The following is a 1,153,433-nucleotide window of genomic DNA, read 5'->3' on the forward strand; positions in this document are numbered from 1 at the left end:
TGTATGCCAAAGATATAGTCATCAGAAACATTACTACTACAAGTCATCACCCCTTGCATAAGCTAGAAGATAACACCCTCTTTAGTAAGAACAATAACATCGACCCCTTTTGGTGGGGTTGTGACTAAGACTTACCTCTGATACTCTTCCCCCTCAAAGTCTCCTGCTAATCACCCATCTGTATGGCAGGGTTCTCTCTTTATGGCTGCCAGCAGACTCAGGCAAATGATGTCCTAGTCAACTCTACCTGCCTTGATCTCTCATTTAACGAGAGCACCTTTCCCACAGACCCACCTATTTGTTTTTATTTACTTACATTATTTGTGACATGTCTATCACATGATAAGGGTTGAGGATGAAGGTAAAGGTGAGAATGATGATGATAGAACAAGAGTATCTTAAGTCATCTATCATTTAGACAGTATGTCATGGTCTAGAATGTCCTTTCAATTGAACGTGTATATGTCACCAAAATGTAAAGAAACACTATATTCAATAACGTTATGTGATCCAAAATCATATCATGTACTTGTTGAGCACGTGCGTTCATGCATACAAAAGTGTATATAAGTCATTTGGAAACAGGAACTCAAACATATCAAGATGCCATTTTAAAGAAATCTACTTTCAGAAATAATTTAAGGGTCATGCAATCTTTGTAATTCAATTTTGATCTTCTCATCTAGAGTCTTTGAACCCTCAAAGTGATAAGTACAATATATCTAGGATCAAATTGTATTGAATGAAGGGCAATGCCTGACTTGTCTCTATAATGACAGAATAATAACTGCAATAATACTAATTTGCTCCATTTATAAAGAACTTTACAATTTTCAAAATGCTTTCAAAATATTGTCTCGTTTGGTCTTCATAACAACTTAAAACCTTGTGAAATACTGCAGAGATTATCATTCTTCTTTTATAGATTAATCAAGAAACTACTACATGCCAGGTACTAAGGATACAAAAACAAAAATGAAATAGTCCCTACCCTCAAGGAGCTTACATCCTGCAGGAGGGAAGTAACATATATAACATGTACATATTTAAGTATGTAGAAAAATAAGTGCATTTATGTATGCATATTTGTGCGGATCATAATATATAAGTATATATCAGCATATTTATAAATATAATATGACATAAATATATATAATTTTAATAGTGTGTAAGAAGTATATAAGAATAAGGAAAAAATCTATATACTAAATTGCATTTACTTTAATACTTTCATCTTATACATGTTGTTTTTTCCTTCTATAGAATATATACTCCTTGAGGACAGGGGCTGCTTTATTTTTCTATTGTATCCTTGGTGCCTAACCCAGTGCCTGGCACACAGTAGGTGCTTGATTGATTTATCTGTAAAAAAGAAATGATAGTCTCCGTACTACTTTCACAGGCCTGTTGGGTTGTTTTGAGGAGGAAATGAGACAACATTTGAGAATGTATTTTGAAAAGTGTAAAATCATACATATAGTTATATTTTGTCCTATATATTTGTATATGTGTATATATATACATATTTATATATACATTGTGGATAAATGTGTCTGTGTGTGTATGTGTGTGTGTGTGTGTGTGTGTGTGTGTGTGTGTATAATAGGTAATGGGAGGAGGTGGAAGGTCCTACCAGGACCAAGAAAATCAAGACAGTCCTTATGTAGGAAGCGGCATCTGAGCAAATAAGAAACCAGAGGATCTGAATCTTACTATGCCACTATCAGTCACATAGCTAATAATTATTAAAGCGGAATCCTCAAGTCTTTCTGATCCTTCATCTATGTCTCTTTCCATTATGCCATGCTCCAAAATGTATGATTTTTCTCCTTTTATTTTAATACATAAGTAGTTTGCCAATGTACATGATTTCAAAAGTGTGGCATAAACACATCCATCTCTATTTCACGTTTGTCTGGTAACACATTCCCGTCTTTGTGACACTGCCACATGTGAGAAGCAGCCCATGTGGAGAGAAGGACACTACTTCCCCCTCTTGGTCAACTTGCATTGGCTGCTCTAACCTCCCAGGCTTAGGAATTCGGAGACACACTGATAGGTACCGACAATAAGCCTATGGTATCCTTAGTAGGGCACCATTATGCATGTCTGGTCCCTCTCTGGCATACTGCCAAGCTAGCCATTTAGTTTAGCACAGCAACATTTGAGCAAATTATATTTATTATACAGTAGACTAACATAGCTCATAGCTCTTGTTAAAACAATTATCCTAAGAACATAGAGAGCTAGCAGAATCTAGTAGAAAGAATGCTGGAGTTGGAGAGAGAAGTCTAGTGAGTTCATAGATTCACAGGACCTTAGAGCTAGAGCTGGAAGCATTTACAAGTTCAGCCCAACCCCCCACATATTACAGACGAGGAAACTGAGGCTCAGAGAATCTGCCATGTCCAAGGTCATAGAGGTAGCAAGTAGCAGAGCTAGAAGTCTGGATCAAAGTCTTGTGACTCCAACTTCACCACTTATTAGTCATGTGACCTTGAGCAAATCATATCACCACTCAAGCCTTTATTTTCTCATCAGTAAGATGAAGTTGATAATAGAATCATATAAAGGAAAGGACCTCAGAGATCATGTAGTCCAACCCATACCAGAATAGTATCCATTTGCCACAGGACTAACAATTGGATGTCCAGACTTTACTCAGATACCCTGGTAAGAGCATGGAAAACACAAATTCCTTAAGAGCTGTAACCCTTCATCTTTTTATCCTTAGCACAGTGCTTAGCACATAATGGGTGCTTATGAATTGAATGATTGATTAACAGAGAACTCATTACCTTCTGAGACAGCCCATTTTAGATTGCTCCTTTGAAAGTTTTTTTCCCCCTTACATTCAACTTAAATCTGTTTCTTTGCTACTCCCCCATCCATTGCTCCTAGGGCAATGACCCCACTGGGGGCCAGGCAGAGCAAGTTTAATTTCTCTTCTACATGTCAGTCTTGTAAATATTAGAAAGACAGTCAACTGTTATTTTTCCTGTCTTTTCTTCTCCAGGCTGAACATGCCCAATTCCTTCAACCAATTGTTGCACAGAAGAGTTTTGAATCCCATACTATCCTGGTTGTTTCCAGTTCTTGCGTTGCTTAACTGGAATGAAATTAACATAGGTTAATTTTCTTTTGAAAAAAATAGGTGGTATCACTGAGAAGGCTATTTAGATAAGCAGCAGTAGTCAGGATAAGTTGCTGTGCAACAATGATCATTTCAATTGGGTTTGGGGAGAGGCAGCTCCATATTCAGAATTGTGATTTAGTTCAGCAACTAGTCTGTAATCCATACTTTTAGAAAGTTGAGTGAGTTGCCCATGGTCACACAGGTAGTATGTATCAAAGGCAGGACTTGAACGAAGTCAGAGTCAATACATATTTACTAAGCTGTTACTGTGTGCTAGTCATCAAGCGAAGCTCTAGGGATACAAAAAAAAAAGAGCATGAAAAAAAGTTGTCCTCAGGAAACTAACAAATAGGGAAGATAACAAAGGGGGTGGTCAAGCATGATAAATTCCTGCAGCCAAGGTGGGAAATAATCTGAGGACGTGTAAACTGCAGAGTTGATTCTATCTTGCAGAATTATGAGCTTCTGGAGATCATGAAATTCAGGAGATCAGCTAAGTGGGAAACGATAAGGTGAATTCCCTGAGTAATCTCCTTAAACGTTAGGTGATCAGGGAGGATGTCTCCAATGTCCAAATCGTCCTGATAGCTATCTGGACACTGGACCCAAATGGCTCTGGAGGAGAAAGTGAGGCTGATGACTTTGCACGATCCTCCCTCAATCAAATCAAATTCAATTGCAAGTTATGTCATCATCTTTATGATGTCATCATCTTTACAGATGAGGAAAGTGACACCTAGAGAAATGAAGAGACTTTACCAAGGTCACACTGCTATCTATTGACAAGAATCTGTTCTAGAACTCAGGTCTCATAACTCTCAGTTCACAACTCTAGGCTACCTTCATAATAAAAATTTTAAACTTGTTATATCTTAATGGTGATTAAATTGTACATAAAACACAAAAAGATCAAATCAAAATCTTTCCAGGAAAATAAAAAAAGATAGTACTCCAGGTTGGCCACTTTAAGGAGAGCATTGATCCTGGGTTGACAGACTAATGTACTTACTAAAATGCTTACATTGCTCTAGGGAGAAACTTGCACAACTAATGCAGTAAATTTGTTTGGGGGTAGATTTACAATTAAGTGCTCCCTCTTGAAAGGATACCCAACTGCCTTAAGGATAATGGTGGCAACAGTGTTCAGAGAGAAAGTGGGCACATGGAGCTTATGTACAACTATTTCTTGCTTTAAGCCAACTTAACACGTGAAAATCAGAATTTAGGCAATAGATACGGGGGGAGGGGGAGCAGTATTATAGCAGTGATTATTCATTTTATAAAGGTACTCACAGTTTGAGAGACAGCTTGGCTAGAAGGCCAGCCTAGGAGTGAAGAAGACCTAGTTTCAAATCTAGTGGCTGACAAATGCGATCTGTGTGACCTTGGTCAAATCACAACCTTTCAGTGCTCCAAGCTATACTCCATCTTTTAATTATAGACAAATTACTTGTTTGTTTTGATTGAGGGAGTTTAAATGCCATGAGCTCCCTACAGTGAAAAAAAAAATCACAGGACTAGACCAAGGTGAAAAGAAAAAACTCAAAATAGCCCTCCTGACCTCCCTTTGATGGATTCATGGAGCTACGGTACAGCGGGAAAAGTACTGAGTTTGGATTCACAAGACTTGGGTTCTATTTCTCATTCTATCTCTTATTAGATGATACTTTGTATAAGTCACTTAATCCCTCGGGGCCTTCCTTCTCTCAACCATAAAATGAGGATGCTAGACTAGATGACCTCTAAGGTCACTTCTACTTCTAAATATACGATCCTATATTCCTAAAATATAATTTTTTGTCATTTAAATACCAAGTTTATTGACATTGCTATTTAAATTACAAAAACTAGATTAATATATAAATATAATAAATGTATTATAGTGAGCGAAGTATACATATTCAATAATATTCTAGACTCTGCTCTGCTTTCAGGAGAATCATGAATGAGGTTAGAATTCTAAAAATGTCTTCTATAGTGTGCTACCCCCCTCACATGAGTCAAACAAACTTCCCCTAACTATGACCATGAGTCTGAGAATTAAGAACCATGGGTTCTATTCTTGGCATTACCATCAACTTGCTATATAGCCTTGGAATATGAACTTGAGCTCAAGGATCCTTATCTCACATATAAGAGAAATACATTACATTGCTTAATTCAACACAAACTTCTGCTATATAACAGGCATTGTGCAAAGCACTAGGGACACAAATATTTTTGTATTTGAATGTAAAACAGTTACTGCCTTCAAGGAGCATACATTCATCTGGGGGGAAAGGAATAACATGTAAACAATTAAATATAATAAAAAGAAAATTGAGGAGAGAGAACATGCCAGGAAGTAGAATACCAACCTTAATCCTTTATTGACTATGGTTCCAATTTCATTCAATTGGGAGAAGTATGGAGTGGTTAACAGTATCGTTGGTGGGAGAATTGGGAAAAACTTCCTGAAGGTACTGAATTCAGCCTTGAAGGAAAACAATGATTTATTAAACTGAGATGAAACAAAGGAGTATTCCAAGCATGATCAGGGTGTGGGGTAAGAGGTTAGGGCAAGAGTAGCACATGGGAATGCATGGAAGCAATAGGTAAACTTTGAGGAAAGTCTAGTGGCCCAGTTGGCAGAAATGGAGTTTGTGAAAGGTGGAAAGGTAGGTAAGAACAAGACTATGTAAGGCATTAAATGCTAATGCAAGGAGTTGTATTTTATCCATTAGACAATTTGAAACCACCAAATATTTTTGAGCAGAGGAGCAACATGGTCAGACCAGAGTCTTTAGAAATATCACTTCTGTAGCTAAGTGGAGGACGGCTTGGAGGGAAATAAATGGGAAGGGAGGAGGGGATGAAGACAATCTGGAAAGCTATTAGAGAAGTCTAGGTGAGAAATCATAAAGCTCTGAGCTATGAGGATGGTCATATGAGTGGAGAGAAGATGACAGATGCAGAAAGTGCTGTAGAAGTTAATCCGCAAGACTTAGCAACTAATGTAGGGAAACAGAGGGGGATAAGGAGGAAGGCAATGTTGAGGATAACTATGAGATTTCACAACTGGGTGACTGGAAGGATAATAATGTCTTTTACAGAAAACAGTCTGGAAGAGTAGAAGGTTTAGGGAGGGAGAGAATGAGTTAGTTCTATATGGAACATACTAAGTTTGAGACACCTGTGGAACATCCAGTGGGAGATATCCAACAATGTGAGACTGGTATTCTAAGGAGAGAGATTTGTGTTTGGATATATAAATTTAGGAGTCCTCTGCATCAAGATAATACTTAAACCCATAAAACAGATGAGAACACCAAGGAAGAGTATAAAGAGAAAAGAGGGCCCAGGCCAGAGCCCTGAAGTACACCAGGTTCAAAAACTTGGTGTTATCTTCAACTCCTCACTCTCACCATGATCCCTATATCCAATCAGTTGTTAAATCTTCTTGTATCTTTCTCCACCATACCTCCTGTCTACATCTTCCTCTCTCTACTCACACAACTACCGCCCTACTTCAGACTCTCATAATTTTTCATTGGGTTATTATTTCATGGATTAAACTCCTAATTGGTCTCCCTGCCTCAACCTTCTTCTCATTCCAAATGATCCTCCACATTACCACCAAAGTAATTTTCCTAAAACACAGTTCTGACTATGTTACTTTCAATAAACTCCCTACTACTTCAAGCCTCTATTATAAACTCCTCTGTTGAGTATTTAAAACTCTCCACAACCTGGCTCCTTTCTACCTCCTTGCATATTACTCACCTCCACATATACTTTAATCCCACCATACTGGCCTACTTTTTGCTCCTCCCACATACTATTCTCTCTCCTTTCTACATAACTTTATACTACTAGTCCCCTATGCCTAGGATGCTCTCTACTCACCTTTGCATCTTGGGGGATCTGGTTTCCTTCAAGACAACTCCAGCACCATTTTCTTTCAGGAGGCCTTTCTTGGCCTCTTCATCCCACTCCTTTCCCTAAGCTTCTAGTGCTTAACTATAGGACTAGGTGTGGCCATTTAAACTCTTTGCTCCTCATTTCCCCCATCTCTAAAATGAGGATGTTTAATTAAATAATCTCTGATGTCCATTTTCAACTCAAAAATTCAATATTCTAAATTCAAATTGCAGGCCCCTTAGACAGCATTTTACAGAGTAAAGATGATGATTTCTCATCAGTACCTTCTTCTAGATGCAGGGACTCACCTCACTTTCTAAGGAAACATTTCCTTTCATGGGACTTTAGTCACTGCAGGGGTTGCTTGGGTGACAGCTATTTGGAAACAACACAATCCTTTCTTTATGTCAAACTTTGAAACCTGTGAGTTTAATTATCAATAAACAGGTCATTGAAATTCAGTGTGATTAAAAGACATACTGCTTGGATTTATTTTAGAGCTACAACTCAATAGTGGTAGCTAGATATATGGAATTTGAAGCTAAAAAGAAAAATGATAGATTCATATCTTTAATATCTAAATACCAATAAATGTAAATTTCCCTGGAATTTATACTAGATTATTGGCTAATTTCGCTAGAAAATCAGCCAGTATATTAAGGGGATTTTTAATTGGTAAAAGTATTTGGAAATGGGGAGCTAGATGGTGAAGTGGATAAAGTGCCAGGTCTGGTGTCAGGAAGACTCATCTTCCTGAGTTAAAATCTAACTTAGACATTTACTAGCTCGTGACCCTTGGAAAGTCACTTAACCCTTTGCCTCAGTTTCCTCATCTGCAAAATGAGCCAGAGAAGAAAATGGTAAAACTACTCCAATATCTCTGTCAAGAAAACCCCAAATTAGAGTCACAAAGAATCAAACACAACTAAAACAACTGAACAACAAAATTTTGAAATGATCAAGCATGCTAAGAAAATCATTTCATTCTTTGAAAACTTTGCCCCTAGTTAATAAATAGTGTGTTTCCAACACTACACAAGGAACAGGTGCTTAATAAATAACAATAGCACAGAAAGAGCCTAGGGATCTTTCTGTGTACTGACTATAACTATCTTGGAATGTGGGAGAGAATAACTAAGAGTCTGAGTTAGAAAATCAACCAGAGGTCAATAAATCAGAGGTTTATAAATCAGGGGTTCTTAACTTGGGGTCTATGAACAACCCCAAATAGGTTTGTGAATAGATTTCAGGAGGTCTTTGAATTTGGATAAGAAAAAAATAAGATATCTGCTTTCACCAACTTCTAAATAAAATTTAACATTTCTTTCATTTATTTCATAATAACAGCAATAAGAGCTACCTTTTATAGAATGCTTTAATATTTGCAAAATACTTCACAAATATTAACTCACTTTATCTTTACAACAATTCTGAAAAGCAGCTGCTATTATTATCCTCATTTTTCAGATAAGGAAACTAAGACTGAAAGACATTAAGTGACTTGCCCAGAGTCACATAGCTAACAAATGTTTGAGGCAGGATTTGAACCCAAATCTCCCTGACCCCAGGTCCAGTGCTTTTATTCACTGAGTCACTGAGCTGCCCTAAAAGATTTATTAACTTAAAATTAATAAATTAATTAGCAATTCAAAATAGAGTTAAATGAAAAATTGGTTTAAAAATATTATTCTAAGGGGCAGGTAGGGATAGAGCGCTGGCCCTGGAGTCAGAAGGACCTGAGTTCAAATCTGACCTTAGACACATAGCACTCACTAGCTGTGTGACTCTGGGCAAGTCACTTAACCCCAATTGCCTCAGCAAATACATACACACACACACACACACACACACACACACACACACACACATGTATTTGTGTATATGTATATATGCATGTATATGTACATGTATACATATATAATTCTGAAGAGGCATCCTCAGGCTTCACCAGACTGCCAAAGGGGTCCATGACACAAAAAAACTCCTAAAACAATTAAACCATAAGTATCTAGAATAATGGCATAGGAGAAAAAAAATGATCCCTTAGCCCAAGGGCTGGAGTTCCTACAGGTTAGATTGTCACAGATCAGCCTATTCTATTACATTGTGTGACTTTGGACAAGTTTCTGTATCCATAAAACAAAGGAATTGGATTAGCTTTCCACTTAAGTCTTTTTGAGCTCTAAATCTATGATCCTGTGATTTCCACGAAGAAAACTGAGCAAACTCCTATATCTGGCTACAAAGCAAAGTTTCCTAGGAGTTTCTGCTAGAAGTTTCTGCTCCCTTTTGTTTGGGCCATGATTGGCTCAGAGTAAATATAAATAGCTATTGTTTCTATTTGGCCAGAAACCCTGACTGTCTTACCCTCTCAGATTGTTGTTTTATTTTTTTTATTAGAAGCCATCCTCTGCTTCATTTCTTACCTAGCCTTAATCACTCAATGGGCTTTGCCTCAGTCAAACTGAGACCTGTTAAAGTCCTTAGCTTAAAAAGGCCAAGGTCTCCCACTGCATCTAAGGCCATCTCCGCTCATCCTGATCCATATGTCTCCACTGGATCCAGATGGCTCCGAAGGAGAAAGTGAGTCTGGTGACTTTGCACAGCCCTCCTTCACTTAAATCCAATTCACTTGCGTGTCATGGCATTATCTCCCTGGTGTCATGGTCCTCTTTGACAACAAAGAACAAACAGCAGCAGCCCCTACAGCTACCAAGTCATTCCCAGTACTATGCTGAAAAGGCCTGCAGGAAATTGGCTCTGTCAGCCAGACTGGTAAGGAAATGATGAATATTTCAGGATGATGTTGCAGAAAAAGATCCAACCTCAATAATAGGAAAACTTATATTAAAATCCTGACTCTGCCATATACTGGCTGTGTAACCCAGGGCACATCACTTAACCTCTTGGTGTCCCCAGGCAACTCTCGATATTGGTAGCAGTTTTTTTCACCTGGGAGTTCCCACTGGTATCAATGAAATCACAAATCCACTACCTATCTCTATCTTATCCCTTAGATTTATTCCAAGATTCCTTTAATGAAGAAAATTGACTTACTGAAAGTACTGGGAATTATACAAGTGTTTGGAATAAACCTCTCCATTAAATTCCTCTTTTTGATTCCCCATTGTATCATGAAAATGACCAAACGTTATGGCAGTAGAATACTAGCTCTAACAGATTCTACCAAGTGAGAAAGGCATGGTGCCAGAAGATATGTTATGTCATCCAAAAACAAATTCTGATAGATTCATCATCAGGTTAGACATAAAATGATGAATTTTTCAGCTACCAAAACTCTCAAAAAAAAATCTACTAAGCTATAGAGAGATGAAAATCTGCAATGGCAGAGATAGTACCTACACTGGTGATATCAGATTCAAATAGAAATAGATTCCTAAAGCCCGCATATTGACTTTTAAAAAAAACACAAATTAACATTACCTATGTTTTAGTGTATTTTTATTTATTTTGTTACACATTTCCCAATTACATTTTAATCTGTTTCAGGCCACACTTGGGAGGGAAGCCACATGGGCCTCAACCTGCACTTACTAAAATTCCAGGTCCCTGAACCCCTGAAGGAATGAAGTTCAAATAAAATATAATATTCTGAGATAGTTATAAAATAAGCGTAAAAGGTAGTTGTATGATATCAGAGTTTTGTCACTAAGTCAGGTTATAAAGAAGTTGGCCATAGATTAATAAACCATATAGTGCCAACACCCTCATTTTTGAGGAAAAACTTCTGATGATTAGAACCCTCTAAAACAGAGTGCCTTGAGAATGGTATAGCGACCATTTAAATTGTTAAAGAGACAATTGGATCCTCACACCCCCCCCATTCAAGTCAACTCAAAATTTATTAAGCAAAGATATTAGTGATAGTTCAGATTTCTTTTGTTTTTGAAGTTTGAGTTAGGAAAAGCTAGCAAAGAGAATAAACTTCTTACCTCCATAATCAAATATAAAATCCTCTATTTGACTTTTAAAGCTCTTCATAATCTGGCCCATTCCTACCTGTCTAGTCTTCTTATATCTTACTCCCCTCTGAGATCCAGGGACACTGGTCTGTTTGTTGTTCCTCACACAGGACACTCTAATTATACATCTTTACTGACAGGTCTCTATACCTGGAATTTTCTCTCTCCTCACCTCTGCCTACTGCCTTCCCTAGCTTCTTTCAAGTCTCACCTAAGAGCCCACTTCTGCAATTGGTGTTTCCTGGATGTCATTAAAGTTTGTGCCTTCCCTCTGATTTTATCTCCATTTTATCCTGTGTATATCTTGTTTGTACATAGTAATTTGTATGTTGTGTTACCCATTAGATTTTTAGTTCCTTGAATGTGCAGGCACTGTTTTTCTCTTTCATCTTATCGTTTTTCTCTTTCATTATCGTGGTGCTTATCATATAGTAGGTACTTGATAAAAACTAATGTCTTGTAAGAAATTAGGAACAGGGTTAGATTCAGAAAGACCTGGGAAGAGTCGTATGAACCAATGCAAAGTGAAGTGAATAGAACCAGGAATAATTTACACAGTAATAGCATTATTATAAAGATATTAAACTGTAAAAGATTTTGTAACTCTGATCAACACACTGACCCACTTACAGGGAGAGGTTGAGGGAAATAAGAGAATCTGAAACTAAAAACAAAATAAAATTGAATTTTTTAAAATGCCTGTTGACTTGACATATTTTATTATATAAGGGATTCAATGAGTAGGGGATGAAGAGGAAAATTAAAAAATGAAAGTGATTTTTTTTAAAAAAAAAGATATCAATACATTTTTTAAATAACCAAAAAAATAGTTTCCAAATAGTCTCAAAATTATGTGATATTCCCCACTATTTTATCACTATCATGGCCATCTAAGACCGAAGACTAGTTTTTATTTTAATCAGTTTTTTGCTAGCTGTACCTATTCTTAAAATGATGAGACTCTTAATATCTGTTATTGGACAATAAACAGACATTCATTGCAAATATAAATAAAATCCCACCAGTCAGGTAGGACCTCATGCCTTTTCAATGCCTATCCTCCATACCTAGAATTCTCTCCCTCCTCATCTCTGCCTCCTTGCTTGCCTGGCTTCCTTCATTTCTCAGCTGAAACCCCGCCTTTTGCAAGAAGTCTTTCCTAATCACCATTAATATTAGTTTCTTCCCTCTAAGACTATCTCCAATTTACCCTGAATATATTGTGTACGTAGTTGTTTGCATGGGAGTTCCTTGAAAGCAGGGACTGTTTTTGCCCCTTTTTGCCTTTTATCCCTAGTATTTAGTACTCTGGTGTGTTAAATTCCACTTAACAAATGCTTGTTGAAGATTGAAGCATATTTTTTTTCACTTTATTTTTCTTGAATTTTTTTGCCTGTTTTCTTTCACAACATGATTATTATGGATATGTTTTGCATGACTACACATGTATAACCTATAAAAAATGTCTGTTGACTTGACTTGTGACTTAGGAATTATTGCTTCTATAACTCATATAAGGAGGCTGCAACCTGAGTTTACATTGAAAAATTGAAGAAAGCATGGAAAACTTGGTTGGAGCACACTTCTGAATTCATAATACAGAGAGTAGTGGCACCATTCAATGGGGAGAGACTCCAGGGCCAGTGAAGTAGAATCTAATAATACTGTGAATAGTTTGGGGAAAATTTGTTTCTCCTTTTCAAACTGCTTTGTCAATACCAATTCAGTGTAATCGCAAATAGCTTAGTTTCTGTTCTATTAACTCTTTATCTCAATAATGTCAACATGCCAGCTTTATTCCACTATTGAGCAATGTGTTCGATACCACTCTTCGATACCATCACACCACCCTGAATACTTTTGTGTAGTATACAAATTCACAACACACAGAGATTTTATATTCTTTGCTTTTTTAAAGTTGCTAAGCCACATATATATTATTGAAAAACCCACCCACTCAAAACTGATGGAATTATTTAAGTCATTCTTGACAAAAGAGAATATGAATCTTGGAAAGAGCATATAGATTTACAAAAGGAGAACGACTGGATAACAGTTTGCTGGGTTTTCAGCTTTTTAAAAAATAAGAATTCTTAACACTTCTCATGTCTGAAGCATCTGACCATTTAGTCAATCAATAAGAATATATTAAACACCTGCTATAAACCAATACCATACCGGGCACTGATGGATAGAAAGACAAATGAAATTATCCTTGCCCTCAAGAAGCCTAAGTCCTGATCAATGTATGAGCCACCTGACAGTGACACAGAAGGGAATCTCTAGACCTAGTGTGATATATTTGGAATCAATTCCATCATTCCCCAGATATTATTCATTTTGCATCTATCCTCTTTATCCCATGTAACATGCAGGATATCTTTTTAGTTGACAGTATTTGGCATCTTACCTTGATGGAAGACGTACAGAGACAAAATGGGTGTAGAATGAACATTACCCACAAGGCAGGATATCCATAAAAGGCTTATAGATTAAGAGATTGTGGGACGTGCACCTTGATTACTACCTCTGGCAATAAAATTTCATAAACTGAAAATGAACCAGAAGACACAAAGCTATCTGGATTAATTTCAGCTATATCCCACCAAAATATTGATTGATAAGGATGTGCTAGCATCGGATGAAGATAAAACCATTCAACTCACAGTGCTCCATGCAATGATCTGCACATTAGGATGATGATCCACAAAATGTGAAAAACAGAAGCTTACAACACTATATGTCCCTGTGTGCAACAAAAAAGAACAACATGTAAAACCTCTGTGTAAAGCCACATGACAAATAAAGAACTGTGCAAAAGCCCCATGACATCTATTGGATCTGAACAATTTTTTTTTTAAAAAAAGAAGACTATGGGTTGATAATGTAGTGTATATGATGGACAACCATGCCTCTAACATTTTATATCTTGAGGTAAGTCAGGAGGACCAAACTTAATGACATAAACCAATCATTTGCCCAAATGGAGGGAGATGGAAACCCTAAGTATGGGATTATCTATTATGATGCTGAGTGGATCTGTCTTTTCATCCTGCTCAGCAATGAGAGCTATGAATACAGAATATGTAAAAAGAAATGACAGGCACACTAGATGAGGTGGGGCTAAAAGACAGAAGGGGAGGATAAAATTGCAGCAGTTAGCAAGAATTTGCAATAACAATTCCAATACAAGCGCCTAAGTCAGAAACTGCCCTGTCCCACCTGGTCTGGCCCAGGAAGGGGGTCCCACACCATTAGGTATCCAGTTGTCCCATTCCAAAGGGGACAGAATGTCAGGCAGTGGGACAGAGGAACAAATGAGATCTGGGTTCAGATGATTTGTTCGTGGGTAGGAGTAAGGGGATTTGTCTGAATGTACTGAAGAAATCAGTAGTGGGTAGCAGAAATCAGGTCTGAGAGGGCAAAAAGCAAGACTGTGTCTACATGTATAGCAAGAGTGAAAACGGTTATCAGGACAATGAAATCAGAGAAGGCAAAGATGAAATGAAAATAGGAGGTCATAGCGATATGTCAGAGAAACAGAAAACAAGGAGCATCAAAGACAAGTGCTCCAAATAGCAGCAAGGAGCCTGAGGCAATTTGCTTCACTCTTTTGGGGTAGTGTATCTGCAGACTTTTAAATTGGATGTGTGGAGCTATATTCATCTACCCAGCCTACCTAATGGTCTTCAATTCAACTTTGGTAACAATTTAGTAAGTGCCTACTATGTTCCAGGCATTGTGCTAGTCATGGGGACCCAAAGACAAAAACAAAACAGCCTCTGCTTTCAAGGAGTCTCCATTCTATTGAAGAGATGCCATATGTAAACTCATGTAAATATTTTTTTAAAAATGCACAGCAAAAGGAAATAATTTCAAGAGGGAGAGAAAACTGCCACATGGTTATGCTCAGCTTGCTTCCTATTCCTTCTGAGGATGGCAGATAATGATGGCTTAGACGTATGTTCAGAAAATAACCCACATTTATATATGTTTACTCACATTTATATAGTATAACATATATAATGTATGTGTGTATATATTTATAAAGCACTTTCCTCACAACAATGCTATAATTTAGGAAAGTCAGTTTACACGTTTGGGCCTTTATTTCACCAAAATGGGAAGTTTGGACTAGACCAGGATGGGGAGCCTATGGTCTTGAGGCTGCATGTGGATATCAAGATCCTTAAGGGCAGCCTTTTGACCAAATCCAAATATTCAGTCAAAAGGCTGCTCTTGGGAGAGCAAAGAATAGTTATAGTTATCTGGTAGATATATCAAATTTATGGAGAACAGAAGAATTCATGACCAAACAGGAGATAGAGAATATTACAAAATGCAAAATGAATAACTCTAATTACATTAAATTGAAAAGTTTTTGCATGAACAAAACCAATGCAAACAAGATTAGAAGGAAAGTAGAAAATTGGGAAAGAATTTTTATAACCAGTGTCTCTGATAAGGGCCTCATTTCTAAAATATATAGAGAATTAGGTCAAATTTATAAGAATACAAGTCAATCCCCTATTGATAAATGGTCAAAGGATATGAAGAAATTAAAGCCATCTGTAGTCACATGAAAAAGTCCTCTAAATCACTATTGATTAGAGAAATGCAAATCAAAACAACTCTGAGGTACCACATCACATCTATTAGATTGGCCAACATGACAAAAGAGGAAAATGATAAATGTTGGAGAAGATGTGGGAAAATTGGAACACTAATACACTGTTGGTGGAGTTGTGAACTGACCCAATCATTTTGGAGAGCAATTTGGAACTGTGCCCAAAGGGCTATAAAAATATGCATACTCTTTTACCCAGCAATAGCAGTTCTAGGGCTGTATCCCAAAAAGATCATACAAATGTGAAAAGGAACCACATGTACAAAAATATTTATAGCAGCTCTTTTTGTGGTAGCCAAGAATTTGCAAGGATCTAAGACATTTAAAAAAGTTCTCATGATGGAAAATGCTATCCACATTCAAAGAAAGAAGTATGGAGTTTAAATGCAGATCGAAGCATACTATTTGCTCTTATTTTTTTCTTCTGTTGTTTTCTTCTGTTTCCTCTTTCTGGTGGTTCCTCCTATTGGTTCTAATTCTTCCTTGCAACATCACTAATGTGAAAATATGTTTAATAGGAATGTGTATGTATAGCCTATATCAGATTACATGCCATCTTGGGGAGGGAGGGAGAAAAATTTAAAACTCAAAAGCTTATGGATATCCAGCCCAGGATAACACTAGCTGTGTTACCCTGGGCAAGTCACTTAACCCTATTGCCTAGCCAAAAAAAAAAAAACTTTTGGAAGTGATTCTTGATAAATCAAAATCAATTAATAAAGTTTAAAAAAAAAGCCACTCTTAAGGAACTAGAAGTCCACATATGTGCCCAAGGCCACAGGTCCCCTACCCCTGGACTAGACCATCACCAAGACCTTTTCTAGTTTTAAATCTATAGTACTATAAAGTAGATAGTATAGGTAGGAGTTTACCCATTTTGCAAACAAGGAAACAGAAGCTGAGTGATTATAAAATATCTGAGGATGAATTCAAACCAGAGCTATAACAAAGATGGGGGCAACTAGGGCTTAACCTCACAGTAGAAAATTTGGAGATTGCTGACAATTTGGTATTGGGGACATGTTCTCTTCTTCTTCCCTTTATGGCTCTCCCATAGCATTTGTGGCAGCAGTCTCATCACGGGTAGGGGCACTTCTTCCCCCTCAGCATCATTCCAAATGAGCTTATATCACCATCCTCTACACATCACCACTTGCCCAAGATGCAGAAATTTCTAGTTACAGCTCTAACACAAAATGAAGACAGATGATTGCTGAACCAATGCTCTATTCAGTATACCAAACTGCCTTTTGAAAGAAGAGTGCCATGAACACAGAACCCATAGAGACTGAAGCCTGAAGATTCCATCCAGGTGGCACCAGATTTCAGGCAGTCCCTCTGTTTTCATTGAAGGGGTCAGAATGGCCTGGTGGATAAAGTGCAAAGCTTGAAGTCAAGAAGGCCTGCCTCAGACATATACCATCTGAGTGACCCTGGGCAAGTCACGAAATCTCTCTAAACTTCAGTGTGTTCATCTACAAAAAGAGGAAAATAAACACATCTACCTCCTAGGGCTATTGTAAGGATCAAATAAGATGAACGTAAAGCAGTTTGTGAACCTTGAAGTGGTAGATAAATGTGAATAGGTTTTTTGTTTTAAATTTATTTTGTTCAGACTCTTGCTTTTCATTAGAGAATGGGGCTCCCAAAGAGGAACATCTATCAGGGCAAACCAGCCTCTTCTTTTCAACTTCTCATTTTAGACAGCTGCCTAGAATACTGAGAGTTTAAGTGACTTGCCCAGGGTCACACAGCCAGTATGTGTTGGAGGTAGGACTTGAATCCACATCTTCCTGACTCTGAGTGTCTCTCCAACGTGAGTTATTACTATTATATCAGTGTAGACATGAAAATCCCATCTGAGGCATTCCAATTGATGGTGACATCTTGCCATCCTCTACCATACAACTTCTTTTATTTCTCCCTTCCTTTTTCTTCCTTTTATTCCTTCTTCCCTTCCTTCCTTTATTTCTTCCTTCCTTCTTTCTTTATTCCTTCTTTCCTTTCTTCCTTCTTTTATTTCTTCCTTTCTTTCTTCCTTACATCATTCCTTCCTTTTTTCTTTCTTTCCTCCCTTTCTCTTTTTCCCATTCTTCCCATTTTCCCACTTTTCTTCTTCTCTGATTACTTTTTTTTCCATCTTCCAAAAGAAGGCATTTGTCTGCTATGGTCTGTAACCACAAATTGTGCCAGTGTCAGAATAATATTTACCATGCATGTGCAAGGGCATTTAGAAGGAACAAAGGAAAAGGAAGGACCTTCTGCTGCAGTATTTCAACTGGTTATGGTGGTATCATGTCGCCACAGACCCAAAAAGAGAATGGAGCTAGAGCAGACATTAGGAAATAAAAATAGAAATATCTTGAAAACGAGAATCTCAAGGAAGATATGCTCTAAAATAACTATGAAAGAAATTAAGTTGCCAGACATCGACGCCATGAGGACTTGCCAGACTAAATTCTAAATTAAACTTTTCCCCTCTCTGAACTATTTTGTAAATTCAAAATATATGATGAACCACTTCAAAAATGTATGAGTATATACAAAATAATGAGTTTATTCTTAAGACAGAGCATTAGACCTGGAGTCATGAAGACCCCACCTATGACATTTACTGTTTAGTGACCACAGACAAGTCACTTAACCTTAGGACTTCAGGCAACTCTTGAAGAAGGATCTTTTCTCATCTGCACGATCAAATGACAAATAATCAGCTTACCAGCGTCAGGGAAGAGGTGTGCTGGCAAAAGAAACCATTACCAGAAAAAGTAGTTTTGAACTGTTTAACTGAGGGGGTGAGGGCTAGGGGAGGGGCTACAAGGGAAAGTGTAGGTGGTATTAAAACAATAACAACAAATCAATAAAAATATATTTTGAAAAAAAGAACATTAACTAGAAGAAGAGATCCTAAAAAGTACTGTCTTGACATTAGTTATGAGGTGCCCTCAAGAACGTCAACCAAGAAGCATTTATTAACTTATTGCTATTAAAATGATAATTTATTATTGCCATGTGAAACATAGAGAGAAGTGGGGGGGAATCTCTTCCTTCAAAGAGGGGGAGAAAATCTATATCTATATAGAAGAAAACACATTTAAATATATAAATACATACAAAATACATAAAACACAATTTTGGAGTAGAAGCAATAGAAGCTAAGGAGTGCAGAAAAGGCAATGGATGGAGAGAGAGAGAGAGAGAGAGAGAGAGAGAGAGAGAGAGAGAGAGAGAGAGAGAGAGAGAGAGAGAGAGAGAGAGAGAGAGGCAGTGCTTAAGGATAATTTTGAAGGAAACAAGATTGTAAGAGGTCAACAGAAGGAAGGGCATTCCAGCAAGGGGTCAGGTCACCCTGTGCAAGGACACACAGAAAGGGGATGGATAGAATGCTGGTCTGTCGTGTATAAGAAATATAAGAAGGCCAGTTTGGTTGGGACACAAAGTGTGTGACTGGGAGTAAGGTCTAAGTTTGTAAAGATAGGTAGAAAAGAAAAGGGCACAGAAATGACGGCGTGTAAAAGTTTTAAGCCATCTGAAACATTGAAGAATATATTTATAAATTATAAGTTAAGATACTATTGTCAAAAAGGTAGACAAGCTGAAGAATTAGCTCAAATATAATCCCATAAAATACAGTAATAACTGTGTGCACAGTACAGTGCTAGGCTCTGAGAAATATATCTTTTCCCTAATGGAGCAAAAGCCTAATAAAAGGATAAAATATCAAGAGAGATAGCTGATGCCCAAGATTATAAATCAATCAGAAACGATTTATTGTGTCCATTATATATGAGGCACTGGGCAAGGTGCTGGGGTACAATAAATAAAATCATTCTTACTGACAATGAACACATATTCTAATGGTAGAAGAAAATAAGGACATATATAAGTACACACGGAATAAATATAAAGTGAATACAAGATAGTTTGGGGAAAATAGCAGCGGGGGCGGGGCATCAGTGGGATGTTTGATTTGGATCTTGAAGGAAGGATTGCAGTACATTCCAAGCAAGAGGGAATGACCATTTCAAAGCACCAGACAAGATATGGAGTATAATGTGTGAGAAACTTAAGAAAAGGTCAACTTGGCTGGCTCACAGAATGTAGGAGGGAAAGTATTGTACAAGCAGTCTGTGATGTTAGATTGGGGCCAGGTTATGAAGGGATTTAAAACCTAAGTGGTGGAGCTTATGTTTTATCTATAAGGCATTAGAGAGCCACTGGAGATTATTGAATAGAAGAGTAAAATGACCAGTCCTACACTTAAAGACAATATCATATGATTGAGTGTATTCGAGTTACAGAAGTGAAATATGAGAGGGGAAGTTATTATTAATGAGGAAAATTAAGAAAAGTTTCATGATGGCGAAGACAGATGTTTATCTGGACTTTTAAGGATGGAGGGACATTTTACAAAGTTGGGGAAAGAAGGACATTTCTAGGCATAGGATGGAAAAGAATGGAGGCAGAAAGAAACTGTTGCCATAGACTAAATGGATGGGATTTAAGGGTTATAAAAGACTGGCTCAAATGGGAATAGAGAGAAATGAGTAGAACTGAGATGAGAGACATTGCAAAGATATGGGAACAGGACCTGGGGCACAAATAGATATGAAATAAGGAAAAAGGAAAGAAGCAAAGATAATCTACAAGCATAGGAAATAAGAGGAAACAAGGAGAACAGTGGTTCACAGCCAGAAACAATGAAATCAGAAATGCAAGCATGTTTAGGAAAGAAATAATGAATTCTGGTTTGTTATATTAAATTTGATGTAGTAGTGGATATCCAAGGGAAGATATCCTCCAGACAGGAGATACATTTCTGAAAAAAAGAACATAATCATAGTCATAGGTCATAAAAATTTGGGTATCATTTGTCAGAGATATTAGTTAAAGCCATGGGAACGAGTAAGACTGTCAAGAGTATAAAGAAGTAATACATGATGGCCAAAGTCAAGCCCAAAGAGAATATCCAAATTAAGAATTGAGAAGAAAATTAAAAGTCAGTGAAAAAATTGGAGAAGAAACAGTTTTTTAAAAAGTAGAAAGATCTACTCAAAATACATAAAATATAAAGGGGTGGAGGGTAGGGAGTTTTTTTGTTTTTGTTTTGCATAGCTGTTGCCAACCTCACTGATGCTACTTTTGGTGACTATGCCAGGGTAGGGTGTTGGGACTGTCACTGGAGAGATGGGCACCACAATACTAAGGCCCAAGTCTCCTCTAGTTTGGCTCTGTCTTGCCCCTGCTCACCTCAGCAACCCTGTCCTATGCTTTACATACCAGGTTGTGGCTCCCATGGTGTGTACTAGACTGGATCTTTAAAGGGGAGGGAAGGACATTTAACTAATTTGATACCTGAGGTATAAAAAGGTGCAACTAAATGAGGATTAGCACCAGAAGTTTTACTTGGACTCTTGCCACCCTCCAAGGAATATCTTTTGAATCTAGCTGACTCTTTACTACAGTGACTTTCAGGAGCCAGGGGGAGAGGAATAGGACTCTATTTTGACTTTCTATTCTTTTAAATTGATTATTTTAATGTATTATTAGTAGGATCATACATTTAGAGCTCTGAAAGGGACCCTAGAGGATCTTTTAGCCCAACATTATCATGTTACAGATAAGGAAATTGAAGCCAAGAATTGAAGTGACTTACCCAAGGTCACATAAGTAGTAACACAGAGAGGATTCAAACCCTCATGCTCTGACTCTAAATCCAGTGTTCCTTCTCTTATATTACACTATAGTTTTAATTGTATTTCATCACCCATGGTTGCCTTATTGTATTGTAACTCTCAAGCCTGAATTGTTGAACTAGACTAACTTGGGCCTGGTCTACAATATGATGTAAATCTGCTAAGATATATTGAAGACTACTCAGCATCCTCAATTTTGGCTGATATGTATCAACAAGGGATTGAGTGAAATGAAGCGCAAGTGGTAGGACTAACCTGCACAGTTATACTTATTGAATGTCTTGAGCATGACAGATTTCGTAAAACTTTCCTAGTATTCTATTCTGTCTACTCCCTTGAATCTCACTGACTCCTTCTTGCTGATCCATGGATATGTCTCTTGCCTCTGACACATTTCTTGGACTCTCTATTTGCTGACCTCTCACTTTTCTGGGTTTTTTTCCCCTTAATAGTATTTTTTTCAATTACATATAAAGCTAGTTTTCAACATTCATTTTTGCAAAATTTTGAGTTCCAAATTTTTCTCCCTCCCTCCCTTCCCTCCCTTTTCCCTTCCTCAAGACAACAAGCACTCTGATATAAGTTATACATGTACAATCATGTTAAACATATTTCCACATTAGTCATGTAAAAGAAGAATCAGAATAAAAGGGGAAAACCACGAGAATGAACAAACAAACCTACTAAGTATGTAATTGAGGGAAAATAGTTAATCCCTCTAAGATTTCATTTATTCATCTTCATTCATTAATTCATTCATCTTTACTTTCCACATGTCAAGAACAATAGAATGCATATAGTGGTTTTTCAATACATGTTTTTCAATCGATTATACCTATCATTTAAGACCTAATTCAGATCATATTTCTGCAGTAGGACTAGCCACCCACCAGATAGGGGGAAGGGGAGGGGCTAAGGGAAAGGAGGAGAGGAAAGAGATCTCTTGGCAAGACCCAAGGTATTTAAGTGGTCCCAGTCTCTACCTCTCTTTTACCTGACATCCCATTTCCAAAACGTGGGTTCAAACTGCACACTCATCTACCTTCACTCTAAATGCATATTATAGCATATATCAAAAAAAATACATTCACTGCAATCACTGTGTCTCCTGCTATTTACCCACTCTCTGTTGCTTGGTCAATCCTGAATAGTATGTATGTATGTATGTATGTATGTATGTATGTATGTATGTATGTGTGTATATGTATTTATGCATGTATTGTGTGCATATACATACATGTATATATTACATGTGTGTATATGTATAAATACACATATATGTCTATCTTGAGCTTCATATACACAGACACACATGTTTATATGTGTATATGTATCATCATATGCTTCACATTCATTTTTAGCACTACCTCTCTTTTTATGCTCTCCACTCTCCTCTAAACCATAAACCAGGTTACTTTCTGTTGCTCTTAAATACCACTTATATAATTGCAATCACTTGATTGACTCCATTAGAACACGAGTTCCTTGAGGGCAGAATTATTTTTTGCCTTTTTAAAAAATATTCATAACTCTTAACATAGAGCCTGGCTCACAGTAAGCATCTAATAAGTGCTTAAAACTGCCTCTCTAAAGAATCTTGCAGCAGTGAGGCATAGAGAGAAAATGTCTCCACAAGGGACATCACCAAAATCTGTCTCCCTCTAGGTCTCATAGTGTCCTGTGCTCTTGACATATTAATTTTGTACTACTTTCCCACTGGTCTTCTCTTTCAGTTGCTATTATATTGAGAGCAGCCACTTATGGTTCTAACACAATATTCTCCATAGTATTATGTAGAATTTTGAGCATATAGTATGCACTCAAGCATTTGTTGATTGAATGAGTGAGTGAATGTCACCAGCAACTTCTAGCTAAGATTTTGTATTTGGTCTTTCCCCATTTAAGTCTATTCCACTTACTGCTGCCAGACCAATCTTAATTTAACATTGTTTTTACTTCATCACTCATGTGTGAAAATCTATAATATTATCTATTATATCAAATCCAAATTCCTCTGTTTAATATTTGAACATAGCCTTTTATCATTCCCTCTTCCCCCAAACATTTCTCCAGCCTCATCTCATGTTACTTCCTAATGTTCAAGATATTCCATTATACCTTCATCATTCTAAATGCTATTCCCACATAAGATTTTCTCACCCCTAAATACATGCTTATGCTTATACTTTTCTCTTCCCTGAAAATGCCCTCTTCTTTCTTTTCTACCAATCTATGTCCCTCATCTCCTTCAACATGTGCCTCAAAATTCATTTCCTCCAATCAATTTTATGTGCAAAATTCTACCTCATGCCTTTAGGCTACATATCTCTAGCAATTATGCTTTCAATCTGTACTTTTAATTTTGTACTTGTTAATGGGTTGTTTTGTGGTCCATTTTATGCTATTTCGTGTGCTTACATTTTATCTCCCCAATTCAGTTATGAGCTCCTTGAAGCAATTTTTCTGTCTTTTGTATTGTCTTACAGTACCTTCTAAAGTGCAGGAGATTCTCAGAACATATTTAGTAACTAACAGCCAGACTAACTAGTAGAGGAGAGAAAAGAAGGAGCAGAATTGCTGATCTTAGCCTAAGAAGAAGAGTTGAGCCAGGAATCTTCCTCAGTATTCACTATCTCCATGAGACAGGGAAGGCAGTATGGGACAGTTGAATGAGTACTGTCCAGTGGTCTGCTTATAAATGTTTAATGGACTCTCTGAAATACAGGACATACTTTTAAGTTTAACTGTATTATTAACATTTTCTCTATCATTTTATTAAGTTTAGAAAATAAACAAAACAATAAATCAAACCTTGATTTGTAGCATGTACCAATTTCCAAGGTATAAATGCTCCCACTGAAAATTTAAGAGTTGGTTGAGCTGATAAGACCTGGATCCAGCAGACCCCTGACTGTCCCTGAAGTTAGAAAGTCTGAGTTCAAGTTCTCTCTCTGCTGTTTATTTCCTGTGCGACCCTGAGGAAGCCATTAAACATTCTTAGTTCACACTCTCCTCACCAGTAAAATGAGGGCTTTGGACCAAATGGCCTGTGTTCCTGCTCTGATTCCATAAAAATCACTCTTGTGAGATGTTAATATGTTTTCTCAATAATTTACTCCTAAGGCCAGTACCTCCCTACTTTCAATGAACACAAGGAAGTATGCACTTTTGCAGATAAAAAACTGGAAACTAAAGAGCTCCTCTGAACTCAGCAAAGGGACTTAATAAATCTAAGTCCTGCAAGTAGCTTAACATAATCTTGTAGATAGAACACACTTGGTACGGAAACTCCTTCCAGGAAATGGCAGGCACTCTGGGAAGTCGCATTGATCTTTCAGGTCCATTAAATCAGCTTATTAGTGTATTGAATGTATTAACACAATTTACAAAAGTGACTTTTGCTTGAGTTTCATTTTAGCCAATAACAATTTTTTGACATATCTACTATTTAGCCAGGGTCCTTGCTCTGTGCACTAGAAAAATTCATTCAGCTTCCAAATATTCCTCATATTCCCAGGAAGAATCTTGTACTCTGGAAGACACTAAATTATTATCGTTGTCAATTATAAGAGACAATGAGCAAATACTCATTAAGCTTTTGTCCTTCTTTGACCTTGCACATTTTAAACCTTAAGTTCTTACTGGGCTGCTCCTCAGCTTTAATTAATGCTACTGCTTTACATTTGTGTAGCACTCTACAGTTTCCAAAACGCTTTTAGGTCTATTACCTCATTTCATGGTTATGAATTTGCCTAGGATCTATGATTTTATTCTGCAAAGAGAAATTCTAGTGTTGGCATTCCCTCCACTGAGGCAAATTACAATCCGTATATAATTGACTAGGTTATTACCTGAGCCATATAAAGGTTAAAAGAATTGCCCAGGGTCGTACTGCTAGAAGAATTTGAGCTCAGGCCTTCCTGAATCCAAGACTGCTATTGTATCCACTATCTCATGTAGTTGATCATTTCTTAGAATCAAAGAACTTCAGAATTTATAGGGACCTCCAAGTTCATCTATTCAACCCATACCTGAAGCATTAATCCCTCTACAACATCCCTAATGAGCAGTCATTTAGCCTCCACTTGAACCTTAGCAGGTATTAGATATTCCCAGCCTCCTCCTCCTCACTTGAATATCGTGCTTTAAGGTTTACAAATAACTTTCATTACAATAAGTCTGTGAGCTCGCCAGTGCAAGTATTATCATCCACATTTTATACACGAGGAAACTGAGTTTGAGAGTTGTCCAATATCAAGTAGCTATTATTAGTACCAAGATTCAAATCTGGGTTTTCTATTACTAGGTCTTTCATTCTTTTCAATCCACTTCCACACTGTACATTTATGCACTGTTCTAATTTTTTAGGAAAAAATTTTACTGAGCTGAAAATAGCTTCCCTGCAACTTCTACATGATGATTCTAGTTTTACCCACTGAGATCGAGAAGAATAAGTATTAACCTTTCATACAGTTCAAAACAAAAATCTCTGAATGTTGTCTTCTTTAGGCTAAATAGCTCTGGTGTTCAAAGCCCTAGAGCTAAAAGAAACAGTCAAGCTAGGGAAAAGCAGAAAGTCTTCATGATAATTGTACCACCATTATTGGTTTATAGGAGAGATGTTTAGATGATATCTTTAAAGAAGACACTGACTATGTGACCCCAGACAAGTTATTTAATTGCTGCAGGGAACTAAGACGACAAGTTGCCAGGCAGCATTGGCAGAGGTAGCTCCTTATGTCAAAAATAAAAAATTTTTAAAAATTTATATTGATGCAGGCTAGTGACTACTCCTAGTGGATTATAACAAAATCCATTTAAAGGCAACAGTATTGTTATCTGTTAAGTGGAGACCAAAATCAGGCAAATCCCCAGAACTCAGGAAGCTCATGACTGTATCATGTATGTCTCCTGGGGAATTTTTCTTCTATGGGCAGATTTCTCAAGTGAACTAACCCATGGCTAAGCAAATGTTATACGTACTTTTTGACATCTTAGATAATCTAGCTATGCTTGTTTCTTTCCCATTTATGGACATCAGTTCACTAGAAAGAGTTAATCTATGATGGTAAGAATGTGGAGATACAGCCCAAGCTAAACTTAGGATAAGGTGATTACACTGGAACACTTCCTTGTCACCATAAGATTGGGCCTGAGAACCTGAGACAACTAATTTCTCCATCTGAGTGAATACATTGTTTTGTCTATTATTAATACCCAAATTAACTACAAAGGACATATGAAGAAAGTCACTATCTGCATCCAGAGAAAGAACTGATAAATAGAAGCACTTTTAGAAGAATTTTACATACATATACCTATTTGTGTCTAAGGATAGCCATCTTTAGGGTGGGGAAGGAGGAAGGAAGAAAAAAAGAAAAAAATTTACATGATAATTTTGTTGTATATTTGAAAGGAATAGCAAATTGTGCATACTAGATTTGCATTTTCATGTACAATCAATCATCTTTTTATTGTACTATGTTATAAAAGTGCTTGTTTTATTCTATAAATTAAAAATAAAATTTTAAAAAAGATTCTTCACCCAATTCTCATTAAAATAGTTTTAATTCTCCCCTTTTCTTCCCCTTACCACATTACCGCTGAAGACAACCCAGCTTGCCATAACATCCCTCTCAAAATATGGTAACCAGAACTGCACAAAATAATCCAGCTGTGGATGATGAAGGCAGGGAACAATGTGAATATCAGCTTCCTTGTCCTAGGCACTAAACTTCTATTAACAGAGTCTTAGCTTTTGTATTAGCTTTTGTAGCTGCTATGTCACACACTGTTTATTCCTATTGTGATTACAATCTATAAAAAACCCCTCAAGTCCTTTTCCTCTCCCAGCCCTGTCCCTGGCTTCCAGACTTCAAAACCATGCCCCAGGCACCATCCCATCCTGCAACTTCCCTCAGTCTCTGGGGCTGCCTTGACCTAGCCAGCACTTCTTAAAATGTGGGTCACAATCCCAAATGGGGTCATGAAAAATTCAGCAACAATAAAAGGTTTCTGAACATACAATGACCAAAAATTAATTAAAAATCAAATAGGTAATGAATCTGAGGTGTTTCTGGCAGAGCTTGCCCATGTTGCATTTGCAACTTTACTGCAGCCTTGGTTTCTGAACTTTGCACTTCACATGCCCTCAGGCCACACAACACCAGTGAACATGAAAAGGGGTCTCCAGTGGAAGAAATTTAGGAAGTCCTGACCCAGACTAACACTGAGACCTTCTCAACTTGGAATATTCCTTGTAACACCTGCCACCTTCTCTCATTGGTGAGTTTTTCCTGGAGCTCTCATTCAGTGGAGGGGCCCAGGTTATCCTTTATTCCCCTCTTGGCTCCCTTTCTGGTTTCCTACCTCCAAAACCATGCTCCCTTAACCCCTGCTTTTCAGTTCCCTTTTGCATGTTGTCTTCCACCATTAGACTGTAAACTCCTTAATGACAGGGACTGTCTTTTTGCTCATAGTTGTATCCTCAGCTCTTAGCATAGGGCTTGGCACATAGTAACCACTTTATAAATGCTTATTTCCTTCAGAAACTGTTGTCAAGCAATATTTTCCTTATTCTTTATGCATCTTCTTGATTTTTTTAAACTTAGCTATGTTTCATACTTAGTCTGATTAAATTTCATCTATTTTAAGTTTCATAACAATCTTATGAGGTAGATAAGGTAGGTATTATTATTGGAGTCTCAGAGACACTAAATGTTTTATTCAGTGTCATATAGCTAAGAAGTGAAATAATCTAGACTTAAACCCAAGTCTTCCTTTGCCTAATCCAGTGCTTTTATCACTATAGACTTGCCCTTCTCCACATTCCTTTGGTTCTATTTGTCCTAATATATGACCATATCAATATCCAACAGGGAATTTCATAATAAAAGTTTGGGATAGGAGGGGGAGGCTTGCCTGGAAAATATGGAAAGAGACTGCAATAAAATAGAAACAAAATGAAACAACAGAAATTAGCTTATTAGTATTGATCTCATTCTTTTTCTTCTCATGCTTTCTTACTTTGTAAAGAGGAAGCAAGGGAAAGAAGAGAGGAAAAAGTATACAAGGATGTAATGGCAAGAAGAGCACAAATAATCATAACTGTAAATGTGAATTGGATGAATTCACTCATAAAATAAAGAAGAGCAGAGCGTATTCTAAAGCAGAATCTAACAATATGTTGTTTTAAAAAACACTTGAAGCGCAAAGATGCACACAATTAAAATGGAAGAGGAGTTGGAGAAGGCAAATTCAAAAAAGTAGTGACAATCATGATCTTAAGGCAATAGAAAAAATAAATATGTTTAAAAGATATAAAGGGGTAAGTTGTATTATGTTTATAGGTATCATAGATAAAGAAATAATATAAAAATTCTATAGTAATACTCTAACTAGCCAAAGATATAAGAAAAGCTAATCAAGTCACAGGGAGAAATATATAATAAAAACTAAAATACTTGGGAGAAATTAAGGACTTGAACATAATTTTAGAAAAATTAGATATGATAGCTTTCTGGTAAATACTGGATGGAAATTGGAAGGAGCATTAAAAAAGCATTTCTCAGCTACACACAGCACATTCTTTTGACTTGTTTGTGTGATAGGTTTTTAATGAGGCTTTTTCTCTTTGTGTCTTGGTATTTTGGACTTCCCTGTCACTTACTCTTGCTTCACCAGTACTATAAACACTTAATACTGGGTTGAAAGATGACCTCAACCTCCTCAGATTGGGAATATAGAGTTTTCTGGTCTGGGTCACTACTTTTAGTAGTATCTTGGGTATTTAACTGGTACCACTTGGATTTCCAGTCATATTTTCCTCAGACCATTTGCAACCATCTGTGAAGGATATTAATGGTGATGATGACAATGATGATGATGATATGCTCAATTTCATTTTTTGTGATGTCATTAGGTATTCACGAGATCTGATGTTTTCTGATTCTCTTCTTTGAAAAATAAAGTATTAAACATAAAAGTTTAAGGACTTTGAGCAATCAACAAATCTTTGACCCCTTATATTTCTTAATCTTAAGCCATATTTTCATATATATATGTATATATATATAGAAATATATATTTTATCATTAGTTCAATTTGAATCCAATAAATATTACTTAGTGCCTGTTAGATTCAAGGCTCTGTGCTAGGTATTGGATCCACCTACCTTGTTATCAACTTTGATTTGGAGGTACTGCATATCAACATTTACTCTGTTTGGAGGATTTTATCAAGTTCCTCATTATAGGGATCAAATTGTTTTATCCTCTGTTGATACTAAAATGGAAATTATTTTCATGATGTTTGCTTTTGAAGTGTCTCTCCAAATGATGCTTCTTGTTGTCTTTCAATACAATTTGAAAACAACTTCACCAACTCTTTTATTCTTCTTCCTGAAAAGAATTTGGTAGCTATCCTTCCATTTAGCTGCAACATTTAGCTGAACTTATAACAAGAATATTAATATATTACAAAGTGTGAAATTTCTCCCAAATCATTTTTGAAATGTATAATGTATACATTTTTGAAATGTATAAATGTATTATACATTATAAAATGCATAATAGTAGATACACATTTACTCAAGCCCATCTTCCCACTTTAAGGAAGGTAAAGTTCAAAATTAAAGGGATATCCTGGCCTTAAATTTCCTAACAAACACTGAAATGCTAGCTCAATAAAAGGTGAAGGGAGAAGAGGAAGCTGTTCAATTAACTCTTTGCTTTAGCAAAACTCTGTGAATAAGAGAAATTAAATAAGGTCCTTTCATCATCTACTAGACTATTGGGTCCTACATCAACCTGATCTGTATTGAACATATACTGCTAATTCAAATATTTTTATTTCTTTGTATCCATTATGAAATCTAAACATGGGATCTCCTCCCAAGCTACTTTCTCAAACTTTTACACACTCTAGCAAGTCAGGTTCCCAGATGGGTAGGTGTTACTACAATATTATAGGAAAATCTTAAGGGCCTGGGGTTTCTAGTCCTGTCACTCACAGGTCCCCATTGGCATGCTGTCCATTAACAGTTAGCCATTAAATAACAATTAGCTACTTGGAAAAAATTTAACTGAGAAGACAGAGCAAAAACAGCACAAAACATTCCCCTAAACCAGAGATACATATAAGGTACTAGGGGAAAATAGTGGTAATGAGGAACATGTAGAGAACATATGTGGTCCAAAGGCCACAATCACAACTTTGGTTCCTGAAAGTCCTTTCTTGATTCTATAGTCAACATTTCTTCTCTGGTACAAGGGGTCAGTCCCCTTGAAGTTTCTTCCTCCCTTAGGTGGCAGTCTTTCTGTATATCTGTGAAACCATGTTTGTCCTTAATGTGTCTTCTAGATGGATTGTCTGCTACTGGTCTCTCAGATCACATGGTCAATGGGAGAGCAGGGTGGAGTGTAACACTCTATCTGCACTGACTCCCCACATATCCCTTGCTACCCTTTGGCACAGGTCTGCTTCTTCAAGGCACTCCCAAGCCTGTAGTCTTCTATCACTCAACTATGCTCCCCCCTTTAAACTAATTGCTATTTTTAAATATAAAGATAAGACGAAGTTAATCTTTTCAATCAAGCACAAAGTATTTCCTTTGTGGTATCATGTGCCTAACTCAATGGCCAAAAGTCCTGCGATCCTTTGATCACAAAATGATTAAGGAGCTCTCTGCAAATTGTGATGAAATTTTGAAACATTTTCATAATATCTTGCTTATGTTATTGATTTATTGGGGGAAGGGATGGAACTCCACACTTATGTAAGTTAAAAGTAAAAAGTTTTTCTAAAACCTGGAAAGACTTGTATGGACTGATGCTGAGTGAAGTGAGCAGAACCAGAAGAACATTGTACACAGTAACAGCCACATTGTGCGATGACTAACTTTGATAGACTTAGTCCTTCTCAGCAATTCAAGGATCTAAGACATCTCTAAAAGTCTCATGGCATAAAATGCTATCTACATCCAAAGAAAGAACTATGGAGTTAGAATGCAGATCAAAGCATACTATTTGCTCTTTTTTTTTCTTCTGTTTTGCTTTGTTTCCTCTTTCTTGTGGTTCCTCCTATCGGTTCTAATTCTTCCTTATAACATGACTAATGTGAAAATATGATTAATGGGAATGTATATGTATAGTCTATATCAAATTGTGTGCTGTCCTGGGGAAAGAGGTGGGGAGGGAGGGGGAGAAAAATATAAAACTCAAAAGCTTATGGAAGTGATTGTTGATAAATCAAAATAAATTAATAAAAAAAGAAAAAAGTTTCTCTAAATATTTGCAATTCTAGATAAATCACAGAATATTAGTCAAAACTAAAAATCAAATACCATTGGGGAAAAAATTGGCAAATTCATCAACATGGGTCTTTCTAAGTGTAAATTATTTATTTTGGGTCAACTACTCTGCCTTCTTTAAAGCCATTAAAGTCATACCTAAATCACAAAGTTTTTTAATTTCATTAATACTTTGGACAAATTTCTCACTACTAGCTATGTATGCCTTTATCTATAATCTATACAAATACTTAAGTATCTAGGATCTTAAGACCTTAACAGCTTAGTCCCAAGAAAACAATGTTTCTCTAAGTCGATAATGTAAAGCTGGGTAAGAAATGCTGAATAATTAATACTGCCTCAACTTCAATAAATTGATTAGGTCTCTATAGTCAAATCAAACTACAGTCACTTACTTTTACCTTTATACAACTGTTAAATTTAGATCTTAGAAGCCTTGAATGTTATTTATTTTTTACAACGTTTGCTTATCATACAATCTTTACAAGTGTTGTTCAATAAATGCTACACAGAAAGTAATTTCATTTTTCCTCTATGTATCTATTATTATAGATTATCGGAAACTATTTTGGTAAGCTAACCATATTACTTATTATTGCGGTATTATTTTTGGCCTTGAAAAAGTCTATTATGCCCACTTACAACAACAAGATTTGTCCCTCTTGTAACGTAACTTTTTATGTTCCAATTCCTCATTCTCCTTACTATCTAGGCATTCTAGGGCATCTATCTGAATGAGTCTTCTTATTTCCAGATTAAACCTGGTCAAAATTAATCCCAGTATACGGGCTTTTACTTAAGTCTGAAACTATGGCACTTGACGAGTCATAGCCCCAAATAAAAGTTCTCCTTGTCATTATACCTTTAGCCCCCTTAGTTATGTATTAAGTAGTAGGGAAAATGCAATAAATCTAAATTAATTGGTGTGGCACTCCCTCCTCTCTCAACAAAATGAAACAAAAAACAAAAGCAAAAACAAAAAACTTTGCATGTCATTTTTTACTGTCCCACTCCTATAGTATCCCTTCCAACCAAAGTATGCTAAAAAGTATTTGAAGTTTTAGAAGCTCTTGATACTTTGATTAGATGGTTTTGTATTGTTTTAAGTAACTTCTGGTTCTGAAAGATACTACCATAATTTGTGAGTTTGCTTTTAAAAGAACTTTCATTTCTGAAATTTATATTAGTGATATTTTCACTTTCTTCAGCCTATTCTTTATATCTCAAAATTTATCTTTGCTGATAGGCTTCCTAAGCCATAGCATTTCCACCCTCCCAAATAATCAAAGCCACAAAAGAAAGCTTTAGAAATTTGGTTCTGGTGCATAGCTAATAACTTTCTTAAAATACAAGTTTCAGAAGAATTTTAACACAGAATTAATTACAAATATAGAAATATAGATATGAACTTACATGTGTGTATATACATTCCCTTTAATTAAGAGACAAAAAGAGACCAAATTATTAACAATTCACATTTTGAAGTCATAATGATACCCTTAGTTAATTTCCTCATCTGTAAAAGTAGTGAGTTGGTCCCTTTGGTTTTAATATTCTATGAGCATATGTCAAATTGAATAGTATACCCTTAAAATAAAACTCCACATATACACACACAAACACATATATCTATGTATGTATCTAAGACTAATAAGTTTACTATAACCTTAAAAATAATGCAGTAATAGATGCATCCAAAGTTACATGCATCCCTAAATAATTGTTAATGGACTATAATAACCCATAAAAGTGATCATTTCTTAGCAATGGTAAAGTCATTTTAGTCCTTAAGAAATCTCTGGCAGCTACAAACTTCCAAGAGTACTTGGAACTTACTTTCTTCCCTAGGTTCACTTAATACTCCCTTTGATTTTCAAAACTTTCCTCAGCAGCAAGTGGAACAAAGCAGTGAGTGAGGCTTCATCTCCATTTGGGCTTGTAACCCTTCTCCAAACACAATTACAGCCAAACACTATTGTAACTTGATTTGCATTTTCACTAACGGAGTTACAAAGCATATTGAGAATGCCTGCTATGCATAATAGGGACTTGTTAGAAGACTCCATTGCTTAGACTCTGTGAACACTAATGAAACATTTTTATCTTTCCCCCTCTCATCCATTGAAATTGTGCAAAAGCTTTGCCTGCTGCAACTTTGTTCAAATACAGCCTTCCAACATGTGATCTGAGCTAGGCAACTATTTCAGGTGGCAGGATTCTGTATCCACAGTGGACAAGGCCCCAGGGACAAAGTTTCAGCCTTAACTTTGAGCCTCCTTTGCTTTTGTTGTGTCGTGTTACAACCTTAGCATTATCTCACCCTGGACTTTTTATCTGTGAATATCTAAGTCCTGTCTTGTGGAAAACTAATTACTGAACCACTGAGAGCTTCATAATGTCCTGCATTTAAGTTCTGAACATCATACATAATGCATAGGAAGCAGTCTCTGCACTCTGATTACAGAACACTGTCATTAAGTGAGCAAATTAAAGATGTGAATAATTCACTGGCTGAGCTTATTGTCAGTGCTGCATTGTGAAATTAGAATTTCTAATAAGTACTGCAATTTTTTTAACCCAATTAACACAGAGAACATCTTGAGACTGATTAGTACAATAAAAATTATTACCTTATTCTTTTGCTTCACAACAGCCAAATTAAATACTGTACTTAATTATGCAGCATTCATTCCTTCTCTGCTAAAGGAAAAGGGAAGAAAAAAACAACTATCTTTTTAATAAGAGTTCTAATAGCTGAACGTGGGCTAGAAATACATCCCATGCATCTATGGCTCACTGTCTTTTTGCAAAGTTTTTTTTCACCAGTGGTAGACTATCTTAGCACTAGTCTATTCTCAAACCAAATATCTTTTCCTAAAACAAAACCAAACACCATACAAATAACTAACAAAGTAACTAACCATTCCAGACTGAGTTGCATAGAGTCAGTCTTTGATTCTTCTTGTTTTCTTTAAAGGCAGCTTAAACACAGATTTGTCCCCACTATATCTCCTATTTGTGTTTGAGACTGAAAAGATGCATATTTTAAAATTTCATTCATTAGGAAAATCAAGAAACTGAAACAGTGTGCCTTACCTCAGGTTCTCATTTCGCTCACAAGAATGTGTCTCCATTCAGCCAGGCTAGTGGAAAAGTCCAGCTAATGCACAGCATATTGGTCCTTCTCATACAGGGTGTATGCTGCCATGTTAAATAAAGAAAATGATCATTTAAATCGGGGCTTTTGTCTCCCAATATTTCCTCCTGCTGCCCCTTTTGCATCAAAGACCAGAGCAGCCGGCACATCTGGTGGCAGTCATTGCCACTGGCTGCAGCTGCCCATGGGTTAGCTTTCCCTTTTCCTGCCCAGCTCCTTTGCATCTCCATTCTGGGCAACTTCAACTCCCCCCCCCCGGGGGAAAAGAAACGGTGACATTGCGTTCAGAATATCAGATTATTTTCTCCCAGTCTCTGCAGCCATCTCCTTCCTGTCTAGATATTTTATAGAGAGGGAGAGAGTGAAAATAGCGAAGGTGCTCTGGAAATCAGGCAGACACAATGCAATAGGGAGATAGAGAGGAAGGAAAGGGAGAATGAGAGCGAGAGAGTGAGAGGGAGAGGTGGGGGGGTAGCTGTCAGTGCAGATAAATCTGCATATGGAAATCAAGGTTATCCTGGGTACAGTTTTATTTAACTATGATCTACTGTTTTTTTAATTAGACTGGAATTTTAGAGAGGGAAAAGGAGAGTCTTACAACCTAGAGAGCAACTTCTTATTCACTATAGTCTTAGAATCTTATTGCAGCAGCAGAAGTTTCAGGAAGAGAGAGAAGAGAGATATTTTAGAAAATGAATGAGGGGAAAGAAAAAAGAAGGAAGGAAGGAAGGAAGGAAGGAAGGAAGGAAGGAAGGAAGGAAGGAAGGAAGGAAGGAAGGAAGGAAGGAAGGAAGGAAGGAAGGAAGGAAGGAAGGAAGGAAGGAAGGGAAAGGAAAGGAAAAGGAAGACAGGAGAGAGGGGGAGAGAAGGAGAAAGGGAGGAAGACAGGAATCAGAAGACCTTGTGTGACAGAAATGAAGTGCTCATTTAAAACTGAAGAAGAATCCCAGAATCGAAAAAAAGACTTCAGTGTCCATCTAATCCAATCTTGAACAAGAATCTTCTTAAAAGGGACCCAACAAGTGGTCATCCAACCTTTGCCTATTTGATGTCATGAACAGAACCCACTGCCTCCTTATGTTTTGTCATTATCCCATTGTTTCAGTCACATCTGACATTTCATGACCCTATTTGGGGTTTTCTTGTCGAGGATATTGGAGTGATTTGCCATTTCCTTCTCCAGCTCATTTACAGATGAGGAAACTGAGGCAATCAGGGTTAAGTGACTTGCCCAGAGTCACACAGCTAATAAGTGTTTGAGTTGGATTTGAATTCACAAAGATGAGCCTTCCTGACTCCAGGCTCAGCACTCTATCCACTGTGTTACCTAACTGCCCCAGGTAAGCTTTAAGAACCCTCCCAGCTCTAAATCTGTTGTTGTTCAGGGATTTTCTTGGCAAAGATACTAGAGTGGCTTGCCATTTCCTCCTCTAGCTGATTTTATAGCTGAGGAAACTGAGGCAAACAGTTAAGTGACTTGCCCAGAGTCACATAGCTATTAAGTGTCTGAGCCGGTTTTGAGTCCATTCCAATTTTGGACAGCTTTAATGGTCAGAATTTTGTTTTCTTTCATCAAGACAAATCTCCCTCTTCTTGCAACTTCTAACCAGTCCCTCCCTGTTCTTCCTTCTGGTGCCAAGCTCCAGTCTAATCCCTCTTCCATAACAGTTGAAAACATCTTAACATCCTTCCTAATTTTCTTTCCATATTCTTTATACTGAAGGACTATTCCACTTTGGTCAGCACAGTCCCTGACACATAATGGCTGATTAATTAACAATCATTCAATAGGCATTTATTAAGTGCCTACTACATGCTGGGGACTATGGTAAGCAACAAGATATAAAAAAAGGCAAAAGATAGTCCCCTGCTCTCAAGGAGCTTACAATCTAAGAGTAAGAGACAACAAATGATTTATATAAACAAGTTATATAAAGGATAAATAGGAAATAATTAACAGAAGAAAGTCACTAGAATTAAGAGAGATTGAGAAGGGTTTTCTGTAAAAGATGGGATTTGGTTGGAAAGTCAAGGAAGCCAATAGGCAGATATGAGAGAGAACTTTCCAGACATAGGGGACAGCCAGAGAGAGTTCCCTGGCCTAAGAGATGGAGTATAATGTTCATGGAATAGCAAGGAAGCCAGTGTCACTAGATCAAAGAGTACTGCAACAGAATAAGGTGTAAAAAGACTAGAAAGGTAGGAGAGGGTGGGTTATATCAACAAGAGCATTTTGTATTTGATCCTAGAGGCAATAGGGAACCATTTAAGTTTGGGGTCGGGGGAACAGTGTGGGGAGGAGGTTACTTGGTCAAACCTGAACTTTAGGAAAATCATTGTGTTGGGTGAATGGAGGATCGTTTGGAATGGGGAGGGACTTGAGGCAGGCAGACCTACCAGCAAGCTATAGGTCAAGTGTGAGGTAATTGAGAGCTGTACCAGAGTGGTGGCAGGGTCGGGGGAGAGAGAGGGTCATACATGAAAGATTCTGCAAAAGTGAAATCAATAGGCCTTGGCAATAGATTGGATATGGAGAGTGAGAGCTTGTGAAAAGTTGAGGACAACTTCTAGATTTTGAGCTTGTGGACTAGGAAGATGGTGTTGCCCTCCACAACAGTAGGGAAGGTGGGAGGGGAGAAGGGGTTAGAGAGATAGATACTGAGTTCTGTTATGGACATAATGAACTTAAGATGTCTAGAGGACATCCAATTCAATATGTCTGAAAGTTAGATGATGTGAGATTGGAAATCATCAGAGCAGAGAAGATGGAAAGGAAGGATAGATAGATTTGAAAATTATCAGCATAGAGATGATAATTAAATCCTACAAAGCTGATGAGATCACCAAGTAAGAAGTAGCATATTCAGCCTAATAGGAGTATCTAAAGGACCTCATCGTCTATAAGTAATTCCTTTTTGAGTTGGACTCTGATGAATCTCCTCCATGACCATGGCAAATACCTTTAGGGAGCATAAGTTGCCATGTTTTATGCCTTGTCTGATATTAATGATCAAAGAGTCAAACAATGTTATCTCTACTATTCTATCTTTCAAAGAATCTTTTATAATTCTGACATAAGTATGGGAGAAATTGTTCCAAGAGGATCTTTAAGGTTATTGCTCTACAACATCAAATACTATTTTTAACAAGCAACAAACAACAATCACAGTGGTATCTTGTATTCTGTATATATTTCTGGCAATTGTATGATGGCAAAGATGTAGTCCACCATGGAATATTGCACCCTTATCAAGAATGACCTTGTCAACGCATGGGTAGATTTTTGTCATAAAAAATTATATACACAGAAGAATAGGTACATGAATCAATAGATATTGACATTCTCTCTTTCGTTTTTTTGGGTTTGTGGATTTTGGAGGGATTAACAAAGCTAGAAGGTTTTTTTTTATTCTTCATGCCTTTTGCAATACACATTACAAAGGGATATACATACAAATACATATTACAAAAACAATAGCATCAGATGGTTACATTTTAATATTAGCTCATCTATAAAATTTGCAGTTTTTTTAAAAATCCCAAAGCATTTCTCCTTGTAAAAATTGGAATATAGCAAATAGTTACAAAATAAAATCAACTTGGATTCATAATTGACACAGGAAAAATATTTCTTACAAAGTAATTGGTACTTGAGTATTTCTGTGGATATGTAGTTTCATTCATGCCAGTATTTCCTCCAATTGTGTAGACTACTAGCAATTCATACCTTCTCATTTTCCATAGCCTCTGGTAAATCTTTCATAGAGAGTCAACCTCTCCATCTTTCACACCTTTCTCTAGATCTCTTAAATTTTTTTTAGATACCAGTTAAATATGTAGTCCATCTATTTGTTATCCACTGCTCTCCCCAAAGGCCAGATCACCTCTTTTTTCAGATAGTCATTTCACAGATGATATCCTTTAGGCCATTTATCACAGACAATTCTTCCTTGGTAATGTGTTATACCTTACCCATACTCATTATGCATCTCTCCATTGTTCTTTTAGTGACCTACAGCTTTGATTCTTTGGAGACCTTGATGTTCCATTACTTTCATACAATACTCTTGGTAGGCTAACTGGGTCCCATACAAATTTTAATAGATTTGCTATCCTACTCCTCGCAAAAGGTGCACAAAATATTCTTGTCTCTCCTCAAGTCTCCTATGGCATGCACTTTCTCCACACACTCAGCTAAGGACCTCACCTCATACTTCACACATACACACACACACACAGAGTTATTAGTCATTAATTCTCCTTGCATTCCTTTTCTTCATCTGACATCACTCAGACAACTTTCTCCACTATCTCCTCCTTCACTCTGGTCTCAGATAAAGAGGTGACTTTTTCCTTGTCAAGGCCATCTCTTCTACATGCACCCTTAATGCTACCCCCTAGTTGAGATAATCTGCTGTCATCCTCTTTCTTTTATCTTCAATATCTCCCTAACTACTGGATCCTTTTTTTATGAACTACAAGCACAACCATGTCTCCTCCATCCTTTAAAACTCCTCATTTAATCATATTATTCTACTAGTGACTATCCTCTATTCTCCTCCCCTGACAAGCAAAGTCTTGAGAAAGCCCTCTATTCTTGCTACCTATACTTCCTCTCCTCTTACCCTCTTCCAAACCCTCTGCAATCCAACTTCTGACCTCTTCAGTCAACTGAAACTGGTCTTTCCAATGTTATCAAATGATCTTTTAATTGCCAAATTTAATGGCTTTTTTTCCCTTCACCTCTTGGCTGCATTTAACACTATTAATTACTTTTTTCTCCTGAATGCTCTCTTCTCCCTCTCTCTGGATTTCTGTTACACTATTCTCTCTTGGTTCTCATATTTGTCTTTCCCCTCTCAGTTTCTTTTTTTGATCTTTTATCCATATCATGCCCACTAACTATAATTGTCTTCCAAGCTTCTGTGCTGGACCCTCTTCTCCTTTTACTACATTTTATCTCACTTGGTAATCTCTTTGGTTGCCAGGGATTGAAATATTATCTCTATGAATGTGATTCCCAGATCTATATATCAAGCCCTAGTCTCTCTCCTGAGCTAGAGAACTGCATTACCAGCTGCTTTTTGGATGTCTCAAACTGAATGTAATATAGGCATCTTGAATTCAACATGTTCAAAAGAGAACCCATTATGTTGCCCTCAAAACCCTGGCCTCTTCCAAATTTTCCTGTTACTCTAGGCTACCACCAACTTCCCACTCACCTGGATGTCATCCTCAACTCACCACTTTCACTCAACCCACATCTAATCTGAACTCTAATCTTATCATTTCTGTCTTTACAACATCTTATATGCATCCCCTTCTCTCCATTCACACAATCACCATTCCAGTTCAGGTCCTCACCACCTCTTGCCTAAACTATTGGAATAGCCTTCAAACTGGTCCTCCTTGCTTCAAGTCTGTCTCCATTGCAACCACTCTCCACTCAACTGCCAAAGTGATTTTTCTAACGCCCAAGTCTTAACCCAGGATAACTCAATAGACTCCATTGGTTCCTTATGATCTCAAGGATCAAATACAAAGTCTTCCTTTTGGTATTTAAAGTTCTTCCTAATTTGACCCTTCCTACTTTTCTATTATTATGTTTTACTTGCCTCCACAAATTCTTCAATCCATCAACACTTGCTTACTTACTGTTCCTTGCATGTGATATTCAATATGTTGTCTCCAGGTCTTTACTCTGGATATCCCTCCTACCTCCTTCTTGAAATATTCTCCTTCTTCATTTTTGCCTTCAAGGTTCTCTGGCTTACCTCAATATTCAATTTAAGTCTCATCTTCTGCGTGACACTTTTCCTGTTCTCCCCAGCTAGTAGTTTCTTCTCCTGTGAGACTTCACATTCCCCTTCAAACACTTACTAGTGTGTCTCACCCTAATCATGTCATTTAACTTCTCCCTGATAGCCTCAGTTTCCTCATCTGCAAAATGGGGATAGTAATAGCATCTACCTCTAAAAGTTGTTATGATAATAAAATTAGATAAAATTTGTAAAAGATTTAGCAAAACATAAAGTTCTGTATAAATGTAGCATGCCTCACTGGCCTCACTCTCCCAGACCTAGGCAGAGTATGTCTGCCCCTTTTGGTTCTAGGCTAGGGTTACCCTTCTACTGCTATTTAGTTGTGCTCCCCTCACTGATAGGTGCCAACATCTGATTACTCAGTTCCATTTAATCACTTAACATCAGTGACCTTTTACAAAGGAACATTTATTTTGAAGATATAGCAGTAACAAAAGTTCAGTGCAGCCCGCTTTCCCCTATCACATCTGTCTTCCGGGAGATGGGCTCACTCTTAGCTCATTTCCTACAAGAAATTTAGTTCCATAAAGTTCATGTCTGGAATCAACATGGTTGCTGGCTACATCCTTATCTCAGCTACCGCCAAGTTGCACCCAGAAGGCTACACTTGTAGGTCATTCCTTATTCCTCTTAGCAGATACTGAGAAGGCTGCAATGCCCACATGCTAGGATGTCAGGAGACCTTTCTCCCTTCACCTAAATTGGAAAAGAACAGATTCCAAGGCATGCAAAGAACCCAGACATGTATTCACAGGGTCATAGGGCCTTGGAAGGGAGAAAGCCAAAGGTTTATCCCTTTACAGTTGTCTCTCACCAGATATTGCCAGTGAACTAAAGTATCCTCTGGTTCATGTAGTAAAAGAAATATTAGCAAGGTCTCATGAATTGTGGTTTTAAGTGAATGTCGACCAAAAGTATACCTTGGACCTCGGGTAGCTTTCAAGTAGCCAACAGCTGAAAGGACCCTGGGTTACATTAATAATCAGATGGTCATCAGACAAAATTACCTGATGTTCAATTACTCATTCAACAACATTAAATTACTGTGTACAAGTACTGTGCTAAGTGCTGAGGATAAAAAGAAAAGCAAAAACAATACCCTCAAGAAGCTCATATTCTAATAGGGTAGACAATAACTGGGTACATACAAGATATAATAATGATAATAGCAATAATGATGGCTACTGTTTATATAATAGGGACCTGGAACAGCAGAGGTATGCAGAGAGGCACATAAAGCACCTCTGATAGAATCTTCCCATGTGGAGCAGTAAAGGACAGAGGCAGAATCTGAATACAGGTTTGATTCCAGAGCCAGCATCCTTCACACTGTATCATGCTACCTCCTAATCAGAAAATCCAAGTCAATGCTTTTTTCACTTTGTTCATTTTCTAATTGTCAGAGTCAACAGCTTATACAAATAAGTCAGGTTGGAATAATTGTAACTACTTAAAGTATCATATTTATATTTTCTTCTGATTTAGTATAACTAGCATATGTTATGACTATATACAAAGTCTATTCAGAAATGACTCCCACTTCAAGAACCAGTCATTTTTTCAGATAAGACATAGTAAATTCCATTTTTGTAATGGACAGTATACACCATTTCTAGTGCCTTTCTTTTAGAAGAAATTACTTGTGATAATAAGGCATGAGACTTCTGAGTAGGCTGAAAACCTTTTGCTTCTTTCATTTCTTAACATTGATTCAAATTTTTTTTCACTGCACTGCAATGCATTTATCTTCACCTTGAAGTCACCGACAATCAATCTATATATTGGCTTGATTTGGAGGATATTTTTATAATCTCCATTGTCAAATTTCTCTACTTCCTTATCCTCTACAAATATGTTGATGCACAAGCTGCTAGTAACTTCATGGGGATCTTTTTGTTTATGATCATCATTAATAATCAAAGATGAGATGACCAAGTATCTCATGAAATGGTATTTCTTGTTGATCTTTGGGTACATGATGAAACCAGCTTTGCCATTTCCTGTATTTGTCTCTACCAGGAAAACCTGTCAACCTTCCTTCCATTTAGCTACAACTTTCTTGAGATATGTGTAATCAAATGTCTTAAAACAATATATCCTAAAGATACAATCTTAAATTATTACATTCACTTGGTAAAACCCAACTTACATAGCCAAAATGAAAACATTTTTGAAATGTTGAGAGCTTGTTTGTGTAATTTCATTTTTCCTTAGAGTACAGTGAATTGTGTTTGTTTTGGCTCTTTCAGTTTTATGACCTTGGACAAATCACTTAAGCTCTTTGAGCCTTGTTTCCTTACTGTAAAATAAGAGGATAGACTGACTACTAAGGTCCTATCCAGGTTTAATACTGTATGAAACAATGAAATAATATTCTTTGTGCATCCCCCCACCCTGTCTTCCCCATCTTTCTCCTTGTCGTCAATGGTAGCTGAGTAGTGACTTTGGGATTTTTAGTAGTATATAATCCACCCATGAATTTCTCTTCTACTTCTCAGCCTTCATACCAAGAAAAAAGAGTGGAGATTCCCTTTCTTGCTTTCAAATACCTCTCAGGCTGTATATCACCCTTTTGAAACTCTTTTTACCCTGTAAGACTTCCCTTGATCATTCTGATGTGATTTCATATAGCTTATACATTTGGCATAGTGATTAATGAAAACAGACACAGGAGCATAACATAGAGTTAGAAGGTATCTTGAAGGCCATCTATTCAAACATCTACTTAGAATATGATTCTTAGCCATAAGGTTATTGAACTGGTTGAGCAGATCCAGTGAATTAGAACTACCTCCTTAATTAAATTCAACATTTACTAGACAGCTAGAGCACCATGTACAAGCATTGTGGTAGGTGTTTGGGATACAAAGTGAAAAACAAAACACCTCCTGTCCTCAATGTGCTTACATTCTACTGGGAAAATATGACAGGTACGCAGAAAATGCCAGGTAATTTGATGGGGGAGAAAGCAATAACAACTTGGGAAACAAGAAAACTTGGCAGGAGGTGGCAGGTAAGTTGCATTTTGAATAAAAATATAGATTCTATGAGGATTCTTTAGGGGAAGGGTACCTGTGGGGGAAAAAGAGAGTAGGAGATGGATTCATATGTAGTCTCCAAATGCCTCTTAGGCTTCTCAAACTTGCATGTCCTGTAGAGATCTTAAACTCAGCATGTCCAAAACTGAACTCAATCATCTTCCCTTCACCCCACCAATTATCTCCCTCTTCTTAATTATCTTATAACTGCAGAGGATGCCACCATCCCACCAGTCACCAAAGCTGGCAACCTAGGTGTCAACCTTAAGTGCTCACTCTCTCTCATTCCCTCCAATAAACAATTAGTTGACAAAACTATCAATTCTGTTTGTAACATCTCTCATGTACACCTATTCTCTCCTCTGACACTGTCACCACCCTGATTCATCACCTCCTACATGGACTATTGTAATAACCTTGCTACCACAAGTCTCTCCCCAAACCATTCCATCCTACACTAACCTGTCAAAGTGTTCTTCCTAAAGCATGCATCTGACCATGTCAGCCCTCTAGTTAAAAAATTACAGTGGCTCCATATCACCTCCAGGTTTTGACACGAAATCTTGTTTAGGAGTCACAGTTCTTCATAATCTAGCCCCTTCCTACCTTTCCAGTCTTCTTACACCTTATTCCTCACCACATATTCTGTGATCCAGTGACATTGGCCTCCTTGCTGTGCCTCAAACAAGACACTCTGTCTCCCGACTCGCATTTTCTCTAATTGTTCCCCATGCCTGGAATGCTGTCTCTTCTTGATTCTACCTCCTAGCTTCCCTTAGATACAATCTAAAATCCTACTTTCTGCAAGAAATGTTTTTTAATCCTCCCTAATGCTCATGCCTTCCCTCTGAAATTAGACTTCTATTTATCCTGTATATATCATTTTTGTGCACAATTGTTTGCATGTTGTCTTCTCCCATTAGGTTGTAAGCTCCTTGAAAGCAGGAACTGTTTTTTCCTTCCTTTGTATCCCCAGTGCCTAGAACAATTCCTGGCACATACCAAGCACTTAAATGCTTGTTGACTTGACTTGATTAATACACCACTGGTAGAGCTGCAAATTAGTGTGACTATTTTGGAATGCAATTTAGAACTCTGACTCAAATGTCTGTCACTAAATGATGCAAACCTAGCAATACCATTCCTTAACCTATAACTCCAAAGAGAAGAAAGAAAGAAGAAAATAATTCATATACATAAAATACAGTAATTCATTTTGTGGTGGTAAAGAACTGGAAACTAAGGGAGTACCTCATGAATTAAGAAATGGTTGCAATCAGACAATTATGGTATGTAAATGTATTATGCCTTAAGAAATGTTGAAAAGGAAGACTTGAGAACCAGGGGAAACTTGTATAAACTGATGCAGAGTAATGTGAGCAGAACCAGGAGAATAATTTATATAATAACTACATTGTAAAAATGTACAACTTTGAAAGGCTTAAGGACTCTGATAAATGCAATGACCAACTGTGATTCTAAAGAGCTAGCAATGATCCATGCTACCCACTTCCTAATAGAGAGGTGAGGGACTCAAGATGCAGAATGAGACATACATATTTAAATATGGCCAATGTGGGAGTTGTTTTGCATGATTATGCATACTTGTTACAAGGGGTTTTTTTCTTTAGCTTTTCTTTCTCAGTGGGGATGATGAAAGAAAGAGAAAATAAATGCTTGTTAATTAAAAAAATATATTTATTTTTTTAAAAATACTAAGCTGTCCATAATAGAGATTTGAAGCTTCATAAAATTCCTTTTTTGTTCATCTTTGCACATAAAAAAGTTCATGTTGTTTATTTTTGTCAAATTCAGAAGAGTAACATATTAAAACTAATATATTGGGGGAAAGGATAACAATAAGTGGAGAATCTTGGGCTAAGGTTTTGAGTGAGACTACTTTGAATCCAGGTTAGCCTTGTCTGGGAGACCCACTTTGTGAGATGGAGTGTACAAGGAGGCATTGGTGAATGCAGTAAACCCCCAGCTCTTGGGTATTTGCTATATTCCTTTATAAATTTTTACAAAATAACATATACTAGAATTTTACCAAATATTCTCCAGTCTGTAGTTCAAAGGCTCTGCCTTCTTCCGTTTTTTGACAGTCAGGGCATTTGGCTTTAATTTTCCCATGGCATATCATCATAATTTTATAGAGATCATTCACTAATAGTGGCTTAGCAATGACATTGACAAGATTTGTTGTGCTTTTGTTTTTCAGTACTATGGTAGAGAAGCAAGTATGGTCATCTGAAGAACATGACTTAAAGACCGAAGATCATCTTGTTAGAGCCAAGTCACATAGTTACACCAGCCAGATTTATTGACATCCATGCTTGGTCAAGAAGTATTCAGTAAATCCTTGTTTGAAATGATAGCTACCACTTATATAGTGCTTTAAGGTCTGCAATGTATCTTACAAATATTATTCATTTTATCTTCACAACAGCCCTGGAAGATACATGCTAATATTGTTATCCCCATTTTATGGATGAGAAAACAGAGGCAGCGATATCTCTGCATCCTGTACCTTCATCATAATAGATGTGACATGTTGTTTTAATTACAGCATGAATCATTTTACTTGACAAAAATGAGATGTGATTTATGCATGTTCCTGCCTGAGTCTCCAGAACGAAGAATGGATCCATTTGCCTAGAAATTATTGCATTGATCTAATAATAGAATATATGCATCCTGAGTTGAATGATCTTTGCAACAGACCAGTTAAGGGATCTGGAATAACTGATGCCACTCTTATGGGTACTTCATTCTTTATTGAAACAGTATTAGAAGTAAATAAGAAAGGGAAATTTGATCACCCAACTACTACTCGGAACACCCAACTGTAATTTCTGACTCAGATGATGCAGAGTCTTCTTAATTGAACAAAAATGGTATATGCCCCAGATCTGGGAGATCTGGGGATAACTACTTGGTTAAATGTCTTTAAATCCTTTATATCCTTTCCTTTTGTTATTAAATACATGCTGTTTCTGATGAGACTCTGTACCATCTGTTTTCCTTAAACTGTAACAGAACTTGATAAGACCAAAGCAAGTATGTTTTGACTTAGAATGATAAAAAATTTCTTAACAATTAGAGTGGTTCCAAAGTGGAATAGGCTCCCTCAAGCATTAGTAAGTCCTCCCCTTATTATGTATGTTTTAAAATGAGTACTAGATGATTACTTGTTAGAGATGTCATAGAGGGAAATTCAGGTTCACTATCTCTCAACTTCATGCTAGCTAGCTCCTGTGCCTGTAATGCTCTGCCCCCTCACCTCCATTTCTTGGTTTCTTTGGCATTGTTCAAGGCTCAGCTAAAGTTGTATTTTCTACAGGAGGCCTTTTCTGGTCTAAGGAGACCAGCTTTCAGGGTTTTCTTCTCAAATTGCCTTCTATTAGTTTAGTTCCTGCATTAAATCTAGTTTAGTTACATCTATGTTGTCTTCCCCATTAGAATGAAAGCTCCTTATGCAATGACCACTTTTACCTTTATTCCTATCCTCAACATATAGCACAGTGCATGTCACAGAGAAAGGCCTTAATAATTGTTTGTTGATTGACTAACTTGCTGCCTGATTGGGGGATGAGTTAGACTAACAGTTGACCTTCAATGTCCTTTCTGAAATTTTGTGGTGTTTTATAGGGGAAAAACAGAGAAAAGTAGGAATCAGTCAGTTAATAAGTATTTACTAAGTACCTACTACTGCCAAGTACTAAGCTCTGGGTGTACCACTTTTTTTGTTATTGATTATCACTATCCCAATCACCCTAAGCTGTAGATAAATCCCATCTTTTTCCTTCTTGCTCCCAACAAAATTTGAAAAAACCTTCTTGTGTTTTAACTTCAGTTTGTTCTACATTTTCTAAGTGTTTCCTAAATTCTCATTAATTCCAGGAAACAAGTTGTCTCATTGATTTTCCATGGCCATATCCTGGATGAGGCTGAACTGTACTCCAGATCAGCACTCTTCATTCTACCCTGATCTTTAACATTTATCATTTCCAGAACTCTCATGCTAGAGGAAGAGAAGGAAGCAAGCACTTATTAAAAGTACCCACTATGTGCCAGGTTCTGTGCTAAATGCTTTACAAATATTATCTCATTTGATTCTCACAACAATCCTGGGAGATAGATACTGTTATTATTCCCATTTTACAAGTGAGGAAAGTAAGGCAGACAGAGGTTAAGTGGCTTGCCCAGGGTCACACAACCAACTAGCAAGAGTCTGAAGCCAGATTTGACCTTAGGTCTTTCTGATTATACGGCCAGCCCTCTAGCCACTTTGCCATCTAACTATCTCTACACTTCTATTTCATTCATTCTCCTTTCAATCATTGTTCTTTTCTTCTGTCTCATGCCTAGGTTTCCCCCTTGATCTTTCATTATTGGCTCTCTTTCAGATTATCACTGTTATTCATTTCTTACTTACCCATCCATTAGCTATTGGCTCCTAAGGCTTAACTTTAGTCAATTAGCTAATTCAATCTTAGACTACATTAAGAGAGACAAAGTAAACCACAGACAAATAGTCATTTTGAACTTAACTAAGCATGTTTGCGCAAAAGGAGGCATCTTGACTTGACCTCTCTAAACTCTAGAGAAATCTCAGCCTTAAGACACATTTTTTTACTGAAGATTAAATTTAAAATTTTAAAGGGTTACACAGCTTTTGGCTTCACATGTATCCGTTAAAGAAATTCTTTTGCTTTTTTGGCCCTGGAGACTGCTAAGTCACACACAAAAAAGAACTTTCACTTACACATAAAGAAATAAAACTTCTTATAGACAAAATCACCAGCCAAGACAAATGGATGGGCCATGAGATATCACTGGTCTTCTTTCTAGGGGGTTCCAGTAACCAGGATTCAACAGAAGACAGCAAAATACTAATACGATGCTAGAGGACTGATTATATCCTACAGCCTTCCTTTCTTCCTCTCCTTTCCATAATTGGGAATTATAGAAGGTAGAGAATGGGAATGCCTAGTCTACATTTGTCTAGAAATATGCAGAAGGCCAAAATGGTCCTAACAGTTGCTGAAATTTTTAAGATACTAAGGCAGGATCCCTGAAGTAGAGTCATAGACAAAATTGGACTTTCATGAGAGTCCTCTGGATTTAGAACTTCTAGGGGAGTTCCAAAATAACAGTTTCTCTCAGAATTCCTATATACCAGATGAGCCTCAGAAAAACCCTGTAGTTACATTAAGTTCAGGTCTCCCAAGGCTTATACTGGTACAAATACACAGCCTGCCATGGAACTACAAGGGACACAGGCCAGAGGTAGCCATGGTATTGGTTTTGCAGAGACCATAAAATATGTGTTATTGCTACTCATAGTCCTCCTGGAGAGGAGGTACTCAATGATCAAACCACTGAAATAAGTTGTCTTTGCCAGAGCAATCTCAGTTTAAATTGAACAAAGTAGAAAGCAAAGTTTTTATCCCATATTGTAATCTGGTCCTTTAAACACCAGAAAGTTATAGTCCTATGTTCTGCAGCCTTAGGAGGTATGATAAACATAACTACAACTCTTCTCTTAGGCCAGGTTGCCCAAATGTCTCCATAACTAAATTTCAGCCTGAGAGAATTTTGGAGATTACTCAATTCAGTTTTCTCATCCTGAAGTTCCCTATACCAAATAAATTGTAAGTTTAGTCTCTATTCCTATTCCTTTCTCAGTTGAAGTAGAACTCAAAGGTATGAGCATGTTGCAGTGTGACTATATGTAAAGCATGATTAGAGGTAGGACAAAGCACTTCACGCACCAGGCAAGATTTGAAAATTGTATCCAATGTGGGCTGCTAACCACAGCAGGTTTAAGCCTTCACTAAACACTTGCAAGCTGGCATCACAAAATAAATATCTATCATGGAGGTGACTAAAATAATTTATTTAGTCTTAAACATGGATTTTTAAATAGTTTATAATATATCCATGCCCCTTGCCCTCCCCAGAGAGTCATACCTCACAGTAAAAAATGTAAAAAGAAACAAAAATCAGGAAAGCCAATAAACACATTGAAAAAATAATCTGATGTTATATACAATATTCCACACCTGTGGACCTCTGACTCTTTAAACTCCACAATTTAAACTGGATTTTTTAAAAAGTAAAGTTAGAAAAATATCCCTCACTGCGCTTCCTTACAGGTTACATTTAAGATAGTATCTATGCCCCCATTCTAGTTCTGAGTCATGGACCCTCTTAGGTTTCAAAGCAAGTGAGTTTGAGCTGGATTTAGCAGTTAGATAAGAAGAAAGTAAGAATGACCCATTGTCCACCCACTCTATCCAGCAGGACTGAATTGCCCTTCCCTACTTTCTCTGCTAATTTTCAACTTTTCCCATTTATAAAAGAGATCAAATAAGCTCACTTAGACTCTGAAAATTAACAAAATTATGTAAGACCAAAAGCCATTACTCAATAGGTAAGTACTTGAAAGATATGAACAAAAGCAAACTATTGACAATTATATAAAATAAATTTTTCAAATCATGAATAATAAAGAGAAATACAAATAAAAATAATCCTGAGGTCTCATATCACACCCAACAAACTGACAAAGATGACAAAAGACAATTACAGTCAGTGTTGTGGTAGGGTGTAAAAAACAGCCACATTAACATATTGCCAGTTGTATATTATACATATGTGTGTGTGTGTCAATATACACACATATATGTAGTGGAACTGTGAATTGGTAAAAACCATTCTGGGAAAGATTTGGAATTATGCAAATAAAGTGACTAAAAAGTACTTACTCTTTAATCCAGATATTCCATTGCTACATATATTACCCAAGAGGTCACTGATAAAAAGAAACCTCCATATACACCAAAATATTTATGAACTGGAAACAAAGTAGATACTCATCTATTGGGGAATGATAACACAAATTATGCTATATGAATACCATGGAATATTACTACGCTGCAAGAAACAACAAATATGATGAATAGGGAAAGGCATGAAAGGACTTGTACAATCTAATACATAGTAAAGGAAGCAGAGCCAGGAAAATTATATACACATTGACTACAACAATGTAAACAGAAAGAACCACCACAAAATAACTGCAAAATTATACAAGATAAACTTGGCTCCAAAGAAGATATATAAGAAGATGCTTCCTCCTGCTGCTTTGCAGAGTTAGAGGTCCAGGTATAGAATATTGCTGCATAACATTGGATTATTTTTTCAATGTGTTTATTGGTTTTCCTGATTTTTTTTCTTTTTTACATTTTTATTATAAGGTATGGCTCTCTGGGGAGGGCGAGGTGCATGGATAAAATATAGGCTATTTAAAAATAAAAAAATACCAATAAAATCTATTTTAAAAAATAAAAAGTGAGATATAGAAGGAATAATGATGATTCACTTATGTCAATTTAACATTTACATAGCCATTTTATAAGGAGCAGTGGAGAGTGTCAGGCCTGGAATCAGGAATACTCATCTTCCTGAGTTCAAATCTGGCTTCAGACACTCAGACTCTGGGCATTTAAGTCATTTAATCCTATTTGCCTCCATTTCTTTATTTGTAAAATGAGCTGGTGAAGGAAATGGCAAATCACTCCAGTATCTTTGCCAAGAAAACCCCAAATGGGATCACAAAGAGCTAGATACAACTGAAAATGACTCAACCTCAAAAAAACAACAGTGCCTCACTAGAAACTTATCAAGTAGGTCAATGCAAGTACTGTCACCTCCATTTTGCAGGTGAGAAAACCAAGACTCTGAGAAATTCAATGACTAGCTCTTGATCACACCACTATTAAGTATGGGACAGAACACTATCCATTTTGCCATAGTGTCTCTAAACCTAGAATTCTCAGAAAACAGAATTGTTGACATAGAAAACATTAGATTCATCATGACAACCATGCAAATTTTTTACCTAGATCTTAGAAAGAAATCATAAAACTGCTAAGCACATCATCATTATCATCACTATTACTATAAACCTAACAGTTTGTTATTCTTAGTATTAGGATTCATATAGCACCTTGAGTTTTGTAAAAGTGCTTTACAAATATTATATCGTTTTATTCTCATAGCAATTCTAGAAGTTAGGTGCTATTATTATCCCATTTTGCAGATGAGGAAACTGAGCCTGAGGGAATGACTTATCTTGGATCATCTAGCTAGTAAGGGTCTCAGGCTAGATTTGAACTCTGCTTTTCTTGACCCAAGTCCAATACTCTATATACTATGCCACTTGGCTGCTTCACAGTTCATAATTAAAGTAAAAAAAAAAAAGAAAAAAAAACTGGAACCTCCAAACCTCACTTGGCAGCAGATTACTTTTGTTCTGAACACAGTGTGCCCTCTTTTTCTTCTTAAAATCTTTTCTTTCTTCATCATTCTGGAAATTTTCATACTCCTCATTCAATATAGCTAAATACAGCAAAAATACAGCCTGCCCCTTACATTAGGCAATACTTAGTATCTCCCTGACGTTTTCAAAAACACTTTTGTATCATTTCATTTCTCAATAACAACACCTAATGGGATAGCTAATGAAGGTGTCCATTATTGTTCTCATGCAACAAGTAAGGAAACTGAGCATAAAGAAGTTGAGGGACTGAATCAGATTCAATAGCTAGTAAGTACAAGTTCAAGCATGAATGAGAGATCCAGCCTTCTGATTCCTAGTCTAGTACCACCCAAATAGTGTATTCTAGGAGAAACTGATTGCAATAAGGGAGCCAAGACTGCTGCTTTTAAATTTCCAGACTCTGGATTCTAGCCCATCATTTCAAATCAGTATCTCATTAGCATGAAGGATAGATTTGTAAATTGAAATACTTGATTATTATCAGGAACAGTATTGTCTTTTGTGCAGCTGTGATGATCCAGTTAGTGTATCCCATATGGAGAGAAAAATTGTTAGTAAAATAATGACTCTAATATAGAATCCAATGTATTTAGCACCAAATGATGGTTAAAGAAAAAAAACTTTGTTATTATTTAAATACTCAAAATATTCCTGTGAATCTGTAATCTAATCATTGTGGGAAACCCCTTGAACCATTCCAATTTCAACACAATCATCTCATCTCATACTAAACAATTTTTGTCTTATCTCCTTTCATTGGTAGAAAAGAGGGGGAAGTGACTAGTCTATCCTAGAATTTGTGATAGAGGGTAGGAGATATGTGCATAGTCTCAAATACAGCCCAGATTTGGGGAAAACAGATTTCAAAGAGTTGAAGAAAAACTATGCATAAAACATGAAGATGTACATTTGCTAAAGATTTTTGTCACATTTATGGAAGAGATCCAGTATAGAGTCCAAATTGAAGAGAATTCCCTATATTATTTGGTCTTCCAGATGCTTATGTCTGTGAATGACAATGCTTTGATTGCATAAAGCCTTGGAATGTTTTAGAGTCTTCTCCATGAAATCCATGAAGCCACACTAGCTCTTTGTAATTTCTTCTCCTCTTTTGAGATGTTTGCCAACCATCTCTTTAAGGATATATTCTTGAATTTTCCTGAGGATTAAAGTGAAGCTCACTTACTTATAGTTTGTAGACTCTATTCTCTTTCTTTATTCCTCTTTCTCCTCTCTTTCTCTTTCTCATCATAGGGTCATCAAAAATGGTTATCTCTGTTATATCTTCAAAGAATCTTGAATAATATAGACATATGAATGGCAGATACCTTGGAGGAGATCCTTTAAGGCAGCATTTTTCTTTATCAAATCTAGTGCTTTTTTAAATAGTTAACAATCAGCATGGTGGGACTGTGTATCTCCATATTTTTGATTCAGTTGGAGGATGGTGAAGATGTGACTTACTATGAATTAATGCTTGTTAAAGCCTTCTTGTTCTCCAATTTAAAAAAATGTTTATTGATACTTTTTGTTTTTACATCAATTTCATTTCTGAATGTATCACCACCCCAGCAAACCATCTCTTATATTTAAAAAAAGGGGGAGGGGAGGTGGGGAGGAAAACCAGCTCACTGAAACTAACCAACACAGTGTATGCAGTCTGACAGTATATGCAGGATTTTACACCCATAGTCCCCCACCTGTTTATACCAGTTCCCTTCTGTCATCAAAAATGCTCTCAATGTGTAAATAATTCGCATTAAAGTTTATGTAGACAGAAAAGTAGGTATATTAATTAGTAATTATTGATCTTCTTTTGGTTATCTTTTTTAAGCAGCAATAAGGGCTGAGATTTTTATATGCCTTTGATTTTCCTGAGTCTGATTTATTCACTATATCACATTGCCTCTAGGCAATTGCTGTCAACTAAACTTTTGAATGAATTTATAATAAAATGTTGTCGATGGCCCTTCCTCCATCTATTTCCTCCTTTTGTTCTAGCATCAATAGCTTGTTTAAGGTTGGAGTTGTTTTTAATTGCGCACCATGCAGTTTCACATTTTTATTCCTCCTTTAAACTTTGTTTTAATTTTGATCTTTACTCAAATAAGGTGGTAGCCTGGCTGTACACAAACATTAGAGACAACTCATTCAGGAATGACTCCAATATGGGTAATGAGTAAGTTCCTCTTCATTCAAATATAATCAGCTTCATTTTGGGCGACGTCATTATTTGATTCCCACTATATCCAATGCTTCCCAATTCTTTTGTTGAAGAATTTATGACACATATGCATCAGATTTATGGACAGACTTATCAGTGCTTTGGCTTTCTCATTCTTTACTCCATCATATTCTCTATTCTCATCTATGCCTACCTTTACATTGAAGTAACTGAATAGCAGAGTACATTTTGGTTTAATAGTAGTCTTACTAAAGTCATAATGGAATTGTTCTCTCTCATCAACCTTTAAAACCAATGTTGGTGCATAATGCTCAATTGTGCTTTTTTCCCCAAAACTTATTGAAAACATTGGCATATAAATTGAATGGAATCATTTTTCTTGTGGTTTTTGGATGCATGATAAAAACAATAATGTCTTTGGACACCTTTCTTTCTCCAAGGAGAGTCTATGAACTACTCCTCTTCTGCTTTACTACAACTTTCTTTTGTTTTCTGGTTTTGCAAATATCATAAATGTCAAAACTGAAATAAATTAGAAAAAATAGGAAGTCCAGCAGTCAGTCACCGGACAAGGATCTCACAGTTAAAAGTTCCAAAACTAATTTGATACTGTAGAACGTCTGAAAACTGTAATAGTTATCTTCCAGCCCTATTTCTACCACTCTGCCACCCACACCATAGAAGTAAAAAGGGACCACATAGGACTCAAGGTAATTTTCCATTTTCTTTTTTCCCATGGCCAAAAAACTTATCACCAAGTAGCCAGCCTACTGGTGATACCACTCTGGTCTTTTCTAGACATCCTCAGAAAACAGACTTAATCTTATTTTTAAAAATTGCTCGTACTTATTCTGGAAAAGGAGATTAGGAAACTAAGGTAAGGCCAGTGTAATTCCATTGTCCTTTAAAGAATCTTTAATTTTTAAAGGAATGAAAGCTCAATATGAGTCTAAAGTGTGATATGACAGCCAAAAACCTTAACTTCACCTTAAAATTTAATACTTCAAAGATCCATCATTTATTTCCTTGGGGTGGGTATTCTCTCCACAAACATATATCACACTCTCTGTGTGCCTTAGTAAAACAGTTGTAATGGCCCTACCAGCACCCATGCTACATAAATCAACTTCCTTTGCCTGGTTTGCATCCAGATATTTGTGGCAGACAAAGGGAGAAGAAATAATAAAGACACCAGGGGAGCAGAGGGACTTTTGAAGGTAAATTAAAGAGGAGCAAGGGGCATAGTGATCAGAACAGAGCCAGCAAGGCTCTTAACTCCAGTTGCTTACCTGTTCCAAGACTTTGCTTGTGAGGCATGTTGATTGGTTTTGATGATTTTCCCCCTTTTTTCATAAATGTTTTATTATAAGGGATGGCTTTCTGGAAATAATTGTGGGAAAGGACATAGTGGGAAATGGGAGTACCATACATGTAACCACTGGTAAGAAAGGAGGGACTTTTCTTTCCCTGTTCTTTTGCCCCAGATCTTTTTGTTAGTTTGTTTGTTTTCTACTATGTATCGTGTGTATCCTCCTCAATTTCGGATGTTGAGGGCAATCCTCACAGGAGAGTCTTGGCAATCTTGGGGTCCAGATTAAAGGCAGGGTGGTACAGTAGCTATTGGTCAGGAAAACCCCGAGAAGGCAAGAGTGCCTGGGGCTTAAACTGGAATGGGGTTTTGGATTTGGAACTGGGACTATGCCCTATGGGAACTGAGAAAAACTATAAACTTAACCTCTTTCTTCCCATCTCCCATTCTTCCCCCCAGATTGGAGAAGGAAAGTTGGGTGGAGTTATTTTGTATGTTTGTGATCATTCTTTTGTTTGTTCTTTTGAATCTTTCTTTGTAAAAAGCTCCACTATGTTACATAAAACAAAAAGTATCAATAAAACTTTATTTTAAAAAAAACAAAAAGTAGTGAAATGGCACTCTTTGGGCCACGATTCAGATCCAGGCATGGGTAATAAATGCAACAAATAAATGCAGCAAGATAAGCAGAGAAGTGAGCCATCTAGGAAGACACCAGGTACAGTAGAGGAAACCACAAAAGAACTGAAGAGAAATCAGAAGCTACAGTAAGCAGAGCTAAATCAGAAAAAAATATGACAAGGTGAAGGGATTCACAGACTGTATAGATGTTCTTCAGGGAGGGGATGAGAGGGTCTCATCCTTTAATGCTCTAGCTATATTCATACCCTCCCATCCTTGCTTGGATGGTTGCACAAAGCAGCCTGACTTGGGTTTGGAGAATTATTAATACATCAGTTTTCCACTGCTCCTACCTATCTGATTAAATATTTGTTCTAACTACACATGGGGGTTTAAGAAAATTGGGAAGCCACAGGGACAGGATGAAGAAGAGAAATATGGGGCTAGTAGGATGGGAGTTATGAACTATTGATTTGATTGGATAATAGATTATAAGATCGCATAGTATAATTATGGTACATATGTTTGTGTGTGTGTGTGTGTGTGTGTGTATTAATCCAAGGGTGGGGAGCCTGAGACCTCAAGGCCACATATGCCCCTCTAATCCTCAAGTACAACTCTTTGACTGAACCCAAACTTCACAGAAAAAATCCAAACTACAGGTTCTCCACCCCTGTCCTAAACTAATCAGAGAAGAGTGACACTACACACAAAGGAATAGCAAAAGGTGAGAAGTCAGGTCTCAGAAAAAGAGAGGTGCAGGTTGCATCACGGTTACCTTTAGAAAAGCATCTGGTGTGGGTGATACCCATAACAGATGGGTCTGAGCCTTTAATTAAAAGTAAAAACCCTGATGCTGTCTACTGAAGAGAACTAGATATTAGTCGCACTGCTCTCCACATTCTGTCACATCTTCTTCATGAGTGCCTATAAAAGAAAAAAAATCATCTGTGGCCAAACTGGTCATGAGACCTTTTGAACTCAGCTAGGTTGGTTAACTAGGGTAGACATACAATACATTACCTGTCTGACTTGCAAAGTCTTTCTTGTTTGGCAAGATCAGCCAGAGCTTGTGCCCTTCTGCAGCTTCCTTTGAAAACTTTGAAGTTTTAAGTTTAGCCTCTATTAGCAGTGGTAGTACCAAAATTTGCAAAAATAAACTATTCTATTCTCTCATTATGGTGCAGCAGTGGTGACTCCCAAAGTTCCTAAAGGCTATGTATGTTATTTGAAACATAATCCCTAGAAAGTTCTACCAGGCCACCAGGACTTTGTTTACATTTACATTGAAAGACTGTTACAGTAAAAGACTCTGTCTACTATTCAAAAACATGAATAAGTGTGTATATATCACAAATGTCAAAATAAGATGTCATTACTTTAAGGATGGACACAGCTATGGAAAAAAATAAATAAAAATTACCAGTCCTAGATTGCCATGATAGTGATAAAAATAGTTGGGGGGGAAAATTACAGTTTCAAGACTATCTGGAAACTTTCTTTTTTGTGATTTAAAGAATAATTGGTATCGCATTTTTATATCACTTTCATTTTTAAAATTTTCTCCCTCCCCTGCTCAGTGAGTCATATGTTATAGAAAAATATAAGTAAAGTCAGCAAGCATTAATTAAGCACCTACCAGGTGGGCACTGTGCTAAGTTCTGGGGCTAAAAAGAAAGACAAAAATAGTCCTTGCACTCGAGGAATTCTGGTTTATAATGGGAATCCATTATAATCATTATGTATAAAATGGGATTATATATCATAGTACATTATAATATATCATATGTGTTATATATCATATAATGGATTATATATAATAACATGGATTATAGTAGGGAAGAAAATATGTAAACAATTATGTAAATATTATATATCTGTTAGTTTGGAGATAGAATGTCTTCTATGAAGAACATCAAGGAGATCAGAATCACTACATCAGGGGAAGATAATAACGTGCAAGAAGACAGGAAAGGTAAGAAGGGGACACATTACATAGGGATTTAAAAACCAAACAGAGGATTTTATTACATTTGAGTCTAGGGGTGATAGGGAACCACTGGAGTTTATTGAATGGGGGGTGAGATGGTCAGACCTGCTTGATTTTCACAGATGAAAGAAAAAAAAAGCTGGAAAAGCAACTAACCCATTAACCAAGTCTAATAGTATATGCAATATTCCACATTCATAGTCACTTTCCCTGCTCTATACCTCCCTTTCCCCTCCCCCTTTAAATAGAAGGGGAAGATGTACACCTTCTTAATTCCTCTTTGGGGCTTAGCTTGAATATATAGTAACATAGTTTTCAATTTCAATTTGTTCTTCTTTCTATTTATATTGTTTCCATGTCTATATTATTTTCATGTTTTGTTTGCTTTGCTTCAGTTCATATTAGCCCATGATTCTATTGTTTTCTTCATATCTATCTTTTCTTATGTTGCAATAATATTCCATCACATTCATTTATTATAATTTATTTAGGTATTCCCCACTCAGTGGACATCTATTGTATTTCCAGTTCTTTGCTACAATGAAAAGCGCTACTGTAAATATAAATATATATGGCCTTTCTATCTTTGACCTCTTTGAGGTCAAAGTGGGATCTTAGGATCATGGGGTATGGATATTTTAGTCACCTTCTGGAACCATTCATGTTGCTATTAGTGTATTTAACCAGAGATCTCTAAACAGCAACAAACATGTTGTTATACTCTTGGAAAAACAACTAGAATTCATATTCATATTCTTGCTACAAATAAAATGAGAAGACACAAAATAAAGGTAAAGAAGGTTGTCCTTAATAAAGGTAAATTAAAAAAAGACTGTTACAGGTGGTGTCTTTGTGGACTCAAAGGCATTTTGCCTAAATGAGACCATAAAGAATGTGAACAAGCATCACTGGATAGATAGGATTATACAACCGTATATATGTTTCACATACCCATATATACTACAATGGATGAAGCAAAGAAATTACAAAGAAATTATTTAGAACAATCAATTAACATTCATTTAAGTGTCTGCAATGGACCAGGCCCTGTGCCAAGTACTGGAGAAACACACTAAAAGGCAACAGCCCTTACTCCTCAAGGAACTTACATTCCAGTGGGCCATTCATTCCTTTAGCAGGGAACATTGTTAACCAAAATGGATGAAGTAGGTGGATGATTTCAAATAACTCTAAAGCCACTTTAAAGTACTTGCAGAATATTTGCTGCTTGTTAGAGGTCCCTAAGAAAAGGGGTTAGGGAAATAGAGACAGATGGTTGGGTACAGTATACGCCTTGAGGAAAAAGAATAGGAAGGGGGAGGGGGCTGTAAGAATCTTTGGGATGGCCAATATGATTCTGACATGACCTGAGCCATGTTAAAAAAAAAAAAAAGACTCCAAGTAAGTAGACACTGCCTTGAGACAAGTTGTTACCAGTTCTCACCTGATTCATAGTATTGAAGACATTTGCTCCTAAGACAATAATCACCAGCTGCAGCTCATATTAGTGGCACAAAATGCAACACAAGGTGGGGACAGCATCTTGTTGGGAGGAGACAGAGAGATGATTTTTGGGGAAGACCTGAAAGAGGACACAAGAGGGGTATCATCTGATTGCTTACTATTCTTTTATTTCATTCTAGCTAACTAAGGACTAAGTTCTATTGTTGCTGCATGGCTAAAGCACTGGAAATGCTATGAGCCCCTTTGAAATTTGATGCCCTGGAGCAATGGCTCAGTTGCCCTGCTAAATAAGATCCTTGTAGAAAAGTATCTCTTGATAAAAATAATAACTAGCATTTATATAGTGCTTTAAGGCTTACACAAACACTTTACATCTAGTATCTCATTTGATTCTCATAACAACCTTAGAAGATAGATACTATTAGTATCTCCATTTTACAAGTGAGGAAAATGAGGCTCAGAGAGGTTAATAGATGTGGGCAGAATCACACAGCTATTAAGTGTCTGAGGCAGGATTTGGACTCAGGATTTCCTGATTCCGAATCTAGCACTCTAATAACTATACGTTCTAGCTGCCTCTATGATAGACATCCAAAGCAAAGGTATAACACCCTGTCCTTTTTGCAAAGGAAGGGAAGGCTAAATCAATACTAACAACTATACATCAGAGCTATTTCCCTTCACAAATGAAGGAAGGTAGAGGGCGTATCTGGGACCAATCCAATTTTTCATTTATGTCGTGACAAATTAATGGTGCCACTAGGAACCTGAACACCAGTGTGAAGATTTATATTTGCTATACCAGAAAGATCTTCCATATGAACTATAAACCTCCAATATTTTTTGAATCTGATCTAGGTCACAATAACTGTTCCCTGGAGTAGCACTCAGGAGGATATACAGTTCATCATCTGTCTCAGAAAATTAGCACAGCAGGATGAGTCCATATAAAGCTGATAAAGACAGGTTGTGCACCCAACTTCAACCAGAAGCCAATAGAGCTAACCTAATATGATCAACGGCACACTCCTAAAAGCCATAACTGAATTTAGATACCTTAGGAATGCCTTCCTTGATGAAACACAATTAGATAACAAGATAATATGCATTGCATTCAAGGATGGACAGAACCTTTACTAAAAGGCTTTATCCATTTCTGAGCCTCAGAATTTGAAAGAGGGAAATCTTGAAAGAAGCTTAGAAAAGTACAAAAATTACTAAAGATCAGGCTATAAAAATGTGCATACCCTTTGACCCGGCAATAGCACTTCTAGGGCTATATCCCAAAGAGATCATACAAATGGGAAAAGGACCCACATGTACAAAAATATTCATAGCAGCTCTTTTTGTGGTGGCAAAGAATTGGAAATTGAGAGGATGCCATCAATTGGGGAATGGCTGAGCAAGTTGCGGTATATGAATATAATGGAATACTATTGTGCTATAAGAAATGATGAACAGGCTGACTTCAGAAAAACCTGGAAAGATATATATGGTCTGATGCTGAGTGAAGTGAGCAGAACCAAGAGGACTTTATACATAATTACAGCCATGTTATGCGATGATTAATATTATTAAACTGAACCATTCTCAACGTTACAAGGATCTAAGACATCTCCAGAGGCCTCATGATGGACAATGCTATCCACATCCAAAGAAAGAACTATGGAAGTCGAATAGCTTTTTTTTCCCCCTTTTCGGTTGATTTTTGTTTCCTCCTTCTGACGGTTCCTCTATTGGCTTTAATGTTTACTTACAACATCACTAATGTGAAAATATGTTCAATAGGAATATAAACATATAGCCTATATCAGATTGTGTGCCATCTTGGGGAGGGTGGCGAGGAGGAAGGGGAGAAAAATTTTAAACTCAAAAGCATATGGAAGTTATTGTTGATAAATCAAAATAAATTAACAAAATAAAATTTTTAAAAAATTACTAAAGATGGGAAAACAAGAGGCACAAGTAAAATTTAGGGGGGAACTGGCATTAAATGTACAAAAAAGGTGTTCACCATAAAGAAGACCCCGAAGAACTAAAAAAAGAGCAGAAACTTCAGAAAGAAATTTGATCAACATAAATCATAGATCTAGAGTTGGAATCTACTCTAGTGTAACTCCATTTTTCTGATGGCAAAAACAAAGACCCAGAGAGGGTGAGTGACTTGCCTAGGTTCATAAAAGGAATAATCATTAAAGGCAGTATTCCCAAGTTAGTGTAATTTCCATGGTACTGTGTAGCCTCCTAACTTTCTGAAAGTTAAGACTATCAATCAGGATAGCTGATAATATTGGGAGAATTTGTGAGATTTATTTTCCTAGTGTTTTTTTAAAAATATAGTTAGCAACCTGAGGGGCATGTTTAGTTGTTTGAATCTGCCAGTCTGGGATGGGATATCCAAAGCATAGAAAGGATAATATAATGGCAATGACCAATAGCCTGCCACAACTCAACCCAATAGCATCGCTTCACTGTACAATATTAGTATGAAGGTACAGGACTTAAAATCAATTTATAAGATTTATCAAGTATCATATTATAGTTGTGTGTTTTACTAAGTTGCAAGCTCCATGAGGGTTGGGAGAATTTCTTAAATTTTGTCTCTCATCCAGTACACAGCATAGTATTGGACATACTTAACAAATATTTGTTGATTGAATTGACATGAATAAGCCAAGAATGTTTTATGAGATTCTTTATAGTGTTTTAGGTAACAGTATATAGGCAGTCTCCAACTTACTTACAAAGACACAGTTAGCCTAACCCTGAAAATTCCTATCCTCCTCCATCTCCAAACCACCCACAGTACTTACTGACATTGGGGTCACTATGAGAAAACCTGGACTATCTATGATAGACAAAAATGGAAGAGAGGCAGATGGACTTCCAGCAGAGAAGGCAATATGAAAGTTCCCAGTCAAGTCCAGCTTCCTGTGATCTCTCTCAGGAACAATGAGAAATAATGGTCAGATGAAGTAGAAGAATAACAAACAGAACTGAGTGAATAGAAATAGCAGTGAAGTAATCCCCAGGAAAAGCAAACAAAAAAATGACACAACAAAGGAGTGTGCTATTAGCTATGGACTAGATCCAGTGCCAAGGGGGATTCCATTTTCTTCTTACAGCACTGTCCAAAATTGGGGGTGGGATTGGAAAGAAGGACTCAAGAGACCAGGATGCCTACTTCAGCACCCTTGTCCTGGAAACAGAATCATAGAATTTTAGAGGTAGAATGAACCTGAAAGGCTAACTGATTCAAAACATACCCAAAAAAGAATGTTCCCTGTAACATACCAGACAAATGCTTATCCAGCTTCTGCTTGATGAGTCAGTGAGGAATGGGAATCCACCATCACGCAAGACAGCCCATTTGACATAGAAAATGCTCCAATTATTTAAAAAAAAAAAAGGTTTTCCTAACATTTGTCTCTTTGCACTTTCATTGAGCACATTGCTCCTGGTTTTTCCTACTGAGCTCAGCCAGAACTAGGCTCTTTTTCACATGACAATACTGTATAAATACCTGAAGATCATGTTTCTCCTGAGGCTTCTCTTCTTCAGTATAAAGAGCCATAGTTCCTTCATATGTTCCTTATAGAACATGAATTCTAGGTCCTTCACCATTATGGTTGCCCTACTCTGGACACTCTCTAGTTTATCAATATCCTTCTTAAACTGTGACGCCCAGGAGTGAACACAATGCTCTAGACATGGGCTGATAAAGCAGAGTGTGGTAGGATTGTCTTTTTTCCTGGAAAAGTTGCCTCTCTCAATGCATCCCAAGATCATGTTGGCCTTTTTGGATGTTACCTCAAATTACTGACCCATACTGAGATTACAATCCATGAAAAGTCCCAGACTTTTTCAGACAAACTGCCATCTAACTATGTCTTCTACATTTTGTATTGAGAAGCTGATTTCATGAGCATAATTGTAAGACTTTATATTTAACACTATTGAATTTTATCTAATTAGATTCGATGCTCTAACTTGTCAAGATAATCTTCCCAGTTGAATATAAACTTTTGATGTAGTATCCTACTTTTGTATTTGTATCCACAACAGCTAGTACTGGCCCAAAGTAAATCCTCAATAAATGCTCATGTATTAATTTATAACATATTTTCTGAGGCAACTGTATTAGCTTCCTTTAGCACTGACAAGTACTATTATATCCCCCTAGGGCTCCAAGAGTAGGTGTAAGTAAGGTGGATTTTTAGTGTGTGCAAGGTGAATTTTTGTTATTCTTTCTTAGAGTTTAGTTTCCAGGATCTATAGCCATAACAATCTCTAGTTTCCAGGTGCTAGATAACATTTCCCAGACTCATGACTTGTAAACATCTCCACCATGCTTGCACAGTGTTAATGATAAATAATATAAACATTTATGCTTAAATTGTAAATATCCACTGCGACTATGCAGTGAGATATAACAAGAAGGTAATGTAAAATTGTAAGGCTATTGTCAGCAATGTACCTTTTTTGTCTGTTGCCCTATAAATCAAGTGGGCACTGGTCAGTGAGTGGGGAACCCATTTTGGGATTTGGGTAATGCTTAGAGGAATGCATGTACCTGCCTCAACCGGCCCCCATTGAGGCTTGGGGGGATAGGGGAGTGCACAAGCTGAAATGCTGTGCATGCCTTGATCAGACCCATCAAGGCACAGGGGTTATTGTCCCCCTTTCTCCCCTGCCCCTGCGAGAAGGGTGATTGGGAATGCTGTAGGAGCTGGTGCTCCTATTATCAGCAACCTTTTTGAGAAGACTAGACTAGAATAAAGTAAACTTATTTAACCCCTCCAAAGCTGTCTTCCTGTCCTTCTGGCTGCCCAGATCAAGAGTGAACCTGTTAAAGGCTGGAGTCCAAAAAACTCCAGTGCCTCCTGTGTTGTTACCTGTCCTAACAGTAGGTTTGAGTGATTGGGAGATTGGTTTTTTTTTTTAATACCATAACTTATGAGCCCTCACCAGTGATTTTCATCTTGTGATTATCAGCTGGCATTATTTATTCAGCCAGATTCAAATGGCTTTTAGAAATGGGTAAGAATAGAAGAGTAAGAACAGTTAGTACAAAACATTTCCCCTAAAGTCTATAGCACACTCTGTTACCCATATATATAGAGAGAGAGTTCAGGGGAGAGTGGGCTCCCTGAGAGAAAGAGACCACATGATACGAAGTAGTAACTCACAGTTCCTGGAAGGCCTTTGGCTGGAGTCTTCACGATATTTTCCTCATGAGTGGTATAGGATTTATATTGGGATCTTTATAGAACCTTGAAAATCTGTCTAGTCTAAACATGTCACTGGATGCACTGCCATTAATTGTTCCAAGAAAGCTGCTAGGAAAATGACAGGAAGATGGGAAATCCAAAATCCTCTTCACCTTCAAAGTTCACAAGGTCCCTCCTCTGATCACAGCGTGGGAAGAACAGACAAAAATGAACACTGAGAGTGAGGCCCACAGCTCTGCTCTTCTCCTCAAGCAATTCCTCTCAGTGGTCCAGCTAGAACATTCTCTTTTCTGATGTAAGTCACTCAAATCTGAGACTCAAATTGGCTTTATGTTTTATGGATGTCCTGTTGATCAAGGATTTTTTTTCATACTTAGTCTAAAGCCTATGATTGATAGTTTCAATAAAGAAGTGTTTTCACCTGGTTAATTTATCAGGTTTTTAGCATCTGGACACTTACTTTAAATTGGGTGGGGTGATTTGATTGATTTACTCAATCAACCCCTACCCTTTCAGATTGATTGAAGAACTTTGTGGATCCTGACTCTATTATCCATGTTAGCCATCCTACTCAGCTTTGGGTAATCTATAAATTTGATAAACATGCTATTTATACTTTCATCCAAGTTACTGATAAAAATGTTAAATACCATATAGCTAAGCAAAGATCCCTAAGGCATTCTCCTGGAGACCTCCTGTCATGGGGAAATTGAACTACTAATAACTACTATTTGAATCAGGCCACCCAACTAATTTTGAATCCATATAATTTACTATAATATTGATGATAACAACAAAAACTATAATGATAATAGCTAGCATTTATATAGTGCTTTAAAGTTGCAAAAAAAAAAATAGAATGAGAGACAATTTAGGAATCATTGAGTACCCTGAAAAAAAAGTTGAAAACAAAATCCCAGACATCTGATCTCAAAAAAGTAAATAAATCTCAGACCAAACACTTGACACTTCCTAGCTGTGTGACCCTTGGCAAGTCACTTAATCCCAATTGCAAAAAAAAAAAAGCAAGTAAATAAATAAAACCAGCTTGTCTAGTGCCATTAAAACCAATTAATTAACCAACCAAAAAAGTATTAAATGTCTACTATGTACTAGGTGGGCTGCTAGGTGGCAAAGTGGATAGAGTGCCAGGCCTAGAGTCAAGAAGACTCATCTTCCTGAGTTCAAATCTGGCCTCAGACACTTAGTAGCTGTGTGACCCTGGGCAAACCCTGTTTGCCTCAGTTTCCTCCTCTGTAAAATGAGCTAGAGAAGGAAATGGCAAACCACTCCAGTATTTTTGCCAAGAAAACAGGGGTCAGACAGGACTGAAAAGAACTGAACCACCAACATGCTGCTAAGCATTACACTAGGCACTTTGGATGCAAGGACAAGAACGAAGCAGTACTTGTATGTAAGAATATAAGGGAAAACAACACATACAAATATAAGTATATATAAAATAGAAATAAGATCAACATAAGGTAATTACAGGGAGAATCACTAGCAGCTGGAGGGTCAATAAAGGCCCCATAGGAAAGCAGTTCTTGAGTTGAATAGGAATTCTTGGAGGCAGAGGTGAAATGGAGTACATTTCAGTTAGAATGGATGGAAGAGTGTATATAGGGGCACAATAAAGCTAGAAAGATGTATTGGAGTCATGTTGTGAAAGGCTTTAAATGCCAAACTAAGGCATCTGTATTTGATCTCAGAGACTACTAGGGAGCCACTGGAGTTTATTAAACATGAGAATGTCATGATTACGCCTGTGCTTTAAAAATACCACTTTGGCCTCTAATCTATGTAGAAGATTGGTTGTACTGGGGAGAAACTTGGACAAAGGAGACAAATTAGGAAGCATTGCCAGTTTCAATTGTGCATTAGCACTTCCAGCACCTAGTGCAGTTTCTGGAACATAGCAGACATTTAATAAATGTTCATTCATTTATTCATGCAATAAGCCTACAAAGGTAGGCTGAAGCCACATTGTGAATGACTGTAAAAGTCAAACACAGCAGTTCATATTTTCTCTTAGAATTGAGGCAAGAGGGAGCCATTGTTTTCTTGAGCTTGGTAATGATCTGGTCACACTTCTAATTTAGGAATACTTCAGAAGCTGTATGAGGAACAGTGTGAAGAAGGACCTATTGCTAGACCCTAGCTGACAGAAGTGACTCCATATCTGACCACCAATTCATATGCCTATGAACCAGGAAGTTCCTATGTACCCAGGATTGGTTTAGTCAACTTCACTTAAGCAAGGAATGCAAAGCTCTCTTGATTATAATCAGCTTATCAAACTTCATCTATTCCAGGCACAGCAATGTTAGCAAACTTTCCTAATTAAAATGACCTTGAAGAAGAAAAGGGGTGGGGAGGGGCTGTGTCAACTGACTACCTCTAAAATCCTCATCCCTCTAAGCCACTGTGAATTTGCCCTGCAAAATCAATCACGTATGAGGGCAAAGACCCAGATCTCTGGATTGTGGGCTATAGATTAGGATACACATCCTACTGCACACCTGAGCCACTGCTTATGAGCCTGTGAGCAATAAAATATCTGATTCACGATTCTTTGAGCACTTATTACCCTTCTCAGTACCTCATCCATGATTCCCTCACAGATAGATTGGCTCAGGGAGAAACAGAAGGCAGGGTGACCGATAAGAAGGATTTTCCAGTAGAAGAGAAGTGATGAAGACCTGAAACTAGAATGGATATTGTGTGAGTGGAGTTAAACTCAAGAGATGTTGCGGAAGGAGAATTGACAAGACTTGGCAACTGAGTGGATATGCGGGGTAGAGAGAGTAAGGAGAAGTTGAGGGAAAGTAACTAAATCTGAGCTAAAAAGTAACCAAATCAGTTCACAAAGGAGGAAGTTGTCAAGTTGGGTGAGCAGAACCAATTATTCCCATATGAACTGCTTCAGGTTCATTTGTGCCTAGTTTGGAAGGGATTAGATGGGAAATAGATGGGAATTTTCCATTGCTAGTGTGCCTCTTTCTTCCCTGAGTTAACAATCTAGGGGTGTGTTGGATTCAGGTCAAACCTTCAAGACTCAAATGTTAAATTTTCAATGTGTGAGGATTTACACCTCAGGAATTGGAAAATGTTATAAATCAGGGCTTGATTTATCGTTTTGTTGATTGTCTACACCTAGAGTAACCAAACTATGACCTGAGGGTCAAATGCATTTTTTCCTCTAGAGAGGTAGTTGTTAAACTTTATCAGTACACCCCTAGTTAACACCCTTACACCTTTGTTTTCTTCTTCTTTTGTGGGGCAAAGGGACTTTTCTCTGAAAGATTTACTGGTTCTTAGTAGCAGGTAACTGTTTTATTTATGATCAAGCCATTTCAGCTCTTCACTAGAAATAAAAAGAATTAGTGGACTAGAGATAGCACAAAAACAATTGTCTAGAAACAATTGGGCAGAGATAAAAGGATGTCTGGTCCTCTGTGAAGCAAGTTTGATGCTGCCACTGCTATGTAGAAAGGGAAAATAATTCATCGAAGAAATGTCTACTTAATGAGCAATCTACCTTTTCCACAGATTCTAAGGAATATGAAAATGACTTTGATTGAGGCCTCAGTGATGAACCTAACTCAGGATCTAGGAGGCCCCAGGCCAACGGCCCCTATAATTCGTGGTCACTATTATGTCTAATTAGTTCCCAGGGTCACTGGACTTCTATCAGAACTAGCTGTCCAAAATTCAGCTTGTAATAGAGGATGATGTGTAATTGCATCCGACTCTAATTGACCTGATACACAAGAGCTAATTGATAGTACTAAATCTAGGAATGTGGATTAAGAGAACTATGTTATAAAGAATGGTGTTCTACAAGGAAGCTGCTAATCCAGGTGTATTTATTTGACTAGAAGCCTATATTGAAACACCTGAGTTATCTGTGCATAATTAATTGTAAAAATCTTTGCCTTAAGGAAGTTATTGATGGAGAAGTGGATAAGAAGTAGATTTGCACCCGTTTTCATGCCTCTTCCAAACATTTCAGCTTTTACTGCTGTAGCAAGTTTCTCATCATTGCCTCCTATGAGAACATGAAGTAGCAGTCAGTGACAGGTACAGCCATGGAACTGGATTTCAGGAGATATCTGCCCTGGGTATAATACTCCCCAACACCAACTAGTCTGCTTCCAGTGGTTTCATTTTACCACATGTTACTCTTACATAAGAGTCCTACACAGGGAATAATCAGAGAAACTATTACTACCTTCAGTCTCCCAGGGCATCCTGGAAACCTTGTGATGAAGAGAGTTTGTACACTGATGTTTTGAAGACAGCTTTTTGAAATTATTATTAGTTTACCTTTTTTAATGAACAGAAATCCATTTTCTTTACATTTCACCTACCCCATACATACACTTAATTAAAAAAAATCCTTGTAAGATTTATGTATATTGGAGCAAAACAAATTCCCTGTCAGGAGGGAGATAGCATGCTTTTTCATCAGTCCTCTGGGATCAGAGATGGTCATTGCTTTGATCACAGTTCTTTCAAACTTGTTTGTCATTACAATGTTATTCTATAGATTATTCTCCTAGTTCTACTAATTTAATTCTTTGTTAGCAATTTTTATAATATTGATGCTATAGCATAAATCATTTTCTGGTTCTGCTTAACTCATTCAGCACCAGTTTAACTTTTTTAATGAACAGAAATCTGTTTTCTTTACATTTTACCCACAGCAAGAGTGTATGATAGATTAATAGAAGTGGTAGGTAAAGTTCACCTTTTGTGTGTGCATTTTTTTTAAGCCATAAGCTTTACATATATATATATGGAGAGAGAGAGAGAGAGAGAGAGAGCCAGATATATACATACGTGTGTATAAAATCCCATTTTAGCACATTTGAATTCACTGTTCTGAGACAATCTATGTGTATGTGGAACAAAGTTACATAAAGGGCTAGAGAAGAAGTTTGATATCCTATGTATGAGGAAGTAGGAGACCCAACAGGACCTACAGCTAGAAAAAGCTATCAGATCTAGCTGAGATGATTAGGGTCCACTCAGATCTCAAAAATGAGTTGGCTTTCTACTGAGCAGTGTCATTACTTAATGATCAGTGATGGGTTATTAAAGAGCATGCCTATGTGTGGTTTTCTTTTTTCCAGGGAGGGTATGGCAGGATAGTGGTAGACACAGGCATGAGTTAAGGGATATTCATTCCTGATCTTTTTCTCTAGAACAGAATAAAAGTGGCTTGAGCTTTTTACTATGAAAAGTTGAGTATTTTACTAATATTGTATGTAGTCTTTTTAACATTGGCATGTTGTAATTCCTAATATGTCACTTAGTCTATATGCTGAAGGGGGTGGGAGGTGAAGAAGCAAATGATCTGGACTTTTAATTGGTTTCATTTATCATAAACTTGCTTTGCAATTACTTATCTTTTGAATAAATGAATTTCAACATGAAAAATAAATGTAACACTAGTAGATGTTGCCAGGAAAGATAAAATTGACCAGTCAGTATTCAAACCTTTCTACTTCCTCCTTAATCCTCAGGCTTTTCCTCTCTCCTTCCCTGAATAGTGATTTAGGTTACATGTGATTCCCCTCTCTCCTATTTTATGGAGTTTATGTCAGATAAAAAGTTATTGATATAGCCATAATAGCTCAGACCTCTCCATCCCTCACCCCTTAGGAAAATTCCTAACATTTGGGCAAAAGTTTGGCTCTCTATCCTAATTTTATTTTGTATATTTCCAGCTAATCCATGGCATTCTCTAGTCTCATTTTCTCAGCATGGATTAATATACAATGCAAGCTTTCATGATTGACCCCCAGTTTCTCCATATATAAAGCAAAATCAGGATCCACGAATCACATAAAAAAATTTTTAAGTGTGAAGAGTATATAACATCTGACAAGCATGGGGAAGGGAAAGGAAATTGGGAAAAGAAAAGGAAGATTAGGGAAAGAGTAGAACTTCTGGAACATCTCTCAATCCTTGAAGAGCTAATTACAACCAGTAGCTTCATTCCAAGTACTTGCTTCCAGGATGCCTGCAGGGACTTATTGGTCAACTTTAATCACTCTTTTCTCTGCTTTAGCTCAGTGCTCTCTCTCTGTCCTTGTCTCTCTCTGTCTCTCCACTGCTCATGTGCTGCTGCTTCTTTCCAGCTCAGCTTGTCAAATCTTAATGCAGGGCTGAACACTCCCACTGCCTAACTGATGAAGTCCCAACTCCTTCTTTCTATCTATTCTCTTAAAGACTTTGTCTATCTTTTTTAATACTCTTAATTTAATTCAACCACTTCCTGGCTCAAACAGTCCAAATTGCTCTTGAGGCTGAGAGGAAATCTTTGGGCAACTGAAGTAAAAATACCAGTATGTCAGTAATTTCTCAAAAAGTCATTACATTCAAATCAATAACATCTCTTTCAGTCTAGTTACAAACCCTCATAATTTTGTGGAGAAAGATGTCCTAGCTTTAATCACGTTTATCAATCTCTCCTTCCAGGTACCTTGACACACAATTGCCTACCCTTCAGCTGCACTTAAACCCTAATTGTCCTATTGGACATACACACAGCTCATGAGTACAATGAGTGAACACATTAGTTTGGACAAACCAGTTTCATTCAAGGCTAACTGTATCCCCTCCCATCCCCAAGACTCTTGAAGAGCTCAGTGATCTCCCAAGGGAAGGCAATAGTAAAGGTGAAGAATTTGGATAGTATTAGTTTTGTTCTTAGCAACAGGGATAGCTACAGTCAAGTCTGTAATTGTTCCATTGCTCTGCCACCATTGCTTCTCAGTATTATTCCTCTAGCTGTTTTGCCTATGGTTAAAGTGGCAGCAGCAGTATTTGGTGATGCCTCTTTCCTCAACTTCTTCCACTTTATTATGGCATTGTCTCTCTTGAGATCTCTCTTCCCTTTCCTCCTTTCTTAGGAATGAAGAAAGCTTGTCTTCTCATCTCAGTTGATAAGCAATTGACACTGGTGTCCAGTATTCTACAAGGGAAGATTCTTTTTGAGAGGTAGAGACTGGGATGTGAGAGCATTATTTTTTTTTAGGAAAAGGGAATCAATTTTTCTTCTTCTTTCCTCCCTTTCTCTTCTTTCTTTTTTTCTTTATTTCTTCTTCTTTTTGTCAACAGAGGAATGGAATAGCAGCAATAGCTCAGGTGAAGTGATATAGGAAGGAATTCTCCCAGGCATAAGCATTCTGGACCCTTTCACAAAGAACCTTTGCTCCATATTAACTGGATTTTAAAATTTCACTTTGATATAATGCCTGGAATCCTTCCAATTACAGATTCATTTATATTAGGTAACAATCTCTTTAAAAATGCAAATGTCTCTGGGAAGTTTGAGGGGTTAACATTAATGTGAATTAGATTCCCTTCTCCTAATATTTACTTGAGATCAGCTACACTGAAAAATATGAGTTTTAATAGATCAGAGCTCAGAATGAAGGGTAGGGAAGCTTGGATCAAGTGCCACTGTGTAGGGTTAAAGGAACTAGGGGCTTGGAAAGAAGGGTTCAGCATGTTTTCTCACCTATATTTCCCAAGGAAATATTGTATACTATAGTGGAAAGAATGTTGGACTGGAAGTTAAGACTAGCTATGTGATTTTCAGTATATTCCATAGTCTCTCTGGTTCTCAGTTTCTCATCTGCAAATGTTTCCAAGGTCTCTTTTTTGCTCTAACATTCTTTGAATCTATGAGATTTCACTGTGGCCATTTATCTGCCCTCTTTTAGCTCACCTATACGTTATAACCTGGATACATAAACTGAAAAGTTAAGGGATTACAAATTGGAATATATTTGTTAAGGAAACTCAACTTACTACTTTTTGGGGTTAAAGCACAAATGTAGTTTATGAGAAATTTCTCTTTAAGCAGTCCCCGCATTTCTGGGGAAACCCCAAAGAAGACAGCTACATTCCACTGGATGTTTGTTTGCCATTTACAAAGAATAAACTTGACTTTTCTGAAATTTTTGGTATAGTGTGCAACATTTTATTAACACTCCTTTCCATTAAATATATTATTAATTATATCCTTACCTTATAATATTCATTTTAGGTTTAACAAATTGATTAATCGGAGCCTGAATTATGAGGGCACAACAGGAGGAAAAAATGGGCTGAATTACATTGTTTAACATCAGTATTCCTTAAGTAATGCCATATGGCTATGAATCATGGAATAGCACTATAACGTCTGAAGAATGAAAATTGTAGGTAAAGCAAGTAGTACTGGAGAGATGCATACCAATGTTAAACAGACTGCAATATGTTATCAAAGATGATTTACTTGCAAAAAGTGGCATGTTGGAAAGATTGCTTGATTTGGAGTCCAAGGACATATACTTGAATCCTGGCTCTGTTATTGTGTGTGTGTGTGTGTGTGTGTGTGTGTGTGTGTGTGTGTGTGTGTGTGAGAGAGAGAGAGAGAGAGAGAGAGAGAGAGAGAGAGAGAGAGAGAAGAGAGAGAGAGAGAGAGAGAGAGAGAGAGAAGAGAGAGAGAGAGAGAGAGAGAGAGAGAGAACGAGAGAGACAGAACGCTTCAGCAAGTTAGAATGTCTTCGGGGCCTTACTTTTCTCATGTGTAAAATGAAGGGTTGAACTAGATGATTTTTTAGGTCCCCTTCTGGCTATAAACTTGTCATTTAAAAATCTATGATCAAAAAACGAGGTAGATTTGTGATAGCAAAGGATAACAAATGGACATGTGTTGCCTTGATACTCATGAAATGTTGAGACCCACAAGATCATCTACAGAGGCTATAGGAACAATAGGACAAGAATCACAAGGTAAGAAGACTATTGTCAAATTCCATCTGAACTAATGGAAGAAGTACTAATGTTAATGAAATGGGTTCAAGGAAGCAGCATGAACCTGGGGAGAATAATGAACAGGATAGTTAAAGAAATCAGATAAAGAACTCAGTCATTTGGTTCTAAAGAACTTAGTTTTCATCAACTGTTTGGAGTTAGTAACTTTTGCAATAACCCTACTCAATTGTCCTCCCATCCCCAACAAAATAGAGGGTATTCATTCATTCATCTCCTTATTCACAGAATCAAGGGATTTACATTTCCCCCCTTTACAAGTGAGGAAAGGTTTGCTGGACAGATGGTACTGAACAGAAGAGAAAGCAGAAAATATATTGAATTGGAGCAGGATGGATTTAGAATAGTAAGGAAAAATTGCCTGGCTAAAGAGGAAGAGATACCGGATTGTGGTTGCTTCAAAAATTGAGACTGGAAAGTCTTTTAACAGATTCTTTTTAAGAACTTGTGTGTTATATGCCCCTCTCCCACTTTCCCCCTTTAAAATCAAGATCTCTGACTTCACCTTTGTAGGAAGCTCGGACCTGATGGCCCTAGCTCTTTAATAACAAATTTTCTTAACTTCCATCTCTTAGGTTCCTTGGTTTCCTTTAAAACTCTGCTAAAAAAAAACAAACAAAACAAAACAAAAAAACCTCTGCTCAAATTCCAATTTATACAGGAAGTCTTGCCACTCTCAATCTCCTCCTCTCTCAGCTTCAGGTGTTTTCTCTTCTGAGGTAACTTTCCATCTAGGCTGTATAAATTATGTATATATCTACTTATAGTTGCATGTTTGTCTCTTATTATAATACAAGCTCTTTTGAGGGAAAGGGCGGGGTTTTGCCTTTCTCTGTATCCTGTGCTACTAGCACAGTACCTAGTTCATAATTGTTTAATGAAGATGAACTGACCTTCCCCCCCCAAAAAAAAAACACCCTAGATTCAATTCCCAGGTGTACCATTCTACTATGTGATTTTGGTAAAGTAATTTCATCTCTCTGGGCCTCAGTTTCTTCATTTGTAAAAGCAGGGGGTTTGGATTAGATGATTTCTGAGATTCCTTCCTTGTGGCTGGGAGCCAGGAAGACTTTGAGTTCAAATCCCACCTTAGACACTTACTAGCTGTGTGATCCTGGGCAAGTCACTTGACCATGTTTGCCTCCATTTCCTCATCTGTAAAATGGGCTGGAGAAGAAAATGACAAAGCAATTCAGTATCTTTGCCAATAAAACCCAAATGGGCTCAAAATGAGTCGTACACGACTGAAATGACTGAACACTGAACAAGGTCCCTTCCAGGTCAAAATCTATGATCCTAAATTCCAAGGTCCCAATAGAAAAAAAGCCCTTGAATTTAGGGAGTGAACAACAGCAGTACGAGGACATGTTAAGCTAACTTCAGGTTCATTCAGGGGACTCTCCCAGAGAGCGGGATGAAAAGGGGGTGGTAGTATTAGTAAGTGCGCACGCGCAACTCATTCAATTTCCAGTCGCAGCTCCGCCCCCAGCCCACTGATTGTCGTCACTCTTGTTCAATGGGAAGGTCGGAAAGAACGCAGTCCCCGGGAGATCTGCTCTCGCGAGATCTTCCGGTCTTCCCTGCTGCCCGGCCGGGACGCCCAGGGTTTGCTAGCAGGGAGGAGCCTGAACTTGGGGCGGGACGGGCTGATCGCCCGGCTAAGCCCCGCCTCCTCCTGGGCGCGCGAGTGCGTGGTGGCGGGAATTTTACTTCTTCCGGCCCTGGCGCAAAGCGGTGGTGGCTGGGCTGAGCCCCTTGAGCTTGGGCCGAGCGACTGGAGTGGTGCCAGGTGGCCAGGTACTGATTCCCCGCTCCTCTCCTCATGCCAAGGGCAGCCAGGTCCTGCCTCCCCTCCCCTCCCCACCCCAACCCCTCCGCACTGTGCGGGACAGGCGCCCAGGGGAGCAGCGCCTAAGAGGTGGGGGTGTCCAGCCTGGAACCCTGCAAAGGCCCAAGCTGCCCGCCCCCTCTCCTTTCCCCCTCCCCTTGTTGCTTGTCTTCATCCCCGCCTGTCCTGCAAGCCTAGAACTGACCGAAGAGGGACGTCTGCTGCCATCTCACCACTCCCATTTTACAGAGAAGAAAACTGAGGTTGCTCTCTAGCTGAACTTGATCTTGTCGCCATCCTAGCCAGTTTGGAAAGTCTCCTTGGAAACCCTGCTATCGCTTTTCACCCTCCCAGTTGAAACCAGCCTGCTTGTGCCGATTTAAAACCACAGCAACCCGAAACTTATTTCAGGGAACCGTGTAAGCAATGGATGGCCACCCCGAGGCGTCTTCATTTCTTACTGAAAGTTTGGAGCTTGAGCTGGAGACGGAATGGTGTAGACCCCCTTGCTTTTCTTGTGCCTCTGATGGAAGGAAAAGTTTTTCTCCGGATTCCCACCTGGCAAGTGGATCTCTGAAGAGGTAAGAACTGGGAGCTTTGTTCTCCCTCGTTAGTTCATTAATGGCTTTGTTGTGAACGGCTAATTGATAGACTTTATAGGAATATTATATTGATTCGCGTCCACGTTTTGGTCCTGCTCTTGCCATGCTTAAGAAATACACTTGGCCTCATACACTTAAATCCTGCTCCTGGCTTCTTGCTGAGAACACCCCCAAGATGGTTCAGTAGAGTCAAGATCTGACATTAGGTGGACTCTTCTGAATGGTCTTAATTTGGTGGTGGAAAGTAGGAGATTTGAGACCCTTTTAGTTGTATATTAATATATAATAGCATTAGTAATTATATATTAATAATATATAACATTGCACAATTGTATTAATCATATATTATTAATATAGTAATTACATTATTAATCGAATGTTAATACATTACATATTAATTAAATATTAGCATATTACATTATATTAATATATTAATAATACTATATAATTAGTAATATATAGTTGTTAAACTGAAACTTTCTTAGAAGGGTACTATATTTTGGCATAGGTTTTTTTCCCCTCCTCTTTTTTCATTCATATATGTATATTATATATGCACACACATATAATCAATATATATGATATATATCATATCCTTCATATATTCATATTCAGGCTGTATATATGTGTGTGTATATGTAAATATGTATAAATATATGTATATGTAAATATGTGTGTGTATATGTCTGTTTCAGGCTATACTATATGTGTGTATGTGTAGAACCTGAAAATGAATGTGATTTTTAAAAAAAGCACATGTGAAATTTATACATTAACATGAGTTTTGAATTTTAAGGTAATACTTTCACAAAGCTATTTATGTTGCTTAACATTTTGGACCTCCTATTTTGAAATTGCTTTCAGTTTACTTAACTCAAAAATTTAACTTGTTACTTTATGGTAACACTTTTGTTATCTTTTTCTTTTGGACTTTTATTTTTATCTATTAACAAACATTTATTTTCTCTCTCTCCTATCAGCCTCCCCCCTCTTGAAAAACAAAACCCTTGTAAAAATATGCATTGACAAGCAAGACAAATTCCCACATTGGTCATGTCCAAAAATATACTTCTCATACTTCATCCTGAGTCAGTCACCTCTTTCAGGAGATAGGTAGCATGTTTCATCATCAGTCCTATGAAATGTGCTTGATCACTGTGTTGATCAGAGTTCTTAAGTCTTTCAGAAATTATTTGTCTTGACGATGTCCTATAAGTTGTTCTCCTGCTTCTGCTCACTTCACTCTTCATCATTTCATACAAGTCTTAGAAGGTTTTTCTGAACCCATCCCTGTCATCATTTCTTGTAGCACAATAGCATTCTATTATATTCATATACATAATTTGCTTGGCCATTTCTCAGTTGATAGGCACCCTCTTAGTTTCCAGTTCATCACTGTTACAAAGAGCTGCTATAAATTTTTTTTATATATAACCTTTCCCCTCTTTTAGATCTCTTTGAGGTATAGGCCTATTAGTGGTATCACTAGATCCAAGGGCATGCACAGGTTAGTGAATTTGGGGGCACAGTTCCAAATTGCCTTCCAGAATGATTAACAACAGTTCGTAGCTCCTCTAACAGTTTTCCTGCAACCCTGCCAACATTTGTCATTTTCTTTTTTTGTCATCTTTGCTGGAGGTGGAACGTTAGAGTTGCTCTTTATTTTTATTTTTCTATTAGTGATTTGGAGCATTTTTTTTCATTTGGCCATTGATAGCTTAGATTTCTACTCTTGACAACTTCTTGTTTATGTCCTTTGACCATTTATCACTTGGAAAATGGCTTTTACTTTTATGAATTTAAATCAGGTCTTTGTATATCTTGGAAATGAGTTCTTTAAAAAAGAAATTCGATTTCCTTTCTAATTTTAGTTGATTTGGTTTTGTTTTTGCAAGAACTTTTTAAATTTATGTAATCAAAATGATCTATTTTAGTCTGCATCCACAATTTTAAAAAGTATTTTTTCCTTGGGTCTCTATTTTATTTAGTATATGACCTTTTATAATTATGTCATGTATTTATTCCAGTATTTTCAATCACTTTATTCAACAGGCTTTGCTCAGAATGACTTTTAACTAGATTTCAAAGTCAAATGTACTTCCTAACAAGACCAAGATTTGCCATCATTAATCAAGAGAGTGTGTTGTAACCTAATTCTCTTTTTAAAAGATTACTTCATAGGGACATCTTGCAAATTGCTGTCTATGAGACATACGTTGACCTACAGCACACCAGGCTCTGTATTGTACCAGGGTACTTTTATTAGTTTTGTTATAAGTTTGTGAGGTGAATACTTCATTGCCTGATACTTTATAAGCTTGAGGGAAGGGGTCATGTTTTATTTACTTTTGTTTCTCAGAGCCTTGGATATGGAAGGTATACAATAGATGTTTTATTGTCTATCAGTCAATCAGCTAGTACTTATTAAGTGCCTACTATGTGTCAATTACTATGCTAAGTATTAGGGATATAAGGAAAGCAAAAAAAAAAGTCCCTTATCTCAAGGAGCTTACTGTGTAATGGGAGAGAAACACATATACAGCTCCATACAAACAAGATGTATATGGGACAAATTGGGGTAATCTCAGAGGGAAGACATTGATTAAGGAAGACTGGGAGAGGCTTCTTGCAAAATTTAAGACTTTAAATGAGACTTAAAGGAAGCAAGAAGGTAGAGAAGGGGAGGGCGAGCATTCCATGCATGGAGGATAACAGCGAAAATGAAGTTAAGAGATGGAGTGCTGTATTCGCAGAACAGAAAGGATGATATTATTGAGTGAACTAATGTTGTCATACCACAATTAAAAAATGTTTTGTCTTACAGCATGTAGCACAATAATTTCTTTGAAGTATATACCAAAAGGCTATGACTCAGTCTAAATGTTCATATTTCAGATTGATGCTTAGCTTGGACCCTTTACCAACCAACTTTGAAGATGATATAGTGGAACTCTTTGGCTTCCAGTGGGTGACTGAAATTGCATTAGTGAATTCTTCTAAAGATCTCTTTTCTTTATGCAGGTATTTTGTGTGTGTGTTTGTGTGTGTGTGTGTGTGTGTGTGTGTGTGTGTGTGTGTGTTTTGAGGGGGTTGGAAGGAGTAGCATTGGTGAGCAGGTAGTAATGAACCTAATTGCTTGAGAAGCCAGAAAGTTATAAAGCTTATTTTGAACATTTTAAACATTTTCATCTTCCAACAAAAGTAAATTTGACTGAATTATCTTTTTAGTGTGTTTCTTAATAAGCCTATTCTTTCTGGCACTTTATATTTGTTTACTATTTTACAACTGAAATGACGTTGTATAAATGACTTCATCAGTCCAGGTCTTGGGTTTTTTCATCTTCAAAATATGTGTTGCTTGTGACTTCCAAAGTCCCTCCCAGTAATCATATGACCCTAAATTATCTAAAAGGGGGGGGGGAATATTAAAAAAAGACATTTTGCTTATCTAAATGTTGAGCTCTTTTGATAACTTGTGGAGCTTAGACTTAAAATTTCAAAATCTCTTCCTGGTTGTGTTAAAAAACATGTCAAATCCACTTTGATAATTCTTTGAAGTTGTTGTTGAAGACAGTAGAAAGCTTAAGAGAGTGACATCACCCAAAAGCCCATAGTAAGAAAGTATTTTTGATGCATGTAAAAGGGAATTGAATAGTCCAGTTCTTTCCTGCATATGGGAGATTATTCTAGGAGACCCTGGTTAAGGTTGTTTCAATGGGGCAAAGATATGGAATGAGAGAATTTTATAGACAATGAATGTAGGGTGGCTGTTCCAGGAGTTATAAGGTAAATAGAATTAATATAAGGTAAATAGAAATAGAATTTGGCATCTTAAGTTAGTAGTGCCTTAAGCGGCAGCTTATACAGTAAATAGAATGCTGAATTCATTTAGAAATATCTGGGTGCAGATCCTGTCTTCCATACTTAATTGCTATGTAAATTTGGGCAAATCGAATAAATTCTCTGTGGTTACTTCTTCATCTACAAAGTGGGTATAATAATACCTATAGAGCCTCAGAGGGTGATTGTTGTGGATCTCAAAGGAGTTAGTGTATGAAGATTATTTGAAAACTTTAAAGAGCTATATTTATAGTAACAATTGTATCTATATGTAACAAACTATTATTATTTGCTTTAAAAAACACCATCCCTCTTGATATTTCCCTTTTTTGGGTTCTAATTGCACTATTATATATGCTGTCCTTTTTGATCTAGACCTCATTATCATAAGATGTGGAAACTTCTTCCAGGAATGCAAATCACATGTAACTGCTGGTCTGAGAGAGTTGGCTAGTGTACTGAGAAGTGAGGTGACTTAATTCATGGTCACATAACCAGTGTTTGGGAGAGGCAAGACTTGAACCTAGCTGGCTTTTTATCCTCTATACCTGGGTGCTTCTCCCTGTACATATGTTATGTAATTGTTTTATTGCTGTGTAAAAGTTTTGTAAGCACATTCAGAACAAACATAATCTTATACTGTTAAAGGGATTTGAACATTATAGTTAAGACCTACTCAACTCCTTTTTGGAAATAAAATGAAATGATGTTATGGTTTTTTGTATCTGGAATTTTTAATAGAATGTCTGAGAAAGCCAGAATGTGAGTTGAAAGAGAAATTCTCTATCTTACAGAAAAGCTTCATTACTTCATTATCTGAAATGACCCTTTGAGGATCATACACTGCTTGTGTTGCCTAAATACTCAGTAGGCACTATGAATTTATGAGATGTTCATTTAAAATGTTTCAAAAGGAAAAGTCTGATATAAACATAGGAGGAATTATATAGTCTGTAGTATTATATTTGGAAATGTTTGCAAGGTGGTCTTTTTTATCATATAAACTATCTGAACTGACTTCCCTTTTATTTAAAACAGGCAACAAATTTACAAATTGGAAACACTATTACAGACCACCTGTGATTTGGGTAAGTTTACAATGTGTTTTAAATATAGCAAAAGTCATTACTCTTCAGTAAAATGCAATTTCTAGGGTTTTTTTTTTCAAATTGAAATTTTGTTGCAATAGAGTAATGGAATTCCCATTCTCAGTTTGGAGAACCAGAAGATGAAATAGAACTGATATCTAGTTTCTCTCCTGTGAAAAAGCAAATAAAAAAAGTTTGTTTAACTTGGAAGAAAGCAGGGAAGGTGGGAGGGAGACATTTATTAAGCACCTACTATGGGCTAGGCACTGTGCTAAGTGCTTTACAAATAATTCAACAACCCTGAGAGATAGATGCTATTATTATTTAAATTTTAAAGATGAGGACACTGAGGCAGAGAGAGCTTAAGTGACTTGCATAGGGTCAGACAGCTGGCAAGTGTCTGAGGCTGGGTTTGAACTCAGGCCTTTCTTACTCTGTTCTGGTGCTCTATTCACTGCATTATCTATCTGCATCTAGATGTGGGAAATGTCATGCTCATATAGTCTTAAATCAATTTTCTTTTCTGATCGTCTCTGGATCTTTTATTTTGGTAGGAGATATAGTTCAATTTTGAGGAGCTAAAGTGGTTGGGATATTTGATGCAGGGAAGGAAGAATAGGGAATAGAAAGGCAAATTATCTAGCTGTTACACAAGGTAGTTCTCTTCTGCTGTCTCCTGTATAAGCAAATTTCTTTACGTATAGAATGGACCCTCTTCCTACAACCTTACCTCTGCCTCATTGTGGAATGTAGAAGGAATGTAAATTGTGTGAGACCAGACCCATGGGATGAAAGCTCTGGCAAGTCTTAGCACACTGGGAAGGTTCAGAGTTTAGGTTTTTTGAGCATGTTTCTTGTTTGGGGACTAGCCTAGTCAAATTCAAAGAGGCACATTCTCAATTTGGCCTCCTTGTGATTTGTTTTTGGTCACGTGACTCATGAGAGCTCTCCCTTAAGATGTAGCAGGGTTGTGATTTTCATCATTAGAAGGTGTGCCGCTGAAGAAAACATAAATCATTGAAATAGGGACTGTTTATTACTGTCTTTTGGTCTTTGTTTGTGTTTCTAGTGCTTAGAAGAATACCTGGCACAGAGTAGGTGCTTAATAAAATGCTTTTTGACTTGTCTTGAAATAGTAAAAAAAAAAAAAGTAAAAAATAATTTAAAAAGTCATTATTTTCATTATTTCGTAAGTTATTTGTTATTTCACTGGGGAGTTGGAGGTGGGGAGCAGTACAGCAAAATTTCTGTATTTAAACGTGAATGAATTGTCTGTGGTATAGATATGCCTACACTGGGTGGTAGGGATCTTTATATAATAATAATAGAAAGATTCTATAATCACTAAGCATATAGGTTATTTTCAATTTTTTGCTATTTTAAATCAAATAGCTATAAATCTTTTGTATAGAAGGGTCCTTTTTTCCTCTTTCTATGATATTTTAGGATAAGGTCCTTCTTAGCTATGGAATTTGAGTTAAGAGATTTGATCAGTTTAATTTTAATTTCCATTTAAGTCTCTTGTTGGTTCCCTTATTGAGTCCAGTGTTTATTTTGTTTCTGCTCCATAAAGGATATGTTTACTATTTTTGCCTGCTTAAAATTTACTTATGAGTACATTATCACATTTCATAAAGGTATGTTGAAATATGCTCCTTAATACCTGCCTTGATTATCTGTAGTAATCTGCATCTGTAGATAATCTGTAGTAACAAGTTGTTTCAACTTTCTTTTTAGATTAATAATTAGTTTTTTTCTTTTTAAGTATATGGTCAGCAGTCAGTATGTGTTTATTAAGTGCCTACTATGTGTCAGGGAATGTAACAAAGACACAGTGTCTGCATTCAAGGAAATAGCATTCATGGGGAAGAAAACATTCAAGTAATTATGTAAATACAAGAAATACACAGTGTCGATGGATTTACTTTCATAGGGAAGACACAAGGGGGCCTTCTGCAGAAGGTGGGAGTTGAACTGAGTCTTGAAGGAAGCCAAGGAAGCTTGGGTTGAAGGGAACAAGGGAGAAATGTTCCAGAAATGTGGAAATGAAAATCCACAGAGTGGGGAGGCAGAATGGCAAGAGGCCACTATTGTTGAATCGTAAAGCATGTGAAAGGGGGTGAAGTGTAAGGAGACTAGGTCGTGAAGGGCCTGAATAGCCAAACGGGATTTTATGGATGATCCTGGAGGAAGGTAATAAAAAGCCATGGAAGTTTATTAAGTGCGAGGGTAATGTGGTCAGACTGGTGCTTTAGGATTTTCAATTTTGCAGCATTGTAAAGGATGGTTTGGAGAGCTTCAAGGCAGGGAGATCTCCCAAAAGGTATTTCAGTTAGTTTTTCCTTTGAGTATTTAGATACTATGGTATTTTATGCATATACATTTAATGTTGAAATTACTTCCTTATCCATGAGAATAATGTAGGCTTCCTGGTCTGTCTCTTTTATTTTAATTTCATTTTTAAAAAATAATTTTAAGTAAAATGTTTTATGGATGCCATTTTTGCTCTTCCTTCACTGGGCTTCCCCCTCCCCCATATGAACTTCTCTTGTAACAAAGGAGTACAATTAAGCAAAAGGAAAGAGTACATTGGCCATGTCTGACAATGTGTTGTGCCTTATCCTTCACCTGCATTCCTTCATATTTTTGCTGAGAGGAAGTCTGTTTCAACCTCGTTTCTCTTGACAGCATGTATATGTGTGGCTGCTATAGAAATGCATACTTATGTTAATATGTGTGCCTGCATATATATGTATAATTTTTTTTTACTATGACCTTGTCTTGAAATCATTATTATAACCCTTGCTTTAACGTATTTAGCTGAAATGTTATAAATTCTACTGTAGTTTATCCTTTTAACTGTATATGAATCCTTGAAGTGTATTTCTTGTGTGCAACACATGGTTGGCTTTCATTTTCTAATCCATTCTGACCCTTTTCTGTTTTATGGATGAGTTTGGCTCCTTGACATTTAAAATTAGAGTTGTTAAGTTTTGTTTTTTTCCCTGCCTTCATTTCCCCGTCCTGTCGTATTATCTCACTTTTTAAACAGTCAGCACTAATTATCTGCAGTTTGCTTGAAAAATTATAATTCTAGTATCTTCCATCCTCCTAACTCACAGCCAAATCACTGCATCTATCTCCCCCACTTTTTTTTTTCCAATAGGCCTTAGGTAATTGTTTCTTGTTTGGCTTAAAGTAGTCTCCTCCCTACTTTACCTTTTAGTCAGATACCCCTTCCCCGCCTCCCTGCCATAGCCTTGTTTGTAACTAAAAAGTGTGGTTAAGAAAACAATACGCTGTCCAGTCTTGTAATGTATTCTTCTTCGTACTGCTTTATTTTCTCTCATTTTTCTGCTAAGCGTCTCTGTTTCTACTCTCACCTCTTTGTATGAGTGACTTTCATTTGAGACAGCCTGATTTCCAGATACACTGAGTTTCCCCTTCCTCTCACCTTGCCAAGAGCTTTTTTTCCTTGAATATCCAAAACTACAGTCTATTTCTTAGTTGCTTAAATGACCCATAGAAAGTTAACTGGAGGAAAACTGGTTGTCTCAGAATGACTTATTTTCTCCAAGTAGTAAGTACCTATTATACTCTGGAGGCAATTTGTTGTAGCAGACAGAGAGTTAGCCTCAGAGTCATTAAGACCTGCATTCTAGTCCTATCTCTAACACATCCCAGATGTGTGACCCTAGGTAAGTCACTTAAACTCTCATTAACTCCAATAACTCTCTAAGACTGAGATGCAGAGAGAATGCAGCTCTTCATTGGCGGAGAGAGTTTTTCCTGTGGGTGCTCCTTATACCAATGAAATCAAAGGTGCTGACCACCCTCCCTACCCCCCAAAAGAAGATTATACTTGCTTTTCATTATATCACATTTTAACCTTTCATTTCTCATTGATGAGTAAACTTTGATGATTTGGATTGGCGCTCTTTGCTATGTGACCCATGTCTTTCTGGCTGTAGGATTTGGAGTCAGAGGACCTTGATTCATAGTCAAGCCCTGCCCTCGGCTAACTGTGAAACCCTTAGCAAGTCATTTAAACTCCAAGGCCTCAGTTTCTTCCTCATATGTAAAATAAAGGCTTATCCTAAATGGCTGTAATAAGGCTCTAATTCTATGACTTGATTTTCTCCCCTTTGGTAAACACTAGACCTTCTATAGAGGCCTCATGTATTCTCCCAGTTTTTCTACCTTTTAGGTAGTTCTAATGTTTCTTGTTGCATCTCTGCATTTTTTAAATTACATCTGTTCCCTTTTTTTTGTATGATGTCTACTGTTTCATTAAAATTTTCCAGCTTCTGTTCTAAAATATTGATTTTCTTTTTGAGTTTAACTTCAGGTGATTCTTTTATGAGGTTTTTCCATCACTCTGGGGGCTCTTGTGGTTTTTCCATTGTTCTTCCTGGGTTTATAGGTGTAGTTATTGCAATATTATTTCATTCTTCTCCTGGATATTTTTTTCCTCTTAATTTTTTACTCCTTAGTATTTGTTCATTGTATTTTTTTTATTAATTTATTTTTAGTTTTCAGCAATCACTTCCATATGCTTTTGAGTTTAAATTTTTCTTCCCCTTCCTCCCCAAGACGATGTGCAATCTGATATAGGCTCTACATATACATTTCTAATAAACATATTTTCAGGTAAGTCATGTTGTAAGGAAGAATTAAAACCAATAGGACGAACCACGAGAAAGAGGAAATAAAACAGAAGGAAAAAAAAAGAGCAAACAGTATGCTTTGATCTACATTCAAACTCCATTTTTCTGAATGTGGATAACATTTTCCATCATGAGACTTTTGGAGATGTCTTAGATCCTGGCATTGTTGAGAAGGGTTAAGTCTATCAATACTAGTTATCACACAACATGGCTGTTACTGTGTACAATGTTCTCCTGGTTCTGCTCACTTCACTCAGCATCAGGCTATACAAGTCTTTCCAGGTTTTTCTGAAGTCTTCCTGCTCATCATTTCTTATAGCACAATAGTATTCCATTACATTCATATACCACAACTTGTTCAGCCATTCCCCAGTTGATGGGCATCCCCTCAATTTCCAGTTCTTTGCCACCATCTATAGAGCTGCTATAAATATTTTTGTACATGTGGGTCCTTTTCCCATTTTGTTATCTCTTTGGGATACAGCCCTAGAAGTGCTATAGCTGGGTCAAAGGCTATGCACATTTTTATAGACCTTTGGACATAGTTCCAAGTTGCTCTCCAAAATGGTTGAATCATTTCACAACTCCACCAACAATGGAATAGTGTTCCAATTTTCCCACATCTTCTCCAACATTTACCATTTTCCTTTTTTGTCATGTTGGCCAATCTGATGGGTGTAATATCGTACCTCAGAGTTGTTTTGTTTGCATTTCTCTAATCAATAGTGATTTAGAGCATTTTTTAAATATGGCCATAGATGGCTTTAATTTCTTCATCTGAAAATTGCCTGTTCATATCCTTTGACCATTTATCAATTGGGGAATGTCTTGTATTCTTATAAATTTGACTTAGTTTTCTATGTATTTTAGAAATGAAGCCCTTATCAGAGATACTGGTTATAAAAATTCTTTCCCACTTTTCTGCTTCGCTCCTAATCTTGGTTGCATTGGCTTTGTTTGTTCAAAAATTTTTCAATTTAATATAATCAAAATTGTCCATTTTGCATTTCATAATATTCTCTAACTCCTGTTTGGTCTTCTCCACAAATCTGACAGGTGTTGTTCATTGTATTTATAGCCTTTTAAAAACAATTTCTCACTCATTTCTTTGGTTGCTGCTGGCTTTCTGTGGGGATTTTCTTGTGAGAATGTCTTGCCTTTCCCCTCTTTTTTCCCCCCATGGTTTTTCTTTTAATTCGTTTGGTATATTTCTTGCTGTTTTGTCATGATAAAGGGGAGCTGGTTTTAGATCTGACCACTTACTCAGATGTTTTGTTGGAAATCTTTTGTGGATAATAACACTGGAGGAACTACAGCTGAGTCTTGATGAGTAGGAATAATGAATCCTCTGAAGTGGAGAATTATTTGAATTTCTCACTGCTTATTTCCATTGGGCTTGAGCTAGTTACCATAATTTACATGATCATGACTTCAAATAGTGCGAATTAGAATACATGTGACTACTTGTTACTGCTTCAGGGGATTCATTATTTGAACTCATCTAGATCTAGCTGTACCTCACAGGGTTATTGTAAGGGTGAAGTGAGATAATATACACGAAGCACTTGGAACATTATGTAAATGTCAGCGATTATTATGTGTTAGTTTTAATACTAGATGTGGAGTGTGACTGGAGTAGAACAGAGATTAAGACAATATGCTTCAGTAGCATTGGAGGAGATGGAGAGAACTTTCAACTTTGACTTGGAATGGGGTGGGGAGGGGGACCTTGGAAGCTCTATAGAAGAAATGCCACTAAATCAATCCTTGAAGGAAAAGGAAGATTTCAACAAGTAGAGATAAGAAAGGAATATTTCTAGGCATAGTTGACAGATGGGAAATATCAGGATAACTTTGGAAAATGGATTGTAGACTAATTTGCATGGAGTTGGGCCACTGCAGTGAATAGTGTCAAAGTTTTTCTTTAAGAGGTACCTACAGCTTGCTCAAACACTTAGAGAAATTCTCAGCTGATATCTTAGGGTTTTCTCATTACAAGTTGTACTTGCCTACAGAATGCAAGATAGGGTATTACATGAAGTAAGACCAGAAATATAGATTGAAATAGTTTAAAGAAAACTTTATATGTCTGATTGAGAAGTTTGAATTTTATCTTATTGGTAGCCATTGAAGGTTTATGGGGAGAGAAAGGAAGTGATGGTCGGTCAAACTTGTGTCTCAGTAGAATTGTGTTTGGTGTGATCTGAAGGATAGAAATGGGGATACTGGTGGGGACAGAAATTATACTAGTCTAAGTGAGAGGTGATGAGAGATTGAACTAGAATGGTTCTAAGTATGAATGGAGAAAAGGGGACAAATGTAATTCTTGGTGTAGAAATGGAATCAATAGGACTCGGGACCTAATTGCATGTAGGCCTGTGGGTGAGGGACAGAAAAGGAGTCCCCAAAATGACTCATTAGATTTATAGCTAGTTAGGGATCTTAGAGGTTAGCAAGTCTAATCTCTTCATTTTATAGATGAGGAAACAGATCCAGACAAGTTAAGTGGCTGAGGTCACATATGTAGTAGAACTAGAATTTGAATCCACCTTTCTGACTCCAAATTCAGCATTCTTTCCATTGTACCAAGTTGACCCTAAGGTTTTGAACTTCATTGACTAGGAGAAGGTAATACCATAAATAGAACTAAGACAGGTAGAGTGAAGGATAGGTTTATGGGGAAAATAAGTTATTTTGCTTTACCTAAAATTCAAGGGAAAGTGTTTTGTAATTGACTACCTTGACCATTAACAAATCCCACTATGACTATCTGAGTTTTGAATAGTCCTGTATCTTTATGTTTCTTGCCATGATGTGTTAGCTGCTAACAGATAATTCTTAAATTCAAGCAATTGTATCAACTGAGTCATTGGAATAAAATTACTTAGTGACACTGCCAAATGCAACAATTATTGTTTTGGTATAGATAATGCTAAGTTGTTTCTGACATTATTAATGAGTAGCTTCAGTAGATTTAGATAAAATATCATCTATATAGAGGAAGATGCTTGTCTTACCATTTGCTCTCTCTGGAGGCCTAGCATCCTATGTTAAGTTATTTAGGTTAAGAATGGAGTGGGAGAGGGGCAGCTAGGTGGCACAGTGGATAGAGCACCGGCCCTGAAGTCAGGAGGACCTGAGTTCAAATCCGGCCTCAGACCAGTCACTTGACACTTACTAGCTGTGTGACCCTGGGCAAGTCACTTGACCACAATTGCCTAAAAGCAAAAAAAAAAAAAAATAGAATGGAGTGGGAGGTCATAGCTCTGTTTTATAGTTCTTAGAATGAGAATTTCATCTGTCAGTGGCATTCTCTGATTTTGGCAGGAATGTTGTAAAGCAGGCTTTGAAAGAGTATTCATAGCCTAGGATCTATAATAAGATTATTCAGTTTGGTCCATAGATGGTTCTTGTCTGTGAAATCAAAGGCTGATGAGAAATCAGTCAGCACTGCTTAGGAGTCTTATGTCTTAATGTTTTGTTTTTTTGTTTGTTTGTTTTGTGAAATTAAACAGTTATCATTGTTGTTGGGAGTATGATGATTATACTCAAAAACCTGCTTATTTTATGTGAAAAATGTTAGATTAAGAGTCCAGTCCTTTTGACAAGAGAGATGGTGTGGAGTTTTGAGTGAACTATCTAGCAAGTTTATTTGTCACTATGTTTGGAGAGTTGTAGTGTTTTCCATTGTAAGAACTGGATAGATTATACTTTGAGTCTCTTCCATTGGAACTTGTTCCCAGAAGGAGGGGGAGGGGAACTGGAGGGGGAAAAGGAATAAACATTCCGTGCTTACTATTTGGTATGCTTCATGGTTACAGATATCTCATATGATCTTCACCACAACTCTGTTAGCTGCTGTTATTATCTCCATTTTAAAGTTGAGGAAATGGAGGTAAACAAAGGTTAAATGACTTGCCCAGGGTCACACAGCTAGTGAATATAAGTGTCTGAGGCAGGGTTTGAACTCATTTCTTCCTGACTCCAGGCCCAACACTCTGTCTCAAAGAGTTAGGCAAGAAGTACTTCGTTTTAATCTCTGTATCCCCAGTGTCTAACAAAATATTTGGTTTTTAGTATCTGCTTAACAAATACTGATTGATTGATTGATTGGAATAGCCTCAGTAGACTAGGGCCAACCCATCCTAAGTTAGGTAATCAAACTTTTTAGAAGTGGATTGGGTCTTGGAGAGTGAGAGTGACCAAATCCCAAATTATTGAGAGCTTAAGTAATGCACTTATTTTTTTCAAGAGACCCCCTTTTTTTTTTTAACCAATCCAAGAGGAAGAATCATCCTCAACTGAACAACTTTTGTAGGGAATAGGACTAACTCCTGGGCCTAGGTAGAATCTTAATCATTTCCGTGACAAAATCTGATTCCCTTCCTACCTGAGAAAACTAAATTAGAACCCCTAGCCTGTTAATTTATGTGAGGTTGCCAGTGGGTACTGAGGTCTTGCCCTTATGAGAGTTGTGTGGGAAAATCAGGGCTGAAGCTCTTCTGCAGGATTGTCCTGTCTTCACCATTCAGTTGTTTCAAAGAAGACCACCTAGTTAGACTCTGAGAAGGGAAATGCTAGTTTCCTAAAGTATGTAGGTTTTCCATAATGTGGCTACTTTGTTCAGCGTAATAGTTGTGTTTTCAGTAAGTCAACAAACATTTATTAACTACTTAGCATGTGCCAGGTATTGTTCTAAGTTGGGGAAACAACTAAAGGCAAAACAAACAAACCCAGAACTTACTACCTAAAGGAGGCGATTATGAAAATAACTGGGTACATATAAGACGTATACAGAGTGGAGGAAGGTAATCTAAAAGGAAAAAAAGGGGCAGCTAGGTGGCGCAGTGGATAGAGCACCGGCTCTGGACTCAGGAGGAGCTGAGTTCAAATCTGGCCTCAGACACATAACACTTACTAGTTGTGTGACGCTGGGCAAGTCATTTAACCCCATTGCCTAACCAAAAAAAAAAACCAAAACGAAAAAAAATAGGATTTGTGGAGACTACGACAGGCCTTCAGAAGAAGGTGGGATTTGAGCCTAGTCATGAAGGAGACCAGGGAAATGGAGGTGTGGAGACAGAAGATCACAGGCTTGGGAGGACAGTCGATACAGAGGCAGAGATGGGAGATGGAGTGTGATGTTTGAGGAACTTCAGGTAGGCCAGTATCACTGGATTGCAAAATAAGTATAGTGAAGTAAGTCATCAGAAATACAACATAGGAACAGACCAAGTTGTGAGAAATGTTAAATGCCAGGACCATATTGATCCTGAACTTATTTGAGTTTCACTGTGGGGCAAGGAGGGGATTGGAAGAGGCATGTGTGTGTGTGTGTGTGTGTGTGTGTGTGTGTGTGTGTGTGTGTGTGTGTGTAGTGCGGGGGGAGGAGTGGAAGAGACACTGTCACACCTGTTCTTTAGAGTAACTTTTGAAGTCAATAATGTCTACTTTATTTACAGGCCAGGCATCAGCTTTACACTCTGAAGCAAACAATATCAGGCATCAATGTGTTATGTTTCTTCATTATGTGAAAGTTTTCATCTTTAGGTAGGATGTCATTTATTTCTTAAAAATTTTGTGGCCCAACATGCATATATGATCGATGTGTAGTGAATAACAGTATCTTATGGGTTTCCAGGTACCTAAGAATACATGAGACAGAGAATGATGTTCCAGTTCACCCATATGAGGCTTTGGAGGCCCAGCTTCCCTCAATATTAGTTGAAGAACTTCATGGATTGATCTTATACACTGGCCGTCTGTCTGACCACCCCAGTGTTATCCCAGGAGCATTTGTAGTGCAAAACCAAATAAAGGTTCGCCTTATTTTGTTCATTGTTAAAATATAGTTTTCACTGAAATTTTTGAAAAATGAATTTTGCAAAATAATTATAGCAACATTATCTGGTCACTCTTCCCCAGTGGAAGAACATTAAGACAAACAGTCATTGAAATCAGCATCCTTTTTTGTGTATCAGTAAATAACAGTGGAAGCAGAGCAAGAAGTCTGTGGAAACAAAGTAAATTAAAAATACACACACATTTGTTTTTTAAAGTTTCTATTGCCTTCCTTTTAGGGAGCTTAGATGAAAGCTACGAGAACCCAAGGAACTTTCTCATTTCACTGTGGAGAAGCTTATAGAATTAGCAGAAAAAGTATTTGCATATGTACCACAGTCTCTCAACTATGATTTTTGTGGACCCTTTCTAAAGTGTGATTGAGATTTTTTTTTTCTAATGTGCTTTTAATCACTGTCTTCATTCCTATTGGGGAAAAAGAAAATAATACTTTTATCTTGTGTTTTTGTTTTGTTTTGTTTTTTTAATCAAACAGTAATATCATAGTGCCCTCCATGAGCTTGATGTATGAAAAACAGAATTTACACAAATGATAGATTTGAATAACATAGATTTTCCTGAATATATCTCATAGAAAGGGAAGTAGACATTACTGTAAAATGCTAGCACTGTTATGATTTTTTTTACTGCTTCTGACACCTTTAAGAAAATTAAAATAAAATTCCGCTAAATCCTAAGATGTTAGAAATCTTAACTCCAGAGGTCATATGGTCTGATCATTTACCTGTCTTCATGTAAAAGAAGGTATCAGTACGTCTAATAGCATTCAGAGTAATCTCATGAAGAAGTAAAATTCCACAAATGTTTACTGCAGATCTCTGCTTTGCCTGTCAGTTTGGAAGATAGAAAAGTAAGACTGACACCTGTTCTCATGGAGCTTATAATCAAGTAATTGTGATAAGATATATATATAAGTAAGAGTGACATAAATTAAACTGTAAGTACATGAGAAGGGTATTACGGACAAAAGAGGGAAAGATTACTTCTAAGTTGGGGGTCTCTATCTTTCCTGCTCTTCCCTATTCCTCTCTTTTCTTTCCTCGTCTTTTCCCCATTCCTGCCAGATTCCCATGGAATACTCTGAATTTGTCTTTTTTTTCCCCCACGTAAGAATTTATGTCAATTTAAAAAAAACAACAAAACCCAGGAGAATGTGCAATTTAAACTAGCAACAGGAAGAAAAAAATGGAAATAAGCATAAAGTCATGTAAATGATCATGAGGAAAGTGTGACCACCTGTTCCTGATTCTTTTGGAATAGGATGGTACTGACTTGTGATTGCATTGGTATTCGGAACTCCTTATGAGGAAACCTCAGTAGTCATCATCAGTGCAGACCAACAACTTCTTTGTAACTTTGTGTCAAGCTTTTAGGCTTGGAGTCAGGAAGATTTAAGTTCAAATCTGACCTCAGATACTTAGGAGCTGTGTGACCCTGGACAAGTCACTTAATCTCTGTTTGCCTCAGTTTCCTCAACTGTAAAATGGGGATTTTGCACTTTGTGTCATAAATTGCAGTTCCCTTACAAGGTTGTTGTGAGGACCAAATGTAAAATACTTAATACAGTGCCTGGATCCTAGTAGGTGCTTAATAATTACTTATTTCCTTCCCTCTTAAATGGTTGTCCTGAGCAGTAAGGGGTTGAGTGATTTTCTCAGGGTTACACATCTCAGGAGTGGAACTTGAACCCAGTTCTTCCTCACTCTGAAGCTACTCTCTATCCATTGTGCCACATGGACTCTTGATTGTATTATGTAGGCAAATTTAAGATAGTTTGACTTGAAAGTCAACAGAATAAAATTTTGCTAAGTATATTACTCCCTATTTTCTAACCAAACTGGCCTACTCCCTGTTCTCCATGTGTAATATTCTGTCTGTTGTCTCCATACCTCTTCACAGGCTGTCCCTCATGCCTAAAATGCTCACTCTCCTCATCTCTCCAGAGTTTTTTAGAATCCTTGGAATCCTTAGTTCCCTGTCATCCACAGGAAGTCTTTCCTGTTTTCTCCTGTTGGAACACTCTCCCATCACAGAAATTGATTTGTATATTTTCTGTATATGAATATACTAGTATATCAATGTCATTTCCCAACTCCACCCCCAAAAGTATGAGGGCAGGGCCTGTTTCATTTTTTTCTTAATATCCCTAGTGCTCAGCACAGTGTCAGTCACATATTGGTGTTTGATAAAAGCTTTTCAAATTGAATTGAACTTGAAAAAAAAGATGAATGTTAGAAAATATATATTTTTTTAAAGAGCAAAATGCCAATCCTAAAGACATGGCCTCACCACTTAAAGAACAAAGAACATTGTTTAAAGAAAAAATGCTAACACCCATAATATGCCTTTTGGGGGTATGATCACATAATCACATGAACCAGCAGAAAGTGCTAGTATTGTCAGTTAGATTTTTAAAAATAATGCATTGAGTAATGGAACTATTTTTATTGTGGCATTAACAACCCAAGTGTATATTTTGAATTTCACACTAATGAAAAATTCTGACAAGATGAGGATATCTTAATATCAAATTAATGCTTTCCTCATAAAAATAATGGCTCATAAAAGTGTTTGAAATCATAAAATGACACTTCAGAAACCTGATAACAATTTCCTTTCTTACTTCACTTAGAAAAATTCTAAAATAAGAACAATGAAAACTAATGTGATTTTGAAGTATTTGCTGATTTGCAACTTGAATGAAACCAGAAAGTTGGAAGTGACTTTAAGTAAACTCATCAGTTCTCTTCTAATGCTTTTAGTTAGGTCTGCCTTAAACCAATCTAGTGAGGTGAGAATATATCCTCGCTTCAAATCTTTACATAACTGTTCTAGTGATAAATGAGACAAAAAGTTTGTGTTTCAGAACTGTAGTCAGTTAATTGGGTCTTCACCCATGTGTACAAGGAAAAATATGGTTATTTGCTGTATAACACCTTTGAAAGTATTGGAGGGTCTCAATCATAGTTGATAATTCTGTCTCTGAATGTCTTTCACAGCTCTTTCCACCATCATGGCATTTAATACATCTTCGTTTGGACATCCATTGGCTAGTGCTGGAAATTCTTCACATTCTAGGTGAAAAAGCATCAAGTAAGTCCATGGAGTGCCAGTGTATGTCTTGCCTTTCCATTAATTTCTTTTTATTCCTTCTTCTGACTGTCTTGCTGAATTATGTACATTTGGTGAAAATTATTTTTGGTTCTTTGTAAGGGAAAACTAGAAATTCCCACTAATATGTTAGCATTAAATTAACATTTAATATTTAGTGTCTGCTTAATGCTTGATCCTGGTTATTACGATATTCAAAAATATTTGATTTTCTTGTGGGTGCTCCCACTGACAAATCAAAATGCTTCTAGGACTTGGTATTTGATATTTAAGTTGCTGTGCCTGAAAAAGTCATCATCCTACTGCCAATCTAGTGCCTTAATGAAATTGCTTCTTGGCTGATGGGTGCAAAGCCCACTGCTGTTAGGCCTGCCCTCAAAGAGAGCTTCTTTGCTTTGGGAGGACCTGCCAAAGCTGACCCCAGCTTTCATAGCCTTCAAGAACCCAAGTAGCCCTCCATACTGCCATGAGGCATCAGACTAAGAATTTAATCAACAAATTACCACAGTACTTTGAAAAGACATTTTTTTTTCTGTTACTCAAGAAGTCAGCCCATGTTTTTTTCTTCTACATGAAACGTAGGTCTCCAAAGAATTCCTTTTAGCTGTAGTGGGATTGGTTGAGTTTGAGAAGATGTACAAATTTTGGTGACCTCCACTCCCTCTCAAACTGTTTTGTCGTCATCCCTGCTTTTGTCTCGTTTTTCTGGCTTAAAAGAGACAGAGTGGTATAGTGGGTAGAAATCTAGAAGATCAAGATTCACTTCTCTTCTGAGACATTCGATAGTGCTGTGATCCTGGGCAAATCACTTTATCTCTATGAATCTCAGTTTCTTATCTGTGAAAGGGGAAAATAATAGTGCTTCATTCAGTGTTGTTAACGTTGAGATTAATTTTTGTAAAGTGCATTGCAAACCTTAAAGCATTGTAAGAATGTTAAATATTATTGGTATCTGTTGTTATTGTAGTTCAGTCATGTTTGACTCTTTGTGACCCTGTGGACCATAGCACACCAGACACATCTGTCCTCCACTATTTTCCAGAGTCTGTCCAAGCTCATGTTTGTTGCTTTCATAACACTATCTAGCCGTCTCCTCCTCAACACTACCTATCCATCTCCTCCTCTGCTGTCACCTTCTCCTTTTGCCTTCAGTCTTTCCCGACATCAGGATCTTTTCCAGTAAATCCTGTCTAATGGTTATGTGGCCAAAGTATTTCAGCTTCAGCTACAGTATTTGTCCTTCCACTGAATAGTCTGAATTAATTTCTTTAAGTATTAATTGATTTGATCTACTTGCTGTTCAAAGGACTCTCAAAAGTTTTCTCTAGCACCACAGTTAGCAAAATGTTGATCCTACAGTATTCAGCTGTCCTTATAGTCCAACTCTCACAGTCATATATTACTACTGGAGAAACCATAGCTTTGACTATACGTGTCTCTGCTTTTTAATATGCTATCCAGATTTGTCACAGATTTTCCTAGCAAGTATCTTTTAATATCATCACTGTAGTTGCCATCTGCAGTGATCTTTGAGCCCAAGAATATAAAATCTGACACTGTTTCAATTTTTTTCTCCCTTTATTTGCCAGGAAATGATGGGACCAGGTGCTGTGATCTTAGTTGTTTTTTTAATGTTAAACTTCACGCCAGCTTTTACTCTCTCTTCTTTTACCCTCATCAAGAAGCGTCTTAATTCTTCTTTTCTTTCTGCCACCAGAATGGTATTACCCACACATCTGAGTTTGTTAACATTTCTTGGCAACTTTAATTTTTGTGTTTTGATTTATCCAGCCTGGCATTTTGTGTATTATACTCCGCATGTAAGTTAAATGAATAAGGTGACGATAGAAAGCCTCGTTGTACTCCTTTCCAATCTTAAACCAGTCAGTTGTTCCATGTTTGGTTCTAACTGTTGTTTCTTGACGCTCATACAAGTTCCTCAAGAGACAAATAAGATCATCTGGTATTCCCTTCTCTTTGAAAACTTCCCACATTTTTATTGTGATCCACACAGTCATAGGCTTTAGTATGGTCAGTGAAGCAGAAGTAGATGTTTTTTTCTGAAACTCTCTTACTTTCTCAATAATCCAGTGAAGGTTGGCAATTTGGTCTCTAATTCCTCTGCCTCTTTGAAAATCATCCAGCTCTTCTAATAGTTCTCGTTTCACATATTGTTAAAGCCTAGCTTGCAGAATCTTAAGAATAACTTTGCTGGCATGTGAAATAGTGTAGTTGAACAGTATTGAACATTCTTTGGCATTGACCTTCTTTAGGATTGGGATGTAAAATGATCTTTTCAAATCCGGTGGCCACTGTTGAGTTTTCCATATTTACTGATGTATTGATTGAAACACTTTAACAGTGTCATCTTTTAGGATTTTAAATAGCTCCTCTGGACTTCTGTCACCTCCATTAGCCTTATTGTTAGCAATGCTTCCTAAGGTCTGCTTGACTTCATTCTCCAGGATGTCTGGCTCTAGATCAGTATCCACACCATTGTGGTTATAGGTGATGTTAAGATCTTTCTTGTATGGTTCTTATGCATATTCTTGCCACTTCTTCTTAATCTCTTTGATTTCTGTTAAATCCTTGCCAATTTTTTGGTCTTTTTAAAAAATTTATTTCTTTTTAGTTTTCAGCACTCACTTCCAAAAGATTTTGAGTTCCGGATTTCCTCCCCATCTCATACCTCCCCCCATCTTGTCCCTCTCCCCGCCCCAAGACAGCTTGCATTCTGAATACCCCTTCCCCTAATCTGCCCTCTCTTCTGTCTCCCCCACCCCCTTTTTCTTGTCCCCTTCTCCTTCTATTTTCCTGAAGGGCAGGATAGATTTCTGTACCCCATTTCCTGTATATCTCATTTCCCAGTTGCATGTGAAAACAATTTTTAGCATTTGTTTTTAAAACTTTGGGTTCCAAATTTTCTCCCTTCCTCCCTCTCCACCCACCCTCATTGAGAAGGCAAGCAACTTGATACAGGTTATACATGTGCAGTCATGCAAAACGCTTCCATAGTAGTCATGCTTTGGAAAACTAACTATATTTCCCTTCATCTTATCTGCCCCCCTTTTATTCTGTTCTCTCTTTTGACCCTGTCCCTCCTCAGAAGTGTTTGCTTCTGACCTCTTCATGCTTCTTTTGAATCTTGTATCTGAAAGTTGAATTTTTTATTCACCTTTGGTCTTTTCATCAAGAATGCTTGAAAGTCTTTTATTGCACTGAATGTCTATTTTTCTCCCTGAAGGCTTATACTCAGTTTTGCTGGGTAGGTGACTCTTGACTGTAATCCTCTCTCCTTTGACCTCCAGAATGTTCCAAGCCCTCTGGCTCCTTAATGTAGAAGCTGCTAAGTTTTGTGTTATCCTGATTGTATTCCCACAGTACTTGAACTGTTTCTTTCTGGCTGCTTGCAATATTTTCTCCTTGATCTGGGAACTCTGGAATTTGGCTACAATATTCCTAGGAGTTTTCCTTTTGGGGATCTTTTTTAGGAGGTGATTGGTGGATTCTTTCAATTTCTATTTTGCCCTTTGGTTCTAAAATATCAAGGCAGTTTTCCTTGATAATTTCTTGAAAGATGATGTCTAGGCTCTTTTTTTTTGATCATGGCTTTCAGATAGTCCAATAATTTTTAAATTCTCTCTCCTGGATCTATTTTCCAGGTCAGTTTTTTTTCCAGCGAGATATTTCATAGTCTCCTATTTTTTCATTCTTTTGGTTTTGTTTTACAGTGTCTTGATTTCTCATAAAGTCACTAGCTTCCATTTGCTCCATTCTAATTTTTAAGGAAGTATTTTTTTCAGTGAGCTTTTGGACTTCCTTTTCCATTTGTCCAATTCTGCTTTTTAAGGCATTCATCTCCTCATTGGCTTTTTGGACCTCTTTTGCCATTTGGGTTAGGCTATTTTTAAAGGTGTTATTTTCTTCAGTATTCTTTTGGGTCTCCTTTAGCAAGCTGTTGACTTGTTTTTCATGATTTTCTTGTATCACTCTCATTTCTCTTTCCAGTTTTTCCTGTGTTTCTCTTACTTGCTTCTCAGAATCCTTTTTGAGCTCTTCCATGGCCTGGTACCGATTCATATTTTTCATGGAGGCTTTGGATGTAGGAGCTTTGACTTTGTTGTCTTCTTCTGGTTGTGTATTTTGGTCTTTGATCTTTGTGGTTTTTTTTTTGTCTTTTATCATGCCCATTTTTGCATGAAATGTTTCCTTAATAGCTCTAATTTTCTTGAAGAGTTGTCTTGTCTTTCCCATTCTCTCGTTTTCTTCTATTTCTTTACATTGCTCATTTAAGAAACCCTTCTTATCTCTCCTTGCTATTCTCTAGAATTCTGATTCAGTTGGGTATATCTTTCCCTTTCTCCTTTTCTTTTTGCTTTCCTCCTTTCCTCAGCTATTTATAAAGCCTCATGAGACAGCCATTTTGCTTTGTCACTCTTCTTTTTCTTTGGGATAGTTTTTGTTGCTGCCTCTTGTACAATATTGTAAACCTCTGTTCGTAGTTCTTCAAACGCTCTATCTATTAGATCTAATCTCTTAAATCTGTTCATCGCCTCTATTTCATATCCATAAGGGATGTTATTTAAGTCATACTGATAAGTCTAATGGTTTTCCCTACTTTCTTCAGTTTAAATTTCTCAATAAGAAATTTATGATCTGTCTGGGCCACAGTCAACTCCAGGTCTTGTTTTAACTGTCCATATAGAGCTTCTCCGCCTTTGGTTGCAAAATGTATAATCAGTCTGATTTAGATATTGACCATCTTGGGATATCCCTGTATAGAGTTGCCATTTGGGTTGCTGAAAAAAAAAGAGTGTTTGCTATGACCAGTGAGTTGCTATGACCAGTGAGTTATCTTGACAAGAGTATTAGTCTCTGCCCTGCTTCATTCTGTATTCCAAAGCCAAACTTGCCTATTATTCCAATTATCTTTTCATTTCCACTTGAGCATTCCAATACTTATGATAAATGTGACATCTTTTTTTTTTTGGTGTTATTTCTATAAGATGTTGTAGCTCTTCATAGAATTGAACAACTTTAGTCTCTTTGGCATCAGTGGTTGGAGCATTGACTTGTATCACAGTGATGTTATTTGTTTCTACTTCTTTCCAATTTGCTTTTATTTCTGTGACTCAGCTTGTACATTTTTTAGAATGAAGTATAACTTAAAATGGATTTAACGTTCAGGGCTTTTCATATTCTGGCCCCATCTGCCTTTCCAGTCATCTTACACCTTACTTCTCCCATGTATGCAGTGACCAAGTGACATTGGCCTCCTTCCTATTCCTCATAGGTGACATTCCATTTCCCAGGTTGAGCATTTTCACTGGCTGTCATTCATGCCTGAAATTCTTTCTAATCTCCATGTTCCAGTTTCCCTGACGTCCTTCAAGTCCTAGCTAAAATTCTACCTTCATACTGTCTTTCCCCTCGTTGATTATCACCAATCTTAAAAAGAGAGGCAGCAAGATAGCACAGCAGATGGAGCACTTGGATCTGAAATCACTAAGACTTGAGTTCAAATCCAGCCTCACATACTTACCAGCTTTGTTATCTTGGGCAAATAACTTTCAGTTTCTTCTTCAGAAAAATTGGGATAATCATGTACTTACCTCCCAAGGTGGTTGTAAAGATGAAGATGCTATAATATTTGTAAAATACCTTGTAACTTTTGAAGCTTATATAAATGCTGGTTATGATGATTATTGTTTTTATTATTAATCCCATCTATATTTTGTTTGCACGTAGCTCTTGACATGTTGTCGTTCCCATTAGTCTACAAGCTTCTTGAGAATAGGGACTATCTTTTGTCTTTCTTTGTATCCCTAAAGCTTGGCACAGTATCTGAAATATATTAGACAATTAATAAATGCTTGTTGACTAACAGACTGGTTGAAGCCCTTTCAGTTATTATTAAATAATTTAGATAAATGTGTTAAAGACTGTGGGAAAAATATGTTAATTTGCAAACCAAACATGAGAGAACTTTTGGTAATGCTTCTCAGTAATGGTGGCAAAGAGTATGTATCTTTCTTTGTAAACCAACATATCTAGTATAGTACTTGTAAGGAGCAGTTAATGGGAGTGAATATAGCTGTGCTTTTCTGTTCGTGAAATTTTATAGGACCGAGGTATAGGATACATTTTGAAAAGATTTCATTTTTTTGATTTTCTAGAACAAGTCGTGTATAGTCATAAGTTAATGAATATGGTTGGTGAGAATTTGACCAGTGTCAGTCTGTTTAAAGAACATTGTGAAAATCTGCTTTGTGACCTGATATGTTTATCAGTCAGCAGGTATGCCAAGGTAATGATATATGAATTTTCTTTCATCCTTTTGACTGTCCAGGATTGTTTTTTGATTTAGTGTGTATGTATGGCTTCCATTTACAGAGAAGAACTTAGTCAAAAATATTTAATTTGTCAATATTGCAAATCCCATGATGTTTATTTAAGTACCTCCTGACAGCTGAATGGGGAAAAAAAAATATTAAAGACCAAGTGTACTAGCCTCAGAATGAAGTTTAATGCTACTAATTAAAACAAAAAGATCTTCCAGTTCCTAAAAAGCAAAACAGAATGCCTGTGGTCTTGTTAGGGAGTTAACTGGACAGTTATATGAAAGGTTAAAAGGTAATTTTCCATGTAGTACTTTAGAATAGTCCTTCATCAAGACAGCTCTTTTCATGAATGTTAAATGTTTTTATCTTGGCAGGTGGTAAGAATAGTAGATTGAAAAAAAAATCTCCCTTCCACTTACCTTCTCTTTTTTTTTCCTCCGCCTCCCTTAACTACCTTTCCCTTAACTACCTTTCCCTTAACTACCTTTCCCTTAACTACCTTTCCCTTAACTACTTCTCATTCAACTTTCTAGTTCTCTGGAGTCTATAAACTGCTGGCCAATAATGACCCTGAACAACAATAAAACCAACACGTTATTTAGTGGAAAACCTTAAAGTATCAAAACATCTATGGTTTTGTGATTGTCACTAATGTTGAAATAAGTGAGCGTAGCCCTGTAATGATGTGTTCCTACACTGCTATCTAGTGATGAGATAAGTGGGAAGCAGTTGAACAAAGATAGCTGGCCGGCTTTGAGAGCTTTGGCTTGATTTATAAAAAGTCTGGGGTCATAAGAGAGATCATACATTATACAGTATTACAGAATATTTTTTTATACAGTAAATCAGTAAAGTTTAATGGCCTTGATTGTTTTCATATTCTAGCTGGTGGTTAAAAAGAACTACATTTTATTGACATAATTTCAGGAGATGGAAAGGTCTTGGGTCTCAGATTTATAGATTGATATCACTTAATTTCAAAGACCACAGATGAGATCATCACAGACCCATTGAAGTATTGAAGGTGGCTTAATTTTTAATCTCAAACATACATTTAGATCTAAGCTTTGAACAGATCAAGAATTTATTGCTCCTTCTTACTTAGTTTATTTTTTTTTCATACTTAGGATCTTTTATGTCTGTGGTTAAGCTTTTACTCAAAAGCCTATAAGCATTACCCACATGTGTTCTTTTAAGGGTAATCCACACAAATACATTCATGCTTACAATTGAAATAATTCATGCTGTAATTAAATAGAGAAGAGTAATGTAAACCACACAATTAAAATACCTACTATCCATCATGTTAAAAGAACGTCTGCCTCCTATTGATTTACAGAAATACAGATTTATGAAACATTGGAAGTTTAATTATTCTTCCTACAAAAATATATGTGTTCATGCATACTTCTGTTCCACCAACAGCCATTAGAGATATTTTTATATTGCAAAAATATTGCATAATTTGGAATTCATTGTGTCTTTACAAACTGTATTTAATAAAAAAAATTTGTCTTTTACTATTAGATAATGAATTCGAGTCCTTCCCATCTATCCTATTCTTTTCATTAAAAGTCCTTTTTCATTCTGGTAGACTGAATAAATAACATTGGAGCAGATTTGATAAAAGCTTGACAGTAATGCACACTTGATCTTTTGGTTATGTAATTATTTTTTTGCTGTGTATTGGAGATTTCTTTTAGAAGTTATCAAATGATACATTTTGCTTAAAACTATTCTATAGTTGGTCACAAATTTTGAAAGTTATCAAAGGCAGCATGGTATAGTCAGGGAGCTGGCCTTGGAGACAGAATTCCCTGACTCCCTTTAGCACAGTACCTAGCACATACTAGGTACTTATTAAATGTTTATTAAATTCAGTTGAATTGATTCCAGGTCCTGCCTCTTACATATAATGGCTGTGATCCAGGCCAGGTCATTTAACCTCTCAATGCCTTAGGCAACTCAGTAAGACTATAAGTGACTGAGAAAGTGCAGAATTGCATTGTAGGAGTTTCTTCTTCCCATAGTTCCTTATATCTGTGAAACCACTATTCTAGTCCCTATTCCTATCAAAGCAAATTGGGAAGTGGAGAGCATATAATTTCTTTAAAAACAACAGGAGAAGGTAAATCCTATTTCTGTGTTATTGATTGCTTTTTTTATATTTCCTTTCTCAGGTTAGACCATCTGAAGCTTTAACAAGTCACCACTGTTCCTGCTTGTGCATCAAAGAATTATGGGTCCTGCTTATTCAACTTCTTGACCATAGAAGCCAAGGATGTCACACAGAAGTAAGCTGCAGTTTATAAAAAAAAAATTGTATTTATTTATTTATATGAGTGCATCAAAGCTAATATAACTTTGTTGCAACAACCCTGTGAGAAAGGTAGTATGTTATTTATTAGCCCCATTTTATAAATGAGGAAATTGACCTCATAAAACTTAAATGACTTGGTCAGGTTGTCAGAAGCAAGACTCGAAGCCAGGTTTCCTAACTGTAAGTCTAGTGCTGTTTTTCACTACACTACACAATTATCTGCAACATCTTAGCAAATGGCCTTAGGATTGACAACTCTTGATTATTCAGCATTTTGCTGAACCAAATATTGTCTTTTAAATTCTCACTCCCACAATTTATTTGAATGTGTGAGTTAGGCAACTATTCATGGTGTTTATAGTACTGTAAGAATATAAGCAGGTCGAATAGAACATGCATTTACTAAGCGCTTACTATGTGCCAGTAGAATGTGAGCTTCCTAAGAGCAGGAATTTTTTTCTTCCCTCCCCCCATAGTCACAGTTCCCAACGTAGTAAGCACTTAATGTATGCTTGTCTAGTTGAAATGGAATTGAATTTTCTTCATAGCATGGATTTGTTATTTTGTTTGAAGTACTCTGAATTCTTAGAACAGCAGACACTTATATGCAAGTTAAAGCATGTAAAAACATTTAGTGTGATAAATATGCTTTATGGTAGGTATTCAGGAAATTTTGATTTACTGAATCTTGGTTGTTTTAATTTGTAGATATTATTGCCTAAATCCATTAACATGCATAATCAAGAGTAGATTAAATGAATTTAGAGGGAAAGGAGATTTTTGTTGTTGTTGATCTCAATTTTTATCTCAATTTTTAAAAAAAATTGACAATTTTATTTTTGTGGATTTGCTGGCTTTCATTTAAATTATATGCAGTTATTACATATGCACAAAATTAATATATATTTTAAGTACTTTACTTTAGATGTTAGCCTAATAAATATTAACCTCTGTAATTCCTGTGTTGCTTGTAGGCTTTTCTTCTGTGAAAGGTAGCATGGCATACTGGATAGGGAATTGCCCTCAAAAATCAGTAAGACCTGGGTTCAAATGCTGCCTCAGACACATACTGGCTGTGTGATCAAAGTTACTGTGTGAGCAAGTTACTTAACCTCTCAATTTGCCAGACAACCCTCTAAGGTTAGAAGTTACAGTCAGAGCCAGTCTGCATTGGCCAGAGGAGTTCACTCTATTAGTGAAATCATAGGTCCAATCCAATTTATTTTATATTAAAAGTAATAATCTGAGTTATAATTTTAACAGCATTTTATGTGAATTGTATATTTAATTGCATGTTGTCCTTTTGCAAAACATTTTGTAGGATGCTTAGGCACCTCACCTTATACTACTTACTCGTGGTGATCACAAGCAAGGGAAGCTGAATGAAGACAGTTGTTGCCTATAAGCAGTACCCTTTCTGTTAGAGGAAGAACTGGAGACATTTTACTAGGAATTTTGGTAGCATGTTCTTCCCTTATTTAACCATATATCTGGAAATACAGAGATTTCATTGTGATGATGGAGGATGATGAAAAATTTGTTGGAGACTGATTTGGGAAGAAGAAACAAAAAAGGTCAAAGTTTTTATATGACACCCAAATATGCTATGACCTTAAATCATTAATGCTTCTGTTAGGAAAACAATCAGAAGAAGCTGTACATGCCCTGAACAGCATCATAAAAGAAGCAATTGATAGAACAACATGTATAGGAGTTGTTCCAGCATCAGCTGCCTATGTATAGTCAGATCATCTACTGATTAGAACTGAAGTTAAATTTAAATACAAATAAGAAGAATAAATACAAGATGATGATATCACATGCAGTTATCTATGCTTGCAGTTATAACAGCTTTAGCCATTCTTATTTCATAAAAAGAAGCCGTTTTGAAAAAATGGGAAATGGATAAAAGCATACAAATTGACTCTGATGATTGCTGTTTCTTAGTGAAACTTAAATATAAAAATAATTTTCATAACTGGAGTCTTAGAAACCACCTGAGTTAATGAACACTTGATATGATGAAGAGAGAATGGTACTTGAGATACTTGACCAAATATACACAAAGGAAATCTGTGCTGGAGGTAACACAATTTTAAAGGTACTGAGGGATGCATTTTCATATTTGTAAGAGTATACAATTCCTAAAGAATGGAAAATATCTCAGAATGTATTATTACCAAAAACGTGACTAAGACTCACAGAATCTTAGAATCAGAAGAAACCTCAGAGGCTGCCTAATTAATCAGTCACTACTAACCCACATGACTACTTATCATCCCTATAAAATCTTTATGACAATAGCCTATGAAAATGTTGAGAGTCTCTGATGAAAATATGATAAGATAAACAGGCAGGCTCTTGTAGTTCTCTCTGTGAGAGAATCTGCATTGTCTTGCAGTAGTCTGAGAGGTGTAGAAATTATAAGATTTTGTTTTTATTTATTGCTTATTGATTACAAAAAATCATTCAACTTGATAGAGCAAAATGCAAAATCAACAACAAAATTTCTCCTGTGATTATGTTATAATAATGCAGAAGTCCTTAATAGAAGCAACCACAGAGATGTTTGTTTAGTCATACTTTTATTATCAGGTAAAACATAAGACAGGAAGACTGTGCTGACCACTCTTATGAAAGAGGTTCTGAAAGAGTCGAAAAGGAAAAGGAATTCCTTATATATAGTGGGTCACTTCACATGTCCCTTTTGATTGTTTTGAGACCAAGAATACTCTGGCATGCCCTCAGTAAAATCTGTAGCCACAGAAAAGAGACTGGCATAGGAGAAAAGCAAGTGGATAAAGAATACACGCAAATAAATGAAAGAAAGAAAAAGCATACCCTAAGCATCTATTTCATGCTGTATACTCTGCTTTATTCGATTATTCACATGCAATTGGATGAACAACCTACTTAATTAATTCATTAGTACATTTGCCTTGGAGAGGCACTGCAGATGAATGATGAACTGGGCTCAGAATTTAAGAAGAGAAATACAATGGGCTGTCCTCCACTTCTGAGAATGTGTGGCACCTTTAATGATCTCATTCATCCTCCTAATACCAGTATTCTCTTGATGATGTTATATGTTTGTGAATCATGGACTTTTGTGATCTCAGAAGATACATCATTGTAGATAACCCAAAGGACAATAGAAAGAAGCAAGACATTGCTAGTCAGTGCTATAAAATATATTACCAAAGGCATGTATGACAAGAATAAGAAGTATTGAGTGCAAGGGATAAGAGATGGGTAGGTAGCCAAAAGGTTGCACTGGAATCAGTGAAATTTTAAAAGGTTCAGAGTGAGGCCTCAAGCATTTTTGGCAGATATTATGTGAGAAAGGATATGTGCAAGAAGCCCACAAGAAGTCTGATTGGAGACTCTGAGCAATTAGGGTCATACAGGATAAGAAGAGATTGATAAGTTTCATTCTGCATTGGTGTAGATTAGTACCAAAATCTATGAATTAATGGGTCTACTGAGGTATTGATGCCTATTGATGCAAATTAATATTCTACTCTGTTGTAGTCTTAAAATAGGGACTTTTTTATGAGTAAATTTTAATTCTGTGTCATAATAATTCATGTTGACATTGCAAAGTGTCACAAGTAATCAGTGGTATGTGATGGAAAAAGCGCTGGTCTTTGGAGTCAGAAGATCTGAATTCAAGTCCTGGTTTCAACATTTATTCAGTATTTGGCCCTGAGTAAATTTTGTGTCTTCCTTAAGTTTCAGTTTTCTCACTTGTAGATTATGGATAATAGCATTTGTATTAACCTACATTGAGGACTGTTCTGAGAAAAGTTCTACAGAAATGGACAATAAATAAATGAATAATGATAATAATGATGACTTAACAATAATCTTTTTTTCTTTGTTTAGTGACCAGCATGCATTGAATTTTAATTACATGTTCACCTGTTTGCCATGTCTGTTTTTACAAAATATTTGTGTTTTGAACATATGTTTTATTTAAGAAACTCATACATGTGTATTTTAAACAGATTTGGGTTCATTGAATCAGTGGGCAAGTAAATTGTTATTTACAAATCGATTTCAGTATTTCGGTATCTTTAGATTAGGTAATAAGGCATAGTGTCTTCTTGTCCATCTTTCAAGCTGCAATTGTAGTGTCTTTTTTTAGATTTGATTTTAACATTCAGTTTTTCATTCTGTATTTTAGATGTGAGCAAAATGCAGCGTGTTAGCCTATGCAATTCCTGTGCTTGCAGCCTTTTCTTCTAGGGGGCTAGAATTTGCTTGCTTTTAAATAATGAAAACCTCTGATAATTTCAGGGCTTTTCAAAGCTACTGAATAATGAGTGATTTGATTCATATTTTTATGACAATTTTATTATAAAACTCAAAATACATGATCCTAGAAGAATGTTTTAATTTAATTGCATTTGAATCACTTCTGTTTCTATAGCCCTTTTGGAGATGGATGAATAAACTACTAAGGAATCTTTTTAAGAAGCCAAATGATACAGAACAGCCTTCTATTCCTGTTGTCCCCTCCAAGGATCCATTGGGCTTTAGTTGGTGGATTATTACTCACCTAGCATCATTTTATCAATTTGACCGTAATGGAGTGCTAGATAAAAAGGTAATATCTTAATTCCTCTTGCTTTTATCTTAAAATAGTGGGTTTTAACCATAAAATTGATATTCTTTTTTTTCCCACCCCCTTTCATTGTGATTGTGATTGAACGTTTTACTTGTTATTTTATGTTCATTTGTGGTAATCACATAAGACATAGGGCTGTGTTCATTTGTGGTATGCACATAGGGCTTAGGCTTCTCGAGAACAGGGATGAGTTCATTTTTTTGGTCTTTGTATATACAGTGCTTGACACATAGTGGGCACTTAAATGCTTACTGATTGATTCTAGAGGGCAAAGATATCCATAGGTTTGATGATTCTTCCTTTAGAACATAAAAAGTGCTCTAATTACAAATGTAAATATCTAAAGGTTAATGTTTATTAATACTGCTACTTGGTAAAATAATTAAAGCCAAGGATATGCCCTGAGTGCTGTGAAAGACATTTTACCTAATATAAGACTGTAAAGAGCTTTGGGCTGGAAGTTAAATAATTTACTGGGGACCTTTGTTCTAGGCTCACCAACCATCTTGCAGTGTGACTATAGGAAAATCAACTAATCTCTCTGGACTTTAGTCTTCTGATACGCAAAGTGAAGGAATCGGACTAGATAATCACTGAGGACTCTGCAGTCTTTAACATACTGTTTTGGTAGTGTCAGTACTACTGATATAGCCACTTACTAGTGTCGGTCACTTACATGGCCTTGAAAGCACTGACCACAGTTCTCTGGACCACAGGAAGAAAGGATTGTTTTAAGAATAACTTCGAGCGAATAAGTTATTTTGACTATTATAAATACCCAAATTAACCACATGGGACATATGAAGAAGACACTGTCTTCATTCAGAGAAAGAACTAATAAATAAAAGTATGTATAGAATAATTTTATACATATACATACATATATATATATTCACACACACACATATATTTATGTCTAATGGTGGCCATCTCTAGGGAGAAGGAAAAAAAAAGAGAAATTAACATGATAACTTTATTGTATTTTTTAAAAGAATAGCAAGTTGTACATAATAGATTTTCAGTTTCATGTGCAGTGATATTTTTTTTTATTATACTATGTTATGGAAAGGCTTATTTTATTTCATAGATTAAAATATAGAAATCTTAAAAAAATCTCCTGGCCCTGATAGCAGTTAGGGGTCCTAATCACAGCCTTGGTGAGTCCTCATGGTTCTGAAGGGGACAAGTGTTCCATATCACTGAGGCACGAGGTTGAGACCTCTGTCCCTTGCTTCCAGTCCTGAATCACAGTGTCATGCTCATCAGGATTTATTTTTTTTAGGGATCTTTTTTTTATATAAATTTATTTATTTTTAGTTTTCAACATTTACTTCCACAAGATTTTGAATTCCAAATTTTCACCCCATCTTGCCCCTCCCCCACCCCAAGATGGCATGCATTCTGAATACTCCTTCCCCTAGTCTGCCCTCCCTTCTACCTCTCCCCCCCCTTCTCTTATCCCCTTCCCCTTCTATTTTCCTGTAGGGCAGGATAGATTTCTGTACCTCATTTCCTGTATTTCTTATTTCCCAGTTGCATGTGGAAATATTTTTTTTAAACCTGTGCTTTTTAAAACTTTGGGTTCCAAATTTCCTCCCTTCCTCCTACCCCACCCAACCTCATGGAAAAGGCAGGCAAGTCAATACAGGTCATACATGTGCAGTTATGCAAAACACTTCCATAGTAGACATGTTGTGAAAAACTAACTCTATTTCCCTTAATCCTATCCTGCCCCCCCATTTATTCTATTCTTTCTTTTGACCCTGTCCCTCCTCAGAAGTACTTCCTTCTGATTACCCCTTTCCCAATCTGCCCTTCTCTCTATCATCCCCCTGCTCTCTTGTCCCCTTCCTCCCCTATTTTCCTGTAGGGTAAGACAGATTTCCATACGCAATTGAGTGTGTATGTTATTCCCTCCTTAAGCCAAATCCTATGAGAATAAGATTCCCTCATTTCCTCTCACCTTCCCCTGTTTCCCCTCCACTATAAGAACCTTTTCTTGTCTGTTTTGCGCGAGATAATGTACCCCATTCTACCTTTTGCTTTCTCCTTCTCCTAGTATAATCCTCTCTCACACCTTAATTTTATTCTCCAGATATCATCCCTTTATCTTCAACTCACCCTGTGCCCTCTATCTATCTATCTATCTATCTATCTATCTATCTATCTATCTATCTATCTATCTATCTATCTATCTATCTATCTATCTATCTATCATATATGTTTCCCCTCCCACTACCCTAATACTGACAAAGGTCTCCTGAGTTATAAATATCATCTTTCCATGCAGGAATGTAAACAGTTTAGTCTTAATAAGTCTTTTATGATTTCTCTTTCCTGTTTACCTGTTCATGTTCCATTTGAGTCTTGTATTTAAAAGTCAAATTTTTTATTCAGCTCTGGTCTTTTCATCAAGAATGCTTGGAAGTCTTCTATTTCACTGAATGACTGTTTTTTCCCCTGAAGGATTATACTCAGTTTTGCTGGGTAGGTGATTCTTAGGTTGTAATCCTATCTTCTTTGCCTTCTGGAATGTTATGTTCCATGCTCTGCGGTCCCCTAATGTAGAAGCTGCTAAATCTTGTGTTATCCTGAATTGTTTCTTTCTGGCTGCTTGCAATATTTTCTCCTTGACCTGGGAAGTCTGGAATTTGGTTACAATATTCCTAGGAGTTTTCCTTTTGGGGATCTCTTTCAGGGGAGATTGGTGATTCTTTCAATTTCTATTTTGCCCTCTGGTTCTAAAATATCAGGGCAGTTTTCCTTGATAATTTCTTGAAAGATGATGTCTAGGCTCTTTTTTTGATCATGGCTTTCAGATAGTCCAATAATTTTTAAATTCTCTCTCCTGGATCTATTTTCCAGGTCAGTTGTTTTTCCAATGAGATATTTCACATTGTTTTTTTTTTCATTCTTTTGGATTTGTTCTACTGTGTCTGATTTCTCATAAAGTCACTAGCCTCCAATTTCTCTGTTCTAATTTTTAAGGAAGTATTTTCTTCAGTAAGCTTTTGGACTTCCTTTTCTATTTGGCCAATCTTTCTTTTTAGGGCATTCTTCTCCTCATTGGCATTTGGACCTTTTTTGCCATTTGGGTTAGGCTATTTTTTAAGGTGTTATTTTCTTCAGTATTTTTTTGGGTCTCCTTTAGCAAGCTGTTGACTTGTCTTTCATGATTTTCTTGCATCACTTTCATTTCTCTTCCCAGTTTTTACTCTACTTCTCTTACTTGCTTCTCAAAATCCCTTTTGAGCTCTTCCAAGGCCAGGAATGGATTCATATTTTTCTTGGAGGCTTTGGATGTAGGAGCTTTGACTTTGTTGTCTTCTTCTGGTTGTATGTTTTGATCTTCTTTGTCACCAAAGTAAGATAATATAGTCTGACTCTTTTTGTGAGGTTTACTTATGATCCCAGCCAACTGCTTGAGTTTTAAACTCTTTGTTAAGGTAAAAGTTTGCTTCCAATGTGGAGAATGTACTGTCCCAACCTTCGGGGGTTTGTGTAGCTGTTTTCAGAGATACTTCTAGAGACCCGTAAATTTTCAGTTTTTCCAAGGTGGTATGATAAGGGTTGAGGTGTGTACTCTTTTCCTGGCCTGTGCTCTGGTCTTTGAGTGACTGGCCACAGGCAGTCTTTTCTCTCTTGGAACTGTGAGGAGGGTTTCCTCTGCACCGCCACTACGAGCGCCACCGCACCAGTGCTCCTCCTCACCCCAGGACTGTGACCCAGATCCAAGCACAGGCAAAGCAAGAGATTCCTGCCTCAGCACTGGCAAAGAGATCACTGCAGTCTGTTGTCTCTGATCAGCCGCTTGATTCCCCCTCAGTCAGTGGGCTGGAAGCTCAGGACACAGCCACCACCCTGGCCCGCGCACTGTACTCTGGAACTGGCTCTGACCTAGCTCTTCTCTCACCTCAAAAACAGACTTTTCCCACCGACCTTCTAAGTTGTCTTTGGCGTTCGTGGATTGAGGAGTCTGGAAACCGCCACAGCTGCCTGTGATTCAGTCCTCTGAGGCCTGCGTGCCCATGCCAAACTGAGCTTCTCTACCTGCCCAGCGTGATATGTCTTTCTGATCAACCATCTTGACTGTCTTGGGCTGGAAATTTGTTTTACCCTGTCTTTTTGTGGATTCTGCTGCTTTAGAGTTTAGAGCCATTTTTTTATGGGTGTTTGGAGGAGTTTGGGGGAGAGCTCAAGCAAGTCACTGCTTGCCCTCCACCATCTTGGCTCCGCCACCTCATCAGGATGTTGAGGTGGCTATCAAGGTCCTAATCCCAACCTTGGTTAGCAGTTTATGGATGTAGTGGGATGAAGAAGACCTTCCCATTGAACCTCAAGCTCACCAAGCCAAGCTCTTGCTTTGGGATAGTAATTTAGCTGCCTGGTTGATTGATCCCCATTGTTGTGAGCACTGGTCCATGAGCCAAAAGGAGGGGATACAGGGATCCCTACATGTAGTTCAGTGGCCTGATTCTTGCCTACTCCAAGATGGATGGGAAGTAGCACTGAGACTGCTTCTTCTTCCTTGTCCATGGAGGTACAACTGTCAGGCTACTTAGTTTTGGTCAGTGGCTAATGGACTAACGGAATGTACCTGTGACTCTGTCTTTGACTGTTGCCCACCTAACTGGTCTGTTTGGATCCTGGCAAAAAGGGATGACTTTTATTAATTTTTTTTTTTAGACAGTTGGGGTTAAGCAACTTGCCCAGGTCACACAGCTAGTAAGTGTCTGAGGTCAGATTTGAACTTGGGTCCTCCTGACTCCAGGGCTGATGCTCTGTCCACTGTGCCATCTAGCTGCCCCTCATCCATTCTTTAATAGAAAAACTGTAAATATATTGTAAATCTACAAATGGACTATTATCTTGAGATCACCTTAAAAATAGGAGGTAGGGAATTTTTAAGCAGTATTTTGATATCTTTTATGATTAAAAGATTCTAAGAAAAATGTTTTAGTTTGTTGACCAAGGCCTTTTGAGAGGATTTATGGAAAGATATGAACAAGAATCTCATAAGAAGGGGCAGCTAGGTGGTGCAATGGATAGAACACCAACCCTACGTTCAGGAGGACCTGAGTTCAAGTCTGACCTCATACACATAACACTTACTAGCTGTGTGACCCTGGGCAAGTCATTTAACCCCATTCCCTCACCAAAAAAAACCCCAAAAAACAAAAAAGAATCTTGTAAGATGAGAAGATGTGGATCAACTGTGTTCTGCAGCTAAGTGGTATAGTGGATAGAGCATTTGGAGTTAAGATGATGTAAATTCAAACCCTGCATTAGACACTCTAGCTGTCTGACCCTGAGCAAGTGACTTAACAAACGCTTATAGCCTCAATTTTCTCATCTCTAAAATGGGGATAAATAATAGAACATACCTACATACCTCAAGGGGTTGTTGGGATACTCAAATAAATTAAAAAGTTTTGCAAACCTTAAAGTTCTACATAAATGCATTATTGTTATTATTGTTGTTGTTATTACATCTACATCATTGAGACCACAGAACCTTTAAAGTAGATCAGTGTCTAATATTTTAAATTGAGTCATTTTCCACAAAAATATCTTAGTTTTAATGAACTATATAGTCACTTTTAATTTTGTCAGCCAGCTATGTACAAAGGTACATATAGTAAAATTCTATATCTGTGGTCATCCAGCTTGTGGCCCCTCCACTTATTTAGCTGTCTACAAATTCTGTAATGAAAACTGTTATTTCATATGTCCAACATCATCAAAGAGATAGATGTCAGGAATCCTGAAGCCAGGTACCTTCTACTTTTCAAAACCAGCTCTGACCCTTCTGGAACATTACTTGATAGCTTTGTTTAGTTCCATTAACAGACTATGCTTCCTCGTGAGTAGGTGAGCCAGTGGCAACAGGAGGGATTATCCTCTGACTGAGAGTCAGTTTATGATTTTTCATTCCTGTATTTCAGGGCTATATAAGCTAAAAGTGTCTTCAAGCTGGCATCACATTCTTCCTTTGTCACTAAATACTATTATTCTGACTTTAATTGCTTTGAAACAAATAGCCGTCCTGTTTTTCTTAAAGAACTCCTAGAAAATACCTCTTTACCTTTAATTCCTTTTTAATTCAACAGACATTTATTAAGTACTTAACTCTCTTTAAGGTACTATCCCAGTATAATGGTCTATTGTTTGGTGCCATCCTGTCAGAGTTAAAGGATACTTTTTTCCTTTCTGTTAGCAATTAAAAACCCATTTTTGGTGGCTACATCATAGGCAGGTTTTCTTCTGGTGCGTAGCAATGTATTGTGTTAAAGTGTAGCATCAAATTAAAAGGGAAAAAAAACAAATCAAAAGATTTTTAAAAGACACATTCCATCCCTTAAAGTACAGGTCTAGTAGCAGCCAGCTTCAGTGTCTAATACTTTTTGAATCCTGTAACAACCTTTCTTTATTAGAGTTCTTTGAAAGGTCACTAGCACCCCACATTCCAATTGGATAGTTGTTTAGTACTCTAGGATTTAGTTTTTCTAAGCCTGGTGACTTGAACTCAGCTAGACTGTAAGCTTCTTAAGGGCTTCCCTTTTAATTTTCTATTCCCAGCTCCTGGCATAGCTTATTAATTGAGTATTGGTTAATTGATTGAAAGCAATTAGATGTGGCCTAACTGTGATTTAACTTGTGCTGGATTTCCAACACCTTTATTTATTAAGTAGACAAAAACACAAGGAAAGAAAGTGAAATCCAATTATTTAATGACATTTCCTTTCAATTTGCCTCGAACCTTCTCTCTACTTCTCTGGCCACACTTGTGGGGCAAAGTTTGATTAATTTGGTGGTCCGAGACAGAGACACGAGATAAATCCAATTATTTAATGGTGTCTATCGATCTTACCTCACCCTTCCCCTCCTTGACACTGCTCTACAGCAACTTCCTTCTATTTACTTAGATGTTAAATTCCCTAGTAAGGCTTATTTTTCATATATCCATACTGGCCTGTTAGTCATTGCTTCTCTTCTTTTTAAGTGCTCACAGATCATCTCTAGAAATTTATTTCTAGAATGTTATCAGGAATTGATATCAAGCTCACTGAGCAGTATTTTATTCTTCTATCTATTTATCTCTCCATCTCTCTATTGTCTAGACCTGTCATTTCATTGGTGAAGGAATATGCTAGTGAGGAAACTCAAATCCTTCTACCCATTCAGATCAATATTTCTGCAATATATAGACTTAGAGAGTTGCCTGAGGTAAGTATATGACATAGTCAGAACTCGAATCCAGGTCCTTCTGGCTCTGAGTTGCTCTGTCATTATGATATGCTGCCTCTTAGCTTTTTTCCCTATATTCCCTCCGTATTTGGGAAAATCAGGGTACTTGTCCACTTCTCGGCTTGCACATTCACCAAGGCTTTTGAAAGATAACCAGTAGAGATTCAGGATTTGCTTCTCTAATTCTTTCAATATATTAGAATGTAGTTTGCCTGTGGTAATTGGCTTTAGGTGAGTAAGAACATTTTGGCAAATGAGATTACATATATGAAATACTTTATAAACCTTAAAGTATTATATAAATGTCAGCTATCAATATTATCCTCAGCTATTTAGTCAGTAAACATTTATTAAGCACTTATTATGTGTCAACCACATAAGTAAGTACTGAGGATATAAAGACAATTCCTGCCTTCAAGGAACTCACATTCTAATGGAGGAGCCAACATGTTAGGTACACATCAGATATATATATAGAGCAGAAGAAACTAATCAGAAAGAGGAAAGAAATACCCGCTAGAGGACCAAGAAGGACCTTCTGTGGAAGGTGGAATTTGAGAGGTGGAGGTGAGGGGGCAGAGCATTTCGGGTATGGCCACAGCCCACAGTTGAGGTGGAGTATCTTAAGCAAGTAATAGAAAGAAGGCTCATGGGGACAAGTTATCTCATATTTTGATTCCCAGGTAACCATTTTCTGTTCTATTTTTTTAGGCTGAAAATTATTCTCCTTGGTAGAAACTATAGAAGCAAGAGAGGGCTAAAGCAAATTTTACTTATCTCTATTATTGCTGGTAATTTTCCCATCAACTCCAATCCCCTTCTTCCCTTGATCTTCATTGCTTCCAGCATAAATGGGAAAAAAGACACTTTTTCTAATGACTTCTGGACTTACTAAAAACCTCAGCTCTTCTGGTCTTTAACTTTCTTTCCTACCTTGTTCTTATCTGATCATGGGATTTTAGAGCTGGAAGGACTTTTAAGACATCATTTAATTCAAGGGTTCTTAACCATTTTTATTTGTGATGGACCTTTTTGGCAGTCTGGTGAAGCCTGTAGACTCCTTAGAATAATATTTTTAAATGCATAAAATAAAATACATAGGATTACCGGAGGAAACCAGTCATAGTGAAATACTTTAATCTCTCTATCTGTCTGTCTGTCTGTCTTTTTAAAAATCAAGTTCACAGACTCCAGGTTAAGAACTCATGCTGTAATCCTTCCCTTATTTTACAGCTAAGTAAATTAAGTCTCAGGTAGATGAAGTGACTTGCCCAAAATCATACAGATAGTAAATGACAGTAAGTTACAGAACTAGGAGCTAAGCTCATGTCCTCCGGCTCCAAATGTTGTACTTCTTTCTGAACTTTCTCTTCTTTTGTGTATCTTCTGTGATCTATTTGCCTCCCATTTGATAGGAGGACAGCTGAGATTGCTCTGCAAGACTGTTTCTATATATATCTTCAGTGACCCCCTGAATAAACGGAGCAGTCAATTAACTAGAATTTAACAATTATAACAATAGCTAGAACTTATATAGCATTTTAAAGTTTGCAAAGTGCTTTACAAATATCTTGTTTGATCATCACGACAGCTTCCTTCAAGATAGGTGCTGTTATTATGCCTATTTTACAAATGAAGAAACTGAAGCAGACAGAGGTTAAGTGACTTGCCTAGTGTCTAAGGCTGAATTTAGAATCAGATCTTCCTGACTCCAGGCCTAGCATTCTATCTACTACACTACCACCCTGCTTCTAGTTGATTGTGTGCAATGTACGAAGCACTCTCATCGTGATGATGATGATGATGATGATGATGATGATAATGATAGTAGCTAGCATTAAATAGAGCTTTTAAGTTTGCAAAGTGCTTTAAAAATATTATCTCATTTGATCTTTACAACAACCCTGGGAGATAGATACTATTATTAATATTGCCATTTTACAGATGAGGAAACTTAGACACAGAGAGAGAGCGGTTAACTGACTTTCCCAGGATCACACAGCTAGTAAATGTGTGAGGCCTAATTTAAACTCAGGTGTTCTGCCTCTAGGTGCAGCACTTAATCCACTACACCTAGATTTCCCAAGACATAGAAGACGCAGTCTTCTGATGCAGTGTTTGAAGTAATAGTAACTTTTAAGTGTTGAGGGTACCAATTATTTAGTTAGCTGTTAAATAATGAGTAGTACCTCCAGATGTGGAGGATTTGGGGAGAATAATAGTTTTTTTTTTATCATTATTAATACTGTTAGTGTTATGACTAATTGAGTTTGATTCAACAGATGCTAGGCACTAATCTTTTATGGTCCTGAATTTGCTCTTTGTATTTTACAGGGAAACTTAGTGAGGATCCTTTTTCTTTTCTTTTCTTTTTTTTAAACAAACAATGATATTTTAGTATTTATCAAAGGATAAAGTCTATTTTCCTCAACTTAAAAAAAATCAGTTTTTTTATATCTTCATTTGAAAAATTCCTACCCTTGTTATGTGAAAAGTATTTGTGTCTTAAATTCATTGTTTTTTGAATTTATTTTTCTGTGGAATTATTTTCTTCTTTCCTACCTTATTTTTTTCTTTACCTTCTTCACCACGTTTTTCCCTTTTTGTGTCCAGAGTTCTGAAGTTCTGAATTAGTTCTAAAGATTCCCTGTTCTTTAGTTTCTTTAGTATCATTATTGTTATTGTTAAAATAATAATTATCATTAATATCTATTATTATTATTCTGCTTGTATTTGTTTATTAATTTCAACTTTTCCAAAATGTTTTCACATAAATTATGGCTTTTCCTCTCTTGGCAGTCCTTGGAAATAGAGCAGATTTTTTTTGTACCCATTTGACAGATAAATAAAATGAATCAGAGAAAAAGGAGGCAGTCTAATATCTTGGAAAGTACATGGGTTTTGAACTAGGGTCCAAATTCTCAGTATTTTCTCTGCCTCTAACTTCCTACAGAACTTTGGGAAAGTCATTTTTATTCATCTGTAAAATGAGGACAATTGGTCTCAATGACCTCTTAGGTATTTTCTTTTCCCAGCTCTAAATCTATGATCTTCTGATTCTTTGAAAAGTTAATGGAGAAAGATATTACTTAATGCTATTGAATCTAAATATTAGGTTAACAACATTAGAAGTCAGACAGAATTTGACAGAATTTTCTCTTTTGTATTTAGTAGAAGCAGACATATCTTAGTCCTTTCTTTCAAAGAGATTAGCTTGGTTCTTGGTGATAATTGGCTCATTTTGTTATCAGTGTCTTGAAAATTCTTCAAATTCTATTTTTTATGGATTTAACATGTCCAGGTATAAAAAGGAAATGATTATGCAGTAAACATTCTTTATTCTACTAAACAGTAATCTAGTGGAAGGAGGATGATATGAAGTAATAATGGTTATTCATATATTCTTCAGGGGGAAAAAATGCCTCTAGTCTTGTTTCATCCATGGAGGTGTTTCAATTTTTTAATGTGAACTGCTTTGCCCTAGAGGTTAATGTGAAATCTTTACATTCTAAATAGGTTCTCAGCTGTGGTTAGTTATTTTTTATTTTATAAGTTCCCATAACTGGGACATATCCTGTATATGGATTTAAACCAGAAAACTGTAGCCAATTTCTCAGTATAAGAATATAAGGAAACTTTGGTGTCTCATTTCTTATACTTCAGATTTTAGATTTATCGTACGTTTCTGTTTAATGCTTTTCTCCTCTCTTAACCCAGACCTAGAGCATGTTATCCTCTCAAAATCCTGCTCATCTATTTTAAAACCAAATGGAGTATAAAGAGGAAAATTCACCACTTTTGAACATTGCAGGGGTCAGTTTTAACGCTGCTTTCTCTGTCCAGACCACAGAGAGAATTATTCAGGGCCAGGTGATACTCTTCTTGGAAATGTCTGAAATGACTACTGGATAAAGGATGCAAAATGTAACCCCAAATAGAGAGTAGAGCTATTCTCCCATATAGACTAGAAATGGAGGGCAAGGGAAGATCCATTTTATTTTCCTGATAGAGATGCAGCTTATGCAAGACCTCAAGTGTGTTTCGCAGTTGTAATTTTTATAGCAGCCTTGGAAGTACAAAACATCGCTCCAAGTGGGTGGTTCCATAATAATTTTATACCACTTGGAGGCCAGTTAGTTATAATTTTACATGTAGAACAAATACTGTTGCTACAGAAAACTGAGTTAAAACTGCCCCCTAACTCCCAACCCTTAAAAAAGGGAATTTACAACTGATGTTGTTTCCGTCCTTTATACATACTGTGTTTTGCAATGACCCAGGTGCTAGTTCCTTGGGATTAAGATGGTGCTTAGCTGTTTTGAATTTTAGCTTCTATACATCATCTGTCTGTTTTTACTAGACAAGATGTTTGTATTGTATCTGCAGAGTTATAATTAGTGGAATAATGCAGCTTGGGGGAGGCATTAGAAATTTTATCGGTAAATACTGTACAAATGGAATACAAGCATTTAACTGAGGGTCAGTTCCTGGTCTACAAATTCTACTCAAATTAAACTATGAACTATATCATCCACATTGTTAGTTACCCTATGCAATTGCCATTTGTTTTTTTTTCCTTGTAAAAAATGTTGATTTAAAAAGAAAAACAGTTATCAGTGAAAGATATGTTGTTAAAATTTTTATTGTTTGATAACTTCTAGGACTTTTATTATTTCAGATGTACAAATGAATTTTCCAGAAATTAATATTTCTTCATTCTAAAATGAAGACTCAAATTTAGCCACAGAGTATTGCCTGCTAAAGGTTTATGTGAAATGTATAAAAAATGTAATAATTAACTTAAATCAGCCATCTAAATGAACATAGGCACTTCCATGTCCAGTGTATGATTTCTGCTCCTTCTTCTGTCACTGCAGAATATTGATTTCTGTGTAATATTTCTTTAGTTTGAGTTGGTCAGAGAAGTCCTACTTTGTCCTTCCGAAAAAGTGATATGGCAGTCTCAGCTTTCCAGAGTATAACTGAAAATGAAGAAGTAAGCATGCATAGTTAAAAAAAGAAAAAAAAAGAGCTATGAGCAGTTAAATATATTTCACAATGTTCATGCAGTGTAGCACACTTTACTGAGAGGAGAGTCCTTCATCTTCTTACTCAGAATATTTATTCTTATTTCAGGCACAGTTTTAATAATCTTGACTGTCTGGTTTCTCAGCCCACAGTAGACCAGTAGCAGCAGTTCAGAAGGCAGCAGAGCTTTGGAAGAAGCAACAAAAAGGCTTCTGACAGTAAGAGAGGAGAAAGAAAAACTATAGAAAGCATAGATGAACTCAAAAAGAACAATGGTCTGGCTTACCTCTATACACCCTGAGTGTATAGTGTAGTATGGTAATTCATGTTTATATCAGTAACCTTAAGTCATTAAGAAACAACTGAATTATATTATTGTAATATGTTTAAAAATACAAGAATGAATACAGTAGTATATTCATACAGATGTTTCATATTTCAGATCCTATCACAGACAGTCACATTAAAATGAAACAAATATTGCTCATAAAAGGACACCTTTGTCCAATTTATAGCCAGGTTGTTATGTGTAGTCTACCTAGTCTCTATCATAAGCAAATAATGGCTGAAATTATCATTGGTTCAATGCCTCATTGGATTTTGGTGTTTCAGTGAAAGCAAAGAACAAAATTGTTCCTTGCCTTCTTTGTCTTCTGTTTTAGTAAATTTCCATTCTTTTCACCTTGAAGAGGTGAAGATGGAGACATTAAATTTGTATATTACATCTTCATCATGGTTGTGTCCTAAGTCTGTCTCTTCCTTCTTTAATAACAGTCCATAACAACATTCAGTTTTAAATAATCAATATTAAAAGCCATCCTTTGTGAACTGAGGTGTCTTGAGGTGTGACATGTACTAGATGAAATAAACTTCTTTTGATTGTTTCACTGCAGTTTCTTGTAAGTATGTTTAGAATAGTGAACAATGCAACTCAATCATGAAGTTATTTTTGTTGTTGTTTTTATGCAAGTGTGAAAAGATCCAATTGTTTCTGGAAAAATGAAAATCATTTTGGGAGAACAATATTTCAGTCATGGTCTGTACAATGTAATTGTATAGTTAACTATTGGAAGTTTTATGTACACATTAGAATTTAACATTATCAAAGATCAAAATGTTTCCCCAAAATTCTGTGTTATTACGAAGGTTAAATAATAATAAATAAATAAATCCTTATTTGGTGAGGGTTATAATTTTGTTTTAGTGTAAAGACTGAAGTAGTTAATAATCTTTTTCCCCTCCAATTCAGTCATCCACAAATATAACATGATGGGGGAGAATAATCAGATACACATAACAATGTGTCTCCCATTGACATTGCATCAAGTTCTGTGGTGATAGAAATCTTTTAAAAAATAGTCATTTACTTTCCCTGTCCTAGTTTTTAAAATATGTGCTATTGGAAGTGGTGATTTCTTTGATTCAAAAATGTTTTTTTCTCCTTCTAGAAACAAATGAATTCAAACTGGAGCTTTGTAGAAGAATTACTGAAAAAGTCAACTAATGTCCAGGTGTGTATATTAAGTAGCAGTAAAAAATATTGGCATGTTAAATTTTTGGACATCACGTAGAATACCTGTAGAAGAAAACACAAAACAAAGCCAACCTTTGGTTACTGTAATTGAGGCATACAGATGTTCTTGGGGTTTTTTGTTTATTTGTTTGTTTGCCAAAGTGAAGCCAGTGCTTATGAGATTAGTAACTACCCTTTAAAGATTTTTTTTCTTGACACTAAGTTGTCAGATAAAGGATAAAGATAATTATCCCAGTTGGCTATTTTGACAAGATATATTCAAAATAAGGGCTAGATGCTTAGAAACTGTAAGCCATATATTGAATGTGTGGATATCAAGTCTAGGAGACATGATGGGCGAAGATAGTGGCATTGAAAATTCAGCTATATCCTCATCACAGCAGGAAGGTGACTTGCCTTGCTGAGCAATTTGTCTTACAGGCTTGAATCATACTCTTACTGATAAGGTTCTACTTTCTGAGCACTCATTTCATACCTTATCATTTTTCTTTCTGCAGAGCTGTTAATGCAGTGCTTCATGGCCCAGAGGTCAGACTTGACCTCCTTTTAAAGTGGTTTTAAATATGCTGTTCATCACATTTTTAAGCATGTTGCATTGTAGCTCTGTAAATTTGTTCTGAATTTTCATGGTATAAATTGCCTTTTGTGTAATACCTTTGAGAAAATTACGGAAACAATTGTTGGTTTTCATTTGGGAAAGAAATTATTTAGCCACTAAGAAATAAGACTTTAAAAATTTCCAAGAGAAATAAAGCAGAAGTGTGGTAGTTAATAGACTGTTTTCAACTAGTGTATTGAAAACCAAGTCTGTGAAACTCACTCAATTTAATAGCTTATTTCAAGACTTTTGAGACCCCTCTTGGATTGTATATGTAAATTCTTTTGAAAATTAATGTTTTTCCAGATGAATATATATGTATTTAGTTATAACACAGATCTATTAATTATGTAGGTGAAAGCTCATAATTTTTCCTTAGATGGAATGTCAAAGAACTTTCTACTTGGAATGAAAGTGATGTTACCTTTTTATAGTTTTCCTGAAAGTTTTGTCACTGGTTTGGGACAAGGGTTTTTGTTTTGTTTTGTTTTTAAAGTACTGCCCATATTTTATTATATGTATACTGTCATAGCCTCCCCCCCTCTCCTCCCCTGAAAAGTTCTTTTTTTTTGATTGATAACATCTTGATTCTGAACATTTAAAACTCTCCTTATCCTTATCCTAATCTAGTTTTAAGCTTTTGTTTTAAGACATTTGGGAATTATTGACATATGATCATTATGTCATTTATATAAACTGCTGAGCACATTTACCTGATATTGGCTCAAGGGATCTTCTTTTTGTGGTATTTTTTAGTTTAGTTTTTTTTTTTTAAATGGAAAGGCTTTCAGTTAAAACCAAAGAAAATATTTTTTTTTATTTAATTCTTTTCAGAAAGACTGGATTTTATCACTACTTTGTTGGGAGGTATAGGGACAGTAGATAAGGACTGCTTAGATTCTTTGTTTTGGTCCTTTAAGTACTATAGGAAGATGGATAGGTTTCTGAGTATTTCTGTAAAAATTTTGAAACAGATAAGTCATGGTGAGGAGCAAAAATCTAAATATATTATATGTGACAGCAGGAAAAACAGTACATAATCATCTCTGCCTTATAGCAATAGTATTATTTTTACTAAGATTGTAAATCACTTTCTATCAGTCTTTTAGTGATTTATTATTATTATTTTCCTTTAGGTTATGACTACCTAAGTGTTATTTCCCTTCTCCCCCCTCAAGGAAAGGGACTATATCGACCATGAAAAAAGATTTTCCTCAGTTGGAATGTCTAGTAATATAATAAAGCTTTTATTGACACTGCTGGATTTAACTTTTATAATACTATATTTTTTTATAAGGATGAGAGTTAGAGCTGGTTCTGTAGCACACTGTGTAATTTCTATATATGGACATAAGGATAAGTTAGATTTTTTTTTAGGATAGCCTGTACCGTAAATATTTCTTTATGAAACTAGAGCCAGCACAAAGCAAGATTTTTTACTCATTCAAACTGTGTAATTATCTTCCATTTCCTAATATTTAGGAAGATTAAGCCCCTCTCTCCAATACTATCTCAATTTCATCATGCCTTGCATTGTGTCAAATCATATTCCATAAGTTATATAGAACTACTTGCTGGTGTTCTTGAAGCCAATTTTGTGGGTTCAGTAGGTGGTCGTAAAGAATAAATAATATGTTTAGATAGAAGTATCATTTTGATTATATCTGTTTTTCTCCCCACTGAGATAAATTAAAATCTGACCGCCCTCATGTTCTGACTTGATCTCCAGCAGTGAAACAGTCCATTTATAGTCTTAAAAAATACCTCAAAATGTACAATAGTCTTAAGATAAAGTTGATAGAATCTTGAAAGCAGTATTAATTAAGCAAACAATATTTTTCAAATCATTCTTTTTCAAACCGAAGACAGAGGCACTAAGCTTTACTGACGATCACTGATATGCTGGGTATCGTTGGACTCTGCTGATCAAAGTAAAGATGAAAAAGATTTTTTCTTTTTCTTTTTAAACTTTGTGAAAAAATATCTTAAAACTAAACTGTCCTTTTAAATTAGCTGACTGTATTGAGAATGCTGCGAGGAAAAGAGAATTAGATTGTTTATTCAACCTTAAAATAGCATTATTTTTATTTTTTACAAGGAAGAATTTCAGAGTTTCTTTTATTTATTGTTTTGATTTTTCTTTTCTTTCCTTAAGTTTACTAAGACAAAATAACATATCTTATAGACAACCTGCAAGAACCTTCAGAAGGGGTCATCTACCCATCCTTTTGCCTGAAGAAAGGAACATGCCATGATGAATGAGTACTACTCCTATTTTTAATATTAGGGAGAAGTGTCCTTAAACCTTTTCAGTAAAAACAATAATAGCTAATATACACCAGTAATATGTGTCAGAAGAAGGATTGGAATTCAGGTTCTCTGACTCTAGAGAAAGTACTCTTTCTATGATACCAAGCTCTGGTGATACCTTTTAGAATCTGATCAGTTTGTGAGTGTAGAAGATATTGTGGAGGCAGTGAGTGGAAAGAATACTGAATTCATAACTGGAGGACTTTGGTTCCATTGCCAGCCTTGGTTCTGTATGGTTCTTGGTTAAGTTACTTAACCTCAGTTTCTTCCTTTGAAAGTAAGAAATTGGACTTACATGGCCTTCCAGTTCTAAATTTATTATTCTGAAACAGAATATGTCCAGTTCAGCATCCGTACATTTATGGAAACTTTTAACTTTATAATTAAACCACTAGAATTTGAGATGTAGGACCTCAAAGCTGGGTCCAGTGTCACTTATTTAAAATATGAGCCAATGCACAGAGATGGTAAATAGTGTATATGATACTGCTAACTGGCATTATATAGATGTTAAAGTTTGCAAAATGCTTTTCATGATTTCTCTCATTAGACTGTGAGTTTCTTGAGAGTTTACCTGTCATATCCCCAGCATTTATCAATAATGCCTCGCATAGAGTAGGAATTTAATTAAATACTCCTTGACTGAATGACTTGACTTTAGGAACTCCAGTTATCTTTGCTAAGAAAATTCCATTCCTAGTAATGTGTATAGCCAAGACCTAAAAGCCAGGTCCTCTGACTTCCAAGTCCAAAATTTCTTTCATCATGTCATATTTCCTCTTTGGATCAAGAGGCAGTGATAAGATTGGTCTCTTCTACCACTCAGATAGGAGTGAGATAGGAGCGAGAGGAATTTCCATCTCTTCTTACAGGTGAGGAGACTGAGGCTCTGAGAGAAAGGGACTGTTCCGCGGTTGTACAAATAGCAGGTATCAGAGACAGGATCTGAACCCAGGTGTGCCAGTTAAGCCTTCTCTATACTATGTCAATGCTGCCTTCGGGTACAAAGGATTAATATTCTGTAAAGGAGGGCTAAACAGATCTCAGATCAATATTTTTTTTAAATATGAGGTAGTTGGGGTTTAGTGACTTTCCCAGAGTCACACAGCTAGTGAGTGTTATGTGTCTATGTTCAGATTTGAACTCAGGTCCTCCTGACTCCAGGGCCAGTGCTCTATCCACTGCGCCACCTAGCCGCCCCTCAGATCAATCTTAAAATAGTGTAGAAAAGAATTCATCAGAACTAAAGAAGCTGTACAGAAATACCTTTCTTCCTCATTCTAATTATAACTGCAAAATAGGTTTGTAAGAACAGTAGGTAAGCAGATGCCCATGTGGAAATGCAGAAACCTTGTTTAGAGGGCATATATGTACATGAGAGATTTGTAGGTTAGGTATTTGTAATTTGGGCAATGCCTGTATTTAAAAATCTGTAAAAAATTTGTTGTGTGATCTTGCTGTATTTCTCAATTTATTGATGAATATGTTGGGCAAAACAATTAAACTCCTCTTAAATTCAAAAGAGCATATGTATATTGCTTCTTAACTTGTTGGCCATTCATTTAATTGCATAAGTAGATTGATGTGAAGGAACTTACCTTAAATAATGTATTGATCTTTATCTTCTGACCTCTTTGCTTTAAGATATTTCCGTGGAGTGATTTTTGATTTTGTGGGTTTTTTTCCCCTCTTAGACAATGGAGTGAAGTTTACATGCTAATTTTTTACCTCCCCTCCCTTTTTTTTTTCTTTTTGATGAGGCAGTTGGTGTTAAATGACTTGCCCAGGGTCACACAGCTAGTAAGTGTCATGTGTCTGAGGCCTGACTTGAATTTAGGTCCTCCTGACTCCAAGGCCAGAGTTCTATCTACTGTGCCACCTAGCTGCACATGCACCTTTACTTAGTTAAATATGGATAGCCAGTCCTTCATATCTGTGCACATCAACCACCCTTTTTGTTTTAAAAATTGAGTAGCTGTTGCCCTGCAATGAGTTTAGTAAATTCCTTAAGCTGATTATCAAATGAGATAATGTAGGTAGAGGCTTTGTGAACCTTAAAGTGCTATATAAGTCTATTATTATTAGTTGTTATTAAGCTTAATCAAGACCTGTGGATTTGAATATATCTAGGTTACACGTTACATCTTCTTTTATTCCACCTTGTTTCATTAAGTCAAGAGGCATTAAGTACTTCCGTGTGTTTTGTTGGTGTTCTTTCCTGTAGATAGACTAGTCTTGTTTCTTTATCTGTCACCACACATAGGCTCATTTAAAATACTTGAATGGAAATTCTAATTCTTCTATACTCCATATATTGGTGATTAGTTAATAGCTTCTGAACTAATATTTAGAAACATGCTTTGGCCTTATTGACACCGTATTGGCAGAAGATGAAATGAATATAATTAAGTTTCTTTGAGTCTGTTTTTTATATTTTCTTCAAGCATTTGTCTCTGGAGTTGCCGTGCATTGTCAAATGACAGTGTCTTTGTGGTCAGACCCTATTTCCTAGCTTGCCACTCCACCTTAGTGGCTTTTTGTTGATGAAAAGGAGATAACCAGTAATGAGGTTTATAGAGAAAATTATTCCATGGCATGGCAACCTTTGTACTTGAAGTGACAGTATATGTTAGTGTTCGAAAGCATGGCTTGCATGTAATTGAATGTTTCTGTTTTATTAGGATGGTATATTAGAAGAACAGGTGCGCATGTATCTTCACTGTTGCTTGACACTGTGTGGTTTCTGGAACCCCAATATTCAGGCTGTTACAATTCTGTGGGACTACTACAGCAAAAATCTTGTGAGTAAATAGTGCTAAGACTTTGGTCTTCCCAATTGAGGGATCTATGCATATTTTTTTGTGCGCTGAATAACTGTTGTAGAATATTAAAAATGTTAGTATTTGTTAAACATAGATGGAAGCTTTCTGGGAATAGTTTGCTAATCACAAAAACCATTTAAACTTTTTTTTTCCAAAAGGGAAAAAATTTATTCTTTTTATCAGTGGAATTAGGTCTAACCAAAGGAAGCACCTTTTCACCAGCATAAGATTCATACACGTTTTACATCTGCTACTAATACTTTTCAGTCCAGATAAATCTGATAGATATGGAGAAATGTTTTTCTCTCTAGCTTATAACCCTAAAAAGTTTGCTCTAGGCATTCTACTTGTTGGTGCTTTTGCTGTTATATTTTACTTCCAAGGTTATTTTATAAGGTATGCGTGGTCGTAGATCCTGTGGCCTTAGATGGGGAACAGAGGAGGCAGGAAGGTTATTTGGCATGGTCTAGAAGAGATTGAGATTTATTTCCCCTTGGTCTGAGCAAGTTTTTAACATGGTGACCACTATTTACATTGCATCTCTGAGTGTATTGGACATTTCATTATATTTTGTTATTGTTGAAACATGGGGTCAGTCTCTTATTCTTCATAAACCTTAGTGTGTTTTACAGTTTGAAGTTTTTATCAGGAGATATAATACTTTTTTTCCCCCTTCTAGAACAGTTCTTTTATTATTCCTTGGCTTGGTTTACAAGAGTTTGCAAATGTTTCTAAATCAACCTTGTCTATGCTTGAAATAGTGAAGACCTGTTGTTCTGATGAGCAGAGCCATGACCTCTATAAATCCAACAGTAGTTACAACATTTTTCTTTGTGTTTTGGCAAAAGTCATGAAAAAAGCTGTAGCAACTAATGAAACTCATCCTTGGAACCAAATCAAAGGAAGGTATGTACCCTTTTTCCTTCTGAAAAAAGAATGTCCAGAAAAATGTTCTTATGGAAATACTGCAACTTTAATATTTTTCAAGTTAACCTATCAACAAGGATTTTTTAAAATTTCCTATTAAGTGCTCTGTGCTCAATACTGGGGATGCAAACACAAAATTGAATCATTTCCTGCCTTCCTGGAGCTTAGAATCTGTGAGAGGAGACATAAAACCATATAAATACATACAAAGTAAGCAAAGTGATTTGGTAGAGGAGGCAGTGGAAGTTGGTGGGGATAAGAAAAAACATCATGTAGGAGGTAGAAAGCAGTTTATTTATATATTGTATACATTTTCTGATGTTTTCTAATTAAAAGTTTACTGAATTGATAAATCAGGGAACAAATTCAGCATATGTAATCTTCAGACTCACTGGTATGGAATTTCATAGCTTCTTCTTCTGTTGGTCCTGTTGGGACTAAAATTCCCAGGATTTCTGAAGAACTTTTATTAATTTCAGCATATTCTTCATGCAAGTAGTTAGATAAAATATGATTATGTACAAGTGTGTTAAACCAAAAAAAAAAGCATCCTTAAAATGTTGAAGTATTAGGTTGTGATTTTGTCCTTTGTTCTCGAAGAGGACCATGACATCAGGGAGATGATGAATTGACTTTGATTTGAGTGAGGGAGAGCTGTGCAAAATCACCAGCCTCACTTTCTCCTCCAGAGTCATATGAGTGCAGTGGCCAGATATCCATCAGGACAACTGGAGATGGACCAGGATGCAGTGGAAGACCTTGGCCCTTTTAAGCTAAGGTCTTTTTAGGTTCTCACTTTGAGCGAAGCAAGGCCCATTCAGTGAATAGGCTCTTTAAGAAGTGAGTCAAGGGATGCCCCCTTTAATAAAAAAAAAAAAATATCAAACTGGGAGGGGAAGACCCTCAAGTTTGCTGGTCAGAGCATTTGCTCTGAGCCAGTAGGGCCCAAAAAATAATCATTAATGGTGCTTGGGCAGGGCAGGGACCAATTGACCAGTCCATGAGATCCAGAGTGAATTGGGTTTAAGAGATAATTGGGTTTAATTGGTCTTTGAGAAAGAAATCTAGGCGGTAAACCCCAAGTTAACTAGTCAGCTTTCGGCCATCAAAATTTACCTTCCTTTGGGCAGAACACCCTCAGGTAAGGGAGAGGAGAGGAGGGGAGAGCTCTTTCTTCTTTCAAGTATTAGATAATGGATTAAATGAAAGAACCCCAATATTGTGAGAGACTAGAAATAATGCCTTGTCTTTTGACCCTGGCTGAACATGCCCTGCAGATCAGGATAGTTAGGTTATATCCCAGATTCTATTATTAACGTTCATATTTTGGGTGGAGACACGGACTGCTAGATAGATTTTACAACCCTAGTATTTGTGCTTCTCTGAGTGGTAGAAGAGGCCAATCTTATTGCCTCTTGATCCAAAGAGGAAATATGACATAATGAAAGAAATTTTGGACTTGAAGTCAGAGGACCTGGCCTTTAGGTCTTGGCTGTACACCTTACTAGGAATGGAATTTTCTCGGCAAAGATAACTGGAGTGGTTTGCCATTTCCTTCTCCAGTATTTGTGTATTAGTATGAATCATTCCTACCTAAAATAAAGCAGTTATACAGTTTACTAAGTGTTAATAGCCTGTAACTAGAATGCGAGGGTGAATTCTTTTTCAGCAGTAAACAAGACATTGATTCAAGGAGAACATATATATTTAGCTGTAGTAGTTGGCTATTAAATGACACTTCACTGGTTTTGCTGGTATTTTTGTTACCAGGCAAAAAATGAATTTCTTTCTTACAATTATTAGGTTTTACTGAACATACAAAGTAAGCCTAAGAGAATGTAAGAAAGAGGATAACCAAATGGATTATAAATTATTATTATTATAAATTATTTTAAGTTGTATGGTTCATATTGGAATGAACCTCATCAATTTATAATTGAGTGTATATTGGTCTTTTTTTTGCCAATAAAAATAGAAAAAAATAAGTAAATGTGATGGGTGACTATAGTAAAAGATTAAAAATTATAATCTATAGAGTGCACATTTGTATCATTTTTTAGGGGAAAATCTACCAAATCCTTTCATACAGTCACAGGTGATTTGCTGCATCACTTACAGGCTCTCTGCTAGGTTGGTAGGGTATTCTGTGACTTTGTCCTCTTAAGAAGTAGTGACCCTTCTTTCTGGCACTAAGAAAAACCTGGCAAGAAGGAAGATAGAAAACTCTTATTTGGAAATTCAGGTTTGAATTTTTCCCTATGGGTGATGACCTCCTCTAAGCTTGGTAGGTGGGAAAGTTGTAGAGAAATGTGTTTCCATGAATAAAACAATAAGCTCTATTATAATACTGTCTTTATTTTACAGAATATATTCCAAATTCCATCAAAAAAGAATGGAAGAGCTAACTGAAGTTGGTCTTCAGAATTTTTTTAAACTTTTTCTGGTATTGGCTACTGTTGCAAAGTTGGAAGATGTGGTCAGTCGTGTTCTGGATCTTTTGGACTTCCTCAGACCTGGGTCTATCACGCCTTCACAGAGGGCGCTTGTTTGGAAGGGCCAAATGGCTTTTCTCTTAATGTATGTTCAGAGAAACCTGGATGTTGGTGTTTTGGCCCAGACACTTTCTGGTGCTTTTAGTGAAAAAGCAAAGGAATTCTTAGTATCTAAGAATGAGTCGGGACAGAAACATGTGCTGTGGACACTTCTTTCTATCTATATGGATGGTGTTCAAGAAGTGTTTGAAATAAGCCGGAACTTGAAACTTTCTGAGGAAATATTGTTGAATGACGGATTCAGTATGCTTCTTCCAGCTTGTCGAGAAGCTCAGCTCAGGACTGTATTAAACTTTCTACAAGCTGTTCTGGCCAGAGTCAGGTATGTTTTTCAGTAAAATGCAAATATTGATATCTTGAGTTTTTTTTCTTTAGACTAGTGATTTTAGGGGACAGGGGGAGGTGAGCCAATCAGGGTTAAATGACTTGCCCAGGGTCACACAGCTAGTAAATGTCAAGTGTCTGAGGTTGGATTTGAATTCGGGTCCTCCTGATTTGAGGGCCAGTGCTCTATCCACTGTGCCACATAGCTGCTCCTAGACCAGTGATTTCTGTTGGTTTGGGTAGCAGATATCACCTTTCTCTTCAATTTGAAGTGCTACAAAATTGCCTACATCACAATATTGCCTAGACTTGTCCATGGCTATACAGCTAGTATGTGTCAGAGGCAGTTATGAACCTTGGTCTTCCTGACTCCAAGCCTGGCTTTGTATTCTCTATGCCATGTTGCCACTTGGAGATTTGTTTTTTGTCATAAAATGTACATGGGATTTTATCTCTTATATGGTAAGATGACCAAAACAGGAGATTACTCAAGGTTTTCCTAGTTAATATGCCATATTATCCAACATTTAGGGGGGAGAGTTATGTTCTAGGTGCATGGGATAGTCTAGATGAAGTAGTTATTCTCTAGAATCCCGTCTTTGCACTTAGGTAGTCAGCTAAGTATTTAAGGAAAGTAACAGTAATCATGTTGGGTCAGCCTCTAAACACTGCCATGAACACATGTTTAGAGGGGGGAACTATAAAAGGAGAGCATTGATTATCCCTTTCCATTTCCTCAGAAATTAAAAATGCTTTAAAAAGCCATTCCTAAAAACCATATGCTTTCAGAATTAGTTCTTTTTCCAAAGACATGTGGCTGGGGTGTCTTATAGCTTTCCTAACAGACAGAGGATGTCACATCTTCTAAACACAGTTAATCTTAGCAGTAATACAGTCATGGTAGAGGTTGAAAATAGCACTGAAGCTATTATGCTTACTTTAAAATGTTAAAGGAGGAGGATTTGGGGAAGGGAGGTGGGGAGTGAAAGGTATTTTAAAATACAGAAAAGACTTTACAGGAGGAAGCATGGTGCAATGGAAGAGGCCCTGGTCTAGAAGTCAAAAGGTTTGGTTCTGATCCAGAGCAGCCTAGCTGTGTGGTCTCAATAAGCTACTTTATCCTCTGAATCTTGGTTTCCTTTTCTGTAAAATTAGGAGGTTGGACCTGAGATCCCCAAGGTTTCTCTTAGCACTAAAATCCTATTATTTATGATCCTAAGAATATATTTGTAAAGGGCAAATGTGTGCCTACTGTGAACCAGACAACTCAGAATATAAATACAAAAATGAAACAGTATCTCCTTTCAAGGACATGACGTTTTATTGGGTGAAACAATATGCACAAATATAAGTATATAATATTAAAATATATAATAAAACATATAAATATGTAAATATATATTATATATGTAGTATAAAATATAAGATAGATATAGGGACTAGACCCATGATTTCTTTGATATAGCCAGGGAAATACAGGATTTGGTAACTGCCTCAATCAATGTGTGTACAAAATAAATTTAAAAAAAATTTTTTGGGGTGGGTAGCACTAGCATCTGGGGGAAGAAGTGGAGGTGTGAAACTAGCCTGAGAAACTTGTCCTTCTTTCCCAATTCTCCAATATATTTCTCTTCCTCTTCCTGGTTTCTTCTCAAGCCAGTAGAAATAAAAATATACTGATTGATTTTTGGCTACACCTAGTGGTATTCTTGCTTATTGTCTTCCTTTATGAATGATCACAGAATGATTAATGTATTTAGCAAAGAACCACTGAATTTTTTTTAAAAATTCTTTTTCCCAGGAGGTATTTAAATAATAAAGTTAGTAAAGTCTAGATTTTGGCAAGAAACTATTTGTAATGATATCTCTTTCTACCTATGTGCTTTCTCTTACCTTCTTTGTGCAATGTATAGATCCTTAAACTTTGAGATTTTGTTTGTCAGTTTTAACTTAGGGTCATCAGTTGATAGGTAAAAATGCATCACACAAAGAAGAATGGGTAGAGAAGAGTAAATTAAATTTTATTTGTAATAATCATTTTAGTTTTGATTTTTTATCATCATTTCTAACATCTAAATTGTACTTCTGCCAATAAACATAGCTGCTTGTTAATTCACTTTATGAAAAGACCTTTACCACTAAAGCTAGCACTACTTCAGGAAGGCTGGAAAAGTATCTTGATTTGTCAATCTGTTGCAAGTTTATGAGACTTATTGATCTGTGCCACTGTTCTGAGTAGGGTTGTAGCAATTGGTGGGGATGGGACAGTGAAGAATACTTGAAATACGTTTATATGTGTATTTAAGAGTCTCGTTTAACTGGAGGGCTTTGTTGCATATAGAGTGTGGAATTAATGTGCACTGCCCATCTAGACATTAAAAAATGAGTGTTTTGATATAATTTTATTAGCTTTTCCCCCTTTTTTTAATTGCTTCTTGCTTATGAGGGGGTGGGTGGAGATTTTACTTGAAAGGAACACCTGGCCATTTACATTTTCATTGCCAAAGTTGCTAGACAATTTTATCTTCAGTGGACGTAATGATGAATATAAAGTGTGAAAAAAAATGCAATGACACCGTGTTGATCTTCATAGCTTTATGTCTTACTGTTGGATTTTCCCTAAATCTTACCCATTATGTTTGGAATATTCAGTTCTTTAAAAGCTAGATTATTTACAGCAAACATGCTAGACAAGATGTGATTTGATCAACTTTGTTTTAAGCACTAGTGAGTAAAACAATACATTGTAGTAAAAAGAATGCTGAACCTGGATTCACAGTGATTGAATTCAGATTTAGACTCTGCCACTTAATACCTGTATGATCTTGGGCAAGTCTTAACCTCTCAGAGTGGATCTTGTTGTTTTCCTCATCAGTAATATGAATGGGCTGAATAAGATGACCTTTAAGTTGGGTTAGGTGAATTCCTTTCTAACTCCAGATTTAGGATGCTAAACCTTGTCTTCCCAAGAGCATTACTTAGCCATTGCAGTGACAGAGTACCAAGCATGGTGGTGCATATTGAAATCCTTGTTACTGGGGGTGGTTAAGGCTGGTGGATCACTCAAGCTCAGAAGTTCTGAGATGCATACAGTAGGCTAAGCCCATCAGGTGTCTGCACTGAGTATAGTACCAAAATGGTGAAGCCCTGATTAGCCAATGAACTTCTAGCCTGTGTGAGATAGGGACATTCAGTCTCAAAAAGGGGTTAAAAAAGAAAAATACTCTTCAGGAGTGATCCTGGAAACAGAGGACTGATTCTCTATTGTGATGATGATTAAAAAAAATTCCTCCAGTACTTGTTATATTTGAGATTAATGTTTAATTTTTTTGGCCTCAAACTCTGGGATCTTCCTGGAAACCTCGATTACCTAACATTCTAAGTTATTTCCTTTGAGTGTCCTTTATTATTGCTGTGTACAAGTTAAATACATTTTTGTTAGTTACTAAAATTTAAAGCAACTCCATTAAAAAAAAACTGTATTCAGATCAGGACCTAGTTTCTTTGAATTTTGGTATAAGCGGAGAAGATAGGCTTACGTAGATTGATGATATTTATTCCTGGCTGCATCCCTGACTAGGGAAAAGGATGAAATACATTACTATAGCAATCTCTCCTGTTTTAAAATCCAGGTGGGAATAAGGTAGCAGTCCTTGCATAAATGTGTTTTCCCCCCTTTTTCTGTATACTGTGCTGGGTAATAGTTTTATAACTGTATGACAGAGAATTTACAGGTAGGAAGAAAGTGAGATCACTGATTAAAGGGAGAAGCAGCTCCCCCTAGGCTGTTAAGAAATAATAACTTTATATGCCACTTTCTGCTAACCCAAGATGATGGCTCACAGGAGCATTCTTTATTGCTGATTAAGTAGCATTATGAAAATACTGACTTGGTTATGTTAACTAAATGCTTCAGTATTTAAAGCTTAGAATGTCAAATAGTTTTAGCAATCCTCTTTAACATATCACATTACCTTTCTGGAATCACATTTCTGGTTTTCCACTTGCTTTTATTTGAGGTTATTGTAGAAATAGCAATCTTTCATTTAAGGAGTTAGGTGCAGCCAAAAGCTGTTCTTTAATTATAGCCATTCATGCTGCTATAGTTAAGGGTCTGTCAGCATTTCCATTATAGGCCCTTATTTTCAGAGTTTTATAACACAGCTATGAAAATTAGCTCTGGGCTAAAACTTGCCATACGAGGTCTCATGAGATCACTTTTTTCTTTTTTACTGAAGTAAGGGTGAGTAGTTTGAAATGCCTTTTGGCATCTGAAAATATCATTTGGATTAAAAAATAGTTATAAAACAAAACAATAAACTCCCAGGGTCTGTACCTGTTTGTTCATCCACTTAAAGGAGGCTATGGACTTCTGAATTTACTACCAAATGGATATTGATCAACTGACAGCCTATTCACTTCTAAATAAAACAACATTTTTCGGAGAGTTTGCTTATTTGTTTGTTTGTTTGTTTATTTAGTTTTTTTTTAAGAGAAAAGTTTTAAGGCAATTGCAAACTGACCTAAAAATGTTGGGCAGTTCAAAGAGAAAATTCCTTTAAAAAATTATATGTTGTCACTAACAATCCTCAAGAGATTTTGGCTTTAAAGCAAAGTTTTCTATTTCATTTAGCCCAGTGACAATAGCAAACAGATAATCCCACTGTTACATTCTTTTTTACATGGACACAGTAGACGTTTTGAAAATCAGGATTGATTTGTAAAAAAATTCGTGTTTTAGGTGAAAGTTGAACTAGATAACCTTTGAGTTCCTTTCCAACTGTATAGGATTCTGTGGTTCCACTCTACCCGCCTCCTCCACCCCCAGCTTTATCAGAATTAGTAATTGTTAATTTTTTTACTCTTTTAGAATGAATCCTATTTTTAATTCTTAAACTTTTCTTCCTTGTTTATTTGAGAAGTTATCCATTTTTAGGAGGAAATCATATTGTTATATCAAAATTTGCTATTTACATTGCTTTTTCATATTTTAGATTTTATTTATGTGAACATAAGAGGATAATAAAATGGGGCACAAAATGAATAGAATGTAGTACACCTTTTTTCTGGTCACCTATGCCCACATTCTTGGAGTCAGATTTTGACTCTTATTCTCTTATCTCTCCTTATCCAATCAGTTGCCAAGTCTTACTTCCACAACATGCATTTCTCCCTTTTGTCCCTCATCCGGCAACCATCTTAGGCCTTTGTCGCTGCTTATCTGGATTATTTAAATAATGTTTTAATTCAATCTAGTCCATCCTTGGGGCAGCTAGGACAGCTCAGTGGATAGAGTGCTGGGCCTGGAGTCAGGAAGACTCATCTTCCTGAGATCAAATCTGGCCTCAGACACTTATTAGCTGTGTGACTCTGGACAAATCACTTAACCCTGTTTGCCTCAGTTTCTACATTTGTCAAATGAGCTGGAGAATGAAATACCACTCCAGTATTTTTGCCAAGAAAACACCAGATGGGGTCACAAAAAGAAGGACAATTGAAAAACCACTGAACAAAATCTATCCTTTACATTATTGTTTCTAAGCCATAAGTCTGACCATGTTACTCACTTTTATATTTCAGTTTAAGGTTTGCAAAAGTACTTTACATATGTTATCTCATTTAATTTGAGTAAACAACAACTGTCCAAAGCAACAAGAAGTCAAAAGTGTGCCATGTGCCACATCCTGTTTTTTGCTTCTCTGAATATTAGTGTCTAATTTGAGGAATTAAATTAGACCAATACATATAATCAGAGATACATTTTAACAAAAAGGTGTAGCATCATTAGAATATTGCTCTCAGTGATGCAAACATGATGCAATCTCATTGCTGAATTAGGAATGGGAGCCATGAAGAAGGAAAAGGAATGAAATAGACAAAGGAAGAAAAATAAAATGAGTGTGGCACGCATGGAAGAAAAAATACAAAAACTAAAAAAACAAAGTTGAACCAAGAAACAGTAATACCTAAGACAGGATTACTGTCTTGTTTTGTTCTTCCTTTTTGCCGTTATGTTCTGCTGCTTTGTTCCTTCAGTGTTTCTTCTCGACTTATATATCTCTTCCTCTCGCTGCCTTTACTTTCTCATTGGACAATTTGTTTCTTCTCGACTTATATATCTCTTCCTCTTGCTGCCTTTACTTTCTCGTTGTACAATTCCCAGTAATGCCTAAATAGACCAAGGCAACAAGATATCACCTTATGGATCCATTTTTAAGATGCTATGTGTAGGAACATAAATATTGCCAAACTTAAACTCTCCTGTATATGGAAAACAGAGCAGCAACACCTTAAGTTATCCAACACAGTCAGTTGTTATTATAGTAACAGAAACCTACTGCTTCCACCACTGATACCTAAATTTTAGCCATTTATGTTGGAAATCTTTCTAGGAAATTGTAATACACACCTGTTTCCCTAAATTGAAACTACCAGTAATAATTTAATTAATTTTTTTGGTGACTCAGGACCATGGGCCCTGTGAAATCAAAATCAGTAGATAGTTACTGAGAATCTATTATGTGTATACAAGGTATTTTGCTAGGTACTGAGAAGACACAGAGACCCGCAAGTCCTTCTTTCAAATTAGCATTCTTTGCTCATTTACCAATTCTGTCCTTTATTTTCCTCAATTATTAGTCTTTCCTTTTTCCTTTAGAGTACCATTATTTTCTCACTTTTTATATGTACAAAAGAACAGATTTTGAACTGGGAGGGACCTCAGGTTATCTCATTTTACAGATGAGGAAACTGAAGCCTAGGCTGGCTAAATGATTTGCCTAAGTTTACTACAACAGATAGTAAATAATAGAGGGAGGATTGGAACCCAGTCCCTCTGACTCTAAATCCTAGGTTTTTTCCATGTATTGCACTGCTAAGATTGTATCATTGGGGGCCAGGAGTGCTTCATTTTGGCCTTTTTATTACTGGCACCTGGTACTGTGCCTTGTACGTAGTGCCTCTTAAAAGATGTTTGATCATATGAATGGAAAGATAAATAAGAATTAATAAGATATATTGAAACATTACCATTGTACTGTTCTTTAATAGAATGATAACCTAAGGGGATATTTAAGTATTAAGGGTTTATATAATCAGTCACAATCTCAGTTTTGATTTAGTTGATTATTCTACTATCTACTCTCTTTATTGTATGTTCTTGAGAATTCTTGAGGAATTCACTTGCTTTCTCACTCAGTTCTTCTCATTTGGTATTTCTTTGGTCTCCACTATTGTAGATAACTCTGTTCACTATTGCCATGCTACACAGTGTGGCGTCCTTCTCAGCATTCAGTCCTCCTTGCCACCATCTCTTGTCTGCTTCTTCTATTGTTCTTGCCTCCCTGCTAGGAATAGGAGAGGTCGTGACTAGGCAATTCAGAAAATTGCCAAGAGAAACTAGGTAATTTCACTGCAATATTTGGTTAGGTAAAGAAAGGAGGAACTGCATCCATATATCCCTTAAATGTGTAAAGGACATTCCTTGTGGCTACTGTGTTAATGACATCTGATTCTGGTAAAATTTTTGCTTTTCAGTTTATAGTTGTTCCCAAAGATGTCATTGTATTTCTGAATGCCAGGAGAATTTATTTCCATCCCTTAAACTGGAAAAGAGAATAAGGGGTGGAGAAACCTTAGGAAACAAAATTCAGAAGAGAAACTTCCTTTAAGAAAAACTTTCAATCTTTAAGCATTGGTCATCTGAATTATTTAGAGAACAGAAGTGCCTATGATGTTGTGGTACATCCGGAATATAGAATATAGAAAATAATGATATATTAAAATATGTTGGGGGTAAGGTAAAAGCTACTTTTCTCAATCCCATTTGAGTCACGTTGGTTCCCTGTTTGAATCCCATGGCTTCCTGTAGTTATTTGGACCACCCTGATCTTCTGAAACTTGACATGAGATTTAGCAGTAAGTTCTATTCCATCTCACCACATGGTGCTGTGTTTCTCAAGCCACAGGAAAAAGTTTTGTGTTGTCATCATAAATATGTGGTAGGTTGATAAATCCCTGTAGTGGAAGGTTTACTAAACTTAACCTTTTGCGCCACTATTGATTGGATAGAAATGACTGAATTGCAGTATCCTTAATAAGACAAGGTAACTCTTTGGAAAAATATTACATAGCCAATTAATTAGTAAAAAAAAATATTAAGCCTTTATTATACTCTAGGCACTATGCTAAGTGCTGGGGATACAAAGACAATACAAAGAAACAAAAGATAATCCCTTCTTTCAAGACCAATGCAGTGAATTGTATTCTGGCTATGTGACCCTGGCTCACATTACTTTACCTCTCAGAGCTCTCACAGGTTTAGTACCTATCCCTATATCCTATGTTGACTCATCTTTAAATGTGTCGTATCCCTCTAGTTTACTGTAAACTCCTGGGGGGCATGGACTTTCACTTTTTTATTTGTGCGTACCACCTGGCACATTTTGTTGATTGAAGTTGCAGAGCAGCATTTAAAAACAGGTCCTGTGTCTCTACACATTCCATTATGCTGTTTTCTGATGTTTACATTTTAAAGCACAGATTAAAAATTTTGAGATAGTCATTCTTATAGCCTTCATGTGAGCTATGCAATGGATTTTCCATAGTAGACTTTAATTTCTATAAATATAATGTAAATATTAGCCTAATCAAAATATAATGAGGAAGGTACATTTAGTGAAGGGGGGAAGAAATCATTCCAAAGCTAATAGGTGACTTTCAGAAAATAGAACAAGAGTCACTGGTGTTCACATATTGTTAAAAGTAGAAGGCCTTCTAGCACATCGGACAGCTCCTGTGTGCTTTGTAGGATGGGAAAAAAGTAGACAAAAAACTTGCATGAGATATGAGGCTTGCAATGTTCATAATGTAAACTATGGATTCTCAAAATGTGGTCTGCTGGGGGTCCGCAATACCCTTTCAGGGGTAAGGTCAAAATTCTCTTTAGGTTTAAACTTTTCAAAATAATACTAAGGTGCTACTTACCTATTAAAACACTCTTCCCTGTGAGGCTAGATTTTTATCATATACTTCAACCAAAATAGTATATCGAAATAAATTGAATTCAGTAAAAACTGAGAACCTAGCTGTCTTCTGTTATACCAGACATTAAAGAGATTTTTTAAAAAAATGTAAAACAGTGCTGTTCTTTTCACTAATTTTTGTTGTTTTGGAAGTAATAGTTATTTTTCATTAAAAAAAAATTCATTTAACATAAATTTATTTAACATCAGCATAATATTTAATAATTCACTTAGCATAAATTTTATTTAACATGTAATAGATTAATATTATTTTAAATGAATAAATATTTTTAAAATTTATCTGCTTTAATTTTTAGTGTGGTAAATATATAGACATAATTTACATAAATAAAAGCTCTTTGGTGTCCTCAATTTTTAAGAACATAAAAGGATCTTGAGACCAAAAAGTTTAAGAACTATAGCTTTCCATCATTACAGGGAGTACCTACAATGAATAGATTGTGAACTAATTAAGATTTCGCTGATTTGAATTATCCTTAATCACTGTCTACATAAACTGAGACCAGGCAGTTATGAGAACAGTTCCACTTTAGCTTCTGGCCAAAACAATTGGTGCAGTTTGCCCATGACTTCAGTATTGTTAGAAGCAGAGAACTGGAAACATTGATGGTTTCCAGTGACTATTTACAGTAGGTGGCTTAGCAACAGGATTTTAGCAGTAGTTGGATGGTATATTTGTAGATAGTCTGAAACTTTAGAAAATTACCCTCAGGCATTTCTAGAAGAGTACTTGTGTTTATTCCCAGGTGAGAAGAACAGTTGGTGTTACCTTCTTTTTCAACCAGATTTTGCTTTCCAGAGAAGCTACAATTGCTCAAGTTGTGACAGGCCAAAATTTTAGACTGGAGCAAATGGACAGAAAGTTAATTATTTTGTGAATAGTACAGTCTAGTGTTGGACATGTATATCTGTTCTCTGATGATTAGCCCAGCTAAGTTTAGAGAGACTTATCAATAGGCTAGATTATAAAGTGATAACTTTTTCATTCATGGTAGAGGAGATACAGTCTGTCATGGAAAGAGTGACCACTCTTAACAAAATCACAGTTCCTTTCCGGAATTGAAACCTTGCTTAAGTAATTTATGCTTTCATTCTTGGGTATTTTTTTTTCTCCTACAGCATCTTTGTTCTAAGGAATGATGTGTTGACTTTGCCTTTAGCGTTATCATCTCTTAACACTCCCCCTTTCCTCTTCCTTATCCTTCCAGAAAGAACCCTTCCCTCTAACAGAGAAAAGCAGTCAAACCAAATGGACACACTTATCTTTGTCTAACACTAAATTAAAATTCCATATCCATACTCTGTCCTGGGGGGTGTAGTGGCTAGAGCACTGGACTTGGAGTCAGAAGACCCGAGTTCAAACTCTGCCTCAGACACTTCATAGTTTAGTGACCCTGGGCAAGTCACTTAACCTCTCTGTGGATTAGTTTCCTCATCAGCAAAATTAGGGGATTGGACTCTGTGGTTTCTTAGGTTCCTTTCAGCTGTATAACGATGATCCTATGATCTCTGTGTTCAGAAGTGGGAAGTATGTGTCATCATCAGTTCCCTAGAATCAAAATAGATTATTATTTTGGTACATTTTTGTGTTATTGTGATCATTTTGTGTATTATTTGCATGGTTCCACTTCCTTTACTTTGTATCAGATCATAAAAGTTTTCCTAAGTTTTTCTGTGTTCTTTATATCTCTCATTTCTTAAGATACAATGATATTCCATTATATTTACATGAACCAATTTTCCCAGCCTTTTTCCTAGTTAATTAATACTGTTCCTAGTTGTTGTTGCTGCTGGGCCCCCCAAACCACATGCTACAAATATTTGGGTATATGAAGGAACATTTCCTTTTGTCTTTGACTTCTTTGGGGTATATGCTAAACAGTGATATCACTGGTCAGAGGGTATGAACAACAGTTATTTTTCTAGTCTGGTTTCAAGTTATTTTCAAGAGCTGTTTTTCTAATCAATTCACAAATCATCCAGCAGTGTATTAGCCTGCCTGTCTCCCTCTATCATCTCCAACATTGGCTATTTTCAACTTTTGTCACATTTGCCAATTTTCTGAGTGTAAGGTAAAACCCCAAGAATTGTTTTAATTTTCATTTCTTTTATTATTAGTAATTTGAAACATTTTCCCCCAAATGATTATTGATCATTTGCATTCTTCTTTTGAAAATTGTTTATGGTTTGACCATTTATCTTTGGGAATGGAACTTGTCATTATATATTTGTGTCAATTCCCCATGTATCTTGGATACATATCTTTTATTAGAAATTATTAATACAGATGTTAGTTTTTCATCTTATTCAAGCTGAATTGACTTTATTCCAGAAGAAGCTTTATCTTGTATAATCAAAACTTTCTAATTTATGTCATCACCTCATGCAATTTCTGCTTAAGAAATGTCCCTCTAATCATTGTTGTCAAAAGCATTTTCTTCCATTATCTAATTTTTTTGTGATTTAGATTATTTACCCATTTGGAGCTTATTGTGGTATATGATAAATAAGATGTTGGTCTAAACTTATTTTTTTTTACAAAAGTTTCCAGTTTTCTCAATAGCTGTTGTCAAATTGGAAAGTACTAAGATTCCTTTTCCCATTTGTTTATATGCTTGGGTTTACTGAATACTGGGCTACTCCGTTTTATTACTTATATAATTCTTTCAACTAGGCTTTTTTTTTAACCAGTTCCAAATAATTTTGATGATAACTGTTAAGTGAGATAGTTTGAGATCTTATAGTGCCGGCCCCCTTTGTAAACAATGCATATCTGAAGCTATTTAGGGCTTTCTGAATTTCTTTCAAAACTGTTTCGTAGTTGTATATATGTATATGTGTGTACATGTGTGCTTATATATGTATGTATTTACACACACAAAATAGGTTAACATGGAATTTCTTTTTCTATCTTTTCCTGGGTTTTGTTAGTAATATATAGAAAGTTTACATTTGATCTTAATTTTATGTTCTCTCATAATCTTTTGAAATTTTTTCTTCTTTTATTTGTTACTCAAAACATGATAAACATCAACAAAGATTTCTGTGTACAAAAAAATAAAACAGGGTTAAATATAAAATCATGACTCTATTACATGTAGCTTGTATTTTTTAAAGTATATAATAAATTCAAAGTATCAAATGGAATTTTTTAGATTGTAAGAAACTAATTAACAACTCAAATTCCCTCTCCAAAGCCTAAAATTTCCACGTGATTTTGCTTTTTTAAATGATTAACCACATTAATCTTGAGTGACTACTACTCAGAAAATGTTGACTTCCAGGACTTGTCATTTGTGGTCAGATTTTTGGTTGATACATATAGAAGTATAGTAATACCTTACATTAATATGATTTCATAGGCTTCAGAAGACTTAATGCTGGAAGGAACCTGAGAGATGAGCCAGTTTAAACCTGTCATCTCTTGGCTTTTGTGCCTGTGAAATACTCCCTCCTCATCTTTTTCCTTTAGAACCTTCCTTAGAGGTTCATCTCAGTTCCCACTTCTCTGTAAAGTCTTCCTTGATCCCCAGTTTTTAATGTTTTGAAATTACCTTTTCTTTGTATTTCTATGTATATATTATGTCTTCCTAGTTAAGTGTAAGCTTCTTGAAGGTTAAGTGTAAGCTTCTTTTATTGGCTTTTGTTTCACCAGCCTAGCAATTACAGCCCATGTTTTCTGATTCCAAATCCTGTGCCACTTTCGCTATAGCATATTCTTTATTTCTTAAAATTTCCCAAAGCCTAGAATCTTCTTTTGGTCATGATTATGTTACTGTGAATTGACTCGGGAACATAATATTTTGGTAGAAATTTGGCTTGTGACAAAATCAATTTTTGAGTTTTAATTTCAAATAACTGAATAAAAGAATAGATAATTATATTTTTCATTAGTGGTATTTTTTTTTAATTTGCATTTTTGAATTTGTCCTCACAAAGATTAAGTCTGTAAAAGTGGGCCTATGGAATAATAATTCAAACTGCTATTCTGCATGTGTGTTGTATATAACTGTAAAGAGAATTTCTTTTGTTTTCCCTTTAGTTGTTTCATAGGCATTATTGAAAATGTTGATTGTAGTATCATTTTGTCAAATAACTAGATTCATATTACAGATCAGCCCGCTGAATTTAAACTGAGTTTGTTTTGTAAATTCCATTCTGGGAAGTTACATATTTTAAGAGTATGAAGAGAGCTGACTGCTTTAAAAGGAACTTTGTGGTAAATTATTCTGTAAAGCAAAGAATGATCCTTTATTTTGTAAATCAAGATTTTAAGATGTAATTTGCACTGAGTATGCTTGAATGTTTATTAAATACCTATTATGTGCTTAATAAATGAGGGAGCCCTGGGATTTCAAAGACAAAAAAATAGGATGCAACTTTAAAATAACATTAATAAAATAATAATGTATGCACAATTGCATTGATGATATAAATGACATTTATTTTTAAATTAGCTTAGATTATTTTATCTTGCTCATTTTAGGTTTCCATACATTATGCTATAACATTATGTGTGGTAGGAAGTAAATTAATCTTCCATGTGAATTGAGCACCTACTGATTATGAACCTGAAGTTTTTTTTTAAAATATGTTTTTTGAAGACCATCAGTGCACATTTTTATTTCACTGAAGCAATTTACTTTTGGAACCATATTTCCCAAAAGGAACTTTTTCTCACCTTCCTCCTTCTGCCTTGTGGAGAAGACTCAGTAATTGCTTTCATTCTGCTCTTATTTGTTTATTTGAACAAAATTGGGAACACATACCAAATGAAACTAGCATTTGAAGCTCTTAATTTCAATTGTTTCTTCTTTACCTTACAAGATATATATATTTTTCTCTCTTTAGGATATCTCTTGTCAGATTTAAGGCTTATTTAAAATGAAAAGAAAGCTGGAGCAATTTTCTTTATTCCATTTCAGTCTCCTAAGGCCTATTTCCCCCTGGTGAGCTCATAGCAACAGGGGGGTTTAAGGGAATTCAGCTTTCTGCAAATTAATGTCTCACATCATGAAAATTCAGGACTTTTTTTTTTATATCTTGAAAAGTAATACAGTGAGTGCGAGTATTATTTCTTGCCAGCGGGTGGAAGATGAATGATTTTGTCACAGTTTTACTGCTTGATGAGCAGTGTCCTGAGGGTCAGGCTTAAGTCTGTGTCACTATGCTGCTCATTACTCTTGAGCTAAATAAGGGCTGATTGGATCTAAATTGCCTAGCACATGGGCCACAGATGAGCTCAGTGAGCAGGGGCTGACCTGCTATTCAGTCTGGGAGTCACCCCGGTGTGCAAATGCTGCATTAGAACACCGTGGGAGAATGAGAGGCTACCGACGGCTGCCAGCAAAAGAAATCGAAATGTAAAAACTCTTTGATGCTGGGATGTTCGAATTTGAAATGTAGGAAGTGACAGGTTGATGGTACTTATCAGCTTTGGCTGGATTAGAGAACAATGTCATCTTGCTTATATAATGACAGAAGAATGAAGCTAGCTGCTAACTACTGTGCACCATAGAGGTGCTGCTGCTGCTGCTACTACTGCCACTGCCAGTCGCTGCTGCCTCCTGTAGGCAGTTTTCTTGGAGAATAGCTAAAGGGATTGGAAAAAAAAAAGCATCCCCCTTACCATGTTGGGGCTAGGCTAGCACCTCTTCCTTGCAGATCTTTGGAAGTTTTCAAGCCCTAGCCTATTGCAACTGTAGGTCAGGGTTCTTCACCTGGGATGAAGATAGATTGTTAGGGGAGTCTGTGAACTTTGAAGGGGGGGCAATAAAAAACAACTAAGTCTTTATTTTCATCAGTGTTTGGTTTCCTTTGTAATCCTATATATGTTATTTTATTCATTTAAAAAAAAAACATTGTTCTGAGAAGGGAAACATAGATTTCACCAGATGGCTTTAGGAGTCCATGGCACCAAACAGTTTATTAACCTGTCCTAGGTGCATTGAAGTTAAGAGCTCCTGGTGCCTAGGTGATGTTTAACAGGGATATTAATATATTTAAATTTAGTGAGCTTATTAATAACGACAGTGTCAACACCAGCATGGCAAAACCCTCCATGAATGTTTGAAAAGATGTGACTCTAACGTTGAATAATTGACTTAACATCAGTCTTATGTTTCCAGTAAAATTCTGCCTTCCCATTTGTCTGTTGACTTGAAATAATAGCTTAGGAGAATTGTAGTGCAGGTTAAAGACCACTTGCCTTGGAGTTAAAAGACCTTAGCTTAAGGCTCTGGTCCTTTCTCTTTGACCTTAGGCAAGTTGCTTAACCTTGCTGTGGTACAGTATCCTTATCTGTGAAACAAAGGGGCTAGCTTAGAAGATCTCCAAGGTTCCTTAATAATAATAGTACTTTAGGGCAACAAAATGCTCTCAACTATAATATTTAATTTGTTCCTTATGACAGCTCTGTGAAATAGTTAATGCAAGAATCATTATCCTGATTTTACTGTGGAGGAAGCTGAGAAGTTAAACTCATAAAGAGGATAAGTGGTAGAGGTGATATTGAACCTGAATTTTATGATTCGTAGGCCAGTGGTTTTTCCATGATGTACCATGTTAATCTCTTTCAAAAAGTGGATAGAAGGCATTTCAGATTCTGTCATTCAGGATCTTTAGCTTAACAGTTTTAAGATATGTATTCTGATTTAAGATAGCATATTTTAGTAGATAGAGTGCTAGACTTGCAGTCACACCCAGGTTCATATTTTTCCCTGACATTCACAGGTATGTAGATATGGGCAAATGAGTTGACCTTTTTGAGTCAGAAAATGCTCCCATAAATCTATATGGATGAAGTAATCCCACAATGGGATTTTTTTATGGATGAAAACACATGTTTTTGACATATTGACCAATTTTGAATTGACTGCCCCAGTGGCTTTCCATGATCTTAGCCGTCATCCATGTTGGACCTCAAGAGGTCTACCTAACTATCTGGCTGGAAAAGAAACAAATGATTGAAGAATGCTTATTATCTAGAGACTATGATATAGTTGGATGGAAAATCCATTGAGCTCATCCATCAATACATATAGATTAAGACATACACTGCAGGTGGGCAATGAGTTGGACTCAGAATTCAGCAGAAGGAGAAGTGGGAGCTTGGTTACCTTTTGGAAATAGCCTGGTTCTTTTGTTGAACTCAACTTCCTCTTGAAGCAAAGGCTCATATATAAATAATGTTCTAGTGGTGATAGGTGGGCAAGAATCATAACACATCCTAATCTCTGAAGAATGGAAGATGAGGACCAACCAAAAGGCAGACAAGAGGTGCAGAGTGGGTATAAAGAGGCACAGAATGGGTGTGAAGAGGCTGCCATTTATTATAAGCAGGAATTACAGAGGATAATTGGTATAAAGGGTGTCATCAAAGAAAAGCATTCTAACAACAACAAAAAAGATGAGCTGATCAGATAGTGAGAGCAAGAATTATAGCTAGACAACCCATGTGCTGTATCAATGTGTGTACAATGTCATGAGGACAAGAGGAAGATACTTCATCTTGTGATGTGTAAAAAGACATGGAGAAGAGTTAAACAGTATAGACAAGCATGGATAGGTTGGGATTCATGTAGTTGGAGGGCATACCCACAGTGACATCATAGATGCACCAGGAAGTTGGAGCATTTCCCCCTTATGCCCTGAGGGAACAGAAGGTTAAGATGTGGTGTCCTTATTACATAAAAGATTCCATTTTATCCAATGAAACATTCTGAAAAAAGCCTGCAAAAGTAAAAGAGTGTGTGTGTGTGTGTGTGTGTGTGTGTGTGTGTTGTGTGTTTTGAGACCAGGTAAGGCAAAATTAGAAAAATACATACTGGACACAGGTTTGGTATGTTTATTCTTCATAGAAGTCTAGTATTTACTGCAAAGTTAACATACAGGATCCCCAAAGAAGGAATGATGGATAGAAACAAAATGATTGCAACTGTCCCCTACTTGTAAAGTGATTCGACTAAGGGTGACTTTTTCTTAAGCGGTATTTGAATAATTTGTCCTAAAAGGAAGGTCTGAGTGACTCTAATGACTGAAGGACATCACAATAGGATATCCTTAGATCTCTTTATTATTTACTCAAGTATAACTTGATGTATCCTTGGTTGGTAGAAGAAATTCCATTTCTCAGAATGTTCCAAAACTTGCTGATTATCTTCTTGTAGCATCATTGATTCCTTTGCATATAGAGGGTGCACTATTCTTGGTGTAGAGCAGAAATGGGGAACCTGTAGCCTGGAGGCTACATGTGGCCCTTTAGGTCCTCAAGTGTGGCCCTTTGAATGAATCCAAACTTCACAGAACAAATCCCCTTAATAAAATGATTTGTTCTTCAAAACATGAACTTGGTCAAAAGGCTGTATCCAAGGAACCAGAAGGCCACATGTGGCCTCAAGGCCACAGGTTCCCCACTCCTGGTGTAGAGTCTAGTGAAAGCTGGAGATTTTGTTGAATAGGCCTGGTATATAAAGGTTTGACTGGAATGTCTTCTTAATTTTTGCTCTTTATGTAACTAAGGATTATTTGTTTTTTTAGAGAAAGATGCAAAACTCCTAATCTGAGAATATACAGATCCCACAGAAAGAAGCACATTAACAATTTTATAGAAATCATTCAGCAGACATTTATTAAGTTCATATTCTGTGTAAAGCCTTTTTAGGGGCTACCTATAGCACAGGCAAGCCAGCCTAAGTGAAGTGGCAAAGCACCCTGAGGGACACGTGCCAGGCAAGTCAAAACCACTACCGTCTCCCTTTACATACTAGTGGAAATAACCTAGGATCCTGAACCCAAGAGCCTTGTGAACATCAGTGCTTCCCCTCCCACTATCCTACCACCAGTTCTTCTAGCAATTATTGAGGGAACAGTCACTGTGGAGAAAGGGTCCACCTTGTTCACCACCACCAACTGTTGACCAACTGGTGCTGATGGGAGGGTAAACCTAAGAGCTCTGGGAGCAGCATTGATCATTTGTACCACTACTTCTAGCCCAGCACCCATAGTCATTCTGGGAAGAAATCTTTGTGGAGATAACTGCCAGTCAACTGTTTCTGCTCATGCTGCAGCTGTAGACACTGAAGACTCAGAAAAGCAAGTTCTTTCCCCCAAAGTTCTTGGCGCTGTCAAATAGAATGGTTCAACATCAGACACTGATGTGATTTTCATCAGTGGAAATGACATAAGAAAGATTTATTTTCCATTGGCTTTGTTGCTATCCTGAGGACCATTGGGCATTTCCATCTGACTTGCAGCTACAACCATCTATCTCTACATTTTCCCTGATATTACAATATGATCTCCATGAAAACAGGGAATCACTTACTTTTTAAAATTTGTATCTCTAGCACTTAGCATAGTGCTTTGCACATAGTATGCTCTTAACAAATACTTATTCCTTCCTTCCTTCCTTCCTTTTTGCCTTCCTTCATCAAATGATTATAATCCAGTGGAAAAGAGTTGTAAACTATATCCAGAACTTCAGCTCCTTTCTTCTGAGCACCTCCAGCATGGTTTACCCAGTGCCTGACAGTACTAATGTTAGCAGTCTAGCTACCATATATAACCTCAGTCATTTGTGAATGTCACTAGGCCTCCTCCAGCTGTCTGCAGTTAGGAACTCTTATCTCTGCACTCTACTTGGTACATCTGTCACATTCAGCTGCCATTCGACCCAGCTGCTCCAGTCCTTTCATCTGTCAGATGTTAGTGAAATTCCTGGGATAATAGCATTAGATTCTGGTGCTTCAAAATCATTTTTTTTGGCTTGGTTGCTGATTAATTCCTTCACATTTTTATTTTCTCATCCATCCTTTTCTATTGACCCTAGATTGTAAAAATGGCTGATGTCCATAAGAACACAAGTAATGCCATAAACAGGGCCAAACTGTGGGTCCATCCACATCACTGTTACCTTTTAAGGGAGACTTAGTAAGGGAGACTTTATGGTAGTTGTCTCACTGATGGTGTCCTCAAATCCTCCTAGGATTGAACCTTGAACTTCCTTTACTATTCAGTGGATAAGAACTTCAATTTTGCCTAATTTAGAGTCAGCAGTTTTTGCTAACAGTTTTAAAGTACTAGTGGTGGATTAATTACGTTAATAGTTGGCAACTTTAGAATCAGAAGATTAAAGAAAAATTGTGATCATAATTCCAGTATTAAGAGAACATCAATTCATAATATTCTGGCACTTACATATGGGAAAGAAAATGGGAGCAGTTGAACGATTTTTAGGTTGGTGAAGAGAAGCCTCACAGGGGAGAAAGAATGATCTGTCTTTAAATATTTGAAAGGTTGATTTAGAAGAGGGATTAGATTTATTGGCCGGGCTCAATAGATGGAAGCTACAGAGAAGCAAATTTGCCATTAACATAAGGAAGAATTTCTTAATAATTAGAACTCACAGAAAATGAAATGAGATACCTTGGGAGGGCTGCAAGCAGTGGATAAATGTTTGTTTTGCAGAGAGGACAAGGCCAGGTGACCTCTAAGGTGGGAATTCTTTGAATAAGGGTCTTAATATTTTGTTCCTCCTATTTCCTCAGCCAGATCCAATTAGTTAGGTCTTTTTTTTCTCTTTTGTTGCTACTTTTCATTGATCTTTAGGTAGTATCCCTGGGAAGGGAGAAATTTTATAACTGAATTAAATCCAGAAGTTTAGAATTAGACCTAAAAAATACTGAATATGTTTGATAAAAATGAAATAGAAATTATTCTCCTATTCCTTGGGATAGAATTTTCTTAGAGAACTCTTTGTTAGCTTAAGTCATAAGTTTTATCTAGTACTTTGTTGAAATGAGAGAAAATTGCACACAGACCTTTAAGTCTTGGACTTAAACTTTCATTTCTGTCTTCCCCTATTTGCCTCCATTTTGTATCTCAAGGGCAAATAGATTTTTAGAGTTTTAAATATTAAGGTCCAAAATGGAAAAAAAAAAAGGAAAACAATTGAAGTCAGTGTTACCATTCTCTTTTTTTGTAGTCACCTAAGTTGTGAGTCTTTTATTATATTTAGATATACTCTTGTAGAAAAGAACACATCATGTTAGAGATGAATTAAATTTAGAGGTAAGGACAAGATAAAATACTATTGTGCAAGGAGCCTGCTGCCACCAACTAGAGCTTTACAGCCTAGGTCAAATCACTTAACCTTTCCAGGCCTCGATTTCCTCATCTCAGAAGTGAGAGGGCTGGATTAGATGAACTCTTAAGGTTCTTTCCAGTTCTAAATCCTTTCTTCAATGTTTTACTTTTTTGGAAACATTTCCTTTTTGTTTTTCAAATTGTAATGTGAAGTAGATAAATAGTTCCATTGAGACTTACTCAATTTTTCCTTTGTAACATGTAAATAATGAAATTCATTACGTGAATTTTTTCTTCTCTAATAACTATATTTTATGTCCTTCAATTTGAAGCCCTTTCTTTACATATTATTTTAAATAAAGCATACAAAACTAGAATATAGAAAACTTTCTATAATCCACAAAGTGATAGGAGACTTTTCTAATCAAGAAAGGAATGACAGGAAATAGGAGTGTAATTGGCATATATCTGTGATTTGAGGTAGATAAAGTTGGTTTAATTTTTAAAATTTTCAGCACAAAACTGTCAGCAGATAGTGAGAGCCTGTTGTGTGTAAAGAACAAAAAGTCATAAGAATTATTCAACAAATAATTTATTTGCCTTACTTGTTGAAGGGAAGATAACATTTTTTCCTACCTAGCAAATAGAAGGAATTATTAAGGACAAGCTAGATCTGGATGATTTCATTAAAATGAAAAAATTTTTGCACAACTGACATTTGTTTTCATTATCATCACAGTCATTATTACAACACAAAGTAAAATTAAAAGAAAAAGAAAACACATTTGTGGGGAAAAGATTTGTGGCAAATATGATTTTAAAAAAAGATAAAAACATGACATTTAGCATAATAAAGAACTGTTAAAAATTCCTGGAATACGGTGGATAAATGACCAAATGTTAATGGACCATTTTAAAAGAATAAACATATATTGTTTATAACACTTGAATAAAATGTTCAATCTCATTAGTAATCAAAGAGGCATAAATATAAGTAACTTCAAGGTACCATCTCTTATTAAACTGGTAAAAAATAATAAAAGCAACAGTTTCAGAGAACAGGTGTACTTATTTCTTCTGGATGAAATTGTGGGCTTGTAGAATTTTATTTACTACTGGTCTGGCAATATACAATGAAAATTGAAAAAAATAATTATCCATTGCAAATATACTTCAGAAATGTTATCAGAAACAACAACAAAAGAATCGTCTGTTAAAAGATTTAAGAGCATTGACTTTGGAGTCAGGAACCTGGATCTGAGTCCAGGCTTTTCTACTTACTTAACACCTATGTGACTTTAAGCAAGTCTCAGCCTTTGGTAATCTTTCATCCCCAAGGTTCCTCCTTTATAAAATGAGGGCGTTGAACTATATGACCTATAAATGACCCTAGAAGACCTTTTCCAGCAAAATAGCTATGCTCTATAATAACATTATTTGTAGCCTGTATGCCCAATAGAAGAGATATTGTTAAATAAATTATTGTAACAGAATACTGTAATACAATTAGGACCAAAAACTTTAAGAAAGACAATGAAATCTACAAAGAACTTTGTGAAACAATGTAAGTTTGGGGGAAGGCAGGGTGGGAAGACCGGAACAGCGTATGAAATATAACTATATAAGATGGAAAGAGAATGATAGAAAATTTTGATGAAGACTTAAGGAGAATGACTAAAAACTTATGGCATTAAATGTGTTGCCTATTTTACTGTAAATAGTTAAAGAGCAAATTGAATCATAAAGATTTTAATAATTTTTAAAAAAGAATAATAGAGCAACTCAGCATTCAGAGTCAGCTGAGAAATATAAATTGAAAGAACTTACCTTTCATGGGGCAGCTAGATGGTGCGCTGGATAGAGTACCAGGCCTTTAGTCAGGAATGCTCATCCTCTGAGTTAAAATCTGGCCTGGGACACTTACGAGTTGTGTGACCCTAGGCAAGTTACTTAACCCTGTTTGCCTCAGTTTCCTTATCTGTAAAATGAGCTGTAGAAAGAAATGGCAAACCACATCTTTGCCAAGAAAACTCCAAATGGTGTTACAAAAAGTCAGACACAACTGAAACAACTAAACAACAACAACAATATAGCTCTCTCAGCATTGTACTTGGTGTCCTAAGGGATAAGAAAAAAGAGGAGAATGTAAATGACCCTGCACTCAGGAAACTTAAAATCGATTTGAAGCACACATGAAACAGTTATCAAACAAACAGTGTCTGGCACATAGTAAACACTTAAAAACTTGTTAGCTGCCTGTTTCCGATATATGTAGGTGTCATGCAATTTATCACTTAGTTATAGGCTAACTTTAAAATATATAGGAGTTCAGAAAAAGGAGCAATAATTAAAGTTCATAGGACAAATGAAATTATGTATGTGTATGTGTGTATGTGTAGATATGTAAAGCATATATAAATTGACATAAATGTGGTGATTTTGAAGGACATAAGCAAGACATCCAAAGGATTTATGATGATTGGTATGGTGTGAACAGATAAGAGAAGGAGAAAGCATTCCAAGTAAGGAGTCCAACTTGAGAAATAGGGACGTTAAGGAGCATATTGTGTTACTAGAAAAGCGACAGGCCCACCCAAGATGGCTACTATGGAGTACATGCTTTGGGGTCTAGAGGGAAATGAGCTGTCATGGAACATGCACAACCAGATTATGAAAGACCCTGAAAGGTGGGAGTAGAGCTCAGTACTCAGAAGGGAACACTTAAAGGTTTTGAACATAGGAATGACATGAAGAAACTGGAGTTTAAGGAACGTGGTCTGTCAGGGGAATGTAGGATGGATTGGAGGAGGGAGAAACTAGAGTAAGGAGAATGTTCTGTTAATTTAGGCATGAGATGATAAGAGCCTGAATAGGAAGATTGCAGTGGGAATGGGGAAAGAAGGATGAATCTTTTTTAAAAAGGAGGAATTTTGGTTTTAGGGTTAAATGAGGATCTGGGGTTCAGATCTTAGTCCAGCTTATTACCTGTGTGACATTGGACAAATCACTTGACTGCCATTTCCTAATCTCCAAAATAAATGATTAGACTACATGACCTCTAAGGTTCTTCCTAGCTCTTAATCAATCATGATCTTGTATTTTAAAAATAACTATTCTGTTGATTTTTTTAAAGCATTGTCATTTGCTAATGACCTCTCTCTTTTCCTTTCCCTGCTCCTTATTCCCCATGTGTAATAAAGATGAGTTAGAGAACACAATTGAATTTATTGGTCACATCTGACAAAATATGCCTTATTCTATATCCCCAATCCACCATCTCTTTGAGGAGAGTAGGGAAGTATTCTTCACTGCAAGTATGAGCCCAGATTTTTCAAACCAGAGACTCATGAGTTTAAATTGATTCCTCTCAAAATTCTAGGAAACTTTAAAAGCATAGTTTTCAACTATGTAAAAAAAAAAAGTAGTGGTGACTTAAAGCCGACATGAATTCATTTAGAACAAGTCATGCCAAATAACCTTATTTCCTTTTTTGACAATGTTACTAGACTGGTAGGTGATCAGAGAAATATCAGAATGTCAGATGTTTTATATCTAAATTTCAACAAGACATTTAACATAGTATCTCATGAGATTGTTGTGGGCAAGATGGAGAGAGCTAGTTTTTGAGCTGGTTGAATGACCCAGCACGATAACTGAGGTTTATAAGACAAATATCTATCTTATTCAAGAAGCCTTTGTCAATCCCCTTTGATACTATATATAGGTAGGTGTGTTAGTGACTAGAGTGCTATACCTATAGTCATAAAGACCTGAGTCTCAGCCTCAGACACTTACAGGCTATGTGACCCTGGGCAAGTTGTTTAACTTTTAAACTGCCTCTGTTTGCACATCTGTAAAATGGGGATAACAACTGAAAGATAAAGACATCACCCTCATGAACAAAGGATGAACAAAACAACAATTACAATATGATTACCTACCTCCCAAGATTGTTGTAAGGATAAAATGAGATGGTATTTGTAAAATGCTTTGCAAACCTTAAGGTGCTATATAAATGCTGGCTGCTATAATAATAATAATAATTATTATTAATGCCTTTCCTTTAAAATGATCTCCAATTATCTTTTATCTGTTTGCATGTTGTCTCTTCCATTAGATTGTGAGCTTCTTGAGAACAGGGACTTTTTTTTTTTGTCTTTCTTTGAGTCCCTAGCACTCAGCACAGTTCTGGCACACATAGGCACTGAACTGCTTGTTGACTAGTGTCACAGTAAAGGCTCTGGCCTTATTTTATTCTATTTTTTTTTGGTTTTGTTTTTTATCAGTAACTTGAATAAAAACATGGTTGACATGCTTATCAAGTTTGTATATACAATCTATTGCTGGGCCTGTACTCTAAGCCTAAAGTTTACCCCTCTACTGAAATAGCCTCCAAGAATCCAGGGTCACCTCCCCACCACAGTGAGGCATTGGAATAGGGCTTACGTGGAAAAGTAAAAAATAAACAGCTTACATTTCTGTAGCACATGTGTAGGAATCCATTTGTGTAGTGAATTGTGTACTGGGCTTGGAGTTAGGAATAACTGGGTTCAGATTCCTCTTCAGAAACACTTATCAATGTGACTCTTGGGAGGTCCCTTACCCTCTCTGGGCCTCAGTTTCCTTATCTGTAAAATGAGAGGGTTGGAATCAGTGGGCTCTAAGGTCTCTTCTAGCTCTAAATCTATGATTTTCTGATCAATGAAACCATCTCAATTTGTTAATAAGCATTAAGCACTACTACTACATGCCAGATACTGTGCTAAGTGCTAGGGAAATAGAGGGGGTAAAAAATGGTCCCTGCCCTCAAGGAGTGTACAATCTAATGAGAGAGACAACATACAGACAAATATAAGCAAAGCAAACTATGTACACAGGATAAATAGGAAATAATTAACAAAGGGAAGATGCTAGAATTAAGAGAGGTAGGGGAAGGCTTCCAGTAAAAGATGAGGTTGGAGTTGGGATTTAAAGGAAACCAGGGCGGTCAGTAGGTGGAACAGAGAAGGGAGAACATTCCACTTATGGAGGACAGCCAGTGAAAATATCAGGAGCTGAGACATGGAATATCTTCTGTGGAGAACATCCATCTTCATTCTCTTTTGCCTCCTTTTTTGAATTCCCACAACAGTTAAAGTTAGTGTAGCATTCTATGCTAGAGAAAAGTAGGGACGACTGGTAGAAGTTACAGAGAAGCAGAGTTTGGCTTTATATAAATTTTTTTTTAAAAAGCCTTGTAAGATTTTGACCTGTTCAAAATGGAATGTGTTTTCTCAGGAGATAGTGACTTCCTCCCTAATATCATTGGTCTCGCATGAGCACTATAGAGAGAGGGCTTTTGTAGAGTGGATTTGGAATACATGACCTGTGAGATTACTTGCAGCCCTGAGATTCTGTTTCTGTGACTGGATAAATGGGATGAAGGAGAGAACAGAACAAAACTGAGGTGATAATTTTAGTGACCAGGAAAATTTTGATGTCATTGACTAAGACAGGGAGTATCCACGTAAATGGTAATTCAGTACCAATGACCTAATTTGAATTTGTGTAACTGACAGTGAAAAAATCATGGAAATTGTAAATAGTCTACAATTTATGTATGGTGTTATATTTGAATGTATTTTTTAATTTGTATCCTGTTTTACTAATGGCCAGTTGAATAACAGTATGAATTTCACTTCTGGGAATTTCCTGCAGTGCTAGGAGCTCACCTGTCTCTGGTTCCTTCTTCCCACTTGATTCACTTTATCAGTTGGTCCTACAGAGGCAGGGTGGGTACAATGAGTCTGTGTGAGGAGGGAGAGCAGTAGAGTGAGGGAAAAATAGCCCTACCATTGCCATAGAAAGCCCCAAATTTCTATTACTTTGCTTCAGTTCAGGTGGCAAAAAAAGAATAACAGTTGGGAGGAAGGTAAGTCCAGGACTTCCTTGTTTTTTACTTGCAGAACTCCACCCCTGCTCTCATATCCTCTTCTCACACCTTCACCCCTCATGTGAGCATTCTACCTTTTTCTTAACCCCTCTTCAATTTTTTAGCCTTTTCTTCTCCCCCAGATAGGTTGTAGGATCCACTAAAACATAACATGAAAGGCAGCACAATGTAGCAGAGAGAAAACTGGCCTCAGAGCCAGAAAACCCTGGGGTCAAGTCCTGTGACAGTGACTCTGTAACCTTACCCAACTCACTTAAACCCTAGGCAACTCTCTAAGACTGATATCAGGTTGCCAGAAGGTATAAACCCTTATGCAAATGAAATTACAGGCCTAGTTCCTGTTCTGTTCACAGAGTATATGAGTTTGTCAAAATTATTTTTATATCAAAATCAGTATTAGAAAATGTAATTTTTAAAGAATATTTCTTCTTGCTGATAGTCTGGTGATTATTTCCACAAAATGTTATTTAGAAAGGATGAATTTTTCAGATTATGATAATATCTGGCATTTATATAGACCTATAAGGTTTGCAAAATGCTTTACATATATTATTTTTTGTTCCTCACAGCAAACTTCTGACATAAGTGCTATTATCACTTTCATTTTACAGATGAAGAAACTGAAGCAATAAACATTTATTAAGTGCCTACTAGGTGCCAGGCACAGTACTAAGAGCTTTACAGATATTATTTCATTTGATTCTCATAGCAGCCCTAATATTAAGATAGTAGGAGTCTGAGAATAGGTCATAAACTGTTTCTTCCTTACTCATTCACATGAGAAATCTACATTTCAAGTACTGGGTTTATGATATCTTGACTTCTTACCAGACTTAATCGTAAATTTAAAGAACAAGCGAACAACTTAGGTCTTTATTCCACATGTGCTAGGATGGTAGGTGTCAGTGAAGCAGAAGAAACTTGCACTGTACAAAAAATGATTGTGTCAGTCCTCATTGAGGTTTTTGAGTAGCTTATTTCATAGCTGCTCTGAATGGCAGTCATCAGCAAATATTTATTAAGTGTTTATTATGTGTCAGGCACTGCGCTAAGAACTTAGGGACATAAAGAAAGAGAGTCCCTGCCTTCAAGAAGCTCATATTCTAATGGGAGAGATGACATTTAAATAGCTAGAGATATTTAAATTTGAAGATGGGGAAAAAATATGAGAGGAAGACAGCATCTGGGAGGTTGGAGAAAGGCCTTTTTAGGATGATATTTGAGTAGAGTCTTAAAGGAAGCCAGGGTAATTAAGAGACTAAAGTGAGGTGGGAAAGGGTTCAAGCAAGCAAAGGCAAGAAAGAGACCAGTGTGGGTGTATTGTGTGTGAAGAAGAGCAGGTAGGCCAGTGTGGCTGGATCTTTGAGTTCATGGAGGTGAGAGAATGGTCCAGGATATGAACATCCTTTACATGCCTAACAAAAAGCTTCTTTATATATTTGAACCTGGAAGTAATAAGGAACCACTTGAATTTATTGAGTGGAGAGTGGGGAAGAGTGATTTGTCAGAACTTGAGAAAAAATTTACTTTGACAGTTCAATGGCAGATGGATTTGAATGAGAAGAGGAAAACCAATTAGAAGGCCATTGCAGTAGTACAAACAAAGGTGTAATACTTGAAGAGTTTTAGTCTAGTCAATAAGCATTTATTGAGCACTTACTATGTACCAGGCATCTGTTTTGTAATATTTTCATTGTGGGGGAAAAAAAGACTATTTTTTTCTAGATTATTAAGTGTCCAAGAGGACCTGAGTCTATTCCTGCCTCTGCCATTTGCTAAAATTCTGTGACCTTGGATAAGTCATATGATGACTCTGGGCCTCAATTTTCTTACCTGTAAAATAAGGTAGTTTTGCTTGATGGCTTTTAAGGTCCTTTCCAGCTTAAAATCTATAATGCTGTGAAACCATAGTCTTTTTCTTCTTAATTCTTTGTTTCCAATTTCCATTACAACGTTGTGTAAAGTGAAGAGGAAGTTATCTTCTTTACAACATTCTCACTTCACCCTGCTCTCAGATTGTCTGGTTTCTTCATGGCCATTGTTATATAGTTTTAGAGCTTGGTGGTATGAGGGACCTGTCTTTTGTTTTGTATTGTTCTCTTCCAGTATGCTGACTGTGTCAGCTACTCTCTTTTCCCTGAGAGAAGGTCCTGTTTATCTCTAATCAGGGTTAATTAAGCCTTAGGGCAGTGTTTAGAAAGGGGCAGTGTTTAGAAAGGGCCAATGTTGAGATTTTGCCAGTAACTGGAAGGTACAGACTTCATCAAACTAATGTTCCTAACGGAGGCAAGCCAAAAGATGGTGGTCTTCAAGTGAGTTTTGTTTTATTCTGTTTTGTTTTTAAATAGTGTCTGGGAGCTTTCAGTTTTAACTAGGACAAATAAATTTTGACATTCTTTTCATTTGATAATTTATGCTTTTCAGTGAAAAAAAGTTTTCTTTCCTTTTGTTTCTTTGTGAAATTATACCATTTCTAATTAAATAAGTTTTCAAGTGAGAAACTCACCCTAATCCCTATGATTCATGTTCATAAGCCAAAGCCTTCTAGTGCTATATCAGATATAGAAGCAAGTATTATAAACCTATCACTTAATTCATGCGGTTTTAGGGAAACCTGGATAGTAGAGGCAGGCTTTATAGTCATCTCTTCAGTGAATCACATCTGAAGAAAGTAGTATTTATAAAATTGCCTTTTCACAGTGGAGCCAAAGTGGCCTAATGGTGTTCCCTACAAACAATGTCTCATCTTCTCTCTGGATTGTGTCTTTTTGAAAGGTTGTCCCCATGACTAAAATGCTTTTCCTTCTCACCTCTGCCTCTTGGGAATCAGTTTTGGGCAGAGCTGAGCTCAAACATCATGTCCTCCATGAGACTTTTCTGGATCCAGTTAGCCACTAATGTCATTCTCCCCCCACCCCCCATTATTTTGTATGTATTTTGTTATCCCTATTGAGTGTAAGTTTTAAGAGCAGAGTTTGCTTGGTTTTCGTATTTGTGTCCCCATTACCCAGTGCAGTGCTAGTCAAGTCAACAAGCACTTAAATACCTACTGGGGGGAAAAGGGGGGACAAATCTAAGGTCTGGGGATACAAAGAAAGGCACATAATAGGAATGTAAACACTAAGCATTTTAGTCTACATTAGCTCATTTGAAGTTCACAGCAACCTTGATTTAGGTACATACTACAGGCATCTCACAGCTAAAACAGCTGAAGCTCAGAGAAGTTAAGGGACTTGGCCACTGTCATGTATATAAGAATATAAGATAAGTCATATGATGACTTATCTTGAATATAAGAGGCAGCATTTGAATGCAGGTCTTCTGGATTTTGGGTCCAGCACTACAGCTGGTTGCTTAGGGACTGGTGCACCAAACGCTTACCTTTTTATGGTTTCCGTAGTTGTTTTATACATGCACATATATACACACACTCACAACACATCCTCTTACAGCAATCATGGTAAAGTTGGGGGTTCTCATCTAACAGCTGACAAAATAACAATAGCATTTATGTAGCTCCTGCTGTGTACCAAGTATGGTGCTAAGTGCTCTACAGATATTGTCTCCTTTGATCCTCACAACAACTTTGAGAGGTAAGTGCTATTATTATCCTGATTTTACATTTGAGGAAACTGAGGTTAAATGATTTGCCCAGGGTTATACCACTAAGTCTGTGAGACTGGATTTGAACTCAGGTCTTTCTAACTCTAGGCCTAGTGCTCTATCCACTGTGCCACCTAGCTGACTTACTGTTCCTGGCCTAAATTCTTTGCTTTTTTCGCTGGTCTCTTAAAACAGCATTAGCAGTTTTTATTTTAACCATGTCTAGGGTTATAAGCCATAAACTTACCACCACAACAGCCCAGCTTTTACTTGCCAAATTTGGTCTTGGGGAGGAACTGTGTGGCACAGTGGTCAGACTGCTGGGTCTGAAGTCAGGAATTCAGCCTCAGACACTTCTTAGTTGTGTGACTCTGCAGAAGTTAGTTAACCCCTATTTGCTTCTGTTTCCTCATGCGTAAAATGAGGGTAATAATAGCACTTACCTCTCAGAGTTGTCCTAGGATCATATGAAATAATAATTATAAAGTGTTCAGCAAGTACCTGGCCACATAGTTAAGTGCTATTTAAATGTTACTATTATTTTTACTGTTAATTTGGGAGAGTATGAAAAGAAGTGTTCAAGGCAAAAACATTTATATCACTTGAAACTTTCTTCTCCAATTCTGCTGACTTTAAAAGGCATTTTAACACTATCTTATGTCACCAGTTATTTTCAAGACACTATCACCTGAAGCCAAAAAAGTGATATTGCTGTGAGCACAGGACACCTCCTTTTTGCATGTGATCAGTGGATGCTGATGGCTTTAGTAGCTATTTAAGTGACTTGAAAAATAGCCATATTTATGCCTTGCAAACTGTTCTTTGGATGACTTTTTCTCCCTTCCCCCCAAAAGGAAATCAGACATGGTATTTTTTTTTTTGAGGCACATCTAAAATGAGTGCTTTTTGCTCTTGGGTGATGTTTTGTTTTTTGGTTTTTGGTGTTTTTTTTTTCCCTCCAGACAAAATGGGCAGGTAGTATTTGTTCTTTTCTTTAAAAAAAAAAAACAAACCCAAACCCTTTGACATTTGTACATCCTGAATGTTATGACAGAAAAAGTAGTTGATGCAGTTCCCCTTGAAGTTCATTGTCTTCTGTAAGATTAGAATATAAGGACACAAAACAGTTCCGTTTCATTATAGTTCATTAGACAGTGGATTCCTCCAAAGAGGTGATTTTGAACCTCTGGAAATTCTAGCAATCTTTAAAGCCATCTTGGGAAGATCTGAAAATTACAGTAGCATTTTTGCTGTATTTTTCTGCAAGTTATCAGAGAGAGAAAGAGAGAGAGAGAGAGAGAGAGAGAGAGAGAGAGAGAGAGAGAGAGAGAGAGTGAGAGAGAGAGAGTGAGAAAGTCTGTAGCACTCTCTTTCTATTCAAATTAATACTGTAAATTGTGCTAGTGAGGTAGGAGGCAGTATGGTGGGCCGAAAGTAGAGGAATTAAAATCATTCCAATAAAATGGTTTAATTTATGCCTCTGCAGCTAAGCAGTGCTCCTGGTTAACAGAAATACCCTTCAGCTACACAGGATTTTGGAGGGTTGGAGGGCACTCATTTGCACATAAATAGCCATTAACTGATAAATTCCCAGAGGTCTCCTGTTGCATGTTAGTGGTTCTGACCTACTTAGCTAGCTTAAATTTGTTTTACAGAATTATTATAATTCCATCCCTGGTACTTAAACTTTGTGATTAATGCATGCCTCACAATACAATTAAAGCATAATTACACAGTTTTGCAGTTTGCTATCATGGTGTTATTATTATTATTACAAAGAGCTGGGTTTTGCAAATATTAGAAGAATTAGGGTTCTGATACTCATCACTTTTGCTGTTATTATGTGATTATGTTAAATGGGACCCCTTTATGTCTGAAGAATGGATTGGAGAGAGGTGAATCATTAAATAGCACAGATAGTTTGAAAAAGAATGAGCCACAGAAATGAGAAATGTGGTTATTTCTGAGAGATGTCTTGGTTGACAGGTTGAAATTCACTTGCTCACTGATCAGATGTCCCTGAAATACATTGGAACTTTGTACGATTCATTGCTTAAGTAGTGTTGGACTAAATTTTTGGAGGCAGCATGTGTTGTGCGATAGACATTGGATTTTAGAGCCTGGAGATCAAGATTTTTAACACTGTCTTTGTTATTGACTGCTTGTGGGCCTTAGTTTCCTTTTCTGTAAAGTTAAGGTGTTGGACTAGATCATCTCTAAGGCACTGTCTAGCTCTAAAATTCATTGATTCTTAATATAGTTGATTTGAAATGTACTTTTGTATGGAGTTTTATTTCTGATATGTTAGCTTTTGTAGGTTCCTTTATATTGGTTGAAATCAAGATTTGCCATTTATGTTTCTCCTTCCTTCCTTCCTTCCTTCCTTCCTTCCTTCCTTCCTTCCTTCCTTCCTTCCTTCCTTCCTCTTGCAAAGACCTTGAAATTATAACAATCATGGGGGAAATTCTCTGTAGAACATTATTATTGCTGACAATGGCTATTGAAAGTTAGGGAAACAAAATATTTAGCTTGTTTTCAGTTTTGAATTATTTAAAAAGTTGTAGTATGTACAGTTATTTAGGGGGGAAATCATTAAAAATTTCAGTTGCCAAGTTATCTGAACAGAAAGGCTTTTTTCATAGTTTTCTTAAGTGACTAGTTTTGGTTAATTTATCTTTCTTGTCTGATAGCAATAAAGGTTTGAAATAAACCACCAGTATGTCCCAGTATCTGGCAAACACTAGTTATTGTTATTAATTAATAAGTGGAATTAAATGACATCATCAGCTGTAGTTGGTAGAATTCAGCATTCCTATAGTCCTTCCTAGTAAATATATTTTTTGAACAGTAGTATGTTTAGAAGTTTTGTTTTATTTTGTTTCCATTCACTGACACTACAAAAGTGTAAGAGTTTTCCAGAAACAGGAAAACTGGTCAGCAATAGAAGCTGCTTTGTGAAGTTGGCTTACAACAGCCAGCCTTCTCTAAAGAGAAAACAGTTACCATGTAATAATCAAGACTGATGAATTCAGAAATCCATTGATTGTCCCAGCTCTGGGTAGATTAGGTGCAGACTTGCTTCAAGGAGTGGAATTTATGAAATGTTTGCTGCATCCAGCGAGCAGAGCTGCTATAATACAGCCGCCTCCTCAGTGGTTTGCTTTGATCCTGTGGAATGAAAGGACAGGAGGATCAGCTCAGGTCTAAATGAGATTACAGCTGGTTCTGCAGCTTATCTGGTCTATTGCCAACTAGTGTGGCTTTGCAGGTCCTAAGGGGTTTACAACAGAAACTGTTTATTGAGTATCATCGGTTTACTCAACACAAGCAGGCTAATCCTTCCCAGCCTCAGCAGGTTGTAGAATTGTGCAGGAGCCAAACCAAAAGCTGGTGTAGCAGGGCCTCTAGAGCCCTTTGTCTCGCTTCATATTGATTTTTACCTGAGTTAAAGACAGTCAAAATAAAACCGATAACCAGCCCTATTGTGAGCAAAAGGTTAATCTCACCTAAAAATCTTACAAAAAAGCATCTGTTAACCCTAGAAGGGACATCAGCCTTTCCTTGCCTTTCCACTCAAGAGGGATTTTCTAGTTTTGAATTTTGAAGAACAAGATAAGAAAAACAGCTTAAAAGATCTTGCCAGGCAACCCAAGTTAAATGCTTAAGTCTCGTTTAGCAGCGCTGTAACAAATGGCTTTGTATGTGAAATATGGGATAATTTTTTTAAAGAGTTGCAGTTTTTGCTTTGTATTCTTTCTGAAAACCCGTACAGTTTTACTTTAGTGTGGCAGAGAGAATTCATGAAATCAGAGGAGGCAGATATGAAGGCATCAGAAGCATCTCAGTTGCTCCTGTTATTTCTAGCTGAGCTAAAGTTTGTTGGCTGATGATTCCTTGATAAGTGGTACAGTTCTGGAATAGAAAAAGGCAGGTGATTAGACATAAGTAATTAGAAATGCAAAGCCCTGATAAATGCAACTGTGTGCATTTAATTATTCTGCTTACTGGAATGCTTTGTTGGACATAATGGTTTTTTTTTCAGTGTGGGGACTTTTCTCCAGTGAAGATCACAGACCCTCCATGCTTTCTTATCCTTTGTGATTCTCATCTTGTGTGTCTTTTCATAAAACCTCTGTACATCATCCACTGTGAACTAGAGGTCTTTTTTCTTTTGATTTTTAATTGTCATTTATTTATTTGCTCACTTGCTTACTTATGTATTTTTTTTTTATGTGTAGGGCTATGCCACTGTTGCTATGTGACTGTCTTACTTCCATTTCTGGTTGTTTCAAGTATGATATCTTTTATGCCACTTTTTTCTGTACAGGTCTCATCATTTGTAATATCCTTCAGCCTACCATAAGTAGGTGCCATTGCTTTTTAGCTTATGTATCATTTTATTTCTTCCAGGGCTGTGATGTTATGTGGTGTTTTTAGCCATGTAGCATCACTGAGAGAATATTAATTGGTGTTGAAGAGATGCTCTTTTGTGGAAGCAAGCAACTGGAGATCATTGGAAGTTTTCAGCAGCCAAATAAATTATTGGATTTCTTCTGCCTACTTGGCTTCAGGCCCAGCTCATTGTCTCTTTGTAGCACATAGTATGGACATGTAAACAACTGAAAGATCTGTAATTTTATCAAAATGGGTAATCTGTCCACCTATACACCTATCCTGAGTTCTTCTGTGATTTAGTTATAATCTTTTTCTTTTTAAGTAGCTAGTTTTTGACAGTTTCAGTGGCATGAAGTTATTGTAACCAACCTGGTGATGTAACTCTCTATCTTAGCTAGTCTGGTCTTTGGACAAAAGACATTCATTCCTTCAGTCACCAAACCTGTGCTCTAGGCTTCTCAATGTCTGTAGGACATGGCATTGCTTTAAATGACCCACAGTCATTCTATACCATAATGAAGTACTGGTGTAGGACTTTAACAGAGTGCCCATTGCATATGTCTTAAATTAGCCATCACAGATCTAGAGTTGGAAGAGATATCAGGGGCCTTAAAGTTCAAACTCATTTTTAAGATGAAGACTTAGCTCCAAGGAGTGGAGAAACTTGTCCAAGGTCACTTAGGTAATAAGTGTCACAGGCAGGATTGAACCTAGGTCCTCTGATCCAGTATTTTTTCTACTATGTCATACTCTTTAGCACCTGAATAGTAGAAAACTTCCTTAATGCGATCGATTGTCTGTCTGTCCACACTAGAGTTGGGAGTTGTTGAAGAATGGATGAAAAATGCATACTGCCCAAGTTGAATTGCAGCTTGATAGATTCGAGTTCATTTAAATTGATAAACTATGTTAAACGATATATAGGATGAGACCTTCAGCTTTTCTATAAACTCTGGTTATATATAAAATGTCTCATCTGACATAGCCTTTCATTTCCAAAAGTCTTAACCTAGCAGAATCTAAGTTCCTTGAGGCTGAGACTATTTTTATTTTATCTTTGTATTCCCAGTGTCCATAGTAGGATGATGTTGAATTGAATTGAACCTCCTTGAACCTTTTGGAGGTAACTGAATTGATTTTTCAGGTCTTTTCATTTGTGTGTTAGTCTTTCTAAGTAGGAATTCTTAAACATTTTTGTGGCGTAGATGTCTTTGACAACCTGGTGGGCTATGGACCCCTTTTCACAATAATGGTTTTAAAATTCTTGAAATAAAATACATAAGATTACAAAGGGAATAAATTATATTGAAATAAAGATGGAATTTTTTCCCCAAACAAGTTTATAGACCCCTTGAAATCTGTCACTGTGTCCATGAACCCCAAGTGAAGAATTCCTGGTCTAAAACCATGCTTCAATCCAAGAAGTGTTCAGTAAGAAAGCTTACTTTATAAAACATTACTTTACAATATAGTAATTCACAGTTTCCTCCTAATCAAATTAGAAAATGGTGTAATGATACCCCAAATTGATTAGCTTAGTCCAGACACTGGTGATTGGTAGAAATCTTATAATACAAGTAGTGGAAGAAAGGAGTGTTAAAATCCCTTTGGTTTTGTGTCTTTTATTATGATTGTTATGATAGTTATTATTTTGTTTCTTTTTATTATTATCTTTATATCACCTTCATTTTTAAATACATATACATGTACATAAATATGTGTATATGTAATATATATATCTCCCCCCAGCCTTCCTACCTCTTATATTAAAAAAGAGCAAATAATTCATCAGAACTAAATAACACGTTGGCCAAATACAATATTATAAGCAGTGTTCCATATCCACAGTCCTCCACCTCTGCCAAAAAGAAAGAGTAATGCATTCTCCTATCTCTTCTTTAGAGCTTTGCTTGGTTATTATCATTTCATAGTATTCTGTTTGGAGTTTTTTGTTTTTCTTTACATGTACATGGGTACATGTTGTAGCATATTCTTTTCCTGGTTAAGCTTACTTCATTTTATGTTAATTCATATAAAACCTGTGCTTTTCTGTAGTCTTCATATTCATCATTTCTTGTTGCACAGCAATATTACATTAAATTCATGTTAGCACAGTTTGTTTAGCTGCCCTTTTTCCAGTTTACTAGTACAAATAGTGTTGCTGTAAATACATGAGGTTTTTCTTTTTATCACTGACCCTCTTGGGCTATATAGCTAGCAGTATGATCTTTGGGTTAGAGTATTAACATTTTAATTCATTTCTAAGCATAATTCTAAATTGTTTTCCAGGATATCGCCATCAGCTTGAATGATACTTCTCTATGTTTCAAAAAAGTCACTTGTTTCTTCATTATCTGGAATAGGCAAATAGGGAAGGAGACCGTTGGTTCACAGATACCCTCTTGTTGGGCAACTGGTTAAACCTAATATCAACTGGAAAAGCTGTGAGGGAGATTAGGAAATATTGATCAAATTTGAGTTTAGGATTTTGAATAGTAAACTCATTATTTTCTCTTTTATCTTGCATAGTTTTAGTAATAACAATAATACTCATCATTATGTAGCACTTGAAAATTTAGAAAGCGTGTTCAAATTGAAGACAATGCTGAACAGTGCAAGTGAGGCCGCACCACTATGTTGCTTCTCACTTGAGTTATTCTTGATTGCCCTATAAACAGCATTAGAGATGGATGGTCCTACCAATTGCATTTAGTGCTAGGTAAAAGAAAAGGTGACAGCCACAGAGAGTTTCAGGAGACTTTGGCAGTACCTCCCAGTTTACTTCACCTAATTGGGAATGAACATGTATTCTCAGCTATAGGTAAGCAAAAAAATGTTCCTTTGGAAACATTTGGAGGCTTTCTAAATGGACTCTGTGATGGAATCAGTAAAAACCGATGTTTATCTTAAAACATAAAGCTTGTCCAATATTTAAACCTAATGGACAAGATGTGTACAAGTTGAAAATGTAATATTTATCCAATCATTTCTATTCTTTCAAACCTGGCTCTAAAGCAATAGGTTGTACTCATAGAGTAATAAATTTTTAGTGCATTTGGAGATAAAGGCTATTGGTGGTGATTGCTTAAACTCTTTTTGTTCAATCATCTGAATGGTGCAAATCAAAGCATTTTGTCAGACTGTAGAAGTTTCACCTAGATATTGCTTCCCACACACGCAGGTCACCATATAAATTACGTTCACGGTTTTACAGCATAGCTGATGCTGGAAGTTAAATTGATGCCCAGTGGTGGAACTCGTAAAACATTTTCCTGTTAACACAACCAGGCAGAGTTGACATTGTTGATAGTGGCTTCGATCTAATAAACCATCGGTTCTAACAGTGATTTTTACTGTGTTTCAGAGGTGATGATGATACAAGTTTAGCAAGCCTATGGCTCTTCCTGAATGACAGAAAATTAGCTCGACTGTCTATATTACCAAATGCTGGGAAGAGTCTGAGTAGGGGGTGATTGGAACCTGATGTAACCTCACTCTCTGAAAAGATGATGAATTACATGAACAAAATCCTTTAACTCTAGCTCAATAGACACCTTCCTTCTTAAAGAATAACATTGATTTTCTGAAAAGGATGTGCAATATTTCACCTGCTGGAAATTCGGAAACAACTTATTATCTGGTTATCATATATGTAAGTTGTCTCCCTTTCAACATCTCTCATGCAGATGGTATTAAGTGGCTCACTACTAAAGAGAGAAACATTTTGTTGCAAAAGGTTGCTGAAAATTGACCATCTCTTTTTTACTTGTTTTCTCAGAACGCTCCATGCGATTATTTTTTCTGGGGAACCTTCAAGCTTTTGAAAGCTTTTGAGTTTTGAATCTCCATAATGTTCAACCTGCAAACTTGTGCCGAAGAAAATACACTTCATATCCAGTCAGCCATCTGTAGAGTGGTGGTAAACAATGGGATTAGTCTAGTATGTGTTTTGGAAGATTTCTTTTTATTTATTAAGCATATGAAGTTCATCTTTTATTATGCAGAAAGTAAAGTAGGTGTAAATAGTTTCCCATTAAAACATGCTAGATGTAAAAGAAAAAAAAGCCTACTGCCTTATTTTCATAAAAAATATGTATCTTTCCAATATTGATATCTTGCTTTTCAAAAAACACTTTATCTGCTCCTTCAGCACCTTTGCACATGACTATTGGTGACCTTCCCATAAAATCAGTTCCATTTTGAGGGAAGTGGCATATCTTTTATTCACTGCTTTAACACTTCTCATCTCAGCATATGTGTGAATTTTTTATATCTGGAGATGGGCCTTTTTGATGTGCAGATAAATGTTATCAATGGTGCCATGCAGATGAGACTAGTCATGTACAAATAGCATGTATCAAGCCCCAAGCATGCAGAACCAGATAAATCGGCTCATTTGCTGAAGCCTTGCAGAAAGAAATTAGTGATATAACAAAAGCCTTTGAGGCTTTCGGCCCTAATAACAGAGCTGTATAATAATGCCTACAGCTCATTGACTCAGCGGATAATCTTTTAGGAAAACACTTTTCCTTTCTTTTTTCTCATTCTTCCTTTTAACTTGCTGCAGTAGTAGGTAAGTAGGACCTCTAGAGAGGTGTATTTATTACTTAGTAGGTGAAATAACTGGAATTTAAATTTAAAAAGTATTTTGCATGCTAAATACTGATTTGTTCTAAGAACATTTGTTTTAATTTTAATTTATTTCTTTTTACATATATACTTATATGTGTGTGCACATATGGCAACTTTAAAAAATTTGTATAGGTTGCTCCCAGTGTTAAACATTTAACTGCTACGGATCTGTCTGTGTCACTGAGAGGTGAAATGATTTCCTGGGGTCAGGCAGACAGTGTGTCTCAGAATCTTTCCAGTTCTTGATTCGGCTTTATAAATATCATGCCATACTGCTCTCTGTGTGTGTGTGTGTGTGTGTGTGTGTGTGTGTGTGTGTGTGTGATATCTATAGATCCATTTCTACCTATCTATATATTTCTAGATCTGTAGATCTTTCTATGTAGTTTCACTTTTCTCCTGCATGATCTCTAGCCTCCTCCAAGAAGAGGACTGGTGCCTTCCATTCAATGATGCACATACTCACACATAGTCATACCTTGCATAGCTCAGTGATTCTAAACCCCAAAAGATCATCGTCTAAACCCCACTGCCCATCCCCACCCCCCATTTTCTTATTCTCATCCTCTTCAACTCTCCACAGTCAAAGTCTTATCCAAATACTACCCATTCCTTCTACTGTGCATTCTTGAATGCTTGTTCTATAGGTAACAAATCAGGGTCCCTTTATGTCTCTCATTGTGCCCTGCCAAGCCTCAGCTTTGGATCATTCACACAATCCGCCACCTTCAGCCCCATGTACTTGCTGCTGAACACAAGTAGAGAAAACCGCACAACTGCTGAATAGGTCTACTACCAATTTGTGTTACACAGCCCCAACTTGGCTCTTACTGCTGCCAAGCAATACTTCTGTACTTCCCTTATCAACTCACTATCCTACCGTCCAGAGTGGCTCTTCCAAACCTTTTCATTCCTCTTCAAACCTCTCATGGCTCTCCTTCCCACCCTCTGTGGGAAGAATCTTGTCTCTTATTTTACAGGAAAAAAATTGAGACCATTTACCATGAGCTCCTTCTTCTCTCTTCCTTTTATTTCTTTTTATTCATTTCCTTTTATTCAAATGCCTTCTGTCACTATCTCCTTTTTTTATTGTTCAGTCATTTCATTCACGTGTGACTTAGTGACGCTGTTTGGGGTTTTCTTGCCATTTCCTTCTCCAGCTCATTTAACAGATGAGGAACTTAGGCAAACAGGGGTGGCTTGCCCAGGATAGCACGGCTAGTAAGTGTCCAAGACCAGATTTGAACAAAAAAGGATGCCTCTTCCTGACTTGAGGCCTGGCACTCTACCCACTATGCCAGCTAGCTGTTTTCTTTTAACTTTGTCTCATGATTAGGTGGCTTTATGCCTTACTGGAATAAACCTCTCCACCTACTCGAATGGCACACCTAAGTGGCATAGTGCATAGAGCACTGGGCTTGGAATCAGTTAGACTCATCCCCATGAGTTCACATCCAGCCTCAGGTACTTGCAGGCTGTATGACCTTGAGCAAGTCATTTAACCCTGTTTGCCTCAGTTCCTCATCTGTAAAATGAGTTGGAGAAGGAAATGGTAAACTGCTCCAGTATCTTTGTCAAGAAAATCCCAAAATGAGGAGTTGGACATGACTGAAACAACACAACAACAAAAACCTGCTCAAGTGATCCCATTCCATCCCATTTCCTCTAACAGATTACCACTTCTGTCATTCTGACTCGCTTATCTTCAGTCTCTCCCTGTCTACTAGCTCCTTCCCTACTGCCTACGAACATATCCATATCTCCCCCATCCTAAAAAAAAAAAACCTCACTCAGTCCTTCTGTCACTGCCAAGTATCATCCTATATTTTTTCAGTCTTTTATAACTAAATTCCTGAAAAAGTCAACAAAAGATGCCTCCACTTTCTCTCCTGTCACTCTCTTCTTAATCCCTTTCAGTCTGGCTTCCAGCCTCATCATTCCAGGGAAATTCCTCTCTCCAGAATTACCAATGATTTTCTCTTGATGCTCCCCCTCCCCATCTCTGCCTACTGGCTTGCCTGGCTTTCCTTAAGTCCCAACTAAATCCCATCTTCTGCGGGAAGCCTTTCTAAACCCCTCTTAATTCTAGTGCCTTCCCTCTGTTAATTTCCCCCTTATTTGTCCTTTATGTAATTTGTTTGTACTTAGCTGTTTGCTTCTTGTCTCCCCCTCTAGACTGTGAGCTGGGGACTAGGAACTAACTATCATTCTCATCTTTTTGTATCCACAGAGTTTAGCACAGGACCTGGTACGTAGTAGGCTCTTAATAAATGTTTACTATTATGATTGGCTAGATAGATATAGTTTATATACACACTAATTTTTTTCATCAGATCTATGATTTCAGTGGGTACAGGGAACTTTCTTGAGGAAACTACTCCCATTGTGTCTGCTGAGGTAACATTGCTGCCTGGGGACAAGAAGAAGCTAACTCATTTGGAAGTGTCGTTCAGACCATATATTTTGATCAGGACTTGAACTGAGGTTTTCCATTTGTACTGTGCTCTGCATGTATTTGTGTGTCTTTGTCTGTGTCTGTACAGAGTCTCTCCAAGAAAGGTGTGATCATTTAGGTGCATATATATTTTTATACTTCAGAGAAGTTAAGGAATATACCCAGAGTCACACAGCCGCAATTCGTCAGAGGTGGGACTTGAATCCAAGTCTTTCACATTTAGACTAAATTGCTATCAACTATGCCACATTATACAACCCAAAGTGCTTTTCTGTGTTATATTAATGGATACACAGTCTTACTTGGACTTGGGAAGACCTGGGTTCAAGTCCCATCTTTGACACATACTGACCTTGTCACCCTAGATGTGTCCTTTTAACTGCTCTGAAATATAAAAAAAATAGGTACAGGGTCAGCTAGGTGGTGCAGTGGATAGAGCACTGGTTCTGGAGTCAGAAGGACCTGAGTTTAAATCCAGCTTCAGACACTTACTAGCTGTGTGACCCTGGGCAAGTCACTGAACCCTAGTTGCCTCCAAAAAAAAAAAACCTCACAAAAAAGATATGCAGCTGATCACAGCCTTTCCTGTGTAAAATCTATATTTAAGTATTCTTTTAAGAGTACTTTTAAATCTCTATAATTTTAAAGAATGAGGGAGACTTTGACAGTAGTACATTATCTTGTGATAGTTAATAAACCGTTGCTAAACAAAGTTTTAGGAAGTAAGAATTTTAACTATTACAGTTATCATCATAGGACAAGGTTCTCCCCCATCTCGTTACTTTGAAGGAAATTTGAAGACTATCCCATGATACCCTTACAGAACCACTCAACAGATAGGGAAGGATAAGAGATCCCCCTCACTTAGTATAACACTGAATTTTAAATGCAGGAACTTGTCCCTGCTGAGGCTGATAGGAATTTTCTTTTAATCCATTTTCATAAGTGGCAAAGATCAGTTGTATCTAGCAATGTAATTTGCTGGATTTCCCGAGTGTGGGGAAAACACTGTGGACCAGAACATTTAAGAGGTTTCGAAAACATATTGATAAAAGAAGACCACTTTCCCCAGTGCATTAGATATTATAATTATGTATTGGTTACAAGCTGTTGACATAGAGTTAGGTTTGATTTAAAGGAGGAAAAAAAGGACTGTGGATATTTCTGCTATTTATTGATACACTGAGTCCATTAAGCTAAATTATAGAGCAAATTTCACCATGACAGCAACATTTGGGTTGCTCTAGTTAAGAATCTGTCAACATTACCATAAGACCTTTTCTTTTTTAAGAATTTATTACTGGCAATTTAAAAAAATATGCTTTCAGATGGAATTTAATCCTAGTCTACTCTTGCAGTGTTCATTTGTCCCTCAAAAAGTGTTGACGTGCTTGCATTTAGCAAAATTGTTCTTTATTACATGATTATACTGTGGGCCAAATCACGTCCCTGAAAAACATAACAACTAATTATACTAGAAACCTAAGACAACAGTCTGCGTTTTACCTAGTCCTGTGATTTCATGTTGTGTAGGAAACTGTATACTAATGAAGATTGGCAGATGCTTAACTATTTAGCAGTTTGTCTGGGGGCACTACAAATAAGTGAAGTGCCTAGGGTCATACATTCATTTTATGTCAAAAGTAGAACTTGAACCCAGGTCTTCCTTCTTTGAGGCCACCTTTTTGTCTATTGTGTCATCTTGTTTCTCAGCAGAATCTCTTACTATAATAAAGAGAGCCACCTTGGGCCAGTCTTAGTATCATCAGGAAGATGATCTGGGTTCAAATTCCATTTTTGACAGTTACTCTTTGTGTGTGTGTGTGGCAATTGGGGTTAAGATTTACCCAGAGTCACACAGCAAGTAAGTGTTATGTCTCTGAGGCCAGATTTGAACTCGGGTCTCCCTGACTGCAGGGCCGGTGCTCGAATCTATCCACTGCGCGACCTAGCTGCCCCTTGACAGTTACTCTTTAACTTTTAAACTCTTTGAGCTTCAGGCAACTCTGTAAGACCATAAACCTAGACAGGTTTTTGTCAGCACTACTCAGTCATGGTTCCTACACTGATGTAGTCACAAGTCTTTAACTATTGATATATGATAATAATAATTCAGCTTTATGTGGTACTTTCTCTACAGTGACCCCTGTGAGGTTGTATAAGTATTTTTGTGGATAATCTCTGTGTTCCTCGTTTACCTTAAGTAAGCTGTTCCTGGTGTCTTCATTAGTGAATGTTGGAGCTGCTCTTTGCATCCCTGCCCAAATTTCGTGCATATTAGTCCTGTGCCTCAATACTAGCATTATAAAAGCATCCAACCCCGTCTCTAATATGATGAATTAATTTTATCAGTATTCTTAACAATTGAATGACATGTATGCTTTCCCATTTTATTTTTGGTTAATATGCTTTTATAATAGAATAGATTTGATTTTAAATACTCTGTATTAAGAATTTTGAAATTAAGCTCACTTCATTTGAATGAGTGATGCCTTCGAAAATTCAGAATGTATAGATGAACAAGATTGGAAGGTGAACATTATTTCACCAAATATGCATTTCTCCACCTTTTTTAACCTCTTACTCACTCCCATTCCTACCCCCACCCCTAAAATGCCTAAGTCTTCTTGGTTTCTGAGGAGATAGAGTATGGAGCTGTAGGAATCTAGCTCTTAAATTACTGTCTAAGCTATAGCCTCAAACTCAGGTCCTCCATCTTCAAGGCCCCAGCCTGGTGTGCCAGCCCCAACACCTTCAGTTAAAAGCTCCTTTTGATCTTCTCAGGCTGGCATTCTGCCTGAGAACAATTCATTTACATACAGACTACCAAGGGACTTTGGATAAAATCCGAACTCTATCCCCTCACATTCAAGGCCCTCCAGCATTTGGCCCCACTCTTATCTCCCACTACCCCAGACTGAGCTTTCCCTCCCTCCTTCCCCTCTTCTTCCCTTTCTCCCTCTCTCCCTTCCTTCTTTCTTTCCTTCCTTACTCCCTTCCTCCTTCCTTCACTTCCTTCCTTTCTATGTTCCTATCTTTCTTTGCTAATGCTATTCATAGCTTGTGCTACCTGGAGGATCGTTATTTTCATTTGATCAGTTTCTGTTCTTTGAAAGCCCAGCTTTAATTCCTTTTTTTTTTCTGTGAAGTATATTCCTTGACTTGTGCCCCACCAGCCAAAAGTAATATCTCCCTCCTCTGCATGACCATAATATTTGGTGTTTCTCTCATTAATTCACATTTTGCTTTGTAGTAAAAATTTCTTGTGTTAAAGGTTTAGCACTTAGCACAGTGTCTTGGTAGTGGCAAATCCTTTATAAACAAATGTTAAGTGAATCACTGTAGGAATGAATGATAGATACTTTTCAATAATCATCCAGCCTGACTCAACAAGTAATACTCAAAATGGCAAAACATTTATCTACAAAATTGATGAGCAAAGGAGGAATTATTTTTGCTTATTCTCATCCTCCTTCATTAGTGGAGTATGGGTGGCCTAAAGTTTCATTCCTCCTTATGCTCCAGTAGAAGTAGAAGAAAATCATTTTAAATAATCTCTTCTTTTCTTGTTAATACTGACATTAGAAACTGTTTCATTAGGAAGGAAGGAAGGGAGGGAGGGAGGAAGAAACTAGCATTAATAGTAGTAACTAATACTTATATAGTACTTACTATGTGCTTATCTTATTTAATCTTCACAACAACCCTGCAAGGTAAGTGATATTATTATCATCTCCATTTTACAGTTAAGGAAATTGAGGCAAACAGAGGTTAAGTTATTTCCTCAGGGTCACCTAGCTAGTATGTTAGTGTCTGAGGCCAGATTTGAATACAGTTCTTCCTGACTCCAGGCTCTATCCACTGAGCCACCTCGCTGCTTCTAGGAGGCAGTGTGGTATAATGGAAAGTTCACGGGCTAGAAATCAGGAGAGCTGAATTCTAGTACTGCATGAGTCACTAGTTTTGTGATGTTAGACAAGTCACTTAACCTTGCTGAGCTCATTTTTCCTCATCTGCAAAATGAGACAGTATGTTTGATGATCCCTAAGGCTTCTTCCAGATTTAAAATTTTATGACCTATGTTCTTCACTCTAAAAATGGTAAGCAGTTTTAGGAAGATAAGGTTTATCGTGCGTCATGAATGTGGAACAACGGGTCTTGTACAGCAGAGGTGTCTCCCCTCACTGATGGGGAGGGAGGGAAGGGTGAAAGGAGGAATGAAGCCTGCAGAACTCCCTAGTGAGACCAGAACAGGATTTAACTTAATGATTAAATGTTTAACATAATAAATAAAAATGAAATACCACATCAAGGGTGGTAGTTTGATTTTCTAAGTCAATTAGCTTGCATGGATCCATTTTTATTTGAGTTTGGCATCTCTGTTGTATGGTGCCTTTCAAATAATAGATGCACAATAAGTAATTGTTTGATTGATTGAACTTCCTTTATTTGTTGAGAAGATTCAGAAGACATGCATGTAACCTTTCTCTATATACTGGAAAGACTAATATAACAGAAAGGAAAAAGGTTTGGGAGTGGTCAGATCACAAGCAGGTGTTGCAGAGGCTAGTTGGTGTTACCTGTGTGACAGATTGCCACTCCCTGGTCCAGAATGAAGCACCTTGAAGGTCTCTTTATGTCTCCTAGAAATTAGGACAATTATCATAATAGTTAGCATTTATATATACAGCTCTTTTAAGGTTTGCAGAGTGCTTTACCTGTGTTATTTCATTTGATCTTCAAAAGAGCCCTTTGAGGTAGGCACTATTTTTATCTCCATTTTACAGACATGGAAACTGAGGCTGAGAAGGATTAAGTGACTTGCCCGGAGTCACACAGCTAGTAAGTATATCTGAAGCAAGATTTGAACTCATATCTTCTAGACTAGTGCTCTATTCACTGTTGCCTAGAAAATGAGATCTAGATAATGAAAGCATTTTAAATGTCTGGTACTTAGAGTTTGTGTATCTAGCTTCCAGTTCCCCAGTTTTATTCTTAAACTTGTCTGACTTAGGAAGTCAGTGCTTTCATTTAATATCAAGAAAGAAAACAACTTGTACACGTGGCTTAAGATTTGGCCTCCATTCACTCTAGACCCAGTTTTATTCCTGTTTCTAGTTAGAGTCCAATTAATATTAAGGCAACTCATTTGAAACTAAGATTCAGAAAATCATTCAGATGAGAAAAGATATTTCATCAGAGACTTGCAAGATTATATGGCCTATTTGTTAATATTGCTTACAAAGGTGTTGAGCTGTTAAGTTCTAAATGTTCATTTACTAATAAATGTGTCCTCAGTTACTAAGATTGGCATCTCATTTTATTTGATACATTATGGTCATGTAAAAATAATGTCTCTTTGCAGCCTTTCCAAATCGCCAGTTTTTAATCTTGTGAGCTAGGCCACTGTCCATTCCTTTCTTTCACACATGAGTAAAGCGAGACAAATATAGGTTATATTTCTTAGATAATAATATTTACTCTTGGTCATAACTGAAAGGCTTAAGAAGTAGAAAGGCCTTATTTTGCTGTCAATAATGCCTACAATTTTTATTCACTTCTTTTATCTACAGAAGGGATCACACATATTCCTTTAGTTTGTATTAAGGTTTCAGAAAGAGCAGTATTGTCAATAACATACCAGAGTTCTCTTCTTATCTTGAATCTTTCCACATTTGTCAGTAGTTAAGTTCACACTTTATATTCCAGCAGAAATATTGTAACTATCAGGAGCAATTTATCTATGTGACATCTGATGGATATCTGTGTTGGCTCTCTCCTTTTCAGTCTCTAGCACTAGCCCTGACCTCTCTCTCCCTCTCAAGCTCTAGTAGTTTCACATATCCAAATGCTACCTGAAAATTTTTGCTCACATGTCTCTGGTCACCTTGAGTTCTACAAACATAAAACTAAACTCATCTATCCCACAAAACCACCTACCCCTTGCAGTGTCTCTAGTTCCATCTATGGTCCCATTGGGAGTACTGTGGAACTCCTTTTACCTTAGACTCGGCCTCTTTTTCCCTCACCCATGCCTTACTCATATCTACTTGACTACCAAGATTTTTTCATTCATCATATTTCTTATGTCTATATTTTCCTCTGTTCCCACTGCCAGGAATGAAAATGAAACACAGTTCCTTATCACTGAATGCCTAGAATATTACTGGAAACGCCTAACTACATTCTTTTCCCTAGTCTTTCCCACCTCTAGTCTCTCCCATGGGTTCAACAAGATTACTTTTCCTTAATGTACAGTCCTGATCATGTTGCTCTCCTATTAGGAAACCTTCAGTGATACAGTCTAAACTCCTCAACCAGGTATTTAAGGCCCTTTGCAATTTAGTCCCATCTTATAGTAATGACTTGCAACTGAGAACACTCTCATCCAGTCAGATTCATTCCCTATACTTAACTAGATCTTGTCTGTCCTTTAGTAGATAGTTCAAGTCCATTCTCCTTGAAGCTATCCAAGCTTCCATTCTTTCTGTACTAAATAAACCCTCTTTGCTGAATTTCTCTAGCAGTTTTGATCTATACTGTTCATGTGGCACATAACCATATGCATTCATGTACCAATGCTATGCTAATTATACTCTCCTAGATATTTGCCCTACATTGCAAAAAAAAAAAAGCAGTCCTAGATTCTAAGATCTGTGGTTATTTGAATTTATTTGCCTTCATTTTATCATTCTCCTATATCTATTCACAACTTTATTATCCCTTTGCCCCTTAGTATTTAATAAGCTGTTCATTATATGTGACCAGATTTGTAATACTAGTGTTGTGTCACATCTATAGTTCCTTTGCAGCCAGTGCTATCCCCTTTTTATCTGTTGGTGTCCTTTGATCAGACTCACATCGTGGTATGGTGGAAAAAGTGCTGGCCTTAGAAGCAGCACACCTGAGCTGTGGTTCTGCTTTTGCCCCTTACTAGATATGACCTTGGACAATTCAAACTCTGAGCTGTAATAACTGATCTCCTTTTGTTTAAACCTGGCCATGCCAAACTATGAGTTTAGCAAAAGGAAGCAAAGTGAATGAGCTTATGGCCTTCAAGGTTCTTGACTCTTTAGTAGTCTCTTGTATGGCACTTATAAAATCAAATGTTTGTCATAAAATATCACATTTTTCAAAGCACTTCTGATATTTAGGTCCTCAAACTTATTGGTAGTATGTTAATAATGCTTTAAGAATATGTTCTTCATAATGTCTAGCGCATGTGTAAACATTTGAGTTAGTTAATAATAACAACAATAATAATAATAATACCTTAAATTTACATAGCATTTATTATGTGCCAGACACTGTGTTAAGCACTTTACAATTATCTCATTCGATCCTCACAGTAATCCTAGGAGATAGATACTGTTATTATCCCCATTTTACAAATGAGGAAACTGAGACAGTTTTAAGTGACTTGTCCAAGGTCACATAGCTAGTAAGTGTTTGAAGCCAGATTTGAACTTCCAGACTCTAGGCACAGTGCTCTATCCACTGTACCACTGATAAATAAACAGACATAACCATATACACATGTGCATATGTATACACACATATGTGTTCCTCTGTTGTAGGACTCACTAATAATATAAAAAGCTACAAAAAAACAATGAGAAAACTGACTCTTAGTTCTGTTCTTACTTTTTACTCTACTCTCTAGATAACCAGTTGTATTTATATATTATGCTATTTTTTCTCCATGGTTGGCAGCCGACTGTTTTTCTTTTTTTGATGAACCAGAGATGTGTATGTGTGATGTGTGTGTGTGTGTGTGTGTGTGTGTGTGTGTATGTATACACACACACATATATACATATATATATATACATACACACACACACACACACACATATAAGTTCCCTAGCGATAGAATTGTAGGCAAGGTATGGTTAAGAACCACAAAACACATTTATTCCAAGTCAGAGACATAAAAGCACACCTGAATACCAGTGAGTAAGGTAAGAAATATGTCACAGACCAAGCATCTTGGTAGAAACTAGGAACATCCAAATGTTAAAGGATAGAAGGCATTGCAGGTGATCAGATGTCAAGATTTAGTAGCTTTATGTTAACTAATGGGGAAAGGGTGAAGTGGACAAGAAAGTGGACGTGTGACATTAGTGCCCGGCAATGTTTTCTGGCTTTAGCTGGAGACTTCTATGTCTCCTGCTAGAATAAGAACTAATTCTCAACGTGACTGGCCTAGGATATATAGATAGAATCAGGTAAACGACTGGGGACAGGTCAAATATTGATGAGGTCTGTAATATCTATTTGAGCCATTGATTCCATTACCATATCATAACATTGATTTACTTTCTGAGTGTACATGCCAGATTATAAATGTTTCTAAAATATATTTTAATTAAACATGAATATAAGTTCATATAGAGTGCTAGACTTGGGAGTCAGGAAGATCTGAGTTTGAATCTTGCCTCACACACTTACTAGCTTTTTGATCCTAAGCAAGTCACTTAACCTTTATGTACCTCAGTTTACTCACCCATAAATTTATCTCCTAGAGTAGTTGTGAGGATCAGATGAGATAACATATATGTAAGGTGCTTTACAAATCTTAAAAGTGCTAAATAAATGCTATTATTATTTTAATCATTACCTTCTGTTCAGTCAGTTCAGCAACCATTTATTAATCTACTTTGTTCAAGGCAGTTTATACACATAAATTTCTGTTATTTCTAGCATGAGCCTGCATCCATTATGCTATTATGTTGGGTTTTGCATATTTTTTATTTATTTTGTTAAATCCTTCCTAATCACATGTAAAAAATTTATATTTGTTTTTTAATAATTTGAGCTCCAAATTCTCTACCTTCTTCCCTCCACTCTCCTACCCAAACAATATGCTATCGATTATACATGTGAAGTCATAGAAAACATATTTTTATAGTAGCTATGGATGTTGGATTGTGTCGGTCATATTTCACTTTTTTCTTAAGGGCTACCAAAGAAATCTACTGTCTCATGTTTTCTCTTATATGTATCGAAGTATGTGGAGATAACAGTAGCTTTTAAAAATAGGAAGTAAAAACAGCTAGTCTAAAATTAAATGGCACCCTTTTTTTTTTTAAACCTTTTGTCTTCTATACCTTATGTCATGTTTTCTACTAAGGTATCAACCCTGACTCTCTTATATTTATAAATGTACTTGGAGGCTAGTATGCAATGGACACAGCAAATAAATTCTAATAATTCTTTTTCTTTTGGCCCTTACACATTTCTTCTGGTCTAGAAAAATATGGTGGTGGTGGTTAGTGGTAGTTTTTCAGGAGTTGAGGAAGGGAAAAGAAATTACTTGAAAATGATAGAACCAGAAAACTTATTCTGACCTTTCCCCATCAACTGCCAATGTGTTGTATTCCTTTGATGTGTCTTGCTTTTGTCTAATGTCTTTACTTTTGTGTTTGGATAAATTGTTACAAAGTCATTTTAAATGTTTTCTTTTTTTGTGGTCAGGATAGGGTTGTCTTAATATGATATATGTTAGTAGTTAAAACATTTCACTTAGGAAGTTTTCTGCATATTCCCTATGGTATGCAGCTTAGTTTTTAGTTAAAAATATTAGGTAGATAAAGAACAGTGCAAAAAACAAAAACAGACAAATTTTTGTTAAAAAAAAAATCACCATCTTACATTTAATTGGGATGTTCTATAATGTATGGTTTCTATGTAGGAGGATAGTCTAACAGGGATGGGGAACCCATGGCCCCAAGGCCACGTATGGTATTCCAGGTGATTGGTTGCAACATTTTCACTGAGTCCATGTTTTACAAAATAAAACCTTTTATTAAGGGGATTTTTCTGTAAAGTTTGGAATCAGGCAAAGGGCTGCACTTGAGCACCTAGAGGGCCACACAAGTACATACATATATATGTGTGTATGTATGTATACAATTTTTAAATTTCATCAAGTTTGCTGTTTTTTTTTCAGTGATCACTGGTCAGCATCTTACCATTTCTCGTTAGGTATGTCAGAAGGTATAAATTTGCTCAAGAATAATTTCTTTTTCCCCCAATATCAACCTCAAAGTCTTAATGGTTCCCCAGTGTCCCCTTTGGCATTCTTTGCCAACATGGAATACTAGCCATCATCTCTGCATAAAGCAAGGCAGCCTGTGGTTAATTTAGCCACTACTGCTGATCTTTTCTTAATCTCAAGGAGGAACAAAGTAAATTTTGTGAATGTTTGACTAACCTTTGATTATTAATATAAAGAAGGTGTTAAATGAAAACATCTCTGCCTTAACCTAATCCTTAATCTGTACATAATGAAAATACATTTCTGTCCGTCACCAATTATTTTAATATTCTTTATTTTACTGCCCTTTTTAAAAAATTAACTTTTTATTTTTATTTTCAGTTCCAAATTTGCTATTACTGCCCTCTTTTGCTATATATGTATGTGTGTGTGTATATGTATATATACCCTTTATTATCTTGAATTTGTAGAGTTTTAAGAAAGCAAGAGCCCAAATCTCTAGTTTTCTTAGTCTTGGTACAGTTTTAAGCTACTGAAACTATTTTGAGATACTAAGGCTTATATCTTCACTAAGACTTTGAGACAATCTATGTGTCACAAGTAATTAGGTGCTTAAGCTCTTTGTTATTATTGTAAGTTATGAATTATTTATGACCTAAAAAAACCCTAAAGGCTTAGAGAATATATTGCTGGACTTGTAACCTGGAAGACTTTGGGTCATATGCTTCTAACACTAACAACCCTGAACAAGCTGTTTAACTGCTATATGTTTTAGGTGTCTTGCTAGGATATACCTGCTAAATCAGAGACCACTGGAACCTCCACCCAGGTTCCAAAATGGTTCCTCAAGTGCTGGTCTGACTATATTATTATGCAACCCAATAAACTACTTTGGCTCCTAGATCAATCAGTAAACATTTGTTAATTGTCTTCTATGTGTCAGGCTCTGAGCTAATCACTAGGAATACAAAAAGAGGTAAAAGATAGTCCTTGCCCTCAAGGAGCTTACAATTTAATTTACACCTTTATCTCCTCAAACCACCTTCTCTCTTATTGTTGTGATTACCATACTCCAGTGTCTGGCAAGACTGTCTTCTTGCTGTTCTTCATTCATTTACATTCTCTGTGCCTTTGTACTTGCTGCGCCACCATGCCTGGAAATCACTCTTAGGTGCCCTTTAACTTTTAGAATACATTATTCTCTTCAGAACTTTGATCAAGCATCACCTTCTTTATGAAGTCTTTCTTGATCCCTGCCTCTGTTAGTGCCCACCATCTCAACTTATTTTGTATATTTTTATGGCCTCCAAGTTTCTTGAGGACAGAGACAGTTGTATTTTTGTGTTTTTTTATCCTCAGTGGCCAGCATACTGTCTGGCATGTAATAGGAACTTAATGATTGATTGATCTGCACAGTGGAGGAGGTTTCCACACCAGGAATTCCTTACCTTGATGAAGTCACAGATGTTTCAGGTACTTCACACAGGAAAACTAAGGAACTACGAAAATCTCTTATCAATTGATTTCAGTCCCTATGTAGGAACCTACCCATTTGAAGCTATGTGGACCCTATCTGCAAATGGTCAGGTTGCAGATTGTTCCATCCTAAAGGCCGAGAGTTAGGACAGGGGTATTTGAATGATTTTAGTTTTGCAAATGTTGGTCTCTCCAACTTGAACTAGTAGGTGGAACAAAACCACATGAAAAGATGCTTGGTGGAGACACTCATTTAGACTTTGGTGCATTGACTTTGAAAGAAAATGGAAGGCTGGTGTAATGGCACATCCTTATATTCCCTGCTACTTGGGAGGCTGAGGTTGATGGATCTCATGAGCTCAGGAGCTGTGATCTGCAGTGGGCTGAGCTGGTCCAGTATCTGCACTAAATCTTGCATTAATATGCTGAGTCCCCACTAAGGATTGGTGAAGCAGCCCAGGACAGAAACAGTTAAAGCTGTATAATCAAGCTATAAATAGCCACTACATTTCCAGCCATTGCCAGATAGGGAGACCGCCAGTCTTCTTTTGTTTTTTAAAGGTAGCCAAACTGGTTTCATAATTTTTGGAAACAGCCCATCTGGCCTAACTTCAGACTGGGATCAGTACTAGACCACTGATTTCATTGGTACTGAGAACTCTGAGTTGAGGAAATTCCCTCTACTTAGTTGACACCTTCTCTGCAATTTATATTCTTAGAGAGTTGCTTAGAGCAAGGAGCGATTAAGTAATTTGCCCCTGGTCGGTCATTATGTGTTAAAGGTGGAACTTAAACTTAAACCTGGATTTTAGTGGCTTCAAGGCCACTGCTCCATCTACTAGCTGGCGCTATATAGTATATAATATATAATCTACTTAACTTTTTGCTTACTTATTTGCAGTTATATGATGCATATAGTAAGACTTGGCCTTGCATCCAGTCTGTTCTTTATGTAAAATTACTTTATTACTTTATTACCCAGTGCACTTGTCCTAATGAGTCTCATGAGATGTTCATTTCTTTTAGAATGCCCACTTCCCCCAGGGAAACAATTAAAAAAACAACAACCCCAAAAGAATGGTGAGATGACTATAGTAAAACATTTTCTGTTATGACTACCAATAGTTTTTCTTAATGTTATAGTCTATACATATTAGTGCTATGGCAAGTCTCTCTTTTCAGCTCTATGCCATTATCTTATAAATATCTCGACTCTGACTTTACAATGCTGTTTATAGAATTTAATAAGGCAAATGTAATAATGCTGCCTGTGTTTTAATGTACAATCTCAATTGAGTTGACCACAAGATAAATACAAACAGAAACGATAACTTGTTCCCACATATTCTTTTTAATAAGCATGTTATTTAGTTGATCAGCTTCCTGCAATAATGCCTTCTATCCCAGTCTCCCAGACAAATTGGCTAATGCTTTCTCATGCTTTTACTCTGGGAGTATTGGTTCCCTGAAGATATCTCTGTATTAAACTTGTAGAAAAGCCTAACTTCTGTATTAGGTTAAGTAGAGAAATAGGACTATAAAGGACTTAAGAAAGGTGAAGTTATTATGGAATTCATGTTGCATTGTTTCAGAGAGGAACTTTTTTGTAATGAGCAACGGGAAGACCTTTGACATAACAAAAGTACAGTTTTGCATTTAATTTCTGGCATGTGCCTTTATGAAAAAAGAAATATGGTTTAATGTGAAATACCACTAATGAGTCAAATGTACATTTTTTGATACACTCATATGCTTAAGCCCACAAAATAAAACTATTTTTTTGGTGGGTTATTTTTTTTTAAGTTGTTCGTACCTCGATTGGAAGTAAAATCACTTGTCATGCCAGCTAGCAGTTGCAAAATGCAGACCTTCATTCTGTAACTGCCTATTTCTCATTTGGTTCTGACATATTAAAAAGCATATAATTAATGGTTGACATTAGTAATTAACATTAACTTTATGGTGCTTAATATGCCATCATTCATCCATCAAATAACCAAGGTGCATTAATGTCTTGGCATAAAGGTTTTAATTATATAAAACGGTCCTTCAGTTTTCATATGGAATATTTGAAAGAAGCCCAAAATGTATTAACAAAAAAAAAAGGGAAAAAAGATTTCTATAAGCATTTGTTGAGAGTGAGTGGTTATTTTTATTTCTCCTTAGGAGTGTGTACCAGCAGTCATGCAGGGAACTTCCAGGGGAGAATGCAGGCCTGAGTGTGCCAGCCTCATCGGTGGCTAAAGAGCACCACCTGGCTGCAATTGCCCGTGCACTCTGGAGAAATTTCTTTCCTTTCCTGAAGAGCCAGAGAATGTCACAGACGGTGCCTATCCCTCAGCTTGCAGATACAGCTGCAGGTCAGCATTTACCCTTTATTTAACTGTTGGGTATTTACTTTCCTCCTTACACACTGCTGTTGTTTTGTCAATGTATTCTTGTCTCCACTAAGTTTCTTACTGTTGTAGCCATTTGAATGTTAAAACATTTTGACAACCACAAAAATGGAGCTGCCTATTTTAATAGGATCCTTTTATTTTTATCCAGCTATAATTTAGTAGAGACAAGGCTTGTTTTTGCCTGAAATGAAAGGTATTATTAGTAGTATTGATAAAACTACTAGTGATGGCAACAATTCACATTTATGTAGGGTTTTAAAGGTTTATAAAACACCTTTCTCACAACATCCCAAAGCTGCTCTTCTGCATCTGAAGAAAATTTTTATATTTAAAACAACAGTTTGATTGGTATCTCATGTTGTTTTCAGAAAGTATCATCACTGTGAAAGCAAATGATTTTTACAGTTGAATTGCATAAATCTATACCCAGGCTTAAGCAGGTTATTTTGCATGAAAAGCTATTCTGCATGGAACATAGAGCAGTGGAAATAACATTGTTCACTACTTACATGATCTTGGGCAAGTCACTTAACCTCTATGGGCCAATAGTATCAATACCGTTAATACTTGTAAAATGAGGAGGTTGGACTAAATGATCTTGAAGTTACTTTCTGCTCTAAATTCATGATCCTATTCATGCAGCACCTGAAATAATTAACAAGAATACCAATCAAATTCTAAGAAGTTAGGAAGGTAGTGGTAGTAACAGTAATAGTAGTGGTGGTGGTAGTAATACTAGTAGTGATTTTGCACAACCTTCCCTCACTTAAGTCCAACTCACTGGCAAGTCATGGCATCACCTTCCTGATGTCATGGTCCTCTTTGATAATGAAGGACAAACAGTAACCTGTGAGTAGTAGGAGCTGCCCCACTGGCGACTCAACTGGCCAGTTCCATTTGTGCAGCACAGCTCCTTCCTTCCTTCCTTCCTTCCTTCCTTCCTTCCTTCCTTCCTTCCTTCCTTCCTTCCTTCCTTCCTTCCCCTTCCCCTCCCCCCTCCGCCCTGTCTCCCTGTCTCCCTCTTTTCCCTCTGTCCACATAGGGTATCATACCCTTACCTGCCAGTGCTCTGCCCAAATTTTTGATTGCTGAAACCTCGACAGATATCTTGGGGTTTAAGGGCTAGGTTTCCTTATTAAGGATCATGCCTTAAACCCAAATCACTCTGGCTCTCATTGACTGGCCAATGATAGGTCCCAGTCCAAGCTTCACTGGGTTACTGTTTAGTGCTGAGGCTCAGAGTGAGTATAAATAACAGTTGTTTCTGTTTTGGTCTTTCTGTCCCAGATTGTTTTTTTTTTAAACTAGGTAAAACAGGCCATTCTTTGCTTCATTTCTTACCTAGCCTTAATCACTGAATGGGTATTGCCTCACTCAAACTGAGACCTGGGAAAGACCTTTTTATTTTTTTTAAGGCAGTTGGGGTTAAGTGACTTGCCCAGGGTCACACAGCTAGTAAGTGTTAAGTGTTTGATCTGAGGCCGGAGTTGAGCGCAGGACTCTTGACTTCAGGGTTGGTGCTCTATCCACTGCGCCACATAGCTACCCCTAGAAAGATCTTTATTTAAAAAGGCCGAGGTCTCCCACTGCATCCGGGGCTGCCTCCAGGCACCCTAATCTGCATCTTGTTACTGGACTCAGATGGCTGCTGAGGGGAGTGAGGCTGCTGACTTTACCCAGCCCTCCCTTGCTTAAATTCAGTTCACTTGCAAGTTGTGGTATCACCTTCCTGATGTCATGGTCATCTTTGAGAATGAAGGACAAACAATAAGAAGTAGTAGTAGTGGTAGTAGTAATAGTAGTAGAAGAAGAAAGTGATGAATAAAAGTGTTGGCATGATAATCCTGTATTATATTTGTTATGATTTTATGACATAAAATTTAGATTTTCAAAACTGTGAGCACTTAACAAATAAAAGCAAGTAAATTATGGAATGTAAGTAAATTATTCTCAAATAAAGCATAAAAACTTGAGCTACTTACATTTTAACTAGAACAATGATAGATAGGATATAAATTTTTAAAACTAATTATTTTGTTCCTCCTTTTAAAGCCATCTATAACATTTTAAGAATTGTTATTTTATTTTTAATTTTATTTTCATTTAAACATATTTGTTGAGGGTTTCAGTTTCTTTTTCATTAGCCAGAGGCTTAAATGTTTTTGAAATGAAGCACATTTTGGAAAATGGTGGCTAAAATTTGTTTTTTTTACCCTGATATAACTAAGCAAAGATGAATTAAAAGCTCCTTAGATTGAAGAATGCAAAATTTGAGAGCTCTTGTGTTATTTTCCTAATAATATCTTTAGAATAGATTATATAAGGTAATGGTATCATGCTATGGAAGCACTTATAAAAATGAATATCACACTTAGTCCGGTAGAACTGTTTTACAAATCAGCCTTTACCAGCACTTTGAGTCTTTTCTCCTTAGTTGAACACCTCATTCCTTACTGTTCCAGGTACTTTACATGCATTCATCAATTTTTGCATTATACAAGACTATGCAAAAATACAGCCTAGGTTCTAGTGGATTGGCATACTGATCAATCCATCAATCCATAAGTATTTATTATATACCTACTATGTTCTAGGTACTGTGCAGAGTAATGGGGATGTAAATACAAGATTTAATGGAGAGTTGGAGAGAAAGAATACTTAAAAGTATTTAAAGGGAATACAGCATTAATTACAAATTAATATAATGCAAACTGGAGAAAACGGGAAAGGGGTATTCAGTTGGATAGGGCCAGTTACAAGAGAGTAATGCCTGAAGGAAATGAGTTAGAGGTTGGTGTTTTGTTTTTTTAAGAACGTATAATATAGGGGCAGCTAGGTGGTGCAGTGGATAGAGCACCGGCCCTGAAGTCAGGAGGACCTGAGTTCAAATCCAACCTCAGACCAAACACATGACACTTACTAGCTGTGTCACCCTGGGCAAGTCACTTAACCCCAATTGCCTATTAAAAAAAATTAAAAAAAAGAAAGTATAATATAGAGTATCCCAAGCAGTTTTAGAGGAGCCAGTGTTGTGAGTAGAGAGAAATGACATTTGTGAAAGAGAAAGGTCTGTTGCAAAAGGCTTGGCTGAGTAATTCAGATTTGAGGGAACCTCTGTCAGTTCCTGAGTAAGTTGATAAACACTATCTTTGAATGGTTTATTTTCTAGACATAACAGAAAAGATGTGACACTGTAGCAATCAACCAAAATAAGACAGTTGCCTATTGGATTAGAGCCACCAGAGGATAACAATGTTTTCTTCCATTGTGCTACATATTAAAAAAAAACTATTAAAAATTGCATTTACTTACCACCATCAGTGGTAACTTTGAGGAAGAGGAGGAAGTGAACATCAAAACTTTTTTTAATAGCACCAAGAATTTCTCTTTATTCTAAATCTAGGTTTTACTTGTTTGGCTTTGGACATGTCCAGAACGGCTCCCTCGGACCTTCAGCCACAGCCAGTAATGTCAATGATGCAGTTATTTGGGTGGGACGATATGATTTGGCCCCAGCTTGTATCTAGATATTTAAGTCATCTTATACAAAACAAGTAAGTACTTTTCACTTCTTATTCCAGTCATATACTATAATTGAATTCTATGGTAGAGGAGTTGGGATGGGAAAAAAATTATTGACATCTTTTGTTTTTACATCACCTTCATTTCCATGTAGATATATATATCCCTCACCCCTCTCTACCCAGAGGGATATCTCATATAACAAAGAAAAAGGAAGGATAATCAAGTAAAACTGGTTCAGTAAAACTAACCAAGTCTGGCTATAAATTTATTCATCCATAGTCCCCCACCTCTGCAAAGAAGGGAAAGAGATATATTTCCTTAGGTCTTCTTTTGGGCCAAATGCTCCTGAATACACAGCATCTTTTGGTGGTTCTTTCCTTCTACGTTGCTAAATTGTTGTAGTCTTTTTGTGAGTTCCCTTGATGGTTCTACAGAATTCACTTTGTCTCAATTCATGTAAGTCTCCTCTAGTTTGTCTATGTTCTTCATGTTCACAGTTTCTCATAGTGCAGTATGAGTCCATTATGTTTACATGCTATAATGTAGTTAGCAATTCCCCAGTCAGTGAGCATCTACTTTCCCCCACCCCTATCTTTGCTATTACCAAAAAAAATAAATAAATACTTTTCTCCATATTGAGGCTTTCCTTCTATCTCCATCCTTATTGGGTTATATGCCAAGTCAAGTGGCTCAAAGGATATGGTCATTTGAGTCATTTTCTTAGGATAATTCCAAACTGTTTTCCAGAGTAGTGGTATGAATTTGTAGCTCCACTAGCATAAAATGTGAATTTTAAAAGAATATCTTTCATTCCTGTAATCATCTAATTCTCAGATCTAGAGCTGGAAGGGACCTTAGAAGACATCTGGTTCAGCTTCCTGATTTTTCAGATGAGGAAACTGAGGTCAGAGAGATGAAGTAATCTGCTTGATAGTCACACAGATATTAGGTGGCAGAGCCAGGATTTGAACCCAGCATCTCCGATTCCAAAACTAGTTTGTTTCCTCCTGAAACATGCTGCCTTCTGCACTGAACTTTTTCAAACATTCTGTTCCTAGTCACATTATCACTATAGCATTAATACCTGGAGGAAAGATAGGAATATATTTTATAGCATGATGTTCCTAAAAATTACTTTTAAAATTTTCTCGGGCCTGCTTTTTTCTTCAGTTCAGATCCATCAGAGTGGGTTTGCTACACCCCCCCCAAAAAAATTGAACTGTTCTACACTGAGTTATTACACATATTTCACATGTCATATAGATGATTTTCACAAAAAAATGAAACCCAAAGAAGCTTAATACTGGGCTTGTGTGTTTTCAGATTTGGTACCAACTGTTACCAGCATGGAACAAAAAATTTAAGGACTATAAATAATCTCATACTCCTTTACTGTGTGATTTCTCTGTTTTGAACCTCAGTTTGCTCCGGCTACAAAGTGAGGAAGTTGTTTTATTTGTCCTCTAAGGTCTGTTCCACTCTAAAATTCTGTGATTTTTTTTTTCCTGATATTTAGGCTCTCTGTGCAGGGCATGAGCAGGTTCTCCAGATCTGTTGTTTCATTTACCTAGGGAGCTCCTGATTAAGAAAGAGAACTTCCCCCAACACAAATCAGCCACTGTTCTGCAACATATAGTTTTAGAGAATTTAGAGAATGCTCAATGAGCATTGAGAGGTTGTCAGTCAATGAGCATTTATTAAGCACTTTCTCTTCCAGTTAGTAGTCCAGTAGTGTGAGTTAGAGGTAGGGCTTGAATCCAGGACTTTCTGACTCTGTGAGTGGTGCCAATTCAGATTTTTCTTTGCCTCATCTATATGTTAACTCTGATTTTTAGAAATGTTTGGTTTTTTTTTTGTAAGTCAGAAAGAGTGTTATCCTCCTTACTTTACATAAAAGTATGAAATAAAGCTTTTTTACTAAAATTATTTGAAGAATCACAGTTATAAAGAAAACTGAATTTGTGTGCATAGAATTCTTGTTTATAATTTTAAACAGTTTAAAAGTCAACTTAGAAAATCATATCTAGAACTCTGGGGATCTGTATAAAGGAAACTAATGATTATAATTCAGTCTTATATATAAAAACTAATATAATAACTAATATAAACTGATTAATTCAGCTACCATGAAAAGAATTAGCACTTTGCTTTGCAGTTATCTAATGCATTGATCATTTAACGTAATGTACTTTAATTATCTTTGTGTTTTAGCTTCCTGTGAGACTATAAAAGCCATGAAGGCATGTACTTTGTCTTAGCTAAACTTTGTGTCTCCCCTAACACCTAGTGAAGTGTTATACTTTGTTTAGGAGTTTTGTATCAAATGTACCGTAATGGGTGGGTGAAGATACCTGCTTTCTGTTTGTCTAACATGTTTGTGGCATTTGATATTTTAACTTTGATTTACATGTTTGGAGGCCAGCAGCTTATGGCCTTGCCTTCTTCCATCTAATTCCCTATTCTCTTTGCTTCCCTTCTTATGAGTTCAGGAAGTGGGGCCCAGACCAGAACTGAAGAACTACAGAACCCAAGACTCCCTCATCCCTGCCCCCTTCATGGTTGCCCATTGATACCTGCATTAAGTGGCACTATCTGGTCCTTTGAGGGTTGGGTTTGTTTTTTGGTTTTTTTTTTTAGTTATTGTTGAAATGAAACATGAGTGTACTTTAATAAATAAGAGGAAGAACAAAGTATATACTTCTACAAATCAGGTAACATGAAGTACCCTAGTGAATTACTAAATGTCATGGTGACGTAGACTCAAGATGTATCAGATCCAGCCCCAAAGAACTCAATCACCCCAAGAAAAATTTCAATAAAACAATTGATTCCTAGGAAGTCTAATATCGTAATGATTTACAAACAGGGCTGGATTTTCTCCAAAAACAGCTCAAGCAGATCATAGTTTGCCAATCAGTGGATGGATGTCCTAGGTATAACAATTTATTGTTTGTTTCCCACTATTATGGCTGCCCATCCCCATATCCACTCATATAGTATAGGCTAGCTTACTGTACATTTGAGCTTTGGAGTAATTTGATATTCTTTGTGATTTAGTTTTATCAGAATAAACTGTACTGAAAAAAGGAAATTTTTGAGTATTAAATGATGCTGACTTTTTACTTTAATGTGTCTCTACACTCTCTTTACTTTTCTACCCACTTACATTAAGAGTCTTTATTCTCTTCTTTAATGGTATGGTAGGGTAAACTGGATTGGGAGTCAGAAGCTCTATGTTCAAGTCTTGTCATGCCTGTTATAAAGTTATATTGTGCATATGCACATCTTTGGGCAAATTCGTCTCTTACCCTCATTTTCTTCACTTGTTAAAAGGAAGAGGTCAGGCTAGATCATAGATTTTCTGTAAGACCCCTTCTGACTCACATCTCTCGCTATAATCTCATAGATCTTTCCTACTCACAATTTTCTTATTACAATGCATTCAATTTTATAAACCCCTCCCCTCATTTGTAATTCCATTTCTACTCTGTTCACACATGGATTGAGAAAGACCTTTCAAAAACTGCATGGCATTTTATGCAATAGGAGAATTTTTGTATTTTGGTAAAATGTCATTTTATAGATGTCTGTAAATGTTCATTCTCTAAATGCTGTTTTGTGATGTCTTTGTTCATGTGCCCTGCACATAGTAGGTGCTTAATAAGAGCTTATTGAAATGGAATATAAATTCTGTGAGTATAAATGACATAAAGTATAAATAACTTTTGCATCATTAATACATGTGTTTAATAAGTGTTTTCTTTGTTGTTATTTTATTGTTTGTGTATGTATTTTTAAAAATCATAACCTTTTTCATCAGGACTCTATCTGAGACAATTTCCCATTCAGGCTGTACATCGTTTCAAGCCTTAACTGTACGATCATGGATCCGCTGTGTTTTGCAAATGCACATGAAAGACCTCTCTGAGCCCAATGGCATTTTGGTTGGTATAGACCCTGAACAAACTGTTGGTAAGTGTTCTGGGGGACACTTTTGATTCTGTATTGTTGGATATGTTTAAAATCCTCAGCTAATTGCATCAACTAATATAAAAGGTATAGAGATTGATTTGTAATTAGGTATGAATATAAACAGAATTATATTCCCCTCTGCTGCCTGTTCTTTTTCTTGATGTTTTGCCTGCACCATACATGACAAATTTCTCTCATACAAAGATAAAAGAGCTTGTTTCCTTGGAAGCAAAGAACAAAAACTTGCTCCTGAGGAGACAAGCTTTTTTTTTTCTCCCTGAAGAAACTGATCAGAAAAAAAGTGAAAATCTGAAGTAAATAACTAGACATCACACTGTGAACTCCCTAAAAAGAAAAATACCCAATTATGAATAATTCTTTCCCGTTTTATATTAGATATTTTGCCTTTCTTCTACTTCTCCATTATTCACTGAGTGATACTTGCACTGTTTTTTATCTCTTACATACAGTCTAGTTGTCTATAGGACATATCTTCTCCTGAAGCTATTGTTTATGCCCATTTTGTAAATTGCAGGAAGGCCAGACTGAAAAAATTCTCCAAATTTACTTTGATAACTTATTACACTAGTTGGCTTTACGTGAATAAATTTTTGTGCTAGAATGTTTCACAAGTACATGACTTCTTTGAATAAAACCTTTGCTTAGCGAAAGAAACTTAATTCAGAGTCTTTGAATTTTGTGGAAATTTGAATTTAAAAAGAAAGACAGCTTCATGAATGAAGTATAGTACATTTCCTGTTATATTGTCTTTTTAAACAGAAAAAGAGTACATGGAACAGTTGGCTGAACTGACAAGGTTGCTATTTCAGCTTCCAGAAGTAAAGAATATTCTCTCAAAGGCTCAAGTTGAACATTTAGCCATCACACAAGATCCTCCAAAAGCACTTGTCCTATTCCTTGAGGTACTGTACATTTATCAGCATAATTATATATCTCACTTAAAGTGATATGCAAGAAAACATGACGTATTCTTGAAAAGTTGCATGTGAAGTAAGTTTCTGTAGATCTTGTCATGTGTTTTCCATTGATTTCTATTGCAGTATTGAAGATAAGTTCCCAGAAGAAAAAATTTGGACTAAAAATATAAAACAATTCCATACAAGAAGGCAGTAAACCCTTAAAAATAACATTAAATGGAAAATGTTGAAGTGATAACTCTGCACCTTAGCTTAACCTCAGAATCCATGTGGTGGGACTGTCTTGTAGATTAAACTTGCCTTAAAATAAGACTTTTTAGCCTGCTAGTGACTAAATTCATTTGCATGGGACCCAAGGCAGTTCCATCTTATAAGTTCATGCAATATGTTAATTATGGAGTTTGAGGATACTTAAAGTTAACCACAAAGTACAAATACTGCTATAACATGACATATTGTGCCCAAAATTAATTTCCTTTGGAAAGGGAGTTATGCCTGGCCTTTAGAATTCAGTCTATGGCTTTATCTCTTTTCTAAGATAAACATTTCCTTTCATGTTTTATACCATTAATTCTCTACTTATGCGCTATATGCATTCATAACAGCTTTTCATGCAAAGTAACCTTCTTGAGCCTATGTGTGGTCATTTGTAGATGTCATACCTAGTGATTTACAGCTAGCATCAAGCTAGGAGGTATAATTAACCTAAGACAGGCAAGATGCAAGAAAGTTCTCAATGCGATAGAATGTTGCACTGAGTATAAGTTTAAAAAACATTTTATTAAAAAAATAAATTTCAAGTTCAAGATGGAAGGGGTATGGCTAGATAGTTGTTGGTCTGAAAGAGACCTCAGGGTTTTAACAGACTATAGCCTTAAGATGAGTCAACGGTGTGACATGGAAGCAAAGAAGGTTAACACTAATCTAGGTTTCATTAAAAGATATACAGAATTAAGTAGTGATAGTACTGGTGCTTAGTTTGGGGTCCTGCATTTAGCAGCCAGGATGTGAAGGCTTGTAATCTTGCCTTCTGAAGATTGCTTATAGAGCAGGGGGTGATTAGCTTGGAGAAGGGGAACGAGTAGCTGTCTTCAAGTATTTGAAGAATTGTCATTTGGAAGAAGAATTAACTTTATTCTAGTCCTAGAGGACAAAATTGGAAGGAGGTTTAAAAATTTCAGAAGCAGATTATGGCTTAAAATAAGGAAATATTTCCTAATTATGAGAGGTATCCAAAAGTGAAATAAGTTGCTGTGGAAGAGGTAGTGCTACAGGGTTAAGTAAATGGAGATGGCGTTCAGCATTACTTTTTAAGCATGTTAACTAAAGCTTAGAAGAATCAACCATGTTTGTTTCTCCTTTATTTTGCAGGCTGTTGGTATAGCATACAGTAGCTTACAAACACTTCCTGAGAAGTCTGCCATGGTCACAAAAGCATTAGAATACCTTGGTGAAGTATTGAAATATGTTAAACCTTATTTGGGGAAAAAAAGTTCCAGTGCAGGTCTACAGCTGACATACAAAATAATGGGTATGTATTGACCAAAGGTTCTTAACATTCTATTGTTTGTGGCTCTAAATTTTGGTTTTGTAGGGTGGCCCCTTAATATAGTACCAAAGAATGAAGGAATAAATCTGCTGGTCAGCTCTCAATTATCTGTGCTAACATTAGATCAGTAGTAAAAATAATTCCTAAACAATGATATTCCAGATGGTCTGTGAACCTATTATGATAGGTACCCCTTCTGGTCATAACCATTATATTATATTCTTGTCCTGTGTGACCCCAGTCCATATCTTCTCATACCTGCTAATGCTGTCCCCTCAAAAAGAAAAATTACTTTGTATTTGTTTTGCATATACTTATTTATATACATGATTTATATACTTATTTATATGCAATGATAAGTCCCTTAAAGGCAAAGACTGTTTCATTTTTGTCTTTGTATATTTTGTGCCTGTTACATAGTAGGTACTTAACAAATGCTTGTGACTTAATTGATAAAGATTCTACCAAGTGTCCCAGAGGATTTTTTCTAGATAGTTTGACATTATATGGGGACCAGTGAAGAAGTCAGGTTCTAACTTGAATTGACAAACAGTTGTTTTTCAGGTTTGGAATGCTTTTTTTTTTAAGTTAATTTAAGGCTCAACTCAGTGATAACAGTGAATAAGGCACTAGATGTGGAGTCAAGAAGACCTGAGTTCAACTATAGCCTCATACACTTATAGTCATGTGACCCTGGACAAGTCACTTAACACGCTATTTCCTCAGTTTCCTCAGTTGTAAAATGGGGAGAATATAAGCACCATACTTGCAGGGTTGTTGTGAGAATCTAATGAGATATTTATTGAGTGTTTAGCACAGTGACTGGCACATAGTAAGTACTGTATAAAAGCTTGTTACCTTTCTTTTTCCTTATTGTATTTTACTTAGGCTAATGTAAGAAGGGAGGGAGGAAGGGAAGAAGTAAAGGAAGAGAAATAAAGAAATCCATCAATCAGTAAACATTTATTAAGTACCTTTTGTGTGCCCAGACACTGTGTTAAGCTCTAATGATACAAAAAGACAGCTCTGCCCTCAAGGAGCTTAAATCTGATGGGAGAGACAATATGCAAACAAATATACAAAGCAAACTCTATGCAAGATGCAAATAGGAAATAATAAAAGAGAGCAGAGAGCATTTATTAAGTGCTTATTATGTACAAAGCATTGTCTAAGTGCTGAGGATACAAATGGAAAAGTAATGCACAGCACAGTCCCTGCTCTCATGGAACTCTCATTCTAATCAAGGAATGGATAAATTTAAAACATTTCAGCTGCAGGTCAGATGGAAAGGTCCCGTGGTCCTTAGGGTACAGTGGCAAAGCAGACAGTAAACTATCTTTAAAGTCATTTACGCCAGAAAAAAGAAATGACATCTGTTTCTGATGCTGAAGCATTTCATTTGACAGTGCCAGGGACTTTGGGGATGAGAATATTCTTTGGATTTTTAGTAGTACAGGCTGCAGTCCTAGCACAAGCACTCCAGGTTGCATCTCTATGAGAGTTGCTTTGGGGATGATGGCTGGGAGGGCTTTGTCCGAAGCCGGATTGGTGGTCCAGGGCATCCTGCCACTCCCAGAGCTCTTGGACTTAACCTGAATGTTAGTGGCAGTTGTTTAGCAACTACACTTGCTGGTAGCAAGAAAGGTGGGTCCTTCTCTACCATGATGTCTCTTCTCAGTGTTATCTGTAGGGAGCCCAGGCTGGAAATAAAACTGTTAGACTTGGGGACACTTTTCTTTTTAAATTTTTTTTCAGTGAACAAAATTATTTTCTTTAACTCCCATCATCCCCTTATACACCATGAGAAACAAAACAAAACAAATTTTTTGTAACATATACATAGTCAAGCAAAACAGATTCCCTCATTGGCTATGTCCCCCCCCAAAAATGTCATTCTGCACCCTGAGTTTTTTACTTCTGTCAGGAGGCAGGTCACATGCTTCATCATTGGTCCTTTGGAATTGTGGTTGGACATTGGATTGATCAGACTTCTTAAACCTTTCATAGTTTTTACAATCCTTACAATGGTGTTGTTATTATATAAATTGTTCTTTTACATCAGTTCATACAAGTCTTCCCAGGTGTCAAAACGTCCTTTTCATCATTCATAGACTATAGTAGTATTCCATTACATTCCTATTCCATAATATGTTTAGCCATTCCCTAATTAATGGGCAAAAGGACTTGGTAGTGAGGGAGGAAGGGGACTTTGGGGACAGGATCCTAGGCTGTCTCCATTCTGGTCTGTTTATTTAATATTTAAACACCATTATAGGTAATCCTCTAAATACACATATAGCCCATATCCAGACAGTAAAGTTCTAATATATTCTTGATTGATTGTTTTTTAATATGTTTATTTTAAATTGCAAATGTCAGAAAACAGTGTGATGAGAGGTAGGTAGCTTCTTACAGTGAACAAAAAAATGCTGGATTTGGTGCCAGAGTACCTGAATTCACATCCACTTTCTCCACTTAACTACTTGTATTTCTTTGAGCAAATCATCTCCCCATCCCACCCCACCTCACCTCAGGTCATCTGTAAAGGATTGACAACTAGAGGGCCCTTTCAAATCCAAATTACTTTTCTTTCCATGTTCCTCATGAAGGGGATTGAGAGTGAATTTACTAGAACAGTGGGAATACTTATGCACCAAATCTTGTCATGTACAGTTCTGTTTTTTTTCTTTACAAAATTAATCTTATATTTATCAGTATTATTATTCTAGCCATCTTTAGGAAGAAAGTGAGTGAATTGGGTATTTTTGTTCACTAAAGCCATATTACTTGACCAGAAACAGACTGGATGTAGAAATTGAAAGGGATCATATCGTGAGACAGCATTTTTAAGTTTTTTACATTATCAGATCTTTAGTTCTTGTTCTCTAGCGCTATCTCTCTCTCTCTCTCTCTCTCTCTCTCTCTCTCTCTCTCTCTCTCTCTCTCTCCCTCTTTCCCCTTCATATATGTACATATATATACACACATATATATTTAGCATTTTTTGATTCTTTATATTGCCTTCATATTGCCTAATGCCTAACATAGTGTTGCATAATTGGTACTTAATATTTGCTGGTTGTGATGTAAAAATGAATAAACCTTATTTATGTATCCAGAAATTTAATCTTTGTTATTAAGAGATAAAGAGAAATGTGAGTACCTATGTTTGTACTCTTGTGTATCATAAGATGGTGCAGAGAAAGTGGTGGCAACTCAAGTATCTTTATTTTTTAGTGAAAGGCTGATGTTTTAGGAATATTAAGTGCATGTTTGGGTAATTACTGGGGACTAGAAGATGTTTCTGTTTGATTGTCTGTTCTATAAAGTTAACGTTAGAAATTAGCACACTTTCAACTGTTATGCTTCTTTGTTCTCTAGTTACTAGATTATGCTATAAGTGAATGTGTGATCCTAGGCTGTGCATATGTGTGTTCTTATATGTCTTTTGTTTTTACAAAATGTATGTTGGTATCATCAGGAGCTGTCAAAATAAATATTCATTAGAGATTTGAAGACCCAGACATTTTTGAGAGGAAGATTTTTTTTTCTTTTAAGACTTGTTCCAAGAAATTGAAAAGTTTCTGGCTTATGATTTATTTTAGCAATATGATGAATAAGATCTTCAGGGTAAGATTCTCATACCTTGCTACCTGGCCTTTTGCTTCTGAAAGATGGTTTCTAAAAACTATGTAATAGGAAGATTTCAATGAAAAGTCTCTGTAGTCTGAGATCATCCAGTGAGGAAGCAGCATATTAGAGTTCTCAGGGGCCAGAGCAAGATGCATGTCTGCCTGCAGGAAGCATTGTCATTTTCATAGGAAAAGAAAGAGCCTTATTTGCTTCGTAGTGACTTTTGATGCTTTTTTTCTTTTCAATATTTTATAATTTTCTCTCACTAGCACCGTCACTTCCCAATGATTCCCCGATGCCCACAGAACCTTCTGTTTTAACAAAGTTTAGGCAAAACAAGTCAACCTACTGCCCACATCAGACAACAAATATCTCATTCCATACCTATGGTCCACCTTTTGTGGAAGCTAGGTGATGCAGTGGATAAAGTGCCAGGCCTGGAGTCAGGAAGATCTGATTTCAAATCTAGCCTCAGATTGGCTGTGTGACCTTGGGTAAGTCACTTAACCTACTTCAGTTTCCTCATCTGTGAAATGGGAATAATAATAGTACCTACCTACAAGGGTTATTGTAAGGATCAACTGTGGCAATATTTGTAAAATGCTTACCCCATTACCTGGCACATAATGGTCATTGTTGTTGTTGTTCAGTCATGTCCAACTCTTTGTGACCTCAAATGGGGTTTTCTTGGCAGAGATACTGAAGTGGTTTGCCATTTCCTTTTCTAGTGCATTGAGGCAAATAGAGGTTAAGCAACTTGCCCAGTGCCCCATAGCTAAGTGAATGTCTGAGGCCAAATTTGAACTCAGGTATTCCAAACTCCATAACCAGTGCTCTGTCCACTGAGCCACCTAGCTTCACGTATTGGGCACTATATAAATCCTAGATACTATCATTATTGTTATTATTATTATTATTAATTATTACCATTGCTCCTACTAATTGTGTCACGAAGAAGTTATGTTCACGTAGTTTCCTCTGAAGTCAACATCAGTGCATTGGTCAGTGTTGTGATCTGACTGGTTTTCAAAAACCTGGCAGTGGTGGACACTGGCCCGGGAATCGCATCCATTTTTATTACATTAAAAAGTTAGAAAACAAGTATATTACCCCTACTTACTCAAAAGGTCCAGGCTAGAGAGGCCTAAAGACAAGTTTAAAGCTTTTGAAGCTGGAAGTAATTTCCTCCTAGCCCAGTAATCTCTGGAGATCTACAAAGGATCTAGAAGAAAATATCCTTGTTCGTTATCATTATCATCATCATCATCATCATCATCAGTATTATTTATCTGCATCCACTTTCTCAGGAGATTTAGAATCTCATATAGGTGGGTACTCCCTTCAGTGACATAATTCATAACTTGTCACTTCAGACTCTACAAGTCAGGGTTTGACCTCTGTTTTGTTTAGGGTCTGATCTTAAGAAAGTGATAGAGAACTGGTTAATAATAAAGATTAAACTCAAAAGTATGCTTTTTGTGCTTTTTTTTTTCTGGAGAGCCAGTTATTAAACATATACCAGCATGTACCATATGATACCATGTGATCTTTTTAATTAAATTAAGTTTTTAATTAAATTAAAACATAGTTCTGTCTCCTATTTCCATGCACTGGCACAGACTAGTCCCTCATGTGTGGAAGCAAAATCTTTCTGAATTTCACTTCTTGGAATCTTTAGCTTTCTTCAAAATTCAGTTTAGAGGCTACTTCCCCCATGAAACTCTTCCTTATCCTCTGTTCTACCTTCTGCCTCTTCATGTTATGTCTCATTGCCTTTTCTAGTTTAATAACCCCTAGTAGAATTTAAGACCTTTGAAGACAAGGATTGTGTTTTTGTCTTTGTTTTCCAGATGCCTTACACATACTGCATACTTAATACATGAATAAATGTTAACTTTGCCAAGCACCATGATTGTGTGAATAAACAAGTTAAAGACAATGTATGTTTATGCTCCTAAGTTAACGAAATAACTTCATCTATGAAGTTCTTAAAAGACAAGAAAAGCAATTGCATGTATTTACATTTGTAATGACCCTCTTCTCCAATTTCCATTTTTAAAAAAATCTCCAATGACTTCAGAATTCCTGGAAATTTTACCTCTCTACTATTTCAAAGAAATGTTTGCCTTTCAGTGAAACGTTAAAAAGTGTGGCAGTAAAATTGATGTATCTTTTCTGTGTCCTATGAACCTGTAAAACAGATGGTTCCCAATAAAGTACTTTAACCTTACAGCTGATGAAATTTCCAGTGTGGACGAAATATGTATGCATGTTAGTAGGTACCTATCCATCCCAAATGATCTAGGTGTGACAAATGAGAGTAGAATGAGTCATCGTGAATGTCGGGAATAATAGCAATACCCTTTTAAGAGTATATTAATAAGAGGTCTTATAAATGGTTTTTTCCAATAGGTAGAAAAAATGGGGAGTGAGGCAGCATTATTTAAAATATTGCTAAGTGAACACTGAGTTTCTTTATGATTGATCATTGTATTTTCTTTTACACCAGAAGATTAATGTTGTTTGTTGTTCATAAGGGTGATTATGGGTTGACTCTTTCACATCAATAACTTCTTCTGCAGGCCTATTTTGTGCCTTTTTTTTTTCCCGTTTCAGGACATAACTATATATGTACTTGTTATATGTGTATGTACGTATACACAAACATGCAAACACACAGAATGCGATATCTACATCATTCCCTCTGTTTTGGACCTAGCCCTTCCTTTTTTCCTTTTCTGTTTTCTAAGATGAGTAAATGATTAGCCCTTGTGCAGTAGGTTTTCACCTATGCTGTCTGATCCAGCCCTTGTTACAGTATGTTATGAGATGAGACATTTTTCAGGGAATTTGTATCTCAGCTACAATTTACTGGGAAATGTGACCCCTGTTATGAACTATCTTAAAGGCTTGGACTCTTAATAATTAGTTTTCTAAAGAAATTTCCTGGTTTTCTGTTAAAATCACATAGGATTTTTTAAAAATTGGTTTGGTGCTATTTTCTTTGAAACACATGAATTTAAATTAATTGCCCTTCTCCTTTCAAATACAGAGATTACAAATGAAAGAGTTTCTTAGCGCCATTGAAACTGTAATATATTTACAAAGGTATTTCAAGTAGGATGAGAACATAAAACTAAGGACAGATCCCTGGCATATTTCACTGGGATCTCTGATTTAGGTCTAGAGAACTCATCAAGCCAGTCCAATGCCCTCATTTTTACAGATGAGTGATCCGAGAGGTTTTGAGAGGTTAAGTGATGTGCCCAGGGTCACACAGCTAGTAGTGACAAAGGCAGGATTACAACCCAGATCCTCTGACTACACTGATGCTCTTTCCACTGTAATAATGAAATCTTAGTCATTTACCAAACATAATCCAAGGTTAAACAGCTGATGATTTTATGTATGACTAGTAAATGTGAAAATTAGAATCAAAATTTTATAGCTGAAAAAAGAATTCTGGGGTCATTTAGGCTGATTTCCCACATTTTATTCATTCATTGATTTTATTATTAAATAAGTTTTATTGATGCTTCTTGATTTTATTATAAATCTGTAACTACAGAAATACACTCCTTTCCCTCCATCTTCTTCCATGAAATTGAATCCTCTCTCCCAACAAATGAAAGTAGTTAAACCATTCCTACATCTTACAGTGCATGATGGCACTATTCTGTCCTAGTAGAGTCCTGCCCCTCTGCTGAAATGAAACCCTTATTTTCAAGTTGAGAACCCTTAAAATACATAGAATTCCAGTAATATCTCCAAGGATGTACAGCTAGGAAGTTACACAACTGAGTCTAGAACCAGGCTTAACTCACTGTCCATTGCTTTTTTTTTCCCCATACATTCTGTAATCAGACCTTGCACAGCTCAATTGAAATTGTTTAGCATTCACATTTCCTAATTTCCTTTTACTATTTTTTTCCCAATGCTGCTGCTGCAGGGGTCCTAGTAAAGTCATGGGCACTGATTCTTGCCACTTCTAAAGCACAGAAGCTCCTGTTCCGTATCATAGACTGCTTGCTTCTTCCACATGCTGTGCTGCAACAAGAGAAGGACCTGCCCACGGCTATGCTGACTGCTATTCGAAAGAGTCTTCCTCTCTATCTTCAGGTAAGTTGCATTTATGCTTAAGCTACCCGTAAGTAAATAAACTTTACATTCCATTCTGGAACATTTTGTATTAAACAAAGATGATAAAACTTATTTAAAAATCTTACATACGTTGAGTTTGAGGGAAGATAACTTTTTTTGTTCTTTTACTGACCACAAAAATTGAAGTTCTTTTTGAGGTATAATTTCAAAATCTCAAAAGAACCTTGAATGGCCTAACTAAAAAATAAGATTACAGGAGAACTTACCACACAGGGTTGTAACACAATACCCACTCCCCTGTAGAATTACTACCACAGAAAGAAGAGGAAGTTGAGATTTTGTATTGATTTATTTTTTTAATCTTGAAACTCACTGGAGGAATCAAAATGGGGTAGCTTGGTGGTGCAGTGAATATGAGGAAGATCTGGAAGTCAGTAAGACCTGGCCTAAGATAATTACTAGCTGAATGACCTTAGCAAGTCACTTAACCTCTGCTTGCTTCAGTTTCCACATCTATAAAATTAAGAAAATAATAGCACCTATCTCCCAGAGCTGTTGTAAGGATCAAATGAGATAAAATAATTGCAAAGTGCTTAGTACAGTCTCTGGCACATAGTAAGCTTTACATGAATGCTAGCATTTATATAAATGTTATCAATTATTAAAATAAGATTTTGGATCTGCCACTTTTTTTAAAGTCCTTAAAAATGCAATAAAAAGAGAAATGTTTTTATTGCTTTCATTTTGGGCAATGGAATTTGATTTGTCCGTTTGAGTAAAATCATTCATCATTACCAATCAGTGATTCCAAAGCGAAATCTAGGAAACAGTAATATTGCTAATTTTAAAAAATAGTATTTGAAGAATGAGAGGCTGTGTGGTAAAGTGGATAGAGATCTGACCTCAGACCCAGGATGTCCTGTGTTTAAGGACCACCTCTTCCACTTTTGGGCTGAGTAACTGAGCAAGGAAACCCTTCTGCCCTAGATAGCTCTCTAAGGCTATAATTTTCAAAGAAGGTGCTGATCTTCATTGGTTGAAGAAGTTTCCTCATTGAAAGTTCATTATACCAGTGAAATCACAGGTCCAGTTCCTGTACATTATTTTAATAAGATTATTTTCTGTTATATCGAGTGCTTACTATGTGTTAGACACTAGGCTACAAAGACCAAAGTGAGACAGCCCCTGCCTTGCAGGAGCCTACATTCAAGACAGAGAGAGAAAGTGTATATCCATAAAGATATGCATAATATAAACAAAATGAATGAATACCAGGTGGTTTGCAAAGGAGTACACCTGGGGAGGAGTGAGTCAAGAAAAGTTTCATGTAGGAGATGATGCTTAAGCTGAGTCTTGAAGGAAACTAGAGGTTTCAAAAGGTTACAGTGAAAAAGAATGCATTCTGGTATAGGGAATAACCAGTGCTGAGACATGGAGATTGGAGGTAGGGTATGTGTGTAGAACAGTAGTCCAGTATGATAATCATAAAATGCATGGAGGCATGCAGGAATATGCAAGAAGACTGGAAATGTAAGATGGGGCCAGATTGGGAGTAGATTTAAATGACACAGATGTTTATATTGATCTTAGAGGTAATAGGGAGCCACTGGAATTAACAAGTAGAGTGGAGACTGACATGATCAATCAATAAGCAATCTTTCATTAAGGACTTGCTATATGCCAGGCACTGATATAAGTGCTAGGAATACTAGAAAAAGCAAAACCAGTCTCTGGCTTCAAGGAACTTACATTTAATGAAGGAGACAAAATAGGCATATGCAAGAGGTAGAGAGAGTAGATACTTGATACCACAGGGGAGGGAACACTGTGGAGGCACTCGGAGAAACCTTTTGCAGAAGGTGGGGTTTGAGCTGAGTCTTAGTCAACTAAGCATTTTGTAAGTCCCCATTACATGCCTAGCACTGTATTAAGAACTGGAGATACAGCGAAAACAACAACAACAACAAAGCAAAAACCCAACTCCACAAACAAAACCCAGCCTCTGTTCTCAAGGAACTCAGGGGCTGATGGGAGAGAGAACATGCAAACGGCCATGTACATGAGATCTATACAGGATGAATTGGGAGTAATTTCAGAGGGAAGGCACTCAGATGAAGGAGGAGTGGGGGTGGCTTCTTGCAGAGAGTGGGATTGTAGCTGAGACTTGACGTTGACTGTGAAAGCTAGGAGAGGAAGAGCCTTCCAAGAATGGGGAACAAGCAGTGCAAGTGTGAGAGTCAGGAAATTGAATGTCTTGTGCGAATAACAAGAAAGAAAGACAGAGTCACTGATTCACAGAGTGTGGGGAGTGGAGTAAGGAGCCCAGGTATGAAGACTTTGAGTGCTAAACAGAGGGTCTTCTATTTGGTCCTGGAGGTAAGAGAGAACCACTGGAGTTTCTGGAATTGGAGAGGTGCCTTCCAGTATGGTGTAGTCTGACCTGCATTTAGGAAGTTCAATTCAACAGCCAAATGGAGGATGAATTGGGAGTAGAGAGAGAGTTGTGGCAGGGAGACCGACCAGCAGGCTATTGCCATTGTCCGGGCATGAGGTCATGAGAGTCTGCACCAGAGAAGAGAATGGGGTGTATATAAGAAATGTTATGAAGGTGGAAGCAATAGGATTTGACCACTGATTGGATGTGCTGGATGAGAGAGAGTGAGGAGTAGAGTATGAGACCTAGCTTGTAAGCCTGAGTAACTGGGAGGATGGTGGTACTCCTCAACAATAATAAGGAAGTTAGGGAAAGGGGAGTGTTTGGACGGAGAGATAATGAGTTCAGTTTTGGACAAGTTGAGTTTAAGATGTTTCCAAGACATCCAGTTTGAGGAAAAAAGGCAGTTGGAGCTATGAAGTTGGTGGTTGGGAAGAGAGGTTTTGCTGGACAGGTAGATCTGAGATTCCTCTGCAAAAGAGATAATAATTAAATCCAAGGGAGCCGATGGGATTGCCAAGTGAAATAAATAGTACAGAGGTAGAGGAGAAGGCCTAGGACGGAGTTGTGGGGAATCCCAACTGTTAGTGGGCATGGTGTGGATGAAGATCCACCAGAGAGACGGAGGAGTGGTCAGACAAGTAGAAGAAGAAGAATCAGAAGGGAGCAGTGTCAGAAAAAAACAAACAAACTAGAAAGAAGATAATATCACAGTGAAGAAGGGGGTGATTGACAGATTTAGAAACTTCACAAGAGTCAAGTAAGAAGAAGATTGAGAAAAGACCACTAGATTTGGTAATCAAGATATCATTAGTAACTTAGGAGAAATTTCAGTTGAATTATGACATCAGAAAGACACATTATAGAGAATTAAAAAGAAAGTGAAAGAAAAGGAAGTGGAGGTACCTATTGTAGATGGCACTCTCATGGAGTTTAGCCACAAAAGGGAGGGAAGATATGAGATCATAGCTATTGGGGATGGATGGATCAACTGAAGATTTTTTGAGTGTGGGAAGGACATGACATGTATTTGTTTGTAGACAGTAGGGAAGCAACCACTAGACAGGGAGTCAGGGATTAAAGAGAAACTGAGGATTTTAAGAGGCAGAGGCTAGAAGTAAAAGAATTCCAGACATGAAAGAAAGCCCATCCAAAGTCACTAAAGTAGGAGATGAAGCACTGAATATGAGGAATAGCATGTAGATCAGTGTGGCTGGACTCTATGAGGTTTATAATGTAATGTATAAGAAAACTGGGAAGTTAGGAAGTTGCCAGGTTTTAAGTGCAAGAGTTTTAAATGCCAGACAAGTTCATATTTGATCGAACCTGAACTTTAGAAAAATCATCTAAGTGGCATCGTTTGTAGAGAGGAAAGGTTTAAGTTAGACACATCAAGGAGAAGGCTATTATTGGGCTAGTCTAGGTGAAATGGGATGAGGTCCTATTAGAGTGGTGGCTGTCTAATTAGAGTGATGGGGAAAGATATGAGAGTATGAGAGGTATTGTGGGTATAGAAGTGTCAAGGTTGGGCATCTGATTGAGTATATGAGAGTTAGGAGTTAAAGATGACACTGAGGTTGCTAACCTGGAAGACTAGAATGATGGTATCCTCAAAGTAATAGGAAAGTTCAAGAAGTATGGAGGGAGCAGTTCTGGGGAAGGATAATGAATTCTACTTTGGACTTGATGAATTTAAGAAATTTATAAGGGGGCAGCTAGGTGGCGCAGTGGATAGAGCACTGGCCCTGGATTCAGGAGGACCTGAGTTCAAATGTGGCCTCTGACACATTACACTTACTAGCTGTGTGACCCTGAGCAAGTCACTTAACCCCATTGCCTAGCCAAAAAAAAAAGAAATTTATAGGCCATCCATTGTGAAGATAACTCCAGGGTCTTGAAGGGATTGCCAGCAATATATGAACTCTGGTGGGTCTAACCAAAGTGGAAAGGCTTCAGCCATAGTCTCAGTGACTGGACAGCATGTATACTACATGAGAACAAGCCTCCATAAATGCACAGAGGATAGTGACTAAAAGGTTGGCAACAGGATAGTAAATTTTTTTAGCCACAAGAAAACACAAAGATGACAGTTGAGTGATCGTTCTTCATATTTGTGGAGAAAGTACCTCCACTGATGAAATCATAGATCCTGGAATATTGATTAAACAAAAACATTTATGGGCTATCTTAGGATTCCATTCAACATTTATATCATTGTTCCTGTAGGAAAATATGAGTTCTGAATGGTTGACATGTAAATGAATTATAGGAAAACACTGCATTTTAAAGTTGGTGACTGTCTGTATTCAGTCTTTTGTAACTGAAGTGGTCAGTGACAGATAACTTTTGACTGTTTTTTTACTTGATTTTACGCATAACTACCTTTAGTCTTTGGTCCTATTTCCATTATATTATTTTTTATGTTTTTGCTTTATTGTTGTTATCCTTCAGAGTGTAATATTGACTTAAAAATACTCATTTCATGGTAGCGTGACTGACAGATACTTTGCTTGAGGAAAACTGTAATTCATTGATGTAAAACATAATGATATTCCCAAATGATGTTATTTCATCATTCCTGTGGTAAAAGAGACTGTGTGTGTGACATACATACATATATACATACATACTTTTTATGTGTGTGAGTGTATGCTAATTAAATATATGTGTGTATATATACTATACATATATATGGTACTCTTTTTTTAAAAATGTGTTATACATATGCTAAAATATTTTTACTTTTACAGCATGTTGTTTGGGGCTTACACTTCCTTGTGGAAATGCAAACAGATTCCCAGAATTTCCAGCTTCCACTGACTCAGCTCTAGAGAGTTTTTCACTTTAGAATTTATTCTAGAAATTCTCAGAAACACCCCAAAGGGTAGTCTGGCAGGTACCCCCCTTAGAGTCCCAAAGTTTAGCAGACAATGAAGTGGAAGATTTTGGACCTTGTCCTGACTTGCCACATTCTTGTTATTCAGATAGTGGTGATGGACCTACCTTAGGATGAGGTTAAGCGACTTCCTTTTGCATGTAGCACAAAACCACATGAGCTGGAACTAGAAATCATTTGATCCTATAAACCATGCCTCTATTGTTGTTTGGTTTTTTTATTTTTTTTTTACCAGAACAGAGTATTATAATACTGTGGTCACTATATCACTCAAGAAGTATGTATTAGACACTTACTCTGTGCCAAACACTCTGCTAGGTATTGGGAATACAGAGACAAAAATGGTACCATGTCATTATGTACCTTAACATTAACAAAAAACATTCCTTACTATGAAAACTTTCTACCATGAATTCATTCTCTCATATTCTTTTATTTTTTTAATGATCATCTGAAAGTGGAGTTAAAATATGTTTTGAAGCAGTCTGTTATGGATTATTCTTCTCCAATGACTGGGGAACATATGCAGTCTGAATATTGATATAGAGGGGAAAGTAAAGAGTCTACACAACCATGAGGTACCATATATTGCTTTCCCCATGTAAAAAATGATGCAAAAATATAGGATAGGGGTCATTATTTTGCTCCCAAGTATGCACCAGCCTCATACTATGGAATCTTCCAAGGACCATAGGAGCTCAGTCCTTGATCTTAGTAAATTATATACTCTGTATTATATGTTAATGATGGAATGTGTTTGTTAACTTAAAAACTCCAGCAAATGAAAACAAGTACAAATGGCAGTGTTAGTTATTTCATCTGACATATTCTTTACATTTCATCTCTCCTTTTATTTCTCCCTTAGGGCATGTGTGTTATCTGTTGTCATTCCCAAACGCAGAATGCCTATTTGAACCAACTACTGGGGAACATTGTTGAACAGTATATTGGGCGTTTCTTGCCTGCTTCCCCATCTCTTCAAGTCCTTGAACAACATCCTGTTCTCTTGGCATTGAGCAGATCAGCCACCACTCCCAAGACTGCATGTCTTCAGAAAATTGTTGTGCAAGTTATAAGGTAACAGGAAATATAGGAAAAAAGGTGATAATCTCAAGCTAAATTTTCCTGTAATGTTTTATTTTTTAAAGGTGATTAAAAATGGTTGACAGCTTTAAAATAATACTGTATTCTACAGTTTGTCTTAATGCTAAAAAAAAGTTGCTAACCATACCTACTACGAAGTATAATAAAGAGCTTTAAATGCCATAGCTTTAAACATTCATACCCTTTGACCCAATGCAGTTAAAGACATGAATAAATAATGAAATATTCAGAGAAACACTTCTTGTAGTACCAAAAAATTTGAAAACAAAGTGGGTGCCTATAAATTGGAGAGTTGCTGAACAAATTGTAGTATGTATATACAATGAAATACTATTATTTTGTTTTTTTAAAATGACCATAAAGAATTCAGAGAAACACGGAAGAATTTTAAGAATCGATTCAGACTGAAGTAAACAGATTCAGGAGAATATGACTACAATGATATAAATGAAAACAGTACTTAGGGGCAGCTGAGTGGCTCAGTGGATAGAGCATCGCCCCCAGAGTCAGGAGGATCAGAGTTCAAATCCAGCCTCAGACACTTGACATTTACTAGCTGTGTGACCCTGGGCAAGTCACTTAAACACATTGCCTAGCCAAAATAAGAAAAAAAGAAAGAAAAAGAAAACAGTATTAAAAACAACAACAACAACAGATTAATTGCAATGATCAGTGTCTATCCTGGAGAACAGGAAAAGGTAGGAAACTGTGAGGATGGGGTTAGAATGTTCCATATGCTATCAGATGAGATTGCTTTATTGACCATTTTTGCTTACGTGTTTTTCTTTGTTACAAGGAAGGGTTCATTTTGGAAGCAGGGGACATTACATTAACAACTTACTCTGATGTTAAAAAAGGGATGACAGAAACTTAAACTAAAATTTAAACAAACTAATTGTATGAATGTCTGTCTGAAGTGTTTCTGGACAGTTTAAGTGATTCTGCAAAAATCGGTTACAACTCCCAATTCTCCTAACACTTCTACTCATACATATTAGCATTCATTATTTCTAGATTTTCTACCTTGGAGAATCTTTGCATTCCACTATTTTTTAATTCTTGTATTTCTAATGAAAATAACCAAATGTCATTTTTCCAAAGTCATTTTCCTGGCATTTGTGTGTGTTTTTTACAAAAAGCTATCCTCACTTTCTTTACCTGCCTTAAGATTGTAGATAACTGACTTTTAGGACAGAACAAGATCCATCTTTAAAAAACAAAAACAAAAACTTACTCTTCTACTAAAGTGGCACCCTATGATAACCTTATGACTAATACTGTTATATCCTCTATTCAGCTAATGTTTTCACTTTGTTCTTGATGCTTTAGATAGATCTTTCATAATAAGTAGGTTTTGTAGAGTCTGGGGAGAGAGGAAATCACATCAATATAAGCTAAAAGGTGAAAGGTAATAATGAAATTTAAAGACTAAATCAGTTAGTCTTTTCTGTGTCAGTAACTCATTTCTTCCTGCGAACTAGGTAATAAATTAACACAAAATTCTTTAGACTTCTTTTCGACTTTGTTTGAGACTAGAGGTTTTGCTAGAGGTTGTGCTTAGGCATTGGAAAGAGTTAGGAATAAAATAATCTATTCAATTCCCCACTCCACTCCCTTAGTCTATATTCATGGAATGTCTTTTTTCTCTGTTTACTGTTTATTTAAACCCTCTGGTAGAGAATATTCTTGAGCCCTGCAATAAAATCAGGGCACTCTAGAATTTTAGAACTAGAATATGTATTTTGGGTCCTCTGGTCCAATTCCCTCACCTTACAAATGAGGTAACTCAGGATCAAACAGGTAAAGTGAGTAACTTGTACTTTTGATAGTACAGAGGCCCTAGTCATTCCAGAGATTTGGACATACTGCAATTCAAATCACCCTTGGTTAATGTAGAGTTCATTTCTTTCACCATCACGTAGAAAGTCTTTTGTCTTACATGTCCAGTTCTAACTTCTCTCTTGAATCCCAACCCTTTATCCAACTATCAGCTAAACATTTGCATTGAACTGTATATCAAGCTGATACCTGAAAGTAGTCTTGTCCAAAGCCAAGCATTTCTTCTCCAATATGACACCCACCCTGTTCTTTCCCCCACCCCTGCCAAAAAAAATTTCCCTTTTTACTTTTGCTTCTTTTTTTCTCTTCTACCTGTACTTGGATTCATTCTCTTATACCTTTAGGCTTGAAACTTGAGTCATCTTTGGCCTTACATTCCTTGTCTTTCATATCTAATTGGTTTCATTGATTCTTTTATTTCTTGAATTCATCCCTGCCTTTCCATTGCCACATGTGTTGTCATCTCATATTTAGAGCACTGCAGTAATAAGCTTCTGTCCCCAGCCCCTGTCCCCCTACTCATTCTTATACACCACTGTCGCATTAATCTTCCTTAACCAATCACTCTCGAAAGGTGATATGTGACTCAAAAATCTTTGAGTTCTCTACTGTTTGTAGGTCAGAATCCAAACTCATTAGCTCAGTCTTGCTACACCTAGCTTTCTATTTCTCTGTTTCCAGCAATTTTTTTTCTTTAAGATGCAAGCATAGGTATTACTTTCATGTTCTAGCTTTCAATAAAAAGAGATTACTATTCCTTGTTACAGAGCAGTGTGTCTCCACAGTGACCTGACACTCAAAGCATCATGGAGTTGGAGCTATCTTAGAGGCCACCTACTCCAATCCTTTTCATTTGACAGATGAGAAAACTGTACTTGTATAAGTATGCATATAATCGGTACAAAATAAATATGACCTAGTTTGGGGATAGAGTGTACCAGAAACTAGAGGGATCACAAAAGAAGACTTCCTTGTAGAAGGTAGTGCTTGAGCTGAGTCTTTAAGAAAACCAGGGATTCCAAGAGGCCCAGATAAGGAGAGAGTTACATTCCAGGCATTTAGGATGACAGCCAGTGCAAAAGCTTTGAAATGGGAGATGGAATGTTGTGTGTGCTAATTAGGAGATAGGCCAGTACGGCTAGATTATAGAGTAATGTGTGAAAAGAATGGATAGGTAGAAAGGAGCCAGAGTTTTTTGAGATTTAAATGCTAGAGTGCCTATTTGATCCTAGAGGTAATAGAGAGCTTTGAGTAGAGGAGATGACATGTGCAGACATGTTCTTAAAGAAAATCATTTAGGCAGCTGAGTAGAGAATGTATTGGAGTGTGGAGTCGTTTGATGTAGGAATACTATATAGGAGGCTAGCACAATAGTCCAGGTGGTGATGAGGGCCTGAATTAGCATAGTATCTGTATGAGTAGAGAAGACTTAAAAGTTTCTCTTATATTTGGACAGTGAGAATCTAGTAATTTCCATTATTAGAGATGGAAATTTAGGGGCTGCCTCTTTGAGTGTAATCATTATATCTAAACGGAAGATTCCCTTAGCATACATCTTAGTGTGTCTCTGAATATCAGATATAGCAGCTTGCAACTGGTTCACACATATCTGTAGACTAGTAGTTAAATTAGCTATAAGCGATGGTTCTGATTGTTCTATGTCTCTTGTGTTGTTCAGGAAGCCTGATTTCCTTTTATGAGCTGACTAAAATTTGTACTACTCTGAAGGAGAGTTCAAATTCAGGAGTTGTAGGAATTTGTTGTTCAGGTCAATTCCTTAACCTGCCAATTGAAGGATGGGGTACAGTGTGAGATGAGAATGTTAACCATATAGGGAAATCCTTTATTTATATGAACATGGGAGAATCTGTGCTTATGTCTTCCCCACCTCCACCTCTCTACTTTTTTCTTTCCAAAGAGGATCATGAGAATGGTTCTGTGTTACTTTGGAGAGTATGTTTTACTCTTTACAGCAGAAGCAAGAGAATGAGGCTTGTTGTGCTATGAAAAAATAATCAGTTCATATATAAAGCCCTTTAGGCAAAGTGTATGGCTTTATTTGTTCTTAATCACCAAATTAGGCCATTATAGAATGCATGGCTGTATAGGTTTGACTTTTCAATTATTATTAAGCCTAATAGGTTCCTAAATCCATAATGGTCCAGAAGAACAGAAACTGAAACATATCTTTCTTCTCTGTAGAGGGGTGGGAAATTTCTAGGACTGAATATGGCATCTATTGTCACACATGATCACTATTAGAGTTCATGTTTTTCCCCCCATAAATGTTTTTTTTTCCTCTTATAAAGGAGGATTCTGTTTAAAGCTATGTTTGTATGTGGGGCATGATAGTATTTCCAGTTATGGTGGTGATAGATAAACAAAAATCATTAGTAGACTTAATTTTTAAAAAATAGTTTCAAAAAAAAGGGGGGGAAAAAGAAAAAAATTTTTTTAAATTAAAAATAATTTCATCAATATATTCATGGAGTTTTCATAATGTCTATTAAGCACAAATGCTTAACAGAACACCAGAGGGACATTTAATTCTTCACTACATCACTGGATCTATGATCTCATTAATATGGGTATTCCCTCTGTTGGTACATCTTGCAGCTAATCCATACCTCATCATCCTTATAAATCTTGTCCATTTCTTTTGTAGTTCTTCTTTAGGGGAGCTACACTGAAGGCCAGTCTCTAGATCTCTTTCCATTTTGTGGATATCATTGCCTTCCTTGAATTATCTATTTGTCATCTCTAGCTCTCACCACAACAAGGGAGAAAGGGGAAGGGATAAGTAATTATTAAGTACCTACTATGTCGAAGGCACTCTGCTAAGAGCCTTACAGTATTATCTCATATGAGCCTACCTCCTGTTCCACTCATACTGTTTCCCTAGATAGAATTCCTTAGACCAGTTGTTGTGCATAGATCATCTCAGACCCTTCCCTTAATAGCTATGTGACTTTGACTTGCCCCTTTTTGGCCTCAGTTTCCTCATCTGTAAAATGAGAGGGTGGACTAACTGACGTCTTAAAATCCACATCAGCTCTAAATTTGTTCACTGGAGATGTTATTTCTTGTGTGTAAAGTCATCACTAGGAAATGCAGTAAAATATACTCCTAGACCTTCAAAAGAGAGTTAAATTTAACACTTAAAAACTGTACTTTATTCATGGTGATATCATCCTGAAATTCTGTTTTTTGATTCTGTCTTAACCAGAATGAAACATGGACATATTTCTTTTTTAGGAAATCCTACATTCAGTTTAAAGGATCTTCACCACCTCCTCGCTTAGCATCCATTCTGGCTTTCATTCTTGAACTTTTCAAAAAAACCAGCATGGACATTGGTGATATGGAACAGCTCTTACCTAGTGTGTTGAAGTGTTTGCTCTTGGTCAATGAACCGCAGGGTGAGTTTACTAATATATTTAGTATGTTTATCATTGTAGAATAATGACAGTGTTTATGCAGTGCTTTAAAAGTTTGCAAACCTCTTGCAAAGAGGTCACAATACATACATTGTATTGTCTCTTTTGCATACATTGCCTCTTTTGCTCATGATGTTTAGAGTAAAAAGTGACAATATAGGTCATTTTACTTTATTGTATTTTTGAGACTTGGTTTCCTATCCTATTCAGGCTGGAAGTGCAGCAGCCGCTCATGGGCCCAATTACACTACTGATGAGCTTGGAAACTGTCACCTGCTTCATTTTCCACCTGGGCTGGTTCACCCTTCCTTAGACAGCCTGGTCTTCCCCTTATCCCCTAGGGCCCTCCATATTGGTCCCTTATTGAGTATGGACTCTTGACCTTTAGCCCTACCATAGTTCAGAACTCCTAAGCTCAAGCAGTCTACCAGCCTTGGCCCTCTCTCTACCCCCTCACTCCCCACACACACCCCAGACTCTCCAGTAGCAGGGATTACAAGTATGAGCCACCAGGTGAAACTGAGATACAGAGAAGGGAAGTAACCTGCCCAGGGTTATATAAATGACAAATAATGGTACTGGTTTCTTATATTCAAGAGTACCCCTAAGCTGTTATTTCCCAATTGTACAAATGGTGGTATTGATGAAGAATGGCTGGTATTTATATGGTGCTTCAAGGTTTGCAAATTGTTTTATATACGTTATTTCATATGACCAAATAACTTAGATGCTTGTGACCATTTACTACTAAGTATGTTCTTTATGGTCTAAAATATTTTCTGAAGCTTTATAAATAAATCTCTTTTGATGTGTCTTTTGTTCTCAGTGTCATAACCACCTTCATCATTAATGTTCTCTTTAAATAGTCACTTATTTGGGATTTACGGTAGGTAAAGCCCGTAATAAACTTGGTAGTGACAACCCAGTATCCACAATAGTGGAATTTGCCATCTGAAGACTATAAGGCTTGACTGATTTTTGACTTGACTGTTGCAGTAGCCAGTTGGTGAGTCTGCCTGTGCCAATCAAGACTCTCCCTACTCCAATCCTTCCTAGCATTCAGCCACCAAACTAATTTTCCTAAAATGCAAGTCTGACTATGTCACACACACACACACACACACACACACACACACACACACCTCCCTCCCACCCCCACTCAATAAACTCAACTGTTGTCTGCAGGATGAAATACAGAATCCTGTTTGGCATACAAGGCCTTCATAACCTAGCCCCTTCCTACTTTTTCAGCCTTCTTGTAAGTTACTTCCTGCCATGTATATATTCTTTACTGGCCTCCTTGCTTTTCCTTGAGCAAGACACTGTCTCTCATCTCCAGGCATTTTCTCTGGCAGTCCTTCATGCCTGAAATGCTCTCCCTCTGCATTTCTGCCTACTGCCTTCCCTAACTTCCTTTTAGTCTCAACTAAAATTTCATCTTCTACAGGAAGCCTTTGCCAAACCTTTTAAATTCTAATGCCTTTCTTATTTTAATTATTTCCTATTCATCATATATATTATTTATCATATTTCCCTTGTTGTGTGCCCCATTAGATTGTGAGCTCCTCGAAGGCAGGGGCTGTCTTTTGACTCTTTTTATATCCTTAGCATTTAGCACCATGCACAGCACCTAGTAGTCCTTTAATAAATGTTTATTTACTGACAGTGAGTGTTTATTTACATATTTGTTTGTAAATATGTATCATTTAAAAAGGAAATATTATTAGCACTTATAAAAACAAAAAAGTGGTAATGGGAGTTATAATCTAGAGGCAGTTAGGTGGCAGGGTAGATAGAATGCTGGGACCAGAGTCAGGAAAACCCGAGTTCAAATGTGGCTTCAGACTAGCTATGTAATTTAATTTCTGTCTCAGTTTCCTAAACTGAATAATAGAGATAATAATAGTCCTCACCTCCCAAGATTGTTGTGATGATCAAATGAGATAATATTTATAAAGTGCTTAGCACAGTGGCTGGTACAGAGTAGATTCTTAATAAATATTTTCTTTGGCTTAACATAGTGTATTGCCCATACTAGCTGTTTAATAGGTGTTTCCTTTCTTCCTTATAAACTACAATTTCCTACTGAATGATGGAATGAGTAAAACAGAAACATGTAAACCAGTTTCCTCTCCCAGAACTTTTTCCTTCATGGAGAATCCATCTATCTTTTGAATTTTAGTAAAAGTGGTTTCTAGTGTACATTTCTAGATTTTAAGATAGTGAAATTATTTAAAAAGTACAAGATTATGGTCAGTATATTGTTCCAAAGAGTATAAAGTATTCGGTCATGAATGGGATCAGGATTCAGGGACTGAATTTTGCTGTTCATTTCTTGTGAGTAAATGGATTATGTCATCTAAATTGATAGTGCATAGGATTCTGTAGGGGTCCTCTCCTTTTCTTTTCTTTTGTTTTCTTTTTTTTTTTTGCCATCTGAAGGAGCACCATTAAGTACTGACTTGTGTCCTTGCCTAGAGAGAAAATTGTTGCTCCTTGAGGACTTAATGTGAAATGGGCCATTTGGAAGATCATAGAAAATGCTTGATTTCTCCCCAAGGATAGATGGGGAGGAGAACAGTGATTTTATATTAATTAAATGAAAATTTCAGTACACTACATGGGAATTTTTAGGAGTCTTGTTAAAGATAATTATTTTTTCCCCAAGCATAAATATTATTTGTCTGGATTGTGTTTTGGCAGCTTTGTATACTGTGATGTTAGTAAACCCACAGCTTTGTAGATGGCAATCTAATATGCTCTTTTCCTTATGTTTTTTTTTGCCTCATAAATCTTTATATGCCCTTTAAGAAACTAGACATTTTTTCCATAAAACGTTATCCCATTTTAGATACCACAGAAGCATCACTAGGTTGTGCTGATGAAATGGATCTCTTTATTCAGGCTTCTTCATCATATCCCACACATTTACAAAATAAAATACAACAACATAACTTCTAAATGAGCTTCAGATATTTAAAGTTCATTTACAGAAGGCAAATCAGAAGCCCTTAGAAATGCAAGGCTATTGTTTCACATAATATTTGATAAACAGCAGTTTTCAATATGTCTGTATCTAGGATCGAAGTAGGAATAGGAGTAGGAGTACATATTTTATTTTCCTTTTAATACAATAGAAAGTTTTCTACATAAATATATTATTTTATATAGCTCTTTGAGGTTTGCAAGTTTTTCAGAAACTTTGTCTTATTACATCCTCACAACAATCCTGTGTAGTAGATGTTGTGATTATCCCAGTTTTACAGATGAGGAATCTGAGGCTCAGATAATTTAAGTGACTTACTCAGGGTCATAAGCTAGTAGGTGTCTGAGGCAGTCTTCAAACCTGTCTTCCCAGTTCCTAAGTCTAGTGCTCTATATTCACTATACCATGCTGCCCCTCAGCAGGATGATGAAGTTTTGGCATATAATTCAAGGATCCATAATTTCATTCCTGTGAAATATTTCTTTTACTAATACAGGTTACAGCCCCACATGCTTTCAATGGATCTGTGATCTTGTCAATGTGGATAATCCTTTTCAGCAGCCCTGATACCAACTCAGTCAAGCCTTCTAGGCTGTATTTTCCTGTAAATTCTCTACAGGGACGGGGTTTATTCAAGATACCAGGGGCTTTGCCCAATGCCTTTGGACACGTGGGTACCTGTGTAGCATGTGGGCTGCCCATCCTTTAGCTCTCCCTACAGTCCATCCTACAGATGATTGATTCATCTGCTTTTCCGGTTATACTTCTCTTTTTTGATAACATTTTTTATGCTGATCATTCTATTACCCTTTGAATGATACACAATTTTTATTCCTTGGAGGTTGTGGTATTCTATGATTTGCCTCCATAGATCATCACCAGAAGTTTAATGGTGTTATTAAGATTTTTTGTTGCTGAAATTACTGTGTAATTTTGCAAATGTTACCAATATTGTTTGTTATTCCTATTCAGTTCCAGACCCAGCTCATTGTACATCTACCCCTTTAAGACAGAGGTATTTATAAACCTGTTAGTTTTATGGGCTAGCCATTCAACTGTATATCATTGTTTAAACAATATAAATTCTTATCCACTTGGCTTTTTGTCTTTAAAATGATTTTGGCTCACATTTGGGGGCTCTGCAAGGTTTCAGGGTTTGATGCAATCAGCACAATGTCGTATGCAAATAGAATTGCCTGGGGGACCTCACTATCTATAGGGAATCTCTCATTAATTTGGACCATTTTATTTTTTAAGAAATGTTATTGTGAACATAACAGTCATCAACAAATAACGTTTCAGAATATACAAAAGAACAAGAAAAGGTTATATAAAAAACTTCAGATATGAACAGTTTTTAAGTGTATGTATAGATGTGTATAAATGTATACATGTATGTATATATGTTCACATATATGTAATATACACAGAGTTTAGAAGTAAAAGTGAAATTTCTCTGTTGTGTCCCCTTCTGTACTTTTTTCTTTGCATTTAAAAAATGTTTTATTGATCTTTCGTATATCTTTATGTCACTGTCTATGCACTTAGCCACCCATCCCAGCCTTGGGAAACCTCTTTATCCTTGTAATATATGTATACAGTCTAGCAAAACATAAAAAATTAAAATGGACAGTTTTGACTAAATCACTGCTAAGATCCGTTCCAGCTCTAGATTTATGATGATGATGGAGAATCCACGTGAGACATCCTCTATAAAAAAGGCAAACACCTTTGGTGTTTCCCTAGTTATATCTCAATTGATTTTAATTATCAGAGGATCATCTGTCAGTCAAATATTTCTCAAATAACATTATATTTCTTGATGTGTCTATGAAGAAATTTTGTATCATCTTAACACATATGGGTAACATATTGTTAGATAGAGTTAGCCAACAACGGGAGAGAAGAGAAGGGAATAAACATGTACCAGGTAACGTGGTAAGCATTTTTCACAAATAGTATCTCATGTGTTCCTCGCAGCAGTCTTGGGCAGTAGGTGTGATTATTATCCACATTTTACAGTTGTGGAATCTGAAGCAAACAGAGGTTAAATAACTTGCTGGGGTCACATAGCTAGCCAGCATCTGAGACCAGATTTGAGCTCATGTCTTCCTAGCTCTAGGCCCAGTGTTCTGTCCATTGAACCACCAGCTGCCTCTAAACAAGAGTTTAAATCGAAGGTAATCTCAGGAGAAAGCACTAGGAGAGGGTGAGGGATGCCAGGAAGGGCCTGGGATAGAAGGGGACTTGAGCTAAGTCTTAAAGGAAGCCAGAGGATAGAGGTGAGGAGAGAGAGAGGATTCTAGGCATGGAAGACAGCCAGTGACAAGTCATGGATTCTAGAGACGGAGTCTCATTTGTGAGGAACAACCAAGAAGGGCTGTGTTGTTGAATTATAGATGACATGGTATTGGGTAAAGTGCAATAAGACCAAAAGTGTAGGAAGGGGACAGGTTGTGAAAGGCTTTAAAAGCCAAACAAATGGTGCTAGCTTTGATCCTGGAGATGATAAGGAGATACTAGAGTTTATTAAAGAGAGACTTTGTAGTGGAGAGTTTTTATGGCATCATAGCATATTGCATCCAGACAAAGAACTGATAAATAGAAGTATGTATATAATGATTTTACACGCGCGTGCACACACACACACACACACACACACACACACACACACACGTCTAATGGTAACCATCTTTGGTGTGGAGTGGGGGAGGGGGGAAAAAGAAAGTTACAAGATAATTTTATTATATATTTAAAAGGAATAGTAAGTTAATATGTAACAGATTTGCAGTTTCATGTGCAGCCTTTTTTTTCTTATTCTACTATGTTATTGAAATGCTTATTTTAATTCTTAAGTTCAGAATAAAGTAATTTTAAAAAATTAAAAGAATTTTAAAAAGAAAATCAATTTTATAAAACCTTCCAGAGCAACTACTTTATAGTCCCTGAATAATAAGCCTATGCTGTGGTCTGCTGTAAGCTGTTGTTACCTCTTCTGTGCCCTTTTCTCAATAGTGATAATGTCTGTAATTTTCAAATATAGGTAGGACTTGAAACCAGGTTTTTCCTGACTTCTAAGTACAGTGCCTTATTCACTATATCAGTATCTGGAGAATTACTCTCTTAATGTTCTCAAAATTTTGATCTCTCTTGTGTAGACCATTTCTGTCTCTACTGGGTCTAGTCTAACTGTGCTCCCTGTTTTCTTATCTCTATTGCTAGTTTAAATTCCCCATGAACTACACTAGGCACTGTGATATCAGAATCCAAATTTGGTGGCTCTAGTGTTACTGAAGGATAACAACAAATACAACATTGATGATGATGATAATGACATAGCTAGCACTTACTATAGTGCTTTAAGGTTTGGAGAGTGCTCTACATAAGTTGTCTCATTTTATCCTCACAACAGCCTGGGTGCTATCATTATTCCCATTTTACAGATGAGAAACCTAAGGCTGAAAGAATTTAAGTGACTAGCTCAACAGCTAGCAAATATCTGAAATGGGATTTGAACTCGTCTTCATGATTCCAAGGCCAGTGCTCTTATCCACCATACCACTTACCTGCTGTTAAAATTTACAATCATTTTTACATTTTACATTTACATTTTACAATCTTGTGTTTTTTGGTTGGATTTTGGGGGGGGGGGGTTTGTCCTCCTTCAAGTTGAAATCTTAAGTTTTCTTGGATATGATCTAATTTATTTACATCTCATGTTAAAGCTTCCAATTAACTAATTTTTCTCTTCACTTCTTTTCACTGGCTCAACATTGTTCACAGTTTCCCCCCCTTCTCCTCCATAAAGGTTTCACAGATATTCTAAGCTGGTGCTATCTTTAACTTTCATATCTCTTTGCTAAGCCAGTAGCCCCTGCTTGAAAGAGTTTCTAAGCAATTGCTTTCTATCAGTTAAATTTCCAAGGAAATGGTTATGGTCCCTATTGGCATCTGCTCCAATTTATTGATGTCAGTGACTCGTTTGAATTAGTCATGTTGAAACTCTTTTCATTGTATGCCATATCTTCTCATCTTTATTCTTCTAGTTTGGTATTGATTCCGATATTTGTTCTAATCAGTTCACATTTTGACAATACATCGACAACTCATTCATAAATTACTTCCACATTGGTATTCAGTTGTTCCCTACCTGTTAAGATAAATAGGCAGTTCCATTTTTTTGTGCTATTATTCAATGAACACCTCCTGAATATGTTCTTGAAGAAAGCATTTATGACATATGTGGGTATGAGGTTTCTGCCTAGTCTATAAACCTTAACCTCTTTTATTTCTTAATCCTAAGCCATGTTTTCCAGTACCGTTCATTATGTCTACCTATCCTTAGAAGTCACCGAGTATTAAAACATATGTTTGATTTAATTAGTTGGGGCTTAGTAAGTTCTTCCAAAATATCTCTACCATCTCGTCTTCTCAGTATTGGCACATAAACTGCAATTCTTGTGTGTGGGTATGTGTATCTGTGTGTCTGTGTGTATGTACATGTATACTTTATGGTTCCCATAAAATAAAATTTCTTTTTGCTTTTGGACACATAATAAAATTATTACTGTCTACTCATTTATTTGCCTCTGTAACAATAACCTGTTAGTCATCCTTTCGTGTGTAGCTATGAACTCCTTTTTATCTTCTGGTTCAATTGAGAATAAGAATATCAATGTAGATATGATTCAATTATGTTGGCTCTGTCATTGGATAAAGATCTCACATGTAGAGAACCAACAGTTAAATTCATAATTATAGACAGTCTAAAAATGATGGTTTCTTAGTGTACTCTATAGCCTTTTCTGCCTTTGTGCCACCATCACTGAACAAACAAAAGGAGTTTGAAATAGGGCTTTTTCTTTGTTCCATGAATTGCTATGGGTGAAGAATCCATCACTTTAGTGGCCAGCCTACTGGGCAGTACCTCAGTGCCTCAGTAGTGGATTATTTTCATAAAATGCACAGTTATAAATTGTTCATCATCTGTTGGCCACACCCTTTCATTGTTGCCTGTACGTATCATTCCATCACCCTTCTCCATGCTTTTAGCTAGATGGCACTCTCAGGTCTTGAATGCACTCCTCCTTCATCCTTATCTAACAGTCCTTAACATCCTCCAGGCGCCATCTTCTACTCCAAGGTTTTCCTAATTTCACCGGTTGTTAGTGTTTTCTCCCTCTTGAAAATATTTTGTATTTGTTTATCTCTGTTGCTTCTAACAGAGCTATCATGGGTCTATGGTTGAATACATTCACTTGTAGGTCACCCATTACCCTTCAACTTGCCCCACTGCCATATTCATTCTAATCCTCAGTTCTAGGGTAACTCCCCAGGGGTCAATTTGGATATTTTGTTAACAAAATTGGAATAGCCTCCTCAGTCAGTTAGCTTAGAGCCCCCATCTCAATTTGTAATCAATTATTTAATAAATTATAGAAATCTTTTTTCTTATAAGGAGCTGCTAATATCTCTATAACAAAACTCCTAATATCCTAGGAATAGCTCAGTATTAAAGTTACTGGCTATGTAATTTATTAATAATGTAATCAATAATAACTCAAAAATATAAACATTTACAATATTTTAGGTATCAGAAAGACCACAGGGTAACCTCTAGCCATCATCATATTACTTCTCCTTACTTTTGGAAACACAGTTCCACCATTCAGTCCATTCAAGGAACAAAGCAGAGTTTCTTATCACAAATTTTCATCATCCTCTTTATAAACTAAAAGTTAAAAACTTCCATCAGGAAAGAGGGTAACTTCATCTTTTCTTTCTCCTCCATCTTCTTTACACCTATGACAGGAAAAGATTCTTAAGTTTTTCTCAAGTTGTTACTCTTAATCTCTTTCCTAACCGTTCATAAAATTCTTCATAAAATAACAGTTGAGACCGTTCTCGCAAAAAAGTTTTTCCTCACCCTCTTTCTCTCTATCTCCTCTATAATTTCTTCCAAATGATCTCCATTGACTGTTCTCTTAGTTTCTTAAAAACTGTCATGACAAAACTTCCATAGAATGACAATTAAAACCTTTACTCTCAAGAAATCCAAGCTATTAATAGCCATATGAAAAAAATGCTCAAAATCAGTAATATTAACAGAAATGCAAATTAAAACAACTCTGAGGTACCACCTCACACCCATCAAATTGGCTAAGGTAACAAAAAACGGAAAATGATGAATGCTGGAGGGGCTTTAGGGAAACAGGTACGCTAATGCACTGTTGGTGGAGCTGTAAACCAGTCTAACCATTCAGGAAAGCAATTTGGAGCTATGCCCAAAGGGCTATAAAACTGTGTCTATACCCTTTGATCCAGCAATACTGCTGCTAAGTCTGTGTTCCAAGGAAATTAAAGGCGAAGGAAGAGAGCCTGTGTGTTCAAAAATATTTGTTTGTAGCAGCTCTTTTTGTGGTAGCAAAGAATTAGAAATTGAGGGGATGCCCATCATTTGAGGAATGGCTGAACAAGTTATGGTATTATAAATGTGATGGAATGTTACTGTGTTGTAATAAGTGATGAATAGGATGGTTTCAGAAAAACTTATGTGAAATGATACCAAGTGAAGTGAGGAGAACCAGAAGAATATTTTATATAATGACAGTAATACCATAAAGGTAATCAACTTTGAATTTGAGTGGATCAGCACAATGACCTACCACGGCTTCAAAAGACTCATGATGAAACATGCTGTCCACCTTCAAAAAAATTTGGTGGATTCAGGGTGCAAAATGAAATATATTTTTTTCTCCTTTTTTTGGTGGGGGAGAGATGAGAGGGCATGAATGTTATGGGAATTTTGTTTTTTGGGATTTATTTTGCACGACACATACTCATAATTTTTTCCCCTTGCTTTCTAATAGGTGAGGGAAGAGAAGTGAGAGAATTCAAAATTTGAAAATTAAAAAAAAAAAGAAAAGAAACTCTGGAGGAAAATAACTTATTTTACAAGCTTCCCTGACTCTTAAAAAAACAGCAATAGTAACTGTAGTCTCTTTGAAAAGCCTTTTGAAACAAGTTCTGTCCCTCTTGAAACTATTTTATATTTACTCAGTTTACATACTCAAATAGATCTGTGGTCTCATTATTTGGGACTTCTGTCCAGTTATTCAGAATGAAAATCCATCAATCCCTGCCCATCTTTTTTTTTCCCCACTCTTTTTTTTTTATTAATTTATTTTTAGTTTTCAACAATCACTCCCATATGCATTTGAGTTTTAAATTTTTCTCCCTCTTCCTCTCTGCCTCCCTCCCCAAGATGGCATGCAGTCTGTTACAGGCTCTACATATCCATTCCTATTAAATGTACTTCACATTAGTCATATGTAAGGAAGAATTAGAACCAACAGGAGGAACTACAAAAAAGAGGAAACAAAACAAAACAGAAGAAGGAAAAAAAAGAGCAAATAGTATGCTTCGATCTGCATTCAAACTCCATAGTTCTTTCTCTGGATATGGATAGCATTTTCCATCATGAGACTTTTGGAGATCCTTGCATTGCTAGGAAGGACTAAGTCTGTCAAAGTTTGTCATGACACAACATGGGTGTTACTATGTACCATGTTCTCCTGGTTCTGCTCACTTCACTCAGCATCAGTCCATACAAGTCTTTCCCAGTTTTTCTGAAGTCTGCCTGCTCATCATTTCTTGTAGCACAATGATATTCCATCGCATTCATATACCACAACTTGTTCAGCCAATCCCAATTGATGGGCATCCCCTCAATTTCCCCTTCTTTGCCACCACAAAAAGAGCTGCTATAAATATTTTTGTGCATGTGGGTCCTTTTCCCATTTGTATGATCTCTTTGGGATACAGCCCTGGAAGTCCTGCCCATCTTTTGCTACTCTGATCCACATCCTGTCATATGTTTGTCGCAGAGAGAGTCCACCCACTTTCTCCTGACATTGTAAAAGTACCAATAGAGCATTTTGATCATCCATCTGTCTTCCATTTCTCTCACCACATAAACAGCTTATCTTTTCTTTCTCTAATATAAGTCCTTGATAACATCCCTTACTCCTGTTGTGTTAAGGAGTTCTTTATTGGTTAAATTTTGTAGCCAGCTCAAACTTATGCTGTAGTCCTCTCCCCTGTCTTCTGTGTGATGGCCATCTTTAGTATTTTAAAAATTACACCTTTTGTTTTCTCCAACAGAATAAATTCTTAAGGATAAAGACTAGTTTTTGGTTGGGGGTGAGGAGGAGGAGTTGGTCTATGTCTCCTGTACCCACCACAGTGTCTTACACATAAATGCTTAAGAAATGGTTATTGAATTGAACCCTTTGAAATTTCATCCTAATTTTTTATATTATGCTTTGAATTACCAAGAAAGGAATGCAGCATTCCTCAGTTGCCACTGCACTCTTACCTCTCTTCACCTTCAAGTCATCTGGCTAAAGAAGTAATTTATTCTCCCCTTTAATTAAAATATCCCTTTTGATGCCCTTGGCTTTTTTCATTATCTGTCATAAAAATATCAGTGAACCAACACCCCAAAAAGTGTGCTCATTATCTCACTAGTTGGGTTATCAAGTTTACATTTCAGATTTTTAGTAGCTTTTTCATACTGTCACAAGAAGTTGTGTATTGTATAGTTTTTTTTAATAGAACATCTGCATTATAGTTATAGCTATATTTCATATATTATTAGCTTTTGTAGACTTTTTCAGAAAGTAGGATTTTTAACCCAAAATCTTTGGGCTGGCACTTTTAACAGAATAAACTTAAAAACGCACTATTAGATTCACAGGCTGTTCCAAAGCAACCTATTTTCAGTCAATCTTTAGTGTATTTGAATACAAATGTTGCTTTATGATTTCACTGCCATATGTTCTGAGGGAAGATGGGTTGGGGAGAGAGCAGTTCCATAAATGAGTCCTTGTGGGGGAAGAGAAGCTGAGCCACCTTGCAAATAGCTTTGTGCCCACATGCCTGAGGCCATTGACAGTTTAGGGTGGACCAGTAGCAAAGAATGTTCCTTTTATGGCGTTTATTACCTGCATAGGAAAGGTGGTAAGGGGGCAGGGCACAAGTTGGATTATGCATGTAAACATAAAAAACAAAACTATCAGCTTTTGCTTACTTGATCCTCAGCTTAAGAAAATCAAAAAAAGAAAGTATATACTTTAAGACAACAGCCTATTTATTTTTCTAAATCAAGAGAATAAAGTCTTCATAAAAACTGGTATCCAGATGGTCAATTCAGACATACTGTGTAATGCTATAATTTTTCCTTCTAGTTAAAAGGCTAGCCACTGAGAACCTGGACTCCATTGTAAAAGCCTGCCAAGCAGGGTCAGGAGGAGAGCCTACCACCCAGCTGACTTCTGTGTTTAGGTAACTGGAAAATATGCCAACTGGCAAGGAAACTATTGCAAGCCATTTGACAGCCAACATGTTTTTTAAATAACTAATTATCCCAAACATAATGTGTTACTATTTGTTTATAGTATTTCAATTGTTGTCTTCTTGGCAGTTTTATTACTCTGTATTTTTGTTTTAAAGTCATCTGGGAAAAGGTGCCTGAACTGACTTTAGATTACCTGTGGTTTTTGTAGAGAAGAGATGCTGACATGGGTTAGGAGGGAGCTGGGGGTGGGGGGTGCTGCATTCATGATGACAGGTGCACAGACTTTAGGAGCTTTGTAAATAGGACCCTCAGGATCAAAAATAGGAATCTCTGGAATTCTCTTTACCGTACCTACTTTAATGGGAGCACACAGCAAACTCCATTTTTCTTTCCTTCCCAATCTGTTGGACACAGGTTAAGATAATTTATACTTTTTTTAAAAGCTTGATGTTTTTTGTTTTTTGCATTGCTGTCATTTCCAAATATATACCTCTTCCCCTCTTTCTCCACCCCATTGAGCCTTCTCTTGTAACAAGGACAGTGAAGAAAAACAGCCAACCTTATCACCTGCATCTGACAGCATATGTAACATTTCACACCCAGGTGTAGGAGGGAGATACATTTTTTCATCTGGTTTGGTGATTAAGATTGGTGATTATAATTATCTGGGGTTCAGTTCTACCATACCTTTTGTATTTATGTTACTTTTCAGTTTACAAAATGCTGTCTTCTCAACAACCCTATAAGCTAGGCCATGCAAATATCATCTCCCTTGTACAGATGATGAAACTGAGGTAAAGGCAAGTTGCAGTTTATCTACTGTGCCATAGCTATTAACTGTCAGAATTAGCATTCAAACACCGATTTCTTCATCCCAAATCCAATACTTTTTTTTTCCCTTACTCTACCCCCTGAGTTCATATCTTTGTAATGAATTAAAATGAATTCAAGAGTATGATACTACTGCTTCACCACTTTCTTCTCAGATAGTTTCTCATTTCTTTTGCCCAGTGGTCTGCTCTGGATTTAACTTGATTACCGCTAGAACTGTAACAAACTAAAAATGTAGAATTTCTGGAAAATGTGAAGCAGGAGAAGGGGGAGTTAAAAAACAAACAAACAAACAAATGTATATTGCTTGTGTGCATGGTACCATGTTGGATAATTTGTTTTGTTTTGAGAAGAGAATGAAAATTGGGCGTGGGGATAGAATCATATATTTATTGTTGTTGGTGTTATTATTATTATTATGTTTTTGACATAGTCTTTAATCATAAACATGAAGGCCCAGGAGAAAAATTTCAAAGCTGATTTTTCCCCCTCCTCCCCATACCATTCATTTGGGGGAAAGGGAACAGGAAATAATAGGAATTTTTAAGGGTCAGTGGAAAATTTTTTCCCTTCTAATTCTCAACTATACTAGAATAAGGCATTTTTTTATTTTGCAGCTCCCATATATACAATTGCACTTCAATGAGGATAAAAATAATCTGTACTTCTCTTAAAGAGCTATATTTCTAGTAAAATTCTTAGAATCTCCATCTAGAAGTGATCTTCCTAATGTTCAGATTACAGTGCATTGGCAAGCAGAAACTGGACTGAAGAATAGCACCAGAGATAATCCTAAGTGTTCTGTTTTCTTTATAGACAGTTTGTCCAAGATTATGGTATGATATATGAGCAACAAGTCTATAACATCTTAGAAACTGTGGCAGAATTAGACCAACAGATTGTTACCAGTTTGATTCCCACACTCACTCAGTGCCTAAAGGACTCTGAGCTTAAACAAGGCCTTGGAAGAAATATTGCAAAAAGGTATGTTTTATAATTTTATTTTTGTCTTTGGGACAATGATAATAAAAGACACATTCATTTTGGAGGAAACAAGTTTCTAGAGTATAAATTTGTCCAGTAGTGCTTATAAATTGTTATGTTGAACAGAATCTTTTGAGTTATGAAAGTTTTATCAATTTAAGCATGCTTAAAGCAGTGAGCTTTATTTTTTTTTAACATAACTACCAAAAATTAGACTTCCAAATGAGTGTCATCTGTTTCAAAGTGAGTACATTTGGAAACTACACACTTATTATGTGATGCTACTGTTACTTAGAACATCTTTGGAAGTCCTTTTTTGGAATTACCTTTAGAGCCTATAGTGTTACATTCTTGTACAGTATCTAGCCACATCAATGGCAAATCAGTGTCCTTTGAGGTCAGATTTGAGTTTTACATAACCAGGTCATTTGACATGAAGTCCAGAGGGTCAGTGACTAAGTTGTCTCCTGGAAAAGGTGGAGTGCAGGAGTCAGCAATAAGATTAGCTTTCTTACTTACCTGCCTAGCTGCCTCTGAAGGTAGACTGTCAATGTTTTGAGTATTTGTTCACAGAGCATTAGCCATACATGGCTAGCTGCCTACATTGACTGCTTTGAAAAGCTTATCAGTGTCTTTGCATTAGAGTTGAAAGAAGGCTTAAAGGTCATCTATTCCAAACCTTCCCTCACATAAACCCACACAATTTTATCAATGAGGACACTAAGTCTGAGGGAGGTTAAGTGATTTGCCCATGGTCATACAAGTAGCAAGTTAAAGAGCTGAAATTAGAACCCAGGCCCTCTGACTCTGCACCTGGTGCACATATGTATTCATCCAAATGTTTGTTTTTAAAAAATGTCACCTTGTTGTAGTTATAGCAGCTGTGTTGTACACACATACAAGCATATCCGTAACAATTTTAACTCAAAATAACTTTGGCCTTTTGAACATCACCATTGAATTTGTTCTTAACAATGTTAAATAACAACAATATATTTAATTGGATCATGTTGCAATAGAAAAGGCAGTATATCCTAGAATCTAGTGAATTGGTTTGAAACCTTCACCTCCAATTGCTGGCTTCCCTGGCTTCCTTCAAGTCTCAGCTGAAATATACAATCACACCCTTCACTCCTACTAATAATGCCTTCCCTCTAAGATTGTGTTCCATTTACACTGTGTATAGGGCAGCTGTGTGGCACAGTGGATAAGAGCAGTGGGACTGAAGTCAGGAAGAGCTGAGCTCAAATCCAGCTTCAGATGCTTACTAGCTGTGTAACCCTGAGCAAGTCATTTAACCCTATTTGCCTCAGTTTCCTCATCTAATGAGCTAGAGAAAAAAATTGGCAAACAACTCCAGTCAGTATCTTTGCCAAGAAAACCCGAAATGTGATCACAAAGAGTTGGACATGACTGAAAAAACTGAACAATAATACACTGTGTCTATCTTGTATGTACTTAGCTATTTGCATGTTTATCTTCTTTATTAGAATATGAGTTCCTTGAGGTCAGAGACATTGTTTTTACCTTTCTTTGTATCTCCAGTGTCTGGCCCTTAAACTTTTTGTTGAGTCATTTTAGTTGTGTCTGACTCTTCATGACCCCGTTTTTGGGTTTTCTTGACAAAGATACTGGAATAGTTTGCCAATAAAGGTTTGTTACCTGCCTCTGCTACTTGGCTCTCAGTGTCCTTTTGGGCAAGCCATTTAAGTCATTTAACTGAAGTCATTAGGCCTCAATTTCCTTGTCTTTTAAATCTGTTAACTTAGGAGGTTGGACTAGGTGATTTCTAAGTACCCTTCCAACCCAAGATCTGTGATTCCATGATTCTAATTTTACATGCTAATTTGTAATTCAAACTTTATGAAGGAATTTTATAAGCCAAATGAAAAATCTGTTAAGTAGTTACTCTGTCTTTAATTGTTTAATTTTTTTTTAAGTAAAGTTAGAGGTGAAAGAAAGTATTGCTTATTTAAAAGCTTCTTTCAGGAGGAATTGCCCTATAATATAGCAGCAATAACTATGTGTTCACTGGAGCATTTGAAATAAATCTTATTCCTGGAATGATCTTTTAAAAACATTTATAAACTAGTGAAGTTTTCTTATCTAAGATAGTAGAGAAGAACATGAAGTGTATATATATTTAAAGACCATTATAAAAATCCTCCAGTTTATCCTCCCTTTACTATTTATGCTTGTTATATCAAAAATTTGTCATTTGATTTTCATACCTTTATTATCCACTTAATAAGAATTAAATAATGAATGCCATTACCTATTTAAATCCCCTGACTCTTCAATGCCATATTATTTAAGTAGATTAATGAAATTTTACAGGCCATTTTGTAACTCGGATTTCATTAAGGGCCACTCTTAGCCAAACCAAAGTGCCTTCTATAGTTCTACTGGCCTTAATTATAACAAAACAGTAAATACGGATTTGAAAGGAGTCATTGTTTTTTCTGTACCTGTTGCTTATACTTTATTTTTCATAGGGTCTCAGTTTGTAGGTACTCTTTAATTAGAATAGGAAGGTGCATAATATATTTTGTTCATTTTTGTTTTTAACAGGGAAGCCTATAGTCGACTTTTATCCTTCCTAGGACAACCAGGTCAAGAGGAGAGGCTGAAACTGGAAAATGAAAACACTTAGTTTGTTTTTTATGTGACCTGCACTTGTCTTTGGGGACTTCAACATATTGTTGCTACTTAAAGCCACAATATATCATTTGCACTTTCCAAACTCCTACTTTTATGAGCTGGATAATCTTCTAAATGATGTGTTAAAAATAAAAATCTGTTTTCTAGGATTTTTTTCATATAACTCTACATTTCCATAAAGCACATCACTGAGGATGTGGGAATTGGTTCACTAGGTAAAGCTTTCAGTAAGTTCTTTGAAGAGTTTTCAGGTAAGGGGAATGAAATAGAGCCATTTTCTAATAGAGACTATTTTGCACCCCTCATGAAATTACAGATACACTGCTACATCGAAGGCAATCAAGCAACAAGCATTTATTAAACTTGCCGTATGCCAGGGTAGGTGGGCAGGTGATCATTTTTGGTTCGCTATAGAACATGTCTCACAAAAATAATTCAAAGTTTGAGGGTGATTTTTGTTGGAATTGTTTTTTAACTTGTGTTTAGGTATGCTAATTATTGAGAAATTTCAGGCTACCTTGCCCTGCCTTTTAGTGCCAACAATAGAGGTCTTTTTTTTCTCCTGTCAAGGTTATCAAGTACAACTAATTTTCAGCTAGAAAGAGAAGATAGCTGTATAAAATTAAATGAATAGATAATCCTTATTTGTTAAGATAAAACCTTTTTGCCTTTCATTTCAGCCCTCATCCCTCTGAATTCCATAGCCAGTCCCTTTTTATTGGTCATGATCAACCAATCAACACACATTGATTAAGTGCCCAATGTGACCAAGAAACCAGGCAACAGCTTTGGAAGAGGGGGAGAAACTAGGACCAGGGCTCATCCATAATCTGCATACTCAGACCTGAATAATCAAGAATTGCAGATAGCAGGGCAGCTAGGTGGCGCAGTGGATAGAGCACCGGCCCTGGAGTCAGGAGGACCTGAGTTCAAATCCAGCCTCAGACACATAATACTTCCTAGCTGTGTGACTGGGCAAGTCACTTAACCCCAATTGCCTCACTAAAAAAAAAAAAAAAAAGAAAAGAAAAAGAAAGAAAGGAAAAAGAATTGCAGATAGCATGTTTGAGAAAATCTAGTTATTTTAAGATTAGCACACTGGAAGGGATTTGAGAAATTGTCTCTGGGGTCTTTATTCAGGTTCACACTAAAAGAGTCTCATACAAGTCTTCAGGGAGTATATTTGTTTCCTCAGCAACTAGTATTACTATATTCTCACAGTATTATCGAAATCTGTAATATCACCATTTGTCTTTTTATTTATGGAACTCCAGCTTATATAGCCACCCTGCCCCACGTGGAGACTTTGGTTATTGTTATTTTATTTAAGAAATGGAATAGAATCTTGATGGGGGCAGGGGAGGGGGATGACAGTCAACTGTCATGACTGAAGGAGAATGTGTTCTCACTTGAGAACTCACTGAGAGGATTAAGAGAAATTTTTTTTTTCCTGAGGAGACTCAGACAGTAACTATTATCTTCTGGGAGATGCAACTGAATGAATTAACTGCCTACTTTTAGAAGAGTCCATGAGAGAGATATTTAAACTGCCATCCTGACCAAACTGAATCATCGGACCAAGGAGTCAACAGTTGTGGCCAATAGTTGAGTCTGGTTTTGACCTTGCTTACATAAATTGCTGAAATATTCATTTATATTTTTGTATTATGGATTACTGTTAATAAATTATGTGGCTAGTAATTGATGTTTATCTATGGTTTATGAGACCAGGGTTCAAGGAAGGAGAGAATATTTATGGGAAAATAGGTTTTTCCAGTTTTTATATACCAGTGTGGGGGCTCAGAGCTACTTGATTAGTGAAATAGTTTCTATATCCATGGGAATTCATGAGGCAGAATCAGAATGTAACTTCTTTGTCTTTGAACTGGACATAAGAAATTAGTACAATAACAAATCAGATACTAGGCTGAGGGGTGGGTTTATGTTTTTCCCTGAGAGCTATTGAGAGGTGTTGCTCTTACAACATAAACCTTTTTCTGTGGGGTTGCTATAGGTTGGTCTAATAAAACTTATCACAAGAATGGTCTTATTCCTGTTACATCTGGGGTATAACATGAAGCCTGTCATATTTATTCAATCCTCATTGGAGATAAGGTAACATGCATTGTATACTAATAACAAGAATAATTATAGCTAGCATTCATATTATGCTATCTGACTTGATATTTAAATGGCCTGCTGAAATCAATGTTATTATCATCCACATTTTACTGATACAGAAACCAGGGTTGAGAGAAGTTAAGTGACTTGGTCATTGTCACATAGATAGTAAATGTCTGGGGAAGAATTTGAATTCAGGTCATCTTGCGTCCATATCCTGCATTCTGTCTACTACATTACATAACCATCTAATCAGCTATTGGTCTGGATTGAATGATCCCCATGAGTTTCCCTTTTTTTTTTTATTTTGTCATAGGTTTTATTTGGTAATTCCATAATAACTTGTTTTATCCCCAGAGTCTGTAATCTTATCATGGATCTAGTGCTTGACCAAGGAAAATACTTTATCTGTAAATTACAATTTGAGATTCTTGGACTAAAAATTCTGTATTAGTTATAGGACAACAAATCAGCCTATGGGCTTTTTTTTTTCTGTTTGGAAGGGGGGGAAGATCTAATATTTTAGAATATTAAGTGGGTGGTATTGTTTGAAATATTTCATGCCTAAGAAGAAACCCTAACAATAAAGTTTATCCAGAGCAGCAAGCTAGTAATACCCTGGACCTCTATACATATGTGTGTATATACACACACATACACTCTCACTCTCTCTCACTTTTATGGTTCACCAAGTCCAAAGAAGCATCTATACTGTTGTAAGCTGCTGTCATTACTTTAGCTAATGTAATTAAAGCATCTTTGTGCTCTTTAATAGGTTAGAGTGTGCAACTTTTTTTTTCCATTACAAAAGTGACTTATTGAACCTGGGTTGTACTGTAAGCTGAGTTTCAACACCTGAGAGGATTTCAGGTCATTTGAGGAGGTTTGTCCTTAAAAGGTTTACAGGAATGGCATCTTTGGTTTGAGGATCTTGCTGCGGAAAAAGTAACATTATGAATTTAAGGGATGTAAAAAGTTGTTATTGAATCTCTATTTTGTGTATTTTAGTCTGTTTCTTTTCTTTTACATGGATCTGTATGTGAATATATGTATATAGGTATTCCTGAAATATACCATTATTTTGATACTCTGATCTTTGAGTTTCTCTTTTTGAACCTATCCTCCACCACTGAAACTGCAGCCCCTCCCTGCCTTGGAGGATAGTCGTGAGTAGCTGTGGCAGCATAAATGTATGATCTGGTGGCTAACTTTCTGGCAATAAGCCCTCCTCATAAAGTTAGGCCAGTCTTCAGACAGGCAATACAGAATATCTAACCAGACCCACATTCAAAAAGACTTTTTATTTTGTAGGTGAGATCTACAAGAACTTGTGCCTCCACCTTATGTTTTGGGAACAAAAGGTTATGTAGCCACACTATGATGAAATATTAAAGTATCTCTTTATATTAAAACCATAGATGTCTGTGCATGTACATTGTAGCAAATGCTTGTAGCTAGGAAAATTGGTACCATATTGAATCAGTTCCACTATCTTTTCAAATATCACCAGGCTACCCCTACCCTTCTTGAAAAAAACTTGATTGTATCCTAGCTATATTTTATAGGATCATAGAATTTGAGAGTTGGCAGAGACCTAAACAGCCATCTAGTCCAGCCTTAGGTATATAACCTAAGGAATTTTCACTATAGCATACCCAATAAGCAATTACCCATCCTTTCCCGGAAGACCTCTTAGGAGTGGGGACCTACCACCTCACAAGGCAAGCCATTCAACTTTTGGATGGCTCTAGTTGTGGGAAAGTTTTTCTAGACATCAGCCTCATTGGCTTCAGCTTGCACCCATTTCCTGATTCTGATGCCAAACAGAACAAATCCAGTCCTTCTTCCAAATGACAACCCTTCAAACCCTTGATGACAGCTATTATATCCCCCAAATCTCTTCTCTCTTCCAGGACCAGTTCCTTCCACCAATTCTCAGTAAGTTGGTCAAAAAGTTCCTACTGTATGCCAGGCCTATGGGGGATAAGAAGGCAATAAGAAGCCTGGAACAGGCTTCTTTTAGTAGGTGGGACTTCAGTTGAGACTTGAAGGAAGCTAAGGAAGCTAGCAGGCGGAGAGGGAGAGAATTCCAGGCATGGAGGGAACAGCCAGTGAAAATGTACAGTGTCTAGAGATGAGTGTTGTGTGCAAGGATTAGCAAGGAGGCCAGGATCACTGAATTGCACGGTATGAGGTGATGGAGGTATAAAGTTTAGGAAAACTAAAAACGTGGGAAGGGGCCTATAAAGGGTTTTAGAAACCAAACAGAGGATTCTATATTTGATCTAGAAGCAATAGGGAACCACTGAAATTGACCAAATGGGGGGGACGAGGAGGGTGGTGACATAGTTGCATTTGGAATTAATTTAGAATAGGATAGACTAAAGGGGGAAGAGATTTGAGGTAGGAAGTCTAACCTATACCTGGCATGAGATAATTAGAGAAAGGGGCCTATTCAAGAAGTGTTACAAAAGTAGAAATGATAGGACTTGGCAAATACCACATTCCCCCCAACTAAATTATCTGCTCTTGGAGAACAGCATAGGATCTTGACATCTTAGATGTTGTCTAGTCCAGCTCCCTTACTTGACAGATGAAGAAACTGAGGCCCAGTTTTGTGACTTTAAACTCAGGACTTCTGTCTTCAAGTCCAATGTTCTCTTCCAATTGTACTTGTCTATTTTCCCCTCCACACCAAGCACAGCTCTATACCCTTAGAAGGCCTTCCACAGAAACTTTAATGGAAATCCAAACATAATCATTTCTTGACAGGCATTAATTAATGGACAAGAGCTGAATTAAAACAATGTCATATAAGATATTCACATTTTACTAGCTCAGGTCAGCCACCTCTGTCTTTATTTTCTTATGTTTATTATTTAATTACTTTGAATTTTTATTGATCTTGCCAGTTAATGCCATGTAGCAAAAATGGATTTTTTTTTTTGTGGGGCAGGAGGCTTTACAATAAAACCATAAGTAGTACCAGACTAATAAATTTGCTGGTAGTCCTTCTTTGCTATTTTCAGACATTGGACCAGATTCTTTAAGATTGAAGCTGTCTAATATATCTTAGCAGATAGTTATGAAATGTTTCCTCCTCAGAATTGAGGAAGGCATTGTTAAAAATACAAAGAAGTGGTTTGGCTATGTCACTAGCTTCCTCATCTCTAGGCAAGTTATCCTTTGATATGTTTATTCGTCTCTAAGAAAGAATCATAACTTTAGAGCTAGAGGAGACCATCCAATCCAACCCCTTTGTTTTAACAGATGAGAAGCCTGAGGCACAAAGGTTAAGCTTGACTAGGGTGACATAACTAGTGTCTGAGGAAGGATTTGAACCCAGTTCTTGTTGCCTCCAGTACAGTTTTTTTACCCACCGCCTCTCTAAAGAATGTTGGAATAGATGATCTCTAAGATACTTTTAGATATTCTGACATGATGCCTGATGTCAGAGCAATTGGATCAGGGCTATACTCTATTTGGAAGGTTCAACAGAAGCTATTCATCACTAATTCAACTCTACTAATTAATTTCAAGTAAATTTAACTGCTCAGTATTTAAAAACAAAAAATTACTTAAAATTCTTCCTTTCCAAATTCTGATTGTCCAGGGCCTTCCATTAAAGTGAACTCGAAGATATTCCTTTTTCAAATCTTCCAAATCTGTCAGCTGTTGCTACCATAACAATCTGAGCTATGGTGGTTGGAACGAATCCCCCATCATTAGAAATCAACCAACCAACCCTTCTTATGAAAATTAGGAAAAACAAATACATTTGAAATTACCTTTAAAAAATTCCTATATGGAATTAACTGGAAAAGGTCAAAATAATAAGAATAATAGAAATTAACTTTTACATAGCCTTCATTATGCTAAGGCACTGTGCTAAATGCTTTATAATTATCTTGTTTGATCTTCACAACAACCCTGGGATGTAAGGACTGTTATTATTCCCATTTTACAGATGAAGAAATTGAGGCACACAGGAGTTAAGTGACCTGCCCAGAGTTACACAGCTAGTAAGTGGCTGAGGCCAGTCTCCATAATTTCTTGACTCCATTCCTAGGTCTCTATCCACTGTGCCACTTACCTGCCCCACAGAGGACTAACTTTAGCTAGTAAATATGACCCATGAAGAAAAAGTAGGGGAAGAATCTTGGGATCAGACATTTAGAGTTGGAAGATACCATTAAATCAATCCTCTCATTTCACACCTGAGGATATTAAAGAGATTAATTCCCTCTGAAGGGCCAAGAGACATTACGTGTCTTGGCCAGGGCCAAAGGTTGTAAGTCTCTGCAGGAGGATTTAAACTTGGGTTTTCTTGACTCCAGATACAGTGCTTTATGTAGCTCCCTTTTAATTTTCTAGCAAAAGCCACTTTTTGAGTCTCCCTTTTTGTTTCTGCATATTAGATAAGGGTACATGGGAAACTATGAATGAATGAACTTATATATGAAGGCGTCTGTGAAAAAGCAGTACATATGAAATTTATCATGAGGACTATGAAAATCTTTCTATACCATCTCATGCCCTAACTCTTACCAGGTAGGAAATGAATTAGCTATAAAATTCTATTATTCGATGAAATGATATCTCTTGTACAGGATTATGAGTTAGAAAGAATTCAAGGACTATAGGATCTGATCTTATGGTGCTATGTATACATAAAAATAAGATATCTTTAGGTATTGATATATTCAGGTAAAAGTTTCAGCCACATAAGTTCTAATGATAATATAAATGGAGAGTATAAAACATGAGCCAAGCACATCGGTGTGATGAATGAATAGCAGAATTTTATTAGACATCCAGATTTATTTTATGGTTCAGGGTCTGTTAATTAGCATCTAATCAAGAAACTTCCATCAAAAAAAAACAAACAAGAAATTTGATAAAAGTTGTGGCAGCCTGTACCTCCTTGAAAAAAATCCTTTACTAAGACAGGATGGTCAACATTTAATCCGTTGTTTAGCTAAATTCCTTCTTGAACATTTGTTTTCTTGTGACACATCTTGTTTCTTTTGGGGTATTACTTTTTCTTCATGGGCAGGAAAGAATAGATGAATGGATTATATTAGAACAGAGGTTCCCCTTCTACATCATATTCCAATTTTGACCTATTCTTTAAGCTGTCCCTTGTAGCCCCAGCCAATCACAGCGCCTGGTGCACAGTAGGTGCTTAATAAATTCTTGTTAACTGTGCAAAAGTGCTTTGCTTCTTAACAATTGTGCATGTGTGCTTTCCCTTTCCTGCTCACATGTAGCATTTTTAGCAGATCACAATCGGCTAAATTCCACTAATTCCACTTCTCACTTTTTCTTTTGTGTTATTGCAATGGGAAGAACTTCATTTTCTTGGAAATATGATTTCCCCAAAATCTCTAGCCACAGACTCCATGTTTAAAGAGCAAATGTCCATAAGGCAAATGACAAATAGGAGTCACCCCCACCAAAAGGATATCCCTTTTCAGAACCATTCTGGGGAGAATGATAAATCTGAGAGTCAGAACCTAATAATCTAATTGGTAACATACAGATCAGATCCTGAATAAAAAGTCAAAAGTAGGAATGGTTTCTTTTTAATAAAAAGGTTTGTTATGACTACAGCTATTCCTAGTATTATCTTTATGAATTGTGCTTTGGCAGAAGATCCTGGACAACCAAACGTATACATTGCAAATGTATATATGTAAGAAAACTTTGTCTGCACAATGCCTGTTACTTTTAAGTTGTTTCCTAGTCTGCTTTCTGTGATAAATTTTTAACGCAATGATAAATGAAAGCTGGACTGGGCCTTAACTACAGTAACTTCAATCACCAACTCTTCATGTCATTTAAGTGAAGTTTAAGGCAAAGGTAGCTTGATAGTTGTCTAGTTATTGCAGTAGTTGAGAAATAACACAGTGAAGGAAGGAAACGGAGGGCAGAGGGAGGAATGAACAAATGTGCCAACAAACAAATGAACAAATGATGAAACAAAGGAAAGAACTTTTATTCTCAAGGCTGAACTTTGAAGAAAAAATTCAGAAATAAAGTGTGTCCAGGTGTCTGAGGTCTCTCAACCAGGTGCATGCTGCACTGATTACAATGACAGACTTTTCTGTCTCTTGATCTCCCAAACACGATGCTGGATGCTGACCCTATGCTGGCTTCATTTCAATTCAGATGTTAAGCAAAATATTGCAACACCACAGAATAATTTGAAATGGGAAGGAAGTTCATGTATAATGCATGAGAAGATATAGGCTTAATATTTACATAATTTAATCCCTAATATTTTGCAAATTTTATAATTTCCTTTTATTTTAATGCAAAAATGGAAGCTATGGAGATGAAAAAGTTTAAGATGAATAATGCCTTCCAATGGAAAATACACATCTGGTCCATTTCAGAGGAATCTGGTTTCAGAACAATGGTCACATAGCCCAAACTTGCTGTTTTAAAGGTTCCTTCCAAAGGGTTAATCTTTATTAATCATGTGGGGTGAAGCAACATTATGAATTTCATGGAATTTTTGGATTTAAATAGAAGAGTGTGATTGCACTTTGTCATCTTGTTTAGCCAGAAGTAAAACTTATAGCAGAAAAAAAAAACTATCAATAAGTATTTAAAGATCTTTAACATGAATCCAGTTTAAATACTTAAACTGACATACATAAACTAGCAAAATTTTTTTTGGTTTTGTTTTGGTGATATGTAAGGATTCTTGTCTGTCATTATTTGTAGTTGTCCATTATCCTAGTTTAGTTTCCTTTTGCTACACAAGCTTGTCTCCCCACCTTCTATAACCCTGTATCATTTGAAACAATGTCAGTAAATGCAAATTGATACTCCTGTTTTCTCTCAGGTAAATCTGCTGGGACTTGGGCCTGAGATGGGAGAGGAGTCACATGCTGCACTGTACTTAGAGGAAAGTCCCATTTCGCTAGAATTCTTGGGAACTGTGCTAATGTGATGTGTTGAATTTCTGGTTAATGAAGGCTAACTCCAAGCTCCTTTCTGTTTCTTGTCTCTTATTTTTGTTTTGTTTTCAACCTGGCTCAGATTTCCTCTGAAATGATATTTCACCTTCAGTAAGGTATCTCTGAATCTCTTTGATGACTAGGGATGATATAAATCACTCTCGTTGTCCAGAGCTCAAAGAGATGTTCTGGTAGTTTTTATCTTTAAAGAGCAACAGTAAAACTAAATCATCGCTCTCAAACTTGTTCTCTTATTAGACTAAGCCCCTTGAAAAAAAGGGACTTTTTTTTTTGGCCTATCTTTGTATGTTCAGTGCTTACCAGTATCTGGCACATAAGAGGCCCTTAATAAGTACTTTTGACATGATTTGTTCTTTTTTCTAAAATATAGCATCTCTCTTCCCCACCCCAACAACAACAAAATAAGATTCTAATTAGTGGATATTTTACTATATGATGTCTTTTAAAAGATTAATATCTAAGAGCTGACTTTTTATTTTAAAATTCTTTCAATGCTTTGGTGATTTTTGGGAAACAGCATTTAGTCATTGCTATTATTGAGGATTTGATTCATTAAATACATGACTCCTTTCAATTGAGTGTGCAGGAAATACTGGGATGAATAAAATGTCAGTGTCCTATTAAATGAGTCTTGGATCAGCGAGCAATTAAAATATATAGGGGACAAATGGGTCATAGTAAAATCTTAACTCAATAAAGGCAAATTAGCTCATAGTTAGATCAGACAAACTCTTTATACCTATTGGATTGATACATCAGATATGGTATTTGAATAGTAGGGTTTGTGGAGGTGGAAAGCAGTGTTTGTTTTATTTTTTACATAAAGAGGATACAAATGTGGTCTGAAAAGAGATTTCCAATTCATTATTAAGAGTATTAATAATAAAATATGGATGGAAAGGGTGGAGAAGAATCCCCTAAGTATTCAAGACTGACATAACCTTTAATAAAGTAAGAAAACTTTTAAATTCTTTAGAACTGCCTTTTCTAGGTTCAAATTTATGCCAAAGCACTTTATGGTATGTAATTAGCGCAAACTAATTTTTTTAAGCTTTTAAATGTCATCTTTCACTGAACAGAGTTTGAATGAGGGACGTTTCATAGCTATTACTTGAGGCAAGGATTTGTACAAGGTTAGAGATAGATGGAGTAAGTAAACTCTCTTCATCCTAATGACTATCTACTATTTGTATACATTTTCTTATATACTTCATACTTTTCAAGTTGGATCTGGTCATTTTTCAACATAAGAAGAATCTGTACTCCCTGTGCTCAGTGACATGATCGTGAAGACAGTAGTGATATCTTGTAATTTAGGAGTACATTTTTTTTCCTTAAGAAGTCAAAACACTTCACAGTGCTTGTCTTATCTTCAAAACATCCTTTTGGCATGGAAAGAGGAGATAATTACACTGCTTAAACAATACAGAAGCTTAAAATTTGAGAAAGGTTATGCTTTTTGCCCAGGGTCACAGAGTGAGTAAAATAGTGTAAGAATTCAGAATTTTCTGGCTTTTTTTCCCCAGCCTTTTTCCATTCTGTTATTCTTAGATTACCTGTATAAAATATGACATTTAAAAATTTATCATACTGTGATGCAGAGCCTCTACTCAATGGGGATAGGTAATAGTTTTTTGGTTGTTATTGTTTGTTTTTTTTAGCGGTGAAAAGTTTAATACTGAAAGATCCATTATTTTGTTCAATCAGTGATGTCATTAGCAAGAAATAAATTTGCACAGCTAACATAGTATTGTATAATCCTGGACAACACTAACTTGGAAGGACATGTGGGGAATGTATTTAAAGACACATGGGGCCACATAAAGGCAAGTAACAGGTTGTCACTGGGCCATACCACGATTAAAACAAAAATCATGTACCATATGGTATGTTGACATGTGATAAAGGAGAAAAAAATGACGGGAGTTTTTCAAGAATATATTTTAGAAAATGATTTTTTTTACTACCATGTATCTGAATTTAAGACAGATGTGTAAAACAAGAAGACAAGGAAGCACTGAGCACTGACTCCTTCCATTCTCAATGCCCACAGTCAATCGAATAGTCGAGCTTCAGTGACCTTCTTCTTTTCTTTCCTCCTGCTCTTGACTTGTGTGAAACAGCACATCTGGGATGCTCAGACATTACCAATCCTGTGATGAGGCACTTGCAGGGTTTGGAGGTTAGGACATGTGAAATATGGAGCTGGAAGGAAGCATGCTGCTATTCCATTGGAAGCAAAAGGAAGTGTAGGTCCATAGAACACCTCTTCTTTGCCTTCTCTACTAACATCCAAAACCTGCCGAGAGAAAAGCACTTGAATACTCAGAGAATAAATCCTACTTGCCAAAGCTGACAGATGGTAAGTGAATCTTGTTTAACACAACAAGAACCCAGTTCCTCCCTCAGGTGTCAGAATGTGATTTCTGATTCTCCAAGTTTTTGGCCGACCAGTACTTGCAGACACTGTATTGTACCTCATCCTTTGATGGTAAAATACACAAAGACATACTGAGAGGCAGGAGACTAGTGGAAAGAAAATTGGACAGATTTCAAAGACTACCTGTGCCTTAGCTCTACCCCTTCCTTATTAATGTATGAAACACTCTGATCTCTGTGCTTTTCTTTCCACAGTAATGACGATGAACTGATATTTATGTAGTGCTTCAAAGTTTCTAAGACACTTAATGAACCTTTTCTCCTCTGAGCTTCACTACAAACCTTTATGGTAAATGCTATAGGTATTATCCCCATTATACAGAGGAGGAAACTGAGGCTTGGGCAGGCAGGTTGAGTGACTTGCTTACCTAATAAGCATCAGATGTGGGATCCGAAGCCAAGGTTTCTTAATTCTAAGTCTAGCACTCCAACCTATAATACACTGATGATGCCATGCCCTCTGCCCTGTTTACCTCACAGGGCAGATAGCACATATGAAAGCATTACTATAAGTGACGAGGCAGTACTTCAGGGAATTGTATCACTACAGGCACGATAGATTACCTGTCTCTCCAACTTAATGTTTCTTAAAGAATTCCCTGCAGCTCAGAGGAGTCAATATTTTGCCCATGGGTCACAAAACTAGTAAGTGTCAAAAATGGTATTTGAACCCAGGTTTTCTAGACTCCAAATTCTATTGAATAGTTGTGTGTGTATATACATATACATATGTGTGTATGTATATACACACATATACACACACACAAATATACAGTGTTGAATATGTAGAAAAACTTACTGTATTGCCTGCCTCTAAGGTGGTAGTACCACACATATGCATGAAAACTAGTGACATATGTAGTATATTTTTATTCATGATAACATTGCAATAAATGATAGTGGATAAGGTTTTGGTCTTCTTACCTATCCCCCATAAAAAAAGTTATCTGCAGTTTAATTCAGCAAACACATAACAAATAAAGAGTACATCTTTCCACCATTCTCTTAATTGTAGTCCATAAGATATAAACCGACTCTCTCTTAGCCTCTGAAAAGTCTACAGGTAAATACAAATGAAACTTTTGGAGGGAGGAGAGACAAAACCAAGCTTGAAACTACAGATGGGTTAGGAATGTTCATTAATTGAAATCTACTATGATTGGGGCTGGACCAAGGGCATTTTAAGAACTCTTCTCTGACATAAATATGCATCAGAGAATCCCTCCAGAACTCATGTAAATGTGTTAATTTCTGCTACTTCTGCTGTTCGCTGAGAAACTAGAAATATATCAAAGAATGCAAACATCCAATTCCTAAATGACTTGTCACGGGACCAACATATTACATTCAGGGCAAGAGTTACTCAACAATAATGAGGCTCTACAGCCTAATCAAAACTACGGGTCACAAGTTGTGGATACCCCAGCTTGGCTTCCCTGCCCTACAGAGCTTCAAGGAGGGCACAGTGAACAAGGTGAAGAGAAGAAATACTAAGAGGTCCTTCAGCCCGATAACCTGAAGCATACAGACTTAGGGTTTGGTGTACGGTTTCAGGGGCTGATCACCAGAGTCTGCTTTTGATTTCACTTAAAGAAAATGCATCATCTCGGGCCAAACAACTCAAACTAATAGACAGGGCTGTCAACACAAGACTAGGCTACAGTAATGCTGCAGGGTCTACAGGCTAGGAATCGTTCAGCCACACACAAACAGGCCCAATCAACATCAAGAGTATCGTCTTTAAAATCTAAGGACAATATGCTTTGTCTATTGCTAAGCCCATCGTAGGACTTAAGTGTCAGCAAGTATCTGCATTATGGAATAAGCTGTACCAATAATAACTAGTCAAAGGACCACCAGCAAAGGGTATACTGAGGCTCCTTGTATTACTTATAGGATGGCGGAACTTGGAATTTTCTGACTTTATTTGATTTCATTGATGGAAGAAAGGTATTCCTTGAAGAGTAGAATTCTACCAGAAAAAAAAAATTGCATTTCAAATGAATTTCAAATAGGGTAAGAAACTAAGTGTTCATAATAGATTTAATAATACTTTGCAACATGCATTATCTTTCTTTAGCCAACTGAGTTCTAATATACACATGACTTATAGCTGTTCACATTTGTTTGACCCCTCTTCTCTTAATATATTACATTTGCAGAATTCCTTAGAACCCTGGGTGACAGAATGAAGTCAGTTACTTGATCACTCAATAAACCCTTCTAAGTACTTACTACGTGTCAGGCACTGTGCTAAGAACCAGGGATACAAAGATGCATAAAAGACAACCCCTGCGCTTCAGAAACTCACAATCTAATGGAGAACTACTGTCTAGCAAATGCTGCATACCACAGATGACACAATTAGGCTGATTCTCTTGCTTTGTCAAATGGTGAAATTCATACCTTCCCCAAAACCAATCTTTCACACTTGTAATCTCACTGTACCATGTTCTTGCCCAACTCACTTCTTGTCATCCTTGTTAAACAAACATGTATTGGTGACAAGTTGTGTACAGGGCACTGTGCCCTTGTCTTCCTTGTCTGCTAGTGCTCTGAAGCCAAAGGGTAGGCATTAAATTGGAAGAGATTTAAGTACATCTATTACCCTGTAAGAAAATAAGTAATTTTTACATATCTAAGTTTCCATGAAGACAAATATAGAAATACATTCTTCTCACACCGAGAAGATCTTTGTCGCACATCTGGAGCAAAATGAGCTCCTGTAAGTATGGAAGCAACAAGCAGGATATGGCATGCTTCAATTGGCATTTTTTTTCCTTCTTTAGAGATGAAACTACTATTAGTACCTTGGTGCTAGGCTTTACAAATGTAGGGAGACCTCTCTTCAATTTATTTACACAGTACCCTTGCTGGTGGTTGTCATTTACCTCTCCAGAATGCATCTCTAAGGGAGAGGAAGGATTTAAGGCCACTCAGGCAGAACTATGTCAGAATACACAGTTAAAAGAGAAGATACCATTTGAGTGAAGGTAATCAGCCAGAGACCCTTTGTCTGACTCTCTGGGCCAACAGAGACTGCATATGTTAAGCAGATGTAATGCATTTAATCTGTGAGCATAGCAAAGGAAGAGTTGGCATTTTTCCCCCCAAAAAAACCCTTCCCTTATTAGCTGGCAAAAAAAAAAGGCATCTGCATCAAGGTGTTGCCAATTTGGCAGAGCCTCCCTTAGCCAAAAGGAAATAATACTAAATAAAGAACAGTAGAGGTAAGCTGGAAATGCAAACTAATCACTTGCACACGTATGCAGCTGCTCCCCTCTACATTATTCTTCATACATGGCAAAGTAGATTAGAATCAATGCTTCATGCCAAATATTTGTTATACCCACATAAAAATAAACAATACCACTTCTACATCTGCCAGAAACCTTTATTTCACATATTTGTCCTGTGGTTTCATTAAAAATAGGCCCATGCCATAATCTTAACAGTTGACTATGTCAAGTGTGTTCTCTTTCACACCTGCCCTTGAGACAAAGAATGCCAAATGCAGCCTGTTACAGGTCAAGGATAAATAGAGAAATCACATAGCTCAGACTAGTGGAAGTACATGTTTTCTTGGACCAGATAATTTGGTTAGTCCATTGTTGGGTTATAGTGAAAGGCTGGGAGTAACCTGGTAAGAAGAAAGAATTAAGTATAATAGGATTAGAAATTTAGTTTTGGAAGGGACTTAACGGCTATCTAATCCAGCTCTCTCCATCTCTATGTAAGGAAATTAAGAACCAAGAGGCTAAATTATTGGCCTAGAGTCACAGAAGTGGTCACCTGACTACAAATCCAGCACTCTTTCTGCTCTCTTATGGACCTAAGATTTGGCTATATCTTTAGAATCTCCAAATTTACATGAAAATAATTTTTTGAAAGTAATTCAATCAATCACTAAATATTTACTAAGTGTTGACTATGTGCCAGGCAATGTGCTGATAGAGGCAGAAGACAGTCCCTGTCCCTGAGGAGCTTACAATCTAATGGAGGAGACAATATGCAAACAAACACACAAAGTGTGCTACAAAGAGGATAGATAGGAAATAATTAAAAGAGAGAAGACACAGGAACTAAAAGGAGTTAGGAAAGGCTTCCTGTAAAAGGAGGAATTTTAGTTAGGATTTAAAGGAAGCAGGGAAAGTCAGCAGTTGAAGTTTAAAAGGGAGAGCATTCTAAGTGTGAAGTCAGCCAGAGAAAATGCCTGGAAATGGAAGTGTCTTGTTCTTGGGGCAGCCAGGAGGCCTGTGTCAACAAACCAAAGCACATACATGTTGTGGAGTAAGGTGTAAGAAGTCTGAAAAGGTAGGAGGGGGCTAGGTTATGAAGGTGCTTTGTATTTGCTCCTGGAGGCAACAGTAAGCCACTGGAGGTAATCAAGTAAGGGTCAGACTTGCACTTTAGGAAAATCACTTTAGTGGCTGAATGGAGGATGGATTAGATTGGGCAAGAACTTGGGGCAAGCAGACCCACCAACAGCTACTGCAATAATCAAAAGGTGAAGGTAATCAGCCAGAGACCCTTTGTCTGACTCTGGGCCAACAGAGGCTGCTACCACTGGAGTGGTAGCACTGTCAGAGGAGAAAAGGGGGCATACTGGAAAGATGTTGCAAAGGGGGAACTGGCAGGCCCTGGCCACAGCTTGGATATGGAGGGTGAAGGACCCAGGATGACTCACAGGTTGAGAGCATAAGTACTCCTCAGCAACGTAAGACACAGGTTTTTCTGAACTCAGCTACAGAGAAGGAGTGGGAGATATGAACAGCCTGAACCTGAAAGAAGAGAGGTTACTGAATGATTGAGGAAGAGGGAGAACTTGGAAGTAGCAATGGGGAGCAAGGAGTATTCTAATATCCACACCTTGACCGAGAGCAAAGAGAGTGAGTAAAGATGCAGCCAGCATTGGAAAGGGTAGCCAGGGAGGCCTTGGAGTTAAGAGGTCAACAACATGCTTCTCCACTAGAGGGAATGTTTTGGGGTCTTTTGTTTGTTTGTTTGCTTGTTCTGCTTTTATAAAAGTAAAAATTTTAAAAGTTAAAAAAAACTTGCTTATAAAAAATTGTAACTTCAGAGGTACAGTGGTATTTCTCTTAATTAGTTCTCTACTATATGTCATTAATGATTTTCTTCAAGAACAGTCAGGGACTTTGGGTATATCCAAAACTCCAAACCACACGCACACACACACACAACACACACACACGCACACACACACACACACACACACACACACACACACACACACAGAGCTAACAGACAGGAACCAGTTATCTGCGTATGTCAAACAACGTCAAATTAGAATAAAAGTCAGATGTTTTGTAATTAAAACAGTTTTAATCTGACCCATTTGAACAAGCTACTGATGCCAATAAATTGGAAATGGATAAAAGGAATACACATTAATACTATTACTTCCTAAGGAAGTTTAACCAGGTAAAGCAATCCTCACAACAAAAAGGACCAAAGTGCCTGGAAACTATCTTAACCAGCACACACTTCATCTTGTTGCCAAGTGAAACACTTGTTTAGAATGTAAACCCATTTGTAAAGTCTTATGGAAGAAGATTATGATAAAAAAAATTATAGACTACATCAGTTTGAAAAATGGCAAGGAATGTACAGATGGGGGGTGAGATGATACAAGTCAGATCCTCCTCAGAGCACATAAGGATGAAAATTGAAGGACAACAAACAACTAAAAAATATAAATGATCTGAAAGGAGGCCTGGAAAAAATTGTTTTCTTCCTCTATTAGAGTGCAGCCACTCTATTTAGTCTCTAACATCATTGTTCCCTTTGGGCTACATAAGGAAGTGTAAGGGTGAGTAAATCATTGCCCCATCTCTCCTAAAGAAAGTGGGAGCTCAGATAGCCACTTCAGAGCATATGCTACAGAAGTTGAAATGGCACTAAAAAAAATAAAAATGGGAAGAAGAGCTTAATCAGACCAAGACTACACAGAAGAGGTCTATGATGGAGATAAAATAATTCATTAGTCAGTTTTCAAGATATCTGAAAAAACAGGAAGATACCAAATGACTAGGAATATATCATGAACATTAGTATTAAAAAAAATGTAGAGGATAGCAAGAATTTCCAACTCGTGTGTCATTGGAGATGTAAGAAAAAAAAAAGGAGTGGGCCAATGACATAACAAGTGAGAAGAACAAACACTGGTATCCACACAATGTCAAGAGATCTAATGGAAGACTTCCAACATTTGGGGTGAACCGTCTGTGGAGGATTTACACAACAACATGGACAGGAGTTGCACAGTCTAGGTGGTACCCACTCTGCTGAGGGCTCAGATCCATCAAAATAACAAGCAACATATCTACTTTCACATCTCTAAAATCTTTATGAGAATATTTTACACATACATCAATCAATCAATAGGAACTGCTAAGTGCCTGTTATATGCCCAGGCCCTATGCTAGGCACCAGAGATATAATGGCAACATGAAGCAGTTGCTACTCTCAAAGAACTTATACACTTTTGTGGAAGACAACTGTGTAGAGTATCCCCGAAAACTTTAAACTGCCCTATGATTTTCAGGATACCCTGTGTATATACATTATATGTATTCAAAATACAAACAAAATAAATGCAAGGTAATATTTAGGGAATCCTAGATGATAACATGAGAAGGAAACAGTCAACTTCTCATAAACTATTCTACAAGAGACTACCTTCTTACAGTCACGAAACTGAGAAAAAGGTATAAATAATACAAGATCTTGTAATACAAATACAGAATAATTGTTACTTATTAACTATAGAAAAATATTTTCACTCAATACTCCTGGTCTCTTAAACATAGCCTTAAAGACTGTCTTACAACAAGGTATCACTTGTATAAAACAAAATAATAAAAGATACCTAAAGATAGACAACAAAAGATAACCTTGTTCAACAGTCTTCAGGTTATTAATATCAAGAGAAAATTAAACATAGCCAAGTATGCTCACTAAAGGTGTCTGCCAATCTCAAAAAGGAGGTTGTATACAGAGCTTAAAATGAAAAGAGATGCCCCATATATACAGTATTTATCCCCCAGATGCTCATATTTACAGATAATACTGTGCTAACTGCATCAAGACCTGGAACACTGCAGAGCCTAACTACTCAAGATAATCACTCAAGAAACTTTGTCTACTTAGCTACACAGCAAAATCCAATTTTCCAATCTTATATTATACAGTTGGATGAACAGCCTATAGAATGGATTGTGGGTCCATGACTACATAAATGTTGGACAGACATTGCAAGTGGACAATGAATCAGCCCAAATCTGAATAAAAAGGAAAAAAAAAAGTTGGCTGGAAAATGTTTGGAAAATTGTGTGGCATTTTCAATAACCTCAGACTTTTATTACAAAAAAATCTCATCTCTTTAGCACCAATATTCTTCTAGGAATGATATATGGCTGTGAATTGTAAAATATATTCTCCATGGAATCATACTTGAATGATGACACCCAAAGACTAATGGAAATTGGTGTAAGCAGGCTGTAGTATATTGCCAGAAAGTTACATACATAAGCATAAACTAGATTAAATTCCACTCAACTAGCATGTTAAAGCACCTTCTATATACGAAGCATTATACTAGGCATGAGAGATACAAAGACAAAAATCAAACTGTCCCTGCTTTCAAGAAGATTACATTCTATGAGAGGAAATAATACGTGCACAGAAAATTAAATTCAAAATATTTCCAAAGTAATTTCTAGGAGTAGGCCAAATTTCTAATATGAAAGATAATTTGTTAACCATAGGATGTAAAATTAAAGGAATAAAGGTAGAGAGGGATAGGGAAATAGGAGGGAGGGGGGTTAAGTAAAGTAGCTATGAATAGTGGCCAGGGAAGAAAACTTTCCCATAGGCAACCTGTAATTCAGAATCACAAGGAATCTAAGTGAAGTTACAGGGTAATATATGTTTATGTATATGTGTGTGTGTGTATGTATGTATGTATGTGTGTGTGGTGTGTGTATAATTATAAATCCCTGAGTGAAAAGTAGAAAACAGGGGGTCTGGGGAAAGGTTGAACCATGTATAGCAGCTGGGCAAATAACCAGCTCCTAGGCTTACCTGCTGGCCAAGGCAGGGAATGACAGAATTCTGGGCCTTGACTCTTAATGAAGATAGAGGATGGTGGATGATATTACATCAGGCCAGTAGTCAGGTGGAAATTTGTAAACTGACTTAAAAATCACAGTTGGTTATAAAATGCCTCCTTGGTTTGCACATCTTTTTCCTCCCAACACTTTGCGAATACTTATAAATGTGAAATACTATCCCTCCTTTCTTCCCTTCCTCCCATCCCCAAGCAAAAGGTATATATCTTATACATACATAAATCTTAGAAGACTCGCCAAGGCCTTACTGGAATGAGAGCAGACTTATAACCTGCTCAGAAGAAAAAAAAAGGCTACAACTGTATCAAATATCACCTAAACATAACCAAGCACTTGTCTCCCATCAGCTGGATAAAAACTCCCAGGAAAGCTCATTTTGCAGCACCTCTAAACTCACCAACCATGTCCAGATGGCAATTCCTCATAGGCGTGGAAACCACAGACAACTGACACAGATTGCTTGCACTTAACAGAACGGCTAATTTGTGCAGGAAAGAATATAAATGCTCCAATCAGAGAGCTTCCCATCGGGCTGATCTCTTGTACTGTGGCAGATACCGGTTGACTCCAGCATAGTTTATATGCCTGGGAGAGCTGCATCTCTTCCCTTGTTCCCTGATGTCAAGTCAAGTCAACAAGTGCTGGGCATCCCTGCCACCACTGCTCCAATCAAACACTCTCCTTTCAACAGGGTATTTGAGTTTAGAGGGGGGAAAATGTCATGTAATCAGACAACATATAAACTAGAAATACAAAACTATGGCCAAAAACATTTTTAAAAAAACAGGTCCTGTCTAAGGAAATCCTTGGCATCTAGGACTATTTCCAAGGCATGCTGAGCACTGTGCTGGGCCTGAGTTGCTAACACTGGCTTGTGCCAACACTGCTTTGGGACTGGCTGGCCAATGACAAACCACCTGCTGCTCAGAACAGCTCTGAGAACCTTCTGCCAGAAAGTAAAGCAGGCTTTGTAGCCAACAACAATGGAAATGCACAAGCCTTAAAAAGAAGAATCCTATTTTTTCAGTTCTGATACTAAGAAAACAAAATGACACATACAAAGAAGGAAGGTGAATGTTTTTAACTGTTATAATAGCTTTCTTTTTTTGTAGTTTTAAAACAGGAGGGCCTCTCTCTTATTCATATGCATACATATATATATGTATGTATACATATACATAGAGATACATATACATGCATACACACATATATAAACACATATATACATATACACACACACACACACACACACACATTCCTGGCTCATTCCCTTTTTCTTTCAGGGGCACAATCTTTTAATAAATAAAACTTTCAACATGCAGTCAGAGCTCAGCTTAGTGGCTGAATGAGTAGCACACACACACACACACACACACACGCATACGCATACACACACACACACACACACACACACAGAGGCACAAAATATACTCTTAGCCTCTCTCTTTACTTGAATGCTTTTCATTTAGTAACAGCACTGCAAAAAAAGTAACCTTTCTGAACCACTTGAGGAGACTTCAAAAGGAACCTCAACTACCCACCTGGATACATGCCAGAGGCTCATTTGTCCAAATCGAATAGCCACCAACTAAATATATTCTTCCATTATGGACAGCAATTCCGGATTCATTTTGACCTAAAGCAAAAAGGAAGAAGGAGGGAGTAAAATACACCACCTGCCTGTTTTAATTAACCCTTTGGCAGTGAGAGTTGCAATTTCTTTATGCTGGTGGATTTAACAGAAACAGTGAGAGACAGGTGGTAACTGATCACTGCCTCTCAGAAGGTAGAGGGTAGAACCATTGTGGACATACTAAGCTGCAGAGAAGTAATCTGCGTGATGATAAAAGTGTGAAAAATGGGGCAAATAATTATTATAAACCATTAGTAAAATGATTTATTAAACATTAATTTAAGTAGGGGGCTTCCATCTAACTAAGAGCCTATATTATATGCTACCAGTTTATACTGGTAACAATCAAAGTTACGAAGGGAAAAGAACAGGGCTTGTTATCAGGGGACCTGAGTTTGAGCCCTGGCTCAGCCACTTATTAGCCCTGAGACCTCTTCTATAAAATCATGGTAATAATATTTTCACTAAGAAAAGCACTATACAAACTGTAAGGCACTTCATAAGTGTGAACAATTAATATTTTTATGTCACATCTTTGAGATGTGGAATGTCTCCTGAATGTGAGAATGGAAGAAAATGGTTTAATTTGGACATAAGTTCCTTGAAGGAAGAGATTTCTTCTTTTTTTGTTGTTTTTGTGTCCTCAGCACCTAACACAGTGCCTGATATGTAGCAGATACTTAATAAAATGCTTATTGCCTGACTGAAGTCTGAGTGAGTTATTCCTATGAATTGTAAAACATGTATATTTTGAATATTACCTATTAAACAAAAAATAAAAGGATTCTAATATAATATATGCGTATTGTGTGAATATGTGTGTGCGTGTGAGTGTGTGTGTGTGTGTGTACATATACACTCAACAGTTTTTAAACTGTTTTGAAAATAGTTGATCTGGAAAAAATTCGGGGAACCCTAAATGCTAACACATCAAAATAATTTAAGTCCTAGTTTAGTGCTGGTAGTGTTTTTTGTTTTGTTTTTAAACACAGAATAACTCAAGGATACATATTCTTCCGTAGAGGACATCAAAGAATGTGATAGTCTCATTTTATTGATGGGCTGACAAAGGATTGTCTGAAGCAATAAATAAACTATATCCTAAGCTAGTCAGAATCATAGATCCAGAGAACTGGATAGTCTAAGATCCAGTTGTGGTAACTTAAAAGAAAGCTGTACATGCATTTGTGGGACTCAGAAATCATTTTTTATAAAGTCCAAAAAGGACCTTATAAAGGACTTTATAAGGACTCAAACATGTAAATACTATTTCCGACTAATAGCGCTCTAAATGGAGAATACTAATACTATCACCACCACCAGGAATTGGGAGTGTTTTCCCACTGGGGTACCTGGTTTTCAATTCACCATTTTTAAAAGGCATCAAAAGGTAATACAATCTCCCAAGTCCTAGAACCTGATTTATAATTTTGTAAATGATTCAAAGGAAATGGACAAAAAGGCTGAGCTCACAGAAGTAGATGGAACCTTAGGGATCACTGAGTGCAAAGCCTTCATTTTGCAAATAAAGGAAATTAAAACCCAAAGAAGGGGAGAAAACTTGCTTAAGGTCACACAGCTAACTGGCAGCAAGACAAGATCTGATCCCAGGTCCTCTGAATCCAAAATTCCAAAATCCAGTTGTCTTTTCATTGCAAAACATTTACTGGCCACCTTTAAGTTTTAATAATGCAAAGACAGAAAAAAAAAACCTTTCAACTCCATATAAAGTTATGTTATTTTTGTGCCTCCCCTCTATGCCTTAATAAAGGATATATGAGAATGATTAGGATATTATACGTGGCTTTTCATTATGGTAATGCTTTATCCTTTGACAGAAATTTTAAAATGGGTCTATATAGCTACTATCCCCCAGAATACTGATACCTACAACACTGTATATTTCTTAAGAGCAAATGTAGTGTTGTCTGTACGTGTCACTAAATACAGAAGTGCAAAAGACAGAAACAACAAAAAACAAAGCAACAACCTCCTCCAGATCATTCTGTCGATTGAAGAGAGTTGGATTAAGTAGAAACAATAAATTTAGTGGAACTTTAACTGTTGTCAGGAATATAAGGTTCACTTTGGATGAAGGGGGGGAGGTGTTCATTAACTCTGACCTCTATCCCCATAGCTGCATCATTTACAAAACTTAAAGTAAGTATTTATTACAGCTAAGAAATGTATGAACATTTCTTAGCCACATAAAGAAGCAAGATGGATATGTCACATAAGGGAAAAAAGTATTGTACCAGAAGTCAGGAAACACCTGCATTGAAATCCTTTTTCCAGTACTTACTAGCTGTGTGACCTTGGGCACATCACATCATCCCTATGAGTTGTAGTTTCTTCATTTGTAAAATGAAGATAGCAATGCTTTATATAGTTATCCCATAAATCAAATTAGATTTAAAAATTTTTATTTAAAAACTTAGTAAATCTAAAAGTACTAAATAAGTGGCAGGTATTATTCTTGAGAGTATGAAATACTGAAAAGAAAGCCATTCTTAGAGTCAAGAGAATCTGGATTGATGTCCCACCTTTGACACATGCTAGCTGTGTGACCATCGGCACATTACTTATCTCAGTGCTATAGGCAACTCCTTAAGACTTAAAAATACAAATGAGATGTCAATCTAGATTAGTAAAGGAATTTCTACACTGTAAATTCTCTACTATTTTTATTTTTTTTTAAACTCCAAAAGTCATACAGGCCACTTACAGAAATTAACTAGCTTTAAGAGCTTTGATACTTAAATTAGTAGACCTCCCACTCCAAAAAAAAGTGAACAACATCTGTATTCTAGTTACTAGAATCAAACCCATTTATGTTTTTAAAAATGTATTTCAAAACAAAGCCAGCTTCTTGTCTCAAAAAGTTTTAGATTTTTCCAATTCACTAAATCAAAAGTACTTGCCAGTTAACAGGTTGAAATTGCAGCGCGTCCACTGGTCTGTATCTATGTTATAAGAATCTATATGTCTCACAAGGATGCGATCATTATTATAGTCCAGGTCATTGCCCCCAAGAACATACAGCTTCCTCTGGACAGCAGCCATGGAATGGTACACCCTTCTCTGTGGCATGGGGCTTCGACTGATCCACTGATTCTGCAAACGGGAGGAAAGCAGAACTATGCCTGTGATGGGGTATGAATGTTTCCATGGTGTAAACAGCAAAGCCAAGTGTTCTAGATCATAAAGCTTCTTGGAGGCAAGTACAATGCTATTTTCCATCCTGTTATACTCATCACTCAGCAGAAGTATCTTGCATGTAGCAGATGCCACAAAATATTTTTTTGAGTTGAATTTAAGACATTTCCCCTCTCCTCCTGTGTCACCCTCTTCCCTCATCCCCATGCCTCTTAAATGTATCACTCACACAGTTCAACATGAACCTCGGTAATAATGGCTGTGAAACTTAAGGACTCAGGCCAGTAAGAATAAACATGAAGAAAAGAACCAAAAACTTAAATGTCATTTATTTTAAAAGCTTTTTAAGAGAGAGAGTATTCTCCTATTTGTCTTTAATGAAATAACTTTGGAAATAATGTCCATTTGTGGCTATATCTAATATGATATGAGAAAACACAAGTTAATATGGTAGCTGCCTATCTCAACCCAGTGGTTACTCACTTAAGCAAATAACTTCAGTGCAAAAGCATTGTGTGGCTGGGGATTTTTGTTGCTCCTTGTGAATAGCGCCACTGAAGGACTCCCTAGATGGAGAAGGAAAAGGTGCTTTGTTGTTCTCCAAAATTAACATTTTGGGGCAAATGGAAGAGGAGCTAAGACTGATCTGGCAACAAACCTCTGATGCCATAGGATTTAAAAGTCCTGTTAATGTTGCTATGACATCATTTTGTGACAAACTAGAAAAAGGACATTTTAGGCACTCTATATTTTAAAAGAAAATGTCTGATACTGAGTATGATTTATCACTTATATTTAGTTCTGGGGGCACTTGAGTGAGAAAAAGAACTAAGGTAAACTTACCCTACATGGGTCTCTGGTCCAAAATTAGGAACTTGATGGCAAAAACCATCTCCAAAAAAATTAAATTTTAAATCACACTTCAGAGTTACAAATAGTTTGATAACTGCCCCAGAGAGGTAGACAGCCCTAAGATCTTCCTTTCTATATTAAACAAGAAGCATCTTTACTAAGAAAAACTGCAACTTGACCAGAAAAGTCCTATGTTTTGAATGGTACACTTTCAAAAATCTCCTCAGAGTATGTCATCTCCGGGGAGGGGAACTAAGTTAATCTACACAAATATTAGTTCATTCATGGCAGGCATTTCTATAGGCTCAGTTAAGTTTGCCTTTTCTTTTCAAAGATATTTTTGGACAGAAAATGTGTTTTCTGCCATTTGAAAGGCACACCACTTTTGTCTGCCACCTTTTTCTATGTGTAGATGTCATGCAAAGAGAACAACTGTTCAAGCTAATTTTCAAATCAAACACCCTTCCAGCCAAATACGTAACTTCCTTAATAAGAAAGTCAAGGCTTCCTTCAGGTATCTGGCCAAGAAATACCTTTAATTAAGCTACCAAGGCCTAAGTTCCAAATACGCTTTCTTCAGGTGCCTTCTATCAGACTCCATATTACAGTATTAGGAATTAATTTTTGCATTAGCAGTCCTGTCCCCTGCCACAGGACTATGGACGCCATCTGGTTTGCAAAGCCTGCCTGCATCCCCTGATTATATCTTTAGCTTCCTCTACTGCAGTGCCTTCCAGGTGAGCCGCCAACCGCTGCAAAGGCAAAGAAACAGAGGGGCCTGGCGGGGTCATTCCTAATAAGCTAGCGTGTGAATACTAATCAGTGGCGGGGAAGCAGAGGTCACCCCAGCCTGCCTGTTGGCAGGTAGCAATGTGCTCTGTGGCAGATGGCGGGCATTATCGACTCTCCACAAAGGCCTAGAAGAGAAACAAGCACCAAGGCTGAATGATAGAGTGATTGAGATTCTGTGCAAGATGTAAGCAGATGTGATGTTTGCCAGCACCCACCGTAAACAATATGCCAGTGGAATTTTTAAAAAGAGATTGTGTGTACAAACATGAAGCAGACCTCATTTGAGAAAAACACCCTTCCTTTCCACTTTAACTGTATCTATGCCAAGTTTGAGAGACTGCCAGTAATGACCCCGTCTGGGACAGCTGACTCCCTGATATCCCCAGTTAGAATCTCTGAAGTCTGTAAGCTCTAATAACTCCAGGAAACACATTGGGATGGGCAGGAATGATGGCCTCTTTAATTTTCAGAATCAAGCAATGGTTAAAAACACATTAAAAAAGACACAAAAAAGGAAAGCTGAGATGGTGCTACATACACATTTTTGGCCCATCCCTGTTTAGGTCACCAAAACCAAGCTGATATTTCATGTCGTTGATAAATATAAAAACCTAAATTAGACTATTTGAAATGTTCCTTTAATCATGAAAAAGATTAAACATGGCCACGAATGGACAAATGTAAAATTCAGTAGACATCTGGTAAATTTGTTGTTTAAACTGGAAGGAAGGGGGCTGATCTATAGCTCTAAGCCCAGGGAAAAAAAACACATTTAAAATATATGAGGAGTGGACAGAGGGAAGGCCAGACCTCATTAGAATGTTTACAATTCAAGCCCTGGCTGCTGGTGAGTCAACAGCATAGGCAAAATCTACAGGCATTTCTACCTCCAGGTTTGCCGACTACTGTGCTGCCCTGGAGAGATGGAAATTATACAATGTCCCTCCTAGAAAGACACTCCTAACCAAAGGGTAGGGCATCAGGTCTTATTTAAACATCTTAGTTAAGGTCTTCTAGATGAAAGAGGAGCATATGTATATAACAATAATAATAATACCAATCTACACCAAACAAATATTTTTTCCCACCTAATACAGACAGGAACGAACTGTGGAAAGATGGAAGAATTTAAACCACAGAATTTTCATTAGCTAAATTTCATTAGATAAAAGAAGGTTCATTTTCCTTACATAGATTATATATTCATATGCATATATACATACACAGATATGTAGAGAGGGGAAAGTAGAGATATCGCATATGTTGGTAATATAGTTTAAAAAATACATACATGTTACACCAAATGATAACTTGAATATATCTTAAAATCAGTTTTCAGTAGGGTATGGCCAGTCCTTACCTGGTTGGGTTCATACACCATTAGTCTGTTCTGATATTGTGCAGTATTAGTTACCCCACCTGTAATGGATTAACATGTGTTACATCTCTTCATGAATATGACACAGGCTGTTTCCCAAATAAGAATGAAATATTACTGGAGGTAAAATTAACTACGATTGAGGATTGGTTTGTGTGCCCTAATGATAAACCTATGATGTGATTAAGCTCATTTAAGTAGCTTCACTTTCAAGCTACATTTTGAAGATCATCTACTTAAGAGGAAGCAACAAGTGTGTTGCGATTACCACGAATGGATGCAGTCAGATTGTTATGAACTGGAGGAATGAAAGGAGGGGAAAATAGCCACAAATCACTTGGAGAAAAGCGGAAGAGAGAGATGGAAACTCAGTTGTAAGAAATTATTCTGTGTGGTTTGTCCCAAGGACACTGAATAACGGGGATAATTCTTAGCCAAACATTTAACTTTGTAAATTCCAACAGTTTGCATAATAGTACACAAACAGCTTCTGCCTATTTGGAGATGCTATTTCCCTAGACTAGAGTAACTTAGCATAAATTAAATAGTATAGCCTGGGGTCTACAGTTGTTCTGCTTTAAAAATACAAAAGTAAAAGTCACTATTCAACCTTTAAAACTCTTCAAAAATTACTGTCTTTGAAACTCTCTTGATTGCGGCATAGATCTAAGGAGGCTTGAGATCATCTACTTAACCAAAAACTCTTAAATATATTTTGTGCTCTTCCCAGTTTTCCCCTATTCTGACTTCTTTACAGGCCTATTGTATATATAGAGCAACACACAATGTAATAACCATTTGTTCAGCACGAATTTTTACAATCAAAATGAAAACCTCTAAAAATCAGCATGTAAAACGGCTTTGTGGAAGAAATGCGTTGGTGGACATCAAGAAAAGCCTCCCCCTCCAAAAAATATCCACAAACATAGAATCAAGTAATTTGTATTTTAGGTAGAAGAAATTTTTAACAATAATACTCGTGTATTATGTTCTAAATCCTGGCCCCAAATCAGTGGCTAAAGGCAAAACTGTTTAGGCTACTGACCTTGCTTATTTAACACCTTCAATATGGTAGGGCTGCAAAGAAATATATAATTCTATATTTTCTAGGTATGTACAGTACATACCTAAAGTTCTCTTCTTTGGCAAACTCATAGTCTAGTAGCACAGTTGGCATAACATACACATTCTATGCAAAGGCACCACTTTCAACATCATTTAATAAGAATAATTCAATTAAATTCTACAAGTCCATGAATACCCAGTATATTTGTTACTGTGCTAGCACAGTGGTGTCTAGTTAACAACGAAAGGATTGAATACAATGAGCTAATGATAAAAGATAAGTAAATAAGGCATGGAAAAAAAAACTGATCTAGGCCAAACATTATTCTCCCACTTCCCTCTAGTAAAGAACTTGAATCATTCACTTAATTTTCTAAGACCATTTTTAAGTAGAGGTTAAGTTTCACTTCCTCTAAGGCAAGGAACTCCTTTTAAGATCAATGGGAAACTTGCCTGTGGTATAAATCCATGAAGAATACACAAAAGAGGTTCTAGTATCTAAGTGAAAAAAACAACTTTGAATTTCTTTAAGAATGTCTCCTTTCCAATATAAATATCAAAGGAAAAAACTCTGTCACACTTAAGAAAAGCATGGCAACTGTATTCCCTCAAATATTTAAGATAAAGATACAATGAAATACATACCTTTTTTGCCAAATATATTAGCAGAATGTATTAATTTTTAGCATCTCTCTTCCTTTGTGAAACTTTCAATACCTAATTGTTCCTACCCGGCATAACAACAGAAGATGAATTACCAATCATCCACTGAGATTACATAAGTCTTTGGTGTTAAAATGATTAACCAACCCTTGCTCTGGGTACATCAATGAGGAATGCAAGTGTAATAGAGGGACGGCAGAGCCAAATTCCCTTTCACACAAGCTTCGATCATGGAGGCTGCTGAACTGGTTGCAGAAATACAAGACCCTGCTGATGTCAACTTCAGTAAAATTGTTGAAGACAGTACTCAAATGTTCATAGTACTATCCCTAACGGATTTTGTTTGTTAGAGATTAAATGTATAGCAATTGAATTAGAATGTCACTATTGTAGTAAATAACCTTGGCAGTTCATACCTTCTCCTACAAGATTCTCTAGCATTCTCATTATTATTTATCATTTTCCACAGAAGCAATCTTTTTTTCCCCCTAATCTGTACTCAGTAATTAGATTTCCTTAACATATGTATTTTCATTCATATAATAATATTTAGAAATGAGGAGTCAGATTACTAGTTGGGGGGAAAATTATAGTTATTTGGTTGATTAGCACCAGGGTGTGAAATGCCAAGAAGTTCACCAGCGAAGCAATGTTGTAACTTTTGCCAAGTCACTGTTGTGAAGGAAAACCCCAGACAGCGCTGCTGCTATTGCTCTCCATTAAAATAATTGACAAATAAGCACATAAATAAAGCCATTTCCCTTAGTACACATAAAAAAAAAAAAAGATGACGATCCCATCTCTCCCTGCTCACATTTCCTTGATACCTTTGCTCATTTGTGGAGTTTCTTCATTGCATTCCCTTCACACACCACTCTTCACTTTTAGATTAATCTGCTGAAATGAGATGCTAAGGATTTGCATACAGATTTGACTACACAAAAATAGATATGGAATTAATAACAGTCTCTATATGTTTTAATTTCTCCTAGACTGGAGTACCCTTGCCTGCAGCGGTATTCTTGGCTTTGAAAGTCATCAAGCTGATTTGTCTCCTCTTAGGTTAGGATGCCACATGCTGCTACACTGTCCCCCGCAATCAAAGCACTTGCATAGATAGATTCCATGCCTGCCCCTAACAAGTATATTTTATAGATTGGCAGTTTTGATCTCCCTCCCCAGGGGGATAATCTGCATCTTAACAGCTTTCTATAGATACATCTGTCATTAAATATGCCATCTTGTATCAGCATCAATTTTCAAAACCAAGTTTTCCCTAACTTTGAAGTGCCACAGTTGAACTTGAGAATTTTCAACCAAAATTCAAAATGAACAGCCTCATCATATGCTCCTGAACTGTGACTTCAAAAAGAAAAATACTGCTGGCTACGGAAAGTCACTGAGGTCTTAAAGAACTGCCGGGAGAAATGAAAAGTTAACACACTGCCTAGAAGTGGGAAATGATTCCTATCACAGGACAAGACAACAGCAAGACATTTTCTTAAATTTCCCTGGCCCTAGTCTGCAAGAAACTCAATGATGAATGGATGCAACCCACCATAGAGAAGATAACAGGATGGTTAAAAACACCAAACAAACTCTGTCTACACTTTGGGATGCCCTCTCAAGAAGCTTAAGGCTATGACAAAGACAACAGCTAGTAAATACTTGTGTTGTAAAGAGCAAGGGATAGGGAAAGGAGAAAAACAGCATTCTCTGTCCTTTGCTCTCAGCGGGTCAAGTCTGTGGCTAATTTTTTTTTATAAAGATAATACTTTTATACTTGATAAACACTACACATTTCTTATGGACAAAGGTATTTTTTTTGTAGCCCACTGTGGCCACAAACGCTGAACCTATTTCCACTGAAATCCCCCCAGCCAATATAACTAAGGAAGCAGCCCTTGTGGAGATGGGCCCTGACAATCGGGCCTGTCCCTTCAGCAGCCACAGCTACTAACACCCGGAAGATAAAGTTATCCCCACCAGAGTCAAGTGGCTCAACATGAGGAATGAATACCATTTTATCAATGAAAATTATATTACAGAAGATGCATCATCATTGCCTGCTTTGCTGTGACACCCTAGGGACCATGGGCCCTTCTATTGATTTGCCATTGAAAATTAGAGGTGTTTTCTCCTCCTATTAGAATAGCTCCTTGAGAATCTCGTTTTCTGTTTGTATTCCCAGTAGTTAGCACAGTGCTTAGAACACAGCACTGGCCAATGAGTAGAACACATTCAGTAAATATGCATTAGCTCAATACATAAGTAAAATAAAATAAATTTATCAATCATTATACATTATATATTAGCAATTCTTAGGCTTAACAGTGTCTCATCCACATCAAAGTGTAAAAGCCTTCAGAACCATTACCAAGGAAAGCCACCAGTGTATTTACTAGGTACTCAATAAATACTTGTTGAATAAAAGGGGAAAGGAAATAATAAGATTTAACTTGGCATATTTCTGCTCTTCACATACTGCCTTGCATAGAAAGGGTATCCCAAAAGTCTTACTGCAGTTTTAAGCTTTAATAGCTGTACACAATGTACATACATACCACATATTCATATACATATTTTCATCTTTGTGTATTTTTTTTTGTTCTTTGTATCCTTTGTTGTTCAGTTTGTTGTCTGACTCTTTGTGACCCAAGAACCATATTGTCCAGGGGGTTTTCTTGGCAAGGATACTGGAGTGGTTTGGCATTTCCTTCTCTACTGGATTAAGGTAAACAGAGGTTAAATGAGTTGCCCAGAATCACACAGCTAGTAAGTGTTCGAGGCTGGATATCAATTCAGGTCTTCCTGATTCTAGGCCCAGTACTCTACCCACTGAGCCACTTAGCTGCCTACGCCTACCAAATAGTAAGTACGTCATAAATACTTGTTAATAACACAAAACACAAATACATACACACATACACACACACAATCATTTAATCAATAAGCATCAGTAAGTAACAACTTATTTCTAGGTCTGTACTAGGCTTTGCGGAGAAAAAGACAAAAGCATCTGGCCTTAAGGAGGGATCATGTGTATACACGTATGCATCCATACACAGAGTCCAGATCTGTGATTTCACAGATATGGGGAACTGGTAAGGAACTGCCCTCTGCCCATGTGGATCAGCAACTATTCTCCCCATTACAACCTGAGTTGCCTGGATGCCACTGACTTGCCCCAGGACACACAACCATTAAAATAGCTGTATTCTCTACCCCACGCTACTTTTCATGCTCATGTGTAAATACACCTACCCACATATAGAGCCAGTACAAGAGCATATCCCCTGACACTTTGGTGTGACACCGGGCAAATCACTTAACCTCTCATTGCCCCAGGCAACTCTCTAAAACCACAGATTAGAAATCTGCATTGGCAGTGGGAGATTCCTCACTGGTATTCTCTACACCAAAGAAATCACAGGTTTACTATATATGTATATGTATGTAGGTATGCCTTTTTTTTTTTTGGTGGAGGTGGGTGGGAGAGGTTCATGTTATGCATATGTGTATATGTAAATCTAAGCTTTTCTTCCCTCAATCCTCCTATTTCCAAAATAACTCAAAATATTCATAGCTGAATCTTCTCTCTATGCCCTAAGCTAAGAAATGAATCTATTTGCATCAAGCAAAGAAATGAGAGCCAAGTGTATCTATTACTCACTTCAGTATCCTGCTAACGACAGAAATGGTTCCAGTGAATGCAGGCTGCACAGCATTAGAAATGGAGCCTACACATAGCATCTAAGAGTAGTAAACATCTCCAGTGGATTCTAACATGGTAGAAACAATTTGAATCAAGGATATTTTTGATAGAGCAATAACTATGCAAGAATCTTCCTCAATTCATGCATTAAATGAAGAATATTATTCCTTGTTTTAACTGTCACACATGAGGAAGCCACACAAATGGATGGGTAATTAATTCACTCAAATTCCCCAGAGAGAGTTTCACATCAACAGTATATCTATTTGTAAGGAAAAGATTTTTGCATTGGGATATTTATTTATCTTACCAATATAGAACATCTCATGTAAACAAACAGGTCACTGACCCAAAGAGTCTCACATGAATGTCTACAGCACTGAAGTAAATATGAACAATACAGGTTTTTCATGAACGAGAAATAATGTGCAAACAAGGTTAAAACCTCCCAGTTTTAGCCATCAACAAAGAAAATCAGATGTCCTTTAAAATCTTTTAGGAAAGTCATGCTCTGATCCTACTGTAGATTATTGCCTCATATGATTTAAGTCTGCTTTGTATTTTAGTAGCAATGTTTTTAATTGAGATTTTGAAATGGAAAAAATGTAAATACAGAATCAATGAACCAAAATAAGTCATATGATCCAGCCCCCACTGTCCCTTTGCACAGCCACTTAGTACTTAAAGCAATTATCTATATGTAGACACACATATTTGTGTGTGTGTGTGTGTGTGTGTGTGTGTGTGTGTGTGTGTGTGTACACCTGAATAGTCTTATAATTAGGATCAAGATTCATCCATTCAGGATGACTTGGGTGGTTAGCCTGCTACTAAGACTGCTAGTAAGTCATTTCAACATTAAACCCAATATATTTTAAATTCACTTCCCCTACTTGATCTCCAGTTAAAAGATAAAGAATAATCAGCATTCTCCTTTAAAAAAAACCACACAATAATAACAGTTCCTATTTATATAACACTAGGAAGTAATGCAAATACTATTATCTCCATCTTGCAGATCAGGAAACTTAAGGACATAAAGAAGAAGTGACTTGCCCAGGGTCACACAGCTAATAGATGTCAGAGCTGGGGCTCAAAGTCCAAATGCCCTTTTTGCTGTTTCACAGCGCCTCTCATAGTTCTCAAAGGTGATTATTAAATCATTTATGGCTTAGGGGTCCAGAACTATTTTTGGAGGGTGTGAATAAGGATGTAATTCAGTTGTTTTCTTTCCTCCAACGAGTGATTTGTTTGTAACAATTAGCTTAGGGGAATATAACCTCAGTACCAGGTGCAATGCTGTCTGGCCCATATCTCAGAACAAAAAAGGGCAAAGGCTGAAGTCAGAAAAGCTATAAAGATGGAGATTTAAAAATTTTTTCCAACTTAAGTAATATTGAGACCTATAAAGGAGATTTGAATCATTAACTCATATTATTACTGGATGTGAATTGTATCCCCCATAACTTGGAAATATCAGTTTAATACCTGTTCTCAAGTATTAAAATAAGAACTGAATACATAAGTAGTAACATTGTAAATAATTTTCCAGCAACCTTGGAACACCAGGCTTTACCTTACTCCTACTTTCTGCAAATCTCAGTTTGAGACACTACTCCAAGAGTATAAAGTGATGTGTAAGGTCTCAACTGGGCAAGTAAGTAGTGTAGTGGATAGAGTGCTGGGCCTGCAGTCAGGCAGACTCATCTTCCTGAGTTCAAATCTGGCCTTAGACACTTACCAGCTGTGTGACCCTGGGTGAGACCCCTTTTTGCTTCTGTTTCCTCAAATGAGCTGGAGAAGGAAATGGCAAAACATCCCAGTATCTTCAACAAGAAAACCTCAAATGTGGCCACACGACTGAAACAACTGAACAACAACCCATTCATTCAGCAAGAAAATAGAGCTATCCTTTCTTCATGATATGTGCAGCTTTGTGCTAGCTTCTCAGTTTATAGCTACAATCAGAAAAATTAACAGGTAAGTTGTTATACAGGATGTTCTAAAAGTCATAGTGTAGTTAAACCTTGTGTACAATGAGCCAATGATTTATTTTCACAAAGATATTTTTCAGGAGTTGATGTAATGTACCCCACAACAGAGATTACATTTTTTAAAATAGAAAAAGAAGTGCAATGCAAAAAATCTGAGTCATTTTGATCCATCCTACACTTATTTTACTTCAATATTTTCATTTAAATCTAAATGGTATGCAGCTCATTTGTGAATTGGGTCATGGTGTCAAATGCTGTTGGCACCAGTAAGATTTGACTACTAACATTTTAAATTATCTGCTAATGGCTATCTCCATAGAGCTTGGTACTTGGAGTTCCTCTGAGCTTTTCTCACTTTTAAAAAATATCGGCAGATTTTAAAAGTGTCTTGACCCCCAGTGGAGAAAGAAAAGACCGAAAATCCCGCTCAAGTCTTCAATAAAACCTTCGCTACCAAACAGAACACCAGAAACCCTGTGTGGGAACTGAGCCAGGTCCTCATATCTGCTGTGTTCCAATGTCTGCCAGATCTCAAAAGGATGCCAGTGTTCTAGTCCCTCATCAATTAGCTGAAACGCTTTAGTGAGTTGGTAGAGGATTAAGAATTGGTTTCAAAAACCTTTATCACCTTCCAGAAATGGGGATTTAATATTTAAGATGCGTGACATCCAGTGCAAATAATATGTCTTTTTTATTTTTTAAGGAGCTCACAGAAATATCTAGTTTATCTTACTACTGAGTAGTTCAATTTACAATTTATTTATTACATGTAAGGATGGGAGAAAACGGTAGAAGATTAAGGTATTGTAGGTGTCACTGTTGATCCCTCCCTTCTTTCCAATTGCAGGTCCACTGTTGCCCCAGAAAAAGTGGAAGTTTTCTTCTCAGGAACACAGCAGGGCAGAAGGAGACCTGAGAAAATTGTGATTGTCTTCATTAACAGTGATTAAAGTAGGCAGCCCATTTTAATGCAAGAAAAGAACAAAATAAACTTACTTTATGGAACAGCAAAGAGAAAAGAAAGATCAAACTTTGTACTGTCTTTTCTTTTCTCAAAAAAAGAAAATAGCAATGCCATGTTGCAACAGAGAAGGCCACTAATTTTTCTTGGAGTAGAAGTGTGCTTTCATTGGCATAAGGAGTTTCTTAGAAGGAATTTTAACCAATGCAAATCGACATTTTCTCTGCAACTTGAAGCCTCAGAGAATTGCTTGAGGTTTGGAAAAGTTAAATGGTTTGCCCATAGTCACAGCTAGTATGTCTTAGAGTTGGGCTTTGACCCAGGTCTTCTTAGCACCAAGGTCAGGTCTCTCTGTCCATTATACCAGAGAAAGTCAAACTCAATATAAACAGATCCCTCCTAGCTGCACACTAACTCGGAAAATCAGAAATTAATATTATCTCTATTCTATTCTATTTTTACTTATTTTGTTAAACATTTCCTAGTTACATTTTAATCTAGTCTGGGCAGCACTCCCACTTGTGGACCTCAAGTTTGACACTTATGCAAGTCATACCATACGACCATTCCAATTGCTTAGTTTTGCAGCTATACTGTCGGGAGCATAGAGTAGATTCTACGCTAGCATATTCCTTAAGAGATACCACTTGACTAACATGGAAATATGTTTTACAGGACTGCACATATATAACCTATATCAAATTGCTTACCATCGTAGAGAGGGGGGAGGGAAGGTAAGAAGAAAATTTGTAACTCAAAATTTTATAAAAAAATTAATATTAAAATTTTTCTTTACATGTAATTGGAAAAAATAAAATACTATTTTAAAAAAGATTTATACCACTTAAAGAAAGCGGTAAGGACTTAAACTGTTTATAACTTTGGGGTTGTTAAAGCATCTGATGGGAAAGAAATAAGAAGGAATATTTACTAAGCATTCCTGAAAAATCATAGCCAAACATAAGCAAGTTTAGTGTAATTTTCAAGAGGTTGACACAGTGATGACATCTGAAATTAAATGAACCCAAGAAAAAGATGAAATTTTGTAGAAAATGTAAATTATAGTAATTCAGTGGTTGCTTCGTCATTTCCATCACCTCCTGGCATGTAGAGCTTTATTCCCAACCTTATCTAATATTTATTTTCCTTTTTTTTAAACGTCTGTACAGAGATGCCATGACCCACTGTATGTACATGATATATCTCCTGAAACACTATCTCCAACATATATTTACATAGTAGACTACCATAGTTCATTCACTAGATGAAGCTTTTATTAAAACATACATATGTATTCATGCCCATTGGTATATGTAACTTCTAAGATGAGCAACTGACATTTCTGTCTCATTTATCTTCCTTTTCTTTTTTAGGTTGCTAATTAATCTTAACTTCATCTTTTAATTTATCTAACTCGTGGCTCTTCTGAATTGGCTCTCTTCAGTGACACCAAAGATAAAGCCAAGAACTGATACGATTATCTAGACATTGTAGTTCAAACTGCTACATTATCCAAAGAACTATATCTTCCTCAAGGATAAAATGACAAGAAATGTGCAAAGTGCTAGAGGGCCTGAAGAAGAATTTCATAACAGTGAATGGTGTTCTAAAATAAAGGAGTGGGGCTAAACTACTGAGTGAGGCTATGGAATCTCCTTCCCAAGAGGCCTTAAAAAAGGTTGTTTCAGTGATGAAAGAAAGGGGGAGAAAGTATGAAACCTCTGAAAGGAACTTCCATCCTTTTCAATCTATGCTTCTCCATTTGGCATTGCCCTGGAAGACTAGTTCAATCAGTTCATAAAACAGGCCTCATCCAACAATAAAAAGATTCAATTTTCCATAAATGGAGGCTGAACTAAGTATCTGAAGCTACATAATCCTTGAGAGTATCATTATTTCCTAAATTACAACCATCGGGAACTAAATGTCCCACTAGTATCCCAAAAGAGTTATTACTGTATTTCCCAAAGTAGGATAAAGGAAATAAAACCCAATAAATCAATTCCCTTCCTCTTTAGGGAATGGGTAATCCCAATCCACCCCTCTTAAAACAGTGACAGAGCTAGAGTTTTTAAGTGTCATCACAGAGTATGGCAAAAGTAGGCTTTCCTGGATGAAGCTTCCAGCCATAAAGGTATGGCAGTTCTGGGGCTTGGCCCCTAGGCTGTCCTCATGAATAACAAAGTAGACAAACTGGATTTCCCACAAAGTCAGAATGGTTGTGTCCACTCTCATGAAAGTCACATGTTCAAAGGCAAGCTAAAAGTAAATTCTATAGACCAGAGTAGCTGGTGTTTCACAGACCCCTTGAGCAGTCTCCTGAGGCCTGTGGATCCCTTTTTGGAAAATATTTTAAAAAATGTATACAAATAAAAAACCACAGGATTACGAAACAAATACAATTTTAAAAAAAAATTTTTAAGTTCACAGAGAGATGGGGAGAAAATGTGGAACTCAAAATTCTGGGGAAGTGAATGTTGAAAACTAAAAACAAATTATCTTAAAAATTTTTGTTTAAATTAAAAAAAAAGGTTATAGATTCCAGGTTACAAACATCTGCTATAGATCTTTCTGTCTATGACTTTCATACTAGCATCACTCTCTTTATCTGTTAAATCTGAAACTTGAAAGGAAGAGAAGTGGTCCAGAAATCCCCTTTTCGAATTCAGGGTCATTAGGTACAAATTCCCAACTGCCATCTTTTCCAGCACCATAACAGTGATGGCATTTCCTCCACATTCCTTTTCCAGTTTTAAGAGTGTCTAAGAGTACCAGGTTTCCTACCAATGCTTGAGAAATGCCTAAAATCACAGTATCTAAAGCCCCAAACCTACCAACAGGGATTGTAATTTGCATGAGGAAATATTTTGGGATTTAAGTATTTTCCTTAGGAAAAATGAAGACTACAAAATTTGGAAAATCACATGGTTTAAATTCAAACCAAATAAAGCCCTCGGACAAAAAGGGAAGGCTGATAACTGTATGTGAAGGCTTCTGTAGGAGGCAGCCAGGTAATCTGGTGGAAAGAGAACTGCTTTCAGAGTCCAAAAGACAGTTGGAATCTTGCCTCACACACTTATCAATGTGGTTCTGGACAAGTTCCTGCACATCTCAGCCTCATTTTCCTCATCTGCAAAATGGAGATCTACCTTACACAACTGTTGTGAGGGTCAAATAGAACAGTATACGTAAAATGCTTCCAAATTGTGAAGTGCTATGTAAGTATTTATTATTATTGTTGTTGTTGCATATGTATCACCTTGGATGTACAGAGCAAACAATTTTTTTTATTTAGTTGGCCTGAAAAATAAACACAAAAATTGCTAGTATAGTTCACTGAATTTCAAAGTTGGAAGGGTTTCATTGGTAATCGTCTCCAACCCATACCTGGAGAGCAGTCCCTTCTACGACATCCTATTGGTCATTCAGCCTTTATAGGAAGATGTCCAGTGATGGGAAACCCACTATCTTCTAAGGCACTCCACTTCAGTTGGGGGTAGGTAATACTAATTGTTAGGAAGTTTTTCATTTACATTTAGCTATAAATCTGCCATTCTTAAACCTAACTCTAGTGCTCCCAATTCCATCTTCTGGGACTAAGCAGGAAAAAAAATTAATCCTTATTCCCTGTGAAAGCCCTTCAAATAAACATATAGTATATGTTGGCAACAAGCTGAAAAATAGCTATCAAAAACACTTCTAGCGAAAAACAAATATTCATATATGATCCCTCAGTCTTCAATTATCTGCTGTGTATATGATACAACTCAATAGGATAGTAGATTCAGAGCCAGAAGGAACCTCAAGTACAGGTCTAACACAATTCATCCAATCCATTCATTCTACAGTGGAGAATGCTGAAGCCTTTTGCAGTTAAATGATCAGACCAGTAAAGTGGGATTTGAACCCAGGTCCTCTGACTCCAGAACCAGCGATTTTTCCCACTGTACTACACCTAAAGTGTAATAGGGTGTAAAATACCCCTTCTTGGTAAAAACACCCAAGGTTAGAAGGTTACCAGTTTTCATCAGATTATTTATTTCCACAAGGTTTTACCCCACTCATCACTGCTTCCCCTGTCCAAGAAACAGAAAAGCCCACTCCAATTTCCCTAAACTTTTCTTATCCCTTCCCCCTTTAATCTTCAATAAATATTCCACTAGGGAATTCATTTTTTCTTCCCTTTTCAGAAGTAAACACATTAGCCTTGGACTTATTGCTCAACATTCTTCTATATGTAACTTGTTACATCTGAGTGGAATGATGCGATCCTATTGCCTGCAGTGGTATCAGTATGGACAGCTAAGAAAGTACTAGACCTGGGGTCAGGCAAAAATGGATTTAAGTCCTACCATAGACAGCTAGCTGTCTGACTCTGGATGAGTAACCAGGATTGTTTTAAGGATAGAAAGAGATAATACATATGGGTTTGCTTTGCAAACCTTAGGGCACTATATAGAAATGTCAGCTACAATGATGATGATGATGATGATGACGGAGGGGACAAAGACAATGACAATGACAGGAAAACCGAGAGATATCCTAAAAGAAGGTTCTGTTCAATGGTGTCGCTCCAAAATGAAGACCCCTCTAACTCCAAAGGATTGACTGGACAGGAAATCTTACTAATGACCCTCTAAAGGAAATATCTGCCTCTTTCTCAATAACATGATCTGATCAGCAAACAGAAATCAAGGAGACACTTATTTATCATAGGACTGTTAAGAACTCACTAGTTCCAATAACAGAACTCCTAAGTTCTAGAATGACCCATGGCAGACATTTTGACCAAGAGGCACAGAGTTGGTTTGTTAACAGTTACTCAATAAAAATATGTTGACTTGAAGTGAAAGGCAGACAGCAGATTTGGAAGCACAGCCTGAGCCCTGGTACTAGCTTGCTATTCAATCCTAAATCAATTCCTTGATTTGACTTGCCTTAGTTTATCTAATTGGTGAAGTTAGAATACAGTCTCCTCACTTCTGCCCAAACTCCCATCCTTTGAATGCTTTTGCAATTAACATTGCATCACTTCCATTAAGGATAACAAAATAGGTCTCATCCAACATTTAGATTCAATTTTTCATGTTTGGGGCTTGAATTGTTTGAAGTGACACTGTCCCTAAGATTATCCTTACCTAAAGCAGGAACTAAAATGTCATCCTAGTTGAGTCACTAAACAAATATGATGTGAAAACAGATCCAACCTATCTCTCCATATTAATTACACATTTACCCCCCCCTCAACCTGGTTATACGTACTACATTCTATCCAAACTGGTCTCCCTGCTATATCCCATATGTGGAATTCTATTTCTCACCTCCTTGCCTTCGCAGATACTCACTCCTATGCCTGGAATTCTCTTGTCCTCACCTCTGCCTCTTGGAATTCCTTGCTACTTTTGAAAGTCAGTCCAAGTTTTACATTCAAGAGGCCTTTCCTAATTTCCCTAGTTGTTAAGGCCTGTGTATTTACTTTGCATATACGCCTTTCTTTCCCTACATGTGGTGCAGTGGACAGAGCAGTGGACAGAGCACCAGGGCCACTGCTCTGTCCACTGCACCACATGTAGGGAAAGAAAGGCGTATATGCAAAGTAAATACACAGGCCTTAACAACTAGGGAAAGGCCCTGGAGTCAGGAGGATCCAAGTTCAAATTCAGCCCCGAATAGTTAATGTGTGTCTGTGGGCAAGTCATTTAACCCTGTTTGCCTCAGTTCATCTATAAAATGAGTTGAAGAAGGAAATGGCCAACCACTCCAGGATCTTTGCCAAGAAAACCCTAAGTGGGGTCACAAAGAATTGGACATGACTGAAACAACTCAACAAAAACAACAAAAAAGTTTTATCCTCTCTCTCTCTTTCATATATATATATATATATATATATCCCCCCCCCGTACCTAATCAGTGCCTAACACGCCTGGCATATAGCAATACATGTTTGTTGATTGATGAAATTCATTGGCTGGCAAAGTATTACCAGTTCTTTCAAAGAAAATGCCAAACAAATTCAAATAATTACTATTACTCAGTGACAAGAGGAGGAAATAAAGTATGAGTAAAGCCTCTCAAATACACAAGTATTGGGCAGCATTGAGAAGTAAAAGAAACAAATAATCTGAAAACTTCAATGTCTTCTACTATATCTTACCACAGCTATGTATAACAAATTAGAGAGCTGAGACTTTTCTTTATCCTTCTTAGTCTATGGTGGTAGTTGATTCTAAGGAGCTAGGGGAGGGTCATCAAGTAGAGAGCCAGAGGGGAAAAGGGAAAAGGACCTGGACAAAGCTCAAACTGTCTTACAAACCCACAAAGAAGCAAGAGTTGAATGAAAAGCGAAAAAGGCTTAGAAAGAAAAAATAATGGACCTTTTAGGCACTCAATGCCAACTCATATACCTGTCTACACAGAAATTCTTAGAAACTGTAAATTAACATCATGTTCAGTGTTCTGATTGATCAGAAGATGAATCTTCAAAAAATACATATCAAAAATTAAATAAGCTTTGTGGCATGAAGTTTCCAATTAAGGGTATTAGACTGAATTTCACTTAATTTTGGTTGAGTGGTGTGTGTGTGTGTGTGTGTAGTAGATCTAATTATATGAACGGTCTACCTGATATCCAAAGAAGACCATCTGCCACATATCCTGCATGACATGAAAGGGACCGGTCAAAGGACTGTACAAAAGTCCATTTGTTCTTCTTGGGACAATATCGCTCAACTGTAGGCAGAACTTGACGAAGTTCATTGCGGCCTCCTACAGCATAGAGATATTCATCCATTGCTCCCAGCACAAAATGTTCCCGACAATTTTTCATGGGAGCGATCTCAGCCCAAGAGTTACTACGGGGATCATAGCGACAGGCAGTCCGTACAGCACATGTCCGGCCAGTAGCATGCTCTACTTCCCCCCCTGCTACAAAGAGGAAGTCCCCCATGACAGCAACACAGTGGTGGCTTCTGCCCACAGGCATCGGTTCCAGTTCACTCCAGTTTGCTATTGCTGCTATTAGGGCATTGTCTTGGTCGACTGGATTAAAATACCGGAGTTCTTTGACTTTACAGACCTCACGTTTTTTCCCACCAATGATATAGAGTGTGTCTGACTGGAAGCGAGGTCTGGTCCTTCGCGTCTGCCACACTGGCTGTGCATAGATGCTCTGGTGGTACTCCAAGGCCTCATTGACGAGGGCTGTTGCTGTCTCACTGGCTTGGACCAGAGGATGAGACAGTGCAACCGTATGAAGAGTGTCCACATCCATTAGACCAAAACGAATGTACTGGAGGAGCTCATCCATGTACTGGTAATGGCAGTTGTGTTCCAACCACCTCACTGCTAGCTGAAAAAGAGGGGGAAGGATTAAAAACAAAAAGAAACCAAAAGGAAGAAATGGCATATTGTCAAATTATACTGAATTCTTCAATATACTAATTACTGAAATGTCTCATCTAAACAATATAACACCTCAATCTTTGGAGATGGAGGGGTTTTTGCTTGTTTGTTTTAAACTATAACAGGAGGGGCACTGGAAAAAAAAGTTGATAAAGAGGCAGGAACATTTTGAGTTTATATTATATTATACAATATATGTATATGTATACAAATATATTCAATCATACATTCCCTCTCAAATCATTAGTGATTAAATAAAGGCATTTTCCATTTAGGGAGAGGGGCAAGGGTTTGTCCAGAATGAAAATACATTTTGCATTCTCAGGTGCTAAGCATGTGGGGAGTAGGGAGGAAGAGTGCATATATGCCACTACAGAAAACATCAGTGGTTAGTAGTGTCATTGTATTTCAAGTAATATATAGCAACCCATGAGTCAAAGTGCTCTATCAATAAAAAAAAAAAAAATTTAAACCCATAGAACAATATGCGATCATCCATGACCACAGGCTGCACTTGAGAGAAAATCAATATGACACTACTAGAATGATTTAGAAGGGGGAAAAAGGCTTTCTCCTCACCCTGTTCCTAGGTGTGCCAGACACAAAGAAAAAGAAAAAGCCTAAAATATATCAGTTTTGTGTTTGAGGAAGGGAGGGTCATGAATTTACTTTTTATCTTAAGATATATGTTGTTAGCACATGTAGAATCTTGGAAATCTATGTACAAGACCTTCACATAAATTCCTCACAAAAAACACTATCTTCTCATTTGGCTTAAATATCAACATGCAATTTTAGCCTCCTCTCACCATAGTCTAGTCTTTTTTTTTTTTACAAAAGGAATTCTAGAAAACAAAGGAAGGCCCATAATTGAATCTCAGAATCATCAAATCTTAGTGTTTGAAAGAGCCTGGGACATAAAAGGTCAGCAATCACAAAACAGGAGAGGGATGGGGGGGAAAACATGCATAATTTAAAAATGAAAAGTTCTATTTAAAATTATCTGAAGTACCTTAAATCTTTAAATACGATGCCTAAATTTGGCAGGTTGTATTAAACCAACAAACGCATTTCAACAGTAAATGCATTCTACCTCAAAGAAAAAAAAGACAATAAAATGTCACTGGTACATGGAGTTACTTATATCATTCTCAGCAACTGATATGCTAAACTGAAATAAAATTACATCAGAACAAAGGTATGGATCTGAAATTAATTAATGGGTCAAATTTTAGCAATGATAGAATAGCTAGACTGCTTTAACAGACGATAAAATAGAACCATGGACTGCTTTGCTACTTTCTAATACATAAACTTGAAGATGTGCATCCTCAGACAGCTCACTGGAACAATGTTACCAACTCTAGGAGAAAATTTCTGAACTCTCAGAAACAAGCCAGCTAACCACTCTCTTTGTTCACGTGCTTCTAAATTTAGGACTTATTTGGGACTTGTTTCTTCAGTTCCTTTTTGAAATACTAAGAGAAGAGAACAGAGATAGAACGTCATTCATATCCTCCCCAAATCTATGGACATACTAACAGGATCTTTGTTAGCTATATTTCAGTATCCAATAGTCTAAAATCTCTAAGAATCAAAAGGATTCAAATGAAACAAAACACTCAACTGAATAAAAAAACAATAATTTGCTTTAATGTAGCAATGCCTAAATTCATCACAGATACTACAGATGACAAAAGGAAGACCTAGTAGATGGTCAATCCCCTCTCTACCAGAATGGGATAGCTATCTACAACCAACTTCCTAAATCTCTGGCCACTCTAATTTTGTATGTTTCAAGTGACTTGTGTTCCAACCATATTCTGGGGAAGATATTTCTGTGGTTTATTTTTTATTTCAAACTGTATGGCTCATTTTTTACTCACAGACCTTCTAAAGTTTCTAGGGACGGCTTCATCATTGTCTTAAGTGCACCTCATACATCATAGGTATGATTTTTAACATTTTACCTACAGTATCTCTTATTTTATTTCCTGGATTTTATCTGATCATTCCTACTTTGTTCTAGTAATTAATTCCTCAATATTCTAAGAGGTTTTTTTTTCTCCTTTCACTTAGATGTTGCAGAGATGAGCAAAAGACAAGGAGCAGAGGACGAGTACCTCTCTAGACTTCTTTTTAAACCCAGTGATACACATCTAATTATTTTTTCTTTCTCCTCATTAATCACTTTTTCTGCTTCTTAATCAATCTCTTTGCCCATCTAAAAAGAAGTTTTATCTTATCTTTCTAGCAAACTATGATACTACATGAAAAGGACAGAAAACTTAACAATCCTCAGTTTCCTAAGGATATGTCTGTGGATAGATGAATCCCAAATCTATACATTTAAGACCTGACTTCTCTTTTTGACTGCAGACATGTATCTCCAGCTACCTACAGGGCATCTCTACCTTGATGCCCCACTGTAATCTGAAACTTAATATATACAAAAACAAACAAACTAGGTTTATAATCTTTTCCCAAAACCTGTTCCCTTTTCTGAGTTCACTATTTTTGACTGCTGGCACCCGATTTCTCATATTCAAAAACATACTATCTGTATTTAACACTTCTCTGTCCCATATCTCTCAATAATTCAGGACCTACTGATGATAACTTTATAACATCTTTCATATCTATTCTCTTCTCTCTATCCTCACCAGCACCACCCAAATACAAATCTTCATTACCACCAATGTGAGGTATTGCAATTGCCTCCTACCTGATATTAGCAGCTCCCCTACTTCCCCAGAGATCTATTTACATTCAACTCTACTCAAACTTCTTCCATGGCTCATTAATTGCCTCCCTTCTAAAATGCAAACTTCTTTACCTGGCATAGCAGGCCTTCCAATACCTGGAAGCATACTACTTCTCTGGACTTGCCTTACACTATATGCTATGATATACTCTCGATTCTATCCAAATCCAGACATACTTTCTCTCAAATATACCCAACACTTTCCTCCCTTCATGTTTTTGCTCATGCTGTTCCTTCTCCCTGAAATGTACTCCCTCCCTTCTTGGCCTATTTCAATTCCCATCAGTATTTTAAATCTCAATTCAAATGTCACTTTCTCCATGAATCTTTCCCACTCAAACTCACAAAGCACTTTGCTTGCTGCCTTACGCATCTACCATTTTATTACTGTATTGTACAATTATATGTATCTATAAACATATCTTTTCCAGTGCCTCAGCACAGTGCTCAAATACATACAGCAAACACTTAAATAACTCTTAACTGAAAAGTTAACAGTACTTAACTGTACTTAGCAGCACTTAACAAAAGTACTTAAAAAGTTTTAACGTAATATCATTCCTGTTCCATTTCTGGTTTGCTCTTTTACTGCCTCTAGAATACACCCATTACTGCTATTTTCATGTTCTTTTCCCCACAGAATAACTATTGCATATCACTTTTCACCTCACACATTAAGCCTGCATTTTCTCAGATGAATTTTACCTCATACTTTTCCAATATTTTTAACTTCTCTCTGACCTCACATAATTTTTAGCCTTTATCCTTTATTGATACCTTTAGGCCACCCAAATCATTCTCATTTGTTAAGCTCGTGTTTCCCCTTAAATTCAAGTGAAATGTTAATTAAAACTAACTACTCTAACATCTGCCTCAGACCCCTTCTCACCTAGATATACATTTATAGACTTTAGACAGCATTCCATTCAGGAGGCAGTGTTCATATTCCAGATAATGACCCAGGTTCTTCTGGTGGGATTCAATTAGGCACTTTGGGAAACTGCATTAACTCTTTCAAGTCACCAGGATAAATCCGGTCAATTACTACTTTAGTGGAGTAAATGGAACTTTTGGCAGCGTACATATTCAGAAGGTAAAAATCTCATAAAGGCTAAGTAGGATGTTTTAGTGACTTAGGACACCTGGCTAGATTTAGCTTCATGTACCACGGCAATGGTTTGGGGATTCTGACTCTACCCCTTGATCCATGATTGACTTGGGTACATTTAGTTAAGTTATTTAAAAGCTTTGCTTAATTTCATTTTTACAAAGGCAAAAAGCCTTTTTTGAAAAAGAGAGTGCTATACTTTGCCATAAAAACCTATGACAGAACTATAAAATTATAAGATTAGAGAAATAGTACCATAATTCTTGCTTCTCTGAATTTTATAAAGATGGACCCAATAACGTTGGACTTGAAAACAGGAAGAAGTGAGTTTGTATCCTGCCTCAGACACTTGCTAGCTGTGTGACACTCAGCAAGCCACTTAACCTCTATTAGCCTCAGTCTCTGCATCTGTAAAATGGGATACTAATAATGCTTTGGATAACTATGAGGACCAAACAAGATAACATATGTAAAAGAGCTTTGCAAACCTTGAAGTGTTATATAATGAGCTATTATTAGCATTGCTATTGTTATCATTATCATCATCGCCATTCAAAACAGTGATATCAAAATTATCTGTATGTTGGCACCCCACTGATAATATAAACCCCTGTGCAGAATTAAATAAAGAGGAGAAAATATTCTAGAATCTATCCAAAATGACAGAAGTGTAAAAAAAAAATCTAAGAACTCAAGGACACTAACTACTGGAGTAAAAACTCCCTATTAAATAAAAACTGCTGGGAAAACTGGAAAGCAGACTAGCAAAAATCAGATGAACATCACACATCATAAACTTTAATACATTCCAAATGGATACATTAACTTATATATGAGAGGTCATATTATAAACAAATTACAGGAGAAGAGAAGGAGATACCCTTCACAGCTATGTAGGGGAAGGGTCCTTGAACAAACAAGGAATAGAGAGGATCATAAAATAAATGGACAATTTTGATTATATACAATTATATTTTGACAGAAACAACATCAATACAGTTAGAAAGGCAATAATTAACAAGAGAAAATTTTATAGCAAATTTGTCTGATAAAGATATGGAATCTAGGGTATATATGGAATTGATATAAAAAACAAGAACAAAAACCAGTCTCCAATACAGATTGGAGGATATGAACAGGCAAGCAGTCCTCAAAAAAGAAACACACACTAGTAACAGCCAGATGAAAGTATGCTCCAAGTCTCTAATAATAAGACAGACACAAATTAAAACAACATTGAGTTTCTACCTTATTTTTATCAGATTGGCAGAGATGATAAACAAAAGAAAATTACAATTGTTGGTAGGGCTATGGGAGGTCACGCACACTAATGTCATATCTGTTGAGTTATGAGTTGTACCAAACATTATATAAAATAACTTGAAACTATACCACTATTCCTTCAAATGGCATGTCAAGCTATTGCCAAATTAAGTGACAGGGCATTGTCATAAGGCAATGAATGCCTTATGGTCTTACCACAGACCCCTCATTGGCTATAATTCCTCTTTCTGAATTGTCTTGCCTTACTGAAATACAAGCTTCTTGAGAATATGGACTGTCTTGCTTTTTGCATTTCTGTCCCCAGACTTAGCACAGTGTTTTAGCATATTATAAGCATTTAATACATTTTTCATTCTATGATACCATTTAAGCTAGCAATAGCACTACTGGACACACACTGCAGAGTTAAAAGATAAGACATATTAGAAAATATACGTAGAAACTCATTTATAACAGTATTTTTGTAGTAGTAAAGAATCAGAAATAAAATGGGTGCCCATCAATTACAGAATTGCTACACAAATTAGGACACATGAATGTAACAGGAAATTATTGTGCCATAAAAAGTGATGAAAGGGACATTCAGAGAACATGGGCTGAATTGCATGAACTGATACTGAATGAAATGAACAGAACTAGGGGAATCATTTATACAATGACTACAATAATGTAAAAGGAAACAACTTTGAAAGACGTTAAGAACTCTTAGTCACGCAATGACCAGTCATGACTTCAAAAGACTGAAAATGAAGCACACTACCGACTTTTTGGTATACAGGTAACAACATAAAGGTACAGAATGAGACATGCATTTTCAGATGAAGCTAATATGTGGCCTGGCTTTGCTCGACTATGTTTATTTATTACAACAGAGGGCTTCTCTTTGAGGTACAGGTTATATGCAGAAAGTTGGAGGGAAGCGATGTGAAAAAGAAGTGAAATAAAAGAGCACCAAGAAATATTGAAAATACACAGAAGAGAGCAGAAGCATACTTAGAAGGGAACAAAGACGGGCAGAGCAGTTGTGTTACTATTGTAACACTTTTGTTATAATAAACAACATCGATTTCATATTTCTTTGCTTTCTAGGGAGTAGAATGTAGTGGTAAGTCAATCTTTTCACTTAAAATACATTTTCAGTGATTGAGCCAGAATGAGGAAAGAGGATATCACTTAAGTAATCTAACTCGATTGCCTAAAGACATCTTATACTTGAGATGTCCAAAACAGATCTCAATGTCAATTCCTCCAAACCCAGCCCTCTTCCAAATGGCACCTACTCTCTACTGAGTAAGCTCATGTTCTATGACCCCATTTGGGGTTTTCTTGGCAAAGATACTGGAGTGGTTGGCATTTCTTTCTTCAGCTCATTTTACAGATGAGGAAACTGAGGCAAACAGGGTTAAATGGTTTGCCCAAGGTCACACAGCTAATGGCACCGCCATCATTCTATTCTTCCTGGTCTGTAACTTCAGGATTAGTCTCAACCTCTCATTCTCTCTCACTCCACATAAAGCAGTCAATTGCTAAATCTTGCCCTCTACAACATCTCTCACATCTTACTCCTTTCAAACACACAACCAACACCCTGGTTCAGGTCCTCATGTCATCTCACCTCAACCACTGCAAATGACCTCCTAAAGAGTCTCCCTGCCTCATCCCTCCAGATTCCATACCTCCATTAGCATCTAAACTGATTCTCCTTAGGCACATTTCTGAATCTCTTACTCAATAAACACCAATGGTTCCCTATTGTTTCTAGGATAAAAACATGTCCTTTGGCTTTTAAAAACCTTCACATCCTGGCCACAATCTATTTTTTTCAGCCTCATTATATGTAATTCCTCTTCCTCCAGTGGACAGTCCAAGTAAACTAGCTTCCTATCTCTTTCTTACCTGGCCTTCCATTTTCATACTTCATACTTTTACACTGACTGTCTCTCATGTCTGTAATATACTCCCTTCTCACCTGTACCTTTTTGAATTCTTCTCAAGATAAAGCTGAAGTACTACTACCTTCTACCTTGTCCTTATCTTTCCACTACTGGTGCCCTCCTAGCTACCTTCTACTGGTTTTGTACATATTTATTCTGTATATATTATGTGGGCAGCTAGATGGCACAATGGATAGAGCTCCAGGCCTGGAGTCAAAAAGACCTAAGTTCAAATTTGGCCTCAGACACTAGCTATGCGAGCTTGGGCAAGCCACGTAACCCTGTCTGCCTCAGTTTCCTCATCTGTAAAATGGGCTCAAGAAGGAAATGCCAAACCACTCTTTGCCAAGAAAACCCCAAATGGGGTCATAGAGCATAATCTCACTCGGTAGAGATTATTTAAATTTTTATTTATATTCCCAGTGCCTAGCAAATAGCACATGTTTAATAAATGCTTGCTGATTAAGTGACTGATCTAAGACAGATAAGACTCATCTTCAAAAACCTTCCCAAAAGGTCATTTCACTATCTCTGGCTAAAACACGTTATATTATTTTCATCTGGAAAATGATTCCTTCAATCTAGTCAAATTTAGAATACCAGAGTCCCCAAAGAACTAAAGTTGAGTGTCCTCCAAAAGGCAGTGAAGATATACATGGTGGGCCTGAGTGGACAGTAACATTACTATCAACTGGCAAGTCTTTATTAAGTACTATTATGTGCCAGGCACTGGGGATACTAGTACAAGGAATGAAACCATCTCTGTTCACAAGAAGCTTACATTCCAATAGGAGAGACACTACGCTTAAAATACATGTGGCATAAGTATAAAATGAATATATATATATGATATATATGTATATATGCACGTATGTATACACTCATCTCTATATGCAAACACAGAGTCGTTCAATACAAAGAAGTTTGGGAAGGAGGGCACTAGCAGCCAACGTCACGGAGAGACGTCAGTAGTCACACAGCAAAAGAAAGAGATAACTAATGGATAATTTGCATGTTCTGTTGGTATCCATCCAATGTTAAGCCAAAGCTCCCAGCTCCCCGCACATTGAGTATTCCTCAGTGGAGGATATGGACAAGAGTATCAGAATGAGAAAGCTTTCACGGGCACTGTTGGAAGGAATACAGAGGAATGTGTGGATTTAACTATGTATTCAATCAAAACACCTGCCCAAGCATATATCCGCACTAGATGGTTTCAGGACCTTTTGTGTATTCTGCACTAGTTACATTCGTCATTCCTTATCTTTCCTTGATCAATCAATCAACTAGCAATTTTTAAACACCTACTAAGTGTCAGACACTGTGCCAAGCAACTGGAATAGAGTACAAAGAAAGGGATCATTCCCTAGTCTTAACGAACTTGAATTCTATTTTCTCTAAAATAAATCACTGCAAGTCCTGTAGCATGTTACCATAAGCACTATTTTCCCCCATCCTTATAACCTTATCTTTGTGGCTCTCTTAAAAAGCCTTTCCAAACTGCCTTTCATTTTATCTATCTTCTCTGAAACTGTACAGACTATAGGAATCTGACTATGAAGTAGAAGAATGAATGGGAGGATTCTGTTTTAATTTTTATACAAAAACACAGTATTATCCCCTTCTATTCATCATTTCATTATCTGACATGATAGGGTGCTGGATTCTTTGGGAAATTTTAATGTGGATGACAGTGACATGAAAATAATAGTCTCTTAAGCTTGCAAGTGACCTGTTACCACAAATCTCAAAGGCTTGATTCAGACAAACATACTCAGGCTCAAACATGACTTCTATGTATAAAAGTATGTAAATAGCAATCACCTCCTAATTTAAAAAAGTAAAATTTGCTAATAAAAAAGGAAACTTTACATCAAAATAACCCAAGAGATAGCCTTCATTGTGCCTGATTTTTGGAATATTTCAGATTAAATAAACCACATATCTAGAGTCAATCAACTTGAAGTAGGGGTACAGATACAACCGATTTTTAAAAGAAAAATTTTCTTGATTTTTTTCACCATTTTCATTTTTTCTCTTGAAAATGCACTATAATTCTGAGTCATTCTAGATCAACAGGAGTTGGTTCACAAATATACAAGAGCTTTTTTCTTTTATTTGTTTTTTCCTCAATTCATATCAGCTGGGTCCTACTCCATGGTGACTCCTAAAACATATCATCCTGGGCATCAAATATGCTACTCAAGATCACACGGGAGCCTACAGGCTCAGAAGGAAATGGATTTTTCTTTTCACTGCATAGCTTTGTAATGTTTCATAAATGTAGCATGCCACTAGCAAAATTCAGAGTCAGAATACAAGTGTAACTCATTTCCAGTAAGCCCAATATATGAAAAATCCGGATTAAGGCAAAATATTAATAAGCAATTATTTATTCAAAAAAAGATTCCTCACTGAATTTTTCTAAAAGGCTAATTCCCTGGCATATTAAAATGTTATATCTGCCCACCCCCCAAAATGTAAATACAACTTGTGAGGAAAATAAATTATGTAAAAAGAACTATTACAACAAACACCTAACACATTATACTAATAACTTTAAATTTTGTTAACACAATATCTTTAATGATCATTTCTATAATGTATCCAGAATCTTGACCTTTTATGAAAACTCTAGAGCAAAACTGATTTTAAAACAAGCTATATGTGTGTGTGCAGTGCTTACATGTAGTTTCATACATATGTAGCATGTACGTGTACATATGTACTATACGTAGATGTGTATATGTATACATGCACGCATACATATGTGTATATGTAGGTAGGTAAGCATATGTGTATGTGCACATACATATACGTAAAACATATACTTTTGTGAAAATCTGTGAAGTATATATCCAATGGTGCACTGAAGCCAATTCAAATTGGCTTGTGAAAACCAATTGTTAAATTTTCTGTGTGAGCATTTACACGGAGGAAACAAGCAATCTCTACAAATGATGACTTTATTGTTTTATTGATTTATATGGACTTAAGAAAGTGATGAAGAAAATGTTAATAATGCAGATTAAACTTAAGTTTTTCATGCATACCAAACATTTACTGGGGATGTGGGGTGTGTGTGTGGGGTCTGTGTGTGTGTGTGTGTGTGTGTGTGTGTGTGTGTGTGTGTGTGTGTGTGAAGCAATGTCAAAGCTAAGTTTCTGTCAACTATGATTTAAGGAATTATTCCAAACTCATGAAAATGCAGTATTTCACTAGGCAATGAATTACACCTGGAGTTCAAATACTGTCTTTAACACTGATACTTGCCAAACCTTAGTTTATTCACCTACACAATGGGAGAAATTATATTCATTCTACCTAAATCACAGAAGTTATTTTAGGAAAGCTTCCTTTAAACCTTAAGTTGTATAGATGTGTATCATTTGTTATTTTTAACCATTCATTTCTGGAAATACACATTCAATTCCATCTGACAAGCATTTATTTAGTACTCACTAAGTCATAGGCATATAAACATATTTTTAAAAGCTTGTTTGCATCAGATGGCTTAATCAAACTTTCACCCTCAGCATAAAAGAACATAAAAACTTCACACTTGTAAGACTATCTTAATTGTTCCCCCTTGATCAACAACCATGATTTCTTGATAAAAGGTAACCTGCCATAGCTCTCACAACTGATGCTCAGGACTAAATGACATTTGTTTACCTAGAGGGCAAAACTTCTCTGTCTTCTTCACCCTCATATGCAGGGTAGATGAGCTGTCCCATAAAGGGATATTCCATTCTAATATGGAAGAAAGGGACAGAAAGAAAAGGCCGGATCAATCTCCACCATACTTTCCTCTACGCATATATACATACCAACTGTGTGACCATGGTGAAGTCATTTAATCTCATAGGGCTGAAGGAACTCAGTCTAAGTGCATAAACTACAGAGCAGGGGCTGATCTGCTTTGGGAGAGAACTGGGAGTCCCCCACATTGACGAAATCACAGATCTAGCCCAGAAAAGAAAAGAAAAAAGGACGCTTCATATATATAGATATTAACTCACTAGACTATTAAAGAATCAGATTGATTTTTCTCTTAGAAACAGCAAAGGAAATTTCAGTCCAACAGATAACATATATCCCTCAAATCAAAAAGTACCTGAAACTTAGAGATTTGGGATTACAACATTTTCTCAACCAGAACAATGAAACTGCTGCCATGGAGGTATATTGACAATTATAATAGTGCTCACGAGAGCGCTCTAATTAAAACTGTGTCAACATTTTGCTTGTAAAACAGATATTTTGGGGGAGTGTGTGTGGTGTGTGTGTGTGTGTGTGTGTGTGTGTGCGCACACATTAACCATTATAACTGACTGCAGGCATATGTATATATGACATGCATGCTACTTTTATATTCCTCCAGGAAATTTACTTTAAAAAAAATTGATGAAGCCCCAGGCTCATAAACTGTTAGAGCAAAACACCTGAAAGGATTTAAAAGAAACTTCAATCTGGCAAAGCTGATAATAATGTTGATGCATTTTCATGGCTCATTTAACCCTTTAAAAGTTGGAGGAGTGACCATTATTATCCTTATTTCCTAAAATAAGCTGCTAGTCTGGTTGACGTCTTTAAATGCACACTATTAAAACAGATGTCAAACATCTCTAAAAATAAGAAATCCTTTGGGCTCTAGAGCAGTAGTCTCTAACACAGTGGTGGTGGTGGTGGTGGTGCTGCTGCTGATGGGGAGTGTTGGCCTGACCCCTAATGGTCTGTGGCATGACCCGAGGGTTGTATGATCAACCAACCACAGTGTGGAAAGTTGAACAATCTCCCATCCTCCTTGTGGGAGGCAATCATGGTGCCCATCGCCAACACGATCACACTTGCCTCATCCTCCAATACTCTCCAGCTCCTCCCCACCTCTCTGCTATGGGAACTCCCAGCCACCCCTGTTCTGAGACAGGTGTCAATCCGTCAGGGGATTTATAACCTAACCAATACTTAGATACTCCTAGTAAGAGCTGTACAGGTACTATTGGAAAAATTCTCCCTGAACCCACCCATACACATTCAGTTCAACAGATCACAGCTGCAGCAGGAATAGGGCAGTGGCCAATGAATAACAATCCTGCCTCCTTTCCTTTCCTTTGTGTGGAGCAAAAAGGATGAGGAGACATAGATGAGTTGAGATTTGTATGGCAGACGTCTTTTCATTATCTTTCTCTCCAAACCCACACCTCTTCCAAACCTGTCTATTACTTTCCTGGTACGAGGTCACTGTCCTGATACCCAGGTGAGCAACTTGTGAGTCAATCTCTCCTCTTCCATTGCCCTTACCCCACAAATCCAATCAATTACCAGAATTTGCTTCTATCTCCACAATATCTCTTTGATACATCCTCTCCGTTTCACTCACACAGTTCAGAACCTAGCTCAGAACATCATTACCTCTCTCCTGGACTCTTGCAGTAGCCTCTAACTGGTCTCTCCCCTTTACAATCCATTCTCCCCACAGCCACCCAAGTGAATGTCCTGAAGTGTAAATATAATCATGTCACTGTCCCCACTCAATCAATTCTAGTGGCTTTCTAGTAAATCTAGGAACAAACATCATTTCAAATTTATCTCATCCTTTTCTCATTTCTTTTCTTTCTTTCTTTCTTTCTTTTTTTTTTAGGCAATTGGGGTTAAGTGACTTGCCCAGGGTCACACAGCTAGTAAGTGTCAAGTGTTTCATCTGAGGCCGGATTTGAACTCAGATCCTCCTGACTTCAGGGCCAGTGCACTCTCCATTGCACCACTTAGCTGCCCCTTCTCATTTCTAGTGTGTGTTTTAAAATACACATAATTATTCGTATAGTACAACATAAATAATATGTAAATAAGTAAATATGCACATGTAGATAGAAATGGTTTTACTGATGGATGGAGTGTATGCTCAAAAAAAATTTAGAGATCACCGATATAGGGCATCCAGTGTTACACAGAGAGGGATCACATACACACACTCTCTCTCTCTCTCGCAGGTGTTTTCCAACCTCCCCATATGTGTCTATGATGTCCAGGTATATAGAGTAATTTCAAAAAACTAAGTTCTGTTTTGGAGGAAGCTTACTAAGGAAACTGAAATATAACTCATTTTGAGTTCTTCAAATTATAATATATTCTAGATAATCTTTAAGGATTATTTTAAATCAGGAGTTTTTGACCTAGAGTCCATGAACTTTTAAAAAATATACATATTTTTATAACTATATTTCAATATAATTGGTTTCTTTGGTAATCCAATGTATTTTATTTTATGTATTTAAAAGCACTATTCTGAGAAGGGGCCCATAGGCTTCAACAGACTGCCAAAGGTGTCCATGAAGGTAAAGCAATATGCATTTATGTAATGTGCCAGGCACTGTGTGCTATGTGTTTTTTTTTTTAACAAATACTATCTAATGTGATCTTCACAACAATCCCAAGAGGTAAGAGCTACAGTTACCCCCATTTTACAGAGAAGGAAACTAAGGCAGACAGAGGTTAAGTGACTTGCACAGAATCAGTGTCTAAAGCTGAATCTGAACTCAAGTCTTCCTGACTTCAGACGTAGCCGCTTATCCAATGAGCCACCTAGCCACATCTTTTGTTCCATGACACAAAAAAGGTAAACATTTTCATGGAATAAAGGGCTAAGTCTTAGGATCAGGAAGATCAAGGATTCAAGCAAAACCTCTAATGTCTAAGTAAAAATGGGCAAATCATTTAAACACTCAGTGCACCCAGGCAACTCTCTAACTCCTAACTTCCAGAGAGATTGTCTGTTTATGTTCATATTCATGGAGCCAGTCAGTCAACAAGAAAATATTAAGCACTTACTATGTGTCAAGCACTGTTATGGGGAGAGAAAGAAAGTCAAAACCATGGTCCCTGCCCTCAAGAAGCTTACTTTTCTGATGATAATTTTGATGCCCCCTACTCAAATTAATCAGTATTTATTCTGTTTATTATGACTTGGTGGGCATTAGTGATTGTATTAGTGAATTAAACAGAACAGGATTCAGTTTAAGGTAGCTATATGTGTTAATGGAGTTAGGATAAGAGTTGTAAATGATTAATCCACCATGTATTGACAATTATATTACCTATATCTGTCAGCTACATTAGTATTGTTAGTTAGAAATGTAATAAGAATGTAATCACTGTACCACCTCCTCACCCCTAACTCCATCCCTCACTCTATAACATGCTGTAATAAGATTCATTTGCTGGTACAATACTCCTTATGTATCACTACCATCCACTCTCTTGTGACCTTTGCTTCAAACCTACAACTTTCTTAGACCCCTAGGATACTGTTGGTCAAACACTAGAGTCTCATGACTTGTGGAAGTCCCAGAAATGTTGTTGAGAGGGTCTTATGACCTTTAGAAAGTACCCTGCTGAGATAATTTGGAGTTGATGACCTGTGGAAGGTCTCATGACCTATGAAAGGCCTGTTGACAAAGTGATTATGAGTGATGGACATTTCCCTTAGCTAACCATAAGATTTTCCCCCCCTTCTGTAATTGACCAGTTAATGAATTGTAAAGCTCCTATTTTTAGTGCTCTCTCAAGTGTATAAAAATAGCTAGAGCCCAATGGGTAGGGTCCCTGATCATGAGGAAGGACTTGGACCCAATTAATTACAAACCACCGTTATCCTTAATAAAGTGAATATGCCTGGAGCTCTCTGTCTTAATGACTTTTGTTATAGATTGGAATTTTCCGGATTACCCAATATAATGGAGGAGATGATACAAAAATGATCCATACACAACATGTACAATATAAATGGAAAGTACTCTCACAGGGAAGACAGTTGCAAAGGAAGTACCCAGAAAAAGCCTCTTAAAGAAGCTAAAATTTAAACTGAGTCTTCACAGAAGCCAGGATGGCAGACACAAGGTAAGAAAGGAGAGGGTTCCAGGGATGAGTGCCAGACAGTAAAAAGGTATATTGGAGACGGAATTTTGGAAGCAAGGTATATCAAGAAGGTCAGTGTATTTGGAACACAGAGTTCATGGAGAAGGAGTAAGGTGGTAGAAGGCTAGAAATGTTAGGAAGTGGCTTAGCTGAGAAGGCATTTAAATGGCTATGCATTTTAGTTTTGCTTCTGGAAGTAAAAGGGAGTCAATAAAGTTTACTGAGTAGGAGAGTGGCAGAGTCAGATGTGCACCTTAAGAAAATCATTTTGGTAGCTGAATGGAAGACAGATGAGAATGGGGAGATGCTTGAGACAGGGAAACCAACCTGAGGTTATTGATAATCCAGGCCTGTGGCAAAGAGGACCCTTACCAATGTAGTGACTGTGAGTAGAAAGAAGAGGACATATATGAAAAATGTTGTAAAGATAGAAACCAGACTTAACAATACAATAGATAGGTGCGATGAGTTTGAGGGAGGACTTGAGGATGATACTGAGGCTATGAGTTTGATGAATAGGGGAATGACTGATCTCCTGGCAGTAACAGGAAAACCTGAAGAAAAAAACCAAGTTCTATTTTAAACATGTTGAGTTTGATAAGCCTACTAACACTCTGAGATTTCTAAAAGGTAACTGGTGATGAGGATCTGAAGCAGAGGAAAGAGATCAGGGCTAAATATAGAGACCTGAAATTTCTCTGCAGAGAGTCGGTAATTGACCCATCTAAGGAAACTAGTATAGAAAGGAGATGAACAGAGAATCCAGGAGAACCCTATGGTTAACAGGTGTGCCCTGGATCCAGCAAAGGAGATAGAAAATTAGTGGTCAAAGAGGTAGGGGAGAGCAATGTCAAAAAACAGAGAGAAGTAAGTATCCAAGACAAGAATGTGATCATCAGTATCTAATGCTACAGATGGGTCAAAAGGAATGAGGATAATAGAGGCACGCCTTAAGTTTCTCATACCAGTGCTATGATAAGGCTGGACTAAACAATTACTTGGAGCTACACCAAGGTGAATATTGTTTTGGCTGAAAGAACTTTCATTCCAAGTCTACAGTGAAGTCCCTGAAGGAGATTACTTGTGGTTCTACAAAAAAGTGATCCCTCCCGAGATACAATAAATTAGCCAGTCAGAATTTACTGTGTCTACTATGTGCTATGAGCTAGAGATACAAATAGAAAAGCAAAACAGTCTCTCCCTTCAAGGAGTTTATATTCTAATGGAAGAGAATATAGATAGATAGATAGATACATAGATACATACATACATACATACATACATACATACATACATACAATAAGCTGGGAAACAAGTAAAAGAAACTATTATAGGTATTTCTTAATTGGATTTCAGAAGTACTTTGAGGTTACCTTGGGAATTCTTTTGATCTTATTCTCTTGTGAGCCCTTTCTGTTTAGAGGCTGCTGATTTATTCTATATTCATTGGACAGCTGAAATTATATTTGACATCTGGTCATGAGGGTAAGAGTTACTAAGTTGTTGAGATTTTTTCCATCTATGAAATAATCATTACTTCAAATTTTTGTGTATTTCAGAAAATGCTTTATAGTGGATTATAGGGATTTTTTTTTCATCTAGAGAATAATCATTTTTGCTATTCAGTTGTTTTCAGTCATGTCTGACTCTTTGTGACCCCAAGGTAGTGACTGTGAGTAGAGAGAAGAGGACATATGGGGCAAAGATCCTGAAGTAGTTTTGCCATTTCCATCTCTATGTCATTTTACATATAAGGAAACTGAGGCAAACAGGTTTAAATGATTTGTCCAGTGCCACACAGCTAGTAAGTACCTGAGGCTGGATTTGAGCTCAGAGAGAGGAGTCTCCCTGACTCGCACTCTATCCACTGTGCCACCTTGCTGCCCCATTATAATCATTACTTTAGATTACTGTGTCTTTCAGCATATACTGCATAGGTATTTCACAATTCTTGGATAAATCTAAAGGGTTGCTTCAAAATAAACAAAACGACAAAAAAGCAATGAGAATACATCCCAAATCTCTGATAACACTGCCCTAAGATAGTTTTAGAATGTCAAACGGGCTCATATAAAAACACAAATATTTGACAAATTACATTGTGCATTATAATTTTCATCCTAGAAATTTTTAAAAGAAAAAAAAATTCCATTCCCAGGCCTAGTACATAAAGGTCTTTGTGCAGGTGAAGAGGAAAGAATAGAAAGATTTATGAATAGGAGACATGAAATACATTCTTCCCTCCTTACCCCCCAACCACATTCTACAGATAATGAAAATCATCTTTGGTCTTAGCACATTTGAGTAAAATATATGAATAATTCATCAGACATATACAACATACTCAAAATTCCTTCTCAATGATGCATACCAGTCCTCCCGATCTGACCATTTGGACACACAGCAGGACTACAGAGCAAAACATCCCCACCCCGAGTTAACTGAGTTTGGCTTCATCCTGGTAAGCCCTCCTTTAAAAGGCAAAGTAGTTCAAGAGGGATAGGAAGCTCTTAAAAATTAAATTCTTTCTCAAACGATCCCAACAAAGAAAGAAAGGGCAAAGCAGCTCAAGTGGCCAACGTGGCTGCCCAAGCAGTGCCCCGAGGTGCTCCTTTTTTTCATAAAAGGGACCCCAAAAGAGTCAAAGAGAGGCAGGTAGCCAAGGGTAGAAGCAGGCGAATGGCACTGATCTAGAAAAAGACTGTAAATGAGAGATAAAAGCCCAGAATGAAGAAAGAATCTCGTTTACAACCCCCTTCCATCATGTGCCACCTCACAGAATTTCAGAAATGTAAGGGACCCAGGAAGGCATCAAGTCCTAAACACACTAGAACAAGAATGCTCTCTATGATATACATCACCAATGGTCACTCACTGAGGTGATACCCACTACCTTTCCAGGCAACCATTCCTCTTTTGGATAGGTCTAATTATTAGCAATTTTTTCCCTTGCCTTAAGTCTAATTTTAGCTTTTTGCAACTTCTACCCATTATTTCTAGTTCTGCCCTCTGAGATTAAAGAGAAAAAGTAGTCAAATGCCCTTTTCAACATGACAGCCCTTCAAATATTTGTAGTCAAGACAAAATGTTCACCCTGTCTTCTCTTCTCCAAGTTAAATGTATCCAGTTCGTTCAATAAATCCTCACGTAGCATGATCTTGAGGCCTTTCACCATCAGGGTAATCCTCCTCTGAAGATACTCATGGTTATCAACATTCTTCTTAAAAGGTTGTGACCATATCTAAACATTATCCTGCAGGTGTGGTCTGACTCAAAAAGAGCACAGTAGAACTACTACCTCCCACTTCCTAGACGCTATTCCTCTCTCAGTACTACTTAGCTGTGGGGGCTTCTACATTACAATGCTGGTTCATCTTAAGCTTGTTTGTATCTACCAAAATGCATGCATATATTTTTCCAGAGGAACAGCTATTTACCTATATATCCTTCATTCATATTTGTGAGGTTGATTTTTTGAACCCAAGTGTAAGAACTCACATTTATCCCTATTAAATTTCACCTTATTAGATTTAGATCAAAATAATAGCCTGTCAAGATCTTTATGACACTATTTCTCCTCCTAGCTTTGTATCATCTGCACATTTCACAATTAATATTGCCTTTAGGTAAGTCATTTTTAGCTGCTCCTCCTAGTTTTGCATCATCTACAAATCTGATAATAAGGCCTTTAGGTAAGTTATTGATTTCTTTTTAAAAAGTGAAATAGTATAGGGCTAAGCAGAGATCCCTGGGGCATTCCATTAGACACGTCCCTCCAAGCTTATATTGCACCATTAATGACAGAGAGAAAGCTGAACTACTACTCTTTAATTTTTCTTCCCATTTCTCTATCAAGTAATCATCTTCAGACTGGGAAGGGTGGAATAAATATGGTTGACAGGCAGTCAAGAAAATAATACAGTAGCAGAAAAATATTTTAAAGGAGTTCAGGTTTCAAAATACAGAAAGAGTATGAGGATGTAATTATGGAATTGTGGTCAGTAATCTGAAGAATCATAGGGAATGGAGAGATGCTAGAAAACTAGAGATGAACAAATGATTTTTAAAAAAGAAGAAAAATACGGATTTTAGAAACTACATAAATATCAGTGAGCTTGACAACAATCCCTGGAAATAGTCTACAATAGATTATATAACAGGTTGTAAACATTTGGAAAAGGAAGTAGCAATCATTACGAAAAAATCAGAAGTTTACTCAGAACAAGTAGGAAGCAATATGGTGTAACACTGGCTCTGTGGTCAGAGGAGCAGGGTTCAAATCCCACTAATGATAATTAGTACCCGTGTGACCTTGGGCAAGTCACTTACATGTTCTGTGCCTCAGTTTCCTCATCTATAAAATGTTAGGGTTGAATTAGATGACTTTTGAGGTCTCAATTCTAGATGGATTATGCTATAAGTCATGAAAACCTAGCCTCATTTTCCTTTTCTTTCTTTTTATAAAGATTAGAATAGCTGCTGTCATAGGTAAAATATATCTGAATTTTAGACAACTGACAACACCCCTCATGATATCCTTGTGGACAAAATGAAAGAATGAGGTCTGCATGAGAGTGAAGTTAAGTGGAGTAGTCTTCAGCTGAATGAATGTTGATAAATGGATCAACATAAACCTGGAGGGATGTCTTTAATGGCATTGCTCTGTCCTTGGTCCCCTAGTCACCATTCTTTAAAGTCAGTGAACTTGAAAACAAAGATGGCATACTTATCAATTTTATGGACGGCATAAAGCGGGAAGGGATAGCTAGCTAAGAGACTGTATGACAGAATCAGAATTCAAGATCTTGACAGGTAGGAACAATGGACTAAAACAAACAGGGAAATGTAATAGGAATAGATAAATGTACCGGCCTACATATGGGTTCAAAAAATCTACTGCACAAGTACAGCATGGAGGAGACATGGCTAAAAAGCAGCATATATGGAAAGGATACATGAGCTTTTAATGACAAGTCAATAGCATTATGTGGTTGCCCAAAAAGTAAATTCAACCTTAGGCTGAATCAATGGAAACATAGTCTATAGAATTAATGCCATAGTATTTAGATCAAGATGGGAACGTAGAGATCATCTAGCCAAACTTTCTCATTTTACAGATGAGGAAGAACCAGAGGTAGCAAGTAGCTAAGCTGAGTTTCCAGTATAGATCAATTCCAAACAAAGGACTCTTTCCACTACTAAATGTTGGGCAGCGAAAATATAACTCACTCTGCACTGCATGTTACACTACATTGGATTCTGGGTCAATATAAAGTCTAAAATGGAGTTATCTTGAAAAGTAGTGAGATCTCCATCAACACATATGTTTAAATAGAGGTCGGATGACATCCTTAGCAGAAGTATTATTCCCCTATATGGATGCAATTACTGCATCATGGAGGTGTGGAGGGAGAGGAAGGATTAGAATTGATTACCTACCTATAAAAGACATTCGTGTACGGGTGGGTGTGCTGGTCAGTGTTTAACAGCTGGCTTCCAAAAAAACATATGCACAACACACTTTTAATTTAATCTGCATTACTGACATTTTCTGCATCACTTTCTTAAGTCTAGACAATCAACAAAACAATAAAGCGAGGCCTGATTTGTAACAGTTGCTGATTTCTGAGGTGTAAATGTTCACACTGGAAATTTCACAATCAGATCTAAAGAGGTAGTACAAGGCAGCTCCAGCATATCCTTAACCTCATGGCAGGCACATCAGTGAATAGTTCTTTCTGTACTACTAGAACAGAGCTGAAAGATGCTGTGTTAGCTATTGTGATTAGTGAGAACTATATAGATTACAGGACCTGTATGATCTCCTTGACTACTGCTTTAAAGTGGCTTAAGGAGGATGGTGAAAATCTTATGCTTCCTTATTAGCATGTGTGCTTGCCTTTTGCTAAGTGGCATGGTGGAAAGAGAAGCTAGATGGTACAGTGGATAAAGTGTTGGGCCTGGAGTCATGAAGACCTGAGTTCAAATCTGGCCTCAGATACTTACTAACTGTAAGATCCTGGGCAAGTCACTTAACTCAGTTTCCTCATCTGTAAAATGAGCTGGAGAAGGAAATAGCAAACCACTCCAGTATCGTTGCCAAAGAAAACCCAGATGGGGTTAACTAAAAGTTGGATACAATTGAAATGAATGAACAACATGGTGGATAGACTCGTAGGACTTCAGTCAGGGCACCTGAGTCCAAATTGGGCCTGAGACAATTAATAGCTACGTGTCCCTGGGCAAGTCACCAAACCTCTTTTTTCCTCAGTTTTTTTCATCTGTAAAATGGGGATGTTAATAGAAACTACCTTACAGAGTTGTAAGGATCATACGAGATAATAATTATAAAAAGTGCTTAGCATTGTGCCTAAAACACAGTAGGCACTTACTAAATGCTTGTTTGCTTCCCCTGTAGTGAAAGACTGAGTTGTTCTGGAACTTTCAGTTTTCTCCCCAACTCCACAGCCCCTGCTGACATACTATGGACCACATCTAGGTAGAACACATTTTGCACAATATTAAAGGAAGTTTGTTTGGTTGCAGCTATGGTTTCTATACAACTGCCTGTGGCACAATATTCAATATTTTATGTAAAATTCAACTACTACCCCTAAAGATTGGGCAAGTTAAGTATGGCACTGTACAAGAACATAAAACAACAACTGGAAGTAACTCTTTCTCCCTGAAATTATCCAAGAAGTGCCATGGACTTAAAACACAGTTATTCCTTGTATTTGATTCCTCCAGGACAGGCATTTGTTATGAAAGTACGCCCATATGGAGAGCAACTACAGCTTCTCTTGGCCTTGCAAGTGTCACTTTGCCCTTGGAAAATAACTGATACTCGATCCCAGGATGCAGAAACTCCTCTGAAAAGTAAATGCCACCACCTGGATTGAGCTGAGCATATCATCTATTGTGATCCATTTCCCAAAGGCTACATTCTAGCCACAAATATCCACAAGGGAGGGTTTTTTCAACTCTTAATATAAATCGGGATCACTATAAGATAAACTCTTAGTGATAACCACCATATTACCAAGAGGTGGGACATTCTTGTTAAACTAAGTAGGAAAGCTCTGACTGCTGAAAGCCTCCTAGAGACTGCTAACTGCTCGCTTTCTCCATCGTCCTTTTATAAAACCTACACCAACAAACCAACCAAGAGTATGCTCCACTGTGTCGGTCCAGAGGAATTCTTTGAACCTAGTACCAACATTGGTGTTGTTTGTCCTTCATTTTCTAAGGGGACCAATGACATCACAGGGTAATGTCTTGACTCATGAGTGAATTGGATTTAAGTGAGGCAGAGTTGCACAAAGTCATCTGCCTCACTCTCTCTTCCAGAGTCATCAAAGTCCAGCGGCAGGACATATGTCAGGATGACTGGCAATGCCCCCAGAGGGAGTCGATGATCTTGGCATCTTTGATATCTGGTTAAGCTCTAAGCGCTCCACAGAGCCTACTTCAGCCACCTTCATGGTCACTGGAACAAATTGTTCTCATTCGCCCATTCCACCAGGGGAAGTCTTCATATGCTTGGGGTAGACACCTCCCAATTCACCAACAGGTCTGAGGCCTGTCGGTTACCCTCAGCCTGGTTTAGTCCATCTTCCAAGACAGTTTAACTGAGATGTGGCCACTACACATGCTATGGCTTCTTGAAGCCAAAGGTGAGAGTTGCATGCTAGGTAGATACCAAAGATAGATGAGCAGCCCTGAAAAGGGCTCGACAAACCTCACAACAGGGGCACTAGTCCTCCCTGAACACCTCATACACCAGCATAATCTACTACTCTTGAACTTCACTTCAACCTGCCTTCAAAGAGATTCTGGACCAGAAATGTCAAGCAGGTGGTCCACAGACCACACGTGGCCCACAACACTCCTGAGTGTGGCCTGAACCAGATTAAAATACAACTGGGAACATTTAACAAAATAAATAAAAATACAGTAAAACATCGATAACGTTACATTTTAAAACAAAGTCAATATGAGGCCTCCAGGAATCCCTTATTTAATGGTCCCTGGTTCTATCTGAGTTTGACACCATTGGTCTAAACCAAAGGAGCTTAACCTTTTTTGCTTCATGGACTGCTTTGGCAGTATGAAGAAGCCTATGGACCTCCAACTCAGAATTACACTTTTAGTGCATAAAATAAAATACAAAAGATTACAAAGCAAAGCAACTATACCAAAATGCACTTACCAAAATATTTGTCTTAAAACAAGTTAATAGACCCTAGGTTAAGAGCGCCTAGTCTAAACATACATCTTTAAAAGTGTCTACACGATGCCAAAATAGCCTAGAATCATAGTTTTTGAGTTGGAAGGAACCTTGTCATCTTATCAAGTTCCCTCATCTTATAGATTAGGAAAGTAAGTCCCTAGAGAGGTTAAATGAATTGCCCAAGGTCAGACAGGTAGTAATAGAACAGTCATGAACCAAGGCTGGACCAAGCTAGTACTCTTTTCATTACCTTATACTGCTTATCATCTTAGGATTTAGTGCTAAGGGACCTTAGATATATCATCTAATCCAAACCTGCAGTTTAATAAGAGGAAGATGACTCCCAAAGGGATCAAATGACTTGCCCAATATGATACAGTCTATGAAAGAGACAGGACTTGAATCCAGGCCTCCTGGCTGCAAAAATCTTGTTGCAAAAATATTTCTACTACAGTTTGCTGCCTACTTCTCAGAATTATTTCAGCGAGAAAGAAAGGAATAGTGAAGCTGGTTGTTTGGCACCTCTAGACTACACAATTAGCTGACTGTGTTCTTTACTTTTCAATTTATCATTCTACAACTTATAGGCATAGCTTGAATGTTTAGTTAGAAAAGAATGGAATTAGATGACTGGATATAAAATAAAGACATTACAGTGCTTCATAAGCTTCCCAGTTTTACCTATTTCCATGTAAACATAATTCAAGAGTTTGATTATTTGTCTACAAATCTCTATAGTTCCTACAATATTCATTCACGGCATCTGGGACTGGGGAAAAAATTTCCCACATGGAAATACTGCATCTCTCAACCCGGGATTGAGAAAACCTATTTTGGTTTATATTTCAGGCATACAAAAGATGTACCTATGTAGACTGGCATTTTCCTACGAGTCTTTTAAATGTTACTGTTCCACTTATGAATTTTATGGTTTAAAAAAAAACTATTTAATTTCTAAACATGCCCTGGAGCATCCTGTGAGCATCACGCCTTTGTGTATTTCCTTATGAATTGATATAACAATAAAAAAATAAACAGTCTATTCATCTATAGACATATTCCTCATAAAGAAATAAGCTTTTGAAAAATTTTATTTGTGAACACTCTGACCATCCTAGAATGGACTAGATGATCAAATCAGAGAAATGGCACCTCAAATAAACAATTCTATGGTGAACTTCAAAGTCCATTGACGGCCTTATAGTGACCAAGCTAGATTCCAAAAAGCGAGGTTGTTTGAATTTCGTAAAGAAAGGCAGGACATAATCACTCTAAAAAGTCCTTTTGAAAGACTAAATGTTCATCAAATTTGTTAAAGCAGAATGATCTAAGGTAAGAAATTTGTCTGAAGCCCAAAGACAAATATGCTTTTATTAAGAAATGGAATGCACCTCAATGACACTCCTCTGCCAGAAACATCACAGAAGACAGAAATAACTTAAGCTGTGGGGATACTTTTTAGAACCAGAGGGTTTTTCAGATTCATATTAGAGGGTTATGGAAGAGGAAACATCATCCAGTAACAACCAAAGTAACATAGAATATGCTGGAAAACATAACAGTGCGTATCCTGGAATCCAGGCAGATAGGGGGAAGGCAAGACTGGAATAAAATTAGGAGAGATGGGGGAGAGAGTCTAACTTGTTTAGCCAGAAAAGGGGGGAAATGATAAACTTGAATAAAGAAAGCCTGCCAGAAGGACCTGTGCCAGAAAAAAGTAAAAACTATTTTCTGGAGTGAATGAATGAATGAATGAATGAATGAAAAATCATATATTAAAGCTTATTATGTGCCAATTACTCTGCCAAGAGCATGGATAGAAATAGAAAAATCAAGTCAGCTACTTTTCTTAAGAAGCTCATACTCTAATTGAGTGATACAATATATAAAAGAAAATTCAACCACAAAACAAACAAAAAAATCTCAAGTCCTAAGAGTGTAGCCAAGGGGAAAGTGATAAAGCCAGGAGGTTTTTAAGAGGTTAGATCAGTCGGTCAGATAGTGCCAAAGGTCCTCAGCATACAGCCTAGAGGACCTCAGGAGGCAATGGCAGGGCAGATAGCAAGCATCCACCATCTCACTGGAAAGAAGAGTTGGCAACTCCCATTGCATCTAAGCTATGTGAGCAGTCAGTCAGTATGAGTTCTTGATATTCCAGTTTGAGGAAGGGGACAAAAGGCAAGGCAAGGAGGGAGGGTGCCCTAGTGGTGGCAGGTGTCCCTACAGCTTCGCTACCTGAGCACTGTGGCTACTCAAGGCCAGGACAGAGGACAAAGGGGAAGGGCAAAAGGCCAAAGTGTATCCCCCATGGTAACTTGTTTTTAATAGGTTCAAAGACTATGCTAGGCCAGGTGAGGGGGGGAAAGGAGGAAAGACAGGAGTGGAAGAGTCCTCTGCAGTGAATGAAGTCTGTGGCAAAGGGCCACAGGTTCTTCCAGCCTGGGAATTCTCAGAAATAAGATTTCAACAGGTGCAGACAAGTAAGTATCTCACTCCTCTTCTCTAGCAGAATTACAGAATTCTCGTGGGGAAATTCTCCAAATACCCCAAATGGAAAGAGCACTGATTTTAGGGTCAGAAGACCACCTTCCAATCCCACTTCTTTTGCTAGGTCTCCAGTGTGACCTTGGGCAATTCCCTTAAATTCCCTGGGTCTGCATACATAAAATGAAGGGGCTGCACTAGATGGCTTCCAGGGTCCTTCCCACTCTAGACCTAGCATCCCACCATTCCTTCCAATGCCCTACTCTTTTTACCTCAAATGAATTAAATTAACAAATAATCTTATGAAGAGACCCACTATGATTTCAGACCCTCTATCCCTTCTCTACTTGCCTATCTTCTCATCTGCTGAGTGATGCCTTAAATGACTTTAACAGGAGATGCAGCCCTTCATTTCAAAGTCAGAGATATGTGATTAAGAAAATAGGTGGGCTATCCTGATACATGTTGAAGCACAATCATAAAACAAACATAAAATGTGAATATCAGAGTCTCTTATGCTTTGATAACAGAAAAAGTTAAAAAGATCAGAAAGGCATTGGGTTTCTGAAGTGGAAAAAGGGTATACCATCAAGAAAGAAAAAAATAGACAAAGGGGAGGCTAGGGACAGAAAAGATAAGCCCTGAAGACATTACAATTTTTTTCCCTTTAACTGGGCTCTCTTTGCCTTTACTTTCTTTTTTTTCTTAATAATATTTTTTTCCAATTACATGTAAAGAGTTTTCAACATTCATTTTTCTAAAATTTTGAGTTCCGAATTTTTCTCCCTCCCTCTCTTCTTCCCTCCCCATGGCAGCAAGCAATCTAACATAGGTTATACATGTACAATCATGTTAAACATATTTCCACATTAGTCATGTTGTAAAAAAGAATCAGAACAAAAGGGAGAAATTATGAGAAAGAAAAAACAAACGTGAAAATAGTAAGCTTCGATCTGCATTCAGATTCCATAATTCTTTCTTTGGATGTGATTAGCATTTTCCATCACAAGTCTGTTGGAATTGTCTTGGATCATTGGATAGCTGAGAAGAACTAACTCTATCAAAGTTGATCATCACACAATGTTGCTGTTGCTGTGTATAATGTTCTTCTGGTTCTGCTCACTTCACTCAGCATCAATTCATGTAAATCTTGCTGTTTTACCTTTACTTTCAATTGGCCAAGGGACACACACAATTTATGAACTTAAGTATTTTTGTCACTAGTCACCTGAAGTATCTAAACTCTCCTCTGCATGGGTCATAAAGATTTTGTCTAGGACTATTTTACTGACAAAAAACATGTTAAATGAAGCATAACTATAAAGCAATTTTTTTTTTATCTAGATGGAGATTAGGTGAATTGACTCTCAGCTAACTAGGAAAAAAAGTCAAAACAAACTAATTCCAAAACCACAGGAGGATATGGAGATAAAAATTAAATAAGAAATTAAAATTAATGACAACCATGATTTTCTTTTTTTAATAATATTTAATTTTTTCCCCAATTACATGTAAAAACAATTTTAACATCATGATTTTCTTTAACAGCCTCCCATTATAATTCAAACCATTAAAAATTAAGGGATGCAGTTTAAATGTAATTCTTGTTTCACAACATACCTAATGCAGAAATATGTTTAAACATGATTGTACATGTATAACCTATATCTACTTGTTGTCTTGGGGAGGGGGGAAGGAAGAAAGGAAGGGAGAAAAATTTGGAACTCAAAATTTTACAAAAATGAATGTTGAAAACTATCTTTACATGTAATGGAGAAAAAATGCTATTAAGGAGGGAAAAAAGGACAAAACAGTAAGAAGTAATTCTTTTGAGAAGACAAGAATATGCAGGATTTTTTCTTCTTATTAGTTTAAATTCACATTGTCCTCTGGAAACAACTAAAATACTTTTTAAGTTTACAAATTATAAAAACCTGTCCACACTCACCTTTCTAAAAAAGCTTCATCCAATTAAATTAATTAGAAAAGAAACAGTGTTAATTCAATTTAGCATTCGTCTCACAATACTTTTCCTACCTTAGAGTGGACACTGAATTTCAAGAGATAAAAATAGAGGCAGTTAGGTGGCTCAGTGAATAGCGCACTGGCCCTGAAGTCAGGGACCTGAGTTCAAATCCAGCCTCAGACCAAACACTTGACACTTAACTAGCTGTGTGACCTTAGGCAAGTCACTTTACCCCAAATGCCTAAAAAAATTAAACAAATAAACAAAAGATAAAAATAGTTGGTTTTTTTCTTCCACAAAAATCCAAATTTGATGCCTCACTATGGCATGATAATGACTTTCGGTTCTTTGGTTTAACCTGAGGTCCATGCCAGCAGAGTACAAGCTTTGACAAGTTCTATCACAGGACAAGGGTTTCAAAGGCAGTCCCTGAAATAAACTGCCACTCAGGACTAGCCTTGCTTTGTAAATGGACTGTCACCAAGTAGGCTGGACATTAGATGATGAATTATTTGGCCATGGCCATGTATGAAACAAACAGCCCTCAGAAATCCAAGCTATCAACAATGGTATGAAAAGTGTTCCAAATCACTAATAACTAGAGAAATGCAAATTAGAACAACTTTAAGGTTCTACCTCACACCCATCAAATCGGCAAAAGAAGAAAATGACAAATATTGGAGGGGATATGGGAAAGCAAGCACACTAATGCACTGTTTGCTGAGCTGTGAATCGTTCAGGGATTCTGGAAAACAATTTGGAACAACGCTCTAAAAGTCACTGAACTGTTCATATCCTTGGACCTAGTATACAATGAATCTATTGGCTCATTAGAACAAAGATAAAAATGCATACACAATCAGAAATGAGAATAAAAATGTCAAGATATGACTTGCAATTAATACATCTCCAGCCTGCCCTGTTTAAATAAAGTAGTAGTGCGGACGACTGGTAATGAATAAAAGAACACACAACAACACACAATAATGCCATTTTTGTGTTTAAACAACATAAAGCAATTAACACAACAAAGAGGCCAAAAGAGCTAAGAAACTTTCTTAGCTTGAAATTACTTGATTTGCTTGTTAAGTGGAGAGAAAAGGCATGAAGTCTAATACTATTTTAGAACGTAAACTCATCTGCAGTATCTTGGAGGTGAGTATAGTAGAAGATTATGAAAAGCACTATTCTACAAAACAGTGAAAAGGGTTAGATGGAAAAAATGATTTTGCAAAAAAGCTTGATATGAGACTCAATAAAGCCAGATCATCCCAAGAGCATTTAAGGGTGAAACTGTAAGGAACACAAATAGTTGAAAAATGGTAATGATCCGACAAAAATTTTATAATAAACCATTTTTTCAATGAAACACCATATTTAACATCCCTGTCCCTGATATATCACACAAAACAGTACAAATGGCACTAAAGTAAACAGAAAAAGGATGAGTAGTTAAACCATACAAAGTATTCACAGGGGACTTCCATGATGGGGATGATTCTGAGATCACTTAGGGATTGATTATCAGGATACCTAAAAGAGGGGAGATATTAAAGCAATAGGAAAAATAATAGAAGGTACTACTAATGAACAGGGAGACCAAGAGCATATTAGTAACTATTGCCCCATATGTCTACTTTCACATCCATATAAAGTTTATGGGGAAATGATCTACATTTCTATCAAGGGCACCTTGACAAGGGAATAATCAAGCTTCCATAAATAATTTTCCATAGAATACAACCTCTTTACAGTCACACAACAAACTAAAAGGTGCTGAGAATACAAGATTCCATTATGCACATCGTTTAAATATTTTAAAAATTATGTAACAGAATATGAGGCAGCTTTAAAGGCTCCTTTCCAGCAAGGTGTTTCCCATGCACATGTCAAACTCATATAAGACACCTTGACAGAAACAATAAGGGATACAGAAACTAGGGGGTGCAGTAGATAGATCACTGGATCTAGAGTGAGTAAGATCTGACTTCAAATCCAGCATATGATGCTTACTAGCTGGATAAGCTCGGGCAAGTCACTTAACCTGTTTGCCTCAGTTTCCTCAACTGTAAAATGGGAATAATAGTAGCACCTAACTCCTAGGGTTGTTATGAGGATCAAAGGAGATAATATTTGTAAAGTCTTTAGCAAAGTGCCTGGAACACAGTATAACACTAAACAAATGCTAGCTATTATTAGCACTCCTTATTATTATTATTATTATTATTATTATTATTAATACACATTTCTATAACAAGCTTTTGATTACTACTATCAAATGAGGCAAAAAACATAAAACCGTATGCCTTTCAAAAATGTATGCTCTGTCATGGAGGATGTCCAATGCAAAGGTCAAATGAAGAAGGGGATAACACATGGTTATATCACGAGGTCTTCTAGATGCTCCTATTTGTGAATGTCATTCAGGGACTGCATCAAGCCCTGGCACAATGCAGGCTTCTCAAATGGGATCTGTAATCATTCAAAGGAATTCAGCCTATGGTCACAAAGCTAGTACATGGCTGAGGCAAAATTCAAACTCAGGTTTTCCTGACTCTAAGTCCAGCACCCTGTCCACTGCATCATCAAGTCATATACACGTATTTGGGGGGGGGGGGAACCAGTAGCCTTGAGGCCACATGTGGTCCTCTAGGTCCTCAAGTGAGGCCCTTTGACTGATGATAAACTATACCAGGGTGGGGAACCTGCAGCCTTGGGGCTTTATCATCTTGAGCTACTACTTATCTATGTAATATATGTAATATATTATAACATATGTAACCTATATAACATATGATTCTGGTAGCAAAATCTACTGTTCATTGAATACTAACAACTAATCCTTGATACCTCAATGGTAAATATTCCTTTAAAATATTTTATCCTATCTCATCTCACGTTTCCTGCCCTATTCCTAGAAATAATTATCTACATTCAGTAAATCCACTTGCTGACACATACTCATCTCTTTTCAACCGCTTGCAAACCAGTATCTATTGCCCCTGCTTCAACACTACTGAAACTGTTGTCTCAAAGTTTACCAATTACCTCAACTGTTAAATCCAATAACCCTCTCTTAATTTTAATTCTTTTATACTTCTCTGCAGGTTCTGAGGCTGCTGACCATCCAATGTCTTTGGTTTTCATGACAGTATTTTCTCCTGATTCTTCTCCTACCTATCTGACCACTTCTTCTTGGTCACATTTGTTAGATCATCTATATCACGGCTGGGTTTTCTAAAATTAATTTATTTTTAGTCTTCAACATTAACTTCCACAAGATTTTGAGTTCCAAATGTTGTCCCCATCTCTCCCTTGCCCCCACCCCAAGATAGCATACATTCTGAATACCCCTTACCCCAAGCTGCCCTCCCTTCTAACACCCCCCTTCTCTTATCCCTTCCCTTTCCATTTTCCTGTAGGGCAGTATAGATTTCTATACCCCAAGATTTTGAGTTCCAAATGTTGTTTGGAACTATCTTATTTCTCAGTTGCATGTAAAAACAATTTTTAACATTTGTTTTTAAAACTTTGAGTTCCAAGTTTTCTCCCTTCTTCCCTCCCCACCCACCCTCATAAGAAGGAAAGCAACTCAATATAGGTTATATATGTGCAGTCATGTAAAATATTTCCATAACAGTCATGTTGTGAAATACTAACTATAATTCCTTCCATCCTATCCTGCTCTCCCATTCATTCTATTCTCTCCTTTGACCCTGTCCCTCCTCAAAAGTGTTTGCTTCTAATTATCCCCTCCCCCAATTGGCCTTCCCTTCAATCATTCCACCCTCTCTTATCCCCTTTCCCCCTATTTTCCTGTAGGGTAACATAGATTTCCATACCTATTTGAGTTTGTATGTTATTCCCTCCTTAAGCCAAATCCGATGAAAGTAAGATTCATTCATTCCCTCTCACCTTCCCCACCCCTTTCCCCTCCACGGTAAAAGCTTTTTCTTCCCTCTTTTATGTGAGATAATTTACCCCATTCTACCTCTCCCTTTCTCCTCCCAATGCAATCCTCTCTCACCCCTTAATTTTATTTTTTAGTTTATCAGGGGTTAGCCTGAGTTCTATGAACCCTCTTTTGAAAAAATTGGGTAATTGTATTTCAATATAATTGTAATCCTATATGTTTTCTTTTATGCATTTAAAAATATTGTTCTGAGAAGGGGTCCATAGGCTTCAATAGTTAGATAAAGGGGTCCATGATACAAAATAGTTCTTTAACTATTCTTGATTCTGGTATCTTTTTTTTAAAATTAAAAAAAATTATTAACTTATTTTGATTTATCAACAATCACTTCCATATGCTTTTGAGTTGAAAAATTTTCTCCCCCTTCCACCCCCCCCCAAGATGGCACACAATTTGATATAGGCTTTACATTTACATACCCATTAAACATATTTTCACATTAGTGAAGTTGTAAGTAAAAATTAAAACCAATAGGAGGAACCATCAGAAATAGGAAACAAAACTCAACAGAAGGTAAAAATAAATGATAGTGATTCGACTTTTCATAGTTCTTTCTTTGGATGTGGACAGCATTTTCCATCCCGAGGCCTCTGGAGATGTCTTAGATCCTCACAATGCTGAGAAGAGTTCAGTTTAACAATCTCAGTCATTGCATAATGTGGCTGTTATTGTGTACAAAGTCCTCTTGCTTCTGCTCACTTCACTCAGCATCAGATCATATAAGTCTTTCCAAGTTTTTCTGAAGTCAGCCTGTTCATCATTTCTTATAGCACAATAGTATTCCATTACATTCATGTACCACAACTTGCTCAGCCATTCCCCAATTGATGGGCATCCTCTCAATTTCCAATTCTTTGCCACCACAAAAAGAGTTTCTGTGAATATTTTTGTACATATGGGTACTTTTCCCATTTGTTTGATCTCTTTGGGATATAGCCCTAGAAGTGCTATTGCTGGATCAAAGGGTATGCACATTTTTGTAGCCCTTTGGGCACAGTTCGAAATTGTTCTCCAAAATGGTTGGATCATTTCACCACTCCACCAACAATGTATTAGTGTTCCAATTTTCCCACATCCTCTCCAACATTTATTATTTTCCTGTTTTGTCATGTTGGCCAATCTGATAGGTGTGATGTGGTACCTCAGAGTTGTTTTGATTTGCATTTCTCTAATCAATAACGATTTAGAGCATTTTTTCATATGACTATAGATGGCTTTAATTTCTTCATCTGAGAACTGTCTGTTCATATCCTTTGACCATTTATCAGTTGGGGAATGGCTTGTGTTCTTATAAATCTGTCTTAATTCTCTTCATATTTTAGAAATGAGGCCTTTATCAGAGAGACTGGTTGTAAAAATTCTTTCCCAATTTTCTACCTTCCTTCTAATCTTAGCTGCATTGGCTTTGTCTGTGCAAAAACTTTTCAATTTAATGTAATCAAAATGATCCATTTTGCATTTCATAATGTTCTCTATCTCCTGTTTGGTCATGAATTCTTCTGTTCTCCATAGATCTGATAGGTGGACTATTCCTTGTTCTCCCAGTTTACTTATGGTATCAGCCTTTATATCTAAGTCATGAACCCATTTTGACTTTATTTTGGTATATGGTGTGAGATTTGGGTCTATGCCTAGTTTCTGCCTTGATTCTGATGTCATGATTGTGATATCTTACCTCCAAACATAAGTGTCCCTAAAGTTCTCTTTTCACTGCTCTTCTCTTTATACAATCTTTGTTAATATCATCAGCTCCCAAGGATTCAATGACTGTCTCTATAGAGGTAATTCCTAATCATATATATATATATATATATATATATATATATATAAAATATGGATAAGCATATTTACATATATGTATATATACATACATATATTCTCTTGAACTCTAGTCCTCATCTCCAACAGGCTGATAGATCTTTCCACATGAATGTCCCATGATCATCTCCAATTCAACGTTTCCATAACAAAATTCATCATCTTTTCCCTTAAATGCAAGTTTCCCTATTTCTGCTTAGTGTAGTATCATCTTCCCAGTCACCCAGGATCATAATCCTCCTGGATTATTCCCTTCTTCCTCAACATCTAATCAGTTTCCAACTCCTGTCAATTTTACCTCCATTGTATCACTCACATTTTCCCCCTTATATATGGATATCACATGACCTCTCACCTAGACTATTAAAAAAGCTTCATTGTCCACAAAACTGTCAAAAGACTCTCCTTGAGTCTTGAGTCTTTTTAATCTCCTCCTCAAAAAGCTTCAATGGCTCCCTATGTCTTGGCATATATTACAAACTCCTTATCCTGGCTTAAATTTTAAGATTCTCTACAATGTGGCTACAAACAACATATCTAACACGATTTGACATTATTCTCCTTCACATACACTAAGTTCTTGCCAAACTATACTCTTAGTTTTTTCTCAAACCTAATATAGACTGACCCCCAGGCCTAGAACAGTCTCTCCTTTTTGCCTTTTAGACTCCTTAATCTTCCTTTTAAGGCTCAAATCACTTGCTTCTTCCTTCTTGAAGCATTCCCTCATAATTTTATTTATTGCTGCTCTCTCCCTCCTCAGATGACCTTGTATTTAATAACTGGTGTGTCTGTCATACACCCAGCCCAATAAGAATCTAAGCTTTTTCCAACGTACGTGTTATTTCATTTTTTGCCTTTGTATCTTCACTTCTTAACACAGAATAGGGACTTAGTGAATGTTTCTCATGTTGAATTACACATGGAATAGTCCCAATATTCAACAGCCACATCTCTTCTTGTGTCTACCCTCACAAAACACTATCAAAGCATTATGTAACACTCAGTTTTTATTAACACTACAGAGAAACAGATCACATATCAAGCAGCATAAACAATATATTCCACTATAATCATCTTTTTTATGAGTAAGCCTAAAACTTTCTAACTACATCAAAAGGAAACCCCAAACCTGACTATGTAGGAGCTTAACAAATGCTTTTGATGATGATCTGGGGGTGGGCTTAACATGTATAGGCCCTCCTTGGTAGGCAAGCATGTATAATAGTGCCTAGAGATTATTCCTCCACAGGTACACAACCTAGAACTAAAACATTCTTGAAAAAATTATTAAATCCTGGCTCACATAACAAGATGCATGTGTACTGAATAATCACTCGACATCTATCTGTAATACTAGAATAAGAATTCTACAATAACCTATGTTCCCAAATATATTCAATCTGATAAAATAATTACCATTTTGTATTTCTTGGTATGGGTAACTTGAATCTTTTAAAAAATAACAAAATGCATCTCCTTGAATATGGAAGATAAAGTGACTTGAAAATGTCCCACAGCAAGCTGGTAGCAGAATCTAATGTGTTTCATCTCAGATTGGAAGTTCTTTGAGGGCAGGAACCACGTCATTTTCATTTTTTGCAATTCCAGTGGCTAGCACTGTGCCTGGCATTCAGTGCATACTTAAACTGAACTGAACTAAATTATTTGAATCTCATGATTCATCAAATGCACATGGTCAGAGCACCTATATGACATCATTCATTGTCACAAGCACCACAGGTCTGTATTAAACTAAAAATAAAGTCACACCATTTTTCTAAAGACCCAAAATTCTTGACTGATCTATTTCTCCCCTAATTACTTTCCTACCTCCCATTGCCTACACAAAAACCAATACACAACAGAGTATTGACAATAATTCCAGGCACTCCTGAGGGCAATTTCATCTGAGTTTTCCATAGAGCTAAGCAAAAATAGACATTAGTGGTCTCATGGTATGCTATCAAATTTGCTTATGCACAGTAATATGCTTTTTTTTTTTGATCACACAAAGTTACAAAGGCTGTTATCCGGAGAAGGTCTGAATTAAAACAGCTGTTGCCTGAAATGACTAATTCATTTAAGGGGACTGCTGCAGGTGAAGGTGAAACATTACCTAATGGCTCTTAACTCTGAATGAGATTCAAAAATTATATGGGGAAAAACAACTAAGGATAGTATTTGGAAAAGAGAACAAAGAAATAAGCTGAAAAGAGCATCTTTAACGAAATATTATGTTCATGAGACTGCTGTCCCCCTATAACCCATCTTCTTAATTGTTTTACAAATGTCCCATAAGGCAAAATGGATAATGGATTGTAGAAACACGCTGCTAAACATTTCATTCTGAAAATTCAGGGAAAAATGCCTCTGACCCTCAAATAAGACCGATATGCTGGGTGGAGATAAAAAGAAATGCTTCTGCCCCCCTCCCCTGACTTTTCCCAGCAATTAAAAAAACGATATGCATAAAACAGGATTGTAATGAGCTGTACATTACAAAAATATTGCTAGGTACCTGCATCTCTTTTACTTCATGAATCAAATAGCTACAAAATTATGCACAGGATTTACATGACCTGAAATTTGTAAATATTAATAATGTCAATGAATCTGCAACCAAATAACTAGCTCCCTATGTCAACTCCCTCTCTCACACTTCACAAGAGAGCAGGAAAAGGAATAAGATAATGTACACTGAGTCAAGCTGGTGCAGACCTGACACAATTGGGAGAGAGGGAACAAGGAAAGCAATGTTCCATAAACCTCAGTCATGATTCAGATGTACCCATCTTGAGTTCGCTGACCTTGGTGGTCTGTTTCCTAACTAGTGCTAATCAGTGTGCCACTGAATGTGCAAAGTGGCCAAAGCATCCCTTTCACTGGTACACTATTACTGCAAAAAGCAAAGAAAAAAACATTGGCTTTTCTATTGGAAGGCAGTGATAAGGACAGATTTTTTTTAAAGTTTCCATTTTTAAGTGAAAATGAAAGAAAAATTCTCTCCTAGATGTGTTGTGCCTTTGAGCTCCATTTGAAAAAAAAAAAAGGCAGAGAAAGCTGCTGTGAAGGTCACCGAGTGAAAGAACTTCCTCGGGGCACAGAATAAATTAAATCCCAAGGAAAAAATAAAATGTGATTTCCAGAGTGTGAGGCACAAACTCCAAATGACAATGATTGACAGCCAAACTATATCCGTGCAATATCGAAGACTGCACGTTCTCATTTACCTCAGTGTAGCCAGCAAGCGCCCATTAAACATCCGTCTGATGCCCAAATTAACCTTCTTGGCAAACTGAAAGAGGCACAAACTATCATAATCAACCTTTCATTATCACAGCAGCCTCTAGTTAAAGGGTCAGAATAATTGTGCCATCAGAGCCCTGATTGTTTTCAATCAACAGCCGGCTGGAGTGACAGCTCTGTGATGGAGTAGTTTGATGAAACCGCACCAGGCCTAATCAGAGCAGATGAAAGGAAGGCATGATTGGTGCAAATGAACAGTCGTGCCTCTCCTTTTCATTTACAATCTGAAATTACTATTAAATTTGCGGGGGTTTTTTTCCTCCCTTATGAGTACCTCCGAAAGAATGTTTGACTTATTATGAGTTCTGACAGTGCAGAGTTATAAAACACAGGTAGGGTTAGCCGCTGAGGCTCCAAGGGGATATTCAGCATAATTTTAACAAATTCACTCTTGAAAAGCACAAAATGACTAAAAAGGGTACAAATGACCTAACCTTTCAGTGCTGTTTGATTAGTAGGCCCATTTATCACAGCTCACATTCTCCATGATGAGAGAAGATAAAATTGATGGGCAAAGATAGCTTGTAAATGTTTGGCCCTAACCACTATATTTATTTCTGCTGTTCGTTCCCTTGCGCCAAATTCTTAATGTTGTTAAGAATGTCACATTAAGGGCCCCTTTTACTCAGGCTGTCAGAGAGACAATCAAAATAGAGATTGTTTGTAGTTAATAAGCAAAAGCTGCACCACAAACTATAAGTAATAAGGAAGTATCAGGTTTCTGTCAGGTTACTTTGGCATGGAGATTGAGCTATAGAGGAAGAAGAAGAAAATTCTATAATCGTCTTTCCTCTAAAGCCCTTTTATGTTAGATTTACCAAATAGAAGCCCTTGACCCAACTGTGTTCAAGCAGCTTCCTCAAATTCCATGGCAGTGAATGCAGGCAGTGAATATCATTTTTTGGGGGGAAAATTCAAAGCAGGACAGAATATATGCTTGAAGCAGGAAAAATAAGATTCTTATTTTTGTTTTCCTTTCTAGTGTACTAAATCCCCAGACAATTACATGTCTCTACGGTATATTATCATTCAGGTCAGTGCAGCAAAACAAAGGGGAGCCTGACTGAGGTGATTAATATGTGTCTGTTGTATGTGTGCATGTGTTATTTGTGTGCCTGACTACACATGTGGAAGAGGCCAAGGGATGCCGACATAGGATTTTTGCTAGTTTTAAACCCCATGCTATAGAAAATTAAGTAAAACCTAGTTCTTTGTATCTGCTATATTGTTAGGTGGAATGAAGTGGCATATAAATAACTGAAAGGAAAGAAAAAAAAACTTGCTTAAAAACAGCCTGAAATTTTCCACATAGTGGCAAAATTTATTCCTTCTTAGGTAGCTCTCATTTTATGAGGGTCAGTGGCTCATTAAGAACTTGAGAGACATAATCTGGAAAAAAAAACAGTGTTCAGTAATCCTGAATATAGAAAAATGTAGCACATTAGTTTCTACATCTGAAACAGACTTTAAGCAAAATATACTTGTATTTATAGTATGGATTGTATAATATACCTAGAATCTATTCCCAAAGGAAGACACTTGCTGCCCTACAAGTCGAACAGATTGCCTATTTTCTTATTGTTTTCCAATTACATAATCACATGATCCCAGAGCCAGATGGGAGCTCAGAGTACGACCAAGGTATTACAACAGCCACCAGCAACTGGTCATCCAGGCTGGTGACTGGAGTCTTCTCCATTCCACTACATCCTATGAGGCAGCCCATTTCTCTTAAAAGATAATAAGGCAGAATCCAGGTATGCACAGCTTCCACTCATGGTTTCTAGTTGAGCTTTTTGAGGCCAAGCCAAATAAGACTAATCCCTTTTTCTCATGACAGTCCTCTTCAAATATTTAAAGATGGCTCTCATGGTCCCTGCTAAGCCTCCTCTTCTCCAGGATAGGTCACCCTAATTCCTTTAACTGACCCTCTTATGGTATGGTATCGAGACCCCTCACCGCCTTTAGTTGACTTTGCCTTCCTCTGTACACTTGTCAGTTTATCAGTTTGCATCCTAAAACGTGGTACCCAGAATGAAACAATTTTGAGGTGATCTGACAGAGCAGAGAACAACATTACTATCACTTTCATTTTTTGGACATTATGCATCTCCTAACGTAGCCTATGCTTCCGTTTCAGTCAATAAACATTTATTAAATGCCTACTGTGTGCGAGGCACTGCATTTTAGGTATCAAAGCTTGAATTTTCTTCAACTGCTTGGTTAACTTACTACTTGTGAACAGGAGACTCTTCAAAGCTTCATTCACTACACAAAGTGCTTCTACCTCTAGAAGGTGAGGGCATTTTATTAACTCTGAGAAGTCCTAGTTTCACAGCATAGGACTTCCTCCTTATCCAGGATAAGTTTTCCACGTTGGCCATCTTCACGCCAACCAGGGCTGAAAAAGAGGAGTATGTGCCCACGGGGGTAGAAAATGATCTTCAGCTGACCAACCAAAAAATAACCCCAGAGGGAAAAGCAATTAAGAATAAACAGGCCTGATTCTGTCCTAGTACCTTAGGGTATGGACATGAAATCTAGTAGACAGTGGTCTACAGGAAAGAAAAACAAAACAGAAGGCCAGGTTTTGAGTGCAAATTTGCTATTTACTAGATGTTTGGCAATGCACTTTGCAACTCTGGGTTTCAGTTTTCTCATTTTTCAAACGAGATGACTAGGTTTCTGAGTATGGCAATGTTGGATAGAGCACTGGACATAAGCTACCTACAAGTCACCTAAGTTTCTCAAGCCTTGGTTCCCTGAATCTATAAAAAAATAGCAACTATATCACATGAGTTGATCAAATTAAATAATGCTTTGCTAACCTTAAAGCACTTATTTAGTGTGAGTTCTCATGTCTATTATTATTATTATTATTCTTTCAAGCTAATATTCATCCCATGATTCTGAGTTTTACGTAAAATGACTAAAGCAAGAAGGTATTTCAGGATCCCCTAAGGTATCAGGCAAATCGATACCTTTATTTACATCATTATTTATCATTTTTTGAATTTATATAGACTTTACTTCAAAATCCCAGTAGTGTGTACAGAAATGGAACTTGCTAACAGATGATAACTTTCTTGGAAGACCCAATACCCTGCCCTCTCCAGAGATAGAGACATACCTAAGGTACTGTTGCCTGGCCTTAAATAAGCTTCTTCCTTTCTGAAGGAGGGCTTTCGCTTTACTTTCAGCTGTGAGTAATTTCCCATTGTGATTGGCTGACTTATAGTCAATTTAGTATAATTAATGCCAAATTACATTGTAATTCACATAGAATTACAAATTAAAAGCTATATTAAGAGCAAATGAATTAATCAAAATTAATGATATTATTCTCCCATGTTTTAAAGTGTTAATAAGATAGATCCTCCTAAAACATTTAAACTTTAGGGCACTATCCATCACTCACTGCATTAATTACCCGACTTCCTTGTGTGACCAGATGGGGGTACTTTCTGGGCAGTTCTGGACAATAAGAAGAAACCATAAGAAGATTATGAGCATTTAGTCTCCAGTCTGAAAGGCTTCTGCTTGTTTCTAAAGGGTCTATAGGTGGTACCTGTGAAAAAGTACTACATAGCCAATTCTTAATGATTCATGTTAAATTTGGTGAGCACTGGATGTGGAAAATCACAGTCAAAAGACAATCCCTAAGTCATTAATATTTGGCTTTGGAATGTATCAAAGACAATTTTCCCTGAAAATATCTTCCTTCCTAATTATATTTTCTTTAGTGTAATATTAAAAATTCCTTGTCATTATCTTCAGGAATCCACTGCTGCTGGCAGGGGGAGGCAGTATAAAAGTGTTGGTAGGAGAAGGATGGGAATAAGAAGTCATCATAGTCAATCCACAGGACAGATTACTGTGGATGATTTAGAACTAATGTACAACTATGCACATTATTTACTGACATGCAATCAAACTAGTATCTGGGTCTATAAGCCCCAAATTTATGAAACTCCAGCTGGTTGCCTTTCATGTGAAAAGATTTAGGGAGTTCAGTTGACTAAAAGCTCAGCGTAAGTCAATGGTATGATATGGCTACCAAAAAAGCAAATGCAATCGTTGGTTACATAAATAAAAGTATAAGGTCCTGAACACTGATGTTCCCAGTCCACTGTAACCTTGGTAGGCCCACATCTGATGTACTGTGATAAATGTTAAGGTGCCACAAGATAAAAAGGATAACTGCTTAATCACGAGATGGCGGCCCTCACACTGGGGGACGGGGAGATTGCCACACAATTGTGCCATACGAAGAACAAGTAAAGGAAGAGGGATTTACTGGGGAGCAGAAAAGACTTAAAGGAAATAGGTAAGGAGTCTTCAAATGCCATCATCTGAAAGAGAATTAAGACCGATTCTATGCAATTGTAGAAAGCAAACTAGGGCTAAGGAATGGAGAGGTACAGGGAGGGAGAATTTGCTTCAGTATAAGGAAGGACTTTCTAACACCTAGATATAAATGTTCAAAAAAGAAACAAGCTGTTTTATGAGGTAGCGAGCTCCCTATTAATGGTAATGTCCAAGGAAAGATTTCCGAGTTCAAATATTGCCCCAGACACTTAACTAGCAAATGTGAACCTCAGAAAGCCACTCTGATCTTCTCTGAACCTCTCAGACAGTCATCTACAAAACAGTTACAATAATAGCACCTATTTTACAGGGTTGCCATGAAGATCAAAAGAAAACATATATGTAGAGCACTTTGGAAGCCTTAAACAGCTATGTAAAATTAGCCATTATTAATTATTTTTCCGAAGAAAGTTGTTCTCTCGTTCTGGTTGTGCCTCTACCTGTCCCTTGTGGGGACACTACAGAAAACCCAGAAACTTGCCCAATATACTGTGCAATGTAGAATTTTACTAGATGCTTATCATGGCTCCCCAAGACTGGTATCAGGACACAGAACAAAATCCAGTCTCTCACTACATGATTAAAACTTGAATGAAGTTCTAGCACAACCACTGGGACCACAAGCTCCATCCTTAGCTCACGTGAATTCTCCTCCAGAAACTGTCAATCTTACCCCTTGTTAATACACTCCGCACACACACACACACTGACATAGGCACTGAATCCCAGCACTGATTATCCTATCAACAATCCTCATACTACTCTCCTTCCACAAAATCTGAGGGTTAGTTTACCCAAAATACCTAGCATCAGAATCAAGTCTGTATATCAATATCTTTTAAGTAACAGAGTGAAATCATGGATAGGTGTACCCCAGAATAACTTTATCCTTTAAATATGGGCATGGGTAGACTCTACCAGAGTGTATAGAGCATCAAAACAGAATGAGATATATTCATCAATTAAAAAATGGGAATAAGGAAAGGTAAAACTATGGGAATTACCGTGGAAAATTCTAAAAGTAAATACGGTTTTGCCCTTTGACCCAAAAATACCACTACCAGGTCTGTATCCTAGAGATAAAAACAGACTTACATGTACAAAAATATTTATAGCAACTCTTTTTGTGGTGGAAAAGAATTGTAAATTGAGGGGATGCCCATCAATTGGGGAACGGCTGAATAAATTGTGGTATAAGATGGTGATGGAATACTATGACAAGCAGAAATGACAAGCAGGATGCTTTCAGAAAAATCTGGGAAGGCTTACATGAACCAATGAAAAGTGAAATGAACAGAACCAGAAGAACACTGTACACAGGAAAAGTAATATTGTATGATGATCAACTGCGAAAGCCAGCTATTCTCAGCATCCAAAACAATGATCCAAAACAATTATGAATGACTTATAATGAAAAATGTTCTTCAACTTGAGAGAAAGAACCGATGGAGTCTGAAAACAGATTGAATCTTAATTCTTTTTTACTTTATTATTCTTGGGTTTTTAGGGGGTCTACATTTTCTTATGCAACATGAATATGGAAATGTTTTGCAAGACTGCACATATATAATCTATATCAAATTGCTTGCCTTCTCAGGGAGAGGGATGGGAGAGAGGCAGGAAGGGAGGGAATTTATAATTCAAAATTTTAAAAAACAAAACGTTAAAAAATTTTGTTCACATGTAATTGATGAAAAAATAAACATGAAAAAAGAAGTAAATGTAGTACATCAGACCAACTGATGAAAGCACCATGAAAGCACAAAGGACTATTTGCCACACTCTAAAACCTACAAGTATCACTTTTTATGACTGGCTTCAGAGTTTGTCCAAATCTAAGCAGTTTTACAACTTCCTTCTAGGTTCCTCCAAATTTGTGTAGTCTAGACCCTCTCCCCTCAAGAACCTTGTAGAAGTCATAGAGTCACAGTAAAATGTAGGGATCTTTTGCCAGGAATTCCCCATGCCCTGGCAATGTCAAATGGCTGGAATGCCTCATTGGCTCACCGAACACAGAAATCCATCATATGTCCAGACAATTTAGAACCCTATGGGAAACCTGATATTCAATAAAAATGATATTGCCAACAAGCCTAATACGGGATTTGGAAACAATAAAAGTTTTCTTTTGGAATGACACTTAGCAAAGTGATGTTCTTATCTACTCAGTCCTACAAATTCATATTTTCTCTCTCTCCCTTTCTCTCTTTTAAGGAGTACACCAAGTACATCACTAAATCCATGATATTTTCAATGCATCTGTATTATTATACATGCATCCATGATATTTTCCCAATCCAATATTTCTTCTTCATTCAACACTGGTCCCACAGCAGGCACTCCTGTACTTACTGACTGAACCAATCCCATGGCTTTATTGTTGAATTGTTTCAGCTGTGTCAGACTCTTCATGACACCATTTGTGATTTTCTTGGCAAAGATATTGGAGTAGTTTGCCATTTCCTTCTCCAGTTCATCTGACAGGTGAGAAAACTGAGGCAAACAGGTTTAAGTGACTTGCCCAAGGTCAAATAGCTAGTAAGTGTCTGAGGCCAGATTTGAATTCAAGAAGAAGAGTCTTCCTGACTTCAAGCCCATTAATCTATCCACCACACTACCTGCCCCATAGCTTCACTCCAGACCTGAATCTCTATACCCCTGATATGAGTGCAACAGCCTTTAGGCCAGTCAGCAGATCTCTTCTGTTGCAATCTATATTAATGCAGCAAAGACCATTTCCAATTTATATTTAGACATCATCTTTCCTATTAAGTTAATATTACTAATTAAGGGCTTTAATGTTCTTTAACAGTTGACCTCCCCATATACCTTCCTCTCTCACTACACTAATACCTGTGACATCTCTGCTTTACCAAGCATGCTTATTTATTTCACCATCTCTCATCATCTGGCTTCCCACCTTCCTTGGCTGCCTCCATCCACCTGCCTTTCCCTTCAACTCTCTTCTTTATCAAACTATCTGCTTCTTCCCTGCCTTCATCATGGATTGACAAGACCTGATCCTTCCACAAAGTTTTTCTTGCCTTTCCTCTGGTGCCTTTTCTTTCCTTAGAAACTCCCTACAGAAGCACATACAAGGCTATGAACACTAGAACTGCATGATAAACATAGTTAACCGAGTACTAATTCACCATTTGTTGCTAATTCACTAATTATGGGAAAGAATTATTGAGGTCATTTTTTTCTTAAGAAAGCCTGCATGTGTGTGGGTGTGTGTGTGTGTGTGCTTTCTAAGATAACTAAATGGATTTAAAGGGGACCCAGATTAAGCTCTAACTACTTTGGAATATGGAAGGGCTGCTGTGCCCAACCTCGGGGTGCCTACATCATATATACCTTCCAGTATAGTTTTTATTTTAAATCCATGATAAGCCAGGTGGGAGAAACATTACTGCAGGACACCAATACATAAGTAATATTCTCCAGTCCTTCTTTACTCCTCACAGCAGCACCAGCCACAGAAACAGCACATTCAGGAAACAACAGGAATCAAAATGAAAATTAGAAGCACAGAACATAAATATGTCATATCTCATAAATCACCTTGTTGTTTGTGTGTGCACTTTCTTAAAAAAAACACCAATAACAAAACTCCCCTAAAAATATCTCCTAACTCATGGGAACCACAGCTTGTAAATACAAGTTGGGGCTCCTATAATTTCTGATAATGACTGTCCCCTTGCAGTTGCTTGACAACACAGAGCAATGGGGTTGAGGATTACCCTCTGTAAAGTCCCCCTGAACTGAGTGCCAGGAGCAACATAAGGTTCTTAGTGACAAGCTGCATCCATAGGAAATCAACAGCAAAACCACCAGTCAAGCTATTCAAAGAATGAATCCTCATAGAGAAATCAGGAAAATGTAAATGGGGTAAGAGTAACTGCAAAATGCAAACACAAGCAGCTTAAAAACACATAGCCCTAAAATATCAAATCGTCAAAGTACAGTTAACAAGCACTTATTAAGTATTTACTGTGTGCCAAGCATTCCGCGAAGCACTAGAGATAGAGGAAAGCCAAAACAGCCTCTGCCCTCAAGGAGCTCATCTTCTAAAGAGGAGACAACATGCTGTACCTACTATACGTACATATATACTGTACAAACAAGGTATGTGTAATGTAAATGGGAGGTAATCTCAGAGGAAAGGCACTAGGGAACAGCTGTGGAACAGCATCACTGGATGAGGTATCCAGCTCCCGGCACACAGTGGGCGCTAAATGTTTATTAACTGACTGATCAAATGTATAAAAAGAAACGTATGAAACTAGGGAGAATAGCAGGTCCTTTGGAGAAGAAAATGGAACTATGACATAATCAATCAACAAACATTTATTAAGCGCCTACTAAGTGCTAGGAACTGTACTACATGCTGGGGATACAAAAAGAAGCAAAGGAAGTACTTGCCCTCAGAGGGCAAGATTTTGATTGAGTATAGAGCACTATTAAGTGAGAAAGGAAAATGGAATGTTATGAAGATGAATAGGAAGTACGCAGTAAGAGGAGAAAACGTCCAGTAGCGTAAAGAAATGACATGGTAGAGTGAAAAGAGCAATCATTCTGTAGCCAGAGAACTTGGTGTACTACCTAGAGGACTCTGGACAAGTAACAATCTCTGGGGGCCTCAGTTTCTTTATCTGTAAAATAAAGTGGTTAGAATATATAGACTCTCAGTTCACTTCCATCTTCAGATCTATGACCCTAAATGCTGGACAATTAATAGGGGAGGAAAATCAAAGATTTCTGTTATTTTTTGAAAGAAAGATTAGAGCAAAAGAGTTCCTATTCCAGAACATTTTAATTTCAGCCCATTCCCCACTTGTCATAGCCTCCATGGTATTACATCTGAATAGTTTTAAGGACTAACAGACCCAATATTCACTTAAATTATTAATTTCACACAGCCTGATGTCTTAAGGGATTGGCCTGACTTCTGTCATATCCACATCTATGGGTCAGGGCTAGTATGCCAACCTATTTTCAGAGCACAGGAAATTGAATGGGATTTTTTTTTTTAAATAAAATGCTACTGAAGAAGAGGCAAAGGCCACACTGGGCAGTGCGAAAACAGAAAGCACCAAACAAAAAGATTACATTCTCCAATTCACACTGTATAATAGGATGACACTTCAATGGGCATGAAATGAGCAAAGCAATTATCCAGTTTGGCACAGGGTAGTCCCCCTTTGGAGCACTGCCTCCAGCACTGCCCACCACGTTCAAAAGAAAGGGGAAACAATGGCTGCAGGGAAATGACGCAGAATTTGAAAGAAACACATGAAAATGCAGCTCTGCCAAATTTTCAACATAGCCAAGGAAAAGTATAAGGGAACTAAGCATGTTGACAGGAGCAGAGGAGGGGGAGCGAAAGCCTTCAGAATTAGAGACTATTTCCTTCCCTGAGGGAGGAAACAAGGGATCTTCTCTATTCTGGAGTACAGACTTGGCACGAGCAAGATGATACAAACACTGGAGGCAGATGGAGGTCTCCTTTCACAGTTAACAACTGCCTTAACTGATACGTGTTACAACTGGGAGCTGGAACTGGATGAGTAAATTGCTCCCAAGCTCTGAAAATTCTCTATATCTTGTAGCATATTCAGTACACATGAAATGCTAAATTGGAACCAAGTGTACCAGAAACTCTGAATGACTCATTCATTCAAAAAATATTTCCTGAGTACCTATATGGTGCATATTTTTTGTTTGACATAGTATTAATCCGCCTTTCCTGAAGCAATAGCATTTGTGTCAAATTTGTGCTGATGATGCCAAATAGCTATTTTTGCAGAACTCTCAACCCACCAATGTTCCTCTAGCTCTGTAGGTTTTCAATATCTCTTTGCAATCCTGCCTTTTCCAGGCCTTGGACCCTTTTGGAAGAGAAACTGTCAAATCAAGTTCAGCCATGCAGGTGGATTTTGGGATACGGATAACAGCTCATGAGGGACTAGTAGGAGGCAGCCAGATATGAGTTCAATGGCTACTCAAATCATCATCTAATCCATGTCTCCAGAGATGTGGAACAAATGTATTATTAATATTGTGTTTTATGGAAGTGAATCCCTAACCAAAAATTGGTAAAGAACATTTTCTCCAAAAGGCATAATTCATTTGCTTAAGAATTTGCCTACTGGGGGAAATATATGTATATTACAGAGAAGGGGGAGGAGGAGGGGAGGAAAGGAGAGGAGAGGAGAAATATGGAAGCACACAAAACCTCAAGAAGGAAAAAGTAAGGAATTGCTGTTTCCCATTCAATCCTTTTAAATATGAAAGGTCCACATTATTGTTTTTATTTATTATTTATCGGGTACAGTGAGACAACACTGTACAATACAAACATTAAAGACAATGTCTGTGCCTGGAGGAACTTATAATCTAAGTCAAATGGAGATAGAACCCCCTCCGGGAGACAAGGTACCCTCTTCATATCCTAGAATGGAACTTAAATAGGATAAGATTTCTTGGCTAGTGGGCAAGGAGTGATAAATCTATTTAGAGACCTGATTAAAAAGCACAGGAAAATGAACCCTGCACTACAGGCATGTGTTAGGCATGTGCAATAAATCAAAATGATACAGAAGTGTTGGGTTTGGCTCCTCACCTCAGTTCAATACATAAGAGGTAAAAGAGAATACTGTTTCAGACTCTGAAGTTGGAGAACTGAGAGAAGGAGGGCAAGTCCAACCCATTTGGGCTGGAGCAGAGAATTAACCAAAAGGCAATGTGGTGTAAGGGAAAAAATGCTGATCTTGAAGTCAGAAAACCTGAATTTGAGTCCAACTTGGACATTTAGCTCGGAGACGTTAAGTGACCCTGAGAAAAGTCAATAAACTACTCTGAGCCTCAGTTTCCTCATTTTAAAAAAATAAGAATAACATCTACCTATCTCACAAGGTTATTGTGCGGCAAGTACTTTAAAAACCTTACAATGATGTGTCCTATATGCAAATTATTGTTATTATTAGATAAAAGGATGTTAGGAGCACATAAAAGCAAATAAAAGAAAATCTGAGGAACAAAGGAGAGATAAAAGACCCATTTTCTAGTGTAAAGGAAGTCAGTATATTAGAAGCGTTTATGGATAACCAAAAAAAAACCCCAAAAAACATGGAAAAAATGAATTGAATTATTATTTTATTGGCCACTATATGACAGGAATATAGTTCTATGGACCTAATGCCATATAGTGAATCAGAACTTTTGTGTCCTAATCTACTGTTTTAGTCCAATGTGGCCTTAGAAAAAGGTTTCATCTTGTATTCCCAGCACCTACCATATTATGTTGCAAATAGCAGTACTTAAAAAATAGTTGCTAAAGTACTTCACATCTTTGTGGCTATTTCTTCATCTGAAAAGTGAAACCCCTTGTTATTGTGCCAATTAATTAATTAATTAACTATATTTATGGAGATAAAATTTGACCTATTCATAAAGCTGTCACAGTTCTTGAAGTAAGTATAACACAATAATATCCATTTTTTTGTTTTGTTTTTCACTCAAGACCTGGGGTTTCATTGGTATTAGTTTCCCAGAGGGAAACTTCCTCTACTAATACAAATCAGCAACTGTACTGTTCCCATAATATTTGACTGAAAAATAAAAGTTCTTTATTCTTGGAAGATATCAGTATTCATAGTTAATTATGAACCTCACCAACTCTATTTCTTCTAATTCCACATAACAAAATGGATAGCATTCCAGCCTCTCATTCAGTAGCTTTTTTTTTTTCACAAGAGACTTCAGCTCTTGGCCCTCAAAAAAAAACTGCAATCACTATTTCAAATAACACTCCCTGCTCTCCTGATAGATTGTAACCTTCTTGAGAACAGCTACTGCTTCACAGCATCTAGCACAGTGCTTGGCATATGGTAGGCACTTAATAAATGACTGTTAGTTGACTGATTACTAAGCCCAATCCCATTCTCTGTTGCATTATTCCCTTCCTCTAAGTATCCTCCTCACTTCTCCCTCTTTATCTGAATTCGAGTTCATTTGCAAAGTCTAGTTACATTCTCCCACATGGTCATGACTCATGGGACACCCTCCCTTCCTTTGAATTCCTATCACACTTTATTGTGTCATTCATGTGGCATCTAATATTTTTACTTCTCTTTTAGTGTCGTGTCTTCAATTAGACTGTAAGCGTTGGGAGTTTATATTTATATTTACTTCATATTTATTTATATGCTTCATAGGGAATACATAGCAACTAGTAGGTAACTATACAAACATAACTAATATGATTTGATTAAAATGAAAAGCATGTGAAGGCATCAAATGTTAGACCTACTGTTTTGGCACTACAAAGCCTGCTTTTCAATAAAACTAAATTACAGGAATCACTAAGGGGACTTCCATGTCATTATCCTTTTCCCAACCATGCCATCTCCCCTATATCCCCAATCATAAACTTTTATTCACCAAGAAACAAAATGACAGCCTATGAAAGCCCCAATTCGGGGGGGGGGTGTAAGGGGGAAATATCCTTAGCTGAATGCTCTCAAAGGACTTTAAGCTGTGAAGTTTCTACAACTGTTTCCCCCATCAGTCAAAAACAAACCAAAGCAAAGCAAAACAAACAAGCAACCCAAAAACCCTGATGCTGATGCTTTCCAAGGTGAGGCTTAACACAGCTTAAGATTTACTTGTTTCCATGCACAGTATTTTCTTTCCTACGGCTTTCCTCATCTCTATATTTTTCTTTTATTTAGAAAAAGATGTTATAATTATTGCTTCTAGACTGACTTTGGGTATCCTGAAAATTTCATTCTTTTGAGTTAGAGGATTTCATTCATTCATTAATATCATATTTCCCAAGTACTTCCTATCTATCTGTGTGTGTGTGTGTGTGTGTGTGTGTGTGTGTGTGTATGTGTGTATCCATACATTCTGAACACAGTGGAGTCAACTGATGGAATCAGTGTTTCATGGCCTGATGATAATGACAGACTTATCTAAGAAAAAGATTAGGACAAAAAAGTACCCTGGGGGAAGAAGATCAGGATAAAGTTTAGAAAGGGCAGATGGATAGCAGACCTGGCAGGGCTAATAAGGCACAATCTTTAGGGATTTTATCAAGGAAAGTGAGTTGGAAGCTCAAGGGGCAATGGTTAGGACAGCAAAAGAAAAAAAAGGAATATAAGAAAGTATATTCAATATGGATCATTTAGAGTTGTATACAACTCTTTTGAATCCCCATACCTTTTGATGTTGAGCCATTAATGAAAATTATACCTTTAACAACAAAATGACATGCCAAATTTTGTTTCTATCCTTAAACTGGCATGCCCAAGTAGGTCTCAAAACAACTACCTGTTCAAGTGTGTGTTTGTATCTGTGTGCATGCATATGTGTGTGTGTCTGTATGCATGCTTGGGGGATATGTGGAGGGTGGTATTTATTACTGGGAAGTCACATAGGTTACTGGTAGCACATATTAATCAACTAGCAGTATCCCTCATCAGCTTTTCTATTATTTGGCCCACTTTGTGCCAATTTCCTCTCTCTTCCCCAACACCTCTTGCTTCACTGTTCTTCTTTAAGACGTGGGATGGGGATTTGTCAAAGTCAATGAGCACTTTATTACAGTGAGAGTGCTCAGTAATGAACAATTCAGCAATTTAATGAGATTCTGGAGATCTGTCTCCAGCCTGTCCATCAAGTTTCACTTCTATAAAGCACCCTGACACTAATCCTCTGGCATACCCAATCTTCACCCTGGGCTGAATATTAGATTCTTCCATGGTATATTGCGTTAGTAGTATAACCTTAGCAAAAATGATGAACTTAACTACACTGGAGGCAATATAGCTGGTCTGATTTGATCTTTCTCTATTGGGTTGACTATGAGGGAATTACTTATTTACTAAGATAAAGCAAAAACAGCTTCTTATTGCCTGCTGAATGCCTAAATTGGTAAATATTTATGTGAGTCTTTTAATTCTTTCTGGAGGTCCAGGTACAAATATACATATATATACTGCCTGCAGCAGAAACCAGTTCTTAAAATTCTACATTACAGCATTAGTAACCTTTAGAGAGGCAATTATGATAACACTTAAGTGGATAGTATAGCATTTTTGTCACTCAAAAATCTGCACATTACCATCACAATCTCTGACAGTGCCTTTCAACAGGATCTGATCATTATACCACAAAAGGGGATAGATAGAAGCCATTTCAGGGTATTGACCCCTGATCTCATTTCAATTAGAAACAACCAATTGCAGAAATCATCCCCACTTTTCTTCCCTAGGGAAACATGAGTTCCTTTGGCTGCCACATCTGAGAACTGAGTTCTTCCCTGGCCAGTCAATTTCTGATTATATTAACAATGAAGTACGATAATATGGATAATTGAAATCCAAATATATTCAAAAAAATCTCATTCTGGCCAAGAGTCCCCATTTCCTCTCTAGTAAACCTTTTCTTTTAAACCAGATTTGTTAAAAAAAAATACTAAAAGCTGCCTGATTTGGGTTTTCTCTCTTTTTATTTCCCTTGGCGAAAATGCTAACAAACAGGAAAATGGCACAAAATGAGACAGCAAGTAAAAGGATGAGGACTTGAAGAAAGAGGCAGACAAATCAATAATCTGTATTTTGGTAAGGGCCAACCAACTTTACTACAAAGAGCAGTAGATCTGACATTAGAAGACTTGAGTTTGGTTCAATTCAATTCCACAACCATTTATTAAGTGACTAGTAGGCTCAAAGGCACTGTGCTAGAAGCAATTAAAAAAACAAAAACACAACAGCCCTTGCCTTCAAATAGTTTATAATCTCTGGTAGGGGACTGAGGAAGGGAGAAGAGAGTAGAAGAATACAACATATTCATAGATAAGTAAAAACAAAGTACATGCAAAGTAGTTTCCAGAGAGAGGACACTAAGGGTGCGGGTGGGATGGGTAGTCAGGAAGGGCTTCTCCCCGACTTGCTAACTTGGATCTGAACCCGCTGTCACTTACTACCCATCTGACCATGGACAAGTCACTTAATTTCTGAGTCTCAATTTCCTCAGCTATAAGACGAGTGAGGGAGGGGGTATCTAGCTGATAACCTAAAGTGCCTTCCAACTCTAAAATCCTATGGTCCCAGGTTAATTCCCATTATAAGACCAATTTTCCTTATCTATAAAATCTATAAAAGGTGAGTAACAATGAAATCTGAACCATCCACTTCACAGGATGGTTGAGAGGAAAGCAATTCATAAGCTTAAAATGCTATGTATGTATGAGATAAAAAGTTAATTCAGCAGTTACTCAGAACTCAGAAGTCATGCTCTGTCTTGTACTCTGTTTACTTTAAATGTTTTCAAACTCTTGGGAAAAACTGAAAATTCAGCATTCTTAAAGTAAACAAAATGGCAAAATGATGGTCAGTTGTAGGAGAGAAAAAGGAGAGAGGGAGAGCAGAGAGAGATGAGAACAAAGGGGAAAAGTGAAACAGAAAAGGGTCAGGTAACAGGGAAGGACCTTAGGCAATAATAAATAATAATAATAAAGTTGGAAGCTTTAGCTTCCACAATAATATAGAATATTCACTAAAGGGTCTTTCACATTGTAGTACAAATAGTTTTCCAATGGAAATCATTCTTTTGCAATGCATAAAAGAACATTTCGGAATTTTGTATTTGAGGTCACTTTTATAAAAGCCAAAGCAATCCACTTTTCTCACATTTAAACTATTTTCATCATGAAATAATTAATAATGTTACTACCTCCTAGCATTTGAAGTCAGATATATTTGGTTACAGGAAGGCCCCAAGGAAATCTCATCTGTGACTTTAAATGTGAGTTGAGAACCCAATACCTCAAGATCAAGTCCTTTCCAATCACCTGACAAGTCAAGAGAACACTCTGTCTAAAAATTCACCTAAGATAAAAGGGTTCACACACTTTCTGGACCCCTTAGCCTTTAATCATTTACTACCTCCACAATCCCAGAATTCAAGCAAAGGGAGCATGTCAAGGTTTTCTACCACACATTCTGCTGATGAGGAAGCTTCCTTACCTGCCAGATTTGTTCTTCACTTAAGGACGTCAGCTGGTCACTCTTCAGGACCTCTTGAAGAAGGCAATAAGGAAGTGTTAGAACTTCTTCAGGGTGACTCTTCAGGAGTTCAGAGAGGTGTTTCACTAAAAAATCGATCACTGCCTTCTCCAGCAAAGTGAGATTAAAGAGGTCAGCAAGTCTGTACAGATCCAAGTAATTAAAGCTATTTAATTCCTAAGTGAATAAAGAAAAAAAAAACCTTTCAGAAATAATGCAGAACCCAACTTGAAGGTCAAAGGATATTCAGATCAAATAAACAGAGACTGTGTGACATACACTACAAAAGTCCAACTGTATATCATTTTTTTTTTGGAAACTTTCTCAATTAGAATGCTTTAGGCTAGGGTCTATGTTCTTAGATGACAATTTCTGCCATTTTGCCTACCTTAAAAATAAGAACTTCAAACACTTAGTTAAGGAGATGGAAAGTAGTTTCTACTTTAGTGATCCAATTGAAATGCTATTTGCAATTTTCTAAAAATGCTTCTTAGTAAAAAGAAATAGTGATCTTTTTACACTCACTCCCATACCCCAAGGATCCAATTTTTCTCTTACGGCTAACATGAGGGATGCAGAATCAGAAGACACACACATCAGAAGACAGACTGACACTTAGAACTTTTTTTTTTCAAAATTCCACTGTGAATGAATATGAGCCATCAAGATTTGGTGAAATTAACACATTACCCTTAAAGAAGTACAGTGTCAGGCCTTTCTTGCAAGTTTCAGAGAACTACCAGTCATCTCTCTACTAAGTTTGTGCCTAATCCATTCAAAGCAGATGAAAGTGATTCTATTTTTCAAATGGCCCAGGAACAAGAGGTTTTTCAGTTTCACTCAGTAGCCTGCTGCAGTAGCTAATCACCCTTATGGTCTGGCAGGTTTTCTTCTTGTTCAATTAAACTCTCCTGAATGTACGTGTGTGTGTACGCACATGTGCACACATGTGTATGTATGTGTGGTGTATGTTTTATCTTCTGCATGGATGGGTGATTTGCACTATGATTCCCTTTATTGTATCTGATGACAAGGCTAGGCTATACTTCCCTCATTCAAAGGGAACATGTTACAATACACCATCATAGACCACTGCTTCCCCTCTAGGTATATAATGCAAATGAGGCAGACCTACCCTAGGCACCTAGGACCATGATGATGACTACTTAGATGCTGGAAATGAGCTTAGTTTTCCAGCACCTCTGCTGAGCATTGCTTCACCCTCACGTCCACACTGGTCTACCTGATGTTCCCTAGGTGATGACACCGACATTCCATCTCCCATATCCAAGCCTTTGTAAGGCTCATGCTCTTAGAATCCACAACTCCATTCAAGGCTGAGCTGAAGGGCCACCTCTTATAAGAAGCCTTTACTGATTCCCCAACTTGTTAGTGTACTCTCCTCAGCCTCCAACCCAGTTGAAGTTTTTATATGTTTTGCATTCACTTACATATGTCCCTGTTGTTTTCTCCCAGTAGAATGTAAGCCCCTTCAAGACAGGGGCTATATAATTTATATCTTTGTATCTCCAGGTCTTTAATAAATGCTTGTTGAAGAGTCATCCCCCAATAGATACATGGTCAAAAGATAGGAACAAATAGCTCTCAAAAAGAAGGGCATCCTCTTAGCTATATGGAAGACTGTTCTAAATCACTAATAAGAGAAATGCATATCAAGACAAAGAACCGGAAATTGTGGGGATGCCTGTCAATTGGGGAATGGCTGAACAAGTTGTAGTTGATCATGATGGAATACTACTGTGCGATAAGAAATGATGAGCTCACTGGTCTTAGAAAAACATGGATAAACTTTCACAAAATAATGAAGAGCAAAATGAATAAAAAATGAAGAGAAAGATGTATATAGTAACAGCAATATTGTTTCAAGAACAATTTTGAGCAGCTAACTCGTTTTGACTATTATAAATCCCAAATTAACTACAAAGCACATATGAAGGAAGATGTTATCTTCATCCACAGAAAGAATATATAAACAGATGTACAGAATGATTTTACACACACATACACACACACACACACACACAGAGATACACACACATATTTGTGTCTAATGGTAGCCATCTCTAGGGAGAAGGGAAGAAAAAAAAAAGAAATTTACATGATAACTTTATTATATATTTAAAAGTAACAGCAAGTTGTACTTAATAAATTTTCAGTTTCATGTGCAATTGTCTTTTTTATCATACCGTTTTATACTATAAATTAAAAATAAAATAAATAAAATAAAATAAAAACCTAAGGTTTCACTTCATGCCCTGCAAATTGGCAAAGATAATAATATGCAAATAGTCAATGTTGAAGAGACTGGGAAAACTTAGATACAGACTTTCTTTTGGTGGAGTTATGAACTAATTCAGCCATTCCAGAAAACAATTTTGAATTAGACTAAAAAAAAGTGACAAAAATGTCTATACCCTTTAACTTATAGATCCTACTGGTTTACCAAAGGAGGAAAAAGATGGGAAGAAAGGTCCCAGAATCATCAAAATAGTCTTTTTATGGTAGCAAAAATCTAGAAACAAAATAGATGCCATTTGTTAGGGAATGGCTAAACAAATTGTCATATATGAATATAATGGAATATTACTGTGTCATAATATGCAGAATTCAGAGAAATATGGTAAGATTTACATGAATTGATACAGAGTTAATTAAGCAAACCCAGACAAATATTATACAAAATGACTACAATAATATGAATGCAAAGAAAAACAAACAAACCTTAACACTGTAATTTTAATGACCAAGCTCCACCCCAAAGAAGAGATGAAAAACTATCCCTCCTTCTTTTCTTGATAGAAGTGGGAGACTACAGATATGAAACATTTCATATACTGTCAGATTCATTTGGTATGAGTTAATTTGCCAAACTGCTCTTTTATTCCTTATTACAAGAAGTAGCTCACTGAGTAGAGGAGGAGAATATATTCAGAAATGAAGTGCAGTAAAAATAAAAAATATACCAATAAATTAAAGATTAATAAAAATCTAAAATTAAAAAACTTTTAAAATTTGATTGGCATTCAGGCTTTCTTTAGACCTTTCCTTTAAGGTTCTGGAAGTTCATAAACCCCTATGATCAGACTAAAACCAGATTATAACAACAGATTTCATCCTGATGGGCACCAAATATACATTTACCTAAAAGACTATTTTATGGAGAACTTGTCTCGCAGAAGACAAGTGCTCATATGGAGGTCAGATGCAGTGGTACGGGGATACTCTTAAGGCCTCTTGATTGTGAGGTACAGGAGACGCTGGCATAGGACCACTCAGCATGGCATGCCCACTTCAAAGAAAGTACTGCACTCTACGAGCAAAGCAGAATTGAAGCAGTATAAAGGAAATGTGAGGTTCACAAATCTACAGACTCTCCATCCCAAATGTTCAAATGGACTGTTTGTGCCCAATCTGTGATACAGCCTTCCAAGTTCATATTGGACTGAATAGGCCACAATCAAACATACTTTACCGTTGGTCCTCTTTGAGTATGAAAGATCAACAACAATCATTTTTCAGTCTTATTTTTTCCCACGAGGCAATGTGGTGAAGTGACTTGCCCAGGGTCACATAGCTAGTAAGTATCAAGTGTCAGAGGTCACATTTGAACTCATGTCTTCCTGAATCCAGGGCCAGTGCTCTATCCACTCCACCATCTAGCTGTCCCCTATTTTTCAGTCTTTAGAGACAAAAAATATACAGTTTTTTTTAGGGATTTTCCCCCTTCTGCAAAATTTCTCAAAGCTAATATCTATAAGTTCTGTAATGTTAGTTCCACATTTCCTAAATGCCTGAGGATTCATGCATACAATAATTAGTCTAAGTGTAAAACACATTATTCCCCATTCTAGCTATCTAGAGATCTAGAACACTACTTAAGTAGCTCTTCCAAAATTTCTGTCCCCATTCTGGCTTTAAAGTTTGTTTGAATAATGCTTGAGATATACAAATACATGTCTATGAAATATATGACTGAGAAAAATTTAAGAGTAACTATCTCTCAATCCCATCATCAAGGTCTCTTTATTATGTGGTAGCTTAGGTCCTATTTTTCTTTTAGTGAGAGATGACGCTTCTTTAGAGGAGCCAAGACAGATGGCTTCAAGAATGAACTATAAGAACCTTCTGCAGAATGTTGCTAAAAATCCCTGTTTGCCCATGCTTTCAAGCAAAAATACAATTTGGGCTAGATCGCTAAGTTTCTTCCCCACTTAACAATTCAAAGATTCTCCTGTGGTCTTATTTTGTATCAATCTGTCCAAAGATTACGGCCTCCCATTTACAGCTTTTATCAAAGGTGTGTTGAAATTCTTATCATCAGGGGTCAGATCCTCAGAGAAATATCTTAAGTAGCCTCCCAAATATAATTTCTTGGGATATGAATAGTATGCTTAAAAAAATCAGGCAGGAGAACAGCAGTTCCCATTACTTGTAGTATATATGTGGCCGAATAAAGAACCAGATCCTCTGGGTTAGTAAGTTACTCCCTATATATAAGTTGCTGCAGAACTGCCTTAACTCTTTCAGGTCTCTAGAGTACCATTAAGTACACTGGATCCTTCATCTACCCCATGGAACCCCAGAGGCTTGAGAGTGTTAGTGCTTGTCAAATGTGCAAAGCTCATACTTAGAGAGCAGCTTACTTATCTGGTGGGTCTGGCTCAACATCACATAGAAAGATGATTAGCAATAGAAGTTTAAATAATTCTACCTGCAAAGGAAGCTGGAGCTAGGGTACAGTTAGAGTTTTTTCCTAACTATTCCTGTGCTTAAAAATCTACATAAAGCTACTACCATTTAGGGACTTAGTCTTTTATATCAAAAAGTAATTGTATTAATACATCCATTGTTCTATGCTGGATGCTGTAAATTACAACTCAAATGAGAGCCCTGCTTAATAAGGCCTTATAATTTAATGCAAAGAACACAGAGAGATACATTGTAAATGACTGATTTTTTATTTTATTCTACTAGAAGTTTATATCCTGTTTGGTAGATGTGCTTGAATATAATTATATAATGCCCTTCTTCAGTTCTCAGATTTTGTTTGCTTTTTAGCTTTCTGAGGATTCTCCCAAAGCATAATCTAAAAATGCATTCTCAACTTCTTTTAAGAGCAAAGTAAATGAAGAAAAGGTACTGCATTGTAGTAAAGAGTAATGAACCCTATATAGAGAGTTAGAGGACCAAGGTTTAAATCTTCATTCTGCCATTTATTACCTGTGTAACCTTGGGCAAATCTTCTCTGGGCCTCAGTTTCCTCATTTATGAAATGAGGGGGTTAAACTGCACAACCATTAAGGCTCCTTGCAGCTCTAAATTTGTTAGGCCTTGATAAAGTAGGAAATAAATGTATACATATTCTTATACATACACAAAATACTTGGATCCTGCTCTCTAACCAAGCCAAATTATTAAACTTAGTAATTTGTAATTTAGTAAACTTAATTTAGAAAATTACAAATCACTAAACCAAACACTTGTTGTGTAGGTATGGGGGGAGGGTGGGAGCTTGGGGGGAGGTGTGATTTTTTTCCCTCTGCAATCAGAATTGAACAAAATCCAGCAAGTTCTTCAGGTATGCCTTTGGTTTCTTTACACCTGGTTTTCATTACAATTACCACAAATGGGGAGGCAGTGTTATGTACCAGAAAGAACACTAAATTTAGAATCAGAAAACCTAGGCTTGAGTCTCTTAACACTGTGGGATCATGGACACATCCTCAAACCTCACTCTCATCTATGCAATGGGAATAATATGATCACACAATTGTAATGGACCGTAGAGGCCTCTCTACTTCAGATTCTCTCATTTGAGAAAAAAAGCCAAGCCCCAGGGGGATTATGTGATAGGCCAAGGTCACACAGGTAATAAATGTCAGAGGTGACTTTGGAACCTAGGTCCCATCTCCATGGAGAGTCAGTATCCCTATCACTGTACCACATCTCCTCCCTTATAGTTCTATTAACTACTGCATAGGGCCTTCGTGAGGAAAGTTGTTTGTAAACTCTCATACATTATATGCATATGAGTGATTATGATGATGTTTAACACTTAATTAAATTGTAAGAGAGGAGAATTAGGGAAGAAAGGAGATGGTTTTTTAATTCTTTCAGTGTTTTCATCATGACAAGATACATAATGTTTGCTACAGAGGGACGAATAAAATGCCTGCTTTTCAATTCAATTAAACCATTAAACATTTTACTTTTAATACCTATTACATACAAAATACTCTGCTAGGTATTGGGGATACGTAAATAAGCTTGGTCTCAATTAGTGTGAATAATGAATTCCCCCTTGAAATGGTCATATGTATTCAAATTTGCAATATTCAAAGTTGTAATTATATAAAATATGGTAACAAGCTCCAGGTCAATGGAAATGCGCAGTACAAATTCAAATAAATTGACCTCTTGGAGTCATTTTCGCACTAATCAGGACCTATCAGACTAACAAGGAAATATGTGACAGGGAGAAAGGCATGCTTAAGAAAGTGCTGTATGAAAATCTAAGTAGGAAGAAAAGAATCACTTTTAGCTTAGAGGATCAGATCATAGCATCATAGATTTAGAGTCATAGCATCATAGATTTAGAGTCAAGAGGGACCTAGTAGTTACACCTAGATTTTATCTAGTCATTTTCCTTATTTTACAGATATGGAAACTGGGGCCAAGACAGGTGCAATATCTTGTTCCAACTTAACACTGGTAGTAAGTAAATAGCAAAATCAAGATTCAACCTTGGATCTTTGTATTCTAAAGTAACTGCTCTTTCCAGGGCACCCCACTACCTCGGGGAAGGTTTAATGGAGAAGATGGCACCTAATCTCGGCTCTGAAGGGAACATTTTCACCAGGAATAGAGAAGGAGGAAGTCAAGCAGTATTATAACAACAAATGCTGCAGATGGTTACAGATGAGAGTCTTTGCCTAAAGAAACACTTAGGAGCAAGGTTGAAATGAATTTCAGTTTAGCATCCCCTTTGAAGGTCAAAAAGAAGTCTTTGTGACAAAGAAAGAAAAGGACTAATGCATTAAAACGCAGGGAATAGCAAACACTATCAACACTTAAGAGTAGGAATGCCAACTGAATGTGGTTATTAGCCTTTGGCTCCTAGAAACTAAGCTAAAAATGTGGAGATCAAGAAATGAAAGTGATGTAGGTGGTCTGTCTGGATGCAAGACACCTTTTAACTGCATTGCCTGCTATGCTTAACTCTCCACTCGGAATGGATAAGGCTAAGGGATGGATGGCCACGTCTAATATGACAGGATTCTGAACTATGCACTGTCTCTCTTGGCTTATCACTTACAAAACAGGATTTAAAAATCAAATCATAAGCCAGTGCTGCACTCAAAGCCATGGCCTGACAGTCTGTGATGACATTATCCAGGTAGGTCTATCTCACTCCTAAATATTATTATTCTCATTTTATAGAGAGGTTGGGTGACATGCCCATGATCACACAGTATGTGTCAAAGCAGAGACCCACATGAAAGAGCCCGTGTTCCAGAAAATGGCTTGACATGCTGGCCCAATATTAAAATGGGAATTTCTATACAATTGGTTGAAGATACTAGCAGAAACCCCAGAGTGCTACAGTTTTACTATCATAAAGGATGCATTACAGTCCACAGGGAGTCACTTTTTCAATCCACTAGGCAGTCATTTATTTCCTCCATCAACTGAGAACTTGGAGCTATATGGGTTTGATGATACCTTTTTTAAGGTGAATTTTGACCTAAATATGAGAGAGTCTCATATACTCCCCTTATGTTCTCAGCCTCCCAAACTCAGATAGTAGTTTCCAATGGAGATTACAGCTCAGCACTAAGAGCTGAGCCCTTTGAGTAAAAGTTAGAGAAAGATTTCCTAAAAGTTCTATTTCTATCATGTCTCCATTCAACTCACAACTTTCATTAATTTTTTTCAGAATTACTGTGCCCACTTCTTGTTACTCAGGAAATATTTAAAAAGCATATTTATTGTGCCTTTGGTTTTAGTGTTACTCAGCTTCATCCTTCTTCCTCTTCCACCCCCCCCAGAACACACCCCTCATTTGTTTGTATAGTGTGAATGACAAATTAAGTAGAAGAAACACAATAGGTGTCCTCCATGTTTCACTAAATAGACACACGTTTTTCATGTTCAAGAATTTTTAGTCCTACATACTCTTTTATCAGTTTCTCTTGTATTGGCTTTTCTTCCCTTCATAAAGTCACTAGAGGTATTGCCATTTTAAAGAAAGTACTGAGACCCTTAGAGAAAGTAAAGTAAACTGTAAACAGATGAGATTCAGTTCTAATTTTAAAAACTTTGCCAGATAGATTTTCTGATGGCTACTGGTCTGATGGCTACAGACTGTCAGGCCAAGGAATGACATCAGGAGAAATCAGGGAACAGGAACTGATTGGGATGGACTATTTTTCTCTTCACCTCCATAGCTGCCACAGTCAATCAATCAACAAGCAATACACATAAGCCCTACTATGTGCCAAGCACTGTGTTAAGTGCTAAGGAAATAAAAAAGAGGCAAAAGGCAGTCCCTGCCCTTGAGGACCTTAGAAACTAAGGAAGAGACCACACGCAAGCAAATGTATGCAGAGCAAGCTATGTAAACAGGAAATAATTGAAAGGAAGGGTTTCCACACTTCTACAACTGACGGAGGCAGAAAGAAGAAAAGTAATGCCCACAGACATTTCCCTGGAGAAATGCTTGGCTCATTCATTCTCCTGGGCTAACATTGTTAGGTAAGTCGCATTCAAGTTTAACAACCACCTAACAACAACCTTGCCCTGCAGAAGTATTGCCTATAACTTATCCTGAAAATCTGTCCAAAAGACATCTGGCTTTAATTCCACATCAGTGCTAAATTTTGACAAGAAATAAAACAGGTGAAAATGCTCAGGAAAACTATATAAACTGCCTTAATACTTATTTCTGATGCTTCTGAGTCCTAATCCTGAGGATTTTATTGACTCATGAAACAAAATCAAAACTTTGTTCTGAACATAGGCCCCATTTCCCTCAAAATTAAGTTTCTACGAAGCCCACAATCAGTACTATTTTCCAACATGTACCTATATGTTTTCCTTCCAAATTCAACAAAATTCAACAAACTTTTTTTAAAGTGCTTACTACGTGTAAAGCACTGTGGCAGAGTACTGGGGCTTCAAAGATGAAAAGCAGTATAGTTCCTACCTTTAAAGAGCTTACAATCCAAGTGGGGATAAAATATGTATACAAATGACACAAGTAGAAAGTGGCATGTGCACAGAACAGATCAGGACACAATGCTCTAAGAAAACACATCTTTCACTTGGGATAGGATGAAAGGGTGGGGAGTGATAGAAATCAGGAAAGGCTTCATGGAAGAGGTGGTACCTGAGCTGGGTCTTGAAGGAAGAGAAGGATTTCAATAGGCAGAGTTGAGAGTTCGCTCTAGATCTGTGCAAAAGCATGGAGTTGGCAGAGTGTAGGGCAAGATGGCACTCAGTACTCTCCAGTGGATCTGTGACTTCCTTGGCATGGATCGACATTATCTCCAGCTTAGCGGATGGCAACTCATCTAAATGACTGCCTGTCCTATACAGCTCTTGTCCATATCTTCCCATAAATTCACCACAGGATGTCCCAATGGGCTCAGGGCCTTCCTCATCTTCTCTTGGCACAGCAAAAATACCAGTGGAGCATGGGGGCTGTTTGACAGTTATCCTTGCACTGGCCATGGGACTTAGCTGATCATTTGTTTGATGACATCATTTATACTAGGTTTTTTAATTCTTTATTTGTAATGTAGATTGTCCATGTCCATGATCAATTAACCAATAAATCAAATATTTATTAAGCAGCTGCTAAGCCTTTGGCAGTGTGCTAGGTGCTGGGGATACAAAGACAAAAACTTGCCCTCAAGAAGCTTACATTCTAACAGGGAAGACAACATGTAGGTACATAGGAAATAAAAATAAAGGTAACCTTGCATGGGGAAGCACTAGCTGCTGGAGGAACAAGAAGACAGAGGAGCTGAGTCTTAAAAGAAGCTAGAGATTCTAAGAGGTGGAAGTGATAGAGGGGGCACATTCCACGCATGAGAGACAATTAATGCAAAGGCAGAGAGAAGGGAGACAGAGTATCACATACGAGGAACAGAAAGAAGGTCAATATGGCTGGACATATGGTGCATGAAGGGGAATAATATGTAAGAAGGCTGGGAAGATAGGATGGAGTCAGGTTGTGAAAAAGCAACACCACACAGAAGAAATATTCCAATCCTAGAGTAACAAGGAAGCACTAGAGTTTACTGAGGTGGGCAGAGTATGACCTGATTACAACCATACTTTGGGAAAAGGCATTTTGGTATCTGTGTGAAGGATGGATTGGTGGACAGAGAGAATCGAAGCAGATGGAACAATCAGGAGGGTAGTTCATTATTTCAGGGAAGATGACCATGTGTAGAAAGAACCTATGGAACCCAATGATGCCACCGAGTGAGAAAATAGAGAGAGAAAAGAGAAGAGGCTCTCCAGGGGTGGGGAACCTGATGCCTCGAGGCCACATGTGGCCTTCTAGGTCCTTGGGCGTGGCCTTTTGACCGAGTCCAAGTTTTACAGAACAAATTCTTTTACTAAGGGGATTTGTTCTATGAAGTTTGGATTCAGTCAAAGGGCCGCATGAGGACCTAGAGGTTCACATGTGGCCTTGAGGCCACAAGTTCCCCATCCTGAGAGTCCTATGAGACAGCCACAAGTAGAAGATATGACATGGATAATGATCTAACAAAGGAGACTGAGTGGTTATATAGGTAGAAAGACAACCAAGAGAGAGCAATGTCACAAAAACTCAGAGAGATGAGACTGTCCAAGGACTCTTTGGAGTTTGTAGTGTTCCTTTCATGACTTGTAGCCATACAATACCACCTGAAAAATATGGAAATTTTACATTTTTTCATTCAGGTAGAAGCTGGGTGGAAGGCAGGGCAGCGAGAGGAGTTATTAAAATAACTTTGAAATTTTCAAAGGCAAACCAGCTCAATGTCCTGTTTACTTATGGTCTGTCTCATCTCATTGTCTATTTGCAGTGTCATTCCAAGATAGATAGATGTTCGTATGCATTTTAGAATCAGGCAAGAAACAAATTCTGATTATATTTAGTGTCAGTTAAATTTTTCTTAGTTTCTTTAGTTAAATTAACTTACAAGGCGATAGGAATAGGAATAGAGATGAAATTATTTTTACCTCATCAGTAATTGGAAAGTCAGTTAGTTAGTTAAGAATCATGATAGGAGATATAATGCTTAAGACTTCCACAATAGATGAAGTCTTCATTTAGTTCAACTTACAAAATGTGTATATACAGATGTATATAAATATATACATACTTATACATAAACTAATGGCTTAAGTTTACCACCATAGCCTTCTTAGGCTAGCTAACACAAGGACAAAAACATTTCGATTTCCCTTTTTTCCCCCTACTAACTCTACAACTCAACACTGTGCCCAACATATAATTATTTAATAAATTTTCTTCCTTTTTAGCTAGCTAGCTACACTAGGATAGATTACATATTTTCCTGGGAGATAACTTACTTAGGTTCATTATTCTACTTATGATATAGCACCCATTATAATAATGGCTACCATTAATATAGTGCTTTCAGGTTTGCAAAACCTTTCATTTGATTTTCACAACACTGTGAATTAAGTGCTAGTATTATCTCAGTTTTACAAAGGGGTAAACAGGGGCAAAGAAAGGTTAAGTGACTTGCCCAGGATCACACATGTAGTAAGCATTTGAGGCTGACTCCAAGTCCAGCAACCTGTCCACTAGACTACCTAGTGCTTGATTATAAATTACTACCTTTTACACAAGGTCACTTAGAAAATGCCTTCACTGAGTCACCTCCCAAAATGCTAATATGAAATCAACCTTAAGTACTTGCTCCTGTGGCCACAAGCATATCCACTGTCATATACAAACTATGGTATAGTGCCCTATTAATCCTAATCCTGTCTCAGTGAAATATACTGGGTCACTAGACCATCACCTGCCAGGAACAATAACGTAGCCACTCCTTCAGGATACCTCCATTCCAGTAAGAACTAACAGGCATGTCCTCAAACTTCCATTGTTCATATTACAGAATCCTCAGATGTCTTGACATGAAACAAAATTTTTCTTAGGAAATTTCAGAATCAGGCAAAGAAACAAATTCTAATTATACTTAGTATTAATTTAAGTTTATTTAGTTACTTGGTTTAAGTTAAACCTATAACAGGATAGGAATAAGGACAGAAATAACAAAATGATTTTACCTAATCAGTAATTGGAAAGTCAAAGTAAGTTAGTTAAGGGGCATGCTAGCCGATACAATGCTTAAGACCTCCACAATGGAGGGAAGTCTTCATTTAGTTTCAACTTACAACAACAGGCCTCCAAGTCATGCTCGATTAATTCCTGGCTCCATTACCACTTTGTCACCCTCCACCTCCTAAACAGAAAGCAGCCTTGCTCCCACGAGCTGATCCTCCCCCACCCCTTCTGGCTCCCCTTCATGGGTGTTCTTTTCCTTCCTTTAGAAGGTAAGTTCCTTACGGGTAGGGACTGTGGTTTTTGGCTGCATTCATACCCTCAGCATTTTGCACAGGGCCTACTTTCTATTGAATAGGTCTGCAGACTCGATATTTGAAAGGATTAAAATGACAGTTTCTAAAAGGCTCCTCAGATTCCCCCAAAACTTCTTCATATATCTCTTTACATTGGTCCCCCATTTAGGATCTGTTTACATATCTCCTACTTCTACTCTTTGGATAAAAACATTTGTGTTCCATCTCCTTGACTAGACTGTAAGCTCATAAAGGTAAAAGATTCTTATCTTCTACTTAACCAGTGGCTTCCCACAGTGCCCATCTTAGAGCTCTGCAGGCAAGGGCACTTGGTAAATACTGTTTTCTTGGTCAGGGGAGAAAGAAAGAAAAAAGGACATTAAATGTTTGAAGCAAATTTCGTTTTTTCAACAAATATCAGCAGCTAAAAACAAAGTCAAACTAGTACTTAAAATCATTTGTTTCTATTGCATAATCCTTATTTGTGAACATGTCTTATCCTTCTGACTGGATTGCTCAAGGGCAGAAACGGTGTTATTTTCACTTTTGTGTGCCATGCATCTGGTAGAGTGCCTTACACATAGTGGGTACTTAGTAAATGTTGAATTCAATTGAATAAATGTTTAACTACCAAAAAAAAAGTATTCGTTCTATTAGTGCTTAAAAATACTTCACCAAAGGCAGGCAAGGACATAGGTAACAGACGGATATATTTTAAGAACTATGCATGCATTACTACTTACAGTGTACTCCCAGTTCCTATTCTCTGTATTATAAATAGCAGAAAAGGCACAATGAAAACTAAAGGGGGAAAACTGGCATTTCTTTATGACCTTATTTGAAAGATAAACTCCTTGGGGAAATACAATTTATTCAGATTATCAAGACCCTGCTGTGCAAATCTACAGTCTGGGAGCACACTACAGAGATCAAAAAATATTTACTTTATTCTGTTGGGTATAAAAGCTTTTAATGAATGCATAATTAAGACCAAAAAAAAAGTGTATACAGCTTTAGAAATTCCACTGCTGAGCCAAGCCATTAATATCCAAGGCATCATACCCAGTTGTGACTCCACCTGCTTCCTATTTGGATTACAACACAGTTATAAATCAAGGTATTATGTGACTACCCAACCAGGCTCCATAGAAAAGGATTGTGTGGAAAGACTTCCCTCTTGTCTCAGAAAAATTCAAAATAAAGAAGCTAAAAAAAGTGCAAGTAAATGATGATAAAGAGTTGGAATTCTGAAGTCCACTGAAACAAATGAAATTATCATCTCCTAAAAAGCCACAAATTATCTGTTAGACAAGAAGAGAAATCTGATAGATAATTTACTTCTTAGTTTAGCAGTCATAAAAGATATAATGGTTCAGCGCTAATATTACAAATACTGTGTGTAAATAATAGGAGAATAAGTGATATGCATATTTAAGTTGGCAAAAGAAGCCCTGTGATGTGCATGGCATACTGCACACAATTATGTACAACTGGACATTTTTTCATAGGTATACCTATATAACCATGTATGTAAGATATGACTGCATAAAACACCACACAATACTGTATATTAATACATTTATGTAAATATGTATATGGTACAACTTGATTAAACTAATATAAAATATTAGCAATGACTCCCAAAATCTACAATGAAAAATACAGCATGTTCTCATTCTTTGGAGCCTTTGAAGGCATTTAAATACATTTGTGTTTTATAAGAAAAGGTTTCCACAATTAGGTTACTGGTGCATTTTCATAATCAATTGTATGCATAATATCTGAGGATCATGAATAATTTTAAATATGTTTTGGTTGCAGGGTCTCCTGAAATCTATAAAATCCAATACGCAAAAGGGCACACATATAGCCCACCATCAACTAATACTATCAGTATGATACACTAGGCTCTATATAATACTAAATGCTGTTCAAAATTAGCTTTAAAATGATGCTTCACAGTAGACATTTACAATCAGATTGTGGAAAACAAATAAAAGATAGAAATGTATAGTTATTTTTTGAATTGAAAAATCATCTTTATGGTTTTAAGAATCCATTTAAAGAACTACAGAGTTCTTACAAAGTCATGGCAAATACAGACACTTTAAAACTACAAAAATAGTACAAAAATAGTAGGAGAATGTTGAAATAATCAGTATTACTGATTTCCTTATGTAGCTCTAATTCGCATATGACAAGAAGTGGATTTTTGAAAACATGCCTAACTTGGTCGTACTTTCATTAGTTTAGTTTCTACCCAGTCTTATAACATGTTCCTTGGTGTATGTGTAGCTACAGATATAAATATACACATACACATACATACAAATGTATATCATACGTAACTTTTATATAAGTAATCAAAAGGGCCCTGGATTAGAATCTTTGACCTACAAATTAACACCTGTGTTACACTGGACAAGTCACTTTAACTTCTCAGGATCTTAGTCTCTCCAATTGTAAAATGAAGGAGTTGGACTCCATGACCTCTAAGAAGTCTTCCCAGTCTAAACCTGTGATCATCCTTTGATCTACTAAATCTGTTCCTATCACTATCTAAACCAAGGGTGGAACTTTTTCCTCATATGGATTGTTTTTTTTTCTTTTTGAGATGTTTAAGTGTTATAAGAAATCAAATCAGAAAGCAATTTTAAGAATCTACCATGTGTCAGACACTGTGCTAAGTGTCAGGCACAGTGCTAAGTATTAGAGATGCAAAGAAAGACAAAATATAGTTCCTGCTCTTGCAGGGCTCCAAGTCTAATATGGAAGGCAACACACTAAACACACACACATGTGTATGTATGTACATAGGTATACATAAACATATATGTTGTTATTCAGTTGTTTAGTTATGTCCTACTCTTCTTAACCCCTAAACCATACTGTGCAAGGGGTTTTATCGGCAAAGATACTGGAGTGGTTTACCATTTTCTTCTCCAGTGGATTAAGACAGAAGTTAAGTGACTCGCCCAGAGTCACATAGCTAGTAAGTGTCAAAGACCATATTTGAACTTGGGTCTTCCTGATTTCAGGCCCAGTGCTTTATCCACTGAGCCACCTAGCTGCCTCCTAGGCAAGCCCACTGCTAGTAAGTGTCTGGGGCTATGTATGTATGTATGTATGTATGTATGTATTTTACTTATATATTATACATATATATACATATACATGTGCATTCCATATATATGCATTCTCTGTGTGTGTGTGTGTGTGTGTGTGTGTGTGTGTGTGTGTGTGTATGGAATGCAATAAACTGAAGATAATATGGGGGACAGATAAATGAAAATACACAGGCAGGAGGTAGAGTGTTATGTTTGAGGAACAGCAAGGAGCCCATTGCCACTGGATTTCAAAGTACATGGAGGGGAGTAAGGTGTAAGAAGACTGGAAAGGTTGGTGAAGGAAGGTTAAGAAGATAAAAGTCAAAAAGATTTTATATTTGATTCTAGAAGCAATAGGGAGCCACTGCAGTGTACTGAATTGGGAGATGACAGGTCAGATTTGTACTTTAGGCAGATCAATTTGACAGCTGTAAATGAAAAATATACAGATGTGCTATCTGACAAAAATACAGACTACCATAATCATTTAAATAAAATAAGTAGCAAGTAAAGAAAGGCAACTTTGTCTCTGTGTTATTTTATGTCAAAGTTTATGATTTTAACAAGCAGGTATTTGGGGAGGCAGGGTGATGTAGAGATAGCCACTCTTGTAACCTTCACTCAGTATGTATATTCTTACCGGAGGGTTAGTGGGTTATGCCAGTCTTTAAAGGGCCCATGGTCAGAGTATTTGGTCTCTTGAGCTAATGATGCACATAAATAGCCCTTCTTAACTCCTGTGGAATCTGCCACCTTGCTATCCAGGAAGAAAAGCAGAGTTCAGCTTTTCTACTAGAGGACGTTTTTTGTTCCAGTTCAGATTGGACTAAACGAGCTCTGAAATCCCCTCCAACCTAGAGATTCTGTGACTCCCTATCAAAGTTATGAGAAGTTTTTCTAACCCCTAGTGTATGGTCTACATAAAAGAACCATTTAAAGAATAATTGCTTTTACACAAATTTAAGCAAATCAATGTTGGGTTGGTTTTTTTCTTAACATAAGGACAACTTCTTAACTGAAACATCAGTCATAAATAATCTGATATAAGAAATGTCCTTTCTAGTTAGTGGCCAGTCCGGAAATCACAGGCTGCTCCAAAAAACTGAGAATTTGCTCTTAGTTTGGGTGAAAGGTCAAGGCCAAGAGTATGGGACACTTCTCCATTTTCAGAACTGGCTTTCTTTAAGTCAATCCTTACATACTTTTGCACATCAATTTGGAGGAGCCTTTCTTATAATACAAAGGAGAAATGAGTTTTAAAATTAGTATATTTGTTTCATTTACATATTTCTCCAAAAGTTATCCAGAAATCAAACTTACACAGAATTCAGCCAATTTTCAATATATGTTACTCTTCTGAGAAAAATATAAAAATGTCATGCAGTCTCAGAGCATCTCTAACGACCACGAATGATAAGAAGAATATTTCTTAGCACTGAGAAAAATACTGCTCCTAAGACCAGCAGTCAATCTCCATAATCTAGAAGTGAATAATTATCTTTGCTATATTCTTTTTGGCAGCCATTAATAGAAACAAGAATTTTATACAAACTTGCCACTTCTCCCTGGGGTAGAGGTGGAAAAATTTCATGTCAGGGTGAAGGCAGTCCTTACTTCCTAAGGTTAATCAGAAGTCAAGCACAATGTCATGATTTCTTCTATTTCTTCTTTTTGACTTAACAGCAATCCTGTCCTCAAAAGGGAAGAAGAATGCTCCATGAGATGGCACTCTTATTTTTTTCTAGGGGAAGAATAAAAGGAATAAATAACTTCCATTATTTACTCCCTCCTGTGCTTCAGTCTGCCAATCAATAAGCATTTATTAAATACCCCCATGTGCCATGCACTGTGCTAAGCTCTGGGGATACAAAGAAAAGTAAAGGACAGTCCCTGTTCTCACAAAGCTTACCCTCTACAATATACTAACAATTAGGTACAAACCAGGGCAGCTAGATGGCTCAACAGATAGAATGCCAGACCTGGAATTGGGAAGACTCATCTTCCTGAGTTCAAATCTGGCCTAAGACATTTACTAGCTGTGTGATCCTGAACAAGTCACTTACCCCTGTTTGCCTCTATTTCCTCATCTGTAAAATGAGCTGGAGAAGGAAATGTCAAACTATTTCAGTATCTTTGCCAAAAAAACCCCAAATGAGGTTATGAAGAGTCATACATGACTGAAAAACAACTGAACTGCTTGCACATACAAGATAAATACAGGCTAAATTGGAAATAATCCATATGGGGGAAGGTACTAGCATCAAAGGAAAGAGGGGAAGGCCTTCTGGAGAAGGTAGTTTTGTTTGCTTGTTGGCTTGCATTTGTCAGGACTTGAAGGAACTCAGGGAATGCAGAAGGCACAGGTGAGAAAGAAGAGCATTCTATACATGGGAGAGAGACAATAAAAATACACAGTTGAGAGATGGAATGTCACTGGATCACAGAGTATACACAAGTGAGTAAAATGTAAGAAGACTGGAAAAAATGTGGAGTGGGAGGAAGGAGGTCAAGAAAGGCTTCAAAAGCCAACCTGAGTATTTTGTATTAGATCCTAATAGTGATAGGTGCCAGTAGAATTGATTGCATAAAGAGGTGAGATAGTCAAACTTGTGTTTTAGGGAGGTCAATCTGACAACTGAGTGGAATATGGACTGGCATGGAGAGATACCTGAGACAGAGAGTCTAGAACATGATTCTATTAGTCCAGGTGTGAAGTGCTAAGGATCCAAACAGGTGGTGGTAGCCATATCAGAGGAGAGAGGTGGGGCAGATGCAAAAAATGTTTTTTAGGAAGAAGAAGCAATTGGGGTTAAGTGATTGCCCAGCTATTAAGTGCCTGAGGCTGGATTTGAACTCAGGTACTCCTGAGTTCTATCCAGTGATCTATCCACTGCACCACCTAGCTGCCCTAAGAGATGTTACAAAAGCAAAATTGACAAGCCTTCATAACAGATTGGATGTGGGGGGGATTGGGGTGAAAGACAATAACGAGTCCAGGATGACACCTAGGTTGCAAACCTTGGTGATGGGGAAGATCAGGCACCCTTGTCAGTAACAGGGAAGTTAGGGAGAGGGTAAGATTAGGGAGAAATACAATAAGTTTGGTTATGGACATATTGAGTTTCAAAGGTCTATGGGACATTGTGTTTAAGATATCTAATAAGCAGCTGGAGATGCAAGGCTAACGTTAAGGGGAGGTTCAGAACAGATAAGCAGACCTTTATATTATTAGCATATAGATGATAACTCAATCCATAGGAGCTTATGAGATTCCCAAGTGAAACAGTATAGTGAGAGAAGAGAAAGGGGCCCAAGCCTGAGACACGGGAAGCATCCACAGTTAGCTGACATAGCCTGGATGAAAATCTAGCAAAGGGGACTCAGTAGTGTTCAAATTGGGTAGGAGAAAAACTAGGAGAAGGGAGTGTGATGAAGACTTAGAGAAAATAGCATCAAGGAAAAGACAGTGATTGACTATGTAAAGAAAGTTCAAGAAGGATGAGAATCGAGAAAATACCACTAGCATTGGCAATCATAATTGGTAACTTCGGAGAAGGAAATTTCAGAAGTCAGACTGTAAAGTGTTAAAAAGAAAGCGAGAGAAAAGAAGTGGAGCCCACTACTGCATGTGGCCTTCTCAAGTTTAGTCACAAAAGGGAGGAGAGATGTGGACAATAGCCAGTAGGGATAGCTGGATCAAGTGAGGGGTTTTTGAAAATAAGGGCGACATGGGCATGTTTGTAAGAAGAAGGCAATCAATAGAGTGAGAGATTGAAGATAAGTGAGGGTGGAAATGAGAAATGGGACAATGTGCTGAAGAAGATGAGATGGAATGGGATCATCCCATGTAGAAGTGTTTACCTTGTCAAGGAAATGGACTAACTCTTCATGTGAGACTTTGAAGGCAGAGACACTGGCAGCCAACAACACGATAATGTGAGAAGAGGAAGGGGGAAAAGGGAGTTCTCATTAAATGACCTCATTTATTTTTTCAGTGAAATATGAAGCAAGATTCTCAGCAGGGACAGTGAGGGTAGAGGAGACAAGGGAAATCTGAGGAAGGATGAAAAAGTTTGGAAAAGCTACTCTGGTTGATTGGGATAGTAAGTCAATTCGGAAAGCATAAAAGGATTATCTTGCTGCAGTGGGGGCACAGTTGAGATTGTGTAACATAAATTTGAAGTGGACTCAGTCCATATGGTTATATCATTTTCTCTAGCTTCATTCAGTAGCAGGTAAATAAAAAAAAAAGGCAGCAGATGGTGAAAGTAATACAAGGCTGAGGCCTAGCAGGTCAAAATTGGTGATAAAGGGACAAGAGACTAGATTAAAGAACACAGTATAGAATTAAACTCAGTCACTAAGGGGTCAAGATGGAGAAGGGAGAAGAGTACAGCCAGTACAGGATTAATTAAGATTTCAAGGGTTTAGAGATCAGTGTGAGGATGAAGAACAGGATTCAGGATTGCAAGGCAGAGAAAGAGGCAAAATGACAACAAGCTATAATCAGATAAGGGAATTTCAGAGTTCCTGAACATGGAAGTGGTATATTGGCAGGTAATGACAAGATCGTGCGTATGACTTCCTTTTGTGTGGCTGAGGTAGGGTGAAGGAGGAGGTCACGTGAAATGAGCAAACTGAGGAACTATGAAGTTAGAGTCTTTGAGAGATCATCAATATGTATGGTGAATTCACCTTCAACAGTGTGAGGCAAGAGTTGGGAAGGAGAGAAAGATTATGATCTAGGAACTGAGCTTATTGAAGAAAGAAGGGGAGTGTCCTGGAGGTCAGTAGAGAACAGCTTCTAGAATTTTGATTGTGTGGTAAAGAAATCTGAATAAACCTCAAAGGAGGAGAGTTTAAGGAGCGATGGTGGTAGACAGTGAGGTAAAAAGTAGCCATGGGGGGCGGGGCAGCAAGGTAGTGCAGTGGACAGAGCTCCGGCCTTGGAGTCAGGAAGACCCAAGTTCAAAATCCAGCCTCAGATACTTGACACTGATAGCTGTGTGACCCTGGGCATGTCACTTGACCCCAAATGCTTCACCAAAAAAAAAACAAAAAAGTAGCAATGGGAAGAAAAGACTGTTCCAACTCCCCCACCTCAACCAGTGAGGTGGAAGAATTGAGTGAAAGTACAACCAGTGCTGGAGAGGGAGGCCAGTGAGGCTCTGTCATCAGAATGGAACCAGGTCTCAGTGAGATCCAGAAGATATAAGGAGTGGAAAAGATAACAATTTAAGATGGAATAAGTTTTGTTTTGGTTTGGTGGTGGTGGTGGTGGTAGTGGTTGTTTTACCTAAGGAGCAAACATTCTGGAGAGCACAGTGGAAAGGGTAGGTAGATATAGACTGGAATGTGGGGAAGAGGGGGTTGGGTTGAAGGGAACAGGAATAAGAGAGTGAGTTGTGGGAGATGGAGAAGAGTCTGAATAATGATAGACGGTAAGATTAAGAGGGTATGACCAGGTGGGAGTTTATTAATCATTAAAACCGAGTTAAGGTGGATTCTCAGCATCATTAGAGGTTCAACCTCAAGGTGAGGTGGTATGACCTCAAGTCATACTTACTATGACTGAAATGTTGTGATTGTTTGGTTGGCTGGTTGTTTTTTAATTCCCCCTACTCTCCAAATATTAGCAACGCAATTATGAAAGGTTTTGAGATGTATTTCCTTCAATTACTCATTCTGGTCACTAATACTAATTTTTTTTAATCTCTAGAAATTTAGGATTACTAGAACATTCGAAAAAAAGCAGAAATATTACATCAGGCAACTTGGGTCAGGGGTGCTGACATTAAATTCTCTTAAGATTATACATATGGGGGCAGCTAGGTGGTGCAGTGGATAGAGCACCGGCCCTGGAATCAGGAGAACCTGAGTTCAAACCTGAACTCAGACCAAACACTTGACACTTAATTCGCTGTGTGACTCTGGGCAAGTCACTTAACCCCAATTACCTTTAAAAAAAAAAAAAAGATTATGCCTCTGGAGCTGGAAGGAACAATTTCTTCAATCTGCAGTTGAGGAGCCTGAATTAGAGGAAAGGTTAAGTGATCTGCCAACTTGTGATTTGAAGCCAGGTCCTTGGATTTCAAAGCTAGTACTCATTCCATAATACCCTACTGCCTCTAACATGGTATTTTTCCCCTTTTTTCTCACAAGCTCACAAGGAATGAAAGAAAATATAGCATACTTCCCAATTATCCTCTTTTGGTCCTATCTGCAACAAAATCTAAAATTCCCAAATAATTTCCTTCTGCCACCAAGAAGCTTCTCATTGTATCAGTTGGTTTGTGCTTAGGGAACAAGAGCTAACATTAACATTAGTCTAAGAAAAAATTAATTAGGATAATAAAAGCTGCCAAAATATTATACAATGCATTTCAATGCCAACTATAAGTCATGTTTGGCAAATCTAGGTTTTTTTCTTATCATCCATGCCAGTCAGCTACCTAACACTGTTGATTAGTGCAAATAATCAGTCACTGACTATAATTAACTTCATCTGCAATGTTTCCAGGAGATTTTTTCCCCTTTCCCTTCCTTTTTCTGGACTTTTTTCACTGATCAAGGCAATTCTGTAAATGATTAAAACAGTAACTATATTTCCCTATATATTATGTCAGTAATTCATGAAGCTGACTTCATTCTGTGCTCTTTGGAGGATCTCCACCATCACCAATGGTACCACTTCCCCTTTAGCTCCCATGACATCTTAGGAGCATTTGTGCTGGCAACTATGGAATGGAACATATGTCATGTATTTTATTGTGGGTATATTAAATATACATGATGGTGTGATCATTTGTCTTCTCTTATGTGAAAGCATGAAATAGCTCAGTGTTAGATAAAACAAGAATGAGTTATAACTCTTCTCACCCTGAAGATAAATGATTCTGTTCAGAGTACCTAGTATGTATTATATATTTAGGATATACTGTTAAGTTAATAATTAAAAGAATAATAATACCTTATATAGAAAAGATAACCTCTTATAAGTGATTTCAGTATTACTTAGTTAAAAAGTAATGATAACCTATTATAACAGCATAAAATACATAACATATTCAGAAACCAATGCGCCCATCAAAGAAAGATTGAAAATTTTCAATCTGCCACTCTAAACTTATTCAACAGGAAATACTACTGGAACTAGGATATTAACATTTTTTCCTACTACAATCCAACATCATGATCCAAAACTTAGATCATTATAGAACTAACACTCAATAATCTTCAGCATCTACAATGCTTTTCAAAGATCCAGTGGCTCCCAACCCACAACCAGAATATTTGTTTTCTTTGAAAAGATATAGCTCAGTCTCTGCTATGCAAAGATAAAATATTTTTTAATCTAGAATTCTTCTTCCTAGAACCTCTAAGAGAGAATAACATCCTTTGAATCTTTCTTTGTATTTCATTGAAGACAGAAAAGATTAATTCCCACTTTAACCCATTTAGTGTAGAGCTAAATGAAAGACAAGGGATGACTAATGAGCATCAGTCACAGATTGAGACTTGAGTGATGGAATCTGGTTCAGCCTTCTTAGATCCCGCATTACCTTCACGTTTGTGGGCTTAGGAATTATTTACACTCAGGAAAGTTTGGCCTGGGCCTTGTGGCACTTTCAAATGTGTAATCCTAAAAAAATGTAGCTTCTTTACTCTGAAAGAATGACCTTTCATTCTTTCAAACACAGGAAACAAAATAAATGGGAGGAAAAAATCAAGCAAAGCTGCCCTTCTGTTTTCTTGAGAGTAATACAATGTCCATATACATCTAGCACTTGTATTCCTTTTCTCTCATATTACAGCCATAAGTCTCCTCTTTCAGGTCACGTCTTCCACATAAAAGTGCTAAACTAATGCCGCTTAATGACAAATTAATGTCCATGAATAAAAAATACACCTCTAATAGCATAGAGTAATTTGCCATTACAATATCATCATTGGACATGCCCCTGGTTTAATACGATGTATTTAATTCATAACCTAATGAGTGATATATAAAAAGAGGGAGATGAACCCTGCAATTACATTTATGTGAGTCTGTCACCTTATTTGTAAAACCTTAGAGTCATTTACATTCAAATTAGAACAAATGAGTGATTTCACAAAGTGCAGTGACAAATGACCACTGCAGTCCAAGACAGGACTGTATTTCCTGTGAAAACATTAACAGTTTCCTATTATTTGTTAAAAATTACAATACATATTGCCCAGCGTTGTGTGAATAATGACTTTTTTACTGATTAGGTCAGAAGACTAGTATGTAGAAAAATAAATAATTTTTCTTTGCATTTTTCCTGATTTTTGCTTGAATTCCTCTACTGACTTCTGATGGACTCACACTGCCACCTGCTGTCCATGAGCAGCTACTGACAATTCCTTCCTCAAAGAAAGTTCACTTCTCCACTTAAAGGGTCATCTTGACCTCTTCCCTATCAGAACACCCAGTCTGAATGCCAAAACACGACATTAGATAGTCTAAGCAAAACTCAATACAAAATACTGAACTACACTTTCACTGTGTGTGTGTAAGGGTGGATGAAGGGGAAGGGATGCTATATGTGTGAGCTAATGTGTGTCTGTAAAATAACACAGCTTCATAGCTCCCAGATTTGTCAGAAGCTAAAAAAGGAGGCCCATGCCACAACATGTGTTGTCTAATCAACTTGGACATCCATGAGGCACACAGATCTCAAATTCTATGCTTAGAAAACAGAACATCTGCCTTCAATTCCACATGAAACGAGGCCAGTCCTCAGTAAAACTATCAAGCACAGGGTGGTAAAGTTTCTCCCTGGACACTATACTTCCATTTTAGTACCATAGGTGCTGGTTGACCTCCAAATGCTTAGAGCAGTGGCATCAAACTCAAATAGAAATGGAGGCCACTAATAAGTGTTTCAGGATCCCTGTGGGTCTCATATTGACTTAAGTTTTAAAATGTAAACTTATCTGAGTTTTATTGTATTTTATTTGCTTTGCTAACTATTTCCCAATTATTTTTTAATCTGATTTGGACTGCACTCAAGACTACTGTGGGCTATATATGGTGTTTGATGCCTCTGGCCTAGAATATTCCACCACACGGTAGGCCTGGACTTTCCTTCCCTCATAATACCATGCTCTAATACTTTCCTATTGCTTTTCTCCATCAAAAATTTCCTCTTCCATGCCCCTGTCTTTCAGAAGTCTGCTAGGCAGGTGACTAATCAATCAAAAAAAAAACTAACTTACAGCAAAGAATTACACCTATTCTCTGATCCCTTCAGTTTTTAGTGAATACATTATTCCCTATGATTCGACGCCAATTCATTATGAAGTAGGGTTGGCCCTATGCCTAGGTAAAGTAGGTTACTATGTACAGAGTATGAAGGGCACTAAAAGGCCCTGTCTGTACCAACAACATCCTCCCCTGCTAACTGACTGGAAATTCCCTCTTGGTGTATTAATCCTTTGTGACAAGTAGCAAAGCCAGAGGAGAAATTGCCAGGTAAGTGATCATTGTCAAGCAGCACACGACCTATGTTACCTGGGAAGAGGTGAGAGACCTGGAGGTGTCTTCCAGCCTTCTCCTATTAGCACAGATTAGTTCAAGAGACAAAGATTCCAGCCCTGAAGATATAGGAGATGGCTATTCCTAGAAGTAAAGTGCCCTTAAGCGGGGACTCAAGGAAGCGGAGGAAGCATAAGGGACTTGGGACTGGAAGGGTAAGTCACAGATAACATGGTACCCTATAAAAGCACAGAGGTGTTAAAAGAGAATTACAGTGAAGAAACAGGAACAAAATATAAAGAGGAGGAAAGAATGTGAGCGTAGAATTTCTCCATTTTGGAATCGTATTTTAAGCTGCCTGTTGTACTTTCATAATACACTAATGTTTAGAAATAATACCAATTTATCTTGGGAATGCAACTAGGAGAGGGCTGCCCCCATTTCAACTTCACTTCTCCTTCAGACACTAAACTATGCAAAATATTCATTATCTTGATGCTAAATAGAAATGCAACGCAACACACACACACACACACACACGCCCAGTCTTTTTCTTAGACTTCCTGAAATTTTAAGAAACTCCATCAGTGGAGGTTATTAACTGATATATCACTGAGCTACGGGTCATGCTACCCCAAATGGGCAATAACTACCAGGCTAATACTTTTGTCTGGGCATAGGAGAAAAGTGTAGAGGGAAAGCCAAAGTGCCCTAACATCCCAGAAGCTTATTTTAGTAAGTGGCTTGGCATCATGGGAGTTTGTTCAGCTGGCTTCATGGAAGGACTCCAACTTTTGCTAAAACTCCATAAATCTGTCTAGTTGACCATGAGGTAAGGGACACAATCCATTTGTAAAATATAACAAGTTGTATGGCCAATAGTTGCTTGTGAGTGGTGTAATGGAGAGAGCACTGGAATCATAATCAAAATTGATCTAGGTTTGAGACTTGGCCCTAATATTCACTAATTCCAACAATTTACTGTGACTGAGTGAGTCTTTGAATCTCAGTCTTGTCATTATAAATTTTTTAAGTACTTTGTACATATAAACTATGATCATTGCTAATGGTGGTCTATACATGTAATTAGAGATTATTCACAGTCCAATTCATTTCAGTTCCATTGATACACACAACACAGTAACTTTGCCAATAATATCTTTTAATATGTTAAATAAACAAATAACATGGTGCTAAGAGAAGGATTTAACTGCTGGCCAAGAAAATGGCTTTCTTTTATTAAGGTCTTCATTATGCATGCCTCTCCTTTGCTCTAAGACAGGGGGACCATCACATCTCATCTCATTCCTTTCTATAGGGGAATGCGAATGATGACCGTGCTCTTCCCCTTCAAACCTCACACAGTATGTTGTTTAGCAATTCTCTAATATAATTATCAAATAATACCATGTGTCAAAGTGATTTATGTTGGCTTCTTTTCCACCCACTAGACTGTAAGCTCCATGAAGGCAGAGATCACATCTTATATAAACTTAATGATCCATCTACACTGATCTACTAGCTGCTTCCATTTCCCAACTCCGTTCCCTTGCCTGGAATGTTCTCCCTCCTCACCTCTACCTCCTGGCTTCCCTGAAGACTCAGCTCAAATCTCACTTTCTATAGAAGGCCTTTTCTCATCTCCCCTGCCCCTACTCCTCCCTGTTAGTGCCTCCTCTCTGATATTACCTTTCACGTGCATTTATCCGGTACAGGAATAGTGGTGATTAGCATTGTAGCATGTTGCTAAAATGTGAGGACCTTCAAACAATCAGCTAATAAACATTTATTAAGCCCCTAAAATGTGCCAGGCACCGTGCCAAATGCTGAAGATACAAATAAAAACAAAGTCTCTGCCGTCCAAAAACTTACAATCTAATAGGGAAAGGCAACATACAAACAAATGCCGAAAAAGGGGGCCTGGCTGGGTGTGGGCATGACAGAGCAGTCCAAAGAAGTCCAGAAGCAGGGTAGCTGGTCAGAAATAGGGAGAAAAACTGTTAAGCCTCCTCTTTAAATAGAGGCCCTGGAGACCATGGCCCTGCCCTCCAGTCAAAGGGTCCAATAAGAGGGGCAGAAAAGATTTTGTACCAGGAAGTACCAGGAAGATTCAATCTTGCTGCAATATGAGATTTCCCAATAATGAGTTTTCTGGGGAAGGAATGAAGAAATGGAGAGAAACACTCCCTATTCCTCTGCACTTAGCTTAACTATGCTTCTTGTATGCTATCTCCCCATTAGACTTTGAGCTCCTTATGGGTGGGGTCTATTTTTTGCCCTTCACAGGCAAAAGTATTTACTTAGTACATTGCCTAGCACACAGTGATTACTTAATAAATACTCATTGATTTGCTAACTATAATAGAAATGAAGACATGGGTAGTGGTCTATCAGGTATATTATATACAGATATGGAACATGTGGAGATTAAAGAAAATAAAAACAAAACCAGATCAGAACTCTGGTACATGCAGTGAACAATTTCAACCTCAGACACTGTCTCAGTCTCCATTTCTTCATCTATGAAATAAGGAGCCAATTAGAAAGTAAACATAAAGTACTCTGAAACTGTAAAGCACTCTATATTTCTATTCTTATTCTTATCCTATCCTGCTGGGAAAGAGACTGAGATACACAAAATATGGTAGTGCAGACTGCAAAAGATGGCCAATTGTTTTTAGACCATATCATATTAACGTATTCCAACTAAAAGGGTGCTAATAAACATGAGGAACATTGGGCAAAAAATAGCAGTGTGCAGTCGCAGTAGCATAATTTTCTTTAAGTACGCTTCTTTCTTACATGGGAGGGAATCACGGAGGAGGAAGGGTCACTGAGAAATTTAATACTGATGTACAAAAAGAATCAATAAACCATTTATTTCATTAAAACAAAATCTGTTACCTGTATTGACTAGAATCATTTCCTAAATTCTTATTTGAACCTTTTGCCAAATTGGGTTAGATCTTCAGATTATAATTTTGTGAAGGTGCTACTTCAAAACAAAACATAAGCTATGAAGATTTTCATCTCATAAATAAATTATTTTAATGTTTTTAGCCCCTAAATGCCCATAAAGATTTTGGCACACTGCCCCTTGTGAGTATTAAAACAAACATGTCAAACCAAATGTCATATAAATGATGTCAAAACATTATCTTTGTATCTGAAGGGCAGCACATGTTAGTAGCACCACACCTTCCAGTCCAGGGCTAATCTGTTTCTTTGTTGTTAAAGTGCTTATTTCCATATAGGTGTCTCTTACTATAGTTATAAAGGAATTCAGACACCATCATTTTCAAGATTAGGCTAGACAAAGAATCCAACCTTGAAAAAGAGACTCAGCAAGTCAGGACGTAGTGAAAACCTCTATTATCAAACCCCACAACTTCTAAATAATTGTAGCTGGAATATGCTGAATGTGAAAAGCATATGCAGATGCATGAATTCTAAAAAGCACACTAGGGGAAATATTGCGAGCTATTAATTTCATACATCTTGCTCAACTTCTAACATCAACTGACACATCTTGTATTTTTTTTAGAAGGTCAAATACAAACAGGGAGGTCCTTTGTGAAATACAGAAAGCAAAAAGGCAAAGTTATACTTAATTGGAGCTGAAGCTAGTACATTTCAGATACTTGATAAAGTTTGAAAGTTAGGTATCATAATAAACTATATGGAAAACAACCTCTAGTTCCTCATTAAATTATAGGTGACAGAAGATATATCCTTACCAATTTGTAACTGAAAAATAAATCCCCTAATCTGGTACTGAAGACCTTTTGAGGCTTCCAGTGTTATCCCTTTTGCTAGCTACAGCATCAGTACCCAATGCCTCTCCGGAATCTAACTGTTGCTGCCATGGAGCAAGAATGAAATATATCTCTGAGGTAGTAAAGATCTTCCAACCTTTGGTGTCCTACTCCTAACGAACTGAAGTATACTGGAAAGAACACTGACATCAATAGAGACCTGCATTCTACTCCTACCTCTCTGGGTGACTTGCCAATTATTTCTATGAACCTCAGTTTCCTCATCTGAAAATACGTATAATACCTACAGATCTTACTTCACAGAGTCATTAGATCGATTGAGGAAATATACACAAAGAACTTTGCAAACCTCAACACGCTATGTGATCCTCTATGAGGATGAAGATGACGTAGTACTCTCCAGAAATAAAAAAGAGAGCATGTCACTTCAATGGTATGAGTTCCCATCTCTTTGACTTCAGTAGCAATTAAGAAATATAGAGAGGAATCCCCTGGGCCACAGGGTAGGCAGACAGGGGAGCTACAGGTAGTTACCTCAAGGAAAGTATCCTTAGGCTACCACTATATCCCCCTCAACTCTGCTTCCTGGTTTCTCCAGCTTCCTTCAAGTCTCAGCTAAAAATGTACCTTCTTCAAGAAGCCTCTCCCAATACCCCTTAATACTAGAGCCTTCTCTCTGGGATTGGCTTCAAATCACCCTGTATATATCTTGCTTGTATGTGGTTATTTATATGTTGTCTCCCTATTACACCATGAATTCCTTACAAGCAGGGACTATTTTTCGCCTTCCAAACAAAGGCAGAAGTGCTTATTTAGCACAGTGCCTAACGCATAGTGAGTATTTAATAAATGCTAGTTGACTTAACCTAACTATAACAGAAATGCAGACATAAGTAGTGGTGTCTCAGGTATATTGTATGTAGCTCTGGAAAATGTGAAGATTACAGAACAAAACAAAATTATATCAGAACTCTGATACATATAGTGACCAGTTTTAACTTCAGAGAATTGGTGGTGAAGCATTTCTCTCTCCTCTAGACAGAGAAGGGCTGACCACAGTCAGGAACTGAAGTGTAATTTGTGAGGCATGGCTAACGTGTGTGTGTGGTGTGTGTGTGTGTGTGTGTGTGTGTGTGTGTATGTGTTTATTTTCCTTAACAATATGTATTTTTAACATGGGAGGCTCCTATGAAGAAAGAAAAATCACTGAGAAATGACACCGATATAAAAAAAAGAATCAATAAGATCTATTTCATTAAAATATTCACTTACCTGAGTGACTGCAATCATTTCTTAGTGGAATATTTTTACCAAATTGAATTAGATCTATATCCATTATAACTTTGGGAAGGCACTCTTCCAAACATAAGCTGGAAGCTTCTTATCTCATAAAATATACTATCTGAATGTGTTTACCACCACCCCCCCAAGCCCATAGGGATATAATATGTTAAAATAAGATGCATCTGAGCAATGAAATATTAATACATGATAAGCAGCTTAATAATACATATTAATACATGATAAACATTAACAGCTACATGATTCTCCCCAAATCAAGAGGCATACTGACCCCACCCAGAGGTATCTTACTCCAAAGATAAACAAGGCACAGCTACAGAGCATGGAGAAGATGAAGATCCCTAGTTCTGGAGAAGATATAATGGCCTTACAAGCTGTTATGCTATAGTCAAAGTACCCCTTTCCCACATCAAGAGTTCTGCCACAGTTTTCTTTTGTTATTGTCTAGTACAGCAAAGATACTAGAATGGTTTGCCATTTCCTTCCCCTGCTCATTTTAAAGATGAAGAAACTGAGGCAAACAGAGTTAAGTGACTTATCCACGGTCACACAGCTACTAAGTGTCTGAAGCTGGATTTGAAATCAGGTCCTCTTAACTCCAGGGCTGGCACTCTATCCACTGTGTCACCTAGCTGCCCCTCTGCTAAAATTAGAAAATACCAATGAACAAAACAAAGGAAGAACACAGTGGAAAAAGAAAAGCTTGCAAACAACACTGCAGAAACTCACATGAGGCGATGTGAGTTTCAAATGCTCAGAATGCCTCTTGCTTCCTGAATGACTACGACCATCCATGGAAATCCTAACTGTATTTGTTGTTGCTTTGCATCAGAAAACAAACCATGAGTGTAAAATGTCAAGATTCTATATTGACCTACAGCAAGTCACTTGATGTCTCAAATTTTTTATTGGGGAAAAAAAAAAAGCCCAAGCTATGAGCCCCCTGACTTCATCTGGAATTCTACAGAACTTACTTATCATGTTTCTTAATAATCAAAACACTGTTACCAGAATGTTGTCAACACATATCATTGTCTTTTAACTGCCTAGGGCTTCAAAGTTAGTCAGATAATACATAAAGCTCAGGCTGTAATGCACGCGTGATGCTAAAATGCCAAATACAAGTCAATTCAATTCTTTCATTAAAACACACCCCTTATAAGCGTTTGATCCTGGACAGAGTGCCAGGCTTGGAGTCAGGAAGACCTGAGTTCCAACCTGGCGTCAGACATATAATATCTATGTGAGCCTGGGCAAGTTACTTAACCTCTGCCTCAGTTCCCTCCTCTGTAAAATGGGGACAATAATAGCACCTACCTGCCAGGGTTGTTGTGAGGATCAATAAGATAATTGCAAAGTGCCTAGTACAGTGCCTGATACACGGTAAGTGCTATATACATGTTAGCTATTAGATACTGTTAACTATTATTAACCTCTTTGGGTCACAGTTTCCTAGTCTATAAAAGAAGGGGCTGGACTATAAGGCCTCTAAGATCCCTTCCAGCCCCAAGTCTATGATATTATGATACCTGAACTACCTACCTCATAGTTAAGGAAAGTGCTTTATAAATTTAGAGAACTATATACTAGAAATAATACTAGCTTTAGTCTCAAAGGACCTGAGTCCAAATCCCTACCCTGCGACTAGATACCTGTGTGATCTCGGGCAAGTTACTTAACCTCAGCTTCCTCTAATATAGTGGAACTTGACTTGATGACCTCCTAGATCCCTTCCAGCTGTAAATCTAGGATTCTAAGATATTGTCTGGGAGGCCCAGAGAGTTTAGTGAGACAGGGTTCCACTGTTTCAAAATCTCTGCCACAGAAAAAGGTTACAGAACTCTAGCCACTTATCCTTCACAGAGTTAACTGTGCAGAGGAATCCCTACAACAATGGGCCACTGGCCTCCCGAGTGAAATGTGATGTTATGATGCCTAAAAAAGAGCCAGGATGGCAAGGCTGCCACTCAAGACACAGGAGAAAAGAATATGAAAGGTGTATTGGTAAGGAAAGAATAAATACCTGGATGAGATAGTGGGAACACAAATTGAGGAGTTCCAGTAGCTGAAGATGACTTCCAGCTGCTAATACATCCTGGATCACTCCTGGCTCCAACAGAATCTGTTTTTTTGAAAAGAAAAAAAAATTAATCCTGCTAGAAAATAAATGATATATTGCATAATCTACACATAAAGAGGAAACAATGGTTTCTGTTTACATTTACATTAATAAATTGAGTTTTGACAGAACTGCCTCTCTACTACAATTAGTCCTAATCTCATTTGTACAAAGTGAAAATCTAAACTCATCACTAATCATTACTTTTTAATCAGATGTAAAAGTTATTTATGAACAACATAAACATTTATATGATTTATCACTATAGCACTCCTCCAAGTAGTATAGAGATGACCATGAGTTCTAGAAGAATATATCAGTGCTTCACAAGCTCTGATAGATTCTAGCATTTGAGCATGGACACAGTAACAGACTGAGTCTGCTGCCAATGGACCAGCCTAGCCAATAGTGGAAAAGCTTTTCATCAGGAGGATAGCTACTAGATGATCAAGTACTTGGCCAAAAAAAAAAAAAAAGAAAAAACACAAGACAGTCCTTTGCCTTGTGTTGCCCCTTCCATGCTGCAATGATAATGGGACAATGTTGGGAAAAGATACTCAAATGAAAAATTTTAGATCTATAAATACTAACCGCTAATACTCTAAATGTGGCATCCTAATCCAATAACCAACAAGGTGATATGACGCAGTGGAAGGAGCACTGAACTTGGAGCACTGAATTTGTCAAGAGTTCAGATCCTAAGTTTCCTACTTACTGTGTGGCACTTATTGTCTTTGGGCAAGTCACTAAATTAGGCTTCAGTTTTCTTACCTGTAAAATGCGAGGGTTGGTCTAGAGGCCCTATAAAATCCATTCCAGCTCTAAATCTATAATCCTAAAACGACATTCTCTGATTACTGATATCAAATCAGACATAAAATGCTTAGGGAGATCAGTGTTTTCCAAAGGTATTTGCCCCTATCATGGTGGATTTCCAGGGAAGAGTCCAAATCTAAGTGGGATTCCTCATAGAGAGTGAATTCCTCCGGGTATTCCTGTTTGTGGATGACATTATGTTTATTTTATCAAATACAGGAATGTCTCAGAATCTCTTAAATGATATCCATAATCATTCAAAAGAGTTTTAGTCATAATTCATACAGGAAAAAAACAAGTAGCTGAAGAATGCCTACTATCCAGACAACAATATTAAGTTTTATGGGCAGCACTTTGTGCTGGTCTCTCAGCATATTTATCTTGGAAAGATGCTGTACTAGACCAACAATTAAACAAGAGAAAGGAAGGAGGCAAGATTGCATTTGGGAAACTGCACAGCTCTTTCAACAACTCCAACGTCGTCTCTGAAATAAAAACCTATTCTAACATCATCACTGCCTTCTGGTAATCCAAGATGGCTGCAAATTATGGAAGAGCACTATATCTATAGAATAAAAATTAAGAGTCACCAAAGGAAAATATAGGTTGGGTGAAAAAAATGCCATATTAGGGTGAAGGGCCTACAAGAAGTGACATTAAAATATATCATTGAAGAGAGAGGTATGACTAGGAAAGGAGGATGATGCATCGTGTTGTGAAAACAAAGGATAACAGACTCAGAGCCTATATGCTACAATGGTACCCATATATTGAAGAGATATAGAAGTCTTCCAGCATGCCGGCCAGAACTCTCAGGGAGGACTTGCAGGAAGACATGGACAAGATTCACAGAGGTGCAGGGGATGGTTTGTGATCTGTACCACTGGAGGGAGTGCCTGCATCAGTATGATGACAGATCCATTCAAGAACTGAAGGACATCAATATCATCATCTGAGTTCTCATTTTCATAATGTATATAACATTCCCTCTGGGGTTTGGTTTTATGCCAAAAGAAACAAACTTTTATTTTTTAAAAACACATTTGGGAGTTTTTATGGAAACAAATTTTAGAGATAATATTATTGCTTTGCCCTGAAGAAGAGATGAAAAAAAATGCCATTTTTGCTTTTCTTTGCAGAGGTGGAAGATGAAGGTTAAGGAACACCCCATTAGATTCAGCTGATAGATTGGTTAGGTTTGCAAAAGTGCTTTCTTCTTTTTTAGTCTTTGTGATAGGGGATGTGTCTCTGGGTAGCAGATAAAGAAAGGACTATTTGTTACAAAAGTTGATGAAAAAATCAGTAAATTTTAAAAAAGAAATGTTATTAAATAAGCATTTTTAAAAGGAAGGGGCCTGATTTTTTTTGTGTAATACTGGATAGAAGAGGGACTTTACTCCTTTCTATATTGCTATAAATATAAAAGTCTTCTGGTAAAATCCTAAATATATTTCCCTTTTTTTTTAGGTGCATCTTATAGACTTTGAAATTGAATTCTCAGCCCCATCTTACCCACTTTTACATACGAAATCAATGACTTAAAATCACTATGTCCACCAAGTCAGAACAGCATGGAAAAAACAGGGTCCCCACAGAATCCTGCCTACATAAATTCTTCATTGTCTAAGGATGTAGTTTTACAAAGCAGGAAGAAAGTTAGACTCTTAGTTAATTTCAGTATTTGGCAAAAAGACAAGGCAACAAATATTATTAAGTACTAAGTGCCAGTCACTGTGCTTTTTTTAAAATTTATTTATTTTATTTTGAATTTATGAAATAAGACAAGTATTTCTATAACAGTAGAATTAAAAAAAGATTACACACTAAACTGCCATTATATATAACTTGCTATTCCTTTTAAATATATAAAAGTTATCACATAGCTTTCTTTTTTTTTCTTTGTCCAACCTGCCCTAGAAATGGCTATTAGACGCAAATATGTACATATAGGATATGTACCTATATGTACATACGTAAAATCATTCTATACGTCTATTTATCAGTTCTTTCTCTGGATACAAATAGCATCTTCCTCCATAGATCCTTTATTGTTAATTTGAGTATTTGTAATAGTCAAAATGACTTAGTCACTGTGCTTAAAGAAATAAACTCAATGGTATAACCATCTTCCTTCATGTGTTCCTTGTTATTAATTTGGGGTATTTATAATAGTCAAAACTACTTAGACACTGTGCTTGAAGGAATAAACTAAAAGTCTTATTATATAAGCAGAATTACTGGCTTAAAAAAAGTTTAAAAAAACTTTATTGCATATTTAAAAGGAATAGTAAATTGTACATAATAGATCAGCAGTTTAGCAGTTTTCATGTGCAATCATCTTTTTTATCATATGATATTATGGAAACACTTGTTTTATCCATAATTTTAAAATAAAATAAATAAAAATAGGAAAAAATGGGAAAATATACAAAGCATATACTGTTAACTCTATTGACACTGATCATAAGATCAGAGCATCACAGAGTTAGGACTGGAAGGCGACCCCTGAGGCTATATACTTTAACTCCCTCATTTTGCAGATGAGAAAAATTGAGGCCTCTGAAAGTTAAGTGATTTGTCCAAGGTCACACTGATAGAGCAGAGGTGGGATTTGAAGATAGTTTCTCTAATTCCAAAGCCAGCGTTCTTTGTATTCTGTCTCTTTTCTATCCAGTCATAAGTAAGAGCCCGGATTTTGCTAATACCTTAAGAAGGGAGGGTTTTGACTGATGCAGAAATGCAATGTAGTTTCCTAATCACAGGAGGTAGGAGGCTCTACATTCTTGCAGAGGAAGAATGGCCTAAGGCACAGGATAGGGAATAGATGGATTAGAAAGGTGAGTCTTACTCTTCAAATCCTGTCAGTTTTTTCATTTCACAAAAGTGGTAGTCATGATAATCTCCAAGGCTTGGTAATGCCAAACACAAAGACCAACATCACAGAAAGACAAAATGAGTATTACACAGTCTGTGTAATATGTCTAGCAGCCTCACTTTGAGGGTACATTCAATCTCTTCAGAAATAGCATATGAGGTTTTTTTTCCCCTTAAGATCTTTATTTATAAATCAGTTTCTTCAAAGGATATTTTAGTTAAGGACCATCTCGGTCATTTTCAATAAAAGTAGTGCTAAGTCTCTTTTAAAGATGAACCGGGGCCAAAGGATACAGCATCAGACTTGGTGTTAAGGAGACTTAAGTTAAAATCCTGCCCCTGACACTGTATGACACTGAACAACATATCTAACCCCTTTCAACTCAGTTTCTTTATCTGTAAAACAGGTTTAATAATAAGAGTACCTATACCACAGGGTTGTTGTGAAGATCAAATGAGATAACACGTCAAATGTTTTGTATAACTATTCTATTCCATTTTTTTTTAATTGTTGGATAGACAAATCTCTCTCCCTTGAGTAATATGAACATAGATAGGATGCCAATCACTCATCAGCACCAGTGTCATGTGCACTAAAGGGAAATCTCATTATTCTTAAATATTTTCCTGAGGATTTACACTGAGTGAGAATACAAACAGAAGGTCAAGTTTAGATAAGATTAACAAGAGGATGCTCTCCAATGGCTGCCTCATGGAATGGACAAAAAGGTAGGAGTGGGGGAATCCTATGTAGAAGAAAAGAATTCAAAATACAGGATTTAGTAAATGTATTTGGAGCAAGTGAAGGCAAAATGCAAGACAGCCTTTCAAAGGTAACCCACTAGTGAATGTGTAAACTGTGAAAAATCACCCACTTTGGATGGGATCCAATTTTCATTTCCTCATTTTTTGCAGCACAGGAGTATTCCCTCATATTCATGTACCATAATTTATTCAGCCTTTCTTTAATGGATGAGCATCCCTTTAGTTTCCAGGTTTGGGGCTGTTTGGGTTTTTGTTTGTTTGGTTTTTTTTTTTTGGCTGCCACAAAAAAGAGCTGCTATAAGTATTTTTGTACACATAAGGACCTTTTCCTTTTTTTTTTTTTGGTCTTTTCTGGGTGTGGAATCATCTAGAGATGTGTCAAGGACATGCACTATTTAATAACTTTTTATGTATAATTCCAAAATGCTTTCAAGAATGGCTGTTCTAATTTACAGGTCTACCAAAAGTGCATCAATACGATTTTTCTCGTAGCTCCTCCAACATTTGTCATTTTACTTTTTCTTGACAATTTTGCTAATCTGATAAATGATATATCGCAGAATTGCTTTAATTTGCATTCCACTAATTAATAGTGACATGGATCATTTCTTCATTTAAGAACTGCTTTTTCATATTTTTAGATCATTTACCAAATGAGAACTTATACATTTTAATCTATTCCTTATATATCTTACAAATTACATTGCTGCAATGATTTTTCCCAGTTTTTTATCTTTTAATCTTAGCTTTACTGGATTTGTTTGTACAAAGACTTTTAAATTTTATACAATCAAAATTATTTATTTTAACTTATGTAATCTTCTCTATTCCTTGCTTGGTCATGAATTTTTCTTCTAACCATAGATCTGAGAGGTAGGGGTAAGTTCCAATTAATGGAAATAATGAATCCCATGAAGTGGTAGCATTATTTGAATTCACAATATTCCAAGTTATAATTACATGTAAAATATGGCAATTGGTTCCAGCACGATGGAAATATGCAAGCAAAAATATTTTAAAATAAAATGTTACCCACTTAACTAAAGTGATATAACAGCCAAGGAAAAAAAAAAAAGGCTTTTCCCCTAATTCAAGTTAATTACAAAATAATAAGTCGTAGAAAACTATAGTAATTTTACAAAACTACAGAAAGTATAAAAAACAGAATGTCATACCTAAAAATAAGCCTACGCTGACGATACGACAAAAACAGTTATTGTCATTTAAAATATTTTAGCAGCATAAATTTCTAAAATCTTACCTTTCTTTGAATCTTCATACATATGTTGGTAAGTACAGAAAGCTTTATCCAGTGAATTTGAATGCTCATTTTCTTATACAATGAACCAACTATAATTGAATGACCTGGGGCATTATCTAAAATTAATAAATGTTTTAAATGGGATATTGTTGTCTTAGCAATAGTTTTCAATTACTGAGCTAAAATAACTTGAAAACCAGTCTTTGAAAACAACTTTAGTCACCCAGGCTTTCTTATTTAACTGCCAAAGAACTGGAAGAGATTGCTGATTATAGCCCCTCAGAACACAAGGATTTTGAGACCAATAAACAATGACTGGTTTTAGTTTAAAATCCCCTTCTCTATCACCTTATTTCTTCTTTGTTAGAAATGTAAGTTTTGGAAGGTATTCTTTTTGAGAATAAGTCTGTTTCATCCACAATAAAATTATATTGATCAGCATATCTACCTTCTTCTATCATTTTCCTCAAAACAGGATATTTGGAAGCCAAGTCCTATCTGCACTGGCCACCTCTCAGGTAATTTTAACATTATGCAACTGAACTCAATATTTAAAGTGATCAAACAACACATGCTTACAGTAAAAGTTTTCCCTATCCATTTCATTTCCCCTTTTTTTTTTTCACTGCCTGAAATAAACTTGAAATTTTGTCTAAATGGCTGCTCTAAGAGGAAGGAACTTTTCACAAAGATGCTTCATTTACGTCACTGTAACACTTCTATAGCTTGTAGTTGTTGCAAAATACAAAAATACTGATGCACCCCGCCCTTTTGTTTTATTTCACTTGCATAATTTACAATATTCTGTACCATAGATTAAGGCATTCTAACCTCTTATCCTATTTTTAGTTCTCACGACTACATTCATGTCATTCATTTATTCTTTTTTCCTAATGAAATAAAAAGCCTCTTCTTTTTCACAATGACAGTGCTGTCATCTTAAGTATTTGTTCCTTTTGTCCATTTTGTTAAAGGCTCGTTAAAAAAAATTAACACAATTTTTGTAATACTGTACTCAGCCACAAATCACAGCCATACACAGTGAAAGGTTAGTACAGACTGACTACTTAGCAACATCTCAAAACCTTCAACTAGCTTGCATGCACTGTATTAACTGAATTTTGGCTCATATGAAATGCAACCTGGTATCATTTTATACTTTTTACTAAGTTGACTTTTTTTTGTTGTTTGAGCTCATATTAATCACAGACTAGCTATAATTTTCCCATGTTTTTCTGATTTGTTTATGATGTGACCTTTTATATACGAGTCGCAAATCCATTTGGAGCTTATGTTGGTTTATGTTGTAAGGTGCTGTTCTAAATCTGATTTCTTCCATGCTACTGTCCAATTTTTCCCAGGAGTTTTTGTCAAATAGTAAGTTCCCGTCCCAGCGGCTGGGCTCTTGGTGCTTATCAAATACTCAGGTACCAGATTTATGTACTTCTATGTACTGTATAGCCAATCTCTTCTAAAGCTAGATCTCTATTTGTAGCATAGCTTAATATCTGGCAGTGCTGGACTTCCTTCATTACTACTTTTTCTCATTATTTTGCTGGAGAATCTTGGCATTTTTGCCTCCATATGACTTTTGTTACTTTTCCTAGTTCTATCATGCATTCTTTTGGAAGCTTGATTAGCACAATGAATAAGTACATTAATTTAGGTAGTATCATCATACTTACTATCTTATATTTACTCTATTGAATTGATCTACCCATAAGCAATCACTAATTTTTCCAATTATTTAGGTCTATATTTCTGTATATGAGCAGCTAGGCCGTCCAGGGGATAAAGCACTGGAGTCAAAAAGACTCATCCTCATGAGTTCAAATCCAAACTCAGACACTTACCAGCCATGTGACCCTGGGCAAGTCACTTAGCCCTGCTTGCCTTAGTTTCTTAACTGTCAAATGAGCTGGAGAAGCAAATGGCAAGCTATTCCAATATCTTTGCCAAGAAAACTTTTAAATGGAGTTACAAAGAATCGGACATGACAAACAACCAAATAACGTATTTCTATATATAGTGTATATTTCGTAATTATATTCACATGGTTCCTATATATATCTTGGTAAACACACTTTGAAGTACTTTATGTATGTATATTTAATATATTTAATACATTAAAATGTTATATATTTCTTATATCCTATCATAATTTTACATACTACAGATGTAATAGTTATTTTAAATGCAATTTTTATTTTCTATATCTTCCTAAGTTTTGTCGATATTATGTAGAAATGCTAATGATTTGTGTGGATTTATTTTATATCCTAAAAGTCTGCTGAATATGCTAATTCTTTCATTTCGTTTTTATTTGATTCTTTAGGATCACCATCACATCATATGCAAAAAGTGATAATTTTGCTTCTTCTTTACCTATATTTATTTTCTCAATTTCTTTCTCTTGTTTTATTGCTATACCCAACATTTCTAGTACTGTACTATGTCAAATAGAAATGGTAACAATGGGAATCCTTGTTTCACCTTGATTTTACTAGAAAGGATTATAGCTTATTCCTATTACATATAATTGTTACTACTGGTTTTAGACATATACTATTTAACATTTTAAGGAAAGGTTAATTTATTCCCATGTTTTCTAATGTTTTTTGCATCCTCTGATATATTCAATTTTTTATTTTGTTATTACCATGCTTAATTAAGTTTACGGTTTTCCTAATATTAAACCAATACCGAATTCCTAGTACGAATCCACCCTAGACACAGTATATAATCTTCAGGAGATATTGTTTTAACTTTTCTGTTAATTTTTTAACATCTTTGTTTTGGTGCTCACAGAGTTTCTGAATCACTAAGAAATACATTAAACAGTTTAGGACCAAGGAAACTATTTGAGGCTTTCCACTGGAGACTTTTCTGCAAGTCATCATGGATCCATTCATGACAACTACTGAGATATAGTCATTCAAGCTGTTCAGAATGCATCCAACTACATTCAAACAGAATGTAAGGCATTAACTTAATATCACGCCTTAAAGACTATCACAGTTTTAGATCTGTCAGTTGCCACGTATGGGACTTCTCTTGTCTCCTCAGGGCTTAGCACAGTTAGATGCTTGTTGACTGACAGTATGGCTGGTATGACCTTCATATAACAAGAATCTAAATTTTCAAAAGGGCAAACAAATGGGAAGCATTGTGGCAGAGTGGAATGAACTTTGGATTAAGAATTATAGGACCTGACTTGGACTCCAACTCTGCCTTTTATTACCGGAGTAACTTCCTGGAACTCAGTTTTGTCATCTATAAAATAAAGGGGGTAGAACTACATGTCCTCTATGGTCCTTTCTAGCTCTATATTTATGATTCTGTGAAAAGGTACAAGGATTATGGGGGGAAAAAACTTTATCCAAAAGTTCAAAAGAATTAGTAACAGCAATTGGACGAGGCTTTGATATAATCATTATGATAGGTTCATCTAACCTCAAAGTTGATTCTGTCTCCGCAAGATATTTTCATGAAAGCACTATAATTAATGAGAAAGTTCTTGTGCTTTGCATCACTTTGCAGGTGACACAAGTGATTAATTAAAGGATTATGTTTTGCTTGCCCTGAACCAATCAATAAGAGTGGTGACGTGTAATTAAATGAAAGTTACCCAAAGATATAAAAGATAGAGGTTTCCTTTCCCAGAAAATGGGGAATGATGCATGCGTGACACAGATGCACGACACGTGAATTAATAACCTGTCTGATACCCCTCCAGTTCAGGGGAGGGGAGTAGAAGATATGATAATTTTTTAATAGTCAAAGTTTTTAATATTTATTCAAGATAGTGGTGACAATGAAGCAATTTTGTGATTTTTAACAGAAGTAGGACACACACAAGACTTGTGAGATTGATGTCTGTTTTTTGAAAGAATGCCTATGATGTTTCAATCAGTATACATTCATTTTTAAAATTTTACTTTGGTGCTCTGGTAGGTATCTAACTTCAACCATATCAGTACTACCTCCATTTCTGAAACCATTAAGTGTTTACTGCATACAAAGCATTAAATTTGGTGCTGGAAATAGAAAAAATCAGAGTCTTTCCTCTCAATAAGCTTACATTTTTTTGAAGAAGACAACATACATACATATATACATGTGTGTGTGCAAATATATAATATGCATACATATATATACACACACAGACATAGATTATACATAGGACATTCAGAAACAATAGAGTCCAATAAACCTAATGTTTAATAAATTAGAAAACATAAATTACTTAGGAAAGAATTCTCTATTTGATAAAAACCGCTAGAAAAACTGAAAAGTAGTCTAAGTCTAATTTCTTCCAGACTAACATCTTACACCACATTCCACAACAAAGTGAAAATTGATACATGACCTGAATGTTAAAGATCATACCATCAAAAAATTAGAAGAAAAGCAGATTATATACCTTCCAAAGGCATGATATTTGTTCTTAAGTTAACCAGGAATTACAGAGGCAATTACAAAAGATAAAATGGTAAGTTCTTATTACATAAAGCTAAAAAGCTTCTCCATAAACAAAATTAACTTTTCTAAGTTAAGATGGGAAGGGACTGAACTGGAAGAAAACAATCTTTGTACAAAATTCATCAGTTAAGACTGTGGTATCTATTATATATAAACAAAATATATTTGCATATCTATATATCTTTAAATCTTTATAGCTACATCTGACACAAAATCTACTCCCCAACAGATAAGTGGAGAAAGAATGTGAACAGCTTTCAAAAGAATTGCAAGCTATTAGCTATTTGAAAGTGTGACAAATTACTACTAGTAACAGAAATGCAAATCAAAACAACCCTTAATTTTATCTCACAACCAGAAAATTTACAAACATGACAAAAGATGAGAATTGTCAATGTTGAAGGTATTGTGGGAACAGAGGCACACTAGTGAATTGTTGGTGGAGCTGTGAATCTGTACAACCACTTTGGAAAGCAATTTGGAATTATGCAAAGTGGCTATACCTTTTTATTCAGATATTACAATACTATGCTTATGCCTCAATGATCTCACTGATAAAAAAAATAAAAAGGATGTTCTGATATACACAAATTATTTATGGCAAGACTTTTCTTGTAGTGGCAAAGAAGTGGAAACAAAGTAGAATCCCATTGATTGGGAAATGGCTGAACAAGTTGTAGTACATGAATATAATAGGATGTTACTACACTGTAAGAAATGATTAATAAGATGAAGACAGAGAAACATGGAAACATTTACACAATCTGATATATAGGATGAAGCAAGCAGAGCCAAGAAAACAATATATATCATGGTTACAACAATGCAAATGAAAACACCAAACACAAAACAATCACAGAAAGGAGAAGACATCCCTAAACCACTCCACTGTAGAGCTGGAGGTACATGGGTGTGGTACTTTTTCAATGTATTGATTAGTTTTGCTTATCTTTTTCTCTGTTTTTATTGTTGGTTATATGGAATGGCTCTGTAGGAGGGGCAAGGGAAAGAAATTAAAGGAAAATACAATGTCGTTTAAGGAGGGAGGACACTAACATAGGGCAGAGGGGAGGTGGGAATGGATTCAGGAAATATTTCATGTAGAAAACAGTGCTTGAACTGAGTCTTAAAAAGAAGTAAGTCATTCTTTTAGGCAGAAGTGAGTGCATCCTGGTATGAGGGACAGTAAGTAAAAAGGCATGGAGATAGGCGATGGAGTGGCCTGTGTAAGGAATAGAAGGTCAATTTGGCTAAACCTTATGGTGTGGGAAGGGGAATGATATATAACAAAGCTAGAAAGGCAGGGTGTAACCAGATTGTAAAGGGTTTTTAAAACTAAACAGAAGAATACAAACCTATTTTGTTAGGAAGGGAAAGAGGAAAGGATGAAGGGAGGGAATTGAGCACTTTGTGGCAGGAACTATACTAACAGCTGGGTATACAAACACAAACAACAAGACAGTTTCTGTCCTCAAGGAGTTCACATTCCAATCAGGGAAGACAATACATTGTTGTTCATCCTTCGTTTTCCAAAGAAGGCCAATAACATCACTATATGTGTGTGTGTGTGTGTGTGTGTGTGTGTGTGTGTGTGTGTGTGTGTGTGTGTGTATACACATATATATGTGTATATATATATATACATATATATATATATATATATATATATATATATATACACACACAGACATAGATTATACATAGGACATTCAGAAACAATAGAGTCCAATAAACCTAGTGTTTAATAAATTAGAAAACATAAATTACTCAGGAAAGAATTCTCTATTTGATAAAAATGTCTTGACTCGCTTGTGAACTGTATTTAAGTGAGGCAGAGCTGCACAAAGTCATCAGCCTCACTCTCTCTTCCAGTGACAAGACAAGAGTCAGGATGACTGGCAATGGTCCAGACTGCAGTGGATGACCTTGGCATATTCTACGTCTGACCATGCTCTAAGAGCTTCACAGCACCTGCTTCAGCCCCCTTCATGGCCTTTGAAACAAACTGTTCTCGTCTGGCCATCCTGCCAGGAGAAGTCTTTGCATACTTAGAGTAGACATCCCTCTAACTCACCAATAGGTTTGAAACCTGTTGGCTACCTGCAACCTGGTTTATCTTAGCTAATTTACTGGAGTGTGGCCACTGCACATGCTACAGCTTCTTAGAGCCACAGGAGAGATGGGTGACAAGTGGACACCAAAGGTGGGTGAGCAGCCCTAAAAAGGGCTCAGAAAGCCCTCTCACCAGATGCTAGCACATAAAAGAAAGTTTAAAAGTAGGAGTGTTGAGGACATTGTTTTTAGAAGCCCAGAAAGTCTGGGGAAGAGTCAGGAAGCCCAAAGCATGGCAAGCCAAGGAGCCTCCACAAAATGGAATTTCTAGGAGGAATTCACCAACGGGAGAAGCCTGGAGGAGGTATATTCCAGGGTGAGAGAGTCTCAGGAGTGGTTAAAAGTTCCAGGGCAAGGAGGTTTCAGGTGCAGAGGGAAGTTCCAAGATAAGGAAGCAATAGAGACTTTGAAATCCAGAAAATCAGAAGGACCAGGAAGCAACAGGGAGCCATCTGGAGTTTAATCAGTAGGACAGCAAAAATGGTCAACCTTGAGCTGAAAGAAAATCACTTTGGCAGCTGTGTGGAGAACAGATTGCAGTGGGAATAGGCCTGAAGCAGGGCAGTCAATTAGTAGGCCACTGCAACAGTCCATTTCTTCCAAAACTTCTCATCACTGTCCATGCCTTTTCACTATTCCTCCATATCGGATCTAGCCAATACACTATAAATCATCTTTTTTGTTCCTTTAGTATGTCAGGGTAGCACTATACTATACTATACTACTATCCTCATTTTCACTATACGATAAGCCCACTGCTTTTTCTATTCATACATGATCTAGATACTATCTTTCATGTTCTTCTTATACACAATTATTATAGATAACTGAGATTATATACTCAGTGCTATAGATATTGAGTAAATTGCTATCTGTACCTTTCCTTTTGTTTGTCTGAGCCTGAGGATAAACACAGGAACCTCTCCTTGCTGGTCTCTTCAGATCCATTCACACTCTTCTATATAAATTGTCTTGATGTTTAACAGGGTTCAAGGAAGCACTAGCATACTTGTGATGGGGAAGGGTTCAAGTTTTGAAGCTTCAGTGGAGATTTCTGCCACCACAGCAAAACACTTGTACCTCTTACAAGTCTTTCATGTGGGATGCAAAGTAAACCCATAAAAGTCAACAGTTCTATTTAACAAAAACAAAATACAGAAAGGAATAACAGAAACAGAAGTTCTAATCAAAAAAACTACAGAGCGCATGAAAAGATCTGGAAGTTAATCTATCAATGCACACTCAATACCTGTATTGATATAATTACAAAATGTTATCTAAACAAATAAAGAACAACTTAGATAACTGGAGAGGTATTCAGTACTCATGGCTGGGTTATGTCAATATAATACAAATGATAATACTATCTAAATTAATTTAAAGATTTCATCCTATACCAATGAAACTACCAAGGTGAATATAGAGCTAGGCAATATAACTGAAAATTTATCTGAAGGAACAAAAAATAGAATAATAAGAGAGAAATAACTTTTAAAAAGGAATTAAAGGAGAATAGCACTTTCATTCATATTTTAAAGCTATAATCATCAAACTATTTGATATGAGTTTAAAAAATAGAAAAGCATATCAGTGGAACAAATTAAATAAGGAAGAAATGAAATAATTAAACTTAATAAGCCATCACAATTTAAGCATGAAGACATAAATTACCTAGGAATGAACTCCTTACTTAACATGAATTTCTAGAAAAACTGGAAAGCAGAAATTAGTTTTATATCAACATCTGATTCCATATAGCATAATAAATTCAAAATAGATATATGACCTGAACATTAATGCTAATATAAAAAAAATTCTGAAGAGAACCAGAGAAGGTACATTTTATTGCTATAGGAAGAAGGTGAATTCTTAGCCAAATAAGAGTTTACATCACATTTTCAAATGTGTTCATGTGTTGAGAGGTGGACTGCTAAAACAGCAAGGAGGCTCAAAAGTATGCCAAGTATTAAAATATTGAAGGAACCAGGAATGTTCATCCTGGAGAAAGACTTATAAGGAGGTATAGGGGGAAAAAATTATTAGAGGGACTGCTCATCACAAAGGAAAACTGCCCATCAACTAGAACTGTCAAAAAGTGGAATAAGCTACCTTGAGAATGAATTCCTCCTCACTGCAGGTCTATAATCAGCCTGAACGGTCGTTTGTCTATAGACAAGGGGTTCCTGTGCCCCTCCTGAGAGAATGCAGGTTGAACTAGATAAAATGAGATGATTAGACTACATGACCTCTAAGATCCCTTCTAATTCTCAGTCTATGACCCAATGACACTTGAAATTGAATTCAACAGTGACATTGTGATTTTCTTCTATCAACAGTTTGTGAGATAGGCTGGGTACACATTTTCATCTTCATTTTAGAACTAAGGAAGCCAAGGTTCTGCCCCAGCTCATAAAAAAGTGAATAGTGGAGCGGTTTTTAATTGAATCTTAGAAAAACAGAAGAAAAAGTTTCCATTTAATCCAACTCCCCTTCACTTTATAGATGAGGAAATAGGCTCAGAGAGGGGAAGTAATTTGGCTTATGTTAAGACTTGAACTCAAGTCTCTTGCCTCAGACTACAATGTTGTTTCCTATACGTCAAATGCTTAAATATTTTAAAATTAGATGTTCTAATTCCATGTCCAATGTTCTTTGTATCACTTCATGCTGACGTATTTATATGTACCTATATAACAAAAATAAGGAAAGGAAGAAGAGAAAGGTGCTAGAGACTAAAGTCATTTAAAAATTGGAATATTAATGAATTTTCTCTTGCCTTATACTTCACTTCCTTAAAAGACATGTAACCTATTTTCATAGTTTATATCAACACAAAACTATTTAGTTATTAGACTTTAAGTCCTTAATAACTTAAAATAAAAAAAACTTGCTACAAAAATTTCAAAAGTCCTGAAAATCTTATAATTATGAAATTCATCTAAGTTAGTTTTGACCCTTGACTATATTTCTACTGTTATTTTAATTCAGTTTATGATCCAAAATTTTTCCTTTGAGGGGATTTTCATAGATACAGAATGAGACAAGGAAACTAGTCACGAGAAACTGCCTTCAGTAAGGTTTTCTTTCAAAATTATGAAAACTAAGGAACATTTTATCCACAAGATGGCACCCAAGTTTAAACCTGGAAGATTTTTCTAAATTGCTTCCAACACCTGAGATATTAAGGAAATTGACAAGCCATCCTATCTTAGGCCATGTAAACCAACCAATAAGCATTTATTAAGCACTGATTGTGTGTCAGTGACTGTGCCTGGTGCTTGTGATACAAAGATAAAAATGAAACAGTTCCTTCCCTCATGGAGCTTATCAAAATACAGTTAACAGATAAGTTCTAGTTAATGAAGAATTTAGTCACATGGCAAGATGCTCATGAGCAGACAAAAATACTCTAGTTTAATAGAACAGATACAAATTAACAAAGTTTCTGATAAAGAAAACTTCTGTCAAGTAAATTCTATTTTAAAAGTGACTCACATCATAAAATTAGAACATGTATTTTCCTGGGGCGTAAAGGGATTGGGGGGGATGGGTTGGAGGGAGTTGGTAGGGGGTGGTTGTCTCTAAATGCAGAATATGACAAATACAATTTTTAAAATGTTTTGCCCTCCTGTGGTTAAGGAACTATAACAATTGTGATATTAAAGCTTTATTTTCAATAGTTAACGTTCAAATATGTAAAAGAAAAAAATACCATATGTTAAAACAGTTCCATAAACTCTGACAATAAGAATACTTGTACATTCTACCTCACACACTGGATTACTCTCTCCATAAAAGAGAGACTCCCTAAAACCTTAACTGTTTTTCAATAGTTTCATATTGTCATAAAATGAATAAGTTTAGGTCATAGATTTTAGAGGTAGAAGCAAACTTTGAAACCTTAAAGCAAACATCTCATTTTAGAGATGAGCAAATGAAGACCTAGAGAGGCTCAATGACAGAGTTGAGGTGTGAACCCAGATCCCTTATGATGTACAATTCATGGCTTGTTCTACCACACCAATGATTACACCCAAGCCAAATAATAAGCTTTTTCACACTTCTCCATCATTTAAAATCCATGTATTTCTTTCGGACTTGATAACAGCCATATAATGTCCTTGGAGAGAAAACAATATTAATTAGAAATTGAAACGTCCTGCTGTTATTTCATAATAAAAGGCTAATCAAAGCATGTTTCTAGTGAGCCAATACTGGATTTCTACCAGCAAATTCATAGGCAGCGTTTATGTCCACTATTTGTGAACCATCTAGTGCCTGGTGCCTTCATTAGAGATGTTTATACAATAAAACATGTTTGGTGTTCCAGTGAAGGGTTGGGCATTATTCGACATTATCCAAGCGGGAGTTAAAATGAAATATAAAAACCAAAGAAGTTAATCTGTTTTTGACACAGGAATCTCAAGGAAACACAAAACCCCCAATTTCAATTCAATTCAACAAGCATTTATTAAGTGCCTATTAGAAGCCAGGCGATTTGTTAGATGTTATAGATTCAGAAATAAAAAAGAAACAGTCCTTGCCTTCAAGGTGCTGACATTCTACCGAAAGCAAGCAACGTGTGCATGTTACGTACAAAGTAATTTCAGGGTTGGAATTGTGAGGAGGAAAGCACAGACAACTGGACACATCAGTAATAACTTCATGGAAGGTGACATTTGAGCGGAGCCTTGAAGAAAGATAGGCATTCCAAAAGGTGGAAGCTAGGAGAGAGGGCATTCCCAACTTGAGTGAGAGACTACGCAAAAGTTCTATCTTGCTAACATGACCAAAAAAGAAATTAACTTACTCAGAAAACATTTCCTCCTTTAGGATAGTTCTCTGGACCAAAAGTGAATATAGCTAACACTTCATGTAATTACTACCAAATTTACATTCAATTCATTTATCCAATTCAATTCAACCAAAATTTATCAACTGTCTACTTTCTGTCAGACGCTGTGCTAGGCAGAAGTTAGAACGCTGTATACAGAGAATGTCACATAGATCAGTTGGACTAGAACACAGCATGTGAAGGGAACAACATGAAATCAGCCTAGGAAGATAAGGCTGGAATCTAACTGGGAAGGGCTTTAAGTGCCAAACAAAGGAGTGTGTATTTTAACCTACAAGCATTGGGGAACCACTGAAGCTTCTTGAGCAAGACACTGATGTGGTCAGACTTATGCTTAAGGAATATCACTTTGGCATGTGGATGATGAATTAGAGTAAGGAAAGGTGGGAATTCAGAGACTACTGCAACGGTCAAAACAATAGGTGAGAGGGTCTGAATTACTGTGAGGTGGTAACCACATGACCAAAGAGAAGGGGATGAAAGTGAGAGATGTTGTAAAGACAGAATCAACAAAGAAACAACCGATGGGATATAGGGCCAAAGAATAAAAGAGTCAAGGATAATTATGAAGGTGCAAATCGGGGTGAAGAGGCAGGGGTCAGAGCTAACTTTTATGGCAAAGCTCTAGCAACTTACACATTTCTTAAGCTCTAAATTCTGTTAAATAATTTGAGTAAGCAATACCATACACTTTCCAAGGTTACAATATAAAAATATGGACAACGATGACCTTGTTTTCCTTTATAAAAAATAACATACCTCTACTTTGGAACACGTAAAAGAGAAGAAAGAATGTGAACTTCAAACTACCATAAAGAGACATTAAAAAACCACAAAAGTAAAACAACGATGAGAATAACAGAGAAATGAGGAAAACATAAGATCATTTCTAAAACCTGTCATTTTGCAAGAGAGTTTATGCATTTTAGTTGGGTTTTTTGAAAACTGTAAGGTCAAAGGCAGGTTGTAAATGCATAACCTTCACAAAGATGCTAAATTCTTGAAATATGCTTTCCCAGTGCCTTTCCTCTGTACTGCCCTTTCTTGCCCTTTATGAGTTAGAGAGAAAGGTTGTATATTATATAAATGTTGCCTCCAAAACTAGTTCCTTTATTCCCACTCTTGGACAGAGGTAATCATGATGAAATTCAGTCAATTCCAGGCTTTCATATTTTATGAGAGAAACTCTTTTTCCTTTGGGCCTTGCTGCTTTAATGTGCTGGTTCTTGGCATTTCAGGGCTGTGAATTTTTATTATCTGTCTCCTGGTCATTTTCAGTATACTCTTCTTCATTATGTTTAAATTAATAAAATACATTATTTAACAGAATGTAAGGATAAATTATGTTATTTCAAAAAACGAGGCCTAATTATATAAAAAAGCAATACAAATTTTTATTTTACACGGTTTCTAACCATGAGAGATAAGACATGGCCAGCAATTAAAATATAATGAAACATGAAGGTCATTACTGGGAATAAGAAAAACTTAATTAATTATTAAGACTCATTTTTATGGTCACTATTCTTTCAAGTATGTCAGAATAGGAATTTTCATTCCATAAAGAGCAAAACTAATTTCTCATTTTTGCTAACATTGACTAAAAAGGAAACAAATTTACTCAGAAAACATTTCCTCCTTTAGAAAAGCTCTTTGGACGAATGAATGAATACAGCTGATACTTCATGTAATTACTCCTAGGTTTATGTTCAATTCATTTTATTCAATTCAATTCAACCAACATTTTTCCAGTGTCTACTATTTGTAAGGCACTGTACTGGGCACCAGGAACAGAAAGATTCAAATGAAATAAATGGTTTCTGGTCTTTAGAAATTAGCATTCTACTTATGAATGTGGCTGTTAAGTATTTCCCCAATCTGACTTAATGAACATCACTAATGGCCACTTCCCTGTTTGGAGAATCTTTTTATAATTTGTCTGTAACCCTTGAGGGACAGGGATTGGTTCACTTGTATCTTTCTATCCCCAGCACCTAGCACAATGAAGGCACTTAAATAATGCTTGCTAGTTGATTAAGAATTATTTAATAAGCCAAAGGATAAATTACTTTTACAAAAGTATGACTTGGTCTCAAAACACAAATGGGCATGGTGGTGAAGAGAGCGTTCTGTAAACCTAAAAGCATTTTATAAATATGATTTGTTATTATCATTACTATTACTATTACCATTATTATTAAATATGCTTATTTAATTAAATAAATTAAAAATGCAGAAGTCATAACTACTCAGTCACCACAGAATAAATTATCATTTCTTTCCTAGCAAAGAATCCAAAGTCACCTTCCATTCTTCCATTTCTCATGTGACACTCTACAGAAAATGGAGTCATCTAATCTACTCTCTCTTATCTGTACCATTTTTTTTCTAACCTTTCATTTCTAGAACAATTCCAATTATTGCACTGTGATTAATTTTTTCCATATCTAAATAATTCTAGGATCTATGCCATTATAAGGATAAGGACTGGATATGTGATTTCATTGGCATAGGATAGTGGTTCCCAAACCTTTTGCTATCAGGAACTTTTTACATTCTTAATTTATTAAGGACCCTCCAAAGGGCTTTTGTTTACATGGGTTATATGAATATTTACTTTATTAGAAATTTAAACATAATAAATGTTTGTTGACTTGATTTAACTTCTGGGTAAAAAGACAGTCCATCCTATTCAGTACATATACAAAGATAAGGATAAGCTATTTGTTAGAACTGCTTGGAGAAAAATATTATGTTTTATTCAAGAACTATATAGGAGGATGAACACATTTCCAGTTAAGTAAACTGAGATTTTTAAAAATCCTTTTCCCCACATTAATTTAGCAAATATTTCTGTTCATTGTTATACTATGTATAACTTTGGATACTGAATTTACATCTAGTAAAAAATATTGTCTTTCAACTAATATTAAATTTTGTAATTTAGTAGTTTTATAATACCAACATATTAAGGCATATTTCATATGAAGTGTTGTTATTGTTTTGACCTCAGTGCCTCAGTATCTAGTTTCCTAAAATCAATAAAATGTCATGAGTATTAAAAAAATCACTAATGAATCTTTAGTACCAAATACTGATGTAGTTTTACTGAGCTAATATTGTTTTTATTGCAGGCATTGTATTTTCATTTTGTAACTATATCTTTAAAATGATCAGATTATATTTTTGTCAGTTCTACAGATTTATAAGGCAAGGTGGTAGTCTATACAGTAATTTAAAAAGTAGAGAAACAAGTCCATAGATTTTGGAGTGGAGTCCAGAGAAAAATGAACAAATGAATGAAGAAGAAAAGAAGAAAGAAAGAAAAGATGCATACAACATTTTTTTATAACAAAAAGCAATTTGACTGGAAAGTTATTTATTTTACTGAAACTTGCTCATCCAGAATGATTTAACTCAGAAAAGGTTTAAATAACATTGAGGTCTTTTTTCCTGATAATACAAGGAGATTAAAGGTATTCAAGGATTTATTCTATGGCTGGTACTTAGAACTAAGGGTTGAAATATTTGTATAATTATTCTATTTCACCCAATCACCAACTTCTCTCTATAACACCTTCCTTTCATTGATTATATGCAATTATTTTCCTAAAAATCTAGAATTTCAACATTATATAGATTTTCAATAAGAAGTTTTATCATTTTAAGTTATAAAATAGCTAGCACTATTTTCAAACTCCTACAAACTAAACAGATTGCATCATACAAATACCAAGAATTTCCAGCAGAGGTCTCAGAACTCCATTTTATATAGAAAGGAAGAAGCATTTATGGAATCAAATAATGGCTACTGAACTCAATAGAACAAATATATTCTCACTTTGTGCATTGGACTTTGTAAGGTGCATTCCTCGGGGAGGGGAATAACTTTGGAGACCACAAATTTGAGAAACTGTAAGCAAAGCCATAACTAGGAAATCTCTGAACCTGGGACCTGGGACAGGCAACATAAATTGGGTCAAGGAAAAGGGCACAAAAAGCACCCTTGGTTGTGGGGGAAGGTAAGTAGAAACCTAGGTATATATCACAAGGCCACTTCAGGGATGCTGGTTCCCACTCCTCCAAAGAAAACGGACTATTTAGTAGCTTTTTATTTTTACTAATTATTTTTTGATAACTAGGTCTAATTATTTAGCAGGAGGGAGGTCAATAGTAACCCTTACAACAAACATACTTTGTCGAAGGTGCATGGAAAAGGGCTTAGTACCAACTCCAACCCTCAAATTCTCAAAGTGAGAGCTGGAAGAGAATTTAGGAGGATCATTTAATTCAATGCTGTGCCCAGCATTTTGTGGTTCCCCAAACCCCTTTCACCAAAAACAAAAATAAACAATAAATATGTTGTGAAAAGCCAGGATAATTTAGATTGATTCATAAACTGCCTGCGGTAACTACAATGATGGTTTTTGTTAAAAAAAAAAAGTTCCAAATTAAAATTTACATTAAGTAATTGTGATCAAATATGAAATTTTATTCTATTTATAAATAAGAAAACTCTAGACATAAAATTATAAGACTAATTATGAAATAATTACAAATTTTTATGTAAGGTTATTCTGTAAGAATTACAGTCTAGCAGGATCTCATGTTTACTAATAACTGGAAGACCAAATAGTAAAGTTCTTTATTTCAGAAATTTTGTTGAATATAACATTTTAATGAAATGAGAAATAATTTGAAAGTTAAAAAAAGGTAGCATTTATGTAGCACTTTAAGGTCTGCACAGTACTTTATAATATTATTTCATTTGATCCTCACAACAACCAGGCACTGAGAGAGGTCCTATTATTATCCCCTGTTTATAAATGAGGAGATGGAGGCAAATAGAAGTCATACAGCTATGAAGTGCCTGAGGTCAAATTTGAACTCTGGGCTTCCTAACATTAGGCTCAGTATGTATGCGCGCACACACACACACATAAACTTAATTTCAATGTTGTATTTTTGTATTTGAACAAAAGTTTGCAAAATATCTGGCTCAACATCAGAAAGTCCTAAGTCTGTTTTTGCTTTGAGTTTATTTCTGTACTTTGAATTAAAACAAGAATAGAATGAAAATGTGGTAGAAATGGTAGGAGAAATTCAGTAGTTTTTTATGAAAAATTTTATGAAAAAATTCATGAAAAATTTTTTTTTTAATTTTAGCCACCTAACCAGCTAACATACATTATAAAATATTTACTTTCTACTATCTAATGAAAAGTGCTATATGGAATCATAAATGTTCAACTGCTTCATTTTTAACAATGTTTATATATAAACTAACCTTTGTAAGCAAAATATCTTCACATATGACTTTTTCTTCTACTAATGGCACACTTACTACCACCTCACAAAAACTTTACTTAACAACTCGTTTTCAAACAGTTCATTTGAAAATCCACCAGATTAAAAAAATAGTAATATAAATTGAAGATAAGTTTAAATCCCAAAACAGACTTAATGCTGCAATGAGAGGCAATAGAAGGGTTTTTATTCTGCATAAAGTGTGATGGTCCATGACAACTTCAACATAGCTCGCAATGTGCACGCTTCGTGATCACGATGTCAAGTCTGACAATTTTTGCTACAAGAACACAACTGGAACATCTTGCTCACCCATCTTGATGAGGCACAATTACAGAGTAACAGAGGGAAATAAGAGAGCTACCCTAGTGTAGTATACAGAATGCAAATGATAATATATGCATACATCTGACCATTCACTGGAAATCAGTTTATACTCAAATGTCAAACCCCTTAGGGGTTCATGAACCAATAAACTGGGAACCACTGATTGAATCCAATTCCTTTATTTTATATAATCTGAAAATAATGTGGAAGTGACTAGCCTAAGATCACAGAAGAAGGCTCATTCAACTTGCTGTGAAACTGAGGCTAAACTGAGGCTAAGCTGAGGTAGAGTCCAATAGATTCCTGGTTGTTTCTGAGCTGCCTGATAGCTTGGCTTCTCCTTTTCTCCTGTCAAACTCTAAAGGGCTACCCCTGTAAGCACTATGAGGATTCATTGCTTGACCCTGGGCCACAATTTCTTCCTACGTCTAGGCCAGTCCAGAGTCCACGTCCCTGCACCCAAGCCAGGGCTAGCTGGCCATTTTCACAAACTTTACTAATACCCTTTGAAGTCCTAATAACTTCCTGTCCAGGTTCCTACATCTATTTGTTCATTTAACAATTACTGCCAAATTAACAATGAAACATATTGCAAAATGTAATCAGTAATAATAATAAAACTAAATCTTTTCATTAAGATTTTTATGAGATTTCTAAACAAGTCCAAAAGACATTTTTAAAGATAATTCTTAAAATCCAAAGCTGTCTCACAGAAGACACTCACTCTAAGAGAGAACTAAAATGGACTTCTTTAGTCCTTGAAAGAGCGTAACAGTCACAGAATTGCCTTTGATTTCACCACTCAACTTACAAAGATCTAAGCCAACATTTAGGACATAAAAAGAGTATCTATCTCTCTCCTTTTACGTCTTAAGAAATCAAAAAGCAACAACAACAAACATAAGCACTATTAGATCCCTATTAGATGCGCCATGATGGTTTTGTCTCACATGTGCTACTTGAGCTCCTTATACCAAAAGACGACTTTGCCTGAGGACTCACATCTGTCATCAGCCAACCTAACAAAGGTAATTACTATTTTCTCCACATCTCAAAGATAGAGAAAGATCTATTTCCAAGACTGCCTCAATCATTTCTGACTTAGGACGTAAACCCCACAAGGGGAGATACATTCTCACTTTTGCATCTGAATGCCTGACATCAAAATGCCCGGCACACACCCGGCACTAAATAAATGCCTGGTGATTAACTGATTGCACTGTCTTGGATTTCTGTGCTATCTTGTAGACATTAAAGCTAATGCAATATTCCAGGAAATGTACAAAATCTATTAGGACTCAGTTTTTTTATTAAGTCATCTTTTATTTAAATCTATGAACCAACTTTAAAGAGGCTGTGTTTCTAATGAGGCATGAGGGATATACATGTATAAATCTAGTTATTATGAACAGCATTCATTCATGACTCCCATTCTGTACTGCCAACTTTCTTCCCTTATGACATGACTTGTATTTTATGTTTTCCTTACCACAACTAATGGAAACAAATAGCCAATTAACAATGAAGTAATGGTAAAAAAAATAATTAACATTGTCTCTACAACTCTACCAGATTTAAGTGTATGTAATGGCTAAAAGCAATGCTGGTTGATGTACACAGATATGAAAAACAAGTAGGAAAATTAAGAATGAAGTTTCCTAGGTTCACAGGGTCATAGATTTAATCCTGAAATGGATTTTAGAGGCTCAAAACCCTAATTTTATACCTAAGGAAACTGAGAGGTTAAATGACCTCAGAGGATCATAGGTTTAGATCCTGGAATGGAGCATGATAGTCATTTGGTCCAATACTCAAGTCTAAGCATGAGGAAACTGAGGCTCAAGAGATACGAAGTGACTTGTCTAAACACAGCAAAGCCATAAGCAGTAGACTAGGGATTTTAACTCAGGATTTTTGACTCCATTGGGAGTGTTCTTTCCCCACAATGTGCCATGTCTCAATGTACTTCCTCAGATCGTACTTCTTTCCTTAAGCTGTTGTTTGTTTTTTTAAACCATATTTAATCTGCCTTGATTAAAAAGCCTTATGATGAAGAAATGATGAGCAGTCACATTTAAGACAAACCTGGAAAGATTTGTATAAACTGATGCAAAGTAAAGTGTGCAGAACCAGGAGAACACTGTACACAGTAACAGCAACACTGTGTGATGATCAACGATGACTAATTTAGAACTTCTCAGCAATACAATGATCCAAGACAATTCCAAAAGACTCATGATGGAACATGCTATCGACATCCCGAGAAAAGAACTGACAGAGTCTGAATGCAGAGTGAAGCGTACTATTTTCACTCCATTTTGTTGCTGTTGTCTTTTCCCTTTGTTCTATTTCTTCTTTCACAACATCACTAACAAAGAAATATGTTTTACATGACTTGCACATACATAACCTATACTGAACTGCTTACCATTTTAGGGAGGAGGGAGGAAGAAATTTGAAACTCAAAATTTTATTTTAAAAAAGAATGTTCAAAATTTTCTTTATATATGATTGGAAAAATAAATCGCTATTTTTTAAAAAGTACCTCATGATAACAGCTATCTACACTTCACAATTTCACTCGAATACCATTTAGATTTATGTATAATGAGTAAACTCACTTCATAACAAGATCCTTTGAGTATTTCAGCAAATAAACTCCTTTGGATGAAACTCAAGAAGGATCTATGTTACACTGAGTTTTGTTTTTGATTTTTAATTTAAGCCAGGCTTGTGGTTTCACAGCTATAAGGAATTCCCCAAAATGAAACTTCCTATACTATTGCAAATCATTGTGATTCGTAGAAAGTTGTGCCTGGCGTACTAAGAGACTAAGTTATTTGCTCTGAGTCATACAGCTAAATAGGTGTTACAGGCAGGGCTTGAACTCGGGTCTTCCCGATTCTGAGACGTGAGGCTGCTCCTCTGTGTTCTATCCAATCCTTAAAGTTCTTTCCTCTGTCTTTTCTCTTTCCATCACAGGGGTCTCTTCACACCAGGGAGTTCTTGCTACTACTTTTAAGTCTCATGCTGAAGCAATTTATCGCCATCACCATCTTCCTTCTACTATTTCTCTTATTTCTTTGTCTCTTCTGTCATTTTCTGCCATGTCCCCAGGTTTCTCAGCGTTCCTATGAAAAGGCTGACCTTTTGGGGAAATCATCAGCCAAACACTGCTTCCCACTGTGAAAACATCAATCCCAATGGGACATGAGGTCAGGAATAATGGACAGGAATGAGCCGCAGGGGAAAGGAATGATCACTACCTTTGCAGTGATGATAGACCATTTCTAAGTGAACCCTGGTGACAAAAGTATGAATGACCTATCTCTGATGATCAAGGAGGACTTTGTACTGTGATATGAGAAGACACAGAGCACCCACCCGAGCTTGGCCAACACATCTAAGCAGAATAAGAGAGCTCCAACCAGGTGGGTTAGTTTCAACAAGGGCAATTTGTCTTGGCAACTCAGCTACCAGCATCCTCCTTCATATACACACTGGCAGTGAGGAAGACCTCACTCAGGAAAACCTGAGTTCAAATTTAGCCTAGAACCTGTTCAAGACCACAAAGCAGCCAGAAGCCTGACCACAAGTGGGGTGTTTCTTTTCCACCCTCCTTCAGGCCCTCTGTCCTCTGAATCTATCTGGGATGCTTGATGGTTCACAAGGCTTGGATGAGGTGGAAGTCACCAACTCCATTCCTTCCCATGAGCTAGAAGACTATCAGATCTTATTGTCTGCCATGCCACTGCTTCCTAAGATCCTTCAGGCCTTACCATGTGCCCTGATTCTATACCCTCCAGACACCTGGATGGCTCTGCCATCTGGCTTACTGAAGTGACCCAAGGAGCCCAGGACTTTGTCATCAGCTTCTCCAAAGAACACTTAGAACTTTCAAGCTTTTCCATCTGCCCTGAAGCTAAACTTTCTTTTCTCTGTTCTCTTCCCTTCACCCGTCCCTTCTCCTCCCTCCCATTAAAATGAAAGTTGCCTACAAGCAGGGATTGTCTCTCTTTTTCTATTTGTATCTCTAGAACTTAGCACAATGTTTAGCACACTACTGTTTGTCCTTCATTCTCAAAGAGGACCATGATATCAGGGAGGTGATACCATGACATGCAAGTGAATTGGATTTAAATGACGGAGAGCTGGGCAAAGTCATCAGTCTCACTTTCTCCTCAGGAGTCATCTGGGTCCAATGGCCAGATTCATATCAGGACAACTAGAGAGGACCCAGGATGAAGTATCGGACATTGGCTTTTTCAAGCTAAGGTCTTTAACAGGACTCAGTTTGTCAGCATCCATTCAGTGATTAAGGCTTAATAAAAAAAAAAATGAGGCAAAGAATGGCCTCTTCCAAAAAAAAAAAAAAAGATCTTTAAAAAAATAGCGATTGTTATTTACATTCATTAAGAGCCAATCAGGGCCAAACATTGACCAAGTAGGGCTTGGTCTGGGACAGAGTGATATGGGGTTAAGGCTGGTCTTTGAGAGAAAAAAATGAAAACAAGAAAAAAAGTTTCAGATAGCTAAGTGCCTGTCATTCATTCATCATCTAGTTCAATCTTATCACTTTACAGATGAGGATATGAAACTTAAGAAGGTTACACAGATGATTATGATGAGAGCATTTTAAAGTTTACAAAGTGCTTTACAAATATCATCTCATTTTATCTTCACAACAACCCTTGAAGGTAGGTGCTATTATTAAATCCATTTTATAGACAAGAAAACTGACCTAGGCAAGAGGTTAAGTGATTTGCCCAGCATCAAACTGGATTTGAACTTGGGTCTCCAGTATAGTACTCCAGGTCCAGTACTCTATCCACTGCACCTTCAGTTGCATCCAGAGTGGTAAGCTTGGGGTCTTAGAGAATTAACTGATATGCTGAGAGACATTTATAGCATACTAGTATGTTAATACCTAATTGTTAACTTGTGATCCATCTTTTCCCTTTTATTTCTAAAACTCAGCTCCTAGCCCCCAAGGTACATGCTCCTTTACTAGGTTGGGCAGGACCCCACCCAAATGAGAAACCTAATTTCTGCTTAGAGTATACACAGAAGCTAATTGAGATGAGCCCTTACTCTGGGGAAAGGAACTCCAGTCCTAGATCCTCTCCATTAGGGTGTAGGGTGATCCAACTCATAAAGAAAAGGCTATCCAAAGAGGACCCAATGGAAAGGGCTTCCCCTTCCCAGACTGCTGGAGGCTGTTGAATCTCATGATCAAGCCACATTCTCAGCAGGAGGAGCTGAAGACTTTTAACCCACCTCCTCATTAAATGTCCATCAATCAGGGCTGAGTTTCACTTGGCGGGTTGTCCAATATGAAGTAGAAAGACATACCTGTGCCTATCAGAAGGTACACACCTAATTTATGGTATTTCAGAGTCTCTCTTAGACAGGCAGCTAGGTGGCGCAGTAGAGTCCTGGCCTTGGAGTCAGGAGGACCTGGTTCAAATCCAGCCTCAGACACTTGACACTTACTAGCTGTGTGACCTGGGAAAGTCACTTTACCCTGATTGCCTTACAAACAACAACAACAACAACAACAAAAAATAACACAGAGTCTCTCTTGCCATCATTGGTTACTAAGAGAAACCACTGTCTATCAAATTATTGATTATAGACTAACCTAATTAATAAAATGATTATTAATTACCTGAAAACTTTGTCTCTTGGGGATTTTATTTGCAAAACCAAAAGATCTGGTCTTGACTTAAGTCCTGACTTGCCCAAGGTCACACAACCAATATGGGCAAAAGGCAAGACTTGAAACTCCACTTTCCTTTTTTTTGTTTTTTTTTTGAAATTGTTGTTGTTGTTGTTGGTTTTTGTTTGGGTTTTTTTGTGAGGCAATTAGGATTAAGTGACTTGCCCAGGGTCACACAGCTAGTAAGCATCAAGTGTCTGGTCTGAGACTGGATTTGAACTCAGGCCCTCCTGACTCCAAGGCCAGTGTTCTATCCACTGTGCCACCTAGCTGCCCTGAAACTCCACTTTCTTGACTCCAAGGTTGACCCTCTCTCCATTCCTCTATACCATGCTGCTTCTCTTCTGGAGTATATCATCTAGAAAATGTATAATTAGAAAAGGAGGCAAACTGGGTGATTGTGTAGCAGAAGAGAAAAATAGCAGATGAACTCCATGAGAGCTTTACCAAGCACAGAAACACCTAGAGGAAAGCCTGCAGAACCCTAGACAGATCCTTTACAGAGGACTGACAGGAGTAGCGAAAGAATCACACTAAACGAGAGTACACGGATGGATGGTAGCCTGCATCTAGGGAGGGAATAGCCTCAGTGACCCATTAAGTATGAAATCGCCAGTAGTGGACTATAGAAGGAATATAGCAGACAAAACCAGTAAAGGTGTTAATGAGCAGGGCTGATGTCCAGCTGTTTAAATCCAATTCTGCGATCTTATTATGGTATTTTAAGGAATTTAAAAAAAAAAACTAAAAAATCTTCCAGATTCAACATATCAATAGCAGCAATAAGAACAGAAGTGTTAAAATATTCCTTACAAAAATAATTTTTAAATTCTAAAAAAATATTCTCATAAAATTTGGTGGTGGTTTCCACTCACTGAGTTAAGATATTAGTTAATTGTTGGTGAACACAACTCAAAATATGCTTTTATTTCAAAAGCTACCTTCCGCAGGAAGTCTTTCCCAAGCCCCTGAACAGCTAGCATATTCCTCCTCTAGGGTTACCTACCATCCACTCCATACGTATCATATATCCCTGTTTATGTGTACGTTATGCCCCTTACTAGAAAGTATTCTCCTTGAGCACAAAAGGGACTCAGAGCTCAGCACAATGACTTTCACACAGTAAGTGCCTAATAAATGCTTGCTGATGAATTACTTTCCTCTTTCTCTAGGTCTAATGTAAGGCACACTAATTTTAACATAACTTTGAATAGCAAAAAGTGTTACCTAAGTAATAACAACAATAACTGCTAAATATAGAGTGCTTTAAGTTTGCAATGAGTTTCCCATACTATACAAGACCTCATTTGAAGCTTACAACTTTATGAGACAGGTACTATAGGTACTATTATTCCTATTTAAAGCAAGAGGAACCTGAGATACAGAGAAGCTAAGTCACTTGACAGAGATAATAAGCATCAGAGCAGGATGGAAACTCAGGTCTTCCTAGCCCCAGATCCAACTTGAAATGTACTATGCTACATTACCTTTCTAATTCGATCTCATATACTGGAGATTATTTGACTCAGGTTCAAGGCAATCTATTTTTCAAATTTCTCAATTCACATTTGATACAATACCTGTCCTGTGTATGCAAACTCCAGAGCTTGCTTTAAGCCAAGGCTAGTCACCCCATGTAAATTTACTTCATCAGCTCCACTTTCCACCATACATAGACTGAACATTGCCTGAGGGGAAAAAGAGAGAAGGCAATAGAGAGAGTTATAACATTCAAAATGGTGAGAAGGGAGGCAAAAGGAGACAATACACAGTGAAAATGGTACAAAAGTTAGAGGTACTGGATGCATTTCCAAAGGCAACAGAATGATAGGGATAGGCAAACTGGCAAAGTATCTTACGCAGACTTACAGGGCCAGGACTGAACACAAATCTTCAGACTCGAAATTTACCATTCTTTTGATTGTGTTATACTGTTTCTACAAGGACAGTATGCATTATTTGTACAGATTATAAGTATTTATTTAGGTATGTATACACATGAGGTGTCATGGTCTAATCAACAGACAGCTGTCTTCCAAGCCAGGAACATGTTCTGCCTTTGATACAAACTGGCTATGTGACCTTGGACAAGTCACTTAACTATGAATATAAAGCCCGAAGTTGAAGAGAGACCTGCCATTAGTAGAATGGATATTCTTACCAAGGGGTTTCTTATATCAGGGAAATCACTAAATCTAGTCTGTCTGTCTGTCTCTCTCTCTCTCTCTCGATCTCTCTCTCTCTCTCTCTCTCTCTCTCTCTCTCTCTCTCTCATTTTTAAGTTTGATTTTCTTTTTATAAATAATTTTGTTCTCATTGTTCACAGGCATAAATTGTAGTATGTATGAGGAGACAGATGGCCCCGAGAGGTTTTGTATTTCATAAACTATCTACACTAGGACTCCGCAGTTTTGGATGGTGAGTTAAAGGATTTCCCTGAAGGCTACTGAGTCAATTTAATTTTCTTTTTTTTTTTTGCTTTTTAGTGAGGCAGTCAGGGTTAAGTGACTTGCCCATGATCACACAGCTAGTAAGTGCAATTTAATTTTTATAAATGATTTCTTTTCTCTCTCAAGCAAAACCCTAATACTTGAACTTGGGGCTCAATTAGGATTTCCTAAGAAGAATGAAATGACGAGAGTGATGGTGCCTCTGGCAAAACTCTACCTCTTTACCGAAAGGGAGCCACAGACAGGAGTAGATGAGAAAATTCCCAGTAGGCAGGGTCTGTAAGGATTATGACCGAAACTTTTTCTAGTTGAGAAGGGAAAAGCAAAAGGGACAGAATCATTCTTTCTACTTCACAACCCCACTCCCCACTTTCCCCAACTTCAAAGTGATACCTAGTGTTATATAAATGTGTATGTGTGTATAACATTATAATATATAGTATACACACATATACATATATATTTACAATATAAAGTTGTAAATCCTTTCTAGTATTCTTTTTAAAATTTCTTAAAACTTCAAAATAGTTTGTTCTTACATGAATCACTAAAACATATCATCTTTTCAGAATTTCCTCTATCTGAAACTCAGTCAATCAACAAGCGTGCATTAAGCACCAACTACATAGTAGGTTTTGTGTTACCTTAGGCAGGCAAGGAGAGCTAGCATGTGTATGCTCAACACTGGGGAAACAGTAAAAGACAGCCCCTGCTCTAAGGGAACTTATAACCTAACAGGGAGAAACCTTGCAAACAACTACGTACAAACAAGTTCTGGACAAGGATTCGCCAGAAATCATCAACAGAGAGAAGGCACTAGAATTAAGGGTGATGGAGAAAGGCTTCCTCTTGGAGGTAGGACTTTAGCGGGTATCTGACAACCATGGAAACCAGAAGGTAGAGGTGAAAAGAGACAACATTCCAGGTATGAGGGAAAACCAGTAAAAATGCTTCGAGTTTCACCGAATTAAACAATTCATAATCCCTATTCTGGGCCTAGAGACCAAGAAGGTATAAAATACAAAGAAAAATCTAAAACATAAGAAAATGTTAATATTCCCTATTCCCTAAAATATCAATATTGCTTATTCTCAACATATAAGCCAAGAGGATATGAAACAGAAAATAGTCTATTCCTTAGGAAAATATCCATAGCAATACTCTTTGTGGAAGCAAAAAAATTCTGAACACAAAATGGGTGCCCAATGACTGGGAACAGATGATAACAGATTCTCCTGTCTTTTTGGTAGACAAGTAAGGTACCTTGTAGCATGTACTGTCATACCCAAAGATTATAGATTTAGAGCTGGAAGGGACTTTAAAGGATATCTAGTTCAATCCCCTCATTTGACATATGAAGACACTGAGGGATAGCGAAGGTAAGTGACTTGCTCAAAGTCATAGAGGATAAGCGCTATTATTTGAAGTTGGGTCCTTTGAAAGTTCCACATTCTTCCACTATGCCATATTGCTTCTTTGGCTGAGCTCTGCTTAAATGATCTTTCTTTCTAACAAGGGAAGCTTTAGTGGCAAAGCAAGAATATTAGGAAATGACTAGTATAAGGTAAAAAGAAGCATCAACAAAACTTTTTTTAAAATTTTCTCTGCTCATTTATAACAATTAAAGAGATATGGAATCATTATTTTAAGAAATATATTTTCATATTTGTTTTTTGTTGCTATTAACATGAACAAAACTAGCAACCTTCCTTTCTAAATGGTTCAACCTTGATGCTTCTTGAGAGACACAGTGCCATCTACTTTACCTACAGTGAAATCAGAACCCAGTAAAGCAACAGTGGATCATCTTTATTAAACAATTAACTATGCACTGGCTTTGAACACTGCCTTAGGTTTAATAAAATCAGTGACTTCAAATGATAGGTCCATACTCAAATCACAGAGGAAAAAATACACGTGCTAAAAAATAACCTAATAAACACAACACTTGTACTTCTGTCCTTACACAGAGAGACTATTACCAACCACTTATTAGTAGAAGAGGAACCCTGAAAGGTTTCCTCCCTCCTTCCTGACCCCCCTCTCCCAAGCTGATACATCAATTCACTCACACGGTCTTCCCTATGACCAAAGGCAAATGTTTGCAAAGTAACTACCTATAGTTTAGAAGGCAGACAGTAAACACTGAATAGAGGGTTGGGTTTGTTGCTCGCGTCCAGCTCAGTAGCTGTGAGAGTCTTAAACTCTCCCTCCCCAGGAATGCTAAGGCCAGCTTAGTTACTGATACCCTGAGCCGAGCAGTGAGAGGCAGGGAGACAAGATGGTGAAGCTCCATTTATTCAATGCACAGGACACCGTTTTATATCTTTTGACTCATGGGAACATACCCCAATGTAACAGCGGACAAAGCAACAAAGTTTACATATCTTTACCAATAGGCAACACCGAGAATTTTTCTCATGCGAATACCAATCAAAAGTATCAACAAGTACATTTCTTTGCAACATTATCCTGGCTGTGTCCTTCTCCCGTGCTGTTCCCATAGAAACACCATGTACTTCTTGTTCCCGGAATGTCCCAATACTTGATACACAAAATAGTAATACTTGATACATATTTGTGCTAGAGCTGACTGTGCTTGAGCTAGCAACATTGTTTTATAGTTTGAGCTCACCTAGCATCAGAGTTTTGCTGACTGGGAGGTGCAAGGTCTGTGGATGGAGAACCGAGCCAGGATATTCTGCTCATGTACTAATACCCGAGAGGGGACTTCGCCAATCAGTGAAGTCTTATGAACAGCCTGTGGTCCTCAACGTCCTACAGATCCCTAACATGGGTTGGGTTGGGTTTTCCTGTATAAATGCTAACTTTCCAAAAAAACACAAATAGAAGTTAAGCAAGGATTCCACTGTCACTGCTGCTATTTGATATAACACTAGAAGTTCTGGCTATAGTGATGAGAAAAAGAAATTCAGGTAGTAAGCACTGGCAAAGAAGAAACTAAATTACCTCTTTCTGAAATATGATGATCTACTTAGAGAACCCTAGAGAATTAACTAAAATTGATTAAAACAATCAATAATTTCAACATAGTTGTAGGACATAAAATAAATCCACATAAGTCATCTGCATTTCTATATATTACCAAAATGAGCCAGAAGGAAAAGACAGAAGGGGCAATTCTATTTAAAATTAACTACAGAATGCATAAAATACTTGGGAATCCACATGCCAAGATACAAATAAGAACTCTATGAATACTCTTTACAGAAATAAAGATGCACCTAAATAACTGGATAAATATTAATTGCTCATGGGTAGATTAAGTGAACATAATAAAAATAGCAATGCCACCAAAATTACTGCATTTATTCAATGCCATAACCAATCACACTACTGAAAGATTAGTTTCAAGTCTAGGAAAAACAGTAACAAAATCCATCCAGAGGAATAAAAAGTCAAGAAACTAAAGGGAAATAATGAAAAAATGGGAAAGAAGAGGGAGAGCAGTAACAGCTCTCAACTATACTACAAAGCAACAATCATCAAAACAATTTGGTACTAGGTACGAAAAGAGAAGCTGATCAGTGGAGAAGACTAGGTATATAATATGCAGAAGGAAAGGAATCTACTAGCCCTACTGCTGAGTAAAAAACTCAACTGAAAATGGAGTTTGGAAGAAACTAGGTACAGATGAACATTTCATGCCATTTCCTAAGATAAGCTCCAAATAGGTATAAGACTTAGGCATAAAGGGTAACATTGTAAGCAAGTTAGAGAAGGAAGAAAATATCTTTTTAATGGATATGGGAAAGATATGGCTATGGATCAGGGAAAAAGTTCATGATCAAACAAGGGGTAAGAAGACCATAGAAGATAAAACAGACAATTTCAATTACATAAATTTAAGTTTTTGCACAAACAAAACTAATACAGCTAAAATTAGGAGGAATATAGGCAAAAGTAACATCTTTGCAGCAAGTTTCTTCAATAAAGGTCCCATTTAGAAGATAAATAAGGAAATGATTCAAATTTATAAGAGTAAGAATATGAAAAGGAAAAAGAATATTAAAAGGAAGAAATCTAAGCTATCAAGAGCCATATTTTAATATGCTCCAAATCACTAATATTTAGAGAAATAGAAATAAAGCAACTCTGAGGTTCAACTCAACAGATTAGCAAATTGGAAGAAAATTAAAAAAGGAAAATGACAAATGTTGGAGGTGCAGCAGAAAAAAGGCAAACTGATACACAAGTGGTAGAGCTGGGAATTGGTACAAACATTTTGGAAATCAATGTGGAATTACAAAAATGTCCCCCAAATCATTTAACTGTGAACTGCTAAACGTATAGCTCAAAGAGTTCAAAGAAAGGGGAAAAGGATGCATTATGTACAAAAATATTTACAGCAGCTCTTTTCATTATAGTAAAGAATGAGAAACTAAGGGGGTGCCCATCAGCTGAGAAATAAGTGAACAAATTATAGAATACAAATGGAATGGAATACTATTATACCACAAGAAATGATGAAAGAGATGGTTTCAGTGAGATATGGGTAGATTTATATAAGCTGACAGAATGAAGTTAACAGAAGAAGAACAATTTATATCATAACAGCAATGTGGTAAAAAAAAAATTGAAAGATCTATATTATCAATGCAGTGATCAACCATGAGTGCAGAAGACTAATGATGAGTCATCCTGCCCAGCTCCAGACAGGGAGGTGATGGACTAAAAGGTACACAATTGAGACATACATTTTTAGACATGGTCAATGCAGGAGTTTGTTTTGCTTGACCATGCAAGTTTGTTATAAGGATTTTGTTTCTCTTTTTAAAAAAATGGGGAAAAGGGGAAATGAGAGGGAGAGAAAAAAAATCAAACTTAATTAAAAAAATTTAAATTTGAAAAGCTCACTGGCCCATACGGAGACTGAATTCTCATTAACAGTATCGTATTGCCATATGGACAACGCAGACCTTGTTGGCTCATCAAGGGCAGAAATCCCAAATTATCTGCATAGAACCACAGAATGTTAGAACTGGAAGGTTCTTGAGTTTATATTTTATGAACACTGATTAAAGGAGCTGGAGATGTATAACCTGAAGAAAAATAGACTAGACATGGGGCAGGCAGGAGGGAGGTGAGGATGGAAGAACATGATAGCAGTTCAAGTACCTAAAGGGCTCTCATGTGAAAAGAAGGAATAAACTCAATTTGACCCTAAAGGGCAGAGCTAAAAGTGATGTGTAAATGTTGTAAAGAAGTAAATTACAGATGGAGATGAAGAAACACTTTAACCATGAAAGCTACCTACTGGGAGAACAGACTGCCTCTAGAATTAGTGGTTTCTCTCCCACTATAAGTCTTAAATAAGAGTTGGATGACCACTCGTTGGATCTGTTGTAGACAGAATCCTCAATCAGGTCTGGATTGGACTAAGTCTCTAAGGACCCTTCACAGTCTGAGATTCAGTAATGCAGGGAAGAGACTTGCTCAATGGTACAGTTAGCAACAAGCAGAATTGGAACTAGAACTCCCATGTGCTAATCATTACATCTTACTATGCTTTTATTCTTTTCTCCTAATAGCACCTGAGACAAGATGAAGCAAACTGTACCTAATATATTCTTAATCTAAGTAATATAATAAAATTAATTTGTACCTGTGCTTTATGAGCAAAGCTACATTAATTGAGAGGTTCTAAATTAATAAAACACAAAGAATAATTATGAAAGGTTAGACAATCATTAAAATGAACCAAACATATTACCCAGTGTTAACAATCTAGAGCTTTTTGTATTGGTTGCCAATTCAAAAAATTAAGTCTTTTGTGTGAATGAGGAACTTGCTGGTAAGACTATGGGGGATTGTAACTTTAAATCCGTTAGGATTTAAATCCACTACTATTCTTTTTCCTTTTCTTTTCTTTTTTTTTTGTTGTTTTGTTGTTGTGAGCCTCTTCCAAACCATATTTAGAAAGGTAATGAATGAATCATCATGAGAGGTTAAATCCTATTATAACAAATCTAAAACAACAAAAATGCAATAAAAGCCATTCAAAGTCCTTGGTCTTCGTCATTCATTTCACAAATACTTGATGCAACAAAATGCCAATCCAACAACAACAAAAAGAAAGATGTCCAATGGAATAATCTATCTGCAGGTAGATTTTTAAGTCAAGTTTTTCAAATTCCTCTTTCCCAGAGCAATTAAAGGCAACTCAGTTGAACTCTCAACATCCCCCTCCCCACCAAAATTACTTTAAAATAACATCTCAAATCAAATTTTGAAGTGGCAGTCAACAAAAGATCAGGATGAGACATTGTTCCAGCCAAAGAAAACTGAGGTCAGCAGGAGAAATTATGATGTCGGAGGTGCAGGGGAAGCCTGTCCAGAGCCAGCACACATGGCAGCAATAGTGGCCATAGCAGCAGCAACTTTGGAAACCTTTGGCCCACAGACTATAAGGAGGCTGAGTGATTGGTCAGAAAGAGATTACAGGAGACCCTCTGCCGGCACTGGATACAGCTGGCACTGAGTGGCAACTCTACTGCCCATATGTACTTAAGTGTCAAAGTTCTAGGGCAAAGAGGAGCTGTCCCTAGGGGTAGGTCACAATGGAACAGGGGCCCTGGTTGCAGTTCCAAGGCAAAGAGGAGTGCTAACACTTGTGGCTGCGGGGGACCAGGAGCCCTTCTTAGGTAAAGACCAGAATGCAGACCAGGAGAGCAATGACCACACTTCTCCTTGCATCAAAACACCTTGGAGGCACCAAAAACTTACAGACCCCCATAACCAGCTCCGAAAACAGCAGCATGAAAAAGGCTAAAGCTTAGGACAATCGCTTCAAAAAATAAGCTGGAAGAATGAGCAAACAAACAAATAAAAAAGAATTTGACCATAAAAAGCTACTACAGTGGCAGGGAAGACCAAGACAAACTCAGAAGAAGACAACAAGGTGAAAATAGCTACAAATAACCTCCCCCCAAGAAAAGTGCTAATTGGACCCAAGCCCAACAAGAATTCCTAAAAGAGTTAAAGAAAGAAGAGTGGCAGGGGAAAAAATGGGAAAAGAAATGAGTATGTCAGAAAATTATGAAAAGAGAAGTAACAACTCAGTAAAAAGGGCATAAAAATATTGAAGAAAATAACATCTTAAAAAACAATTGGCCTAATGGTAAAAGAAGTGTAAAAAATCACTGAAGAAAAGAATTCCTTAAAAATTAGAATTGAGCAACTGGAAGCTAATGACTCCATAAGGCATCAAGAAAGAATAAAACAAAGTTAAAAGAAGGGGAAAAATGGAAGAAAATGTGAAATAACTCATTAGAAAAACAACCAACCTAGAAAGCAGATCAAGGAGAGATAATTTAAGAATTATGAACTTCCTGAAAGCCATGATATTTCAAGAAATGATATAGGAAAACCTCCCTAATATCTTAGATCCAGAGGGTAAAACAGAAATTGAAAGAATCCACTGATCATCTTCTAAAAGAGATCCCAAAACGAAAACTGCCAGGAATATTAAAACCAAATTCCAGAGTGCCCAGGTCAAAGAGAAAATACTTCAAGCATCCAGAAAGAAACAATTCAAATATCATAGAGTCACAGTCAGGATCACAGAAGATTTAGGGGCTTCTACATAAAGGAGCAGAAGGTTTGGAATATAATATTCTGAAAGGCAAGAAAGCTAGGATTACAACCAAGATTCACCTGACCAGCAAAACTGGGTATAACCTTTCTGTGGTAAAAATAGATATTTAATGAAATAGAGGATTTTCAAACGTTCCTGATAAAAAGACCAGAGCTGAATAGAAAATTTATATTCAAACAAAAGACTCAAGAGAAACATAAAAAGGTAGACATGAAAGAGTAACAGTCTCAATAAAGTTGAACTTTTTACATTTCTATACAGAAAGATGATATATGTTAACTCCTAAGAACTTTATCATTGTTAGGGAAGTTAAACGGAGTTTACATAGACAGACAGCACAGATATAAATCAATTATGTTGCAAGTATCTCCAAAAAAAATGAAGTGTGAGAAAGAGATGCACTGGGAGAAGGGGGGAAGGGAAAGACAAAATGGGTAAATTTTCTCCCATAAAAGAGGTATGCAAAGAAGAGCTTTTACAGGGCAGGTAGAAATGGGGGAGGGGCAGGCAATGCTTGAAACCTCACTGTCATGAGAACTGATTCAAAGAGGGAAGAGTATAAATACATACTCAGTTTGGTATAGAACTATAACATGCCCAATAAACTGATTCAAAGAGGGAAGAGTATAAATCCATACTCAGTTTGGTATAGAACTATAACATGCCCAATAGGGAAATAGTAAAGAAAGGGATAACAGAAAAGGGGGGATGATAAAAGGGAGGCCAGATTATGGGAGGCAGTGGTTAGAAGCAAAATGACTTTTGAAGATGGATAGAGTAAGGTGGAGGGGAGAGAGAGAGAGAGAGAGAGAGAGAGAGAGAGGAGAGAGAGAGAGAGAGAGAGAGAGAGAGAGAGAGAGAGAAGAAAACACGATTGAGGGGAAAACTGTAAGTAGTCATAACTGTGAATGTGAATGGGATGAGCTTACCCATAAAATGGAAGTGGACCGCAGAATGGATTAGAAACTAATACCTAACAATATGTTGTTTATAAGAAACACTTGAAAATAGAGAGACACACAACAGAGTTAAAATAAAGGGCTGGAGCAGAACCTAATATGCTTCAGCTAAACTTAAAAAAGGCAAAAAAAAAATCATGAACTCAGACAAAGCAAAAACAAAAACTGACCTACTTAAAAGGGATAATATTTAGACTAAGTTTCTCTGATAAAGGCCTCATTTCTCAATTTATACTGAATATAGATAGAACTGAGCCAAATTTGTAAAAATTACCATTCCCTAATTGGTAACTGATCAAAGGATATAAATAATCAACTTTCAGAAGAAGAAATCAAAGCTATCTACAGTCACACAGAAAAATGTTCTAAATCACTACTGATTAGAGAAAGGAAAATTAAAACAACTCTGAAGGACCACTTCACACCTATCTATGGGACAAATACTGGAGGGGGGAAAAGGAAAAGCAGAACTGTTGGTGCAGTAGTGACCTAGTCCAACCACTCTGGAACTAGATCCAACAATGTGGAACTAGGCCCAAAGAGCTATAAAACTGTGCATACCCTTTTACCCAGCAATACCACTAGCAGGTCTGTATCCCAAAGAGATCAAAGAAAAAGGGAAAGGACTTATATGTAACACATACATTTATAGCAGCTCTTTTTGTACAGGAGAAGAATTGGAGGGAATGCTCATCAATTGGGGAATGACTGAACAAGCTGTGGCATATGACTGTGAAGGAGTACTACTGTGCAGTGGGAAATGACAAGGGGGGATGGGTTCAGAAAAAACATAGCAAGACTTAAATGAACTGATGCAAAGTGAAGTGAGAAGAACCAGGAGATCATTACGCACAGTAACAACAGTGCTGTAATGATGATCAACTGTGAAAGATTTGGCTAATATGATCAATACAAATGACCCAAAACTATACCAAAGGACTCATAATGAAAACATACTATTCACCTCCAGAGATAGAACTGATGAGCTCTGAGTGCAAAGTCAAGTGTAATTTTCTCACTTTCTTTTTTTTTACTTAAAAAAATATGGCTAATATGGAAATATGTTTTACGGTTTCACATGTATAACTGATATATTGCTTGCCTTCTCAGTGGGTATGAGAGGGTGTGGGAGGGAGAGAATTTGGAACTCAAAATTTAGAAAGAAAAGAAGTAAATAATTTTTTTAAAAATTTAAATGCAAATCTAAAAAATTCTCTCTAGTGGAGAAATGGGAAGTATGAACAAAAGACTTATAAGTAATATCTCTATACCTGTGCTCTGCATTACAAGTGCAGCCACTAGAATCACTTAACCTGGGTCACATGTCTCATCACATCAGTTCATCTCTGACCACCTAAGCCCAAACGTCTTTCCTTGAACATTATTTTCTTACATGTGTTGTTTACTCCTATTACAAGTTAAACTCTTCAAGGTCAGGAACTGTTTCTCTTTTTTGTATTTGTATCCCCAGTACTTGGCCCAGAAGTACTGATTAGTAGGCACACTGACACCGAGTAGGATAATAATAAACAATTATTATTTATTCATTCATTAACCTAAGTCTCAACTTTTTCATCTGTAAAATGGGAATAATAATAATTGTATGCTCTGTGTACGTAATTAGGTTACTGGGAACAGGAGGTACTTTGTAAAGTATAATAATCTATATAAGTATGAGCATTTAAAATTATTTTTATTAGAGCCATCACCCTCCTTAGCTGGTTCCCACCCATAGTAAGCCTGCCTTGAGAGCACACAAACTCTGTAAAGTGTGAACCAGAGCAGATGGAGAGACACCAAGTGAGACATCCTCACAGTAAAGTACACCCAAACCACTAGCCAATGCTGAAGAATCCTGCAAAATATCAAAAAAGCAAATACAGAAGGGAGAAGAGAAAAAAAGATACCCTTATGGATGACCACATCACCAACAACCTCTTGTACAGGAGAAACAAAATGAAAGACAATTGAGGATCTTTGTGAATATGGGATGAACATATGCTAAGAATGGCAGACCCCTCAAAACACTACAAAAAAAGGAAAGAAATTCTATAGCACAGGGGATGTTCTTAGCCTGGAGGGCTTTAACTTGTGTATATGTATGTATATGTATATTTGGGTGTGTATATGTACACGTGTACATAACGGAATTTTGATGATTGGTTTCCTTTGTAGCTCAATGTATTTTACTTTAATTCATTTAAAAACATTCTGAGATTGGCTTCAACCAACTGCCAAAGAAGGGCCATCATGACACAAAAAAAGTCAAGAACTTCTGTAGTGACATAAGTAGGTATTTTATGGGTAATTTACAAGAGGAACACATGGGCATTAACCACAGAATGTGAGAAGGCATGGTGGCCAGAGGGAGTCCCAACACTGATAAAATCATAGATCCATAAACATACCAAGCATCAAGATCCATTCAAATCTACTGACTGGAAATACAAATTTGTCAAATTTCTTCACACAAAAGAGACTCCACTCTAAGAACATCAAACTCCAAATCATGCAAATTTGATTTCATGCCATCTGCACACTTTAAATCTGTTATGCCAGTATTCCAAAATTCATTGTCTTAATATTAGACTGAACAAGAACCCACTTCAATGTCATCCACGTGCAAATCTACCATGAACTCCTTAATATTCATGTCACGGCTTTCAGCATGTTTTATATCACTAGTTCATCTCATTACAAATAAATAGTCCAGGCCCCATAGGAAATGTACTAGTCACCTGTTTTATTTGGCATGTGCGGGAAGTGAGAGAATGAAAAAATTCTAGGTGAATCTCATTTTAAAGTTTAATGACTTCTGTTTATGTAAAAACCCGTTGTTGGAAGAAATATTTCAGTCATAGCTTACACTCTGATGAAGTGTAGTTTAAAAATTGAAAGGCCAAACTGAAAGAGTTACTTTCAGGTTGTATCATCCTGAGTTTGATAAGAGTCTTTTTGCTTGGTAATACTGGGAAGAAATGACAGTTATTTTCCATTTCCCCTTTATTATTACAGATGGTTAAGCTTGAAATAATACTTATTCACCCCAAACCACTTTTATCTTATGCTTGATCATGCGCCCAAGCCATAATTACATTTGGCACATTACAGAGAATGGTGACCAGCTGTTCTCCATTTCCCCTTACAAACAGAAGAAGAATGAATTGGGCTTAAACTGCACAAGAAATTATCTGGGTTGATTAAACAGAAGAACTTCCTGAGAGCAAAGGTTACTAAGAAATGGACAAGGTTACCAAGGGAGATGACTACGTCTGCTTTCCTGAAAGTCTTTCAGAAGCAAACAGTTTAAAATGGTCTAAGTCATTGGTCCCCAATCAATAAGAAGACTGAGATATATTGGTTGATCTTAAAACTTTATATGACATATCTCCAAGATATTGCTGATGTTATGGCCTTTCTCTGCCACTGTCCTCCACTCCAACCCCATTTTCTCCATCCTTATTCCTACCTCAGGAACTTGTGTCAGCACATATTTCCATGCCTTCCCAACCCTTTCTCATTCTTGGAGAGTCATCTCAGAGTTCTGAGGATAATGGAAACTACCTCCTCAGTAAAAAGCTGGAGACACCTGTTAAAGTGACACTTCCTTGAAATTAGGGGCAGGGATTAATCACTGTCTCTGATGGCAATATGTTTTCTACATTGTACATCACAAGGAAAAAAATCTGTTATAACTTTAGTGAGGAATACGCTACATTTCTGAAAGATCACATTCTGCTTTTCAAAAAGAAAGAAAGAAAGAAAAGAAATTAAAGGTCATTTACTTCACTTCCTGGGATTCATACATTTGGAAGCTTGCTCCAACAAGGAAGGACCTTGACCTCAGAAGATACCAAGCAGAGAAAGTAATTAGTGGAGTTTGTGTCACAGTCTGACACCAGAGGGCTGCCTGAGTTCATAAAGTTCAAGTTGAGCACTCATTCCAGTACCATAATGCTCCTTCTTAGTGAAATGTTATGGGCCTCTTGCAAACTATAAGAACTATTATAGAAAGAAAATGGAAGGAAGGAAGGAAGGAAGGAAGGAAGGAAGGAAGGAAGGAAGGAAGGAGGAGGAAGAAGGAAGAAGGAGAAGAAGGAAGGAAGGAAGGAGGGAGGAGAGGAGGAAGAAGGAGGAGGGAGGAGGGTGGAGAAGTGGAAGAGGGGAGAGGGAAGGTGGGAGAAGGGAAGGTGGAAGGAGGGGAGGGAGGAGGGGAGGAAGGGAGGAGGGGAGGGAGGGAAGTTCATTTGTAATTGTAAGGTATTTGTAACCACATAAATTATTTCTTTCCTATTTGAGGGCATTTCTGGACAAGTTTTAGGTAAGCGCTCAAGAAAAGGACTAAAGTTTGTTTTAATTATTTGAAAGTCTGGAAGAAGTAGCTGGTTATGGGAGCACACCGTTGAGGACTGACTGGCAACAGGTTATGATATCAGAGGGATTCACACTGGAACCAATATGTAATGTTATCTACCATGGTACTCAACCTTGCTCAGATGCTTAACATTAAAATAGATCCTGGAGCTTTATATATTAAAACAAGGAAAGTGTAAACTAGAAAAAAGTGACCAAAGGCACTATAAGTTTCCTGAAGCCATGAGCCATATATTTTAATCTTGCTCTCTCCTGAGCATAATATAATGCCCTCTTCTGTACTTATTCATTTTTACACAAAATCCTATCCTTTTCAAGACAGCATATAGTACTATTAGATAAATAATAGTGTAACAAAGACGAAAATATTGAGCCTAAAGCATGCAATCACTCTATTAAGAGTTGCATACTATGAACTCGTCTTTACACTGGAGAATTTAGTTTAAGTCTTCAAGCTTACAGTCTTGTTCCCCACCCCTGAAAGACTTCAAAATGTGCTACATACTATTACAAGCAAGAATCAATAATTTTGGGGGAAAAGTGAATCAAAGTACAAAATAAGAGCTAATCAACTACACAGAAGGTTAAAAGATATTTCACTCTAAGGTCAGCGAAATTTAGGGACTGTTGTATTTGGTCACAGTGTTAGATCTAAATTGTTGACTAATGACTTCAGTAAAGGATTAAGTTAAGAAAACCTATAGGAAAAGCCTAAATGGACAGACTTTTTATGTTTTAGCCCGGTAATCAAAAAAGGCTCTTTGAAATTCAATATTGTTATTTAAGCTGCTCTTCATTTCCACAAAGATTAGAAATTTCACCAAGTGAGACTTAGACTATGTAAAAGGAAGAATGTATTGATAGCTGGAAATTTTAGACAATGGGATAGAAACAGAAATTAAGATGAATTAATAAGAAACAGAATCTATTGTGGGCTAAATTGTTCAGGAAGACAGATGACATCAAAGTACAGTATGAATAAAGAAACGTGATGTATGGAGCTGCAGTGTTCTACAGAAGCATGTTTACAAACCAACATTGTTGGAGTATAGCTCCTAGCACATGGTTTTACCTACAGGACTGCCTTGACTTTGGTGAAATTTACAGTTGTTATGACTTGCCCTTGGCTGATGGTTACCTGCTGCCACCATAAATCTTTCTGATTGAAAACCCCTTTTGTGGGAATTAGATCCATTACAACGGCATGTTGTAGCCAAGGATATGGACTTATGGTGAGTTACCCCTCCTAAAGTTCACATAGAAATGGCACAGTTTGGGTCCTAAGAACACAGTGCACCGGTCCAAGTTCCTTGAATCAGGGTAACTGACATAATATCATAGAAAGGGCACAACCTAATGTGAGCTGACCTACCATGAAATAGATTGACGAGAGGAAGAGGGGAGCTAAGTACTGTTGTCTCCCTTCCCATAATAAAGGAGAAAAAAAAAGGGAAAAAACAAGGTCAATGAAGCTTTTTTTTCTTAAATATGCAGAAAAGAACAGAAGGAAACAGTTAAGAATAATTTGGAAAGTAACATGTTAAATGCAAGCTGTCATAATACAGATTCATAGATTCTCATATAATTCTCTTGTTTTATTTTGTATATGGAAATGTTCATGAGGAGGTGTTTGTTAAATTTAGAATAATTTTTTTCAAAGAAAATGACAGTGAAACTCTATTCCATCATGGAAAGCAAGTGAAATAGGGAGACAATAGGTATTTTAGCTTTATCAGATGGGACTGTTTAAATGTATTTTCTATTCAGAAACCATATGTAGCTGTGGAGTTAAGCTGGCCATAGATAAAATATACAATGAACCTCTACTTTTCTAGACTTCAAACCATCATCATCATCATAAGTTCACAGATTTAGAACAGAAAGGAACCTCAGAAGCCAAGGCCAACTCCCTTGTTTTCTAAGGGAAGAAAATGAGGTCCAGAGAGATGCACAGAATCACAGATTTAGAGCTGGAAGGGGCCTTAGAGACCACTTAGTCCAATCCCCTCATTTTACAGGTGAAGAAACTGAGGTGAAAGGATGTAATACATTAAGTGATGTGGCCAGGGTTATACAGCTAGTAAGCATGAGACAGGATTTTTGAACCCAGGTTTTCCTTATTCCAAGTCCAACACTCTCTCTACTATACCATGTTGCCTCTTTTACCGTCAAGACAGCCCAAGTTTTCCACTGCTCCCTTGTAATATAAGAGAGAAGAAGGCCTCCCAAAGGAAAATTATGAACAAGAGTCACCCAGGCTGAGTAGGCTAGGATCTGCATCGTTGGAAGGAACTTCCAAATTCATAAAATCACATATCCATTTGAGGGTGAATACACTTATTTTGTAGCAGTGTATTTCTGTCGCTTGGGCAAATCATCTATTTCTCAGTGCCTCAGGCAACTCTATAAAATTATAAGTTGCCGACAGCTGCTCCAAATTAATGGAAAGGAATTTCCCCACAAAGGACATCCCTGCACCATGGAAATCACAGGTCCAATCATCTGTACCTCCCCCCCCCAAAAAAAAAAAGGAAAAAAGAGGGAGAGAGAGAGAGAGAGAGAGAGAGAGAGAGAGAGAGATACATTTTACATAGAAAAGGCAGTGCAGACATTTGCTTTGCTGGAGAGTTACTGCAGAGAGGAGCTACTAGAAAACAATGGATGGGAGTAGAAAGGCTACTTGGGTAATACAGCCATGGCCATTAGAAAGAAACCTCTTCCTCCATTTCCTTGGGAAATGGCAGAAGAATAGTCTATCTATGTTTAAAACTGCCTAAAGAACTCTTGGTCTAAGGTTATCTATCCCCTTTTTGCCATACAGGCCAATTCATAGCCTCATTATTCTATATGCCCTTCTTTGGACATACTCCAGTTTTGTCACCTCTTCCTTGATATGGTGACCAGAATTGTACCTAATATTTCAGATACACCCACAGTTGGTGACTATTTCCTATTTCCCCCTGCCTTTAAAATCTTGCAAAAGCAAGAGGAAGTTTTTACCTATGGGTTCCTAGACTATGGAAGCTTCTATCATCCTTCATCCTGCTACTTGAGCTCCACTGTAGTGAGCTCATCCAATATATAAAAAAAAAAAAAATTTCCCTTGTTGGGGCCCAGAGTGTGAAAAGCACACTGTTACTCCAACATTCTCAATGGAATCTTGGGGCTACTATTTGGGGCCCTTTACACATCTTTTCATTAAACACACCTTGTTATCTTCTCTTTCCCTATGGCCATCATGATTCCACTCCCAAGTTATGTCTCAACTTTCTATACCCTTAATCCCTGACATCCAGATGAAGGATCAGAGGACCACAGATTTAGAGCCAGAAAGGATGTTGAAGGATATCTCTTCTCTCTCCTTTATTTTATAGAAGAAACCAAGAATCAGAGAGTTTAAATAATTTGCCTAGATAGTTAAGTGGCAGAGCATGGATTTGAATCCAGATTTGATTCTAAATCTGGTAGTATTTCTACCAGCCTCCAGGCTCTATCTTCTTCTATCTGCCACTTTCATTGTGCCTTTTGAAATCTCCATTCCAATGAAAGTAAACTCCCCTTCACTTTGAACATCTTTCTCTTAGGTACATTCCACCATGATTCATTTACTGAAAGCTGACTTTCCTCTGAGGGCTCCACATCTGTTGCTACTCTCTAATACCGGCCAATACTTTTTCCCCTATTGACCCCTACTCCTATATCACGGGGCCTGGAGGTGGAGTCATATTACTCCTCGCTCCACATTTTACTTCCAGGCGACTGCTCATCTACTAGCATCCAACAATTTCTCCTTTGAACTTCACACCATCCAAAAATACTACATGAGTCAAATGTTGTCAACCTAGACCTCTTCCTTCAAAGGGGAAAGAAGCAGAGAGACGGAAACAACCAGAGGAATTACAGCAACTTATTTAATTTTATGCATAACCTAGTCACGATTTAATCACGATTCCTGTAGTCTGAGGTGCCTAGGGTTTTCTCACCCTAAATAAACACAATTCTAAAACAAATCGGCTCCATTTGTTTGCTCCAGAATATAAAACAGTGTAAACTCCAGAAGCCATTCAGGGCATTCTATCATCCTAGCAGAGATGGCCAGCTCCTGGCTGGATGTTATCTGTGCTGAAGTATGCATTGAATTAGGACAAAAGGGATACAGGTGGCAATGTGTCAGTCTGGCACATGTTCTCATTCTATCCTTTGCTTCGATATCAATAAATTAAAAACAAGAAAATCCCTATGCTGTCTCTTCCCTCTTTCTTAAAACCAGAAGCAAACTAAACTGGTACACCAGCCTCTCCCACTCATCATCTCCAGGATGCTACTTCACCTTTCTTAACAACTTTGGAAACTGGCTCAGTCTTCTTCATCTCTTCTCCCACCATCATTGAGAGATTTCAATATGCCTACTGAAGACACTTTTGGCATCTTCTTGAATTTCCCAACTCCTATAAATGATAACTCTACTCCATTTTTACCATACAACAGTACAGGCATACTCAAGATCTTCAATTGCTCAAAACAGCTCTACATCCAAAACGCTGAACTTTGATATGCCCTTCTGTGAATCTCCTGTCCTCCTATCTCTCCCACTCACTTCATCCTATTCCTATACCTATTCCTTGAACTGAAGATCCCTTGTCCCCTGATTCTTTCCCGTACTTCCAGTCTATCAAGCCTGCTCTTGCTTCACTTTCCTTTCCTTACCTGGTCTTGATCCTATGATCAAGATAATTCTCTTTCCTTCACCTCTGCCACCTTGACTTTCCATCATTTGTTTGTTTGTTTGTTTTTTGCCATGCTAACCTTTAAATCTTGGTAACTCCTACTATATACCTTCTCTGCTTCTGTTCCCAGACTACAAGACTTTATGGGAGGAATATTTAAATTAAAAGTGATTAGGTCCACTACAAATGTATGATATGTAACCTCAGTTATGCCCTCACAGCGGCATGAGAATCTATTTACTATTCACTTATTGGCTTTCTACCACAACACCTACAATAGCTGGAGTAAGAAAACCTGGGTTGGAATTCTGGCTATGCTTACTTACTTAAGTGACCTCAGGTATAGTATTCAGTCTTTAATGACCCCCATGTCTTCATTTTTAAAATGAGGCCACTGTTTTTTCTCCTTAAATTCCCTGTCCCTTCCCTTGTCTCTTCCTTTACTGTGAATGTTGAAACAATCAGATTTGAGCTACTTCAAGTCTCCTGTTCTACATCTTTATGACTCTGAAGTTTAAAAAATTCTTTCTTTATAAGGGCTCAACAAATGCTTATTGACTGATTGTTGATTGATATTTCGTTGTCTTCATCTACCTCTCCTACTTCCTTCCAATCACTAAGGTAGAGAGAGGTACCTTATCCAGGCACATACCACAGCCAGGTCAAACCTACTTGGAGACACAGCTGTTAAATATTCAATGTAAATACTCGAACTTGGAAATCTGCAAACATTATAAATTAGGGCTTTATTTGTTTTATTGACTTCTAGACTTAAGAAAGTATAAATAATGAAGATTAAGCCTTAAAGTGTATGCAAAATGTGCACACAGGTATGTATTTATACACAAATAAATACATGCATACATATATAGAGAGAGACAGAGAAAGAAAGGAGAGCTGGTTGTTAAACATTTATGAACACATCCCTATATTCATACTCTCAATTCTCTCCTGTCTCCTATGTGACCTTGCTTCATCAATGATCTCCTCACCTTATGCATCTTTAATATTTCCCTCTATCTTTCCTTTAGTGGGAAGGGGGTGGGGAGAAAGGAATAGACCTTTCTATATGATCTATGTGCTAGGCTAAGCACTTTACAAATATTATTTCATTTGCCACTCACAACAAATTTGCAGGGTAGGTACTATCATAATCCCTATTTTGCAGCTGAGGAAACTGAGGCAAACAGAGATTAAGTGACTTGCCCAGGGTAAAAAAGCTAGAGAATGTCTTAAGTTCAGACAAAGAAATGCCTGAATTTCCCAAGGAGTAGTGCAAAAAGTAAATACCATATCCCACTGGGAACTACATTTCCCATGACACTTCAGGTCTTAAGAGTCAGGACTGATAACAAGCAGTCTAGAATTCCAGTTTTCTTAGGACGGAATACTGGAAGCAAGGAGATGTCATCACAGCAAAAACATAGCTAAGCGGAAGGAATAGAGGCCACAAAGCAGAGAAGACCTATACTCAGGGAGCGACCAGAACCAAAACTTATTAGGAGAGCAGACTGCTGGACAAGCTAAGAAAGCAGGTAATTGGACTGGAGTACAGGCTCCAGAATTGGATTGTTTTAGGAGTTCCCAGTTTCATACTGTTCTGGCAGCTTGAATCAAATGGCATACACTTGACAATAACAACAATAAACACTAAAGTACCCCCATGATCATGAACTAAAATGTGAGATTTGACCTAGATGATTTCTAAGGTCTCTTCTAGCTAGAAATCATATGATCTTAGGAACTTTATTTCTCCCAAAAGAAAGATACATAGGGATGGGGAAATATGGGTACCCAGGCCAGCTGAAGAGTTTGTCCTCAGTGCCTTTTCCATTCCATAAGCCAGATAATATATACTTGAGTCATTCACCCATCATGTCATACAAAAAGCTGTGGGCAAGTACCCAGACTAACAGACTGTTTCAGCTACCTCAATTAGTTGCTAAGCAACCATTTCACTGGAAACCTCCTCTCATCAAGACAAAACAGACTGGTTCAGATAAATGTATGCTAGCCCGAATGTTTCAATGGGCCAGTTCCACAAACACCAGGCTATTTCTCTGTACAGCAACTTTTTTAGGGGTTACTTTGTCTCTAAGAGTTATATGCAAAGTTTCTTGACTCTACAACACATAGAGAATTTTTTAAATTGAAGAGGATGAAAATAAACAACTGTTGTTCAAATAATAAGGAAACCAGTAAGTTTCTGGTCACGTGAAAGCTTACTGATGTTCTCTTGTCTTTCACTTTCTTGCAATAAGAAATGGATCTACCTTCAACTGTTATGAGAATGACTTATTCATGAAGAGTTTTGTTGCATAGGTAGGTTGTGCAAATATTTTTCATAGTGTTCAGCTGGTACAAAATGAAATTGAAAGGGGGAGGACAAAAAAAAACCCAAACAAAATATTTGAACCTACTTCTCCCATAACAATCTGCAAGCCCGACTGCAGTTAACTCTCGAAAGGACAAAACTATAATTGCCCCTACGGTTATTATCTACCAATCATATCAGAGTTGCAAATTAACCAAAATCCATGACAGTATCAGTATCAGGAAGAGCTGCACAAATGAGATATGAACATAATATAATAAGGCTGATTTCATAAGCCACACTCATGCGTGGATTATGAAAAAATCAGCTTCATTACTTCACAATCACATCTCTTTAATAGGAAAAAAATTAATATAATTCAGCCTTTCAATGCCATGTGGCCACACTAGGAATCAAATCAACACCAGATGGGTGAATGAAAAGCAACTATTCAATAAGCTTTTGAATAAGCCAAGAGTATGAACAATTCTTGGTGAATCAGTATCTTATAAACATGCTAAATAGAATCATGGCATATAGTCTAGATCCAAGGATTATTTAAAGTAAAGTATCCAACTTAATCATTAGATGCTGCTTTTATAATGACGCAGCTGCCTCCACCCCAACTCAAATTAATTTCCAACAGATTAAAAGTTCCATCAACCATCTTACTCTTCAGTCGAACCCATGGTTTGTTTTTTTTTCCCTCTCAGTTGAAAAAGAAAGTGATCCTACATCTATGATGCATTTTATATGTGTGTTGTTGGTTTTTCAAAATTTGCACATTAATTTTAAATGGCACAAAAATCTGTATTTCAAAGGCAAAAAAATAATGCAATGCAAAAGTGGTAAAATGATCTTGATATATACAAATATATGCATATATCTGTGCATTTATCATGTTTATACATATGTATAAGCACTTTACACATGTCTTCATTTTCACAGTATTTCAGTTAGGTAGGAGGGAATCTGATGAGGAAGCCAAAGTACTATGAGATCAACTAATCTACTGAAGTTTACACAGTTTACATACAGACTTAACTCTCAAGCCTTTGTTCTATTTATTGTTTTGAATCATTAAAGGATACCGGACAACATTTGCAAAATTATAAGACAGCATAATGTATAAGTATACAAAAAATAAATCAATATATTAAGGATCTGTGATTTTATCACTTTGATATTCCCTCCACTACCAAAAATCACAACTCCCCTATATCCTAACAGGCTTTTCAAGAGTTGCTCTGACTGAAAATTCATCATAGTGTGGCTACGCTGATAATGAGCCTCTCCAAATTTTAGCCATGCACTGCTTTGGTAAGTATTGCATAGATTTTCAGAGTAGGAAGGACTCACTGGGGCTAGATTCTAGTCCAACATACACATGAACAAGAATCCCTCCTACAATATGACCATGGTCAGAGAGCCTCTTGCTTGAAGACTTCAAAGGGGAGGGAGGGAAGGGAAGGGAACATACCAAAGCAACCAATTCCACTTTTGGATAGCACTAACTGGCAGGGAGTTTTTCTTTACATTTAGTATTAATATGCCTCTTTGCTTGGGGTCCCAGATCTAGCCTTTGGGGTCCAAGCAGAAGAAGCCTATCCCCTTCTGCCATGTGACAGCCTTGCAAATACTTGAAGGTAGCTAGTACATCCCTTCGAATCTGCAAGCCAATGGATCTTCCTGTGGAAAGGACTTGAAGACAAATAATCCTGGCTGCCCTCCACTGAATGCTCTCCAGCTCATTAATGTTTTTCCTAAATCATGACATCCAAATTTGAACACAACTTAACTAGTTGTGCAAAAATTAAAATGCAAAGTCTGTCCAGCTTGTTAGATCCTTCTGACACTTGAGTCACAGCTTCTAAAAACACAGAGTCACCTCTATGCTACAATGAAGAACTGGAGGAGGATGTTAGTAGAGGAGAGAATAAATACAAGATTTAAAAATGTATACGATAGTTTATGTAGCAAGGAGAATTTCTCTGGCAATAACAAGAATCATAGAACTGAAACTCAGTGAGGCCTGAGTTTTATGGCCTGAGAAGCTACTTTGTCCCCCATATCACTGCTACACTCCACAGACAAAACCTCCAGAGATTATGTCCTGGAAGACCTAAGTTAATCAGTTTTGAAACTACCATTACCATGGGCTTGTGCTATCCTGACTGGTAAGTGCAAATTCAGACTCTACTATATTCAGCCAGCTCTAGCGCCTCAGCCATACTTCACCCCAGGCATCTGGCTGCCTGGTCCTGCCACTGCTACCCTCCAATTTGACTTCTACAGACCAGGCCTTAATGGAGCTAAGCCATTCAATCTGGGAGCTCCCCCCTTGGGGCCACGCTATACTGATTGCTGAGTACAAACCTGCCTAGGCTGCTAAATGTGACTGGCACCAGACTCTCAACAATGCTTCACCCCAGCTACCTTCCAGTCAGGTTACTGAGTGCATACCCCCAACCTTTCCACTTCTTGCTCTGGGAATAGCAATCAAATCAACACTACCATTGCATCTGGAATGGGAATATATCAATCAATCCCCCTACAACTCTATTCACCATTTCTGTTACTTCACAGACCAAAACAACCTTCCTTAGCCTCACTCCTTTTAGAATGTAAACTCTTTGGAAGAAGGGACTCTCTCTCTTGTGTGTGTGTATATGCCCAAAATTTAACACATAATGAGCAAACAAATACTTTTTCATTCATTAAAAGGCAGTAACATAAGACCACCATTAACTGTTGCTTCATCTTACTAATTTGGGTCTTTAAAAAAATAAAACCTCAACTTTTGATAATAAGGTCACATTTAGAAAGGAAAAATATGTGACTGATCCATTTAAAAGTGAAAATCTCCAGGCTCTCATATGGGTAGGAATGCACAATACACATAAAATCAAGGTTCCTCTAGTACCCCCTTTGCCACTTATGCATAAGGCAAATGCACAACCATCTATTGTCAGTCATCTGGTGCCCACTGGCACTCTTCTAGGCTTCCCACCAAGTGTTAGCTTGAGTGCTTAATTTGGCTCTGCTGAATTTTTCAGGCTATCACTAATGAAGCTATTTTCTGGCTATATCTTAAAACTGCTTCTTGTAGCTTTCTACCAGCTAAATGCATAATTAATAGATAAAAGAATAAAGGATGCTAAAGTACCACTCAGGGACAGCTCCACTATAACTTAAGTGAAAAAATGACTTTCTATTCACCTCTAAGGCAGACATGTCAATCTAGAAGGATCTGCTTTAGGAAAGGAAAACATGTCCTCATACATGATTCCAGGCAATAGCTCACACGTTGCTTAAGGGAGTGAAAGCCCCATGAACTTCAAAGTATCAATGCAACTGATATTTGAATGAACACTGGCTTTGCTATTACTATTGTATAATCACTAATATTTGTACTCTTGGATGTGTAAGGCAGAATCTGTTTTACTCATCTGTATGTATCCCCCAGGGCACCACTGTGGTGTCTAACAGATTGGAAATGTTATATGAACAAACAGATGATTGCATCCTGGACACACTCAAAAGTCAGGGACTATGTCTGTTACTTGTTACATAGTACTCAGAATACCAAAGCCCATTTAGACTCATTACATGAAGCTGCTGATGAAGTAATTTTGAAAATGAATGTTCAAGGACTTCTGGGTCACACAACCAACAAGAAAAAAGACGATGGTTTCTCTGATCCCCAAGACCTCTGAAACCCTTCCAAAATGGAAATTATATGCCAAAGATAAAGCAACTTCAGCTGTCTCCATAATCTAGGATACCTGGAACATCAAAGAAGGTTTAAAAAAAATCTTGAATTTGCATTCACTCTGAGTTTATCAGCACTTCCTTCCCTATTGCCTGCCATGCTACTGGCTGTGAGGCTGCACCAAAAGACTTAAGGACCCAACCCATGGGCTTGCAACAAAACCCAAACCCACACTCCAGCCACAGCCCCCCTTTCTTGTGCCATGAAGATCCCAGAACAAGGCTGTGGAAATCTGCTGAGACCTCGAGGGCCAGTACTGCAGCAATGTTTTGTGCTGCAAAAGATCTCTTCAGGAGAGCAGAAGAATAAAGGATATAAGGCAGTTCATGTATCTCAGCTTGAAACAGAGCTCAACCTCACATATGACAACCCTTTCTCCATCCCAGAGTCTTTGGGATCCAAATTCCAAATGGTAGAAATTGGCTGCAATAGCACCAGTGTGGCAGTGCTCTGAACTGCCTGACCAGGAACTGAGGAATAGGAATGGGACAGGACATCACATGTGAAGAGGTTGTATAGCACTCCACCAAAATGAAGGAAAGACCACAGCATCCAGTTAGGGTCATTCTGTCCCCTCCAAAGTCACTTCAGAACAGACCAAGGTTAATGAACTGTGAATTGTCCAGCTTGAGAGGAGTCTGAGACGCTTTGAGATCCACCCTAAGGAAACCACCATCAGAGGGGAAGGAGTAGAAAAATGAGCAATAGGGGAAAGTAAGGTAGAACATGACTGAAATTACCAAAGATCTTGAGAAAAATTCAAAAACGTTGAACACATGCAGATAAAGCAACAGAAAAAAACATTAACAACAGAAGGAAATATGCCCTCAGGATCTAGTTAACTAGTTCAAGAATCTGAATAAATATTACAAAACAAAGGAAAATGTTCCACCACTTGATAAAACAGAGGACCCTGTGGAATTTGAAAAGAATACAGGACCACAACACACTGTTCAAGAGTGGTTTAAAAGAGATCTGAGAATTGTAAGAGCAGACTTTATGGCAGGAACAGCAAAAATAACAGGCAGAATAGAAAAACTAAAATCTGTGATGGCAAGTTTCACCAAAGAAACAAAACAGAGAACAACAGATATCCTGCCTTGTGGTGGCAGTTGAACTCCTAGGGATACTGGAGGAATGGGAGAGCCAGGGAAGACATTTTGAGGCAAATAAGAAAAGGAGGTACCTGGGGGAGGGTATAAATCAGTGTTGGGCTGCATAATTAAGGACATGGTGGGGAAATGGTCTACTATGGGGCAGTATCCCCTGTGTGATCTGCAGTATCGCCTGTGAACTATCATTCTTCTGGGAGTGAAGTACAATGGAAAAGGAGAAAATGTGTAGAGGGAAGATCTCAGAGTGGATACCTTGGAAGTTCTGATTCTATGAAGAATACAGAGAATAGGGAGAGACTAAATAATTACAGGAGTCATGAACCAGAGAATGAGGGTCTAAAGTAGACAGAAAGAGGACAGATCATACTCTCTTCTGTGGTGCAGACTACAATCATTCCACACCAATCCATTTTGTTTTCCTCTTGTTCAGGTCCACCTGCAAATTCACCGCAGGGGGATTAGCCAGATGTGCTGGGGTTATTCCCCAAGTCAATAACAAAAGAACTCTTCAAAATGATGTACTTTCTGCATCTGTGTCCTTCACTCAGCATGCCTTCTACTTCCCTCTATTTTTCCCTCTTGAAAAGATCACAAATTATAGTAATAATATTAATAATTATAATAATCTTCAATTCCTTATGTCAAAGTAAAAAAAATCCAAATCCCAAATTTATTTTTTTTCCTTATGTGGCCTTTGATTATTTTTTTTCTTATAAAACAGTAGCCCTTGATAGCAAAATGTTCCCCTATCTTTGCTCTACTAGCTATCTTCATGTTAATGGAACAGTGCAGCCAAGCCTAGTCCTATAAAATACTGAGTCTCATTATCTTCTTCTTGGTCCTAATGTTGTTGGTAAATTGAAGTATCATAATTCTCTCTCCAGAATAACTGGAGAATGGGGAGTTCTGGGTAATTAAACATTATGGTTCACTTAAATTTACCATACATTCTCTTCAAGAAAGTTTTATGCATTGCTATGAGTCAGTGTCATTTTTTTTAATTAAAAAGATTTTTTTTTACATTTTTTTATTGCCTTCATTTTCCTTTTCTCCCTGTATTTCTCCCCATTCCCTCTCTTACATTAAATAAAGAATTGTTTAAAAATGAAGGGAGAAGAGAAATTGGCAAAAATTGATCTACATATTGAAAAAATCTGAATTTATATGCAGTGTTTTAACAGACTGCATATAACAGACAGCTACCTCAGCATCTTGGCTTTATTCTGATGGGTGTTGAATACTCAACCCTCAAGATACATGCTCTTTCAGACTCTGTGTTCCATTTATTTGAATCAACAAGCATCATATTTATATAAAGGAACTGATTTTTCTTTCAAAAGGGGAAAGGGACTAAACCTGTGATTGCCTTGTTATAAAGAGCTTCTAATTGTAGAACTTCCTCTCTAATGTATGTGGTACCTTCTCTGCAATCTACTGCCCTAGAGAATACTGAGAGATTAGGTGATTTGCCCAGTGCTACACAACCAGTTAGATGTCAGAGGCAACATTTAAACCCAGGTCTTCCTGACTCTAAGGCCAACTCTATCCATTAAACCACACTGCCTCTAATAAAACAGTAACAATTCACATTTATAGTTACAAAATGTTTTGCATATGTTAACTAATTTAATCCACACAAAACCCTTGGGAGTTAGCATTAATGTTGTTGTCTCTATTTTGTTGATGGGAGGACTGAAAGATGATTTGACATACCCAGTCACATTGCTAGTTAGGGGTAAAGTCTAGGTGGTACAGTGGATAGAGTTCAGGTCTTGGAGTCAAGAAGACCCGAGATCAAATTTGACCTTAGGCACTTACTGTGTGACACTGGGCATGTCACTTAACCCTGTTTGCCTCAGTTTCATCATCTGTAAAATGAGATGGAGAAAGAATTTTGGCAAACCACTCGTATCTTTTCCAAGAAAACTCCAAATGGAGTCACAAAGAGTTGGACACAACTGAAAGTACTCAGCAACAAAAACAGGACTTGAATCCAGGTCTGCTAACTCAGCCAACTTGAAGTCAGAACAGCGGGGCCAAGTTTTACACTGACTCTTACTTGCTGTGTGACTGTGAATGTCACTTGACTTCTCTGCATTTCAGTTCTTTCATTTGTAAAATAAGGACCCAAATACTTATCCTTATCTAACTCACAGAATTATTGTAAACAAAAATTGTAGGTAAAATCTAATGAGCTAAAGAATGTGAGTTACTATTAATATCTATACTATGCTAACCTAGAGATAAGGTGAGGTATGCATTTTTTGTCTTCTGCCCACCATGCTGTCAAGAGCTTTTTGCTTATACATCATGGATAACAGTTATATGAGACAATGGTCCTATAATGTCTGTAACATGTGGCCTGTGTTTGGTCTTCAGCCATTACAGACGTTAATTCTGGTTCAGTAATGAAGTACCACTGGAGGGCACCATGGGGGAGGAGGAGGAGGGCTTCGTCATAAAACTTTATCAATGACTTGAATGAAAACATAGTCAGCATGCTTATTAAATCTGCAAATTAAACAAGCTGAGAAGGATATAAGAAATTAGAAGGCAGTTTCTTGGAGAAACTCATGAAACTGTTCGTAGAGGAACAAAAGAGATGTGGACTATCTTAGGGAAGGCAGTACTCACATTGATGAAATTTATTTTAAAAAAATACTGAAATAGTCTGAGGGCATTCAGAATTATCCTGTGTCCTACAGTAATAATAATAGATTATTTTCTCACTGTTGAGTGTTCCAGCAAAGCACTGGCCCACAGTCCTTCCTGAGCATGCATTCTTTCTTCAAAGGGAAACACCTTTTACCAGTAGCTGGAAGTGATGCATTTGTTAGTTTGGATAAATCCATGAAGGCTGGTGGTGAATGAAAGGATCAAAGAAGAGATGCTTTTAGCTCTAATGAGATCACTAAGGGTGAGACATGTTTATTTGTTTCTCCTGTAAAATTTTTATAGATGTGAGCTAAGGATGAGAATCTCTGCCTGAAATATTTGGAAAAAGTTTTCCATGAATTCTTCTCAAGACAAGAAAATCTGAAGCCAAACTAGCTACCAACTTAAGCTGTGATTTTCACTCATGAATCCCAAAAGAAGCAAAACTCTACATTTTACCAGCATAAGCTTTCATCACTTTCCCAAAGGAAAAAATCCATTCATTAATTTATTTTAGAAGCACAGAAGGCATAGTCCTTGTCCTTGAAGAGCAGAAGTTAAACTTTAATATCAGAATTTAATATGCATCACTTTCTAAGTGCCCTTAGAAGATATGTCTTCTGAGAGCTCTGATCAATATCTTTTAAAGCTTTTAATTTTTAAAAATCTTTAAAAATCTTTTAATCTTTTAAATCTTTTAAAATTTGAATCTTTTAAAAATTTGAGGCCAGTCTGTGAAATTCTGAGTATAGCATTCAATTCAATTCCACAAGCATTTTTAAAGCAACTAATGGATATCAGTTACTGTGCTAGGTGTCAGATACACAACAACAAAAATGAAATAATTCCTGCCCTAAGAAAATCTGTCAGTCTTTTACTAGTAAAGAGAAGTCCCTTGAAGGAGATACAGTTTCAAACCATGTCAGGAAGGAATGGGAAGGATATGGGCTTTGGAATAAAAGTTGTTGACCCTACCTGAAAATGTTAGGGACTTTCTTATAGGTAGAAGTCAGGGAAGATGGGGAGTGTGGTGGTTAGAGTGAGGAGTGGGGTCTTTTAGCTTCAAGGAGAAAGGGTGTGTTGGTCTGAACTTTCAAAATAAGTTGTTATTTTTCATAATTATCATCAACAATGAGTCAATCACATATTGGTACTTGCTATGCTAGATGACATCAAGGAAAAGACAAGGTGTGACCCATGGAATAAAAGGTTTCAACCCCACTCTTGAAAAACCCTTCATTTTAGCCATTGCCATAACAATCTTTGTATTCTCTTTTTTCCCTTTTTTGAGGGGTATATCTACCAAGTAGTTAAGAGAAAAAGATGCTACTTAAAGCCTAGCTTTTCTCACTATTGTTAATCTTTATTTTTCCCCCAAATGAACGATTCCAGAATTTTCCAATTTTGGTTGTATGTGCTACAGCTCAATTTATACATATTAATTTCCATAATAGCAATCTACAAAACACTAATTTATCCTATTGTTTCCCAATAGATAATTCTAAGTTTCTTTGAACATTCTGACAAATAGTATGAGTGGCAAAATTAAAAATGATTTACCTCAATAACTTATCATCACTATCACTGATAAGTCTATTCTCAGAGCATGCTATTTTCTTTGTCCTAGCAGGATATCTAACACTTCTTAGCCCCCAAAACATGTTTTAGTTATTATAATTCCAAATGAAAAGGCAAGTTATTAGACATGCTTTGAAGGAAAAATCAACAAAGCCTAATCATCTAAACTGAGATTAGTGCTTTCTTTAGAACATAGAATTTTGTAACTGAAAGGGGCCATACAGACCAATTCAGCCCACTGAGAACCTTAATTGAAATTAATTAGGTATCTGTCTTTAATTATCTATCTTTGATTGACTGTATATGCCCTTTAAGTGAGTATATACAGATGACCCTCTTCATCCTCAGGGTGTTTCCTTTGATTCATCCTTACAGCCTTCCTGACTTACTGGCTACTAGGCATCTCTAGCCCTTCTGTCCACTCACTGCATACCTTCTCTAATCTCCAGACCTAAAGCTAGAGCCCTGATCCTCCCCACTTGGCTCCAGCACATCCTCACTCATACATAATACTCTATGGATCACTGTTCTTCCTGAGCCCTCTATCTCATGTCCTTCAGTTGGCTCACCTGACTCACCAGGTTTTCTGAGCAGTGACCTATATGCACATTAAATTTGTTCTGCTTGATCCCACAAGATATAACTAGGTACAGATAGTGGATCTTGCAGAGGGGCTGATTTAGGCTTGTTTGAAAGGGTGTTTTCCTAATAATTAGAACTATCTAAAAGCAAATGTGCTACCTGAGTAAGTAGTGGGGTTTCCCCTCTATGGGGGAGGTTTCCCCTCTATGGCACAAGCTAGTGGAACAGGATAATGGTGCTATCTTAGTTGTTTAAATAGGAAGCACAATGGTAGAGGCTCAGGAGCTACAGTCATGAGTAGTAGGAGTATAACTCTACCATCTAAGACTCTGAAATTAAGTTTTAGCAAGTGTGGCACCCATTCTGGAAGATCTTCAAGCAAAAGCTAGATGACCACTTGTTGGGGATGTGAAATAAGAATCTTAAGATCATAGATTTTAGAGCTGAAAGAGACCAGAGACTTCATTCAGTCCTACCCCTTAATTTTATGGCTGAAGTTATAGATGCCCAGACAAGGATGTGCTGGAGCCAGCACATACCTGCTCACTAGACCTGACTCTTACATTTTCAATGTGGGCATTTACATCTTGGAAATGGGCAAGTGCTACAAATTGGATCTTGATATATTATTTTGCTGCTTGTTTAGACTTAAGAAAACGATGGAGAAAATGTTAATGATGCATATTAAACTTAAAAGTATGTCATACATTTTTTTTGAGAGCTTGCTGTTAAATATTTACCAGCACACCACACAAGTGAAGTGATTTACCCAAAGCCACATAAGTAGTAGATGACAAATCCTGGAGCCCAGACACTTTTTTTTAAAATTTAATTTCAAATTCTCTCTCTCCCCCTCCTCTTAACCCTCCCCCCCAGTAAGTCCAGGAAGGTCTTTTGAATCTAGATCCAGGACCCTTTCCACTGATTTATTCAAGTATAAGCTGAACTATATGGGCTCTGAAGGCCTAAGATATCTTGGTCATACAATATACAAAGAACTGGTAGAACAGCCTGCTGATGTGAAAATCACTGATTACATTACCATTAACAAAGACAAGAAGAGGGCTTTCACATAGAGAGTAGCAATTCAGACAGTAACTGGGAAAGGAATGGAAGAAACTAGGTGGCACAGTAGATAGAGTGCTGTATTTGAAGACAGGAAGATCTAAGTTCAAATACTCTTTCAGATACTTAATAGTTGTGTGAGTCTGGGTCACTTAACCTCTCAGCCTGTCTACAAAATGAATCAGTCTATCTATAAAATGAAAGGGTTTGACTCAGTGACCTCCAAGGTCCTTTCTAGTGCTAATTCTACGAGCCAGGGGACATTAACAGTAATAAAAGAACAGAAGTCAAAAAGGAATAGCTCAGTGCCAAAGAGGCAAAAGTGTAAGGTTTCTCCCCATTTCCTAGGCGATATTACTATGTATTACTATCAATTTTCCCTATCAATGATTCCCCATTGGCCTCTAGTCTACTATGTGACTATATCCCAAGGGCTTTGTGCTCATTCACTCCTTTGCAGAGACACTAAAACAACAACAAATGAAGTCCCAGTCAAAGCCCCTTTATCCATTTACTTAACTGAATTCAAAAGTAAGCTGCTGTAGTTTTCAATAACTGCTATCTAGAAATCAAGGGCTTCTGAATACTTCCATACATTCAAAGCAGCGCATGCTTAGCCTTCCTAACCAGCCCATTTGCAAGATGAATACTAAATGCTTATTGACTGCAGAAATTTGGCATAGTCTGCAGTAACTTTGCTACTATGAACTTTAAAATATCTAGACAAAGTATTAAATCTGTGTTTCTGAACAGACGTAAAAATAATAATAGAAGATTCCCTAAGGGGATGTAAGTTCCTTGAGGGAAGAGACTATCTCATCTTGTTTTCGCATCTCCAGCACCTAGCATGGTGCCTAACCTGCAGCAAACACTTAATAAATGCTTGGCAATTGATAAATAATGAGGAGGAAAATAAACGCTTCATCATCTGGAAGAATGTGGTTTCTCTTCCTATGTGATATGTCTTAACATTTTAAACTAACTGTGATTCTTTCCACAAAAATCATTCTTTTTTTTTTAACGTTGACTTAATACAAGACAAGAAATTGTCAGATATTTCTCTTTACTAAAGCAGTCTTTTTCATTTTCCTTTCACTAACCCACAAACAAAATAGGGACAAAGTTTTCATATAACATTGAATCATATATTGCTTTGATGAGATTTCATGCTAGTAACAACCTCTATTGATCTACAAGTTAATATTTATTCATTCTTCTATGAATCTGTGATTTCATTCCTGTCAATCATCAATGTAAATCACATCCCATCTATTCTTCTCCCATTGTTCCTCCCCAAAGGAGCTGGCCAATATTCTCTACTCATGTACCTGCCTGCTTTGGTTCTGGCAGTTTATGTTCACCCCCAATACTGTGCAGAGGGAAGACAGTGTGATTCTGGTTGATGGGTAGAACTAAATAATTTTTTATCTTGCTTTGGCTTCTTCTTAGTAAATGTTTCAGTCAATAAACATTTAACAAGCCCCTTTCATGTGCCAGGCACTACACTAAACACTGAGGATACAAAAAGAGGCAAAAGGTAGTCCCTGCCTTCAAGGAGCTAACTATCTAATGTTTTTGAGCATTAATCATAGTTGATTAAATAGGAAGCACAATGGTGGAGGCTCACGAGCTACAATTATGAGTAGTAAGAGTATAACTCTACCATCTACCATCTGAAATTAAGGTTTAGCAAGTATGGCCACCCCTTCTAGAAATTCCTAACCTGCCAACCTGAGCACAGGTTTAAAATGAATGAGCTAAATTAAAGATAAGGGAGACCAAGTGCCACGCCCATTCTATGCAGGCATCAATTCTACCCGATGTGGGCAAAGTGAGCATTTGTGTCATGGAAGCAATTTAGTAAAATGTCTTCTTTTCCTATTTTTTCCAAACAATTATGCAGTATTAGAATTAATTGTGCTGTAGAAGTTTGGAAGAATTCACTAATAAATTCACTTGGTTTTCAGGATTTTTCCCCTGGGAGTTCATGTATGGCTTATTAAATTTGTTTTTTCTAAGATGCCATTATTTAAGAATTCTATTTCCTGTTCTGTTTATCTGGGAAATTTATATTTTTGTAAAGATGTATCATTTAGGTTGTCAGTTTTATTGACATGTTATTAGACATTTAATAATTATTTTTATTTCATATTCATTGTAAATTCACCTTTTTCATTTCTGATACTGCTCATTTGGTTTTCTTCTTTTTTTATTAAATTAGCTAATGACATTTTTCTCAAAAATCTTAGCTCCTAATTTTATTTATTAGTATTTTGTTACTTTCTCTTTTGAGTTTCAGGATTTATATTTCAGTGTTTAGTTGAGGGTTTTTAATTTGGTGGTTTTCTACTTTATTTAATTTAAATATCCATTTAATTGATCTGCTCTTTCTCATTAATTGATGAAAGAGTTTAGAGACAAACTTTCCTTTAATTATTTTTTTGGCTGCATTCCACAAATACTGATAAGTTGCTTAATTGTTATTATATTTAATGAAATTACTAATTCTGTAATTTGTTCTTGATTTTGTTTCCAATTACTTTTTAAATCTTTGCTCCCAAAGTCTTTTGTTGAATGTAATTTTTATTGCATTATGATCAATAAAATATATAGTTAATATTTTTGCTTTTTTGCATTTCATTATGAGGTTCTCAAGCCCCAATAACAGGCAGTTTTTATGAAGGAGCCATGCATAGCTGAGAAATAGTTATACTGTTTTCTTCCCATTCAGATTCTCCAGAGGTCTAATGTATTTATCTTTGCTAAAATTCTATTCAGGTCCTTAACTTCTTTCTTAGCTTGTTTGTGGTTTGGTTTGGTTTTGCTGTTTTCTTTTTAACTTAACTAAGTCTGAGAGGAGCAAATTAAGGTTCTCCTCTATTATAGTTTAACTGTCTATTTCTTCTTGAAACTTGATTAACTTTTATTTTAAGAATTTAGACCCAATGCCATTTGTTGCATATAACTTTAGAGTGCTGACCTTTTGCAAATGTGCTTTGCCTGCTTGTATCTTTTAATTAGGTCTATTTTTGCTTTTGCTTTGAGACCTGACTGCTACTACTGCATTTTTTTTTAATTTCAGCTGAAGCATAATAGATTTTGCTCTAGTCTTTTCTTTAAACTACGTATATCTTTCTATTTTGTGTGTTTCTTGTAAACAATATATTATTGGATTCTGAGTCCTAGTCCATCCTGCTTTCCTCTTACATTTTATGGGTGAGTTCATCCCACTGACATTTACAATTACGAATGCTAACTGTATTTCCCTCCATCCTATTATCTTATTCTCATCCTTCTCTTTTTCCCCTGCTCCCTCTTTTAGACTCAGTTATGCTTCTGAATAATGCCTCCCTTAACTTACTCTCCCTATTTTCCCCTTTTCCCCTTTATTTTTTTCCTTTCTATTTGTCTGTTGCATGAGTTATATTTCTACACCCAACTATGTGTATGTTTATTCTTCCCTCCTTTTACTAAGATGGATAAGACTGAGGTTCAGGTGTCATCTGCTCCACCCACTGCCTTCTCCTTATTGTATAAACTCCTTTTTGCATACCACGTTTATATAAGATACTTTCCCCCCAACTCTTCCTCTCTCTTCCCCTCTCTCCCAGTACATTCTTTTTCCCTACCCATTCCTTTCTTTCTAAATCATCCAATAACAACAGAATCACACCCAGGCCTTCTGTCTAATTTGACTCTATCTATGACTTCTGGTGATGATAAAATTTTGAGGAGCTATACGTAGTATCTCCCCATATAAAAATGTAAACAGTTTAATCTTATTTAGTCCCTTATGATTTCTAACTCATATTTACCTTTTTATGTTTCTCTTGACTCCTTGTATGCTAGATTTTCTATTCAGGTCTAGCATTTTCTTCAAGAATGCTTGAAAGTCATTAAAGATCCTTTTCCCACCCTGCAGCATCATACTCAGTTTTGCTGAGAAGGTTATTGTTGGTTGTAAGCCTAGATCCTTTACCTCCTGGAATATCATATTCCAAGTTCTCTATTCCCTCAAAGTAGTGCCCCCTAATCTTCTGTGATCCTGACAGTGGCTCCTTTGTATTTGAATTATTTCTTTCTTTCTAGCTGCTTGCAGTATTTTTTCTTTCACTTGGATGCTCTGGATTTTGTCTATAACATTCCTGGCAGTTTTCATTTTAGAATTTCTTTCAGAATTGGCAAATTCTTTCAATTTCTGCTTTGTTTTCTCATTCTAAGATATCTGTTCAGGTGTATTTTTTTTCAATGATTTTTTTTTCAAATATGATGTCTAGGCTTTTTTATTCTCTTGTTCATGGCTTTCAGATTGTTTCATGATTCTTAAATTATCTCTCCTCAATGTGTTTCCCAGGTCAGTTGCTTTTTTCCCCCTATGAGATATTTAACATTTTCTTCTTTTTTTCCCAGTGTTTTGACTTTGTTTTATTATCTCTGATGTCTCACAGAGTCATTAGCTTCCATTTAACCAATTCCAATTTTCAAGGCATTATTTTCTTCATTAAGGTTTTGTACCTCCTTTCCCAAGCAGTTATTCTCTTTTCATGTCTTCCTTCCCTAGATATTACCTTTTTTCCCATTCTTTCATCTACTGCTGTTATATGATTTTTATAATCATTTTTATAATCCTTCTTTAATGCTCGTTTTAACTCTTTTTGCAATTCTTGTTAGATTCTTATCCAATTGCATTATCTTTGACGCTTTTGATTGTAATTTTTTTAAATCATTTTCTTCTTCTGTGTTTGTGTTTTGAACTTCCTTGTCATCATACTATTCTCTTTGGCCAGGGTTTTTTGTTTGTTTACTCATTCTTCTAGCCTACTTCTTGGGTTTGGACTTTATGTTAGTGATAGTCTCTGTGTATTTCAGGGAGCTGGCAGGGGGTGAGGAGACAGGCTCAGGAGCCTGAAATTTTGTCTTCCAATGTCCCTCTGGTGCTTTCACAGACTCAGCTGGGGATCTGCAAGGCTTTAGTGCTCCTAAAGTAGTGTGGCCTGCCTGTTATGAGTTTTGCAGGTTCCTTATCCAGGTTTGGGTCTATGGTTGGGAGTTACAGCAGACTGCTCCTTGATTCAGCCACTGCTGGCTCACTGGAAGGCTCTCCAGGTTAAGGACAATTGAACTGAACTGAACTGAACTCCCCTTTGAGCTGGAACGCTTTGCTCTGCTCCTAGGATCAGAACAACATGGCTACATTTGCTTCCAGTCCTTGTTTCATGCTCAGTACAGAGCAAGGGCCCAAGCTTGCATTCCTTGCTTTTCACCCACATCTGTGACCTAGTACTAGGTTATGGGTGACAGAGCTGCTAAATGGCACCCATTTCTGCACCAAGTGCTTGCTTAAGGATTCCCCTGGATCGCTTTCTAATGCCTTGTCTTGGCCCTCTCCTTAAGTTCCTGGGTGATAGAATGCTCCCCTCTGTACACACACACACACACACACACACACACACACAACACACCCCTAGACAGACTCCCTCCGCAGTGTCCAAAAGCCTCTCTGTCTACCTCTCTAAGCCACTCTAAGATGGAAAAATAACTCACCATGATTTCTTCTTGGATTTCTCGATCAGAATTCAGTCTCATGTATTCTCTAGGTCTTTGTTAAGAAGGTATGGAGAGAGGTAGGCTCTAATTCTTCCTCTTACTCTGCCATCTTTGTCCTCATAAAGGGATAACTTATGAGACTTTAGGAAGCAAAACAGTGATCACTATGGAACAGAATGTCTTCATCAACAATACACAAAATGAATCTAATTATCAGGAAAACTAACGCTGACTTTCTGGGATACAGTGAATGTCAAACTATGTAGTTATTGAGCAATTAATCATGTACTATTTTGACAGTTCTTGGATGGATATTTAACTCTTATTGTTATTTAATTCTTCATCTTTATCTTTATTTTTTAATCTCCCTAATAGAAGAGGTCATCCCATATTTCTTTGCAGAAGCAGCTATGGTTTAGACCTGGCTTTGAATTCTGACTCCTACACTTGCTAGTTGTGGACAAATTATACTGGCCTCAGTTTTCTTTTCCTGTAAAATGGGTACAAAAATAAATGCACTCCCTAATTCATGGGGTTGTTGTAAAGAAAGTCCTTTTCAAACCTCAAAACATCATATAAAATAATTAGTTAATTGTTCTAGGTTTTATTCCCTTATGAATCCTTTACTCTTTTGTATGGCTCCAAAGCTGTCTGTGACTAGAAAGACTAGCAAGAGAGAACAAAATCTATTTCCACTATTGAAAACAAAAAACTTGAATACAAAGACATAGCCAATGGTGAATAACATCTTAATGCATGAATACCAACATCATGGCTAAACTATGTGCATTATTCCTACCTGAGCAACCTAGAAGTAGTTCCTTAAATGTCCAATTTACTAATAAGAAGAGGCCTAAGCACAGGAGAAAATCTGACTGATTATGACTTCAATTAAGCACAGCCTGCCTATCACAGACCTTAACTGCATTCTGCTTTGTATCACAGGTATTTTTGTATGTATCTTATCTCCCATACTAGACTTAAGGTTCTTTAAAGTAAGGACTGTCTCTTATTCATGTCTGTGTCCCTGACAGCACCTAACAGAATTTCTACACGTAGTAGGTATTCAAATATTTGCTGAACAAATGAATGCATGAATCACACTTTTCTCTTCAAGCAGGGAAGGAAGCTATATTATTTATTAGTTAATTTCATCATTCTCTCAAAAATTCCATCCACTTCTGTAGTTTTTATAACACATTCAGCAACTCTGAGCCTAAGGTCATTTCAACACTGACTAAATAAAGGACCATTTACGTTCTCAAGTGACTGACTTACATGATCAAATCATTCTTGGTTACTCCATGGTTAAAATGTCAACCCTCAAAGGAACAAAATCATTACTCCCTTTACTGAAAAGAAATTGAAAAAAAAAAGTATTTTGAATTTTCTACATAAAGTGTGCAATATTTTTGGTGTATATTTTCAGTTGATTAAACTGGAAGGTGTTGTTATTATTATTTCATTTAACTACAGTGGTGATATAAAATGTTTCCAGGGTCACTAGGAAAAATACAGGTGGGTCTGAGTTGACGACCTTTCAAAATAGCATGATGGCAGCTGCTATAATTATTTAGTGACATACACAATCACTGAGCTATCTGCACACTCTGGGTAACTACGTGATTCACTCATTTTTGTCACTGTTAGGCATTAAGAAAACTATTACCAGGGTGTATTTGTTCTTGAAATTGTAATAGCTTCTCTACTGGATTTTTTTTAAATGGGAGAAATCTAGACTCAAATGTTAGTGAGAATGCTTAACAAGGAAATCTCACTGAGAGCAAATTGTTCCACAGAAGCACAAAACCAAATAGATTTATCATCAGAAGGAAAAAAAAAGGAATAAAAATGTCCTACTCAAATAACATTTGTACCTTTCTTATATTGCCACTGCCTAGAAATGTTCATCATTAAAATTCCATCAAAGTGCCACAAAAGACAACTAAATTCTAGATAAATGTTTCCTCTATTATTATAACTGTGGAAAAAAACAAAGAATAAATTATACAAATATTTTGAAGGTATACTTGTATATTCATCTTCCCTCAGTCTTGCTAAAACTTCCAAATTTTTCCAATGAAAGACCTTCATGCCACCTTGAAGACTAATTAATTCATTCTCAATTTATGATGTTTGATTCCTAATAGATATTAGGCTTCAAATAACTGACAGGTGATATAGCACAATAAAATTTTTAAACATGACACTCAAAAATTATTTGAGGCAAAAGTGAGCACATTAACAACTGACCATAATAGTCAACATGCTCCATTCAGGGATGGTATCTTGGTACTTTTTCCAAATTAAGAGATTAATTTGGTAAGATGTACTTTTTCCCTCTCTCTTGTAGACTATAGTCATCACTGGAAGGAGAGAATCCAGCATTAACATGCAATGACTGCAGTGGTGAAAGCTCCCTGTGATCACACTACACTCTTTTAGACAAAGAATCACAGGACTGAAGACTCAACAACATTAGACTCTGAATGTCACGGGCAAAGTCATTAAATACAGGCCAGACCATATGGACAGTTTTGATGGAAAGTAATGAATGTCGTGCTTTTTAACAGTGAAATTCACATACCAAGAAAGTAACCAAGGAATAGTATGCTATTATGCCATATAAAATGAAAGGAGATGTTTCCATACATACACAAACAAAAATAATAATTTTTACTGCACTCTTGAGGCTTTAATAGGGAAAAGGAAGATGTTGGAAGTGAGCATGCTTCCAAGATGATATTTAGTAAATGACTGCATAGCTTCCATCAAATTATGACAATTTTCATGAAGATCAACCACTAATTATGTGAACTGATAATTATCCTTTAAAAAAAACATAAGAGGGTTATCGTATGGACAAAGGGGTCATTCACACGGGAGCTGATTGAGTTTTGAGCTCTGCCTCTGCTCTGTTATGAAACTCTGGACAAATACTCACGTAGCAATTTCTGGGAAACAATTATCTGTTGTTCCTACCTGCTCCGTAAAAGCAGTGGAGAGACACTACTAGCCAATGAATCCCATTTACATTTCTTGTTATTGGCAATGTCGTTGTTCTCTGCGGTATTGTGGGAAAGGCACTAAACTTGAAGTTGAAAGAACTAGGTTAAATGCTGAGCTCTATCACTTAGGAGCTCTTTGACCTTGAGCCTTTCCTGGGTCTCAATTTTCTCATTTGTGTCATGGGGATAAAGTATTTTGAACTATTTACTCATGGGGTTATTGTGAGCTTTGAATGAGATACTGTGTGTAAACAGCTTTGTATCCTTTAAGTATTATGCAAAAGTGAATTTTTTTTTCATTTAAAAACAAATATTACTCCAATTTATGGTGTAAGGCAAGATGTTTTAAGAAGAAACATACATTTATGTATATGTGTCTATGTATATATCTATATATACATCCATATATCCACACATATACTTATGCATATATTTACAATGCATACATATATATACATATATGTGTGCATGTGTAAATACATATATATGTGTATATGTGTATATATATTATATATGTGAAATGAGAAGCCATTTAGCATTGATTGGGCTATACTTAGTAAAATATATAATAGCTAATAAGCAGCTGTTTGCAAATATCCCAATGAAGTTTGAATATTAGCCTCTTATCAGATCATATTCATTCTATAAATCATTGCTGCTTAGCATGCCCTTTTCTACCTGTGGAAATAAAAGTGCCTGTTCAATACTTGCCTACTCTCCTCCCCTTCTACCTCTACTCCCCGCTATGCTTAAGATACCCAAAGAAAAACTATTCCTGATGAAAGGGCAGATTCGAAATATGAGAGCCTAGTTCCTTAGTTAAGGAGAGAGGCAAACCTAGTGCAAACCCAGAGCAAACCTCAAGGGCACAGGGTGTGGCTTCAACACAGTGGTGCCTGGTTAGCTGCAGTGTTAAGCTAACACAAGAGAAAAAGCAAAAAGATAAGTGACTGACATCTAGGCTGTAGAGGGTGGTGGCATGACTCCCCAAACTGCAAGTGTTAGAACATACCTTTCCCCATGAAGGGAAGAGGGAATTAGTGATTATACACACACATCCCACATGCATTATATATTAGAAACTTCTCAAGGGCAAGGACCATCTATCTATCTTGTTTCACAATGCTTTGTACCAAACGAGTGTTCACAGTGATTTGATACACCAAGGAGTGAACCAGAATTCAAGAGTCTAAAAGGAGGATTTAATGCTACTGAAACCCACCCAAACCCAGCAGGAAATGACCAGTAGCCTCAAACTAGCCTTGTAATTAGAAATTTATTAAATGTAGTCATCTCTCTGTCATATTCATATAGATCATATTTCCATCAATGAAAGCAAGTCCTAGCCTAGACTATTCAAAAATCATTCTTAATTTGCCCTGGGGAAAAAGTTCTTAATCTTTTTTGTATATTCTAGAGCTCACTGTCAGTCTGGTGAAGCCCATGGACCCCTTATCAGAACAATGTTTTTAAATGCATAAAATAAAATATATAGAAATACAAAGGAAAACAATTATATTGAAATATAATTTTGTGTGTGTGTGTGTGTGCGCGCACGTATTTTAACAAATTCCTGGATCCCAGGTGAAATCTGAAATGTAATGCACATCCTTTTAAGATACAGGTGGGCCTAACCGCTCCGAGAAGCCACAATAGTTCAAAGAAAAAAACAGTCATTGTGAAAAGGTCTGAGTACTCCCCTTGCTCTTCTTGACTCTCTGTTCACCTCCTTTGGTTCACACTCTTTCTGGGAATGGCTTGTCTCAACCTTTCAGTCTAAAACATAGCTCAGGCTCTCACAACCAAATGTTCTGGGGTTGGGAAGTCATCATTTTGGCCTAGTTCCTACTACATTCCAATAAATAAAGACCTTATTTATATCAATAAGGAATTCAGTTAAAGGCAAGGCCAATGCCAATGGCAGTACCAGTAAGAATTTGATGGGAGCACTGACAAGTTTTCAGTTCTGATAATAGGCTCACAGGTAAAGGAAAGCTGCACTGAAAGCCAAGTCATAAATGCAAGAAATGGTCATAAATGCAAAATACAGTGTGTGAAGGGTTCATCTGAAGGAACTAGGAAATGTGACAAGTTAATTCTCAGCAAGTGTTTTGGTTTCTAGGTTTGCACAATTAGCAACATACTCATCTCTTACCTATCAGGTATAAGATGAGGGAAAAAAAGAGACATTTAACTCTATTAAGCTATTATGAAGGAACCCACGAATAGGGCCAAACACTGTTCAGTCTAATATACATGACAACACCAGTGGAAACAGGACTATACACACAAACACACACATACACACACTAGCAATTTCTAAAAGATACAGCTCCCAACTCAAGGCCTGATAGACTGAGCACTGAGAAGGTCATATAGCTTGACATGTATATCATAACTTAAGTAACATATAAAGGATCTTACTGACACATGAGCCTACTACCTTCACAACAATTCTCAATACATCCCCTTCTCTCTTCTGACACAGCCATCATGAGAGTGCAGGCCATCATCATCTCACACCTTGCCTACCACAAAAGCCTTCTGGTTGGTTTCCCTTGATACAGGTTTCTCCCCACTGCAGTCTATACTCCATTCAACTGCCAAAGTGATCTTTAAAGAACAGGTATGAATATGTCACTCCTCTACTCAATTAACTCCAATGGCTCCCTATTACCTCCAGGATCAAATATGAAATCCTCTGGCATGTAAAGCTTCTCACAACCTAGGCTCCTTGTACCTTTCCAGTCTTCTTACACTTTACTCTTCTCCACGTTCTCTATGTTATTTAACAACACGGCTTACATGGTGTTCCTTTTACACAACATTTCATCTCCCTTTTTTGAGTACTTTCACTGGCTATTCTCCAGTGTCTGGAATTCTCACTTTCCTCAACTCTGTCTGATGGTTTCCCTGGCTTCTTTTACGACACAGCTGAAATCCCATCTTCTGCAAGAGCCTTTCCCAAGCTGCCAGATACACTGTACTCTTGGCAAGTGTTAGTGCCTTCTCTCTCAGATTATCTCCTGTTTATGTGGGCAGATATCCTCTATATACAGAGTTATTTGCATGTTGTCTCTCCCACTACAATGTGAGTTTTTTGAGGGTAGGGACCATGTGTTTGTCTTTCTTTTTTTATCTCCAGAGCTCTGCACAGCTAGCTTAGCTTGTAGGATGTACTTAAAAATGCTTACTAAGTAAAGAGCCTATCTTTTATTAGAGAAGGAAGAAATGAAGGAAGGAAGGTTCATACATGAATAGCGGTATAGCATACACAAATCCCTCAACCTCTTGCTGTACCAACTAATTGTCTACGAATTCCAAGATACAGACGACTGGCCAGTCTGTAATACAGAAGATAGTTTCCTTACTGGGAATTCCCTACACTGACGAAAACAGAGATTCAGACCAAAAAAATAATCCTGAAAACCAAGTAAGTGTCATTCTTTTTTGTATTATACTACAAAAGCCATGTTTAATCATGATTTGAGGTGAAATACCAATGACCTGTGAGAAATAGTATTTTATCCCATCTTCAGCGATGAGATGAGATCTGTCCCAAACTGGAACAACTCCAGGTAAATTCTAGTGCAGCCTGGGATGGCTTTTAGAATGATCCCAGACTCTGGGCCTACCTTGAAAAGGTCCCATCACTTATGTGATCACAGAGGTCCCTGTGGGACTTGTCCTTCACTGGTTGATGACAACAAAACCATTAGAACATCCCTCTGCATTTCTAAATTCTTTCATCTACAACAAAAATGAAAAAATCAAACTCATTTCCACTTACTCGGAAATAATCACTGCACGCTGCTAGGACAGCCTTGTGGGCATGGAATTTCTGCTCTTCAGCTATGAGGGTGACATCACAGAGAACACCATCACTTCTCTGCTGATTCAAGGCTGCCAGGACAGCATCGTGGTGAGAATCGGACTGACAAAGCCTCCGGCCTGTCCGCATTTCTTGAATACTGCAAACAAAATAAAGCAAGTCAATGCAGCAATGATTACAAATCTTATTAAATCTTTCCTAAACTCCAATTCTGTTGGGGTAGGAAAGGGAGGGGCAATTCAGAGATATAGAGAGGAGCCTAGCCCCTGCCCTCCAGGAAATATAATCTACCAGGAGGAAAAAGACAAGAGCTTCAAAGGAGGGAGAAGAGTGGCTGGGGTGTGGGGCGGCTATTTGGTCAACTGATAGAGCACCGGCTCTGGAGTCAGGAGGACCCGAGTTCAAATCTAGCCTCAGACACCTGACACTTAACTCCACTGCCTAGCAAGAAAGAAAGAAAAAAGAAAAAAAAATAGAGTGCCTGGGGTGGGGGTGAGGGGAAATAAGGACCTTGAAGTTGACCTTGATGAATGAATCTGGAGTAGCAACATGATCTTATCACACTTTCAATTTCCTCATCTGTAAAATGGAGATAAAACTACTCACACTACCTACTTTAAATTTTTGCTGGAAATTAAGGTCTTTGTAAATCTTAAAGCTATGAGTTGTATATACCAGGGTATCCCAAAAGTTTTAGTGCTGTTTTAAGCTCTTAAAGCTTATAAATTTTTAGCTATTTAAGCTTGAGTTATCTAACTTAAATTATACTACTATTTATTTAAAATTATACTTTTTATTATTTAAATTATTTATTATTTAAAATTAAGACTTGGGACGTGTATATATGTTCAGTCATTTTTCAGTTGTGTCCAACTCTTCAGGACTCCATTTGGGTTTTCTTGGCAAAGATACTGGAGTGATTTGCCATTTTCTTCTCCAGCTCATCTTACAGATGAGAAAACTGGTTAAGTGACTTCCCCAGGATCACATAGCTATTACATGTCTGAGGCCAGATTTGAACTCAAAGAGATGAGTCTTCCCTGACTCCAGGCAACCAACAGTCATTTGGACTAAATCATCCCAGTCCTTATACCCCAACCTCTGACCAGTGTACTACTGAATTTGTTCTGAATTAGAGTAAAAATGTGAAACTGAGACAAACCTCTGAGGCCACGTAGCTTGTCACTTTATTTTCTAGTCAGTGGGGGCTCTGGGAACCAATACAATAAGACCTATTGGTTTAGGAATCACGTCTATCTGTATTTATAAGGCTTTACTTTCAGTAGTCCTAGCTACAGTGACGCTCTCATTTCCATTCTCCCCATGTGTATCAATCAGTCGTGTTTATTTATAATCCATCTCACAGAATACAGGTTTAACCAAATTACTGGCATAGTAGAAAAAATATAAACCTCATTTAGTCTCTCTCTCTCTCTTTCTCTCCCTCCCTCCTTCCCCTTCTCTCCCTATTCCTCCCGACCATCTCCCCCTCCTCTTTTCTCCTCTTTCTCCTCTCTTCTTCCATCCTAGCCCTAGCATGACAGAGGACAAAAGCCTGGATATGGGTACAACCCAGGCTCAGAACCTGATTTCTACCATGAATACTGACCATCAGAGCTCACTCTAGACAACAGAATCATTCTGCAAGATTTCTTCAAAATAACACTGCACCTAATGCCAATAATGAATTACAGAAAGCAAAACAAAAACTGGTTAAGGAAGAGTTTTCAAGCTGATATCATATAAAAGCAAACTGGATCAAAGCATCTTAAAATGAGGTCTTTGAAATTCAAGCTGCCTAAGGAGAACAACAAATGAAACCCAGCATGCTTTAATGGAGGTTTCTAAAGCTGAAATCAAACATGTTTAAAGTTGGGTACCTAAGTCTGCTTTTTATTGTGGATTTATGAATGGATTAAACGATTTTCTTTCTCTAAAACAGAAAAAAGGAGACATCCCTCAGCTTTCTCTCCACACTCACGAACATCCAAAGAACCTAGTCAACAACACTTACATAATACAGCATTTTTAAGCCTTAAATCTACAAATGAGTTCTTTAAGGGCTGAGTGTGTCTCAAGACCTATTTCACTGAAGTTAAGCTGTATCCCCAGCCATCCACCAGTCATCTTGACTTTTGTGTTGCCACTGGACCTCGATGACTCTTAGAGAGTAAGAATGACAACTTTGGCAACTCTGCCGCACATAAATCCAATTCATTCACAAGTCAAGATATCATTCCATAATTTTGTTTGTACTCTTCAAAAATGAAGAACCAACAATAATAACAATTTAGAGCTAGAAGGCCCCTTTAATGATTACCTATTACCACCCAGTTTTTATAGACAACTGAGCCCCAGAGTGGGGAAGTGACTTGCTCAAGGTCATATAACCAGCTATTAATGTAGAGACTAGAACCTACAACTTCTGACCTTCAGTTCTGTGTTCTTTCCACTATATCAGGGGACCTCTTTATTCTTTACAACTCTCCTCAGCCTTAGAATGTATATTTTGGTCCAAGTAATCAGGTTAATGCAAACTCTTCGTGGAGGTTCCAGCGTGGTAAAGCAAACAGTGCTTAGGGAAGAAGCCAAACTAAACCCAGCTCCTGACCACCCACTCCTGTGATGGATGAGGACCTACAAGGCTGAATCAGAGCTATTTCTCTATGACTAGTTCACACTCACAGCAACCAAATTTGCAACAATGTGATCACATTGAGATTAAAGGTTCTCATGAGGATTCCCACTGGCAAAGAATCAAATAAGGAGAACTGGTTACCACCACCACAAAATGGCCAGCCCTACCTTTCTGCCTCTGTAACGTGGAAAGGTTATGAAAAGTCCCACTCACCAACCTACTCTCCTCTATGGAGGAAAGCCATAGTTAAGAGAAATCCCCACTGTTTTACGTCACTATCTACACAGTCAAGTTACTGGTTCTAGAACACCCCATGTAAAATACAAATGTCACCCTGGTACAAACAACCATACATTAACCCATTAACGTGAAATTAACTTAAATTAGTAGAGCAAGGCCCAGAGAGAAAAGAACATCAAAGAAGAAAATTGTAAGGGGGTGGTGGTTTGGGTGATTTGGTGCAGAGGTGTCAAACAGCCCTCAACACTCCAGAGTGCGGCCCAAACCAAATTAAAATACAACTGGGAAATACTGAACAAAAATTAAATAAAATTACAATAAAACATAGATAATATTAATAGTGGTTTTCTAAGTCATTATGTGCCAACATGGATCTTTATGCACTGTGTAGTGACCCTTGTTTATAAATGAGTTTAACACCACTGATTTGGAGAACACATTGGTGAAGTGATGTGATGCTGCAAAGAAAGAGGCCATAGGAAGTGTCAATGATCTAGCCACGATGGCCTTCTTGTTGCTTGCTCCTCATAGCAGACATTCCCATCTCCTCCAGACCTAAACCACACTTCCATCTTCACCTCCATCTCCCAGGATGTCTAATTTCCTTCAAAGTTCAGCTCAAGCACTACCTCATCACGAAGCTTCTCCTAATCCCCTAGATGTTAGTGCCTTTCCTCCAAAAAAAACCCTTGTATTTACCTGTGTATTTTTTAGATATTCCATACACTGTTTTATAGAGAGGCAGTCTAGTACAGTGGATAGAAAGTTGGCCATAGAACTAGGAAAACTTGTGGTCAGGTCCTGATTCTGATACATACTGGCTCTGTGACTAAGTAATTTAATATCTCAGTGTCTCAAGTAACTGAGATTTTAAGTTGCAGAGAAGGTACAGACTTGCTTTGGAAGAAAGAGTTGCCTCATCAAAGAGCAATAATATTGTAAGTCCAATACCTATTGCTATACTTTTATATATATATATATATATTATGCCCCCAAATAGTATCTTTGTATCCCCAGAATTTAGTTCAATGTCTGGCATACAGAAATCACTTCATAAATGCCTGTTGATTGACTGATTGGAGCATTCTTCCATCAGCAATAGGAAAAAAGTAAGTAGCCATAAGAGATGACTCCAAAGGAGGGGATGGAGAAGGATATTTTGGGAAGTGAACATAAAATATAAATTTTTAAAATGAAAATAATAACTAAGCAGACATGCTCTAAAAGCCGTGTGTGTGTGTGTGTGTGTGTGTGTGTGTGTGTGTGTTTCATCGTTTCATCCATATCTAACTCTTCATGACTCCATTTTGGGATTTTTCTGGCAAAAATACTGGAGTGGTTTACCATTTCCTTCCCCACCTCATTTTAGAGATGAGGAGCTGAGCTAAACAAGGTTAAGCGATTTGCCCAGGGTCACATAGCTATTAAGTGTCTGAGGTGAGATTTGAACTCTGGAAGATGAGCCTTCCTGATTAGAAGCTCAATGCTCTATCCACTGTGCCACCTTGCTGCTCTGTTAAGGGGATCAGCAATGACAAAGCCAAGGAGAAGAGGGCAGACCATAACCCTCTGGAGAAGGAGACTGGTCACTTCTCTCTACCTGTTCAATGGGGACTTTGTAGATCTTTCCTCTACTCAGGCAAAATTCTATCAATCCAAACTCCCTAAATGACTCAGAAATATTCCAGCAACTCCATTTACAAGGCTGGCTCAAGCCATGATATTTTACCAAGACTGTGATACCATTCATTTGATAAACTGAGGTAAATACCCAGGTGTATTCTTCATGTCACTCACACATTCAGAATGAATGGGCCAGGATTCATGTGAAATGCAAGTGGACATCCAATTAATCTTATTAGGTCCTCTTGACTCAGGAAGATTGGGAATGTCAGCACAGTGACAAGGGAAAAAATATGACAAGAGGAGAAGATCAAGGAAGTGCTCGTGGGAAGGTGGGAGGATTATTTTCAATTGAAATGTGGCAGTTCATTTTGAAATGGTTACAGTTGACTGAATATGCACCCAGAGCATTCAGCAGAAGGCATATGGTTTTTAAGAAGTAAAAATACTCCTTGATTCAAAATTGTAAGGGGCCTAGCGGGAAATCAAGAGGTGCGTGGTAACCACAAAAAGATTTCAGCAATTTTTCAGAGCTGCCTCACATTAAAAAAGCGGTATAAGGGACAACACTGGGGATATGTATGATAGGAACAGGCACTGAACAAATGACATAGCAGAAGGGAAGAATATCAAATGGATACCCTAAATACTGGCTGCTTTGGTACTGCAGAAAAGTAAAAAGATATAGAGAAAGGGAGCCAGTGAACAAACATTTATTAAGTGTGTCCTATCTGCGTGGCACCATACTAAGCACCAAGTATACCAAGACAGGCAAAAACAGCCCATTGGGTAACTCCCCTTAGAGGACCTATGGGATATGGACAAGAATCCTATAGAAAGAGAAGGCATGGAAGGGCTGCATTCTATGCCAATGATGGGCATCGTTCTGCATCTACATCAGTGAAATCATGGATCTGCTGAATTTGTAAAGAAAGTCCCTGGAAGGAAGAAAATGTTTGGGTTGTTGTTGTTGCTGCTGTTATCTGTACAGTGCCAGGCTCAGTGTTTAATTTTTTTTTTCTCTGTGCCCTCAATATAAAAAAGTTACCAAAAACAAAAAAAAGAGCCACAGCAGAAAATTTATCTCTCAGTCAGTCTGTAAAGTTGGAAGAGACCTTAGGGATCATGTAGTGCAAACCACCTCATTTTTCAGATAAGTAAATTGAAAAAGACAGGTTAGTACCTTGTCCAAGGTCACAAAGGTAATCCAGTAGTAGTCAGGATTTGAACTCTGTTAACTCGAAGTCTAAATCTAATGCTTTTTCACATTTGCTAATTAAGTCTTTGTGACAGCCCTCTAATATCCTCTCAAAAAGGATGGAGTAAATATTGAACACATCAGCATTTACTATTCTCTCCTACACATAATCTCCTGTCATCTAATATTGAACTTGGAGTATGTGTTGGTTAATTTTGCTGGACTGCATTTTTCTTTCCTATATTATTCTTTGTCATAATCGAGGGTGGGAGGCGGCTCTCTGGAAAAGGTACGGTGAGATTTAATGGGAAATGTAGGCAAAGTAAGAACAAAATATGTTAATGAAATATATTTAAAAAGTATCAGATAAAAATAGTTGGCCATTTTTAGAAATACGTGTCACAAAGAATACAACAGTGTAATTCTCCTTTCTCTGATAAAATATATGCATACAGATATACAAAAGATATGTCTTTTTAACAAGATCTGGAACCTCCATGCTTAAGAAAAATAACAAACTTTTTATCAATATTTATTTTTGCAGTACATCCAATTTATAGTGACTACATACAATTATTTTCCCAAAATATAGAAAATATAATAAGAAGAAAATAAAAATAAAATTTGTACCACAAAATTATTTAGCTCCTTACTGGAGAATTCTGAGGGGAAGGTGGTTTTCTGATCATTGAACTTTAAAATTTTTAAATTTGGAAATTCCAAAATTTCTTTTGTCTCCTTTTATGTCATCTTAAATGTTAAGTGTATTTTGAAACTCGACTTGTAGAAGAGAGGATGAATGTATCACAATAATTACCTTCTAATGTTTCCTTTCCCATTTCCTTAATATAGCAGCACAATTTATATCCTTATTATTAAGGCTGAATCAGTATTTGCATTACAGAGTCCTACTGACAGGGTTTAAATCTTGCCAAGAAAAAGCAAACGTAAGTGGAAATTTGGCAAAGAATAAAGGGGTCAAGGCTGCAATAAATTTATTGTTACAAAATTTAACATGACCAGTTCAGCTCAATTTTTAAATATACACATTTTTTAAAATTACAACACTGTTGCTATTTAAGACATTTGGTATAAGATCACAAATATTTTGGAAGCAATATGCTACACGCTATTATAAATAGAGACAAATCTTCTGACACTTGGCAAGAAATAAAGGCCTAAAAATGATTATTATTGTATTCTGAGTGTGTTTTTTTCCACCACAGCATCCAGATTAAAATTTCCAAAGAATTTCACTGGGATAGCCCACATGTATACATGGCCATTTAACAAAGAAATGAAGCTCCATTTGATGTAAACAGTCATTAATAATAAACTGAGCCATATGTAAATAGAAAGTACAAGTAAGACCATTTTTCTAAATTAGGAGAGGTAGCCAAACTCCTGCTTACTGCCAAGAGATCCCTTAGAATCACAATCTGTCCCTGATGCTGTCATGGATCATGCTTTCATTGATGTGGCCTCTCTAGCAATGGAGATCACAAATGCTTAGGTAAATTTCCTAAAACTTACTCTTTCAGTATTCTTTCTTTCTAAAACTCTGAGGGTGAAGAAAAGGAAGTAAGAAGAAGAAAAGAAAAGAATCCTCCAGAGACTGTGCTGAAGTAGTGGAGTCTGGTCAGAGCTATAACTAGCAATTTTGGCAGTTAGGGCAAGAAAATCACAGGTGAGGCAAAGCAAAGAGTATGAGGGCTCAGATCAACCTTGAGATTCTTATTGGAACATAATACAAAAAGTAATTAAAACAAATTTTGTTGGGCGGCTGGAGGAATTCTTTACCTTCCATCCTGCCAGAGTCCATGTGTTAAAAATTTATGCTTTCTTAATTCTGGTATTCCAGGGGCAAAGCCCTGATCCCCTCACTTTAGTTATACAGTTACACCCTAGTTCGATAACTAAAAAGAGGCAGGATATCAATTTCCTGAGGAAAGCTCAAAAGCCTGCCCCCTCTATCCTCCAAGCAGGAGATCCACCACTGAACAAAGGTTGCAATGTTAAAATAGACATGCGGGTCCACTCCAGAAAGTGACCTTCCTTTGGTTAGGGGTGAGCCCTTCCAAATCAGCTTATTTTAGATCTTCAAGAGTCTCATGAGAACAGAAGCTACCTTTATCTTTTCCCCACCACAGCAATTTCAAAAGTCCCTACCCGGAAGATTTGGAACCATCAGTCCATCCAACAATACCACAATGCTCTACCCTCACTGCCTTAAGATTAGTGGCACACTAGAAGATCCCAAACTCCCTGTACAAGCAAGACTCATCACAGCAACATCTGATAAGTCCAGAGTTAACTAACCTTAGCCACAGGAAAATACATGGATCAGAGAAGGGTATAGATAATGTTCTGAAAGCGTTTCTATTACTGCAACCTCTGCTGGTTTGATTTTAATCAATGTAACAATTTTTATAAAGAAGACTTTTCCCTATGAGTTTTCTATAACACTCAAAGACTCATTTTCACAGAATAAATCTGGTGCATGCTCAGCTACTTTTTAAAGATGTAAATTTTTTAAACAGCTGCACATTTTCAAATATCTGCATACTCAACAGCATTTTATTTTAAAATTCATGTCAACTTCTATACCCATACTTACTTAGTATTTAAATATACAAAAACATACATGCAAAAATAGTCATTTTGTACAACTAGTTTTCAAATAAGAGGATCAATAGCTGGATGACATATTTGCATATTAAAAAAGACCGAGTACCATTAAAAATCCATACTTTTCTTAAACACTATGTTCTACATTTAAAAAAAAAAAAAGGAAAAATGGATAGTGTCAATATAGATTTCTTCAAATAGTTTCATCCAGCTTTTCAAGAATTCAATAGTAATAAAATTATTCATGATTATCTCAATTCTGCCTTCTGGTATAATAAACCAGAGGGCCCTTCTCCTTCCTCTACTTTTCTCAAGAGGTTTTCATACAAATGAAATGCATGAATGTTAAAAGAAATTTATTCATCTTAGTTGGCAGGTTGTTAAAAAGCTCTTATAATAGAATCAAACTTTATTTTCTGAGAGAATATTTCTCACAAACTACATCCCAAAATACCCATCAGAGTTAAATGCTACCTGGCAACAAAGAACAAAATATCAGATAAAGCAAATAGGAAGAACATACAACATACGTTTAATACATACCTAAGAAATTACACAGTGAAGTCTGAAGGCAGATAAAGAATCAGAAATACAACGTGTGACCCTAAAGAGGACTGATTTTTAAAAGCAACATATCACATATCATAGATCCAAATAGATGCTGTCCTTCTGAGACAGGCTATACATACATTCTGATGCTGCCCTTCATTGCTCAAAATATTTTGGGAATCACCTTCCAAACTAGTTGATGAAATGCAAAAGAAATTCACCTCCTTAGTTTATAGTTACACCTCATTTTTGACCCAATAAAGTATAACCCTTTGTTATTTCTCTCCTTATTTCTAGCCTTGACTGGTCATTCTTAGTTTATCCCACCCTCTAACTATCCATATACACCAAACTTCTATTCTGGGACCTCTTCTCTGCTCTATGCACATTCTCTCTCTTAGTGACCTCATCAATCCATGGGTTCATATTATCTCTATTTAGATGACCCTCAGATCTACCCTTCTACTATTACTTTCCACTCAGACAGACTACTGTCCTGACAAAATGGCCTTCTTCCTCTTCCTCATGCACAATATCCTATCTCTCGTTTCTATCCTTCTGCACTGGCTATCCCCCCAGGCTGGAATACAGTCCCTTCTAAAATCTCTGCCTCTCAGAAATCTGATTCCTTTAGTCAGTTTAAGCACCAGCTTCTACATGACTTCTTTGCTTGGTCCCTCTCCAACTGCTGAATGCCTCTTTCCCCCAAATTACTTGTATCTATTTTTTAAATTTGTGTGTGTGTGTGTGTGTGTGTGTGTGTGTGTGATTTATACATGTTTCTTCTGGACTAGTACCTTTGCTTCAAGATTAATTTCCATTTATTCTGTCTCTATCTTGCAAGTACATAGATATATAAATGCTATCTCCACGTTATCTCCAATGTCAGATCATGTGTGAGCAAAGACAGTAGTTTCCCTTTTCTTGATATCCTCAACACTTAAATGTTTGGTGATTGGTAGATTTAGTGATCTATATATCCAATCGTAACTTTTCTCCTGAAATCCTGCATCACTAACTTCTTATTTGACATCCATAAATGAATGTCTCATAGGCATCTCAAACTCAACATTCCACAACAGAATTCATTATCTTTCTCCACAAACACATTCCTCTTTATTTATGTCAAAGGCACCACCACCCTTCTAGTCACCCAGGCTTGCAACTGCAATGCTATCCTCAACTTCCCACTTCCCACAACCTGACATTTATAAATCATCCACAAAGTCCTGTTGATTCCTCCTGAGCAACATCTCTTACATCTGTCCCTTTCTCTCAATTTACATGACTACCCCATCATGAAGTTCAGGCCTTCATTATCTCTTGTTTACACCATTTCAATAGCCTCCTAACGGACCTTCCTACTGCAAGTCTTTCCCTTCCCCAGGCCATCCTCCACACAGCTGCTAATATGGTATTCCTAAATTACAAGTCTGACTAAATTACTCACCTGCTCAATAAATACCAGTGATTCCCTATTAGCTTAAGTAGCAAATACAAACTCCTCTGTTTCACATTTCAAACCCTTCACAGCCCAACTTAAACCTAATTTTCCAACTACACCTTCCTTCACAGCCTCTTCAGTTCAGCCAAACTAACCTTCTCCCCACACACAGCAGCCCATCTCCCATCTCTGTGCCTTTAAAGAGTTATCCACTATGCCTAGAATGCATCCCTTCTCTCCTCACACCTCTCATAATCCCTAGTATTCTTCAAAGTTTAACCCAAATGGTACCTACTATGTGAGACTATTTCATATTCCTCCAATAGCAGTTCCCACAAAAAAATTACCTCACATTTATTTGGTGTATATTTTGTGTGTGTGTGTGTATCTACATCCACATATTTATGTGGATATAGATAATTAGAGACATAGATACGTCTATAGATATAGACATATAGTGGCTGAGTGGATAAAGCACTCAACCTGGAGTCAGGTAAATGTGAGTTCAAATCTAGTCCTAGACACTTACTAGCTATGTGATCCTGAGCAAATCATTTAACCTCCATCTTAATTTCCTCATCTGTAAAATAAGGATAATAATAGTACCTACCCCCCAGGCTTATCGTGAGGATAATATGAGATACCATTTGCAAAGCTTTGCAAACCTCAAAATGCAATATTTATTTATTATACTGTATATATCACAGAAACACTCACACATGTATGTGTTGTTTTGCCAACAGAATAACAGTAATAATAATAATAATAGCATTTATATACTGTTTTAAGGTTTGAAAAGTACTTTCTATATGTTATCTCATTTGAACATAAGTTCACTGAGGGTAGGAATTTTCACTTTCACTTTTCTATCCCCAGCACATAGCCCATGGCCTGGCACACTGTAAGCAATTAATAAATTGCTTATTGATTGACTGATCACCAGACTCGGTGCTGAATGATGCTTGGCTGTCTCCCAAAATAAAATCCCTAAAGGACAAAGGCTTTTCATTATTGAGGAAATCCAAAAACACAATTTTAAAAATGTTTTGAGTATCAACAGCATTTTAAGAATAAATGCGGAGCCTTCTAAGGGAGCTTCAGAGAAATAATAAACACCCAGTTTACTCTATATTCTCTAGCATATGGTAAAATCCTCTGTTCTCTGGTGCCTCCTCCTAGTATTCAGGTGACAATGGGTTATTAAAGGTTTTTATCAATAATGTTTAAGCTCTGTTATGCCCTACCCTAAGTTGGAAAGACTCTGGCACAGGCCTAGAAGCCAAGTGTCATCCAAGAGCTGGCTTAGTTAAGGCTGGAGAAGCTGTCCACCAAGTGACTATGCCAAGAGAACATGAATTTCTTGAGGGAAGAGATTGTTCTGTTTCTGCCTCTATATGCCTCACACCCAACATGCACCTGACAAGACAGCTCACAAAGACAAGCTACTAAGAGGAAAGCCAGCTACAGTGGGAGCTTGGGAAGGGATTACCCATATCAATAAATTACAGATATCCTGAAGTCTGGAAGCATATGTTAAAACATCAGCCACATTATTTTCAGGTCACACCTGATATTGGCACTCTTAGACAGGAGAAAGGAAATGAAGGAAGAATGGTCTAAAAAAATACTCTGAAAAGAAGGGATGGCTATAAGCAACATAGAAAAGGCCAAAGCATTTAGTCTTCATGCTACATTAGATTAACAAAAGGTCTAATTAGTGAAGCTGGTTTATGTTTCAGTAAAGCTTCACATTAAGTTGGCATGACACCCTCAAAGAAAATTCAGCACTATACCTGAGGCACCTTTCAGACGGCATTCTGAAATTTTCTGCTCCTGTGTCTCTGCTTTAAAACCTTTTGAAGGAATAAGCAAGCATTCCAGCTGAACAAAAAAGGAGAAGGAAAAATGTATTAATCTAAAAACACGACTGCATTCTGAATCTTCATGAGTAATGGTAATCCTAAGAATCTCAAAGGGTTCACTAAGTATAATATACATCTGATAAGGCAAAGTTCCAACTATTAGGCTACCTTAATAAGCTAGATATGATTACAAGTGTTAAGGTTCTATGATTTTGCATATTCTTGGAACTTCTCAGAAATTTCCTCCTTTTCATTATGAAGTGGGTTGGCCTATATGACCCCAAATAGCTCTAACAACCGAGGAATCTATGTAAACATCTTGAACTTGAGTATCACACTGAGCTAAAAAGGGAGAGGTAAGGGACCAATAAAGCAAAGGAAAATAAAACTTAAGAGTTCCAAAAACATAAGGCTATAAAAGCTGATTATCAGTCTCTTACGTCCAAGAGTTTACTGAACATCTCTACCTGCTGCCTCCTTCTACCAGAATTAAGACTCCCACCCCTGGGACCCAGGCTTTGATTGGTGAACTTCCACCTTATCTTACCCTGTCCCAGGCCCATTCCCACTACCACTTCCAAGTCATCTCCAAGCCACTCTACCTCCCATGTACTCTTTATAGCTCTCTCCCCTCCTCTCAGTATTCTATACTGCTCACCTCTTTCTGCTGCCTTTCCTATCAGAACATAAGATCCTTGACGACAGGCACAATCTTGCTTACTACATTTGTATCCCCAGTGATTAGCACAATAGTATGTATGCGGCATAAAAATAAGTGTTTAATAAATGCTTTTTTATTAACTCATTCATCAAAACCTCAAGCAACATATCTACAAATAAGCTTAACTTCCCACAAAACAACCGACCCACCTCTATATCACTCTCCACATTTCTCCTGATAATGCCACCACAGATTCATAGCATAGGAGTCATCTTTAATATTTCCCTCTACTTTGCCATATGGAAATCACCTCCAGTTCTTTCACTTGCAAGCTGTATGACCCTAGGCAAGTCAATTCAGTGCTCCGGCTCTCACTTTCCTCATCTCATCTGTATAATAAGGCAGTTGGACTAAATTATCTCTCAGATCTCTTCCAGCTCTGACATTTGATGATTCAAACTTGCCAAGTCCTATTAATTTTATCACATCACAGTCTCTTGTATATCCATGTTCTCCTTTCCAGTCTCACCATAACCACCGTAGTTTAGGTCCTTATTATCCTGTCATCTAGAATAATGTCATAGACCCCTAATTGGTTGACACATTTCTGGTATCTTCCCTTTCTTCTTCACTCTCCCCTTATTCACTCTACTGCCCAAGTAATCTTAACATAATATTCTGGTCCCATGAACATTCTACTAAATAATAAAGAATAAATTAATCTTGGCACTTAAAATCCTCAACAATCTGCCTCCAACTTACATTTCCAGCCTAATAATGTACCCTATGTATTCCAATCACATCAAGGTATTCTCCATCCTCATTCTCATCTTTTTTTACCTCTGTCTTACCTTCACCAATATCATCCTCCACCGTTGGAAAGTACTTCATCCATTCTCCCATTTCCAGCTAGTAAAATCCTCCTCTTCCTTCAAAACCTGGTTTACGTGTCACCTCTTCCACCCAGTTTTCCCTGATGTCACCAAGAACATCTTTCTCAAATTTCTCATACCATTTTACCTAACTGTCTCAATTTGGTTTAATAAGATATATTAAGTGCCATGTGCACTGTGCTAAATATTGGAGATACAAAGACAAAAACAAAACTGTCCTTGCTCTCAAAGGGCTTACATTCTACCTGCCCTCTTTTGTACTTAATATAGTTTTACTTTGTGTTACCATTATTTGGATACATTTTCCTACCCCCATCCCCATTAGACTGTAGGCTCTTTAAGAGCAGGTCTATAGTTTACCTCTCTTTGTGTTCCCTAAATTTAGAATAGCACCTTACACAAAGCAGTCATTTAATAAATGTTAGTTTTTTTAAATAAAATAGAATAAACACTGGGATTATAGCAAGACAGAGGTCATTAAATCTAAACCTCTAATTTGCAAAGGCTAGTCATTCCTCTTTTACTATTTTATTACTTCCTTTTTAAATGTGGAAATGACTGAGCTGAATTTTAAAATTATCCTTTATCTTAGCTGAATTATTTCCATAATAAAGTGAAGTTGTGTACAGATAATATAATGCCAGGAATGAGCTAGCAAATACAAAGACTCACTCAACTACTGAAAAATTAAAATAGAAAATATCATATAACATACAGAAGACACAAAAGAGAAATGCATAACATGAAGAAGAGTTTACAAAATTGTCAGATATCAAATAACTGTATCTGTATGTTTTCACAGAAGTAAGTCTTTTTACCACCCACCCCACCTCATTTCATTGTTTAATTCTAAAAAAGATGGGCAGAAGTTATTCAAATCAATTGAGGCCTGGTCCAGCCAACTATCCTTGGAAACATGATTCATCTTTGAGATTTTCACCTTGATTTCCTAATGAATAGTGATATCCAAAGTGACATGAATAATAAGTGAAAAAGTTAATGGCATTCTAGATCTTCTAATCCTTCTACTTTACTTTGTCTCAGACAGGTTATGAAAAATATTAGTAAGTATAAAAGCTGTATGCAAGTAATTATAATAGAAACTCTGTGTGTACAGTGTCAGTCTGTGTAAATCTGCTTCACGGAGTCAGGAACATGCTACATAGCCTGCTAAGACTTGCCACATCTTCTTCCATTGCCCACTGACTTGTAAGAGATTTTAATTCTTCTGTCATTATTACGTTCCATGATTCACAGTCATGACATTATCATTGAGAGAGCACTGATGCTAAAGATGGGCTTTGGTAATGGCATATCACCAATCTGTGTAATTTTCTATTCCAATATCCTTTTTATTACTCAATTCTAGGCCCAACTCAATTTATCCATCTATAGAACTTGTCCATGATAAAAAAAATAAAAGTAGCAAGGATTACAAATATCCTTTTCCTTTATAACAGTGCATTCCCCAAAGACCTCACCTCTCCCTTCTAAAGATTTTTCAGGAGCAGCCCCAGAGAAATGTGAATAATATGGCCCAACTATCAAGAAAAAGACTAAGGAAGGAGAAAAAACTGAGGTGAGAGATAGAATGACCCCAAACTGAGACCTAGAAGCAAATGCTGGTGCAAGTGGGACAGTCCCCACCTGGACAAATGGTTCTAGTAAGCACCATGAGATTAAAGCTAATTTAAGAGAATAATTTAAAACAGCAAGAAGGGAATATTTCAATAACATCCTGAAAAATCTATATGTGAACACAAGGGCCATACAAAAGACGATGCACAAAAAAAAAAAAAATGAAGGCGCTCTGGCGCTGAAACTGGTTCTGAGGTATGTTTTTTAGCTATAAAGTCAAGCAAGGCAAGGATTGAACGGTGGTCACTCCATGATTGACAAAGGCTCGAGGGGCAGGAGTCTCCTGGAAGTAAAGGCTACAGATACCATCTGCTGGAGTCTCAGAACTGTGGCCATCAGCAAAACCTTCACTACAGAAGGGAGAATTACAGAGGACAGTTATGCTGGAGGCTAAACCACTGGAAGTAGAACTAGAGCTGGCAGGGTCTAAGATGACTGACAATCATCATCTATCAGGAGCTGAGTAGAATTATAGGGGGTAGAAAATGGAGAGCAACGGGGAGCAGCAACCCCCTGCACCATCTCTTACCCCTTTCTAAAGCATCATCTAGGACAAGACTGTAAGTCAGAGAGACTGTACAGATTAGAGGTATGATTACCCAGTGGGGCAGAGGAGTACTTGCTGCAGCCAAATATTTGTAAATAAAATTTAAAAAATAAAATTATTTTTTATGCTCTCAGACTTATAAGCCTCAGTGAAAAGTAAGGAGGAAAAGTCCAAAAGAAAGAAAATTAAGGTAAGTCCTGTAGGAGAAATCAGTACATATTACATTTGTCTATATGACTGATATAAATTTTTATAATCTGACAAGGAGATAAATATTTCTGAAATTCTCTTTATAAAAAATATATTCTCCTAAAAATTTCATTAAAATACTTTGTCAACTATGTGGCTATAGGTCTTTAAAATTTATAAACTTCATTCACTTCAAGGGGAGCTGGTGCCAAACCTTGCAAGAGTGCCAGATATTGAAATATCAAATAACAAGCCAGAAGTGGGAATCATTCCCAAATATACCTGGACCCTTTGTTTCAGGAAGCCTATGATAAAAGCATTGCATAACATTGTGCTAATTACTACTTTTAAAAATTACATGTCATAATTTAGGTCATGATTTTGTTTTCCATTCACTTTATTTTTCCATTGTAGACAGATAGAGCAATCTTTTCACTGAAGAGCCTCTATAGTGCTCTGGGGCAAAATGCAATTCGTGCAATGTCATTTGCAATGAGGAGCATTTGGAGAAGCTCAATATCAAAAGGAATGCCTTTCGTTTAGACCATTTTTTAGTTTGGCAGAAAATTATGTAATGAAAATAATTATTCTTGGTTTTCCTCCAAAACTAAAGAGTGGGAGGAAACCTATAAACAATAAACTCTGATAGAATCCTAACGCTTTTACTGACAAATACAGAATTTTCATTCTTTATATATTGTTGTATTTTAAAAGACGATCCAAAAAAAGAAAATAAATGAGCAAAAGACCATAAGACAAGAGGGCGTTATGTAGAGTTCACACTGGAATCACAGAACTTTACAGCTGAGAAATCTTGAACATTATGTGGTTCAACTCCCATATCCTACAGAATAAGCAAAGGGTATATGGGTAGTAACTGTTGTTGTTCGGTCATGGCAGTGAAGTCCAATTCTTTGTGACCCCATTTGTGGTTTTCTTGGCAAAGATACTAGAATGATTTGCTATTTTCTTCTCCAACAGATGAGGAAACTGAAGAAAATAGGGTTAAGTGAATTTCCCACGGTCTTACAGCTAACACATATGTCTGAGGCAGGATTTGAAATCAGATCTTCTAACTCCAGGCCCAGTGTTCACTCCACTGTGCCACCTTACTTCCTATAATATTACAACATAAATTCTAAAGAGAAAAATTCACAACAGTTCCTAAGCAGATATACTTACTTAGCACCTCCAGGACTTCTTCATTTGTAAAAATGAAGGGGTTAAACTAGATGATCCTTAAATTCCATTTCCAATCCTAAAATTTTAGGATTTTATTATGTTGATCATAAACACACAAATCTTTATAGTCTTATATTTTCTTATTTTATTTAAAAAAAGCATCGTGGAAAGAAAAAAAGTAACATAAGTCAGAGAGGGAAATCAGTACGTTACACTTGTCTAAACAATGAGATCAGCTTTTCAACACTATTTACTGATATAAAATAATGTACCTTGACAAGAAGATACATATTTTTGAAGTTCTCTACATAAAAAAATTCATTTTTCTAAAAACTTCATCAAAATGTTTTGTCAACTGTGTGACTACGGATCTTTAAATTTTACAAACTTCATTGTAAAAAACAAAATTATATCCTTTTTTTAAAAAAAGTAGATATTAATATCTTTTGTTTTTACATTATTGAGAAATTCCTCTCTATCCCTCCAAGAGATTTATCACTTATAACAAATAATTTTTAAAGGAAAAAGAAAAAGAGGAAGAGAATTTTAAAAAAATCAGTAAAACTGATCAATTCATTTTTTTTTAAATTCTGACATCAAAAGCATTATTCTCCACCTGCGCCCTTATCCTCCTCATACGTCCTCTTGGGCAAAGGCCTTCTCAGGTCTGTTCCTGACTCTGAGACTTCAAAACCACCCCTCTGTTTCTCTCTCCTCCTGGAATACTCCTCAGCACCTGGGACCTCTTCTCTCTAGAACATCTCACTACTCCTGCAGCCTTCTCAACCTGAGATATATCCCTTCATAATATCCACTTTCTTTTCCCTCTCGTGAATTCCTCCTGGCATTTTCCATTTTGTGGATGGCCCTGTGCCAGCTTCCATTCCCTCCCAGTCTTCCTTCTGACATCCAGACTTCCAAACCATTCCCCACCACTGAATGTCTTCATCCCTCCACCTCTCCCCAACCCTTTTGGTTCCCTCTTGTGTGTTGCTGTTGTCGTTGTTGTTGCTGTTCAGATGTTCGGTAGCATCTGACTGTTTGTGACACCACGGACCACAACATGCCAAGCCTTCTATCCTCTGTTATCTCCCAAAGTCTGTCCAAGCTCCTGCTCATCGCCTCCACAACACTGTATATTCATCTCATCATCTGCTCTCCCCTTCTCCTTTTGCCTTCATCTTTCCCCAACACCAGGGTCTTTTCCAAGGAGTCCTGTATTCTCATTATTTGACCAAAGTACTTAAGCTTCAGCTCCAGTATTTGTCCTTCCAATGAGACTGATTTGATCTCCTTGCTGTCCAAGGGATTCTTAAAAGTCTTCTCTAGCAACATAACTTGAAAGCGTTGATTCTGTAGCACTCAACTTTTCTTATAGCACAACTCACAAAGGCATACATTTACTACTGAAAAAAAAATCATAGCTTTGACTACACAAACCTTTGCAGGTATGGTGATGTCTCTGCTTTTTAGTATGCCGTCCAGATGTGCCATAGCTTCCCTTCCAAGGACTAAGCATCTTTTAGTTTCATGGCTGCACTTACTGTCTGCAGTGATCTTTGAACCCAAGAGCATAAAATCTGACACTGCTTCCATTTCTTCTCCCTCTATTGGCCAGAAAGTGTGGGGACCAGTTGTCAATATCTTAGTTTTTTTGATGTTAAGCTTTGAAACAGCTTTTACACTCTCCTCTCTTACCCTTATCAAGAGGCTCCTTAATTCTTCTTCATTTTCTGCCATCAAAGAGGTATCACCTGCATATCTGAGATTGTTGATATTCTCATGGCAACCTTAATTCCAGCTTTTGATTTGTCTAGCCTGGCATTTCACAAGATGTACTTTGCATATAAGTTAAATAAATAAGGTGATAATATACAGCCTTATTGTACTTCTTTTCCAGTTTGAAACCAATCAGTTGTTCCATATTTGATTCTGTTGTTTCTTGACCAGCATACAAATTCCTCAGGAGACAAAATGATACAGTACTCCTGTCTCTTTGAGGACTTGCCAGAATTTGTTGTGATCCACATGGTCAAAGGCTGTAATGTAGTCAATGAAGCAGAAGTAGATGTTCTCTGGAACTTCCTTGCTTTCTCCATAATCCAGTGAATGTTGGCAATTTGGTCGCTAGTGCCTCTGCCTCTTTGAAAACCAGCCTGTACTTCTGGTAATTCTCAGTTCATATACTGCTGAAGCCTCACTTACAGAATCTTAAGCATAAGCTTGCTGGCATGTGAAATTAGTACAATTGTTTGGTAATTTGAAAAGTCTTTGGTATTGCCCTTCTTTAGGACTGGGATGTAAACTGATCTTTTCTAATCCAGTGGTCACTGCTGAGTCTTCCAAATTTGTTGTCATGTTGAATTTAGCACTGTAGCTGCATCATCTTTTAGGATTTTAAATAGCTCAGCTGTAATTCCACCACCTTCACTAACCTCATTGTTAGCAATGCTTCCTAAGCCCATTTTGACTCCATTTTCTAAGTATGTCTAGTTCTAGATCAGGAACCGCACCATCATGGTTACAGGTAATATTCAGATCTTTATTGCATGGTTCTTTTGTATATTCTTGCCACTTCTTCTCACTCTCTTCTACTTCTATTAAGTCCCTACCATATCTGTCTTTTATCATGGCTATTTTTGCATGAAATATTTCCTTGATGTCTCCAATTTTCATGAAGAGATCTAGTGTCTTTCCCATTCTACTGTTTTTTTTTCTATTTCTTTGTATTGATTATTTTTTTAAAAAGCTGTCTCATCTCTCCTTGCCATTCTCTGGAATTCTGCATGCAATTGGGTGTATCGTTCCTTTCCTTTTCTCCTTTACCTTTTGCTTTCCTTCTTTCCTCAGCTACTTGTAGAGCCTCATCAGACAGCCATTTTGCTTTCTAGCTCTTCTTTTTCTTTGGAACGTTTTTTGTTGCTGCCTCCTGTACCATATTACAAACCTCTCTCCATAGCTCTTCAAGCATTCTCTGTACCAGATCTCTTTTTTTTGCCACCTGGATTTTTTTATTCTTTTTAAATACTGTACAGTGAAAAATAAATACACCTTCTCATTAGCCAGACAAGGTCTGTCCCCCCTACCCCACACCCCCAGAGACCCTTAATAGGTCCCTACCCCTACTTTAAACCCTCCTCCCCATGCCTCCCACCCAATGATACCACCCCCCTCTTCCACAGTGATGAGGCCCAGAAAGGGGGGGACAGGATGAGAGGAAGGTAAACCTATTCATCACCTCCACTTCATATTTATAAGGGAGGTTATTTAGGTCATACCTATATGGTTTGATGGTTTTCCCTACTTTTTTTCAATTTAAGTCTGAATTTTGCAATAAGAAGCTCATGATCTGAGTCACAGTCAGCTCCAGATCTTGTTTTAACTGACTATATAGAGCTTTTCCACCTCTGGCTTCAAAGCGTATAATCAATCTAATTGAAATATTGACCATCTGGTGATGTCCATGTATGGAGCTGCCTTTCGGGTTGTTGAAAAACAATGTTTGCTATGACCCGAGAGTTATCTTGACAAAACTCTATTAATCTCTGCTCTATTTCATTTCATACTCGAAGGCAAAACTTGCCTCTTATACTAAGTGTCTTTTGATTCCCTACTTTAGCATTCCAGTCCTCTATGCTGAATGAGACATCTTTTATTTTTTGGTGTCATTTCTAGATTATGTTATAGGTCTTCGTAGAACGGATCAACTTTGTCCTCTTTAGCATCAGTGGTTGGAGCACAGATTTATGTTACTGTGATGCTGAATGGTTTGCCTTGGATTCAAACAGCTATCATTCTCTCATTTTTGAGGTTACATCCAAGTACTGCTTTTCTCACCCTTTTATTGACTATGAGAACTACTCCATTTCTTCGAAGGGATTCTTGTCCATAGTGGTATATGTAACGATCATCTAAATTAAATTCACTCATTCTCATCTATTTAAGTTCACTGATGCCAAAGATGTTGATGTTTAAACTTTCCATCTCCTGTTTGCCAACATCCACCTTACCTTGGTTCACAGATCTAACATTCCAGGTTCCAGATAAATAATGATCTTTACAGTATCAGACTTTCCTTCTGTCACCAGATACATCTGCAGCTAAGCTTCCTTTCAGCTTTGACTCATCCTCTTCATTCTTTTTTGGAGCTACTTCCAGTTAGTTGTCCTCCACTCTTCCCCAATAACATGCTGGACACCTTCTGACTTGAGGGGACTCTTCTGTTGTCACATCTTTTATCATTTTAATACTATCCATGGGGTTTTCTTGGCAGATACTAAAGTGGTTTGCCATTTCCTTTTCCATTAGGCCACCTTTTGTCAGAACTCTCCACTATGACCTGTCCAACTTGGAAAACTCTGCAGGGCACACCTCAGAGTTTCATTGAGCTACACAAGCCCCTCCACCCTCATAAGGCAGTGAACCAGGAGGGGCTTTGGGGCTATGTCTTCCCCAGTTAGCTCCTTGAGGACAGTCATTTGCCATTTTTTTCACTAGTACTTAGCATAGTGCCTGGCACAGAGTAAGCACTTAACAGCTTCATTTATGTCTTCTTTCTGAACCTGTTCTTTATAATTTTACAACATTTATGATTGGTAATTGTTTTTGCATTTACACTGTTGTAGTCATGTATATTGTTTACTTGGCTCTGCTTATTTCATTTTGAATAAGCATACATGAGTCTTTCCAGGTTCCTCTGCATTTATCACATTTGTTGTTTCTTACAACAGAGAATATTCCATGATGCTTATAAACCACAATTTGTTTCCATTAAAATTTAAGTCCCTTCTTTTTCCTCTGGTGAGAAGGTACGATGTCTACTTTTATTCAGCAATTTTTTTCAAATCTGAATTTGTTAATAAAGGAAAGTTAATTTCACACTTATTTGTTGTTTTTTTTTCTTATAAACGAGCATTCATTATAGCAATAGAAAAACTCCAGCAAATATCACAGGGTAATTACTTTAGGAATCTGATTAGAAACATTCTTGTCAGAATCAGTATGATAAAAATGAGATAATAAAGCTACCTTGCTTTGTACCCTAACAAGCATGCTACCAAACACTGTGTTTGAACTTTAATCATACAAAGGATATTTATCCTTCTAGAAAAACTGCAGCCATCTTAATGCCACTAAATTGGGGTTCAGAAAAAAACTTTTTGAAATTTATGTTTTTGTAGGAGTCAGAAAATAAAATAGGCCAGAGTAGATGAGTTCTAAAGGCTAATCAGCTGCTAAACGATAACATTAAATGACTTCTTAGGGTTTTTTCCTTCAACATTTCAACTTTACTTATATTACATCCTTAGAAAATTCAATTTTCCCTTATAGTAATTTCATATCTGGAGACCAACTCAGGATTTTGGCTCTGCATAAAATTATTAAGTAGAGTTCACCTACTTCAACACTTAGTGAATGGACCCAGAATTAAAATGTAGGTCATTAAGAACAACTTAGGAATGAGTCAATCTAGAAATAATTTCCAATGATTAATTCTTACAAATGAATCATTAGTAAGCCCTACCCTTAGATTACACTTAAATCTTAATGACAAACTTTTTTTTAAAGAGACCCTTAAAGCTCTGTTTAATAACTGCATCATAAGTGATCTTCATCTGTTATTAGGAAGGAAACAAGCACATTCTTTTAAAAAATTTTAATTTCATTTTATTTTTCAATTAACAAGCAGTTATATTCTCTTCCTCCAACCCCAAACCCCAACTTAAAGGAAAAACAAAAATAAAACCCATATAATAAGTACACATAAAACAAATTCCTCTATCGTCCATGGTCAAAAATGTTAAGTCTGATTTTGCACCTTGAATCCATCACCCCTCTGTCAAGAGGAGAGTACTGTAGTTGATGATCAGTCCTCTGCCATTATGGTTGGTCACTGCATTACAAACAACATTCTACAGGTCAAAAATGCTGGAGATGAAGAGGATGAAGATGGAAGGCTTTGTCCTGCTAATAAGCTAATCTTTTTTGACATATCTATTACACACACTAGCTAAAGGTCTTCCTCACTAGGGATCCTTTCAGTTTCATCCCCTCCTCCCACCCCCATCTCTCCTTGCTGGACTGGTACTTGGTGTAAGTCAAACTATATCATCAGTTCTTGGTGCCACATTTTAGAAGGGGCATTGACAAACTGGAAAGCATCTAAAGTAAGGTAACCAATATGATGAGAGAGACTAAAATGGATGCTATTCCCAAAATCAACTGAAGGAATTAGGAATATTTATGAAAGAGAAGGCTGATAGGGGACATCGTTTGGTGTCCTCAAATACCTGGAAAGCTGCCATATGGAAAAAGGAACAAGGGTAGTGGTGATGAAGCTAATAGCAATGTGTCCATTTGAAGTTTAAAGAGATGAATTTATACAAACATATATCAGTCAGTCACTTACAGTGTTCAGGAGTAGGTTATAAAACTTTTGTATTACCTGCTTTTCTACATGAGTTTATTTTTATGTGAGTTAATAACAGATGTCTCTACCCAAGACTCTGTGGACAAGGATTAAGTGCAGAGTATGGGAGTACGAGATAATTTTAGTAAGTTGAGAAATCTTACTAAACCCTCAAACTGCTTAACTATTTCATTTGTTTTCTTTTTTTCCCAACAAGCAGAAAGATCTTCATACCTGGAAGAGAACAAAACAGATATGACAATAGAGTCCCTAGAGGCCCTCAATTTCAAGTCACCACACTCAAAATGTGACCATTCCAAATTACCAAAAGATGCTGCAGATGTGAATGGGCAGCTAGATTGCACAATAGTTAGAGTGTTCCTCTTCCTGAGTTCAAATCTGGCCTCAGACAATTATTAGCTGTGTGACCCTGTGCAAGTCGCTTCACCTTGTTTGCCTCAGTTTCTTCATCTGTCAAATGAGCTGGAGAAGGAAATGGAAAACCCTTAAGTATCTTCACAAGAAAACCCCAAATAGGGTCACAAAGAGTTGGACATGAATGAAAAAAGACTGAACAAGTTGCAGATGTGAATGCTGTGCCTCTAGCAGAAGATTATAGAGAATAGTAGAGGTGCTGCAGGGATGGAGACAGGTAAAGGTATGAAGTATGAAGAGGCACAAGAAGGTAGATCCTTCAAAATACAGGCTGGGAGCTTAACTGAAATATATAGCAAAATTTTAGAACATAATACCACAAGGATAGTTTATGAGCTTTTAGAAAGGCAAGTAATGACAATTATAAGCAACATGGATTCATCAAGAACAAGTCATACCAGCCTAACCTAATTTCTGGTTTATACATAGGTCGATGATTGCAATGTCACTAATGTAGTAACACCTAGATTCCCACTAAGTTATGATAAGCATCTCATGTTATCCTTATAGATGAGAAAGATGTGAAGAAGATAGTAAAGCAGGTGCATTTATAACTTTCATCAACTATATAGAAAAAGTGGTAATTAATGGATTAAAAAGATAACTTGTGAGGTAGTCTCCAATGTAGTGCTCCTAGGGATGTTGGTTGTTCAACATTTTATCACTAATTTAGATAAAAGCACAGATAGCATATTTATTAAATTTACTGATGACACAAATACACTTTTGAGGATCCACAAAAATTTTAATGATTTGGAATGACAAGGTCAAATCTATTAAGACAAAACCAAACAGGGACAAATATGAAGGCCTATATTTGGACACAAAAATCAGATGCCCAGATTGATGGTAGAGGATGTGGATAGATAACAGTTTCTTCAACTGATCGCCATGCATCATGGTCTCTAGCCTATCATCATGGTCATCTTCCTCTGGATACCTGTGAACTTGTCAAGGACCATCTTAAAATGTGACATACAAGTGGAACCAGCATACTGCAATGGAAAGAACATTGTATTTAAAATCACAGTACCTGGATTTGAATCCTGACTGTGTCACTTACTATCTGTGTGATCTTGGGCAAGTCACTTAGCCTCTCAAGGCCTCAGTTTCCCTCATTTGTAAAATAAGTCTGTTACACTGGATGACCTTCAAGGTTTTTTCTAGCTCTAAGTTTGTTATCTCAAGTAAAAAGAAAATGGAGATTTTAATAGATTGCAAATTCAACATTTGTTAGCAATAAGAGGGCAATTAAAATAGCTAGTTCCATTTTGGCCTTCAATACTAGAAAAATGGTATCCAAAGCAAAAGATGAGAACAAATCTCCTGCACTCTACTCTCATTAGATGAAATCTGGCTGCCAGATTTTTAGCACAGTCATTGACAAGCTGGAGCATATTCAAAGGAAGGTAACCAGATGTTGAAAGAACTAGAGATCATCCTATATGATAATAAATTTAAGGAACTGGAGACAGCCTAGAAAACAGCACATTTGAGGAATTGGGCCTAGTGTAGAGTGAGGAATGATAGCTATTTACAAGCTTGTCATGTGGAAGAGAAATCTGTCTTATGCTTTACCTTCTGAGGTCCCTTCCAACTTAGATTCTGATTTCCATTCTACCTGACCCTAAAGGACAAAACTAGATATAGGTAGAAGCCTCATAGAGGCAGAAGTCAGTTTAATCTGAGGGAAAAAATTCCTAACATTCAGAACTGCCCCAAACAAGAACAAGCTGCCTCAGGATAGCAAGGTCCTTGTCTCTGAAGGGCTTCCAGATGAAGGCAGGATGACCACTTGTCCAAAATGTCAAGTATGCTTCAAGTACAATTTGGACGAGATGACCTCTGAGAGCCCTTCCAACTCTTGAGATTCTGTGATTAAAGCATCTAATTTCATTTAGCAAAAGAGGTTATAAAATTTTACAGCAATTATCTGAAAATATATTAAAATGAGTAATACATCTTTTGATCTCCTTTTAGATAAAGAATTCAAAAGGACTTTCTTCACGACATCATTCAAAGAGCTTGGCAGGTATTAGAATTCCCTTCAAAATGAGGAAGCTATGCTTCTATACCAAGGGAGATTTCACACACAATTTAGACATCCTTTAACCAGGGATCCATGAGATTTTCCCCAACAATTCTAGCCCATTTTTCAAAGACAGGGCTTTTGTATTTTGATTTACCTTAATCCCTATCCTTTCTTCCTACACACACACACACACACACACACAGAGTTTTGAATAGCATTGTCACAGGGCAGATACTTAACAATACTTGTTGAGTGCAAATCATTCCTATGTTATATCTCTGACACCGGTGCAAAAGAAAGAAAAAAAAAGCACTAACATCTGTTTAAGGACTTGGAGTGAAAGTTTTCCCTCCTGAGATGTTATCTCTACACATTCAAATGAGAAATGTTTTGAGACCATAAGTAGCATGAAACTTCATAAATGAGTTTCAGGTATAGCACAAATGTGAACTGAAAGTACCTTTGGAATATATGTATACACACACACACACACACACACACACACACACACGTATTGCTGGACAGAGCTTCAAGCCTTTGCTCTCTGTTAAAATTTAAAATGAGTACTAAAAGAAAACTGAACTAAGCAATGGAAAAATAAATGAAGGTCTTTGAGACTAGATAATGAAACATCTGACTCCCCTCCTGCCATAGAGATGAAGTGGGAGGGGCTACTAAAAAAAGAATTTTGTATACATTATCAGATGTAGCTCCCATCAGATATTTTTAATCAATTTTAATCACAAGAGAGAGTTCAGACTGGAAGGGAAAGGATTGAAATCACTGTAAGATATCAATAAAACATTTAAAAATAAGATGGGGAAAAAGTCTCAAGATTGTTTAGTTCATCACTATTCTCTTTTCTACAGTATTTATTTCAGTTAACATGCTAACAATATTCAATTTCTACTTAATGTTCCTCTACCAAGGTAAAAAAAATTTTTGCAGAATAAAGAGAAAAGTTAGCTTTGTAAAAGGATTTCAAGAAGACCGCATGAGGCTTGCTATTTGGGGCTATTTTAAGTATTAATCTTTTTTCTATTCTTATAAGAGTTTAAGCTTTATACAGATTCCTTTTGGACAGAATTCTTTTTCAAAGTGACTTTGAAAATATGATAGCAAGCTCTCCCAGGAGAGAGAAATTAAAACAGATTAAATGTAGACTTCTGAAATAGTAAATTAAGTGACCATGATGCAAAACTTGTTGTTTTTTAAGCAAATATTCTAAATTATTGCATACAAGGAAATTAATAGTATATCCTTTCATTGTCAACACTGCTAGGGGGAAAAAACTGGTCTCTTGCTGCTTTTACAGGTTTGATGTTTTTTTAACATAAGATCAGCTGTTTGACATTTCTAAAACTACTTGATCATCATATGAGTATATTCATTATTTCAATTCAACTAAATAATCATTTATTAATTACTTACCATGTGCAGACCATTGTGCTAGACACTGAAGATACAAAGGACAAAGATTAAAAACTCCTACCCTAAAGGAAGTAACATTCTACCGGGGGACGATAGAGAGGTTAGTAGATAATAGACAGATAGAGATAAGCTGATATAAGATATTTTGAGAAAGAAGAAAACACTAAAAAAAAAAAAAGGAATCAGGAAGGGTACACTGAGCCTTGAAAGAAAGCTTAGGATTCTAAAAATCAGAGGTCAGAAAAAGTGACATCACATGAATGGTGGACATTCTGGGCAAAGGAATGAAGTTAGGCCATGGAATGCCAGGTTGAAGGAACAGTAATTAGTACAATTCAAATGGAATTCTGTGTGTAAAACAGACTGAAGTTACCTGGTGAAAGGCTTTAAATGACAACTCAAAGAGGAGTCTATACTAGAATCAGTAGAGAACTGATGATATTTTTTAAGCAGAAGAGTGATACAGTCAGTTCTGTACTTTAGAAAGACTATACTGGTAGCCACATGAAAGTGAGATGCAGAGGGGGGAAGAGACAGGACAATAAGAGGACAGTTAGAGGCTACTGTCATAGACTGGTAAAACAGTAATCAAAACCTGAACCATGGTGATGGCTGTGGGAGGGGAGGGAAGAGATTCAGTGAATGCTGTGTTGTCAAACTAACAAAACCTGGCAACTGATTAGAAATGTTGCGCAAGAATTAATGAAGAGTTGATAATGATTTGAAGGTCAGGAACATAGGTGATTGAAAGGAAGTGGTACACTCAATAGAAACAGGGAAGGTAGATGGGAAGTGTGAAGGGGGAATCAGGAAGTTAGATGGGAAGAGAATCAGGAAAGAGAAGAGTTGGAAAGGCTGATGGAGGAGGATATATGAGCACCTTGAGAATAAGCACTATCTTTTATTTTGCTTGGTGTGTTTTTGCCTCTTTCTTTGTATCCTTAATGCTTAGCATAGTGTCTGGAAATTGTAGGTGTTTAATAAATACTTACTGACTGACTGAGATGGGGTAATACAATGACAAAAGATGCAGAGAGGTCAAGAAGAAGGACTGAAAGAAGGCTGTTGGATTTAGCATTTAGCATCAGCATCTTTGAAGACAGCAGTTTTGTCTGAAATAGGGTTCAGAAGTGATGATGCAGAGGTTGAGGAGTGAGTTAGAGGTAAGGAAGTAGAAGCAAGAGAAGTATTTTGTAGGTGGATTTTTCTAGATATTTTAGCTTGGAAGGAAGACATGGGATAATAATCATAGAGAATGAGGGTCAAGTGAATGAAGAAGATACATGGGTATATTATATGCATCAGTGAAAGAGCTAAGTAGATAAAGACAGAATGAAGATGAAAGATAGTGGGTGACTAATGAAGGAGGACACGTTTCCTGGGAAGACAAGAGTCATGAAATAATAATTAAAGGTATTAAGCAGAAGGCAGACAGTAGATAGCCAAGAAGCAGGAAGAAATATTGCAAGTTTCCTCTCCCCCAAAAAACACTCCTCCAAATAGATCTAGAAAATGCACCACGTTGAGTCCTAATTAAGAAATCCAAGACACATTTCCAACCCAGGTGATCATACGGAGACAAGAGATCTTTGGACACTGAGGCTGGGCTCTGGCCATGAACAGACCTCGAAACATTCCAGCACAGGAAGAAGCTGTGTCATGCATTAGGGAAAGAAGAGGTCCTAGAACCAGCATACAGAGGTCTAAATTTTTGAAGGAGGCAGAAAGAGGTGTCCTTTGGCAGTTTTGCCACTCACTACCCAGTTCTGAGTCATAGAGCCAGGGCAGACTGAGGAGGGGACTTAAACCTAGGTGTGGCATTCCAGGGTGAAGAGTGGCCCAAGGCCCCAGCCTGTGCACCAGGAAAGGCACAAGTTCAGAAGCAAACAACAGAACTGGAAGGACAGCAGATTAAGGGGAGGATTATTCCTAAACAAAACAAACTGTAAGGATACACAAAAATATTTACAGCTTTTTCTGAGGCGGCAAAGAATTGGAAACTGAGGGAATTTCCATCAATTGGGGAGTGGATGAACAAGTTATATAAATGTGATATAGTACTACTGTGCTGCAAGAAATGAAGGGGATGGTGTCAGAGAATTTGGATTAATTGATAAAGTGAGGTAAGCACAATCAGGAGAACAATATGCACAATAACAATATTGTAAAGACAAACGACTTTGAAAGACTTAGGAACTTTGATTAGCATAATGACCAATCATGAATCCAGAGGACTAATAATGAAACATACCTACCCCCTCCTGATAAAAAGAATGACTCAGTACAAATGAACCCTTTAAAAAAAACGATACAGCCAATGCAGAAGTTTGGTTTGCTTGACTATACAAGTTTGTAAAAGGGATTTTGTTTTTCTTTTTTTCTCAATGACATTGGGGGGAAGGAGGAAGGGGCAAGTGTGGTGGGGATTCAAGGTAAAGAGGTAGAAGGAGAAAAGGTGCATTTTTGCTCAATGAAAGAAAATTATTTTTTTTTAAAAAGTTAATTATCAAGGTTTTAAACTGCCAAATAAATAGAGGTAGATCAGAAAATACAAATGCTAGAAATCAAACCTGGGTCTCTAACATACAGCAAACCAACATTACATATGCTCATTGAAAGAATCTTTATCTTTAGCTCAGGGAAATAACTATGCCCTGAAAGAGTAAATCTGCTTCTACATATGAAATAATCAGGGAAAATGAAGAGACTCCTGGTCACTGCTTTATTATGTATGTCATATGTCTAAATGGTCCGGAGAGTCAGATGGGCAAGGGCAGCTCTATCTGATTCCTCATCTGGTGACAAACCATAAACTTTTTCCCTAAGCAAATGTGTGCCTGGACTGAGGCCAGGTCCCATCTGTGTCTTCTTTCCTTTGGTAAAGAGCCTTTTGAGATCTCAAAAGGCAGCTGGCGTCTTTCCTTTTCCCAGGCACCCAAGCAGCAGGGTGGTAGCTACCAAAGCAGTTGCAGTGACAACAGCTACAGAAGTAAACAATTTAAAGGGAGTTGCCCACAAAGACAGAGACCATTGGAAAGAAAGAACCCTTTTGATGCTGATCATATTTTTCAGTAGAGGTGAAATGTAATATGGAAACTTAGCAGCCACTGCAAAGAAACTGTAAATGTCCCAACAAGACTTGTTGTTTACTGTACTAGTAATAAATTACTGGATGTTGTTATCATTAAACTATAATTCTATAGGGACTAGTATTCCCTTTTCTGATATTCTGTTTGGGATTAAAATGATCTCTTCCATATTTGATTCATGTTTATGCTCTGGCTAACTTTTAACTTAAGGATATACATAACAGTAAAGCAGTTAGTGAGGATGGGAATCAATCAACCAATAAACATTTATTAAGTGCCTGCTATGTGCCAGGCACTCTGCTAATTGTCAGATACAAAAAGATGCAAAAAACTGTGCCTGCCCCCAAGGAGTTTACAATCTAATGGAGAAGACAACATGCAAACAAATATACACAGAACAAGTTATATATAGGGTAAATAAAAAGAGAAGTCACAAGAATTAAGAGGACTTGATGAAGGATTCCAATAAAACATGGGATTTTAGTTTGGATTAAATGAAGGAAGGAAGGTCAAAGAAATGAAGTAAAGCATAGTTTAGGCCTACCCAAATTAGCAGAAAAGATTTTGCCTTTCATTACAGTTCCTGAGCATGTATCTTTTCTTCTAATAGAATGTGAGCTCTTTGATAGCAAGTACTTCCTTATTAACCTCTGTATAACACAAAGTACTGTTGAATACATCTAGTATATATACTCAGTAAATGAGTTAACATTCATCCATCTTGAGAGAATATATATATATATATACACACACACACACATATATGTGCATATATGTGTGTGTGTTTACACATAAAAACATACACACACATACACACACATTCCTTAACACTGCTACCCTATAACAACATTTTTTTTTCCATATGCTTTTGAGTTGAAAATTTTTCTCCCTTTTTCTCCCCCTCTCACCCTCCCCAAGACGGCACAATCTGATATAGGCTTTACATTCACATACCCATTAAACATATTTTCACGTTAGTGAAGTTGTAAGTAAAAATTAAAACCAATAGGAGGAACCATCAGAAAGATGAAACAAAACTCAACAGAAGGTAAAAATAAGTGAGAGCGATTCGACTTCCATAGTTCTTTCTTTGGATGTGGACAGCCTTTTCCATCCCGAGGCCTCTGGAGATGTCTTAGATCCTGTAATGCTGAGAAGGGTTCAGTTTAACATTCTTAGTTATTGCATAACGTGGCTGCTATTGTGTACAAAGTCCTCTTGGTTCTGCTCACTTCACTCAGCATCAGACCATATATATCTTTCCAGGTTTTTCTGAAGTCAGCCTATTCATCATTTCTTATAGCACAATAGTATTCCATTACATTCATATACCACAACTTGCTCAGCCATTCCCCAATTGATGGGCACCCTCTCAATTTCCAATTCTTTGCCACCACAAAAAGAGCTGCTATATATATTTTTGTACATGTGGGTCCTTTTCCCATTTGTTTGATCTCTTTGGGATATAGCCCTAGAAGTGCTATTGCTGGATCAAAGGGTATGCACATTTTTGTAGCCCTTTGGGCATAGTTCCAAATTGTTCTCCAAAATGGTTGGATCATTTCACAACTCCACCAACAATGTATTAGTGTTCCAATTTTCCCACATCTCTCCAACATTTATCATTTTCCTGTTTTGTCATGTTGGCCAATCTGATAGGTGTGATGTGGTACCTCAGAGTTGTTTTGATTTGCATTTCTCTAATCAATAACGATTTAGAGCATTTTTTCATATGACTATAGATGGCTTTAATTTCTTCATCTGAGAACTGTCTGTTCATATCCTTTGACCATTTATCAATTGGGGAATGGCTTGTGTTCTTATAAATTTGTCTTAATTCTCTATATATTTTAGAAATGAGGCCTTTATCAGAGACTGGTTGTAAAAATTCTTTCCCAATTTTCTACCTTCCTTCTAATCTTAGTTGCATTGGCTTTGTTTGTGCAAAAACTTTTCAATTTAATGTAATCAAAATTATCCATTTTGCTTTTCATAATGTTCTCTATCTCCTGTTTGGTCATGAATTCTTCTGTTCTCCATAGATCTGATAGGTAAACTATTCCTTGTTCTCCCAGTTTACTTATGGTATCAGCCTTTATATCTAAGTCCTGAACCCATTTTGACTTTATTTTGGTATATGGTGTGAGATTTGGGTCTATGCCTAGTTTCTGCCATACTCTTTTCCAGTTTTCCCAGCAGTTTTTTTCAAAGAGTGGGTTCTTATCCCAGAAGCTGGGGTCTTTGGGTTTATCAAATAATAGATTACTATAGTCATTGACTACTGTGTCTTGCATATTTAACCTATTCCACTGATCCACCTCCCTATTTCTTAGCCAGTACCAAGCAGTTTTGATGATTGCTGCTTTATAATACAATTTAAGATCTGGAATTGCTAGGCCACCTTCCCCTGCATTTCTTTTCATTAGTTCCTTTGATATTCTGGACCTTTTGTTTTTCCAAATGAATCTTGTTATTTTTTCTAACTCTATAAAATAATTTTTTGGTAGTTTGATTGGTATGGCACTGAATAAGTAAATTAGCTTAGGTAGGATTGTCATTTTTATTATATTAGCTCGGCCTACCCATGAGCAACTGATGTTTTTCCAATTATTTAGATCTGATTTTATTTGTGTGAAAAGTGTTTTGTAATTGTGTTCATAGAGTTCCTGGGTTTGTTTCGGAGGTAGACTCCTAAATATTTTATAATGTCTACAGTAAGTTTAAATGGGATTTCTCTTTCTATCTCTTGCTGTTGGGCTTTGTTGGTAATATATAGAAATGCTGATGATTTATGTGGGTTTATTTTATAGCCTGCAACTTTGCTAAAGTTGTTTATTATTTCAAGTAGTTTTTTACTTGATTCTCTAGGATTCTCTAAGTATATCATCATGTCATCTGCAAAGAGTGATAGCTTTGTTTCTTCTTTGCCTATTCTAATGCCTTCAATTTCTTTTTCTTCTCTTATTGCTAAAGCTAAGGTTTCCAGTACAATATTGAATAACAGTGGTGATAATGGACATCCTTGTTTCACCCCGATCTTATTGGAAATGCTTCTAGCCTGTCCCCATTACATATAATGCTTGCTGAAGGTTTTAGATATATGCTATTTATTATTTTAAGGAAGACTCCATTTATACCTATGCTTTCTAGTGTTTTTAATAGGAATGGGTGTTGTATTTTATCAAAAGCTTTTTCTGCATCTATTGAGATGATCATGTGGTTTCTGTTGGTTTTGTGTTGATATGCTCAATGATGCTGATAGTTTTCCTAATATTGAACCAACCCTGCATTCCTGGTATAAATCCTACCTGGTCATAGTGTATTATTCTTGTGATAAGTTGCTGCAATCTACTTGCTATATTTTGTTTAAAATTTTTGCATCTATATTCATTAGAGAAATTGGTCTATAATTTTCTTTCTCTATTTTGACTCTTCCTGGTTTAGGTATCAACACCATATTTGTATCATAAAAAGAATTTGGTAAGACTCCTTCTTCACCTATTTTCCCAAATAGTCTATATAGTATTGGAATTAATTGTTCTTTAAATGTTTGATAGAATTCGCATGTAAATCCATCTGGCCCTGGAGATTTTTTCCTAGGGAGTTCATCAATGGCTTGTTCAATTTCTTTTTCTGAGATGGGGTTATTTAAGTATTTTACTTCCTCTTCGGTTAATCTGGGCAATTTATATTTTTGTAAATATGTATCCATTTCACTAAGATTGTCAAATTTGTTGGCATATAGTTGGGCAAAATAATTCCTAATTATTGTTTTAATTTCCTCTTCCTTGGTGGTAGCTTGCCCTTTTCATTCTTGATACTAGTAATTTGGTTTTCTTCTTTCTTTTTTTTAATTAAATTAACCAAAGGCTTATCTATTTTATTGTTTTTTCATAAAACCAGCTCTTAGTTTTATTTATTAGTTCAATAGTTTTCTTAATTTCAATTTTATTAATTTTTCCTTTGGTTTTCAATATTTCTAATTTGGTGTTTAGTTGAGGATTTTTAATTTGTTCTTTTTCTAGTTTTTTTAGTTGTATGCCCAATTCATTAATCTCCTCTTTTTCTATTTTATTTATGTAAGCATTTAGAGATATAAAACTTCCCCTAAGAACTGCTTTCACTGCATCCCATAGTTTTGGTATGTTGTCTCATTATTGTCATTCTCTTGAATGAAATTATTGATTGTTTCTATGATTTGTTGTTTGACCCAATCATTTTTAGCATTAGATTATTTTGTTTCCAATTATTTTTTAGTCTATCTTTCCATGGCCCTTTATTACATATAATTTTTATTGCATCATGATCTGAAAAGGATGCATTTAATATTTCTGCCTTTCTGCATTGGATTGTGAGGTTTTTATGCCCTAGTACATGGTCAATTTTTGTGTATGTGCCATGTACTGCGAGAAAAAAGTATATTCCTTTCTATCCCCATTCAGTTTTCTCCAGAGGTCTATCATACCTAACTTTTCTAATGTTCTATTCACCTCCTTAACTTCTTTCTTGTTTATTTTGTGGTTAGACTTATCTAGTGCGAGAGGGGGGGTTCAGGTCCCCCACTAGTATAGTTTTGCTGTCTATTTCTTCCTGTAACTCCCTGAACTTCTCCTGTAAGAATTTGGATGCTATACCATTTGGTGCATATATATTTAGTAATGATATTACTTCATTGTCTATGGTGCCTTTTAGCAGGATGTAGTTTCCTTCCTTATCTCTTTTGATTAGATCTATTTTTGCTTTTGCTTTGTCTGAGATCAGGATTGCTACCCCTGCTTTTTTTACTTCAGCTGACAGCATAATATATTCTGCTCCAGCCTTTTACCTTTACCCTGTATGTGTCACTCTTTTTCAAATGTGTTTCCTGTAAACAACATATTGTAGGATTATGGTTTTTAATCCATTCTGCAATCCATTTCCATTTTATGGGAGAGTTCATCCCATTCACATTCACAGTTATGATTACTATCTGTGTCTTTTTCTCCATCCTTTTCCCCCCTATTTATGCTTTTCTTTCTCCTTTTTCCTTTCTCCCCTTCACTAGTGTTTTGCTTTTGACCACCGCCTCCTTCAGTCCCTTCCCCCTTTTATTATCCCTTTCCCTTTTCTTCCCCTTTAGTCTTACTGCTTCTTCCCTCCCTTCTTTCCCCCCTCCCTTTTCTTTCCCCTTTTCCCTCCTACTGCCTATAGGGCAAGTTAGATTTCTATACCTAACTGATTATATTATGCCCTTCTTGAGCCAAATCTGATGAGAGTAAGGTTCAAACAATGCTCCCCCCCTTTCCCTCTGCTGTAATAGGATTTTGTGTCTTTTCCTGTAATGTAATTTACCCTTGTCTGCCTCCTCCTTTCTCAGTACATTTTCTAAGATCAGATTGATCCACTTATTTGGATCCATTTAACCCACTTGATTAGATTTTTTTTATCATTACATCAAAGTCAACTAATATCCACCCTCTTTATGTATACTCCTTTAACAAGGTGTAATAACAATACAGTTCTCAAGGGTTGCAAGTCTCATATTCCCTTGTAGGGGTTTAAACAGCCCCCCCCTTATTAACAACATATTGTATCCTTCTGTCCCATTTACCTTTTTAAGTCCTTCTTGAGTCCTGTACTTGAAGATCAAATTTTTTGTTGAGCTCTGGTCTTTTTATCAGGAAAGTTTGGAAGTCTCCTATTTCATTGAATATCCACCTCCTCCCTTGAAAAATGATGCTCATTTTTGCTGGGTAATTGATCCTTGGCTGCATTCCAAGCTCCTTTGCCTTAGGAATATCATGTTCCATGCCCTGCGGTCTTTTAATGTAGAAGCTGCAAGGTCCTGTGTAATCCTGACTGTGGTTCCATGATATTTAAATTCTTTCTTTCTGGCTGCTTGCAGCACCTTCTCTTTCATCTGGTAATTTTGGAATTTTGCTATTATATTCTTGGCGTTGTCAATTTGGGATCTCTTTCAGGGATTCTTTCTATGGTTATTTTCCCTTCTGGTTCTAGGACTTCTGGGCAGTTTTCCTTTATGATTTCCTGAAAGATACTGTCCAGGCTCTTTTTTTCATCATGATTTTCAGGTAGTCCAATAATTTTTAAATTGTCTCTCCTGAGTCGATTTTCCAGGTCAGTTGTTTTACTGATGAGGTATTTTACATTTTCATCGATTTTTTCATTTTTTTGTTTCTGTTTGACTGATGCTTGCTCTCTCATAGAGACATTAGTTTCCATTTGTCCAATTCTAGTTTTTAACAGATTGTTTTCTTCTGTTAGTTTTTGTACTTCCTTCTTCAACTGGCCAATTGTGTTTTTTAGGGACTTGTTTCTTCAGTACTCTTCTGTTAGTTTTTGTCTTCCTTCTTCAATTGGCCAATTGTGTTTTTTAGGGACTTGTTTTCTTCAGTGTATTTTTTTTCCAATGGCCAATTGTATTTTTGAAGGACTCTTTTACCTCTCTCATTTGACTATTAAAATCCTTCTGGAGCTCTTCTAAGAAGGCTTTTTGGGCTTCAGGCCAGTTCATATTCCATTTTGTAGAACAACATTTTTGAAAAAAATAAACTAGAAAATGAATTAATTATCTGAGGTATCACATGGGTTTTTCTATCTGTCCTTTGATGTCAGAAAGGCTCTACCATTGCCACCTGGTAAGAAAGTTTTTCAATACAGGTGGTTTTTTTTTTAAATGGAGTGCAATGATGTACTTTTTTTTTAAAAACCAAAACAGTGATTTCATCAGTATAGTGAGAAATTTTATCTACCAATGCAAAGAAGTCCCTTTTCTGGAACTCCAAATCTTCAAGAGTTGCCTGGAATAGGGAGAAATTATTAGCAGACTTACTCAGGGTCCCACAACCAAGATATGTCACAGGTGGAACCCAGAGCTTTCTGACAATCGTCTCTGTCCACTATTCTACACTGCTTCTCATCAATGATACTTCCTTACTGAGGTATATAATTCACATCTGCACAGCTTTTAAAATTTTTCAAAGTGATTTTTAAATTCATTACCACATTTTTTTTCACAACATTCCTGTGAGATTAGGCAGGTATTAATTATTTATACAGGAAGAGAATGGGAGCTCTGGGAGGTCACGGCAGAATCAAGCACAGAATTCTAGTTTCCCACTGCCAATTCTTTCTTAGTCTTCCCTAACACTATCCATTTGCATGATACAAATTAAATTTCTCAGCTCTTTCTACATTTTGGAAACTATGAAATTCTACTACACAAGCATGCTATAAATCCCTACCCTTCTGACAGCAACACAAACTTAATGGTGGAGATACAGAGCTTTAGAACAAGGCTTAAAGATTAGACTTAACCTAGTTTTGAAGTTCACATCACCACCCCCTTTTCAGCACTTTTAGTAGGAAAAAAGTAGATTTGGGGTAAGAGGACTTGGGTTCAAATTCTAGGTCTGCTATTTAGTTAACTAGCTAGATGTCCTTGGCAAGTTACTTTATCTGTTGGTCCTCAGTTTCTTCATATATAAAATAAAGGAGCTGGATTAAACGATTTCTAAGTTCCCTTCTAGCTCTAAATATATGATTCTATAATTTAGAAATAAGGGAAAGTTTCATAAAAGAAATGGCATGTAAGTTGTACCTTGAAGGAGGAGAAAGATGTCAACTGGTGGGGATGAGGAGTCCATTCTGGGTATGGGAGCAGCATGAATGGGGGACAGCTGGAACATAAAGTTCCTGAAGTGGAGTATGGTGAAATAAAGATGGAAAGGCACCTTGAATCCAGTTAACAGAGTACCTCAGACAATGACTTTGCCCTGCCCTAAATTTAACTGCCATTGAAGCAAGATAAGAAAAGCATAAGCAACAAAGTAGATGGAATTCTGTCATTTCATTACCATCAGTTAACTACTTAACATCAGTTACCTCCTGTTGTCAAAATAATCAATGCTGCAATTATAAAAATGCTGAGATTTTTTTCCTTTTAATTGTTGCCACGAAAATTTTCATTGCAAAAGTTCTCAGTTCTCACTATTTGAAACTGGTGTCTCCATCTTCAACTCTATAGCTCTGACACTAAAATTTCTAGGCATTTTCCTTGTATACTAATTATTCTTGAAAAGTTGTTTGTTCTTACACTTTTATTAGATTCTCTTCTGCACAAAAAACCCATCTCCTTAACATCAACGACCATGGTCTCAGAAGAATCAAAATGATAGGTAACTCAAAGAGCAACTTATTTACCTACAAGGACTTCTACACAAATGACTGTGTGAGAGAAATCAGCAAAGATGTGTATGACCAAAAACATAAGTAGTCTGGTGATTACAGATCGCAACTGAGCAATCTGGTAGCCCAAACTATTCAAAGGACTATAGGAAGGCCTCCAGTTCACCAGTTAAATGAATTAGTTAATAAGCATCTATTACATGCTTACTACTGGCAGGCACTCTGCTATTTGGGATACAGATTGGGAAGTAAGTGCAAAAATCAGACAATCCCTGCCCTTTAAAAGCTCCTAGAGAGATTCTATACTTTCTTGGATAAGTAAGCATATGATGTATACAAAATAAACACATACTGCTCTTGGTGGGCAGAAGCACTAAAAACTTGGAGACTCATCAGGAAAAGCCTCCTGAAGGATGAGGCTCGAAGATGAGAGAAACTAGGGGTTCCAAGAGGCACAAGTAAAGAGGGAGTAAATTCCAAGCACAGGAAACTACAGAGTTAGGGGATGGAACACTATGTACAAGGAGTAAAAAGAAGGCCAATTTGACTGGAGACTAGATATGTGAAGAAGAGTAAAGAGTAATCAGCCTAGGAATGCAAGCTACAGCCAGACTGTGAATGCCAGACAGAGCAGTTGACTAGAGTCAATAGATAGCCACCAGAACTAGATTCTCTGTGAAGGATTCCCTCAGTAGGCATAGATGAGTATCATACAGGATGAAAAGGCATGGACATGTTATAATTTCCACCAATGGAAGAAGTACTCACACTAAAGAACTCATGGAGCCATTAAATTATTAAGGGAAAAAATGTGTCATATTACAACTGCTAAATTGGAAGGTTTGTGAATATGGGAAGTGTATCTTATTAACTCTGAATCACTTTTAGAATTAGAACATGATTACACATATTTAGATAGTTTTTCAGCCAATTCAGAACACATCATCTACTTGCCATCTCACGTTGTACATTCTTTGTTGATATTTTCCCATTGGTTCCCTATTGAAGACCTAGCTAACAGTCGAGAGAGACTTCACTTTGTTCTTTAATACCAAGACATTGTTGAGGTTTAGAGATTTAGGGATGCTGGGACCCCAAAATCATGACATACAGGTCCTACCCAAATGAATTTGACTCAAGCCTTCTTTCAGCCAAAGACAAGGTTTATTAGAACATCGATCGGGGGTGGGTGAGATTTAAAGAATCTGCCATATTGACTAGACTCTAAGGAATCTAAGCATTTGTACCTCGAACACAAGCAGTCCAGATCGTAAGAATCTGAGCACCTTAATGGAGACAAGATGGACCTTATATACAGAAAGACAGTGGGAGGGATCTAGGAGTGGCCAAGTAGTTTGGGATGACTGGAGGAAGGGTCTGAGAGAAGGGGGTCTAGGGAGGATCTTGATGGGAGTGGCAAGTAGGCTGGGGTGACTATGAGGTAACAGAACGCCGGGGACCTGGACCACATGGCCAAGGGAAAATGGAGTCTAGCTAGGATTAAGGGCATGAAATGGCCAGGGGCAATGGAAGGTAACAGAACAGAACTGGGAGATTGGTAGTAGCCACAACAAGAGGCAGTTAAGTGGATTATGGCCTCAGGGGAACGCCAAAGATTTGGCCAAGTGGGAAAATGCAGGGCTTTTCCTTTTTGGGGTTCAGATCTTAAAGACATGGTCTTTTCCTTTTAGGGGTTCAGTTCCCTTCCCCATCAATATCACTCAAGCTGTCCATTTCTGTCCTGTCTTTGCTTCTCCTTACATAACTCACCCAACTCATTTCTTGCTTCAAACGTATCTTTCATAGCTTCAGTGTATTTTTCTAGTACAAACCACTGATCTAGTACAAATCACACAAATAACATGCAAAAGCCCACTTCTAAACACTCTGTGCCTTTTCACTGCCCTTTGGGCTATCTGAAATTATACTTCTTCCAAGATCATGTCTTTTCATGAGTCACTGTCAATGTAGTGTCACTGAAACAAAACTAAAGTAAAAAGATGAACTTTTCCAGAAGGAAGCAATCTGAGATCCTCAGAAGTACTCGTTCCTAAATGCAATCAAGCCTGTTTTCCTCTTCCTGTTAATTTCTCAGTTCTGCTCACCATCCATCTGTAGGACCTGCACAAAGCATGCATATTGATGGGACTAATTCGCTGAACTACACAGATCCATGTGCTTGGAATGGTTTGGGCAATGTGCATTTTGCATCTGCTTAATTTCCCACTGTGGAAAATTAGGTCCATTTCTTTCATGTTATTGCTGATTACACTGAGGGAGCTTTATACTGTTTTAGAGTTTAATGTAATAGAAGGCCACAATCAACTGTTAAGTGTTTCCTACAGGTCAGGCACTGTGCCCAGATAGGTGGCAGAGTGCACAGAGAGCTGGGCCTGGAGTCAAGAAGACCCAAGTCTAAATTCAGCCTCAGACTGTTATTAGCAGTATGACACTGGGCAAGTCACTTAACCCCTATCTGCCTCAGTTTCCCAAATTGCAAAATGGGAATTATAAGGGCATCTACTTCACAGGGTTGCAGTGAAGATGGAATGAGATAATATTTGTAAAGCATTTAACATAGTCCCTGGACGTAAGCACATAATAAACGCTTGTTCTCTTTACTCACTCTACCCACCCATCCCCAACTTCCCCCTCCCCCCAACACAAATACAAAAGAAAGTCTCTGCCCTCATTCTAATGGGGGAAGACAATATTAGCAAATAAAAACATTCAGAAAACTTGTGATTCAGGCAGGAAACCTTTTGTTTGGCCACAGGACATTTCATAAGATGACTGGATTTAAAGTTGGAAGGGATCCCAAAGATAAATTTGCCCAACAAAGAAACTCATTTTCCAGAGGTGGAAAAGTAAAATGACTTGCCTATGATCACACAATAAAGTAGCAAAGATGGAAATCAATCCTAAATTCTCTAACTCCTAATTCACTCTTTCATCTCTAGCATAATGCCCTATTTCCCTGGATACTGGGCTTCTCTCCCACTGTTCTCCAAGTCAAACCTACTTCAATCCAGTAAGTCACCTCACTAGCCTGATAACATACTTTGCTTTAAAACACAATGATGGTAACATTTCTATAGTGCTTTAAATCTGGCAACGCATTTACATATATTATCTCATTTGATTTTCATAACAATGCTGTGAGATAGGTGCTATTACGTTATTTCCATTTTACAGAGAAGGAAAATGAAACCCAAAGACATTCAGTCACTTGCCCAGTTGGTGCCTAGTGGTGGAATTAACACTAAAGTCTTTTTGACTCTAAGTTTAGCACTCTATCCACAATACCATGCAAGTTTATAAGCCCTTGTCAAAGGAATGAGCAACTTACATATTTAGACGGGAGAAGCAGCCAAATGGTTCAGCTGAGACCAGATTTGGGAAGCACCCGAGTATCTGATGATCAATTTGTACATTATCCTAAACACAACAGGAAATCTTTGAGAATGCCTGAGCAAGGGAATGATATGATGAAAGTATTATTTTTAAAAGATTGTTATTCAACTGAAAAAAATGAAGATAATGCAAACCAAGCTACCTGATCATTTTAATTATTATGCCTTTTTACTGCGAAATCCAAAATTGTAAATGCCCCTTCTCAAAATGTAAACTTAAACCTTTTCACGTTCAGAGTTACAAAAGCTTGGGTGATCCATAATAATAATATTAATAACAATAAGAAGAGAAGAAGAAAGAAGGTGGAGAAAAAGGAAGAGGAGAAAGAGATGGAGGAGAATGAGAAGCAGCATTTATGTAGCACTTTAAGGTTTGTACAGCACTTGTGCATATATTATCTCATTTGATCTGAAAATATCTTATTTTGTAAAGGCCAGACAAAATTAAATTTAATAATTTTTTTAAAATTTATAGACCTGTGTATTTTATGTAAATATTTCTGCAGGTCAAATTCAAGTATTTTCATTATGTAATGTTTAAATATATATGACTATATGATCCCCAGATAGAACTTGAATCATCCTTACCCACTAGCAGAGTCAAGGATGATTAAACTCAGATTCCTAAGAGCTATAGAATATATCATTTCTGCCAAGCTCACATTATTTTGAAATAAAATGAACTTTTCTTCCTCTAAGGTGTCCAAGATCTCAAGTCAGTGACTGTGCTCCTTTTCCCCCTAAAGTTACACTGTATTTGCTTTAAAATGTACTTGTGTGATACAATAGAAAAAAACTCCCTAAAAGCAGGGGACTGTGTCAGATTTGTCTTTAACTTCCTAAAGCCAAGCACAGTACTTTACATATAGTACACACTTCATAAGTAATTGTGGAACTGAATTGAGAGGAATAACTGAAATATTCTATGTTGGTTAATGACATTCTGACTGCATCATCAGCCTTATTTGGCACCTATGGTGCTGAACCTGACTAGGCAGCATCACTGGGCTTCATCCCCAGTAATGGTCCTTACTTGACTATGGTTTGAATGGAGATCGACTATGCATAAGTATCCTAGAGGCAAGACTTCAAGAGGTGGTACTACCTAACAACAGAGCCTAGCCCTAGAAAAACAGTACAATTCTAGGCAGACATTTAAAAAACTGATAATAGGTCTCATCTAATACTAGTTAGTGTCATTAAATATCCATTTGCCATAGACTGCTAAATTAATCCAGTACATAAACATAAACTTGAACTGACTTTACCAGGAAATTGTTTGGTAGGCTAATAATTGCTCAAATACACTCCTGATGCACCTGCGAGTGACCCGATCGTTCTTACCCTGCGTTGTGATTTCCGTGAGCTCTGACCCAGCATCAGGAAGAGGTTGTCTTATTTTCTATAACCCTAAAGTACTGGGGAGAGGACAGGACATACAATCTATGTGTGTGTTTAGGGGACGACAGTGATGATGGAGGCTAACACCAGGTTCAAGAAAGATGAAAAAAATTAAATCAACTGACATAAATTAAGACCCGTACTAAGCAGAAAGACACTTCTAGTAAACAAGTGAAAAGAAGAACCAAAGTTATAAGAGATTTCATGAGAAATGGGACTAAAAACAACAGGAAGAATTGTCGAGCACATTTAAGGAATGGTTGGGGGAAAATTAGGGGAACTTAAAGATAACAAGTTCAAAAAAAAAGTCAAGGCTACAGTGAAGGTTACTTAAAATTAAAAAAAAAAACCCTACTAATCTGAAGGAAAATGGAAGAATCTTGGAAGCCCTGAGGAAATAAGACTGTAAATGATGGATGAAAAGTAAAAAAAAAAAAAATTTACTCAATGGTCACATTCTCAGGATGCTTTTATCCCTGCGCTTCTGAAACAGATGGGCTAGGAGAATGAGAGAAAAGCTGAGAGAAAGACCTCCATCTAGGTGCTAAGACACCTTAAACAGATTTCCTCAACCATACTCTACTCCTGCTGCTTAGCTCCAACCTGAAGGTGCTGTGTCTGGTCTCTAGCTTCTCCATCTTTGCTCCCAGGTCATTACAATCACTGTGCACCCTGCCAACTTTGTCTAAAAAGCTCATAGTGACTGTTTAGATCCATTTAAGATATGAAAGAAAAGTTTAGTAATAATAATAATAGCTGGCATTTTTATATAGCACCTACTATGTGCTAGGCACTGTGCTAAATGCTTTACAAATGTTATTTCATTTGATCTTATCAACAATCCTGGGAAGTAGGTACTGTTATTATCCCCATCTTTAAATTGAGGAAACTGAGCCAAAAAGAGGTTAAGTCATTTGCCCAGGGTTACAGACCTAGATTTGAATTCACCTTCTTGACACCAGGCCTAGCATTCCATCCACTGAATGCAGACCAAAAACTGTGTATGTTACAATCTATCTGCACGGGACTCCAGTTTTCATTTTCAAAGTTACATTTGAGACTACAGAGAATAAGGCATCTTTCTACATGTTCTACTCAAAAAAAAGGGTGGGGAGTTTGTTTTTCTAGTCTAGTCTTTCCTTGCCAAATAGTCTGTCTATTCCTTAGTCATGTACCATCCTCTTATCTGGCATTCTCTTCCTTTCCTTTGCCCTGTCTTCTACTTTTTTCCCTCCTCACTATTCTTCCAAATCTGAAAACGTCCAGGAGTTCTTAACTGGAGTCCATTAATTTGACAGTGTTTTTTTTTCCAATTATTATTTTGACAACTGCATTTCGATATAATTGGCTGTTTTATAATCCTTTGTGTTTTATTTTATGTGTTTAAAAACATTATTTGGAGAAGGGATCCCTAGTCTTTACCATATATACTTTCAAAAATGTCCATGACATAAAAAAAGATTAAGAACTTTCAATCTAAACTTAGAACGTTTAAGCTAGAAACTTCTAGTTTCCTAACTAACTAGTATCTCCCGGCCTCAGGGGTGAGAAAACTCTATACCCCATCTATTTAAAAAAATAAACAGCAATTCTGATCCAGAAGCTGCTATGATCTCTAAGATCTCCAAGCTGCTTGAGCTGCCCTGTAGTAAACACTGAGGAATTGTAGAATACTCTACTCCTTTCCACTATCACCTGAAAACAATTACATACAAGGCTCCCTAGTTACAGCTGTGGTTCCATCTCTTCTTCACAGAACCATGATGCAAGTGTTAGTCCCAGATCTGACATGCGTGCGCGTATGTGTGTGCGCATGTGTGTGCGTGCATGTGTGTGTGTAGAAGAGGAAAGAATGGCGTAAAGGGATGGAATACCTCCAGTTTGGAGGTGCCATTCCTAGCCCCACTGGAAACAGACTGATGAGCTACCTAGTCCTACCCCTGCTGTAAAAAAAGGAGGTCAGTGGGCTGCCCTAGTACCCTTCCTTAATTATCCCTACCTCCTACTCCTTCAAGTGTCTCCAGTTAAGCCCACATCACTCTCCCCTTCTGGAGTCATCACTTAAACATGAACTATTGCTCTCAGCACTCAGTGGATAATGTCTCAAAGTCTCTTTCATTCCCAGTAATTCTCACACTGCGCAACATAAACAATGTAAAATAAATAACGCACATAAAAAAAACACGAATGAATTTCCAGTGCCTACAGAGTAATTTCATACTTTAAACAGGAAATTCTAAAAAGCTTGAGGAAGTTACTTTGAGTCCCCTCAACCTACCTGCACCTCTCATGAGGAAACAATGCTATTATTTATATCACACTTTAGGGTTCACTAAACACTTAAATAATTATAGTCTCATTTGATCCTCACAATGAGCCCCTCAAGTAGATGCTATGATTAACTCCATTTGACAAATGGAAAAACTGAGAGAGGTAAAGTGATTTGCCCAGAGTCACAGAAGTAGTAATTACTGCAGGCATGATTCAGACTCAGATCTTCCTGACTCCATGGTCATCCATCCATCCACTACAATACTCAAATGTCTCAATGTGACTCCTTTGGGTATCCAACAGCCCTGTGAAGTTAGTACTCACTTTACAGAAGAGGAAAAGGATGTTGAGGGAGGTTAGGTAACGAAGGTCACATAGCCAGGAATAACTGCTGAAAAGACCCAAACCCATCTCTCATATTTCTAAATCTAGTATTCTCTTCACTACACCAACCTGCCTCTCCAAAGCAAGGTCCATTTATATAGTTAGGCAAATGAGTCAGTTTTATTAGCTGAAGAACAAGATAATATTGAGCCAAGATATTCCATTAAAAGATTAAACAAAATGAAATTTGTGTAGAAAAAGGCTCCTGCTACTGTTGCTTACTTCTGATAATTCCCTTCATGTATTCATTCATTCATAAAACATTAAAATGCCTACTACGTGTAATGTCTTGTGTTGATGCTATGACCCATCATTCTATCAAAACCGTAAACCTCTGCTGATTACCACTTGGAAGCTTCTCTGGCTCTCTGACAACTAATAATCAAAGCAAGTCAATTCACCAAAGCACTCTATGAGTAAGCTGTACTTGAAATATTTACAGTTAGGCTGTTGTTCGTCCTTTGTTCTTTAAGAGGACCATGACATCAGGAAGGTGATGCCATGACTGGCAAGTGAACCGGATTTAAGTGACGGAGGACTCTGCAAAGACACCAGCCTCACTTTCTCCTCCAGAGTCATCTGGGTTCAGTGGCAAGATATAGTTCAGGACAACTGGAGATGGCCCCTTACAGTTAGGGATATTTTATGCAAAGTATTCATGCAAATGAATTTTGTCCTTCAAAGTAGTCAACTTGAGGAGACAAAGGCAGTACTTAATCAAGGTGTTTTTGAAGTTCCTCTGCCAGAATTACCTGCTGAGTCAGCTTATTAGCCATTAAAGAAAATCAGGTTAATTTTATTACCTTGCTTCATTTTGTTTTCTCTCTCTTCCTCACCTCTTTTTAAAGCAAAAATCGCTTAAACCAAGAGTGGGGAAACTCAGTGTGGCTCTTTGACTGAATCCTTTTATTAAGGGGAGTTTGTTCTGTGGTTTGGATTCAGCCAAAGGGCTGCACTTGAGGACCTAGAGGGCCACATGTGGAATCAAGACCACAGGTTCCCCACTGCTGGCTTAAACATCCTCCTTTTCCATAACTCTTGGCTTGTAATGGCTTTAAACTATTTCTAAAAATCAAAATCATCATTAAGGGATGGTAATTTTACCACCACTGGGGAAATTCACAAGACTATGGCACAGGCCCTGAAATTAATTCTATAAAAAGGGGTTCCGAAATTCTTCAAGTAATAATGACGTCATAGGAAAAAAGTATAGTCTTCATCCCTGTCTTCTTTAAAGAGGATGACATACATATGTATGGATAAGTTTTGAGATTTTAAAACTAAATTTTATTATTTTATTGCTACCCCTCACATGGTATGTGCAACAACCCTCCCCTAAGCAAAACATTTTATTAACCGATAAGCCCTTCTCCAATCATGCCAGATAAAAGAGTATTTATCATATTTTAATTTTGAAAGGAAGTAATAATAATAATAACATTTATGGAGCGCTTACTCTGTGCCAGGTACTATGCTTTACAATTATTATCTCATTTGATCCTTATAACAACCTTGGGAAGTAGGTGCTATTATTATCCCCATTTTAAGGACGAGGAAATCGAGGCAAATAAAAGTTAAATGACTTTCCTAGGGTCACCCAGCCAGTAACTGTCCAAGGCCGGGTTTAAACTCAAGTGTTTCTGACTCTGTGCTCTATCGACTAAGCTACCTACCTGCCCCAAGAAGCAGAGTAAGTTGTATTTTCCAGAAAGCAAAACGCCTAAGACCTTTCTTAAATGTGACAATTCACAAAAGTGAGCTATCACATTTCAGGTTTTTAAATTATCTTTGATACATAGGAAAGAGAGAGGAAAAAGTAGGGAGGAAAGTCTTGGGTATCAAAAACCATTTACAGCATGCACTTCTTCAGCTCAATCAGGTAAAATTAACAGTCTTTCATTTTACAGCTTCACTGCTGGCTACTGTTGTTATCATGGATGATATTTGCATAATAGTTCCAGTTACAAAGTCTTTTACATACATTTTCTCATATTATCTTTGCAACGATCTTTTGCAGGGGTTAGAACAACCATCATTTCAGTTTCACAGCAGAGGAAACCAAGGCTCAGAAAGGTTAAATTGTTAAAAAGTTAAAAGGTTAAATGACTAGGACTACCTGAAATTCAAACCTAGTCTTCTACTTCCAAGCCCGGTGTTCTCTCCATTACACCAGGTTGCCTCTAATAGAACCTGCCAAGTATCAAAAACAACTAGTACACTATCACACATTAAAACTTTCTGTATCAGAACCACCTTATTATTATTTCTTTCTTCACTTGGGACAAGGCAATAATCACAACACTGGAAAAATCTAGGAGCACTACACCATTTGAAGATGCGCAGGCCCCAACTGAAAGTCCCTTTCCTATCTCTAACCCTTTGCATCACTGTTACTCGTATGTTCTATGAACCAATTAGTACAATCATCTTGAATTCTGCCTTATTTGGGAAATCAAAAATGGAGACATTTAATAAAACAGGATCAACTGTATTTAGAAGGAGGTATTTCACCAGGCTGTGCAGATGAGAGGGTGCCAGGTTAGTAAGTTACCTCTTCCTAGAGATCTTCAAAGCAGCTACTGAAGGCCCAGAAAAGAAAGTCTTTGCCACCAAAGTCCTCAACATTAAAAAACTGATATCATTTTATTAATGGAAATGGCCTTAAGGAAAAGGCATTGCCAGCTGCTTTGCCACTACACCGTCAGGACCATGAGACTTTTCCATCTGACTTGTAGATGAACCCTTCCGTATCTTCCCCGTTAAAGCTCTCTAAGGGCTAGGAAGGGCTTACTCTTCTGGCTGTATCCCCAGCACTCAGCACAATGCTTTTCACATAGTAAGCACTTAAAAAAACTTCATTCGTTCATATGATCATACCCTTCGCCTGCTCTTTCCCAGTTCTCCTCCTACTTGACTGTTCTTTCTCAGTTTCTCACAGAGTTAATCATGCCCCATGGCTCTGTCCTTGCCTTTCCTTCTCTTTACAATTGCTACCTTGGAAATTTCAATTGTTCTCATGGGTTCAATTATTACTGTTATTCAGGTGACTCTCAAGCCTCTATTTTCCGCCAAATATCCTTCTTGAGTTACTGCACTACATTTCTATCTGCCTGGCAGACATCTCTACCTAGATGTGTGACATGCTTCTCAAATTCAACATGTCTTAAAACTAAATTCATCATCCGTTCCCAAAACTTATACCTCTCTTCATTACCCCTGTATCTAGTAATGTCATCAGTATTAATCTAGTCATTTCTGACTGTTTTCTCCCCTTCATCCCCCACACACAATCTTTTACCAAGTTCTTTCCATTCTACCTCTAAAGAATCTTTTACATACATACCAGCCTCTCCATTCACATAGCCATCACCCGAGTTGAGACTTTTTTCTTTTCTTGTCTAGACCACCACAATAGCCTTCTAATTGGTCTCCCTACATCCAAGCTCTCCCCTTTCCAATCCATGCTTCATACAACTGCCAAAATATCTTTCATACCTGGACATACCACTACCATGCTCAAAAACCTTTTGTGACCCCCTTAGGATATCACAAATGCCTTAACCTGGGATTTAAGGATCTCCACCATACTGTCTCTACCTACTCTATCATTATTCCCCTTAAAAAGCTAAGTTACAGCCAAATTGGACTATCAGCTCTTGGGGAGGGGGTAGATAGTGGGAATGGGACTCCTTCATGGAAGTACACTCAATCCCTACCCCCCTCAATGAAAGTCATCTCTCCCTCGACAAATTTTCCATTTTTTCAAGATCTTTCCTTTTGCCCTATGACATTCTGATTTGCCATATATTTCTTTGTGTATCAGTGGTATTCACCTTAGTACCTAAGTTCCATGAAGGCAGGCATTGTTTTACTGGTGTCTTCACATCTGTAGCACCTATCATAGAGCCTCACTCAGAGCAGACCTTAATAAATGCTTGCTGATTCACTGGTGGATTGTTTTTCATTTTTTGCATCATCCACAGTGCCAACAAAAATACTTGACACATAGTTGGAATGTAATAAATGTTTGTTGAATTAGAGTTATAATTGCTATAAATTATTACATTAAACTCAGTCTTCCTGTAGCTCCTAATTCTGCCCTCTGAAATTATGTAGAATTAATCTATTTCCTCTTCCAAACAACCCTTCAAGAATTTAAAGATAGTTGACACATGCTGCCCAAACCTTCTTTTTCCAAGTGAAACATCCCCAATTCCCTTAATTCTTCTTCACATAAAAGTTTCCTTCACTTTTAGCTACCCTCAACATCCTTATCCATCATTAATTGACAATCATCATTAATTGAAAAATAGTTGATGAAATCCTACCATGCATAAGGCACTGTAAAGGACTTTAAAATAAATATCGCTCTCAAGCAGCTTACAATCTACCATGACAGAGAAAACATAGATATATAATCAATAAGAGACAAAGTATGAAAAAGCACACTGAGGCAGCTAGATGGCACAGTGTATAATACTGGACTTGAAGTCAGGAAGACCTGAACTGACGTGAATTCAAATCCTGCCCCAGATACATAGCTATATAACTCTGGGCACTGGCCTTTCTTTCTTTCTTTCTTTCTTTCTTTCTTTCTTTCTTTCTTTCTTTCTTAGTATTTTACTTTTTCCAATTATATGTAACATTCATTTTTTAAAATTTTGAGTTCCAAATTTTCTTCTTCCCTCCCTCACCTCCCCCCTCTAACACATCATGTAAAACATATTATCTTATCAGTCATGTCGTGAAGGAAGAAACAGACCAAAAAAACACACAAAAATAAATAAAGTGAAAATAGTTTGTTTCAATCTGCATTCAGACTCCATCAGCTCTTTCTCTAGATGTGAATAGCATTTTTCATCATGAGTGTTTTGGGATTATCTCAGATCATTGTAGTGCTAAGAATAGCTAAGTCATCCATAGTTGATCACTGCACAATGTTGCTGGTCCTAGGGAGGTAGAGTTATCTCTTATTAGGAAGATAACCAATAACCATTTTCACTGACTAATCAACAAGCATTTATCATGTACCTACTATAGACTGTGCTAGACGCTAAAGAAACAAAGACAAAACCAACATAGTACTTGCTCCTAAGAAGCTTCCATTCTAAAGGGAGGGGTGCGGAATAAACATATATGTATATCTAAAAATTCATACAAATCAGGTTCTAGGTAACCTTGCAGAGGAAGATTCTAGCAGTTGAAGAGGTAGTGCAGGAAAGGCCTTAAGTAGAAGATGGCACTTCAGCTGAGTATTGAAGAAAAACAAGATTCCAAGAGAAGGAAATTAGGATGAAGAGCTTTGTAGGCATGGGGGACAGCCAGCGAAAATGCACAGAAATAGAAGATTAAGTACCCTATTTAAGAAATAACAAGAAGGCTACTTTGGTTAGACAACAGAATACATGGGGTGGGTTATATGTCAAAAGGCTGGAAAAGCATAAAGGACCCAGTTATAAAGAGCTTTAAATGACAGAAGAGCTTATATTTAATCTAGAGGAAACAGGGAGCCATTAGATTTTATTGGGAGGGAGAGAAGTAGTCAATGGTCAGATCTGTGCTTTAGGAAAATCATATTGGTGGGTTAGCAAACACACTTAGGGAAGGAAAGGAATTTTTGGCCTCCTAAAGCATCATTAAGATGACAGACCTCATAATCATGATTATTTTCAAGGTCTTTTTGAAGACTTTACAGCTGTAAAAGATTTCTGATATTCTGGCAAATGTTCTATCCTGCAATTTGGATCCAAAGTGCTAAGCAAAGATGCAGAAGAAGAAAAACGAATTTCCACAAAGGTATGTGAGGTGCTGTCACTTGGTTTTCACTAACTATAATAATGGATTTCCAAGTGTGCCACAGCAAGCTAAGCTAGATAGCCTTTGGCAGCTAAGTGGTATAAGAATGCTGGACCTGAGGTCAAGAAGACTTGAGTTCAAATCTTACCCCAGTTACTTACTAACTGTGAGACCCTGGGAAAGTGACTTAACCTCATTTTGCCTCAACTATAAAATGGGGATAATAACAGTTCCTACCTCCAACGACTGTTGTAAGGATCAAATGAGAATATTTGCAAAGTGTTTAGCACAGTGCTGGCACATAATAGGTGCTATACACATGTTAGCTATTATTATTAGATATGGAAGAAATCTTATTAAATTTATACTTTCAATCTCATGCATACATGCAGATCTCCCTCTCCTATACTGTTCCATAATTTCTCACAGAAAATAGTAAAACCGTGCCACGAGGAAAAAATAACCAGAGCTAAAATACATGAGACATGGTGGGTGACTGGTCACCAGAAGGTTGCTAAGAACAGCTCAGATTAATGAATCACCATGACCAATTTGATCATTGAGTACTGATCTTAAAACTGGTTTTGAAGATGGAACCCTATAAATCTAAATTAACTTTCTGTGATATTTATTTTTCTCCTTGTCTTCTTTCTAAAGATAAGGTAACCATTTTCAAGTGATGTGGATATAGCAGTGCCTTCTTTTATTCCCAGATGATCAGGTCATGTGAGCTCAGAGAATAAGCCCCCTACTCAACAGGGCTCAAACCCAGGCCCTGTCCTTACCTCCAAGAGATTAAGAGCCTGAAGCAGTACAACTGTTCCTTCTCTTAAGTACCTAGGACAGCTACTGACCTCACAGAAAAGACATTTCTTGACACCAATGTCTGTGGTCCTCTCAACATCAGAAACAGATATGATTTTATCAGTGGAAACAACATTTTTAAAAGATGCATTAACCTCTACTTTGCTAATATACTTAAGGGCCATGGGACCTTTCCATCTGACTTGTAGCTAAAACTTTCCATATGTCTTGCCTCCCCCCCTATCAGAATGTAAACTCCTTGAGAGCAGAAACTATTGCTTTTTTCCTTTTCCTTTTTAAAAAATTTATTATTTATTTTTAACATTCATTTTTAAACAACCTTGAGTTCCAAATTCTCTCCCTCCCTCAAGCCCCTTCCCAACCCATTGAGAAGGCAAGAAATATGACATCCATTATAAATGTGTAATCATGCAAAACATATTGCTATATTAGTCATGTTGCCAAAAAATAGCTAGAACAATAAAGTGAAAAAATTATACTTCAAATTGGACTCAGTTGATCAGTTCTCTCTCTGGAGGTGGAAAGCATTTTCCATGAGTCCTCTGGAAGTGGCTTGGATCACTGCATCAATCAGAGGTACCTAAGTCTTTCACAGCTGATCATCAACACAATATTACTGTTATTATATGCAATGTTCTCCTGGTTCTGCTCACTTCACTTTGCATCAGTTCATATACGTATTCCCAGATTTTTCTGAAACCATCCTGCTCATCATTTCTTATAGCACAGTAATGTTCCAGAACAATCAGCCAGCACAACTTGTTTAGCCATTCCCCAATTGATGAGCGTCCCCTCAATTTCCAATTCTTTGCCAAGAAAAGCTGCTATAAATATAGTTCCTTTTACTTTTTCTTTTATTTCTTTGAGATACAAACCTAGTAGTGGTATCACCAGGTCAAGGAAATGCACAGTTTTATAATCTTTTGGGCATAGTTCCAAATTGTCCTCCAGAATGGTTAGACTACTTCACAATTCCATCAACAGTACGTTAATGTCTCAATTTTTCCACATCCCCTCCAGCATTTGTCATTTTCCTTTTGGTACCAGAGGTTTGATTTATTTAAAAAACTATTGTTGAGGAAACTGACTAAAAACTGATGATCATCTGGTCCAAAGAGGTCTACCAAAGCAAAACATTTATTGCTCTATAGATGATAGCCCTTGAGAGATGAGAAGGGCGCTCAGAGTTTAAGTGCTTACCCAGGGTTGCACAGCCAGTATGTGTCAGAGTCAGTATATATACAAACAGAATTTTTGGATTCAGATCTTCTTGACTCCAAATCCAGCTGTCAATACACTATGCCATGATGCCTCTCAATCACTAAAATACAAACTAAAATGCCACACTTTTTGTTATCTTTGAAAGGAGACTCAGTCACCCTCCCAGTGTGCTCATACAACCAAAATACTAGTGTTCTCAGAGATAGAAAAATGGAAAAGGATTGGATCTGTCTTTGTCTCTTGTCACATTCTACCATGACTCTTATTTATTCTCTGTGTGCTGCAAATCCCCTTACTAGACTGTAAAGACCCTTAAGAAAGGGCTATATCATTTTTTTCACCTTTGCATCGCCAGTGCCTAGCATAGTGCTTTGCACATAGAAGACGCTTTTAAAACGTTTATTAAATTAGGATGGTGGATGATTGCCACTCTGCTGAATTCTTCTTTCTCAATTCGAAACAATATTTTTAGCTGAGAAAAATTCAAAAACTAAGTACAGAAAAATATCAAAGTTGTATTTTTGAAATCACATGTGCAATTATGTTAAGAACACTTATAAACAATTTTGAAGTATTAGTCACATCTGGGAATTTTTTAGAAACAATCTTCTAAGATTTGCTAAGTGCACCATGAAAGATGGAAATGACTCAGGCCAAAATCCTGCATTAAGGCAGTTGGATGGAAAACATCATACTCCCTCAACAATCATAAAACTGCAATTTTAAGATGAAATGGTCAATATTAGTCAATCCTTTGGTGGCCAGTCATTCCACCCCTCATATAAAAAGAGGATCAAAATATTAAATGAAGCTAAATCATATGGCTCCCAGGTTCTAGGTTCCAGGGAAGTAAGATAGCAGAATCTTAAACAGTATCTTCAAGATACTGCAGATAACTGACCAAGCCTAAACCCTTAGTGTACTTACTTAGGTTTAGGAATGCAAGAACTCTAAAAAGCATCTCAAAGTTGAAGACTCAAAAAGTTTTCCATATTACGCTGTGTGACTTTAAAATGTTTCAAATGACTTCATGGATTTTTTGGTGTAAGCTGGAGGTGGAAAAGAGAAAGAAGAGGAGGAGAGTTCGGTTTGTTTTTCTAGGTTTAGTCAATAGGCTTGGGTGGGTTTCACAGGTAGGAGGATGGATTTCAGAGGGAATAACATGGTGGGAGGCTTTTTTTATATGCATGACAAATCCATCAGTTTTTCTATCTGGCAGTGACGGAAGTAGATTCTCTCTTTCATGAATTCCAGTTCTTCCCATTTAACAAAATCTAAGATCAAGCAGATTTACTGACAAAGAATTGCATGACGTTCAAAGATGCAATTTCATTTAGGTTGCAACCTTACACACATACACACATAATATTCCCATAATATCATCTTTACTTTGTAGTCACAGAAAGCCATGAGTATACCATGAAATATGAAATGAAAGTACATTATGAAAACTATGACTATAGTCTCAAAAATGTTGTAGAATATAAAAATATGTATTCTTTTCTGTGTAAAAATATACATCAGTTCAAAAAATGTTACTATAACATATGAAATTTCTAAAGTCTTTGCTTGTATCACATCTTAGTGTTCTACCTAAAAAAAAATCCATTCACTCAAGTTGTCATGTTTAACTTATTATGATGATTGTAAGCCTAAATCACTTACCATTAGTCTTCAAGAACTCGGGGTAATCTCCAGGCTAGAATAATGCATTTTAATGGGGACTTTTGTGGAAGTAAAAACAGCAATATTGCCTGCATAACATGTAATCGAGAATTCAAGAAATTCAATTCATTAATTTGGGTATTTTTTGGGTCAAAAACCAAAAATTTCAAGGACACTGGAAATATTTGAAAATGAAAATATGTGTTTAAATTGTTGTGAGAATTAAATAATGTGATGTATGTAAAGTGGTTCACAAACTTTAAAGCATAATATCAATATCAATTAGTTTATCATTGTTGTAATTTGAACAACATATATTCTAATTTTTCTCATGAAGCAAAATCCTATCATTGCAAATCCTTCTCCCAAGAAACAGAGCATCAAGGGGTTTAAAATAAAGGAGCCAAGAAAAAGGAAGTATTATATTTTGGTTGACTAAGAGCCTTGTTATTCCACAGATCTGGTGGCCACACTACAGTGATAGTGAATATATATATATTCTCTCATTACAATACAGAAAAACAATATTGAGGTTAATACGTTTTGTGACCTTCTAGCCAACAGTCTAAAAGGTTCTGTGACACAATGTTAACATATTGTTCTATTTCTCATTAAAAACACAGTTTTCTTACTCTTCAAGGCAAGTCATTAGCTTCACTGCACCTAGAAAATAAGCATTTTCACACATTACAAATAAAATCATATTTTCAAACAGATTATTAAAATACAATCATATGGAAAATATTTTTATCAGGTTTTACACCTGGACTACTAATAGTAGTTATTTTCCTTAATATAAACAGAGAATCTTTAAATCTATTCTTCGTCTGGAAGGCAACATTTTCAATTATTTAGGCACTAGCTCAATACAGCTAGTGTCAACATGATCAGCAATTACTGCCTTAATAATCACAGGGATTTGATTCCAGCTGCTCTGATCTTTGATACAACAGTGAACAACCTACAGGAAATGACTTGACATGGAAAGCCTCCAGCAGGAGTAATATTAATTCTGGTGGGGGGGGGGGTTTCCTATGAACTTTCTACTGGCCATCAAGGTCAGAAATACATGTGGCAAAACGGTATTATGGACCCCATGATCCTAAACATACATCACCTTACAAGTCTTTTGTAAAATATGCTTCCACCACTCTTCCAACATTGATTATTACCATCTTTTTTTTCATCTTAGCCAATTTGCAGGATTTGCAGTTTTGGAAAGACAAGCAAACTGATACACTACTGGCGAAGCTATGAACTGGTCCAATCATCCTGGAAAACAATTTAGAATGATGCAGGGAAAACAATTAAGATGTTATAACCTTTAACCCAGAAATCTCACAGCTAGGCATATTTAGTTGAAAGGAGGTCAAAGATAAAAAACAGAAGTGCAATAAGCACTAAGATATCTATAGCAGCACTTTTATAGTGGCAGAGAACTGGAAACAAAGGAGATTACAACAAATGGAAGACAGCTGAAATAAATACGGTACATGAATGTGATGGAATATTAGTGCTAAATGATGATTCTTAAGAATACAGAGAAGCATGGGAAGATTATATGATCTGACATAATTAAATAAGCAGAACAGCAACACATCACATACAATGACTATAACAATATAAATGGAAAGAACAGCAACAAAAACTCAAAAGTATGTACTATTATGACCAAAGTTGGCCATGAAGAAGAGATTTTCAGAGGTAAGCAGCTATGGATATAAGCCACTGCACATATTGTCAGCCTTGACTGGTTTGTCAGTTAGTTTTGCTGAACTGCTTTCCCCCCCCCGCTTTCTTTTTTTATTCTTTGTTATAATGGATGGCTCTCTAGGTGGGAGACTGAAGGGAGACATACTGAAGAAATAAAAACAATGTTAAAAACAAAATCATTAATCAAATTTTTAAAAAAATTAAAACTAAAACAAAAAATTAATAAAGTATTTTCTGATTTTGTGCCATAAATGGTTTCTAAGTCTGTATCTGGAGAAACTGCTTATAGAAATCATATTTCTAACATACAATTGGTATATAAATTCAAAAGCAGAAAAAAAAAAAGAACTAGGTACTCAACGAACTATAACACTTTTTTCTCCCATAAATTGGGTGGTAGCCTGAAATGGAGTGGTGGACTTGAAACCAGACATCTAGGATCAAATCTTGCCTCTAAAAGTTACTAGCTGTGTGACCATGGGAAAGTTATTTAATCCTACTGAGTCTCAGTTTCCTCATGTGCAAAACAAAGTTAATAATACCTATAGTATCTACCTCTCAGAGCTGTTGTGAGGTCCCTATGAGATAATGTACATAAAGCACCTGGAAAACTTAAGGCAGTAGGTGAACATCAGTTATTAATAGGCAGCCTAAGGGAATAGAATTCCCCCAGTGATCACTTACATACAGCATAAAATTGGGGCCACGTGGGCAAAGCCAGTGGTGAGCACCTCTCGTTTCTAGACATTTTTTTTTTTACCATCTATTCAACAATCATTTATGGTGCATTTTTTAAGAGCTGCAAAAGAGCCTACCTGGCACAATGGGAAGAAACTTGGAGTTGTAGTACCAGCTGTCACCACTTAGGTGTGTGCCCTTGCCAAGATCTTTTACAACATTTCTGCCTTTCCCATTGTACCCAAGGCAAGTGCTTCCAAATCTTTCCCTTCGATTCTTCTTCCACCCTCTCCATTTATTCATAATAGTTGCTTTTAACTTTTGTACCATTTCCCACACAGGCCAACCTATTTCACAATTTCTTCAGGAGAAGGAGGTCACAAAAACAACTAAATCAAGCCTATCCACAACACTGGTCCCCAAGACCCTTGTCCAGGATCCCCTAATTTGACTGAAGTAGTTAATCTCCAGAGTCACTGGTCATTTGCACAAGAAAAAGATGATGAATTAAACACCCCCACAATCCTTCCCCACTAAGCATCTACATTAGATTGACACAGAATACATCACAAACATAAGCCTGACACAAGTTTAATGTAGCTTCACATGCCATATAGTCTAAACATTAGTTTGATACATTGTGAAGCTCCCTTAAGCAAGTCTCCCAAACCTTATCCTAATAGTTACCAAAAAAAGCAGATGTATTCTGTCAGCCAAAGCCCCTGGCATTCTATCTTAGAAAGAGCAAATATTAGCTTGACAGGCAAAAACAGCCTGCTTAAGCTTTTCACAAAGCCCTAACCCACGCCAAAGCAAAGCCCCTTAGCCCCAACAAAGATAATTATACCAACTCCATCAACCTAACAGGGTATTGTGGAAAAGGCACTTTGAAAACCTTAAAGTGTTTGAAAAATGTTATATTATCCCCATGTTGCAGATGAGGAGATGAGGTTCATAAAGATCACGTGACTTGCCTAGCGTGTCCTCTGATATCAGAGGATCAGCTGCTTTACTGGCCCCTAAATGGGCTCTTGGGGTCCAAGTCCTATAATGACTCTCTTTACCTTTTTTGTGGCATATACATAGCCCTGTTTTTAAGCAATCTAGCATTTATTAAGAACCTACCATATGCAAGGCATTTTGCTATGTACTAGTAATACTAGCATAAAGAAAAAAAAAATCCTAGTAATGAACTTAACATTTGTTCAATGGGAACCAAGGCACGTATCATTCCAGTCTCCCTTTACCATCCACATGCCAGATCCTGCCTTGCCAATCTCCAAATCATCTAATCGGTCTGTGAATAGCCCAAAGATGAAGTAATTACAGATGATGTGATGTACATTGCTTCTTTTTCTCAGCACTCAGATCCTGCTAATTAGTAATGACACAATTTGTTGGTTTACTTACCCCTTCATCTACACACAACACGATGAACAAAGATGCTACCTCTCCTCATCAGTCTAGAGATTGCTGCCTATGACAGACACAAGCCTAATATGGAGTCAGCACATGGGCACTCAGCTCAGAACAAGGGCTTAAGAGATTAGACATTCAGAGCTAGAAGGGATCTTAAGTCACCAAGAATACCCCGGCTCATTTCATAGAGAGGAAACCGGACAAGAGCGGTTAAGCTCCTTTCCCAGGGTCACACAGGTAGTAAGTGTCCTAGTTGGAGCCTGAAGAATATGAGGTTATTTACAATCTGAGACAAGAATGGCTGAGTTCAATGTCGTGACAGATTGGGAGAATGCTTTAGATGGAATTTAACTAAAATTTAGGAAAAAAAAAACTTTTGATAAAGTTCCTTACACAATTTTAATAGAAAAGACAGGAAAGATGCAGATAAGATGAGATGAAAGTAGACTGGGAAATAGCAGAATGTCCAGATTCACAGAAGAGTCATTACTGGTTTTTTGTCAACTTGGGAGTAGACTGGTAGTGGAAAGGCCAAAGGACATATGTTTATCTTTGGGCTGTTTAACATTTATATAAGTAACCTGGAAAGGGACAGACTGCATGTGTGTCAAATGTATTGATCACAAAAACCTAGAAGCTACAGCTAACAAACTGGACAAAAGTCAGAATTTCAGAAAGAAAGTCATGACAGGCTACCACGTTGGGCCAAATCTTGTTAAGATTTGGTGCTGAGGACTAACTGGCTAGGTAGCACAGTGGATGAAGCAATGCACCTACAGTGTGCAAGGCTTGAGCTCCAATCCAACCTCAGATACTTACTAATAACTGCCATGAACCTCAAAAAGTCACCCTCTGCCTCAGTTTCCTCCCCTGGATAATAACAGCACATATCTTCCAGGGCTGTTGTGAGGATCGAATGAGACAACGTTTGTAAAGCAGCTGGCACAATGTCTGGCATAAGTAGACACTGCATACATGCGTGTTCCCTTTCCTCCCCTCCTTCCTCTCTTGGTTTTTGTCAAATCATATTCTCTTTATTTTCCTCCTTTACTAAATCATCATCTATGCCCCCCCCCACTATGGGTTTAAACTTAGTCCTGCGCCCTCTTCTTTCTCTACACCATCTCTCTCAGAGCTCGTCAGCTGCCACACATTCTATCATCACCTCTATGAAGACGACGCCCATATCTCTCTATTCAACCCTAGCCTCTCCCCAGAGCCACAGGGCCACAGCGCTAGCTGCTTCCGGATATTTCTTCACTGGATATCAGGCAAGCGTCTCAAACTCAGCAAAGTCCAAAGGCAGGATAGCTGGTGGGAAAGATGAAGGAGAACTGTCCTGAGCACAGTCCTTGAATAGCGGTCCTGATGCCCAGGGCCCTTCCCCCTCCAGCCAGAGTATCCAGAAGATACTGATGAGATGTGCCTGCCGCCCCCTGCTTCCATGTCCTCACCTCCCAGTTGCTCTTCAGCATCTTAACCGCGCCTTCTTCACCTATCACTCGGCTGAGATGTTCTTCTCCAGTTCTTTCTTAGTCTTCATCTGCCTAGAGCTCGGCAGCTTTTTAGATTGCCGACCACCCCACCTTAGTCTGTGATAGCGTTCCTCCTACACATGTGACCACTTCTTCCTTTGGCAGATCACTGTCCATCCCCCTCCCACCAAATGTTCCCCAAATTTCTTCTCTCTTCTCTACTTTCTTACTCATGGTAATGTTATCAAGTCCCATGATTCAGTTGTCATCTTTGTGCAGCTGACTCCTGATTCTATATATCCAGCCCTCATCTCTCTACCGAGCTCTAGTCTGACATTCCCAAATGCCTACGAGATAACTCTCGGGCCATCACCAGTCGCCTTGACTCTTGTCTCGCTGCTGGACTGTAATGACTCTGGAGGAGAAAGTGAGGCTAATGACTGAGCAGCTCTGCTTCACTTTAATCCAATTCACATGGGTGTCAAGACATTACCCGCGTGATGTCATTGGTCCTCTCTGAGAACAAAGGACAAACGATAACAATCTAAGTCACAAATCAGACCCATGTTTTCCTGATAACAACAGATGCTGCCCACACGGACCTTTTCCTATCCCAGTGAGACTTTGCAGGCAACAAACAGGACTGGGTCAGCTTAGCAAAGGGCACGGTCCAACTCTGCCCTTCTGGGATCCTGTAATTCCTACATGTTGCCATGCACATTTGATATTTACTCTTGACAGGTGTCTTGCAAGCCAGACCAGACAGAAAACATCTCCAGAGCTTCCATCCTGTGGTCCTGCTATATTGATTGGTGACTATTTCACTTGGACAACTTGTTCAGGGGCGATCCGGCCATGCTTCATACTTTGTGCTTCTCAGGTCATTTTCTCCAGAAGCTCAATAAATGCTTCCTAACTATGCACATACACTCCCTCCACTCTCTCCAGTTCTGGAACCGTGATCAAAGTAAATACATCATTTTCTCCTTGAAGGGGTATGTCAAATCTACTCCCCTCTGGCCCAATTCACCACTGCTATAAATTTCTGAGCCCTCCTTGGATGCCACACCCTATGTGTGCTGTCTCGAATTAATAACAACAATAACAAGAAGCATTTATATAGTGCTTACAACAACCCTGGGATTTTACTATTCCCATCTGTAGCTGAGGAAACTAACACAAACAGAGGCTAATTGACCTGCCCAGGATCACACAGCTTATAACTATCTATGACAAATTTGAACTCAGGTCTTCCTGACACCAGGCCCAGTGTTCCATGCACGGCACCAACTAGTTGTCTCCAAGTCAAGGCCAGGTTATAAAGAGCTTTGAACGACAGATTATTTTATATGTAATTCTGAGATGATAGGGAGACACTAGAGTTCATTAAATAGAGATCACACAGTCAGGCTTGCACTTTAGGAATATCAATTTTACAGCTAAGTGGAAGATAGACCTGACATGGGAGAGACTTGAAGCAAGCTGTGCAAACAAAGGGCTACTGCAATTGTCTAGGTATGATGAGGATCTATACCAGAGTGGGACAGCACCTCAAAATCTCAGACATCAGTTAGCAGTCAATAAAGAGTCAATGCAGGTTCTCATCTTAATTTTATGCAGATGACTCAAATCTACATATTCAGCCTTCATCTCTCTCCTGAGTTCCAGTCCCACATCTCCAACTGCCCTCTATACATCTCTACCTGGATTCCTAAAGGCATCTCAAACGCAATATGGTGTATATTATTGTAGTGGAAGACTTCTGAAGTCAGAGAACCTGGGTTTAAATCCCACCTTTGATGCTTACTACTTCTGTAGGCTTAGGTAAGTCACTTACCCTCCTTTCATCTGTAAAATAAGAAAATTGGGATCTGAAATCTTGTTTAGCTCTTGATCTATGTTCACTGATTATTAAGCAGGAGAATAATATAATGAGGATGGTGGCTTAAGATTTGATAGTGAAGGCTTACAGCTAGAAGATACAGCAAGGTAAGCAAGGACATCAGGGGACCACTGTAGTAATCAAGTCATGAGGTCACCAAGGTCTGGATTTTGGTAGTAATAGAAGACATGTTTAGGATGAGATAAATCTGAGACATTTCCAAGGAAGAAGCAATAGGCTCCCTAACAGGGAAAGAACAAAAGAGGATTCAAAGTAGATATAAAAGTATGTTCTACAAATTCCACTCCACCCCAAGGTAGTCCAGTCCACAAAAGACTCAGACATTTTCAGTTAAGGAATACGTGTCCTACTTATAAAGGAACAAAATTGTTTACAAGGTGGCTATAATCATGGCAAATAACTCCACCTGAATATGTTTCACATTTAAACGATTAGCTTATTCCCCTATCTTTTCTAAGCAACAGGTAAGAGGTAGAAGAGACAGCACCACAGATTTTTACAAATCTTAATTTAGTAACTGCTTATGAACAGGAACCCATATGCCCCTACTTAAAATTGTTTCATTAGCCTTCATCAAAATTTTTTAAATCCTGTTTAAAAATGTAATATATACCTCAAAGTCTTACTTTTATTCCAGTGAGTTCCACCCAAATGATTCAAGGGATATATTCAGATTATATGTGACTAATCCTTAGGGCAGGGATTCTCAAACTTTTTCTGTGTCATGAACCCTTTTGGTAAGCTAGTAATAACCTATGGACCATTTCTTAGACTAATATATTCATGCATAAAATAAAATACATAGGATTCCAAAGGAAATGAATTATATTAAAATATAATCATCAAAGTATTTAAAAAAAAAAACAAATTCACCATTCCTTAGGCTAAGACCCTTTTCCTTAAGGGATCTATAGAAACTCATTTATTCACCCAGACATCCATTTATTCAATGCAAATTCATTTGCCGGGGCAATATTCTGGGGGAGGGAGGCAGAATTTCAATAAATTCCCCTGTCTTTAAGGAATTTAGGATAAGCATAGATAATAACACAACAGTGAATGAAAGAAGTTGTCACCAACCAGAAAGATCAGGAAAAGGCTTTGTGAAGTAGGTTTGCTTTTAAAATCTGGTTTGCTTTTAAAAGGATGGCTTGGAGACTTCTGTGGGCAGAGCCAAGAAGGCAGAGGAGAGAAAGCACTCAGCTGGGCTCTCCCAAAATTCCCCTCCTAACCACTTTAAAATGATGCCTCAAATAGAATTCTGGAGCAGCAGACCAAACAAAAGGTCAGAGAGAGACATTCTTCCAACCCAAGAGGTCTTTTCCCAGGAAACTGGAAAAAAAATTTACAGCAAGTTTCTGTGATAAAGACCTCATTTCTCAAACATACAGGGAACTGAGCCAAATTTATAAAAATAAGAGCCATTACCCAGTTGAAAAAGGGTCAAAGGATATGAACAGGCAGTTTTAGAAAAAGAAATCAAAGTTATCAATAGTCATATGAAAAATATTTTCTACATCACTACTGATTAGAGAAATGCAAATTCAAACAACCCTGAGATACCACCTCACAGCCTATCAGATTGGCTAACATAACAGAGAAGGAAAATGACAAATTGGGGGAGGAATGTGGAAAAATTGGGACACTGATATACTGTTGGTGGAGTTGTGAAGTAGTCCAACCATTCCAGAGAACAATTTGGAACTATGCCCAAAGGGCTAGTGCATACCCTTTGACACAGCATTATCATTACTAGGTTTGTATCCCAAAGAGATCAAAGAAAGGGGAAAAAAGGACGTATATGTACAAAAATATTTATAGCAATTCTTTTTGTGATAGCAAAGAACTAGAAATCAAAGAAATGGCCATCAACTGGAGAATGACTGAACAAGTTGTGCTATGTGATAGTGACAGAATACTACTGGGCTATAAGAAATGATGAGCAGGATGGTTTCAGAAAAACTTTGGAAGACTTATTTGAACTCATGCAAAGTAAAGTGAGCAGAACAAGAAGAATACTGCACATACTAACAGAAGTATTTTAAGGATGATAAATTGTAAAAGACTTAGCTACTTTGATCAAAACATCAGTTCCCACAGCCCATGATGAAAAATGCTATCCACCTCCAAAGAGAAAACTGATGAAGTATATTTTTTTTTACTTTATTTGTCTCTTTTTTAGGTCTGTATTTTCTTTTGCAATATAGTCAATATGGAAATATGTTTTGCATGACTTCATATGTAAAATTAATTCAAATTGCTTGCCTTCTCAAAGAGAGGTGAGAAGCAGGAAGGAGAAGATTTGGAACACAAAAAAAAAATTTTAAATGAATGTTAAAACTTTTTACATGTGTTTGGGAAATATTTAATGAAATAAATGTATGTGTATATGTGAGTGTGTAATATATATGTGTATGTGTGTGTAGTGTGTGTGTGTGTATGTGTGTGTGTGTGTGTGTGTAATATATACACATGTGTATAAAGACTAAGTAGAAATTCAGCAGGTAGAAACAATATTCCCAGCATGGGGAATAGCACTGAACAAAGGCTTGGAGATAAAGGAATAGGACATGTTAATTCTATTAATTAATTCTACTAATTCTATGCTCTAGCCAAGCTGGCCTCCTTGCTTTTCCCTTACAAGTCTGGAGTATTCTCCATGCTCATCCCAGACATTTGAAACCCCCATTTCTTTTCATAGTATCTTCTCCCTCAGTGTCACCTCTTCCAAAAGGACTTTCCAGAAAGTGCCACCTTCAACAAATCACTGTGGTATTTATTTGGTATATATCATATATATAACTTATCTAAAAACATGATGTATCCTCTCAATAGAACATAAATACTTTTGGAAACAGGCACAGTCTCACTTTTGCATCTATTGCCCCTATAACTAGCAAGGGATCTTTGGGCAGAGAATTGTCTAATTTGGTTGGACTATAGAAAGGAATAATATAGGACCAGAAAGACAGGCTTCAATGTCAGATTGTAGTGGTTTTCAAATAACAAACATATTTGGATTTATCTTAGAAGACCACAGGATGCCACTGAAGATCTTTTTAAGTAGAAAAGTATAGAGACCAGACCTATACGAAAGAAAGTGTCTACTGACAGCAAGAAAAAATATGGATTAGAGGGAGGCTGGAAAGTCCACAGAGAAGAGCTGTAAGGAGGTCACTGCAATAATGCAGGAGGGTGATCACACAGGCATGTTATGATAGTAATGGAGTACTTCAGTTATCCACACATTTGCTGGAACTCTCTGCCCAAAGAACAGTTAACAAATTCTTGCCTCATCTTAAGCATAATTTCATCCTTCAAAAAATGGAGGAATCAATAAAGAAAATTGTTATTCTGAACCATCAGGTCCACCAATAAGTAAGAACTAGTAGCCAGAGTAGAAATTATGGGACAACAAAGAGAAAGGTCCCAAATACGCTGAGATTATTTATAGCAGCAGTTTCTGTGATAGCAAAGAACAGGAAATGAAGTAGATGTCCATCCGTTGGGAATAGCTGAACAAATATTGGTATATAAATGTAATAGAATATTACCATGCTGTAAGAAATGATGTCTATAACGAATATAGAAAAGCGTGGGAACATATATGAGCTGACGCAAATGAAGTAAGAAGAAGCAGGAAAACACACACAACGAAAATAATGGAAATGTAAAGAACAACTAAAACTGAATACTGCAAAATTACAATAACTACACTTGGCTCCAAAGAGACAGGAAAAGGCACTTCTCCCTCCTCTGCTGCTCTGCAGAGTGGGGGAACTAATCCAGCAGAACACTGAATTAATTAAACATTTCTGATAGGTTGGTAACTCCTGACTCCAGGTCCAGCACTTGAATACTGTGCCACCTTGCTGCTTCTAACAATTAGTACTATATTAAGAGAGCAACTAGCTGCCCATGATGAGTTCAGATCCTCCAGTTCAGTCCAGTTTCTAATTACTGAACAAACTAAAAAATATGGTAATTGGCACTGGATAGGCAAGCTTTTTAAAAATTCACAAAACATGGGAAAAGTCACAGGAGTGGATAAGAACAAACACTGCCCCAATTTTCAAAGTAAGTCAGAAAATGATCTTGCTAAACTATGAGCTAGGGAACTTGAGTTTCAATTTCTTTTTTATAGGATTATTAGGTTAGTTGATTAAGAGAATGCTGTGAGGTTTACCCAAATTTTGGCAAATGGAAAAAAAGGGAGAAAGTCCTTTTCTTGTGGAAAAAACGAAGAGATATGGGCAAGATGGTAGCATGGCTGGGTAAATTTGAAACTAATTGAACAGCCTGACCCAAAGAGTCATCATTAATGATTCTAAGTCCCTAGGGGAGTGCCCCAGAGATCTATGCTATTCAACATTTTTATCCATGACTTCAATAAAAGTATGGATGTATTTGCATCCAATTTCCAAAATACAAGAAAACAAGAAAAAGTAGCTTTTAGAACAGTCAAGATACAAAAAGATTTGATGGACTAGAACACTGGGCTGAATCTAATAACTTTTAATAAAGATAAAGCAAAAGCTTACATTTGGTTTCAAAGAATCAATTTCACAAATCCATCAAGCTTAGAGATAGAAGCTTTCCTTAGACTTCAAGCTTTTCAAAAGAAATCTTGCTCCAAAGGATTTATTATGAAAAACTTAAAATTTAAAATACTATTCAGTTGTGCTTTCCCTATTTCCTGATTATCAACCTCCCCCCAAAAAATGCAATGTTAAGCTTTTTCTCTGATTGCTCACCATCTTTTTAAATACTTTAGCCCCAAATGGAACTAGTGAAACCCAAACCACTGGGAATGAATGATGGACTAGTGCTAAGCAAGCCCCATGGGAAAAAGTTGACAAATAAATCCCAAACATTAACTTTATGGTTATCATTTTCCATTTAAACACTTGGTCCTTTTAAAGGTGTGTTTAACTTAGTTTACTTTGGGAGCTCAGGAACCATAAAGCATTCTCTTTAGACATTTTCACAAGCATCTTTAAAAGTTCAAACTTGGAGGAAGATTCTTGAAATTCAGATTTCAAAATTTGTGTCCTCGGACTTGGGGGGAGGGGAGCAGTAGGAATCACACCTATCAAAAAAACTAATTAGCTCTTCAGCTGTACCCAAATTAAATCCTAAAGTGTTAATGCTCTCAAATAAAAGCTAAAGTCACACTTCTTACTAGGGTGTATGATAGTGAAGAAAGGAAATGGGGGCCAATGTTATTCTTCTGATGTACATTTCTACTCAATAAGAAATGGGAGATTGTCAGACTTCCTGAGATCCATCTGCCATTACCCAAGTAAAAATCATGCACGTATCGTCTAGATAGAGATATATGAAAAACAAAACGAACAAAAAAGAATCCATTTCTATTTCTTAAATAAACGATAGAAACTGCATTACTCTCTGGCATAATGCATACTTTTAAAATTACATTTGGTTGCCCAGGCAGTTGGTTTTATGGTATTCTGAATGGAATAGGGAAAAATCTCACAAGGTCAGAAAATATAATTGAAAAAAAAGTGAGCAAAATAATCTCATCAGCAGAAACAGCTCCAGTTTGAGGAGACAGAAGGAATTGGGTTGAAATGAAAACCCCTAGAGAAAAAAATAATTTAAAATGCATGATTTACATTTATGCGGATTCACTGGAGTTGTGGCCACATAACATTATTAAGGTGCTTCCAGTTTGAGGCTAAAATAAAGTATCTAAGAAATCTTTCAAGACTGGTATCTTATCTGCAAACTTTCCTTTCTTTTTCTCCCCTGTGCATTGGTTCAGAACCTTCCAGTCCCCTCCCTTACAGTCCCTGCCGCTACTAAGAGGGCCATGATTCAATAACCTGAAGGCAGGAAATGTGGTCATAAGTTATGTGAGTTATTTTTACAGTAACGTTGAGAGTCTTGCACTCTTCCACCCATATTCCTCTCACCTAATATTGACTTTCAGCTGTAAAGTTCAGTCTGAGTCTTCTCCTTCCTGACATATTCTGTGATTGTGACTGAATAGATTTGTACAGGAAAGAGTAAAGCCAACTAGAAAGGGAGAAGACTGAACATATGGTCTTGATCACAATGGCATCATACTTCAACCTACTGATGATCAATAAAGTCTAACCTCCTTGAGTTAAGAACTACTTTGTTCTTTTCTTTGTATCCCCAACCCCAGTACATAGGAGGCACTTAAATGACTATTAAATGAGTAAACCGGCAATAGATACACAGTAGTCTGAAATATTCTCTGAAAAAGAAGTCTTGAAGATACCTTTTACCTTGAAGGTGCCATTGGCTTTTCGAAAGCCAATGCCCAATTTTTTTTAACAGTTTAAGTAAACAAGATAAGAAACAAATACTTATTCACAATAGTTTAATGTCTCAACAAAGATTTCAATTATAATAAACTCTATGATTCTTTTCTTCTACTGGAAGTCCCTACTTTCAAATACAACGTGCTCTCAGAGACCCCATTTGAAAGCAAATGTCTAACTGGATACAAACTTTATCCTGATATTGTAGGCACTATGGTCTTCATCTGTTCAAACTACTGAATGATTAGGTAAAAGTGGTAAGGAATGAAAAATGATATGGGTGTGTATTAGGCAGCATGAATGAGAAAAATGGCAGAATACAAAACAGCAAAAATAAATGGAAAGACCATATCAGACGCACAAAGCCCTTACTAGCTAAAAGCAGCACAGGCTGAAGGATGTCTATTCCATTGCACATGTTAAGTTCTGATTTGTCCTCAGCCTAATAAAGGATGTCCCTGAAAAGTTCAAATTTAAAAGGGATACCAAGGCTAGTGTGTTAGAACCTCAGAGCATTGCTAAACATTCACTTAGAATACAATCATTTCAGGCTGAGAATGGTTCTGCTTTCCTAGATAGGTTTCTAGACACATAAAGTAGTCACTATTTTCCCTAACAGAACACCCATTGAATATGACCTGTGTTAAGCCTTCCACTGACATCCATTCTCAAGACCTACAGGGAATTTACTGACCCACCTGACAGCTCCTCCATGCCCTGACTTATACCTGGTCTCTCCAGTGAGCTAGTTGAAGGTAGGCAACTGTGTCTTGTCTGTGCTATTAAGAACATAGGAGGAACTGAAGATCAGTATGTGGGTGTCACAGACAGAAGAGCTAGAAAAGGTAGACAGTAACTTAGGTAAACTGAAGTTTAAAATATGATTTTTTTTTTGCCCACTCACTGCCTAAATAATTATTCACCAAGGAAAAAAAAATTTGTAGGAGTCTGATGGGTAGGAGATAACTTATTCCTAAAACTATTTTAGAACCATCAGTAAATCAATAATATACATCAAGTCATTGCTTTCCCCTATTTCTGCAGGAATTCTATTCCTGTACTAAGACACTACTTCAAGTATAAGATGTACTATGGTTTGATGGAAATGGCACTGGACTTGGTCAGAAGACCCAGACGCACAAGACACACACCCTTTCTCTCTTACTTTACTATCTAGTATGATAGTGAGAAAGTTATTTAACCCTGTATGAACCTCAGGTTTTTCATCTAGAAAAAATGTCACAGCTCAACAGGGTTATTGTAAAGAAAATACCATTTAAAATTCAAAATTCTATATCAATATTGGTTATTAGCATGACATTAAAATGCCTATGATTTTAATGAGTGCTATATTTTGTCAAAGGTTTTTTTTTCTGATTCTATTGATATATGATGTGATTTAAGTCGCTTTTGTTTTTAGTATAATTATACTGTTTACCTAATGTTGAATTATCATCATATTTCTGGTATAAATACAACTTAGTAAGAAAGTTTTGGGGGCAGCTAGGTGGCGCAGTGGATAGAGCATCGGCCCTTAAGTCAGGAGGACCTTAGTTCAAATGTGACTTCAGACCAAACACTTGACACTTACTAGGTGTGAGACCCTGAGCAAGTCATTTAACCCCACTTGCCTAAAACAAAAGAAAATGAAAAAGAAAAAGAAAAGAAAGTTTTTGGGTTTCTTTGGGGTGTTGGATCTGAGAAGTTGTCTGGCCAAGTCCATTCCTACTCCCACTTTAAGTATAAAAAAAACTGAAGCCCCGAAAAGTTAAATGATACACTATAGCCCCACAAGTAGTCAGTGGCAGAGTGAGGATTCAAACCCAGACCTCAGATCCAAAATCAAGTATTCTTTCCACTTTACCATGCTGCAGTCTTTTTCTATAAATTTATTTCAAAATGTTCATTTATTAATGATATTGGTCTATAATTGGTCTATAATTTCGTTTCTCTTCTGTATTCCTCCCTAGTCAGGGTATGTATTCAGATCGTATTTGTTTCACATAATAAGTTCTGAGAGAGTGTTATTTTAGTTGCTGAGGATAACATATGTACTACAGTTGATCTTCACATGTCTCACAGAATGCTCTAGAAATCTTTTTGGCCCAGGATTCCTCCCTACCTTTTGATGATTAATTTATAGCTTGTTCAATTTTAATTTCTGAGATTGGGTTAAAATATCTTTCTTGTATTTTATTGGGGTACTTTATATTTTAGCTAGTTATCCATTCCTTTATCTTATCAGATTTGCTAGCATATAATTATATACAATAAGTTCTGATAATTACTTTTTATTTCCTGTTTACTGGGAAATATATCTATTCATTTTTAATTTTTGTAATTTGATTTTCTTTTTTTTTTTTGCAGTTACCCACCTTCCTGGTTGACTAGCTCACTAGGGAGACAAAGTACAGGTCAGGTAGCAGAAGAATTTCAATTGGGCCAATAGTTTCCTGGTAGGTCTTGAGAATGGATATTAGTGGAAGGCTTAATGGGCCAGAATTAATAAGTGTTGTATTAGGGAACACAGTAGGTCCTTAGTTAGAGTAGGGCTTTATGTGTCTTTTAGCTTAGCTAAAGGTTTATTGATTTTATTAAGTCTTTTCAAGGAAAAAGCTTTTAGTTTTTTATATCATTTTATGGTCCTTTTAGTTTATTTTTATCTATTTGTCCTTTAGTTTACACGTTTTCTTCTTTTGTTCTTCTTTCAAATATATTAATTGGTGATCTCCAGTCTTTTTTTTTTTAATTTGGTGTTCAATTCATTAATCCTCTTTTTCTCTTTTGATGTTATTTAGGAAAATTTTTTCTTTGAACAATGCTTTAGCTATTCCAAAAACTCAGGTATGTTGCTGCATAATCTCCTTTTTCAAATAACTCGTAATTGCTTTGATGATTTGTTCTTTAACCTAATAATTATTTAAGATGTCATTAAAGTTCATACATTAAATCTTCATCTTTTGCTCATATTCCTAGTATCACTGTTTTTATTGCATGGTAGTTTTCAAGACTGTTTAACATTTCTAACTTCTGACATTTATTTATAGTTTCTCTATGCCCTAGTATATGGCCTATTTTAGTGAAGTTATCATATGATTCTAGGCATATTCTTGATGTTGCCATTCTGTAAAGATTGAAGGCAAAAGGAAAAGAGGATGGCAGAGGATGAGTTGGACAGATAATGTCATGGAAGCAATGAACATGAACTTGGACAGACTTTGGGAGATAGTGGAATATGGCATACTGTGGTCCATGGGGTCACAAAGTCAGACACAACTATGAACTACTTATTCCCATTCACTTGACCTTTCCCAAGACCTTTTAATCTATTTACATCTAAAGCGTTCATTTCTCTGTAACTTTTCCTTTTCCTTTTCATTCTTCCCTTTCTCCTCCCAGAGAAGTAAATCTTACTTTCTTTTCCAACACCACCCCCCCAAACTCATAGTTTATGTAACATTTATTTTAAAGCACCTTTTTTTCAAGAAGCTTTTATTTACTTTGTCTTCCCCTTTATTTCTATAGCTTTTTAATGTATTTTGTAGTCTATTCTCATTGTCATAGTTCACTGTTATATTTCCCTTCTTCATTTTATGTCCCTATGAAAAGTAAAGTTTCTAGAAGACCAAATTTGAGCTACCTATTCTAATTCACTTCTATGTTAGTGTATTCCTAGACCTCACCATATCCTTTCTACCATTTATTTTCTTATTTTAGTCTCCTTTGTTTTGAATTTTGTGCAGCCACTTGCTTTTTTGTCTCATTCCTAGAAATATTCGTTTGTAAACGAAGCAGTGAGTTGTGATGGGAGTCACTCTATATCCAAAGTCTTAAGGCTGAATACCTCTTAGCCTTACCATGACCATTCAACCCTCCTAAAGCCAATTTTATAGTTATAACCCTAGATTTATCCCTAATAATCAAGGAGCTGGATGCCCCTAGTCAAGTAAACAGATCCTTTCTTGAAATAGGATATAGTCATGGAAGGTACATCCCCTTGCTCAGGGAAAGTAGTGTCCCATTGTGCCCATTTCCCCACTAAATGAAACACATTATTAAAAACCCCTCTCTCTCACCACATACACACAGTCCTTCCCATATGAAAATACTACATCATGACATATTTTAATTTTCCCTTCTAGGTTGGGATCCATTTCCCATTCCTTTAACCCATGCCAATCCCATGCAAGAAAAGGAAGGTCTTCCCTTACCCTGGTCTCTCATCTCTCCCAACCCCACCCGCATCAAGGGGTTTAAGAAAATACCATCCCTTTTCTGCTCACCTCAAGGCTGTGCAGTGGTACATCCTGAACTCTGCTCTGGCCTACCCTATTCCCACTCAAGTGACCTCCCATTCCATGTTATGCCTCCCTCCTCCCATCAAAGATACTAATTCACTAATAGGTAAGTGTATAATTTAGTCCATGGAACATTCAATACAGTTCATCCTACTTCCCTTATCCTGACTCTTTAAGATTCTCTTAAATCTCTAGCCTCTGATCTTTTTTTGTCCCTCAATTATCCTTTTTTAATGGTCCTGAAGAAACATGAAACAATTTATTTCAGTTTTTCTTAATAATTGTATTTATTTACCATTCAAAGCTTACTTTTGTTGAATTTTTTTTTTATTAATGCTTAGTCTTAATTTCACAGAACATGTTTTTTGAAGTTTCATCTTAAGCTCCTTTGCTTTTGGAAATACCCTATTCCAATATTGTGTCTGATTTTTCATAGTTACAAGGTAATTTTGAATATGTGACCTGCCATTCAAAGCTGAAGGTATTTCTCATGGCTGACTGCGAAATTTCTTTTTTAGCAATGAAATTCTAACACGTAATCTCTATACATCTTGAAGTTTCAAACAGGGGAAGAGGATTTTTTCTCGTGGCAAGTTGTAAAATTGTTCAATTACTACTTCATCATCCAAATTCAAAAGTATTAGAAAGCTTTCTGGTATTCAGATTTTCTAATTTATCATGTTTCTTGGAGATTTATGATTCTTAACTTTTGTCTGCATGTTCTATTTTCTACAGCAACTGCTTTAGTTTGAATAGAACTCTTGTTCTTTCAAAGTTGCTATCCTTTGTTTTTCTGCCACATACATTTTTGAGTCCCAGAATTGTCAATTTTCCTTTTCAGAATCTTTATTACTTTGGAGAGATACTCCATTATATGTTCTAAGTTATCTATTCTGTTGTTTTTCTGTTATTTCTGCTTTGAGAGTTCAGATTTCTGGTCTTACTAATACCTTTTTTTATGTTTCATTTATCTGTTGAATCATTCTTGAATCTCTTACTGTTTGTTATTCCACGACTTCAGGTGAATTTGCAGAATTCTTTGGCGAGTTTTTGTTCATTTTCTTCATTGTATAATGTTTATTCGATGTGTTATGATATATATAGAGAGAGAGATATATACACACATATATATATATATTTTAAATTTTGATACATTTTCCTTCTATCTTTAGGAGTTTCACTGCAAGCTTGTTTGTTTAAGAGCTAGGCTTATACCTAGCCTTTCTCTCTTAATCTTGTCTTTCAGCCTTTTTCTTGTATTCCCACAAGCTTGTTCCTGGCCTCTCTCCTCACTCTTTGGCTCCTGTCTCTTCTACCACACTGACTATATCCCTTTCTACTAATGATTTCTACTAATTGTTACTTATTCTCTGTCTAGAGTAATCTCTGTGAAGAGAAGACCAATTCCAACTAGTTCTCTAGTCCTCTTTTACTTGGGACAGAAACTTCTTTTCTATCATTAAGTTGTTCTCCCTTTTGTTAGGAGAACAAAGTTGGTTGAATTCTGTTTTGTTGGTGGTTTGGTTCATATGTTTCTTGGTGGGAGTGGGGAGGGGCTCGGAGTTTCTATCATGAGAGTATCAGGAAGGGTCCTTGGCTGGACCCTGAAATACAAGCCTGTGAGGCTGCATACGTTGGCTGTTTGTACCTGGCACACCAGATAGACTGAGGGTAGATATGCTGTATGGGTATTTTAAATATTCTAGCTCTCCAATGATATTCAAGAAGGCTTTATTTCGTTCAGTGTTTTTATCTTTTTATCTTGCTTCATCTTTAATTCTATGGTTTTAATGTATATTTCTTTGTTAGGTTGGGGAGTTACATGGAAAATAACTATTCCATCTTGCTAATCATATCACCCTCATTGTATCTTCATGTTTTTTACACCCTTTGCACTGAGCAAGAAAAAAATGGAGAAAAGGCCAAGTGAAAGTTTCAAGTTCTGGTTTGCCACTTACTACCTTCATAACATTAGACAAGTTACTTCCTCAGCCTGGGCCTCAGTTTCCTTCTTTGCAAAATGAGGTAATTTGTCTAGATGTTTCTCAGGTTCCTTCTAGCACTAACTCTCTATGATTCTCCAGGATACAGTCTGAAAATATCATTAGATGCCTAACAACAGTAACACATTAGCAAACTCATACATACTAAACATAATCAGCAAGTATAATTTTTTTCACCTTTTCTTTTTGAAAAGTGGGAAGTTGATTAGAAATAAGAAAAAATACTAAGTAAATACTACTAAGCAAGGAAGACCACCACCACTGAAAAAGAAAATGGGCCTCAAAAGGTATAATGATAATTCTGGAGACACAGCATCCCATTTTCCCAAATTTGCACCCTTTTTAGCTTTAATTGTGTTCAGACATATAACAGCTTGCATAATATATTATTATTCCATGCATCTACAATTTAGCTGAAATACTGCTACTCACTGGTGTGTGGCACAAGCCAACACCATTTTGCATTTCTGAAGATTTTTTTTCCCCAAACATAGCTGACAGTGCCACAAATAAACATCATTCCTGGAAGATTAATGAAATGAAACAGCACTGTGGAGAAGTAATAAATATCCTAAATGTGCTTAGTTTTCATTCTGTTTAAAAATCTCATTCCTTAGCAATTTCTTTTTATTCTAATTCCATCATGATTATTTTTCTATTGATTTGTTTTAAAATAAACTATAAATTTTCTCTCTGATAGCACTATTCCCTTTTATATGCTGAGGCCCACATTGTTGGTCCCTGCTACCCATGGGAAAAATCAACTAATCCAAAGTACCGTGATTAATCCCAAAGTAGGATTTAAATCAGGGTAGAAATAAGCTTCAATCTGATAGCAAAGGACAGTAAAAATCCCTGTCTGAGAATATTCTAATGAAGACTTTGGACCCATAAAGAAAATAAAAGTGCAAAAGAACAATGTACTCAAGCAGAGGTATCAAACATACAGATAGGCTCCACCACACTCTAGGATGCCACTTGAGCCAGATTAAAACATAATTGGGAAATATTTAACAAAATAAATAAAAATACAATACAACATAGATAATGTTAATTTGTGGTTTTCTAAGTCAATATGTCAATTGTCATTTCTATTTAACACCATTAATGTAAAAAACATTGAAAGACACAATTCAGATTATTACAATAATCAAATTCAGGTGAATGCTGCAATACTGGCAGATGTGGTTGACATGCCAATTTTTTGCTTAATTGTTTTTGTTTAAAAAAAAGGGTTCTATTCAGAGGAGGGGTAATGGGAAATGATGATTTTTAAAATATTATCTTAAAAGTATAATGCAGGTACTAATGCAGAATGAAAACAGTGCCCCAAAGAAAGGCACAGTCAAAGCAGCTGCTTGATAAATGCTCTTTTTCAGAAGGAAGTTCTGTTCATGCTGATGAATGTAAAAAAGATTAAATTCCTGAGTAGTAAATCAAATTCATCCTGACTTCATTATATAAATAAGAATCGTTTTTTGCTTGCATGCCTGTATCTGTTTGACTCCCTCTTTATTTATTCTGTAAATCTGACCACTTGACCTCCCCATGCAGTCATTATCAACAACACCCATGGTAGGAAAACCATCCCAGTCAGCAGCTGTGACTATAGCCATTACTTCCCACAATTGAGGGCAGATGGCCTAGCAGACGATTTTGGCAGAGTCTGACCAAATGCTAACCACTTAATGATGGCTGCGACATCATAACCATCTGATGGTAAATGTAGTTTCCCTGTGAAAATAGCTGTCATTTGTCAAAGCTTCACTCTACAGCCATCTTTCCCCTGGATCAGCAGTAAGTTGCTTACGTATGCTGTCCCAGTCTCTTTGTGATTTTAACTTGCAATTCTCCTTTTATTTGCTCCTTGACAGCAAAAACTGTCTTACTTTTCTATCTGTATCCACGCTGATTCCCCTGCTTTGTACACAGCAAGCACTTAATAAATGCTTTGTTTATTCATTCATTCATTCATTTAGCAAAGAGATACATGAAGCTCTTCATCTGATATGGTAGGGAAAAAGGCATTTAGTAAGGCAAGTCCAATTCTTCGCCATTATCACGTAACTTTTAATTTAATGTTCTGGTAGTTGTTAAAACAGGATGAAAAACATAGCTAGGAAGTAAAAACTTACCAGGAATATGGATTCAGCTGACCAGCAACCAAGCCAATGTCATAGAAACTGATACATTCCTTTTAATAATAATAGCTAAAACACACACAAGCTGAAACTTCAAAAGAGCTCCTCTAAATTCTATTTCTAATAATCAGCCTCACCATCTGTGACCCTGGTCATTTCTGTAAGTGCTAAAAGCACACTTATCAATCCTGCAAGCCTCCTAATTGCAAGCTTTCTTGTACACACGTATACACACATTCGCGTGCTCATACATGCACACACGCACACCAACTGAGTATTTGCACAACACCTAAACCTGATGTTAACGCTTCAAGGTGGTAGCATTTTCACATTGGGAAAATCCCTTCCTAAAATTCCCCCCAAACTCCCTATTGATCGCAAATGGAACTAAAGCTAATCACAGAAGAATCCACATACCTGTCACTAAAACATGAATCCAGAGCACAGCTGAAAACTCTCACACCAGAGCTGCATCTTCCCTAGGTCTCAGAAAGGACACAGTATTGATTCTGAAAAGCCAATTCAAACCTGTGAGCCATAGAAGACTTCACAAAAGAGCAAACAAAAAAGCTATATCTCCAAACAATTGCAGCTTTGCAAGCAAAACTCTGCTTTGGAAATATATTATTGTTGCAGTACCAATAGCAGGAACCAAAAATCAGCTAACAGCTGGAAAGAAGCTTGGTTAGGACAGAACTGCTGGCATTGTGTAAATGCATACATTTTACTCACAACTTAATAAATATTTGTTGAATGAATGAATGAATGAAAAAAAACATTTGACCTTAGACTTGATTTCTTTTGCTATCCTTTGTAAAGGTTATTGGAAAAATAAAAGGGAGTGTGGGAGGGGAGGGGAATGGCCGAATCAAGAAAGACAGTCAGGCTTTTTGGAGGCTGACATTAAGCCCTAGCCCAGAACGAAGGTCATTAGATCACACCCACACACCCCATAGCCGGCAATCCTTAAAAGTAGATTGAGGGATTCAGTCACTGACACACATCTGTCCCATAGCTTTTGCTGATCAGGCAGAACTAGGGCAACATGGCTGGGACCTGCCAGCATGCCCTGCCTTTCAAAATAGAAGCTCCCTAAATCTCCCCAGAAATAATACTCGTGACTGCTAGTGACAAACCATCAGTGTTTTAGCCAGTCGGCAAGCATTTATTTGGTATCTACCTGCCAGGCACTGTGCTAAGCCAAGCTCTGCAGATATAAAGAAAGGTAAAAACAGCTTCTGCCCACAAAGAGCTTACAAGACAGCATGTAAATAACTAAGTACATACAAAATATATACAGAGAAGAGGGTTGGTAATCTGAGAAAGGAAGGCATGGGGGGAGGGGTAAGGGATGTAAGGGAATTGGACAGGTCTCCACAAAAGATGGGGTTTGAGCTTACTCTTGAAGGAACCCAGAGGAACTAAGAGTCAGAGATGAAGGAACAGAGCATTCCCGGCATGAGGGACAGGCAGCACAAAGGCAAAGAAAGGAGAGAAGGTGCTGTGTTCAAAGAATTCTAAATAGACCACTTTTCTGGATAATAGAGGGTGTGAAGGGGAATAAAACAGAAGAAAGGGGACAGTTTATGAGGAGCTTAAATGCCAAACCGAGGTCTTCATATTTGATCATGGAGGTGATAAGTAGCTAGTGGGGTTCAGGGGAGTTAGTCAGACCTAAACTTTAGAAAAATCACCTTGGCAGCTAAGTGGATGGTAGATTGGAGACCAGTTAGACAGCTACTGCAACAGTCCTGACAAAGAGAGATCAGAGCCCAAGAACAATTCCAAGGGGGTAGCTTCTCACCACTTAAAGGGTGAGGACCTGTGTTTTAGAGGACTGGGAGATGCAATCCCACAAAAGATGGCACTGTTTTCTAGAGTAGCTTTATTAGCAAAATGAGATTTTCCTTATTCCCTTCATCTGTCCCCATTCCTTCAAAAGTCCTGAATACCAGTGCTGAAGCAAATCTTGCTATGGTCAAACTCTGCTATACTGGATACCATTAATATAAAAAGGAAGACAGTATAGTGGGATAAGGAAGTAGGAACAGAAAAATAGATCATATGCTACTGACTATCATGGGGGCTTCTACCAACTTTGCAGTGGCCAATAGGAGCAATCTCAAATCAGCCAGTAAGTAGCTGCTTGAAAAAAAAATACTTTGTGGGAAGGGCGCAAAGAATGAAGGTTCAATCTATGGTGGCATTGGTATGATAGGGCTTCTGGGTGTATCTCTATTCTGCATGGGGGACAGGAGCTGGACAGCAGTCCTCTAGGACAGGTCACCAAAAGTAGTATCAATGGGAGAAGGAGAGAGAGAGAGAGAGAGAGAGAGAGAGAGAGAGAGAGAGAGAGAGAGAGAGAGAGAGAGAGAGCGTGCTCATATCCCTAGGGCACCTGGGTAGTGATAACCTATATCCTAGCTTTAGCCTAAAACCATACACCATATTTCACTGTGTAACAATCGCAGATTTTATGCCAAATTTTTTGCCAAAAAGTGGGGTGTGACCATTATGTAAAGCTTTTTTAAAAATTGTGCCAGTATTACTTAAAAGTCACTTATTACTCAACTGTATCACTGGCAGACAAACTGTACAATTTAGCTAGCATGGGAAGATGCAAGTCTTACCCTATCACATGACTTACTCACGGCAGCTTCACCTACCCGCTTGCTCCCCTTGCACCTCCAGCCCTTCATTGGGTTGAGTGATAATACCATTAGTACTGCAGTGCTCTAAACAAGTTACGCAAGTTGGCTTTTGGAAATATACTGACAATTTGGTGTGACGATAATTCTAGGCTCGCAATGCGTGAGATATAAATGCGTCTTTATATGCCACTGATGAATAACTGCTGCTCTGTTTACCTTTTAAGCAGCGCAGCAAATAGAACTATACCATGCAATTACATGATGAAAGGTTACAAACCAATTTTTGGACTAAAAAACGGGGCATGGTAGTCATGTAGTAACGATTATGGTACCAACTTATTCTACTCTTCTATCCCTAAGAAGAACGCTCTTTAAAAGGACATTTGCCATAACAAACAGGGGCAGCTGGAGAACAACAGGATATATGTAGATGGTATTCTGAAACGCAACAAACATATAGACAACACAAAACAACAAGGAATACAATGAAATGAAACACAGGTTAAAAGAATACATAGCATGGCTGTAATCTTCTTGGAAATGGATGGAATGGGCAATCCAGCCTGGCCTACAGCAATGAAAAGCAGGGCAAGTTTTTTTGATTAAAGCCATAGGGCAAACAATGGGTATCAAAGATATGGTCAAAATGGCACCAGGATCTGAACATAAAGGTTGTGATCACAAGTCAACGAAGGTCACAGAATCAAAGAATATGAGATTCAGAGCCAGAAGAGACTTTGTAAGTCATCAGGTCTAACCACTCCCCTTCATTTTACAGATGAGAACACTAAGACCCAAAGAAGTTATATAACTTGGCCAAGGTCACACAAGCAGTAAGTGATAAAACTGAATTTGAAATTAGGTCCTGACTCCAAATCCAGCTCTTTATATACTTCCAGAGGCATAAGGTAAGACCAAGACATTACACACCAGTTTTTCAAACCATATCCACCAATGATTAGCAACAGCCTTCAAAAAGTGATAGTACATAGCTCAGGATGGGTACATTTAGCCCTAAGCACCTAAAAGAATATAAAAAGAAACAAGATTATAGACAAATAATATTTTTGAGAACTTATGAATGGCAAACTTCATTACAACATTTTCTTAAGACTCCTGATCACAATTCCATAGCTGCATTTCCTCCATGGTGTTAGTATTATAGGAATGACTGGTGAAAAATTTCACAGTCTCAGAATAATTTGATTCTATGTACAAGAAAGTCTTGTCATAGGAAGAACATTTTTAACACTAGACCACTAAACAGCAGTCTGCTTTCAGGGAAAATAGTACACTGTGAAGCTAAGCCAAGAATATTGTAGCAATTATAAAATCAATATCAAGTGTCCATTCGTTTGGTTATCTCGATTAGAAATAATTTTTTTTATTAAATAATAACTTTCCCTCTGATATGAAAGTGACAGAAAAGGTGAGAGTGAGGGAGAAACAAGGGGTACAGATCTAGTATCATTTTACATTAAAAGCATACATTCTTCTGAGGGTAAAACCCAATTATGTAGTAATAAACTGCTAATTTAGGGGGACTGTATACAAGAATAAGAACAGCATATTTCTCATAATATATAAGATAAAGTTTCTCACACTGATAAGAAAATATAATGTCCTCACCATGTTAGGGTTCTCTACTGCATTTTAATGGATTAGGGGATAATGAATATAAAGATGAAAAGAGGTATGCCTCTCGGTTAGAAAAGATGATAACTCTAGGAGTAGATGACATTGGCTAAGTTTCCATTTTTTTTCTAACCTAGTGGGAGGAGAAGATATCTTGTCCTTTGATTTCAATAGTACGGGGAATTCGAGTGAAAATTGTTGCCACTAATGCAAATCAACCTCTTTCTGTAAAATGAAAAGGCTTGCCTAAGATTCAAAGAGGATAAGTGACATCCCATGGTCACAGAGCTATCATGCAGTCAGAAGAAAGGCTTGAACTCAAGTCTTCCTGATTCCAAGGATGATCACTATCCATTAGGCACCGTGGTCTGGCAGAACACCAACTGGGGACTGGTTAGACTTGCTCACTTATAAAGTCTCTCTGGGCTATAAATCTATGATTTTATGACTTTCACTGACTTGTGAACTCAACTCTTATGTTCAGACCATGATGCCATAATTAAAAAAAAAAAGCTGCCTCAGTTTTCAACTCTTCGCACCAACCTAGACTGCCCATTCCAGTCATTTTATCACTGATAAAATTACAGATCCCTACTATATTTACTTATTTCAGACCTGATGGCCTCTGAGCTCCACTTATCTAGCTTTATGATCCTATGATCCCTCCCAGTTCTAGATCCTATGAATCTATGACAAGGGTTTTCTCTTACTTCATTTCAAAATAAATTTCTTTTGCCATTAATTTTAGCCTTGGAATTGAAAAAAAAAATGGTTCCTGAGGCAAAGCCATGATTATCAAAGAACTTTGTGTTGATCTAATAGTTTCTATTCAAGTTTCCAAGCTGCTCCTTTCTTAACAGTTTTTAGATCAATTTCACTGTAGGTCTAATATCAAGTGCTTATAACAAGTTAGATAAAGATCACTAATTTATTTTAACATGCATGAAACAAACATGGCAGAGAAAACCAAACATAACAACTCTGAGATTAAACCTGCAAATGGGTTCATGACTATTACCACCAATGTGGTGGAATAACAGGGTACATCCATCACTTGGAACTGGCTGAACTCCAGATAATCCAGTAAACAAGAGGTGCTCAACATCAAAATTACTAAGATGGAGAACAAGATGGTCTGAGATAAGTTCCAAATGTCTACTTTCCCAACTAGACAAAGCTATAAAATCATCTATGAGAATGACTAACTGGAGAAAAGTAATTTAGAAATACAGCAAAACTGTCATACCTCAAAAGGAGCAAAGAGAAGCAAAGTAGAGTGTATAGTAGCGATGGGGCTACAAGAGGTCATCAGTGTCTACAGGTATCCAGGATCCAGATCAAGAGCCAGAGAAGCAAGGGGAGGAGACAAAGGAAAGACCATGCTAAGAGAAACCATTTATTTAACTTAAAGTGGAAAAAAAAAAAGACAATTAACCTCTGCATGAAATAAGCTGTTTTTCCATATTTAAAAAATTCTAACCAAACTTTTGTCCAATACCACATATGCCCCAATTTTGGAAAAAGATTTTACTCTCACACATTTACTGATAACATAACTTTCCAAGGCAAACCAAAAGTTTAAATGACTTTACTGATAGCTACATCAGTTAGTCATGCACAAAATGCATTAGTTAAAGCAGTGTCATTCTGGATGTACATAGGATCAAATGGCCAGGAGTATTTCAGTAAATGTTTAACAACTGACTCTCAGAAAAAAAAAATGTACCCACGACACACTTTTAAATTTAGTCTGCATTTTTAACATTTTCTCCATCAGATTTTTTTATAAATTTGGTAAAAAGCATTTTATTTTTCCAATTACATGTAAAGATAGTTTGCAACATTCATTTTGAGTTTCAAATTTTTTCTTCCTCCCTCCCATCCCCCCTCCCCAAGATGGCAAGCAATCTGATATTGATTATACATGTGCAATCATGTAAACCTATTTCCACATTAGACATGTTGTAAAAGAATAAACAGAACAAAAGGGAAAGCCATACAAATAAAAAGTGAAAACACTATGCTTCACTCTGCATTCAGACCCCATAGTTCTTTCTGTGGCTGTTTCTCCATCACTTCTAAGTCTACACAATCAATAAAACAATAAGTCAAGCCCTGATCTGTGGCATTTGCAGGTTTCCAAGGTATAAATACTCATACCAAAGATTTGATGATAATCACTTCACACTACAAATGCCAGGTCCCTGAAAATAATCACAGAATCCTAGACTCAGAAAGGAGCCTAATAGTTCTTTTCCCCCTCTCTCTTTTTCTTTCACCCACCTCCCCCTGTCCCCCAACACACACACTCCATTCAGGAATCTCTTCAACATTCCATAAAGTTGGTTATCCAATCTCACTTTGAATACTACCAGTGACAGAGAACTCACAACCTGTGCAGTAGCACATTGCAGTTATTTTTAACCCTTCTAGTTACTAGAAGGTTCTTCCTGGAATTGAATTATAGGGTCATAGGTTTCAAGTTGGAAGAGACCTTAGAGGAAATAGAGTTTAACCTGAAGAAACTGAGGTCCAAAGATATTAAGTGACTTGCCCAGTAACATATTTACTTGCCCAGTAAATGCCTAGGATAGGGACTGAATCCAGTATTCCCAACTCCAAGACAAGGCTCTCATCTGCCTCCGCACTAATCTCTCTAATGAAAATCTCTGAATCTGTAACTTTTACTCTTTGATCTTAAAATCTCCCTTCTGAAACAAGACAGAATTTGTTTAATCCAGGGATTCTTAACCTTTTTTTCTGTGGATACCTTCTCAGAATAATGTTTTTAAATGAATAAAATAACACACATAGGATTACAAAGGAAATCAGTTACATTGAAATATAAGTCATAAAAATATTAACTAAATCAGGGCAGCTAGATGGCGCAGTGGATAGCGCACTGGCCCTGAAGTCAGGAGCACCTGACCAAAACACTTGACATTTACTAGCTGTGTGACCCTGGGCAAGTCACTTAATCCCAACTGCCTAAAAAATATATAAGTAAACTAAATCCCTGGCCCAATTCCTTCTCTACATGACAGTCCTTCAAAATTTTAAAGACAATATCATGTAACTTCTAAATCTTTTTTCCATATTAAGTTTCTCCAACTTCTCCAATCATTCTGTATGACACTGTTTCCACCCTGGTTACTCTTCTCTGGAACCACTCTAGGTTGTCAGCATACCTCTTATAGTATATTTGCTAGCGCCAAACATGATACATCAAATTTGGTTTTACCAGTGAAGAGCATAATGGGAATGTCACCTCTTATGTGGGCACTGTGCTCTATTAATTTGGCTTAAGGAGAGTATCATTCTTTGGCAGTTATTTCATTGGTTCACACTGAGTCTATAGTCAACTAAAACTCTTAGGTTACAGGTACTGCCAGTGAGTTAGATCTCTCGGCCTTATCCTGGTATAGTCCAGGATTTTGCATTTATGCCTATTAAATTTCCATCCTGCTAATTTCATCCTAACATTGTAACCTGTCAAAAATAATTCAAATGTTGTTAGCTATGCTTTCCAGCTGTGAACCATCTGCCAATTTGATAATCATGTATTCATATAAATCCTTGATAAAAAAAAATTTGAAATTAAGAGGTTCCCAATGAGAGCACAATGGTGCATCACTGGAGATCTCATGCTATGCTAATATCAATTCATTAATCAATGCTCCTGGCAAAAGATTTCTCAAAAAATGATAAATCGATCCAATTGCCCTGCTGTCCTTTTTTTACAGCCTTTCCATAAAGATATCATAAAAGACTTTACTGACTGTTCACTGAAACCATGACATACCTTTTCTATGACATTTCCCTTGACCTAAAAATCTAGGGGTCCACTGGCCTAAGCCATGTATCCTAGAGTTGACCTGCTGAGGTATTAACAAGTTGAAGCAACCTGAATCAACAAAGTCTGAAGGGTTAGGGTATCCATTACCAATCTTTCAGGGCAGTCTATCCCACCTTTGGTCCACTTTCACTGCTAGAAGTTTTCCATACACTAATCTTAAATCTGTTTTTCTACCACTTCCACCTGCAAATTTCATTTCTATCCTCTAGGGTAAGGGGTTCTTAAACTGGCATCCATGAATCTTTAAAAATATTTTCATAACTGTTATTTCTACATAATTAGTCCCCTTGGTAGTCCTATGTATTTTATTCATTTAGAAACATTATTTTGAGAAGGTGTCTATAGGCTTCCCCAGACTGCAAAAGGGCCTATTACCCCAAAAAAAAGGTTAAGAATTCCTGGTCTAGGGAAAAACAGAATAATCCAAGTATCTCTTCCACGTGGAAGTGCTTCAAATACTTAAAGCCAGTTAACATGCCACCTCTGAATCTTCTTCAAGATGAACATAGCTTGTACTCTCAAATTCAAATTTAAATATATATATATATTTATTAAACACCTACTACATTGAAGGCACTGTAATAGGTATTGAAGAAATGAAGACAAAAATGAAATGATCCCTGCCCTCAGGAAGCTTACATTCTACTGAGAGAATATGACAAGTACACAGATAAGTTACAACTTATGAAATAATCTGAAGAGTGGCAGAGTATGAACAACTGAGGGGCATCAAGAAAAGCTTCCAATAGGAAAACCTGAAAACTTCAAGCATTCTAAGAAGCGGTGGGTAGCAAGGAAATAATACCCTTCTGAGCATCAGGAACAGCAGATGAAAAAGCACAGGCCTGGGGCATGCTGAATTCAGGAAATTGCAGATCAGTCTGGCTAGAAGATGGAGCATCTGAAGGGAAGTATTATGAAATATCACAGAATTAAACAAAAGATAAGGCTCCTATTTTCTGAAGAGTTTTTGCAGAATCCATTTGCAAACTGACAGATACAACAGCAGCCAAGAGACCTGACCTTGGAAAAAACCAGAGCCAGGCTGCAAAACCCAAGGCAGAGAGCCCTCCAACCACAAAAGGCTATACATGAAGAAGATACAGCCACTGACCATTGAACAAGATAAAAGTATATTCATGGGGGAGAAGATTAAAGGAATCATTCTTTTTCATCACTCTCATACTTAGAAATATCTCCATCTGCCAAGTCCCCTTAAATTATAAAACGCAGAAGTAAAATCAAACCTTTCTCTAGATACCTGGTAAAAGGTATGTGAAACTCATCCCCTAATAACATACCCCTGGTAATATCTATTTCTCTGCTCTTTTTAACTGTTTCAGTATTTTGTTTTGTTTTGTTCCATTACTTTTTAAAAAAACTGCTAATCCCATTTTGTGTTCTATTTAAATTGTGTAATCCATTTCAAGTTCTTTCTAGAAATAAATCAGATATAAATATTAAATAAATAAAAATAAGAAATTACCTTTGGAGTTTTGTTTTCATTCCTTCACTTGTCATCATATTCTCTTTATCACAAAGTTTATAAGACATAATCTTAATATACACATACATGCATACATATCTATATCTATATATACACACACACACACACACACACACACACCATGCTTACTTATAAACTCTGATTATAAACTTTTCTTACTGTTTTAAGAAAAGAAACCTATTAAGTTTGTGGACTTTCATTCTATTTGTAGAATCACAGGAGACAGAGTTGGAAGCAGCTTTAGCAATGATCTAATCTAACTTCATTTTCCAGGTAAGAAAACAAGGTGGAGAGGCTAGATGACTTGCCCAAGGTTACACAGCTAATAAAATAGCTAACTGTTGTTCAGTTGTTTTCAGTCATCTCTGACTCTTTGTGACCCCATTTGGGGTCTAGCAAGTATCTGAGCTAGTAAGTGTCTGAGGCTGCATTTGAACTCAGGTCTTACCTGACTCCAGGCCTGGCACTCGATCCCACGGCACCACCTAGCTACCCTCAAAACAGCTAAACTGAGATTCAACCCCAGACAAGTCCCATGTTCTTTTTAACTATTATGCATTGCCTCCTCTTACTGTTGTACTTCAATTTATATAAGTAGAAGAAGTAGATACAAGTTCAACTCAGCATAAATTCTGACAGTCCTACCAAGCCATAAATCTTGGCAAGGTCCCAGTGATAGCCTTTGTATGCTGTTTGAAGACTACTCTACCTAAGTACAGCAAGGTTCATCACTAAGGTGATGAATTTTTCGGCCTGGCAACTCTTCCTATTACATCACTCTTCTCACACTGAAGAATAACAGTCTAAAGACAAACACTGCAAATGAACAATGAGTAGGTCCCAGAATTGACCAGGAAGAGGAAAGCAGGCGGATTGCCTTTGGAAAACTGCATAATTCTTTTAATGACCTCAATCTTCTCTCTGGGTAGGGGGAAGAAGCATCTTTTTAATAACAATAATCTTCCCGTACAACTAAGTCAAAAGTGTCTTAAGAAAGAAAATGAGGATGACTTTAAGGGTAAATGGAGCCCTGTATGAGCAGGCAGCAGCATATCACAAAAAAGGAATCACGAAGAAGCAGCAATATAAAGGATGTCATTAAAGAAATGCATGATTGAAAAAGAAGATGGACTGATCATTTGGCAAGAACAAGAGATAACTGATGGAAAGCTCACATATTCCCCTGGTAGCCTAATAATTTTAAAAGAAGGTGAAAACCCCCATCTATCACACTGGGCCGCATGGAAGGAGTATCACAAAAGCAGGCATGACGTAAGAGCTGCGTCCTTGGAAGAAATACCCATATCAATAAGCTCACAGATTCGTTTGAGAATTTGACACTGGCAATTCCCCATACCACAGACTTCCTCTGCATTTCTTATCCTCTGTCTCAATAAAACATAAACCAAAAAACCTTAGTAAACTCTAAGTCTTCACTTTCACCCAATTCTGAAATTCCTAAACAGCCTTTTACTGTCACAAGAAGAATTTTGGGAAAGTTCAGAAATTAGGATTATGCTTTGCAGAAAGGAAATGATGTTTGTTTTTTACAACTGTATTTTTTTTCCACCCTTGAAGTCACTAGATGATAAGGAAATCCAAGGTAACAAAATTCCTTCTACAAATGCAGCTTCTCTGCAAATACAGTCTTAGAAAGTTTCCTAGGGTATTGAGTTCAATGCCTTGCTCAGAATCAAATAGCTAGATTGCGTCAGAGGCAGGCCTTAAGCCCAGGTTTTTCTAGCTCCAAGGCCACCTCTCTATCCACTATCCTGCCTCTACCATTATAATACATACCAAGAAACTTTCAACTAAGAAAGCAGTAAGGCTAATATTAAATCCTGGGTGAGAAAGGAATCATTGACAAAAACAGTTGTCCCCATCCATTAGTAACTCCTGGTCTCTCTCAGGCTAACCTACCCATGACCAATCAGCCAGAGATAGAAAAGTACAGGGTCAATGTGTTTAATTCACAAAGCAACAATTCACTAAGAGATAATTATATTTGAAGTACCATAATCAAGCTGATTAGCATTTGTGGCTTAAATGATGAGTGATGCTATTGACATCTAACAGATCAAATTTAATATTAAAAATTATTCTGACCAAAATGTTGCTTCATGTTGGCTAACTGCACTTTATAGTTATGACTACATAATAACTTCATGTTTTACTAGAACTAACAATTATATGGCATTTTCCTGCCTGGATATCAAAGCTACTATATTGACTTATTCATTCTCACAATAACCAAATTATTAGACAGCAGATATAATGAACTCAATCACCCCATCTGGAAAAACAGACCTGTGAAGTCTATTTCTAAAAAGGCCCTGTAAGGGCTAGAAATCAAACAAACTTCTTGGCTCCTAGTTCAGTCCATCAGACATACAACAGGACCTATCCTAGTAGTAATAATAATCATTTTTTTTTAAAAAAAAACTGATTTTTTTAAGAAAAAAAGAATTTTGTACTTAGCCCAATATTCAGAAAAACTCAAAACTCTAGATATTATGGAAGCTAAGGGTAGGCAATGCTCCATGGTATTAAGAGAGTCTGAAAACCTTAAGAAAATCTCACGTCTTGTGTCTGACTTTAAGCAAGTTCTCACAAGAGAGCTCTTGATTATCCATACTAATGGAGAGGTGAAGAGGTAGAGATGATATAAACTAGCAAATAATCTTAAAGTGGTTTGTCTCGCCCTGGAGGGCAGGCAAAGAGAAAGAGAGAAACATACACACATGCAGATAGACACACACACACACGTGCATGCACACACACACATGCATACATACACATTATTCACCCCAGCTGTACAAAGCCAGAGATAGATAGAATAAAGATTCCCTTTCAATATACCCTTGTTGTCAGATTCTTGAGATATCCAATTACAGGAGAATCTAAGTATAAGAAGGTCAACCAACTCCCTTATGTAATCCACAAAGCTGATAGTCATATTGATCGTTGAGAATTGACTTACATTTTTAAAATAATACATTCCAGCAACTTAGGCCAAAATTCATGAAGAGGACTTAGAGTCAGAAGAGACCTTCTAGAGCCAACATTTTCTAGATGTGGAAACTAAGGTTGCTCCAGAAATGTTAAATGGCTTGTCCAAGACAGAACCAAGTTCAAATACTACCTCAGACATTTACTAGCTGTACGAGCCTGGGCAAATCACTGTTTCTTCATCTATAAAAAGAGGGAGATGAACCTCTAACCTCTATGTCTAACCTCTAAGGTCACTTCTAGCTCTAAATCTTTGTTCCTACAATCCACAAGACTACTGTAATTATTCAAGCTAGAAGTAGTGAAGACCTGAATTGGGACAGTGGAAGTAAAAATATGGTGGTAAAAATTTGAGCAATAATGGACACAGAACAATAGGACTTGATTGAAAATGATCACATACACAGTGAGTATTGAATAAAATAAAGCCCGAGATAACAACTAGGTTATAAGCCTGGGTGATTGAGAGAATGTTGGTATCATTAGAAGAAACAGGAAAGACAGGAGGAGAAGCAAGCATAGGGAGAAATATGATGACTTTTTTGTTATATTGAGCTTTAAATGCTGAGGTGAAAATGTCAACTGGAAATGCAAAAATATTGCTAATATGCAGGCATATCTCACTTCAAAAAATAAGGCAATAGATATGTTCTTGAAAAGTTGCACTTAAAGCAAAATATCTGAAGTGGAATTATTTTTTCATTTAACTTGCTTTCTGAATTTCAGAGAAATTTTGCTTTTATTTCTGAATGACTGACCTCCAAATGGTCTTTCCCCCCTCCTCTATTCCCAGTGCACTGGTTTCTTGTCCCCTGGCTATCTCTGTAAAGGACACTTAAAAGTATTAAGATAACTCCAGCATTGGGAACTCTATGACTCATCCTTTTCAAAAGCAAGAAGTTTTATTGGTAAAGTGAATCACCAAGTCTTAATATGCACAGATTATAAATTTATATATTAAGTTTTCTAAAATCAGGGCATATTTGTAGTAAGATGGCTGATTTTTAAGTGAAGAGAAATTCAGAAAACTCCAAATTACTGTGACTATATTGGCCATAATTGCTTTTCCTTGTTCACAATAGCATTCTATTACATTTTATTATACCTTGCTTCACATAAGTCATAATTTAGCTTCCTAATTTAGCTTGTTTGTATCATTAATAATACTATCGATTACAGGACTTATCCTCATGTAATCTGTTTAGATTTAATAAAGGACTAAGAAAACCATTATTTTGCTTTGCTTAAAAATGAAACAAAGAAAAATGCAAGGCAAAAACAAAATAAACATTGATTTCAATGTTGCCACTGGGTATTTATTAGGTAACTAGTGTAACCGATGAAGGAATTACACATAATTTTCCAAAATGTAATGTAATTACAAAATGAAAATTTCATATCATGTACTGATCCTTTCAGTTCATATACTGTAGACCAAATCAATATGCACCTGAGGCAATAATATGAAAAATTTTAACTCAGGCAACAAGAGACCTAGGCAAAAACACTTGCCAGAGTTAGTGGGCATGCTTTTAAGGCTATCATAAAAATTAAAGCCATTAAAAAAAACTAAAAAGATATAAACAACTAGCTTCCTCTATCCTCACTTTACTACAATCTCCAAGGAAAAGCAACACCCTAAAGGTGAATTTTCATTGACATCATTTACTTGTTATGGGCCCATCACTACATGTGCTCATTCTGACATCTAAATATTTAAAAGTTGGAAACATTTTTGTTCATGTTTCTAAAATAAAGCTTTCTGAGCATATGTTTAAATATGCCCCAACTGCTAAGTAACTTCTCTGCCTGGGCTATAGAATTGTGGTGGGGGGAAAAAAAAAACAATTTAAACTGTTTGAATGATCATACAGCCAGAGAAACCAACAAGGGGTTTGGGGGGGGAAAAAAACCAACCAGGAGTATTCATAAGTATGAGCAAAGGATTAGGAGAGATTCAAGAACAACTAAATAAAGATGAAAAAGCATTAGTGATAGATACACATACACATATGCATATATATGTCTAATAAAGATTAATACAAACATGTTTAGCATAATTATTCATATCATCACAGCATAGCTCACTGGAAAGAACACTAGATTTAAAGGACCTCAAGTTGAAATGCCACTTTGCCACTTCTGAGGCCTTGGGCAAATCACTTTTCTGGGCCTCAATTTTCTCATCTGTGAAATGGAGACTAGATGAGTTCAAATTTTCTTTCCAGCTCCAAGTATACATACATATTTATATATGTGTATGTGTGTGTGTGTATATATATATATATATGTACATATATATATACACACACACATATACATAAGTATGTACATATGCTTAAAATAGTCATCTAAAGTGTTATAACATACGTTATATTAATGTATATTAACATATGTATATTAATAATATACAGGAAAATAAATATTCTCAAAATATTTTTTGTTTTTAATATCAAGAAGGTATCCACTCATTTTAGCTCATCGGCACCCTCTAACTACAAGATTTTACTAAAATGACAAGAAGCACGAGAATTTGGTTATGATGGAAATAGCATTGTTTGTAGTAAGATTAGAGTTTCTAACAAGTCAAAATTTTGTGCGTGGAAAAATCATGTTCTCCGATCGTCCCCTCATCCCTCCCCCCTCCCTCCTTGAACCAATTACACCCTGCAATCCCCTCTCAAAGTTGAATGAAAATGTGGTCTAAATACGTAAATATCACACGAGGACTCCAATTAAAGAATGCTAGACTAACACACCACCACCTCCACAATGTATTGTATCCCCAAAGTCACAATAAAGAAGGGCATTTTAAAAAGATGTCCTTTGAATAAAAGTCCCCAAGCTGATGTTTAATCAGGTCTCCTTGGCAACCAAAGAGGCAGCACATCTTACGCTGGAGTGGGTGGGGAGAACGAACTCCAAGGTGGGAAGAATAAGTAAGTGGAGTAGTAATATCCTGGCGTTGCCAAGACACTGGCTGGAGGCTGCGTGGCCCTAGACCCCGACTCAAGCTCGGGTTTCTCCTCCCACCGGGATGTGGCCTGCCTGCCTCCTACCCAGCTCCTCCACCTGTTTCCCGGAGCCGACGTTGAACAGGTTTAAAAGGAAAGAGAGACGTGCTTACCCGAGGACAGGGATCTGATTAGGTAACGGTGGCGGCGATGGTGGCAGTGGGTGGCGGCGGCGCAGACCTTTCCCCAGCGAACGAACGCACAAAGGGCTGGGGCTCAGCCCCACGAGGCTGCGGAGCTGGAGGGGGTATCGCGCCTGCTTCTCCTCTCTGGTTTGGGGAGCCAGCTGTGCCCAGCAAGAGTGTGTGAGTGTGTGTGAGAGTGTGCGCTGCCCTCCCGGACTACGGCTGTTTCTCTCTGCCTTCCTAGTAAACAGAGACCAGAAGCGGGCGTTTGCAGCTGCGTTGGTCCCGAGAGGTCCACAGCGCGGGGAGGTTCACCTCCGCAGCCCCCGGGCGGAGCGCGCGCTGCCAAGGCTGAGCCGAGCTGAGCCGAGGCGAGCGGGGCTCCGCCTCCTCTGTCCCCCGCCCCGACCGGCACGCACGCCTGGTCCTTAATCCCCCCCACCAACCACCCACTCCACTCTTTTCTTCCTTCCCCGCCCCAGCTCCAGCAGGCATACAGGTCCGTTCAGTCACGTGCGCATTGGGCAGAGGCAACCGCCGCTGCTGCAGCTGCGGGATGAGCCCGGCCCCCAGACCTAGACCTGTGAGGGGCCGGGCCCACCGCGGACCCCCAACTCAGCAACTGCCTTCTTGGGCCGCTGGGTGGAGGATGCCACTTACTGCCACCTGTGAGGACAAACAGTACAAGTCCAGCTTACAAAGGCTGGCAAGCTGTCTCATCACAATGCCCCACACATAGTAGGTGTTTAATACATGTTGATTGACTGATTGGGGAGAGCCCTACTGAGTGAATATGAGTAAAAAGGCCAGTGAACACAACACAACTGTGAAGAGTGATCTATCTGGAACCGGAGGACCTGGAATCCAGTCCCAACCCTGCCATTCATGCCCTGTGTGACCTTAAGCAATTTTCTGCACCTCAGTTTCCTCATTTACAAATTGAGAGGTCTAAATGGGGGAAGGGGTTAAACTTGGAATCTAAGACCATATTTTTTAATATGTTGATAACTGTATTTCAATATAATTGGTTTCCTTTGTAAACCTAGGTTTCTATTTTATGCATTTAAAAGCAATATTCTAAGAAGAGATCCATAGATTTTACCAGACTTCGAAGAATACATACACACACGTTAAAAAAAAAACTGGACTAGATGAACTCACCAGGTCTCTTCAAGTTCTAAAATCTACAGCCGCAACTTTATCTCATGCAGTTCCTATTCCTGAGTGTCCTATCACCTTAGATTTTGGTCTTTCACATTTATGATCTTACTTTTTGTCCTCAGATGTATATATGTATATTAGACAGGGCAGATATTAAGGTTATCCTATTTGGCATTGGATAGAGATGGAGTCAGAAAGATTGGAGTTCAAATCCCTGCCTCTGACAATTATTAATTGTGTGATTACCTGCAAGTCACTGCTTCTCTGGACCTAAAGAAAGGGTTGTAGAGGTCTGTAAGGCCCCTACTAGTTCTATGTTCATGATCCTTTTTTTTTTTTTTGAGAGAGACCTGACATTTCATTTATGTAGTGAACTTAGATTAAAGGGGAGAGGAATAAGACTTTTAAGGCATAGGAAATAGCTTGAGTGAAGACAGTGGCAAGAAAGTGGTGAAGGATGTATAGTCTGGGTTAAACTTGAACACAGGGTTTGCATAGAGAATAGTAGGAGTTAAGATTACAAAAGTAGGTTGAGGCCAGAATGTCAAGGGTACTGAATGTCAGACTAAGGAGTTTGAACTTTATTCTGTAGGTATTGGAAAGTCATTCATCCATTAATCTCTTCATATCAACCTTGGGAGGCACAATCAGATTTTTAATATGTAGAATAAATTAGAGGAGAAGGGACAAGAGGCAGGAAGAGAAGTTAGGTCTTCTGTGATAATCCATGCAAAATGTACCATGTATTTGCTTTACAGAGGTAGTAGTAACAACAGAAAAGACAGAGGTGAGAAATATGACAAGGAAGAATCAACATGACAAGGAGTGGGAAACCTGTCGCCTCCAGGCTACAGGTGGCCTCCTAGCTTCTTGGGTGCTGCGTTTTGACTGAATCCAACTTTTACAGAGCAATTGATTTTATTAAGGGAATTTGTTCTGTGAAGTTTGGAGTCAGTCAAAGGGACACACTTGAGGACTTAGAAGGCCACATGTGGCCCCGAGGCCCCAGGTTCCTCACTCTTGGATTAGTATTTAAAGAGGGGGGAGAGAGAAACAGAGAGAGACAAAATTAGAGACAGAGATGGAGAGAGAGCAAAGAGAAAAGTTTTAAAACTGGGTGACTGAAAGAATAATTATACTGATTAGCAGAAAAAGGATTCAGGAAAGGCACCTAGTCTGATGAGGAGGGTATGGAGTAGGGTATAAAAAATGATGAGTTCAAATTTTTGCAATTTTAAGTTTGAAGTGCTGGTGAGGCATCCAAGCAGAGATACCAAATAGGTGGCTATTCATGACTAGAGTTTGGGAAAGAGGTGAAGATTGGAGTATATTTGGGAGGCATCCACAAAGAGGTGAAGTCTTCTGGGATAAATATAAAGAATTGGGTAAATATTATGTTTTTACTGGTGTTACCCTGGTTAAACTACATGGAATATTATGTTCAGTTCTGGATGCCACAGTTTAGAATGAACTTTTATAATCTGGAGAACATCTAGAGAAGACCAACCAGCATGGTAAAGGAATTTAACTTCATGCCACTTGAAAATCAGTTGAAGAAATAGGGGGTATTTAGCCTAGAAGAGTGAAAATTTAGGGGAGATTTGATAACTATTTTTAAGCTTTTAAGGAGCTATATGTAAAATGTTTCACTTATTAAGGGCTTAATGTAGGTTAAAAATCTCATCCAAATTTTTCCCTCTTTTGACCTCAATTTCAATTGCAGTTGAGCCAGGATGTTCAACAAAAGATCATTGTATCTAGCTGAAAGGCAGGAAAATGAGAAAAGAAATGGAAATTCGTGGAAGCAGCCACTGGGGTGATTACCAGCAGCTGTCCATAGTCAAGACTGTCAGCAACTTCTTTCATATGGCTCTTGCAACAAATCCTCAAAGACATCGCTCTGGGCCATGATGACATTCTTTAATATACCACTAATTATAAACCAATATCCTCACAACATGCAGCAGTAAAAGCTGCTAAAAAGTCATCATATTTTGCCCCTATGGTCAATAATTAATACTTCTTGTATTTAAAGACTGTTTGCAAACCTAGACATAGGAATCATTTTTGTCCTTATATAAAATCAAGTACATTTCTACTATGTAACTAGGAAACATTTTTCTTATAACATCCAGATTTTATTTAAAAGCCAGCATTTTAAAGCAGAAGTTCTTTACCTTTCTTGTATCATGGATACCATTGCCTGTCTAGTGAAATCTATGCACTCCTCATAATAATGCCTACTGTGTTTTTGTTTGTTTGTTTCTTTTAGGCAATTGGGGTTAAGTGACTTGCCCAGAGTCACACAGCTAGTAAGTGTTATGTGTCTGAGGCTGGATTTGAACTCGGGTCCTCCTGACTGTAGGGCCAGTGCTCTATCCATTCTAGTGTGTTTTTAAATGTATAAAATAAGATACACGATATTACAAGGGAAACCAATTAAACTGAAGTACAGTAATCAAAATATATTAAAAACTTGAGTTTAAAAACTTAAAGTAATTTAACTGGCAGCTCTACCCCTTTCACACAGCTGCCAAATTGATATCTCTAAGGTTTAAGTAGGTCTGATAATGTTGATCTCCTATTCCAAAATATTCAGTGGCACTCCCTATTGTCTCTAGGATAAAACATAAATTCGGTTTGACATTTTATAACCATCACTATTTGGCTCTAGCCTACATTTCCAAACTTCTTTCGTGTTTAAAGCATTTTTTTAAAGCATTTTACATTTCTAGCCAAACTGGAAAAGCTATTTCTTTTCCAGAATTGTAATTTTCCAATATTGTAACACATTGTGGGATATTGGTGCTGTACTCTTTTTTTGTCATCATTAAGGAAGAAAGCAGACAAGTTGAAAATTCAAACAGAAGACTTTTATCTAATTAATTTTGAAATAATTATGTAGAATGAGTCCCCAATTAACTTCCTAGAAAATGAAAGAGTGGAATATAGCAATATCCTTAACACCCTCTTCAAAAACTGCAATAGAAATGGCAAAAGAAGAAAAACTAATAGAAACTTTGAAAAGAAAAAAGGGGGGGAGGGCAATGGAGATAAACAAAAAGAGCAAACAAAAGAAAAATGTTGACCCGATGAAAAATATATTACAGGTTTTTAAAAATTGGAGGAAAAATCCCAGGAGAAAAATATGCAGAAATACTACCAACAGAAGTACTAGAAACAAAGCTAGGATTGTTTCAAGATTCAAATGGATATTAAACATATGGGAGAAATTAAAGGGACAAAAGAAATTAACGAAAGCATCAGATGGTGGAATAAATAAAGAACTGAGTACAAGTAAAATCTCAGATCAAGATAATCATGAAACTCAACAGTTTAGAAATATCCGTGGAAAATATAAACAAAACAATAATAGAAAAGAGACTTATTTTACTGTAGGACAGAATGATAGAAACAACAGAAGAGACAGGAAATAAGTCCAGTAAGATTTACAGAATTGGAAAAAGATTTGGAATGCTTGCACTCAAAAGTTACTGAGCAAAGCAATGAGAAAAAAATATAAGAATTGTTTATCTTCCCAGAACTGAGAAAAATATGACTACTTTATTTCAGAAAATTATACAACAATTTCCAAGGAAATTTTTTACAAGGTGCAGATTGCAAAACAACATTGTAGTTAAAGAGAACTCATTACCACCCAGCTAAGCCAGTGACTGAATGTGATGAAATAAGGTGGCTTCCTATACATCTCCCATACACATACCTAATTCTGAGCACTTCAGCAGAGGTAGAAATCATTAAAAACAACATTTGCTAAGTACTTTGAGCATCCAAAGTATTTTGCTAGAGGCCAAGGGTTTAAGGTTTAGACAAACAAGGCCCCTGCTTAAAAGAACATATAGCCTAGTAGGGAATAGGATGCACAGAATTCCATGCTACACAATAATTCTCAAGTGTATAAAAGTGTGCAAATAATATTCCATGTGAATGTCCAGCTGGGTCATTGCCAACTGGGTAACGCCTCAGAAGCATTATAGGGGTAGACTGTGAGGTCTGCTTTGATCCTTCAAGATCAGAGTGTCTTGAAGTTGGAAATGTCTTCCATGCAAAAATTATTAATTGTTTCAACTATAGTTTTTAGTTGTCTTTGGAATTTTCCAAGTATATCATCATATCATCTGCAAAAAGAGATTGTTTTATTACTTCGTTCCCTATTCTGATTCCTTCTATTTCTTTTTCTCCTCTTATTGTTATTCCTAGGATTTCCAGTATAATATTGAATAATATAGTGACAGTAGGCATCCTTGTTTAACACTTGATCTTACTATGAAGGCTTCTAGTTTATCCTCATTATAAATAATACTTGCTGATGGTTTTAGGTAAATGCTTTTTTAAAAATTTAAGGAAAGATCCATTTATACCTATACTTTCAAATGTTTTTAAGTGAAATGAATATTGTACTTTATCAAAAGCTTCTGCAAATATTGATATAATCATATGATTTTTTAACTTTTATTATTGATATAATCAATTATGTTAATAATTTTCCTTATATTAAACCATCCCTGCATTCCTGGTATAAATCCCACTTGGTCGTAATGTATAATCTTTGTAATACATTGTTGTAATCTTTTAGCTAGTATTTTATTTAGGATCTTTGCAGTTTGTGTCTGACTTCCTGTGGTGCCCTAAATTTGGCTCACTTAACCTTGTATTTGAATACTTACTGTGCTTGTGCACAGTAGACTTATCATTCTCTACTCCCCATGTAAAACACATGCTGGCATGGGAAGTAGGTGATAAGGGGACAATGATACATATTTACAATAGCCTTGCTGTCCAATTCAGCTGGAGTAGGGAGAAATTAGGTTCTTCACATTTTTACGATACACTGAATGCATATATGAGAACAAATCCATACATTCAACATTTATTAAATAAATTTTTAGGGGCAGCTAGATGGCACAGTGGATAGAGCACTGGCCCTGACATCAGGAGAACTTGAGTTCAAATCTGGCCTCAGACCAAACACTGGGCAAGTCACGTAACCCCAATTACATAAAAAAGAGAGAAAGAAAAGAAAAATCAATAAATAAATTTTTACTGAGCACCCATTATATACAAACATGTGGCTAGCCACAGTGTATATAGAGATGTATAAGATATTGCAATCTTAAAAGAGAGATAAAACTTTTACATAGATGAATATAAAACAAATTAGAATATAACTGAGTAAGAGAACTATAAAGTACTATAAAATTAGGTGGATAAATTACTTCTAGTGTTAATATTTAATAAGTGAGAGAACATTCTGGTGATAATTGCCTTTATTATTGGTAGGACCAGACAGTGCTAATTCAGACACCTTTCTACAGTTTCCTTTTTTGAAGATTTTCATGCAGTTGTCTATCTTCGAAACTGGGAGTTTCCTTCAGGTGCCATCCTATGCTAGCTATTAGTGGGAGGGATTACTTCTTCAAGATCATGGATTTAAAAAACTGTCTGATTGTGTTATAAAAAATATATGCACCTCTTCACAAGGACCAAAGCAAATTATGCAGCATATGACATGTTGTTCAAAGGATTGTATTTCAAATATGGCAAAAATTATATAAGAGAATAGCCAGTCTTAAAAAACATAAAGAATTCCTAGAAAATAAATATCACTCTAGCTTATTATTGAAAACTAATAATAACAAGCTACACAAAAGAACATGAGTCCAAATTTTATCCTTGTCTAGAGTTTTGTGAAATTCTAACATCAAGGATATTAGCAAATCACAAAATATGTGGTATAATGAAAACAGAACTGGACTGGAAACAAGGATACCTGGATTTATTCCCAGGTCTGCCATTAACTAGTTATTAGACTTTGGGGAAAAGCACTTCACTTGTCTTGGCTTCAGTTTCTTCTCTAGAAGGATCTTTTGGACACAGCTTGGAGGCAGAGCCAAGATGGTGGAGTAAAGGCAGGTACTTGCCTGAGCTCTCCTCCAAACCCACCCAAATACCTTTTAAAAATGATTCTAAACAAATTTTAGAGCAGCAGAACCCACAAAAGACATAGTGAAACAAATTTCTAGCCCAAGGCAACTTGGAAGGCCAGCAGGAAAGGTCTATCACACTGGGGTGAGAGAGGAGCACAGTTTAGTGAAGGCTGCACTAGCGCAGTCCCAAGCCCAGCAAACCAGGGGAAGGTCTTGGAAGTAACTGAATCAGCATGGGCAGCAGAGGCTGCTTGTGGAGTTCTCAGCCCACAGACGGTAAGGGAGATGAACAACTGGTCAGAAGGAGATTACAAGGGTCTTTGTATTGGCACTAAGGCAAGACTCTGTTGCTTTCCCCATATTTGGATCCACATTGTAGTCCTAGTGGAAGTACCAGGGTGAGGAGGAGCACTAAAACAACAGAGCTTGCAGTCACAGTGGAGGGGACACTCCCCTCACAGTTCCAGGGCAGAAAAGAGTGATTGTGGTCTCTCACAGGCCAGGAGAGTAGTAAGCACCTCTCCTTAGATCATACCACCTTGGAAGAACTGAAAACTTACAGGTCCCTAGAAGTATCTCTGAAAACAGCTGCACAAAACCCCTGAAGCTTGGGACAGTGCACCTGGAAGCAGAGCCCTATTTTAACAAAGAGTTAGAAAGTCAAGTAATTGGCTGGGAACATGAGGAAACAGCAGAAAAAACTTAGACTATAGAATCTTACTTTGATGACAAAGAAGATCAAAACATACAACCAGAAGAAAATGAAAAAGTCAAAGCTCCTACATCCAAAGCCCCCAAGAAAAATATGAATTGGTCTTAGGCCATGGAAGAGCTCAGAAAGGATTTTGAAAAGCAAGAGAAGTAGAGGAAAAATTGGAAATAGAAATGAGAGTGTTGCAAGAAAATCATGAAAAACAAGTCAGTAGTTTGCAGAATGAGGCCCCCAAAAATACTGAAGAAAATAACACCTTGAAACACCTGAAGAAAATAACACTAACCCAAATGGCAAAAGAGGTCCAAAAAGCCAATGAGGAGAAGAATGCCTTAAAAAAACAGAATTGGCCAAATGGAAAAGGAGGTCCAGAAGCTCACTGAAGAAAATAAATCCTTAAAAATTAGAATGGAGCAAATGGAAGCAAATGACTTTATAAGAAATCAAGAAACAATAAAACAAAACTAAAAGAATGAAAAAATAGAAGACAGCGTGAAATATCTCATTGGAAAAACAACTGACCTGGAAAACAGATCCAGGGGAGATAACTTAAAAATTATCAGACTTCCTGATAGCCTTGATAAGAAAAAAAAAAGAGCCTAGACATCATCTTTCAAGAAATTATCAAGGAAAACTGCCCTGATATTCTAGAACCAGAGGGTAAAATAGAAATGGAAAGAATCTGCTGATCACCTCCTGAAAGAGATACCCAAAGGAAAACTCCTAGGAATATTATAGCCAAATTCCAGTGCCCCCTGGTCAAGGAGAAAATATTGCAAGTAGCCAGAAAGAAACAATTTAAGTATTGTGGAGCCACAGTCATGATAACACAAGATTTAGCAGCTTGGTATATAATATTCCAGAGTTCAAAGGAGCTAGGATTACAACCAAGAATGATCCAACCCAGCAAAACTGACTATAATCCTTCAGGAGGAAAAAACGGAAATTCAACGAGATAGAGGACTGTCAAGCTTGCTTGATGAAAAGACCAGAGCTGAATAGAAAATTTGACTTTCAAAGAGAAGCATAAAAAGGTGAAAGGGAAATCATAAGGGATTTAATAATTTTAAACTGTTTACATTCCCACATGGGAAGATGATATTTGTAACTCATGGGACCTTTCTCATTATTAGGGTAGTTAGGAGTATATATAGACAGAGGGCATAGGTGTGACTTGAATATGAAGGGATGATATCTAAAAAATAAAATTTAGGAGGGAGAGAGAAGAATGTAATGGGAGAAAGAGAAAGGGAGAAGTAGAATGGGGTAAATTATCTAACATAAAAGAGGCAAGAAAAAACTTTTACAGTGGAGGGGGAAAGGGGGAAAGCAAAGGGGAGTGAGCTAACCTTACTCTCATCAGAACTGGCTCAAATCTGTCATGCCCTACAGCAAAGTGGGAGGGCAAGGGAATAAGAGAGGCAGTGATAAAATCGAGGGGAGAAGGGGGAGGGGGTAGTCAGAAGCAAAACACTTTTGAGGAGGGACAGGGTGAAAAGAGAGAGACAATAGAATAAACGGGGGTGGGAGAGATGGGATTGGGGGAAATATAGTTAGCAATAGTAACTGTGAAAAAATTTTTGAAGCAAGTTTCTCTGATAAAGTCTTTATTTCTCAAACATACAGAAAACTGAGTCAAATTTATAAAAATAAGAGCCATTTCCCAACTGACAGATGATCAAAAGATATGAACAGTTTTCAGATGAAGTAATCAAAGCTATCTATAGCTATATGAAAAAATACTCTAACTCACTACTGATTGGAGAAGTGCAAATTAAAACAGTTCTGAGGTACTACCTCATACCTATTAGATTGGCTGATAGGACAGAAAAAGGTAAATGACAAATGTTGGAGGGGATGTGGGAAAAATGAAATTTTATGCATTGTTGGTGGAGTTGTGAACCGATTCAACCATTCTGTAGAGCAGGCCTGCGCAATATGCAACCTGGGGGCTGCTTGCAGCTCGTCGAAGAATTTCGGGCTGCCCATGAAAAATGTAGAGGATGTGAAAGAAAGTAAAGATGTAACTAACAAGTGCTTTGTCCATGCCCTGCTTCACCTGCTCTCTACTAGTCTCTATTGTGCCTGTCATGTAACTTAGCAGGTAGGTTGCCACTGCACACTCTCTCCTGTTTGTCATGTGACCCACAGCATGCAACCATCATCAGTCTGTCTCTAGTCTGAGAGGAGTGAGAGTTCTATCTTTTCGCTGTGTTTTTGGTTGTTACAGGCATTGAACAGCGACCAACACGGCTGACATCCACAATGGGATGGGCAATAACGTGAGGGCTTCTTCCCCTCCCTTGTTGCATGGCTGCCCTCCAAGTTAAATGAATGTTTGGTGCTCTCTCCAAGGTCAGACACTCAGTTCAGTATTTCTTTGTATGTGAACAATTGCTGAGGAGATTTTTTGGTTCTGACATTAAAGTTTTTGGGGTAACTTTGTAAAATGGGTGATAAAAAGAAACGGAAGATCAAATCAGAACATAGAGTGTTTAATCCAGAGTGGACAAATAGATAGTTGTTTACTTACACAAGAGACAAAATATTGTGCCTTGTTTGCCAAGAAGTAATAGCTATTCCGAAGGAATACAATCTTTGTCACCACTTAGAATCAAAACATCCTGACTTAAGCAAATTAGACATCAATGAAAAACAAATTAAAGCATCCAAATAGCTGAAAAAATCTCAGTGGGGAACAATGATTTTTCAAGAAAACAATCTCAGAAAATGAGGTAGCTACTGAGGTTAGTTTTCAGATTTCTAAAGAAATCGATTTTAAATATGATTCTGGATGACAAAGTGTAATATGTCCCATTAACTAAATGTAAACAGTAAGAAAACCTGAAAAAATGTATTAAAACTTGTGCTGCTTAACAAGGTAGTTTTTTTAAACCTTAATGTGTTTTCATGATAAATAAAAATCTTAAATAAGTATAATTAATTGCTATTAATTGAAATTTCCCTTTTCTAATATGGTTTATTTGCAAAAGTTTAATCATTAATTATACCTTTACTTGGAAAGTAACCTGCTATCTGTGGCCCAAAGAAGTTTAACCTATTTTAATTTTTGCCCCTACCTACTTCCAGGTTGTTCAGGTTGGCTGTAGAACAGTTTGAAACTATGCCCAAAGGGCTATAAAACCATGCATACCCTTTGACTTTGCAATACCACTACTAGGTATGTATCCCAAAAGACATAAAAAAAAGGATTAGGACCTCTATGTACAAAAATATTTATAGTAACTCTTTTCTGGGGGCAAAGAATTAGAAATTGAGAGCATACCCATCAATGGGGAATGGCTGAACAAGTTGTGGCATGTGATTATGGTGGAATGCTATTGTACCATAAGAAATGATGAACAAGATGCTCTCAGAGAAACCCAGAAAGACTTGCATGGGTTGATGCAAAATGAAATGTATGGCATACAAAGTAAGAGCAATATTGTAAGATAACCAGCTGTGAATGACTTAGCTATTCTCAGCAATACAGTGATCCAAGACAACTCTAAAAGACTTGTGATGAAAAGTGCTATCCATTCCCAGAGAAGGAACTGATGGTGGCTGAATACAGAATGAAACATACTTTTTTTAAACTTTCTTTATTTTTCTTGAGGTTTTTTTTGTATGTGTTTTCTTTCACAACATGACTATTATGGATATGTTTTGCATGACTACACATATATAACCTATGTCGAATTGCTTGCCTTCTTAATGAGGGGGTGTGAGGAGGGAGGAAAGGAGAGAACTTGGAACTCAAAGTTTTAAAAACAAATGTTAAAAGTTCTTTTTACATGAAACTGGGGAAAAATAAAATACTAAATAAAAGCTAAAATTATTTTTTCAAAAAAGTGAATAACTTATATTTCTAATAATGGCCTTTGTAAAGAAATCTAGCATTTTCTTAGGAACAGAGCTTTGGCTCCTAAGTATTTTTCTTCTTTTTTCCACTTAAGAATGATTTCATGTTTGGTATTAGATGTGAGGTTTTATGGTCTCATGAGCTGGAGGCAGAAAAGTTTGAAGAAAATAGGAAAATTGCGAAGGAGAGGGATTTAAAACTTCAAAAGTACACCTGTACCTGCCTTCAATGAGTCATAATACATTTTCTGACATGGAAGAAAACCAGTTAAATTAGAAAATTAAATATGTGTTAATTGAACTACAGTAAATTTCCAGCATTACAAGTACCTAGGAGGTATATTAAGATAATTTAATTGGATAAAGCATGAAAAGTCCACTGGATTTGGATATGAGAAAAGGGAATGTGTCTAATTGCTAAAATGAAAAGTCAAAATTGAAGGGGAAATACTCCTCTTGATGCCTCATGGTATGGAAATGGCCAAATGCTGGCATTTTTAAAAAGACTTCATAAATGTAAATTCTATCACACAAATTGTAATTTTTCATAACCTAAGTGTGAACATTATCCATCTATAATTGTTCTGTTGCTATTATCTTAAATACATTACTGCTGAATTTAAAAAAGAAAGAAAAAAAGATCTTTTGGCCTTCTCCCTCCAACAGTTCATGTTTCTGTGTTGGTTCAAATGAAGACAAAATAGTCAACAAGCACTGAACAGTCACAGACATTTATTAAGCACTAATTATGTGCCAGACAATATGCTATGTTCCCAGGCACTGGGGATACAAATACAAGCAGAAAGCCCCATCCTTCAAGGAACTTACATTTTAATGAGGGAAGATGATATATATTAGGAAACTGAAAAATGGGGTTGGGGTGAAGGAACATAGTGGATCAAGTCCAAAGAATCAAGAGGATAGGCTGTACATGAATGAAGACATGGCAGGCCTGGACATTCTCCTTAAAATGGAGGTTCTTGGGGAAAACCAAACCAAGGAAAGGCCTGCAGAGGTGCAGTGTACTTGTAGTTTGATAAGGCCAGGAGTGGAGTAAACTTTCAGAGTGAGAAAGCTGTGGTGGCATGATGGAAAAAATCCAGAGCTGAGTAGAGCTCAGAAAGAAACAAAAGCATCACGGCTTTTACCTTTTTACATTTCTGGGTATTGCTAACACTCAGCACAATAAACAATGACTTACATCATGTGGTAGTTCTAAGGTTCTTAGGGTAATAGATTTAAAGTGGGAAGTGACCTCAGAGGCCTTCTAGTCCAACCCCTTCCTTTTACAGATGAAGAAACTGATGCCCAGGGATTGTTAAATGACTTGCTCAACATTCAGTTCAATAAATCTTTATTGAGTACTGGCTGTGTACCTCGTACTATGCTAGAATCTATGAAGCATAAGAAAAAGATATGCTTGGTTCCTACTCTCAAGAAGCTTCCAACCTTATTGGGAAAATACAAAACTAACATAATGAAACTGGAAATAATATAGGGCATTATATCATATAATTTATTATACTGAATTATTACCAAGTGCTAAAATGTTTGATGTACAGAAAGGAAAGGAATACATTAGTGTTTATGCCCACTATGGGGGATAGTGGAAGGCAGAACAGTCCAGGGGATAAAAGTAAATTTTACTTTTGCACAGTATAACTTGAACTGGAAAACTTATTTAGTCCAACTTTTCATCCCTTGTCACATTTCCTTTTATCTCATCCCTGACAATGGTTTTCTAATATCACTTGAACACTTAAAATGACATGAAGCTCACGATCTTAAGAGAGAACAACTTTATTTTTGAAATGTTCTAAATGTTAGAAAGCCTTCCTCTTAAGCTAAGTTGCTTGCCAATAACTTCTACCCATTGATGCTTGTCTTACTCTCTAGACTTCTTGATCTTTTTGTGGGTCATGGATCCTCCTGACAGTCTAGTGAAGTCTGTGCACTTGCTTCTCCAGCACTGTCATTCTCTTCTGGAAGTACTGCAGTTTGTCAATATCCCTCTTAAAATATGCTACTCAGAACTGAAGTCTGTACTACAGATGAGGTCTGATCTAGGCAGAGTACAGAGATAATCACTTTTCTTGGTCCGGACATTATAATAATATTGTGTTTATTTGGAAGTGGGTCAAGGCCTCCATATCACTCTATTGGCTTGTAGTCTGAGACTTGCAATCTGCAGACTGAGTCTGCAGTCAATTGAAACCCCTAGGTTATTTTTTCACATGACCCATTGTTAACCAGGTATTCCAGAATATCCCTTCCCAGTCACAGCAGCCTACACATGTATAGCATGTTAATGCAAGTTGCAAATTCCAGGCAGGAAGATAATTCCTAAACTGGAAAACACTCTTAGCCATACCGTGGGCAGTACTGCTTATTGAGACCTCAGTCTAAATGTCAATTTCGGCTTCCTGGCTTCATTATACTTCAATATTGGTCTGCACTCAAAGTAGAAATATGTGTATATATTTACATATGCAAGGCAGTTGCCATCCCAAATCCACACATAGACTTAGTCTCTTGCACACAACAGATAGAGGAAATACAAGGTACATCTTTAGAGCTCTGGAAAAAATGCTGATGGTAGAATTTTAGGCACCAGTAGGAGAGCTATTTATGTGTATATAGGTTGAAATCCTTAAATCAAATGCTTACCTTTAAGGAAAAGGGGGGAGGAGATTTTTTTGTTAAATATAAATTTATTTATTTTTAGTTTTCAACGTTCACTTCCACAAGGTTTTAAGTTCCAAATTTTTAACCCATCTCACCCCTCCCCCCACCCCAAGATGGCATGCATTCTGAATATCCCTTCCCCTAGTCTGTCCTCTCCTCTATCTCTTCCCCCCCTTCTCTTATCCCCTTCCCCTTCTATTTTCCTGGAGGGCAGGATAGACTTCTGACCCCATTTCCTGTATCTCTTATTTCCCAGTAGCATGTGAAAACATTTTTTTTAAACATATATTTTTAAAACTTTAGGTTTCAGATTTTCTCTCTTCCTCCCTCCCCACCCACCCTCATTGAAAAGGCAAGCAACTCCATATAGGTTGTACATGTGCAGTTATGCAGAACGCTTCCATAGTAGACATGTTGTGAAAAACTAACTCTATTTCCCTTAATCCTTTGTTGCCCTCCCATTTATTCTATTCTTTTTTTTGACCCTGTCCCTCCTCAGAAGTATTTACTTCTGATTACCCCCTTTCCCAATCTGCCCTCCTCTCTATCATCCCCCTGCTCTCTTGTCCCCTTCTCCCCCTATTTTCCTGTAGGATAAGACAGATTTCCATACCCAATTGAATGTGTATGTTATTCCCTCCTTAAGCCAAATCCTATGAGAATAAGATTCACTCATTCCCTCTTACCTTCCCCCATTTCCCCTTAATCTTCAACTCACCCTGTGCCCTCTATCTATCTATATATATATATACATACATATAATTTTTTTCCTCCAACTACCCTAATACTGACAAAGGTCTCCTGGGTTATAAATATTATCTTTCCATGCAGGAATGTAAACAGTTCAATCTTAATAAGCCTTTTATGATTTCTCTTTCCTGTTTACCTCTTCATGTTCCACTTGAGTCTTGTATTTGAAAGTTAAATTTTCTATTCAGCTCAGGTCTTTTCATCAGGAATGCTTGAAAGTCCTCTATTTCACTGAATGACCATTTTTTCCCCTGAAGGATTGTACTCAGTTTTGCTGGGTAGGTGATTCTTGGTTGTAATCCTATCTCCTTTGCCCTCCACAATATTATATTCCATGCCCTGTGGTCCTTTAATGTAGAAGCTGCTAAATCTTGTGTTATCCTGATTGTGTTTCCACAGTACTTGAATTGTTTCCTTCTGGCAGCTTGTAATATTTTCTCCTTGACCTGGAAACTCTGGAATTTGGCTATAATATTCCTAAGAGTTTTCGTTTGGGGATCTCTTTCAGGAGGAGATCGGTGAATTCTTTCAATTTCTATTTTGCCCTCTTGTTCTAATATATCAGGGCAGTTTTCCTTGATAATTTCTTGAAAGATGATGTCTAGGCTCTTTTTTTGATCATGGCTTTCAGATAGTCCAATAATTTTTAAATTCTCTCTCCTGGAAACTATTTTTCAGGTCAGTTGTTTTTCCAATGAGATATTTCACATTGTTTTCTAATTTTTCATTCTTTTGGATTTGTTTTACAGTGTCTTGATTTCTCATAAAGTCACTGTCTTCCAATTGCTCTATTCTAATTTTTAAGGAAGTATTTTCTTCAGTAAGCTTTTGGACTTCCTTTTCCATTTGGCCAATTTTTCTTTTTAGGGCTTTTTGGACTCTTTTGCCATTTGGGTTAGGCTATTTTTTAAGATGTTGTTTTCTTCAGTATTTTTTTTGGTCTCCTTTAGCAAGCTGTTGACTTGTTTTTCATGATTTTCTTGCATCACTCTCATTTCTCTTCACAGTTTTTCCTCTGCTTCCCTTACTTGCTTCTCAAAATCCCTTTTGAGCTCTTCCAAGGCCTGGGACTGATTCATATTTTTCTTGGAGGCTTTGGATGTAGGAGCTTTGACTTTGTTGTCTTCTTCTGGTTGTATATTTTGACCTTCTTTGTCACCAAAGTAAGATAATATAGTCTGACTCTTTTTGCGCTGCTTGCTCATGATCCTGGCCAACTATTTGAGTTTTAAACTCTTTGTTAAAGTATGAATCGGCTTCCAATGTGGAGAGTGTACTGTCCCAAGCTTCAGGGGTTTGTACAGCTGTTTTCAGAGATACTTGTAGGGACCTGTAAATTTTCAGTTCTTCCAAGGTGGTATGATAAGGGGCGAGGTGTTTACTCCTTTCCTGGCCTGTGACCACAAGTATTCCTTTCTGTCCTGTACCTGTGAGGAAGAGTTCCTCTCCATAGACACTAGAAGCTCCACCACACCAGCATTCCTCCTCACACCAGCACCACCGCCCAGAACTGTGACCCAGATCCAAACACAGGCAAAGCAAGAGATTCCTGCCTCAGCACTGGCAAAGAGATCCCTGAAATCCCTCTCTGATCAGCCACTGTATTTTCCCCTCAGTCTATGGGCCGGAAGCTCGGGAAGCAGCTGCCCCCCACCAGGGCCACACTCTTGGGGAATGGAGCTGAGACCCCGCCTTCCTCTCTCAGCACAGACAGAAACAGACTTTTCCCACTGACCTTCTAAGTTGTATTTGGCATTTGTGGATTGAGGAGTCTGGAAACCTCCACAGCTGCCCGTGATTCAGTCCTCTGAGGCCTGCTCCAGGTTCACTGTGTCCTGTGTGCCGACTCCGCGCTGCTCTCCACTCCCAGCCCAGCGTGATACAACTTTCTGATCAATCATCCAGGTTGGCTTGGGTTGGAAATTTGTTTCACTCTGTCTTTTTATGGGTCTGCTGCTTCAGAATTTGTTTAGAGCCATTTTTTATGAGTATTTGGAGGGGTTTGGGGGAGAGCTCAAGCAAGTCACTGCTTTCACTCCACCATCTTGGCTCTACCGCCTCCCCCCCCCAGGAAATTTTTTATTGAAAAACCAGGTAAGTCAGTTTTTCTTAACCTGTTGATTAGATATTGGTCTGGATTGGTGTATTCAAGAATGCCTAGGGTTTTTTAACCCCAGAATGGCATATTTCAATCAATCAATAAGAAGTTATTAAGTGCCTACTGTGTGTCAGACATTGTACTAGGTGCTTGGAACACAAGTACAAAAAAATTAAACAACTCTTTTTTAATTGAAAAAATTTGCAATGAAACAATAATCATAAAAGGGCACTTTACTTCTCAGTATAAAACATTATAAACCCAATGTTAAGTAAACACTCAGATGAATCTACTGTCCTAGAAATCTTGATAGGCCCTATCCATGTTTGACATGCCCTAAAATCAGAAAAAAGAAACATGGCTACACATGTCACAGATTTTCACAGGTCATTATTGTATCTCTTATATTAACATCAGTGAAGTATAACTGAGTGTGACCCTGTGTCTCTCTTAAATCCAGGTGGACGGCTGCAATCAAGAAAGTTGAAGGAGTCCTATATCTTTTATTTTCCTATTTCTTTATTTCTTCTTATTTTGACTCTAATATCCACTTGTTTTTTTCTCCTCTATTCTTTTCATTCCTCTCAATTATCAGATTAACTCCTGGGATTCTTAGAAACATAAACTAGAATATTTCTCCAACCCCAACCCTAAAATAGATGAAATTTCCACAACCAACCTGTTTTTCCAAGGATCCTGTGTATTTGAATTTAGTCTGGTGCTAATATGGTCTCAATTCTATTTAAAAGTATTTGTGGAATGATTTCTGAGTGATTGTCATTGTGTGGGATACAATTGAGGTAGAAATCATAGTATCTCATTTTGAGGACCTTATAGCCCAATTCCTCATACAGTGGGGTGAATGGGAAAGCAGAAACGCATAAAACAAGAGAACAATTCCAAAACAATATAAAAAGGTCTCAAAGACAGCAGGGTACAGGCTGCACAGAGAAGGTACATGAATCCTTACCTGATCTCCCCAACTTCTGGTGCCCTCTGACTCCCTAACTACTTCGTTTTTAAGTACTTTTTATGTATTTGTATTAATATTGATGTTTTGTTATATCACTTATTTATTTTCTATTTTATGTTTATAACTTATTAATATTTTGTTGTTGTTTGTCAGTCCTCTCAAAGAGGACCAAGACATCAGGGAGGTGATGCCGTGCCATGCAAGTGATTGTATTTAAGTGAGGGAGAGCTGTGCAAAGTTACCAGCCTCTCTTTCTCCTCTGGAGCTATCTGGGTCCAGTGGTGAGATAGATCAGGATGACTGGAGATGACCCTTGATGCAGTAGGAAACCTTGGCCTTTTAATCTAAGTTCTTTCTCATGTCTCAGTTTGACTGAGGCTTCCAGATTGATTTTTTTTACTAGATAAAGAAGCTATTCTCTGCCTCATTTCTTACCTAGCCTTAATCACTGAATTAATATTTTATATTTATTCTGTATGTATCTATTTATGGGGTCACGAACAGTTGGATACGACCGAAAAACAACTGAACAACATAAATGTATCTATTTATGGACATGTCTTCCCCATGAGAATGGAAGCTACCTAAGAGATAGGATTGTTTCATTCTTTGTCTTGGTGTTCCCAGCACCAAGTATAGGTCTTGGTACATACTAGCCTCAATAAATGCTTATAAATTGCTGTATTGATTGAATGCAGGAATCACTTAATAAGGCCTGGTTTGATAACACATGCCTGAAAGCAAAGCTACTAGAGAAGCTGAGGCTGGTGGATCTCTTGAGCACAGGAATTCTGAATTGTAGTAGGGCTAAGCCGATTGGGCTGGGCCCAGTCAGCCACAAAATCATGCATTAATATGTTGAACCTCAGGGAGGAAGAGTGAGGATGGGTTGGGTGACCAGATTTTCCAAGGAAAATATAATCTGTCCAGGTCAGGAACTGATCAAGTCAAAGCTCCCAAGCCAATCTAAGTGGAACTGGGCCTGAGAATATCCCATGCAATTATCATCTGGGTGAAATATGGAAACACTATTTAAATAATAAAAATTTAAAAAGGAACTAGCCAATAAATGCTTAAATGGAACTGAGGCTATACTAGGATCAGGCTAATTCCAAATTCATAGAATCTTTGGACAAAGAGGTTAATTGTGGCAATGAAGAAATATGAGCATAGTCCAAAGATCATTGTGGAATAAATTTAATTAGGGAAGACTTCATATAGCAGATAGAACTTGAGTTGGGCCCCCAAAGAAAGTTCAGGAGTTGTTTTGGTAGTGAAGATATAGGAGTACATCCATAATGTCATAGATTTAGAGTTGGAAAGGGACCTTGTTTTACAGATGAGAAAACTGAGGCACAGAAAGGTTTAAGTGACTTTACCAGAGTTAAAAAAAAAGATAGTAAATGCCTGAAACAGGTTTTAAACTCAGTTTTTCCCAACTCTTAGTCCAACACTCTGTCCACTATATCATCTAATGCATTGAAGAGAGAGGAGGATAGCATAAAAACAAAAAAGAAGGAAATAGTGCCTTGCACATAGAAAGCTTTTAATAAAAGTTTCTTGAATTAAAATAGGTATGGCTGAAACTGAGGGTTTGCATCAAAGAGTAATGGGAAATAAATGTAGCTAAGTGACAAGTTAAGAGGGAGCTTGGAATGCTAAGCTAAAGAACTGGTGCCTAATTAAGCCAAAAACCAGTGATAGGGAATTTATTTTAATTAAATGCCACTGACTTATTAGGAAAAGTATATGGAGTAAAAAAATCAACTTAATCTAGGGAGTTGGTACATTGTTTGTTTTTCAGACTATATAGAATATGTAACCATTTTCTATTTAAATTAAGGAATATACACTTTTCCTTATGAAATAGGAAGTTCAGTAATTTATCCATAATCTCCCTTGTTTGACTCTTTTTTTTACTGGTTCAGATGACAACCCTTTGACATTCTCTTGTTATGTGCAACTTTTGTTCATGTCTTGCCATAAATATGCGAAAAGCATCCATTTTATGCACTGCAGATCTTCCTCTGGTTCTTTACTATTTCATGAATACCAGGTAACAATCAGACTTTTCATCTGGTATCTCTCATTCTCACTACATAACTGGTCCACTTCATTTTAGATTCAGACATGTCATTGATAATGCATTTTATGACAATCCTTGTAAGAAAATAGTGTTGTTAATATTTTGCAGCCTACTTATGCCCACTATGCTTCTTTCCATTTTCTTTCCTTCACATGAACAGATCCATGCTTAAGGAAAATTATTTTGGCCATTGCGTGTACAATTATCTAGAGTAGTATAAACCTGAAACAATGGACAGATAGTGATATCTTTGACAGAAATCAGAAAATTTGGGAGTTGTGAACTGATCCAACCATTCTGGAGAGCAATTTGGAACTATGCCTAAAGGGCTATAAAATTGTGCATACTCTTTGACCCAGCAATACCACTTCTAGGTCTGTACCCAAAAGAGACCATAAAAATGGGAAAAAGGCCCACATGTACAAAAATATTCATAGCAGCTTTTTGTAGTGACAAAGAATCGGAAATTGAGGGGATGCCCATCAATTGGAGAATGGCTGAACAAGTTGTGGTGTATGAATGTAATGGAATATTATTGTGCTATAAGAAATGATGAGCAGGCGGACTTCAGAAAAACCTGGAAAGACATATGTGAACTGATACTGAGTGAAGTGAGCAGAACCAGGAGAACATTGTACACAATAATAGCCACACCATGTGAAGACTGACTTTGATAGACTTAGCTCTTCTCAGCAAAGCAAGGATCTAAGACAACTCCAAAAGACTCATGATGGAAAATGTTATCCACATCCAGAGAAGGAATTATGGAGTCTAAATACATATGGAAAATACTATTTGCTCTCCTTTTGTTGTTTTGTTTTGTTTCTTTTTTTCTCGTGGTTCCTCCCATTGGTTCTAATTCTTCTTTACATCGTGACTGATGTGAAAATATGCTTAACATGAATGTATAAGTAGACCTATATCAGATTGCACACCATCTAGGGGAGGGGAAGAAAATTTAAAACTCAAAATCTTATGGAAGTTAATGTTGAAAACTAAAAATAAATTGTTTAATTAAAAAAATAGGAAAGTTTAGAAGAGGGAAGGGTATGGTAGAAAAGATGAGTTCAGTTTTAGATGTATTTAGTTACTAGGCAGCCAGTTTGTACTGAAACTCAGGGGGAAATCTGGGGCTAGATTTATAATTAAAGCCATGGCAGCTAATGCAGTCACCAAGAAAAAAGTGTTATAAAGAGATGAGAAGGGTCCAGTACAGAGCTCTGAGGAATGTCCACAGGGATAAATAGCAATGTCTCCATTTGAGGTAAGGTGGGGCAGGGAAGGGCAAAGCAGGGCAGGACAGAGCAAGTCTGAAATCAAAGAAATGGCAACAAAAGTTTAAGGAATAGACCTCATAGAGATATACAGAGAAAAGCAAGATGCCTAGGTGATTGAGAACCATGAACTTAAGTGTAGAACCATGAACTCCACTTAGGAAAATGCTTATTATAAACTCACTTCCAAGGGGGATGAAAGTAGAGACCATCACTGATAAAGGCTCATGAACTCACATGGATTTTGTATAGAATTCTAGAACCAAAAGGTCAATGAAAATCTAGGACAGACTATAAAAGAATAGCCCATCAGACCAATGAAAAGGACACAAGAAATCTATCTTTCAGAACTATCTGGGAAAAGAAACTTCCTCTCTAGGTAGATAATTCCTTCCTAGGAAGTTGGAGAGATTTAAGATTGCCAATGGTGCTCAAGCTTAATTTCACAGATACTGCTATTCTGGTAGATTTAGAAAAGTAAGTGGAATCATGGAGCAACCTTTAATTGATCAATCACTCAATCAATAAACATTTATTAAGGACCTACTATGTGTCAGCCACTGTGCTTTAGAATTAAGCAATTTAAAATACAGGTTCATATTGAGATTGATAAGTTAATTGGTAACAATATGGTATAGTTGGTCTACATTCTAGATAGTAATTTATAGGCAATGAGATCACACCTTGATAACCATTAGATTAAAATTCTGAATTCAAAAATCTTCAAATGCCAAAATTGCAGAAGATACATGCATGGAATTTTTTACATATAAATCAAAGGTGCCAAACTTGCCCCTCAAGGGCCATGTGGGGCCCATAAAATTCCCAAATGCAACCCAAGCCAGATTAAAATGTAATTGGGAAAGGTTTAACAAAATAAATAAAAATCAAATAAAACATAATGTTAATTTGTGCTTTTCTAAGTCAATATGCAGCCTGCAGGAATCCATCTCCATCTGAATTTGACACCACTGATACAAATAAAGATAAATGTAACTGGACTCATTTTATTGGACAGATGGAAAGTTTTATGCTTTATTAAGATTGATTTATTCTAATAGTATGTTAATAAGTTTTTTTGCAGTGTTATTTTGGAAAGTGCAATAGAGCTGTGGTATTGTTAGTGTTTGAGAATGACAGCCTTCATTTGATTCATTGACACATAGGGCATGTTGATGACTCTTTCTCAATGAGAGACTGTATTGTAAGAGAAGCCTCAGGATCATCTACCTCCTACCCTAAGAAATGTGTTTAGATCCTTAGCCTTTTCATTCATTCTTTTCTGTTCTAGGTGCAGGGAGTATAATCTCTGATCACAGGGCATTTAGCCATGAGAATCTAGGAGTCGGAATCCAAGTCAGATTTTTATAGTCAACATAACATCAACGTCAAAGAAGCGAGAAGTGATCTTCAGGACTGACCTTTAGAAGCCCAGCCCAGCATAAGTGCTCACCTGTCATTAATACCATATCTGGGCATGAATTTGGTAAGACCAATGCTATGTAAGAATTGAGCTAAATTTTGAGACTATTTCATCAGAGACTGAGATAGCATAAGGGGAAACGTGCCCCTGATGTACTGCAGGAAGTTTGTTTGTTTCTGTTTCTTCTGGCTACAACTTTGAAGTAAATATCTCTTTGTAAAAGATAAAAAAAAAGGAAAAAGAAAAAAGCTATCTAATATTGCATGATGCACATGTAATATTAAACCAGAACAATTGTGTTATATGAAAATTTTTCTGTGATACACAGATAAAATGTTATTGTGCTAGTTAATGATTATCTAAGTATTTAAACATAAATACTCTGGTATGTCAAGAGTTAATTTGGTTTTGATAAACAATATTGCAGATATGAGAAAGCTGGAAACCCTATCAGAGAGCAAAGCTTAAAAAATACAGTTCATAAGGACTAGGAAAATTTGGAATATAATAAAAATGAAATATTCTATTTTATACTGAATAATAAATTTAGTGATTTTTTCCATAGAAATCTGAACTGTATTGCCTATTCAAGTGACTGCCATCTTCTCTTTAAGTTTTTGGGGGGTTTTTGAGACAATTGGGGTTAAGTGACTTGCTCAGGATCACACAGCTAGTATGTGGATTTGAACTTAGGGCTGCTGTTCTGTCCACTGCACCACCTAGCTGCCCCCTCTTCAAGATTTGTAATTTTCTCTGTTGATGTCTTGTGATCAGTTCCAGTCTAGCCTTACAAAATTCTTGGAGGTCCTTATCATAAATGTAGGCCATGCCAGTATATGAGGGACTGAGAAGGCATTGAGGTCAAATAAATGTCAACCTGTTTATGGAACCTATAGCAAGCATTATTAGATAAATTGTGACACCTTTAAAAAATAGAATTTATGAAACTTGTACAGAGAGGCCACTCAGAAATGCCACCAAAAACCACCATACTGGAAATGTCAAGGTCATTAAGGCACAATGCCTAGGCTGACTCCATAGCCATGGCTGCTGCCTTTTCTTTTTCAAACATCAGGCAGAACATTTATTAACTTTTGCTTCTTCTTTAGTTTCTATTAGCTACTTTAAAAGACCTTGTTTTCAAAAAATAATAATGCATTTTTTAAAAAGAAGGCCTTGTTCTACAAAGGCAGCTCCAGTTTTGAGATAATCTTACTGAGCAAGATAATACGCTTGATTAAAATGAGGAATTGGTTTTACAGCAGTCTAAAATTGGTTAGTACAAAATTTTCTTTCAGTAGCCCAATAATAAATAATGTTTAAAACCAATCAAAAAGCGGCATACATGATGGGGTTTTGTTAGTAAACAGGTTGATTTCATTCGAATGACTAGATGCTGTAATGATGAATATGATCTTGTTATAGTAAAAATGGTTCAGGATGAATTGAAAGTTGCTCTACTGCAAAAGCAAAATCCAAAACAGTTAAAAAGAAACTGCGGAAATACTTGGTAACAATGTGCTATCAGTCATCAATACTGCTGTTGAAAGAGGAAATAAAGTGTTGTGTTCAAAGAACATGGGGTAGGCCAATATAGCTGGGTCATGGAGCTTATGGAGGGACATAAAGTGTAAGAAGGCTGGAAAAGTAGGAAGGAGCAAAAGCTTATATTTGATCTTGAAAGTAATAGAGAGCCAGTGGCATTACTGTCCTCATTAATGAGCGAGATTGGCTAACAGGATAAGGCAGTCCAATGAGAGAGAGCTTGCTCTCTATGGACAAGGTTCTATGGACAAGCTGAGAGCCATTCACAGTGACATTACTCATCAATGACAATCTATATAATGAGTCAGAAATACCTACTTAAGGTCCTGCAGTTGTGCCTGAAAATTCTCAGGCACCTTCCACACATATGACCCCATTAAGGGAGTACTTAGCAACTTACAAGGCCCTACTCAAATCCTGGAGAGAATATAATTGGGATCAGGTAAACAAGTATGATGAATAAGAGATAAAGTCCCCAAAAAAGCCTACTCCATTCAAAATAAACGTTCCTCAAATAACATCAAATATTTGTAATGAAATTGGAAATCAGTGGACTTTCTGACCTTTACAGCCATCCAGTTGCAAAGTACACAAAAATTAGAGACGAAGAACTGATGCTGAGTGAAGTGAGCAGAATTAGGAAAACATTGTACACAGTAACAGCAACATTATGCGATGACCAACTTTGATAGGCTTAGCTATTCTCCACAATGCAATGAGCTAAGACAATTCTGAGACTCGTGATAGAAAATGCTATCCACATCCAGAGAAAGAAGTATGGAGTCTGAATGCAGATTGAAGCATACTATTTTCTCTGTTTTTTTGTTGTTTGTTTTTTCTTTCTCGTGGCTTTTCCCTTTTGTTCTGGTTCTTCTTTCACATGACTAATGTGGAAATATGTTTAATATGATTGTATATGTATAGCCTATATCAGATTGCATGCTGTTTTGGGGAGGGGGGAGGAGAGGAAAGGGGAAAACTTTAGAACTCAAAATCTTATAAAAGTGAATGATCAAAACTAAAAATTAATTAATAAATAATTTAGAGATGAAGACAATTGTACTTGATAAGATTTGTTGAATTGAACAAAAAAGTAGAAATTCGCTCTTTGGATAAGAATTTTAACTGTATCGAAATAATCATAATATAGACCCAGAATGTCCGTTTTTCAATAGCTGTGGCTAAGGGTATCAGACTATCTGCTGATCAGTCAACCAGCAATGTTACTTTTAAGTTCCAATTTTGTTCTAATGAGAATTTGCTGACCCTAGATAACTTCACTAATCTTCATAGTTTTCTGACTATTATTCAGGAGATTGAAGGACTGAAGACTCAAAAGATTTTTTAATAGGAGGCTTTTGTCTCCACTGACTGTGTATCTTTCTGCATTCCAACTTGTATAGCTTCTAACATGTTCAAGGTAGTGCTTCAAACCTATCATGGCTCTTGGTATCTGGAACAGTTCTTCTCTTAACCTTATTATGTGACTGAATCTACTGTATTAAAGTAAAACACCTACTAGAATAATGTATCTCATTACTGCTTATATGCTGTTCTCAAGAGCAGATACAAAATGAGATCCTAAAATTAACGACCATGGATTATGTTTAAGATCATTTTGTGCTCAGCACAAAAAGGAGGAGAACATGGAAACAATAGGGCCTCAGTTTTATTGTAAAACTTAAGAATTAATGTTTGCAGGGCAAAAGGGGAGGGAACTGTTCCCAAAGAGTGATACTTCCACATCTGCAGGGAGAAGGAGAGAGAGAGGAAGAGGGAGAGCGAAAGCATGTATGCGCATGTATATATATTATATGTATATATACATATACACATATGTACACACATACATATTCTCTCCATGAGAAGAGAACTTATGTCAACAGAGAACAGACTATGTAGATCCCTACCCCACCCCCTACAGTCCCTCACTCTATGGGCAGGATAGTGACTGTACACACAGAAAGATGCACACTCTGTTTCAAAAGTCCCAACCCATTCAGGGCTCAACTTAGAGTTTTAGACAAAGAGATGAAGTGAAACTAATAGAAGATTGCCCTATGACCAGTGAGGCATGGCAGTGAAATAATTTGGACCACTGAAATCAGAGTATTTTCTGAATTCCCTAATAAGAATAAGGAATGAGAGAGAGGAGCCCAGGAAACTTAATACTAATTGTACCAGTCTGGGAAGCAGCAATGCCTGGTCTTCGGATCAGTTAAGCAGGAGACTTTCATGTATCCCGTGAGCTGGGGCTAGAGCTACCATTCAAATCAGTTTTGACCAGCTCAGAATATTTTAAGTTTCACTAACTAAAGTCTTTGATCTCCTTGGAATGGAAGGCTCAATTATTTTTCCTTGAATGCAGGGGAGATATTTAAATATGAAAAGCCAAAAATACATAGGAGATCCATGAGGCTCAGGAAGAAAAAGGAAAAAGGTTTAAGCAGGTTAGACAGTATGTTTTGTATTTGATCATGAGACCTTTAAAATGAAAATGGGGTAGGGAAGATAGCCCATATATATTTGCCAGGTCAGTATAGAAGACAATAATCTATTTTCTGCGTTTTAGGTCAAAATCTGTCAGGGACAATTTATTCATATATAAGCGCTTCTGCTTGGAGAGAGGACAAGACAGGCGGAGTTCCCCCTGATAATTAGAATGCTCTCTGATTCTAACAACTTATATTTCACAGTAATAATGAAACGAAAGAAACTGCAGCAAATTAAAACAAAGATACATAGCTTAAGATTAGAGTTTTTGATGCGCAAAACAGAAGGATAATGTTAATACCAATAAACCATTGGAGGAAATATCTTCCTGAAACCAACTGCTCCTTCTTTAATAACTCTGTTTAAAGCATACATATATATATAGAGAGAGACAGTACTTAAAATTTCATTATTGTAGGAAACATCCTCTGCCAGTGCATATTGGAATCTTCTTTGCAATTTATAACATTAGAAAGTTGGTCAGAACACTGAAGTGATTAAATGACTTGTCCAGGGTCCAGGGTCAAATAGCCCATATGTGTTATAGGTGGGACTTGAACCTAGATATTCCTGACTTAGAGACTGGCTCTTTATCCATTAGATCACACTGCCTCTTTCATAATTATATCTTCTCCCAAATTTGTATTTTTCTTCTGAAGCTACTACCTTCAATTAGAAGTAGGAAGAAAAACACCTGTGCCCCTAAAGTCACTCTGGTTTCTTGCCCAGGACTTACTAATCTTTGTCAAAGCTTACTTATTAGGTTTCTTCAATAACGTGGGTCATCAGATTTGACAAGTTTCAAAAGGCTCTTTGTCACATCTCAAATTGATAACCCTATTGGTTTAAATACAAACCCCAGGAAAATAGCCCACGTCTTTATTGTTCATCTCATGTTGATATAAGATTGTATCAGCATTCCTCACCACTAGCAATATACCTATTCCTCACCAACTACCACTACTATACCAACTTTGATAGACTTAGCTCTTCTCAGCAATGCAAGGACCCAAGACAACTCCAAAGGACTCATGATGGAAAATGTTTTCCACATCCAGAAAAAAAACTATGGAGTCTGAATTCAGGTCAAAGCATATTATTTGCTTTCTCTCTTTTTTTTAAATTTGTTTCTTCTCTTGGTTTCTCCCATTGGTTCTAATTCTTCTTTACAACATGACTAATGTGAAAATAGGTTCAATATGAATGTATATGTAGAGCCTATATCAAACTGCACACCGTCTTGGGGAGGGAAGGGGACAGATGAGGAGAAAATTTAGAACTCAAAATCTTATGGAAGTGAATGTTGAAAACTAAAAATAAATAATTATTTTTAAATGAACAGACATGAGAGAAACTGCTATTTTCTATGCTTTTAAGTCAATTGCTTGTCTATGAATATGTCTTCAGCTGTAGAAAAGTATCCTTAAAAGCATTCCTACTCCTCTTAATGTTTTTATTTTATATATATATATATATATATATATGTATATATGTATATATATGTATATATATGTATATATATGTATATATATGTATATGTGTATGTATGTATATGCAGACATACATATATATTATATAGATGAGAAAGGAAGCATACAGTTAGGTAATTTCTGATGTGTTTTGGTGCAACTTTTTTTTTTAGGGGAAGGGAAATATCATATATAATCTATTTTATTCTTTTGAAATTTTCCCCTCTTTGAAACATCTTGAAAATCAATCCCTGACTTTAATATTATGTCACAATCCATGCATTTGGTAAGGTCGATCTCTACCCAACTTTGTCATTTGAAGTGACATTGACAATTTCTCAAGTAACACATTAGGTAAAGATTTGATGGAGTCCAGATGTGGTGGTTCCACTATCACTAACAAATGTTACATTTCACACTTCTTTGTTGTTCATCTCCCCCTTTCCCTTGCAGTTTTATATACAAATACTATCAGGAGAGTTTAGATTGGTCTCAAGCTAAGAATCCTATATATGTACATTCATTTTAACTCTAACCACTTTTGTGTTTTGTGAGGTTATATTGTTTTTAACCTTCTATCATCCTCTGCCACTTTCTCATTTAATGTTTTATAAGTGATTTGTTCTCTAAACCAGTGTAGACCTTGGCTGCTATGTCTATTTATATGAAACTTTTTCTGATAAATGTTTCCCTTCTTCAAAATATCAATTATTCTGTCGTTATGGAATAATAACATAGTTTGCAACTTCATCCTCACCTTAATACAAGGATGGTTCTTCACCTTTTATGTGAAATGGAACACTTTGACAATCTGGTAAAACTTGTGGACCCTTTCTCAGGGCAATATTTGTTGCTTACATTTATAATTGAAGGAAATGCTAAATTTTAGTTAGGAATTAGGGAAAATAAAGATGAAGTTTTTCCCACCCAAGTTCATGACCCCCTGAAACCTATTCACAGGCCCAAGGTTAAGAACCTTGACCTTAATAGATTATCTTTGTGAATTGTTATGGACCTTTTCTAAACTTATCTAGGGTCATACTTAGATAATAGATGCCCCCAGGCTGGTATTTGGAATTTTTCCATCTTGGTGAGACTTGCCAGATCTTGTATTCCATTGGCACATTCAGGGCAGTCACCACATCCCAGGGAGGTATTAGACTAGGACATTAGTGAAGGACTTAGTACATATAACCAATAATTTAAAATATTGTACATTTTGGTTCTATAATATGACCAATGAAGGGAAATATATACACAGAGAGAAAGACATGTGGACGGGCATATGAAAAGATGGAAAGGACAAAGAGGGAGAGAAGACAAGACAGGTTTGGAAGGTTCTGACTTTATTAGTTCTTTTCAAACTTTGCAGTTCCTTTGTCTGGAGTATTGGAGTAAATGATCACGTGTTATCACTACTGCCCTTAAAAATGATAATAGGTCCTCAGCAATTAATTAATTAATTAGTAGTTACAACTCTTCAGTTGTTCCTTTCAAACTTTCAGTGATAGCATCAGTATTTGACAGAGGAAGAAATTATTAGTCTGTCAGTCAGTATTTATTAAGCAGTCCCTGAATGCTAGGAACTGTGCTAAGTGCTGGGGATACAAAGAAAGGCCAAAACATGGTCCCTGACCTCAAAGGGCTCACATGATTATTATTTTATTTTGAGGCAATCAGGGTTAAGTGACTTGCTCAGGGTCACCCAGGTAGTGTCTGAGGCCAGACTCAGGTCCTCTTCACTCCAGGGTCAATGCTGTATCCACTGAGCCACCTAGTTGCCCCCAAGGAATTCATATTTTAACACAAGCTATAGTCCTTTGGTAAAAACATATATATTTGGTAAGAACCCAAAGAAATAAGGCCCAGATTCTTACCAGAGATTTTTTCCATCTAAGTCACCGGCAACAGGGATCCATTATAGGTTCTTAGTCAAACCAAGTGGCCTCTTTGGGCTTCAGTTTCTCCATATGTAAAATTAGAGTCGGGAATGGCCTGTTTTATTGGTGGAGGGTTGGTCTTGGAGTCAGGAAGACCTAGGTTCCAACTCTGCCTCTGATACATGCTTGCTATGTGTCTTTTCACCTCTACTACCATATGTTGCAGGAAGTGAGGGGAGTTTCCATATCAAGAATTCCCCATATGGAAATCATAGGTCTGCCCTCCTCAAAAAATTAAAGGAAGCTGCGTTTTAAGAACAATCAGGCAGTAGAATGCCAGAGAGATTAGAGAAGAGATCCAGGAGGGAAAAGGAAGCCAGTTTAAATCTATTGCAGTTATTCAGGCAAAAACTAAAATGTTCTGGATTAGGGTGGTGGCAAAGAAGATGGAAGATGAAGAAATTACTCCAAGGCCAGTGTGAAGGAAGGATCTTGCTTCCTCCCTTCATTTTTCATTTCAGATATGAAAGTACAGAAAAATGTCAAGTTGGTATCCCTGCTGTTATGCCAAATAAATGCAGGAGCCCATTCATTTTCCTTTAATGTAAAATAATTTTGGTTTTATTGATTGAGTGTGCAAAATGTTGGCTTTCCTAATGTTTACCAAAAAAAAATAGTCTCCACAAAGGAAAATGCAAGATAACAGAACAAAACTGATTTTCAATTTTAGAATGAGCTCAGAATGTAAATGGGGGATTTACAAACTTCAAAGTCTACAATGAGAATATGAATGGAAATAATTATAAGCAACTTCAAATGGCTTTTCAGCAGCCTGCAAAAGCATTAGGAGAATCCAGCATATCAAGGCACAATGAAGGACGGTTAACAGGATTAAACCAGATATTGCACCACAATGGGGGATTGTTGGGGAACATACACAGTCCCAGCCCACTATAGCTTTCAGTCAATAAGCATATGGGTCCCTTTCTAAATATTGCCTTTAGTTAAGTCATGTTTTGTGAAAGAGGGTCGGGACCACAAGGGACAGCTGGTAAATGTGCTCCATCCCTTCTGTGCCTTACTTTGTTGCTGCAATGGCAATGCAATGAAATCCCAGATCTCATTTCCAAGGAGAATCAGTTCCCAGGTCAACTGCAGCTGTGCTCTTGTGTTGATTATGGGAGATGGACAACAGGCACAACCTCCACTCAGTCTAAGTTCCTCTGAAGTTTTTGCTTTCAAGCATTCTTACAGCAGATACTTCCTTTTGTGTTATATTGATACATGCATGAGCATGTATTTGCATGAAAACATAACAAATATATGCTCAGAGTCAGCTGTATACATAAACATATACCTATATGACTGATTCTTGGTAACATATATGCACAAGACCTGTTTATCCTTTAATAGACACTGAAATCAGAGGTTGGGCAGTGCTATTTACAATGAAATAGATCTAAAATGAGTTTCAAATACATACAATTAAAATCTGTTTTCAAATTTAAACCTATCACTAAAAGTTGGCTTCACAGATAGCTTATGAGCCCTTCCACAGTGTTTGATATCTAACTGACTCTTCCTTTTTTATTTTACTTCAGGGAAACAAACACATAATAGATTTAACATGCAGAGCAACATCTGTGAAGAAGTTATTGATGGAAAGGAATTTAGCACGTAGGAATATGATACTGCTCTTTTCTGACATCCAAAGGACAAGACCATCTAGAGAAGCCAAAATCCAACTGTTTATCAAATAACCCTGGTTTTTTTCCTTCTTCCCACATTGAAAAAGCAAGAGAAAAGGATAACTTCTTGATAGAACAGTGACAAATGGCCAGTGGGAGTACAGTTCCCCAAATCACTTTCTGGGGCTTCCTATCACATTCCGCTCAGGGGGAGAAGGCACATCAAGCCCCCATACCCTCTTGGGACAAGGCCTATGCCACTCTGGGTGAAGGGATTATGCTTCTCTGAATCATATTCAGTCTAGGGAGAAGTATAGCATAGCCCTAGAGTGGTCGGTCACAGCATGAGTGAGGGACAAGGAGGCAGACCACTAGAGCACAAGCTACTCCCCACTATAAGCAGATTTGCCCCTAGAAGACAGTTATTAGTTAGTCATAGCTCTGAAAACAGTGAATCCTTGACTATGTGCTAGAAGACTTTTTCTTTGAAAAAATGTGTTTTATTGATTTTTTTGTTTGTTTTCATACTAGTCATTTCTGGATGTACTAACCTATTTACGTCATAGGATATGAACTATCCCTTGTAACTAACTCCTTCCAAAATAAACAAAATTAGTTAAGCAAAAACAATTGACAAAATGACCATAAAAGCAATATATTTTACCTTTGTAAACCCTTACCGCACTGCCACAAGGGTAAGATTGTCATTGACTGAGACCTTCCCCCCCATTTTCAGTTACTCAGAATTCAATCTCCTTTTACTGGTATTTTCATTTCCATTGTTGCAGTCACTGTGTATGTTCTTCTGGCTCTCCTCATTTTAATCAATGTTATTTGATGTAAATTTTTTTCTATATTTCTCTGAATTCCTTATATTTATCATTCCTTAATGCATAATAAAATCATATTAATACACTATGGTCTGTTCAGCTTACTTTATAGCTCGGTCAATGGACAACTACATTATTTCTAGTTCTTGGTACCACAGAAGTGCTGCTATTATTATTTTGGCATATACTGGACTTTCTAGTTCTGAACATTTTGGAGTATATGCTTGGTAGTGAGATCACTGATAACTGGGGTGAGAGGACTTCTCACAGGAAGTAGCCTTGAAGCTGACGTTTGAAGCAACCTAGAGATTCTAGGGGGTGGGAAGGGTATTCTAGGCTCAGGGAACAACCTGAAAAGTCATATGGAAATGGGGGTGAGAGATGGTGTTTTGGGTTCAGAGAAAAAGCTAGTAGACCAGTTTGGCTAGAATGAAGAATGTATGAAGAGAATGAAAATGAAATGTCTTACAAGAATGGAGCCAGACTGTGAAGGAATTTAAATGCCAGGAATAGGAGTTTGTATTGTATCCTAGAAGCAATAGAGATTTGCTAAAGATTTTTTGAGTAGTAGAGTGACATGGTCAGATCTGTGCTTTAGTAATAATGATTTGGTACCTCTGAGAAAAATGGATTAGAGAAGGAATAGGAGTCTATTTCAATAATCTAGGCAATCGGTGATCAGGGCCTTAACTATAGTAGATGTTATCTGTGTGGGTAGAATGAAGGGAATAGAGTAGGGAAGTGTTGTGGATATAGAACTAAGACTTGGCACTGACTGGATATAGCAGTGAGGAAAAGGGAAGAATATATTCTTTGACGGTAAAATTGAGTGACTGGTGAGAGGCAAGGGAAGATGATAAGTGGCACTCTTCTAGAAGGAGAGATGTATGGAAGAAGTAGCAGGTTTAGGGGCGATGATAAGAAATTCTGATTCGGACATGTTGAATTTAAGAAACCAATAGTATTTCCAAGTAAAGATGCTAGACAAGAGTTCAGGAGAGAGATTAAGATTGGGTATACAGATTAAAGAGTCATCTACCTAGAGATTATAGTTGAATCCTAGGGTAACTGGTGAGATAACCAAGAGAAAGAGGAGAGAGAGAGAAAAGAAGAGATCCCAGGACAGATCTTTGAAGGGCAGCCACAACCAAGCAAAGGGGCCCAAAACAGAAGTTAGAAAGGCAGGAAGGAAAGTAAATACAGTGTCACAGAAGCAAAGGAAGGAGAGAGTATATAAGTGGATAGCCAGCTGTGCCAGAAGTTGTCAGAGAGATCAAGTGGAATGAAGATTGAAAAAAACATCACTAGGTTGAGCAACTGCTGGTAACCTCATAGAATGGTGGGGTTGCCAGGGGCAGAGCAGAAAGTGGGAGGTAAGGAAATAAAGGCAGGAAAGCTAGTTTGGGAGTTCAGGCTGTCTGCAGACAAGAAAACCAAATAATCAGGCCCCAGGACCTATCTGCAATAGAATTACACTGGATACACTTAAGCTTATTGGCCTCTATATGAATTTTTGCTCTCTTTTTCCATTTCTCCTTACTAATATATATTTTCTTGTTCACTTGTTTTACCTTCAAAAGTTTTAAGTTGAGTATCATGAGCCTTTCAAGAAGAAAGGAGCTAAAATGTCCTTTATAAATAGCATCCAGAATGAACCCAGTTTTCTGTTTCATATTCCCAGCAAGTGGCAGTTAGTACTAATACAGAAGGGTGAGGGAAGTCCACAGTGATTTGTAGCCTGCATAGTTCCTAAGAAAGAAATCTATGTCTCAATACTGCCCCAGAAAACCAAAATCCAGAGCCACAAGGGTGCTGCTGAATCATCCGGTTTTTTTTCTACTGCTCTGCCCTGAGCCATGCTGGCTTTTAGTGAGATGGTTGCCCAGAGCAACCTTCAGACAGAACAATGTCACAGGACATCATTCGTTTGAAAGTAGACCTCCACTGTGTAAAAGTAGTATTGAGATGCCAAGAATGCTTTTGCTCTGGCCTTTTGTCCCCTCCTGCAAGAACTGTAAGAGATCGGCTTCAATAAATTTCCTTTTAAGGGTTTGTGTTTTTAAAAACTGATACAGAAAAAAAAAATAGCCTGGCAGCTCATCCTACTATGCCACTGGCTTAGATGTGCTGTAAGTCAAACCATCTTTCAGTTATGCTTATTCTGATAGAGTCCATTTCTTGCTGATTAAACTAAATACAGAAAACCTATGGGATCCTATCTTTGGCTTCCACCACTAAAGTTACAGTGATGCCCTTTTTAGGCTTGATTAAACAACATTCTTCTCCTACCCTGCACAAATAACAGTATAAATTGTCTTGAAGTTGGCTCTAAGGACACCCTTAAGTCCATATGTATTCTGGAGAGGGAGACTATGTGGCACTCCATGGTGCACAGCTTCGTATGGCACACAGGGCTTGGCTAATGCCAAGATGAGTGTATCAGTTGCCAAAGGCACAATCCTTCATGGCTGGGGCCAGACCAGGGACAGATTGCGAAATGGGCAAAACTTGTTTGGAGCATCTTTCACTTCCTTTTTCTGTCCCTCTATCTTCCTTTTCCCCACCCTCACCTTCTCTCCCTCTTATTTTTCCAGTTCCCAGGGCCTCCCCTAATGCCAGGGAGGAAAGTAATTCACTTTGAGGTGTTGATGACCTAATGTGTTAACTTTCCCAGGAGCATTTGCATTTCTAAAGGAATCATGGGGGGAAATTATTTATGCACAGAAATGAATCAATAACAGTCAAATTCTGGAGGGAACATATTTAGTATTGGGGGTTTTTTATTTGTTTGTTTATTGGGGGGGAAGGGAAGAAATTTCCTGATATCCCGACATCCTAGCCGCTTTCTAGCTTCACCCACCTGTAAGGCTAGCTCTATGTTGGTGTTAGAGGGGGGAGGAAGCCCATTACTTTTTATGTCACTTCAGAATATATTCTCACTCACTGTCACTTCTCCCTCACAACTACTCCAGTGAGAAGAGAGGACATGAAAGCTGCAGCTGGTATGTTAGTAAAATTCTAATGAATTAACAGATTTGGAGGTGAATAGTACTGGAACAAAGCTGCCAGACTCACAGTGGGGAGAAAACTTACTAGTCAGTTGCTCTATCTCTCAGACTTGTCCCCAAAGCAAGTACCTCACACAGACAATGCACTAGTCAGACAAATAGAAGAGAGACACTTCCTGCTGTCACAGAACTCATGCTCTGATTAGGAACAACACCTGCCCTCTCCCCGTTGTGGAGCTGAGGCAAAGGAGAGAATACAATCATCCATGGGCTACATTAACAGAAGCCCAGATCCTTAACAAAGGTGATGGTAGACTGGTTGTCCTTTGCCCGGTCTGACTATGTCTGTAATTTTATATTCAATTCTGGGAACTACATTTTAGGAAAGATATTCACAAACTGGAGTAAGGAGGACAACCCAGATAAGGATTCATTAAGTTATGTCATGTGAGGATTCAGGGGTGGGGAACCTGTGGCCTTGAGGCCACATGTAGCCCTCTAGGTCCTCAAGTGTGGCCCTCTGACTGAATCCAAACTTCACAGAACAAACCCCTTTAATAAAAGGATTTGTTCTGTAAAGCTTGGGCTCAGTCATAAGTCCACACCCACATGTGGCCTTGAGGCTGCAGGTTCCCCACCCCGACTAGGCTTGCAGAAGTCTTTGGTGGGACATGACAGCAGTTTTCAAATAGAGGGTTTTCCCAAAAGTCTTAGTGCAGGTTTAAGCTGTTCAAGCTAAGCTACACTAAGACATCTGAAACACTCTGTATTTGAAGAACTATCATAAGGAAGAGGGCTTATTGTTTTGCTTTAAAAGGAGGGGCTTTGAGCAATCGGCAGAAGCCATAGTGAAGCAGATTTGAACTTGATGAAAGGAAAAACTTGGTAACCATTAGAGCTGTCTAAAATGGGCCTCAGGAGGCAGTGTGTTTCCTGTCGCTGGAGTTTTTCAAGTAGAGGCTAGATTGTTGTTTGTCCTTCGTTCTTCAAGAGGACCATGATATCAGGAAGGTGATGCCATGACTTGCAAGTGAAGTGATTTAAGTGAGGCAGGGCTGTGCAAAGTCACCCGCCTCACTTTCTCCTGCAGAGCCATCTGGGCTCAGTGGCCAGATATAGATCAGAATGATTGGAGATGGACCCAGATGCAGTGAGAGACTGGATAATCATTTATTGAAGGTATTGTAGAAAGGATTCCTGTTTCAGGTACAGACTGGAATAAACAATCTCAGGAATCCTTTCCAACTCTGAGAGTGCGTGATTCTGAGTAATTTCTGATAATTTTTTCAGTAAATTCTGATGATTTTACTGGATTTCTACAGATTTTGATAGCATAACATGAAGGTGGCCAAGCTTTGGCAGCCTTGAGAGATACTTCCAACCACTAACTGTTAAGGAAAGGTTAGGATTGGTGGTGGGAGCGGCAACATAACAACCAGGCTGCAGAAAGAATCCTTTCAGAAAACTCTTTTCCCTCCTCTGAACTCAGTAAGCTTTTACTATCTATCATCAATTGTAACTTACTATTTACTGCCTGTATTATTAGCTATTTTATATATGTATTCATTCAGCAGACATGTATTAAGCTGCTACTATGTATAAGGACTGCTCTACACACAAGGAATAGAAAGATCAGTAGATTATATCTTGGAGGGTAAGCATTAGATTTGTGTAATTTTGTGTGTCAAAGGGAGTATGGCATAGTAGTTAGATGGCTACTCTTCCAACTAAGAAGACCTGAATTAAGTGCTGATGCTGACAAAGGTTCTGCCCAAGTTGCTTAAAGTCTCAGTGCCCTAAGCAACTTTCTAAGACAGTAAATTGCTGTGATAGTGCTGACCAGCTTGGTTAGAGAGATATTTTTATTCAGAGAGTTCTCCAGGTCAATGAAATCATTGATTTCAATCTTTTTGTAATCCCTATATCAGGGGTCCCTTTGACAAGAAGGCCGAATGTAATGTTTAACAGTCTCATACTGAAACCTCTGCTAGGAAGCCTGGGACAGTCTGTCCTCTGGACAGCAGGCACCAACTCCCTGACTTAAAAGCGCTTTGGTCACAGTGTATAGCAAGAGGCAATAAAACCAACATCTGTCAATATTCCACAAGAGATAAAAATCATAGTAGTCCAAAGTTCAATGATCTTCTAGAGTGAGCATTCCCTAATGGTACTTAGGGCTCCTAGAGAAAATTTAATGCGAACAGGGAGATACCATACTCTCCTCAGTCCTGAGTTGGAGTAGCTGCTCTGGCAAAACAAAAGCCAGCTGCATTACCCTCCATTGGGTATGGCTAACCCTGGGGTAGGAGTTCTTAACTCCATGGATTTCAGGGGAGTCCAAAACTTGGATAGGAAAAATAATACATCTTTACTTTCACTAACTGTTGGTTTCCTTTGTAATACTGTGTGTTTTGTTTTATGCATTTAAAAATATATTTCTGAGAGAGGGACCAAAGATTTCACTACACTGCCAAAGGTATTGATGACACAGAAAAGGTTAAGAATTCTTGCCTATAGGCTGCACAGTATGGGAGGCTTTGGGAAGGGCAGTTAGCCAGCCTGGTCTCTTCAGTGTAGCCCTGTAATCACCTATCCCCAGCCAAACAATAAGCATTTAATAACACAACATGGAAGCACTGTGATAAGTGCGGAGGATTGAAAGACAAAAACCACAATGTTCTCTTCTCCAGCCTCTTTATCTGGTAACAATGCTTCATGACCATACAAAGCCACCCAAAGCTCAAACTAGACATTTACTTGGGGATACTGGTTGTCTTTTTGATCTGACCATTGATAATACCTTTGCTTATAATGTGGTTCCAGATGAGGAAGTCTCCTCTTCTTGAGGCTGACCTGTGGGTTTAGGAATCAACCTCCTCTTTATACACAAAGGATTGTTTAGGTTTAGGTGCATCTGCTTCTCAAGAAATAACAATGCTCATCATCAAAACTGCTTGGTACTGGCTAAGAAATAGGGAGGTGGATCAGTGGAATAGGTGAAATATGCAAGACACAGTAGTCCATGACTATAGTAATCTATTATTTGATAAACCCAAGACCCCAGCTTCTGGGATAAGAACCCACTCTTTGAAAAAAACTGCTGGGAAAACTGGAAAAGAATATGGCAGAAACTAGGCATAGACTCAAATCTCACACCATATACCAAAATAAAGTCAAAATGGGTTCATGACTTAGATATAAAGGCTGATACCATAAGTAGACTGGGAGAACAAGGAATAGTTTACCTATCAGATTTATGGAGAACAGAAGAATTCATGACCAAACAGGAGACAGAGAACATTATGAAAAGCAAAATGGATAATTTTGATTATATTAAATTGAAAAGTTTTTACACAACAAAGCCAATACAACTAAGATTAGAAGAAAGGTAGAAAATTGGAAAAAATTATTACAGCCAGTCTCTCTGATAAAGGCCTCATTTCTAAAATATATAGAGAATTAAGACAAATTTATAAGAACACAAGCCATTCCCCCAATTGATAAATGGTCAAAGGATATGAACAGACAGTTCTCAGATGAAGAAATTAAAGCCATCTATAGTCATATGAAAAAATGCTCTAAATCGTTATTGATTAGAGAAATGCAAATCAAAACAACTCTGAGGTACATCACACCTATCAGATTGGCCAACATGACAAAACAGGAAATGATAAATGTTGGAGAAGATGTGGGAAAATTGGAACACTAATACTGTTGTGATGTGAAATGATCCAACCATTTTGGAGAACAATTTGGAACTATGCCCAAAGGGCTACAAAAATGTGCATACCCTTTGATCCAGCAATAGCACTTCTAGGGCTATGTCCCAAAGAGATCAAACAAATGGGAAAAGGACCCACATGTACAAAAATATTTATAGCAGCTCTTGCTGTGGTGACAAAGAATTGGAAATTGAGAGGGTGCCCATCAATTGGGGAATGGCTGAGCAAGTTGTGGTATATGAATGTAATGGAATACTATTGTGCTATAAGAAATGATGAACAGGTTGACTTCAGAAAAACCTGGAAAGATATATATGGTCTGATGCTGAGTGAAGTGAGCAGAACCAAGAGGACTTTGTACACAATAACAGCTACATTATGCGATGACTAAGATTGTTAAACTGAACCCTTCTCAGCATTATGAGGATCTAAGGCATCTCCAGAGGCCTTGGGATGGAAAAGGCTGTCCACATCCAAAGAAAGAACTGTGTGGAAGTCGAATCAGTATCACTTATTTTTACCTTCTGTTGAGTTTTGTTTCATCTTTCTGATGGTTCCTCCTATTGGTTTTAATTTTTACTTACAACTTCACTAACGTGAAAATATGTTTAATGGGTATGTGAATGTAAAGCTTGTATCAGATTGTGCGCCGTCTTGGGGAGGGTGGGGGGGAGGAAGGGAGAGAAAAATTTTCAACTCAAAAGCATATGGAAGTGATTGTTGATAAATCAAAATAAATTAATAAAATTAGAATTGTTAAAAAAAAGAAGAAGAAGAAGAAGTAACAATGCTCTCCGTCACCCTAACTCACTTCCATTCCTTCCCTTCTCTTCTTTGGACCACAACTTTTGCCCTGGGTTGTACAGGAGTCATTGCTGATCACATCTAATTTAGAGTGACTGAAACCCCACCCCAAAAGGTTGTCCTTTTCCCAAGGGTCTATTTCTCACTTGCTTGGGGCCAGCATATCTAACACTGTGTCATGCATATATCAAAGTGGTAAATTTCCATCTGATGAGTTCCTCAGACTCAGGAACTCATCAGAAATATAAAAAAAGATAACATATGTGCATATATATTTGTTAAGAAGTGACAAATGATGACTTGCATGAAAGAACTAATGTAAAAACATCAGCAAAGGCACATAGGAAAAGAAGAAAGGAATAAACCAGAATGAGAAATAGCTGGACAGATTGAATATTGCCCTAGGATCCATGAAGCATTGAAAGAATCAGTGTCACTGGGTAGATTCTTTTGGAGGATTTATGGGAGGACATGGACAAGAATCACATAAACAAAAAGGTAAATATGGACCATGATCTCTATAGGTAGAAGTGCCTATATCTTTGAGATCATATCAGGTAACCCTTTATCAAGCATTTAACTAGTCAAAGACTGTCTTGGGTGCTAGGGATGCAAAAAAAAAAAAGAGATGAAACAACACCAGTTATCAAAAAACTTACTGCTAGTGTAAACTAATGCCTACAATTTATGAATTTTGGCAGAAAGCCATGGAAATGTGTTTTAATGGCTCAGCTCTTTGTTTCTATAACATTCTCTGAGAATAGGGTCAGCTAGTTAAATATTCCTATTGGAGTGCCTCTACCTTTTGTTTTAACTTTTATATTCTACCTATATGCAACAATGAGAGGAAAGTATAAAATATTTCTGTGATGATCCTTTGGAAGCCTCCTGAGATTCAGGCAGACATAGCCTTTCAATTCCATTTCTATACTTCCAGCTCCCTGCCACTCCCAACTGTGGCAGAATTAGAAATAAAAACAAAAATCATTGGAGAAGAATTGCTACTAGAGACCTAAATAGCGAATGTCATGATAGGGGACATGCATTTATTAAATACCTATTTGATGAGGCCACACACTCAAGGGGGACTTATATCAACTAAGATTTGCTTTAAGTACTCACTAGTCTTGATTAGAAGGCAAAATGATAGAAGAAACCTTGGACCAGTCTGCCACCTTCAGGATATTTCCCTGAATAATCCAAGCAGAGTGATTCTGGACCCCATAGGTAGTGAATACTAATGTGAAACAATGACAATATAATGGATTATGGAAATTCATATTTTGGTAGCACTTTTGTTATTATTAGGAATTCACAATTATTTAACAATGTAACTGAACACTTTAAATCCAAAGTCCCAAAGGGGAAGGGGAAAGAAAATTAAAGCTATTAGGCAGGAAAAACAAAACAAAACAAAACAAAAACAAACACCACTATTTCTACCCTAAACATAGCTGACTGCACTCCACACATAGGAGCTAATGAAATACAGATATTGGTCCGGTGGAAAAATCTGCAACTTTTAAAAATGTTGCTTGTTCCTTAATATGTCCCTTTCCCCCCTCACATCTAAAGTACTTATTCCCTTCCCTTTTTTTTCCTTTCTTCTTTTTTCAGGAAGAGAACAGGAAGTGCCGGGAGGAGAGAGAGAGAGAGAGAGAGAGAGAGAGAGAGAGAGAGAGAGAGAGAGAGAGAGAGAGAGAGAGAGAGAGAGAGAGAGAGAGAGAGAGAGAGAGAGAAGTGAAAAAAAAAATAAAACCTGGTGGCCTGGAAAGAAACCTAAGAAGGAAATAGATACAATTAGGACAAGTGAAGAAAAGGTTCAGAATGATAGCCAACCAGATCTATGTCTGGAAAGGGAACAAGGAAAGGAGTAAACTAGAGAAATAAAAGAGTGAGGGAGTAGGGGCATGAAATAGAAAATAATTTAAAAAATTTTATTTTTTGACAAAAAATTAATTTTTCTCTCTTTCCCAACCCCTATGGACAATAATGATGATAGCATTTATATAGCACTTACTATGTGCTAAGTGCCTTACAATAATATTATCTTATTTGATCCTTACAACCCCCCCCAAAAAACCAGGTGCTGTTATTATACCCATTTTACAGATGAGGAAACTGAGGCAAATAGGAATTAAGTGACTTGCCCAGGGTCAGATAGCTAGTGTTTGAGGCTGGATTTGAACTCACAAAGATGAGTCTTCCTGAAAAGAAAAAGAAAAGAAAAGCCTTTATAAAAATTTATATGTGTGTCAATTTTTTAGAGATTAGTTTGGGAATGCGTTTTTCTTGACCATATAAATGTATAAAGTATACATATATGTGTACATAGTTACCATATATAATAAGTCTATGTCCCTATATGTATACACATATAGATACATGTGTATACACATGGCCAGTGCATATATGCATATAGACCCTGCATATGTGTGTGTGCATGTGTATACTGGATAAAATATGTATATGCATTTAGACTATATATTCTATAGACTATATATCATATATATACTATATATGCTATGTATATACATATAGATACTGAATATACATGTATATATATTATATATACATATATATTTATGTATGGTCAAGCAAAACAAATTCCCAAATCAATCTCTAAAAATGTCTATTCAGAATGTAAAATTACATGTCAATGAATCAGTCAACAAGCCTTTATTAAATGTTATTTATTAAATACCGTGTGCCAGCTTTTGTCATAGGAGCTGGGATTACAAACAAAAAGATATCAACAGTTCTGGCTTTGGAGGAACTTAAAGTGTGCTGGGGAAAAGCGTTGGATTTGGAGGAGTCCGGGGATCTTGCATGGGTTCAAACCTCTGCTCTGTCACTCACTCACTCACTACCCTCTGACCTCAAGAAAGTCACGTTCTTTCTATAGGCTTTGGAGGGGGTTATACTGGATAACCCTTCAACACTTTTTAATAGCTGTGTCACAGAAAGAGTAAAGATATAAAAACTTCTTATGCATATCAGTCAACAGTTATTTCTTTCTTTTTAAATTTAATTTAATTTTAATTTTAATTTATGGAATAAAACAAGCATTTCCATAACATAGTACAATAAAGATTATTGTACATGAAACAGCAATTCTGCTATGCACAACTTGCTATTCCTTTCAAATATACAATAAAATTATCAAGTAAATTTCTTTTTTTCCCTCCTCTCCCTCCTCCCCCCCGCCCTAGAGATGGCTACCATTAGACACAAATAGGTATATATATGTACAATTATTCTGTACATATTGCCTTTTATCAGTTCTTACTCCAGATACATAACATCTTTCTTCATATCCTTTGTATAGTTAATTTGGGTACTTATAATAGACAAAACTTATTCGCTTAAAGTATTCTTAAAACAGTATTGCTGTTACTGTATACAGTGTTCTCTTGGTTCTGCTAATTTCTAAGTCATTTCTAAGGTGCTCATAACTTGTGGGCATGGGGAGGAAGGAAATTTCAGTGGGAAGGAGGGAGCTCCGTGAGAGGAGGCAACCTGCTTCCGAGGCGCCAGGTGGCGCTGTCAGAAGTTCCGCTTTCTCATTTCCGGGCCGCGTAGCCCGGCTTGTCCAAGGCCCGCGCATGCCCACTCGGCAGTACCCGGCCGGTTAGAACGTTGTGTGCCCGGAGCGTCCCATGTGCTGGCGGGTTCCTAAGTTGGTGCATCATGGTTTGAGAGAGAGATGGGGGCCAGGGTGACCCGCGCTTTCCGGAACTTCAACCTGGATAACCGTGCCGAGAGGGAGATCAGCAAGGTGAAGCCATCTGCTGCCCCCATGCACCCGACCACCAAGACCGTGATTCTGGAAGAACTCAGGCGTGAGTAGTCCCAGAGGGCTGTCGCCCCGGGGGGTTCGGGGAGTCCTCGGCCGCCCGCGGGTGGGAGACGCCTGCTTGGTTGCGGAGCTCTGCTGCAGTGTCAGTTGAATTGGATTCAATTCAGTTCAATCTGATAAATGTTTATTAAGCGCCTATGCTTAATATACTAGGCGTAGAGCTAAGCGCCGGGGGATACCAAAAGAGGCAAAAGATGGTTCTTGCCTTCAGGGAGTTTACAATTCAATTGTGGAGGCAGCGTGGAAATAAATTATATACAGAGCAAGCTATATGCAAGATAAATAGGAAATAATCAAGAAAAGCTGGAGTTGGGACGGTTTCCTGTAGATTGTGGTGAGTCGTTGTAGGGTTCTAGATTTATAGCCAGAAGGGAATCGGGGGCGATAGTACCCCAACCCCCCCTTTTTTTTTTTTTTGAGATGTAGAAACCGAGGCCTGGGGAGGTTGAAATAACCTGCCCAAGGTCACACAGGCAAGAAAGCGTCAGAGAAGGGATTTGAACCCTGACACAGGAGCCGGTCCTCTTAAAACTGCACCGTGCTGATGAGGCTTCAGTTCACCCGTTGTCCGTGAACTTGTTTTGTCTTTGTCAAGTTTGCATAGGCGTGTTTATTCCTTTGTAATCTGGCGTATTTTTTTTGTATGCGTTTTAGAAAGCATTCCGAGAAGTGGTCCATGGGAGTGCTAAAAAAGCACTTGACACTAAAATTTAAGTTGAGACACCCCCCCCCACACCTCTGGGTCTAGTAAGCGACCTTCAGTTTGTTTTATTTCCTGCAGGTGGAAAGGGATAGGAGGATTTGGCTTCCTGTACTGCGCAAGCTGAATAGAGGAGGGGAAAGGTCAGATTCGTCTGTGAATTGCAGAAATCTTAGAGGAGGGAAGTTTAAAACACCAGATAAAAGGAGCTGTTCAAACATTTCATGCCCCAGAATGCTTAGGAAAAGTGTAGCCACAATGACATTGAAACTCTGTACCCGCCCCTTTAATGTTACAAATCCTCCTTTGGCAAAATTAGTTGATCTTCAGACATGTGCGTTTGTCCGTTCTCAGTGATTCAAGATGGTGCATGCCGGGAAATGTAGTTCCCAGTCCTCTAGCCTGGGGTTTAACAGCCATGCTTTTAATTCCTGTTTCATAGATTGATAACCGGGTCTCAGGAACTTCAGAGGTCATCTTATCCAGGCCTCTTGTTTTACAGATGAGGAAACTGAGGCCCAGAGCGTTGATCCCGGGCTCCAGGCTAGCACTTTTGTAATTATTTAGGTTTCAAGCAATCAACAAGCATTATTGAGAGCTCTGTGTACCAGGCACTGTGCTAAGGGACTGAGGATAAAAGACGAAAAGTTTCTTTGATGCTTAGATTTTTTTCTCATAAGTATTCAGAACCTTTAAATGATTCAGATATGGATAACGTGCAAGTATGTGAGAAACCAATCTTAATATAAATTAATAAGTTATATTATGTTTTATTTTATCATATATCATATGTTATATTATCATATATAATATTATTTGGTACAAAATTTTTGTAGGATTTGAGTATGAAACACTATTTTGAATTTCAAATTTACTTTAAAATTTTTGGTTTTGTTTTATCATAAGGTGTTTTTTTGTTTTTGTTTTTATTTTTTTGTAGAGAGTAATGACAGTGTCTGAGTAGGTATATGGCCTAGGTTTATTTTGGTTTTATTTGTTTTGTAATTGCGCCTCTCTCTCTTTCTCTCTCTCCTTTCTCCCTCTTCCTTTAGGCCATCCAGAAATAGAGGAAATAGTTAAAAGAAAAGATGACAAGCTGCTCACATTGTTAAAAGAAGTATATGTTGACTCCAAAGATCCTGTTTCACATATGCGGGTAACTGGCATTTTCTATTTATTGGCACTTTGTTTAACCTTTGAGGGCTCCAGATTGTTATGTTTAGTGTTAGTTTCTGCCTGTGATATAACAAAGGACTTTATAGGTGTGTATATGCCTCTAGAGTTTAGCAGTAGCTCTTTGTTCCACAGAACCTTCAAGAAAGAGCTCTAGGCAACAAAAACAGCAGTTTGCTTAGGCAGTATAGACATCTGCAGAAATTTAAAAAAGGTTCGTAGAAGCATTGGTTAGATATAATTCCCAGAATTCAACTCTGTCATATTTCCTTGTGCTTGTGGGATATTTAGTTGTGTGTGTGGTTTGTCAGGGAGATGATGATGTGACTTGCAATTGACTTTAATTTGAGTGAGGGAGAGCTTCTCCAGAGCCATCTGGGTCCAGTGGCCAGATATCCATCAGAATGGCCTAGGATGCATTAGGAGACCTTAGCCCTTTTAAGCTCAGGTCTTTTCAGGTTCTCACTTTGAGGGACGCAAGCCCATTCAGTGAACAGGCCTCTTTAAGAAGTAAGTCAAGGACGGCCCCTTTAATTAAAAAAAAAATCAAACTGGGAGGGGAAGACCCTCAGGGTTGCTGGCCAAAAGAGAAACCATTACTATTTACATTCCCTCTGAGCCAGGAGGGCCCAAAAAATAACCATTAAGTGGTGCTTGGACAGGGACCTATTGTCCAATCCATGAAATCTAGAGTGAATTGGGTTTGAGGCTTAGTCTTTGAGACTAAGTGCACCCAGTAACTAGGTAGATTTTGGCCATCAAAATTTACCTTCCTTTAGGCACAGCATCCTCAGGTAGGGGACAGAACAGGATGAGCTTAGTTGCCCAGCTGGAACTGGCTGTTTGGGTCCCTATTCAGACAGCTTGGATTACGCACAGGATTGTGACAGTCAGGTGCTCAAAATTATTTGGAGGGTCACGTGTATTAAGAGTGTATATGCAAATATGTTCCTCATAATTTGTAAACATTCATATATGTATGGGCCCGTGTATGGACCCTTTTTTCTTCTATAGTAACGTTCAGTTTTTAGCTTTGGTAATGCAGAGAGAATAATAGTATTACCTCTTAAGTATTAGCAGTAATTTATAGCATAATTCCTTTTTATTTTTTAAATGGGAGAAAAAGTAGCCCGCTGCAGTGGATAGAGCCAGCCTTGGAACCAGGAAGACCTGGGTTGCAGTCCCACCTTTGACATATACTGGCTATATAATTTCTTTGTATTCTAGGTAACTCTCTAAGACTATAACTTGTAGAGAAGGTGCTGGCTTCCATTGGTAGGAGAAGTTTCCTCACCAGGTAGTTCCCTGTACCAACAGAGTCATAGGTCCAATCCTTACACAGTCCCTAGGGAGATAGGCCTAGGACTGTGTTCTCTTGTTATATCTCCTGCTGTGCCTGCTTTTTCTGCAGTTATTTCTGCCCTTACCCTGATCTGTTAAGGCCAGGTACTGAGTTGTCTTTTCTGTTATACTCCTCACTATAAATGACTTCATTGCATTTGTAGCTCCTTATTTTTTCAAGGTCCTTTCATAATCTCTGTGTGTGTGTGTGTGTGTGTGTGTGTGTGTGTGTGTGTGTGTGTCTGGCAGTTAGGGTTAAATGACTTGCCCAGAGTCACATAGCTAGTGTGTGTTAATGTGTCTGAGGCTGGATTTGAACTCAGGTCCTCCTGACTCCAGGGCCCGTGCTCTATCCTCAGTGCCATCTAGCTGCCCCATCATTTGTTTTGTGATCCTCACAGCAGCCCTGGGTATGAGTGGATGGGTAGATGGGTAAGTAGGTAGAACAAAGGCTGTTATCTCCTTTTTGCAGATGGAGACCTTGAGAGAACGAGACAGAATGGCCTGGCCAGGGTTATAGAGTTGGCACTTGGCAATTCTGAGACTTGTTCAAGCATCCTATCCTTGGTCCACTCCTCTTTCCCTTATACTATATTTTCCACTATACTATGCAGTGATGGATATGGAGGCATTAAAAATCAAGAAGTAGAAATGGTACACCCAAGGTCATTTAGACACCTTTCCTGATTGATCAGGATGAGGCACACTCCAGATATACAGGAAATCCAGGTAATTCAAAGAGATCTTTTTAAGAGGGACAGTGTTGTAGAGAAAACTGATTGGACCAGGGGTTAGAAAACCTCAGTTCTAGTCCTAATTCTATCATTAACTACTTATGTGATCTTAGAAAATTCATTTTGCCTAAATGAGAGCCTCAGTTTCTTCATCTGGCAAATGGGAGTAAAAATACCTATGTTACCTTCCTCACAAGACTATTGTCTAGATCAAATGAGTATTCAACTGAGTGAAGATAAATAAGTGAGGAAAATGTTTTACAAATCATAACATATTGTGTATATGTTAGTTATTTTACTTAGAAATTTAGATGGATCTGTTAGCTTTCCTTCCGCTGATGTAGATAGAAGTCCCTCTTTGCTTTCCTGTCCTGTGTGATTTTTTTTACCATGTCCTTCCAATTCAGTTCTCCATAAAAATATCTCCAAGGTACTGATTAAGAGTCGCACCACTGTTCTCATTCTCCCTAAATTACCAGCTAGCCTTATTTTCTATTCATCCATGTAGTCATTGATATATTTTATGCTAGTTACTGTAAATATGTTACCACTGTAAATGTTGTAGCCTGTTTGTGCTCTTTAGGTCATCCATAGTTTTTGTTTTTCTAAGGTTATTGTACTTCAGTATTTTGAACCATATATCATCACTCTGAAAATATTTGTATGAAGGAGCTGGATTTTTGTAGTGGTCAGTAGTTTAATACCATAGAAAATACCATATATATATATATATATATATATGTTAATGGACTCAACTCCCTTTTCCACTCTTCCCCTTTCTTAATATCCTCATTTTTTTCTATTCTTAGAGAAGTTGATCTTCCTTACTAAAGCTAACCCTCTTCCATCTCTTTTGTGACCTTGTCTCATTAATGTTTACCATCCTCCTTACCTTTCTATCCTACCCTTCCCTCATGCTTCTTCATTTTCTGTTGGCTTTGAGCTTCTTCAGCCTGAAGACTTTTAGGTTTGCCCTGGCCTTAAAAAAATAAAACCAAAATACTTTGCCATACTATGAGGTTATTATTCCTTTGATGCTGCCTTGTCTTCAAGATATCATTTGAGCTTTCTCCTCTTCCCTGCCAGACTTTTAAAGAAAGTAATCTCTGTGTATTGCCTCTTATTCTTTATCATCTAGCACCCCTTTCAGTCTTAATTCCTGTCCCACAATTCTTCTGAACCAGTTAAGGACAGAATTGTTTCATTATTACTAAATATAATAGCCTTTCCATTATTTGACTTCATTATGGCACAGTGGATGGAACCCTCTTTCTTGATGCCCTTGTTTCTTTTGGTTTCTGTGACGCTGTATTCACACGGTTCTTCTATTCATCTGACACCTCTTTCATGCCTCCATTGCTGGCTCCTCTGCTTCCTTAAATGTAGGTATTCCTAAAGACTCTGACCTAGGCCTTTTTTGCTCCTTGGGAACCTCATCCACTCTAATGGCTTCAGTTGTCAACTTTGCATAGATGTCCTCCTTGTCCTATATTGCTGATCTCCCTAAATCCCTAGTCCCATATTTCCAACTTCTTGGTTTTTTCAAATGGAGGCCCTTTTGATTATAATCTTAATCTACATATGTCTAAAACATAGCTCAAATTCTTCCCCCTAAACCTCCCTCTACTCCAAATTCCTATTTCTTTTACTGACCATAGAGGCAGGGTGGCATAGTGGCAAGAAAGCTAATCTTGGAGCCAGGAGGATCTGCGTTAGAAATCCCGGCTCTGACAGGCAATTTGCCTCAGTGCCCATGACACTTCTCTAAGACTTTTTAAGTTACTGAGAAGATGCCAACCTGCAAAGGCAGAGGAAGTTCTCCTGGAAGCTCCCTTCTCCCAGGGAAATCCCAGGTCCTGCCTCTATGCTTATCTCTTACTGATGTAAATGTCAATTGGTGTCCTTGATTCATGATTCTTTAGTTCTTCCTGATCCCGAATAGCCAGAGTTGCCAAGCTCTGCTGTTTATACCTCTGCAGTTCTCCCACTTGTCTCTCTAATCAACTGCAAAAACCTTATTTAAGCCCTCATCTCTCCTTACTTAGACTATTATAATTGCCTCCTAATCATCTCTCTGATCCATACTATATAATGTACCTCTAACCTTTTATACTATGTTGATCATGTCACTTCTTTACCCAAAAAACTTCAGTGACTTCCCTTGCCTGCCAAATAAAGTAGGATCATAGAAACATTTAGATTTGAAGGGACCTTAAAAAGTTATTTAGTCCACTGGCCTAATTTTATAGTTGAAGAACTGAAGCCACCTTATGTTACACAGATTTTAGTGAGTGCAGAGCAGAGTCAGAAATATTCAGGTCTTTTGATTTAAATCCAGCACTCTTTTTACTGCAGTGCTTCCAGTCTTGGCATTCAGGGTACTGTACATTCCAGTTCTAACCTACTTGTCCAAGTTCATCACATTCTGCAACCCAACTTGTATTCTGTGTTTCAGTAAACAAGACTCCACTTTGTCTCCTGTTCTTATCCTCCTCTTTCTCATTTCTTTGCCTTTTTTCACCTTGCTATCCCCACCCCCATTGAAATGGATTACTCCAATCTCTCTCACTTTGTTGAAGTCTCTCTCATCCTTCAGATACTGATGTGGATGGCACTTCTTCCATGAAGCTTTCATTGGCTTTCCTAGATAAAAACAACCTCTTCTTCCTCAAATTTTTCATATTACTTTGTAGCTATCTTATTCCCCTTTGTATAATGATTATTTGCATTGTAGATTCTCCCTGTTATTTGTTCCATTCAGTAAGCATTTATTAAGTGCCTACTATGACAGGCATCATGCCAAGTAGTGGGTATACAGAGTCAAAAATGAAACAATTCCTGCCCTTCTTTCCCAGTCTCTCTATTCCTAACCCTCAACCCATTACCTGCAATTGGAGGGAAACAATATGAACACAGGTAAGTAAATACAAAGTAATTTCCAGGGATGAGATGAGAGCACTAGCAACTGGTGGGGCTCAGGATAGGCTTTGTGCTAAGACATGGCGCTTGAACTGAACTTTGAAAGAAGTTAGGAGTGGTCTGAGGTGAAGGGGGGGACACCTCAGTCATGGGGAACACCCATTGCGAAGGCATAGACACAGAGACAGGAGATGAAATGTCATATAGGAGAAAGATCAACTATGCTGTTTTGTGAAAGAGAGTAATATGCAGTAAGCTTAGAAAGATAGGCTGGAGCCCGATTGCCAAATAGACAAGTTTGTGATTTATCCTAGAGGCAGTTGGAAGCCACTGAAACTTGTTGAGCAAAAAAGTACCTTGGTAAGGGTTATTGATTTGGTAGCTATGTAGAGGGAAGAGACTGGATACACAAAGACCAATTAGGAGGTTTTTGTGGGTTTCGAGGCAAGAGGTGATGAGGACTGTAATATGGTTGGTGCCCAGGTGAGTGAAAAGAAGGATGTGTATCTGTGAGATGTTATGGAGGTAGAATTGACCAGACTTGGCAGCTGATTGGATGGTATAGTGAGAAACAAGAGAGTCCAGGCAGAAGGTTAGTAGTGTCTTTATTAGAAATAGGGAAGTTAGGAAAAGGGGAAGGTTTTGGAGGGAAAGATGATAAGTTCTGCTTTGGGTTTAAAATTAGGGCTCCATATAGAGATGTCCAGCAGTCAATTACTGATGTAGGACCAGAGATCAGAAAAGAGGCTAGGAATAGCTATATTGTAAGCTGCATAAGAGCAGCCATCTATTTTTCCCAGTGCTTAACATGATGTATTTGCATGACATTATTAGCATGATAGATGTTATAAGAGCAAGCATCTATCTGTGTTATTCCTACTACTTAGCCTAGTATTTACTAGGCATTTAATATTGACTTGTATGAATTGAACTGTTGAGTGGAAATTCAGTGGGCTATCATTCTTCCTTTATGTCAATCTGGTATTTTGTATTCTCTTAATTTTTTTCAAAGAATTCTCCATTTCACTGAGAGGGCTGGTAGTATGCTAGAGCTTAAGACAGTAAGTGCTTTGTGATTTGAAGAACATCAGTACTGAAAGTAAAATTCTCCTGTTTGAACTTTGAATAAGACATATTCCAAGACCTTGGTGAGCACCTTAGGAGAGCCAAGGCATTAGGATTATATTATTAGTGCATCAGTGTCCTATTGGTAATTAGAATAATAAAGCTCTTTGGTTGTGGTCCAAGATGCACTCAGTTTCTGTGCTGTATGAAGGTGTATATGTGCTATTATTTCTTGCATACTTTAATAGATCTCTGCTGTCTTTGCAGGGGGTAATCCCTGCAATTATGCTTGATCATAGTGTGGAAGGGACCCTGAATTGTTAAAGGGCTGTGTTTGAGGAGCGTACCTCTGGCAGATCTTATGTATGTTGTCCAAAGGGCAGGTTGCTAAATTTAGAGTCTTATCACCAGAAGGTAACTATTCCTTAAGGTATGAGTTCTTAACCTGAGGTTCATAAATTTGCTTTTTAGATATATTCAGTCAGTCAACTGTCAACAAACATTATATGCTGGGCACTATGCTAAGCATTGAACAAATATAATAGGAAAAAAAGATAACCCCTGCCCTCAGAAAGCTTACATTCTAATAAGTGAAATAGCATATGAAAGGAATCTAAAAAGGGAATGGGGAAGTTACCCTGAATAGGGGCATGAGAGAGAAAGGTCATCGCAGCCTAGTGAGCAATGAACGCCTGGGTACCCTCCTTGAATGGAGGTTGTAGGAGACATCCAAACAGAGTGAGGGTGTAGATCCAGAGGGTAGGAGGGACAGAGGGCACTTTTAAGGTTTGAATTCGAAGGCTGAAGTGATTTTCAGGATGAAGACATCTAGGGCATTGTGAAGAAGTGAAAGGGGACTAGTGGTGTGTGTGTGTCTGTGTCTATCTGTCCATGTGTTTGTAACTGTTTTTCAACATAATTAGTTTCCTGAATAATCCTGAGCATTTTATCTTATGAATTTAAAAGCATCATTCTGAGAAGAGGTCAATATGCATCAGCAGCCTGCCAAAGGGACCTATAATGCAAAAAATCTTAAGAAATTCTTGCCCCTAACATGTGGAGGGGTTATATAATGGATTATTCGTACTGATGAAATTGTAGATCTTTTGAAAATTTGAAATCAACTTAATAGAATATTTCCTCATCAGTATATATATATAACATCTGCCAGTGCAGATCTCAATGTCTCGGTAATTTCTACTATTTTAGAAAGTTGCTGTAGACACAAAAATGCTGCTAACCTATGACTCAACCTGATGTTGAATCCCTTCTAATTTAGCTTGGCTGATACTCGAACTTGGACAGTAGATATGAAGTGCCTCATTGGACCCACACTTGAAGTCTCTCCAGCTTGGTAAATAGAGCTTGAGGTCCACAGGCATATTCTTCAAGAATGGGGGAATCAGAATTAGTAGGACTTTGGTGAAGGATAATATAATACAATCCTTCACTGAAATCCTATTCTGATGCTTCATTATGGTGTAGAGCCGACCTTGAGAATGCAAACTAGTAGGCTTTGCCAAGCTAGCAGGGCTTTGAACAGGATCAAATGATGGACTGCATGTTAGATTTTGACGGCCCAGTCTCTCCAATCCAGAGAGGCCCATCATCAGGTTGGCTGAAGGGGGGATAGGTGTTTTTAGTTTTGTTTTATATAGCAACTGTTGAAGAAGATGGCCTAATGAGGTACAGAAGGGTTGTGATCTGCATCGGGGAAAAAGCATTTATATCAACACAATTGTGTTGGACCTTGAAGTATTCAAATAATATATAATATAATACAACATGCAAGGCATTGTGTTATAGTGGATAGAAAGCCATCCTCAGAATCAAACCTCAATTCAAGTTTCACATCACACATATACCAGGTGGGTGTGACCCTGGGTAAGTCAGCTTCACAGAGACACAGAACAGTTATTGACCTGCATTGGTAGAGGGAGATTTTTTACTGGGAACTCCCTACACCAATGAAATCACACATTTGGACCAAAAAAAGTTCTAATGTAAGATTGTGTGCAGTATAATAAAGGGAGAGACAATGGAATGTGCTAGGCAAATCACACCTTTTGCACCACCTCCTCTCAGACCTAGATGGAGATAGTCTAGAACCCTGAGCCACCATCCAGGTAATAAACCCTTGTAGAAATGTGACTTGGCAACAGCCTTTGCAGATGCTGAAAAACCAAAAAAGAATGTTTTCATTGCTTTAGTCCTTGGCGCTGTCAAATGTTTCAGCATTAGAAATGGATATGGTTTTAGTAATGAAAACAATACTAAACAATTTGTGTTATTACCTTTTACTTTGCCCCTACCCCCTAAGGGTCACTGAACTTTTCATCTGACTGCATCTGAAACTTATTTATGTTATCTATCTCATTAGTCAATCAATAAGGTCAGCAAACATTTATAAAGCATCTATTGTTTGCCAGGCATCTTGCCAAGTGCTGGGGAAACAGCAAAAGACAGTTTCTTCCCTCTAGGAGCTCGCAGTCTGATGGGGAAGATGACATAAAAAGAAGCTGAAAGGGGGTGGAGAGAGGGTACTGGACAAAGGGGCATGATTATGTCTGGAGGAGTGCCACTGGGTGGGAAACGATGAGATGTGGCCCTGGGTGCCCTCCTTAAATGGAAGGTCTGGGAGGAGTCTCTGATATATGCCCTCCAGTTAGGGGGAGGGGCTTCAGGGGCAGGGCATGCTAAGGAGATTTCATACTAATGATCTTGCAGGATGGTGAGTTACTCTAGATCTTGATGAACTCCCAGAATTTAGCCAGTGGGACTGTGAAGGCCTTGAGAGCAGGGACTGTCACTTTTTGTTTGTATCGCCAGTGCTTTACACACTGTTTTATGTATGTTAAGTGCTTAGTGAATCCTTTTTCATTCATTCATCTACTCAGAGCATAGGATAGATCTACCTTATTCTGAATTCCACACTGTAGTAGGCGTGATTCACGTATTATTTGGTTAACCAGAAGCAGAGGTAGTTGTTAAATATGTTTAGAGTTCTGTACTTGGCTTCAAAAAAATCAACTTCACAAGGATAGAATTTTTAATAACAGTTTATGTAAAATGGACCAGAAGGTTTTATCGGACTACATGCAAAGAATCCAAAATGTGAGGTAGCTGCCAAAAAGAGCTAATGTGATCTCAGGCTGCATAAGTAGAAATGTAGTGGACAGAAAGAGGGAGGTAAATACCTGGCTGTTTTCTTTTCTGATCAAATGACATCTGGAAATTTCTAGTTGCCACTTTTCAGGTAGGACCTTGACAAATTAGAATATGTCTTGAGAGTGCAAGCTCATGACATCTGAAGATTATTTGGGGCAGGGGAATCCTGAACTTCCTGGTTTCAAAGGTCCACCTTTTTGCTACCAATATTCCCTTACTTAAACAGCTCACATTTATATATCAGCTTAAGGTATAAAGAGCAGTTGCCTTGCAACTCTGTGAAGTAGGTACTGGTTTGTGTGACTATTTCAGCTCTGCTGAACTGAAAGAGTGTTGGGTTTAGAGTTAAAATACTTTGGTTCAAATCCTGGCTCTGCTACTTTGCCTTTATGACCTTGGACAAGACAATTCATCTCTGTGGACCTCAGTTTCCCCATCTCTAAAATTAGGGTTTTGGACTAAATGGCTTCCAAGTTTCCTTCTAGCTCTAAGCCCTCTCTATATCTCTGTCCTCTCTGGGTCTCAGTGTCCCTAAGCTGAAAATTGAAAGATTGTGATTAGATGATCTCTAAGGTTATTTTCATTCCTAGCAAAACTCTAGTTGTAAGTGAGGCCATGGTGTTCATCTTGCTCATCATAACCTAAAGGAGCCAATAAATAGAGATGTTGTTTGTTGAGTCCTTTCAGTCGTGTCTTACTCTTCATTGACCCCATTTGGGGTTTTCTTGGCAATGATACTGGAGTGGTTTGCCATTTCCTTCTCTAGCTCATTTTACAGATGAGGATACTGAGGCAAACAGGGTTAAGTGACTTGCCCAGGGTCACACAGGTAGTATCTGAGGCTGGATTTGAACTTATGAAGTTGCTGGATTTGAACTTATGAAGTTGAATCTTCCTGATTCCAAGCTCAGTGCTCTATCCACTGTACCACCCGACTGCCACAAATTAAAGCTATATTAATGTAATATTTAGCGATGGCCTGTGTTTTGTTTATAGCAAAGATTTAGGTAAAACATTGTAAAAGGAGGTAGGCTATGGACAATTGAATGTTTTCCATGCTTCTGTTATCTTAAAAGATCCTAATTAATACATTTCATCATGCTTTGAAATCATTTTCAAAGAATAACTCCCCTGATGTGTTAATAATAATGTATCAATTTAAAGTAACTTCATTGGGTTAGAAATAATTTCTACACTAAGTTCATACACATTTGAATAATAATACCTGAAATTTCAGAACATTTACAATCTAGTTATTCATGATTTTTTAATTTCCTATAATGACTTTTAAAATTAAATTAAACATAAATGTCATTTGTAGATAATTGGATTTTACTGTCATTTACTCTAAGCCTTTTTTGTTTCTTTATTCACTTATCTTTTTGTTGCATTTATGATTATATGCGACAGCAATTGTGATGATTATAGATTCAAAGAATTTTAAAAGCTTTTAGAAGTGATCTCAGCGATCATCAAGCCTAAGCCTTCAAGGAAACTTATTTCAACTTGCAAGATTGAATTTGCCTGATACTCTCATCTCATTAGTACCCTCTGCCACTCTGATTAGACCCTCTGGGTAGAGGGGCAGGACCAGGCCTCAGGACCTCTATTTAAGGACTAGGCTCAGCACAGTTTTTCTCCTTGGCCTGGGAGCTCTGGAATTTGGCTTCAGTATTCCTGCAAGTTTTCATTTTGGATTCTCTTTTAGGAAGTTATCAGTGGATTCTTTCAATTTCTATTTTACCCTCTCATTCTAGGATCAGTTTTCAGGGCAGTTTTCCTTGATAATTTCTTGAAATAAGCTGTCTTGGCTTTTTTTTTCGATCATGGCTTTTAGGTAATCCAGTAATTCTTAAATTGTCTTTCCTGGATCTATTTTCTGATTAAGTTGTTTTTCCAATTAGAAATTTCAAAATTTCTACAATTTTTTTTTTCATTCTTTTGATTTTGCTTTATTGTTTCTTGATTTCTTATAGAGTCATTTGCTTCTACTTGACTAATTGAAATTATTTTAGGGGCAGCTAGGTGGCACAGTGGATAGAGCACCGGCCTTGGAGTCAGGAGAACCTGAGTTGAAATCCAGCCTCAGACACATAATACTTCATAGCTGTGTGAATCTAGGCAAGTCATTTAACCCTAATTGCCTCACTTTAAAAAAAAAAAAAAGAAAGAAAAATTATTTTGTTCCATGAGCTTTTATATCTCCTTTTCCATTTTGCCAATTTTACTTTTTAAGGAGTTTTCATTGGTCAATTTTTGTACATCTTTTTTCATTTTTTTGTGCTTCCTTTACCACTTATTGAATTTTTTTCATGATTCTCTTACATTACTATCATTTCTTTTCCCATTTTTTCTTCTACCTCTCTTTACTTGATTTTTAAAATGCTCTTCTGGAAGCTCTTTTTTGGGGCCTGCCACCAATTCACATTTTTCTTTGAGGCCTCAAATGTAGCTGTTTTGAAATTGCTGTCCTTTTCTGAGTTTGTGCCTTGATTCTCCCTGCTGCCATAGTAACGTTCTATGGTCAGGTTCTTTTTTTCTTTTTTGGTGACTTTCCCAGCCTATTTTGTGACTTATTGCTTTATGTTAAAGTTGGGCCCTGTTCCTGGAGTAGAGAGGCACTGTCCCAAATTCTTTGTGCTGGATCTTAAGGCCTTATTGCTGGCTTGCACTTGGGAGTAGGGCCTCACTGCTGGCTCTCAGGTGCATCCTGCCTGGGCGTGCTTGGTACCACCTGTGCCAAACTGCATTCTCCTCCCACCCTAGTGAAATAGACCTTTCCTGCTGACCCTCCAATCTGTCCTGGGCTTCAAAATCACTTTACCATTCCAAAATTGGTATGGCATTATTCCAAAGATGTTTGCAGAGGAATTTGGGAGAGTTCAGGCAAGTTTCTGTATCACTCCACTATTTTCCATTGCCTTTTCAGATGATTATTCTTAAGATATAGACCCAACTATATTACTCTCCTGTTAAAAAATGTTCTGTTGCCTCCAGGATAAATACAGTATCCTCAGTGGGGATATAAAGCCTTCCATAGTTTGCCTTCCTTCTACAACTTAATAAGAAGCAATATAATGTAGTGGATAGTGTTGTCATTGGAGTCAGGAAGACCTGGCTTTCAATCCCACTAGCTTTGTGACCCTGGGCAAATCTCCGGGTTTCACTTTCCTCACCTGTAAAGTAAGAGAGTTAGACTTAACGCTCTCAAAGGTCACTATGGTGATTAAGTGAACCAAAACCCCCCCAAAAAAACATTTATTAAATGCTTTCTGTGTGCAAATCACTGTATTAAGTGTAGGGATATGAATAGAAAAGCAAGACAGGAACTCACCTAATGGAAGGAAAAAAATACGTATGAATGATTTGGGTTCCCATGGTCCTTAGGGTAGCAAAGCAGAGGTAATCCATCTTCTATAATGTTGTTTGCAATGACAAAAATAGTATCACTTTTTGATGTTGAGTCATTTGATAGTGGTAAAGGATTTTTGTGGGGAAAACTTTCTTTTCCTGGTTTTCAGTAGCTGTGACTGACCAGTAAAGTGGTATAACTCCCCTCAGGGTTTAACAGTATCATAATCCTATGAAACTTTTCCAGACATACGTCAAACACTCCCATTCCAGTCAAAACAGCTTAATGGTTGTTCCCCATACTTGTTATCTCATTTCCTACCTTAATGCTTTTAAACGCATGCTTGGAGGGCCTCCCTCCTTCCACTTCTTAGAGCCTTTCAATTCCTTCAGAGTTTAGCAATGATTATACCTTCTCAGTGAAGCCTTTCATTTCCCATCTTCCCATCCCAACCCCTTTGTCAGAGTATCTTTTATCTGACTCATCTCATGTTTTATCCCTCCAAAAGAATGATAAGGTCTTGGGGGCAGTGATTATTTTTCATTTTTGTCTTTGTTCCCTTCGTTGCCAAGCACAGTGCCAGACATGTAGTAAACTTTTAACAAATGTTTGCTGAGTTGAATTGCATTCCTAAGAGAATATTATGGTTAAAAATATGTGCTGATGCAGCAGGGAGAAGTTTGACTGAAAAAAAAAAACTGAAATTTTCCAAATGTAAGCCATCCCACTTCCTCTTTCTTTTTATGTCTTGGCCCATTTTATCATCCATCTGCAGTGTCTGTCAAAGATGTATGTACTGATAGACAAACTCAATGAATTGCCCCTTTAACTGCAACTCATAATCTAGGTCAGATGTCTTCTTCATCTCTGTGGCCTTTCCTGTGTGGATTGTTGTCTGTATCATCTGTGAGAGGCTGTGGGATCTCATTAAAGAGGTATCCACGTATTTTAGGAATGATGTCAGTAGAAAAGGTTGAAAATTACAGTTTTTCAACCTGGCTCACTGAAAAAAAGGTTTTTTTTCTAAATGTATTTGGTTTGTTCTGAACTGAAACACTGAACAAAATGAACATTTCATGTGCGATATAGTAACAGGTAAAATGCATATAGCTCTTTAGTATTTATAAAGAACTTTACATATATTTCATTTGGTCCTCGCAGCAATCCGTTAAGATAGGTGGTGACATTTATTTTCTTTTCTGTAGATCAGGAAATTGAGGCCGAGAGGTTAAATGATTTTCCCGGGGTTCGTGTAGCTAGTAAGTATTTGAGGCTGGATTTGAACTCAGGTCTTTTGGACATCCAAGTCCAACACTAACCACTGTGCTACCAGGCTGCCTGGAGAACAGAAAAGGGAGATTGTATGTGATGATACTCTGAATCTGTTATGTACAGCTTGCTTTCCCTTTTTTGTGTTGGTGCATGTCCTTACATATCACTTAACATTGTAACCCTAAGTATTAAGTACATAATAAATTCAGCATGTAACTTTCACAACTATCCCACACATCTGTACTTGCTTCTGGCCTTCTCTCTGATCTCTTCTGTGAATTTTTAAAAGATGCTTCAGTGACCCATGAAAGAGTGTTTTATGATAGCAGCAGCTGTTTACCAGAGTCTTCAGGCTACATTTATCTGCAGATGAGGGACACTTGTAAGACAAGTAACATTTCAGTATTTGCCAGGTAGAGAGGGGAGGACCAAGACCAAAATCAGAGGGAAAAAAAAAAACTATGATGCTTATGGCCATCTACAAATGTTTATATAGCTGTCCCAACTACTGACAACTGAAGGCACTGAGCCATGTGGATAGATGTTCACATTTTTCTTGCAAAATAAATTGGAAGACCTAAAAAAAAATTATAACTAAATAGAACAGTGACTCACAAGGGTGTTTAATAAATATTTGTTGACTGACCGACTTAGAGGGGCAGCTGTGTTAATTTTGTTATGCATCGAATTTATAAGTATGTAAATAAGACCTAAAATTATCCCATATTAGGCAGTTTTAAAATGGAGTTTCTTTTTTTTTTTTTTACTGTTTTTTGGTAAGCTTTATTGTTTCTGCTTAACACGTTTTTTCTCTTCCTTTCTCTCCCCTAGTACCCATAAACAACAACAACAACAAAAGAAAACCTTCACAAATATGCATAGTCAATCAAAACAAATTTCCTAATTGGCCATCTCCAAAAATGTAGATGTTATTTTCTTTCATAGTTGTTTTTCTTTATGATGTTGTCCTTGTATGTGTTCCGATTCTACTCACTTCACTCTGCAGCAGTTCATGGTATTCCTCCCACTTTCCTCTGAAATTGTCCATTTCATTATTTCTTATGGTGCAGTAATATTCTATATCATAATTTGTTGAGCCATTCCCCAATAAAGAAAATATCCCTTAGTTTTTGATTTTTGGCTGCCGTGAGGAGAGCTGCTATAACTATTTTTGTAAATATAGATTCTTTATTTTTTTTTATTTCTTTAGGGTAATTTAGGCCTCATAGACCTTTGTCAGTATTAGGGTAGTTGGAGGAAAAAAATTATTTGTATGGATAGATAGATAGAGGGCACAGGGTGAGTTGAAGATTAAGGGGTCATATCTGGAGAATAAAATTAAGGGATGAGAGAGGATTATACTCGGAGAAGAAGAATGGGAGGGGTAGAATGGGGTAAATTATCTCACCAAAAAAACCCCAGAAAACAAAAGTCTTTTACAGTGGAGGGGAAATGGAGGAAGGTAAGAGGGAATGAGTGAATCTTATTCTCATAGAATTTGGCTTAAGGAGGGAATAACATACACATTCAATTGGGTATGGAAATCTGTCTTATCCTACAAGAAAATAGGGGGAGAAGGGGTCAAGAGAACAGGGAGATGATAGAGAGGAGGGCAGATTGGGAAAGGGTGTAATCTGAAGTAAATACTTCTGAGGAGGGACAGGGTTAAAAGAAAGAATAGAATAAATGGGAGGGCAGGATAGGATTAAGGGAAATAGAGTTAGTTTTTCACAACATGTCTACTATGGATGTGTTTTGCATAACTGCACATGTACAACCTATATTAAGTTGCTTGCCTTTTCAATGAGGGTGGCTGGGGAGGGAAGAAGAGAGAAAATTTGAAACCTAAAGTTTTAAAAACATATGTTTAAAAAAAAGTTTTCACATGCTACTGGGAAATAAGAAATACAGGAAATGGGGTACAGAAGTCTATCCTGCCCTACAGGAAAATAGAAGGGGAAGGGGATAAGAGAAGGGGAGAGAGATAGAAGAGAGGACAGACCAGGGGAAGGGATATTCAGAATGCATGCCATCTTGGGGTGGGGGGAGGGATGAGATGGGTTGAAAATTTGGAGCTCAAAAACTTGTGGAAGTGAATGTTGAAAACTAAAAATAAATAAATTTATATTAAAAAAAAATTTAGGCCTCGTAGTGTGTAGTATTACTAGGTTGAAGGTATGCACTGTTTAGTAATTTTTGGTGCATAATTCCAAGTTGCTTTCCTGAATGGCTGGACCAGCACAGAGCTTCACCAACAGAATATTAGTGGCCTTTTTTCCTCAACCCCTCCAACATTTGTCATTTTCCTCTTTTGTCCTCTTTGCCAATCTGTTAGATGTACACTGGAACCTCAGAGTTACTTTAATGTGCATTTCTCTAAATATTAGTGGGTTTTTTTAATATAGTTAATAACTTTGATTTCTTCCTTTGAAAGCTAAGTCCTTGACTGCTCATCAACTAGACTGCTTATTTATCAACATAGATTTTGCTTATTCTTACATATTTGAATCTTCAGTGAGACCTTTATCAGAGCAATTTACTATGAAGACTTTCACTCCAGTTACCTGTCTGCATTCTGATTTTGGTTTTGTTTGTGAGAAAAACTTTTTAATTTTATGTAATCACAATTGACTATTTTTACCTTGTGATCTCTCTCACTCGTTTGGTCATGAGCTCTTGTCCTATCCATGTATCTGAAAGATAGTTTCTTCCTTGCTTCTCTAATTTGGTTATGATGTCATCTTTTATATCTAAGTTATGTATCTGTTGGGAGTTTACCGTGATATACATTATCTGATATCTGCTAGACTGCTTTCTGGTTTTCCTAGCATTTTTTGTCGAAGAGTGAATATTTACCCCAGTAAGTAGGGTCTACTTTTTTTCATTACTTCCCATGAGATTCTTGACATTCTCTTCTTTCAGATGAATTTTTAAAACATCTTCTATTTCTATATAGTAATTCTTTGGTAATTTGGTATAGCACTGAATATAAATACACACACATATATATATATATATGCATGCATACGTACGTATATATAGCTAATATTGTCAGTTTTGTTATATTGGCACTGCCTATCCATAAGCAATTAAATTTTTCCAATTATTCAGGTCAATCTTTATTTCTATAAAGTTTTGTAGTTGAATTCATATAGTTCTTGGGTGTGTCTTGGTAAATAGAGTCCCAAATATTTTATATATTCTGTTATTACTTTCCATGAAATTTTCATTTCTAGCACCTCCTGCTTGGTTTTGTTGGTAATATGCCAGTGATTTACATGGATTTATTTTATATTTTGCAACTTTGCTGAATTTGTTTTGATCCTGAAATTTTAGGTTTTTGTTCTTTGAATATGGAAAGATTGTGTTTGTTGCTATTTCATAATAAAGTTCATAATAAAAAAGAATTTTTTTTATACCTGGAAGGAGAGAAGGAGGCACATGGAAGGAAATGATCCTGCCCCAGTAGTGGGACTAGTCAGAACAAATGGTGCTAATTTAGTTGGAATAATAAAACTAAAGACTAACAAAAGCAACATTGGCCAACGATTTAGTATCTTGTAATGAGAATTGTTGTTTTGGAAAGGGGTTAGGAATGGGATAAAAGAAAAAAGTCGGCCATCTGACAATCATGAAATCACTTCAGTTCATGGAGTGGCTGTGAAGCATGTACTGTGTTCGAAGGACTGTGCTAGATGCTAGGAACACAAAGATAAAAACAAGCAGCCCCAGTTCTCAAGGAGTTACATTCTACAGGTAAGAAATAACACATACACAATTGTATTTTTTACAGTATTTCAGTGGATAGAGAATATTTGGAACTTTGGTTTTTGGGTAGGAGATGAGTTCTGCAGGGATTTGAAGAGACTGAGATAGAAATAGAGTGTTTCAGGCATAGGGGAACAGTTTGTACAAAGGCACACAAGTGGGAGATAGAAAGTTGTGTATGAGGAGCAGCAAAAAAATATGAAAATAGATGATGCTCTTCTCCCTTTCTAACAAATCTTTGTTTTCTTGCCTTAGGTGAAAGATGCCAGCATACCTCATTCGAAGGAGCTCAGACTTCTAAAAGGCAATCACTTTAACCTCATGGCTTCCCAGAACATTCCCAAAGGCAAAATTTCTGTGGTGGAGGTCCTCACACTACTTAACAATCATAAATGTTTTCCTGAAACATGGACTGCAGAGAAAATAGCTCAGGAGTATTGTCTAGAACTGAGAGATGTCAAATCCCTTCTCACGTTTTTCGTTGCTTTTGATGTAAAGAGCTTCCCTGCCAATAACAGAAAGAATGCTATATCATCTAAGTGAAAGAAGCCATCAGAAGCATTTTCCACCATGCTCTCTATGTGTGCCCTTGTCCTATTCTTTGCCTCCTGAATGCATTAAATTATTTTGTCTTTTGGCTAAGTGATTACAGTTCCCTCCTTGTGACTGAAAACTTTTATTTAATGAGCAGCTAATTGTGTCAGGCTGCTGGCTGAGCAGGAAATGTTTTGACAGTATTTTGTTCTGCTGTATTCTATCATGTGTATGTCCAAATGAGTGATGAGCTCAACATCAGTGTGTTAGAAGGAGGAAAGGCAGGCTGTTATTTTTAGGCATACCATGTGACCACTTCTGAAATGGTCACAATCTCTTGGAATATGTCTGAGAGTCTCTTTTTAAAACTAAAGAAAAAAAATTTGTCTTCCAGTTCAGGTGGAAAGTACATTCTTCCCTGGGTTGATAAAAGAATAGTCTTATAGCTGTGGCATTTAGCCTCAGAAGAGTGATACTTGGAAGAGTAATAAGATAGCAATTCCCAGGCAGAGAAAGAGAACAGAGAACCAAGATAAAAATCAACAAAAAAGAGAAATATTATGCTTACAAAATTATCTTTTATGATTGCTCTATAGGATGGAAGAGAGGTTTAGAAATTTTGTCGACTGGATTTTTAATGTAATTTTTGATTTCTAAATTTTGTTAGTGGGGACTCTAAAACCTGTGACAAGTGTTTAATTTTTAAGTTTACCGAGTTTGGCTAAGGAAAAGATTTTGGTGTGGCATGTAAGAGCAGTACCTGAAAAGGAACCACATCTGGATTTAACCTATAATGATGGAAGGTGACCTGGATTCTAGGTCCCAGTCAAATATCTGTGTGACCTTGGGAAAGTCACTTAAGTGTCTGGGCCTCAGTTTGCACCTCTGTATAATAAAAGGGTTGGACTGGGTAATCATCCCAATAACTGGCATATATAGAATATTTTAAGGTTTGTAGAGCACTGCCCGTGTGTCATGAATAATAATCTCCAAGGTTCTAGTTTCATGAGTCTGTCTGAAACTGGTCAAATTAAGGAAGGGAATGAGGACCAGAAAGATGTTCTTGGACAATTTATTATAGTGGAAAGAATGGTAGAGTTGAGAGAGATCTGGGTCTGAATCTTACTTCTAACACTTATGTGACTGTAGATGACTGATAACCTACTTCATCTGTAGTTTCATCTGTAAAATGGAAGTTGTGATATCGATCTGACAGGTTCTTTCGAAGCCCAAATGAAATATAAAGTGCTTGGCAAGCCTTATGGTACAATATCCAAATATTAGTTATTAATATTCTTAGTTTTGAAGCACTGAGTTCACTGGTCAGGTTCAATATTACTAGCTCACAATTATCTAATGATTTTAGGTCTACAAACACTTTACCTACATTTTCTTATTTCATAATCTCACCTATGATTTGAGGAAGGTGCTATTATCCCTATTTTACAGATGAGGAAGTTGAGACTGAGTATCTTTCCTAGGGTCACACAGCTAGTAAATGAGACAGGTTTCAAACTCAAACTTGACTCCAAGTCCAGCCCTCTGTCCCCTATAATCACAGTCATTCCTAGGGAATGTATGTGGAGAAGAGCACTAACTTTTTTGCACTTGGGGATCCCTTCAAAGTCTAGCCAGAGATGACAGTTGTCTGATTTAGTTCACAGAATATTGTCTAGAAGCAACTTAGAGATTTTCTAGCTCCAGCCCTCATTTTTACAGATGAAAAAACTGAGGCCCAGTGATTTAACAGTCCATGGGCAGGTCTCCTGATTCCTAGGCCAGTCCTCATTACATGAAGAAGCCATACGGAAGGGTAGGGGTGCATAGGGGCCAGTGAGCAAGTTATGTGAATCTTTGCCAACATTTATTAGGCTTCTGTTATTATTTCGTGGGGGGTGATTTCCATCATGAGTCCACAGAGATTCTTTAGGCACACAGTATGGAGGAAGCTTGGAAACTGGAGAGTAAGTTATCTTTTGGGGGCACAAAAGGTAGTGCTAGGAAGAGGGAACCTGGATGCAATTTGGGAATTTTTGATAGAAACTTTCCAAGTGCATATTTCTAATAGCCCTTATTGCTACATTGTATTTGGCAAAAACAGTACTTATTTTGAAAAATAAGATAGCTGTAGCTATAAAAATTGTTTTTAAAACCTCATGTCACGGACATACACCAACTGTATTCTCTTCTCTTATTATCATTGCCCTTTGAGCCAACCTGCGAATCTATAAATACAGCATTGGTGTAATACGTGATGATTTCTTTCCAGGCAGCTATAAATACAGCTGCTGCTGCTGCTACATGTTATATGACATGATATAGTCAAAGTAGTTGCTTTATTATCTTTCTAATATCCATGGAGGAAGAGGAATGGTATGGACTTTGGTTGCCTTATGTTATTTCAGCAGAACGAGAGATCTGGCAGTGCAGCAACTCACTGCATCCTCAAATTGTCGTTTTCTGATTCATTTCCATTTAGCCTCAGATTCAGAACTGTAATGGCACCATTTTCCTTTTCAGGCAGGCACGATTGTAATTAAATTTTATCATGCACTGATGATGAATACTGTGAAAGAAAGCAATAAAAACTGGCCACATTTAAGTGACCTAAAGGGATTAAAAGCAGCTTTGTTCCCCCTTAGGATTGTTTGGAGAATGCTTTTACGCTTCATTTTTGGTCAGAGTACAACAAATCCTAGGTTTCAGGTGGGTGGAGTGGTTGGTACCGTATATTTTTGGTGCCCTTATTACTAGGAACTACAGAAAGGGTGTTTGTTCTTCCTGCTTACGTGCTGTCAACTCCCCATATAGTGCCCGACTGTGAAAAAGTGGTGGAAACTTACCCAAGGGTGGGTTCCTTGGAATTTTCAACTACCACTAATCTTTTCTGACTTCTGGCATATACCTGTTTCTTTTGGGGATAAGGTGTAGACGATGGGGAGGGTATTACATGTTACATAGAACATGGAGAGAACTAGACTTCAGACCCATTATATACATGACTTAGGGGGACTTGAGCTAAGTGTACTCAGCTCTGATCTTTTCCAGAGGATTTTTCAAGATCCTAACTTGGTGCTTGCCCTATTTGAGGAAGCAGTACTTTACTCAATGTACTTCGTCCTTTAAAGTTAGAAAACTTGTCTCCTAAATGTTGGCATTCACTTCTAGTGAATTTTCTAAATGGTGCTTACCCTATTTGAGGAAGCACTATTCTACTCAATGTACTTCATCCTTTAAAGCTAGAAAATTTGTCTCCTAAATGTTGGCATTCACTTCTAGTGAATTTTCTAAATTTTCTAACCCTAATACTGTTTCAGAAGTATCAGTAGAGACCAGTAGAGCCAAAAACAGATGGAGGTTATTTCTCCACTCCCCATAGTCCACATTTCCTCCTGCTAATTCAATGTTGATGCCCCAAGGAAATGAGTAATGTCCATGGGGGTGGTGATAACACCATCACCAACTCCACCTCTTCCACTTTAAATAAATAATATGATATCATAGAATTTCAGATTTGGAAGAGATCTTAGAGATTGTCAAGAACCCATTAAACTGTGTTGTCAACCAAGATTGACAAGAGGTGGTTAACAACCCAATAAACTAGTCCTTCCTGATAAAGATCATCCAATCTTTGCTTAATGGGAAACTGGCTACTTTGTGAGTCCACCCCTTCCAACTTAAGGTGAGTCTGAGTGTTAAAGGTTTTTTTTTTCCTTATATTGAGATGAAATCTGTCCTATAACATATATAAACATCTCAGTTCTGTTCCCTGAAAAAATCTAATAATTCTTCTGCCATAGGAATCCTTCAAATATCTAAAAACAGTGATCATTTTACCCTTTAAGTTCACTCTATCAGCCAATTATATCATATCATATCATGTATCAGGCATATCATACCATAGCATATCAGCAATCGTATCAGCCAGTCGGGGTCCTTCACCATCTTAGCCTTCCTCTACTAGACATAACAGAATTTGTCACTGTTCCTCTTCATTGATGATACCCCGAATTGAACACAGTATGTGTTCCCCGAGTGCTTTGGCAGACGCAGCACAGTTTTTGGCACGTACCAGGCACTCACTAAATGCTTACTGATTGATCTGGCTTGTGCAAATGACCTCTCTTGGTATTGATACTGTGCCATTAATGTAACTCAAGATTGGGTTAGCCCTTTTGATATTATGAACAACTGAAGCTGCAGTCGAAGTAACTAGTATTTATATAGCACTTTATATGTTTATGTGGGTGTGTGTATACATATATACACAGAAACACTTACACATATGAGGGTGTCCTAAAAGTCAGTGCAGTTTTAAGGTTAACTAGTTTAAAACTGCACCAAGACTTTTGGGATTCCTTCTTACCTTATTTGAGTCTTTCAACAACTCTTCAAAGTAGGTCCCCATGTCCATACACAGTATCACACAGCTAGCAAATGTCTGAGTCAAGATTTAAACTTAGTGAAGTGAACAAGCACTTTTGTACCAGAAACTTGTGCTGAGTCCTGGGGATACAATTAGAAGCAAAAAGAAAGACAGCCTCCGTCCTCAAGGAGCTTACATTCTAATAGGGGAATAAAATACATAAATGGGAGCTGAAAAGAAGGGGATGAGAGAAAAGGTACCCATTCAGGGCATGCTGGCACAGTGTGAAGAATGTATAGCAAAATGGAGGTTCTGGGGGGAAATCATCAATGGGAGAAGGGCTGGTGGGGCTTCCTGACTCCAAGTCCAGCCCTCTATCCATTGCCACCTAGCTATCCCAGAGACAGGAGCATAGAGCCAAAGCTTGATGGGACCTGAAAGACCATCTACTCCAACCCCTTCATTTCACAGTTGAGGATTGGAGAGGAGGGGTTGGGGAGGGGGGGAGGAAGGGAAGGAAAAAAACAGGAAAAAACACATGATAACTGTATCATATATTTAAAAGGAATAGCAAGTTGTACATAATAGATTTGCATTTTCTAGAGCAATAATCTTTTTTTAAATTCTATGTTATGGAAATGCTTGTTTTATTTAATAAATTTGAAAGAGAAAAAAAAAAAGCTGTTCTCTTGGAAGTACTACCTAAAAAGAATAGCATAGAGAGCTTGATGGTGCCTGTATCCCACAAAATAAATGGAAAATTCAGTATGAAAAAAAGAAACTAAGACCTACCTAGAGAGATTAAGTAACTTACTCAAGCAGACAAGTGCCATTCACTCTGAGCTACTTCCTCCCCCAAAGATATTGTACTCGCAAGGTCATTCTGAGGAACTTACTATGTAAGTGATACATTCTTAGCCAGAAGCTTGGCTATCTTGACTGTCACACGCGCATACGAGAACCTCTCTATTACATGGCCTCCACAGGAGAGGGTAGATGGGGAGACAGACTATATGCACGGTAGTTTTACACAAAAATCCTGGGATGTGGGGCCTGTCTGCATTAGGGGATCTTGGACCATTTGGTTCAGGAATGGTGTTCTAAGTACTCATGAATTGATAGGGCCCACCTTGCATACTAGAATTCAGGATACTGGGGTTTAAGTAGCTGTATGACTGGTTGGGCTGCTGGCTTAGGGCATGCGGTCAATGTCCTTTGGATTGGTATGTGACCCTTCATATCCTTGGAAGAAAACTCTACTTTGTAACTCTAAGTTTTAGGTAGTCCCTTCCTCCACACAGTTTGAACCAGAGCAGTTATCGGCTGATGTCTCAAGCAACTACACTTCCCATGTTAGGTTGTTGACATATAATGATTTTACAATTCACTAAAACCACCAATGTAAAAAAAATTTTGATGCCAAATACACCAAAATATTCATAATGGCACTTTTTACAGTAGCAAAGAAGTGAAAACAAAGTAGATGATCATCAATTGGGGAATGATTAAACAAACTGTGATACATTAATGAAATGATTAACCTCATTATTCTAGCTTATTGGGAGTTTTTAAAATCCAGATTCCCAAAGGCATTGCATATACCATCCTCCTGTGAGGAAGCTAGGTGGCTCAGTGACTACAGCACCCAACCTGATGTCAGGAAGAGCTGAAGTAAAGGCCACAGACACTTCCTAACTCTTAGTTACCTCAACTACAAAATAGGGATCATAATAACACCTACCTCCCATGATTGTTGTGAGGATCAAATGATATAATATTTGTAAAGCACTTGGCCCATAAGAAGCACTTAATAAATGCTTGTTTCCTTCCAGCTTTGTGTCATCTACAAATTTGACAAGCATGTCTTCTATGTCTTTATTGGTTATAATGTTAAACAGAATGAAAACTGGGATTAAGAACTCATATGTCTCTAGAGATCTTTCATAGCTCCGTAAATCATTCTGCTGTGGTGAAATTCATGCAGCCATTTATGAATCCACCTAAGTACACAATCAATCACCCAGCCCACGTTTCTCCATTTTGTACACAAGGCTACTATGAAAAATTTGAATTATAGAATCTTATAATTTCATAGCTGGAAGGAATAGTCAAAATCAACTATTCCAAATGCCTCTTCTTATAGAGGAGAAAACTGAGGTCCAGAGAAAACATTTACTTGTTAAAGGTTACATGGTAGTTAAGAGAGCCTGGATTAGAATTGAAGTCTCCTGACTTGTGGCTCAGTGTCCCTACACTGCCTTACTGAAGTTATTATTTCTCATGTCTTTAATATTCTCTGTTATCCAATGGAAAAAAAAAAGAATGAAGAATTCTTTGTTATGAGGGATGGCTTTCTGCAAGGGGACAGGGGGAGAAATATTTGGAGATATTTAGGTGGCATAAAAACAAAAGATCAATAAAAACCTACTTTTTTAAAAAAAAGAAACTAAGGTATGTCTGGCATGATTTGATATTAGTCAACTCATTCAACTCATTAGTGGTGGCTTGTGTTGGAAACTGCTTTCTTTGCTAAATATTCCCAAACCAAGCATGCATTTATTCAACTGTTTTAGAACTTTGCTGAGGTTTAGCATCAAGCTCACTGGTCTATAATTTACATAATTTGGTGGACAGAACTAGTCCACCAAAATAGAGAAAGTCTTAGTTTAAGATTTTAGAAAACAATGCAGTTAATTAAAAAGTAAAAACTAAACCCTTTTACTGGGCCAAAATCAATTAAAGTTTAAAAAGAACAGTGCATTTTAAAAGTGAAGTTCAAAAACAATGAGCTCCAGACAAGTATATCATAGGTTTGAGACCAGCAAAGAACTTTTGAGATTGTCTAGTCTACTTACCTTGTTTTTCAGATGAGAAAAAATGAGGCCTTGAGAGAGGTAAAGGGATTTACCCAAGCTCAACCAAATAGTCTTCAGCAGAGCCAGAGTCTGAAACAACATGTTTAGTGATCTTCCCAACACAGCATGGCTGCTTCTAGCTTACTTTTACATTTTTTCATAAATATTTTGAGGTATTATTGACCTCTGTTATCAAGACATGATCAGGTTGTAAACCCAAAAAATCATTTTCTCAGAGGTATAAATAGATTCTAATTAAATGACTTGTTTTTGCTGCTCCTCTTTTACAGGTATTAATTGATATCAGGTTTTTGTCCCTAAAACACCTAGGCCTCTCTGCCTAAATTATCTGCCAAACCCATTTCTCTGAATCTAGAATAAAAACCCCAAAATGCAACTGTAAAGAAAGGAGAAAAGTCATCCAAAGGGAAAAAGGGAAAGGCTGATGCCAGTAAGGATGAAAATAATCTTGCCAAAATTGTACACACCAAAACAGACAAGGCGCAAAGACTTGATGGCTCTCAAAATACCAAAAAAAAAAAAGCATAAATTGTTGGCATTTGTGTACTTTTTGTGACGGTACAGTTTAAAACGTTATTTTTATTAGTTTTTTTTCAAAGTGCAGATTTCTCTGGTCCAGCAGGGTGGACTAGATGTTTGGTGTAATCTGGCCCAATTAGACCCCTTTACCTAAAGCTTGGACTCCTTTGATTTTATAGCTTTTAAGGATTGTGTGAATTTGTTTTTAGTATTCTTATAACTATTTCAACATAATTGACTTCCTTTGTAATCCTGTATATTTTATGCATTTAAGGAAAGTCCTGAGGTATCATCATATTGTTAAAGGGGTTCATGGCACAAAATGGTTGAGAGGGAGGAATGATGACAGTATAAATCCATTCCTTGACATGAAAGGAATTCTACCAGTACCTGTGTGTCTTTGGCTATTTTACCTGTGACTGGAATGTTATAAAGATGCTAGTATTTGAGCTGTCTTTGCCATCTTGAGTATAAAACATTTCTAGCTCTAAACATGTTACTCATATCCAATATACAGTTCCAAAATTAGGCTGCTAGATGGCACAGTGAACAGAGTACTGGTCCTTAAAATCAGGATAGACCTGAGTTTAAATCCTGCTGCTAATGCTTATAAGCTGTGTGACCCTGGGCAAGTCATTCAGCCTCTATTTGCTTTAGTTTCCTTATCTGCAAATAGGGATAAATAATAGCACCTACTTTCCAGGGTTGTTGTGAGTCTCAAATAAGAAAATAAAATTATTAAGTGCTTAGCATAGTTCCTGGCACATAGTAAGTACTATATTAATGTTAGCTATTATTATTAGGGCAGCTAGGTGGCATGATGGATAGAGTGCTGGGCCTGAACTGAGGAAGACTCATCTTCCTGAGTTAAAATCTGGCCTCAGACACTTACTAGCTGTGTGACTCTAGGCAAGTCATTTAACCTTGTTTGCCTCAGTTTGCTTGTCTGTAAAATGAGCTGTAGATGGAAATGGCAAACCACCATACTGTCTTTGTCAAGAATACCCCAAATGGGGTCACAAAGAGTTGGACACAGAAAGCTGAACAACAATTATTATTACCATTATTATTCTGGGTAGAGCTGTTATCTATAACTACCCCAGGTAGTCTTTCACCTCATAGAGAAGAGAACAAGAATTTGGGTGACCTCTAGAAACCAATTAATACATGTGTCTGCCATATAGGAGAAAGATTCTCCTGGAATCAGAGGATCTGAGTTCAAATCTTGACTCTGATGTTCACTATGTGTGTGTCATCAGAAAAAGTTTGAGCAAGTCACAACCTCTGTTGGCCTCAGTTTCCTCATCAGTAAAATGAGATAGTTATACAAGATAATCTCAAAGGACCCTTCCAACTGTACCAGCTGTGTATGTGTTTTTAAATGTTAGCAATAAGCCCCCTAATGAGATGTAAGGAATGTGGGGTTTTGCTTCCGTCTTCCTTAAACTCTAAAGCTGGACTCATTCAATGATTCCTAAAGTTTCTTCTGGTTCCAAAAAATCTATGAATCACTTTATTCAGACATAGGTGCAATAATATTGAAAAGGAATAAAAAAAAAACCACATAGAAATGTCTATTATATTGCCTCTAAAAACTTGCTGCTTCAGGATAGCAGGTATGAAGCAACTTCAGCATCGTGGAGAGGAATAATGTTAATTATAAGAAGCACTTAACATACATGAAGTGTTTTATAAAAGCAAAGAGTATCAGTGAGTTAGGTGGAGAGCTTTACACTCATCACAATTAGTCACTAATTATATAAATTTCTGGTCCTCTGCATTGCTTGGGGCATTCTATTTCAGGATTCTAAAAATAAGGAGATTAGTCTTGAAAGCATAATGGGAGTGAAATTGATCTCAATGGAGAAATTCATCAGGCATCTAGAAGAACAAGACCCTGAATAAGATTGAAGGGTGATACTATTTTTTTTAAACCATGGGAAAAGTACAAACTGCATAATTCCTAAGTGCTTAAACTATATAGTCGAGGGTCTAGCTTTTTGAAGAAAGCACAACAGAGGTCTTTTGTAGTCAGTTATATGTGGACTAAATACCCAGGTGGGATGAAATGACATCCACTATCGCTTGGAAGCTGGAACTCTATCCCTTGGAATGAAACAAGGAGATGAAAGGGTGAAGTTCTGATGAGATAGTTACTGTTGATGAGTCTGGTGGTGCCATGTAGAAGGTAGACTTTGAAAAAGTTGGGTCATTTGTAATAGAGAAGGAACAGCAACAGAACCTAGCAGATGAGATCAAGTCATGTGAGAATCAGCTCTGTTCTTTTAATGAAGGCAATCAATCAAAAATGTAAAGTAGGTGTGAATAATTCTTTTACATAGCTATTGAATCAATCAATCAGTCAAAGATAAATTTAGAAGGGAATAATCTAGTCAATAAAGCTAGAAAGTTTCAAGCCACAGGAGCAAATCAGATGATAAAATGTACTGGGCTTGGTTGAAGGAATGAGACATACCCTGACACCTGTGTATGTCAGAAGCGATTCCAGCAAATGCTTTCCAACAACTGATTTGACAGTTAAGTTGTAAGGCCAGACCTTTGCACTTGTAACCAGAGCTCAGCAAGGGCTATGGGGATAAGCCCAGAGGTAGTAGTGCTTTCCTCCTCTCCAACCTCCACCACTGACCATGTCATTAGAGAGATTGGACCAGTAAGAATCCAGTTAGGAACTGAGAGGACAAACCAAGCATGTTGAAGAATGATAGACTCAGGGAGTCAGAGAGAAATGTATTATCAGCATTGTACAAGGGCCCCAATTGTCAGGGCCCAGCAGTGAGCTACACAAACCTCTAGCGAACATTTTCTCACAAAAAGAAGAAAAGGACCTCTATCCAAAAGGACCCATTAATAAACCTTTGCCACATGTATTCTCTAGGCTTAAACCTACATTCCCCTATGCTCCATATGTACTTGTGGGAGAGTGTGTCCTAGACTTTTGAGGGCATGGTTTGTACTAACTTTTCTTATTACACCACTTAACAAATATTCCCTTTTCAAAGCTAATCAACTGATAATTAATGTGGGACGAGTTGCTTATAATCGATATCATATTGCATGTCTTCTCAAGGGGTGGAGGAAGGGAAGGAGAGAGAGATTTTGGAACTCAAAATTTTTAAAAATGAATGTAAAAAAATTTTACCTGTAATTGGGAAATATTTAATGAAATCAATAAAAATGTATGAAAATTAAAGAAAAAAGTTGCAATGCTTATTTGCATTGATAGAGGGAGCTTGTGCACTAGTAGTTCTTTAGTTTATATCAATGAAATTAGAGGTCTGGAACAAGAAAAAAGTTTAAATTCAACTCTTTCATTTTACAGATAAGGTAACTAAGGGCCAGGGAGAGGAAATGACTTATTGGAACTCATACATTACAATATTGTCTCGTTTGACAAATGTTTTATCGAAATAGCTTTCCTTAGCTTTTATCAGTGCCTTTCAAGATTGGCATAACCACAACATATGATTCTAAAACAAAATGTAGTATGAATCATGTTATTTTGGGACATGTATTTTGAAGCAAATTAAGAAAATTATATTTAATTCCTTCCAAACTTTTTTGCTGGCGCTTTTCTCTGTGCAAATAGAGAATGTTTATCTATTGTATGATAATTTTCAATTCTATTTTAATTGAAATTAAGAGAATTTTTCTGTTTCTTTCATTATCTTTCCCTTTTCCTTGTTTCTTTTCTTTCTTCTTCCTGTTCCCTTCCCTTCTCTTCTTTCTCTCATTCCTTCCTCTCTACCTTCGTTCCCTTCCTTCTTCCTTCCTTCCTTCCCCATTCGGTTTCTAGTATATTATTCAATGAAGTGGAAACTAAAGCTGCTACTGAGATAATTAGATGAAAATCAACATAAAGGTGGGATCCTTTTAATTAATTAGCATCTTAAAGGTATGTAAACACCCCCCATATACGTGCACATACCACACACACACACAAACACAAACACACACTGGCGTGTAATGACTCTCAAGGAGTCATTAGACATTTGAGGTTCTCTAATGAACAGCTCTGCTTTACTTTGTCATCCTTAATCTATTCATTCCATGGTATCTATACTAGGACTCAAACTATTAGTGACCCTGATGTTATTGTTATTTGTCCTTTATTCTCCAAGAGGACCATGACATCAGGAAGGTGATGCCATGACTTGCAAGTGAATTGGATTTAAGTGAGGGAGGACTGTGCAAAATTTCGCCAGCCTTGCTTTCTCCTCCAGAGCCTGGACGACTATTGATGGCCCTACTGACACTGATAACAGCAGCAGTAAGAAGGTAGCTCAGCAACCTGAAGTTAAAAAAAATCCTCACATCAACAGTCAACCCATAATGACAACTCGCATTGGCTTTAAGGCTAATGGAACACTTCCCTTCCAACTACCATGTAAGGGAGTTAGTACAAGCATATTGTCCTCTTTTCCCAGATAAGATCATTGAGACTCAGAGAGGTTGTCAGAGTGACAGACCCAGGAACAGTACTCCAGTCCAGCATTCTGCTCACTCATAACATTCCTCCCTTCCCTGCCTCTCACTAAGACAGAGGAGTTCAACCTTTTCTTCTGCATTTTCACACTCCTCCCTTATTTTTATTGTTGTTTTTATTTTTTTGAGACAGACATGGGTAAGTGGATAAAATGCTGTAACTTGAATCAAGAAGACCTGACTTCAAATCCAGCCTCAAATATTTGCTAGCTGTGTGGCAAACTATTTAATCTCTATCTGCCCCTGTTTCCTCAACTGAAAAAGGGAATAATAATTGTACTTGTACTCCCAGGTTTATTCTAAGGATAAAATGAAATAATACTTGTAAAGTGCTATACAAATGCTGTTATTATTGTTATAATTGATATCTGTCAGCCAACATCCTTCCAGACTAAAATTCTATGATACTTACCCTAAAGACCTTTTAAGAAAAAGTGGACCACTTATAACTGTTTTTCAAAGCTCTTCAAGCTTCTAAGAAGGCAACTAAAAGTATCAAATATTTAATTTGTGCATTTCATTTCAAGTAGGTCAAATTTGTAATATAAGTTTGCATTTTGTAGGTGATCCTATATGCTCTATGCTCAATTTTATAACACCTCCACTAATTGAGGTATGTAGTACATTTTTGCCAATTGTGTGGGATGTGAGACAAAATTTTGTTATTTATTTAGGGGATTTTAAAGTTCTGTGGTTTAAGGTATTATGAAATTGAACAGCTGTACCTTTGCTCTTAAGACTGTGACTTATTTGATGCATTTATCTGATGTGGAATCCTTAAACATAACCCTATTCCTATAGAGAAATGTGATCCACCAGGCAATATGGTTTTTAGGAATAAGCTATGGTAACAAGCAAGAACTACTTGGACTCTCCAATTTAATACGCTACAATATTCTTTTGACATTTTTGGAGCCTGAATGCATTGAGTTATTGTTTTGTTATACTGATGTATTCTAAAGTACTCTAGAAAATTCTCTGTGTGTGTGTGTGTGTGTGTGTGTGAATAAAACTTGTTTCCTCTGTTCTACATGAGTTTGGTAATTGACAACCACAATGGAAACATAATTAAATCTCAGATGTATAGAACAAAAGTTGGAAGGGCCATCATAGGCCATCTAGTACAATAATCTGTACTGGTATCTTTAATTCAGTTGAGGAAACTGAGGCCCAGGAAAGGTAAGTGACATGCCCAAGCTTGTTTTGCAGTTAGTCTCCTCAGCTTCGCAGAACACACTTTGGATCATGTACTTTTCTGTTTCCATTTGAGGACTTTTCCAGGGGTACACGTGTAAAATAAGCCATTCCTCCAACGCAAGGCAAAACAAGGCAACAATTATTGAGCTATTATTATGTGCCAGATACTGTGCTAAACTCTGGTGATACAAATACAAGTGAAAAGGCAGTCTCTTCCCTTAAGGAACTTACACGATAATAGGGTTTTTATATTATTTTATTATAATACATTATGATAGCAGAAGAGTGGGAAGAGGGTGCCTTCAGGAATGAGGGCATAGCTGGGGTGTGGTGCTGAAGTCTGGGAAGTGAGAAGCACAAAAGGGAGGGAAATTAAAGTTGGCTAGCCTGGACCTCTCTCCAAAATGAAGGCCCTGTGAAGAATTTGCCAGTGGGAGAAAGGGGTGAGTATGTTGGAGAGATGTTCCAAGGTGAGCTCCAGTCTGAGGAGGCCCCAGCAGCTGAAGATGGTTCAAAGGGGAGACTGCAGCTGGGATATGGTGTTGAAGCCTGGAAAATCAGAAGCACAGCTTCCACTGTGCAACTGATTCCATTTAGAAAAATGGCAGTTAGCCTTCATTTCTTTAGAGGAAATTGAAATTGCTTCTGAAAAAAGTTTCTTCTTCAATATGTTTAACTACATTGGCTCATTTTGATTTCCTGCTAAAAGTGAAGACTGTTAATGCAGCTTGAGATAATTGTTACCATTTTATATGGTATATTTGTGTACAAAAGGTAATAGGCAAGACAAATTCACTGAACAGTCTCAGTCCCAAGGAAATTGGGCTATTTGTCAAGAGTGTGAATGGAATACCAATGATTCAAATTAAGAAAAATCACTTGTTTGTTTTTTTGTTTGTTTTTGTTTGACAGAAAGTAGAATCTTGTCTTTATTTTTCTGAAATAGAACCATATTTATTTTGAATACCATATCTTTTTTTAGCCTTGGTGGATGACTGATGCCAGAAGACTTATGAAGGCAGATAGATAGTTAATGGGACTGATATTAGAACCAACTGATATTGGCTATTCTGCAAAAGAACGGTGAGTTTTTAATTATTTCTGCCAGAGCTTACTTCTCAGGGTCACTTCCATCCCTAAGATCAATTTCTCCTTTTGCCCTGCACTGCTCTTTCTTACCTAAACCAGCTGTCACATCTTTGTTTACACATGACTGTAAGGCCCAGTCACTCACACACAAAGATATCTTGCCAGGAAGTAGGTAAGGAACATATAGATCAGACAAGCCATTGATGATTATCATCTCACTCATGATTATTGATTATGGTGATGATTATCATCACTCGATTTCTTGGATTCCTGACCTTTGATAGCTGTTTATTCCTTGTTCTTTGTCTTGACCCCCTGTATACTTGATCTTACTCTTCTTGCCTCCCAGTGTCAACTCTTTCCTTAAACTTTGGCTCACCCACCTGGACCCTTGATTAGAGCCAGAATCAGGGCTACAAAAAATTGAATTTACCTGGACCCTATGCCTGGGTAGATGGAACTCAATGAGGAGCACATTTGTTGTATTGTAAATACTATCAAGTTTATAATTATACCTTTATGTAAACAGTTATTATTTGCATTGTGATTGAAATTTTTTTTTGTAGTAAAATTGAACTCATACTTTCATGAGGGTGGGGAGGAGATAGAAGTGGGTGGAGGAGAGAGGAATTTTTGGACTTTATCAATGACTTGACCCTAAAACATAGTTCACAAGCTTTCCCTGATGTATTTACTTTTAATAGTCAGCCAAAGAATATAAGGTCAAAGCAAAGACATTTAATGAAATAGCATGGTCAGAAAAATAGCAACAAAACATTTTCACATAAATCTGGGCATGCTTTGCTGTAAATATAGCACCAGCAGAAAGAGTGGCCACATGTAGAGAACACATATGGCCCAAAAATATTTGGGGACATAAACACAAATAAAGTTCACATGTGGCCAGGACTCATGCATGGAGGGGTGTAGATGCTGGAATGATCTCAGAGTATCTGCAGGATGCTACTCAATCAGACTTGTAGTCTCTCTTGCCATTTTCCGCTCTGCCAAACTCATTGTCTTCATTGCCTCTGGCTTCTGTCTGGGCTGGAATTCTTAGGTCTCTCTATCAGGCAATGCCATGATTTTTTAAAAGCTTAAAACCTATAGACTTTTCCAATCTCTCTTAGAAATGGCAGAAGCCCTTGCCTGGGAACCCACAGAAGTCTTCCAATCCAGTTCTCTTCTTTTGTTCCCGCAGAGTCTTGGCTACTAGGGCCTCTCAGCTCCCCAGCAGAAGATTCTTTACCCCAGCTCTGAGTCTTTTTAAAATCAAGTCCTCCCAGCTAGTTAATGCCATTAGACTTAGGCCTTTTTTCGTTTTCTTTTTCCTCTTGTGGTGCAGGGGTTGAATCTCTCTGTTACAGCCCTCACCCTAGTTTATGGCAAGCATTCTATACCTCCCAATATTCAATCTCTGAAGGCTAAACTAGAATAGAAGCCAGGTAATGAATATTAAGCCTCTTCCCTTTTCCCATGTAGATGAGTGGGAGGTGGGGAGTCCAGAGACCAACTTAGTACAGGAGGTAAGGTTGTTGTATCTGCTACCAGTCTAACCACATTTCTAGCCTTTTCATATGCAGATAATGCCAGCAAAGACCTGAAAAGGGCCTTGCCCTAGAATTAATATTGTTACCCCTGGGCTTCAGCCTCTCTTCCTGACCATAACTGTGGTCTTGCTAACTGTTTCTGTTTCTGTTTCTCTTTGCTTCTACCTTTGTCTTTCTCTGGTCTCTGTTTCTCTCTGTCTCTCTGTGTAACTGATTATCTGAGTCTTGATCTCTCTTCTCTTCTTCTTCTTCTTCTTCTTCTTCTTCTTCTTCTTCTCTCTCTCTCTCTCTCTCTGTCTCTCTCTCTCTCTGTCTCTGTCTCTCTCTCTCTCTGTCTTCTCTCTCTCTCTCTCTCTCTCTCTCTCTCTCTCTCTCACACACACACACACACACACACACACACACACACACACACACACACACTCCAGTATGATACTTTTCCTGATCCATCCAATGTAATCTCTCTCATCTACCTTGCTCTCCACATCAAAATATCTCAGCATTTACAGCTACCTTCTTATCAAGTCTCATAGACATACTCCTTACTCCTTTTCAAGATTTACTTTTCCTCAAGTGCTGTAAATCCACTTGCTTCCTCTGGGATCTTTTTTCCTCCATGATCCCTTTTCTCTCCTGCATTTTTATTTGCTCTTTCCATTTCTTCTGAACCCCTTTTCCTTAGCTATGGACGCACTCATGTTTTCATTCCCACTGTCCTAATTAAAATAGATTTTGTAAACTCCTAACCATTAGGTGTGATTGCCTTTTCTCAGCCCTCATTTTCTTTAACATCTCTACAGCATTTGGCACTCTTGACCACCCTATCCTATTTGTCTCTATGAGAGTACACTACTGTCATTCTCCTGCTATTTCTCTGACTGCTTTTTTTTTTTGGTCTCTAGTTACTTCTCTTCATCTTCCTCCCTGACTACATATTCCAGAAAGTTTAGTCTTATGACTGTTGATCTCTGTTCTTCTCTATTTCATTATACTTTCCCTTGGAGAATCATCTACTCTTAGGACTTCAGCTATCATTTCTTTGTTAATGACTCCCAAATATCTATCGCCAGCTCTACCGTCTTTTTAGAGTTCTAGTCACACATCTCTAACTACTTGTTGGACACCTTCACTTAGATGTCTTGTCCTCAGCCAAACTTCAATATGTCCAAAATCAAGGTCATCATATTTTCCCCAAACAAGCTTCCTTTGCACTTCTTTATTTCTGTCAATGGTATCACTATATTTCCTAGTCATCCAGCTTTGAAAAAAAAAAGATTTGAATCAACCTTGCCTCCAACTTCTTTCTTGCCTTCGAATCTAAGTAGTTGTAATTCCTGTCAGTTCTTCCCAGTTCCTCTTGAATTTACTCCTTCTTTTTCATTTCCACTGCTGCTTTTCATCACCTCATAGCTAGAATGAGTAGAGCCCTTGAACCAGTCTCAACCAATCTATCCTATACTCCATTTAAAGATTAAACTTCCTGAAATATCACTGTCATCAAGTCCTTTTACCTGCTTAAAAACTTATGATGATTTCCCAGGGAAACTCAGGATATAACACCCTTTAGTCTAGCATGCAAACCCTTCTTCTAAATATGGATTGATTGATTAAATTGTGTTGGAGGTTTTGTCAAGCTCCTAGTACTTTTTAGGCAACTGATCTTGTGGGGGGTTGGTTGCCAGGGTGAGTATGAAGGCTAGCTAATCTTTTAATTTAAGAAATATTTCCTTTTTACCCTTTGTAGTCGATGAAGTCATTTTTATTGCATTTTCATTGACCATGAGTGTCTCATTATATTCTAACTCTAAACTCAATCTTTAGACTTGTCTAAGGCAAGCCTGGCCAAGAATAGAAATTGAGTGCCATGTGTAAGGACAATTTAACTGGACTGCAGTGTACATGAAGAGGAATAATGTACAATAAGACTAGAAAGATCAAATGGGACCATGTTAATAAAGGTTTTAAGTGACAAACAGATGAGTTTTTATATGATCTTGCAGGTAATAGTCACTGGAGTTTGCTGAATAGATGAGTAATTTGGTATTTTCCCATAGTATATCACACTTAGTATTGTAGTTAATGTTGTTGTATGTTTCTTTTCAACTAAATTTTAGGCTCAAACGTATACCTAAAGGGCAATGTAGACAGATATAAAATGCCTTGCACATAAGTGGTATTCAAAAATATTTGTGGCTGATCAAAGCAAAATATTTGCCCGTTTTCTCTCTCTTTCTCTCTCTCTCTCACTCTGTCTCTCTCTCTTTCCTCTTTCTTGTCATTTCTCCCATTGGTTCTAATTCTTCTTTACAACATGAATAATGCAAAAATATGTTTAATATGAATGTATATATAGAGCCTATATCAGATTGCACACCATCTTGGGGAGGGGAAGGGGGAGAAAATTTAGAGCTCAAAATCTTATGGAAGTGAATATTGAAAACTAAAAATAAATAAATAAAAATATTTGTAGAATAATTCAAACATACTTAGTGTTGAAGTATTTTAATCAAATCATGCTCAGTATTTCATATTTTTAATTTTTATTTGATTCTTTGCTTTGTCTTGCCATTGATATGGGCAAGACATATCCTTTTCTAATAATGGATTTTTAGTAGGCGGTTATAAGCATATGCACATCTAATGACATTCAGTGTTCTTTTCTTTATAAAAGCATTTTTTGAAATATCCATGTGCTCATAAACTAAGATGCAAAATGATAATTCAGTGCTCTTTTGGCAGTTATTTAGATACGGTACCCAACTTTCAGTCATTCAATATTCAGCAGGCATTTATTAAGTGATTAATTTGTACAAAGCACTGGACCAGCATCTTGGAAAGATACAAAGCATAAATAAGACTTGTTCTTTACTTTATAGAGCTTACAATTTGGCAGGTGCAATGACATATAAAAAATTGGAAAACAAAATAATTTTTCAAATGTGTATGGTCTGGAGAGAATTATATGAAATAAGACTGAAAACAAAGGACCAAAGTTCATAAGATGAGATTTGATATCATAAATGCTATCTATGAGTTTAAAAAATTAACTTTGCTGATACAAGATGGCAGAGGCATGGCTAAGATAGCAGTTTGGAAAAAAATGTGGGAATTGGTGGATTGTCAACTCAGTATGTTTCAACAATGTAATATGGCAGCCAAAAAAAGATAATGCAATCTTGGGCTACACTAATAGTTCTGTTAGACTTTGCCTTTGTCAGCATTATGTTCAGTTATAGATGTCACATTTTAGAAATGATTCTGATAGGCTGTAGAGTATTCAGAAGAAGGCAAGCATGATGGTGAAGGGCTGCAAGATCTTGCTATCCAAAGAACAGGTTGAAAGATCTATGGATGTTTATCTAGGGGAAGAGAATATTGGGAGACCCATGATAGATTTCCTTAAATAATTTGTGCTTTTTTTTCTTTAAAAAATAATAATAGCTAACATTTACATAACACTTACTATGTGACAGGCACAATGCTGAGTGCTTTACAATTATTACCTCATTTGATCCTCGTGTAACAGCCCTGGGAGATAGGTGCTTATTATTATACCTACTCTATAGATGAGAGGCAAACAGAGGTTAAATTACCTGCCTAGGGTCACAAGGCTAGTGTCTGATTTGGACTAGATTTGAACTCAGGTCTCCCTGACTCCAGACTTTGTGTTTTATGCGTTGTGCCACCTAACTACCTTTAATAATAAATGAACAGTAATTCTGTTTTCCTGCCTGTCCCTGTCTTTCTGAACTTACTTTTACTTTCTATGTGTTTTACAAATATTTTATTAATATTCTTTTCTTTCTTTTTCATCCCCTTTTTAGTGGCAGGGGAAAGCATCACTTTTATTTCCCCTGCCCCTTGCAAACAAAATAAATGAACTATTAAAAAAAAAAGAAGAAGAAGCATAATCCAGTAAAAACAGATCTATCCTTTGGCTGTGTCAGAGAATGTATGTCTCATTCTGTGTCTCTAGTTCATCAAATCTCTGTCTAGAGCTGGGAAGTATGACTCATATTGGTCTATGGTGTTATAGCTGATCAATATGTTGATCACAATTCTTAAGTCTTTCAAAGTTTTATTCTTTTAATGCATATTTATTGTATCACTTCTTTTCTTGATTTATTTCTTTAGGTTATTTGAAGGGTTTCCAATTCCTCTTCATGTGTCTTGTATTTACATGTTGGATCTATCCTTCATTAGAATATAAATTACTTGAGACAGAGACTGTTTTTGCCTTTCTTTGTATTCCCAACGCTTAGCATAGTACCTGGCACATAGTAAATACTTAATAATTCTTTATTGAGCAATTGGATTAGTCTGTTTGATTTGGACACAGATGGTAGAGCTAAAAGCAGTGGATGTGAATTGTAGAGAGACAGGGTTAGGCTTCAAGGAAAGAAAAACGTGCTAATGATAGAGCAATTCAAAACAAGAACAGGTTGTCTGGGGGAGGTAGTGGTCTCCCACTCATTTAAGATCTTCAACAGAAAACTGGACAGCTATTGGTTGGTTATTATTGATTCTTGTTCTGATACTGGTCAGAGTAAGTGGCCTGATGTCCTTTTTAGCCCTGAGGTTCTGAAGTGCCAGATGGCAGAGAGCCTAGAATGTCTGTCTAAGGAATTAGAACTTTATTCAGTGGGGAGTCATTGAAAGATTCTGGGCAGAGTAGGGCAAAATTATCAGCCAATGGTTCCTTCATATTGGCTTCACAAGTTTCAAAACACAAGGTAATTTTCCAGCATGTATAAAATTAAATCATTTTTTTTACCCTTTCCAAAGACTAGACATTTGCATAAACTTCAGATGTGCAAATTATATTAATTCTCTTTCAATTTCTATTCTCAGGGACAGCTTTGATGTATGTCTTTCTGTATAAGCATCACTGCTTTTGAGTTTTTGCGGCTGGCATGAGAATATAAAAAATTTGGATGTTGTGAAATTTACTTGCCTGGGGACAAATTAATACTATTGGCCTAAAGAGATAAGGCTGACATTTAGAGAAGAAAACACAAGTTAAATGGGATTGAATTAAGTTAAGTTGAGGAATCAGATTTTTCAGAGAGACTTATGTTTTTACTTAATATAGCATTTACTTCTTCCAAGCAGAAGATGGGCTACTGTGGAATAGCAGAGTGTTCTTCCTCTAGAGAAGCCTTAGTGGGTAGATACTACTGGTACCACGGGGGCAGCTAGGTGGTATAGTGGATAGAGCGCCAGGCCTGGAGTCAGGAAGATCTAAGTTCAAATTTGGCCTCAGATACTTACTATCTGTGTGACCCTGGGCAAGTCATTTAATCCCTATTTGCCTCAATTCCCCATTTGTAAAATGGGGACCCACTGGAAAAGGAAATGGCAAACCCCTTCAGTATTTTTGCCCTGAAAACCCCATGGACTTTGTTCATGGGGTCACAGAGTCAGAGACAATTGAATGACTGAACAACAACAACAACCATTGGTACACATGGAAGAAGTTTCAAAGGGGACCCTAGGAAACCTAACAGGTTAAAGTAGTGTGTATGTTTACACTACATTTAAAATTTTGCTTTTGTCCTCCTTGATGGGATATGAATGACTAGCCCTGGCCTTGGGTATTTGTTAACCCATTGATAACATACTGATGATTGATTTATGCCTAGTGAAAGTGTAAACTGTATTCTGGTACTTGACTTTGGCCTAGACTTATCCTTGTCAGACTAGGTTTGCAGCTGTCACAGCTATACACTGGAAGGATAACCAGAACTAAGAAGGAGATAGAAGAGACTTGAATGTGTGTCTGTAGGGAAGAACCTACAGCCCTCCTCCAGGAAATCTATTGGACCCCAAGCAAGCAGTGGAGGAGAGCCAGTGGTAAAGTAGCAGATTATGCAGGAAGAATAATATGAGCCCAAGCCAGCGAGGCATCCCTGGCCAGAGGGACAACAGCAGTTGGAGGCAGCTGTGGAATGGCAGGAACTTCTAGACTAAGCCTTTCGGAGAGAAAAAGGGAGCTCCTAAATAATGCCAAGTTATCTAACCAAATGGAAGAGCTCTAATATTAAGCAGAAACTGGAGCTGTGGTATAATAGAAATGGAGTCATGATGTAGGAGATGAAACCTAGACCTTGCTTGACACTAATATTGTGGGTTATATAGACTGTTTGGATCTCAGGAAAGAAGTTAACTGTGTAGCAGTCCCTTTCTTTTCTTGGGACTTTTAATTATTTCAGTGCTTTAAGTGTGAAGGATTATTCTTTGGGGATGTTTGACTCACTAGAGAAGGAAGAGTGTTATCTAGATTGTTTATGGACTTGGGTGAGAGTTCTTTGGGTATTATCTTTTCTGTCTGGTGATATAAAGCCTTATTCCAATGCCTCTTCAGAGTATAGAGGTGACTATGTGTATGTGAAGGCTATGTAAGCAGTGTACAAGCTCTAGTAGGTCCTACTGACCCAAAAGGCTTTAGTAGTATTAGAAGCAATCATCACCGTCACCAGGAAAGATGAAAGCAAAATAAAAACAAATGAAAATGTGTTTTATTTTTAAGAGGATAGTGTGAATAGAATGCTGGGCCTGGAGTCAGGAAGACTCATCTTGCTGAATTCAAATCTGACCTCAGATACTTACTAGCTGTGTGAGCCTGGGCAAGTCACTTACCCTGTTTGCTTCAGTTTCCTCATCTGTAAAATGAGCTGGAGAAGGAAATGGTAAACCACTCCAGTGTCTTAGTCAAGAAAATCCCAAATAGGATCATGAAGAGTTGGACATGATTGGCTGAACAACAATATGATATAATATAGGTCTTAAAGCCAAGAACAGTTCTGACATGCTAGTTGATAACTGTAAGGAAGTCATTTAGCCTTTCACTTTCTAGGCAAATATCTAAATCTCATTGTGAAGAAGGTTACAGCTTGCATTAGTAGAGGGACTTTTCTGACTGAGAGTTTCCTATGTTAATAAAACTATAGGGCTAGTGTTGATTCCTAACAACCCTTTGAGGTAGATATTACAGGCATTATTATCTCCCTTTTAGACCTTAGGAAACATTTGCTCAAAGAGATTAAGCATTCAACCTTTGATCACATAGCGAGTAAGGGTCAAAGCCTGGTTTTGAACCTAGATCCCTCATTACACTGTGCTTCCCTAGTGATGAACTGTGTGTCTCATTTGAAGAATAACCTAGTTAAATTTGGAGAAGATTATCACCATTAAGGTTGGTCACAATAATAAACACAACAATATACTAAGGCTTGAGAGAATTTTGTTCTGCATCCATTTAAGTAGTACTCATATCAACTAAATGGAAGATCTTTTGAAGTATTAGAGTACATCAGACAATGTCGTTTCAACTGGAAATCTGTATTTATAATGGAAAGTCTTGAACATTGGATCATAGCATTCTAAATCTGGAAAGGACCATAGAGATCATCTTCTCATGTATGCCCCACATTTTACATGTAACCAGAGTTTCAAAGCCCATTTGCATGGAACTTGTCTTATTGGTGGAGATTAATCACTCTGTACTCCATACTTGTATGACGGATGGAATTGGCAAGAACTTACAAAAAGAGAAATCCTGGTCTTCTGGGTCCTAGCCAAAGAGACATATGGTTCCAGATTTTCTTGAGATCCTTGAAGAGAAAGAAAAACTTGGGGAAGAAGCTGGCATGTAGAAGAGCCAGTATCTCCATCATGTACCTATCCTTAGAAACTTTAGACCATTCCCATTGGGTGAGATCTAGGATTCTTCTCCCGGTTGAACTAAGATATCTTGGTCCCAGTAAAAGAGTTCATTCACTCTGTGTATTATCTGGGATATTCTCATCTGTGACTTTCTCTGGTTTCTGTTTTGCTATTGACTTGGATAATTTTTTTTCTTTTGGTATTCACTATGTGTATACATTGTGGAACTGGTATTTGGTGGGAAGTTAGGCTTTGGACACATAGCTTGGAGTTCTCCTTCCCCACTGAAGTATAGTAATCAAGAGCTTCGCTTGAACCTAAAAGAACATTTCCCACAAACTAGCAATATTTTGGAGGATGGATAGATATAATTCTGGCCTGGTGACCTTTCTCTGAAAAGAATATATTGGCTAGCCCCAAATTCCTATTTCACCTCATGGCAGGATCAAAATTTCTCTTGAAGAAATAGGTAGAGGAAATCATAGAGATATCTATGCCTTCCTTCTTTCCAGCCACATCTAAAGAGACCTCTATGGGTACACATAATTTACATGGCAAAACACACACACTATTCTGTATAAATAGATGATTTGAACTAGAAAGGAATTTATTAAGCTTACAAACATACTAAGCTCATCATCATCAGTAAGATAGTGTCTAGCAATTAAAATATAGAATAAATATTCATTTGCCTGTTTATTTGTGCGAAGGTGTAAAAATGGATACGTTGCTATGGGCCATTGTTATTATTGAGGATGGGATTGGCCGTTATACTCTAGTCTGAGGGGGGAGAACCTGCAGCCTCAAGGTCACGTGTGACCTTCTAGGTCCGCAAGTGTGGCCCTTTGACTGATTCCAAACTTCACAGAACAAGTCTCCTTAATAAAAGGATGTATTCTGTAAAACTTGGACTCAGTTAAAAGGCTGCACCTAAGGACCTAGAGGGTCACATGTGGCCTTGAGGCCACAGGTTCCCCACATAGCACAGATTATGTGCTAAACTGGTGCTATTATACATATGTTTTGTACAATAACAACAACAACAACACATATAGCAATATAAAGGATTACAAAGAACTTTTCTCATACATTTTTTCTTCCTTCCTTAGGCCTCTCCCACCACCCTTCCCAACCTCTTTCATCTGAAAACTTTGCTCTTATTTTACTGAGAAAACTGAGGCCATTTGTTGTGAGCTCTCTCTTCTTCATCTCAAAATCCAGTGTCATTATATTGCTTCTTCATGAAGAAGAATTAAAGTGCTTCCCCCAAGAATGAAATTTTCTTCAATCCCCTTCTCTCTGTATTCTCAGTTTCTCTCTACCATCACTATTAACACTACCTCCACATTGTCAGTTTTAAAAGATCGTTCCCTCCATAGAATTCCTCATAGAGTGGCATAGAATTAAAGTATAATTCTTCAAATTTCTATCACCTCATTTAAAAAAATAAAATTCTGTTGTTATCTTTTTATTTCCATCGTCTATGTTTCATACTGTCTTTCTCCCCTTCCTTCTCCAAAAGAACCATCCTTATAATATAGAAGAAAAAAAGAAAATTTTAAATGTTACTTGAAAACATCCAACATGTTTTTAAAAGTCTGACATATGCAGCATTTCACTCTCAGAGATTCTAAACTCTTCAAAGGAATGGGGGAAAGTTTCTTATCTATCTTAGCTGATGCCAAGAACAACAATAATAAAATAATTACAACCTGAATACTTTGAAATTATAATGAATTAGTGAATATATTGATAATATGATAATTGATAATATACTAGATAAAATAATGAAATATAATGAATTGTGTCTTAAAGATACAATAGTAATGATAATTTTATAATATAGCTGTATAGATATGCATATATGTGCACATATATAAATATATGTATACATATGATCTACATGCATACACATGTGTGCATATGCAGATGTGTATGTGTGTGTATATATATATATATGTATATATATATATATATATATATATATATATATATATATATATATATATATATATATTCAGACTTCACTGATTTAGAATTTTGTATTTTGACCTGGGTTGTTGGGCTGATGAAACTTCCAGGAAAGAAGATGCCCTCCCTAAAGAAAGGGTTTGTTTAGCAAATGAGCAAGATAAACAAAATTATTGCAGGCATGTTTAGCCTACTGAAAAGAAGACACTTTTAGAAAATGAGCTTGACAAATATTTGTCATCTTTTCAGATGAAACTTTGAATAGTTATACAAACAATTCACTTGTGTACTTGCAGGTAATCCAGCTATATTTATTTTATTTCATAACTCAGATTTTTAGTAATTCAGTAATTCACATTCTCCTCAGTCTAATTATCTGTCTAGTATCTGAACTGATATGGTTTCATTCCAACTCTGTGGCAGGCAACCACCTAAGTGGGCAACTTTAGCAAAGTAATAGACTATCTAGGCCTTAATCTCTTCATCCATAAAACAAAGAAGTTGAACTAAACAATCTTTAAAGTCTGTCCACTATGCCCAAAGGGGTATAAAATTGTGCATACCCTTTGATCCAGCAATACCAGGTCTGTATCCCAGAGAGACCATAAAAAAGGGAAAAGGCCCTGCATGTACAAAAATTTTTATAGCACCTCTTTTTGTGGAGGCAAAGAATTGGAAGTTGTGGGGATGCCTATCAATTGGGTAATGGCTGAACAAGTTGGGGTATATGAATGTAACGGAATACTATTTTTCCATAAGAAATGATGAGCAGGCAGATTTCAGAAAAACCTGGAAAGACTTGCATGAACTGATGCAGAGTGAAATGAGCAGAACCAGGAGAACACTGTACGCAGTAACAGCAACACTGTGTGATGACCAACTTTAATAGATTTAGCTCTTCTGAACAATGCAATGACAATTCCAAACGACTCATGATGGAAAATGCTATGCACACCCAGAGAAAGAACTATGGAGTTTGAATGCGGTTCGAAGCATACTATTTTCTCTTTTGTTTTTTCTCATGGTTTTCCCCTTTTGTTCTGACTCTTCTTTCACAACATGACTAATGTGGAAATATGTTTAATATAATCATACTTGTATAGCCTATATTGGATTGCATGCCATCTTGTGGAGGGAGAAATGGAGGGGGGGGAAATTTAGAACTCAAAATCTTATAAAAGTGAATGTTGAAAACTAAAAATAAGTAATAAATAAATTTTTAAAAATAAAGTGCTTTGCAAACCTTAAAAAAGTCTGTTCCAGTTCTGAAATTCTATAATTAGGTGCTTCAATTTAACAAACATTTATGAACTACATACTATGCCTAATGTCAGGTGAATGCTACCTCTTTGAGCCAAATTCCCCTCAAGAGAACTTATGTTCTTGGAGAATAAGGTTTGTCATTGTTGTTGTTTGTTTTGTTTTTGTATCTCCAGAGCCTAACACAATGCTTGACATATGTCAATTGCTTATAAAATGCTTGTTGAATGTAATAGAATTGAATCTATGAAATGAGTAGTTAAGACTTGATGAATTCTGATGACCCTTTTAGCTCTGATATGATGAAATTCTACGGTGGTAAGTTAATGACTTGGGTTTTGAAACTTTACACAAACATTTGAGTAAATCCTTAGCCCGATTTGTTTGGTTATTTTATTGGTAGCTTTTAGAAATTATTATGAGATTTTTATCTTTGATTTACTTCGTATTTCAAAAGGTGATGCTCAGTTTCTAGTAAACATGATTGTAGGATAGCTAGGTAGCACAGTGGATAGAGCTGTTGGCCTGGAGTCAGGAAGACCTGAGTTTAAATCTGGCCTCAGACACTTATTATTAGCTGTGTGACCCTCTCTGTGTGCCTATTTGCCTCAGTTCCCTTTCCTTAAAGTGAATTGGAGAAGGAAATGACAGACCACTCCCATATCTCTGAAAACCCCAAAATGGGGCAGTTAAGTAGTTCGATGGATAGAGCACTGGCCCTGGAGTCAGGTGGACCTGAATTCAAATGTGGCCTCAGACACTTAGTAGTTGTCACTTAACCCCAATTGCCTCAAAAAAAAAAAAGAAAAGAGAACCCCATAATGGGGTCATAAAGAGTAGGTCACAAATGAAAAATGACTGAACAACAAAAAGGTTATGAATGGACTAAGGATAAAAGGTATTTGCAGCACAGAGCCCCAAGTGGTCAAGGAAGCATTAAACTCAGGTTTGCCTTCAATCTGTCATATTTACTTCTAAAGTTTAATTCCATTACCCATGCTACCTTTTTAGCAATGTTTATAGTGGACAGAGAGCTGGTCTCTGAATGAGAATGTACAACCAGTTTTACTTTTTTCCCTCAATAGTTTCTGGTGTAGAACAAGGCAAGAGACTACTTTAGTCTGTGACTTTGCCTACCAAGAAGCCTAGTTATTTCACTGACATCTTTAGTTGACTGAGCAACAGACTTGGGGTCAGATTATAGGATTGTAGATCAAGAGCTGGAAAGGAACTTAGAGACCGTCTAGTCCAACTGCCTTATCTTTCAGGTAAAGGAACGGAGGCCCAAAGAGGTTAACTGATTTAGCCAGGGTCATACAGCTAGGAAATGTCTGGGTTGGGATTTAAAGCTAGGTTTTCCTGAATCCAAGTTGAGGACTCTATCCACTATTCCACACTACCTGTCTGAGGCCTGGCTGGAATTAAATTTCATCGGCTACTTACTAGCCATGTGACTTATAAACCACTTAACCTTTCTGAGCCTCAATTTCCTTATTTGTAAAATGGGTCCAATAGTCTCACTACAGACCTAACAAGGATATTATGAAAAAAGAACTTTATTAACTATGAAATACTACACAGATGTATGAAATGATTAAATATGCCACAATAAAAAAATTTGATATATTGTAAAACCATTTTTTTTGTTGTGGTTGTTGTTGATGTTTAAGGTAGGAGCCAATTTAACAAATCATTTCTTTTCATTTATCATTTTGTATATTGGTGATGACTTCATAAGAGCAGCACATCTTGTTCCCAGAAGGATTCTTGAGGAAACTGAAGTCACACAGACTTATTGCCCTACACCTCAGTACAACACAATAATGTTATCTATGTATTTCTATTTTTACACCATAATGAGAACACTCAATCTAAAATTGCAGACAGCCCTGAGCAGTTACATTTCAGAGTTCAGCTTAAACTTAATAAAGGATTTAGATTTTCCTGAAATCAGAATGGTACAGTGCCTATTTCAAAGCTGTGTGTGTGGAGCTTGTTACTGTGAGAATGGAATGTTTATTTCTCCTCGTAACAGTAATAATAAAAAAGCTTTCAGGCTGCCAAAACTGATGGCAATTTTTCACTAGATTGGAATAAACACTTCAAATTGGAATGAATTGTTAGACTGGATGAAGAAAACAGCATTAGGGATAGGGAAATTGTCATTTGGACTGATCACACTTTGAATTTCCTCAAAAAAATATAAGTGGATAAATTGTGTTGAATAGAAAACAGTGTAGATGTGCCCTAATTTTTCAAGAAGTAGGTTAACGGCTGAGCCAAATTGGTGGGCTCCAGAAAGTGATACTCAAATTGATTCTTGAATGAGCCAGAACAGGAAATGCTCAAGTCTTTAGTTTGGGTGAGTTCCAGAAGCCATGAGATTCAGATCATCTTGATCCTTGCCATTTTCTAAAGTAAAGGAGAAGAGAAACTTCTAAGGAAGAGAAAGTAAAAAACAAAACAAAACAAAACCTCAAGTTCATGGCTTAGAATGCGAACTCTGTCATCTAATCCACTGGACACTCCCACTTCTCCCACCCCATGTCTTCACATCCTCCTGCTAAGGATCAAATCTCATTAAAAAGAGACATGGATACTGAAGAAACATGGTGATGAGGGCCAGAACTAATATTAGTTGTATGAATAGAGAGTAAAAGTCAGATTGAGACATGTGGACGTAGAAATGACAAGATTTATCAACCAATTGGATATGTAGGCTAAGGGAGAGTGAAGAGTCTAGTATGAGACCAATGATATAAACAGAGACTGGAAGAATAGTGTTACCTTTGACAGAAATAGTAAAGTTTGGAAGAAGACATGATTTGGGAAGAGAGATCATGAGTTCTCTTATGGATATGCTAACTTTGAGATGTTTCTGGGACATCATATTTGAAATGTCCAATAGGAAGTTGGTGATACAGGATTTTATGTCAAGGGAGGCACTAGGGCTGGATACAGACATGCGGAAGTCATCTACATGGGGGTGGTAAACTCATTGCAGCTAAAGAAGACACTAAGAACAAATGTATAGAGAAAGACAAAAAGAGGGCCCAGGAGAGAGCTTTAGGAACTATCCCCATTTAGAGATGAAGAATGGTGACTTCTGAGCTAGTCTGGTCTCTAGTCAGTGGATGAAAGTACAAGTACCATAGAAAGAAAACCTGCCTTCAGGGTGGATTTTGGTGTAATATTTTAATTTTAGGCAGGGCAATTTTATGAGTGGTATATTGGCTATTGGTGGTGTTTTGTGCATGTTGTGACATATTACTCCCAGTTGGACTTGACTCTAAGGCTTTAAAATGTATCCTAATCTACAGGGTTTGATTTTCATGTGCAACTTGATTTCCGGTAACTCTCTTGGGAAAGAAAACTCTGGACCTCAGACATTCACAACTCACTTAGATTGTTCAGAGGTGTCTGAGTTGAAAGCTGTCTCAGTCGCCTGAAGCATCAACAAAGCAACACTATTCCATCTTATTTATCTTTTGCCAGGCCAGTGTTTCAAAAGCTAAATTAGTCGTCATTTGGGTTTGGCTGATTTGGACTGAGATAGTAGCATGATCAGGGTAATTATTTACTGTTTATAAATTAGGCAATCAAAAATCAGAGAATAAAAATAATTCATTTGCACATGTGCTAGCCAAGGCAGATGCATGTGACAAGTTTTCTCTGATGAACCCGATCTAAAATGACCAGATGTATAATTCAGTTTCTAAGCCCAAAAGAAGTGCCCTCCTCTGACTAGGAAAAAATGATTTTTCTACTCATGAATTGCCATGTGTGTGTGTGTGTGTGTGTGCGCGTGCATATATTTAAAGGAATAAAATAAATATCCATCCATGTTGGCCAGAGTTCAGTCATTCTGTACACCCAACACAGGAAAAGCATCTTTAGCTCTGACTATGGTGTTAAGAAATATATTTCATAGTGTGAAATTGAGTAGTTAGCTATTGATTCTCAGCTGACCAAAAACTTTCCATAGAGGTCAAAAGGTGTGATTCTGTGGCACTGGACAAACAGGGCCATTTCAAGAGAAGGGTAAAAGGGTTGCTGGAGAACTTGAGCTCTGTTGCTAGGTACAAAACCCACTCTGCCTATGATGTTATCATTCAGGAGCAAAGTAGTAGCATATGCCTTTCAGTTACCATAGTTTCCATGCAGGGTAGCCTTCATGCCCTCTCAAAAACAAAACAATTAAGCCTCATTTTATATGCAAAACTTAAATTACCAATCTAACACATATGGAAATGCTGTCCTGAATGATTGCTTAAATGAATTTTACACTTCCACAGGCTGAAAACCTTTGGGAAGATTTTGCTTCCAAAGGATTTTTTAAAAAATGCTGTCACAAAGACTCCTGGTATTAGAAAGAGAGGACTGGTATGGATCAAATCTTTTGAAAACTGTAGATTATGCCTCAGTGGGGAAGCTGATGGCTTGTTCTTTTCACAACTAATGTGAGATAGCATCATCTAATCTCCAGAAGGCTCTGACTGAAATGAAAAATAGAAAAAAAAATGCCTAAAATTTCAATAACCTTTATGTGGCCACACTAAGAATTTTTCAGATAAAGTAAAAATGCTGAATCTTGTGTCCTTATTTATCCTGTTGACAAAATTACATTCTTTTATTTTTTCTCATTAATTTGATAAATATCAGCAGATAACAAACATTCCTATATTGAGAGATCAGAAAGTGAGGACTGTATGTGACACCATGAATATTACATACAGCTTTTTTAAAAAAAAACATGTATTAAATTTAACATATTTCCAACACTGTTCTGCTTGTCTATGTCTCCTTCTGAACTTCTTTCTGCTTTCTTCTGAGTATTTTTTAATGTTATTTTCCTTCTTTTTAAAAATACTATCATGATCCCCAATTTCCCACGTGTCTCTATTTCCATCAAAAAGCCCTTCTTGCAATAACTATAGTTATACAAAAAAAACAAATTCACATAAGACCTATGTCTAAAAATATATGTTTTATTCTGTAGGAAGCATGAATCATCTTTAGTCTTCTGGACTGATTGGTCACTGCACTCAAAACAGATGTGGTATGTGGTCACCACCCTCATAATATAACTATCTGGTCATGAGTGATGTAGAATAGTCACCAACGCTATGTAATGGTTTCATATCTCTAACCCAGGCACTTAATCATTCTCTGGGTTGGCTTTCATATTCCAACTTGTCCTGAGCCTGGTGAATTTAGGTTCTCAAGGCCAGACCACCAGCATACTCAAACTCTCTGGTTCTCAGGGTAACCCCTCTGAGAGAAAATTCATTCTTGCTACTCACATTCTAGCTCTTAAGTCACCACCAATGCAGTTCTATTTATACAGCCAGTCATTCATTCAGTCAGTTAACTAGCATTTATTAAGTGCTATGATATACCAGACACTATGCCAAAAGACAATCCCTGCTCTCAAGAAGTTCACAATCTAATAGGAGAGACAATATGCAAACAACTATGTACAAAAACATATATACAGGATAAATTGAGGGGAATCTCAGTGGGAGGGTACTAAGAGTTAGGAGGATTAGAACAGGCTTCTTGCAGAAGGTGGGACTAGTCTTGAAGGAAGGAACCTGAAGGAAGCCAGGGAAGCTAAGAGGCAGAAATGAGGAGGGAGAGTGGTCTAGGAATGGGAGACAGTAACTGGAATTGGGATATGGAATGTCTGTCTTGTGTGAGAAATTGTCATTGTATTGCAAAATACATGCAGGAGAATAAGATGTAAAAAGACTAGAAAAGTAGGAAGGGGCAGATTTATGAAGGCCTTTAAAAGACAGAATATTTGATCATGGAAGGAAAGGAAGCCACTGGAGTTTGGTGAATGAATAGGGGAGGTAATATGATCCCATCCATGTTTTGGGAAGATCTCTTTGACAGCTGAGTAGATGATGGATTGGAGTGAGGAGAGAATTGAGGCAGGGAGACCATCAGCTTGTTAGCTAATAGTCTGGGCATGAAATTATGAGGGTCTGCACTAAGATCACAACAGTGTCAGAGAAGAAAGCATATACAAGAGGTATCACAAAGGCATAAATGACAAGACTTGACCATTGATTGGATATGGGAGGTAAGAGAGAGTGAAGAGTCAAGCATAACACCTAGGTAAACCTGAGTGATTGGGAGGATGGTGATATCCTTGACAGTAAATAGGAAAGTTAGGAAGAGGAAAAGGTTTAGGGTGAGGGGAGTGGAAAATAAGTACATCAGTTGTGGCAATGTTGAGTTTAATATGTTTAAGGGACATCTACTTTGAGATGTTTAAAAAGCAGTTAGAGATATGAGTCTGGAGGTCAAGAAGTGAGAGCTGAGAGTCATTTGCATGGAGATGATAACTGAAACCATGGGAGCTGATTAGATCAAGTGAAATAGTATTGGGGAAGAAGAAAAAGAGCGCAGGACCAAACCTCGGGGGGACACAACAGATGTGATACAGATGAAAATTCAGCAAAAGAGACAGAGAAGAAGCAGTCAGACAGGTGGGAGGAGAAGCAGGACAGCAGTGTCACAAAAACACAGAGAGAAGAGAGTATCAAAGAGAATAGTGTGATTGACAGTGCCAAACACTACAGAGAGATCAAGAAGGATTAAGATTGAGAAAAGGGCATTAGATCTGTCAGTTAAGGGATCCTTAGTAACTTTAGAGAGAGCAATTTCAGTTGAATGATTGATTAGTTCAGAAGTCAGATTACAAAGAGTTAAGAAGGGAGTGAGAGGAAAGGAAGTGGAAGCATCTATTGTAAACAACCATCTCAAGGAGTTTACCCATAAAAAGGAAGAAAGATATAGGATGACATGTAATGGGGATGGACCCAGCAAGTGAGGGTTTTTGGAAGATGGGAGAGACAAGAGCAGGTTTGTAGGAAGCAGAGAAGCAGCCAGTAGAAAGAAAGATATTGAGGGTAATTGAGACTGTGGGAATAGTACAAGGGGCAGTCTGGAGGAGCAATCTGTTGAAGAAGATAGGATGGAATGGGATCACCTGTGCATGTAGAGGGATTTGCCTTAGCAAGGAGAAGGGCTACCTCTTCATGTGGTATGGGTGAGAGAAGAGATAGTGACCAAAAGTATCTATGATAAGAGTTGAGGATGAGAGGAGAAGAGATGGCTCTCAGTGAATGGGCCCGACAGTTCAGCACAGGAAGCTCCCCCAATGCTGGCGTCCTTCCTCGCTTTATCTTGACATTTCAAGGATCTCAGTGGAGTACTCTGGATGTCCACCTGTGCTTTAGCTCTTGCCACAGGACTACTCATCTTCTCTTTCTGTTATACATTTCCTTTTTTTATGTCCTTTAATCCTGCTCTTCTTCAGAATTCCTTATTGATTATATGCTGCAACCTTCTCTCATCCACTGTCCACCTCCCTGTGTGATACTACTCATCTTTTGTTCTTTTAAGGCAATGGCGTTGTATATTTTGACACTATATAGCCACACTAGTAAAATATCAGTTGAAAAAATGACTTTTGCTTTCATGGGATGTGTGAGATGAGCAGAAGAGCCTTATGATTTCCTGATAGCAATTCAGTCCACTCTCCTCCTCCATTTCAACTCTGGGCCAGATTACTGTGTCTGTCCCAGATAGACTTGTTATTTGTTGGGTGTCCATCTAAATGCATGTTGAAATCAAACAAAATCCATTCATTGAGAATCAGAAAGGAAAATGTTAACTGGTGAAAACATCATTGCAGCAATTTTTTCAAATCCTATCCAAGCTATGAATTATCATATAACTCCTGGGTGTGTCTTGTTAGGTGAACTCACAGATATTTGATCCCTTCTGTAGTTATTTTGAAGGGAATTTCCTCTTTTTTTCCTTTCTTTTTTTTCTGTTTCCTCTTGATGAAGTGTTTTTCCTCCTTACCTCTGCTTCTTAACTTCCTTGGCTTCCTTCAAGACAGCTCAAATCCCACCTTCTTCAGGAAACTTCCTCTTCACCCCCAACTCCTGCCTTTCCTTTGAGGTTGCTTTCTAATTACAATCTATATATCTATAAGTACAGTTTTTGTTGTTGTTGTTTTTTCCTGTTGTCTTCCCCATTCAAATGCTAACTCCTTGAGGTCAGAGACCATACTTTGCTCTAGCCCTTTGTATTCCCCAGCCCTTAACACAACACCTGGCACATAGTAAGTACTTAATATATGCTTGCTGACTGATTCCTCTAATCTTTGCTAGAATGTGTGTGTGGGAGAGCTGGGTTTCTCTGTGTTCCTTCATAATGTCATGTTGAACAGAATTCTAGGATGAATTCTATTGTTCAGCAAAGATTAGTGTGCCTTGGAGTTGTGTATGGGGTGGGGGGTACAGGGAGGGCTGTGGAACAGGAAAAAAAAAATCAGGACTCCTCTCCTCTCCCTCTCCCACTGTGGGACCAGGGGGCTCACAGAGAGGACACTTTCAGACAATCCCTAAAGTGTCTCCTTGCCAGGTGGTGGAGCCACGGGGGAGGTAAGAAGAGGGTTCTTCTAAAGGCAAACCCTTGGGGGTCTATTCTTCATCAGATCTTGGTGGTAGAAGATGCAGAGGAGCCCTTGAGGCCTACTGACAAAATTACCTTGTTAAGATGCAGGGGAAGTTTTTTGTTTCTAATTTCTAATTCAGGAAGGGTTTCTAGCTAAATAAAAATGACTTTGTTGTAAAAATGCTTAGCTCTCACATGGCAACACCTTATTTTGATATAATAATATTGGAGCCCTTATTGGGCCCTGAGACCCCAGATCTACTTATAGCTGAGATAATGAAATTGTCACCGTCTGGTAAGGCATATTCCAGAAATCATACACCATTGTTATCTTGGCCCCCACCATTTTTTTTTGGTAGGAGAAAGAGGGGAACTATTTGTAAAGTAGTTTATATATATATATATATATATATATATATATATATATATATATATATACAAACTATTTGTAAAGTAGTTTATATATATATATATATATATGTATATATATATATATATACACATATACACATATATATATATTTACAAAGTAGTTTATTAGGTAGTAGGAGCCTCAGAGTAACTGCTCAAACCCTTTCCTTTAATGCGCTAGGTTGTTCTTAAAGTTATCTATAAAAGCTGTCCCCACCCTGAAGCCATTGCTGATCTTCAGTGATGCTGCCACATCAACATGTTGCTACTTTTTTAAAAAAAAAATTAATTTATTTTGATTTATCAACAATCACTTCCATACGCTTTTGAGTTTAAAATTTTTGTCCCCCTCCCTCTTTACCTCCTTCCCCAAGACCAAGTGCTATCTGATATAGACTATACATATACATTCCTATTAAACATATTTTCACATTAGTCATGTTGTAAGGAAGAATTAGAACCAATAGGAAGAACCATGAGAAAAAAAGAAACAAAACAACAAAAGGAGAGTCAATAGTATGTTTCCATATGTATTTAGACTCCATAGTTCTTTTTCTGGATGTGGATAACATTTTCCATCCTGAGTCTTTTGGAATTGTCTTAGATCCTTGCATTGCTGAGAAGAGCTAAGTCTATCAAAGTCAATCATCACACAACATGGCTGTTACTGTGTACAATGTTCTCCTGGTTTTGCTCACTTCACTCAGCATCAGTCCACATAAGTTTTTCCAGGTTTTCCTGAAGTCCACTTGCTCATCATTTCTCATAGCACAATAGTATTCCATTACATTCATGTACCACAATTTGTTCAGCCATTCCCCAGTTGATGGGCATCCCCTCAATTTCCAATTCTTTGCCACCACAGAAAGAGCTGTGGTAAATTTTTTGTACATGTGGGTCCTTTTCCCATTTGTATGATCTCTTTGGAATACAGTCCTAGAAGTGCTATTGCTGGATCAAAGGGTATGCACATTTTTATAGTCCTTTGGGCATAGTTCCAAATTGCTCTCCAAAATGGTTGGATCAGTTCACAACTCCACCAACAATGCCTTAGTGTTCCAATTTTTTCCACATCTCCAACATTTATCATTTTCCTGTTTTGTCATGTTGGCCAATCTGATAGGTGTGATGTGGTACCTCAGAGTTGTTTTGATTTGCATTCCTCTATTCAATAGTGATTTAGAGCATTTTTTTCATATGACTATAGATGGCTTTAATTTCTTCATCTGAGAACTGCCTGTTTGTATCCTTTGACCATTTATCAATTGGGGAATGACTTGTATTCTTATATATTTCATTTAATTCTCTATATAGTTTAGAAATGAGTCCCTTATCGGAGACACAGGCTGTAAAAATTCTTTCCCAGTTTTCTGCTTCCCTCCTAATCTTGGTTGCATTGGCTTTGTGCAAAAACTTTTCAATTTAATGTAATCAGAATTATCCATTTTGCATTTTATGATGTTTTCTATCTCCTGTTTGGTCATGAATTCTTCTGAACAAATCTGACAGGTAAACTATTCCTTGCTCTCTCAGGTTGCTTATACTGTCAGCCTTTATATCTAAATCATGAACCCATTTTGACTTTATTTTGGTATATTGCATGAGATTTTGCTCTATGCCTAGTTTCTGCCATACTCTTTTCCAGTTTTCCCAGAAGTTTTTGTCAAATAGTGAATTCTTATCCCAGAAGCTTTGGGTTTATCAAATAGTAGATTACTATAGTGATTGACTTACTGTGTCTTGCATACCTAACCTATTCCACTGATCCAACACTCTATTTCTTAGCCAGTGCCAAGTAATTTTGATGACAGTTGCTTTAAAACACAATTTAAAATCTGGAAGGGCTAGGCCAACATGTTGCTACCTTGACATGTTTATAATAAAGCCTTTTAATTCTCTTTGTCCTGAGTTTTGCCTTGTTAATCAGGGTGCCCAAAAGAAGAATTTTCCTTTTCACAAGGCAAGTTTTAAAGACTGGAAATTGTCCTGAGTTAAGAACTATGTCATGAATTTAGGCCATGGATAGACAATGGCATTTTTTTCTTGATCTTAATTTTTCTAAATCTATTATTTTTAGTTGCTACTTTTGTAAACCTGAAGCTTTAGGTCCACTTGTGCATACTCCCAAGCATTTATAGTTGTAATAAATAATAGCTATTCATGCAGGAGAGGCAGGTCCCTTACTTTCAAGATGTGTAGATAAGAGAATTTCATCGGCCACAGACCCAAAGTTTATGTAAACAAGATACTATACAATTAAATTTAAGCCTCAGGTCTCCAGCCTTGCATGATGTAGCTCTTGGAAGTATGGGAAACTGTTAAGAAAGCCATAGCCCACATAAAATATCAAGGCTTTTTTATATATAAAGAAGGGCCAGAAGCCTCTATCTTTGGATTCCTGCCTTCTTTGTGGACGTTAGTTTTGGCTGCTGGTACTTATATAAGTGTTATCAGCAATGATCCAAGCCTGAGAGTGTAGACTGATGGGAATTTGCCCCCAGTTGCAAGTTCCTGGAGGTCTAGTATTACCTTGTTGTGTTCTACCTTGCTAGGAGATTCTGACCTCCTGACCACGTCTTAAAAATTCATTCCAATAAATTTGGCTTTGGAGAGTTTGGGGCGTGAGATGTTTTTTATCTTCTAGTGTAGGCACTGACACTAAAAAATAATTCCCCAATTAGAAAGTATTTATTGCTAAATGGTAGGGGAAACAGACAGAATAAACTGATCTTTCCTCCCTCCAGAAAGTCTCTCTATCCTCTAATACAGAGACCCAACTAACTCTCATCAAAACCAATCACTTCAGAATTCCATTGTTAATTAGAATGACTAGAATTTGCATAACAGTTATGTTTTTAGGTAATTCACAGAACTTTTGGGAGGAAAAATATTCCATCACATTTTCAGAAAAGTAATGTCAAACAGTAGAAAATGTCTTTGATTGATATGAAAAATGTGTATTGAGGATATGATTGTCAGTAAGGTTGGGAAGGTAATGTGGTGTGAGATTGTGGGAAAAGTCAAGCATAAGAGTTTTGACAATGAAGACAATAGGGAGATAAAGAGCCACTGAAGGATTTTTTTAGCTTGGTGATATAAGTGATGTTAAAGGAAGAGTAGTCTGGTAGTGGTAAGTAGGATATATATTAGAAGAGTGAGAAATATGAGGCCATTGGAGGCTATTGCAAAATCCAGAAGTGTGATGATAAAGGCTTAAATTAATGTGGTAAAAGGAGAGATGGGAAGGAAGAGATAGAGATGGGATACATTTTGGCACTTTGAAGAAAAATTAAATAGATATAAGGGATAGAGACTGATCATTGGAACAGATTACATAAATAGTATACAGAAGCAAACAAACTTGTTCAACGACCCTGGATACCGCGGTAAATCCTCATTATTTGACAAAACTGCTGGGAAAACTAGAAAGTAGTTCAGCAGAAATTGGGTATAGGACATCTTGCATCATATACAAGATAAAATTTCCATGGGTATATAAAATACATAAAAGGTGAAATTGTTAGTAAATTAGAGGAGCAAAGAGGAAATTACCATTCTAGATAGAGTATGAAAGAGGATAAAATGAACAGTTATCACTGTTTAAACTGAAAAGTTTTAGAACAAATCTAATACAATTAAACAATTACAATTAGAAAGGAAATAGTTAACTGTGAAAAAATCTTTTCAGCAAATGCCTCTGCTAAAGGTCTCATATCCAAGATATATAAGGAAATGACTGAAATTTATAAGATTAAGAGCCATTCCTCAATAGATAAATGATCAAACAATATGGACAGGCAGTTCCTATCATCCTTCTTTCAAAGGAAGTCATGCAAGCTGTCAGAAACCATATTAAAAAAAGGACTCCTAATTACGAGTAATTAGAGAACTGCAAATTAAAGCAATTCTGAGATTCTATCTCAGACCTATAATTTGGCAAATGTGACAAAAGAGGAAAATGACAAATGTTAGGGGGCTGAGGGAAAACAGGCAGGGTGAAGTGTTCCAGACATTCTGGAAAGCAATTTAGAACCATGTCACCAAAGTTACTAAACTGTTCATACTTTGACTTCTAGGCCTATATCCCAAGAAGGTCAATGAAAGAGGAAAGGGATTCACATGTACAAAAATATTTAGGCAACAGGCAAAATTATTTTTGTAGTAAAAAAATTATGAAAATTATTTTTCCCAGATTGGAAATTAAGGAGTTCCTAATAATTGTGGAATTACTAAAGAAACTGTGGTATATGAATAGGATGGAATATTTTTGTGACAGAAGAAATGACAAAATGGCCAGTTTCAGAGGAAACTGGAAAGATCTCTATGAACTGATACAAGTGAATTGTGTGTATCTAAGAAAATAATTTATACAATGACAACAACATCATGAAAAAAAACAACTTTGAAATACTTAAGAATTCTGATCAATGCAATGATAAACTATGAGTCCAGAGGACTGAGGATGAAACATGATATCCACATTCTGCTAGAGCAACGACCTACTTAAAATGCAGAATAAGACATTTGTTTTTGAACATTGGCCCTTGCCAATTTGTTTTGCTGGACTGTGTATGCTTATGATGAAGGCTTTATTTTGGATTTTCTTTTTCATTTGGGGAGGGTCAATGGAAGGGTGACATAAAAATGTTTGTAAAAAATAAATAAGAGATGTAAGGATTGAAAGAGAGGGAGGAGACAATGATTACTTCAAGCAATTCTGTTAGAGGCTGAAGGAAAACAAACTGCAAAGTGTCATGAAGCTTAGATAACTGGAGGAATGACTGAACCATTAACAAGGTTTTTGAGAAATGAGGGCAATAATTACACTCAATCTAAAGATTCCTTGTATTCTTAATCATGGTTGCATAAAATAAGATGAATTAAATGGAACCTATTCTGTGTCCCTTTCCTTGCCATATAGGGCAGGTCAAGAAGTATTTGTTAAGTGCTTACTATGCTAAGCACAGGTATTGCAACAACTCTGTTTGAATACAGATTTTTGTGTTTTATTTAAACCAGACAGTCTAGATTTAACATTTCACAAAGAAACTGCTTTTATTAGTGGCATAAACAACTATTTGAGGCTTTGATTATTCTAAACTCTGCATTACGTATCCATGTATTTCTATGGCAGCTATCATCACAGTATTTCTGGGAGCTCAGAGAAAGAAGTTGAATACAATTTATGACATTACTTCCCACATCTAGTTTATTCCCTTAATAGAGTAGATGTGAGGACCAAGAAACTATTTATGTCAGCAACTTTACCTTTTATTTGTTCCCTAGACTAAAAATGTATATATTTTTTACATTTTTCATACCTAATTTGTACCATACCTAATTTGTACCATACCATGTACATTTTTCATACCATAATGTATGTATATTTTATATCTGCCTACAAACAGCTAACAATTTTATAGTGTTTTAAGGTTTGCAAAGCACTTTGCATGTTACCTCATTTGATTAGTTTTTTAAAAGAGCCCTATGTGAGGTAAGTGTTTTTATGCTCATTTTACAGATGAGGAAACTAAGACTGTGACAAATTAAGTGGTTTGCCCAGTATCACACAACTACTATTTGAAGTAGGATTTTTGTTATTGATAACTAGAATTTATATAAAGTTTTAAGGTCTACAGAGAACTTTACAAATATCATCTTATTTGATCTTCATAACAATCCTGAGAGGTAGGTGCTATTATTATCCCCATTATATAGCTGAGGCAACTGAGGCAGAGAAGTTAAGTGACTTGCTAAGCATTATACAGCTAGTACAGATTCAAACTCAAGTTTTTCTACTAGCAAGTCTAGCACTCTATTCATTATGTTACCTAGTTGCCTTATGTACGTATGTATGTATGTCTGTATCTATCATCTGTCTGTATACCTGTCTATATTTATATGTATTTCAATAAGAAAAACTGGTAAAATAGCTAGTTACTTTTAAATTTTCACAGAAACTTCTTCATATTATAGAAGAGAGGACTATGGAAGGGGTGGGTTTTTTAATCTAGTTTTGTGTTTCTGGGACAGTTTGCATGGCTCTCTGCCTATTTACAACTTTGGTTTAGCAGCCAAAAAGATCTGTGCTTCTTTCCCATTCCCTTTTCTCTTTATAAAGAAAGAATGTTGAAATCTTCTATTTCACCCTCTCCTTTTTAGAACATGGCAGGTGGAGTTGGTAGCTTCACAGCTGGGGAGAATATGCATGACTCAGTGATCCAAAGGTCAAGTATGCCTTGAAGAATCAGAGGAGAGTAGGGAACACATGGCATGCAGGGTGATAGCAACACTGGGCAGCATTTGGGATCACTATCTTATTTGGAGGGCCCCCTTCATTACTTCTGCTTCCCTAAATATTTCTATATCCCCCCAATATTTTTTCAGGTCCCATTATACAATATCCCTTCTTATCATTCTGATAGAATTGTAGCATTATGAGGAACATTGAGGATCTTGGCTCAGATAAGATAATGCATGTGAAGTCCTTTTAAAACCTTAAAATGTTTTGTTTGTGCATGTTAGTTATTATAGTATCATTATCTTGTCAAGCCCCTACCTTCAGGAAAGTGAATGTCTAAACCATTCAGAGAAGACAACTATATGCTTTTGTTTTGAAGAGTTCCCATAATGGAGACATCCCAGTCTCCCTCAGAGCCCCATTGCAATGTTCAATCAAATACAGTCCCAAATGTTGGCCTACCAAGTAAGTTTAAACAGTGGTCTAGTTTTGTTTAAACCAACTCAATGGCAAACATACAACTAATCTAATTTTACAACAAAGAATAAATCAATCTTTGGGTGGTGGGAGGTAAATTATAGTGGGAAGGGAATAATTATTCTAACAGTATTATATATGTACGTAATGGAAAAGTTTTTTCTCTAATTCCTGAAGTTAGAATCCTACTATTCATCAATTCATATGATCCCCAGTTATTAGAGTTGAAGGAGACTTTTGAGAATGTCTAGTTCAAATCTCTTCATTTGCAGATGGGGAAACTGAGTCCTAGAGAGGAGAAATGACTTGTCTAAGGTCTCATAGTAAGGGGCAGAATTGAGAATGGAATCCAGGTCCCTGAGTCTCAAACATCTACTAGCACTACTATCACTTGAAAAAAAAACTTGAATAACAAATTACGATAATTGTATAGTTTTAGAAAGCAGCAACTAAACTGTTCTTCTAATCATCTTACATCAATACATCAAATACCTGTAATACAATGACAATTTGGTAGATAAGTCTTTGTAAGCTGCCAGAAGCTCAGAGAGGTTAGTTGATTTGCCCAAACAACTAGCCAATATCAGAGACAGATTTGAAATCTTGCTGGGTCCAAATCCCGGCTCTGCTACTTACTATTGTACTATGTGACCGTGGGCAGATCACTAAATAACTTTGAGTGTCAGCTTCCTCATCTGTAAAATGGGGAAGGAAGGGGTTGGACAAAATCAGCTTTAATAGAGCACTAGCCCTGGAGTCAGGAGGACCTGAGTTCAAATCTGGCCTCAGACACATAACACTTACTCGCTGTGTGACTCTAGGCAAGTCACTTTACCCCAATTGCCTCACCAAAAAAAAAAAAAAATCAGCTTTAAAATTTCTTCCAGCTCTAAGTCTATCATCGTATGATCCTGTGGACATGGATGAAACTTACATAGAATGGGCAGCCACAGATGGGAAGTCATCTCAAATGACAAATGAAGAAACTGGCCTAGAGAGATGAAATGATTCCCTAAAGGGCAATCAGGGAGTATGTAGCACAGCTGGAATTTGGGCATAGGTCCTCTAACTCCAAATGTGTTGCTATTTCCACTAAACCTGTTTCCCCTGAAGAATTTTATTAAAAACACTGTAATAGGCTTAAAAATAATTCTCAAAAACATATATATTCAAACACCAGTGCAATATAAATACCAAGGATTTCTAACAATTAGTGCTGCTCATCAATGGAATGGGCTTCCTTCTGAGATAATGAGCTCCCTGTCACAGGACATATTCAACCAGTGCTTCATTGAACTTGTTTCTGTGGGAAAAGATTACATAAATGACCTGCTGAACATATTTCATATATACTTAGCCTGGAATGTTGAAACATTTTCCCCCCGAACACGAAGAATTGCAGTACTGGAGAGCCCTGTACAAAGAGGCTGTACTGGATAATATCTATGATCCTGTCCAACCTGAAGATTTTAGGTTTGATAAACACTATAATATTTGACAATTATTTTTAACAAGCCATGTAATGAAATGCTTTTAGTGGCTCACTGTTTTATCGTCATCCATTTTTGTTGAAAATCTGATCAAATAGGTACCTCCTTCTGTGAATCCTCAAATATTCCCTAGATAGCTCTCTATGACATTTCTGTTGATCACTGCTCCGGAGACTTTTGTTGGCCCTGTGTGTCCTTAAAATTGCCAATTAACAGGATTGGCACAGATGGAGCTTGTTATTCAGTCATACTGGCAGAATACTATTTAAAAAACAAACAATCTGTGTCCTTTCAGGTTGATCTAAAAATGGGAAGACTATAGTAGCAATCCGAAAGGGTAAGTGACTGTGGAAATCTCAAGATTTTTCTAAAACTCAGAAGAACAATAAATGGCATGTTCTTCAGACCTTTCTCCTATAAGCATAAGTACCCTGGAGGCTGGAGATGTTGTTTTGCTTTTCAAAGTGCAAACTGCTTGAAGACTCTCAGACAGGCTGACGAGATTGACTCAAATTTGTCTTAGGCATATTATACAATTCTGAATATTGAATGGTACTTGATATTATGTACAACAAGGATAATACAGAAACTGATAGCTGTTCATAATTGAATATAATAATAGCTAACATTTATATAGTGCTTACTATGTATTATACATGGTGCTAAGCATTTTACAATTATTATTTCATTTGATCCTCACAACAACCCTTGGATGTAGATAGTGTAACTATCCCCATTTTACGAATGAGGAAGCCTGGGTTAAATAGCTTGGTCAGGGTCATACAGCTAGTAAGTGTCTGAGGTCACATTTGAACTCAGGTCTTCTTGAATTCAGACCTGGTCCCCTATCCATTACACCACTTGGGGCTTAATTTGGGCTCTTGTTTCTGGGGGAGATATATACATATATACATATATATGCGCATATATATATATATGCGCATATATATACATGTACAATGTATAATGTATATGGGGAGAGAGCAAGATTATAAATAGATATATGGTCATCTATAAACATTTTGTGGAATTTTGAATCATTTTCCCCCATGACACAAATTGGTTTGTTAACAGTGTTCTAAAGTTAGTGCAAGCCCTCTGTGATGCATGTGGATTTTCTCTTTCCTAATCTTAGGTCCCTCCTCTCCCCAAGAATTGTAAAGAATGATCAGACTGAAGCTAGATTCCAAATATAACTTAGAAAAACTTCTCCATGGGTGTGCTGGAATTAGCTTGAATGTGCTTGGGAGAGGTGATTGTGAAATTTTCAGTGCTTGCATTTACAACTTGGAAATCAGCAAACACTACAAATCAGGGTTTGATTTATTGTTTTGCTGATTGTCTAGATGCAAGAAAGTGATTGATAAAATGTAGATTAAACTTAAAAATATGTTACTCTTTCAGAGGGCTGGTTGTTAAAACATTTACCAGAATACTCCTTATAACTACCCAAATGTCAGTAGATCTCAAATGCTTGTCTTTCTTCATTTTAGTGGTCAGATTCTACTTTGCTCCTTAAGTATTCTGCTTATAATAATCTCCTGTATTTTAAATATAAAAAATACTCTGTCTCAGTGCTTAGGAATGCAAAATAAAATGTAATAGATGCATAGGAGAATTATAATGCAGAGTCCCAAGGAGGGATAGGTTGTTTCCATCTGGGAAAGTCAGAAAAATGTCTAATGAGAGAGGAGCAATAGAGCTGGTCCTTGAAAGATCAGTAGGATTTCAATAGACATCAGTGTCTTGCCATCAGTATTTTGTAGAAAGAGTACTGGACTTTCCAGCTCTGACACTTAATAGCTGTGCACCTACAGGCAAGCAATTTAACCTCTTTTATCCTCAGTTTTCTCTTCTGAAAAATGGAGATAATAACGCTCATGCTATCAAAATCATAGGGTTATTGTGAGAAAAGTTCTTGGTGAACCATCCAAACAGCTAGTGCAATTTTAGGTTGAATTACAAATTAAAGTATCCAGGATAAAGGACATAGCCCTTTTCAAAGCACCTTTGGAATATTCTATTCACTTCTGCATACTATCTTTTAGGAAGAACATGAATAAGTGGGCAAATAGCTAGAAAAGAGCAGCTAGGATTTGGAAGGGCCTTCAGATCATGCCACGTAAAGACCATGCCATATAAAGATCAGTTTAGGGAATGAAGAATGTATAGTCTGAAGAATAGAAGACTTAAGGATGACACAATAGTTATCAAGTATTCAAAAAGCTGTCATATGGAAGAGTGATTAGATTTGGCACCAAAAGGGAGAATGGAGTCAATGGGTAGAAATCACAGAGAGACAGATTTTGATAAGCAAAATCTTTTCCAAATTTAAGATGAAATGAGCTGCCCCAGGGGGTGGTTGTTTTCTTCTCCTCCCAATACATATAGTATACATATACATAGCTCTTAAAGCAAAGGGTGGATGAAATCTCCACACATATTTTGTATACTTTATATAAGTGAATACGTGGTAGCAGGAAATGTTTGGATGAATTGGGGAAGTAATGAAAATTCCATTTTGTTAGAGTAACAAATAAATGAAGATAAGTAATATAAGATAAAGCTAAAAATATAATATGAAGCTAGTCTGAAGGGGGTGTTTAATCCCTGACTAAGAAAATGGGATGGGTAAAAGATGGAAATTAGACAGAAAGGAGACGTGCCCCAGGTTTTTTTTTCCCCGGAGGGCAATACTGGCTCTAGGTGATAATATATGCAGGTAGGTTCCTTTTCCTTCCTCTGTCCTCACACTCCCTAGCTCCCTTCCCACCAGGTAGCTTTAGCTTGCCTGACACAACCTCTCTTAAACCTAGACTTATTGCTTAGGGGCCCAGAATTTAAATTCAAAGTGCTAGAAACACTAATTAGTGACTCTACTCTTTGCCTGCCTGGTTCTTCTTTAGGCTTAAACTCAGGCACTGAAATGTAGTGCAATAATTAGAAACCATAGAGTACATCATATTAACTGAAGTAAAATGTGTGGTGATTTATGTGGAAAGCAAAAATGAGCTCTGGTCATCCTAAAATTTGAACTATGTATGATTTGGAGCTCACACAAAGGACATTGATCTCTAATGGAAGCAAATGACTAGACAGAAACTGGGCTCCAAATATAAGTTTGAAAAGCTTCTCTATAGATGTGCTGGTATTAGCTTGAATGAACTCAGGAGAGCTGATTGTGAAATTTTCAGCATGAGCATTTATACCTTGGAAATCAGCAAACACTACAAATCTGGGTTTGATTTATCATTTTGATGATTGTATAGATGTAAGAAAGTGATGAATAAAATGTAGATTAAATCTGAAAATATGTCACTCTTTCCGAGGGCCAGTTGTGGGACTTGATCTCTCTTAGACTCAGTCTCTTCATCTGTGAGATAGTCTCACTTTAAATAAAGTGATTACTTCTCTTCTTGCTTCTGAGGATACTATTGTTTTAGAGAAGTCTTTTAATGCTTTTGAGAATTTTGGATGAAAAAGCCTTTCTAAATGCTCTCCCAAATACAAGATTCAAGAAAAGTACAACATTTGAGTTTAACTCTTAGCTTAGGCTGTCATCATCTCACCGGTGTCATTCACCACTTACCCTCTCCTATCATCCTGATGTCCATATGGCAGTTGGGGAGAAGAGAATACCTTCATTGTCTTGACCTTTCAAATCTTCTAGGGGGAGCTGTATTACAAGAGGGTCAGTGGGAATTTCTACTTTGAAATCTTTAGTGAGATTCCCACTGGTTGACTCTTTCTGTCTAGTTACAAACAGTATCTTTCTCAAATACATAGGTATGTTCGTATGCATATTATAAATGAATTTAGTGTCTCTGTGTTGCCGAACTCAAATAGAAATGGGGGGTCACTAATCTGTACATAAGGATCCCTGGAGGCTGCACATTACTTAATTTTGAAACATATTATCTGTTTTATTGGGTTTTTTTAAACATGTGTTGTTAAATTGTTCCCAATTACATTTTAATCTGGTTGAGACCCCACTTGAGAGTGTTGTGGACCACATGTGAGCTGAATACTGCTTGATACCTCTGAGTATATTATTAATGTTAATTCTTATATTTCATTACTCCAGGGAGTTGATTGGTTGGATGCTCCCTCTATGGATGAAAACCAAAAGTCTTATATCTCTTACTAAAATATTCATCACTCAGCCTGGTACTGAAGCTCTCCAAACTTAGTCCTTTCTTAGGAGAACAGATGTGCAGTCCACCAGGGTCATTTCCATACCAGGATAAGGCATCAGGATTTTAGTGGAAGCTTTCAGTTTTAAATTATATTATTATGAAACAATGTTAAATGATATGTTCTTTCCATTTATATTGTTGTAGTCATCCTGAATATTTTTTTCATTATTGTTCATTTCACTTTCCATCAGTTCATGTAAATCATTTCATGTTTCTCTATATTCATCATAATTGTTATTTCTTACAGCACAGCATTACATTCATGTACTGCAATATTTTAGCCATCCTCTAACTGATCATTTCCTTTGTTTCCAGCTTTATTGCCTCAAAAGGTGCTCGCATATCTAAATTATGCCCTTCAAAGTAGTCACTTTGGGAGGCCATGCATTTAATTCAAAGATGTTGCCATTCTTTATTCAAAGCATTTTTGAAATTCCTCTTCTGTATTGCTTTCAAAGCTAAGGTCATAATCTTTTGATTATCCTTATTGGTAACAAATCATTCTTTGAAGACAGATTTGATTTTGGAAATCATCAAAAATTGTTTGGGGCCAAGTTTAGTTAAGAAGGTTGGTGATGATTAAATTTGGCTCCACAAGTTTTTTGGCAATTTCCAAAATCAAATCTGTCTGTAAATAATGAAGATTTTTCTACCATTAAAAATATTCAGAAGAATATTCAGTTCTGAAAATAATTCCAAAAGAGATGTTCCAAAATGATAGTAACATTGGAATAAATGTAAGGCATCCCAAGGCAGCCACTTTGAAGGGGACAGCATTGAGGAAGTATGAGTTCTGGTATATTTATTTGTTGAAAAAAAGGAAAAGATTATTACATTACTTTTGATTCCTAGCCTTGCATAACTCTTTTATAATTAAAAACATTTTAGGGGCTGTAATGACCTAATTTTATCACAGTTAAGGGATAGTCATTACCACACTAACAGTTCATTTATCTAGTATTGTTAGAAAGGAGGTGTTCCACTTGCAACTTCAAGATAAATGAAGCTTTGCCTTTTTAAATGCTGACACTTAAAAAAAAAGTTTTGACAGGAATCTTTGTAAAACCTACTCTATAGCATTCTAGCCTTCTTTAATGGATAACGCTGAGCTTATGTTAACCTTTCCTTGATGACTCAGGCTTGATATTCTGAAAATTACTGTACTTTGCAGTAATCCAGATCTACCTCTGCTTTTTTCCCTTTTCTGCTTCCTCCCTCAATGCAAGCTGTCATTACTTCTTCTATCAACCCACCTGCTTCTAACAACCCTCTTACCTTCTTGCTTTTTATAGTGACTTTGGAAACTGGATACCTAGATTGTTAAGAAATGCATATTAAATGAAGGCTGATGTTCTGACAAGGAACACAGATTTAGTGCCGGGGCTTGGTGATAAGCTATTTGGGTTTCTTTTTCAGTTGTAATTCAGGACTGTTTTCTGAAGAATTGAGGTTGTTAAGAGCACTTGGATCAGTGGGATCATTGTCAATGCTGCTGTTGATAACAGCTATTCCTAACAACTCCTGGCCTGAAACAGTCACTCCTTCTGTATTTTCATAGAATTTTCTGTTGGTGTTATTCGTTGGGCACTCTATAGAACATGAAGGCTTAATAGGGGAGAATAGCTGCTGCCACTTAGGGCATGCTGCGGCATTAGGGTCTACCTATTAGGGACACATGCCACATCACTATGCTGCAGCCACTATGCAAAACAAACCCCACCAGTTAGCACTGTTCACTGTGGTTGGTCTCCAGTAGCATAGATCCCCATAGTTAGATCAATCATAGGTATTGATTATTATACACACAAGTCTTCTCAAGCCTCTCTGAATCCTTCCCATTCTTATGGCACAGTAATGTGGCAAATAATAATTCCGACAAAGTTTCCAAGTACTAACAATCAATTTATTAATTAGGCTAGCCAATAATCAACTAATTTATAGTCGTGGTTTCTCTCAGTAACCAAAGACAAATGGGGGTCTTGGATCATCATAAATGTCCCTGTTATCCTACTGACAGGGTCCTCCCCTGATGGAGGGATGGAAACACTGATTGGTAGATATTTAATGAGGGGGTAGGCTAAGAGTCCTCAGCCACTGCTGATTATTTCATCATTAAAGAAGGGAGATAAGCTGAGGAACTAGTTTTGGTTGTGAGTTTTGATCAGCCTCCAGCAATCTGGGCAAGTACACCCTCCTGGATCAGGATCTCTGACTTTATTTCTCCTTTATAAGCCAGGTTGCCCCAAACTCTGATGAAGGGAGCAAGGTCACACAAGTGACTTTTGGTAATGAGAATCAGCTTAATTTAGCTTTTGTTTATGAGATGAAGAGGGAGTTCTAGACCAGATCCTTGGAGACTCTAATACATGACTAGATTCCTTAGCCAGTTTTTGGAAACTTTTTCTATGTGAGCTAAAACTAAGAAATGTGGATTTTTAAATGGAGAAAGGAATATTACAAACCAATCTTAATAATCAAATGAAACAGCATTAAAATTAATTTTCATTAAGTAGATACTCATACTATAAGAGAGGTGATGTATTAGAGATACAGAATAAAACTTATTTATTACAAGGTAGGGCTTCTGGGTGGTAGTATGGAGAATGTGAGTTGGCAGGTGGTGAAGTACAAATAACATTTAAAAAATATCCTATTCTGCCCCGAAGATAAAAGAAAGAGGAAAATGGCCCACAGGCCCAAAAAATATTTATAGCAGCTCTTTTGTTACAGCAAAGAATTGGAAAGTAAGATAGATGAACAAATTTGAAGAATGAATGAACAAATTATGGCATAGGAATATAACAAAATACTATACTATAAGAAATGACAAAAGGAGTAGGTTCAGAGAAAACTGTGAAGAATTAAACTTATGAATGAACTCATACAGAGTGAAGTGAGCAGAACCAGGAGAACAATTTATACAATAACAGCGTTGCAAAAGACAACCAACTTAGAAAGTCATAAGAATTCTGAATAGCAAAGTGTTCAACCACAATTCCAGAGTACTGATGTTGAAGGACCCTATCTACTAAAAGATGTGATGGATTCAGGATGGAGAATGAGATATACATTTTTGATCATTGCCAAGGTAGGAATTTGTTTTGCTTGACCATGCATGTTTCTTTAAAAAAAAAGGTTTTGTTCCCCCTTCCTCTCTTCCTCTTTTTCTCCTTTCCTTCCTTCCTTCCTTCCTTCCTTCCTTCCTTCCTTCCTTCCTTCCTTCCTTCCTTCCTTCCTTCCTTCCTTCCCTCCCTCCCTCCTTCCTTTCTTCCTTCCTTCCTTCCCTCCCTCCCTCCTTCCTTTCTTCCTTCCTTCCTTCCTTCCTTCCTTCCTTCCTTCCTTCCTTCCTTCCTTCCTTCCTTCCTTCCTTCCTTCCTTCCTTCCTTCCTTCCTTCCTTCCTTCCCTCCTTCCTTCCTTCCTTCCTTCCTCCCCTTTTCTGTGGGTTTTTGTTCATCCTTTGTTTTCAGAGAGGACCAGTGACATAACAAGGTGATATCTTGACTTGTGCGGGAATTGGGTTTTGGTGAATCAGAGATGCTCAAAGTCATCAGCCTCCCTTTCTCTTTCAGAGTCATTGAAGTCCAGTGGCAGCACAAAAGTCAAGATGACAGGCAACGGCCTGTATCTTCAATTTCTTACCAAGCTCTAAGATCTCCAAAGAGCCTGCTTCAGTTGCCTTCATGGCTATTAGAACAAATCGTTCGCATTCACCCATTCCTGCTGGGAGAAGTCTTCACATGCTTGAGGTAGACATCTCCCTTACTCACAGATGGGTTTGAGGCCTGAAGTTAACCTCAATCTGGTTTAGGCCATCTGCTGACATGGTTTTACTGGGGTGTGGCTGCTGTACATGCAAAGCTTCTTGGAGCCACAAGTGGGTATAAGGGAGAGAGAAGCTAGGGACTGGGTAGCCCCCCCAAAAAAAAAGAAAAAGAAGAAGAAGAAAAGAGGATCATTAAAGTATTTTTTAAAAATTCAAATAACAGAAGGAACCTGAAAGAATCATAGAGAAGTAGGACAATTTTGAAAGCTACATGTTGAATTTATTATATATTTAAAAAGAAAAACAAGCTGTACATAACAGAATTGTGTGCTTTTATGTACAGTCCTTTTTTCTGTTCACCCTGTACATAGAAATACCCATTTTATTTGATATTTGTTAAGTTTAGAATTTAAAAAGAAGCAGCCCCTGATGAAGCCCAAAGAAGCAAAAAAATCCTATCTGTAGAGAAAAAAAAAACCAAATAGAAGTTCAGAAGGGTACACAAATGGGATAGTTTTGTTACTGCTTTGTCAAATTTGTTAACCTCTTTTAGGTCAAAAAAGCCTTGCTAGTCCTTCATCTATAAAGGCACGTCAACATCATATTGACCTGTTTCTCTTCTTAAAAGTATTTCTTTTCTTTTTAAAAGTATTTTATTATGGACTCAACAACAACCAACAAACACAAATACAATATGCAAAGGAGGACAAAAAGTAATAATGTATGTGAAACTGAAAAAAAAATTTTTTAAAAAATATTTTAGAACCAGAGGGCAAAATAGAAATTGAAAGAATCCACCAGTCTCCTTCTGAAAGAGATCCCCAAAGGAAAACTCCTAGGAATATTGTAGCCAAATTCCAGAGTTCCCAGGTCAAGGAGAAAATATTGCAAGCAGCCAGAAAGAAACGATTCAAGTATTGTGGAAACACAATCAGGATAACACAAGATTTAGCAACTTCTACATCAAAGGACCAGAGAGCATGGAATATAATATTCTGGAGGGCAAAGCAGATAGGATTACAACCAAGAATCACCTACCCAGCAAAACTGAGTATGATCCTTTGGGGGAAAAAATGGTCATTCAGTGAAATAGGGGACTTTCAAGCATTCTTGATGAAAAGACCAGAGCTGAATAGAAAATTTGACTTTCAAATACAAGACTCAAGTGAAACATGAAGAGGTAAATAGGAAAGAGAAATCATAAGAAACTTATTAAGGTTGAACTGTTTACATTCCTGCATGGAAAGATGATATTTATAACTCATGAAACCTTTGTCAGTATTAGGGTAGTTGGAGGGAAAAAATTATACCTATGTATATAGATAGAGGGCACAGGGTGAGTTGAAGATGAAGGGGTAACATCTGGAGAATAAAATTAAGGAGTGAGAGAGGATTATACTGGGAGAAGGAGAAAAGAGAGAGGTAGAATGGGGTAAATTAGCGCTCATAAAACAGATAAGAGAAGGCTTTTACAATGGAAGGGAAATGGGGGAAAATGAGAGGGAAATAGTAAAGCTTATTCTCATAGGACTTGGCTTAAGGAGGGAATAACATACACACTCAATAGGGTATGGAAATCTATCTTACCCTACAGGAAAATGGGGGGGGGAAGGGGTCAAGAGAGCAGGGGGATGATAGAAGGGAGGGCAGATTGGGGGAGGGAGAAATCAGAATGCATGTCATTGTGGGTGGGGGAACGATGAGATGGGGAGAAAATTTGGAACTCAAAATCTTGTGGAAATGAATGTTGAAAACTAAAAAATAAATGGATTTCAAAAAATAAATGATAAATTAAAAAAAAGAAAAAATATTAAATTTAACAAACTTAACAAAATTGCTTTGTGTCCCCTTCTGAACTTTTTTTCCTTCTGTGTATTTCTAAAACCTATTTTTACTGATTCTCTTTGAGTTGTTTCTGCAAGGAACAGTGGTCAATTTGCCCTCCATATGCAATTAGTTGCCTGTTTCTGTGAGGCTGGGATTAATCTGTAGCCATGCAAGAGAAAAATGAAATGACTCACAGACTGATTAAGCCTGAGACCTTGGCCTAATTAGCACCATGATGGGCTAACTAGCACAAAGTCATTTTTGTTCTTTTACTTATTTTTCTTAACCTTAATAGATTGATTATGCTAATAAAGGTACACATAGCAATCTGTCCTAGTGCCAAATAGGCCATGTTGGTTGGTGTATTAATTGTATACTTTAAAATAGAAATCTGCTTAATCAGTTTGTGTGTGTGTGTGTGTGTGTGTGTGTATACACACATATATATGTGTATATATATGTGTGTGTGTGGTAGTTCATGCATGTATGTATATGGTATTTCCAATTATGAGAGAAAACACTTACATCCTATATCTTTATTTATGCAATGAATCAACAAATTCCGAATTAGAGCACTTTCTTGCCTTTTATTGCCTTGTAATAATTGAGAAAGTAACTATAAGAGCACTGATGCCTTACCATGGGCAATAATACCCAAGTAAATGACAACTTGGTGTCACAGGGAGGGCATAAAGTACTAGACTTGGAGTCAAGAAGACCTGAGTTCAAATCAAGCCTCAGACATCCTACTAATCTGTGTGACTTTGGGCAAATCACACAAGCATTCTGTCTCTATTTCCTCATCTGTAAACTGAGAATAACAATAGCCCTTACCTCTCAAGGTTGTTGTGAGGATAAAATGGGATAATATTTGTAAAATGCTTTGCAAAGCTTAAATAGCTATATAAATGTAGATAGTGAGCCTAAAGAAGGTTACAGTGGTGGAGGAAGTGTGGAAGGGAAGGGAAGAGAAGTGATGGTAGCTCCCTGTTCAAGCAGAAGATGGATGGAATGGAGTGAGAAAGTATTTATTAAGTCTTTGTTATGTGCAAGACACTGTGCTGTATGCAAATCTAAGCAATTAGCAAGACAGTTATTGTCCTTGCAATGGTGTCAAACCAAGTAGAAATGGACCTCTGGAGCCACATATCGACTTAGAAACTCCACAAATTAACATTTTTTTATTGTGTTCTTATTTATTTTCTTAAACATTTCCCAGTTACATTTCAGTTTGGTTCAGGCTGCTCAGGAGTTTTGTGGGCAGTTTCACTCCTCTGCAGGGACCTGAAAGACTGTTTCCCAATGCTGTAACTCTCTCCCTCCTCATCTGTCTTCTGGTTTCCCAGACTTTCTCTGAGTCTGTCCTACCTTTTGGCAAGAAGCCTTTCCTGATCCCCTCTAATGCTGATGTTTTCCCTGGAAGTTTATACCCAATTTATCCTATATGTATCTTGTTTGTCCATAGTTGTTTGAATATTGTCTCCCTCTTTAGACTGGGACACCTTGAGAACAGGAACCGTCTTTTGCCTTTCTTTATATCCTCAGTGCTTAGCGCAGTGTCTGGCACCACACGTATTATGCGTTTAATAAATGCTTGTTGATGGGACTTGACTTATATTCTCTTTGAGTAAGGCAACAGAAGAGTGTCTTTGTTAGTATTGATGTAACTATTGTTTTCAGAACTAGAATATGAAAGAGGGGTGATGGGTATATGTGCATGAAGATGACCAGGAAGGAACATGTGGTACACATGAGTCCAGGCTGTATAGGGCGAATGTTCATTGATCAGTGGTCAAGCCCTGTTTGCTCCTTTGTAACATCTCTCTTATATTCCATCTTCTCTCCTCTACCACCACCCTGGCATAGACCCTCATCACCCCTGCCTACATTATTGTAATAACTTGCTGGTTGAGACCCCTGCCTCAATCCTCTTCTTACTCTATCCTCCACTCAGCTGTCAGATTTATATTCTTAGACCGAAGGGATAGCTATATCAACTCCCCGGCTCCACCTCCCCCTCTCATTCAATAAATTCCAGTGACTCCCCATTTCTTCCATGATCAAATACTGAATCCTTTGCCTGGTTTTCAAAGCCTTTCCTAACCCAACTCTTTCCCACCTTTGCACTCTTCCACATATTCTGTGATTCAGTGACGTTGGCCTCCTTGCTCTTCCTCAAGAAAGACAGTTACTTTGAAGATTCCAAGCATTTTCACTGACTTCCCTATGCTTAGAATTCTCTGTCTTCTACTTCTGCTTCCTGGCTTCCAAAGTTCAGGACCCAGCTAAAATCCCATCTTTTACAAGGAACCTTTCCTGATCTCCCTTTGTGCTAGTATCTCCCCTTTACTGACTATTTCTATTTTATCTTGTATATATCCTATTTGTAGTTTGTAGTTGTTTTCAGGTTTTCTCCCTCCTTAGGCTATGATTTCCATTGAGAACCGGGACTTTTGTTTACCTTCTTTTGTGTCCTCAGTGCTTAGCATAATGTCTGGCAAACAGTAGAAGTTTAATAAATACTGGTTGACTGACTGATGAGCCTAGAGTCCCAGGGCAAGAGGTTGGAGGTGGAGCCTGGAATACAATATCAGGAAAGCACAAAGATGGATGAGAAATAATGAGGTCAATCTTCACCAATCAGAAAAGCCCAGGGTCCAAGGGCAGAATCTTGGAGTGTCACAAATGACGGGTTGTCATTTGTCTGGGATATTGAAGAGAACATTATGAATCAGGAAAGGGCATGATAAGACAGAAAGTTCTCTCTAACTTCAAGATTCTATGATTTTAATTCTTTATATATTTTTTTAAATCTGTGATTTCATTAGGGCAGGAAAATCTTCTACCAATACAGATCAAAAGCTATGGATTGGCCTTTCTTCCTTAGTAGATGGTTTTATGTTGCTGTGGCCAAAAAGATTAATCACCACATGACCAAATGTCTGGTGATGAGCCTCTCCCAACTTAATAGTTTGAATGAAAACTCATCACCATGTCCACACACTACAAGACTTTTTCAGTAGGTAGGAGTCGCCAAAGCTGGAGGTCCATAGCCATATCCTTCAAGAAGCCAAGATTGCCTCCAAAGAAATTCTAAAAAAATTAGGGACTATCTTAGAAAGCCCAGGATGTAAACTGTAAAGATCTGAAGGAAGCCCTCTGCCATTTACAAAGACTTAAACTCTGGAAAGAAATTGAGAACTTAATTCTTTTGGGAATCAAAACACACAGAGAGTCAGTGTGTTTATGTTGTTTTCCATTATTCAATTGAATGTTCCCTTGGAGTGTTTATCAGTCAGCATTGTTAGCATGAGGTTATGAAACTTTTTTCCAAGGGTGATCTTAAGAAGTCAGCCTAATTAAAAGCAGAAATGGGATCCTAAAATAACTTCCATTTAAAAAGGACCTTACCCTAACATTTCAATTTAGCATATAACATCTATGGCTTTTTAATCTATAAACATCTCTAAGGGTCCATTTTAGTCTGTAAATATGGACAAGAGAGGGGCCTGTTAAATGTGGTTTGAAGCAAAATTTAATCACAGCTACAATAAAGTTAAAGCAAAGAAGAAAAATACGTGAATCTGTCAGATAAGGTGGATATCAGGCTATCGTAGGTGGCTGGGTCTGTGCCTGGCTAGGTCAGCACCACATCCATGGGGCTGAGGTTGTCGACAGGATCACCTTGTTGGTCAGTTAGCTGTGCTTTGTTCTTTAGCTACAGGCTGCCCATCTGACCTAAGCCAGCCATCTCACACTTTTATGCCATTGGTGACAAGGGAGACCAGGTGAGAGGGTATGGATAATTAAGTATAAGTCCATGATCTTGACTCAATAAATAAATTAGTTCTTGTCTAATAGTGTGTTATCAGTTCCACCCTTGTATATATTGTTTGTTCTTCATTTTTGAAGAGGACCAACAACATCACAGAATGATATTTTGACTTGCAAGTGAATTGGATTTAAGTGAGGCAGAATTGCATAAAGTCATTAGCCTCACTCTCTCTTCCAGAGTCATCAAGTCCAGTGGTAAGACAAAAGTCAGGACAACTGGAGGTGACCTGGGATGGTCTTGAATATCTGACCAAGCTCTAAATACTCCACAGCAACTGTTTCAGCCTCCTTCATAGCTGTGCAACAAGGTATTCTCTTCTGCCCATTCCACCAGGGGAAGTCTTCACATGCCTAGGATGGAAATCCTCTCTTTTAAAAAAAATATTTATTTTCCCCCAATTAGATGCAAAAACAATTTTAACATTTTTTTTAAGTTTTGAGTTCCAAATTCTATTCCTGCCTTGCTTCCCTCCCCCGCCCCTGAAATGGTAAGCAATATGATATAGGTTATACATGTGCAATGAGGTGAAACATTTCCATATTAGTCATTTTGTATGAGAAGACTTAAGAGAAAAAAAGGAAGAAAGAAAGAAAAGAAGAAAGGAAGAGAAAAAGATATGCTTCAATCTGTATTCAGGCAACATCAATTCTTTCTTTGGAAGTGGATAGCATTTTTCATCATGAGTCCTCTGGGATTGTCTTGGATCATTGTATTGCTGAGAACTGCCAAGTCATTCATAGTTCTTCATCAAATAATGTTGCTGTTACTGTGTACAATGTTTTCTTGCTTCTATTCACTTCACTTTGTATCAGTTCCTATACACCTTTCCAGATTTTTCTGGAATCATTCTGCTTGTCATTTCTTATAACACAATGATATTCCATTACAATCATATACCACAACTGGTTCAGCTATTCCCCAAAGGATGGGCATCCCCTCAATTTTGAATTCTTAACTACCACCAAAAGAGCTGCTATAAATATTTTTGTACACATACATCCTTCCCCCACTTTTTAAAATCTCTTTGGGATACAGACCTAGCAGTGATATTGCTGGATCAAAGGTTATACACAGTTTCATAGTCTTTGAGCGTAGTTCCAACTTGCCCTCCAGAATGACTGGATCAGTTAACAACTCTACCAACAATGCATTAATGTCCCAGTTTTTCCACATTCCCTTCAACATTTATCATTTTCTTTTTTTGTCATGTTAGCCAATCTGATAGGTATAAAGTAGTACCTCAGAGTTGCTTTAATTTTCAGTTCTCTAATCAATAGTCATTTAGAACATTTTTTTCGTATGACAGAGATAGCTTTGATTTCTTTGTCTGAAAACTTCCTGTTCATATCCTTTGACTATTTATCAATTGGAGAATGACTTGTACTCTTATAAATTTGATCCAGTTCTCTATACATTTGAGAAATGAAGCCTTTATCAGAGATACTTGCTATAAAAAAATTTTTCCCCGGTTTTCTTCTTTCCTTCTAATTTTGGCTGCATTGGCTTTGTGTAAACACTTTTAAATTTTATATAATCTAAATGATCTAATTTACGTTTTTAATGCTCTCTGTATTTTATTTGGTGCTAAATTCTTCCCTTATCCATAGGTCTGACAGGTAAACTATTCCATGTGCTCCAAATTTGCTTATGATATCACCTTTTGTATGTAAATCATATACCCATTTTGACCTCATCTAGGTATAGGTGAGATGTTAGTCTATATCTAGTTTCTGCCATCATTCCTCCTATCTTACCAACAAGTCTTGAGACCTGTTGGTTACCTTCAGCCTGGTTTAGACTATCTGTCAAGATGGTTTTACTGGGGTGTGGCTACAGTACATACTACAACTTGTTGGAGCCACAGGTGAGAGCTGGGTGGCAGATGGACACTAAGGGTAAATAAGCAGCCCTGAAAAGGGTTCATCATGCCATCATGCCAGAGGTACTAGTCCTATTCGATGCATATATCCCAATGGGGTCACAAAGAATAGGACACAACTGAAAAATGATTGAACAAACTATAATATAATGGGGATTTTATACGTGTGCAGAATACCTCTGATGCCACTCTCATTTGGGAGAGGGTAAGCAGAATGCTTCTGGGAGAGCCTTGATGATGTGTAATAGAAAAAACATTGGAATATGCATAGACAGTGAGTAACTGATTTGGGTCACTAATCACATGGTAAATAACAGCCTCTTTGATGGTCTGTGATTGCAGGACAGAAACTGAGGTGGCCTTCAAAAGGCCTTAGTTGCCCTTCACCATTCTCTTCAGCTGTCTTCTTTCATTTTGACTCCTTCATTGACTCTGTGCTTGAGGGACAATACTGTAAAGGGAGAGGTCTTGGGCTTTCTCATTTCTGAGGAAGCCATATGGCCCCATGAAATGGTTGTCAGGGCTTTGGCTCCATGTTTCTTCTTTTCTGTTATAGGTGAAGGGATTGTGAGTCTTTAAAGGTCTTCCAGGTGTCCACTGGATTGTGTACCTAGATGAGCCTTGATGTCCAGAGAAGCAAAGAATTATCTTCAGAGTGATCTTTGGAACACAGCCCAGCCAAGACAAGTATTCATCTGGAAGTCATGTATCATCGGGAGGTGAACCTGTTGGTATTAATAATATTTAAAAACTGTGCTGAATGTGCCTACTCTCCCCAGGAACTGACGTAGAATAGAATAAGGTGTCCTTATGAGGAGATGTTTTTACTTTTTTATTGCTATCTCTTTGAAATACACACATGCACACACATACACATACGTATATATACACATACATATACACATATACATATATACACACATACAGACAGACAAGTGTGTGTGTGTGTGTATACACTTCAACCAGCCAGAGTACCCCTTGAACCCAGAAGGAGAGATGCTTCAGGTATGGATCAATGGCTCTGTGGGGCCAGGGCACATTTGTTACAATGATATGAATGCCATATCATTATAACTTCTCTAACATCTTCATATATTTATATCTACATCTATATACATATATACATATACATATATATATTCCTTTGTTCAAAATCAATATCCCACCTTCTATGTGTGGGCATATCCCAGGGCCATCCTGGGTTATCTCTTCTTTTTTTTCACTCTCTTGGTGATTTCATCAACTCCTATGAGTTCAACTATCATCTTGATTTAGATGACTCTAAAAATCTACATTTCCAGTCCTTATATTTCTCCTTAGGTCTAATTCTGTATGACCAATATCCACTATTGGAGAAGCAATAGTGTAGATATTAGCTATGTGACCCTAGATAAGTCACTTAATCTCTATGTATCTTAGTTTTCTCATCTATAAAATGAGATCACTAGACTCAGTGGCCTTTAAGGCTCCTTTCAGCTCTAGATCTATGATCCTATGATCTCTACCTGGATGTCCCATAGGCATCTCAAACTCAATGTTTCCAAAATGGAACTCATTCTTTCCCTCAGAACTCATCCTTTTTCCTAATTGCCCTATTTTTTTTCTAGTCACCAAGATTCCCAACTTGAGAATCAGCCTAGACTCTTTCCTCTTTCTTACCCTACCCATTCAATCAGTTGCCAAGTTTTATTGATTTTACTCCCACAACAATCTCTCCTATCTGTGCCTTTGTCTCTCATACTACAAACCCTGGTTTAGGTGATCATCACTTTTTGCCTGGACTATTGCAATAGCCTCATAATTGGTCTCTTTGTCTCCAGTCTATCTCTTCTCCAATCTTTGCTCCACTGAGTGGTCAGTTATAAATACTCTTAAAATACAGATCAGAACATGTTACTCCTTTGCTCAAGAAATTCCCATGGTTCCGTCTTGCTTCTAAGATAAAACACAAACTTCTTGGACATTTAAAGCCCTTCAGAAACTGGCCCTACCATATCTCTTTACTACAGTTGTTCTATGTTCTAGGTACACTGGTATTTTTGCTATTTCATGTATATGACATCTCATCTCCCCTCTCCATGTCTTTGTTTGTTTTGTTCCACATATTTGGAAAGTGTTCAATTTTTCATTTCTACCTTATAGAATACTTTGGTTTGCTTTACAGCAAACTTTGCATTTTTGATAGGATAGCTACATTTAGCAATAAACATGCAAATAAATTCCTGGTAAAATTCTAGAATACATTTACAGGGTATAGTTTATTAGGAGAAAAAGTCATGTGGGAAGTACATTTTCAGCTGTTTAAGAAAGTAGTTAAATAGCTAGGTGAGGTCTTGAGAATTGCTGTGAGTGAAAAACTCATTGGAATAAGAATTGGGTTGCTGGACTGGCATTTAATATACAGGAATGTTGAAGTCTTTTCCAGGAATATAGTCCATGTTAAAAGGGGTAGTCTATATATATATATATTTGCCTGGAGATTTGTGGTTCGGGTCAAAAATGCTTAATGCTGAAAATGGAGGTGAATGTAAAGGTGTGCCCACATATATCCATCAAGCCAGGTACCACCAAGAGCATCAGATGGGACATAAGAAGAAAGATACCAGTGGAAATGACCAGTAATTTATCAATATAATACCTAAAATGTGCTGTAATAAAATCCATGGCCTTAGATGTTCTCATATTATAGGCAATAAAGTGAACTAGATATCTTAATGCAAGGAGGTAAATTCAAACTCAAAGATATTAACAAGACTAGGCCAGATATGACTCATGAGTAGAAGGTGGTAATAAATGGATCTACCTTAATAAAAACTAACAGATTAGAAAAATGAGGCAGTTAAATAACCTTGATAACCCATTGTATTATCAATTAATTCTGTTATAAGCACAAAAGGAAGAGAAAATATAGTGATAAAAATCATTTTAGGGAAGATCAATGAAAGAGAAAAAAGAAGTGCAGTTAGTTCTGCTACAATGCTTGTTTTGAAAATGAGTATTCGTTCCCACAAAATTGAAATATTAGGGAACTTGAGCATAACTCAAATTTTATATTTGCTTACATGTAATTTTGTCTTCAAGAAACAATGAGGACACAGAAAACTGCACCTAGCTGAACCTAGGTGCTTAATAAAGAGATCAGAGGACAATGAGCCACATTCATCCACATATAGTGTTACAATTTTCCATCATATTTCGAATAACTCTCTTATTACCACTTTATAATAACTCACAAATTGCAGCACTTCCAAGTCCCATTTCTACAAGTAAACTTAATGGTTTTTTTTCCCCAAAGTACCATATTTATTGCATATCTTCTGGTAAAGAAGGAGCTATAGGCAGAAAAGGACTGCTCTGCCTACATTCATCCTCTCACCCTCATCCCCCATCTTTCATTATAGCCACAACCCTGGCCCCCTAGCCTTAGACTTTACCAGACTGAGCCCATGGGGACCAGAGCACAAACTGAGCAACAATCAATACCATGGGTGCTGCCATTATTTATTGTAGTATTTATATATTTCTTAACCATTTAACATGCATAAAACTGTGCATAGTATGCAGTAGTATGGAATATTTATGTATTTCTTAATCATTTTACAGGCATAAAACTGGAGTTTTTTGGTACCTATACTTTTTATGCATCAAAGTTTTTGGGTGTCATACCCCTAATCCCATTTTCTCATAGTCCCAGTGGTTTTTATTGTGCAATTTTGCATAGTATATGTCACATTTTGGCAGAACTAACTGTAAAATTATGTGGTAATATACTATAGAAAGAGGAAATAATAAGTTCCAGAAACAAATAATAAGCTTAGAGTGAAAGATGATATAATAGTAATAATAGAGTACTACCAATGTCTGCAACTTTTAAAGTTTGCCCTCTCAGCTAAAACAAAACAAAACAAAAAAGCAAAAACCCAGGTTCCTCTATACTTCAAAGTTTTATGGTATCATTGGAGTGAGAATTTTTGTCATAAAATCAGATTTCAATCTCTCTATGACTTACTAAGCAGTCTCTGAAAACTGCTATCAAATTTCACCATGCTGTGGCTAACCTCAAGAGCTTTTCTAAAAGTACCTTGACTGGACCTTGAACATATTTCTTTGTTGGGCATATGAACCTTTTAACTTGGTAGGACCTTCTAGAGTTTATGCTCTCCGTACTCTTCAGGAATCTAGGGTCGCTTCTACACCATGATGAAGATCAAAACAGGACCTCAGGATAGCTAAAATGATGGTATTTTTTTTTCCTTCTGCTGATTATATTTTTCTTCCTCAAAAGGTTGAGGAAGCACCAGCGAGTACTGCTTTTCTGGACATGATTCTGACCAATAAATCTGTCAAAGTAGAAAAACTCTTGGAAGGGAGTTAACAGAGATGAATGACTCCATTTTATAGTTTATGATATTTAAGGAAGAGAAAGCTGGTTATAATCGAGTAGCAATTTAAATTTTGAGAGAAAAGATTTCAGAGTTCAGAGAAATAATAGGGGAAGTTAACCCAAGAGAGATGGGATATACTCAAGAACGAGATTCTGCTGATACTAACAAAAATAATTCTGGTGGAGATAAAAGTGGGAGCTATTTGTTTGAAGAAACTGCTATGGATACACATGGAATTCATTAATCAACTTAAACCTTTCAAAAGATAATTTATTAGCATATAATTGGGCAAAATAACTTATATCCTTTTAATGAGTTTAAATTTTACCCTTTCTAATGAGTTTAAATCATACCCTTATAATGAGTTTAATTTCATCTTTATTAGTGGTATTCTTGGTATATTCACCCTTTTCATTTTTAATACAAGTAATTTGGTTTTCTTCTCCCTTTTTAAAAAAATCAAATTAGCTAATACTTTATTTTATTGGTTTTTTCATAAAACCAACTCTTAGTTTTATTTATTAATTCAATGGATTTTTACACTCAATTTTATTTATCTCACCTTTAATTTTTAGACTTTCTAATTTAGTGTTTAATTGGGGATTTTTAGTTCTTTTTCTCATTTTGAAAAATTGCATACCCACTTCATTGGTCTGTGCCTTCTCTATTAAAAGTCAAGAATATCAAAGAAGCTAATGAAAAAGGAATGAATTTTACCAATTCTGGATATTTAACTATATTATAAGGCAGTAATTATCAAAACTATCTGGTACTAGATAAGAAATTGAAAGGTAGATCAGAAGAGCAGAGTAGACATACAATTTATAGCAGCAAATGAATATAGTCACTTTATAGTTGACAAGTATAAAGACTTAAGTTTTGGGGATAAGGATTCATTATTTGGTAAAAAAATTTTTTTGGGGAGAACTGGAGAGCAGTCTGGCAGAAATTGGGCATAGACCAATTGTACCATTACCATTGTACCATTGCCATTATGGCTGCCCCTCCTGGCAGGGGTCTAGTTAGAGGCAAAGGTTAGCTCAACCTTCAGAGACTGAGGTCTTGAAATGAGGATTAAGAAAAGGGGGAAATCTGAATCTCCCCAAATCATTGGTTATTTAATAATAATTTCTCTTAATTGGGACACTAATTCACTATTGGTGGAACTGTGAACTGATCCAACCATTTTGGACAGCAATCTGGAATTATGTCCAAAAAGTTCTTAAACTGCCTATACCCTTTGTGACAGCAATCCCACTACTAGGTCTATTTCCAGATGATTCTGGATGGTTGATCAAAATGGTTGATCCATCTGGTTAAAGGAAAAGAACCTATTGGTTCTAAAATGTTTGTAGCAGCACTCTTTGTAGTGCCAAAGAACTGGAAATATTGGAGATGCCCATCACTTGGGAAATGATTAAACAAATTGTGGTATATGATCATGATGGAATACTACTGTGCTATAAGAAATAATGAGCTCAATGATTTTAGAAAAGCACGAGTAGACTTGCATGAAATAATCAAGAGTGAAATGAGCAGGACCCACAACATGTTGTATACAGTAATAGTAATATTATTTTAAGAACAACTTTGAGCACTAAGTCATTTTGACTATTAAAAGTACTCAACGACAAAGGAACTATGAAGGAAGGTGCTATCTGCATCCAGAGAAAGAACTGATGAATAGAAATATGTGTAAAATGATTTTATGTATGTATATATAAATATATATATATATGCATATACATATTTTGTCTAATGGTAGTCTTCTCTAGGGTGGGGGGAAGAGGGAAGGAAAAAAAGGAAGTTACATGAGAACTTCATTTTATATGTTAAAGGAATATCAAGTTGTACACAATAGATTTGCAATTTTATATGCAACTATCTTTTTTATTCAACTCTGTTATGGAAATACTTGTTTTATTTTATACATTCAAATTTTTTTAAAAAAGACATGTGTGGAAGATCAAAGCAAGGACAGGCAACAGAAGATGAATACAACAGAGTGATAAGTTCTGGTAAGAACCTTGTCAGGAGCTCTAAACCACTTAGAAATATAAAGCTGTTGATTAATGCCAATGTCATCTGGAGTGAGTTAGCCTTATCTTCCCAATATTCGATACCCTCTTTAAAGATGGAGTAATAGTATCTATAAGTCTCTGTTGGAGGAGCCATTAAAGCCGCATTACATTAACAACAAAAATAACTGACATTTTGTTTTCCTTTTTAAGTAAGTATTGGGCAATAGGAAAATAAAAGAAGGGATGTGATCACTACTCCAGATGAATGGGACAATGATAATGGATTATGAATGGAAAGCAGAACCACTCAATTAATTTTTTCTCTAAAGAAGAGAATTATTATTGGCAAAAGACAGAACAAAAATATTTAATAGGAAATTCGAACCTAAGATCAATAATAAATTTGTAAGTAAGCATTTAGTTGTCCTCAATAAGTTTAAGTCACAAGGCCTAGATGCAATAAATCCCAGGGTCATCAAAGAATTGTCAGATGTGGTTGCTGAGCTACTATTAGTGATCTTTGAAAAATTAAGCAGAATGGTATATAGGCAAAGTTTTTCCCTTTTAAATTCTCTTTAAAGAAGGGAAGGGGTTAGATACTTCAAACTTCATTTTGATTCCTGGCAAAATTCTGGGTCATATTATTAGAAGGATGATTTTTAAATGCTTAGGAAGGAAAATGGTGATCACCAAGAGACAAGATGGGTCCATCAAAACCAGGTTATAACAGACTAATCTCATTTCCTTTTTTGGAAATGATTCCAGCTTGGTAAATCAGGTGAATACCATAGCACACCTGGATTTTATTAAGGTTTTTGAAAGATTCTATCATAATATCTCAGTGTGAGTGTGTGTGTGTGTGTGTGTGTGTGTGTGTGTGTGTGTGTGTGTGTGTGGTGGGCAGGAATGATGAAGTAGATTTAGAATTGATGGAATGACTGTATCTATGTAACACAAATTAATAGATTGTTGACAATTTGGAGAAAATTACCTAATTAGGGGTTGGTTTTAGGTAATGTTTTGTTCAATATTTTTATCAATAACTTTGATTACAGATGACACCATTCTGTGAGGACTAGCTAACACATAGACTATAGAATTAGGATCTAAAATGATTTCAATAGGCTAGAAAAAAATGTTCTGAATCTAAGCTTTTTTTTTTTAGCGATAAACATAGAATCCTATATTTTGTTGTTTTTGTTCAGTCGTTTTAGTGTCCCACTTTTCATGACTCCATTTGGAGTTTTCTTGGCCGAGATACTGGAATGGTTTGCCATTTTCTTATCCAGCTCATTTTACAGATGAAGAAACTGAAGCAAACAGGGTTAAGTGACTTGCCCAGGGTCACCCAGCTAGTAAGTTTCTGAGGCCAGATTTGAATTCAGGAGGATTAATCTTCCTGCCATGGGGTCCAGCACTCTACCCACTGTACCCCTAGCTGCTCTAGAGTCCTACATTTAGGTTAAATAAATCCTCTGTAGAAATAGAGTGGGAAAGTTGTAGCTAGACAGTGGTTCATGTAAAAAAAAGCCAACTTAAAGACTAAGTGTACTGCAAGCTCAGCATATGAGTCAGTATATGAGTATATAATATGGCAGTCAAAAAAGCTTAAATATGTAAAAAACTCCATCAGTGGAGATTCTCATGCATAGGCTAGATGGGTACTTGTTGGGAATGTTGTGGAAGGGATTCCTAGTTGGGCACACCTTTAAATGTGACTTGAGAACAATAACACAATCCAGTTCATAGAGTCATAGAATCTTGGATTCGGAAGGGACCTCAGAGTCATCTAGTTTAAAACCATACATACAACATCCTTCAGAATGGTAACACATCCTCTGCTTGAAGACCTTCATTGAAGGAGAATCTACTGCTTCCCAAGCCAATCCAGTCTACTTTTTGTGTAATGCTAACAAGGAGGGGTTTTTTTGTTTGTTTTGTTTTCCTGAATGTCGAGCTGGAATATGACTCTGCAACTAGTAACCATTACTTCTAATTCTCCCCTCTGGAGCCAAGCAGAGCAAATCTAGTCTCCCTTCCACATGTTGTGTTTCGTCCTTCATTTCTGAAGAGGATCAATGACATGACAGGGTGATATCTTGACTTGCAAGTAAATTGCATAGTGAGACAGAGTTGCTCAAAGTCATCAGCTTTACTCTGTCTTACAGAGTCATCGAAGTCCAGTGGCAAGATAAGAAGCAGGATGACTGGAGATGACCCGAGGTGCGGTGGATCACCATGGTGTCATTGACATCTGGCCAACCTCTAAGTTTTCTACAGGACCTGCTGCAACCATCTCCATGGCCATTGGAACAAATTGTTCTCATTTGCTCATTCTGCTGGGGAAGTCTTCACATGCTCAGGGGTAGACATCTCCCTAACTCACTGACAAGTTTGAGACCTGTTGGATACCCTCAACTTGGTTTAGCCTGTCTGCCAGGATGTGGCCACTAGGCATGCTACAGCTTCTTGGAGAGAAGTTGGGTGAGTTGGGTGACAAGTGGATGCCATAAAAAGGGCTTGGCAAACCTTCACACCAGAAGGGCTAGTTCTCCCTAAATACCCCATATATACCTCTTTCACATCACAGTTCTTCAAATGTTTGACAACAGCTGTTACATCCCTCTTAAGTCTTATATTCTCCAGACCAAAAATTCCCAGTTCTTTCAACCTATGTTACTGCATGAAATGGAGACCCCTCACAAGGCAGTTAGGTGGTTCACTGGATAGAGAGTGGGCCTGAAGTCAGGAAGATCTGAGTTCAAATTTGACCTCAGATACTTACTAGCTCTGTGACCATGGGCAAGTCACTTAACCTCTGCTTCAGTTTTCTCAACTGCCTGGTACACAGTAGGCATTACATAAATGTTTATTCCTTTCCCTTTCTCCCTTCACCACCCTGGCTTTCCTGCCAGGGTTCCCAGCACTGGACACAGTACTCCAGATATTTGATCAGAGTAGAATAAGATAGTGTGTCTCTCAATAGTCTAAGGTCACATTAGATTACTGTGACTGACAAATAAAATTTTAAACTGGAATGGGATTTGTGATCTGAACTCATGGTGGGGGAGGCAAGGGTGGAATGGGGGAACAATCAGCCTCTCAGTGAATCTTTGTAATTATCTTGAGTTCCAACTCTTACTGGCTATTTTTAATTTTGACCTTTCCAGTCCAAAGTCTATTATGATTAGTAGAGAAAACAGAAGGCACTCTATCTTCTTTTTAATAATTCCGTATAAAGCATGCAAAATCCCTTTTTTGATTCTTTGGTTATAACTTGCATTGGAATGGGTTGGAAATTTTTTATATAGGTTCTTTGTATGTGTTCTTATTTACCTGTCAAAGCTTCTAAGAATAAAATATTTTTTTCTCATTTTCTCATACAAAAATCAGTGAAAGATAAATTGATAATACCATAGGCATCAATCCTTGAAAATAGGGTGCTAGTAAGCTAAAACATTATTTAGCTATTTTTTCCAACACTGAACACTTCATAGTCTTTTTTTCTACATAGATATTACCATCTCTACTTGACTGAAACTAAAAATTGCTGGAAATTTTCTATTTACTCAGTTGCTTCTACTCAGCACTTCAGTGAATCAAAAAAGAAGCTGTTAGAGCAATACACAAAGAAGAGAAAAGTGAATCATCCTGGGATTTATAAGTCCATTGCAGTCTTACTAAGTGGAAAAATGAACTTTTCACTGGTAGTCATGTCATAGAGTCATAGAACTGGAAGAGAATATCTTTGTGAAAATTTAATAAGTTAGATCTTTTCCCCAACTAAAATTTCTAACCTTTCAAAACTCTATTTTTTTCTTCTCAGTTTCTTTTTTTTCTTTACTCTTTCTAGCATTCTGGATTCAAACAAGAAAATATGCTAGACTGACAAGTAGTTAATAGCTATGGTATTTTCAACTGAAGCCAATACTAATTAATGGTCTTCTTACAAGCTGTGTACACAGACAACCAGCTGAATAAGTGCAGCTTGCTGTGGGAATTTTAATTCCCTAGATTGCTGGTAATAGCATAATCTTGTATCGTAAATATATAATGGGGGTGTCAGAGTAAGAACCATTGACTAGCTACTTTAAGAATATTCTTGGAGTTAATTGCAAGCTTCATAGAATATCATTCTTTCTTGCAGGGCTCATGAACATACCAGTACCTGCTAATTTTGTTGTATTTCTTAACTTTTGAGAAGAAAAATGCTTTTCTGGTGGCATAACTAAAAGTTGTATATGCCACAAAGGCTTTCTAAGGGCACCACAGTTTTATCATTATGAAAAAAATGTTTCCTTGGAATATAATTAACTTCATTATCCAGGGTAATTGGGAAGGAATGTAGCTGTTATGTAAAATAGGTTATCTAAATTACAGAGGCTTATTGTCAAGTTCTATTTTATGACACCAAAATAATTGGTCAGTTTAGATAATTTAATTAAAAAACAATCAATTAAATGAGGAAATCAGTTGAACCACAAAAAGTGGAAAATTCTTCTAGCTATAACCTCAGTCACTCATAGGTGGGCCTCTACTCTCCACCTTCATTAGCTCTGTCTATTCTGAATCACTGCAGATCTTCTTCAAAGTTAATTATTCATTTGGGGATAATTGAGTTTTTTCCCAAATTTGTTTTCAGAGATTCATGTCTCCATTTAAAAAATTACTTTCTTTGGACTAAGCCTTGACAATGAATATTGTTTGGGTTTGACTTAAAATTTAGATTTCTCCTGGTATATAATTAAAGGTATAATGTACATGTAAAGGGGTTCTAATTTTGTGAAGTGTCAACATATAACAAAATTCCAAAGATTAAATTATTCATATGGGGTTCATTTTATGCCTTAATTCACATTTTTACTACTTTATCTCTTAATATTTAAAATAACCCTAAAATAGTGGGAGGCAGCATGGTACCATGGAAAGAGGGCTAAATCTGGAGTCAGAGAGCTTGGCTTCCATTTCTGACCCTTCCATTTGTTACTAGTATATAAAAAAGAGAGTAATATGAAACCCCCTCAGTAATTTGATTGGTGAGGCATTAAATAAGCAATCAATTTACTAATTATTTCTAATTTTATTTTATTGGAATAGCCTTTACACAAACAATTAATTACTTCAATTAATACTTCTCCAAATATTTTTCTACCTTTGTTCCTTTCAAGACATAAATACAAATATATAAAAATAAAATACAAAAATGTATTTTATACATTTGGAAAGAGAGACTGAACAGATTGTGAAATGATTTAAATGTCCAAGTGATTTTGTAAAGAGAAACATTAGAAGACTTACTAATGCAAACAGGGGTAAGCAAAGATGTTCCCCTCTCTACCATTATTCAAAACTGTTCTAGAAATGCCAACTCTAGCAATAAGACAAGATAAAAAAAAAAGCTAGAAAAAAAGGTATAAACATCAGTAAAGAGGAAACAAAACTATTCCAGTTTGCAAAAGATCTAATGGCATATTTAGAAAACTCCAGAGGATTCACAAATGAGTGGAGAAGACAAATAATTATAGGACATTTGCAGGACATAAAATTAAAACACAAAAATTATCAGCATTTTAATATAATGTTAATATAAAACAGTAAGAAACAATAATAAAAGAAATTGCATTCTAAATAACTACAAAATGCATAAAATACCTGGGAAATAAGCTACTAAGATGTGCACAAGATTTATAAAATACTAATATAAAACAAACTTAATAGAAGGAAGGGAGACACATAACTAGAGAACTATCAATTGTCCAAGCAAGGGCCATTCCAATAGAATAAAATGGCAATAATAACTAAATTGATTGTCTATTTAATGCTGTACCAATCAAAATACTGGGGGAATATGCTTTAGAACTAGATCAAATGATGAGAAATTTCATTTGGAAAGGCAGAAGTTTCAGAATCTCAAAGAAGATAAAAAGAAAAAAGTATAAAAGGGGCCTACCATCACCATACATTAAACTATTCTTTAAAAATATTTGGCACTAGTTAAAAAAAAGAGAAGCAGATAAGTGTAACAGAGCAGAAAAATTAGAAAGATAATTTTTAAATGTCAATGTTTTATAAATCCAAGAGCATAAATTTTTGGAAGGAAGACTCTCTCTCTCTTTTTTGCAATAACAGTTAGGAAAACTGGAAAGAAGTTTGTCAGGAATCATATACCACAATAAGCTCAAAATGGATATATAACCTGAATATAAAGGTCATCCCATTTTAAAAAATAGACTATTCTGACTGTGTAAAATTTAAAAAGGTTTGTCATAAATAAAATTAATAAAGCTAGAATTAGATGAGAAATGATAGAGTAGAAAAAAATTCCATCAATTATGACTGATAAAAGATGGATATCCAAAATAAACAGGGATTTTTAAAATAAAGTTTATTTTATTATTTTTTTCTCATCTTATTGCATTATTTCTACTGAGAATGATGGGAATCAATAATTAATCAACCAAAAAGCATTTACTAATTGCTCTCTTTCTGTACCATGTCACTATGTTAGTTACTGTGAGTACAAAGCAAAACAAAAGAAAACATTCCTTGCCCTCAGTGAGCTTACATTCTATGGAGGAAGGGAACAACATGTGCACATATAAAAGTACATACTAAATGAATGCCAGGTAAGTAGTAGGGCTAGGCTGTAGCTATTAGGGGGCTTTGTTGGCACCTGAACTGATATTTGAAAGGAACAAGAATTCTGTGCGCTTTTGAGGTTTAAAATTTCTCCCCCTTCTTCCCTGCCTCCCTCCCCAAGATGGCTCTACATGTACATTCCTATTAAATATATTTTCACATTAGTCATGTTGTAAGTAAGAATTAGAACCCATAAGAAGAACCCCATTTTTATGATCTCTTTGGGATGCAGCCCTAGAAGTGCTATTGCTGGGTCAAAGGCTGTGCACATTTTTATAGCCCTTTGGGCATAGTTCCAAATTGCTCTCCAAAATGGTTGGATCAATTTACAACTCCACCAACAATGCATTAATATTCCAATTTTCCCACATCTTCTCCAACATTTATCGTTTTCCTGTTTTGTCATATTAGCCAATCTGATAAGTGTGAGGTGGTACCTCAGAGTTTTGTTTTGATTTGCATTTCTCTAATCAATAGTGATTTAGAGCATTTTTTCGTATGACTATAGATAGTTTTAATTTCTTCACCTGAAAACTGCCTGTTCATATCCTTTGACCATTTATCAATTGGGGAATGACTTGTATTCTTATAAATTTGACTTAGTTCTCCACATATTTTAGAAATGAGGCCCTTATCAGAGACACTGGTTGTAAAAATCCCCAGTTTTCTGCTTCCCTCCTAGTCTTGGTTGCACTGGCTTTATTTGTGCAAAAACTTTTCAATTTAATGTAATCAAAACTATCCATTTTGCATTTCATAATATTTTCTAACTTTTGCTTGGTCATAAATTCTTCTGTTCTCCATAAATATGACAGGTAAACTATTCCTTGCTCTCCAAATTTATTTATAGTATCAGCCTTTAAAATTGTATACACAGGGATTTGACACAAACAACAAGAGACATTCTGCAAAAGATAAATGATCAAAGAATATGAACAATTTTCAAAAGATTTGCATACTCTAAATGACTATGTGAAAACACACTCCAAAACAACTCCGAGTTTTCATTTATTTCATATATGTTGGCAAAGATGAAAAAAATGGGGAAATATCAATGTTGGAGATGCTGTGGAAAGAAAAGCACACTGATGAATTATTGTTGGAGCAGTGTGAAATTCTGGATTTAAATTTCAAATTATCCAAGAAAAATGACTAAACTGTTCATACTCTTCTACCCAACAATCTCACTACTGGATATATATCCTAAGGAAGGTAAAGACAGAAACAAAGATCCAATGTATTCCCAAATATTCAAAGCAGCACTCTTTGTGGCAACAAAAAGATAGAAACAAAGTCAATGCCCATCAGTTAGGGAATGGCTTAAAAATATGACACATTAATCTAATGAAATGTTATTGTGTTATGAGAAGTGATGGATATGGGAAACTTGTATGATTTATATGAACTGATACAGAATAGAAATAAGTAAGGACCAAGAGACAAATATATACAATGACTTCAACAATGTAAATACAACAAAGGTCACTAAAAGGAAGTTGACCTGTAATAAAAAAATTAAAGAAATTCTGAAATTTCCTGCTTCATATCAGAGAAGTAGGGGACTATGAGGACAGATGATGGTATATATTGTCAGACAAGTTTTCCATTTTAGATATTTTTATTAAGTTGTTTTTGTTGTTTGGCATAAAGTAAGGTTCAAAATGGATAGGGTTAGGCATAAGGCATCAGTAAAACATTTTTTAAAAGTTGCAGCAAGGCAACAGCATTTACACGTGCTAGACAGTGTGCTAAGTGTTAGGGATACAAACGGAAGCAAAAAAGAAGGCAATCTCTGCTCTCAAGAAGGTTACATTCCAATGGGCAAAGATAATTCACAAAAGGTAACTGAAAAGTTGGGGTGGTATTTTAATTTGCATCAGTTTACATAGGTTTTCTAATGCTTCTCTGTATCTATCATGTTCTTTGTCTCTTATACTACATTAATATTCCTTTATATTAGTGTACTTTGTGACTTTGGGCAAATCACTTGACTTTTGCGATCCTCAATATCCTTATATAACATATAGATTTATATCATATATCCTTATGCAATATAAGATGATTTCTATGGACACTTGTTTGGATGCCACAAATAAAAGCTATTTCATATACACACAGGAAAAATGCTCAGTGTTGCCATTTTCAGTACGATTATGCTAGAGTTTTTGGCTCCAGTGTTAGTACTGTTACTTACTGAGAAATCCTAGAAAGAAACCAGGGCATATGCAAATCTGTAGCAGGAGAGCTTTCCACACAGCTAAGATTTTCAGTTTTACACACTGACTTAGAGTCCCAGAATGCTGTTGCTTAATGATGCAATGATTGATGAAGAAGTAGAAAAATAATCAGGAAGGCCAGAAAAACTTAAAACATATAATGGTATCAATATATTATTGAACTCCAGAACAATCTGGTCTACTAATCAGAAGCAGTACCCTAACTTTTAGAAGCAGACATAGCTGTATGAAACCTTAGAAGCTAGATTGGCAGCTTGGTGGTGCAGAAGATAAAACTACCTCAGATACTGCATATCACTTAACCTCTCAGCCTCAATTTTCTCATTTGTAAAATGAGAATAATAATAGCATTTACTTCAACAGGTTGTTATAAGACTCAAATGAGATAAGATGCAACATTTTACAAACCTTAAAACATTACATAAATGCTAGGTATTATTATTCTGCTCATACCTGAGGTCTAAATCTACTTGATCATATCTCCAACGATTGGTCATACAGTTTCTGCTTGAACATCTCCAGTGGCAGGGAACTCACTACTTCCTGATACTGTGGGAGATTTGACCTGATAATTTCCAGCTAGGAAGAGTTCTTTATTGTTCTGCCAAAATTATATAGTGCAGTGGATAGAATGCCAGCTGTGGAGTCAGAAGTTCAAATCTACCCTCATGTACTTCCCACCTGTGTGACCATGGACAAGTCACTTAACCCTGTTTGTGTTAGTTCCTCATTTGAAAAATGAGCTGGAGAAGGAAATGGCAAACCACTCCAGTATCTTTGCCAGGAAAACCCCAAATGGGGTTTTGGGGAGTTGGACACAACTCTCCATCTATAGCTTTGTCTTGTGTTGCTTTCTTATTTGAAAAGCACTCCTGCTTTCCTACTGTTTATACAAATCCTATCTATCCTTCAAGATCTGGTGGTAACTCCCACAATTCTTCATGGAATTTTCCACAATTAAACTAATTTCCACTGACCTTTCTTTTTAAAGTATATCCGCACTGCACAATTCAGCAAATATACTTACTAAAAAAATCCGGGAGTGAGACATGAAGAAGAATACTTGGGTGAAGAACAGTGAAGACTAACACAAGCAATAGTCATAAGAGTGTATTACAAACCACCTAGAAAGAACAAGATAATAAAGGAAGCATTTGGAAAACATCACAAGCCTGGCATGGGGCTATGCATAGTAGTGATAAGAGAAATAAATTATCTAGATAGACATTGGAACTCTCTCTATGCTCAAAGCAGAGGGACTAATAATGCATTGGCTTCCCTAAAAGAGAATTCATATTTCAGAAGGTGGAATAATCAGTGGTTGGACTTCCTTTTCTCTATCTGATTCTTACCAAAAAGAAGGAACTGGTTGCTGAGTTGTAAATGATAAGCCCAGGGAAAAAGGACCCCTCCATCTTAAAAATAACAGGAAAAATTGACACATACCTAGATTTTGGGAAAGCAGAGATAAAGGGGTCTATAAAAAGGATAAGCAAAATCCAGTAAAGTAAAATTCTATAGGGGAAATTGACCCAGGAAGAAGCTCTCAAGAATGAAATTTTAAAGACAGAAAGAGAAAAAAATTCCAATGAGGAGGAAAAAAGGGGAGTTGTCTAAAGACCTAACAAAGATGAAGGTAGTAGAAGATGAATACAAAATGTTACATGATCTTATAAGACTAGTGCCAGGAATGTCAAAACCAGGAATGAGCTGAAGCTGAAGAGAAAAATCCAAGGTCAACAAAAATGGTATTCTTGGCTATATTGAGTGAACAAGAAGGAACAAAGAAGAAACAGGACTGTTACTTGGGGTGGATGGCATGATAGCTGATGTCAGAGTGAAGGCAGAGCTGCTCATTACTTATTTTGATAGTTTTCTCTACAAAGGAGAATAATCTTTGCACAGGAAAGGCCAAAAATAAAATAACTAACAAAGAGTTGAAAAATGAAGCTAAATAAGGACATTGTAAGAGAGCGCCTAACTGTGTTTGATAAGAGTAAGTCATCAGGCCCAGGTGAACCACAACCTTAAGTACTGAAAGAATTCGCTGAAAATGTGATTGATGATTTGTAAACACCTAGAAAAGAAAGGAGGGATCACAAAGAGCCCAGCATGGTTTCATCAGGGATAAGTCATGCCTGATTAACCTTATTTTCTTTTCAGACAGGGTTTTGGGTTACAGAAAAGGAATGATATATTATATTTCCCCTAGATTGTAGCAAAGAATCTGACAAAATTTTTCCACTTGAGAATGAGATGCAGAGACATGAACTTGAAAAAAGTACAGCTAGGTAGATACCAAACTTTTTAATGGCTGGACTCAAATAATAAGCATTAATGGTTAATAAGGCATTGCCTGCAAGGAGCTCTCAGATGGAATTCTTAAGGGATTTGTACTTGGCTCTGTGCTATTTAATATATTTACCAATAACTGGGAAAAGACACAACCCATGCTTATCAAATTTCCAGAGGACACAAAGCCAGGAGACATAGTTTTGGAGGGCAGTCAGGAACACCGCCAACAAAAATTGACAGAATTGAGCAGTGGACTGAACTGAACGAGATCAAATTAAATATAAAGGTAGGTTTGAAAAATCGACTTCACTAGAATAAGATGTGGGAAGATTTGGCTAGACAGCAATTAAAAAAATGTCTGGACATTTTAGTGGACTACAGACTCTGTAGGAGTCAACAATGTGATATGGTAGCCACAACTGCTAAAAGAATCAAATGTTTGTTAAATATAATCTTGGACTACAATTAGAAAGGCATAGCATTCAAGGCTAGGGGGATGATAGTCTCATTGTATGCTACACTGGGTAGACCATATCTAGAGTGTTGTGTTCAGTTCTGAGAGCAACATTTTTGAAATGGTATTGATGAAAAGCATGTTGAAGAGTCTGGAGATCATGTCATATGAGTATTTGTCAAAGGAACTGAGAATACTTAGGCTGGAGATGAGAGGGCTTGTTTGGGAGGCAGGGGTGGAAACGACAGCTGTTTAAAAATATTTGAAAGGCTTTCATGTAGAAGAGGGGGGTAGACTTGTTCTGCTTTACCCTGGCGGGGGTGTGTGGATTTCTTTACCTTTTTTTGTGACATGGACCCCTTTGACAATCTGGTGAAACCTATGGACTCCCCAGGATAATGTTTTTAAATGCATAAAGCATCAGATTAAAAACAAGAAATAACTTACTTTGAAATACAATTACCAAAATATCAAAATATTATCAAAATATTAAAAAATTCACAAATGGAGGGGCAGCTAGCTGCACAGTGGATAGAGAACTGGCTCTGGAGTCAGGAGGATCTGAGTTCAGATCTGGACTTAGACACTTGACACAACTTGCTGTGTGACCCTGGGCAAGTAACTTAACTCCATTGCCTAGCAAAGAACAAAAATAAAACAACAAAAAAAAGTTTTTAAAAATTCACAAATGGCAGGTAAATTCCTGCTCTGTAAAGTAGAACTAAGACAGATAGGCAGATGTTGTAAAGAGGCAAATTTATGTGTGATGTGAGGGAAAAAATTCCCAACTGAAATCCAGCCTAAAAACTCATTAACTGTGTGACCAAGTGTAAATTATTTAACCTCTTTGCCTCAGTTTCCTCATCTGTAAAATGTGAATGATAATAATAGCACCTGCCTCATATAGTTGTTGTGAGGATCAAATGAGATAATACTTAAAAAGTACTTAGCACAGTTCCTGGTACATAGTAAGTGCTACATAAATGTAAGTTGTTGTTGTTGTTGTTGTTGTCCAATAGAACTGTCCTAAAGTGGATTGTCTCAGGAGCTATTGGGTTCCTCCTGACTGTATGTCTTCAGGCAAAATGCTTGATAGTTACTTGTCAGGTGTGAATGTAAATGGGTTCTTATTTAAATATGGGCTGGACTGGAAGTCCTATTGGGTGTTCTCTAACTATGTAATTTTGTACACGTACATCATGAGCATGAGAGATAGGACCTGAAAATAATAATCACATTCTCAGATTGAAGTACTATCTTTTGAAACAGACCTAGGAATAAGGATCATAGGCATCATCGTGAGTAATATTATCTTTGAATAGAAATGACAATGAGCTAGGTCCTTTTAAAATCTGACACCCATTATTTGGTGTAAATCACTATACTTTTTGGAACTTCCATTTCTTTGTGTATAAATTGAACAAGTTGTTTTGGATAAACTCTAAGGTTTCTTCTGATTCTGACATTCTTTGACTGTATGTTATTCAAGTACCGATTGTATAGAAAAGGCAAGCAAGGGAAATGACACACACAAAAAAGTCAATTTTACTTTTTAGTAGCCAATAGGAGGAAAGGTCCAGTGTGAGGAGGAGGTTGGTTGAATGGAAGTAAGTAAAAAAAAAAATGAGCTAAGTGAAAAAAATTCTCCAGGCTTTGTCTCTTATTAGAACTGATAAAGGAGAATTACAAGAGATGGCAAATTAAGTTAGCATTGTTATTAAGATTAAGAAATTATACTGTTCATACAGTTTTTAAAGGGAGATGATGAATATCCCAATGAGCTTCTCCAGTTTCATCTCCAGTTTGATTAACTAAATAAAATAATATTTACCAACAACTAGACAAGGCTACACTTATTTACTAATTCCACTGGAATGGAATGAAAAGGAGAGAACAGCAAAAATAAAATTAGAAGATAAAAAGCTATTGGTAGACTGCACATTAGTAGATTATATAATGAATAGGAAACTGCAATTGGGTCTCTGAGAAGTCAGAGTAAAGAAATTACATCTTCACAGGTATGGTTTGTTGAATGCCCTAGTACAGAGGTGGGGAACCTGTGGTCTCCAGGCCACATGTGGCCTTGTAGGTCCTGGGGTGTGGCCTTTTGACTAAGTCCAAGTTTTACAGCACAAATCGTTTTATTAAGGGGATTTGTCCTTTGAAGTTTGGATTCAGACAGAGGGTCTCACTTGAAGGCCTAGAGGGCCACATGAGGCCAAAGATTCACCAACCCTGCAGTACAATGAACAAAATCTCCAATGACCTAGGTCAAGTCAAATGATCTCTCTAGGCTTACTTTCTTATCTGTGAAAGAAAAGGTTTAGGCTGCGTTATCTGTAGGTGGCTATGTGGATGGTGTACTGGGCTTGGACCTAGGAAGATCTGAATTCAAATACTGCTTGAGACACTTACTAGCTGTGTGACCCTTTGTTAGGTACTTAAAGCTTCAGCTTCCTCATGTGTAAAATGGGAATAGTACCTACTTCAAAGAGTTCTTGTAGGGATCAAATGAGACAACACATATATAAAGTGTTTTGTAAATCTTAAAGCCCTGTATAATTGCTAGCCATTACAAGTTTCCTAAAGCCTTTGACTATGTGGATCAAGAAAATGTGGCAAGACCTCAAAGAGATGGGAGTACCAGATCATCTTACTTGTCTCCTTGGAACTTGTATGCTGGCCAAGAAGCAACAGGTGCAATAGATCATAGAACAATTGGTTTAAGATTAGAAAAGGAGTATAAGGCTGTATGTTGTCAACTTATTTATTTAACTTATATGCAGAGTACATCGTATGAAATTCGAAGCTAGATGAATTAAAAGCAGTAATTACGTTTTCCAGGAGGAATATCAACAATCTCAGATATTCAGATAATATCACTCTGCTGGGAGAAAGTGACAAAGAATTAAGAAGTCTCTTGATGGGGGTGAAAGAGGAGAGCGTAAAAGCTGCTTAACATAAAAAGACAAAACAAAACAAAAAAACCTAAGATCTTGACAACTGGTCCCAACGCTTCCTGGCAAATAGAGGGAGAAGAAATGGAAGCAGTGTCAGATTTTATATTTTGGGGCTCAAAGATTGCTACCGATGGTAACTGCGGGCATGAAATTAAAAGATGCTCCTTGAAAGGAAAGGTATGGCAAATAGGGACACCATACTAAAAAGCAGAAATATCCCCTTGCTCACAAAGGTCAGAGTCAACAGTCAAAGCTATGTTTTTTTCCAGTAGTAGTGTATGGCTGTGAGAGCTGGACTATAAGGAAAGCTGAATGCCACTGAACTCATGTTTTCAAATTGTGGTGCCACAGAAGACTTTTGAAAGTCCTTTGGACAGCAAGGAGATCAAATCGGTCAATACTTAAAGAAATGAATTCAGGCTGTTCACTGAAAGGTAAAATACTGAAGCTGAAGCTTAAATACTTTGGCCACATAATGAGCAGATGGGACTCTTTGGAAAAGATCCTGATGTTGGGAAAGATTAAAGGCAATAGGAACAGGGGACAGCAAAGAATGAGATGGACAGATACTATCATGGAAACAATGAACATGAACTTGGACAGACTTCTAGAGATAGTGGAGGATAGAAGGGACTGGCCTGCTATGGTCCTTGGGGTCATGAAGGGTTCCACAAGACTGAATGATAGAACAACAATAACAAATTCCTCCTAGTCCTAAAAAGTTCCATTATTTTAAACACTTTTAGAAAGAATTTGAGGATCATGGGACTAGATTTTAGCAGCACTATTATTGTTATTACTATTATTATTCACAGCACTATATTCATATACCCTATTCCATTGGCATAATAATTCTGAGGACGTGTACACTCATGCCAAGTAAAAGCACAGTTCTGTATTAAGGGATTAAGGGGTCTTAGGCATAGTGAGTGTCCTCACTCATTTTGCTCAGGTCTGGGGTTGGGAAGGCTCTTGGATAATGAGTAAATAAGGTAAAGGTTCACTTCTTCCCATTTCTGCCTTGAATAAAAAGGGTGACAAATAAGATCCACTTAATACAAATGCTTCATATTTTATAAAGGAATAAGCAACAGACTCTCTCAGAATGCCTCTGAAGATGTCTCCTTACGTGGGAGAGGCTGAGGAGTTTAATTCCAGAGAAGTCATGATGATGTAATGGAAATACCTTCGAGAGACCTTGGAGTATGCATAGACATTCTTTAACTGGTTCTACTCTGCTAACCACATAGTGAAGAGAAGCCTTTTCAACTAGCTTTGCATCTAGAAATTGGGGTGCCTGAAAAAGACACTAGAGAGCAGAAAGCCTTGGTTACCCCTTCTCTTTGACTGCTTTTTGTCTTTGAGTCCTCTGCTAATGGCATGCAATGAAAGATGGTGCTATAAAGTGAGGCCTTGGGTGTTTTCCTCTCTAAGGCTGACATGGCTCCAAAAATTTACAAATCAGGAAAGTGAGACTGGGATAGTGAACCTACAGTGTACTTCCTACAATAATATGCTTCATATATATTATTTTATCCTCAAATGATGCTCAAACAACATTGTGAGGTAGGTAATGAAAATATCTTTCAGAGAGAAATAATTAGCAAATCATTTAACAAATGGAGAAACAGGCTCAGAGAGATTAAGTGAATTGTAAATGGCTACATGGCTAGTAAATAGCAAAGTTAGGGTCTCCTGACTTCAAATACAATGTACTTCCTACCATGCTTTGCTGCCTTGATTCTTCTTCACCATCCTAGAACAAAACTAGTTTCATATTTTACTTCTTTTTCCTCCAGAAGGTGCTCAATCCAGTTACTTACGGCAAGAAACAGAATAGTCTCATGTGGATAGAGTAGCAACAATGATTAGGATGTCAGAAACAGCAGGAAAGAGAAACAAGAGCAGAAATTTTGTGCATGGGAGTCAGATTGTACTGTGTCTTGAGAAAATGTTCCTTTTACATAACAGCTATGCAGATAAGTAAACTTGTCTAATGTCACATAGATGTGTAGTAGCAGTGCCAGAGATCAAACTTATATCCTTAGACTCCACCTTCAGCCCACTCTTTCCACTGACCCACACCTCCTCTGTTCATAAATGTTTGTTGAATTAAACCTTTTTTTTTTCTCTCCTTGACTTATGATTTCATCAGTGGGTAGACTTTGAGAGCCTGGATTGTTGAGAGGTTAAAGAGCTTTACTCATAGTTTATGAAATCATAGATCATGAGCTGAAAGAGTACTTAGAAGTCAGGTAGGTCAGGCAAAGGGGCAGCTATGTGGTACCATGGATTAGATTGCTGGAACTCAGGAAAACCTAATCTCAACTCCAGCTTCAGACAACAGCCATGTGATCCTAGGCAAGTTACTATCTATCTGCTTTCACTTTGCTCATTTATAAAATGGAACCTACCCCTAGGTAGGTACTGTGAGGACAAATGTGATACTATTTGTAAAGTGCTTTTGCAAACCTTAAAACACTATATACACACTAGCTGTTATTATATTAAATGTGTTAAAAGGCAGAGCTTGAGCTCGGGTATTCCCGATACTTCAATTCATTCAGAAAGGGAGTCATTTAATCCCTTCGCTGTTGAATATGACAATTGTGCCCCTTGTGTGTTGTCTAAAGTAGTCTTTGAGTCCTTACTGTGACACAATGGGATTTTAACTAATCATGAAAAAAATACCTAAATGCCACTAAGATGGGAATTTTCTATTAAAAAGTTTGCGTTTATACAAAGTAATAATAAAAGCTGTTTCATTGCACGCGTTCTCTGTCCTCCTTCCACCCATGTTGCCCTCTAGGAAGCTGCCTCTTTTGCCCACCCCTTGTTCTGGCTCTAGTAGGAAGGGGTAGGTGCTAGCAGTAAATGCAATGAACTACAGAAAAATAGCTTTCCCCTCTCCCCTTGAAAAGCCTTTGGGTAAGAAGAGTCGGTTGTAAATTAGTCAATGGCTAAGGTAGAGAGAGAAATAAAGGAAAGGGCGACCCTTGGTGACTCAGGTCCTTAATCCTGAAATATTGCCAAGTGGCAGTTCTCCAGAGGAAGCTGCTACAACCTCATAAAAGGCATCGAGTCTAAGGACTTGGCGGCCCTGGTCACCTCTGTCACCCTAAGCCAGTGACACCTTTGGAACCAGCTTCTTGCCGGAATTAAGGGTTTCTGAAATTAGCAGAAGCCCATTGGGTGAGATCTACCTCGAGTCCCTGAGGCTGACCAAGGCTCCTTCAAGGACCTGTCACCTGGTCGGGTCAAGAAGCTGGCTTTCCAGGCAGGCTAAGTTACCCTCCTCAAGAGTCTGGCTCTAGTAAGCCAAGGAGAGGAGGAAGGGGCGGGTAAGGGAAGAAGCTGGGGGCTGAGTGGGAAGGCGAGCCCTGGAGCCATGTGCAGCAGGCCAGGCGACCCCAACATTCTACTGGGCGGTCTGGGGAGTCAGTGGAGGTGCTGGTTAGCGCGGCTCTGACCCAGGCCAAACCCGAGGCTTCGGGAGGTGGGGGTCGTTCTGGGGCTGAGCTCAGAGACTAGGGCGGCGCCACGTGCACGCTCCTGGAATTTGCTATTCCTCTCCCCTATCCCACCCTCCTTTCAGTCTCGCTCCCCTGCCTGCGCGCGGGCTGCAGCTGCAGTGGCGGCCAAAGCTCGGAGTCGTTAAAGCGTCTGCATGGGGTGGGAGCGAAGCCGGGTTTGTTGGAGGCGGCGCGGCGAAGGCAGAGGAACAGACACGAAGGGACCCTCAGTCTGCCCAAGTGAAGCCTAAGACGTCGGCCTAGAGGTATCAGTGCAGAGCATTCTCTCTCTAGAAAGATGTGTCTAGGACACGCAGCCCAAATACGTGTGTGTAACAGAGACCGACGAAGTCGCAGCCCAGTCCTCTTTCCAAAAGGGGGACGTCTCCTTTAAGGAGAGAGCCCTGGGTTACCCGGGGGGCGGGACACCCTGTGCAAATAGAGACAGCTGCAGAAGCGGCTCGGCAGCGATGCTCTTCTTCACTTTCTGCTCCAGCTCCCGCTGCTGCCTCTCTTTCCCACCTCCTCTTTCTCCTCCTCTTCTTTCCCTTCCTCCTCCTCCTCCTCTTCTTTCTCCTCCTTCTCCACCAGTCTGCACGAGAGCTTTTGTTTTCCGGCGCCGAGGAGAGAGCTGCTATGTCCGGAAAGTTCCCAGAGGGATCGGCTCAGGCCATGCTGCTTGGGCTCCGCAGGGATTCCCTGGGCTTTGTGCTTTGTCCGAGGTGAGGCTTTTGGACCCTTTGCGTGCAGTTTTCCATGGTGGTGGGGAGGAGGGTCCTTGAACGGGGTTGCTGTGGGTGGGAACGCTGGAGGGCTTTCTGTTCTGGGGCGTTTCTCGGAATGCGCTTAGGTACGTGGGAGCCAGTGGCGAGCAGGCTCCCCGAATTTGCAGAAGTTGGAGCTGGGGGCTGGGTATTTTCGGGCACCGCGAACCCAGTTGCAGTTGGAGACATTATTTTCTGCAGCGGAGCCCCCTTCAGCAGAAGGAAGACTCCGGGCAGCATTGGCCTTTCCAGAGGAAATGCCACCCAGTGGACTGGGTGGGCACTCATTTTCCCTGACACTTGCCCCTTCTTTTACATATAGTCATTTCAGTTACTAACCCTAAACCCTCCCTTTTCCCTCTCCCACCTCCTTTCCCCAGAGTAGGAGGGATCTTTAAGCAATTAGGCCTTCTTGGAAATCAGAGCACTTAGCCACAGTGTGGCATATGATTCCAGATCTTTCAAGTGTCCAAAAGCTCAGGTTCAGAAGGTTGGGGATGAAAGAACTAGAAAAGATCTAGAAACCTTTTGAACCAGGGCAATGTTTTGGCATTTTCGTAGTTAAATATTACAGTGGTTTGAATTAGGTGAAGAATTGGTTTTGGGGAGAGGGAGTTTGGGAAAGGCAGATAATTCAGGGGCATACAGTGCCTTTTAATATTATTGAACTGGAGGCAGATGTATATCTGTGTCTTTGATTGTTTCCTTAGTTATATTTTCAAGACAACCTTCATTTCAGATCTCTAACTGATTCCCTTCCCCCCCTCTCTCTCCCTCCCCATTTTGGGATTATGCAGTTTTGCAGAAAAGCTTTTTCCCCCCCTCTTGGATTCAGGCTTTTTACTAAGGATAACCGTAGCAGTAGAAAGAACATCCCTTCATGCCAGTTTTGTCCCTTCACCCCCCACCCTCTCCCATTCATGTTATAAACGAGTTCTGTAAAATGTAGACTACATACCAATGCATGTTGGAAATCCAGGAATTCCTCTGATCATGCTGCAGGGTCCAGTGAAAATGTAATGGTATGATTTTACCCCCCTCTTTTTGTATTTATCAGTATTTCCTCTTTATTTTATTTGGTAAATTTGCTTTTCATTCAGTCTTAGCTTAAGATAGCCTAAACTGGGAAAACCCTATTATATCCAGGAATGATAATTAGAAAGTATTACCTGATGTTCCACTTAGATGATTTTGTTGAGAGTATTGCTTAGCTAAAGGTAAAGGTCTTGATGAATCCAAAAGTGATGTGCTTCAACATATAATGAGTTTTTAGGATAATGTGGTAGAAAAGGCTTTCTGGTCTGGAAGTAAACAACTCAGGTTCATGTGTTGGCACTGCTACTCACTGTGTAACCTTGTGCAAATCACAACTTCTCTTGGCCTCCCTTTATCTGGGAGATAGAATAGGTCATAGGATCTTAGACTTAGAGTTGCGAAGAACTTTGAAGGTGTTTTAGCCCAACCCCTTCAATTTATACCCAGAAGGAAACCCAAGACCGTAAGATTTCTTTCAATTCCAAAAGCTAATAATTACCATGGGCTTCATCTTGCTACCAGCTGGTTGGGTAAGTTGCTTAGCCTCTTGGATCTCAGTTCCCTCATCTCTAAAATGAGGGCATAGGCAAAATTTTGTTGACATTTTTGTTTAAAAGAACCAAGACTGTTTTATAAGGTGAAGAGACTTTGTAAGCTCAACCGAAGAAAGTAGTGGCATATGGGATTTTTTTCTAAGTGTGAGGAAGGGGGTCAAAAGAATTCTTTTGGCATCTGTCTTGGTTATGCTTTTCTATCTACAGGGAGTATAATGTGCTTGCTTGCAAAATGGATTGATAGGGATTGTGGGAGAGAAATTCTACTTGTAATAGGAAAATTTTTACAGAATATCATTCCAAAATAAACTTCTAATACTCATAAATTACATTTGGACAATATATGATCTTTTCTGATCACAATATTTTCCCAGTCCTTTCAAAAATACTAGGACATTTCCCCTTTGTCCCCAAACTAAGTGTCTTCAGCACCTGAAAATTTGTGATGATCTGAAAAAGATTTGAAAACCAATTACTTGGGGTTGAGTCAAACACTAAGAAATTCCCACTAAACTCTAGCTACTTCTTTATTTCAGAATTTCTGGACCTTGGAGGAAAAACAGTGAAGCCAGGTTCATTATAATGGGTTCACAAACTGCTTTAATTTAGCTCCTAGGATTTTATCAATTGGTTCTTCTGCATTGAAATTTTGGAGTTGAGTTTATCCTCTTTGATGGATTATAATAGCTGTTTTGTGAATGTTTTAAGCATTGTTATGAAATGTGTATTCACATCCAGCCATCACTGACAAGATTAAGCCTTAACTTGCTAAAGCATATGAGCAGTCCCTAGTGACTATCAATTTTTTTTTGTTAATATAAGTTCTTTTTAATACTATTGTTGTGTCCTTTGTTTTCATATGTTGACTCTTTACATGACTTGGTCAAGGGCCACAGACATAAACAATCACTACCAAGAGGTGTTTTTGCCCCCAGACTCTTAAAAGGTATTGTCTCTCATCACAATACAGTGTTTGCTTATGCCCAGCCTTACTCATGCATCTCTAATTTGCTTTCAGAAGAGTAACGCTCTTCATAAAATTATGTCCACCAAGGTAAGTTTTTCTTCCTGTGGTAGCTGGTAAATTTGCTGGAGATTTTTCCCCTTTTATTTTTAGCCATCAATGTTTAGAGATTTATTGGGTAAGATTAAAGTCACCATTCTCGGAGTCAAGGGATACATAGAGAAGTTTGAGTATTCCATTTTGGGAAACATTGTATTAGATGTTGTATTTGAACGATGGTCCAGTAAATGGATTGTTTATATACAATGTATTTAAAATCCAGTGATTCAGTGACAGACCACCACCATCTCTGGCTGACTATTGTCAGATGGCACATCACTGATACTTAATTGCCGAATCTGCAAGTGAGAAATATATGCACACACACATAGACACACACAGACTTATGTACGTATGTATGTTATATGTGTGTATATATACACATGTATGTAAACACATGCACATGTAATATACGTGTATGTGTGTATATAAAGTCAACTGTCCACTGAAGCAATAATTCCTAGATTTTGAGCTAGACTTAGGGATCATTGAGCCCAACCCCTTTCATTTTACAGAAACTGGGAGAGGTTAAGAGACTTCAATTTACTGAGTATGAAATGAGCATCTTTTATGTCCAAGGCACTTTCTTAGCACTAGAAAAAATAAAGACATGATCACTCAGGTAATAAGCAGCAGAGCTGGGATTTGAACCCAGGTTCCCTAATTCCAAACCAATCAACCTTTCTGTTGTACTACCCTGCTTGTTTGACTACCCAGAAAAACATTTGAGGGTTTTTTTCATTTACTAGTGTGATTTCAAGACATGTGTACTTATTTTCTGCAAGTGACTTTGTTGTCTTACAATTAAGGATTTTTTGTGCCACACATATTCATTGAGTGCTTACTGTGTTCCAGGAGCTGGGATAGACACTGAAGACAGAAAGACAAAACTAAAAAAAGTCCCCACCTTCTTCTTAAGAAGCAGAAAACCTCTTAAGAGCAATTCAATTTGAAGCTAACCACTCATTTTAAAACTTATTCTTAGGGTTTGAGAGTGTTTGATTTTTTTTTTTGCTCCTATATAATTATATGATTGGAAAACAAGGAATCAGTATTTTTTTTGGCTATTGAACTAAAACCATAGCATTTTAGAGATGGATGGGGTTTTGCTAGTTGACAATTTTTTTTAAGTTGACATTTTCTTTTTTGGTCCAGATGTGACTTTAATTTGAACTGGATGTGACTACAAAGTGTAGGTACTTTTGCAACCACAAAACATGAGGAACATTCCCAATAATTTGCAGTGTGGGCAGGCTTACATACTCTAGTGAAGGATTTGCTTCAAGCATTGAGCCATGCTTGGAAAAGATAATTTTAGAAACTGATGGCTTTCTAACAGTTTTCAGTCATTGAATTTTATGAATAGTTAAAAATACCAATGAGTCTTTTAAGAAAGGTAAATTTGAATAGCTATTGAAACCAACTTATATCTGCCACCTCCTTCTGCTGGTTACTGTACATATTTTTAGCCAAATGCTTTTGAGGGTTCACCTGCAAAAAAACTATTTAGAAAGGAAAAAGTTTACTAAGATCACATTTATGTAGGATCATAGATCTAGAAAACTTAGAGGTCATCTATTCTAACCCCTTTGCTTTCCAACCAAGAAACTGAGTCACAGAGACTTGCTCATAATTGGTCACATAAATTAATAAATTTAGAGCTGTGATTTGAACTCCCAAATATAGCATTCTTTCTGCATATCATATTGTTGGATGTGCCATAGAGTATACTGGACTTGCATTTAGGTTCCAGTTCTGCCATTTATTAGACATATGGCTGTGGATAGAAAGGTCATTTAACTTTTCTGATCCTCTGTTTCCTCAGCTGTAAAATGGGAATAATGATTTTTTCTTTTTCACAAGACTTATATGAGATGATTGATTTTAAAATTGTAACCTTTGAGCCATCATTACTGTGTGTAATTTTGCATGGTTGTTATAAATGACAGAATTGTAAATTTGGAAGTAACCCCAGAAGGCATCTAGTCTGACCTCCTCCCCATTATAACACCCTTTTTCACAACTCACTCTGTCATTATTCCTCTGCTTTGCTGTTTCCTGTGATAGAGAACTCTCTGGCAGCCTGTTCCATCATTGGACAGTTGTAGTTGTTAGAAAGTTTTTCATATACTGAGCCTAAATCAGCCTCTCTATAAATCCCATCCATTAGTAGTAGTTCTAGTATTATCACAGTGCCTGATATCATCCAAATGGCAGCCAACTGAGTTCACTAGATAATGATGACTTCTTTTCTTTTCATTGCAGAAAACCTTTATTTTTGAACTATGGTTAAAACCTAGGAAAAAAAATTAGGACAGATTTCTTTGGGGCAGCTAAGTGGTGAAGTGCATCAAGCACTGGCCCTGGAGTCAGGAGGACCTGAGTTCAAATCCGGTCTCAGACTAGACACAACACTTACTAGCTGTGTGACCTTGGGGAAGTCACTTAACCCCATTGCCTTCCAAAAACAAATAAAAAACACTAGACTGATTGCTAAACCTATTCTCTAATTTTTAAATTCCATGAATAAGAGTTAATCTTTAATGTGAATGTTATGTTTTTCCCTCAGAGTTTGAACTCTAGTTTCTCATCTGAGATTCTTTGCCCTAAAAGATATGGTTTAGTCATAATCTAAAAATTTTGAAAATAATGTTAAAGGAAGATTTTTTTTAAATGTAGAGGCCTGTAAGAATTTCACCATCAGAAAGTAGAGAAAACATCAAACTCTAGTTGACCAAGTGATGAGGTTTAAGGCCATAAAAAGACAAGAGGTAATTCAGAACCAGAGTTTTTGTTGGAGTTAATTATTGGCCAAATTCAAGGTACTTTGGATTCAGAGCCATTCTTATGATTTTCAGTAAAAGGGACTCAAATTAGAATCACCTAGCAAACTTTTGAGTGCCTACCATGTTCCAGATCGTGTTTTATACTTTATAAAGACTCAGGCTATGTCCACAAGAAACTTACAGACTGATTGAGAAGACAGGTCATAGTCATATTCAAAACTACACCAGAAGACTGATTCTTTTCTTTGTTGCCAAGCTAAATTACAAAATATCCATAAGGTAATGCATTCGGTTGGCTATACATGCAAATTTCCCACTATAGGAGTTGAGAGAAAGAGGGAATCATTATGGGTTGGGGTATTTAGGGAAAGCTTTAGTCAGGCTAAGGAATTTGGCTTGAAAAATGAGTATGTCTTAGAAGAGTGAAGAGGATTGAAGAGAACATTCCCGTTATGACATTGCCCTTTTCAGGGAGAGCAAGAGCCTGCTGATAAAAATCCTATTGTCTTAACATGAAGAGGGAAAAGGAGGAAATAAGCATTTATATAGTGCTTACTGTGTGTCAGGGTGCTAAGTACTTTACAAATATTATCTAATTTTGATCCTCATAACGTCCCTTCAAGGGAGTTTATCTCTTTCCTAACCCTACCACCACAATATTTCCAGATCCCCAGAGACAGCTCTAAATCTATTATCCTCTAGCCATCTCTATAAAGCTAATAGTCTTTCCACTCTCCTTAAGTAATGTTATACACCAGAATAAGTTTCCGTTTGAGATCATTCACCATTATAATCTTTTTGGAGCCATAACCTTTTTGCTTTCTTTGGTGTTCTCATGATCCTTTGCAGCTGAATACAGATTCTGTACTTAATGTTTTCCCATGTTTTTATTCTGACTGGTATAGCAGCTCTTACAAGTTAGGTTAGTAGGGGAACTTTGATGATAATATCCCTTTAAATAGTACTTCATGTTTCTAAGTCCTCTCCTTATGGGGCTTTTCCTGATTTCCCTAATTGTTCATACTTCCCCAATTTGCCTCAGAATTACTTTTCTATTTATTTGGTATCAATTTTGTATTTCTCTGTGTACATGTTGTTTCCCCTCAATAGAATTTAAGCTTCTTGTGAACAAGATTGTTTTTATGCTGTTTTCTATCTTCAGTATTGTATCATAGTGAATAGAAAGTCAGTTGGAAGAATTGTGTTCACATCCCTCCTCTAACACATACTGGCAGTGTGATCCCGGGCAAATCACTTTACTTATCCATGTTTCGGGTAACTCTCTATGATTATACCACATTGCAGTGAAGATCCCTATTTGCACTGTTGAAGGGAGTTTCCCATACCATTGAAATCACAGGTTCAGCCCCTATCCTCTGTATCTAACACAGTGCTTGGCACATAGGAGGCATTTAATAAATGTGTGTTAGATTGAATCTAATTGAACACATGAGCTAGGTAGCATGGGAAATCTCTCCATTTAGCAGGTGAGGAAATTGAGAATTTGGTTAATTAACTTACCCAGGGTCACATAGCTAGTAAGTGTTGAAGTGGGATTAAAACTTAGATCTTCTGACTCCAGGTCTCATGATCTCTCCTCTTACCATCCTGCTTCTTATCTATATTTTTACTTTTATTCTTTTTTTGGGGGGAGGGAGGGTTAGACAGTGGGGTTAAGTGACTTGCCCAGGGTCATATAGCTAGTAAGTGTTATGTGTCTGAGGCCAGCTTTGAACTCAGGTCCTCCTGAATCCAGGGCTGGTACTCTATCCACTGTGCCACCTAGCTGCCCCTTTACCATTATTCTTATTGAGAGAACAAATCCTAATGCTTTAGTGATTTAACTAATTAAAAAAAAACTTCTCTTAATTCCACATGTAAACAAACTGCTTCCTTCCACCCCCAACCCTTTACTTTCATTATTACCTATGCTTACTGGCATCTATGTGGACATCTTAAGGAAGGATCTGGGATACATAAATTTGTAGGGAATGAATGAATCTGTATAATATTTAGATTTTGTTATTTTGGAGCAGTAATAAAGCCTAGAACCAAAATGACAAATCTTCTGTACTAAAAAGGGAAATCATTTCCATGCAAATGTGGTATCATGTTTCAGGGAAAAAAAACACTGCATCTGGAGTCAGAGGATTTGGGTTTGAATCCTAACTCTGTTACTGTGCAAGCCACTTAGCCTCTCCAGGCCTCAGTTTCCTCATCTGTAAGATGAGGGGATTGGGCTAGATAATTGGTTCATGTCACTATGCCCCAGCATCTTCAATGGCTCCCTCTTGCCTGATGAAGAACAATTAAGCCTCCAGAAGATATAGCAACTGTCCCCTCCTTGCTTCCTCTCTTGTTTATATAATGAAATATGGTATCTCCTACCATCAACCCATTTGGACTGGCTGAAGCTTTCTGGTACTGTATATAGTCATGGTGGGTGATACATGGGAGGACAGGACTTTTTCTTCCTTTGTAGGGGTAAATTGCTGTCTTTTTTTTTTAAAGAAAGAAAAAAACCCCAACAATTGGCAGGCGTAGAAGGTGGCAGGGAGCTTGGTACCCATACATTACTTTGGCAACTCTAGCAGATGTACTTTTAGTCTGGACAAGGTCTGGCTGGAGGTAGAGGGAAGATGGTGCTACAGTGAAATAATTTGGGTATTTCATAAGTGTGAGCCTGAATGCATTTTGTAAATATCATTTTTGCATACAACTAGAGATGAGGTCAGGAACTGTGTCTTCTTTGTTGTACCCTTCCATTCTAACAGTACATTATTTGCCTTAACATGTTAATGGTCCAGCCATACTTTCCTTCTTGCTGTTACATGTGACACTGTTGATTCTGTCTCTTTCTCTGTGCGGGCTGTCTGCTCTTCATGACTATAATACACTCTTTAACTACTTCCCTAGGCGTCCCCAGTTTCTTTCAGAATTCAGCTTGAATACCACCTCTTTGGTACAGTGAAAGGAGCCCTGGCTTGGTAGTTAGAGGATCTTGGTTCAGATCTCCCTTCTGATAATGTCTGTGTGACACAGGGTAAGTTACTCAATCTTTTTGGATCTGTTTCCTCATCTGTGAAATGAAGAGATTGGACTAGATGAGCCCTAAGGCTCCTTCCAGCTTTGGCTCTACCAAGCAAGGCTTAGATCCTCACTGCTAGTCACCCCCCCATTCTTGTATTTATGCATTTATTTAGTTCATATTTGCATTTTGCATGTACACACCCATGTGTGTACTCATTTATACCCTTTCTATCCCTGCCTAATCTGTCTCCTTTGATAGAATGTAAGCTCCTTGAAGGCAAGGGCTATTTCTTGGGTTTTTTTCCCCCTATTTATGCAGTGCCTAGCACCTTTGGCCTTGAGGCCACATGTGGCCTTCTGAATCCTTACGGGTGGCCTTTTGACTGAATCCAAATTTTATAGAACCCCTAACCTAGCACATAGTAGGCACTTAAGACTTAATTATTGACTTACTGTATCTTTTGTAGTGCCTTGGACATAATTGTATACAATAAGTATTTATTGAATGAGTGCTAATAACTTAAAGCATATTCATGTCCATTGCTAAGAAGTAGACTGTTTTCTGAACCTGTAAAGTGAAGGTGATCATGAACTAATTCTAGTGGACAATGATAGTGGGTCACATTAAATAAAAGCAATTTAGCTGCTTGGATTTTTTAGCCTGTTGGTATGTTCCTTTATCCTTAAAGGACTTTAATATAAAACTGATAAAGAAAACATGTATATTTTATATAAAATATATTCATATATTATATATATAATACACACATACATAATATCTAATATATGCTATGCATATGTATAGTACACTTATTTTAAATTAAAGATTGCAATGCCAGACACTCCCATGTTTTACTGTTCCAGAAGAAAAAAGGTATTATCTCCCTTTGTTGTAAAATAGATGTCTAAAGTAGCAAGTGGCACTTTTATTTCTTTTTCTTAAAACCAACATACATGTAAAGCATAACTCTAAAAACAAATATACATGTTGAAGTCTAAGGATTTGTTAGGGTATGTTAAATACCATTTGTCATATTGATCAGAATGCATGGCAGCATTATATTGTAATGGAAAGAATGTTGTATGAGTTGGCAAAAGATAGACTGTCTTTAAATAGCTGTATGTGACCCTAGTGGTAACATAACTGAATTATGTCTTTTCATTTAACAAGGTTATTGTGTGGAAAAGTATTTCACCATGATGACACCAAGATATCAGAATTGTCGGATAAGCTCATGACTAGTGGTAACATAACTGAATTATGTCTTTTCACTTAATAAGGTTATTGTGTGGAAAAGTATTTCACCAATAGAGTTATATTTACTCTAGATACTGACGATACCACAAATGAATGAAGAACCACACTTGACAGGTTAATGTACCATTTTGTGAATAATTACATTTTTTTCACATAAATAACTTTTTGAGAGTAACATGTACTTTACCTCAAAATAGAATAATGATTGGGCTTGGCCTTGAAAGGGAGCAAGAGTTTAAATGAATTCCTTTTGATGTAAGAGTGGGAATGTAGTAAAAAGAAACATCAGATGCTTTTCTGGTAATTTTGTGAAGGAAATGAGTACAGTTAACCTTCTATTCTCCATAGTAATAGAGCAGAAACTCTTTGAGACTTAACACCTAACTTAGTGTAACCTTGAATTATTTCTTTTGTAAAGATGTCTTGATCTCTAGTTTATCTAAATTTGTGTATTAATTAACCCTCTTAGACCCTCCTGCTCCATTGACTCTTTGTGGCATAGAAATGATGATGTATTTCCAGTTGCTCTGAACACTGAAGCAGGACTTCTGTCAGGCCCTACTAACTTCAAAAGTTTTTTAAGTGGATTGTCATTTAAAGATTACTGTACCTAATTTGCAGAGACTTATCACCAGGTTGGTTGCCAGATTTTTTTTTTTGTTGGGGGAGGGAGGTAACACAGCAATTCATTGTTATCTACTCATGACTTATGACCTGGGTTTGTGTAGGGATTACCCACACAAGTAAAATTATGGATTTTTAAAATATTGACCTGCACTAGTATAATCTCATGTCACTGAAGTTTAAGGCTAGTCCCCAGGGCTCATGTTACCTAATAGTTTTAACTTCTGTCATTAAAACTTCTTTCTCTATGGTGTTATGCTTTCTGTAGCACTTGATAATGAGGAGTGAAAGTGGTCTAGAGGGGGCTTAGGAGGAAAAGGAAAAAAGCTCTGGAAAATCCACACATTTTATATTAAATGGCAGTACATAGATGTATACAAACATATGTACATTATATATATATATATATACATATATAATTTTAGTTTTTTATATATATTTCAGTTATAAGTCACTTTCTAGACTCAGGTTAATAAGCAAAGTGACACTGTTTGCTTTTGAAAATAGAAAATGAAGTTTTATGTGTCAAGACATGATAGCAGGGTGCTTAGACTGCTTCTTCACACTTCTTGGTTCCAATTTTAAAATGTCACTTTTCCTAGCAGGTACATTTTTCATTCTTGTCTGGGATCTTTCTGCGGCAGTGGCTTCTTTCTCTAAATATTAGTCTTCAGGCAATGTTTTTCAGTTTCATCAAGGGTTTAAGTTTATAAGCCATTTTAGAAATCTACAGTGTCCACATTGTTTTTAAGCTGCTCAATTTCATAGTCCAATTTGCCAGTTTCCTGTAAGCACATCCAACTGTTTATTGCATCAGATTTCTGGGATTTGCTAATGGTAGGGAAAGTTCAACATACCCTACTTTGAGTTCTGCTCCTCTCTTTTTCTTTTGATCTTTCTTATATTAACCTGGATGACAAACTGCAGTAGGAGCTTTTTTGTCTTGGTGGCTTATTTTTAAAATAGGGAATCTTCATTCAAAGCTTATTTTAAAATGATTGTAGCATCTCAGCAGAATTTTTTTTAAAGGAGAAAATCTTTGTTTTTTGTTTTTCTCCTTCCTTCTTGGAATAAAAAAGCCCTAAAATTTCTTTCAAGTGAGTAGGCCAGAGGTGGGGAACCTTTGGCCTCAAGGCCACCAAGGTCCTCAAGTGTAGCCCTTTGACTGAATCCAAACTTCAAACTTTGGATAATACTCAAAAAGAAAATCCATAAGTTTGGATTCAGTCAAAAGGCTGCACTTGAGGATGTTGAGGGCCACATGTGGTCTTGAGGCCAAAGGTTCCCCACCCCATGAATAGGCTATAATAGAGAAAGCTAGATGGTGTAATGGATAGAGTACCTAGACCTAGAGTGAGGAAGATCTAAATTCAAATGGACCCCCAAGCACTTACTAACTGTGTGGTTCTTCGCAAATCCTTTCACCTCTGCTTCAGTTTTATTATCTATAGACTGGGTTTAATAATTGCACCTTCTCAGGATTGTTGTGAGGATAAAATGAGGTAATACTCCTAAAGTGTTTTGCAAACCTTAAAGTGCTATTTAATCTGCCTTCTACCCCATTGCATCAGACTACACAAAATTGTGGCACTTCACCTTCTTCCTTACAAAGCTCCAATTTGTTTTGTCTCTTTGATATTAAAACTATCGTTAGTTTTGGTAACACCATCTGTCCTTGACCACACCACTACCAATTCCACAGAGAGTTCTTGGACAGAGACCTTTTCTGATTCTGTTCTGTACTTCGTTCCTGCCTAGGAACAAGTGGAAAGTAGTACACAAAAAACATGTGATGTAAGAATCAGTAAATTTAGAGAGGAAGAATAATAACCTAATGACCGCCAAAAAAGTGCTAATAGTTAGGAATGTGACCCTAATGATTGGTAATGATTGACAACTGATCTCAGGCAAAGGCAAGAATCTGAGTTTGTGTTTTTTTAATTATTGTAGATGAGAAATAAAAACACAATAGTAGAACAAGGGATAATGGAAAAATGACTAGAATCAATGATCTAATAAATTTTGGATAAAGTTCAGTTGCCTTCAGTAAGGACTTTAAAAATTACTATTTAATGTGAGTAAGCTAAACACATCTATACTTATTTTTCTTTCTTATTGAAATACATTCATTCTAATTTTTCTTAGTTCAGTTCCACATAATTTATTAAATGTCTACTACATGCAAGTATTATACTTAAATAGTTTAGATACAAAGAGGAAAAATGACAATCCTTGCTGTCAAGGAACTTATAGTTGAAAAGGATGAAATAAGTGGGTAGGATGCAAAGTTCTAAGGGAGAGAGAGGGAGGGAGCGAGAGGGGGGGAAGAAGAAGGAGGAGGAGGACAGAGAGAGGGGGAGGAGGGAGGGGGAAGGAGAGAGAGAAAAAGATACAGAGGGACAGAGAGGGGGGAGGGAAGAGAGAGGGAATGAGAGAGAGAGAGAAGAAGAAGAGAGGGACAGAGAGAGGGGGAGGGGGGAACTGGGGGAAGGAGAGAGAGAGAGAGAAAGAGAAATAGTGCTCTAGGAAAAATTGAGGAGAGTTTGCTTTTAGATGGAGAAATCAGCAGAGACTATGTGGAGGAGGTAGATGTTGAGCCTTACCTTGAAGAAAATGAAGGATGTCAGTGGGCAGAGATGTGGAGAATGGGTTTTAAAGGAGTAAAACACTGTATTTCAACCCCAGTTTATTCCCTTGTTTTCACATTTACATGATTTACATTGATCTGAAAGTAATACCAGGAAGTGAATGAAATTTGAGGTTTATATATGAGAACTTTATAATTAATGGTAACATTGGGATCTATAAATGCAGGATCTTGTTAGAGGTTTAAAAAAAAAGCTGTATTATGATGAAGTGCTTCTGATCCTAAATTCCCTCAGAGATTAGGTGTCTGAGGCTAATCTATTGTATATAAAATTCCATATTGCAGGAGATTAGTAATGTGTCAGTATATGAGATTTGTAGGGAGGAGGCAGTCATCTATTCTGTCTGCTCAGTATCTGGGACTTAGGCATATGATTTCTCTGGAACCTGTGCTACTTCTTATAAATGTAAAATTCTGCTTATTCTATTCAGTTCTAGCTTAATGAATATTCAGTGAGAAATGCTTTCCTCCCAGAGAAATTGCAGTGATCTTTTTCTCAGAAAATTTTTTGGTTAGTTGGTTGGGCAGTATGTCAGATTTTGCATTTGGACTGTCAAGTACAGTAATTCCTGCTATTGTTTTTAGTTTATATGGAGGAAAAATAAGGAAATATATTTACTATTTTGCTGGACCAGTATCAGTTACTGCCTTCTACGTGGTTGCTACTGGTGGAAATAAAAGGAAGAGTAGACCTTATCAAAGCATAATAAAACTGCCAAATGTGCATGAGGGAATAAGCAGTGGGTGGTAGAAGATCTAGTAAGTAATAGGTTGCCTTTTGGGAGGGACGGTGACTTTTCTTCCAGTAGTGGTCAATCTATTGTCTAATCACTCTTGGTTTATATCTACTTAGTTAAGACTAAGAAAATCTGGTTAGGAGAATCAGCCATGGACACTTAGTTGCAAGGTCAGGTCCCTCCAGTTTCATGCCTTCCTGAACCAGCCACATGTGAGAGTTTGAAGGTTTTAATTAATTTTGGCATTTTTCCACTGGAACTTGGAAGCAGCCATCTTACTGAAATGTGGTGTCACTTGTGACACTATCAGTGGGAAACCAGTAACAAACAAAAACCCTAGGGCCTCCACTGGGATGCTTTTTTTTTTTCTCCCTGATGATTTCATGCTGTAAGAGAAAAGCCAAAGCTGGCTTCTAGAATACAAAGCCATTTTATCAGCTGGGTTCTTTTTGTTTTAAAAGCTCTTTTATGGTGCCTCAAAAAGAAAATTCAGTATTTCTTGGTTAAAACAAATAGCACTTCCTTTCTAGCATCTTCTTTTTTTAAGAGTCAAGAAGAGGTAGGTGGTTTTATACCTAGAAATACTGCATGGATGCAGGACATTGTAGATGGAGTTTAGTCATACGGATTTCTATTTAAAGCTGGAAGAGACTTTAGAGGTTATATTTACAAATGAGGAAACTGAGGCCCATAGAGGTTAAGTGACCTGCCCAGGAACACACAGCTAGTGTGTGAGGCAGGATTTGGACCTAGGTCTTCTGATTTAAAGTGTAGTACTCTATCTACTCTGTGTGTGTGAGTGTGTGTGTGTGTGTGTGTGTGTGTGTGTGTTTAAAGTGCCTTTCTTAGGTTAATAATCCTGCATATAGCTTATTTGTATGTTTGTTGTCTCCCCCACTAGATTGTGAGCTCCTTGGAGGCAGGGACTGTGCTTTACTCGTTTTTGTATCCTCAGCACTTGGCATAGTGCCTGGCACATAGTAGGTGCTCATTAAATGTTCAGTGATTGATTGATTAAAGTGTAGAAGCTGTTATTGTAGTTCTGTGCTGTAAACAAACCTGATATGATAGGTGAAAATACAGAATTATGCAAAAGACAAATTAGGAGGTGATTGTTCTTTTACAGGAGGAATCTTTGCTTCATAAAAAAGATCTGCTAGGTTTCTTTTTCTCTTTTTCTCCAGGAAGTACATTTTATATTATTGGATTGATTACAATTGGGTTTCTGTTCAGCTGGTCAGGAGTATATATCCATTGTATAAAGCTAAGTAGGGCATCTAGCTGGCAGTGGAAAGAGAATTGGATTTGTAGTCAGAATACCTAAGTTTGAATCTGCCATGTAGATGACATTTCACCTCACCAGGTCTCTTTTTCCTTATCTGTAAAATGAAGAAGTTGGACTCTATAGTCCTTTTTATTCTGCTTTCGAAGTATTTGGTTTTGTTTGCTTTCTTTTTCCTCTCACTCAAACTCTTAAAAAGTGAACCCATAAAGCCTTTCCTGAACAACAATAAACACTTTTAGCCTTCTCCTTTTGGACCCCTCCGACCTACTGAAGCTTTCACCCTGTCCCATTGAGTCACAGTGACTTTATTCTATCAATTATAGTTTCTCTCTCTTTAATCTTTTTCTATTCCCATTTTTTTGAGTGTAAATAAGATCTATTTTCTTTCACTTTCAACAAGATAAGATATTAAAAACCAAACCAAAACAAAATCCTTCCCCTCAGTTCAATTCACGAAGCATTTAAGTTCTCACTGTGTTCTGGACACGTAGAACACTGGGTCTGGAGTTGGGAAAATGAGTTCAAATTTGGCCTCAGACCTGATATGACCTTGGGCAAGTCTCTTAACATCATTTGGAAAAATGGGAGAAATGATACTTGTACTCATCTCCCAGTATTATTGTGAGGGTCCCATTATATGCATAAAATATTCTTTAACCACAAAGCACCATATAAATTATTAGGAAAATCCTGCACATCCTTCAAGGCCTAGAACATGTCCCAGAGAAACTCTCCTGACTACTGTAGGAGGTGACAATCTCTTCTTTTAGGGAGGCAGCTGGTGGCCCAGTGAAATCCTGAAGACCTGAGTTCAAATGTGACCTCAGACACTTGCTAGCTGTGTGACCTTGGGCAAGTCACTTAACATCTTTTTACCTTGGGAGTAAATAAGATATTTGTAAAGTCCTTATGGTGCCTGGCACACATAGCAGGCACTACATAAATGCTAGCTATTTATTATTATTGTTGTTAAATGGCCCCTGCCCACTAGTAGCTTAAATTCCCTTGACTTTGTTTATCCCCCTAAAACCATTCTCTGTTCTTTCTCTGTATCTTCTCTGACAAACTTCTGGGAAGAAGACTATACTTTCTGCCTCCCAACCTACTTATTCTTCTACCCAGGGAATCTGGATCTTTCTTCTGTTACTTAATGGAAACTGTTTCCTAAAAGGTAATCAGTGTCCTGGTGGCTAAGTTTCAGGTTCTTTTCTTGGCCCTTACACACTCCCTTCAGTATCTTATTTTATAGTTCATCCTCACCAGGATATTCTCTTCTCTTCTATTTTGCACTATCTTGGTTCTTTCCTTAATTCTCTCACTGACCCTTCGTTCATTCTTTCAGCTTGTACATAGTCAGTGTTCCATGCCTGCTACGGGTTGGGGAATTTATCCCTTCCAATCTTAGGGTCATAGTATTTGGACCTGGAGGGGACCTTGGAGGTCATCTATTTTAACATTCCCTCCACCATTTTACAGATGAAGAAATTGAGATCCAGAGAGTGGAAGCAAACTCCCTACAATCCCATAAATAGTAGGCAGTAAAGTCAATATTTGAACCCAGGTTCTCCGACTCCTTCATTATCTGGATCCTGCTGGGGAAGCCACTGGTGCAGGCTCCCTTGAGGAGTCATGGGTGGGATTCTTAGGCTTTCTCAGTGGGCTAGAGCAGAGGTCCTCAAACTTATTTGGCCTACTGCCCCTTTTTAAAAAAAATTACTCAAAAGAAATTAGTAAGCGCCACCCTGGGGTTAACCCTTGTTTTTATTCAACACCCTTCAGTGGCACCCAAAGCTACTACTGCCCCGCCCCCCATTGTTCCAGCACCTCCCAGGGGGTGGTATTGCCTACTTTGGAAACCTGTGGGTTAGAGGAAGTAAGGCATGGCTTGAGTCTTTTAGAGCTTTTGCTACTTGTGTGACCTCTTCAGAGTCTCATTTTCCTTATTTTTAAACGAGGGAGTTGGGCTAAACAATAAAAGCTAATACTTACATAGCAGCTTTAATATTTGCAAACCTCTTTTTACATTACCTCATTTGAATTTCACAACGATCCTGTGAGGTGGGTCCTACCAGTGTCCTCACGTTTCAAATGAGTGAACTGAGGTTTGCCAAGTTTGTTCATGGTCACGTAGCTAGTGTCAGGGGTAGTTCTCCTATTCCTTGCAAGAGATACTCAATCTCCTGACTTTGCATTTTCACTGGCTGTCCCCATTGCCTGGAATACTCCCTCTCCTTACATCTTTCTGCTGGTTTCCCAGCTAAAATCACACCTTTGACAGGAAGCCTTTTCCAATTCTCCATTGATTCTAGTGCCTTTCTTCAGCTGATCATTTCCAATTTATTCCATATAGCATGTTTGTCATAATTGTTTGCATCTTTTCCCCATTAGATTATGAGCTCCTTGAGAGCAAGGTTTGTCTTTTGCCATCCTTTGTATCCTCAGCACTTAGGAAAGTACCTGGCACATCATGGGCACTAAATAAGTATTTATTGACTGATGCTTTTACAGACTCATTTCTCAGTACTCTTGTGCTGTTGTCAAACCTAACTATTTATTCTTGAATGAGCATGCTCCAGATTGAAAAAAAAAAAAAGAAAAGGGGGGAGGAGAGTATTATAGTTGATTAATAATGTTCCATCATAGGTCCTGCACAGTTGTTACTTGGAGCTCCAAAACCAAATTCTTAAACCCTGAATATTTCAAGAAACTCTTAAATTTTTCAATGTCTTCTCAAGTGTCTCATATATTTTCCTCCTTTCATGGAGATGTTACCAAGTCAAAACAGGTTTGTCATTATCTCTGAGGATGAGTCAGTATTGCTCTTCAAAATTAAAATTTTAAAATGGTGTATAGTACAGCAGAATAGCCTTTCAGTCTGTGCTGTTTGTCTAAATTCCCGTTCAAGAAGAATGTTAATACCCCTGTCTATTCCCTTATGTTCGTTATTGAAATATACTCTGGTGTTTAATTTTATTTGCATACTGTAGGACAGAATTTTGAGTTCTTTTGTTAAATTTTAATTTTGTAGTTGCCCAAATGGATTATCTTCCTTGAGGTTACCTGGGGACTCTGGTGCTGTTGAGAATATTACAAGTGGTAGAATTTGAATTTGGTAACAGACTGCAGGTTTTTAATGGGGGAGCTGAAACTCACCCTGTGTTGTTGTTCTTCTTGTTCTTCTTCTTCTGCTGCTGCTTCTGCTGCTTCTTTTTCTTCTGCTTCTCCTCCTCCTCCTTCTCCTCCTTCTTGCTTGGGAATCCATGCTATGAAGGCATTGTTCATTGTGATTGGGAAAATGAGAAAGATTATGGAGAGGAATAGGAGCCCCTCTGTCTTGGTCACTTGTAGTCTGACCTTGGAGTTAAGGTATTTCTTGTGAGTGGAGTGTACTTTACCACCCCCATCTCATAGAATTCCATTCATCCTTCAAAGCACACAGCTCAGCCACCATCTAAACAAGGTAATTGCTGGTTCTCCTTTCTCCTGCTTCCCAACTCCCCCCCCCACTTCAAGTTACTAACATCTTCTGCCTTTGCAAATTACTTTGTATTACTTCTTACATACCTTGTATTTACTCAGTTTCATGTTATATCTATCAAACTACTAGAATGTAAATTTTTATATGAACTTTTTCTTATTTGACTTCTATTTTATTGCCTAGAAAAATCACAGAATTTGAGATTTGGAAGGGACTTTGATGGCATCTCTTCCAAAACATACATAAGGAATCCTGACTATCACATACCGGACAAGGTGTCATCTAATTTCTTCTTGAGGGCCTGAAATTTGGAAGGAAACCACCTCTTGAAGTAGCCCATTTTATTCTTCGACAGCTCTAAATATTAGAAGGGTTTTTTTTTTCTCCTGAAATCAAGACTAAATTTCTCTCTTTGTGCCTTCCAACCACTGCTGTTGGTTCAGCCCTTTGAGGCCAAACAGAATGAGTCTAATCTGTCTTCTGAATTATAACTATTCAAATATTTGAAGATAGAAGTCATGTTTTCCCTCTGTCTTCCCTTCTCTGGACAACATGCCCACTCATTTCCTTTAGTTGATCTTCATATGACTTGCATTCAAGGTCATTCTCAATCCTGTTATTGGTGTCTTTCTTAAATCAGTTTCCAGAATGGAATATAATACGCTAGATAAGGCCAAAGGATAGTAGAATGCAAAAAGTTTGTCAAATCTCTATTTTTGGAAGTTATATTCTTGCCCAAAATGTACCTAGTACAGCACAAAAACATGTTTTTTTTTTTTGGCTGACACAGCATACTGGTGACTTACTGAACTTGTAGTCTGATGAACACTTTATGATTATCTCCATTTAATTTCATTTTATTCAGCTCAGTGTTCTATTCTTAACTCATCTAATTATATTATCCTCTAATCCCTATTTCTCCCTCTTCTCCACAAGAACAGTATGAGATATTTTATCAAGAACTTTTATGAAATCAAGGTGAACTAGGTCCATAGAATTTCTTTAAACTATTTGTATAATCCTGTCATAAATAAGAAATGAGCTTAGTCTAGCATAACTTGTTCTTGATGAAGCTATGCTGATTTTTATAATCAACCATTTCCTTATCTAAATATCTGCCAACCATCTTTTTAATGAACCAGAGTAGAGTTTTCTGAGGAATTGGTATCAAGTTTCCTGGAGAGACTATTCTCTCTCACTCTCTCTCTCTCTCTCTCTCTCTCTCTCTCTCTCTCTCTCTTTGAAAATCTGGTGACTTTTCTCTGATCTTGTGCTAGCTCTTCCATTTTCTATGATCTTTCATATAAGGGCCCAGGATTCCCTTCTGCTAGCTCTATCATTGGGATGCAATTTGTTTGGACTAGTAACTTGAATTTATTAAGGGCAACTATAGATACTCTTTTATTTTGAATGTATGAGTAGTCACTTTTATTCTGACCTTCCCTGTCCAAAAAGAACATTCTCATTGGTAGAGAAAGCAAGCAAAATGAAAGTTAAGCTGCTTTGCTATCTCTGTGTTGTCAATGATCATCTCATCCAATTCATATAGTAAGCTGGGCTATCCCTTTATTCTTATTTTCTCTAGCATAGCTTTACTGGTGTAGTGTTTTTTAAGCTGTTTTAATTTCCCATTGTGGCAACTGATTTACCTTGGTTAAACTTCTATATAGATTTGCTATAATCTGTGTGAAAATCTTTCTTTTCTTTTTTTTTAAACAAAATCCATTTCTCATCTTTTAGCATTGGTAATATTTTTATTGATAGGAAAGGTTGCATGCCATACTTCCTCCATCATTTTTTTTTGAATGAATGAAAATAAAAACTATTAAGTGGTTACTGTATGTCAAGCACTTTTCTAAGTATTAGGAAAACGGATGTGAAAATGAGATAGTTTCTACCCTCAAGAAGGGCATACATTCAAATGGAGAGAGATAACATGTATAGGAAAGTGGTGGTTATGGAAATGAGGTTTGGTTGGTAAGGGGAACAACAGGGAAGTTGATATTTTCAATTTTGGTCCTTGCTTTAATGATTTGGTGGTCTCCTTACTGCTTTATGACTTCCACATCAGTAACAAGCTATTTTCTTGTCTGTTAACATCACAAAAAATGAGATTGGTATTTTATTTGGGGCTTGCCATGTCCATTGCCCTCCAGATTTTTGTTTTGATAAAAGTACTCAAAATCTATAGATGTGAGGCTTCATTGTAGTCTACAAGTCTTGGGCCTCTCTTTACATAGTATAGATTTTCGTCACCTGTGCTTATATTTACATTGGGATCATGGAGTATCAAAGTATATTTTGATTTAATTCATAGGATTTCTCTATGTCTTCAACCTCTACAACAGATATTGACATATCAACTGAAATTTTTTTCAAACTAACATTTTGGAAATACTTAGCATCAGCACTGAAGTGTTAGACCATTAAATGTCCTGTGAAATATTGTTTTTTGATGTCTTCAAACACACAATAAAACCATGTCCATTAAGTCTCTTACATGTTTCTCTGAGGAGTATCTATGAGCCATCCTCCCATTTAGTTGCAACATCCTTCTGCCTTTTCATTTCATTTGTTTTGCAAATGTCAAGATTGTTATTATTCCGTTTCTACAGGAATATGTCTACTTATTGATCATTGGACAAGAATCTGACATTTAGAATACTAAAAGCAAGTTAATATTTTTAGACTACTAAAAATTATGTGATTCTTAGAATTTGGGGGGGGAGAAGAAATAAAAATAAAAAAAAGAAATTTACATGATAATTTTGAGTTCCAAATTCTGTCCCTTTCTGCTGCCCTTCCTTTCCCCTCCCTGGGATGGCAAGCAATCAGGTAATGGCTATATGGATTCAGTCATGTAAAATATTTCCATATTAGTCATTTTGTATAAAGAAGACTCGAATAAAAGAAGAATTAAAATGAAAAATAGCGTGATTTAGTCTCTGTTGGAGAGGGATAGTATGCTTCATCATTAGTACTTTGGGATTGTCTTAGATCATTGTATTGCCGAGAATAGCTAAGTCATTCACAGTTCTTCATTGTACAATATTGCCACTACTGTGTACAGTGTTCTGCTGGTTCTGCTTACTTTGTTCTGTATCAGTTCATATGTCTTCCCACATTTCTTTTAATATCTCATGTTTCCTCTTTTTATTTTTTCACTCGGTTGATAAGCATTTGTTAAGTGCCAACTGTGTGCTAAGCACTAGGGATACAAAAAGAATCAAAAGACAGCCTTTGGTCTCGAGGAGCTCACCTGATTACACTGGTGTAGGGAATTTCTGTCAATGCAAATGTGTAACTATTTTGCAGTTTATAGTTTTAGCAAGTTTACTGAGGGACATTGAGAAGTTCAGTGTCTTGACTGCAGTCACATGTAGTCAGTATGTGTCAGAGGTAGAACTTGAATCCCATTTTTTGGTGGGAGATATGTCTTGGAGGAGGCAGCTAGGTGACCCCCAGAGCCCTGGGTCTGGAGTCAGGAAGACCTGAGTTCAAATCCAGCCTCAGACATTTATTGCCTAGTGTGAACCTGGGCATCACTTAATCTGTCTGCCTCAGTTTTCTCAACTGTTAAATGAGGGATCATAACTAGAGTTATTGTGAAGATCAAATGAGAATATTTCTAAAGTGCTTAGCACACTGCTTGCACATAGTAGGCACTTAATAAAAGCTTCCCTTCCTTTCCCTTAATATCCAACTATGCCAAGCTGTCTTCTGCAAAACATACAAGGGTACAAAAAGAAAAGGCCTACAGCTAAATTAGTTGAATGAAATGCTTTAAAACCAGAACATTCTTGAAGGGAAATAACAGAACTGTGATGGTAGAGACATACCACAGCGATCAAATGCACTTGGTTTTAAGGGGCTGGAAACTGATCCCCCTGACATGGTGAATGATATTAGTGGAATAATAAATACCATTGTAGCCAGATTTTATTATGGCTATGGAATGTGGTATCAGAATTTAGCCGTGTGTGGCCATATGGGGGTGCAGGGTTGCTAAGGAAACGTGTTAATATTATAAATGAAATGGCAGCTGAGCTGTCCCCAGAATGTCAGACAGCATTGAAGGTGGTATTTTTAACCCTAGTGGATGGACAAAGAGGTAAACCAAAATGGCATAGTTAAATTGTATTGGCTTTCAGGGCTTGAATGCTGAGGTTTATGTGGGAAATTAAGGTATTCCTGGGAGCCAAATGTCTGACTCTTTCTGAAAGATGATCTGAAGGCTTACTTCAGGGTGGGGAAAGAGGCACACTAACACTTTGTCGTCTTAATGCTTCTGGGAACTAAGCACTGGGAATGTTTTGGCACTTTAAAAAATTGTGTGACTGATTTAATACTTTGTTTTTCTGCCTTTATGGAGTGCAGTACTTCAGTGATAACTGGCTTCTACTTAACACCCATCTCTGCTTGCTTGAGAGTAAGTGGTGATGCTCTATTCCCTCTGGAGAAGCACTGGAGAAGCACTTTTCTAAGGAATAAGGCAGATTTGATCAGATTTGAGGCAACATGTATAGTAATGTGGATGGCAAAACTGAAGGAAAGATTTTCCCCCCCTTCTATACTGATGAAATCATCATGTTTTAGAACCAGGTTGACCTTAGAGTAGGAGTGTTTTTTTTTAAACCTGGGATCTGTGAACTTGTTATTTTAAAAAATATATATATTTTGATAACAGTATTTCAACATAATTAGTCTCTTTTGTAATCCTGTATATTTTATTTTATGCATTTAAAAGCATTATTCTGTGAAGGGGTCCATAGTATTTGGCAACCTGCCAAAGAGGTCCTTGACAAAAAAAAAAGGCTGGGAATCCCTGACATAAAAGTTATCTAATTTTTTCCCACCAATTTTTATAGTTGAGGGAACTGAAGCCCAGAGAGAATTAAATGACTTTCCCAAGACCACATGACTAATAAGTGAAGAACCTGAGTCACAATCCCATGTCTTCTGGTTCCCAGTTCAACATTCATTCTATTAGACCATACTCATCCCTCCTTTATCTCTCTCTCCCTCCCTCCTTCTCCCCCTCCCTCTCCCTCCTTCCATGCCCTACTCTTTTTTTTATTGTTTTGCTTCAGGTGGAGTTTAAAAAGAAATCAATACATTTAAAAAACATAGAAGCAAGTAAATAAATACCAGTGATTACATTTATAGTATGTGGAAATGTTCACTCCACATAATGATTTCTAATATAGTTTTCAACTTCCAGTTTAATAATGGTTGGGCTGTCCACTCTTTGGGATTGTTTGTGGCAAAATGTCTAATTCCAGGTTGATTCCGTTCCTTCATTGTTCAAGAAACACAACTCTAAAAAAACATAATTAGGAAAGAAATTCTGCTACTATACACCTCACACAGTTCTTTCTAGTTGTGTATTTTTTGACTTTTCATGCTATTGCTTTCTTCCACAACAATAAGTGAAAATTGATTGTAACAATCAATAAGAGGGTGCGGTTTAATCTGAAGCTAGATTTATTGGGAAGACTCTCTTATCATATAAGCCTACCTCTTCATTGAACACTGCTACCACTGGTGCAGGCCCTTATTACTTCATTCCTGTTGGTTGGTTTCCTTGCATGGTCTTTTCCTACTTCAGTCCATCCTCCATTCAGCTGTCAAATTGACCTTCCTAAAGCATAGGTCACCTTTCTATTGAATGAACTCCAGTGGCTCCCTGTTTCCTTCAGTATCAAATATGAAATCTTGTGTTTAACTTTTCAGGCCTTTTATAATCTGGCCTTTACTATCTAACCAGTCTTATTACACCTTTATTCCTTCCACACTCTCTGCAATTCAGTGACTCTGGCCTTCTTAACTGTTCTTCACATCTCAGGACATCTTTACTGGATGTCCACTAAGCCTCCAATTCTCTCCCTCTTCAGCTTCATCTATTGCTTAACTGGCTTCCTGTCTCATCTTCTAGCAGAAGCTTTTTCTGGTCCATATTAATTTAATTTTAGTGGCTTCCCTTTGAGATTATCTCCAATTTATCCTGTGTGTTTCTTGTTTGTATGCAGTTGTTTGCATGTTACTCCTATTAGACTGTGAACTCCTTTCAGAGCAGGGAGGAACTGGTTTTTGTCTTTGTATCCCTGCTATTTATCACTTGCCTGGCACTTGGCAAATGCTTGTTGCTTTGACTTATCTTGTGGGGTGCTAAATTGTACCAATAAACCCTAAATTGAACCAATAAACCAAGTGAACTTATTATTTAGGGATAAAAGGGAAATATGAAAAAAAGAGATCTACTATGACCAAGAATCAAAAGAAAGTGATAGAAGTACCCTTTACAATAAAGACAAATTATGCAAAATATTTAGGTATTAATTTATCAAGACATTCACAAGAACTATATGGCTACAAGTTTAAAATGGTTAGTTAGAAAGCAAGGAAGAACTGAAGGAATGTGCTTTGGGAGCCTTAAAGTGCTATGTAAATACTAACTATTATTGCTATTGTTGTTGTTATTATACACTCTTTTTGCCGTCAGCAGAGAGTACCCTTTTGTGGCTGGAAACTTTTTGTTTGCCCTCTCCCATCTAGAACTGCTAGCAAAACTGTATATGTTTTTCAAAAATAAAATATTTAATTAAGTCTCAAATTGTAGATATACAAATAGAAGTGTCTAGTACTTTCTTAAATTTGTCTTGGATGTAGTTCTTCATCTGAAACTGTTAATGTGTACTGTAAAACTTTATGGCCCTTATAATTAAAGTAATCACCACTTCTTGTTTTCAATAATAGGTTTCCTTTGCCATAAAGTAGACATCTCTGTTTAATTGACTAAGTTCTTGTTCTTCATAAATTGAGATCATAGTCAATGGCAGTTCTATATTTTGGACCTCATGACCTAAGCAAGAAATGACCTTGGAGAAGGGAAGGGTCCAGGAGAAACAAAAAGATTAAAATGTGGGGAGGAGGCCCTACCAGAAAAGGCTAATGGAATTAGAAATGTTTAATGTAGGGAAGGAAAAATTGTGTGGATGGGGTTGTCAAATAAGCTTTGAATAATATGAATTTTATTTTACAAGTTAGAGAGAACCACTTTCCCCTTTTTTACTTGAGATTTTAAGATATAAGAAAACCATGGGACATTATGAACTATTCTCCTTTGGTAGGTTTTGAGGTGAGGATAGTGTCTGACTTTCTAGTATAGCAAAAGGAAAGAAATTAAGTATATACAATCTGGAATCCTTCTGTAATTCTTTGAACTTCTGACCCTCTTCCCCATTTTAGAGATGAGGAAACTGAGGCCCAGGGAGAATAAAGAACTTGCCTAGGGTCACACAGGTAGTGTGCATCAGAGGAAAGATTTGAACCCAAGCCCTCTGATTCAAGACCATTCCATTATACTACCATGAAGAAGAAGAGTATTCTTGCAGTCTTCAGATCTGGATAATGTGATTATGGTGAGTTAGTGTAGATATACCTTACTTTATGTAAGATATTCATGGAAAAATTGTGCATGAACAAAATGTATAAATCTAGTGTATTTTAAATACATTAAGGGTTGAGACGTGTTGAAATTATTGAAAATATCAATTTATCTTTTTTCTAAATCCAATCTTTTCATCTCTCACATTTGCTAAATGCATTCCATAATGGCAAAGCAATGTTTTATATAAACAATTTTGGAAATGAAATTTGATCTACAATAACTAATCAGCAAAATGTTTCCATAAATTACAAATAATTAATAGTTTATATTTGCATTAACAATATATGATTTGCAAAGCTCTTTTCACATTTTTCATTTGATCCTTCTGTGAGGTAGGCATAGTTAGTATTCTACAGATTCAGTTAGGCTAAGAAGTTAAATGATTTGCCCAAGGATGAGCATAAAGCTATTCATTGGTGGCTTTGGAACTAGCCTCCTGGTCCAGTACTTTTTTTTTATAAAGCATTGCAAAGATTCCTTGAAACAGGCATCTGCCAACATAACTCATAGGTATTGGAGTAGCTACTAGATGCTGAGATATTTATGGAAGTCTACTTTTGAAGCTGTGTAGACTGAGAAAGTTTTCTGATTGCTTTCTATTCATTATAAGGGCAAGAGGGTATAAGCACAGTCAGATGGTAAGATTGTTAGAAACCATCTGGTCTAATCATCTACTCTAAGTATAGATGTTCTTTATAACATACATGCCATATTCCAGTGGATAAAATAATTCAGGGTTGTGAACAACTGGATCATTACTGGTATTTTAATATATAGTAGTACACTGACATATAATCCCAATACATTTACCACAGTAATTAGTAATTTTTATAATGTTGATGCTGGTTAAGGTTTGGGATACTAGAGATTATCTTCTCAAATGACATCCATATTTCATTTGCAGTCAAGGCCAAAGTGATCATTTTAATTTGTATGTGCTTGGTGCACTTGATAAATAATAATCACCATTAGTGGTGGGTAATGATATGCTAGTCTGCCGTGAATGGGGAATTAAGCAAAAATGAATTTTATTTCTACTCTGCAATGTAGAATTTCGATATTTTCAAGTATTTAGACATTTACAGATGCTTAATTAATTGTTTTACTTTAGTCCCTCTTTGTGTTTTATTTTTGATGCTCACCAGGTTGTGGCCTTTTAGCTATTAATTCAGAAATCTAGCTCAGACTTGTCTGGTATAATCTAGGTATAATATGTCATAGGAGCAGAGACACATCAGAAAGGAACTTGGCTCAGAGACCCTTTTCTTTTAATAGCAGCACCAGGGGAGAAATTGCAAGGAATCTTTAGACTTCTACAACATGCTGCAATGGTCACTTGTATAGTTACTCTGTAATAAAAGAAATGACATTACCTTCTGCTCTTTTGAACAGAGCTCTGTGTCATTGTCATGGTTCTCCCTAGTAGCCTAGAAATAGCTCCCCTAAAGAGAGCTAAAATATACCTTAGGGATGCCTGAGATGAAAGCCACTTGCTGCTGCTCCTTTTTCCCTTCATGGTCACAAAATGGTTCCAAAGGTAGCATTTTCTTGATTTTGGAACAGATTTATGGTATAATTTCTCTGGCTTCTTTCAGCCAATCAGCAAGCACTTATTAAGTACCGATTATATGCCAGGCCTTATGCTAGGTGCTTATGTACAAGGACAGAAATGACCCTAGTGCCTGCTTTCATAGAGCTGACATTCTATTGGAGGATACATTTATGTGTGTATATGTATATATGTGCACATACAGACACACACGTAACATACATACCTATACATATGACATTTGTATGCATAATATAAAATGAAAACATGGTAATTAAATAAAAGGTAACTAGTGAGGGAGGGTACTAGTAGTTGGGAGGGTCAGGAAAGGCATCATGTACAAAGTGGTCCTTGAACTGAAATTATCATGAAGTTAGGGATTCTGTGTGGAAGAGATGAGAAAAAAAAGTGCATTGCAACCTTAAGGGAGGATATGGAGTCAGGAAGTGGAGTGCCATGTATGAGGAACATAGGAGTCAAGTTTGGCTGGACTGTAGAGTATGGGAAGAGATTAATGTTTAACGAAATTGGAAAGATAATTTCAGAGCCAGGTTATGTTGGGTCTTAAAAATCAAACAGGGGTCTCTGACTGATGATGATGATGATGATAGTAACAATTAGTAATAATAGATAACATTTACATAGTGCTTACTACATGCCAGGCACTGTGCCAAACACTTTTCTGTTTTATCTCATTTGATCCTCCACTGTGCTACCTGTCTGCTTTAGGGAATTTGAGTAAAGGAATGACCTTTACTTAAAAGCAATCCCTTTGGCTGCTATGTATTAGATGATGGATTAGAGTGGGGAAAGAACAGAGGCAAGAAGATGAGGGGCTGAACCAAGGTGACGTCTGGGTGAGTAGACAGAAGGGTTCAGATATGAGAAATGTCACAAAGGTAGAATAACTGATTGGATGTGTGTGGCTAAGAGGGACTAAGAAGTATCTGGGGAGAAAAATAATGAGTTCTATTTTAGACAGGTGGAGTTTGAGGTTTCTGTGGGACATCCAGTTTGAAAAGTCCGAAAAGACACTTGTGATGTGGAACTGGTGCTTAGGATAGATCCTTGAGCTTCATATATAGAGTTTTCCAAGTAGAATTGAGGTCATAAGAATTACTGTTTGGTATGAAGCTGAAACTCTTAGATTGAGAATTTTATTTCCAGCTTCTCTAAAAATTGTTTTAAAGGGTGAAGGTAGAAGGAGTGGGGAAGGAGAGATAAGCAGTACATCTCCTGGTTGTTCATTACAATAAAATTTGTAAAGTGCTTTCCTCATAATTGCCCTGTGATGCAGGTCCTGCTTTTATTCAAGATGGTCTTGAGATTCTAAATGAAATAGGTTTCACAATGTATCCTAGTAAGCGTAATTTTGTGTCAAGTTACTAGTATTGGCAAAATGAAAAAGTCTTAATATTGCCATACTTTCTAATTGATTATTTATGATTATAAAATGTTCATAAATGGAAAGCAATAACCCTTGGGGGTTTGTAATAGATAATAAATATTTATTATCTCTGTAGTAGATGTAAATATTTTGGGGCAGCTAGCTCAGGGGATAGAGTGCTGGGCTTAGAGTCAAGAAGACTGGAGTTCAAATTTGACCTCAGACACTAGATGTGTAATCCTGGACTAATCACTTAAATCCTGTTTGCCTCAGTTTTCACATCTGTATAATGGGGTTGATAATAATAGTACCTATGATGGATAAGAGTGAGGAATGCCTGGCACATAGTAAGTGCTATATAAATGTTAGCTTATTATTATTATGTAATTGACATAGAAAACTTATCTGTAAAAATGCATTTTAACTTCATATCATCATTTCCCTAATTCTTGATGTTCTTTATTATTAGATACATAGAAGATAGGATATAACCCCAAACACTATTTGTGATCTTTCAGAAGGGCTTTTGTATAGGGAAGACATTTGAGAGTTATTGAAGGTTAAGTGACTTGTTACCCATCTCTGTGCAAGTGACTGGGGCTGCTCCAAATGTATACAGTTAACTTTAGCTGAACCCTCACTATCCTCTCTAATCCTTCTCCAGGACCTTGTTCCCTTCCTTCATCATCTCTCATCTTAATTTCTTTTTCTTTTTTTTTTTTTAACACTGGCTCCTTCTTATCTAAATAGTGGGAAAAGCACTGAACTTGGAATCCAAAGACCTGGTTTCACATCTTGCTTCCTGACAGACAGCTGTGTGATATTGGACAAATCACTCTGCTTCTTATTAGTCTTAACTGTCATATGTAAAAAGGCCTAATTACTTACCTAATTACTTACTAATTACTAAATGCTTATACCTACCTATCTTACCAAGGATTGTTGTAAGGACAGGTCATAAACTGCAAAGTGACATGTACATGAATCTGTTACTATTTAGTTACTCTTATTTCTCACTTTGAAGGTCTTCACAAGTTCTCCATGTCCTTCCTCAAATTTTAGATTTCAGCATTGGATTCCAGAATGTAGGAATACTGAGTATGCTGGAAAGAGTGCCTTGTATTTCCTACATTGTGTATTTTAAAAAGATGAGAAAAATTTTAAGATCTTTATTTTGTGGTCTAGTATGGTTCTTATCTTCTTTAATACCACTGTATATCTTAAACGTGTCCATTCACTTTTTCATAACTTCTAATCTATTGAAATTCATTGTAATTTCTGACCTTTTCTCTCATTTTTCCATAGTTATTTATAAATTTTAATCTTATCTTTTAATCACCTCTTCTACAAAGTCTTCCCTGGTGTCTATGCAGGTAAACAGAATCTGCTTTAGAGTTGTCAGATCAGCAGTGGGCTTCACAAAATATTTTGTTTTCTATTTAATGCATTTACCAAAAAATGTTATATATTTAACTTGCATAAGGATTATAGATTTAGAATTGGAAGGGACTGTGGATACAATATAATCCATCCCTTTAATTTTAAAGATTAAAAAGTTGAGACTTAGAGAAGATAAGTCATTTGCTTAACGTTACCCACTTAGTTACAAAACAAAGATTTCAAAAGCCTTCTGGCTCCAAATCCAGTTGTCTTCATCTTTTGTTAGACTGTAAGTAAGCTTCTTAAAGACTAGACTATCTTATTTTAACTCTGTCCCTCCCTTGAGTGGATACTCAATGCTTCTCCCATAGCAGACACTTAAGTTTTGTTGAATGAATAAAGTAGTAGGAATACTACCCTTCCCCAAACTTAAATCATTCATGAGCTTAATTTATTAATCATGGTCTATGTTCTGTCATCTGTGTCACCAGTAAAATGCTAATTAAGTGAAAGGCCCAGAAATAGCACCTTTCCAGCCCTACATTGGCAGTGACTGTACTCACAGCAATTGTCTGATGACATCTGATAGACAATACTATTTTCTCAGGTTTTTTTTTTTTTTGATGCATGTAACATAAAGGACTGATTCACAAATTTTCCTCAAGTTAAGGTGTCTCATTATTTCTTCCTCTTCTCATAATTCTCAACTAATATTTGTTTAGTATTAACTGTGTGCATAGCACTTTGTATGTTATGTGTCCCCATTCCAGACCATCACTGTTTTTGAGGAAGATTTGGTTAGTGTGATACATCACTTGTCACCTGTCCCTTGGCCATTTCTTCATATACCACATTATCTAGTTATTGCTGATGACGTTATGCTGTGGAGGATTTCCCCCATTCAGTTTTTAAGTATTGCTCAGTTCAGATAATTAAATATGCAGAGCCTGAGGACTGTAAAAATTAACATAAATTTTGATGGACACAAAGAACCTTAGTCTGCAGAGTGATAAGAAGAGCATTCTACTAACATTCTGTAGGTGTTGCAGAAGTGGTCTTATAACTGGGATGTGGATATACACGCTGGCGGCTCCCTGAAATCTTTTTTGTTTACAAGAAAAGTCAGTACCTCTGCAAGAATTCAGAGATAGAAATTCCTATTTTTCGAAGAGCTTCGAAATGGTGGGATGGTCTAGTAACTTTTGTGTGAGGTCTTGGATTTTTATTAAGAAAAAAAAACGCTCTCATCTAAAAGAATTTTATCTTGCTTTGGTCCCAAGCCACTTAAACTGGCAATAGGAAGTTGATGTCCCTTCAACTGGTTGCTTAATTTGGATCCCCATTTTTTTTTTGTAAATCTCATTTTACACTTAAATACAAAATGAGAAAAGAAAAAAAAGTGTTGTCAAGTACATAGCAGACCATAAGAGAAGATTCAGTATAAAACAATAAATTTCCATTCGGTGGGTATAAGATTTAGCTATAAAGGCTGATACTATAAACAAACTAGGAGAGCAAGGAATGGTTTATCTTTCAGATCTATGGAGAAGAGAAGAATTTATGAATAAACAAGAGATATAGAACATTATGAAATACAAAATGGATGATTTTGATTACATTAAATTGAAGTTTTTGCACAAACAAAGCCAAATGCATCCAAGATTAGGAGGGAAGCAGAAAACTGGGAAAGAATTTTTATAACCAGTGTTGCTGATAAAGGCCTCATTTCTAAAATATATAGAGAACTGAGTCAAATTTATAAGAATACAAGTCATTCCCCAGTTGATAAATGGTCAAAGGATATGAACAGACAGTTTTCAGAGGAAGAAACTAAAGTTGTCTATAGTCATATAAAAAAATGTTCTAAATCACTATTGATTAGAGAAATGCAAATCAAAACAACTCTTAGGTGCCATATCACACCTATCAGATTGACTAACATGATAGAACAGGACAGTAATAAATGTTGGAGAATATGTGGGGAAATTGGAACTCTACTGCATTATTGGTACAGTTGTGAACCAATCCAACCATTCTGAAGAGCAATTTGGAACTATGCCCAAAGGGCTATAAAATTGTGCATACCCTTTGACCCAGCAATAGCACTTCTAGGGCTGCATCTCAAAGAGATCATAAAAATAGGAAAAGGACCCACATGTACACAAATATTTATGGCAGCTCCTTGTGGTGTCAAAGAATTGGAAATTGAGGGGATGCCCATCAATTGGGGAGTGGCTGAACAAGTTGTGGTATATGAATGTAATGGAATACTATTGTGCTATAAGAAACTATGAACAGGCAGACTTCAGAAAAACCTGGAAAGATTTATATGAACTGATCCTGAGTTAAATGAGCAGAACCAGGAGAACATTGCACACAGTAACAGCCACACTGTCCGATGACTGACTTTGATAGACTTGGCTCTTCTCAGTAATGCAAGGATCTAAGACAACTCCAAAAGGCTCATAATGGAAAATGCTGTCGACATCCAGAGAAAGAACTATGGAGTCTGAATGCAGATGGAAGCATACTATTTGCTCTCCTTTTCCTTTGTTGTTTTGTTTTATTGCTTCATTCTCATGGTTCCTCCCATTAGTTCTAATTGTTTTTTACATCATGACTAATGGGAAAATATGCTTAATGTGTAAGTAGAGCCTATATCAGATTGCATGCCGCCTTGGGCAGGAAGAGGAAGAGGGAGAGGGAAAAATTGAAAACTCAAAATCTTATGGAAGTGAATGGTGAAAACTAAAAAATATATAAATAAATAATTGGAAAAACCAATGAATCCGTATTCAAGAAAACCTACATAATAAATACTACACATTGTTTTCAAAGCTGCCCAGCTTTTCTTTGCTTCCTTTTGGTTGATTTTCTTTTGTTCTCTGCTGTGTACTTTTGACTTTATTTTTTCCCCTACGTATATGTAAGGCTGTACTATACTTATTTCCTTCTATCATCTGTTTCTCTGAGGATAGATAGCATCTTTCTTCATAAATCCCAGTCTTTACATGTTCTTCTAAATCAACTGGCTCATCATTTCCTATACTACAGCAATATTTCTTTCTGGATTTAACAGCATTTTCCTTCACAGGATCTTTGAGGTTAATTTGGGTATTTATAATAGAATAACTTGGTTGCTCAAAATTGTTCTTAAAACAATACTGCTGTTACTGTATACAATGTTCTCTTGATTCTGCTCATTTCACTCTTCCATTATTTCATGGAGGTCTCTTCATGCTTTTCTAAAATCATTGAGCTCATCATTTCTTATAATAGAGTAATATTCCATCATGAACATATGCCACAGTTCATTTAGCCATTATCCAGTTGATGGGCACCCCTGCAATTTCCCAGTTCTTTGCCACCACAAAGAGAGATGCTATAAATATTTTAGAACATGTAGGTTCTTTTCCATTTTCCCTAATCCTCTTGGGAAACAGACCTAATAGTGGTATTGTTGGGTCAAAGGGTATGGGCAGTTTAATAACTCTTTGGGCATGATTTCAAATCTCTCTCCATAATGGTTGGATCATCTCACAGATCCACCAGCAATGACTTAAAGTCCCAGTTTTTTTCTGCATCCCCTCCAACATTTGTCACTTTCCCCTTCTATCGTTTTAGCCAATCTGATAGATGTAAAATGATGTCTCAAGGTTGTTTTAATTTGCATTTCTCTAATCAATATTGATTTAGAGCATTTTTCATATGACTGTGAATTGTTTTGATTTCTTCATTGGAAAACTGCCGTTCATATCCTTTGACCATTTATCCATTGGGGAATGACTCACATTCTTATAGATTTGATTCTTTATATATATTCTTTATATATTTGAGGCATATATTATATTATGTATTTAATATATATTGTATATTATTTATATATTTGATATATGAGATGTTTATCTGAGCAACTGTCTATAAAACTTTTCTCTTAGTTTTTTGCCTAGAATGCTCTTCCTCCTCATGTCTACCTCTTAGATCACTAGATTCTGTATGAGACCTTTCCTGACCTCCCCTCAGCTGCTACTCTCTCTACCCCCCTCTTTTTCCTTCTTTTTCTCTCCCTTCCTTTTCCTCCCTCTCCATGTAATTAATCACCTTCAACTTACTTTGTACATAGGATCGTAGTTCCAGAGCTGAAAGGAACCTCACAGTCATCTAGTTCAACCCCTCATTTTACTGGGAGGAAACTGAGGCCCAGAAAAGTGAAGTGACTTGCCCAAGATCACATAGCTTCAAGTTGGAAAGCTATGATTTGAACACAGGCCCTCTGACTCCAGAGCTAATCTCTTCCACCATTATCACATTGTCTCTTATCTTGTCTCCTCCTATTTGCTGTATGCTTCTTGAGGGCTGGAATTGTTTCATTTTTGTGTTTGTATCAGAGTACAATGCCTGGCCCATAGGAAGTCCTTAATAAATGTTTTTTTTTGTTTGATTACATGATTTGGGATAGCCACTTAACTTTTCATTGTCCCCAGGTAACTCTCTAGGTCTACAGGTTGTAGAAAGGGCTATGGATCAGCATTGGCTGTAGGAGTTTCCTCATCAGGATTTCCCTGGATGTGTAGTTTTTTTGTGTGTGGCATGAATTTTTTTGGCGGTCTGGTGAAGTCTCTGAAGCCCCTTTTCAGAATAATGTTTTTAAATGCATAAAAGAAAATACATAGGATGAGAAAGGAAACCAATTATATCACACACACACACACACACACACACACACATACACACACACGTCCCCCATAAACAAACAATTAGATAATATGGCCAGAGGTAGGTTCATTAGTGTAGGGAATTTCTTGTCCTACAGTTTCAGTTTCCTGGGATACTGAGAGCCCAAGTTAACTTGATTAGGGTTATGTCGATAGCCAACATGTGTCAGATGCTGGATATGTTAGAGGCATATCATATTATGCCAATGTTTCCTCATTCAAACTGGACTATGATCATGAACATATCTAAATTCTCTACTGTAGACCTCTCAGCACACTCACATTTAACTGCCATGATTATGAAGACAGATTATGAAGAACAAACCAAGAAGCTGCTAAAAATAGTGGGAAATTGGTTCAGTTGATGGGCCTGGGAGCCAGAGGAAAGGTTGGGTGATGTGTGAGGGAGGAACAAAGTGAGAAGAACTTTTTGAAATCTATAGCTTGTTGATGAGATTTATATAATGTAATGTTATTATTTGAAGGGTACACCTACTCTATTGCATGTTTACTGGGCATGCCAGACATTGCTGCCTCCCAGGCACAGAGATAGTTTTCAGCTTTATCAAGATGATGGGATTTGAATTGAACCTTGAACAATGAGGGAGACTTAAATAAGTAGAGAGGGTGTAGGAGAGCATTCCTGGTAGGAAGGGAAAAAGGAGATATAACTCTTTGCCTGGTACACATTTCCAGTAAAATCCTGACTTGTTAACATGAGTGTCTCATTAAAGTTTTCACCTCCTTTCCACCCTCTCCTACCACTCCAGTACTATAGGATCTCTAGAGACGCTCTAAACCTATGATCTTCTAGCATTGTCTATAAAGCTGGCAGCCTCACCAGCACTCTTAATTAATGTGAAAACTTTGATGCTTTTTTAAATACCCCCAAGCCACCCTCTACCAGATTCAAGTTTCCTCTTGAGAGCTCTTTATGTCTTTGTTCACCTTTGAAATCCTCAACCTTTTTGGCTTTCACTGACTTCTCATGTCTAGTTCACACTCTCAACTTAAGTTTTTCCATGTTTTTCCATCTTTTTTGGGACAGCTCTTAAAGGTCTAGTGATTTGGTGAACTTTGCATTTTGCATAATGGTAATAGCTTCTCCTTCATATTGCTTTGTTTTTACCAGGAGCTGTCCTTACAGTATCTTACGAGTTTTTTTTTTTTTTCTGATGGACCCAATTGTTAGTACTTAGCCACTGACTCGAAATTATTTTGTATTTTCTTTATATAATATTTTATATTTACCTGAGAGCCAGGCTCCAAACCCGAAGAACTGGGTTGGAGTCCTGCCTCTGATATCTACTGGCTCTGTGATAAGAGCAAATTGGAGCCAGGCCCTCAGGATTCTCTGTATCTAGACAATTCTCTAAGACTGTTAATTCTGAGAAGAAGCCTGTCTACATTTTTAGAGGGAGCTTCTTCACCAGGGTGTTCCGTATTCAAGTGAAGTCACGTGTGTAGTCTCTATCCCTTGTATTCACCTGTGGTACATGTTGTTTCCTTCTAGTAGCATACATTTCTTGCTGACAGGGCCTGGTTATAGTTTTGTCTATGTATCTCCAGCCCCTAATACAGTACTTTGAACATAGTAAGCATTTAACTTATTAAGCATTAAGCATTATTTAACTTATCAAAGTTATTATTACATTTATTTATCATTTTAATTAATTAAATTAATTTGTTATTAATCATAAACTTATCAAGCTTATTGGATTGGATGAATTCAGGGGTGTTCTAAGTGCCATGATTTCCCCAGAGACAGCACAGCAGGAAAGCAAGTGACATTTGTCTCTGGAGCCCTCCTGCCCATTTAGACTTGGAATCGTAGACTATCTAAGCTGGAAAGGACTGGAAGAACACTCAAATCTGCCCCCTTCACTTTGCAGACAGAAACATAGTTCCTGATAGAGGTGTCAGGACATGCTAAAGATTACAGTTAATACATGTCAGGACTAAGACTTGAACCTGGCTTTCCTAACTCCCTGTGTGGGTTTCTTCCTGTTATGCCCAAGTTCTGCTTTCTCTTGTATTGAGGCACTTATGTCCCGGGACCTTACTTAGGCATATTGTTTATAAAGCAACACTCCCTTCCCACCAAAATCAGAAAACCTCAAGTTTTAGACTATCTGATTGAAGTAGTTCACCTTAAAGTGTGAGTGGTCAGTAAACATAAATGTTTCCAGAAGGTATTTGCATTTTTTAAAGGGCACTAATTAACTTGTAGGAATATCTAATAGATAGACTATGTTGGAGACATGGGCCTCTTGTCTTCTCTTTTTGAAGTAGGCAGTAGAGCTGGTAGGGATCATTGAACTCTCTTACCAGATTTTCCAAGAAGGGTTGCCTTTTTCTACCTTTTTTTTTCTTTTTTTGGAGGAGGCAGAACAGGGACATAGGTTAACGTAGGTCCTTGGCCCTAGATAAAACTGGAAGAAAAAAAAAAGATGTTCCCACACATTTCCTCTGCTGTCACCATGTGCCTGGAATACTAACCTTCCTCACTTCTATCTCCAGACTTCTCTGGCTTTCTTAATCTAAGCTAAAATTCCACCTTCTGCAAAATCTCTTTTCCAGACCCCCGCCCCATAATAATACTAGTCCCTTCCCTCTGACATGACTTCCAGTTTATCCTATGTTTATATTGTATGTATATAATTGTATGTAGTTGTTTGCTTGTCATCTTCCCCATTACAAGGGAATCTCCTTAACTTTTTTTTGCCTTCTTTCTATCCCAGCACTTAGTGAGCTTGTAATAAGTTCTTGTTAACCTCATTTGATTTAAACTTACTTTTGTGTTTCTTTACCAGCTTCTGTCAACACCCCCCCCAACTCTCCCACCTCCTGTCATCCCTTTCTAATTTTTGTGAATAAAGGCTGTTATTACCATCAATATTTTGCACTTAATGAAACAGGTTTATCAACTCTTTGCCAGAGTAGCTGTCCATTTTATCTTGTATATAATGCTTTGAGTTATACTACTTCAAGATATATAGTATTTTTAGGGTCTAGCTATATTGAGTGGAGCACATAGACAAGCGGACTGAATCTGGTGGGAAGTTTGATGGCTAGGGTACTATTGCTTTGTCTCTACTGCTGATGGCCTAGAAAACAATTTCTCCTCTGGTAGTTTACTTAGAACTTCAAGTGTCTGAAGATTTAAGGTAAAAAGATAGCTGAAGAGGTGTGAATGATGGTTAATTGGGTGAATTTTTCTTACCTCTGACCTTTGAGTTGAAGCTGTTCAGCAAGCTCATCTCTTGAGGAAACTGGGTTGCCCATCAAGTACTGAAGAATTTACAGACCTTGTTAAAGCTCCCAATTCATATGCTACCTGATACCTTAGACCTTTCCTGATTCCTGTCAGTTGTTAGTATTTCTTCTCTCCCACCTCCCCCCCACAGTTACTTTTTATTTATTTTATAATTATCTGAGAACATGTGACCTGTCCCCATTCCACTAGAATGTAAAATCTTGAAGGTAGATGTTATTTCATTTTTCTTTGTATCCTTAGTGCCTAAACCAGAGTCTGCCATGTGATAGATGTTTAATAAATATTTGTTGAATTCCCTCCACTAACTTCTGTCTTCTTATGTATCTTCTTGCTTTCCATTTCCTTTCTCTTGAGGGTCTGTTCTTATGTAAAGTATTTTCTGAAATCAAAGTGATCTTTTATGTGCAACACCTATATTTTATAAATTCATCTGAATTTTTATTTTGAATTTGAAACAAGAGTAGCATTGACTACAAGTTAATAGTAGCCATGCTTAATCTAATTTTAAACTTAACTGTGGAAGATCTAAATGTCCTTTTGAACATTACACCAGCCTAATGAAATATTGATGAGAAAATTCTGTTTTTCATTTTGCAAATATGCCTGTTGGAATGTTCTATAAATAGAACACTATTTAAAATGTGTATACATACATTTTTTCTTTTCTGATTTGTGAATTTTATAAGAGCCATAATTTATTTGCCAGTTGTGACCTAACAGTAAATAGAATGTTTTCAGGCAGTTTAACCTTACCAAGTGTAGACTCTTTTCACAAAAAGGTGGTGAAAGCAGCCCAGAAATAATTGAACATTTTTTCATCTTCTTGCCAAAGATGATTGGTTTAGAATACAAGGTCATTTGAAAAATATAACAGAGAAGGATGAAAGAAGAGGCATCATAGGATAGTAGATAGAGTGATTAATTTAAATGGAGGAAGCCCTGGATTTGAACCCTTTCTCAGTCACTTGTCAACTTGGGGCAACTTCCTTAAACCATCTGGGCCTCACTTTCCTTTTTTGTAAAATGGGGGTGGTGGTGGTGAACTCAATGGCCTCCCCTGTATTTCTTAATATATACTTTCATCATAATACTATAAGCAGTATAGTTTCACAAAACAGTGAAAAGCAGTGAAGCTCAACTAAGTCAGTTTATCCCCAGAGAATCTAAGAATAAAAAGAGGGCAACAAATAGACACAAAATGGAACATATTTGCTAAATATTGATATAGCAGTCTATTATCAAAAACATGACGGTGATTAGGATTCTATACCTCCACACCCAATGTACTATTTAAAGACAGATGTCACTTAAAAAGATAAAATTAGAAAGATGTGTACGTGTGTGTATGAGAGACAGAGACGAGAGAGAGAGAGAGAGAGAGAGAGAGAAGAGAGAGAGAGAGAGAGAGAGAGAGAGATGAAGATAATTTTAAAGGTGAAGTCATGAGTAGCTAGGAATACTAGGAAAGGCCCCCTATAGGAGGTGAATAAAAGAGGAAGAGCTAAGGGAATAAAACAGTGAAGATGTGGGAGATAGCCACTACAAAACATAGAGACAGGAGGTGGAGTTGTCCTGTTAGAGGAACAACAGGTAGGTAAGAATAACTGGGGGAAGGGAAGGAAACAAGTATTTATTAAGCATCTACTGTGTGCTAGGCATTTTACAAATATTATCTCATTTGATAAGGCTCATCTGAGCCTTGCAACAACTCTGGGAGGTACTATTATTATCCCCATTTTACAGTTGAGGAAACTGAGACAAACAAAGGTTAAGTCAGTTGCCCTGGGTTACCCAGCTAGTAAGTGTCTGAAGCCAGATTTGAACTTTGGTCCTCTTGATGACAGGCCTAGCTATCTTTCTACTTCACCACCTCAGTGGACTATAGAGTGTGGAGGGGAGGAGTGTGTAACAAGTATGGGAAAGTAGAAAGGGGAAAAGTTATAAAGTACTTCAAATACCATGCAAAGGACTTTGTATTTCATCCTGGAGGTGATAGGAAGCTACTGGAACTCATCAAGCAGAGGGTGACGTGTTTAGGCCTCTGCCTTAGAAAAATCACCTTGGCAACTGAATGGAGGGTGGATCGTAATGGGGAGACACTTGAATTGGGGATACTGGTTAGGCCGCATGGCATAGTAGAAGGAGCACTGGCCTGACAATTAAGAGTGACTTAGGTTTGAGACCTAGGTGTATGATATTTATTATTTTAATTAGGGCAGGTCATTTTTTCACCTCCATGGGCTTCATTGTATACACCTGTAGTACTCACCTTCCAGGAGAGCAGTCAAATGAGGTCACATCTAAAAAGTGATTTGCAGGTCTTTTAGTGATACACAAATGGCAGTTACTATTTTTTCCGCTGCACCATGCAAGCTATCCCAGAGTAGGGGGTCACATGTGGCCTGAGCATTTATTTCCTTCTGCCAGTCCTAGTCTCTTCATTTAAATGTCCTTTAGTAATAGTCCTAGTCCCATTTGCTCATCCTCTGGTATATCTCCATTTATTATTTTCTTATAACCTGTGTCTTTTTTTTTTCTTTTACATCCCACTTCAGTGAGGAAATGCAAAGGTAGGCAAGGGAGTAGGATCAGAAGGGTACCTCTAGGATGCTTATTGAGATTCCCACCTGGCTAAGACTGTACAAAAACACTATATATACCAAGGATGGGCTTTCTAAGAATAGAAGAAGGCAAGACAGAGATGTGAGACTCTCCTTTGTCCTTGTTATCTAGGAACTGGAGAGAAGAACATTGGTCATCACTCTTTTAGTGGGGAAAAAAATTATGTTATTGAAAGATTAGGCAATAAAGGCTAACAGCACAAACATTTTATTGTGGTTTTATTTAAGGTGTAATAACAGCCTTTTTGCAAAGGGTCTGTTTAATCATTTGCCTAGCATCTATTAAGTGGGCTAGAATAGTTGGGGAAGACTTTATGGATAGTACCTTTAGCCTAGACTATGTAGCCTTCCCTAGTTAGATTCCCTGCTTGTCATCTTTAACTCCTTCTAAACCACCTTCCACACAGCTGCCAGAGTAATCTTCCTAATGAACTAGACTGACCATATTATTCCCCGGTCAACAAATCCTCACTTCTCCTTATTACTAAGATAAAATGTAAACACCTCAGTTTGGCATTTAAAGCCATTCAAATTTTGGCTCCATGCGACTTTTTCAGGCTTATTTTATGCCTTTTTGTTTATTCTACATTCCAGCCAAACTGACCTTTTTGCTATTCCTTGAAGTAGGCATATGTTTCTTACATTTATGCCTTTACTTCTCCTGGCCTGGGCCATTCCTGGAATTCACTGTGTCTTCATCTATACTTCTTACCCCCATCAATTGATGTACCACCTCCTATGGGAAAACCTTAGCCGACTCTCCCTCCCTAAATTATCCAACACATTCTTGTCTGTTTACCTATTGTAACTCTCAGTAGAAGGTAAGTAAGTTCCTTGAGGGCAGAGACTGCCCCCCCCCATTTCATCTATATATTCCTAGTGCCTAGTATTGTGCTTTGCTTTTAACAGGCGCTTAGCAAATGACTGTTAGATTAGCTTGGGAGTTAGGAATTGAGCTTGTCCTTGCTAAGACATTCAGTTATCCAGAACACTGATGTTTTTTAAGTAGAAGGTTGATCTGTAATGAAAAGGAGACAAAGGCAGAGAAAATGAATTCTAAATGAACAAATGTGGGAATGTATTTGTTGAGATACAGCTAAGAGGCTTGCCAGGCAGTGTAACAGAGCAGATAAAGTACTACCCTTGAAGTTGGAAAGACCTGGCTTCAAATTATTCTTCTGTTACTTATTCATTGGGTGACCTAAGACCAGTCAATTAATCATTCATTCTGTGCCTGCTTCCTTATATGGTTATAATAATGCCCATAGTACCTACATCACTGTTGTAAGGCTCAAATGAGTTCCTGTCTCTTAAGTGCTTTACAGAACTCTAAAGTCCTATGTAAATACCAGTTATTATTGAGAGGAGGTATGACATAGTAGATAAAAGGACAAGCCATGGATTCAGAAAGAACTGGGTTCGAGCCCTGTCTCTGATACAACTAGCTGCGTGACTAGGAGTACTTTACCCCTCACTGCTCCAAAAAATTCAAATGACTATAAATGAAAGATGAGTCACTGATCCAGATTAATGATGAGATCCCCCCACCAGGAATGTTCCTTGTGAATGAAGTCATGGAACTAGACCAAAAAAATTAAAATGATGATGGTATTCTCTGATGCATTCTGTAAAAGCAAATTTGTAGATTTTTTTTCTAAATTATGAGGATTACTTGTTAGTATAGTAATTCTATTACCTTTGTGGTGATTTTATGACATTTTTCTTTAGAGGGTATGAATGGCTAGCCTTCACATGGAACTAGACTATTAGAACTAATGAAATAATAATAATAACATTTATGTAGTACTTATAATGTTTGCAGAGCCCTTACAAATAACTCATTTTATCCTCAAACCAACCCTGAGAGGTAGGTACTATTATTATGCCAGTTTCACAGATGAGGAAACTGAGGCAAACAGGTTAAATGACTTGCCCAGTACCACATAGCTAATAAGGGTCTGAGGCTTGGATTTGAACTCAGGGCTTCCTGAATGCAGGTACAGCACTCTTATCTACTTAGCTTTCTATCTGCCTTTAATTTACAAACACCTGTAATTGAGGCACAGGATCTTACATTAACAAATGATTATGCAACCAGTCCAGAAAGGATCTTGGAGATCCTCTAATCTATCCGCCGTGTTTTGCAGCAGAGGAACTGAATATCTTGCTAAAAATGTTTCCATTTGAGGGTAGGAATAAAGACTGGACTTTGTAATTTTACTGGTATAGAGAATTCCTGGATGAGGAAGCCCTCTCCGCTGATGTAGGTGGGCACTTCTCCCCAGCTCAGTCTTTGAGAGGGGCCTAGAACACTGGGAAATTAAGTGCTCTGCCTCAGGTCACACACAAGCCAGCCTGGGTCAGAGGTAGGACTTGGACCTGTGTCTTTCAGGGTTCTAGACTTTCTCTGTATCCATCACTGTATCCATGCTGCCTTGCATTTTAGGTTTAAAAATAGAAGACTCTGAAAAGACTTCACCAGATATTCTGCTGTATTTGACTTACATAAAGTAGGAAAATTCAAATGAATTTTGTGGTTACTTTTTTACAAAAATCAGAAGAAAAGTGAGCTTCACCATCTGCAGACTGTATTATTTCCTTCTTGGTGGACCAGCTGCCAGGTCTTGATGTGTCTGTGATCCTGAAGTGTTTCTAAGTCACTTGAGACAACTATTTTTTGAGTCCTGCCTTATTTTATTTCCCAGACTTTAAATTCTCAGAGAGCATGTTATAATAGAAGTGATTTGCTTTGTGATTATACCTTCACAGATATAATATAGGCTACCATAGAAAGAAAATGTTTAAAAATGGACTAGTGAGGGCTGCCCTGCCCCACTGGCATTATGGGTAATAGTATCTTAATTTAATAAAAGTGTACCAGCCAGTTACATTTAGAACTGAGTATTGTTCCATGTGCCAGTTATTGGTAGTGCAAATATCTGAGTTATGACAGTAGTTTCAGTATGATGTTAACATTTTGTCAGTCTATCTGGGGAAGTCTAGGGAACATATGCCATATGTTAATTTTATATTTTACAGTTATAAGGGCAGGGGTTCTTAATGAGTGTGTGAGTGTGGCTAGACCCTTTTGGCATTCTATTTGAAGCCTATGGACTCCTTTCTAGAATAATATTTTTAAACATTTGAAGAAAAAACTAAATTTCATTTAGAGGGTTAGTGAACTCCCATGGCAAGGAATTCCTTCTACTAGTGCAGGTCTATATCCTCTTTGCAACTTCTGGTCTTAGAGAGCTGCCTGGAAGATTGAGAAGATCTTAGGTGATTTGTCTAGGATTGCTAGGCCAGTATGTGTCAGAGGGAAGATTTGATCCTAGGCCTTTCTGGGAATAATAATGAAATAATAATTTTAAAAAATTGAATGAAGTCTCTCCTTAATCAAAGTGCCAGCCATAGGACTGGTTAAGTAAAAGAAATGTTCTGTTTTTTTTTTTTTACCCTCCCATCAACCTTTCGCTACACTTCCTTCACATTTCCCTTAGATAACCATCCAATATTTCATTCTTGCTCTCAGCTAGCTATTGGCTAATCACTACAAAGGTGTTACAATATGCCTTAATTCATAACTTTTGCTTGAGACCTACCCAGGAGCATTCAACTTAGTTCTTTTAAAGATGAATTACTAAAGAAAGAAAAGCATTCAAGACAAATAAATTCAGGCATGAATAAATTAACACTGACAGGTGATTAGGGGTGGGAGGGGGGAGTTATTTGTCAGACTGACAGGGTTCTCAGAAGAGCAAAACAGTAAAATCTAGAATCTTCATATTTATGGTTTAAACAACAACAACAACAATAATAATATAATAATTATAGCCAACATTCTATAGAGTTTACTACATGCCAGAGACTGTGCTAAGCACTTTGTAATTATTATCTGATCTGATCCTCCCACCAACCCTGGGAGGTAGTTGCTATTATATTCCCCATTTTATAGATGAGGAAACTGAGGCAAACAGAAGCTAAGTGACTTACCCAGGGTCACACAGCTAGTAAGTATCTGAGGCTAAATTTGAATTCAGGTCTTCCTGACTCCAAGTCTGATGTTCTGTCCACTGTACTCCATGATATATTGTAAAATAAAAAGTAATCTTCAAAATTGGGTTAAGTAAATTTTTGGTTTGGTTAAGTAAATTTGGGGTTTTTTTAAGTTTGTTTAAACATATGTTTTTTGTTTCCTTAAGATATTCAAAATTCTCAGACATTTCTCCATCTTAATTTACATATAAAATTAAGAAACCAATATTTCATTGTTGATAAGGTTAGCAAAATGACTAAGTATTTTTAATAGTTAATAATAAAATGGATGAGAAGGTAGTGGGGAAGATGGTAATCTTTATTACTGGGGGGTAGTGACCACACTGATGAAATCAAGCCAGAGTATCAAAGGAAAGTAAAACTTAAAAAAAAAAAAGTAAGATTAGAAATTTAAAGAAAAAAATGTTTTTGTTCATTTCAGATTTAATTCCTATCCTTGGACTGCTGTGGAAGATGAAATGCCTCTGTTTCCAGGTGTGTATTTCCAAGATGGCCAAATGGAACCTGCTGATCTGTGGTGAAGTCTTTCAAGCACCCCAGTGTCTTGGGTTGAATATTCTGTCCTTCTGAATCAAACCATGGTCTTCTCGGCAGTGCTGACAGCTGCCCATCCTGGGACAGCAAACACAACTTTTGTTATCTATGAAAATGCCTACATCAATTTTACCACACCCCAGACTGTCCTTCATGGTGGTATAGATTCACCCCTGAGGCATAGCTCTGATACTGTGGCCACAACCGCGATCAGTTCTTTGACAGTGAATAGTACATCAGCCTCTTCAACATCAGAAGCTTTTAAGAGCCTGAGTTTGCCTCTGCAGATCATTCTTTCTGCCATAATGATATTTATTTTGCTAGTTTCTTTTCTTGGGAACTTTGTTGTCTGCCTTATGGTCTACCAGAAGGCTGCCATGCGTTCTGCAATTAACATCCTTCTTGCCAGCTTGGCTTTTGCAGACATGTTGCTCGCGGTGCTGAATATGCCCTTTGCCCTGGTGACTATTCTCACAACTCAGTGGATTTTTGGGAAAGTTTTCTGCAGGGTGTCAGCTATGTTTTTCTGGCTTTTTGTTATTGAGGGAGTTGCTATCCTGCTAATTATCAGCATTGACAGATTCCTGATTATAGTTCAGAGGCAGGATAAGCTGAACCCATACCGTGCCAAGATGCTCATTGCTATTTCTTGGGCCACTTCCTTTTGTGTGGCGTTCCCTTTGGCTGTGGGCAACCCAGAGCTGCAGATACCTTCCAGAGCTCCTCAGTGTGTGTTTGGCTATACCACCAACCCTGGCTACCAGGCCTATGTCATACTGGTGGTCCTCATTTCTTTCTTTATTCCTTTCCTGATGATGCTGTATTCTTTTATGGGCATCCTCAATACAGTGCGGCACAACGCAGTACGAATCCATAGCTATCCTGAGGGCATATGCCTCAGTCAAGCCAGCAAGCTGGGCCTCATGAGTCTGCAGAGACCCTTCCAGATGAGCATCGATATGAGCTTTAAGACACGTGCCTTCACCACCATCTTGATTCTCTTTGTCGTTTTCATCATCTGCTGGGCCCCGTTCACTACCTACAGCCTCGTGGCCACATTTAACAGCCACTTCTACTACAAGCACAACTTCTTTGAGATCAGCACCTGGCTACTTTGGCTCTGCTACCTCAAATCTGCTCTGAACCCACTGATTTACTATTGGAGAATCAAGAAATTTCATGATGCCTGCTTAGACTTAATGCCCAAGTCCTTCAAGTTTTTGCCACAGCTCCCAGGCCACACAAAACGACGCATTCGCCCTAGTGCTGTGTATGTGTGTGCAGAGCACCGAACAGTAGTGTGAAACAAAAACAATTGCATGTTTACACATGGGTGGTAGTTTTTTTTTCCACCTTCTGACTGATTTTTTTTAATATGGCTTCTTCATCTTATACACACCCACACATATACACATATACATATATATGTATATATATATTCATTCACATATAGGTATACGAGAGTATATTTGAGTGGGTATGTATGGATGTGTATGTACAAGTTGAGATAAATTATTTATTGGTTTTATTGTTTGCTACCAGGGATGTCTAATAGTGAAGCAATGATAGGTGTTAACCTCCAGGATTCAAGGGAAGCTCACACTTTGGGGGAAAAAGTTGTGAGTCTTTTTTTTTTTTTGCTCTTACCACATGAATGGGTTTGTTCTCAGCGCTCAATGAGCCTCTACTCTGCATTGAATTTTAGGTGTGTTGTATTGTTGTATGCTGCTAAGGTATTCTTATTGAGTTTTGCATGTTTTTTCCCCCTAGGAAGACACTGCTGCTTTTTTGCCATTGCATTGGAGCCAAAAACCTTGCATTCCTCAGTGGAAAAATGTCAACTATTTAATTATTATTATTAAAAATAATGACTAAGTTGTTATTAATGGTAATAATAAAACTCTAGGGGTTGTGACATTTCAAAAGTCATTAATATTTACTTTGGTGCACTTTATGAAACAGTTATGAACTGCAATTCATCTGATGTTTTAGGCCACATTTTTTGAGTCATTTTTACACGTAGCTCATTTTATTTTAAATTAGTCTGCTAGTAAAAAAAATGCTCTTCTACATTCTAAGCGTACAATTTCTTTAATCTTTCCTTCTCATTCCCAGTTTTATTGGCTGAAACTATTAAAGGTTATTAAATTCAGCAGTATTTTTGTTATAGTAGGGGTCAGATAGACATAGGGATAGGGACTGGGTCTGTGATTTTATTAGTATCGAGAAATCTTTGGTAAGGAAATTATCTCTCTCAATGCAGGTTGATGCCTTCTCTTCAACATATGTATAACCTTAAAGCATTGTTTAGAGCACTGAGAAGTTAAGTGATTTGCCAAGGGTTATTCAGCCAGTATGTGTCAGAGTCCAGGATTTGAACTCAAGTCTTCTGGCTCTAAAGCCAGATCTCTAGCCACTGTACCATGTTGTCTGTATAAAATGGGAAATGGTAATTGAAGAGGATAAAATTGTCTTAGATCATAAGGGTTAATTTCAGTGACTAAAGAATTGGTCATTCTATTTGGGTACAGGGTATGTTACATTTAGTAACCAAGAAGGAATTTAAGGAGGTTCAGAGTTTTCTTGGCCTTTTATAGACCAGAACTTGTATATAGGGATGGGGTATAGAATTATAAAATTGATCATGCACTGAAAGTTAGAAATAAACCTACATGCAAAGGTAAGTGAAACATCAGGGCCATGAGATGATTCATTGACTGAGAAGATCAGCAGTTGGGTAACATGCCTTTTGTATAAGCCCTCATGTTCAAGGATCCTACTGGGCTATGACTGTAGTTCCTTCTAGGCCTTCCCTCAGATGTGGGTTGGGACAGTGTATCAGTTTTGTTAATGCCAACCTCTAACAAAGCCAGGATTTAGGGACATAGGCATTCTCTGAATTGAAAATCTCTCACTAGTAAGTAAGAATGGGATAGACTAAGAAACCAGAGCCACATCCACTGGAGTAGGACAGGTACTTGAGTTGGGTTTTTTTTCCCAGTAGTAGTGATGAATCCATACTGCCCCTCCCCCTCCACTTGCTTATTGATTCTTTAAAAAAATATACTGAGTATTTCCATCTTGACTAGGCTGGAGATGCAGGGACTACTCATGGACCTGATCCTATTACTAATCAGCACTTGAGCTTTGACCTCTTTCTTTTCTATTCTACACTGGTTTGCCCCTCTTTAGGTAAACCTCTGGTGAAACCTCTGCTGTTGGGGCTTACCATATTAATGCCAAACTTAATGTGGATACCTAGATGTCATAGCCTACTATAGCTCAGAAATCTTGAGCTCAAGGAAACCTCAGGCCTCAGCCTCTCTGTTGACTGGGATTACAGGTTCTTATTGACTATTGCTGGTAATTTATTGTGTGTGTACAAAACATCCAAATGGTATAAGATAAGGGGCAGCAAAAGAGTAAATTTAGCTGGTCTGTAAGGAACTGAACTTTGGTCTTTTCTGCTCTAACCAAATTGAAGTAATAACTATTAATATTTCTGATTTATAGTATCATCACCCTCAGCCCAAACCTCAGCAGCTCAAGAGTTTCAGTGATTTCAGGGAATTAATCATCTTTAATAGGTCAAAAGAAGAGTATTTGCAGAAATGGGAATAGATATTTGAATAATCCAAATCAGAAGAATGTAATAACATTGCTCTCTAGTATTTCCTTGAACTTTTTGCTTCCCCATATCTTCCTCAATATTGGTGTAGTGCATGGCACCATCTGAAGGGCTGTGGATTTGGAGGGTTAAAGGAAGTATGAAAACCCAGGGGCTCTGATTTAAGGTATTCATTTGCTATCAAGTTGAAGGCTTTTGTAACTTTCTGTAGATCCACATATTGGGTTGGGGTCGTTTTCATCTGATGGTCACCTACATCTTTAATTTTTAAAAAAATCTATTGTTGGTCACTAACTTCTCATTTACAAGTAAACATATTGGTTGCTAGCATTAGAAGTTTGACAGTATTCACTAAGCATAGATTAACATTGACTAAACTGTTCCCACAGAGTCCTGGTGTTTTTCCTTATGATGTCAGTAGGGGTCTTATAAGAAAGTTTTGATGCTATCAATATTTTTCCTTTAAAATATGAAATAACAGAATATATGTCAATAGTACTTGTGTGACAGTTTTTCCGAATTTCTCTAACCATCTTTTTATTCCTAAGTTGATTGGTACCCTCATTCCCAGTGCAGCATTTATGGGTTTTGTTAATATATTTGAAGTCCAAAACTACTCTGTGGCCAAATTAATGTGACCAAACTAAAGCGAATGTTTGCTTTTGTAAAATGTAAGCATTATAGTCTATACTAGTCAGATTGAAATGTGTTGTTCACCTTTAACCAGTTTTTCACTAACTGGATTTTAAAAATAGGTATTAAATTGGTATAATCGAAGAGAGAATAAGTTTTTAAGGCTAATATAATTAGTATAATCTGCCTTCTCCTACATGGTTGTTTATATTCAGTGTGTGTCTTTGTTTTAAAATTTCTGCCAGGTAGTTGTAATTTTATCTTTTACTTTTAAAGAATAGCTTGTTAGGTATTAGTATACTACTTATGAACAGTGCAGCGTTTGACAGGATTATATGTTGAGATGCCATGCAATGCTAAAAGGATCCTGAAAGGTCAACAATAATACCTGGCAGTAATGCTAATAACACTGGAAAATCACTTGATCCTGTAATAGAATTCCTAGGTTACATTTAGGGATCATAAGATCCTGTGTCTAGAGCTGGAAAGAGACCTCAGAGGTCATCTATTCCAGCTCCCTCATTTTACAGAAGAGGGAAATGAGGCCCGGAGAGATTGAAGGACTTACCCCAGGTCACATAGGTAATAAGTGATGGAATTTTTTTTTTCATTATTAAATTTTATTTTTAATTTATGGAATAAAACAAGCATTTCTAGAATTTGATCTCAGGTCCTGTTCAATGTTCTTTTAACTGCAGTACCTTTAAAGAGATTTAACTTTTTCTGGTTTGTTTAAAATTAGCATTTAAATTTGTACCACCAGGTGCAGAATCTTTATTTGTTGATCATTTGCCACTTTTACTTTTTTTTGTTGGACATCACTGAATATGCTGCTACTGTTTACTACCATTCACAGGATCTAGAACTGATTTTTAAAAGAATCTAGAAGAAAAGAAGAAAATAAGTCCATGTTGCAAACTAAACAGAATTATTTCTTTGGTGAATTAAGTTATGTCCTTCTCTACTATCCTCAGTCTTTTAGAAATCACAACCATACAATCCTCCATTTCTTACTTTTCCCCCCGACTTAATGCTTGCAACTGTGTTGGAGATGAGGACTGAGATCGATATTAGCTCCTGATGCACATGGTGAATAAAATCTGCATACTTATTATGCCTTATTTGTTGACATTTGTCTTACACTAAGCCCTTGGCTATCTATCAAGTTTCTCTTGTCTACAGACCTATTCACCTTCAAATTATTGGAGGAACAAAAAGTGATTGGAAATTTAAAAATCATCATTCTTAAGTTCAATTGAGGATAAATATCTACATATTTTTCATTCTTCCTAGAGAAGTATCATTAGTTATTAACTCATTCTATCTGGCTTCATGGGAAGTATATGAAAAAGGAAGGTCAAGATGAACTTGATTTCTATTACTCTGCTATTCTAGTCATGTTCAATCAAAGCATGAGTTAAAATGAACTTCAGTCATAACCCTTAATCTATATAAATCTATTGCCAATGGTGGTCTTTTGTAAAAAGCTATTAATATTGATGATAATAATTGATCTTTGTTTTGGCTGTTTACAATTTACATGAAAATGTTTATGTATATATCCAACAGAATTGTACTTATCAATTTATCTTCCTTGCCTGACATTTTCATACTACTGTGATTTTGAGTCTATATGTGAAGAATAGCTGGATTACAACTTGTTCTCATGAGAATTTTACAGTTACAATTCTGCACTTTTAACTTCTCTGCAAACTCCCATTTTGTAAAGCAGACCTTCAGAGCACACATTTCTTATTGCAGATAAAATAGTGACATATTTCCTAGATGTCTGTCCATCTCTGTTAGAGCCAGTTCTTTGTGATGAAGTGAGATTTCCTTTACAGCTGGAACTCACTTTTTGTGGAAAAGCTTGAATTATTGGTTTTAAAGTTTGAATCTTATACAAATGGTTGTTCTGTGCATATTCTTATCTCAATTGTGAAGATGACTCCCAACCAAAAAATAAATGTTTAACTTTTTATTTTTAAGAGTGAGAATTTTTTTTTATGTTAAGAAGACAATAAATCTTGTCATGGTAGGTATCAGTGCCTTGGGAAGGAGAGAGTTCCCCCTTGTTGAAAATCTTCAAATAGAGACCAGATTAATACTAGTTGACTATATTATAATGGTGATTCCTTTTTGGGTATGGATTGAACTCAATGGCTATTAAGCACCCTTTGAATATTAAATTGTTAGATATAGACATATTTTGCTTGAATAATTTTTCTTCAGTTTTGCTTTGTTTAAATTGTGAGTTTAATTTCAAAACTTGTTTCCTTTGAGTTTTATTTGTGTTATTCAGATAAGATTCCAAGAACTGGTTGTGGGTTAACAATGATTATTCTGGGATTAGCAGTTCTTAAAATAATTCATAATGAGATGAATACTCATCATCCGGAAGAATGCTGTAGAAATTCTCCAGAAAAGCACTTATTAAGCACATCCTATGTAAAAGATACTATGCTAGATACTGGAGATGCTATAGTGAAAAGTTATGCCTTCCCTGCCCCCAAGGGCAACATGGTCCAATGAGGAGTACAGGGAAATAACATCGATAAGCTAAGACACAACATGTCTTAGCTGATAGCCATGCAGCCTCTGCTTGAAGATGCCCAGACAGGGAGAACTCATTACTTCCTGGGCAGCCCATTCTGTTTTGAGATAGCTCTAATAATTAGGAAGCTTTTCCTTACATCAAGTAAAACTTAGTTTTTTATCTTCAATTTTCACCCATTGCTCTTAATTATGCTACCTGGGGTTAAGCAGAACAGGTCTAATACTTCTTCAAAGTCCTGATCCTCTAAATATTTAAAGAAACATATCTTATTGTCTTCTCTACCACAGTCTTCTATTATTCTTCCAGGTGTCTGGGGCATGATCTTGAAGCCATCTGTTTGCTGTCCTCTAAATTTGCTAGTTTACCAATATCCTTCCTGAAAGGTCCCCATAACTGTACACATCTTCTAAATAGGGCCTGATCAGTGAAATTAGGAGAATACTATTATTATGAATATGGGATACTATGCCTCTCAATGTGGCCTAAAATTATATTAGTTTCTTTGCCATATTGCAACAAAATGGTTCATTTTGAGCTTATAATTCACTAAAAAACTACATATAGGAATGCTGATGATTTTTGTGGATTTACTTTATATCTTGTTATTTTGCTGAAATTAATTGTTTCAAATCATTTCAGAACTTTTTCAGATGAACTGCTATCTAACCTACCACTTCCCTATTGCCCTTGTGAAGTTGATATTTTTGAACTCAAGTATAAAACTTCACATTTATTCCTATGAAATTTCATCCAGTTAGTTTTGACCCAATATTCTTGCCCTGTAATATCTTTGTAGAAACTTACCTAATGCATTAGCTATCTTCCCAGGCTTGTGTTATCTGCAAATTTGCTATTTATGTCTTTAAGTTACTCTAAAAATATCAGACATTCTAGTATAGAGGTTCTTGGGACACTCCAGTGAAGATATACTTCCAAAGTGAGATACAACTGCCTTTCCAAAAGAAAACTTGAAATTTCTGACTGGCATTCAAGACATTCTGTATCCAGACTCCAGCCTACCTACAGGTCCAGCCTCACCTCACTCAGGCTATAGTCACCATTCCTGTAACCACTCTCCACTGTCTCTAGGAGGTCAGCATGCTTTCTACTTAGCCACAGCCGCCAACTCTCAAAGAGAATGACTGAACTTGGAGTCAGGGAACCTAGGCTTGATTTCTAGCTTTGCCATTTATCAGCTGTTTGACCTTGGACAGGTTATTTAACCTCATCTTCAATCAGCTATAAAGTCAGAATTACAATACTTTACATCACAAGGTAGACAGGTGGCTCCAATATGATAATGTATGAAAAACAATTTGTAAAACACTAACTTCTATGTAAAGACCAGCTTTTTGTTATTTGAGGATAATATGTTGACATCTAAGTAGAAACTTCCAATCTCTACTTCACATTGGTTATGAATAATAAATTTAGAACTCAAAGGGAACTTAGAGGTCATATGGTCCATAATTCCCTCATATTAGAAATGAGGAGAATGAGGCCTAGAGTGGTTGTGACTTGCTCAATTTCACTGATCTAGGGGGCAGAATTGGGATTCAAACCTTAGTCCCATTCTCCAAATCTTGTCTTCTTATATATCATGTAATAGAAAGAATACCTGATTCAGAGAAAAGGACCTGGGGTTGAATCCTGGTTCTAGCCTAGGTCAAGGACCTTGTTGTCCAAGATCGCTTAACCTCTATGAAGATCCTCCAGGTCCTCTCTCCACCACCAAACTCACCACCGTGTATTACACCTCACCCCCGTCTGTCTGTCTGTCTCTCTCTCTCTCTCTCTCTCACTCACACACACACACACACACACACACACACACACACACACAGTCTTCAGAACATAAATAGGCCCTTAAAAATCTTTATTGTATTTTTAAAATTTTTTACCTCTTCATTTGCATAGGTACTCTAGGCCTAGTGTCTACTTCTTACTCATCTCCTCTGCCTTTAAGAATCCTTCTGTTCCTTTTGATGAGGTAAATGAGCTTCAGAGTCAGGTTGTTCAGAAAGAATTTTGGGGGGCAGAGGTTCTCCTAGTCAAGAGGGCTTTATTGATGCAAAAGCAGGGGCTAGTCCTAGCAGAAGGAATAGCAACTTGAGAAAGGACAGGGGCTTGCTTTTATACACAAGTCAGTTAGGAGTTGGGCCTGCTCCCTCCCACATGAGCAGTTAACCACAGGGTTCACAAGCCATAGGTGTTAGTCAAATACACAGAAAATAACAAGGTTTTCTTGTCGACAGATAGAGCCTCTTGTTACTGGGCAGATTTAGATTTAGGCAAGGCTGTCATTGTTGCTGGGCAGAAGTCAGCCTCATCACTTTAAGATTCAGCTCAGAGGCAAGAGGCCTCCTCTGTGTAGCCTTCTTTAAAGCCTCAGCTGAAAAAGTTCTCTCCTTGAAATTCTCCTAGACCACTTTTGACTCCCATCACTCCCTACCTCCTACTATAAGTAGCTGTATACATGTCAATCTTCATTGTGCCCCAAGTAGAATGGAAGCACTTTCAAGGTGGAAACCATCATTTTTGTCTGTTTCTCCAAACATGAATTTCTGACCATATGTTGTAGGTGCTTAATAAGTGCTTGTTGAACTGAAGTAAATAAAAGGTAAGTTGGATGCAAACAGTGTGTGTAACCATAGTAAAACAACATGGTCTAGTGAAAAAAGCACTGGATTTAGGAGTTGGGAGTCAGCTCTTAGCTCCTGCAGTTATTATGCATGCTGTGAAGTGACTTGCCCTTGTTCACACATCTTTGAGCTTCAGGTTCCTTATTTCTGAAATGGCTAGATGGCCTCTGAGGTCCCAGCTCTAAGTCTGTGATCCTATGAACCGATTTATTTGTAATTAGGCTGTGAATTAGAAATTACAAATTAAATTTGTAGATCCACTAAAAAAGTTGTAGGCAACACAACTTGGAATTACCATTTACATAGCATGTTAGGATTTGTAACTGTTAGGAACTGTAGAGATCTATCTACAATGGGACATTTGTAGTAACTGTCATAACCGGGATTGGAACCGACTAACTCTAGGCTCATCTCTGTTTCAACTAGACTATGCTGCCTTAGTGTGTATTTGCAAACAGTAAAGCTGAATTTCTTTTAAAGTTCTGTACGGTTCAGAATGCACCTTAATAATATTACAAGTTGAGTTTTGCTTTATGTGAGTGAGGGCCTGGAGCTCTAGCTTGACAAATGGGATTGAAGACATAAGGAGAATCAAGACTGGATGGTATTTTACTACAATAGGAACATCCTTGAATAGTTTGCAGCATTTCTCCCCAGTTACTTTGAAGCCTCTTGTTTTTCACAATGGGACAAGGGCATTAATCAGAAAACTCTTCTGTCAGCACATTTCCCTCTAAAATATTAATCGTGCATTGTTCTGTGCATAAAAATACATGAATCATTCGGGGCAGAGGGGTATTAAAATCAGCTTAATTTCTTGGCTCCACAATTTCCCTGAGCTTTGGGCTTTATCATCCTGGGTATATGTATACACTCTTTCCTTCCACAGTGTGCATAGTAGTATTTATGGGTTCCATCCACATACTCACACATCAAAATACTCTGTGGCCAAAGTAGTCTGGGAAATGCCAGTAAGTAAAACTATGATGTAGTGAACTTGGCTTTCTGTGTATTTTGTCATGAAAAAAAAACTAGTTGAATAACAGCTGATGGTCTTGTAACATTTTTTTCTCTAGCACTTAGTACATTACATTACTTAGTACGTTACATTGGGCATGTAACGTAACAAGCCTCAGTTAACTGCTATAAACTGGGGATCATGATAACTGTACTATCTTGCTTAAAGTAATATTTGGGAAGATAAAATGTCATTTTATAGATGCATATATATAATATGTATATATACACAATATAGTACTTTGTAAGTGATGATTCACTAATTGTGAAGTATTATAATTAAATAAAATGGCACTTCTAGGTTTTTACATATGAACACCTCAGAGCCTAAGTATGACCTCTGACAAATTCAATGCTTATCAAACTTCGAAAATAGTAAAAGAAAAGATCTTACCAAATTCCTTCTATGATACAACTCTGGTCTACATACCAAAACCAGGGAGAGTCAAAACAGAGAAAGAAAACTATAAACTAATAACTAATGAACATTGATGCAAAAAATTTAGAGAAAATATTAAAGTTACAGCAACATAACAAAGATTATGTGCTGTGATTAGGTTAAATTTATACTAGGAATACAAGTTTGACTTAATATTATGGAAACTAAGTATAATTGACCATATTAATAACAGAAAGAAAATGTATATTATCATATAATATATACAGAAAAATGTTGAAAAAATACAACATTCATTTCTGTTAAAAACAATAGGAAGATAGGAATAAACAAGTCTTTCCCTAACATGGTAAACTGTATCTTCCTATAACCAAGAAACATTATTATCCATAATGGAGACAAACTGTCTTTCTTTCCTATAAGATCAAGGGTGAAGCAGGGGTATCCGTCACACTTTCTATTAAATATAGAACTAGAAATGCCACCTATAGAAATAAGGGGATAGGCATAAGAAAATTATAATTTATTGCAAATGTACTTCAAGAACTCTTGAGAATCCATTAAAATTAATTCAGCATGGTGCTGAATATAAAATAAACCTATATAAATCATAAACATTTTTGTATATTAACAATAAAAACCAGCAGAAAGAGATAGAGAAATTCTAGTTAAAATAGCTACAGAATCTATAAAATACTTGGGAGTTCACATACCAGTATATATAGAAGAATTATGTGAATACAATTACAAAACAATGTTAAGAAAGACATACAAATAATTGGAGAAATATTAATTGCTCATCTGTAGGTCTTGCCAATATAATAAAAAAGGCAATACTACCTCAATTACTTTACTTATTCAGCTATATTAAATAACTAAAGGATTACAGAAGTAGAAGAAATAACAAAATGAATTTGGGGAAACAAAAAGTTAAGAATCTCAAGGGAGATAATGGAAAAAGTGGAAAGGATAAGAACATAGCAATATCAGATCTTTACTATATTATGAAGCAGTAATCACAAAATTATTTTGCATTTGTTAAAAAATAGAAAGATTTTTCAATGGAACAGATTAGGAATAGAGGTAAACAAACCTATTGGCCTATTGTTTGGTAAGTCCAAAGACCCTAGCTACTGTGGTAAAGAATTCCCTATTTGACAAAAGCTGTTTGGACAACTATACAGCTGTCTTACAGAAATTAGGTTTAGATCAATACCTCACACTATATACATACATACATACATACATACATACATATACTCTTTCTATATAAAAGGTCACATATAAGCAAATTTGAGGAACAAGGAGAAATTACTTCCCATATCTATGGAAAGGAGAAAACTTCCTGACTAAACAAAGGTAGGGATGATCATACAAATTAAAATAGATAAATTTTGATTATGTAAATTAAAATATTTTCACTGACAAACCTAATGTAGCTAAGACTAGAAGGTAAACATTAACTAGGGAATCTTTATAGCAAATTTCTTTGACAAAGGTCTTATTTCTGAGATACATAAGGAATTGATACACATTTATAAGCACAACATCCATTCCCAAATTGATAAATGGTCAAAGGATATGAATAGGAAGATTTTTAGGTAAGGAATCCAGTGTATCAAATCATGAAAAAAAATTGTTCCAAAACACTAATAATTAGAGAAATGCAAATATTGAGGTTCTGTATCACACCCATTACATTGACAAAGATGACCAAAAAAAGACAGTGCTAAGCGTCGGAGGGTCGGTAAGAAAACACACAATGGTAACTAGCTGGTGCATCTTTTGAATTGGTCCATCTATTCTAAAGAAATGTGGTACTAGGTCTAAAAATTAACTAAACTGTACATACCTTTTGACTTAGTACTACCACTACTAAGCCTATCCCCAAAAGAAATCAAATAAGAGGAAAATATTCTGTATGCCCACAAATATTTAAAGCAGCTCTTTTTGTAGTGGCAAAGAACGGGAAATTCAGAGTATGCCCAATAATTGTGAATATAATGGAATACCTTTGTATTATTGTGCCATAAGAAATTATGAAAGGAGGAACCTGGAAAGACATTTATGAACTGATGCAGAGAGAAGTGAACAAAACCAGGAGAATAATTTATACTATAATCTCAATATTGTAAAAATGAGCTATTCTGGAAGACTGATTCCAGAGGACCAATAATGAAGAATGAGGTGATAGACTAATATACAGAATGGGTTGTACATTTTTGGACATAATATGGAAATTTGTTTTACTTGACTATGCTTATTATAAGGATATAAATGTGTGTGTGTGTTCCCACTGGTGAAGGGAGGGTGTAGGAAAGAGAAAAAAAAATGCTTGATAATTAAAAAAAATTGAAGAACTTTCAACACAGGACTTTCAGTCTGGGTGGAAGAATTCACATCAATGTAATGAGTGAGTATAGGAATCACTGCCTCCCTACAGTCATAGCTAGCAGCTGTCCATCTTAAATGTGAACTTTGTCTTTCTCTTAGATTTCCCCTTTCCTGGGTCTGTTTCCCAAGTTGTTTAGGTAAAACCTAGTGCTTCTCCTTATAGCTGATCAAGGGGGTACCACGAGATAACTTTTCTAGTGGCTCCCAGAGAAATTCTACAGGGCCTCACTCCTAGCCAGCCTACCTTATTTCAACTAATTACAGCAGACTGGGTGAAGGGAATGCAAACATCTACCTCTCTGTGGAATTGACTGGAAGAAAGAAATGGCTCCTGAACAATTTTCCCAGAGGAATCCATTGTCTTGAAAGCTGCATGTGTTTGGACTCCACAAGATCAAAATATTTCAGGTTACTAATGAAAGATAGTATTATGGAACAACAGATCCTGTATCTTACTAGGCAAAAGTATAATAACATAGTAGTATAAAAATTAAATACAATTCTATAGAAAAGAAATTCTAAATAGGCAAAAGATAGCAATAGCAATAAAGGAACCTTTTAACCTGAGGACCTTTACTTAAGCTTCACTCTAAGAGGAAAATATATCAATAACAGCCATGTTCCCACTAGGTACATGATACTCCAGAGCTTCCTAATATAGCAGCAGTCCAAGTAGATTTTTTTCTTTCTTTTAGTGTCTTATGTTCCTGATCTAAAACTAACCTCCTTTTTTTCCAGTGTTTTCCTGAATTCATGCCTTGGCACTGGTCACCCCAAATGCCTGGAATGCATTCAATCCGTACCTCTTCACAGAGTCCCTTTTTTTCTTTTCAGAAGAAGCTGAAGTGCAATTCTGCAATAAAACCTTTTCTGATCTCTGCACCCCCATGCAACTGTCCTTCCTCCCCAATTAGCTTGTATTCAACTACTTTGTATATGTTTGTATTTGTTTGCTTGATATTTATACTATATGTGATAATAATGATAAGTATTTGTATGGTGATTTAAAGTTTACAAGATACTTTAAAAATATTGTCCCATTCTATCCTCACAACCCTGGGAGGTAGGTGTTTTTATTTTCCCCATTTAACGTATAAGGAATCTGAGGCACAAAGAGGTTCAGTGACTTACCCAGGATCACATAGCTAGTAACTGAAGCTAGATTTGAACTTAGGTCTTCCAGACTCCAGGTCCAAGGCTCTACACCTTAATATACTTCTATAGCCAATCTGATAAAAACAAATGCAAGTCAAGGTGCTTGTTAGTGGCAGGTAAAGTCTTAATGAGTTAATCTTGTCCACCATTTTGACCATTGCCTTTAGTTAAAGAAATGGATATTATCATTTAAGAGAAGATGGAAGAGCTCCTAGGGGAGATATGTTAGGGATTGTGGTGTTCCTCATTTCATGTCCTGGAGACAATTCTCAGTTCTGTATGTGCTCAAGGCAGGTCCTAGTTGGCTGGGCTGACTCCAGTATGGATTATTTACTATGAGGGATCTAGGCACAGAAGGAGAATTTACCTTTTTAATAAAATGGAGAGAGTAATTCTGGTGGCAATTATAGCCAATAAGACATATGTTGTGACTGTCAGGTGGAAGAGAAATCTGACATTAAGTGAAATAAAAATTTAAAAAGTGGATCTGTATCAGTCTAAAAATGAGTAACAACCTACCAAGGAATTTGAATGGGAATGTGAATTTCTGTGCATGAGATTGATTATTCAGATGTTGAATGGTATTCCTATACTTCAGGCAGCACTTCAAACTTGAGTTGCCTTTACCAGGGCTTACCACAGCTGGAAACCAAATTTCTAGCCTTTCTGCCTGATGGAAGTTATGTATATCTATAATAAGATGTATGTAATTATCCCAGTGTGGATTCTAAAGCATAAAAGTAGTTTGAGATTTTAAGGAACATTTAATAATTATTATTGTGTAACATTTATTAAGCTTCTGGACTACACTCAGTATATAACTTGAAATAACAGTCAATTCACTATAGTGACATAAGTATAAATCTACTAAGAGGTAGCCTGCAGTCATGTCAGAACAATTGATTTGATCAATGAGGAAAAAAAAATCAATTTAGCATCCAAGATTATTCTACTCCATTTGGCATCATGTAAACAATCAGTTGATTAAAATACTAACTTTTCAACTGGTTATATTGATACAAAGAGGCAGAATGGAGTAGTAGGTAAAGAACTGGGGTTAGAATAAAGCCCTGAGTTCAAATCCTGCCGTTGACATATACTAGCTATGTAACCCTGAGCAAGGCTCTTAACTTTTGCTTCAGGAAATGTTATAAAATGAGAAATTGTAAGTGAGTTGCTGATGTGCACTGGTAGAGGAGTTTCTGCCTTTGGAGTTACCCATAGCAATGAGATCTGGACAAATGGTGTTAGACTGAGCAGTTGTTTGATATGCCACTATATTTTCTTTATGTGATCACATACATGCATATATTATGTAATACATATATGTATTGGTTTTAGTTCATGGTAGATAGACATGGTGGACACTTAGCAAGTTTGGATCATTTTGTCACAGGTTGGAATGGTATTTAGCATCACTGTGTCAACTGACTCTAATACTGCGTGAGATGTGTTGTGTTTGATGTAATTAGCATAATATTATTGCCAAATAGGACCATCTGAAGGTCCTCACTATCTATGGGGAATTATGAACTTACCCTAAATTAAAAGGGCCTGTGACTGTAACTGAAAGGCCACATGATAGAGTGGATAAGGTGCTGGACTTATAGTCAGGAAGACCTGGATTCAAATTCTGCCTCTGATATTTACTGGGTATGACCATGGACAAGGTGCTTAATTAACCTTTATGAGCATCAGGCAACTCTTACACTATATGCTATAGACCAATTGCCATCTGTATAGAGGGAATCTCTATACTAACCAAATCATAGATCCTTTATGTGTGGTTTTAAATACAATAAAATATCAACCTTTTGAGAAAAATCTTTAATCCATTGGCACTTTGTCTGAACTAGGATTGAATCAGCCATGGGATAAATCATTTCTGGTCTGGTCTCTCCCATTGAGGAAGTTAAGCAATTGGGAAGGTTTCTAGTTGTGGGCATCAGGTGATGGAGGAGTCTGGCAGTAATTATTCTGTAGGGTAGTCTTACCGTGGTATTGGAGACTCAAGTCTGGTATTAAGGAAAAGGGGGGGTGGAACTAAAGGGAGCAAGATAAGGTCCCAGTCTTAGGAGAACCTGGGTATCAGGAAGAAAAAAAAAGGCAAGGAACCAATAAATAATTCAATTTAATAGACATTTATTAAGTGCATACTATTTTCAAGTCATAGGTGCTTTTTATAGATAAAAAAGATGAAACATTCAAATGAGTTGAGGCTAGTGAGGAGTGCTAAGGACAACAAAAATGGCCTGTTTGTATTTTAAAAGTATATGAGCCAAAAAAGAGGTTCAAAGAAGAGATAGGACTACAATTTTATGATAATGACACAGTGTTAACTGATGTTGTAGAGAAGGTGGCAAAATACTATAGGACTGAAGAAAGGCAAATGTAAAAATGGGAGAGCAGGGTTCCAATTTTCAAAAAAGAGAAGAGAGTAGAGTTGATAAAATTGACTTGGATTCCTGACAAAATTCTAGGATATATTATTAAAAGGATGGTTAATAAACATCTGGAGAAGGAAGTAGTGATCATAGAAAGCCACCATAATTTCATCAAAAATAAGTCATGTCTCATTTACTTTTAACAAAGGATCATAGGACTGGTAAATCAGGAGGATGCCACAGATTCATTTTACCTTTAGCGAAGTCTGTCATGCTATGCTTATGGACAGAGTAGAGACCTGGGTCAGATAAGAGTAAAGTTAAGTACATGGTGAACTGGTTCAGTGGTAGTCATTAATCATCATCAGTTGGGAGGCAGCTAGGTAGCACAGTGGAAACTGCACTGGGTATGGAATCAGGAAGGGCAGAGTTCAAATTCAGCCTCAGACACTTAATAGTTGTGTGATTCTAGGTACGTCACTTAACCACTATTTGCCTCAGTTTCCTCAACTATAAAATGAGGATAGTAATAGCACCTATTTCCCAAGGTTGTTGTGAAGATACTATTTATAAAGTCCTTATCATAGTGCCTGGCACATAGTAGGTGCTATAGAAAAGCTAACTGCTATTAACATCATTATTAATGGTTCAGTGTCACTTTGGGGAAGTGACTTTCTCATGGAGCACCCCAGAGATCTATGACTGACCCTGTGCTGTTTAACATTTTTTAAAAAAAATTAATTATGTACTTAGAGAAAGTCAAAGATTCAATTTGTAGATGACACAAAGTTGGGGAGCTACCTAGTATTAGGTGACAACCAGGTTTCAAAAAGATATCAATGAGTTACAAGCCATGATTTCAAAGGGTGAATAGAATAAAATGAAATATAATTGATATAAATACAAAATCTTATGCTTACAAAAAACTAACTTTATAAATATATAATGGGAGGACTATAGTTAGATAACACTGTCTGGAAAAGTTTGGGGATATTTAGTAGACTGCAAACTCAGTAGGGGTATAATATTAGTAGCCAAAACAGTAAAACCATCTTAGTTTGCTTTAAGAGACAGAGACTCTAGGATTAGGAAGACAAGAATCTCTCTATACTATAATCTGGTCAATTAGTGTCTGTGGTATTGTGTTCAGTTGTTGTCACTTGTACTTTTTAGGGCAGTGTCCAGAGGTGGGCAACAAGGACAGTGAAGGGCCTCTAGTTCTTGCCATATGAAAACTGGTTGAAAGGGATTAGGGTATTTAGCCTTGATAAAGGAAGACTTTAGGGTACATGATAACTATATTCAGGTATTTAAAAGACCTGTCACATGGAAGGAAGAATGTCTTGACTGACCTCTGTCTTTTGCCAGGTACATGCTGGTCCCAAGTCAAGATCTGAAAAAATGGAATCAATTGGGCAAACAAAACAAGTAATTTTGGTACAAACATTGAGGAAGGATATTCATTACCAGATGCCACCTTCCTGGTGCCCACCCATGCATGATGATGCACCTAGGTTGATCACAGCAGTTCATAACAGAATAAATTAGTCTGGCAGGCCAAAGAGCTGTACACTTTTCTCAACACTGATGCATGCAGGTTACATCATAGTACAGCTCTTATTTAAAGCACGAAGTCCATCCTTTCCAGCTCTCTGTGACTAAGAGCTACTCATGAGGCCTAGTCAGCATGTTAGGGCTCAAAGTCTGGGTGAAATGGTTAATTCCTAAGACAGCCTCAAAGGCCAAATTAGGAGCAGTAGGTACAAATGAGAAGAGAAAATTGAGAATTTTTGTAAAGGAGAATTAATAGAGCTATGTAAAGATGGAATGAACTGTCTCAGATGGTAATTAGTTCTTCCTCAGTTGAGATTTTCAAACCAGAATCTGGATGACCATTTGTCGTAATGTTGTGCAAGGTGATCCTTATTCAGGTATAGTTTAGATTAGAAGGCCTTTAAGGGCTCAGCCAACCCTGAGATTGTACACACCTGTGATTTTGTAACTTCAGGCTTCCTCCTGCCCAGAGCCTAACCTCTATCCTGTCGTCTCAGCTTTACTTTTGCTCTCCCAGTCCCATCTGCTTATCTGCTTGACCCATAGCTACTTGCTGTCTGTGTCCAGAGAATAGTAGCCTAATCTGACTAAACTTGCTTATTATTCCTTTGGGGAAATCAGGGACTCTTTATGACCTGTACTCAATTCTCCATTTGCCATTTAATCCAACTATTCCTAGGCAGTACAAATGATTATATTTACCAGATTCCTTAAACTGATTGGGGAAAAGACATTTTGGATTGAGGGAATGCAAAAATGAATTGTGACATTTTATTTTTAAGATGATGCTTTTCACTTTTTAGTCACTCCTCCTAAAGGAGACTTTGAAAATTGAAGTTTATACTGCCAATTACTTTTCACAGTACATCTTTACAGTTTATTCCCATGTCATTAACTGCTCACAGGACATTTCAAACTGTATGGCCCAGAATTTCTTAAGCTCAACTTACTTAAAACTAGGCTCATTATCTTTCCCTCTAAATCCACTTTTCTTGCAAATTTCCCCATTTCTGACAAAGATAACACTATTCTTTCAGTCTCCCAGGTCCATAACCTTAGCTTTATTCTAAATTCCCCACTCTTCCTCACCCCACATATCCAATGAACTGCCAAATCTTGTCATTTCTTCCTCTATAGCATCTCTTGCATCTGACCCTTTCTGTCTTCTCACGTGACTGCCTCTTTAGTTCACACCCTCATCACCTCAAACCTAGATTATTGCAACAGCCTCCTAAGTGGTCCCTCTGCCACAAGACTCTCACCAATCTAGTATATTTCACTAACTGCTGCTCAAGTAATTTTCCTTAAGCTCACATCTGATCATGTAACTTTCCTACTCAGTCAACTTTAGCAGCTTCCTATTGCCTCTAGAATCAAATACAAACTTCTTTGCTTATCTTTTTTGTTTGTTTGTTTGTTTTCCTAACTGCAGCCCTTAGAAGTCTCTGGCTGCTTGCATTTTATTTATTTTTTGTTAGTTTGTTTTGATTTATCAACAATCACTTCCATAAGCTTTTGAGTTTTAAATTTTTCTCCTCCTTCCTTCCATCCCCCTCCCCAAGACCATATGCTATCTGTTATAGGCTATACATATACATTCTTATTAAACACATTTTCACATTAGTCATATTGTAAGGAAGAATTATAACCAATAGAAGGAACCACAAGAAAGAGGAAATAAAACGAAACAGAAGAAAAAACAGCCAACAGTATGCTTCGATCTGCATTCAAATTCCGTAGTTCTTTCTTTGGATGTGGATAGTATTTTCCATCATGAGACCTTTGGAGACGTCTTAGATCCTTGCATTGCTGAGGAGGGCTAAGTCTATTAACATCAGTCATCATATAAGGTGGCTGTTACTGTGTACAATGTTCTTTTGGTTCTGCTCACTTCACTCAGCATCAGTCCAGATAATTCTTTCCAGGTTTTTTTGAAGTCCTCTTGCTCATCATTTCTTTTGGCACAATAGTATTCCATTACATTCATATACCACAACTTGCTCAGCCATTCCCCAATTGATGGGCATCCTCTCAATTTCCAATTCTTTGCCACCACAGCAAGAGCTGCTATAAATATTTTTGTACATAAACATTTTTGTACATGGGTCCTTTTACCATTTGTATGATCTCTTTGGAATATAGCCCTAAAGTGCTATTGCTGGGTCAAAGGCCATGTACATTCTTATTGCCCTTTGGGCATAGTTCCAAATTGCTCTCCAAAAAGATTGGATCATTTCACAATTCCACCAACAATGCATTAGTGTTCCAATTTTCCCACATTTTCTCCAACATTTATCATTTTCCTGTTTTGTCATGTTGGCCAATCTGATAGGTGTGATGTGGTACCTCAGTGATTTAGGGAATTTTTTCATATGACTATAGATGGGTTTAATTTCTTCATCTAAGAACTACCTGTTCATGTCCTTTGACCATTTATCAATTGGGAATGACTTATCTTCTGCTTATCTTTTAAAAGCCTTTCACAGCATGGACCCAATTTATAGCCTCACTGTGCATTACTCCCCTTCCTGAGCTCTATGATACAGTCATACTGGCCTCTTTGTTCCTCCCACATTTCATTCTATCTCCTGTCTCCATACTTTGCACTGGCTATCCTCCATGCTAAGAATGTACTCCCTTCATCCTCTCAGTCTTGAACACCACCTCCTAACTCAATCCAATATAATAAATATTTAATAAGTGCTTACATGGCAGGCACTTTGCTAGGCACTGGGGATATAATAACAAGAAAGACAGTACCTGCCCTCTAGGAGTTTATTATACTTTAAAGAGACAACTCACAAAAAAAGGGACAGGGAGGGGGCATTATGGGGTATATGGTTCCTTGGAGTTGAAACCAGGAGGGGCAGCAGATGCAAAGTTATCTGAGAGCCCTCTATAAAGGAAGACAGTGGGAGGAGTTTGGTACTTTGCCCTCCAGACCTCCAATCAATGGGAAGAGGAGGTTAAGTCAATCATGATTTATATTAGCAGCATCATGATGAGCTTATCCTGGGAGGGGTGTCTTATTTTAAAGTTATAACTAGGCAAGGCAGCAACTTTCTTTATTTCTTCATTTATTTTTGGCAATTGTGGTTAAGTAACTTGCCCAGGGTCACACAGCTAGTGTCAAGTGTTTGGTCTGAGGTCGGATTTGAACTCAGGTCCTCCTGACTGCAGGGCTGGTGCTCTATCCACTGTGCCACCTAGCCGCCCCAAGGGCAGCAAATTTAAAGTGAAGTAAGATTTAAATTCAGATCTTCCTGACTCTGGGTCCAGGAGTCTATCCACCTAAAGCTGCCTAAAGATGATATGGAGCCATTGGAGCTCCTTGAGTTGGGAGGTTGATTTGGAGTGAGGAGAGCTCTGTGGCAGAGATACAAGTTCTAAGGCTGTCACACCAGTCCAGGGGAAAAGGGGCGCTGGACTAGGGTTGTGGTTGATGGGTGGAGAGGAAATACTTGTGCAAAATGCTAAGGTAAAAATGATGAGACTTGGAAACAGATTGGCCCTGTGGGATGAGAGAAAGAACAAGGGGTGGAGAATGCTATGGGTTTTGAGCCTGGGTAACTGGGAGAGTGGCAGAAGGTTTGGGGGAAGGATAACGCGTTTACTTTTGTAACGCTTTTTGTTGAGCTTTCGTAACACACCTTTTCCTAGGTGTTTAACCACTCCTCAGTCTCCTTTGGTGGATCATTTACACCATGCCCTTTATCTCTCAGTGTCCTGGGATCTTTTTTCTTTTCTCTTTATGCTCTTTTGTTTGGTGACCTCATCAGACTTTTGATTCCTGGCTGTCACCCTTGAGCCTTGCAAATCACATTACAGCTTCACTTCAACAAGACTGGAGGGGCTGCTCTGTATTCCTGCAGGTTCACCTAAATCTCTTTTCTCCTTCAGGTAAAATTACCTTACTTCCATGCTATCTTTCTTCAAGGATCTATGATTTTGTAGGTGTGGATATTTCCTCCACTAACGTAAATCATAGCTTTTCTACAACTTAGTAGCTCTCTGTTGTCTCCAGGATCAAATACAAAATGCTGTTTGGTATTGAAAGCCCTTTTGAACTTAGCCCTCTCCTACCTTTCCAGGCCATTGCCAGTCTTCCTGACTTTTGCCTTGCCACTGGACTTCGATGACTCTGGAGGAGACAGTAAAGCGATGATTTTGCACAGCTTTACCTCACATATCCAGTTACCGTGGAAGTCAAAACATCATACCTGTGATGTCATTAGTCTTCTCTGAGAATAAAGGATGGACAAAAACATCAACATCTTTATCCCTGCTGAGTGCTCTTTAATCTAGTGACATTGACTTCCTGGTTGTTCCACGAACAAGATGCTCCATTTCTTAGCTCTGGGCATTTTCTCTGGCTGTTTCCCATGCCTGGAACATTCTCAGTCCTCCACTCTGCCTTTGGGCTTCCCTGACTTCCTTTAAGTCCCAGCTAAAATCCAATCTTTTATAGAAAGCCTTTCCCAAACTCTTAATTCTAGTGCCTTCTCTCTGTTAATTATTTCCTATTTATCTTGTATATAGCTTATTTGTATATATTTGTTTGGATGTCATTTCTCCTATTAGACTCTATGCTCCTTGAGGGCAGGGATTGTCTTTCCTCTTTATTTATTATTATTATTTTTTTTGTATTGCTAGCTCTTAGCAAAGTGCTTGGCATAGTAAGCACTTAATAAATGTTAATTGATCCATTGGTGCTTGAGAGTTGTGGAAGGAAAAAAATATATATCCTGTGGCCAACCTGGAAATGATCTTTTTGGATTGTACTCAGCTGGGATTGTTTGTCAGACAACAGGCTTAGAAATCTATTACTTTAACAATGCTGAAGACCATTCCAGCTTGGAAGGAACCTGAATTTTTCAGATATTGCTACAAGAAGCTAGGGTTACCTCAAATCCCAGTGTAGGTAATACATGTAGAAGTATGGGGTGGTAGGGAAAGCTTTGCATCTAGAATCAAATGGCCTTAAGTCAAAAGTCAACCTCACTTCTATGAAGACATTTGGATTCCTATTACCTTCTGGAATACCGATGAAAGAGTTAGTAGTGGAGATGACTTAATAAGGTCCAAATCTTATTTTCTAAATGAAAGAGAAAGACAAGGACAGGAAGAAAACAAGAAGACAAACAGGATTGTGAGCCTCTCTGCTCAAGATTACATAACACCAGTACTTTTCCTTGTTTCCCTCTGGAATTATTCAGCCTTAGCAAAAACAGTTTGTTTTTTTAAATACATAAAATGAAGCCAGCTGGATGAGATGACCTCAATGATTCTGTCCCTCTTTAAATCATAAAAAATGACTCCTTAACTTTAAATGGGTCCCAGCAAGGGTTCTTTAAAAAAAAAGTCTTCTTTTTTTAAGGCAATTGGGGTTAAGTGACTTGCCCAGGGTCACACAGCTAGTGTCAAGTGTTTGTTCTGAGGCCGAATTTAAACTCAGGTCCTCCTGACTTCAGGGCCAGCGCTCTATCCACTGCACCACCTAGCTGCCCTAAGTCTACTGTTTTTTATTCTTTATCTTTATTGCAAAGTGAAAAATAGAGCTTTTTCCTGTTTTAGCTATGTCTCAGAAATTTGGGGGCAATGCAGAAGAAATTTGGAAAAAGGCTAGTTTACTCTGGAAATGTTATGAAATCCATTTTGAATTTTAAGATTTCCTTTACCTTAAAAAAAAATAAACCAAGTTGTCACTTTCACCTATCTATAGTATTACAACTGAAAATCCCTTCTTTGTTTCCTCTCCAAGAAACCTCTCAGAGGAACTGCCCCAGGGAGAGTCACTCAGCTGCAGATAATCTAGTAATGGGCTCCTGAGGGATCCTGGGAGTAGATGGTAACTTTAAAGCAAGGAGTGGAGACCTGATGTTGCTTCTTTGCAGGGATAGCTAAGAACTCAGGTGTGCCAATTGGCTCGTTTTCAGAGCGGGTCTTTGAATGTTCTTTGTTTGTGCTCACTCCAGGTGAAGTTTCTAGAGACAATTTGATTCCTATTAATATGTGGAATATTGATGAAAGAGTTCATGGAGACGACCAAGTCCAATTCTTGAGATGAAAGAGAAAGAAAAGGAAGAGAACAAACAGGGTTGTCGTCTTCTTTGCTTAAGATGACACAACCCCAGTTCTTTTTCCTTGTTTCCCTTTGGAATTTTTCAGTCTTAGCAATAACAGACGAGAATTTCCCTGTGAACTACAGGGTGAAGAAAGTGATAGGTGGTATGGCCCAGTGGAAAGTGTCGGGTTTGGTATAAGGGGAGTTGGATTTAAATTCTGATTTACCTGTGTGACCTTGGACTTTGGTTTTCCCATATGTAAAATGAAAGGGTTGGATTAGATGACATCAACATCAATCCCTTCTAGCTCTAAATCTATGTTCTTATATTAGAATTTAACTCAAATAGAATAATATATGCAAATGATTTCATGTGATTATTTTGAATGAGAGATTGCCTTCATCTGGGAGTTCACATAGCAATGAAATCACAGGTACAGTTCCTATCCCTACTTTGAATTGTACCCATAGGAAAAGTCAAACAAAAATTAGGGCAAAACACAGGTAAAACATAATGAGCACATTTTCTTTTGCTAAATAGTATAAAGAAAACACACCTGGGAACTCAACCTGAAGGCCAGAGAGGCAGAAGGAATTAGAGTATTAAAATGTAGTCTACCCAAGTAGTAAGGAGGAATACAAATTAGCTTAAGAGTGTGGGGTCAACTCCTTCATTTTATAATGGAGGCTGAAGCCCAGAGAGGAACTCTTGGCCAAGGTTATACAGGTAGCAAGTGGTAGGCCAAGATGAGTGTAATTGTTTCAGATTCCAAGAACACAGGGAACTTTTCAGAACAGAAATATGACAAAAGTAGAAAGCATTCTTTTCTTTTTTTTAAGAGTGCTGTAATCATTTTATCTGAATCCCATATTTGACTCTTGTGTGAAGTCTGACATAAACCAAGACTTGGAGAGATTAAATATCCACTGCTCGATGGAGTTGTTCAGCACCTCCATGACAAGGTAATCTTCTCACTATTGTAGCAATTTATCCACTTTTTGGGCTTTCTTTTTCCCCATTAGCTTTTCATAGCAGTTGGGTTGTTTTCTTTTCTAATATGTTTATATATTATAATATATATAATATATGTGTGTATATGTGTGTATATCTATATCTATATCTATATCTATTCTTTTTCATGCATACTTGAAATTCTGGGGATAAGGCATAATGTTCTTTAGTATATTTGATAATGGCAGGGACAAAAAGCCAATAGGAAATATTGGTTTATGTTTGACAGTGATTAAATAGTGATTTCTTTGCACTTTCTTCACTGAAATAAGTTATGAAACATTCTATACAGGACAAGCTTATGGAATCTTTTTGAGTTATTTGAAGAACAATATGCCATGAAGTCAGAGTAATCAAGTATTTTCAGCTCTGTAGCAATTAACAACTTTAAATGTTGCTGCAGGTAATTTTAGTCCATACTTTTGATGATCTCATTGTAGAGGGTGTGGACCCACATGTTTCTAGGAAAGTTATTTTTCCGGCACCAGTTTTCCACCTAATTTAGTGGCTCCAGGTCTGCTGGCTTCAAGGGCATAATTAGCTGTGGACTCTGCTTTTAAATCTCAAGTTTGATTTAATCAGGTAGCAATTAACATGTCAGACCAACTTCTGCTAATTTGAAAGAACCCTGGAGTGCCTGACCCCTTCCCACCCTGACCACAGAAATGAATTAGCATGAGTTTATGGTGTGATTTTTCTTGCTGACACTTGGAATATAAAAATCCTCCATGAGATTCTGAATGTGACTTGGCTCCAGGAGATTGGAGGAGGAAAGAGGAGTAATCTCTTCTTTACTTTTAGAGGTTATTTTCACAATAATGATGTACCAGGGGCCATTTCATCCTCTAGGGACACTCTATACCCACCCTGCTTACAGTGAAATCACAAAAGATCATGATATTAGTGTAACATTAAAAATAGTGAGATGCAATGTAACATGGAAAGGGCTGCCAAATGACAGAAACTCTTAACTACAAGAATCGGATAAGAACTCTGAATAGTCAAACGAGATAATGATTGAAAAGTACTTGGTGCAGTGCCTGGTAACAGCTAACTATGATATAAAATATACATGATATGCACATTACAAAGTACTAAATCAAGTCCAAGACAGAAGTCTGGTACTCACAAGGAGAAGCTTGGAAGGCTTCATAAGGATAAACTTTAAAAGATTGGTAAGAATTGAAGGGACGAAGAAGCGGCTAGAGGATATGCTAGGCAAAAGGAACAGTGTGATCAAAGACGTAGAGATGGAAATATGCAAGGTATATTTGGGAGACAGAGTAGTCCACTCTTCTAGATGTTAGAGTACACACTTGGATTATTCCTTCATTTATTTTAGACTCACTAAATTTATTTTTAAAATTACAAAAACATTTCTTAAAAAAAAAAGAGAGAAGTGTGTACTATTCGGCGTAGCCCCTACTTCATAGACTTATTTTGAAGGTCAGAAAATAATGATCATTTATTTATTATTTTGAGGCTTACAAAGCACTTTACAAATATGTTGTGATATCCTCATTAAAATTTTACAAGGCAAGTGATGTTATTATCCCCATTTTACAGATAAGGAAAATGAGGCACATAAAAGTTTAAGTTACTTTTCTGGGGGTTACATAGTAAGTGTCTTGGGCTGGATTTGAACTTAGGTTTTCTTGCTTCCAGGTCCAGCACTCTGTGGCTACAGGTGAGCCCAGAACCAGACTGCACAGCATTTTCCACAGAACAGTGTATACTAGTATGTAGATATCAAAGGATTCTAATGCAAGGTATATTTTCTTTTTTCTTTTTTTTTTTCCATTGTGTGTAACAGTGTTCTTGAGAGTTTTCTGAGAATAGTGAAGAATTGAAGGAGGCCTGGGCTAGATGACCTTTCAATTTTCTTCCAACTCTGATGTGCTGTACTTATTTGTTTTGTTATTATATACATTATTGACCCGTAATCAGTTCTCAGAACTTACCCAGGACTCCCCAAACTCTAGAGAGCCCTTTTCATACCTGCAGCAATACATGGCCATATGACATTGAGGCAGATGGTCTGAGGTGGGGCCTGAAGTTCCCAACCTTTTTGCAGTGAGGAGCTGAAACCACAGGATTGGCCAGATGGGGGCTGTGTGAATAGGTAATGTTATGGCAATTGTTTGAGGATGAGGTGTAGAAGTGTTGCTGATTAGGAAGTCCTGCCAGGGAGCCAAAGGACTTGTTGATAACTTCTAATATTTAAAATTCAGTAGCTTCTCTTCACTTTTCACTGAACACTATAGAAAGATTGGTGACAATTCCTGGGCCATACTCCTGGTATTAGTGGCATAATGAAAGTATCACTGGACTGAAACTGGAGGGAACTGAGTTGTAGGCTGGACTTTGTTACTAACAAACTATATAATCTCAAGCAACTCATATCTACTCTGAGCCACTTTCTTCATCTGTTAGATGATGGAATTGGACTAGATGATTGTTATGGTCTTTTCCAGCCCTTAACATTTTCTGGCATCTTTCAGAATTTCAAACCATTTTGATTGAAGTGACTTTTGGCTATGCTTATTTTCCTGTCAGAAACCCAGAAATAGGTTTGGGAGAGCAGGGTTTGTTTTGGAAGCTAAAACTCTGAAAGTAATCAACAAGCACTTTAAAGAGTGACTACTATGTGCCAGGCACTCGGCTAGATGCCAGGTATATAAAAAAATAATTGAACAGTCTTTGTCCTCAATGAGCTTATATCTTTTGGGGGCAGTTCATTGAAGTGTAAGGTTGACTGGATGGAGACCCCTTGGAGCAGTGGAAAGAACAGGACACCTGAGTTTTATGCTCAGCCTGGTTGCTAATTCATTCCATGACACTAGGCAAGTCAATTCTTTCTCTGAGTCTCAGTTTTCTCAGTTTGACAAGTGAGGATGATGGTATCTGACCCACACACTCTAACTGTGGTATTTCAAGAATCATAGGATTATGGATTTAAAGCTGGTCATCAAGTCCAGCCCCCTAATTTTATAGATGAGAAAACTGAAGCCTAGAGAGGGTAACCGACATGCACCCAAGTCTACAAGGCAAATAATGGCAAAGATAGGATTTGAACTAAGGTTTTTTGAGTGTTGACATTATGCCACATTGAATCCAACGATATCATCATGAGCGAAGGTGATTTTAAAAGTATAAAGTATTACACAAATTTCAAAGCATTTTTCATATTCATTAATGTAAGATTATTATGAAACTGTCAGAGCTGTATGATATAGCGACCTCCACTAAGGTCCTGCTCTGATGTGTCATCCTGTCATGGAAGCAATCCTGAATTCTTGAAGGCTATACCAGTGGAGCATGATTTCTGACAGATAATCCCAAATGGAGGAGGCTTGGTGAGCTAGATTTGTTATTTAAGGACCAGCCTAGCTAAGTCAGGCAGTGATGAGGAATTTTTCAGATCCAAGTGAGATCCCAGATCCTTAATGTATTGGAATCAGAATCTCAAATTATTATTTTAAAAAATACTCTGGTCAATTCACTGAAAATTTCAATCCTCTAGGAAATTCTCTAAGTTACAGAGCCATTGTAAATATGCATAGATGGAGGGAGTTTCTATGTCAGACATTCACCATGCTGATGAAATCATAAGTATGAGTTATTAAAAAAAACCTTAACTATATCATCCATCACAAATATTTATTAAGTCCTTATTATATATAGACCACTGTACTGGGCATTGAGGGAGATACCTAGTTTATAAAAGATATTGTCCCTGCCCTCAGTTGATGAATAAGCATTTTTAAGAGATTCTACTATGTACCAGGTACTGCTAAAAACAAAGCAGTGCTTATTCATGAAGTCCAAGAGGAGATGTTGTTACTAACTGGAGAGATTGCAGACTTCCAGGAGAAGGTGTCATTTGAAATTGGCTTTAAAGGATGAGTAAGAATTCAGTGTTTTCCCTGTGAGTCTATCTGTACCATCAAACTATACTAAAATGATTTGGTTGGTGAGAGACAGGGAGAGGAAGAGGTAGGGGTAGATAAGTGAAACAGATTAAATACACAGAACATAGGAACGAATGAACACAGTAGCATAGTGTTTGATAAATATAAAGACCCCAGTAACTGAGGAAACAACTCATCATTTGACAAAAGCTGCTAGGAAAAGCAGGCAGAAGACTGGCAGAAATTAGATTTAGACCAATACCTCACACCACATACCAAGATAAACTCCCAATAGATCTATGACCTAGATATAAAAGGTTATGTCATAAACAAACTAGAAGAACAAGGATGAAATTACCTTTCTGTCTATGGTTAGTAGAAGAATTTATGACTAAACAAGGGAAAGAGAGGATCATACAAGATAAAATAGATAATTTTGATTATATTAAATTAATTTTTTTTGCATAAAAATCTAATGCAAAAATTAGAATGGAATTGTAACTGGGAATAGGTGTTTCTCCCTAAGACTAATGACATGACCTCACCCATTGCCAAGATCATTTTTTAATGCTTCACATATATTGTGGCTGAAAAATTTGGAGCAGGCTAAGCACCTTTGGAAAAATGACATTCTTGGAACCAATTGCTTCAGTACTTTTTTGCCTGGAACAAAGTCAGTTGGTTGGGAATGCTACTTAAAGGAAGAATAGTATGAGCAGTAAGACTTTTTGATATTTTCCAGCTAGGGGTTTCCAGAGCATGGGAGGTTGTAAATCTGACTGCTTTTCCAGTTTCCTTTTTCAAGACTTCAAAAAAGCGATCAGGAAAGCTTGCAAAGCAACAACTCTAAAACTATTTTATGTGGCTGGGCAAGAGCAATAGCTCTTTCTGGTTATTTGTATTGCATTTGGGATTCCTCTACCACATGATGCAGAGACACGTTCAATCTTTCTTCAAAAAACTGAAGTATTTTGCTTTTAGGGCCTCCTCCTAGTAAGAGTTAAGAAAATTTTAGTTTGGTATGTTGTCTGAGAGCCAGAATGGTATAATGGATAGAGAGCTAGGCTTACAGTAAGGAAGATCTGGGTTCAAGTCCCGCATCTGGCTTATATAACCCTGGTCAGGTCTCTTAATCTCTTAGTAACCCCAGGCAACTATAGAAGACTATCTAAGAAGCAGATCTGTATTGACAGGAAAGCCTCACTAGGAGATCTGATTTTAAAAAAAATTTCAATTATGAATGACAAGTGATTGAGGTCTGATACCATTGCATATTCTATGAAAACACATAGACAACAAAATAGAAAGAATTGAAACTTTGTCTTTGAAGTAAGTCCATCAAATACATAAAATTCCTTTAATTACCTTTGTCAAATGGCATCATTTCTATGTCTGGTCTCTCTTTTAGGAGGTGAAGATGCAATATATATATATATGTAGAGTAATCTATCTACCTATCTATCTGTCTATCTATCTATCTATCTATCTATCTATCTATCTATCTATCTATCTATCTATCTATCTATCTATCTAGTACTGGGGGACAGGGAGCAGAGATGTTCATAAGTGCTCTGTTCTCAACATGAAAGAAAAGTTTCCTCTGTGGGCCCTTGATTCTAGGGGAGCAGCTGATGAGAAGACTCATGGGTGACCCTGGCACTTTGCTGGGTGTAGGAGACAGAACATAGGAAGGCTGCTGGTATGGGTGGTTTGACAAATGCTTTGGTGATCAGAAAGCAAAGAAGGGGAAGAATATTTAGTGTGTGTTGTTGTAAGAGAAAAGGGTTTATATAGGGGAGTGATTTATTGAGGTGAAGAAGCAAGGGGTAGCTTTTCTGTTGGTAGTCCCAATGGCATTGGCTTGAGGTTTCCTTTCCTCTTGTCTCATTGTGGTATGTGAGGGTTGTTCATGGTTATTTGCATTAATCTGGGTTGTGAGATGTGTTACCAATAAGGAATAAACCTAGGTTATTAAGAGATTGGAGATAAAAGAACACTATATGCTATATCCTCTGTCTCTTGGGACTCCTTTAATCTACCCTGATAAATTAAAGGTGCTCATTGTATTTGGGTGGTAAACTACTAGATACACACTATCCTAAAGGATTTCATTCGTTCTCTTTTCAGGTATAAATTTGAACCATTTAAAAAAGTTCTGCTTTTGTAAATTTCATTTCACATTCCAAATAAATATACCATAATTGCTGTAGGCATTACATTGTTGTTGTAATCATTGTAATTTTATTCTTTTACATGCATTAAATTTTTGAGGATTTAAAGGGAATTTGTGATGATTGATCCTCATGTACTGGAGGTCACAGCAAACATTTACTAAAAATGCACCCCAAGGCAATACCTATAAAAAGGAATTTTCATGTTTAGTACAGTTCTTTACTTCGTAGAAGTCCAGTTAAAGACAGTTATCATGTACATCATATGTGCAGGTCTTTGTTATTAAGGGACTGGTTGGGCATTGTGGTTATTTCATTTCTCCTTTTTCTTCCTATTTTATTTGCTTTTTCTTGATGGTGTTTGAGTCACTGAACAGAAAGGTTTCACCATTCCTAGATTTTTAATTCATAGATTCAACTATTCATGGTAGGTGCTATTATCAATCCACGCTTTCTTCCCATACATTCTGATGATGCCTTATTATAATGCTCTCATACTTTTGTGTTCAGTTGGTTCAATGTCATAGTCATGAGTGAATTTTTTGGCTTCTTTTGCTGAAATGCAGTAGCAGTAACTATTTTCAAATGGGTGGGGGGAGGAAGGGTAGGTGGCAGAGGGGTCCAGAGGAAAAAGAAGCTTGTTCTAGGCATTGAACACCACATGGGTTGGCTTTAATCCCCAGTGAGGAAGGAATTTACCTTGAGCACCTCAGGACATAGTCAAATTAGTAAGAGTATTCGACACCTCTCTGCCAGTTCTATTTTTTTTTTCTTCTCAAGGGGTTTTTCCATTAATCTAGGTGTTTGCGTTCTCTTAAAAGAAAAAAAAACCCTCCAAAACTGTGGTTCCTGTTTATCTTCTAGGCCCCCACAGTTTTTCAACATTTTAGATATGTTCTGGTAAAAAAAAGTGTGGTATAGTGGAAAATGCTGGATGTAGCCTGGAGGCATAGGCTGAAGTACCAGATCTGCTACCTACTTTGTGAGACCTTGGGCAAGTCAGTTTATCATCTATTAAATGATGATATTTGTATTACTTACTTCATGTGACTGTTTACAGCAGTGGTTCTCAAAGTGTGGTTTGGGGACCCTTGGGGTCCCCTGAGGCCCTCCCAAGGGGTTCATGAGGTCAAAACTCTTTTCATAATAATACTGAGGTGTTTTAATTTCTAACACAATAAATACTGATAGCAATATTTCACGTAAACAAAAACTTTTTAGGATCCTCAGTAATTTTTAATATGGTAAGGGGGTCCTATGATCAAAAAATTTGAGAACCATTGATTTATAGGATAATAAACCTGGATCTGATAGGACTCCAGAGATCATCTAGTAAAGGGGTTCTTTTTGATAACTGAATTGCAATATAATTGATTTCCTTTGAAACTGTGTGTTTTATTATATACATTTTTTTTGTGGTGATACAATTGGGGTCAAGTGACTTGCCCAGGGTCGCACAACTAGTAAATGTCAAGTGTCTGAGGCCAGATTTGAACTCAGGTGCTTCTGATTCCAAGGCTGGAGCTCTATCCACTGAGCCACCTAGCTGCCCCTATTATATACATTTTAAAAAACATTATTTGTAGAAAAGGTCCATAGACTTTACCAGTTTGTCAAAGGGGTCCATGACACAAAAGAGGTTAACAATCTAGTCTAAGTTCCCGTTTTACAGATGAAGAAACTGAAGCCCAATGACTTGCCCAAAATCATAGAGGTATTAAATGTCAAAGGTGGGATTTAAACTTACATGAACTATCTCTAGAACCAGGTGAGATCTCTCTCTCTCTCTCTCTCTCTCTCTCTCTCTCTCTCTCTCTCTCTCTCTCTCTCTCTCTCTCTCTCCTCTCTCTCTCTCTCTCTCTCTCTCTCTCTCTCTCTCTCCTCCTCTTCCCTTCCCTTCCCTTCCCTTCCCTCCCTTCCCCTCCCTCCACCCTCTCCCTCCCTCACCCCCCCACATATACACTCACTATTAATATATATCAGTCTGTTATATTACAACAATATATACCTATATATATATATATATATATATATATATATATACATATAACACACACTTATATCTCATTATAAAAAAACCAAATCAACAAACATTGACTTGTAAACTGTAAACTATCTTCTAAAATGTCTGGCTTTGTATGCTACTGAATTGACATCCAGTGTAGAATCAATCTTAGCTTAAGTCTGTTCATATAGGTCCTTAAAGGAATATAATTTAAAACACCAAATTTATAAACCTAATGCAGGGGTAATCGAAGAAATAATCTGTAAATCTCTTGGGATTCAAGACACATTCAGAAGTTCATTAAGGTCAAATCTGTTTTCATAATGATACTAAGACATTATTTGCCTGTTAAAATATTCTTCCCTTTTTAAAACTGTGTATCTATGTGAGGCTGAATTTCCTTCACAATGTTTTAACCAAAACAATATATCATGACTGACTGAATACAGAAGCCTGTATGAGAATCCAGCTGTCTTCTATTAAGCCGGACATTAAAGAGACGTGTAAAACAATGCCAATCTTCTCATTAAATTTTTTTTATTTTAGAAAATATAGTAATTTTTCACAGAAATGCTATTTTATGTTAACATGCAATGAGTTTAGTATTTTAAAATGAATTAATACATACATATTTTTTAAAATGTTATCAGTTTTAATTTCAGGTAAGGTAAATATTGATGAACATAACCCACATATGCAAAAGCTCTCTTAATTCCTCAATAATTTTTAAGAATATAAAGAGTTCTGAGATCAAAGAGTTTAAGAATTATCCCCATGGATTAGCTAGATGAAAGCCCCCTGCTCTTTATTCTGAGGTGGTTCATGCCTGGATCTGACAATCTCCTGCTGGGGAGATAAAAGGCCTCAGGAAAAACATTTTTCTGCTGGTCTGAGGGAAAGAATTATCTGACTTTGCTAAAATAACTAGAAAAAAGCCTAAAGATTTTAAATTAACAAAGCATGACAGAACCTACTCTTCTCTGAGGAAGAGATTGCCAAGAATTTCAGGTGTTAGGAATTGAAGCCGGAAGAGACAACAGCAGAAGATTGATCAGCAAAGCCAACACACATCTGGCTAAGCAGTGTCCAGGAGAGACTGACACCTGCAGAGACTAAAGAACTACAGGTGAGCAGCCCTGGTGGAAGCAGGCCTGGCAGGAGTAGGGGTTAGCTGGTGGTGGTTATTCTTCATTCTCTAGGACAGGACCTAAACGACTATGTTGGGGTCAAGGTACAGTGTGTCCTACAATGGCTGATCATACCAATACCAGCTTGGAAGGCTCCACCACAGTTTGGGTACAAATAGTCCGTGTGAATGTTTGGAGTGGAGATGACATCAGCAACTCTGAATTGTAAGAAATGTGAGTTCCCCTTCTCTGTGGTTGTTTTTTTTCCCCCACACTTATTCCTTATATGCGTTCCTCTCAACATGTTTCCCCTACATCTATTCTTTTCCATGTTTCTTCCTGAAGATTATGCATTCTTCTCACTGATGTGCGTATATTTATGGAAGATTGTTCCCCAAGTTATTGAGGGGAGGGAAATGTTTTGCTGCTCCATTTCTTACTATGGCATTTCATTACTGTTTTTAGTTTGAATTACATAAAGTAAAACGGCCAATTATCTTTATAAGTATTGCTATTCCTGGTATGGTATTCATTCACAAGAATGATCTTGGTCCAGATACCTATAAAATTACCATAAGTGAATTCTATTGTAGATGACAGCATACTGTGATGTGTAGGGCTGACTCTACATGAAATTGAAAAGTAAATTAAATTTTGTTTCAATGACATCCTTCCTTGGTGATCCTGGATTTCTCCTTATGAGGCTCCAGCTATAATGATTCTCTGTAGTAATTCTCTCCTGCTCACTGATTTTCCCTGTCTCTCCTCCCACTCTTAAAACTGACCATTGCTGTGTTTTGTTCTCACTATCACCTGAGAAACACATTCATTGGAATATGACAGTGCTTCCTTATTTATTTCAATGAATTATGTATTAATTCAATGAATTAATAATTATTTACTACCTGCAAGGCACAGCACCTTGTGCTTGGGATATAAAGACAAAAAAAAAAAAAGAAAAGAAAAAAGAAAACTGTCTCACCTCTCAGGAGTGTGCCCTCTACTGGGGTGCTAAAGAATTAAAATGCTACCCTTGTTAGCCAACATGGTCTAGTCTGTAGCATGTTTTCACTGGTCTACAAAACTTCCAAATCTCATTACTTCTTAAAGTCTGTTAACTCAAAACAACAACAAACCCCTCCTCTTTCCTTATTTGTCTTCTACTCCTTCCATCTCTGAGGAATCTTAGTCTTTACTCCCTGAGTTAGGAAGCTACCCTGCTAGTGCTATACAGACATGAATGCTCTAAGGTGGAGAATTTAAAAACAGTATGGTTTTAGTTGGGAAACCAGACAAAACTGTAACTTGTTCAGTTGTTTCAGTCATATATATTTGGAGGGTTTTTTTGTTTGTTTGTTTTTTCTTAGCAAAGACATTGGAATGGTTTGCCATTTCCTTCTCCAGCTCATTTTACAGATGAGGAAACTGAGGCAAACCAGGTTAAGTGGCTTGCCCAGGGTTACCCAGCTAGCAAATGTCCAACGCCAGGTCTTCCTAGCTTCAGGCCCAGCACTCTATGCATTGTGACTTCTAGCTGCCCATGAGTTATAACTAGGCTGAAACTAATGGAGCTTTGCTACAGGGCACTGACATTTAGGTTACATGTTTCTTCCCTGGGAGAAGATGCTCCTGCTGTAACCATGGCCCATTTTTGGCACACCTCAGTCCTCTGCTAGTCCCTACCCAGGCTCCTCTGTCTGTAGTGTTCTTCTTTCAGGACGAGACCCAAACCCCATGGAAACAAGGGCCAAATGGCCCCCAAAGGTGGACTTTTCTGTGTACTACCACCTTGCTCCTAGTTATGGCTCTGAAATCATGTAAGAAAAGTTGGAAGGACGTTTTATGATGGGCAGACCTTTGGGTCCTGCCAGCTATCCAGCCTCCTGTTTTGTTTCTATGAACAACTGGCCAAAAGCTTCTCTGGCCTGTGTCATATGTGGCTACTGTGAAATTTAATGGATATATTTGTCCATGGACATTTTTTTCCTTGCTATGATGAACAACATCGGGTTTGTCTTTATTTTAGAGGCAGCAAGGTAGCATAGTGCATAAAGCTTTGGGCCTAGAGTGTGGAAGACTCTTGAGTTCAACTTTTGCCTCAGATATTTATTAGCTGTGTGAGTCTGGACAAGTCACTTCACTTATCTCAGGCTTGGTTTTCTTATCTGTAAAATGGGGATAAAAACAGCACTCCCATCACAGGGTCGTTGTGAGGATCAAATGAGATATCCTACGTAAAGCACTTTGCAAACCTTGAATTGCTGTATAAATGCTAGCTATATCCTTTTTTACTCCTAAAACCCCAAAAGAATGGCAATGTTACTATATTGAGCGTCTCATTCAGATGTAGCAATTACACAACTAAGATGATTATATGCAATTATACCTAAGTTGCAAATGTAAAGATTAATTTCCATTTAATGTATAAGTTCAACACACACTATTATTTAACATTAAAATGAAACAAGATGAAGACCCCCTCCCATTGCCATTCATTGACGTGCCTTTTCCCATGTTATTTGCTGTGTCCTAAAATTAAAGAATATAGATTTTACTGAGCTTCCAGGCAACGAATCATCTAGTAAAGCACCTATTAGTTGACCACCCTTACCTCTAATTGGGAGAGGGAACACAGTACAGTCTGGCTATTTTCGCAGAACTCCATCTGATTTAAAATATAGATTTCAGTCAATGACATGATGAAATAGAAAAATTATATGTCATCAGTTGCAGCTATTAGGAAAATAGCTGCCTAAGTAGCCTGTTTTTTGAAATGGTATATTTTAAAAATCTCATGCAACAGTTTTCTAGTCAAATCCCCACCCACCACATTAAAAACTGAGATAAAAATATGTTCTTTAAAATTTTAAAGGATGGCTCTATAGAAAAACATTCAGGCTTACATAATGTAAAATGACTTTGAAGACTTTCGTGCTGGTCATGTTTATACTCTTGAGAGACTGTAGAAAGAACACCGACTTGAGTATAAGAACCTGGGTTCAAATATCACCTCTGAAACTTACTATTTGGGTATCAGTTTCTTACCTGTAAAATCAAGGGCTGAAATTAGGTGGCCTCAGACGTCCCCCCTCCCCAACTCTAAATTGATGATGCTATAATTTTTTGAGTGGAAGAATTATGATAGCAGGAGGCCTGAACTGCTACATGGTACACTGAAGTAAGGTGACTTGAGGTGAGCTGAGAATGTTGTACTAGCTAGCCTCTATGGTCCCTTAAAGCTCTAAATCTATGACATAGTAGTCTCATGGAAGTAAAGTATGTAGAAGAAAATCCAGTGTGTGCTGATGAACGAAATGGACTAATTGGGAGCTCTGCAGAGATAAAGGGACCCTCTTTGAGATAGGTAGCCTCAGGCAAAGTGATTAAACTACGAAGTCTAACCTGCCCCAAAGAATGGAATGGCTGAAATGAAATCTCAGAATCCTAAAGGGAGACCTGGATGGGATTTCAGAGGCCATGTAATCTAACCTCTTTATTATACAGATGAGGAAACTGAGGCCCAGGGGAGTTAATGGACTTGTCTAAGGCCATAGTGTCAGAGGGGGTATTTGAACCCAAGTTCTCTGACTCCAGAGGACTCCTTTAATGAAAGGATAATGCCTCCTGGCTTTACTTCTTTCTAGAGTGATGAGGAATACTGAGTGTGCATAAGTCTTTGTAAATTTTAAAGAGCTCTATCAATGCCATTATTTTTGGCTGTTTACTCTTGTCTTTATTTGCTTTGTTGTAGTCACGAAAGATATTATTGTTTTGTGTTTGTTTTCTTCATCTGTTTTATAGAAATCTCCCCATATTTCTCATTTGTAGCATTCTTTATGATAAAAAAAGTTATTGTTTTACATCAATATGCCATAATCGGGCCATTTGGTAATCATTGCACAAAATCTCGTTTCAGTCTTTTTATTATTTCAAATAATACCATAATGGACATAGGTTTCTTCTTACTGTTATTACTTTCTGGGAGCTATAAACAAGGTAGTAGAATTTTTATTGCAAAGTGTATGAATAATTTGGTAAATTTTCTTTCATAATGCATATTTTCCAAGACTGTTGGATCAATTCACAACTCTACCAGCAATTTACCTAACCTGTCTTCCCATAGTTTTTCCAGTATTGAGTTTTCCCATGTTTTCCAATTTTATGGGTGTGATGTATTAGCTCAGAATTATTGTAATTTGCTTTTTTTTCTGATTATGAAGGATTTTGACCACTTTTCAGGTACTTTGCATTGATATTTTTTTTTCTTTTTAAAATTTGTTCGACCACTTATCTACTGAGCAATTATACTTAATCATTCCAATTTCAGTCAGTTTTAATCAACTTTAGATATTAGAATTTCTCAGAATTCTTAATGCAAAGATTTTCTCTCAATCTATGCTTTCTTCTAAATCTATCTGCATTGGTTTTATTTGTGCACAAACTTACAAATTTTATGTACTGAAAATCCTCTCATTTGTTTTTTATGTTCTACTCTAGGTCATGTATCATTATGGATTCTTCCCATATCTAAAATAGTGAATGTTATATGTTATATTTTTAATTCTGTGACTTTTTAATATTCAGACCATTTATTTATTTGGAATTTATTGTAGTATATATTGTAAGGTACCAGTCTAAGCCTATTTTCTATTAAACTGCTTTCCTGTTTTCTCAGAGCCTCCTTTCCAGGAGTATTGGTTCTGGGGGTTAACAAATAATTCCCTTCATGCTTGTACTTTTGATTACCCACATTTCATCTCCATGGCTCAACTGCTTTCTTACCCTGGAACATTTTCTAAGGTATGGGGCTTTCTCCCATTGGTGAGTTCCTTCCAGTGCTTCTATTTTGGTATCTCCTCTTGTAAAGACTGGGATTCTGACCCTAGTTCTCACTGATACTGATGAATTAAGTTCCCAGAGACTGGACTAGCAACATCTTTCTTCCTCCATAGGCTTCTAGTAGTACTCCTGAAGGGACCTTGGGGTCCCTTCTTTCTCTAATGATATAGTCTTGAGTCCTTATTCCAGGGTGTTCTCATTAACCAACAGTTACAGCTAGTATCTACTTTATATCATCATTACATGCTAGTGATTAGTGCCCTTGATTTCATTTAATTAATTAATTAATATAAATTAGCTTTTACAAAAGGATAATTACTAAGAAGATATAGAAAGAATAGAATTACAAAAGTAGCATGGTGGATGTGTGGCTGTCCCCTACATATAGCAAGATTGTCTCAGTCTGGCTTGCAAGGGGACAGAATAAATACATCTCTAGAGTTTCTTCCCCCTACTTTTCTTCAAGGAAGACTTTGGTTCCTGCCTGAATGGGAAACAGGAGGTTGGAGCCAGAGGCTGTTCTGCTTTCCTCAGAGAGGAGGGATATCAGGCTAGAATTAAATCTTCTCCCTTAAATGTTATTAGTCTAGGGCAAAGGGGTCAAACACATAGAAATGGATTACTTCAGGCCACATATTGACTTAGAAAACCACAAATTAACATTATGTTGTAATGTATTTTTATTTATTCTGTTAAACATTTCCCAGTTACATTTTAATCTGGTTAGGTTGTGGTCAGGAGTTTTGAAAGATTCTTGCTGCCTGCAGGCCATGAGATCACTATTTCTTAACAGGAAAGGAGTACCTAAGTTCTCTCTATATGCAAGTCATGACTTCCTTCCCACCAAATACCAATTCCATAGTGAACTCACACGGCAAATAATAGAGACCTGTTCATCTAAGTTGATAACAAAACAGAAACCAGAGAATGAATGTCTCTTTTTCTTTCTTTCTCTCTCTCTTTCTTTCTCTCTCTCTCTCTCTCTCTCTCTCTCTCTCTCTCTCTCTCTCTCTCTCTCTCTCTCTCTCTCTCTCTCTCTCTCTCTCTCTCTCTCTCTCTCTCTCTTCTCTCTCCCTCTCCCCTTCTTTTCCTCTCTCCTTCTCCCCTTCTCCCCCCCCCTCCTTTTTTCCCCAAAGTCTTTTTCTCTTTATGGCCCTGCAGATAGGTTGGAATCCCATGAGTCTTCTCTCTTCATGCTAGAAGCCAGCAGAGATTGAAAAGACTAGTTCTCTCCTTTCTCCCTTTCGCTAACCCTAATGCAGGCATAGGGCTTTGATCTTAACCAAGGGTAGGGAACTTGTGGCCTTGAGGCCACATGTGACCTTCTAGGTCCTCGGGTGTGGTCTTTTGACTGAGTCGAAGATTTACAGAACAAATCCTTTTATTAAGGGGATTTGGTCTGTGAAATTTAGATTCAGTCAAAGGGCCACACTTGAGGACCTAAAGGGCCACATGTGGCCTCGAGATTGCAGGTTTGCCACCCCGATGATTAATCTGAACTATTAAGGAGAGTCTCATAGCAATGGGTTTTGGGCTTGTGTTACACAAAATATCCCAACAGTTGGGGGTATGTTCTTCCCTATATTATCTCAACCTCTGGGCAGAGTAGATTCAAACTTAAGAGAGTTGCTATAAAGCCTTCTTTGCCTCCAACAGATTCGCTTCTGAATGTGACATGGCTGAGGGCTTATAGGACCCAGCATGTTGTCTTTGGGCTTCATCCATTGTTGGACTGAGTCCTGATCCCTCCTTAATGATATGCTGGTGGAATAAAGTTTGAGTCCATGAACTCTGCACTGGATTCTTGACCCTAGACCTCTGGTGCTCTTATGACCTTTTATAGCTCAAAAGGTCACAAAATAGTTTATTCTACTTCCAATACTCCTTCATCTGTGGCAGAAAAGAATAGTTGCAACTGGGACAGGCCAATATCAGGGCCATGTTTGATGTTGACCCAGATGCACAGAGTGGGCTTCTGTCCTGCTGGCACTCCCTTTCTCAGCAACAGTAGAGCCCATGTGATCATGGTCATGTTAGACTGGTTTTGGATAACTTTGGGCCCAGATTCTCCTCTATCTGAGGTCTAGAACAGCTGGTCTTCTCTCTGGTCCTTAGGGAAGGACAAATGGGCTGTTGCCTCAACAGAGTCTTTGGTGTACACTTCCGGTTTTGAATCAGCAGACAGTCAAGAGTCTGTTTCTTTACTATGTGGTAGCAGCCTGGAAACAGTCGTTCCTGCATGTGCTCTGAAGCTGAAAGCCTGCTTCCTTCATTCCATGTCATCCAACACTTCCAGAAGCAGGCTAGCCAAGCTCCCCCACATAGTTTGACTATAGGCAGAATATGGCATACATTCTTTGAGGATGGACCTGCCTTTAACCAGTCCCTAGCTTTTCTAGTACTTTTCTAAGTAATAGTGGAGACAGTGGACATCCTTGTTCCACCCCTTATTAGGGTGGAGCTTCCAGTATTTCTCCATTATAAATTATGTTAGCTTTGGGTTTTAGGTAAATGCTTTTGATCATATTAAGAAAATGTTCTTTCATTCTTGTGTTTCTAATGTTATTTAACAAAATTAGTGCTGTTTTTTAAATCTATTAATAATGTAATTTTTGTTATTTTTGCTGTTTACATGAGTTATTATAATAACATTTGTACTAATGTTACTCATTACATTCCTAGAATAAATTTCAACTTGAGTATAATGAATAATTTTTGGTATATTGTTGTAGCCTCTTTATTAATATTATTTTACCTTTTGAATCAATATTATTATATTTACCTAGGTTCCTTTTTTGTCTTCTTTATATACTTCTGATTTAGTTATCAGCACAATATTTGTAACTTAGAAGGAGTTGGTAGGCTGATTTCTTTTTCCATTTTTGAGAATAGTTTAGGTAGCATAAGGATTATTTGTTTTTTAAATGTTTTATGGAATTGATTTGCAAATCCATTTGAACAAGAAACTGGTTTTTTTAATGTGTGATTTCATTTATGATTTACTTAATTTCTTTTTCTGACATTTGGTTGTTTAGGATCTGTATTTCTTGCTTTGTTTGGGCATTTTATATTTTTCTAATTATATATTTCATAAAATCTTTGTTTTAACATTAGGAAGAGTAATTTCTGATAGTTTTCTCCATTACAATTTCTCTTTCTCATTTTTTTTTCTCTTGATAATTTGGTTCTTTGCTCTCCGTCTTTCTCTCTATCTCATCTCCCTCTCTATTTCTGTCTATGTCTCTGTCTCTCTGTCACTCTCTTTCTATCTCTGGGGAAAGAGATCATATTTATTGATTTTTTGTTATTACCTAAAAATAATTTTATCATTTCAATTGTCTTTTTGATGTCAGTTTCATTTATCTTTCCTCTGATTTTCAAAATTTCTTCAGTTCTTATTTTCGTATCATGAATTTCTTAGTTTTCTAGTTTTTAAGTCATCAGTCTCCTCTTTTTCTCTTTTGACAATATGTGTTCAGAGATATAAATTTTTCTTTTGAGGACTGCTTTAGCTATAGCTCATAAATTTGATAAGTTTGCTCACTATCTTTAATTTCCACAAATTGTTTCTATGTCCTTTGATTGACCTATTATTTTAGATGTTATTTAGGTCTGCATTTTTTGTTCATATTTTCCTTGTTGATTTAAATTTTATTACATTTTAGTTTGTAAAGGAAATATTTAACATCTCTTCCAAAATGAATGTATTTGAGTTCTTTGTGCTATGACACAAATCCTTTCTCTAGCCTGATGCCTTTATTTGGTGAGAACATTTCAATTAAATCAATCAAAAATATAGAGAGTATAATCATCTTTGTTAACTCAGTTAAGGGCATTAGCCCAGAGGTAAGAATTCTGTGAAGGCTATTAGATGAATATGAGCGAAGCTTTCCAGGAGGTGTTTTTGCATTGGATGTAGAAACTCTATCAATGTCCTGTGGGTTTTGTATAAAATAGCAGACTAGTTTGTAATGGGGAAGATTCTAGTATTAAGAGAGGAAAGAGTGGTTCCAGCTGAACCCCTAAGAGAAAATTGTCTGAGGTGGAGATGTTGTTGAGGGTAGGGACTGTCTTTATTTTTCTTATTTGCCTCTCCAGTATTTAGCATAGTAATTTATGATCCCTTCACAGTAAACATTTATTAATTACCTGCCCTCAAGAAATTTACAATCTAATGTGTGAAAGATAATACACAAAAAGAAGCTGAAAAGAGGAATTGATGCTAGTATGTGCCCTGTGAGGAGATATGGTGTTTGTAGAGTCAAAACCAAGGAGATAATTGATGAAAATTGCAGTTAGCTAGAAAATTCTGAATCCTCTATGAAGAAGGCTTTTGGATGAGTTTAGTATTCTTCCTTCCAGTCTGAGAGGTAACTGGGGGTGTTGAGAAGGTGTTAATTATCAAAACTGAATCAGTCTCATGATATGAATTTATCTTGGAGCAAGCATGATCACAGAATTGAAACCAAGCAGAACAGCTAATGACTTCTCTGGCTTCCTTCAAGTCCCAGTTAATATCCTACCCCCTCAGGGAGCCTTTCCTAATCCTTCTTAATTTAAATGCCTTACCTGGGTTGATTATTTCCTATTTATCCTATACATAGTTTGTTTATACATAGTTCTTTGCATGTTGTCTCTCCCATTAGATTGTGAATTCTTCAAGTGCAGATTGTCTTTTGCCTTTCTTTGTATCTCCAGCACTTAGCATAGTACCTGATGCATAGTAGGTGCTTAATAAATGCATATTGACCAGTCAGTGTGAAAACCGAGGAGAGTGTTTGCAGCAGGAAACAAGAACAAACTAGATGCACTGAGAAAAGATAAGAAACTTTCTTTATTATACCATGCTTAGTGGTGTAGAAGACTCCTCTACATGGATAGGAGAATAAGGATAGGGGCTAGATACATGCTTTCCTCACAACAGGGAGTTCTCATGTGAGAAGATTCCCTCTATCAGTGCACATTGGCATCTTTTCAGAAACTTATAGTCTTTTTTTGGGTATATAATATTTTCCTCCCAATTACATGCTAAAACAATTTTTTAAATTTTTAAAGTTTCAAGTTCCAAATTCTATACCTCTCTCCTTTTTCTCCCTGAGATGATAAGCAATCAGATATAGGTTATACGTGTGCAATCATGTAAAACATTTCTGTATTAGTCATTTTGTACGAGAAGACTCGAATAAAAGAAAAAGAATGAAAGAAAGTGAAAATAGCATGCTTTAGTCTATATTCAAACAATATCAGTTCTCTGGAGGTGGATAGTATGCTTCATCATTAGACCTTCGAGATTGTCTTGGATCATTATATTGCTGAGAATAGCTGTCATTCACAATTCTTCATTATATAATATTGCTGTTACTGTGTGCAACATTCTCCTGGTTCTGCTTACTTCACTTTGCATCAATTCATGTAAGTCTTTACAGCTTTCTCTGAAATCATCCTGCTTTTCATTTCTTATAGAGAATAATACTCCATCACAATCATAAACTATAGTTTATTTAGCCATTCCCAAATTGATGGGCATCCCTTTGATTTCCAATTCTTAGCCTCCACAAAAAGAGCTGTTATAAATATTTTTGTATAAATAAGTCCTTCTCCCTTGCCTTTTTTGGGATGTCTTTGGGATATAGATCTAGCAGTGGTATTGCTGGATCAAATGGTATGCACATTTTAATAACCCTTTTTGCATAGAGGAACTTACAGTCTTATAGAGTTTAAGGAAACTTTAGAGGTTCTTAATTTGGGGTCTCTGTGTATATTTTTTTGGTATATAGTATATGGTGTGTGTATTTATACATATACACTAAAGTTATCAGTATACATATATATTGATATTTGACATATATTGAAATCTGACTATTTCAGTATAATGTGTTTCTTTTGTAATCCTTTGTATTTTATGCTATGCATTTAAAAACATTATTCTGAGAAGGGATCTATTAGTCTTCACCATGCTGTCAAGGGGGTCCTTGACATGAAAAGGATTAAGAACCTCTGCTTTAGAGCAAGTAGAAGAAACAAAACCTTGTTTTCCTATTGAAACACTGCTCCATTTTTCATTTGTACATAATTTTATATTTAACCTTTGAGGGGAAAATAGGGCTAGGATTACAATTCCAAAGAATCTCTATTCACTTCACTGGGAACACAGTTGGGAAACTGCTTCCATGCTCTTTCCACAATATAACCCTGCTAGATCTGATTACTTTTATTTAGCAGCTGTCCATTTATCAACTTCTTTGAGCCCCTTTCCCTTAATCTACTTCCCATTTCTACTTCTACTTTCTAAAGATGAACTCGCCAAATTTTAGTTCATCAGATCCCAGGACAGCCTGAGAGCATACTGATGCCTTGACTATTTGTGCCCATTGCTTGGTATTTGAGTAGTTCATCATGTTGCTCTTCAAACAGAGGGTGGAAGAAAAGGTTACAGTTTTAATCATCAGAATATCCTCTAGTGGGTGGCAGAAAGGTGATTTCATACGCCCCTGCTGGAAAGAGCTGTGACTTTATCAGCTCTTCTTATTTCAGGTCCTGAGTGAACTGGTGAATTATGCATGCAAATGGGGACCTGAGGCTGCCATCATTCCTATTACCACCAAACACTAAGCTTTGGAATGAATAATTTTTCACTGCTTTTAAACAACTAGTAGCCATTAAGGTTATGTTGAAGTGATTTATCTTCATCAAAATAAATTGTGTTCTTCCAGCAAAGCTAAGGAGGGGAGAAAGCAATGCAGTCATTAGAATTCCAGTCATTTCAGGAGTGGAATCATCTACCATTGCAAAGTATTCTTCCAGCTTTCCCATTAGTCAGTGGAGAAGTAGTACTACCCTGTGCAGTAAGAAGGGACTGTAGGAAGCCACAGTAGCAGAAAGGGAAGTAACCTTTGGTCATGGCAGACAGATTGGCTAAGAGAGCTCTGGGCTGTCTTTCCCATTATTACCGTGCTCTATTTATCTTTTTACATGTCTTTAATTAGAAATATACTTTTTGCCATTTGAACTGAATTTTAGTGTTTTCATTTTTGTTTTTATATCCTTGGCACCTAGCCCCGTACCTGGCCTTTTTTTTCCTTTCTTTTGTTTGTTTTTGAAAAGTGGCCTATGGTGTAGGGAAGTCATGGTTAGGAAGCTCCCTCTCAAGGGTTTTTGACCTAAGGTCCTGTTGGCTTATTTTAAAATATGTGTGTATGTATTAATAACTGTATATAAATATAAATTGTTTCCATTATAATTCTTTTTCTTTATAATCCTTAGGAAGGTAACCCTAACCCTATGTATTTTATCTTATGCATTTAAAAACTGAGAAATAGTCCAGATTATTGAAGTTTATATTAATGCAGATCAGTAACTTTTCTGTAATTCATAGTCTTAGAGAAATGCCTGGGACACTAAATGATTTGCCTGTGGCTACACAGAAAGGAAGATCCAGATCTCCCTGACCCCAACGCCGCTTCTCTTTATCCATCATGCCATTTCTCTTCTCATGTGGTCATATTTTTGAATTGGACTATTGTAGAAGCACTCTATAGAGTCACTTCCCATCTGCCCCCCTCCCTCCAATTTTTTGATATCATAATATTGATAATGCTGACACAATCCATTAACCAATTAAAAGGCAAATTAATCTATTGGTAGAAATTCTGCTATTACTTAAAAAATAATATCCAGGATTGGGGAAGGTGAGATTTATTGCATAGGAGATTAGTGGAAATGACTGCAAGTAAATTTAATAAAATTATTCTTTATGTTTGGGTTTTTTTGTTTTGTTTTGTTTTTGCTCACAAAACCTGCTTTGGGGGCTAATTTCTTGGGCTGTCATAATAGAGTATGTAGCCCTTAGGTGCTGTCTATAATTTGACCAGACAAAGAGAACACAGGTTGGTGGAATCTTTACCATCTTGTTCATAAACATTTCCCTTTGGGTATGTTTGTTTTCTTGACCAAGTGTTTGGCAAGACATTCAGAAAAAAGAACTCAAGGAAAATTTTAAATGGATGCAGAACTTGCTTGAAGCCAAAACCCATTGATTATTACCTGAAGATGGCAATCCAGTTCTTTGCACTGCTTATGGATGTCACGTATAGTTTGTGTGTTAGAATACATGTAAAATTTTCCCATCTCTGGCTCTCTGCCTTATAGCTGAATAAATGTTTATGCCACCTCTGTGGAAGCTAGTAGGGGGAGAGACAGGAGAATGCTCTTTTTTATAGTAATTTTCACCACTTGTTATTAGAAACTGGAGATTATCACAGCATCATAGGTCTTGAACTGGAGGGGACCTAAGAAGCAATCTAGTTAAACCCCCAATTTTTTTTACAGATGAACAAACACTCTGAGGCCCAAGTAGATGAAGTAGGATTTGCTCGAGATCACCCAGGTAGTAAGTGGAAGAGCCATAATTTGAATTCAAGTTATATCTTCCTGTGTCATCTTGACTACCAGCTTTATTCATTTAAGTTCTGAAACTCTCTAATTGCTAGCTAACTTATTTTTGCTTTATCTTCTTCCTTGGTTCTCTTGCCTACTTGCTAAGATAGGACAAGAGACTTTCAGACCCCTTTTCATTTCAAGTAAGATCTACCCTTCAAGATCTTTACCATGTAACTTAGCAAAATCGAGAGATACTCATTAAATTGCTGCTACATTCAAGGTCATATGCTAAACAATGGCCCACAAAGATAAATTCAGTTTATCTGCTAATTTCAAGAAATCTAATTAGGAGAGGGACGATGGAATGGTATTCCACTCTGTGTATGCTTCCCTGCCTTGTTTCAATTCCATGAAACAAGATGCCCCTCACAGGATAAGCACATCACTTCTAAACTTACCTCCATGATGCTAACTCAAACCTTGATTGACACCACTTCCCTCAGTCTCCCCTCCCCCCTGATTAGAGGGCTGGAGGATAAAATACCAAACTCTCTCCAATGCCTTCCTTTTACAATGGACAGAAACTGGACTGGACTCACTCCACTCTACATCTGATGCCCTGCTTGGTTTCAATTCCACTGAATGAGATGTTCCTGAGCCAGCTACCGTCTGGTATCCCATGCCCTTCTTCCTTTCTTCCCTTCCTTTATATGTTGTCTCTCCCTTTAGATTGTAAGCTCCTTGAGGGCAAGGTCTGTCTTTTTATTAATTGTATCCCTAGTGCTTATCACAAGGTCTGGCACATAGTAAGCACTTAATAAATGTTTATTGGATTGCACTGGAAAATAAGCACATAAAAGAACTATGATACAATGGAGAATAGGTGGTAAGTGCAAAGGAGAGGTCCAGAAAAATTCTGTGAGGAATTTCAAGAGGAGGTAATTTTCAAATTGGATGTTAGGATCATAGGATATAGGATCATGGATCTAGAGACCTCAGGAAGCATCTATTCTAATCCCCTCCCCCCCCAACATCTTCCCAGATCATGAAACTAAGATCCAGGGAAGGTAAATAACTTGCCCAAGGTCACACAGATAATAAGTGGCAAAGGTGATATTTGAACCCAGATCCTTTCACTTCAAAATCCAGTGCTTTCTTCCATTGAAATCAAAGAAAGCTTCATGGAGGAGGTAGCATCTGAGTTAGAATTTGAAGGAAGAAATGGAGGTCAATAGACAATCAGCACAAATTCTGTGTGTGTGTGTGTGTGTGTGTGTGTGTGTGTGTGTGTGTGGAGGGCAAATTAGACTGTGAAATCCTTGAGAGAAGGGATTTAATAAATGCTTGTTGACTTGAATTGACTGGTTTCAGTCTCATCTCCCTTCTATTTAAGACCAACTCCTTAGAAGAAAAGTGGGAAAACATTCTTGCTTCTTACTGTTCATTTGATGTGAAAGCAACAAAAAGGATATTCCAGAACTCTGATTTAGACAGTGATTCTTAAGTGTGCTCTTCGAATATTCCCTGGGTAGCCGTCAGCTCATTCTCTAGTCATCGTGTGCTCATAACAAAAGAACATTATACATTAGTGTAAATCAATTGTCATCTCACTCCCATTTAAAGTAATTAATAAAATGTTACAGCTTATACCTTATCCAATTAAGAAAAGATATCAATCAATCATAGGCTTTAGACTAAGTATGGAAAAACTCTTTGATCAACTGGAATGAAAAGTTACTGAAGAGTATTTGGGAATAGCTGAGAAAATTCGGCAATGCCCTGTGGAGCTAGTTCAGAACCTGAGAAATTAAGCAAGCAGAGAGGAGAGAGGGTTTCAGCTAAACACCTGAGAAGTAAACTAACCATAGAAGGAAAGAAGTTATACTTTGGGACTTGTCTTGATTTCTTATCCTACCTTAAACTTAGGTAGGCTTAATATGGTTCAGAGGCCTGGAGGACTTACCCCCTTCCTATTGCTATATCAACAGCATCTCCAGATCAAGTGATAGTAGTTTCTGCGCCAAGAACCAGAGACTGACTCAACAGATTCTAGACTTTACAAAGTGTCCAGCATAACAGCTATACAGTACCTAATGGAGAACATTTCAAAGACTCCAACAAAAGCACTTCCTGGAGCTGTGAGTTACCATTTTGCCAAACATGAATTTTCTTTGCTTGAGCCAACTTTGTCCTGAACTCTGTACGTACTGGTAAGATATGTTAGAAATTTTTGGGGAGATGTTTTATATCAACTTTTCTTACTATATCATCTTAGTCAATACTCCTTTTTAAAAGCTAATCAAGTCTGGCTGACTAAATATCAATCAACAATCCTAGTGGGAAGCCCGTTGATGGGAGATCCTTGGACTATATACCATTAGAAAGACAATCTCAACTTCATAGCTAGATTCTTACTTTAAGAACTTACCTTGCAAGCTATAGCTCTGGGGATGTGACTTGCCAGTAAAAGGGGACATTGGCATACGGAGTCCAAAATGCTTTTGGAACTTTATTTAGTAGTAAGAATGGGGGTGGAGATAAAGACCCCCTTTCCCACCAAATTTATGAGGGCCATATTTGATAAAAATAAATAATTTTCTTATGAGAGTAGTCACTATTTCTCCAAAGCAACTCCATTCTTCTCATTAATTCTAGTGACAATGTTTGTTTTGTTTTCTAATTTCAAGATTGGGAAGCCTGGCACAGTGGGGGGGAAAAACACCATTAGATTAGCAGTGTGTTGCTTTCGGACTGCATTGATTCTTTATAGTTGTCAAAACTGTTTGTTTTATACAGTATTGTCATTATTGTATAAAGGAGACCTGGATTCTAATCCTGGGTCTATTCTTCATCATCTGTGTGATCTTAGATAAATCGTTTCACCTTTTTGGCCTCATTTTCCTCATCTGTAAAATGAGGTTGAATTAGATGATCTCTTAAATTCTCTTAAATTCCACTCCTAATTTTGTGTTCCTAAGAAGAGAGGTTAAAAAAGATATCTGGGATCTTTAGACCAAATGAAGTGAAAGAAAATATAGAAAACTATACAGGTTCAGTTAGGGATAGGGATTAGATGAGTGATTTCAATGATATAGGAAACTCCTTCTATCAATCAATGCAACTTATGGTCCTGGAAAGTTCCCTAGAGTGCATAGAAGTGAGTGAACAAACTTGCTTGGGGTCACTCAACTAATGTGTCACAAACAGAACTTGAACCCAGGCTTTCTGGCTTTGAGGCCAGCTTTCTATTCAGTACGCCACCCTGCCTTTACTGGTTTATTTAGACAGCTTAAACCCTGTGAACTAATTGTGAAAAATGATGGTAAGAAAGTTCAGGTTTGTCATTTGTCACAACATTAGCATAGTTTCACTGAATTCCATACTTTCCATTTCTATCTTGGTTGAAATTGCTAGACTTATTCAATTGATTTTTAGTATAAAACAAACAATAAGGACAATAAGGAAAGAAAAAAAAAACGTCCCTGGGGCATGCACAGTTTTTTAGCAAAAATAGCTACTTATGTGCCCATTAACCATATTATTATTGGTCTTTAGCAACCTTAAATTTCTATTAGTATTTTATTCCTTACATTCTCAAACTCTTACATCTGCTAATTTATCAAGAGCCTGCTTTCGTGTTAGAACACCGCAAACTGTTCCCTGTAATAAATAGCGCTTAATTATACGCTGTTTTGCATGTAATGAGTGTTTCATGTCTATCTACTTACTATTTGTTTACATGTGCTTTCCTTCATTGGAATGTAAGGTCTCTGAGGGCAGAAACTGTGATTTTTGTCTGTCTTCGTATCTCCAGCACTTAGCACAGTGCTTAGTAAATGCTTGTTAACTGGCTGCTTTGACTTCCTAATTTATTTTAAGTTTTAATGATATATTTTCCTTTTGCATTGCATTTGCAGATTACTCCTACTCTTGTAACAAAATAGAACAGTTAAGTGAAACTAAAAACGGTGACCTCATTTCAAAACGCAGGTCATATTTCACATCTGTAGCACCCTTGCCTCTCTATTTCTTTTTAAAAGAAGGGAAATCTATTTTCTATCATTCCTACATCACACCATTGTAACACATATGAATAATAAAGCAAAACAAATTCCCTCAGTGACTAAATGCCAAAATATATATGTGTCATTCTGCACCCTAAATCTATCACCCTTCTGTAATAGATTGCATGTTTGATCCTCATTGGTACTCTGGAATTATGAATGTCCACTGCATTGATCAAAGTTCTTTACCCATTTTAAAATTGTTTCTTTTTACAGTGTTGTCATTATTATATAAATTGTTTTGGTTGTGCTCATTTCATTGCGAGAATAAGTGTAGGTAAATAAGAAACAATCATCACTTTTTGCAGATGATATGATTATGTTCTTGAAGAACTACAAATAATTTAAAAATTAATCAAAACAGTTAATTTCAACAAACTGACAGGATATATAAATCCAAATAAATCATTGGCATTCCTATTTAATGCCAGTAAAATCCAGCAAAAAGAAATAGAAAGAAAATTTCATTTAGAAATATTACACAATATACAAAATGATTGGAGTTCTACTTCTAAAGTATATACAAGAACTATAAAAATACAATTGCAAATAACTGTTTACAGAAATAAAGACTGATATAAGTAATTTTAAAATGAGTAAGATAAGCTGATAATAAAAATGACTACCACACCTAAATTTATTTATTCATTTCTATACCAATTAAATTACCAAAGAATTACTTTATAGAACTAGAAAACTAATCATTGGATTCATATAGAGGAAAAAAAGGCCAAGAATCTCAAGAGAAATAATGAAAAGAAATGGGAATGAAGGGAGCTTAGCAGTACCAGATCTCAAACTATACTATAAAGCCATAATTATTAAAACAATTCAATACTGGTTAAAAAAGAGATTATCTGTCAGTGGAACAGATTAAATACATAGCACATAAGAACAAATATATCCAATTCCTTAGTATTTGGTAAAGACCCCAGCCTTTAGAATAAGGACTTACTGTTCAACAAAAACTGGTGGGAGAATCTGGTAGCATTATGGAGGAAATTAGGTTTAGACCAATACCTCCCAACTTATTATAAAGTGAACTCTGAACTGGGTATGTGATCTAGATATAAAAGGTCACATTATAAATAAATTAGAGAAATATGGGAAAGTGTTACCTGACAGATACATGGATAGGAGGAAAGTTCATGACTAGACAAGAAATAGGATTGCAGGGATAAAATGGATAATTTTCATTACATAAAATTTAAGAAGAATTTGTTAAGAATTTAACAAACACATCTAATGAAGCCAAGATTAAAAGGGAAGCAATTAACTGGGGAAAGAAAATCTTTGAATCAAGTTTCTCTGATAAAGGTCTTATTTCCAAGCTATATATGGAACAGATTCAAACTTATAAGAAAAAGAGCCATTTCCCATTTGGTAAGTGGTATAAGGATATGAACAGGAAGTTCTCAAGCAAATAAACTGATGCTATCTGTAGCCATATGAAAAAAAATGCTAAAAACTATAAATAATTAAAAGAAATGCAAATTAAAGCAATTCTGAGATTCTACCTTAAACCCATTAAAGTAATATAGATGACAAGAAAGAAAAATGATTAAGGCAGAGGTCCTTGGAAAATAGATATGTTGAGGCACTGTTGTTGTACCTATGAATAAGTGCAATTATTATGGAAAATATGCAAAAAGTTACTAAGTAGTGTGTGTCCTTTGAACTTGCTATGCCACTGTTTGGTCTATATCCAAAGGAGAACAAAAAGAAAGGAAAAGGTCTTTTACATACAACAAATATTTATAATGGTTCTTTTGTGGTGGAAAAAACTGGAAACTAAAGGAACATCTATCAATTGAGGAATGGCTGAATAAGTTGTGGAAAGTGAATGTGAAGGAATACTCATGTGCTTTAAGAAATAAGGAAATAGATGATTTCAAAAAAACTTAGACTTAATTGAACTGATGCGGAGTGAAGTAAACCCCAAATCAATTTGTAATCTCTAGGAGGTCAAGCAACATGTATTATCATATCTTGTACAACTTCTGCATTAGTGTGCTAAGGATGTGGTAGGCTGTAAAGGAAATCTTTGTTATTTGACTTATTGTACGCAATAAATGACTGATTCTTAGAAACATAAATATAGCTGGAAGAGGTGACCTAATCTGGCAAATCATTTTACAAACATGGGTAATGATTGGTAGGATATTTCCCAACAATTGGAATTGTCTGAAAGTGAGATGGGCTGCTTTAGAATAATTAAATTCAAGAAGCATTTATGCTCTGTAGATACAAAGAAAAAAAAATGAAAATAATCCTCGGTCTCAAGGAACTTACATTCTACTAAGGCAGTAAGTTTCCTGTCAGTGGAAGTCTTCAGACAGAGATTGGATGGTTGTTATTTGATGGTGGTGTGGCTGGGAATCATAATTTGGGTAGCAGCTGAATCAGATGAGCTCATAGTTAATCTAATACCAACCCTAAGTCTATGGGCATAGAGAAATCAACTGATTGTCCTTGTTCCCATTTAAATTAAGATGAAAACAGGATTGAGTAAGAGAGAATGCAAATAGACATTAGTAACTGAGAAATGCAGAGCACAGAAATGGGCAAATATGCTTTAGCCCTAGTTAGTGATAGAACAAGAAGAAAAAAGAGTTAAATGAAAAAGGAAGCTCAGTGGAAAAACTTCCTGATTATTTAAATGCTTGAACTTGTCATTGGTAGATTAATATAGTTTCCTTAAATGTATTTTTGATACTAGAACTGAAGTGATAGCCTCCTTTTTCGGAGTCCCATCTTGGAAATGTCTGCAACCTCATGTAGAATGTGGTCTTTCTACAGAGATTTGTCCCAACTTGAAATCATCCTTTTCTTTATATTCCCTGGCACCAAATACTGCATAATGACCTGTGTCTTTCCAGGGGCATTCTGTGAACAAAATTATTCAAATGAATAATTCTTTTTTGTGAGAATTGTGCTATGTGGAGGTCATACCAACTAGCTTCTTTGAGGTAAACTTCATAGGTATGAAAACAGAAATGAAGTACAGTAATTAAAAAGAATATCAGGCAGTCTGGCAATACAAAATCTGTGTGAGTGGTAAAATTTCAAGACAGATGTGAAGTTAAATATTTAAAATTATGGTTTCCCATTAAAAATAAACAAAATGTTAAGAATAACAAAATTGCTTCAGAAAAAAATTCACATATAGACATCGTTTCCAAGACTCCTATGCAAGTTACTTGAATCAAGTTGAAAAGCAAATCTTAATTTGACATTTTACAAGAAGTGAATATTCTACTTCTGCAATATTAGGGTAGTAAGAATTTTAAGTTTTAGATGGTAAACTCTTTGAAGACAGGGGCTGTCTCTGATCTTTGTTTTATATCTCCCACAATGTCACATACTGGACTCGACACCATGAATACTAAGTAAATGTGCAAGACTTACAAATTGGCATAAACCTAGAGAAGAAGTTTGAAGATGATCCATTTTTATTTCATAAAGTTTTTAAAAATAGAAAATAGATATGAATGGCATAAAGAATTCTTCAACAAAAGTGGAGTTATAATTTGGATATGTCTTTGCTTTATTTGAAGCTAATTATAGCATTTCTATGGAAACACCTACATCATACACATTTAGGCAAGTTTTGAAAAATTTATTTTAATTCTAAAGCTGCTTTTGTAAGTCCATTGTTACAGTGAAACAAATGTAATTTTATTCATAGCATTTCTTTAACAAGGACTGCTGGTGGTATCAGTAACTAATGTTTTGGAAGTTGGGTGGGATGAAAGGGGAAAGTATGAATCTAAGAATTGTGCTTTTGACCTCCATCCCTTGACTTCATTTACTACCACTAATTGGAGTATAGATAGGTTTTCATTTAGGGTACATATGTGTTTTGGTAAAAGGGAGTTTTTCTATTTCCTAAAGAGTCTATCTTGTTCTCTACCTATTTAATTTTGAGTCCAGCTATTATTCATTTGCACTCTCACCTAAGATATGTATATGCATTGATCTACACACATATCATATATACATATATACACAAATGCATATAGTATACTGATGTCCAAGCTTTATAGGTTGTCTATTAAAGTACTTATTATAGTCTGAATAATAGAAATTTTTCATTCACTTGGTTTTGCCTGTGTGAATAGTTAGGCCAGACAAATACCATAGATGCAGTGGTATACTGGTAAATTTTAACAACTGGCTCTCCCCCTGCCCTATGTACATGTAAAACACTTTTACATTTAATTTGTACTATTATCATTTTCTCCATCACTTTAAGTCTAGACAATGAGGAACACAATAAATTAAGCCCTGATTTGTAGCATTTGTAGATTTCTGATGCATAAATATTCACATTAAAAATTTAACAATCAGTTTATGGGAGTGGATGAACTGGCTGCAGCATACCCCTGCATAGGTATGAATGAAAGAGAGAAAATCATCATAAAATTATTGATTGAATAGCTGTAGCCGTTAAGCATGACATCGTGCTGAATGTTATTAAGCCAGCTTTGTACAGTATTGTTCAGCAGATAGCAAATCATTATCTTCTCTACATTATCTCTATGTTTAGGAATTGGAAATGGTTATTAACTCCCAAATTGTAGGAGTTAAGTACTTTTAAAATCTTGCTTTGGTATTACTTATTTCAAGTGCATCCATGGAATAATATATATATCAAGTAGATTTTTATTTCTTATTGCTAGTGTTCCTTTTTCCTAAAGAAACAAGCAAAAAAGCTTTCTCAGTTTTAACCCTTTCCAAAGACCTCTAAATACTCAGAGTGATGAAAAATCCTTTTATTTATGATAACAGACTATAGTCACCTTTTACTTTGAGAAGAGAAGCTGATGACAAGAATTCATATATTCTAAATCTCTATGCTATTTTTTTTCCTCCTAAGAAATGATAACCTGAAATAAAGAGATAAGTTCTATGTCTAGAAAAGCTATTTCCTAACTCTCAATAGTTAGCATCCCACAGATAGTTTTTCATTAACTCAGTGAAATAAGTGACCTCAACTTAGCTCATGTAACCTGTTTTTTCTCAAATGTTATCAATAATAGGAAGTTCAAGCTTCTTCTTTGGAAGTGAATAAAGTTGGTGACCCATTTGACCAAAAGCTGGGAAGCTCTAATGCCTTTTTGTATAGGTGGAGAGGGTCATCTAAACTTTTGCTTAAAGGGATATAAAGTTTTTTCCCCCATATTTCCTTCTTCTTTTCATCAAAATGGATTGAGTTATTTGATGCAATCTGAATTTTGTGGGTGATTTTTATGGTGTCACTGATGGCCTGCTCTTGAGTAGGCTATGGTTTCTCTTGTTGATATGCATGTAGCAAGCATTCTTTGGCCTATTACCTCTGAGCGTTTTATTGAGATCACAGACAGACTGGAGCCAGGATAATAAGAATGTTGGAAGTTGGATCAGAAAGAAAGGGAAGACTTGGGAAAGGGGATATGATAGCAGCTTTCAAGTATGTGAAGAACTCTCATGTAAAAGAGGCAAATCTGTTAATGCCAGAGAACACAACTAGGAACGGTCACAAAGGGGACAAATTTAGGCCTATGTGATGTCTAAATCCTTAAAAGTTAGGCCTGAACCAAAGTGGAATGGGTGACCTTAAAAGATTCTTCAAATCTTCAAGTAGTGGCTAGTTTGCCATTGGCTGAGGATGTACTTTTGGCATTCTTGCTTCATTACTCTCTTATTGCCTTTCCTAGCCATTCATTGACCTAATAATATATTTTATGCTCTTCCTTCTCAGAAATTATTCATTGATGCTATGTTGCAACTTACCCACACACATATCTAATCATTGTCCTTTGAGTGAAGTGCAGATCATAACCATATAGCCATTACCATAAATATATTGATGTTAAAAGATGGGTTTTGGTTTCAGGGAGCATTTGGGGTAAAAGCATACAATTTCCCATAGCCAATCTGGCCTTCTCTTTTCCTCTTATTTATTGTAGGTCCAGCTCATTGTCTATCTTCAGTGTCTGTGGAATATACATGTATATATTATGTATATTTACATACATTATATAGTTTATATATGCATATACATACATGTAAACATATAACATCTCTCAAATTCTTAATATAGTTTTAAGCCTTAATAGGTTAAAAGCCTTTAATATAGGGTTTTGCTATATGAAATTAAAAAAAAAAAGTATAGTCAGTTAAATATCAACCGTGGGATCTAATGTTGTTTAGGTATTTTGATCAGTTGTACGATGGTAAAGATGTAGTCTACTACGGAATATCTTGCAAAAGCTATATGGTTTCCTTTCAATACCTTCTTTAATGATTCCCTCAACTTGTTAGAAGACCAAAGTTTTAGATATAGAAGAGACCATGGCGGTTATCTAGTTCAACCCTCTCATTTTATTTATTTGTGGGTTTTTTATGCTAAATTTAAATAACAAATAAAACAAAACATCAAATGCAAAGTATAACTGAAAAAGGGGATTATATAAAAAACTGCAAATATATTAGGTACAGCTTTTTCTTCTCCGCATTTAACTTTCTTTTTAAAAATTTTTTTTTGTCTATATTTTATTGAAAGCAAACTATTAGGTGATGTGCAGACTATACAGATAGTCAAATTTACTATCTAGCTTTTATTTTTATTATTGCCCCTTACAAAATCATACAACATTAGATAGTTTAAAAAATTGGAATAGAAAAATATAATAATCTCTGCTTGATTTTCTTGCCTCTTTTAAAAATAGTCTCCATACTAAAATTGTTAGTGTTTTATTTATGTTTTCTCAATATACCAAGGGACTTCAAATCCCAGCAAAACACCTTTAAATGCAATATTACAATTTGTTTAAAATTTGAACTTCGTAATCTAGATGGAAGCCCTAAAGAGCTGCAGCATGATATTTTAGTACTTTTTTCTTTTTCTATTTTTTGCATGTTCAATATATCAGTTTCAAAGCTGTGCTCATTATTTGTTTCCTTCTAGTCTTAATTCCATCCTCTTCTGCCCAGTATTTTCTGTGCCTTTAGATTAAGGCTATCTTGTACCAATATTTGTATTATTGCCTTTGTGTGGCATCTAGGATGACCTTTTCCCCCTATTTCCAGGAAAGCCAAAACTCAGAATTTGGTACCCCGAATGCAAGGAGGTAGGTGGAGCAAATCACCTAAGCTAGTTAAAGCCTTAGCTTGTTGGCTCCATAGTATACATGCTTCTTCAGCTCTGCCATTGAGCCAGGCAAGCCAAAGGAGTCTGGGAAAGAGGGATTTGATAGTGGCCCACTAGGATATCAAAATTTAGATATGGGTGCTGGCTATAGCATAGATTTCATTGTCCTAGAAAGTGAAAGATTATTCTGGTGGCTAGAGCCTTGGGCTAAATGTCCTCCAAAGAGTAAGGAGACTAGATATTAGTCTAGGGCAAAGATTGGCAAATAGCCCTGTAGGGCCATATCAAGTCTGCCATTTTTTGTACCATTCTTAGCTCAATAAAAATAGATGGGGAGCTGGATTTGGCCCTTGGGACATAGTTTACCAGCCCCTCATCTAGGGTTATCTATCTATCTATCTATCTATCTATCTATCTATCTATCTATCTATCTATCTATCTATCCTTAAACTGTATGTAACATAAGTTTACAATTTCTTAGTTAAGCCTCTTGTTCTTTTTTGTATATTGAAATGTTTGCTTTGGTTGCTTAATCAACAAATATTTATCAAGTACCTCCTATGTGCCAAACACTGTTCTAGGCACTGAGGACAGAAGTGCAAAGAAGGAAATAATACCTATTCACAAAGAGTTTATATTCTAAAGCCTGAGAGAGGAAAGATAAAAAGACAATAACTTGAGGTTATGGTAGGATCAAATAAGGTGTGTTTGGTTTTTTTTTTTTAACATGAATGTGACCTGGGAATGTTTTTAGGCAGCTGAGAAGGACTAGTCAATATAAGGGTAGACAGAAGATGATTTTAGAGAGAAGGATGATTTCAGTGCCAACCTGCTTGTGGAGATAGTAAAGAATGGGACGAAGTATACAAGTAGAGGAGTTGGCTTCATCAGTCTGGGTTGAAAGAGGAGAGGATACAGGATAATGTCAAGGTATTTTGAGATAAGAAAGTAGGGGAGAAGAGAGAACTTATGGTCAATGGCCTATATAAATCATTTTCTGAGTCCGGGATCAAGTGCCTTGCTTTATGCACACCCATGTGACTGTAGCTCATTAATGGAAGTGGGATACAGCTTAACAAAGAAGGAAAAGATTCTCAGTCATCCTATTTATATGCTAAAATGGAGAAGCACAGAAAGACAGAACTAACAACATATTTCCCCTTCTCTCACCCCCACGCATAAGAGGATGATCTGAAGGCTCTGACATCTTTTGGTCCAAAAATCTGTATTGAGTATTGCCAGTGTAGGAAGATGAATTGCCAGCTATGCTAGAAGTAGCAAGTTGCTGCAAATATCTTAGGAAATTTTTGTTCTCCAAAGAACAAAAGTTATCTTTTGACATATTTGTTAGATATTTGAATCTGTTGCTTGAACTGTAAGAATTTGTCATCTTTATCTGATCTTTCCCCTTTTTGAATTGTAGCTAACTGATGATGTATAATAGTCTTGGTTTAATTCCTCTATTACTAATGTTTTGAAACTTTGATTGCAATGGTAATTTTTGGCGCTAATTTATGTATATATCCTCAGGAGAATGAGTCTGATGAGCAACAGAAGTGGGTAAAGAGATACACTGATCTGTGGACTGTTTGTTTTTTTTTAATTTAAGCATGAGTGAAATTGCCTACAGTATCTCTCACTAGTCATCCTTTCATCCCATGAAATTATCATGGCCACGATGCAGAAAATGTGTTTATCTCTTGGAAAATATATTGTTGCAACGGATGAGAAAGATGTTGCAAAGCACATGCTGGAAGAAAGAGAAGGAGCCTAAAGGATCCTGACAGATCAGGAGAGCTATTTTGTCCAAGTTCTTCACATTTGGAAATCTGCTATCACACAGAAAAGTATTTTTCTGTTTTCAAAACATTTCAGCTGAGGGTAAGATAGCTGGCTTAATCATTAATGGGGGTAACCGTGGCAACATAACAGCTCTATGCCTATAACAAGCATCATTTTCTATCTGAGCTAAGAATAGCATAACATTTTGAGAGTGTTATTTTAAATGAGATTTACAAGACTTTAGGTTAGTAGTTGAGAAGGTTTTGAAATGCCACAGGATGAAAATTGTTAAACTAAGTTGGTTTTTTCTTAGATAAATAAAAAAGTTTTTGAGGTATTTCATTACATCAATACCGGGCATTTCTTGGTCCATCGCCATCACATTAACCTCAAAGGTTGAAGAAAAGATGTCCTTTTCAAATGGCTTTCAGTTAAACTTTCTAAGTTAATCATTTTCCTACACAGGGACTCACAAATATTCCTTCAGGAAGCAAGACATTAAAATGGAAATGTAGGGGAACCACAGAATTGTGGAAATGAAGACCAATGAATGAACTGGTGAATATTGAAAATCATGAAAACCCTAGCCTGAGTGGTTCAGAGCTAGGAAGTGATATTAGCATGCATATTATGATGTATATGTGAGAAACTTTGTTTCATTCAATAGATGGTGGCAGAAGGTACCCTGTTTTACCCTCCTTTCTGTGTGAGAAGTGACTTCCTCCTTACTATTGAACCTTCCTAGTTACTCCCTGTGCTGAATCAATCAATCAATCAACATTTAAGTGCCTACTATGTGCTAAGCACTGTGCTAAGTATTGGGGATACAAAAAGAAGCAAAAGACAGTCCCTGTCCTCAAGGAGCTTACAGTCTAATGGGGTACAACATTCAAACAAATATATACAAAGCAGGCTATGTACAACATAGATAGGAAATAATTAGAAAAAAGAGAAATCACTGAAATTAAGAGGAGATGGGGATGGCTTCCTATAGAAGGTGGCATTTTAGTTGGAACTTAAAGAAAGCCAGGACGGTCAGTAGTCAGAATGGAGGAGGAAGAGCATTTCAGGAACTGAGGACAGCCAGAGAAAATGCCTGGAGCTGAGAGTTGGAGTCTTATTCATGGAACAGCCAGAGGACTAGTGTCACTGGATTAAAGAGTACCTTGAAAGGATTAAGGTTATAAGAAGACTGGAAAGGTAGGAGGGAGTTAGGTTTTAAAGGACTTTGAATGTCAAATAGAGCACTTTGTGTTTGCTCCTGGAGTCAACAGGGAAGCTTTTGGGGTTTATTGAGTTGGGTGTTGTGGTGACATGATTGAACCTATGTTTATGACAATCATTTTAGTGGCTGTATGGAGAATGGATTGGAGTGGGGAAAGTCTAGAGGCAGGCTGAGCCACTAACAGACTATTGTAGTAATCAAGGTGTGAGGTAAGGAAGGCCTGCACTAGAAAGGTGGCAGTGTCAGAGGAGAGACGGGGGTATATTTGAGAAATGTTGCAAAGGTGAAATCAGCAAGCCTTGCCAAAATCTTGGATATGTGGAGTGAGAGACAGTAAAGAATCTAGGATGACTGCTAGATTGTGAGCCTGAGGGACTAGGAGGATGGTGTTGCTCTCTACAGTAATAGGGAAGATAATGAGGGGAAGGGTTAGGGGGAAAGATAATGAGTCCTGTTTTGTACATACTGAGTTTAAAATGCCTACTGGATGCTCAGTCTGATACGTCTGAGAGGCAGTTGGAGATGTGAGATTGGAGTTCAGCAGAGTTTGGAGCAAGAAATGAGTGATATATTAATGAGGATGGTTTCTGGGAGATTGCCAAATCTTTGACTTTGACTCAAAGCCATCATTCCAGTATTCCAATGGATCTACAATCTCATCGGGGTTGGGGGTGGTGTGGGTAGGTATTTCTTCTAGTCATGTAGATCTTAATCCAGTGAGGAGATACAGTAGGTAGAACACCAGACCTCTGGAGTCAGGAAGACCTGAATTCAAATCTCACCTTAGACACTTACCAGTTATGTGACCCTGGGCAAGTCATTTAACTACTGTCTGCCTCAGTTTACTCATTTGTAAAATGGGAATAATAATATTAAGTACCTCACAGGGTTGTTTTGAGGATCAAATGAGATAATTGTAAAGCACTTAGCAGAGTGCCTGGCATGTATAAGTATTGGCTATCATTGTCATCATCATCATCATCATCATCATCATCATCATCATCATTATCATCATCATCATCATCATGCTCATTATGTCTGACTTTCATCTGTGTCTTCTTGTTTACCCTGGATGTCTATCCCATATGTTAGGGACCTCTCTTACATTACTTTGTGAGGATACTGGTAGAGCACATGAGTTGCCTAGTTGCACATTGATTATCCTTTGCTCTCTTTGCAGGACCTGCCCATCTGCTTTTTGACTACATATCTCTCTGAAGACTTCCTTTATAATGCTTTACCTGAGTAATACCTATGTATTATGTATCACAGTCTGCTTATTTTCCTCATGTGCCTCTCCATTTTCCGTTAGATAATTTTCAACTTCAATTTTGCAGAGATTTTAGAGGACCATGACTTAAAGTCATACAATATCACTGGAAGAATATTCAGTTAATATTCACCACCAACTCTGCTTGTCCACCTACCCATCATAATCTGGATAATAGGTATTCTTTGTACACTTCGTATGCAATTACCTAAAATCTTTTTTTTTTGGTCATTAAAGCTCTCATTTAGGGGGCCATTAAAGCTCTCATTTAGGGGGCTCTGCAAAGTTCTGGGGCTTGACTTGATCAACAAAATATGTAAACAGAAAGGAGCCCACCATTTACAAGGAATCCCTCTTTAACCTGGTCTCTGCTGTGTCTTCTCTGAGATAAGGACTAATATTTTTTAGTGAGAGTTTGTGTGTGTGTGTGTTATTGACTCTTTTTCTTTTTAATTAACAAGTGATAAGCACAATGTCTTTGAATCAATTATGTAACTTTAAAAAATAGGTCTACTATGAAGTATCACTTGCAAAAACCAACTTGTTGCCATCTAATACTATCATAAAGATGACCTTTATTGTGCCCAATTATTTTCGAAACTTGTATGTAAATGGGTAAATAGTATGTATTGCTCTTCTCTTTTTCATTTTGTTACTTTTTTTGCGGGGAGTTTATGCTAAGGTTCTATATGATTTTCCTGTATCACTTATTTCTTCCTCTCTTTCGATACCCTGAGAATTATTCCCTCAGTGCCCTCACAATTGTGCCATCTCCAACAGAGACCCCCTCTGTGTATGTTTGGCCAGTCCAGTTGTTTTTCTCATCTTTGTTTTCTTCAATGCCATATGCATTTTCTCAGAGAGCACATTTGGGACTCTGATTTTAGGTTCCAATGTAGTAGGTCTATGGCTCTTGATGAACGGTATGTTCATGTTGAAAAGAGTTTGTTAATGAAAACTTTGCAGATCTTTTCCATATTTCAATTGTTGCCCTCCTTCCAATTTTATTCTTAAATTCCTTTGGTATGAATTTGCTTAGTTGGATCTCTTACCAGACTTTTTTTAAACTTATTTTTTTTCTTTCACTGATTCACATTGTTTTATGAGTTAAAATGGCTCATAATTTTCTACCATCCTTCTTAGTAAGAATTTTTTTAATTCAAATTTCTAATGCTTTATTTTCTTTGAAATGTAGAAAAAATCATTATGGATTTTTTTTCAATTCACATTGTGAGTCAATGCTACATCATGATTATGCAGATAATAAACCACAAGTGTTCTGTACTCTCAGCTAGGCATACATCTGCTTCCACAAATTTCTCTGTGATGGACTGATGTACTTCCAATAGTGGTCATCTTTTTCTACTACACACAGCAAAGCTGGTTTATGAGCTGAGTTGCTACATTTCCTTCATCCATTAAAGTTTTTGAAAGAGCAACTCCAACAATCAGAGAACATGCCATCAATTGTTTCTGTAGGCACCACCCCAAGAATTTCAGTGATGAGCTTCTCTTTGACCTCCTTGGCCACCTATCAGTTGAGTAGTACTTTGAAGCAATGTGATGGCTTTTCTTAGTCTTGCGACAATTTCACAAGTTAAGATATTAAACTACTCTTGTCCTTGGATATTATATTTCTTCTTCTCAAGGAGAAAAAGTATGTGTTGGTTGAGGTGGTTTTTAGGTTCTTTTGTTCTCATTTAGAGTGCTTGAGTAACATCAGTTAAACTTCAGTATGAAATTTGCAATTAGTATCAATGATATTTTTTCTATTTTCTTTTTTCTTTTGCATCAATAACTTGTTTAAATAGGAAAGATTGGAGCTATTTTAATTGCAAGCCTTATCTTTTTTACTTTTGTTCTTCTAAGTTTGTATTAATTTTCATCTTTGCTCTAACAAGTCAGTGGTCTGACTATACACATATAACTGATTCAATAATTATACCAACATTAATAATGATTTGATTCCTATCTGCTAAGATATCACTTTCATTTTTGTGATATAATTTGTTAATCCCTATTTCCAGTTTTTCTTAATTATTTTTTGCTTCCTTTTCACTAAAACCACCAGTTACCAAAGCATATAATATTAAATGTGGAGGATCTAATTAAATTCTTCATGAAATTTATCACTTCTTTCTCTGAAATAGCTATACACATCCAGTTTTTTTTATTGTGGTCTTTTCCCAAATATTATCCTCAGGTTTGTCATACAAGATGACCAAAAGTCCCATGAAATGGTATTTCCTGATGCCCTTGGATACACAATAAAAGTGATTTTGCCATCTCTTTTATTTATTGGTCCAAGAAGGACTTGGGTAGAATTCTTCTATTTAGTTGCGACTTCCTTTGGGAGATGCCATGGTTAAATTGGATAAGAATTCAGGATTTAGAGTCAGAATGACCTGTATTTAAATTCTGCCTCAGGCTGTTAGTAGCTGTGTAATTATTGACAAATCACTGAACTTCCCTATACCTCAGTTCTCTATCTATAAAACAGTGATAATGATACTTATGGTACCTACCACAGATATCATTAGGAGGCTCAAATAGATAAGTAGGGGAGGCAAATAGATTTTTATGGGCAAAATATTTTGCAAAATTTAAAGCATTTTGTAATGGCTGTTATGACAGAATGTCAAGATGGATATCATTCTCTTTTTCTAATAGTATGTTTGCTTATTGGTCACTGAACCAAGATGTCACATTTAAAATAAAATTTATATATAACAGTCTTTCTGGCAAGGCTTGGCCTGGCTGTCTTGTGAAGGGAACTATGTCACTGAACATCCCAAAAGTTGTATTTCTTCCCAGCTTAGGAAATGAAGAAGCTAATGGTAGATCAGAACAGAAGAGCAGTGTTTTCTACCTTAGCAAAATTAAATAAAAAATTGATCTACAGATAGGTTCTGAACCTTTTTTTTTTCTTACCAAGACCTATTTGGCAGCTTGGTGAATCCATTCTTAGAAAAAAATCTTTCTTGCCAAAATTCAAAATGGAAGAAATGCTAAGTTTCAGTTAGAAGTTAGTGAGGCTAAAGATGTATTTTTTTTCCCCCAACCAAGTTCACCAACTCTATGTCAAGAACTCTTGCCCTACAGAAAGAAGGGGCTTGCAGTCCATTCCCTCAGCTCTCTACTATTGTGGTCGAGACTTTGGCCCAGAAGGTATTGCTGTTTACCTCATTTGCATGCCAAAAAGGGAGGAATCTGGCAGAAAAAGTGGGCTTCATAACTCCTGCCATTACACACTTTCTTTAAGTTGTATGGATTTCTCACTCTGTTAAATTGTTGATTGGGATAATGGATTTTAAATTAGCACCAGATACAGAAAGTTATATAAAAATAGGCTTAATTTTACTCTGGGTCATTCTGGAGGCTGTTGATAGCTACCTGTGTGTGATGACCCTTTCCCTTGGGCGAGGACTAAAGAGATGTTCCTCCATACTGGTCAGAGAGAAGCTTTCTTTTTATTATGCTTCTGCAGACACCTAGGAGGTGGCCCCTAAGAGTTGTGATCCTGAGGATGGTTCCAGAGATAAACTCAGTGACCGTGCACAAACAAAGATATTCAGTAAAGACAACTGTACCTAGAAGAAAGACATAAGTGGACTTAGACATAAAGGATGACATCATAAACAAATTAGAAGAGCAAGGAAGAAATTATCTTTCAGATTTATGGATAAAGGAAAGGGTTCATGAACAATCGAGAAATGGAGAGAATCACAGAAGATAAAATGTGAAATTTTGTTTAAACAGAATTTATGAGATTTTGCATCAACAAAAGCAATGCATGAAAGGAAAGAGTCAAGTGAGGAAAAAGAAAATCTTTACCACAAATTTCTCTGATTAGGGCCCTGTTTCCAGGATATATAAGAAACTGATTGAGACATGAATTGTTTTGGACATGACCCATGTGGAAGTTTGCTTTACTTAACTATAATATTAATTATAAAAGTTTTGTTTTTCTTTTCTTTTTTTTCAATAGGGGGGAGATGGGAGAGAGAAAAAATGAAATCTTGTTCATCTAAAAAAGCTAAAATTTCAAAATATAGCCCAGGGAAGAAGATTAGAAGGCAACTCAAAGGTAAAGAGTTAAGGAGGGTGGTGAAGATACAAGGGGGGTGGGATAGAAGACTTGTTGCCACATCTATTGCCCTTTAACCCCAGGCAGGTGTGGTAGTTGTTAGCCTATAAGCCAAATTGAACCTTTTGAATACTCTGGTAAGGCGAAGGTATATTCAATTTTTCAAACAAAAATCTTTTTATTAGTGATGATTTCTTTGCCCACCTATGAAATTCACGATGGTCCCAAATTCCCTGAGGAGCATGTGCTAGAAGCTAAAGCTTTCTGCTATTTCAAAGCAGAAAGGGGAAAAGTGGTATAAGTGAAAATATTGCAAGAGGAACATTTTTACTTTCATCAGTCAGGAATCACCTGTATCTTTTGTGTGTGTAACACTAAACGTTTTTGAAGACAATCACTTATTTGTGTAATTGGATGGATTACTAATTGAAGTTTTTAGTAACTTGAAGACAAAAATAGCATGGGTTTATTTTGTTATATGGCTTCAAGTTTTGGAATTCTATTATCTCCAGAGAACTGAAGCTGAATATGATCCAAAACTCAACAGAGAGGGGAATATGAGAGTAAGCAGACAGCAACACATAAAAAATATGAAATTCTGAAGGAAAAGGGTATCACTAAAGAAATATGAGATTGAAGAAGCATATGGACAGGTCACATAACAAGAGGAAGGGACAGACAGCTCGTGCGTTCCATTGGTATACTTAGTATGTCAACGGGATGTGAGAAAGTCCCTCAGTATAATGGTTGGATGCCCAAGGTGAATTTATGGACAAACTTGGATGAGAGTCGCATAGGAAGTTCAGGCATGAATCAGTTGTGATCTGTATTATTAGAGGGAGAACCTAAATACACACACACACACACACATGAGATTGTAGACCAATTGAAAATTTAAGTATTTGAATTGGAGGAAAATACTTGGCAGTTTAAAATACTATATGAATGTGAGTTATTTTTGTGAATAAAATAATAACAATTTCCCTTTCTCCCTTCAGGTTTTATTTCAGGTATTTAAGTGAAAGACATTCTAAGCCTTTTTATTTTCATTCTCTAACTTCTTAGAAGTTGCTCTAAATATGGCATTCCTCCCACCCCCACCCTTCTTTAAAAAAAAAATCTTAAACACAGAGAAAGCAAAGCAGAGATATTCTGGAGTAGCATTTGCACGTGTTGACCTTCACAGGAGAAAGGTATTATCTTTTTGCAGGGTATTCAGCACTTGGGTGTTTAAGAAAGGTATCTATAAGCACATGATGAGGAGATATGAGAAGATGAGGAAAAGACTTGGTTGATTATTTTAGTTATAAAATGGCATTCATGAAGGCAGAATCTTTAGAAAAACATTCATAGGAAATATTAGAAGGTGCTTATGTCAGTGAAAGGTCCAGTGATGCTTGGCAGCAGAAGAGACAAGAAAGGTTCTGGTACATACTTGAGGCTTATACCCCAAGGTACTGTAGGGAAGATAAGGATCAGTTGAAGAAAAATGCAGATTGATTATGCTTCCACCTAGGTATGCAGTTAGTACCATAATCTTCTCTTCACTATACCTCAAAACCTTTCTTTACTTCCCCCTCATCTCAGGAGATGAACATGGTCTTTCTTCTTGCTGACTAATCCTTGATCCCATTCCTCCTCCTGTCTTCCTGTATCTTGCTTCTTAGATCCTTCTACCTCTGTGTCTGTCTCTCTCTTTTCTCTGTCACTCTTCTCATCTTTATGTCTTTGTATATCTGTCTTTCACTATGCCTCCCACCATCCCTCCCTCTCTTTCTTCCTCTCTCTATATTGCATCCTTCCTCTTTGCTTATAAAAATCTTGCGTGTCATAATCCCCAGGTAGCCCTGTTACTTCCTTCTATTCTATATTTCTCTTCTTTTTCAATGCTGACCTTCTAGAAAAGAATACTGTCCCTACTGCCACTTCCTTACCACACAATTACTTTACAACCTCTTCTAGTCTGGTTTCCACTTCCATCACTCTATTGAAACTGCTCTCTCTAAAGTTTCCCATGATGTCTAATTGCCAAACCCAACGACCTTTATTCAGTCTTCATCTTTGAACCTTTTGATGTAACTTAATTTTTTTCAAAAATCTTTTGTTTTTACATGTCATTCGACATCTTTTGAATCTACCTATTCTTCCTTGTTTCTATTACAATCGCCATCATTGCTACCCTCGTAGACTACTGCCATAAATGTTGCTTCCTACATGAGTTTTCCCTTACACCCACCACTACCTTTGTTCCCACAGACTCTGTATAAAACTTATTCTCTACCTTTCTAGGCAGCAGGTATTTATTAAATGATTACTATAGGCACTAAATCCTGACTATATTGATACACATATATAGGTACATATATATTTACACGTATATTATATATTTACATATTTATGTGTGTATATGTGTGTATGCATATACACATAAACATATATTGTGTGTTACAGTTCTTTGCATATAGTAAGTGCTAAATAAATGTTTTATCCATTCATTCTCTGGGCAGAGGCTATCTGACCTTAAATGAACACACCCTGCTCTCAGCACCATTCCAGATAACTAAAATGACAAAGCAGGGAAACTGCTCGTCTCTGGGACAAATTCCAAAACTTTGGATTCCTACTGGTCTTTGTATCTATAGGCAGGAAATATGTCAGGTGGTTTGAACTTGGGAAAAGAAGACAAAAAAGAGAGAAGATGAAGCTTAATCAAAACAGGGAGGAAGAGACAGTGAACAGCATGATGAAGCAATGAACTTATTCTCAGAGAGTACTTGGGTGTTGCTGAGCTGCTTTTAGATAAAGAAGCAAGGGGCCATTGGAGCAGAGAGATGCTAGGCTATGGAGTAAGTACATGAAGAGGAGCTGTGATGGCATCCCTGAAATCGGGAGTCTGCAGCAGAATCCTAATGACCCTAGAGACAACCTGAGAGGCATCAGATTCCAACCTCCCTCAAAATTTTAACAGGATGTCAAGATGGCCATTGAGGTCATGTTAAGAGGAGATGAGAGACCAGTTGACAGTTTTGTGATCTCTTTCTAACGTTTCTCTAGAAGGTGTCTGTCTCATCCCCTCTATTTGGGCAAATGTAGACAATTCCACCCATTTTTATGAGGGCAAATAATAGTTTTATGATATCATTCCCTTCCTTGTTATTTATTTGACTTTTGCTATTGGATTGGTATGTTTTGCATGATCTGATAATATTTCGTGTTTAACCTGATGGCGGCTTGGGCCATTATTTGAATAAATGCTTATTTTCAAGCAGCCACACTGAGTCTGGGAAAAGTAGCAAGGGGCTTCAGAGCTAGAGTTCTTAGGCATTTTAGGGACCCTATGTTACATTGGTAATTCTTCTGTTATCTACATTCACCCTGGATTATTCTAACTGTCTGACCCTGTTATGCTTGGCATCACTGACTTCTTATATATTCACCTGGCCCTGTTCACTGCTCTGACTTAGCTTTCAGGTGCCCCATATGAATTTACCACTTTATTATTGAGCTTCAGCCTTCTTCTCTGGCACTGGCCACCTGCCTGACACTTGGAGCTGCTTTCTATCTACATCCCCATATACAGGAAAGAACATAATGATTAAGTATGGAAAAAAATGTTTCAGCATTCATCCCAACTATATAGGAAAAAGGATATGGAGTGGGCAGGCTTGAGAAATCTCATCCATCATCGGTTTTATTTAACACTATTTTTAGTTCTAGCTACAGTGCATTATAGGGTCACACAGTCCTTAGAGGTAAGCATTGTTAGAATGAAGAAAAACTCTGTTCTTAGCACTTTCTGGGTGACTAAATTTTCAGAACTGGAATGCCCTAACAAAATAGAACTGTTAAGGACATATTTGGGAAACGCAAGGTTGGATGTAACCTGTGAATTTTATAGAATCATGTAGTTCTTGAGAGCCAGTTTGGTAGAATAGGTAGTCAGCTTCCATCCAGGAAGGCCTGACTTTAAGGCCCATCTCTGAGACAGATTGACTGTGTGACCTTGGGCAAGTCACTTAACTTATCTGTGCCACAGGCCATTATCTAAAATGATAAGATGAATCATAGGCAGTAATATGGCACGGAAGAAAGAATGCTATGTTTGAAATAAAAGGACCTGAATTCAAATAGAATTCACTTACATTCAATATGACCTTGGGCAAGTCACTTAACATCTCTAGTCCTCAATTTCCTGTTTTATACAATTAAGGAAATGGACTACATGGCCCCCAGGATCCCTTCTAGCTCAAAATCTATGATCCTAATAAAAACAAGCTATCTAGTAAAATGCTTTTTTAGGCTGGTAAGGATTTTGTGTTGTTCAGTCATTTTCAATCATGACTGACATCCTTTGAATTTACCTATTCTTCCTTATTTCTATCACAATTGCCATCTTTGCTGATGTGACCCCATTTGGGGTTTTCTTGGCAAAGATACTAGAATGCCATTTCCTTCTCCAGCTCATTTTACAGATGAGGAAACAGGGTTAAGTGACTTGCCCAGGCTCACACAGCTAGTAAGTATCTGAGGCCAAATTTAAAGGGGAGGAGCCTTCCTGAATCCAGGTCCAATACTCTATCCACTATGCCACCTAGCTGCTCATTTGTGAGTGACAGCATGGTATAATAGAATCAGCCTCAAAGGCAGGAATACCAGGATTTGAGCTCCAACTTTGACACATAGCTGCAGTGTGACCCTAGACAACTCACTTACTGCCTCAGTGCTCTTGAAAACTCTAAGACTACAAATTGCAAAGGTACCTATCTGCCTTGGATTTATTCACCTGGCAGTATTCTATGCCAGTGGAATCACAGGTCAAGTCTTTATCCCTACAAGGTACAGAGCAGATGCTGATCTATATTACTAAAGGCTTTCTTCGTTGGGTGCTCCTTATAGCATCATAGGGATGGCTTAAAAATCTGTTGCTGTGGTTGTTGTTTTCTGGGTCTTAAATGCCTATAATATCAAGTCATAGTAGGATACATCTAGAGATAGAAAGGGCAGGAGAGGTCATTTAGTTCAACCCCTTTGTTTTAAAATGGGAGGAGCCTGAAGTCTAGAGAGAAAAAGAGATTTGCTCAAGGTCACACAGATAGTGAGCAACAGAGATGGGTTTTGAACCCATGCCCTTTGGGCTCCAAATCTAACATTCTTTTCACTGCACTCTGCTGAAGAAGGTAACGATGATGATGTAGAGTAGGTCAAAGGCCTTAAGGCTTAAAGAAAAAATGGATTACTCGTAGAGGAGGAAGTTATAATGCATCTAGGTGACACCATGGACAGTGTGATGGAGCTGGAGTCAGAATGACCTGAGTTCAAATTTGACCTTGGACAACTTACTAACTGTGAAACATTAGGCAAGTCAGTTTCTTCAACTGTAAAGTGGGGATAAAAACATCACCAACCTGCCAGGGTTGTTGTAAGGATCAAATGAGATATTTGTAAAGTACTTATCTCAATGCCTGGCACAGAGTAGGTGCTATATGAATGTTAGCTATCATTATTATCATTATCATTGTCCTAAGTTTGATCTTGTTTGGTGCAGTGGATAGAATTTTGAACTTGGAGTCAGAAAGACCTGGATTTAACATCTACATCATTTGTGTGACCCTGGGAAAGTCATCTACTTTTCCCAACCTCAGTTTCCCCATTTGTAAAATGGAGGTAATAATAGCAAATACCTTGGAGTGTTGTTGTGAAGATCAAACGAAATTACATATCTAAAGTGCTTTGCAAACTTTAAAACACCATATAATGGCAGCTTCCACCATAGTTGTTGACATTCATGTTAAGCTTGAGCATTGAGGCAGTATGATGGAATAGAAAGAGCATTGGTCCTGGAGTCAGAAGTCCTGGGGATTTCCTTCCCTAGATGTTACCATCTGTGTGACCCAGGGCAAGTAAAATAACCTTCTTGAGCCTCAGTTTTCTCCCTCAAAACAAGGGTGAAATACTTTGAGTGCCTATGTAATGAGGTTGTTATGAAGAAAATGCTTTGTGAGCCTTAAAGTAGGTTAAATGCAGACATTATTATTTTTCAATAATCCGGGTAAATATAGAAAGTGATTTTTCTCAGGCCACCAATTGTAAATTGCCTCAATGGAGGCAGCTTTGGGTAGTAGAAAAAATACTGCACTAGGGGAATTGACTCTCAGAATCTAGCCTCAGACCTTCCTCTAACTTGTGTGACTTTAAGCAAATCATTTAACTTCTCTGAGCCTGTTTTCTATTTTATAAAATGAGATTAGATCAGACGTTTGCTAAGGCACCTAATAGTTCTGAAATTATTATTCTGTTGAGAAACAAAATGATTGTGTATTACGGTTCTCGTGTCTATTACCTTTAGACACACATATTTTCTCAGGCTAGCTCTATGGCCAGGGGTCTTATTCTTAGGTCAATTTATACTTAAGGGACAGGGAAGAATCAAAGATGCTGAGGAGGATTTGGGCTGCCATTTACACAACTCTTAGGTCAGGAATAGTCATTAAAGTCAAAATATGTTTCTGTGCAATAAAAGTTCTAAAAATAGGTATTTTTGTAAATAATGAATTAAATTATAGTGACCTGCTGGGTTGTAAGACAATTGCTTTGTTGTTGTTCAGTGGTGCCAACTCTTCATGACCCATTTGGGGTTTTCATGGCAGAGATATTGCAGTGGTTTGCCACTTCCTTCTCCAGTTCATTTTACAGGTGAGAATCTGAGGCAAGCAAGGTTAAGCGACTTTTCCAGGGACACACAGCTAGTGAGTGCCTGAGGTCAGATCTTCCTGACTCCAGGCCTAATGTTTTATCCACTGAGCCATCTAACTGCCAAGACAACCATTAGGGAATGTCAAATACCAAAGATTTTGTTGCTTTTAGACAGCCCAATCTTTATTACTACATATTTACTAATAATAGCATTGGGTAGATAAGGAAACTCTTTAACAATACAGACTGCCATGTTCTCTGCAATTCATACTCCTGGAGAGTTGCCCAGAGCACAGAGAAATCAAGAGTCTTGCCCATTGCATAGCCAACGTGTCTCAGAGGTAAGCCCAGATCTTTTTGGCGTCGAGAATGGCTTTCTACAGCCCCTTTTAGTAATAATAACCAACAAATTCACAGTGAATCATTATATCTTAGTTTCCACTTGAGCTTAATCTCAACAAGTAGAGAAAAATTGTATTAAATAATTAATAGGAAAATTCTATTTTATTCTAAACATAATAGCAGTGTTATAGGATTTTGAAGGTGCCTCAAAGGGGATTTGAATGTTAAAAAAGGTGATACTTTAGAGTGAGAAGATTATAGAGCTAGAGATAAAAAGACCCTCAATGTGTACATTTGTTTTCCAAGTCAGATTTGTTCCTTGCCATGTGGACTAATTCTTTCCACGCTACACCTCAGACCTGGACCTCTACAACGGGGTCTAGGAAGCTGTGATCTATCTGTTTTTGGAACTCATGTCTGCTTCCCTGCTCCCCCCAATAAAACTCCCTGCTTAAATGCTAAGGAGCTTTTGGGCTTTCACTTATACAACTCTTAGGTCAGATATAGCCATTGCCAGCTGCTCAAGGGCAGGAAACATCTCTTATTTTAATATTTATATCTCTAGAGCTAAGAACTGTGTCTGGTACATAGCTCTTTAAAAATATTTTTTTCATTCTTTTAAGGTTTGAAAGTGCAAAATATAAATGAAACCAACTTAATTTTTTAGAAATTAACATTCACAATCTGTCTTACCCTACAGGAAAATGGGGGGGGGGAAGGGGACAAGAGAGCAGTGGGATGAAAGAGAGGAGGGCAGATTGGGAAAGGGGGCAACCAGAAGCAAATACTTCTGAGGAGGACAGGATCAAAAGAAAGAATAGAATAAATGGGGGGCCAGAATAGGATTAAGGGAAATAGAGTTAATATTTCACAACATGTCTACTATAGAAGTGTTTTGTGTAACTGCACATGTATAACCTATGTTGAGTTGCTTGCCTTTTCAATGAGGGTGGGTGGGGAGGAAGGAAGGGAGAAAATTTGGAACCCAAAGTTTTAAAAACACATTTTTAAAAAAATATTTTCATATGCAACTAGGAAATAAGAAATACGGGAAATGGGGTACAGAAATCTATCCTGCCCTACAGGAAAATAGAAGGGGAAGGAGATAAGAGAAGGGTGGGGAGAGATAGAAGAGAGGGCAGACTAGGGGAAGGGGTATTCAGAATGCATGCCATCTTGGGGTGAGGGGAGGGGCAAGATGGAGTGAAAATTTGGAACTCAAAATCTTGTGATAGTAAATGTTGAAAACTAAAAATAAATAAATTTATATATAAAAAAAGAAATTAACATTCCACATCTTGATGTGCATCATTCTAGCACCCTAAATGAGTTCTTAAATGCCCTTTAATAACAACTGGTCCTCATGTTATTTGAATGAGCTCTGAAGAGACAGAAAAGATCATTTTTTTCCCTTCTTTTTAATTTTAAAATACTCGTCATGGGAAGAATAATATTCCTGATTCTGTTAAGCATCAGATCATTATATGATTGCATATACCTTGGCTAATGTGCCTCAACTATTTACCACCTTCTATGAGCAATAAAGTAGTAGACAGGGCCTAGGTGTACAGTTCTGCCTTCAAACTCATTTATTTCATTATCTTTATAATGACCCTGAGAATAATTGATTATCAGATCAGGAGCGGACACGTTTTACAGATCAGAATTAAGGCCCAGAGATACTAAGTGACTTTCTCATGAAAAGCAGCTAGATGGTGCAATGGATAGAGCACTGGGTCTAAAATCAGGAATATCTGAGTTCAAATTTGGTCTAAAGATTTATTAGCTGTGACTCTGGGCAAATTACTTAATCACTGCCTCAGTTTTCTCATCTGTAAAATGAGGATATGGAAAAGGAAATGGCAAATCACTCCAGTGTCTTTGCCAAGAAATCCCCAGATGTGGTTATGGAGATTCAGACATGACTGAAATGACTCAACATCCACAAAATGAGGATAACAATAGCACCTACCTCCTAGGGTTATTGTGAGAATCAAAAGAAAAAATATTTGTAAGGCACTTAGCGCCTGGAAAAAAAATAATGTGGTGCCTATGATAATACAATGGCGCTTAATAATGCTCAATTCCTTCCTTCTTTCCGTAATTATATATCACTGGAAGGCAAATGTAGCTCTTCTCATTCCTAATCTAATATTCTTTCCATGACACCATGGCCATGAAAAGATACGACTTTTTTTTTTTAAAGTTTGTAGAACAAAGGAATTAAATTCAATTCAGCAATCATTTTTAAGTACTTATGCAAGTCATCGGGGATATAAAGATATAAACCAAACAGTTCCTATTTTCAAGTAATTTGCATTTTACTGAGAGGTTACAACACAACGTGATCCAGACAAAGAAATTCAGTATACTTTGAGAAAAGTGAGAATGCCAAAAAGTGAGGTGGGGGAATCAAGAAGGGCTTCCCATAAGAGGTGGCACCTGAAATAAGCAAGCATTAACAGAATCTATGGACTCTCAGAGGAATTGGTGGGGAGGAAGTAATTTCTAGATATGCAGAACAGGCTTTGGGAAGGCATGATGTCAGGAGATATAATGTTGAATCCAGGAAATGGAAAGTAAACTAATTAGGTCGGAAAGAAGTGTGTATAATGGGGAATAATCTGAAATAAGTCTGGAAAGGTAAGTAGGAGCCAATTTAAAACAACAACAACAACAATCTTTAAATAACTACTTGAGGAGAGTATGTATTTTGTCCTAGAGCCAATGGCAACCACTGAAGATTCTTGAGTATGGGAGTGATGTGGCTGGACATATACTTTAGGAATATCAATTTGGTAACTATGTGAGATGATTGGAGAGCAGAGTGATTAGAAATAGGAAGACTTCCTGAGAGATTATTGCAGGCTTTTAGGCTAGAGAGCCAGATCTGGAGTCAGAAAGACTTATTTTCCTGAGTTCAAGTGTGACCTCAGACACAGTAGCTGTGTGACCCTGGGTAAGTCACTTAACCCTGTTTGCTTCAGTTTCCTCATCTGTGAAATGAGTTGGAGAAGGAAATGGCAAATCACTTCAGTTTCTTTGCCAAGAAAACCTCAAATGGTGTCACAAAGTGTCAGAAATGACTGAAAAATGACTGAACAATAACAAAGGCTAGAAATGATGAAGTCCTGAAATAGAGTAAAGGCTATGTAAAGGGGAAAATGAACATGATTTTTACCTCCTCAGGTTCAAGAAATATGATGGATTTGATGGATTACTATATCCTTATAGAGACAGTGACTATCACAAATAAAGAAACCATTAGACTTAGAGCCAGGCACTCAGCATAAATAAAATTGATGAATTTGACCATCATGATGGATATTAATGTGATATATGCCATTTAGCATCTTACAGCTAATAGGCCTCAATTTAACTTGTATTAAAATAGCCACCATTCTCAAGTTCTACATCTTTTCCTCCTAATTCTATATTCTCTGAATGAACGTGAATATAGGGCATAAATTATTTTTGTTTTTATTTTCCCCCAATTTAATTTCTTTTATCTTAATTGAGTTTTCTTGGACATTCATGTGATAGCTGATAAGGAAAAATGGATCTGTTTTTATGACTCCTTTCCATTTCTACAAATTATTCTTCTATAATGGTTAATTAATCCTATTCTAGCAGTCTTGTTAGAAAATATAAATCTGTCCAAACATTTTATATTCCTTATTTCCTTATTGTCCCCTCCCACGGACTTTTTCAGATCAAATCACTACTCTCTGTCCTTCGATGTCTATGTGGTATGTGTGTGTGTGTGTGTGTGTGTGTGTGTGTGTGTGTGTGTGTATGTATGAGAGGCAGAGACAGAGACAGACAGAGATGAAAGAGACACACAGAGACAGGGAAGGAGAGGTATGGGGGAGAGAGAAAGGAGTGGGGAATAGGAGAGTGTGAAGATATGGGAGATGGAGAGGATAACAGAGGAGAGAGAATATTATGATTCATTAAGAGACACAGAATTATCATTATTTAATATTCATTAAGAACTCACAGTGTTCTAGCTGCTTCATATCACATGCTATAAAAGAGTTTGAACCTTATCCTTGTGATTGAATTATAGCATGTGTGGTATTAGCTTCTCTGACTTAATAGTTGTCTTTTTATCCAACACTGACCCCAAAGAGAAACAAATGAGAAGTAGTTTCCAAGGTGAAGGATCTTATTTTCTCTGAACCTTGTGGGGCACAATGAGGAGATATGGATACAGACATTTCAATTGGAGCAGCCTTATGAGGAAGCAATCCGCAACGAGGTAAATTTTGAGAGACATTCAAAAAGCCTCCCACAGCCTTAAAATATGTCTGGAATTCCTATATGAACAATTCACACTTTTGGGATGAGTTGTTCCTTGTCCATATTTCCCCTAGGTAGGATGATGTATATACTTCTGCTTTCTCAGGATCTTCAGCTACTAAAGACTCAGAAGAAAAAGATCTTGCCACTTCAGCATCAGAAGTAGATATTGTTTTATCAGTGGAAATATCCTTAAAGAAGACACACAGTTCGGCTTTGCTACTACAATCTCAAGACCTTTGGTTCCTTCCTTTTGACTTTTAGGTGAACACCTAAATCTCATATGTCTTGTCTCCCTTAATTAGAATGTGAGCTCCAAAAAAGCAGGACCTGTCTTGCCTTTCTACTTCTATCCTCGGCACTTAGCACAATTCTTTGTACATAATATGAATGGAAGAATGAAAGAATAAGATATTTATTAAATGCTTACCGTGTGCTAAGCATGATGATAAGTGCTGGAGATAGAGATAGAAAAGTAAGTCCCTATTCTCAACGAGCTCTCATTCTTGTGTTTTGTTTTTTTTAGGCAATTGGGATTAAGTGACTTGCTCAGGGTCACACAGCTAGTAAGTGCCAAGTGTTTGGTCTGAGGCTGGATTTGAACTCAGGTCCTCCTGACTTCAGGGCCGGTGCTCTATCCACTGTGCCACCTAGCTGCCCCAATGAGCTGTCATTCTCATGGAGGGGATGACACATATGGAAAGTTTCAGCTGAAAGTTAGATAGAAAGTTAGATAGAAAGATCCCCTGATCCTAAGGGTACAGCAGCAAAGCAGAAAGCATCACCTCTTTTTAAATGTCATGTCTGTTGATAAAATCATAAAAGTTTCCAATGCTGAACCATTTAACTGTGCCAAGGATTTTGGTGACAAGAACTTTCCTTCCTGGATCTTTAAGTGATGTGGCTGTAGGAGCTGCAGGAGCAGTTATCACAGAAGTTGCTTCCCAGGAGGATGGCTGTGGGCACTGGGCTGGAAGCATTGCTATTTCCAAGACTCGGGTTCAAGGACTTAGGCTGTTACCAGCAGGATCTGAAGGGAAACGGTGGCTAAGATGGTAGTGGTGGTTTGACTTGCCTGGCATAGGCTGTCTCTTCTCTCTTCCTCATAGTACCTTGCTGATTTAGCTAGGCTGAGTTGCCTGTGAATGGCAATTGGTTGGTTATTGGTGGCGATGTCTAACCTTTTTTTCCACAGAAGTTGCTTCTCAGGTGATGGCTGCAAGGGCTGGGCTGGAAGCAGGATTGGTGATCAGAGGGTACTGCCAGGGCTCTTGGGCTGTCTGCCTTTTGGTGGTAGCGGATCGGTTACTGCTGATGGTAAGAGGAAAGTGGGCCCGTTGTCTACAAAGATTTCTCCCCTCAGTGATAGCTGTTGGGGCTAGGCTAAAAGCAGGTCTGGTAGTTTAGGGGATACTACTATTCCCAAGGCTCTTAGATTCAGATTCCTGGGCTGTCTCCAGTCTGATGGAAGATGGTGGTGGTTGTTTGACTTACCTGGCATATATTGCCTCTTGTTACTTCTTTAGGGCGCTTTGCTACTTCCAATATTCTATATGCACCTAATAAAGCTTTTTCATTCATTCATTAACAGTCCTCCTTGTTTCTACAAAGAAGCAAGTACTTTTCATATCTCTTTTAGGTGGATTTTGTTCATTGTAATTACACAGTATTCAGTTTTGATTGTTTTGTTTTTGTTCTTTACTTTGTTATAATCATTATATTTTTGTTTTCCTAGTTCTGCCTGTATTAATTTGTATCAGTTCACATAAAGCTTCCTATATTTCTCTACATTCATCATTTCTTACAGGACAGTATAATTCCATCACAGCTATACCACAACTTGTCTAGCCATTTCCCAATAAACAAACATCTTCTTTGTTTTCAGTTCTTTTCTACTATAAAAGATGTTGCTATAAATATTTTAATTTACATGGGACTTTTCTTATCAATGTCCTCATAGGGATATGTACTTAGCAGTGGAATCTCTGGGTCAAAAGATATGAGTGAATGAATGAATGAATGAATGAATGAGTGAATGAATGAATGAAAAGGCATTTATTTAGTGCTTATTATGTGCCAAGCATTGTTCTACACACTGCAGATACACAGAAAAATAGGGGCAGCTAGGTGATGGAGTAGATAGAGCACCGGCTCTGGAGTCAAGAGGACCTGAGTTCAAATCTGACCTCAGACACTTGACACTTACTAGCTGTGTGACCATGGGCAAGTCACTTAACCCCAATTGCCTCACCCCCAAAAAATAGAAAAATAAGAACAGTGTCTGCTCTCAATGCGTTCACACTCTAATTGGAGGAAACAACACATATAAGAAAATGTAGCTTGAGAGTAAATGAAAAGTCTTGGAAATCCTAAGAATGTGGTAGGCTGGGCATGGCCCTGGGTTACCCAGGTAGCATCAATAGATCATATGATAATGCCGTGGTCAATGGGGATAAGAGGCAGGGCAGATGGTAAAGCCTGGAGGACTTTAGGACTAGTGGGAAAGAAGATAGAAAGACCTGATGGTCATCTGCATCACTGGAAGGAAAAGAGTTGTTGACCCCCATTGTATCCTAGACATGTGAGCAGCCAAGCACCCTGAATGGGTACAGGGTATCACGGAATAAGATGGAAATAGGGAAGGCCAAAGGAGAGACCATTTCTGGTGGGTCTTCCTGCTGGTCCAAATGGGTTGTTGTGGGAATCTTGGGAAGGGAAGGCCACTTTCCATCAACAGTACATTAATGTACTTGTCTATTTAAAACTTCTCTAACAATGTCTATTCTCATCTTTTGTCATCTTTGTCAGTTTGCTGGGTATAGGGTGTTGTTTTTATTTACATTTGTCTTATTAAAGATTGGCATATTCTTTCATATGGTTGCTGGTAGTTTATATTTCTTTTGAGAACTGTTTGTTCATACTCTTTGGTGACTTATTTTGGGGAAATAGTTTTTGGTCTTATCTTTTGGACTTTGATTTCTGTTATCTTGGATATCAATCCCTCATCAGAAACATTTGATAGAAAATTTTCCCAGTTGATCTCTTTCTTATTCTAGTTGAATTGATTTTGCTAATATAAATGCTTTTTAATTTCATGTAATTAAATTTTAATTATTCTATTTCATGAATTAAATCAATTCATCAACTTTAACAATATGATTATGTCCACTTTAAAAGATATTTTGTTTTTTAGTCTATTGTATATACTGAAAACTATAAGAAAATTAAAATGACTCAGACATTTAAGGGCATGAGGACAGGCTCTCTTTTGATATTGCCTCCATCCCTTGTTGGCTTGAAAATGTATGCACACAATCCCCAGCCATACCTGTGAGAAAGGCACCTCTTTTAATTTTTTTATTGTGTGCTATTTTATATTTAAACCACGTATACAGTTTGAGGTTATTGTGGTATGTGATGTCAGATGTTGTTATAAACCTGATTTCTGCCGGATCGTACTCTGGTTTTCCAAGTGATTCTTGTCATATAGTGGATTCTTTCCTAGGTAATTTATTTTGGGATGGTTATCAAATATTGGGTTATTGAGCTGAATTATTTCTGATTCTTGCTGACTAATTTGTTTTTAGGCATTATGCACATCTCTTCTTGTAGCCTTAGATTGTATCTTCAAAGGAGACCAATAAAATTTTCATGATATTCGGTCACTAGAAAAGATTCCTGGGATCATGTCATAGATCTCTAGCTGGAACAGGCCTTTGAAGCCATTTGGTCCAACCTCTTCGTTTTACAGATGAGGACACTGAGGTCCAGAGTGACTTGCACAAGGTCACACCGGTATTAAGTGGCAAGGCTGAGATTCAAATTCCAAGTTCAACACCCTTTCTTGGTTGCAGCTGCCTCCCAGACAACTACAGAGAGTATAGGTTTCCATAGGATTACTGGTCTAATACTGGGGCTAATACAATCAGGCTGTGATGGACTCCCAGGTACTGCTGAGATGAAGTCTTTTACCCTCTACTGAAATATATTGGACTAGTTCTGGAATTCCTTGTACTGGAGGTATGAATAGCTTGAAGAAAAGGTTAGAATTATTTCAAACTTCATTGAGCCTTCGCTGGACAGGACTTGGCTAATTACTGTACTTGCAAAACATTTAAAGTAACATTGTTAGGGATATTTTCCTTTATCAGAAATAACCAACTTTTGCCACCTCCAAAAAAAAAAAAAGATGCTTCCTACTCAGCTTACTTCAAGGAAACCCTGCTCTTCATTTTTGGGGCTTTTCAGTGTTATTAAATGGTCAAAATATCTCTTGAGCAGGCTCTGCTTCTAATTCATTGGACAACACAGCACACTGTTCTTTGAAATTTGTCAATCCTCAGAGTGTCACTAATGGAATTCATCATGTATCAGAGTATAATACGTGGTGCGCATACCAAGCTGATTTACTGTCACATATGCTTACTAATGTGATGGAAATGTTAAATCACATTTACACTTACCCATGCATGTAATCAATCTTTACTAATCAACAACTGGCAATTATCTAACCAACAATACAGACATCAACCCCTCTAGGTATAAACCACCAACCTCATTCCTAAAGATTCTAGTAAGTATGTCTCACAGTGATGCTTATGCTAAGTTTCCCTCCCTCCCCAGACAGAGGCCATGTGCCTCCTTCTGAGGTGTCATTATACAAAGTCTTTGTCAATCACTGCTCTTGAGTGAACCCAGGATGCTCAAATTTCCCAGTATGTGGAACATGGGGGTCTTTCCTCATCGCAGCCCAAGAGCAGGGTGATGTCTGGGACCCCCAGTGGGTTTTTATCTTTATGACAAATACAGGCTACATCTAAGTTCTCATTGGTTGTCAATCACCTAAGTCTATGATGAAAAGAAATTACCAATTAAAGCTTTAGTTTCCTAAAGCCATTAGCAGATGTTTACCAGTTGTTTGTCAGATTTGGAGGAGACATATCATTAGCAGATGTTTATTAGTTATTTACCAATTTTGGGGGACCCATACGTCATTAACAAGCTATACATAAGTGCTCATCTTATGGAAAAGAACTTACATTTTAACTACTTAATTACAACATTGACACAAAACAAAATGGAGTTGCTCATGCTATTAGTGTACTTATACTCAATATACACAGTCATACAGATTTTAAAAAAATTAAATGCATATTTTGAGAAAAACTTCTGTCTATTCACAGCATTTATGACAACTTAGAAGATATAATTTGGCAGTCTCTTGTGCTGTGATTTTTCCCTTTCCCTCTATTAACCTATATCATATTTAAGGACAGTAGGAATAGGGCTTAATTTTTGGTATCAATGGCTTAAGCACAGCAAACTAACTAGCTTCAGATTTGAATATATGAGAAAAAAGAGTTGATGCAGAGATGTACCAATAATTTTGTCACAAGTCAGTCTAAAGCTTTTTGATGACAAAAATCTAATCTTGGTGACTAAACAAAGTCATGCTAAGTTATAGAATGCAATATGAAACAATTGGGTAATGTCTATGCTCTTGGGTGAAAATATCCTCCATCATTGCCAAGCTGCTGCTTAAAAAGGAGTAAGGTAATGATGTGAATCGGTGGAAAGATCTCTAGAGCCAGAGGATTTGAGTAGACATCCTTTCTCTAATACTTACCACCTGAGTGGCCTTGGGAGTGATAGGTTGGACAGGTTTTTGGTCTAAGTATTGGATTCTATGGAAGGAAAACCCTTATTTATCCCAAGCAATTTTCCCCCCAGGAATTTCCTTGCTAAACTCAAGAGAGCTGAGATTACAGAGCACCTTAAAGATGGGAATCTGATTTAATTTTTGGAAAAGAACAAAGATGTAAGATAGATACACACAAAAAAAATACAAGTGTTTGCTTATCTGGGATATGATATTTGATTTTAATGCCCAACACTTGTCATTTGAGACACTTGTAAAGCATATTACCTATTGATTTTATCATCTCTCAGGAGAAATTGTTTTCACACCCCTGATGTGTTGCCTCTAATAGTAGTGACTGAATCATTCCCCCAAAGGCCACAGCACTTGAGACTCCCACTCTGAACTGTTTCTAAATCTACTTCCTTCCCCCACAACCTCAGGAACACTGAAGTTATAGAAAAAAGGCCTTTATAAGGAGCAAAATACTCAAGGTGTCTATTAGTAGGCCAATATCTACATCCAGGAATCAAGGCCCAGGTTAATTCCAGGCAAAATAGCCAAAAATTCTCTTCTATACATTTTTTCCCTTGATAATTAATTTATTTTTAGTTTTCAACATTCACTTCTATAAGATTTTGAGTTTAAACTTCCTCCGCCTCTTTCTCTTCTCCCTCCCCAAGACAGCATGCAATCTGCTATAGGCTCTACTTATACATTCATATTAAGCATATTTTCCCATTAGTCATGATGTGAAGAATAATTTCTTCTCTACTTTTATAATCTATTGGATAACCTTATGTAAGTCTGGTGTATGTTGCTAACGGAAGGCTCTGGGGATCCAAGAAGGAATCCACCAAATCTTGTTCAGAAAATATACCAGTAAAGCTACTGGTCTCAGACCTTCCTATTTCTCCAAAGCAACCTTGCAAAGAAGTACTAGCCAACATTTTCTTTCTATTTCTTTGTCCCTTAACTGTACTCTTTTCTACCCTACCATCACAACCCCCTCTGAAGAATTTTAAAGAACTATGATAAAATGAATCTGACTCACACTCTTTGCATCTTGCCTAGTATTTGTTATTGTGCTGGGTAAGTTAACTCTAACTTAAATGAACTCTTCTTTCATACTGTTCAGTTAGTCAGATGGTCAATAAACATTTATCAAGTGCTTACAATGGGTGAGGGACTCTGCTAAGTGCAGGGATACAAAGAAAGGTGAAAGATAGTCCCTACTCTCACAGAGATCACAATAGGAAGACAATAGTAAATCAAGTTACTACAGGATAAATTGGAGATAATCAGCAGAGGGAAGATATTAGCTTTATTAATGGGGATTAGGAAAGGCTTTATGCAGAAGGTGAGATTTTAAGGGAGACTGGAATGAAGGCAGGAGGTAGAGATGAGGAGGGAGAGAATTCCAGGCATAGGGAATGGAAAATGGAATGTCTTGTGTGAGGAACAGCAAGAAGGGCCAGTGTCAGGGAATGTCAGGAAATTGGAGCATACATTTGAGTGAGTAAGGCTCAAGAAAACTGGAAATGTAGGGGGGTGAGCAGGTCATGAAGGGCTTTGAATGTTCGAGGATTTTATATTTGATCCTGGGGGTGATAGAGAGCCATTGGAGCATATTGAATAGGAGAGAGTTGTGGTCAGACCTGCACTTTAGGAAGATCACATTGACAGTTGAATGAAGGATAATTGGAGTGGGGAGAGATTTGTGGCAGCCAGAACAACCAGCTGTCTATTGCAATAATGCAAGTGTGAGATGATGACAGTTTACATATCAAGATGGTTTCAGTGTTAGAGGAGAGAAGGGGGCATATATTAGAGATGTTAGAAAGGCAGAAATCAGTAGGACTTAGAAACAGATTGAATATGGAGGGGGAGAATGAAGAGTCAAGGATAATTCCTAGTTATGAGACTGGGTGACTGGGAGGATGGTGATACCTTTGATTATAACAGGCAAGTTTAAAAGAGGGAAGAGTTTAAGAGAAGAGTGAGATAATAACTTCAGTTTTGGATGTGTTGAGATTAAGCTATGGGACATCCAGTTTGACAAGTTCAGTAGGCAGTTGGAGATGCAAGACAATTCTAACTTAATCTACTTATTCAATGACATATCAATCAAGCCACTATAAGATTACTTTAGAGAATTAGAAAAAATTATAAAAGAATTCATCTGGAGAAAAAAGGTCAAGAATCTCATGGGTAATAGTAGGAAAAAATAAGAAGGAAGGGGTCCACTACAATCAGATGTCAAACTATACTACAAAATAGTAATCATCAAAACTATTTGGTCCTGGTTAAAAAATACAAAAGACAATCAGTACAAATAATGGAATCAAAGAAGTCGATTGGATTAGGCACACATATAAAGTCTTGTCATAAACAAATTAGATGGTCAAAGAAGAAAATACCTTTCACAACTTATAAGTAGGCAAAAATTTCAAATCAAACAAAAGATGAAGATCATAGAATATAAAATGGTTTATTTTGATTGCTTCAAATTTTTGCACAAATATAACCATTGCTGTTAAAATTAGAAGTGGAAAAATTAACTGGGGGAAAAGCTTTTCCATGAGTTTATCTGATAAAGTTCTCATATCCAAGATATATAAGGCAATGATTCAAATATATGAAAATAAATTCCATTCTCCAATAGAGAAATGGTCTAAGGATATAAATAGAAAAGGGAAAAAAAATCAAAGTAATCAAGGTCATATGAAAAATCACCAATCATTCATAATTAAAAATGCAAATTAAAACAACTTTCGACTTCTACCTCATACCTACCAGAATGGGAGAGATGACAATAGAAGAAAATGAACATTGTTGGAGGGGTTACAAGAAGACAGATATGCTGGTACTTGATTGGTGGAGTTATAAATTAGTGCAGCCATTGTGGAAAACTAGGACATTATGCTTAAAAAGTCACTAAACTATGTATACCCTTTCACTAAATGATAGCACTAGGCCTTTATCCCAATAAAAGAAAGAAGAAAAGGACCTACAAGTACAAAAATATGTTTAGCAGCTCTGTTTGTTATAGAAAAATTACAAACTGAGTTTCCATCAGTTGGGGAATGGCTAAACAAGTTGTGGTGTATGAGTATAATAGGATGGTATCATGCTATAAGAAGTGACAAAAGACTTCCCAGAGGAACTGGGGAGACTTACATGAACTGATACAGCATAAGAAGCATAATTTATATAACAGTGTTGTTCAGTTGTGTCTGATTCTTCATGACCCCAATTGGAGTTTTCTTGACGAATATATTGGAATGATTTGCAACTTCTCACTCTAGCTCATTTTATGGATGAGGAAACTGAGACAAACAGGGTTATGTGACTTGCCTAGGGTCACACAGCTAGTTAAATATCTGAGGCCAGATCTGAACTCAGGAAAATGTGTCTTCCTGCCTCCAAGTCCAGTATTCTATCCATTGTACCACCTAGCTGCCCTCATATAACAATGTGATTGTATAGAAAAACATCTTTGAAACTCAGGTTTAAAATCTCTGATCATTGTGACAACCAGCTAGGATTCCAGAGGACTGATGAATTTATTCTAACTACCTCCTGGAACAGAAGTGATTAACTCAGGGTGAACATTATGAGGTATCTATTTTTGGACATTACCATTGTAGGAATTTGTTTTATTTAACTGTGTATATTTACTACCAGGGTTTATTAGGGCAGGGGGAGTTTGAAGAGAGGAGGATATCTATCAGTTGGGTTGCCTCCCAAAAAGAATAAGGAAAGAAAGAAATAGTCATTGAAACTTAAAAAAAAATACACAGAAGAGAACCAAAAGAAGGTCAGAAGGAATCACAGAGCAGGAAGTCAGATTGGAAAATTATATGTTAAATATAATATATATAAACAATATATGTTAAATTGATTATATACTTATAAGGAAAAGCAAGCTATATATAATAAAACTTAATAGTAATGGAAACCACCCCCCTCCTCCAGGAATGAATGCTTTTCTTTCCTCGCTCACTTCATCCTACATTGGAAAAACAAAACAAATCAAAGCTCTTATAACAAATATGCATAATCAAACAAGACGAATTACTTTGCTGACCGTTTGAAAAAATGTCTCATTTAATATTCTTTGTAATATTATGCACTAAATGGCATAGCATCTACATCCTTGGATATCTTTTTTAAGAGTCAATCTCAAAATAGCCTTTCTAAATTCCAAGAAAATCAATATAACTTGGTCATGAGAGATTTATATTCAATATAGCTAGCTTGTTAGTTTCAGCTGAGAGTATGTTATAGTGAGTGGAGCACTAGCTTTGGAATCTAGAAAACCTAACTTCCAATTCTCCCTCTGAGAACCCTTGACAAATATCTTAACCTCTCAATGCTTCCGACAATTCCCTGGGATATATTAAATGGTAGGGATGAAATTAGTTTAAATGAAGTGCTTTGCTTATTAATCTTTGCTATAGTAAATTTGTGGTACAGTGAAGTTTTATTTTCATATGTCATATGTATATTTTATAGTATATTGGAGCCTCTTGTATGATGTGTACAATACATTTGTGACCCTTTATGAAATTTGGAGAATGGGCAGCTAGGTTGCTCAGTGGATAGAGTGCTGGGCTGGGAGTCACGAAGACCTGAGTTCAAATCTGCCCTCAGACATGTAGTAGCCATGTGGCCCTGGGCAAGTCACTTAACCCCATTAGTTTCCTCATCTGCAAAATGAGCTGGAGAAGGAAATTGGCAAACCACGCCCGTATTTTTGCCAAGCAAACCTCAAATGGGATCAGGAAGAGTTGGACATGACTCAATAACAACAACTTGTCTATTTGAAATAATTGGATTTGGAATCATTCTATCTTTGCTTTGTGGACATTGTCTTGTCATAAGTTTGCTTCAATGGATGCTGAGTCCTGGATCACATCTGTGGTTCCCACATTATTTCTATGGGGAAACAGAATGCATTTTATAGCTCAATTTCCAGAATGCTATGTTGCTCAACACTGAGATCAGGACTGTAGTACCATGACAATGGCTGATTGAACTATCTAAAAGCTGATTTTGGATGAGTGCTTTGGGCCATTTTTATGTGATAGAATGATGGGTTTAGAGCTAGAATAATATTAAAAACAGTTAACATTTATATAGCAATTTAAGGTTTGCAAGGCACTTTACATGCATGATCTCATTTGAGTCTTATAATAGCCATGGGACTAAGGTACCTGTATTAGCTCCATTTTATAGGTAAGGAAACTGAGGCTCATAGAATTTAGGCATTTTCTACAGGTCACACAACCAATAAATGTCTGAGGCAGGATTCAAACCCAGATTACTAGACCATGGGGTCCTTAGCAGGCCATCAAATACAAACCCCCCATATTACAGATAAGGAAACTGAGGCATAGAGATGCTAAATGACTTGTTCAGGATTACATGGTTTGCATGTATCTGAAGCCAGATTTGAATCCAGGTCTTTCTTATTCCCATTCCAATTCCTGGTTTTCCTCCCAAGTGTTCATGCTGATAGTGCCTTCCTCTGAGAATAGTTAAAATAAACCCGAAACTGGAATTGGGGGTGAGAAAGACCTGAATTAAATCTAGCCTCACACATATATGTGTATGGGTATGTATAGATCTCACTTTACATAAATTCACATTATGCAAATATGACTTTATATAAAGAATTCTGAAAGAAATCTGCATTCCGAAAAAAAACACACAAAAACCTACATTAACTTTACTGTACAGTGCTCTCTTCTCTTCTTTTATTTTCTCTTCTCTTTTTTTTCCTGTCTCTCTTTCTCTCTCCCTCTCCCTCTCCATCTCTCTCTCTGTCTCTCTTCTTGCCCTCTGCTTGGTGCTCTATGGACTCCCAACCCCTCCCCCTTGGGAAAAAAAAACCTTATAAAAACCCATCTATAAGTAAAAGCAAAAGAAAGGACACCTGGGGAGATTGCCAGCACTGCATCTAGCCCCCACATTCTGTCTTCATCTGCTCTCAGGTTCTGCATGTCTGTCCCAGTCTCCCCATGTTTCCTGCATCCTCTCCTGTCTGTGTCTGGCCTCCATAAGTCTGTTCTCCAGTATGTTCTTTCTTTGGGTTCCAGCTAGGCCTGAGAGAAATAATTATTATTATACTATTAGAATAATAACTAATAGGGGAAGCTAAGTGGCATAGTGGATAGAGCACTGGCCCTAGATTCAGGAGGACCTGAGTTCAAATCCGGTCTCAGACACATAACACTTACTAGCTGTGTGACCCTGGGCAAGTCACTTAATCTTATTGCCTAACCAAAACAAAACAAAACAAAACAAACAAACAAAAAAGAATAATAACTAATTATAAATTAGGATCCAGACTTTTTCTATTTTCTTTCAAAGCCTAGCTCCTATAAAAGGTCAGTCCATTTCTGAAGGAGAGCAGACCATGACTGGTTGATAAGATTATTCCTAACCCTTGAAGAACATATTTCTCAACCTTGGGTGAGATCCCACCAACTAGGAGCTCTAGCTTCTGTTTAGAGAACCTTGGGGGAAGGAGACCTGTCCTTCATAGAGTTTTGGGTGACCTAGCTCATGAAGTAGAAAACCAGCCAGAGAGGTGTAGATAGAGATGGATTCCCTTGTCCAGATTGCTGGAGGCTGCTGAGTCTTATGATCAAGACATGTTCTCAGCAGGAGAAACCAAAGACTTTTAGACCACTTCCTCATTAAATGTCCACCGATCAGTGCAGATTTTCACTTGTAAGGGGCATTCCCTTTCAGAAAGGTATTTAAGGAGTTAGGTATTCTAAGGGTCTCCATTGGGGGTCTTTGGTTACTGAAAGAAAGCACTGATCATCAATTTATTATTAGCTAGGTTAACTAATAAATTAATTATTAATTACCCAGAACCTCTGTCTCTCAAGTTTTTTCATTCATTACAGGCCCCTGGGTGGCTGGCTTCAGCTGGTGTGTTTCTCCTCTCACTCTTGCTTCTCTGTCCTCAGCCTCCACGTCCTTGAACTTTGTGGGTCCCCTTCCTGCCATCTTCCCTTCCCCACATCTGTGGGCAAATTTGTATTATGCAAAAATAGCTTTATATAGGTATCTGTAAAATGGTCCATTTATATAAAGTGAGAACCGTCTGTACATAGTTATTTGCATGTTGTCTCTGCCATTAGAATTGGAGCTCCTTGAGCACAGGCACTATGTTTTTGCCTTTTGTTTCCTCAGAATTTAGCATATGGATAAGCACATTGTAAGTGCTTATCAAAAGCTTGTTGACTGACAGACTAACTATACACTTGAGAGAAATGATCATTAAATAACCAATTACTGGGGAGATTCAGGATTTTTTTTCCTTTCCTAGATCTTCATTCTCTACTAGGCTAAGCCAGCATCTGAAAGACATGAATAAATATTCAGTAACTGCCTAAATCGTTGTTACTTTTTTCTTAATCATGTGAAGAGTGCTTCCTCCTACTCCCAACAAATGTTTTTATTCATATTTAATTAGTCTTTGGATAGAAATTATGCTTCATGATTCTATATGACCACCAGAAAGGAAATGATTGCTCATACCACAAACATTTCAGTAAAATTATAAAGCAAAGGAATGAAAAGGAATTTGTTATTAGTAGCCCACTGACTAAGCAGGAAAGGATAAATCATTTTAAATTGGTATGTTACATATAAGATCAATGGTATATTCTTTAGGGAAATGCCCACTTGCCTTAACAGGAATGGGTGATGCACACTTCTGGGGCATGCTTTTATGACGTTTTAATTCAGCTTTGGCTTTTGAGTTCAGTAATCCTAATTTTTCCTGTAAGAGTCACTAATTAATAATGATAAATAATGTAAGAGTCATAAATAATAATGACCGGAGAAATTAAATGACTTGTCCAGATGTACTTAATACAAATTAGAAGTGTATATAATAAGTAATTAATAAGCATTTGTTGAATTGAAATTTATGTGTCTGGGCAAGTGACATTAAAATGGGTTGGCGTTGGCTAGATAAGATGAGACTGAGTAGGAGCTCTCCTAGAATGTGGCCTCCAAGGGGAAGAAGGGCAGCCTGAACTGCCTTTAGGTAGTATGAGTAAGAATATCTGGTAGATTCCTGTTTTAACTAAGAATGCTAGCTAACTAGATGCTAAACTTACTTCTTTCCTGCTAAAGGACTACAAGCACTGTCAGCATATACCAAATGTTAGCATCCTGTGACAATTCCCTGATTGCTCTACCTTAGTTAAAGCTCCACTGTCAAAGGAGCCTTAGTTCTGTTGCTAATGGAAAAGGGTTCTTGTAATAACATTAATAACCTATTTCAGAAATCTGAGATGAATGGACTGGGATCCTGGAAATGAGGAAAGTCATTTTGAAGTTTGAATTTTAAAGCTTGTGGTTAAGCATTAAAATTCACTGGGGTACTCACTTCTTTGTGTAGACATGCTCTGTAGCTCATGGAGCCTTATTTGAGCCTTACATATCAATATATTCTCCTCTAAAATATTTTAAAACAATAAATTGGGAGAGTGAGGGATGGCAATATTGGATCATAATCCTGAAGTATGTGTAATCACTGCTGTAAAACCTCTAAACAGCCATGTTTTTGTATATACTGCTAGATGAAGAAGAAATTACTTCAGTGACTCATATAGAATGAGTTCACAATAGTAAATTACACATACGTTTTGCCAACTATATTTTATGTAAAAGAAAATAAAATAGCACTTTCAGATAATTTGTTTTTGTTCCTAAAATGTATAATCATAGTTGAAATTAAGGTTATCAAAAGTGTACCCAGGATATGTGCTTTTATAGTGATTTAATTAAATAAGCAATTCTGAAGAGATGAGAAATTTCAATGCTAATACACCTGAATTTTAAATAGGATTTGTGTTTTCATGTGTGTGAAGAATAATAAGGCAAGTGTAAAAGTTGAAAAACCACCTAGGAGTTTTTTCTAATCATCCATAAACTTGCAAGCAACACCTACTAGTGTGTTCTGTTCCTCGCTCCCTCCCTCCCTTCCTTTCTTACTTCCTTCGTTCCTTGTTTCCCTTCTTCCATTATTTCTTTCCCGGGCTTGTGATTTCAACTGATGAAGGAAACTGCCAATAAGGAACTCCCTCTACCAATATAAGTGCTACCTGCTCTTCAACTTATCATTTTAGAGAATGACCTGAGAAATTAAGTGACTTGTCCAGAAGTGCTTAATACAAATTAGAAGTGCACATAGTAAGTACTTAATAAGTATTTGTTGAACTGAAATTTAAAATTTGAGAAGGGATGATGGCAACTGCTTACTCTAGATATATTCACCTTGAACCCACTGTGACTTCAAATTCTACCACACAATTTGAGAGATGGTAGGTACTTCGTTGGTTTTAGATATGAGACCGTGCTATAGCTTCACATCCTATCACCATCTGCTTGCTTAGGTGAGTCCAAACCCCCTCCACCCCCACTTACCATCTCCCTGGAACAGAACTCCCTTCCTTATATATATTCTTTCTTTGCTAGAATTTCAATACTGTGAGACTGTATTTTCACTATGGGGCTTTCCAAAAGTTTTAGTGCAGTTTTAAACTTTAATATCTTAAAACTGCACTAAGACTTTTGTCTCAATCAATGCTGAACATTTATTGTTTAGTTGTTTTTCAGTTGTATCCTAACTCTTTGTGACTCTTTTGGAGTTTTCTTGGCAAAGATGCTGGAGTGATTTGCCATTTCCTTCTTTAGCTAATTTTACAGATGAGAAAACTGAGGCAAACAGAGTTAAGTAACTTGCCCAGGGTCACACAGCTAGTATCTGTCTGAAGCTGGAGCTGAACTCAAGGAAAGTGTTCTTGATTCCAAGCTTTGCACTTTATCTATTGTGCCATCTAGCTGCTCAATGTTGAGCTTAATGCCTAGCCAAAAAAAAAAAGTCCTTGATAAATGCTCATTGCTTGATTGATCTTGTCCACCCCATACATGAGACACCTCACTATAATGTTCCTCACAATTGTTTGCCCAGCTTCTGCTTAAAGACTTCTGAGGAAAGGAGGCTTATCACCTCTGGAAGCAGGACACTCCAATTTTGGACAGTAGTCATTAGAAAATTTTCAAGCCTAAATCTATCTCTTTGCAAACTCCACCTATCGTTCCCAGGTCTGCTTTTTTCAATTAAAAAGAGCACATTTAATCCTTCCTCACTCAAGTCAAATACTTGAAGTAGGCTGTCATGTCCCTGAGGCATCTGCTCTCTAAGCTAAACATGCTCAGTTCCATCAACCTATCTTCATAAGACGTGCTCTCAAAGCTCTTCCTCATCATGGTTGCCCTTTTCTGGACACTATTCAGATTATGAATGTCCTTCTTAAACTATAATGTCCAGAACTGAACATACAATATTTCAGACGAGGACAGATGAGAACAAAGCACAATAGGTCTATCACCTCCTATTCATGGAAGTTATACTTCTCCAAATACAGAGCAATATCACATTAGCTTTTTTTTTTTTGACTGCCACTTCACACTGCTGCCTAATACGAAGTCCACTAAAACCCTCAGGTCTTTTTCAGAACAATAGCTATCTCTTCATCCTCCATCTTATACATCTTAAGTTGATTTTTTGTGCCCAAATGTAAGGCTTTGCATTTATACCTACCAATTTCATCATATTAGATGCAGCCCAATGCTCTAGTCTGCAAAAACATTTTTGGACCCGGACTCTGTCAATCAATACATTGTCTATCTCTTCCACCTTTTTGTTTTCTGAAAATCTTACGTGCATATGCCGTCTATTTTGTTGTTCAGTTGTTTCAGTCATGTCAAACTCTTTATGACCCGATTTGTGATTTTCTTGGCAAAGATACTAGAGTGGTTTGCTATTTCCAGCTCATTTTGCAAATGAGGAAACTGAGGCAAACAAGGTTAAGTGACTTGCCCAAGGTCATACAACCAGTAAGTGTCTGAAGCCAAATTTGAACTCAGGATGAGTAGTCTTCCTGAATCCAGCCCTGGTACTCTATCTACTGTACCACCTAATTGGCACATACCATCTATATCTTTATCCAAATAATTGTTAAAAATGTTAAGTAGTCCTCAGAGCCAAGCATAGATCTGGGGGATAGTGGTGTCCACTGGATATCTCTTATTATTTGACATTGAACCATCCACAACTGCTCCGTGAGTCTTGCCATCCAGCCACTTATGGCTTTATCATTATACCAATATTTTCATTATACTAATGAAATTATAGCTCTAGCATCTATCCCTGTTGTATTCCTTTAGTAATTTGATTGGCATAGCACTAGATCTACAGAATAATTTGATTGACGTGATAAACTTGGCTATTTTAGTATAGGTAATGCAAGAATCTCCTCAAGTGTTAGGTTTTCTTTTATTTCTATTATGCTTGCTTTGTACTTGTATTTATATGTCGTGTGTATATCTCATTGGGTTGTAAGCAATTCAATTCATTTGGTTGTTATCTTAAATAGACTTTCTCCTATCTCAAAACCCTCTTGGGTTTTATTAGTAATATAAAAGAAACAGTTAATAGTTTGGAAATTATTTTATATCCTGTTATTTTATCAAAGCTGTTAATTGTATCAATTAATTTTTTTCATTGATTCTCTGGTGTACTTTAAGTAAACCATATTATTTACTAATGAAGATAATTTTGACTTATCTTTGCCTATTTTTATTGCCTCATTTTTTCCATCTTGTCTTGTTACTAGAGCTTCTTCACAAGGTAATATGCTGATGACTCATTGAGTTGTATAGGTGACCATGGCTTCTCTATGACTACGTCAAGAAGGCTCCGTCTCTGGCAGGTATTTTTCTCTCATGATGAAAAAGTTACGTATGCATAGCAACAGAAAATGTCTCTGGTCTAGGGAGCAGCCTAGCTAAGTAAAGAGAAGCTGTCATCACCTTTAGGCTTTGGCCATGGTTACATATGAAACAAAGGACGTTACCAAGTGGACCTTAGTCCTATGTAGCTCCCTGGTGCTTCAGTCATATAATGGTGGCAGGCTGGCAGAAAAGAAGTATAAAGGGTACTAAAAATCACATTTTAGATCACCTATAAACCTTAACAACTCTTGGTACTCTAAATATGAGATCTCATCAGGTGGCCAATAATTGTACATACTACTGGAGTAACTTAAATTCATCAATCTTGAGATTACTGCTATGAATGAAACCAGAGGACAAAAAGAAGTTGCAGCTAAGTGGAAAGATATAAACATTCCAGCACCTTCCATTTTAAGGATGAATTAATCTTGTTTGTATTTATAACTATGGTTATTTTTTTTAATCAAATCCTGTTATAATAGTTCTTTAAAAGACAATGTGCTATACTTGTCTATAGTTTGTATTGCTTGGAATAATCTGATTCCAGGCTCTCTTCTTTCCTGTGCCATCCTAGTATAAACCCTAATCATTTTGTAACATGCTTTCCTTAGCTATAGTTTGTTTCACCCAAGGCATTCCTTGTTGTAATCCCACCACCCCCTTACTGTCCTACTTTAGTTCCCTGATTATTTTATTGAAATTTTATTACTATAATTTTTTTTTCTAATTCCCTTGCATGGCCAAAAGTGAGGTTAATGAGAGTACCTCTACATCTACTTCACATCTCTGTTTAATGATAATTGATTATCATGCCTACATTTCAAGAAATACTCCATTTCCTCCTATCCTCCCTCCTCTCTTTCTTTAGGTTATGTACCTTTTGCAATTCTAATCTAAGGTTGTCTCCCTTTCCTCAATGAACTGTAGACAAGTGTGACTTTGAATGGACCATAATCTTTTCTTATATTTCATAACTTTGCAGGATAAATTATTATTATGTACAAGATTTTTTTTCCTTGGTCGCATTTCATAGTCTATTTTTTCTTTCATTCTTCATTGCTGGTAACCAGTATTACATGATCTTTACCAGAGATCCTTGGTAGGCAGTCTTTATTTTTGTGACATCTTGCAATATTTTCTTGTTGATCGTAGAGATTTGGGGTTTAACAATTAAATTTCGGTATGACTTAATCTTGGGTTTAGTCTCCTGTGGTGTTCTATAGATTCATTTAGTCTCTACTTTGATTTCGGGTTCCTCTATGTTGAGGAAATTTTCTCGTGTGATTTCCTGAAAAATGGTTTTCAGGTTTGGAGCTTTATAATTTTTTTTTTCAATCTTAGAGTAGCTTTACAAGCCTCATTTTCCAGGTTAATTATTTCTCATCATAGATACCTTGTCTGTGTGTGTGTGTTTTTTAAAAGTTTATGCAGCATTACTGTTTCTTTATTGTATCATTAAATTGTTTGGTTAGGACTCTTTATTCTTTTCACTGTCCACTGCTTTACTAAAGCTTTCCATCTTCTGTTTTAATTCATAGATTCCTTCTTGAGGGTTTTTTTTTATACTTAAGAGCTCTTGTTTCATTCCTTATTACTTTTAAAAATTAATTTATTAGTCCATGTAATCACTCAGCAGCTTTGCGGGCACACCATTCTTGTATTGGGGTTCTAGTTACAGTTATGGCAAAATTATTTTCTTCTTTACAAACTTGCCTGAAACTGCCTTGCCCTATATTATCTCTTCATTGCATTCAGGGTATTCTTTCATTTACTGATTTCCTAATTGTCTTTGCCATTTACTTCTTCCCTGTTGTTATATCTTTGCAAGGATTTTTTCCCTATCCTTTTTAGGTATTGTTTGTCTTTTAGTTATTAGGTACATCTCTAGCTGTTTTGAGGTAATAAGTGGAAACTGAGTTTTTATACAACCTCTTACTTAACCATCTTGTTGGACATCCTTAACTCCTTATTTTATAGATGAAGCAGAAGCCTAATGAGGTCAAATGTCTCATCACAGTTCAGTATTATTCTTTTTCCTTGAACACACACATATATTTTAAAATGTGCTTTATAAATTTCCATAGTTTTTAATTTGAATATCTTGGAGCATAAGATTCTTTTTTACTTGGATCTCAGAAAAGTGATCTCCTTGAAGGCAAGAACTGTCTTTTACCTCTTGTTGTACCCCCAGCACTTAGCACAGTGCTTGACACATAGCAGGCACTTAATAAATGTCTATTTACTGACTGAAATGATTAACTGTTCTCCTCATCCCTCCCCAAATGATGGTTGCCTATGTCCTCACAGTTATGTATTTGAAATTGTGCCTTACAAAGGTAGAAAATGAAGGCTCAAAAGATCTCAGCTTCTGCTATTTGCTTCTGAGATACTTGAAATTAAAATGGGCCTAACTTACATACCATAAAGGGGAAGAAATACTGAGGTGAGATTGCATAACATTATCTTACTGATCAGAAGAAAAATCATTCATAGATCTTAGAGGAAACTTGCAGGTATGAGGAAAACTCTAGGATTCATGTTCACTATGTTTGCTCTCTAGTTTTAATTTTATTGGCAAAGATTCTGGGCAATCTCCTAGAGAAGATAATTAATACTAAATCAGTTCAAAGTTCTCCCAGCTCATGAACTTTTGTGAACAAGAGTTCTAGCCTGCATTAATGCATCTGAACAATTTTTAGTAAAGATTGCATTACTTTACGACTTGCTTCTGAGGGAAGGTTATGTTGCATATTGGTTCATTAGCAGTACCAGAGATGATTTGGCTCCAGTAAGAGGCACATTATGTTACTCAATTCAATTCAATTATAGAAGCATTTATCAATGCTTTCTATGTGCCCATCACTCTGCTAGGCACCAGGAATACTGAAAATAGTTCCTGCCCTCAGGGATCTTACATTCTACTTAGGAAAAACAGCATGTACACAAATAAATGGATATGAAACACATACAGAGTAAATACAAATTAATTTGTGAGCAGAAAGTGCAAACAACCAGGTAGACTCTGAAAAGGTCTTATGTAGGAGCTAGCACTCAAGTGGAGCCTTGAAAGGAACTAGAGATATTAGCAGATGTGAGGAAGGAGAGTATTCTAGGGATGTAGTACAGTCTGTGTAAAGATCCAGGTGTGTGTGTGTGTGGGGTCTTCACTGGATACCTCAAACTCTTTATTTTGAAATAAAAATGAAACATTTCATAGCCGTTTCTGGTTATGGAACATACCCAAGCAGTTGTTGTAAAGATGCAGAGATTCCCTATTGGGATAGATTCTTAGGATTCCCAGAGGAGTGGCACAAGCAAAGTTTTTAAGCTTTTTGCCACATTCTTCAAATCATATAAAAGGCCCGTAGATGTTCAGTACGTCCAGACACCATGGCAGTTGTTATTGCTGGAGAAACAATAAACTCTTTCTGGGGGGAAGCAGATTAATTTTAGCATATTGAATGACAAAGCAGCATTATATAAATTTTCATTTTTTTCTTTTGCCCTTTTCCCTGCTGTTTATGAAAAGTTCTCTGTTGTGAGATTTTCATCTGTGTTTGAGATGGAGGTAACATGGACCAGTGAGCAAAGCCCCAGACTGAAGAAGGTTCTGGATCCTAATTGTCTTCAGCTCTGACTTCAGCTCTGACTTGCTGTAGGATAATCAGCAAGTCAATCAGGGGCTTTATTATTTTCTTTTAAGGATGACATTCCTTTTAAGCTTGTACAAGACACAGGGGTGATATGGTTCAAACACTGTATTTTATTCTTGAATGTGTGTGTGTATTACACACACACACACACACACACATATACATATACATAGCATGTATGTATATAAATTTGGATATGTAAACTGTTGTCCTACTCTCTAAGCTCTGGATTTACACAGACCAATTCTAACCCCCACTCATTGTTCGCTTTGGGAAATCTCTTTATGTAACTTGAAAAAGTTTCAATAGATATGAACAAAAGAGTTCCCATCTCCTTTAAAAGCACTCTAGATAACTATGGGTATAAAACAACTCCCCAGATTCGTGTTGCTACCGTATTAGTTTGAGTTTCCCTAAGAAGGGAAACAACCTTGGAGATGCTAGTGAAACAATCTCTCAACTTTCTGGTCAGTCTCACTTTACTCCAGAGACACATAGACATCTAGCTGCACATTAGTACCCTGAATTGTAGACTTCTAAAAGGAAAATAAATTTGTAGTTTTCCCCATCAGACCTGAACCATGCAAATAATTCGTAGCAACAGTAGCCTCTTACTCCACCCATTTTGTAACTTTAGTCCCTCGCCACTTCTGCTAGCTCCAGGGACCATGTGCTGTCTAGGAAATTCCTCCTTAACAGAAGGCTGGATTCTGATCCTTTCAACCTTGAGTTTGCTAGAAAGGCAACCCCTGAGTCTGGTGCTGTTTAGTAAAAAGAAATATCCTTTTGTTGCCAGGAGGCTGTTTTGTTTTTTGTTTTTTTCATTCCACTACTTAAAAAATCCCCTCTCCTCTCTGCAGGAGTCAAGGACACAAGAACACTCAACACTCTTCCAAAAAACTGGCATTCAGGAACAATAACCTCTGAATTCCTGCCACATGGTTGAAAGATTACATTACTACAGTAGCTAAGAACTTGAAGTCTAAGAACTTTCTTCTACTGAGTGAGTTTATGTCTTCCTTTGCCATGTGCCTCTGCCGCAGGGAAGCCATTATTAGCTTCTCTGTACTCCTCCCATCTTGGACCCTGGTCAGATCCTGACTCAAGTGCTTACTATACTTTTCTAGAAAAAAGTGCAGAAAAGGGCAGAAAGGGCACGAGTGTCTGTTGGCTCCTTTTATAAGCAAGCACAAAGAGTCACTTCTCCCACAGCCTGCTTCCTATAGAAGAGTGAGACCTATCCCTCATGAGGCAGTAAGGGGGCTATATCTTGACAGAGAAATCCAATTGCGTCTCAACCAAAGATTCACCTCCAGTGTATCAGGAAGATCTCTTGATCATCCTCCCTAACCTTCCATCCACATTTTGAGTGTCAAGTTGTCCAGTGGCCACTTAAACATTCTACTTTATTAAGAGGAGCTTTCTAAAGGGACAGGGATAAGCTCGGCTCTGCCCCCTATTCAGATAAGCTGTAGTAGACATGCAGATTTAATTATTGCTGACTTTGGCTACAGACCAGTTTCCATTCACAGCCTTGGTATCTACATTAGCAATCTGCCTACTCCTGATGTCTCCACCTCTCCCCCTCTACCAGCACAACTGCAGTTATTTGTTAACTCCCCAGCCACTGCCAGACCACAGAGAATAGTATAGGGACTCGCTTCTACAGGGAAAAAGGGGAGAAAGACTAAAGAGTGACCCTGCCATACAGGGATTGAAGTTATGGGAGAGGAATAGATGTCAATGGGGAATACCATGGATATGAGGGCCCCACAGACAATGTAAAATTGGTGGCTTAGACCCACAGTGGCATATGAATTCTGATCACAGGCTCCAAACTCTTCAGGGCTTAAACTTATGTGGAGTTTATGGACAAAGAGCTGGTGTTGCACAATTTCAGTTGGACCACTGAAATGAGGGTTTTTCACTCAATTGCCTAATAGTGAATGAAGGAAGAATAAGGGACAGGGAGCCAGGAATCCTAACTCAAATGGTTCTATGGTGCAAAAGCAGCAAGATAGGGTCAGTTGAGCTTTAGCATACATGCACCCTGGGAGCCGGTGCTGAAACAGTCAAACTGAGTTTCACAACCTCACATCTTCATGCAAGAAACAACTTCATCAGCCCTCTACTTCTCACTTCAGGAAACTCTGAAACCCTTGACAGGATCCATCTTTCCTCTCTTCTACCTAGTAGAGGGGATCACCTTGCCTCTCTGCATGTGCCAGAGGAAGGCACTGCCAACAATTATCCTTCTTTGCCTGAGGGAATGCTCCATTTTTGCCCTGTTGTCTTTTGATGGAATGTGGGGTCTGCCTAGGAAAAGGCTCTGAGGGCTAGGCTTTCTTGTCTAACACTATCCTGATTTTATTTCTGTAGCCTTTAAATCAGTCAGTCATTTAGCATTATTAAACACCTGCTACATGCTAGCCCTATCGTATGCACTGGAGAAAAGAATTCAGAGAACAGGTGTAGCTTAGGTTTCTCAGTTGATAAAGCACCAGCCCTGGAGTCAGAAGGACCTGAGTTCAAATGTGATCTCAGACCCTTGTTAGCTGTGTGATCATGGGCAAGTCAGTTAACCCTGATTGCCTTCAAAAATTAAAAAGATAAAAAATTAAAAAAAGAACTCAGAGAATGAAATGAGCCCTATGCACAAAGAACTTTTGCACACACATATACTTATAGGAATGTGTGTGTGTATATATGTATACATATGTGTGTGTGTGCGTGTGTATATACATATATCTATATCTATATCTATATCTATATCTATATCTATCTATCTATCTATCTATCTATCTATATATATATATATCTGGAGAAAGACAGACAGACAGGCATATATATACTGCATAGAGAAATCCGACCAAGAGTTCCCATCAAACAAAGGCACAGAACTGATCAGGTAGTTCTCTTGATCACACCCTTCACCCCCTCTACATTTTGAGTGTTAAGTTATCCAGTGGCCTTTCAGTCCTACTTTAAAAAAGGGGCAATGAGGGAGACATGTGTGTGTGCACATACACACATACATATACACATATACAAAGGCAACATAAATATAAAGTGAATATATATGTGTGTGTGTGTGTGTGTGTGTGTGTGTGTGTGTGTGTGTGTGTGTATGTGTATGCTTGTTACCTAAAAGTGCTATGGGAGGAAGAGCACTGGATATTGGGGTTAGGAAGGACTTCAAGTGGAAATGGTGTCTGAGCTGCATCTTAAAGGAATAGAGAAACCTCTGACACAAGTAAGTGGGCAGTGCAGCCCAGGCACAGGGGTGGTCATTGCAAAGGCACAGAGAAGAGAGATTGGGTACCATCAATGAGCAATGGAGAAAAACCATTTTGGCTGGATTGCAGAGTGTGGGAAGGAGAGCAACATCCAATGAAACTGGATCTTAGGACCATCTCAACTGTTCTCTCTATTCCCTATTCTTGTTGAGCTTTTTCTGGCTAAGTTTGAACTCTGAATTGTCATTTTAAATTTGTTTTTAATGTTTGTCATTTTTTTTATTCTTGCTACCTAATTCCAGAGAGATTTACGGTGAACGCTTCTTTTATCCATGAGGGAGCAGGAAGCTCCAAGGTCTTTTCATATAAAATTACAACCTGCTCTGACCACTTTGAGAACCACCAGACTTTCACTTAGCTCCTTCTGCTGTAGGTAGGGCAGTGGAGAAGGAGAGAACCAAGAAACTGGGCTAGATAAAAGCCTTCAAGCATGTATGGTTTTTCTCTTTCTAAGTCTCTTTGCCAAAGTTATCAAAAGCAGTGATGATGGCAAGGTGCTAGATCATGTCAGAAAAGTGCAGTAACTAGATTGTATCAGAAAAGTGCAGCAGCTTTTAGGAAGAATTGGAACTTGGACTTGCTACCTTTTTAATTTAAATATATTTTTTTCTTTGAAGATTAACAATTACCCTTCCCTCCCTTTCCATTATTCTAGAGAAGAATAGGATTCTTCTATGACTCCTCTAGACTCTAAAAGTTGAATAAAGAAGGCAGTTCAAAGATCAGAAGTATTTTCCACTCAGACACAGAAGTTTATAAATTAAATGGCCTATTTTCTTAAACCCATAGGATTAGGGTCAAAGAAAGAAAGATTTAAAAGTCTTGTTTCAGCTAAAAGAGCTTGAAATCAGTAAGAAGACAGGAAATAATAATATGCCCCATTTTGGGGAATTTGTAGACATTTTTATAACCATAAATCCAATCTCAACCTGTTAATCTTTCCTAGTCCAACTGTTATTTCATTAATCCATCTCTCCCTTAAAAATCTTGACTAAAATATGAAATTTCTTCTCTCCTTTCTTAACATCCCATCACAAGAAGAAAAATATGAGTACTTGGATCACAGTGTCCTTAAAAACAAAGCCTTTAAACACAAAATGGGAACATGAAGGTCTTTTGTTTAGAAAAAAAAGATAAGGTGTTCAAAATATGAATTCCTATTTCTGTCTGTTTCCAAAATGCCTGAAAAAAATCATACTTTGGTTCTTTCTAGTGCTCGTACCCTCTTTCCAACACAGACTCTTTCTCAGCACAGGTTCCTTTGAGGTTTTACCTATATGTATGGCAACAGGAGCTTGATTTCTTCTTCCTCCCTAGAGGATTTGTCTTCCTGGTCTTCACTGATGCCTTCATACTTGAGTTCACTCAAAATCTCTCTTTTCCCTCTCATCTACCACACATTTGTTTTTTAGTTCAAATCACCATTGGCTTCCTCTACCTTGTTGTCCTCTTCAGTATCCAGATAATCACTTTGATCTCCTGATGTTCCAAAGCCTTCTTAAGGAAGTGAATGTAGAAACTCAATACATGTCTTGGTTTAGTCTCTCCAATAATTCCTTTTTTTTGGTCACAATATACAGAGAATAGTGCTTCTTCCTCTTGTCTTTTCTCATTTCTTTCTGTCTTATTTTTCTTCTTTTTAAGGTACTTTTAAAATTGAAAGATACATAATATGACAATCAAATTACAGGTCATTAAAATGAGCATAACTTTTCAATAGGAGTAATGTTTCTCTATTTGTGCTCTTTTTTTCTCAGCACAGCAAGTTTCCTTTGTGGTGTTAATGTAAGTTACTAGATTTGAATCAGCTGGTAGGTTTGCTAATATTTGTGTCAAAGGAAGCAAGGCCGGTAAATAAGATTTTAATCTATTTGCTCCAGAGTTTTTTCATAATTCTTACTGAGATGCACCTGCTCCCAGAGGCATGTAGAGAAAGCTGCTCATTCAATTACCTCCACATATGCATAGAATTGACCTTTCTTCTCTTTGCTGGTGCCATACTGGCTGTTTGCCAAGAGCAGGAAAAATTGCTTAAGCCGGGCAGGTTGAATTCATTTTGGCAAAAGCTCTGGGTCTTTGCTTTCCATTTTCTAGAAACAGAATTGATTGTTTACTAGCATTAGATAATATCACCTAACTGTATGGTATCAGCTGGTACAGTTCTTCAGCATGTAACTCCATTCAGGTCAGGGAACCATAGCCAGCCATGTACCAAAGAACATTCTTCCTGTAGGTCTGAATTTAAACCATATCTACTGAGGTTTCTTCCACACCCTCACATAACAGATTTTTCAGAGCCTCACATCCAAAAAAAGAACAATAACAATTGATATTTATATAAAGCTTTAAAGTTTGCAAAGTACTTCAAATTATTTTTATTTTTTTATTTTTATTTTATTTTTTAGTAGAATGGGACAGGGGAAAGTAGTTCTAGACCTGTGATTTCTTTGGTGTAGACAAACATATATTTGGCATTTAAACAATGAGGCTAGCCCATCAGAGTTACACCCTCTGCAGTAGAGTTTGAATGCTTGGCAGTTTAGTTTGAGAAAGAACCTCAGTGTCTGGTACCATATCTTGCCAGGTGATCTTCAGAATCCTATTCGGGAGCACTGATACTTGGAGAGACTTGCTCAGGCTCACACTGCCAATATGTGTCAAAGACACATCTTGAACATAGGTTTTCCTGACTAAAAGTTAAGTTTTCGTAGGTTGATAGATCCGGAGCTAGAAGGCATTCCAAAAGCCTAGTCCAACACACTCATTTGACAACTGGGGAAATTGAAACCATAGGAAGCTAAATGAGTTCCCCAAGTTTCAGAAGTGGGATTTGAATCCAGGCCCTCTGATTCCTGAGCCACTATTCTTTCCAGTGTATCCTACTGCCTCCCTCCCTATCTTATCTTCTATGGCATGCTGACTCTCTTACGTGCAGTATCTCATCTGAATCTCCACTAAAGGCTGGAGATGAGGAAGAAGAAGATTCTGGCACATATCATCTCATTTAATTCTCGCAAGAACCCTAAGTAGGAGTGTTTGTCAGGGGATGAGATATGATGGAGAAGGAGATGAGGAAAAGGGGAAATCTGTTGTGATTTCATTAGATAATGGTGAGCTTGGGAGATGGAGCCAAAATTGCAGTGAAAAGGCAGGAAGTTGCCTGACCTCTTCCCAGCTCCCCTCAAAAAACTTTAAATCACACCTCAAACCAAATTCTGGAGCAAGAGAACGCACAAAAGATCTAGGTGAAAGAATTTTCTAGGACTTCAGGAGAGGTCTGTTTCTTTTACTTGGGTAAAAGGGGAGAGAGCAGCCCAGCACAGCTGGTGGTGTCCAGGCAAGTCAGCGGGAGGTGCCAGTATGGATCAGCAGCTGGGTCTCCTGCAGGCCAGTGGCACAATGAGGATTCCAGCCCTGGTGCAGCAGGCAGGTCACCAGCCCCAGAGGTCTGGCTGCAGCAAGCCTGGCCACTGGTCCCTGGTAAAGGAAGTTTGGAACATTGTCCCCTACATCCCAGGAACAGAGCATTGGAAACAAAGTACATCTTCATCATCAGAATGGCTCAACAAATTATGGTATATGAACATAATGGAATATTGTTATTCCATAAGAAATGATAAATATGATAGATTTGGAGAAACCTGGGAAGATTTTTATGAACTGATAGAATGTTAAAAGTTCTCGTATTCATATACCTTCCCATTTTGTAACTTAGTCCCATGACAAAACATAGGCTGATCTGTAGGTGATGTGCTCTGTTGTTCAGTCCATAATGCCTAGGTCATCTCCACCAACATCTCAATCTGACTTCCACCTTCTTCTCTGTCTCCTTGTCTGTATTTAGAAAAAAAAGTCTTACTGGTCTTTCTTCTATCACTCTTGCTATTGCTGTCCTTGACTGTTGCATTCGTTCACTCTTCCAGTATTTCTGTTATTTGAGGCAAGGATATCAAAATAAAATAGTAATGGGGGTCACTAAATGGTATATAAGGATCCTTAAGAGGTGTTATAAGGATGTGGGTTGCATATTGACTTAGAAAATCATGCATATTTATATATAATTTTTTTTAAAAAATTAATTCATTTTATTAAGTGTTTCCCAAGCACACTTTGATCTAGTTCAGGCTGCACTCAGGAGTGTCATGTTTGACATGACACCTCTAGATTTGAGTGTTCAAGAAAAAAATAATCTTTTTTCTTTTTAAGAATGTTTTTAATGCCTCTTTCTGACCACTTTTTTTTTTGGTTTATGGTTAAGCTCAGCTTTGCAGAGTAAATCCACCTTTGGCTACATCTCGAGCTCCATTATTCTTTGGAACACATTCCCTCCTGTATTTTCTAAAGTGTTGAGAACAGTCTTATGTTACTCAAATTTCCTTCTCTTTGCATTTGGAGGTCTATCTCTTGGTTACTTGCAGAATTTGTTGTTTTCACTACAATTGTTAAATTTAATCATTATGTGTCTTGGAATTTCTAACCTTGGCTTTTTTTTCTGGAGGCAATCTATGAATTCTGTCATTTGTCACTTTATTTTCTGTATTCAGAAGTTCTGGGTAGTTTTCTTGTATCATTTGTTGTTTTTTGATTTGTGTTTTTCCAAGTGACATAATCTTTAGGTTGTCTCTATGTGTTCTGTCTTCAAGATTAGTATATTTTGCTTGTATAGAAAGCATGTTTTCTTTTCATATTATTGCTTTTGCTTCTCTTCTTACAGATTGTCCTTCATTTCTATGTATATAAATTACCAGTCATTTGTCCTCTCTTTTGTTTCTTTGGTGAGACACCATCTGCTGCAGCAGATTTGGGTTTTTCCATCTCTGCTTTGCAGGTCATAAATTCTGCTCTCACAATTGTCATTTCTGTTTTAAACCGCTCAGGAACTGTTTGTTGTAGTTCTACATTCTCCTAAAAAGCGGGATGTTCTGCCTCATCACAGGCATTGACTTGATTCCCCCTTTTTTGCAATATTTATTCATAGATGCCTGAACTAGTTTACTAGATCTCAGGCAATATTTCCTTCTGCTGTTAATGTTCTCTCCTATTGTTCTATCTGCTTGTGCTCAAAGTCTTTGAGTTTTCTTCCTCCTGACATCTTTGGTAAGTTTTGTCTTTTCCCCCCTTATCTCCCCTAATACTCACTTTTTGACTTGCCCTCCTCTGACAGTGATTTCTTGGGAACTGAATTGCAAAGTCTCTCAGCCTCCTCCCATGCTGGGTAATTCAGAATTCGTCAGCCCAGGAGCCTAGGTCTTGGACTTAAGTGACTTTTGGGCGAGTAAAATGAGCCCTAGCTGGATGCTGGCCTCTTTGAACCCCCTGCCCACATATGTCTTGATCCTTTCCTCTTTTCCCAGTTCTTGGGCCCAAGTGTATGGAGCACTGCCATATACACAGGTGTTGTTGCAGCCTGGGCAGATTTCTGTCATTTGGAATTTGGACATCCAAGATTCTGGGAGGAGGAGGTGGGTCAGGGTGTTGGGTTGAGCTCTGTTACAAGCCCAGTCATGTCTCCTGCCCTGTCCCTCTGTCTTCCAGCTCTTCTGCAGAGCTATGTTATAGCAGAGAACATGGCTGCCACACTAACTGAGGATCTCCATAGCACTGGAGTGAAAAGAGCCAGGAGCCGGGATGGAGGGTGGGAGGTGGCGCGGTGTGGGGAGCCACATTTTGTTGCCAACCCATGGAGTGGGTGACTGGTGCAGCCTTCCTGGTGGCGTGGTGGTTGGCAGCAAGGACACGAAGGCTGAGTGAGTGCATGTTAGGTGTTAGTTCATGGGGTTTTTAACCTTCTTTGGGTTCCCAGTATCCTAGACAGCTGCTTGGTTTCAACTCCACAGAAGATGCTCCTTCCAGGATGGGTTTATCACTTCTAATCTCATCACCATGCAGCTAATTCAGCCCTGGATACTCTCATACCTTCCCACCTCCCTCAGTCTCTTCTTTCCTCTGCTTGGAGCAGTACTAAACTCTTCCCAAAGCCTTACTTTATAGAGATCTGAAATTGGATTTTTTAGCTCATTCTACTCTTCATCTACAGCTCTGCCTCCTGGAGTCTCCCCCACCCCTTTCCAACTTTCTTTTGTATTTTGTCTTCCCCCATTAGATTGTAAACTCTTTGAGGGCAAGGACTGTCTTTCTTTTTCTTTTTTGTATCCCTAGTGCTTAGCACAGTGCCTGACACATAGTAGATGCTTAATAAATGTTTATTGAAGATGCTTTATTTTTGTTGTATAATTTCTGTTTTCAAGAAGTTTGAGAGGGTGTGAAGATGCAAAAGAAAAAATCCTGTCGGTCACTGACCTGGAAGTTCTGTGCATGTATTAAAATCACCTAACACAGAGGAGTCAAAAATCACTGCAGACCAGCTGAACCAATTGGGAATGTGTAACAAAATAAATAATAAATACAATAAGACATAATGTTCACTTGTGCTTTTCGAAGTCAATATGCCACCTTACAATTTCTAATTGAATTGGACACTACTGATCTAACACTCCATGAAAGATGTAACCATAGAGTTTTGTCCAAAATTCAAACAAGGCATAGAACAATGAAACTAGCTCACCAAAATTTCCCAGTTTTGTGCAAAATTCTCTGCATGGTGTACAAAGAGAAGAAGGATTCATTATCCATGAAGAAGTTCTACAACTTTTTCTCTTCGTAGCTGATGTTGTGAGGATTTCAGTTGCCTGCAGAATGGACTATATTCCCACCCCTACCTACCCTTTTGTTTTCCTATGTTTAAGAGGCAGCTTGATCCATTGAGAAGGGAAAGGAATAAATTTATATAGTATCTACTGTGTGCCAGGCACAGTGCTAAGTGCTTTTTTTACAAGTTATTATCTCATTTTATTCTCAAAATAACACTTTAAATTAGATGATTTTATTATCCCCACTTTATAGTTTAGGGATCTGAGGCAAATAAGGGTTGTGACTAGCCTAAGGTAACACAAATAGTAAATGTCTGAAGTCAGATTTGAATTTAGGTCTTCCTGACTACAGACTCAGCACTCTACTGCACTACTGGCTGTTTCTAACTCCAGAGCACTGACTCTGGAGTTAGAAGCATATAGAGTTCAAATCTCTCCTCTCGCACTTAATTTTTATATGACCTGGGGCAAGTTATTTAATTTCCTTGGCCCTCAGTTTACCCAACTGTAGAAGGACAGGGTTGGGCTAAATGGCCTCCGAGAACCCTTCTAGCTCTAAATATATGGCATATTATCTTCCCTTTCCTTTAAGGCCATCTTTTCCTTAAGTACATGGTAACTATGTATACTTGGGGTAATTGGTCAGTGGCAAAAATAGTCTTATAAAATGTGAGAAGAAAACTGTACTATTCTTCATTTAGAACTATAGTTTAAATTTTAAAGTATGAAATTATATTATATTAAAACTGATCATTTTTGCTAGAAAGCAGTTTGTAGATTGACTGGAAAATGTAAAGTAGACCAAATTTCAGTAAAAGCCTTTAGATTTCAACAAACATTAAAAAAATACCACCAAGGTATAATTCAACAAGGTTCTTATTTGTTCTGACTGTTACTCATATAGCCATATTTAATTCATGAATTTTGAGTAACACTTCAAGCCTTAAGAAGCTGAAATATAAAAATTTTCGCTAAGTCGCTGACTTAAATCACTAACTTAAAATAACCAGCTTGAAATTGAAAAGAGTAAATCCTTTATTAACTAAAGAAATTTTGGACTGCCAGCCACTGTTAGTCATATTTCAACTCTGAAGTGATTTGACACATGTGATGTGAAAAGAAAATTTCATGGATTTCATTATTAGTTTGTAATTGTCTTCCTTAGTATGTAAAAAAATTATACTTTTTAAAATCAAAGGTACCTGGTAGAATGTCAGTTTAGAGAATCATAGTGGTAGAAATGGGTCTAGGCTGTCTAGTCTGGCTCCCTGTCTTTTGACACATGCAAATTCATTTAAATTAAATTCAACCAACATATACAAGGCAAGAGGCAGGATGGTATAGCAGACAGTGGGCAGGTTTCAGAGTCAAGAAGACATGACTTCAAGGCCTGCCACTGGTCCATACTAACTATAGACTTCATAGTTGCCCACCCTCTTGTTGCTTCAGTTGATTCTCTTAGCTTCTGAGTTACATATGAATTGTTTATCTTCATCAGTAAAGATGATTTCCATACGTGGAATTGCCTCCACTGAGCAATTACAGGCTCCCCTCACCATCTCCAAAATGTACAAAGCACTGGGCTAGGCTCTTGGATACAAAGACAAATAGCAACACAGTTCCTGTTCTCAAGGAGCTTATATTCTGCTGGGTGGGACATACAGTATACTACATATATACAAATACATATAAAGTGAATTTAGGGGAGAGAGCCCTAAGAAGGAAAAAGCTTTAGAGGGAAGGTAGTTTAGAATTAGACAAATATTAATTTGATCTGAATTAAGTCTCACATGAAGGGATAAACCCAATAAGAGGTATAAAAAGTCACATTTTTTTATTTCCTGTGGGCTGATATTACTAATAGTAGAGTCACAAAAGTAATGTGATACCAGGCCTCCTTGTGGCCAGATAGGTAACTGGGAACAAGTGGGAGACAGAACATGTGAGTGCTATGGTTTATGTCCAGCACCTCTAAATTCTAATGCTTGGTGCTCAGTTTGTTGATTTAAAGCTTGTTGTAATTCCTAAAAATGAGTCATGTTGGTTTTGTGTTGTGTGTGTGTGTGTGTGTGTGTGTGTGTGTGTGTGCGTGCGCGCTTATTAGGTTGGTTTCCTTTCTCTCTTTTTTCTTTTTTTTTTTTTTTTGTCCAGAGCCAAACCTTTGTCTTGTATAGTATACTGAACTCCCAGTGTAGGGAGGAAATACCCTTAGAGGAAGCAACATGAATGGTCAGCCAGCTAGCATATCTGAGCCAGAACTTGAACTCAGGGCTTTTTGACTCCAAGGTTTTCCCTCTATTTACATGGCCTTTCAGATACATAGCTTTTCGTAATTCTCATTTGATTTCCCATAGAAACATAAACCTCCTAAGATTGTATTGAATGTGTTGAATGAACTGAATTGTATTGACTGCTATCAGCAGACATTTCACCAGATGTTTAACTGTTTATATGTGTGTGTGTGTGTGTGTGTGTGTGTATACACACATATATGTGGATTGAAATGCTATATTTACATTTTCCAGACTTTAACAGAATCTAACTACCTGTAACACCAGTGAATTTTGCAAAGCACCAAACTTGCTGTTTTTCATCATCCATATTCATGATGCTATATTTTTACTCTAAGTGATGCCTGAAGAATTCTTTCCAAAAGGTGTTTTACTAACACTTTGACAAGCAGTGAACTTCTCAACTTTCTAAATAAAGAATGTGCAATGAAAGTTCGGTCTAGGAAGAGGCCTGAAGTCAAGATTGAAGTTTAGTAGTCAATACAGTTTTGAATGACAGGCAGCATGTCAGAGTGAATAGAGAGCTGACCTTGAAATTAAGAAGACCTGGGTGCATGTCTCTGATATGTGCTAGCAAAATTATTGCATCTCCAAATACCTCTAGTAACTCTGTTAAGCCTATAAGTTATGGATTTGTTGCTGATCTGTATTGGTAAGAGAGGTTTTGAAGAGTCTGTATCATTCTTCTGTTACATACTTGGTTTGGCAGAGTGGATGATAAATACAAATTGCCATTTACCTTGGAAGTTTCCTACAGAGATAAATTACACAAGTCTGGATTTTTTAATGGCTTAGAAACTTTGGTAAGTTAAAATAAATTTTATATATATATATATATATATATACATATATATATATATATATATATATATTAGTGAGGCAAGGGGGTTAAAGCATTTATTCATCATGAAAGTGTGTTAACTCTTCCTGAGCAGCAGAAGAGAAACTTCTAACTTGGAAAAGGTAAATTGTTGAAAGATATATGGGCACACTGAAAATGTTAATGAGATCACATAGATGAGCACCATATTTAAAGCCACTTAGACTCATTTTGGCTTGTTGTAGGCTCAAGAAGTATGAATTAGAGAGTTCTAGACATTATGAAATTATGTTTATTACTTTTGTGATTACAAACCAAAAATTAATTGAACATAATAATTATGAGGGCATAGTGGATAGTGTTGAACTTGGACTCAGACCAATGTCAAAGCTGATCTGAGACCCTTAATAGCTGTGTGACTCAGGGCAGCTTAAAGTGCTGTGCCCAACATGCCAGAAAATTTAGAAAACTCAGATAAAATTTGAGAAGACTTTTTAGAGTCCTTTGGACAGCAAGGAGACCAAATTGGTCAATTCTTAAAGAAATTAATTCAGACTATTCATTGGAAGGTCAAATACTGAAGCTAAAGCTTAAATACTTAGGCCACATGATGAAAAGACAGTACTCACTGGAAAAGACTCTGATGTTGGGAAATATTGAAGGTAAAATGAAAAAGGGTATGGTAGAGGATGAGGTGGATAGATAGTGTCATAGAAGCACTGAACATGAGCTTGGAGCTTTGACAAATAGTGGAGTCTAGAAAGGCTTGGTGTACTATGGTCCATGGAGTCACAAAGAGTTGGACACAACTGAACTACAACAAAAAACCTAGGCAGGTCACTTAACTTTTATGAGCTTTAGGTTTCACCATCTGTAAAATGGAGATAATAATAGGCCCCTTACTGGGCTGTTGTAAGAATCAAATGAGATAACATGTATAAAATGCTTTGCAAAATTTATAAAGCATTATATGAATATTATATATTATTATTATCATTTTTGAAAGAGTGACAGTCTGACACCCATACTTCAATGACTTGTGGGGCCACCCAATTCAGCTACTACTGTACCCCAAACACAGTGCCTGAAGTAAAAATACAAAGACAATATGAACCCAATGGCTAGCTCAGTATCATAATTGTGATTTCTGGTACCCAGTCTGTATGCAGATGCATTCATGAATTCATGAATTTTGTGTGTGTGTGTGTGTGTGTGTGTGTGTGTGTGTGTGTGTGTGTGTGTGTGAGAGAGAGAGAGAGAGAGAGAGAGAGAGAGAGAGAGAGAGAGAGAGAGAGAGAGAGAGACAGATTCAGAGAATATAAATTTAACAACAGTAATGTTATATGTTTCCATATGGCTATCTTTTCATGCTGTTAAATAACAATCATTTAATACTTTTGATTTGTATAGGGCTTTACATTTTGTTTTAAATGACATTCAAATGTAAAACAAAGGAGTTGAACTAGAAGGTAGTATTAAGAGTGCTGGCTTTGTAAAAAAAGGAACTAAGTCGAAATACTACCTTTGATACTTCCTGTGACTTTGGATAAGTCCTCTAACTCCCTCAAATTCCTCTCCTTGTCTCTGAAATGAGGATATTGGACTAGGTGACCTCTTAGCTCTTTCCTGTGCTAGATATAGGGTCCTATCATTCTTACCTTGTGACCTTTGGCATATTGCTGTATCTCCTTGGGCCTCAGGAGTTGGTGCATTTTTTGTTTTGTTTTATTTTATTTTTGCTGGACAGCTCCTCACTGTCAGTGAACACAACAGAGTCCTTCCACTAGTTATATTTTCATCAGGCACCCCTAGAGTCCTTGAGAAAAAGAAAAATAACATAGATGATGGAATCATTTTCACTTTTGCCTACTTTTTGCTTTCCTTGTGACCTGATCCTAAGACTTTCTTGAAACATCTGTCTAAATTGTCCTTTCCTTGCTGTTGTGGGATCTTAGTTATACACCTTATATTCAGTTTGTCATTTTCTTAACCAAGCTCAAATAATTTTATGGAAATATAGCTTCAAAATGTCCCCAGAGAGTAAATCAGGATTGACATCTGTAGCTAATAGAAGAAAAATAAAGAAATAAAGGATTAATTGATCACAGTCATAATCAATCACTTTGACCAAAATCTAGATCAGAGGTTCTTCTTTGCTTTTGAGTACATGGTTCATCTTAGAGGTCTATGGATAGATGTAAGCTTATAAATTTGGATGGGAAAATTATATTTTTATTTTCACTAACCTCTGAAATTTAACATTTCTTACAATTATTTACCGCATTTAGCATTTCCTTCAGTTATTTAAAAACATTCTGAGAAGGGGATAAGTTTCACTGTATTAGTAAAAAGATCCATAAACCCAAAAATGATAAGGAAGCCCTGATCTATATATGTTCAAGGATCTTATCATTAGTGTTTGGGATTATTCCTTTACTCTTGTAACTGATATTTTTCCTTGTTGCCTTTCTGAACAATTAGTAATTAGGATTGCTAAAAGTATGAAATATTCTTGCTAGTGCTTATTCAAGATCTGTTCTAGAGGTTTCATGAAAGAGTTTTAATCTGAATAATTCATTTCTTCCTACAGGAAGAAAGTTCATACATGGCTTCCTTAAATCCTCTGCAAAGAAAGGGATAGAGAAAAATTAATTTAAAATGCAAACATCAATCTGGAGATTATCCTGTTTTCCTAAATAGAAATTCAAAACTTCATCTCTTTAGGGTTGTCATTCCAATTAGTATGCTGCCTCTAAGAAGTACAGCAAAATGCTTTTCGTTATACTGAAATCCAGTTGAACTGCTTTAAATTCTTGCATCTCTTAGAAGGCAATTGCCTGAGTAATTTCACCTGTTTGAAAAAGCTAGAAGGTATTTTTGTGCTTAATAGGGTATTAGAAGATTAAAGAAAACGATTTGTATGATTGCAGAGGGAAAAAAAGGGAACTGCTAATAAAAACTCTTTGTGAATGACAAAATTAAATGTAGCATCTTAGTTAGTGGTAACATTTTCCTTTTAGTGAAAGGCAAATCCCTATTAAAAGTTGAGAGGATAATTTCCTTATGTTCTATAGCTATTACGTCCATAGCACTAGAAATAGAAACAGTTTGTCTGGTAGAAGAACTCTACTTCACTCAATTGCCATCTGAACTGTCCTTACTCTGGGCACTAAAGAAGGTTTAGTCACAGAACACAAGAGAAATATCCTCCATAGAAACTGTGGAAGAAAAAATTAAGGTATGCTACTAAATACAAAGGTCTGGCAGGGAAGATGTTGAAATTAGCCTCTTTGAATTAGTTGAGAATAGAGCATAAAGCAGTAAGTGGGGTTTGGCCTTCATGCTTCTCAAGAATACAGTGTGTACTTTTAGGCAAAGAACTGGTTATTTGTTTCCTTTTATTATGTACAATGCATTTCATCTCCTAGCAAAGACAAAGACAGAAACCTTTGTAAGACAATGGTTATATTGTGTCAAACACTGTTTTTGGAGCGTAGAGTCAGGCATGCAACTGAAGAGCAAAGATCTCTTGATGGCTAGATAGAAGTATGAATCACCGCTTCTAGATAATGACAGCAAAAAATGATGTGTCATAGTTGTCTGTACTTATGTTTGTATCATCTTTCTTACTCGGCACAAAGACAACAGAGACATCATCCATGACATGTAAAAATTATCAGAATGAAGAAACAAAGATTGGAATATTCAACTATTACAAAACTACATTCTCATATATTGGGCTAAAGCCTAAAACTGAATTCTTAAATTCACTTAAACTACCCACCATCCTCCGTATCTGAAATGTTTTCCATCTTCATCTCCATCTACTGAAATTGGCTTCCTTCATGGACCTCTCAGGTGCCTCTTCAGGTGCCCATGAAATTTTTCCTGGTGCCCACAACTGGAGTGATTTCTCATTTCTCAGATTTTCCTATAGCACTCTGCCCTGATCACATTTTCCCTTTGACCATAATTATTTTTGTACATGTCTTACCCCACCCCACACTAGACTGTAAGTTCCTTAAGAATAGGAATTTTGCCTCCTTTCACTTTTTGTAACACTCAACTCCTAACACAAAATTCTGAATGTAATAGTCTCTCATTAATCCATTCTTCTTAAATTGAACTGAATTGTGGTCAACAGTTTTGTAGGGACAGAAAATAGACCTGTGATTTCATTGAAACAAGGTGCTCCCAGATGAGGAAACTTTTTCTACCAATCTGACAACTTCTCTGTGATTCTGTCTTAGGGCCTTGTACTGAGAGATCAAGTGATTTGTCCAGTCTCACAGTCAGTATTGCTTCTAGCTGATGCGTTGTGAGATTCAAATGAGAAATTTTCAAAGTGTTTGTCACAATTCCTGGCACATAGTAGGAACTATATAAAGATTTGAACATACATGAAGACTTGAACTATAGTAAGACTTAAACATAGATCTTTCTGACTTTGAGGCCAGATTTCTATTCATCACATAACTTACTGTTCTTATTAACTAGTCTAGGGTAAGATTTACTTCTATACAGTCTTAAGGATGATATTACCTTTAAAAGGCTTGATTTTTGTTTTTTAAATTTGTTTTATTTCTAATTTATGGAACAAAACAAACATTTCCAAAACATAGTGTAATAAAAAAAAGATGATTACATATGAAACTGCAAATCTATATGTCCAACTTACTATTTCTTTAAAATATACAAGAACATTATTGTGTAAATTTATTTTTTTCCTTTTCTTTCTCCACCTGCCCCCCCTCAGATGGCCTCCATTAGAAACAAACAGGTAAACATATGTAGTTATTCTATACATACTGCTATTTATCAGTTCTTTTGTTGGACATGGATAGCATCTTTCTTCACAGTTATAGTTAATTTGGGCATTTATAGTAGTCAAAATAACTTATTTGTTCACAGTCCTTTTTTTCCATAATAGCATTTTATTTTTTCCAAGTACACATAAAGACAGTTTTCAACATTCATTTTTGTAAAATTTTGAGTTCCAATTTTTTTCCCTCCCTCCTCCTCAGGACAGCAAACAATCTGATATAGGTTATGTATGTATAAGCATATTAAATATATTTCTACTTTATTCATGTTGTGAAAGAAGAATCAGAGCAAAAGGGAAAAACCATGAGAAAGAAAAAAACAAAAAGTGAAAATACCATTCAGACTCCATAGTTCTTTGGATGTAGTTAGCATTTTCCATAATAAGTCTTTTGAAATTGTCTTGGATCATTGTATTGCTGAAAAGAGCTAAATCTCTCATCATCACACAATATTGCTGTTGCTGTATACAATATTCTCCTGGTTCCACTCACTTCACTCAGCATCAGTTCATGTAAGTTTTTCCAGGTTTTTCTGAAGTCTACCTGCTCATCATTTCTTATAGCACAATAGTATTCCATTACATTCATATGCCACAACTTGTTCAACCATTCCCTCAATTTCCAATCATTTGCCACCACGAAATGCTATAAATATTTTTGTACTTGTGGGTCCTTTTTCCTTTTTATGTGATCTCTTTGGGATACAGATCTGGTAATGATATGGGAGGATAAAAGAGTATGCACGGTTTGGTTGTCCTTTGGGCATCGTTCCAAGTTACTCTTCAGAATGGCTGGATCAGGGGCAGCTAAGTGATGCAGTGGATAGAGCTCAGGCCTTGGAGTCAGGAGGACCTGAGTTCAAATCCGGCCTCAGACAGTTGACACTAGCTGTGTGACCCTGGGCAAGTTACTTCACCCCATTGCCTAGCAAAAGAACTAAACAAAAAAAAAACAATAAACAGAATGGTTAGATCAATTCACAACTTCACCAGCCATTAGTGTTCCAATTATCCCACATCTTTTCCAACATTTATTATTTTCCTTTTCTGTCATATTAGCCAATCTGATAGGTGTGAGTTGATACCTCAGAGCTGTTTTAATTTGCATTTCTCTAATCAATACTGATTTAGAGCATTTTTTTCCATTCAATTATAGATAGCTTTAATGTCTTCCTCTTAAAATTGCCTGTTCATATTCTTTGGCCATTTATCAATTGGGGAATGACTTGTATTCTTAAAATTTGACTCAGTTCTCTATATATTTGAGAAATGAGATCTTTATCAGAAACATTGGCTTTAAAAATTGTTTCCCATCTTTCTGCATTCCTTCTAATCTTGGTTGCATTGGTTTTGTTTGTGCAAAACCTTTTTAATTTAATGTAAGCAAAATTATCCATTTTGCATTTCATAATGTTCTCTATCTCTTGTTTGGTCATAAAATCTTCCCTTCTTCATAGATCTGATGGGTAAATTATTCCTTGCTCTCCTAATTTGCTTATATTGTCATCCCTTTTGTCTAAATTACGTACCCATTTTGACCTTACCTTGGTATAAGGTATGAGATGTTGGTCTATGCCTAGTTTCTGCCAATACCATTTTTTCAGTTTTCCCAGCAGTTCTTGTCAAATAGTGATTTCCTATCCCAGAAGCTGGAGTCTTTGGGTTTATCAAACTTACTACTATGGTCATTTACTACTGTGTCTTGTGTACCTAACCTATTCCACTGATCCACCACTCTATTTCTTAGTATCAAATAGTTTTGATGATTGCTACTTGATAACATAGTTTGATGTCTGGTATGGCTAGGCCACTTTCCTTTGTATTTTTAAAAATTAATTCCCTTGATATTCTTGACCTTTTGTTTTTCCAAATGAATTTTATTATTATTTTTCTAGCTCTATAAAATAATTTTTTGTAGTTTGATTGGTATGGCACTGAATAAGTAAATTAATTTGGGTAGAATTGCCATTTATATTATATTAGCTCGGCCTATCCATGACTAATTGATATTTCCCCAATTGTTTAAATCTGACTTTATTTGTATGAAAAGTGTTTTATAATTGTGTTCATATAATTGCTGAGTTTGCCATGGCAGGTAGACTCCCAAATATTTTATATTGTCTACAGTTATCTTAAATGTGAAATAGCTCCTAACTATTGCTTTAATTTCTTCTTTATTCATGGTGAATTCACCTTTCCATTTTTGATACTGGTGATTTGCTTTTCTTTTTCTTTTTCTTTGTAATAAAATTAACCAAAGGCTTATCTATTTTATTGGTTTTTTTTTCTCATGAAACTAGCTCTTAGTTTTATTAGTTCAATAGTTTTCTTACTTTCAATTTTATTATGCCTCCTTTGATTTTTAGAAATTCTAATTTAGTACTTAATTGGGAATTTTTCATTTGTTTTTTCCCCCTAGCTTTTTTAGTTGTATGCCCAATTCATTGATCTGTTTTTTCTTCATTTTAGTCATGTAAGCATTTAGAGATATAAAATTTCCCCTCAGAACTGCTTTGGCTGCCTCCCATAAGTTTTGGTACATTGTCTCATTATTGTCATTCTTTTTGATGAAACTATTGATTGTTTCTATGATTTGTTGTTTAACACACTCATTCTTTAGGATTAGATTATTTAGTTTCCAATTAGTTTTTGTTTATCTTTCCATGACCCTTTATTTTACATAATATTTATTGCATCACGATCTGAAAAGGATACATTTAATATTTTTGCCTTTCTGTATTTGATTGTCATGTTTTTATACCCTAATATGTGGTCAATTTTTGTGTATGTGCCATGTACTGCTGAGGAAAAGGTCTATCCCCGTTCAGTTTTCTCCAGCGGTCTATCATATCTAACTTTTCTAAAATTCCATTCACCTTCATAACTTCTTTTTTGTTTATTTTGTGGTTAGATTTATCTAGTCCTGAGAGGGGAAAGTTGAGGTCCCCCACTAGTATAGTTTTGCTATCTATTTCTTCTACTAACTGTTAATTTCCTTCTACTAACTGTTAACTTCCATTAACTTTTCCTCTAAGAATCTGGATTCTATACTGGTGTGTGTATATTTAATATTGATATTACTTAATTGTCCATGGTACCTTTTGGCAAGATGTAGTTTCCTTCCTTATGTCTTTTAATTAGATCTATTTTTGTTTTTGCTGTGTCTATCAGGATTGCTACCCTTGCTTTTTTTTTTTTATACTTCAGCTGAAGAATAATACATTTTGCTCCAGCCTTTTATCTTTACTCTGTGTGGAGCCAGAATCTGTTTAGAGGCTTGCTTTAAGGCTGTTTCTAAGGGAAACTGGAGAGAGCTCAGACAACTTCTGGCTTCTCTCTACCATCTTGCTTTCACTCCTTTTCAAAGTCCTTCTTAAAATATTGTTATTATTGCAAACAGGGTCTCTTGGTTTTTCTCATTTCACTGTTCATTATTTTGTGCAAATCTTTCCATGTTTTTCTAAGATCATTGAATTCATTTCTTATAGTACAGTAATGTTCCTCCACAGTCATATACCACAACTTGTTCAGTCATTACCCTATTGACAGGCATCCCCACAATTTCCAGTTCTTTGCCACTACAAAGAGGGCTGCTATAAACGTTTTAGATCATATAGGTTCTTTTCCTTTTTCCCCAATCATCTTTGGAAATAGATCTAATAGTGGTATGGGTCAAATTTATTCTATGTACAGTTTCACAGTGAGCATAGTTATCATTCAATGTGAAGTATCAACCAATATGAGGCCCAGGTGTTCAGCTCATTGACTATCATAGAAGCCCTGTTGTGCAATGATTTAGGACACCAGGGCTTATGGGGTTAAATCTGGCCCACAGGGACTCTTTAGACCCCTAATTCGTGGAGACTAGCAGAGAATAACTGTGCTCAACTGTGGCAACAGCTGAATAACTGCTGAGGTAATTGTCTACAGGTGGGGAATGCTAGCTGTAAAAATAGACTAACAAGTTTCTGTGTGCATTCCTTAGTTTCAGAGTCTGACCCAATTCAGGGAGCAAGATGAATAGAATGACAGTTTCTATAGGACAAACAGGAATTATGTCAGTCTAGCAGTCATGATTCCAAAGAAGCAAGTTGGGAAATAAATAAGAGCTGAGTGAGAGAAATGAGATTTTAGTCTTTAAAAGCCAAGAGTAAGTAGCAAGAAGCTAATTTGAATTTTAGAAAGGCAGGCAGGGCCAGAGGAAAATCTGAAAGTAATTACACTCACATGATGCTTTCGTATTTGTTGAACCATTTGGGCCCTATAATAATAATAATAATAACAATAATAATAGGAATTATTAATTGTTAATACCATTGCCATCAAATATTAATACTATTGTTAATTATTAATAATATTTGTTAATAATGTTAATTGATAATAATGGAAGTCACACAGCTGCCATGACTTTATCATATATTCAGTGTGTGGGTAGACTCAGGACCTCATGTACAACTTCACACAGGTGAAGAGTGACAGTATTAGTTAAAATTGTTAAGTAGATGAAGTTTGTCTATAATACTCCCAGGCTTCTTGCTTTGTACTCCCTTTCCCTGCGTAGAGTATCTCTTCCCTGCCATAAGTGGACAGAATCTTCACACTTTTCTTTCTTTAAAAATCTCCTATTGAGAAAGGATGTGAAACTACTTCATACTTAAATTTTATGACTTCCAAACAGGATTGAGTTATATCAGGGACCAGAGCCAAATTGGAAAGACACTTGGAGACAAAGCTGTTGTGGCACCCTTGCCACATGGCTACATATGGAGAGAACTAGCCTTGAAAAGAAAATCATTTGGAAAGTGAATGATGTCAGGCTGAAGACTTGCAGCTTAAACTCCAGAGGGTTAGCCTGAGAACAGGCAAACAGCGCTTCAACTGGAGTTACTGCTATGGCTGTTGATCCTTGGTTCTTGAGGATGACCAATGATATCACAAGAGAGATATTTTGACTTGAGCATGAATCGGATTTAAATGAAGCAAAGGTGGAAAAAGTCATCATCCTTACTGTCTTCTGAGGCTTAGGAAATAAATATGGCAGCTAATGATATATTGAGGCTAGCTAGATATATTCAGGAAGTAAAAAGAACCAATGGAAGTATCTCATGATCTTAGGATTTAGAGTGGGAAGAGACCTTTAAGGTTATCCAATATAAGTCTCCTCATTTTTTACAGATGAGCAAATTGAGTACCAGAGAAATAAGTAACTATCCAAAGTAGTAAGAAAATCAGCAAGTATTAGCACCTGAGTCATCTGATGTCAAGTCATATGCCACTGTAAATATATAGTTCATTGAAGCCAGGAGGCAGTGCAGGTAGGGAGAAGAGAAGGAAGAAGCTAGCTCATCAACTGTGGTACACATTGAAAAAGAGGGTACCACAGATGAGTGAGCTGAGCAAGGTGGTTAAGAGGAAAGAAGGGTGTTAGCAGGGAACACTCATCAGTGACTATGTAATCTAGGATCAAATAAAAAATTAACACACTGTGCAATGGAAAGAGCACTGATTCTGGAGTCAGGGAAACTGGGCTGTTAGCCTATCTCTGATGCTTGCTTGCTTTTTTTTTTTTAGTTTGATGTGTTTTGTTTTTAATTGCGAATATGTACAGAAAACTTCCACTCCATGGGAGGTCTCTTATAATAGAGCAAAACAGTCAAGTAAAACTAATATTACAGTGAAATTATGTGAATATACATCCAACATTTCACATGCTACATATGTAGCCCACTTCTCTATTTAAAAAAAATTAACAAAAATATATTTTATTTTCCCCCCGCCCCACTGGAAAAAGGAAAAAAAAGCAAATTTATTGTTAATAAATTGTAGTAAATGTCTATAGTAAGACAAAACAAATTCCTTCAAGAGCTGTATACAAAGATATTGCTGCTTTATGGCTGTATGATCTTGGATGAATCACTTAACTGGCCCAAGCCTCAGGGTTGTTTTTTTTTTTAATCTGCAAAATTAGGTTTTACTAGATGGCTTCTAAAGTCCCTTTGATGTCAAAACTATCCACTGAGGAAATGGTCTCAACATTATTGTAGTTTTTAACTTTCCCCAAAATGAATAATAAATGTAAGAAAACATCATGAAAATATTTAGTTATTAATCCCTTTTAATAAGGTCTATTCCATTGTTTCACTCCTGAAAATCCCATTAAAAGGACATAAAAATCTTCATTGCTTCCTTGAGTCAGTGGGAGTTACATATGTGTGGGTATCAGAACATGGCTGATGATATCATGCAAACCAATTTTCTACCCACACAGCACCAGTAACCTGAAAAAGATTTGAAAAACTTAATTGGAAATTTTATGATGACAAAGGATAATGAAAGTTTGAAACTTTTTTGCTTTTATAGAGCTCTAATAATTAATGATGGAGAAAATGTCAATGGAATTGCTATAATCAAAGTTGGATTTTGGTTCTGATTTTTTATGAGTTCTTCAAAATGTGATTTTTAGTGTATATAGGAGGCGATGGAATAAATTCCATATGTCTTGTGTGATGTGCAAATTTAGTATAGGCTTTTAAAAAAAGTAGATCTGTGATAGAAAGATGGAACTTAAAATAAAGAAACTCTCTCTGCAGGTCTTGGAGATTTGCCTGGAGTATGTCAAGCTTAAATGACTTGCCCAGGATTACACGACCAATACTGTCAGAGGGAGAACTTAACCCAAGGTCTTCCTGCCAATCATGCCATTTGCACTATGCTGCCAAGTGATGTATTTACCTTGCTAAAACGTTATTCACCATGAGCAAGGTAATAAATGGCCCGACCTCAATCAAGGGCTTTTGGCTATCTGTGATCTTGGAGTGGCTATAAAATTATGAGACTTAAAAATGAAATATCAGAACTTTATACATCCAAATGAGTGCTGTCTCCATGAAAAGTTACCTTGAAGAAATTATATATTATTCCAATGATGCACCTATTACTCCTTTGTAATTGTTCTTCTGTAATTCATGTCACTTTACTCTTTTATTTTTAAAATCAACACTAGTTTTGCCTAAACAATACTAGTCTCTTTCCCTCCCCACAGATTTTTAGCTCAAGGATGCCTTTTTATAAGCTGTTCCTGTGCCTTGAATACAGTGATTCCTCACTTTTCTTCTGAAAATTTCTAACTTCATTCAAGGCTCAGCTCATGTGCTATTTTTTTTTTGATACTTTATTTTTCCTAATCGCATGTAAAAACAATTTTTAACATCCATTTTTTAAACATTTGAGTTCCAAATTTTCTCCATCTGTTTCTCTGTTTCCCCCTCCCTGAGATGGTAAGCAATTTGATTTAGGTTATTAGTGTACTATCGCTTACAAGGAGCAAAGAGTTATAACTAGAATGGGGAAAAAATAGAACCTTGTGACAGGGTGTAGACTTCCAAGAGAGTGTCTTTTTCCAAGGGAAGAACACTTGTCCTGTGATGACTGCTATCTCTATGTCTCATTTTATAGTAGTTTGGCAGCACATGATAACAGTAACCCCTCCCAGAGTCCTAAGGCAACTTTCCCGTAACTCATATAGGGGCCAGGCCAGTCAGCTCACTATCCCTGTATATTCTTACACATAGTTGAACTATCTCTATATTATTTCACCCCCAGCATTTTTTTCTAAGTGAAAAAAATTTCTAGGTATACCTGTGATGAAAATTTGTGTTCTCTCTACTTTTTATTACTCTCTTCCTCCTTAAATTATCATGTATGTATTTCTCTATTTTATATGTATGTATTGTATCATGTTGTATCATCAATTCATTTAAGCCCCTTAGTGGTAAGGATTGTTTTTAATTTTGCCTTTGTATCTCAGTATCTAGTACAATGCCTTCAGATAATAGGCACTTACATAATATATATTTGTTGCATTGGATTTCCCTTAAAAAAATCAGCCATAGGTGATCCTTGTTTTACTCAAAACAGTTCCTTGCTCAAATTCACCCTTATATCTATCTCCATCTTTCATAAATCTTTATTCTACTTTTAATGATGGAATTGAAAAATATATTTCCTTTGTGTAGCCAAGATAAGAACATGGTTCATGAGCTATGTTCTGACCCTGCTAACCTTCATCCATCCCAGCCTTTCCATTTGAGTGGAATTTACCTCTGGCACCTTGATTTTCAGAATGACTAAATTCCTTCATCACCATCCCCTTATGTACTTATTTTTGATACCAATGAATCAATAGCTGTTCCTTCTTACTCATTTCTGTAGACTGTAAGCAAAATGAGAATTCCAAGGTCAAATAGTCTTGTTTCCTATTTATATCATGTAAACCATGTAAACACTGAACTTTTCAAACTGTTTGAACTTATTAAGTATGCTTGAAAATAATCTTATTGAAAATCTATTTTTACTTGTAGAATTATGGTCAGCTTTGAAGAATAAGTCATCTGCAAACAAACTGAAGACAAGTAATCTTATGAACTCAGACTGGTATTCATTGGTAAGTAAGTTATCTTCTGGTGGTTTGTAAAATGTATTTATTTTGTACCTCAAGGTTATAGAATTTGGTGACAGTATTACTGGGTGAACTAAATATGAGTTTTTGCCCCCTTTGTATTTCATAGTTAACATGAATATATATATTTCTTCTATTTTTCTAGAATGTCATTTTATGATTTCCTAAAATATGACATCTAGGATTTTTATTTCAAGATTTTTTTTTGTGACCAATGGTTTTCAGATTATCTGGCTAGATTCTGTATTTGAGATCAGTTGCATTGATTTGTAGAGACCTCATGTATTTTTCCAATTTTATTGTCTTTTCATTTTGTTGTAATACTTTGTATTGCATACATAGTGTTTTTTGCTTATGTTCTCTCTGTGTCCTCAGATTTATTTTTTTAAATTTTACATTTTGTTTGAAATCATTTTTTTTAACATCTTCAAAAGCTTCCATTTTGCTTCATATCCTTTACTTTGAATCCTTTACTAATCTAATTTGGGTCTTCCAGTAGTTATTACATTCTCTATTCTGAGGTTCTAGCTGTAATTATTACAGTATTATGCCATCCTTCTCCTGGAGATTACACTTTAAATTCTTTTGTTCTGTAGTATTTCTGTATTTATATTTGGAGTTCTTTTTGCTTACTCATTTCTTCAGTCTCTCTGCTGGCATTTTTGTGGAGTTTTCTTTATGATGATTTCTTTCCTTTTCCCTTCTTTTGGAATACTTATTTCATGCATTTCTTGCTGTTTTGAGGTGATGAGGGACACTTAGACTTGATTGCTCTCTTAACCACCTTGGTTCAAGTCAGTATGCTTTGACTTTTGAACAAAAGTAGCTTGCATTCCATTCTAAATGTGAATATACATTTCTATAATTTCTCTACAATGTTCTTTTGTGATTTTCAGTGTAATAATCTAGTTAATTCATCATATTTGGCTCTAAATGACTTAGTTATTTTTAAGGTTTCATTTTAGGAAAGATTTTAACAAGCTAGAATTTACCTCCAAAAAGGTCAGTAGGATGAGAATGGAGTTTGAAATAATTTTATACAATTACGTTTTGAAGGAAGAGAGGATCTTTCCTCTAAAGGAGAGAAAACTTGGGGAGAGAAGGCATACTCTCTTAAATATTTGGAAAGTTATCACATGGAATAGGAATTAGACTTTTTCGCTTAGGCACAGAAGAAATTAAGGCCAGTGGATAGAAGTTACAAGGAGGATGTACATTTCAGCTGAATATAAGGGGAAACTTTGTAAGAATTAGAGTTTGTCCCATGATTGAATGGTCTGCTTCAGTAGGTAGTGAGTATCCCATTACTGACAACATTAGAAAGAAACTAAGTGACCTCTTATTGGCAATGTGATATAGAGAATTCATGCTTCTATCTATACTATATGACCTCAAACCCTTTCTTACATTAAAGTTCTGTGACTATATAGCGAAGGAAATAAATAATTCAGTTGGTCAGATCACTGCTACTTTGACCTTCCTTGGAGAGTACAGGGATTGGAATATTTGTTTGGCATTCTCACTACAGGTATTTTGTGGTATGGGGGAAAAGATTTTCCTAAGATCTATTGAACTTTTACTTTGGTCTGTGCCCAGGTTTTTACAACTGTCTATATTCCCCTTGCAGTTTGTGAAAGTTATTCTGATAAACAATGACAATGGCATTGAAATTAAAAGCAAAGCATCTCTTTATTACATTTAATCTGAGCTAATCATTTTAGATGTTAAAATGTTTTTTGGCTTCCATAATACCTCTATTTATTTCCGTATCAGTATTTTCAATCAATATAGCTGAAATATCACTTAATAAAGCACTCTGCTAAATGGACATTAGAAAAAGTTAGGCATCTCTATTTTTTCTAAAAGCATAGATGGAAAAATTAATTCTGTTGACCTCTGCCTGTTTCCGGATATACAGAAATTTATTATATTCCTCTATTGGTAAATCCAACAGAATATAAAACTGGTTGCAATATTGAAAGCAGCTACTATGGTTTTCTGGTACATAATGGCTTTTTTCTTCCCTGGCTGTGGCTCAGTAATTACAGATCAGCTCGACAGCACAAAGCTTTGTTATCAGAATGACAACTCCCACATAAATGCAACCATCCACCACCCCCGATCATTTTTATGAGAGGACCTTTGGCTTTAGGTTGTTGCTGTCCTTAGTTTTCTTTTAAAGGAACATAAAAATTGACTAGGAAGATCTTGGTCATGTATCAGTCAGGTCAGAAAGGGTAGGCACTCTGATTTATATGGTTATAAACCCTGAGTCAAATCTTTCTTCATCTTATGACTAATAAGGGCCCAGGAGAGACTCTTCATAAATATTGACTGATGACTTCATAGCTATCAAGTACCCACACTGTATTAGTTGCAGTGTAGTAGTTATAAAGGACATGACTCCTGCCTGCTAACAAATCATAAAATTAGAGAGAAGAGACATCAGTGACCATCTAATCCAATGTATACAAAAAAAGGAAGCCCCACTACAACATATCTGACAAATGGTCATCCAGTCTCTGCTTGAAGATGTTCAACAGGGGGAAACCCACCACCTCTCAAGGCAACTCCTTCCATTTTTGTATGCTCTGATTGTTAGAAGTTGTTTCTTTTTTCTGTCGAGTCTAAATGTGCATATTCATGACTTCCACCCTGTCATCCTGGTCCTGTCCTCTGAGGCTAAACAGAACCTCCCTCCTCTACATGACAACTCTTTGGATTCTTGAAGACAGCTGTCATGTTCCCTTCTTTTCTTGAGGCTAAAGATACTCAGTTGCTCCAACTGATCTTCACATATCATTGACTTGAGGCCCTTGACCATTCTTGCTACCTTCCTCTGAACACACTCTAGTTTATCATTTTTCTTCTTAAAACTATGGCACCCAGAATTGAGTACAGTATTCTGTTAAAGTCTAGTGAGGCCAGAATATAGCGGCTTCTATTCCTGCAAATTATTCCCTTCTGAAAGTAACCCACAATTGCACTAGTGGGATTGTTTTAATTTTTGTTATTGGTTTTTTTCCTGCCACAGCACACTCAATAGGAGTCCTGTTGAGCAGAATCCACAAAAATCTATCACATCCTTTTTGGAACAACTGCTATCTATGTATGTCTTCCCTATGTCGTACATTTGAAGTTGATTTTTTTGTACTCAAGTGAAAGGCTTTATAGATTCAGCCCAATGTTCTAGTCTGTTAAGGTCCTTTAGGATCCTAATTCTGCCTTCTACTGTGTTAGTGATATGTCAGCTTTGTATCATCTGCAAATCTGATGAGTATATCATCAACGCCTTTATCCAAGCTATTGATAAAAATGTTAACTAGCACAAGGCCAAACACTGAATAATTTATTAAGGAAATTCCCGGAGGAATTTCCCCAGAGACTTCTTGCCACATTGAAATTAAACCAATAATAAGTACTATGTGTCCAGCCATCCAACCAGTAATGAATCCATCTTATTATATTATCATACAACTCATATCTCATCTTCTCCACAAGACTAGCATGAGATATTTAATCAAAAGCTCCATTGAAAATTGAGGCAAACCGTATTCACAGCATTCTCCTCATCTACTAATTTATTAACCCTGATTTAAAAAAAAAAAGGAAATGAGGTTATTCTACCATTACCTGTTCTTGGTGAAGACATGCTAGCTCATTTTTATGATTCTGTGATCTACATATAAAATGTGATCTCATCACTGGGTCCTCCAACCATAGTAGCTTACATTTATATATGGTACTTTAGGGTTTACAAAGTCCCTTACATATACTTTCTTACTTGACCCGCACAACAAGCTTCTGAAGAAGGGTCTGTTATCTACATTTTGTAGATAAGAAAACTGAGACCCAAAGGGAGAATATAATTTTCCCAAGACCACATAGCCTGGAAGTGTCTGAGATAGAACTTGAACCTAGTTCTTCCTGACTCCAAGTCCAATACTCTATCTGCTTATCATACTTCTTCAGTGCAGATCACAATCCATCCATGCCTTTCCATCCTCTGTGACTCTTGTCCCCATTTACAAATCCTTCACAGTGGGCCCACCCAACTTACTAAGGTGCTTCCTCTAAACATTGTAGAGATAACAATTCCCACCTCATTTTTTGTCATACATCTTTCTAATGGAATCCTTACCCAGCTTTTCTTGCATAGTTTTTAATTAGCAATGAGTTGAAGCCTACTCAGTCCATCATACACGATTTTTCTGTTCATTGTTCTTTGATCCTCAACTTCACATCTTCAGAGAATGTAATATTCCATGATGCAAACCCATCCAGCACCCATGGAAGAATATCATTTAAAAATATGGTTATCCATAATCAGGCAGACACTTGGGTCATTAAAAGTACTGCCCAATGACCCAAGGACAATCTAGGCATCTCTCCCCTGATGTCTTAAAAAATAAAATGGTAAAACAAAAGGGGTGATTATTCATTGGAAATGAACATACACCCTCTGTGTTGCTCTTAATTAGGTTAGATAACCTAAACTTACATTATGTACTGTTGATAAAAAAGAGGGTTTTGGTTTTTTTTTTGAAACCTGGGATCTAGAAGAAAATTTGTAAGAGGAAGAGGGTCTTCAGTCTTATCTCAGTGGTCCATGTTTTAGAGGAGTAACCAACAAAAGGCCTATATTATTAATAAGGCCCAGAATATACTTTACTGGCATAGCATCACATGATTTCGGGCTGAAAGGGACCTTAGAGATCACTTAGCATGAAACCTCAAGAAACTGAGACTAAGACCTTATTTCTCATAATAAGGAAGTAAATCACAGAGTTGGGTCTATATCTACTCTATTTTAAACAAAAACCATATGAGTCCTGGAAACAGGAGTCTGATGGGATACCCTTAGGGAGAAATCTTGTGAAATGCAGAGAGCAAAGAGTCATTCTTATTTCAGATTCCAGGAGGCAAAGACTTGGTACTTTTTTGGACTTGGGGTCAAGAAGTGGAAAAGGCCTCACCTAGAGGGTCTATGGAAAAATGGGTGTCTATCAAGGCCAAGAAATTTTGTACCTAGAGGTTAGGTTTTGAGGGAAGTAGACTTTTTGAAATTTTATTTTTATTGATATCTTTCATTTTTGTACTTTAATTTATGAATATATCACTCCCTCATCCAAGACTGAAAAATTTTAAAAATTTAAAAATTTTAAATTTTAAAAAGAAATAAAGCAGTTCATCATAAGCACCTAATATGTCAATCATGTCTAACAGTATATTAAATATTCCATAACTGTCATCTTCCACCTCTGCAAAGAAGGGAAAGACCTATTTTCTCAACTTTTCCCCTAAGCTGAGTTTAATCTTTATAATTATGCAATGTGAAGTTGTTTTGTGGTTTTCTTTCCATTTGCATTTTTGTAGTTCCTGTGTATATTGTCTTCTCAGTTCTGCTTTCTTCACTGTATCAGTTCATACAAGTCTTACAATACTTTCCTGAATTATTGATATTTGTCCTTTATTATTGCACTTATTTTCCATTAAAGGTAGATTTCACAATTTGTTTAACCATTCCTTAACTGATGGTAGTCTACTTTGTTTCCAATTCTTTCTTAACACAAAGAGTGCTGCTATGAATATTTTGGTGAATAAAGGCTCTTTCTGTCTTTGACCTCCTTGAAGTATGCACGTAGTGGTGTGATCTCTGGGACAAAGGGTTTAGACATTTTAGTTGCTTTAGTAGCATAATTACAATGTGGTTTCCAGAATAGTTGGTCCAATTCACAGTTCTAATGGTAATATATTAGTGTGCCTGTCTTCCTATGGCCTCATAAACATTGACTAGTCCCATTTTTTTTTATCTTTGCTGATTTTTCTGGGTGTGAGGAAAAACCTCAGAGTTGTTTTGATTTTCCTCTGTCTTACTATTAGTGATTGGGAGCAATATTTCATATTTGTTAATAGTTTGCAATTCTTCTTTTGAGAACTGCTCTTATCTTTTGACCACTTTCCATTGGTGAATGACTATTGGTCTACATATTTGTGTGAATTCCCTACATATCGTGGCTATCAGAAACCTAGAGATGTTTAATGTAAAGATTTTCCTTCTCTCCCACCACTAATGTTTTCTTTATCCTGCATTATTCTTGTAAAAGATTTTAAATTCCTTATAGTCAGTATTATTTATTTTATCTTTTGTCATCACTTCTATCTCTTGTTAAGTTAAGAATTTTTCCCCTGGCCATAATTGTATAGTACCTGATTTCATTCTGTTCTAATTTTCTTCATGGTGTGATATGTGACCTTTTCTATTCAATCTGCATATTCTATTTGAGCTTATTATGATGCATGAAGTAGGATTGTAGTCTACAACTAATTTCTGACTAAGTGCTTTCCAGTTTTCCCAGCAGTTATTGTTAAGTAAGGAGCTGGTGGAAGAAGATTATAAAAGGGCTAATGCATATTTTTGCCAAATGAAATCTGTAGGCAAGAGATTGAGAACCGAGATAACATTTTGCCTGGCATTTGGCTTTCTCAGTGGGGGTAAGACAAAAAGAATAGGTTGTCAGATGAGAAAGGAAACTGAAAAAATAAAGTCTAATTCCCCCTGTATTTCCGTGTAGGATAACAGTTGATCAGTACTAACTTTGTAATTTTAGAATTTTTTCCTTCTCATTTGTTATTGTAATCCCTTTGTTATAATGTTTAAAATCACCTAAAAGAGGGGTGGCATGATGTTTTTATGGGGTAGGAAGAAAGGAAAGGCCTTTATCTTCTCCCATAATACAGGTAGGTGTCATAATATTCCTAATGATAGTAACTGACATTTATATAATGTTTTAAAGTTCACGAAGTACTTTCTGTAAGTTATCTCATTTAAGAATTTCAACAAACCTGTTATTGTCCCCAGAAAACTGAGACTTATAGAGGTTCAATGATTGGATTGGGATTACACAGGTGATCTCAGAAGGAGAATTTATTTATTTATTTATTTTTGGCTAGGCAACGGGGTTAAGTGATTTGTCCAGGGTCACACAGCTAAGAAGTGTTATGTGTCTGAGGCTGGATTTGAACTCAGGTCCTCCTGAATCCAGGGCCAGGGTTCTATCTACTGTGCCACCTAGCTGTCCCTCAAAAGTAGAATTTAAATCCAAGTCTTCCTGGCTCCAAATTTAGCACTCTCTCCCCTAGGTCAAGCTCACCCAGTCCAAAGAGAGGAGATGGTGACAGCTAGAAGGCAACAAAAACCACTTGAAAGCTGAGTTTGCTGGTAGGAGAAAAGAATAGGGATATGATCAAAGAGAAAAGAGGAGATCTCTTTATATCACAGACTCCTCCATGTCTCTATATGTATGTTTCTTTCATCCCCTGCAGGATGGTAAAATAGGTAAAATAAGGGGGATTGGTCTGATAATCTCTAAGGTTTAGTTCTAAGATCCAGTGAATCCTCAATTCTTAGCTTATAAACTTCCAGAGGGACAGGCATATGGACTTTTCTTGTTATGTAGCCTCATACTATTTTATGTGCAGTTAGATTCTTTACGTGGTTTGATATGTGGTGATGGCTTGACACCAGAAATTCTGAAGTTATGTTCAAAGAGAAAAAGCTTTCTGGGAGTGAGGAGTGGGGCAGAGATGCCAAGGAGGAAAAAGGGAATAAAATTGCCTTATCTATTTTTGACGAAAATCACTTACTTTGTGACCTCATCAGTTGCCACTGGTTTCATTACTACCTCTATGCAGATAACTATGAGATCAATATCTTGTCCTAGTCATTTTCACCAGTCCTAGCTCCACATTATAAAGCCAGATTCTCAATCTTGATATCATCCTTAACTTGTCACTCTCACCCCAATAACCAAAGATTTGCCCAACCTTGAGTTTCTGTCTCCACAACACCTCTTGTATAATCCCTCCTCTCTATTCACAGACACCACCCTAGTTGTACATATTATGCATATGCTTGTGTGTGTGTGTAAGTAATGTCCCCTCTTATAAGGTAAGCTCCAGAAGGCCAGGGATTGTTTCACTTTTGCTTTTTATTCTCAGTAGATTGCACAGTGTATAAACATATAATAAGGGCTTAATGAGTATGTGTTAATTGAGGAAAAGAAACTGACGGAAAATGAAGGATAGAATGGGGAATGATGTAGATGATGCCACCAATAATTTCATAAATGTCAGATTCTGTTTTTATCTTTCATGCTCTTTTTGTACCATTAAACAACCATTCTTTCTTGGCCACATTCTACTTCTCTCTTTATATTGTCCTTTTACCGGCCCCTCCTCTACTTCCTTTTTTGATTCCTTTTCTCCTACCCATCTAAATGTAGGCATAGTACCTTATCCATATTGCATTTCTCTGCTTTTTTTTTTCTCCTTCAGGGATGTCACATGCTCATAGTTAAATTATTGCCTCTAAGAAGAGGACCTGAAAAACTACACTTTCAAACAGGAACATTCTTCTGAATGAATTCTTCTGAACCTAGGCCTTCTCCTGCCAATGCTTACTATACGTTCCCATGTACATGTCCCATCATTATCACTTCAAATTTAGCATATTTAAAACTTAACTTCTTTCTTCTCCTTTCCCACAAAAACCAAACAATACCTAGTTTCTCCTCTCAACCTGCTTGTCTCTCTCAGTAGCACCCACTTATTCAGAGTTGATATGTTAGAGTCATTGAATCACTGGAAATTAGAGCTGAAAGGTACATTCAGAATGATCTGGTCCAAACTCCTTATTTTGAAAATAAGGAAGCTTATGCTCAGGCAAGCAGATTCAGATTTCTAATGACTGAAAGACCAGGACTGATAGTGGTGATCAGTGGATGGATTTCACCCTAGATGGAGGTTTCTAATAAAGTGCACAGGCCCACCTTAGCCCAGTTCTGTTTAACATTTTAAAGTCATAGTTGAGAGTGAGATTAAACTAGGAGGACTAGTTAATGCACTGGAAAATAAAATCCAGATCCAAAAATCTTGACAGACTAGAATGATATATTGAAAGTAAGAAGTTTAACAGAGATAGATGTAAAGTTCAACATTGGGGTTTAACTAATCAGCCACCAAAGTATGAGACTGGGGAGACATGGATAGACAACAGTTCATATCAAAAGGTTTGGGGAGTTTGAGGTCCTGGCAGCTCAATACAGGCCAGCAGGATGATATGGTAAGCTAAATAGCTGGTGCATTCTTAGGTTTTATTACTAGGTCATGGTAATAGAAATACAGCATTCAAAACTGTTTACATTAAATCTAAAAAGTTTTGTACAGATGAGACCAATGTAACCAAAATTTGAAAACGTTTGAAAAAAATGAGTACCACATTTTAAAAAGGATATTGAACTGGGAAAGCTGGGGAAAAAATGTATAGCAAGTTTCTCTAACAGAGCTCTATTTTCTTAGATATATAGTGAACTGAGTCAAATTTATAAAAATGAGAATGGATGTGCACAGGCAGTTTTCATAGGAAGAAATCAAAGCTATCAATATTCATATGAAAAAATGTCTATCTCTAATAATTAGAGAAATGCACATTTAAAAAATTCTGACGTACTACCTCACACCCATCAGATTGGCTAAGATGACAGAAAAGGGAAATGGCAAATGCTGAAGGGAATGTGAGAAACTAGATACACTAATGCACTGTTGGCGGAGTTGTGAACTAGTCTAACCATTCTGGAGAACAACTTGGAACTATGCCCCAAAGGCTATAAAAAAGTATAACCTCTGATCCAGCAATACTGGCAATAGGTCTGTACCCTAAAGAGATTAAAAAAATGGAAAAGGATCCATATGTACAAAAATATTTATAGCAACTCTTTTTGTGGTAGTAAGGAATTGGAAATTGAAAGGATGCCCATCGATTGGCGATGGCTGAGTAAATTATAGTGTACAAATGTGATGTAATATTATTGTGCTGTAAGAAATAATGGAGATAGTTTCGGAAAAACCTAGGAAGACTTATATGAACTAATGCAAGTGAACAGAACCAGGAGAACCATCTATATCTTGTGAAGCTAATCAACTATGAAGGACCCAGAAACTCTGACCAATACAATGATCCATGACAATTCCAAAGGACTCATGATGAAAAATACTATACACTCCCCAGACAGAGAATTGATGGACTGAGTGTACATTGAAGCATGTATTTTTTCCTCTTTATTTTTCTTGCTTTTTAAAAAAAAGTTGCTAATGTGAAAATATGTTTGACATGACTTCACATGTATAATGGATTTCATGTTTTTTCCTTTCTCAATGGATGAGTGAGGGAGTATTCTTAATCTCTCTCTCCGAGAGAGAATTTTGAACTGAAAATAAAAATAAAATTTTAAAAATTAGAGAGATTATAATCCCTCTCTAATCTACTCTATCTAGACCATATCAGAAATATTATATTCATTTTGAAGTACCAGATTTTAAAAAGCATATTGAACAGCTAGGACATATCTGAAAGAAAACAACCAAGGTAGTGGGTGAATTTCAAGCTATGCCATAGAACGATTGATTGAAGGAATGAAGATATTTAGTCTGGGAAAGAGGAGACTCAGGGTATGAGGGAAGACTATCAGAAATGTCTTCAGATATTTGAAAAGCTCTTGTTAATGACTTGACTTTTTTATCTCTACAAACTAGTATTAAGCTCAACCTGTGGAAATTAGAAAGATGTTATCTTTCCTTTGAAAAAGGAGAGTTCCTTTCATCAGTTCCCCATTGTCCTTAAAAAACTGTTCAAAGACCTGACCTTGTCAGTTCTCCATAGTCTGACTTAGATCTCCTATGCCAACCTTTACCTACATCCAAGCTGATCTTTGCACTATCCTTTGAGCATATCAAGCACATTATTATCAGTTTGACTTCAGGGGAGGAGAGAACAGGGCAAGTGTGGAGCTATCAATAACATTTGCGGGTGAGAGAGCAAAAAAGTCAGCTAGAAAGGAGACAGTTCAGAAGTAGAAACTGAACCCACACTCACATTATAGGATTCAGAGGAGGAGGAGGAGGAGATAAGAATAATTCAATCAATAAGAAGACTGGAACCTTTGAGCTCAGACATAAAGAGGTTATCATCTGCCTAGTGAAAACAAAGAGCTCTATCTCCCTACATATATTCAGTGCATATTTTTTTTATAATTTTAGGCTGCTTGAAATTTCACTTTGTCTGCCACCTCTCACTTTTCTTTATTTCTGGATACCAATATATTTGCTGAAAATCTACTCCTGGTAACTAAGATATACCTAAGTGCTAAAGTTCTTGCTATCTGACTCTTCCAAAGCATTAGGAGAGAGATTTCTACTTTGAGGCATTTTTTCTTCCCTACATCATTCCTTTCCCAATTCTGAGAAGAAACTGGGTTAATGGCTGGATAGACTAACTTGGTGGCCACTACAGATAGACCTCTGGCTAAATATACGGATGTAAAAAGGCCTCTAACTCGTTTTTAGCATCAAAGCCAATAAAGCGAGAGAGAAGCGACCATGGAGGTGTTGATGGAGATGAACATATGTTAACAGAATTACTTCTTGCAATATCCTGTCTATGTGTAATATTGAGAACACTTGACTCAAGAACTTTACTGAAGTGTGCTTGTACGCATCTCTTTGGTATGTGTGTGGGGAGTGGGATAGTGAAGTGTTCTCTGCTGTATGCCAAATACCCAATGAGATTATGGTGTCAGAACCCAAAGGCTGAATCTCAGTTCTCCACCTGATTGACTCATGACTGATGACTCCTCCCACCCCCACAACCCTCTAACTCACTATCTCTCTCCACTGAAGTAACCAAGGGAAAGGTTATCCCTCTATGATTACAACTACCTAACAATTTGGACACTTGGGAAAGCAGCACAAAAAGTGCTCTCAAGTCCACTTTGTTAATTCATAGGATTATAATTCATGAAGTGAACATCATAAAAGAAGTAATTAAAGAGAGTTTAGGTGGGCAGGAAGAGGAATTAGTTACTATAATAATTATATTTTGTGTCCTAGTTACAACTCTACCTCCTGGTTTCCACTCCTTGGGGCAGAAAATTGGGCTCCTTGGTTTGTGAAATCACTGCCTTCCATTTCCTCTGGAGGCAGCATTCCACAGTAGAATGAATACCAGTTTTGGAGTCAGGAGACCAGGATTCAAAACCTGTTTCTCGTTTAATAATTGCTAATCATGTATATATCACTATAAGGCTTGCAGGGCAGTTGACATGTAATTTATCCTCACAACTAACCCTGTGAAGTAAGTATTAGTATTATCTTAATTTTACAAATGAGGAAACTTGGGCTGAGAGAGGTTAAATGACCTGTCCAGTGTCACACAGCAAATATCTGGGGAAGAATTCTAACTCAGGCTTTCCTCACTCGACTCACAACACTTTATTTAATACACCACCTAGCTGCGTCTAATTACCTGGGTCATATTGGGAAAATTACTTAAACTCTAAGGGCCGCCTCCGTTCCTCTCTAAAACAAGGTAATTACACCAGATCACCTCTAAGCTCACTTTTAGCTCTAGAGCTATGATCTCTGAGTAACTAGAAATGCCATTCATTTACTGGCAAAAACTTCACAAGTACGCATTTTCCAAAGTTGACTATTGAAGAAAATACAGGTAATGAAAATGACTAAAAGATAACTTTTGAAGATCTTGTTTTAGATCAAAACAGCATATAAAAGGGTATGCACCATGGCTTAGCAATGAGACACTCCATGCTATTGATGGTTGTTGTTTACTTGTTTTTCAGTTGTGTCCCACTGTTTGTTCCCCAATTTGGAGTTTTCTTGGCAGAGATAATGGAGCAGTTTGCCATACCCTTCTCCAGCTCATTTTACAGATGAGGAAACTAAGGCAAACAGGGTTAAGTGACTTATCCAGGATCACACAGCTAGTAAGTGTCTGAGGCCAGATTTGAACTCAGGAAGATGAGTCTTCCTGACTCCAGGCCTGGCACTCTCTTTCTTCACTGTCCTACCTAGCTGACCATATTCTTTATGACTGTATGGATAATAAATAATTTTTCAAAAGTCAAAGTTAATATCCTTCAGAGTGACATTGGGTAAGTCACTTAATCTCTCTGAGCCTCAGTTTCCTCATATGTAAAATAGAGGGGTTGAACTTCTGACTTCTGAGTTCCCTTCCAGATCTAAATCTGTGATCTTATGAGCCTCACACTTACCATTTCATAACCATTTTCCTGCTGAAGAAAATTGAAAAATAAAAGAAATATTCATCCCATTCTAAGGTAAATTTCATCAATAATAGATATTAGAGCAGATGAATGCTCAGAACAAAAATATACACGACATAGTGAATAGTTACCTTTAGGTGAAGCAGCTTTACTGTTTTCTGGTGTTGTTGGTCCCCAAGTCCCAAGTGACCATGGATTGCAAAGTGTGAATTTCCATGGCTCTTTGGGCCTTCCTTCAGTAACTACTGCTGACCAAGTGCTATTAATGGCTTCTTGAGGAAATGTTTGAGGGAGTCCTGCTTCATAAATCTAGTAGGAAAGAACTTAAATTATATCCACCTGTTTTATTAGGAAATTATGCTATCTGGTGGCCTATATGAACACACTGGAGGAAAAAGTAAAGGGCTACAGAATAGGCATAATAGAAAGAAGCAACCACAAATGACTGTACCTCATAAAAAAGTGAAATGTTTGGGAATCCCAATAATCCCTAGAGGAGGCTAATAATAATAATGATGATGATAATAATAACATCAATACTGGCTATCTATTCTTATAATTTTATTGCCATAGGTAATTTTCAGTGTGGAAACTCCCTCCACCAATGCAGATCACCAACCTGACTGCAACTTACAGGCTTAGAGAGTTTCCTGGGAGTACTGACTGATTCAGGGGCTTTTCCATGCACTCACAGCTAGTAATTGTCAAAGGTAAGACTTGAACTCAAGTCATCCTGACTCCAGCCCTCTACAATAGGCTGCATTGAAGGAAAACAAAATCTGACACATAGAAAGGTTTGTCAAGTACTACAAAGTGCTTATAAGTATCTGCTTGCAAAATATATACAAGTTGTGTGATTCCTATGTAGGTTACATATATATATATACATGAGATTTCCAAACAAATAAACAGGAAGTTCAGAAGGAAAACATGAGTAGCCACTATATCTGGGATCTTACCCACCCTTCTCCAATGGAGATTGCCCTAGCTTTTGGGGAAATAGGAAAAGGGACTATGAGGCTTGTTCTTCTCTGTGGGAGGGAGTATCAGACTAAAATTAATAGCTGTCCCCCACAGCCTCCAGTATTGCTGTCTAGGGGAATGATTGATTCAGAACAAAAAGTTGATATCATGGCCATTATGTTTTAAGGGAAAGGGTGCCACAAACTTACAACCACTGGCTTGATTCCTTCTCACCAAATACTAGTAGAGTTAGACAAAAGACTATCAAAAATAGCAAATAGCAAGTAAACCTATTTTTTCCAAGCAAATAGCAAACAGAAATAGGTAAGGTGATAAGATAAGACTGTATCAGAAAATGTACACAGTAAATAAACTTTTTATATAGAAGCAAGATGAAATCTCACTCAACCAAGAGAGAGCCCCAAGCTCTTATTAAGAGGAAATTGTCATAAGCCTCTAGAGAGGTCAGTTGGAAATCAGACACATGCTGAGAACCCAGATGTCCATACATATTTTTTATCTCTCTCCTCCCTGGAGTCAATCCCAAAGAGAATCTGGAACCATACATGGTTGTCCTTAAGAAGGAATGAAGAGCATCTCTCTCTCTTTCAAAGCTTTCATATCAAATTTTCCCCTCAGGTACTCATGCAAGGTGGCATCAGCATTCTGTCCATCAATTAGCAAAGGCTCATGCAAAATGCTCCAGGCTTGGATGTATGCATGGGTTGCATATAAATTAATTCATTTGAGCCTCAGAGAAACCCTAGGAGCCAGGTACTATTATTATGCCATTTTACAGATGAGGAAACTGAGGCTCAGAGAGATTTAATGATTTAGCTAAGCTACATAACTAGTCAGTGGAAGAGCTCAGACCAGAATTCAGGATTCATTATTTCATGACTTGTCCTACCACACACCCTTTCTCCTTCACCTCTCTTCTTTTCCCAGCATTATATGTCTAATGAATGTGAGGGCCAGAAGTCAAACTCCAGTCTTCTGAAACTGAATCCAGTCTTGTTTCTTCTATTATATTCCACTCCATCAGAGGAAAGGATCTATTGCAAAAATGAATATATCTATGGCTATTCCTTAATTTATAGAATAGTTGTGGTCTTGAAGAGTTGTATTTAAATGATTTTTAATATGTTGAATCATATTTTAATTGCTCCAAGGAGTCTTGCCACTTAAAGAAATCCCATCTTGAAACTTTTTATAAGTCAAGGAATCCTTTGTAAAGTGAATAATAACCAAATAATTTGTCTTCTCTTTTGAGATTAAATGCCAATATTGGTAGATTCTGTTGAGACTACATTAAGTGAGGTAAACCTGTATTGACTTTCAATCACTCATTCATTCATTCTCTTATTCAACAAGTACATCTTGAACACCTGCTATGGGATGAGCACAGGACTAACGTGTGTGTTGCTAAATTATATTGGGACATCTTGTTGTCTAACTCAGTTCCCTCATTTTACAGATGTCTCATTTGTTATACTATGACAAAAGCATATAAATGTTGCTAAGCAAAGATACTAGGGAAATGGCCAGTGAGTTCAGGGGAAACATGCAAAAATTATGTAAATTTGAAGTGTTAAAATAATAACAGATTCAAAGAATTTGGCCCAATTTGCCAAAATCAGAGTTTCTAGTGTCCTGCTGTTTTCACTTTTGATATTTTCATTTAATAATTCATTTTGAATACTGTATGGCTATGAACGCTTTGAGTAGTTCTGTTATTTTAGTGATATGATATTTTCAATATTTCCTGATTATTTTTATTTAAAATGTCATTTCAATAATTTTTTCAATTCTGAAGTCTAGACTTTTTGGCCTCTTCCCCCTGTTTTTTTTCTCCCTTCTCCCAATGCCTTATCTTCAGTGGAATGTAACTCAAATTCTATATTAATAGACCACTGAGGAATAGTTTATATTCATATAAACCTACTTTGCAGCAAATTTTTCTGACATCTACCTGTTCCATTAGATGAGCACATCTATATGGTAACAAGTGAACACAATGTTCAATCCTGTGTGAAGGTTCATTACTGACTTAGCATTAATTAGGGGAAGGGCATAAGTATTTACTCAGCACCTGCTATGGACCAGGCACTGTGATAAGCACTTTACAAGTATTATCTCATTTAATGATATTGATCATTTTATCAATAGGATTATGAGTCTAGCTAGAAGAGACTTTAGAGGTCATTGATTCCAATCCTCTCATCTTTACAGGAGAGGAAATGGAAGCTAAAAGAGGATAAATAATTTGTCCAGGATCCAACTAGTGAGTGTCTCAGGTGGGATTTCAACCCAAGGCTTCTTGATTACAAGTCCACCATTCCATTAGCTACACCATGCTATCTTTAGGACATGCACTTCACTTGCATTTCCAGTAGCATGTTTATTCATTGTAAGACCAAAAGGAAGATCTCAAATTCATAGTATAGAACCCTTATGGAGGATTGTGGACACACATGCACAAGAATTGGCCAGGATGAGAAAAAGTGTAGAGGTTGGAGGGGGGTCCCACTTTCCCAGAGGATGAACTGACCACAGCATAAAAATCATGGCTTCTTTACAGCATCAAAGTAAAGGGTATCCATTAAGAGGTACACTTTCTGGACTTGCCCCATGGTTTCATGCAGCCAAAGGTCTGGCAAGATCTGTAATACTATACACTTTGTGGAAACTGAAATCAGGCTTAATTATCAACTGGATTTAGTGAATAACATGATCTGAATCTGAATGCAAGTCCTTTATCAAAGAAAAATGGATAACTAGGAGGCCTACCATGATCTCTAAGATCAATAGCATTTGCTATGGTTAGAAGCTCCCTTCTAATGGAAAAGAAAAATCACGGTTGCCTTCAACACTGGTTTCTGCCTTTATTCTTTCAAACATTAGGTTTAATAAACCCAAGGAAACCATTTTGTGTATAAATTTGTTTTCATTAGTGTTTTCCCCAGGAATATGACTTGGGAACACAGGGATATTGTTAAACTGTAGTAAACATTCACAGCCTTCTCACTGTGTGAGCCATGTACAGGGCTAGAAACAAGCAAAGTGATTTTATTTGGGCTTTTTTAGAAAGTTGAATGATTTTCTAAGCTTCTTACTTTATTCTTAACATTCCCAGACACTCAGTATTGTACAATGAAAAGACAGCTAAAGGTAAAGTCATAGATTACACTCCTACCTCTGATATTAACTACCTATGTACCCTGAGGAAATCCCTCGCATCTTTCTGGTCCTCAGTTTCCTCATCCATAAAATGACAGAATTCCATTAGATTGCCTCTGCAGTCCCTTCCAACTCTTGATAGTTGATTCTGGTGAGTGTATTTTGCTCAAAACATGCTAGTCCTAGAGTAGTGTCTGATATGTCTTTATATGACTCCTGATCTTTTGGAAAATTTGCCACCTCTTTGTCTCAACATGGACATAACAATTTTCTTATATGGCTAGGAGTCAGAAAAAAACAATTGCTCCTTTTTTAGGTAAGTGTATAAAACACTTTCATTTTATGTGCAATTTTTGTGAAGGTAAGAGAGAGAGAGACAGAGACAGAGAGACAGGGCAAGGAGAGGGAGAGAGAGAGAGTGAGAGAGCGCACATTATATGAACTCTAATTCAGGAAAGAAATATTCGCTCAGCCAGGTTATTTGCCACAGAAAATAGCAATATTTGTGAGGTCCTTTAGCCAGCCTTGGATATATGTAGCATCTAGAAATATCATTTCTTATGGACTTGTGGGCTTTCTTTTTACATTACTGGGAAACATTTTCTACATGATTTGAAAAAGTATATAGTAGTGTCCAATTAGCTACAGGTAGGAAAGCCATTAATAATTTCTATGTATGCCTCATGTTGGTAAAAACATCAACATTCATTCCCCAGTGTCAAGACACTGGAGTGCTTTTAAAGCCTTATGTGAAAAGTAGAACATTCTACTTTATGTGGTGAGAGCTGAGGCCAAGTAAAGGTTAATGCAGTTTGCAAAATTTCTACAGCTGAGATGGAAAAGGGCAAACTCAAATTGTACTTGAAACAAACTAAAAAACCCCTTGCCTTGTTGGACTCTAACAGTTTTGTGCCATCTAGTGGATAATTGATGGAATTGACTGTTTTTATTTCAGGATTTTCCAACTTCTTCGCTGAAGTCTCAGAAGCATAAAGTTCATTAGCCTCTCATTAGCCACATTTCACTGCATAATTGTCACAGATTTTATACCAAATTTTTTTGCAAAAAAAGTGGGGTCCGAGCATTATGTGAAGCTTTTTTTTTTTGGTGTCGGTGTTACTTAAAAATTACTTATTACTAAACTGCATTTGGTGAAAGATTAGGATGCATGGAATATACTGGTGAATACACGTTAAAACTGAGTAGTTCAAATTGGTGCACATCGTTTCTTCATGACAGTTTAGCAAACATTTTTCCGGTCTGAAAAATAAAGTTAACACAGTAGTTGTTATTGATTTGTGCATTCTAGTCAAAATATTACACTTGAGAAAATTTACTATAGTGTTGCAAAGCACAGACTTTAATCTTCTGTGTCTGAAGGTTCTACGTTGCTATCATTGGTTTTGTTGTCTGACATGCAGTCCTCAGCTCCACTCATATCAACGTTGCTCTGCCACAATGCATCATCTTCAGATCCATCCAGCGTATTTGAAATTCCCATCTTTTTGAAGCTTTTGACGACTGTTTGATGTGATATAAGGTCCCAACTCTTAATCGCCATGTGCATATCAGTTCGAAGGAAGGTGATCACCACTCATCATCCACTCTTTGTAGAAATGGTGCAAGTGGTCTTTAACTGTTTGTTTGCACATAGACACTGCTCACACACTGAGAATTCTAGGCTCGTGGCTCACAACGCAGGAAAGATAAATGTGTATGCATATGCTGCTGGTAAATACATTACTGCTCTGCTTACCTTTTAAGTGGCTGAGGAACACAATTATACCACGAGACTATGTGATGAAAGGTAATAAACCAATTTTTGGACTTAAAAACACAGAATGTGATGATTATGTGGTTAAATATGGTATTTGTCCTTTAGAAAACTAACTAGTCTTTTTGGAGATTTTAGGCTTCCTTCACCTAGGGTTCCAAAGTAGATCCACCACAGATTTCAGACTAGGTTGACAGCAACAAGAATTTATTTTCATTTCATTCTCACTAGTCTGGCGTCTTTTTCTATCAGCTTTGGTTTCATAATGTATACCAAGAATTATCTTGGACCTGGAAATCAGGAAGTCATAAGTTCAAATCAAGCCTCAGATACTTACTAGCTCTGTGATCCTGGGCAAGATGCCTGGCCTGGCCCCTAGCAGCTTTTCCTGAGGGGACACACTACACCCAGCATGAAAGAGCACTGAATGCTGTGAAATTATAACGATCAAGGCCCAAAAACAGAGTTGTGAGGAACTACTACCTCCCACTTCATTGCAGAGTTTGAGAACTTCTGGTGTGGATTACTTCATATGATATCAGACTGCTTTATATTGGTATGTTGTCCCCCTCTTTTTCAATCCTCTCTCATAAAGGATTATTATCTAGAAGAGGAAGGAAAGAGGTAATTATTCGGGAATGTAGGTGACATAAAAACAAAAGTTACCAATAGATACATCTATTTTGTAAAAAGAATATTAGTTCACTTTTTCTACTTTTTCCTCCTTCACACCTGTCTCACATGATGAAGTGAGTGGTCTTATTCCTTATCAAAACTAACCTCTGCTTGTTCAAGTGATCCCTTTTCTTGAACAAATTGCTCCCTTTCAGCCCCACTCTTTACTGACTCATTTCCTGCTGCCTACAAACATGCCCAAGTTTCCCCATCCTGAAAAAACCCCTCACTGGATCCTTCCAGCCCTGCTATCATCCTATATCTTTGTAGCTATACTACTTGCAAAGGCCATCTACAATAGTGTTTCAACTTTCTCTCCTCTCACTTTCTTCTTAAATCTTTGTAATCTGGCTTTTGACCTTATCTTTCCACCAAAATTACTCTCTCCAAAGTTACTAAAGATTTCTTAGTTGCCAAATCCAAAAGTCTTTTCTCAACCCTAATTCTCCTTGATCTCTATGCAGTCTTTGACATGTTGACCATTTTCTCCAACTTGATACTCTCTTCTGTCTAGGTTTTCAGGACACAGCTCCCTCCTTGTGTTCCCCCTACTTATCTCACCATTCTTTCTCTGTCTTCTTTGCTCAATCCTCCTCAGATCATGCCCTCTAAACATAGAGGTCCCTTAGCATTCTGTCCTGGGCCCTCTTTCTCTTCTCCCTCTACCACACTTGGTGGTCTCATCAGCTCCCATGAATTTAGTTACCACCTCTATGCTGATGATTCTCAAATCTACCTATCCTGCCCTAATCTCTTTGCTGACCTCTAATCTCACATCTCCAAATGCCTTTCAGAAATCTTGAGCTAGATATCCAGTAGACATCTTAAATTCAATATTTCCAAAACAGAACTCATTATCCCCCCCAAAAAAAACCCTACCCCCACTTCCTACCTTCCCTATTACTATAAAGGGAAACACTATCTTCTCATCCCTAAGGCTCACAACCTAGAAGTTATATTGGATTCCTTGCTACCTCTCACTCCCATTCCAAGTTCTTTCCAAGGCCTGTTGAGTTCTCCTTTCAATATTTCTCAAATATATCCTCTTCTCTCCTCTGGCACTGGCACTGCCCTTATCACCTCATGCCTGGACTACTGCAATAGCCTGCTGGTGGACCTGCCTCAAGTCTCTGTACTCCAACTCATCCTCCATTCAGCCATTAACATGATTTTCCTAAAGCATAAGGCTGAACATGTCACACAACCCCCAGCCCCCACACCCACTAAAACTCCAGTGACTTCCTATGGCGTCTAGGAGCAAATACAAAATGCTCTGTTTGACGTTCAAAGCCATTCATAAATTAGTCTCTTCCTAAAGTCCTGTCTTATTATTCCTTATTCCCTTCTATGTACCCTTCCATCCAGTGATGGCCTCCTGGCTATTCCACAAATAAGAGAATCCATCTCTCAGTTCTGGGAATTCTCTTTGGCTATTCCCAGTGTCTGAAGTGATCTCTCTCTTCCACTCTGTCTACTGGCCTCCCTAGTTTCCTTTAAGTCCCAAATAAAATCCCACCTTCTATAGGAAGCCTTCCCCAACCTCTCAATTCCAGTGCCTTCCGTCAGTTAATTATTTCTTATTTATCCTGTCTGTAGCTTGCTTTATATATATGTTTGTTTGCATGTTGTCTCCACATTAGATTGTAAGCTCCTTAAGGGCAAGGACTGTCTTTTGCTATTTTTTGTGTCTTCAGTGTCTAGTACAGTTCCCAGCCCATGTTTATTAATTGATTTGTTGTTTTTTCCCCAATTGATATTGATGCCATTAAGTATAATATTTATTTCTTTGCTTGTGTTTATATGAATCTTCCTTTTTTCTTTGAATTCATCATATTTCTTATTTCTTACAGTATAATATTCTGTTACATCCATGTAGCAAATTTATTTAGCCATTCCTCAGCTGAAAGGCAAGTGTTATATTTCTAATTCTTTGCTACCACAAAAAAAAAAAGAGCTGAAGTTCTTGAAGATTAGATTGGCAGAGCATACATTCCATCAGGTCTTACCATACCAGAAAAGTTTCAGTATGGGCCTTGTTTGACTGTATCTTAGGTGTCCAGAAACCAGTTTAGTTAAGTCCACAGAGGCTCATAACCAGACTGACAGCAAGAGAATTAATTTCAACCACAGCAAATCTTGAAGTCTTTCTACTTAGTCACAGAGGAATTGTAATATGCATCAGTAGGGGGAATACCCATACCCATGAAATTGCAGGTTTTTGAAGTTGAAATTGTAGTATATGTGGTATATGTTTTTATTTACAAACCTACTTTCTAATATTAGTGTCCATTTGCATCCATCTAAGTAGGTCTCATACAGGGAAAGGGATGGTCTCATAGTTTGCTAAGTTGCTAGGAAAAGCCAGCCCAGGCTTAAAAACTGGTCAAACATAATCCATCAAGTTGGAAATTGGAAAATGTATTAATTGACTATATTTTTTGAAGGGGCAGCTAGGTAGCACAGTGGATAGTATGCTGTTCCTGGAGTCGGGAAGACTGATCTTCCTGAGTTCAAATCTGGCCTCAGCTGTGTGACTCTGGGCAAGTCACTTAACCCTGTTTGCCTCAGTTTCCTCATCTATAAAATGAGCTAGAGAAGGAAATGGCAAACCTTCCAGGATCTTTGCCAAGAAAACTACAAATGTGGTCATGAAGAGTTGGACATGAATGAAAATGATTGACCAACAACAACAACAAATATTCTTTGATGATCAAGTAAATACTAAAATATAAAATTTAAATAAAAATAAAAGGTTAACATAAATGAGAGTAGGCTTCCGGGAGCCAAGATGGGGGAGTGAAAAGGTAGTCTCTCTCACTCTCCCCTATCAACCTCTGCAAACCCAGAAAATATGAGCCCAGGAAAAAAAAACCCCTGGAACACCTGAACTAGAAGAAAGACAAGGAGCAGCAGTGCAGTAGCCCAGCAAACGGGTCTCTCAGTGCCTCAGCAAAAACAAGGGGCCCCAGGCGGATAAGTATCCTGCAGCATTCATCGGAAAGGAGGTGAAGAAAATAACCTAAAGGCTTCCTAAAGCCCAGGTCTTGCTGATTCCCACCCAACACCAGGTGAGCTGTAGGAAGCCTCCAATTGTGAAGAAATCCTGAAGGCCAGGTGGTAGAGCAGGCAACACCAACACCTGGTCCTCGAGTGCTCAGGTGGGGGGGGCGGCGGGAACCGGTGGAAACCAGCTCAGAAAACCACCAGGAGCCTCGGCACTCCACCTCAAAGGAATCTCCAGTGCATTAGCAGAAACAAGGGAGACAACACTGCAGGGGCCCCAGGCAGATAACACCCTGCAGCACCCATCTAAAGGAGCTGAAGAAAGCTAAAGGAAAGGAAAAGCAGGCAACCTAGAATTGCCTGAAAGTTCCAGCCTTGCTGATTCCAGCCCAAGACAAGGTAAGCTGCCAGAAACCTACAGCCTCCAATTGCCAGCATAAGAGGCCCCAGCACACAAAGCCAGTGACCAAGACCTAGGCTCCCAACACAAGAAGCTTGGGTCAGTACCCTCTGTTCCCCAGCAGGAGAGCTCAATCTCTTTAAAGGCCAGGGAATAAAGAAACACCATGAGAAAAAAGAAACGTACCATAGATTCATATTATGAGAAGAGGGAAGATCAAGACAGAAATTCTGAAGAGGACAACATTGTCAACAAACCCACATCTGCAACAACAAAAGGGAATATGAACTGGTCTGAAGCCCAAAAAGCCTTCTTAGAAGAGCTCAAGAAGGATTTTAATAGTCAAATGAGAGAGGTAAAGAGTCCTTCAAAAATACAATTGGCCAATTGGAAAAAAAATACACTGAAGAAAACAAGTCCCTAAAAAACACAATTGGCCAATTGAAGAAGGAAGACAAAAACTAACAGAAGAGTACACTGAAGAAAACAAATCCCTAAAAAACACAATTGGCCAGTTGAAGAAGGAAGTACAAAAACTAACAGAAGAAAACAATCTGTTAAAAACTAGAATTGGACAAATGGAAACTAATGTCTCTATGAGAGAGCAAGAAGCAGTCAAACAGAAACAAAAAAATGAAAAAATAGATGAAAATGTAAAATACCTCATCAGTAAAACAACCGACCTGGAAAATCGACTCAGGAGAGACAATTTAAAAATTATTGGACTACCTGAAAATCATGATGAAAAAAAGAGCCTGGACAGTATCTTTCAGGAAATCATAAAGGAAAACTGCCCAGAAGTCCTAGAACCAGAAGGGAAAATAACCATAGAAAAATACCCATCACCACCTGAAAGAGATCCCAAATTGACAATGCCAAGGAATATAATAGCAAAATTCCAAAATTACCAGATGAAAGAGAAGGTGCTGCAAGCAGCCAGAAAGAAACAATTTAAATATCATGGAACCACAGTCAGGATTACACAGGACCTTGCAGCTTCTACATTAAAAGACGCAGGGCATGGAACATGATATTCCTAAGGCAAAGGAGCTTGGAATGCAGCCAAGGATCAATTACCCAGCAAAAATGAGCATCATTTTTCAAGGGAGGAGGTGGATATTCAATGAAATAGGAGACTTCCAAACTTTCCTGATAAAAAGACCAGAGCTCAACAAAAAATTTGATCTTCAAGTACAGGACTCAAGAAGGACTTAAAAAGGTAAATGGGACAGAAGGATACAATATGTTGTTAATAAGGGGATGGGCTGTTTAAACCCCTACAAGGGAATATGAGACTTGCAACCCTTGAGAACTGTATTGTTATTACACCTTGTTAAAGGAGTATACATAAAGAGGGTGGATATTAGTTGACTTTGATGTAATGATAAAAAAAAATCTAATCAAGTTAAATGGATCCAAATAAGTGGATCAATCTGATCTTAGAAAATGTACTGAGAAAGGAGGAGGCAGACAAGGGTAAATTACATTACAGGAAAAGACACAAAATCCTATTACAGCAGAGGGAAAGGGGGGGGAGCATTGTTTGAACCTTACTCTCATCAGATTTGGCTCAAGAAGGGCATAATATAATCAGTTAGGTATAGAAATCTAACTTGCCCTATAGGCAGTAGGAGGGAAAAGGGGAAAGAAAAGGGAGGGGGGAAAGAAGGGAGGGAAAGCAGTAAGATAAAGGGGAAGAAAAGGGAAAGGGATAATAAAAGGGGGAAGGGACTGAAGGAGGCGTGGTCAAAAGCAAAACACTAGTGAAGGGGGAAAGGAAAAAGGAGAAAGAAAAGCATAAATGGGGGAAAGGATGGAGAAAAAGACACAGATAGTAATCATAACTGTGAATGTGAATGGGATGAACTCTCCCATAAAACGGAAATGGATTGCAGAATGGATTAAAAACCATAATCCTACAATATGTTGTTTACAGGAAACACATTTGAAAAAGAGTGACACATACAGGGTAAAGGTAAAAGGCTGGAGCAGAATATATTATGCGTCAGCTGAAGTAAAAAAAGCAGGGGTAGCAATCCTGATCTCAGACAAAGCAAAAGCAAAAATAGATCTAATCAAAAGAGATAAGGAAGGAAACTACATCCTGCTAAAAGGCACCATAGACAATGAAGTAATATCATTACTAAACATATATGCACCAAATGGTATAGCATCCAAATTCTTACAGGAGAAGTTCAGGGAGTTACAGGAAGAAATAGACAGCAAAACTATACTAGTGGGGACCTGAACCTCCCCCTCTCGCACTAGATAAGTCTAACCACAAAATAAACAAGAAAGAAGTTAAGGAGGTGAATAGAACATTAGAAAAGTTAGGTATGATAGACCTCTGGAGAAAACTGAATGGGGATAGAAAGGAATATACTTTTTTCTCGCAGTACATGGCACATACACAAAAATTGACCATGTACTAGGGCATAAAAACCTCACAATCCAATGCAGAAAGGCAGAAATATTAAATGCATCCTTTTCAGATCATGATGCAATAAAAATTATATGTAATAAAGGGCCATGGAAAGATAGACTAAAAAATAATTGGAAACTAAATAATCTAATCCTAAAAAATGATTGGGTCAAACAACAAATCATAGAAACAATCAATAATTTCATTCAAGAGAATGACAATAATGAGACAACATACCAAAACCTATGGGATGCAGCGAAAGCAGTTCTTAGGGGAAGTTTTATATCTCTAAATGCTTACATAAATAAAATAGAAAAAGAGGAGATTAATGAATTGGGCATACAACTAAAAAAACTAGAAAAAGAACAAATTAAAAATCCTCAACTAAACACCAAATTAGAAATATTGAAAACCAAAGGAAAAATTAATAAAATTGAAATTAAGAAAACTATTGAACTAATAAATAAAACTAAGAGCTGGTTTTATGAAAAAACCAATAAAATAGATAACCTTTGGTTAATTTAATTAAAAAAAAGAAAGAAGAAAACCAAATTACTAGTATCAAGAATGAAAAGGGCAAGCTACCACCAAGGAAGAGGAAATTAAAACAATAATTAGGAATTATTTTGCCCAACTATATGCCAACAAATTTGACAATCTTAGTGAAATGGATACATATTTACAAAAATATAAATTGCCCAGATTAACGAAGAGGAAGTAAAATACTTAAATAACCCCATCTCAGAAAAAGAAATTGAACAAGCCATTGATGAACTCCCTAGGAAAAAATCTCCAGGGCCAGATGGATTTACATGTGAATTCTATCAAACATTTAAAGAACAATTAATTCCAATACTATATAGACTATTTGGGAAAATAGGTGAAGAAGGAGTCTTACCAAATTCTTTTTATGATACAAATATGGTGTTGATACCTAAACCAGGAAGAGTCAAAATAGAGAAAGAAAATTATAGACCAATTTCTCTAATGAATATAGATGCAAAAATTTTAAACAAAATACTAGCAAGTAGATTGCAGCAACTTATCACAAGAATAATACACTATGACCAGGTAGGATTTATACCAGGAATGCAGGGTTGGTTCAATATTAGGAAAACTATCAGCATCATTGAGCATATCAACACAAAACCAACAGAAACCACATGATCATCTCAATAGATGCAGAAAAAGCTTTTGATAAAATACAACACCCATTCCTATTAAAAACACTAGAAAGCATAGGTATAAATGGAGTCTTCCTTAAAATAATAAATAGCATATATCTTAAAAAAAATGTAAGGACAGGCTAGAAGCATTTCCAATAAGATCGGGGTGAAACAAGGATGTCCATTATCACCACTGTTATTCAATATTGTACTGGAAACCAGCTTTAGCAATAAGAGAAGAAAAAGAAATTGAAGGCATTAGAATAGGCAAAGAAGAAACAAAGCTATCACTCTTTGCAGATGACATGATGATATACTTAGAGAATCCTAGAGAATCAAGTAAAAAACTACTTGAAATAATAAACAACTTTAGCAAAGTTGCAGGCTATAAAATAAACCCACATAAATCATCAGCATTTCTATATATTACCAACAAAGCCCAACAGCAAGAGATAGAAAGAGAAATCCCATTTAAACTTACTGTAGACATTATAAAATATTTAGGAGTCTACCTCCGAAACAAACCCAGGAACTCTATGAACACAATTACAAAACACTTTTCACACAAATAAAATCAGATCTAAATAATTGGAAAAACATCAGTTGCTCATGGGTAGGCCGAGCTAATATAATAAAAATGACAATCCTACCTAAGCTAATTTACTTATTCAGTGCCATACCAATCAAACCAAAAAATTATTTTATAGAGTTAGAAAAAAATAACAAGATTCATTTGGAAAAACAAAAGGTCCAGAATATCAAAGGAACTAATGAAAAGAAATGCAGGGGAAGGTGGCCTAGCAATTCCAGATCTTAAATTGTATTATAAAGCAGCAATCATCAAAACTGCTTGGTACTGGCTAAGAAATAGGGAGGTGGATCAGTGGAATAGGTTAAATATGCAAGACACAGTCAATGACTATAGTAATCTATTATTTGATAAACCCAAAGACCCCAGCTTCTGGGATAAGAACCCACTCTTTGAAAAAAACTGCTGGGAAAACTGGAAAAGAGTATGGCAGAAACTAGGCATAGACCCAAATCTCACACCATATACCAAAATAAAGTCAAAATGGGTTCATGACTTAGATATAAAGGCTGATACCATAAGTAAACTGGGAGAACAAGGAATAGTTTACCTATCAGATCTATGGAGAACAGAAGAATTCATGACCAAACAGGAGATAGAGAACATTATGAAAAGCAAAATGGATAATTTTGATTACATTAAATTGAAAAGTTTTTGCACAAACAAAGCCAATGCAACTAAGATTAGAAGGAAGGTAGAAAATTGGGAAAGAATTTTTACAACCAGTCTCTCTGATAAAGGCCTCATTTCTAAAATATATAGAGAATTAAGACAAATTTATAAGAACACAAGCCATTCCCCAATTGATAAATGGTCAAAGGATATGAACAGACAGTTCTCAGATGAAGAAATTAAAGCCATCTATAGTCATATGAAAAAATGCTCTAAATCATTATTGATTAGAGAAATGCAAATCAAAACAACTCTGAGGTACCACATCACACCTATCAGATTGGCCAACATGACAAAACAGGAAAATGATAAATGTTGGAGAAGATGTGGGAAAATTGGAACACTAATACATTGTTGGTGGAGTTGTGAAATGATCCAACCATTTTGGAGAACAATTTGGAACTATGCCCAAAGGGCTACAAAAATGTGCATACCCTTTGATCCAGCAATAGCACTTCTAGGGCTATATCCCAAAGAGATCAAACAAATGGGAAAAGGACCCACATGTACAAAAATATTCATAGCAGCTCTTTTTGTGGTGGCAAAGAATTGGAAATTGAGAGGATGTCCATCAATTGGGGAATGGCTGAGCAAGTTGTGGTATATGAATGTAATGGAATACTATTGTGCTATAAGAAATGATGAACAGGCTGACTTCAGAAAAACCTGGAAAGACTTATATGGTCTGATGCTGAGTGAAGTGAGCAGAACCAAGAGGACTTTGTACACAATAACAGCCACTTATGCAATGACTAAAATGTTAAACTGAACCCTTCTCAGCATTAAGACATCTCCATAGGCCATTGGATGGAAAATGCTGTCCACATCCAAAGAAAGAACCATGAAAGTCGAATCGCTCTCACTTATTTTTACCTTCTGTTGAGTTTTGTTTCATCTTTCTGATGGTTCCTGCTATTGGTTTTAATTTTTACTTACAACTTCACTAACGTGAAAATATGTTTAATGGGTATGTAAATGTAAAGCCTATATCAGATTGTGTGCCTCTTGGGAGGGTGGGGGGAGAAGGGAGAAAAATTTTCAACTCAAAAGCATATGGAAAAAAATTTTTTAAAAAAATAAAATAAAAATAAAAAAACATAAATGAGAGTAAATACGGAGATTCATGAAAATTTGCAACATTGATTCTATCTCATGGAATGAAAGAGGATCATTGGATATAGAACTGGAAAGTACTTTAAGGTCACTTAATCTAAGAATTTTATTTTTAAAATGGGGAAACTAAGGCAGAGTCCCACAGGAAAAAAAACTAGCAGACCTAGAATTCAAACCCAGGTGCTCAGACTTCAAAGCCAATGTCTGTCTGTATGTTTGTTTTCTACTACACGTGTTGCAAGTGACAAGTCATTGCTTTTTATTTAGAAATCTTGACGTTTCTTTTGCCACCTTTCTTTTTTGCCTGATTTTTCCCCTACCGTGAATCATTAAATACTGAAAGAAGGTAAAGTTCAGTGAAAGTAATCTAGGTATAATAAAACGGCCTGTTCTATGTGATGGCCTGTTTCTTTTTGGCTGGAGAAAGCCTGAATACTGTAATGCAGACTGGCTTCACACAGGTATTCTGTGCATGTGTGTAACTTGTCATTCCTCCTATGACCTTGCAGTTCTCTTTTAAGAGAGAATGGTTCTTTTTGTAGCATAAGTCACTCTCTTCAGAATCTGACATCTCTTTTAGGTTGTTATTGATGTGTGTCCCATGAAGGTAGGGGATAATTTTATTGACCATCTTAAGGAGAAAATATATATCCCTTGGTCAATACTCAGAATGAATCACTCTGATGAAGAATTAATTAACACTATACATTTTTGTTTTATTTTTAAAGGCCCAGGTCTTTTCTGGAGTTATTCCTGCATTCTTTCAATGTATTACCCTTAGGTGCTATTGTGAGAAACAAAAGACTTTTGTAGATGAACCAGGTAGTGGGCCATACAAGTGCTTGGTAAAGACATTTTCTATAGCTGTACCAGAGATACCCAGGACTCTAATACACAATACCTATGTATAGGACTTTTGAATTTCTATCTAAAAAGAACTGGTTAATATTGGAGTCAGGGAAAAAATAAAATAAAGACAAACAGAGAGAGTGGGGGAAAAAAGTGCCCTAGGAAGACTTGTAGTGAAGTAAACAGAACCAGGAAAACAATATACATGAGTCTAATAATATAAATGAAAATAACATTAAAACAAAGTCAAATGTGTAAGCATAATGAGCAACCTTCGCCCAAGAGATGAAGACATTTACTTCCTTTTTTCCCTCAAACGGGTGGGGATTAATGGGTGTAGCGAGTTGCCTATGCACATGGTTACATGGTCATTGTGTTATCTGATTTTACTTAAGTGGTTATAGTTGTTGTCATCTTTGGTTTTGATCGTAAGAGAAGTTGCTCTGGCTAAGGTTTCAGGGTGTCAGAAGAGTATATAAAGAGAGGACTGCTGCAGTATGGCAGACATCAATGAAACTGTAAAAAAGAAAAAAAAATGATGTGCCTAAAAAGGTACAAGTCAAGTCAATAAGTATTAAGCACCTACTATGTGCTCAGTACTGTTTTAAGTGCTGGGGAACACAAAGAAGGGCAAAAATAGTACCTGCTCTCAAAAAGCTCACAGTCTCCTGGGAAAGACAACACGCAAACAACTATGTGCAGACAACATATGTGTCTGTGTGTTTATATTCACACACATGCATATGTATATATACATGTATACATGTATTCATGAGAAACTGGATATGATGAAAAAAGTGAAGGACTAGAATTAAAGGGAGTTGGGAAAGGTTTCTTGTAGAAAGTGGGATTTTAGATGAGACTCAAAAGAAGTCCAGGAGGACAGAGATGATGGGGAGAGAATTCCCAACATAGGTATTACCCAGTGAAAATTTATGAGATGTTATGAAGACAGAATCAATAGAATTTGGCAACAGGCTAGACAGAAGGATGGTAAGAGAGAGTAAGGAGTCCAGGATGACTCCTAGATTGAGAAGCTGGGTGACTGGGAAGATGATGACCTGACAGGAATAAGAAAAATAGGAAAGGGGAAGACTTGATTATAGGGGAAGATAATGAGTTCAGTTTTGGACATATTGAGTTTAAGATTTCTACAGGACATCCAGTTTGGGGTGTCCAGGAGGCAGTTGGAGATGTGAGACTGGAAGTTAGCAGAGAGGTTAGGGTTGAACAAATAGATTTGAGAATAATCAACATAGAGGTGATAATTGATTCCATGGGAGCTGATTAATTAATCAAACAGAATAGTATAGAAAGGAGAAGAGTCAAGAAGATCTAGGAGAGAGCGTTGGGGCAAAGAGTCTAAAAAAGGGGGTAGGGATGGGAAATCTAATATTCTGGAGCTTATCCTGCATGAAAAAAAAAGAAGCAGTTGCAGTTATACATGTAACATTTTTTGCACAGTAATAATTCCATTACACTGATTGTTGCACAACTTACATAGTCATTCCTCAGTTGACAAGCATCTACTTTGCTTCTAGTTTTTTTTTCCCTTTACCACAAGAAGGAGCTGAAGTTCTTGAAGGATTATGTTGGCAAAATATAAGCTGCTGCAGACCTTACCACAACCCAAAGTCTTCAACTATGGGCCTGGTGATAGGTTGTATTTCTGTTGTAACTAAGTCAGATACAGAAGAAATTTTGTTCTTAAAGGATGCATAATTTCTTTTGTGCGAGTATTCTCTCCCTCTACTGACATAGAAGACAATACCCCTCATACCTAGATGGCTTTCGTGAGTTGCTATGATTGGGAAAAAAAAAGTTTATTCTATTGTGGGCAGCTTTCTGATGTTCCACTCAGCATATCTGGGATGGTCCTCAGATGACAGATATAATCTGTCACCAGGCCAATACTTTAAGACTTTCCAACCACAACTTGTACTTCAATGGCATATCTTTCCAGAAGCTACAATGAACCATTGGAACAGGACTCCAATGGAAGATGTTAATCTAATCATTTTTAGAGTGTGAAGTTCCCAAATTAAAAATTCAGCTGGTATTGGTAACTGTCATACATTTCACTTTCTATTGGATATTCTACTTGAAAACTTAATTTTTAAGAAAATTGACTGAAGGCTTAAAAAATCCACTTTACAGAAATTCCAATTTTCCAGGTCCCCCCACCTTCCATCTTCTCACCTTTACTCTCCTTCTTTCTCCTTCACTTCTGTCCTTGAGTTTTGTGTTTGAGGCAAAATACAAATATAAGGTTGGGGTTCTAAGTAACAGCCATAAGGTGAAGGGGGGACAGTGCTGCAGACTGTTTCCAGAAAGAGGTCCTTGTGTTGTTTAGAAAAGAAACCTTTATGGGGTTAATTGTGCAGGGATTGTCATAATAATCAAACTCATTTTTTCCTGGTGGGAACAACATCTTAATGTCACTGAGTCACCGAAGGGATGGATGTCTGTTGAACTCATTAATGTTCTTTACTGAGAGCCCTTTGTGGAGATCTACTCCCTAAGTTTATTACCATTCATGGGAAAACATTTGACCTAGATACTCTTTGCTCAGCGGAGACACAGATCACAATTCTGTTATAGTAAGCTGCTCTCTTTTTCAACTGCAGAGGTACCCTCATCATTCCAAAAAAGAAAAATTAGCTTTTTGAGCTTGAATTTGCTATCCCCTTCTACTCCTTTCTGACCTTCCAATTTAAAAAAAAAAATTCTTTCCTTGCCCCTACACCGAACAAACAATGCAAAGTTAGACTTCATCTGGGCCATTCTTCGGGGTGCCTGAGGGGTAATCTCTTCAGACTGGAGGATCCAGATGAAAAGAATTTCTTTCCACTTTACTCAAGAAACTGTAATACTGATGTCCTTCAAGGACCCAGCCCAGAGTGGAGAACTGAGTTGAATTATTGGTTTGCAATTTACCTTGGGTAGCTAGCTCCAATGTCTTTATTATCTCTACTTTTTAGCTGGCGTGACAAATTCCAAGGAGATCAAGTGACCTCCCCAAAATAATATTGTCTACTCTGCAATTCTTTTTCCCACCTCAGTCTTGGAGTCTCAGTGTTTTTCATTAATTCTCCTCCCTATTGTCTAGAAACTTTTCTTGTCTGAGACCCCATTAAAGATTTCTAGAAACATTCTTTGGCCCACCCAACAGTATCTATTGATAAGCAGACTGTAGTAAGTAGTCATGGACTTTTATAAAAGAAAGAGCCTAAGGCTAAGAAAAGAGAATAGAAGTAACATCATACTATGTAACACTATGGACACCCCACACCCTTGTAGTAGGAGGCCCATTAAAGGCATCCCAGATTCAAAATACTCTGTGAGTCCACATGCACTCAAAACTGGCTCATGGATCCCTACCAACATGTTTACTTTTATTATCTAGCCAGAAGACACAATTATTTCAGATTAAAAGGATTTAATAGAATAGAACACTAAGTAATGTATTAATAAAATTTCCTGCCATGCCATATACTTGGGGCACTCTCTCCAATAAATACATATGTCATCAATGTGAAAAGTGGACATGCCTAGGGAACATATATTGAGAGACACACATAGAGAGAATGTGTGTGGTCAGGGCATGTGTATGGAAGTACAACTTTTGCCATTAATGTTAATCAGATAATAAAAAAGCACTTATTAAGTTTATTAAGTCTACTCTCTAGGGTGCTCCAAAAGTCTTAGTGTTCTTCTTCTATAGACAACAAAGACAACAGATAACAATCACCTCCCCCTTACGTATGTGTGTCTAAAATTAAGCCTTCCAATCTTTGAGGTGTTCTACCTGATGTACCAGGAGAAATAGGCTCAGACTGTGGAGGTAACACTCTAACAACTAACTGCTCTGTGGCCTCTAAGAAGGATTATTTAAGAAATGTGATTCTGAATTATGTAACCTTTCATCATTTTGTGTAATTTATGAAGAATATTCTCCTTTGTAAAACTGCTTCATCCTAAGGAAATGGCCTAAATCTCTGGAGAAAATACTTTTTCAGATTATTTCTTTGTGGAAGCAGGAAGAAATTTTGTTACAGTATGGATATGAGGAAAACTTTCTTTCTGAATTATGAGCAATTTTTACTTGAATCTTTAGAGATATCTAATCACTATATATAGTATTGTTCCACCCTGATATCTTGGATATACACCCAAGATTGTGAAGGTGCATGGAAACAAGAAGGGGATGTAGATTCATGCTACAAGGAGAGGCATAATATCTGGAAAAACCCAGGAAGGGAGATGAAATGCTAGGACACACTTTGGGTGGCCTGATTCATGAGAGAAAGGCTCAATTATAGGATCAAGGGGGAGGTAAGAAAGGTCTACTAGTAGTACCACAAGTGAGCATTGAAAACCTAGTAACTTGTAGAGTTTTCCTTTTGTTTGTTATGTTATTCCCCTAGTAGAGAATATAGATCCTATAAAAATTTGCAGTGTCGTATATAGCTTACAAGGTATGGGAGAAAAGAAAAGTCCTTGTGTTCTTTTTGATGGGTTAAGTTGAGTGGTTTATTTCAGAGGGCAGTAGCAGCTACACCTAAAAAATAGAAAAAGGTGAACTGAGTCCTGGGAATTGTTGATGCAGGAGTAAGGTCAACAGGAATAGCAGACCATGCGGTATCACATGGTCTAAGGAGGGGCTTAGCATAATCCTACTGGTTGTAGAAATGGTGTGAGCCACAGTCAAAGCATGAAAATGAACATTGAAATAGGTTATTTCTTATAGAATATTTTATTGAATATTACAGAAGTGAACATTGGAAATATAATAAATAGTCCATCATCATTCATATCGACTTTTATTTGATCACATAATAGTGGTGGTTTTTGAGAAACTAATTTACTGAAAAACTGACTCCTTAATAAAATAAGAAAAAGCTCAGAAATTGTGAAGCTCTTAGGTTAACATGACAGGAGTGACTACTATTTGAGGGCACATCAAAAAAAAGTGACTTAATAGTATAGTGCTTGTCCCAAATAACATCTTAGTAGATAGATAACTTTTGGCTTGGAAGAAAGGATATCTAGGGGAAATGGTTTATGCCCTCCTAGAAAATAGAAGTAAAAAAAATCATAACTGTTATTCCTTATCTATTCAAAACTTGCACATCTAATTTGAAAAGAATTAGGTAGCAATGAAGAAGGAATCTATAAAAAAAACCCTTTTCAGGAATACAAACTCCATAAAATTCAAATTTACTTGAGTATGGGGAATTAAATACAACTTATAAGAGAGACAAAACTTTTGGTGCACTAATAAACATCTGTTGTCAGTGACTGTATAACATATCTCTATATTTCATATGTACTATTAAATATCTCTAAAGTGCATTTTACCAAGAAATTATATGGCTTGTGAAGTAATTCTTTTTCTTCTTTCAAAAAATAAACTACTTATCATTTAACTAGAGGGATGATGTTTAAAATTAAATGTAACACTTTTTCTAAATTTTAACTTTGATCCATATATGGCAATGATATTGACTTATCATAAGTCACGCAAATGCTGACCATCCTGCGGACCTAGACTGTGCTCCCTCCTTACCCCACCTCATAGAGTCAGTTCTTCTTTTCCCAAAGGTGCAGCTCAAGCACCATCTTCTGCATGAAGTCTTTCTGACATTCCCTGCCTTGTGTTCTCCCTCCCAAACTATTTGTCTCTCCTTGTGAGTAGGGATTATTTCATTTTTGTATCCTCAATGCCTAGCATTGTGCCTAGCACATAGTAGGTGCTTAATAAACACTTGGTTGATTGATTTGTTCAGTAGTAGGGATGGATTTGACTCCTTTGGTTTCTGCCATTGCCAATGCCATTTCCTTTTAGGATAGCCACCAAATTATCTGCCCAATCTGTGCTAGGTAGCTTCCAGAGAAAATAATTTCATGAGCTTGGTATTACTTTTAGTCAATGTCTAACAAACTGAGCTTAGGTGGTCCAAATATAACAATTTTAATTTTTCTAATGAAAGACTTACTAAGCTTTCAGCTATTCCACATTTTAGCCTTGAAACAGATTTTTTCTTCTTTCTTTCATAATACTTTTCCCTCTCTGATTCCATATTATATTGATACCCAAGGTTTCAACTTCGGAATAATTTTAAGTTCTTTTCTCTATTCACCATATCAACAAATCCTACTGATGCTTTCTCTCTTCCTGTTGCATTTCCTTAGCCCATCATTTTAGCACAGGTCTTCATGACTTCACTCGTATACTATTACAGTAGCCTTCTCTCTAATGTCTCCATCTCTTATAACCTCAACTCACCCTATAATCATATGTTTGAATAATCTTCTTAAAATGCTAGCTTCATTAAATGATTTATGATTCAAGAGCCCTAGATGGTTCTCTATCACCTATTTTTATCAAATCTCAACCCATCAATCTAACATTTGACAGCCTTTACCAATTGACCACTTACTGGTTTATCAGTCTTATTCCTTGTTATCCTTTATAACAGACTCTGTGGTTTCTAAATCATCAGGTTGCTCAAATACACTTGACTTATTTGTTCCTGCCTTCATCTTTGAGTACGTCATTCTTTCCACTAAATTCCCTTCCACTTCCACTCCACTAATCACCTCACACATCCAAGAAGCCTTTTATATTTGGAAGTGATAGTCCCACTATACTTTGCTCTGGCCAGATAGCATCCAGAATATTGTGTTTGGGTCTAGGCACTACATCAAGAAGGATTTTGATAAACTAGAGAATATCCAGAAGAGGGAATCCAATGGTGAAGGGGCTCAGGTTTATACCATGTGAGAATCAGTAGAAGGAACTAGGGAAGTTTAGTTTAGAAAAGAGAAGACTTAAGAATGGAACACATTACATACTTTCTTTAATCATGTGAAGGGTTGTCTTATGGAAGAGGAATTTGACTTATTCTCCTTGGCCCTGGAGGGTAGCACTAGGGCCAATGAGTAGAAATTACAGGGGAGTAGATTTCAGCTTGATGCAAGGAAAAAGCTTCTTAGTAATTTGGAGCTTCCCCAAAAGTAAAATGGACTGGTTCAAGAGGTGGTAAATTCTTCAGTAATGGAGATACTCAAGCACAAGCTAGAAATCACTTGACAAGAAGTAATTTTCAGGTACAGGATAGGTAGTTACTGAGGTTCTGTGATTCTGTGACCCCTGTCTAACTCTATTCACTTTTCCACTTGACATTACCTTAATACTTAGATATTTAATATTTAGATTTTATTAGTTTATCTTTGTTGACCATGTTGCTCTGTGCATATATTCAGTTTTCTTCATGTGTGTATGTTGGGTCCTTGAATCTTTCTCTTAAGCTCCTTGAGGGCAAGATTTATCTGGTATATTTGGGAGGGGGCCAGGGGAAGCAGTCAGGATTAAGTGACTTGCCCAAGTAAGTGTCTGAGGCCAGATTTGAACTCAGGTCCTCCTGACTATCCATTGCACCACCTAGCTGCCCCAAGAAGAGTGATTTTTATGACATAGATCTGTGGGTCTTTTAATTGGACAAGTCTCCAAGAAATGCCAAACTTTTCAATTCAACTCTCCAAATTCTAAAATTACTCATGAGTAAATTGAACATCACACTTCAAAATTGGACAGACATCTCCCTTTTGAATAGTTTTCTTGCTGTGTCAAAGACCTAGGATTCCCTTAGGGTGGGACACCAACTTCTGTAACTTATCTATAACTTAGAGAACTGCCTGAAGCTGAGAGGAGTGAAATGACTTGCCTTTGGCCACATTAAGTCATAAATGCCAGAAGAAAGATTTGAATTTTGGTATTCCTGACCATAAGTCTACTACTCCATCTTCCACCTGACCTCACCTCTCTATTCTTTAAAATATGTAATCCAGTGTCACTGTTGAGATCTTAGTATATCCATTACATTCATGTTTAGGCATGTAATTTTAGTATAACACTCAAAACATATAATATTGGTGGTTATTCATGGTATTCTCTATGTGCCTGTGGAGATGTCCAGGTACCATTCATCTAAAAGACCTTGAGAAGCTTTTATCAAAATTTCCAAGGAGCCTGACCTTCTTATCAGCATCTTTAAATGTCTTTGCACTTTAAATGTTTAAAAAACTGTGTTTCCATAACAATTTTACTCAAATCTCCTGTGATGCTATTTTAACCATTGTAATCAGTGAAAGCATATAATTAAGACCCAATCAATGTTTTTTTTTTAAAATATGTATGATGAATCACTCTGTGAATGGTTGCAAAAATGCATGTGTATGTTGGTGGTTTTTACCCCTTCCTTATCTTCATACCTGGCAGACCTGGGAATCGGGTATGGCTGTCCATGTAAGGTAAGAGCTTATAAAATTATAGTATCCTAGATTTAGAGCTAAAAAAGATGGAAGAAATCATTGATTCAACTCCCTCATTTTATAAATGAGTAAACTGAGGCACAGAGTGGTTAAGTGCTTTGCTCAAGGTCACAGAGCTAGTAAGTGTTTGAGGTGGGATTTAAACCCACGTCTTCTGGACCTCCAAGTCTACCTAGTAAACCAATTTGTCTTTCTTTCATACTCTGGTGAATCCATGATGTCATCAGTTAGGGTTTAGATTTAGTTCAAATCATACTGAATAAAGTCAAAATTGAATGCATCCACTAGTGCAAATCATAATCCCAATTTTGTGCAATTCTCATCCATGTATTTCTATAAATCCTCCATAAGGTGTTTTCCTAATGCACTAGAGGCCTTCTTCCTCTCCTTTTAATATTTTGCAGCTGTAAGGGCAATGTTTAGGCTGTCTATTTGCTATCCATAATTCAATGGATATAACCAACCTTCTCATTTTCCTGTCATACATACCCTTGATGAAGGGTCTTCGGTTCAAGTGATATTAGTATCGATTGAAGGAACTGTAGATATTTGGCCCAGAGAATATATGATGTAGAAAGTATGTGACAGCTCTTTTCCAATATTTGAAGGGCTGTTGTATGGAAGATATATTCGATTTATTCTGTTTGGTCCCAGAAGATAGACACTTCAGAGAAAGATTTCATCTCAGCATATAGAAAAACTTCCTAACAATTAGACCTGTCCAAAAGTAGAATGACCTGCCCTGGGAGGTAACAGATTCTCCTCTCCAGAAGTCTTTAATCAAAGCCTGGGTGATCACTTTGTCATGTATTGTCGAGGGGATGCTTATTCAGGAATGGCTTGGATTAGATGACCTCTGAGAGATACCTTCCAAATCTAAGATTCTATTACTCTATGTCTTTTAAACAGTTTCAAGCACAACTCCTTAGTGGCAAGAAGTTGAAACTTACATGCAACCAACATGCATCTTTCTTTGCCTTGTGAGTCATTTGCTATTGTGATTCCTAAGAATTTTGCCGTCCCATGATTTACAACCATATAGTATTACCAGAAAAAATTTCAATTTAAAAAATATGGACTTTTGCAGCAGGGGTCAGTTCCCCAAATATAATCTGCATCTAGCTCTGTCTATTCAGTTCTTGCTGAGCTCACTATCTTTTTCAAGCACTAGTCATCAAGTCTAACCTCTACATTCTATATATGAAGACTAAGCTTAGGGAGGTTAAATGATTGGATTAGGGTCTGTGGCAGGATTTGAACCTAGGTTTTCCAGACTCCAAATCTAGCATTATCCATCCTGCCTCATGACACTTTGCTTCACATTCTCTCTGACACTAGTGATCACCTTTGGTGAGTAAATGTCTTCTTATTTGATGTTTCACTTGGTACTGCTACTCAGCAGATCATTGAACAAAGGTGCATCCATGCTTGCTTTTGTCATGTAATCTTGTATAAATCCTCATGAAATTTGCGTCTCAGTATGGAAATCTGACAACAAAGACGAGTCAGACAAATACATCATCTGTTGCCATCTGATATCATATATACTCGTCCATACACAAAGGCAATGCAAAGATGATGCGTTTTGCCAATCATGATTAGATTCCATGCTTTGAACTCTTGTTCTAATAGTGCTTTTCTAGCAGATAGGAGCTTTTCAACTGCATATCCTGTTTCCCCCATTGGCCAAATATATGTATTTGTAGACAACTGGTGAGGGAGGTGCACCTATACCATAGGCACACCCTCTTCTTCATGGCTGCCATGTAGGCTGCTTATTTTTCAGGCCATATTAGCTTTTGTATTAAATTAATAACTACTCCTGTCCTTGGCAGGAAGTAGAGGGGAGTAGGTGGGTGGGAATAAGAATAATCATATATGCAACTTTAGAAGGTAAAATGATTAAAATACATGCATAGTGTACATTGTGTAAAGCCTTTGTATATTACCCTGCCTTGGAATCCGTTGTAGCATTAAAGTTATTTGTAGAGATGGAGACACTGTCTCAGGATTCGCTCAAAGACTGTGTCATAAGTGGGTAAATAGGGGGCAGGGAGAGAGCGTCTCTGAAAGTATCCCTAAAGGATGTGGGGAAGGAGGAGAAGAAAGGAAGCCAAGAGAGTGAGAGTTGGGATTGCCCTTCATCTAGATGTGCAAAGGCAAGCATCTGTACCCTTCTGTTTCACTCTATAAACTTTTTAATGGGTTTGTATGACATCGAGATGGAAGATACCTCAAGACTCTCATCATTTTGACCTAGCATCATCTTTTGTCCTTCTTCTTTCCAACTCCTTCACAAAGACTTCACAGACCCCTCAGTCCATGAAATTAGTTACCCTTCAAATCCTGAGACAGTGTATCCATCTCTATGATTATTATAATACAGGGCCAGGTTCTATCATGGAATTACCTGTATATCTGCATTTTTAAAATGCAAAAACACACAACCCCTCCCTGAAACCTCATTTCTCCAAAAGACAACATAAAGAACTGTTTATTTTAAATTTGTGTCTTTGGGGATAAGGATAATTGTGGTTCATTCTGTTTGAAAGAAAGAGCTTACATTTCATGGTATCTGTTGTATTTGTTTTAAAAATGTACATTTTAAAAAGGTACAGAATATGCTGAATCTGTGATTAGATAGTACCAGGAATGCAGAGCATCTTTGGTACATTAGCAGTATACCTCAGCTTTAGAGGAGGAGATTCATAGTTTTCCTGTTTTTAAGTAGGAATAAGCCTGCTTGGAAAACAGTAAGCAGGAGTATAAATGATACCTTAGTTTTTCAGCTCCTGTGTCACTACAAGATTAAGAGGCAAGTGATACAAATGCATCGTATGAAAATCCCAGATGTGGTCATTGTCAATGAGCCTTGCCTGATACTTCTTCTTTGGTTATGACTCACAAAGAACCCCATTTTGTGGCATAAGTATATCTCTTAACTAGAGGAAAATGCTTTATGTTAGTTGAGATTGGTAAGCATATTACATCTTCTCCTTGAAGTATTTGGATATACTTGTGTTCTATGATTATTCTGAGATCATTTTCCTCTCGATAATAACTTATTTAAGACTCCTAGATAGAAATCTCATATTCAATTTCAGTGGAGTGATACTGTCTCTAGGAACTAACAGCAGAGTGCAGTGTGATATAAGAAAAGGCATATTTTAGATTGAGGAGACAGACAAGCCTTTTTTTCTCAGCCTGTTAAAATGGTCACAAGTAAGGTGTAGGAGAAAACTATTCAGACAAGCTCTCTCCCTGAGGGCTTTTTAGAAGTTAACACCAATATCTTACTTCAGGGTAGCTAGATAACACAGTAGAGTACCATGCCTGGAACCAAATCCAGCCTCAGACACTCACTAGCTGTGTGACTCTGGGAAAATTACTTAATCCTGTTTGCCTCAGTTTCCTCATTTGTAAAATGAGCTGGAGAAGGAAATGGCACTCTAGTATCTTTGCCAAGAAAACCCCAGATAAGGTTATGAAGAGTCAGATATGCCTGAAACAACTGAACAGCAATAGTATCTCACTTCAGTTGAGGTCTAGATTTAGTGAGTGTGAAACCCTCAAGAAACACAGGTGAAAGGTATGTTGCACCACTCAGATCTCAGACTCTGGGTTGATACCACATTCCCTGCAGAGAATGGTGTCCTGATGAGTCAGGAAGCCTTGGCCCACTAAGGAGACGTTGCATTTTCCACATTTGAAACAGTCGCTGTGCCATTGGCGCTCCTGGAAAGTGACATACTGGGGATTTCCCAGAGCTAGGAATTTAAAAGAAAACACATTTTTCACATGTAGGCAAGTAACATAAACCCAGTATGTCTACCTTCAAGCCCTATAATCTGTTCTAGAGAGGGACTCCTGAATTCACCATCTGCATTTGCAGAAAAAGTTTTTCTACTGGGTCCAGAAAAAAAGCAAATAGACAAACAGGAATGTAAACACCTTCCCTATCCCTGATCCCCAGATTCAAAGAGGAAATGACATTGACAAAAAAAAAATAAAAACAAATATAAAGTCATATAATAAAGCTTACTATTAGACCACGATGAAAATAAATCTGTCACTCTTGTGAACTGATATAAAGTAAGCAGAATCAAGAAAACAATATACCCAATGACTTCAGCAATGAAAATAACAAAATACAGAATTCTAATCATCAAGCTTGTCTCTGAAGAAGAGACTGGGAGAGTGAGTATTGTCGTACAATATGGTACAGTGGGGGAAAAATACTGGTTCTGGAGTAAGAGGACATGAATTTCAACCTCCCCTTCTCTGATATTACCTCGGTGATGATGGTCCAGTTACTTACTCAGTATTGTTAACTGTGAAAAGAGAGGTTTGGACTAGAGAACCTTTGAAGTCCCTTCCAACTCTAAATCTGTGATCCTATCCATCAATGGAGAAATGAGGTACTATAAGGAACATTTCATTGTGTGATATGTTGCTTGGTTTTGCTGCATTGCTTTCTATTTGTTCTATTCTATCTTTTGAAAATCTTCTGTTATAAGGGGTGGATCACTGAGTAGGGGAGTAAAGAGGGATATATTTAGAATTGGAAGTGATATAAAAACTAAAGATACCAATAAAAATTAAAATTGTGTTTTAAAAAGATCAATGCCTCCTGATATTCCACACTTCCATACATCTTTCCTGCATTGGCAACCTTACTATATTCCTGATTGGCATTTTCCAGTAAAATAATGGTGCTAACCAAGTTGTTTGTGAGCATGACTGGTGAGGCCCACTAAGCAGGGGACCCCAGAGATGTGCTACCTAAACCCTGTTTCCAAGTGAGTGATTGAATGTTGAATTTGCTCCACTACTTCAAATTCAAGTCCACAGACAGATGGATAAGGATATAACATATATACAGTCATACTTCCACGTGACTCTCCCCCTTTCCCAGTCTTACCAAGGAATCCTGAATTCAATTGCACTCACCAAGGGTATATGGAAATGACTTAGAGAGATTATGGGGGCTTTAAAAGAGGAGAGAAGAGCCTAGGGCATGGTCTTTTGTTGGTCAAAATATTGTCTCCATATTGTGCTCTACCTGGTCCTTCATTTGTATTTCACCAAATGATGAATATTGAATATTATATTCAGAGGATAATAGTTCCAGAGCTAGAAGGCATCTCATGGATCATCTGGGTGAATGGGAGAATGGTGATACCACCCACAGGAATGGGGAGTTAGCAAGAAGGGAGCCTTTGGATAAGAAAGAGTTCTGGACATGCTGAATTCATCTCACAGATTAACAAACCGAGGCCCAGTTCTTAGAACTATAAAAGGAACCTTGGAAATCATCTAGTTATATGCATATGCCTCAATAGCATCCCCACAAATGACCAATCAAATTCTGCATGAAGATCTGTTGGGGCATTTCCTTTTCCTTCAACTGAACCTCATCAGGCATTCTTGTGTTCAGGAGCGTAGGTAGGTGAGCATTCCCAAATATACCATCTGAGATACTTAGTCATTGGAGTAATCTCTTCCATCTTTTTATAAGTGAAGAGGAAAAAGGAAATTCTCACAACAGGGTTACTGGGCATTCTGCTTTAGGAATATTTGTTATTGTTTGTCCTTCATTCTCAAAGAGGACCAATGACATCAGGAAGGTGATGTCTTGATACGCAAGTGAATTGGATTTAAGTGAGAGAGGACTGTGCAAAGTCACCAGCCTCACTCTCTCCTCCAGAGCCATCTGGGTCCAATGGCAAAGCATAGATCAAAATGACAGGAGATGACGCTAGATGTAGTAGGAGACCTTGACCTTTTCAAGCTAAAGTCTTTCCCAAGTCTCAGTTTGTCTGAGGTGACACCAATTCAGTGATTAAGACTAGGTAAGAAATGAGGTGAAGAATGGCCTCTTTCACCTACTCAAAAACAATCAGGTTGGGAGGGGGAGACCCTCAGGGTTTCTGGCCAGAACAGAAACACTTTTTTCACTTTGATTTATTCCACATAAACTTTTCCATATTTTCATATTTTTCATTTGTAACAATATAGTACTTTATTGGTTTTGGAAGAGCACTACACAAAAGGGTCATAAGACTTGATTCAAGCCCAAGGTCTACCACTCACTAGCTGTGTAACCCCAAGGCAAGTGGATGTCAACTTCTCTGTGCCTCAGTTTCCTCATCTCTCAAATGAGGGGTCAGGCAATAAACTAGATGATCTCCAGTGTTCCTCTCCTGGCTCTGATGTTTTATGATTCCATGAAATAGCCAAGTTCCTATTGAACATCTGGAACTGGATGTCCCTTAGACATCTTAAACTCAACATGCCTAAGATGAGACTCTTTATCTTCCTTTTCCTCCTCCCTCTTCCTAACTCCCTGTTCCGTCAATAGTACCATTATCCTCCCAGTCACTCAAGCCCAAAACCTAGATGTCAGTGTTAACATTTTCACTTCCCATAACTTTTAAAGAGTGATGGTGCATATTTGCATAATAGGGGATTGGTTTTAAACACATTTATTTCTAGCCTCAAATTCTTACTTGATTTCTTTCAGCAAGCATTTCATACTTCATAGAAAGTTTATAGAACTTTATAGAACATAGAAAGTTTCTTGAACTAATTTTACAATCGTTCATTGTTGTTGTTGTTGTTTCTGTCATGTCTGACTCTTTATGACCCCATTTCGAAGTTTATTTGACAGACATACTGGAGTGGTTTGCCATTTCCTTTTCCAGTTCATTTTATAGATGAGGAACTGAGGCAAACAAGGTTAAGTGACTTGCCCAGGGTCACACAGCTAGTAAGGGTCTGAGGCCAGATTTGAACTTGGGAAGATGAGTCTTCCTGATTCTAAACTCAGTGCTCTATACAATGTACCACCTAGCTGTGAAACTAATGCTTTAAAAAAATACTTTGCAGTACTGCATGAAGCAAGGATAAATCTATGCTGGTTGGTTCAACTGAGGTTTAAAAAAAATCTCTTTTTAGCAATGAACGTTGTCTTAGTGTGCTAATTCTACTCAAGTTATACTCAAAGAGCTCATTGTCCTCAGTCTCTTCAGTATTTCCACATGCAGGAGTATTTCTCAAATTCATAAATAAACCTTATTCGTTTGGCAGAGAGACATCAAGGTAGTTCATCTCAAATTAAATTTGAACATTAAAACAGAAGCAGCTGGTAGCAGTGATTTAAAATAGGCCTGACCTAACTTGTAAGGGAGTAGCAAATTGCTCAGTTCTCAGATTTTCATTTATTCTCTGGCAATGAGTCTTCTTTGTTCAAAGTGAGATCATCTATTAACTAGGTACCATAAGAGAAAGATTTCCTCCTTGCACGACAGACAAGTCAGACTTCATTTGCACAGAACACAATGGTATGACATTAATGATTCCTTTTGAAGAGACCACAATCTTTTAATTGTCTTTCTGTAGAATCATAGCGTGTCAGAGTTGCAAGAGGTTAGAAATCACAGGCTTACAGGCTCATAGGTTTAGAGCTAGAAATCCAACCCCTTCACTCTACAGATGAGGAAACTGAGGCCCTGAGGGGTCAAGTGATTGAAGGTTACATAGTAGTAGGTGTAGAGAAAGGATTAGAAATCAGGTGTCCTGCCAGTGCTTTTCCCACTGTATCAGTCTTTTTCTGTTGTTTCCTTACTCTACGAAAATACAAAATAGTAGTACATTTTTTGACAAAGGGAAAAATCACTTTTACCTGAGTTTCTACCTTTTGAGGATAAATATAGTGTATAAAGCTCAGAATTCTTTATAGTACATTAATAGTTCAAACTATTTAAGGTTTTCAAGATGGGCTTCTTTATCCAGGCAACTACATTTTATAACTAAATGATTTTGTTTTCTTTTGCTTTAGTGTAAGATGAATTGACCATAAAATTTCTATAGCTAGCTTAATCTCCCTTGTCTCTCTCTTTATTGCATATTTGGAGGAAGAATGGGTTAGACGAGATGATCCCTGGAAGTTGCTTCTAGAATAATTATTTTTATAGCACTTTTTCTTGATGTAGATACTTAACCAAGTGAGGGTGGTTCCATCAAGTTTCAATTCTTTTAATGACAGAAAAAAGGGACTCAATGATTGATCCATTTAAAAAACCTTAGCCTATAATTATTATAGACTGAATTAAGAACTAATAGGATTTTCAGTGTCCCCACTTACACAGGGAGTGTGTGGAAGCTTTGTTATTATTCATTTGTTTTATTCATTTCCAATTCTTCATGATCCCATTTGGAGTTATCTTGGCAAAGAATGGAGTGGTTTGCCATTTCCTTCTCTAGTTCATTTTACAGATGAGGAAACTAAAGCAAAAAGGTTAAGTGACTCACCCAGGGCCATACATTTAGTATCAGAGGGCAGATTTGAACTCACAAAGATGAGTCTTCTTAACTCCGAGCCTGGAACTCTATCTACTGCACCACCTACCTGCCACATGAAAGCATAGGGAAGGCCTATTTACTCTTATGTGCAAAGTGGACTTCCCCTCTAAGGTAGGTTGATGCTAAAACAGGTGGTGGAATTATAGGCAACTAAGTGCAGCGAAAGTTAGTAGTTACAACCTTCAGAATGTCTTTAAAACTCTATCCTGTGCTATTTTACCTTTCTTGATTCCTGACCAACTCAAACAATTTGTTAACCAAGCTACCTAAACAAAAAGGATATAACTCCAGACTCAGTATCTCTCTAGAGCTGAAATATTCCTAAGCTTTGGAGATCCATTTTTTTAGCTTCATTGAATAGAGAATGTTGCAAAACCCATCAAGGAGCAACAAGTAACTATCAAAAGACCTTCCCCATGAGTTTCAGTAGATACAGAGTACATTGAGCTGGAGGGCAACAGGATATGAACTACAAGGTGTGTGACATTGATAATTTATTACCTGCATTTGCTAAGGGCAAGCAGAACGCTGATTTCAATATAAAGCAAAACAGAATGCACATATAATACATATGTACAGAGAATATATTATATACATATGGTTCTGCTTTATTTTATGTATTATTTATATTACATGAATGTATGTGTGTGTGTATATACACACACACACACACATTCTGTTTTGCTACACACTGAGAGACACACGTACACACACAAACACTGCATTGATGGCTAATTAAAAAAAATAAGAATATAGTAAAATACACTTAATGCTGAAGTTAAAATGAATATGATTTAACATTTGGTGTAGAAGCTAGTTCAGGCCTTGGATCCAACAACATGAAGATGGTTTCTGATTTTGTAGTATACAATATAAAAGATCTAGGGGGGGTTGGACTGAATCTTTTTTGACAATGATAAACTTTGAAAGTTGATTTTTTAAAAATCCCAGATGGGGAGGCTAGATAGCTCAATGGCTAGAGCACCAGCCCTGGATTCAGGAAGACCTAGCCTCAGATACTTGACACTTACTAGATGTATGACCCTGGGCAAGTCACTTCACCCCATTGCCTTGCCCCTCCTAAAAAATGATCCCAAAGATCACCTTGACTGGCAGTGAGGCATAGTGGTTAAAAGGCTATTCTCTGAGTTAGGATAGCCTTAGTTCAAGTTCAATACATACAGTATTGATTGTGTGACTGTGGCAAAATCATTTAACCTCTCAGTGCCTTGGCCAACCCTTTAAGACTATAAATCGTAGCTCATTTGTTGATATGACAATCATTGCTGTTTTCTGTGGCAAATAACCTGGCTGAAAAAAACTGATGGATATTTATTTTCTGAATTAGAGCACACACAAAAATCGTACAAGCATATGTTCCTCCCTTCTCTTTTCCTCTCCTCTCTTTTGTAGGGGCACACACACACACACACACACACACACACACACACACACACCTTGTTTACTTTTTTTTTATTGTATCCTAAAAGGTGAGTGGAAAACATAAAAATCCAGTTATTTGAGCATTTAGGTTTTTTGGATTCCAAGTAATTGACTATTTTTGCAATTTTGCTTAATACTTTTTTCAGTAGCTAAAAGAGTCTGGCACTTGGATACACAATTCCTTGCCAATTCGCCAATATTCCGGGAAAGTGATTCATGTTTTAACTAATATTATGCATATATGTGTGTGTATGTGTATGTGTGTGTGTGTATAATACACATATATATATATTATAGATGCATATATGAAGTATATGCATATACATGGCCAAAATCTATGTGTGAGTATATGAATATATGTACATAACCTTTTTTTAACTTGTCATTCTTTTTTTCTTTTCTTTTAAAATTTTTTTCTTTTAGACAAATGCTAAAACTTAAAAGCAAAATAAGAAAAGAAAAAGAAACATGTAAATTGAAATATAAAATAAGAAAAAACAAAAAACGTCATGTGCACAGCAGAACATAGAAGAGGATTCAAATTATATAGAAATAACTTTTCATTTCAAGAAATCCTATATATCAAATACTGTTCATTATGCTGAAAACTGTCCATCTTTTCTTTGTTTCCTTGTAGGTTGTCTTTTGTTCTGTGCTGTACACTTTTTACTTTGTTCTTTTCTCTCCCTCCCTCCACCTTACCCAACACTCCAAGGCTACAGTTGAGCACTGGATATATTTATATATAGGTGTTGAGATATCTATATCTATGTATATAGATATATACTATCTCAATACCTATATATATATATATATATATATATATATATATACACACACACACACACACATATATATATATACTCACACACACACTTATACATGTATACACATACATACATATACTTTCTCTAAGAGATTCTTTTCCTAATCTTTGTTTTTATGTTTGTGCGTATCTCTTTATTTTTCCTGTCTCTCCTAACTACTCTACTTTACTTCTACCTGCTACCTTACCCTCCTATTACTTAACCTACCCCCACTCCAGCAATCCTTCCCTTATCCTCCCATTCCACTCAATCTAATCCCCCTTCTAACTTATTCCCACACCCTCCCCTCTAAAGATCCCTTCTTTATCCTCTCCTCCCTCTCTATCCCCTTAGAGTTTTATTTCTTTCTAAATTTAGAAGATTTTCATACTCTTCTAAATGTATATGTATTTCCCCCTCTTAAACCCATTCCGATGAGAGTAGGTTTCCCAAACTAACAGCCCTTCTGCCCCCTCTAATTCTTCTGTATTTGTTCTTCCTCTTGCACCTCATTTGTAAAAGAGAATTACTCTTTTAGCTGTACTTGAGTGGTTTTACTTTTTGAAGTCATATCATACTCAAGTCCACCTCAATCTTCCTTATAAGCTGCCTAATTACTAATAACAATCATAGACATAGGCCTTACATTTTTCATACATAAAAGGTAAACACTCTATACTTTAGTCCCTTGTAATTGGTCATTGGTATGTACCTTATATTTGTCTTGGCTCTTGCATGTTAAATCTTCTACTGAATTCAGGGTGTGGGGTTTTTTTTTTGTTTGTTTTTGTTTTTTTAACAAAGACCTGAAAGTCTGACAATTGATCAAATGTCTGGTTTTTTTTTTCCATTCAGAATTATGCTTAGCTTTGCTGGGTTTGATATTTTCATCCAAAAGCCCAGTTCTTTTGCTCTTTGATATACAGTGTTCCAAGACCTGTGATCTTTTAGTGTCGCTACTGTTAGGTTTTGTGTGATTCTGATTGTAGTAGCACCATATGTAAATTGTTTTTTTCTTGTTGTTTGTAATATTTTGTCTTTGGTCTGGGGGTTTCAACATTTGACTATTATATTCCTGTGAGTTTTCCTCATAGGATCTCTTTCAGGTGGCGATCTGTGGAGTTTTTCTATTTCTACTTTCCCCTCTTGTTCTAATGCTTCAGGACAATTTTCTTTAATTATTTCTTGTATTATTGTATCAAGATTCTTTTTTTTTTCTTTTTGGTGAGGCAACTGGAGTTAAGTGACTTGCCCAGGGTCACACAGCTAGTAAGTGTCAAGTGTCTGTTTGAATTCAGGTTCTCCTGACTCCAAGGCCAGAGCTGCATCCACTGTGCCACCTACCTGCCCCAAGATTATTTTTTTAAAATCAGAACTTTCAGGTAGTCCAGTTATTCTTATATTTTCTCTTTTTGATCTGTTCTCTAGATCCGTTGTTTTTCTCATGAGATGTTTCACATTCTCTTCTATTTTTTCATTCAGTTTTTATAGGCACCGCTGGTCCCTGGGGTATGGGGGATGGTGCGGATAATCCTCTTCAATTCCCCCTTCTGACCTGCAAGACCTCCAGCCTCCTATAAATGCCCACAGTAGAGGCATAGCCACCCCACTGCCTCTGCACTCAATGGTCGTGTGCTGGTTCCTTCTTGCCCCCACCTCCTCTCTGCAGCACAGCTGGGGCTGGCGTTCCTTGTCAACCCTGAATTCAGTAGAAGATTTAACATGCAAGAGCCAAGACAAATATAAGGTACATACCAATGACCAATTACAAGGGACTAAAGTATAGAGTGTTTACCTTTTATGTATGAAAAATGTAAGGCCTAGGTCTATGATTGTTATTAGTAATTAGGCAGCTTATAAGGAAGATTGAGGTGGACTTGAGTATGATATGACTTCAAAAAGTAAAACCACTCAAGTACAGCTAAAAGAGTAATTCTCTTTGTTCCCCAGATCAGATGCCCAACTTCCGTCACTGTCTCGGGGTAAAAGTTCCTGTGGCTGGAGCCGAGACAGCCTCTGAAACCAGTTAACCCCATGGCTTGTGGCTTGTTGTTTAAGCACCTTGTCCCTTGTTAAAGCAGACCCTAGCCTGGAGGTGTTTACTCTTCCCTGGGAGGAAATCTTGTCCAGGATTTTCCATCAGATCTTCTCCAATTGTCCCAGGAGGACCCCTCTTCTACTTCTACTCTTATTTGTTTTCACAGCTCTATGTTGGCCCAGAGGAGCTATTTTATCTCTTTCATGGAGGAAAATCCTGAGAGCTTGAAATTTTCTGACCTATTCCACCATCTTCCCAGAATCCTCTCTACATAATCTTTTTAAAGGGATTATTTGTAATAGTGACTCTGGTTTAATGTATGAATTGGTGTGTTATTTAATGTATCTTCTATACATGCCCAGATTGTCTGTTTCTACCAACCTGTGTTCTGTGTGTCTATTTTCAAACATTTCAGACAGATGATGATCAAACATCATACTTTGGCACTCAATTCACATGTGGTTCTTTTATGTATAACTTGAGGTCCTTAAGGATGTTTATTTTCTATATTGGAACATTATAATATAATAGACCTAACAGGCACATGGGTGCCCAGTCATTTTGGTTAATGATGGTTGTAATGTGGCTCCAGGGTCACCTTGCTGTAACTGCCACAGATTCAGATGGGAAAAAAAAAAGTCACTGGTATTTTATTCTCATCATTTCAAACATCTGTATATCTAGAAATAGCTGGAAAACATTTGATTGATTTTTTTTCTTACCCAGATGTCTAGAGAGCATTAAACTATACTAAGGCTAAGAATTCAAAAAAAATAAATAAAGTACATGTCTTGGGACCCATTGGACATTCCTATTTAGAGATCACTAGCAAATTCAAGTGTTTCTTCCTTTTATAGTTGGAAGGCACTAAAAGTAGCTACCCATACTCCACCTTCCAAAATGTGCAAAGTAGACAGTAAGTATATAAGAAGGATTCCCCTGGTGGCAAGCTGTAAGGAGAGGCTTACCAGGCAGCCCTTGGAAGAATTTTAGGCATGCTTTCTTGCAGGTTTTGCCCCCTTCCAATGTCCTCCAATAAGGTTTGAGGATGGATATTAGGCTGCTACACTGAGGCCTGAGATGATTCATACATGTATATAAAGGTAGCCTTCTCTCTCCCTTTTCCAGTCCAAGGAAAGCAAGTGCGTTAGAATCGTATATTCATAGATTTAGTCCTGGAAGAGATCTTAGAATCTTTTTGGCCCACTCCATTTTACATTCAAGTGAAGAAACTGAACCCCAGACAAGTCACATGGCTTAGATTAGCCATGACTTTCTTTCCTTTCTCGGGGGGGATGGTAGAATGTCTGCTCAGTATTTCCTAATGCCCTAGAGTTTGGAGGTGGAGGGAAAAAAAATACAGAGGTGTGGAGATTGTGATTCTTTAATCATATGCCACCAAAGCAGAGTGGATAAAATTGAGTATAATATACAAATATTAATCTTGGAAACAGCAGTAGGCTCCAGGAGCCTGTGTAGTAAGGGAGTAGGGATTAGAAATATGGTTCTGCTACGCAGCTAAAAGTGTCCATAAATTGCCTCCAAGATGAGCTGCTGCTTTGTGTCTACCTGAGCAGGTGTCTTGCAATCTGTGGTTCTCCTGGTCTATGATTAACAATTCAGCCAGGTCTCTGAGGGAAAGGTAATGTTTATTTTATTCATGGAAATCTATTTAACATGGATTTATGTTATTTTCAGATTATTTTACAGGCATTTTGTTTCTTTAGTAGAAACCTATCTTGTGGGTTTCTGACTAGTTCTTCATTAAAAACTCATTTCAAGTGAACAGAGAGAAAACAGAATACCATACTTGTTAGCAGAATTTTAAATTCTGATTAATGAATGTCTGACCTGTGGGACCCACATGATTACCATGTTGGGTTATTCATATCAATACTTGCATTTAATTAAACTATTGCCTTTTGAAGGTTGCATAGGCCTAGTAGACAATTATTTTAAATTCTCATTTATAAATACTGCCTCTCCTCAGGCCTTCCAAATTTTGCTCATTCCATTCCACTTATTCATTCATTCATTCAACAAGTATTAATTAAGTACCAGACACTATATATACTAACTGGTGGGATACAAAGGTAAAAAAGAAGCAGTTTCTACTCTCAAGGAGTTTACCTTCTATTGGAAGATAAAAGACTTTTATATAGATAAGTAAATACCAAATACACACAAAGTAAATCCAAAAGCAATTTATAGAGTATCAGGCGATAGCAAACAAGGGAATAGGTTAGGCCTCTTGTAGGAGGGACATTTTAGGTGAGCTAGGTATTCTAAAAGAATTCTGGAAAGTAGTATGATACAGCAGAAAGTACCCAGCTCTGGAATCAGAAGACTTGGGTTCAAATCTTGCTACTGATTCTTACTGTGTGACCTTGGACAAGTAACTTAACCTTTCCTTATGTATAAAATGAGGTAATTTACCTAGATAACATCTGAGGTCTTTCCTAGTTTGAGATGTAGGATCCTTCAGGACTTAACTCACATCCCATCTCATTTATGAAACCCTCCTTAACATCCGGAGTTTACGCCCACTTTTACCTTTTCTTGTATTCTGAGGGCTTAGCATAATTACTGGCACTGAGGCAACTGACGGTGCAGTGGATACAGCACTGAGCCTGGAGTCGGGAAGACCTGAGTCCAAATCTGACCTCAAATGCTAACTGTGTAACTCTGGAGAAGTTATTTAACCTCTGTTTGCCTCAGTTTCCTCAAGTATAAAATGATGATAATAAGAGCACCTACCTTATAGCCATCTTGTGAGGATCAAGTGAGATATTTGTTAAAACCAAAAACAAAAACAAAAAAAAAGTGCTCAGTACACAGGTTCTATATAAACGCTTAAGCACTTAATAAATGCTTTTTGACTGCTGACTCCTTAACTGCCATTCACTTCAATAGGCAACTACTAGGGGCAAAATATTGTGTCAGGTCCTAGGAAGAAAAAGATAAAAATGAAACAGTTCCTGCCCTTAAGAAGCTTATATTCTGCTGATCATTTTCTCCCAGCGAGACTAAAAAGTTCCTTGCAGGGAAGGACCGTATCTTTCTGCTGGGTGTTTTATTGTGCTGAGTAAATGCTCATTTATAAATGCTTATGTTAGACCAAAGTGCTGCATATTGAGTATCCTCAGGCTTTTCTGGAGTATAAATAAGATCAGCTAACTTTTTTCCTTTGCGTGCATCTCACTAAAGTGAAAGCAGCCTGTCTATGAAAGGGCCACATAAAAATATAGAGAAACTTACCAGTGATGGGTTCGTTGCAAGCATCACATTTCAGGGCGTAAAGGTCAGCATAGCAATCTTGGCAAAATGGATCATCATCTCTGGAAAAAAAATTTTCTCCATATAGCTTTTTCTTGCAGCGAGAGCACAGAAAGCAGTCCTTGTGCCAGGGTTTGTTGTGGAAAGTCATTCCTCCTACACTTACCACCTAATTTAGGAAAACAGAGTAAACGAACCCGTGAGCCCCTGTTAGATCAGGACGTTTTGATAGTTGCTGCTGTGGACAAAGGGTCCCTTCTAGCACGCTGCCTGGTACGTCGTTGGTGCTATGGAAATGCATATTCCTTTCCCCTTTCTAGCCCGACTCAGTGCTGACTCGGGCAGGTAGATGGCCTAGTGGATGGAGTGCTAGACTTGGAATCAAGAAGACATAAGTTTTAATCTTACTTCCCACGTATACTAGCAATGTGACCTGGGTAAGTTATTAAACCTCTTTCAGATTCAGTTTTCTCATGTATAAAATGAGCATAAAAATACTACTTTCCTCACAGGGTTGTTGAGAGGATTAAGTGAGAGTATGTAAGATGCTTTGTAAACCTTAAAGCACTGCAGAAATGCTAGTTATTATTTATTATTATTACTATTGCTATTGTCTCCATTTGCAATGGGATATTGCCTTCCTTCAAAAACCTGAAACCAAAAAAAAAAAAGGCAAAGCTTCTGAAATGACATATTTTCCCTTAAAATTGAATTCAGTTTAGCAAAGCTTGATCAAGCACCCACTCCACTATTTGCAGTAAAGCAGTTTACAATCTAGTGAGCAAGTTAAGGCCAAAGTGGGGCATACACAAATAGCCCTAAGTTATCATGTGATCCTTTGGCAAAGCCTTTAACCTCTCAGTGCCTCAGGCAACCCCCTAAGACTATAAAGTTGAAGGGCAGATACTTCTCTGCACTGGAAAGAGTGTGTCACCGGGAGCTATCTGTATTGAGGAAATCATAGTTCTGATATTTTTTTTAATGTGATAAATAGAGAATATCAAGCTAGTGGTTTGAAGCTGTATACTCTGGAGTGAGCCCATGTAAACCTTATATGATACATGGAGCAAGATGGCATCTTAGATTGGTCCTGTGAACTTATGCCAATTACCCTGTGAGGCCTCTGTAGAGGATATCTTAAAGCATTTAAAGGCTAAAAAACATTCCATGAGTTCATTTCCTTGGGGTTCATGCTTCTTTAGAAAATTATTTCTGTTATAAGTTAGTTATAACTTTATTTTCTTTTTCTTTTGGAAAGTAAAGATATGAGACAGAGAATGGTGAGATTTTTCTCTGCTTAACAAAAAAATAAAAATAAAAACAACAGCACCAGCTTTAAAAGCTGCTCAGGATAAGTAAATGGGACACATGATGGCAAGAAATAAAGCAATTTAAAATAATTCTCACAGACTTCAAAAAAGGATGGCTACTTTGTGGCAGCCAAAGCAGAATTCAGGGTTTCTTTGATTTGTACTGTAAAGTAACAAGCAATGCTTTAAAGATTGGAAACTCAAATAAAAGTAGTATTCATACCAAATCAGAACCAGACACACATACCAGAAGCTGTTTAATTAGGAAGAAGAAGCCCTGTAGCATTCAGAATGATTTAAATTGGATTCTGGCTCTTAGAGAGAAGTACAGTGGCCTAAGATTAGGCAGGGGAGTTCTACCTTCTCATTTCTCAGGTTGGTTTTGCCCCAGATTGAGCCTGTGGCTTTTAGAACAAGTTTCTTCTTTAATAAAACAAAACTAATAATGCTTTTCCACTCAGTTGATGGTGGGTAATTAAGCGAGAGATCAGAGGATAATATTTTTTAAGTCAAATTTTGACTCCATTTTAACCCAAGGGATTTGAGATTCAGAGTACTTTGGGTCTAACTTTATTTACTTTCAGAAAAACATAAATTTCCACTTTCTAAAATGAAAGCTCATGGCCAACTCTGATAACAACAATAACAAAAGCCATTTTTTAAAGCCTAGAAGTCAAAGGCCTTTGACTGGAAAACATTTTAAGTTTGGCTCACATTGGCCAGATAGATACATATTATTCATCTTGCCTTAAAAGACACATGGATTCTAAATCCAAAGGAAGCCTTTTGGGGGTAGGTGGTGGTGGTGGGACCTGGCAAGGTATATATCCTATTTCTTATCCAATGTAAACACTTCACAATTCTTGACTACCCTGAAAAAGTCCTATATTTAGCCATGAGAACTCCTGGCCCTGCCAAAATGCAGGCTTTCTGCACTGCGGTCATATTTCACTTTGATTAAGCACAGAAGCCCCCACCCCAGGATCTCTTTAGCATGAAAACAAACTGTTCTGTGTGCTTAATACTTTTCTGTCATTCCCATGACTCTATCTATATCTTGGACCAAGTACACAGAACATTTATCTGAGGAACGTCAAATCACTTTTTCTTTTAGACTACAAGTTCTTAACCTTTTTGTATGTGTCAAGAACCTTTTGGCAGGCTGATAAAGCCTAGGAAACCCCTTTCAGAATAATAGTTTGTTGCCTACATTCATAATGGAAGGAAATGCTAAATTTCAACCAGAAGTTAATGAAAATAAAAAAGTAATTTTTTTCCCATCTGAAGTCACAAACCTTCCGAAATTTATACATGGATCCCAAGTTAACAACCTGTCTCTGAAATTAAATTATACCTTTGATTTGAATGAACAGTTTTAAACTATATACGATTGAGGCTGTATATGATCAGGAACCCCATCTCTCAATGAATGAAACAGCTCTCTAAACCAGTGCCATGCTTCCCAAAGTATGCCTGGAGGCCACTGGAAGTCTCCTGTCCTATCCATATGCATTCGGATGACCTTGGTGCCTTTTATTAATGGTAGTGTTCACATTCACATTGAGGAAATATCATTGGTATCTCACCACAAGCAGTGTTCATATGTTCTAGGAGACTTACACTTCAAGATCAAAGGGCTAGGGCAGGGACTCTCTCTACTGATGGAGACTGTTATCCTTCTATAATGTGGTAGATGGGCTTTAAGAGTTTTTTGAAGAGTCTTTAAGAGCCAAAAAGTATATTTCTCTGCAATTAACCTTATGATGCATCTCTCTGAAATTTAGCTAGACTGATCTTTGGCTGACAGATATATGGTCCATTACCAGGCTCATAACTGAGGCCATTCCAGCATGTTTTTGTTGTTTAGTCATTCATATTGGGCTCTTTGTGCCCCCATTTGGGGTTTTCTTAGTGAGATGCCAGAGTGGTTTGCCATTTCCTTCTCCAGCTCATTTCACAGATGAGGAAACTGGGGCAAACAAGGTTAAGTCCAGGGTCACACAGCTAGTAAGCATCTGAGGCTGGCATTTGAACTCAGGTCTTCCTCCACTGTGCCATCTAGCTGCCTCATTCCAGCATGATGGGGCCTGATTGAGTTAATGGCCTTTTGGCATAGCCTTCCAGAGCTCTATGTGACCTCAGCCATGAGAGGAGGACATTAATGAAGAAATGAATAGACATAGGTATAGAATCTATCAGGAAGAATTTATTGAGTAAATGCTGTATTCCTGATACTATGCTAGGTGATGGAATAAAAATAAAGAGAATGAAACAATCCTTTCTCTCAAGAAGTGTGTAGATATGTGTATACATACATATATACTTGTATACACACATACATACATATATGGGTGCGTGAATGTATATTATTCTAGCAGTATATTATGTGTATATGTGTATTTGTTTATGGGGTGGTACACAATGGATAAAGGCATAATAGACACTTTGGAGTCAGGACAATATGACTTCAAGTCCACGTTCCAACATATTCTGCCTTTGTGACACTCAATAAGTCATATAAGTTTCTAAGCGTAGATATACATAAAGCATGGGCTGGATATTCCATTCTCATCCATGGTCTATGTACCCCCTTGCTCTCAGTGGCCCAGGCAACTGTCACAGAGGTTCCCTGAGGGTGCTGGAACAATCTAGGGGAGTGGTAGTAGCCTCGGGTACAAGTTGGGGGCATTGAATAAAAATAAGGGAATAGGAGAAACATAAAGAAGAGAAAAGAAAATTTTGAAAACCTGTTTGTACATGTTTCATCTGTTATGTAACAGAGTTAAAGTCATAGTGATTACATTATTTTCCAAATAAATACACAAAATGCAAGTAATAACCAATTAGTGGTCAAGTCTGCTGATAGGTGTTAACAAGCAAGTATTGGTAGGTGAGCATGTTGCACATTGTCAGGAAGTCCAGCATGTATCAGCAGGAATATGTGCATGTAATGACTTGTTTAAAATATGATAATATACAGTTATGTGACACAATATTGTGTCATCAAAATTTCAATGCAGGAAAAAACCCACAAATTTATAATAAATTATTAAATGTAAGATGTGTTATTATATATATATACATATATATATATATATATATATATATATATTGCATATTTTAAAATGATGCAAATTTAAAAAAAAAAACCCTTAAAGCAAGTATGTTTCCAGGCACTGAGTTGTTGTTTTGGTTTTTTTTTTTTTGAAAAGAGGTTGGTAGGCCAAATAAATTTGGGGAAAAAATCATAAGCTTCATTCAGAACCTTTCCAGATATATATTGATAGAGGAAATTTCTTCACTAGAAAACTTCATTCACTAGTGAAATCACAGATCTGGGCCAATATATATTTACAAATGAAGAGATAGATAGATAGATAGATAGATAGATAGATAGATAGATAGATAGATAGATAGATAGATAGATAGATAGATGAAAGTGAGAGTAGGTAAGGGAAGGGAGTCCATGTAACCTTTTGCCCTAGTAGATCAAAAAAGTTTGAGAATCGTTATTTTAAACCAGTGTGTTGCCATGCCCTGCTGTTCTATCCAAGATTTATATTGTTTTATTCACAAACAAATACTTCACAGGTTAAATGGAGGTTAAACACCATGACTTGGTCCTTAATAGGATGGAGACCAGTTTCATCAAACTAATAAAACAATAGAAATTTTTTTTCCACACAGAAAACCTGGAGGAGAAAAAAAGTGGAATTGAGGGAAGTTCATGCTCCTCAAAATGGACTTTTTTTGGACCAAGGGTTTAGGGGACTATTAAGTCACATCCCCAGGACAAAGAAGCTCCATTTTGTCAGTTCTTCCTTCCTGCTGTCAAGACTAAAGTTTTTCTAATGATTATGTAATTCCCTTGGGCCCAGTGCCCAGTGGCAAACAACTTGGAAATATGAAAGCTTTAAACTAAGAAGTCATTAACATTGCCAGAGTATAATGTGAGGAGTCAAGCATCCTGCTTAAATTGGCTTCCTCCAACACTTTCTGAGCCAAAGCCATATTTCTCTGCATCAGTTACACTCAGTGGAACAAAATTTGTTTTCTAAGAGCTATTTTGTATTCAAAATGCTTTTGGCTACCTCCTTAAAAACAGGAATTCATGTTTCACAGCAGTCAATGGAATTGAATATCAAAAGTCCCAAACTGATTGGGGAGGATGAATTTACCAGTTCTGAGCAACTTTTGTACCTACTCTTACTATAAGAGCACACAAGGTTGGAATTCCTAGAGAAAATGAACAAAGTAGAAGTGTGATATCCTTATCAAAAGTAGCCAGTGACCTCATCTGTGCCCATGTACGTGCATAAATATAATATCTGTAAGCTTATAAGATTCCGTGTTTTCCAAATTTTTAAGGGAATTACCTTCTTGCAAGATTTGCAATATGGAGCAAAATGCTTCTCAAAACAGGGCACACAATAGTTTTTGCTGTCTTTAGTCATTACAGGGTTTTTCCCCATAGGTTGTCCGCAAGACTGGCAAATAAAACAACTTGCATGCCATTCGTTTCCCCTGAATTCTATTTTGCGGGAGCCTGCAAAATGTAAAAATAAAAATTAGAATCTTCTAAGAAACAGTTTAACCATATCTATACCACGTTATCCAGCCTGTTTATGTCAAACTGTTTAGAGAGTATTTTTTTTGGAGTTAAAGAGGATTAGACTGGGAAGAAGGATGGTGGCTTATTTGAATTGGCGCTGTTTATTTCTTGAAAATATATTCTTGTCAACCACCAACAAATAATAGAGTGCTTTTTTTGGAGACACTCTCCAAGTACTGTATATATCACCAATTTGGAAGCATTACCCTTCAGGAAGTAATACAAGTGAAGTGCATGAATAGTTTCAAGTGGTTTGGAGAAATTTGTGCATCTTAGACTCCTGCTAGTTATTAAAGGAGAGGCTAATGATGCTCAGAATCCATCCCTATCTTTTTAAGGATAAATAACCTGCCCTACCACAAAATGTTCATGGTGTCAGTGTCAGGGGCATACTACAGAACTGATTTGAACATTGATGTGCCTCCAAACCAATTGTTTTCTAAGAACCGCAAGACAAACTCTTGCACTCTTCAAGTGAAAACTACTGTAGCCTAAAGAAGGTTACTAGCATAAGAAGGGTTGTATGATTGTCAATGCAGGCATTAACCTATAACTCTGTTCATCCTAGCCTTTTGTCCTTATGAAAATGGATGGTCCATGAAAGTCCCAAAAGTCTGCTCCAAGAAACTGGAGATAAGCCAAATGAAACCATTTAAGCCACTTTTTTCTGATTCTATTCACTCATGCCTTGGATAACTTGGCATATGGTTAGTTACTATGGGGACTTCACATTTATGTTAATACTGCTCTTTGAATTCTTCCCATGACCATACAAATTGGTTTTAGAGAGAAACACATGGTAATATAGTTTATTTATGCCCTAGGAGAAGAGAGTGGTGTTCAGGTTGTGTTCTGGTTTTGTTTTAAATAGAGAAGCACCACTACATGACCTTTGGAAAGGTGCCTCACTCAAAACTAAGGGATAATTCTTTGTGAGCTGCTAGTCTATTCAAGTGCCTGAATTTAATTAAAAACTGTAAGATGACACTTTTATTTAGTGACTGAAGAGTCCTTGTTATCTTACCGGGCATAATGATCTTCTTACACTGGAAGCACTTGGAGGAACACTCATTAGTATAACACGCGGTGCACAGCAAGACTTTATCCTTGACAGCGAAAGGCTTTTCCATCAAAGAGCGATTACACTTGGCACACTTGAAGCAGTCGTCATGCCAATGTAGGTCTTTGTAGGAAAAATCCTTTGAGACAGTAAATAAATGTTAATTAAAAGCATTTGCTGCAAAATAGGCCTTTTTATAAGAAAAACTAAATACTCCCAGGACCCTGGTACCAGTAGGTTGTGCTGGTTGCTTGAGGGAAAAGTTATTAGTGATTCTATTATCTTTAGGGAGAAGAAATCTATGAGCTCATTATGGGCCAAAGCCTGAGGCCTTCTTGGTGGATTACCAAAAGTCTGTGGCAGAATAAGTTGAAGCTTTGCTTGTCCTTCATATTCACTAATACTATGTAGCTAGGTGGTATAGTGGATAAAGCATAGGACTTGGGCCTCAGAAACCTGAATTTAAATGCTACATCAAACACTTACTAGCTCTATAAGCCTGGGCAAGTCACCTAATTTCTCTATGCTTCACTTTCCTCATCTGTAAAGTGGGGATAATAGCACCCATTTCGCAGAGTTGTTGTGAGGACCAAATGAGTTAACATAGGTGTTTTTGCAAACCTTAAAATGCTATATAAGTGCTAGTTATTATTGTTATTACTATTATTAATTATCATCATCTTTCTGTCTATGACTTGAGAGATCTTTTCTTCATAGGAAGTTGGGACAAGTTCTAAAGGGAGGTAGTATTAGTGCCTCCTCTGGACTTTAAATGCTGCAAAGGGGTTAATTGATGCAGCAAGTTAAGACAGTACAGCTGCCATCAAGATTAAAAGTTGGCCCTTAGGACCAGAACACTAAGAATCACAAAGGAAATATTATGCATTACTGTTCAAATGAAAGCATGAAGGAGATATGATTTCAGCAGAGTAGGGAATTCCCAGTATGAGAATTATCTCTGTAATGTGGATTAAAACCCATTCATGATTTAATAGGTAAATTCTGGAAAGATCAGAGATCCACATAATTTTGAGAGTTGGAGGAGACCTCAGTAGTCACTTAGTCAGCCTATACCCAAAAGAAATCCCCACTGAAACATACCTGACAAGTTATCATATAGCCTTTCTTTGAAGATTTCTAATTGAGGAAATCCATCGTCTCCCAAGTTAGCACACTTCACTTTTAGACATAGGTTAACTGTCATGGACAACATTTGAATCCATTTCTTTCTGACTCCTAGCCCTATACCTGTCATGCCTTGTTATCTCTATGCCAATATTATATTGTTAAAATATTCTATATTCATTTGTGGTAACAAAAAACAAAGCAGATAATTCATTTTCTCTGAGAAATATAAAATTAAAATGATGTAAAGTTAAACAATGTAAAGGAACATTAAACAAAACATATAAAATGCATCATTTCTTCTTATTAATTGGTAAGAACTACTCTGTCTCACACAGACCTGTTTATTCATTGCCAAATAACTGTTGCTTCTACTTTTATAATATAATAATCTCAATCAATCCTTTCCTTAGCATTCTCTGTGATAACATACTACTCCAGTACCTCATTTCTGTTCTGAAGAACTATTTAATAGATTTCTAATTGGTTTCCCAGCCTAGTTTCTCCTTGAAAGCATTCTTCACATTGCTCTCAAGTTAACTATTCAAGTTTGGTCATGTTACTCTCCTGCTAAAAACTCATCAAAGCCTTCTCGCTTTCTGGTAACAAAATTCAAATGCCTTAAACTGGCATTCCAAGACTTCTGACACGTATTGACTGTGTGACCTTGGCCCTGTAGGAACTTAACCTCTTAGTGCCCCAGCAGACTCTCTAAATTTATTAATTGAAGTTCAGGGGCTAATTGCATTCCTAGAAGGAGTTCCTTGCTGGAAGCTTCATATAGCAATTAAAGCAAGATCTAGACAAAAAATAACCAATAGAATAGAAAATACAATTTTCTTGGGAGTTTTTTCTATAAGAATGAAGGGGGAATATAACTTTCAGGGTTTAAAATAAGCTATAAATCAATACTAATCTGGTTAAAAAATACAAAGGTAGATTAGTGGAACAGAAGAGATAAGGAAGACTCCGAAACAACTGGGATTGGTAACTCAAGTATGTTTGTAAACCCAAGAGCATAACTTACTTCTTTTGTGACACAAATTGCTGGAGAAATGGGAAAGCAGTCTGGCAGAAATTAAGTTTAGCCCAACATCTCACACCGTGTTCCAAAATAAGATGAAAATAAATATGTGACCTAAGTTTTAAGGTCCCAAGAGACCTCAGGTTGCAGATTTGGCTTAGAATGAGCACTGTCATTGATTACAATGATGCTATTTCCAACTGTCTTGAGAATCACCAACTATCAAGAATCTATGAAAAATCAGTTTGAAACCAAGAGCAGTTGCAGTCAAATAGATTCTCCCTGCCCTGCTCTTTGTTTTTCAGACAGGCTTATTCTTGGTACCTATAATAGCAGCCCATGTGAATAGTGAGGGTCTTGCTAGGTCTTCAAAGCAATGATATCCCCCCCCATCTATATCCTAGGTGGTGCAATAGATAAAACATTGGGCCTAGAGTCAGGAAGACCTAAATTCAGGCTACTGTGAACCCTGAACAAGTCACTTAACCTCTAAGAACAGCATCTACCTCCCAAGGGTTATTATGAAGATTAAATGAGATAGTAATTGTAAAGCACTTAATTAGCACAGTGCCTGGCACAAAGTGAGCACCATATAAATGTTAGCTATGATTATATAATTAATTTAATTGAATAATTAAATTAATTGAATACAAATAATCATTATTATTTTTACCCAAACATCCCATTGCTAGGCATATAGTCCAAGAACCTCAATGATTAAAAAGGTTCCACATACACCAAAATATTTTAGTAGCCCTTTTTGTGGTTTTAAAGAACTTGAAACATAGCAGATGCCTAAATAAATTGAGGTATGTGAATGGAATGGAATATTACTAAGTTATTAGAAACAATGAAAATGTGGTATGGGAAGATTTATATGACCCAAAGCAAAGTAAAATAAACAAATCCAGGAAAATACCATGCGCAAAAACTATAGCCATGAACCATAAATTTTGTTCCAAGAAAAAATATGAGACTATATTTCTCTCTCTTCTTTGTAGAGGTGAAGGACCGTAAGTGTGGATGTTGCATATAATGTCAAACGTTGCTTAAATGTGTTGATTAGTATTGCTGAGATGCTATTTTCACCTCTCTTCTTTGTTATAAGGAATGTCTTTTTGGGACATGGAAGAGTCAGAGAAAGAGACAGAGACAGAGATACAGAGAGAGAGAGACAGACAGAAACAGAAAGAGAGACAGAGAGAGAGAAATAAAGATGATAGATAAAAGTTTTAATAACATTTTAATTAAAAAGATATTAAATTTCAATTTCCCATATGAAGAAGGACTGTATTGCACTGTATAGATCCTTTGTGGACGATTTTGGGAAAGTATGTAGACAAGAAGGCCTGGGTGGTCTGCTATCTGCATTGCAAGAGGGAACATATCCATCAAGGAAGGTCATTATGGTACAGTATGTGAAAAAGAGTCTTGAATATGGAATGAGAAGACCTGTTCCTAGCTCTGTCACTTACTACTTGAGTAATCTTGGGGTAGCCAGTGAGGATCGCAAATTCACACATTTAGAATTGGATGGGACCTCAGAAACCGTCTAGTTCAACACCTCATTTTGAAGCTTACCAGGGGTAAGCAAATTTTTCAAGGTCACACAGGTAGTTAACATCATGGATGGGATTTGAACACACTTCCTTTGACTTGAAAGCCAGTAACCTCAGCTTCAATTTCCACATCTATAAAATGAAGAGACATACAACATCCCTTTTCGCTTTAAATCTATAATCCTAGGAGTTATGTAAGTATTCAAATATATGTTTCCCTGTAGTAACCAGAAGTAAAAACTCCAAAGAGCATATATGCATATTGATTGTTTCATTAGGATTTAGTAGATAAATGCTAGGTAGAGTTGCTTGAGTTACAAAGAAATTCTGTGATTTGAACAGGGTCATAAAACTAAATGTCAGAGGTGGAATTTGAACCCAGATGTTGATCACAAGTCCAGCATTCTGTCCACTGTACCATGCTGCTGCCTTGCACATAATAGACACTTAACAAATGTTTGTTAAATTGAATTGAATGCCTCAATACAATCATAGATATTTTCAAATGTAAAGTATGCTTCAATATCTTAAAAGACCTGATTTCATCAGTGGGGATTCCTTTAATGAAACCTCTCCCCAATTATTTTCTTCTTCCTTACAGTAATTTTCTTTTGAAAAAGCCTTCTTTTGAAGCTTTAAAAAGCAATACATGGGCAGAAAGTATTAATTGAAAGTATTCAGTATAACTCCTTTACTGAACTCTCGAATCTTATTTATGCATAGATCAAACTTTGTTACTCCTAAATTAAAACAGAACAATACAATAAACAAAACAGTGGCCCTTTGTTTATCTATAGCAGGAGTTCTTAACCTAGATTCTGTGATCTTGTTTTTTTTCTATATATTTTATAATGATATTTCAATAAAATTGATTTCCTTTAGAACCCGATTGCTTTTATTTTTTTCATTTAAAAACATTATTCTAAGAAAAGGTCCACATTGATATTATTCTGAGAAGGTATAACCATACTACTAAAGGGAGGCTGTAACACAAAAAGAGATAAGAACTCCTAAACTAGGGAATAAAATACAGAATCCTCAGTCTGGGATTTAAGAACTTCCAAAGTCTGTTTTGAGCCTACTCTTCCAGCCTTATGTCATTCCCTTTCACTCACCCTAAATTCCAGTCAAACTAGGCTATTTTTCCCTCCTTTGATCTAATCTTGCCCCCTCTTGCTTCTTGGTATTCACTTAGGCTACTTTTTCCTCAAGCCTGAAACACACTCCTGCTTCATCTCTGTTTAAATCTTTTGTTTTCAGGTAAAGCCCACTCAACTCAGCTGCTTCCTCCTCCATGGATACTTACATGATCCTCTCAGATGAAAATTATTTCTCCTCTGTTAAATTTTCCAGTGGTTGTTTGAATGGTTCTTTTGTTCCAATCATCTCTACCTCGTGTACTAATTTGCTTACATGGCATTCCTTAAATTAAATTGTAAACTACCTAAGGGCAGAAATTGCCCTATGTAATCTTTACATCTATGCTTTACAACTATGTATCCACAGTACCTAGGGTAGTATCTCACATGTATTGGTCCAGACTTGAGATTTCACTGCTGTGAGAAACTCCCTTCATCAATGTGAATGAGCAACTCCTCTATAACTTCTAGTTTAGGGAGTTGCCTGAAAACCTCAAAAGATTAAGTGACTTGTCCAGTATTGCACATCTAGTAAGGGTAAGAAGGAGAACTTGAACCCAAGTCTTCCTGATTTTATTACCAAATGCTGTCTCTCACTTCCATATGAAGGTTCTTTTAAAATTTATTATTATTTATTTTTAACATTCATTTTAAAATAATGTTGATTTATTAATTCTTTCCCTCCCACTTCATCTGCACCCATTGTGAAAACAAGAAATATGTTATCAATTATTATGTGAGCTTTTAATGCACATTTTAAAATTAGATTCAATCAACTGGATTTTATCATGCATATACTATGTATCAGTACTGTGCTAGGTAAAATGGTATAGGTGATGCCTTTTGACTCACATGTAAACTAGATTCAAGTGAGGCAGAATTGCTTTGAAGTCGTCAGCCTCACTCTCTCCTCCAGAGTCATTGGAGTCCAGTGGCAAGGCAAAAGTCAAGAATGACTGTGGATGGCTCTGGATGCAGTGGATAGCCTTGGTGTCTTCAGTGTCTGACCAAGCCCGAAGTGCTCCAGATTGCTTGCTACCACTGCCATCATGGTTCGTTGAAACAAAATATTCACATCTACCTCTTCTGTTAGGGAATTCTTCACATGCTTGGGGTAGATACCCCCTCAACTCACCAATGGGTTTGAGGCCTGTCGGTTACCCTTAACCTAGGTTAGCCTGATTGCTGAAAGAGTTGTACTGGCATATGGCTGCTGTGCATACTACAGCTTTGTGAAGCTACAGGTGAGAGCCGGGTGGCAGTGGACACCAAAGGTGGATGAGCAACCCTGAAAAGAGTTTGGCAGCCCTCACACCAAAGTTACCAGTGCTCCTTGAACACTCAATGGCAAAATTTAGTTGCCTGGAGAAGTTCCTCATTATTGTATGCCAGTTTCGTGATCACATACTTGCATGGGTCCTGGATAATGGACAATGCTCTCATGCTTTTCTAGTCACCAGTGGAGTGAAGCAGGGCTGTGTGCTTGCTCTCATGCTTTCCATCATAATATTTTCAGTGATGTTGTCAGACACCTTCAATGAGGATGAAAATGGCATCAAGGTCAACTACCACACTAACAGTAAATTATTTAACTTTAGAAGGCTATAAGCCAAGACTAAAGTGTAGGGAGAGTTGATTTGAGACTTTTTGTTTGCAGATGATTATACACTCAATGCAGCCCCTGAGGCTGATACAATGAAGAGTGGATTGATTTTCTTCCATTTGTACTAGGTTTAGCCCAACAGTTAACACCAAAAAAGCAGAGGTTCTCTACCAGGCAACACCACATCATCCATATGTGGAACCATTGGTGACAGCAAAGTGAGAATTTTTGAATGCTATGGATAAGTTCACTTATGTTGGCAGCACACTTTCCAGGGAAGTACATATTGATGATGAGGCTGACATATGCATTGCCAGAGCTAGTTCAGCATTTGAGAGACTCCAAAAGAATGTATGAGAGAGAAGAGGTGTTAGGCTGTCTACCAAACTGAGGGTCTAACAAAGCCATTGTACTGACTTCATTGTTGTATGCCTGTGAAACCAATGCCATGCCAGAATTGAACCACTTCCACTTGAGTTGTCTTAGGAAGATTCTGAAGATTACCTGGCAAGATAAGGTGCTAGACACTGAGTGAGGTCCTATTCTTGAGCTAAACTGCCAAGCATTCAAACTCTACTGTACAGAGTGCAACTCTGATGGGGTGGCAACATTGTTTGAATGCCTAATGTATGTTCGCTTAAAAGACTGTTTTACAGAGAATTCATATAAAGCAGGCACTCACAAGGAGAATCAGAAGAAGCTATAACATAAAGACATTCTTAATGTCTATCTGAAGAACTTTGCTATCAAGTTTGAGACATGGAAGACAATGGCACAGGACCACCCAGCATGGCTTGCCTGCATCAAAGAAAGTGCTGTACTTTATGAGCAAAGCAGAATTGTGTAGGTCAAAAGAAACATGAGAGGTGCAAATTTAGAGGCATCTCCCTTCCAGATGGTTATAATGGACTGTTTGTGCCCAACCTGTGGTAGAGCCTTCTTAGAGCTCATATTGATATGATCAGCCACAGCCAGACACCCTGTACATTGACCCCAACATCACGATGTCATTTTGGTTCTTTTACACTGTGAAGGACCAGCAACAACAACAAAAAAAACCAACAACTGTGCTAAGGTATGGGAATACAAAAACAAAAATTAAAAAGTGCCTTCAGGGATACATAAAGGGACATATGTGCATAGAACACATAGGGGATAGGGACTGGACCTATGATTTTTCATTTCCAAGTGAGAAAATTCCCTCCATGGTTCCCTCCATAAGGTCAGCACCTTCTCTGGAACTTACTCTTTAAAAGTTGCTTAGAGTACTGAGAAGTTAAGTGTCTTGCCCAGTTTTATCTAGTCATCGTGTGTCAGATATGAGACTTGAACCAAAATCTTCCTGGCTTCTAGGCTAACTCTCTATCCACTATACCACACTGTCTTTCCATACTCATCTACATCTATATACCTATATTTGAATATAGATATATTTCTTTGCATATATGTATAAGTACATTCAAAATAGATACAAGGTAATTGTGTAGGGAGGCATTAGCATCTGGGAGTATGAGGAAAAGCTTCATGTAGGAGGTGATGTTTGGGCTAATCTTGGAAGGAAACTAGGCATTCCATGATAAATGCATTCCGGGCAGGAAGGATGTGGAATGTCACCTGTCAGGAATAGCAAGAAGGCTAGTTTGGCTGGACCATAGAGTGCGTGAAGGTTAGTGGGAATAAGGTTGAAAAGGGCTTAAATACTAAACAAAGGAGTCTGGACTAGAATCTAGTGTTCTTCAATGTTTCTTTGACATTTGTGATGGAAGTCATTTAAAGAGTCGGTGCTGTTCTGTGGTCAGTGGCAACACCTTAGTAATATAATGATTTTAAACTCCCTCTGTTTGAGAGCAAATAGAAAATACAAAAGGCGGTTCAGTTTGTTAGCTTCTGACATCCATTTTTTGGCATTTCAGTGAGTTCTACAACCAAGGAATAAGACCCCAGTGGAAAAGGGAAAGGCTCACCCTTGAATAATACCCAATGGTTCCCTTGCACTTCTCACAGACGCTAGAAAAGAGCAGGTCATAACAAGGGATACAGTAAGCCTCGTCGTTCTTTACTGTATATTCCTTTCCATAAATTGATTTCATGCAGTGTAGACACTCAGTTGGAGTTGTCATTTTGGAGTTGATTCTGTTGAGGAAGAAATGAAAAATGCAGTGAATAAATTATATGGATATATTTGTTTACCTTTGAGCCAGGAATTTTTGATATCACTTCAGCTTAGCACATTTCCTAAAGGAATGAAGTCAGATTCAGAAGGAAAAAAAATGTAGGCACATACTCATGGTGGTACTTAGACCAACTAAAGGTAGTTCATGTATCCTGGCTACACATTCTATTTCATAAGAGCAGTTGACTAAATACATCAAGTCGGTAGCCAGTTGATTACAGGGGTCTTGTACTTACCATGCACAGAAACTCCAGCCATCAGTGGACAGTTCTGTTTATATTGAAATGAGGAAGTTTGCCCACATGGGAATAAATATAATCTGCTAACATTTCCCTCAGTATGTTATCACTTGTGGGAAAGTTCAGGAGGTTGAATTCTATAGGAATGTTGGTATTTCCCTATTTTTCCAACTTAAAATGGAATAATAGTTAAGATACACTGTCATTTCCCACTTCATCTATTCATTTCATAAATAGATACACTTACTCAGAGCCCAATGCTGTGCTGGTTTATAGGATATATAGACTTAGCACTTGAAAGGGCCTTGGAGGTCATCTAGTCCATAGCACCTTCATTTTACAGATGAAGAAGTGAAGACCACAGAGGTTAAGTGACTTGTCCAAGATCCCACCGCCAGTAAGGGACTAGTCCAGCAAAAGCCAGGTCGTGTCATTTCAAATTCAATGCTCTTTTGATTGTGCTATACTTCTTTTCACATTGTTTACTATGGGCCACAAGAGGAAGTATAGCACACACAATGACAATGACAATACTAATTATAATTGCTGTGATAATTTGACTTTACTGTTACAAAACATTTGTGTATTTTTTCCTATTAGTTCCTTTCAGAAACCCTGGGAATCAGACAGTGCATGTATTATCATGTATTATTAACCCATTGTATAAACCAATCTCAGGGAGCTTAAATTACTCACTCAAATTTGTACAATTCACAAAAGAGGAATTCAAATACAGGTCTTCCTATCTTAAACACAAAGTACTTGCTTCTACTTCATGTCTTAGGGATATTTCCCTAAGATAAGTAAAACATACGTGAATATTTGAAAGATCTATGATTTCATTGGAAAGGGGGTAGGGGAAAGTAGGGGGGAAAGGTGATGGGGAGAGAATATCCCAGTCCACCAAACCAGAGTCTGCGACTAGATAAAACCTAGGGGTTTCCTGAGGTTGTGACTTTCCCAGAGTCACATTACTAGAAAGTGTCACAGGAGGAGTTTGAATCAAGATATTTCTGACACCAAATCTGCCCCTCTATTCACTCTGCCAACCATCCTTTAAGACATACACACAAAAAGTTAAATAACATTAGACAACAAGAATGAAAATGCTACAAGGTAATGTACAAAGAGGTACTGAATGCAGGTAATGAACTATGAGACAGGAAGAATTGAAAGGATAACATGTAGCTTAGAAGAGAAAGTGGTAAACCTTACCAGGAAATGGATTCATTGAAAATTAACCAAACAGAAATCAATGTTTCCATGACATCACAAGTAATATTAGAACAAGATCAAAAGATTGAAAATAGAATAAAAAGTAAGATAGCTTGACTTGGGAAACAGGACAAGGAGAGCTGATTTAAGAATCATTGGACTCCTGGAAAACCATGGACATTATCTATCAAGAAATTATAAATTTAACCTGCCCAGATCAATTTGAATGAGAAGGCAAAATAAAGATAAAAAGAATCTGTAAATCACTTCCTGAAATAAATTCCCAAAGGTAAATTCTTAGGAATGTCATTTTCAAAATACAGAGCTCCCATGTGAAAGAACAAATAAATACTACAGGGTTCCAGGACGAAGCTTCTCAAGTACGAGGAATAATAGTATCACACAAGACCTGGCAGCTTCTACTTTTAATGAGAGATTTTATACAGTATTCCAAAAGGAAAAGAAAGAGGCTCACAATTAAGAATGATGAATCTACAAATTGGAATATAATCTTAAAAGGAAAAAAAAATCTCTTAATGGAATAGAGAACTTTAAAAGCATTCCTGATTGGGGGAAAAAAACAGCACTGAGTTTGGAAATACGAACAAGAGCCAATAGAAATCTACAACGGTAAATTTATTTCAGAAATTGTAAGGAACATATGAGGGGATGTTGCTAACATTCTTAGGAGGGAGAAGAACAAGTATCCCTTCAGAATGTTGACGTTTTCAAAGAGTATTAAAGAGTAACATAAGAAAAACCTGAGGTCTTAGGAATGGAAGGGTTCAGTTCTGAGGGTTTTAATAAAAGAAAGAGAAGGGAAGATAAAAGAATGAAAACACTAGCATATAAAGGAGGATAAAAGGGGGATGGGAAGAAAAATACACACATTCAGGAAGAGATGAGGGAGAGTGGTCATCAGATGAACCTTACTTTTATCTGAAATGGACAAAGGAGGATTTAAACGAGAGTTTGATGTGAAAATGCATCACACTCAATAGGGAAACAAGCAGAGAAGTGTGGAATTAAGCAGTGGAAAAACTCTAGAGAGGGAATAGTTAAAAGCAAAACAAACTTGCTAATTCTAAAGAGGAGAAGAGAAAAAAAGAGAGGAAGAGGAAAAAAAGAACTAGAATGTAGGCGGTTATCTTAGATTGCCTCTTAGATAATTAGAGAATGGACAAATAAACTATGGAGTACAAATGTAAGGCAGTATTATTGTACCATAAGGAATGATGAAAACAATGATTTCAGAGAATGCTGAGTATTATTAACCAAAACATAGTGAAGTAAGCAGAACCAGATGAACAATTTATATGACAACAATATTGTAACAATGACAACTTTGATAGGATTAAAAAATCTGGTCAAAGTAATGACCAGTCATGTCTCTGGAGGATCAATGATGAGGCATTTTACTTACCTCCTGATGGATAAGTGATGGACACAAGGTGTAGAGCCATATTTTATGGACATAGTTACTATGTGGATTAGGATTTGTTTAATTATGCTCATCCCCTCAGTTAATTTGAGGGGAGGAGAAAAGGGGTATGTATGTATGTGTAGGAGGACGGATTTAACAATAGTGTTGAGAGAGAGAGATGGAGAAGAAGAGTGAGAGAAAGGGAGAGAGAGAATATGAATGAACTCCACTGAAACACTTTCAGAATTAAAGAAAAAGTTAGAAACAAAAATAACAAAAAACACCACTGGGCAGTACCAAAGGAGCAAGTCTTCAGTAAAAACTGTAGTCTACATATAATACCAGCTTCATTAGCCATTCCCACAGAGACTACATCAACTATTAATGCTTTTGATAGACAGGGAATATACTCTGGTGGAGTTATGGTTTAACTATGAATATAGAAAGAGTTCATTATTATGACCGAGCAATACTATATGAGGCACAGAGGGAAAAAAAAGACCAAAAGAACTTTTTTCTTAAGAGACTGAGTGAATAAACTATCATGGAGAAAGAGTTTGAAAAGACATTTTGAGACAATTAAATTTAACTCTTTTTTTGTAGTGAAGTTAGCTAAGAATTCCTGAGGGACTTTGACTTCCATTCTGAGAGAATTGTGGTTCTTATAATAAGGAGACATCAGCAGCTGCAGCTAATAGAGGTGACCCTGGCTGTGATCTTTTTTCATGGAAGATACATTCTAGAAATGTTTAAATATGTCTGTGTTATTTTTACATTGTTAATAAACTATTTAGCCAGTAACATTGATGTTTGTCTAAGCCTAAGAGACCAGGGAGATAAAGGAGGAGAGGAGAACAGGCAGAGTGGGAGGAAAGGGAGAGCAAAAGAGAATTTATGGGAAAAGCTGTTTCTCTGATTTACTTATAAAGTGGTATCAGGGATAGGGCTAATTATTAAGAAAAAAAGTCTACTGCTATTTATTTTCAAAGAAGTATCAAAATACAAACCTTTATATTCTTAGAACCCACATAGAGAATCAATGGGCTAATAGCAGGTAGAGAGGGTGAATTTGGTGTTGTTGGCCAGCTAGAGTAAGCACTTAATACTCATATGGATTGTAAGTGGGAACCATCCCTAAAGCCTGTTACCTACACATATGCATTGTATTTTCTTAGTACATGATGTATTTCAATATTTTAAGGAAGTATACTTCATTTTCCCTCCTTTGATGCTGCAATTCCTTTCCATTCTATGTAGATGGTTTTCAACAGGTGTTTGGGTAAAAAAAAAAAGTCATCACTCTGTGGTCAGCTTGCTGTTGAAATTCATCAAATTCATCTGAGCTGGTCCATGGACGACAAATGTGTGGGCTGTCATTGGGCCTATACTTAAGGTCTTTCCAACTTAGTAGAATCTGTCAGAGATAGATAAAGCTCTAATGGCAGACTTCAAGAGCTTAAAGTCACTTCTATGTAACAGCGAGGACTGAGTGTGGTAATTTTTTTTAATTTAAAATTCTTAAGACGCACGCTGAATGATTTATTTTTTTAGTTTTAATATTTTCATACTATAAATCCATCCCTCTCAGCTCCCCTTAAACATTCTATTCCCATGCCCCTTTCATTTCTACTTCCAGTAAAGAAGTTTCTGACAAATTGTTGTAAGAATATGTGTTCTTTATTAATAAAGGTATTGTTGTATCCTTTACTACTAGAAGTTTCAAGCTATGGCTTTTGTTAGTGCTTCTCTGAGGTCATAGAAGAAAAAGAAATCTAGGCCAGAAAGTTCCCAGTGAAATATGAATTTGACCAAAACTCTTTGCAAGGATCACTGAATTCCATATTTGATTACTGCAACAGAAAATGTCATTCTCCATTTAATACAAGCACTCTCAAAAGATTATAGAGGGCTTAGAAAAAGGAGGAAAATAGATTTGGTTCTCTTGAAATGTTTAAAAATACATATCTGATTCATATTAAAAACCATCATGTTCCCTCTCCTACCTACTCAAACCCCTTACCCCAGTCTATGCTCTATTGTCAATTGTTAATAAATCAAATCTAAAGAATTAAAAGGAACTTTAGAAGTTAGGCTCGGAGAGGCTATTTAACTTTTCCAAAGTTATACAGCTAGATAGCTTTTGTAGAACTTTTACATTTAGAATTTTTAAAATTGTCAACATTATCATAATTTCTCCATTTTTCCTTCCTAGTTTATATTCTCAGTGCCGCTGATTTGGCTATGGCAATAGCTTCCTAGATTGTCTCACTGCTTCCAGTCTTTTTCCTTTCCCTTCACCCATGGTCCAATCCATTTTATGCACTGTGGTACCATGTTAATCTCTGTAAGTAATAGATCTTGCCAGAATTATTTTCTGCTCAGATATCTTCTAAGGTTCTCTATTGCTTTTTGAATTAAATCTGGTTGTTACTGGATCTATGAGTTAATACTGAAATAAGATTCGGTCAGGGCAAGAGAAGACTTAGTGAATATTTCTATCTAATCAGATCTGTCTAGTCATATCTGCTTTTTCTGAAATGTTACAGAATTACCTCTGGCCTTCTTCTCTACTTTGTTCCCATGCTGAGGGTTTTAAAGTTTTTTGTGTTTTGGTCCTGTTGAGGGTTGCGTGCAAACTAAAGGAGTATGTGTTTTCAATCTATTCCCAGAGTGTGTTAGCGTAGCCTTGTGGGGAAGGAGATGAGAGACGTCAGATACATAGTCAATGGAAAATTTCTGACCTCTGAGAATCTGAACCCTTTGAACAGCATTGACTTATTATTTACAACCATACAGAATCTTTGTGTGTGCAGTCACATAGTCAGCAATATACTACTTGGTAAAGAGAAGACCAAATGAGTTCTGAATGTCACACATTCGTTTGGGAACAGATCATTTAAGGACCTTACCTTGACCACCTGGGTTTTCAGGGCTCATTTTGCAACTGTTATAAAGCAGTGAACCCAGAAGGTAACCTTGGATACCTTTTCCAAGATTATACATGACCAGGTAAAAGGTAAATGTAATTGAAATATGCATATACCTCTGCTTGGCCAGTAGGGCCAAGTGACATCAGATATGATTGGCTGAAAGGAGGTTTTATATTCCATCCCCTTTATAGATTACTATTAACTATAAAAATTTGGGTCTTTAGGTTAAAAAAAAATAAGACATGCTTGTTGATGATATATTTCCTATTTGAAATCTCACTATGTTTAGGTATGAATAAGTTTGTCAGAAGATACAGCCCTCTAAGGTTCTCCCACCTCTCTCTTCCTCCCTCTCTCCCTTCCTCCCTTTTCCTCTTCTTTTCCTTCTTCTCTCCCTCCTTCTATTACTTCTCTCCTTCTTCCCTGCCCCCTTTTCCCTCCTCCCTCCCTTCTTTTCTTTATTCTGCCCTTCCAGTCTTCCTTTCACAAATAGTTTATAAACATCAATTTATGCAAAGTATACCCTGCTAAGCATCAGGGAGAAATGAAACTAAATAAAAGAAGTCTTTGCCCTCTAGGAGCTTGCAGTAATATTTTTGTTATAAATGAGAATATAACACATGCCACAGGCCTGTGATTTAGTTGAGAATTGCCTCCACCCAAGGAGATCTGCAATCCATTTTTAACATACGACCTAACAGAGTTGCCTGAGTCAACTTAGAATATAACAAATATAGCCAATGTTCTTACGAATTCAGGTGAAGGATAGTCCACTTGACAGATGAGGAAAGCTCATGGAAGGGCTTCATGGAGAAGATGGCATAGAAGTTGTCCCTTAGAGGATAGGTAGGATTTTAACATGGAAAGGTTGATGTGGGGAGGGCATTCCAGATATGAGGAGTACAGAAGCATGGGACATATTGAAGAAACAGTAAGTACTCTAACATAGTTAGAATATAATCTTATGGGGTATGATGTAAGATAAATATAAATTGGGGCCAGATTGTGAAGAATTCCCTGGCAAAAAAACAAGCATTAATTTAGCTCTTAGTGTCAGGCACTATTTTAAGTGCTAGAGATATTAAGAATAACTTTGAGTGACTGTCATTTTGACTATTGTAAATACCCAAATTAAATACAAAGAACATATGAAGGAAGATATTATCTGCATCCAGAGAAAAAAAATGATAAATAGAAGTATGTATAGAATGGTTTTACATATGTGTATGTATGTATGTATGTCTATACATATACATGTATGGACACACATACATACATATGTATATGTCTGTATCCATATATATGTATGTATGTATGTCTATACATATACATGTATGGACACACATACATACATATGTATATGTCTGTATCCATATATATGTGTGTCTAATGGTAGCCATCTCTAGGGTGGGGAAGAGAAAAAAAGGGTAAAAAGAAAGTTACATGATAATTTTATTATATATTTAAAAGAAATAGCAAGTTGTACATACTAGATTTACAGTTTCATGTACAATCATCTTTTTTTCCCCCCTATTCTACAATGTTCTGGAAATGCTAGTTTTATTCCTTAAGTTCAGAATAAAATAAATTTAAAAATTTTAAATACAGTCTTTGTGTTTAAGGAACTTATACTCTAACAGGGGAGAATACAATGAATACAGAGTGAATAAAGGAAGGGAGTGCCCTGAGAGTGGGCAGGGAAGGTTTCATTCACCTAACATGATCTGGGAGGAAATAAGGGAATGCAAGGGTCAGAGGTATTGAGGAACTGCTTTGTAGGTGGTAGGAACAATCAGTAAAAGCTATGTAAATCTGAGCCAGCTTATGGAGAGACTTTAATACCGAGTACAGGAGTTCAGACTTTTTTTTTATATGTGGGATGGGAAGTCTCTGAAGACTTTTGAACAGAAGTTAGGCAAGGATTTTTCAGTAGCATCTTGTTGGTATTAATACACAATTTATATATATTTTACTGATATTAGGAGACGGCATGATACAGCAGGAGTAGCAATGGATTTAGAATCAGAAAACAGATTCAAGGCCCTTCTTTGTTTCTTACTCCCTGTGTGACCTTGAGCAAAGCACTTGATTTTTCTGGACCTCGATTTCCTCATCTCTAAAATTAAGTAGCACATAAGCTCCTCGAATGCATGGTTATTTTGCCTTTGTATCACTAAGGCCAAGCAAAGTGTCTTGAATATTTAATTTTCAGCGCAGAGCTGTGATTTCATTGGTATAGGGAATCCCCAGTGAAGAAATTCCCTCAATAAATGCAGATTGATAAATGTTCTGAAATCTATTGTCTTAGAGAATTTTCTGGTTCATCAAGAGGTTAAATAACTTGTCTAGGGTCACACAGCCAGAATGTGTCAAAGGCAGACTTGAACCCAGTTCTTCTTAACTCTGAAGTCAGCTCTTCATCATAGGGCCTAGAGTCAGGAAGACCTGAGTTCAAATCAGCCTTAGACGCTTACTATGAAGAGCTGACTTCAAATCAGCCTTAGATGCTTACTCTCTGTGTAACCCTGGTCAAGTCACTTAACCTCTGTCCACCTTAGTTTTCTTATCTATAAAATGAGGATAATAAAAGCACCTATCCTCCCAGAATTGTTTTGAGGATCAAATGAGATAATTTTAAAGTGCCTGGCACATAGTAGGTATTATACAAATGCTAGCAATTAATATTCTTATTCTCCATCCATGCCATCATCATGCCTTCTACCATACACACAGAACATGCTAAATGCATTTTTGTTGAGTTTTGGTTGTACTCTATTTGCCAGACTCTTTTTATGGATCTCTAAAGTGGGAACATAATTTCCTACAGATTGTCTTGGCTTTGCCACACTGGCTGAGTGATTTTGGTTGATTCATTTCATCTTTCTGTGCAGGTTTCCTGAGGACTAGATGATAGCTCTGTACAGTCCCTTAAATCTCCAATATTCAATAACTCTCTAATTCCTAAATCAAAAATGTTTCCCTTCTAAACATTTCTATAAAGACATAAATAACACAATAGCTACCAATCTTCAAACTTATGGAAGCATGCATTGTTGTTTCTTTAACTTAAGACCTATTATGCTTTCTGGTTGAATTTCATCAAGCTACATATGTACACTCCGGGCATTTTCTAAAATTCAGCAGATAAGTAGCTTTAATCAGCCTTCCCCAATGTATTCATATCCATGCAGGAGGGTTACATGACTGAGAAACAAAGGTGCTATGGAAAAATGACTGTTTCTGAAATTGGAGAACCTGGGTTTCTATCCTGATTCTGGTGACTAGTACCGTGTAACCACGGGCAAATCATTTAACTTCCCTGGGACTCAGTTTCATCATCTGTAAAATGAGGGGATTGGCACATGTGTATATATATATTTCATAGTATCACTTTCCTTAACAATCTGGAAACCAAGTAGTTTCCCACCAGTTGGAAAATTGGCTAAATTAACTCCAGTATATTAATTGTACTGCAGCTGTTGTATATGATGGAATATTATTGTGTACATAAGAAACTGAATATGAAGATTTCAGAGATGGGTGAGAATACAAATACATTGAGATAGAGTAGTCAATCAGCCAGTCAACAAACTTTAATAAGTGCCTACTATGTGTCAGGTACAGTAGTAAGTGCTGGGGATGTAAATATGAAAAAGAAAAATAGTCCCTAACCTCAAGGAACTTGCAATTTAATGGGGTAAGACAACACACACAAAAAAAAGAGGCTAAAAAACAGGGTGGTGTGGGATGGGGAAGAGAAAGTTCTTGGCATGGAGGAAAGAGGGAAAAGTCCAATGGAGTGCAGCTGAATGGGAAATGAAGAGATGGGTGGCCTGATAGCCTTTCTTAAATGGAGGTTTGGGGAGGAACTCTCCCCTTTGCCTTCCAATCAGAAGGGTCTGAGGGGCAGAGGGTTACCGATGAGGTTTTAGTACCAAGGTTGATGGTGTATCTGGAGGAGGAAGAGTGAAAAAGAACTAGGAAAACAATATACACAATGACTATGATAATGTAAATGGAAGAGGAAAATAAACTTGAACTGAATATTGTATAATTATAATGACCAACTGTCCTGGAAGGAAGAATTGAGAAAATGTGCTTCCCTCACTTTATAGAGGTGGAGGACTTTGGGCTTGGGATGTTGATTAAATTATCAGTCATAGTTGATATGAATTTTGCCACTGTTTTTCCTTTCCTTTTTTTAAATTTTTCCCCGCAAAGTGTGGCTTCTGGGAGGTCAAATATACAAAAGATAACAATACAAATTAATTTTCTTAATGAGAGATGTTGGGCTAGATGGCCTCAGATGGTTCCAGCTCTGTGTCTGTGAATCAGATAGCCCAGTTCAATCTGTTATTGAGTTTGAAAAAGTAGGAAGCTTCCCCCCGATTTCTATCATGCAAAGCTTTAAATTTTTAGTTCCAATGATGTAGATATATTAAAATGCAAACACAGAATGCTGAAGTTTTTCTCATTTGTACAACTGGCAATGGAGGTAGAAAGTACTACTTTGTTAGTTTAGAGTAGGGAGAGATTACTTCATGATGGTGTAGCAAGGTTTTGAAGGTTTGAATTGGCCATACTTATTGGTCACTCATCAGCCTGCTATCTGATTCATTCCCATGTTTAATCTTATCATCCCAGGTCCTAGGAAAATTCAAGAATATGTTTGGATATTTTCTCTAATTGCTGATTTTCAATATTTTCTCATTATTTAATCAACTAAACATGTTCATTAAATATTATTTAGTTAATACACTGAAGAAAATTCTTCCCATAAGCATTTGCTTATTAAAACTCCTAATAACCTAGGTTTTAAATAAACATTAAAGACATTGGCTGCATGGTTTACTAACAGTGTAACCAATGATAACACAAAGAGAAATAATTATTTGTAATGATTTAATTGTTAGAATTGTCATAGCCAGAGTCGACTCAAATCATCGAAATAACTGCAGATGACCACTTCTGAAAACATAATCCCATACCATTCAATTTCTCTCAAGATACTAAGTATAAGAGGCAGGTAGGTGATACAGTAGATAGAACACCAGCCCTGGAGTCAGCATAATCTGAGTTCAAATATGGCCTCAAACACTTATTAATTGTCTGACCAGCCCACACTTACCTGGGCAAGTCGCTTAAATCCAACTGCTTCCCCAACACAATACAAAACAACAACAACGAAAATACTAAGTATAGTCCTTTCTCAAGAATCTTTTTTACAAGATAGAGGTGAAAACCTTCTGCCACTAGGAGCACCCTTCCATTCCCTTCATCCCCTCTCTAAGGCTGCCTTACTGCTCATATCAGTTGGGCAAGGTGGAGATTCAATAGGCCTTATCATCTCCCCTGCCATTACAATCTAATGTACTCAAGGCTATACCACTTACCCAGCTGTTACACCCAACAGACCCTGGAGCATTATCATCTGACTTACTATGAACCCCTTGGTCACCACATCAGTTTTGTTGCTGAACTTTTAAGTCTTCCGGACTTTTCCATATGCCCTGCAGCTGAAATTCCTTTTTATGTTTTCTTCCCTAGTTAAAGAGTGAGCTCCTAGAGTGCAGAGAGACTATCTTTGCTTTTTGACACACAGTAAGCATTTATTAAATGCTATTTTCATTCATTTATTTATTCATACATTCAAAACAACTTTACCAGAAAAGATTTTTCCACCTTCTTTCTCTCTGCCTTCTCTAATTTCTATCCATTCTTGAGAGCAAAACAGTGTCTTCACTAGACTAATTTCTCATATACTTTTCTTTATAAGGCTTCTTCATATGTTCAAACACTATTTTACTCATTCTCTCTCTTTTTCACTTTCTTACCAACATGATAGGCATTTTGGTCACCTTACTGGCATGGCAAGTCTCTCTGGAATGATAAGTAAAACTCTCTAACCTGTCAGCCAAACTACTCTTTCTGTAACATTCCATTTGGATCTTAAAGATAAAATAACAGTATCTGTAGTCTATGTGGGAGAGCCTAGTGAAACAGGTGTTACTCTAGTGTAAGAGTTCTTAGCCTGGAGATCACAGACCTCTTGGAGTCCACGGCTAGATTTCAAGAGGTTTGTGAATTTGAATGGGAAGAAATACATCTTTATTTTCACTAATATCTAACTGAAATTTAGTTATTTCCTTAAATGATTTAATTATACTGAAGAGAGTGCCATCCAAAACTTCATTAGATTGCCATAGGCATTATGTAACACACACACACACACACACACACACACACACACACACACACACAAAAGGTTAAGAACCTGTCCTCTAGAGGCTGTCAGGAAGACTTCCTAGACTTGATCTGATTCTTGAAAGATGAGTATAATTGTACAAGTGGAACTTGTGGTATAGGAGCATAACATTCTAGCCAGAGGAAACAACGTAAGCTAAGTTGCAGAGATGAGAAAGCATGGGACAGATTCAGGGAATAAATACCAAGCCACCTTGCTATACAAAGGGAAAGCACAGAAGATAAGAACTGGAAAGAGCCAAATAGCAGAAGGGCTTCAATACCAAATAAAGTCCCAAAATCCATATGAATATACACACATATAATATGTATGCATATAAGTATATGTATGTATGTATGCATTGTTGTTTGCTGTTCTGTTGTTTCACTCTTGTCTAAGTCTCTGTGACCCCATTTTAGGTTTTCTTGGCAAAGATACTAGCGCGGTTTGCCATTTTCTTCTCCAGCTCATTTTACAGATGAGGAAACTGAGGTAAATGGAGTTAAGTCCAGGATCACACAGCTAGTAAGTGTCTGACGCCAGATTTGAAATCAAGAATATGAGTCTTCTTGACTCTAGGCCCAACACTCTATTCATTGTGCCACCTAGCTGCACGTGTGTATGTATACACACATATACATACATATATACATACATATATATATACACACACACACATATATGGACACATATGTATATATGCATGTTTGTGTGTATACACATATGTACATATAAACGTGTGTATATTCCCTATTGACATGTGTGAAATGTGTGAATGCATTATATGCACATATTATGTGCACATATGGATATATTGTATGTATATGTGTATGCATTTCTATGGACTTGTGATTTCATTGATATTGGGAACTCCTTATTAGGAAACTCACTCTACCAAAGAAGATTGGCAGTGAGTCTTAGAGAGTTGCCTTGGGGACATTGAGAATTTAAGTGTTTTCCCAGGGTCATACAAGCAGTATGTTTTTTTTTTCCAAAGGTAGGATTTGAACCTAAGTTTTCCAGATTCTGAGAACATCTCTTTATCCCCTATACCATACCACTTTCCCTGAATGTTCTTGTTCCTCTCTCTCTCTCCCTCTCTCTCCTCTCCTCTCCTCTCCTCTCCTCTCCTCTCCTCTCCTCTCCTCTCCTTTCCTCTCCTCTCCTCTCCTCTCCTCTCCTCTCCTCTCCTCTCCTCTCCTCTCCTCTCCTCTCCTCTCCTCTCCTCTCCTCTCCTCTCCTCATTTAGTTACCTTAAGGAATATCCAACAGAATACCTGTGGTTTGCTTCTCCACAGTCTATGGAGAACCTTAAATTTCTTTCACATTATTTCTAAAGAAGATTTCTATTGCACAAAAGGAAGCCTTTTAAACCCACAAACTTAAAAACGGGAAAAATACAAGACAAGTAGAAGCACAATGTAATGCACTAGACTAGCCATAAGATTTATATTCTAGTCCAATGTCTAATATTATTTTGTCTAACCCTGAGCAACTCACTCAGCTTTTCTAGGTCTCAGTTTCCCCAACTGTAAAATGAAGATATTAATACCAGTTCCAGCTGGCCCTGAGCAAGTTACTTAGCATCTCCAGGTCTAAGTTTACCCAAAAGTAATGGACATTAATACCAGCTCTACCCATTTCTACAGGGTTGTTGTAAGGGTCAAACGCAATTATGAATGTATTAATACTTGGATAAGTCAGGCTTCTAGCCATAATCATTTGGCACTACCAATTTATAGTAGAAAGAACAATGAATTGGAGATCAGGAAACCAGGGTTTTAGGTCCAGCTCTTTTCATAACTAGATCTATGACCTTGGGTAATTAATAATAATAATAATAATAATAATAATAATGGATAACATTTATATGACATATTTAATGTTTGCAAAACACTTTGGATATATTATTTCATTTGATCTTCACAACTATGGTATAATAGGTTATATTAGCATATCCATTTTATAGATAAGGAAAGGCACCAATAGTGGTTAAGTGACTCAACCCAGGGTAGAAAAGCTAATAAGCATCTATAGCAAGATTTGAATTAATTTCTTCCTGATCCCAAGTCCAGTTCTCTATCCACCGTACCACCTAGGAGCCTCTGTCACTTCACATCCTTGGGCCTCACTTTCCTTACCTGGAAAATAAGTGGGTTGAACTAGATGGTTCCCAGGTCCCTTCTTGCTCTGAGATGCTGGAGCCTTTTGGAATATTGACTCTTGGTTCTGCATCTGTATTTATCATACTAACAGAAAAGACTGTTTGCCCATTTTAAAAATAACTTGAGTTTTAATTCCACTATCAATCAAAATAACCCAAAACAAGCATCAGAGAATTGGAGTGGAATGTTTGATATTAATCTCTAGGGATATGTTTTACTGGCTCTGTTTTGTTGGAAGCTGAATGTCTTATGTTGAACATTCAACTCCAGATTCTCTGGGGAGTTGACAAACAATTTTCCCATGAAATAATACAGCTGACTACAGCTTTCCAGTGGGTTAATTTGTTCTCTGGATGCTGAAATAATACATGGTAGTACATTCTTTGCAGAGACTGATGTAATTATGATAGCTCTTCCTAGAATAAAGATAAATGGCAATTCAGTCCATCAACAAGAATTTATTTATAGATCTAGAGCGAGAAGGGATGTCAGAGGCCAATTGGTTTATCTTCTCTCTCTTTTTTTTACATTTGAGGAAACTGAAACCCAAGGATATTAAGTGATTTGCCCAACGGCACTCGGGTAGTAAGCATCAGAAGCAGAATTTATACCCATTCCCTTTGAGTCTAGAGCTAATGCTTTCACTACTGGGCCAATCTGCCTCCCTTTCAAGTGCCTGCCATATGCTCTACATTCTGCTTGGCAACAGAAATTCAAATTCAAAAGGAAATACTCAATGGAAAAATTAATAGGTGATTCCCATATTTTAAATAGCTTCTTATTTTTTTAAAAAAACCAACAAAGATTTTAATTTCTTTAAAGTGCTTGAGGCTTGTGCCAACCATGATTCTTTCATAAGAAGATAATTTTCCAAGACAGCTTATAAAACAAAGGATTGTTACTTGCAGGAGTCAATTTCGTATTATCCAGTCTATGAATTTTCCAGATCATGTCTTCTATTCTTCCCCATTCCTGTTGTTTGCCTTTGTAGCAATTCATTGCTTGTTACATCTTTTTCTCCAGCATTTATCCAAAATGTAGACTAAGGCAAGCAACATAACATTTCGAAACGTGGTATCCCTAGAATCACTAATTAAATTCAACAAACATTTATTAAATAGCCACTGTATGTGGCATTGTGCTAGGTATTGGAGAAGATAATGTAGAGAAGACAGAGTCCCTTCCTCCAATGTGCTTACAATTTAGCAAATGGATAGGAAATCTATAAATGTAATGATAGTACCTAAGTACATAAGAGCAATGTGAGATTTAAATGTGGAAAGGTCATTCCTGATCTGGAGAGATCAAGAAAGGCTTCCAGGATAGCGTTTGAGATAGCCTTTACATGAGGGGTAAGAATTCAACAGGTTAGATGAAAGGATAATGAAGAAGACATGTGCTATTTTTTGGAGGAAAGAAAGCATGCAGTGGGGACAGGTAAGAGGTATAAGTTTGGTTGAAATATGGAGCCCATGGCTAAAAATAGTATGAGATAAGATGGAAAATTAGGGCAATGTTAAGATCACGGAGAGTTATGCAAATCACTATAATGTAATGTGTGTAACAAATGGGAATGTGAGATACATGTAAAGAGGAGGTCAGGGCAAAGTGCTAAAAGAAATTTGAAGATGGAAGGATCATTTTTAACTAGAGATCAAGGAGGGCTTAGGTGTGGTGGCACCTGATGTGGATCTTGAAAGAAGGGAGGAATTTGAACAAATGGAGTTAGGAGATGGTGCAGACAAAGGAACAGGAACAGGAGGGAAAAGATTAAGGGGGGAGAATAGAGTCCCTTTTTGACTTGGATAAGGCAGGACTTTTGGAACATCCTGTAGAAAATCTAGAAACCTAAAGAGGTATATTGCCACTGACCTGAGTTTAGAGTTCTCTTTCATACTGGGAAGTCCCAGGTCATTTGCTACTGGATTCTTCACTGCTACTCCTTTCCCTAATTTTTTTTTTTTTGATTCTCTAATACCCAGATACCTACTATAAATCCCCTATGGAGGGAAGACAGCTAATTTTTATTTACCTTGTTTCCCTACTCACTCATCCCCTGCCTTTTACATGCTCTCCCAAAACATTACACCGTCTTATGTCTTTTTTAAAAGGACATTGACCACATAATTGGAAAAACATCAGTTGCTCATGGGTAGGCCGAGCTAATATAATAAAAATGACAATCCTACCTAAGCTAGTTTACTTATTCAGTGCCATGCCAATAAAACCAACAAAAACCATTTTAAAGAGTTAGAAAAAAATAATAAGAAGATTCATTTGGAAAAACAAAAGGCCCAGAATATCAAAGGAACTAATGAAAAGAAATGCAGGGGAAGGTGGCCTAGCAATTCCAGATCTTAAATTGTATTATAAAGCAGCAGTCATCAAAACTTCTTGGTACTGGCTAAGAAATAGGGAGGTGGATCAGTGGAATAGGTTGAATATGCAAGACACAGTAATGACTATAGTAATCTATTATTTGATAAACCCAAAGACCCCAGCTTCTGGAATAAGAATCCACTCTTTGACAAAAACTCTCCTTTGGCTTCCTCTAGTTTTCTCAAGAAGTTATTTTTTAGTGGCTTCTCTTTCCCCCTTCCAATAAAACTTAGTCTTATTTAGTACAAGTTCACTCAGAGATATGAAATATCTGTCATAAAAATAAGGCCAATGTTCTGTTTTAATGAGGCATTGGGAAGAAAGCAATCTAAACATGGCCTTTATTTTGTTTTCAGTTCCAAATTCTCATCTGCCTCCTCCCCACTTATTGAGAAGTCAAGAAAAAACAAACTCATTAAAATATTTGTAATGTCAAAGAAAGAAAGAGAGAGAGAGAGAGAGAGAGAGAGAGAGAGAGAGAGAGAGAAAGAAAGAAAGAAAGAAAGAAAGAAAGAAAGAAAGAAAGAAAGAAAGAAAGAAAGAGAGAGAAAGAAAGGAAATATGTTTCAATCTCCACTCTGAGTCTATTACCTTTCTATCTGGAGGTGAATCCCATGCTTCTCATGAGTCTTTTGGTATTGTATTTTATCATTGTGTTGATCAGAGTAACTAAGTCTTTCAAAGTTAACTATCTTTACAACATTGCTGTTATTGAATAAATTTCTTCTGTGCTCCTCTAACTTGACTATGATGTTACCTTTTATGTCTAAATCACGTACTTATTTGGAACTTATCTTGGTATATGGTGTGAGTTGTTGGTATATATCTAATTTCTACCAAACTATTTTCTAGTTTTCCCAATAGGTTTTGTCAAATAGTTGAATTCTTGCCCCAGTAAACTGGGATCTTTGGGTTTATCAAACATCAAGTTACAGTGCTCATTTGCTTTTGTATATTGTGACTCTAATCTATTCCTTTGATTAATTTCTCTATCTCTTACCCAGTTCCAAATTGGTTTTGACAATTAGGGTTTTGTAGCATAGCACAGTTTGAGATCAAGCACATGTCAGATCCCCTTCTTCCCTCACTCCCTTTTTTTCATTCAATCCCTTGATTATCTTGACCTTTGTTCCTCCAAATGAATTTTGTTATTTTTTCTAGCTCTATAAGTAGTCCTTTGGTAGTTTGATTGGTATTGCACTGGATTAGTAAATTAATTTAGGCAATATTATCATTTTTCTTATATTGGTTCAGCATGCCCATGAACAATGAACATTTCTCCAGTTTTTTAGATCTACTTTTATTTGGGAGAGAGTTTTTAGTAATTGTAATTGAGTTCATATATTTCTTATGTGAGTCTTCGCAGATAGACTCCCAAGTACTTTATATGGTCTGTAGTTATTTTAAATGCAATTTCTCTTTCTTTATCTTCCTGCTGGATTTTGTATATACAGAAATGTGGATATTTTGTGTGGGTTTATTTTATCTATTGCAACTTTACTGAAGTGGTTAGTTGTTTCAGTTTTTTTTTAGTTGATTCTCCAGGGTTCTCTAAATAAACCATAATGTAATTTACAAAAAGTGATAGTTTTGCTTCCTCTTTGCCTGTGCTTAGTCTTTTAATAGTTTTCTTGTCTTACTTCTGTGGCTAGCATTTCTAGTACAATATTGAATAGTAATGATGGTAATAGACTTTGTTGCTTCAACGCTTGATCTTAATGGAAAGACTTCTAATTTATCTTTATTATAGATAAATGAATTAAAAATTTTTGCTTCAAAGATCATTATTGAATATAATTTTTATTGATTTATGATCAGTAAAACATACATTTAATATTTCTGCTTTTTGCATTTGTTTGTTGAGGTTTTTATGTTTAATGCATGGTCAGTTTTTGTGAAGGTGCCATATATCGCTGAGAAATAAGTATACTCCTTTCTATTCCTACCCTATTCAGTCTTTTTCAGAGGTCTTTCAAGTCCAACTTTCCTAAAATCCTATTCATCTCCTTCACTTCTTTCTTATTTTCCAGTTAGATTAATCTAAGTCTTCTTTCTTATTTATTTTGCAGTTAGATTAAGTCTGAGAGGGATGAATTGAGATCTATGCTATTATTGCTTTGTATCTATCTCCTCTTGTAACTCATTTAAGTTTTTCTTTGAGAATTTAGATGCTATTATTTGTAATGGCAATAAGCTAAAAGCCTTCCCAATAAGATCAGGTGGGGTGAAGCAAAGATGCCCATTATCACTACTATCACTCAGTATTGTACTACAAATGCTAGCTCATATAGCAATAAGAGAAGAAAAAGAAATGGAAGAAATTAGAATAGGCAATGATGAAACAAAACTATCACTTTTTGCAGGTAATAAGATGGTGTACTTAGAGAATCCTAGAGAATCAACTGAAAAACTAGGGGAAATAATTAATTACTTTAGCAAAGTTGCAGTATATAAAGTAAACACACATAAATCATCACCATTTCTATATATTTCTAACAAAGTCCAGCAGCAAGAGATAGAGAAATTCCATTTTCAAAACTGCAGACTGTATAAAATGCCTGGGAATCTACCTGCTAAAGACAAACCTAGGAACTATATGAACACAATTACAAAACACTTTTCACACAAATAAAGTCAGATAGAAACAATTGGAGTAATACATATGCTGAACCAATGTGATAAAAATGACAATTATACCTAAATTAATTTGCTCATTCTGTGCCATATCAAACTACCAAAAAATATTTTATAGAGCTAGAAAAAAATAACAATTCATCTGGAAGAACAAAAGGTCAAGAGTTTCAAGGAATTAATGACAAAATATGTGAATGAAGGTAGCTTAGCTGTACCAGATCTCAAATTGTATTATAAAGTGGTAATTTGGTATTGGCTGAGAAATGAGTGGTGGATCAGTGGAATAGATTAGGAACACAATATATGGCAGTAAACGACCATGGTAAATGTGTTTGCTAAACCCAAAGACCCAAGCCTTGGGGACAAGAAATCACTATGAGACAAAAATTGCTGGGAAAACTAGAAAAAAGAATGGCAGAACTAGGTATAGACCGACATCTCACACCATCTACTAAGACAAAGTCAAAATGGATGAATGATTTGGACATAAAGGGTAATATCATAAGCAAATTAGGGGAGCATGTCAGATCTCTGAAGAAGGGAAGAATTTATTTCCAAACAAAAAATAGAGAGCATTACAAGATGTAAAATGGACATCTTTGATTATATTAAATTAAAAAGATTTTGTACAAACAAAATCAATGCAAACAAGTTTAGAAGGAAAGCAGAAAGCTAGGGAAATTTTTTTTACAACACTTGTCTCTGATAAAGGTCTTATTTCTCAAATAGAATTGAGTCAAATTTAGAAGAACACAAGTTCTTCTAATTACCCAATTATTAAACTGTCAAAGGATATGAACAGCCAATTATCAGATGAAATCAAAGTGATCTGTAGTCATATAAAAATGCTGTAAATCACAATTAATTAGAGAAATGGAAAATTAAAACATATCTGACATACCAGTTCACACCTATGAAAGAAAAGAAAATGATAAATGTTGGAGGGGATGTGGGAAAATTGGGACACTAGTGCATTCTTGATGGAATTGTGAACTGATTCAACCATTCTGGAGAGGAGCAGTATGGAACTATGCCCAAAAATTGTGCATACTGTTTGATCCAGCAATACCACCAGTATCCCAAAGAAATCAAAGAAAAAGGAAAGGGATTCATATATACAGAATATTTATAGCAGCTTTTTTTTTTTGCAGTAACAAAGACTTGGAAATTGAGAGGATGCCCATCAATTGGGGAATGGCTATACATGTGGTATATGATTATAATTGAATACTATTGTGCTATAAGAAATGATGAGCAGGCAGATTTCAGAAAAACCTGGAAAGACTCAAGTGAATTGATAAAAAGTGAAATGAGCACAACCAGGAAGACACTGCACACAGTAATAGAAACACTGCATGATGATCACCTGTGAATAACTTAGCTATTCTCAACAACGCAATAATTCAACACAATTCCAAAGGGCTTATGATGAAAAATGCTATCCACCTCCAGAGAAAGAACTGATAAGAATCTGAATGAAGATTGAAGCACATGATTTTTCACTTTATTTTTATGGTGCTTCTTTCTTTAGTTCTTTCTTTCTTGGTCTGTGTTTTCTTTCACAACATGACTAATATGAAAATATGTTTTGCATGATTGCACATGGATAACTTGTATCAAATTGCTACTATCTCAGGGAATGGGGAGAGGAAGGAGAAAGGGAAGGAGAGAATTTGGAACTCAAGATTTTAAAAAACAAATGTTAAAAATTGGGGTTTTTTTTTAACATATAATTGGGAAGAATAAAATATTCAAAAAATAACCAAAAAACCCAAAATAATTTAGGTACTATCCCATATAGATTCAGTATTGATATTAATTCAGTGTTTGTGGTACTGTTTAGCAAAATTTTAATTATGTCTACTTTTGCTTTTGCTTTGATCATGATTGCTACCCCTCCCCATGGTGATCCATCAAATCATTCTCATACTTGATTAGAATATGATAATAATTTTCTACTTTAAAAAATAAGATGTAATTTTATCTAAATAATTGTTTGCTTTTTCAAAGTTGAAGGTAAATGCTATATTTGTGAAAGGTCAAAGTTTGGATTACTTTGTAATGATGGAAGAAGAAATATAAGAGGTCAAACTGACAAGTGCCCATTGACTGAATTTGACATTCCAAGTCTTACCTCTGTTTGTTTTCATAGGGTACCCCTGAAGCCTGGAATATACTCCTTTCTCCTCACCTCTGTCCCTGAGAAGCCCTGGCTTCAAAACTAAGTTCAGGGGTCATATCTTATATGGATATGAGATACAGGATATCTTATATGATATGTATGATATAAGATATGATATATATATGATATAAGATATAGGGTATCTTATATGATTCTGAAGTTGTTAGTACTCTCTTTCTCTTCAAATTAACATTTGTGTGCATATCTATTTATGTATTACACCCTCAGCAGAATATAAAGCACCTTATACAATGCCTTTCACACAGTAAGCATTTAATAAATGCTTGTTGGATTGAATTGCACTGGAAGGGGTGGAAAAACAGGCAATTAGAATAAGTAGAAATCAATCTGTCTGAATTAAAACTATATTTACTTTAGTCAGTATGACAACAGCTAGAACACAAGTGTTTTATTTCAAATACAAGGTACGTAGTTGACTCTGATCAAGAATTTTTTTTTTAGATGAGGAAAGAGTCTTGTAGGAAATAAAGAAAGTGGAGCTGTTAAGGTTTCACACCAGGAAGCTTTGTTGTTCATTACTGTGATTAAGATCTGACTTGCCTCCTGACTGCAGGAACACAGGAAAATTATTGTAGTCATCGGTACCAGCATGAAAGTTCATGACTTGGTGACTAATCATCAGAAGACACAGTGATGTCCAGATTCTCGTTAGGTGTTTGCTGATTTTTTCCAGTGGATACGTAAGTGTTGGTACTGGCCGATGGAGGGCAGGCTCAAGCTTAAACCATGTGGGTGGAGAATTTTGTTTCTCTTATGGTTGTTCAGTTGTTTTTCAGTCATCTATGACTCTTCATGGTCCCATTTGGGGTTTCCTTGGCAAATATATGGAGTGGTTTGCTCTTCCTTCCCTAGCTCATTTTATAAATGAGGAAACTAAGTCAAACAGGGTTAAGTGACTTGTCTAGAGTCATACAGCTAGTAGGTGTCTGAGGCCAGGTTTAAATGCACAGATTAGTCTTCTGACTCCAGGCCAGGCATTCTATCCACTATAACACCTAGCTGCCCTTTTCCCTTTGGCACTGTAGTTATAATGCAAATAAAAATGGTGAAGATAATTTTGATGTTGAATTATATGGTAGAGAAACTTGGGGATATGAAGACTAGACAACCTCTGAGGGTCCTTATACTTCTAAAGTTCTGAATCTAAAATGCCCTGCTAGAAAATATATCTCATGACCTTTTTTGGTATGTAGAAATTAATAGAACATGTGGGCAGAAAGGAATTCTCAAAGCATTGCTAATGTAGCAGCCAGTTGAGTTTAAAATGAATTAGTGTCAGGTCAGCATAGAGAAAATAAAGCCTTCTAAGATAAGAGGTTACATTTTCATTTGACATGCTGGTCTTCTCTCTTTGAATTCAAAACTTCTTTTTGCTCACATATATGACGGTCTGATTTGGGCTGATTAGGAGTGTAGCTTACACTTAGATTTACGTTATTTTTAAATGTAGGCAAATAACTGTTGGCAAAAGGATGGAGGAGCTCTAAAAATTTGACCTGAAATTCACACCACTGATCTTAGTATGGCATAGAACACATATGTCCATCTTCTTTACTGGGACTCTGTTCGAAAATGAACTGGGCTGAATAATTGCCAGTCATTAAGATGATGTATGTCAAGCTATATGCAGAGCAAAATTAAATTCTTTTTTTTTTTTTGCTCAGTAGACTCACAGGTTGACCCAGAGGTCTTTAAGTCCCATTTTAAATTGAGCTCTCTTCATTGTATCTCTAATCCCAATTATTTCCTCTATCTGTTCATATCTAATACTTATATTATGCCTATGGCATATTTATTCCAGTAACTTTTTTATTTTTCTGGCTTCTCTGGATTCCTCCAAGAGCAACTAAAACCTTGCCTTCTACAAGAAGCCTTTCTGGTTTTGCCTTATCATTAATGCCTTCTACAGGTATGTGCTGGTAAACAGGGACGTGTCAGTAAATGTTTGATAACTGGCTCTCCAGGAAAAAAAAAAAGTGTACACGTGACATAGTTTTAAATTTAAATGCATTATTAACATCTTCTCCATCACTTTTGTTAAATCTAGAAACCAAATAATAAATCAATTCCTGATTTATAGTGTTTGCAGATTTCCAAGGTGTAAAATGCTTATACTGGTTTTGAGCTGGCTCCTGCACCCCCACCCCCGGGTTGGATTACTCCAACTCATTCCTAGTGTATCTAGTTTGTACAGTTATTTACATGTTGTTTCCCACATTAAATAGTGAGTTTCATGAGGGCAGAATTGTTTTTGTCTTCCTTTGTATCTTCACCACTTAGCACAATGCTTAATATATAGTAAGCACTTAAAAAATGCCTACTGACTAGATTTAACTGTCACTCAATTTCTCATCAGTCTTCCTTCTGATACCAAATGCATCTCTTTAGAAAAATTTTCTCCAGAAACAACAACATCATTAATGGATTCAAAACAACTGGTCTGATCTGTAAAGGAAACATATCTGAAAATGTAGTTGCTTGAGCACATTCTGAAAACAAAAGAAACATTCTCTAGTGAATGTTGACCCTGTGGCTCAACAGTTCAATCATATCTATGGTCATCTGCCCTTTAGTCCTTTGACCTTTGTTCTGGTTCCTTCCTTCCTTCCCTCCTTCCTCTCTCTTTCTTTCCTTTCTTTCTTTCCTTCTTCCCTTCCTCGCTCCCTTCCTTTTCAACAAAGTATGGTGTAGGGGAAAGAGCAAAAGCCTTAGAAGTATGAAGAACTAGCTAAGTTCAGTTCTTGGCTCCGTTTTTTATTAGCCGTTTGAACTTAAACAAGTTATTTCAGCTTCCCTGGGCCTTGATTTCATCATGTGTAAAATTAAGTAATCAGTATATATAATTTATAAAGTCCTTGCTAATCTAGTATAATTGTGTATCCTTTTCAAATCAATCCTGAAAATTCTTTCTCAAAGGACACCTGAATCAGTAAGAATTCAGACCATGATGAAGTTATTCTTTTTGTCTTCTTAGAGATCTTGGCCTTAATTCACTGTATGTCTTTTGTTCACTTGGTAAACCCACCTAGCAGGGGAATGGTCGGAGATGGAGATTCACTAAATTAGCAACATGGCTTTAGGTAAAGTTCGATTGAAGTGCAGGCTAACAATTTTGAAAGGATTTGAAGTATATTGGTTGGAAACCTTTTTTGAAATCTTACCAAAATCCACTTAGGATTGTAGATTTGTTTACAGTTTGAAGGGACCTTAGAGGTCATTTAATCCAACATTTTACAGATGAGGAAACTGAGACTTAGGTTAAATGACATGCCTAAAGTCAGAGAGGTAGGCAGGATTTGAACTCAGGTTCTCCAACTCCAAAGCCAGTACCGTTTTTGATTATGCTGCTCTGCCTGTTCTTTTAATATATTTGTAGCATATCAGAAGTCCAATGAGTCAGTGAATGAATGAAAAGGCATTTTATTAAGTGCTTACTATGTACATAATGGAACAGCTAGGTGGCGCAGTAAATAGAGAGCCAGACTTGGAGTTAGAAAGACCTGGTTTCAAATCTGGCCTCAGATACTTACTACCTGGGTGACCCTGGGCAAGTCACTTAACCCTGTTTGCCTCAGTTTCCCCATCTGTAAAATGAGCTGGTAAAGGAAATGGCAAACCACTCCAGTACCTTTGCCAAGATGATGGGGTCACAAAGAGTCTAACATGACTGAAACAAAATACTATGGAGATACAAATAGAAAAATCAAGACAGTATCTGCTCTCAAGGATCTCATACTATATTTGGAGATGACCCATATTAGAGAGTTTAGCTATACAGTGAATAGGAAGTCCTGAAAGTCCTGAGCATATAGTAGCAGGCATCAGGCAGGCCAAAGAGCAAGAATAAAAATTAAGAAAAACATTGGGAAAAAGAAAGAGGAAATAAGGTGGGAAAAACATCAAAAACACTAAAATGAAAGCTGATTTAAATGACATCTGACTCTGACATTCCAATGTGCACCAAAGTATTTGTCTCTTATCTCCCTAAAGAAATAATTTTCCATAGGTTTAGAATGACTGAAAACAACCATTGCTCTGTTAAAATGATCCTGAGCAGAATTACTCTTGATGCTGTGTTAGAAAATGAACCTACTATCTTAACATCCCCCCAAATTGTCTCCTTGCCACAATGTTGGTAGAGCTATGAAGTAAGGTGGCAGAAATATCAGTGATGTGATGTTCCATTAAGGAACTAATCCCTTGTTCCTGCCTAAGCTTGAACAGCTCCAGAAATGGCAGCTAAAGATTAAAAAATACACAAATAAAGTGGGAATAAATATAATAAAAAAGCAAAACAAACAGACATCCAAGTTTTTCCTCTCAATCAAGGGATTTGGGTTTTAGCTTTAGGCATATGTTATAATGAATATGTTAAGAGTTATTTTGCCTGATACATATACTTATAATATTTATGTAGTCAATTACTTTTTATATACTTGGCTATGGAGGAAATGCCAGTGTTTGAAAAGGACATAGCTGGGTATATGAAATCATACCTCAAATACCTCTTGTTATTTATGGCAAAACCACATTTTATTAATTCTTGTCCTGTGTTCCCACACTTTAGAAGCAGCTATATTTGGCCTTAAGATGGATTATAGACATATAAAAGAGATATGTTATTCAAAGAGTGGAGGAGGAAGCTGAAACGTGTGTGGTGTGGATCTTTTCACACGTCTTTATTCTTCGCTTCAAGAATCATCACTCTAGGGGTAGCTTGTCTGTACGGGCTATAGGATCATAGAGCATCTCTGGGAATAGAACTCAAGATTACTAACAATTTCATTATTTTCAGTTACTGAGTACTAGATAACTTTTTCTTGAAGACAGGACACATACTGTCTTTTTATTTGAAACCAATGAGTGCCTTTAGAGAGTGCTATGTACTTTTTAAAAGAGCCCTGAAGGATACAACTAAAATAGTAAGCATTTGTTAAGCACTACTATATGCAAGACACCATGTTAGCTTATGAGAATACAAAAATAACAACAAAATGATTCTTGACTCTAAGGTACCTCATTTCGCCTGGAAGTAGAATTCATTCATTTAAGAAAATGAAATGAAAGAGAAATCCAAAATCTCTGTGTTTATCAGACAGTGATATCATATTCCAGAATGTCGGGACCACTTCAGGAATTCAGGAGACAACTGTAAAGCATTATTTGTAAGCTATGTTGTCCCACCCTCATAGAATCAATGTTAAGTCACATGAAGAGGTCTCTTTTGGGCACTCCAAATACCAACAAATAGCTGTTGGGCTCAATGTCTTATTACACTTACTTTTGCAATAGAAAACTCCAGGTTTACAGCTACTCAACCAGACAGAGGTTTGGCTAGTGTGGCCTCTGGAAAGCTCATGAAGATCTCTGGTACTTCAAACAACATTTATGCAACTCAGGTACCCCACAAACAAGAGGAAAGAATTTACCCAGACTCACATTTGATGCAAGCAGCTTCTCCCTGTGACTTACAAAAGGATGAAAGAAAAGAATATATTATATACTACGTTTTTTTTTCTCTCCAACAAATACATACTTTAATTCAAAAGAAGTAGAACAGGCTGCCAGGGATGTTTGAGGGTGTTCTCCGACTTCAGCTCTGTGGGAGAAACATGAGCATCAATTCGTTTCCTCCAAGTCTTGTAACTTGCAAAGAACTGACTCCCACTCTGCTGCGGAACAACGACTCCCTGTCCAAACACATTTACACACGGTATGTAGCAAATCTCCTGTAGGGTGTCTCTAAAGGAGAATTCAGCCTAGTGGATAGATTGACATTTTCTGATAACCATCCACATCCATCCATACCCATACACCCATACCCATGTACAAATGCCTGGCATAAATAATACATGTAGCCTACACTGGACTAAACCTTGAGTCTTTTGCAGTCCAACATTCTTTAAAATACAATTACTTGTCTGGTTGCATGATGGAAATAGCTGATGGGAAGGCTCTGGTCAAGTAGTTACACTAAAGTAATTAGTCCAGCCTGTGGCTCCCCACTGGGGAGTGTGTCCCCACAGTTCTCTTCCTATCTCTTCTCTACCAGGCCCTAAGGAAATTCTTGGCATTTGAGCCCAGAGATAACTCCTCACAAGCAATTATCTGTTTGGGGGTCCCTATGACAGTTTTGGGAGTCCCTGGGCATATTCTCTGGGGATCTCAAAACTCCACAACTATATAGTGACATGAGTCAGGGAGTAAGAGGGGGAGCAGTAGTTGAAGGAGAAAACCAAATAAATTTGACTTGTCCAAATGTGATTTCGTTGCTGTAGTGAACTCCCAGGTGAGGAAACTCCCTCTACCAAGGCAGTTCAGCATCTCCTCTGAAGATTAATAATCTTAGAGAGCTGACTTTAACACTGAAAGATTATATGACTGGCCAGGGTCACATAACCAGCATATGTCAGGAGGAAAATGCTCCTCTGCTAGATGAGACAGACATAGATAGATTCACACAAAGAGCTGTAGGTAGACATAGAGATAAACAGATGCATATATTCTGATTCTAAGCCTAGAGTTTTTCTTATTTTATTCTACTGTGTGATGCTCTCTGGATTCTAGTTCTAGTTCTAATTCTTTTAACTAGCAAAGGTGTCTGGACCCCATGTGTAGAGAGGCCCACATGTTGCAAGGATGTTATCCTTGTGCGTGGCTTAAAGGGGGGGCAGAATAGACATCTCTAGCCTCTACTCCCCCCACTCTTCTCCAAGGGAGGCTTTTATTCCTGCCAGAAGAGGAAGTAGGAAGTTGGGGACTACCACTCTGCTCTCCTTAGATAGAAGGGGTACCAGGCTAGAAGCATATCTATCTATTCCCTTAAATATTTTTGTCTAAGGATTATGATTGGATTCCATCTAACTTTTGACCACTTTGTCATTTTGGGGGAAGGAGGACCCCAAGTTCTATGTGCAAGGTATGACCCCTTTCCTATCTAATACCAGTTCTACAATGAACACACATAGTTAATAGCAAAAACAAAACAAAAGAGAGGATTCTGAGAAGATGGTTGAGTAGGTCAGAAAATTCCAAACTTTCAATATTTTTCACAGACAAAAGAGATGAAATAGTGCCTCAGGGTGAACATAGAGGGATAACCGTAAATAAGAGTAGGGGCAGAACAGGAGTCTCCCTGGGACAATCTGAGAAGATCTGAAGAAAAGTCCCAAGATGAAGTTCGGTTCCTATGAAGAGCAAAGACCTCTAGGCTAGGGACCACTTAGAAAGTAAGTGGCAAGCCTTGGGGTTAGCTGGGTTGGGAGGCTGCCTCTGCCCCAGCCACAGGAATTTTTCCCCTGAGACAATGAGGGGAGTTGGGTGTCTGAGCTGGGGAAGATCAAGGGAACCTCGACTGACAAGGAATGCCAGACCCAGCTGTGCTGTAGAGACATGGCTGGGGGCAAGAAGGAATCAGCATACACCCGGTGAGTGCAGAAGCAGTGGTGAGGATGCTGCTAGCCCTGGGTACTTACAGGAGGCTGGAGGTCTTGGTTTTAGTTCAAGGTCAGAGGGAAGAACTAAAGGAGGATGTGAGGTCAGAGGTGCTATCCCCCATCCCCAGGACTAGAGGTGATTACAAAAGTTAAGGTACTGCAAACAAAAAAAAATTCACAGGCAAAGGAGAAAGAATCTAACTGTAGAGAGTTATTATGGGAATAGAGAAGACTGAGGTTCATCTTCAGAGGAGGATGTTGAAGCAAAGAAACTCTCTTCTGCCCCAATGAGTAACGTCAAATGGCCACCTGCCCAGAAAGAATTCATCTAAAAACTTAAAAAGACTTTAAAAATCAAATGAGAGAGATTGAGGAAAAACTTAAAAAAAACAATCCAAGAAAAACAAGAAGATTACGAAAAGAAAGTCAACCAATTAAAAAAGGAGATCCAGAATTTTAAGGAAGAAAATGATTCTTTGAAAATCAGAATTGGGCAAGGGGAAGCCAGTGAAGTTATAAGAGAGAAAAAAATAATAAAAAATAATGTAAAGAATGAAGAAATAGAAGAGAATGTGAAATATCTCATAAGAAAAACAGCTGATCTGGAGAACAGATCAAGAAGAGAAAACATAAGAATAATTGGACTACCTGAAAGCTATGATCAAAAAATGAATCTTGATACAATAATATAAGAAATAATTAAAGAAAATTGTCCTGAAGCATTAGAACAAGAAGGAAAGTAGAAATAGAAATACACCGATCACCACCTGAAAGAGATCCTATGGGGAAAGCCCACAGGAATATTATAATCAAATTCTGAGATCCCCAGCTCAAGGATAAAATATTATGAGCAACAAGAAAAAATTTTTTTTAATATGGCAGCACCACAATTAGAATCACACAAAACCTAGCAGTGGCAACACTAAAAGACTGCAGGTCTTAGAACACCATATATCGAAGAGCAAAAGAACTGGGGTTCTAGCCAAAAATATCATACCCAGCAAAGGTAAGCACAATCTTGAATGAAAAAAAAAAAGGATATTTAATGAACTGTCAGAGTCTCTGGACTTTGTAAAAACATAAAAACCAAAACAAAACAAAAAAGCAAAACAAAAACAAAACAAGCCTGAACTTAATAGAAGATTTGACATACAAGAGCCAAGAGAAATATAAGATACATACCAAAAACTAATTTCAAGGGATTCAATAAGGACAGACTGTTTACCTTTCATGTATGTAAAGTGTGAAACGTATGTCTGAGATTGTTATTAGTAATTGGGTAGTTCTTAAGAAAGATTGGGGTAGACTTGAGTATGATATGACTTTTAAAAGTAAAACTGTTTAGGAACAGCTAAGAAGAGTAATTATCTTATACAAATAAGGTATGAGAGAAAGAATTGATGCAGAGGAATTGGAGGAGGAGGGCTGTTAGTTCTGGAAACCTACTTTCATCAGGAACGGGTTTAAGAGGGAACAATACATATATATCTAGAAGAGTATAAAAGTTTTCTGAATTCAGAAAGAAATAAAAGGTAAGGGGATAGGGTAGGGGGGAGAGGATAAAGGAGGAACATCTAGAGGGGAGGGTGGGGTAGGGAATCCAAACTCAGTCAAAGAGCTGCACTTGAGGACCTCTTAGAGGGCCACATGTGGCCTGGAGGTCACAGGTTCCCCACCCCTGTAGATTAAAGTGTGGGGTATAGAAGAATGTTTAGATTCATGGGAATGGGAAGATAAAGAATGGATCCTTGGGAGAATAAGGGAGGGATCTTTAGAGGGGAGGGTGAGAGAATAGGTCAAAGGGAGGTATAGAAGGAAAGAATGGGAGGATAAGGGAGGGATCCTTGGAGGAGGGGTAGGTTAAGCAATAGGAGGGCAAGGTAGCTGGCAGAAGTAAAGTAGAGGAGTTAGGAGGGATAGAAAATAAGAGATGTGCACAAGCATAAAAGCAAAGATCAGGAGTAGAATTTGTTGGGGAAAGTATATGTCTATATATGTATGTTTGTATATTGGTATGTATGTGTATATATGTATATGTATATGTATATGTATGTATCTATTTACAGATAGATTGTAGCCTTCTGGGGGTGGGGGAGGAAGGGGTGAAAAGAACAAAGTAAAAATTGCACAGCAGAGAACAAAAGAAAATTTACAATGAAGCAAAGACAAAAGGGCCAGTTCTCAGCACATGTGGTATTTACTATATAGGCTTTCTTAAAATGGAAATTTATTACTATATATTTTGAATCTTCTCTTACATTCTGCTGTGCACATGACATGCTTGCATTTTTGCTTTTTTTCTTTTGTATTTAAGTTTCAATATTTAAGTTTATAATGGCTCTTTTTCTTTTCCTTTTTTATCTTTTTTCCTGTCTTTATTTTAGTTTTCAACATTCACTTCCACAAGATTTTGAGTTCCAAATTTTCTCCCCATCTCATCTTTTCCCCCACCTCAAGATGGCATGCATTCTGAATACCCCTTCCCCTAATCTACTCTCATTTCTATCTCCCCCTCCCCTTCCCCTTCAATTTTCCTGTAGGGCAGGACAGATTCCTATTACCCCATTGCCTGTACATCTTATTTCCCAGTTGCATGTGAAAACACTTTTTAACATTTGTTTTTAAAACTTTGAGTTCCAAATTTTTTCCCTTCCTCCCTCCCTACCCACCCTCATTGAGAAGGTAAGCAACTCGATACAGTTTATACATGTGAAGTCATGCAAAAAACTTCCATAGTAGTCATGTTGTGAAAAACTAAGTATATTTCCCTTAATGCTATCCCACCCTCCCGTTTATTCTATTCTCCCTTTTGACCCTGTCCCTCCTTAGAAGTGTTTGCTTCTGATTACCCCCTCTCCCAATCTGCCCCCCCATCATCTCCCTGCTCTCTTGTTCCTTCCCCTCCCATTTTCCTGTAGGGTAAGATAGATTTCCATACCCAATTGAGTGTGTATGTTATTCCCTCCTTAAGCCAAATCTAATGAAAATAATATTCACTCATTCCCTGTTACCTTTCCCTGTTTCCCTTCCACTGTAAAAGCCTTTTTTTGTCTATTTTATGTGAGATAATTTATCCCATTCTACCTCTCCCTTTCTCCTTTTCCCAGTATAATCCTCTCTGACCCCTTAATTTCATTCTCCAGATATCACCCCTTCATCTTCAACTCACCCTATGCCATCTCTTTCTCTCTCTCTCTGTGTATATGTATATACACATACATATAATTTTTCCCTCCAACTACCCTAGTATTGACAAAGGTCTCATGAGTTACAAATATCATCCTTCCCTGCAGGAATGTAAACAGTTCCACCTTAATAAGTCCCTTATGATTTCTCGAGTCTTGTTTCTCTTGAGTCTTGTATTTGAAAGTCAAATTTTCTATTCAGCTCTGGTCTTTTCATTAAGAATGCTTGAAAATCCTCTATTTCACTGAATATCCATTTTTCCCCCCTGAAGGATTATACTCAGTTTTGCTGGGTAGGTGATTCTTGGTTGTAATCCTATCTCCTTTGATCTCTGGAATATCATATTTCAAGTTCTGTGGCCCCTTAATATAGAAGCTGCTAAATCTTGTGTTATCCTGATTGTGTTTCCACAATACTTGAATTATTTCTTGCTGGATGCTTGCAATATTTTCTCTTTGACCTGGAAGCTCTGGAATTTGGCTACAAAATTCCTAGGAGTTTTCCTTTAGGGATCTCTTTCAGGAGGTAATCAGTGTATTCTTTCAATTTCTATTTTACCCTCTGGTTCTAGATTATCAGGGCAGTTTTCCTTGATAATTTCTTGAAAGATGATGTCTAGGCTCTCTTTTTTTTTTATCATGGCTTTCAGATAGTACAATAATTTTTAACTTCTCTCTCCTGGATCTGTTTTCCAGGTCAGTTGTTTTTCCAATGAGATATTTCACATTGTTTTCTATTTTTTTTATTCTTTTGGTCTTGTTTTACAATGCCTTGATTTCTCATAAAGTCACTAGCTTCTAATTACTCCATTCTAATTTTTAAGGAAGTATTTTCTTCAGTGAGCTTTTGGACTTCCTTTTCCATTTGGCCAATTCTGCTTTTGAAGGCATTCTTCTCCTCACTGGCTTTTAGACCTCTTTTGCCTTTTGGGTTAGGCTATTTTTTAAGGTGTTATTTTCTTCAGTATTTTTTGGTGTCTCCTTTAGCAAGCTGTTAACTTGTTTTTCATGATTTTCTTGCATCACTCTCATTTCTCTTCCCAGTTTTTCCTCTGCTTCTCTTACTTCCTTCTCAAAATCCTTTTTAAGTTCTTCCATGGCCTGGGACCAATTCATATTTTTCTTGGAGGTTTTGGATGTAGGAGCTTTGACTATGTTGTCTCCTTCTGGTTGTATATTTTGATCTTCTTTGTCACCAAAGAAAGAGTCTATGGTCTGACTTTTTTTTGCACAGTTTGCTCATGATCTCAGCCAATCACTTGAGTTATAAACTCTTCGTTAAGGTAGGGATCTGTTTCCAGTGTGGAGAATGTAGTGTCCCAAGCTTCGGGGGTTTTGTGCGGCTGTTTTCAGAGGTGTTTAAGAGGCAGCTAAGTGGCGCAGTGGATAGAGCACAGGCCCTGGAGTCAAGAGGACCTGAGTTCAAATCCGGCCTCAGACCAAACACTTGACATTTACTAGCTGTGTGACCCTGGGCAAGTCACTTAACCCCAATTGCCTTAAAAAAAAAAGTGAGGTGTTTACTCCTTTCCTGACCTGTGCTCAGGTCTATGAGTAACCACAAGCACTCTTTTCTGCCTTGGAACTGTGAGGAAGATTCTCTCTCTTCCACCACTACAAGCTCCACTACGCCAGCACTCCTCCTCACCACAGGACCACCACTCAGAACAGTGACCCAGATCCAAGCACAGACAAAGCAAGAGAATACTGCCTCAGCACCAGTAAAAGGATCCCTGCAATCTCCCTCTGATCAGCCACTTGATTCCCCCTAAGGCTGTGGGCTGAGAGTTCAGGAAGCAGCTGCTGAGCTGGGACTGGGGCTTGGACCAAGCTTCTCTCTCACCCAGAGTCACAGATTTTTCCTCCTGACCTTCTAAGTTGTCTTTGGCGTTTGTGGGTTGAGAAGTCTGGAAACTGCCACAGTTGCCTGTGATTCAGTTCCCTGAAGCCTGTTCCAGGTTTGCTGAGGCCTGGTCTTTGCCTGTGCACCCATGCTGAACAGCATTCCTCTCCCAGCCTGGGCAAAAGACCTTTTCAATCAACCACCCAAGTCGTCTTGGACTGGAAATTTGTTTTACTCTGTCTTTTTGTAGGTACTGCTGCTTTAGAATTTATTTAGAGCCACTTTTACAGGTATTTGGAGGAGTTTGAGGGACAGCTCAAGCAAGTCACTGCTTTTACTCTGCCATCTTGGCTCCACCATCTCTTTTTTCTTTTCTTATTGTGTAATTAAGTTTTAGTAATGAAAAAATAAAACAAAATGCTAAACAAAAGAAACCCCAAAATTTTATTCAAATTGTAGTAAAACAGAAATCAGAGAAAGTATGCTTTGGAAAATATATTCTAGATAATACAGAATGAAGGAGTTCTCCTAATAGGAGTGAGATAACTTAGCTCAACCAAAAGAGAGCGTCCTAGATCTCACCCAAAGGAAAACTCCGTCAAGTTTTGAAAGTTGCAATCTGGGAATGGGGACATGATGGAGACTGCCTGTCCCTCTCATGTCTTCCCAGACAGAGCCTTTAATTCAGCAACCTGAAGTGGGGTTGTCCTTTTCCATCTTCTTTCTTGAAGCTGGAAGCCAGCAGTACCGAAATGAAGAATCCCCAAAAGGGAATTGGCTGGAAACTGAAGCTCTCACCTCTCACCAACTCTGCCTCTCCCTTCACACAGGGCAGAGCCTTTATATCCACCAATAAGAGAGAAGCTTGTATAGCTTCATGGTACTCCCAGGGAATTTGTTATGGTTCCAGGAGTACAAGACACCACATGACCGCAGAGATGGCATTAGATAAAAGTATTGATGGAATGGTGAGTTTCTGGGCCAATCTGGGAGCTATCAGAACTTAAACTGGCATCAATATTGCAGTAGTGGCGAGAATATTAAAGAGGATCCTGGTCTAAGCTTCTGAATGCAGAAGGGTTCCTAAACTAAGCAGGAGCCAGAAATACAAAAGCAGAAAAGGACACAGTCTTGATACAGAGAATCAAATGCTTACATTGCTTCTTCACTGGAATGGTGAGTCAAATGGATTGTTCAGGCCTATATACTTTGGAAGACCTGTGCTAGAGCACCCTTTCATAACCATATGCAATGTCGCAACCTCTCTACAAAAGCTCCTCTAACAGGCTGCATTTAAAGAAGCATAGTGTTCAAAATGAAGGAGGAGAAGAGTCCCACTGCCCTCTGCCCACACCTGGAGCATCTTGTTCTGTGAACCACATTTTAGGAAGAACATTGATAAGCTGAAGAGTTTACCAAAGACAGTGACTGAGACCTCCAGATTATAGGAATTGCTGAAGTTAAACTGGAGAATAGAGAATGTAATAGCAATCTTTAGTTCTGCCCCAAGGCATAGGTGGGGTCTCCAGAGATGCAAATATAGGCTTACTTGAAAGAAAAAATTTCCTAACAATTAAAGCTAAAGAAATGGAATGGGCTATCTCAAGAGGCTGTACCTCTCCTGGGATTTTCAAGCAAAGGTGAATGACCATTTGTTAGGATGTTACAAAATGTTTTCCTTATGTACCTTCCTCTTTCAAATGCCACCTTCTTTAAGAGGCCTTTCCCAATTCCCCATCGTTTCGATTTTTTCTGTCTGTATCCTGTATTATTTGTGACACTGTGTTCCATCTCCCAGTTATATAGCACCTGTAAAATACTGTTATTTTTAAAACAGGCCTTTGTTTTGAGGAGTTTGAGGTCATTAAAAGAGTTTTTCCATTTCCTGAAGATAATTTGGCATGTTCTTCTCATGTTCAGTTCTGGGCACAACTTGTCATCCATTCATCCTATATGTACCACATATTTGAAAACATGCTGCGTCCCATTAGAATGTTAGGTTCTTGAGTGCAAGAAGTGTTTCATATTTATCTTTACATCCTCAATGGCTAACATTAGTAGACACTAAAATGCTATTGGATAGGAAGAATTTTTGTTGGACTAAATGATCCAGTTTCAGATTCTATAAACTTGTGTTTGAAAAGTGGAAATTAATGCTTCCTGTACTTAGCATAGTTCTTGGCACACAGTAATTACTCAGTAAATGCTTTCTTATTCATTCATTAACATCACAGCAATGTTCTTAAGAAAGTACTTTGTAAACTACAGTATTATATAATTTGATTTCTTGGGCTGTTGCGTTGCCTGTTGTCTATCTTTGTAAAGTTCTTAAGGTAATGGGCCCCTTTTGTTATATAAGGTGCTAGGTGGACGATAAAGGTAACGTTTCTCTACAATGCAGTCACGTCACAGCAAGGAAATTCCTGAGAGGGAAGGAATCAGTGTTCAGCTGTCTCAGACACTGGCCTTTTTAGATTTGGGCTTTTTCCATCTACCCTGTTTCCCCACATATTTCTAGGCTCACTCTCTCCAGATCTTTTCTCTGTATTCCAGTTGAGACAAAGTTAATTTCTCAAAAGCATTTTTGTCCTTAGAATATTAAGCCAAAAGAAATGAAAAATAAAATAGTGGTTTACGTCTACATAGTAGAAGCTTCCTGAACTAAATCAGAATAGCTCAGTTCATAAAGAGTTTACCAGATATCAGTCCTCATGCCTCTTGATGACTTCCATTCAGAGTGCTGTGAATGTTTCCTACATGGATGACAGCCAAGGAAACTTATATACCTAGCCTGAGACAGATGTATGTTACTGCTGTTGCTAAGCCTTTGTCCCACCCCCACCCCCACAACTGTATTATGACAGTGGGACTTTAAGAGCATAATATGCTTGAAACACTGGTCACATTTCCTCAAAGGGAGAAAGAGAAGCAGATGGTTAGATATAGCTAGAATACATCAAAAAGTTTTTTTTTTTTTTTTTTTTTTTACTAACTACTGTATGTGGGTTAGTAATTTTTTAGGTTACTAATGACTAGTTTATTCAACTAATCAATAAGCAAGCATTTAAGTGCCTGGTATGTTTCAGGGATTTTGCCACGTGCTGGGGATATAAAAGCAAAAGTCCAACAGTTCCTGACCTCAAGGAACTTATATTTACATATTAAGGGAGGTAGGTGGGACATGTAAATGTATATATATACTCATACATATATACACGTGTATTCACTATATGTGTGTATAGTTATGCACACACACACACACACACACACACAACTGGGGAGGGGCAGAGATCTAGTAGCTGTGGGAATTAAGAAAGACTTCATGCAGAAGGTAGCTAAGTCTATAAAGTCTTGACTTGAGCTAATCTATAAAGAAACTAAGGCTTCGAAGAGGCAGAGCTGAGGAGGGAGTACTTTCCATAAATGGAGGACTGTAAAAGACAGATGAAAGGGGCAGCTAGGGGATGCTATGGATAGAGTACCGGTCCTAGAGTTAGGACCTGAGTTCAAATGTGACCTCAGACACATGACACTTACTAGCTGGGTGACTCTGGGCAAGTCATTTAACCCCAATGAAGGAAGCTAGAGTTTCATGTGTGACGAACAGTAGTAAATCCACTTATTGCTAGACTACTAGACTACCTGAAGAAGACTAATAAGGCTGAAAAAGTCAGGTTGTTAAAGGTGCCGGGGGTCTGCTCACTCTTGTGGTTGTTCAGTAGTGTCCAACTCTTCATGACCCTGTGGACCACACTGTCTATGGGGTTTTCTTGGGCAAAAGATACTGGAGTGGTTTGCCATTTCCTTTTCCAGTGGATTAAGGCAAACAAAGGTTAAGTGACTTACCTAGGTCACATAGTTAGTGTCTGAGGCTGGATTTGAACTCAGGTCTTCCTGACCTGGCAGGTGACAGTTAAGTGGCACAGTGGATAGAGTACTGGGGCTAGACTCAGGAAGACTCCTCGTCCTGAGTTCAAATTTGGCCTTAGACATTTATTAGTTGTGTGGCTCTGGGCAAGTCTCTTAACTCTGTTTGCCTCAGTTTCCTCATATGTAAAATGAACTGGAGAGGAAATGACAAAATGCTCCAGTGCCCTTGACAGAAAACCCCCAAAAGGGTCACAAAGAGTCCAATACAACTGAAAAACGAGTCAACAACAACTTCCTGACTCCAGACCCAGCACTCTATCCGCTGAGCCACCTAGCTGCCACCTGCTTACCCTAGACTGATGAAATTTATAAAAGGCTCCAACTCCCTTTGTCCTCCAGTGCAAAGTAAGTATATGTATTTGTGCATCTGTGCATGTGTGTATGGCTTTATCTTGCTGCTATCTAGATACAGACACATGTATGCTTTGCATTCAAGAGGACAAAAAGAGTTGGAACCCTTTATAGGAGCACCTAGTGGTGCGAGATAAGGGTGCATGTGTGTGTGTATGTTTGGGTGTTATCTACTCAAGAAGGCTAAGGAAGCTGGAACTCTTTGTAAACACACTAGTTTAGGGTAAGCAAGACCCCAGGCATCTTTGACAACCTGACTTTCCCAGCTCCAGCGTTCAGGAGCCACTAAGTGGCTTGGTAGTGACCAGCTCCTGATTTGATGTCATCCTGGTTCAGGAAGGAAGGGCTCTATGCATCTATGTCACAAGTGGCCAGATAGTCTCACTGCATTGTTTTTATCATTCAGTTATGGAAAGCAGTGTAGCATAATGGTCTCATGAGAACCAGCCTTAGACTCAGAAAGACCTGGGTTCAGGTCTTGCCACTGACATACGGCAGTATGACACTAGGCAATTTTTCAGTACCTCAAGCAACTCTCTTAAGATTAGAGGTATAGAGGTGCAGATCTGCATTTGTAAAGGAAGTTTCCCTATAACAATTAAATCATAGCTCCAGTCCAAACAAAAAGTTTGGATTAAGTTAAAATCCTTGTAAGCATGTGCTATGTCTTTCTTCCTTATCAGCCGGATAGGCCAAGAAGGCTACCCTGAGTAATAACATTGACCAAGTGAATAACAATTATTATTGCTGTTATCATTTATGGGTAAATGGAGAAAATAATTTGGCTTTGAAATAGGTTAACTATAGAAATCTCAAATTCAAGTCAAATTTCACTACCATGTGGTGATAGAAAAAGCACTGAACTGGAAGTCAGGGAACTCAAATACCACTTGTGGCTCTGCTGCGTAACCTTTAACCAAGTAATTTCATTTCCCTGGGCATCATTCTCCTTATTTATAAAATGAAGAAATTGGACTAGATGATTTCTAAAGTTCCTTCAGGTCCCTTTCTAGACCCCAATTTTGACTTCAGTAACATTCTTGAGTAATTAGTAACCTAATGGCCCCCACAGTATTAGGTGACCAGTTTCAAACAAAGTTGAAACCATTTTGGTTTCATTTGGCATCAAGCATGATGTCACATCTTTCAAATCAAACAGTTGAAGGGCAGCTAAGCAATTAGGGAGCTATATTGAGTTTGCTCTAAGGAGAATATTAATTAGCAATGTTTTATTCTATTATTTCCATTATATGCTCATATAGAGGTTAGGAAAAGACATAAATGTAAATCACCTGACTGCCTGCATAAATTAGTAGATTTCCCTCCACAGACGACGTATCAGTGCTTCAGTGTCAAACTTAAACCCCAGGATTATCAAGTAAAAGATGTCCTACTGACAATACAAAAACAGAACTCATCTCCCCAACACTCACTCCCCAAACTCTCCTCCTTCCTTCAAACTGTTGTTGTAGTTGTTTTTTGGTACTATCCAACTCTTTGTGACCCCTTTTGGGGTTTTCTTGACAAAGATACTGGAGTGGCTTGCCATTTCCTTTTCTAGCACATTTTACAGATGAGGAAACTGAGGCAAACAGGGTTAAGTGACTTGCCTAGGGTCACACAGCTAGTAAGTGTCTGAGGCCGGATTTGAATATAGGAAGATGAGAGTTCCTTACTCCAGGCCTGACACTCTATCTACTGTGCCATTTAACTGCCCCTCCTCCAAGCTACCCTAGTTCTTATTGAGGGAACTAAACAATTAAATAAATGTAAATCTTTTATCTGAATGGCTGTTCTGCTAAGATGAATGCATTTTTTATTGCAATCTTCAATCCACACAGCTAAAAGGCTCCCCAATTCTGTTATTCAAATACTTCTGTTCTTTGTAGCTGTTTTCAAACCTCAAAAAGCCGATTTAACTTTGCCTTTTCTTTTATTTCATCTGCATGCTTCATAATATTCTGTACTCTAGATCCAGGCATTCCAAGATTGCATCCTATTTTAAAGTTACTGTGATGATGTTTATGCTGTTCAATTTTTGCTCTAACATAAGCAAGCCTCTTCTTTTGAGGGGTGGAAGTGTTTCCATATAAAGTATGCTTCTTCTTGTCCATTTTATTAAGGGTTCTTTAAAAAAAAAAATACAACTGTTAGTAATGTGGTATCCAGCAGCATATTACATCCACATGTGATAATAGGCAAGTTCAGACCGACAATTTAGATTAAAACCCTTGACTTAGTTCATGTGTTACATTAATTGAATTTTTAAATTCACATTAAATGTGACCTGATATTTTGTAATTCACACTAAGTGGAATTTCACATTATTCAAACTTGAACTGATTGCTACCAATATCCCCAGTCTACTTTGTATAAGCTTCAGCAGGGAGAGTTCAGTAGAGTAGTGGTTTTAGAGAAGGAGAATTATCAAGGAAAATCTAGGGGCTGTAGCAGAGGAGCTAAGCTATGAAGAAAGGGACTTTAAAGACAAGTTCAAACCCTACATTTTACAGATTAGAAGACTGAGGCCCAGAGGCATTAGGTAATTTGCTCAGATCACACAGCTAGTAAGTGCCTGAGGTGGTAAGTACTCCAAGTTCTGTGTCCTCTCTACCATGTTGTGCTGAGTTAGGATGGAACCATATAAATAAACAGCTTTTAGAAATGAACCTGGGCTTGCCTTTGTTTTAAAAATCTGCAAGGCTATCTAAAGTTGCAACTGCGACTACCTTTTGTAAAACAAACACAAAGTGGTTAAAACGTATACTTGGTCCATTTAAGTCTTTCTTTAAAATAAGTTTTTATTGATATTTTATTTGTTTCCCCATCATTATTATCTCAAGTATCTTTCGCTCAACCCTAGCCAAAGAGTCACTCCATGACAAATAGAATTTTTTAGAGAGAAAAAAAAACTCAGCATAACTGATCATTACATTTACAAGTTCTGCTGAAAACATATGCAAATATCTGAGACCCATGGATCTCCCATCTCCACAAAAGGATAGTTGAGGGGCTGTCTTCTCACATTTCTTCATTTGAGTATTGACTGATTTTTAATTTTGTTACATGTTTTTTATTTTTGGTCTTAAGTTGTTCTTTCTATTTACGCTGTTGTAATTACTTACGTTGTTTCCTTTGTTCTGCTCACTTTGCTGTGCATTAATTATATAGATCTTTCCATGCTTTTCTGTATTCATCTCACAAGTTATTTCTAACAGCACTGTAACATTCCATTATGTTCATAAACTGAAATTTGTTTAGCCATTCTCTAATTGTTGGACATCTACTTTATTTCCAATTCTTAGTTATTACAAAAAGTGTTGCTATAAATATTTTGGAGTACATAGGACTTCCTTATCAGTGTCTTCCTGGGGCCATAAACCCAGTAATGGAATTATGAGTCAGGTTCAAAAATTTTAGTCACTTTATTTACATAATTCCAAACTGCTTTCCAAAAAGGCTGTACCATTTCATAGATCCAACAATGTATTTATTAGTGTGCCTATCCTTCCACAATCCTTCCAACATAGACTGCTGCCATTTTTTTTGTCACGTGCTGATTTGCAGGGTGAGAGGTAAAACGTCAGGGTTGTTTTGATGTGCATTTATCTTTTTAAAAAATTTTTTACTAATTTATTTTGAGTTATCAACAATCACTGCCATATGCTTTTGAGTTTAAAATTTTTCTCCCCCTTCTTCCCTACCAACCTCCCCAAGAGAGTGCACAATCTGATATAGGTGATACATATACATTCCTATTAAACATATTTTCACATTAGTGATGTTGTAAGTAAGAATTAGAACCAATAGGAGGAACCACCAGAAAGAGGAAACAAAACTCAACAGAAGAGAAAAAAAATAGCAAATAGTATGCTTTGATCTGCATTCAAATTCCATAGTTCTTTCTTGGGATGTGGATAGCATTTTCCATTACAAGGCCTTTGGAGATGTCTTTGATCCTTGTATTGCTGGAAAGGGTTAAGTTTATCAATATTAGTCATTGCACAGTGTGGCTGTTATTGTGTACAAAATTCTCTTGGTTCTGCTCACTTCACTCAGCATCAGACTATACAAGTCTTTCCAGGTTTTCCTGAAGTCAGTCTGTTCATCATTTCTTATAGCACAATAGTATTCTATTACATTCATGTACCACAACTTGCTCAGCCATTCCCCAGTTGATGGGCATCCTCTCAATTTCCAATTCTTTGCCACCACAAAAAAAGCTGCTACGAATATTTTTATACATGTGGGTTCTTTTTCCATTTGTATGACCTCTTTGGTATATAGCCCTATAAGTGCTATTGCTGGGTCAAAGGGTATTGTGCATTTATCTTATTAGTGATTTAGGGCATTCTTTTATGTGGTTATGAATACTTTGCAGTTCTTCTGAGAATTGTTTTTTTCATTTCCTTTGATCATTTTTCTATCTATTGCCCATATGCAATTTATATATTTTAGATGCCGAACCATTTTTTCCCATTTGACTGCTTCCTTTATCTTAGGTGTATTAATTTTGTCCATGAAAAACTTTTCTGTTTGAAGTAATCAAAATTATTATATATTATTTATAATTACCTGTTTCTTGTCTAAGAATACATCTCCTACTCATAGCTGTGAAGGGTTTATAGTCTTTCTCTTCTAATTTTTGTACAGTATGATCTTTAATATTAAGACCACATAGAACTGCATTGTGGAACCTGGCTCAGGGTATTGGTTTAAGTCTAATTTCTGACTGACTGCTTTCCAGTTTTTCCAGCAAGTTTTATCAAATAAGGAATTTTTTCCTAGGTATTTTTCCACATTATCAAAAACTGGGTTGTTTAGTTGCATTGCTTCTGAATCTGTCTTACCAAGTATGTTCCATTCATCTATCTATTCTTTAATACCAGATGGTTTTGACGACTGCTGCTTTATAATATAGCTTGAGATCTTGAAGTGCCATTCCCCCTTCATTTCTATTTCTCTGAATCATTTCCTTTGACATTCTAGATCTATCATTTCTGCAAATGAATTTTATTAATTTATCAAGGTCTAAAAAGTATCCTTCAGTTAATGGCATTAAAAGCGTAAATTATTTTTGAAACTTCAATTGGAGTCATGAAGAGTTGGACATGACTGACATGACTGAACAATTGTTATTTTTTATTATATTGGCATGGCCTAGCTATGAGCACTGAATATTCCTTCAGCTATTTAGGAAGTTATTTATTTCTTTAAGGAGCACTTTTAATTGAATGTATACAACTTTGTGTGCATGTACTTTGGGAGCTTGATTCTCAGAGATTTTATGCATTTTGTGGTGATTTGGAATGGGATTTTCCTTATTATTGTTTACTGGGTTTTATTATGTAGAAATGCTATTGATTTTTGAGGACTTATTTTGTAATCTGAAACTTTGCTAAAGTTGTTGTCTCAATTAGTATCTTTGCTAATTCCCTAAGATTTTCCAAGTAAACCATCCTATCAGCAACAAACAGGGATACTTTTACCTACTCTTTACTCCTTTATTTCCCAAGTGTCTCACTGCTATTGTTAGCATTCCCAAAAGCATAGGGACAGTGGGCATCTCTCATTGTGCATATGATACCTGCTTTTGGTTTTAGATAGATGCTTCTATTTAAAAAAAGGAACCCGTAAGCATCTTTGTAATTTTTTTTTTAAGTACAAAAGTGTCGTGCTTTGTCCAAGGCCTTTTCTGCATCTATTGAGATGATCATGTGGTTTAGGATGTTTTGCTTTTTTAAAATCATTATGTTGAACTATCCTTACATGCCTAATCTAAATTCTATTTGATTATAATGATTTCTTGGATAAATTGCTATATTGGATAGTATTTTGCTTAAACTTTTTGAGTTGATGTTCATTAATGATATTAGCCTATAGGTTTTTTTTTTTCCCTCTGTGTTTTATCTTTCCCTAGTTTAGGTATTAGGATCATATTTGTCCCATAAAAGGACTTTGGTAGAGATGTTTTCTCTATTTTTTAGAGTAATTTGGGTTCTTTAATGTTTTATTAATTTTTTTGGGGGGGGCTAGGCAATGGGGTTAAGTGACTTGCCTAGGGTCACACAATAGTAAGTGTCAAGTGTCTGAGGTCAGATTTGAACTCAGGTCCTCCTGACTCTAGGGCTGGTGCTCTATCCACTGCGCCACCTAACTGCCCCAGTGTTTATTTTGTTAAATAATTTCCCCATTACATTTTTAAAATTCTAAGCTTACGAAATAAAACAAGCATTTCCACAACAAAGTAGAATAGAAAAAGAGGACTGCACATGAAACTGCAAATCTATTATGTACTACTTGTTTTTCCTTTTAAATATACAGTAAAGTTATCACATAACTTTTTTTTTCCCCTTCCCTCTCCCCCACCCTAGAGACAGACACCATTAAACACTCACACACACACACACACACACCACACACACACACACACACACACACACACAAGTTCCCACTTCTGACATCAAATAATGTCAACCAGACCAAACTGGCCTTTAACCTGTGGATGGCCAGAGCCAAACAGGAGAGTCAGGATTCAAACAACAGCTTAATTTCAAAGTGAGGGAAATGGCTTGCAAGCAAGGAGGCAAAATAGACACACATGCCAGCCTCTCCACCCCAGTGGGGGAACCTGCTCTAGTGTGGCTAAACCGCAATACTTATACCAATGGCTACACAAGTGAGCTGTAGCCCTGACAATGAGGGGTAACAGCAACAAGACAAGTCTGATTCATAGCAGAGCTTCATGACTGGAACATGGATACACCACACCTGGTGCTGGTCAAAGCAATGACAATAATCATGTGATTTTGCCAGAGGGTGAGGTCATCTGGACGGTGAACCCAAAGGATTGTTGTTATACCAAGTTCAGGGTACAGCTTGCTTGCTGGGTCTTAGCTCCAGAAAACAGGGTGTCTCCTAATATCTTGACAATTCCTTTTCCTCTCCTGCTGTTATCTAGATTAATTCTTCTCCCTTTTATCCTCTCAGTTGATTTTTCCCTTCCTCTCCTCCCCTTCAACTAGTCCTGTTCCTCTTCCCCTTTCATGCAACTTCCCATGTTGTAATGTAGTCCCATGAAAGATGCAATGATTCACTTGTAGCCAGGGTGTCACCAGGTTTTGTCTATAATGTCCCTACTGCCTCTTTGCTGTTACCTCCAACTGATTTCTGCCTTCACCCATATCCCCTTGTCTGCATTGAGAAAAGAATCTCTTAGCAATTTCTCTGCTATCATATTCTTGGCTACTGCCACTATTCACTCCTGTATTTCTGTTGTGTGGGGTGTTCCAAGAAGCAAATAGTCTATTTTTGGTTTTCTTTCCAAAAATGTTTCAAATGCTTTATTATTCAACATCCATCTTTTCCCCTATACTGTTAAGCTCAGGTTTTCAGGCTAGACCACGTTGGGATGCATCCTGCATTCCACTGCTCTTTGAAACATATTATCCATACCTCCTTCATTTTCTAACGAGTGCTGAATAGTCTTTTATTATTTGAAAGTTCCATTCCTTTGTATTTGAAATCCTTTCTCCCGATTGCTTGGAGAACTTGTTTCTGAACTGAACTGTCAAATTTAACCATCATATGTCTTGGAGTTTGGAGCCTTTTTCTTTCCCCCCTGAAGGCAAACTGTGAATTCTTTAAATTGGTATTTCATTTTCTTTGTTCAGAAGTTGGGTGGCATTTCTATTAACTTCTGCACTGTAGTGTTAAGGTTTTTTGGGATCCTTAGATTGTCTCTACTCATCCTGCCCTTAAGAACATTATATTTGTCTTTCATTGTGGGAATATTTTCTTTTAATGTTACTGATTTTTTGGCTTCTCTTCTACACCGTCCTTGACTTCTGTGTATTTGAATTCCTAAGCTATTGTTCCCTCTTTTGTTTCTGTGGTAAGACTTGCCACTGGAGATTCCAGTATTTCTATTCTGTCCATAACTTTTGCTACGCGGGCCATAAATTCTTCTCTCATAATTCTCATTTCTCTTTTGAACCAGGAAGGAATAGCTTACTATGGTTCCACATTCTCTTCAAATTCCACAGAGTCCTCAGTCTTATCAAATTAGTTTTCCCTGTTGATTTATCTGCTTATGTTCAAGGTGCTCTAAGTTTTCTTCTTCCTAAAATCTTTGGTAACTTCTCTTTTTTTCCCCTTATTTTCCCCTATTGCTTACTTTACTCCTCTGTGTGGTTTCCTTCGGGTATGAATCTCAAAGCATCTCAGCCTCCTTCTGTGCTGGGCAATTCATGGTTCTCCAGCCTAGGTCTCTGCCCCAAATGATTTTAGGTGGCCAGAACGGGCCTCAGCTGGATGCTGTGCTCCTTCAGCCTTAGTGAACCGCTGTACAGCTCCCCCATACACACAGTGTCCTGTATCACTTCTTTTGTTCCTTAGGTTCTTCAGGGAGCTTGAAGCTTTGCAGTCCCAAAGCTAGTGCTATAGGGTCGAGGCCCTTGGCAGGTTCCAATTCCTGAGGCGTTGGGGTTGCATTGGCTGTCTTTTGAACACACGGCAAATACCCAGAGTGTAAAGCCAGGGTTTCCACAGAAGTGGAAAGAGGTAAAGGACATTTAGACAGGTGTTACTTACAAGGATGAATACAGGCACCCACCTAAACCTGGGTCTACAAGGAGATGGTAGTAGTGGTTCAACTTGTCTAGCATGTGCTTCTTCCTCAGTAGGTCCCACTGCTTTTAGCTAGGTTTGCTCGCCTCCCTCTACACAGGAGTTGCTTTCTCACAGGACCAAGAGCCTGGAGGGTGCTGCCACTTCCAGGGCTCTTATTGCTCATTTACCTGCTGGCAGAAGTTGATCAGTAGTTGCTGCTGAGGATGAAGAAGGCAAGTTGCATCTTCACAAAGATGGCTTGGGGGGGGTGGGGGGGGCAGTGCACTGTATTTCCCAAGGCTCTTGGCCTCAGGGTGATGTGCTATCTTAACAAGGGCAGAGGGAAGATAGTGGGTAAGATAGGTGGCAGTCTGACTTGCCTGGTCCAGGCTGCCCCTAAGGCCAATGCTATGATTAATTTATATTTCAGAGTAATTGATAGTATCAATGAGTTATCTAAATAGGAGTCAGTTTATGGGGAAACCCCCCCCCCCAAATTTCAGTTGCTTCAGCTTTAGTTAAATGTTTCAGTACTGCTTCTGGGTAATTCTGTATTTGTTCTTTTTCCTAAATTTTACTGATGTGTTTTGTTTTTACATTAAAAACATTTATAGACTATTCCATCATGAAAAGTCTCCTGTAACAAAGTAAAACTAATAATAGTGAAATAGTTTTTGTCAAGTAGTGAGTCTTTATCCCAAAAGAGTTTGTATGTTGTGTACCAAATTGTTTAATATCCTAATGCTGTGTAGTATAGTTTGAGACGTGGCACTGGGTATAAAATACGGGAAAAATTATATATTAGATCTCTGGCTAGGATAAAAGTTCATAATCAGACAAAGAATAAAGATACTCACATAAAATTTTAAAAGGTTTTGCTCAAAAGGGGAGAAAATCTTTGCAAGTTTATCTGAAAGTCTCATTTCCTAACTCTAAGAGGAACTGATTCAAATTTATAAGAAAAAGATGAATTCCACATTTGTCCTTTACTTGAGTAGTCTCTTTTGCTTCTCTGAAATTACTCTTTTCCACAAATATGTAAAGTTTGTGGTCTCAAAGTTGTTTAAATTAGAATTGAGCATTAATAAATGAAAATTAAGTTTTAAATTTTAACATCAAATTACATTTTTAAAAAAGCAAATGAATAAAAAGTTCAATAGGCACTTTATAGATTTTTTTCTCTGTTAACTATATTAAAAGGTAGCAGCAAATCTTCCCAAGCATTTGGAATACACTCTGGGTCTGAGTTATCTGGATGTGGTCTACTAAGCTGAAAAGAACTATATTATGACTTATAAAAGTGTATATAAAATAGCTGTCATTGACAGAGTATTAATCTCCTGTTAAACTCTTTAAAAATGATTTAATCATTTTCAGAATGCAAATATAATTTAAATGTATTTCTAATGTATTATTTATAATAAACTCATAATCATTCTGACTCAGTGCTAGGTAAAATAATTCAAGCACTGAAAAGCAAAATAGGCAGAACCAAATAGAAATTACCATTTAAAAACTGAAAGGCCATAAATTTCTAGTTCACAGCAAGAGACAAATTAGACATTTAATCCTTTCGATTTTATTAAAATTATTATATCTGCATACATAATGTCAGATTTTATTTACAAAAACCAGATCAATGTAATAAAAATGACATTTTTATTTATTTTGGGGAAGATCAGAACTATTCTGATGCAAGTTGAGGCCACGGGTTGAACATGAACAAAGTTTAGGCAGTAAAAATATTCTTCTTATCTTTTGCTTCTTCTAACTCTTTTACTTTGTCAGTGACAATAATTGCATCACTGGATACTCACAGATGCACTTATATGCTTATTTGGCGAGATTATTTTTCGTGACCATTATACAATTTAAAACAAAATATTTTTGAAGCTGAGTAAACCAAAATATAAATGAATATATAATGTTTGTGAGCACAGAGGAGTTGGTATCCTTCTATCAGTCATATGAAAATATCCCTTATCTTGAATTATAGTTTTTACTCAATGTATCAATAGATTGTAAGTCTGTAGGCTCTGTCAGTAACTCTACCAACCGCCTTTTACCTCAACAATAATTGAGCTAAGATGGAGTAAAAGAAAGCCAAGTCATTGTTTTCATAACATTGTATAACAGATGAAAACAGGCTGATTGTAAAACACTAAAGTATCTGTGGCTTGTGATTGAGTTTTACCATTAAATCCCATAAAGTAGTCAAAATGATTAAATTCCCTTGAGGAAAATATATATAAACAGATATCCCTTCCAATTTCTCTACCATGACAGAGCTGCTCAGCAAATTGTGGGGCTAATTTGAATGATTCACACAACCATTAGACTACAAAGTAAGCTCTAATGTAAGAAAAGTTACACCTCTTCCAAGTATTTGAAATGAAATTTGTGGCTAGAAACTGCACCAATTTGGTTTTTAAAAAACTTGTACTGATTTTTATAGTAACAGTTTAAATGACAACAGTTAAATGACAATGGGAACAAGGGAGACTGGTGACTAGAATCTACCAACACTGACTGTGCTTCTTGCTCCTCCCTGCTCTTTCTCTACTCCTCTCCACCCTGTAGGCAGCAGCTTGGCTTTGAGGATAGAATACAGCAAGTAGTACAAGGGCACCTTTACAATTTCTGCATACGTTCAAGTTTTCATTTATGGGAAAGACATATTATCCTGCAATTGTCAGAAACAAACACAATGGCCTAAAAAAATGCAATCAAAATCTAGCAGAGTATTTTTGGCTTTTGGATCTGAGACATCCTCTATTAATTTTAAATCAAATAATGATAATACTAGAAAATCCCCATTGCTGATACCAAGAAGCTTAAACCTGGCCCCCAACAACAACAACAACAAAAAGCTTATCATAAAAAGAACACATTTTAAGTTTGCATATACTACTTACAATGACTGGAAGCTGCAAATGTCACTTGTAATCTGGCATTATGACTTTACAAGGAACAAAAGAAAAGGGATTATTCAGTTACAATTTGAAAAGACAATGATAAACGTGCAAATCATAACTGCTAGTTATAATGTTAAACGAGAAATTTTCTTTGGATAACACATTTCAAAAACAAGGACATCTCATTACCAGAAGACTGGGATAAAAACATACAGTATGCTGGTAGGAGAGATTTCACACAGCTTCTAGAAAAAGAAGTAGCTGCAGAAGGCAATGCTGAAACACTCAACTGAGAAGTGTTTTGTAACCATTTCTTTAAAAAATTAATTGATTATACAAAAAATTTCAAATTAAATTAAAATCATTACTCCTCTGTTACAGAAGATTTTCTGGATTTGAGGACAAGGTCCTTGATAGAGGTGGAAATTTCTTGAAGTTCCTTTCGAATGGCATTATTAGCATCTTCATGCTCTTTGTCTACTTGGTTATTCAACTGGTCATCTCCTTGTCCAGTTTTCTTACTCTGATTAACCAGCTGCTTCACAACTAGGCCTTGGTATCTGACCAGAAGAGAATGTTGATCCTAAATGGGGAAGAGAAGGGAAATTGACAAAAGTGATTGACAGAAAAGGAAATAAGCAGCTAAATTCTATTTTTAAAATAAACCTGTAGAATTACTAAAGATATTCTCAGAAATGCTGAAATGGGCAAAGATATGTTAATAATATATATGTTTGACATATAAGGCAAATAATCACTCAATAAATTAGTTCAGATCTGAAAACTGTGAAATAAAATGTTAAATACACTAAAATGAATACCTACCTCTGGCATTTTGTTGCTGAGAAAAGCAATGATTTGTGGTACACATCGTCCAGGTGCATGTAACATACAATGAGTTGAGAACTGAAATAACAGAACTGAGGTAAGGTGTAGGATAAGAGCTGGGTCTTCTGTAACTTTCAGCTGTTCAATCAGCGCCTGTCTGTGTTGGAATAGTACCTGCCTAAGGAAAAAAAATGTTAGTTATACTACCATATTTTATCATATGTAAAATAAAGCTTGGGGACAGCTACATGGCACAGTGTATAGAGTGCCTGGAGTCAGGAGGACGCGAATTCAAATTTGGCCTCAAACACTTACCAGCTATTGAGAGGACTGAGACAACACAGTGTTAACTGTGGAAACTGAGTGAACTACACTGATTCTATCTTGTGACTCAATTCTGAAGCTAGCTTAGTTCCATTTCTATTCAATTCTATCCTGTGAGAAAACTTTATTGCATTGTTTGAACTAGCCCTGAGTGGCTGGGAAACCTAGGCTTTGTTGACCAGAAACTCAGATCCAAAGACTGATACAAGGAGTTTTCTCAAAATTGTACATCTCAAGCAACCCATACATCTTATCTGAAAACTAGTCCTATACTGATTGACCAGTTATTGTTTAAATGTCCCTTTGACTGTTTACAGATACTTGGGAAGTAGAACATTCCTTTTCTGAATTCAGGGAATTATACTTGTTTACTCTCCCCTTCCCAATGTGGAAAGTCCCTAATCTTTTATCCAATTAGAAATCAGATTACCTTATGTTGCACTGTGTTTCCTTTTCATTAATTGGCCTTATTTGTTTTTAAGGTATAAAAGTCTGTCTCTCCCTGCATTCAGGGTCTAGGCCCAAGCTGAGGAAGTCTGTTCCCACTTTAATAGGAAATTGGCTAGTACTGCTTTATAAATTGACATATGCAGATCAAACCTTTGTTTTCCTCAGTCATTTCACCCTTTCACCCTTCAAAACTGTATGATCTTGGGCAAGTCACTTAATCCTATTTGCCTTAGTTTCTTCACCTGTAAAACTGCAAACCACACCAGTATCTTTGCCAAGATGGACCCCAAATGGAGTCACGAAGAAACAGACATGATTGAAATGCCTGAACAACAACAAAATAAAGCTTTATTTGCTTTGCACTGAAAGTTTTTATTGATCCCCAATTAAAATGTGTGCTTTCTTTGGCTTTAATTTTTAGTCCTTTAGTTGCCTAAACAACTTAATTCTGTAACATTTAACTAAGTGTGGGAGAGGAGAATCTCATATGAATAAAGAGACTAAGACGCGAAAAACCATTCTAGAAAGTAGATAAAGAAAACTGTACATCAGGACAGAAAGATTTCTGGGCTTTATTGACTATAGATTATTGCATTTAATAAAGTGCATGAAAAGTATATGGGTATCATAAGAGTATTAGGCTTTAACTATGATGATGATCAAGTTAATTAAGGGGAAGTCAGGTTTTCTCTCAGGTCATATCATTCTCATCCTAAGAGGTACAGTTAGAGAAATGTTCACCACAGATGGATAAATTAGGTAATACCTTTCTTTTTTCTTGTCTCCCTTTTTCACCATAATATCACAAGCATCTGCTGCAGAGTCCAGAAAAGAAAGAAAGTCTTCTAAGCTCTAAAGAAAGGCACAGAGTACCACATATTAATGTACGTTATTAGGGATATAAATACATAAGAACAAAGACGTTGGAAAGCATAATTTATTATTTTTAAAAACCTGGATTGTTTTTAACTTTTGGTTAAATCAGACATTTGGCCTAAGGCTTATGTTTAAAAGTTATCACTATATCTATCTCTTTGTCTCTTTTAAGCTGCTTAAATGTCAGAAACAATTTTAACATATTAAAGTAGTTCATGGTTATATAGAGTCTCACTAATAATAATAATATTGAAAAATATTTATAAAGCACTATCATACTAATTTAATGTCAACAAAGACTTCTAGGCCCAGAATACTAATAGCTTTAAATTCACTTACTTTTTCATTCAGAGAGTTATGGAGCTTTGTGAGAGGACCTTTAGTCTCTTCTGAAAGTTTAACTAAAATCTTTTTTCTTACCTAGAGGGAAAACAATAGGTTAGGATATGTTTTAAATATGGAATAAAAAATATGTAACCCCAAATTCATAGTTATTATTATTAATAGATGGAAAAGGCATGATGTTAATCTTTGGAACAATCAGCATATATTACCTCCAAATAAATTCCTATACACTATACCTCTGGAGTAGCAGAAAGACTAACATACCTCACTTGTTATGGTAGTAGGATCTTCTACTGCCATCATTAAGTCAGCAGCTAAGAAGTTGAAAATCAGATTAGTGATATCTGTACAAACAGTCTTCAGCAAGTGCTTGGCAAGGTTGGTTTGTGTATCATCTGTAAAACATGATATTTACTGAACATAGCTTCCAAAAAAAATAATGAGAATTAAATTAAAGACAATATTAAATGTACCTGTAAAAAACTTTGTTCCTTTTTCAAATAATCTAATATTGTTGTATAGATTTGACACCTCATCTTGTAAATCTTTGATGGTACGTTTCCTACTAGCTCCAGATGCAGAAGAAGTTGAAGACATAAAAACTGAACGTACCACTTCCAGATAACTTCTATTGAGGGATCTGTGGAGAAGAAAAACACATTTACCTAGCACGATTAAATGTAGTTGAATTTACCCTGACAGATTATTTTGAACATAGTTCAGCCTGAGTGCTCCAGTGGTGTTCACATAATGTCAAGAAAAAGCGAGGAAAGACCTCTAAGTGGTGAGTTTATAGTGTATAGCTAAGCTTTGCTGAGGACAGAAAGGCAGATGTGGATGGATGATGACCTGAATTGCTGAAAGGAGTACTCGAGCTGAGCAAACAAGCAGAAGAACAAGTTAAACAAGGGAAGGGGCGCAGTCTAAAGGAGGATTCAAGCTGAAACAAGAACAGGCTTGGAGAGAAAGGATACAAAAAGGACTCAGGGAGATAGCTGTTCAGTCATTTCAGTTATGTCCAATTCTTCATGACCCCATTTGGGGTTTTCTTGGCAAAGATATTAGAGTGCTTTGCCATTTCCTACTCCAGTTCATTTTACAGATGAGGAAATTGAGGCAAACAATGTTAAGTGACCTGCCCAGGGTCACACAACTGCTAAATGTCTGAGGCCAGATTTGAACTTTGCTCCTCCTGACTCCAGGCCCAGCGCTTTATCCACTATACTGCCTAACTGCCCCAAGGAGATGGTAGGGAAGGTAAGCTAGAAAAGTTAAGTAAACATTAGTAAGACAAAATAAAAGATTAATGAGTGATGGGAAAGGCAGTGAATATGGATGTAAGGTTCTTAAGATGGGATAAAGGAGCTTAGGAGGTGAGCTATAAAAACCCAAAAGAAGTGCGAAGAAGAAAGATTGAGTATATCAACCAGGATGGAAACAGAAGAAATGTGCAGTGACTTGAACCAAGTATATGGTTTTGTATTTGTCACAGCTATGTACCTGTCTTCTCAGGGTATGTATCCAAGACATAACTGAGAAACTCCCAAGACTTATCTAAAAGGCTAATCACTACCCACCTTTGGTAATTTTGTGGGCACAAATAATATTGCAAGAAGGAACCTAGAAAACCAAGGAGTCTTGAGCAAGAAACTGAAGATCATAGGGTCACAGGTGGTGCTTCAATCCCTGCTGCCCATTAGATGCAAATTATCCAGAAGAGTGGATTTGAAGTAGTGACCATGGCTTAAAATACAAGATTGATAATTCCTTGGCCAGGAATAATGTATACCTAGTAGTAATGTATTTGCCTCCTATCTTGCAAATCTAGTAAAAAACATTCAACTGAAAAGAATGGAGGGAGAAAACTTCCCATATCTTCCAGGCTAGATACGACAGTCACCAGAATGAAGGAAAAAGAGTATCACCTGAGATGTCCAGAAAATCACAGGAGGCAAAATCGAAGTTAAGAGGAGCTACTAAAAAACAAAACAAAAGGGGGGAAAAAACCCCCACGAGATCAAATGTCTATAAAGAAAATCACACTGTTTAGGCCCAAACAAATAGAACTAGAGGTCTGAATGCAAGGAAGCAAATTGGACCTCAAAGGTATCATTTAGATTTAGTGGGATGACAGCTATAAACAGAATACTAAATAGGTATTCTCTAATTTTTTCTTAAAGATATGTTTAGGGTGGAGAGGGTAGCACTGGAACCATAGGAAAGCATCACTAGGGAGGAAAACAGAAGTGATTTTTTTCAGTGAAGTATAGCAAAGGCCACCTGGATGGAAAGAAGAGAGATGAAGACTTCAGGAAACTATGTGCTACTATATTTGGCAAAGAAAAAATGACATATCAGGCATGGAGGACTTAGAGAACTTGTTCTCTATCAAAATCAAAGCTAAAAAAAATGTTTTGACTTATGACTTAAGAGTGTCCTCCGAAACGTAGAGGAACCAAAAAAGGCAAATTTTCTTCTGGATCTGATTCTCACTAACAGGGAGAAACTGGTTGCTGGGGTGGAAATGATGGAAACCTTGGAGGAAATTAATCATTTCTCCTAGGGTCTGATGGAGAATAAAACTGACAATAGTATGACATGCACCCTAAATTTGGGAAGAGTGTATTTCAAAAGGTTCAGAGAAAGGACAGGAATCTTTCTGATTAAAATTCTACAGAGAAAGTGAGCTCAGGAAGGATGAGATACTCATGAATGAAATCCTGATCACACAAGTGGAAATGATTCAGATGAGGAAGAAAAACAGGAATAGCCTGAAGGAAGTAACCTTATGAAACAATCATTATCTACCAGGCTAGTTCTTTACCTAAAAAGCAAGGAAGCTACTCCTAAGCCCAAGGAGCTAAAGTTTAAGCCACACAGTTAACGTGGAACTTCTTTGTGGCCTGAGGCCACAAAAATGGGGCTTCCTGGTCATCAACTGACCCACTCACGAGAGTGATGCTCTTCAGATTTGGCAGATGGTTCCATGGGTCACTAAACCCTGACCTACTAACCAGACGCATAGTCACATGGGGATAAGGGAGCTGCATCTTACCTGAACCAAGTATGGTATTCTTTCTGTGCAATAGCTAAGAAAACCTCCTACTGTATAGTCCTGTAAAGATGATGGTCTTTAATAAGGGTTTTTTTTTAAGCTGTATTGGGAGGAAGGTCAAAGACAGGACAGAACTACTCCTCAGGAAACATGTCAACGAGGCAGAGCTGGTTAATTCTTACTTTGCTTCTGCTTTCTCTGCTATGAAGAACAGCTTTTGGATAGGAAAAAAGAGAATTAGAATGGCTAACAAAGTTGATAAAGAGACAATAAGAGAACACCAGCCAAAACAAACTGCACCTTGTGGAGGAGAAAGTGCAGGCATCGGTGCTGACTTGCTCAAGGTCAGTGATATCTGAAAGACTGCAGAGAACTGAACAGAACAAAACAAGACTAGAGAAAATCAAATGGTTGTTTGCTTTTTTTTTTAAAGGAAGGAAAATACAGTTTATAGGAAATAAATAAAATATAGTCTATAGGACACTGAGCTTGGCTTTCCACTTATTAAATATTAGCAAACATTTAGAAAGGGAATCAGTGATCACAAGATGGTATGATTTCAGATGAAAGACTAGTCTTACTGCCCTTTTGACAGTTACAAAACTGGAAGATCAGGTAAATGTTAATGACAGTTTACCTGGATTTTAGCAGCGTTTGATAAAGTAGTTCACACTAACCTTTGGCAAAGAAATGGGTACCACATGTCCATTTGTAAGTTAGGCATTAATAAAATTAAACAGATCCAACTGATTGAATGATCAGGGTCGGAGAATAATCATTAACGGCTTAATGCCAACACAGGTATCCAATGTTTTGCCTGAGGGATCTGTCATTTGCTCTATATTGGTTAACATTTTGATCAATGACTTGGATAAAAGGTATTTTCAGGTGATACAAAGCTGGAAGTGATACTTAACATTTGTGGTTGACAAAGTCAGCATGCTGATAAGCTAGAATGTTAGGCTGAATCTGATAAAATGAAATTTAACAGAGATATATGTGAAATTTTTCACTTGAATTCAAAAAAGTAACTTCACAAATACAAGATGGGAAAAGCATAATTAGACTGTCTGAACAAAATCTTGGGGGTTTAGTGTACTGCGGGTTCAATATGAGTCAAGCCCTTACTGTCTATAGGAAGTCCTGCCTAATACCTCTTAATTCTAGTGCCTTCTTTTAATTATTTCCTATTTATCCTGTATATAGCTTGCATGTTGTCTCCCCCACTAGTCTATAAGTTTCTTGAGGGCAGGGACAGTCTTTTTGCCTCTTCTTGTATCTCCAGAGCTTAGCACAGTGGCTGGCACACAGTAAGCACTTAATAAATGTTTACTGATGGATTGATATGGTACCCAACAAGGCTCAATATGATCTTGGGCTACACTGAGAGACATAGCTTACAGAAATAATAGCCCCACTGTAGTCTGCCCCCAGACTACAACTGGAGTAGTGTATTCTATTCTGAGTCCAAGAATTTAGAAAGGACATGAGCTGGTGAGTAACTAGAATGGTGAAGGGCTCTGAGTACATGACAGATGAAGACCGGCTGAAAAAAAAATGAGAATGTTTACACTGGAGAAAATTGAAGGATGAAGCATGTGAGCTATTAGAGTAATTAGACTAATTCTGTTTGGGCCAAAAGGATACAACTACGAGCAATAAGCAGAAGTTGCAAAGAGGCAAATGTAAGCTTGAGGTAAGGAAAAAAATGTCCTTACAATTAGAGTCACCCAAAAGTGGAATGGGCTGTTTTGGAAAGGCCTCATCAGAAGTCTTTAAATTGAAGTTGGCTGTCAGCTTGTTGCCTATGTGGTAACAATTCTTTTTTGGTATGAGTTAGCCTAAATGACATGAAAGGTCCCTTCCATCTCAGAAATTCTGTGATACTGTGGATACACTGAAGTATTAGAATATGAGAAAAGAAACTCATCAAATCAGTAGGAAAGCAAAACTTGGAAAACTGATTTATATTTTAAAGTCTGACCTCTAATGTCCAAACTTTTGACTAAATTCTTTTCCTAATGTTAACAATAATCAGTGAATTTCTATGGACAAATCAGAATGTTATTTTGAGGGCTAAAAATTAAGAATCCAAAGTATATTTCTACACTTGCCTTATTAAATGTTCAGCAAGTTCTGCAACAAATTCTTCAGGGCCATCCTGTATGTGCTTCTTCAAAACGTCTTCAATTTCCTCCAGCGACATGAATGTGATTTCAGGCTTTTTCCTACCTATGACAGACATTAACAGTTTTTTAAAACAATATAACCCAGTAAAACATGAAAACTCATTTTATCTGCCAAGAACAAAGACAACAATACAAAATCTCCTGTCAACAAAATTTACTAATAGTCACTAAAGAAGAGGAATAGATATTAAAAATCATTTGAATGATTAACTCCTAAAATTTTTCCTCTAGAAATTAGTGACAAGACAGCCATCAATGTGGAGTGAATAGCAATTTTATAGCTTTCTCTCTAACCAGATGTGACAGTGGTACAATATACATTTATTTCTTCTGGTCATGAAATTTCTTAAGTGTTTTGAATTACTGGGGTGGGGGGGTATGGGGGGGATGGGGATTATAACACCTTCTAGATTTCATGGTCTTCAAAATCAAATTCTGAGAGGTTATGTGACTTGTTTAGGATGTCACAGTTCAATATGTGTGAGAGGTGGCCTTAATCTAAAGTCATCCTAATTCCCAATCAGGCACTTATCCATTACATTACTTTGGTGTTCATGTTTATTTAGACATAAAAATAAATACAAAGAATTAGAGTAATTTAAGAACTTAATAGCAATAATGAAGCTTTTTAATCTGCAATAACAGATAACATTTACACAGTAGCTACTAGCATGCCCCTTTTAAATGGCTGAAATAACATAGTTTGATGTATAAAACCATTCACATTTTGCCCAAAATGTGGGTGCTAGAAATATATAATCTTTAAAGTCTCTTCTAGAATTTTATGCTCTACTACTTTTTTCTCTCTCATATAATGCTTGTCATGAAGGTGGATCTTACTGAATGAATTAGTACTTTAAAGTACTCAAGAATAGAGAGGGAGGATAGCATAGTGTTAGTTATCCATCTCTGACACATATTGGCTGTGCCCCCGGGCTAATCACTTAATGGTGACAGAGAGGAATTTTTCTCATTGGGCAGAGATCCTTATAACAATTAAATGAAATCATAGATCCAGGTCCTGCCAAGTAATGGTTAATTCTTACTTCATTCAATAGCATTATTATATTTGACACTGTATTAAGAGGCTGAAAATAAAGCCATTTAACCTTTTCTATCCTAGTTCTCTTGACAGATAAGGCTGAGTCATATCAGAACAACCTTGCTTGGTTTCTATTAAAATTTAGCTTAAACACTACCTACTACATAAGGCCTTTGCTGATCTTCCCAGCTGCTAGTGTCTCCCCCACCCTCCAGATTATCTTGTAAATGTTGTCTTTCTTGTACAAAATGAAACTTTTATGGGTACAGAGCCTATTTCATTCTTGGCTCTGTATCCATAGTACTTTGGCCATAGTGGACACAATGCTTACTGACTGATTAATTTAGGATATATTCTCCTATGCCTTAATAATTACACTTTTCTTAAAACATGAAGCTAGGTAAAGGTTCAATATTGCTAACTAGTGAAGAGGGACATAACAGTCATAGTTTCCTACTATTACTAAAATTATAAATTTTTGTTAGTGAAACAAGAAATCATAAATATTTTTACCTGCTCCAATAAGAAAAAGCACACAATAACCCACAACTACTATGGAAAAAAGCAGTGGGTGCTAAAAAGCTACAGCAAATCCAAAGCTGGAATGACTTGATGTGTATTCCTTATTGTTTGTCACCGTATCTCTGTAGGACTCATCAGTCTGATCAGTCTACCACAGTGAAATAACATTTAAAATTTACATGGAATTCAGCTGGAACCCAAACTAAAATGATAAATTATCTTACATTTTCCTCCATTAAGGACACGAAGTTTCAGCAGCTTGTTAATTTAATATTAACTTAAACTCAACAGCAGAAAATTCTTATTTAAAATTGAATTTCAAAATAGTTCTTTTGTAAAGTTCAAAACCAAAATCTAAACAGTCCATAAAACCAAACACACATTTAACTGTCACACTTAGACACAGACTTAAGTAGTACAATAAAAACGCTGAAGTATATTGTATTTCTCTTTTGTTTTTCAAGACTCCAAATCTTAGAATTTTATAATTTCTTAGTACTTGACTAAGCATATACTCAAAGAAAAACCTATAGATTAGAATAGTGAATAAAATAAAAATGGCACAAACCAGTGTTTGCAGACTGAGTCTCATCATCACTATCATCATCTTTCCTTCCTTTCTTCTTGGTCTTTTTAATTTTGATTTCTCTGGCATTTCCACCACCACCTCCTCTCACACTTCCACTGCCCTCTGGTGGAAAATAACATTATTTAGTACAACCCATCCAAAGTGCCGCACAGAGGAAAAAGTGATAATATACTGTTACATGGCCCAGGTTTATGTCAGACAGAATCAAAAGCAATGTTTTACTTGTGTATTTGTCTTCTTTGCCTTTTTCAAACTTCTTGGGACTTTCTTAATAAGATTATAAACTATGTAACCAACCAGAGGCAGGAATTTTGTTAGATATATTTATTTAAAAGAAAAAATATCTCTTGTAAAAAGTGATTTTAGCTCCTATCTCAGACATAAACTAAACTTTATAAAAATGTAAAACTGAGAAAATCCGAAAAACAACAGACTTGTGAAACAAGGTTTCTCAGGTAGGCAGCAAATGCATCAATGTTAACCCTCCTGCCTAAACAAAAATTTGGCAAATATAGCTCACTAAACCACCCAGAATTTAGAGTACTAGAAGTAAAAGCCACATAGTGAAGAGCTGATGTTTCTATTTAATGTTACCTGAAAATGACACTTAATTTTTAAAGTCTTCAGAAAAAGTCTTTAAAAACAAAAACACAAGAGCAGTTGCCTAGAATCCATTACCTAATTGTTTAAAATATAGCCATCTTTATATCACGTTTGTCTTTAAAAATACAATAATTTACATAAAAACTACACTCTCTATTTTCAAAGTTCTAAGTAGAATTCTATTAATCCTTACAGTATTTAAGGTACTACTAACTTTATTTTCTCTCTCTTAACTGTTAAGATGAAAAAAGGATTTTATCTTCCAAAGCACAGTACTAAAAGGAATGTGATTTTAAATTTGTTTATAACTGGGCCCTTATTTAGGACAGCTTTTATGCCTGAAATCTTTTTCAATATGAGGGATGTTAAAGGATAATAATATTCAACTGTATAAAACATATAACAGCATTGTCACTGAAAGCAACCATACCCAAAGGATTCCTTTAATTATTAGAAAGGAATATAATAGATTAGTTACACTGATATGCCGACGGACAAATTTATCATGTTCAATTCACAACAGTACCATCCCTTTAAAATAGAACAGAAGACAGCCATGACTTTTAAACAATATGGTGCTTTACTATTGTGCGTAGTATACCCTCAGTGCAATTTCCCCAAAGTAGCAGAGAAAGATAGATTTAAAGTACTGTGGTGTTTGGCAGAACAAAAGAGAGAAATATAAATTAGATAGCAAAAACCAAAGTGGTATGCAAACAACTTTAAAAAAAAAAGATTTTTACATGTCTATGTCCAAATACTGTAGGTATGAACATCCTGAAATCCTGATTGTTCCAATCTGAGACTACATCTAAAGGTTTTGAATATTTTACTTTTAGCTATTAAGAAAATATTTACAGGTCTACTATTTTCCAATGATAATTAGCAGATAATTTCCATTAATTCTTAAGTAAAAACATCCTTTAAAAGAGGCCTGGTCTATCTTATAGGGAAACCAATTGACTTTCAAGTAAGAGGTGCTTTAAAATTAAGAGAAGGCATTTACATATTAGCTTTAAAAATTCAAGTGATCCTGTTGGACAAGTTCACCAATTCAAACCTTGATTATCAACAATATTCTAGAAACACGAGTTCTTAATTCTCAACCTAAGTGCCTTAGTTTCCATGTTAACAAGACCCTAGTACTTTCAGAGCATAAGTTGCAGATTTGAAAAATCAAGTGAAACATGTATCAGTACCCAAACTGGTTAAGCAGTCAAAATTAAAACTTAAGAAGTATAAATCTTCTAACTTGTTTAACTTCCAGTGGGCATAATAAGTAAGTTCAACCTTTACAAAGCAGATTTTATAAAATGAAAATTCTTGGATTAAAAAATATCTCTAAACTGTCAATACTAACAAGCTACCTGTTGCTTTTCTTCGTCGTTCATCTTTTTTATCTTTTTTACTTGAACTAACACTTTCCAGGATAGAAGACTGCTTCAAATCTTCTTCAGTGATTAAATGAACAGGATTGTTTTTCATTTCCTGAGGGAAAAAATGAGCTTACTTTCAGTACATCATTACATGCCCGCTACACACTACAAAACAAAATGATCTTTGCTTATGTAATTAGATCCTACTTATTTGTTAATTTGAGATCTATTTTCCAATGCCAGGAGAAATAGGTAACTGTTCTGGACTGCAGGTTGATCTCCCTTTCTTAGAGTTCTTTGTTATTAGACACCCCCACCACTGCTTCTAATGTCTAATACCATTCCATCCTTCTCTGTATCTCCTTTTTCTTTCTTTGTTGCTGTTTTTACTTTTCCTGTGTTTTTGGCTTCTATGCCAATAAGCTTGGCTTTTCTTGCCATCATCAGATAACATGAATTACTTCTGGGAAGTAAAACAACCAATCATATTACATTAGATGTCATTTGGAAGTTTCCTGACTCCTTTCACCAGTGCTTGAAAGGCTGCTTACTTAAACTGAGGCACTCTTTTTCACTTGTTCACTATTCTGGATACCTGAGGTTTCCAGAAGGCTGACTCCAAATAACCATGGCACTCATATATCTGTATCCATAAAAATAAGCAAGCTGGAAGCTGTTCTTTGACTTATTTTATGGTTAATTTCCTTAGAACCATTTTTTGTGATTAATAGTTGTTGAGTATATTAGAAAGAATTAATCCAAGTTCCATAACAATTTTCCCCCTTTAGTAACAAAAGTAAGATGGGCAAGTTTTCTGCAAGGAATATGTTTGTCATTCATTTGTTTCTCATCCCTTAGTGCTCTTCTAAGGATGCATGTCTGAAATATTAAGACACAGCAAGTAAGTATAATCAATACCTGTTATTTTCTAATCTTATTACTAGAAAAGTTAATGGTTATATCAAATGTATAGAACTATTATCTAATATAATTTCAATAAAAAGAGATGAAGATGCTCCAATCTTCTGGGCAGAAATGTTAAATTAAAAAAACCCCACAAAATAAAACAAACTGCTTTATTCATGTAGATAAGTATATAAGTATGGCTACTTTTTCCTAAGAAAACAAACTTTAAGGCCTCTACTATATTCAATGCTAGCAAAATTTTTACTAGCAGACATTATCCAGGCATCCTAATTAAATACAAATATTTCTTAAAACTCTCTAATAATATAAGTTGTAGAAAGGGTGCCAATCTGAAATAGCAAAGAGAGTTTCCTTATCTAGGAGTTCCCTATAGCAACAAAATCCTTATTTATTATTTATTAAAAGTAGTACTTATTAAAGCAGAACTAGATGATGTCTACTTGGGAAAAAAATTGATAGCAGTATTTTCATTATAATATTAACAATAATAAACAAATGTACATAATGTATTAAAGTGTTTTATGTATAGTTTATTAAAATATGCGTGCACATGTATAATCTGTTCCATACAACAATTCTGTGAGGCAGTACTTCAGTTACTTTAACTATCCTACTGATAAAGAAACTGAAGAACTGAGAAATTAAGTGACTTGCCCATAGTTACCTGCTGAAGAGCAGGTAGAATGGGAGAATAGTAGGAAGCGAGCCCAGGTTTCTCCTTATTCCTAGTCTAGCATGTTCTTGATAATAACAAAATTGTATTTTAATCAATCAATAAACATTTATGTGCCATATACTGTACTAAGCACTGGGGATACAGGAAAGAGGCAAAACAGTCCCTACCCTCAAGGAGCTATTTTAAAACAAAGTTTCACAATTCTGCCTTCTCAATAATTTAGAATTGCCTTCCCCACACTTAAATTCAATTAATAACACTTTACTACATAAAATATTTATGTGTACATAGAATACAGAGAATATGCTGCAGAGAAATTATGTATCATATGGAAATTCTTATTCAAATCCAAACTGCTTTAAATACATGGGATAACTTTTGTGCATTTAAATTTTTAAAATTTATATCTGTACCTCAAGAGTAATCAATTGAGAAGACTCTAAACAGTCAAATACTGGAAAGCAGAGGGTAGACATTCAAAGAGAAACAGATTGAGAGACAAACCCCAAGGAATAAACTAAAGGGAATGTGCATTTAAATATAAACTGATCATGCAAATACTATAATATTCATCTCTTTGGCTACACTGCCACTTCTCTCTCAAAAACAGAAACAAAACCAGAATCAAATATTTAAAATATTTTAATTTTGGTGTATGACAGAAAAAAAAGGCATACCTTTTCAGCTTTCTGGTGCATCAAATTACTGAACAACTCCGCACAGTTATTTATAAACTTTTCACTAACTACTACAGTATCATTAAAGACCACAGCTGATGGCTGTTTGTTGAATGTTCTCATCACCTGCTGAAGCAACATTCCAGCATCTTCTACTGATAAAGAACTGGGCAGTAGTGGCTAAAATAATAAACAAAACTAATATTACATATATAGAGAGATATTTCCAGTTCAAACATTTATTAAGCACCTACCATATGCAAATTTCTGTACTAGGTATGGAGGGGAAAAGTGACAAAAAGCAAAAAAGTCTCTGTCCTCTGAGAGCTTCCTAATTCTACCCAAGGTGATACAATAGGTATAATACATATATGTAAATACAAATAATTTCACAAAAGAAAGAGTACTAATAACTGAATGGATGAGGAATACAAGTCAAGAAAGGCTTTGAACTGGAGATAGCACTAAGTGTTAAAGGAAGCTAGAGAACTCAGAAGAGGTACATTCTAGGTATGGGAGACAGACTAAACACAAAAGCATGATGGTATATGAGTTTTGGGAACGATCAGTCAGCCAACTGGACCAGAAAATAAATTTCATGAAGAGGAGTAATGTGAAATAAGTCCAGACTGTGGAGTGCTTTAAATGATGAATTTATATTTTATCCTGGGAGGCACTGATGACTTTTGAGAATGGGAGTAACATGATCAAACTTTTATTTTAGGAATTAGAGTAGCAATTACGTGGAGGATGGATGAGAGAAAGAACAGACAATTAGGCAGCTATGACAATAGTCCAAGCAAAAAGTGATGGGGGGTCTGAAATAGAGATATGACACAGTGAGTGTAAAGAAAGGAATGTAAGGAAGATACATGAAGTAATTATGTGTAAGGAAAATCAATAAGGTTTGGCAAGTGAACAAAGTTAAGGATTACTCTGAGGTTAGGAATCTACAAGGTTGTAAGAATGGTGCTACCTTCGATAGCAAAAGCAAGTCAGTAGGCAAAGGAGTAGGTTTTTTGAGATGCTGATAGGGAATCCATATGGCTGTATTTAGCAGGAGGTTACCTGGAGTTCAAAAGAGAAATGTCTATGTTCATGCATGCATGAATACGTATGCAAGTAGAGCTCACCAAGAGAGTGTACTAAGAAAGGAGGGCCCAGGAAAAAGCTTTGGGGAACACTGATGCTTAAGAAATGGGAGAGGATGAAAATAATGATGACACAGGAGAGTGAAAAGCAACAGAACAGTAGGAGAACTAAAACAGGGTATCAGAAAAATCAATGGAGGATAGAAAATTCAGGAGGAGGGAGGGAAATGGTCAACAGTGCTGCAGAGAAGTACAGAGGAATGAGATCTGTGAAATGGTTTTAGCAATATTTGTTGGCTACTGAAGAGAAGAGAGATGGTAAGAGATTAAGAAGTGGGAAGTGAGAAAGTAGAGGCAGAGTGAGAGGCAAGAGTGAGATGAGAAAACAGACAGGCTAGAGAATGAGTGACTATCTAGGAGAATAGGCACAGGTGGAAAAACTAGGTCTCAAATCAGTGAAGCAGGAGGACAGACCCAAGGATCAAAATTTACCCAAGCATAATACTTTAAAAACTAAAAGACAAAAGACAAAACTGTTTCTTACAGCAATTACAGTAATCTTAGTAAGAAAAAAAAACTCTCACAGTGCTCAAGTATGCTTTTCTTCTTGTTCTTCCCCCCTTTTGTTTGCATCATTGATTTCATCAATGTGGGAAACTCTCTTGTACATCAACTCATGCTACTGATGCACACTGGCAACTTGGTTATAACTTAGTTTTAAAGAGCTGCCTGAGATACTGTGAGATTAAATGACTTGCCCAGGCATACTGTCTTGATTATGTGAATTAAATTATTAAGCATATAAAACGGTTAAACATTAAAGAGAAATAACAGACTGCTACTGGATGTAAATAACAGAAAACATACCAAAATATCCACCCAGGAACCAGAGCTGATGGCTTCCTCTACTGAAGCTTCAATCTGGTCTACAATTCCTTGACCAACACAAGCAGCTTTCAAAAACAAGAGCTGTGTAGTTTTGTATCTTTTCTTTATGTAGCTCACAGCATCTGGGATCCCAAGTCTGGATAAAGCATCAAATTCTAGATATCCATCATAAAAAATTGTGTGAGTTATATCTTCTTTGGATGCTCAAAGAATTTACAGTTTCCAGCATAACATATACTTTTCTTACTGCCTTCTACATTTAAAACATGTTCTTTTCTATCATTTTAATGTGTGCACACTGTATTTTAGTCATTCATTCAACTAGAAGTTATTAACCACCTATGTGCCAGGCACTGGGATGCAAATAAAGAAGTCCAACTGTTCCCCATCTCAAGGGAGCTTTTGTTCTATTGAGTGTCTCAGACTTTTTTCAGTAGGTTGATGAGCAATCAATCAACCTCAGACTTATAAACTGTTCAGATGCTATAGGTAGAACAGAAAATAGGAAAAATATCAACTATGAAATCTTCAATAGAGGAAGGACTCTAACAAGGGAGAAGAATACTCTTTTGAAGACTTTTGTAAAAATATGGGTGATAGAATGAAAACATGAGGAGAAGTTGCAATCTGTCATCAGTAGAAGGCGCATCTATACCACTGAGAAGATACAAATAAACTCGGAAAAATAGTTTGGAAAGAACATTACAATTAGATTCAGAAAACCAGAATTCAAATTCTGGATCAGTACTTACTGATTCTGTGATATTGAACTAATACGTTTCTCTCTCTGGGCCTCTCTATGGGTATTACACAGTGATGTGTAATTCATTTTTAGGCAACTTGTAACAAAAGTAACAGAGTATTCCTTAGCATATATTATTTATTTCATTTTTAAAAATTCTTGATATTTGTACAACATGAGGATCATGTATTCACTCAATTAAAGCTTTGTGGCTTTAATCACTATCAATTCAGAGCTCAAAGAGAAAGATGAGAACTACAGAAGTAAATCAAACATTTTATACTAAGGAGAAATTTAAAATTAAGCAAAATAAATCTCATATTTTACTTCCTATTAAACTCAATTAAAACGGAATTAGTGTTCAGGTAAGTGTAATTAGTTTTTCAAAATAGTTTATGTGTCATTGAAGTGTATTTATGTAACTTGTACTAAAACAAAACTACAATGAAAACATTGAAAAAAACTTAGAAGTCTAATCTTCTGTGATGGTACCTAGTATTAACAAAAAATTAATTATTATACACAAATAAACCTTAGTTAAAATAACATAATACGGAACAAACAATGCATTAAATGTCTACCATGTACCAGAATAATAGGATTACACATTCTGAGCTAGAAGGAGTCTTAGGTGAACTAGTTCAATCCTCTCATTTTACAGATGAGAAAACTGAGGTCCAAAACAGCTAAATTTTACACAGAGGTCAATGGCTGGACTCAAAACCATGTTCTTGGGGGCAGCTGGGTGGCGTAGTGGATATAGCACCAGCCCTGGAGTCAGGACACATAACACTTACTAGCTGTGTGACCCTGGGCAAGTCACTTAATCCCATTGCCTAGCCAAACAAACAAACAAACAAAAACCATGTTCTCTGACTCCAAATCCATCATTCTTCCTCTATACAACACTGCCTCTCAAAGTATAATTCTAATCTAAAATTCATGGTTGTAGCATAAAAGACTGAAAAGGGATTTGTAATCTCCATAACCCAAAGTCCAGGAAACAAAATTAAAGAGTAGTCTGTCTGCTTTAGAACAGGCCAGAGGTTATTTGACTATATTTCAATAAGTTGTTTCCTTTGTAATATTTTATGCCTTTAAAAATATTACTTTCAGAAGAGGTCCATGGCACAAAAAATGTTAAGAACCTCCAGTTTAGGATATATTTCAAAATATGGTACAGAATTATGATCAACTACCCAGCAAGCAATGAAACTGAGATGACTGTAATGTAGCAGGCAGGCAATAAATGCTTGTTGATTGTTACATGGTCAACTTTATTTGGTTGCTAAGAAGACCAAAATAAACGGACCTCACTTTTTTAAATCTTAATAGTAATGGCTAACATTTATATAGTCCCTTAAAATCTGAAAAGTGCTTTGCATGTATTATTTGCTCCTCCCAACAACCTTCTAAGATGAATTCAAATGAGAGAATCACTCTCAGGAGTGAAATCAATCAAGCACTATCTAAAAGATAAGACAGCTATTGCAGCAAGCATTATTTTAGTTTTTCTGCTAACATTTTGAAGCCTCTCTTTAGTAATAAAAATCAATAATGTAAAAAAGGTAAGACACTAGCAAATTTCTGGGACTTATATACTATACTGAAAATGACCTGTTTATGAAAAACGCAGTTCTATAAGAATGAGAAAAAATGAGTACTTTCTCAATGCTACCTTCAAAGAAAAAATAGGTGTTTATTTAGCAAAAAACTGTGCTGTGCATTTTAAACTTTTGATAACTTTTTGATATGGTAGTGATGGGAATAAGACCAACATAAGCATGTGCATTTATTGTGACTGTTTTCACACTAAGAGAGACATCAATGAAATCTGTTCATCTAACAGCTCAGTTCATTTGTTTATGTAACTATTTGGATCTTTTAAAATGTGTGATCAAGTTTTAAAAAGAAATTAAAAAGTGGAAGTTTAGAAAACGCTAAAAATAAAAAAAGTAGTTACCTAGATAGCCATTTTGCCTGAAAAAGGAATCCACCCAGTTGCTCTGTGTTCTGGAATAGATATCAGGAACAAAAACAGCTTTATCTTGTCTCCCACCAACCACTGCACCTTTTAAACGTGGCACTATTAACAAGTTCCTCAAGCACAGCTTTGGGGAAGAAAAAAGTACACAAAAATCAACAGGGCTATAAGATTACTAAAAATTAAACAATTCTGATAAGCTTCTAATACTCTGCTATACTTTTTAAATGTATTATTAGATGAGTGAAAGCACCACTTAAAATTCCCCACCAGGAAAGGAAATTCTGAGAAATCAGTGCACCAGTTAAAAATGTTACTTCTTACTCACAGTATTTGAACCTTAAGACATTAATTTTCCTCAAATTCTAAAACTGAATATCATACTAGTTAATAAAATTTTTTTTAAAAGTAGGTAGTTGTATGATTATTAAATCTGTTCCTTCACTAGTGTTTTTATAAAGGTCAATATTCCAGCACTTAGAATGCCTATTAATGCTAAAAAGTTTGTAAAATTCATATAAAATTGAATTCTTTGCAATTAAGCCATAAACATTTAGGTAGTTCTCATCATAATTACTATTTTTCAAAACAAAATGATAGATTATAATATGCATAATTTTCATGCCAACTTGACTAATTTACAAGTGGTGCTATTTGCACTATTATGATTCAGTGTTATCCACTATTTCCAGATATCTTGCTATATAAACTCTACTGCACATTAAAGCTGAATTTTTAAAAAGAATTTTCCTAAATGCAATATAGCCATGCCCTAAAATACTCAACAGTTTTTTTTTAAATTATCATAAGTTTTTAATTAGAAATCCAGCAGTTCACAACATATAGCCCAAATTCCTGGCAATCTTAGGCTTTATCATTTTTGATTCAACTGGAATATCCTCTGCTTTAAGGTGATTTTTTAACTATATCAAGAATACTGGTAAAAACCCAAATACAGCATAGACTCAGATTAAAAGTGACCAGAGTTATCATTACTAGGACCTTACTGTAGTTAACTGTAAAGTATACTATTTTGTGGCTCAGACCCATTATTAGTGAGGCTGTAGTTCACTTCATATTTTTTCACATTTTAAGTTTCATTTTTAAGTTGTTATGAGAGAGAGATAAAAGCCAAATACTAGTTGAAATAAAATTTCAATGTTACAAAAATAAAATGAATGAAAATAAATCTTCTCTGCAAGGAATTCCTTTTCCTGTAGTAAATTTAATATGCAAGTGCTTAATAAACTCAAGAAAAATATATTCAAATTCCCCAATTTACAGAGAAGGCTCTGTCTCCGCTAACAATGACAAATGGAAGCAAGTAAAATCCAAAACTATGTGAAATTTATAGTATCACAAAAAGCTTAATGATGAAACTCCTAGGGGCAAGCCCTCAAGGAAAATAGAGATTAAACTAAGATTTAAGTTTTCAGACTTTTTAATATAATTTGAGTTCTAAGAATATAATTTCATTTGTGTACCTTCAGAAATAACTTCAGTGCTGGGAAAAATGCATTTTAAAAACTTTTTTCTTTACTAGGCAATGAGGTTGGCTAAAATAAGCTTTATAAAGCAAGAAAGACAATATTAATTTTTTTAAATTTAAGAATCACAAATCTATAGAGTAGCTATTTAATAAATGAAACACAATTTGAACCAAACTTACAATAAAGCAGTTGCTCCTGAAATCCATAGCGGGAAATCAAAGAAATTACTGGAGTAGGTCTATAAAGAAAGAAGGAAAAACTTAACGTCACTGATAAGCATAGTACAAAATAAATTAATTTATTTTAAAGTAGATAAGCACAAGGAAATTTCAATAAATTTTCTAGTAAAAATAAAAATGTGAAAAACCATCGGTTAATTTACAACAAAAAGTGACACTCAAAAATTCTTCCTACATTGGCATCGGAATTATTTACCAAGACACAGGGAAAAAAGATAAATCATTGATCTGTACGATATCTGGTCTTTTCTGGTGAAATGCTAGATTCACTAGCATAACTGTTTTAATTTAACAATGAAATGTATTTTTAGCTTCTCACACAGGCTTGCTCCCGAGCTGTCTTCTCTTTTCACTCTCTATTATCTCATGGGTTCAACTGCCATCTCTATACAGATGATTTCCAGGCCTGTATATCCAGGCCTAGCCTCTCTCCTGAGCTATAGTTACAAATCACCAACTGCCCTTTTTGAACATCTTGAACTATATATACCAAGGCATCCCGAATTCAACATATTCAATACAGAACTCATAACTTTCTCCCCCAACTCTCTGCACTTCCAAATATCCCTTTTACTGTCAAAGACACCTCCACCCTCCTACTTACCCTGGGTTCCTTTTCTCACTCATCCCAAAATGAATGAATAATGAATAAAAAAGCATCTAGAAGTGTTATTATTCTAAGCACTGTATTAAGTGGGGGAGACAATACATAAAACAAAGTTCAGTTGCAGAGCAGATAGAGGCCCAGAATTCTTAAGGGTGAAATGGCGGACAAATGTTAAGACTGTATTCTCTATCTCATAGATATCAAAACATCCTGTCCACAGGCCACATGTAGCTCACCAACATTCTCAACTGTGGTCTGAACCTGATTAAAATGTAATTCAGAAATATTTGACAAATAAATAAAAATACAATAAACATAGATGATGTTAATATGTGGCTACCTAAGTCAATAAATACGCAGCTCACAGGCTGCATTCCAGCCCCATGTACATATTCCAGCCCTATGACAATTTAGTGGTTCCTATTTCTATTTGAGTTTGACACTATTAACTCTATCTCATCAGAAGGAATGGGGTTAATTTCCATCTCATTCAGTCCCTGAGAGGAATCAAGCAGACCAGCAAGAGAGAAAGTTTGGGGTAGAAATGTCCCTGTGGAAGCATTCTCACTGCTCCCCCATTGTGGGTGGTTTGTAGGACAGCCCAGGTTGAGGAGGAGGCAAAAGGATAGGGCTTTCCTAAGTGAAAAGTCAAATAGAAACATATGAACTACGAGGTGGGTGTGGAGGAGAATGTCTGTAAAACAAGCAGCCAAATAATAGAGTCATTATTAAAAAGAACAACTAAAAACCTTTAAAGTGATTTTGCCAAAACAGAAATAAATCATGACATAACACAATTTTATTTTTATAAGAGTATACAAGGGCTGACTCACTATAATCATTCCTGCCATATGGGCACTAAGTTGTGAACTCAGATGTTAAGATGACTGAATTTTGGGGGCAGCTAGATGGCACAGTGGATAGAGCACCGGCCCTGGACTCAGGAGGACCTGAGTTCAAATCTGGCCTCAGACACATAATACTTACTAGCTGTGTGACCCTGGGCCAGTCACTTAACCCCATTGCCTAAAACAAACAAAAAAACAAAAACAACAAAAAAAAGATGATTGAATTTTGGAAGTAGTCTTTTAGAAAAAAGAATTTTAAGGTATCAGGGCCTGGAACATTTGGCCTCGGTAAATACCACTTTATGCTACCTCCATTATCATGAAATTGAAGCTGGTCAAAATAAACAAAAAGGATTCTGAAATCCTACCACTAAAAAGAAAGCTCAGCTGGTTTAAAATGTGAGGGACTACACATTTAATCTACACAAAAATATGTGTACTTTTTATTGTGTAATACTTACCGGGTAATTGCACTAAAAAGGCCACGTATGCGCGCCTTATGTCGAGCCACAAATGCCTCAGTAAAAATCACCCCCCTGTTGTCAAGGTCTATTTGCCCATTGATAATTTTACCCAGACGCTGGGACAGTGCCTATTTAAACAAGATTTAAAATTACAGTAAATGCAAGCATAGGTTACAGTAATATACAGACACACTAAAATCTATTTTATCTATTTGTGATGCAAACCAGAAATGTCACAAATGAGTAAGCTGAAAGAGATCAATGATTAAGAGACTGAGTAGCTTAGTGATAGTGATCCTGTGGCAGGACTATGTATTCTCTATCTCACAGATGTCAAAACATACTGTCCACAGGCCACATGTAGATCACAACACTCCCAAGTGTGGTCTGAACCAGATTAAAACATAATTCAGAAATATTTAACAACATAAATAAAAATACAATAAACATAGATGATGTTAATATGTGGCTACCTAGGTCAATAAATATGTAGCTCACAAGCTGCATATTATACTAATTATAGTATACAGAATTATACTAAAATATCCACAACTGATTTTCAGGTTTTCAGTTTTTTATGTTGGACTTTCTTCAACTGGACACACCAAAAATATATCTTTTTCCCCTCATGTGACTAATGGCTTTTGGTAAGTAGAAAGTAAAGTGATGAAATGTCAAGATATCTGAAGATGAAGATAAAATGCCCTGTTTTTTAAGTGGAATGGCTCCTGTGGACTACTTGTCATTCAAAATATATTTTTATTATTGTGTCTGTTGGAGACACTAACAGATATTTAAAGAACAAGTTGTGTAAGAGTTCTTATTCTTTCAGTTATTAAACTGAGAGTTGGCTGATACAGAACCAAAAGTTCAAAATAAAATTATAGCCCACACTGGAAAATATTTGAAATACCACAAATATCAGAATAAGAATGCTAATTTGATATGTTTTTATGAAATGTATATTAACTGATTAAAGGCATTAAATAAACTGCACCCACTTTACTGTGATGAAACATTTAGTCCCTGGTTATTAAATTTTAAAGTTTCCTTATGTTTTATTTTATTTATAGTACTACCAAAATATTGAAAATTAATTTTTAAAAAAAGTCTCCCTTCCCCCAATCAATTAGTGATCTACACGTGAAAAGACAGTTTATGGTACCTACTAATTGGGAAATGGCTGAAAAATACCCCCATGGTATTTGAATTTATGGCAAATGAATTCTTGTAACAAAGGAAATGAGAAATATAAGGAAATCAAAGAAACATGGAAAGATGTGTATGAACTGATGAAGAGTGAAATGAAGACCAAGACAACAATACAGACAATGAATACAATAATTTAGACAAAAAGACCAACAAGAGGAAATTGAAGTGTAATAATGGGGGGAAAAAAGCAATGAAGATGATAAAAAGAAATACGAAAAACATACCTCCTACCTTATAGTACAGAGGTGGGAAGCTACAAGGACAAAACACAATATTGTCTGACCAAGTATCTGAATCAGATGATTTTGCTTAATTGTTTTCATTGTCACAAGAGAGGGTTCAATGGGGAGAGGGGAGATAACTGTGAAAGACTAAAGATATAAAAATATTTTTTAAAAAAGAAAAACAATTTATATTAATAAGGAAATTACCTGTGTCAAAAAGTTTCCTGGAAGATCATAGGTTTTACAAAGTTCTGATATGGGCACTTGACCTGTTTCCTGTAGTTTGTCATTTACTTCTTCAGCTAAGTGATCCAAATAGTTCCTACATATGAAATTAATAAAAATGAATGATCAGATTGCTTTTTGTACTTACTTATGTTTTCAGGTAAAAGTATTATTGACAAAAGGGACACATAGATTTCCCAAACCTCACCATACAAATCAAAGCTATTTTGGAAAGCACAAATTTCTGTCAACAATCTAAAAAAAAAAAGTACTGAGATTTTTCTTATTACTAATTTTCCTAACCATAAAGACATTAAAACACTTTCTTAGGCCATTTTATTTTTTGGTTGGGGGAGATGGGAAAAACAATGCAGTATTTTTTCATTAATAAATAACTCCCATTTCTCCCAAAGTGGGGGAAAACTGCATCACAATTGGGATCACATAGGATGGAATACTAAAACCACGTTTTCCATTTCTTTGGTTAACAGCAGTGAAAGAAAATTCATGGTCTATAAAATTTCACAGTAGATAAGCACAGCATTTCATACCATTACATACTTAACTTTTGAACTGCTAATATGTAGGCAATTACCAACGTTTTAAAATCACCTTTTTAAATAAGATACTCAATTCCAATACTAAGTTACATATACTAATATGAATGCAAATCATGATCATATATTTAAAATTCAAGGCAGCTCAGATGTAATCTAGTCCATTTCATTTTACAGATGAGGAAACTGAGGACCAGGGAGGTTTAAGTGACTTGCCCAAGGTCACAGAGACAGCAGTATCAGAGGCTGGATTTCATGTCACCAAGATGTTATTTAAATATCTGAACGAATAGAAAAAACGTTCACAGTAGACAGCAACACAAGAACAGTATTAGGTACCAAATGTCAAAGTAGCCACAAATAATCATATCAAATTTTAGTAGAAAATCTATCATAAAAACAATGCACTGCTGTGAAATGTACTTACTCATCTATCAGCTGTCCTAACACTACTTGAACATTTTTCTCTGACTTAATAATGTCACTAATTCTGTTTTCAATATGAGTCAGATCCACATTAATTACCTGGAAAACATACAGACATTTCATTATTATTAAATTTGCATTATTTCTTAGGTTCTAAAATGCATGTTAAATATAGTACATACAGACTTACATATTTAAATTTTTTTACATTTTGATCTCAAATGTCTAACTTGAAATAATATTTCTTTAAAACCTAGAATTGAACTGGAAGTTTCTCACATTATTTTAGCCATTCCAACTGCTAGGGGAAAAAAACCCAACTTTTATTTCTATATAAAAAGAAGATTACTGTACAAATTAGCACTCACCAAATCAAAGTGAAAACCAATGGTCTCTGCATATCTGGTAGTACTCCATGGCTATCATACCTCCTTTTACTATCACTTCTAGTTTACTTTGTTAGTATCACAGCGAAGGATAACGTGGGGACCAGACCTATATAATTTGGAGATTACTGAACCCAATGAGTGACTTGATCACTCAAATATTTATTTCCTTGTCCTATTTTGGCCATATTTCTTTTATTTATGAATACCATCTTAATTTTTCAAAATGATACAAAATGCTCCATTCATATTTTGTGATCTAGCTGAAAAAGCACTGTCATGGGGATTTTTTTAAAAAAACAACAAAGTTCTTATCTCAGACCTGTCACTAATTTTCTGTGTAAGTTACAAAACTCCTCTGTACCTCATGCCAATCTCCCCACATGTCAAACAGAAATGTTAATATCACCACAAAAATATGGTGTGAAATCCCTTATAAACAAAAGATTTATAAAAACAAACACTGACTTGTTTTAGAAAGACATGAGTTTAAGATAGTGTTTATTTTAATAGTACTTTTTCCTCAAGTATAAAGAATTTCATACCATGCACAGTGAATCATTTTCAAAATGCTTCAAAACAGATCTCATAGCTAGAGTTATGCTTTAACTATCCAACTTTCATGCAGGTAGAATTTACTGAATCAATTATATAAAGTTTATGGTGTCACAAAAATGAGATAACACTATGATTAAAAAAAAGGAAAATGTTCATAAAGGGAAACTAAATTTGCATGCACTAATCAACTTAAATATAATTTACACAGCTGTTTACTTAAATACATTATGCAAAATTATTTGCCCCTTGGTATCAAAGGCTACTTTTTAAAAAATTAGGATAATGGCACCTACATCATCTACAATAACAAAAAAAAGAGTAACTGTCAAGATCAAATATTTTAGAAATTTTAAAGTTACCTGCTGTAGGTCAACAATGTTTACTCGACCTTTAAAAAAAGCACAAAGTTTACATGTCACTTTTAAATCCATGTTCTAAAATACTAGAAAAAAATTGGTAGTAAAATAGGAAACATTTTTTCCCAACATGTGTAATTTTAGCACTATCTCATTTCCACACACAGAGACATTATCAATAATGACCTGTTTTAACTATTAATCAACTATCTCTATAAATTGTCTTACTCAAGGCACAAGCAAAATTAAATATATATAAATATATACAATCACATGTACAGATACGTTCATGTAAATGTTTATTTTCTTTATCTGTCCCATTTTTTATAATCACATTTATTTCCCAAAATATTTCTCCACCTTAACTTCCCCCAGTAAGTCATCCCTCCTAACAAAGAGTTTAAAAGAGGGGTAAAAAACTCTCAAAGTTCAGCAAAACTAACCAACATAATTATTTCTGATACTATGAGATATTCTACACCCACTGTCCTACACCTGTGCAATGAAGTCAGGGAGATAAACAATAATATATTTTTAAGACTTCAATTACGCTATATAACCAATTCATGAAATCAAATGGTATATACTAGGTCACTAAGAAAGTAGTATGTCCTAACAAGTCAATAAATTATCCAAAGTACTTTGATCAGAGATTCAAAGAATCTCAGAATTGGAAGGGACCTCAAAAGCTATTTAATCTAAACCTTACCTTAAAAAAGATAATATATAACAATATCTTCTGCAAGCAATCATCTACCACTAAGGGAGAATCCAGCACAGCTCCTAATGGATAAAGTGTTCTGCCTGGAGTTAGATCTGAATTGAAATCAGGCCTCAAACAGTTACTAGCTATATGACCTGTGAGCAAGTCACTTTACCTCTGTTTGTCTCCATTTCAGGTATAATAGGAATAATAATAGCACCTATCTCCCAGGGCTGTTGTAATGACCAAATAAGATCATATTTGTAAAGTGCTTAGCACAGCACCTGGTACATAGTAAGTGCTATATAAATGCTATCATTATTATTACACGGAACCTAAATTTGCATCTTTGAAATTTCTATCCATTACTCCTAGTTACATATATACCCTTTGGGCCCATGCAGAACAAGTCTAACCCCTCTTCCACAAGACCGACATTCACATAAAGTCAGCTATAATGTTCCTTCCTGGTTTTCTCTTCTTTTCCTAGTTCTTCCATCCAATCCTCATGATATGATTTCAAAGCCCTCCTCTGGATCCTTTCAAGTATATCAAGATCCTTCCTAAAATGTGGCATCCATAACTGGATACAATACTCCAGATGTGGTCTGCCCAAGGTAGAGAGCAGTGGGACTATATTCCTGTACACTATGACTTTCTTAATGTAACCTAAGATGGCATTAACATTCTGGACTGCCATACCAGCGCTAAGTTCTATTGAACTTTAAGTCCACTAAAATTTTCAGATACTTTCAGATAAACTATCTAGACAAATAACTAGCCATTTCTTATTTGTAAAATGTTTTTTTTAAAAGAGGATAAGACTTTTAATTTACTTTCACTAAATTTCATTTTATTAAATCTGGCCTGATGCTCTAACTTGTCACAATTTTTTAGAGCCAGAATCATCTAAAGGGTTGTATCATCCACATAAGTGATAAACAGATTTTGGTAATCCAAAAACCTGTTTTCCAGGCCATAGGGTATGACAGGTTACCTCTGCCCCAAAAACACCTTTCCATCTTCCTTTTTCAAAAAGGTTCTAAGAACTTTCATTCCACATGCTAGAAATGTTCATTGCTTTTGTAGAGGTTGAAGGGTACGCTTCCTCTGGATAATCAATACCTAGTACTTCCTGAGTTATATTAGAGAAGAGAAATAAATTAAAAGTGCATCTACTTGAGTGAGATTCAACTTGTCCCTAGGAAACCAATGGCCACAGGCCTGTGTCCTCAAGGGTCCCAGATGTGACCTTTCCTGGCCTTACTGAAGAACAGACAAAGAACTCATTATAAGGAATGGTGAAAGCCCACCCTACCTCAATTGAGCCAAATCTAAGGGCAGCCTCTTTCAGTACTGAACCCCTTCTTCCTCTAGCTGTCTCAAAACCACTGTACTTGAGATGAGCCCAACTCCAGCAAAATGAGAGCTAGTTGCATACATCCATTCCCCTCTGGCAACTGAGACCCAATTGTATCCTTCCCTTAAATTGACTAAGACTCCTTTGCACTTTCTATCCTGAACCCCCGTTCTTTTGCTCCTGAGTGTCAGCTATCTTGAATTGAAATTCACCTAATAAAGGCCTTGTGCTTTAAGCATTAGCTGGTCTGATACTTTTGTAAAAGGTCTTTTAAGACTCCTACACTGCTGAAATAGGCATCCCATGCCAACTCTGCCTTTATCTGAATCATCACTGATACAAATGAAAAATAGTCAAATGTAGTTACCTGGTACACTCACTAGAGACCACATTATAATCTTATATTAAATCATTAACTTAGGTTCCCTGTGTCAATGAAAATGCAGAATTGTTAGAAGAAAGCAAAATAGCAGTTATTCTTAAATGGGTCACTTAGATTAAGTCAATGAACTGTTCATTTCATGGCACTTTCATTTCTTATAACCTCTGTGGATAGCACTGATAAATTAGTACCAATAATACACAAATCATTCTCAAAAATTGAGAAAGCAGCCTACCAAAATCCTTTTATGAGACAAATTTAATCCTGATACCTAAACCAGGGGAGGGCAAAACCCAGATGGAAAAATATAGGCCAATATCATTAGTGAACATTGATTTAAAACTTTTAACAAAATCCTGACAAACTGACTATAATGACTTATCTAAGAACTTTTTTATGATCACGTTGGATCTATAGCAGAAAAACAATTAACATAATTAATCATATTAAAAACCTAAACATCCAAAATTACTTGATTATCTCAAAAGATGCAGAAAAAGCTTTTGACAAAGTACAACAATCATATTTTCTATAAATTCTATAAAGTGTAGGTAATATATGCAATGATACATTAGAATGTTTTCCAAAAAAATACAGGAGTAAAAACAAGGATAGTCACTTCCCACTATCATCTGGTATACTTCTGGGAATACTAGCAATAGCAATCAGACAGGGGAAAGAAATTAAAGGCATAAAGATAGGTAAAGAGGAGATAAAACCATCCCTACTTGCTGATACGATGGCATACTCGGGGAAATTCTCAGGGATTAGCAAAGGTATTATTTGAGACAATAGCTTCAGCAAAGTTGCAGTCTACAAAATAAACCCTCCAAAATCAACTGCATTTCTAATATCTCTATTATTATATACAAAATTCAAAAAAAGCCATAACAGAAAAGAAAATCTTATTCCAAATCACTACAAAATGCAAAAAGTATCTTGAGGATCAATCTGCCAAAGCATACAAAGCACTGGTATGGATGCATTTACAAAGTTCTCTGTAAAGAAATAGAGAACAATCTAAATAACTGAAGGAGTATTCAGTGCTCATGGCTGGGCCATACTAACATAATAAAAATAACAGTACTGCTGATGGGCTGCTCAGGCCCCAGCCCTAAGATCATGTCTCTGGAAGCCTCCCAATTTCTCAGTAGGGCCCTGTCCTGTGAGAAAATTTTCTCTTAGTGCAGAACACAGAGGGGTGCCTGGCCCAAGGATTTTTGTCCCTGGCTGGCCCAAGGCCTCTGTTAGAACCAGATCCCGAAAGTTCATGCTTCTGACAACCCCCATCAATGTCTGGTATACTCCCTAGACTTTCCTCTCCATAGCTCCCAAAGACACCAGAATCCTTAGATTACCTAATTAGCATCCCTGGCATTCCTTTCCTGTGCCCCTTTTCCATACAAACCCCAGCCCTATCTTCAGTCTCTTATAAGTTCCATAAGGACCCTTGCCCACTTTTGCTAAAGCATTGCAATAAACTTTTTGCCACTTGACTAAGAGGAGGCTTGAGTGCACGAATTCATTCCAGGCAACTCTGCCTTGAAATTCTCAGGGTCCCAGCACCCCCAAACTTCTTCACCACCAAAGTTAATTTACATTTTTAATGCTGTACAAATCTAAGGGGATATTTTATAAAACTTGATAAAATAACAAAATTCATTTGGAAAAACAAAAGATCTTGAATATAATGGTAAATGATGAAAAGAAACATGGATGAAGGTGGAATAGCAATTCCAGACCTCAAACTATAAAGCATCTAGTATTAAAGATAAAGGGGTTAGACTAGACATGGGAGAATCAGAAACAACGGAATGCAATGACATAATGTTTGATAAAGCAGAAAACATAAATTATCTAGGAAAGAATTTCCAATTTGATAAAAGCAAAAAGAAAACTTTTTTTGGAAAACTGGAAAGTGTTTTGGCAGAAATTAGATTTAGACTGACACATTACACTATACTCCACAATCCATTTCTAAATGGATAAGGGATCTTAATATTAAAGATCATACTATTAAAAAAAATTAGAAGAGAAGCAGTTTATCTATCTCTCAAAGCTATGAGTAGGAGATGTATTCTTAACCAAAATAGAGACAGAGGAAATTCTGAAGGATAAAATAGATTTTTGTCGTTTAGTTGTTTCAGTTGTGTCCAACTTTTTGTAACCCCTTTCTGGGGTTTTCTTAGCAAAATTACTGGAATGGTTTGCTATTTCATTCTCCAGCTCATTTTACAGATAAGGAACTGAGGCAAACAGGGTTAAGTGACTTGCCCAGGGTCACACAGCTAATAAGTGTCTGAAGGCCAGATTTCAACTTGGGTTTTCTTGACTCCAGGCCTAGCACTCTACCCACTGCGCCACTTAGCTGCCCTGATAAAACAGATAACTATAATTAAATAAAACTGAAAAGTTTCTGCACTGACAATATTAATGCACCTAATGTGAAAGGAAGTAGTTAGATAGAATTGATAAAACAATAAAATCAGGATAAACTGTTTTAATTTGCATTCACAGAATCGTAATGTTAGAGGCAAATGAACCTCAGAACTCAGCTAGTTGAGAGGAGTGAAACTTGTGGCTTAACTGGGAAATGTTAAACAAAATAAATAAAAATACAATATAGGTAATGTTAATTTGTGATTTTCTAAGTCAATATGCTGTCAGCAGTAGTGTTTCTATTTGAGTTTGCCACCACTGATCTAGGCCAACCTCCTCAATTTACAGATAAATAAAATAAGGTCTAAATAAATGAAGTGACTACACAACTAGGAAGTGTCAGCTAGAATTGACCCCAGGGCTTCCAACTCCAAGACCAGTTTATTTTTACTAGCTAATGAAGCTCTACTGAAGGTTTTTCAGCAGAGGAATAGTATGGTCAGGCCTGGGCATTAGAAATATTATTTTGGCAGCTACAAAAAGGAAACACTGGTGATAGAGGAGAAAAGCAGTAGGAAGAACAGTTAAGATTAAAGCAACTGTCCAGGTGAGAAGTGATGAGTATTTAAATTACTGTAGGGGCAGCAGGAATAGAAAGGAAGGGAAGGATATGAAACATATTGAGAGCAGCTAGGATGCATAGTGGATAGAGCAATGCAACTGAAGTAAATAATACGTGAGTGCAAACCCAGCCACAAATGCGTCACTTAACCTCCTTCTACCTCCGTTTCTGCATCTGTAAAATGAGGATAATAAAAGCACCTACCTCTCAGGGTTGTTGTGAAGATAAAAGAAAACATCTGTAAAGCCCTTTGCAAACCTTAAAGTGCTACATAAATGACAGCTGTTCTTATTATATTGTGCAGGAAGAAGTAAAATAATTTAGTAACCAATTTAATTTAGTAACTAAGAAGCTAATGAGGGAGAGAGAGATGTCAATGATAACTGACTATGGGCAACCGGAAAGAGAGGTACTTTGAAATGAAATAGGGAATAAGCAGCAGCAGATGGGGGGCAGGGAATAGTGAATTCAGTTTTCAGAATGTAAATAATCCTCTAGTTCTCTTCGAGAAGAAATTACAACAAACAAATAATATGTATCACTAATGCTGTGTTGATATTAAATATTATTTTAACTTCTTGGGAAATTCAGCTTTTGGGGAAGGAGAGAAAGGCCTGGCTATTACTACTAATATAATCATAAAAGAGCAATTAAAATCTGAAGAGCACACTTTGGCCATTTCTCAGAATTATCACTTAAAAAGTGCATGTCCAAGGCTAGGAAGCAGCTGAGGAAAGGTTTTCTTTTCTAAATGTTTACCACTGTTTGGCTAAAATTAAAATGAAAAGCAAAGGGAAAAGGCAGCATTTTTTTATCCTTGAAATTTAAGTTCGTTATGCACAGATATTGTGATTTTCTTAGAATAAAATACTTTGCACTGAACTTACACAGAAATAAAGCTTGGAGATGCAAAGAACATTAGAGACCATTCATCTATTTCAATCCCCCCCCTTTTATTTTAACAGAGCTAAATGACTTGTCCAAACTCATATAGTAAATAACAAAACCAGGATATGAATTTTGGACTCCAAACTTCAATGTTTTTTCCACTGTAACACCTCTCAGTCCCTTTATTTGCAGACGTATAATTCACAGGTGAAAAAAAAATCATGTTTTGACATGCTTACTAGCAGATTTTCCCCAAAATTACTTAAATCACTGGTTCTCTCACAATTATCAAGTAGCTTACAGATAAGATCTACCTTATAGATAATATAGTGATACAATGCAGTTGAATGGCTTACTTTCAGTTACAAAGCAAATAAATTAAGAAAAATATGCAAAATAAATTGAAACTTAGCATTTAAAATACACTATATTTACCAAATAGATGTGATTTTGCAGCTCTGTAATGATCATTTAAAATAATTTCAATTATATTTTCACATTTTTATTTCTACCAATAAGGTTTTTTTAATCACGTGACTGTCATATTAGCAAATAATATTGCGGAAATTTTATTATGAGCTCTAAATGACTCTTCCTTTTTTTTTTTTTTGCTAGGCAATGGGGTTAAGTGACTTGCCCAGGGTCACAGACTAGCGAGTGAGTGCTACATGTCTGAGACCAAATTTGAACTCAGACCCTCCTAACTCCAGGGCTAGTGCTCTATCCACTGTGCCACCTAGCTGCCCTTCTAAATGACTACTTCATAATTATTGTTGGAATAATTTTAAAGAGAGAAGGAAGTAAAATCTAAGGGCACTTACCACCACGAACATGAAGCTCATCCCTCATTTCTCTAGTTATCTGAGCAGGAGTAACATATTCTTTACCATCAAGTGTATGAACCACTTCTAACTGCTTCTGAGCAATCAATTTAGTTACAATTTCAATGCAGTTCCGTTCTGATAACCTGTGGAAAATAGGGAAAGATGTCCATTTTAAAAAGATTTTTTGATGGACCCATAAACTCATTGGTGTTGGTACTACATCCACCTATGCAAATCACAGGCTATCCATGGATTCTCAGCCTGTAAGATTCTTGTCCATGACTCTCCACAAATTTTCTTTAGAGGCTCTACACTCAATATACTAGAAAAAAATCTTCCTCTAAGTTGTTAACATTTCATGGATTCAAGCACAACATTTGGACTTTTCACCACTAAGCCCTTACTCTATTCTAGTATTTGAATACTCATCCTCAGTAGTAGCTTTGATACCACTTCTTGAATAGAAATAATTTTTGATAATATATATTTATAATGACATAAACACTAAGAATCTTGTTTAGATAATAGCTATTGGTCTAATTTTACAATTTGAATATTTTAACTAGTACCAAAAAAAAGTTGATTTCAAATTTTTAATTCTTTAAAGTAAGTTAGTTGAAATGCTTTATCATTTACTTGGCCCATTTGTACCTGTGAATTATACCATACATTTCAAATTAATTCTCTCCATAGCCTGATGTTTACCTTGGTTCCCTTCATTCAAAGCAGAATGTCAAGTCAAGATCAAACAATTCAAGAATAAAAACGATATTATTTTTCTCAATATTTTGGATAACTGTAGGGAAAAAAGTAATTTCTGTTCAGGCTATCTGAAAATACAAGTTATCCCAAAAGTCACAGTGTAAATTTTAAGCTATTAAAGCTTAACGCTTTAAATTAAACTTATACGTTGCATGCTGCAATGTTTTACTTCACCCAGTATATAGAAAACTCAGTCTAATGATACTGTTAATGTTTTAATTACCTAAGCAATTTCTGAACCCTAGGGTATTTAGAACAATACTTAAGTAGATTATCTTAGAGCTATAGGCTTTCCACTTTCAATACTACTACTAACTAGCAATGTGAGGTTGGACAAATTATTTAATCATTTGTGACTCAATTTCTTGAATCCATAAAAGCAGAAGAGTATCCTTGATGGTTTCCTCTAAGCTCTAAAATTTGATTCTACTAGGTCAAAGGGTCTTAACCTATGAGTATTGAACTGGTTTTATAAAAATATTTTGATTATTACATTTCAATAAATTTATTTCCTTGGTTATATATATTATATATATATATACATATATACACACACACACACACACATATAAAATGCTGACACACTAATATATTCTACATTAATGTATTTAGATACCTATATTTATTTGTTATTTATTAATAATTTTAATATTATTGAAATCATTCTGACAAAAGGCTCATAGGCTTCACCAGATGGCCAAAAGAACCCATGACAACTCTCAAAAGCAGTCATCCAATCTCTGGCTGAAGACCTCCACTGTGGGGCTTCTGAGTCAGCCCATTTAAGTTCTGTACAGCTCTAATGGTCAGCAAGCTGCCCCTTCACATCAAACCTAAATTTGCCTCAGCCAGTTCCACCAGCATTGCTCCTACTTCTGCTAGGTGTGGACAAGCAGGACAAACGTCATCTCTCTTCCCCTTAATGACTTCTCTGGCCCTCAGTCTTCTTATCTGTACAATTAAGAGAAGCCCACTAAATAACCCACAAGGCCATTTCTTCCAATGTCAAGTCCTATGATGTCATTCTTTGAAGTAGCTAGGTCGGCGTGGTGAAGAGGGCCGGTCTCAAGAAACAAAAAACCTAGACTGGGGTCTGGCCTTGGACACTCAAGCCGTTCTGAGAGTTGGTCTCTTTAATTCTAAAATAAGGGCAGAAGCACTTATATTCACACGACTGCTTTGGGGAAAGCACTTTTTTGCCGTTGTTGAGTCGTTTCAGTCTGCTCAACTCTTCATGACCCCCATTTGGGGTTTTCTTGGCAAAGATACTAGAAAGGTTTGTCATTTTCTTCTCCAATTCATTTTACAAATGAAGGAAACGTGAGGCAAACAGGGTTAAGTGACTCGCCCAGGTCACACTGCTGGTAAGTGTCTGAGGCCACATTTGAACTCAGGAAGAGTCTAGGAAGATGCACTCTACCCACTGCACCACTTAGCTGCCCCAATACACATGGATTATTACTATTATTAGTATTATGGTTGTTGATTATTATGTCATTTTGTCCATTACACACAAAGGTCTGGGAGGAAATTTTACCGCACAAGTGCGTGCAAAAGACAACAGTTGATGATGCAACTGGACCCTCCCCCACCCGCAGGTGAAATGACAGGTGTGAACTGGCAGGGCCCGGGAGTAAAGAGAAGGAGGGGACCAAACGCGGCCTCCAGAAGGGCTAGGGGACGCCTCGGGGTACCAGGGGCCGGGCCTCGGGGAACGGGGCCCTGGCGACCCTGAGGCCGCCGCGAGCCCAAGTCCTAAGTGAGGCTATTTGGGGAGAGCGGGGGTGAGGGTCAGGGTCAAAGTGTGCACCTCTGCGTGGTCTCTGCGAACTGCGCCCGCTGGAAGTCGGCTGCCAGCCGCCGGATCTCGTCCCACGCCTCCGCCATAGTGGCCGCGGCGCTGTCCGGCCCGGTTCGGCTCTGCCCGGCCCACCGCAACAACCGCCGACACGTCAGCCCAATTCTACGTCAGCCAGCCGAGGCGGACGGACTGCACCGAGGGACAAACACTTCCGCTCTAACAGGAACGCGTAGTCAGGCCGAGGAGAGAGCGGGGAGGGACGGGAAGGGGCGGGGAGAGACTGGAGGGAGGGCAGAGAGGGCCCACGTGACACGGCTCCACTCCCCCCTACACCCACCTCACCCCACCCCACCCACCCCGCCCCGCCCCGCTCCTCCCCTCCCCTCCCCAGCCTGGCCGCTGTGGTTTTGTGTGTTTGTCTTCTTAAAAATATCCGGGTATTTTTTGGAAGGAGAAGCCCTCTGAATTAAACGAATTTTAATGCTGTGCTGTTTGCTTTCAAAGTAGAAATGTCCAGAGCAGAACTTATCTACCCTCACCCCACCAAACCCTACTTTTTTTTAAATTTCTGTCGAAAACACTTCCAGCCTCCTAAGTCACCCACATGGACAATCTAGGAGTTATCCTTAAAGCTTTTTTTTTTTAAATTTAATGTTATTTTTTTGTGTGAACTTATGAAAAAACAAGTATTCAAGAATGAAAAACATTCTAATTTTTTCTAAATTTTTTGGATAATTAGGAGGGGGGAATTTATTCAGGCTATCTGAAAAAAATAGGGTAATGTAATTAATAATAAACATTTATAACGTGTTTACAATGTGAAAATCTCTACACTTATTATCTCATTTGATCCTTGCAACAATCCAGGGAGGTAAGTGCTATTATTACTCCCTATTTACAAATCAGAAAACTGAGGCAAACGGGTCAAGTGACTTGCCCAAGGCCACACAATGTCTGAGGCCAAGAATGTGAACTGGGATCTTCCTGACCCTAGGTCTGGCTCTATATCTGCTGCACTATTCAGCTTTGGGTGTCCCAGAAGCCTTAATTTTTATACAAATAACAAGTGGATCTTTTGAGAAATTGTAGAATTCTTCACTCTCAGTCCCCCCTCCCATCAATCAGTTGTTAAGTCTTGTTAATTCCACCTCCCATCTGTCTGCCTTTTCTCCACTGACAAGCTTCTAGCCTAATTTAGGTCCTATTTGCTAGGATTATTGCAATAACCTCCTGATTGGTTTCCCTGGCCAAAGGTTTTCCTTCATTCCAATTATTCTTGATAGAGCTACCAAATGGTGTTCCTAAAGCACAAGACTGACCGTGGCTTCTCAAAATTATTTTGTATTTTTTACATATATATTTGGAATTGGTTTATATGCTTAAAATGTTTCTCCAGCAAAATGAATATCACCTCCTAGGAAATTATTTTCTTTCTATCCAAAGTGTCTAGTACTGTGGCTGGAACATAGTAGGCACTTAATAAATGCTTTCTAGATTGATACCCTCAATAACGAAAAGCTGCAAAAATTAATCAACAGCTACTCTTTCAGTGTCTCAGAATGTGCAAGACACTATTACAAGAATTTAAGATACTGCCTCATTCCTAAAATGTATGTGAAACTACAGGAGGTATTCAGTTCAACAATAGAAGAAATTTCCTAAGTATATGAATAATTGCCAGTAAAGTATCACAGATCCATTTTTTGGGACTAAAGTGCAACATGTACTCCCTACAGAATAATGGTAGCATGCCAGTTTAGAGTGTTGAGCCTCAGAGAGTTAGCACAGTCTTTTGGTCAAATGGATTGTTGTTAATAAAGATAGAAATTACCTAAGACCGTCTTGCTGCTAAGTTATCTATACACAGTTGAATAATTTGGATACAAATACAAACTAGAATTCATGGAAATGTTTTCTCATGTTATCTACCATCTTTATTTCGATCTCTATGAAAAACGACCTTTTTTATTTAATGCTAATAATATTGGAAGTTTACATTGATAAGATTTGGGTAGCCTTTTTCCCATTATGTTGAAAGGGAAAGGATAAAGGCTGATACATGCATAGGAGGAGAAAGAAGTTTCTTGTGTGTTGCAAGAGCAAAAGATGTACATCAACAAAATTCTAAATGAAAAAGGGAAAATCATAATAAATATGAAAAAAATTAAGGATACCAGATGTGGTCCATGTAGACTCTGGGCCTCTTCTCAAAACCTGACCAGGGAATTGCAGGTTAAGTTCTCAGAATGTGTCTGACTACATTCTCTCCCTAGACTTGTGGGGGTGTCCCTCAAGGGTGGAAGCATTCTTCTAATGCTTTTAGCTTGTCCCATTCTAATATCCCCCCACCCCAATATCAAACACCACTTAATACCTTCACAATTTCATTGATAATACTGATTAGCATACCGCTACTAATTTAACCAATTCATATTTCTTCAATATCGAATAGCCAATGAAAATCAATTGCATTTTATAAAAGGGATATCTACCTAGAAGACAGAGCAAGAACAGAAGTACAAGCACACTTCCTTGAACTGGGGTGAGGGGTAGAGTAAGGGGAGTACACTCACCTCAGAACCTCAGTCCCTGTGGAGATTGGGTCAAACTTAAAGCATTTACTACAAATCATTTTCCCACAAAGTTCGCTTACAGAAACAGTATAGATGTTGGATAACTAGTCCCCTTGCTTGCAGGACAAGGCATCTTGGCTTCCAGGTCTATCCACTGCTGAGCTGGGTCAAGTAGGTTGCCCCTCAGGAATGTGGTAGCTATAGCTTCTGGGAAGATATCTTAGCTCTTTCAACCTTTTGAAGCTCACAAAGTCCCTACTATACTTCCAATCTTCCTTCTTCTAAGAACAGGAAAAATAGATACAGCAGGGAAAGAACCAACATAGTCACTATATGTTTCAGCCCACGTTGTACTTGCATAGGGAGAGCCAGAGACTCCTACCCCACCAGGAGGCCTTCAGCAATTCTGGCCTTGCTTGGCACCAGAGCTCAATTTCAAGGCTTAGTGCCTCTTATATGCACAATTATTTCCAGTTCACAAGCCCATCAAAAGACTGTCATCATGAAAAGCCAACAGGAAATAGAGAATACCTGAATACCTGATCTGAAGTGAAGAATCAGGCCCTTCCATTCCACATTATCAAACATTTCCAGAAGCAAGCCACCAAACATCAATATGGATTCTTTGCCCACACTCCCAGGACTAAGACCTCTATGTCCAGTCCCCTGTTACATATAGAATAGTATGGGCAGCCATATGCTAATGATTATAGACCTTAAAACAAATAGATGATTGACTGCAAAAAAATATAAATTACTAAAAGAAACAAAACTAACAATTTAAATAGATCAATCTTAGAGGAGTAAATAAGACAAGTGATCAAAGAATAACCTCACAAAACAAACCAAACAACAAAAACAAAACCTGCCCAAACGCTGTCTGAAAGTGGAATGGGCTGCTTCAAGAGGTTTTGGGTTCCTGCTCCTTGAAGGTCTGCAGGAAAAGGCTGGATGACCACTGGATAGGTATGTTATTGTAGGGAGTCCTTTCTGTTATGGGTTGTATGAGAAGCCTGGTGAAACTCTTTCCAACTCTCTAGTTCTGTGATTCAGTGATTCTGTAACAAAGATTTAAAAAGAAAGAGAAAAAAAATTCAACCAACACCTCACCTGTGTATTCTGTGTTCAATGTGCCCTGCCTTTTCAAAGAGAGAAGGGAGGTTATTTTTATTTTTCTCTCCTCTGGCAATGCTCTTCTTTGCTTTTCCAGTGTTTTATAGTTTGAAGAGAGTGTGTCCTATCACTCTCTTCCCTAAAACCCAATCTCCATGATATATATTGCAATATTCTTCCACTTTCTATTCCTATTGTCACCATTTTAGAATAGGCATTCATTATCATTCACTTGGACTACTGCAGTGACCTCCTATTTGGCTACTCCAGCTTCAGTCTGACTCTCCTCCTTTTATCTGGTACATTTATCAAATTGCTGCCAGAATAATATTCCTTAAATACAAATATGATCATGTAATTATACTGCTTAAAAACCTTCTCTATTTCCTACTAAAATAAACTCCAAATTCCTTAGCCCAGCATTTCAGGGAAATGTAGTATATATATATTTTTGGCCACCAAATGGTACCACTAGCCAAATGACTCTATTGAGGTAGTAGTGAGTAGTAGTATATTGAGGATGTCATAGGGTATATTTCAAGTCAAGCTGAGAGAAGAGGGCTCTAATTGATGCATTAGAGAACAACAATTATAATAGATGACATTTATATAACCCTTTAAAGTTTTCAAAGTGCTTTCCTCATAACAACACTGTGAGGTAGGTTTCTATTACAAAGGGACATAAGAGGATTAGGGGATTTTGAGAATATATTAAAATATTGTCCCAATATACCTTCAACTGAACCCCAATCTAGGAGGTTTGGGAAAATGAAATTTATGAAACTGCTTAAGTTGGCGAGAGCGTTACTAAGCCAGGAGGGCATAATAGTTTGCCCTAGCTAGATTGGAAGACATTCTTCCATTAATTGCCTCTGTGAAGGGGTTCAAGTTGTGTACCTCCTAGAGTTTCAGCTTTGCACCTTGGCCTCCCACAACTGGTTTACGACATATATCCTATAAAGTTACCATCTTAAGAGCTTGGTAATCTAGAACCAAAACTCTCTCTTTTATTTTTCTCCCTAATGAAGACCACTAGTGTAGGAAAATATGTAGTTGAATGAACCCCTTCAGTAGAATGTTGACCAAAACTTATCTGAGAACCCAGATTTCTGGTCCACCCAACAGTATAGGTGGCAGCCTGGAATGGGGAGCCTTGTAAATAGTGTCTATTATATAATCATGTGCATAAAACTCAGAACTGTATTTTCTGAAGAGTGCTAGTCTGGTAACCCATGATCCTCTGGTAAAGAGTGGTCCAAAACTTTTCTAGAAACAGTAGAGAAAACCTGACATAATTCCCCAAATGCTCTAGGCAATATAGGAACTTGAAATGTCAGCCAATGGATCTTGATACCAATGAGAATGACAAAGAGCCAGTGTTCCTGGTTTCTTACCTGGATCTGCAATGACCATGATTTCCTTATACGTAGCCTTATTGAGAAGCAGTGTCATCAATGATGATCCAGTGATTTTCACCACCATTACTGAGTATAAAGATAAACTTTTCTTCATAGGATGTTGCCAAATGTTGATTGGACCTTACGTAAGAAACTTTCAAGTTCTCCCTGCAGTAGGCTGTTTCGTGTCATGTAAAGGGTGGCCTATTGGCTCGACTGCCCAGAAAACCATGAAAAAACAAATGCTATTTTGAGCTGGTTATTAGGGTCTGAGTTCTAGGAAAAATTAGATCCAGGTTTCAAAGGTATTTGTTTCTCATCATGTGCTCCTGGACATGCCATGCACTAACTTTTTGGCATCCTAAGCAAATTTCTCATATGATCTGATGAGATAGGCTGAGGAACAGAGAGTCACTTCTTGTTTCTCCTGGAGCTAGATTTATTTCTAAGTGTTGCTAAGTGACTTTGCAGGGTCACAATCTTGTGCCGTAGTTCGAAAAGATGAGACTGCAGGCTTGAGTGCCCCCTCATGGAGTTTCTTGGAATCTGTTTCAACTTGCACTGCACATACTTAAAGCCTCTGCATGCTCTGTAGCCATTGGCTAAGGGAATAAAGCAGGATGTCCAACCTAGAGGCAGGTTTATGCACTCAAGTTGAAGTCATTGTGCCAGAAATCAGTAGGAGGGATTCTGGGAAATGTAGTTCTAAGGCAAGCCAAGTTGGAAATCATCAAGAATGGCAGCACACAGGATGATGAAACAGTCTAATGAAAACAGAGATCAAAGAGCAGCATGAGTAAACTAAATTTAGGTCAAGAGCTATAATCTCACTAGAAAAATCATCAATATAATTTCCTTTTAGAAATTATAATATTCAAATCCAATCTCAGACACTTGACACTTATTAGCGATGTGACCCTGGGCAAGTCAACCCAATTGCCTACCCTCCCCCCCAAAAAAAAGAAAAAAAAAGAAATTATAATACTTTAAATAGGATAGTAACATAAACTTCATTCAAAAAAGCCATCATAACCTCAAAAACTCAACTGAATTTTTATGTAGTTGTAATAATTTTAAATTCTAACAATAACAATATTGTAAGAATAACAATAAATGATTCCTAATAAGAAGAATACTTTTAAAATAATCTGGTTGCCTCATTTGCATAGTTAAGTGATTTTCTGTCTTGTTTTCTTTTAATAAAATTTCTGTTGCAAACATGGCAGCAGGGTAGGATAATATTGGAAGTGGCAAAGTCCTTGGCGCTATAAAAGTGATAGAAAACTGGAGCCAAATTCAAGGTAAGAAGTTTGGGGCATAGCTAGTATAGATAGGTGATTGCTTTGCTCTATATTACAGTGACTGAATAAAACCTCTTATTTTTCCATGTACTAACTCCATCATCCCTGGAGACAGTGTAATGAACTAGCTGACTGAACTCTTGTTCAGTGAATTCATCTTGCTGTACAATTCCTGAGCCCATGCTTATCCCTCTTGTCCACAAGGATAATTGTGTCAAATGTCTTGCCAAATCAATGAGATAAAAATTCCTATGGCATTATTTTATCTACCCATAATCCTATAAAAATATGCTGACCCATATTGGCTCCCAGTAATTCCTTTCTTTTCCTGAATGTTCACTGATCATCTGTTTAATAACCAGTTATAGAATTTTGCTAGGGATCAGTGCTAAGTTGACTGAGCTTGAATTTCTAGAATCTATCTTTCCCGACAGTTTGAAAATCAGGAGAATGTTTACCCATTTCCCATATTTTGGCATCTGTCTCAAATGCCAGGATTCCTCAGAGATTAATGACACCTGAAAGTTCCTTCTGTATACCTTGATATGAAATTCACTTGGTCTGAGGTTTAAATTAAGTTTTAATTATATGAAATGCAGGAGAGATAATCACTAGTAGATTGCCCACATGTTCCACTGGCACGCTCATGCCATTAAGAGAAAACAAAGAAGATCTCCAACATGTTGGCTGTTCTGTCCCCCATCCTCCACCCCCATGATGAACTTAAGAGAAGATGTGGACAGTAGTTGTCCAGAATGGGCAATTGTCTATGGGTGGTTTCTTGCATTGTTAGAAGTGACATCCACTTTAATAAGGTCACAAATCCATTTGTACATTTGAGTTAGTTCTGTCTTACTATCTCTGTACCTAACCTGAGTTTCAATTCAATTTGTTTTAAAATTCAGTTTCATTTTATTTTCAGTTCCATATTCTCTCCCTCTCATTTTCTTCTCCCTCATACTTCTTAATGGTGCTGATTTTACTTTTCTGTTTTGAAGATCATGGGTCATGATGGAGAAGACTGAAACAGAATAGGAGTTGTGTATTTCTGCTTTGAATCCTTTATCTGGTGGAATGATCTACCCTTTCTTTGTTCTTCCAAGCTCTCTTTCTGTTGTCTTTCACATGTGTTAGCTAATTCTAGTTTGGGCCTTTCTGCTGTTATTCTTACAAGTTTAGAGCATTCTTTTGCCTTTGTTTCAGTTAAGTGCTCCTGTTTCCATTTTTCATCCCTGTCTTTTTTTCAATCTGAGCTTATCAGAGAACTGTCATCTGAATTTCTTCAGCTACCACCCTCTTTTCTATTACACCTAGATCTCTCGTGATTTAGTTCATTGTGTAAGTATGTTTTGTGTGTGTGTGTGTGTGTGTGTGTGTGTGTGTGTGTGTTAGCACCACTGTATTCAAAAATCAGGTTGCAAATAAATTTAGCATTCTTTGTCCCTGAAGCTTCCTAAGTTTTCCTGTGTTTCCAAGGGAGCAAAATCCTCAGCCATTGGTTTTATTTTTTCTCCAGCTCTTCACAGTGTTGCAACAAGAGCCAGATCTATTTAGCTCCAGGCACCACTTGTATTCCTGTGTATCCTTCTCCTCCTCCCAGGCAAAATGACAAAAAGCAGTATCACAAAGGAACAAGTTAATGTTCTTAGTCAGTGCTGTGGGTCTGTTCCTACAGGACCTCAAGTTCTTCTATTTCATCAACCAAATGTGATTTAAAGGAAAGTGCTGCCAGCTCATATCATTGCAGAGGCAACGGTGTGTTGCTGAGGTCCTCTTCATCACAAGAATATATTTTCAAGAAATATACTACCTGCCAAATCAAGGGAAAAAAATAACAAAATGGTCAAAATATTTAGGACCAGCTTGCATGTTGCTTTCTTAACTAACTTTATTATTAAACACACCAATGAGATTATTTGTCTTAAAGAAATGGGGAATTTGCCATAGATGTTATATTAAGAGTAGCCATGATAGCATCTGGGAGTTGTCAGGAGCCACAGCTGGCACCCCAAAATCCATCCTCCTGGATTTTATTCTGAGAAGATTGTTTCTGAAGGGAATGCTTGGTTAACCTTTTAGAAATGTTAAAATTAAGGGTTGTTGGCATCTTCTCTACTTTATTTGAAAGGTTTGGAAGTTACAGATTTGTGAGTTAAGTCGACAAGCATTTTTAAGCACCTATCATGTTCTGGGCACAATGCTAATTTCTGGGGATATAAAGAAAGACCAAAAAATAGTCTGTGCTCTCAAGGAGCTCACAGCCTAATGTAGTCAACAGCCATCTTTATGGTCATATATTTGCTTTACTTCAACACAGGACATTAGATTGTATTCTAAAATGTATGTCCAGATTTTTACTTGACTGACTTATTTACATGCAAGATATTTCAGATCTGCCTTATTCCTTTTGCCTGATAATTGTTTGTGAAGGCAAGAAGAGTCAAGGGTCTGAGAGCTGTTTTGGGCACTAGACTAGATGATCTCAAAAATTTTAAGATTCTGTGACTTTCAATTTTCTAGTTAGAATGCATCACAATAAACATTTATTAAATATGTACTATGGGTCAGGCTTTGCGCTAAGTTCTGGACACATAAAGAAAGATAAAAAAAGTAGTGCCTGCATCAAGTTTAATCTAGGAAGACAGTTTGCTTGTTTGAGCAAGCAAAGCTATTCAACTGTCATTGTCATTATTAGCAATGACATAAAAAAGGAGACACTGAGCATAGCACAGTTTGAGTTATCTACCTTAGTACATACAGCACAGTTTGAATTGATTGAGGAGTTCTCAGGTGTGTTTTATCTTTGAAAAAGTTTTATTGATGTCCTTTGTCATTATACCATAGTAATTTAGGATTTAATCTTTCCTCCACTCCTCCTCCCCAATAGAACTTGTCCTTATAGCAAAGAAATGCTAACAAACAAAAGTGACTGTCACCAAAACTGTTTTGGACACCATATACAATGTTTCATACCCATATCCCTCAATCTCTGGACTGACTGGAGGGACATGTGTATCATCATCTGTTCTATAGGACTAAGACTAATTATATGTTTAATCTGAATTCTCCTGCCTTTTGGTTTTTTCATTCACATTATTTTAAGTATTGTGTTTATTATTTTCTATTTCTGCTTTCTTTACTCTGCATCAGTTCATACAAGTTGCCTCATGTCTCTCTGATTGTTTTATACTTGTTTCTTTTGATACAATAGTATTTTTTTACATACTTGTCCACATTTATCCACCATTCCCCCAACATGTTTCATTTCAGTTGTCACCAGTTTGAAATATCTCACAGACATTTTTATTCAGATCTAAGTAAAGAGGAAAAGTTCAGAGGATGAATAATTATGTGAGACCCACTATCTCCACCCCAGGAATTCCACACACAGGAGAGGCATATAACATCTAAGAAATCATTATTGTATAACATTCATATGCAAAAGAGAGAAACCTGACAAGATATTGACATCTGGTATTAAAAGTGGTAGGTTATCTAATTGTCAAATACAGAAATATACTTTGTATTTTGTCATAATTATTACAAAAGATATAATAACCAGGATTTTTAGTTTTTTCATAGAATTCCCTAGTAATTGCTTTTGATTTTTCAAAGCATTGTTGCATCTATTAGCTCATCTGATCATAACAACACCCTACTTTTTCCCCTCCCTCAATAATAGAGTAGGTGCTGTTGCCTCCATTTTATAGAGTAAAATTGGCACAGAGATAGTAAGTAACTTGGTTTAGGTGATTTAGCTTGTTAGTGGCAGAACCAGGAAGCAAGGTAGCAATAACATGGGATTTAGAGTCAAAGGCTTGAATTTTAGCTCTGCCACTTATTAGTTATATATATATTACAAATCATTTATCCTCTGGGCCTCAGTTTCCTCATCTGGAAAATGAGGGGAGTTGAACTAGAGGCAATTCAACAAGTGCTTATGAAGCATTAAAATCCTTCCTATTCTCTACACAGCTGCTCTGACCTATTCAATAAAAATAAGTGGCTCCCTATTGCCTCTAGGGTAAAATATAAACTTTTCTGTTTGGCTTTTAAAGTCTTATATCTTGACCCCCAACTCACCTTTCCAGTATCACTATACATTACTCACCTTCCCATATTTCATTGTCTAGCAAACTGGGTTTTTTTGTTCATTACACTGAAAATTCCATCTTCTTATATCTGTGCATCTGTACTGGTCATGCCCTCATGACTTGGAATTCTCTTATCACCTTGTCAGGACCCATCACACCAAGGCTACTCCTCTTTTTTTTACTCCTCTCTTTTCTTATTATTAAGATACACCTTATTTTCCAAAGCCAAGGCCCAGCAAGTAAGCTGTGCCTTGAGCTTGGCATAACTACAATCCTTTGCACTCCCTAAGTCACAGAATTGGCTCAAACCAGCTCCAGGTGGTCCCTAAACTTGGACAAGCACCTACAGGAACCATGTTCTGGTCATGAAACTGTACTGTGAATAGACTTGTCACTAGACAAACTTGCCTCATTGTTGCTGTTACATCTCACTGCCATGTTATACTTCTGCTTGGCTCTTTGTCTAGCCACACAACTATATGTATCAAGGCTTAGCCTTGCTGCCTTGGGTCCCCTAGGTCTTAGAGGAACCCCAGCAGGTATGTCTCCTCCAACAGAATAAAGATGAATTGTTTTTGCCTATAACCTCTGTGGCTCTTTGGTTGTTTATTTTCAGGGTTTGATAACCTCCCCCTCATAGAATCTCCTACTTCCTTTGAGATTTAAATCAAGCACTGTCTTCTACCTGAACTCTTCCTGGTTCCCCCCAATTACTAGTGTTCTTCCTACCTGAACCACTTTAGGTTTATTTTCTATTTATTTTATGTATACTTCTATAGGTACATGTCGTCTATGAGCTTCCTGAGAGTAGAAACTATATTATTTTCTTTCCCAAAAGCCTAGCACGGTTCCTGGCACATAATAGGCGTTTAATAAGTGCTTCTTAATTGCTGATTGATTTTAAGGCCCTGGGCCATGGGCTGGGGATACAAAGATAAAAGTGAAACTGTCCCTGCCTTCAAGGAACTTGCAGTCTAGTGGGATACTCAACTTTCCTACTTCACCTCCTAACTGTCAGCTCCTTCTAAGCTCATCATCCACATCATATCCTCTAAATGGGGGTTTTCCCCAAAATTCAGATATGAGCTTTATCTCTTGGTAAATTCATTAGCTCCCATGGATTTAACTATTATCTATATGCAGATGACTCCCATATCTATATATCCAGCCCTGGTCTTTCTCCTGAATTTCATGTCTTATATCACCAACTGCCTATAAGACATTTCAAACTAGATGTCCCAGAGATACCTTAACCTCAATATATCTAAAGTAGAATTCATTGTCTTTTCCCTCTAAACCCTCTCCTCTTCCAGACTTCTCTATTTCTGTCTTACCACTATCTTTCCATTCTCTCAAGTCTATAACCTGAGCTTTATCCTCAGCTCCTCATTCACCTTCACTCCACATGTCCAGTAAGTTGCCAAATCTTGCTGTTTCTACATTCACAACATCTCTTTCATCTTACTCCTTCACTCACAAAGCCACCGTCTTAGTTAAGGCCCTCATCACCACCCACCTAGGTTATTGCAACAGCCTCCTAATTTGTCTCCTTGCCTCAGGTTTCTATCCACTCCTGTCTATCCTACACACGATACCAAATCTAAACATGTCATTCCCCTACTCAACCAACTTTAGTGGCTTTCTAGTACTTCTAGGATAAAATATAAACTCCTTTGTTTAGTTTTTAAAGCCCTACACAAACTGAGCCCAATTGGATATTATTCCCTCTCCCCATTTTGTAATCTAGCCAAACAGGACTTCTCTAGGGTCTTCATTCTGTCTCTGGGCATTTGCACTGGTTGTCCTCCATGCTTGAAAAGCTCTTCTTCCCTACTTCTGTCTCAAAGAGTCCCTCTCTTTCTTTAAGAAAGAGCTCAGGCACCATCTTCTTCAAGAGGCCTTTCCTGATACCCCCAACTACTTAATGTTCCCCCTCTCAAACTACTTGTATTCAACTAATTCATTTAAATACTGTTTTTATTAACTTTGGGGGAAGGTAGGTGGTATAGTAGATAGAGCTCCAGGCCTAGAGTCAGGAAGTCTGAGCTCAAGTCTGATCTCAGTCACTTACTAGTTGTGTGACCCTGGACAAGTTACTTAACCCTGTCTGCCTCAGTTTCCTTATCTGTAAAATGAGCTGGAGAAGGAAATGGCAAATCACTCCAGTATCTTTGCCAAGAAAACCACAAAAGGGATCATGAAGAGTTGGACACAACTGAAAATGACTAAACTATAACAACAATTTATTAACTTTATATTTGTGCTTAATACATGTTTGTTGAATGATAGAATATATAAAAAGATGATAGGATCTTAAGTTTGTAGTTTTCGAGCTATAACAGAGCTTAGAGGTCATTGAGTCTAAGTATAAAAAAAGTAAACACAAGGTAATAAGTGCATGGAGAGTGGAGCATAAAAATCTGTGTTCATCAGAAAGTTCTGTGTAAGATTCTTTGTTCTTTCCATCCCCAAATCCCATAATCTTTTGACTCCTAGCCCTAGGGTACTTCTGCTACTTCAAAGTAATGAATCATTTCTTTACTGAGGCTTTTGAAAATGAATTAATGTCAATATGTCTAGAGTAGTTCCACTCCCTCAGTTGTATACGTATTACAAACAAGATGCTTCTTGCTGTAGGCAAGAACCTTGTTATGTATTTAATTGGAAAAGGAGATAGTTATAAATGTTAATTTGTTATACATCAGAGAGTGACTAGAAAGAAGCAGAAAGAGACAGGCAACTTGTCAGTATAGCTGGGGGAAGAGAATGGCCAAACAACAACAAAACCCAGAACATGGAAGACAATGAACTGGTACTCAGTTCATTGAGGAAAGTATTTATTAGCATAGGACCCAGAGGATAATAGTTTGGAATGTTGATATAGATTATGATGTATTCTCACCTATGATCACAGTAGTCATAGTCTGGAAGGCACATTAAAATATATATACAATCCAACCTTCTCATTATACAGATGAGGAAACTGAGACCCAGAGAAACAAAGTGAGTCAAGACAGGGCAATTTATCTCTGAGGTGGGAGTGCAGCAACTAACTGTCAAAAGCATTAATGAGGTTGCCAATTTTGCTTCCTCTCTGAAGTAAATGTAGGCAGCTTATAAAAACCCACCTAGCGCCAGCATTCTTAAACTGGTTTTGCTGCTACAGACCTGAAAATGTTAGCAAAGGAGGAACAAGATGGCCAGATGAGACATTTTTATGGCAGAATCATGCAGAGTCTGCTTACTTAAGTGCATTTTTGGTCAATTTTGTGTGTATCAGTTAGCATTTTCTTTTGTCAGAGGCCGGGGAAGGGCAAAGAGATGCCTAAAGAGACAACCAAGTTGAAGAGAAGACATGGGTAATTAGATTTAATTAAATCCTTGCTGAGAAGTCGCTTTGCATAGGAATAGGAAAGAGTGGATAACATGTAGGCCTTGGACCTAGGAAGATGTGGGTTTACGTCTCCTTTTGACACGTGAATTGATATCCTGGAAAAAGTATCTTAACTTCTTAGTGCCCAAGATAACATTTCAAGACTTTAATTTGTGGAATCTGCCTTGTATTAGTAGGAATTCCCTATACCAATTAAATAACAAGACTTACTTTAAAAAAATATTCAAAGCCTTGCTGGTAATTGTATTTCTGCTTGATACTAATTCACAGAGGATAGTTGGGGGCAGTCTCTGTTTGCTTTACATCTTGGCAGGATTCTGCTAATTACTAATCAAAGGCAGCTCAGCATTAGTACTATATCAAAGGAAAAGGTGGGAAGCCTGTGATTTAAAAAAAAAAACAACTTTTTTTTAAAGGTCTTCTTCTTGAACTCCCAGTGACTGAAAGTCTCTGTGATTGAGATCCTCAGTTTATGGTATGGAAAACATGTAGTTTGTCCTAGTAGTTTGCTACAAGAGTAAGACATGAGAGAGATCAGTAAGAATGACAGAGTACCCAGACAAATTAGTTGCCAAGAAGAATGATGTGTTATATGTCACTCATGTCCATAATGTCTGAAAAGCAAGGAGATTTTGCAATGATATGAAGAAAGCATATTATTTCTGTGTTTCTTCTTGTGTTCTAGTAACATAATATATGCACAGAAGGAAGGTTATTTTCCCTTCTAGAGGAGGTAAAAGGGCTGGAGAAATGTTTACTTCCCAAGTTGTTGTTACTGAGTCATTTTTCAATTGGTTTGCCATTTCCTTCTTCAGCTCATTTTACAAATGAGGGGCTGAGGCAAACAGGGTTAAATGGTTCGCCCAGGCTCACACAGCTAGGAAGTGTCCGAGACCAGAGTTGAGCTCAGGAAGATGTCTTTCTGACTCCAGGCCCAGCAAGCTAAACACTGTGCCACCTAGTGGCACCAATTCCCAAGTTATCAAAAGGGAAATCAAACATTCTGTGGAGAATGAAAGAAATATTGCAAGGAGAAAATGATAGAAAAAACATATCTAAAGGGGCAAAGGATAATCATATGCAATATCTATCAGGAGGCTACAAAATAAGAGAATCTGACGTGGAAAATGAAGATAAGAAGGATCACTGAACATATAGAACTAAGAAGTAGTAAAGGACTCTTCCTTAGAGAGAAGGAAAGATGCTCTGAGAAGAAATAAGACTATTGTGCTATAAGAAATGATGATATAACTTCCATAGTTATCATTAAGAGAAAGGTCATCCATTTCTAGCCCCAGGAAGAATAGGAAAGGAGTGGAAAAACGTACTAGCGTAGGAGGTAGAGAACCTGGGTCACTTATTTGTGACCTTTAGCAAATCACAACCTTCCTGGGCCTCAGTTTCCTTATCTATAAAATGTGTGTCTGTGTAGGGAATGGGGCAGTTTGAATCAAATGACCTCGGAGGACCCTTCCAGATCTAGCCCCATGATCCTTTGGAGTAGTGGTTGGTCACTACCCAGTGAGAGACACTGAGGCTATTTGTTAACTTCACATAGGCTTCTTTTCTTCTCAGTGCCTATATACAGAATGTGGTGGAAAATCACCCAAGATACATAAAGCCTGATGACTATAACTGACTCACTGCTGTTGAAGGCAAATGATACCTTCAAAAGGAATTTAGAAAGCAACATTAGAGTTTAGGAAGTCCTAGGTGAGAAACTGAAGATCTTAGGAGTACAAATGGTGTTTTAATTACTAATATAAATTGGTCATTTGGGAGTAAGAAGAGAAAGTCAGGTTCAAGAAATGAACTGGTAAGAAAATGGTGTCTGAGAATGAGATTTTTGTTTGTAGACCATGGGTTTGCTGGAGTGTTGTGAATCTTATCAACAAGGCTTTAAAGTGAAAAGGGAGAGGGAAGGAGAAAACTGCCCACATAGATCTGCCAAGCCAGATACCATAGAGAATAGTAAGTACAATGAAATAAGAAGTATAGCAGTGGAGAAGACCAATAATTTATGGGTACAATAAAAAAGAGTTAGCAATAAACTCATGTCTTAAAATTTCTATATGTAAAGACAACATACTGCAAAACTTTGATGGATTTGTTATCTTATTGATAGAGGTAGTTCTTCAATGACACAGATTGCAATGGGGTCAATAAAAGTGCTGCATAATTTCCCAAATGCAATCCAGCCCAGTCTCTTCCTACTATTCAATTCTGAGCTCAGTTGTTTGTGTTCAATGTCTATCTAAGATTAATGTCCTTTTATTTTTTATTGCAATTGGTGCCTTTTGTTTTTGTATAATATTCATCTCTGCATACATCCCTCCTCTCCTACCTGGTAAGCCCTACTTTGTAGCACAGATTAAAAATTAAAGAAAAGGGGCCGGGGAGAGGGGAAGCAGTTCAACAAAACCAAACATTTCATTCATCAAAGATGAATGAAATATCCCTCACCTCTGCAATGAAGGGAAGGAGGTGCTTTTTCATAACTCTTACGTCAAAACTTAGTCATTCTAATTACAGCGTTAATTTTCCTTTTATTATTCTTTCCGTTTCAAGATATCTGCTCTAACAGACCTGGTTTCTGTGCTTTTCATCCAATACATAAAGAACAAACAAGCTGAACTAGAGATTCTAAGGTAAGGAAGGAAATATGATCTCAGAGGTATTACTGAGATTTAGTAGGATGAGACTCATTACTGGAACAAATCTGTAGGAAGGGAATAATAGTAACAGGTAACATTTATATAATGTCTTAAAGTCTTCAAAGCACTGACATATTCTCTTTTAATCCGTAATCAACAAGTATTTATTACGCACTTAAAATGTACCAGGCAATGTGCTAAGTGTTAGAGATAAAAAGATAAAGCAAAACTAGTCACAACCCTCAAGGAGCATAGAACCCAATGAAAGGAAGCAAACTTTCAAAATCAGAAGATCTAAGATAAATACAGAGTAAATATAGGTTAGGTGCCATTACTACTTACATTGTGCAGTTTATAAAACTGAAGCTAAGAGAGGTTGTGGCTTCATCAGGGTTACATAGCTAGTGAATACTGTATTCAAAAGTAGCAGAAAAGAGAATAAAATGGTAAGTAATTAGTGTTGTATAGTAAGAAGATTTACTCATGTGAGAAAAATTCAGAAACTTGAGTTGGAAGGCATTTGAGTGAAGAATAATTGAAAGGAAAAAAATATTGCCGTAGGAATATATTACAGAACAAAAGGTCAGAAGAAGGAATTATCATCAAGGAGCTTAGAAAACAGATGCATAGTGTAGAATTGATTTGGTTCCTCAGTTACTTGGCCATCTTCTGGAGCTGTGTGTTAATTATCCAAAATAAAGCAGCTGATGAGTCCTTGGATACTCTTATTCTGTTCCTGATTCTGGCCAGCAAGTAGGGACCAGTGGGTGAAACAAATGATGAGAACCATGGGAAAAAATGACCACTCCATCTTAGAATCTGAGAAAGAGAAAAGGAAATCTGGGAATAATTTAATGTCCACCCTGGATTTATAAAGAGTTGACTTCAAACTATCCAAATAAAAGATAGATCCTAGAGAATTCTGACTTAAAATTCCACAGGTGAATGTCCCTCCATCTTAGTTGTGGCATATGATTGTAATGGAATACTACTGTGGTTTAAGAAATGATAAGCTCAATGATCACAGAAAAACATGGATAGACTTGCATGAAATAATGACGAGTGAAATGAGCAGAACCAAGAGAACAATATTGTGTTTAGTAATAACAATATTGTTTTAAGAACAACTTTGAGTGACTAAGTCATTTTGAACATTAAAAATATACAAATTAATTACAAAGGACATATGAAGGAAGACACTATCTACATCCAGGGAAAGAACTGATAAATTGAAGTATGTATAGAATGATTTTACATGTACATACATATTTGTGTCTAATGGTAGCCATCTCTAGGGTGGGGAGGGGGCAAAGGGAGGAAAGGAAAAAAAAAGAAATTTACATGATAACTTTATTGCATATTTAAAAGGAATAGCAAGTTTTGCATAATAGATTTGCAGTTTCATATGTGAATTTTTATTATCATACTATGTTATGGAAATGCCTGTTTCAGTCCATAAATTTGAAAAATTTAAAATTCCATAGGTAAAGTCAGCCCAAAATGAAGGGAGTTCTCAAGACTAAAATTCTGAAGAAGACTAAAATTCTGAAGCAGAAATTTAAAAAAATTTTCTAGACAATAGTTTATTTCATTATTTTAGGACATTAATAGAATTAGGAATAACATGAATTTTTACACTAAACATAACATTATGCTATGCAAAGAATGAATGAATTAAAAGCATTTATTAAACATTTACTATGTGCATAGCACTATAAACACTGAGGATATAAATAGAACAATTAGACAGTCTCTGCTCTCAAAGAGCTCAGATTCCAATGGGGAGTTAATGTACATAAGTTTCATTTGCAAGTGAGATGGTTCTTAGGGTGCAACAGCAAAGCAGACAGCAATATATATTTTTAAATATCATTTCCACTGATAAAACTATATTCCTTTCCAATGCTGAACTTTTTAATTTGCCTCCATTTTTTCTGACATGGAGAATCTGTTGTTTGTTTTTCATTTTGAAGATGACCAATGACAACTCAGGGTGATGTTTTGCCTTGAGAGTGATTGGGTTTAAGTGAGGCAGAGTTACATGAAGTCATCAGTCTCACTCTCTTCCAGAGTCATTGAAGTCCAGTGGCAAGACAAAAGTCAGGACAACTGGTGATGGCCCAGGATGCCGTGGATGACCTTGGTGTCTTCCGTGTCTGACCAAGCTCTAAATGCTCCACCATGCCTGCTTAAGCTTCCCTCATGGCCACTGAAATAAATTCTTCTTATCTGCCCAGTTCTGCTGGAGGGAGTTGTCACATGCTTTGGGTAGATAGCTCCCTAAACTGCCAATGGGTTTGAGGCCTGTCAGTTACTCCCAACCTGGTTTAGCCCATCTGCTGAGACCATTTTACCAGCTTACACATTACAGCTTCTTGGAGCCACAAGTGAGAATTGGGTGAAGGTAGACACCAAAGGCAGATCAGCAGCTCTGGAAAGGGGTTAGCAAGCCTTCACACCAGAGGTGCTAGTCCTCCTAGAAGACCTCATATACCCCTCATAGAGAATACTCTTCAGACAGCAAGCGGGAGCCCGGGAGAGTAGTTAACAGTGGGTGTGAATGAATTTAAGCCACAAGTCCTGGCTGAACTCCCTCTCATAATACAGAAAGATGTGCTGGATATGACTGCCAAATCTCCATCAATGACCTTTGAAAAATAACTCATAAAGACAGAAGGTGCTGCAGGATTAGAGTTAAGCAAATTTGCTTGGTTTTCCAGGAAATGAAGAGGGAAATCATCCAATTATAGGTCAATGAGCTTGACTTCACTTTGTGGCATAGTATTAAGCAGATGATTTATAGCATTTGTGAATCACTGAGAACCTGCATGGCTTCATTAAGAATGGGTCATGCAGGACTAACCTCTTTTCCATGTTGCTGTTTTGTTGTTGTAAGCATTAATAAATAGGTCAATAAATGGAATGCAGTGGATAGAATTTGTTTAGATATCCACAGGGCACTTGACAAAGTTGTTCATCCCATGCTTGTGGATGAGATGGAGTGATATGATTTAGATGTTAATACAGTTAGGTAAGTAGATTTGCAACTTTTGGAATGACCAGACCCAAAATGTAATCATCAGTGAGTGTCAACTTGGAATAAAATGTCTAATACAGTGAACAAGGGATGAGTCTGGCTCTGCTGTACTCAATCTATTTATCAAAAAATTAGATGGAACCATAGATGGTAAGTTTCTCAGGTTTTTAGATGGCATGAAGTTGAGAAAGAACCAATTCATAAATTGACAAAGTCTACATCTCAAAACATCTGCATGACTTAGAATTATTGTTGTTATTCAGTTGCTTTCAGTTGTGGCTGACTCTCTGTGACCTCATTTGGGAGTCTTGGCAAAGATACTGGAGTGGTTGGATTTTCCTTCTCCAATTCATTTTATAGATGAGGAAACTGAGGCAAATGGGGTTGTGACTTGCCCAGGTGACACAGCTAGTAAATGTCTGAGGCGGATCTGAACTCAGGTCTTCCTGACTCCAGGGCCAGTGCTCTATCCACTGCGCCACGTAGCTGCCCCTTATGCTTCGTTCCATTTATTTGTCTACATTTTTTTTCTTTTTTGGCAAGGCAATCAGGATTAAGTGACTTGCCCAGGGTCACACAGCTAGTAAGTGTCAAGTGTCTGAGGCTGGAATTGAACTCAGGTCCTCCTGGTTCCAAGGCCAGAGCCCTATCCACTGCGCCACCTAGCTGACCCGACAATATTTTCCCAAATCCTTGTAATTGAGACTTCTCAAACATTTATTCTGAGGTTAATTAGCTAAATTACTAATCAGTTAAATGAGTTTATTTGCTTATTTCCTTCCAAATGTATGATTTCATAAATGTAGGCAACTTCTGTTTGCAGAGATGCAGATCAGCAATGACCTCTAACTTAAACACTAAAGGAGTTACTTGGGGACACTGAGAGTTAAGTGACTTGTGCATGGCCACACAAATACTACTCTCAGGAGCAGGATTCAAATTTGGGCCTTACTTATGCTAGGAATAGCCCCTTATCCACTCTACCAACAGGTAGTTATCTGTGTGATTTAGGCAGAGACCTTGTTATGAAGTAAGAAATGAAGTGAGTTTCTGTGCCTTGACTCTCTTTGTAAGAGGATTTTTCTTAGTAATCCATAGGAAAATTGATCATCTCTTCACTCTGCCTTGGTTATTCAGACCTACTTTGAGAAGTCTGGACCCAAACTAGGTCTTTAAGAGCAGCCAAAAGGAATACAACAATATTGCATAATTCTGGCCTACTTTTTAAGAAATGCTTTTCTTCCCGTAAGCATATTCTTCATTCTCCATATTTCCCTAAGTTTGTGCTTTGCCTGCCAAATTTACATTTTTAGACTGAGGGAGTAGTATCTCATTCTGTATCTGATATGTTGTTGGCAATGAAAATGTGTTAGATAAGTCAAAGTAACAATTTGCTGCTGTTGCAAGTAACTAAGGGTAAACAAACAAAAATGATCGCATCTGTTGGGAAGGGGGTAAGGCTGGTGATTGCACTGACAGCAGGGCTGAATAAATTAATCAAGAAAACTACAAATATTTATTGAGCAACTACTCTGTACAAGGCATGAAAAAGTAAGAAGCAAGGTCCTTACTATCAAGGAGTATGTAGTTCTAGTTAAGGAAATAAGACGTCCATGTATATTTGTGTGTGTGTGTGTGTGTGTGTGTGTGTGTGTGTGTATTATGTAGATAATATTCACCTATGACAAGTTAACCAAATTTCAGGGCAGTGCATGTTCAATACTAAGTGAATGGTAGAAACGATAATACATTCTCAGAATTCAGAAGACAGAAATCAGTGTGGGTTAGGGGGGATGAAGAAGGTTGTACAGAAGAGCTGGGTCTTGAGCTGTCTTGAAATAGATTTCATTCAGTAAGCATAGAGGAATGAGGAAGGGATACCAGGCAGAAGAACTTTACAGGCCAAGGCTGAGAATACACAAAGCATGTACACAGTAGCGTGGGGGTGATTAGTGAGTAGATCAGCCTAGCTGGAAAAAACAAAACAAAATATAGTGGAGTGAGCATAAATAAATAATGACCAGATTGTAAAGGAACTTGACTGGTATGCTAAGGAGGAGGAGCAGGGGAACCACTGAAAGCTTTTGAGCTGGAGTCCCATAACTAAATGGTGTTTTAGGACCATTCATATGGGAGTACTGCTTAGGACTGATTGGGATGAGGAAGAGGGAGCCTATAGCCAGATTATGCTAAATAGTTGAAATGTGAGATGGTTGTACCTTGAATTGGATGGTAGGAGTGAAAGTAAGGAAGTGGGGGTGGGGGCAGAACCAAGATGGCAGAGAAAAGGCAAGGACTCACCTGAGCTTTCCCCCAAATCCCTCTGAACACCTTTAAATAGTGCCCTAAAACAAATGCTGGAGCGGCAGAACCCACAAAAAGATAAAGTGAAACAATTTTCCAGCCCAAGGCAACTTAGGTCAGCAGGAAAGATCTGTTGCACCAAGGTGAGAGTGGAGTACAGTTCAGTGCAGGTCACACCAGTACAGACTGGGCCTCAGCAAACCAGGCACAGGCCGTGGGAGTGACTGAATCAGTAGCGGCAATGGCTGCTTCCAAAGCTCTCAACTCACAGAAAGGAAGGGGATCTAACAACTGGTCAGAAGGAGATTACAGGGATCTCTTTGCTGGCACTAGGGGCAGGGCTCTGTTGCTTTGCCCATACTCAGATCCAGGTGGCAGTCCTGGGTCTCAGTCCAAGGGTAAGGAGGAGCATAGCACACCAGAGCTTGCAGCTTCAGGGGAGCTGGTACCTTGCTTACAGTTCCAGGGCAGAAAAGAGTGCTTGTGGTCACTTACAGATCAGAGCCCAGGTCAGGAGAGTAGTAAACACACCTTTCCTTAGATCACACTCTCTTGGAAGAACTTATAGGTCCTTAGAAATATCTCTGAAAACAGCTGCTCAAAACCCCTGAAGCTTGGGACAGTATGCCCTCCACCCTGGAGACAGAGCTCCACTTTAGCAAAAAGTAAAAAGTAAAAAAATAGGCTGAAAAAATAAGCAAACAACAGAAAAAATATGACATAGAAAATTACTATGATGAGAAGGAAGATCCAAACACACAGTCAGAAGAAAACAAAGTCAAAACTCCTGCATCTGAAGCCTCAAAGAAAAATGTGAATTGGTGTCAGGCAAAGGGAGGGCTTTTAAAGGATTTTAAAAATCAAGTAGTAGAGCTAGAAGAAAAATTGGGAAGAGAAATGAGAGCAATGCAAGAAAATCATGAAAAAAAGAGTCAACAACCTGGTAAAGAAGGCACAAAAAATACTGAAGAAAATAACACATTAAAAAAACAGAATAGGCCAATGGTAAAAGAGGTACCAAAAGCCAATGAGGAGAAGAATGCCTTGAAAAGTAGAATTGGCCAAATGGAAAAGGAGGTACAAAAGTTAACTGAGGCAAATAATTCCTTAAAAATGAGAATTGAGCAAGTGAAAGCTAATGACTCTATGAGATATCAAGAAACAATAAAGCAAAGCCAAAATAATGAAAAAAATAGAAGACAATGTGCAATATCTCATTGGAAAAACAGCTGACCTAGAAAATAGATCCAAGAGAGATAATTTAAAAATGATGGGACTTCCTGGAAGCCACAATCAAAGAAAAGGGAGTAGACATCATCTTTCAAGAAATTAACAAGGAAAATATCCTGATATTCTAAAATCAGAGGGTAAAATAGAAATCAAAAGAATCCACCAATCACCTTCAGAAAGAGATTCCAAAATGAAAACTGCCAGGAATTTTATTGCCAAATTCCAGAGCTTCCAGGTCAAGGAGAAAATATCGCAAGCAGCCAGAAAGAAACAGTTCAAGTGTTGTGGAGCCACAGTCAGGTTAACACAAGATTTAGCAGCTTCTATATTAAAGGATTGGAGGGCTTGGAATATGATATTCCAGAGGGCAAAAAAGCTAGGATTACAACCAAAAATCACCTACCCAGCAAAACTCAGTACAATTGTTCTGGAGAAAAAATAGACATTCACTGAAATAGAGGAGTTTCAAGCATTCTTGATGAAAAGACCAGAGCTGAACAGAAAATTCAATTTTCAAATACAAGACTCAAGAGGAACATAAAAAGATAAACAAGGGAAATCATAAACAATTTAAGGTTAAACTGTTTACATTCTTACATGGGAAGAAGGTCCTTGCAACTCATACAAATTTTCTCATTTTTAGGGAAGTTAAAAGGAGTACATATAGATAGAGGGCATGGGTTTGAATTGAATATGATGGGATGATAGCTAAAAAATAAAATTAAGGGGTGAGAAAAAGGAATGCACTGGCAGAAAGGGAAAGGGAGAGGTAGAACAGGGTAGATTATCTCACTTAAAAGAGGCAAGAAACAGCTTTTACAATGGAGGGGAGGATGGGAGAGGTGGTAGGGAATGTTTAAACCTTACTCTCATAGGAATTGGCTCAAAGAGGAAATAACTCACATGAGAATAGAAATCTATCTTACCCTACAGGAGTATGAGGAAAAGGAGTTAAGAGAAGGGGGAATACTCATAGAAGGGAGGGTAGAATGGGGGAGGTTCTAGTTAGCAGCAAAACACTTCTGAGGGACAGGGTGAGAGGAGAGAGAGAATAGAATAAATAGGGGGAAATAGAATTGAGGGAAATAGTAATCATAACTGTGAAAAAAAAATTTTTTTTTAAATTTTATTAGTTTATTTTGATTTATCAACAATCACTTCCATATGCTTTTGAGTTTAAAATTTTTATCCCCCTTCCTCCCCACCACCCTCCCCAAGATGGCGCACAATCTGATATCGGCTATACATTTACATTCCTATTAAACATATTTTCACATTAGTGAAGTTGTAAGTAAAAATTAAAACCAATAGGAGGAACCATCAGAAAGAGGAAACAACACTCACCAGATGAGAAAAAAAGTGACAGCAATTCAACTTCCATAGTTCTTTCTTTGGATGTGGATAGCATTTTTCATCACAAGGCCTCTGGAGATATCTTAGAACCTTGTAATGCTGAGAAAGGTTAAGTTTATCAGTATTAGTCATTGCACAACGTGGCTGTTATTGTGTACAAAGTCCCCTTGGTTCTACTTACTTCACTCAGCATCAGACCATACAAGCCCTTCCAGGTTTTTCTGAAGTCAACCTGTTAATCATTTCTTATAGCACAATAGTATTACATTACATTCATATACCACAACTTGCTCAGCCATTCCCCAATTGATGGGCATCCTCTCAATTTCCAATTCTTTGCCACCACAAAAAGAGCTGCTATGAATATTTTTGTATATGTGGGTCCCTTTCCCATTTGTTATCTCTTTGGGATATAGCCCTAGAAGTACTCTTGCTGGATCAAAGGGTATGCACATTTTTATAGCCCTTTGGGCATAGTTCCAAATTGTTTTCCAAAAAACGGTTGGATCATTTCACAACTCCACCAACAATGCATTAGTGTTCCACTTTTCCCACATCTTCAACATTTATCATTTTCCTGTTTTGTCATGTTGGCCAATCTGACAGGTGTGATGTGGTACCTCAGAGTTGTTTTGATGTGCATTTCTCTAATCAATAATGATTTAGAGCATTTTTTCCCATATGACTATAGATAGCTTTAATTTCTTCATCTGAGAACTATCTATTCATGTCCTTTGACCATTTATCAGTTGGGGAATGGCTTGTGTTCTTATAAATTTGTCTTAATTCTCTATATATTTTAGAAATGAGGCCTTTATCAGAGAGACTGGTTGTAAAAATTCTTTCCCAATTTTCTACCTTCCTTCTAATCTTAGTTGCATTGGCTTTGTTTGTGCAAAAACTTTTCAAATTAATGTAATCAAAATTATCCATTTTTCTTTTCATAATGTTCTCTATCTCCTGTTTGGTCAAGAATTCTTCTGTTCTACATAGATCTGATAGGTAAACTATTCCTTGTTCTCCCAGTTTACTTATGTATCAGCCTTTATATCTAAGTCATGAACCCATTTTGACTTTATTTTGGTATATGGTGTGAGATTTGGTTCTATGCCTAATTTCTGCCATACTCTTTTCCAGTTTTCCCAGCAGTTTTTTCAAAGAGTGCGTTCTTGTCCCAGAAGCTGGGGTCTTTGGAGTTTGTCAAATAATAGATTACTATAGTCATTGACTACTGTGTCTTGCATATTTAACCTATTCCACTGATCCACCTCTATTTCTTAGCCAGTACCAAGCAGTTTTGATGATTGCTGCTTTATAATACAATTTAAGATCTGGAATTGCTAGGCCACCTTCCCCTGCATTTCTTTTCATTAGTTCCTTTGATATTCTGGACCTTTTGTTTTTCCAAATGAATCTTGTTTTTTTTTTCTAACTCTATAAAATAATTTTTGGTAGTTTGATTGGTAAGGCACTGAATAAGTAAGTTAGCTTAGGTAGGACTGTCATTTTTATTATATTAGCTCAGCCTACCCATGAGCAACGGATGTTTTTCCAATTATTTAGATCTGATTTTATTTGTGTGAAAAGTGTTTTGTAATTGTGTTCATAGAGTTCCTGGGTTTGTTTGGAGGTAGACTCCTAAATATTTTATAATGTCTACAGTAAGTTTAAATGGGATTTCTCTTTCTATCTCTTGCTGTTGGGCTTTGTTGGTAATATATAAAATGCTGATGATTTATGTGGGTTTATTTTATAGCCTGCAACTTTGCTAAAGTTGTTTATTATTTCAAGTAGTTTTTTACTTGATTCTCTAGGATTCTCTAAGTATATCATCATGTCATCTGCAAAGAGTGATAGCTTTGTTTCTTCTTTGCCTATTCTAATGCCTTCAATTTCTTTTTCTTCTCTTATTGCTAAAGCTAATTTCCAGTACAATATTGAATAACAGTGGTGATAATGGACATCCTTGTTTCACCCCGATCTTATTGGAAATGCTTCTAGCCTGTCCCCATTACATATAATGCTTGCTGAAGGTTTTAGATAGATGCTATTTATTATTTTAAGGAAGACTCCATTTATACCTATGCTTTCTAGTGTTTTTAATAGGAATGGGTGTTGTATTTTATCAAAAGCTTTTTCTGCATCTATTGAGATGATCATGTGGTTTCTGTTGGTTTTGTTGTTGATATGCTCAATGATGCTGATAGTTTTCCTAATATTGAACCAACCCTGCATTCCTGGTATAAATCCTACCTGGTCATAGTGTATTATTCTTGTGATAAGTTGCTGTAATCTACTTGCTAGTATTTTGTTTAAAATTTTTGCATCTATATTCATTAGAGAAATTGGTCTATAATTTTCTTTCTCTATTTTGACTCTTCCTGGTTTAGGTATCAACACCATATTTGTATCATAAAAAGAATTTGGTAAGACTCCTTCTTCACCTATTTTCCCAAATAGTCTATATAGTATTGGAATTAATTGTTCTTTAAATGTTTGATAGAATTCATGTAAATCCATCTGGCCCTGGAGATTTTTTCCTAGGGAGTTCATCAATGGCTTGTTCAATTTCTTTTTCTGAGATGGGGTTATTTAAGTATTTTACTTCCTCTTCTGTTAATCTGGGCAATTTATATTTTTGTAAATATGTATCCATTTCACTAAGATTGTCAAATTTGTTGGCATATAGTTGGGCAAAATAATTCCTAATTATTGTTTTAATTTCCTCTTCCTTGGTGGTAGCTTCACCCTTTTCATTCTTGATACTAGTAATTTGGTTTTCTTCTTTCTTTTTTTAATTAAATTAACCAAAGGTTTATCTATTTTATTGGTTTTTTCATAAAACCAGCTCTTAGTTTTATTTATTAGTTCAATAGTTTTCTTAATTTCAGTTTTCTTAATTTTTCCTTTGGTTTTCAATATTTCTAATTTGGTGTTTAGTTGAGGATTTTTAATTTGTTCTTTTTCTAGTTTTTTTAGTTGTATGCCCAATTCATTAATCTCCTCTTTTTCTATTTTATTTATGTAAGCATTTAGAGATATAAAACTTCCCCTAAGAACTGCTTTCACTGCATCCCATAAGTTTTGGTATGTTGTCTCATTATTGTCATTCTCTTGAATGAAATTATTGTTTCTATGATTTGTTGTTTGACCCAATCATTTTTTAGGATTAGATTATTTAGTTTCCAATTATTTTTTAGTCTATCTTTCCATGGCCCTTTATTACATATAATTTTTATTGCATCATGATCTGAAAAGGATGCATTTAATATTTCTGCCTTTCTGCATTGGATTGTGAGGTTTTTATGCCCTAGTACATGGTCAATTTTTGTGTATGTGCCATGTACTGCTGAGAAAAAAGTATATTCCTTTCTATCCCCATTCAGTTTTCTCCAGAGGTCTATCATACCTAACTTTTCTAATGTTCTATTCACCTCCTTAACTTCTTTCTTGTTTATTTTGTGGTTAGACTTATCTAGTGCGAGAGGGGGAGGTTCAGGTCCCCACTAGTATAGTTTTGCTGTCTATTTCTTCCTGTAACTCCTGAACTTCTCCTAAGAATTTGGATGCTATACCATTTGGTGCATATATGTTTAGTAATGATATTACTTCATTGTCTATGGTGCCTTTTAGCAGGATGTAGTTTCCTTCCTTATCTCTTTTGATTAGATCTATTTTTGCTTTTGCTTTGTCTGAGATCAGGATTGCTACCCCTGCTTTTTTTACTTCAGCTGAAGCATAATATATTCTGCTCCAGCCTTTTACCTTTACCCTATATGTGTCACTCTTTTTCAAATGTGTTTCCTGTAAACAACATATTGTAGGATTGTGTTTTTTAATCCATTCTGCAATCCATTTCTTTTTGGGAGAGTTCATCCCATTCACATTCACAGTTATGATTACTATCTGTGTCTTTTTCTCCATCCTTTCCCCCCTTTATGCTTTTTTTCTCCTTTTTCCTTTCCCCCCACTAGTGTTTTGCTTTTGACCACTGCCTCCTTCAGTCCCTTCCTCCCTTTTATTATCCCTTTCCCTTTTCTTCCCCTTTACTTACTGCTTCTTCCCTCCCTTCTTCCCCCCCTTTTCCCTTTTCCCTCCTACTGCCTATAGGGCAAGTTAGATTTCTATACCTGATTATGTTATGCCCTTCTTGAGCCAAATCTGATGAGAGTAAGGTTCAAACAATGCTCCCCCCTCCCTTCTTTCCCTCTGCTGTAATAGGATTTTGTGTCTTTTCCTGTAATGTAATTTACCCTTGTCTGCCTCCTCCTTTCTCAGTACATTTTCTAAGATCAGATTGATCCACTTATTTGGATCCATTTAACCCACTTGATTAGATTTTTTTTATCATTACATCAAAGTCAACTAATATCAACACTCTTTATGTATACTCCTTTAACATGGTGTAATAACAATACAGTTCTCAAGGGTTGCAAGTGTCATATTCCCTTGTAGGGGTTTAAACAGCCCCCTTATTAAACATATTGTATCTTTCTGTCCCATTTACCTTTTTAAGTCCTTCTTGAGTCCTGTACTTGAAGATCAAATTTTTTGTTGAGCTCTGGTCTTTTTATCAGGAAAGTTTGGAAGTCTCCTATTTTGTTGAATATCCATCTCCTCCCTTGAAAAATGATGCTCATTTTTGCTGGGTAATTGATCCTTGGCTGCATTCCAAGCTCCTTTGCCTTACAGAATATCATGTTCCATGCCCTGCGGTCTTTTAATGTAGAAGCTGCAAGGTCCTGTGTAATCCTGACTGTGGTTCCATGATATTTAAATTGTTTCTTTCTGGCTGCTTGCAGCACCTTCTCTTTCATCTGGTAATTTTGGAATTTTGCTATTATATTCCTTGGCATTGTCAATTTGGGATCTCTTTCAGGTGGTGATGGTGTATTCTTTCTGGTTATTTTCCTTCTGGTTCTAGGACTTCAGGGCAGTTTTCCTTTATGATTTCCTGAAAGATACTGTCCAGGCTCTTTTTTTCATCATGATTTTCAGGTAGTCCAATAATTTTTAAATTGTCTCTCCTGAATCGATTTTCCAGGTCGGTTGTTTTACCAATGAGGTATTTTACATTTTCATCTATTTTTTCATTTTTTTTTTCTGTTTGACTGATTCTTGCTCTCTCATAGAGACATTAGTTTCCATTTGTCCAATTCTAGTTTTTAACAGATTGTTTTCTTCTGTTAGTTTTTGTACTTCCTTCTTCAATTGGCCAATTGTGTTTTTTAGGGACTTGTTTTTCAGTGTATTTTTTTCCAATTGGCCAATTGTATTTTTAAGGACTCTTCTACCTCTCTCATTTGACTTTAAAATCCTTCTTGAGCTCTTCTAAGAAGGCTTTTTGGGCTTCAGACCAGTTCATATTCCCTTTTGTGTTGCAGATGTGGGTTTGTTGACAATGTTGTCCTCTTCAGAATTTCTGTCTTGATCTTCACTCTTCTCATAATGAATCTATGGTAGTTTCTTTTTACTCATGGTGTTTCTTTATTCCCTGGCCTTTAAAGAGATTGAGCTCTCCTGCTGGGGAACAGAGGGCACTGACCCAAGCTTCTTGTGTTGGGAGCCTAGGTCTTGGTCACTGGCTTTGTGTGCTGGGGCCTCTTATGTTGGCAATTGGAGGCTGTAGGTTTGGCAGCTTACCTTGTTGGGCTGGAATCAGCAAGGCTGGAACTTTCAGGCCATTCTAGGTTGCCTGCTTTTCCTTTCTTTTAGCTTTCTTCAGCCTCTTTTAGATGGGTCCTGCAGGGTGTTTATCTGCCTGGGGCCCGTTGCAATGCTGCCTCCCTCGTTTCTGCTAATGCACTGGGAGATTCCTTTGGGGTAGAATGCCGAGGCAGCTGGTGGTTTTTTGAGCTGGTTTCCACTGGTTCCCCTGCCCTCGCTGAGGCACTCAGAGGTCCAGGTGTTGTTTTCCTGCTCTGCCACCTGGGCTTCAGGATCTCTTCCTGGGGTTCTGACAGCTTACCTGGTGTTGGGTTGGAATCAGCAAGGCTGGGCTTTAGGAAGACTTTAGGTTTGCTTCATCCTTTCAGATGAATGCTGCAGGGTGCTTATCCACTTGGGGCCTTTTGTAGTGCTGCTTCCCTTACTTTTGCTGAGGCACTGGTAGAACCATTTGCTGGGTTGCTGCACTGCTGCTCCCCATCTTTCTTCTAGTTCAGTTGTTCCCAGGTTTTTTTCTGGGGTGATATTTTCTGGATTTTCAGAGGTTGATAGAGGAGAGTGAGAGCAACTACCTTTTTACTCCGCCATCTTGACTCCCGGAAGTGTGAAAAATATTTTGAATCAAGTTTCTGTGATAAAGGCCTCATCTCTCAAATATGTAGAGAAATGAGTCAAATTTATAAAAATAAAAGACATTCCTCAATTGATAAATGATAAAAAATATGGAAGTCATTTTTTTCAGATTAAGTAATCAAAGCTATTTATAGCCATATGAAAAAATACTCTAAATCATATTGATTGGAGAAATGCAAATTAAAACAATTCTGAATTGCTACCTTACACTTATTATATTGGCTAATAAGACAGAAAAGGAAAATGACAAATGTTTGAGGGGATGTGGGAAAATTGAGACACTAATGCATTGTTGGTGAAGTTGTGAACTGATTCAATCATTATGTAGAACAATTTGGAACCATGCCCAAAGGGCTATAAAACTGTGCATACTTTTTGACCTAGAAATACCACTACTAGGTATGTATCCCAAAAGAGATTAAAAAAAAAAGGAAAAGGATCTATATGTACAAAAATATTTATAGTAGCTCTTTTCTGGGATGCCCATTAATTGGGGAATGGCTGAACAAGCTGACTATTGTGCTATAAGAAATGATGAACTATATGCTCTTAAAAAAACCTAGAAAGACTTACATGAACTTATGCAAAGTAAAATGAGTAAAACCAGAATATTGCACACAGTATATACATATACACAGCAGTACTGTATGATGATCAGCTGTGAATGACAGGTATTCTCTGCAATACAATCATCCCAGACAACTCTGAAGGACTTATGACAGAAAATGCTATTCATCACCAGAGAAAGAATTGATGGAGTCCGAATACAGATAGCATACTTTTAAAAAACTTTTAAAATTTTTTCTTGGGTTTTTATTTCGGTCTATGTTTTCTTTTACAGTGTGACTAATATGGAAATATGTTTTGCATGGCTGCACATGTGTAATCTATATCAAATTGCTTACCTTCTCAGTAAGACGGGTGGGGAGGAAAGAAGATAATTTGGAATTCAATTTAAAAAGTGAATGTTGAAAATAGTTTTTACATGTAATTAGGGAAAGTAAAATACAAAAAAAAAAAGAAAATAAGGCAGTAGGGTAAGATTTATAAGACATTATGAAGTAAGAATCTATGGAAGTTAGGATGATAGGCTCATAGATCTAGAGCCATAAAAGATATCCTGTCATCTAGCCCTGAGATTTACTTATGAGGAAGCTGAGGCCTAGGGTGGTTAAAGGACTTACCCATGGTTCCAGGGGTAGTAACCACTCAGACAACTCAAATTTGAATTCAGATCCTTTGGCACCAAAGCTACTATCTTTCCACATTGCTTCGTATATAGGTGAGTCCTGTATCTCTGTGTCAACTTTGGACCACAGTGTGTGTATATATGTAGGGGTGGTAATTAGACAGCCAGAAGTAGCAGGGATACTCCTGGGAGCTGTTCTCCAGGTTTCTTAGATTCCTCCAACCCTGGTTTATTCCCAACACTAATCCTAACCTTACATGAAGTATCTCTTGACAAAGATTTTCCTCTTCATTCTCCTTTTTCTGGTTATGAAGATGAACAAAAACAATAAAGAAAATCTTGAGCCCAATAAAGCAATGAGAGGGAAAATGATTACATAGTGTAGACATAACTTCTATCTTTGATAATGTGGAAAAATATCAATACATTAAGGCTAATTTTCTCCAAATAATTAGCAAGGCTTGAAATACTCCTAAAGCCAGGTTTTAAAAAATGTTTTTCTTCACCTAAATAATCAAATGAATTTTTAAAATTAAGTACATTTTATTGATATTATTTGTTTTTATTTCACCTACATTTCCTATCATATCACTCCCTTTCCCTCCACCATCATCTATTATAATAAAGCATTTTTTAAAAGATGAAAAAATTCAACAAAAAGAAGTAGCCTATCAAAAATATCTGACATTATATGCAGTATTAAAAACCTGTGGTTTCCTACCTCTTCAAAGAAGCAGTAGGAGTTATCTGTACATATTTATTCTTTGGTACTAAGTTTTAAGCTTATGAATATTAAAACAAGCAGAAGTCCTCAGTACAGGGAAGTGTATGTTCTTCAAATGGTTCATATGGTAGAATTATGGTGTTTTTTATATAGCTGGCTTTTAATTCTGCATCAAACCTCTGGGATTGCAGGGACTTTTCAAGCTATGTTCTTTTTTATCCCTATATACAAATCTTTCCTGGTATGTATCATTTTCTTGAAAGATGAGTGCCTTGCCTTGTAGAGCACATAGATGTAGCTTCTCATTCTGAGCTACAATGATGAAAATCTGCAATAAGCAATTGTTTTGTGAATGAACCTTATGGAATTCCAGCTCATGCTGATGGGCTCATTTATCCTTCTGTTAACAACAAATATTCACCCAAATGTCCCCCCACCTGCCAAAACAAGTATGTTGACAAATATTGAATTTGAGAAAACAATGTATTTACCAAGTGTTGAAGAAGTAATCCATCATACAACATTTCAGATTCTTTATGAGAAAAACCCATTAGACTTTAAGCTTCTGTAGTATATCACAATTTCAGAACACTATGCAATGTTACAATATTTTAGGAAAACAATCTTGTTAGCTCTACAGAAGATGTTTGAATCTGAAAAAGAATGCTTCTGGAGAGTTTTTCATGCTTTCTGTCTTTATTTGTGTGTACTTGATCTCATTCCTTCTTTGAGGTATGATTAACCCTTCAATTCAATTCAACAAGACTTTATTAATTACCTACTATGTGTAGGGCCCTCTGCTAGATACTAGGTTTAGAAATACAAATATATAACAAATCTTGCCCTCAAGGAGCTTGAGTTTGACAAGACTTACATTTTACCCGTTCCCACTTTACTGATTTTCCGATAAAGATGAATTCTTCATAGCACAAGAAGAGATGCTTCTGTTGATAATTAACATGAGAATTAAAACTCTGAATGAAAATAAATTCAAGTTGAGAAACTGGGCTCCCACAAAAATTTCAGGAAGAGTCTTGAACTGTTGTTAATTGCAGAGTGACTGGTTTTTCAGTTATCTGGCCTCTCTGGGTTCCAGTTTAATCGTCTATATAAAATAGATGGCTGAATAGATAATTATTAAGATGCCTTCCAGCTCTAAAAAAAATCCTCTGCTCTACTATTTGATTTATTTCTGCTCCCATTTTTCTTCTCTTTTCTTCTTTTTCTTCAGAATACTTTATACTATTGAAGAAGCTCAGATTTTTGCCTCCTCTCTTGCCCCTATGGTCATAGAGAGTTGCCTGGGGGTACTGAGACTTTAAGTGACTTCCTTACCCAAAGTCTCACAGACAGGATGTGTCACATATGGAGCTTGAGCTCGAGTATTCTTAACTCTCTATTTACTATGCCATGCTGTCTCTCTTTTCCCCTTACTTGTGTGTAAAGCAGAGCCATTTGACTAACTCAGAGAACTGGGTACCCTGTAGAAGTTTAAAGGAGTTTAGCTGAAGTCCTGTTCTTGAATAACTTTCTACAAACTACTTTCCTGACTTAGCAGAATCTGTTAAGTGGGGACTGTACTGCCATCCTGCTAGTCACTCAGGTGGTCTCTTGAGTGCCTTTAACTTCTCCATCCCTCAAGCCTTGCTTCAGTGGTAAGTACTCCAACATCTGGAATTTATGTTATAATAGCATTTTAGCTTAACAGTTAGAAGTTTTACTTTTAATTTAAATTTTAAAGGTTATATACTTTTAACCTCTACTTGGGACACATATTCATCAAATGTAATGAATGTTGTTCTTTGTCATGTGGAAATGGCCTTCTGCAGGCAAATTTGGTTCAAGACTTCTGATTTGGGAGCAATAGAGCTGAAACACTTATGTAATGTCAAGATGTACAACCTTGCTAGACGTTTTCTATTAATTCAGTCCATAAGTGGAAAAAAATCATTTAGGAGGAATATAAAGAATAGAACTAGGAGATGCTGATGTATATCTGTCCCTAAAGATGAAGTTGAATGGCTTGAACACAGATATAAAATCAAATAACTTCTAAGCTCTAGTGTAGTTAATTTGGGGAAAAAACCAAGTATTTAACCCATCCTTATTTTACCCAGTTTTAAAGGTCAGAATACTAATTTGTTACTTCTAAAATAATTTTTTTCTTAAATTAATGAAGATTAATTAGCTAACACTAAATGAACGTACGGGTGCTGACTTTTAGGAGCTTTGTAGCAAGCAAGTTAAAATTTTCTCATATCAACTTTGAAATGAGAGCAAAAAGAAGGTGAAGGTTGCTATTTGAACTATAGTATGTTATGCCTGATTTCCTTTTGTTCATAGTTGAGGGTGGAAACAGGATCTGCAGTGTTTCTAACCACGCCGCATTCTGTAATTTGTAAGAGAAGCACAGTATTAAAGTATACTTGAGGAGAGCATTGAACATAATTTGGGCACTCTATGTATAGAGGGTATTTGTGGGGGGGGTGGGAGGAGGGGTTGGGTTAGTTTTTAAAGTTTTTTCCTCCTTTATCTTAAGGTTGCATAAGGTTCTCTTTGTAATAACTTATTCCTTGCTTCTACATATGATAGGGAGATTTTAAAAAAAATAATATTTTATTTAAAAGATGTATGTTTTTGTTTAAAACTGAAGTTCATGTAACTTAGAGAAGGTCTTTTTTCTTTTTATTTCTCCTTGGTTTTACATTATGTGAATTCATTTAGAATATAAACTGCTTGAAAACAGGAATTTATTTGTTTGTGTATTTATTTTTCTTTAAATCTCTAGGATCTAGCACAATGCCTTGCACATATTATAATAGAAGCTTAATAAATATTTATTGAAATAAATCTCAACTGAGAAATAAGACTAGACTACACATATCCTTGAAACTAACTACTTGTACTGAAAGAAGTACCTCTTGGCAGTCAGTCTGTTTTGTTTATTATGGGCTAGGCACTATGCTAAGTGCTTGGGATGCCAAGAAGGGTAAAAGACAGTCTCTGCTCTGAAGGAGTTCACAGCCCTAATGGGGTAGAAAAAATAAAAACAACAATTATGTACAAACAAGAATGATATAGACAGGGTAAATAGGAGATAAACACCTGGAGGAAGGCATTAGCATTAAGAAGAATCAATAAAGTCTTCTTAAAGAATGTGGGCTTTTATCTGAGACTTGGGAAAAAAAAACCCAGGAAAACTAGGAGGAGGAGGAGATAGGGAGAGAGAGGTATGGGGAACAGCCATTGAAAAAGCTTAGAGTTAGGAGATGCCACGGAAGATGACATGGAGGAGAGAAGAAGGTGAAATGTAAAAAGACTAGAAAGGTAGGAAGAGGACAAATTATAGAAGGGCTTTGTAAGACAAACAAGATTTTGTATTTAATCTTGGAGGCATTAGGAAGCCACAGGAGTTGAGTGAATATAAAGGTGATGTGGTAAGACTTGCACTTTAGGATGATCACTTTGACAGCTGAGGATGGACTGAAATAGTGACAAACTTGAGACAGGGAGAACAACCAGCAGGTTATTGTAGTAGTCAAGATGAGAAGTAATGAAAGTCTATGCCAGGGGGTGGCAATGTCAGGAGGAGAGATGGGGGAATACACAAGAAATATCAAGGAGGTAGAAGCGAGAAATTTTAAGGAGGCAGAAACAAAACTTGGCAACTGACTGGATATGGGTGTGTGTGAGAGAGATTGAGGAGTCAAAGATGACACCTAGGTAGCAAGTTTCTGAGACTGGGAGATTAGTGCTACCTTTGACAGTAATAAGGAAGTTAGGAAAAAGTGAAGATTTTAGGGAAAAGAAAATGAGTTAATTTCTGGACATGTTGTGTTTAAGTTATATATGGCCATCCTGTTTGAGATGTCTAAAAGGTAATTGGAGATGGAAGACTGCAAGTTAGGGTTGAGATCCATTTGTGTAATCATTGAAACCCAGGGGGCTAATGAGATCAGCAAGCGAAATAGTGTAGGAGAGAGATGAGAAGAGGGCCCAGGATGGAGCCTTGGGGGACACTGACAGTTAGCAGGAGTGCCTTGGACAAAGATCCAGCAAAGCAAACCAAGGAGCAGTCAAACAGGCAGAAGAAACAGGAGAGCAGTATCATGAAAACAGAGAGAAAAAAATATCAAAGAAAGTAGGCCGATTGACAATGCCGAATACTGCAGACAGGTCAAGAAGGATAAAGATTAAGAAAAGGTCATTAGATCTGGCAATTAAGAGACCATTGGTAACTTTGGAGAGAACAATTTCCATTAAATGATGAGGTTGGAAGCCATTCTGAAGAGAGTTAGGAAGAGAGAGAAACAGAAATAAAAACACTGATTGCAGACAGCTTTTTCAAGGAATTTAGTCACAAAAGGGAGAGTGATAGAGGATGGTATTAAGGAGGGATAGATGGATCAAGTGAGCATCTTTTGAGAATGACAAAGTCATGGGTTTATTTATAAGCAGTAAGGAAGCAGCCAGTAGACAGGGAGGGACAAACGGAAGATAAGTGAGAGTAGGAATGATAAAGGAGATAGAGAATGTGGAATTGAAAGTGATCACCTCATGCAGAGTGATTTGCTTTGCCAAGGAGAAGTAACACTTTTTCATGTGAGATAAGGATGAAGGAGGTGCTTGTAGCTGAAGACATCTGAGACAAACGAGATGAGGAAGGGAAAAGAGGGAGCTCATGGTGAATAATCTCTTTTTTTTCAGTAAAAATATTAGGCAAGGCTTTCAGCTGAAGGGATTTGCAGGGGGATTTAAGGGAGATTTAAGGAGATATTAAAAGATTTGGAAGATACTACAATAAGTAGGGTAGTGAGTCAATTAGGGAAGTATAAAAAGATTGCTTTGCCACAGTGAAGGGCCCAGTTGAGATTGTGTGACAAATTTGTAGTGGACTTTGTCCACTACATGGTATCATGATTTTTTCCAGCTTAGTGCAGTAGCACATGAGAATGGGCAAAGCCAGTAGGTGGTGGGAGTAATCGGAGGCTGAGGCTTGGCAAGACAAGATCTTAGATAGAACAATAAGGCAAGGGTCTCCAATGATGGGACAGTGTAGAGATAAACTGGCTTGCCCTCTATTTCCTTTCCCCTTCCAAAGTGCATTAAAAAGAATATAGTCACAAATCTAATTAAGATGATATATATGAATATCTAAAAGATAAAATTACATTAATATTCTCTTTTGTCATGACAGCTACCACCTTTGGGTAAACAGTATTACTTTGTCAAAACAGAGCATTTTCAAATATCTACTTAAAATAGAGCTTATGTATAACTTTTATTTTCCAAGCCTGGGAATATGATGTGAAAATCTTTTTTTCTGTGCTTTTCTGTTAATGGCACGGTACAAACTGCAGATTAAATGTTTTCAAAGTTAAAATGAGTTGTGGTATGAGTGCTTTGTTTTACAGTCATATTGAAATTTATGTTTGCATACTGCTTTGTAATCATTATCATTAATTATGCCACTACTGCTTCCTTTATTTACTTACCCAGGATCACACAGCAAACTGATGTGGTAGAATTGACAGTGAAGTTAAGCCAGACAATGAAATATTAAAGACAATGAAGTATTTGAAATTATCCATGAGACTCAGGTAAATTTCAATCTAAACATTTATTTACTCCAATCATACCTGGACTAACTTTATACTAAACCTGAATCCACCTTAAATGCACAATGACATTGTTTATGGTGTCATGTCAGTGTTCAGAAGAGTTGATACACCTTCTTTATGAGAATCTGAATGAAAAGTATTATTCATTCATTCATTGCCTAGTATAAATTTTCATGAGGAAGATACAAGGATAAATAAGAAATGGTCTCCTCCCTCGATCAACTGATCAACAAATATTTATTCAGTGCAAATATCTATGTGTAAAAATAAATATACATATCAAGAAAAAAGTGAAATAGTCCTTGCCCTCAAGGGACTTGCCCGCGCGCCGCACACACACACACACACACACACACACACACCACACACACACACACACACACATTGGGACTCATGACAAGTAAAAAAAGCCTACAGGAATCCTCCCAGGATGTTGAGTAACTAAGTTGTGAAAGATCTGTAGGAGAAAGAGGGCAAGAACCACACAGGATACAGACACACACACAATTGATACAAGTTAATTTGTCAGAGGGCATACTAGCAGAAGCTTCATGCAGTTGACTTAAGTTGAGTCATGAAGGAAACTGAAGATCCTAAGAAGCAGAGGTGGGAAGGGAGTTCATTCCAAGCATGGGAGACAAAGCCAATTCAGAAACATGGAAATGAGAGATGAAATATTATGTATGAAGAGTAGTAAGAAGGCCAGTTTTGCTTGCCTAAAGAATATGTGAAGGAGAATAATGTGCAATAAGGCTGGAAAGATTTGTGGGAGCCAGGTTGTTAAGGACTTTAAATTCCAAATATTGGAGTTTATATTTGATCCTAGAGGTAATAGGAAGCCACTGGCAATTACTGAGTAGAGGAGTGATATGGTTAGACTTGTACTTTCAGAAAATCACTTTGGCAGTTGTGTATAGAATGGATGGAATTGGAGAGGTGAGGCAGGGAGATCAATTAGGAGGCTATTGCAATAGTCTCAGTGAAGGTAATGAGGGGAGGGAGAGAGAGAGGGAGAGGAAGAGAGGGAAAGGCAGAGCAAGAGAGAGAGAAGGAGAGAGGGAGAGGCAGAGGAAAGAGGGGGAGGAAGAGGGAGGGAGGGAGGGAGAGGGGGAGAGAGAGTGAGAGAGAGAGAGACAGAGAGAGACAGAGAGAGAGAGAGAGGAGAGAGAGAGAGAGAGAGAGAGAGAGAGAGAGAGAGAGAGAGAGAGAGAGAGGGAGTGAGCACTGCAGCTTTCTGATCTTCCAAAAAATGAGCCTGCCCCAGAGTAAGAGTGAGCCAACCTGTCCCAACTTTACTCTCCAGTTTTATATTTACTTCTGAAATGTAATAGATGTAGTTATTCTTGGCACTCTCGCTTTTACTTGACAAGAGTTAACATGATGTGTTCTTCTGTTGTGTCATTCATTTCTCTCTCTGCTCCTACTTGACTTGGCAAATATTTGCTTCTTTTCTATATAAGCAAAATAGCTAGCTATACAAATGTTAATTCAAGAACCAAGCCGCACTGGGACACATGACAAGCGAAAAAGGCCTAGAGGAAGCCCCTCAGGATGTTGAGTAGCTACTCTGTGAAAGATCTGTGGGAGAACAATGGCAAGAACCACACAGGAGAAGATGATCTGGATTGTTTACCATCTGCTCTCACCCAGGGAGAGCCCGCATTGGTATGCTCATAGATCCGTTTAAGTATTGACATACACATCTTATTCAAATACTAGAACTTAACTCTTGAAAGGAGGAAGGCACATCCTGTGGGGATACCTTAGATGTTGCTCTCTGCTAGATTTTGGCCTATGATGTTCAGACCAAATTTATATAGATAATAAGAACTATTATTAATAGTAATCATTAATAAGTGTTTATTTTTACTTATTATTTATACTATTTATTATTAATAATAAGTAGCATTTACATTACATACATTACCTCATTTGATCCTTACAATAACCCTGTGAGGTTCATGCTATTATTATCCCCATTTTACAGATGAAGAAACTGAAGCTGACCAAGGTCAAGTGCCTCATCCTGGGTCACATGGCCCCTTAAAGCAGAGATTGCTTCATTTCTGGTTGTTTTTTTTTTTGTCTTTGAAACCCTTCAATTTAGCATAGTGCTTGGTACTTAATAAAAGCATGGTGGTTGACTGATTGATTATTGAGGGATTCAAACCTAGCTCTTCCCGACCCATCCATAGCATATTTACTATACCACATTGCCTTCTTGTGTGGGTCTACTCTTTAAAAAGAAAAAAAATGATCAAATGTGATCCAGTACTTTCAATTCATCCTATATGTCTCCATATTCATAGGTTTATTGCCTTCTGTATTATTATTTTTTTTTGTCTGCTCGAAGAATTTAATAGTGAAACATATGGAGAAGCTAGTATGGGGAGGGGTGACCCACTTGAGAAATGAAGCCAATGGAGTCTTAAAGAAATCCATTTGTCATGTCTGTGAGATTTCTTCTCCAATCCTTCCCACTGTTTCTAGATATCTTTTGGGGAATGAGTCAGATGACTTTGTAAAAGCCATTATTAGGGCTTCTGTATGTGTCCTCCCTGTCTGCTGTGAGCATATCAGTAACATGATGGTACTACTCACCTCAGTAGTTTTTGCTTGTATTTATATCCCCAACACTTAGCACAATGCCTGGCACATAGTAAGCACTCAGTAAATACTTTATCTATCTCTTTGTCTTTGCTCCTGACTCTCCAGATTTTTCCACCTCTATGCCAGCAGCTTTCTCCCTCTGGAGATGCCTCCATCACTGTAGCTCTTTCCTCTGGGAGATCAGTTCCTACCTGGGATCATTTCAGCAACTTTTCAGGACATGCCTACTTCATCAATGCTTATATGCTGGGCTGTACTCCTCATCTCTGAAAATTTTCTACCTTTACCCAATATAGGTATCCTCCTCCTTCATCTTATGTATTATCTTCCTTCATTAGATTGTAAGTTCTTGAAGGTGGGGACCATCTTTTTTCTTCTTTTTAAAGATTTTAAGTCTTTGAGGGTAGAATCTGTCTTTTTTTTTTTTGCTTATTTTTCGTATTCCCAATACTTAGCATAGAACCTAGCACATAGTAAGCACTTAATAAATGCTCTATCTATTGAGGATATTGTGATATTATTGAAGAGAAGGTTAATAATAGCAGACATTTATATAGCACTTTGAGAAACAATATAACAGTGGAGAGACGGCCAATCTTGAAGTCAGGAAGACCTGATTTAACTCCACCCTCTAACACATACTAGCTGTGTAATAACAGGCAAGTAACTTAATTTCTCCATGCCTCTAGGCAATTCCTTAAGACTAGAAATTATATGTAAGTTGCCAATCTGTATTAATAAAGAAAATATTCACACTGGAAATTCTCTGAATTGATGAAATCACAGGTCATATGTGTGTGTGTGTGTGTGTATACAACACATACACACATATAATAACACTTTAAAGTTAGCAAAGTACTTTGCATATATTATTTCATTTAAACTTCATAACTCTTTAAGTTAGGAACTATAAGTGTTATCTTTACCATTTTACAGATGAGGAAACTGAGACTTAGAAAGGTTAACATAGCTAGCAAGTGTTAGAGACAAGATTTGATCTCAGGTGCTGCTATGCCATGCCAACTCTACAAAGTAATTGAATTCCATTAAGTATACTATATTTAAGGAGACATGAAAATATGTGATATATTTCATAATGTCTTCCATCATAAAGGGTTAAAACATTTTTAAAAGCTTTGGTGAATAAATGAGTGTCAATTTTATAGCAAATTAATTAATGGGGAGTACTTCGTTCTCTGACAATCCTAGATTAATGAAGCATTTGTGTAGTTCTTGGTATTTTACTTGATTACATTTATTACTAGGTAAATTGATTTTTTGAGTAGTCTTATTTAATATAACTTTGGAGTAAAATATTAACCTTAAAGAATGACAAATGATATGTTTAGAAACATATAATGTATTGTATACAGTAGAATTGGGAAATTGACAGCAAAACTACAAACACATGGATGAATTTGGATGGTTTCTTTTGTCATTGATTTCAGTGCCACTGGAACCACCACTCTATTATGTCTTCCAATCATTTATTGCCAGTATTGATCTACTGGCAACCAGAATGGCAGCTAGAGGGAAAAAAGAGCACTATTTCTCTGTACAAATGCACTCTGTACTGTAGCACCTGCTGTTAGTAAAACTGAGTTGGAGTGAAGGAGCCATGTTGATTTATAGCCATGGAACATCGGACCTGGAAGGGATAATGTTCTAGATGATGTCTTTTGGTTACTTATGGCAGGTGCAGGAGTGGGAGGGGTGTGGGGAGGGAACAAGTGCTTTGGTTGCAATGCTTTGCTACTGTCTTCCTCTGGGGTGGAGGAGAGGGACAGAGACAGAGAGAGACAGAGAAACAGAGAGAGATCTAGAAAAGAACAAAAGAACAATTAAAAGGAAAAACAGAAACTTAAGCAAAAGTTAAAAAAAGAAAGAAAGAAATTAGGTCAGATACAAAATATTCAGAGAAGAGTCTACTGCACAAAGAGTGATATAAAGACAGAGGAGGCTAATCATAGATCTGATTTCAATATGCTTTGTTCATCTCTGTCATACAAGGCTCCCCTTGGAACTAATAGCTGCTCAGTACCCCTAAGCAGGAATTTTATGAGGCTCAAATGAGATAGTGGATGTAAGGTACTTTGTAAACCTTAAAGCACTATATCAATGCCATCTCTTATTATTATTATTATTAGCTTCTAGTCACCAGGCCTTCAATCTGATGATGACTTCATTCCCTGAGCCTTCTACTGCACCTCTGCTAAGCTCAGACATTGTTTATAGACCAATATAGGTGCTGATAGATGTTTAATAACTGGGCTCCCCAGAAAAAAAGAATGTATGCACATACACACTTTTAAGTTTAATCTGCATTATTAGTACTTTCTTAAGTCAGCCAATCAACGAAACAATGAATCCAGTCCCGATTTGTAGTAACTATGATTTCTGAAGTGTAAAGGCTCAAACTGAAAAATTTGATAATCAGAGCAGTTGTCTCTTAGGATTTCTGAAGAACATTTAGTCTTTGCACATAGTAGGGGCATAATAATACTCCTTAAATTGAAATAAAGATGAGATGTAATTTTTCCTTTCTGCTATTATTATTATTATTATTGTTATTGTTATTTTACCATTTAGAGAATAATGAAACCGGAAAATATCTTATAGGTCATCTAGTCCAACTACCAATTTATTGATGAAGGAGCTGAGGGCCAGTGAATATAAGTGACTTGTAGTGGTCACACAGCTAAAGAGTAAAGCTGAGTTTCAAACCCAGTCGGTGTTCCATTATTATACCACGCTAACTAAGTTACAAGGGTCAAATGCCATTTAGTCTAACCTTTATTGAATAAGAATCTCATCGATAATGTCCTTCATAAATGTCAATCAAGCTTCTGCTTGAAGACCCCTCCTTACCTAATGAGGGGGAATCCCTTCCCTAATGAGGAAGAACTTCGGAGTTAGGCTATTTTACTTTTGGATAGCTCTCTTTAAGAAGCTTTTCCTTATGTTGCGATTATGTCTGCCTCCCTGAAGCTTCTACTCATTGCTCCCGCTAAGGTCTAGCAGGACAATGTAGTTCTTTTTCCCCAGTCCTTAAAAAACTTGAAAAAAGCTATTGTTCCTCATACTTACCTGCACTCCCCAGTACTCTATTCTCCAGGTTTAACATTCTTGTTTCCTTAAACTGAGTCTTACATGAAATAATCTCTAAGCTTTTCACCATCCTGCTTGCCTTTCTGAATATTTTCCAGCTTGTCTAAATCTTTCCTAAAATGTGGTACCTAAAGCTGAACACAATATTTCAGATGTAGCCTGACCAGGGCAGAGCACAGTAAAAATATTACCTTCTTTGTTTTGGATTCTATGTTACTTTTAATATGGCATAATACAGTTTTTTTGGGCTGCCATGTAACAGTGTTAATTCATATTGAGCTTTTGGTACACTAAATCTCCCAAATCGTTTTCCCACTCAAACTATTAACTAAGTCTCCTTAATCCTGTATTTGTGAAGGTGGTTTTTGAACCCCTGCTCTGATTTTTCTTTCCTCCCTGCCCAGTGGTTAAGCAGTTGAAAGTTATGCTTTTCTCTGTTCTCAAATCCCATTATCCTTATCCTATCACTGTTCATACCTTTTCAACCTTATCCACTCCTACAAACCTTCACTTCTATGCTTAAGCAAACTAACCTTTAAGCTTCCTTTCTCCCTCTCAGCAGAGAACTTTGATTCATATTTTAATGAAGAAATAGAGGCCATATATTATCAGCTCTTTCTTTTCCCTAATTCTACATCTTAAACCTTCTCAACGTCCTTCCACGTTCTCTGTTTATTCCAGTTCCTGAGAAACAGTTACAACTTCTTGCTAAATTCAAGCCCCTTTGATCTCTGGCTCTGCTCTCTTCTTTAGGAGACTTCCTTTTCTCTTTTTCTCCCTCTCTCTCCTTTCCTTCTTCCCTTGTACTCTCATTTTGGTCTTTCTCCCCACCCCTTATTTCTCATCTTCAGTTACAGATCTCCCATTCTGAAAAACCGTGACCTTGTTACCCATTCAAGCTGTTTTCTTGTATCTCTCCTTTCTCAGCCAAACTCTTAGAGGAAAAAAAAACCTCCTACAGCTCCTTTGCTCTACTTTCTCACCTCCCACTCACTTTTCAGCCCTGGAAATCTGGTTTCTGACCCCAGAACTGCTCACTTCAAGGTTATCAGTGATCACTTAATTGATAAATCCAATGGCTTTATCTCAGTTCTCATCTTTCTAGAACTCTCTGCAGCCTTTGACGTGATTGATCACTTCCTCTTTCCCATGAGACTGCTCTCTCCTCATTTTCCTCCTACTAGTATCTTCACTATTTCTCTGTCCATGAGAAGGCTATAGAGACTATGTCTATCAAAGATGAAAAAAAGTGCTATTGTATCCTTGTTGAATATCCTTTCTTTTTTTAGGGTAAAGTAAACCTCCTTTCTGTCAATTGTTCAATGACTTACTAGTGCCTCATTTCATCTCAAACCTGAGAATGTCCTCATGTTAGGATTGCCTCCAACACCCCTTATAAGTAAGCTAAACCTTAATTAGGCTTAGTTTAACAGGTTCGAGGTTATTAAAAAATGTGACAGGTACTTGTGAATCATAAAATTTAATTAAAAACCATATTAGTGATTAAAGATTAAAACACAATTCAAGAATGAGAAATATATTAAAATACTACTCCCTTTTCATCAAGAACTCAAGGAAGTAGTGGGAATTCAGGAAGACTTCTGATGACCTTACCTCCTCTTTCTTTGCCCCTCCGCGCCGCCCCCCACCCCCACCCCTTTCCCCCATCCCCATCCCTTTAGAATTCAGAAGTTTAAAGGACCAGGCAGGGCTGAGAAAGAACATTAGCCTGGTAATAATAGCTTCAAGTGGATGCCCACTGCCCAGTTGTGTAAGCCAGTGATTCAAAGTTATTTTGGGATATTTATGGCTGAATTTTTTACATCCTGACATATCCATAAGATGCTATTACATTTGTGGGGTTTTTTATAACTAAGATGGATTAAAATGAATTTTGGTAATTTTCCAATAAAAAAAAACAAAAACAACACACCTTCACCCAAACAATACCCAACACCCATATTTATGTAATATTAAGCATATTACATTTATCCAGTATTATGTCTACTATGTCTATGTAATGTAATACATTATATTCATATAGTACTAAATACATTATATTCATATAGTACTAGATACATTATATTCATATAGTACTAAATACATTAAATCTATGCTTAAGAACATAATATCTATTATTCAATACATTCTATGTATATAGTACATTCATATATTTACCTCTAGCATATAATAATATACAATATACTCAAATAATACTAAAAACATAATACTCAAAAGATACTAGATACATTAAACATTAATGTAATTAAGACATAATATGTATGTTATAAGGATATATATATATATATATATGTATATAGTACATTCATTTATTTACCACAAGCATATAAGAATGTATATTGAACTCAAATTATACTTAAAACATTAAATTCAATAATGCTAAAAAATGTCCTTTCAGTCATACTGATTCACAACCTTGGATCCATCCTTGACTCCTCATTCTCCCTTATCTCCTATAATCAGTTACCAAGTCTTGTTTATTCTACCTCCAACATTTCAATCTGACTCCATCTCTTCATTTACATGGTCACTGCTTTATCACAAAGTCACAGAACCACAGAAGTCTTAGAAAGGGCCTCAGTGTATATTGTCCAACATATGCATGAAAGGAATCCCTACTATAATATACCCACTACCAAGCAGTCATCCAGCCTCTGATTGATTCATATCCTTTTCACCTCTAAGACTATAGCAATAACCTCCTAACAAGTCTCACTGCTTCTAGTCTCTCCTCTGTCCAATCCATCTTCCTCACAGATGCCAAATTTATATTCCCAAAACTCAGGTCTAACCATGGCATTCCATTACTTAAGAATTTTCAGCGGTTCCCCTTTATCGCTATGAAAAAATACAAAAATCTTTATCTGGTATTCAAATATATTCACAACTAGTCTCCCATCTCTCTTTCTAGCCAAGTTATGCATTGATCCCTTTCACACACTCTAAAATCTCGCCCAATGGCCAGCTTGCTGCTTCCTGTATACATCGTTCCACATCTCCTGACTCCATGTAAATGTATATTCTGTCCCCTATGCTTGCAATGCTCTGCTTTCTGGTTTTTCTCTTGTGGAATCACAAGAAACCTTCAGGGCTCAGATCAGGTACCACCTCCTGTAGGAGACCTCTATTAATCTCCAAGTGGTTAATGCTCTCCACCTACAAATTATTTAGTACTTTGTGTATCTTTTGAATTTATTTGTCTGTACATATACTGTAGCCCCAAACTAGAATATATGGCCACCTACCATTCCAGGAGTGTATTCCTTTCTCACCTTTGCCTCTTAGAATTCTTAGTTTTCCTCAAAATTCAGCTTATGTGTTCCCTCTTACATGATATTTTTCCTGATACTTCCCAGCTGCTAGTACCTTCCGTCTCCAAGAATGTACCAATTAGAGTGAAAAGAAAACCTAGAAACAGCCTACGAATTGATTTACAAGATAGTTTATAACGTATGAAGAACAGAGCTGTGATTGCTAATAATGTTTCCTCTTAGATCTAGTTGTTAAGGACGAGGGTTTTATTTTCTTTTTCAGATGAGAATATCAGCTTCTCTGAAAGGCCTGAGATCTTAAATGTACTATTGAACAGATGGCAACAACGTTAGAGCAAATAGAGCCAAATTCAAAATGATGACCTTCAGGTTGAAGAATCATATCCTCTTACCAGGCTTCTAAGCCATGCAGTACCCCAGGCTTATCCTTAGTGTAACACGAGCATTGCTAACTCTAACCTTTGGTCTACTGTGACCTGAAACATGAACAGCCTGACCTAAATATTGTCAGGAACAAGAAGATACTGAGCAGGCAACCTCTAGGTTGTGCAACTTACTTTACTGCTATGGAGCTGTTGTTTCTAAAATACACCTGTTAGGGCTGGTCCTTGGATGGTATGTATCACTTCCTATTTATCCCCTCCATGTATTTTTTTTCGTACTCAGTTAAAGGAAGCATTAAAGTAGTGGCAGGGGAACTAAAAATGAGGACCTGCTCACAGAAAGCATCATTTAGAATCAAATAACAATCATTTATTAAGTGCTTACTATGTGCCAAGCACTTATTCAAACAAACAAAAGTAGTCCCTGAACTAAAATATCTTACATTCTAATGGCAGAGACAACATGTTAATAATTATATACATAGAAGATATATTGAGGGTAAAAGGAAGGTAATCTTAAAATAGGGGTTCTTAACTTTTTTATGTCATGGATCTGGTGAAGCCCTTTTCAAAATAATATTTCCAAATGCATAAAGTCAAATATTTAGAAGTACAAAGAAAACCAATTATAGTGAAACACAGTTATCAAAATACTAAAAGTTCCGGGTTCAAAGATTACCCCCCCCAATCTAGCCATAGATGATTAGTCTTTGATCCCAAAGTTGGGAACTCCTGCCTTAGCAGGAGGAAGAAAACATTTTGGATAATTTTATAATTAGTATGTTCTACAATTCATGGAGAATCAAGGATTTAATCTCCAAACTTGCCTTTGAAAGAGTTCACAAGTATTCCAAAATCTGACTTAATCCTTCTATTCTCTTTCATAACATAGCTTCACGTTCCAATTATATTCTCAAAGCAATTTAAGGTTGAAAGAGACAGAGATCATCATCATCATCAACGACAATATCATTAAATATTTAGTAAGTACCTACGTGTTTAGGATCACAATATGTTACTAATGATGTCTTCCTTGAAAAAAAAAGATATGAAGGACATTCTCAAGGATCAGAAAAAGAGATAAGCCTGTCAATTTAGCCATAGGGAGAGATAGCAAGGGGACAAGCCTAAATATTTCACTGGTATCTGTGAACAACAAAAATGAAATCTACACATCGCATATTTGAAATGTTCAGAGAAGCAAAGGAGGGAGATAGCTTAGCACAGTGGAATAAACACTGGTTCTGGAGTGAGAATTTGTGTAAGCAAACCCCACCTTTGACATTTACTAACTGCAGAGACTGGGGCAAATCCCTTAAATGCCCTGGGCCTCAGTTTTCTCAACTATAAAATGTGAGGGAATTGGATTAGATGATCATTGAGATCTCTTCTATCTAATTTTAGGTCCTATGTATTTCAATTTTGTTTTTTATTGATTTCATTGCATAATGGATGTGATCAATAATAGATTAATGGCAGTCATTACAACCACTGGGGGTAGAAACAGTCTAATTTTTCAAGACACAGAAGCTCAGAATTGTAAAGGACTTCTAGGTTATCTAGGGCTATCTGGTAGCTAGGTGGCACCGTGGACAAGAGGGTTGGACTGGGAGTCAGGAGTACCTGAGTTCAAAGTCTGCCTCAGATGTTTACTAGCCTTGTGACTCTAAACAAGTCACTTAACTTTTCTTAGCCTTAGTTTCCTCATCTCTAAAATGGTGACAATAATAGCTTCTACCACACATGGTTGTTCTGAGGATTAAATGAGATAACATGTGTAAAGCACTCTTCAAACCTTACAGCACTGTACTGTTGTTGTTCAGTCATTTTTCAGCCATGCCAGACTCCGTATCTCCATTTAGGATTTTCTTAGCAAAGATACTGGAGTGGTTTACCATTTCTTTCTCCAGTTCATTTTATAGATGAGAAACTGAGGCAAACAGGGTTAAATGACTTGCCCAGGGTCATATGGTTAGTAAGTGTCTGAGGGCAGATTTGAACTTAGGAGGATGGGTCTTAATGACTCTAGTCTGGCACTCTATCCACTGCACCACCTAGCTGCCCCAAAGTTCTATATAAATGCTAGCTATTATTATTATCATTATTAAACCAAAATGTGAAAGAAAAATTTCCCTGACAAGTGGTCATTAAATCTTTGCTAGAAAGAACCTACTATCTGAATACAAGTATCATAATTTCAGAATTGAAGGCCCAAAATAGTATAGGAATAATTTGAATCTTATTCTTCTCCCTTCATTTATGTTACTTGTAGACTGTCCTCCAGGCTAATCTATTAATATGAAACACTAAATAGCTTGCATTAGACTTACAGAGTGTGATTGAGCTTTGTTGACCAAAGTGCCACAAATAAGAATCAATTAAATGAAATAGTAATTGCCTTGGACATACTCTTTGCTAGGCTAAGTTGGTGGAATAGGCAATAAAAAAATCAAATAAGCAATTCAGTGACTTTAAGGTCATTCATTTTTAGGATAAAATAGAAATTCTTCCGCTTTGCATTTAAAGCACTTTATAACTTGGTTCCAACCCCTATTTTCAGCCTTTTTACGTATTTCTTCTCTTCACACATGCTATGTTCCAGTCTGATTGATCTCTTTGCTGTTGTCTGACCTTGGCATCACATACATCTCTGAGCCTTTGCATAGGATATCCCAAAGGTCCAGAATGCTCTCTCTCTCTTCACCAACTTTTAGAATATCCAGTTTCTTTCAAGGCTTAGCCCAGGGACCACTGTAATGGAAGCTTTTCATGTTTTCCCCTAGTCATTATTACAATACCCCTGCTCAAATTAGCTTGTATTTATTTACTTATACATGCTGTATCCACCAGTAGGATATAAAGTCCTCTAGTAGAGCGAATCTTTTTTCTTTTTTTATCTTTGTAAGCAAGCACTTAGCCCTGAGCAGATAAGTGGTCTAGTGACTGGAGTGCCAGGCCTGGAGTCAGAAAGACCTGAATTCAAATCTAGCCTCAGACACTTACTAGCTATGTGACCCTAGATGGGGCCATCTCCAGTCATCCTGATATATATATACCTGATACATACATACATATATATATATATATATAATATGTATGTATATGTGTGTGTACAACATACATGTACACACACACACACATATCTCTTGAGGAGAAGTGAGACTGGTGACTGCACAGCCCTCTCTCACTTAAATCCCATTCACTTGCAAGTCATGGCATCAGCTTCCTGATATCACAGTCTTCTTCAAGAATGAAGGACAAACAGCAAGCAAGCAACCCTGGACAAATCATATAACCCTGTTTGCCTCAGTGTCTTTACCTGTAAAATGAGCTGGAGAAGGCAATGCAAACCACTCCAGTATCTTTACCAAGAAAACCCTAAATGGAATCATGAAGAGTCAGACATGACTGAAAATTACTGAATGACAACAGGCACTCAGCCTGGTGCATGGTAGATACTGGGTGCCTAATAAATGCTTTTGACTAGCTGACTGATTGTATTCCAGAACTTAATGCTTAAAAATAATTGTTGAATTATTTCTTCTTTATTAGCTGTTTAAGGTTTAGAGATTAGGGAAAAAAATGGTTAAAGAACAATGCAACTGAAAAGCTAAACCAGATCCTTTCCTGGTTTCTAGATATTTAAAACCATTTCAGAAAGAGGAGTGTCTATTCATTCTTAATGATTTCTAGCACAGGACATTCCACAAATCCTCTTGACAACACAGCATATGTCTTTGGCAGAAAATTTCTTATATCAACCAAGAACCATTTATTAAGTGCCTAGCAACATAGTATTACAGTGGGGTTACAAATACGAAGGTGAGACCTTGGCTCTAACCTCAAGGAACTTACATTCTTTACTGCTTATGTTTAACTAAACCCCAGGTGATACAGTTTAAACCTATTTCTATCAACTGGCAAAATTTCTTGAGAGCCTACTATGCCCAAAGTTCCATGTTGGGTATCATGGAACATGTAATGACCTATGAGCCCTCAGCTCTTAAGGCTCTTATGGTCTTGATCAGGAGTACTTAACCTTTTTTGTGTCATGGACACCTCTGGCAATCTGGTGAAGTCTATGGACCCTATCTTGGAATGTTATTTTTAAATGCATAAAATAAATATGTTTCCAAAAGAAATTAATTGTATTGAAATAGAAAAGTATTTAAAAAACAATTTAATGGAATCCAGTTTAAGTACCCCTGAATTAGGTGAAGAGTTAAGGCACAAATTCATGAGAAGTTAATTAATTACCATTATGTGTTCAAAACACATTTATCAAGTAGTCAAAACAGGTAAGGCATTGTATAAGATGCTTTGAAACCTATACAGATAAACAAGGAACTTACAATTTAATAGGGGAGTTAAAACATATGCAATAACTATAAAATTAATATGTCAAATACATAAGAGAAATAGAGTACCATGAAAGTCTCCAAAGAGTAAAGATTTTTTTGATTGGTAGATAGGGGAATTTTCATGGAAGACATGACATTTTGGTTGGATCTTGAAGGTTGATTTATTCAAGAAATGAAGATAAGAGAAAGGAAGAATATTCTGGGAATAAAGATTGACTTGAACAGAGGCATAGGACCAGTAAGGCACTGGATGTATTTGTGGCACAGTGAGGCCTCTTTGGCCTGGAGCACAGGGAGCAGGAAGAAGGGTTGTATGATATGAAACATATTAATGTAGATAAGGTAGTTTTATTAAGGAGATAAAGTAGACTGTGGAGGCCAAGGAGTTATAACTGCATTCTTTTTTTTTTTTTGGTGAGGCAATTGGGATTAAGTGACTTGCCCAGGGTCACACAGCTAGTAAGTGACAAGTGTCTGAGGCCGGATTTGAACTCAGGTCATCCTGACTCCAAAGCCAGAGCTCTATCCACTGTGCCACCTAGCAGCCCCTATAACTGCATTCTTTAAGCAGTTAGGAACCATTGAAGAGTTTGATGTTGGAAGATTTATGGGTAAGGTTCTGGTGGATTAGTGAAGGGTGAGAGAAGATTCAGGGAGCCTAGTTAGGAAGCATTTGAAACATTCCAGGTGAGAGGAAATGAGGGTTCCAGCCAGGGTAAGGAGAAAGATGCTTAATGGATATTATGAACATTGGTCTAATGGTGAGCATTAGAACCTAAGAAAACAACCACTTATATTATATATAGCCTCATTTACAAGGTCACAGAATTATAGACTCTCAGAGTTGAAATGAACCTAGAAGCCACATAGTTTACCCTGTAAGTGAAAAATAATATACTTTATAACTTCTCTGACCAATGGTCAACCAGTCTTTTCTTGAAGACCTCTACCTGGGGGAAGGCTACAACCAACTTCTGAGGGAGAGAAAGAAAGAGGGAGGGAGGGAGGGAGAGAGGGAGAGGGAAATTGTTAAGTGATATCTGTAGGATTTGATAGAGAAGGTAAGAGGGAGTTTAAAGTAGTACTGAGCTTTGGAGCTTTGATGACTGAGATAGAATTAGGGAACACAAAAGAAGGAACAAGTTTTATTTTTAAGAAACAAGAGAAATTTTGTTTTGGAAATGATAATTTTGAGATATAGATTAGATATCCAGGTGCAGGTGTCTGGTAGGGATTTTGAGATTTGAGTCTGGAGCTCATGAGAGTGGTCAAGGCTGAAGACATAAATCACAGACTCACTGACATATGGGGAGTATGGTTGGAGCTGTGGGATATGGATTAGATCCTGAAGGAGAGAGTAGAAGAGAAGAAAAAGGGGCTGATGGAAGAAACTTAAAGAAAGACTATGGGGGCAGCTAGGTGGTGCAGTGGATAGAACACCGGCCCTGAAGTCAGGAGGACCTGAGTTCAAATCCAGCCTCAGACCAAACACTTGGCACTTACTAGCTGTGTGACCATGGGCAAGTCACTTAACCCCAATTGCCTTAAAAAAAGAAAGTAAGAAAGACTATATTGAGGGACTATGAGCAGGAAGAGAAATTTGGTAAATAAAGAGAAAAGGAATAGTTTAAGTGAACAATATATCACAGAAATCAAAAGACTATAGAGTACCAAGGAGGCAGACATCAAAAATGTCAAAGAAGTGGTAAAGACAAAGGAAGGAAAGGTCATGGAGGAATGGAATGAACAAGGAAAATTTCACAGATGAGTTGAAACTGAAGCTTGAATAATAAGTAGGATTCTGATTGGCAGAGAATAAAGGAAGGATATTTTAAATAGCTGGAATATCATGAGCAGAGGTGTGTAGCTGATCAATATACTAGGTATATTTGAAAAATTTGAGTAGGCAAAACTTGCCTGGAATAGAGGGTTTAGGTAAGGAAACAAATAGGTTTGGAAGGTCATATCATGATCACATTGTAGATGACTTTAAATGCTAGAGTTTGAATTTTATGCTGCTGGCACTTGGGAACCATGGAAGTTTTGGGGCAGGTCATGAAAGTATTATAATATGATGGAAAAGGTGTTTCAGAAGGATTAGTATGAGTCTGGTATGAATCATGTATTTATGATTGCAGAAATATTGTATATGAAGTAAAGATTAACTTGGTTTTTTTTCTTATTTATTTGGCTCCAGGATGAGAGGAGACTTGGAAACACTGATGATAATATTTGTGGGTGTTGCTTAATGAGCTGCAGCAAATTGGACATGACCAAATATTTGTCACATTTGATTTTTGCTGCAGTCACATCTAAATGACCTTAGTCAACCTCCTCTAATGACTATTTGTTCTTTGAAATCGAACATGTCAGGATTTTAGGAATACATGGAAACACCATATTATAAAAGAGACAAATATGTCAGGCTAAAACATCAGAGAAATTTTAGCAGGATAATGGCTGGTTGTACTATTATGTACAAAAGCACTAGGAAACCATTTAGCTCACACAACTGCTCTAGTGATTAGTCACTGCTTTCAATTTAGCTCTTGGTCATATGATTGTCCTATATTGTTACCTATTCATTTGTAAGCTCTGTGAGGTAATGCCAATGTCTCATGTCTTCTATATTCTCGTACAAAGCAGTAGTGAACACACATAAGTGACCAATAAGTGCTTAATAAATGAGTTAATATTAATAGATTATTTTACATAAAACAGTGCAGTTTGCAAAATGCTTCCCCACTCCCAGTCTATAGGGGTGAATTGTGAAAGTATATTATGACCATTGTACAATTGAGGAAAACTTAAAAGTTTAGAGCTAGCACTCACAGAATTCCAGAGTCTGGGAGTCAGAAGGTGCCTCAGAAATCATATAGTTCAACCTTTTCTGGGGCAAGAATTCCCTTTACAACATCTCAGAAAAGTGATTACCCAGGCTTCACTTGAAGTCCTCCAGTGAAGGGGAGCCCATTACTTTGTAAGGCAATCCATTCTATTTTTAGGCAGCTGCAGTGATAGGGAAGGTTGTTCTTATATCAAGCTGAATTGTGGCTCTTTGTAACTTCTATCTATTTCTCTTAGTTCTGATCTCTAGAGGCTAGCTGTACAAGTCTAATCCCTCTTTCACATGACAGCATCTAAATACTTTAAGATAGTTATAATGTCCTCATAAGTCTGTTCCAGGCTAAATGTTTTCAGTTGTTTAAATTGATCCTTGTATTGCAAGGTTACTAGGCCACTTCTTGGTTGCTTTCCTCTGGATACACTCTACCTTGCCTAAAATGTGACATCAACGACTGAAAAATATATTCCAAATATGGTCTATGAACAGCTCCCTCATTCTAGTTATTACACCTCTCCCTGCATCCTAGGATGTCAGTAGATGTGTTTCAGTTGGAATTTCATACTTTGGACATACACTGAGCTCACAGTTCACTTAAAACCCCAGATCTTTTTCAAATGAACTATTGTCCAGCCAAATCTATTCCATCCTGAACAGGGATGGGATGTGTGTGTGTGTGTGTGTGTGTGTGTGTGTGTGTGTGTGTGTGTGTAGTGTATTTTTCAAACTCAAGTGTAGGATTTTATATTTAGTTATGTTAAGTATTATTTTATGAAATTTAGTCCATTTTTATAATCTTATCCAGAGTTATATTTTCCTTTAATAATACATTCTCAAATTTTTCTAGGTATTAAAGTTCCCATTCTATAGTTGAGAGACTCCATTCTACTCTTTCTGAAAATAGAAAAATTGACTTTATTTGTGTGTCTAGTATTTCTTTTGTTCTCAATGATTTTTCCAACTTTGATGAGAGTGGCTCAACAACCTGGCATTTTTTTCAAGTACCGTGGGTGGGATGTAGCTCATGAGAGCCCAGTGACTTGGAATCATTGAGGGTAGTATCTCTAGTTATCTTGATTTTCAGGTCTCTACTAACCAATTTTGTTCTAGTCTTTCAAGTCTGAAGCTAATTCTATTTTGGTAGAGAAAACAGAAGCAAAATAGTAGCTGACTCTCTCATCATCTGTTATCGTCATTCTGTCTACATCAAATAAAGGTCCTATCTCCTCTTTGATGTTCTTCTTGCTTCTGATAGATCTAATCCCATTTCCCCCCCCAGAAAATCCCAGACACCCTTTGGATTGTCCTTATTATTTGTCACCAGCCTCAGCTTAGCTCATTCTGAGCTTTAGTGATCCTGACACTAGTTTTACAGCATGGTACCACTTCTTTGTATTCATTCTCTATCACCTGCCTTGCTTCTATATTCTATGCATGCCTTTTAAAAATCCAAATTGGTTGATGAATTTTCTGCAAATCCAGAGCTTCTGACCCTAAGTCCAGAGCTCTTTCTCAATATTTCCACATGCCTCAGTGTACATGATTGAAGTTGGTAATTTCAAGGCCTAATTTTTATTAGTGGTTCTCTGCTGTTCACTCCAGCACTCTACATATCATTATGAAATACCTTGGAGACGTTTCTCAGGTGAATGGTGTACCATTTTCCTATTCCCACAGGCTAGCTGGAGTCTAGCCAGACCACAAGGCTGCAGATTCAAAAAGAAACAGTCCAGTATTTCTGTTCTGATTCAAGGTCATTGTCGGCTTGTAGGAACCTTAGAATTGGTCCTGGACCAAATTAACCGCCTGAAGTTGGAAGTGTGAAATTTCTTCTCCTTAATCAAAACACCCAAATGAAATTGATATTCTGCTAGAGTGTGTAGAATTTCTAGATTGTATGTGTTGTTCAGCCCCTGAGAATGTAAATTCCCTGATGACAATAGATGTTTTGTTTTTGTCTTTGCATGCAAAGTTTCTGGAGCAGTGCCATGAGCATTTTATAGCTTTAAAAATATTTGCTGGGTTGAACTGAAGTTGAATTGATAGAGTAGAACAGTTTAGTGAGAGAATAAGGTTAATTTAATTCTATGGCATTCATCTTATGCTAAGATTTTACATCATTTGATCCCTCTGAGGTGTTCTTAGTCTATATAATATAAATGAAATTGAATGTTCCTCATGCATCTGTTTTATTATTAAGGAAGCATACAGAACTATTGGAATGGTACTTTCTCAACCTGTCTTGAACTCTCCATGATTGTTGGATGTTTTACATTCACTTGGCTCTGTAGCTCTGATCCTTTTCACCTTTAATTTTTGGTGGGATTAGTCTAAGAATATGAGAGCTGATGCTTCCATTCACATTCACCATTTTATTCTACTTCTTGGCTAGGGCTTCAGAATGTTGTAGCTCAAATTGGAGTCTGAGGGGTAAGGTATAAGGCAACTTTCATCCTAGGCCATTAACCTATTAGTTTCTCCACTAACATAGGACCAGTTCATCATTATCTTTTGACCTCTATGACACATATGTACTATCTGGGACAAAAGAGACTCCTTCTTAAAGAGTATACAGATAACATCCCATGCTTATCTTGGGACATCAGGAGAAATCTCAGTCCAAGAATAGAGTACATAGAACTCACAACACTGACAGTGAATGACTGCAGTAGCATACGTGTTTGTGTATAGGATTCCTTGGAGAACCAAATCCTGTAACAATTGGCCCTCAGTCAATAAGCCTAGGTCTCTGAAGTAACTCACAACACAGGGCTCAAGGTAAGGTGTTATGGACGATAAATGACACAGAAGTAGGGATCCCCACCTTGCTGACTGACTATCTGGTTAAGAAGAACTGCTTGTTTTGGCTGAGCAGCTCCTACTAGTAACTGCTGCCTCTCAGGGCTAGTTTGTTTTTCTGTAGCACCCTGGTATTTGAACACTTGAGGTCTACCCATATCAGCACCATGGCCAGTAACTACTTACTTGGCCGCTGCCATAGAAATCTTTTTATTACAACTTTTCTACACACCAGAAGAAGCCTTTCTTTATATAATCCCCTATTTGAAACATAAATATTAGCAAGAAATTAGCAAAAAGTAAATATGCCTGTTAAGTTATAAAACAGCATCTGATATTTTATTCTTTCAGCATGTGATTTACATAGAACTTGAAAAACCCCAAATGCGGCAAAGTCTGATTACAGTAGAATAGAGTATCTATCTGCTTTTAACCACTCACACCATAACTACGCTGGTTCAGGCAGATCCTCATCACCTCTCTCCTAAACTAGCTTAGTAACCTCCTAATTGATATCTCTGATCCATTCTCTCACCTCTCCAAACTATTTTCCACACAGTTGCCAAATTATTACAAAAACAATGGCTTGACTATACTATTTCAAAAGCTTCACTGGTTCCATATTGCTTCTGGGAACAAATACAAATATCTTCATATAGTTTTTAAAGTCCTCTATTTGGATTCAAACTAGCTATTTAAAAAATTATTTTTTCATCATAAATTCGATCTTCAGCAAATATAAATATTCAATATATAAAAACGAATAAAACAGAAAATTGTATAAGAAACAATGATCTGTAACATAGCTTATTTTTAAAGTATAAATTCAATTTAACATAGTAGGAATATAATTATCCTGTTTGTCCATGTCTACTTCTTTTGTTTTGTCTCCTGTTTGTCCATAAACTTCTTCTGTTTTTTTCCCCCTATGTATTTGAAAAAATTTATTGCTAGTCAGTCACTGTCAGTCAATAAACATTCATTAAGCACCTATTATATGCCATGCATTGTACTAAGCACTAGTGATACAAAAAGAGGCCAAAGACAATCTCTGCTATCTTGGAGCTTACCATCTAATGGGGGGAGACAATATGCAAGCAAATATGTATTTTTTAAAATATATATGTATGTATATATATGTATATATATGTATATATATATATATATTATATATATGATAGATAGGGAATAATTAAAAGAAGGAAGGCACTAGAATTAAGAGGGAAAGGCTTCTTGGAGAAGATAGAGTTTGGGCTGGGATTTGAAGGAAATCAGGGAAGTCAAGTAGGTAGAGATGAGGAGGGAGAGAGCATTTCAGACATGGAAGGAAACCAGAGACAATACTTGGACCCAAGTATGGAGTGTCTTGTTTGTGAAACAGTAAGAAGACCAATGTTACTAACTCAAAGAATACATGGTAGGGAGTAAGGCATAAGAAGACTGGAAGGGTGGGAGGAGGTGCCTAGGTTATGAAGTGCTTCCAATGCCTAACAAGATTTTCTATTTGAATCTGGAAGTGAGGGGGAGCCACTAGACTTTATTGAGTAGGGGAGTGACATGGTTGGATCTGAATTTTAGGAAAATCAACTTGGTGGCAAAATAGAGGATGGATTGGAGTGTCAAGAGACTTGAGGCACTGCCATGCTATTGCAATAGTCCAGGAGTGAGGTGAGGAGGACCTGTACCACAGGGGTGATAGTATCACAGGAAAAAAGAGGGCATGTTCAAAGGATATTGGAAAGATAAAATTGACAGGCCTTGGAAACAGATTGGAAATGGAGGTAAGAGATAATGAGGAGTCAAAGATGACTCCTAAGTTTCAAGCCTGAGGGACTGAGAAAATGGTGTTACTCTCTATAATAATAGAGAAAGTAGGAGATGGAAAAAGTTTAGAGGGAAAAGATAATACTAGACATTCACTTTAGGATTTCTGAAAGGCATTTGAGGATGCAAGACTGGAGATCAGCAGAGAGGTTAGAGCAGGATAGGTAGATTTGAGAATCATCAGCACAGAAATGATAATTAAATTCATGGAGCTGATATAATAACCAAATAGAATAATGTAGAAAAGAGGACAAATCCTGTGGGGACACCTATGACTAGAGGGCATAACTTGGACAAGAATCCAGTAAAGGAGGCTCAAGAGGTGGTTAGATAGATAGATAGATAGATAGATAGATAGATAGATAGATAGATAGGAGAACCAAGAGAAAGGGGTGTTTTAAAAACCTATAAAGAAGAGAGAATCAAGGAGATTTCCTCAGTTATTAGTGTGTCCTTCAGTGAAATAAATGTATTTTTATGTTTATTAATCCTGTATTTACTTATCTGCATACACATTATATCCCAGTAGAATGCAAGATCCTTAAGGGCAGAGACTGGCCTCACATTTGGATTTGTATCCCCAGTACCTAGCAGAATGCCTGCCACATAGTAAATGCTTGTTATTGATCAAGTGATGTACATAGCAGGAAAGGAGGAAAAGGGAAGATGAGGGGTTATCACATTAACATTTCTTGCCTTTGATCTAGGCTCTCAGAACAAGCTTGATAAAGTGCCACCTTGTTGTGCTGCCCGTTTCTAATTGAAATCTATAATTCTATTTAGATGCATTTAGGCACATTCAATCAAACCGTATCCTGTTGTGAAAATTGAGATCCAAGTTCATATCTCAACTCTAAACAAATTATACACAGGATGAAAGTCCAGCCAATGAATAGGTGTTTTGTAATACATGTGCCATTTCTTTAGGACAACTGGGAAATTGAATTGCCACTTTATCTGATGTCTATAAAGTATGGCACAATGACTCATTTCCTAAACTGCCTTGCAGCTCTCCAGATATCTGTGGGAAACTGGAAAGAGGCAGCTTTGCATGATGGCTAGAATATTGTTTTGTAAATAGTGGTTTTTTTGAGAAGCCAAACCCTCAGGGTTTTTCTAAAACCTGATACTTCTTTGAAGGCAAAGAGAGATGAAATAGTTTAGTGGAGAGAATAGGAGACTGAGTCAGAGGACCTGAGTTCTAATTCTACTTCTACCACTTGCTAGTCATCTCTTCTCTCTGGACTCCAGTTTCCTTATGATTAAATGGGGGTAGGAAGTCACTTTTCACCTCCCTAGGGTACTCCAGAGGAACATCTTGGTATGTTGCAGTATGTTGCATGGAATCCCTGGATTCCATGGGCCACATATTGACTTAGAAAACCACATATTAACATTATCTAGGTCCTATTGTATTTTTATTTTGGCAAACATTTCCAAGTTAAATTTTAATCTGATTCAGACTCTACTTGGAAGTACTGTGGGCAGCAACACAGCCTAAAGGCAGACTGTTAGACACCTGTTGGATAGTGGATAGAGAACTAGCCAGAAGCCAGAAGACCTGAGTCCAAGCCCCACTTTTAATACATAATATTTGTGACCTTGGTCCAGTCACTTAATCTCTGGCTCCAGAGCAGTGATATCAAATTCAAATAGAAACAGATCTCTGTTAGATGAGTACTAACTTAGAAAATCAGAACTTAACATTATCCATGTTGTATTTTTTTAATTTATTTTGTTAAAGATCTCCCAATTGCATTTTAATCTGGTTTGGGCCACTCTGGAAATGTGTACCTGTGAGCTGATAGTTTGACACCTCTGGACTACAAGTTGCAGAGATGGTGCTGACCTGCGTTGGTAGAGGGAATTTTCTTACTTGGGAGTTTGTCACACTTGAAATAAACAGATACAGTCCCTCTTCTTATCCTGGGGCAGTCACCTTGTATGGTACATAGCCATAATATATCTTATATAACATATATATATATATATATATATAATATATATATATATATATATATATATATATACGTATATATATAATACATATATATACATATATATAATACATATATATATACATACATACACACACACATATATATACACACACATATATAATACATATTCATATATATATACATATATCTCCATGAAGTTAGGCACAATGATTTACCTTAAGCTTGTATATCCACTAATGCCTAGCAAAGCAATCTGCACACAGGAAGTTTAACAGTTTTTGTAGAATTCACTTTAATTGAAAGGTATGCATGATTTGTACCCTATTTGTATGCATGATATGTATGTACGATTAAGATAAGTTCTCTTCTTGCTCTAAAATTCATGATTCTAAATTCTTCTCTCCCTACCTTAGTTTCTCCTTCACCTTGTAAGTAGTGTGAACATATTAGTGAACATATAAATGGCCATTTATGTAGTGATCCTCTAATATATTTGGTTTGAATTCTGGCACCATGTGAAAAATGGAAGGGGAGCATAGACAGCAAATTATTCTCTAAACAGAAAAGGGGAAACTTGCCATGATCATCAAAAGTATGATATTATAACAGGTACGTTATAGAAAAGATACTTTTAGAAGAAAGTTGAAGGAAGGTAATTATATGGCAATGATTAGAGGGTTTTTATTTTTAATGAACACAGATAATTTGTTATTTGTCCTGGCTGGGTTTTCTGTCCTTTTTATTTGGGATGGAAATAATACATTCCTTCCATTGTCCTCAATATAATTCTCTTAGCTTTTCTAATTTTTGGCTGCGTTCATATCTGATTGGACATCAGAATGACTTTCATCATGCTGTGCTCACATAAAAATATTTGATGAGCCACAGGAAGACTGAAGAGTGGACACTGGCAAATGCTACTTGAGTATGCCCTAACTCTCACAGGAGAAATGGAATGTGTAGCTAATAATTGACAATGGAGAATTAAAGGAGATATGATATTTATGCCCCCATATAAACCCACTCTCCTCTGAGTGGAAAGTCAGGCTGATTATCTTAGAGGGCAATGACTGAAGTGATATGCTTCAAAATGTATGAAAGAAATATATTAAAAAATGAGGGAAAATTCCCAGGTTAACTAATTTTTTAAAAAAATTTATTTATTTTTAGTTTTCAACATTTACTTCCATGAGATTTTGAATTCCAAATTTTCACCCCATCTTGCCTCTCCCCCCACCCTAAGATGGCATGCATCTGAATATCCCTTCCCCTAGTCTGCCCTCCCTTCTACCTCTCCCCACCCTTCTTTTATCCCCTTTCCCTTCTACTTTCCTGTAGGGCAGGATAGATTTCTGTACCCCATTTCCTGTATTTCTTATTTCCCAGTTGCATGTGAAAACATTTTTTTAAAACATGTGTTTATAAAACTTTGGGTTCCAAATTTTCTCCCTTCCTCCCTCCCCACCCATCCTCATTGAAAAGGCTAGCAACTCAATATAGGTTATACATGTGCAGTTATGCAAAACACTTCCATAGTAGTCATGTTGTGAAAAACTAACTCTATTTCCCTTAATCCTATCTTGCCCCCCCATTTATTCTATTCTTTCTTTTGACCTTGACCCTCCTCAGAAGTGTTTGCTTCTGATTACCCCCTCCCCCAATCTGCCCTCCCCTCTATCATTCCCCTGCTCTCTTGTCCCCTTCTCCCCCTATTTTCCTGTAGGATAAGACAGATTTCCATACTCAATTGAGTGTATATGTTATTCCCTCCTTAAGCCAAATCCTATGAGAATAAGATTCACTCATTCTATCTCACCTTCCCCTCTTTCCCCTCCATTGTAAGAGCCTTTTCTTTTCTGGTTTTTGTGAGATAATTTACCCCATTCTACCTCTTCCTTTCTGCTTCTCCTGGTATAATCCTCTCTCACCCATAAATTTTATTCTACAGATGTGACCCCTTCATCTTCAACTCACCCTGTGCCATCCATCTATCTATCTATCTATCTATCTATCTATCTAATCTATCTATCTATCTATCTATCTATATCTATATCTATTTATACATACATATAATTTTTCCCTCCAACTACCCTGATACTGACAAAAGTCTCATGAGTTATAAATATCATCTTTCCATGCAGGAATGTAAACAGTTCAATTAATAAGTCTCTTATGATTTCTCTTTCCTGTTTACCTCTTCATGTTCCACTTGAGTCTTGTATTTGAAAGTCAAATTTTCTATTCAGCTCTGGTCTTTTCATCAAGAATGCTTGAAAGTCCTCTATTTCACTGAATGACCATTTTTTCCCCTGAAGGATTATACTCAGTTTTGCTGGGTAGGTGATTCTTGGTTGTAATCCTATCTGCTTTGCCCTCCAGAATATTGTATTCCATGCCCTGCAGTCCTTTAATGTAGAAGCTGCTAAATCTTGTGTTATCCTGATTGTGTTTCCACAATACTTGAATTATTTCTTTCTGGCTGCTTGTAATATTTTCTCCTTGACCTGGGAACTCTGGAATTTGGCTGCAATGTTCCTAGGAGTTTTCTTTTGGGGTCCTCTTTCAGGAGGAGATCTGTGGATTCTTCCAATTTCTGTTTTGCCCTCTGGTTCTAAAATATCAGGGCAATTTTCCTTGATAATTTCTTGAAAGATGATGCCTAGGCTCTTTTTTTTTGATCATGGCTTTCAGATAGTCCAATAATTTTTAAATTATCTCCCCTGGATCTATTTTCCAGGTCAGTTGTTTTTCCAATGAGATATTTCACACTGTTTTCTAATTTTTCATTCTTTTGGATTTGTTTTACAGTATCTTGATTTCTCATAAAGTCACTAGTTTCCAATTGCTCTATTCTAATTTTTAAGGAAGTATTTTCTTCAGTGAGCTTTTGGACTTCCTTTTCCATCTGGCCAATTCTGCTTTTTAAGGCATTCTTCTGCTCATTGTCTTTTTGGACCTCTTTTGCCATTTGAATTAGGCTATTTTTTAAGGTATTATTTTCTTTGGGTTTTTTTTTGGGGGGGGTCTCCTTTAGCAAGCTGTTGACTTGTTTTTCATGATTTTCTTGCATCACTCTCATTTCTCTTCCCAGTTTTTCCTCTATTTCTCTTACTTGCTCCTCAAAATCTTTTTTGACCTCTTCCAAGGCCTGGGACTGATTCATATTTTTCTTGGAGGCTTTTGATGTAGGAGCTTTGACTCTGTTGTCTCCTTCTGGTTGTATGTTTTGATTTCTTTGTTACCAAAAAAAGATTCTACGGTCTGACACTTCTTGAGAAGTTTGCTCATGATCCCAGCCAATTACTTGAGTTATAAACTATTTATTAAGGTAGAGGTCTGCTTCCAATGTGGAGAATGTACTGCCCCAAGCTTTGGGGGTTTGTGTAGCTGTTTTCAGAGATACTTCTAGGGACCTGTAAATTTTCAGTTCTTCCAAGATGGTATGATAAGGGGTGAGGTATTTACTCCTTTCCTGGCCTGTGCTCTGGTCTATGAGTGACCACAAGCAGTTTTTTTCTGTCTTGGAACCGTGAGGAGGGTTTCCTCTTCATAGCCAGTACATCCACTGTGCCAGCACTTCTTCTCACCCCAGGACCACCACCCAGAACTGTGACCCAGATCCAAGCATGGGCAAAGCAAGAGAATCCTGCACGAGCAAAGAGAGCCCTACAATCCCCCTCTGATCAGCCACTCTATTCCCCCTCAGTCTGCGGGCCAGAAGCTCAGGAGGCAGCCCGCCGCCCCTGGGCCACACTCAGGAACTGGGGCTGAGACCTAGCTCCTCTCTCACTGCAGAAACAGACTTTTCCCACTGACCTTCTAAGTTGTCTTTGGCATTCGTGGGTTTAGAGGTCTGGAAACCGCCACAGCTGTCTGCCTTTCAGTCCTCAGAGGTCTGCTCTAGGTTTGCTGCAGCCTGCGCAGCGATGCCGAACTGTGTTCCTCTCCCAGCCTGGCATGATATACCTTTCTGATCAACCATCCAAGTTGTCTTCGGGCTGGAAATTTGTTTCACTCTGTCTTTTTGTGAGTTCTGCTGCTTTAGAATTTATTTAGAGCCATTTTTATAGGTATTTGGAGGGGTTTGGGGAGAGCTCAAGCAAGTCACTACTTTCACTCTGCCATCTTGGCTCCACCCCCAACAGGTTAACTAATTTTGAGCCATTTATTTCTACTTTGAAATGTTTTCATTATATTTACTCATAATTATTTGCAAAAGAGGCAAATGTTTAAGTTCCCTTTGTAGAAGACCTTTCTGCATTCCTCTCTTGTTGTTTTCTGAAATAACTGACTCTAGGTGGCAGCATGCAAGAACTTATTTTAAGACTAAAAAAAAAAAAAAGAAACCAAGAGAGATAGTTTCATTTACACTGTACAAATCTGAGTATTCTGAGTCTGGTTGTTTGTGATTTGGGGAAGCTTGGTAAGACTACCTAATTCACTGAGAAAAATCAAGGACTTATTTAATCTCTGGGACATATTTTGGCATCAGCATAAGTGAAATTGGCATGGAGAAGACTCTATTTGCCCATAAATAAAATAAGGCTGTGTTTATGTTCACAGCTGGACTTTACAAGGACCATTCACTGGGATTCTCTAGAGTCTTAAGAAATTCATCTTCTAGAAACATGTTAAGAAGAAAAACCTCCCTGCACATCCTTTACTAATTTAATGTGACCACAGTCTCACTCTTCTGCAATCAGTGGTCTGTCTGGCTGTAAAAGTAGCATATTAAAGTCTAACAGTGGTACATGGTGGCATTTCCCATACACTCAGGAGAATATCCCATAGTAAGAAAATAGAGGCCATCTATCGTGAGTCCTCTTTTCTCCTCTATTCCATATTTGAACAATATCCCCTTTATCATCTCCTATTCTATCCTCCTTTGCTTCACTCTATGAGGAAGAGATGACCTTTTTGTTTGTCTATGCTAGCACTTTTGTTTATGTTATTAATGTTATCCCCTGCCATATCTTTCTGGAGCTCACCTCCTCCCCATCTAACATTCCCTCTTTTTATCATATTCTATTTCTTTACTTTCTATTACTTTATTATCTACTATCTACAAACATTTCTATAACCCCTCTATCCTTTAAAAAATCTTCACGTAGTTGTCATTGTCCCAAGCTTTTGTTCTATAACACTTCACTTCATTTTACAAGCAAATGGCTAGAAAGGGTTATCTATCCTCATTGCTCCCCTTTCTGTGTCTGCCACTTACTATTCAGTCATTTGCAAAGTAGCTTCTGCCCATACCACTTGACTGAAACTGCTCTCTCTAAAGTTTCCTATGATCTCAACTGCAAAATCCAATTCTTTCTTATTCCTTGTTCTTCTTAAACTTTCTGCGGCTTATCACAGTTGACCATTCTTTTCCCCTAGAAACCGTCTCTTCCTTTGATTTCAATCACATTACTCTCTTTTGGTCTTCTATCTACCTATCTTACTGTTACTTCTTAGACTCCTTTGATAGAGTTATTTCTGCTCCCAACCACAAAATGTGACCCCAAAGTTCTATCTTGGGCTCTGTTCTCTTTCTTTCTTTTTATCACCCCCTTCTTTCTCTTCCCTTCCCATTTCATTTTCTGTGCTTCTCTCCCTTTCTCTGTTCTTTTCTCCTTTTTCTCCAGTTTCTGTATTAGTTGTATCACTAGCTCCCATGGGTTCAGTTGTCATGTTTATGTATGTGATTCTTAAATCTATATATTCAAGTTAACATCTGTCTTACACTCCAGTCTCTAATTGCCAACTGCCTGATGGACATGTCCATTTGTGCATCCATACATTAGTCATCTGAAAGCCAACCTGTTCAAAATAGAGCTCATTATATTTTCCTTCAAAGCTAGCCATCCTCCAAAAATTTCTATTTATGTTATCATTCTCCCAGGCACTTAGGTTCACAACCTTGGAGTAATCCTCAACCCACAGTCATATCTTATCAGTTGCCAAAGCTTATCCATTCTCCTTCCACAACTTCTCCCACATCTACCTCATCTTTCCACACATTTTACCACTATCCTAGATCAGGTGCTCATCCTTTTTCACCTAGACTATTGAAATAGCCTCCTAATTGGTCTTTCTGTCTTCCCTACATCCCTTCTCTAATCCATTGTTCCCATAGTTGTGACATTAATATTTAATTAATATTAAAACATAAACTAGCCATGCATTTCCCTACTCAAAAAACTTCCATGGCTCCTATGGCCACTAAAATAAAATGCAAAATCCTCAGCAAGGAATTTAAAGCCCTCCACAATATGACTCCCACTTGTCTTTCTGATCTTATTTCATATTACTCTCCTTAAAAGAGAAAAAAAAATCACTAGTATCAAAAATGAAAAAGGTGAATTCACAACCAATGAAGAAATAAATTAAAAATATTATGAACTATTTCACACAATTATATGCCAGTAAAAGCCTGATAATCTAAGTAGAATGGGTGAATATTTACATTTAATTTTTTGTAACAGAACAAGAAATAGGTTACTTAAATAACCCAGTCATAGAAAAAGAAATCAAAAAGTCACAAATGATCACCCAAAAGAAAAAAAAAGCAATACAGATGGATTTACAAGTGAATTCTATCAAACATTTAAAGAATAATTATTTCAAATACCAACCGAATTCCTTCTATCATATAAATATGGTAAAATCAAAACAGAGAAAGCAGACTAGAGACCAATATCCTTAATAAATATCGATGCAAATTTTTAAAATAAAATATTAGCAAGGAGACTACATCGATATATCACAAAGCTTATTACCAGACTGGATTTATACTAGTATGCAGGGCTGGTTCAATTTTAGGAAAATTATAAAAATAATTGACCATATCAATAAAAAAACAAAAATTATATTATATTATATATATGACATTATATATATGTCAATAGATTTAGAAAAAACTTTTTGACAAGATATAACACCCATCCCTATTTTTAAAAGTTTTTAAAAACTAGAAAGCATAGGAACAAACTAATCTTTCCTTAATATGATAACTAGTATCTAAAATCAAGAGTCATTATTATTTGTAATTACAACAACCTAGAAGCTCTTTCAATAAGATCAGGGGTAAAAATAAAATTATTTCATCATTATCAATATTATTCAACATAGTGCTAGAATCACTAAATATAGTGCCAAGATGAGAAAAAGAAACTAAGGGAATAAGCATAGGCACAGAGGAAATAAAATGATCACTTGCTTGCAGATGATATGACAGCTTTACTTAGTGAACCCCGGAGAGTCAACTGAAAAACTAATTGAAACAATGAACAACTTCAGCAAAGTTGCAGGACATAAAAATAAACCCTCATAAATATTCAGCATTTCTATATATTTACCAAAAAAAAGTCTAGTAGGGAAAGATACAAAAGAGAAATTACACTTAAAATAACTACAGCCAACATAAAATACTTGGAAGTCTACATGGCAAGATACACACAAGAACTACAAAACTCTATCAGAATATGGGAATTTTTATAAAGAAATATTAATTGCTTGTTGGTAATCTGAATCAATATAATAAAAATTAAAAGACTCCCTAGATCAATTTACTTATTCAGTGCAATACCAACTACACTACCAAAGGATTACTTTATAGAGCTAGAAGTAAATAATAACAAAATTCATCTACAGGAGCAAAAGGTCAAGACTCTCAAAGGATATGATGGAAAAAAGTGGGAATGAAAGGGGTCTAGTATGATCAGATCTCAAACTATACTGCAGAATAGTAATCATCAAAAACAATTTGGTCAAGAAATAGATCAGTGGAACAGATTAGGTACATAATATAGAGAAATAAGTGAGTACAGAAGAAATAATAATAAAAACAATGACAAAATTAATATCTATGTGCTATGGACAGAATTTTCTGGACTTAAAATACATGCATTCATTACAAACTATTATTTCAAAATGTATTCATCATTTGTGTCTTGCCATAGGCAGCTGCCTATCTTTCCTGGACCACTTAGAGAATCTTGGTGTTGGAAAGCATGTCTGAGGTCATCTGATCCAACTTTTTCTTGAACAGGAATGCCATACTCTCTACAACCCTTTCATAGTCCTGGACAGACAAGACAAATTGCCTCTACTGACTGCACTCTCTCAAGGGTATACCAAGAGAGGAATCACTCCACCTTTGAGTCTCCCACCAACCACAAAGACTCAAACAGTAAAGGTTGGAGCTGAGAAGCTCTCGTGATAACAGGAATTATATCGACAAACCAAGCTCTGAAAACTTGATTCATAGAGTTGTTATACTTCATAATTTGGTATGGGCAGAATTTCATGGGTCAAATTGACCACTAGCAGGTCTCTAGTACTGAAACTCCTATTATAGACTTATTGTGTAATTAGAGGCAATGTTGTATAGTAAAATAAGCAGGGGACATGGAATTAGGATTAATATAAATTCAAATACTGCCTCTTAGAGTAGTTAGGTGGCATAGTGGCTAGTGTATGGAACTTGGAGTCAGTCAGTTTGAATCTTGCTTCAAACACTTACTGGATGTTTGTCTTGGGCAATTCATTTAATTTCTCTCTTGGCTTCAGTTTCATTATCTATAAAGTGGGCAACATAATAATACCTGTATTACAGGCTAGTTGTGTGAATCAAAATGTGGAGATTAACACATGTAAAATGGTTTGTACACCTAAAAGATATATAAATACTAGCTATTATTATTATCACCTTCATTAATGTGACTAGGGACAAGTAATTTAATTTCTCAGAGTTTTAGTTAATTTGAAATAAGAATAATAACAATACTAGAATTTATATAGCACTTTAAGGTTTATAAAGCTCTTTATAATATCCGTCCCCATATTTCAAATACTTTCCTTCCTCACCTCCATCTGCCCCTGACTTTCTTCAAGACTAAACTTAAATTCTAACCTCTACAAAAGGCCTTTCTTAGCGTCCCTCTGTCTACCCCAACTGCTAGTGCCTTTCCTCTAAGATAACTTCCACACATATACACACACTTTTTTGTATGTATGTAGTAGTTTCATTGTTTTCTTATTCATTAGAATGCGAGTTCCTTGAAGGCAGAGAACATGTTGTTGCCTTTTTTTGTATTCTAAATACTTAACACAGTGTTTGACACATAATAAGAGTTGAACAAATGCTCATTGACTGATTGACTAACACTCACAACAACCCTAAGATCCTCATTTTATATTAAGGAAGTAGAGGCTGAGGTGTGTTAAGTGACTTGTTCAGGGTTAATTAATAAGTGTCTCAGGCATGATTTGAACTCAATTTTTTCTAACTACAAGTCACAATCTCAAACCACCATGCCCCTAGTTACCTGCTACTACTAATACTTATAGTACTTACTTTACAGAGTTGTTGCCAGAACCAAATGAGATAAAGTATAAAAATACTTTATAAATCTTAAAGAACTGTGACTTCACAGTCCTTCCAGTTCATCTCTACAACAAGCCTTCTCCACTCCACCATCATCTTCACGTCACATTCCAAATCACATCCTACCCTTCTAACTCCCTATTATGTGTTTTCTTCTCCTGTTAAAACACTCCTTGAGGGCTTACTTTTATTTGTATCCCTAGTGTTTGGTGCGATGCTTGGAACATGGTATTTAATAAATGCTATCTCTATGTATGTATCTATCTCATCTACTATCTCTAATAATAACAGCTTATTTTATATTTACATAGTGCTTTAAGGTTTACAAAGTACTTCATAAATATTAGCTCATTTTTTTACCCTGGGAGGTAGGTGCAATTATTATCCCTATTTTGCAGATGATTAAAACAGGTAGGCAAAGGTTAAGTAACTTGCCCAGGATGACACAGTTAACAAGTATCTGAGAACAGATTTGAACTGGGGACTTACTGACTCCAGATTTAGTGCTATCCACTCTTCTATCCACCTTTCTGAAAGCTGCCTTTTAGAGTTCATCACTGTCCGTGGTCCTGTCATTACAAGTAACTTTACATGTTAAGGCACAGATGAAGGGGTGAATATGTAGAAAGACAAAATATGAACAGAACACTTTGAAGAGTTCAAATCAGTGGAGTGAATGTTATTAGATGTACAGTTAGGATGAAAAAATATTCCTTGTGAACATATATAAAATACAAACGTCAGTCATCAATTGAGAACTCATTCTTATCTTCTTGGTTGGTTGGCTGGCAGCTATCAGCCATCTGTGGCCCAGAGCAAAACTGTTACAGAAGTAACTGAATTTCCCACCTTTATCCCTGAAGTTATATTGAGATTTGACAGATGGAAGCACAAGGGCAGTTATGCAGGCTAGCTGGTAAATATGATCCGTGTGAGTATAGAGTGAGGTTCCTCATTACAGAAAGCCCATGACCTATTTGTATTTGCAAATGACAGAAGGAAGTATGAGGTGAATCTGCTGTCATTAACTGCATCATTAGAGACTATGAACTGAATTAAAGATGCTGAGAAAGTCATTGAAAGAAACTGCTAACTTGCAGAAGAATAGACTGTATATATGCCAGAATTGAAAAAAAATCTGCCCACTATCATTATTCCTGATTGCTGAAACTCTTGTGTTCTATCCCAACCCACAGAGGTGGCACTGTGCTATCTGGCAGGGTAGCAGGTAGAGAAGAAAATAGCCATAGCCCCTTGCTCCTTAATTAGTGTCAACTCAGTCAGAATTTAAGCCAAGAAGGAGGTTGGGTCTCAATGAGTAGATATCTAGTGGGAGCATTATTAGCATTGAAAGGACCAGAAAGAAGTGACCCAGGATCTAGGACACTGTGTGAGGTTTCAGGGTTAGAGCAAACAAAGGGAGTAAATAAATGCTCAACAGGAGATTTTATTTAACTTTAAAGACAATAGGAAGCCATTGATGCTTTCTGGGCAGGAGGATGACATGGTTATGCAGGATGTGATCAGAGAAGGAAATTCTAAAGTCCAAGATTTTGGAAATGAAGAAGTTTCAAGTGTTCAAGATGTGAATGAATAGCTCTACATCTCTATTTATGTATCTCTCCCTCTGTCTCTCATCTATCTATCTATCTATCTATCTATCTATCTATCTATCTATCTATCTATCTATCTGTCTATCTATCTATCTAACCACCTGCCTATAGAATCAGTAAGATATATATATATATATATATATATATATCTCTTCTCTATCTTATATCTCTCTAGATATTACCTATCTATAAGTATGTATATATAAATCTAGCTAGTTAGCTAATCACCTATCTATATAATCAACAGGTATCTATCTTTATTGTGTATCTATCTTGATATCATCTATCTATAAGCATGTATGCATTCATCTTTCTAATCACCTGTCTGTATGATCAATAAATACCTATCTTTTATGCATCTATCATGTATCTATCTAGATATCATCACCTATCTATAAGCATATATGTATTATGAATATCTATCTATCCATTCATAATCTTGGACAGATACTGCAAATGAACAATTATCTGGGCCTAGAATAGAACAGGAGGCAAATGGGCCAGGCTGCTTTTGAGAAATTGGAAAGTTCTTTTAATGACCCCAAGCTTCTCTGAAACAAAGGCCCCATCGTTTTGCTAGTAATTCTTTGGTGATACATATCTGTGAGTCATGGAACACTCCAATCATGAATACTACAGAATTATAGAGGATTGCCTAAAGGACAATGAAGAAACCATGGTAAATTTGAGTAGGTTGGCATGTGCTAAAAAAAAAAAAAAGGAGAAAGGTTGCAAAGTATGTCATCAAAGAGGGATATGATACGAGAAGAAGAGTAAGAGTGGCTAACATGCATGCTGGGTTGGTATCCTCATAACATTAAAAAAAAACTTGTGGAAGGCCCTTAGGGCACTAGATGTACCCCTTTAGATAAATTTATGGCAGAACATGGATAAGAATTTCACAGGATGGGAATGCATGGATAGATTTCCCAACTTGCATTTGTTGGAAGATATATCCACACAGATGAGATCATTGAGCCATAGGAGTAACCTCCTGCACTATGACAAGTACTCTGTCCTGTTGTCTTATTATTGGATTTGGTAATATATTCCTAACTCCCAGAAATGAAACATCTAATAACCATTTTGTCAATCATTTCAAAACAGTTACTATGTGTTAACATCCTGTAACACCGTATATCACATGACATGGTATGTCTCATAGAATTTAGAGCCAGGAGGGAGGACGCTTAGAAATGTGTTTTTGGTTTTCAGTCGTGTCCAATTTTTTGTGACTCCTTGTGAGGTTTTCTTCACAAAGATACTGGAGTTGATTATCATTTCCTTCTCCAGCTCATTTTACAGATGAAAAAAACTGAGGCAAACAGGGTTAAGTAACTTTCCCTGGGTCACACAGGCTAGTAAATGTCTGAAGCCAGATTTAAACTCATGAAGATGAGTTTTCTTGTTTCCAAGTCCGATGCTCTATCCACTGCAAGTCTAGGAAATTTCTGTATCAAAATTAGAAATTTCAAAACCAATGTCTTTATTTTTAAAAGGTGTTTAAATTTAAAAACCAATCCCCTTTATGGCATAAGATATTTTCCGACAAACATCAAGGGTGAAAAAAACTCTTACAAAGTAAGGGTTTCTCTGAGAAGTATATCACAGTGAAAAGAATGCTGGCTCTGAAATCAGAAGACCTGGTTTCAGATACTACCTCTTATGCTTGGTAATTTTTTATTTGTTTTAACCCCAGGCATCACTCACCTTCCTTGGGCCTCAGTTTCCTCTTCTTTCAAAAGAAAATATAGTACTAGAGGGCTTCTAAGGTCCCTTACACTCTAGATCTGTGATTCTCTGTTCCATGATCTTATACATGTAAACATTTTGTTGGTTATTTACTAACAAGAGAGGTATGTCCTTTGAAATTGAGTTTAGGGTACTTATATTGACCATTATATTTGACCAGGATTTTTTAAAACTATATCTACTGACTTTATTTAAATTGTTGTAGTCATTTATTGTGTACATTGTATACAGTTTGCTTGTTTTTTTTTCCCTCCCTACCAGCTGGGTGGTAGAGTGAATAGAGCACTGAACCTGAAGTCAGGACGACCCAAGTTCAAATTCCACCTCAGATTCTTCCCAGCTGTGTGATTCTAGGCAAGTAACTTTTTTAAAAAAATATTTTATTTTTAATTGATGGAATAAAACAAGCATTTCTATAACATAGTATAATAAAAAGATGATTGCACATGAAACTGCAAATCTATTATGTACAACTTGCTATTCCTTTTAAATGTATAGTAAAGTTATCACGTACATTTTTTCCCCTTTTTTGCCCCTCCCCCATCCTGCCCTAGAGATGGCTACTATTAGACATGAATAAATACATATATGTAAAATTATTATATACATACTACTATTTATCAGTTCTTTCTCTTGATGCAGTAACTTTCTCTGGGCAAGTAATGTAATCTCTGCCTTAGTATCCATAAAATGAATACAATAACAGCACCTAGTTCACAGAATTTTGTGAGACTCAAGTTAGATAATGTTTGTGTAGTGTTTTGCAAACCTTAAAGCACTATGTAATGCCTAGGTATTATTAGCTATCATTATTTTCTTCAGGTTGTATCATTTCATAAAGTCTTTCCATGTTTCCTTTCAATTCTTCATCCTAATCATTTTATATGGCACATTAATATTATATTACCTCTATATACTATTTTTTCATTCCTTTCCCAGTCATTGTGCATAAATTTATTCCTTGCTTTTTGTTATCATGAACAATGTTGCCAGTGACATCTTTTAAGACATAGATTTTTCACTTGCTACCAATAACCTCTTTGAGTTTCAGATCCAGTAGTGTGTTGTCTAAGTCCAATTGTATAAATAATTTAGTACTTTTTCTTGTACAATTCCAAGTTTCCCCCCAGAATGGTCGAATCAGTTCATGGTTCCATCAAAAGTCAATTACTATGCCTGTCTTCCTATATCCCTTCCAACAATAAATTTTCTCATGTTTTAGACTCTTAGCGTGATAGGTAGGACATGATAGATTTGTTTTATTTTGCCTTTTTCTGATGATTACTGGATTTAATCATTTTAAATGGTTATTGATAATATGCACTTCATCCTTTGAAAACTGTTCCCTCCACAAAATGCTATTCTGATACCTCTTTATGGCATGGAAGTGATCTTCATTTCCCAAAGACTAAGTCAGCAAAATGTAATATTTGGCAGGTTCTATAAGATAGGAAAGGCTTCAAATATGATTCAAACAACAGACAATGTTTGCTTTCTGAAAACTATGCCAGCTAAGTATGGAAAGGGTCTTCAGCTGCTTGATCAATGACTGATTTGGCTATGGCAAGCCATGTAATGGCTTTATGTGGCCCCTTTTTACTTCTGTGATGGTGGCAGAGTTGTATAAGAGGGAATAGATGTTGCTAACAATTGCGGTGTTTAGACTAACAATAAACATTAATTTATGTGTTGACCCTCGAAATGTGAGATATTTGCATAGAAAATGCAATTGTATTAATTTGTATATTTTCAATATGAATGAAACCAGAAGACAAAAGAAAGTTGCAGCTAAATGGAAGAATGTCTTACACGTTCTCCTTAAAGAATCAAATAAAGGAATTGGTGAACTTGATTTTTACCATTCATCCAGAGGCAATAAGGGATATTATTTCATGAAACATTTGTTTGTCTCCTATTATAGAGCTCACTTTAAACATTTACAAAAATATCATAATGAAAATAATTGCTGCTTACATGCCAACATCTATGGGAGAGGATGAAGAGATTGGGGATTTTGAAGAACTTGATAAAGCTCTCTGTTCTAGATCAATATATACCTTGGATTTTTGGTGATTTAAAAGCAAAGGTGGGCATAGAGGAGGATGGCAAAAAATACTCAAGGGAAGTATGATTCAAGAAAAGGAAACAAAAGAAGCCAAAGGCTTTTTAGAATATAGAGAATTCTCATGCCTACATATAGAGAATGTTTTCTTAAGAAAAGACTCAAGAGGTGTTGGACATGATAATGATTAAATAACATTTACAAAAAATGAATTGATTATATTTCAAAAGGCAAGAAATGACTCACTCCTAATGTGGGAGTCATTCCTGAATCAGCTGATTGTATAGACAGACCCTTGACTTCTTAATACAAAAATCAGAATTTATATAAACTTAGAAGAAAGAATGAAAGGGAGAAAATGATGACACATAATTAAAACAACTTCAGCCTGATCTATTTAAATAAGCTGTTGACAAAAAAAAACTGGGAAATGACTAAAATTATAGACTTTGACACCTAATGCAACTATTTCCTAAAGAAGCATTTTGTTGTTGTGGTTCAGTTGTTTACAGATATGTACAATTCTTCATGACCCCATTTGGGTTTTTCTTGACAAAGATACTAGAGTGGTTTGCAATTTCCTTCTCCAGTTCATTTTACAGATGAGGAAACTGAGGCAAACAGCCTTAAGTGACTTGCCCAGGATCACACAATGTCTGAGGCCATATTTTAACTCAGGAAGTTGAGTCTTTCTGACTCCAGGCCCCAGCACTCTATCCACTGAGCCACTGTGACCTATGAAGAAGCATAATGGATGTAAATCAATTACCATGACAAGGAAACCAAGAATTTAGAAACATCTCTAGACAATATTTGATCTCCTTCCTAAGCATGACAGCCAATGATACACTGGATAAGGATCATACTTAAATTCCTGTGGAGGACAATGGAAGATCATGAGTATTATTACCTAAAAAAACTGAGAAATAGTGTTTAGGGAACTTACATTCAGCTAGTCACCCATGTTCAAAACCTATGGGTCATCCTTAATTCTTCATTCTCATTTACTATGCCCCTTCATGTCCAATCAGTTTAATCTATCAATTGGTCAACAGGCACTTATTAAACTTTTCTATATGCTAGGCACTATGATAAGTGTTGGTGGTACAAAGATAAAGGTGAAACAGCCCCTGCCCTCAAGAAGCTTACATTCTAACAAGAAAAGTAATGTGTACACATGTAAGTATATACAAAATATATGAATACACGTAGTATTTTTGGAGGGTGCCTTAGCAGCTGGAGAGCAGGAGAGGATTCATATAGAAGGTAGTACTTGAGCTGAATCTTGAAAGAAACCAAGGAATCTAAGAATCAGAGGTGAGGAGGCAGTGTCTGCAACAATGAGTGGGCCGATGTGGTTGAAATGCAGAGTACAAGGAGGAGCATAGCATGTAAGAATTTGGGAGTCTTCTTATGCACTATTCGTGTACAAGTCAATAAGAATTTAGTATGTGTGAGGCACAGGAATTTTTCTTCAATCTTATTGTTGTTGTTCATTCTTTGTTCTTGAAGAGGACCAATATTCAATCCTAGTAGTGATAGGAAGCTGCTGGAATTTGTTGCAGGGTATGTGTGACATAATCAAACCTTTGTTTCCAGAAAATCACTGGCAGATGTATGGATTATGCATTGGGTGAGTAGAGGCTTGAGGCAAGGAAACAAATTAGGAAGCTGTTGTAATAGTCCAGATTAAGAAGTGATAAAGCCTAAACAAAGGTGATGTCTGTATTAGTGGATAGAAAGGAACTTAATCCAAAGGTGTTTTAAAAATTGAAATGAGATTTGGTGAATGACTAGATATGTCTGATGAGTGAGAGCTAGGAGTTGAGGATACCATTAAAGTTTTCAATATGAGTCACCAGAAGGGAAGCTGAATATCTTACCCAAGATCAGATAGGTAGCAAGTGTCAGAGGTGAGATTGAAACCCAGGCCCTCAGACTCCCAAATCACTGCTCTTTCCTCTGCACCATGTGGTACTCTATGGCCACATTCCCATATCTATACGCCATATAGATATATTGAACCAGGAAAGGCAATTTTTTTTTCTTTGCAGAGTAAATTAAAATATCTTCTAATTAATTACATGTTTACTCTGTGATCTAATAGGTCTTGGGATAAACTGCTTATAACATGCTAGAATGCGGCAGGAAAATCACCTTGCCTGAATGGCATGACTACATACTTATACTGACCATAGCAGGTCTGAAAGATTGTTTTCCATTTGTCATGTTCCCATATCCCTCTCAGGCTGTAGGCCTGATTCACCTTGGGAAACCAAATAGTACAACATAGCTGGTTCAGGAGATCAGGGATAAGTAGCAGGGGGTAACTTATCATGAACATAAATGGTATTTACCTATTGTAAGCAGGGAAATAGAAGGCAGATCAACAAGAGGAAAGAGATATGAGAAGTCAGAGGTGTGAGGTCACCACGAGAATGTAGAAGTTGAATGAGGCAGAATTTAGGCAGTATGGAGGTTAAATCATTATTTTGTTAGAGTCCTCTGTTGATGGAAGGAAATATATATACAGGAGGAGGTATACCACCTATTGGTTCTTCATTACCTGGAGACTATAGCTGCTATTCATGACTTTAAAAAAATAACTTTATAGTGCTTTAAGGTTTACAAAATACTTAACATATGTTATCTCATACTTCTTCAAAATAATCCTGCAAGGCAGGTATTATCACCTAGACTGAAAAAGTAATTTGCCTGGGTCTCACAGCTAGTAAATATCATACTAGTAAGAAGGATTTGAACTCAGGTCTTCTTGTCCCAGAAACCAGCAGTATAATTCATTACTGCAAAACTCTCCTTGTTCATAACTCTATATATGACTATACACATATACACTTTCCTGGCTCTGGAAGGTAGGAAGGCTAGACAGGTATAGCTCTCAAAACACTGTCATATTGACTAGGGTTTTTTTTTTCAGTGTTTCCCTACCTCCAGGTGCTTAATGACCTCTTCATTAGGTTCTAAATTACAAACTAATTAATGTGTGACCTCTCCAGACAGCTTAAAACCTATCTATATCTTCCTAATGCGTATGATTTGATTGGTGTGGGGAAATCAGTCAAAAAGCATTTATCAATTACCTACTGCATGCCAAGAACAGTGCTGAATGCTGGAGATACAATGAAATGTAAAAGACAGTCCCTGCCCTCAAGGAACTCACAACTTAATGGTGTGGAAACTCCTTCTATTAACACAGATTGACAATTTAATGTTACCTTATAGTCTTAGAGAGTCATTCGTAGAAATTGAAAGATTAACTGACCTACCCAATGTCCCACAGCTAATATATGTCCTAGGCAATATTTGAACCAAGGTCTTTTTTTCCTGTCTCCATAGCTTATCCTTTATCAATGGGGCCATTCTACTTGAACCTAGTTAAACAACTGCCTGTATTTTTACAAAGTACAACTTTAAAGATGAGAAATGTGAGCTTCAAAGAGCTGACACATCTTGGCCAAAATCAAATGCTAGTAAGTAGTGACTAGAGTACTAGAAGGCAAATGATCTGCTACCTAGTCCAATACACTTCCTTCTACACAATGTTACCCTTAAAAAATAACATGAATTTTGGGAATTTTAGGCACAGACTTGAGGGGGCAATATTTTTGGTTGAGACATTTTCTGTGATCTCTAAGTTATACAATTTGCCTACCCCATCATATGGCAGGTAGTCATTTTCCCACCTGTGCAAGAGCCATTGCTACCCACTTCAGAGGCAGAGCTATATCTAGAGTGGTGCCATTAGAGCTTTGCATCAAGGTTACCATATGACAGGCTAGAAAGTTTAGAGGGTGGTAATAGCACCATCTGAGAATTATTCTTCCTCTTAGGGCATTCTTCCCTTCTTGCTCCTGCCCCTACCCCACTGTACTCCTGCCACCATTCCCCTACCCTCTGAGGCCAAGATAAGAAGTAGAATCGCTTTTCAAATATTTGAAGAGAAACCTCATGGAGTTCTGAAACAGCCACACCCCAAATAAGCCTTCATACCTCAATAGTATAAAAATCTTGTGGCTGACTGATTGAATTTCCTTACTGTCTAGGGTCACACTATACCACTGCCACCATTCCTTCCACTAACAACACAGAGACCTTGTGGTATTCTGGGGTATGTTCCTTTCTCTCAGAACCCAGGTGATCTTCCTTTACCACAGTAGCAGAAAAACCTCAAGGAAGATTTATTTTGACTACCTTTTCAACTCCCAAGTGCAAGGCACAAAAATTGCTAGTTTTATGTTTTACAAGTGGAATCTCTCTTGTGCTTTGAAATTCTCCTTACATTGGTTATATCAGTCACTCATTCTCCTCTTTGACCAGGTAGTGGTCCTACTAAAGCCATGAGAAGGAAAAGGAGCAAACTCTTTTCTCTACCACAAATTTATCTGGGTGAGTATGTTCTAAGTATCCTCCTGGAAGTCCAGGGAAAAGTCAAGGTGGAAGTATTAAAATCAAAGAAAACTTTAGTCAAATGGTTTATTCCATTTTCTTGCATAACTTTTTAGAGAGAATGAGGGCAGACAAGGTCATTGGAGAAAGGGGTAGCAGAAGGAAAGTCCTAACAATCTGAGCGAATCATTAGAAACTTTAAAGATTTCTGGGAGGAAGGGAAGGGGAGTCCAGGGATCAAATCATGCCTTTGAGCTGTGTGCAGTGCTCCTACTAGAGTCAATCAAAATCATGGACAAAAATCTATGGCAGGAGCTTGCTCTGAAACTATAAATGAGAAAAACTGAAAATCTGAAATATTTCTTGATAAATGTCTGGGAGCACAGCAGTCTTCTGGGAGGTCAGGTGTTTGAAGAAATGAAGGTGCCCGACACTTCTATTCCTGGATAAATTAGCATCAGGATGTAGAGAATCTCATTCACTGACTTTCTCTTCAAACTTGAAATGATTTGTTATTTTTGCTAAAGCCCTTCAGCACTGTTTTAATTATTTTTTTCCAGGCGGTTGAGCATTTTAATGAATAATATTCATTTTTTTTTGAAGAGATGGTATGAAATTAGGCTCCTCTTCCCTCCTCACCTGTCTCCCCCCCCCCATCCAAAAGACTTTAGAAAAATCCAAAGCCTTTGGGGTAAACTTTGGGTCAAGGTAGAGGTTCTATGTACTTTTAACCCCTGAGGTAAGAGCAATTTGACTATTGCTCATTTTACTGCAAGATCCTTGATCTATCAAGGTAAAATTAGGGAGTAGTTAAAACAGCGAAGGTAGAAAGTTTAAGGTTAACCTCTGACCTAAATAAAAATAGGTGGGGTTTTTTTTAGTCAATACTCATCTTTTAAAATAATTTTCATGAGGATTCTTGGGATTCATGAAGATATAAAGGGTAGGGAAGGGAACGGGAAAAGTTTGGCTCATAGTAATAATGAAATTATTTTTCATTTTTAAAGAGGTTTTAGGCCAGCTAAAAACCTTTGATCCAAAGGTCAGGTAAATTGAAACTTGACTAAGTTGTGTTTGCACACTTTTCTTATAGTCATGTTAATATGAAGGAGGCGAAGCTCTGATTTTTAATTTATATTTAGAAAACTTTTTGAAGTATATTCACATCAAAATTTAGCAACTACATTTGTAGAAGTAAGCTGTAATTGTATTTTTTCTTAATTACTTAAAAAATTTCAGAAATACAATTGGGAAGGACTTCTAGTAGATGATTTAGTGTAACTGGTACCTGAATAAGAATCCTCTCCCAAAGCAGCCCATTCCACCTTTGAAAAATTCTTATTGCCTGGAAGTTTTTTCTTGACATGATCAGGCCTAAATTTGTCTCTTTGCAACTTCCACTCATTGCTCCTGGTTTTGCCCTTTTGGGAGAAACACAAGAAGTTTGATCACTTTTCAATGAAGCAACCTTTTAAATACTTGAAGACAGCTATTATTGCCTCCCATCTCCACAATTATTCTCCAGACTAAACCACCCTCATTTTCTTCAATTTAATATCATATGGCATTACCTGGAGTCCCTTTGCCATCCTGGCCACCTTCTTTTAGAGAGCTTGCAACTAATCAATATCTTCTTTAAAATGTGGCACCTGATATTGAACAGAGAATTTCAGATGTGGTGTGACCCAGTCAGAGTGCAGGGGGACTATCTCTTCCTTCCTGAATTCAGTTCAATTGAACAAACATTCATTAGGACCTTAATATGGTGAGTGACTCTCCTAGGCAATGGAGATACTAAAAAAACAAAACAAAACTCTTGCTACCTTAAAGGAGCTTACATTCTGATAAAAAAAAAAAAGCAAACAAAGAAGGCAATTGCCGTTGATAATTAAACATCCATGAATAAAGTAGCTGACTTGTTCCAGGTGGTGGTCACCATCCTACTACCCTAGCCACCACCCCCAGCTTTATGTGAACTGAAATCAACTGAATGCCAAAGCACACCTACTGGTTATGAAAACAAACTCTCCATGCATCCCATTTAAAACAAACAACCATTATTCACACAAAACATGAGAATAGGGGCAGCTAGGTGGCTCAGTGGATAGAGCACCAGGCCTGAAGTCAGGAGGACCTGAGTTCAAATCCAGCCTCAGACACATAATACTTCCTAGCTGTGTGACTCTGGGTAAGTCACTTAACCCCAATTGCCTCACTTAAAAAAACCCAACAACATGAGAACACAAAATCATATTGTTTTAAGTAATAGAGATTTAAATGATATTTGCAGAGCAAGAAAGGTGTGGGGGGTGGGGAGGCTTACATACCTTCTAGCCTTGGCTGGAGAAGAACTTGGGATTAGGCAATTTCCCCACGTGGGCCACCAAAATGATGAGGTTTACAGGTTTAGGGGTTCTGGGACCCCAAAATCACAACATGAGGTTCCTGCCTAAAAGAATTTGACCTAAGCCTTCTTTCAGCCAAAGACAAGGTTTTTTTAGAACATCCGTCATATTGGGCAGATTCTTAAGGAGTCTGAACTAGCTATTGGCCACATTATAAGAATCTGAGCCATGATTAGATTTTAGGAATCTGAGCCTCTTGTTCTAGTTTTTAAAATTGCATACCCAATTCATTGATCTACTCTTTCTCCATTTTACTGATGTAAGCATTTAGAGACATAAAATTTTCTTCTGATTATCACTTTTACTACATCCTATAGGTTTTAGTATATTGTCTCATTATTATCATTCTCTTTAATAAAATTATTTATTATTTCTATAACTTGTTCTTTGATCCATCCATTTTTTTTAAAGATTAGGTTATTTAGTCTCTAATTAATGTTTGATCTGTATTTCCATGATCTCTCATTAAATAAAATTTTTTATTGCCTTATAATCTCTTATACTAAAACTTAAACCATTGGCTTTCAAAAGCCAGCTTGAGTTGGCTCCAGTATACCTCTGGTTCCCACCCTTCTTCAACTGCCTGGTAGGGTCTTGCTTTTTAACCTTCTCCCTTCCTAATAATTGAAAAGTTTGTGTGTTGTAGGGGGTAGAAGATAGTAAAAGGAGGAAACAAGCATTTAAGTGCCTACTATGTGCTAAGCATTGTAATAAGCACTTTACAAATACCAACTTATTTGATTTCATAACCCTGTCAGGTAGATGCTATTAAGATCCTCATTTTTCAATTAAGGAAGCTAAAGTAAACAAAGTTTAAGTGATTTGCCCAGGGTCACAATAGCTAGTACCTTTCTAAAGCTGGATTTGAACTTATCTTCCTGACTCCAGGCCCACCCATCTATTCATTGTACCATCTAGCTGCCTAGAGAAAAGAAACCTAGACCAGGAGCTAGGAGGTATAGTCCTAGTTTTATTTCTGTCAGTAATTATCTATGTGACCTTGGTTTACATTACCTCTCAGGGCCTTCTCTTAATTTTGTTAACTGTAAAATGAGGGTGTTAGATTAGATGGTCTCCAAGTTCCCTTCTAGCTTTAACCTCTTATGAAACTATAGAAAAATTATCATTTATACTTTGACTGAACCTTAACAGGTATTTGCATTTTAAAGCTCTTTTTATCTCTAACTGGGGGAATGAAGGACTTTGTGTCCTATTCAAGTAATTTCAGGAAATAGTGAGTAGGTATTATAGAATAGAGGTGTAGGTGTGCATAGGTGTGTGTGTGTGTGTGTGTGTGTGTGTGTGTGTGTGTGTGTGTGTTTAAGAGGCCAAGTAGATCTACATTTTTGTCTCTAAAATTAGCCACTAGCTAAGGTTGTCTAAGGTTAGCCCTGGAGGTAATCCTGTTTTCGTCCTTTTAGGGTTCCTGAGCAGATGGGTCAGAATAGAGAACAGAGTTGACTGTCAGCCTCTTTCTTTTCTTACCTCACTCTTTCTGTTCCATTCTTCTGCTCCAAGACCTCTAGTTTCTAAGGTTCAATTATCTTATCTCTGTGCTAGGGAAAGATACTTGTATGGTTTGCCATTTCCTTCTCTAGTTCATTTTACAGATGAGGAAATGGAGGCAAACAGGGTTGAGTGACTTGCGCAGTGTCATACAGCTAGACCCAGTGCTCTATCCACTGAGTCACCTAGCTGCCCACTTACCTCTCTCTTGAATCCAATTCCACATCACCAGCTTCCTTGCTAGCCATCTCTATTTGGATGTTCTGTAGGTTTTTCAAACTCATCAAGAACTATGGGACAAAGTTCATTGACACAATCTGAAAGTTATTGATCTCCAAGAATAAAAAAAGTGAAGAGAGAGAGTCTGAATGCAATATTCCAGGAAATTATATGAGAAAATTGCCCCAGAAATTTTGGGAAGGGTTTAGAATGGAAACTGTTAAAAATCCACAGGAGACCAAAAGAGAAGAACACTAAGTTTAACCCAAAAGGTAGTTTGCTGAGTTCCAAATCTTCAGCGTCACTGTACATCCTCTGTCCAATGTACACACACACACACACATATATATAATATATATGTATATATGAATAGACATGCATATCTACATGTGTATATGGACTAATTCAATGAATTATTTATTGCCTATATTCCATAGTTTGGTCAATATGACTTTTTCATTTACTAATAGTCTAGAGTTAATTTTCAAATGGGTATAATCTCCATTAAGATATTTTCACCCCTAAAACCACTCCCCTCACAAATTTCCCTATTTCTCTTGAAGATACCACTATCTTTTATTCCCTTGATTTTGTAATCTGAGAGTCACTCTTCACTCTCTCTCATCTTCTATAGCTAATCACTTGTCAATTCTATGTCCACAATATCTCTGCTATCTGTTCCCTTTCCTCTTCTCACATAGCCGTTGCACCTAGTTTAGGCAATCATTGCATCTCACTTTTACTATTACCATTGCATTTGAATCAGTCTCTTATCTTTCTAATTCATTCTCCACACATCAGGCAAACTACTGTTCTTAAAAGACAGATTTGACCATGCCACTCCCCTGCTCAAAAATCTTTGGTGGATCCCTGTTGCATCTAGCATAGAACACAAACCTTTCACCCTGACATTAAAAGTTGTTCACAGTTTGGTTCCTACCTACCTTTCTTATTTCATATTACCCCCTTCATGTACTCCATGCTCATTCAGACTAATCCACTAGTTGATGCTTGTACATGATATTCTATCTAACTTCCATGTTTTTGCATGGAATCCCATGCCTGCAATGTACTTTCTCTTCAATTCTACCTCTTAGAATTTCTAGTTTCTTTCAAGAGTGATCTCAGGTGCCACCTCTTACTGAAAGCTTTCCTCATCCCCCCAGTAATTAGTGATCTATCCTTCTTGAAGTCACTTTGTATTTATTTTGTGCTTGCTTTGTATTTACTTATCTGTGTACATGTCCCATCCACCTAGTAGAATGCAAGCAATCTTGAAAATAAGAATTATTTCATTTTTTTTCCTCTGGACCCCCACTTAACATAGTACTCTACATATAAGAGGTATTGAATAAATTTGTTGCATTTAATGAAGTGAATCTCATACCCATTCTTGTTTTCTACAGAGCCTATATCTTCTTTTAAAGTTTCTTATTGTAATATGGGAATTCTTCCATTTTTGGAAACAGCATATGAATATATTTTCTTCTGGAATATGAAAATTTTAAGCAATAAAAAGGAAACTGAATAATACAGAAGTCATTAATCAAAGTTGAACTAGATTTTTTTTTTTGGGGGGAAAGACAGGGAAAAGATGTGAACAATCTTGAATGATTTTGAATTTGAATGATATTACATTTTGCACAAACCATTCCACACAGGCCTTTGTCTTGCTTAAAGGAAAAAAATAGTAAAATAAATAATTGTGGTACCCACACAAATAATTGATATCTGAGAACATTAAAATATTATACACGTAAAACACAATCTCCCTTTATAGGAAAGATACTTCATCTCATAATCCGTGCATTTTCTGTGGCTGTCCCCTTTGCTTAGAATGCTCTCTTTCCTCATCTCCATCTCCTGGCTTCTCTGGATCGTCAAGGTCTACCTAAAATCTCACCTTCTACAAGAAGTCTTTCTACATTACCCTACATGCTCTCTCTTGAATGTGTATAATTTGTCTTGTCTGTATCTTGTTTGTACGTAGTTTTCTTGTTGCACTCCGTGAGAACATGGACTATCTTCTGCCTTTCTTTATATTCCCAGCATTTAGCACAGTGCTAGACACATAGTAGGTGCTTAATACATGCGTGTTCACTTGATTGACTTGACTTGCTTGACTTACAAGCCATTTGATAATGGCCAAAACTAGGAATGACAGATTTTCACAAGCCTGGGAGGAAAAGGCATTTGACCTGAATAAAATGATAGACTAGACAGATTGCAGCATCTACAGACTGCATTCTGAAGAACGCTATGTAGTACTTTCAAATACTAGCCAATTCTCAGGGGCATCTTATCTTTATAAGTCTGGAATTCTGAATATCATAAAATGAGTTGGGGGGGGAAGCAAAAGGAAATTTCTGACTGTTTTTATCTTAGTAGAAATTCAGTTGCATTCAGAGCAAAGCCTCTGATTTTATACTAATGAAAGTAGACTATTGCTTCATTCTTTAATAATAATACATTTTATATACATTTTATATCTGATTATAGAGGATAAGGCATATGTATAATATGTGTTTTCATCTCCTTATGTATGATGTACTTATTGAATTTTATACCTGTTTTGATATGGAACCCCTACCAGGACTACCCTTTCCGACTCATAGGGGACAAGCAGTTACACTAATTATTATCATCATCTTGTTACAAAGAGGAGAGTGGGTGGGCAGGAAACAGCTCTGATTGCATGACACTAGAGGTATCCCTGTGGGAAAAGAACTGAAAGATACTATAGAAGCAAGGTAAGAAAGATTGCCCCAGATAGTTATTATTCATGCTTTTCCAAGTCTCTGGATAAAGAAGCATTTGTTGACCTCTGCTACCAATTTGGCATTCTCTATGATGAATTCTCTTTGAACCATAAAACAAAGAGACTTTTCAAAGTATGAATTATGAGGAGATGATAATTTCCAAAGGAATGACCAACATGATGAGTGAAATGTTGTCAATCATCATACCAGTACACACATTACCCAGTGGGAAGAAGTGAGAGAAAGGCATTCTAACTAGGAATCATTTCAAAGTTTTCTTGGCAAAGGTACTAGACAGGTTTTCTATTTCTTTCCCCAGCTCCTTTGTGGCCAGATTTGAACTCAGGTCTTCTTGACTCCAGGGGTGGCTATCTGCTGTGCCACCTAGCTGCCCACTTCAAGCATTAGAAGTAAAATATAAGTTCCTTGAAGACAAGGACTCCCCCCATCCCATACCTTGTTTTTGTTTCCCTGGGATAGAACATAGTGCTTTATATGTAGGGATCTTTAATTAATGTTTGTTGAATGAAAGAAAAGTACTGGATGGAAGGGGCACCTAGAGCACTGGGCCCAAGGTCAGAAAGACCTGAATTCAAATTTGACTTACTAGCTGTGTGACCCTAGGAAAGTCACTTAATGGCTGTTTACCTCCATTTCCTCATCTGTAAAATGGGCATAATAATAACACCTACCTACCAAGGTTGTCAGGATTAAATGAGATTATTAAAAAACATTTAGTATAGTGCCTGACACATAGTAAACACTATATAAATGTTAGTTATGGTTATTATTATTTTAAATTGGACAAACCCTGGGTGGTGTTAATTGGAAAAATGAGGAATAAGATGGTCAAATAGTTGTGATATTACTGGGCAGTTACCAGTTTTTCCTCTTCTTTCCAGATAGTTGCTCCCAGGTAGTCACACAAATTATTCTTGAGGATTGTAGCATGGCTAGGTCCTGATTAATCTGAATAATGAATCCTATGAAGTGGTCACATGTATTCAAACTCACACTATTTTAAGTTACAATTATATAAAATATGGCAATTGGTTCCAGCACAATGGGAATATGCAGTTCGAATTGGAATAATAGGACCACTTCACAGGATTCATTATTCACACTAATTGGGATCTAGCTGTGGTTTTGGCAGTATTACTCCAAGCTTTAAGCATTAGTAATTATGCTAGTGTTAAATACTCCCTCCATCAATGCAGACTGCAACCCCTCTATGATTTAGTACACGGATTTCAAGAGTTGTTGCATTAACAGTTTAATGGTAGGCATCTTTAAACTTAGATTGGCTGATCCTCTGATTACAGACAAATGGCACCAGTGGGCTCATATTTGTTCATATGTGAAGTAATTTTAAATTCTGTATTTCGACTTTTAAAGAAGTAACCATTAAATCAGCTGCAACTATGCTGTTCAATAAAAAGAGAACTCTGACGTTGATGTTACAAAGGACAACTTTACCATCCTGAGCCGAAGTATATAGTAGGGGTTTAATAGATACCTGTTGATCGTTTGCTTAATTTTCTGAATCTTCAATGACCAACAGACCGACAGACTTTCTTTGTAGACTTTCTTTGGGCATGCATGCTTTTGTTCTTCCTTGTGGTTAACAAACTGAGTGGCTAGATGAGTTGAGTACCTCTAATCCAACTTCAATAACCAGTCTTTAAAGTATTCTAATTTCAGACTGGGCATTTTGAAAGCTACCCCCAGACATTACATATGGGATTCCAGTGTATTTATCAGCCATTATCCACAACTTCAAGATCTGTCTTTGAACATAGGAATAACAGCTTGAAAGCAGAAGAATGGACGCAACAATCTCTCAAGGTCCCTTTCAACTCTTTGGTTCTTTTGATATTTCATCTGCCTCCCAAAAGCAGGACTTGAAATAAGCCAGTTGTAGGAGACATTAGATGAAAGTTTCATTAGGCTGCTTCAATGACATTTTACTGTTGCAGTACATACTTGTCAAAATTCAATAATGAGAAGAGAAACAGCACTTAGGCAGGGAGAGCAGCTTTCAAGATGGTGCCTGAGGAAAGGGATGTATTTCAGGTAGGATTCATTTATTCACTCAAAACATATTTATTGTACACCAATGTGAAAGGCTCTACCTTAGTCACGGAGGATAGAACAACAATAGCCTCTGCCTCCAGGAATTTATCACCAATTGAGGGGAAAACCTGTATGCAAATATTTACCTCTGATAAAAGGGAGAGTCAGGGAAGATAGACAGATCTAGGCAAAATGTCAAATACTAGAATTAAGGGATTCCAAGTTCTCCAAAGTGTCTCTGAGCATCTGAAAGAGAGCATACTCATTGGAGAGTTGCAATGGGTAACTTGCAGTGGCATTTGAAGACTAAAAGTAGAAAAGCATCCTCCCATACTTATCTCAGACACAAGAGTTTAAGGAAGCTTCCCAGCGAGCAACTTCGCAAATGGATCACTGATTCAGGACTGGATGAGTTCCTACATGTCATCTAGTACAAGCCCTTCATTTTATAGATGAGGAAATGGAGGTCTAGAAGGATTAAGTAACATGCCTAAGGTCATAAGATAGTAAGTGATGGAACCCAGGAGATTCTCTGACTCTTAACTCAACTCTTTTCCCATTGCAAAAGATTGCTTTATCATTCAGGTCCAACTTTTTGCAGCTGTTTGATTGATTTTGTTTGAGTTTTTAAGAAATTTGTACATGCCTAGTCCTTCACAATTACATGTGTTTATATAGAATACATTGTATATCTTCTCTTTAAGATTCTTACGATCTTTGATTTTCCTACATTTCAATAGATTTAAGTGATGCATGTGAATTCATGCTGCAATTTGTATTTTTAATTAGCTCTCCAAAGATCTTCTCTTTTGTTGCGTGAACTATCTGGAATTAGCAGAAGATTCCAGAATCATTAGAAAAATGTAAAAAAAAACCCTAGAGCTATCAAAGGATCTGGGGTAGATATTATTGTTTAGTAAGTTAGTAGTGTCTGACTCTTCATGATCCCATTTGCAGTTTTCTTGGCAAAGATACAGATGAGGAAACTGAGGCAAACAGGGTTAAATGAGTTGCCCAGGGTCACACAGCTAGTAAGTGTTTGAGGTTGCATTCAAACTCTGATTTTCTTGACTCCAGGGCCAACGCTCTATCCACTGTATCACCTAGCTTCCTTTATATCTGATTCTTTGTGACCCCACTTGGAGTTTTCTTGGCAAAGATACCGGAGTGGTTTGACATTTTTTTCTCCAGCTCATTTTACAGATGAGGAAACTGAGGCAAACAGGGTTAAATGACTTGCCCAGGGCCACACAGCAAGTAAGGGCAGATTTGAATTCAGAAGATGAGTCTTCTTGATTCTAGGCCCACACTCTAGCCACTGTGTCATCCAGGATAGATACAGTACTTGCAAACCATATTTTTAATCTTTTTGCTCTCTCTTGGTAAATAAAAGTTGGGAGTTTGTCATATCTCTTTGTACTCTATTTGTATACATTGTACACTCTGAGAATTGTAAATTTTGAATGGCAAAATATTGCTTTTATTTTATATATAACCATGGAAAATGAATCAATATCAGACTTTTCTTCTTATTAAGTTTAGATATAGTAATATCATTTTCATGATAATATGAATGACAATTTAGGTGGATTTAAATAATTTACTATTCTTTTTAAAACTATTTTTAATGACATTCAACTAGACAATGGTCAAATGCAAATGGTTTACGTGCTCATTAGCTGAAGCATCTACTGTAGAGTGGCTATTAAGAAGCCTGTGAATCATTCCTTTGGTTAAAATATTCAGTTCTTTAAGCTGATTACTATTAGCTGTTCATATTATTTTAATTAGAAGAAAACATGGCTGCTGAAAAATCAGCTGAGGGTTCTATAAATAAAAGTATCCATCCTGTAGAGTCAAATTTTAATTAACCTTTTAGCATGCCAACCTTTCTGCTATAGTTTTTTTTTTCCCCAAGAGCTCACAGCCATTCATTTTTTTCAAAAACCATATGGGCTATTTTTCATCTCTGTGCAATCCAAATCTAAAAGCAAGCGCTTATGGAATACTAATACTCAGGGCATTAGTTGTCATTTAAATTTCTTTCTACAAATAAAAAGAAAACCACCATAACACAACAGTACCCAAAAGTAGGATTATATGGCATGATGGCATACAAGTAGTGCCAGATAGAAAATGATACATTTTTCCATTGTTCTTTTTCCCCCTCCATTAATTTTATATTGTATTTTGCCCTATTTTAGGCATATTTGGTGTCTTATTGATATACAGAGAGTGATTAAAGTGGTACCAGGTTGTAATGAGAGAGGATCAGACAGCTAACTCTTCACTTGTCATCATTATCTACAGAAGAATTGTTTTCATAAGCAATCTGTTGGAAAATCCATATCTGACATTAATAAGCAATTCCTGTAGATTGATTTTATATGTTGTGATGACTATAGCAGCTCGAGGAATGCCAGATCATGTCATCTGCCGATCACCAGAGAAATAAGTTTTCAGGAAAATGTTTCTAATTGTTATGCAATCAATGAAAGCTGTCATACACAGCCATAGCAACCACTGCCTGAGTCTGACCTCAATATTAACTCAGTTTCTATGGTTATATATGAAATAAATGTAACATCTTGCAATTGGAAATTTGCAATTCTCATAAATGTGCCTCTGTTTATCACCACAGCCCAAACTCCCAATCTTAATTTATACAGATAGAATTTTTTTTTAATGTGACCTGTATGACCCTCCACATACACTGGCTCATTTGTTAGCTCCAATGTTTGGCACTCAGGTAGCTTTTTGATGGCAGAAGACATAAGAAGTATGTTACATTGAAGGTCATATCTACTAACAGTAATATTTTTAGGAGGAAAGTCAACTAGAATATTTGGAACTTTCCTGGTCAAATTATACTTGACAACAGTATTATCCATTAGCAAACATGGGTAGGAGATCTGGAATTTGAAACATATTTAAATTAAACCATTATATCTGCCTTATTTAACTATTTGAAGATATATACTATGGCCAAACAAATTCATGTGAGTCATGATAACAAGTTGTCTTTCCATGATATAAAACTCTAGATGAAAAACGATGAAAGCTCATTTCCATTTAACAAGCATTTGCTGAACACAGTATGCTTAGTAGTCAGTTTGGTGTATATAAAATGTGGTAATAAATGCAGTATCTGATTGGTCTCTGCCCTCAAGAACCTTTCAGTCTAATTGGGATGTTTCCTACAGTTTTATAAAAGAGTTATGTACCCTATCTGACATTTTTGTATTTGTGGTAGCCAATGAAGCAATGAATTTCCAAAGTACAGTTGGGACTGGTATAGATCATGCAGCATTTCTCTCCAAATCATTTTAGTATCATCTACAGAGAAAGAAACTTTTTTTTTTCCTTACAGAAAAAATTTGGAAAGTTGAGTATCTAAAATATCTATATACAGAAATATTTACAACAATTTTAAAAAGATCAAATCAGTCCATAAATGACAAGTGAACAGCCACTTACAGGGTATGCTGTAGTGGGTATTCCTTTCATGTAGGGGTTGAACTAGATATATACTGAGGTCTCTTCCAACTCTCAAATTCAGATTATTTAGTTCTGTGATTTATTAAGCTTCTACTAAGTATTCAGGCCTGTTAGGGGTATACAAAGAAGCTATAAGAAATAGTCCCCACCCTCAAGAACCTACAATCCAGTTCAATTAATTTCAATAAATAATTATTAAGCATTTCCTATGGGCTCTAGGCACTTATTTGTGTGTATATACCTATATATACACATATCAGTTTATATATTGCAAATATAAACATGTTTACATATATATATACAATATAAAGATTGATCTGTGATCTCATCAATGTGAGGATTCCCTTTAATGATGCAGATGCAACTCATCCATGCTTGTCCATTCTATGTAACTAACTCCAGTATACGTCTTTCTCTAAATCTACCGCAAGAGTTCTAACCTACACGTGGGGCTCTTGATGTTCTCTTTCATATAGATAATACCAGTAGAACATCTGGGATGGCCATTGGTTATCCTTCTTCTCATTGCATGACCTGCCCGTTTACCTTTCTTATCACACATTTGTCTGATAGCATTCTTTCCTATAAAGACAAAAATGAAAGCAACTTCTGCCATCAGAGGGTCTTGTTGTTCAGTCATTTTTCAGTCATGTCTGACTCTTTGTGACCCCATCTGGTGTTTTCTTGGTAAAGATACTGGAGCGGTTTGCCATTTCCTTCTCCAGCCCACTTTATATATGAAGAACTGAGGAAAACAGGGTTAAATGACTTGCCCAGGTTCACATAGCTAATAAGTGTCTGAGGCCAAAAGAAGAGTTTTCCTGACTCCAGACCTAGTCTTCTATCTACTGCACCACCTAACTGCTTCTCAAAGAGTGTACATACATTCTATACTAATAATAGCTAGCATTTATATAATACTTTAAGTTTTGCAAAGAACTTTGCACACGGATTATCTCATTTGACCTTTGCAACAACACTATGAGGTAAGTGATCTTGTTTTCCTCATTTATGACTGAGGAAACTGAGGCCAAAAGATGTTAAATGATTTGCTCAGGTTCACATAACTAGTAAGAATCTAAGGAATTATTTCAATTCAGGTCTCTTTCATACCATGTCTAACATTCTGTCTCCTGCTCCACCTAGCTGGCTAGATACATTAAAGAATTAGGTAATGATATGGAATAGATTTCCTTTAAAGTCTCTTATACCTCATTGCTCATAGAGGTGCCTCCGGGTTAGTCCAGTAAAACTGAGAAAATCTTTTGAGCGTGGACTGCATAGCTATCATTTGAGGACTAGCCTAACCACATTAGAAGAAGCTTAACACTGGAAGGGTTCCCATCTGGAGATGCATTTTTACTGATGTAACAGCGTAAGAAAATGGTTTAAGGGACAGAGAGATTGTAATATGAACTGGTGAAGGGCAGAGGGAGTGCTTACCTAGATAAAATTATGCTTCTTGAAGGCCAGAAGTGATTAAAGGCAATTAGCCTTAAGCAGTGTGGTGGAGACTGGAAGTACAATAGTTTAGAAAAGGAAGTTGTTCCAATACTTCATGCTTTGAAGTTAATTAGTTTAAATGCAAATAGTTACTAAACAAGTTAATTTGGTTGTACTGAGATCCAGTATTTTAATATATTTAATAAAAATTATTGAAAAATATAAAATGAATGATAATATAACATTTGATGCTGCCAGGCAAAGTTCTATGGAGTTGTACTGGCAGAACTTGGATAAAAGAGAACTCTTCCCCCCCCCCCCCCCCCGCCAAAATGCAGGTCCTCACTTTTATTTTTAATTCCATTTTATTTTATTTCAGTTTTCAAGAATTTTTTTCCTTCCACTGCAACCTCTCCCCCACAAAAGAAAAACAAAATCCTTGTAACAAATATGTAAAACAAATTCCTCTATTAGCCATGTCTAAAAATGTGTCTCATTCTCCATATTTAGTACATCAACTCTGAGAGAATGCCTCAGGTTTGGAAAATAATTTTGACTAAGGACCACAAGTTGAGAATTAGGATGATATATGGATGGTGGAGAAGGAATACGGGGAGAGAGGCTGAAAAGATCCCAGCCTAACTAGAGCAAAGAGTGGGAAATTATTTGGAGGCATCTGGATCTTATTCAATTTGATTCAATTTCAATGTCTATTAAGTACTTAGTATTTGCTATAAATGGAACTAGGTTCTGAGGTGGATCCAAAGGTGAAAAATTACTCAATCTCTGCCCACAAAGAATAGGAAAATAAGACAAACCAAAAAGGAAGAATAAAAAGTTTGACTGCCCTATGGGGAAAGAGGGCAAACAGAAAGATGTCTGATTCTACATCTTTCTAGAATTTACTCCTACAGCAGGAGTGAGAATAGTAGACAGTGGGTATTCAAAGTATATATACGTAATTGTGTATGTAGGTATATATGTATAGCACCCCTTCTCAGCTACTTTCCCAACTCCCACTTGTCAGTCAGCAAGCATTTATTAAGTGCCTACCATATGCCAGACACTGTGATAAGAGCTAGGGATTCTAAGAAAGGCAAAACCATATACAAACAACAAATGTTGCTTTCAAGGAGCTCACAATATATAATATTAGTGGACTGAGTCACCAGAGGGTAGTTGATGAGTAATCTTACTCAAAGTACTATTAATGGGTAATCCAGAACATAAAGGGATCTCACATAAGTTTATTTAGATATCATGTAAAGGTCCCCAAATGTAAAACTTTTTAGTATGCAGGGTAGCATTTGCATATGGAATGGTTGCCTGCCTGTAACAAGCACAGGTGATAGGGTTTTTGTTGGGAATGTTTATACATGGGACAAAGAGGTAATTCACACCTCTAGGTTATTAGACAATACTTTTCTTCCCTCTAGAAGTCTCCATCTAATTTGCTTTAGGGATTAGTATTGGTGATGAATAAATCACTTCTCCAGGCTGGTTCTTTCAGGATTCTGTAGCTCAGCTGACAATTTAATCCCCTGATGGATAGGATCAAGGATATTACTCAAATTCTTTACTGGCTTCTCATGGGACACTCAGTTGCTACTGCTACTGGCTCTGTTTTTTTCCTACCTACTTCAGTTACTAAGATGGCTGGGGTATCTTTTGACCTTTCAAAACTTATAAGGTTCTAACTGTTCAATTCTGTCTCCAGATAGTTGCTCACGTAAGGTCAGGAAAGAAGAAACACAACAGAAATAGAGGTACTAGTAGTCAAGGATATGGGATGAACTAAGTAGGAAATAGGGCAGTCCACAACTCTGCTACTTGCTAGCTCACAGCATTCCTCTTCTCCTGAAAGCCATGAGGGAAGAGAACAAGGGATCATCTTTTTTAATCTTTTGAACTTTTTACTTCCATCTCAACCTCTGTTGAATCATCAGTACTTCTGGCTCCTCAACCAAGAACTCTTTTTATTATCACATAATACTAGCCCCTCAGTCACTCTTGGTCAGAAGAGAGTTTGCCATACCTCCATGTGTTGGATTGACAATAGGCAGAGAATATTGCACATGCTCCAACCCCCAGGCAGAGTCCATCATTCATATTCTAAGAACTGGGCCTCCATTATATTTATGCGTGCATAAATTTGGTTAAAGGAGTTTGGTTAAAGTACCAGGGAATCCAGTCAAAGAGGAGAGAAGGAAACAAGAGACTGATAAGTTGAAACCAAGCAAGAGAGAGAGTCTGAACCCTAGGCATGGGTTGAAGACCCTACCATTGTATCTGGACCTGTCAGTGCAGGTGTGTGGGGAGAGATAGGGGGTGTAGAGAAGATCAGGAGGTATAAAGATTCCAAAAGCAAAAGCCCCTTTTAGGCAATTTGGCCTAAAACCCCATCATGTACCACCATAAAGCATGTTGTCTTTAGCACAAGTAGGTACCATAGGGTATAGATGCCTTCAGTAAAGAATTTTAAGAAGAGTAATGGAGATCACTTCTCATTTCTCTAGTTAGAAGAGCCTTTGCCTGAAAGAAAAAGGACTTATGGTAGAGATGGCCTTTTGGGTCTGTACTATTCATTCCATGTTGCTAAAACCCTCCCCCCAAAGTTTCTCAATCACAATGATTTATGACAACCTCATGGTCCCCAAAATAAATACTGCAATGTGGCCATGCAAGCACATGTTTAAAATGCTTTTGGTTATTTTTGTGAAAAAGAGAACAAAAACTAAAATCCTGAGAAAAGTACTTTTTCCAAGCAAATTTAGAATTACTTTTTTTGATCACTACATTTATGACTTAATCAATGATTAAAAATCAAGTAGGAGAGCATTGATGTGATTTACGATTTTAGCATTTATTCATCTCCCATTCCTTTTTCTTTTAATATTTTTATTCTGAATTTAGCAGCACCAAAGAAGATGGGCCTATCCATTTGTAAAGCAAAACAGAAAAAGAAGCTTGCATATGAAACCACAAATTCAGAGCTTGCTATTCCATCTCTAGTTTCTTAGCATCTCTGGCTCATTCACCTTGAATGTCAGAACTTACTTATTGATTCCTGTGAGGGTTAGGGTGCTATGTTCACTCCAATAAGCACAGCCTTCCCCCAACCTCAGTTGCAGGAAGTTATTGTTTAATTCAGAGGTTCCACATGAAAGCATTATTTCAGAATTGAACAGACCTCATGTCAGTACATTTTCTTGGAGGATGTGCTTAGTTCATGAATTTTTTAAAATCGGTAAGTAAAAAAAAAGAGAGAGAAAGTAAAAATGAGGATCTTTTGGGAGAAGTCTAACAAAAATAGGTTTACTCCAATGTGTTTTGGTTTGCTTTTGAGTCAGCAATTTAAAAAAAAAACACGATCTAATCGATTGAATGGTCTTTCCCACCTGCAAAAGTACTAATATAAGCTAGTGTAAGGTCAGTCAGTCAATAAACATTTATGAAGCACCTACTATGTGCCAGGCACTGTGTGAAGCACTGGGGATACAAAGAAAGGCAAAAGATAGTCTCTGATCTGGAGGAGTTCCCAATCTAATCAGGGAAGAAAATATATAAAAAGAAACTGAAAGGTATAGATGAGAAAAGAAGCAGGGGCTGGCATGATGAAGTCCTGCAGCCAGGTGGGAAATGATGACATGTCTGCTCTGGGCCCCTTCCTTAAATAGAGGATCTGACAGGAGCTGTCCAGTTTCTACCCTCTACCATCTCCAATGAGGGAAAGGGAGGGAAGGGGCCCAAAGGGCAGGGGAGGTATGAGTTGCAGAGTTGATTAGATCTTGTGGGAAGATGCATTTCCAGAAATGATAGCGAAGTCTAGGTGAGAAATCATGTCAAGGTCAAAAGGCAGGATAGTGCAGCAAAAACAGTCCTGGGTTTGGAGGCAAAGGAACTGAGTTTAAACCCTGGCTCTGACACACACTACCTTGTGTAGCCACAGCAAATCAGTTCACCTTTTTGGGCCTCAGTTTCCCTATATGTTAAGTAAGGAGGTTGATTTAGATGACTTCTGAGGTATCTTCCAGCTCTAAATCTGTGATACTATAATCCTGTGGCCCTATTGTACATGTACCATTTCTGATGATCAGGCTGTAAGTTAGGACATTAACACCCAGCTGAGAAATTAAAAGGTCCTTTTGTGCCAGTTTGGAAGTGGACTTCTTATTGCACCATGATGCCTTTCCTCAAATAACCACTACAGGCTAGATCTGAAAGTGATGTGTCATTTTTAGAGGGTCTTTGTCACAAATGTTACATTCAAGGCTTGAAATCTAATGAACCTTTTTGGATAGGTGAAAAAAAAAGCTAACTTCACATAAAGACTAAGCACCTCATGAAACATGTAAATAAAGGCAAAATTAAATTAGGAGGCCAGGGAAGGGAAGGGAAGGGAAAGGGAATGAAGGGATGCAAATGTGCTGCAATTCTACCTTCAACAAACTCAAGCTCTTTTGTTTCCTGACAATCCTGTTTTTATACAATAGAATACCTCTCACATAAACACTGTCCCTATGCCACCCCTATCTCCAGTTCTGGGAATATCTCTAGGCTTACAGATATGCAGCTATATGTGTTCTTTATCATTCAAATAAAACAAACATCAAAACTATTTCACAGAGAATAGAAGATATCCTCCCCCCTAGGCAAAAGAATAATCAGCTTCATTCTCCCTACGTCCAGCCTGATGAAGCCAGCCTTTGACAGGCAGGTAGAGAGAGCCCCTGGGCAGGGAAAAGAGAGAATGCCTCCCTGCTCCTTAGGTTTAGGAACTGGGTGAGCAGCACCCTGACTGTGTAGTCTTTGGAAGAACTGTAGCTCAGCTGGAAAGGGAAGGGGAAAGCCAGAGAGGAGCTTCATCTTCCACTGTTCTCTCTTGCTTCTTTTTCCACTGAATGTTGGAGCTGGAAGCGACTTTGAGATCATATAGTCCAAACTCCGTCCTGTACCTTTCTTTATTATGATGAAGATGGTAATTGTACTTACCTTTGCTTGAAACTTTTCAGCAGGGGACATTGTTAAAGGCAGCAGAGAGCTTATTTTTAAGCTATAAGTAGGTATACAAAAGGATCTGGTAACAGGAAAGTATATCCAAATATATTCCAATGTCTGGGCTAAAACATCCCCCTCCTTTGCCTCTACTCTATTTGATTTGCTTATATAAGGTACATAACATTGGGATGGGCATAGGGACTCTACCTGGGGCAGCATTGCATGGTGGACAGAATGCTATTGTAAAATGGATATGTTTCCAATGGACCAGGTTAGAGGTTCAATTAATTTCAATTCAAACATTTATTAGGGGTCTTTTTAATACAACAATACATTTTCTCTGTGCTCAAGGAGTTTAAATCTACTAGGGGTACTAATATATATAATGTTAAGTACATACTATATAAGGCATATAATGCTCTTGTTAGCTATTATCACTATCATATCAACATAACACTAGCATTTTGGTAGTGATTTTAAGGTTTGCAAAGGGCTTTGCTTACAGTATATTTTCTTCCATCCTGTTTACAGCTCCTTGAGGTAGCTACCACAGGGATTATCCCCATTTTACAGTCAAATACATTGAGTCAAAGGCAGGTTAAACTACTTATCTTTGGTCATATAACCAGGAAGTGCCAAAGAAAGGAATCCTCTCTCCTGCCTCCAGGTCCAGCCCCCTTTTCACTCCATCATGACACAAGATAGAATGTGATAAGCACAGGTCCAGAGAAAGAATTAGGAGAAATTTGAGTAAGAAGTCAACACTCGAAGGCAGATCAGAAGTTTCCTAGGTGATCTGGCACTTGAGCCAGGCTGTAAAGAAATAGGTAGAGGATTAATTAGTCAGAGGTGTTGGAGGAATCTATTTCAGAACGGCAGTAAGCATGAGCAAAGTCATGAAGAAGACAGAAAGAAAGAATGGGGATGAAGAGGGGAACAATTTGGCTAAGACGTAAAGTGACATGAAGAAGAATACTGTGAGGTAAGGATAGAAAGGCAGTTAGGATCCAGTTTCTGGAGAGTCTTGAAGTAGCAAAACAAGAATTCCTGCTTTATTTACTAGTCAATGGTTGTGTGCTAGAGGTTTTTGAACAGAGGAGTTATATGAGAGGTATATTAAAAAGCTTATTGGGCTAAGAGTAGGAAGAAAGCATTAGAAAGAAGAGAACCTCACTAATAATTGGAGAAATGCAAATCTAAGCAACCCTGAGGGTTCGCCTCACACTTTGCAAATTGGCAAAGACAATAAAAATTGCAATACTCATTGTTGGAGGGTTTGTGGAATGATAGGCACACTGAGGCATTTTTGGTGGAGTTGTGAAATGATACAACCATTTTGGAAAGTAATTTAGAATTAAGCAAATAAAAAAACTAAGATGTCTACATACTTTGAACCAGAGATTTCATTACTAGGCTTATACTTCAAGGAAGCTATTGGTAAAAAGAAAATTACCTCATACACCAAAATATTTATAGCAGCACTTTTTTATGATAGCAAAAAATTGGAAACAAAGTAGATGCTCATTGATTGGTGAATGGCTAAACCAACTGTGGTACATAAATGTAATGGAATATTACAGTGGTGTAAGAAATGAGTTAAGTGATGAATACAGAGAAGCATGGGAAGATTACATGAACTGATGCAGGGGGAACTAAGTAGGGACAAAATACAACTCACCCAGTAACTACAACAATGTAAATGGAAAGAACAGCCACACATTAAAAAAATCAAAAGTGAATTTAACAAAATCATAAAGATCAAGCATGACCCCAAAGAAGAGATATGAGAAGATACCTTAAACCTACCCCTTGGGGAGGTGGGAGGGCCACAAGTTTTCAAAATTGCATGTTTTCAGACTTTTTCCAATGTACAGATTGGTTATTGTATAGATTTTCACCTTTTAAAAAAAACTGTTATATGGGATAGCTCTCTAGGAGGGAGAGGGGAGAATATTGAAGATAGCTATGATTATCTAAGAAACAAAAGACATCAATAAAAATTTATTTAAAAAGAAAGAAGAGAGCTTAGAGGCAGGAAAACCAATTAGGAGCCTGTAAAAATAACTACAATAGGGATATCAAGGGCCCGAACTAGGAAGCTTTTCAGGGGCTGTTGGATCAATTCAGTCTCATTTCAATTTTGGAGTAATGGCATCAGTAGGTTATTGTAAATTAGGTCCATGTTTTAAATAAAAAAACATTCATATTATTTAAAAATTTTCCCTTAATGTAACCTTTTGCCTTTTATTAACTTTGTTAGAGAGAAATAATTTTTAAAGCCTTAGACATGGTGAAATTTACTTTTTTCCTAGGGACAGCCAATATTATGAAAAATAGAGTACATGTATTAAGGATATACGAGAGGCAGTGTGAATAAAGAGGTGGCCTCAGAGTCAAGAAGATCTGGGTTTAATTTAGGAGGATCCTAATGATGGGGTATGGGCCGGAGACCTTTGCCTCTTGCCCCAAAGAGAATTTGGGTCCCATTTGTCTATAGGTCCCAGAAAACCCTTAAACTTGCTTTGACCTCACTCTGGTCTCAGATGGTTACCTGAGGCTATGCTCCACTCAATGGCCTTTCCTTATCTCTCCCTATCTCCTTTTGAAAACCTAATGAAGCCCTAATATATTTCCCACCTTTGATCTTATCTAGACCCCATTCAAACCTCTACCTTCCAGTTCCCTTCATTATCCATTCATTGTCTATGCAACCTCCCAGACATTCCCATCAGAATTGTCCCTAAACTCAGAACAGCTTCAGAATATTTCTCCCAGTCCCTCCTCTGAACACCCAAAATTATTTGATTGTATATGAGATCCACCCTGGCCCCCATTTAAATGCTGAGATTTCCTCATGCCCGCTTGTTCTTACAGAGAGTCTGGCCTTTATGGCCCAGCCCCAATAAAACTCTTTCTCTGGCTGAAAGATTTGGGTCAAATTATTTTGGGCAGGACCCATGTATCATGATTTTGGGGTTCCAGCACCCCTAAACTTCTAGACCTCGTCACTCTGACACATAGTAGTTGTATGGCCCTGGGTAAGTAGCTCAACCTCTCAGTGCTCCAGGGCAACCCTCTAAGACTAATATGTTGTAGAACACCTGCAGATCTGCATTGATAGAGGTGTTTTTCCTGGGACTAGCTATACTGACGAAATTACAGGTCTGGGGGGGGGGTACTGAGGAAGGAAGTATGTGCATCATTTTCTAAAAATGTTAATGCTCACATATAAAGTTTTAGCCTCCCCTCTCCCTGCCCAAGCAAAATTTTATTACTAGATTCATGTCTGAAAAATATTAAACAGATTCCTTTTGTACATTTGTAGCAGTAGGGTTCTTAAATTTTTTGCATCATGGCCCCTTTGGGCAGTTTGGTGAAGCCAAACGTGCATAAAATAAAATGCGTGATCAAAATATTAAAAGTTCAAAGATCTGAAACCAATCCTTTAAAGTAGTCTGTGTGCCCCAGGTTAAAGATTCCTGAACTAAATGGACTTTGTTTCCTTTTAACTTTAAGTCATTTTTCTTTCCTTTTCCTCCTCCTCTTCCTCCTTCCTTCTTATCTTTCTTCTCCTTTCTCTCTCTTTGATTCTTGGTCTCACTCTCTCTCTCTCTGTCTCAACAAAAAATAATCTCACTAAAATAATATCTGATTATCTCTCTTTTCCTTTTTGGGGACATGAAATATCTTCATATTATCACTGAAAGTGGAAACAAGTGGAAATGGATAGAGAGTCACAAAGCATTGAGGAAAAGCAGTTGGGTGTACTTAAGAGTTTAAATTATGTTTTGTTTTTCCTCCAACTCTTCAGTTCCTTTCCAAGATCCCTAAGTCTTACAAGAAGACGGATTCCTTTGCAAGCTTTAATTTTTAGTTAAGGAATTAAATGTGATGCACTAATTCATCTTTCATTTTAGCTTTATGAGTGAAGTCTATCTAAAACCAAATAGCTACCCATGTCATTATGCTGAGCACTATAATTGAGCTAGAATGTGAACATTTCTCTTTAAAAAAAACAAAACCTGGTTGCTTGAGGATCACTAGTTGCCAAATTCACATTTCCTTAGGAAAAAAAAATCTTTGTCTTAAGGAGGTAATTCACTGTTACAAGGCAAGGGTATGCCTAGGAGAAGGTTCAAGGGCCTCTGCCTTTATAACCTCTTTTACCAGTGAATCTCAGAAACTCTAGAACAGATAGTTTCATCTTGGAATTCAGCTCCTCTCCCTGCAAGAGCCTTGAGTGATTGGTAAGAGCAGTTGAAGAGGTGTGAACAGTACTACAGCACCATTCCCTTTTTTTCAGCTGCTTTCTTTTCAAACCTTTTGAGTGCCTCTTACTGATATAGCTGCTGCTAACAGTATCCTACCATGGAGGAAATTAAGTGGAGAAAAAAATCACATATTAATTCCCCAAATTGTGGGTTGTGTCTGTTGGAAGAGAATGCTGGAATGGATGAGGAGGAAGAAAATGAATTCAATTTGACCATCATTTATTAAGTTTATAACCTATTATATAAAAGATATGTAATTACATATAATAATGGGAAACAACTCTTTTCTCATCTTAGTTTTGAGAACTGTTTCATTAAATTTATAAAAGAAAAAAAATTTTAGTACACAAATTCTTCAATGGATGTGTCAACTTATTAAAGAGGATGCTACCTCTAACTCTAAGTCTACCCATTTATGCTTTCTTATCCTGTATGGCTGTTCTATAAATCCCTTCACAGAAAGCCCACATAACACACTGGGTGCTTGCCTTCTTTTAGATATCTTGACATTATGGGGAAACCAATAGAAGAAGTAGACTGATCATTGATATTTTTCCTCATTTTTGTTACATAACCAACCTACCTCCTTATTAATTAAAGACTAGGTCTCCATATCTCACCCAGGCTGGAATTTCAGAAGCTGTTCACAAGTCTGATCCCACTAACATCAGTGCTGGAATTTTGGCCTGCTTCAATTCTGACCTCAGTAAGTTCACCTCTCCTTAGGTGACATGGTGACTCTCCAAACCCAGAGGTTCTCCCCATATTAATGGTAAAATTATTGCAAATACTGAATCAGCTTACCCCTGTACAACTCAGAACTCCTGAGCTTATGAGATGTGTAAAAAAAAAAAGGTCTGCCACAGAATTCATGAAGGTTCTATGATTTTAGTGTAGATAGAGAAATCTCAGTGCACGATCTCCCTCCAGCAATGTAGTTTAATCTCTCTGTGACTTAGATAAGTCCTAAAGAATTGTTAGTGGAACATAGAGGTTAAGTGACCAGTCCAGGGTAATACAACTGAATTTTCAGAAAGTGAAGTTTGAACCCCTGTCTCCCTGACTCCAAGCCTGCATTCTGTCCTCAATGCTGAACTGTTTATCTTCTGTATAAAATTATTTGTTGAAGCCTGCCTATTCCCTTCTCATATATTCATTATGATGCCCTTTATACATGCATAGATTATCCTCATAAAGATTATGTAAAGATGGAAAAGTGGGCAGATGAATCAACAATTATTTTTTGAGGTTGTCTTTTTTTTTTTAAATCATGGTTTATGTGCAAGCATTTGGTATACTCACATCTTCCAGATATCTTTAAAAATGGGTCTCTTATAGTACAGGGCATACTTGGTCTGGTCCAGCTGCAATTTCCATCTTTATTTTCTTTAGTGCCATTTCTACTTTTTCATGTAGCCAGGAGTGGACTGAAGCTATCTCTAAATGGCTTGCAAGAGTCAATTGTTAAATTTTCAGTATGATCACTCACACCTCAGGACCTTGCAGTGCTTACAAATCAGGGCTTGATTTATTGTTTTGTAGATTTGCCTAGACTTAAGAAAGTGTTTATAATGAAGGTTAAACTTAAAAGTGTGTGCATACATTTTATTTTCCAGAGAGCCTGGTTATTAAACATTTATCATCATGTCCCTGTACTGCTTCTATAATTACTGCTTGAGATCAGCAGAAGTAGAAACCCCCAGAAATTATAATCACTAGACCGGAGACCTGGTGATTGCAGGCTAACTACATCAACACAACAATAACAATAATTGGCATTTATATAGCACTTTAAGGCATGCAAATTACATATATAATCTCAGTTAGCCTCACAACATCCCTGCGTGTGACCTAGAAGGGACTGCAGTGTTAGAATCCAGATGTGTTAGTGGCACTGTTACTGGCCGAGAGCAAGTCTGCTATAGGACTCTCTGCAGAGCTTCCCTCATATTTTGGTTGTTCATTGACCTCTTAATTTTGTCTAAAAGTGGAGATTATTTGGCTTAGTTGGGTCTCCTTATTTTACTTTTCTATTTCATTTTCTGAGCATTGATCAGTGACTAGGAATTCTAGGATATGGACATTTCCAGGCTTGGCACTTACCTTGGGGTCAAGAATTCAAGACTGCTTAGGGCAGCTGGGTGATGCAGTGGATAGAGCACTGGCCCTGGAGTCAGGAGGACCTGAGTTCAAATCTGACCTTGGACACATAAATAACACTCACTAACTGTGTGACCCTGGGCAAGTCACTTAACCCCATTGCCTAGAAAGAACAACAACAAAGAATTCAAGATTACTATGCTGGTTGCTCAGTGGGGAAGTACTTTTGAACCAGCATGCTTCTCAGAGAAGAAACGGACTACAACCAACTGACAGCATGTCTAAGCAAGTGAGCTGGACCTTCCCAATCCCTCATTATAGCTGCCGTGAGTTGCTAGGTGAATACAAAGTATCTGTTCAGAAGTCTCATTAAAGGTCTTTACCAGGGATGGCGAGCCTGTGGTCTTGAGGCCACTTGTGGCCTTCTGACTGAGTCCAAGTTTTACAGAACAAATCCTGTAATTAAGGGGATTTGCTCTGTGAAGTTTGGATTCAGTCAAACGCCACACTTGAGGACCTAGAGGGCCACATGTAGCCTCAAGGTTGTTAGGTTTACCTTTCAGGGGAGTATAATTAGTAATATGGGCTATTTTAGTGTTTCATGTTTCCAGTATTTGCTCATTTATGCGTAGCACAAGGATGCTTGTGACACCAACCTCCCTGTGCTTGCTTCCTGCTTCCTTCTCTCTCTCTCTGTCTCCCTCTCTCCTTACCCCAACATGCACTCACACTAGGAGACAGGAAGGGTTCCCAGAGGGGTGGCCACTGCTATTGATTATGCTTATGAGTCTAGAGGTAACCTTTGTAAGGAGCGAGGAATACATGTTTACTATTGATTATGTTAGTTCCTGCTCCTTCACCAGTATGTTTCTCATGCAATGAATCAGCCAGCTAGACTCCATTAACTTTTTTTTTTTTTGAGACTGGGTCTCCCTATCTTTTCTAGATTGGAAGCATAGTGTCCAGTTATGGAAAGCATAGTGCCCACTTATGAGCCCAGTCCTGTTGCTAAGTGACCTGGAAGCTTTGAACTTCTCCCTTTCTTTCCTAAATTGGTTCATCCCTCCCAAGGCAGAATGTTGGCCTCAAGTTCCCAGGGGCTCACTATATTAGTGCCAGACTTAATGGGATCACTCAATGAGCTTTAGTCCTACTGTAGCATGGAGTTCTCAACCTTCCCCATAGCAGGGATAACAGACATCCACCATGCTTAGCCATTAACTCTTGTTTTTTGTTTGTTTGCTTTTGTTTTTTTTTTTTTTGGTTAGGCAATGGGGTTAAGTGACTTGCCCAGGGTCACACAGCTAGTAAGTGTCAAGTGTCCAAGGTCAGGTTTGAACTCAGTTCCTCCTGACTCCAGGGTTGGTGCTCTATCCACTGTGCCACCTAGCTGCCCCTAGCCATGAACTCTTAATTAGAACTTTCGGGTCATGTGAGAAACAAGAAAGTGGACTAGGCGTTTTCTCTGATACCCACAACCTCTTCAACCTCTCCAAAACTGAAATTATTCACCAAAGATAAAGCAACTTCAGTCATTCCAATGGTCTGGGACACCTAGAATCCAAAAGAAGGTTAAACAAAACCAAAAAAAACCCCAACCCTTTAATCAAAGATTTTTTAAACAGAAGGCAAAGTGTAACTATTAATAACACAATATTCTACCTACAAACTGGAGACAGACTTTCCGGCTGATACACCTGCTGTCCATTGAGGGGAGAGTAGGCACAAACTTCTATAATGTAGAATCACATAGACAAGGAACGTATTTGTCCAGGGTAACTCACAAGTGTGGACTCCAGGTCTTTGATGTCTGGCTCAGGAACAGTTTGCTCAAGTTGCTGATTATCAAGGCCATTTTTCTGCTGGTTGTTCTGCTTGGGCCACCCCTCCTGCTGACATAATTTTTCATTCTTTAAGCAAAAGTAGAAATCCTAAGTTTGGAATCTGTAGACCTTTTCCAGGTTTGTTTTCCTTGCATCACTCTAAGGTTGTGATACACTTTTAGTAGATACCTTAAACTTTGGATCTGTAGATCTACTCCAGGTCTGCTCCCATGGCTGACCCTAGAAAGGGTTTCTTCAGTGATGGATTGTCATGGTGAGAAACCGAAATGCTATCTATATCCTAAGTAGGCAATATATGTTTATATTACCAGCACCAAATAGTTGTTGGCTCCAAGGTTTCCCGGCTAATCCTTTAAAGGCCTTATATTAGTCATATGAAATTTATATCTTAGGAAAGAGGACAGCAGCGATTTTCACCCTGAGAAAGTGCCTTTTCATTATGAGGCCACCTTTCTCACTGATTCTTGCACAGCTGTCCCTTGTTTTACCCCTTCTCAGCAGTCAAATTGTTCACAGCTGAAAGGGGCACATTCTTACGTATATCTTTGCAGACTTGCATCTTAAAAGCATTTTCTTTGGAGTGAAATAAAGACTGTCCCATAACCAATAATGGTTTTGTATCCCAAAGAAATCACTGCCCACGTTTGGGCAAAATTGTTTTAGAGATATCCCTGAATTTTATTCTAGGTTAAGGGCATGTGAGCCCAGAGCCTCTTAAAAGGATCTCCTGGGTCCTAGGGAAACACTTAATAAGTATTGTAATAAGAAATTATTAAAAAAAAAAAAGAAAAGAACAAAGATTTAAAAAACCCTCTTACCCAGAAGTATCCCATGAAATTAGTATTTTTTTGAGGGGCATCTTTGGGTCCTAAATTTAAAAAAAATGATGCTTCCAGTGCTTTTATTTGTCTCACCACAGGACCCATGACTCTTGTTTCCTGGATTTTATCTTTTAGTTTTATTTATTGTGAAGATTGATATAATTTAGTTCTTCCAGTTGTCTTCCAATGTATCTCTCTCTCTCTCTCTCTCTCTCTCTCTCTCTCTCTCTCTCTCTCTGTGTGTGTGTGTGTGTGTGTGTGTGTGTGTGTGTGTATGTAAACAAAGATAAAGAAAAGCCTAAAACATTCTAATAATTCTATTCTAATAATGTTGAGTACAGCAAGGAGAAGCTTAATAATCTGGTAAGCTTTGATTTTTCCTTTCCCCTTCCTCAGAATGTTAGTTGTAGAGATCCAAAATGAAACTAGATGCCTATAGAGCTTCCATCTAAACAGTAGGCACTAAATAAATGCAAGTTGTTTTTAATGATTTGTCAAGTCAGGTCATAGAATTCCAACACTCATATTTTCCAGAAGGCCAAGGTTTCTGGGCCATAACTAGCTCTAGAAAAAATTGTTATCTTCTTCTCTAGGCAGAATGCTACTGTCCTTTCCAAAGTTCCATCTTCATTTTACTGTGTGACCTTGAAGGAGACAATGTTGACTTTGAATTACTGATAAAGTTGTGCATCATGTGAAAGACTAAAATTTTGACATGTACACACACATGTACAGAGGTTATCAGAATATGGTTCATCATACTTAGGAATGGGGCAATCTGAATGCATCAGAAAGGAACTCAGTCCTCTTTGTACTAAGCCAACACCACAGAATTTATGATTACTACTAAAATGTCATTTTTTCAGTTGTATCTGATTCTCCATGACCCCATTTGTGGTTTTCTTGGCAAAGATCCTGGAATGGTTTGCTATTTCCTTCTCTACCTCATTTTACATGTGAGGAAACTGAGTCAAACAGGGTTAAGTGACTTTCCCAGGGTCACAAGCTGTCTGAGGCCAGATTTGAACTCATTCTATACAGTGCAACACCTGGCTGACCATTCTACTAAAATAATTCACTAAATAAAGTTCCCAAAGTAATATGCAAAGATAAAAGTAATATGTAAAGAACAGAATTTATTTACCCTGCCTTTTCACCATCCCTAACTTCCTTTTTCTTCATAGATATATTTTATTAGCTGAAAATTTACGTATCAGAGGGGTGAAAAAACTAAGGAAAAAAGTTTGTGAGATGCCTCTCAAATTACATCACTGAAATACTTCCAGCCAATTTTTCTGACTCAGAATTTCATTGTCAAATCAGACTAGAGCAGTTTCCTTTCCATTCTATACAACATCAGAGAGCCGAGCTTGCCAGTCTGTTCCATTCAGCAGCTGGATATAACCCAAGGGGAAAAAACGCTGAACTAATTATTGAGGCATTAGAAATGGAATAGCTACCTCTTTCCAAGTGGGTCCCCAAACAAACTCCTCTGAAAGGAGGGGTTTCCGGGTCTCTATTTCTCAGAGGGTTTCTTCAGCCCTACCTAGGGAAGTCTTTTGCCTTAATTTCACTTTAACGAAGCAGGTGAAAGGCCATTTGGCACCAGCCAATTCATTTACTCCAGCTGTCGGAGAAGAACACAGTTGCTAGGCAACCCAAGTCTGCCTCTCTTGGTGCCTACATCAGGCTATGAAATTGAAAGTTGTTGAGGTTGTTGTCTTAGTGCAGTCAACTTAAAGCTGAAATGCCTCCAGGTCCTAGGTATTCAAATCCACAAATGTCATAATCCTTAACAAAAGCGCATTATCCCTAGTAATTTTTTTGCACATGTGAATATGTGTAACATATTTAGACAGTAAAAGGCTATATTTTTCCACATGAAAATAACAGGAATATGACTTTATAATCAGAACTAATTTACATTTTAAAAGATGAACAGATTCACAGCTGTATTTCATATATTCCTTCCTGTCAACTTATCTTTTATTTTTATCTTCCTCCTCTTTTCCTTCTCTTTTATATTTTGTGCTTTCCTTTCTTCTCTTTCCCCTCTTCTTTTAGACCTCCTTCCTTCTCTTCCCTTTTTTCTCCATGAAAATTAATTCTGTCATATTTTATACATCAATCTTCATCTTACTGCTTGCCCATTGTGACAGTGAATTTGAAATGAAACACTGGTTTTTCTTTAAAGCTTGTCCAGTTAATATTTGCTTCTAACTTCTTGCCCCATTTTGTTTTGGTTTTAACCCTTGATTGGAATGTGTTATTAACAGTTCACTACCCCAAACTTGCCAATTTTCCTCTTTCTAGTTCAATGTGTTCTGGGCAAGGAGATTTATTGCCTTTCTTCCCAAGACTTACCAGGCTGTCCCTCTGCTTCTACAGTTCTCTTGGCACATCTCATTAGCCTTGAGGCCACATAGCTTTTCCCAGTCTCTTTGTGTCTCCTTAGCTCTCAGTTTTTTAATGCAATCCCGTCTGTGTGATGTCCATGTAGGACATTCTTTTACATGCTTAATACCATGGAGATATTTCCATTGAGTGGCATTTAATTTGAATAGAGATGAAAAGAATATGCTTTTCTTTGTTCTTTCTTACTGACTCTGCAAATGGCTCATGCAGGAAATGAGAGCAAATTGGTTTTGGTGAGTAGGCTGTCATCAGGGGCAATGGCTCCTGGTACTGCAATGGGGAATAGAGCTGGAAATGATCAAAGGGAAAAGTTGGATTTTCCTGGAGAAGTGTCTACTGAAGACAGTAATATATTCCAAAAATGGGTACCCTATGGTAGACCAGGGGGGTATAACTTTAATTTGTCACTGTGGAGAAGCAGTTAGCAGAAAAAATGAGGAAATTATTCTTCTACCCACTAAGGACTTGGTCTATAATAACCTTGATCTGAAAATTCTTTGTTGCAGACAAAACCATCTGACAGAATTTTTAAATGACTACAGGAATAATTAATGGTATATTTCTTCTTGTAATGTTGAGGAACAGGGGCCTAGTCACCTTCCTTCCTTTTATTTTCAAATTAAAATATGTTCTTGTTAGATCAACTAACTAATCAGCTCAATATGTCTTGAAGGGGGCTGTCATGAAGAAAAATACAGATATCCTTCAAAGTTGGAAAAGCACAAAGATAGATCATTACGACATTGAGTAGTCTGAAAATGGCTGTCAAATTTTTTGCATGTAGTAAAACTTTCTAATGAGCTAAAAGCTCTTTTGAATCTTCTCTGTCTTGGCTATTGGTTCTCATTTCTCCTTTCCCACCACCTAGGCTCAAAACCTGCAGTCATCTTTTACTTTTCCTCCTTTATGGCCTGTCCAGTCAGCCATAATAACACATCAATTCTTCCATCAAGATGCATTTCTTTAAAACCCTTTCTTCTTCATTCCTGCTGGCATCACCTTAGCCTAGAATCTAATCACCCTACCTACATCTGGCTTATTGTCCAGTTGACGAGCTGGTCTCCCTGATTCTAAAATCACTGCTATACCACTTTCTCTGAAACAACATTTTTGTGTGGCATGCTGGATAAAGCACTGGGCCTGGAGTCAGGAAGAACTGTATTAAATCTGGGCTCAGACACAAACTGGTGTGACTTTGGATAAGTCAATTAAGGAGCTCTGTCTGTCTCAGCTTTCTTGAGTGTAAAATGGGGATAATAATAGCACCTACTTCCAAGGTTTGTTGTGAGGACTAAATGAGATAGCATTTGTGTTAACACAGTTACCACCCACAGTGGAAACTTAATAAATGTAGATTTCCTTCCTCCCTCTACTTCCAATCTTATCTCTGCCACTTGCAAGCTGGAAGGCTTTGGGCAAGTCATTTAACCTTCATGGACTTCAGGATCCTTCTTTCTAAAATGAAGTAGCTGGATTAGATGGCCTCTAACTTTATATCCAATTTTAAATTTACAATCCTTGTTCCCCCAACTAGACTGGAAATTTCTTGAGGGTAAGTGCCACATCTCATACTCTATATTCCACAGTGACTAACACTATCCTGATTAAGTGCTAAATAAATACTAATTGATTGATTTGATCTGTCTGCAAGGATGATTTAGTTTAACTGTTTTAAATATATTTCATAATGTTTGACACTCTAGCTTGATTCAGTTTGGTTCAGGTCTGTTTGCTTCTAAGGCATTGTCACACATTATTGGTTTTCTCTAGGAAATTAGAGACCTTGATTAATGTTAGGGGTTAAGGGGCCATTCTGTAGCTATGAATACTCAAGTTGACTTAAGTAATATGATTAATATCAGGAAAATACTTTCAAATACATATATCTAGTGGGATAGAAATACTTGGGGGATAGGATGGGATCGCTTTCCTAAATTTTTAAATCACTTCTTTCTGTACAAAGTATGAAAATCAGCTAGAAAATTATATTACACAAAAGAAGATTTGGATAATTATGGTTATGATATCATACAGAATCAGAGATTCTTGAATGAAGCTGATACAACTTTGAAATGACATAGGATAGGGTTGTGTTGGCAATGAATGATACAGAAATGTTCTGTCTTGTTGAGAACTTGGTGGCTTCTAAATCAATATCAATTAGCCCATTGTTTTTCCATGAATTCCATCATGAAATGAATTTCTTCTACCAAGATTCCCTTTATTTTGGGAGTCTGACCAGATTGAAAAAAGCTTTTGACAGGCCAATTTTCTAAACTCTTCAGGTTGGAACTCAGATCCAAAGAGAACTTACTCTTAACTTAATTGTTAATCTTAACTCTTGCTTAACCTGATTGCTAACACAGTGCTAATTCATATATTATGGCAAGAAATATATTTGTAACTTTATAGAATTACAGAATCACAAGATCTCTAGGCTTGAAGAGCCAAGAGGCCATATAGTTCAACTTATACCTGACTAAAATGACCAATATTACTGAGTATTAATTCAACCCAGCCAATATATAAAAACCTCCAGTGTGGGAGAACTCACTACTACATGGCCACGAATTCCACTTTTTTGTCAGTTTTAGTAGTTAGAAAGATTTTCATTAGAATTGTAGAACCTCAGAGTTAAAAGGCCCATCATGGCTCTTGTTCAATCCATATCCAAACAAGTAATCATTCTAAAATATTCCTGACATGCTCACCAAGCCTTTGATTGAAGATCTCCAGTAAAGGAAAGTTGGCCTGAAACAGTGTGCCAAACTTTTGGAATAAGTCTAGGTATTACAAAGTTTTTCCTTATGTCAAACCTAAAATTTCCTCTTTGTAACTTCTACCCATTACTCCTAATTCTACCTTTTAGCAGCATGCATGCTAAGTCTGGCATCTATTATATATCATAGCTCTTCAATTGCTTGAAGACAACAATGACATTGTTTAAACAACTCTAGTTGTTTCAACTGATATCACATTATTTCAATTTTTCCTCATCCTTGGCACTTTCCCATTCCCATGCCCTCCAGTTTATCAGTACCCTGTCTGAAAATGTGGTTCCTGGGACTAAACATAATACTCTACATATGGTCTGACCCAGACAGAACACAAAAAGACTATTATCTTTCTACTCCTACATATCATTCCTCCTTTAATGCAACCTAATAATATCATATTAGTTGGCTCATATTGGGTTTGAGGTTCAGTAAAACCTCCAGATCTTTTTCAGACAACCTCCTTTCTAGCTATATGTCCACTGTCCTGTATGTGTAAAGTTGACTTTTTGAACCCAAGTGTGAGACATTTGTCACTCTTAAATTTCATTTTCTCCTCAGTGTTCTTGCCTATTAAAATATTGGATTCTGAATCTCATCCAATATGTCAATGATCCTTCTAAGTTTGTGCCATTTGAAAATTTGATGAGCATGTTAATTATGTCATTATTCAAGCCATTGATAAAAAAAATGTTAAGCAGAAGATAGAAGACTTCAGTCTAGACATCTGTTGGAGTGCTCTCCAGAAGATGGAAAAGTACAAATCCTTGAATACACAACTGAAAACCTTTTTAGACATCCACATCAAACAATTAATGACAACTTATTTAGTGCAATCATTTAATCAATAGCTAAATCATCTAATTGTACCATGTTGACTAGCCCAATACTTGCCACAAGAATAGCATGAATGACTTCTTCAAATACTCCACTAAAATCTAACTGTTTCTGTCATATTCTCCTTACCTACTATTCTTAATATGCTAGAAAAAAAAGGAAAAGAGGCTTCTGCATCACCTTGCTTTTTGTGATCACTACTTCTTTCCCTAGATCTTCTAAAACCATTCATTTAATAATACTCCAGCATCTCAATGGATCTAGGATCTTACTGATATAGGGACTCCTTCCAATGTTGTACCTCACAATTCACTCACATTCTCCCATCCTGTGAGACTCTTGTCTCTGTCCTTCCATAAATTCTTCGCAGGTGGGTCCACCCAACATACTGAATGGCTTTCTCTAGACCTCTTATTAATATGTTCTAGAATTTTGCCAAGAATTAACATCAAGCTCACTGACCTGTACTGTGCAGATTTCATCTTCTTTCTGTTTTCAGAAATGAGGCACATTTTGCCATTTTCAAAGTTAGGAGTTCTTAATCTGCTGGCAGGAAGCCTTTTTTAAAAAATATTTTGATAATCATATTTCAATATAGTTGGTTTACTTTATAATACTATGTATTTTATTTTATGCTTTTTAAGATATTATTCTTAGAAGGGATCCATAGACTTCTGCAGACTGCCAAAAGAGGTCCATGGCAAAAAAAGAGGTTAAGAACACTTTTTCTAGATAGATTCCATTTTCCATGGTATTTCAAAGATTACTAATAATGACTCAACAATACTATCTCTTCCAGTTCTTTCAGTACTCTGGGATGTGGTTTATCAGGGTCTGGTGACATGAACTCACTGAAGATATCCAAGTGCTCTTTTACCATCTTCTCACTTATCTTGGGTTTCATTTCCTGTTAATCATTTTTGGTACAGTCATCCAAGGTAAAATATCACTCTTCTTTAGGAAAAGAAAACTAAAGCAAAATGAGAGCTGATTCACTCTGCATATTCCTTATGACTTCTTGTTGTTTTCTATTATTATCTTTCATTTAACCTGAGCAATTGCCTCATCCCTTCTTTTGTCTTCCTCTTTTCCATGATATAGCTAAAAACAACAAAAAGCAGATAAAAATATTTTAGTGCTTACTGTTAATTGTCCATCTCAGCTCATTCTGCACTTCCATATTCAATTTTCATTCATCCTCAGTTACCTTCCTTATTTTTTTACATATTTTAGATATCTTTAAAATCTGAGTTGCTTTATGAGCTCTATGCAGATACATTCATCTCTTTAAGTAGCTCTCTTCTCTTCTCCTTATTGGAATCACTTTTCTTCCATCTATTCAAATTTACTTCTTGAGAGCTTCCAATCCCTCTTAGTCCAATTTCCTCTGAAGAATTTTAAATCATTGGAGCCTATTTCTCCTTCTCTGAAGCCTTTGAAATCCACTGTATTAAAAACCATGACATACATCATGGAATCTAAATTGGAGTGATGACTTGCCTCTAACACACCATCTCTACCCCAACAGCAATCCCTCCTTATTAATTAGAGTTTTGGCTGAGAATAGCATTTCCTCTGATTGCTTCTTTATTTAAGTAAAATCAGGAAATTATTAACTAGGTTGCTTTGAGGAAATTGGGAGAGGGAGCAGAGAAAATGACAGACAGAGATAAACAGAAATAAAAGAAAATACTCCAGCAGATGTCTAGATTAAAGTCCTCTATCATTAAAATGTCACACCTCCTTTTTGGTTTCTGATTTATTTTTTAAACTCTTCATCTATTTTCTTCTTCTGCCCAAGTAAAATGTGGTATATTCTTAGACAATGACAGTATTACTTCTGTTGATCCTGAGCCAAATAATTTCCACAATGATTTCCCCCCTTATACTGGGATTTGCTTATATGAATATATTCTTGGATTTGCTCACAAGAGTATATCCTCTTCAAATACAGTGTTTCACCACTCCCTTCATCTCTTTTGTTCCTTTTAAATAAGATATAGCCTTTCAAAGACATAGTCCAGTCATAAATACCATCCCAGCAAATTCATACCTAAGACAAATTTGCCTCTATATTACAATCTCTAATTTGCTTTATTACCTATAATTTATACATTTGAATGTAGACATCTGGGGTCATGGCTTTTTTTTGTTGACTCTCTTCTTTGAAATAGCCTGCCACATGCTTCTCCTCTCCTGCTTTTCTTCTTCCTGTCTTGTACTTGATGATCTCTATGGTATCTGGCTTGGCAGTTTTCCTCCTCTCCTATTTTTAGTTTAAAAACCATCTTGATAAGATCTGTGAAATTCCAGGCAAATTTATTTTTATTTTTGCAACTTTTATTTTATTTTACTTTTGTCAGTTAACAAGCCTTAATTTTCTCTCCTTTTTACTCCATTGAAAAAAGGAAAAATAAAACTTTTGTGGGGCAGCTAGATGGCACAGTAGATAGAGCTCCGGCCTTGGAGTCAGGAGGACCTGAGTTCAAATCTGGCCTCAGACACATGACCCTTACTAGCTGTGTGACTCTGGGAAAGTCACTTAACTCTGATTGCCTCATCAAAAAAAGAAAGGAAGGAAGAAAGGAAGAAAGGAAGGAAGGAAGGAAGGAAGGAAGGAAAAAAAAACCTCTTAAAACAAATGTATATTTAAGCAAAATAAATTCTTACATTGGCCATGTCCAAAAAGAGATGTCACATTCTGTATGCTAAGTCAGTCACTTATCTGTCGGTACATGGGTGGCAGGTTCATCCCTGTACCTCTGAATCATGGTTTGTCACTAGATTGATTAGAGTTCTTATGTGCAAGTGTGTTTTTTACCAATCCTTGTTAGGTGCACTTCATCTTTGGTCAAGAGCTCACCACTGCTATATTTTGATCCATTTGTCCATAAATCCAAATCCTATTCTGAAACAATGTCTTCTTAGATAGTTTACTTCCAAAATCTGCCTTTTTTTTCTGATACTCCTTTTAGTTAGAAGTAGTGATTAAATACTTCCTAGGTCCCAGGACTTTATAATCCTTTGTAATGCTTTCTACATTTCTTGTGCTGGCATCATGAAGCACCAGGAATGAATGATGGTCTTTAGGTCTGACAAGTCTCTAGAGGTTCTAGAGAATCAAGAATTCTGAAATTCCTTTATAAGACCATAATTTATTCTATCTCTCCTTCTGCCTCATTTCTCCTAAATCTTGTCTTTACCTTCACTATAACCCCTAGTTCCTTGACCCCTCAGTATTTCCCCATGTATCAAGCCTATTCTGACTTACCTTTCTTCTCTTCCCAGTATTGACCCTATAATTGGTAAGTTCAATGTTACACAGTCCTCTACTTTTGAATCCCTTGCTCCCTTGTCCGACCATTGATCATGCCTTGTCAAATCTCAACCATGGATTATTCCCATCATTTGCCTTCACTCCTACTTGTTGGTGCTAGAAGAAGTCATTAAATCAAAATGGCCATGTCCACAACAAATTTACATTATCCAATATCAAGTCGGCCCTTTCTGCAATAAGGCAATCCTCTTACTCCTTTCTAATTTATACTCAATCAAACACTCTACAGTGGCTGTTCTGAACATTCTCCTATCTAGCTTTCCATACCACACCTTCACTCCCCCCTTTCAACAGAGGACCTCACCTCTTACGTTAGGGAGAAAACAGAGGCTATTGTTCAAAAGTTCCTCTTTTGCCCTCTTACACATACCTTAACACTTTGAAAACATCCATCATTTTCTCTTTCTTTATTCCAGTCCTGATGAAGACTATTCTTACCCTTTCTCTCTATAATCACATCCCCTTTGCTTCCTCTAGCACATTGCCCTTACAATCATCCTCACTTCTTTTTAATCTTCAATCTCTCCTTTTTCTATAGGTTCTTTCTTTGCTGCCTAAAACATATCCAGGTTTCCCTCATCTTTTAAAAACCCCATGGAAAGGACCCACATGAACAAAAATTTTTTATCAGCTCTTTTTGTGGTGGCAAAGAGTTGGAAATTGAGGGTATGCCCATCAGCTGGGTATATGGATGTAATGGAATACTATTGTGCTATAAGAAATGATGAGCAGGTGGACTTCAGAAAAACCTGGAAAGACTTATGTGAACTGATGCTGAGTGAAGTGAGCAGAACCAGGAGAACATTGTACATAGCAACAGCCACATTATTCAATGACTAACTTTGATAGACTTTTCTCGTCTTAGCAACAAGGATCTAAGATAACTCCAAAAGACTCATGATGGAAAATGCTGTCCACATCCAGAAAAAGAACTATGGAGTCTGAATGCAGATATTATTTGCTCTCTCTTTTTTATTTTTTTGTTTCTTCTTTCTTGTGCTTTCTCCCACTGGTTCTAATTCTTCTTTACAATATGACTAATGTGAAAATAGGTTTAATATGAAATTATCTGTTGAGCCCATATCAATTTACATGCCAACTTGAGCTAAAGGGAGGGGAAAGGTGGGGAGAAAATTTGGAACTCAAAATCTTATGGAAGTGAATGTTGAAAACTAAAAATAAATAAATAAATTTATTAAAATAAATAAAAACCCTCATATAACCTAACTGCTAAAGCTGCCATCCTATATCTCTCCTCCTTTTTACAGCAAGAATCCTAAAGAAAGCTATCTATTCTTCGTTGTTGCTGTCACCTACTTTTCGAGTAGAGAAATGACTAAGGCTGCAAAGGCATTGTGGGAAGTCAGCTCATTTGCATAGAATTATTTGTTTCAGAGGTTGAGAAGTTAAAACAAAAAAAAATAAACCAAATAACTGTCTGGACGCAATGGGAAGATTAAATAAAGACTTGATTTCATAACTGACAAAAACTTGGATTTTGTGAATTTTGTTTCCCAAGGAAAGGATGAGTCACTGACCACCAGAAGGCTCTGATTTGTGCCAGTAGTGAAGAACCCAGAAGAAGAGTTAAGATAATACAAGGAGCTGTTAAGAAGGCAGCAAGAACTGTGAGAAGAGCTAGCAAGAGCAGTCAGATGACAAGAAGGCTTCAATTGCCATATTTGGGAGGCTGCTGGTAGAAAGAAAAGAACTGTCCATGAAGAAAAGAAGAAAAGACTGGGATCCTTCTGATTAGAGGAGACCCTAACTCTGCTGAAGTTTCAGCCCTTCAACATCATCTATAGTTTGAGAGAGGAAAAGCATCTCAGAGGTTGCTTTCTGCTTGCACTCTCTAGTTTGAGGGGAAAATCAAAGGAGAAAACATAGGTTTTACAATTGTCTTGCTATATATATGTATTTGATCAAAATCTACAAATATTTGTAGAAAAAAAAAGTGCCCAGGACATAGTAGGTGCTTTATAAATGTTTATTTCTTCTTCTTCTTTTTTTTTTTTGTAAGCATCCCCTATTTAGAAAAGAGCTGGCTACGTTTGTATTGCCTAGAAAGACATCCAGAGGAGTTTTGCTATAAGCTCTGTCTTACTGAAACAAGGTTATGATAGCTAATTGAACAAAGCAGAATCCAGTTGAGTGAGGAGCTGGCTGGATTTCTTAACATTGCCCAGTGTGTCAACTTAATGATCTTTACAATTCTCTGTCTTTGGTGAATTGCTTGTTACTATAACAGTATGATACTTGCTCAGTTCCTTTTTAAGGGAGTAAAGAGAGCTTATCACTATTTCATCATTTCAGGGGTAGAAAGGGTAGAAAAGAAACTGATTTTCCCAGAAGGAGGGCAGTGAAGAGCAGAAGGGGAGCAGTTAGTAGAGAATCATCTTTGTGTGAAGCATATTATTACTTAAAAGACCAATGACATCAAGCCTTACTGATTGGAAATGTGAATTGTTCTTAGCACATAAGTTTTCTGCACTCCATTAATGTGTGTTCACTCTTCCCCATAGGGACTGCATGGATTGATGGGACAGTGTGACCCAGGTTTATATGTATACTGTAATGTTTTGATTAATCATTCATTTATTTGATTTTAAGTAACTTTATTATGATTCTTGTTAATACTCTTGCTTTTACCTAGTCATTAAATAAATTGTTCTGTGTTTAAGAGTTAATGCAATGGTGACAGATTTGGTGTTAATTAAAAGCACACTACTGGAAGCTGAGAAGCTGCAATAGTGAGTAGTGGGAGTATATCCTCCCCACCATATCAGTGTTACCTCTGGCCTATCAGAAAGTTTTTGAATTGCACCTGTATAGTGGTGGCCGTTCTCTGGAAAACTCAGACTAGCCAGTGGGAGGTCAGGTTGGGGTGAGTGAGTCAGTCCAAAGAGGGGAGGTAGACATACCTCATACCAGGGTGTACATAGTCTAGTCCCCTAATTTTATAGATGAAGAAACTGAGACCCAAAGACTTGACCAACATCACACAGGTAGCAAATAGAGGAACTAGACTTAAATCCAGGTTCTCTGACTTCAAACTCTATGTTGCACCATATCAAGTGAAAAGATCTCTTTAGAAAGAACCTTCCCCCACCTCAGTGTACTTTCATATATTTCAGTCTGCAAAATAAATTAAAATTGCATATAATTGTTTGGTAATACTTTATTAGCAGACAGCGAAATAGTCTGTACCAATGATACACAGTATTGTGTTTCTTTCACCCCTATCTCATGTGAAGAATTGGCCCTTCTCCAATTACCAGTAATTTTGCCAAGGCAAACCCTCTATGTGCACAAGTGATCCCATTCTATCCCATCCTCTCTGGTAGATTGTTCCCTCTATCATCCCTACTTTCTCATTTATCTCTCTCCCTAACTCCATTACTGAGTAACTTCTCATCCTTTGAAGTTCATGCTATTCATCTCTATAACCCAATCAAAATTCTGGTAGTTATTGTCTATAGACCTCCAGGTCATTCCCCTTCCTTCTCCAATAAATTCAGTACCTGGCTCAAAATTTTTCTGGCCTACTTAATTCATGCCCTTACATTAGGGAACTTCAAAATACTCATTGACTCTCCCTTAAACATACTAACCATTCAGTTCCTTAACCTACTCACTTCTCATGATTCACTCCTCAACCACCCCACCCCAACCACACACAAAAATGGTCATAATCTCGATTCTGCCATCACCCACCGATGTGCTACCTCGATGGTTAATAATTCTGAAATGCACTTATTCATTCATAATCTATTGGCTTTCCACCTCTTCCTCTGCCTTTCCTCACTTAACTCTACTATTCATCTACACCATGACCTCTAATCCCTTGACCTTTCAGTTCTTTCTCAGACCATCACCACTGCACTAGCCACTCTTTTCTCTTTTCTTCATATTGACCTCTTGGTGAACCAGTGCAACTCTATGTTGTCCTTTTCTTTTTAATTCCAAACTCCCTTATCATTTCAATGATTATGTCCTGCCAAGCGTCAGCCTTGGAGGACTCCCACCATTTACTGCTTTTACTCTTTTCTCATGTGTGCTGAATGAAGGTGGAAAAAAATCATTCAACTGTTCCATTTGGGTCCATTACAACTTTACATTATACAACCTCAGTTGGGCATTCATATAAAGTACATAGCAATTTAAGATCTGGAAAGTGCTTTATACGTATCATCTCATTTAATGTCCACAAAAATGTTGTCAGATAGGTATTATTATTTCCATTTTACTGATGAAAAAATCTAGACTAAGAGGTTAAGTGACTTGTCCATAGTTCCACAGCGAATAGATATCTCAGGTGAGATTTGAACTCAGGTGTCTATTGGAGTATCACCAATGGACTCTATCCATTGTAGCAGAGATTGTTGATTCAATTGTTTGTATAGCTTTACAGTAGAGGCTCTTTAGAAGAGAAATTATGTCTTCTAATTTTTTAAGGTATATGTAACATTTTACAAGGTAATATACCATCTGTATGACCATGGTCAAGGGACTCTGCCTTTCTGGACCTCAGTTTCTTCATCTGACAAGTGATGGGTTGGGGGCCTCTGAGGTCAATTTCAGCTTCTAAAGCTATGATCCTATGTTATCTGGTCTGACACATGGCTAAATGGGCAATGGGGCACAAAGCTCAATTTTCCTTCTGCTGTTCTGTTTTTTTTTTCTTAACCAAGATTTTAGTTGCATGGTGAAGGCAGCTGAAGGCTATAAATGAACATCTGGCCAAAAATTTGAGGAGGCCAAATAGTCCTTATTAGAAACATTTCTGAAATTATAAATTGACCTCATTAGGTATTTAAATTACCCAGGCTGGCCAATACCTTATATAGCTCTCCACTTTTCTCTACAGTTATACTAGAGATATATTTTGAAATATATACAATTTATCCCAGGAGGCATCTCCAAAAATAAAAAAAATTTTTGTAGCATTTAATTAGCTTTTTTCTCCATAAGTAGCAGATAGAAACTTTACTTGCATGCATTTTTTTTATTTTACAGAATATTATAAACATATGAACTACCACTGATGATAGCTAGCTCTTTGTAGCATTACTGAAACTCCTTTCTGCTCAGTTGGACTAACCAACAGAATACCTGAAGTTCTACTAATTAGAGAGGGATATGGCTGAGATAGAAAAATTTTCATTTCTTATCCAATTGATAAGAAATCCCTAGAATCTTTCTATGTCACAAGGAGATAGCTATTTTCTCTCCTGCTTCACTTGAACCCTCTTCTTCCCCTCCCCCTCAATACAATTTGCTGGAGGTAGCCAATGTTTAGCCTAGGTCTGCTTAGAGCTCGGAGGCAGTATTCATCTCAGTACCAAGATGGTTCAGGCATATTAATACTACTTCAGCCTTGAAAAGGGGAATACACTTGCTTGACAAAATTAGTTAAATAAATCCTCATGACTGTGTTACCTTGCCATCAGATAATTAGTCTGAGGTGAAAAATGTACTCTCCATCATTAGACTTCATTGGTTGTGATCACAATTTATACAATTATTAACAAAGTGTGCTGGTGCCATTTATTTATCAACAATAATTACCTTGCAAAAACTAACAAGATAATTTTTAGAGGCCTGTGAGATTACAGGACACAACCACAATATTGTCCAGAGTTATTAACAGTACCTCCCTGGAAAAATAGGTAAGACATGAATTCATTAAAATCATCAATGATAGATAACTCAGACATCACAGACTGCAGAGGACAAATGAGAGCTAATACAAATAGACCCAAAGAGATTAGAAAAATGAATAGGATGTAATAAAATGCATGCAACCTAGAAAATCAAGAGCAAAACACCCAGGGAAATCAAACAAAGAGATTAAACACCAAGGAGAAATGGTGTTTAGGGAGCATAATGCTGAAAATGAAGCTTGATAGTAAAGAGAAAATTAGAAAGGTAGTTGCAGAATGATATAAGAGCAGGGAGAAAAAAATGTAATTTCAGCTTAGGTTCTGTGATGCATCAAACTATGAAAGAGCTAGGTGACAATTTCTCTTTCTACAGCAATGATGATAGCACAGTAGGAGCCTCATCTTTTCAATTTTCTTTGTGGTTTTGGTAGGGGAAAATGAAAAAGTTAAGGGAGGATTTAGGCTAATTAAATCAATGAACGCATTATAAACATACCATTCCATGGCAACCTGAAAAATTAATGGCCTGATTAGTTTTCCAATTCTATGGAAAAAATGGAAGCATTATGATCCCAAAGAATTATAGCAGATTTGAATTTTGTCCTAGATAATCAGATAGAGTGGGATCCATTAGTACTACAAATCGTTGAAGATAGTCAACACCAAGATCAGGGATAGAGGAAGTAATAAAGAGAAAGAATATGAAATTGAGTAAAGGAAACTTTATCTTACCATGAGAAAATACTACTCAACAGTTTGGAACAGTGTTCCAAAGGAATGATGAAAGCTCTGTGAGGAGAAAGATTTGAACTAAAGAAACCACTCCCCATACACCCCTCAAAAGCCACTGTTTAAAAAAAAATCACAAGATTTACAACATGGGTGAGAAGGAAGAGAGAGCATATAGTAAACATTCCCCCCATCCTTTGACATATTGCCACAAATTAGATCGGGTTCTAAATACATTAGCTGAAATTATGCCTAGAAAATTTGGGTGGGTATGGTGTGAAGAAAAGTAGAGGAACTATCCAAGTGTCCCCAAAGCCTTAGGCCAGGCTCAGCTTGAGGCTCCTATTTTCACAGACTTGATCCTTGTAACAAGATATTTGGGGCACTAAATGGATTAAGGGTATTTCAGAAAGTTTAGCCCTCCCAGGGTAGAATTTCTGAACAGCAATGCAATAAATTGGTCTAGTTGACATGGTACAGTGGTAAAGTGGCTTGAACACAAATCATCACAGGATTTAGACATGGAATGAACCTCAGAGGCCATCCAGTTCAATCTCCGTATTTTGTAGATAAAGAAAGAGAGGGCCAGAAGGATGGTGTGACTTTCCCAAGGCCACATAGATAATAAATAGTTATGTCAGTATTTCTACCCAGGTCCTATGAATCAAAATCCAGTGCTCTTTCCAGCCCAATACACCCCACTCTTGCTATCCACATAAGGTGAGCTAAATTATATTCCAGTTCAGCTGAGTTGCCTCCTCTGGTTAGTTAGTTGCTTCTCACACTAAAGATAATTCAGTTTTGCATGTGCTAAGTATAAGATGTCTATGTGACATATAGTTTGAGATGTCTAATAGCCAGTTGGAGATATAAGCCTGGAAGTCAGGAGACTCAGGCTGGATAAAGCAAGAATCATCTACAAAGAAGTAATAATTGAATCCATGGGAACTGATAAAATCCACATGGCCTAACTTAGCAAAATAGATTGTTATGCCTTAGAAAATAGATGCAGGATCCTGAGAGGAAGAAACATAGGGCAGACAGTTTTGATGGGGACAACTTTGAAATCCAGAAAATTCCAAAGCATGGGATTTAAAAAGCAGATATAGGAGGGAGTATGTTAAAGAAGAGGAAAAATGTTAAGGAAGAACAGGACAGCACCAGCAACATTTTGTTGCTGAAATAACCACATCTATTCTAGACATTCCAGGGACAGACATTTGCTTTTTGTCTCTTGTCACATACCAGTAAAAGGAGTGGTGGTCCTGAAGATATTGCTGCTAGTTATATGATTGACTTCGGATAATATTGTCCTTTGAGGGAAGTGTCAAAAAAATCTAAGAGTTGGTGTTCTTCACTTATATTATTGACAAGAAAGAGAAGACAAATCAACCATACAACTAAAACAATCTAGAAAATCAACCCATTAATAACACTCAAAGGAGCACAGATAGAAAATTTGAAAACCAAAAGTAAGATAAAATTGAATACAGAAAGACTACAGAGCTGCCAAATAAAAACAAGACCTCTTCAAAAAGTAAAAATCAACAAATAGATACATTATTAGGTAATTTGATGAAGAAAAAAGGCAAGAATGTCAAATTATCACAAAGAAAAATGATCAGTGTGATTCAAACAAATAAAAAAAATCATCAGAGACAATTGGACCCAATTATATGCCAACAAACCCAAAAACTTAAATGAACATTTGCAAAATATTAAACAGTCAGTCAGTCAGTGAATGAGCACCTATTAAGTGTCTGTTAGGAGCCAAGCAATGTACTAGGTCCTGGGGATACAAAAAAAGGCAAAAGACAGTCCCTACTCTCATGAAGCTCATACTCTAAAGAGAAAACACCCAAACTAGCAAAACAGGAAACAGAGAAACTAAATAGGCATGGCTCTTAACTTCTTTCATCTATGGCTTCCTTATCTGTAGAATGAGGAGTTTAGAGTAGATAACTTTTAAAGTTCTTTTCTCCTCTCAGTCTACAGAGACATCTTTACAGATGAAAAGAGTATTATGAATGCAGAAAGTGCTCAAATATTTGAGGATTAGAGGAAAAGGAGAGTGGGAGAATTATCCTTCCCCAGAGGCATCACATGAGCAATGAAGGAGGCTGCTGTCACAAACATGAACTGTCCTGAAGATACTTTCATGCGTAGAACTGTTCTCATGGTTATATTTCATATGGAAGCCACCACAACGGTTAGGAATTGTTAACACTCAAATGCATTGGATCATAGATTTAGATCTGGAAGTGTCTTTAAAAGTCATCACATTCCACCCTTTTGCATTTCAGTTGAGAAATAGAGGCAAATGGAGTTTCGGTGACTTGCCTAAGGTCACACAGTAAGAGTCCAAAACAGCATTTGTATCTGTTTTCCTGACTTCTAAAATCTCTGTCTACGACATAGTGCTGCCTTTCTATTGGTTCTCATGAAATGGATGAATAAACAAATGAATGTGAAAAGCATTTATTTAGTACTCACTGTGTGCCAGGTACTGTAATAAGCTCTGGGGATACAAATACAAGCAACCAAGACAGCCCTTGCCCTCAAGGATCTTACATTCTTTTTCTTTTTTTTTTAATATAAATTTATTTTCAGTTTTCAATATTTACTTCCACAAGTTTTTGAGTTCCAAATTTTTACCCCATCTCACCCCTCCCCCACCCCAAGATGGCATGCATTCTGAATATCCCTTCCCCTAGTCTGCCCTCTCTTCTATCTCTTCCCCCCTTCTCTTATCCCCTTCCCCTTCTATTTTCCTGTAGGGCAGGATAGACTTCTGCACCCCATTTCCTGTATTTCTTATTTCCCAGTAGCATGTGAAAACATTTTTTTAAACATATGTTTTTAGAACTTTAGGTTTCAAATCTTCTCCCTTCCTCCCTCCCCACCCACCTCACTGAAAAGGCAAGCAACTCAATATAGGTTATACATGTGCAGTTATGCAAAACACTTCCATAGTAGACATGTTGTGAAAAACTAACTCTATTTCCCTTACTCCTATCCTGCCCTCCCATTTATTCTATTCTTTCTTTTGACCCTGTCCCTTCTCAGAAGTATTTCCTTCTGATTATCCCCTTTCCCAATCTGCCCTCCTCACTATCATCCCTCTGCTCTCTTGTCCCCTTCTCCCCCTATTTTCCTGTAGGGTAAGACAGATTTCCATACCCAATTGAATGTGTATGTTATTCCCTCCTTAAACCAAATCCTATGAGAATAAGATTCATTCATTCCCTCTCACCTTCCCCCATTTCCCCTCCACTGTAAGAGACTTTTCTTTTCTTTTTTTTTTGTGAGATAATTTACCCCATTCTACCTCTCCCTTTCTTCTTCTCCAAATATAATTCTCCCTCATCCCTTAATTTTATTCTCCAGATATGACCCCTTAATCTTCAACTCACCCTGTGCCCTCTATCTATCTATCTATCTATCTATCTATCTATCTATCTATCTATCTATCCATCTATCTGCCTATACATACATATAATTTTTTTCCTCCAACTACCCTAATACTGACAAAGGTCTCATGAGTTATAAATATCATCTTTCCATGCAGGAATGTAAACAGTTCAATCTTAATAAATCTCTTATGATTTTTCTTTCCTATTTACCTCTTCATGTTCCACTTGAGTCCTGTATTTGAAAGTCAAATTTTCTATTCAGCTCTGGTCTTTTCATCAGGAATGCTTGAAAGTCCTCTATTTCACTGAATGACCATTTTTTCCCCTGAAGGATTATACTCAGTTTTGCTGGGTAGGTGATTCTTGGTTGTAATCCTATCTCCTTTGCCCTCCAGAATATTGTATTCCATGCCCTGCGGTCCTTTAATGTAGAAGCTGCTAAATCTTGTGTTATCCTGATTGTGTTTCCACAGTGTTTGAATTGTTTCTTTCTGGCTGCTTGCAATATTTTCTCCTTGACCTGGGAACTCTGGAATTTGGCTATAATATTCCTAGGAGTTTTCCTTTGGGGATCTCTTTCAGAAGGAGATTGGTGGATTCTTTCAATTTCTATTTTGCCCTCTGCTTCTAATATATCAGGGCAGTTTTCCTTGATAATTTCTTGAAAGAGGATGTCTAAGCTCTTTTTTTGATCATGGCTTTCAGGTAGTCCAATAATTTTAAAATTCTCTCTCCTGGATGTATTTACCAAGTCAGTTGTTTTTCAATGAGATATTTCACATTGTTTTCTAATTTTTCATTCTTTTGGATTTGTTTTACAGTATCTTGATTTCTCATAAAGTCACTAGCTTCCAATTGCTCTATTCTAATTTTTAAGGAAGTATTTTCTTCAGTAATCTTTTGGACTTCTTTTTCCATTTGGCCAATTTTTCTTTTTAGGGCATTCTTCTCCTCATTGGCTTTTTGGACCTCTTTTGCCATTTGGGTTAGGCTATTTTTTGAGGTGTTATTTTCTTCAGTATTTTTTGGGGACTCCTTTAGCAAGCTGTTGACTTGTTTTTCATGATTTTCTTGCATCACTCTCATTTCTCTTCCCAGTTTTTCCTCTACTTCCCTTACTTGCTGCTCAAAATCCCTTTTGAGCTCTTCCAAGGCCTGGGATTGATTCATATTTTTCTTGGAGGCTTTGGATGTAGGAGCTCTGACTTTGTTGTCTTCTTCTGTTTGTATATTTTGATCTTCTTTGTCACCAAAGTAAGATAATAAAGTCTGACTCTTTTTGTACTGCTTGCTCATGATCCCGGCCAATTACTTGAGTTTTAAACTCTTTGTTGAGGTAAGAGTCTGCTTCCAATGTGGAGAAGTATCTTACATTCCAATAGAGGAAGAAAGCATACATAGCTGAAGTTTGAAGGGGAGAGAAAGGGATGATGGAGACACTCAGAAATTGGCATGCTGAGCCTTGTACCAGGACTAAATGAGGTGAAAGCTCACCAAAGACAGCCCAAGATCACAAAGGGTTGGAATGAAATTTCCAGATGCAGGAAGAGGAAGGTGGAACTTGGGCAGCATGACATGGAGAGCTTGCAGTTATGAGCAATTAGCTCTGGAATGGTTATAAGCAACTAATAATAATAGTTATATAGCACCTACTAAGTGCCAGATGCTGTGATAAATGTTTTATAAATGTCATTTGATTTGATCCTCACAACAACCATGGGATATAGATGTTATGATTGTGCCCATTTTAGAGATGAGGAGACTGAGGCAGACAGAAGTAAAGTGACTTCCCAGAATGATGTAGCTCATAAGTGTCTGAGACTGGATTTGATGTCAGGTTTTTTTTTTACTACAGACCCATGGCTCTATCTATCATGCCACCTAGCCTATAAATAAATGTGTATTTCATTTGTTCCTTCCTTCCTGTGTTTTTGTTGGGAGGGCAAGGCAATTGGGGTCAAGTGACTTGCCCAGAGTCACACAGCTAGTAAGTGTTATGTATCTGAGGCCAGATTTGAACTCAGGTCCTTTTGACTCAGGGGTCAGTGCTCTATTCACTGCACAACCTAGGTGCCCCATCTTCCTGCCTTCTGAATAGGGGAAATTGAAAGTTCATATCAATCAAGGTCTCTACTCTCATGGAGCTTATAGTCTGTTAAGGTGATAAGGCACACAAATAGATAACTACAATATACAATATAATATATTAAATCCAGAAGATCCATGGGAGGAAGTTATTATTAATCAGTGGAATTAGATGGTTTCCTGAAAGAAGTGATACCTGAATTGTATTTTAAAGGATGGGTAGAAATTCACTTAGTGAGTCAAAGATCACAGGTCCAGAACTGGAAGGAAATTTGGAGGCCAGGTAGCACAAAACCCCTCACTTTACAGATGAGAAAACTGGGGTCCAGAGAAGTGACATAATTTGCCTTTAGTCATACAAGTATTTAGTGTCATAGGCAGGATTTGCAACTGGAAATTTAGAATTCTTGGACTCCAAATCCAGTGTACTTTCTTCTACTTTATGAAGAAATGGAGGTAGGATATTTTAGGCAAAAAGAATAATATGAACAGTTTTCATAGAAGTGGTAAAACAGAGTGTAGTCAAAGAAAAAAATCTAGTCTCATTTGACTGTAGTATAGATTATTTGTAAAGGGGTACCATGAGGCAAGCCTGGAAAAGGAAATCAGTGCTATGTGTGCATTAGATTAAGGAATTGAAACATGGATGGCAATAGAGAGCCTTGGAGGACTTCTGAGGAAAGGAGTTAGATAAACAGACGTTTGTATATGAAGGATTATTTTGGTAGCACTATGAAGGGTAAGCTTATATTTGTTCATTGAATAATGGAGAATTATTATAGGTCCTGAGTGTAGGAGGTACAAAATGAAAATATTCTGTTAAGAAAATTAGTTTGATATTGTTCTATAAGAAATGGTGAGTAGGCAGATTCCAGAAAAACCTGGAAAGACTTGTATGAACTGATGCTGAATGAAGTGAGCAGAACCAGGAGAACATTGTCATAGTAGCCAGCAACATTGTATGATGACTAATTTTGTTAGACTTAGCCCTTCTGAGATATTCAGTCATCTAAGACGGTTCTGAAAGACTCATGATGGAAAATGCTATCCACATACAGAAAAAGAACTATGGACTCTGAATGCAGATCAAAGAATACCATTTTCTCCTTTTTTGTTGTTGTTTTTTGTTTTTTCTTTTTCATGATTTTCCCCTTTTGTTCTGAGTCTTCTTTTACAACATGACTAATGTGGAAATAAGTTTAATATGATCATACATATATAGCCTATATCAGATTGCATGCCATCTTGAGGAGGGGGGAGTGAAGGGAGGGGAGAAATTTAGAACTCAAAATCTAATAAAATGAATGTTGAAAACTAAAAATACATACTATATTTGTAAAAAAGAAAATTAGTTTGATATCAATGTATAGGATGAACAGTGGTAAAGGAAAGAGAAAATAAAGATAGGAAGATCAATGAGAAGGCTATTGGAGTGGTTCGAAGAAGAGTTGGTGAGAATCTGGATTTGAGTGATGGCATAGGGAATGAAGAGGAAAGGACAAATTAAATAACTCTTGAGAAGGCTGAATACACAAGACCTGGTGATAGGTTTGATATAGGAAATAGGAAAAATAAAAGATGGCATAGAGGTTTGAAGCATGGTTTACTATCAATATAGTAGTGCCATTGACATAAAATAAAAATCGAGAGGGAAGTTTGATTTAAGAGAAAAGATGATGAGTCAATTTTGACCAATTTAGAATTGGTATGCTATGTTAGCAGACATCAGCCTTCATCAAGGAGGGAGAAAAAATATGATGACTATTTTGCTGAATATGATGGGATTTTTTAAACATGAAAGCGCAGTTATCACTTGTCAAAAGTGACTTGTACTCCAAAGAAGTTGGGAAAAGGCACAATAAGTGTTTAAATGTCACTAGTTTTATTATTACTATTAGAGTTCAGTTATCACAAATTTTATGCTATGCTCTTTTGGACTGATTCAAAATAAGCCCAAACCTGCTGTGATGCCAAGTGAAGAGAGTAACATTTATTTCTAATACACAAACTAATGATTGAGAACAGAGTTTCCTTTGTTTAGAAATTACCCAGTGAAACATAACAATAATGCTTTATAGACATAGGAAGCAATAAGTATGAAAACATTGAAAATGAGGTAACTGAGGGACAGCTTACCACCAGTTTCTATTATTAAGGGTATAAGAAATTGCCATTTGTTTGAGGAAGATGTATTATATGTGGGACTGAAGTCCCAGTCACAGAAGACAACATGTGTTGATTTTCTTGAAAATGATTTATGATTTAGATCCTGGTAGAAATAATTTCTCCTTCCTTCATCTTACTTGAAATATGGCTTATTTTACTTATGTGTGTGTATGTGTATGTGTTTGTGTGTGTATATATACATATGTGTGTGTTTTTTATATATATACATATATATACATATACATATATACATATATATGTATATATATGTATATATATATATAAAACACACACACACATTTTGAAAACTCTATTTTGCTGACAGAAAAAAAATCTTTCATTCAAATTCTACTTTGACTTAGAGTTCAAAAAATTTTTTTCAAATGACAGAGGTAAGTAATTTATATAAATGGTAAAAGCCTAGCCCTAAAATATTTGTATATTTATTGTGTCTAACATGATACTTTGCACACAGTAGGTGGTCATTAAGTATTTGGTTAATGAATGAGATGTTTAGCGGTGTGTAGACTATCAGTTAAGTAAATAGGCAGACAGAAGTAGACCACATTAGCTTAGTTTGATCATCAGTGTGTCTTGCTAGGAAATTCTATTATAATTCTCATTTAACTTGCCCAAATAGAAATATTTCAAAGATTTACTTATCCTACAAGTTTAATTGATTATGTATCAGACACATAATAGAGATTTTTTTAAAAAAATACCGTGTACTAGCTTTTCTGAGTTGCTGCTTTTATTATTTAACAAATTACAAAAGAGTAATCCTTCCAAATGTTTTATATCTAGGAAGAGAGAAGGGGAAATTATGCTACCTAGAATTGTTTTATTAAGGGTAGCCTGAACTTGAATGATAATGACATAGTTATTAAATTTATACTGTGATTGCTGTATAATTATACATATTTCATATATATATGTATGTATATATTCACATATACATTAGATGCTAGAGGTGTGGTATTTGCAATAGTCATTCAATTGTGAAACTTACTGAAATAGTTATCTAATTTGGTATTTATCAAAACAATAAATATATAGGTCAAACATTTAGATGAAAATGTTTGGAAAAGACACAAGAATCTGATGTCTGGATGTATAATTGAGGTGAAACAACTAATCTATAGATTAATATGAATATTTTGGCTATTTTGATGATGAAACTGGATCAACCATGTGGCAACCAGGTTGCCTGTAAATGATCTGTAATGATTGATTGGCAGGCAACAATACTTCTATTTATTAGCTTACCAACTCCTTGGAATAGATGGGACAACATTTTGGGGAAGCTTTCATTAGGACAACATTCGACAAATGTTAATTAAGGGCCTGATACATTTAAAGTATATAGTGAGGATAATACAAAGATGAAAAAGACAAATACAACTTGGTTTGGGAGCTAAGATATGAACACAAACTGCTATATTACAAATGAGAACATGGATTAATTAGAGAGGCACTAAAAAAGTACTCTGAAGGTTTTGAGAAGGTTTAACTGAGAGCATCAAGGAAGAATTCATGGAAGAGGAGAGATTTAATTTTGGTCTTAAAGGATGTATTATGATTTCAACACACAGAGATGAGGAGGCAGAAATTGTATTCCAGGTGTTGGGAATGGTACAATCATAGCAGTGGCTAAGTGTAGGATGGGTACATAGAGCAGTGAGTAACACAGTTTGACCAGAGCTTAAAGTACATGAAGCAGCGTGATGAGAGTTGAAGCTGAAAGGGTGGATTGGAATTAGATTGTGGAGGGCCTTGAAATGCTGGACTAAGGAGTTTAGCATTTATTTTAGTAGGAAATAGGGAGCCATGGAAGGTTTTGAGCAGTATAATTACATGATCACATTTGTGCTTAAGGAATATTGTACTGGTGACAATTTGATACATGTACCAGAGAAAAGGATGGGAGTCAGATTGAAGTTGGGATAGCCAAATAGGAGGCCACTGCAATAGTCCAAGTGAATGACACTGAAGAACTACACTAGGATGCTGACAATAGGAACAGAAAGAGGAAGATTATTTCAATATACAGTGAAGATTGGGTTTTAGGAAAGAGGGTTCAGGACACTCTATATTTTAGGAAAACTGGACTCCTTATATTCCCTGTATACAATATTCTATATCAGAGCCTTTGAGTAATCTGTCTCACATGCCTGGATTGTTTTCTCTTCTCATTTCCACTGCTTAGAATCCCTAGCTTCACTCAAGACAAGTCAAATATCACCTCCTACGTGAGAACTTGACTGATTCCCTAGTTATTATTTCCTAGTTACCTGAAATTATTTTGCATATACTTTGCATGCATTTTATATTTACTTATTTGTATACATGTTGTTTCCCTCTAGTTGCATAAGCTTCTTGGGGATAGGGAATATTTTAATGATTTAGGAAGATCTAGGGTCAAATCCTGCTCTGTCTGACACTTACTAGCATATGACCATGGGTAAGCCATTCAACTTCTCAAATCCTCAGATTCCTTATTTATCCAATAAGGGAACTATATATATATGGCCTCTAAGGCACTTTCTAGTGATCTAGTGATATGATTTAGCATCCCCAATGCTTGGTCAGTGCCTGACATATAGTTGAAGTTTGCTGTTGATATTAATTGCATTGAGCCACGAAAGGATCAAGCATAGTAGTGCTATTAACAGAAATGAGAATAAGATAATCGATTTGAAGTAGTGGCAAGAGATCTAGTCAGATATCTCCAATAGGCCATTGTAAATGTGGCTCTAGAACTAGAAGTCAGGCTGAGAGATATCAATCCAGGTATTATCTTTGTATAGATTTCAGTTGAAGTCAGGAGAACTGGTCATCTCACCAACAGAGAGAGTGTAGGAGAATCCGAGAGGACCAAGGAAGAAATTCAAGGGAATACTTACATTAAGCAGGAGGAACTTCTTAATTTCCCAATTCAATGGCCTCCTGTAAGTTCTCTTTTCCTTGACTTTTCTGTTGCATTTGACATTGTTGGTTTCCTCATTCCTTCTGAATAGGCTTTGCTGCTTTGGCTTCCATGAAACCACTCTCTACTAATTCTTTTCTTTATATTTCTTTCATAGGCTCCAAGTCAATTCAACTTAATAAACACTTATTAAGTATAAACTATGTGCAGTGGACCATGCTAAGGATAATAATTAGGTAAAACACAAGTCTCCTCTTAAGGCACTTTCATTTAATGGGAAGGAGAAAGAGGTTTCAAATAATTATGATATAAGAGAGCTTAACAGAAATTCAAAGCAGAGATTCAGGCAAAATGCTGTGTGAAGGTTTGTAGAATAGCCAGTAAGAAGGTGGAAAGAAGAAAATTAGTAGATGTAGTATCATGGAAGCTAAATATATAGAGAGTATCAAGAATGAGGGGGTAATCAACAGTGACAAATATTGTAGAGAGGTCAAAAAGCATGAAAACTGAAAGGAGGCTATTGGGTCTGGTCATTGGTGACCTTTGAGAGAATTGTTTCAGTAGAGCAGTGGCAGTCAGATTATAAAGGGAGAGGAATCAGTGGGTACTGAAACAAACCCATAATAAGAACAAGAATCAAAAGGCTATCTGTGGGTGACATCCATGTGAATCTAATGATTAGTGATCGGTGCAGATTATGCAAGCCACTGGTAGAAACTGTGCAATATTTCACTACTGGCTGCAAAACTTAGCAACACATGACCTGTTGGTTAGAATTCTACATGAGAAACCTGGTATCTTTTGTGGACAAAGAAATGGAGAATCCCTATACTACAAATATAGATTTCAAAATACCTTGGAAAGCTCAACTAAAAGTGGTACTGAAACGGTAGCATTACCCCAGACTACATTATGCTCATAACTGCTTAAATATAATATTGATTCAAAAAGCCTTCAAAATATAGAACAAAAAAATTAGAATTACATGTAACAGAATGAAGTATATATCCCCATCATCCTGTCTGCTATTACAGTTATACTGAAGACACTTTCAATGAGCCTATAGAGGATGAGCTTACATCCTAATATTTTTAATCAACAACAAAAATCAATTGTTTATACACGTGTGCAATAGTCTACAGAACGTTAAAGATAAAAGAATAACAGGTCCCAGAACTCTTTCTACTTTAACTCTACTGAAGAAGATGATAGTAATGAAATAACAATAATAAAAAAGAAGTCAACAAAAAATTATTTATTCGGCGTTTCAAGATTTGTGAAGTGCTTTACACATATCACCTTATTTAAGCCTTACAACAGAAGTTACTACAGGTTTTATTATTCCCATTTATGTGATGTGGAAAGTGAGGCCAGAGATATTGTTGACTTGAGCATAGTCACATGGTTTGAATCAGTGGTAGCATGTGATACAGGCTTGCCTTTCCTACTCCAAGTCCAGCATTTCCTCTACTACATAACACAAGGTGTCTCAACAGGTACAAGGACATCCTGTCAAGCAAATTATGTAGTTACACCTCAATTGTCCATTTTGAATCCACTTTAAAAAGTCCCCATTCAGTCCCCATATTTTAAACAATTCCTCCTATTTGTTAATGGCTTTGAGACCTATGTCAAACCAATCTAAATTAACATTGCTTAGATTAAAAAATAAACACAAAATCTTACTAAGTAAAAGAAATGCCTATCTTTCTCTCTGGGGCTCTGAGTACTCTCAAAAAATGATGGTGCCTCATTTGTCTCATGGACAATTATGTATTTCCTTTCAACAAAATCATATTGATTTCAGCTTATAATCTCTGTTTGCTGTGTGCCTTCTGAGACATTTAACACTTTGTGAGAATATGCTTGTGCTAGGAGCTACATGAATAGAATTATTCATCACTTCTTTTCCAGCAACTTATAAAGACAACTATTCAAGCACATGTTCAAGGCCTAGAAGGAGTTATAGTCATGCATAAGAAAACTCTGTAAGAATTCATGGCTAGGAGTAGAAAAATGCTATGGGTTGTAGTACTTTAGAATTATGTATACTACAGTTTTACACCATGGGATGGAACCATTTCCCCTATAAAATCAGATTAATCTTTTATCTTCTCATCCCTTAACCAATAAATAAAATATTTAGAGAGGTCTGTTTGCTTAGATGCTAGACATCCAAACCAAATTCATAAGACGAGCTACAAAATAAAGTGGTGAATTCTGTTCTATCTCTTGATTGTAAATTGGATGTGAAATTAACATCTTCTCCTGGAAACCAGAATTGCTACACATTCATTAGTCTATGTCTACCATTAGGTGCTGTACAATCTTCCAAATGACAGGAAAGAAAACAATATTAACAATTAGACTGTGAGAGAAGGTTAAGGAGAAAACAATACATTAGATCAAGGCCTGTTCCTTCAAGTGCAATCATAGCTTTTCAAATAACAAAAAAAAATGGTTTTATGAAAAGGTAAATAGAAACAACACTGAAGAGATTTGGTTGGTTTAATTTTTTTTAACATAAGCTTACTAAGGAAGGTAGTAATAATGAGATCATAGCTTTAAAACTGGAAGGGACCTGATAGGCTATTGAGCCCAACCCTTTCCTTTTATAGATGAGGAAACTGAGGCATGGAAAAGTTAAGTGACTTGCACAGGGTCATACAGCTAGTAAGGTAGAGAATAAGTTTTGAACATAGGTTTTCCTGACTCAAAATCCAGTGCTCTATCCCTTAAAATAGGGCAGCTAGGTGGCACAGTGAATAAAGTGCAAGTCTTGGAGTTAGGAAGACTCAACTTCCTGAGTTCAAATCTGGACTCAGACACTTACTAGGTGTATGACCCTGGGCAAGTCACTTAACCCTGTTTGCCTCAGTTTCCTTATCTGTAAAATGAGCTGGAGAAGGAAATGGCAAACCACTCCACTATCTTTGCCAAGAAGACCCCAAATGGGTTCTCAAAGAGTTAGACACAACTTTAAAATGACTGAACAAATCCCATGCAATATGTTACCTCTCTTGTAAGTTTTATTTTGAAGAAAAGGACTGAAGGTAAAGAGTGGTATACCAATAGAGACTGGTTAGATGCTTAGCTTCAATATAGAAATATCAGTAAGTATATAAGGGGTTTATAGGGTCTTATAGTGTCCCTTTAGGGCTCTTTTAGGGTATTCTCAGTTGGTATTCCAGGCAATTCATGGAAATTTCATGTAGGTCAGTTTCTGGGTGATGGAGGCTTTCCACCTCAAATTATAGAGCATATGCAGATATCCTCTGACTTCTTTCTATAAATAATAATAAGCATAAGGTTCATGCTCTGTGGGGATGAAAAGTTTTGTTGCTGAACAGAACTCTATAGATATACTAAAGGCATGATCCAGTTCCTCAACCCTCATCTACATTCTAGCTTCAAAGCACAAGGATGATACTGAGTAGTCAAGAGCGTTGGAGGTATGACCAGGTTGCAAGTCACAAGCACTCATCCTGGCCAAGGCAAGATGGTACCTAGGAGGGGAAATCATTTCTCTCTGTGTCTTCTCCTCAAACCTCTCATGGCTTCTCTTCCCCAGCTCTTTCATTTGAGAACCTTGTCTGTTATTTCACTGGGAAAAAAATTGGGGTAAAATCACATCATTCAGATTCCTTCCACCACTATCTCCTCCTTCATCCACCCATGTCTCAGTAAGGGGGTAGTCCTTCTCCTTGTCAAGACTAATCCTTCTACATGCAGAAGTGATCCAATCCCATCCAATCTTCTCTACCAGATTTGCTCATTCTGTCATCCCTACTCTCATTAATCTTCAATCACTCTCTCTCTATTGATTATGTCCCCACTACCGACAAATGTGACCATGTCTCCCCCACTCATTTGAACTGTACATCTTGGATAGCTATGTTCTCATTTCTCACCTAAATGGAGGTTAATGATTAATCTCTGATAAAGCTGCCTGTAATCTGTGCTTCTTCCTTTCATTTTCCTCATTTTCTATAGTCTGGCTTCCAGACTCATCTATTAACTGAACCTATTCTTTCCAAAGTTACCAATAATATTTTAGTTACTAAATCTAATGGCCTTATCTCAATCTTCATCCTTTTTGACCTCTTTGCAAACTTTGATGCTCTCAATCATCCTCTTTTCCTTGATGTCTCTTCTCTCTAGGTTTCTATGATAGTACTCTCTCCTGGCTCTCCGCCCACTAGCCTGACTATTCTTCTTCATATCCTTTGTTACATTTTTGTTCTAGTCACAATTGTGGGTGACCATAAGACTCTGTTCCAGGCTCTCTTCTCCTTCTATGCTATTTCAGCTCCAATGGATTCAAGTATCATTTCTATGCTGATTCTCAGAGCTTCTTATCCAGCCTTAACCTCTTTCCTGACGACTAGTCTCACATCTCCAGCTTCCTATTATATATCTTGAACTGGATATCTCATTTTGTCTGGTTTAGTCATGTCCAACTCTTCATGACCCCATTTGGGATTTTCTTGGCAAAGATACTGGAGTGGTTTCCCATTTCCTTCTCCAACCCATTTTATGGATGAGGAAACTAAGGAAAGCAGGGTTAAATGACTTACTTGCCCAGGGTCACAGAGCTAGTAAGTATTAAGGCCAAATTTGAACTCAGTTAGATATCTTCTTGAGTCCAGGCTGGGCACTTTATCCACTCAGCCACTGAGCTGCCCCAGATGTTTCAAAGCATTTTAAGCTCAACATGTCCTCAAGGAGCTTATAACCTAACTGAGGAAGACAACACAAAAGGAAGCTAGAAAGAGAAGGAGGGACACCCCAAGGTAAGGTTCAGTAACCAAAATTGGATCAATCAGCACAGTGATGAGATTTGAAATGATTAGCTTATCCTAGGAGGGGCCTCTTATTACCTGGAGTTAAAACCAAGTAGAACTGCAGATTGAAAGTGGAATGAGTGTTATCACAGCAAGGACAACAGATGCAGCAGACAGGCAATAAGACTGAATAGAGAGGGACCACTGGGAAGAAAAAACTCATTTGGTGTTGATTGGATTATAGAGATGAAATGTGCACTGAAAAATTATCCTTGCAAACAATCTGGGTCCCAATGAAACCTGAATATTAGCCTCTCAACAGATTATATTAATGCATATATTTGTGGATTATATTTTGACTATTCCGTGATTACTGCTTAGAATTCTGTTTTTTGCACACAGTTGAAGTATTTTTTCCTAAATCTAATCCATGGTTGTGTTATAGGTACCTTTTAACAATACTTTCCTGGGGCAGCTAAGTGGTGCAGTGGACAAAGCTCTGGCCTGGGAGTCAGGAGGACCTGAGTTCAAATCCATCCTCAGACATTTAACATTTACTAGCTGTGTGACCCTGGGCAAGTCCCTTAACCCAAATTGCCTCACTAAAAAAATAATACTTTCCGGGAGAAGATTCCAAAAGATGGCAGAGTAGGTCAGACCATTCCAAGCTCTCCAGATTTCCCCCACAAATAAGACAAAATAGCACTTCAAGGTGCATGTAGAGCAGTAAAAATAAACAAGAGGAGGCAGAGCCATGATGGTAGAGTAAAAGCAGTGACTTGCTTGATCTCTCCCCAAAACCCCTCCACATACCTGTGAAAAATGGCTCTAAACAAGTTCTAGAGCAGCAGAACCCACAAAAAGACAAAGTGAAACAAATTTCCAGCCCAAGACAACCTGGATGGTTGAGTAAAAAGGTCTATCATGCCTGGCTGGGAGAGAAACTCAGTCCAGCTTGGGGGCATGCAGGCAAAGATCAGGACTCAACGAACCTGGAGCAGTCCTCAGAGGGCTGAATCATGGACAGCTGTAGAAGTTTCCAGACTTCTCAACCCACTCAACCCACAAATGCCAAAGACAATTTAGAAGGTCAGTGGGAAAAGTCTGTGACCCTGGTAAGAGAGAAGCTTGGTCCCAGCTCCAGTCCTGGTGCAGCCCCAAGGTGGTAGCTCCTTCTAGAGCTTCCAGCCCACAGACTGAGGGGGAATGGGGTGGCTGATCAGAGGGGGATTGCAGGGATTTCTTTGCTGGTGCTGAGGCAGGATTCTCTTCCTTTGCCTGTGCTTGGATCTGGGTCACAGTTCTGGGTGGTGGTCCTGGGATGAGGAGGAGTGCTGGTGTGGTGGAGAAGCATGTAAGAGAAGTAGAGGAAAAACTGGGAAGATAAATGAGAGCAATGCAAGAAAATTATGAAAAACTAGCCCACAGCTTGCTAAAGGAGACCCCAAAAAATACTGAAGAAAATAACACCTTAAAAAATAGCCTAACCCAAATGGCAAAAGAGGTCCAAAAAGCCAATGAGGAGAACAATGCCTTCAAAAACAGAATTGGCTAAATGGAAAAGGAGGTCCAAAAGCTCACTGAAGAAAATACTTCCTTAAAAATTAGAATGGATCAATTGGAAGCTGGTGACTTTATGAGAAATCAAGACATTGTAAAACAAAACCAAAATAATGAAAAAATAGAAGCCAATGTGAAATATCTCATTGGAAAAACAACTGACCTAGAAAATAGATCCAGGAGAGATCATTTAAAAATTATTGTACTATCTGAAAGCCATGATCAAAATAAGAGCCTAGACATCATCTTTCAAGAAATTGTTAAGAAAAACTACCCTGATATTCTAGAACCAGAGGGTAAAATAAAAATCAAAAGAATCCACCAATCACCTCCTGAAAGAGATCCCCAAAGGAAAATTCCTAGGGATATTGGAGCCAAATTCCAGAGTTCCTAGGTCAAGGAGAAAATATTGCAAGCAGACAGAAAGAAACAATTCAAGTATTGCAGAAACACAATCAGGATAACACAGGATTTAGCAGCTTCTATATTAAGGGATTAGAGGGCTTGGAATATGATGTTCCGGAGGGCAAAGGAGATAGGATTGCAACCAAGCATGACCTACCCAACAAAACTGAGCATAATTCTTCAGGGGAAATAGTGGATATTCAGTGAAATAGAGGATTTTCAAGCATTCTTGATGAAAAGACCAGAGCTGAATAGAAAAATTTACTTTCAAATACAAGATTCGAGAGAAGCATGAAGAGGTTTAGTTCTAGGGAAACAACAACAACAACAAATAACAACAATTAAAGCTATGGAAGAGTGCAATTGATTTCCTTGGAGACAATGGGATCCCCATCACTGGAGGTGTGAAAACAAAGACTATAAGCACTTGTCCAGGATGATATAGAGGCAATCCTTGTTCAGGAATGAGGTGAAATAGATGGCCACTGAAATCCCTTCAATTCTGAAATTATCTCATTCTGTCATTCATTTTTTATAATCTTCTATAAACTCGCCATGTAGAATCTATCCAGAGGCATTCCATTAGTTTCTTTCTTTTCTTTTTAAAAATTGCATAGGTACCAGTATAGCATTGAAATATCCACCAAATAAACTTTACACTCACTGCAGGGCCAAAACAAATAAATAAATAAATAAATAAATAAATAAATAAATAAACAAGGGTTGGGGCAGAACAGTAGTCTTCCTGGGACAACCAGAGATGACTGGAAGAAAACCTGTGAAGTGTAAACCCCTGCAGGCTAGTTCCACTGAAACAGCAAGCAGAGAGCCGGGGACTAGCTGGGTTGGGAGGTAGTCTTGGCCCCAGCCACAGGAATTTTCACCTCTCACAGAGCATGGGGAGTTGGGTGTCTAAGCAGGAAAAGACTGAAGAAAGCTCTGCTGATAAGGGACACCAGGCCCAGCTGTGCTGCTGGATATAGCCCTGGGTGAGAAGGAACCAGCACATGCTTATAAGGTCAGAAACAATGGGGCAGAGACACTGCTGCCTGTAGACACTTATAGGAGGGTAAACTTCTTCTTTAGGTTACAGACCAGAGGGGAGAACTGAAGGAGGACCTGAGGCCAGAGGCACCATCCCACATACCCCAAGACTGGAGGTGATTAGTACAACAAGTTGCTATAAATTTTAGAAAAATGAGCAGACAAAGGAAAAAGAACATAGAAAGATACCATGGGAATAGAGAAGACCAGGGTTCATCTTCAGAGGAGGATACTGAAGCAAAAGAGCCTTTCCTACCTCAAGAGCAATATCAAATGGTTACCTGCCAAAAAAGAATTCATAGAAGAACTTTAAAAAGATATTAAAAATCAAATGAGATTGAGGAAAATTTTCAAAAAATAAGAACAATCCAAGAAAAACAAGAAGATTATGAAAAGAAAGTTAACCAACTGGAAAAGGAGACCCAGAATCTTAAGGAAGAAAAGAACACCTTAAAAATTAGAAGTGGACAAGGGGAAACCAACAAAGTCATAAGAGACAAAGAAGTAATAAAATACAATATAAAGAATGAAAAAATACAAAAGAAGGTGAAACATCTCATGAGAAAAACAACTGACCTGGAGAACATATCAAGAAGAGAAAACATAAGAATACTCAGACTACCTGGAAGCTACAATTAAAAAAAAGAATCTTGATATAATAACACAAGAAATAATTAAAGAAAATTATCCTAAAGTGTTAGAACAAGAGGAGAAAGTAGAAATAGAAAAAAATACACTGATCACCACCTGAAAGAGATCCTACAAGGTAAACCTATGGGAATATTATAGCTAGATTTTGAAACCCCCAGCTCAAGGAGAAAATATTACAAAAAAACAAGAAAAAAAAACAATTCAAATATGGTGGAGCCACAGTTAGAATCACACAAGATCTAGGAACAGTTACACTAAAGGACTGTAGGTTTTAGAACACTATATATTAAAGAGCAAAGAGGAGATTAATGAATTGGGCATACAACTAAAAAAACTAGAAAAAGAACAAATTAAAAATCCTCAACTAAACACAAATTAGAAATATTGAAAACCAAAGGAAAAATTAAGAAAACTGAAATTAAGAAAACTATTGAACTAATAAATAAAACTAAGAGCTGGTTTTATGAAAAAACCAATAAAATAGATAAACCGTTGGTTAATTTAATTAAAAAAAAAGAAAGAAGAAAACCAAATTACTAGTATCAAGAATGAAAAGTGCAAAGCTACCACCAAGGGAGAGGAAATTAAAACAATAATTAGGAATTATTTTGCCCAATTATATGCCAACAAATTTCACAATCTTAGTGAAATGGATACATATTTACAAAAACAATAAATTGCCCAGATTAATCAAAGAGGAAGTAAAATACTTAAATAACCCCATCTCAGAAAAAGAAATTGAACAAGCCATTGATGAACTCCCTAGGAAAAAATCTCCAGGGCCAGATGGATTTATATGCGAATTCTATCAAACATTTAAAGAACAATTACTTCCAATACTATATAGACTATTTGGGAAAATGGGTGAAGAAGGAGTCTTACCAAATTCTTTTTATGATACAAATATGGTGTTGATACCTAAACCAGGTAGAGTCAAAATAGAGAAAGAAAATTATAGACCAATTTCTCTAATGAATATAGATGCAAAAATTTTAAACAAAATATAGCAAGTAGATTACAGCAACTTATCACAAGAATAATACACTATGACCAGGTAGGATTTATGCCAGGAATGCAGGGTTGGTTCAATATTAGGAAAACTATCAGCATCATTGAGCATATCAACAACAAAACCAACAGAAACCACATGATCATCTCAATAGATGCAGAAAAAGCTTTTGATAAAATACAACACCCATTCCTATTAAAAACACTAGAAAGCATAGGTATAAATGGAGTCTTCCTTAAAATAATAAATAGCATATATCTAAAACCTTCAGCAAGCATTATATGTAATGGGGACAGGCTAGAAGCATTTCCAATAAGATCGGGGTGAAACAAGGATGTCCATTATCACCACTGTTATTCAATATTGTACTGGAAATTTAGCTTTAGCAATAAGAAAAAAAAGAAATTGAAGGCATTAGAATAGGCAAAGAAGAAACAAAGCTATCACTCTTTGCAGATGACATGATGATATACTTAGAGAATCCTAGAGAATCAAGTAAAAAACTACTTGAAATAATAAACAACTTTAGCAAAGTTGCAGGCTATAAAATAAACCCACATAAATCATCAGCATTTCTATATATTACCAACAAAGCCCAACAGCAAGAGATAGAAAGAGAAATCCCATTTAAACTTACTGTAGACATTATAAAATATTTAGGAGTCTACCTACCGAAACAAACCCAGGAACTCTATGAACACAATTACAAAACACTTTTCACACAAATAAAATCAGATCTAAATAATTGGAAAAACATCAGTTGCTCATGGGTAGGCCAAGCTAATATAATAAAAATGACAATCCTACCTAAGCTAATTTACTTATTCAGTGCCAACCAATCTACCAAAAATTATTTTATAGAGTTAGAAAAAAAAATAACAAGATTCATTTGGAAAAACAAAAGGTCCAGAATATCAAAGGAACTAATGAAAAGAAATGCAGGGGAAGGTGGCCTAGCAATTCCAGATCTTAAATTGTATTAAAAAGCAGCAACCATCAAAACTGCTTGGTACTGGCTATGAAACAGAGTGGTAGATCAGTGGAATAGGTTAAATATGCAAGACATAGTAGTCAATGACTATAGTAATCTATTATTTGATAAACCCAAAGACCCCAGCTTCTGGGATAAGAACCCACTCTTTGAAAAAAAAACTGCTGGGGAAAACTGGAAAAGAGTATGGCAGAAACTAGGCATAGACCCAAATCTCACACCATATACCAAAATAAAGTCAAAATGGGTTCATGACTTAGATATAAAGGCTGATACCATAAGTAAACTGGGAGAACAAGGAATAGTTTACCTATCAGATCTATGGAGAACAGAAGAATTCATGACCAAACAGGAGATAGAGAACATTATGAAAAGCAAAATGGATAATTTTGATTACATTAAATTGAAAAGTTTTTGCACAAACAAAGCCAATGCAACTAAGATTAGAAGGAAGGTAGAAAATTGGGAAAGAATTTTTACAACCAGTCTCTCTGATAAAGGCCTCATTTCTAAAATATATAGAGAATTAAGACAAATTTATAAGAACACAAGCCATTCCCCAATTGATAAATGGTCAAAGGATATGAACAGACAGTTCTCAGATGAAGAAATTAAAGCCATCTATAGTCATATGAAAAAATGCTCTAAATGTTATTGATTAGAGAAATGCAAATCAAAACAACTCTGAGATACCACATCACACCTATCAGATTGGCCAACATGACAAAACAGGAAAATGATAAATGTTGGAGAAGATGTGGGAAAATTGGAACACTAATACATTGTTGGTGGAGTTGTGAAATGATCCAACCATTTTGGAGAACAATTTGGAACTATGCCCAAAGGGCTACAAAAATGTGCATACCCTTTGATCCAGCAATAGCACTTCTAGGGCTATATCCCAAAGAGATCAAACAAATGGGAAAAGGACCCCACATGTGCAAAAATATTCATAGCAGCTCTTTTTGTGGTGGCAAAGAATTGGAAATTGAGAGGATGCCCATCAATTGGGGAATGGCTGAGCAAGTTGTGGTATATGAATGTAATGGAATACTATTGTGCTATAAGAAATGATGAACAGGCTGACTTCAGAAAAACCTGGAAAGACTTATATGGTCTGATGCTGAGTGAAGTGAGCAGAACCAAGAGGACTTTGTACACAATAACAGCCATGTTATGCAATGACTAAGATTGTTAAACTGAACCCTTCTCAGCATTATGAGGATCTAAGACATCTCCAGAGGCCTCGAGATGGAAAATGCTGTCCACATCCAAAGAAAGAACTATGGAAGTCGAATGCTCACTTATTTTTACCTTCTGTTGAGTTTTGTTTCATCTTTCTGATGGTTCCTCCTATTGGTTTTAATTTTTACTTACAACTTCACTAATGTGAAAATGTGTTTAATGGGTATGTAAATGTAAAGCCTATATCAGATTGTGCACCGTCTTGGGGAGGGGGGGGGAGGAAGGGGGAGAAACATTTTCAACTCAAAAGCATATGGAAGTGATTGTTGATAAATCAAAATAAATTAATTAAATTTTAAAAAAGGGAAAAAAAAGAGCAAAAGAACTGGGTTGGCGACTGAAAATATCAAACCTAGCAAAGTTAAGCACGATCCTGAATAGCAACGACAAAAAAGAATATTCAATGAATTGCCAGACTTTCAGGATTTCATTGCAATAGAAAATTTGACATACAAGATGGGAGAGAAATATAAGGTAAACATCAAAGTGATTACAAGGGGCTCAATAAGAACAGACTGTTTACTTTTTATATGAGGAAACGTAATCTGTATGTCTAAGATTGTCATTGGTAATTGGGTAGTTCAAAAGGAGGACTGGGGTAGAGCAGAGTGTGATGTGATTTGAAAAAGTAATACTGAACAGGAAAAGGTAAAAAGAGTAAACATAAAAAGAAGATGTGAGAGGAAGAA

The 1,153,433-nt window shown here is 37.0% G+C and overlaps 6 protein-coding genes and 1 long non-coding RNA gene across 19 annotated transcripts; 4 read left to right on the plus strand and 3 right to left on the minus strand.

Annotated features, from left to right (window-relative positions):
• Positions 1 to 75,314: 75,314 nt before the first annotated feature.
• Positions 75,315 to 235,768, plus strand: MMS22L (MMS22 like, DNA repair protein). Its single transcript, XM_020998331.2, has 25 exons — positions 75,315 to 75,450; positions 75,893 to 76,062; positions 78,979 to 79,104; positions 80,962 to 81,011; positions 91,141 to 91,228; positions 91,320 to 91,497; positions 94,540 to 94,633; positions 100,828 to 100,958; positions 103,173 to 103,286; positions 107,745 to 107,921; positions 121,667 to 121,729; positions 127,342 to 127,461; positions 128,162 to 128,388; positions 130,774 to 131,283; positions 186,074 to 186,267; positions 189,710 to 189,860; positions 193,652 to 193,803; positions 194,584 to 194,726; positions 196,113 to 196,272; positions 203,873 to 204,042; positions 210,220 to 210,431; positions 215,553 to 215,716; positions 227,969 to 228,065; positions 229,726 to 229,893; positions 232,465 to 235,768. The coding sequence occupies exons 2-25, from the start codon at positions 75,908 to 75,910 to the stop codon at positions 232,544 to 232,546; spliced, it is 3,726 nt and encodes a 1,241-aa protein (XP_020853990.1). The 5' UTR covers positions 75,315 to 75,450; positions 75,893 to 75,907; the 3' UTR covers positions 232,547 to 235,768.
• A 4,879-nt stretch (positions 235,769 to 240,647) lies between these two features.
• KLHL32 (kelch like family member 32) lies at positions 240,648 to 529,306 on the minus strand. 7 transcript variants are annotated; one of them, XM_020998287.2, is made up of 11 exons: positions 529,223 to 529,295; positions 447,759 to 447,846; positions 435,604 to 435,784; positions 391,630 to 391,737; positions 361,436 to 361,534; positions 329,057 to 329,272; positions 275,084 to 275,810; positions 260,047 to 260,105; positions 256,808 to 257,000; positions 253,795 to 253,889; positions 240,648 to 243,963 (listed from the first exon to the last, which is right to left on the minus strand). In XM_020998287.2, the coding sequence occupies exons 2-11, from the start codon at positions 447,779 to 447,781 to the stop codon at positions 243,802 to 243,804; spliced, it is 1,863 nt and encodes a 620-aa protein (XP_020853946.1). In that variant the 5' UTR covers positions 447,782 to 447,846; positions 529,223 to 529,295; the 3' UTR covers positions 240,648 to 243,801. The 7 variants fall into 7 exon arrangements, 6 of the variants coding, with proteins under 6 accessions (XP_020853946.1, XP_078011354.1, XP_020853947.1 ...); XM_078155228.1 differs by lacking the exon at positions 447,759 to 447,846 and having other exon boundaries at positions 529,223 to 529,306; XM_020998288.2 differs by lacking the exon at positions 391,630 to 391,737.
• Positions 529,012 to 562,166, plus strand: LOC110216472 (uncharacterized). The gene is made up of 3 exons (XR_002326785.2): positions 529,012 to 529,244; positions 552,074 to 552,268; positions 561,194 to 562,166. It is a non-coding gene; the product is annotated as an uncharacterized LOC110216472 (long non-coding RNA).
• Positions 562,167 to 573,239: 11,073 nt separating this feature from the next.
• On the plus strand, positions 573,240 to 593,641 carry NDUFAF4 (NADH:ubiquinone oxidoreductase complex assembly factor 4). Its single transcript, XM_020998328.2, has 3 exons — positions 573,240 to 573,486; positions 575,256 to 575,359; positions 593,251 to 593,641. The coding sequence occupies exons 1-3, from the start codon at positions 573,351 to 573,353 to the stop codon at positions 593,536 to 593,538; spliced, it is 528 nt and encodes a 175-aa protein (XP_020853987.1). The 5' UTR covers positions 573,240 to 573,350; the 3' UTR covers positions 593,539 to 593,641.
• An 84,444-nt stretch (positions 593,642 to 678,085) lies between these two features.
• Positions 678,086 to 730,105, plus strand: GPR63 (G protein-coupled receptor 63). The gene is made up of 2 exons (XM_020998341.2): positions 678,086 to 678,348; positions 723,744 to 730,105. The coding sequence occupies exon 2, from the start codon at positions 723,901 to 723,903 to the stop codon at positions 725,158 to 725,160; it is 1,260 nt and encodes a 419-aa protein (XP_020854000.1). The 5' UTR covers positions 678,086 to 678,348; positions 723,744 to 723,900; the 3' UTR covers positions 725,161 to 730,105.
• A 111,423-nt stretch (positions 730,106 to 841,528) lies between these two features.
• On the minus strand, positions 841,529 to 956,584 carry FHL5 (four and a half LIM domains 5). 7 transcript variants are annotated; one of them, XR_013486979.1, is made up of 8 exons: positions 934,092 to 934,241; positions 919,691 to 919,859; positions 911,241 to 911,415; positions 909,981 to 910,150; positions 904,277 to 904,463; positions 869,625 to 869,745; positions 863,356 to 863,533; positions 841,529 to 842,564 (listed from the first exon to the last, which is right to left on the minus strand). XR_013486979.1 is itself a non-coding variant. In XM_020998320.2 (7 exons), exons 3-7 carry the CDS (start codon positions 919,844 to 919,846, stop codon positions 891,971 to 891,973), a joined length of 852 nt encoding a protein of 283 aa, XP_020853979.1. In that variant the 5' UTR covers positions 919,847 to 919,859; positions 946,868 to 947,021; positions 956,492 to 956,584; the 3' UTR covers positions 884,768 to 891,970. The 7 variants fall into 7 exon arrangements, 4 of the variants coding, with proteins under 4 accessions (XP_078011357.1, XP_020853979.1, XP_078011356.1 ...); XR_013486980.1 differs by lacking the exon at positions 863,356 to 863,533 and having other exon boundaries at positions 841,531 to 842,564; XM_020998320.2 differs by lacking the exons at positions 841,529 to 842,564; positions 863,356 to 863,533; positions 869,625 to 869,745; positions 934,092 to 934,241 and adding exons at positions 884,768 to 892,134; positions 946,868 to 947,021; positions 956,492 to 956,584.
• An 11,658-nt stretch (positions 956,585 to 968,242) lies between these two features.
• UFL1 (UFM1 specific ligase 1) lies at positions 968,243 to 1,006,333 on the minus strand. The gene is given in 20 exon segments (XM_020998311.2): positions 968,243 to 970,184; positions 970,427 to 970,607; positions 971,970 to 972,055; positions 972,419 to 972,499; positions 972,689 to 972,819; positions 972,898 to 973,064; positions 977,594 to 977,711; positions 979,801 to 979,923; positions 981,792 to 981,912; positions 984,081 to 984,260; positions 986,039 to 986,214; positions 988,765 to 988,882; positions 988,884 to 988,912; positions 990,455 to 990,513; positions 992,431 to 992,561; positions 994,077 to 994,191; positions 995,079 to 995,176; positions 996,381 to 996,409; positions 1,003,533 to 1,003,678; positions 1,006,108 to 1,006,333. Coding segments are annotated over 20 exon segments (2,385 nt in total). The 5' UTR covers positions 1,006,185 to 1,006,333; the 3' UTR covers positions 968,243 to 969,965.
• Positions 1,006,334 to 1,153,433: the final 147,100 nt, after the last annotated feature.

Source organism: Phascolarctos cinereus, unplaced genomic scaffold, assembly GCF_003287225.1.
Source record: "Phascolarctos cinereus isolate Bilbo 61053 unplaced genomic scaffold, phaCin_HiC Scaffold_5;HRSCAF=322, whole genome shotgun sequence".
Classification (NCBI taxonomy): Eukaryota; Metazoa; Chordata; class Mammalia; order Diprotodontia; family Phascolarctidae; genus Phascolarctos; species Phascolarctos cinereus.

Coding starts and splice junctions, on each gene's coding strand:
- MMS22L (XM_020998331.2), top strand. CDS start 75,908: ATGGATGGCCACCCCGAGGCGTCTTCATTTCTTACTGAAAGTTTGGAG. Junction 76,063..78,978: donor GCAAGTGGATCTCTGAAGAG/GTAAGAACTGGG, acceptor TTCATATTTCAG/ATTGATGCTTAGCTTGGACC. Junction 189,861..193,651: donor AGTCATCTTATACAAAACAA/GTAAGTACTTTT, acceptor CTTTTTCATCAG/GACTCTATCTGAGACAATTT.
- KLHL32 (XM_020998287.2), bottom strand. CDS start 447,781: ATGCCGTCTGAAAGGTGCCTCAG. Junction 329,273..361,435: donor GTTCCCACTATCTCATCCAG/GTATTTATTCTT, acceptor TTATTCACTTAG/GAATTAAATAGCTTTAATTA. Junction 243,964..253,794: donor AGCCTCTGGCATGTATCCAG/GTGGGTAGTTGA, acceptor TTCTCTCGGCAG/GTTTTGGATGTTAGTAGAGA.
- NDUFAF4 (XM_020998328.2), top strand. CDS start 573,351: ATGGGGGCCAGGGTGACCCGCGCTTTCCGGAACTTCAACCTGGATAAC. Junction 573,487..575,255: donor GATTCTGGAAGAACTCAGGC/GTGAGTAGTCCC, acceptor CTCTTCCTTTAG/GCCATCCAGAAATAGAGGAA. Junction 575,360..593,250: donor ATCCTGTTTCACATATGCGG/GTAACTGGCATT, acceptor TTCTTGCCTTAG/GTGAAAGATGCCAGCATACC.
- GPR63 (XM_020998341.2), top strand. CDS start 723,901: ATGGTCTTCTCGGCAGTGCTGACAGCTGCCCATCCTGGGACAGCAAAC.
- FHL5 (XM_078155229.1), bottom strand. CDS start 934,198: ATGATAAATACAGATGCAGAACCAAGAGTCAATATTCCAAAAGGCTCC. Junction 911,416..919,690: donor CCATTGGGTATTATTCAAGG/GTGAGCCTTTCC, acceptor ACTGTCTCAAAG/GATTTTTCCTACAAAGACCT. Junction 904,464..909,980: donor ATTGCAAATCTTGCAAGAAG/GTAATTCCCTTA, acceptor TTCCTAAATTAG/GTGGTAAGTGTAGGAGGAAT.